At 40.4% G+C, this 1,153,433-nt stretch overlaps 6 protein-coding genes and 4 long non-coding RNA genes across 17 annotated transcripts; 5 read left to right on the forward strand and 5 right to left on the reverse strand.

Moving 5' to 3' along the window:
* Window positions 1–2,133: 2,133 nt before the first annotated feature.
* On the reverse strand, window positions 2,134–14,514 carry MTG2 (mitochondrial ribosome associated GTPase 2). The gene is made up of 6 exons (XM_067554122.1): window positions 14,289–14,514; window positions 11,379–11,526; window positions 9,509–9,624; window positions 7,935–8,153; window positions 5,849–5,987; window positions 2,134–5,458 (listed from the first exon to the last, which is right to left on the reverse strand). The coding sequence occupies exons 1-6, from the start codon at window positions 14,493–14,495 to the stop codon at window positions 5,064–5,066; spliced, it is 1,224 nt and encodes a 407-aa protein (XP_067410223.1). The 5' UTR covers window positions 14,496–14,514; the 3' UTR covers window positions 2,134–5,063.
* Window positions 14,515–14,968: 454 nt separating this feature from the next.
* Window positions 14,969–18,860, forward strand: LOC137157034 (uncharacterized). Of its 2 annotated transcripts, none has more exons than XR_010920976.1 (3): window positions 14,969–15,060; window positions 15,859–15,947; window positions 17,386–18,860. It is a non-coding gene; the product is annotated as an uncharacterized lncRNA (long non-coding RNA). The 2 variants fall into 2 exon arrangements; XR_010920977.1 differs by lacking the exon at window positions 14,969–15,060 and adding an exon at window positions 15,376–15,776.
* On the reverse strand, window positions 18,401–44,374 carry SS18L1 (SS18L1 subunit of BAF chromatin remodeling complex). The gene is made up of 11 exons (XM_067554123.1): window positions 44,241–44,374; window positions 37,668–37,744; window positions 35,221–35,305; window positions 33,367–33,511; window positions 30,254–30,451; window positions 29,036–29,200; window positions 27,374–27,475; window positions 26,259–26,351; window positions 21,024–21,143; window positions 18,804–18,931; window positions 18,401–18,519 (listed from the first exon to the last, which is right to left on the reverse strand). Exons 1-11 carry the CDS (start codon window positions 44,307–44,309, stop codon window positions 18,493–18,495), a joined length of 1,209 nt encoding a protein of 402 aa, XP_067410224.1. The 5' UTR covers window positions 44,310–44,374; the 3' UTR covers window positions 18,401–18,492.
* A 617-nt stretch (window positions 44,375–44,991) lies between these two features.
* PSMA7 (proteasome 20S subunit alpha 7) lies at window positions 44,992–53,209 on the forward strand. The gene is made up of 7 exons (XM_067554131.1): window positions 44,992–45,138; window positions 47,809–47,935; window positions 49,234–49,358; window positions 50,789–50,911; window positions 51,817–51,936; window positions 52,593–52,655; window positions 52,987–53,209. Exons 1-7 carry the CDS (start codon window positions 45,043–45,045, stop codon window positions 53,077–53,079), a joined length of 747 nt encoding a protein of 248 aa, XP_067410232.1. The 5' UTR covers window positions 44,992–45,042; the 3' UTR covers window positions 53,080–53,209.
* Window positions 53,210–62,797: 9,588 nt separating this feature from the next.
* LSM14B (LSM family member 14B) lies at window positions 62,798–79,825 on the reverse strand. Of its 6 annotated transcripts, none has more exons than XM_067554129.1 (10): window positions 79,486–79,825; window positions 73,589–73,752; window positions 72,973–73,108; window positions 72,379–72,495; window positions 69,581–69,748; window positions 69,347–69,424; window positions 68,310–68,471; window positions 67,988–68,138; window positions 65,992–66,162; window positions 62,798–65,459 (listed from the first exon to the last, which is right to left on the reverse strand). In XM_067554129.1, exons 1-9 carry the CDS (start codon window positions 79,604–79,606, stop codon window positions 65,997–65,999), a joined length of 1,263 nt encoding a protein of 420 aa, XP_067410230.1. In that variant the 5' UTR covers window positions 79,607–79,825; the 3' UTR covers window positions 62,798–65,459; window positions 65,992–65,996. The 6 variants fall into 6 exon arrangements, with proteins under 6 accessions (XP_067410230.1, XP_067410226.1, XP_067410228.1 ...); XM_067554125.1 differs by having other exon boundaries at window positions 72,334–72,495; XM_067554127.1 differs by having other exon boundaries at window positions 65,992–66,168; window positions 79,486–79,824.
* Window positions 79,826–95,673: 15,848 nt separating this feature from the next.
* On the forward strand, window positions 95,674–153,691 carry TAF4 (TATA-box binding protein associated factor 4). Its single transcript, XM_067554132.1, has 16 exons — window positions 95,674–95,986; window positions 97,913–98,989; window positions 119,987–120,153; window positions 120,740–120,859; window positions 122,855–122,974; window positions 124,195–124,317; window positions 125,248–125,337; window positions 127,349–127,591; window positions 130,293–130,440; window positions 131,521–131,635; window positions 133,837–134,006; window positions 134,722–134,852; window positions 137,219–137,344; window positions 138,349–138,405; window positions 138,504–138,623; window positions 152,161–153,691. The coding sequence occupies exons 1-16, from the start codon at window positions 95,674–95,676 to the stop codon at window positions 152,326–152,328; spliced, it is 3,288 nt and encodes a 1,095-aa protein (XP_067410233.1). The 3' UTR covers window positions 152,329–153,691.
* A 78,877-nt stretch (window positions 153,692–232,568) lies between these two features.
* On the reverse strand, window positions 232,569–803,466 carry CDH4 (cadherin 4). The gene is made up of 16 exons (XM_067554133.1): window positions 803,317–803,466; window positions 799,858–799,969; window positions 454,101–454,324; window positions 439,667–439,843; window positions 368,583–368,738; window positions 356,941–357,085; window positions 339,382–339,554; window positions 295,927–296,064; window positions 271,260–271,445; window positions 260,674–260,927; window positions 256,194–256,336; window positions 249,132–249,365; window positions 247,357–247,590; window positions 240,395–240,534; window positions 237,665–237,829; window positions 232,569–234,747 (listed from the first exon to the last, which is right to left on the reverse strand). Exons 1-16 carry the CDS (start codon window positions 803,374–803,376, stop codon window positions 234,541–234,543), a joined length of 2,748 nt encoding a protein of 915 aa, XP_067410234.1. The 5' UTR covers window positions 803,377–803,466; the 3' UTR covers window positions 232,569–234,540.
* Window positions 803,467–803,961: 495 nt separating this feature from the next.
* On the forward strand, window positions 803,962–807,152 carry LOC137157331 (uncharacterized). The gene is made up of 3 exons (XR_010921064.1): window positions 803,962–804,065; window positions 805,419–805,651; window positions 807,061–807,152. It is a non-coding gene; the product is annotated as an uncharacterized lncRNA (long non-coding RNA).
* Window positions 807,153–1,047,515: 240,363 nt separating this feature from the next.
* On the reverse strand, window positions 1,047,516–1,048,100 carry LOC137157333 (uncharacterized). The gene is made up of 2 exons (XR_010921065.1): window positions 1,048,025–1,048,100; window positions 1,047,516–1,047,706 (listed from the first exon to the last, which is right to left on the reverse strand). It is a non-coding gene; the product is annotated as an uncharacterized lncRNA (long non-coding RNA).
* A 54,514-nt stretch (window positions 1,048,101–1,102,614) lies between these two features.
* Window positions 1,102,615–1,105,084, forward strand: LOC137157334 (uncharacterized). Of its 2 annotated transcripts, none has more exons than XR_010921066.1 (2): window positions 1,102,615–1,102,779; window positions 1,104,796–1,105,084. It is a non-coding gene; the product is annotated as an uncharacterized lncRNA (long non-coding RNA). The 2 variants fall into 2 exon arrangements; XR_010921067.1 differs by lacking the exon at window positions 1,102,615–1,102,779 and adding an exon at window positions 1,103,112–1,103,391.
* The last annotated feature ends 48,349 nt before the right edge of the window (window positions 1,105,085–1,153,433 follow it).

Raw genomic sequence — 1,153,433 nt, forward strand, 5'->3', positions numbered from 1 at the left:
TTCTCCTACATTTCCACTGGCGAGACTTAGGCCTTGTCTAGACTAGAAAGTTTTGTTGATGCAAGTTACAGCTGTGATCAAAAAGCGCTGTAATCACAATGCTTCTGCCTGTCCACAAAGCACTCGTTGTGTTGCCGAAGAGCATCCACAGGTGGTGCTTTAGCATCGACAGTGACAGCAGTGCACTGTGGGCAGCTATCCCATTGTGCAACTCGCCACCTCATACCGCTAGTTGTGGGAACATGGAGAGAAGCGCAGTGCATCATGGGTGCGGTCCTCAACATCCCATGATGCTGTGATTTCAGTCCCATCATTCCATGGGTTTCCAACTGCGTTTCGCAGCATTTTTCAAAGGCCCCAGTTTTCTGAGTGCCTGCCCTCTGTATCTGAAAAGATGGATCCTGCACTGGCTCTCCACTGTTGTCAGTGTTCTGAACACATCGCGACTGGTCATGCAGTATATCATGAACTCCCAATTGGAACTGGGATCCGAGGTATCGGACCTGCTCTGTGCCTTGAAAACAATGCCTGATTACTATTTGCATTCGTGAAGCATCTCCACTGCCACTTTTGGGTGCCTGACACAAGCACCAAGTGGCGGGATTGCTTCATTATGCAGGCCTGGGATGATGAGTGGTGGCTGCAGAACTTTTGAATGTGCAAAGCCACCTTCATGGAACTCTATGCAGAGCTCATCCCTGCCCTGTGGCGCAAGGACACCCGAATGAGAGCTGCCCTCTCAGTGGAGAAGCAGATGGCAAGTGCTGTGTGGAAGCTGGCAACTCCAGACTGCTACTGATCAGTCGCTAATCAGTTTGAATCAGGAAGTCCACCGTTGGAGCTATTATTGCAAGCGTGCAGGGCCACAAACTGCATTCTGCTATGAAGGACCAGTGTTTTGAATGCTCAGATAATTTAAGGCCTTATTTTGTCACCCTTAATACTGAATATACTTCACTCTGCAAGGAGTCCCACTGAAATCAACAAAGCTGTTTATGGAGAAAGATGCTAGACATGAGCACGGATAAGAGAATATAGCCCTTAAAGTATAATGTTTCTAGGTCAGTGTTTGAAAACAACAACAGAACAAGGGCTATTAAAGTACTTTTTTCCCCACTAGATGAAGGGAAATGTGCCCTTACGAAACCTCTCTGAAGCTCATCATATGAGCACACAATGAAGAACATCACATTGGCATCTCAGGGCATATCAGCTACATGTTATAGACAAAAATCTAATTATTTGGTCAGCATTATAGCTTGTTAAATTACTTAGCAACCTTTTAGCACAGAGATAGGCTTCAGAGAAAGAATTTCTCAAAGGTGGGATTTCTTGTTACACTCCATTTTGCATATTACTATGCAGAATATTCTCAAGAACTGGTGTTATTTGATCTATGGAAAAAAGCTCCTATGTACACAGGCCTTTAAGGGTATGTCTACATTGCCACATAAGCTCAGGGTTTGAACTCAGGCTCAAGCCTAACCCCCGTTCCGTCCACAGATGAATTGAGCTAACCCAGAGCTCAAATCTAGGGTCACTGGACCCCATGGTGGTGGAGGGTCCGAGCCTCAATCAAGCCAGGACCCAGGGTTCAAGCCCTACTGCTTTGCAATGTAGACACAGCCCTACTGGACTTGTGCTGTAGGAGCCCACCAAAAGTTTCCCACAAACTGAACTTCTCTATCCTCTGGACAGTCAAGTTTGCTGGACAGTCAGTTTCCCCACACTGCACCACAAACACAGGGCTTGAGCAGCCACAATTTGGGAGGCCATTAGAAAGTATGGAATATGGGTGGTTGGACTCAAGTCTACATAATGCAGTGTAGATGCTGAAACCCTAGATTGGGACCAAGAATTCAACAATTCCTAACCTGGGGCTTACAAATGAGTGTAGATGCTCAAGTTCACCTTAAAAGCTAGTCAATTAAAAACCCATTCAGAGCTGCAAGTAGTTTCAGGTATATGCTTTCCACTGTGCACTCATGCCAACTTTGGTGGTCTGACGATATTTTCCTGTTTTTCTGTGTGGAAAAACCAACACAAACAAAAGGGAAAACAGTGAAACTATATACAAAGTACTGTCAAGTACACAGAGCAAATGAACTGAAAATAAAAGAGGAAAATCTATTCTTTTTGTTACAGAAATATTAGGTGTTATTAATAATGAATATATTTCAGATAAATTAGATTTGCTGGAAACAACTGGAGAGGTTGCTTAGCTTCTATACTTGAATTTTAGTCTCTCTAACTGGGGCAAGATGAAAAGGAGTGAATGGTTCCTTTCTTACCAAGATAGCACACTAATATATGGAATGAAGTTGACAGGGACAATGAAAGTTCTTCACTGTACAATTATTCAAATCAACACCACATACACTACTCCCTGATAATGGAAGAATTCACTGAGTGTTCCATTACTTGAGATCACCTCTCTGTAAAATGAAGATGCAAAAAGCTAATGCAGCAGGGATACAATTAACCCACTTTTTCAGATTTCTTAGTCCCTAAATTACAAATTTGGTTCACAAGATATAGTGCACTTTTAAGCACCTAAATTTTTTTTTCCGGGAAGTATAAACTACTCTCCTACTGGCATATGAAGCACTGCTAAGTGACATGAATTTGTATGATACAATGGCAACAGAAAGGGAGGCATAACTGTTTTTAAGTGAGACAGAATCAGAATACTTGGCTTGGACAGCAGCAGTGACAAGTGGCTTTAAAATGATAGATTTGGACTTGACAAGTGTCTAAAATAATACTAATGTATTGGTTCTTGACATTAATCCCTGTCCCTTCCTCTCTCTGGAAGGACCCAACCAGCAAAGCTTGATGTGGGTCTGTGTCCAACCGGGCAAGGAAGTGCCATACAGCTGTTTCCTCCCATTTAGGCTGATGCTAATGTGGCAGTTCTACATGAAGGATGCAGAGAGTGAGACACAAAGCCTAAGACATTTGGGGACATGGTCCACCTCCTTCTCATAAGAGGACATATTTTTCACTTACCTTTGTTTTGTCTGTTTTCTTTATTGCACACAGAAATCTGAGTCTGTAATCATGTTTAGCATACATATAGGTTCTACATGCTTGGCTCACTGTACAGACATCAATTAATCCTCACAACATGCATGTGAGGTAGGTAATTAAATGTTCTCCCCATTTTATAGCTACGGAAACAGGCAGTGAGCTAAACAGACTGTTTCTCAGAATGAAAGATAATTGCTCCTGGTGAATACTAAGGGGCAAAGCTCTTCTTCTTTCACTTTACATATGTAGACCTTTGCACTCAAGTAACCAAGAATCGGATTCAAAACTGCTCTGTATTAAGTAGTAAAACAAGATCAACAATGAGAATATTTGTAACTGAACCTAGCAATTGCTTTCATCACCAGCACCAGTTTGGGTATGACAGTTTTCTTTGGTCCAGACATAGTAGGATGGAAGAGAAACAAATTATGAAGTGTGTTTACCAAGGAAGGCTAAGAGCTTCAGTGGTACAATAAGACCATCAATGATGGAGACACAGTGAAAACCCAGTCACAGCATCTTAAGGGCCTAGCTAGACATCGATCCAGGTGGCGCTCAATTTACAAGGAGACTACTTCTCTTTGAGATTTGCCTTGATTATTATTCAAATCTGATACAGCAGGTAGATTTGGGGTTTTCCTTAAAAACAAAACAAACAAACAAACAAAAAAAAAAACCCATTGATTCTGTATTTTGATATGACATTTTAGCCCAAATGACAGGACGCTGGCTCAATAGTGCAGAAATGGTAATGGGAGGAAGCCAGTCCACATATAAGATAATGACTGGGCAGAGAGCCACCCTAGTAAGGATGTGCTCCTCATAAATGTTAGCCATGTTTGGGAATATACAAATAAACTGAGGTTCAGAAAGTCATCATCTCCCCTACAACAGAGGGAAGTTGTTAAAAAGGAGCAGTACAACTGCTTTTTTCTTCTCTTCAGAAACTCACACTAATGCTGTTAGAGGAGAGACGATGGCTGATGTGAATATTTTTAAGGTTTAAATTTAACATAATGAAATCTTCAGTCCCAGCTAAATAATCTTAGTTAAGAACCAATACTATTTTAGGGAATAAATGTTTCCATTTGATGTAAAAACATATATTATAAAAACATCCTCTAACTGTCTTTAAGATCTGACCTTTTAGTTCATTGAAAAGTGAAGCTATATATAAGATGGAATGTTTGCAACCTCTGAAGGTGCTAAAGTCTTTGCGTTGTATCTTACTGATATAATAATAATAAAAAAAAAAATCTAGGCTGCCCACAATTTCAGATTATTGGCCTGGTAGTAAAATTTAATCTGATTCTTATTATATTCCCTCATCCTTAGAAATAAATGCTGGACCAAGAATGATGGTCCCTCATGATTGCTCATGTGTGACTTAATTCTCAGCATGCCCATATCATATTAGGATTCTCTGTGCAAAAAGATCAACAAATGGGTTTCCCAGTGTAAGCCTTATATAGGAACAGCAGAGTCTGCTCATAAAAGGGAGCCTATACAAGTGGTCCCTTTGGAGGAACTGCTTCACCACTGAGATAGAGATTAAAGGGCATAATTCTACCTATGTTGAACATGAAAGGACAGTGCCATCACAGCAACTTCTGTTTCTCCCCTTAAGGCTCAGTAAATGATATTAGGGTACACATTCTGTATCTTCAGCTATCAAGACAGCAATATTAATTGTCACATACACATACAAAAAGTATACCTGGGCAAAAAGCATGCAGAAATACTACTTCTGATGTCTGACATAACCTACTGTAAACCAGAATTTGTATACAAGTTTGCTTAGGTGACAGGCCAATTTGTTAAAACCACCAAAAAAAATCTCGTAAAGTGTTTCCAACAAATTTAAAGGCCATAAAAATGGGAGAGGCTTATGGTTTGATTTGTTTGGTGCAGGAATCCAGAAAAAATCTCCAGTGTATTGGGTCCTGTGCCCCATGCTTCTCCCACACACACATCCTGTGATAAATGTTGTTTTCCTCCTCCGTTCAGTCTAAGGCACCTGGGAGCTCTGATTCCTACCATTTGACTGGGTTTTGTTTACACGTTTCTTCAGTATTTACATACTCATCATACAACTCTTTCAGGTGCAACAACAATTCCTCCAGATTGTCTCCTGTCAATGCAGACAGTGGGATGACTCTCTGCTCCACTCGCTCCTTAAGGAGTATTAAATTAGTCTTCGACTGAGGAAGATCAACCTTATTCCCAATGACAGCATGAGGTCTCTTCGACAAGCCTTCTTCATACTGCTCCAGTTCATATTTTAAGTCTTGGAGCTGAATCCATGGCTCAGAAACAGACAGATCCACCACAAATAAGAGAAAGCGGCAGCGGTCAATGTGCCTCAGGAAGCCCAACCCCAGGCCTCTGTTTAGATGAGCTCCTCGTATTATACCAGGAACATCAGCAACTATAAACAAGAGAACTGAATGTGAACACAACATGTGTAACCTAAAAAGATTCTATTTATCTGTCTTCCTGTCTAGGTATTTATACAGCTCCCTCTCAAAGTCGTATCTAAAAAGGCATTGCATGCGTTTGTCTGTCTCCTGTAGCATTGAAAAATCAAGTAATTTCACCAGAGAATTCAGCTCAGAAGTCTGAGGTCAAGGGTACGTACATGAAGTACAATACAAGGTTTAAAATATATTTCACATTTACATCAGGTTTGTAGCTCCCTAGAACTAATAAGCTCCTGAAGAGTCATTTTTAGTTTTATTTATTACTGTCTCAAGCAGACACACAGAGGTCACATCACTAAAAGTAGTAATTATTGTATAAACCAACTCTTGCAACATACCTGCCACTTGTTCATAGTCTTGGTAGTGGACAATGCCTACATGTGGATTTAAGGTTGTGAATGGGTAGGGACCCACTGCAGGCTTTGCATTGGAGATAGCTCGTAAAAGGGATGACTTCCCTGCATTGGGGAATCCCACCTGGAACACAAATATTCAACAAGGCTACAATTCCAGATTAACCACAATAAAGACTGTGATCATTTACAATTCTGTATTAATGGTTCTTTATCAGTTGTCATTACTCAGAGAGCTGTACAACCATTTGTGTACAAATGCATCAGTTTTGCATGCTCACATCTAAAGATATCTGGGCTCACATTTGTCTCTATTTTTAATTTCTTTTTAACTTTTTATTATGTCGTTAACATATATGAACTTTCCATACAAGCACGAAAAAGTCTTACTTGTAACTTGCATTTATTACTTTAAAAGACACATTTCCAGTTGGTCAACCAGTTATCAGCTATGAATTTATTTTCAAATTCCAAACCAAACCAAACCAAAAAAAAAAAAAAAAAAAAAGTTACTATATATTATAAAATACACCCGATCCTGACATAAGGCTTGTCGTTTTTTCCATGGACAGGATTTTCCATGCTTTTGTTTCTCCATGCCATCAGTGTTGGGGCATCTCACATCTGACTACTAATAGTAACTGTATCACTAACGGGTCCTCCCCAGAATCAATCAACTCCTTTGGACTACAAAGTAATAGAACCACAATATGTTCTGTGGGTAACCTAACATTTCTCTCTTTATTCTTCTATTAAAGTCTTTCTCGGAGGCTTAGTTTCCCCCATGTCCGAGCCTAGGTCTTGAAAAAAATTCCTAGGAAACCTTTGCTTGCTGGAAGGAATGGGCTTAAAACAGCTATGGATATCCTGTCCGATAGCCAAGTGTGTGCAGGCTCAACAGCGCTTACATGAAAGTGAATATTTTTTTCTAGCCTGCTGGGCGTAATCATTCTGAGCGACTGCCATAGTAAGCAGGGTAGAGATCTGGAAACTCATGGATTCACCTTGTCAATTTTAAGCTCTGATAATGCTTCCATTAAAGTCAGTGTCAAAATTCTCATTGGTTTCAGTGAAAGCAGGCTAGGACCCAAAATCCTGGATTTAGTGCTGACAATTTAAGACCCAGAGTACAACAGTCCAGGCACAGATACGGCTAAGTTTACTGAACCAGCCATGCTGGTTCATTTTTTTTTCTTTATAAAGCTCTTCTGGGCCAGACAAATGTTGTAAGAGATGTGCACTTCACAGAAAAACTTCATGTATTGATGTAAAATAAAAGAGTTTTTTCAACTGCTCCACCAGAGATCAAAAAATTGCATGGACTTAAAAATGAAATTAGATGAAACAATAAATTGACTTAGCATTAGCATACCATTCAAACTATATGCGAAGACAAAATGTATTTATAGATCTGAAACCTATACAAAAAGTTAAATTAAACATTTAATACCCATAAAAAAGCATAGAAAAGATAGACTGAAGGGTGAGTTTGTTTCTGTCAAAGAAAGGATGTTATTTAAGAGCCAAAAGTGTTCCTTGATGGTTTCTAGATGTAACATGTTGTCTTGGTGGATGTCATCCTATCTCCTAGCAACGGTTTCTCCTTACTATAAAAGCAGCATATAGAAGTTCTCTCTCAGTGGCAGCCTGTATTTTGAGTGCCCAAGATTGGGGGTTTGATCCCTCCTGATAACTTCCCTACTCATAACTTTGCTACCTGTATGCATTCAAGCCCTGTGTTATGTCAAGGCATATTTTAAAGAGATGCTTATGGGAGACTGTTTTATTATTGCAGTTATTACTGAACCTGTACCTTGTTTCCTCTTGATTTGCTATGAAGTCTTTCACCAAAGTGATACAGCATCATATGCAGTAGCAAGAAAGTGACAGAAGGACAAATCACTCAAGATACTCCTCTACTAAATAACAACAAGGAATAATTGACATTCATCTCCCAAACAAACTTGCTGAGAGAATAAAATATGACAAGACAACATTCTTTCTTCAGCCAGTCTAGTAACATCCTGGAAGCGTATACCAAAGGATAATAAACAAAAAAGGCAATACCCACCAGCCCTGCATGAGCCATAGTCCTGAGCTCCAAATAGAGGACTCTTTCTTGACCTGATTCTCCTAGAGTAGCTACTATTGGTGCTCGATTCTCATTGGACAGAAAGAACCGGTTACCCTTCCCTCCAGTTCCTCCATAAGCAGCAACATATTCTTCGCCATGCTGAGCAAGATCAGCCACAATTTTCCCATCCTCCTTAACCAGAGTGCCAACAGGAACCTTGAAAAGAGAGAAAGACCTAAGCAAAAAAAAAAACCCTATTAAAGTTCAAAAACTTCAATACGTTTCAGCTGTTCCCAGTGACTGGGGGTGTTTTCAGGGTCTGGCTAAGATTCAGAACCCACCACTTCTCAGCTGGGCAAAAGAGTTAAAGCAGTCGTTAGGCCACAGATCAAGCAGTCGCACTGTTGGACATTTAGAACTTTAATGGTACCATGAATTTTTCTGCTTTTTTGTGTTCCCTGTCCTAGGTATCACAGGGCAATTGGAGAGGGGAGACAAGTGACGGTGAATCAATTCAGGATACCAACAGGGCATCAGCAGAAAAAGCAAGGTAAGAATAGTTTATATTTTAAAACAAATTAAAAATAAGGAAGCAGCCATAAACAGGCATATAAGCAGATGGGGACTTTATTTTTGTTTTTTAATAAAATACTGAACCAACATGATGCATTACTATTACCACCTTGATGGAGTATATATGTGTGGTTTGTCTAGATTTTGTCTTCCTCTGTACTTGAAAAGTGCTTACCTGATTTTGGGCATCATCACAAACAAATCATCAAAGAAAATAAATAAATAAATAAAATCAACCCCAACAGCTGACAGCTCCAAAAGAGACTCTAAAGATTGTCTTTATGGATAACACTAAACACAGGTGTAAAGCTTAGGGCCATATCTATAGTAGGGAAAAAAGGTGCTTTTTAACATATGTGAGCTAGTCTGTTAAAGTCTTAGACAAGACAAAGTAAGTTGTAGTTTTTAAATACATTAGTCGGTCAAGATAAACCTTAACTAACCTGTTAAAATATATCTTTCTTCCTAGTGAATGAATACAAGGCTTAAAAGCAAGGAAAGCTTTCCATCATTTGTGCTCATAAAGCACACAATAAAGTGTGAAATCTTTCCCACATGGGATCTGGAGACAAACTGAAAGAACAAACAACATTGCTAGAAAATAGCCATGGAAAGCACAGTGGGGACTGGCATCAAAATGGACATGTCCCAGGTAATAGAACTAGCCTGGAAAAAATACTGCTCTAATTTAACAAGTTGTGTGTTTGACTGCACTGCCTATATGAATTCTAGAAGCAAAGGCTGGTGAGTATTTGTTTTAGCCAGACGCAATATGCTCTTTCAGAGAGCTTCTGATGTGTGACCAATGAGAACAAAGTGGTTTGGTCATGCCTGTGTGTGAACTAGCCCTGATGCTACAAACACTCACTGTGACTAGTCCCACTAGGACTATTCACATGCATAAAGTTACTCACAGTTAGTTACTTACTAAGCTTTTGCAGGATTGAGGCCTGAATTCTCACATAAAGCTTTTGAAATACTCAGCAATAGCAGCTTACTTTAATATACATGTATCCACCATTGGCTCCATAACAGTTTTTGCTTCCCCCTCTTTCTCCATCATTACCCCGATACACTGGGAGGACTGAAGCCAGTGATTTGACTTGCTGGTCAACTACAAAACAACACATACATTTTAAAAGTAATCTTATGTTAAAAGAAATACAATTGAATAATCTATTGAGCATTTTATTTTTGTGTGTGTAGCACAGACAGAAGCATTCCATAAACTACTGTGAGAGTCCAAGGGGGAGATATAATATAAATGTTATTAAAGTAAGACTCCACCACTATTTTATGTATATGCTTAAATTTATAAAATATAGAAACAACAGATGTGCCCATCTAAAGCTCTGTAGAGTTTGATGAAGTGCTAATAGCAGTAGCCTCTTCCACAGGTGTAAAGAAAATATTCTCTTTTTATTTATTCAGCTAGTTCATTCAAAGTTAAGATGTCTCTGTTTAACTTCCAATTGACTTGTTGCCCTCTTCCAATCTATGAACAAAAATGATGTGTGAGAGGATGAGATCTACTACTAAAATCTTGAAAGACAGAAACAACCAGCTCAATTCACTAATTCCAAATACTTTTTTTTTTTTTTTTTTAAATAAATCAATTAGTTTTAAATGCAAAACCTGTTTTGATTAACCTACTTTTTTCCTTATGTATCCAGCACATTTCAGGTAGTTTTACTTAACAAATCAAAAACAATTTTCAAATACTGTTTTTGTGCATTTTAAAATGAATTCCAATTTCCATCCAAATGCAATTTGACACAAAGCACAAGTAAAAGAGTAATTATACAGTAAATAAGAAATATCAGTCTCCATTATCTATCAGAAAAAGTGTAAAAAAAAAGAATCTGAATATATGTATGTTAAACTATATAATCGCTTAAATAAACGTGTATAAATATAGTGTATCCACTCCTGGTTAGCCAAAAGAAGTATCACATTTAATGTAAACTTGCAAAGGCTATATTTAGTTACAAATCAATATATGTTTAATGGTTACCAGCCAATGAGAATCAACCTTTCTTTAGGAAAATAACTACAAAGTACAAATGCAAAACAATTTTAAAAATCAGTGATTTTAATCAATCCACCCTCTGGGACATTTTCTGCTTTGGATGTTTCAGAGATGTTAAGCCAATTAGTAGTTTCAAGCTTGTTTTAAAGGACTTATACTATACCAATTTTCAAGTGTGTATTTTATTCTTCCTGGATTCTCATGCCACTCTTATTACTGTGGTATCTGAAAGCCTTCTGGAAGAGCATTAAGAGATGCAGCTAGCATCTGTTGTATTTTTTCTCTTTTTCTCCCAAGAGGTTAAGTTAGATTTTTTCAGTATTTATCTGACTTACATTTTTGTAGCATTTCATGTCTGCTGTGCCATGCATTTTTATTATTAAAGGCAAGGCCAAAGAACTGCACCTTGAACGTGTGCATATAGTTCTACAAAGAATAAATCTTGGCTTTACTCTTGGCTTCAAGAGCAATCTGTGTCAATGTGGGAAGATAACAGAATACTTTAGCATTTTCCGAGGTATGTGTTAGGAGATTTTAAAAAGTTATTAGATTTACAAGCCAGTTTGACCTGAAATATTTTCTAGCTAGGTCATGTAAGAGTATCAGTGATATTCAAATGCCCTTTGTAGCGGCTGTCCATTGCAGTATACAAAGTACAGACTGAGTAAAGAAAAAGAGAAACATTTCTCTGTCATATATATTTATCAGTTCTATCACCTAAACTCAGTTTGAGGAAAAACATTATAAAAAACAAACAAACATTTAAATAATGGGACAATATTTAACAAGCCATTGCTCAATCTGTGGTATACGACACAGAAAGGAGATGCAACTTTTACCTTTCAAAATAACATGGCCTCCATCTCCTCCATTTCCACCGTCAGGACCTCCAAACTCTTTTCTAGGCTCACTGTGAAAAGAGTTAATACCCTCTCCTCCGTGGCCTCCAATCACACACACTCTTCGATGATCTACAAAACAGCTGGTCTGCAATGGAGAGATAATTTCACATGATTTCTCTACAGTTTAGAAAAACATTATCAGACCGCTCTTTCAACAAGCTGAAGGTTTCTGCAAAACCTAGCTGCAGAAGGTCATGTTATCTTTAAATATGTCAGGAATTCCCATTTCCATTTGAAAATCAAAATCTATAGTATGACTACAGTTCAGCCATCAACCAAATAAAGCTCATTATGCTAGCAATTATCTTGAAGGACATACACAGAATCACACACATTAAGAGACCCTTAAAACATGTAACAAACATCTCAGGCTATGGCTACACTAGAGAGCTTACAGCTGCACTACTGTAAGCTCTCTATTGTAACTGCTCCAAACCAACAGGAGGGAATTCTCCTGTCAGCTTAATTATTCCAGCCCCCGCAAGCAGCGGTAATTATGTCCCACCAACACAACGCTGTCCACATCAGTACTTAGGTCAGTGTAACTTATGTCACTTGTGGGGTGGCTTTTTCACACCTCTGAGAAACATGAGTTATACTGACATAAGTGGTAGTGTAGACATAGCCTAACATACATCTTTGAGTTTCCACAGGCAAAGAATGCCAGAAAGCAGATGCTCGCTGAAAGAGCCTCCTCCTTAATTACACATATTAGGAAGCTATTCCGATACTAACGAACATCTACTGAAAAGATGACAAAATTGATGAAATAATATCTGGACCAACTTCTGATAGTGAAAGAGACAAGCTTTGAAGCTTACACAGAGCTCTTCTTCTACTGAAAGAAGTGAAGAGACATAGTGAAGAGAAAGTGACCTAGGTAGTTGGCAGTACATGGAAAAAATTTTAAAAGGTCAGTCTAAGCATATTTAAAAAAATCAATATGCTGTCTGACTTAATTCAGCATGGAGTTTCCAGTGTCTGATCTGAGACCCTGGAATTTGTAAGAACTCTTCCAACAGAGCGGGAAAAACTGAAGACATTTTGTGCATTGAGTCCAAAAAAGAAATTAAGGGTAGTGAACTATGGATGATACAAGAGAGATGCGTGGGTCTCAGCAGCACCAAGATATAAAAATAGCAATCTGTAATAATATTGTCATGATGAACTGTCCTCAGGCACAAGTTATCAGTCACTCTAAATTAATGGAGACTGAACCTCAATGTTTGGAATTTGGTTTCTGTTCAGATAAGCAGCTAAACTCCTTGCTGCTTATCTGAAATATTTGAACCTCAAGTCTACAAAACTGGGCTGGAAAGTTAGAGAGAAGAAACTCTCTGAAGAGCACCTCTGGGCAAGAATTTCATCTTTCTGATATGACTGTACAGTACCTAATGTAATCCTGATTTGGAACCCCTGTGTGCTATTGCAAATAATATCACCTAGCACTTCTGTTCTACTTATGAGCAGAAAATGAAAGAGAATGAGGCATTCAAACAATTGAGAAAGAAGCAGATTTGATTCTCATAGATGATCTAAAATGTGCATGATGAGTGAAGGGAGGGCTATTTTCTGGTATCAGTTCACCACTCCCCACTCCTAGTGATACCATTCTTCATGCAAACTTCAATATTCATTTAATAACACAAAACAGTCTGATGTTCCAGCACATTAAGAATTTAAGATCTTTCTGGGGAATAGGATCAGTTGTTGAACACTAAATGCTTCCCCATAGGCAGTGGTCCAATGATTAAAGAAAGAGACAGTGTGAACAGTTCTGGATTCTGGCCCCAGTTCTGTCTCTTATTTACTGTGTTACCTTGGGTAAGTCACTTCAACTTCGCTATGCTTGAATTTCTCTGTCAGTAAAATAGGGTTAATAATACTTATACGCCTTTGGAAAATTTTATGAGATCCTCAAATGAAAAATGCTATAGAAGTATTGACGTGTACTGATATTTTCTTGTGTGTCAAGATGTAGGGAAGTTTACTGACAAATGGTAATACAAGTACCTAGTAATATGCCAAAGGACTTTACAACCAAGTGGAGGAATGGATATTTAAAAAAAGATTAAAACAGCTTGAATGGTGAAAAATTCTGTTACTCATACAGAGACATTGACACAAGCGACTGACAAAAATCCAATTCTTGAATAGCCAAAATTCTTTTTCCACAGTGACTAACTAGTATCATAAAAATGTGAGTCTTTCAAATATGTACTTAGCACCACCAAATGGCAAAATTGTGAATTGCTGTTTAAATTAACTACTAGATGAATTTATTGCTTATTATAAAAAATGAATTTATTTCCCTGCAGCTGAAATATAAAAGCAAAAGCAAGGATCTAAACTACAATGAAAAAGCCTAAATGATTAACCAACCACTAAATCTAGGCAGTTTGGGAGCTGTGCAAGTTCCGTAAAAAACAAGCAAAACACTAATTTAACTTTAAAATGGCAACTGTCTAAAAAACACAAATGTATTTTTCCATGTTATTTTTCCAACCCAGAGAGAGAATTATGATAATTAAAACCGCTACAGTGAAGCAACTCCTATAATTACTACTATAACTGAAGTCCTCATGAATAATGGTTCAGCGAACTGAAATTTTTATTGCATGAAATATTTATTTTACAACTATTTTTCCCACTATTCAATAAGTGAATTGCACTTCATAAAAAGTATTTCCTTAGAATGTCAATGGCTCGTGTGTCATTTCCTTATGGGAAAAAGTACTTAAGGCATATACACAAGACAGGTCCGGGAGGGGTGTGTTGATTTAGCACACAGCAAGTTCTTTGAACATATGGTAGGTGAGCCTATCTGCATTTTAGTTTAGACTTTACCAGTTTCTTTTCCGACATGACTCTTTTCTGTCTCAGCCGTTGGTTTTTCGCACACTTTGCACAGCTCGTGGAGAGGGCCCTCTGCCAGCTCTCAACCTGCAGCTGCAATAAGCCAGCCTGCACACGGGGTGGATGTGCAGGTCTCCACGGCCACAAGCCCTCCAAACAAGCCCGTGCTCTCGACGACAAGACTTTAGACCGCAGCATGTTCACCTGGAAAAGGAAAACGACAGGTAAGCGGAACACGGCTAACCGACATGCGCCTTCGTGGCTCGAGCCCCAGCCGTTCGCGTGCACGTCCAGGGAGCGGAGGAAGGGCTTGGCCTGAGGAAACCCAAGGTCCGGGGAGGGGGGGGGGGGGGGGCGCGGCCCAGTGTGTCACAAACACTTTCTCGCTCAGTCGCTGTAATAGCCCCCTGGGAGTCAGACGCCCCGAAGCCGAGCTCCCCTCCCGAGTACCTGCCTGGGCGCAGGCCCCCCAGCCTGCGGGCCGGGCCGGGCCGGCTCGGAAACCTGGACTAAGACTCTAAACAACCCGCCGCCTCTCCATTGACCCAGCACCAGAGCCAGCCAATCTCAGCGGGCACCCCTCCCCCTCTGTGCCCCGTCTCCAACCGCCTCCCCTCCCCCCCCAAATACCCCTCGTGAAGAGCCGGCGTCGCGCCCGAGACGCAGAGGTCGCAACCTGAGTGACGCAACACCCGCGGGTTACGTACGTCCCCGTCCCTCAGCCAAGCGCACGCGCAGCAGCAACCTCCCCTCGTCTAGGCAGGTAAGAAAAGCGCGGGAAAAAAAGAATATCGTCGCCCGGCTCAATAACGGCTCGCTCGAGCGCGGGCTCTTCCAGTGGACCCCCCCCGCTCGCCCGGCTCGTGTCCTCTCCACCGGCTTTGAACCGCGCTATCATCTCCCCTCCCCGCCGGCTGAGCGAGCGAGCGAGCGCGCCCCCCTCGCCCGGACAGCGGGCCTGTCAGTCAGCGGGCAGGGCAGGAGTGCGGCTGCGTGGGGCCGGGCGCAGACGCAGCTCATTCATTGGCGCCAAGCATCTCCCCCCCGTCCCTGCCTTGTGCACGGAGCTCGCCACTGGTGGGCCCCCAGACACGCCGAGAAGGGGGGCAGTCGGGCGGGAGCTGTGGTGGGAGCAGCGGGCTGGCCCTGTGGTCTCCACAGGGAGGTGCCCCCCCGCCTGTTCAAAAGCCGCTGTACACAATCCCTGCTGGGCAGAGGCTGCTTCAGCGACAACGCAGGTCTGAGGGCGCTGAGCTCGTCAGTGTTTGCCCCTGCCTTACCTCACATCAGGGCTCTTCCTGCAATGCAGCTCTGGCCCGGCAAAGACTGGCTTCACTTCGCTCCTGGGGTAGCTGGGAGGATGCTTCCCGCCCTTAGCAGGCTAGCAACCCCAAGGTAGTGCACTTCAAAACAGCAGTGGGGTGGGGCGACGGGGGCTCGAGTTAGCCACCTCACTCCAGGGACGCCTTGCCCTCCTAGGTAAGTACTTGGGCACTAGCCTGAGCTGCTGCCCTGCCTTGGCGGCCACAGGGCTATTTTTAGCGTGCCTTTGTCTCCCCAGCAGGTGGACTGGAAATAACTTATGTGCTGTGCAGACTGCAGCCCTACCCCTTGTACGTACCGCCCTTGAAGTACTTGCAGTGACTGGAGGTAAGCACGTGCATAAATCTTTGCAAGATCAGAGCTTTCGCTGCAAATCTTTGGGGCCTGAGCTTGCTCCAGTTAATATCATTAGGAGACAAGACTTAGAACATCTGAAAACTGGTGTTTTCACATGCAATGATCTTTACCTGAACTATGGCAGACTAGCAGGGGAGGGAGGGTGATGCATTATTTCCAGAGAGTCTGCAATAAAAAACTGAATCTCCCATTGTTATTACATGGGTCCTTTTTAAAAAAGTCTTTGCATCATAGGAAAAATACCATCAACAGGCTTCACAATCAGTTCATTTTAACCTAAATCAGTTTCAAGCATTCTGTATTACAAAACAGAAAATGATACAATTAATGAAAAAAGTCAAAATGCTGGCATCACTTTGTTTCCACATTAATACATAAAAATGGACAACACCTTAAATAAACATTTTGTTATTAACAATTAGAAATATTAACACCAAAATCATGTATAAATTAGGAAATAAATGTACAAACTATTTCCAAAGTGCTTTTTCAAATACAGTATATACACAACATTCAAGAAATTCTTAATGTAAGACATTTCAGATAGATGTAATTTTGCTGTTTAATTTTTTTAAATGTTGTTCATATTCTCTCAAAAGGATTATTTCAGCACTTTAAAAAACCACATAAAAGGCATATTTCCAAGCTGGCAAGGAGCAATATTGCATTTTCTGGCTACCTGTAACATTAACATATATAAAGAAAACTGTTTCTTCTTTTCTGTGCCTTATTTGATATTTGAATACTCAGTTGTATGAAAACACCAGCAGGAAGAAAAAGAGAAATGAAGAATGAATAAAAAATGCTAACTCCATTTCACTGATCAGCAATTAGAAGGGTTAATGCCGCAAGGGAAGAGCTTGAACAACATTTAATAATAAACCATTTAGCTATCATATCAACTATTAAGATTTTTCTTGCCAGGAAAAATAAATCCAAATCTAATGCGTGACATGTATATTTTCTGGGTGGTTTTCGTTTTCAGCATATAAAAATTCCATAACTCAAAATATAATTCAATAAACACCATCTTAAACAAAGAAAAAGAAAATGCGGAGGGTATATTTAACTCTATACTCTGGAAGTTGTAGTTAACTATAGGGTGATATTTCACTTTTTAAAAAAATGTATATTAAATACATTTTAGCCATTTTAACTACAGACAATTTGGACATATTTTATTCAGGAGTAAACATCTCAGATTTTTTTAAAAATGTAAAACTGAACATTAACTATTTTACTTTTATTGTTCATACTGGCTTTTAAGTACCACTATCCCTACATTTCTAATTCTCCCTCTATAGGTTTTCCTTTAATGGTTGAATCCCATTAACAATGGCCCTTTCAATATGCATAATGAATGTTGATAATTAAAGCTGAATTACTGATTTGTTCCTTTGAAACACAGATGGATTTTCTTACACTGATTCTGAATTACTTCTATCAAGCTACTAGAGAAAAGTAAAAGTGATGAATAACTGCAGAAAGTCAATTTGATAACCTGATTTTATTTATGGCTATGCTTGCTGGAAAATCTGAACTAATAGGGCAATGGAAGACCCAGAAATTAAAGAACAACCGACTACCTGGGGAATTCAGCATGAATATTTTTATGTGTGTTATAAAATTTGGAGTAGCATATTTAAGACTGGAATGTGGCCAGATGTTTGTCAGCTAAGCATGATATGAAGTAATACTGACTTCTAGTACACTTACAGATTAATTTCCATTTATTTCTTTTACCCATGATATATACCGTAGTTATACTCTCCATGGAACTATAAAAGGTGCTTCTAAATGGATATACATAGTTTCTTGAATATAGGTTTTGTTCATCTCCGCACCTTTTACTACAAAAAGGTGGAATTGTGCAGATATTAAATTAGAAGACGGGTAATTAGCTATATAAATTTGTTGGGCATAATGTCCTCAGCAAATGAAATATTATTTCAGTTGGTTTTAGTTTTGTCTTATAATGTGGAAATTGATTCAATATAAAAGTACACACCTGCCTCCATACCTTAAAGGAGTATAGTTGAGAGCCATGGATTTCAGAGGCTGGCATATACAACAGGTAAACTGCAATGCATCCAGTTAAATATAGGTTCATAACCTACATTAGAACAACTGTATGAGCAGAGATGTGACTTAAGTGATATTTGTATTTAGCTGGATTGCAGAATATCCTAGCTGTTTCGCAGATCTGGGCACATAAAAACTGATCAAATGACCCCTAGTCTATTTAGAAACATCAAGAATGGGGGGGAAATAAACTTCTGCATTGTATCAACACAGTACTATACACAGCACCAAATATATCAAACCATTAAAGCATTGTCTTGTTACCAGTAGTGCACTGCTTCATATCCAGCATGAAATGAACACTGTTCACATACAGACGCTGCTTTGTGCTAAGGGATAACCAACATATTACAATTAATCAAAACTGTCAGTACATCCAGTTCAAAAGATGGATTATACTATTGAAATGAATGAGATACAGGAGCTTCTCCCTTTATTGCTGGTAGTTTCCATATTGACCCTGTTAAAAATGACAAAATACGACACATTAGAAGATAAAATCATTTCTGTGTCATGCACGCAGGAGGATTGAGAGAAATAATTATCTTTTGGTTTATGAAATTGGAGGGGCCTAATAATGCATCGCCAATACACTCACATTGGATTCCCTAATATGACTATGGATCTGGGTCTTCAACTTCATAGCTTTTCCTGTGTGCAAGAAAAAGCTGAGTTCTTCCAAGGCAGGGCTTCCTGAAAAAAGGCTAATCCCAACTCTTTATGGCAGAAATTAAGATATTTTACCTGCTCATAGCCATAAGGCCTCTGTTGTTGGGCAGTTGGTCCTGTCTGAGAAGTCCTGTAAGTTCCATACTGCTGCCCCTGTCCTTGCTGGTAGCTGGAATACTGTGAAGAGGCTCCTTGTGCAGGACCTGTGAAGGAAAGGTAGGAGGATACCAGTATGGCTCTATCAGAAGCTCTTTAATGACCTGAAAATCAAAAAGGAATTCTACAGAAAATGGAAACATACCTGAATTGCTCAGGAGTACAAAAGAGTAGTACAAGCACATAGAGACAAAAATCAGAAAGGCTAAGGCACAAAATGAGTTACACCTTAAAAGGGACATAAAAGGCAATAAGAAGAGGCTCTTTAAATACATTAGAAGCAAGAGAAAGAGTGAGGAAGGGAAGTGCAAGCCCTCTACTTAGCAGGGAAAGAGAGCTAATAACTGATAACATCAAGAGGAGGTGTTCAATACCTGTTTTGCTTGCTCCACTAAAGAGAGTGATTAATGGTGATCAGATACTCAACACAATATTAAGGAGGGAAAGAATGCAAGCCAAAATAGAGAACGAACAGGTTAAAGAATATTTAGGTAAGATGAATATATTTAAGTTGGCAGGGCCTGAAGAAATTCTTCCTAGAGTACTTAAGGAACTAGTTAAAGCACTCTCAGAACTATCAGCAATTATCTTCAAGATCTCATGGAGGATGGGCAAGGTTCCAGAAAGCTGGAGAAGGGCAAACATACTACCTATCTTTAAAAGCAAAGAAGACCCAGAGACTTATATACCAGTCAGCCTAATTTTGATACCAGGAAAGATGCTGAAAAAAATTGTTAAACAATCTAATTGTAAGTACCTAAAGAATCAAGGTTATAAGGAATAGCCAGCATGGATTTATCAAGAACAAATCATGCCAAACCAACCTAAATTTCCTTCTTTGATAAGGTTATTAGCTTAGTGGATGAAGGGGAGGGAACAGTAGATATCATATCTTGTTTTAAAGAAGGCTTTTGACTAAGTCCCACATCACGTTCTCATAAGCAAACTAGGGAAATGTCTAGATGAAATTATTGTAAGGTGAGTGCACAGCTATTGAAAGACTATTAAAAATAGTTATTAATGGTTTGCTGTCAAACTGGGATCCCATAGGGTCAGTCATGGGTCCAGTTCTATTCAATATTTTCATTAATGACTTGGATAATGAAGTGGAGAATATGCTGATAAAATCTGCAGATGACACCAAAATGGGAAGTGTAGGAAGCACTTTGAAGGACAGGATTAAAATTCAAAATGGCCTTGACAAATCAGATAATTGATCTGTGATTAACATGATGATATTCAATAAAGGTAAGTGCAAGGTACTACATTGAGGAAGGAAAAATGAAATGCACAATTACACAGTGGGGAATTACAGGCCAGACAGTAATACTACTGAAAATGATAGTGGATCACAAACAATATGAATCGATGTGATGCAGTTGAGAAAAATATTCTGAGGTGTATCAACAGGAGTATATTCTAATATTCTGAGGTGTATCAACAGGAGTATTATATGTATGACACAAGACATGGCCATCATCCTATGGCTGAGCATGTCCAGACCATTGCTCTTGGAGACCATGAACACCACTACTTGCTGCTGAGCCATATGAAATGCTTGTGCTGCTTCTAAAGCACCCCAGTCTGAGTAGAGACAATGATCAGCTATCAAACCTGGTTTCTCTACATGGTAATGAAGAGCATCATCATTTTGTGCGCAGAATGGCCTAAAATTTCTTTAGTGTACTAATGCAAGTTAGATATTCAGATCACATTCAACCCTTTTCCTCACCAAGTGACAGTAAAGCATACATGCCATTCTAAGAAATTTACTTGAGGTAGTAGTGATTGTGGGATTTTTATGTTTAAATTATATAAAAATTGCACATTTGTGAGGCCTGAGCTCTAGTGTAATAAACCCCCACCCATACCTGTAGATAAGTCAATAACGTGGGGAATTAGCATGCTGTCTGTCTACACAGCTTTCTCAGCCCTTGGTGTCAAGGAGTTAGAGCTCCTTATAGCAACATACTGAACCTCCACTTGGCTGAACTAGATACTACTGTGTTTAGAAGTTAAAGCTGGTGCTTCGGGCTACAAAGGGAGATAGACAATTTATCTATTTGTTCCTAGGTGCAGAATGGGCAAATTTATAGGAGGGATTGCAAACACAAGACATGCCAAAGAAGACTTCCTCACCATATCCAGGTTGTTGTCCTGGGTAGCTTTGCTGATTTGGGTATTGTTGCTGTGAATATGTTTGCTGTTGCGCAGCTCCCTGTTGGTATCCTGCCTGCTGCTGGCTATACTGGGAATTTCCTGGAGAGGAGAAGATTGATATAGTTTATAGACTCAGTAGCTGTCCCAGTATAGTTGTTGATCACACTGAAAATAATTGAATGAGGTTCCTTGATATGAAACCCTGAAAAGAGTATTCCTTTAAAAAGGCCTTCCACTACATTTTACAAATGTGTGAAGAGTTTATTCTCTGGTCATTTTTAGTTCACTTGAAGAGGCTGTGCTTTTGATTGGTTCATGAACTGCTTTTGATTGGTGCATGAAAAAAAAATTCTTTAAGAAGTCAACATGCATACATCCCTACCCTCCCTTCTCAATGCTAGCTGCTCACTTTTCCTCTTATGTTTTAAATATCAGCTTTTTTTTTTTTTTTTTTTTTTTTTTTTACCAAAAATCTAAAAGTAAAATATAAGTTTTAAAAGAGCAAAATATCTTCCAACACAAATTAGTATAAATATACACACTCATTTTTCCTATGATAACAGGACATAAAGACCAAGTAAAGTTTATTCAAATGCACATCTTACAGTTTACACACTGTCGTTTTTATGTATTTATTTGGATACTCACATAGTATCCAGCATTCTTTAAGAAAATTGATGTTACATTTGTGGGTGATCAAAATTTCTCCAATACACACCAGTCAATTTGAACTGCAAGGGTTTATCCTTAATTCAGTTTTATTTTCCACTAAGCTGATCTTTTGGCCTTCCTCTAGTTTGTGGTAATCTACAGAAAACAAATAGGTTGAAAAGAATGTTCTGTGTGACCAAAACACTGGACCCAATTCTTCACTCCTTTGCAGCTGGTATAGTCATTGCATTGGTGTAAAGTGCTACCCAATCAGAATAGTAGCATTTAACAGCCATTTTACACAGGTGTAAAGAACTACACAAGGTGTGAGGCAAAGAAGAATCAGGCATGTTGACTTTTAAGGAAAATAAAACCTAATAAAAGTTAAGGCGAAACTACTGTGCACAATGGAGAAATTTTGATCACTCAAAATAATAAAGAAATTTACTTCATGTTCTAACTTTACATGTGTTTCTTTAAGACAGATTTTCAGAAGACGTATTTTAGATTGCAGGGATCACTTACTGTCAGTACTGTGTTGAATTCCGACACTGGTTACCATGTTTATTTTATTTTCATATATATAATAAAATTGTTGGAGCTTGGAATATTGGGAGATTAATTAACTACTCCAATTTAAAGGAGTATATTTTTATGGCAAAATTTGCCGCTCTGTTTTTCTCACAGTTTCCTTTTGGAGATGAAGATATCTAATTCACCAAGTAATAACATGCTGAATTTACTTTCCATTCTGCAGCTTTTTCTATCCTTTCCTGAGTACTGTCACTGGGGTACTTACGCTGGTAGCTGTCTTTTGTTGATAATGAATCATGCACGGGGGAATTCCAACTCTCATAATATAATGATTAAATCAAAATGTGCTGGACATTAGAGAGTTGCCAGAGGCAGCTCCTTGTTCCTCAGAGGGAAGTCTTATCCAGAATTATTCATTAAACAAACAGGCTAACTAGAATTTATAAGTAATTCAAAAGGGACCTTATAAAAGTTGGGTGGCCCAAAATTTGACTTGCCTTTATTTTATTGTAGAGGGGCATCACCACCAATTCTTCACAAAGGGTATGTCTACACTGCAATGTAAGCCCAGAATTAGCAGAACTCAAGTTAGCAGGCCCTGGATGAGTGTTTACACTCGTTTAAGGTTAAGAAGGTTGAGTGTCTACACTCATTTAAGGGTTCCAGCCTGGGGCTCTAGCATCTACATTGCATTCTGCAGGCCTGAATCAAACCACCCATATCCCAGACATACCCTAAGTCTCCATGGCACAGAGCCCACAAGAGCTGTGTGATCTGCCTGGTGTGCAGACAGCTGTTAACAATTATTTGGATTCTGAAAAGAAAGATCCTACCATTTCCTGGGGTGAAGCCTATGACTCCACTCAGCTGAAATGCAACACATGGCAGTCAGACCCTTGGGTCTGATGTCATGGGTGGCACTGCCTCCCCATGTCCCAGCAAGGGAAGGTGAGAAAGGATCTTCACTGGCTAAATGACCGGAAATCATTTGTGGACAACCAATGTGTCACATGGCTGAAGACATCTCCTGGCTCACAGGTCCAAAATAGGTCTGTTAGCTAAGCAGCAGAACTGGGATTCACAGACCTGAAGAATCCCTAACAATCCGTCACATTCACATATGAACGTTTTAGGGATCTGGTCCCTCCGTTCTTCCCCCTTTTCACCACTGGAGCAGCCCTATTCTAAATAAACACAGTTACTATAGTCTTAGGATGGACAGAGAAGGCTGGGATGACTATAAAGCTCAGGTATTTTATGTGGCTAATGGGGTTTACATGATGTATATACCAGGAGTCAGGATTTGGCCCTGTAGAATTCTGTTTTAAAGCAAATGAGCTTTTTGTGTTTAAAAAAAAAAAAATCAGTCACCCAACATTCATAAATACTACCCTATAATGCACACTGTAACTCCTATATGCTTCAATAGGAATTATGCATTAGAATTTTATGGCTGAACTTGATCCATGATGAGCAACTCTATACCATGCAACCAGTCTGTGTATGTAATTAAGGAAAATCAGTAATGAAACAGAGTTCATTTTCAAGCTTCCACAGAATTATTGTAAAACATAATAGTGGGTTAAATACTAAAGTGACATTTTAGAAAAATCATTTCAGATACTTTGACAGAGTCCTCTTAAAATGACTTAGAGTAGCTACTATTTGTGTTCAGATATTTAATTATATTCATGATTTTCAACAGATCTTTATAAATAGATTATATTTTAAATCTGTTTTACTCTTTAGAATGGGATTTTGTTTTTCAAAAACATGCAAAACGCGTTGGCTTTAATTTGCAATTTGTTGAATTCTAGATCTGCATAAATTCCATTTCTTGTGGAGCTCACAGTAGGGGCAGATGGGATGTAAGGGGTTGTTTATTCATCTACATCACTGAACATGCAAATAAACAGCCTGCCACGAAATGGATAGCTTTTCTAATAAAAAACTGTCCCAGAGGTAAAAGAAGAGATTCTTGATGACAACGGTGCCAAGACACAACAGCTGGTGTCCCAGAAGCCCTCCCACTGTATTTGCTTTCAGTTAATAAATAATAATATTCTTTATTCATATTTCCAAGGAAAATAAGGCATTTCATTGTTATGGGCCTCTGCAATTTTTTTATTGAAACTATTAAAACATCCTACAAGGGAAATACAGTTAACAAAATGAACAAAGTCTCTACCTAAAAGTTGGTTTCCTCAGATGAGACTTCATAGCCTAATTTAAGTATTTCCAGTGATTAAGCTCCCAAAAATGTTCAGGCAATGGGGTCATTAAATTGACTGAAAATTCTATCATATCTTTCTGGGAAAAAATACTGAATTTTGCTGAAATGACTGATACAGTGTCACTATTACCAAGGAGGAAAATAAACCTCATTATGCTGAAATTAAATTATTTCAGCCAATCAGTGTGCAGGAGGCTGTGGCACTACCGATGATGTGTGATATTCAGGTTTTTCTCATGCCTGATTTGCAAAATGGCAGTGGTGGAGATTTTCAAAAGCACTTATGTACCTGACTCCCATTGACTTTCAATGGAAGAATGATGCCTAATTGAAAAGCTTCTCCTGCATGATAATTTCTCAATAACTGTACTGTGAATATACAAAATCTCTCTACTCTAACTAACTGCTGTAATCCTTCTGCTCCAAATGGTTCCTGTGCTAAAAAATTTGCCTGCAACAAAGGTACCTGCTACCGTCTCTTCATCTTAAACAGACAAACTCCAACATTTATACGAAAGAGAAAAAGAATATTAAAAAGCAAAGGAAACGGGGTTGTCATAGTGGTAGAGGGGAAATTGTTAGATTTCTTTTTAATGTTAAAAGCCCATTGACTCATTTCACTCACTACCATCTCTCTCCTCTCTTATCCTCCCTCTCTGCTCCCTGATGGCCTGCAAGGCTCTTATCCCCAGAATAACTCTTGTATATTTCTGTTTACTTGCAGTTCTGAAATACAATAAAACAAAAAATATTAATTATTCAATGGAGAAGAGCTTCCTTGATCTGTAGAGAGGGAGTGAGTCAGGGTGGAGAAATTAAGTAAGAGAATGGGAGGAGGAAATGAGAGAGAAGGGAGAATGAGAGGCCTGGCACCAGTTTGACAGCCTATATCAGTTTTTGTATTTTTTCCCTCTTATACATTAAATAGAAATAACTTGAGTGCTTCCTGTTAACTTGGTAGGAACAACCAGTCCGATTACACCGCTTTTACTCATCTGAATAGTCCCAATTATTTAAAATATCAGGTCGTCTTTATATTTGTTTCTATTGCTCCTCATTATTTGCTCTGCTTCCAATTTTAGTGCTGTCTGAAAATTCAGAAAGACTGGGCCACCGTCTGATCTTATTTACAAGTGTGAAACCCTGTTCATTTGAATATTTGGCCAGTTGCTTTTCCTAATATCTAAAAACCAATATGCTCTCTCTCAATTTGAAAAAGTTTCCATCTATAGCTACCATTTGTTCCCTAATCTTTTTCTAACTCTAGCACCTTAGTTTACTTCCCACCATACCCTTTTAATATATTAATTGTTATGGTCAGAGTCATTAATATCTTAATTTAAAGTTAAATGAAAACATCATACAGCTTTTTTTTTTAAGAGAAGAAACTCGTATTATAACTAATATTTCCTCCCACATAAAAAAGGTTCTAATATTATAACTGCATCTAGTTCAGCTACACCTGTTGTGTTGTCAGCAATGGGTTGCTTTCCTAGTGCACACAAGGTTTATGTATGAGCTATTAACCATTAACCAGTCACTAATATTATCTAATGTTGTACGTAGTGTTTTGAAATATATGTATTATAAAAGTTGCTGTAAACTACTAAATTCTATTTTACAGACACTCTTCTGAATAACGTTCAATTTAGGAAAATATTTTATTCTAATAGCTGAGCAGTGTTTTAATTCTGCAGAAATGCTATAAAACAGCTTTTATATTTTTCCTAAGTAGACTTAATACTCTGTGTAGCTTAGAGCTTTTGTTTGCATAGATTGCAAATAGATCTTCTCACCTCCTTCATAGTAATGCTGTGTGGAGTCCTCAAATGACCTGTCATAGCTCTGCTCGGTATAGGATGACTGCTGATAGGCATAATCACCATGACCTGCAATCAGATGGTAAGAAACAGAAATTGACAAGGTTAATTAAAAAGGTTCATCTGATCCATAGCTTTGTGTGTGTGTGTGTTACACACAATGTATAGAGTACCCATCATGTTTTATATATAATTAAATAATTATACACACAGTTTAAAGTCAGATTCACAGATTAGGCTAAAAGAAACAGAGAGCTCAAGCTGGCAAATCTGATGCAAAGCTTGCTGATGACTAGGGATCCTAGAAATCCATTTGCTATGGAAAAATAGGGAATTTGCATTTTTACAGAGAATCCTTAGTTTTTACATTTTGTGAAAAAATAAAAACATATACAGTAAAACCTCCTTTATCTGAGCTTCCATTATCCATCTCTCTGCATTAACCAAAGCGGGGATGTCAGCCTGAGCCCCACCGCCAGGGGATGACATACCAAATACTTCTGTGTCTATGTAAGAAATATAAATTGCAATTCTATTAATTTTATTTTATTATAAGGATTGATGGTACTTGTATGCTTCCAACTTGCTTAAAAATTGTAAATATATCAATAAAATATTGTGTTCAGGTGATTTATATATATATATATATATATATATATATATATATATAGTGGCCAGAGAAAATCAAGTTCAGCGTTTCATTTTAATCGTGGAAAAATGCAGTTTTTTTATTGGAGAATTTTGGTTTTTTTATCACGGAAAACTAGGATACCTGCTGATGAGGTGGCAGTGCATTTGCCAAGGTGAAGTAGCACTCCTTGATAAACTGAGTGTGTACCCTATCCCAGGGATTCTCCTGTAGGCTTCCTGCTCTTTTCAGAACACAGTTGGTAATGGTGCTGCAATTCACATATGTACACAGAACCGTATGTATTGGGAACAGGATTTACTGGCATTTCAGATTGAAAACAAATCTTATGGGTTATTTGGTTTCCAATTTTTTAACTCTTGGATGTGGCAGTTGTACAATTCAGCACCACATCAAGCTCTGCTGCATGAATATTAGAATTACTATTGCTCGGCAAAATTACCATCTGGATAATATTGCTGGTTCATGGGCTCTGATGAGCCCTGTCCATGGCTGTACTGTTCACTGTAATACTCCTCCTGCCCCATATACTGCTGAGAGGAACCTGTAAACCAAAAGGAGAGAGAGCGTATTAAATTGTCAAAGGGAGATTTTTTTTTTATCATCTAGATATTCTTGAAGTGAACAATGTTTTCTTCTGGGATAAATCACTGAGTTTTATATGTTCAGAACTGTTTCAAAGATGTTTTTTCTCATTGGAAAGGAAAACTGCTTTTGCTAAATCAAGAAAGAAGCTAGTTTAATATTAGGATTGCATACTGTCAATAACAAGGCAAGAAAAACCCTACAAGGTGACACCAAAAGTTATAGCAACAATTAATCTACTAGTCTGAGTTGCTTAATAGCATAAAACCCAGAAGAATCCTGGTTTAATAATATAGTTAGCATTAAATCTCTATAGGTATCCAGTTAGAAAATAAACAAACCAAAATTTCATAAATTTAAATTCACTTTAAATCAGAATTGGCCTAGTAGTTTCTTCACTTTATATAATGGTTTCCAAGATGTTTTCAGTCAAGATTGACAGTGATGCAATTATCCTGTGGTGCCTGTTGAAAATAATTTTCCTCATAATTTTATTAAGGTTTATCGCGACTCAGTTTCCATACAAAAATTCCTTTATTAGTCCAAAGGCCACTTGGTGTTGGTTAAATCCAAAATATCAATATAAACACATACACCCTAATATTCTATACCCTAGCAACAATATACTTATACGCATTGGCCAAAATACTTAGAACAGGTGCAGGCCCAGTAGGTACCTTCCTATCATGGCATAACACCAGAGCGGTATGGAAAGCTCTGACAAGGAAACTACTAAAGAACCTTGCTTTTTATATGCTATAACAAACAAGCAATGTTATTGCTGGCTATTGGACCTTAGCCAAAGACAGAAAAGGAAGTTGTAGGGCTACACCTTGCACTTGGTTTCAATTAACCAGGCTTTCCCTATTTCGCAAGCCTTAAATAAGATATTGCTGGTATTTCTAGGGTCACTACAAATTTAATCCAAACAATTCTTTCTCCTGATTTTATTCTTCTTGGTCTCACGCTTTGAGCTTATTGCTCATGCTAACATTCAAACTCAAAATCATAATTTACTTAGGCTCATATTCTGACAGTGTATTCCATCATTTATGTTTTATATATATATATATATATATATATATATATATATATATATATATATATATATATATATATAAACTGAAATCTCAAATGCAGAGACCCGTTCTTTAAGTCATTATTAAGAACAATGCCACATTGGAACTAATGGCTTGATCCAAAGCCCAGTACAGTAAACTGAAAGATTTTAATGGACTTTAATGGGTTTTGGATCAGGCTTTTGGTCTTTTTCTTTATACAGACATATGATGCCCTGTAGGCTTAGTCATTTCTGAACTATAGACATGGAAAGCTATGAAAATAAAGCTAGAGGAAAACCTTCTTGACATTCCACCTGTATGTTTCACCTTGTTTGGCATTTCCAACTTTCACCAGGGTCCCTCATTCCGAGATCATGATGGCTTCTGTGGCATATTTGTCTGTGTCAGCAGAAATGGTGAGGTGGCCGCCTTTCTAGGAACTGAATAATAGACTTTACCTTGCTGGGAAGATCTGTAAGGGCCCATGGGTCGCTGACCCATCATGCTGTTGCCTTGGTTGCTCTGACTCATCATGGCAATGGAGGACTGCCCCTGGTAATGCTGACTCCCTCCTTGTGCCGAGTTGTAGTGTGATGTTGCCGCTTGCTGGTGCATCATGGAGACTACATAGCGCACAGATAAAACATTGTTTTCTAAAGAGATAGCACAATTCTTTTCCTACTCTTTTTGAGACTAACTAAACTTGTTAGCCAATTTAGGCTTTTCAAATTGCCCCTTGATCATTCAGTGAATTCTCCACGAGGGGAGCAGGCAAAAAAAGACAGAAAATGTATACTTTTCCCCACTGTACATATTTAACTTTTTGACATTATCTGAACCCATATGCTGATAATGTGATCAACTCGCACCATTATTTTTCAGTCAGATATTTTAAAATATATCTGGTCTCAATAAATAACAGAAATCATTGCTACAACAGGACTATAGAAAAGAGCCCTGTATGAGGAAACTGAAATATTTGTTCCTTTTCACCTGTAGCCTTAGCTTTAGCTGCATTTTTTCTTTAACCAACTTTTTCTTTCCTCTTCTATCTTATTTATGGTCCTGATGACTACAGAATTTACGCAAATTGAAGTTATACTATTTAATTTTTTTCTCAATTTCACATTACTTCCTTGAAAGGATTTTTTAATATCTGGTATCCTATTCATTACACAGGGGGTGAACATTTTTAAAGAGACAGGGACAGATTCTTCATTGCCCTCTGGCCCCTTTATGCCACTCCAGCAATGTGAAAGGCCTATAAAGGGAGTGGAAATATCCACTAGGAATATCACCACCATGAGAACTTCTTCATCTGGCATAACTGTTCTATGACAGCCCCTCTCACAGCTCAGAACATATGGCAAGGTATGTGTTGGGGCCATCGCAGTGTGATCAGAGTGCTGCTGCACTCTGGATATTCAATCCTTCCCATCACACGCTGAGGGCCATGGGAAGCAGAGTGGAAGTTAGAATGATGTTGAGGCTATTCTGACTTACTCTGAGCTCAGAAAAATATTGAACACAAAGGTTGCTTAAAACCACCTCTCCTGCCTCTCTGCTCCTGTGCAGGAACAGCATTATGTATTTACAGCACATTTTCACATGTTGTGCATCTTTGAGGTCACTGAAAAGTCCTTTCAATTCCAAAATGAAAGGAAAGGGAACCTTACCCGGGTTAGACGGCATGTTGATATTTGTTCGAGAGACGTAATTGCCTATTGACCCCTGGCCTTGCATTGCCACATTCTGAGATGCAGGCACTGTATGGCTATAGCCAGGTCCAGTTCCATGGCTGCTTACGGTCATACTCAGAGAGGTTGTGGGCATTGTATTCTGGCCTGACTGCTGCATAGACACATGATTAGGACCTAATAGATCACAACAAGAAGAGTGATGCTGTTATTGACAATCTACACTGAGTATAAAAATTTTGCATAGCCTTACTTGTGTTCTTTTTAGGAATCTAGGAACGGCTAAAAAAATCAAATAAAATTGACTATACCAAGGGCTATTAAAAAAAAAAAAAAAAAAGCAATCCCCAATATTTAAATCTCGTTAGTTATAAACAGCCAAAACCTACCACCATTTGTTATAAAGCTAGACTGAACCTTGTCCTAAAGGCTACCACACCTGGCTTTGCTGAACTGCAAGCAGGAACAAATTTTAGAAGTGAAGGCTCTCCAACCAGAAGGCTCTGCCCACTAGGACAGAGGCAGATCTAATAGCATGGTTGGCAAATGCCAGCTGCGGCTTCAGCCACTACACTGAATTAAGGACTCAGAGTGTCCTGCGATAGCTCAGCTGTTCCCTGATCTGTTTCCCCTGAAGGTTATCACCTCCCTCTCTCTTTTAAGAGATGTTGTAGGGAGGACCCAACAGTGGCTGGTACTCCTCTATGCCGCTGTTGCATCCAACACAACTGCCCTATGCCTGGCAGTAGTAGCAAGACTTTCTCCCCTGCTAGGATTTTAAAAGATAGAAGAATGTACCCAGGGACTCTGACACCAGATGGGCAGTGACGGGCTAGCTGGATGGGTAGGGAGGACGGTGAAGTATCAGAAGGCCCCATAAATGGGAGGGGAAGAGAGGAAATGGAGGAAAACGTCCCTCAGCAAGCCCTCCACATAAGGAAAGAGAAAGGGGGCCCCACCAAACCTAATTAGAGCAGAAAGGAAAGAAGGGGGCGATGGCAATCTTTTAGCCTCTGGACCGCCTCTACAGCTATCACATCCTCTTCCTCCTGTCTTCCCCCAGCTTGATATAGTACTCAGTAGTTTCAGGGGGGAAATTCTTCAAAACACCATGTTAGCCCCTATTACTGTGATCATTATCCCTCTCTTCCCAGTTCATTTGCTGACTTGGTCCCTGCGCTAGGAGTTCAACCTTTGAGATTCATACTATTAGTATCTTGCCAGTTGTGACTGGGACACTATGTGCTTGCTTGACTGATTTGCCTTTATAGAGAGATCTGTAAAAGTCCAATCCAAAGCGCACTGAAGTCAACACAGAGACTCCCGCTGATTTCAGTGGGTTTTAGATTGGGCCCTAAATAAGGACAATCAGGTTTCATAGAAGCCTCTTAGCCAATCCATAGACTAAATACAAGCTTTCTTCAGTGAACATCCAGACATATAGAGCCTTGTATTACCAGGCCTGTCCGGAAGCATAAACAACACAAAGTGATTTCCTGACACCCACACTTTTTGGGGGTGATCCCACAGTTCTTTGTTGAGTTGGCACCACACAAATTCCTGATCTCCTTTCATGATGGTGAGAGGGATAGAACTTCCAATCTTTCCTTGCAGTTGTAGGACACAAAAAGGAAACTCATAACTTCATTCAACTTTCTAGCAGCATGGAGCCTAACTCTTGCTCAGGGTCACCCAACTGATAAAGCTGACCTTGATTTATAATACACATAGCTGTAAGTTGTGGTCAATTATCTGTAGTACTAATAAAAGCGAACAGTCAGTAAGAATAGCTATCAATATGCTTTGGGCTGTAAGCACTGCCCTACTTATCATATGTTTAATTATCTTAGCTCTCAATGCTATTGGATAACTAACTAAAATTATGCAGCATCAGGTCCTTATTTTGTACTCAGTATTGTTCTGAATTCTTTTAAGAACATTTTTTGCAAACCTGGTCATATTTACTATGCATTGTTTCTGACCTGTCTCTCATCTCCACTATCCATGGTAGGGGCCACCCCCTCCTCCACTGCAGGCTGCATACAGCACCCTCCCCAGCCATCCATCTTTCATCAGGGTGGGGCATGAAGCTGCCAGCTGGAGCATCCTCAGCCTGACCCCGGCAACCAGGCTCGCTCAGCCGTTTTGCTGACTGGGGGCTCCCTTGCCAAACTTGGGGTTCCTCTGCTCCATTCCCACCCAAACTTGGGGTTCCTACACTCCACAACTGCCCCCCCCCTCCCCCAACGTGGCTGCCCCATTCCGTTTGAAACACTCTTAATTCTTCATATACATTCAGTCAAATGACACTCCCTATAACAGCAGCAGGAGCAACATAGCAAAAGGGCACTGATACCTAGCTATTAACAAGCTCTACTGTAATGAAACTGACTATACATCAAGTGTTGTCAAATACATGAAGTAAATACAATGCAAAACAGAAACAAAATCTCTAAGTTACATTCATTTTTGGTGCTCTTGCAAAAACACAGGTAAAAAAAATTCAGACATAAGTGCTGTTTTTAAGTTTACAGTTTTCCATTAAAAGGTCTTTGTCAGCTGTTTGGTTCTACTGTACAACATTTTACAGGCTACTCTTAAAAAAAACCAAAACCCTTTAATGTAACTGCATTTTATTTTTGAAAGGTATTTATCTTAGAAGAACTTTGAAGTCAGGACGTGATTTTGCAGTTTTTACTCATGGAAACAATCCCTGTTCACCCTATCCATCCCATTGACCTTAGTGGGGCTGCTTGCTTTAGTGCAAAAGGGTTGCAAGGTACAACTCAATGTATGCTTATTTTAAAACTATTAGGGTATTTCATTTTGAAATCTCTTTTAACTGGTGATTTTCACTGCATGTTTTAAAATATTTTGTTTCATATTTATTTCCCCTACAGAAATCTGTTAAGTGGAGTAGAGCCCTTGCACAATCCAAGCAGCAATATAAACTGTAGCCATTTTGTGAATATTTCAGCATGTGCCTGAAAGGTGAGTTACAGAGCTGTAAAAGACCTCTTCTAAGTATATTCTGCATTAATGATTTTGTTGCTGGGCAACCATAAAGCAGCACAAAGGGGAACAGATCTTACCATTGCTAATCTGACTCTGCATGAGGGAGGAAGGAGGAAGGCCTGTCCCAATTGCATCACTGAGATTGCTCTGTGAATGGAGAGATTGGTTGGATGCACTCTGAGTCATTCCTCCTGGGCCCAAATTCATGTTTTGCGTTGGTGGCTGCAAACAACAAGAAGAGGAAGCAGATTTTTGGTTAGGTTTTAATTAGAAAAATAATAACCCTGAAGCTAAGCTTATTATGAATACAAACTGACTCAGCTGAAAGTGTGCTTCCAGATTTTAGCCTTACAGACTTGGGACCTGATCCTGCAAACCTTTATTCACATGAGTACTCCTTATAGGTGAAATTCAACTGTGTAGAGCAGACAGCATAAGGCACATGCCCTCTAGAGCCTAAATGGAGCACAGTCCTTGTGATGGCCCTCTGCACAGAGGTGAATTTCATCCTATAGCCTCACTGAATTCAACGAGACTACATACATGGACAAGAAGTACTCACATAAGTAAAGGTTTGCAGGAACTAACTTTATAAAGCACATATTTTGTTATGACAGTGTATATATGATACTTTTTAAATCAATTAGGTTAGCAAGAAATTCACTGCAGAATTAAACCACACAGAGCCTGATCTGGTCAATTTACTCAGAACAAAAAACTCTCATTTAAATCAATGAGAATTTTGCCTGAGTAAGGGCACTAGATCTGATCACAAGCCTACAAAACATCTTCAGAACAATTCTAGTTTTGACTTTTGATTTAGATATGAAATAAAAGCTACATTAAGGAAAACAGACTTGATCAGTCTGTAACTAGTTACTTACAAGGAGAACAGGAATTTTATAAAAGAGGGCTCTTCCACAGACAAAGTTATAACATGGTCCAGAGTCTGGAAGCTGAAGCTAGACAAATTCAGCCTCAAAATAAGGTGCAATTTTGTAACAGTGAAGGTAATTAGCCACTGGTACAATTTACCAAGGGTTATGGTGGCTTTTCCATCGCTGGCAATTTTTTTCTAAAAGATATTCTCTAGTTCAAACAGGAATCAACTCAGGGAAATCTATGGCCTGTGTTATGCAGAAGGTCAGAATACATAATCACAGTGGTCCCTTCTGGCCTCATAATCCATGAAAACATGGAGTTCAATCCTGCAGTTCCTATGCAGACAAAAATTCTTTTGAAGTAAGTGGGAGTTTTTTTCTGCAAGAATACTGCAGAAGCAAACCCTGTATCTTTAGATCACATCTGTCAATCTGGCATAGGCATTTTGCATGATCCTGTCCCCAGTGAAGTCGATGACAAAGCTGCTGCTGACTTCAGTGATACAGGACAAGGACCTTTACAGTAAGTTTATCACTGTGGTACCCATGTGCCTTGCAAAAAAACCAGGCTGCTAGTTTATGAAGAAATGTTATGCAACATTTAATCCTCAATCAGTACCAGATTTAAAGACCAATATATTGGTACCTTTCAGGAGTAGAAACAGCAGCCTTGTACTGTGAGAAAGGCAAGTTTCCGATGGCACACACAGCTCTTGCCTAAGAAGGTCCTGAGATATTGCCCCATACAATAGTGATATTTTAAAGCCATTTTTCATTATTTAGAGATTTTTTTATAGGTCTTGTTGAACCCTGTATAGTTGGATTCATGGTAATTTAGGCACCTGGATCTACAGGTGGCAGGATTAAAAAATAGTCCCAATAAATATTTTTCTATTACTCTCCATTGAAATCCAAAACATTTTAGTTTTTTTGTATGAAAGGTTTAATAAAAATGGCTAACTAGTAACAACTTTTTGCCACTAATCAATACTCAAAGATGGTCTCATTGGTATAGTCAACATTGTATTTGATGTGAGTATTGGTACTTACTGCAGGTAGCAGGGACTGCATATTCTGGTTAGAGTCTGCTATTGTTGCCAAATAAACCAAGTTTCTGTGCAAGATTTGTTGATATCTAAAGGATAAGGAATAGAGCTTACTTGGGAAGAGTTAGAAATACCAACATATCCCATTTCATGGTTCATTGCAGTCTTGTCTTCTTTGTCCTATCTATAAAGCATCAGTAAATGTAAATTAGCCCACTGTCTTTCCATCTTAATAAATATTAATAATGACCATTTCTGTCCTGTCCTGTCTCTTATCAGAAAGTCTCAAAATACTCAACGACCATTTTACAAATGGGTAAATTCAACAAGTAAAGTGACTTACTTGTCTAAAGAGACAAGGTGGGTGAGGTAGTATCTTTATTGGACCAAGTAATATCTTTTACTGCTGTCTTTGGTGAGAGAGACAAGCTTTCGAGCTTACACAGAGCTCTTCTTCAGGTCTCAATAAAAGATATTACCTCACTCACCTGGACTCTCTAATATCCTGCAACCAAAACAACAACCACCTTGCATACTTACTTGTTTGAAAACACACTGAATGAGTGGCGGACAGCTAGAGTCTGGATTTCTTGTCCCTTGCTCTAACAACTAGCCACTTTCTTTATTTCAACACAGTACTAACAGAGTATAAATTCTGGAGCTCCAAAAAAACCAAAACCTTTTTGCCCAGCAACCAAGCTCAGGAGAACAATACTGTTTCAAGAGTGTTTTAACTTGCATGCTTTCTGCCATCCACTGAAACCATCTGAAACATCCATGCTTCTCCCAGTCATCAATGAACTTTAAAAGATCATGATGAGAAGCAGGAGGGAACCTAGAAACAAAACAGTAAAAACTGTGCCACTAAGCAAGGGTGAAATTCAAACTTTTGGAAGCTGGAGGGGCAGCAACAAAGCAAGCAACTTCTTTTACTATATGACTTTTCTTTTGGTGGGTGATGGTGGCAAATGAATTATTTTTAGTAGTCAACATCTTTTGTGGGTAAATAGCAGTGCAGGAAGTAAATACCCATTTCCCTACAGAAAAGGATTCAGATCTCCTGTGATGAAATCTTGAATCATCAGCACATAAGGCAATCGCCTCTTCTGTTCCCTCCCTATACACACTTCCTTTTTTGAAAGCGTTAACAGCCTTCTCATGCCTGGCCTCCCTCAACTTGACCCCTCATTAGGCATGTTTGGTCTGTCCCTACTGAAATCCAATACATATTTACAGTAAAAATGCTTATTGCTTTCATGATTAAGAACAATAAGCGGTGATGGAAACTAACAAGTCTATATTCAGTTTCTTTAGGCATAAATCACCAAGCTCCTTGAACTCTAAAAATTAAGTCCCCTTCTGATAAAACTATGTTATTAATTTTGTGCATACAATGAAATAATTACCACCTACTGATATTTAACTCCTGAACAAATAATCCAATGATTCTAAATTCACACGTCCTTATAATTACTTTTGTAAGTGATGTGTTGAGAATATTCAAAAGATTAATCTCTCTCTTTATGAACGCCACATCTTACAGAATTATACACAGACCTATAGTCTCCCCTTATTGTACATGCATAATTCCTGTAATGGGACTTACTTGTATATGCCTCATAAGAGGAATATGCCCTTTAAAAGGAAAACAGATCCTAGCTTTCATTTTCATATGGTAGACTGTTCTCACACATTAATTGTGCATGTTTTTAAAAACACAGCATAAATGTGTTATCATTCAGCAATAGCCCAATCCTAGGAGTTTTGCCTGCATCATGAGTGCAGGTTTGGGTCCTAAAAGGAAATACTATTCTTTTCCAGGCAGAACTCCAAATTTCCCACAATTCACTTCTCTTACTTCAGGTATAGCCACAAACCTGCAGCCGATCCACACCTGAATTCAGTGGGAGTTCTGCATGCGAAATAATTCAGGATCAGGTCAACATATAAATTCCAAGTTACTCTTTAATGTTTTTTAAAAATCAAACTGCCATCATCCTTCCTCATTCCAGTGTTGCTCTTCCACTGAGGACAGTGACCGAGGACAATGATGTGGCAGTCACAAATTATGGTCAGTTTTAAAATTTTCTATTGAAAACTACTGTAATATTCAGCTTTCTTGCTTATTTTCAGAAGGTGACCTTCACCTCTCATCACCAACACCACTACCTTGATTGCTAAACAATTTTTTCCTTTGCTTTGATATATTATTGATCCTGATATTTTGTGCAATTACATTGCTTAAAATATCCAAGGGTGAAAAAGAAAAAAAAAAAATCCTGTCCCCCAAGAATAATTTATATGTGTTGACACATGGTAAATCTTAGGAAATTAGCACTCCAAGTTTTCTTGCCAGCGGCAGTTGTGCAACTCTATTCACAGTATTCTTGCACTTTGTGGTAAGAAGCACGGGAATAATGTCCAGAATATTCCAAAGTAAATAATACTCACTGAGTACATTCTGCTGTTTTGCCTTTGCTCTGATAGTCCATAATACACTGTATTAAGTGGTGATTTTCATCTAGCATCTGGATAAAAGAAAAATGGTCAAAATACTTGTTACTATGAGATAAAACTAAAACACACCAAGTTCTGCTATATGTTTCTTCCTTCTGTGATATTCCACTTTCACTCATTCTTAGCTTGATGAGTCTTTGTGAATGTCTGTGGACTGCAGGTCATTATGAAGTTCCTAGACTGGAACAGGAATATTAATATGGAATCAAAACTTTCAACTACTCCCAAATGTTAAATTTATTTATTGAACATTACTATAAAATAAACTCCTGGGTGAATCAGGAGTCCATTTTGTGTTAATCTTACTCTATAACTATTACATCTTATGCCTGCATAGAATAACAACAGAAAAATGACAAAAAAAGATACAAAACTTCCTTATTAAAATACATAGCATTCCTCTGGTTTCAGAGTACAGTTTTTATGAGGGATTCACTAAACACAACCCTCAAAATTTTACAATTTTGAGTTCATTTTAAATGGAAGAAAAATGAATAAATCTGACATTTTGGTAATGCAAGACTATCTGAAATAAAAGTAGATACAACTTGTACTATTTAAAACTTGTTTACATAAAATTACAGGTCACAAAAGCTGTACTGTAGGTATGCATCTCTCTGGTAGTTGATACTATAAAGAATAAATATGTCAGTGCTATTCCTCTATTTTAGGTTGTGATTATTATTACTTAACATTAATATTGTGGTGGCACTTAGAGGGCTCAAACAGGTGAGGTCCCCATTCTGCTAGATGCTGTACAAATATATAGTAAAACAGTCCCTGCCCCAAAAGCTTACCGTATAAAATATGTTGGATGTTTGATTTAAAGACACAAGAATATAAACAAATTTCAATATTAGTCTTTTTATGCCATGTCCCTTTTGGATTCCAGGACCATACCTTTTGAATGCATTTCCATTATCTCCTAAAGATGCAGAACATAGGTTGTACATCCATATGGGCCCATTGAGACATATTGCTACTGTTTGCCAGAAAGATTCTTAAATAGTAGGAATCCCTGAGGCTACTCTGGATCCCTGTCTGCTGGATGAAAAAAGGCAGATATGTAGAGACCATGAGAAGAGTCTGGACTGTATGGGTAGCATATAGTATATTTAGCACCAATCACCAGTTCCAGATCTGAGCTCCAGAATCCTATATGGGAGTGTCACAAGAACATGTAGTGTACCATGTTTAAATTGTATATTTTTTGTTGAATTTGGGAAGTTTTCTTTCTTGCATTTGTTTAAGAACCATTACAAAATGCAAGAAAGGAAACCTGACAGGCATGACAGCTATAAAACCAAAACCTCATGGTATTAGCATGTAAAACTATGTTTCATAGATGGTGGGGACAGGCTAACAAGTTTTCAGGCACAGAAAACACCCAAGGTGTTTGCTCTGTGCCTCATTGTTCTTAAAGTCAGAAAGGATCACCAAAGTGATACTTTCACAAAGTGCTGGATAATTGGGCCAGGCCATACCCTGTAGGTTTTAAACCAAATAGAGTGATCCCCATCTGATCCTGGTCACCTAAAGCTGCAGACTAGGCAATCTGTCACAATTAGCACAGGAAGCCCCAGTGTAATAAATTAGGGAAGGTCCTTTTATCTGCATATGCCGTTCTCCTGATCTGGGATACGTAACACACAAACACACACACGCGTTCACTTCAGAGCCTTGTCAAAAGTAACCATATAAGAGCAGTTACTAGAGCTGTCTAGAGACGACAGCTGTAGATTCCCAGAAGACTGCACAACAGCCAGGGTACAAGTCTAGGCAGCTTGTAGAGTATCTCCATAGGATTTCACGACACCCCCATCTCCAGAACCCCTTTTCCTGCTCCATAGCCAATAGAGCAAACCAGGTGTAATGCATTGCAGCATGGGAAGTAACCTTTGCTACAATGAGCAGCCTGTACACTGGAAGTGGTCTGCAAGAACGTTTACAGGAGATACAGTACTTTTGGAGCCGCTATGAGAATCTTTGTTTAATACTGGGACCAAGAGTCATATGAGCTCTCTTTGCTGCGCATCACAAATCCACTGGTTCATATGCATTCTCCTTTATAATAGTCTTACAACATATGTCTGAGTTGAACAAAGTATTTTCTCCCACTCCCAGTATTTCTCTTTCAGGAACACATTTCACCCAATGATTCCCAAATTGATCCTTCTACAACAACAGCAGGAAAACTGTAATTTCCCTGTCAGCTATGTTCAGCTTTTTTAAAGAGTCTATTCTGAAATATGAACCTCTCCTTAATCTCAAACTTCTGAACCTGGCTAAAGCTTTGATTGGTCAATAACACAATCTTTACAGCTCACTACTGAGGCTGTTAAAAATTCCCACATGCTAGTAAAGTAGTTGATAGTTGTTTGAAATGGGCATCAAGCCATCAGATGGTTCTGTTCTAATTAAAAGTTAGTGCTGGATTTTAGAGAAGTTTTAGAGAAGTTTAGCCAAAATATAGCTACATCCATGTCTTTGCTGAGCCACTTGCTGTGCATTTTTATAGTACATTTATAGGCAGTTATATTTCTAAAGGATTTAGCTAAAGTATACAACACTGCAGAATCAATGGGTTTATTTTGTTAATGCTTAATGCCAGATAGATTGTTGTCATGCGGAGAGAGAAAGCACTTTCTCCACTAAATATCTATACCTGATTCTAAAATACCTTTAAAAATGTGCTTGTAACCTTATCATTGTCAGGCAGTAAACATACTTTTACAGAGATTAAGTTCCCATAAAATAATTTCAGACTACCCAGCCCTGCTGTATAGCAAATTAAGAAGCTAGCATGGGATGCATACTGCACTAGAACGAGCACAGTTTGAAATCTGCATCACTGACTAGATTGAAACTGGATTCACTGGAGAATTACATCTGTCAATGTGTTTTTGCCCTTTGCAGTAGTTCTGAGACAGAGAAAATTTTTGAGTAACCATGCACCAGTGAGATGATGTATGCTAGTAGAATAGATCAAAGGCTTCAATTGACTAGTTTGTGCCTTAAGCATGTTCTAGTGGTTGACTTGTTTCCAAAAAATGAGTGTTGCCAGGCAAAATGCGAGAGAGAGCATTTATTTAATTATCTCATCATACAACCTACACTGCCTAAAATTCACATTTTGCTTATTTTAAAATGGTTTCAAAGGTAGAAAATTCTTTTGGTCTCCACCAATTTCTTAGCGAGTTTAGGGTCGGCTATAGTATTTTTCACCATTACCTTGATAATTTGTGGTGAACTTTCTACAAGTGAAAGAATGGAGATAGAAGAGTAAAGAAAGCTATATTTACAAAGTTAGGGCCTGATCCTTCAAACAACTAACTTCGGCCAAGATCCTGAAAGTATTAAGTTGCCTAACTCCAATGGGTTAATACTTAATACTTTCAGGATCTTGGCCAAAGTTAGTTGTTTGAAGGATCAGGCCCTAACTTTGTAAATATTGCTTTCTTTACTCTTTTATCTCTCCATTCCCATTGAAATCAATGGGAGTTAGGCATCTAAATACCTTTGATGATCTGCACTTTACTTATCAGGCATAGTCCCATTAAAGTCAATGAAAATATACATGGTCCTAAGTACTACTAATAGTATTAAGCTGCTTGCAGGATTGCACCTTTTCAATTTACTTTGTCATCAGGAAATGTGAAACATTCATTAAATATTTTCCACACAAACATTAATTCATCCATACAGCTGCTTGTTCTGTTTAAAGAATGATTCTTGACAAATTAAATACAGCCAAAGGACCAAACATGGAAAAATTGGCAAAAGCAGTTATCATATACCTGTATTCTAACCAACAACAACCCCACACACAGCTCAAGATGTCTCTTGTTTCTGTATTTATGCATGTAGGGGTGTGTCACTACCAGGGAAGGAGGTGTACTTGCAGGTCTGAGGAATAGAGGTTTTGTTGTATCCTGATGTGGCAGACCTTCAGGGTGGCCGCCCGAAAGATAATAGGAGGAGTCAGAATCCTGGCAGACATGATTCATGTTTCTCCTTTATTTTTTCTAGTATGTAGTTAGGCACACATGGGAATGCGGATTTGGCACAGAATCTTTAAGAGCAAAATACTCTTGTCCAATTCACAGCAAAGCTCTTTGTTTCATATTCTGCATTCTTTTAAGATGTAGAACTTTTTCTGATGTCAACAGAAGAATGAAGAATTGGTGGAAAATATAAAACAGAGCTCTGCAAAGTAGAATGGAGAGGGTAACTTTGCTGAAAAAAATTAATTATCTTATAGGATGCTAGAAAATCTTTTAAAGTATCACTAATAAATGTCTCAGCTGGTAGCAAACTCATACCTAGGAAAGCAGGTTTAGAAATCAAGTTTCACCTCTGGATGAGTGTTCATATCCAGTACTGGCACTCCAGGTGGTACAGCAAAAGGTTGCTGCACTAATAGAAGGGCTCTTTGGATGGGATAATAAACCTAAATCCATTTTGCTTATTGCAAAAAGAATAGGGAATAGTTCTGGTGTACTGGTACCTACTATGTTAAAAAAGGACAAGGTTCTGATCTCAGTTGCATGGGAGTACATACATACATGAGGTTAACTTCAGTGCCCAGCCCTGCTCATGGGTTAATGTCAAGCACATAATCACCAGTTTTGCAATCCTAGTTGTTCAAAAACTCACTTTCTTCAAGAAAAGTTTTGTGTAAGTAATGTGGCATAGTAAAGGTTTTGAGGGAGACATTGAAATTGAGTTAGTAACATGTATGATGAAAATTAGTTGCTTATGTATTTAAACATACAAGTAAAAAATTATGCATTTTTGTGAACAGTTTGTTTTTTTTATTTAACTGGTATACAATTTGGCTCCTGAAGAGAACATGGTTGTGGAGTCCCAAAATTAATGTCCCACAAATAGTTTTGACCCTGACCTCTGATCTATGATTACAAAGCCCATTGAGTTATTTATGTGCTTGTTTCCATACAAAAGCTTCAATACTTTTTGAAAAAGAAAATTGCTCCACGTGCATGAATAATTCAACAGCCCAGCATGAGCAATCCTAAAGTAACAAGCCATTAAGTGTATCTGATAGAGGGAATATTTTTATATTTGCAAAGAAACAGATTTAAGTTCCAAGATATGAATGCTTTGAAAATTGAGAGAATTATGAAAGTTCTTTGAGTGTCCTTTTTAATGGAAATTAAACAAAAGTAATTTTAAAAGGACTACATTAAATGAATTGTGCAAGTCTATCTTAAATACACAAACATCCAGAGTTAAGGATAAAACTCCATCCTTAACCACTGGTGCCAAAATATTTCAGCATTTAAAAGTAAGTAGGTGTGATCACAACATCACATGTTCTGTAAAACCAAGCCACAAGGGGATGAATTTCAGATTGACTCTCCTGTATTTATAGATGTAAATCAGGCTCTTAATTCTCTAAAGTAGTTTGTCCTGCCTTAATTCTCCTGTACTTTGATCATGCCCTCCATTTAGATTAATTCCCCTATAATTCATAAAACTGGCAATAGATGATGGCTTGGCTGGAATAAATGCTGATAAACAACTGATTGCTCTCTTAGCACTTTTTGTGTTTGCCATTATAATTTACAAATGGACTATATTAGACATTTATCCATCAGTTACACTGCAATGACTAGACAAACTCCTGCACAGCCAGAATTTCTAAATCAGAGCAAAACATGACATAAAATACACACTGGAACCAGAAACTACAGTACTGTCTAAGTAACACAGATCAAGGGCAGAGCCCTGTTCCTTATTGACAGCTCCACGCCTCTTCCATTTACAGTTATCTGGTAGGTATCTCACCCCAGGAAGGTGGCAGCAGAATGAGGCAAGTATGTATTTCCCCACCATCCTCTTAGTCTCTTACTAAAGCCCATCATAATAACTTCCAAACTCGGTACCCTCAGCTTTGGCCTCTATATAAAACCTAGGCTGAGACTTAGCCTGCAAAGAAAACCCTTCAAAACCTTTGCCTGCTAAACATTACATATGAACAAATGTAATTCCAAATAAAAAGCCTCTGGAAGATGGCAATGAGCACCTTTACTGCCACACTTCAATACCTCCCTCCATATTTTAAAAGATGAAAATCCTGCAGCCATTTCAAAAAGAACAAAACTTGTCAATTCACTAAACGATTTTTTTTTTTGTCAAGAGCTGATATACTGTCCAAAATGTGCAGATCCCTGCTCGCAATTTTGCAATATATCCCTGGCATTTTTGTCTTTGCAAGCACGAAAGATAACATGCAATGAATTTTCTATTTTGCAGCTCCTTCTCTGGCTGCTTTCCTTCTCTCTCTCTCTCTCTCTTTGCAGTGCTCTGAACACCTTTGCTTTGTTCCTCCTCCTCCTCCTCCCCCCAGCTGTCCATCTTCCCAACCCTTGCAAATTCACTAGTTTTCATGATCACTTTAGAATTAAGCCTCCTCTCCCAGCCACAGCAGCATGGAAGGAATATATAAATACCATTTCTTGTCTGTATAAAAGCATGCTTTTTTACCTTCTGGATAGTTTGCTGGGTGACCTCCCCTTTGCCTCTCGGGCGAGCAGAAGCAAAGGCGACCGACATGGTGGGTTTTTTAAATGTGTCTATAATATATTGCTCCCAGGCTCTAATAATATTGTTATTATCTGACTGCTATTGCTGTTCAAAGATTCTCCGCAGTGCATGTGGAGGGGAGCCAGCACAGATGGTACAATCTATGCCCTGCAATGAGCCAGGGGCACTGCACCAAGCGCTTGCATGCACTACCCTCGCCCTGATGCCTCTGATCCCAATGCAAGGTGGGGAGACGGCCGCTGAGATTTGGGGAGGAGGGGTAAAGCCAACCGAGTTGTCCCCCCCTCTTCTCCTCCTCCCCTTTGATATGCACATGGTGCATCCCTGCTGCTGGGTTTCCTGTCGCAGGCGAACAGCATCTCTCTGCCTTTGCCAGCAGCGCCTAAGTGCGCCAAGTGCGTAGGAAAAGAAGCAAGGTACGCCAAGCGCGTGGGGGGGGGGGGAGGGAACAGACACCATAATAAGCCAAGTCATACGTCAAATGCGTATGGGAGGCGGGCAGCAAGTGGGTGCGTCAAAGGCGTAGATAGCTTTCCTGGCCGGCCGAGTTTGTCTGCGAGCTGGCCGAAGATCCGCGTACGCATTTTGCGTAAGGGCCGCCTTCGGCGTGCTGTGGGAATGGCGCGGCTCCGGAAGCGGCGCACGCGGGAGGGCGGGGGGATGAGTGTGCTGTTTTGAGGGAGGTTGCTGCTGCTGCTGCCGCTGCCTGGTTCCGGTGCGGGTAGCTCGGCGGGCCGCAGTCATGAGCTACGACCGGGCCATCACCGTCTTCTCTCCGGACGGCCACCTCTTCCAGGTGGAGTACGCGCAGGAGGCGGTGAAGAAAGGCTCCACCGCGGTGAGTGAAGGAGGGCCGAGCCGAGCCGAGAGCGGGCCGCGCCGCGCCGCGCCCGGGGAATGGCCGCCGCTTCTGAGGCCGAGGGCAGCGGGGCGAGCGTGGCGGGGCGCCCGCGGGCCGGGCTCGAGCGGCGGGGGAGGGGGTGGGGGCAGTGATCTGTGTGGAGAGACGGGGGCTGTGAGGGAGCTGGGGGCAGTGAGGGGCTGGCAGTGGCGGCGGGAGGGGGGGGTCTGTGAAGAGATGGGGGGGCTAGAGGTAGTAGTGGGGGGGGCCTGTGAGGGGGGGGTGTCTGAAAAGAGGGGGGAGAGGCCGGGGACAGTAGTGGGGGGTCTGAGGGAGTGGGGGCTGGGAGCGGCGGGGGGAGGGGCCGGGGACAGTAGTGGGGGGGTCTGAGGGAGTGGGGGCTAGGAGCGGCGGGGGGGAGGGGCCGGGGACAGTAGTGGGGGTGCCTATCGGAGAAATGGGGGGCGGGGGGAGCAGCACGGGGAGTGGGTGTCTGGCGGTGCGGAGCAGCTGCCGGTGTTTCGGCACCGCCCCGCCGTGGCGGCAGGTGTGAGGCGCTCCGGGCCGGCGCGTGCCCGGGCGGGCTCCCCGAGCCCGTTCTCCTGGGCGGGCACCGCAGCCTAACTCTGGCACTCCGGGGCGGAGCTGGGTGTCCGGCTGCCGTTCGGCCTTGGGGACACCCTCGCTCCCCGTCTCCCGCGAGAGCAGGTCAGATGCTGGTCCGTGTGCCGAGCCCCGTCGGCAGGGCGGCTGGGGCTGTCTGAAGGAGAAGGCTTTTATAAAAATGCCGGCTTTTCTAAAGAGAATGGTAACAAAAACGCCTCCTCCTCAGAGGACAATTGAATGGACAGTTACACCATCTCATTTTTCACTGATTGTAATTATCTTTACTCCAGAGCCTAGGGTCCAACTTCGCTTCAATAATAATAAAACTCCTCTAACATCTAATGGGAGTTTGCCAGCATGAGGTCTGCCGGAGCCTGTAATACATGTCAAGTTATTAGAAGATTGCTCTTGGTGTTGGGAGCTAAGATCTCACGAATTCTTCGTCTTGCCTATGATGCTCACTTGTGATGTGGCCTTGGGCACACCACTTAACATCCCTGACTCCATTTTCTCACTTGTAAAATGGGGATAATGCCTACTTCACAGGGATTAAGGGTCCAGGCTGCTTGAAAACATGAAGTGCTGGGTAAATGCAAATTGGTAGTGGTATCTGTTTGCAAACTATAAAACAGAAGACATTTTCTAAAACTGCTTTACGAAATGAATCCCAAATTAATTTGATTTTGCCTGTGTGTATAGTAGTAACTTATACAATGACTAAAAGTGTGTTTGGCACTTAATGGGTGTTCTAGCTAAGGGCTTATGTAGTAAAGTAGATACCTGTATCTAACAAAGGATTTGATGACAAATCTACTTTAAATATATTGGGGGCCCTTATCTTTTATGGAATAGTTGTATCTGGCAGTGATATTGCTACAAATTTGGGTCCCAAAGCAGATGGTCATTACAAGTCATTGAGGTAAATGGTATGAGGACGAATGAGTTCTGACAGCTGCTGCATTGCCAATTTGACTACACAGTTTTCTACAAGACTGAACTACTGGGCAGCATTACATCTGGGGTGTAATTGTTTAGGGTAACAGCAGTAGAAAAATATTGAAGGCCTGATTCATAGAGCACTGAATAACTATTATATTACTTGCATAGCTATTTATACCGGTGCAAAATGTTACCACTTTACAAGGTGCAGGGCACCAGTGACTTAGGTATAGAACATCCCACTGGGTGTACACAAGTGAGTTTTTTAATTACTTAACATAGTTTTCCAACTGTGTGGGTTACTGTTTAGCAAAAGACATAAGGCTGAAAAACTGTACATCTCTTTTTAACTCCCACTAACAAAACAGCTGGAAAAATTTTCATCACTTCCCAAAATATTTGCCTTTCGGATAAGCATAATAAATTTCAAACCCAAAGAAGAATTTCAGAAAGTAATGAGAATGTAATCTTGACTGTAGCTCTCATTATGTAATATGGTAAAGTTGGAAAACCTATTGGAACATCATAAATCAGACTGCCAAGAAAGAACCAAATTTTCCAGTCTTGTGTATGAAAAGCAATGGGAATAGGGGTTTTTAAAAAAAGCCCATTTTCCTAACTTTGGGAAAGGGCAGGTGGGGGAAGGAGTTCATAGGTGATCTCAGATTTGGTATATAGAGGAAGCCACATATTAATTTATGCTTTGTTGCATAGTCCATGGTTCTATCTTAGTAAATTCTGGACCTGCGGGGTAATAGCTTGTATTTGGTTCTGATTTACCATAACAAGTAGTCAATTATGGCAGCAATGTTGTTGTTAATTCAGCTTGGAATTAAGTATAGTATAGAGATGGAACGGTACAACTACATTACAAGCACTAATGTATGCATAGAGAGAATTATTCTGTGGAATATTCATGATAAAGCCTCACACTTTCTGGTATATGGGCTAATTTCTGCTTTCTTACATCAGTTATTTTCCAGCTTGTTGCAGAGTACAACATGAAAGCAAAGCATTTGAAGCTTCAGATAAAATTAATACTTTTTGTACTTATTTGAAAAAAAGTCTATAATAGGTTTGTTGGATGCATCTTAACTGTCCTTGGTTTTGAATGCATTGAAGGTTGGAGTACGAGGAAAAGAGATTGTTGTTCTTGGTGTGGAAAAGAAATCTGTTGCAAAACTTCAGGATGAAAGAACTGTCAGGAAGATTTGCGCCCTTGATGACAATGTCTGCATGGCTTTTGCAGGTATGCAGTGGCTGACAGTTGAACTGTTAAACACTCATCTATTAAGTGGGGAACAGGCTTTGGAATTAAAAGTTAGTTATTGGAGCATTGCTGTATTGGATAGGTTTATGAATGGTGAAAATCAAAGTCCTTTTGACATTTGTGGGGGGGGGGGGAGGGGACGGAGGGAGTATATTTTGGTGTCTACTTATTTCCTTGGAATAAGAATGTGAAAAGGGTATTTTATAGAACCAGCAACTTAATGAGGAATAATGTCCTTTATGTTAAATGCTCATGTGATCCAGTGGATTAAACATGAGGCTGGAAACTGGGAATTCCTGTGTTTTAATTCCGGCTTTGGCAGAGGTATGCATTATGATTGAGGGGAGGGGAACAAACAGATACAGATCAAATAATTTTATCTTCCATAAAATGGGGCTAATTTAGCCTGTTAATATAAATTAAAGGAACCCGCCTCCCCATTTGAATCTGTCCTGAAAGCTAAAGTTTACAAGCATTTACAATCAGAAGAAAAATTATTTTAAATGAATTACCCTGCCTGCGAAAATTGAAACTGAAACCTTGCAGCACTAAGAACTTGAAAGTGACTTAATTGACTTTCATTGTCAAAGTGGAGAGAGTTACAAAAAATCAGCAGCATAAATAGTGACAAGTAAAATTCTTTCACTCTTCACCTAAGTTGTTAGTAACATAACTGTTCTAAAATACTACACAATTATAAATTATTACTTCTAGTACAGATATCCAACTCAGTACGCCATGGTATTCCTCTTTAGATTTAGACAAGTCTTTCAGTCTTGCAAACTAACTTTTACAGTTCCTAACTTATAATACCTATTATGGTAACAGTAACATCAAATTTTACCTGTAATCAGGAGGATTGGACAAGATTCACCTAGATCCGTCACCTGTGCTCATTATGAAGAAGTGCCCTATATAAGCAATATAGGGGAAATCTTTTTGAGGACAAACATTTTGCTAAACTGTTACTAGCTGGGGTACTGACACTTTGTCTGGTAACAAATGTTCTGCACACTTGTTTGAACATTTGTCTCTAATTCACAAGCATGAAAGATAAAAACTAAAATTAAAATTTGATTTAATGTCTAAACTACTCATATAAAAAATTACTGTACTTTCCTAACAAACCTAAGTAACTGCATGATCTTATCATTGTTACTCGTTTAAAATATCTGTATTTAGACTGTGATCTCTTTGGAGCAGGAACTGTCTATTTTATTTATCTATCTGGGCTAAGTACACATTTAAGCACATAGTGAATAATATTATCATTGCAGGGCTTACAGCTGATGCCAGAATAGTTATAAATAGGGCTCGAGTGGAGTGTCAAAGCCATAGACTTACTGTGGAGGATCCTGTCACCGTGGAATACATCACACGTTACATCGCTAGCCTGAAACAGGTATATTACACAGTACAGAGTTATCTTTCTCCATTCATTGTAAAAATACAACATGGTGCCAGAGAATCAGGGGTAAATAAAACCTGACTTTGGACCAAAATTCTGCTGACACCAGTGAAAATCCAGGATAACAGAGCAGAATCTAGCCCTTTGTTGGACATTACTATTATAGCATCAGACAAAGGGGAGAAACAGGGTATGTCATTGGTTTCTCCCAAAGATGGGGAAATCCAGAAAGTTAATTAGTGCTTACCGGGACAGCATTATTGCACTTATATTATTGTGTATTAACAGTAGAAACTTGCTGATCTGCACACTTTAATTCACACAGAAACAGGTTGGTTTCTCCTGCTTGCCAAAGATTTTACTAGCAGAACACTGTGGTGAGATCTCATTATAAAGACATTATTTTTATAAAATACATTTAATAGTACACTAGGAACTTTTATGATTTAAAATTAAATACAATATCAAAATATACAAATAGTATATTCCATGATGGATTTTTATTTGATCTTTTCGTAACTCAACGATCTCCATTAATTAGCAAGTCCAATTTATGCATGGTCCTCCTTTAGTGTAAATTGTGGTCATAGTAGTCATTATGTGTTGGAAAGGCAAAACATGTTTATGTTCTTCCCATGAGAGTTTATATCAGACTCTTACTTTACTGCAAGGGAATAATCTTGCATATAAATATTCATTCTGACAGATTACCAAATATTTAAAAAACTTGTTTTACAAGCAACAAGTCTGATTCTGTATTTCCTGTGTTCCATATTCCTGCCAAATTAATTGGGCAAGAAATGCAGGATAGGGCTTCTATGCTGATGGAAGTGGAATGTGGGTACTCTTTAGCAAAGTGAAGCAACACCAGCAGTAAAGTAGCCTGCTTCTCATCACAAAGTATGTAAATTCTGAGAGGCTTGGGATCTTGGCAGTTATTGGACTTACCACAAAAGTTACTGTTCTGTGAGAATTATGTTTCAGCTTTGCCTCCCTGTCTTTTGGAGGTTTTTAAGTCATGTCAACACAGATTGGAAAAGCTGCTTTTTTTCCATTCTCTTATGCATCTGTGACCATTGGGTCTTTTAAACATTTTACACAAGTGAATTTCCTAGATACCTCTGAATGTCTGAACGTGAAACAAGAAAGAACAATGATTTTTTTCACCCTTTTTTTTTGAAGGTGACAGTAGTTAATTCAGAAGTAGCTAAGAAAGGCTGTTGTTTTGCTTTAATGTGAGTGACCTGTAGTACAAAAAAATGTTATCTTGAAACCACAGCAAGGGGAGAAAAGGTCCTGGTAACAAATGATAGAAAATACTTATGATAAACTTTCTATATGTAACTTTTGTACATCTACTATTTTAGAAATTCATATGCTTGTAGAGATGTTTCTGAAATAAGCTCTATCTTGATTCTCATCAGCGATATACTCAGAGTAATGGCCGCAGACCTTTTGGGATCTCTGCCCTTATTGTGGGATTTGACTTCGATGGAACTCCTAGGCTATATCAGACTGACCCTTCTGGCACTTACCATGCTTGGAAGGTGAGTTGACTTTACTTCCTGGTTGAGATTAAATGAAATATCATTCAGCAGCTAATTTATGCTCTGAGGCAGATCATATCTTGCTGGAGATGGACTTACTGTGTGGTATGAGAGCCAGTGGAGAGCTGGCCATTTACATGGTGCTAGCTTGCCAGCTGCAAAAATGTTATAAGACCACAACAACAAATATATTACTTCAGATGCTAGGTGACTACAAACAGGAGGAAGGTGATCTGCACAACTGTGAATGGGAGAGAAGTTGTCTGTTAGACAGTATCTCCATTAAGATATAAAGGGGGAGAATAGTTTGAATGCCTCATGCCTAATAGGTGTCTTTCTTCTCTGATACTGTGTGAATTGTAAGATTTTTTTTTTATCTTCTGACTCAAAATCTGTCAGCAAAAATCATACTTTGGTAAAATAACACAATTTAGCACCAACTACATATTGAGCATGTTTGTACCCACTTTTTAAATATGTAAACACTATATTTTCATATTTTTCCCATATTAAAGTTGAGAATTGGAAATTGTGACCAAAGTTTAGTAGGGATAGCAGCCCATAGGAAAAAACTTTCACTTTGGAAATCATACCCCATCATCTTGAAAACACGCACATGCTTGTGTGTTTTGTTTTGGTTTTTTTAAAAGTATCTGCCAACCATTTTTATAGTGATTTTGGCTTCACTAGTTCTTTTAGTGTGGATGAGTGGCAATGATACCATCAAGTAGGATGTTAAATCTTCTGAATGGTTATTAATCCAGTCGAGATCATTATATGCGCACACAGTATGCAGTCTGTTGGGTATTTGCATCATTTTATGTTTATACTTTCTCTATAAAGTGTACTTTAAAAACTATTAAATTCCCAAAACTTGTACCTACCCCTTTCTGCAATTATTATAGGCTAATGCCATTGGAAGAGGAGCCAAGTCTGTGCGGGAATTCCTGGAGAAAAACTATACTGATGAAGCCATTGAAACAGATGATCTGACCATTAAACTTGTCATCAAGGCTCTTCTTGAAGTGAGTCTGATTCAACAGCCTACTGACAGTTTCCAGCATGTGTGTTTTTATATATTTATATAGGTTGCTGTTTCTCAAGTTTGACTTTACCCAGTTCATTCACCATAAGTCACCTCTAGAATTTATCAAAAATTATATCCTCCATTATAAGATGAGGACACTAGATACTGAGCTGTAGGACTGATCTCCAAAACACTTCTTAAACAACCTGTTTTAACTAGGATTATATGTAAGAATATCTGTTTTTGTTGTGAAGAATAATTTTTTAAAAATCAGACTTTAAGCATCTTGAAACACAAATTCATTCTGAAAATACTTAAAGCATGAGCACTGTAGCATGTCTTATGTACTAGTTTTTGCTTTAACTTAAATGAACTAAATGAATAACCCTACAATTCATAGTCCCTTGGACTTCTGAAGGAACTTTTAATTGGTGCAAGTGTATATAATCTATGCACTGAGTTGGAGCAGAGTTCACTAGAGTGAAGAGGCTTATTGCTCTTCAGTGCTAATATTTGTAATGAAATATGCAGTTCTCTGAGCTAATTGAAAGAAATGTAAAGCTCCCCTCAGTGACTCTTATGGAAACTTAATCGGAATTGAGCTATGGGATATGATTTCTTACTCTAAACATTTCATCTTTTTGACTACTTCAGGTTGTACAGTCAGGTGGGAAAAACATTGAGCTGGCAGTTATGAGAAGAGATCAGCCACTCAAGGTAACTGTTGTCTTTAGTAATATCGTTCACCTTCATTACTCCTGAGGCTTGTTTCTCCACTGCTCTCCACATAGAATTCCCATTGACTTCTACAGAAGCTCTACATTCAGAGCAGATGCAGAATTGTGACTATTTCTAACTAACACTAAAGGTAAAAGAAGCTTCCAAAACTGCTTGGCCTGTTCAGAGTTTTGGTTTGCCTACAGCTACCCTCCCCTCTACAATAGTACAGTATTCATTTCATTTTCTTATCAAAAATAGATCTTTCACATTCAAATAAGTCTCTGTTGGTATCTTAAGGGTCACCTATGTGTTTGTTTTTTTTTAAAAGATTTTAAGTCCTGAAGAAATTGAGAAGTACGTTGCTGAAATTGAAAAAGAAAAGGAAGAAAATGAAAAGAAAAAGCAGAAGAAAACATCATGATGAATGAAATCCAATTGCTTAGCTGCTTTTTAATTCAAATCATGGGTTTTTCTGTATAGACATGTAGGCATTCCATTTATTCATACTGTGCCCTGTGAGACCTACAATAAACCTACTGATTTTTTTTTAAGCTTTTTATTTTAAATAAATTCCTTGGATTTTAAACTAGGCTCATGTAGCTGGTTACAAAAGAGTGATATTAATCTATTAAACATCATAAAGGTATCTTCACACCTTCTTATTTATAATCTCTTGAACCTTGCCACTGATCTCTTATTCAGTAATTATTTCCCACTATCACTCAAGTATCCTGCAAACTGGCTTGCTCATAATCCTAGATTGCTATCTCATAGCACCATGGTAAGGCCATAACAGACAGGCTCAAATCAGTAACTTTTTTCTATTTGGCAGTACTCCTAAATTTACAAAAGTTCCTCATACATGGTAATCTAGACTAGAAGTTATATTTGACACTGAGTTCTATGGCTAGGCTGAATGGATCCTAGTTTCTGTATCTAAATCACAGATGCAGAGCAGGCACAACAACACTTCAGGTGTGAAGGCATATACTATGCTAGAGCTATATTTATGTGGTAGATTTGACACTCATTTTGAAATAATGCAAATTCTATTTATCTGAATGTGATTTGGCATAATCAGTTACTATCCCAAGCTGTCTATTAGTGGCTATATAGACTAATAACTGCTTTTCTGTATTTAAATAGCTGCAGAGATTTTTGCACGATACAATAAAAAGCATAAAACTGTCCCATTTTCCAGAGATTGAGCCTGTCACTTAAGGCCAATCTCTCCTTCTGAAAGGAAGTTGTGGTTTTCCCTTAATTTCTTACTACTCTCCCTCCCGCTTATTCCCACTGTAGTTCCAGCAGTATTCATATAGTCTTAAACTTTTCATGCCTGGTGTACACCTTTTCCATTTTTGTCCAAGAGCAGCTCAGTTTTATCTTCTGCCTTCTGAAAGTTGTGTCCTTAGAAATGCTGTAACGTGATGTGGAATTTCCATTTATGGAGGCAGCAACCATCACAATCATGCCATCATTTATGAAAACAGCTATTACATAGAGTGAGCGACACAGCAATGATGGCTCATTAATCAGCTACGTACCAGATACAGCCATGGACTCAAACTTGCATTTAAACAAAGTCTAGGAATATAATCACAAGTGACAAGATGGGTTCAATCAAATATATTTAGACAATATCTGAAGTGAAATCACCCTGTTTCTGCTTAACTAAAGGGCATTTTATTTCAGACTGGAGAACAGATATACCCATATTTATAAAAACTACCTGAACTCTTCAAAGACACCAGGAAGATGGAACATCACAGTAAATAAGACTTGAGCTATCAAGTTACTTTCAGTTGTTTTAATAAAGCATGTTTCATACAAACTCAAACATTTCATAACAATGCACTACACAATTGGGTATAGAAGTAATCTCATTGGTTTAATGGCACATGAACACATGAGTTTTGAATGAGGAATGCATACCTACTGTTTGTCCAGTAAATGGAAAATAAAACTCCCCTCTCTCCACAACAGCAGGGGGAGTAGCAGTTTGGAGGAATAAAGAGGAAAACAAGTTAGAGCAACCTCAGAACTGGAGCTGCAGGGAGTAGAGAACTGTCTTTTTACACTGATCATAAAATGCAGCTTATCTTAAACACATGACCTGATCCTGCAAACCTTGCTGCAATCAATTTGTGATTGAGGAATAAGGACTTAAGTTCTTGGCCAGACACCTGGAACAGCAATATTTACTAAGGGAGGGGGATCAGGCTTGTCTTTTGTGCTACTTTGACATACAAACAAGGTCTAAAATACACCATTTGGGGGTCGGGGGATGCTTTTTCCTCATTTGTTTTTACTTTCACATCAGCCCTCAAGAAGTCATGCACCAGCTCAAAAATACTGATGCAAGATACTGCAACCACACCTTGCTATCAACCATTTCTGTGCTTGCTTGGGGAGTCCCCAGCACAGGCACTGCAGAGCCAATCTCCACTCCCTTTGCTAGGTCTAGTGATACAAAGGCAATAGCACAGATGGAGACTCCTACTCCTGTGACTACCATTTTAGATAAAGGAAACCTGCATTAAAAATTCAAAACCCCACTCGTTCATTGAGTGTTAGGGATGGTCCACAACCTTCCATCAAAATAATGTGACTTGAAACTAATTCAATTGTTTTTGTGTAAGACTGTGCATGGACATTCATCTTGGAGTGAAAAAAGTGATTAAATTCACTTTAACTAAGCCTGGTTTGTTACTGACTGTAGCTAAATTGACCAGCCATTTAATGCCGAAGTGTCCAAAACTGGATTTTTACAGCAAAATAATCATCTACTTCAAGAAGCTAATAGAGTTAAATCTGTAAATTTGTATGTAAACTAGCCCTTACAGCTCACAACAAACATAGATTAAGAGCTTCCCAAGGGTTGTCTGGAAAACCAGGACAGACCAAACTTGAAATTCTTGATCTTTTTTAAGGTAGAAAGACAAGCAAAAATGTTTGGTTCCTAACACACCTCCCCACATCACTGTCTCCTTTAAAAGAAAAGTAGAAAAATCCTTTGCAGGTCACCTGTTTGCTGTTTCCTGCATAAGAGAAAGGGCTGCATACTTAAAAACAAATCATTTTATGAAAAAAATACCTGTGTCCCTGAAAGCTCATCATAATGAGAGGCTCCAGCTAACCTCTCTTCACGCCCTCATCTTAGAGGGTGAAGGATGATTGACTGATATCTAGCTTCAACTTCCAGCCATTGGATCGTGTTATACCTTTCTCTGCTAGACTGAAAAGCCCATTAGTAAAAGTTTGCTATATATGTAAATACTTACAGACTGTAATCAAGTCACACCCCTTAACCTTCTCATTGTTAAGTTATACAGATTGAGCTCCTTGAGTCTATCCTGGGATTCCCAAACTTTTTGCCAGCACAACCCCATTTTAATGAATTATTACCTGCCAGGACACCAGACAGCATGGAGAGCAAAATGGCATCCTCTGCACAGCGTGACCTCACATGCATTGTTTATATAAGGTCATGCTACATAGAGGATGCCATTTTATAGAGCACAATGGAGATCTTCATGCATTGCTTTAACATTTTCTGACTCTAATAACCTGGACTTGATAGTGATGCAGGAACCACAGTTACGGCACAAGGTGAGTAGCGTCTTCTTATCTTTGATTTCAGTGTTAGACTGTCTTATTAACTTCCTATTGTATAGTCATCCCTCCCTCCCTCCTTCCAGTTAGATGATCCCTGCCAAAATACACATGGATAACTGTTCACTAATGACATCTGATTCCCACTCTTGCGTGTGTAATACTACCGAAACTTAGCCACTGGAGTCACAGGATCAGCTCCACTTGGGGAAAGTCTGTAATTTCATGCCTAGAGAAAGCTCTGGGGGCTGAATTGGGTTATGTAGTGGAAAAGAATTGGGTAGCATCCCTTTAAATAGTTGTGAGGCCTACTAGAGAGCTCCCAGTAGGCTAATTTTTGGTACTTCAGAGCAATGATACTTTCTCCTGGAGCCTGCCATCTTGTGCTCTAGAATCTAAACCTTCCTTTGGAAAAATAATGGTGGTCTGAAAATAACCTTAAAAATATGAAGAGTCAGCAGATGGAGTGATGTTAGCATGAGTCTGCAGACAGCCTGAAATAATAGCACTGAGAAAGGTATGAGCTGAGCTATCCCTATTAATTTCAAGGCATTGTTGATCCTGAGGTCTAAGTAGGACAATTTAAATATCAGCTATTTCACTGCTGATCAAAGCACACAACAAAAGAACAGGACAGTCATATTACAAAAGGTTTACTGAGAGGAGTCTTGTTTTGATGTCTCAAGTCAATGGAAAAGAAAGTTACTTACTTTTCGTGATTGGAGTTCTTTGAGATGTGGTGTTTACGTGCCCCATACCATGGAGATCAGAATGCTTTAGCCAGCAGTGTCTGTTGGTCACAGCTGCTCCCTTGATTATCTTGAGCCCTTCCCGCCTTGAGGGCATAAAGGGGGGTGGAACGGCTAAAAGACCCTCAGTTCTTCAAGATGCATGTCCCCTGGGTGCTCCGCTTCATTATGCATGTGCCTTTGAAGCCCTTGATTGGAGGTTTTCCATTAGCAGCGTCCCTTGGGCCTACAGAAGTGCTCTATACAACCTCATGCCGAACCCCAAGAATATACAGGGCTGCACAGCGAACCTGCCCTAAGTTCCTTCTCTAATCTGAACATCCAAAAAAGAACAGTTTATAGCAAAAGGGAAGGAGGTAAGGTAGTAGAGCATCCATATGGGCACTCATCTAGAAGAACCAGTTATTGCAAAAGTAACTTCCTCTTCTTCTTCAAGTAGTGTCCCTATGGATGCTCCACTTCAGGCGACTCCTGAGCAGTATCTCCACAGGGAGGGAGGAGTTTCGTAATCGAGTCCAAGACTGAAGACAGTACAGCAGAACCAAGTGCAGCATCAGATCTGATGTCACGGACCAAGATAGAGTGTTTAGAAAAGGTATGCTCTGATGCCCTTGTAACAGTTCTGCATATCTCAGATAGTGGACAGTTTTTGAGTAAAACTGTGGAAGTTGCTTGTGATCTGGTAAACTGTGCTGTTCCCTTTGGAGATGTAAAGCACCAGCTGCACTGTAGCAAGCAATAAGATACCCAGAGATCCACCTTGAAAGTCTCTGTGAAGAAACTGTGGACTCCTTGGATCTTTCTGCAATGGAGACAGTCTAGATAGTTTCTGAAATTGCTTGATCCTATCCAGAAAGAAGGCCAAAGCCCATCTCACACCTAACATAGGAAAGGAAGTCTCATGTAAGATTTAGGTAGTTTATTCATCTACTGATATTTTTCCCTAGACTGGTTCAGATGAAAATCCAACAGCACATTAGGTAAGAATTTCAGATGCAGACGTAAGGAGACCTTATCCCTAAAATACTGTAAATGGGAGGTCTGTCATCAAGGCCCCAATCTCCCCAACCCTGTGGCTGACGTGATAACTACTAGAAATGCTGTCTTCATAGATAAGTGAAGCAAGAAGCAGGTTGCCATAGGTTCAAACAGAGGTCCCATGAGGTATCTAAATACCTGGTTGAGATCCCAAGTCAGAGTAGGATCCTTAGTCTGGGGATAAAGGTTCCCCAAACTCTTAATAAATCTTAGAGAACATAGGCTGGCCAAATATAGAAAACCCCTCTAGTGGGGAATGTAAAGCTGGTATCACAGCCACATTAATCTTAGCTGAGCTAATTAATAACTGATTTCTCCAAATCCAGCAGGTAATCCTAGGTGGTTGAGAGTGGAAAAGATGTTCAATAAAGGTGGCAAACCTGTAATTCGTGAAATCATACTTGGCCATGATCACCTGATAGTTTGCAATCTGAAATTAGAGGGTTGTCGAGGAGCATGGCTTTCAGCCAAAAAGGTCTAACCCCTTCCGGTCCTTATTATAAGGGGTAGACCTGGAGTAATGCTGTTCACCACACATTTACAGCATCCACCACCAGGGAATTAGGTGGGGGTGGAAAACAAAAACTCTGAGTCTCTAGGGTGGGGGAGGGCATATTTCTTATCCAACCATTCAAAAGTTGGCAGGAATTTGCCCAGGTAGATGTTGCCAACTGCAGAATGTCCGGGAGCTTGTGCTATGAGTCTTTTACCTCTTCAAGAGGTATCTAGAGGCTGTCAATCACCCTCTACACAAAGTCCTGGAATTCGCAAAAACTCGGCTATCGATGGTGATAGAGGCAGCATGACTGCCTCATCCAGAAACAGGAGTTTGAGGGGTGGCCTCTGACCTAGCCGCCTGTTCTTCAAAGGTCTCCTTGTGTTGGGGGTTTAGTCTAGTGCTAACAAGTCCCTGGAGTAGTGGAATTCCTGCAGTACTAAATGGGTCAGTACCAACGCAGCAGTTGAACTGGACAGTACACCTGATCGGGAGGGCATAGGGGCTGAAGGTGTCTGGCACACCCATTTTACCAGTAGCGACAGAGCTGAATGCGAAGGCACCGTTGGTAAATCTGATATAGATGGTACCGTTTTAGAGGAGAGTATGTCCTGGGCCTCCCTGTCCTTCACAGATGGTCCCTGCGGCCTGCTAAAGCTGTGCTTCTCCAAAGTGCTTCAGGATCTCCTGGCCCTGCATGTACCAGAGGAAAAGTGCTTTGCCTCTATGGTATTGAGTCAAGAGTTGGAGGCCTCTGACACCGTCAACTTAGCGGCAGATCGGGGCCTTTTGGGAGCCAGTTCCTTGTGGTGGGAGACTGGAGGCCTCAGGGCAGGTGCTGAAGAAAAGCAGCTCCAAGTCCTGCCGCCTCTTAGGGTAGACTTTGGCCAAGGTCAAAGGGGCATTGGGTCTGCCTGGGGACTGATATACAGGCTGGATCTCCTGACCCGACTTGGAAGCAGATCAAAGTGAACACTCCACCAAAAGAAGCTTCAGTTCGGTCTCCCAGTTCTTCTGTGCCCTAGGTTTCAGAGTCAGGCAAGTTATACTTTTGAGAGATTATAGGACTCTCTTAAGCAATGGATACACTTAGAATGGCCGTTTATGACCAGGATAGCTTCCTGACAGGAGAGGCAGCATTTGAAACCTGGCAAGCCAGGCATGCAGTCAGACCAAATAAGCACCCCAGAGGGAAAAAAAAGAAAAGGCGGGGGGGGGGGGGGGAGGGTAAGGGAGCGGAAAAAATCCAAACCTCTCACTACTATCTAACTCTATTAACAGCTAACACTAACTAGAAACTAAACTACAGAACAACTGCAAAGCATTGAGGCATGCCCAAAGCTGACATGCTAGATCTCCGTCTCAGGCCGAGGCAGTAGAGAAGGAACTGAGGGCATTTTGCCCACACAGTCCTCCATACCCTCAGAGGTTGCATCAAGCATATGTGTGGTGTGGGCCAAACAGACGCTGCTAAGGAAAATCTCTGATCAGGGGCTTGAGAGGCGGACATGTACCCGAAGTGGAGCACCCATAGATTCTTCTTTGAGTAGTATCCCCATGTAAAGCAAGCACCAATGGGGAATTAGAATAATTCCTTTTTGAAAGCAAGGCTTTTCAGAACACATGCAGCCTGCAGAGGAATCAAGCTGAGATACATTCTCTGAGGTTTCTTGACCTCCTATCTTGCTGTGTTTCGCTTCTCAACGTTACATTGAGCACAAGCCTATGGAACAAAATATGGTAGCCTAAAAGGGCAAATATCCTGAGCCAACTCTAGTCTTGCTTTTGTCAGGCTTTAAAAGCTTTTTCTGAACATGAGAAGAGGCAAAGCTCCAATACAGTGTGCAAATAGCCTCAAACTGAATGAAAGTTCCTGTGCTGTTGGTGACGTGAGATAACCAGGTAATCATTTAAAAAGTGGTTATGAGTTTTCCATTAGAAGAATAGCACTTCCTTACTTCAAGCTGCTCCCTAGCTGTATTTCAGTTCTCTCGGTGCATTAACAAAGGGATATCTTAATCCCATCTTCTAAGATGCCTTTCTGAGAAGGCCACACTAGGAAAAAATTTGTCTGTTTTTCTTCTCTGCCCCCACAGGTATCTCACTTGGTCCTAGGCAAAGCTCTTTAGTTTCAACCACCAGTTCAAAGTGACAACTCTATTTCCTTGTATTTCTCAAACACACGGCCCACCCTTCACCGGGGCAGGATTTCTCGCTTTGCGAGCTCTTTCACAGGAAAGGCAATTTGAAAGGTAGAAACTTCTTCCTGGTGGCGCATCTAGTCTTGGGACCCCTCATTGGGCAAATCTAGGAAGAACAAAGCTTCCCTGAGAGGAATCAAAAAGCTCTCTGGCAAAGACTGGCATGGATGGAGTGAGTTCAAAAGATTCTGTTGAAATATTTCCTCAATGCAAAATGGCTTTTTGACAACAGACCTTTGTGCAAATTGATTGTGACAAAAACAGATTCCATTGTTTCAGGTTAGAAATTGTTTTGAGAAGCATAACAAATTTTTTATTTTTTTTTTAAAGTCAACATTTTTCCTGGGGAAAATAATTTCCTTACTAACTGAACTCTGTCATGCTCCAGCATCAGGAGAGGTGCCTGCCTCTGGCAAATACTTCCTTCACTGAACTTCCAAACCTCAGAGCTGCTGGATGACAATAGTAGTGTGAGGGGGAAGTGGGGGAAAGACATGCCTGTTTACACAAAACCAGCCACAAGTAACAATGCACAGAACTACCCAGAAGACAATTAGTTTATTTTCCATGTAAGTTGTGTGTGTTTGCTTTTTCTTCCTATTCTATCTTTGAATCTGTGATTTTTCTATTAAATCTTTATTTTTACCCCAAGCAGCACCCTGGTGTGTAAACTGCATGGAGTGTTTCCCCCACCACAAACCAATAACTGGGGTTGTTTTCATACCTTTGAAGGAGATGAACCAGAGGGGAAAGGCTGAGTGCCTGATAGTTCAGATGAATCTGGCAAGACTTGACTGTGGAAGGACTGGGGGGTGGGGTCACCTTGTCCAGGATAACTAGGCTAGTAGAAGCCAGGGTGAGACCTTTCTGCTTGTGGGCTGACGATTGCTGTCAGGGCTCTGAGCCATATGAACATAGCATTAAGACATCCGCAATTACAAGACAGGGGGTGTCAGCAGCCCTTACTCACCTAGATAATCTCCAAAATGTCATACTGGCCCCTGTTAATGAAGACTACAGCTGCGGGCTCATGCTTTTAACATTGGTCTCTCATCCTCTTGAAGCTCAGAAAGGTTTCCCAGTTTTCTTCAACTCTACCTCCCTCTCTTTTGACAGCTTGGTTTGAATACACACACTCTGCTGCAGGCCAATGATTAGTTTAGCTACTCAACGTGCAGAGGCTGAGGACAGCAAGTGAAGCAATACACCAGCAGTACCTACATTCTCAGTTCTGTACTTTAGCTGTGGAAGAGTGGACAGCTTTCTTGGGGTTAAGGAGGCGGATGCTAGGACTGTGCGTTAAGTGACATGAAAGATGGTATTAGCTATGGGAGTTATTTGCAGGGTGTTGCTTAATGATGGCTGGTTTGACTGAAGGAGGATCAACACATACTGATATTGTAAAAAGATGTGTAATGCTCAAGATTACCACCTAAATTCCTGGGGCTGTGTGTGGTGGTAGCTGAGGGAGGGCTGGGCAACCACGAGGGATGGAGATCCCTCTCCCAGGGAGCTCAGGAGAGACCATTTTAAGAGCAGTCTGGATCCAGGGGAACCCCTACTCCCTAGATAGCATCCTCAAATCAAGCAAGTCAGCGTGGGGGGGATTTTGAGAATCTGCTGCCTATTAAACCAGCAGAGGGATTGACCCCCTTATCCCAACTGTGAGCCTTTTAGACTGTACTGAAGACAGGCAACCACGCTGCTAAACCACGGCACAGAAGGTGACCTGTGCCGACACTAAGTGCCCCAACAAAGCACACATACCCCTGGGACACTAATTTTACAATTGCTCCATCAGTGATGTGACTAATGAACTTAAGATTAGTGTTTTACCTGGTTATATTTCTCTCCTGGTTAATAGCTAGATGGAATATATTGTATGTGGTTGTGTTATTCCTTGGGAGTTTCCAACTATCTGACAAGTAAGTAGGAGTTATCTGTTGATTAGAATTTTCTTCTCACACAGCCCTGGTGACCCTGCCAGGAAGAATGAAGGGGGTGGAGGTACCACCAATTAAATTCATAGGGAAAAAATAAAGCAGAGACAGGCTGCTGCCAGGCCTATCCATCAAACCCTATTCACAGATTGGCATCAAAGAGGGTAACACGGTGGAGAGGGTGCTACAGATAGTAGGAAGGAACAGTTCAAAGCCAGCACTGGTGCTTAGGGATGAACCACCTAGCAAAAATTAGTCGATACAGACTCCTACATCAGACACAGCTACAGTGGACAGAGCCCACTCCTGTTAAGGTTCAGCTCCTCCCTTTCTCATGCACTTGTAATTCTAGAGTTGTAATGCTGATATCCTCTAACCCCCTTTCAATTAAAAAGGCAGGAAAGCTAGGGCCAGCTGGCTGACAATTAAAAGTTTGTTTCTGTATGTGCACTGAACAGGATATTTTGTTTTAAGTGTGTAGAGGGTAACTGGCTGGTACATAAAATAAGCTATATACTACAGTACACAGTCACAGCTATAATGAATCAAATAGTAGAGACCCTCTAGTCCAACCATAAGGTAATTTAAGTTAGAATGGGACTGATAGGGATTCCCTTGTTTGAGACTAGGGAGTTTAGTATAAGACATAAGCTTAACATAAGTCAATGCAGAACATTCATCGTTTAGTACAGGGAATGTTAGATACTTTGTTCACTAAGCCTTGCGTTAGGGAAGAATTTCCTCATTCTTTTTATCAAAGATTTGACGTGGCATGAGCCTCCTACTCCAGTGTATTTGCATGAAGATATCCTGAAGCATTCATTTATCAAGCTTAAGGCCTACTGGAAAATGCCAAGGAGAAATCCATCAGAAAGTCAGCTGCCCTGACATGCAGTCAAGATTCCATGTTAAAACAGAGGGAGAGGGGATCCAGCCAGCTGGCCCTCTTGCTAGTACAGAAAAAGTTCAGCTGCTGCTCTAAATCTAATAAGTGTTTCCAATACATTATGCTGGAGCATCACCTAATTGCTCATCAAAAGATAAACAGTAGTCAAACTGACTTGCTTTAGGGCCAATGAAGATTTGGAAAGAGAAGAAGCCATCCAACATGAAGGGACTGAAGTATTAAGCTGTAGTGTAAGTACAGACCTTTCCAATGATTTTGTACAAATAAAAGTTACATCTCATTACAATTAACATCAAGCCTACCCTTCATTAGATAGTAGATCTCTGGCTTATTTCAAACCAGAGGTTCCAGCCATTAACCCACTGAGTAACACTCCTGCAAGCAACCAACTCTTACCCATTTACAGGAACAAAAAATGGGAGAAGTGTTAAACATATACATGTTTATTACAATTTACATTACTCTATAGCAGTGGGGCTGTTCTGTTCTAACCCTTAGCAATCAAGTCCTACAAAAATAAACTCAAGCTTTTACAGTAACTTAGTCAATGCATGAACTAAAATTCTGGCTATATAATGGGTTCAATTACCAAGGTGCTTTTTCAACAAAATTCCCCATCAACCACAAAAAGGAACACATGCCTCTAAGAGCTTAACCCAACTTATTCATGCAAACAAGTTTATAACCCCTTCTCCCTACCACCCCCTTCCAACATCCCACCCCATACACCTCTTAAAAAAAAAAAAAAGTTATTTACAGTTGTGGGGGAGGGGTAGAGAAATATTAAACACACCCGTCTGACGAGCTTCATTATATAGGCTCCCCTTTCTGCATTTAGGGAAAACATTCTAGTGTTCCATCACAGAGCCTACTAGTGTACATAAAGCCATTTGCAGTGTGTGTGTGGTTTATACAATGAGGTACAGTTAGGGGCAATATCTCATAAGCCTTCCTGCAAATTACTCCTTTTAACATTTGCAATGTTCCTCCACCTTTATTCTTGCTTCGTTTACAGGTAAGATACTGCAAGAACATTTATGGCACATTTAACACTGCATGTAGGAGATCACTTGCTGATCTAGCACAGTTTTAATGAGTGAGGATATACAGCATAGCACTCTTCCCACATAGAACCTGGCTAGTTATAGGCTTTGGCCTCTTTCCTCCAAAGAAGTGCGGAGAACTCCAAACAGACTTCAGAGACAGCCTCAAGTGATTGGCTTTGTGCCGTTGCATGGAATCATGCAGTACCTTGAAAAAGTATGGACTTGCAAATAACTGTACAACCTTCTTTACATTATTACATGATCAGCAGCCACCCAGTATTCCCAAGTCACACTATATACGGCCCCTTCAGCAGTGGAAATCTACTTCCAGACACCACATGCTATTGAAGTTAACAATGAGAGAGCAGCAGCACCAAAGGGTACATTTGGTTGCTCAGAACAAGCAAGTTAGCTGGTTTACTTCAAGTGAGCTTTGGTTCTGTTTCAAGGAAAGTTAAAAATAGCACGATCACCTTTGGGGTATGGAAAGGGAGTTTTACTTTGTTTCAACTACAGCCACCTTTTAGAGTCCAAGAAAGAAAAATCATTAAGTTAGCCTGCACTTTAAAAAAAAATAAAAAATGACTGAAGATACCCTGAACACATTCCCTCTTCCAAAAATATTCCAGCTCTCAGATGCTGGTCCAAAATTAAGCTGAAGCCCAAAATACAAGCAGTAGTACATGAACTTCTGTCATTGAATTTCAGACAGTATACAAGGACTTATTCTTATCCCACATGAGTGCAGCAGTTTGTTGTTTTCATCCTATATACACAATTCTCATCTTCATGGCAGAGGAGTTTAGAGCCTACCAGAGAAAGAGAGGATTAGGAATCACATCAAGGAGACCAACCCCACACCTCTTTCCATCCCTTGCCACAGAAACACCAATCTGAGATTAGTTCCCCATATCAAGCTCTACTTGCTTAACGCTTGAATTCAATCTCAGTTTTTGCATTCCATTATCTTGGGAGGAAGGCAAAAGCCACTTTTACTCAAAATTGGTAAGAATGTCAGCCCTAGCAAAGAATAAGCAGTTCCCTCACAACAGACATGACAATGTCATTGTCACAGCTGCTCTTTCCAGATACCGTAAGATATGAAGACAGGATGAAAGGTGCATCCATCAGGAATCAACTTTGGTCTGCTTGAAAAACTAGCAGACCAGGTAAAACTGAACAATCCATAAGTGACCTTAGTCATGGAGTAGCAGAAGATACATAGGTTGTTTCACATGTGCCAATGTGGATTAATTCCCACTACATAAAACAGTTCAGCTACTAAATTGTAAGACAGGGAGTCAACAGATATTTAGAGACCGCATTTGCTACACAACTTGCCTCCATTACACTCTTCCAGTACCAGCTCTGTGAGTGGTTTGGTTTCGCCGTGCTGCTCCACTACCCCTTCCACCTCGAAATCCACCACGAAAGCTACGTCCACGAAGAAACCTGCCAGACACTCCAAACGTCTCTGTATTAAGCTTCCTTTCTTCAGCCCATGTTGTACGCCTGGAACTGAGCAAGACTGAAGTCAGGTTTGACTTAAGTAGGATTATTATTCAGAAACTTGTTTTTTGGGAAAGTCCACACCACTTGTGCAATAGTGAGGAAATCATTTGTTTTAAAGCGATATCTAGAAATAGCAAATTGCAGCATAGTAGTTTCTCTGCACAGATCGTACCCTTACTCAAGCCTAGGACTTGTCATATATTAAGTGATAGCTCAACGGTCAGATATCTTGTTAGTTATATTTCACCCCAACTGGAAGCTAGAACCACAACTGCCTTAAAGTGATTAAGCAGTCAAGTTTCAATAGTGCTTCAGTACCCTGCACTTGTTTTCCTGAAATGCTATAGGTACCTTGTAGAGCAATTAAGATCTACCAAGTTTCAATCATGACAACCAGGAAGAGGGCGAGTGCGTTTTGACCAGCTCTAATAACTAGAAAGCACTAGATTCCGCCTTCCCCACAAAAAGGATAACTGTATATCCCTTTACTACTTATAGTAACAGTACAGAAGAGTAACAGGATTGTATTTCCTACTTCCACTTTCAACAAGTTGGGCTTGAGTGCAGATACAGATAGGTCCTTCACATAAGGGAAGTCTTAGTTTAAAGACACAGAATTTCAGCACCACCTAGAATCAACCAAGATCAGGACTTTTGTGTAGGGTGCTGTAAAAGAACAGATCTTTCACTCAAAGAGCTTCCAGTCTAGGGAAAGAGGGTGGAAGGAACAGAGATGAAGTGAATTGTCTAAGGTCCATACAAACTCAGCAGCACAGCGTGGATTAAAGCATTAGGTCTGACGCCTACAGTGTGTTCTGCTCTACTATACACCATGCCATGCCACCCCCACCCCAAGGTAATTTTGGGGGCCAAGACTTATCTCCAAATGTAGGTGTGCACAGATTTTGCACAATTTATTCAGGAAAAAAAGACTGAAATAGTGACTTATTTCAGTGTGATAAAAATGCAGCTGTTTTCCATTACTGCATGCTTTTCTTCCTTGGCTGAGAAGGTAAAATTCTGAATGTTTCAGGCTAAAGCCTCCAACAACAATTGGAAGGGGAGGTGGTTTAAAGCTTCAGAAACAAGTTAAGGGTAATCTAGCTACCACACCACACACGTGGTAAGGAGACAGGAATGGATAAAACTCAGGAGACTTTTATAGATGTTTAAGGGACACTGAGTTTAGAGTCAATATTTTTAAAATAAAATCCTTAAATTAAGGAATTATCCTCAGGAAATGGTCATGGAAGTGTGAAACAGCAAGGATTTAGACTCTTGCCTACAAAAATTGCAGCTTTTGTGCATGAAAGAACAGCAAGTGACTCTCCATTGTCTTAGCAGAATGGTTTCAGGCCTGGATGACAAATGGTAAATAAAGACTGAGTGGAAAAAACTTCTGAGTAAGGAAATTTTAAACTTGAATGCCCCAGTATCTAGAAAGTATTGTCGTTTATTGTATTCCAATAATTCACCATTTGGATGTCAAATGAGTTCACGTCTCTGGTATGTCAACAAGCACAACTCTAAGATCAGATGTGAACAAGGGCTTAAGTCAAATGAAACAAAAATCAAGACTAATTTGTTCTAAGATCAGATCTCACTCTTTGAACTGAAGGTTTAGTAGTGTCTAGCGAGCAGTCAGATTCTAGGGCCACATGCCTTCCAAAGGCCTCATTATTCATCATCCAAAACTTCAGATGAAAGAACATCTTGACAAGCTTCACTTCTATTTATCCACATTCCATCACCTAGCACAGAACCTCACTGATATCCTGCCCGCACTAAAGAGGCAAGACAGGCAGAGATTCAGAAAGGTAGTTACCTGGATTTCAGTTCTGAAGAGATGTTGTCAAAGAAAGACTTTGACTTATCATAATAGCAATTGGGTCCAAGGAGGTCTTCATCTGCATTGCCATCATTCTGAGTTGCTACTCCAGGATCACTCTTTTCTTCCCCCGTCTCAGCTTTGTCATCTGAAGATAGAAGATTAATTACACACTTCCTTGTTGAATACTGAAGAGCCATCCATTTTCTTGCTCCTTGAGATTCTTCCATATTTAATATCACAAAATTTCTCAGAGCAAGATGTCTATACATCATCCTTAAAATTAGTAAAGCCATTTACATTTAAAGAAGGCACAAACCTTTAAAGTTCAGTTTCTTCTTGAATTCTTTATCAAGTTCCTCTCTGTTGAACTGTGCATTTGCACTTTCAAAATCAAAGTCGCCTTCAAACTTTATTGTGTTTTCTTTCACAGTGGCTGGTCTGTTTTGTCCTCTAGAACGATTTCTGGTTCTCCTGTTTCCTGAAAGCAGGAGAGTTTAAACACTTGGTAACGCGTAGGAAGGATAAATGACTTGGTCAAGGCCAGAGAAAACCAGGATTAGAACTCAGGAGTTTCTGGCTTCCAGTCCTGTGATTATGCCACACCACTTTGAAAGAGACTTCTGAACTTCACTGTAGAAACACATTACAGCAATATTTTAACCTTTTGGAAAACATTCTTGCATGTTCAGGTCTTACTATTAAATTAGAGGACTACACCCCCGGCAGCGTTGCATACAACTCTTACTATAAAAGATAATGCCAACTAGTCTGTAGGGGAAAAAACTAAACAATTAATGTTTCTTGTTGAATCTGAAGGAGTTTTACCCCAAAAATTCACACAAATTGGGACATTTAGATTTCAGGAAACACACAAGGCTAGAACCAGCCACATAGGGAGCTTGTGCTTTTACATTATTCTCTGCAGTACATGGGGAAGACAATTTAGATGACGCGTGATAACAGGGTCTGGCTGGTTATGGCTACCTCAAATTCCCTTTGAAGATCCTTACAGTATGAAGAGCAGCCTGTATAAAGAGAATGCCAATTTATAGCAATAATTTACATGAGTATATCTGAGTTTAAGGGAGATGCAGCAGAGAGCAACTGTCCCCTGGTATGTTCTCTATGGCTCTTCATAGAAGTGGTGCTTCCTTGGCTACAGAAGCTTCTCCACAAGGTTCTTGCTCTTTTTGGTGCATGTTTTATTCCACATTACCCCCCCCCTCATGTTTTTTACATTATGAACTTGTTGCTGCTCATAAGCAGCTTATGTTATCTAATATTCTCCACTATAAAAGAAGAGAATTTGAGTTCTATAAGCCAGTCTGCAGGCTTAAGGTCAAGTTAGCCTACCTGATCTCCTCCTTTGAGGTCTTCTGTTTTCATCATTCACCTGGCCTGGAGTTTGCACAGGTGGCAGCTGAACTGTATCTACCAAAAAGAAATAGGGAAAGAAAGTCTGTTTATAACCCAAGCATATAAGAACAAAAAGTTACCTTAAGAAGTTGGAAGTTAAGCAAACTTATCAAGCAGGCATAAGTTACTTCAGCATTTTTCTGAAGGAAGCTCCAACAAATACTTGTATACCATTTGTCTTGCTATTTTGTGGAATTTGTCGTCCATTGCGTTGGATCCCGGGAACTATTTTTGCTGGGGGTGGCTTTTTTTGATTCAGGTTATCAACTGGCCCAGTCTGAACAGCCTGCTCCACCATGGGACTTTTGCGTACTTGGTGAACCAATGGGAAACCAGCACCTGCAAAAACAAATAGGTTATTATAAACAGCTAGTTTTTTAGTTGCATTCCAGGAAGCATTCCATGCTAAGAATTGTGACAACATTTTTCCTGAGCCCCATCTACCTCCATGATCAAAAACAGATTGCAACCATAACTGTGTAGAATCTCCTAGGCACTTTCATTATTCTGCTATGAAGGTTTGTAGGTGTCTCACACTACATCTGTGAGTAAGTGTTGGCATACAAGTTTTGGCCATGAGCTCAGTGCCATAAACTAAATCAACAACTTTACCCACAAGAATGAAGAGTTAACTATTACTATAAAAGAGCAAATTGGTAAGGACAAAGTTAATATGCATATCAAATTAAGCAGTCACTAAATATGCAATAAGCTTCCAAAATGTACAATTCCCATTTCTCTCCATGAGGTATTCTTGTTTGTGTATGATTTTACAGAATAAGTATATTTTTAACTAAAAGAAGTTTGCTTCAGCCTTTTGCTGAAAGTGCTTCATTTTCAAAGTAGTTATGAGACTGTCAGTGTGCATAACATTTACTGCATCAATAGCTTGGTCTTATTGTACACAGCTTTTTGATCAACAGAACCAAATTAATGTGGCATCAGTGTCAGATCTATTGTTAAAATAAGTGTTTAATGGCTCCAGTAGTTATGGTCCATCAAGTACAAGTCACATCTATATGCATTTGGAAGTCCTTCCATAAGGACATCACATCAAGTAGTTGGGTACTGTTTAACCCCCCCTCCCCCCCCAAAAAAAAACCCTACAAGAAAACCCAAAAAAGTTGAAACTAGTCCAGTCTCTCAATGTTTCTTAGATATGTTGCAGGAGTTAGAGGTCTTGATGAAACAAAAGTCTAGGAGACTTGGTTAAGGTTGAAATGTTACCCTCTTTTTACATGACACATTTAGGAACTTATATGGCTTGTTATACTTCACACCATCAACCATATTAGAAGTGTTCAGACAAATACTCATCCCCTATGCTTTGTAAAGAAGTTAATGTTGGTACTTTGAGACGACATCTTACACTCTCACACAATTCTTTATATGAACATAAAATTTGATGGAGAATGTTAGGTAGTTTTGCTTCCATGCAACTGGTTCAATTTAAGATCAAGAAATGCATTGTTATTACACAAGCCAAGCCACTACTTATTTAGTGAATCCTGAATCTGCATTCTATTTCTAGGATTATGCATTGTGCCACATACTAATCAAATATATGCTTAGTTCTTTCAAAAGAACAAACCAGGAATAATACCCCTAGAGCAGCGGTTCTCAACCTTTTTTCCCTGAGTACCACTCGGGCCATGTACAGTCAGGTCAAGTACCACTTGACCCGACTGTACCCGACCCGAGTACCACTCGGGGAAAAAAAAAAAGGGAGGGGACTTGCGGCTGGGTTTCGCAGTGGCGGCGGGAGGGATTTCCAGCGGAGTTTCGCGGCAGCGGGGAGAGATGGGCGGCGGGGTTTCACGGCAGAAACAATGCCCGCCGCCGAAACCCTTCCGCCGTTTCCCCATTTTCGGCGGCAGAGTTTCGCAAGGGCGGGTGGGAGGGCCCATCCAGCAGCGGCGGATTCAGCGCCGCGCGTACCACCCAGTCCTCCGGTAAGTGCCACCAGTGGTACGCGTACCACCGGTTGAGAACCGCTGCCGTAGAGTATGCCTACATATTAAGCCTGCACAGCAGTTACTATTAAGCATCATTTTTAAGCTTATTTTAGTTGGATTTTTGATATGGTACATAGAGGTAGAAATGGCCCAAGAAGGGTTGGGGAGGAGGAGGAAGAATCTATACACATGCATGCTTTCCAACTGACTCAAGCATTTTTTTTTTTTTAAAGTGTAGATTACAGATTCAGGACAGCTACCTGCAGATGGGGACTGCACCCACACTATTTGCCCTGAAAACACTGCAAAGCTCTTCAACCTAGTTTTCCACTCAACCTACTTTTGAACTGGAGATTCACTATAGAGCACAAAATTTAAGATCAAAACAATTGTATCATGTCTTAGTTCAGATACCTGAATTTTCATTAAACCAGATTGTCAAACAAGAGGTTCAATCAGTAAAGCATGAATTCTGCATTCATGCAGCACTTACTGAAGCCCAGAGCTAGTTACAGTGACCCATTTCAAGTGTGGAATGCATCCAAAAATTGCTCTCCAATAATAAATGGGAGAAGGTGTTAGTATTCTTTTATGGACTTAACTAATTAGCGGTTATCCCACAACTTAATATCATTCCGTCCTCTACAGAAAGGAATGGTCCAGTTCATGCCATTCTGTAAGTTGGCAATAAATATCTATTGGTAAGACTCAACAAGCAAACATCCTCTGCCGCCAGCCCTCCCTAGGTACTTCTACGTGGAAATTGTAACCATGGTCCTGTGCTTAATCTCTTTCCCCAGCCCTACTAATCAATTCTTCTACAGCAGCAGCAAGCCAGAGTTCTAACAAAACAGTCAGAAACAAAGAACTAAGAACAATGCAGTATCCGGTTTTGCTACAACTACATATACAAAAGTACTATCATTTTAAGAGAGGGCTAACAAGCAGAATAGAATGTTTTGCAAACACCATGCAGGTTCTTCCAAATATTTGGAGTCCTCAAACTGCTGTTACCCTTGGAAGAGAGCTGATGTGGCTCGGAAGACATGTCAGGCTCTGAAACAGGTTGTGGAGACGGAGAAGAACTAGGGCTGGAAGCAGCTGCTGATGTTGGAGGGCTTACCAATTTCTCTAAAGAGATAGAGGGGAGAAGAAAAAGCAAAAAAAGATACACAAATAAGGCAAGGTAGTTGAGACACTTGGAGGTCTTGGAAAGAGATACAAGAAATTAGCTAGAATAATATTGAGATGCTACATATTTACAGTTCTTTCTTATGGTACTGAGAAAGTTCTTTACCAGAGTGCAGTACATGCAGGGCATCTTAAAGTAGAAACACAAACTTATACACACAGTACTTCAAACAGATGATGCTCTTAGATGCATTTACTATTTTGCCTGTACAGAAAAGGTAAGATTTCTTAGTTTAACATTTTTACATTGAAACTTCATTTCATAAGGCTGGTTGCTTTAACTGCTACCGAGGATACAAACAATCATTTTGCACAAAGTGTAAGGATTAGTAATGTTAGGGCACAAACTGCTGTGAAACCAAGCCTTAAAGACTGGGGAACAATTTCAAATAAGTACATCTTCAAACTGTTACTCACCTAAACCTAATGAAGCTGCATATTGCTGGTTAAGTAAAGAGCTGGCAGCAAGCTGGCTGTAGGGTGGCATGCCTCTAAATGGACTGTAAGGCACATGTGGCTGGAAGGATGATGTAGAAGCAGAACCCAGTGATGACTGCATAACAAGAGAATAGTGTAAATACATTTCCACCGATGGTACCCTGCGGTTTCTGAACTCTTGTATTTTCTGTTTCCTCAATTGTCCTTGCAGTGACCAATGTAATGCTTTTGAGGTACTGAAAGTAATATGGCTGTTTAAAATGTTAATTGTGACAACATTTAAAGATTTAAATTTAAAAATCACATTTAAATCAATCACTTTGGTGATTTTTCTGTAGGTGTCTCACCTGGGTCAATTAAAATGCTTTATCAGGTTTTTAAATGCTGCAGTACTTCGGTTATAAACACTGAAGGAAAGCATTGTTTTGGAAACAAGTGTTTCCACCTAAAATTAAAATTCTTGTAAATATTTACACTGACCTTTAGTTTTGTAAAAGCATGTTTATAACCAGAAGACCTTGTGGTTTAGGACAAGCTTTGAATTGCTAGTGTTCCCTCAAAACTTTCTACCACCATTTCAAACTGAAATTCTTACTTGGACAATGGCAGGATCCTGAGGCAGAGTATGTTGAGCTTTAGGAGGTTCACATACAGTAATGTCTTTGATGTCACTTCCCCGGAAAATTATGTATTCATAAATCTCTTCTCTTGGAGGAGCAGGTCTGTCTGTGGGACGGTCTTCAGTACCAAAAGACCGCACTTCAGCATGTAAGAGAGAAAAGTAGTAGATATTAGCATCTACTAGTACTGCAACTTATTTCTCCAGCGCTATATAGTTTCAGGTGAAGTTTAGCTTTATACCACAGCAAAGGGCATGTGCTCAAGGCTCTAGGCATCCCTACCATACATTATAAATAGAAATTAGATCAAGTAGTTGGGTCCAGAGTTGTTGGCTCTCACGCATCTAATTTCTCTAAAGCCCACCTCTGCAGCAATCCATGTAAACAGGCAAGTCTTACAGCATGGTCTGGAGGTCAATGACTTGCGTTATTTTGTATTGACAAAGCCGCTTTTCCAAGCTGAGCCGTCATTGCACCCCTAACCCAAGAAGGGGTTACTGTCTGCCTTCTCTTAAACTGGGCATCCAACCAGAGTTCCTCTAACACCACAACTGTCACCATATAGCATAGCACAAGAAGAGGGACAGTCTGGCAATTAAAACAGTTCACTGGCAATTAAAACAAAACAAAAGCACAGTTTGGGGTCAAACATTTTTCATTTGTTGAATCTTTCCAAAGAGTCAAAAACATCCCAGCTTGATTTTTTCAACCCCGCCCCCCTGATTTGGACACTTTGCCACCAAAACCAAAGGAAGACTAGATTCAAAAAACCACTTAGGAGGAGCAGCTCCCTTATAATCTTTAGTCCAGTGGTTTGGGTACTCACCTGAGCTGTTCTTACAACAGACTGAGTAGTCCCTGAGCCAGGGAAAGAGTGAGGATGAATCTATATTCTGGGGGTTAATGCATTCACCTAGAACCTGAGAGATTCACGTTTGGAGCAGGAACTATGACTAGTTTCTTTATAAAAAAGGGAAACAGCTGCAACAGGAGACTGAAAAAGCCTCATACCAGTCTCAGAGCCCTCTTGCCTGTAATTTGAGAGACTCAAGTTAAAAATCTCTTTTCCACATCAGGCAGAGGGGTGAATTGATCACTAGGCTAAAGGTTAAGGGAGGTCTCTCCTCCCAACCTCTATAAAGATTTTGTGAAGCTAATCTTCCTTTGCCTTTGGCAAATTGCACAAATCAACCTGAGTTGATAACCAAACAAAATGATTTGTTTCAAGATGTTGAGAGTATTTTTTTGTTTAAAAACAAAACAAAGGTCAAAACTATTTGGTGAATTCAGCACAAATTCATGAATACTTCTGGTTAACCCAAAACTGTTTTTCAGGGCATTCGTTATTCACCAAAAAAAGATTTCATCCAACTCTAGTCCCACCCATTTAACATTTGAGTTCAAACCATGACCTTAAATTTAATTTATTTTTTCATTAAAAGTGTGATAGGTACATGTCAAGCACAAGTTACTGCACAAAGAAGAGCTCCCCATAGACTTGATTACCACATTATTCACCTTCTCCCTTCCCAGAGCTGAAGGCCACTGGTTTCATGATTAATACATATGCTGCCTGCCTTATATTTAACAGTTTAACTAGATTTTGCAAACCCTGAGCTATCACTAAACTGACTTTTGGATTTGCAGTTTCTTGAAATACAGACCAAGAGATGCTGCTAGTGTTTGAATAGGACTAGTGTCAGTCATTCTCCTTAGAGGTCAATGCAGAGCACAATGCAGAGCACCTCCTTGAAAGAGAGCGAGGGCACTAATATCTGGCTAATGTTCCTCTGCTCCAGCACTGCTAAGTCTGCAAAAGCTAAGTGACATCTACACTCCAAGCGAGGGACGAGATTCCCCTGCTTGTGTATACATACTCTAGCTAACGCTCATTGAGCTACCACAAGTATAAATAGTGTAGCCACAGTGGCACAGGCAGAGGAGGCACAGCTTAGCCATGCCAAATACAAACCCATCTGTTTCAGTCAGGTTTGTACTTGGTAACGCTCAGCCACATGTCTGCTGCCACTACCAGAACTACTGCAGCTACACAGCTATTAATACTCATGCTTGCTCAATGGAAGTTAGCATGAACATGTGCACATAAGTAGAGGAATCACTTCTAGCTTGTAGTGTGGACATAGCGTCAGTCAGGACAAGCTCCCCCACCCACCCTCCACCAGGGTGGAATAGCCAGATTCTATTTTAGAATTGTCTTGTGCACCGTTAAATGCAATTTGGACACTTATCATGCAGTAACATTTTTAAATTGGCAATGGATTGTCATAAGATTAGCACAAGCTCGAGATTCCGCTTATTCTTCATATTCAGAAAGAGCAACCGAGTCCTTGTTTCACATCCCACCTAATAGCTTATAAAAACAGACTGTGGTTGTCCACTTTCAGAAAAATAGTCTCAAACTTAAGTGTTTTCAGTTATACATTGGGGTTATGTTTAAATCTATCACAGTAATGTATGACAGCCACATTTTTTAAATTTAAAAGCCTTTGTCTAGTATGGACTCTGTGCTGACAATATTGCAGCTTATTGCTGACAACCTAGTTAATCATCAGCCAGCATCAATCTTCCCTTGTTAGGAAAGAATTAGTTATCTAGATGTCTGATCTTCTTAACCCTTGATAACTCCGGGTCTAGACTGGTACAAAGACTCAATGGTCAGTGAAGGACACCTGATCTTCATCCATCACAAGGCTATCAGGCTTTGATACAGCTGACCCTGGAATAGACAGGGATGCTTGCAGTGGTTTCCTTCTTTCCTCTGAAGAATCTCAAGAGGTGGTTGAGGGCAACTGGCTCCTCTTCCAGAAACAGCATGGAGTGCTGCAGTGTGCCATTTGTCACCCTCTTGTTCAATGCATATATGGAGGCACAGGGTGCAGAGCTTTCAGTAGACTGATGAGACTCAGCAGTACGTCTGTCTTGTCCAACTCTGTTGATGTGGTTCAGCACCTAAGCTGGTGTTGGAGCATGGATGAGAGCAATCTGGGTTGAGCATCAGTCAGCTAAGACAGAGGTGATGACAGACTGGGGATGCAGCCAGAGGTAACATCAGTGCCTTTGAGTGAGTACTTTCCCGCTGTAGGATGATCATATTACAGCAGTAACCAGGCAGCCTTTTGCCATCTGCGGCTAGCTAGAAGGCTGCAATCCTATACCTACCAGGGCCTGTAGCTAGCGCACACAGAATGGAACAGCTTGCTTACTGAATGAGGTATCTCACTGGGAGCATACGGTACAAGTGCCCTGGGATCTGCACTGGCTGCCTACTCGTTTCTAGGTAGAATTTAACATGATTTGATGTACGAAACCCTAAATGGCTTAGGGATGTAAAATACGAAACCATTAACCAATAAATAATTACACAAATACCAATTTGCTGCAGGCAGTGCACCACAATTAAAAAAGTGACCAACATCCAAAATACTTTAATACTTATAGCTTTATTTCTAAGCCAAACAGTATGTATTTTCCCCCCTTACAGTAATTTAGTATGTCTGAAGACATTCTTTTAATAGAGAGGTCCCATGAAAGGAACTCCACTTAAGCCCTGAAGTCATGAGTGCTATGTGGAAAACAAAGGCTACAAAGGAGACTGCTGCATCCTACTCATTACAAAGGCGGCTCTAAATAGGCAGTGTAGATGGACATAAGTAAAAAATTGCATTTTTGTTTTTATGGATGCCAGGACCTCTGCTTAAACAGCCCTGATGTTCCAGCTCACAGACAGCCCTGTTGGTGTGCCCAACTGAATTCCAACCCCTTCTCCCGGCTTCCTTACGTACAATCCATTACTCTGGGTTCGTAAAGGACATGGTGAAGTACGTAGCTTTAGACACATGCATGCTTATGTAGAGGTAAATCCTGATCAGCTACGTCTCATTATTTGAAATTAATCAGGTACCTGAAAATCAAAATTAAAACTCATTTTAAGAAGGTTTCAAACGTCCAAGTTAGATTTTCTTTATCTGTAGTTCTGCACACTTCCTAATACAATAAGAGGAAGTCCTTGAATCTGATGCAGTAGGAGATTGACAGTGGAAGGATTAGAGTTTGAGACACAAGAGGTGATTGAGGATTTTAGCAGCAATATTTTGGACAGACTGGAGGGGAAGTAGTAATAGCGAGCCCAGACATGAAAGTTAGACATTACCAAAGCACAAAGTCTTTTCCCCTATTAGGAAAATGAGGAGAGGGTGAAAACTGAAGATAGAGAAAGCAACAAAACTAAAAGATACATGGCACAGAGAGAGAGAGAGAGAAAGCCAATGCTTACACTGAGATAGGAGGCTGGAATCCAAGGATAGTGGCAGTGGTAATCAGAAAAGTGGCATGGAAGAAATCAGGTTTGAGACTGTATGAGATGACAAACAGAACTAAGGTTCTAGACAGAAGCAAATTCGGGAGTCACTTGTGTAGGTGGTAGCTGAAAATAAGACAACCAAAGACTAAGAGAGGTAAAGATCAGCATACCTAAGAACAGAGCAAAATAAGGAGTAAGTGAAGAAGCCGTCTGCAATGTATGAGAACCAGAAAAGCATGGAGTGTCAAAAACCCAGGCAGACAGATGCAGAATACTACATATGATGTAAAAGGGCACCACAAAATATTACTATTCAAGAACGTAATAATTCAGTTTGAATTAGTCCAATTTTTTATCACAAGTATTTCAATGAGGAACCAAGTTTAAGGTTTTGTAAATTGTTTTACAGAAAAATCTAATGGAAAATGAGATTTTTCTATTTCCACACAAACACACTGATCCGTTACTCTCCCAATCCAAATACTGCAAAATTATTCTATCATCCGAGTAGTAGAAAGCATATGAGATAGGACAGTAAAAACCAATTCAATTGTTAGAACTGAATTTTAGGGCTAAGTTACTGTAATAGAAAGAAGCATGGTTATTTAAAACTTACAGGGGAACTTGAGATACCAGCAGTTTTCACCTCTTTTCATGAAAAAGCTGAATTGCTGCACTATACTGAGAAATAAACAGGGGCCAAAAACTCAAAGCCTTGTAACATCCCCACTAGCCTTCAAGTAAGGTGCTGTATATCCAGCAGTTGCCTTGTGACTATTTGACTTTCTTGCATTTGACCAGTGCAGGGCAAGCCATGCTCACGATAGGTCCGATGGAGCTCTTGCACTGTAAAGGAATTAATCAAATGCTGAGTCATGAAAAGAGGCCACAGCTCAATGCATCAGCTCTGGCTGTAATTTAGGCTTTGCTCCTCAGTCTGTCTCCGCACTTGAGCTTGGCATTTTAGAACCGAGTCGGCCATCCCCAGCCTGAAACAAGACGCGGGGTCCCCGGGGCTTTCGCCAGACCTCCCCTGCGGGGCAGCTCGCCTCCAGCTGCTGCCTGTTTACACCTTCCTCGCTGGGAAGCGCAGCTCATTGTTCGGGCGTTTGGGACTGAAAACGCGGCAGCCCAGACGGTGGGAGAGATTTCACAGGGGCTGGAGGCGAGCTGCGGGCGGGAGCAGCCTCACAGAGACGCTGCAGGGACCCACGGCCCTCGAATCCGGGGGGGGGGGGGTGAACCAACCACGGCAGGTTTCCCGGCCCCAGCTCCGTCGTCTGCGCGGCGGTGGGCCTGGGCACGTAGTTTCCCCAGACCCCCGGCATCGCTGCCTCCGGCGAGGGGGAAGCGACTCCGAGGGCCTCCGCTGTCCCAGCCCGTACCAGGCGCCTCGGGTCGCAGCGGGCTTGACACCCCCCCCCCCCGACCCCCTACCGAGCGGCGGGACGGATGCGAAGGCCCGACTCCCCGCTCCGCTCGGCGGGGCGAGGACCCCCTTCCTCTCCCCCGCCCCGCGGAGGATGCCCGGCCTGCCCGGCCGCCCCTCACCCTTGGCCAGCGCCACGGTGGAGTTCTCGGTGTCGATGGTGTAGAGGATGCCCTCGTAGCGGATCTGCGCCTTGGAAATGAGGCTGATTTTGCTCCCGATGTAGGGGGTGCCCGAGCTCATGGCTCCGCCGGGGCCGGCCGCGCGGCCTGGCTAGGGGCTGAGGAGAAAGCGGCAGGCCGGCGGCGCCGTTCGCAGTCGCAAGGGCTGACAAGAGGGCGGGCAGCCCGGGCCCTTAGACGCTGCTGACTACGGGGAGGGGGGTCCACTCAGGACGCTGCACCCTCGGCCCGTCTACGCCCCCTCACTCCCGGCGGACTCGGGTCTCGGAGTTGGGAGTGGGAGCGCCTCTGTCTGCGCCTTATATAGGGCGGAGCGACGGGGGCCGGTGCGAGATCGCGCATGCGCCTCTCCATCCCTGACCAGGCACGGGAGAGAGCGGGTCAGACGGTTGTCACGTGATCCTGCCGGGCGCCCCCGGGGGATCCGTGCCACGTGCGCCGGCTCCCTGCGCCGCGGCGGGACAGGCTGTCGGGGCGCGGAAGGATTCCGCACCTGCCCCACCCTCCCCCCCAGTGCCAGCACAGAGCGGAGCGCAGCCCACTCTCAGCCTGCCCCAGTACAGCGCCGAGTACAGACACACCCCTCTTTGGTACCCACCCTGCCCCTCCTGTGCCCCAGGACCACTCACCACAAGCGTTAAGCGTTTGCCTATCAGGCGGGCCCCAAAGCATGAGATTCGTAAAATGATACATTGTGGGTTCTGTTTGTTTGCCTTTGCGTGGTCAAGCCTTGAGGTGACACCTGGGTCACACCCTCCAGTTTGTCTCTACAACCATGAGCCAGAGAAACTTTTCCGTCTGAAAATTTAAATGCTCATCTTTTCCCATCTCTCCAGAAGCTGCATCTTTAAGGACACCAAATATCACAAGCCATGCTGTGAGAGCGCCAGAGATATCAAGAGGGAGTGTGGGTACCTGGGCCCTATGGAGCCCCTGCACTCTGCTGCTGGGAGTACAGACCACTCCACTTCCCACCCAAGGACCCACAATGTGCCCCTCCAGTTCTACAAGGCCCCAAGAACTTTGCAGTAGATGCAAAACAGAAGCTTCCCCCACAGCTGCAGGGCAACAACAGGAAGACCCTAGACACCTCAAGGCCCTGGAGTATCTCCTTGCTTAGTCCTTCAGGGGTCCAGTACGCAGAGAGCCCAGAGCTCTATAGCAAGGAGAGCATGGACCCCGCCTCTCCTGTCAAGGCCCTGTAGTGACCCAGAGCCCTACCCACTCCACACTCTCTTTAATGCCACAGGAGGCAGAGAGCCCCAGCCAGAACCCTATAGCAGGAAGAGCTGTCCCTTCAGGGACTTGTGATGCCCTCCAGTGCCCTGTAATATGAAGTCCACAATCTATCCCTCAAAGGTCTATGCGGTACCATGCCCTTCACCAGGGAAAGACCCTGTAGGACGACATCAAATGGAGTGCACAGATTTCTTCCCCAAGGCACTGCAGTGTTGTGCTCCATAGCTTGGAGAGTAGTTCTCCCCCTCCGCCACTGTGCTTCATGGTGATACAGCATGGAGAACAGAGATCTTGCAGCCTGAAGAGCAGAGACATCTCTTTTCTTGACCTTGGAATACACATGCATGTGCACACACACATGCATTAAATTTTCACTGATGAAGCCCTGGAAACAGTCATTAAAATGTACAAAATAAAAAACTTGAATGTGATATGTGAATTAAACGACATATTTGGAAATAAGAGTTAGCTTTTAAATTTGATCATTGGTTTCTGGTATCAAAAACCTTTCTATTTAGGTTTTGATAAGATGGCCATAACTTGGCCCTAAATGAAATATATAACTATACTGAAGCGCAACAAGGCTGATTTTAAATACCTATATCCCTGAGAACTATAGATTAGAAACTTCCTTAAATGAGAAAATTAATTTAACTCTCCTATTTAAGGTGCATCTAACTGTAGTCTGTGGAAAAGCTAAAACTGCAAAAAATAAGGCATGCAGAAATAATGAAGTTAGTTCAGTGGCATCAGGGCTAATTGTTCTGGATGAGATAGTGGAGAAAATGTAGCCAAGTCTGGAGAACAAGCATTTCCTCTTTCAGTCTGCATCTCCAGTCTTCACAATACTGTTGATTTAATAGTCCTCACTTCTAATCTTACATATTTTTAGAAGTTTGATGGCGGTTTACAGGCCTCCAGTTTCTTCAATCCACCTCCTTTTGTTTCTCATGAACATGCAGACACACACCAAGAGAGTCTTGCCACTGTGATTCCAGCCTTCATGGAAACTTGTAATTCCATTGTTTCATCCTGTATCAGAAAAAGTTATCACGGTAGTTTTAAGCTCCCTGTATTAAAGCAATAGAGAGGAAAAGACCATACCTCCCCCATTCGAGCAGGGATTGTTATGTGGGGGCAATAATTAAGGTAAAGAGGACTAAAACAAAGTGGCATAAACTTCACAATGAAGGCAGATGCATAATAATAAAGTCATGCACAGCATGTTCATAAATTAGTGTTATGGCAGCTCTTTTTATTATAATGAATTACCTCAGCATCTTCTGGATGACAAAAGTCAGAGATCGTAGAAGACCAGTGAGAAGAAATATGTCAGTTCACACTTGTAATGCCCCTGTAGTAGGCTTACTTGCTCTGCTGAGAAAACATAGCTCCTGGCACCTTAAGTGTCGGAAGATTGGATGAAGCTCCCTTTCAGTCTGTGTGTTGACTGAGTACATGTGTGTGGAAGTTTGTGTCAGTTAATGTGTCAGTGAAACTCATGATAGTAGCATTAGATGACAATAGAGGGACAGTTGTGGCAGTTGTGAGTTTGACAGTATGGCATTTGGGACAGTAGGAAGGCAACCAGTGGCAGTTGATGACAGAAGCAGTTGGAGACTGTGGCAGTTGGAGTCAGTGTGGCAATTGGTGTCAGAGTTGAAAGGATTACTGTGGCAGTTGGTGTCAGGTAGTGGTAGTTGGTGGCCCTGTGGGTGTGATGGACACTAACAGTAGTTAAAAGTGTCTCTCTGTGGTACCTGAAGACAGTCAGAGGAAAACATATAGCAATTGGTGACCGTGGAAGTTGGTGATAGCAGAAACTGAAGAGAAACCTGTGGCGATTGGAGGAAAACCTATGGCGACTGGTAACAGTTATATACAGTTTGGCAGTTGGAGGACAACTGTAGCAGCTGGTGATAGGACAGCTGTAGTATTTAATAAAAATACCTAGGTCTTATACAGTGGGGAAGTAGCAATAGAAGGACAATTTTGGCAGTTGGAAGAGAGAGGAAGGCTAATTGTAGACCCAGTCTCTTCCTAGTGCTGCAGTATGGGAGTGGGATGGAGGAGTCCCATGGGTGGCAGAGGCCTTCATTTCCTGAGCACTGCCATGTAGTTATTGGGAAGTGGCTGTGAGAAATTGTAGAGATGGCCCAGGAAAGGCTAGTGGCTCAAGAGGGGTGGGAAAGAGGAGTTTGCAAAACAAAGGAGTTGAAAGTGAGAAGAAGAACTTTCTCTGGGGGTGGATTAGGGCAAAAGGGGACAAATGACACACAAAGGGCTATAAAGAACTAAAGAGATGGGTGAGCCCACAAAGTAGAACATTGGGGGAACTGAATAATGGGTTGAAAGAAATGAAGGTGCCTGAAGGGAAGGAGAGCAAGGATGGGGAAACAATGTGCAATAGTTAGCTGTGGGGTAGGGAATGGGTAACAAAGTATAGGAGTGAGGGAGAGATAGAAGAGTGAAAGGGCATGAAAAGAGAGAGAAAAAATTAGAAGAAAACAGATGCTCTGTCAGTCTGTAAAAAACTGAGGATATTTTTTCTTTCAGTCATCATGCAGTAGGTCTTCGAAATGGGGGATTAGATTTTACCTATAGAATAATAGTATAAGAGTCCAAATTTCTATTATATTCCAATAGGTTCTTATACTGTGCTCATCATTGTGGTATCTGAGCACCTCTTAAGAAGAACAAATCTACAACTGTTAGAATTTGTAACTGTACAAACCTTACCCCTGCTCAAAAATATAATAAAAAATAAGAGCATTAAAACCAGGTTACTATCCATACATGACATAATAAAAAAATGATAAACAAAAACTGCCTAACTGGGTACATGAAAATATAACTAACCTTAAAGAGCCCCAACACCTTCGTCATTTTATTTGTACAGAGACAGATTATATAACATGCTAGCAGTTTTTTTGTATAAAATTGGGTGCAGAGGAGGCTGGTTTTGCTAAGTTTACTGAAGTCTTTTTGCTAAGTTTACTGAGGTCATATTGTCTGCATTCTCATTATCCAGCTTGATTTTATGCAGAAATTCAAGGTGAGTCAAATGTCAGATTCCTGACAAGAGGAGCAAGTAAGAGATTTGAGCTAATAAGAGTCCAGTTTTTCACCATAGCTTTCTCACAACTGTTTAAAAAAACCTCAAAGGAATATCAAACCATTCCCCTCTTTCATGGGGCAGGAAGAATTGAAAGAACCAATCAACAAAGAACTATTGGTTCTAGACGTTTGCTTGTAAAGTGGTGAGCTAAAAGAATTTAATACCTAGATTAAAGAAGATGATAAATTTAGATAGCTATGAAGGTGGTGGAATCTTGTCTGAGAGTGATTTTATTATCAATATACAGGACATTAGTTGCCCCACAGGATAATTTATGTTGAGAGGAGATGGAAATGATGAAAACATGGTCATGGAGTTTTGGGACATAGTCAACTAAAAAAGTCTCATTGATTTTTTTAACCAACTATTATTAAAAAAAAAAAAAAACCCTAGAAATTAGAAAGAAAATATTTTTTCTTTATTTTCTAGTTTAATTTGTGGCTTTGGTACTGTTGTATGTCTTTCACACATCGAGAGGTAAGAGAAAAAGCTTTTATTAAAATAAAAAATGTGATTGTACAATACAACCATTGTCGGGGGGACTTGATCTTCGAGGCAGTGACCTTTCTGAGTTTTTGGGGTCCCAATTCCAAATGAGGCCTCTACATGCTATGATGCTATATGTATATATATATATATATATATTAAATAATAGTATCTGATAATGAAGGTTACTCACCTGTAATTGGAGGTTTTTGTGATAGACTCTCCACATTCATAGGGTATGCTAATGATGCATCTTAGATTTGTCCAGGCTGCACTTTTGATTTATCTAATGAAAAGGAATGTACAGGGACCACTCAAAGAAGAACCACTTTTAAACTGATTCTCTTAAATTGTTTAGATTTCAAAATTAATTATGGCCCCTCAATGCAATGGGGAAAGGAAGGATCATATATTTACTTCTTTTAATAAAAAATACACTTTTTGAATATACATAACATTTTGTCAGATGATCTGACAGCACTGTACAATAATTAATTCATCCTAACACCACCTCTCTAAAGTGTTTATGTTTCTACTACATATAGGAAAATAAGGTACAGAGTGACATACCCAACTTCAACTCAACAGTGAACCCGAAAGTTCTCACTCCCAAGTCTCTAAACATTGCCATAGTTGCTATTAAAGAATGCTGCAAGAATATAGCAGCCTACCACACAAGCACCATTTATGCTGAAGTTGTTCTAAATCAGGTGAGGCATGATTGACTAATCTTTTTTGGATATTTGGATGACGATTGTTCACAGGACTGGAGGCTGTTAATTTACAGAGATCCTTTCAAGGAGGCAGGTTAATTGGTAAAATGAATAGGATATAAAAGATTGACTCAGCTGACCCTTAATGTTACCATGATACAAACCAAAGGCTAAGACACTGAAAGTAATTGGGGTATAGAGATAGCCTTTCAAGAAGAATGGAGAGTGCTGAGTCTAGGCCTAAAGTATCAGAGTTCAAGTTGGGAAACCTTGCAATTGTGTGTTTTACTACATAACTTGCTTTGTTTTTATGGTCTTAGGCTGCAAAGTGCTTCTGGTGTGAACAGTGTGAGGCTCAGGAAACCAACACTCCTCTCACAGCTTTGCTGACTTAATAGAGGATAGAATGGATGGAGGTAGGTTTTCATGAAGTTTTCAGGTAGAAACTGAGGAAAGAAACGAGTGAAAAAGCTATTGATTGGATATCATCTGTATAGGTGTGGTACCTAAGTTTGAATGCTGAAAGGTTACAAGAAGATGGGGGGGGACTATAAACTCAGCTGGGGAGATAAAATACTACAAAGGATTAGTCTGCAGATAAAGTTTCTGAGCTTAAGATCTTCTGCATTAACTGAAATACTAAGAGTCCACCTATTTTGCCCTATATCCAGTTTCCAATAGCGCTGCTCTTTATTTAAAATATCTACAGTTTGTAACAAGAGTGATAACCAATAATCTAAATCCAGTTCCTTGTGTACAAGTCTCCAGATTACAAACCCACTGTCATACCTGATTAGAGATTAAAGTGTGTGTGTGTGTCACAAGGGGTCACAGAGCTGGCAAAAATGAAAAATCAAAGTGGGTTGCTGAGGTGTGTACTTAAGTGCTGTCTTACCAAAGCTGCTACACCCTAATTATGATAGACCCCCACCACTTTTTGTAGACACTTTTAAACATTGCGCTTGACACTAACTAGTGACCTTATCAATAGTCTCAATAGAGATTCTAAGGAACAGAGGTGAGGGGAGAGTGAAAATTCACTCCCTATAGGTGACTCTATAGAACAAGTCAAAGACATGTGGGTGAGCATATTGTCATTTTCACTATATATTCATCTCATTGGAACTGAATAGAAAGCTTCAGTATTCCACATAAATAAGCCTATATACCAACTCCTGAGAACTTTATTATTTATCATTTTGTTTGAAAACTCAAAAAGCCTTCCAAGGAACTCTAAAAACAACATTGGTATTTTTCTCTCTACATTAGACCAATTTTTTGGGCAGAATTAGTCACAGTTGCACTGAACACTAGTTCACTGGCACCAGTTTTAAATAGAGGATGAACTAGAATCCTGCCACCCATTCCTGTTGTTAGAAGAAAGCAATTCATATAATAGAAGTGTGAGTAATGTAAAGACATAAAGGAAAGCGCATTCTTTTGTTAAATGTTTCAGTGAAAAGCATTAATTCTCTACAATGTTTGAGCCAGAGATATCTCTTTCTTTCCTCACCTACAAGTCACTAGCAGATTCTCCTCCTTCCTGTTCAACTGAGGAGCAGATCACCTTACGAGGAATTAGTTGGCATGCTCATTCTTTCCATACATAACACCTGATGCAAGATCCATAGCTTGACTTTTTCTCTGCAGTAGTTCTTGGATTTGTTGTAAAAGATATGTTTCAAAAACACCTTTAAGGACAAAAACAACAAGAGATCTGGGGCACTTTAAAGACTAACAAATAAATATATAAAGTGCCCCAGATCTCTTGTTGTTTTTGCTGTATACAGACTAACACGGCTACCCCTCTGGAACCTTTAAGGATGTGAATAAGTTCTTATTCTTTTTCTGCTGGGCTGTTCTTCCTTCCTTTACAATTTGGTTTTTTTACTTATGATAAAAATGCAGCTCATCTCTATATGGGACTTGGGTTCAATTTGTTTCTCTGTTACAGAATACTGGGAATACCAATAGCTCCCCAACACTATAATAGTAATAACAGGAGGATTTTAGAGACATTTCAGGGAGCAGATTGTTTATTTAATTTAATCCTTACGTTTTAGATCCCACACTATCATAGATCAGTCTCCAATTAGAATTGTATCCCTGCACTGTCCATCTAAATGTCAACTGTGGCTGTTGTTTTTCCCTAATGTAATGGCACTTTATAGTTTGCATGTGTATTTGTAAGTTGTGACCTTTACTGCTTCAAAGTGTTTGTATTATTGCACTTATTAATACCTCACTTTACTCTTACATCTGGACAAGGGTTCAGTGGTTAATGACCATTAAAGTGCAGTTCTGCCCTGAGGAGTGGCTCTAAGAAGAATATATGATATTTAGTATTCATATTTTCTCACTGCTTTCCATATCAAATTTAGTTTACAAGTAAAAGAGTGTTTTGTTTTTCTAATTGCCAGACCTACAAACTCATGCTGGGTTCTCTACATTTTACCCATCATCAGTAAAGTAATATGCCTATGATACCTGTACCAACCTACTGAAAGTTAATTTGGATTCACAGTTGTGACTGAGGCATTTTATGAAGACAATAAATTTGCATAGATGTAACTGAGGGCATTAATTGGCCTGAAGAATCTTAATTACTGATGATGATGATGCATGAGCAAGAAAGAACCCAGTTTGGCTTTGGAGTCTAGGGTGATGACGTGAGTTAGACAAAATTATCTTTGAAAAATCAGTGAATTAGAAGAACCCCACAATAATGTTGTACAGAATAATTCTTCAGGTTCGAACTATCCTGTAATAAGATGGCAGTGTTCCCTGTTGATGTTTACAAGTAAAAACAATGAGAATCCTGTAGCACCTTAAAGACTAACAAATTTCTGCGGGCATAAGATTTCATGGCCTGCAACCCACTTCATCAGATGCATGAAATGGAAATCACAGATAGGAGGTATATATATATACATCCAAGGGTAAGAAATAACAATGGGGAGGGCAAGTGCTAACAAAGTCAATTCAGTTAGAGTAGATGAGGCCTAGTCACAACCATGGATTAGAAGATGAGAATGTGTGAACAGTGACAATTCTTGTAATGAGAGAACCATTCCAAGTCCCTATTCAGACCCAGTCTGATTGTATCAAGTTCGCATATGAGTTCCAACTCTGCAGTTTCTTGCTGAAGCCTGTTTTTGAAGTTTTTTTGTAGAAGTATGGCAACTTTCAAGTCAGCTACAGAGTGTCCTGGGAGACTGCTACTCTCCTACTGGTTTATGGATGGATGGATGGATATTACCATTTTTATGTTTGTGTCCATTTATTCTTTTGCATAGTGACAGTCCGGTTTGGCCAATGTACATGGCAGACGGGCATTGCTGGCACATGATGGCATATATTACATTAGTAGATGTGCAGATGAATGAGCTTCTGATGGTGTGGCTGATGTGGTTAGGACCTGTGATGGTGTCACTAGAGTCGATGTGTGGGCAGAGTTGGCAATGGGGTTTGTTGCAGGGATAGGTTCCTGAGTTAGTGTTCTTGTTGTATGGTGTACAGTTGCTGGTGAGTATTTGCTTCAGGTTGGGGGGCTGTCTGTAAAAAAGGATAGGCCTGCCTCCCACGGCTTTAGCGAGTGAGGGATCATCTGCTAGGATAGGTTGTAGATCCTTAATGATGTTTTGGAGAGATTTTAGCTGGGGGCTGTAGGTGATGGCCAGTGGTGTTCTGTTGGTTTCTTTGTTGGGTCTGTCCTGTAGTAGGTGACTTCTGGGTACTCCTCTGGCTCCTGTCAATTTGTTTCTTCACCTCTCCAGGTGGGTATTGTAGTTTTAAGAATGTTTTATGGAAATCCTGTAGGTGTTTGTCTCTGTCTGAGGGATTGGAGCAAATCCAGTTGTGTCTTAGGGCTTGGCTGTATACAATGGATCATGTAATGTATCCAGGGTGGAAGCTGGAGGCATGAAGGTATGTATTGCAGTCAGTTGATTTTTGGTATAGGGTGGTATTAATGTGACCATCCCTTATTTGTATTGTAGTGTCCAGGAAGTGGATTTCTTGTGTGGACTGGTCCAGGCTGAGGTTGATGATGGGGTGGAAATTATTGAAATCCTGGTGTAATGTAAAAGATTACATTGATTCTACTGTCTCACTGAGTACGTGGCTCATTACTCCACTCAAGTATAATGGAAGGGTGGGTATGGCTCTATAAAAAGAGAAGATATATGCTGCAGAGTGAGTGATCTTGAGATAGAAACCCCAGAAGAAAAAGAGCTTGGGAGTAGTCTTGAGCTAAACTTTATTTTATTGTTAATTCCTTTAATATAGCCAAACTTCAGGAAGGGGGTGAGTTTTTGACTCTATAACCATTTATGTTTAGCTGCCCGGAAACACTGAAAATGTCTGTTATCATCAGAAGAAAAGTAATGATGAAGGAAGGTTGATACAGCCTTCCAAGGTTTTTATGAAAATAACATTCCAGGCTTGATGGAGGTATATATGGAAAAAAAAATCAGTGGCTTCAGTTTTTAGTGGACCGGTGGTCCACATCGTAATTTAGCATAATTGTAGGTAAGATCAGAGAAGGCCAAAATGGCTTATTAGAAAGTCTTTTGAAGTTATCCAGGTGTGTGAAGTTGTTACAGGTAATTCAGACATTATCTAATATAATAAGTAATTAAAACTAAATTTAAAACCCCTTGTGTTTACTTGTTTTCAAAACACATAGAACACTTAAAACACACTTGTCTTGGAATCCTCTCTCTCTGCTTACTAAATTCTGTTTTTACAAATGACTTTAACTGCATATATGTGAAACATAAGTGTTCTGTAGTATTAAAACTATTTTATATTCTCACATTGCAGTGGGATGGCATGGTATATTTGACATTAACTTTTGATTTATAACCACTCACCTTTATTGTTCTTTGGGTACTGTGTTCACACTGAAGTTGTGCCAGGCTCTATCAAGTAGTAAAATTGTGCTTAGCTTACTTAATATGAAGTTCAAGGAATAGTAATGGACCAATAAACTTATTGGTTCACTGAACTGACTATTGCGGGAGAACAGCAATGTATGTCTTATTCTGTGGACAATAATTAAGAGAAAGCAGTATTATAGTCTCTCAAAAACAATTTGACTTTCTGACAGAAGAGTGAGGGATAAAACTCTTTATTTTATAAACACAAATTCTTTATTACTACCCCAATTACTATTCTTTTTTAAAATAGGAGGTAATTTGCATACTACACTATCTGGTAGAATATACCTAGACTGTTTACACAAACACATGGGTTGGCTGTCCACTCTGAAAAATTAACTAATTACTACAGCTATTGTTGTGACTCTGCAATAACGAAAATGATATCATGAGCAACTTCATGAAGAAAAGCATTACTATTAAGGGACGATTTAGAACATAAGAATCTGTGTCCCCCTGGGTGTATCTGCTTTGAATTAGCATTTGTACCCCACTATGTATTTTGAGGGGTAAAATATTTGACTGCTTTTTAAACTTGCACTAGTTTCTTCTATTACTGACTATGGTATTTCATTCCATATTTCATTCAGTCCTCCCCTCTGGAGTTTTGAAAGTGTAGAGTATGCTAAAGCAAGAAAAATGGGAGAGGGAAACATGGGAAGATCCTCAGACCCCATCAGAAAAGGAGATCTCTTAGGAAGATGGGGTGAAGGAGGGCTGTATGCCTAAGTCTGTAAACTAACAAATGCCTATTTCTTCAGCAGAGACTGGCCTAGTGTTCCAAGTCTGACCAGTTTTGTTATAATTTACTTGGGGCTAGATTCAGCCACCCTTATTCACAATGAATAGTACCTTTTTCTGCAAGTTGGCCCACTGATTATTCTCCAACAGTCAGATTCTGCCAGCCTTAAAGAGCACAAGTTGTTTTGTTTTTGTTATTTTGAAGGAAGTAACCTATATTAGTTGGAGTAAAGTCCACAAACATTTTAGACTGTTGCAAAGTTTAGAAAAACACCTGTTTAATAGCCCTCTTATACTATGATTTTTTTATTGTGTGAGCTAGCTCAATGAAGGAGCTATAGCACTATTACTTTAATCAATTTCATGTCACAATCACATTTATAAAGAGAATGCAGAGTCTCAAGACAATTGGTATAACTTTGCCATTTACTTTTGGGGTTCCAAATTCATAAAATAATTGTCAGATCCAATCTGATTGCATAGAAAATCATCTAATACTTGTCTCCCCCCTCGCTTGCAACTTTTAGAATTGTGTAGTTTCTATCAGTTTGCTCTCTTTACCTTAGCTATACGGTTCAACATCTCTTGCATCCACTTCTTTTCATAAAGTCACTTAAAACAGTCTGGTGCTGCCGTGAAAGATCCTGTAGTGGCCTATATTTCTTGATAAAACCATTTGGTAGGTTTATAGTTTGGGCCTTGAACATGGTAGATAGATGATTTAGCCATCTCCGTCACGATCTAAAGGGTGAAAGGCCAGTTCACGCAATCTGGCAGTTCTTTCAGCTCAAAAACAAGTGGAGTCTGGATGTTGACCTAGTCGTTGTAGACATGCTGGAAGCTTTGACAAAAGCTCTTTGGGCCATTATGCAACATTGAAAGGTTCTGATGGTAAGCCGTAATGTGTATTTTCAGCTACAAGGCGCCTTCCTACATATACTGCCACCTATTGCTCAATTTAGATAAGATCTTAAGACAGAGAATGTCTTTTTCTATGTTTGTGCAATGCCTCCATAATAGTGGCTTGATTGTGATTAAAGTTCCTAAACACTACTTTAATACAAATAATAAAATATCAGGTTCTGCTGAACAAATGTATTCATCTATAGCAACTGTTGTTGATGTTGTCTCATCATGAAACTATACCTGTTGTTAGATATTGACCTAGGAAAAGCAAGTAAACTGTATCTTCAGTCTCTCCTAATTTTCCTCTTCTTTTTTTGGGCGGGAGATATGTGGGAAGGACTGAAGGATGGTAGAAAGCAAGCGGAATAAAAGGATGGCCATGGCCATGACCTAGAACTGGCAAAATCCGTAGAGGAGAGGCAGGCATGCATGTTCAGTAGAAACTTTTCTAGAGGGAGGAGGATAGTCCAGTGGTTTAGGTACTAGCCTAGGACTTCTGCCTTCAATTCCTTGCTCCATTACAGACTTCCTGTGTGAACTTGTGATGCTTAGCTTCTCTAGGTATGTCTACATTGTTGCTGGGAACTGCAGCCTGGGTTGACAGACTTACTCTAGCAGGCTAAAAATAGCAATGTGGATGTTCTGGGTCAGGCTGGAGCTTGGCACTAAAGCCTAGGGAGGGAGCATGGGTTTCAGAGTCTGAGCCCAAACATCAAAGCAATACCTACACAACTGTTTTTGTACACTACCCAGAGCCCCAACAGTATGAGTCTGTCCACCTGGGCTGTGAGACATGCTCCCAGCAGCTATGTAGACATATCCTCTGTGTCTCAGTTCCTCTTCTGTAAAATGGGGACAATACTTCCCTAACTCATTATTCCCTCTCTATTGTACCCTTGTATTCATAGACGAAGTTCAAGCACATTGTCCTTAAAATTTAAATTGTTTAAATGATTGACATATTCTGCACTTTTTCAGAAAGAAATGCAGAAAGGTTAAGATTGAGCTGGGTAAGGTAATAGGTATTGTATCATTCTGTCCTGAGAATCATATAAAAGACAGGGGGAAGGGAAATGGAGAAGCTGTACACAACTATACATATGGCAGACTCTGCCATAAGGGCACCTGTATTACATTGAAATGGACAGTGAACTGTTCTGCACCCCTTGCACACTCAAATGAAGTCAGCATGCCTACATTGCTTAAAGATGGTGCCTGATGTCATCTACGCAGCCACTTAATTTTTCTATTTGCATGCATCAAAGTTTGCATCTCTACCAATAGCAAGTTGAAGGTATCATTAAAATTATCCATTTTAGATAGTAACTTTGTTTTTATCCAAAATAACATATGTAGCATGTTAGCCTGACAACTCCCACATTTCCTTCTTATTATTCTCTTTGGGAGGTGTGGGACATAGGAAGGGGAAATTGCTAAATTTCTGCATAGAAACATGTTGACAGTTTTAATTAGTATGGCATCATGTAGGAAGTTCCACCTTGTGAGAATCTTAAGGCAAATTTTTCTAATATGCTGACACACTTTAGATATACTTCCATTACTTTCATGCCATCCTAGGGTTTCATTCTGCTGCTCATAACTGAGCTCCTTCCATGAATCAATAGCTATAGCGAAGTGCTTAGTGGACTTTGTGGAGTCTCTGGCAATTTTCCTTGTTGGTGTAAAAACTCTGGTTGGGGTGGGATGGAGTTGGATTTTTGTTGTGGACTGACCAATTTGTAATAAAAAGTGACCACATTCCATTTAGAATTCAGATTTTTGCTGTCTTACTCTTGACAGTCTGGCTTCCAGCAAGGTAATCACAGGACAACATTTCATCATTAACAGAAAATAGGGATCTCTTTTTGGCCATTACAATAAAGGGTGCAAATAGGATGACTCCCTCCAATAATAAAGTGAGACCCAGTTGCATGGGTGAACAAATTCACTTCTTGTAAGACTTTATTTGTCAAGAAAACAGGATACTTAAAGATCACCACTTGGCAAGGCTGATTCCTGAAAGTTACCAGAAATATACGAATATATGAAGTCTCCATTTTTGCAGCCCAGAGTGACTTATTAGAACACTAAGATCACTGTTAAACAGTAACGAACTACACAGGATCTGAGTCTGATCTTACTGCAACAAAAATTTCACTATTAAATTCTAGCCACCAAAAGTGAGCAATAAAACAGAGGTATGGCAAACCTTGATCTGTAACATTTAAATGAGTTACTACCTTAACTTGCCTACTGTATACTTTTAATGAGTGGTAGCACAAGTTATTGGACACTATAGCAGGGAATTTATCTTGCAATTATTTCCATTACTCTGGACATCGAAGGTAATGTTCAGTAAATAATTATCAGTGTTAAAGGACAGGCTGCATTTTAACCTTAACTGAACTTCCTTGCTTATGATGCACAATGACCGAAAGTGCAATTTCTAGTATCTGGTGTAAGATTAGTGATCACTAAGAAGCATATCTACTAGTATTTGGTATTGCTAAAGTTCCCTCCAAGCATTTATGGGAAGAGTTTATAGCCTAAGTGGGTGTCATTCTTTGTAGTACTGTTCAAAATGCATTTCTCTGGCTGTAATTTGGAATAGCATTTGAAGTGTGATATAAATTACAACAGTCCCGTCTTTGTTAAAGTGCAGCTGCTCTGAATCCAAAGCTCTGAAAGGTTGAAGTTGTGGAGAAGATGTTGAACAGGTGAGAGACATTTGACTAAATCCCTCCGCCCCCACCTTCTGCTGTTGAGCTTTTAGCACAGCCACCTCCCAGGTTCTTCCCCCCCCCCCGGACTTAAATCCAAGCACCCCAATCCCCTCCCCCTTGCATACGCAGGCAGCGCGCTCATTTATTCTAGCCTGTCTGGTGGAAGGGCCTGCCCATGCCCACGCCGAGGCCCCCAGCCTGCTGAGTCAGTTTCCCAAATTCACTGTCAAGGCAGCACCTGCCTCGCACACAGATTTAGCGGCGCCCCCCCCCACCCCGCCGTCGAGCCCCGCTCCTTTACCGCTCGGTCCCCGCCGGCCCGGCGGCTCCGCGAGCGGCTGTCAGCGGTGGCAGAGGCTCTCCAGCCAGCATTTGAAACCCCCGCGGAGCAGCGAGGCTCCCCGCCCGGGGGGGGGGAGAAGGCCAGGGGCTGCTGCTTTTCCGGGGAGCCCAGGTGGGAAGCCGCAGCCCACTCCGCCCTCCCCGCCGCCCTGCAGCCAGGCTCACCTTCTCCCCCGGGCCGCCCCGAGGGCACTGGGCGGGCGGGCGCCACACGCCTTGGGGACGAGCCTGCCCCCTCCCAGGGGAGTAGGGCGCCGGGCCGCGGCTACCCGCCCTGCCGTTCGGAGCCCGTTTCCGAAAACGGCGCTGCCTGGCTGGGGGCTTTATACCTCCCCCCCACCCCAACCCCGCCAGCAGCTGCCGCTCGCTGCCCCCGCCCGGTGCCGGGCGTGAGGTCTACGGTGGCGTCTCCTCCCCCCCGCCCGCCCGGCGGCTCAGTTACACGCAGCTGGCACAGGTGTGGGGCGCCCTTCAAACTCGCTCCAGCGACGACGCAGGGAGCAGCAGGGAAGCATGCAGCCATCTTGGGCTCAGGCGGACAAAGAGCTGCCCGCGCCGCCCGGCCGCCCTCTCCCCGCGCGGCGCGGCGCGCCATCCCCGCGCGCGCGCGCACCCCCCCCGTCTCCCCCCGGCGGCATGAACTAGTGTGCGCGTTGCCAACCCCTCCCCCCAATTCTGTCCCGGCCTCGTCTCGTCCCGGCCGCCGCCGCCCGACTCCCAACTAAGCCTCCGCAGCCATTTGCCCCGGCTTTTATAGGCGGCGGGCGGCCAATCATCAGCCAGTGGAATCCCTCTCCGGCCGGTGATGTGAGCCCGGGCCTCTGCGCCTGCGCAGTGAGAGGGCAGCGTGTGTAGGGGGGGTGGGGGGGAGGAGTGAAAGGGGAGGAGGGAGCAGCTCACAGGAACCCTCCAAAAAAAAGATGGCGGCGGGCTCGGATCTGCTGGATGAGGTTTTCCTGAACACGGAGGTGGATGAGAAGGTGGTGAGCGACCTGGTGGGCTCCCTGGAGTCCCAGCTGGCGGCCTCCGGCCACCACCACCAGCACCACAAGGCGCAGGAGCCCCTGAGGGCCGCTGGGGGGCTGCTGGGGAACCATGTTGTGAGCAGCAGTAGCAGCAGCAGCAGCAGCCCTAGCCCTAGCCCGGGAGGAGTAGTAGTAGGAGGCAATGCTCATGTCCAAACAGAGAGCAGCAGCAAGATGGGACTCAGTGCCCCAGAGATCACAAAAGCAGGTAACCTGGGCAGGGGTGGGGGGCTCTCTGGGAAAGGGGCCTCCCCTCCCCCCATTCCCCAGCGCTGGCTGCCTCCCTCTCTGACTGCTTTCCCCCCTTTTCCCTCTCTCCTCCTCCTTGTTGTTGTGGCAGGAGCTGGAGTGCCAGGGGTGGTATGGATCATATTGGGGGGAGCCCCCCCCCCCGCACACCAAGCCCTTTAGTATGTCTGACTGTGCTCCTCTCCCCCCTCCTTGTTCCTGGGGGGGGATGGGGAGATGTTTTTGTCATGGGGGGGTACTACCCCGCTATTATAGAGCCATAGACACTGCTGGGTTATCAGTCCCTCTTCTCTGTTTCTTCCCTTGTTGCTGGAGTGTAAATGGGTGCTGTTAATCATAGGGGTCAAGGGGGGAACCCATAGGGTGAATCCATCCCTTTGATGATGGTTTTCCCCCAGTTTGTCTCAATAATCCTCTGTCTTCTCTGTTGCTGGTGTACATTGGCTGGTGGGGGTGATTCCCACTTTATAATCTGAGTGCTCCTTCCCCTCCCCCTTTTCTGTTGCTGAAGTGCAAAGGGGTGTTATTAATCATGACACTCGTTTCCTGTATAGGAGGAAGTGAGGAGGGATTTCAAGGGGAAGAAGCCCCTAAATATGCCTCCACCCCCATATCTGTCTGGATATTCCCCCTGCTCTCTTGTAGCAGGAGCTTGGAGGGGGCATTCAGCACCTTTCATTCCTCTTTCTCCCTCAAGGGGGTGTTGTGGCAACACCAGGTGCTAGAATGGGGGTGGGATACAGGGCACCCCCCCCCATCCTCTGCCTTAGAAGGTCTTCCCCACATCTAGCTGTGAATGTTTGCCCCCTTGATGGAGGAGTTTGATTATAAGGGGATATTAATCATAATATTAGGTCTCACTTTATGCGAACGGCGGGGAAGTTGTTTTCAGGGGAGGGGAAAATATCTTTATCCCATATACATCTGACTGTTTCCCCCCCCCACTTTTCTCTGCTGCTTGTTGCTGAAGTGTAAGAGGATGTTGATATTAATAATAGCAGGTCTGTAATGAGGATTTTGTAGGAGGGTCGTCTAGCTACTGAGACTTCCATTATAAGAGCTATCTGACTGCTCCCTTCTCATTTCTCTCTCCTTAATTCAGGACCTGGAGTGCCAAGGCTGGTGTTAATCATGATATCAGGCCTCATTAAAGCAGGATGAGGCGGGCTCAGGGCAGGAGGCCACATTATAGTGTCCTCAATGTCTGAGTTTGTTTTCTCCCCATATTTTTCTTTATGGTTGTGGGAGCTTGAGATGCAGAATCACAACAGCAGGCTATGGTTTGGAGGAAGTCCTCTTATGGCAACTTTTTCTTTGTCAGACTGACAGCTCTTACCCCACTTTTTATGTTGTACTAGTTGAACTGCATAGTGCTACTAGGTTCCACTATATGAGATGAAAGGATTGGAGGTAGACTGTGCAAGGTATAGAGGGCACAGGGAGAACTCTTTATTAATGTCTTCCCCACTCTCGTCTTTTCTTTTTCTCTAATAGCAGGAACTGGAGTGTGCAGGAGGCTTTTAAACATGATGTCAGGCTCTGTAATAGGGGAATGAAGGATATGTGGGGAGAAGACCCTCCAACCCCTTTATTGTCCAGATTCTATCCTGTTGTGTTTCTGTCTTCCCTTTTTTTCTCCCTCGTTTCAGGTGATGGAAGAGGGTGCTATAATTAATAGCACTGCTGCCAGGTGTCAGTAGGGGGGATTAAGTGGCCTCCAGGTAACCTTGTTACACAGAGGAAGAGGACTTGTATTTTCACCCCCTTTTATCTTGTCTTATTGCAGGCAGTATGGGGAGGGGGTGAAGGAGGATTGGGGAGGTGGAGGAGCACACTCCCTCCTACATTTGTTTTCCTCTCCCACACTCTCTCCTTGTTGTTTCAGGAGCTGGAGGAGTACAAGGGGGCGTTATTAATCATAACACCAGGTCCCAGGGTTCAGCTCTGGATGGAGCCACCACAACCAGCACCACCACCACCGCCACAGCAGCAGCAGGAGGATCTGAAGCTGTTGCTGCTCCAGGGACCCTCAGTCAGGGCAAATCGGTAGTTATCAGTACCATGGCAACTGCCTTATCCACCAGGAATGGCAAAATTGGGACCACAACGGTGCAAACTTTGAATGGGAGTAATGTGGTGATGAACTCTCTCCATTCAGGAAGTGCTGCTTTCTCTGGGACTCCTGCAACTGCTAATCCTGCTGTTGCACCTGCTGTTGCCCCTCTAGTTAACAATGGACCTGGATCTGTGGGGAAAGGAAATACAGTTAATGCTGTTTTGCCATCAGCTTCTAACACTGTCATCCAGACTTCTTTCCTCAGCCCTGCTGTGTCCTCCACCTCTTCTTCATCACCCACAGTAATCTCTTCGCAGCCGCCACCAAGCATTGTAGGTGCAGGGCCTACTGTAGCACTGGTGAGGCCACCAATTCACACAGCAGGACCCACGGTTGCTGCAGCCACCCAGAATGGGAGCAATACTGTGATAAATTCAACCATCAGTGTGGGGAGCTTTCCTGCTGTTGCCACTGTGGGTTCTGGAGTTTCCCTCCAAACGTCACTTGTGAACAGCCAACCTGGTTCCAGTGTGCCGGCAGCACCCACCACGCAGGTCATCAAATCAGAGTCTCCTAAAACTATAGTGCAGGCAGTATCCCAGCAGCAGACACTAGTTGCTAGTGGCCAGCCCAGTACTACAGGGGGTAGCATGATAATTGGGCAAACTATGCAAGCTGGGCTCTCCAATGTGGCCCCCAATCCCAGTGGGATACCTCCTGCAGCTCCTGGTACCCCTACCGGAATGGCTAAGGGCACCGCCAGTACAGTGGCACAAAGTCTGCCAAGGACTCCAACAGCAACTACAAGTGGCATCAGAGCAACTTTGACTCCTACAGTTTTAGCACCTCGTCTGCCTCAGGCACCTCAGAATCCAACTAATATTCAGAACTTTCAGTTACCACCAGGTAAGTAAAGCCTAGATGTTTTTATTTTGTGTATGTTGCTGAGAAGATGACTTATATTTCTAGAATTAGTTGTAAAGCACAAGGAAGTTCTTGTTCTCAGATATCACTTTTTTGAACGGTGCCATGGGATGTGTCCATGATTTTTAAGCTGTTTCAGGTGATAAAGGCATATTGACAATTATTTTAGAAACCTTACTATTGTTTAAATCTTTTTTTATTAAAGTGCAAGTGTGAACAAAGCTGCAAACCAACACAATGTGATAAAATGCTATGTTAATAGATCCTGCTGTTTCATTTTCACATAATGCATTTTGACTTTAAAGAAGTTTTGTCAGTAATTCATATAACCTAGCATGCTGTTCTTCTCCCTGTCCCACGCTGCCCTTAGTACCATACAAGGATCATTGGTTGGTAGTGCAGCAGCAGGTACAACAAAAGGAGAAAAGCTGCCTTTTTTACCATAATACATTAAAATAACATTAGAAATCTGATTTATGCTCTCTCAAATTTGGAGCTTATGATGATCTTTTTTATCACTGAAGCTTCAATACAAAGGCAATCTTACTCTGTCCTTACCTCACCCTGTTGTGTGTAGAGTTGCAGCTCTGTAGTAGCTAACATCATGCTTAGACAGGGAACCTAGCCTAGACCAGTAGAGGTGAGTTAAAGGTAAAATAAAAAAGCCTTCTGTTCTGAGAACTGGTCTATGCTCAGTCAAATACCCTTGATTTTTGTGGTTTTGCTAGGTGGTATTACTATACAAAGAACAGCTAATTAAATTTTATTATTACTACCTAATGAAATCAATGGTGTGCATATGCAATTCATTTCAATAGGTCTTAGATAGTAAAAATGATCTGTTGAAACTACTACATGATCTTAGACTGAGGCATTAGATTGATCACATAGGATAAACCAGCAACCATATTATCTTACTATACGCTATCTTTCTGTATAATACTCCATTTATAGTATGACACTGCATGGTTTAGTGAAATCTGTCATTCTGTATATTTAAAATCACAACTGGGATATTAAAAATCTACATTTTTATTGCATAGAAAGATATTTGCCTGGTAAGAATAATGCATATGCTGATGTTTCAAAACTGTTTTTAAATTTACCAATAGGCCTTAAACCTTGAAATCCCTATTTTTAATTTGGAGCTGCTTTAAAAAACAAAAACAAAAAAAATCTTAAAATCCTGAAAAGTATCTCTTGCTGCAATATCAATCAAATTGCCTTTATGGATTAGAGTTGATCTTAATAAAACTTAAGTATATAGCTCCATAGTGGTGATATGGCAATCCTGTATAATAGAACTAATTATGGAAGGTATCTACTGGACAGGATCAGCAGTTTCTAATAAAAATGTTTGTGGTTTAAGAACACTATCAACTTATTAAAATGTGCCCCATTTACCAACAAGGGCCTGAATCTTTATGGCCTGACTGTGCATAAATTATTCCTGTACATGATCTCTGTGAAATCAAAGTAGGGTTTTGCAGGGTCTAACCTTTAATTTTTAGGATTAAATCTTTTAAAGTTAATTTGAGAAATCTAAAACCTCAAAAGAACTATTCTGTTCTGTCACTCCATATAGCATGCCTTTTAAAACAGAAACATGTACATTTGTACTGGAAACCTAGAATTTGGAAACTGGCCCTGATTTTGATTTTTAAATGATTGTGATATTTGACTCTATAGGGACTGAAGCAATTGTGTTTTTGGTGACAAATTTTCAACATAGCTCAGCTCCCACTTAAGCACTTAAATGAAGTGACCAAATTTTCACAGTGCTCAGCAGCTTCTATGGAGGACTGTGGGAGCTGTTGGAAGCTGAGCTGTTTTGAAAATCTGGTCTCAGTTATAGATGCTGAGTACTTTAGAAAATCTCTCTGTACAGTTCTCCCTCTCTTCCTCAATATGCACTTATAAGTGCCATTAACTTTAATGGAGTCTACATACATGTATAGCGGTCTATTCTCCCCTCATACCAAAACATAATGAATTAATTGAATTTCAAAGTACAACACAGTTGACCAAATTTTCAAAGGAAGTTTGACCTCTCTCTAAAGTTGCACCTGCAAAGTTTGTACGGCCAAGTTTTTGCAAGTGCAAAACCTCATATTAGCCTATGCAAGCTATATTTGCATATAAAAATTAGAGCTGTATGCTAATGAAGTTTGGTTATGCAAATCTGAGTTTAGGCGTGAAATAACTAGAAAACAAACTGCACATGCAAAAAGTAGCGTGCACAGAGTAACAATTTAGCATCTACTTTTGAAAAATTTGCCAAATGTGTAGCATTTATTCTGTATTTATTTTCCAAATGAAAGCAAACTGGTTGTTTCATTTCCTGTCCCCACCTCCAAATGTCCAATTACTGTTCCACATAAATGACACTGAATATAAAACGTCAATATTTTTATTAACCTGGGGCTTCAAAAAAGATTGTCTTAAAAGTATTTGAGGTAGCCTACTGTTACCTTTTAAAACAGTTTAGCTGATTTATACTACTTAAAGTATATTGCTTCTAGAGTGACACCTTTATGGTTTATCAATTTTTAGTTTGACGGAATTTAAAATGGCCAAATTAGAAATGTGTGAAAGCAGGGAGATTGTGTGTATGTGCATACCCATCTCTATCTCTGCACTTTATCTTTTTTCCAGCAGCCCAGCTTTGGAGCCTGTAGCCTGAACATTTGGAGCAGTGCTTTAAGATTCCAAAAATTGCTTAAGACCATCTTTGTGGCTTTAGCAGAGATGGCAAAAATACTCTCGAATTGACTTTACTAAAGATGATTCCATCATATGCAACGAGTTTATTTAAAGAAGGCTTATTTTGATTCATAGTGAATTTTATGAAGTTATGTTAGGTTTTTAACTACTTGCATTGTTCTGAAGTAAATAGTATGAATAGATCTTTTATTCACTAATCTGGTAATAGCTGAGACAATTGACAGTTTATTAAAACATCAGGATAGTTGACAGTTTCAGATGCACAGAAAAGTATCTTAGTTGCTCATAGATTTAACATAAGTTTGCAAGTAGAACAGAATATTGCAGGATACATAAGATAGTAAGAAGTGACCGGAAGTCATAATTGGCATGTTCTGGAAATGTTTATAATTTACACATTTCTATATGGTTTTTTTCCAAAAAGTTAGGTTTTTTTTGGATTAGCAAAGTGGTTTTTTCAATTGCAGTGTTGTATCGCAGCTTTTCAAAACTAGTCACAACTAAAATCTACAATCTACTTACCATAACAGTATTGTCAGCCTTGAGAGTTTAACAAAAAAACTAAACCAGTTTCTCTGATCACAGGTCACTCTGTTCTGCTATTTTCTTAAGAAAAGGCAGTATACTGAAATGTCTTAGGCTGCGTCTATACTATGAGCTAGGGATGTGGTTCCCAGCTCACATACACATACTCGCAGTAGCTCAATAAGAGTTAGCACCGGTATACATGGTAGTGTAGTTGTGGTAGCACGGACAGTAGCGGCCTTGGCATGGCTTAGCTATGCTTAAGATGTACTCACAGGGTTCAGACAGGCTTGTACGCAGCACAGCTAAGCCATGCTCCTGCTGCACATGCTAACATGATTACACTACTGTTTATACTTGAGCTAGCATGAGTATTTCTGGGTGAGCTTTGAATCACACTCTAGCTCAGCGTGGATGTAGCCTAAGAAGCCTGCTCAAAGGAATGGAGCAGAGTAGTGGGGGAAAGTACCATGTGCATATATTGACTGAAAACAGTACAGAGCTGGTAGATCAGGACAGTTCTTCCCCCGACCCCTCCTGGCCCAGGCAAAAGTGAAATATAGAAACCCCATTCTTTTTTGATTTGGTGCAAGATTTAGTACCTATGAAAATTGCTGGTTGGATAGCACTGAAGACTAAAGGTCCTCTTTGTCCACAGAATAAATATAGCAAAATGTAGTGGCCATCAAAGCTTCCCTACACACCAATCTGCAGGGATCGCCTCTATGTGATGGGAGGGGTAGATCATTCTCTATGCTCATCTAATTCTCTATACTTTTGGCTGAGACTACCTATCACGGGGCACATCACTCACTGCTGGACTGGTGCATCCTGCTGGTTGCTCAGGATTAGCTAGAGGCTGATACCACCCATCTACCTGCAGTTTGCACACCATCACTCCATCTAGGCTGTCCACCTGCAACCCCTCTTGCAGCCTCAGGAACTGCAGCATCCTCCTTGTAGCACAGCTGTCTGGCCGTGTCACTATCCATGTTTCCCCTCTTCCTCAATAGTCCTAGACAGTCTTCCCATTCACTGCCTCTTGCCCAGTGGCTGGTAGGGGAACCTGGGCCTGCCCTCTTCTCTGGGTTCCAGCCCAGGGACCCTCAGGTGGTCAGCCTGGGCTTTCTTGCTCTGGCCTCACTGCTGTATCCCTGGGCTGCTTCTTACCACTGGTCCCTTTTTCTTCCTGGGCCTACTAGTTTCCAAAATCTCCTCCCTTGCCATCTGCAGCCTCTACACATTTCTCCTGGGAATGTCTGCCTTTTCCTAGCAGCCTCTTTGGGCTTTGTAGGCCCCGCCTATTCCTGCTCAGCTGAACTTCCTTAATTAGCTATCTAATGGGTCAATTGGTCCATCTGACCTGCATTCAACCCTGCAGGGTGAGTGTGAGGTAGTCACCCCATCACACTGCCAACAAGGATATCCACTAGTGACTGAACTGACACCACAAATTGATTTCACATGGGTCATAGATGGTAATGGTGTGGGGTCTCTACTGCTTTAGTCCTCCAGTATTTCCTAGCATTTGCTAATAGCTGGGTGTGGAGAATGGGGACACAAATGTATTGTACTCTACCCATCACCTGGCTTCTGGGTTTTTTTTTTTTTTTTTTTTTTTTTTGTGTCCCCCCCCCTCCTGCCCTGTGGATAACTCCAGTGGCTGCTGCCACCACTCATAGCTTTCCCAAGCAATAACAACATGAAACTGACATGATTTGACAGTTTCATTGTTGCAGGGTTCTGAACAGCTTTAGTGAACATGACCAAGGTTAATTTCATGCTGCTGCTGCAGCTTGCTGGAGCTATAGGTGTCAGTAGAAGCACTGGAGCTATGTGTCTGTATAATGAAGAGGACAACATTATCAATTTATATTTGGTTCACATTTGGAAGGTTTTCTTCACAACCATAAAGTCTGGATACTTAATTTTGTTTTAAATGGAAGTTTAAATTCTACAGATATGGTTTTGGCTCTGTCACTTGCCTGAGGAGGATTCTTACTGCTCTTGGTTTTTGTTGTTGTCCTTTTTCCAAACTCTCTGCTTATTCTGATCCAATTTAGAAAAGTACTTTATGCCTAACTTTAAGCATATACTCAAGTCTCATTGACTTGAATGGTAATGCTTTTCTGAATTGGAGCCATTAAAAACAGTTAGCACAACTGTATAATTTTTGGGTAAATAGTCTTCTGTGTATTTAAAAATCTGAGCATTGTCACCAAAAATCAGGTAGGTGCACTTTAAGAAGTAAGTCATAAAACTGGCCTGAAGGTACAGAGATGGACTTTGGTCCCATTGACTTCAGTAAAGAGATGTATCTACTAATGATTTTCCAAGATTGGCATCCTAGACTAGTAAGCATAAGAGTGTGGAAAGAAAAAGGAGAAGCTAACAGATTTTGAATAAAATGTTCTAAACAATTGTTTCATTGTAAAACTCCATAGTACTTGTTATAGCTGAGCACGTTGCTTTTTGGGTCCACTCTTTTTTTTTTTTTAAGTAGACATCTCTGAAATGTTTAATTTTATTTACGTTTCTGTGAATCTGAATACACATCAAAACTTGCTGACTTTCAGATGGAAAGGTATACTAAAAGTATCTGAGGGAAGAATCTAAATATTGGAATGTAGCTCCAATTCTAATTCCCACCAACTTGTGAGCAAGTCCAAATGTTTCCTTCTGCTTACAGCTTCTGTGTACTACATTATAGCTTACCAGTGTTATGCCTGTTAACTGTGAGCATAGCCATATTTTGTCAAAAAAGGTATCTAATAAGCAAGGATAATATATTACTGTAGTACTTTTCACTTTCAAAGCATATTACAAACGTTAATCCTTACGCAACCCCTGTGTGGTTGGTAAGTAGTATTAACTTGAAAGCTGGGGCAACTGATGGAGAGAATTGTGACTTGCCCATGGACATGAAGGGGGTCAATGTCAAAGCCAAAATTAAAACTTGGGAGTTCTGTGCTCAGATTACTGGATGGTATCTTTTTCAAAAAGAGAAAATTACTGATTTCCTTTGTTCTACATTTAAAAGGGCTGGGGGAAAACTGCTCAAATTATGTATCAGCAAAAGGAACATTCTGCTTGATTTTTGAATGGTCTTATATGGATTCATCAGCCTTACCATATGTTTCAAGACTAAGGGAAAAAAAACAACTTTTCAAACTTTAAAAAAAGTTTACTTTACCTTATTATGACAACCTTAAATTTTGTCCCAGAAGAACTTAAGGTTGAAAGGGTGAGGTATTTTTTTTTTTTTTTTTTTAAATAAAAAACTAGGCAGAATAATAAATTGTTTTATTTAACCAGTAAAATACATGTTGACACTTTCAATGACCAGGATTTATATGGAGTATTATTGTGATTGTTTAAAACAAAGTTTTGAAAGCATTTACTCATCTTAAAGTGTATATAATACAGTTCTGTTTTAGAGTTAGAGTAATTGTGCAAACATTTTTATTCATGTCAGTCTTCATAACAAATTAGGATTTTTTTAAACATGCTTAATTTCAGTTGAAGTTTAGTGTTTTGGGGATCACTTACCCCTTCAGTTTAAGGGCCATGCAGGTGCCTATGGTCAAGGCAGTTGCCCAAGGGCTGTGAATATGGGTTAGTTGCTTCTTCTGAGGTATTCTGCACACCACTGCTAGCACAGGAACTGTCCAACACAGTGTGTTTGTTCACTGAGTCACCATAATTTTCTATTTCCATGAATCTAAATGGACCACTTCTGAAAGGCACTCAAACTCTTTTGGCCTGAGGACAAAAAATTTGGATGCTGCTCACAATTAGCAGTTAAATTGTGAACTCAGTACTCTATTTTAGCTAAGCTGGCAATGGAAAATGGAAAGGTGATCACTTCATATTAATCAGGAAAAATATGCATTGGTCAACTAACATGGTGATAAGACAAATCAATTAGTACAAAATACCTTTGAGATTCTTTTGTTCTATTGAGTATTTTGCGTACTACTTGTTTCTTGCTTTTGGGAAATGGCATATGTGAACACAAAGCTGGAAATATTCTAATTTTGGCCCTGATTCAGGAAAGCAGCTAAGCACATACTTTTAAGCATGTATAGAAGTGTTATCATAAATGAGGACTCTTTTCTGAAATTGGGCTTTAAAGAAGTGGTTAAATGCATATGTGTGAAATGATTGCCATCAGTTCTAATTACCAAGAAGTGCTTCTTTCAATGCTTGTAAATAAAATTTTAAATGCAGTTTTCTTGGTTGTCGGAGCTATGTATAGAATTCACTGCAAACAAAGACCTAAAATGCCTTATTACACTACTTGATATTCTTTTATTGAAAATATTTTAATGTGAAAAGGGGTTGGTTTAAAATATGATCATGACAATGTTAGTCACATAGGGTCAAACTCAGTCCTGGGTGAGTGGGTATATCTCCATTTGTGCATGTCAGAATTTCATCCATATTGTTTGATTATTGAGACACTCAGTTACAAAGTTACTTGTTAGTCATGCTAATTAGTTTGATGTTTTGTTCTGAAAAAGTAACTGAAGAAATAGCATAATAGAGACAGTTGGTCACTTGAAAATAAGAAATACAGTAAATATTTTTTACTACTGATCATTGTAGTGGAGAAAATAACTTTTGACAGTTCAGCTAAAACACCTGTCATTATCAATTGTTAAGATTGTATGTATGGTCAAGTGTACCCCAATGCCTAAATCAGTGGGGTCCACCCTTGGGCATATAGGTACACTTGTGCATTCAGGATCTCAATGAGCACTAGTGAAATGAGGATCCAGTTGAAATTGCCTTCCTCCTACTGAATACTTTCCTTCCCTGAGGCACTTCTTAAATAAAAATAAAAACTAAGAGTCCATTCAGATATCTGACCCCTTTTACTGAACCTTTAAAGTGTTCAGTACATGATATTTATTTTGGTTTAATTTAAATTGTTTTTTAAACCGATTTGTCTTGTATAAATTCAAAATGTTGTACACTTTCTACCAGAATAGGTAAAGTAGTACAACCTCTCTAGTGTGGGGTACTGTAAACCTTATTCCTATAAGGGAAAAGGATGGGAACTAAGATATATCTTATAAAAAGTGTTTTACAATGGTACAACTACATCCACAGTAGTGATTGTACTAGTATAATTATTTTGGTTTAAAAAAGAAAAAAAAAATCTGACACTTAACCAAATGATTTATACCAGTATGAAAACTGCAAATCAGGCTTTAGCAAAACCAGTGCAAAAAGCTATGTGGACATGCTTATTTTGGCTAAGACTTAAACTAAACTGAAATAAATTTGGTTTAAATGGAAATAACTGTCCGTGCAGTCTTTTACACTAGTTTAACTAACTGTTTAAAATCACATTGTTAGCTAAACTGGTAAAACGTATTCATGTACACAAACCTTTACTTTGACTAGCTCTATGTGCTAAATGGTATTTTACTAGAAAATACGAATTGATTTGAATTCAGATGGGGTTGAAACATATAAATCCAAATCTGGCAATGAGATCTGCACGGAATGACTCCTGCACCCTGCCTGAGCCCCTCTGAAGGTAGTGTACGAATACAGAGTAAAAGATTGTTCCTGCCTGTATAAATGCTTGACAGTTAAAATTATAATTTTAAGATTAGTCTCCTTACCAGTATTACAGATGACCCCTAGGTTATTAACATTCAAATTTAAAGGCTGACTTTCTTTATTATTATTCAAGTTTATTGTATTTTGATCATCTTAGACAAATAAGTCACTTTCACTTTTTGTTTCTGGTATTTCACTTTCTGGTAAGCTGACACTAACATAGTACTGCAATAGATTTTTAAACACTGTAGGGAAATGTTCTTCTGGGCAAAGACGGTCTCTTACTCTTTGTGCAGAGCCTAGCACAATGAGGCTTTGATCCTAATTTTGGGCCTTTATGTAGTTCTGAACTACAAATAGATCCAAGCAAATAGCCAAAGGGGGGAAATTGTATCAATGACATTTAGTAATTTTTAAAAAATAAAAAAACAAAAATGTAAATTTTGAACCTCATCTACTTGACAATCTCCCTTTAACTTTGCTTGACAAGTATGGTTCTTGACAAGTATGGCTGAGAAACATTTTTTCAGTGATACGTTGTACCTAATACAAACTGCGGAGAGCTTGTTTTGTATTATGGAAGAAGTTTGTTTAATTTTAAAACAGTGATGGTTTTACATGAACGAGTTCATCTGGCTCCATATATAGTAGTTCATTCTTCTAGTAAGAATGGTCTATATAACTTTCAATCATTACTGTGCTAATATATACCCTTCTGAGTTGCTGAATTGTTAAATCCATAGCATCAGTTGATTATATAGAATTAAATGTGTGCTAGGTACTGTACAGATAGCTAAAAAAAATATTGTCCTTGTCCCATAAGGCAGTGTTTCTTAAATGGTGGGACCTCACCTACCAGTGGGTTGTGGGAAGGTTCTAGATAGGCTAATACAGCCCTGCACATAGCAACACATCACTAGGCCCTAGACAGACATACACTTTTCCCACTTGGTGCAGAGGTGAGGCCCAGAAAGGAGTTGGAGGGTTGGAGAGCAAGCTCACCTCACAAGAGCAAGCTGGAGCAAGTTGGAGAGCAAGCTCACCTCACCTCCAGCTCCCTACTCTGGGTGTTGCGACTTACGGCACTGAGTCATAGCACCAGTCAGGTTTGGCCTGGCTGCTCCTCTGTCACACAGAGGGGTTGCTGGCCAAGCCTGAGTGGCGCTGTGACCTCATAAGCCCAGCCTTCACACCTGGAGTAGGGAGGCAGGTCCACCCCGATGGGACAGGAGCCATCGCTGGAGGGTGAGTGCAGGTGTGCTACCTTTCTGCCCCCACCCTTCCCTGGGGGTCTCTCCTTTACACTGGGGTGGGATTGGGGTTGTGGTTGCTGGGGTGAATGGGGTGCATATGTAATGGTGGGCTGGAAAAAAAAAAGACAAAATGTAGTTGGTGGGTAGCCTTAGTAAAACATTTGGGAATCATAGCCACGGGGCATACCATCTAAATATCAGTGTAGAAGGAAAGACTAGGTGATGGGATACAAACAAAAATCAGATGACTGAAAAATATTTATCTTTTGAAAAGTAACTATTAATAATCTAGTGTATATATTTTTATGAAGGAAGGCTAAGACCTGTAAACCTCTTAGAGGAAATGTGTTTTCAGGGAGGACTTGAAAGAAATGAGGGTGGGGCATGGGGGACCTGGACAGGGAGGGGGTGACAGCCATAAGGAGCAGCATGGCAGAAATTGCAATGACAGGTGGCAGGAAAATCTAAAGAGGTGATTAGTAGAGTGTTTTGGAAAAAAAGGTGAAGTGATAGAAATGAATACCAGACGAAGGAGATAAGTTGTGCAGCACCTTGTAGAAAAGGACAAGGAGATCAAATTTGGTGTAGTGGTAGTTACTTTCTAATAAAGATATACATTGTTGCATGCAAAGGCACTAGCACAGGAAACCGAGAAGGGCTCCTATCCACGCGCCATGTGTGTCATCCTCAAGTATTTCATCTCATCCCTCTCTTGCTAGCACACCAGCCACTTCTCTGTCCCCATGGCCCCTTTAAAAAGAGAAAAAATGAATAGTTTTAAGTTACTTGTTACCCAACATTGTTTCCTTGTTAAATCTAGTTTATTTTTTTTAAATATTTTTTTAAGGTTTCTTAATTGATGAATTATTAGAATGAGAAGCATATTTACAGATCTGGAGAGAAGACTTTACTTTTTTTTTGGTGAAGATTTTATTTGTATTTTGCTTTTTCAAAACTAGCTCTATTTGAAAAAGAGATGCTACTGAATAATGTTGCTATTATGATACAGACGTAGTATGTCCATGTAACAGTTGAATTTTACTTCTAACTGGCAGAGGTCTCTTGTATCTGAACTTCCAAGAGCAATTATAGTGCTGTAAATTCCTAAAATATGAATTTTCTATGCTAACCCTATGGAATTTTAGGGGAAAAAAATCCAGCCAATAATTCAGTTATATGTTTAATTGGCATGGTGGTAAAAATGCCACAAGTCACAGAAACATTGTCTACATTATGGCTCCCGCCATCACAACAGAACAAGTAGCACCGGTGGAAATTTTTCCTAAAACTCTCTAATGTAGACAAGGCCTTTAGCATGGAACGAAAACTCTTTTGCAAAACCACGTGCAATTTAATATAGTAAAAGAATTGGTGACCCACTTATAAGTTTAATGCTTCCTTCATCAAAGAAATTAGATTCATATACCACTGGACCATATTCCTTTGTGTAACTCTTTCAAAGTTAGTGGAGTTACACCAGGGATAAACTTAATCCACTTTGTTTATTGAGATCAAAATTATTGAAATAAAAATTGGTTTACCACTTGACAATGGTTTGCCTTCTAAATTCTTGTCTTCTTGGACTTTGCTAATAATGTACAACTAGGCCATATTAAGCACGAACGTGTTACAGAAAAATCTGCTGTGTGATTTTTAGACTAAAACCAAACATATATCCATTTGTTTATAGCATGCCAGAAGGTTGTGTGGTGTTTTTGGCTCTTCACACACAGACTTGAAAGCATGTTAACAGCTTTCCAGGTAACATAGTTTTCTGGAAAGGTGGTAACATAGTTTCGAAGCTGACTGTAGTTGGTGCCTTTGTTACTTTATTATTTAATTTGGAGTGATTACCAACACGGCTCTCACATCTTAGAAAGTAAGACTTTTTAAATGGATCCACTATCAAATATGATAATCTTTTGGCACTTCAATATTGACATTTTCTTTAACCGTTAATTCTTAAAATATTTTAATTAGTAGTCCATACTTGATTCACCTATTGAATTGTTAAGCAACATAGTAATTTGTAAAATTCTATGGATGCAATAACGTTCTTGTGCAGGGCTAGTGAGGTAAAAGCTTTTGGGATGAAATTGAGTCTGTTTATTTTTATATACTGAGCAATCAGGAAAAACTTACTAAAATTACTTCTGCATTATACACACTTGCCCATAAATAACTTACAAAAATTAGACTGTGAGTGAACTATAGTCGGGGCCCTATGTAATCTGTGATTCTGTGGCAATGAACTTGTCACAGAATTCATCTTAATGCCACAGAATTGTGTTCCAGAATCTTAGCTTTCATTTTTAAAGAGCTATATTTCTAGCCTGCACAGTTGTGAAGAAAACTTCAAAAATCTAAACAGAGTGTTAACTGATGTGGTTGTATCTTCCTGAGTTTGCATAGAGCCTGAAATAGTAGTTGAGAAGGTTGTGAATTGCCCCATTCATTTGAGTCAGCCAACCTCTAGTTTGCCATGGATTATGCCATTTGCTGTAACCAGACACCTGACATCTTGTTTTTGATATGATTTCTCTATTTTCTGTGTTGCTGCCTTTCTGGGACCAGCTTGCAGCTTTCTTTTGCTCTCCAGGTTCCCCCCACGGGGGAGTTAGATTCTAGTACATGCTCCCTGCACTATTTTATGTAATCAGGCAGAGAGAGGTTGAGGGGAGCTGGGGAGATGAGCTGCAGAAGTCCGCTTTGAGTTTCCTCATTCCCTGGAACAAACTGGGGAGGGGGAGGAAACCGGTTGCTTGGAGAGCATAGTGGAAAAACATATCCTAAAAAAATCACTATTGAAAATAATTAATTTTTTATATCAGTGAATGTTTTTTTCCAGTTATGAGCTGCAGTTGTGTATGTTTGCATGGGTTGGGGGTATTTTGGAGCAGGTTTTTTTGGAGGCATACGATAAATTAACACTGCAGCAGAATTTATGGATTGTTGCTGCAAAATTTGGTCCAATTGTTCCATAGATGGACGGCCTTGATTTATATAATGTTTTCAAATTCTTCCCAAGATACTCTGACAGGCCCACTGTAGTTCAGTTGTCAGTTTAATTTTACTGTGGTGGCAAACTAGGGTCTGAAGGGTCCTTGGAAGCTTCACATTCTTAGAGAGCAAGACCTTATTTATCCAAGCAATTCAAGAGGAAGTTCAACCATAAAGCTGACTGGCTAAGCAAAAGACACTTTTAACCAGAGATTGAGAACTTGACCAGAAAATGCTCACATATCAGAGATGTATGGTTCCTTCCACAGTGCTTCCCAAGGTAACGAAGTCCAAATCTTTGTAGAGGCTTTTGTTGACCCAAGTGTGGAGAACAGATATTGTTTCTTGTATTTTGGGAAAATGTCTGTATATTATGCCTTCTAGCAAGAGTAGCTTGGAAAATCAAGGAAGGCAAGGCTACAGTCCTCAGTTCCCTCATTTATTGATTGTGTCAATCTGTGGTCTGTGGCAACTTGCTGCTTATAAAGATCTGCTGAAGCAAAGCCCGCTTGTTCCAGGTCTCCAGAAGCTCAACTTGTTGGCCTAGAACTTGAGGCAAAAGCTCCAAGGGTGTGTTTCTTCAGGAGAGCCAACTGACTAATTTTTGAAATCCAGGAAGGATGGTAGTTCTAGAGTTATGTTGTTTTTGTTTTTGTGGAGGTGGTGGAAATAGTGCAGTTGGGATGAACAAAATATTTTCTAGACCTCCCAGTGAAATCTACTGCCTGCTCTCTTTGTATTGTTTAGAAAAAGATTATTTGAGCTGTTTTTCAGTTCCTGTGCACAGTTTTGTAAATATCAAAGAATTTAGTGACATCTTTGCTGTTTGTCCTTGTATTTCATGAATTCTTTACAGAAGTAGCCAGGCTTTGCTCTTTCAGTAGCCATCAGATGACTAAGAATACAAACCAATGGTTCTCAGAGACCTGAAGAATTCTCTTTTTAAGCCGCTTTACAGGGGTGTCGGACTATTTCTGAACTCTGAAAGTAACTTTTTATTCTGACTGGAGCTGGGTGAAGTGGGTGAAAAGACCCTCCCCATAAAACTTCATGAAAACCTTTTCACTGTTTTTGCACCCCATAAATTTTGGAAGACTCCATGCTTTTTTGCAGCTAAGCACACGGAACCGTGAAAAATCACTTGTTGCCCAAAATTTCAACCAGGAGAATAGTGCAAGTTCTACAAAAGTATTAATTTTGTAATGAAAGATCCTTCGTAGAAGACATTTAGCCCTAAAGGAATGACAGGACTGGCACATTATTTTAAGTATATTGTGTATGAATAGTTATTTTGAGATTATCTAACATTAAGCTACACCATTTCATATGACTCCTTGCAAGACCCTGATCTAGTTCCAGGTACCTGTTAGCTTTATTTCAATGTGTGTAGCTGGACAGGTTAGACAGCAGGAGAACATGATTTGTGGACTATATATGTATAATTAATTAATTAATTCAGTATGATTTTTGCAGTAACAACATCTAGTGGTCAGATGTTGAAATATTTTGTGAGGCTTTGGTAATATAATGGATACAGTTTTATGTCATAATAGTGCATGAGAGCAAGACTCTTTTTTTTAATATGAAATTTGTATGGGTTTTCTATTTTGTCCTCCTGGCTTTAAAAAAAAAAAAAAAAAAAAAAAATGGCCTGAGAGATAGCTTAAAAATGATTTTTTTCCCTTCTATTCTTTTATGAATAGAAATCAAAGGCAGTTATTAATTTAAGCTGTTTTAAAGTCCTGGTACTCTTCCATTTTAAAATAGAAATGTAGTGCTGGAAGGGACCTCCAAAAGTTCTGCACTGTGGTATAATCAAGTAAACCTAAGCCATCCCTGACAGGTGTTTGTCCAATCTGTTCTTAAAATCCTCCAATGATGGGGATTTCACAGCCTCTCTTGGAAACCTATTTCAGAGTTTGACTACCCTTATAGTTAGAAAGTTTTTCCTAATATCTCACCCAATTCTCCCTGAGTTCTTGCAGGTGGTTGCTAACCATTCCAACATTACTTCATTTAGGTATTCTAGGATGAATTTCATTAGGCTCTGATTACTTGAATTGGTCTACTTCAGCTAAATAGTCTTTAATCTGTTGTTTCCCTATTTTGGCTTGTGTTCGTTGCCTCTGGTTGTTAATATGAATTGTGTTGAGTATGTGGTCACCATTAACCTTTTTAGTGAAGACCAAAGCAAAATAGGAATTTAAACTCTTCAGCTTTCTTGATGTCATCAGTTATTAGCTCTCTTTCCCCACTAAGTAGAGGAGGGCCTATACTTTCCTTCATCTTTCTCTTATTCCTAATGTAACTAAAGAACCTTTCATTGTCTCTTAAGTCCCTTGCTAGCTGTAACTCATTTTGTGCCTATCTGATTTTGTCAGATAAGGGTTGTAATCAGGATACTAGAAAGTTGTCGTCATTGTTTTTTAATGTTACGGATTTCAAACTTGGATTGAGCCTGTCTGATTAAACCATTTATAATAGTATTTACACTAGTATCTCTTGTTGAAAAGAATTCCAAGAACCTTACAAACTATAGGCTCAATCCTCCCTTCTTGGAGAGCCCAAAATGCCTATTGATCTTAGCGTGGGGTTTCTCTTTTGTGGAAATCCACTGCTTTATCTGGCTGGGAAAATGGTTGGGTTCTAAGTGTTGGAGGCAGAGCAGAAGCTCGATTTACAGTGCTCTCTGGTGGTGCGCCTACTGAACTACAGTCACGTCTCCAGTCTTCTGCCTCCATGCTCAGAAGCAGATGTTTCTCTTAACTTCCCTCCGCTTTCTTCCTTACAAGATAGACTCTTTCATTTTTCTCTCCCTCCTACTAGTTTTGCTTCCCTCTGATAGGAAGACAGTTTTTACACATGCACCTAGGGCGGGGTTTGGGACTAGGCCCCTGAATAACACTGGCAGTGGGTAAATTGTTCCGACAGCAATGTCAACGGGCCCACCTGTTGTGTACAACTTAATTTGTTGTACAATATATGGGGGCTACTTTTAGCAGGTACCTGGCTTTTGGTGAATATTGAGCCAAGGTCTTGCAGGAGAGAGAGCTCAGAGGGGAAAAAGAAGCAAATAAAACATCATGGCCACCAACACGTGTTGGTCAGTCATAGGACGACGAAATGAGGGTTCTGTGGGACAACTTGGATTGCTACAGTAGCAGGCCCCTATGGCCTCTGCCCTTATTTGTCTGGGAAGGTCTCTAGTAACTGTATCCTTTCTCTGATTCACTGCATTGAATGTTCATCCATTGTGCAACTTTCTACGCAGTGCTGTCAAGTCATACTGTAGAAGAGAACACCTGGGTGGTTTTTCGATGGGTGTTCCTGTGGGTGCTCCACTTTAAGTGAATCTGTGTCCCTGTGCTTGTGATCGGAGAATTTCAGTAGCAGTGCTTGGTTGGGTCACACATGCGCTGTCCCTGTCTCACGCCACGTCTGACAGTTACATAGCTCTGTGTGACCAAACCCCTCTCACTTCCTTCTCTACCACCCTTGGCTTGAGACGGAGAATTGGCAGTATCTCCGAGTTTACCTTTAGCCTAGGAATTAGTTCAGATGAGTAGTTCTAGAACCCAGTTTAACTAGTTACTAATTTTAACTATCCTTTATTTGCCATGTTTATTTTTCTTAAAAAAGGTAAAAATTGGACACTGTTCCATTAATGGCCCAAGTTAATTGTCATTCTTCAGTCTGCCATTTCTCAACTCATTCCTTGCCTCTGCACCCAAAAAGTTATTTTTACTTGAATCTCTGGTCTTCTCCATTAATTTATTCATTTAGGGCTGTGTTCATCTCAGTTTCTGAACATTATGGTTTGATGATGACTTGGTTTATATTCCTTGTATAATTCAGAATGCTTTTATTTCCCTTTATTTCCCACCTCTGCTTTGCTCTCACATATACGTGGCTGTTGGCCTTTCCACCCCGCCTCCCCCCCATTGTCATACTTGTTTATAAAGTACTTTCTCTTTGACCTGGACTACACTTAAAAATTAGACCGAACAGCTATGTCACTCGGTGTGGAAAATTTTGCATCCTGAGAGCCATAGTTAAGTTGACCTAACCTCAAGTATAGATGGCATTCTTTTGTTAACATAGTTACCGCCTGTCGGCGACATAAAAATCCTTTCCATCGATGTAGGAAGCATATATGCTATGGCAATACAGTGGCACAACTGCAGCAATGTAGTGCTGCTGCTGTACCACAGACAGGTTCTTAGTTTTTAGACCAACAGGGGCTCTGTCGAGATTAGAAAAAGTTCGGGGGGGGGAGGAGTTTCAAATCAAGTTTGCTCTATTGAGCCAACTTAACTTGATTGAAAACCCCCCTCTACACTTAATGTAGACACGGTTTGACACTTTTAGCTTGATTTTTAGCAACTTATTATACGTAGGGTCCTGTTTTGATGAGTTAAGCTAGATGAATTGAAAAACCACTATTTTCCTAGTCTAGACTCTGCATCAACATCTGGTATGCTAGCATTGTATTACTGATTAACTTTATTTGGTGGGTAAGATTTCCACATTAAAAGTTCTTTCTTTGTTGAAACATCTTGGAATAATTTTTGTGTGTTTTTTCATAAATTATCAAAATACTGACCAGCAATTTTTAATTTATGAGCAATTTCAGGCACTTACATTTTAGTGCAGGATTGCAGGAAAGTTACAACCTGATTCATCTTAAAATATTTTTCTAGTCTTATGTTGACATAATGGCTATTGCTGCAATTTATTAATGTTACCATTAATAATTATTTATAGCACCATAGATGTATAGGATAGTTTACAATCCTGTAATAACCCAGATGCAAGGAGGCTTAATTTGTATCAATACCTCAGCATGTCTTTTTCCAGAGTAACTATCTACGAACTAGATAAACACATTAACTTTAGCCCAATAAAGTTATTTGAGTTACTTTAAAAAGACAGAGAACTCATACAAAAATGATATTAAAATAATTTATATTGTTACTTAAAGTCCTTAAAGATATGCAGTTAAAGATCAAGCTTTGAACAGCCAGATAGGATGGGATGTAATAGAGCAGGTAGTGCTTCTCCAGCGTCCAGGTTCAAAGTTTTAATTGCCAAATGTGAATTTCTATCCTTTTATACAAATTGCATCCTAAAATTTATTTTTGCCTCCATGATGCCAGAAGTCAAACTTCCTTGGTATGCATTCTATTGCGTGTTTGTAGTATGCTTCACAACTGTCAGTTTCAGGCAGTTAGTACAGTTATTCTATATAATGCATATGCATGTTCCAATTCTGCTTGTTGCTAGCTCTCAGAACAATGAATTATACTTAATGGGCTTGATCTTCAGGTGGACCAGAGCTCCATTTGGTGTCTTTCTGTCTCTCTCTCCCTTCTTTCACCCACCTGCAGTCTTGGGAGTGTGAAATTGAGGAGCCCTAAGGCTGTTTTGACTTAGGTTGCTAGTAGAGGTGTCCTAGGTACAGTTCCACCAGCCTAGGACCATAAAAGCGCAGCACACTCCAGCCATGCAACGAGCATGGCCCCGATGCTGAGGTGGGGCCTGAAACAAGTGGCATAGAGCTGGCTATGTTGGCCATGTGCTCTGGAGACTCCCCCATGCAAGAGGACTGTCCCCAACTGCCCCTTACGATTGTTTTTAACTCCCTTTGCAGTAGTGGGGCAGTGCCAAGAGAACCTATTCTAGGACGGAATCTATCTCACTGTTTCTCTTTTTTGGGAAGTTTATAACTTTATTAATTTTATACTTTTTGGATGAGGCAAACCATCTATGGAATTCAACTTTTAAGAACTTTAAGAATTTTAAGAACTAAGTCTTTCACATGCACATGCAAGGTAATGGCCTTTGTCACGGAAACAATTTATAGTTTCATCTGGTCTTATTGTTAGTAAAAATTAAATTTCATAATTTGTCACAAGACACTGCATTTGTCTTGAACGTGGCCCTTGGTGTGTGTATACAAGTATAGCAGGAGTTTATTTTTGGTTCTAATTTTATTACAAATGTATATTGAGTCAATGTTTCTTTCCAGAGCTGATTAGTGTAAGATGTGACAAAGAAATGGGTGAAATGGGGCCAGTTTTGTTTAACATCTTCATTAATGATCTGGAGGATGAAGTGGATTGCACCCTTAGCAAGTTTGCAGATGACACTAAGCTGGGGGAAGTGGTAGATACGCTGGCAGATAGGGATCGGATACAGAGTGACCTAGACAAACTAAAGGATTGTGCCAAAATAAATCTGGTGAGGATCAACAAGGACAAGTGCAGAGTCCTGCACATAGGATGGAAGACTCCCATGCACTGCTTCAGACTGGGGACTGACTGGCTATGCAGCAGTTTTGCAGAAAAGGACCTGGGGTTACAGTGGACAAAAAGCTGGATATAAGTCAACAGCGTGCACTTATTGCCAAGAAGGCTAATGGCATATTGGCCTGCATTAGTAGGAGCATTGCCAGCAGATTGAAGGAAGTGATTATTCCCCTCTATTCAGAATTGGTGATATTGTGTCCAGTTTTGGGCCCCCCAACTACAGGAAGGATGTCGACAAATTGGAGAGAGTCCAGCGGAGGGCAATGAAAATGATCAGGGGCTGGAGCACACTACGCTCCTTCTGTCGGCAGTGTGTGTCCTCACCAGGAGCACTTGCACTGATTTAACTGCCAGTGTGGGGCATGGTGGGGCACTGACAGCTGGAACAGTCTGAAAGACAGCAACAGGTGATATAAGCAAGGTAGTGTCTACACTGACCCAGCATCGACCTAACTACATCGACCTAAGAGCTACACCTTTTGCAGAGGTGGAGTTAAGTTGGTGTAGTGGGCATCTTACGTAGGTGGGTGCTATATTTTAGTGTACATGCTTAAAGTTAGGGCAACGTAAGCCGCCTTACGTCGATGTAACTTTGTAACATAGACAAGGCCTAAGACTCAGTTGTCTGGTCTTAACCACACCTCTATTTTTTGCTTGTGCAAATAAATGTAGGTGCAGTTTGTCACTTAAGCCAAAACTTTTAGAAATATTCAATGATTTTTTTGCCACCATTTTTGTGTCCCCAACTTGAGTCCTTGGGCTTCTTCAGAGGTGCTGAGGAACTACACCTCCCCCGTTGACCTGACTGCGGCACATAAAATTAATAAGCACTTGGGAAATGTTTTGGTTAGATGTCCTAGGCGCTGGTTACACAAACAAACCTAGCGACTAGCTTCTGAAATCTAACCCTGAGAGTCGTCTGGTTCCTCACAACTAACCAATTGGGTTAAGTATGTGGATATCCGACTGGACAGGGAATGACTGCCTCATTGCCCTCTCTATTTTATTTATCTTTTGGGGTGTAGTGCAGCAGAGTACCATCTGCTACAGATGCACTTGAGAGAGATTATGATTTTATAACCACTTTCATTACTAAATTTGTTATGGAAAATTAATTTAGAAGTTAGACAAATGTGTTACTGTTTCTGATGAAAACTCTTTTTTAAGCAAGGCTAATGGGAATCTTGTTTAATGGCAGGATTTTCTTTCAGTTGAAGCATTTCATAAAAAGTGAATACCTTAAAGTCAGAAAAGAATAAGATGTTTTCAGGATTACTAGTTTTAACAGCTTCACCATGTGGAATGTTGATGGTAGTGTATATTATGTGCATGTAATATTGTACATAGCTTGATAGACAGAAATGCTCTTTAGTTTTAATCAAGATTTTATGATGAGTGTTTGGACATTTAATCTCTCCCCAAAATTTTATAGATCAGTTTTGTGAGAATTCAGACTATTCATAGCTGGATATACATTTCAGTGCACATGCTAATTTCAAATGTGTTGGGCTTGTTTAGGAAACCTAGAGCTGCTCCCTTTTTGTTCTGTAGCCATTTGCATATGCAGAATTTCTTGACCTCTTTCTTTTTCACAGGCATGGTCCTTGTGCGTAGCGAAAACGGACAGTTACTGATGATCCCTCAGCAAGCCTTGGCGCAGATGCAGGCACAGGCACATGCCCAGTCCCAGCCTCAAAATACCATGGCTCCTCGTCCTGCAACACCTACCAGTGCACCGCCAGTACAGATATCAACAGTGCCGGTGAGTTTATTAATGTATGGAAGTAGGAAATTCATTTTCCTGAAATACTTGCCTGTGAATTTAGTCCTTAAGAAAGTGAGGGACTAATAGTACTGGCTTTAGGCAGTAATAGCTCAAGGCAGTGCTCTGCAAGCTTCACCTCCCAGCACTACCACAGCACCCCAACATTGTGTTACATTTTCGCTGTTCTTTACTGAAACGGATAGTCGCTTCAGTTGACTGGCAATAAATTTAAAACTGATTAAAAGAAATACTTTTAGACCAGGCATAGTTAACCTGTGGAGCTCATTGTTGTAATAAATCATTGAGGCCAAGAGCTTAATGTGATTTTTTTGTTGTTGTTGTTTCAAGGGTTAGATGTTTCTATGTATGAGACTACCCTGGCTACATTTAAAAGGGTTTAAAAAAAAATCCTATAGTCACGTTGTTCTATAATAGTCAATTATGAGGTTTCCTGCACCTTCCTCTGAAGCGTCTTGTACTGGCTGGTATTGGAGGCAGGGTACTGGACTAGATGAACCATTCCTTTGATCTTGTGTTGCAATTCTTATGTTCAAACTCTAACATCGTACGGATTCTTTTGCAGGCTCCTGGCACACCTATAATTGCACGGCAGGTGACACCAACTACTATAATCAAGCAAGTGTCTCAGGCTCAGACAACTGTACAGCCCACAACAACATTACAGCGTCCTCCCGTAGTGCAGGTGAGTTTATAGAAACCTACATATGAACAATGAAAATATGAATTGCTAAGATAACTTGAAAGCACATGCATGAAGCTTGGAGTAAAATACTGTTTGGGACTATCATCTCTGGGTGTAAGCGCTTAGTGTACACAGGACACTTTTTTCCACTCCCTAAAATGTCTGATAATCTTCAACAAAGTCAGATTTTGGACTTCAGCTACTAAAAGCAACATTCCTTTCAAAGTCAGCTTGCTTTTTGAAAGTCCTATGTGTGTTTAAAGTACCTCTTACATCCCCCCTGCCCCAAAAAAAAGGAGACACAAATTTCCCTTTGGATTTGAAGCACTCTTTGATGCTAGAGGACTATAGTCATTATTGTCTCTGCTTAAGCTTTTTAAAAGGTCCTGATTATAAACTTTCTCCTCCCCTGTAAATTCCTGTTTTATCCTCCCCATATCATTGCTTTTTCTCTCTCTTCCAGCTCTTTTGCTTTGGTTTATATATCCACAGGATTCAATATGCCTTAAGGAGGTCTTGTGCCTCCTCAACTTGAGAGACTCTGTCCCAATATACAGTTCTGACTAATGGGTGACCCAGACTTTCTGACCACATCACCAAGAAGTAGTATTGCATATAACACTCCATCCCTGATACCATCTGATTCCTACATCCTAACCCTCATTTTTTCATGTTTTCTTTCCCCTTTAAGCTGACAATGGATATGAGTCATTGAAGGGTTTTCTTAAATGTTTCCCTTCTTTTCACTGAGCACTAAGTGCACAGTTCTTGTTCTCCTTTAATCTAGCTTATACTGAGAGGGAAGACTATGCAGTGACCTTTTCAGATCTGAGCCTTCTTTTATGCAATAGCGCCTCCCTCATTTTCACTACTCTTGTGCTGCATGAGCAAATTCACTCTGTCTTTGTTGCCTTTTGGAGCGAACACATAATGGTTTTCACTTCACTCTTCTCTTTCCCTGAAAGTAGTGTAAATTGGGTAATCCTCTCCCTACTCTCTTCTTCCCCCAAAACCAATTGAACATTGTTTTGAAAAGTCTAGAGCGCCACCTTTTGTGCATGTTGTATAGTACAGGAGAGTAACTTTATAAATGGTCTGTTAATGCAAGTGCTGAGAACTACTCCTAATGTGCAGTTACTTTGTTGATGCAAAGGAATTGTCATCTGTAATTTAGGAATATATCTTAAAAACCGACAGGTAAGTAGTGTATATGAAAGAAGGGTCTAGTTATAATTTGAGTTCTTTAATTAAAGACATTATTTCTGCATTGTTTGGTTTTTTGGTTTTTGATTTTTTTACATGCTTGGAACTACTAAAGTGTTTGAAAGAGCCCTTTTCCCTCTTCTTCAGTGTTCTCCCTAAATTTCTGAATCAGGCTGAATGATTCTACCACTGCAGCTATTTCTTAAGAGAATGTTCAAATTAAAAATCATATTATACAAAATCTTGCATTTTTCTGCACATTAGAATCATTTTAGTCATATTCAATGCATCTTATATAATTTAAGGAAAAAAAATTACCCTCTCCAGCTTTTCACCAAAAGGCAATAGAAACAACTGACCTCTGAGAGCCAAGTCTGTACCCACTATGCTTAAATAAATCAGTAAATCTTTTCAGGAGGAATGGCATTTGAAGGAAACAGGAAAACAACTTTGGATGGCTATATAGTAGAAATATAGCACTAGCTTAACATTTTGAGATTTGAGCATGAAAACATACTCAATGTTTTATAATATCTTTTTATCCTGTAACCAAAACTCATGCATTCTTTAATCAGCTTTCAGTATTTTCATTTTCAATTTGTAGTGTGTTGTGCCATCTGGTGGTTCTTTCTTTGAACTGCAACAGATACCAGTTTGGGTTTTTTGTAGCAGCTGTGGAGGATGTTCCACTGTTGTTTGGTTTGGTTATTCCTTCTCCTTTGGTTATGTGGTACAAAATGACAGATTTTCACACACTCTAAATGGTTTAATTCATGTCTCTGTTCTCTACAGCCTCAGATTGTTCTGGGTGGCACTGCACAAACAACAGCATTAGGAACAGCAACAGCTGTACAGACTGGAACTCCTCAGAGGACGGTGCAAGGAGCAACAGCAACCTCCACTGCTGCCACAGTAAGATCATGGTCACCAGCTCACACTATACATATGTTTTAAATCCCGTGCTACTGTTCTCCTTATACATCTTGTTGTACATATGTGTAAGTAAACTAACGTTATCCAAGTGAGGAGCAAATCAGGGCACTGAGTTCCCATGAGTTATTGGTTTTGTAGAAAAAATATAATTTAGGATACATGTAAGGGAATTATAAGCTGAATTTTGACTGTAACAATAATCTTTTTTTGTAATATAGCATTTATACAAGACTCTTCTTTTTCAAAGCACTTTGACTGCCGTCTGGGACATGGGCAAATCACTTGTCTGTGATGATTTATTCAATATTGGAATAAGATTAGAACTCAAGAATTACTGGTTCAAGATATGTATCAAATATATTCAAGTGAGTGATGGCATAAGAGGCAAAATCAAGGTGGAGTGCCCTTTGTTCTGCAGGGAGATAATCATCAATACTACTTGCTTTTCACATTAAATACACTATCTAAGCATGAGGTTACATGCTTACAATCTTGACTTCCATTCCTCAAAAATATTCTGTGCACACCAACTTCAAACATCACTGTAAATTAGTATATTTTGATAACAAAAATATAAAATGTTTGGAGATGTGCAGCAAAGAAACATTCTGTTAATTTTATTATACACTTCACACTATATGGGATGTAAAATCTTAGCTAAAATTCTGTGTTGTGTTACAGCTGAAAGATAGAAAGGCTCAGACAACCTTGCGTGTCTCAGACCACAGCCATGTCTTAAGCCAAAGGAGTTCTTATTTAAAGATAGCAACCCATCATTTTAACTGGTCTGATGTGGAGATGTAGGATGTTCCTTCATTTTGGGCTTCCGTCTTTCTCCATATAACTTTGCCACATCTGCTAAAAGACACATGAAAGTATTGCCCTGGCCCTATGACAAGTAACCTTTTCAGAGTTTACAGCTTCTCTTTGTAAGCCACCGTTAGAGCACTCGACCACTTTTGAAGACCCTGCCTTTGAGAATAGTGCCTGTGTGGTACTTCCAGTTCCTGTTGCCCTGAAATATGAAAGTCCCCAAGTCCCTTTGAAACCAGTGCATCCCATGTGGCAGGACTTTTTTGTAGGAATAAAATATTTGCATTTGTTTTTAACTGTCAAGTAAAAGAGCATGTCTGGTAAATTTCCAACTGAAGAGGAACATCTTATTTCACTTCCCTAACTTTCTTTTCCCTCCCCAATAGGAAACTATGGAGAATGTGAAGAAATGCAAGAATTTTCTATCCACATTAATAAAACTGGCTTCATCTGGAAAGCAGTCTTCAGAGACTACGGCTAACGTGAAAGAACTAGTACAAAACTTGTTGGTAAGAAAAGCTCATTAAATCTGCTGATAGATCAAGAGATACTGGCTAAATTTAGCCACATAATTAAGTTTCGTGGAAAACAGGTTTAATAAAACCTAAGATAAATAGATCTTTTTTATATGGTTTTTCTCATGAATTAAAATTGAGATTTTTTTAAAGTAAACATTTTTCTGTAGTGTTTGCAGTGCAGATATCACACCATTATATTAGAATGTGCAACTGATTAGCCTAATGTCATTGTACGAGATGAGTGGAATGCAAAAAGAATGAGGGTATGAATGGTGAATATTTAAATTTAGATTTTTAAATTCTAAAAGTTCTACTGCTCTAAGGTGGTATTAATAAGTATAATTTTTAAATTGTTTCCTTAATCCTATTTTAAAGGCCAATTTAGTCTGCTGCACTTGATTATTAAAATTCACAATTTCTTATTTATAGATGTATTTTTGGACAATAACATTACATATCAATAGTAAAAAAAAGATGAAGTTTTTAGTATTTGTAGAGTGCCTGGCAAAATTGCATAGCTTATGACTTTTAAAACTGGATGTGCTTTTTCTGGAGAATATAACCTAAACTAAATTTGTAGACCAAAAGGAAAGTTGTGTTTTAGGATCTATTCGTAATATTAAAACTTTCAAGTAATGTTGCAATTCAGTTTCCACTCTCTAAATCAATCAGGGCTATGGAATTTTAGATCTTGCCTACTTTCATTAATTGTCTGAGACTGGTGTAAATCGTACTTCACTCGTAAATCACACGTCTACAAAATGTATATGACCATAATACTCTTGATAAATAAAGATAGCCAGGCATGAGGGAAATGACAACTTATCTTTAATACATTAGTGTGCTTTTTTAAATAGATGGAGGCCTTAATGTCCAAAGTTCATTTATTTAGTGAATTTGAATATCTATTTTGTTTCATAGGATGGAAAAATTGAAGCAGAAGATTTTACCAGTAGGCTGTACCGAGAACTTAATTCTTCACCTCAACCTTACCTTGTGCCTTTCCTGAAGGTAATTCATATGTCCCAGATCCTTTTATCATCTTTCACTACTTACTCATCTGTGGCAGTGAGCAGAAGCATATCAATAAGAAATATACTCTTCCAGAACAGTATGTATACATGTTTTAAATGTTACCTGATCACATTTTTAAAAAAATCTTTTAAAATACACAAATACATGTTTTGCTTCCCATTCTCCCAAGATGTTTTGTCCAGTGTTGTATTGATTGTACTAAATGATCACAAGTTCCACTTTAGTGGCTAAGTTAGTTTTGTGAGAAATCTGGAACATAAATATCGTTTTCAATGAGCAAAGGCTTTTACCTCTCCAAGTGAAAACCCTTCAAGCGATTAGCACCTTGCTTTGCAGCCCTGGCAGGTAGACCAAGGATTAAATGGCACGGAAACTGATGTGTATTCTTATTCCTAGAAGTGATCTCAGTGGAACAGGCTTGAAGCACTTTGATGGAACAGTATGGGGAAACTTGCATTGTTCGTGCCTCTGCCGTTATGTATTTTATGGATAAACAAGAACTTTTACCTGTGTTGCAGTTTTTCTGGGCCATATCCTACCCCAAGGTTTCTTGCTCTCCCTCTGGGTATCCCAGTCTCTTCTCTGTCTAGTCAGGGTCTCTCCCAGGCCTCCCTGCTCTGAGTTTTTTATCCTGCTCTGTCCCTCCTTCCATCTCTTTCTCCAGCTGCACTTTATTACTCTTAAACCTGTCTCCTTTTACACAGTAATCACTTGATTCCTCTTGGGTGGGGCCACTCTGTAATCCATTGGTTTAGCCGCTTATTCAGCCCTTGGGACAAGTCACCCTGTTATTCCAGAGATGGAGGTACCTTGCTATCACCTCCCCTTAGCATAGACGAGACTTTCTCATGCTGACTCCACCAACCTCTGGCAACACATGTTCCACCTTCCAGGCCTTGTTCTCTCTGTCTCTTCAGGTTAGCAATAGGCACGCACCATCTCCTGAGTCCTCTGAGCATCACTGTGCAGTGTTCAGCTCCTGTTCTGCTGAATACTCACAGAACTCTCAGATCCTCTTCTCTCAAAGGAATAGTACACACCAGCTTGCAAGATTCAACTCTGGAATTTATATTTATAATGGAAACAAGAATAAACTTATCAAAGAACAGAGATTTAAATGACAGTACGAATATTGGAAACAAATGGTTACATATAAAACAAAATCATAACACGCTTTTTACAACCTAAGTTTAACTCATAAGACAATTTCCAGTCTCCTACAAGATACCCCAAGTCTTTTTTCCAGCATTTTCAACCAGAATGGCTAAGATCGCCCCTTTCATCAGATCAAGCCTGCTGACAGCTTGTCTTCACTGATGGAAGTGTCTTTCTGCATGCTCAGATATAATACTAACTAGAATTGCCCTTTGATCTTCATCTGAAAAACAGGATTCCCCTACACCCCCTGTTTGTCTTCCTGTTAATTTCCTTCTGACGTCTCCGCAAGCTCTTCATTAGCATTTGATTCAGTATGCTAATAGACTTCCATTGTGAGAGATACAATGGTCCACCAAGGAGGTATGTCACCCACCTCCTGTCTGGAGAATTTTGTCTCAAGGTAGGCTACCATTGAATGGCCTGCATTTAACTTCAAGACCTAGAGAACATAATTTTCAGCATGTATACATAACTCCTCACATATTTTCTGTACCTACATGTTGCAAGGATTAAGATGACCAAAATGATACAGGCTTCTATTAGACCTCACATGACATTCTTTTGGTGAACCCTGGAGATCCTTGTACCCCTGTGTCTTCTACTAGTTGGCATCAAGAGGACCTTGGGTCATCATACTGTGTCTTAACTGTAAAACCAGACTGATCTTTTTAACCGCTTGAGATTAAATGCACTGATTCTCTTTTATCTTTTAAATAATAGCTATGTAATTCCTGTTGTACAGCTAATTTTTATACTCAGAAAAATTTTAACTTAACCAGAATTCACCATGGTTATGTGAAAGTAAGCTCTTTCCTTCTCTCTTCCTCAGCGGAGTTTACCTGCCTTGAGACAGTTAACCCCAGACTCGGCAGCTTTCATTCAGCAAAGTCAGCAGCAGCAGCCAACAACGCAAGCAACAACTGCGCTGACGGCAGTGATGCTGAGCAGCTCAGTTCAGCGCACGGCGGGGAAGGCCACTGCCACTGTAACAAATACTCTCCCGCAGCCTGTCATTAGTCTAACTCAGCCTACACAAGTTGGGGTTGGCAAACAAGGGCAACCTACACCACTGGTATGTAAACTGAAGTGCATCATCTATTACTGCACAGTTGGCCTTTGAAGTACAATGACTTTTCTTAAATTAACAGTTTAGCTCAGCCAATAACCTTTTGGTGAGCCTTTATAGAAGGTAACCGCTAAGAAGAAAATAATGTATTATTTTAAATACAGCAGTGGTTCAAGTTCTGCATCGCTTCCTAATTTTTAAAAATAAAAAATTGGCAAATTCTTTCAATCATTGCGTAGCCAGACCGTGAATTCTTAGAACTGTTTTAAACAAATATTGACCCAGATTTTAGGTGTGTGATCTGTGAATTATTTTCATATTTTATTTAAAGGGACACTGACCATATTTACTAGGATAAAATGATTTCTAGCTTACGAGAATAGAAGTGCATATCTGTTGTATGATCTTCACACCAACATGTAACAGCATGGAACAACTTGTGGAGCACTTGAGCCCATCTAGCCATAGAAACGTGAAGCTAATTATCTATAGGGGGTACCTTTTGCAGTGTTTCTTAAGATATGTGATTGAATTTTTAGAAGCTATCCTGTAGGTCAGTGGCAGCAGATTTGATATTTAACCAAACTCTTCAGAGATGGCCAGGGGAGACATCTTCCTCCTCCAACTTTTTCATTTGGTGGTGGTGATGCCTTTTGATTTAAAATCCACTTCGCTTTTTGTGGCTCAGGTTCTTTTTTGGGAAGGTAGAAGCTATGGCAACTCATCTTAACAAATAGGAACCTATCTCTTTCAGGTGTTTGTTTGAATACTAAAAGCATCTACTGCTGTCAACGAGCTACACTCAGAAAAAGAAAAGATTTGCTACTCCCAGAACCACCTGTAATAAATCCATATGGATCTACTAATATTTCCATAGACTAGTGGAAAATTAAAAAAAAATTATATGAAATGTCCAGTATAATGAGGACATAGAAATTCTATCTTTATCACCAAATATTTCTCAAAGGGTCCAAATTGTTGGTGTATTCTCAAAATTAGCAGTCCTGTATGGTATAGCTAAAGGCATATCATGAAATAACTCTTTAGAACCAGTCTGTGAATCAAATCCAAAAAGTCCACTCAACACTTCTCACTCCAGAGAAGGTTTTGGACTTTACAGTTACAGTTCATGCCTCAAACTTGAAAGATTCTTGAAGTGACTTTAACAGCTAGTATTCATTACAGGATTTTTGGAATGTATTGATTGATAGATGGCTTTCTCACTGCTCAACTAAGATTCCTAGGAGTCAGTTTGCAAAATTAGGGTATTGCACTTTGCTCAGAATCAGTATTTTCAGTAAATATGTCCCGCAACTAACGATCTCCCTCCAGCTCTGTTAGCTTGTAGTCCGGCCTTCCTTGCAGAAGAAGATGGTAAACTCTTAGTTCTAGAGTTCATCCAGAGGACTATGGATTTGTTGTGCAGGAGAAGAATTTTTGATCCTGCGATACCCTTCTCCATTTAAAAAAGTAGTTTTTCTCTGTTCAAGAAAAGTCTGACTTCAATGTCTGGCACTTGACATTTTCCAAGAGATTTCTTAAATTAAGTAATCCTCAGAATTGACAAGGAAGTAAATTTTACACACTGGAAAACTGAGGCATAGTGATGTTAAGTGACTTGCTAAAGGTAATAGCAAATTAGTGGTAGACTAGGTAAGACTTGGAAGTTCCTGACTAGTAGCCCTTCACTCAATACACTAAAAGGTTTTTGCTATTCAGAATTTTTAATAAAAAACATAAAGGGGAGTTGCTTGTAGCAATCCAGGTCAAAAATAAAGTTTTAGGATACCATCTTAAAAGAAATATTTAGTGGCAGATAAGTTTAATCTATTGACTAACGTATAAATTGGTGTGTTGACTTTCTATTAAGGCATTTGGAGCCTTAACAGGAGAGAATTCATAATCTATCATTTAGTCCTTAATACTTGTTATTGCTGGACTTACAAGCTGTCACACATGTCCAATAACTGACTAGACAGGAATATACAGGGGTAAAGCCAGCGTCTCAGAACTATGGGAGTTATGATTTTGTTTCTGGAAGGCATTTATAAACTGTCTTTGTGGCAGTTTGGTAGTAAAGGACTGCTGAAAACTGAAGAACTCTCTAGTTGAGACAAGAAAGCTCATTCATGCTAAATCACTTTCTTTAGTATAGCGTTCTACTGTAGCATCGAATCACAATTTGACAAATTGCAGTTAGCAGGTATGCTGAAAAGAAGCATCTTTTTAAACTTGTCTTCAATTCATTAATCCACCACTTTAAAGGCTTTCCCATTTATTTTTGAGAAGGAGACAGTGATTCTGAAAGGTAGACATGAATAATTGTGTTAGTCAGATTTTTATTTAAGGGTTAAATTTTCGGCTACCTTAACCCAAATCTGAACATGTACATGGAAATTTAGAGACTTTAGCTGATCGTTTGACCCTAAGTATCTTTTCAGAAGTTGGCTATTTGTGACTTTTGCCTATAGAGAAGAAATTTAAGATGCAGCAATTAGGCTATTAATTTTTCATGAAATAGGATATATATTTAAAGATAGTTTAAAAATAAATCCTTGATGATTGTATTGATTCTAATTTTTGCTTTTGCTCAAACATGTCTATTCACCAGTCTAGAGGACATGGTTTATCCATCTGATTTTAACATCTTGTATATTTTATTGTTCATTAAACAGGTTAACATTGTTTCCTCTCAACCTATTGGCAGGTTATCCAACAGTCTCAAAAAGCAGGGACATTGATAAGGCCTCCACAGGTAACGTTGACACAAACCCCCATGGTAGCATTGCGGCAACCACATAATCGTATTATGCTTACAGCGCCTCAGCAAATTCAACTGAACCAACTTCAGACAGGTAAGAAAAAGTTGTTTTGAGACTTTTGTTCTTTTAATACACTTCTAAAGCAGGATTGATCCTCTATTCAGGAATTAATATAGCTGTAAGATTTTACTTTACTAATATTAATAATAATACTTAGCTATTATGTAGCACTTTGCATCAGTAGATCTCAAAGGGCTTGTTCAATATCACAATCCCCATTTTAAAGCTAGGGATACTGAGACACACACAGGTGAAATAACTTGCCTAAGATCACCTGGTAGGCTAGTGTCAGAGTTGGGAATAGAACCCAGGACTTCTGAGTCCCAGTGCAATGCCCTGTCCAATAGGCCAGTGTTTTTCTACAACAGAATTGTGGACTGGCGCCCATCCCTGATATCTCCCTGACATAATTTAGGAAAGCAGCAAGCCAGTCCCTGGTATCAAAAAGATTGAGAAACATTGCAGTAGGCCACAGTGCTTGTACTGCTATACGTCTCATATCATTCAGAGCCAAATTCTTTCCTTAGATACGTGTGAATCTTCTATCAAGTTCAGAGGAAGCCGCTAGATAAATCCATTCAGTCAGAATTTGGCTGTTGCTTGTTAAAGCCTCGGTATAGTTAGAGAGAAAACTAGAAGTCAGCAAAGATCCTAGTTCCTAATTTTGCGTAGGCACTGTACTAACTTCATGTTGTCATAGCTGGTGGTTTGGCTTTTGATTCCAATACCTCTCAATCTTTATTTATTTATTTTTTTAAAGTATATTTTGTGTAAGCGCTGAACCTTTTCTTTACATAGAGAATTATTTGTAGTATAAATAGGACTCGTGGCAATGAAGTTTCTTGTGTGAGCCTCAGTTTAAATTCTCTGTAGCTGTACTGACACAACTCTATTAGTGCCTGGGGTGCAGGCAAGAATGATCGAGGAAGAAGAGTAATTAAAAATGTCACAAACATATTTTTTTTAGCACCGCTGCCACTTTTAAAAACAAGATCTTTGTGCCAAAGCTGACAATGACCCTATCCAAAAATAATTAATAAAATGTTGGCTAAAATATGAAACTCCACTACAAGTGATGTAGAGAATACAAATATTGACTTTATTTTCTTCCAGTACCTGTGGTAAAACCAACAGTATTACCAGGAAACAAAGCTCTTTCCACTGTCTCACCACAAACAGCTGCTGCTCAAAAGAATAAACTGAAAGAACCTGGGGGAGGTTCTTTTAGGTAAGGAACCAAAATCCTTGTTTGTACACACACAGCCTGATCCAAAACACATTGAAGCAATTGAGAGGCTTTCCATTGACTTCAGTGGGTGTTGGGTCAGAGCTATATAGATTTGCAGAAAAAAAAAAGATTGGGGAGGACTTTGTGTGCAGGTTTGTTTCTTATTTAAAGATTTTTTTCCCCTAAACTGTTGTTGATCTCTTAGCACTGGATCGTCTAGCATTCAACTGATACCAGATATCAACACTCTTTGCTTGGGCAGCAAATAGAAAGTGTTCCTCTCTTCCTGTCTACTATGCGCAGGCTTTCCATTCCACCTTGCTATGCTGAACTTCTACATCTGCCATCCAGCCTTTTCCATAAGTAGTGACCCTATTCTGTTGCTGTCTTGTGGTAGCAATGTATCTGGGCTTCTACCTTTCAAAATGTGAAAACATCAAGGATGATGGAAGAAACAACCAGGGAGAGAAGCCAGGCAGGACAAGGCTGTGAAAGCACACTCAGGGTTGTCGTTCGGAGCTGAATGACAGTTGGAGGGACAAAAAACCATTGCATGTTCTGTTTATTTTGTACCATGAAGCCAAATTTACAGGTGTGCTTTATTAACTGCAGTACTGTACATTTGCAGTGTTCTTGCAGTAAATGTAAAGTGTGTATTGTATATACTCATGGGAAAAGAGAGCTATGAATTTTGGCCCATTGCTAGATGTTTTGGAAGGTGCTGCTACACAGTGTCGCAGTTCAGGGCGACTACACCTGTATTTCCCCTCTATTGTTTACCGAGTGAACTCACTCTCGGGCTGCTGACTCCCTAGCTGCCACTTGTCTTGGGCAGAGATGTGCGCCTTTCCCTCTTGACTGGGGTTTTTCCCGGCTGCACAGTGCCCTGCCTACCCTGTGAATTCTGCAGCCAGTCAGACCGCCTAAGCATGCCTTCTTTCTTTCCCCCCCCCCTCCCCCCCACAGGCTAAAAACAGCATAATTGCCCATAGGTATAAGTTACCACATAGCTTTTCCTAAGCAAGCACATTTATTCTTAAAGTGAAAGCATTAAACATCTTAAAAACAATGATAGAATCTACATGCATGCTAATAAGTTTACTGGAGATCGCTCTCCAACTCCAGTAAGGGCTCTGCCAGGTGAACAGTCCTTCAGACCCCACCAATGGGCTTTTCTGTGGTTACAAGTTCATAACTGCCTTGGCTCAGAACAAGCATGCCCATGAATTTGTGAGTCATTCATAATTCATAGACAAGGCATAGCTTCAAAAGGCTGAGTTTTTGCATAACCAGGGAAGTTACATTTGCATTTACCTCCCCCTAAAGATTCCCTGGGAAACCCACCTCAGAAGTTCACGTTTGTTTCAAATAATCCTTTGAAACTCATAACACTTCCCCAGGTTTACATTAGTCAGGTCTGCTCCCTGGAGATGTTACATAAACGTTTGCATTTTTAATAAAATGAACTCCTGATATAATTGAACTTAATTTAGTAAGGTATAACTTAATAAGGTTTGTCCAGGACATTGCCATATCTGTCACAGAGGGGGTGTGGTTAATACAAGTGTGTGCACAAAGCTCTGAGCCCAGAATCAGCAACCCTAGCTTTAGGCATCCACAATTTCACACACTGAGTCCCCCTTAGATTAGTCAGGTTTTGCAAAGCTACAGGAGCTCAGTGGCTCTCAGGTTGCTAATGAATTTACAAAGCGCTTTAGATTCCTAATGGGTTATTTTTTAAAAGTTTTTTTTATATACTGATAAAAAAAAATTAAGCTATAACTAATACTGCATGATAGGGTTGTATATTTATACTGTGCTGTCACATGATCAGTTTCTCTTGTCCTTACTTTTCCCTACTAGCACCTATTTTCTGGGTTCCACTTTTTTTTCCAAACAGACATCTTCCCTATGATGTGTAATACTTATACGCATAGGCTAGGGATTGGGTGGATGGGGAGAGAATAATTCTGAAGGATATGTTAATTCTAAGTTTGATCCCATTAAGCAGCAAGAAAATTAAGTCTTCTAAAATTCTGATTTTATTTTGTTGGGAAGTAGATTTGATCGGGCTTAAGTACTGACAATTGAAGAGCTTTTAAGTCAGCCTCTTATGCAGCTGATTTGTAGAACTTATGTTATATACCATTGCATTGAGCAGCATATCTATACTTGCCCTAATGATTTTTTTTCTTCCCAAGGGATGATGATGACATTAATGATGTTGCCTCAATGGCTGGAGTCAACCTATCGGAAGAGAGCGCACGGATCCTGGCAACAAACTCTGAGTTAGTGGGCACTTTAACAAGATCCTGTAAAGACGAAACCTTCCTCCTTCCAGCATCTTTGCAAAGAAGGATACTAGAAATAGGTATGTTGACACTTGCTAGTTTAATTGTTATAAATACTAATTTCACTAGATCAGTTTCCTTAAAAATGGGTTTACAAATAATTAAGTATGCCAGAATAGTCTTATGCATTCTTATCTTCTGACATCCATTTGCAACTGCTAGACCCATGATGTTAGAAAAATAATAAATAGGTTTGAGAAGCTCCTAAAACTGTGGTTCTAGGATAGGTGTTGCTTGTTTTTATATCAAAATAAATATATCACTAAAGCTGATTGAAAACCTTTTGTTGAATTTTTTACACTATAAGCTAAAAAACAGCAAACAATGTTGTGAAAACTGGAAAAACATTTTTCCTAGCCGTATAGTAATTCACACTAATGGTGAGACCCATTGTAAATTACTTATTTCTGTAAATTTAGTGGGTAAATAGAGCAATGATACTACATCACAAAATTTGTTCATTAATTTTAATTATCTCCAATAATAATAATAGCAGCATACTGGTAAATGTTCTGCAGCATATTTCTTAATGATTATGAAAATTTAGTAATGTGAGACCTTCCCTACAGCATTTCATGTTAAATCTTGGCTGAGAAATACATAAAGCCCTCTATTTTTTGTTTGTGAATTTCTTAAAAATTTGTGAAGTTATGTTTAGCAAAAATCAGCTGTATTGTAAAATATGTCTTTGCAACTGAGTGGTACTAAAGGCTTCATTTTCAATTTTAACCACAGGTAAAAAACATGGAATAATGGAAATCCATCCTGATGTAGTTAGCTACGTCTCTCATGCAACACAACAAAGGTTACAAAACCTTGTAGAAAAAGTATCAGAGACTGCCCAACAAAAGAATATTTCTTATAAGGTAATTAATTTTAATTGTGCAAATGATAATATTCCACAAATTGAGCTTTCACCTCTTGGCATATGCTCTCAGATCTGATCATGGACTACACTGAAACTTGGGGCTGCTTGTAGGGAGCATTTCCAACCTCGAGAACAAGGGTGGGTCTAGACGAAAGCTGAGTAGTAGTATTTTTGAGTGCATGGTCTTGTCTGTTATAACAGCTTTTGTGGGAACTGGTATTGCTGGCAGCCACAAGTTGTGTGCTAAGATGGCATCTCCCGATACAGAAAGGGACAGAATGGAAGTAAATGAAAGACAGGAGAGAGGTTGCAGGGTGGTGGTATTGCAGATCAGCTTCCTTAGGCTTTCATGTTTTTTGAGGCCACTGCCTTGAGAATTTGAGGTTCTCTCTTTGCTGTATGCCGTTGATCATTTGAGTGGACAAGATAGAAATCTCTCCTTGGACTACAGAAATTTGTTACAGAAAGGTTACCTATTGCGGTTCCTTTTGCAGGAATCATATTTTTTTTTTTAGTGTACAAGAAGTTTAATTAGACCTGTCCTAATTTAGAAAAAATTAGTTTCAGCGTGTTCACTGTGTAGACACTGGTTAATGTACCTGTCCAAAACCAATCAAAAATACTTATTCCATGCAGTAGTGTTTCTATAAAATTTAAAAAGAATGTTCTGCACTAACTTTTTAAAAAAATAGTAGGTTTAAAATTAAACCTGTCAGATTTGAGATTTCCTTTTGAGAATAAATAAACTAGAGTAGTATGTGCACATAATGATATTTTCTTTCTTTTATAAAAAAAAGTTTATACATTTAAGATAATCAACAAAAGAGAATGAAGACACAAACAAGAAATGGGGATGGTTTTAAAGCAGCAAACTACAACTTTAAAAACTTAAGTAAACTGATGGGAGGAAACTGTCCCCCTTCACACCGTCAAGTATTAATAGGGCCCAGTGTGGGATTAACTGGCCTTAAGCATACAGCCACAAATAAAGGAGGGAAGCCTTCCCTCAGCCTAACCTCTTGTACCTGGACAGGATTCAGCAGCAAGGCTGAATCTCATAACATCTTCCCAACACAACAGAGAATTAGGGTACAGGTGAAGTGCTTTAATCTGTAGAAGATTTAAGACATCACTCCCACCCTGCAGGCTAACAAGGTCTATGCCAGCCATCTCCTGGTTCTCATGCTCAGGCTAACTCTAGGAACTAGCCTCCAGAACCCTCTTCTCCACACTGGATGCCAGTTGCATGTTGTAAAAATAGCTCAATTTATCAACCCCATGCCCCTCATTTTCAAATTATGATCCTTTATTCTTCCTATTCTAACCAGACAGGCCCCCAAGATGGACACTTTTTTCCAGGGGGAACAAACTTCTTCCTCTCTCCCCTTCATCCCTTTCCCCCTACTCTCCCCCCGCCCCCAACAAAAAAAAAATAAAGGAGTCTGGCCATACACACAGCAAACCTGGAAACCTAGCTTTCATCTACAACTTCCTGTTGGGCAAGGCAGATGGGGCAGCCTTCTGGGGCACTAAAAATTGCAGGCCTAGCCTGGAAGAGCTGTGATGGAGTCACTCTGTTCTCTTGCTTTATCCCATTTGGCCTATAAGTAACTAAGGGAGGTGGATATTCCTGTTTGTTCCCTCCCACCTCTACCCTACCCATGTGCTCCATGTGCATTCTGGGTGGGAAGGTGCTTAGAGGCTGAATGAGCATCATCTTTCTGCTAAGCAAGTGGTCATCCCCTGCTGGTCTAATCAACATCCTTCATCTTCTCACCACTGCGATGGGGTTGGGAGTGGAGATAGTCTCAATAGGACAATGGGACAAACTACCCAGGCAGGTTGTGGAAGCTCCTTCACTGGAGGTTTTGAAAAGGAGGCTGGATAGCCATTTGTCTTGGATAATTCGAACAACAAATCCTGCATCTTGGCAAAGCGTTAAACTAGATGACCCTTGCTGTCCCTTCTAACCCTATGATTCTATGATAAGAGGCTGACTGCTATCAGATAAATGTGAATTACAGATATGATTAATTCAAGAAGTGATAGAACACTGTGCCTCACAGACCGCAGCTTTAAAATAAAACCAAACAACTGTGATGCATGTTTGAAAGACCAAAGTTATGTGATATTACTTAAAAGTCAAACTCTGATGAGATCACGGAACAGGACAGAGAGCTTGTTTTGTTTTGTTTTAAATGAGTTTTAGACAGTTTAACTGGTTTAAAGATAAACTTGGTGTTTTGAAAAGGACTAAGTGAGCATTTGAGCTTAAAAGCATGTGAACTTATTTAACTATACAGTACAAGCTACCAACTTTGTTTTTAAGATTTGTAATGAAAATAATTTTTACCACATTTTCAGGATGATGAAAGATATGAGCAAGCAAGTGATGTTCGGGCACAGCTCAAGTTCTTTGAACAACTTGATCAAATAGAAAAACAGAGAAAAGATGAACAAGAAAGGGAAATTTTAATGCGTGCAGCAAAGGCAAGTGCTTGGATTTCACTTAGATTTGCAAAGTGTCACTTCTGACGTAAAAAGAATAGTGTGCCTCTTATTCTGTAACACATGCAGTGAAAGAAAGGACTCTGTTTCTTGTCTCAAATTTATGAGCTTGGTGAGACATACTTTAGTTAGAGCTCTGCTATGCTTTCCACTGTAAATCATGTAATGTAGCCTCCTACCTGCCCCATTTCATTCCCACAAACAAACTAGATTTTAAATCTAATTTTTTTTTCACCCCTCTGAGCAAAAGAGATGGACTTCTACAATGTTTTATAGCTCGTTGGTCCTCCATTGTGTACTAATCTCCTTGCCTGCTGTGCGGAAAGCAGAAACTAAGAGAATAAATCTGCATATGAAGCAATTTTTGAACTGGAAAATGAATATTGTATTTAGTGGATAGAAGAAGGGGTTTGCTGACTCTCAGAACCTGATTTTTCTGTTTCTTTAAGTCAGGGGTGGGGAACCTTTTTTCTGGCAAGGGCCTGATGGTGGCCCTGGCGGCGAGGGGGAATTTGGCGGGAATTCGGCGTGGTAATTTTTTTATTACTGAATGCTGACTCTGAATAAAGAAATGAAATAAGTGATTTTTCAGGTAACTCAGTGAAATACCGAAACAGTGAATTTAGCAATGATTTTTGGGTTACTAAGTGAAATACTGAATGAATTTATAGCATAGCTTCAGTAACTGTACTGCAGCGATGGGTGCCTTAGAAATCCATAGAACTGGGAGCCATATGTGTAATAGAGAGACTTGCATTAAGGGAACAAATTCCAAATTTGGGCACGCTAAGTTAGGCACGTAAAGTTATTTTTAGATATCTACAAAGTGGCTTGATTTTTTTTAGAAGTTCTGAGCGCCCTCTATTCCCTTCGAAGCTGATGAAACAATACATGCCAAGAAACTACATATAGATTAGTGTTTACTTTTTTGCAATTTCAGTAATTTATGTACTTTTTTTCCCCCTACATCCTTTACCAATATACAGTCTCGGTCTAGACAAGAAGACCCAGAACAGCTTAGGTTGAAGCAGAAGGCCAAGGAGGTATGTGTTCAGATGAGCATGTCGTTTAACAATCTAAATAGTCTCAGAAAATCAGAAGGGGAAAAAAATGAATTGTGCCTCTGTTCTGAAAACCACAGATGCAGCAACAAGAACTAGCCCAGATGAGACAGAGGGATGCCAACTTAACTGCATTAGCTGCAATTGGTCCTAGAAAGAAGAGAAAAGTGGATTCTCCAGGGTCTGGATCAGGGACAGAGGTAAAGTATAATTGTATCTCTTGCATGCAGATATGCTATGGTTTTTGTTACCCTGTACTCTGCAGCAAAGTCTTTCCCTTTCACTATTCTCTTCCCTTGTCACTGAAAGTTTTCGGAGCAGCAGAAATTATTTTAAAGTGCAGTGAGAAACAGGAGGTTCTTCGCGATGTGCAGTCCCTATCTGTATTGCACTTCCTGCTGTCTTTCCCTTCTGCTTCAAATCTTCTCTGATTCATGGTAGAGAAGGAACTGAGAGGTTGTTGGTCTGTCACACCCTCTTATCTCCTCGGTTGGAGGCATAAGGTGAGCCAGAGTGCACATGCAGACCAACAGACACTATTTTCAAAATTCTCCAGCTCCATGTGCATGGGGTGAATGCGTACCCACAGGGGCATGTAGATAGTGGACCACTTGTCTCGAAGAACCTCCAATTACTGGTAGGTAAATAACTTCCTCTTTGAGAAATTAATGCCATTGGGGCCACGGCCCTGCTAAAATGACTAAGCAAGGTAGTTTGAAATCATCACTGAATTAGATAGCAGGAACATCCTATAAAATTTGCATGGTTTCTAAATATTTATTTGCCAGTATTTTTTTTCTCTAGTTTTTGATGACATTAAGGACAATCAATTCAACCATTTTTTTCTTTTTTAGTTAGTTTTAACAGTTTAATTTCTGCCAGGCATAGTTACACTAGGTTGGGGGGGAGAGAAGTGGAGTTGCTGGGGAGATTTAATGTTTGGCTTTAAGACATCAGTATACTCTATTTTTGGTAACTTTAATCTGTATGCTTTATGCTCTGGTGCATTTACAGACTTACTAACAAACAGGAAATAGAGTCAGTGTTTCCTGTGCGCAAGACCTGTTGAAAGTACAATTTCTGTAATGCTTAAAAGAACTACAACTTCTTGGAGTTGGCACAGTTCTAAGGCTTTGCTCTGTAATTTCTGACTTTGTGGTTGGCAAAGAGGTTGCTCTCCAACTGATAGCTCATGCAAAACTGATAGCAGCGTATAAAAACAGTTCTGCCTATAGGTCATTTTCTGTATTAAGCATCCCATATTCTTTATTGGTAGGATAATTTGCATGAAAACAAGACATTTATTTCAGAATAGTTCATCATCTTGTGCTGCTTAGTCAGCTCTTAAAGTAATAATTCTATGATATCATGTGATACCACATTATAACATGGAATTGATTATTCAACAAACGGTAGTAGTAAATGATATTTTGACAGATACAAACATACAAATTAAAGTTGCCTATTTATCATGCTAATAAAACCTTTTAACATAAGTATATGAGTGTTCAGGGTTATTAAAATACATAGATTAGGGAGAAAATAATTCTATATATAATCTGAGCCAATAAAAATATATGGGTCAATTATAACAGTATAAACACAACAGCAAAATTGCAAGATGCTACACACTTATTTAAGACTATAAAAAAAATGGATGTGCTCTAAGAAATATGTCGTAATGAAAACTTATGATTGTCATGATTTGCGGGAATAGCGTCAGTGGCCCATGCAGTTACAATGTTGGCACGGCCTACTTCTACATGCTTAAATGTGCAACCTTATTCTCTTAGTACCATCTCGGTTATGGAATATATTTTGCATTCACTAGGAACACTTGATGTATTCTGACTAATTTAGTTATCTCAGATTAATCAATTACTGGTTAACCAATTAGCAACAGGTTCTCTTAGAAATCTAATCTTTTGTCTGATTAATTAGGAACCAGCTGCTTTTGATCTGATAGATTCACAGCTGTGCCTTAGCTGCATTTCAGTTGACATTTTTAAATTGAGCTCCGTGTGTCACCATTTATATACAGTTTGTAGTTAGGGCTTATTACAAGAAGTGTGGAAAATAAGGTTTGTCAGTACTTAGACACAGATTTGTAAATGTTAGCCTTTGATGTCAAAAGAATGCTGAATCTTAATTACATGTAAAAGTCACCTCTGCATAGTAATTGAGCTGTTTCAGAAGTCAGTAAAACAGTTTGTAATCTGTTTAGGTATTTCATACCTGACTAGTTGATTTAATTAAAGAGTTAGCAAAAAAAAAATCCTCTTAACACCTTGTATGCCACAACTCAAACATTTGTGGTCATACCTTTTACATTAAAAACTCCTTTAGGTCCTTATATTGTACACAATAGCTACTTGAGCATTTCAGATAAAACATTTAATATACACACACACACACACACACACACACACACACACACACACACACACACACACACACACACACACACACACACACACACACACACACACACACACACACACACACACACACACAGACACACACACACACACACACACATATATATACACACACACACACACACAGGTTCTTTAAGATTCACAAGTGTCTGATGTTACTGAGGAATATAGCAACAATATTTCTATATGTGACAGTGGGTGTCTGAAACTCGCCAACACTGATGTTTACATGTTTTGTCAAATCTTACACTAACATACAATCTGGGCATGATTTTTTTGGTTCCCAGGCTGTTTTCAATTTGGGGTTTGCATGATTCTGAAAGAACAACCTAAATATTCGTACATTAACATACATCCCTTAAGCCTTGGAGCTGCCCTGAGTTCTATGAAGGAGTCCACTCACACAGAACTCAGTGCAGAATTGGGGAGCTAGTGAGTTTTTCAGAATTAAAAAAAACAAAACAAAACAAAAAAAAAAACTTACTTTGATATTTCCCCATACTAGCACAACACTCCCCCCTTCCTCCCAGTCTCCTGCTCCCAATCTCCATCACACATATACAATCTTTCCAACGGATCTGAAATTCAACTAGTTTTTGGACTATACCAAAATCCCTATTTAAGTTTATCAAAAAGTTCATTGAACCTTTAGGAAGTACTTGGTTTAGATTGTGGTTTTGGGTTCAGTTCAGAAATTTTCACAAGCTCTAAGGATGGTAAGCTCTCTATATTATGTAATATCGGTGTCACTTTCCTAAAATGCCCTATATTTTTGTTCTGAAATACCTAGGACCAGATTTTGAAAGGTATAAAGATGCAGATAGGCACCTAGTGCAGGTTAGACACTTCTGAAGTTCCTAGTAGGTGCCTATCTGCATTTTAAAGATCCTAAACACCTCTGAAAATCTGGCCCTTTGGTCCTGTAATTAGGATAATTTTTTATCTGGTGAGTCAATGAACATTATTAACCTGCTTGAAAAGTACCAGTCTGATGTCATGATTAGAATTTTATGGACCTGGGAATAGCTGCACTGAACAGTATAAACTACCTGCTAGGGAGACACTAATCTCAAATACATTAGTTTCTTAATCAATAATGTAGACTGAGCATGAATATATTCCTTGGCGATCTAGAGGCTTGTATTACAGTCCATTTTTTTAGTATCTCATTTACATTGGTTTAAACTACTGTAGTTTTTCTTGAATCTTTATTGTACTATTTCTGCAGAACATCCCTTTTTTAAAATAAATGAAACTACAGGGTATACCTTCTGAGTTCTGGGCCCACTAGTGGAACATACTTGAGACCTTCCTGATGTATCATCTGGTACTAAAGAGATCTAGGAGAATATGACTAATTACCTATTATCATGTTATAACCAGAATACTATTCCAATAAAATGTTGCTGCCTTTCAAATAAAGTAAAGTGAAGTGGTGGTAAAACATATAAAATTAACTGAACTCTGCTTTTCTTTAAATAAACCTTATCAACAGACTTCTAATATTGTAGTGCATTTCCATCCCACCTGGGAGCTTTTCCTTTTTGTATTTTAAAATCGTTTATTATAAAGCAGCAGTAGCAGTCATGTAGACAATAAAGCCTTTTTAAAATTAAGGCACAAGCAGACATGTTAGCCTGTGTATGCCATCTGCTGGTCATAGCACTTCTCCACATATATCTGAATATTTTAATCAGCAACAAGGAAACATCTATGACACCTATGTGCACCACCAGCCTGTTTTTCCAATCCAGTTATTCAAACAAGCTCTAGTATTTTATTTACATAAAACTGGTAATAGTAAATTAATTTGACAGATTTCTTTATATTAAGGCATCTTATGGAAAATTGTGTTTTTGCTTTTTCTGTCCGTATTTATGCTGTCAGCATAATGAAAATCGGTCAACTTTAAAATGATATATTTAATTGCATTGTACTGTGGCTTGCTGTAACATTTTAAAAACGTGACTATTTTGGTTTCAGTATTATATTGTATTATAGCATAACTTTTCCCCCTAATTTCTTCTCTACTGTTACATTTAATATAATTTTGACTTTAAGGCCCCTTTACATCGCAGTGTGGGCACTTTCTCTGTCATTCCCCACGCTTTCTCCAATTGGGTCCTTCATTTTTACCTGGCTTTTTCACTTACTCTTTTTTCCTATTTTTATTAATATGCACATATCTTACTGTTGGTTTAGGTCTAAGAGGCATGTTCTTCCCACGATAGCCAAACCTATGTTTAATTGCACAGAAATTCTCTACGGCAGTGATTCAGGGCAACGGCCTTTCCTCTGTGTAAAATAAACTGTCCTTTGAATGTGTGTCAGCCTGGATCCCAGTGTAGGTGCGCATGTGCCTCATGCATGTGAGATTGGATTTTTTTGAATAGCAGTGTGAGTTGGAGCATCACTGGCATCCAACGCAGCCTCATATTTCCATTCAAGGGCTTCAGGGGCAGAACAGCCACAACCCTCCTTCATTTCCCTCTTACCACTTGTGGCAGTGCTGGAATCTGGTGAGTGTCCAGCCTGTTACCTTTCTCCTAGCTTCAAACTGAACCTAGAAGATGAGGTTGAAGAAATACTACTTCACCCTCTTTCTCTTTGATTTATTCACTAATTTGGATGTTTGCCAAAAAAGGCATGCTCTGTGATTAACTCCCTGGACAATGGGGTAAGGCATCTCGTGCCAACAGCCTTGGCAGTCTCTAAACCATCAGGATTTAAGCCCGCCTGACATATGGTGGACTTATTCCCCTCATTAAAGGGTGTAGGCATTGCCTTTCCTGTCTGGGAGAGAGCCACATCCTTCAGAAGTATTTGGTGTGTAAATCCTTCTCAACGAGAACTCGCAAGTCGAGGGACACATGGTGCGTGTCACCTTAGACCCAGCTCCAAGGAACCCAAAGGATTATCCTCAGTGAGTGCGCCTCCAAGCAGACACACCACTGCATGCTCTAGCAGTGAAAGGAAGGTAGGCAAGAAAATTCTGGCAAAATTGACACCAGCTACATCCAGTGACAATCACACTGGCACCAGGGCTGTCAGCATAAGGCACTGCTGTCTCAGTACCGAAGCAGGCTATCACTTCTGTGCCAGGACCGACAGACTTGGCTCTGGCCCCTCTGGGATGGATGACATCGGAACTGACACTGGTGCTCAGCATAAGGGTGAGGCTGAAAGGAAGGGCTGAGTTGAGGCTACACACTGCATCAAGCATTGAGGAGAGATGGGTCTTTTCCTCTCTCAGGATAGGGCGCCTAAGTACTCTGCTAAGAGAGTGGTACCAAGTAAGCTGGCGTTGCAGGCATCAGCATCGATGAAGGCACTAGCAGCAGCAGAGATTATGGGACTGAGGTACATCTTTATGGAACCATCAAGATCCTCCCCAGGCCCACAACAGCTGGACATCACCCCTCAGCACAGCCATTTGAGGAATACTATTCCTTATCAGATTGCACCTTCTTCCCAGCATTGAGCAGGGATGTCTCCTCATTATAGTCTAAGAGCAACCCTAGACCAGTTACCAGAGATCCTTTCCTAGCACAGCTACAAAGGAGATGAGTGACATTGGGCTGACCAGTTGCAATTAAGCCAGTGGACAATGTAGAGGTACTCAAAGCTATCCGACTGACCTGTGTGGGACATTCCTGCCAGCCTTCTGAAATTTGATAGTGCAGATCTTCAGACAACACAATAACTATGCACTACATAAGCAAACAAGGGGACACCTGCCCTTTCTGTTTGGAGGCTATCAGGTTCTGGGCTTGGTGTCACCAGAGTGGATTGACCCCAAAGGTCTTTCGTATCCCTGGAGTCAGCAGCAATATGGCAGACTTCCTGAGCAGACCGTCTTTGACCAATCACGAATGGTCCCTGCACAGATCCGTCATGGGACCAGTATTCCATTTTTGGGGATTTCTCCTTATAGGTTAGTTTGCCACCAAGGGCCATGTAAAGTGTCAGAACTTTTGCTCCAGAGACAGACTGAATCCAGCATAGCTACCAGATGTTTTCCTCCTATAGTGGAACAGGCCTACTCTACTCTGGGAGTCAGGGAATTGGTGGAAAAAATAATCTGCAAGATCAGGAAAGACAAAGCCATAGCCATTCTTATTGCCCCTGATTGGCAGAGGCAGTTTTGGCTGACAGATCGCTTATATCTGCCCTTTGTGTCTGGAGGCTCAGGTTCTGGACTTGGTGTCATCAAAGCGAGTTAGCATCCAATCCAGCTTCTGTACTGCTTGGATCTGATCTCTCAGCACCACAGCCAGATACCCCATCCAGACCTGGAGGTGCTGCACCTGGCAGCATGGCTGTTGGTTGATTAAGTACCATGGATAGAGACTGCTCCCTACAGGACCAGGAAATTCTGGTTCAGTGTGGGAAGATACCTACCAGACTGATGTACCCATTGAAATAGAAGAGTTCTTTATATAGGCAACCTGGTAAGGTGTGCACCTGGCCAAGGACTTGCTACCAAAAGTCCTCTGCTTACTGTTAGTGCTCTCTTTCTCAACCCATAATATCTAAGTTTCTGAAGGGATTCTTACACACTTGCTTACTGGTTAGAGAACCTGTTCCAGAGGCAGACTGAACCAAATTTGGTGGTCCTCCATTCAAGCTTCTCAAAATGTTTCCTTATATCACCTCACTCTGAAAGTGGTGAAAGTGATCAAGATTCTATGGAAAGGAAGGAGTGAAAGCAGTGAATAAAGAAATGGACTTAAAAATAATGGACCTTAACAAAGTCAGAGAGCTGGTGGGTAAGGTCCCACGGGAAAAAAATCTAAGGGATAAAAGGTGTTCAGGAGAGCTGGCAGTTTCTCAAGAAGACAGAAGTAGAGGCACAACACTGTAAACTATTCCATGTGAAGGAAATATAGAAAGAATAGTAAGAAGCCAATATGGCTCCACCAGGAGCCCTTTAATGACTTGAAAATTGAAAAAGAATCCTACAAAAAGTGGAAACATGGACGAATTGCTAAGGAGAAGTACAAAGAATAGCACAAGCATGTAGTGACAAAATCAGAAAGGCAAAGGCACAAAATGAGTTATATCTAGCAAGGAACATAAAAGGCAACAAGAAGTTCTACAAGTACATTAGGAGAAAGATAAAGATGATGGAAAATGTAGGTCCTCAGTGGAGTAGGAAATCTAATACCTGATTACATCAAGAAGGCTGAAGTGTTTAATGCCTATTTTGCTTCAGTCTTCACTAAGGACATGTACACACTACCATTTATGTTGGTATAATTTATGTTGCTCAGGGTTGTGTGAATAAGTCATGTTGGCATAGAGGGTCTTCACCAGATGTGTACAGCTTCTACTACTACTATTTCTAGTGTAGACTCGCTCTTAAAAGGTTAATAGTGACCACATACTCGGCACAATTAGCATTAACAAGAGGGAAGCCTAAATAGGAAAGAAAAGGTTAAAGAATATTTAGATAAGGTTAAATGTATTCAAGTCATCAGGTCTTGATGACATTCATCCTCAGATATTTAGGGAGCTAGCTGAAGCAGTCTTAGAACTGTTAGCAAATATCTTTGAGAAATCATGGAGGATGGGTGAGATCCCATAGGACTGGAGAAGGGCAAATGTAGTAACTGTCTTTAAAAAGGGGAATAAAGAGAATTCAGGGAGTTATAGAGCAGTCAGCCTAACTTCGATACTTGGAAAGATACTGAAATAAATAAATAACCAATTTGTAAGCACCTAGAGGATCATAGGATTATAAGGAATAGCCAGCCTGGATTTATCAAGAACAAATCATTCCAAACCAATTTAACTTCCTTCTTCGACAGGGTTACTGACCTAGTGCATAAGGGGGAAGCAGTAGGGTTGATATATATATATATATATATTTTTTACAATAAGGCTTTTGACACCATCCCACATGATATTCTCTAAAGAAGACTAGGAAATGTGGTCTAGATTAAATTAATAAATAGGCTTGGCAGAATTTGATTTTTATTTTTTATAATTTTCCAGTTTGCACAATATTCCAGTTGCACAAAATCATGTGTTTGAAGTATTTATTTTTTATTTGTAACTATTTAAACTTTCACAATTGTGGGAAATTATGCGTCTGTGACAGAGTGCTATTAGCATCTACAAATAGAGCCCTTTGGAAACGAGCACCCAGGTCACTTAACTCACCAAGGGCTAGAGTAGGAGGGAGTGAAGTAGCTTGAGCAGGTTTGGGAGAACAGAAGAGATTACTTGCATCTATACAGAACCTGATGAGTTTGTGAGGTAATTAGCTCACTAGCTGGGAGAAGAAGGTAAGCAGTATAAAAGGCTGAGCCAGGGAGTAGGAAAGGGGCCTCTATCCCCTTGCTACCATATTGTATTGTACCTGGAGCTGAAGGAAGAAACAATAATAAGCACACTTGGTGAAGATACCTCAGTAGACTATGTATGCCATAATTTACCAGGAGGATTTATCAGCCAGGGTTTCCAGGCCTAGAGGAGAACCCCATTCACAGAGGGTCACACAGTATTTAATGACAGTAGATGTTGAAATAAAAAAGTTTTAAGCTTTATAACTGTTAAAACACAAACTGTCGATATCCTATGTCAGAATTTTTAGCCTTAAATCAAACTTGAAAGTTCTCAGGCAGCATTTTTCTTAACTTTGACAATCCAGTAAATTTTCAATTATTATTGATGGAAATATTTTATCAGTTTGTGTATGTATGATGAAATTGACGTTCATCGACATTTACCTATTAAAAATCGAATCCTTCTAAGCCTAAGTATAAGGTGGTGCACAACTGTTTGAAAAGCCTGTACTCAAAGAGAAGTTATCAATTGTTCAGTGTCAATCTGGGAGGGTCCGGCTACTGGGGTTCTCCTGGGTCCAATACTAGTCAATATTTTCATTAATGGCTTGGATAATGGAGTGGAGAGTGTATTGATAAAATTTGTGGCTGAAAACAAGTTGGGAGGAGTTAGAGCACTTTGTAGTACAGGATTAGAATTCAGAACGACCTTGACAAATTGGAGAATTGGGCTAAAATAAACCAGATGAAATTCAGTAGACACAAGTGCAAGGTTCTGCACTTAGAAAGGAAAAATCAAATGCCCAGCTACAAAATTAGGAATAACTAGCTAGGTGATGGTACTGTTGAATAGGATCTGAGAGTTATAGTAGATCACACTGAATGAGACAGCAATGTGAAACAGGCTAATATCATTTTGGGGTGTATTAATAGGAGTGTGGTATGTGAGACATAGGAGGCAATTGTGCTGCTCTACACAGCACTAGTGAGGCCTCAGCTGGAATACTATGTGCAGTTCTTGGTGCCACACTTTAAGAAAGATGTGGAGAAATTGGACAGAGTCCAGAGGACAGCAACAAAAATGCTAAAAGATTCAGAACATCTGACCTCCAAGGCATGGTAAAAAGAACTGGGCATACTTAGTCTTGAGAAAAGAAGACTCGGGTGACCTGATAAGTAATCTTCAAATATGTTTGGGGCTGTTGTAAAGAGGATGGTGAACAGTTATTGAACATGTTGTATGCAGTGGTGGTGTACCCCTGTGAGTCCCAGGACAAGGTGGATGAGGTAATATCTTTTTTCGGACTAACTTCTGTTGGTGAGAGAGACAAGCTTTTGAACTCCACGGAGCTCTTCCTCAGGTCTGGGAAAGGTACTTAGGCTATGTCTACACTACACACCTTACGGTGGCACAGCTATACCACTTCAGCTGCACTGCTATAAGGTCTCCCATATAACTGCTCTACGCCGAAGGGAGAGCTCTCCCATCAGCATAATTAAACCACCCCCAACGAGCGGCGGTAGCTATGTTGGTGGGAGAGCGTCTTTTGTCAATGAAACTTATATCATTCACGGTTGTGTTTTTTCATGCCACTGACCATCAAAAGTGCTAGTGTAGATATAGCCTTAGAGTGTCACAGCTAAATACAAGGTTGAACAGATAGATAGTTTAGCATAAATAGTTAGCACACATTCTAAGGGATCCTTCAAGGTGAAGTGGCCCATTAATATCCCTGTAGTGTCCTGGATATATGGCTTATTACAACAATCTGAAACCTACTAACCTACTTTTTTGTCCTATGACTACAGAGGTGTTAACGAGCCACTTCACCTTGAATGGTGTCTCGTTTTCCCTTGGGGAAAAATATGGTCACCCTACTTTAAACTATTGTTTATTTTTGTTTTTATTTTGCAGTTTACTTTGGGGCAGTTACAGATTGCAAAATGCCAGTGAACTACATCAAGTTTAAAGTTGAACAAGTCTAGAACTTGGGTTCCTGGAGAGGTATAGCTTATGGGGACTGTGATAGGAAGCAGCTCATCAAGGCCCCATGGCCCCTTTGTGTATGTGGTGACTATTTAGGCTAAACTATCTGTTCGACCTCTATTTAGCTGTGAACTGGGTACTTTTGGGCTGGTCTGCACTAGAGTTTTGTTGATGTAAGTCAGCTTTTGTCGACAAAACAGTGGAGGTGCACACACTGAAATATTCCTTTCACCCATATAACTTCCCTGCTATGTTGACATCATAAAATCACCTCAACGAGAAGTGTAGGGTTTATGTTGGTGTAATTAGGGAGATGCAGAGTCAGTGTAGACACCGTGTTCCTTACATCGGCTGTTGGCTGTCATTCCTGTCAATTTGAAATTGACAAGAAAGCTAGGCAGCTAGAACCCAGCTGCTCCCCGCTCTCCTGGAGAACTGAGCAGCTGGACCCCACTCCTGGCGGGGAACAGGGAGGTAAGAAGCCCCGGGTGGCTTCCCTCGGCTTCCAGCTGGGAGGCGAGAAGCCCCAGGCGGCTTCGTCTGGCTCCCAGTGGGGAGCCGTGGGGGGGCAGGGGACAGCCCGCCAGGAACCTGTGGGGCAGCCAGGCTCCTGGCAGGGAGCTGCCAGCGAAGCTGAGGGACCAGGCTTTCTGCTCCCTACACTGCCCCTCTTAAGTTGGTGGAAGTGCCCCTGGTGAGGACACACTCCACTGACCCAAGGAAGGTCAGTGGTAATTAATGTGGTGGCTGTAAGTTGACCTAAGATAGGTCTATTTATTTTTGTAGCATAGACAAGTCATTTCACAGACCTGAGGAAGGGCTCTATGTAGCTCAAAAGCTTGTCTCTCTCACCGACAGAAATTGGTCCAATAAAAGATATTATCTCCTTCACCTTGTCTCTCTAATTGTTCTCTGTCCACTGAAAGTAGGGCAAGATGTGATGGGTTTGATCTGCAGCAAGGAAGATTTAGGTTAGATACTAGGAAAAACTTTCTAAATTATAAGGGTAGTTAAGTTCTGAAATAGACTTCCAAGGGAGGATGTGGAATCCCCATCATCAGAGGATTTTAAGAACAGGTTGGACAAATACCTGGCAGGGGTGGTCTAGGTTTACTTGGTCCTGTCTCAGTGCAGGGCGCTGGACTTAATGACCTTTCAAAATCACTTCCAGCCACACATGTCTATGATTCCTGCTGGATATTGTTTGAGCCAGGAGAGTGAGTGACCTTCAGGCACTTACTTATGGCTGAACCTCACCACCACCAAATGACGTCCCATAGAGATAAAGAAGTGCTGAGACCTTATTCAAAGTTCATTTGGAAGGTAGTCTTGGAACATGATCTGAGCCCGTCATGTAAGTTTATTGCCTTCTTCCTGAAACCACACTTGGCACCAGGAGGGAAAACTGTGTGCACTTGATGTTTCCAGGATTTCACTTTATTATATTGACATATAGACTGTTGGCAATAAACTACCAGGATGTAGCCAGACATTCTAAAGGTCAAGCCATATCTTCACAGAGGATATCAAAATGGCTAACACAGGTGTATCTCACGGTTACCAGCTGGCTGGTGTACCTCCCCTACTAAACATCAAGACCACTCCACCAGAGCACAAGCAATTTTGTCTGCCTGCTTCTGGAAGGTGCCAGTATTGGAGATCTGTAAGGCAGCAACATGGAGTAACCCACTGGCCTTTTGTCAAATACTGTGCCTTGGACTTAGCTAGTAAGTCAGACGCCAAGCTTAGGAGAGCAGTACTACAGTCCTTGTTCAACTGATGCAGCTGGAGCTCCTCAGTTCCATCATCCTGCAGGCATAGTGGCATCCACACTGATACATACTTGAACTGTTACTTTCCCTACAGTAACTCTGGTTCTTTGAGATGTTGTTGTAGTTCGGTGTGCGTTCCACAACCTGCCCTCCTTCTCCCTCAACAAACGGGCTTCCAACTGCAAGAGAACTGGGGGGAGGGGCCTGGTCACTTTGCCCTTTATGCCCTCACATGGAGCATGGCATGGCATAGGATGCATGTGTGACCCTGCTAGATAGTGTTTACAAAAATAAAAAAATCCAACCTCTCACACAGGAGACCAGCAAGTTGTGATGTTTGGTGGGAAGAGTAGAAGCTGCCTGATGCTTCACTTTCAAGAAAAAGATGATCTAAAAACCAAAAGCATCTGGGTGATTCAGGATCTTAAATCCCATTGAAAGTCAATAGGAATTAATCTCCTACAGTGAGATTCTGTGCTGTATTTCGGGGGTGGCAGTGGGCTAAGGTAGTTTTAAACCACCTTTGTGCCCTTCCTGATCATGGGCTGCTGCTCTGGTGCCCCTGGTATAATGTTCACAGCCCTGGGGGTCTTTCTAAGTCATGGCAGCCTGTCCCCAACTGACCTGTGGGTTGGGGCCTGCCCCTGACACACCCTGTCTTCAGCACACCCCATACACCAAAGCTTGTGAGGGGGGGTCCTCAGAAGGCAGTTTTTATGGCAGACTTCCACGGTGCCTGCATTGGGGGAATTCTCCCCCAGCTGGATGCAAGTCTTTATGGAGCATTTACAACAAAGGTCCTTTTACCCTGTGTAAAGGGGTTGGAGTGGGAATGTGGATCTCGCCCTAAGTCACTTTTTAAAATGGGACTGAGGATCCTAAATCACTCAGGCACTTCTGAAAACTTTATTTTATGGCTACATCTGTGCAGTACTAGTATCTACTAAACGTTGTTTAAGGACATGAATTGGATAGTGTTTTCCAATACATGATGTGGATAATAAGAGGACTCGTTTTTTGCAGGTTGTATATTAGAACACTGGGAGCTTCAGTCAGCTCAGAACTATGCTGCTGTTAGAAAGCAAAGTATCTCCCCAGTCTAATAGCATACAGTATTAGATATCATTCTGTCAGCAGCCCTCACTTTATATCACGTTTTGTTGTTTGTAGAACTGTCACAAATTCTTGCCACTAAGCATTCTCTGTGGATGTTTAAACATTCTGACTGTAGCTTTTCTTTTCACCTCCAGGGATCCAGTACAAGTACACCAGTCCCAGGCAGCTCTGGAGTTGGAACAACCAGACAGTTTACGCGACAAAGGATAACGCGGGTGAACCTCAGGGACCTCATATTTTGTTTAGAAAATGAGCGAGAGACAAGCCATTCACTATTGCTATACAAAGCATTCCTTAAGTAAAATGGAAAAGATCAAGGTATTTTTGACGGAGAGATGCCTGAGGACATTTTTTATATATTTGCAGATTACGCCTTTTTGTAACAAGCAAATGGGATCTTGTTTAAAAAACAACCACCTCTTTACATGGAACAGTTTTATATTCCTGTTTATAAATAAACTCTTCAGTACAAGAGAAATACATTTCTGTAACAGTGAGGATACTTACAAGGCCTGTGGATACTATAAATGGACAATTAAATTTTAACTCATCTCTTGATTGAGTGGCCTTCTTGCCAAACAAGCCATATATAAAGACTGATGGAATCTTTTAGCAAATAACTAGCTACCCTTTGTCATACCTGTAGCAGTTTCAACATTAATTGTGCATTTTAGTTCAGTTTTACTTAACTAAATTTATTATGTAGGTGTGTCTACAGCAGATGACCTCATTTCATTTAGCTTTTTTTTAAACAGTCAGTTAGCAAAGCAAACTGATTTTTAAGAATATTTATCTTTCCCCAAAATGTTCAAATTCTAGAGGGATATACAATTAATTGAAACATAACCTCAATTTTTAATCACATTATTGCTTATTAGAGGCCCTGAAATCCCATAAAGGAGGGTTACTTCTGAATGTTTTATCAGCATCTGTAAAAATGCATTTTATTTACTATAGTTTGTAAAGCTGTAAAGTTTGAAAAAAGAAAAAAGAAAAAAAAAGAAAAAAGAAAAACCTTTTCAGCATAAATATATTTTACTTGCACTGTGTTTTTTAGCAAAAGTGAAAGCTTAGATTAAATAAAATCAAAGTTGAGAGGAATCATCAAAAAGACTGTTTCTCAGTGTGAATCAAGTGTTGAAAAATGGTTGGTGTATTTTGTCAGTAATTGTACATAATTTTTGGCACATAACATAAAAAATGGCTATGTAAACTATAATTATTTTGCTAAAAGACTGTATGCAAGCTGTGGGCCTACTTTAAAGATGTCCAGAGCAAAGTCCCTTCTTTGTACCTATTTTTTTATTACAAATATACTAATTGGTTCTTTATATTTTCAGAGGTTATTGTATTAAATTGTCTATTGATAGTACTTTTATGACTGTAAATACTTTGGCTTTCTTCGTGTGAACTCTCATGTTAGAATTTAACTCTCTTGCGTGTAAACTGAATGCTGATCAGTATTTTTATCAACACCTGACAACTGTTACACCTTTTATTTTGTCTTTTAGGAAATCCTGTCTTTCCATTTTTTTCATGTAAATTTTGCACAGTTACTTGTTCATATGTAAATATTTTACTTTCAAAATGAAGTTTTTAATTGCTATTGTTTTATATAGGATTGAAAGAAAATTAACTCCTTTATTAAAAACAAATTTATCTGTATTTGCTAATGCATTTTCACTCTACATCTTTCTTCCTCCTGGTTTTATTTTTCTTTACACAGTAATAAGATCCATCTATGTGAGGGGATGCTATCTTCCAGTGATGCACTTTATTTCTTTTAAGCTTGCTTGCTTTAACCAATATTTTGAAGGCATATAACTACCCTAGCTATGAATCCAGAAATTTCATTGTCAACTTAAGGTATTGTGTGCAACGAGGAAGGGTAGAGCATCTGTAGCAAGGAAGTCTTGTATAGAGACTGTGACGTTTTATTTTGACTTAATAAAGTGCTTCATAAAATATTACGTTCACAGCCTCTGCCCTCAGATGCACATGTGCTACTTTCATTGACCACAATGAGAGGCATGTGTGTATCTCAAAGGAGAATGTGGTGCTAAATTTTAAAGGGACAGTGTCAGGGAATCTTTTTTTTTCTTTTTTTTTCTTTTTTTTTTTTTTTGGAATAGCTCAGTTTCTTTAAGTGTTTTTTCTATGCCGTAGTTCATTAAAAATCAATTGTGTTTTTCACTATTAATGCTGTGCATTCACTTTTTGGATTTCACTCAGTTTGGACAACGCAAAAAGATTGCTCACACAGTCCCTTTTTGTTTCCACTTGTGAGGCCCCAATTCTGCCATCACACCCAGGCAGAGTCATGCTCATTTCAGCAGGTATCCTTGCAGGTGAATGGAACTGCTTGTGCAGATATGATTGCAGACTACTGTCCCAAACTCACTATTGGCTAATATCAAATTAGGACACAACCCTGCAGAGACGTATGCATGTGAGAAACTATGCACGAGTAGTGCCATTGAACTCGATGGGATGACTCTCAGGAGTAAACTCAGCTGAGCAAGTGTCTGTCAGATTGGGGATCAAGTTGGTTCCACTTGGTTCCCATGCTCTATTGCAATGCTGAATTTACAAACTCGTGTGGGAAATCAAACACATTCAGACATCTCTGCTTCCATTGCAATTTAAAAAAAATTAGTTTTGAAAAAACTTGGAAACTTTGATTTAGAGCTAAAGCGTCATGGTAACGTTCCTTTAAATAGAAAAACACCTATTCTAAGGCTGTCTCTACACTAGCACTTTTGTCGGTAAAACTTCTGTTGATCAGGGGTGTGAAAAAAAACAGCCCCCTGATGGCCATAAGTTTCACTGACAGAAGCACCTGTGTGCTGTGTCAGCAGGAGGCGGTCTCCCATCGGCATAACACGGCTACACAAGTGCTGCTGTAAGCTTGTATGTTGTAGACATGGCCTTAGCTGTTGCTTCACTTATCTGCCAAGACCCAAGTTCCAGCTTCTGTGTTTTTCCTTGCAACTCTAAATGGTATCTAGCATTTAGGCTGTCTACACTAGAGCCCTTCCAGTCGTACTGCGCCGCTGTAAGGTCTCGTGTAGCCGCTCTATGCTGACGGGAGAGAGCTCTCCTGCCGACCTAGTGCTGCCACACTGGCGCTTCTGTTGGCAAAACATACGTCAGTCAGAGGTGTGTGTTCTCTTTCCACACCCCTGGCTGACAAAACCTTTGCTGACATAGGCCACATCTACATTAGCCCCTAACTTTTAAATATCATCCCAGTCAGTCTTCATGTTTAATTCTTAAAGCACGATATGGCATGGTGAGGCTTGGCCCAGAGGTTTCGCTGGCAGGGGTTTGAGATGACCACCTTACTTACAAATGGCAGACCACATTTGAGTAATGAAAGTCATCACAAATGTCCTTGTACCGAGGCTGCAGCATGTTTGTATATGCCCCATTCACCGGGGAAGTGTTTTAGAAATGTTCTGGAGAAACTTAAGTTGTATTGAGGAGAGAAAAGAAGTTCCTTCTTTTATATTTCTCCACCTATTGATCTTTCTTAGTAGCATAAGTCCATTTATACAGACTTCTGAAAAGAAATTATTCTTAAAGCCCTCTTTTGAAATGATCAAAAATCATTTTTCTATACATACAAAGTAAACATTTTAGTCTGGTCTCTCAGGATTTTCCAGGACTAGTAAATGTGCTGTTTATCCCACTGGATACCTGGCAAGCGCCCCTTTCCAATAGTGTAAAGCTACCATTGGGAGCCATGAAGTGTTGGTACCAGATCTTAAACCCATCACTGGTGCACTGCCTACTCAGGATCTTGGGCTGTTTGTCTGTTTTGAGAGTTGGGGGAGCAGGGGGTGAGAGGGAATTTGGGGGTTGCAGAATTGGAAGGAAATGTTTTCTTGGTATGTTGGTTACTTTATTTAAATAACAGTGGCAACTGTATGAAGTTGCTCAGAAGTATGGAATATTAGGGGGGGATGTTCTGGTTGAGAGGGATTAATAGAGAAGCAAGCAGACGAGGTTGTCAAAGATGCCTAATGAATGTGACTAGCCCAAGGATTTTCAATTTAGCATATGGATATATGTGTGTGAGAGTGTATATGCATATTTTGGGGATTGCCTTTTTTGCCTCTGTCTTCACAAACAAGGTCAGCTCCCAGACTACTGCACTGGGCAGCACAGAATGGGGAGGCGGTGAACATCCCGCAGTGCTGAAGGAACAGGTCCAGGACTATTTAGAAAGATTGGACATGCACAAGTCCATGGGGCCAGATGCAATGCATCCTAGGGTGCTGAGGGAGTTAGCTGATGTGATTTCAGAGCCATTGGCTATTATCTTTCAAAGCTAATGGCAATTGGGGGAGGTCCCTGATGATTGGAAAAAGGCAAATATAGTGCCCATCTTCAAGAAAGGAAGGAGGATCCAGGGAACTACAGACCAGTCAGCCTCACTTCAATCCCTAGAAAAATCAAGGAGCAGGTCCTCAAGGAATCCACTTTAAGGCACTTGGAAGAGAGGAAGGTGATCAGGAACAGTCAACATGGATTCCCAAGGGCAAGTCATGCTTGACCAACTGATTCCCTTCTATGAAATGACTGGCTCTGTGGATGCGAGGAAAGCAGTGGATGCGATATACCTTGACTTTAGCAAAGCTTTTGATACAGTCTCCCACAGTATTCTTATCAGCAAGTTAAAGAAGTATGGGTTGGATGAATGGTCCATAAAATGGATAGAGAAGTGGCTAGATCATCAGGCTCAACGGGTATTGATCAATGGCTCCATGTCTAGTTGGCAGCTGGTCACAAGTGGAGTGCCCCAGGGGTCGCTCGTTGGGGCCGGTTTCGTTCAACATCTTTGTTAATGATCTGGAGGATGGGGTGGATTGCACCCTCAGCAAGTTTGCAGATGACACTAAGCTAGGGAGAGTGGTAGATACCCTGGAAGGTAGGATAGGATACAGAGGGACCTAGACAAATTGGAGGATTGGGCCAAAAGAAATCTGATGCAGTTCAACAAGGACAAGTGCAGAGTCCTCCACTTAGGACGGAAGAATCCCATGCACAGCTACAGACTGGGGACCAAAGCAGTTCTGCAGAAAAGGACCTGAGGGTTACAGTGGATAAGAAGCTGGATATGAGTCAGCAGTGTGCCCTGGTTGCCAAGAAGGCTAAATGCATATTGGGCTGCATTAGTAGGAGCATTGCTAGCAGATCGAGGGAAGTGATTATTCCCCTCTATTCGGCATTGGTGAGGCCCCATTTGGAGTATTTGTGTCCAGTTTTGGGCCCCCATTACAAAAAGCATGTGGACAAGTTGGAGAGAGTCAGTGGAGGGCAACAAAAATAATTAGGGGCTGGAGCACAAGACTTATGAGGAGAGGCTGAGGGAACTAGGTTTGTTTAGTCTGCAAAAGAGAAGAATGAGGGGGGATTTGATAGCAGCCTTTAACTACCTGAAAGGGGGTTCCAGGGAGGATGGAGCTAGGCTGTTCTCAGTGGTGGCAGATGACAGAACAAGGAGCAACGGTCTCAAGTTGCTGTGGGGGAGGTCTAGGTTCAATATTAGGAAAAAGTTTTTTCACTAGGAGGGTGGTGAAGCACTGGAATGGGTTACCAAGGGAGGTGGTGGAATCTCCATCGTTAGAGGTTTTTAAGCTGTGGTTTGACAAAGCCCTGGCTGGGCTGATTTAGCTGAGGTTAGTCCTGCTTTGAGCAGGGGGTTGGACTAGATACCTCCTGTGGTCCCTTCCAGCTCTAATATTCTATGTTTGTAAGTGGTTGAATGTGGTTTTTAAGAAGTTTTTCTGTTCAGGTGTAAGGGATTCCAGATGCAGTTTATATAAAGATATGTCTTATTTGCCCTTAAGATAGGGATGGCATCTACAGTCTCAACAAAGAAATGATGTAAATAAATACATTGTAATTCCTTTTTAGGTCCCTAGGTGGCATGTGATTGAGATACAGTAGATCCTCCGTTCCAAACACTTCAGGAATAGAGGTACGTAATGCTCAAATACTTGTGCTCTGAACAAAATGTTTACTACTGAACATTAACTTAATACAGCTTTGAAAATTCACTATGCAGAAGGAAAATGCGGCTTTCCCCCTTTTCTTTAGTAGTTTGCATTTAACCCAGTACTATATTTGCTGCTTTTTTATATATCTTTCACTAATATTTAAAACCCTTACAAGCAGGCAAGTCCATATAATCTATCTGCAAATGCTGGAATGGGCCGTAGACCCATTCAGGTGCCCCCAGTTGTTGTGGCTGGTGACGTCCCACGTTATACTTTTGACAGGTAACACAACCTTGAGATACTTGTTTAGGCACTTGATGAATGCCATCGTGCAGCAGGCGAGAGAGGACGCAGGCTTCGGCAGAGCCGTGCTGGCAAGGGTGGCTCAACGCTGACTCCTACCCAGCTCCAAGGTATGGCTATTTAATCACCTATAACGGAATGGATATGAGCAATCATTCGAAGAGAGAAAACAGGGTTACTTACCAATAACTGTTCTTCGAGATGTGTTGCTCATGTCCATTCCACACCCACCCTCCGTCCCCGCTGTCGGAGTCAGCAGAAAGAAGGGACTGGGGGCCCACGGGGTCGGCGGTGCCCTATGTACCATGGCACGAGCGCGGTACTCCAGGGGGCGCCTGAGCCGACCCTACGGGGCTTGCTAAGGGGAAAAAAGTTCTGGGAATCTGTGCACGGGGCGCACACACACTTATAATGGAATGGATATGAGCAACACATCTCGAAGAACAACAGTTACTGGTAAGTAACCCTGTTTTTTTTTTTTTTTTTTTTTTTTGGGTCTCTGTTGCTGCCTGATTGCGTATTTATCGTTTCAAATGAGGTGTATGGTCGACTGGTCAGTTTGTAACTCTGTTGTTCATAACTCTCAGGCTCTACTGTATAGGAAAAATGAATCGAGGGAAGTTTTTGCTGAAAGAATTGCTCTAGAGAGATCTGCAGTGCAATAAAGAAAGGATAGAATGACTTGCCATCTCTCTTGATTTTATTAGCCCACTTAACCAGACAGCAAAGAAGGCAGTACGTAGCTGTAATGGACCTGAACTATTGATACTATTTAATGTGGCATGAAAATTCAGCAAAACAATTACAATTTAATAAGGTGCTCTGAATTCAACCTGTTTTCATATTTTGCAACTGCATAATTAAATAGTTCCAGAGGGGTAGCCGTGTTAGTCTGTATACAGCAAAAACAACGAGAGTCCTGTAGTACTTTAAAGACTAACAAATGTAATTTCAGCAGGCATAAGCAGGCGAAAGCTTATGCCTGTTGAAATTAAATTTGTTAGTCTTTAAAGTGCTACAGAACTCTCTTTATAATTAAATAGGTTCGTTCGTGGGACACCTATCTGAATATATAAGGAGAGAGACACACGCAAACACTCTAACTTTCCTAAAACTTGCACTAATTAAGATTTTATTAGGGCTTTTAATATGATCCAGAAACTTTAAGTGTTTGTTAGACAATTGGTTGAGCTACTGAGTAACAGGATTGTGATATGGCTGTTTTGTTACATCTATGATCAAATGTCTGCCCACAAAGTAAAGGCCTATTTTTCTAGGGTGAGTGTGGTAGAAAGGACTATGCTAGACTGGGTCCAGCAACCGTTCCAATATATATAAAGGCCCAAAGTTCAGCACGATTAAGCATGGGGAATTTTTGGATGTGAAGATGGAGGCAACTGCTCTTGAGGGCCTCCTGAAAACACGTGCCAACCTTCAATATTAAAATTGGTTATAACGTGAAGAGCAAATTTTAAATTGTTTGAAGAAGTGAGTTCAACCCAATTTCTCTGATTTTTGAAAATACGGTGCAGACAGAAACCTATATAATAGATCTTTGTAAGTATGTTGATGGTTTTTTCACTTAAAGGAGGCAGTTTGGCTGAGTCAATAGAGCTGTGGAGTGGGACTTGTGACCTGGGTTTTATTCCCAGCTCTGCCACTCATCTACTAGGTGACCATGGGCAGATCACTTTATCTCCCTGTGACGCCGGCTACATCTAGTGTGTGGTCAAGTGGGAGGGGAACCTGGCCTGGCCAAGCCTGGGTGTCTCCCCACGCCCACCATTTCATCTGCTTTAGCAGCTCCCAGGCATTCCTCACGCAGCATATGCTGGTGCTGATGCTGCTTTGACGGCAATGTGGGGCCACCTCTTTAGAACATTCACATTCAATGATCATTTTGGCAGGTGGCCAACGTTTTCCTGAGGAATGCGAGTGAGAGGACGGAAATGGCAGTTTTAATGGTTAATATCTCAGCCAACTCTGAATGGAAATTCATTGAACAAAGAAAAGGCACTTCTCTAGCCAGGGCCTTCTTCCTGCAGCAAACAATGGCCATGTTAGAACTTCCCAAGAAAAGGTTGCAAGAATCTTTTCCAATGGAGTACTAGGCAAGATAAATAGTAAAAGGGGAGCAGGTAGCAACCCCAGTGACAGGGAGAGAGAGTTCTCCTGGGATGGTGAAAATGCATAGCATCCATATCTAATATACCCTCTGTGGGTATGTTTATACTGCAATAAAAGACCTGGGACTGGAGGGATCCAAGCTGTGAGGCTATAAAACTGCAGTGTAGATGTTTGGGCTTCGGCTGGAGCCCGGCCTCTGCGACCCATCCCCATCACGTGGTCCAGGGCCTGGGCTCCAGTTCAAGCCCAAACGTCTACACTGCAGTTTTATAGCGTAGCAGCCTGACTGGGAGTCAGCTGATCCAGCTGTGGCCGTGCAGCAGGTCTTTGATTGCAGTACCCCGGCAGGGGGGTTAGATCCTTCACACGTAGTGCGATGGCCTCAGTGATCCGAGAGATCTCGAACTTCTATGATCCTGACTGAAGCTGGTTTCATGGAAACAGGGAGTCAGTCCTTATTTGAATCACAGACAGACTAGAAAGGGTTTTACATGTGGATTGACAAAAGGAGATAGATTGGCTTAGACTGTGTAGAAGGAAAATGGAAGCAAAGAGGAACAGCTGTTATAAAGAAAAGCATCCAAAGCTAATACAAGGGATGCAGTGTAGGCTCATGACTAGTGCAAAAGTCTGAGACTTGGATTCTCACCTTAACTTGGCCACTAATTTGTTGTGTGACCTTGGTAAAGTTACTGAATGTTTCTCTGCCTCAGGATCTTCATCTTTAAAATGGGGACAATAATACTTCCCATTCCTGTCTCCCAGGTGTAATCTTATTTAATGCTGAGCAAGTGCTTAGAGAACCTGAGGTAGAGAGTGCTATACAACTTTTTATTATTTATTAAATGTTTCAGCATCCTTTTACCTCCCAGGTAGAAAAACACAGGTAAAACTACACCTGTTACACCCACATCTGGTATCCAAAGGGTTTAGGAATCTAATATTGCAAGATGTGTTGATATGTGATCAGGGGACATGCCTGAGGCCTGTGAATTTATACACCAGCATTTCCTGTCTGAGAGCTTAGATACTCCCCATTGTAAGAACATTTATATAGACTAGAATAGGACATTTCCTCCATTGGACAGCAGATGGTGCTGTCAGTCTATGTAAAATAATGAAATTCTGTATCAGGGACTGAAGGAATAAACTGATTTTACAATCCCTCTAGATAAGTCTTTGGTGGGAAAAAAAAGTCTTTGAATTTGCATGCACGGAAAAAGCTTTTCTACTTAATGCAAGATATAATGTAAATTATTCATCTATCTAGCTCTAAATAATAGAAAATGGGAAGGGGAAAAAAAGGGGGGGATTAGTTTAGTTGGCAAAAATCTTCAATAAAAAAAATAAATAAAAATTAGGATGTCCCTAAGTATTTCAGCATGCTTTGATCAAAAGACCATTTACTTATGCATTTAAGTCTTTATACAGGACAGAGTAGCCGAGTTTAGCCCATGTCTGCAAGTTTACAAGTGAAACCCAATTTAAAACAGGGAATTAGTAAGGGTGCAGAAGAAGAATACAAGCATTTACAAAACAGGACACAAATACTGAATGGGAACACTTGGGTGATGTAGAAATGTAGGGAAATCAATGTCAAAACGCACAGTATTTACAAGATCAACATGTTAACCACCACCTTTTAACACCCTGATTCCATTTTCTTTAAACAAATCTAATTTCTTCAGGTTTCGAATCTATTGGGTTGGAGAGAAGAAAATGCAAATTTCCCTGACAACCATTTTTAAGGGATTGGGTTTGAGCCAAAAGGAGCGTTTGTGGCTGTCAGAGATGGAATGTAATTTCTCTTCCAAATGTCTCTGGACTATTTTTAATAAAGGCTTTTAAATGTAGAAGCAGACAAAGCCTGGGTACCCAGGAAAGACAAACACTCAACGCTATTGAGCGCAGCTCTTGGGACTTTTAAGGAATTTTGTCATCTTGCAGCAAAACACCAGCATTTCTGTTGACTGTTTTCAAAGTCCTTTGCCGTTTAGATTAGCTGGGAAGTACCATCCAGCCTCTGTTTATTTTAAGTTAATTTAAATGCTTCTGTTTGCACTTATTGTGTAAGAGTGTGTGTGTGTGTGGGGGGGGTGTTCCACAGTTATCTGTAGGCTATTTGCTCTGCTCTTTTATGTACATGTCCTGTTCATATGAAAACAGAGGTTTATGTTCCCCCCTCTGTGGGAATAAACCCATGTAGGAAAGAGTCTGGAATATCCTGTTGTGGAGGAGACTCCTCCACAGTTGTGTTGATTTATGTTCTGCATCTCCGGTCAATCTCCGTTTTAAATGCCTTCTGTCTTGGTTTTGATTCTTTTTCTCTTGTGTATCCTAATCAGTACATTGCCAAACCTTGGCATGAATTTTCCAGTGTCTTTGCCATGGGGCTAAGCAGACTCAGGTCTCTGTACTTGAAAACTGAAACCATGTTTGATTGTTTAGTGTTGTTAACACAAGCCTATCGCTGTTTACCCTTAACTCTGTTGGCCTATTTATTCCATCAAAATTAACACAACATAATCCTCAAATGAAATCAGGGATCCTCTCTGTCACTTACCCAAGGATCCCCTGAGATCAGCAGAAGACACGGGCTATCCATGTATGTTCCTGTTACCTCTGCTCTGCTGCCATCTCTCCCAGAACCTCCCAACCCCACAGTTCCTGGAGGAGTCTTGCTTTCAGGGGCTCCCTCTAGCATGGCTGTCTCCAAAATCACCTCCCAAAGCTTCCTCTGCACCGGGATGAAACAGTGCAAGTTACCACAGCTGTGTTGCTACCCAGCTGGATGGTAAAGGGGAGAATCTGGAGGAGCCCAGCTGACTTAACTTACCCTGGCATCCCTCTTCCAATTGGCTGAGCTGGGACCCTGCAGAAGGGTTTCTGAGTGGGTGAGAGCAAGGGGGAACATGCCGCAGCGATGACCCCTCTCCCCCTTCCATGGCTGGGGGATCCCATCCATGCACAGAACTACAGAGGAGCTCAGGCCTGAGTGCTCCATCTTCCTTCTGCTCTTGGGCAGTTCCTGCCCTTCCAACAGTGCTGACAACACAGCTCCTGCAGCCTGATGGTTAAACACAGGTCAAAAAGAGGCTCATGAGAAAATATTTTAATATTACACTATGCCTTTAGGACTCTGGCCCAGCTGAAGCTTTCTGATTGGCTGAATATGCTGTCATGCCCAGAGCCCCAATACCCTACAGATGCATCAATTCTCATTCATAACAACCCCAGGGTCAGCATATGGTTAGCGAATTATTTCATTTCCCTCCCTCTTTAGTTCCCTAACATATAAACAACCCCAAGGTGTGTTATAATCACCCCCAAAATGCCAGGTCTATTGTGTCGTGTTCCCCTGCAGGCAAGGAAGAGCAGAATCAGATTAAATCACAATAATCAAGATGTCCTGTAACAAATCAACTCCAGCATCTCTGGCGGGGAGGAGGCAAAGGCACCGTCTTACTCTCTGTCAAGGGCCGTGTTTAACAGTAATCTTATTTGTAGTGTAATCGATATGTTTACTGAAGGGGAGACTATCATCAAGTATTACTTTAAGATGCTTAGGAGATGTGACACAATCCAAAGTGGAACCCACAACTCGAAATGTAAAGGTATTAGCCTGACTGAATTTGCTAATAGAAAAAAACAGCTATAGTTTTATCAAGACTGACAGAGGCAGAGAGGTTTATTAAGCCAGCTGATCACATAGGCTGTTTTAGAGAGGAGGGTATTAGAGGGAGAAGGAACATCATTGACAGTAAGTGAAAAAACATTGTCATCTGCATCCATAAATCATTTTCAGCAGGCCTGGAGTCCCCCTGCCCCAGCTTGAATCCTGTAAGCGCAGAGCAACGTGTGGCTGAACATATGTAGAGGCAGATCCCGGGCTGTAAATTGCCATTCCTCCATGGACTTCAGTGGAGCAAGAAACACTGATTTACGTCAGCTGAGGATGCAGCCTGTTACGCCTGAAGCTGGGAACTAGTTTGGTGATCTTTGATAACAAGTTTCACAAAGTGCCCTCGACTTCAGGTTTGGATCATGATTGGACAATTGGCTTCAAATATGATCCTGGAAACACTTACACGTGTGCTTAGCTTTGCTTGCGCGTCCTGTCCCAATGAAGTCAATTGCACTGTTCATGTGAGTGAAGTGAACTCCTGTGCTTAGGTCGTCCTAGGATTTAGGTACATCTTCATAGTTCCTTGGCTCATTACCCCACCCAGTAGGCGAAGGCACCAGTGTAACATTTGTCTACCGGGCATTTTTTTGCTTTCTCTGGTGCTTTGTCTACAGCTTTCATGGGAAGAATCTTTTGACTCATGTGAGAGCAGAAGATTTTGAACTGGGAAATTCACACTAGCCAGCCATTTGTATGGAGCAAAGAGGACTGCGATTTCTGGGGCACTTGGAAGAGCAGCTCATTAGGCAGAAGACCAAAGGCAAAGTGAAGAGGAGGAAGACATCATAGAACATGGTGGGGACAAATGAGTGGGCATCCAGCGTGATGGACAAAATCTTCACTGGAAGCCAAAGAAAGTGCATGACCAGGGTCGTAAGGAACTGGTGGGTCACCTACATGAGAGGAACTAAGTTTAAATAACTTTCTCTTTTGAAGAAGTAGAATTGTTCACACCGCTGAGAGGAAGAAGTGCTTTTGAATGAGGAAAAAATCTTAGAAAGTCCCTATGGCGATTTTTCTTAAGTCATTAGAGAGGAGAAATTCCAGTGGTATTTTTAAAGTGAACTTTCCTAGTTCTTCTGAGTGAGTTAAACAGCCTTGGTTGTTAACCTGCTGGACAGTGGGACCAGAATTTTCAGAAAGGCTCTGTGTCCGCACTAAGTATCATGATGGGAATGGCTGTGCGCTGAGGTCTTCTGGGAATCTGGCCTTCATTTGGGTGCCTAAGTGGGAACTGAGTTTGGAAAATCTAGTGTCCATTATAGGTTCTCTGGGAAATCTGACCTCCATAGAATTAGCACAGAGCAAGGACAGTTGTTTTGCAAAGGCTAAGATGCCTCTTTTATAAATACTCTATATTTGTATGTCACAATTATACCTGAAACTACCAGAAACCTTGTTAAAGTAATTGCTAAAAAGCTAACACTGTTAATCTCAGAAAAGAGATGATTAAGGTGGAATATGATAGAAGTCTATACAATCATGAATAGTGTAGAGAAAGGGAATAGGGAAGTGTTATTTACCCCTTCACATAACACAAGAACCAATTAAATTAATAGGCAGCAGGTTTAAAACTATCATAAGGAAGTATTTCTCATACAATGCACAGTCAACATGTGGAACTCATTGTCAGGGGTTGTTGTGATGGCCCAAAGTATAACTGAGTTTTAAAAAAAGAATTAGATAGATTCATGGAGGATAAGTCCATCAATGGCTAATAGCGAAGATGGTCAGGACCACGACCCCATGCTCTGGGTGTCCCTAAGTCTCTGACTGCCAAAAGCTGGGACTGGAGGTCAGGGGATGGACCATTCAATAATTGTCCAGTTCTATCATTCTCTGAAGCATCTGGCATTGACCACTGTCAAAAGACAGGATACTTGGCTAGATCTCTGACTCAGTATGGCTGTTCTTATGCTACACAAGAGCCAAGTTGTAATAATAATAATAATAATAATAATTAATAAACAATGATAAATGTGTGACGGGGAATCTGTGAGAGTTTCTCTAAGCCCAAAAAGAACAATGCAAGTTCACCCCACCATTTTCCATCAGAGTGACAGCGGGATTCATTTGTTTTGAGTGGGGAGGTACAGTCTGGCAGGTCTGACGTATTGACACTCACACACTTGATAATGGTAGCTGTGTCAAAATGTCAGTCTGGATACGATGCTTTTCAAATATAGATTCTTGTCTGTAAGTTGGGAGGGTGCAGGCTGGGGAAGAGGGAGGAGGCTGTCTTGAGCCTGACTTGCCAATGCTATAGCTTTCGAATCGCCTCGTGGCACTATCTGGTGTATAGACGTTCGATATGTCCTAACTCTGCTGGAGTGTGTTCGGGTTCCTGACCATGTGCCGATCCGTCCCAGCTTCCCTGCCTTTGTCGAGTTACAAGTGCCATGCTTCTGCCTGAGTAGTAGTGATTAGTCTTGCATCTGTAAGGCTGCTGGATTGGACCAATGGTCTTTCTATTAATGTCTTGTCTCTAGCAGTCGTAGCTGTTTCAGAGGAAGGTGTAAAACTTCCATGATGGACAATTGTGCCCATGGGGGAAGTTTCTTCCTGACCGCAGGCAGTTAGCATGAGGGTTTATGTCCCTTCTGTTTTTAATCTTATCTAATGGATCCCAAAGCTCTTTAAAAACTGAAATACAAACTTGGTAGGGTTCATTCCGGTGGGTTACCTCTGTAGTGAACCAGGACAACTGTGTAAACACAATAGCTCAGGACAGGAAGTGAGATCCTATGTCCAGCTGAACGTGCTGTGACTGAGAGAGGGTGGAGGTAACTGAGCAGGTGAAATTTGACCAGGACACTGAGATTAACATTTTGGCTCATGCAGAAAGTGCTCTAGGATCTGTCATGGTCAGGAGGACTTTGTTTTCACATCTCATCTGGGACACAACGCCTCCAGCAGCACAGAACACCCTACCTCCATGCTGGGGTACTGAACACCTTCTGCTCAACCCTGCAGAAAGCCCCTGGGCTCACTCCAGAATGCCCCCGCAGCAGGGTTCCTACAGGGGGTGTCCTTTAGCCAGTACTATTAATCAGCAGAGGCAGGGCTATACGCCTGCTCTAGGAGCCCAATGCACCAGCTACTTTGGTGCTAAGGGTATGTCTGCACTGCGGTAAAACACCCATGGCTGGCTCGGGTCAGCCGACTGAAGCTTGTGGTGAGGGTCTCAGAGCCTGGGATCCAGCCCAAGCCTGAACGTCTACACTGCAATTTTATAACCCTGCAGCCGGAGCCCTGCAAGTCTGAGTCAGCTGACCCAGGCCAGCCATGGGTGTTTTATTGCAGTGCAGACACCCAGCAAGGGGCTACAAGGCAACGCTGATTCTGGGCCTAAGAGAGCAGGATGAGCAATCAAAATGTGGCCGAGCCCCCTGCTACGCAGCCTGCACACATCGACTTAAACCGGAGCTTGACTGCCAAGAAAGCGGGTAGGAAAATAAAAACAGCACACAAAATAAATGGCCCTCGTTTTAATTATTTAAATTAAGACTTATATGAAAGACGTGTTTCCAGCAAAGATTCCCCCTTTACTTTTTAATGAGCTGCAGTGCATCGAAAAAGCCAATAAACTTTCCACTGCAGGTTCTTAACATGTTTAATTAAACAGGTGTGTGTGGCGGGGGGAAGAAACCATACGCTGCTCCCAGAAATAATGGTATCCGCATTCCTTCCTGCAAAACACGCTATGCATGACCAGGGGCAACAGCGTCGTAGGATGGTCCTTACTACATCTAGAGGGGAGAGTTTCCTCTCTTTGTAGCCACAGATACCTTCTGCCTCATTGTACAACATGCCAATGGTAATTCAATCTCAGACCTATGCAATCACCTGGAGATTTGTTTGTTTATATATATTTACTTCTGTGATTCAGTGGCTGCTGAGCCTGGACGGGGGCTCTACTGGGGCTGCAATGGAAGCTGGCACACACCTGACCCCCTATGTGTCAGGAAGAGAACACTGCACTTCTGTAGCACCCTTCCATATAGGGTTTGCACCATGCATTGATATGGGACTCTTGTAGGAAGCAGGGAAAGGAAGCACAAATAAGGGCTTGTCTACACTGAGAAATTAATTTGGGTTAAGGTCTGGTGTGAAGTTAAAGCAGAAGAGCCATGCCTGATTAATTCCCTGTGTGGATGCTTTTATTCTGGAATAAGAATGCCTAATTCCAAATTAGCTTAATCCACTTCAGTCAACACTGTCTTAATTTCCCCAGCAAGGTAGACAGTGAGCTCTCCTTCTGAGCCACTGTGTCTGAACATGGTGGGTTTTGCATCCCGGTGCTCTGGGGCTAGTCCTTTTACATCATATCCCAGAATAACACAGCAATATTCCCACAATCAGAATCCCAGCGCCTTCTTAAGTGTCCATATTGACTCAGGCTACAGGCAGAGATATGGGGTTCCTCATAGGAACTCTTACCCACTTCTACTTGCCTGCCACCCTCTTATTCTGGAGTAAAAGCACCCACCCAGAGAGCTAATCAGGAGTAGTTATTCTGAAATAACTCCCTATGTAGCCAAGCCTTAAAATTCCTTCCCCACGCCTGACGTTAAAATCAATGGAACTACTCGTGTGTTTAAAGTCAAGCACACTCTTAAGTGCATTGCTGGACTGGGCCTTGGTGAGGAGCTGGTGCTGGGAAGGATTTGTGGAAGAAGTGAGTGTAAGGAGGGATCAGAAGGAGGAAGGAAGAGGGTGATAACTGTCGTTGGATGGGGCAGTATAAAGGAGGCACTGAAAGTAGAGGGATGAAATGCTGGGAGAAATAAAGAGAGGTCTGCGAGCAAGATGCGTATGGAGGGAGGCAATGGAAAGCTTGTGCTGTGGGGCCTTTGGGAAAGGCGGGAGTGTGACATGAAGGAAAAACCAGGCTTTCCTGAGAGCTCAAAGAAACCCCCAGGAAAAAACCAGATGCAAGTGAATCAGCAGCATCTTCTCTAGGAGACTCCAGGTGAAGCTGGCCGTGTCACTTTAGCCATCTCTGAGGCCTATGAAAGGAGTGTCATCGATAGGACTCTGAAGGGCTCATGGACAGGGTCTGTAAAGCAGAGGACAGAGCTCTCCCGGCTCCAACAGAGAGACAAAGTATCTCCCAGGGAAATAAAATACACCGTCTCTGACACCAACGCTACTGAGATGGGCTCAGACTCTGCCTTGAGTAGGAAAAAAAAAAACCCACTGAGGGAAACATATGTCAGCTCAACCCTCCTTTTGTCATTTTAATTGAATTGTGTCACATTGCTTTACTTTGCTAAAAATCATAATGGAGAGTTAATTAGCAGTTCACGGAGTCTGTGGGACGAGAGCAGCTTGCCAGCCGAAACAGGGAGATCGCGTGGCGATGACATTAATGCAGTAACAGCAGGCTTCTTTAGCTAGCTAAAATGGGGTGGGGGTGGGGGTGAGGGAGAGAAACGCAATCACAAATAATCCAGTATAATAAAATCTTCCCGTGTTATCATGCAGTAGGGAGAGAGAGGCTACGGTCACGATTTGGAGCTGTGACCCGGCATGCTAATCGTTACCACCAGTGTATCTATGCAGAAATAGCGGGTAGACGTTTCTGGGTGGGATTGGGAAAGGCAATCAGTGTTGGCCCAGTGCTGTTCCCACTGAAGGCAGAGGTAATGGGAGTTTTACCCTGGACTTTCACGGGAGCGGAATATAGCCAATTCTGAGAGCTTTTAACAAATGTCATTCTTCGATTTGTGGTTTTCATATTTTTTTTTAAACCTTCTGTGGATGGGGAAGAATGGATTGCTGAAGGGGCTGTCTCTTACTCTGGGTGTGTACAGCACCTAGCGCAATGAGGCCTTGATCTCGGTTGAGCTCTAAGCACTACTGTAATACAAACAATTAAGCAGGAAAATACCTTGCGGTTTTGCCTTCCACTTTATCAAATAAAGGAGGGGGGGGGGCGGCGTGAGTGGGTGAGGATCTATATTGGTCTGTGACTATGAAAAGCAAAGGAATATTTTCCTTTATACCCTACATGCAAAGAAGCTATTTGTGTGGCATACGGTGGTTTTAAAAGCCAGTTGAGAAAGAGTGGATATAAACCTGCAATCCACCAGCTTTTATGTTGTACTACAGTCCCTCTGCATGTATCTTTCTCTTATCCCAGTTAACCCCTGAGCCTGAGGCCTGGGCACTCCACGTTGCGTTTTTAATTGAACCTGAGAGAAGGTGTATAAAATGTGGCAACGGGCCAAATTATAAATAAACTGCGACTCCGTGGAGTTAAAGGGAGTCACTCACTGCTTACAGTTTGGACTGGAGAGCTCAGCGGATTGGCTTGGAATGCAAACATCAAACATATAAACTGGAAAATTGAAAATGGGCTGGTGGAAGGTCATTTCTTCATGTCAGTCGGAAAGGCAAAGACCCTAAGACCCGTGCAGCACAGCTGTAGGTGTTACATGGACAAAGGGATGCTGTTGGGCCTGGTAGGATTCCAGTAATCTCCACTGGGGTGAATCTGGCTCATTAAGCCAATACAAAGCCTACACCCATCTTTTCTGCACAGTTTCAGTGTTGTGGGTTCTGGCTGCAGGTGTTTCGATCTGGGTGCAAGAAAAACAATCAGCTGTAAGCGATTGGCTGGGAGAACCATTGCCTCAACGCTTCTCTCTCTCTGCTAACTGCGCACTGCAGTACAGCTGTGTTCTCATTGCTCGCCCAGGCTGCACTGTAGCTGTGATGTGTGGCATGACTTCCCTATGGAAAAAGAAGCGTTTGTAATCACATGATGGCTAACGTGGGGTGAGACCCTAGTGTAGGAAGGCAGGTCTAGTTTTAACATGTGTTAGCAGGTTGGGGTAAACACTAGAATGCTTCATTTAGTTCATTTCCATATTGAAGGTCAAGGTGTCAACTACCCATAGGCAGAGGCTGCCCCTTTCCCAAAGGGCTCTTTGAGGCATAACTTTAGCTTCGGTGAGTAAAACTGGGCTCATTACGACAGAGAGAAGATTGACCAGCAGTCACTGTCTCTTGCCATGTGTCCTTGTAATGGAGACTGGAGATGGTGTAATGTCTCCTAAGGAAATGAAAAATAAAAATGAACACACTGGTTTGATCATGCAGGCCCCAATCCTGCAAACACAGAGAGAGATGTTTGTCTTTACCCAGGTGAATAGGACAATTAAAGTGAATGGGATTACTCATGTAAGTAAAGACAAGCACGTGCCTAAGTAGCTGCAGGATAAAGCTGTAGCATTCTGCTCTCTCACTATAATGAACAGAAAATAAATTGCTCCTGTCTCATCTTTTTTCCCCTATTCAGTTTCCAGTGTTGCTGCAGAAACGGAGACTGGGGCCAAATGCCTTGTGTTTTCAAAGGCAGAATCTGTGACTTCATGAAGCTCAACATGAGTTTCCTCTGGAACGCTAGCAGTGAAAAGCATGGGGAGTGGTTTCTAGAAACGGATGCTGTATCATGACGCATGTTGAGGTCTTTCCACCTGCTCTGCAGATCCAGCTTGTTAATTGGCCATGAGGAGGCAAAGTGAGCGTGATGTGGAGAGGGATTAAGGAAGGATGGGATTATGCTGTGGAGCTATAAGTGTGGAGGTGCTTAGAAGCCCTTTCACAGAGAGGAAGGATGGCCCAGTGTTTAGGGACTCAATTTCTTTCTCTGCCACAGGCTTCCTGTGTGTCTTTGGGCAAGACACTTAGTCTCTCTGCCTCAATTCCTCATCTGTAACAGAGCCCTTACCAACCACATGGGGATACTGTGAAGATAAATGCAGTAAAGACTGTGAATTGCTCTGATACCAGAGCAATGGGGGGCTGTTATAAACACCCAAGTTGTGTATCTGTTTGCATGCACTTGAAATGTCTACTTTTGAGGAGTGTGTGTGTGTGTGTGTGTGTGTGTGTTTAGAAAAACACAGAGGAATAAAAATAAAACCCACTCACTGTGGGTTGCAAAGCGATTTTAAATTCCTTTCTTTCAGAAAAACAGATCTTCCCAGACAATAGAGAAAGCTGCTCAAAACGGAGTGGGCAGATCAAGAGGGCTTGCTGCCCAGCATGCAAACTGGGCTGCAAAGCCGCTCTCTCATGCCAACTTATGAAGAAAACAAAACACTGGGTGGAATTTCTAGCCCCTGGTGTTGGAAATGAAACTCCAGCTCTCTCGGAAGGCTGATGCCAGGATGTCTTCATGTGCAACTCTGCTTATTAGGATTATGTGTAACGCAGCCAGGGTGGTTCCCAATTCTCCTGCTAAGTGTAGTTTCACAGGGTGATTTATAGACAGTTACTCTGGGTGGACAGTGGCTGTATGTGAGAAATGAGAGTTGCTTTTCCATTCCACAGCACATCAGATGAAAGCTGTGTTTGGTGTAGAATTGCAGGCGACGATCTCCTCCAGGCAACGTCCCCGCCACTGTAGCATTACTCGCCCCTGTTCATCACCACTGCTTTATTCCGCAATGCCATCCCCAGCTGGGTTTGGTGCAGTGAACAGATAGGAGGGAGCCTGGAAGCCATCCTATTGCTTGTCTGGATATGGTCACAATGCCTTGCTCTGCTTTATTGCTCCTCTGGAGAAGGAACATGAGAGAGCCACCCAGCAGCTTTCCCATGAACAATCAACAACAGAGGAGAGTAATGTGAGGGGCTGAGGACAGAAATGATCACAGCTGCAGGCCCTCTGTCTGAAAGGGGAGGCAGGCTGAGACCAGCTGTACTGAATTATGCCAGCTTTCTAGGTGCTGTAAGAGGGATGTGTGCAGGGCAGCCATTACATTAGGAAACTGACTTCTTTAAAGATGTGGGGGTAAGTCCCTTTGGAGCCTCAGTTTAAATGCCAGGCCTTGGGATGCTGCTTTCAGTGGGGTCTGGGAAAACCTGCCTGTGCCTCTTCCAGCCTTTCACAGACAGGATTTAACCAGGCCTTTTTGTAGGGGAGCTGTCTCTGCTTATTGCCCTGTTTTGGGAACATGCCGCTGCCTTCTAAGGAAAACAGAGCAAAGGACGTGGTATCCTCACACAGGGCTCAGGAATTTCAAGATTGTTCCCCCTACCCGACAGCCACGCTACAAAGGGAACAAGGGAGCAGCACCCTCTGATGAGCCAGTTATTAAAACAGATACACTAGCAACCCTGCGGCGTCACTCTGCAGTCTCAGGTTGGAGGCTTGCTATCATTTATTTGAGCTAGCATGGCTTTTCAAGGATGCAGACCTGGAATACTGCACGTTTCTCTAGATCCTTTCCTCTCAGCCACAGGCTCCACATACAGGAGTGACTTACGCCTCCCAAGTGCTGTGAGTAGCAATCCCTTTTGTTAGCCCAATTTTACAGAGTGGAAAACCAAGGAATGGATTTTAAGCAAGCAGGTCCAAGAGAGAATCCTGTGGCGGTGATGGGGGACTTCAGGTGGTTGACAAGCATGGATTTGGCTTGGGACCAGCTAAGACAGCCACCCCTCAACATACACCGATGTGCTGTCGATCACCCAGGGCTCTTTAAAACAAACCAACCCAGCTATCATTTACACAGTCACTCTGTTTCCTGTCTGGTGTCATGTGCCCCAACTCGCAGGATAGAGCTGCTGGGTTAGTGACTCAGGCCCTGATCCACAGAGGTACCTAGGCACTTAGACCTGAGACTTCGGTGTCTAAATTTTGGGTTTTAGGCTCCACTCTGACCCACCAAACTTCCAATGTAGCCTGGAGGTGCCTAAACTCACTCAGTGCCTACATTTTCAGAGTGAAAGATGCCTCGGTGCCTATGTGTCTGCCTCCCCACATGCACGCTGCTGCCTCACTCTAGGCATCTGGTTGACTGTCTCCTGCCTAAGCCCCAGAGCAGGGGAAAACTGGTGTTCTACCACATCCATCCCCTTTGAAATCTGGCTGGTTGAGGAGGGGGTGCCACCCACCTGATAAACTCTTAGCCCCGTGGTTAGAGCCCTTGTCTGGGATGTGGGAGACCCACCCCCACCACCTTCTCCAGCCATTTTTGTGTGGAGCACGACAGGAGTCTAACTCCTTCCTACAAGAAATGACTCAGTTGCCTAAGCCACCTGATTCCAGGGGAGGGGTATCCGTTTGTGGGTTGCTAAGCAGAGATAGGCACCTCTCTCCGGCCTGGACCTAGGTGCCAATCTCTGAGGGGGTGGGGCTTAGGACACACCCCTTTTGCTGGCCTCTCCCATTGGTTAGCTTAGGCGGCATCCTACCTAGCATGCTTGCTTTTGTGGAGCACGTTGTACAGGGCGTCTCTCTCTCGCTCTTGTTCCCCCCCCCACTCGTTGTACAGGGAGCTTACGTGCCTAACTCAGGCTTTGCGGCTCGCACGGTTGTTCCTGTGATTGTTCCTAAAAGTGAGGCACCCTGCCACTAAGCACTGCAGTCCTTTTATGGATCCAGGCCTCTGTGCTTATCCCAGCTAAAGGAAGCTAGAAGTCTGGTGGCTTTTGGCCAGTGAGAATGTCTGAGGTCAAAAGTCTGAGGTCCAATATAGTTATATTTACTCCCCAAATCCAAACAACAGGTGCAGACTTGTATCTACCAGGAGACCGCTAGTTACAGGAAATGTATAGTCAGCTTCGCAGAGCCGGTCAGCCTCAGCTCCGTGTGTAGGCATTATCATGCAACCAAGCCAGCGCTCAGCCCCTTGGGGAATAACACCTACCTGGATGAAAGCCCGGAGCAAACCATCCCTTTCCCCCTCTAGCACTCACAGGCCTGCCTTTGTACCTGGGTAATTGACACAGATGCTATAGCTCATTAAATTGAACATTGCTGGGATCGGAGTTATCAGCCAGCTGACGCCCATTCTTTCTGGTCCTTCCTTATGTTATGATAACCCAGACAGCGAGCTGAGAGCCAAATCCATTGCCTTCCCTAGCACCAAAGGACTTAAGAAACATAACTAACACCCAGGGCTCCTAATCCCAAGGGGATGTTGCTGAGGAAAGGGATGCGAAGTTTCCTCCATGTTATCTCTTCAGAGGAGGAGGGGTTTGAACCCTGCAGCTGCCACAGCTGGTCTGGCCTCAGACTCAGTAGATCCCCTGGGGTGTCTGCAGATCTCTGGGATCGGCTAGAGGCACTGGGACAATTCCTCTGCACTGGATTTGAGATGCTTTGCCTCTCTCTGCCCCACCTCCTTGGCAGTACAATTTGCAATCAAGCCTATCTGTGCCTGTAGAACTGTCATAACAATGGTAGAGGGACGAGTTGACAATTAGTGACATATCTGATTAACTTAGCCTCTTTCCCTGATCTCAGGATGTTGACTAGCAGCAAGTAGCTTCCTCACATTTATTTGTTGTTTTAAATAATTCAAATACTTCTTTGTGCCAATTTTTTCCCCAACTCTGTGGGTTGATTGCAAACAGTTCTTTGTAAGTATTCTCAGTTCCAGCTGTGCTGCTTGGTTGTGATTGGTCACGTGGACTTGTTTCTGCTCCCGGATTAAATGAGTGCACAAACACTTCCAGCGACAGTGCCCAACATGCAGTAATTTAAAATTTTGGCGTCTGCAGAAGCTAACACTTGTGACTTGGATGTTCGCTGTGGGTAGAATTCACCCAGCTGCCTTGGGTCTCGTGCTGGGTCTCTGCACAGAGATGAGTTCTACCCATTCTGCCAATGTCTGTGCTAGTAAACCACAATGGCAGACATGCTCTAACTTATTAACCTGCCTCCTAGGGATGTTTGCAAAGGTCTTGAACATCCCTGTGTAAAAGGTGCTGTGTCAGTGCAAACGAAGGCCCCCGTCCTGGAAGCTGAGTGGGCAGATTCCTGTGTAGTTCCCCACCAAATAGAGTTGCCAGGTGTCCAATTTGCAACTGGAACAGCCAGTCGGAAAAGAGAATGGGGCCGTGTCCAACCAGCACTGCTGACTGGGCGCTAAAAGTCTGGTTGCATGAAGTAACTGGCCCCCACCACACCTCCCTCCCCCCACACTTCCTACTAACTTGGCAAGGTGAGATCTAAAAGCCAATTTCCCCCTGAGGTTGTGGAGCAGGGAGGAGGGGACAGCGAGGCAGGTGGTGCTGGGGGAAGACAGCCCCCATCTTGGGGGCATAGTGATGGCAGCTGGAAGGGGGCACTGAGCACCCAGTCTGCGCAGCAGCTGGGGCAGAGGAACTTGAAAAAACCAGGAACCGGTGTAGAGGTCAGGCTGCCGGGCGGGCATTGGCATTTGGGGGCTGGCAGGTGGGCTGGCATTACTGCCCTGGCAGACGGGTCACAGCAGCTGGCGTGATGCGGGACGGGCGCAGGACATGCCCTGCTCAGCCCACTCCCTGAATGGAGCCATTGTTGTTGCTAGCCCTGCTCCCAGCATAGCCCTGCCTGCCACCCCTGAGGGGATCCCCTCCCCTCAGCAGTGGGAACTGCCCTGCATTGCTGCCACAGGCTCCGAAGTTGTGTGGCAGGACTTCCCTGTTTGCAGCCAAGTTTCCCAACCCTTGGATTAACCCCTTCATTTCTCCCTCCCTCTGTCCCCTGTCTCCCTGGATCTGTCTCACTCCCTCCTTCTGTCCCCCAGTGTCCAGGCTTAACAACTTGCTTACTGCAGGAGGGTGTGAATGTGAAATCTCTGCCCCGCTTGTCCAGTAAGCACACAGGAATCCTTAACACTTAACTGCCCGCTGGGGATTCCTCGCTCAAATACCCACACCACAGAGATAAACCCACTCCCCAGACTCCACACATGCAGGCTAACTGACACGCGCACATGCATACTCTTCACAGACACTCATATACTCCCCACAGATACGCTGCATCCACATGCCTTCCACTTAACCTCATACAAATATACATGCCACACACGTGCACACACACCCATTTGGAGATGGTGTGTGTGTCGTTTTGTAACCCATCCATGTGCTTGGCAGAATTCACTTTTTTTTTTGGTAATTTCAATGGCTAATATCAGTGTTTATTCTTAAGCATCCTTTATTGAACAATTTCAACTTTCACAGTTGTCGGACATTGGGGGTGGTCAGACAAGGAGGAGGACAATCAATATTTAATGGCAGTATATGCTGAGATTCAAAAAGAAAGTTTTATAACCGTTAAAACACAAATCGTCAACATCACATGTAAAAATATACGAAGTTACAAAACAAATATACAACATCCTTAACCCAAACGCCAATACGTTTTCAATCCACATTTTTCTTACTTTGGGTATCTGTAAATTTTTATTATAAATACTAATATTTTTCATCAGTTGCGTATGCATGGTGAAATCAACATTTCCCCACATTTACTGATAAAAATCTATTCTTCCAAGCTTACCCATCCATTTGCTTCCATTACTTTTCTTTTCCAGAAGTGCATTAAGTATGCCTGTATTACAAAAAATGAAAGAACAATCCAAATCAACTGAACTGCCCGTCCTCTGTTAACGCCACATGGAAGAATTATTTAAATATCACTGATAATTCCCTTCATTTCCTCCCCACCTTCTACAGTTTCAGAAGCAGGTTTAAAAAAAAAACATTTTCTATCCATTTGTAACAGAGAGAGCGCACCAACATTTCAGATCTACAGGATGACTGTGGATTTACGATGGCATGGTGGTTGCTGTTTAGATTTACTAGTTTCTTCTGTACAAACTCAATTACGCAACGTTAAAGGAAAATTCCAGTAATTAAGTATGCTACTTCAGACGTAGATCCTAAAAAGCTTTCCTCCTCATGGTAAATACATGTTTGCTGGACCGAGGCATTAGAGTTTGAGCCTTAAGAAATACTGAGCATACACATGGAAATCTTTTTTCATTAGTTTGTACGTGTATGGTGAAATCAGCATTTACAGATAAAACTCTAACCTTTCTGAGCCTAGACATTAGCTATACGGGCTCTCTTCTGCTGGTGTACACTAGGCCTTATGCCAAAAAAGCCCAACAACCAAACCCAAAACCATCAGTCTACACTACACAGACTTTTCTGATACAGCTATGCCGACACTGCCCCTTAGTGGAGATGCAGCTTATGCTATTGAAGGTGTCCTTTTGCCAGTACAGTTGAACGACCTCCTTGAATAACCACTGCATTGGCCAACAGATTCTTTTGTCGATAAGCTGTGTCTACACTGCGGATTTTGCACATCCTTGACTGGTGCTGAGAGAATTTTCTAGCATAGCTTTGGCCACACCTCCTTCCCCCCCCCCGCCCAACTGATATAACTATACTGGGGTAAGATTTAAGTTCAGAGCAGGCTTGTATAGGTGTGATGATCCCCTTTCCCACACTCATATAGTTAAAACAATACAACTTTCTAACTTGGACATGGCCTTAGGGTAAAGGTAGGTCTTCACTAGGGCCTGGTCTATGCTTAACATTTAGCACAATGGAGCTACGGTGCTCAGGGGTGTGAAAAAATCCATAAGCCTGAGCACCGTAGCTATGCCAGCATAACTCCCAGTGTAGACACAGGGTAGGTTGACAGAAAGCTTCTGTTGACCTAGATACTGTCATTCAGGGAGGTGGTGTTCCTCTGATGATGGAAAGACCCCTTCCGGTGCGTTAGGTTGCGTCTACACTATGGGTTAATGCAGCATAGCTCCAGCACCATAGCTATACCACTAGAGTCCCCATTGAGTGGACATGGTCTAGGAATGCTGTATCCTGGCATACTGTACTAGCAAAGGGTACCTACTGTGGACTCCGCTTATACTAGCAAGGCTGCCCTTTTACCAGATGATTCCAGCCCTCCCCAGAGCAAAATGAGTGATACCCGTGGAAAAAGCCACAAGGCAGACTTACCCTCTCTTGAACTGTCATTTAGGGCCGACGTAGCTGTACTGCCAGGAGTCTGTAGCCTAAACGCGGCCGAAATGAGACCCAGAACCCTCATTGGAAGTTTGTTTATTCAGACTATAAACAACCATGAGTATTAATGAAGTCTATGAAGATGTATTATTTATAGATTTCAAGGTACATAGCATCTGGGGGCACCTTACGAAGATTAAAACAAAAAAATGTCCCAAGTATGGGAAGTAACTATAAACAACATGCCCTCCCTCTGTGTAATTATGTTCTAGTCTGTAAAACACTGGCACCTAATTAAAGAAAATATTAAAATGCAAACCTGGAATAAATATGCTGCAGCTATTTATGTATTTAAACCGCTGGGAAATAAAATGATTACATTATGATTGAATGTAATCAAGACATGGAGTAAGTGATATTAATTCGCAACTACACCAAGTAACATGAGGCTGTGTTTGTTTAAAAAAAAGATTCATTTTAATGCTAACATTGCTAGCTGTCAAGATGCCAGGAAGAAATTTGTAGAACAGGAAGCAGACAATAACATAGTGGGGGTTAAACATTTAAAAATATTTGCAGTTTTAATTTAAACTTTGCTTTGTGCATTACATATTTCCGCTTCATTAAAAAAAGGCTTTTAAGCATCTTAATTATTACATATATTTATCATATTATATGTAATCTAAAATGCATGCAGCTTTTTGGCTGTTTTTACGCCATACGGTGTCTGGTAGTAAGACACTGACACTGAAATCTGATTAAACTAGAGAATATATTAAAAATAATTCTGACAGGCAGATGCTTTGGCAGAGAACATTGTTTACAGAATGTCAGAGCATCTTTAAACCATCAGAGTTTAGCCACTGCCTCGTGTCAAAATAAAAGAAATAAAACTTAAACTGTTTTGTATAATAAGCAAGAGGATTACAGGTGATAAAATATAAAGAAATTAGAAATATTGGTCAAGGTTCTCAGCTGATTGAGGCCTAAACGCCCTATCCTAGCCTGCAAACATTTAAGCATGCCTGGTACCTGTATTCATGTGAGTCATCCCATCAGCAGGACTGCAGGATCGGAGGCTTAGGTATCCGTAATCAGGAAAGTTAGTCCCTCCCGCTGGTTGTGCTGCTGTGGCCACACCATGTTCTTAGTGTGCAAGGTCAATGAGAGCTAGGCACAAGTATGTTTCCCTGAGCTGGGAATCACCCCCCCAGCTCCCAGTGTAAATGTACTCTTATTGTCTGCTCTTGGCTGTTTGCACAAACGCAGTAATGTCGGACATATCCCGTTAAGCCCCATCCCCGCCACACTCTTTACTGAGGTTTGATTTTAATAAATAATTAAGGAGGGGAAAAAATAGTTTCCCCAGGTCCACCACACTGTTCTGGGCAGGGGCTGGAGCGCCACAGTGCGTGGGAATGGCAGCGTGCTAGAACAGGAATACGCGGCCCTTCCTCTAGACCGGTGCTCAATGGACACGGAGCTTAATGAGCATGTGGCTCTGACCAACCTGCTGGTCTCCTGGGAGCCCCTGGCTTGAAAACAAAGGGGAGGGAAGTGCAATCCCCGCTTGCCAGGAGTCTCTGTCCTCCTCTAGTGGCTACTCCACATTTAGGGGTTTGAATCTGTGGAAACAGGGATCTTTAGCTTCCACAGCAGCGGCTAGTGGTTTTACATCCCGAGGTCCTGGGCTCCGCTGATGACCTGTGCAGGGGTCTCGTATTGCAAGCGGGGACCTAGGCTACATTTTGAGCTGTGCTGGAACCTTGAAGCTTGGGACGCCTCTGGGGGGGGGGGGGGGGGGGGGACGGGGGGGGGGGACACACACGGACACGACAGTAAGCATGAGATGCCCCACCCGGTGCACCCACGGTGGCTGGGTATGGCGTAGCAGGCTCTTTTCCTTTTGCACCCCCTGCTGACAGCTGCTGCAGCCCCAACTCGGCCCTCCAGCCGGGACACATGGAGTCCCGCCCCTTGGGGGGTAAATCAGTAGTCCAACAATAGTCTGTCAGCTTCATTTCAGTCCAAGTCCAGACTCACTGGGGGGGGGGGGGCAGCAGGGGGTTCTGCTCTATCTTCCTGGGTGGGCTGGTAGGGGAACCCAGGTCCTCGCCAGTGGGTTCCGGTCCAGGACCCTTGAATGGAGAGTCAAGACCTGTCTACACTGACCCTTTGCTGCACCTCCTACCTTGCCCTGCCTTGGGCCTTTGTCTCAGCCTCTTCCCAGGCTCCCAGCTCCACTTTCTCTAAGCCTCTGCCACCAGCTCCCTGCAGAGCTTCCTAGCACTTTCTGCCACCCAGCTGGTTCTGCAGCAGGAGTGAGTTGTCCTTTCCCCTGGCAAGGCAGTCCCTGAGTCCGCAGGTGTCTTCCTGCTCCATGCAGGCCTGTCCACCAGCATGCAAAATCCTGGGCAGACTCACTTCCTGCTGGTCCTTCCTAACTGCCTTGGGCTGCTTGCTGCAGACGTACTTTCCTCCAGAGCGGCCCTGGTTGCCAGCCATCCCACTCAGCAAACTGTCTCTAACCAGGCTTCTCTCACAGCATGAAAGCCCGAGATCTGTTCTTCTTGGTGGGGGGCTAAGTGAGCTAGGTTCAGCCTCCTTCCAGGCTTGACATCTAGTGCAGGTGTAGCCAGGCATGGCTGATTGCACCCACAGGCTCTCATTAAGTCCTTCAGGCCCAGTGTGGGGTCAGTACATCTCATCACACTTATTTATTCCTGGGCTCACAAAATCCCTCTGAAAAAAATTGTTTGCTTGGACAGTGGATCACATTGCACCAAATGATCTGCTTTAAAAAACAAGCCCACGCTTCCTGGAAGAGGATGCTCACAGCTCCTTTGCTTGGAGTTCGTCCCTCAGAACCCTCTCCAGAACGTGGCAGCGGAACCCCATGTACCTGCAAAATACTCTGAGAATACTGACTGCACAGCAAAGTATAAATATCAAACAGCAAAGTGCAGCTTGCTACAGACTTCTCTGCCAACTGCTCCTGTCTCCTCCTCTGTTGTGACTATGGAAAAAGTTTTTGTTCAAATGTGAAAACAAATACATTCATCCCCACTCTCTGCAAATGCATACACTTGTGGGCCCTAGATTGATCATAGACTGAAAAGGGAACTGTCGGGTTAATATACTGGCAGCAATCCCTGGGCTCGTCAGTGTAAATGGAACAAAATAATTCAATCTTACAGGATGGATCTAGGATTCAGAAAACATTTCTGTTCGGAGGGACACCTTCTGAGCGATTGTGCCGGGTGATGGGGTAAATCACACACACTCCTCTTTCTTGTGCCTCAGCTTAGCTCCTGTTGAAGCAGAGGCTAGCGGTTCTGTCTTTTCACGACTTTTCAGAGAGCTTTACAAAGAGTCTGCTGTGTTCAAAATTCTGAAGGTAGGTTTTAACATCTTCCAGTCAGTTTCAAAGAGAGTACCCCACAACTGGTTAGTAAACAGACATTCCATGCATACAGCAACCCCTGTTGTAAACAGAATCTGAAATATTTCTTAAATAACTTTTAAACCAGCTAGTAGGAAGTAAATCAACTGGTGTTTCTCACTTCCACAAACTCTGCTGCTTTCTGCATATATGCAGAGGCACCAATGCTTCACTGAGATCCATGCCTTCTCACCCTTTCTTTGGCATAAATTTACATGTGGCAAAATAAAGTATGTGGGTTACACAATACCTGGGGGAATGTCCTAGTGAGTCTCTTGTTGAGTGTCCTTCTTGAAGTGGCAAATGGGCCTTATAATAACTTCTATACACAACGATGACCCTTCGTCTTTGTTCAGTCTGTCATTATGGGAAATCCCCCTTTGTGCATTCAAGATATTCTCTGGTACTTCTGCACCCCTCTCCCCGCTCCAGACCAAAAATGAACATCAGCATTTGAAGGGTGTTGTTTTGCTTTCACTGCTAAATGAGTGAGACAAGATCTCTCACTTGACTGAAGGACATATGGGTGAAAACACCTGTCTGTACAGCTAGCTTTTGGAACTGGTGTTGCATTGTTGCCAACTTTTGTCATTTGATGTTTATCTTAAAGCCCCAACTCCTGGAGTCATGTGAATACACTAGAACCTCAGCTTTTTTTAATGAAAATGAAAGTTTCTAGTCCTCATTTGAAGAGTTAGGCTTGAAAATGTGAATGCTAAAGGTTCCAGAAATGTAAATAAACAGAACTCCAAACATATTATTTTTAAGAGCTCAAGGTTTTTAAGTCAATCTCGTGACTTCTGAGACCTGACTCATGAATTCTGAATGATTGGGGATGGCAATATTAGGCTAATGGAAATAATTTTTTTCTGATTGTGAATGTGCCAGTTAATATACCAGGGCCTCTATGGCATAGCACTCACTTGTGGGCACTGCATGGATCTACCAGAAAGCGCAGAGGTAGGAGGAAGTAAGCTAGAAAAAGATATGAGGACGGTTCGGGGAATCTTTGAGTGAGAAACCAAATCCAGTTCCATCCATTTTGTGACTGATAGTAGTTTAATTATTCACTCAAATCTGAGACCCTGTCCTTCTTCAGGGATGCTACAACAGCCTCCTCTTTTCTCCTCTTTATATTTACCTTTGTTTTTTCACTTGTGCACCCCTGAGAATTCAATTACTACTATAGCAAACAGGTGAGTAATGAATCCTGTTCCTCTGTATTGTGCAGAGAGTCAGTTTTTAAAGGGACTAGTGAGGAGCAGATATTAAATACCTTGTTCCATTTAATGTCAGGCACCCCCAAAACATGCTTGTCTGTTGCACTGACCCATCTTGTCCCAAAGCCATTCCCCATAAGTACTATACAGAATCCAGAAGGCGGCTCTCCTGTCAATAACATTATAGTTATGAGTGTTAGGCCGGGGGGCCAATAGACCTGCTAAGTGGTCAGAACTGAGCGGAGGGGGCTGGAAACCAAAGCCAAGGGCAGAGTCAGAAACCAGGAACAGGGCTGGGGCTGAGGCTGGACAAAAGCAGCTGCAGCCACAGGCCAAAGCACTGAGCAGCCTGCTGCTGCTGGGCAGAGCTTAAAAGCAGGTTGGCTGAGGGGAGCTAGCAGATCAGGTGGGCCGGCCAATCGGCGGGTCCTGCTGCAACCCAGTTGAGCTCGTTAATCTGCCTGTGGGATGAGCTGACTAGTTCTCAGGCTCACGTGAAGGTGCGCGGGCCTGATGCGGGGTTGTAGAATGAGTCTGCGTTTCGGGACTGGCCGTGCTAGTGAGGACTAGGGAAGCATTTCTGGAGGCTGGGGTAACAATATGTACCAGTTATCTGCTGGACAGTAGATGCCTCACTCTTTTTTGGTATCTAAAGCTTTGTGGGATTATCGGTGGCGTCTGTTTGCGACAACATGGGATCTTCCATCAGCCTGACGGTAGCTTAGTGAATTCATAGACTTCTAAGGCAGAAGAGGGACCATTAATCAGATACCATGACCTCCTGTCTAACCCATGCCTGTAGAATTTCCTCCAGTTACTCCTGCATTGAGCACATCTGGCGTGTTTGGCTAAAGCAGGTCTAAATGAATGAATTAGGAGCTGTGTTATGTTTATCACCAAGCTACTTTTTAATCATAGATTTTCCTCCTAGTGAATGGTTGCCAGCTTGCCACTTAGAGATCGATACATTTTATTCACCCCGCCAGGCGTGTCATTCTTTCCTATTAGCCTTTTCCATTTTAAAGTCTAATTAAGGTCACCCAATCAGCAGAAGGTTACTTAGAGACAGATTTTTTGTTACTTGCCCAACTAATAAGTTTGCAAGAAACACACCAGATATCCTATGTTAGCTCTTGCCACTACAGCAGCGCACTATGACCCAGAAGAGAGTCCAAACATATGCTTCTTCCTACTGCAAGGGGAGACTGTACATGTGCCAGCAAACACAGCTTTAAATTAGGAAAATTACAGATGTGTCCTAGTAATGTTCTTCTGCCATCTTGAGAAATGTGAGCCCAAGAAAATCCACTGAAAGATGCTCAGCTTCGAGTCACTTCTGTAGCCTGAATTGCTTCCCTCAGATCCAGAGAGGATAAAACAAAGATGCATCTTGCACAATCCCCCTCTGTCGTCTGTTTTTCCCCAATGCAGGTTAGTTCAGTTTGGTGTCACATCTGATTTAGTTGTGAATAACTTTAAAATCCTTGGTAGGGCAAGACTCCAGCTGAACAGATTGGAGGACCTCCACCTACCTCTCGTCTAGATCTAAATCAAACTTCTTTGAATATATTACGCTGCAGAACCATATGTTCAGTGCCACTTCCCTCTGTATAGCTTGTATTTCAGCATACAATAAGCTCTCTGAGATATATGGGTGTTGCCCAAGAAAAGGAACAATGGACTGTCTGCATCTTGTCAGGCTGCAGTGAGAAATTGATTTTCAGATGGTCTGATTGAGTCAAGGTGTAAGTGTCACTGTTGTGGGATCTGGGGAGATGATTTCTATTGAATATAATGCATTAAGGAACAGGGGTGTTCCCTCCATCCCAAGGGCTTGGCCAATTCACTCCTTTTTATAAACCTTGCAAGGATTACAGCTGGGTTATATAACCCAGGGTATGACACCTACACTGCCATTAGCCTCCTCTAGATTGTGTGTGTGTGTGTGTGGTTTCTATAGTAACCACTTAAGAAAAGCAGATTCGGAAAGAAACAGATAAGAAATAAAAATAGTCTGGGGATTTTTCTTTTCAAGGGAAAGTAAGGGAAGAGAAGAGGTTAAATTAAGAGTGAGTGGTACACATGCTCCCTTCCCCACATCAAAAACCACAAAGATAATGGATATTCTGCAAAGAGATACACTTTAAAAAAAAAAAAAGCTTTTAATGTCCCATGTCCCTCATTCCTTAGGGACTTTCTAACAGCATGGACTGAAGTTCGTGTATGTTAAAAGGGGCTTGCTCCGCCGCTACACAAAATAGTCACTTGCTGATGTACATACTTCTGCTTTCTCGTTTCTCTTTGGCTTAGGAAATGCCCCCCGGGCTTGCTTTGGACCATTTGCCATGCTTCCCTTGCTCATGCTCTATGCTTTACTTGCATATGTGTGGATGAGCCTGTGAAATTCCAACACTGTTCGTTTCAGGTGCATCAGCTCCCCACCCCCTGCCTCGATTTCCTTCTGTGAAAGGCGAGGATAGTTTCCGGAGGGTGTAAGAAAACAACTGCCCTATTTGTCTCTATCGTCTCTCCCAACAGGAATATCTTCCCACAGGAATCTTTTTCCACAGCACAGCTGCATTTTTATCTCCAATGTAAATATTATTAGTGGGTTTAATTTAGTACTTAGTAGAATTCACCCGCACCCAGTGCAGTGGGAACCTGCCCTGAAATGTATGTGAAGCGGGAGCCACCTTGTAAGGTAAGGGTGAGAGTCAGGCTGTCACTGGGTAGATGTTCTGCGGAGAGTTGAGGTAGTCCTGCTAAAAGCTGCTCATGGGAATGGATCCCTGCAGGTTTGCTTGAAGTTCAATAAACTCAGGCCTCCATAAGTTCCCTTCTCACTACACAACATGAAGCCTCATGGTGCCCTTCTTACTTTAGATATCTTCACAGCTACAGTCCTAGGGCTCCTTGGAAGAATCTGCTGCCTGGGAGGGGGAGGGAAAATATTGCATTTCAAGAATTTACAGACCAGCCTCGAATTGCTAGTACCAGGATTTAATGCTCAAGTGAGAAAAGATCCTCCTGGTGTTTCATTAGAGATGTAAAGTTGAAAGGGGAGTTTTCAGATAGGGTGAGGCTCAACCTTCCTGTTGGTATGAACAGTCTGCACTAAAAAAAAAAAAAAAAACCCCATGCAGACAATTTTTGGATGCTTGCAAATGAATTGTGGGCACAGATATTAGCATTCGGATAGCCACAGATCAGGTTGTTTGCTGTCCAGATACTACTATTAATTCACAGCTACGAAAGGGAAGCCAGCCATCTGAAAATGTAGGGCCAGATTTTGGAAAAAGCTGCTCAGCTAGCTGCTCCCATTTAGCCTAAATAACTGGCTGGACTTTCAAAAGAGGCTCAGTCCCCTTTTAGGTACCTTGGTGAAGCAGACAGACTTTCAAAATTGCTCAGCATCTTTCTGAAAGTCTCTGCTCTTTGCTTAGGAGCCTAAATGGGAGACAAGCTTTTTCTGAAAACCCAGCCTCACTTGTGAGTACTGGGCACTCTTTTAAAAATCCGACTGCAAGTGGGTGATCCAAAGTCCACGGAAGTGAGTGGAAGGCTTTTCATTGCCTTGTAAGGGCATTGGATCAGACACTTGGTAATCAGATAGTAACCAGAGATTTTCAATTTACGACCCTACTTACTAGGCAAGGCTGCTTATTTGTCTGTAACTTTATAACTTAAACATCTGTCCACTTTTGTCATTGGTTTAAAAATCACTCAGGCAGTTAGACTCCTACAGACAGCTTCTATGTCTTTGCTGCCTATCTAACCTCTTCTTCACAAGTGGGTGACTTTCCTGGTAGCCGCCGGAAAGGACACCGCCGCTCGGTTCTACCTAAAGCGGAGAGAATTTTTTCTGCTGAATTTTTTTTTTGCCTAAACATGCAGCGTCAGGGTGACCGTTTTGGTCGGGGGAAAAAAGAAAACCCAAACAATTAAAAAAAATGGTTTTCCATTTACATTTCAGTGTAACACTAGGCTGGATAAAGAAACTGGGATGTGTAAGGCTAAATGCAGAAAGGGCATAAACATGTCACTGCCTGTCACGAGGGATACATATGTTTCCTTCCTCCTTGAGTGTAATGGAATCTGCTAAAGACTCTCTACAACACACCTTCATTAATATTAATGACACCCTCCTGCAGCTATGGGGATGGTGTTTAACCTATATTTCACGACATACGTGTGCCTGACAGGTCAAATGCGGCCATGTTGGGTGTGTCTCCTCTCTCAGATGCTTCAGGCCCTCCCTTTATTTTGACACTCACATTGTTCCATGGGATTTTCAGCACCGAGTGCGGCTGACAGACGGAGGAACTGTTGAGAATGGCGAGCCTGTGGCAGCACAAACCCTTTAGGAGCTGGGATGACATGTTAAAATGGAGGTTAGCCTTTTCTTTGCGTTATGGTAGCACCTAGGCATCCCTACCAAGTTCAGGGCATGGTGGTGCTAGGCGCTGCACAAACACGCAATCAGAGATGGTCCCTGCAGCAAAGAGCTGACAATCTAGATAGACAGTGTGGGCGGAAACAAAGGCGCAGGGAAGGGAAATGATTTGAACAAAGTCCAAGACAAAACTAGTAACAGAACCCAGGTGTCTGGAGGCCTGATCCACGCTGCCTCTCCTGAAGTGCTTGTGCCCTAGTCATTGTACTGCTATATTAACAATGGCGGGCTGTTACTCAGTTTGGGTGCTGCCTGTGCACGGCCTGGATTCTCGAGGACAGCGACTTTTGCAAGCTCCCTCAATAGCTGCAAAGGTCTTACTCCAGCAATGGAAACCCTCTGTGATCCCTGATGCCGAAGAGTGGGGTTGTAACCAGAGTAGTGCGGCAGCCACAGTGTGAATGGCCTGCAAACAATTCCAACTAGAGCTGAGGGACTAAGACGCCCCTGGGTAATTCATGTGATGAGTTTTGCTCTTTTCTCTGCTCGTCAATTGTCAAGCGAGCAGACTGCGATTTTCTCTCATGCGTTTGTTGTTTGAAATAATTTGCTGAAGGGCTTCTGAGAGCAATTCTGTGGCCTGTAGCTTGTTGGCAGACCCTTTTCTGGCAAGTATTTCCCATTCTAGTTGTTTTATTTGGACCTGTAGGTCACATGCCATGCTTCTGCTCCCTGATTGGATCATTTTTAATCTTGCAATCAGGTTTCATGAACGAATGTTTCGGATCTGTCCTCAAGACCCACCTCTGCTGGGTTGCCCCCAGGGACAATTTGTTTGTGCATCGGTGGGAGGCAACTGATTTTATTTATTAACAAAACGTGTCCCTTAGGAATCCTCGAGCTGTGCAATATCTCCCTGTGGAATCTTCAATCTTATTTTCATGGTCTCCTCTCCAATCCCTCTTTTGGTTGTCAAACAGATCGTTGCATCTTGTCCCAAATTAGATTGCGTTTGGGTCAAGGACTGTCCATTGGTAAGAGTTTGTTCAGTGCTTAGCTCAGTGTAGCTGCTGGGCTACTGTAATGATAATGACCCATATTCTGCACAGTTCTTGCGTGTTTTCCTACCTTTAAGCATGTGAGCAGTCCCCTAGAAGTCATGGTGATTAAATACTTTTGCAGAATGAGAGTGATTATTTGCAGTTATGAATCTGAAATTTGTGACTGTTCTCTAAAATTGGCTTAAAATGCACTGTTTTGGTAACATTCCTGCCAGCAAATTCTCTGCTAGAATTTTCACAAAGAGTGAATGTGCAAAGGGGTGCAAGCTTAGATGAAATGAGTTCATTTAAAAATTCAGAACCCATCACGGCAGTATTCGTTTAAGCCCTGGGTACTTTCTCTCTGGTCCTCCCTAATTGAATCTGTGAAATTTGCAAGTGCATTAGTTTTGTGCACAAAAAAACCTCTCCACATTTGAACTTGCAATTAAAGGTTTGTTATCTCTGACTATTATTTAAATTGTTCTGTCGTCACTTCTGTGTCTTGGCTTCAGCACATGCTTTGGTACTGATCTGGGACTGAAATAACTCTCATTTAGGTACACTCTCACATGAACTTGTCAGAGGGATTCAGTGTGCTTGTAATTAAATGCCCATCACACCTACCTTAACCTCAGTCATGCTAAGTCAAAGCACTAGAAAAGCCTTGAAGAGAGAGGAGAGACTCGTAAATTTGCAACAAGCTTCATTTTGCACCTTGAAATGCTCTTGATTTGAGAGTTCAGTGCTGCTCATACGGAACAAAACTATATGCAGTGTCAAATGCTTTTTTATGTAGCATCTGCTTTACATACTGAATTTATGTGTGATCATATATTGACGCACATACAAACTAATATGAAAGTAGCCTCTTTGATATATTAGTCCCATTACACATGTAGCACATCTAACATAATTATGCCATGCTGTCTTTCTGTGTATCTATTACAAGGAAAAAAAACTGTGTATAAAGAACATTTAGATTATGAAGTCCATTACTCGAAAGTTAGGAAATGTCAGGATTAAAGTTGTCTGTGCAACCTTAATTCAGGCCTCTTGTGCATATGGAGTGTGGTAAAGTCTTCGATTACACTCTTAAATAAGTGATCACATAAACATTTGCTCACACAAGACAGTAGAGAACTGAGAATAGAGCTGGCCCAGAATTCCTGATTCCCAGTCAACGAGCAAAGCTGGTGTTGAATAATATTTCCAGATCAACTAGAAGTGGGATGGATGTACTGGAACTCTCATGAGAGCCTGTTCTTGCATGATATCTAACCCACTCTTGAACAACGATCGGTTAGTGTGGAAAACATTTAATGGCTACCAAATTAAATCAAATTTTTGAACACTGACATTCACTCATCACTCCAGGTTACATACACTAGCCCTTATTGCACCTTCATATTGTTTGATTCTTGTATGTTTTGTATTTTTTAAACCTTTGACGAGGAAGTACATCACAAAGTAAAAACCTGTTAGAGTGGAAAGAAAGTGCTATTATCTTTATTTGATTCAAAGAAAGCATTTGTTGCTGGAAGAATTGAGTGCATAAGTTTTGCTAGGGTTTCAAAAACATTCCCCTGATAGTCTGTCAGTTACTACAGACTGTTTTATATCTGAAGCACCAAGTGAAAACAGGAAGTTTAATTGAAGTTATGGAATTGAATTGACTCTGAGAAGATGAGTCTCGGAGCCTGATTGATGAGGAGACTGTGTGGAAGATTTTGTATTAATAGTGATAAACGTGTTGACTCTGCTAAATGTAAAAAAGAAGAGAGTATTAATGCCCCATTTATTAAAAATCTCAAAGTCCATTTAGGATCCCTTAGAGACACTGAGTAGATTAGAGATCTGGAAATAGATTGCTGCTGCTATACACATGGCGTCAAATTTGTAAAGTCAAATCAGTCTGGATTTGCGCTCCCATAGAATTATACAGACTTTCAGTATTGCTCCACACCCTGCAGCTCCTGTTGCAGTTAGGTGGTGAGCAATTTGAAAGTCTGCTCCGGAACAAAGCTGAGGCAGGACGTGGCTTGCTCTTTTGCTGATGGGATGGATTGTCCAGTGTCCTGTTTCTGACAGAGGCCAGGACCAGATGCTTCACAGCAAGGTGTAAGAATCCCACAGTAGCAGATGTGGAAAAATTGGGCGTCCCCCTACATAGGTTCCATCCTGATCTCTAATAGAAATTGGCTTAAACCCTGAAGCACGAGGTTTAATGCCCGTCCAAAATTTTATTCATCACTAATTATGAAAACTCTGTTTATTTTTGCTCTCCATATACATATTCAGTCCCTTTTTGAATCTTGCCTGTTTCTGCTCTCGCTGAAGTCAGTAGGAGTTTTTTCTTTAGCTTGAATGGGTGCAGGCCTTTAGTGATCAAACACAACTTCTTTTGTTAGTTGTAGGTTCTGAAAGCAGAGCTCTTGCCTCACATTTGAAGTGTCAGCTGCTCTCTTCTGTGGCTCTTCCAACCTACTGACAAGCTGGAATACAATGCCAGGCAATCTGATTGCAAGGTAGCTTATTATTAAGTCACTAGCAAGCGATAGAAACAAAATTCGAGCCTGTTTGTTCATAAAACTAAGATTTTTAGATAAGCTAGTCTTGCACCGGGGTTGGGGGAGTGGGGAATTCACCCTACTGCAACACCTAAATGGTGTCCAGGACCTCGTGTAGACACTCTGCAATAAGTTCAGTTTCATCCTGGCTAAGGCACTATCTCAAGTGCTCCCATTATCTAGTTTCTAGGTGCCAATGCATCTGTTCTAATCAGAATTCTGATAAATAATGAGCCAATCACCAGGGAAGGATGAGCAAGTACCATTCTTCTGTGATCTACATTCAGCCGCTGGAATGATTGTGTCTATAGCAATAATTTGCTGTATCACACATAATGTCTTTGGAATGGAGCAGTGTCACAGGATCAATGTCTCCTGCTCTTAAAATAGAGACTTGGCTTTGCTTCAGCATTTATGTAACAGTGGGAAAAATCATGATCCCCTGAGAATGCTCTATTTCATGGACATTATCTCAAATTAAATTTAGCTTGTGCGAGGTAGAAGTTCAGCTCGAGGCTGTGAAAGGATGTAGGCACAATTCTGGTATTTTCTGAGGAAAGCAGTAATTAACTAGACTAAGATAGCAAAGGCAAGATCCTTAACAAACCAAGCTGGTAAAACATCAGAGAAGGATCAGTCATGCAGAGCAGGCTAAGAAGTTCCTGCTTAGACCCAGCTTGAATCATTGATTCATCCACAGCATTGGGGTGGGTGTGTTATTGACAAAATGGAAAATATAGTATGCAGGGTTAATGAGATCTCAGCACTCATAACAATGAGTTAGAAGGAGGAACTATTGAATGGGTGAGTCAACTGGACATCTTCTGATACAGAAGCCTCCTGAAGACTGGAGATAATTCCTTGGCCTTAGAATCAAAGTAGAACTCTTGCAGGAAGCTCTTCATATGAGAGATATTGAAGATGACTTTGAGTCTTTGAGGAGATTCATTAACTTCTATGATGTACAGTTTTGCAAAGCAAAGCGATTTCTACTCTGGGTCTTGCCATTTTATTTAGGAATCTCTGCAGCTGAGAACTTTGGAGCAAGCTATGATTCCCATAGATTTTGTCCTCTGAGAAAACTGATGACATTCCATGAGATAAACTAGATTTAACTAAGTCAGTAGTGGCTAGGTATCTTCCAGCCATTCTTCTGACATTGGATAGCTCATGGCTCTCATGAACAGACCTTGCTCTTGGACACATCCTCTGACTCCATTTAATGCAGGCAAGAAAATAGTGAATTCGCCAACGCAGGGTAATTATACAATTATGCAGCAATAGGCATGTAACTACAGTGTGTGTAACTTGCTCTGTGGTTGTTGTAACTTAGTGTTCTCTGAGTAGCACCTCTACATTTTCAAGTTGTCTGCAACGGCAGCTGCCATTTGGTGGTGAGGGAAAGCTGACACAGCATGCTGCAGGGAAACCCTCTCTGCTTTCTCATGGAGACTTTACATTTGCTATTTCCCTGAATCTGAAATGAAAGCCATTTTGGACTCAAAGTATGGGATTGTTCTTGGTGCGTGGATGAGCGTGATACAACAGCTCTGAGAAGGACGTTCAGACCATTTAATTTAAAATACAGGCCGTTTGCAGACCTTGCTTGTCAAAAGTTCTCCTTCATTTCTGAGCACTTCTCTGGGAACAAACGGAGCGGTATCCTCTGTGCTATGCTTGGGGCCACAAATCCTGCCCATCCCAGCAGATTGATTCACATGTTCCAGTGGAAGGAGGTGACGGGAACAAGGTCCAGAAAGTTGATACATGGAATGGGGGCTGCATACCCTGGGCACCGTGTAGACATGCTCCAGTGGGGCTCCATCTACTGTAGTATGTAGGTGAGATCTTAGGCATAGTTAGTAGCTGCACAACTACACAAAGTAACTCCATGTAAGCCAGTGCCTGAGTCCCAGAGAACTCCTCTATTCACCCTCTATTTTCTCAGGCAGGGGAGCTGGCTGGAGCCCCAGTTCTTTTCTCTATGATTTGGAGGCTGGAATTGTACTGTCAGTGGCAGAGCTGGGATTAGAACTTAGAGGAGAGAGAACCTTCACTCCCCGAGCTCCGCTCTCTGGGTCCTCCTGCTTCTATAACCCTTACTCCAGCTTCTGAGTCATCAATCTCGGGCATGCTAACACGGGCTCCATATCAAGGATGTCTCCATCCGTGGGGGTTTTGACGGTAGATTAAGATAAACAAGAAAGAAAGATCAAACGAAACCCCAGAATGATGAAATGATCCATCTGCAGACCAGGAATGCCTCTGGCAGCTGGCTTCAGCCTAGATTGTTTTATCTGAACACTGAATGGGCCTGATTTTGTTGTTCCAAGCCAAACCCTTGAAGTTATTCTCACATCATTCTTTCCTTGGTAGGTTGAATATGTAGCCAAGCCTGTGATGATAATTACAGGGGAAAAGACATCTCAGGGTATGGCTAACTTTCAATGCCAGGCTCACAGGAGACCACTTAAGGCACCAAGAGCCTGGGACAGTGCTATCGGCACTGGCATGGGCTTGTCACGTCTGGAGTGGAGATTGTTAATGACAGGCAGCGCTCTCTCTAATGGAGAACTGATGTTCTCTTTGCAGCACCGCCTGATTTGCTTATATAATTCCATAAAATCAAAATGATTGTCTATTATTAACTAGACAGAGTTTGATGGAGAGCTTTGATCCTGGCAGAGATAAAAACGAGAGAGGGTGAGAGGGGAGAGAACAGAATGAGATAAAGGCAGGAAAATAAAGAGAGATAAATGTCTAGACCCTAACTGACACATCAGAATGAACTAATAAGAGTGGCAAAAAAGAATGAAAACTGTTCCCTGAAGTGGTTCAAATAAGGGAGGATTTTAGACTGCTACTCAGTGAAAACTCTCTCTTAAACAGGTGCTGTGATTTCATTTGATATCGTCAGATCCGTCGCAGAAAAGGAATTTTGACATCAATTACTGTAGCTCTGTTTTTTCCTTGGGTTCACAGCAGCCCACATTTCAGAGAAATATATATTTGACTTGCCAGATGTTATGTAAAGTAGAAAACGAGATGCAAGACGTTGGGTTTAATGACTCTCTGGCTACTTGAGAGAAAAAGTTGCCTATTCTGACGTATGGAAAGTATTCAATACACAGCATGTCTGATGTCTAAGCCATGGAAGTCCAAGCGAGGCCACAAACCTGCTGCCTATGAAATATGATGTTTTGGGATCTTGTATAGACATGCACATTGGGGTGGAGCTCAATGTGTATCGACTTTGGCTGTGTGAAATCAGATTCCTACACTTTGCTTATCCGGGGAATCTACCTCAACAGAAAACTCAGAGATGCTCTCTCTGAGGGCTAAGGTCTGATTCAGGGCCCATTTCAAGTCATTTAGAGTCTTTCTGTTGTCTTCAGTGAGCACTGGATCAAATCCCTAGCAGTGCCCGACTAAGGCATGAGCACTATAAGCCCATGCCTGAGGTCTCAGCTCCTGGAATCATGTGATTCCATCAGAATCTCAGCTTTAATTTAAAAAAAGAGCGAGTTTATGGTCCTTGTCATTGCAAAAAACCAACCAACCAAACCCCTTGAAAAAGAGACCCCAGGGTAAATGACTGAGCTATCTGCCTGAGTCTTTGGGCACCCTGAAACAATAGCTCTGAGAGGAGTTGTCCCATGCCTCTCAATGGGGTACTACCCCAGTACACACACTGCTTTGGGAGACCCCTAGGAACACCACTGGTGTAGCAAGGGTCCTCCTTGTTGCTGTGGTGGGGATGTAGTACGGGGGGCAAGGAGCCCTATGTTGCTGTGTGCTTAGGGCCCAGAACTTACCATTCTCACCATTGGTCTAGCACCAGTGCAGCTCCATGAGGAGTAGAAACAGTGCAGGCAGGAGTGTAAAGGAGGCACAGGTGCTTTTTCTACCACGTCATATATCCCTGCTCTGAGCCTTACTCACTGTCTATAGCTTACTGATCTGAGTGATTTGTTCAGAACATAAGAACGACCATACTGGGTCAGAACAATGGTCCATCTAGCGCAGAATCCTGTCTTCCGACAGTGGCCAATGCCAGGTGCTTCAGAAGGAATGAACAGAACAGGCAATCATCAAGTGATCCACCCCTGTTGCCCATTCCCAGCTTCTAGCAAACAGAGGCTACAGACTTTTCGGAGCATGGTTTGAATCCCTGCCCATCCTGGCTAATAGCCATTGATGGACCTATCCTCCATGAACTTATTGAGTTCTTTTTTGAACCCAGTTATAGTTTTGTCCTTCACAACATCCTCTGACAAATATTTCCACATGTTGACTGTGCGTTATGTGAAGAATACTTCCTTTTGTTTGTTTTAAACCTGCTGCCTATTAATTTCATTGGGTGACCCCTTGTTTTTGTGTTATGAGAAGGAGTAAATAATGTTTCCTTATATACTTTCTTCACACCAGTCATGATTGTATAGACTTTTATCAGACCCCGCTTAGCTGTCTCTTTTCCCAACTGAAAAGTCCAAGTCTTATTAATTGCGCCTCATATGGAAGCTATTACATACCCCAAATAATTTTAGTTGCCCTTTTCTGTACCTTTTCCAATTCCAATATATCTTTTTTGAAATGTGGGAACCAGTTCTGCACACAGTATTCAAGATGTGGGTGTACCATAGATTGATAAAGAAGCAATAGGATATTTTCCGTCTTATTATCTATCCCTTTCCTAATGATTCCCAACATTCTGGGAGGTAACATTCGGCTCTGTTTTCCAGCACTGGCAGGTGGGCAGAGTTGGCTGCTGAGGGCATTTGCCCTCAAGGACCTGCCGGTGACCTGATAAAAAATTCAATGAAAACTTAAACAAACAAACAAAAAAATTCTTTGAAAAATTTTAGATTTTCATCAAAAAATGGAAAATATTTATCTTAAAACTGAAAAACAATTGGTGTTTGATTGTTGAATCATTTTTGCGTTTGGGATTTTTTTTTAAGAAAAAACACCTGAATTCTCAAAGAAAGCAGATTTTTTTAAAATAAAAATTTCCATTTTGGTGGAAAACTGTTTTCAGCAGAAAAAACATTGTCAGAAAACTTTTGACCAATGATAATCCTGAGGCCTTATCAAAGGGCTGTTTCCTTGGGCTATTCTCTGGAATGAATCACTAGCACCATCTGTCTTCATTGCTCAGCTACCTCAGTTTTCATGCACATTTGTGAGTACCACAGGAGCAAATGAAGCATGCAATTGTCCCTTGATTGCATTAAAAATAAGCTCCCGGTGTAAACGGTTGGGTGGGACACCATTCCCTGTAATCAGAATAGGAAATAAAGACTTGAAGTCAAAGGGAGTCTTTCTGTTTGAATTCCATGGACTCTGGATCAGGCTCAAAGTGCAGCCATTGGTAAAGGCTGACTTTAATGGCTGGCTGTGTGAGTGCATATGCACAGAATCTGATTCTTCTTTCTCAGAGAGCATCCTCATTCTATCTTCTGTTTTAGGTATTTATATAGCCTCCATCACACTGTGTATGAACATTGCACAACCTTTAATGTATCACAACACCTCTGTGTGGTGGGGCAGTGCTATTATCCCCATTTTACAGATAGCCTCCCTGTCACTGAGTTCCCTAAGTGATTTGCCCAAGATCACACGGGAAGTTGGTGGCAAGTCCTAGGCTAGTGCAATAATCACTGACCCATCCTGCCTCACTCCAAGAAAGGTTGTTTTATATATAATCAAATGCTAAAACTGATTCAAAACAAGCTGGGAGGGCCGGAGAAAGAGCGCTGCTGAATTCCATGTTAGCAGAGGAGCTAGTGTAGCACGCCCTCGGGGAGCCCTGGAAATAATGAGCAACAATATTCAAGCCGTGCAGTAACAAAGGAGAAGTGTTGGTAGCCTGCCCGCTGCCTCCGCTTTCCCTCCCCAAACAAATTCACCAGCATGTCTCCTGGACGATGCAATGACATGGCGTTATTGCATAATTTTTAAGCTCAACTTCGCACATTTGGAGGTCTGCTGCTGCATAAGGGTTTTACAAGAGTGCCTCCTGGTAGCCTGATGGGAGCTGTGTGTGTAAATTCCCTGCGTACTGAATGGAGAATAAATCTGATATAATATAATTAATATGTGATATTCTCTTTGACCTCACTGGAAAGCAATTGCCTTCCTCTCAGGGGAGATCTGATTAGAGGTTTACATGGGAGGATACCAATTTCATCTGCACCTCCTCCAGTGTGAAGCCAGAGCACTATCCATTACTCAGCAGGTACTCCAGTCCAGCCAGCTGCCTCTGTATTTGGCTTGGCTTCAGTTTCACAAAATGAAATACAATGCAGGAGACAATGTCTCTGAGGCAGACAGTAAGTCAGATGTGCAGGCTGAAGCAAAAAGTCATCTGAATCAGATTTTTTAGCAAATGTAACCTTCACACACACATTTACTTTACTACTGAGGTTCTGATTCTTCCCCTGGATGTTTAGTAGTGGAGGCTTCTAAAAAGGGGAATTTCTGGCATTATTTACAGTTAAAAGGGCCAGTAGCGACACATTTACAGCTTAGACAGTAAATGTAATTTATGGCAAATCAATTTGCTGCGTTTGAGTGAGACGTCTCAGTTGCCAGGGATTTGATTGGAAATTGATGGAATTATTTGTTACAGATACACTGAGGTATGCATTCCACTGAGGTGACTAGATGGATACTGACTTGGGGGGGAGGGGGAGTGCAGGGATTGGAATGACTGCCAGAGGCAGGTATCTGATTTCTGTGCACCACATTTCCAAAGGAGGGGGTGCAGATGCCCCACGGATGTAGCTACAAAACCCACACTCGCCTCTTGCACTCATCTCGGTGGTACACATAGGCGTTTGCATATGCAAAGTGGGTAACTGCATATGCCAGTTGGTAGGGGTATAATTGATGGAGGTACGTCCATTACAGCCACATCTGATATGAGCCCTGGGTGTCATGCCAGGCTAACATATTACGTTTACTGACAAAACTACGTTTTTTAAATGCCGTCATTGCCTCTGAATTAGTGTGGAATTTTGAATTCATCCTGCTTTGGTGCTGAACACTTCGCCATTAGCGAGTCCTGGGGAGCTGTTGCCAAAGAAGCGAAGAACAGAAGCAGCTGCTGTTTAATTGGGTTAAGTCTGAGTGGCCAAGCTCAGATCTAGGCTTTGCCCATGATTCTGCAATCAACTCTATGCAGGCAGCTCCTACCCCCATGAGATCCCCACTGACGTCAGCTGGGGATGAACATAAGCACAGGGTGCTGGCTTCATGGAACGCGCCGCAAGGTCGGCATCTCCTGGAAGTTTGATCGGAGAGTGGGGTTCAGTGTGGCCGTCAAGGGCAGATTTTCAGAAGTGACTAGTGATTCCTGGGGCCCACCTTAAAAGGCCTGATTTTCAGAAAGTGCTGAGCAACCATCCTCTAAGAATCGGGTCCCTTTAAGGGGTCTCAAATTGGGCACCCCAGAATGGAGGCACCCAGAACCACTGTGAAAACCTTGACCTGTCCCGCTGTAAGCTAGACATAATATTTGGGTCTGGATGTGAATTTCCTTTAACTACAGGGGTTATCAAGATGCATGATTTCGAATACGACTCCTCTTTATTAAGTAGGACATTTCCAGGTGTCCCCAAACTTTTCGGATTTAATTTACATGCTTTTTATCCTTCTCTTAGAACCAAGTTTGATTTCAGTAAACATGGAGTCCGAATCGGAATTTACCCCAGAACATGGGAAGTGTAGATCAGAAAAAAGAAAAGTTAGAAAGGCAGCTTTATTTTTATTTATTTATTTTTAGCTGATGGCAAGTGGTAAGCATGTTTTATTTATGCATTCAGAGATCTGCCAATGTTATGGGTTTTTTTCTGACTGATGCATAAGCTACAATGACAGTTTACACCAAACCGGCTGTGTGCTAGGCTTATTTACTCTAGACAGAAGGTTTCTAAAGATTGACAGGGAAATATTATGCACCTTGAACTGCTGCTCTGTTAATGGATTGCAACTTTTTTATTTTATTAAAAATTATTACGAAAAAAACCCATGATTTTTTTTTTTATCCCATTGAAGGAGGTTGGTTTTCTGGATGAAAAAACAAGTCATCCTTAAGACTATTATTAAATATTACCCGATGAATATTCTGCTTTCCACTAACTAGCTATGCAGGGATGTGTACACATTATCAGATAATTTTAATAATGGAGAGCGCGTTCCCGCTCTCCGCCCAATCCTCAGTGGCAACAAATCAGATTTTGTGCGGCCCAGCATGCCGATTAGTGAGACTAGTCCCATAAATTTCCAACATTCTGCTCGCTCATTCTCTGCTTGTAATTGCTAAAAGTGTTTGCTCTGTGAAGCTTGGATATCATGTGCATCCCTCAGAAAACACTTTTGAGATTCTATCTTTGATGTATGCTTCAAAGGGAGCTCATGATACAACCCAAAGACTTATCAGGCTCTAGTGCTCACATTACAACACTTTGCATTAATCCTCTCTGGCACTGTTAAGATCCAGAAATGGACCAGCCATCCTATTTCTAAATTTGATAGGAAACTGCTTTGGCAAAATTATTGCTAATGAGGGTTTTTAGCAGCGTGCAATGTGGAAAGTAACTAGGATTCATGTTTTTCAAGGTAACAGCCAAAAAACAAAATAGAGTAAGGATGTGATTGAGCCTTTGTTAAGTAATTAAGGATTTCAGACTTGCTCAAAAGCCCTAAGGATATGCTTCTGTGTCTGATCTGGAGTATTTGTATATAGGGAATTAGTAAACAATTTGCAAGTCTTGGCATCTGAATTATGTTGTATGAATGTTGGTTGGTTTGTTTGTTTGTTTTCTGCCACTGAACCAGAGGATCAGACTCATAAAGTTCAAAACGGCTCTTGTTTCTTTTTAGATTTGCTCTTATGACACATTATTTAAAGAAATAATTAAAGTTCAGATATTGCAGAGAGCGCCAAATTAATCAGATCCTGTGTTCCTTCCTTCTGAGGAGGTTGAGCCAGTGTATTTAAACAGTGGGAGCTTGGTACACAAAACATTAATATGCTCCTTATGTATCCTGGCTGTATGCTTAAAACCCAGAGATTGGCATACTAAATTTAAACTCCTGGAGCCTGCACATCTACGTCTGTAATTAAACAATGCCCCATGTGTGTCTTCTATAGGATAAGTGAATATGTGCACATTCTAATGTGCAGGAGATAATTTTGTACTGAATTTTCCTGTTTGTTTAACTGAATATGAAATTAACTTTGTGGCTAAGTGTACTGCCATGATAAAATCCATCTGCTCTATTGTATGATAGTTATTTGTGTATGTCGAAAAAAAAAAAAGAAAAGCTGCAATCTCTTCAGTAGCAGCAATGGCCAAGACTACTTCCCCCCGAACTTGGCAAGAAAGGTGCATCCATCGGGTGGACCTTGTCACAGTTATGCATGTCTTTCTCCTCTTGGGACTAGCCCACTGGAATGTGGTTGTGCCTTGAACTCCTTTGAACACTTTCGCTGGTGCAGAGTGTGCTGCCCTCGTATTTCTCCAGGCAGTGCATTTATACTGGTGCTTTGAGAACAGTATTAGTTTCCGGGTGCTGGCTTTAGATTTTTGACCAGCAAAGTTCTATATGCTTTGAAAGCCAGCTACTGAGAGCCTTGCCTCTCTTTGCATGTGATACCTCCACAGTCAGGGGAGGTGCTTGAGTTGAAAGGGAGGAGGAGGATAGTGCCAGGGCATGTTCTTTGAGGGGGTGTGCAGCTCTGGAACTCACATCTCCCTTTTGCCTGATAGAGGAGGAGACAAGGTAGGAAAGGATTTAGGCTCAGCTCCTGCAATTTCATCCATGCAGACAGGGACATAATTTCATTTTGTGGCGAGCAGGGTAAGGTGTGTCAGCCAGTAAAACATTATATATCATTGTAGGAAGGCGCAGTGGCCATAAGCGTGGGGTTGGACAAGAAAAGGGCCGGCCGCCCAGTCTGCCCGGCAACAGGGAGGCCGGCTAGTGATAGGTCCTGCCAGCCAACCAATCCAGCACCAGAGGGGCGGAGCCTCAGCCAGGGCTGAGTTTATAAGAAGCAGGGCCCACAGCTCAAAGGGGAATAAACTGCCGCCAGAGGCAGACGTGTGGCACTGCTGGCTACAGCTGAAGCCTGAACCGGGCTGGGCCGCTGACACAAGCAAGCACCTCCTGGGGCAAAGACCCCGGGAGCAGCCCAAGTGATCAACTGCTAAGGGTTGGATAGGACCTCCGGGCCCCCTAGACTGGCCAAGGCCTACAGGCCCCCAGGACTGGGCCAAGCCTGTAGGCCCTAGTGATTGAACTGAGTCCCCTGAGCCGGAGGGCTGGGGGACCCACCCACTGAGGCCGGACCTGACCTAGAGGAGCTGCCGGAGGCTGAGCCATCCCCCGAGCCCTGGGACCTGGAGGAGCTGCCCCTCACCGAGGAGCTTCCCGCCTTGCCGCCTGTGGATGCCGAGGGACTGATGAGCTTGCCACGGGCGGTCTACCCCAGTGACCCCGAGGATCCCGCAGATGCAGGTACCTGGGGATATGGGGAGGAAGTAGCCCAGGGGCAGCCATAACCCTGGCTGAGACAGGGGCAGGCCCCGTCGGTGTGTTGTGGCAGGAGCCCCGTTGACTTAGTGGCAACGCCTTTGCCACTGCGAGGGCCCTGGGCTGGGACAGAGTGGAGTTGGGTGGGCCTGCATCCCCCTTTCCCTCCCCCTTATCCTTGCCACCCAGAGAGTGAGTACCGTGCCCCACATTCCTGACTCGAAGACACTGCCTACTCGCCCGCCCTGCCTCAGGGCCGGGGCAAAAGACTCCTAGCTACAGCTAACATTCCCCTTTTAGGAAGGTGCAGTGGCCTTCCTCTGAGCCGGGGCCTGAAGAAGGGCCACAACCTCAGGGTCGGACCGGACCCCGTGCCACAGTCATATTATATCCTGCACAGTCAGGGGGAGGCAACTGCTCTCCTTGTCCCATGACAAATGATGGCCTGGCATCCCCGACTGACCTCCGTTAGAAGGTGATGATTATAGGCAGATCCTGCCTAGACTGGGGAAATGACATATGTTTAGCAAATGTGGTCGCATGTATATGCTAATTAACCACACAACAAACTAACACCATTTTACACATCAGTGTCTGTCTAGGTGCTCCGTGGTGTTAAACAATGTGTTAAGTAACACCTGCTTGCCAACATTTGCTAAACACACCTCAGTTTCCTTATCTAGACAGGGACATAGTGGCTTAAGAGATGCTATAGAAGTGCACCAACTTCAAGGTCCTACCGAAAATTGAATATGAATTAGCACGAGTTTCAGGGCTATTGAGTGGAAATTTTGAAGGGGAAGTAAATTCTGCAGTGTCTGCTAAATTGTGTGTCAGCAAAAAAGGGGAAAAAACAATGTGTGTCATTCCTATTATCTTGAACTCCATCTTCCTTCTACGTGATAGCATGGTGCACGATCCTTCATATGGTGCCTGAATTGCTAATAGTTGTAGTGGCAGGATTCCTAGTTGGGAATTCTCTCTCCCCCTCCCCAGCCCTTTGAAAATACTGTTTCAAACAAGCTGAAACATTCACAAGTGGTTTCTGGGATACAATTTGCCATTCGTTGTTTCAAAGGGTTCAAGAACTTTATTTGAATGCCAAGTCACTTCTTGTATGTAAGGGAAATGGGGCTTTCTTTGCTGAAGTTTGAATAAGTTGTCGTCTTTTACGTGCTCTGTGTACAGCTGCAGGGATTAGTGCTGATGACAAAGGAGATTGGACATCTCATTGTAGAATCCCGGGGCTAATGATGGTACCCACAAATGACGTGGAAGTGGCAAGTGTACAGACTCCTATTCCCAGGTTGCAGAAGTGCTTGTTATAAGTCACCAGACCAGTTGTTTCGAATGAATCTAGTCGGTAGAGACATGGAAATAAATGGTAAATATAAGCTGACAGAGGGCACCAAACTTTGCAACACCCAGCATTGTATTAGTACCTCACCAGAAGCCCAAAAATGGCACTCAATATGTGTTTAAAATCAAAATTAAGTCCATACAACAAAATGAGTGTAGACTGATCCTGGTCTGTATATGACGCGCCTGGTTCTCATTTACCCTGGGGCCCTTTACATTGCTCTGACCACCTAAAGGGGCCTAATGGGGGTGTCATTTATTCTCCCTTGAAGGCTGCTTTATGCTACCAGAGTGGTGTAAAGGACCTTATAATGCATATGTCCAATGGGCCCATTGCACTTGACTGATCTCTTGCTGACATTGGCGTAACGTGGGAGTGACTGAGAGCAGAATTGGGCCCAACCTGGGTTTGTACTTTTATCTTCCTGGGTGAGTCAAAGCAGCTTGTCTGTGGAGTTCTCCAGCCACAAACCTCTGCAGTTAATTGACTTAGGGTGGACAGTGATTCCAGGGGGAGGGTGGCTCCGGGCTGCCCCTCTGATCACACGGGGCCTGTAGGCTGCCACACTGTGGGCACCCACACCGCGCTTTGCACAGATTACAGTAGGGGTGATCAGCTTCCTGCTGCTCGTCTGAAGATCTTCTCACCTTGCTGAATGGGTCGCTTTGGTCCCCGGGATCTGCAGTGCTCTCGGGTAGATAGATGGGCACCCGATCCTTTAGAGACTTAAGACTGGATTGTGACATTCAGCCGGTGCGCCGAGTTGCAGATGCACTGTGTCACTGGGAACTCCAGTGGGCATTGTGCCTGAGTATGGGCAATAAGTAGCCTGGGCAGCTCTGGGCAGAGCAGCCACGGTACTATCCTTGAAGAGGGTGCAGAATCTGTCTAGCATCATGGTCCTGCCCGTACCTGCCCCTTTGGCAGGGACAAACTGGGACTGCTGCACTAGCCCTGGGGAGGCCTTGGACTACCTGAGTGTAAGGATCAGCATTGTGACTGTTCCCGGGGCGGGAGGTACAAAAGGAGGCTCCCCTATGCCCTGTATAGCAACCGGGCAGAATCAGTCCCTTAAGGATACAGCCGATGGCAAGACTAATGTGAGAAAGCATAATCCACAGAGACTGGGTGCCTAACACTCCCATTGACTTAAAGTCCATTTAACGGGCATTGAAAGCCCATGTGCAGATTACGCTCCCCATCTCAATCAAGCAGGGGTTTCCCCTTCAAGTTTGTTAGGGGCAGCAACTTACTGGCTAACACTTGCCCCAGGTCCAAATCCCAGCCTGATCCACTGACATCTCTATAAAGTTTAATTGCAGCCATCAGCCTACTGGTGTTGGAAACAAAGTCCCAAACCACGGGAATTAAATCACGGAGCTCGTAATTAGACTGCAGTGTGACACAATCGTCAGCTGATGCAGCGCATTTGCTAACATCAGGATTTTATTTATGCTCCTTCACAACTCTGCTGTGTTTCAGGTTTATGGCACCTTTCGCTCTCTCTCTACTTGGTAGAAGCTTTTCATGTGCAAATGAAACTGCCCCTTTTATACTGACACTCGATCAGTATCATTCTGATGCTAGTTTGGGGATTGATAGTCAGCTCTGTCTGCTTCTGAGCTGTTTCTCTTTGGAGGTCAGCTCTGCTCTTTATCGTGCAGTAGTGTTGGTTGGACTTGCAGTGCTTTAGCTGATGTCTCAATTGATTCCTGTGGGCTTGTTTTCTCTTGTACCTGCAGCATTAGGGAAGAAAGCAATGCAGTGAGGACCTTTATGAGCTTTGTAAGATTAATAGTAAGGTAAACATCACAACTCTGCCATTTCTCTTTAGCTAAATGTTATTTTGAAGTCAGGCCAAAGGCCTTCCTTTTAGAATGAAATGGCATTGCCTTTAAACTAGCAGATGCAAACCTCAGCCTGAGTCAATTCAATGGCGGAGACTGGGGAGCAGCACGCAGTGCTCTCCTCTGGACTGAAAACAAAACCATGATGTCTCCACCTCCACTGGTCAAACTAGGAGGAACAAGTGTGGTTACCAGTGAGCTACAGTGAATCTCAGCTCATGGGGTCAGGTAATTTCTTTGTACTTGTCATTACCTTCCTCGAAGGACGACAAGAAGAAATCCAGATCGGCGAAGCATTAAGGTCCAGATTTTTAAAGTTGCTCAACATTGCAAGGCCTCAGATCTGGATCCAAAATGGTATTTTAGGCGCCGAGCTCATTGATTTCAGTGGACACTAAATAGCTTTGAGGAGCCGAAGTCACTTTTGAAAATGGGACTTGGCATTCTAAGTCACTTGGGCCTTACAACACTGACTAGTGTGATACCTAAGTACCTCTTATAAATCTGGACGTCATAGGTTAGTGCATCTCACCGCTGCCATTACCACCATTAGTTGATCTCTGTGTACAGAAACCTTCACTGGGATGGAAGTCCATCCTCAATGCAGGCAACCACCCTCGCCCTCCACCTGTTACTATCATTCCTAACAAGTACTAATCCCTTACCTGAATATAGTCCCTTTATTTGAGGCACTCAGATTGCTTCACAAAAATGGTTAAGCACCATTATCCATATTTTATTGATGAGGATACTCAGCTACATAGAGATTAGGGCACAGATTTTCAGAATTACAAGTGGTGGTAGTGGTGGGGAAAATGCATACCTAATGTTGCATGCGTGTTTTGTTGTGACTGCAAGTACGAAAAGCTGGTTAAGAGCCAGATTTTCAGAAATAGGTGTGTGCACATGCATTCATGCACCCATTTTTGTGCTTGCACTTCCTGTAGTTGCACTGCAGTAAATAGGGTATTGCATAAATAATGAGTTAAAGATCTAACAGGACATTTTTATTTACCGTTCCAGTGGTAATTGATGTGGAAATTAGGTACTTTCTGAACTTTAACTGTTCATTTGTGCGGGAAGTGCCCATGTTTTTGTGCACGCAATTATGTGAACACAGTTCAGAAAAATCTGGGCCAAATGACTGGGACGAGGTCACCCTGTGAGTCAATATCTGTGTCAATAGATCCCATCTCCTATGACCCCTACTCCCCTGCTGTACCCACTAGATCATGATTGTTTCCATAAGAAAAAACTAAGACCTTGGGGGAGGGGAAAGATGACCAAAGAAAGAAAAATCGGAGAAAAAAGGAGAAGGCAATGAGTGTTGTGACAAGAAAAATCTGGTGGTAGGGGCTGTAGAACTTTGTGCACAGATATTAAAAATGAGCCAATAAGCCCATAAGCAACTCCCCCAAACATTTCTACAGAAACAGACAGCAATGCCAGGCAGAAAATAAATAAATAAGTAAAAACAAAAAGGCTTTTCAAGGCTGAAGAAAGTGACAGAGCAATTACTAGTACCTCAGTATAGTATGTACAGACTCAACCTCTCAACAGCAGCCGTGTGAATAATACGTCCCCCTGGTGCACTAGCCGCCCAAGAAACTCAGAGCTGCTGCTATGATTCCTTGCCTAGGACCAAAAAAAAAAAAAAGGAGAGAGACTTATTGTTTCTTAATTGTATGGAATTGGCTTGGACCATCTGGTTGGGAGGGGGCGCGCGTGAGTGTCTGCGTGGGAGGAGGTGAGGGTAGCTTGACATGTAGTTCTGACTGCTTCAGAATTGTGGTTCAATTCCCTTTGCTAACCTCTCAAGTCAAGAGTCCGAACTGTGGCGATCATGAAGCTTTCAATATGGCAGGCCGGTTTTGTGCTCTTAACAAGCAGCAGTTCCCTAGTGCCTTTGTGCAGAGGAAATTAAAGCGTACGTGGTGTTGAATAATTACATTCTACCCTTTCCGACAGCCTCAAAGTGACTTGTTGGATGGTATTTTTCCCTTAGGAGGAGGTTAATGTGGGCAGAAGTGGGTGGTAGCCCTGGGACGGAAGGCTGTCTGGTGAGAGGTGGGGGAACGACTTGGAGTGTGTGCTGGGCAAGGGAAAGACAGGGAGAAATTAGCCCCCTCTATTTTTTTTAAATGACTGACTAGAGAGTAGGGTGAATATTAGTGGAAATAATTTAGGAACAATTAAAAAAAAAAAAAAAAAAAGCCATAACTGAAGGATCCCCCTGGAGATCTCCATGTCTTTAAGCCAGTTGCTTACCAGTATGTGACAGACTTATTGTGATACTCCACAGAAATGACTTGCATTTGCCTTAAAGCCTTCTTGGCAGACTCTGCATCGGAGCAACTGGAGAATTCTGTTCAGTGCGCACCTGCTGTTAGCGAGCTCTTAGTGTTTCAGTCTGAGCACATTTAACTTTCTGCCCCTTCGGGGCCACACAAGACCAGCATGACCCAGCTGAGTGCATGTCACCATGTACTGGAGAAGCTGGAATCTGGTGCCAGGTGGCATCACTGGCGTGGCTGGAAATGGAAAGCTTAGAACTTGGGTTTGGGATCTTCTTTATTTCATTTTAAAAGACGTAAATAAATTTCTTCTTCCTAGTCCCCGAGTGTCTCAGCAAAGGAAAGGAAGTTAAAGAAGTTCTGGGGAGCTGGCACACGAGCCTGGCCCTGTCGGCATTGTAAAGAAAGTCAGAGCAGCAGCATTTGCGTCTCAGTACCTGGCATCACTGCGAAATGCTAAAACAACGTGGAGGAAAAAGAGCTCAGACTGCACTCAACGCGAAGAGGATTCCTACTGAACTTCCCCAGACAGGGCATATTAGGCATTCGCAATAGCGCTCAAGACGCTGCTGAAAGGAGGAATGCCAGGAGAATTTGGACACTCAGTGGACAGGCAAGTCTGTCCGCAAATCATCCAGCCCTACATGCACCTCCGCTAAGCATGTTGGGACTGCAAGGGCCGTAGCTCTGGAGATATCCTGTTGCCCCAGAAGGCGTGTGTTTGGGGCAGGGTGGAGGCAGCCCGAAGGGGCAGCGCTGGGGAAGCTTGCCCAGCTGCTACCCAAGTCGTTCCTGTTTTGTGCCCAGACAGCAGGCTTTGGTTTGCTAGGCTGCCAATCTGCCACTTTTTGCCAGCCCAAAATGCACATGTTTTTGAGTAAGTAACCCTTTGTTAGTGTGGAGACGAGAGGGCACCCTGGGGATCGTTAACCTTGAGGATTCATTCTACAGCATTACCAGGTTTGTCTGCTCCAGAGCGCCGTGGTTTCCCTCAGGATGCTGGTTATGTCCTCCCAGGGACTGTATCTCCCCCGAACCCATGCAGCCCCTGTGCTGTGATTGTCATCCTCCCAGTTAGCCTTGAGCTCATCAATACTTCTCATTCCGCTGTAGGAATTGCTCTGGAGTGACATGAGGCTCTGTCTCCACTTCAGGAGCTGAGTGCCATCTATAAATCTCCTAGTCTTTGCTGGGTCAGGGAGCAGTGACTGGGCTGGGTCTAAGACCAGGACAGAAAATCCAACTTGGGTCTCCTACATGATGGTACAGAGGTCGGACAGGCCATTGGGTGGGGATCTTAGGTCTGGCTTAGAACTTGCCCATATTGTAAAGTATTCAAGGGCATAGACTTGACACTTGCTGAAGTGTCACACAAGCACAACAGCTCCTCCTCCCCCTCCATGAGAGTGATGACATCTGAAGTGCCTTCTCCTGGCAATTGATTGGAGTTTATCAGCTCTCTTGCATTCTAAGCAGTTCAGTAAACCCATGACCAATTTTGCATCTCTGATATTGATGAAAACTCCAACTCAATCAGCTTTAAGCAAAAAGGAAGAGAGCCTTATACACTTGGGAAGGAGATTAAGGTTAAATGAGAGGCTGCACTTGAATAAAGGAGACTTGGCAAGTTTACAGTTGGCTGCAGGGGCTATCGTAATAACCTAATTTGATGAAAGGACCTTTTAAAAAGTGAACTCTGTGGCTTGACTGCCTTTACACCTGCAGAGAAGTCAGGAATATTCATTGTGTTCCCTCCAGTGCTGAAAGTGTGGCTACAACTTTAAAGGTACCTAGGTAAGCACACGGGGTAACATTTTCCAAAGGGCCTAAGCGACTTTTGGTACATCTACACTGCAAAAAAAACCCTGTGGTGGTGAGACTCACAGCTTGGGTCATCTGACTTGGGACTCATACAGTTGGGTTAAAAATAGCAGCATAGACGTTCCCGCTTGGGCTGGAGCCTGGGCTCTGAGACCTTCCCCCTTCACTGGGTCTTGGAGCTCAGCCTCCAGCCTGAGCTGAAACATCTACACTGTTATTTTTAGCCCTATAGTGGTAGCCCCACAAGCCCAAGATAGTTGACCTGAGTTTTGAGACTCGTTGCTGCAGGGTTTGTTTGTTTTTGCAGTTCTCTTGGGAGCCTAAACCCTATTGACTTGGGTTCTCAAGTGTTGAAGTCACTTTTAAAAATGAAACTTTGGCTCCTAAGTCACTTAGGTGCATTTGAAAATTTACCCCACACTGACCAGACAATCTGCTTAGTTTTGGGGAAGATCATCTTCCACGTGTCTGTGCAGATTTGCGAGTGTGCAGGTGCTACCATCTGTCGTGTGCTTTTTAAAAACTCTATCCATTGTGTTTGTGCAAGGGTCCATATTTGCACCTGTAAAAACCACGTGTGTAGATTTCAGTTTGGATCTTTGCTTCAAGCTCTTCCCTTCAGCTCTGTATCCCACTGACACCATGCCAGACCTGTAGTATTCAGGCTGCCTGAAGGATGCCAGGAAAGAATAGCTCTATTAGACGTGCAATGAAGACCAGTACCGTGGCTACCCAAGGGAGTAAACCTGTGAGTGGTAATAACCATATGCATAATCTAGCTTCAGTGTCCAATGGCCATCTCAGGTTTTGGGTACACAGGAAGGAATGGGGATTGTCCTACAGAGTCATTACGCCAAACCTTCACCACAAAGATTGTGTAGATAAATTATTTGATTCTTTTGACAGGAAAATCCTTTCACTTTGAGAAGTGTGAGGGACGTGATATCAATGAGATTGCCTGGTTACGTGGCTGGTGTTTCCTGGAAACTCTTCCTAAAACTCTTGCCTTACAACTGCTACACCTTCATTTCCACACAAGACTGAGAAATTGCAGCTCTTTCTCTTCACACCATTGCAGCAGATTGCATGCTGGGAAAATCGAACAACTTGTGGAAAATTTGTACGGCTAATGCATTATGACTTGCACATTTCTGAACTACAGAAACAATGAGAGCGGGATGCATCTCATATGCTAATGAGTGCTCGTTTTAGAGGAACAGGTGTATTGTGGGAGCTGAGGGAATCCTCCAGTAAAATCAAGGACATGGCAAAATAACTGGTCCGTTAGCTGAAGTGATCTCCTCTACTTGCTGCTGATTTAATCTGGGAAATAACAATGTCAATAAAATCACGTAAGACAAAAATGGTCACACACTGATTCCCAGGGAAGTGGAGAAGGAAAGAATGATGCTGTAGACAGTGTCAGACGGAAATGTTGGTGGTCGAGCTCTTGATGGCTGGATACAGCTGAAAAGAAGTAGTGTCTCTCCTTGCCTCATTGACTTACCATCTCTTGTCAAACCTCCTCTGAAAATATCTTTTTTTCTCTCCGACCCCACTCGTTCCTTTTCCCCACTTTTCTACTTAATTGTATTATTTAACTCAGTGTCAGTGTTTTTCCCTAGCTTGTTTGAAAGATCGCAAGAAAACTCTATTGCATGGTGTGTAATGTTCAGAATATCGATTGTGTCATTTGTCGAAGTGGCGTGCATGTGCTTTCACTAGTGACGGCCTGTTCAAACAAGTTAATGTGCAAATGAGCCCCTAGTTTGTGCCCATAGTTTCTGTGCATGATTGGGGTGAAATTCACCCTCCATGCACAACTTAAATCCTCAGTAGTGTTTGTTAGAAGTTAAGTGGTGCATAGGTCTGTGCTGATCCTCTGCTCCGAGGTGAATTTCACCCTTGAAGTGTAGTTTATCTAATCTTATATTGGAACAAAGCAATCATTTTCTGTGTATGAGCATCCTTCTCAGAACCTGCCAGGAGGGACTTTTTAATGAGTCAGACAAGGCTTCAATTTGGAAAATCACAGAAGGGGTTTGTGGAACTAGCTAGCTCCTCTGAGTTTCTATGAAATATTTGGTTAGATCATAAGTATGATTGGCTATTGTTCCGATAACTGACTTTGTTGTGATGGTACCAAGAGAATAGTGCCCCTTATCAAATCATAGAAAGGGGAGGCTGAAAAAACCAATTTTCAGCAGCTCTCTCTCAAATGCTGCTGCAAAATTTGTAGGAGCTCATCAATTCCTGTGTGTATAAACCCATATTGAGTTGTAAGGCATGTAAATTACCTGATCTATGTGGACAAGAGACTATTTGCATATGCAAATGACAACTGGTTTTAGGCATAAACAGGTGCAGTGCAAAATGTGAGCATGCACAAGTCAAAGGCCTTCTGCAGAGCTGGCCTCTGCAATCATCCCTGAACAATGGAGGATTATTTTCTTCATTATATTTTGCAGTACCATTTTCAAACAAACTTTAAGTTGCACACAGAGAGGCGCTTCCATCACTTCCTCTCAAGGTTCAGTTCTAGCTTGAAAAAAGACTATATAAAAATGGCAACAGCTTAGACTTGCACCTTGTGTTTGCAGAATCTCATTTTGCTCTAATGACAAAGAAATAAGTATTTGGTACTGATAACCTTTCAGAGCCAATGTTGCAGAGAGAGGAAAGTGTGTTCCATTCCTTCTTGTGCATCATCAGCAAGATTGTTTACCAAGTTCTAAAGAGACAAGGAGTTTGCACAGGCCTAATTTATGATAATTTATTGTTTGTTGCGGGACTGCCCGGGGAGTCTCAGGACTCCAGTTTGCTAGGTGCTGGGGGAAAAAAAAACAGAACAAAAAGATGGTTCCTGACCCAAAATCTTACAATCTAAGTTAGAAATTTAGCCTGTGGAATCTTTCTTACTGGTGGTGGTGGAAGGGAAGAACCCAGCTGGACTCTGAGCCCCAGCTGAGTTTGCAGGGCTGGCAATGAGAGAAACAATATTTTTACTTCCACAGTGATCGGATTTGATATAAAAAGCAGCTAGAGGCAAATCAGCAGGGATCTCCCCTACATCATTTGTACAGAGTCACTTTCCAGCGTTGAACCACACTTTAATGCCTCCTCTTTTCAGGTCTAACTTCATTTCCCACCCTTTTCACTCAGCAATGCTTCAGTGGACTCTGAAGGAAATGGTGAGGACACTAGTAATTTTGTTATGCGCCAGCAGCCCAGAACTCCCTTCAACAACCTTGACAACATGGAAACACTGAGTGAAGAGGGCTCTGACAATCAAAATGTTAATGCAGACACAAATGATAATATAAGCGGATACCCTCAGAGTCTTTCAAGGAATGCCTCATTGACAAGCGCTGTCCCATGTCTGGTAAGAAATGTTCCTACATAAAAAAGCATGACAGACTGAATCAACATCATCAACAGTGACATGGAAGGGGGCGGGGGGGGCACGCGTGCATGTGTGTCTCTGTGTGTGAGTCTGTGTGTTTTGAAAACAAGTAATTCAAGCAGCGAATATGAGAGCTGTCTTACGGACAAGGGAGTCGTTTGACTGCACATCAGATCAGCTCTTGCTCTGCCCTGAAGGAGCTGAGTTGCTGCTCTCAATACCTGCATTTTTGTTTTTAATGTTGGATAGGAAGGAATTATTACAAGACTTTGAGAAGACTAACAAAAGGCTGCAGCCTACTGGAGGGCCCTGTAAAGCTGCACAGGTATTCCACAGGGCGGCACAAACCCTTCCGTGCAGGTAATAGTGCAAGGGCGGAGAGTAGCCATTGAGAAGCTGCTGCTTCCACTATGTGTGGGTTGATGAAAAAGTGGGCGAGCAGCAGCAGAGCTTTGGCTCCACCCCACCTTCCTCTGCAATGCGCTGAGCAGCATGGCTGAGCTGACACAGAGGGAGAAGTAATCTGCTTCTGTTATAGACGAGCGGTGGGTTACTTAACCCACCTCCCGGAGCAACACGGGGGATTGTGGGGAAAAAACAGTGAGTGAACCACAAATGGTTCTCTGGTTTGCTCCTGGGGTGGGTGTGTGATGGTCACATCCCAAATTGGTGTGAAAGAATCAAGTCACCACTGACACAAGTGTGCAAGTGGTATCTGTGACAGCCCATCTCCCCCTCCCCTCCGCTCTGCTGGTGTTTTTTCCTACCTGTTCCTCTTTCACTCATGGGCATGGGAGGGGTGTGTGGAAAAGGGGAAACTGACAAGCCCTGAATATTGGAAATTGCAGGGCATGCAAAGGCTTCAGAAAGTGGGCTACTTGCACTATACTGAGCAGAGAGAGAGAAATATGCATGATCAGGGGAAAAGCCCCACAAGGTGAAATCTGATACAGCACTTGATCATGGAATAAGGCCATAAAAGAATTCTTTTAAATCCTTCCAGTACAGCAGTTTTCTGGAGGGTAGGCAACACTTTGGTATCTTTCAAATGGCAATAAATCACTAGGGGTTATGGGACTGTTTTTATCTATTTGGCTGGGGGGAGGGTTTGAGCTTTAACCAGCCCCATTAGTTCCTGAATTCTGTATTACTAAACTTTCTGCTTTCTTTTCTTTTCTTTCATCCTTCCTTATCTGGTAACATTTTGTTTCTGGCTGCTGAGAATTGTTACCAGAAAACTTTAACTACCATCACCATGGATGAGAATCATTTAAAAAAAAATCCTAAGCACTTTCTATGTATATTATGGTGACTGCACCAAAAAGCCTTCAGATCTTTCACTCTCTGATGACTTTGGCCAGAGTTGAACCTATGAAAGGCTCTGTTCATATCTTATTACCAATTTCCAGTAATCCTACACTTTGCTCTGGTACTGTTTCTATTCTTATTTGGTCTTGAAGAAATCTTCCATAAAGAGAATATTACACAAAAGAAGTTTGAAGACAGAACGAAAATCATTGGAAAATAGTCACTTCATGTCACATTTTCTGAAGTTTTCATCTCATTCTCCAGCAAATTATCTGGGCAGAGCTCAAGGTGGTTTCCTTCACTGCCTTTCTGTTTACAACTGCAGTGCCCAAGAGATTAATTCATTAACAATTTTCCTAAAATGGAGATCAGTTCTATTACTGAAGTAAAGAGATCAAACCCCAAGAACAGTCGCTTCGTGTTGTCAGGCTGGATTATCTGCTAGAGCACATCCATAGTGAGTTCTCAGCTGGTAGTCTCCCTCTGAGTAGGATTTTTGATAAATTGAAGGTACAGTGAGGAGGAAAAGAGTAGCAAAAGCAACAAGCTACTTATGAATATTACTGCAACACATATGCAGGCAGAATAAAAAAGATGTGGATTAGAAGTACTTCTAAACCAAGGTGACCTTCAGTTTAGAGCAAGTGGATGACTATTGTTGGAGTTCAGTGCATAAACATTGTGTATTTTCTTTCTCTTTTTGTGGTTAAGACAGTCACCTAACATAAAAGCAATTCGTCTTTATAGCAGATCGATCACTTTACGGTTAAGTAATCTACATGTACTTTCCCAGCCCAGCACACACACAAAACTGGAAGCAGTAAAATTAAAATGAGTTAATATAACCCTGTGCAGCCCTCACTTGAAGTATCATGTTGTGGTTGCTGGATAAGGAAGAGTCATTTCCAAACTCACTCAGTGGAATGATCCCAGCTGACATCTCCCTTCTGAAGCTCTTGTTTATAAAAGCATGTGTAAAAGAAATCTAAGCATAATGTATCTTTCTGGGAAGTTATTCTGCAGCTAGTGCAGACAAATACCTAGACTGCTTATCTTAAGGCCTGGGTAAAGAACTAATTATTTGGACCTAAACTTAAATCTGTTTCTGCAGAGATGGATTTGTGACTCTCGCCAGCTTTCCTGAGAGGATTGCAACCTTATTTTGTTCATCGTGAACTTCTGCTGAGGTGTAAAATAACAGCAATCTTGAGAGCTAAAGCCACTGAAGAATAGATTAAATTATAATGCAACGGCTTCTGTCTGAGACTAGCCAGGAGTACTACATACTGAAGACAGGCATTCACTCCTAGATAGCATGGTAATGCCACGCTGTGTCAGTGTTACTGTCTGAGCCAGGAGACAGTATTTCAAAGGAAGAGAGTTTACACTGGCTGCAAATAATATTTGTAGGCCTGTGGCCATTTTAGGCTTGCCATCTTTGTGGCATTGGGGTGATTGCAAGGAAGAGGAGTTTAAATCACGCACTGGGAAGGGAAGGCTGTCAACTCTTTGGGGCAGGGGTTGCCTTGCTGTTCTGTGGCTGACAGCGCCTAGCGCAGTGGGGTCCTGGTCCATGACTGGGCTCTACCGCAATACAAAGAAAGAATCCTAAATAATTAATCTGACTTTCAAAGGCACAAAGGGTAGTAAAGTGCCCTAGGAAGCCAGTGGAAGTTGGGTGCCTGGAGCCTTTGAAAATTTCCCCCTCTGTCTCCAGTACCGAATTGCTAACTCTTGTGATTTTCTTGCAGTGCTAGTGATTCTGGGATGTTGTTTTTTTTTTAATCTGTCTCATGAAAACAGGACAGGCTCCCAATTTAGGGCGGCCAATTTTCTAATTTTGTGACTGAGTGCTGGACACCCCCCACCCTCTGCTCCGCCTCTTCCCCCGAGGCCACGCCCCATCACTTGAGGCCCTGCCCCTGGTTCCTCCCCCCGACCATCACTCGCTGCTTTCTCCACCTCCCTCCCCCCCGCCAGCTGAGTAGGACTCTAGGGGTGGAGGGGTGTGACTGGGGCAGGACAATCGAGGGAGAGTCGTGCTCTGGGGGTGGAGCAGTAATTGGGGCAGGCTGGGGGAGCTGCCGGTGCCTCTTTCTGCCGGAGCCGTTCCCGAGTGCTGCTGGTCTTCCTACCCCTGGTTACTGCGGCCTTTCTGTGTCCAGTCTGGACACTGCCGGTCCCCTTTTCGACCAAACTTTCTGGTCAAAAACCGGACAACGGGCAAGCATCCAACTGCTGCCCTTCATAGAGCTGGCTGCCACCTCCCACTGTTTGCAATGAGCTGGAAGCCAGGCCCAGAGGCAGAATAGCCGCCACTCTGTGGTTCATGGGGGGCTGGACAAAGCGCGAGGACTCTGAGCAGCTGCCAGAGGCAGTGTGAAAGGGGGATGGAAGGAGTGAGGGGATCAGGAGGCAGATTTAGGGATCGCAGGGGCTGAGGAGGGGAGTTGAGGGGGGATTTGGAACAGAGGGAGGCAGTGCCGGGCTAGGGAGAGGGGCCCAGAGCAGCAGGAGGCGGAGGGGAGTGTGCGTGCAGGGAAAGCGCTGCCCACTCCGTCAGAGAAATAGGGTGCAGGGAAATGTTGATCCTTGCAAAAGCCTAAATCAATCCTATGTTGCTTGTACCGTGATAACGTGACTTATATGAATGACTGATATAAGTTCAAAGATCTTTAATATGTTTATCTTGTCAGCTTTGAAAAGTAATATAAATTGTAGGGAAGTGTAGGGTGAATCCTCTATTTACCACCCCAGCCTTCTGTTATCCAAGGGAATAAATGAGGAGGGCAGAGAACTAAGACAGTAATAGGAACTGGATGGCAGCTTTCCTATTTAGGGGTAAGAAGAGAGTCAGTAGAGTCTCCATCTGAGAAACCAGGGAGAGGTGTTCTGTGCATTAAAGGCTGACTTCTCAATCTGAACTTATCACACACACGTTGTCAGAGGAACAGTTAAAAAGTCAAAAGACAGACTAAAAATATGCTTTGCTAGTTTTGAAAATATCATGACTTTTGAGGGTCTGACTAATGAGTTTTGATCTCCTGAGGTTGCCAACACTGCCATTGAGACCTAAACCAAAGTCCTTCTGTTCCACAAAGTAGCAGCTCAGTTACTTGCATTATAGGAGAATTCCTGGAGAGGCATGATGGCCTGTTCTGATGTGGGTCTCCTCTCCTGGGTCCCTGTACTCCACGATTTGCCTCATCCGTCCATCCATCCATCTAACTGAACAGTCCAATGTCAAGAATCTGCTAATCAAAGCTAGGGAAGATTATGTGGGACTATAAAGAAATGTTTTCCCCATGAATGGCTACTAAGTGCTGCTACACACACCTATGGTGATGTAGAAATGAATAAAATCAATACTGCATAATTAGATGCACTCTGGATGATGGATGCCTTTTTCTAAAGCAACTGATATTTGCCACCATCAGGCAGAGAATTCCCAGGCTAGATGGTGCATTCATCTAGGATGGAGAGTCACCATCCCCATTTCAAATTTCTTTTTGTTCATGTTGTTTTTTAAAATCCCATCTTCTTGGCTGTTCACTAGAGCTGGTTGAAATTTTTCAAATGAAAACCATTTTTCTTAAAGATTCTTCTTCAAAATCATTAATTTCTGCAAAAAATGTAAAGTTTTTCATAACCTTCTATTTCTTGATAAAAGCAGCAAAACAACACAATTTAGCTGATTTTTGCCTTTTCAGTTTCTGGTTGTTTATTATTTATATCCTACTTCTCCCAATCCCTGTTTTCAGAGGATAAAGGGAGAAGGGGGTGGAGGGAAGGAAAACGGAGCAAAAAAAAGAAACAAGAAAACTAAAATGCTCACGAGACTATTTAGCAAAAAATGGTTTGAGTAAATGAAAAATAGCTTCTGTTTTGAAATCTGCAGAATGCAAATGAATTTGAAATTTTGGAAACTTGGGGTGAAAATAAGTTTTGAATTTTTGATTTGCTGTACTGACTTCTCCTCCCATCCCCAAGTTTATCACCTTGCCTCTGTCTCATCTGCCTAATTGGTTCTATCTTTCATCCATATCAAACTGCTTTTTAATAGCGCTGGTTGAAAAATGTCGCCATTAGAAATTTTTTCATGGGAGGGGCGAGCGGGGGAGAAATTATCATGAAAAACTTGTCTCTTTTCCCAGCCAGCACTGCTTTTTAATTTGGACTCACTGTTTCCATCATCCGCTCAGTTCATGCCTAACCTTCTGTCATTAATTAGGCTGCCATGGTGTAATTTACTAACAATTGAAACAAGTCTTTCTTCATTTCTAGCATTTGTCTCATGATATCAAGTGTGTTCATGAAGAGGAGAAAAGAAAAGAAACAAAAAAAACCCTCCCAACCAAATGTCTCCCTCCAACAAACAAACGAATAAATTTCCCCCCTTTAAAAAATACCCCCTTTTATAGCAGAACGAAGTGACATGATACTGTGTTGGGGTAGGAGCACTCTTCCAATAGGCCCATGGAAAATACTCCTATCTGCAGTTTATTATAGGGTTCAGAAGTGAAGAGTTCTCCTCCTGCAAAGACCTAAATACTGGTAGTAAAGCCTTGCATTCTGTTTGCGCCAATTTTCACTGGGAAAAGGGGATGTTGCAATCTTTCAAATGAGTCAAACGCACTTTAGTAATGGAACAGACCAGAATGAGCATGTTCTACAATTCCAATATACATATAAATCAAATTATTTTGTACATGGAAATTTTAAAACATCTCCTAGTCAGAATTCGGCAACAGTACATGCATCATTCACCCATTGGACACAACTGTAGCATCAAATTCCACTCGAGGGTTATGGGACCATCTGTTCTTCAGGAGCAGGAAGCAAGGCAGACCTCATGTGAGACTTGTCCTGGGTCTCCTGAGTCAAAGCTGCCACTGTGCTGAAATGATGTTGGGTTGTTCTGTGATGGATATTTCTTCCTGACAGCATGTCTTTTACAAGGGCACAAAATGTAAGCTCAAAAGAAAACACTTTGGTAATGTTCTCAAAGGTTAAATATTTTATATTGTGCTATGTTTATTCAACACACTTCCATCCTGATGCACTTGTATATTTTGTAAGGTCAGCTGGTTATGGCAAGGGCCTGGAAGGCTGGGATCTGTTCCCAACTCTGCCACTGATTCACTCTGTGATCTTGGGCATGTCCCTTAACTTCTCTATCATCTCAATGAAATGGGGATAATACTACTTCACTGTTCTCATTGGGCTGTTGTGAATCTTGATTACTTAATGGTTATCAAGTGCCCCATTACTGAAACTTGCCCAATTAGTGCAAGGTATTTATGGCAGTACACCTTTCTTAGGTGAAACATTGAGGTTTATGGTTATAGCCTGGATATTAAAATCTAAGGAGCTCAGACGATGAAGGTCCTATCTACAAGACACACCAGGTCATGTTTTTTAAAATTGTTTATTGAAATGCATACATATTTGTGTCCAATTTGCATTTATAGTTAGTGCAGTTGTAGTAAGTAGGTGGGTAAATGACCCATTAAATGGTTGAATGAGTGCACTCACAGGAGGTCATGAGTAATACTGAAAATCAGGGCTGTATAGCAAAGTGGCTGAGAGACATAAAATATATCAAACACCTCTAAGGCAGCAGTGACTTGCCTGCTTTAAACAACGTAAGTATTTGCATAGCAATGACCTCATCATATTATAGGCACATGACGTTGTCAGTCACCTCTGGTAAAAGTCTATCTTTCCACGCAAATCTGTGTGTGACATGTCATTAAAGACATTGCACGTCGTTCCATACCACATCGGTTAAACCACAACCACCTGTACAGTAAGTAATGAGGATATAATATCCTAAATAAAATAAAAAGATACAACAAGGCCATTTATTGCTGGTGGACTGTTTTGTGAGGAAATTACATGGAATGGTTTATGTGCACGTTCTTGGTTAAATAAAGAATGATACAACATGCGCTGGTCAGACCTTCTCTGTATTAATTCAGCATGTTTTGTTTCTGACAGTAGCATGGGATGTTTTGAGAGCAGGAAGTTCGGTGACACTGTACATTGATCTGCGTAATTACACACTCGGTTTACATTTAATAGGCTGGGTATTGTGAGTTAAAATGAATCACATGATTGATAAAAGCATTTACTGAGGTTGTAAATGTGCTCTACATTACCTAGTGGTTGAATGCTAACACATGGTTTTTCACGGTATGGGATTTGTTATGGCACCTTTCATAGTCAAGGTAACTCAAAGTACGTTAGAGAGTACTGCGTTGTATATAGATTAATGGTGTAGCCATTACTGACTCAGTCATAAAGCATTCATACAGCCTTGGCTATTAACCCATTTTAATGAGAATGGAAATATTGGCAGGGACAGGCCTATTCTTTAGTCTTTCTGAAGAATCACATGAGACCTTGAATGTCCACTGCAGGAGCTGGTCAGAAAGGGACTTTAACCTCTCAGTGGAAGATTGGCACCTTGAACAACGCAGCCGCTCACTGCATCCACATGGGCATAAATCCTTGGATTTATAACTGCCACCAACTGAGCTACATAATTACAAACAGAAGGGATGCCTTAATAGTCTGACTCTCAGGTTTGAAATAATTGTACTCCTTAAAATGACAGGAATCTAATCCAGACATGGGCAACTCAGCTCTTCATCCTGCCAAAGTGCATACATTGAGTTGCATACTTTTCTTGGAAAAGATCTTAAAAGGGGAAGTCCTGTCCTGTCTGCCTGGACAGTAGAGATCTCAAGATGCTTTTTGGGGAGTAGAAGGTTTGCAGTAGTGTCCCTGACCTGCTCTTCCTCTTCCACCGCTGTTGGACATCATGCTGCCTATCCATTGATTTCTATCTCCCATCCCAAAGGGGCATGAGTTTAACTGAATCCATATGTAGGCAATGCATTTTGGATCCTTTGATGGGGTAGAAATGTAAGGCAGAATAACCAATCAATAATCAATTTAACAGACTGCACTTGCTTTATAGATAGAGCAATAATTGCAACTATAGTAGATGTATCTAAGTTCAATATTCATTTAGTAAGGGGAAATGTTCAATGGAACTAAGGACAATCAGGCACCCGACATTTTATTTAATGAATAAAAACTGATATAATCAATTTCAATTAAATTCTTGCTTGAGACCCAAATACTAACCTGTAAGAAGAAATTTTCAGTTTTAAAATGAAGACTACATGCTATGTTTGAAATGAGATGAGAAAGCAATCCTCAGTTGAAGTGCAGTGATCAGCTTTCTTGGAGCATGTCTCAGTATACATGACGGTTCCTTGGAAGCTAGACACTATGATGAACAAGTTTGGCAGCCCCCATCCATCCCGTCAAAGTCAGACAGTTTTGTAACCTTTCTTGTGCTGATGCTTCCTAGAGTTATTTGACTTATTGCCTTCAAAGAAAAATAACTCTCTGGTCTGGGATCTGACACCAAGTTCCCAGAGTGGCAAGCTGAGTAGTACTGCATCAATCATGCTGGTGTCCATGGTTGTGAAGCAGAGCAGCATCTAACCCAAGGAGACTGCCATCTTCCTCACAGCGGCTAGCACGACGGCTCGCCAATATCATTTAAAATTTTTCTTACTGATCTCTTTTTTTTCCTCTTTGTTCTGGGTAATCACAGCATTTTAAAATGTCCTCTATCACATTTCATGTAGAGGGCTGATGGTGTCTGTGAAAGCGACTCTAAAAAGGACATTCGGGGTTTCCATAGTTATTCTCTTGGTGAGCATGCGCACCTACTAAATTGGCACAGATGACCAGTCAAAGGTGATATTTTTTTCTCACTGTAGTCGCACAAACTCCATCAGGGCGCTGAACAATCAAGGTTTATTCTGTTTGCTGCTTCTTCCTCACCAAGAATAAACAGTTTCCTATCTGCACTTAGCCCCAGCTACTAACTCCTGGCTCAGTCTTTTACTCCTCTTTGAATTTCTCAGGAGCGTGGTCCAGAGGTTAAGGCAGTAGCCTGGGACTCAGGAGATCCCAGTGCAACTCCCTGCTCTGCCACAGATTTTCCTGTGTGATCTTGGGCAAGTCATTTAAGCTTAGAGCCCCAAACGGGATTTAAGATCAGCATTGTAAGGCCTGACTTGAGGCCACCTGTTACCCACTGGAATCCTCAGTGCTGTGTTGGGGATCCAGGCTTCCCATCTAATGCAGAGCGAATGCTATGTGCCTATGAATGGGAGCTTGGGAAGCAAGCTGAGGGGAGAGTTGCCTAAGATAACCTGTAGGCTCTACCCGTCTTCTCAGGATTTCCTAAGCCCTGCCCCTCAAAAGGAGTGGTCGCCTCCTGGGATTCAAAACTGATGAACCGTCTCCCGGAGTTAGGCACCTGATCCAGGTCAGTTCTTTCTCACAACAAACAGAGGATGATGTGGCAGTTGCCCTATTATCGCTCAGTGGTTCGAGCACTCACCCAGGATGTGTGGCTCTCTGGGGCACTGGGCTTTGATGATACCCTGCTGGTAGAATGATCCCTAGGGACTCTTTTAAATGGTTCAGGGACTGGATGGATGCTTAAAGCCAATTTCACTCGTCTCCAGTCCTGCACTGAACACTGCTCAGCCAGAGATGAAGATCTGACCCTTAGCATTTGGCGGCAAGAGGAAGGAAAGGTTGATGGGCACAGTAGGACTTTCTGGGGTGGTACAATCCAGACCAGTGTCCGCCTGCTCTGCAGCCTGGGGTGCCTCACAATGCCTTGCCGCTGTAGCGCCCAGCGGAGCAGCTCACACACAGCCTGCCAGTCACACCCTGAGTGTCTGTGTACTGTCACAGTTCTGGGTCAGCAACGCTGATCCCAGCAGTTTGTCAGCAAACACCAGCCCCACTTTGGCTCCCACCAGGCTTGGTCATTACTTGCGGGGTGACCCTAATACAGTCCCATTCATTAATTTTCCCCTCCTCCCAAAATGTGTGTTCTGTACTAGACAGCTCTCTCCTGGACAGTTCAGCTATTTTAGGTTTGTGGTCCCTGTAAGGGAACACTATACACCAACTTGCTTCTTTGAACTGGCGTTACCACACAGCCTAGTTTAACCACACCACTGGATTAGTTTTGTTTAAAGAATAAAGCAAGTCTATTTACCAAAAGAAGATAGGGTTTTAAGTGACGACAGTAATGCGGCATGAAAGTCAGAAATGGTCACAAGAAAAATAAAGATAAAATGCTTCCTCGTACTGAACATAACTGCCTAGACTTGGATCAAGGTGAAATTCTTACCACAGGTTTTTCAGTAGCTCTGCTGACCAAGTTTCAGGGCAGGATCTGCTCCCAAGGTCCAATGGCTGTTTCTTTTGTCGTCTTAGGTGAAAAAGTGAGATGGGTAGGGCTAGCTAACTTGGGATGGTTTTTGCCCCTCACTTTTATAGTTCAGTAACCTTTTGAAACGCAGTTTCCTCATAATGACCCCCTGAGTAAAGTTCGTTTCAGCTGAGCGCAAGCATACAGGGAGTCTATTGGGGAAGAGGTGTTATGCTGTTTCGTTTCACTGTGTTTACTGAAGTGTAGATTTTGTTTGTCGTCTCTCTGCCGTGCTATCTGAGGACTCTGTTTATAGCGTATATGCAAATGGCGGGAAACACCTTTGCTTGTTTGTTGACAGGCAGGTCTACCTAACTGGGGGTCTACATGAGTTTGAACATGTACTTTTGAAATCATTCAGGGCTGATTTCATAACTTTACACGCAGTGTTCCTACGTCCATTTCACCGTGAAATTACTGACTAGTGAATTGCTAGGTTTCAAATCATACCTCGCACAGCAGATCTTGCACAAAGATGAGTACAACAGTGTGTAGGGTGTGAATACAGGCATGCAGTCTGTTCCTCACACAGAGAGGTGTGCGCATTGGCTGACTTGACAGGCGCCTGGTCATGATGTGCATTGCTATGGATGTATGACAGTTGGGGCTGCACGTCATCATGGGGGGTGAGGCTAGCAGTGGGAGTGGGATGGCACACTGAAGTGATAAGCAAGGCCCCAGTAGCGGCTTACGCCTTCAGGTGGGAGCTCATCAGCAGGAGTAAATGAGCTCTAGAAATAAAGCTCCAATTTTCATGCAGATATGCCTAGCAATAAAGGCTGAGGGCAGAAAATCCCCGAGCATGGAATCACTAGAAGCAAAATTGTTTTAAAATGGAACGGTTTATCAACCTTTTTCCCAGCATGTGCTGCTTGCTGTGCTGTAAGGAGGGGGGTGTGCGTGTGCATAACTATTGCAATGAAATGGCAGAATGTGAAAGCAGCTTACCTGAAAGTAAGACCTGGTTGAGGCTGGCCCTTGACTCGTTACTCCACAATGACATGGGAAGGAACAATTTCCCTTTTGCTCTCCATTTCTGCTTGCATGCAGAAAGACCCGTTGCAGAGCTAATGGGCTGCTCATTAACTCAGGATCCTGGCGCTGCTTGAAGCAACGTTCCGCCCCTGAGCCCTGTCGGTTGAACATTGCTCACCAAAGAACAGTCAAAGGCTGACACATTAGTGGCTATTTGGGTCAGGCTGGATTAAAACCACCTTTCTGCATTGACCAGGCAAGTGCAAGATGGCAGTTTCAGGCTCCCCACCTTCACTGCCTCCTACAATGCTTATCTTAGTCATGAAGGGCAGGGCTTTGTTTAACTTTAGTCCATTTTCCAAATGTCAGGGAAAGACAAAGTGGCAAACCATGCAACCTGCTTGCTGTGATGTAGCTTTAACAACCAGCTGCTGGGTTAGAAAGGTCCCTGTTCTTGCATAAAGCTCTCTCCAACCAGATCACATGTCACAGATGGCCTGTTCGGTTATGGGAGAGCTTTGGTTTCTTATGCCCGAATGCAGCCTGCCAGGCCCTACATTTTGCTTTCCCTTCGTTGCAAAGCCTCCTGACTGGAGAGTCAGCCGAAGGAACCGAGGCTTTAGAGAATTTCCTTTCAGTCGAAAGAATAATTTGGGTGAGCTTGGGGGGGAGGCGTCTCTCAATTATGCAATACAGCGGCATTGCAGCCAATGTGTGGACTGGCTGCTTCCTCCTAGGTAGGGCAGCATGGGGCCTGGTGCTAATGTGCTGAAAGCTGTGCACCACGGCTGATGGACCGAAGCCGGGAGAGGATTCCTGTCATTACGTGCAGCCACCAACATACTGCTGTTTTCAAAAAAACCCCAAAAAACGTTACAGCAAAAAATAAAAATATTTTTCTCATTAAAGGGCTATGGGGAGGGGGGAAAAGGCCTCCAAGCAGGATAGATTAGACTGGGCTGTGGCGCTGAGATGAGCGCTGTGAAGCTGTGCATTAATCACAGTGAGAGGGGGGAAGATAGTACAGCTCTATCAGGAGGAAACCATGTGTTATAAAACAATGCAGTCAAAGAGCTGTGTGCAATAGGGCTGGAGCGTTTCTGTTCAGTCCAGGTAGGTGCCCCATTCTGTGGATGGTTCAATCCCCAAAATGAGACACTGGGGAGAAAAAAATAATGACTCCTGGTTAGGGCTTTTTCTCTGTTAGCATGCTATGTCTGTGAGCGTTCTGTACCCCACTCCACACAGACACACTTTGCTTCAAAATACATCTTTAATGTCTCATTAACTCGAGCCCCCTGTGCAAGCTCTCCAGCAGTCAGGAGATGAGAAAGTAATAAATAATAATCGAGGCTGAGGCATCACAGCCGTACGCTGGAGAAAGGAGAAAGCTTGTAAAAGAAGCTTGCAAATTCAGTCCCCTCTGAATAACCTCACTTGTCTTTGTTTCCGTCAATCTACATTGGTTGTAAGAGAAATGCTGCATCTCTCACTAATCAGTTGCATGAAACTTGTCAGTTCCATTCCCTCAGCAAATGCATTGAATTAAAAGATAAGCAACTGAAAGCCTTTCTGTTAAAGCCTCAGAAGCGAGTGCACTTAAGAGTTACTTCAGACACTAGTTGCAGTTTAGACAAGTTTGACTATCACGATGAACATGCATAATCTTCAGGAGGGATCATTCATCCTGGAATTCAGCTTTGATGCCTACAGTGTGTTTACTGACTCCCTGTTTTTCTAACCTATCATTTCACGACCAGCTGCTCAGAAGGTTGGACCATGATTCTCTGTGGCCAGAACCTGCACTCAGTGATTGCACTGTAAATCTCAAGGGCCACAATTGCACTCAGTGATTTTTACAGTGGTGTCGCTGCAGTCAGGCTCCTGCATTTAGAAACAATGATGTGACTAGGAGGAAACTTGGTTTAACGCACCCCCGCCTCCCAAGTCCAGTGAAATGCTGGCCATGTGCTGAAGACTGAGTACGTCATGGGAGTAAAGGGAGCCACACCCCACTAACATTAAATGGAAGTTGGGCACCTCGTTCTCTTTGGCTACCTGGAAAGTCATAGCTACAGCCATTAATTTGTCAATGCTCCCACTGAAAAACATGAGAGTTTTGCTTGTGTAATAAAACTGTGACCTTCTCACAATTCCCTACCTTGCACTTGAGGGGACTTTTCCATTTCCATGGGTCTCATTATTTCAGTTCCCTGACAACTTTGGGCCTTCAGGAATTTGATTTCTTTTTTTTCAAAGCTAGGCTTGCCTTGTGAAAAAAAAATCAAATAGCCTGATTTTTCTTTAATGAAAAAATAATCAATAATAATCTCACTGCTACTGCTAATAATGTCAGTGCTAATGATGGATGAACGAGCAAGGCCCGCAAAAAAAATAAATCTTTCATTGGATGACGGTGAAGGTCCCACTCTAGAATTTTATGCACATGTCTGACATTAAGCATCAGCCGTCTTTTAAAGTTAAGCACATGTACAAGTCATTTCAAGACCAGGGCTTTTGGGGACAGATAAGAAGCGCTTACCGTAGTGGTGAAGGCCACATAAGTCCTAGCGAGCGAGCAAAGAACTATAGTATGTGAGCTACCTGTGTTGCATACATTTCTTGGATAAAAATAATGCTAAGAAACTGAGCAGTTTGAGAACTAGCAAAACTCGTATATTCAGTGGACTCAGGGAAAGCAGATTGGGATGTACAGCATTTTCAGTGAGCTGAATGTTTGTTTTAAAAAAAAAAGAGCCGACCGGTTTACACATATTTGACTGAAATAGCTACTAAGCATGGTGGACTCGCGCTCTTTTCAAGACTCTGAGTCAGCAAGGGACTTAAGCGGGGAGGGAGGGGGCTAGTCACGCTGAAGGCAACAGCACACATTTGTTTATTGGTCAATGATGTAAACCTGGTGTGACAAAAAGGCTAGGTAAGGGGGGACTGGCCACATCAACTCATGCCTGTGGTGAAGGTGGGAAATAAAAGCTGTGGTGCTGGAAGAAGTTTTAAAGTGGGGGGGTGCTGAAGGCGGATCCCATATAGTTGAGTTGTTGTTACTGCTTCAAGCCAGGGCTGCAGTAGCATGCCCAGCTCCAGCTGCTCTGAATAAAAGGTACCCTGACTTGAGCCGTTCTCTGTTGTTGGGAAAATATTGGCACTGGTCCTGGCTAAAGACTGGCTTTAGCCCTGTAGGCCTGGCTAAAAACGAGACGGTTTGGATGTAAACTTTAGGACTGGAGCCCATCTGAGCATGCGCCTGAGCGCGCTGGCGGAGCTCAGCGCCTGCTTTGGCTCAGAAGTTTGTGGCTTGGGCCCTCGCTAGCAAATGTGTAGCTGTGATTTTTGTAGCCATTCAGACTTTTGGCTCAATGGGCTAATCAGGTTTGACTCATACAATGTTGTTGTAGCCATGTTGGTCCCAGGATATTAGAGACACAAGGTTAGGAGGAGTGGGGGATGGGAACTATCTTTTATTGGCCCACCATGTGGTGAAAAAGAGACACGCTTTTGCGCTTACACCGCACTCTTCTTCAGGGCCTATGGCCACAGCAGAAGCCCAATATCAGCTGGTGGGTGCCCCTGGAGGAACAAAAAAGAATTTGCCACCCTGAACGCAGCCTTGGGTCACACATGCTGTTTTTACTGAGTTCAGCTACACGCCGGGGCCGGTGACATCAACATATAATCAGCTGGGACAACACTTCCGCACACTCCTGCAGTGGCATGGACTGGGCAGCATTCCAGTCACACCAGGGTTTCACACCTTCTGACAAGCCCACCAGTGTCTTAGGTGTGCCCTGAGAACGGGAACTGGGTCGGGTTCTGCAGGCAGGATCGGCACGGAGCCACCTAACTTGAGAACCCCCCAGGGGCGTATGTGCGAGCTCGGTGCTGAACAGCCGGGTGTAGTCGGGACTTAGGCAGCGATTGAGGTGCCTGGGGACTTTAAGCCTCGACAGGGTTAGGCAATTGCTGAACAGGGGTTTTGAGGCTCTCTTTAGTGCCCAAAATGCTGGAGCTTGCCACCTGAGGTGGCAGTTCGGTGCCTACAGGCTGCTCTGCACAGTGGAGCAATGTGCCCCCCGGTGGTGTGATTGTTACAGCACACTAACGCGTTGCGCATTACGTGGTCTTTGTAGCCCCAGGTGTGCACTAAAGGTTCCCTAGTGCACTGCAGTGTAGTGCTATGTGGACGAGTCCTAAGTCCCTTTGTGGATCTAGTCCCAAATGCCTTAATAGCTGGGCTTGTGTGAGTTCACGCCCAGGAGTGGCCGAATCTCTCACCGCGCTGCCTCTTCATTGAGCTCTGTTACTGACACCCCAGACAAAAGGAACAGCCGGGTGTGGCTTCTGAAGGCACCAGAATCACTAGGTGACCTGCTGGCCTCCATCCATTCCAAGTGACAGTGTGTTGGCTGACATTGCAAAAAATGCTGCTCAATTCATGCTCAGTGAGGGGCCCAGGAGTGGGTTAGCAGGTTTGAAGGTCACGGACTGTTCCCAGAACATCGTGGGAAAGATTAACACAGGACCTGCCTGCATGACGCCTTGTGCTAGCCACCATAAAATGATCAATTTAATGAGCACCCAAGTCACAACAACAAAACAAGTTTGGAACATCCTGAAAACAAGGGGTTTGCGAAAGTGTTAACATCACCTTCACTATTGCTCCAGTGCAGCTGTCCAAGTACTCCAAGACATATCCACAGTTAAGGTCATTGCTTAGTCTTATCTTCTTGCTTCAAGAGACAATTTGACCTCTAGTAGCTTCTGTATTTTTTGCTAAATGAATAGGGGCCGTGTATATGAAAAAACCAACAAGTGAGACTATTTAAAAGGGGGCTTTTATTTATTACACTGGAGCTAGGCGCTAATGCACCAGTTCAGCTTTGATACACAATAAATCAGCAAAGCTGTTACTCAGTTTTGAACCAAGATTGCAGTGGCACTAAAAACACATTGAAAACATTTACTCTCTTCCCTTTTTTTCCCTCTTTTGTTTTTGGTACAAAAATGGTACAAACAACAATACAAAATATTTGTGCTGTTGACGGTTACAAAAAAAGGTTTTTTGAACTTGTTTAACTGATGCACTTGCTTTTGCATTTCAGCGTGAATACATCAGCACACTAGAAGTCTTCTTGAAAACAATCACAATCATGCGGGCTGCTACACAGTTTGTCCATTTTAAAAGGAAACATGCAAAAAGAAAAGAAAAAAAAAGCGCTCCAATTATACATATATGTGTTTTTTTTCTTCCCTTACTTGATTTGTAGCTTTGAGCAAATAACTACATTATGTACACATTGCAGTGAGCAATTGTAGGTGGTTTTTGTGTGTACTTGAGATATCTTTTTCTTTCCCCATGCAACTGAGATGATTTTTGCCTGGGAGAAAACTATATTGGCTAGTTGCTGTGTTTAAACGTATGCTTTTAACGTAAACGTCATTTTCCCCAACACTTTTACATTGACACTGAAGAGTTCCAAAAGGCATTATAAATACAGGTCCCATAGTTTCAAGATAAGTTTGTCGTCAATATTTTTTTTAGGCCAATCAAAGTTGCAATATCTGCATTTGTGTTATACAGACCCTTCACAGACTATAGCAATTAACCAGGGGTGAAATTCACCCATGTGTGTGTGGCCTATGGATTACTTAATTCCTGTTTAACCCCTATGGGTGCATTCAGATCTGACCACCACTGAATCAGGACTTCACCTTGTGCTGCCCTCTGCCCATGAGTGAATTTCACCCCATTGCCTTAAAACAATCAAAGTAGATCTCCTGGTCCAAAACAGAAACAGACCTATGAATAGTACATAGGGAGAGTTAAGAGCACCCAAGATTGCCCATTTACTGTCAGTTTCCTGTAATCTCCCATTGAGGCTTTCTCTCATTTTGCTTTGTTGCAAAGGATTTCCTTGACTGATGTGTAATATTTACAAGCTACGTAATAAATACATTGGATGCCGACAGTTATATTTACTAATGCTATGTAACTGCCCATGTTCTGGCATGAGGCAGTCCCAGCTGTGGGACTGACCTCAGATGTTTACAATCTCTGGCTCAGAGACTATATGTAACCTTCGTCTTTGGGACGTAGGGTGGCTGCCTTCTACATTGCATTCAGCATGCCCCTTACTGGCCTCTTCAGTCACAGAGCTTGCCATCCTCTTCCCCTAGACAGAGGTGAGCGGTACTGCCGTGGTAAGAGGCATAGTGGGGGATATGGCAATCACAGAATGATGATACAGGAGGCGGTAACTCCATTCTTCCTGAAGCCCAGCGCTCTTTTGATCATTTCCCCATGTCACATGGGAAGTGGAGGACGAAGGAACCCATGCTCATGTGTCTGGACGCCACTTCTTTCATTAATTAGCTTGTTATGTCTACTACTATTATTCAGAGAACAAACTTTCTTGTCCCCAATACATTAGCTGTTAAAAAAAAAAAAACTTACAAGAAAATAGTGTGCATCATGCCTAAATTGCTTCTTCCATCTCTAGAATAGCTGGCAACCTGTGATTCTAACATCCTTGCTCTAAAAAATGATACGTCTCATCCTTAATCATCATCATAAGGTTCAGAGGAATGGTTTGGTACTAGGCTGAGTGGGAAATGGTTTTCCCATCCCATGAACATTTTCACATATCCACATCTTTTTCTTGTCCTGAATCAGAATGAAAAGTCAAAAACTCACACAGTTTCATGAACCAAAAATCTGACTGTTTTATTTTGATCTTTTCCTCTTTTTTTTTTTTTTTTTTTTTAAAGAAAAACTTTTTTAGTTTCATTTAACAAGATTTTGAAACAAAAACTTTTCAAGTGAGGAGATTTGTTGAAACCAACCCTGTTTTGTGAAGAGTTTTGGTTTGACAAATCAGAATTTTTTTGGCAAAAAAGTTTGTCCAAAAAAAAAAAAAAAATTCCCAATCAGGTCTCTGTTACAAACATCTTTTTAAAGGGACATTGTCAACTTTAATATAAAGCCTTATTGGGATAATCAAATTAACTTGTACGTTATAAATTCTCCCTAGCCTCAGCTTCTTGTTATCATAGTTCAGCATTTTCATCTAGCCATTACCATGCTGTTTTTATTTTGGAAAATCCATCATCAAAGACACAAGAGGAAACACCAAACCCTCCAGAGCAGGTGCTTACACTATTTGCATTAGCCAACTAGTACCAAGTGGTTTGCATAGCATAACTTACAACTGGGGACCATCAGGTTTGACTCTTGGTTAGCTGTTCACTGAGTAAAGCTTTCCAGGGACTGGCTGCCCACATAGAGGCAAAGAAATATGCTAGATAGAGAGAACTGGGCACTGCTTACATCTTATGTCTCTAAATTGGATAACTCCCTCAACCCCTTTTGCTTCTTCCTACTGTGATGAAAAGGAGGTTACAATAATGGATTCAAACCACTGACATGTACTAATCATTGAGAAACATTCAGTGCATGTTTTTTATTCACTGATTTTGTTGCAACTGGGCAGTTTCCATGCAGGTGCGTCACTCATCCTGTTTATAATCTATTCAAGTCTCACACTTTTCAGAAAAGAAAGGAAGAGGATCAAGATAGACCATTGGCTAAACCTCTGAAAGGAGACCGCAATTCATAAAGAGATGCTGTACAGTTATTTCCACATGTATCAGAGCAGGTACAAACTACGTAACTTGCAGGATGCTGTACAGAAAAGTTTGCTAGTGTGTTACTTTGGGCTCGGGGTGAGGTATGTGGTTAAAGTAAGCTAAGGTTTTCATTCTCTGCAAGTGCCAAGATGATGAAGGTTGAGTTCCCAACTATGGAGTAAATATTTTTGAAAGGCATCAGATACAAAATTTGTCATGGACCATACTTCATCCCAGATGAGGCATCTGCTACAACCTGTACCCTCTGAATAACAGTGACATGTTGCTGCTGCCATCGGAGTCCTCATTGTTTCCTGAAGTATTGCCCGCCATGGTTTTCTCTCCTCAAGAAACTTGTATGTAAATTTCTATTTTCTTGTTTTTCTTGGATAGTGAAAGGACAACCCAACTGGGAGTGGGGGCAAGGCGAGCACAAACTTGGTTATTAATAATATTAAAGATAGAGATTGAGTCCTCTCAAGCATACTTTTACCATATTCCATTTCAGACAGGACACATTTCAAATGCTCATTAATTTACAGAAATTGCATTTTATAGAAAATATGATACAATGAAATATAAAATGCACTAGGAGCATTTTAAAAATCTATAGACACAATTCTGCAGCCTAGTATTCCCTCTTAAACAATGTCTAGTCATTAGCACACACACACTTTCTCTCTCTCCCACTTCCCCCGTTTAACTCTCAGCATTCAATCTGCATATCAAAAAAGAATGATCATCCCCTGGATAATCACCTTCTGATACTGTGCACATTCTTGGATTTAAATATTGGAAAATATGTCTAAGCACTTCTACAATTTTTAGTGAACCCACTGCAAAATCGTCTGCAGAATATAAAACATAGGTAATCCAAGAGTTCATAGCACATGAAGTAAGTGGCTCATAATCCATTAAATGTGGTTTATATTACACATCCATGCAGTCTAAATCATTTTACAAACATTAGACATAAACCCACTAGTCCAAATCAGAAAAGGAAAAATGTAATAATAATAAGAAGAAAAAGGCTAATAACTATTTGTTATTGGTTAAACTGACCCTACATAGAAACTAGGTAGTATGCTACCATTTATAATACTGATGTTGAATTATGGATGCTGCAAAACTTCTTGCTTAATTGGCAACATTTGAGCATGTTAACCACAAAATACTTACGAGGTCCTTGTTGCTTTTCTTCTCCAAAAGACATTTACTATAGATAGAAGTCCCTACCCATCAAATATAAAGGACACACATTAGTTGGGTTACATGATGCTGTTGAGCTTTGGCTACTGATGCTCAAAGGCATTAATATTGTACTAGGCCTACTTTATACGAATGTCATGGTGATGTACTAACAAACTGTCCGTGTCATTAACACTGCCCTAGTCTTGAGGTTACTGATTATGCTATGTCCCTGTGTATGGTTAAGTTAAGAAAACAGCATTGATTTTCATACTAACAAGCATCATTATGGATGCATGGCAGCAACATGTAACCCAGCCTTTATTTACATTACTCAGTAGGTTGGGGGAGCCAAAAACACATCGATAGCAAAAAACCAAACAACTGGCCTTTGGTCATTTCATGATTTACTGTAGGGTTTATGCAAGGTCCGTTTCAGATTTTTTTTGTTGCAATAACCAAAGGCAGATCAATGCTATCGTTCTATGCAGCTACATCAAGTGTGACCAGGTTACAGGAGAAACCCCAGTCAATATTTTGCATCTGATACAACTGAATTATATACAACAATATGACTAATTTACCACCAGCTTAGGCTTAAAGATGGCTGTTAATATTTTTTTCCCCACCCCAAAAGTCACCCACTTAAACAAACAAACCAAAAAAAAAAAAAAAAAAAGGGCAAAAAAAGAAACAATCTCCACAGTTCCTTTTTTTAACTCCTTCCCAGCTAGAACTGGCTTAGGGTCATAGAGAGTGCTGCCCAAGATGGTTGAAACATTATTTTTGTATGTTTTTTTGATCACTCCTGAGATTGAAGGGAATCTGATACATGTACCAAAAGGCACTTTCAAATATATATATATATATATTTTAAAAACAGTGCTTCTGTTCTAAGAAATTCAAGTTAAGACAGAGTGCCTTTCACTCTCTTTAGTCATAAAGCGGATAAACGAGTGATATCCCAGCTGACATTAAAAAAAAAAAAAATGCAGCAGAGACAAGTGTTCATGCTAGACAGCTCAATGTCCTAAAAAACCCAACCAAACTCATTAAAAAAAAAAGAAAAAAAGAAAAAGAAAAACCTCCTAAATCACCACTAAAAAGAATACAGTCAGCAGGGGATATTAATTAAAAAAGCTGCCACTTCTGTACAGTTCTTGCTTCTTCGTTGTCTCTTTTTTTTCCTGTTTTCATCTTTTTTTCTAAATTTTGTCTTCCTTTTTTTTTGTTTTTTGTTTAAATAACAACATGAGGTCAGTTTAATCTTCCTCGCCTCCCCCATACATGTCCGCCAGTTTCTTGAACCGAGGTCCCCAGTCGTTCAGGTAGTCATAATCCTGATCGCCGGAGCTTGAGGAATTGAGGGAGCTGACAGAGCCTGCAGTAGAGCCACTCCCTTCGTAGTCGAAGACCAACAGGGAATCGTACGGCGGGGCTGTGGGGTCATTGTCTGCTGCTCTCAAACCCTGGGATTACAAAGAAACTGTAGTAAACAATGCTGTTTGTTATGTTCAGGGTATACACAGAGAGAAGGTAAATAAAAACATAAATACGCTTCCTGGGAGATTACATAACCCTACTTCATTTCTTAGAATTCAGCATGAGAACACACGAGAACCCCAAAACAGAGAGAGACAAAGCTGCTCCCTAAAACAGAGAGGTACAATTCACCCCACCTACTCTTGGCTGTCTGTCTGCAGAACAGAGTGCTGTTCTCAGATCGCCCCCATTGGTCTGCAAGCAGGATCAGGAACACCACTTCGCCACAACTCTGAAAGTGATACCTTGCAATTCCAACACTGTGCTCAATATACTGTACTGTTAATAGAACTCTTCAGGTGCTGTGATAATACTACTTAGATAGCCAGATTTTAGCGGGAGTTCTGCATGCAGTGGCCCCGATCTAGTTTAGGATGAGATTTTTGGGCTTCAGTGGTGAGTCTCTCACACATTTTGGAAAGATCTCTGTTCTTGTTTACCCTATACCAGTGCTTAATTTTTGCCGAGGCTGACCCCGGCACTTCTAGGCTTGGCAGTTCATAGCTCCGGTACTTCTGGACTTGCTGCATCAGTTATGAATGTAGAAAAATGGCTTGAGCCACGGCACCTCATTGCTTGATTCCTGGCATCCCTATCATTACAAAGTAAGCACTGCCCTGCATAGACTGTTTTATATGGCTACAGTTAGGGACAGGTTGCATTAGGCTAAGGGAGAAGTCATGGGATACAGATTTAATTCCAGTCTAGGAAAATAAGGGAAAAATAACAAAATGGAAAGTACCTAAACTAAGCAAAAGTTCCTCTTTATTAATCATTTCTAGAAACTGCAGTCAAGCTAAGAAAGGGTGGAATCAGTTTTACTGGACTCAATAATAGTGGAAGTGTATCTGCATGCACGCGTGCATAAAAATCAGTGAAAAGAAGGGGGGAAAGAATGTAATGAGAAGAATAAGAAAAAACCCAGCAGAAATTGATATAATGCTAGGATTAGAATGCTGCCACATTTATATTTCTGACATATGAAATGAATCGTGTTTGGTCTCAGAGGAAATAATGCATTGATTGGTTTGCAAACACACACTCATTCATTGTAAAACCGATTGGATACATTTGTAACACAAGTTTAAAACGGCACAAATTCAAAAAGGATGAAAAGTGCAGTCAAGCTGCAATAATCTAACGTGCTCTGCTCAGTTATGAGAAGTATTTCTCGGTTATGAAAACTCGCAGAGGCTTTGGTGCCAGACAGTGTTTGCTGGAGATGGAGGCATGGTCTAGTAAACTGATAGGGGTCTGGGAGGCAGGAGCTCCTGATAGATTTTGTGGCTGTGAGCGTGTCATTTAACCCCTCTGCCATAGCTTCTCCATGTGTAAAAAACTCTCTCTCATTTGGAAGCAGATGCTGCTTTCATTGAAGGCAACTGTGACACTCCTAGGCCAGTGGTTCTCAACCCATGGCCCACTTGTGGCCCAATTAGCACAGAGCTGCGGCTCTCCTGCATGCTAAAAAAACATTCAGTTTGCTGGTCCCGGCAGGGCCGGGGCTGGCTGAGGGGGAGATGGCGCCCCGGAGCCCTGTGGGAGCACTCCCTGCCAGCAGGGACAGCAAAGCAGTTCCCTGTGGCAGGGGAGGAGCTCAGCCGGCAGCTTGCTGATTTCTCCCGCCCTGGTGTCGAATTTGGCAGTGTCCCATCGGCACAGGTGACTGACCCTAAAAGTCCAGTTACTACGGGTGGGCGGGGAGAGGTGCTGGGTGCCCCTCCACCTCTGCTTTCTGAAAATGCCGTGCAGGGCTTGCTCTGCTCAGCCTGTTGGGTGGGGGGGTGAACTCTGTCCTTCCCACACTGTGGGCCCCAGTCCACAGCTGAGACTGGCAGCTCCGTGATGCTGCCTCCTGGCTCTTAATGCCTGTCCTCATTCTCTTCTAGGTGTGCTGTGTCCTGTTTCTGGACAATGATGATTTCCCAGGGAGGAGCAAGGCAAGTGGGGGGGGGGGAAGAGAAGGGAAAGGGGGAGTGGGGTGGGGTGGGGGACAGTGACTGAGAGTGATGTGGGGGGAGGGGAGAGTGCTGGATGTCTGTGCCAGAGGCGTTCGGAGATGGGGGACGGGAGGGTGAGGGGGCATACGCTAGCCACAGCTACATGTCACCTCTGGGGGGAGGGGGGTGGTGGTGAGCATGCTTCCGGCTGCAGCACAGCCTGGGCTGTCTGTAGCAGATGGTTCCCGCCTGCCCGTCCTGCTGGCCATGTCTGGACCCTGGAGCTCGCAGCCAGAGCAGGAGGCTGCCCTGCAAGTCCCGTCTCTGTGGGGAGAGCTGGTGCAAGATGGAAATTCGTCCCGTGGGGTCCCCCATGGCTCAGCAGGTGGGATCATCCTGGCCCCTCCCTGTCTGGGAGCAGGTGTCGAGGGACATGTGCCCGACTGGGCAGCCACAGAAGACAGGGTGGTATAGATAGTGTGTGGCTGCAGCCCACGTAACATAGAGAGAGCTGCGTATGTGGCCCATAATGGTAAATTGGTTGAGAACCACTGTCCTCGGCACTGAAACGGGATCAAGGTTAGGGCACAGGTCTTTGCAGATGAAAAGCTACACGCTCAGTATTGTGTTCTGGGTGAACCCAGAAAAGAAACCTTGGGCATCGGTGTTACAGTTTGGCTTATTTCTGCAGTCTTTGCTGGGCCAAGTCCTGTTTGCATTACTCACGTGAACAGTTCCATTGACTTCTAGCTGATTACTTGCCCGAGGAATGGGAGCAGGATTTTGGCCCACAGCGAGAACTGGAAAATGCGTTGGTAAATTTTACCCCAAGCATTTTGCATCAGTGGCACTAGCTGACTGTACAAGACTTAAGAAGGGATACAGAAAGCCTAAAAGAACAAACCTCATTAATAAAGTCACCAATGTCCCCAGGGTGGGGGATTACTGGTCTTATAGGATACTGGGGCTCAGCACCGATGGGTCTCTCATCCACTCGTCTGACTCCAGGAGCCTTGTTCAATACGTGATCAATAGTCTCTGGTTGCTGAAGTTGGCTTAAATCATAATCCTGGAACAAATGGAGAGGCACAGAGTGAAACCTAGAGCTTTTCATTGAGATTTTTCAAAAGACTCTACACTACACTGGCATATAAATAACTTGATGGGCCCAATCCAGTTTCAACTGAAGTCAATAGCAAAATTTCACCACCATATATATATATATATGGCCTCTGGCATCTACCTAATCTATAAATGACTCATGAAACTGACCCATGTGTGCTCCGTGAGACTAACCCCATTTAAACAAATTTAACACCTAAGTTAAATCAAATACATTTGACACACTGTGCATATTTAACTTCAGTACCCTATATCTTTGTGGTAACAACTTGGATTTATTGCATTTATGTGTATGTGCATATATGTGCAACATTTTGATCATATATATAATTTACTGTAAGAAAATCAATATTGGTAGCTGTATTATGTTTCTGTATTTTACAAAATTAAAAACAAAAATCTTGAATACCATTTATGGATACAGATCGTTTGTAATCAATATATTATTTTCCCATAGATCTATTCCTGTAAAAATGAGAGTATGATTTTACTATGTAACAAGCACTAGGTCATATTTCATATTCATATCTGTAATGGTATTTTGCTGCACTTCCTTTGCTTCCATTATTAAAGAATTCTTCCTAAAATCACACTGCAGTTGCTTGAAACCACATTTTTCAGCTGGTTTGAATGTTTATTGCTTTGTTCTGTTGGTAAGCCTGTTCCTGCTAGAGGGAAGTACCCTTGGATTTGGAATGCTTACATTTCCAGAAGCAATAATTATAAATAATTTCTCGAAGAGAGAAATGCTAATTATGAGGATTTGTTGAATAAGAGCCTTCAGAAGCCTTGGACAAAGTTCTTGACTCAAATCATCAAGGTGCATCTTGAGTATGAGACACTTCTTTCCTATGGATGTCAAAGGGGTTCTGCAAATGTAGGGAGACCAACTATTGGAGTTGACTCTGGATTCTGTTAAATGACTATGACTGGGCCCGCAAGTCCAGTGTTTTGACATTTTGCGCATTGTTTCCTTGTATTCTCTTGTCTATCTGTATCCATATATTGTTTCTTGTCTTAGACTGGAAATTCTGTGGGGCAGGGATTGTCTTTTTATTCTGTGTTTTTACAATATCTATCTACCACAATGTGGTCTGGTCCATGACTGGGGATCTTAAGCAAAGGAATATAAAAATTCCTTTTATGATAAGAATGATGCCAGAATAATGATAGATCTAAAGGAAAATGAAATTCCAAAGCAGTTCTGTTTGCCCTTTGTATTATAGTCCCTGGCCATATTAACTTCTGGAATAAATGGGCTCAGTTCCATTGACTTTGTTAGAGTTGAATCTATTTACACCAACAGTTAATTTGATACTGTGTATCTGTATGTATGAAGGTGCAAATGATTTATGCAGCCCACACCAAACAATTGCTGATAAATCATTTATACCACCTCATAGCTTTATGTATTCTATATGAACAACATATTTTAGAGGTCTATTGTAGAAACGGTTTAAGAGTTTTTAATCAGACTATTTCTTGTATATCTCCAACTGAAAAGCCAGGTACCTTAGTTGTGAGTTCAACTGTCCAAGGGTCAGAGAGAAGAAAATTAATAAATTTCTAAAGTCTCTACAATAATCTGAGATAGACAGAAAAAAATGCATAAGCAATTTACACTTGTACATGAGACCCATAATCTATGTACTATACTCATATTATACACACACAAATTGAAACTTCCACACATAGTATATATATCAATATTTTCTTTTGATCTATAGCTCTCTCCCTTCTACACAACATAACAACACAAGACACAGCTTAACTATAAGACAAAGCTTTGCCATTATAAGCTTCGCAGTGGAAAAGAAAATCCACAAACGTCTTTAGACATTTCTCACAAATTAAGGCCAGAAATTAAGAGAAATGAAAGGCACATTAGATACAATTAAGGTAATACAGGAAAAGCCAATAAAAAACTCTCAGCTCAAGGAAACCCTGGGGCCATAGGACCCAGGGGAGGATGGTATCTGCTATCTACTTTTATGCAGGTATCTAAAAGGAAAATGGGAAAATAAACAATTTTAATTATTGAAATAACAGAAATATAGTTTATATGTGAGTGTCAGTATATTGGTTTATCATCTTTTCCCCTGCAGATAGGCTTGTGTGGATCAATGCTGCATCTATCCCACATCACTGTCCAACATGCCTGGAAATGTCCCATCCATGGTGCGTTGTCCCAGCTACACACTATGGACCCAATCTGCGTCTTATATAGGCTTATGCAACACTGCTGAAGCCAACAGAGCAGCATAGGCATAAATGAGGAAGCAAGTTGAACCTGTGCATAAACATCAGTAAAAAAACCCATGTAGTCTGTAACTTCTAGTACACCTCTGTAACAGCTAATATAAACCTCATGGCTACTCCCTGGCCAGATCTGCCTGGCGGCCACTGCTTATCTAAACCATCACACTTGGGAGCCGAGTGAAGATATTGAGGTTTGTAAGATGCAGAGAAATGACTCTGGGCGACCCCAGGCTGTGTGTTCAGCTCTCCTCACCTGGTCTTCCTCTCCACCTCCTTCTTCATCATATTTCAGAATGTTGTCCCTCACATCATCTTCAGGGTCGATCAGAAGCTGCTTCGTATGCCTCTCCTTTTCCCTGCGTTTCATCCACACCACAAACAGCAACACCATGGCTGCAACAATGAATGACACGGGCCAGAGTAGTGAGATTTCACACAGCACACAGATGAGCTGCATCTGTTGAAGGGTTGCATGTTAAAACACCCTAATCCTTCACCTCTCCCCCATTCCATAACTGATGGAATATGGCTGTTCACAGAGAGTCACGTCCTGATTTATACACTCATAAGCAGCAGAGGTATGTGCCGTCTCTGTGCTATTAGTTCCATTTTATTGTGGCAACATAGATGCCAGTGGTAGCGGTTAATGCTGTTGGAACGAGAGCTGGCTGCATAACTGACTGGTTCACTGGTAGTTCCGAAAAAAAATAAAAATAAAAAATGTCATTTTGGGTGGAGCTGAAACCAAAACTTTTCCGAATTTTTTGTTAATCAAACATATCAGCCTGGCTGAATGAAACTTTACATTTCAGACGTTTTTAATAAAACCAAAGCAAATGAAGGACTAGATTCCGAGAGGCCAACCCCCTTTTACTCAATAGCCCAGGGGAGAGGATTTGCTCCAGAGATCTGGGAGAGTCAGGTTCAGCTCCCCATTCCAGATCAAGGGCTTAAACCCAGAGAAGTGCGCCAAACAGGCTATAGTACGGAGATTGGAGCTGCTCCACTTGGTATAAATAATTAAATATCCAATGGAGCAGGGACTGGACCCGGTGATCCGCCCTGCTCCCCTCAATGAGCGCCCTCCCTGCTGCATGATAGCATCATTCTGATTCTCTTTCTCTGACACAATGACCACTGAAATATTTTATACAAAATGAAACCTCTTCAGCAATCCACCGAAACCAACACAACACATTTCACCCAGTTCTTTTTGTAAATGCTAGAATCCTCTGAATGTTTGCAGGTGTAAATTGCAACCAAACAAGTCTGGAATACACTGTACACGCTGTAATTATAAGCATGGATTAAAAACTCCAGTATGATTGGGGAAGAATACTTACATTCTATTAGTACGCTTCATGCAGCTCTAGCCTGTTATTGTGTGTTACAAACATAAACGGGATAGATCAATGGGGTGGAGATTCCCCCAAAGCCCCTTGGTACCCATATTCCTTTAAGCATGTTGACTGAGGCCAAAGCTGCACAGAGCCAAATGCATGATCCAAAAGAAAATGAACAGAAAATGGAAGAACAGCAGCTTCCTCCCAGTGTTTGTTGTAAAATGCAAGTGCCTGCAAGAACTGGAGGCTGATGGGAAGGGGGAGAGAAGCTTGAAGATGTTAAGCAGCAAACAAGACACCCTCTCATGCAGAGCACCTTCCCACGAGTGTGGGATTTTGAGTGGCAAAACAATAATGCCTTTGAGTTTAGAAGACAACACCGCTGTGATTTTTTTCCCTTAATGATTGGCAGCTTGCTCAGAAGGCATGTATTGGGGTGGATAACAGTCATTCACTTAATCCAACTGGAATTTATTCTTTTTTTGGGGGGGAGGGGCTTTCTACATTTCCAAAATCATACTAACTGAAGTATTTCTGCTTGCTTGGAGAACAGATCTAAGAATCTTTCAAATCCGTTCAGGGAGTGGTGCTGGGTTTTGGGGAGCACAAAACCAATTCTGGTAACACAAAACTAAGTTCTTGAGGCATCAGATTTTATATGCCAGTTAATCTCCCTTGCTCAGATACTACAGTGATGAAAATAGGTAGACGATCCTTAAATCGCAGGAAGGTGTTTGCTACTTAAACAGCGTTACTTCCTCGCTCCATAATATTTTCCTTCGAAGCCCCATCTCTCGGAGGCTGTACTTTCCAAAAAGGCTAGTAGAGTGAGACACATTAGCAGCAACGAGCACTCTACCGGGTCTCCACTAATACTAGGTAATGCAAGCGCTCTCATTGTCAGCTTTAAAAAAAACCCCACCCTTATTCTAGTTTTTACTCAAATAATTGATCCACAGCTGAGAAAAGAACAATCAGATTATGGCTTGGGTCACATTAGCTTCACTAGGAAAAAAATGTGTTCTTAACTCGTGCTAGCTGACATGTGCTAACTAGTATGGGGTAAAATTCTAGTGAAGACAAGGCAGCTTGTAGTTTTAATACAAGTTAGCAGACTGGCATAAACCCTAGACTCCCTATAGTCTTTACCTCACCTTGCTAACTTGTGTTAAAACTACAGATCACCTTGTCTTCACTAAGATTTTACCTTATGTTAGTTCTCACATATTAGCTAACACGACTTAAGAACATGCCTTTTTTTCAAAGCGAAGAGACACCTGCCAGGAGAATGCAGGGTTTTCAGCTTCTATTTGGATGTTCTCGCTCTTCCCAGGTATTTAGCTGAGCAATGGGAATGAACATTTCATATTTTGCACTGTCTCGCTGTGGTTTTAAAAACATTTTTGCTCCTTGTCTCTTCATGGTGCCTCTGCATCACTTCACTGAGCACGAGAGGGAAAATGAGACAAACTCTGGCTGTGCGGCCTCCAAGGGACTTGAAATCAAGGCAAGCCATCCGACATCCTTTCATCTAAAGTGGTTAGGAAGATCTGAGCTCTTTCTTTTCTTCTGAGTGCTACAGTATTTATGCCCAACAAGAATTCACTGAAGTGAATAGAAAAGGACTGAACAACTAATTACTGCCATTGTATGCCAACTGGCTGCCATCCCTGCCTGCAAGCTAACAGAACTGTTTTCAAATAGTTCTGCATTTCTTTACAACTTATCCCAGATCTATTCTGGAGTAAAATAAAAAATTGGAAAAAAAATGTAACTCTTATCTCTGATGTAAAACCACTTGACTATTTAGCAGATGACTGAAGTCCTTTTCTTGTCTTTCTTTCCTCCAAGTCTCTCACAACAAGCTTCCTGCCTGGCACACAAAGACAATCTTACCATGGTTAGCAGGGTTTTATTTTAATGCTACTTTTCCATCACATTTTGGAAAAACGGTGCCATTAATGCCTTTACAGCTACCTTGAAAAAGAGACCTTCAAAGTGTCAATAGCAAATGTAGTGCATTCTCTCTCTCCTTCCTTTTATTCACCTGGCAGAATGGGAAGCTGTATTACTGCTGTTAGACCCATTTTCACTCTGCATGTAGTTTTTCTTGAAATCTATTGTCTTCACCCTTCACAATTTTTTATTGCATTGTTCTTTCCTCAAGTGTGTTATCCTGGCAGCTAATACGTCAGATATGAAGGGAAAAAAGCATCGTACCAAGGTAAAAGAGAGAAACTTTCTACCGCTTGCAACCACAGCTAGAGTATCCTGTTGCTTGGTCTGACTTATAAAGCTTGACCTGCCTGACTCGAGAATGGCGTTACAGAGCAAAAAAAATGACATGTGCCTTTTACCAAACTACTGTTCAGAGGTCACAGCATAAACCATATATTTAAAAATAAAGAGGTGAGACAGTAGGATGATGTAACCGAAAAGCTCTTCTCATCACAAATTACATTTTTCATCACTGATACAGCCCTTTGCAGCTCTTGAACATAAAAAAAGTCAATTAGAATGACAATGAATGTAAAAATAAGCTTTTGTAATAAAAACCGTAATTTAAAATGGGCTAATGTATCTGACAATGAAAAAGGAATATCTTAAATCAAGCATCTGTCAGCTGAAGTTAATTTTAGTCAACAGAATTTTCAAGTGTTTAAATCACACTTTTGAGCTGGATTTATATGGAAGGCAGCCAAAGGAAGTCTTGTGGTCTATTGCTTCTGTTACTTCTCGTGCAAAGTTTTACTATGCCCTCATTCTCTGTTTTGAAATCCACATTAAAGGCCAACATTTCATACAATGGGCTTAAATCAGGCCTGCAAACTTGATAAGCACACCCATCGTGCACCTGCAAAAATCCCATCCACCTATTACAAAGGGCAACTACACCAGGCACAGTGGTACTGTGCGTGCCTGCCAATATGTGCAAATGCAGGTGCAACTACTTGCACTTGCACCTTATGTTTATGCTGTTTATGTACAAAAGTGTTACAGTGTAGATGTAGGGATCAGCTCATCTGTTGTATTCCACGTAGATACTAAGGGACAGATTTTCTGAGTTGAGTGAGACAAAGTGTGCATCAAATATTATTATGCAAATTCCACTCTCATGAGGACGTGGACAGTCAGGTACATAACTGAGCATGTGCAGATGCAAATAGCCTGTTTTAATGCTCCACCTTGGCATTTGCATGTATAAGTTATGCCTACAACTGTGTGTGTTCCCATCATTGAAACTCTAGCCCTAGAGGATCAAGTGTATGGCTAATGGTGTCCCATTATATAGATTAGGTGGCATGCACAGCATAAATTGCTCTGCCTGCTCTCCATTAAACACATTGAGGGTAAATATTAAGTGTGATTTAGCACCAGAACTCCCATTAACTTTAACGGGAGTCCCACAGTTTCATCTTGCGCTTCCTGATGAATATTTACCTCTTTGTATATTTCAGTGCTTCTTTTTTATCTGCCCCGACTGTGCCAACTCCTGCTTGAAGTTATAACGAGATCATTTTTATTTTTAAATGTGTATACATTTAGTGAATGTTAGTGCTCAGGAGTGACAGAGCTGTTAGAACAGGGCATCTTCTCCTTAAACCACTGTGTGAAAGCCTCTCTCAGTGTTGCTCTGCAAAAATCCCGGCTACTCAAGTGCTCCTCTTCTACTGAATGTGAGACCTATCACTCTACCACCATGAACTGGGGGACAACCCTTCTTTAGATGCACATGCTCCTATGACTGTCAAATGTCACTGGGAGTTACACACTTGTAAAGAGGGAAAATATACTCCCACATTAAAGCCTCCTAAGCTATTCCGCATACAGAAGGTATAAAATCCACATTTGAACCTAAGACTCAGGGACAAATTATCAGGCCCACTTCCTGCCTCTGACTTTACGTGCTTGGTTTTGCACGTTCTTGGCATTGGGCTGCAAGAAGGGCTACGTGCCTAGTTATGGCAGGGGAATCCGTTTTAGTTTCACAGTTGGACCCAGACTGAGGCAGGGTGAAAAATCTGTCCCTAAGGCGGGAGGATACACAATGAGTCCGTGATGCTTTGCAGGGTCCCAGAACAAGAAAGAAGCCAAGCGGCAGGGTGCTGGTGAGACTCCTCGGAAATACAAGATACTTTCCACCCTTCTAAATATGCAATCTCAATTTTACCTACTTTTGCAGCTTCAACTTTTGTTTTGTTGTGTTTCTGAGAGTAGCCTCATCAGTTGGCGTAATGGGGGGGGGGGGGGGAGGAGAGGGAGGGAAGGATTTCAGCAGGTGTGTGAATAGCACATGCTTCTTGCTGACAACTACTCCAGCGGTAAGAGCTGTATGAAAACCTGAATTAGAATAGAGCCTAACAACAGAACTCCATTTCTGCCAGTCCTAGAACCAGCCCCAAACACAGTAATTCTGCAAATGACTGAAGGTGATTAGCTGGCTCGAGGAGTAAACGATAGTAGGTAGAAACCAAGCTTTTTTACAGGAGTTTTGGTGTTGCGTCACTCAGCATTGCGATGCCGAGCAGACTTAGGAGCCTAAGGCTCATTTTCAGTAGTGATTTGAGCACTTAGGAGCCTCTTATTCAAAGACAGCGGGACTTCGGCTTTTGATTGTAGTCTCCTAAATCAGTTAGGCATTGCAATGCTGAATGGTGCAGCCCTTAAATACCTGTAAAATTCTGGGCCAGGTAGTCTAACCTTTTGCCAGATATACCAGGCTTAATTCTGTTATGAAACGACATGCCCTTGCAGGTGAAGCTGACTCTCTCTGTCTCTTGCTCATGCTCAGTAGCTCTCTGGTGCTCGCCGTACATCTCTCTTTGCCCCGCCCATGTTTCTGTGTGCTATGGGTGGCCTGCCTCTGCCGATGCTGGAGCTGGCAGGTATCAGGCGTTAGGTGCTCTCTGAGCACACCTGCAGGGTTGGGCCTGGCTGGCATCCCCTCATCTGGTTTGAGAATCTCACTTTAGGGCCTGGGGAGCTTAAGCTTGAGACAGGGCTCATTAGCAGGGGAATGCCATCAGCTCTTGAGTGGCTTGCGAATGAGGATTGGAGGTATGTTCGGTACCTAGGGGATTTAGGTGCCGACAGGATTAGGTGACAGCTGAGCAGCAACTGTGAAAATATCAATGGCACCTAGATGTTGGACTTAGGCACCTACAGATGCAGATAGAGGCCAAAGTATCATTAAGGATCAGGGCCAAAGAGTTGTGGCACAGGGATTCACTCCACACTGCTTACTTTGTAGGGATGGCAGTTTGAATACAGGCGAGTGAATCACCAGCAATCTGGTCTGCACCTTCCACCCTTTGTATGAACCTGGTGTGCATCTTGAAAGCTTCCCCATCCGCGTGAGACAAGGGAGGGGGCAAGCAGGAAGGGAAGTGGAAGACCAACGCTTTTACAGTACTCCTCGGAGTGCCTCTTTCGCAAACAGTCGCTCCGGGAACAGTGTCACACAAAGGTAACTTGGCTTAGGCATGGACACAGAGGTGTGTTGAGTGGGTTGCTTGCCACCAGACATGGTCTGTTCTGCTCTGATACCTGTTCTCTATAACACATAAATAAATGATAATAAAGGAGTCTGAAGCGTAGCAGCACTGAGACCATGACTCACTGTATATATTTTGTCCACGACTTTGCTTCCAACCTGTTACTTCTCATATTGTTTGGTGATGCAGCTGCTAACTTGAAAGGAGACTATGCCAACTCAAATGACAGTACCGACTTGATGGCCCATTTTGTGCCCTCAGCTGAATTGTTATAGTGCAGTTAATTAGGAGAGAACGGAGTTTGGTTGCTTTGTGATCTACCAGAGGGATCTGCACAGAAACCAGAATGACTCTGTGTTACCTGCTGCACCACTTACTTAGTAAAATAATGATGCATATCAAGATGGCTACAATAGCACCCGTGCCCAGTCCAGCTGCAGCGACCGCTCCGATGGTAGTGCAGTCTCCATTCTCATCGCATGGACACACCTTCACTTTAATGATGGAGGTGTTGTATAAGGGAGGGTTCCCTGAATCCGTCACGACAATTGGGACATCATACACGCCAGCTTCCAGATACATTATTCGCAAACTGAGCTGGGCATAGTCACCTGGGGGACAGGGAAACAGACGGACAGAGAGATGACTGCAGCTCTGACTGGGCTGCTAAAAACAATATTAATATATAACGAAAACTCCACTCTCAGATTAGCTCAGTGAGGAGGCTAACCAGACTACAATACCCTACTCCAAACTGGAATCACTTGACCTTCAGACTGTTTCCCTAAGGTCTTGTTGAATGGTCAGCCTGCCAAGACGAACAGGATGAATAAGATGCGTCACACATGATTCATTTCAAAGTAATGCCACTTCACTAGCCTATTAACCCTGCTTGATGTCATTAGTAAACCAGTGGGTCAGTTGCTTGAATTTAAAAATGGTTGGCAAGGAAATAGTGAAGCCCGGATGATAATGCTGACATTGGCTGCACAGATTTGGGAAATCAATGGTAAAATGCCTTTGCATCTCCCCAGTTCTGGGTTGTACCAGGGCCACTATGCTGGGGATCTGCCCATATACGCTCCTGCCCCATTGTTTTTGCACAGCTCTATCCAGACATCCTACCATCTTATTTCTTCCTGCCTTTCCTTCCAATTGTTACACATCTAATGACTGTGAGCAGTGCTGGATTGGCAGTTTAGGAGACTGAGATTATGTCTACACTATGGGGACTACACCAGCATAGTATAGTGCCATAGCTATGCCGGCATAACCCCATAGTGCAGATGCAACCTACACCGATGGCAGGGGTTTTTCTGTCCCTGTACAACACCACAGCCCTCAGCAACAGCAGTTGCAAAGGTAGAAGCCTCCTCTTTTCATATAGCTGTGTCTACACTGGGGATTAGGTCAGCATAGCTATGGTGGTATGGGGTGTGTTTTTTCACATCCCTTGGCTGACATAGCTATGTCACCCTAACTTTTAAGAATAGACCAAGCCTGAATCTCTCTTTTCAGCCACTGGACACGTACAGAACAAGCAGCTTTCTCATGCACAGTGTCTCAAACCTGCCTTGGAGGGACCAGCTTTTAAGACAAGAGAGTAATCTGGTCTCCACGACACTTCCTGTCCTTTCCTTCTCTGCTGACACCGCCAATAAGGGGGCCAATTAGAGCCAAGTGAGGTTTGCACGCCGCAATCGAAAAATCCTTCGCATGCTGGTAATCTTCACACTTACCTAGCCCGCCTGGTTCCATGGTAAATTAAAAGGTTGCCTTTAAGCAATTATGGTCAGAGAAATGAACATTGATCGTGATTGTGGCTCATGACGATTACACTGGAACATAAGGAAGACTGATAATAGCTTTTTTCCCCTTGGCCATTACGGATGATTTATACCCAGTTCAGGCCTGATAACTGTTCATAATTATGAACTGCATTAAAAAAGCCAAGTGCCAGCGCTCTTAGAGTTATGCTACAGGTCTGATACAAATCATTTCTGATTAGCTAGCTTGTCTATAATGGTGCTCATAATGTGTTTAAAAAAAAGACCAGAGGAAGAAGTAGGCAAGTTTGGAAGTTTGAACCGGCACACGGTCCTCATTAGTGCATAGCTTTCCAAATGTCCTCAGGATAGCCTGCCCCATTTACCATTTAGCCTTGTTATGGTCCAGTTCCTCCTTACTGCAGATGGCACACTTGGCAGCTCGAAGACAAAGGGGCCAACGTTTGGATCGATGTCAGCATCTGCGGCTGTTATGTTGATGACATTCAGGTTTGGCTTTTCACAGATCTGTGCTTCCTTTGGCAGAAGCTCAGGAGCATTATCGTTGATGTCAATTAGATAGATCTGCAGCGTGCCAGTGCCACTTGCTGGGGGGATACCTGCACGGGAGAGGCAGATTCAAATGAGTAATGACAAATACAGCACAAGCGGTGGCATGCACAACGACGTTAACGTCCATTCCCTTGGAAAAAACCTTATCACCCTATGCACTAAAGGATGGATCAGGCCTGAAGGATTTTTTTTTTTTCCTTTTCCCCCTTACATTTCCTAGCAATTTTCTTGTCCCTGTGTGAAATCTTGCAAGATGTATCATTAAAACCTGCCAAGTTCTCATGAAAAATGCTGTTTCGTTTTAGTGAGTAAAACGGAGCTGTTCCATGATTTTATACCAAATCCCGTGTGACACAACTTCCATGTTAATTGTGCAGTTACAATGTGTCCTCATCAGACTGGGCAAGAGGCAGCACCAGTTGAGGATAAGGGAGGAGTCCCTAAGGCAAAACATCTGGTATTATTAACATTATAGCTATTCATAGTATTTAGTTGATAGGGGACCAGAGATGTTCAGAATTGAGCAAGGGCCTCGATTTCATAAAAGCCAAAGCTCAGGACCCAGGTCTTATTTTCTCTAAAAGTTTGGAGACATTCAAGTAAATGGTTCCAGGTTTGTTCACTCTGCTAGAGAAGGGCTGAAACTGCCATGGTTTTGTTTTGCATAAACTGGTTGATTAGGTTTTAGTTTTGCTAAACCATACCCAGGACCTGGGTTTCATTTTATTCAACCCCCAAACCAATAGGAAGGTGGGGCTGAATGATTTTTGCTAATTTCTGTTTGGGAGGAAAGGGGGTGGGGGAGGGGTGCAGCAAGACTGAGAGGGGAAAACAAGGAAGAAGAAAAGGATGTGGGTCATGGAAGAAAAGAAGTGTAACCCAATGGTCAGGACGTGCTAGGTGGCCTCCTCTCTGGCCATTCCACAGATGATATGGGTCTGTTACGGCTTTTAGACACAGAGTATCTGACTGCCAGATGCTGGGACTGGCCAACAGGGGATGGATCACTTGCTAATTGCCCTGTCCTGTTCATTCCCTTCAAAGCATCTGGCCCTGGCCACTGTCGGGAGACAGGAGAGTGGGCTAGACGGGCAATTGGTCTGACCCAGTATGGCATTTTTATGTTTTTAGCTCAAGCTGCAGAGACTCCTGTTTAGTTCTGAAGTCCTTGGTTCAATCCCCAGTTTATTGGTCCAGATTGTGACTGTCACAAAAACACATTATGATTCTACCTGAACCATGCAAAAATAGATAGCCCCATTAAATATATCATCCTCCTTTTCAACTCTAAACCTTGTTCCAATTAGCAGGGGTGCTGGGCATCTTCCTGACAGTCCTTACTCAGATGAGTAGTCCCATTGACGTCACTTGAACTATTTGCCTGAGTAAGGCTCAGTCATGTAAAGTTATCTGGATGAGGCTCTTAGTTTTTGTTTTACTTTTTAAGATTAAAAGCTGTCACTGTCCTGTGAAATCCTCTGCAAAGGTCTGGTTCTTCTGCTTTCCTAGCCCTGCATGCCTCAATAACCACCCCTCGAGCAAGAAAAACAGCTAGTTTTCTTTTAAATGGTTCAGTGTTTTTCATTTCCTCCCACCCCTGAACTGCAGGCGGTTTTGTTCCAGGTCTCTACACTACCTATTTCCTCAAACAGCTCTGCTTCAGTAATATTTTTAAGCTTATATTTTCAATTCATAGCCCCTTCCTTCCTAGTGCTGGTATAAAACAAGCTTAAAACCCACCACTTTTTCCATCATGCCATGATGCTTTCTGTTTGTTTAGGACTTCTCTCTGATGTTCCTTGTTTGTTTTCGCTGACTCAGGGGTCTCAAAGTCCCTGATGGAGCCCTGAAAATCCCTCTCCCATTAGTCTTAAATTTGCTCTTCAAACCTTTTACTATTCTTTCACCCAGGGAGCACTGCACAGGTCTCCCTTTAGAACAAACATCCTTAATCAACCAGGGAGGTTGCTACAGAGGGATACAAAACCCATGAGGCTACTAAGGCTGTATATGCAACAAAGTCATTGTTAGTATCTTCAGTGGCAAAGCACAGGTGATTTTTTCTGTTTGCATGATGCCCAGAATATCTTTAGGGTTGACTACAGACTCCACTAGTGATTCTGAACCTTTACAACACGGTTTAAATGGCCTCTAAAATAAGCTCCCAATACTAGGAGGTGGTAATACAGACGTGACTGAAATAATCTGCATTTGCACATGCAAAACAGATACTTGCAAGTGCATGCACGAATGCTGATGTATGCATGCAAGTGTGTATCTCCGTGCCCATTTACTCATTTAGCTGGTTCTTGATGTCCCTGACGTGCATTCAGGAGAGATTAAAACGATCAAAATAATGATTAAAAAATAACATATAGAAATTCCCTTTACCCAACAGCAGATAGTTTCAAATGGTTTCAGCTACTCTAGGGGAAAGGACAGGGAGATGCTGATGTTCTAAAAGGACCATGGGGCTGCATCCTCAACCGGTGTAAATCAACACAGCTCCTTTGACTTCAGTGGAGAATCTGGCTCCCTGGCTTGATTTAAGCCTTAAAATAGAAATGAGCCGGTATGGAAAAAGTTTGGTACCTCTAAACACAAGAGTCGAGGTGACAACTCTACATCTAGCCACAGTGTGAGGCACCACTGCCTTTTCCTTTTTCATGGTAATGGGTGCTCTGGAAGGCCTGCTCTAGCTAGCAGCATCAAGGCCTTGGAAAAGCCTGCCTGACCCAGGCAACGGCTTCTAGAGTGATGCAAAAATGTGATTTCATTTCATTGTACCTTTGGAAGGATTTTCTAGCGTATCCATAGACCTGCTGCCTGTTGGGGCCTTCTCCATGCAGGAGAAGGTAAACCTTTTTAAAGGACATTTCCCTGGGGCCTTATAGCACTGATTTGTCAAGTACTGGCAGAAACAAATTAAACTGAATCTGTGTGACCTGGTGCTGGGGAACCACCCACCCCATCTTTATCACTGTCACAGCAGACAATCCAAAAGGACCCCCCAGTCCCCTAGAAGCACATGGAACTAGATGGAGCAGAGGGGAGGCTGAAAAGGGATACAACGTGGAATAAAAATATTAAACTGATTATGATTTTCTTTTTAAAAGAAGCTGTGCCTGTGTGAACGTCTCCTTATTGTAGTTCAGGGAGAAATCATCTCTAACGAGCTAGTCAGTGGAACAGCTTATTAATCACAGACAGAAAATATCAAAAAGGATTTAACAAAACATAATGTTGTTTTGTCCTTCAAGGAAGGAAAATATCCCCCCCAACCTGCTTTGATAAGCATGTGATGACACAGCACATGGAACCTGGGGAGACATTTGAAAGGAGTCTATTAACCTAGACAAAACTTTAGCCATTACCCTAAGCACTCAAGACAGAATTTTAAATAAGGTGTTGTTGTTTGTGCATTTTAATGGCTGCAAGAGAACAGCGATAGATTCATTTTTCAAAATAAAGGAATTCATCCAGATTTCAGCTCTCCGAGCTTCTGAATGATAGCTAGAGAGAAGGTGATGTATGGGCTGCTTTTCTTTATCAGTATTACAGACAGCAAATGAGATAGACTCTAATCATGTTCCACCAGTGGCCAGCCTGGATTGCTGGGTGGGATGGTGGCAGCAGGGAGGGATCGTATTCCTTCTTTCAGTGAGGAAGGATGGTCAGGTGGTTCAGGCACAGAAGTGGGACTCAGTAGAGCCTGCCACAGACGTTCGGTGTAACCCTTGGCAAATCCCTTAATCTCTCTGCGGCACGTGCGCCTTCCATTGTCTGTCTCATCTATTTAGATTTGGGGAATGGCCTTTTGCAGCATGAACGTGTAGTGGACCAAGCATCATGGGGCCCTGATCTCGGTTGGGTGTTAATACAAACAGTAAATAATAGCCACCACTTTAGCCTCAGGCTTCTGTGGTGCAGTTGTCACCTTGTGCTGCTTGCCTCACAAGCAGTACTGCATGCTAGCGTACAGGGAGCTACTCCCCGTGGTAGGCAGGGGGTGAACGCTAACTGTGTGGGCTTGCAAAATCTGGCCCCCTTGCTACGTTGTGGAACGCTGGTGGTTCTGCTGCACCCACAGAGGGGAGGCAGGATTTGCCCATTGGTGCATTGAGTAACCATGTCAAAGCTCTTTACGCAGCTCTGCTTGCTCCCCTTGCTATACCCCAAATGCTACAACTGGCACTAACTGGAGGAGAGCCATGGGAATCAATAAGTGGGGGAGTTTCTACAGGACAGTGAGCATCTCCGTAACAAAGCTTACATTTTATATAGTGGCTTTCAGCCTGAAGGATCCCACCAGGCATTGCAAATCTAAGCTGACATGCAGACGACGTCCCTGATTCAGCATAGCATACAGGCAGTCCCATTTACTTACTCACGTGCTTAAAGTTATGCACATGATTAAGTGCTCTGCTGGCCTGGGGCCAACGTGTGCATGTCTGCTTAAGTCTGGACCTGAGCCAAAAAGGGTGAACATTTACTCCTTTGCCCGCTCTCCCAGGGAGCCTTGCGAGGTAACTGCCTGTTGCTTCCTACCCTGTCAGTTTCAAAAGGGGCTGTCAGGTCAGGCCCTGGTCTCCAGTTCTGTGGGGAATAAGGGGAGTCATGCAAGGGGTTCTGGGATTTGTAGTGCTCCTGGAGTTAAGCAGAGGCTGCAGCTGGGAGCAGATGGTGCTGCTGCCATGCGTTTGTCAGAGGTGGGGACGCTATTACTGGGTCCCACCACACCCCGTGTATTAGGGAATTGGCAGCCGGATGGGTGCCCGGGCAGAGATTCGCAAAAGTACTTAGGCACCTAAATCCCAGAGTTAGGTTCCACTTTGATTCCCTGTAGGTGCCTAAACTTGCTCACCACCTAAAGGTCCCTAGGCAGCCCTGTTTCTGACTCTGGGCACGTGCATGGAAGATAGGCATGAATCATTTAACTTGTGTGTGCGGCCCAATCCGGTAGGCACACTCAGAGGCCAGGTGCCAGATCTGTCCAGGCAAGTTCACATGAAACTGACAGGGGCAGGGGTTGGAGCAGAGGACTTCCCCCAGAACTTTTAGCCAGAGGTTAGGTTACTTACCCCCTCCTCCAGCTGAAGAGAAGGGATTTGAACAGGGATCTGTCATCTCTCAGGTGGGCACCTTAGCCACAGGGCTGTGGGGTGTTTTTGGGAGGGACCCTATCAGTCTCTCCTGTTGAAGCTGTTACACTGGACACTTGAAGAATCCTTGGAGCAGGGGGACTGGATCCTGGGTGAGTGCTCAAACCACCAGGCTACAGAGTCATTCTCATACTTCTGCTTTTCTTTCTCTCACCCAAGTGACCTAAGTATTGATCCACAGTGGACCAGGATAAAGAACTGGGGGCAGAGGGAGAAATGTCTATAGTCTGGGGGTTTCAGCACTCCCCAGATGTGGGAGACCCAGGAGTGTACTCTAATCCTGGGCTAAAAGTGGTGAGGGAGATCCACCCCATTCCCACCTCCCCCTCTGGCCTCTTGAAAAAAAGAAGCCTAACTCCAAAGAGGGTTTACAGCTGAGAATCGCTAGCATAGCTAGGCACTTTCTTGCTGCCAGGACGTAGGTACCTAACTCTGTGAGAGGGGAGGGCTTAGCACACTCTCCTCTGGTCAGCATCAACCACTGTCTAGCTTAGGCTGCTCCCTGCCTGTGAATCACCGTCTAAGGCACCCATCTCTCCCTCTTCATTGCACAGGGCACCTGAGTGCCCATGTCAGGCTTTGTGAATGACAGTGTGTTCCTGTGATTTTCTAGGTGCCTAACAGTTAGGCTCATCATTGCAACACCTCAGTGCTTTTGTGAATTGAGCTCCCAGACGCTGGAATGGGCATCCATAGAGGCTCCTCCAGATCTAAAGGAATAATACATTAAATAATGATGTGGCAGCGTCTGGGTGAAGTTCCAAACACAGCCTCCTTGGCTCATTTCTGGCCCCTCACTGGACCAAGGAGAAATGTAGGTTAGCAGAATTGAATCACTTGAACTTGTATTGGGCTAGCACACCAAGGTTGACAGCACTAATTTCATTAAAAGTGCTGTGCTTTATTTAATGACCACAGCTGTTCAGGACCTCAGCCTGACATCTCAAGAAGAGGACTAGAGTTGTTAACAATCCACGTCATTTTGAAAGGTCTCTTGCAACACGTGTTAACGCCTTAGCTGTTCCACCTTGTATTTAGCTGTGAGTCACACTCTGAATACCTTTCCCAGACTTGAGGAAGAGCTCTGTATGAGCTTGAAAGCTCATCTCTTGCGCCAGCAGAAGATACCACCTCACCCACCTTCTCGCTCCGATCGCAGGAAGAAGCTGGTCACAGTTCTCCAGATACACTAACGCACACTAGTGCCTAGGTACTGTGGTAATGGCTGGGCACTTTAGAAACGTAGATCGATACAGAGCAAGATCAGATCCGAAAGTTAAAGCATCTTAACATTAACACAGGTCAGTTTCTTTTTAACACCATCCCCTCCGTCCCCTCAGATTGTTTCTGATTTCCCAATGGAACACTTCCTACACGTTCTGAGCTGCAGGTTTTGGATGATAATGAAGAGCAGTGTGTTTTGCAGCACATGGAGCTCATGCCCCTTTGCTATTTCCTTAGATGTAGGATACACTGCTACACAGAACTTCCCAAATCAATTTTCCATTTGCCCTCACTTTCCCTTAATAACACTCTCTGAATGCTGTGCACATTTAATTTACTCCAGCAATTTCCTGTCCCACTTTCACATTTTTCACCATAAAACCTGGGAAAAAGATAACTTATACTGACAACTCTGTCAGGGCATCATTCCTGTTAATGCATCACATTAGAGTATTATTGAAGCATGAACAATGGGAAGCTTAGGCCCACCGTTGTCAGCTGCCAAGAATGTGGCCTCATAGACATTATTCTTAATGTAGACTGACTCCCGATCAAGGACAGCCGCAGTAGTGATCTGACCGTTTGTGGCATTAATGTTCAGCCAGTTTGCAGGATCTGACAGCTTGGAGTATCTACAGAGAAAGGAAATAAATACATGGCAGTCTTTTCAGTGACATGTCCTTAATATGGCTTGAAATGAGGGTTTTGGGACTCCTGACCTGTTTCGAAGGAGCTTTGGATAACTGGTTTTGTTGACAAACAAAACACTAAGTGAGCATCTATTTCTGGTCATTGTTTTGACCTCTGCAATTATTCAATTTTTCCATTTCCTTCCCATTAAAGGTTTTGCCTTTCGTTAAGTGCCACTTATGCTCCAGCTTCCTGCTACAGGCAACAAGCCTATTCTACAGCAAGCTGCTAATAAAGATAAAAGGGCCCTTGGTATAATACGAAATGGGCAGTACATGCGTTTGTTCCTCAAGAGCTAAGACTAACAGAGAGATTATTTCCCCATTTCCTACTGCACCCCTCCTGAAATAGCGGTTGCTCCCAAACACGGGATAGACCTCCCTGTCTACCCGATAACCATAAGGCATTAGCACTGGAAGGACCACATCTACAAGCTGGTACTCCTAAGACTGACATCAGTCTAGCCAATCAACATATCTGACATTAGAACCAGAAGCAATTACCTCGGTGGTGGTAAGATGGGAACTCATAGCGGTATTAGCCAATGGGCCCATGAGGCCAGGCTGAAGCGATTGTAGGTGTGCCGTTTTGGAGTGGCTGCGGGGAGGTGTTTGTGTGTGTGCTTGCACACGCATGTGTGTGTGTAGGGAAGTTGGAGAAGAACCTCAGACAGGGAGATGGACGGTCAGGTGGACTCTGAAGAGTGGCTAGCCAGTATGTGAGGACATGGTTAGCGGCTGCAGCTCTGCACTGCCTGTGGCGAGTGGGGCAGCGCTGTAATGGCCAGCAGGGAATTTGGGATGAGAGCTACTGCAGAGCTGGCTCTCGTGTGAGAAGGAAGAGTTGCAATGGAAGAGCTGCCATGCTGTGATCTTAGTAGCATGGGGGACAAAATTTTAGAGCCCGTGGAAGCTGATCTGGTCACTACAGTCCTGAGAACAAAGAGCAACACTTGGTGGCAATCACAGAAGGGAGTGTACTTGGCTAGTTAGCGCGCAAGACTGGAAATTGGAAAATCTCTTCCTGGCTCTGAGACACCACATCTCTTTAGGCAAGTCATATATTTCTCTGTGCCTCAGTCTGCCCATATATAAGACGGGGATAACCCCACTTACCTACTTATCTCAGGGGTATTATGAGGCTTACTTAATTGCCTGCCGGTAGAAGGACAAATGATCGGTCACAAGATATCTAACTAAATCATGTGGTGGCAGTAGATCTGAGAGGAGCATTACAACAAATTCATTCTTTTTCACTAGAATGGTGCCCAAATCTTCACAAGAAGCCAGCAACCATGCAGAAGTCCCCTGAGTTCCTGATAGCGTTACGGTCTTGAAATTCAGACCAGGTGGTTCAGGCCAGCTTCTTCTGAGGCACATTTTCTGGCAATCCCCAGGGGCGATGCTCTCTCTGTTAGGACCAGAGGCAGGGCCTTCTCAGGTGGAGGGTCCCCAACTGTGGAATGTATTCCTCTTGCCAGTCTATCAAGCTCAAGTTTGTTAGCATTCTACGTGGTCAGCTTTACAGAGCTTGGCACATTTCCATCAAACCTTTTCCAAATGGCTCTAAACAGAGGCACTCTCTTTAATTTCTTCTCTTTTTTAAAAATCTCTTTATTGCTACTTGGCTTACTTTTCTAATGTTTGAGTTAAAATGAATCTTTGTTGCTCTCTGTCATGTGTCCAGGAGCTGTAGAAATGACTACCTTAGATTTTTATTGAAATAAGCAAACAAACCTGGGCTTATTGGAGAAACAACTAGGGCTGATTGATGGTTTTTGCATCAACATCCTGCAAAATTCAAGGTCCCCTGATATGTAAGCAGGTGAAACTCCATGGCTTTGGCTGAATTTCACTTTCGGGTTCTGGTTTGTTTGAAGTTGAATCTCAGTGAAATTTGAGCAATCTGAGTCCATGTGGACTAAGACAACAATAAATTGTCTGCACGAGATCCTGCTAAGTGAAACTGTTACGTTCCATGGAGCTATGCTTTTTATGGTGATAGCTTTTTTAAAATTCATTGTTGTCATTGTGCCCTTTCATTGCTGAAAATGACCAGTCATCTGAACTGTAAAGCTGCTTTTATGGATTTGTTTGTGGCTAAAGAAGACAATTTGAGATGTCACATAGGCCATGATCTCTAACAAATGCTGTGGGTTGTTATGGGATGTTCTTTTGCCCTGATCTTTCTTTTGGGAAAATGATACTTAATAAAAGACTATTAAAGCTGCTTGCAAAGATATAGTGGCTGTATCCTGTTCTCTGTTAACTGAAAACTGTTTAGGAGATTAGCGTATACCATTGGTTTCAATGCTTTGAATATTTACCCTCTAGCATTTTGTTTTTTGTTTTTGTCTAACTCAGCAGTGCCAGCTGGGAAGACAAGCCCAAAACAAAACAAAACATCACAAAAACATCATTTTGCATTGTTCACAAAAACTGTGCTGAGGAAAGTTTCAACTGACCCTAAAAATATTTTGTAGCTTCTTGCAAAGCCATGGAGTTACTCTGCCCTGATGAAACCTAGGTAAGAGAGAGCTACGCTTACATTTAAAAATAGTGTGTTCCTGGATCCAAATTTTCAATGAAATGTGTGTCCTGGGAATTCTTTGAAAAACAGCTTGAGAAACTCGCTGTCGATATTTAGAGAAGGTCTTGCAAAGTTTTATGTATGCACCACGCAGTCAGAAGAGCGGCTCAGCGAAGTCTGTCATTCTCCCCAAAACAGGAGAACATTAAAACCAGACATTTTCATTCTGGATCACAATCCAAACACCCACAGACCAGAGAAAATATTTGATTGGAATGGGAACTGTTCTCTTCTATGGACTGCAAAACCGGCTTTAGTAGGGAAGGGAGGGAAATAAAGACCCTTCAAAGGCTGACTGTTTCAGAATGAAACAACTAAGAAAAAATGCCTTGTTAGCTAAGACAGTCTCTCTCCTTAAGAGTTTCAATACCTGTCCAAAGACAATGGACAGAAGCAGTGAGTAAACATTCATTTTCTGCAGCAGACAGCTTCATCCCAGGTGAAACGTCTCAACCTCCTTCTGATTATAAAGTGGCACAAGCGATGTAAGTTTAACTGGCATCAGCTGCAGTAACAGTATGCTCCCCTGCTGTGCCAAAAATACAGGGGTCCTTGAGTACTTAAAATAAAGGGGAACAACCAGCATGGAGTTAAAATTCTTTACCAACAGAAAATGTATTTTCTAGTGTGCACAGACAGAGGCTTAAAGACTTACATGGGTTTTTATCACTCACAAAATGCTTAATAAAACTAGTAGGCCTGATTTTATTGTGAGTGTGAAATGTGTGCACCATTGCTCCTCTAATTCACTGGCCCAAATTATATGCCAATGCAAATGACCATAATTAGTCTCATGAGTGTGCAGCTGCCTAATTTGTTTATGCAGAGCGGCAGCTACACGATGCAAGACTAACCATTTTAAAAGTCAGGCCCATAAAGTTCAGTGGAATTTGAACATGCATCTGGAAGATGCCAAGGTGCTGCTGCAAGAGGGATGAAGGATGGTGATTCAGTCACTAGAATGGGACTCCGGAAAAGTAGATTCAGTTTCCAGCTTTGCCACATGTTTCCTGTGTGACATTGGGCAAGTCATTTAGGGCTGAATTTTCAAAGGTATTTAGGCACCCAAAGATACAGATAGGTGCTTTTGAAAATCCTGCCTATCTGCATCTTTAAGTGCTTAAATACCATTGAAAATCTAGCCCTTAATCCTTCTGTGCCATCTGTAAATTGGAATAGTCTTACTTCTTTCCTCCTACCCTTTCGTCTATCATGTCTATTTAGATTGTAAGCTCTTTGAGGCAGGAACCATCTCTGATCATGCATATGTACCTAGTACAGCGGAGCTTTGATCTGAGTGAGGGACCCTAACAGCTACTATAATATGAATAATAAATAAGATATATACTGATTACGGGATATAGTGCTGAGAATTTTGATTGATTTCAGGCAAAGGTTCTCAGCACTGCTCAGAATTAGACCCTTTTTGAGATCGACTTATGTGACGCTGGGTCTTTCTTACTCCACAAATAGCCACTTTTAATATTCATGACCATACCAACGAGTGAGATTCTGAATGGGGCTAACTGTTTTGAGATCTTTGGATGGAAGGTGCTAGAGAAGCGCCACATATTGGAATGATCGTATATGCAGTAGATTCCGATTGATGCATACTGTTTCTTGGCTCCCCAGCCTTTTATATCCTAACCCTTGCTCTTGATTTTATATAACCTCCTTTTTGGTCTCCCACCTTACTGCTTGCTGCATGAAGCGATCAGGATCCACAGCTGAAAATGTCGTCAACGCCGTCCCCATGGGCACCCCTTCCTCCAGTCTGATTAGCTTGTGGTTTGTTGGAAAATAAGGCGCCTCATTGATATCCGTGACTGAAATGGTGACTCCTGCAGTGGACTGGAAGGACATCTGGATTCCGCTTGCTAGAGGAGCTTGGTTTGACACCATCACAGTCAGCATGAAGGCTCTGTTCATTTCGTAATCGACAGCCTACAACAAACAAACACACAAGAGAGCCCCGGGGGGGAATAACTTCCACCTACTGACGGAAAGGTGAAAGATTTAAAAAGGGGACAATACCAGAGGTCACTTTGTAATCTAATTTCTGGGTGTCGGGCCAGGTTACTCCAGATTCACACTTGTGTAAATGAGGTCAGAATTTGACCCTTAACTTTTTGGGAAATAAGAAAACAGGATTAAAAACAAATTGCAAAGACCAGGAAGGATTTGTTCGGCGTTTCGTTCGGGTGCTAGAAGGAGACTAACTTTAGGGTCAAGTCTACACTCGGAGTGCTTTGCCAGTGTTCAACTATTCTGGTACATTATCCTAGCATGGATGTGGCTGTTGTCAGTATAGCTTACTCCAGCCCCCCCCCCCTCGGGGCAAAATATCCTAAACCGGCAAAAGTGCAGTTTTGCTGGTACAACTGTCTGCACTAGGGTCTTCTGCGGGCACAGTTCTGTCAGTCAGGGATCACACCCTATCACACCCCTTTCTGACAGAACTATGCTACTAGATGTGTGTAGTGTAGACCTGGCCTACGTAGCATTCAGATTTCAGCAACAGATCCCACCAAGGGCAGCTATAAAAGCAACAAGCATAGCCATGTTAAAAGGAATTAGACAGGTACTTAACAGAGTTATTAGCATTTAAAACTGCAGGCTATGTAACTGGGTCAGACTCAGTGAACTCCTGAGCCTGTGGTGTTCCTAGTTTCCTCTCAAGTAAGATTACATGTGAAGGTAGGGTCGCAAGGTACCCAGCTGGTTCGGTAAATCACCCTGCTCCCACCGGTGTCTTTGAAAAGTGGTCTCACATGATGTTTTATGGTTGCCCACACATTTCCAAAGGTATGTTTTGCCAGTGGGTGGCTGTAGATCTCATTTCAACATACACAAAAGTAGAGTGTCTCGTAGAAATGAGAGGCAATAAAAAGCTTTACCTGGCATAACTGATTGAACTGAAGTGTAATAATAATCTCTAAACCGTCCTTGTAATCATTATGAGGGTAGTTTTTAATCATATGCCAGGGAAGCTTGAGTTATGCAGACTCACACCTCTGCCCATTAAGAAAAGCTGTGCCATAATTTATTAATTTAGAAGTATATCAATTCCCTCTACTGTGATGACTATTCATTGGCTCCAGAGACTGAGAGCTGGTGTAAACTGGCAAAGCTTCAACAGCATCAGTAAAGCTGATTTACACTCGCTGAGGATCTGTCCCCTATGTTCCATGTAAGAAATGGGAATGCCAGGGCTGAATTCAAATCACGGAAAGGCTGTTCTGAGGCTAATGGCCACAAGGGAAAAAAAAACAAATTCCCCAGAGGGAAAAATGGTAAAAGTTAAAATATTGGAATCTGTATTTGACAGAAATGCTCGTGCAGTGTTCCCTTCCTAAATGATGTATTGACAGGCAGGTCCAACACTTAATCAAGAAAAGGAATACACACTGACTGACGGCCAAAACACCCACCAGCACTGGCTCATGGACTTACCCTGCTTTCAAGAAAGGAGGCATGTTAAAACTTCCTGCTTAAATACTATTTGAGGCCTTGGAACTGTTCAGCTAATGTGTTTCCAGCTCCAAACTCTCCTAGTTTCTTTAATTTATATTCCTTAATACTTCATTTCCCTCTGCACTTTTTGCTAAATATATCAAGCTAAAAATATGTATTTATACACATTCGAGCCACCATTCTGTAGATTGTAGTTCGTCAGATGAAGAAATGCTGAGGGACTGGGCCCAGAGAGCAGCAGAAACTACATTGGTATGCTATGGGAAGCACAGATTTGTTAATTAATTTAGAGCTGTGGCCTGGCTCTTGGTTCCAGGGGAACTAGCTCATATCTGTCTGTTTTCTCTCTTCCTTCAGGCCCTGCCAAGGATACCTGAGCATCCCTTTTGGAACCTTCTTCCCTAGAAGGCCCAGTATTGGAGCCAAAATTTCCTCAGCCTGGACTGGAGAAGATGCCTTCAGCATGTGACAGTGATGAGACTCGATCCACTATCAGTGCTGACACTACATGCTGCTGTCAGTCCTCTCTAATGTTTCTTCCACTGTGCTGAGAATTTACTGATTCAGACACAAGGGCTGTGGAGACTCATTGCCAAACCCTAACCTGTGGATGCCCCTGGAACCAGGGAGTCCTCAAGCAGGTGCTAGACCGGGGTAGCTGGTTCCTATGCCTCTCCTTGCAGCCTCCCAAACCCTGGGGTGCACTGGGGCCGGAGGACGATATTCGGGGGCAGAGAGAGGTGGGCAGGGGAGTGGCTGGATGGTGATGCACTCTGGCAATCCCCACCTGGAAGATGGGGAATCAATGCCATCTGGGGCAGGTTAGACCAGCCTCCAAGATGCTCCAATCTGCACCTGATGTTGGTCCGATAGCTGCAGCGAGTTCCCTGTCAGTCCTCTCTCTGTCTGCTGGGCCTAGCAGAGAATCTGGCCTTGCTGGTTTTAGGTAAGCAAAGGGAATGCTAGGCCCGAATTCAGACCATAGAAATGCTGAGACCATGGGGAGAAAAACAAAGGCAAAAGGTAAAATATACAGGATCTGTATCTGATTGAAGAGCTTGTGCTAATGTTCCCATTGCTAAAGGATTCCTGAGCCGCTGTGGTCAATTCATCCGCAAGCAGACTTAATACAGCACATTTCCTGGACAGCATCCGCCAGGGAGGCTCTCATGGACCCCCGACTTCAACTTAGAGCTGACCTCTGTGAAGAAACCCAATGGTGCACACACTGCCTGACCTTCCCCAGGGCTGCAGCCCCACTGGGATGGAGAGCTATGGAAACTGCATTTCTCTGCACCAGCGAAGGACAGTTCAGTTTTCAGTGTAATCACGACGTATAAACTGAATAACCCACTACTATAGATATTAACCTCAAACTGTATTTCATTTCTGTACGTCTCTCAGGCACCATATGGTTTATCTGAGCGTATGGATGGCAAATGGGTATGCAATGGGTGAGCATTAATCAGATGTGACGGGACAGACCTTGTAGTGGTTTGTTCCTTCCAGTTCTCAGTTCTTCACACTGGGCTAGCACTTTTCATCTTCATGTCACTGAAAATGCTACATATTGATTAGGCCAACAGGAGGAGGACTAGTCCAGAAATATCTTACCTCTTGGATGAGAACATGTCTGAGGCAGAATCTGATTCTCATGTATTTCTTTTGTTATATATATGTGTGTTTGTGTGTGAGAGAGAGAGATGTATGTGTATTTATATGATATATTACATACACAAAAACACAATAAAAGAACATTATTTCAGATTAAAAGTCAAACACACAAAAGACAGGAAATTCCAGAATTAAGGTTGCCTGTGCAACCTTAATTCAGCCCCCTTGTGGGTATGCATTATCTCAGTCTTTAATTACATGATCACATGGTACTTTTTTCAACAGGACCCCATCTCAGTCAGTAAACAGAACAGATGGTGCTCAATTAATGAGCAGCTATTCAATACTTTTTCCTCATTGATCGACGTGTGCCCCAGGCCTTATTTTCTGAACGCTATTCAAACTCTGCTCTGAAGACAAAATTATTAATCTCATCAGAGGCTTTTCCGTGGCACTTGTCACTATGTCTTGAGTGCTTCACAAATATTAACTAATTTATTTTCACAACCCCCCCGGGAAAGGAGGGGGTATAATTGTCCACATTTTACAGAGGGGGAACTAAATTGCAGAGAGATTAAAGTCAAACGTATTCACCAATTTTGGGTGCCCAATTTGAGCTACCCTGGACCTGGTTTTTCAGAGCACTTGACATTCTATAGCATTTTACGTGCTCAAAGCACAGTTCCCACTGACTCCAGCTGCAGCTGTGAGTGCTCAGCACTTCTGCAAAAAAAAAAAAAAAAAATCATAAAATCATCAATCCAAGGTCTTAAGCTGGGTGCCCAGAAAACGAGTAATACACAATTAGTGACCAGCTGTGAACATATAAGAACGGCCCTACTGGGTCAGATGAATGATCCTTCTAGCCCATCTTCTGACAGTGGCCAATGCCAGGTGCTTCAAAGGGAATGAATAGAACAGGTCATCATCAAATGATCCATATTGTCGGTCATTCCCAGCCTCTGGCAAACAGCAATCCCTGCCTATCCTTGCTAATAGCCATTGATGGACCTGTCCTCCATGAACTTATCTAGTTCTTTTTTGAACCCCATTATAGTCTTGGCCTTCAGGACTATAAAAGTTTTGTTTAGGTGACTTGCCCAGAGTTACATAAGAACTTTGTGGCAGGGTCCAGGATAAAATCCAGTTCTCCAGGGTAGAATTTAACTGTCTTAACCATGAGACTAACTTTTCTCCTCCCACAATCCCTTGCCTCACCAGTACACACCCTCCAGCGTCTGCAACAAATGAGTCAGAGGTTCTACAAACAGTTTTCTTCTCTACAAAACCCCAGTTTATCCACAGAGCAAGCAGGTGCATCTCTTGCAGTGAATGAAGCAGGGGTCCTGTGTAAAAATAGTATGTGATCATGTAATTAAAAAACAACCACAACACATTCACACACCCTTGTGTGTTTGTGGGTGTGGTGGGGAGGGGTGACTTAAGGTTGCCCAGGCAACCTTAATTTGGCATTTCCTAACTTCTGAGAGCTTGACTCTGCAGCTTTAATGATTTGTTTTAATGTCGTTTTTTAGCTATAATTTCCGAGGTTTTAAAAAAAGCAAACAGAAAAATCTCAGAATTCCACCATGCAGTATCATATTGCCACCCGCAGGGTTCATCCGCAGGGTTGAAACCTTTAGATCCGCCACACAGTCCTCTTCCACTTCAGCTACCAGAGTAAATGACAGCAGCGCTAGGTTGTCCTCCTCTACCTGGGCCAGTATTAGGCAGGGATGGGACACTTTGCCAGTGAGTTTCACGGCTATTTGCTGACAGCAGAGGAAAGGTGAGAGTTTGGGCTCTATGGATCCACTCCAGGTTTTGGTAGGGAGTGTGCTGTGGCTCTTCTGCCAACTTCTTCCCTGGGCATAACCCCTTCTGCCTCATCCTCTCCAACGGGTCCTTGTCCCGTCTCTTTTCCACCCCTGGTTTCAAATCCTAGTCCCATTCTCACCTAGCCAGTCTCAGTCTCCACTCCTCAGGCGTCTCACCCCAGTATGTTCTAGTTTCACCCCACCTCCTGTCCCCAGCCAGCCCCCAGTTCCTTTCCTCCCAGCTTCTCATCTGATCTGTCTCTTCCCCTCATTCCAGCCTTCACTCGCCTCCCACTCATATTCCCTATCTTCACTGGCTTCCTGTTCCAATCTCCCTTCCTGGGCATCTCATCCAATCTCATTGTTGTCCCCCCACTCAGGCTCTCTGCTCTGTTAGGTGTCAGGACCTGGACCGGGACATGGCAGAGACTGTAACAGCCGAGAGCTGCAATTGCAGGGGAAATCCAGCTGAGGCTGGAGTCTGTCCAATGCAGATGGAATCTGCAAGGAATTTAGCTTCTAATTGCCAAGAAGTCTCTATGCATGTGTAAACTGCAATTTTTCAGAGGTTTCTAACTTGGCCAAATTTGGACAGATTTTCATGGGGATGACAAAAGGCACATCCCTGTTACAAAGGCCCTGTCACAAGTGCTTCCTCCAAAGTATGGGAAGCGCTACAACTTTAAAAACAACAACAAAACTAAAAACCACCACCAAAACAATCCCCTCCCCCCAAAAAAGATTGCCAGAATTTTTTAACATTGGCTAGACAATGTATTTCTCCTCTAGCCTCATTCTCAGAAATGGCTGAACTGTTCTGGTCGACAGTTTCCAAAAAAATTCAGCCTGAGGCAAACACCCAGCATGGAAAATTACAGCCTCTCAGACTTGGCAAAGTTATAAGCAACTGAAAACAGGGTCTTCTAATGGGCGTTATTGGGCAACCTTAATAATAGACACTGCTACCAGTCCTGCCTATAATTTATTTACATTCCTCTTTGTGAGCTAAAATTAACAGCATATGAATATAATAAATGATATTCACATTAGAACCATCTTTATCCTGGAAGTTCTCTTGCCCAAAACTGGGTTACGTCCCCAGACATTCATGAGTTAGATTATGAACTTCCACACTTACCTCATATTTGTGAGAGTGACTCTTACACCCCTTACCCATTTGGTTCAACAGCATTCAGTTCTTCTCTATTCCAGCGGAACATAAAACAGCCCTGGTTTGGGGCTACACCCATGAAACCACAGGCAGAATTAGGCCAAGCATATATTCTTTAACTTTCTATGGCATTTAGGATAACCAAGCCCAAATGTCCCAAAGCACAAGCAATTTATGTGCACCTTCTTTCCACGTGCACAACAATCAATGCTTCATGTCAGGAATTTGAAAATGCACAAATGTACGTGCACAGGCAAACCTGACTTGCATGTGATTTGGGCATTAAACCGGAGCACTTGTGCGGGCATACTTACATTTTGACCCCACGCAGAAACACAAGTGCCACCTGGGATGTTTCTCCTTCCCTGTGCCACACCACCTTGGCTTTATTAATTCAAGAAACAACTTGCCATTGCCAGCCAGTTGACATTTCTGACACCAAGGGCCACATTTTCAGTCTTAGCTTCTAACTTGCACGACAACGGATTGCTGCCACAAAAGCGGGTCTGTGTGTACATCTTTAGTTGAATGTGCCAGTCAGGCCGTTGGGATCTCTATAAGAGGTGTGGGCCCACTTTTGCAGGTGCTATTCACTGTGTGCACAAAAACATGGCTCTGATACCTCATCTTGGGACGGACAGCACAGCTTCCTATGAGCACAGCAGCTCCAGTTACTTAGGCAGAGCAGGTTAAAACAGAGGGCTTACACGGTGTCCTTCTCTTCTCAAAGTATCTTTAACTGAAGGGAACAAATTTGCTTTATGCTGCTGTTATGTCAAGAGTTAGATTATGAATAGTAGCATCTCCACTGTAAATTCCTATCTCTGATCCTTGCAGAGTACATAATACCACGTTAGTGGGCGAGCTGCCACAGGGCATCCACTGCTGCTCTTGGAGATTGTGTTCAGACTCTGCTGTCTCTCTACTGTGTGGGAAGTTACTCTTTCCCCGTTTACAAGGCTTGAAGTGGAGAGAAGGGCCTTGCATCATTACAGCAATGATACCAAAAGCAGAAATGAAATTGTAGCCTTTGGTGATCCAACTCTTAGGTGATTTTGCTGAGAGCTGGTTTAATGCTGCAGAGACAGCCTTCGGGAACATTCATTTGCATTCTCAATGGCTGTTTGGTTTGAACACCTTTGTGCCCCTTTCAGTTTGTGAACATGCACAAGGAGTTGTTCGAGGAGGACGAGTGTTCTTCACAAGAACACCCCTATTGAATTGTATTTGCTGCTTACTATAGGCCAGGATGTGAACTCTTTTACTCACACAATTAGTCCTGTTGAGTTCAAGGGGACACGCATGTGCTTAACTGTTCACCATTGTGAGTAAAAGGTTCATTACCTGGCTCTATTTGTTATTCCCGTGTTTAAAAAGTTTCACTGATCCAACCAGTGAGTAGACACAAGGCAGTTAAACTTAGGTGACCACTCAGATGCTGTAGGATGATAATATGTAGAATGTATATTTTAGGTGTTGGGACATGTGAAAAGATGCCTGCTTGTCTGTCAAGGAAAGAGAACAGTCAGGTAAAAAGCTGAGCCAGCAATCTAATCAGGTAAACAACTGCGTTAAACTAATCTTAGCGCTAGGGCGAAAAAACGTGTTTATACACTATCTAGTGAATAACATTGTAAGAGTGTATTTAAGGCGAGCACCAGAATGTGGGGGTGCGCTTGCTTTTAACCCTGTGCTGTGCCCTGTTTTGGTGGATTGATCACACACTGAAGCAGCAAATAAATAACATACTTCTTGAGCTCAAGAGTCTGTCTGTGAACCTGTGCATTCTGGGTGGTGAGAAAGAACCAGTCAATAGATGCCACAAGTAGTGATCACTGCTGAGTGGTCTGAGGTCACTTTGCACTCAATCCCCCCACAGTAAAACATTTTGTATTAATTTAGAAGGTGAAATCCAAAGAGTCTTTCCTTCCCCACCAGGAACATTTAATGAGAGGCAGTTTTCTCTCATTTTCCTGGTTGAAGAGCACTGAGAAAGTCTTCCAGTTTGATAAAAGTGAGAAACAGAATGTACGGAAGGATCAGATGAGGTTATCTACTGAAGACATTCAATATAGTTCCAGGCTTTGAGCTCAGTGTAACATGATAGGATTTTCGGTGCGGTTCTTTGCATTGTGATCACCATTGGTTACAGAGCAATGGAAAATCAACACTGGCATCAATGGCATCTTGACAAATCTGTCCTGCTTTTTGCCTGCGATTTCTGAATAAGGGATGGTTCATTATGCAAAAGTCCTGGTGCAGCAAGGACGATCATGTAAATCCCCTGTTTTTCTCTTTGACGTAGCTTTAAAATTACAGTCATGCCACTTTATGTTTTGCTAGATTAGAATAAAGGTTTTTTTTTTTAAATTATTAGTGAAATTGTCGTGAGTGTTGGCATTTCTATTTCAGATCAGCTGCCGAGGTGGAAAAAAAGTTAAATTGTTTCATTTTGCCTTGTTGAATTTTTGTTTTCTAAGCAGAATTAAACAAAACAAAACAAAACCCAACCCAACCCAACTAAATCTGAAAAGGTATTCTCATGTTGCAGCAGATCAGGCTGTCAGTCCTCATTAGAAAGCAATCAGAGTGATAAATAAAAAGCCCTCCTGAAATACCATCTAGCAGGTAAAATGATGCGTCCTTTACAGTTTCAGCAAAGTGGCATCTGCAGACACACACACACAGCCTAAGGGGCAAAGAACAGGACAAGCTCACAAACTCACACATTTCTACCACAGTAATCTGCATGGCATTTCACTGATGCCATTTTCCATAAGGATGGAATGTATTAAGATGACAGCAATTTGTTAGCTACAAGGGAGTGTTTTTCCCCCCACAGTTTTCATTCTTTAATCGTGCAGCTCTTTAAACTTTAGTGCTGCACTGTATTTATTCAAACTTTTTGTTAAGGGAAGGTCACGCTTTTCAAAAGGCCAAGCTCTGTTCTTGACAGCATAAATAAATCTTTTCAGGTGCAGTGCATGGTACATGTAGGGCAAGTTCCTTCAGATCACAGCAACCTATTCATACTTCCTTCTCTTTCTTGAGAGTCAGTGGGAACATCCGTAGGAATCTTATCTAGTAACTGATTCACTGAATGTTGAATGAATGTAGCTGTGTTCTGACTGCATTTAATATCAGCAGAGGCATTCGCTGCCTGGGTTGCTGGTCTTACGTAAGTGAATGTGAAGCAAGCCCTCAAATGGAGACTGAACTCGTGTCCTTTAGGGGACAAACAGAAATGCAGTTTAATACCTATTCCAAATACTTTTAAGGTCCCAGCTTCCAAGCTGTAGCATTTAGGACATTATAGAAGCTGGATGACAGTGGATGAGGCAGAGATCTGAACTTCACATTCCTCACTTCCTACTTCTGCAACAATATTGAAAGGAACAAGCTGTAGGCTAAGGAAGCATTTTGAATATCAGGGGACATGTTTCTCAAGGAGTCTTTGGGCCAGATCGTCAGCTGACATAAATAGGTATAGGGCCATTGATGTGAAACCAGCTGCTTTAATTTACACCAGCTGCGTATCGGGCCCGCAAGGTGTGTCGATGGTTTGGTATCAGTGAAACAATAGTTCCCAAACTTTTCAGGCAACTCTACTAGACTAAAACCTTCTCTGCACCAGCTACTGATGATTTCTTCCCCTTTCCTTTGCCACCAGCAACCTCACCCCTCCTTATGACAACTTTCTAGTATGCTACATCCTCCTCCCCTCCCTGCTTTCATAAGATACCAGATGTCCAGGTTTGGCGCTGCTGCCCATGCAGCGGGGTATGCTCCAACCTTCCATGGAGCTTGGTGCACTCCAAATCCCAGAATACATCAGACTGGGCAAGGCTATAGAATCCAATCTCCACCGGAGCTTGGAGCCAAAAACCGGGAAGACAAGCAGGAGCAGTACCCTGAAGTTCAGCTCAGAGACTGGGTCCTAAGTTCATCCTGTGAGTGTTTACGGGGGCTTGTGGTGGTGCTGCCAATGAGAGGGTGGCAAGCCAAGAATTAGCAGCTTGCAGTACAGTATGCACGACATGAACTACAGCGAGATGGGAAATAGCAGATGGATTCAAGCACTGACACTCCCAAGCAAAGACGACATGAAATAATGGCAGACTTCTGGGAAGCCTCCTGGGAGTAATTAGCTGAAAGGGTCACAAAGACTGACTTGATCTGACTCCCACTGAAGTCACCTACCTTCACCACAGTTACCATGCCTTCATTGGTAACAGGATCCGTCCGAATGGTGAAATGACCCGAAGGATCGCCACTGATAATGCGGTACACAGCGTTCCAGTTGGGGGAGTGAGGCTGGTCCCGGTCCATCACAGTCAAATTTGCAACCACAACTTCCACTCTGTTCTCAGGAACCTCACCGGAATACTGCAGTCAAAAGACAAGAACGGTTATACTCAAAAAGTTCTTACGGATTGTAGGACTAGATCCCCAGCTGGTGTCAACTAGAATTGAACCCCTGAAGTCACTGGAGCGATGGTGATTTACATCAACTGAGGAACTGGACCTCAGTGTTCAAAGAAAGTACTCGTAAAATATGAGTTAACAGTACTCTCAGTTATTACACCTGTCGCTGATTTCCTTTGGCACTTGTGGTTTTACAGTTCCATTTTCTTTTCTTTAAATGTTTTTCTTGCCCCTGTTGCTGTTTGAAAGACCTACACAAATAAATGCGTGAAACTGACTAACTATCCAAGGGAAATAGACAAAGTTGCCAGATGAACAAAGTAAAGGAACTGGGAAAAAAGAGAAACTTTTTTTCTTGGTAATCAAGTTCAGTTATAGTAATCGGAGCTGTTAACTGTGACAATAGAAGATGAAAAATATCAGACCAAAGTGATTTTTTTTTAAAAAAAATGTGACTATGTCCCTTTCCTGTAAAACGTTTTCAGATACTCAGCTTTTCAAAGGATGCAATCTTATTGCTTGATTTTACCTAATTTTTCTTATTTCTGCTTTTGATTTGATTTCACCTGCTTTTTTTCTAGTGATGTTTTAGCTTTTCCAGTGAATTTGCATCAGCCTTTCCTAGTGGTTAATTCTGCTGTTTCTCGTTAATTTTCAAGAAATGAATCCAGTTTATGCCCATTATGATCCATTATCTGCATCCCTCTCGATTTTCTGCTTTCAAACCCTCGATTTCTCTTATATCTATTCAAGGACCCTTGACAGTTCATAATTCCTGTCTTTAGGGCCCAAAAACTCCCACTCAGACACCTAAGCAGAGTGCCCAAATCTTCAAACATACTCAGCAGCCAGAAGCTTCTATTGACAACTGCAAATCAACACTTGGCTCGGCATATGGCAAATTAAACAGTGGGCAAACAATGGGAGCTTCTGGCCCCGATTCTGAAATTGAAACTCAGGCCTCAATGGTGGGTCAGAACACTTTTGAAAATCTGGCCCTCGATATGTATTTATGCAGAAGTATGCTAATTATAACAAATAATTAGTTTGTTATTTAGCTGATGATTCCCGTTAGAGTAATATTGTACTAGTCTGACACCATTCAATACTTTTGTTTATATATATTTGCCACCAACATATATCATTTCACATCTATCGGATAGCAAAATATTTAATTTACCATATGCTTATCTGAACGTAGTTTTGCCCTTTAGTAATATCTTTAATGGCATTTTTCTCTCTTTTCCTGTATGCCTCTGTCCTAAATAAGTTTTCATTAGCAAATACAGATGGTATTTTTGCATAGGTCCATTAGGTAGTGGAGAAGAACAATGGGATGCCACTTAATAATTCTAGTTCCAATATATATCATAGCTCTTCTCCTTATTTGTTTCCACTATGTCGTCAGTTCTTTATCTATTCTCATGCCCAATTTGGAATCTCTGTAGCATTCAGTTTAAGCAGCGGAATATCATATGGAAAGTTATCAAAAGCCTTTTGAATAAATCCATTAGATCATGTCCTGTGCACACTTCTAATATCAATCTTGTCTGAAACGTGCTCAAAAGAACTCCAGGAGATTAGTTAGGCAGGATCGTCTCTTGCTAAATCCATGCTGATTATATCCCATTGGATTAGATTAATGTTGTACCGAATGCCAGAGATGACAAGTTGATGGGACTTTGGTTTCCTGGGGCAGCTGACTACACTGTGTTAAGACCAAGGTATCATATTTGCTGTAATTCCGACGGGATTAAGCATGTTAAATTGAGTACGGTGCATATCCCAAGTCATTGCCATTTCCTGTCTTGAACCCATGTGAGTCACCTGAATTAAGAGAAATTTAAAGATTTAATCAAGCCTGTTGCCCAAATCTTAAAGCCCTCACCCAATTTTTGTTTACTCAGGTGAACTCCCATTGCCTTTAGTAAGAGTTTTGCTTATGTGAAGACTGTCTAAGAAATGACTCCGGATTTCAGAATTTCATCCGCTATTCACTTAACTGTTTGTGGGACCAAGGAGAATGAACTCATTCAGAACAAAACCTTGATAGAACTTTCTGATATAACCGTGGGCCAAATCCTGCAAGATACTGCACATCCTTTACTCCCAACGGGCTTCATCCTGAGAGGGGCGGAGCCTTGTGATGCCCACTGAAGTCAGTCCTTTAAGGAAAAGTCCTATGGAATTTAATAGGAAACTAATAGAATTGTGTAGAAATTGCTCTAAAAGCTTTTAGATTTTAAGAGAGAACAATATCCCCTCTCAAGTTTTTTGTTTTTTGACTCATCATACAGAATTCTATAGGATGTGTTTTTGGGTTTTCTTAAAAAAAAAAAAAAAAAAAAAGCCTACAGAAAGGTTATTATTTTCTGTAAGACTTTTCCATAAGGGTGGGAATCACAATGCTCAGCATCTTTCAGGATTTTGAGACATTCAGTTCATTGGTAGTTGATGGCTGTCAGTCCTTCTTAGGAAATCAGATTGGGGGACTTCAGTGGAAATTGGGCATTATGCATATAGGGCCAGATCCGCTGGTATAGATCAGCATGGCTGGACTGAAGTTACTGGAACGACACCAGCTTACGCCAGCTGAGGAACGAATCCTGAATGATACTGAACACTTTGAAGTCTCCATGAATTTTTTTATCGGCTTTGGCTCAGCTTTGTAACCCATAATAATCTATACTGCTGCAGCCCTTCTGTCTATCTGGCACTCTTCTATTGTTTATGTAAGCAAGTGCTATAACGTGTCCACAATTCTGTTTGCCTTTCATAAAATTAAATAATAAAATTAAATTACAACTGGCACCAGAAGAATGGGGAATCTGGAGATGCTCAAACATATTTAACGTCATTTCCTTCCTATCCCTGAAGTACTTGAGATTTGTGAGCAATGCGCTGTTTTACAGTGCTTTCACCAGGCAGTAAGTTTGTTTTAACTAAGAGTGTAAGGGATTTTCAAATAAAGAGAGCAGTGTCTCTATTCACCATTGTAAAACAATGAGGAGTCCTGCTGGAATAAACAAGAACAACAAAAGAGCAGTGCCTGCCCTACACTTGCTGCTTCATCATGACTGTGATTATTATAATGTCAGGTAAAAGAAGCACAGTAGCTAGCAGAAAAAAGTGTTGCCAACCCCCAAGCTGCTTAAAAGATCGTATTTTTGTTCTGTTTGTACAGCACCTTGCACAATGGGGTCCTGGTTCATGACTAGAGCTCCTAGACACTACATTAATACCAACAAACAAACAAACACACACACAAACAAAACCACACACACCCAAACAAATAATAATGAGTCAGGCCTCCAAAAATCATGAGATTGGCTTAAAATTGTGAGATTTTAAAAATAATAAGTTTTTTTGTCTTCTGGCGTTTGAACCTTTAGGGTTCACACTTTCAAGCTGAAGGCCAGAAACTTCCTTTATTTTTAGGAATGAAAGGGGTGGTTCTCCCATGATGACATGATCCTCAGGAGCAATGGCTGTAAGAAAAAAAAAAACTATGAAACACTGTGGGGCTTGGAATAGAATTGGAAGAGTTGGCAACAGCCAGACACTCAACTCCAGCGTGTCCCATGATCTTCATAATCCGGTGAGCTCAGCAGGGACCTCACCTGGTGCACATGACAGTCAACAGAGCTCAGTCCTCTTGAAGCACTTGCAAGATCAGGCCCTTAATGGCATCAATAGGCAAAATGAGTCTACTCACACTTATCCATGATGGGAAAGTGACAGTGACCCTGTTATTTAACCTATGAAGGGAATTGGTTTTCCTTAGCAAGAAACCTTTTGACCTCCTCTTCCAGGCTAGTTTCTACAAGCAACTGACCCCTGCCAAGGACTGCAGCCCAAAAAGAGAATAGAGAGGGGCCATTACAATGTAATGTGAATCAATAGTGTCCATGACAGCAGTCTCTGCAACACCAATGTGTGCATGCTGGATCCATGTATTTGCAGACCATGCCCACCCCCCTTGCTGGTATACTAACGGATACATTTTCCAGAAGAACACCACCAGAAAGAACCACACTACAAACAAAAAAGAAAAGGAGATTTCTCAATAAGGAAGCAAGATTTCAGCCACTGGGATGCTTGTGGGAATCAAAACAAGTCCTTCCCAAGTGCCTGCTGCTTCTTGTTCTGGGGTTTGCATCATCTCAGTTTGCAGGTATGAGGAGGAAGTAAGAATTTTTTGGGCTGAGTTGATTGTTAAGAAACAACTGTTCAAAACGTTTAATGTGGAACCTGAAACCACATAAAACACATCTACATTTTAGATGTAATGACAAACTTGATGGTCAGCCTAGGTGTCTTGAAAGCTCGGGTTTGGGAGTCTTTCAAATGAACTCACACAGTTTTAATCCACCCTGGACTCATTTATGATTTTAAAATGAATCCAGGTTGAAACTCATCATTTTGACTGAAGTTGACTTTGAATTCGTTCATGCCTGAAACTCAACAGGTGCAAATCCACATGCACTGAAATCAAAGAAAAGGATACACATGGACTCCTACAAAGCAATATTGCAGAGTTGCACCCGGATCTGCAGCAAGCATCTTGTCTGAGATAAATCTCATGTGTCAGTTATGAGCAGGCATCACACAGGAATCATATAAAATATTAATTGCTTAAGATATGTTATCATCTATATCTTCACTTAATCCTAATATTGTAACATTTATTTGTATTCATCTGTAATTTATTTTGCTTCATTTTCTATGGCTGCATTATGAAGTTTTTCATTTTCTTAATTCTTTTTTTAATCTTTCTCTCGCTAGCTATTTTGGAATTGATTGTTATTCAGTCTGAACTTGCATGATGAGATAAATACTTGCTCTGCCAATTTACCATTATTTCTTAAACCTGTCCTATTCATCTCACGTTATGTAGGTTCCATTTTTTTTTCATACTGGTATGACTGTGAAAGATCCTTTCACTGACCTCTAGACTTGGCCTGTCTGAAGTCATATGCTGTTGGAAAGGTGATAATTCATTTTGATTTCCAGCCTGCATCAGATTTTACTGAAGTCATTTAACCCTAGAGTTTATTTTTGTCTTGCTCACTACTAGACAGCACATATGTACAAGCATCTCTCAAAGGAGGAAAGGGAAATAAACAGGGAAATGATAAGTTCACATGATGACTTTATGACTTTGCATTATGTCTTAAATCTATAGTCTGAACTGTACAGCCAAGCATAGTAGAGTAAAATCAAGCAGCGCATTGTAGTCACTCCCAGCTGCAGCTGACGTGAGATGGATGAATAGGGAGAAAAATTATTCAGGTTCATTTTGGTGACTGCTACAGGGAATTTCATTTCTTCCATGTTAGCCTCTTTCTCTTTGCCCTTCATGAATATTTGCGAGAGCAAGATCTCATAAATATTTGTAAAAAGTGAATTTCTGGTCTCTAACCATAATCACAACACAGAATTAGTTGTGGGTAGAAGCAGTTAAGAAGGGTTAGATCATCCACACAGAAACAATGCCCTGTAGTGTCAGTGAGCAATCATACACGCTGAGTACCGAATCACACTTTCCTAATACTCATAGGCATGCTCACAGGGAACAGTTTATGATCAGTCCAGAGGCTGACATTTGTTCACACAAAATATTTAACAAAGAATTTTGAATATCAAATAAATGAATAAAAACTGTAGTTTGTTTTTTTGACAATCTTTGTAAAGGAAAAAGGGTTAAGTTTTCCTATAAATCATTAATTCTGAGTTGTTTGCCCAGCTGCAGCATTGAAACAAGCAAATGTCATGCTGCTTCACTGCTCCGTATTCCATCTTTATATGCCTCCATTTTTACTATCAGGGGTTAAATAAGACTTCTACATCTCAGAAAAGCCCACAGAAGTAAAACAACTCCAAATTGTACTCTGTATCTGCTGACTAGATATTTAGATCAATAATCCTCTAATTTTTTCTTTCTGTTTCTACTACCAGTAATTTTGCTTCTCTTCCTAGCAGCCTGATTTCTGTTTTCTTAAGCCTTGCCATCAGTTCTCTGACCTTTAATTGTCAATAGCATTTGCTGTATGGATGACTGCACTAGGTTCACTAGTTATCCGATCTAATGTGGTCTCTAGATTCGGATCTCAATTTCCGTGCCAGTGTATATCTGAAGCAACTCCCAAAATGGCTTCAAAATTGTTACTCTAAATTTACACTGGTGTTGCTGTAGTAAGAATCTGGCCCTAAATCTCCAAATTTTGAACAAGAGGATCAGATTGTGTAAGTAATGAAAATTGTATTTTTCGTGTAAAACTGGCAGATATTGCAAATTTAAAATGGCAATCAGATTTTATTAAAGGTCTTTGCAGTGGCATGTGTTCTCTTTCTAACACTGCTCATGTTCTAGCTACCTATCTCCAAGGCCCTTCTCCTGAAGAGTAATTCATTGAACACCTACTGTCTACCCTGTCATCTAGTGACCAATAAGTCAACTCCCTTTCCTTGTTGTTTTCATTCTCATTGTCTCTCTTTCACAAACCGCACTGCACTTCTGGTCCTAATGTGTGTATTCACTTGGATCAATTCAGTATTCATTTCATGGGTACATATGATACATCAAACTAGTTATGTGCCATGTGGCAAATGCCTTCCAAACCCTAATCTGCAAAAGTCCAATACATTTGTGCCAACTTGCAGTTTTGCTCCATTGCTAGTGGGCCCAGCTGTCACAAATCCCATTATGAAATGAATTGCTTGGGTTGGATACATTTGCTCTCCACATGTTTTTTAATGATCTGCAGGAGTCAGCATTGTTTTAATGGTCTTCAGGAATGTGGAGGTTGTTAGCTCACCAACTTTTAAAGGCTGATCCGGAAGTGCTAGCTTTATTGTTACCGTTCAGAGCTATTAAGATGCCCGTCTGACTGAAAAGCTCTGATACCTGTGTGTGAGGGTCTAAATGTCTATTAAAAGCTTTATGTATGCATGCCACCATCTTGTTTATTTACAAACATGTCTTGATTTAAGGCTTATAAAGAAAACAATAAGTGGCAGAATTTAAAGAGGGAAAAAATAAGCATAGGAAAGAAGCAAACTTGTCAGAGATGGGTTCATTTGTTTACTTACAAAGGCTTAGGTTATCTTTTGTATTTCTTAATCACTTATACAGTGGGCTTGCTGTACCACTAGTATGTCCATATGCCCAGCACCAATGGGCTAAGCACTTCTTCCAGTTGTTCAGGTACATTCCCTGACCCTAATTTGATGCTGCATGGTGTAAAGTAGCTATGACAGTGAGATGACTTTGTTTTCTGAGTTCTGCACCTTTAAATTTCTAAGACCCCGTCCCTTGACTTTGTGCAGAGAAAGCAACCTTTTTGTTCTCAGAATTGCTGAGAGCTGTTGACTTCGCTCTTGTTCTTTACTGGGGTTGTTTAATCTCAAATCGCAATGAGATTAAACTGAAACAACATGGGTTTACTCTTTGGATATGGAAACATAAATTCAAACTAAGAACTTGGAAGGAAGAACATGTGTCTTCAGGAATGGCACATAATATCTTCCTTGCTCTGAGCACCAGTAAATAAAACCTCTATAATTTCAGACTCTTAGGTTCAAAAGGGCCAAGTTTAGATCTAGTTTAAGGCCTTGTCTACACTAGAAAGTGTTGTTGACGCTGGTTACAGCGATGATCAGAAAGCGCTGTAATCACAATGCTTGTGCCTGTCCACACAGCTCTCATCGTGTCACGGAAGCACATCCACAGGTGGTGCTCTAGCATCAACAGTGAGAGCAGTGCATTGTGGGCAGCTATCCCACTGTGCAACTCGCCACCTTGTGCCGCTAGGCATTGTGGAAATGCAGAGAGGAGCGCAGTGCATCATGGGTTCAGGCTTGACATCCCATGATGCCGTGAATTCCATCCCATCATTCCATGGGATTCTGACTGCATTTTGCAGCATTTTTCAATGGCCCCAGTTTCCTGAGGAGCAGCCATCTCTAGCTGAAAGGACAGATCCAGCACTGTCCTCCACTGTTGTCAGTGTTCTGAACACATTGCGACTGGTCATGCAGCATATCATTAGCTCCCAATCGGAACTGGGATCCGAGGTGCCTGACCTGCTGTGTGCCATGCAAACAAACGACGCCGGATTACTGTTTGCATTCATGGAGCATCTGCACACGGTGCATCACCACCTTTGGATTTGTGAAACAAGCACTAAGTGGTGGGATCGCATCATTATGCAGGTCTGGGATGACGAGCAGTGGCAGCAGAACATTCAAATGCGCAAAAACACCTTCGTGGAACTCTGCGGAGCTCACCCCTGACCTGAGGCGCAAGGACACCATAGTGAGAAGAGAAGCACGTGGTGATTGCCGTGTGGAAGCTGGCAAATCCAGACTGCTACCAGTTGGTCGCTAATCAGTTTGGAGTTGGGAAGTCCACCATTGTAGCTGTGTTATCACAAGTGTGCAGGGCTTTAATCGCATTCTGCTACAAAGGACTGTGAGTCTTGGAAATGAGCATGAAATAGTAGATGGCTTCACAGCTACAGGATTCCTGATCTGAGGGGGGCAACAGATGGCACACTTATCCCAATTTTGGCCCCGAACCATCTTGCAACGGAGTACATCAATAGAAAGGGGTATTTCTCTATGGTACTGCAGGAGCTTGTGGATCACCGTGGACGTTTCGCAAATTGGTCAGGGAAGGTGCATGACGCATACACCTTCAGGAACAGTAGCCTGTACAGAAAGCTGCAAGCAGGGACTTTCTTTCCAGACCAAAAGATTCCAGTGGGGGATGTTGAAATGCCTGAAGCTGGGGGAAAAGTTCTGGGTGGTTGTTTGAGTTATTGGTGCAGGTGGGGTATTGGTTGTTTGGGGTATTGGGACAAAATTTCAACTTGTGCCACCATTTTCCACAGGTGGAGGCCATAGAAACCAATATCTCATTCCTAAGAGTAAGCAGGCATGCTAGGGTGCATCTCCTCCAGCTTCAAATCGGGTCCCTATGCTGCTTGCCTGTGTGCCACATTGGTCCCTACACAAGTGATTGCCAATTAGCGCAGGAAAGTTTCCTCCAATGAGGGAAGAAAGAAAGCAACTTTGCTGAGGAGTCTCTGGCACAGGATTGGCGAGTACCTCCAGGAAAATTTCCTAGAGATCTCTCTGGACGGGTTCCCATGAAATACTTGTCCACTGCACTGCCTAACTGCACAGGGGAATGGGAAGCATGGGCAACACAGCTACTCTTGTGCATTTCTATCCCTCCAACAAAGCAAAGGACAGCTGTAGCTCATGTAACCAAGCAGCATCAGCTCAAAAAAATCACTTACCCAAGCTCTCCTCTCCTGCATGCCAGAGCTGGAGGGCTGGGGCTGGCTTGTACTCTCCTGGGTAGAGAAGAGGCCCTGGTTCCTTATGTCAGCAAATGACTCAGTCCTATGCTCCGCATCATCCTCCAACTTGATCTCATCCACAATTTCTTCATCGGGGTTGACTCCAGTTTCCACTGCCTCTGGGCCCGTGGAGGTATCCCTGGGTATCTTGGCAGTGGAAGTGGGGTCGCCACTGAGGATGGCTTCCAGTTCCTTATAGAAGTAGCAGGTCTTTGGTTCTGCACCCGAGCGACGGTTTCACTCTCTAGCCTTTTGGTACCCCTGCCGCAGCTCCTTGATTTTCGCACGGCACTGCAGTGTGTCCGGTTCATAGCCCTTCTCCGCCATTAGACGACAACATCTGACCATAGTTCCTTGAACTGGAGCAGAGCTGGGACTACACAGCCTCCGCTCCCCAAATGCTGATCAGATCCAGAAGCTCCGCTATGCTCCCAGCAGGACAGCGTTTGGTGCGTGCAGCATGCCATGCCATGCTGGGAAGATGCGATGTGAGCTCTCCACACCGACCAAGCAGGAAGTGGAATTTCAAAAATTCCCAGGACTTTAAATGGGGAGGGGTGGATGGCTGCAGGGCAACGGAGTTCAAACCGATGGTGAGAGCAGTCAGGATGGGCATTGTGGGACACTTCCTGGAGGCCATTTATGACGCATAACCAAGCGCGGTGTCTCCAATGATGCTTTGTTGCTAAAAGTTTGGCGCAAAAAGCTCTATGTCTCTCATCGAGATGGTTTTATTTTGTCACAAAATCAGGGGGGTTGGGTTGATGGTGGGAGGAGGGGAATTGCAGTGTACACATCACCACTGTTTTGGCACAAAAAGCTGATTTTGGCCGACAAAAATTTCTAGTATACCAGGTTTCTTAACGTTTTACCAATGACTCGCAGAGTACTCAGGGATTCAAAGACAAGAGGACAGAATGGTAGAAGGCTTTAAAAAGAAAAAGCTTTGTATTTCTCATAAGAAATGTTAATTTTTTTCATCCTTACAATGTTACATTCTTTTTATAGTATGAAAGGAAATGATGCTAGGAAAATGACGACACTGAGCCATTGCTTTCCTGCAAGGTAACCATTTCCAGATAAATATATCCTATGAAACGAAGCCCACATGTACATTTGTACATTTTATAAAAATGCTTTACAACACAAAGGAGCTTTTCTTACAATGTTCATATGAAAGGTTTAAAAAGAGATAAAAATTATATCCTTGGAAAAGCACACAGCCTTGCCAAAGAAAGAAAATTCTACATTAACCCCGTGTAGGAAAGTTGTACGTTATCTGTATTTAAAAGCCTATAAAGTACTACTTTAATCAACCTACTTGACTTTGGGGACTTTCACGTCTCACTGAAACTCATGAAGTCTGGCATGGTGTGACTTCTAGAACACAAAAGCCTTTAATCTGTAACCTGGCACTCTCTTGTACATTCAAATCCTGATACTATCACCTTGTTAGGGAGAAAAATTGTGAATTTATCCAAAATGGGATCTCATCCAGTCTAAATGATGTAGCCTTTGCAGCAATGACCTTTAACAATGGTTGTACTCAACAATAAAAGATCTTATCTCAAGATCCAATGGAAACAGTACATGTTAAAATTCTGATCTGATAGCAGAGACTTCTATTTCAAGTTTAGACGAGAATCTCTTGAACAGTCCATTTCCTTTCTTGTCTAACACACCTATGTTTCTTGCCTGAAGAACAAATGGCATGAAAAGGAAGCTGGTGCATTTCTGATGAATATTTGTCAGGTTTAATTAATAACGCTATCTTTTAAATAAGGGCATAGATTCTAAAACTGCTGGAACTGGCTACAGAAACCTCCGAAGCTTAATTCTGCTGATAAAGTAAAATAGCAATAACTCTTTGCACTGATATAGCACTTCTTTACAGGGGTAGACAGACACCATAGCCTGCATTTAACTAAAGCACAGCGAGGCTGTGACTTGCCCAAGGTCACACAGTAAGGCAGTGGGGGAGCCAGGATTGGAACTCAAGTCTTGTGCAGAGCTGCCTAGACCAGAGCTGCCTCCTGAGAACACCATGAATTAAACTACATATTTCACAAACACATTCTGGTCAGCCCAGGTTAGCTTCTCCGTCACCACAATGCATTGCCTTATAACTCCCTGACAGCCTTCAAGCTGCTGAGAAGCAAAAAGCCAAGATATGAAGCCTGAAAATGAATTGCATTAAACTCTGTACACCAATGTTGTGGATCAGTTGGCTCAGACACAGTTCCGTCAACAATTTCCTTCACAGAGTTTTACAATGCATTGCTTTCTGACAAGAGAAACCAAAATGGTTGTACATACCTGGGGGGGGGGGGGGGAATCAACAGAAGAAAAAGCAGCCCCGTAACAACTGGTTGTAAAGTTCCATGTGTGGTGGCTGCGGATCTGACCCTCCTGGACTGCAGGAGCGCTGCTCATGTGACTTGCATCTTGCAACAGATGGCATAAGCAAAGCTTTTCAAAATACAGCATTCGGTCCAGATTCTGCCACTCATTTATATAAAGCACTTACCTTCCTGAGACTTGGCTTCACATGCTGCTCGGGATCATGATGAAAGAAATTAGCAAAGAATAATGTTTTGGGACCAGACTCCTCTTTTAATTACTCACTTGAATAACTTTAGCATTGATGTAACTGAGATCAGAACTCGGCCCCCCCCCCCCAATTCAGGAAAGCACTTAAGCACATGCTTAACTTTAGGCATGTAAGCAGTTCCATTGAAGTCAATTGGACTGTTCCTGTGCTTGAAGTTAAGCACATGGTCAACTACTTTCCTGAATTGGGACCTTGGTCGTGTGTGGGCAAACTTTCTTACTACACAAATCTAACATGAAAGTCCTCCTTTAACTTCATTAAATCAATTTTGAAATCTACTCATTTGTTGGAATGCCTAATAACAGGCCCAAAACCTCATTCTTCTTCCCTATACCTTAAAGTGGCAAAGCAATATGCTTCTTTTGCTCAGATTTTACAAAACCTTCCTCTCCATTTAGAGTATGAACCCACCACGACTGACAAAGATTTGGTGACACAGTTCAAACCACAAAACACTGAACTGCACCCCATAGATCTGACTCAGTACTTCTTGGTGAAATTTGTATAGAACAGACTGTTTTAATTCATGCAATTTAATAAAGTTTCATAAAGAAAAGCCTAAAGCTGATAAATCTAGTTTAGGATTTTCTAATTAACTGCCCACTTCTCATAATGAGTTTTTAATTTAATTTTTTCAGATTTTAAGACATATAAAAACTGTTCAGGAACCTTTGGGATCTGAAGGCAGATATTTCGGAAAGGAAGACATTTAGGAGTACTGGAACTGAATTTTTCATCTATACCATAATCCTGGTATTGAGATTTATAACAAATTTCCTCCTTTTTTTTTTTTTTAAATGACTACAACTGTACTAGACCGGAAAATCCATAAAATCTTCTGCCCCCAATTCAGTCTAGTATCCCTGTTCAAGAAAGGCACTTAAACACAAGCTAAAAATAAAGCACAAATTTAGATTCCATTGATGTTAAAGGGACTTAAACACATGCTTTTCCTGAATCAGTGCCAAGATGATTATCACTGTTTGCTTGTTGCTACAAAAAATGTAGTGTACCAACATGCGGCAGAAAAAAAATATAGACCCAGCTGCAAAATGCAAACATAAAGTGAACATAAGGAAATACTGTTTTGAAGTCAACTTTTTGATGGAGTGGCTAATATAAGGGGGAAAACAATAGAAAACATTAGAGTAACATTAGAGTGGAATAGTAAAGAATAAATAAATAGAGAAAATAAATGGTAAATAATAAATGGACCTTGGAATGAGAGAGCGAGAGATGCCTAGAAAGAAAAGGCGGAGGACGAAGGCTGGGTCTTTTCTGAGAAAGGGAGAGAGACGCACAGATACATTGGAAGAGATGGGAAGAAAGAGAAGAGAGGAAGGCTGTGTGAGGGGGGTGTGTGTATACATGGATATAATGCTTGGTGCAAGGAGAATGGTACTTTTTCTTTTGCAGTTAGAATACTTTATTGTTGCACAAAGCTAAGCAGTTTGAAAAGTTCTAGTGTACTTAAAGTCATGTGAAACCTTTTGAAAGTCCTCTCCATTTCTAATTTTGCCTGAGCTGTGTGTTCTGAGCCGTTTCTCTGAAATTGGAAAAGAATCCTGGACAGTTACAAATATTTGATAAGAAAAAATTCACAGCACTACTAAATCCTTTGCTAACTTTTTTTTTAAAGCATGTCACTGAAGATTTTATAACTGAAATGCGCTTAATAGAATTCTGACTATGTATCCTCTTAAAATGACATATCTGGGAAGCAACTGTTTTTAGGCCAGTTGGTTTTAATACTGAATCAACAGGATGTTGAATAATAATAATAATAATAAAAAGCCAATCCAAAGACATTAGCATTCAGCCAAAGAAGTCAGAAAGAGAAAATTCATTTTTAGCTCTTTGAGAATATGGAGTTACTCTATGTATCCAGATTCTAAACTCAAATGCTACTGAGATGCTATGTGTGTTTAAGTCACTAAAATAATCCATTACAAATAGTATTTGCCTTGAATTGTTCTGTCAATTGTGTCAAATCTGGGCCTATAATGCTACAACACATTTTATTGTGTTGCCCTGATCTACAATGCAAAGGAGCCAGATATGGTGGAATATAAAGGATGTAAAACAATGTATCATAAAACTGCAAGAGCCACAGTATCTTTCAAAACTCCCAATTATGGATTTATGCTGAAGATAGATACAAAAAATGGCCCATGTGAGGACTGTGTGCGTGACACTTTTGAATAAGAAAATTAGATTGATACTGTCCGCTTGAAACTGAACACATGAATTCACTTGGTAGGAAAACAGCTGAAATCATAACTGCCACTGTGGTTAATCTACAAAGCAATATTTCAAAAACCAAGGACAATGGGCAGCACAAGGGGTATTGAATTAAGGTCTCAGCTGTTGACCCCATTTGAAAATCAGTCTCTAACTCTGACAAAACTTGCTAACATTCAGAGGCATTTGTATTTAAGTCAGTAGGTTATTCACCCTTTCAGTGATGGTCTAATGAACTATCAATGCTGTACCATATATTGAACAAATGTTCCCTGCCTGTCTTATTTTGTGAGCCTAATACATGCAGTTGAACATCTGCACAAAACCTGTGTAGCTCACTGGTGGACACACAAAGTTTGCACAAGCAACTTGACCATTTAGGGGTACAACTATTTTGTGTTTTCAAAATGTGTCCAATATTGCAGTCATTTGCACACAGAACACTAGGTGCACAAAATCAGAAGCCAGCTTACAATGTAGTCCAAAATTTAGTGAAGAATAATATAAATATGGCATTCAAGAAATTAAGAATCCTCATTTGTCACTCAAATTTCCAGGCCATGACAACACTTTGGGTCTAGGTTCTAAAAACAGGTGTCTGAGTATACATATATAAGATATGAGTGTGCATGTGTATAGTGGATAATTGAATGTACAGCTGAATGTAGCTATGTATTTTGCACGTCCAACTTCAGGCCCCAGATCCTCAGCTGGTGTAAACAGACTTCTCTGCAATGCTTTAGAGGAGCCATGACAATTTACACCCAAAACATTTAAGCACATGCTTAAATTTAAGCATATAAGTAACTCAACCCCATTCAGTAAAGTACTTTAAAACATGGTTACATTTCAGTGAAGTTAACGGGACTTAAGCACATACCTAAAGTTAAGCATGTGAATAAATGCTTTACTGGACTGAGGTCTAAATATCTATTTCTGAAAATCCCCATGATTTGGGGTTCTGAGAACCAGCAGGAACCATTTGCTTTATTTCGCCAATGAAACGTTCTCAAGAGCGATTTTTTTTGACAGAAAGAATACACCACAGGTTGTGGTAGTGTTGTTTAGCATATACACATCAATTTGATGGCGAGCACCTGTGTTTTGCCTCAAGACATACCACTCAATGTAGGTAGGGTGGAGATCATTTAATTTAATTGTGGACATTTTTTCAGCAACAACTGGTAATGTTACATCTCATTGCATTTTGGCACTGGCATCTTTTTTCACTCTGGACATTTCATCCACATTATAACATAATGCATATTACAAGGGTATGGTTTTATGGTTTCTTACTCCAGACCCCATATATATTAAATGGAGAAGCAAAATTGTGATGAGACACTATTAAATGAGTTATCCCAGTAGGAAATGTAACACAGCCAGATGTTGCAAATGAAATGGCTCATGACAAATGGTCTATGACAAGATAATGTGAAAGCTGATGTGGTGGTACTATACTATATAGAATGTATATGATCACTTCCATACACAGCTTTAGTGAGCAGGGTGATAATATTAAATATGTTGCATGAGCCAACAAAAAACATCATGCTGGAAGATCAAACATCGCCAACAGATTATTGTGTGTTACTATGGATATATGTGTGCAGTTCATTCCCATTAATGGGAATTACATGCAGGCGCTGAGAGGACAGAAGAGCTCTGAGTATTGTAAACTATAGCAGAGCACATACTTATGATGTATCTATTCACTGAGGTTGTGTTGTAATTTTTGGATTTCAACCACTTATGTTTTGTGAAGCAGGGAATGAACAGTGCCACGTTCTACCCCCTGTCTGGCATTGTAACTCTAATTGACCGAAACTGTGCTTTCTGGTGTAGAAAGAAATGGTTGCATTATTCTTGATTTTAAACCAAGTAGTACATGGGTCCAATTTAAGAGAGACCAATCAAGCATTTTTTTACTGCTTTTTTTGGGGGGGGGGAGAAGAGCGATGGGGGCAACAGGGAATTGAAATCTGTAATTAATTTGTCGTTTCCTTATTTTAAATGCACTGATCTTTGGCAAGTTACAACTCCAAGGTCTGAAAAATTCATTATTATTAACTTCCATCAAAGGTGTTCCTGAAACCAATATTACTTAATCAACTCAATTTAGCTTCTTGTGTAGACCTAATTCAGAAAAACTTTATCTTCCTGAATTGTAATTGCAATTAATTTCTTTCCCCTTTCTTTTCTGCACCAGACTATGTTGCAGTAATTAGATATTTTATAAAAATGAGTTATATTCATTGAGGGTAGCTTCACTTTTACATTTGATTAATCATATTACCACTGAGGTCTGAGGTTTGTCTCCAAGGAAAGTTTAATGACCTCATTTTAATTCTTCTTTTAACCACAGAGCAGGTATAAATGAAAAGAAAAAAAATTTTCCTTCTCCCCCACCCCCGCAATCTCAAGATTACATCTGATGGTTTAGCTCTGTGAATGACCCATTTATAGGGAACCGCGTATCTGATTCTAATTAGACACAGGGCAGAGTCAGGCCAACTAGAGCCTTGAACTATGCCTTAAAAACCCAAGCTCAGAATAGTGGGGAGGCATCCGTACTACTGGACCAAATGGCAGCCAGTTTTTAATACCTTGGGTGACTAATTTAGTGATAATTGGGCAATAAAAATACTCAAACCAAATAACCAAACCAAAAGGCACTGAATTGAGGTTTCATTGAAAGAATTTTATTTGTAAGAAAAATATATCAAGGAGGCCAGATTTTTGTTGTTGTATAATAGAATCATTACATTTACATCACTTTAATTAGTTTGGAGGCACTCACAGCTGTGGCACCTCCTTGGCGCTACATTTTGGGATTAGCTCTGCCCCACTCTGGCATCCCCTTCTTCAGTTGCTCGCCCTATGGTCTCTCTTTCTCAATTTGGGGTGCTCCCTCTTTGTGACTCAGCCCTCTGGCTCCTCCCCTTCTGGGATATCAAAGTCCCACTGGACAAACTGTCTACCTGCAGTCTTAGGCTGTCTTCTGATCCATTTCCAAATCTGTGCCACTTCCCCAGTGGCCATTAGGGGAAGCCAGGCCCACCCACTACTCTGGATTCCTGTCCAGGGATCCCATGCTCAGCAACCACAGTCTGAGGTGGATGAGGCGTTGCCAAGGCAAACTAAATACTTTCCTAAGGGTGTAAGAGGAAGTGGAGCCAAGTTCCAAGATTTGTATTCAGATGTGGAGTTTTGGTCCAGTCTATAAAAAGGTGGGACCATCTGTGCAGTGCAGGTCAGGGTACGCTTCAGATTTCCAAAGCTTTGGTGGTCAGACTTGGGGTTTTGGTTTGGGTCCATCTTTAACTGTTCCAAAAAAGCCAACGTGCCAATATGAAAGCTATTGTGCAGACCAGAATTTAAAGAACTTCTTAAAACCTCTTCTTAATCAACAATAAAGATACGCGATTGGCGTTAGTCCAAAGTTGCACAGGCAAGACTGTATGTCAGATAAGAGGGGAGAGAAAGCTCATTTTTTACAACTGTACTTTGACCAGGAAGTCCACTCTCTCTTTTTGCTGCTGTTACTTCTGGACCAACAGCCCTTGCTGTAATTAATTATGACAAAGGTTTTCAGGGGCACCTGGAATATAATTAAGGGCAGGAAGACCATTTCAATTTAAAAGCACTGAATTCTTATTCAGGAGAACTAACCTGATTTTCAGTTTCTAGACTTCATTGTTTGAATGTCTAATTGAAATGCACAGGAGATGAAGAATATGTCCCTGCAGTACCTAACCACATGGACATTTTGGATTCACTTGAATACAGTCATTGATTTAGGTTATAAGATGGCAATTCTGTGACTGCATATATTTTTACAGCGTAGTTTGTTCCAACTTCATTTTGAGTGAAAAATTATCAGAAGACTACAATCAGCTGGGATTTTCCATGAAAACACAATTGGTTTTTTAATAATAAATCTGATTCGCAGAACCTTATAGAACTCACTTGTTAGCTTTAATCTATAAATCAGTGCAACAATGTAGATTTCTTCATGATGGCAGAAGGTATATTTCCTGGCCATTTGATCTGTACTGTTCACCACTATCTTAATTTTTGTCTCTTTCGATAACTGTTTCCAAGTTGTACAGATGCCACTTTGGTGATATAAGTGATTATGATTTATTATTATTATAAAGCTATCCCCAAATTTAGTCCCACATTTTCTGAACAGTTCACATGCAATCATGGTGCTTGCATATGCAAATGGTGGACACACAGATATCTGCACCTGAATTGCACATGCAGTCATTGTATGTGCACTGCTAAATTAGGCACATGGTTCTGAGTATCTAAGCCCCTATATCTTTTCCAAGTATGGACGCAACTCTTTTCTACTATCCCAGTAGCACTATCCCAGGGGCAGACTACTCTTTGGGATGAGATGCACTGGTCAGTGTCCTGAACCGTTACTTCAGCGTTAGGTAAGGGTCATTATAATCCTATTTTACATATGGGGAAACCGAGGCACACACATTAACCAACGTGGGCAAGGTCACACAGTGAGTCAGCAGCAGAGTGGAAAGCAAAAGCTGGGTCTGCTGACTCTTAGTTCTCATACTCTGCCCTAACAGTCCACTTGGCTGCCTTTTCGAGTCAGATGTCTCTTTTTGCCATGAGTCACACTTGACATTTGATTGATCTGATTGCTTCAGCCAAGTGTGAAAAACAGGTTACTAACATAATATTACTGAGCAGCCTGATATGATTCCAATCTGAAGCTATTAATTAAATATCCATGTGAAATATCATCCAGTCAATTTGGTGGAGCTGCCAGAGGCCGCTTTTTTCCCTGATGAGATGTTTCAGTGAACTGGTCATGAGTATGCATGCACTCGTTTCTATAGCTAGCCAACTCTTCTGCTCAAAGCAGAGTGGGATTGGGTCATGCACTGTTCTCTGCCCGACTCCTTTTGCAGAGGACAGCAGTGTTCACACGTGAGAACTTGTTGGTGTTATTCTAGAGTAACTCTTTCTGCTTTGAATTCACACCCTACCTTATTCCAGAACAATTTACTTATGTAGACAAGCCCTTATCAGAGTCCTTGTATTCTCTGGATTCCCACAAGGATTCCCACTGTGAAGGGACCCTAAGCTGGGAATACAAAGTGGTAGAAGTTCCTTGTGCCCATTCCTTTTTTGCACACCTGTGCAGGAGACAGGACAATTATGTGTGTATACTGCTCCCCCAAATTGTAATCAGGACTGTGATTAGACAGAGAGCACTGAAAGGAAAATGGTTCCAGAGGCGTCCCTTTCAAATATGATCCTTGCTGCTTTGGGTTCGGCATTGGAATAGCAGATTCTTAAAACAGTGCCAAAGGGCAAATTTTAAAGTAGCTTTAAATAAGACCTCCTAAGACTCAGGAGCTTAGAGAACTTAAATAGCCCAGTTTCTCTCATTCTCGCTTACTGTTTTTTTTTTCCTTCTAAAGGACAGCTTGATTGCACGGCAGTTTTCCCAAGAATCCACAGTTCTGCTAATCATGAGCACTTCAGCCTTGTTAAATAATATTTCCCTTCCATGGGCTACTATAAAAACAAGTTCTGCACAGTAGGCAAATTTAAAATAACGTTTAATTAACATTTAAGTCACAGAAGTCTGATCATGCAAATTCATCTGCATCTCCTCTCTGTGCCTGATTGTTCCTGATTGAATATGATAAAAATAGACTTTATATGAGTTGAGTGTGGGCATGGAACTCCCTTTACTTCTCCTCCTCTCTGATTAAGCATTTACTTACTTAAAGTGGAAACCCTTGGATAGCTATTAACTGTGTCATGGGTAGAAAGAAATGCCTCCTGTCCAGTATGTAGTTATAGATTGCACTGTAATTAAATGCAGTTTTTCAGTGGGCAAATAATGTTGTCTTCACCTAGTATGAAAATCCAGTAATTTCAGTGATGTCCATACATAAGGATTGCCTGGGACTAGCCAACACCGGGCACCAAATCCCAATTCTAACCTCAGAAGCACAGAACTCATCAATTTAGCATTCCCAGAATCAATGTTAATTTCTGTGAGATGATTCGATGCACCTCTCATATTTGAGATGAGAATGTGGCCAGAAGCATAATGAAGGTTCTGTGGAAATGCACGACAGCTGTAACTTTTCTGATCATGGAGGATACAGGATAACTTTGTGGATAATAAAGGTCTGGGATAATGCAGGGAATTTTCCACATAATTAATAGATCTCAGGGAATATGACTTTGCTATGGATAACAGGAAATTTGGATATCTGAGGTTATACTGTATATTGATTCCAGTATCTCAGTTTACTGCAACTTGTCTTTGTATCAGTTGTCCTGGTAAAACTCCCTACTGGACCTTTTCAGCCTAGTTCAGTTGACATCAGTGAAGCTATGACACTTTATACCAGCTGAAGATCTGACCAATTGCTCCCAATAAATAACAGTTGTCCATATCACAAAAACCACTACTAGAACTGGATCCAATTGCCACGTTTGTTGGCACTCCAAGGAGAAGGAGCAAAGACTGAATGGGCATGGAGATTAGTGGAGAACCATCCAGGACAGGGCTAATGCACGTTGTTCAGGCAACGTGGAGAAAGTTACCACAGCCTGTGCTGTTCCAATACATCTTTTGCAGACAGAAAATTTTAATCCCTAGGACTCATTCCGTTAACCTTTTGCAAGCACTACATTCACATGAAAAACATTTTAGAAAAAAGAATGGGCCGCAAATATCCATCAGTTGGTCAGAAGAGTTCTGCACAGCTCCAAATACTTAGAATTGACCACAGGCATTACTGGGTAACTATCGATGAAGATATCAAGAGTTTCCTGAGGTGCATATTGTTTCAGTGTAGATCTGGCTGTTCCAAACTCAGAAGCATGCAACATGATACTTCCCCACTGCCAGCTACTTTCTGCTGACAAACTGCGAGATCAGATACAAAGGAAGCAGGTAGGGCAGGCTCCCCACAGCGATTACGCATAGTCTAGTTAAAGAGTTCATTCCTCCTGGAGAATGCAAATCCTCTCCCATATAGCTTCAGAACCCTTTACAAGAGAAGGCAAGGTTCTTCTTTCTCCTCATTCTACAAGCCCTCTCTCTTTGGCCTCCCAGGTGACATCATAAGGGATATGATAAATACTTTGGTCCGGTATCAATTTAGAAACCAATCATTTCTGGGTTTTATCATACCATTTTCATAGTTTTAAACAGCTCTTGCCTGACTTTACTACTTCTCTTTCATTCCGCATCTAGCACAAAGCTTTTATGACAGTGCAGCTGTGATTTTTTCTGTGTGCTCTTTAACTGAAAACCTTTTTGATCATAATATAACCTTTTTGGCCTTGGTGTGTAATTCTGACACTCATAAATCTGTCATTTGGGTCTAAAACGTCATTTGATATATATTTATAGTAAAATCAGTCTTACAAGCAGACAATTTGCCTGATTTTTGACCACCACTATGGTTGGTTTTCTCCTTTCCAGTTGTTAAATTTTACATAGTAACATTAATTCCTGCTGCTGAACACATGAGCTGTAACACCAGCATGTTGCAGTGTCCTCCTGGGCTACATTTATATCCAGAAACTATTAAGTCTAAAACCACCCAGTTTGAATGACAGCTAATTTAGGAGCACTATAGGGTGTGCTTTTGTATATTTCTGCACTGAATATTGTCCTTGATTTCCTCTCATCTGGCAACTTTCCAAGAGCAAACCACCATTTCAATTGTTCAGCCTGTTTTGTTTTTGATTGTATTTCAGTGCAGAAGTATTTTTAAAAAGGCATGATATGCTTTCTTACCCTTAAAAAGCTGTGGATTTAGTAGAAGCCCTTTTTTTAAAGCACACTGGAGGCATAAGAATACATTTTCGGAGCTGATGTGGGGGGAGCAAAGCAATTCCCTTCAGGTTTAATGAGAATTACCAGGTAAAGATCAGATGGCATTTTTGTACTCACTGGTAATGGGATCTTTACTATACCTGGGAGGATATTAAAGATCACTTTTACTAAAGAACCACTGCAAAATATCCTCAGGTTTGAATTATGTACAGTCCCACTTGGTACTGTATAAGAACTCTTTCTTCAGTGACTGAAATTAGAGAAATGATGGTACAACTCATTTCTGCTTAGGGGAAGAGTAGAATTTTCTGATCCATTTAACCTGATTCTATGGATAATTGTCTTAGTGGCTTTTTTAATCCCTTCTAGGTGTGATTCATGCTGAGATTTTAAATACGCAGAATTTACCTGAATGCAGTTTTCTGTGAGATCCCCTCTGTCAAATTCAGTTCTGGATAAATAAAGTCCTGGTAAGATTTTTAACATATGCTCCTTTATCTCACAAGTGTCACAATGTAAGTACAAGGTTTCCTACAGAAAACTGTAACAGAGCCATTCGGCCATTCACAACATGGATAATGTCAGTGCCAAAGAGTTGATCATTACTTTAAATTTCCTCTATTAATTTTATTTGGAGACAAGTACCAGGTATCCTGGGATATCTTTAAGAAATTCACATCCTTGCTTAAACAACTTGGCCACTAGATGGCATCACTTTTTCACTCATATTAAAGTGGAGGAAATATTTACCTGGTAGCACAAGGTTCCCCCAAAGCATTAGCATGCTGGGACACAGACATATTTGTGGTGGAAAGTCTCATCGCTTGGGATATTGAAAACCAGATTGGATAAGACACTATAAAGGAAACAATCCTACACTGACAGGGAAAAGGACCAGATCACCCAAGATGGAGTTCTATACTAGAACTGCAAGTGTCATATACTGAATAAATAAACTTCTTTAATAAACTAAATGGAAAATACACTGTTAAATGTATTACCACAATAGACATCAACACGCATACCCTCGTGTGAGCCATACTCTGTATGCTCTGGGCTAACAACCTCAGATACTGAAAGCTGAGTTACTTACATGGCAGATGTTGGGGCTCACCAGGTGCGGAGTGAGTCCTGTGAAACGTTCCGTTCCCTAACGTCAGTGGAAGATGAAGAACTCAGCACCTTATATGAGTCACTCAGCACCTTGCAGGTCTGGATTCATGAGCCAAATTGTACTTTCAATTACACCTGTACAACCCTAGTGAGTTCAGCAGAGTTTCCTGGGTGTAACTGAGGCCAGAGTTGGGCCCTATGCTAACAAATACTGATGTACCTTATAGGATAACATATCATTCAGCAGCAATATGAACCCACCCCATATACCTACAAGAGCACTCAGTGACATGATACACAGTACAATTTTGGCTTTAAGGGGTGCTGAAGAAAAAGCACAATTCCATCTCTCTGGACCCTGTATTCTGATGTCTACAGTGATGTTCAAGTAGTCCCATTTTCTGTCATCAAAAGAGGACTTTTTAGCGCTTTGATTGCCCTTTGCTAATGAAACTTTGCTTGTCTTAATAGCTGATCTTGATACTAATGTAAACATCTGAACACTAATAAATCATTCTTTAGCATTATTTCAGCATGACATCACTGCACATATTCAGAATACAGAACTTCTCTGAGTTCCTGACGTATCATTAATTCCTACATTTATTATTGGTGAAGAAACCAATTAAATTATTTTATTATCTTTTTATCTTTTTTCTCCGTGTTCCTTACATAACTCTGTCCATTGCAATTTTTTCCAATCAAAGAAGTTAGACCAACAGTCTCGGAGCAGAATAGGATAAACACATATTGCACTAGTATATGAAAGATTTTTTGAGCTAATTAAAAACAGATGTACTATGGTTTAATGCATTTACTGCCTGCACAACAAAGACATCTGTTACAGTTATCAGTGAAATACGGACGGGTGACTAGTATTACCATTCAGACTATTTATTTCTTCTTTTGAAATTTTATCCAAGCTACAAAATGTAGTTCAGGACTTAGCTCATAAGTTGTAACTCTGAAACCACTGTATCCTTCTTGGTGAAAGCAGACAGACTCCTTGCCCTATTCTTTTAGTTTCTTTAATACCTCAGTAAAACTGGTAGCCAAACAGTGTTACTAGTTCACAAATCATTCAATCTCTCTCTCTCTTCCCCGCCCCCTCTTTCTTTTTTCTCTGGAAGTCTTTGTTACACACTTATGTATCAAGTTTTTTTCTGTCTGCCAAACCAGCAAACAGAGATGAGCGATATCAAATGGCCATGAGTTACAAACACATCGTGTGTGCATGCATCATTGTGCTGATGTATTGATACTCACAGTGCTGGCAGTGAATTCCGGTGGGTTGTCATTCACATCTGTCACCATAATGATTGCAGTTGCCGTGTTTGAGAGACCATAGTTAAGATTTCCTTCCATATCTGTAGCCTGAACGATGACTGTGTACTGTTGAACTTTCTGGAAGGGGGTGGGCGGGGGGGAGAAAAAGACAAAAATAGACCATTTAAAATATCTTCAGTTATTCTCCTCCTCCCTCATTTGTAACTTAAAAGAAGACCAAGAGTTATTTGGACTAAAAATGTCAGTAATAGGGCTGGGCAAAATTGACCTTGAAAACTTTTTTTTTGATGAAAAATTTGGTAGTTGACTAAGCAAAAAAGTTTTGCAAAGGTTCTGTTTTTCTCAGCATTTTCACTTTGCCAGAAAAAAGTGACTTTTTTTGGCTGAAAACTATTTTTTTTCAGTTTTTTTTAAAGCCGGTTTTGGCTACTGAAAACTGACATTTTTTCAGTTTTTGGCTTTTTGACAAAAAGTTGAAATTTTTCCACTGATTTTTTTTCCTGAAAACTAAACATTTTTAATGTTTGTTGAATTTTCCATGGGGAAACCCCTCTGACCTCCTTTCCCCAATTTTCCAACCAGTTGTGGTAAATTGGTTTAATAAAACCTAGGATTAGTAGAAATATTTTCATTACACACTTGAACAGAAATTAAACTAATAACAATCATTATTTGGGAGTCAATCACTCTTCTGCAGTGTTTGAAATCTAAATGTTGCCACCAGATGCTAGTTCATGAGACGCAGAAAGTGAAATGACTATGAATAAAAGTGCAAACAACTAGTCTGTTTCCATTGTCCTCCCCTGGAGGAGAGGGGAAGGGTTGTATAGACGCAGTCTGCATTATCTTTTTAGTGCAGTCCCCATGCAGTTAGAGGAGAGAAGCTGCATGTCCCCCAGTTGTGCGCAGACTTTCCTCTTCCTACCTGCTCTGCATATACAATCCTCAGACCTACATGCCAAGGGGAAGTTACGGTCACAGAGGGTCACCTCTTTGTGAAGCTCATGGGTGAATGATTTTCCTCATCTAGTCAAATCTTGATGTTCTTACTAAGTTCTCATTTATCCTCTATTCAGGACAAATTAAGTAAGGATTTGAGAACTGGATCCCTACTGAAGTGTTAGTAAGATGAGGAAAGACTTAAAATGTGTTGTTCTTAATCCAACATTTTCCCTTTAATTAAGCTAAAGCATTTAGCAATATATGTCAGTAGCAGAGAGTTTTCCACACAGTACTGTTCGGTGTATACCTGTTTTCTCCAGTTCACTCTCTGTAAATGACCCATTATAACTGAACTGCAGCATATGGAAGCTTGACTCGGTTTTCATTTAAAAAGACTGGAGCATGGGAACCCAGAGTGTATTTAAAAATGTATAGTGAAATCTTTATAAAGCAACCTAGAAAAAAGGAGATTTTTTTATTTACACTTTTGATGGTAGAATTAATGTCAATCTAGGAGGCCCATTTCCTTTTAATCAAGAAGAGTACAGTATTAAAACCATAGAAAGAAAAAAAGATACAGGACACCAAAAATTTGCCAGACAAATAACCACAAATTTGTGCTTAGCGAACTCAGCAAGGTCAGTGGGGAAAGCATATTACATATGAAAAGGCAATTCAAGAAATAACTAACATTCATGGTAGGGGGAATTTTAACAAGGAAAGAAACTATGATGTAACAAGTTACTTATTGGTTACTGTTTTTTAGCTGTGGTCTCTTTCATTAGCAATGTGTTTTCAGTCCTGCCTTTACTGGGAATAATTTAAAACTGAATTTTGACCAAGAGCAGATCTGTGTCCTTCACTGATACTCACAACAGTCACGAGTGATAAGGGAGTAGCAAATTAACATTAATAAATAAAAAACAACCAATCCAGTGTCTGTTGCAAATTCAGCTACACCAAACCTAAACTTTTCGGGTGTTCCAAACAGTTTGGTTAATTTAAAGAACTGCTCTTAAAGAACAAACTGCATATATCAGAAAAGTTAGTGGAAGGCACTCATATTCTATGGTGATGAGGTGAGTTACAAGAACCTATACTGATTAGAGCAGAAATTGGACCTCACCTTGTATGTGTACAAAACTCCACTGGAGTCATCTGCACTTCTGAAAACTTAGCTGAATCAAGGCAAAACTCCTAAGCTTTAGCGTTGCACCCAGTGATAAGTCTCAATTTGGGACTGCACGCTCTATTGTTATTACTGATAAACACAGCACTAACACTATGCAAAGCATACTATAGATAGGTATGAAAACAAGGTCCCTGCCCTGAAGCATGTGCAGTCTAAATGATGTGCAAAAAACGAGGCAGCGATCCAATCAATATCAGTGTGACTGAAAGGTGAAGCTAAGCGTCAAGTCACAATCGCTAAGCGCATCATTCTGTCATTCTTTGACTTACACACCTATGAGGAAGGTACTAGAATGTATAGGGCATTTGGGGAAAGTGCATTTTGAGGAGGGATGACAGAAAGGAGAAGATGGAGGCAGGTTGGGATGTGCTTAGTGGGTTTAAGGCATATGAAGCTACGTGGAAGAAAATGAAGACATAAGGCAACTAATTGAGTGACTTGGGGGAAGTAAAGGGGAGACTGAGGTGAGTGAAAGGAGATAGAGGCGGCGTGTTACGCAGGAACTAGTTTGTGTAGGGCTTAGACGGTCAGGACAAGGAAGGTGAGGGGAAGCCAGTGAAGAGACACAGATGAAGAGCTGGACATCACCAGATCAGCTGGCATGCTAAAGTGCATGTCAGTACGAGTTTTCTGTTGTGAGAATGACCTGAAACCCTGTTTTGTTTTCACCTGCTGATGTTACAAGTAGTTATTTCAACCTAAGAAAACTGAAAGAGTTTCTAGTGAAGATTAGGTCAATTAGGTTTCTTTCTCCCTGTTCAGATATTGTTGCAATAATGGAACTTCCCTCCCCCTGTCTTCCTTGCTGGTGTAAAATGGAGGCCAGAATTACAGCCTTACCCTCACTCTGGGGCCTTTCAATGACAGGTGTTAACGTTCTGACTGGTGTAGCAATACGTGACATCACATATCAGCTTTCACTGGCCCATTGTCACTGAAACGTACAGTGGGGAGAACAGTGGGGTCGTGTTAAATCGTATTTCCTGGGATGAGGCCTCCTGTTTTTGTATAATAAAACACATGGGAGGAATTGGTTAAGCCTAAAGTTTCCCACTTACAGGGATAATAATGCCTTCCTCCCTGGTTTAGTCCATTAGTGTTTGTAAAACGCTTTGAGATCCCAAGGATGGAAGGGACTGTGGAATAAAGCACTGTGTCATTATTAATGAATGTGCTCTCTCTCTCTCTCTCTCTCTCATGAGAGAGAATTTATATGACTGATATTAGTGTTTATATACAGCCCAATCGCTCATGTGCCGAATTATCTTTCTAATGAGGTTTAAACAGGGGGAGGGTGGGAAGAGGAGGACGGGCGGGGATAGGGAAGGGGAGATTTAAAAGTAATCAGGTTCCACAAAAATTAGAAAAATCAGATGGCAGTGTATACTGAAGACAACAGTCCAACAATGTATGCATTCGAATCTTCATCACTGCAGTGAGATGTGAAGCAAGCAATTTAGAGCATTTCTTATTTGACGGTATCGCTGTTGCACACGATTATAAAGGCTTCAGTGCCTCAGTAACACAGCAGAAGAAAAATGTTCCTTACTTTCCATGAAAGAACAGGGTGATAAAACATTCCTCATCTCTGGTTTCTTTCTTGCTTGCCTTTTTTTTTTTTTAAAGTTGTAGTTTTTTATTTTACCTTGTTTGCAGCCTGACCTCCTTCAACAGCTCTTGGGTTCAGAGGTTACCACTTACAGGTGTATCCATTGGAACAACCTGGGACTGTCAGAGCCACTCACTACTCTTGTCTTTCTGGTTTGCCTCCAGCTAGGACACTACAAAGGCAGTTTGGTTTCTGTGTCAAAAGCAATTCAGAAACTCACGACGCTGTTAATGCAAACTTTACTCTGAACTTCAAGAATGAACTGCAGACCTTGGATAAGGTCAAACTAGGTTCCATGCTGGGCTGAAAATCTAGATGGTACTAATTCATATTAGGCCTAATCCTGCAAAACTCCCATTACTTTTAGCTCCGGGTTTGTTTGTTTATTTATTTATTTATTAAACCAAAAGTTGCTTTGAAGAACACTTCCTGAGAAAAATCATCTGACAACAGATAAGGGACCAGAAAGACTCATTTTAAAAGGTTTTGTTACTGCATTATCTTGCTTTTTCTTTTTGTAATATAGATCTAAGAACATGCCATTCATTTGAGATAACAAAAGACCCTATCTTGATAACAGCAGACTGATAGGACTGTTTATTTATTTAATAAGGTGCCTCTTGTGAAACATCTACCCATAGTGTGAAACAAACAAACAAAACCCAAGCAGAACATTAAAGGAAGGAAAAATAAAAACAAGAAACAAACCAACTAAATATATATTACAAAGCCGGACAATGAAAAAAGAGCAGCATAAGTACAACAAATTCAATAGTGCGCAGTCAAAAACCACACCCACAGAGAGATCGTTCTCAAACTAGGAAGAAGAACAGAGGAAAAAAAAGTGCAATGGATACAAAAACAAGGTTAGGGGATCCAAACCCAGTCAAAAATACAATACAGTAGCTGAAATAAATGAGGCTCAAAGCACGTCCTAACGGCAGACAGCAAGGGACCAAGGGAACAAAAAAAGGCCTGTCTTGGATGTAGCTGTCAGTCAAGGATACAGGGTGAGAAGCAAACTGCTGGTATAAAGCTCTGCTTAAAAATCAATAGCGAGACCCTGATTTTCATCAGCTGAGGATCTAGCCCAATGGGTCTAGGGCAGATAATGAAACATGTGTTGTCTGAAATACCAAAGAAAGTTTCGAACAAATGGAAAATGCTCCATCACTATGGTTGGACCTTCGAGTTGTATGAAACCTATAGACAGACAAAATAAAGAGTTGGGTAGTTTGTAAAACCTCAGACATTAGATTTGGATCCATTTCCACAGTCAGTGGGATGACTAACATGCTTAAAATTAAGCACGTGCCTAAGTGATTTGCCTATATCTGAAATTCACAAATGTGTAGAGGGCCAGCACAAGGCCTATTACACCATTGAAGTCCCATCATAAGCCCTAGATTGTGCTGATCCTCTGCAAAAAGTGTGGCCATTTGCGAGGCCATCTGCATCCGTGATACGATAAACGATCACTTCTCATCAGCTTCATTCTGAAAATGTGAAATGTTTCATACTGCTTATTATACTGATACTGGATGTTTTCTTAAGCTTAAAAGGCAAATTTATATTCTGTTGGTGAAAGGTACAAATTTCAAGCTACACAGAACTCTTCTTCAGGTCTGGGGAAAGAAATCCATGGTCCAGGGTTTTTGGTGCCTCGCAGAGTTATGAATTTAAGTTCCCAGGCACACATTTTGAAGGTGTTGAGAAGGGTTCCTTTAAGCATGAGTATTGAAAGATCAGATGTGGAGTGATCACTTTGTGAGAAGTTTTTGCCCATGGATGACAGGGTGTTTTTGTCGATCATCATTTTTCTGTGTGAGCTCATTTGAAAAAGCAGTGATTGCCTGGTTTCACCCACATAGATGTTATTGGGGCACTGGTGCTCTGGATGAGGTACACCACATGTTGTGACAGCATGTGTAGCACCCATGAATCTTGAAAGGTGTGTTGTGTGGGGGTATCGATCATTGTAGGAGTGGAGCTATGTCTGCAGGTTTTGCATCTGTTGTTCTGGCAGGGTCTGGTGCCATTTTGAGCTAGTGTGTCCTGATTTGTGTGGAGGTGGCATCTCATGATGAACTTGGCAAGGCTGGGGAATTGTGTGAAGGCCATAAAAGCGGGCACTGGAAAGATTTCTTTCAGTAAGTGGTCCCCATTCACTATAGGATCTAACTGTGTGATGAACCCCAGTCACATTGGTTTTATGGCTCATTACAATAATTTGTGACACAACACACTGCCTGCTACCCTTAATTGCCTGCTTCAAACCCTTTATGCATAACACTCTAACCCGCAATTTCCCACTTCATTTCAAGTGGCCACCTACAACATGCATTACTCCTTAAGCTTAAAAATCTCTCCCAACTCGTGTTTAGCTCAGGCCATGTACCAGTACAGCTGCACCATTGCAGCACATCTGGTGAAGACGCTCTATGCCGATGGGAGAGAGCTCTCCTGTCAGCATAAAAAAAACGCACTTCAGTGAACGGCAGAAGCTATGTCAGCAGGAGAAGCTCTCCCGCCAATATAGTGCTGTGCACACGAGTGCTTATGTTGGCGTAACTTATGTCGCTCAGGAGGTAGTTTATTCACACTGCTGAGTGACATAAATTATGCCGACATAGGCTGTAGTGTAAAAATAGCCTCGGACACTCTGGTTACCTTTCCCAGACCTGAAGATGAGCTCTTTGTAACTCGAAAGCGTGTGGCTTCCACCAACAGAAATTGGTCCAATAAAAGATATTACCTCACCTACCTTGTCTCTCTCATATCTTGAGACCAAGTTGGCTTCAAAAACACTGCAAACCAACTTTATAGTTCCCTCACAGATCTTATGTATTGTTTTTATAAGTGACTAAAAACATAACAAATCAGAGTCTTTTTGGATCATGCAGAAGTTATTGGTAAAGTAATGGGCTGGTAGAAAATCAGATCTCCCAGCATGCTCTATGTACAAACAATTCTGAAAAAAACCCAAAACAATTTTCTGTCCAGAAATCACTACATGTTTTTGCAACAAGGATTTAAGTAGAGAGGTTTTTCTATTTTATGACCCCTTTCCTTAACACAAATCAATATCACTGAGCTGGCAAGTTACATGGCCAAAAACAAAGGAATCTGTGACCTGAACCAAATTACAGTTAATACATGTGGCAATCTCCATCAAGACACAGACTGGCATGACAGATACCTTTTCCAAGAAGCTCAATGGGCAGAAGAAGTTATTGTTGTGAGAGCTTATAAACAAAAGTAAAATATATTTACAAAGAAGCTCGAAAGAATTTGAGCATTTTAGAGGCCAATAACAACAAACAAAACCTATATGTGATTTATGGTCCAAATTTTCAAAAGTACATGCACAGTTGTTTTATGCGCACAACTGTGTTCCCAAAACACACACATAAGGCATGCAAAGTGGGAACTGTATGTCAAAGTCCAGAAATACAGTAAGTATGTGATTACATTCGTCCACATAAGTGGACACAGAATTTGCAAAATTCAAACCTACAGTTTCAAAGCACAGTACAAATATTTTCCAATTTAATTACCACGTTCCCAGGAGTGGGCGGTGGGCTAAATTTACCACCATGTCTATTAAAGCAATAGAAGGTTACAGGGTTTTGCTTCTGAGTGGGGAACTATTGAAGAGATAGAGAGAAAATCGGTAGCTGTTAAAATGTCCTATTTCTTCTCACATCTATCTTTACATCTTCTCGTCTTATATTTATGTGTTATCTGCTTCATGCTACTGCAGGAATGCTGAATGCCAATGGAAGTAAATCTAGTGTAATCCTCCTTGGTTATTTTCTAAGAAATTTATTTTTGGGGCAATAACAACTTGGTATTTGCTTTTCAGGTACAAAGTATCTCAGGTTACCTAATGGCCCTGCGAATATTTTGGTAGTAAATGTTGTAGCCCAATTAGAAAGTCAGATTTTAAAAAAGTTTTCTGTCTGTATTGGAAATAGTTTTTGCAGAATGATCTAATCATCAATCATTTAAATAAAACTCAGGGGGACAGATTTTTAAAAGTTGTGTGTTAAAAGAGTTTAGCACACAACAGCTCCCATTTAGGCTATGTCTACATTGATGGCGGCATAGTTGCCGCCGTCAGATCGACTTATCTGGATCAACTGGGCGGTCAGTGAAGACCCGCTCAGTCAATCCAGAAGTCAACGCTATTAATCCCCCCTGCAAGTGGTGTAGCATTGCATTGACAGTGAAGATGGCGCACAGAAGCGAAGCACAGCAGTCAACGGGTGTTATGCAAGTTTTCTGTGTAGTTTGCGTAACTCCAGTCGACTGCCACCGAATTGCCGGGGCAAGTGTAGACCAAGCCTTAGACACACCTCAGTACATGGCCAGATTTCCAAAAAGCTAAACTCCTATTCAGGAAACTAAATGAAGCAGGAAGATTTCCAAAAATGCTCAGAGCATCGAGCATTTTTGGGTGGATGGCAAGAGTGTTTGAAAATCAGATCACTTCACTTAGGTGCCTAAATGAGAACTGAGTTCCTTTCAAAATCTGCCCCCAGCTGGGGATGCTGAGCCCTATTATTGAACATTTGGCCTCTTTCTTTTTCACCATAGTGACACATTGTGTCTTTGGGTGGGTTGTTGGCAGTGGGGAATCAAACCTGGGACCTCATGATCTTAAAACATGAATCTTTAGTGCCTAAGTTAAAAAGACACAGCGGTGTTCAACAAGTCATGAGCAGAGACAGCAACCTCTGTAGGTGGCCCAGCCCCCCCCCAGAGGTGTGTTTCATTTACCATGTGCTGAGTAATAACATAAGAGACTCCATGTTTCTAAAACTAAACTGGCTCTTTATTAAGGGAACTATTTACAGAGATGCTGCTACCGCTGCTAGCCATCAAGCCGTGCACAAATTGACTGACTTCCTGCTGCCTCCTCCAAACTCTTCCCTCCTGCAACCTGTGCTCCTCCCTCTAAGTTCCATGCTGGATGTTACAAGAGGGGTACGAGTGTCATACTAGATACCAGTGGGTGACAGCAATAACGTTGTTTTTTATTCCCTAAAATTTCTATTCCCACAGGAAGAAATGCACCCCTGTGCAGGGCGCTAGTATAATGCCCGTCCTATAATAAATCCAACTTCCACCCTCAGAACAGTGCATTGTCGCTCGTTTTCTCTCTTCCTATGCCTCACTATTGTAAGTGAAAACCAAATTGGATTGCTTTACACTGCTTTGTTATTCAATTCAACTCAATTTCAGTGTTGTTCAAATGGGTAATACTTCACTTACAGGAAGTACATGCAAAAAGCTGGCATAAACAGAGCAGCTTCAAATAAGAAACGTTCTCTGCTCTTCACACACAGGCTGCAATTTACTCCTGTGCCCAGGACCTAACTGCCACTGAACTCCCACCTAAACTTTACTTTGAGGACTTAAAGAAGCAGACACCTCCCTGTGCTAGCCTTCTGCACAGCAGTGAATTTTTCACCTTCAAGTACTGATTTTTACTGTGCCTCAAAAGAGACTAGACACACCAAATATTTTCCTAGGAATAATTCACATGAGCAATCCTAATGCCTGCTCTGATTCACTGGCCAAAGCACAGGAGGGTTCTGCCCAAAATACCATGTCAAAAGAAATGCTCCATAAATCTTGGGACAGCACTGAAAACATTGCATGTCAGGGTTTCTTGAGACAGGTAGAGTTCCAGAAGTCACAAACTAGCCCCGAATTTTCCTTTTAACATGGAAAAGTTTTTGAGAGCTGACCTTCAATAAATAGCTTTCTTCTATCAGTCTGACTAATAATCACAAGTTCTGCTTTTAGATAAAAAAACACACTCCCTTTGCAGTGCTTTAAACATGTAAAGCCTTCTCACATCTTATATTATACATCTCTGTTTCTTTCCTAAGCTATCACCCTTTATATTTTAAAATGCTGTGATGTGCTGATACTTCCTTGTTTTAAAAAACACCTTCTGAACTGACAGACACTTGATCATTTCTTTCCCACTTCAGCTTTTCCAGGGATAGGTGTCAAAGCTTAAATACAAATGTGAATCCAGCCTAATCCCTGTGATTTAACATTTAGGATTTCTTGTGTGATTACTTCTGAAAACACAGTTCTTCATTCTGCTGGTGTTTATATCATCTCAGGAATGTTATCTTAACTCTAGTGCTTTTGCATGAGGAAGTGTTTTAAGAGTTATTTGAAGGAAAGTGGAAATAATATTAATCTTTTTCACTAGAGAGATTATAAAGTTAATAGAGCAAAAACCTCATCGTGCTCTGGTCCCTGAGCAGAGTTGGACACAATGGAGCAGATTCTCTGCCCCTGTTCATTCCCTTTGTGCTGCTCAGCTGGTGTGGGAATGGCAACCTCCTTTTAATACACAGCTGGTAGAGGAGAGCTGTCGGCAGACCTGGAGACAGCTTTGGGGGCTCCCATACCTCTCCTCCTGAAGTCCCCAGTACACAAGGCGTACAGGTTGCCAAATATCACAATTTTATCATGAGACTTGTGGAATTTAGTATTTTCATTGAAGACCTGGTGCCGGATATTATGTGAGTATGTGAAAATCTCATCTAGAAAAAGTAAGTTTCTAGCTCTCATGACTGTGGAGAAAGCTTGGAACTATGCTCACTGAAGGTTGGAAAACAAGAAGGCAAATAAAAAGAATCCCACATTTCTTTCTTTATTTTTACAAAATCTCATGGTTTTTAAGCCAATCACATGATTTTGGGAGGCCTGGCTCATAATTTTCTGCTACTTGGGGTTGAAAATCCTGTGGGTTCTTGCCCAAGTGTGATGTACTTCAGCTATTCCCAGCTGGTGTACTTCTTACAAGTGGGTTGAATTTCCCCTAGGGAATACCAGACAGTAGACTGGTGTGATCAGGATTTTGGAAAGCAAACCAAAAGGTCAGCAGAGAAATCCCATTCCCGTGGAACATATAAACAATAGCAAAAAAGGCACTTCTGTGCTAGGAAGGGGACCTGTTGAAAAATACCAGAATCAGAATAGTCAGTCAATCCCCATGCGCCTTCTAAGATATCTATCATGTTCTGACCTTGGGCAGGCACCATAGATGGCAACAACATGTTTCAAAAATGCTCTGTATCTAAGGTTAATAGCAAAGCATGTTCTGTTTTTACCTGATACCAGCTCTAGATTACGAGTTGCAAAAGGTGGGGTTAGAGGCCACATTATTTTTCATTCTATTTGTTTGGTTTAGGAGAATGCCATTACTTGCACATGGCTGCGGAGAAACACGAGCCTGTGTTGAAAAACAGAAGCTGTTAAACCCAAAGAATTTTTTCATTGCTAAATAGCACCTTTAAATTCATCTCATTCTTCAAAGTTGACACAAGCACCTACTTTCTAAATTGTGCCTCTATAGTTAAGTTTGTGTCAGCGGTTTCTATTTTCAGGGGTTTTATAGCAAGGCCATACAATTCGTTTATTGACTGAAACTTGGCAAAAGATACAGCAAGCATGCAGCAAATTGAAAATAAAAGGTCAGTCTGTTTTCAAATTATAGGTGTGTGTGCCTGCACACGTACATGTTTGGGGAGATGATGGGGAGAGAGAGAAGAAACCAGTGTTTTCAGGTGTTTTTTTTGTATCCATTTAAAAATTAAGGCCCCAAGCCAGCAGATGCACACAAATGGATTGCCACATCTGCACAGAGCCCATGGGCTCTGTACAGTCAAATCAATTTCTCCAGGCACAATGGATTGCAAGATCTGAGCCTGAACTTGCCTAAGCACCAGACTAGTTTAGAAAATGTCAAAGTTCTTCAGAGTTTGCAAACACTAGAATTCCTTCCTTGGAACTGTTTCAAATAGGAGAGCCCAGCAATCTGTTTCATGATTTTCCAAAATAATTCCAAAATTAGCGTATTAGAAAATATCGTGCTTTAGAAATGTGCACTATGCATCCCAACCTACTGCAGTCTACATGTGGGCCTGAGGAGTCAAAATAAGGGACCTGAAAAGTAATCGTGCAAGAGGGTAAAATGATGATCAACCATATTTTGTGACCTTACCTCAGCACGAAGCAAAGAGCAACTTAAACCTAAGAGATGCCACTTTGTCAATAGTTTGTATGTTTTATGTTCAGAACATTCCATTTTCATTTTAGAAATCATTTGAAAATAGGATCAGGGAACAAGATTCTTCTAGATTCTGGCTGTGGCAATTTCTGCAAAATTACCGTATTATTTCCAGCCTTCCCCAGGGAAGAAAAACTTTCAACCAAAGTTTCATGTCTAGGTGGCCACACAGCAACTGTCATTGTCAATAGATGCCCTTTAGTAAATATGTCAGAGTTGCATTCATGCTGCCAACAGTTTGTGTTTGCCCTGTTCTGACAATGGCAGTGAGTGTTAGAGAAAACCTAATCAGGTGCCACGAAGAAAGTAAAGGGAATGATGATTTAAAAAAACAAAAAAACTGCCCTCCTCTGGATGATTACCCAAAGGCCATGTTTCACTTTAAAAAAATCCTAGTTATGTCCCTTGCACTCTCATACTCTGCAAAACCTTTGCTGTCAAATGCTGCCAGAGCGATTTAATAAACAGGGAGAATGCCTTAATGTATTCTGAAACCTGAAAACCACCCATCATTAGTCCCACATGCTGTTTCCCTATTTTCTCTGCTTTAAGCCATTTAGCGGCTACAGCTGTTTTCTTCGTAAATCTGACTTCTGTTTTTATCAGCCTGATTTGTTTTCTGGTGTATCTGGTTTGACTAAAAAGAAAGAAAAAAATGCCATGTGATTCAGTTTTAGGTAAAATTGCCTCCTTTCTCCAACTCTGTTGGCTGGACTGCTTGAAAAAGATCATCAAAAAGAATAAGATAAATCTAGGTTAATCAGTGTTGCTAATATTGTCCACAATTTATATTAGATGTCTCATTTTTGTAGGGAGAAAAATGCTGCCATGATCAAGGCACCACTTTTCATGGGTAGCTGAAAAAAATGCAGCAGAGTCAGCATTTTTAAATCCCGACAGACTCACATTAATGCACCCATCTTAAAAAAAGAAAAAAAACCTACTAAAATATTTCCAATCCATTTTATGAAAAATATTTGCTATATGTTTATATATATTTCCTATCTATCTTGTTTCTAGCAAAGCACGAAGGGTCTAGGCTAGGATTTTGGATCCTAAAGTTTATGGCAGTTTGGAGCACGGTACAAGCCTTTGGAAGGTAAGGAACATTCACTCTGTATGGAAAGAACAAACCATAATGCTGCAAATCTGGTGTCGTCCAATATTTAATGAATTACTTCACTTCGATTAAATATCTTTGATGACTGCATATCACATATGCTTGCACCCTAATAAAAAATGCAGGGGGACATCCGAAGAATGAAGGAACAAGTTACATTGGAGAAAGCAACTGATTGAATTAAATTCAGCAGAACGAAAGGTTAGTGGACAGTAGTAAAATAGCTGACTAGAGATCAATGTGAGGTTCTCCCTACTGTATTTCCCCTACAATTTGTTTTATCCAGTATTGGCAGGCTCACCCTGCTCCTTGGATCGATTTGCTGAGAGAGACTGTGATTGACAGTGTTCCTGGGAAAGAGACTAAAGTCAGAAAAGGCTAAGAGGCTTCTGTCAATGAAGAGCTCTGAAGGCAAGGGACTGTTTCTCTGCCCATTAAGGGGAATGTCATCTTCATGTGATGAATTTTCTTCCCACTTATTCTAGGGAAACACCATTGACTTCAGTGGGGATTCATCAGAGTAAGGTCCAGATCCAGTTTGATTCAGTGGAACAGCTCCCATTGAAAAGAGGCAGCGATCGTGGTGGTGGTGGGTGAATCAGTACTTTACGGAGAGCATTGAAATTACACCGGGGACAAAATTGGTCCAGTTTATTTAGCTGAATCTGTTGGCCCTGACATGACTGATGCCATGGACAAATTTTGCCCCCAGCTCATGGTAGCTCTAGGGAAGCTGTGTGCACTGCCTGTGCAGTGAAGGGTACCTCTCCAAAGGGGATCTTTATAATGCGGTCATGCAGGAAGATCTTCCTTTGTGTGTATCGTCTGGTCTTCTTCCCCTTTGGAGTGGGGCACCATGCCAGGGGAATACATTCCAGCCACTAGGCTGACGTAGTGGCCATGGAGCAGCTCCATAGTCTGGGAAATGATACTTCCCGCACTTACCCCACATGCCTCCGGCCCCCTTTGTGGCTATTGCACCTGGGACCTGAGCAGCATTGACATATAAAAATGTAAGAACGATTTAAACAAACAAACAAACAAACACACACCCTGCCCAGAGGCCCTGAAGAGAACCCTATTTTTGTTAATTAAAGTGCTAGGGAGGTTTAGGAAAGAGCGTTTGTTTGTCTAAATGGTGAGTAATTGATCTGCTTTCTGAGTTACAGCTGCTGCCTTTTGTGCGTTTCTTCCCCAGCACTGTATCTCATTTCCTGGGTTCATTTGATGACTGTGGTGGATATAACTTGCAATACACTAAACGTATGAGAGCATAAGGATGTCAGAAACATGGCCCTTGGACTGGATGTGATGTGGATGATACCTGAGTTGGCTCGCAAGTCCACTCTATTCTGAAAGAGTAGATTTCTATGTGAAAATGAGTGCAAATGGAAGCTTAGTGTCCATTTAGTGCCATCCATTCCGCCATACCCTCAACATTTTTCCAAAAATAAGGATGTTTTTCTTGCGAGCAGAAGCAGCTTGAGAGGGATGAAGGTGACTAGTGACATGAACCAAAGATCAGTATTAGGAGGGATATTGTTCACTATATGTATAAATAACCTAAAAGAAATAACATGCAGGACAAAGAAAAAAGATGTTGATGATACAAAATTTAGTGGGGAGTAAATAGATTAAAAAAAGGAAGCAATACAATTCAGAATGACTTTGATAGACTAGGAGTATGGACACACAACCGTCTTATTCATTTATGTGCAGGAAAAAGTAAGACAACAAAGTTAGGGACAAAATACCTGTAATTGTTTAGCTGCTACAGATCACTCTCTCAGCAGGAAAATGTTCTACAATTAATGGACAATAAAATTCTACAATTTTTGGTGCCAGGTTTCTCAGTAGTTTTTTAAAAGCAAAAGAAGAGCCTAGTGTTTATAAATAGATGCACTGGATATAAATGAGAGGATTTTTTTTGCGTTAATGGGATTGTGTAAGGTCACATGGGGAATATTGAGCATATGCTTATAAAAAGGTGGTTATTGAAAATGAAAACATTTCTGCAGAAGGTAGTATGACTGTCCTAAAAACTCAGTGAATTTGCTGAGGAGCTCCATATCCTTTACAAAAGGGATCATTAAGAATGGAACTCACTTTGCTGTGAGTACAGCATTCCAAAGGGAAAAAAATTCATACCGGTAGGTAATATGTGGCCAGTTGGAAGAGTACTGAACAGGGAAACAAGGAGAAATAACTTTAGCTAAGAAAAAGCCGAGAGGGTATAAGTGGTGTGAAATCATTGTATAGCCACCATGAAATAACTCATGCTAACGCAAGGTAAGTACATGGTAACTGCACAATAGCTCCATTGGAAACAATGGAAATCCTATAATAACCGATGCTAATGCAAACGTCTGAGCATCTGTGTAATCCAAGAGACCCTGTGTTCTAGACCACCGCACGTTGCAGCTTGGTTTAGGTTTACGGGTGCCTATATTAACGTGGCGTGATGCTTTAACTGAAAGATTTCTTCATGATAAATAGGATTTTTTCTCCCCAATATCGGTCCTATCAGCCTTTTATAATGTCCCCTTCTCTAGAATGACCCTTACGTACAGATGAGATTGTTATTCAATATGGGCAATTATTACCATATATGAAACAAACTAACAATGTCAACCACAGGAAAAGAATTTAGTATGAATAATTTTAAAAAAAATACTCACTCAGCATTTTGAGGGATACAGTATTCGAGGTAAGGGTATATTTATTAATTTACAAGGAGAAAGTAAATGTAGATGGGTTTCCTTTAATTCTAAAATGTTCTACGTGTCAAGGGAGACTTTTGGCAGCATAAATTGGGCCCTTTTTATGAGTATAAAGGATCAAGCAGTAGCCACAAGCCACTTCAGTAACTGAAGGCAGAATTTAATTTTCTCAGATCAGACCCTTAATCAAGCAGTATTTAATTTCCATACTTTTTGTTATCCATGGGATGCATAGCATCTTTGCAAGTGTCAAAGGCTTTTAAGTGACCAGTAAGCAAGTTCTATCTTAGCAGGGCAAATTTTATAAAAGAGTCAGCACCGTGGATGTCCGTTGACAAGATCCCAGAGTCTTGTAACATGGAATTAATTTCACACTGTCACAAGGTACCAGAGAGGAACTTGCCAACCAGATTTACATGACGAAATGTAATTCAGGTGGATATAAAAGTGGAGAAACGCTGAAGTTCCCTATTCAGTAGCTGCAAGGGGAAGTTTCTGTAGCACAGCTTTCTACAATTTTAACTATCTTCATTTAAAAAAAAAAAAATTAGGCTACGGAAGATCTGAATTTCATATGGGAAGCAAAATGACCCAGAATTTTGAAGTTCAGTTTAGCAGCATATATTCAAAGATATTCAAATGTAACAAGCCTAAACGGAAAAAAAAATTGCAAAATATAATTTTGACAAAATAATTAATTGAGTTTAACTCATGACCTGATTGTATTCAACGCTTCACTGAATGCTTATTAAAATGACATACATTATGGTGGTAAATTTATTTCGTTTATTTATAGGTACAAGCATTAACAAGTTCATTATCACTATACTTCTGCGAAGTAGGGAAGTATTATGCTCAGATGGAGACCTGAGACACAGAGAGATTCAGGATCTTATTTTCAAAAGTATCCACTAGGTTGGGGAGCCCAGTTTGAGACACCTAGGTCTGATTTTCAGCGGGGCTGCAAATAGTCTTATTCAAGACTTGAATTTTCCTGGAAAGTTTGAGGCAAAGCGTAAATGGTGATATGAAGACCTGACGTCTCAAAGAATGAAGTGATTTTGGGTCTCTCTACAATGCAATTAGGCACCCATGGCTGGCCCATGCCAGCTGATTTGAGCTCACAGGGCTGGGGTTGCAGGGCTGTTTAATTATGGTGAAGACATTCCCGCCTGGGCTGCAGCCTGAGTTGTGGGACCCTCCCAGCTTACAAGGTGCTAGAACCTACGCTCCCGCTTCAGCCCGGACATCTACACTGCAATTAAACAGCCCTGCAGTCTCACCTCTGTGATCCTGACTCAGTTGGCACGGGCCAGCCGGGGGTCTTAAAGGGTCTGTCTATACTGCAATTAAAGTCTTGAATATCTTCCCATTGGTCTGGAGGTGAAATTGTGAATGAATTTATTTTGGCACTGGTGAAGGCCAATGTGGCATCCTCTCTCCAAAGAAATCGCATGCTCTGAAATCTCAACTCCCGGTATGACAACGGGTTAAATAAGCATAACCTTGAAATCAGAAGTCTCAAGAACCGCATGGTTATTTTCTTTAGGATCTCTTTTTGTATTCGATCCCAAAAGCAATTTTGGAGGGAGTTCCCTGAACTCTCTGGGATTAATTCTCTTCTCACATGCATTTTACAATAATGTAATGCCATTCACTTTAACCAAGTTTCTCCTGAGATGCATGGGTGTAAGAGGAGTATTAGGTTACCTTTGAAACCATACAAACGCCTGCAAGCAATTTATACTGATGCCACTGACTCTTTTTGAGAGGAAAATAAATAATAGTAATACTTTAATCTTCTGTAGTGCTTCTCACCTTAGGTTCTCAAAGAGCTTTACAGACAATATAGTAATTATACTTTATAACACCCAGGCAAGTTAGGTGCATGCTATATTTCCTCCATTTCTTGGACAAAACTATTCTGTGAAAGTACTGGGAACGGAAGCTTTACAGCAGGCCAAAAGCAACACTACATGACTATGTGCTCGTCTGATCTGGTACGACCACCCTCTTTAGGTAGGATGTGAAGGGATTTAGACCCTGGGTGTGGTCTCTCCTAAGAAATAGCTGCAGCCTGTGATAAACTCTATGTCAAGGTTTTTGTGAGGTGGATTAACTCCCTGAAGGGAATAAGGTGAGACTATGAAATGTATTTAATTTGATCATAAGTTGCAGTCACTTTTGTATCCCAAAGCCGAACAGGTTTTATCTGTGCAGCCACCCAGCCCACCAATCGCATGCTATGCTTTATTTTCAGAGTTTATAGGAGCTCTATGGATTTTTTTTATTTCTCCTTTCTAGTAGCAAATGTCAGTACAGTCCAGGTTTTGAAATTTATTATCTGACAGAAGAAACAAAGTGCTAACTTAAATCAGCCATAACAGGTCATTAGTTTGATTCCTCGGGGTCTCTAACTAAACTATTAGCCCATGGAGTCATTGATTTAGATGATAGAGCTCATACCACATAAAGTAAGTTCTGTCACTTTCAGGAAGCACAAGTGGAAAATACAATACATGTAACTACGATCCTATTTTCAACCCTTTGAAGAGGGTAGGCTATCCTACAACTAAAGTTTTACTGAAGCCTATGAACAGGGGAAAACACCAAACAAGGATTAGATGGTAGTGCTACTACTCAAGATTTATTTTAGTTTGCTTTGGAAATGACAAAACTCAACCTAGTCCTGTGAGGTGCTAAGAACCTCCTATGAGGTTGGCGTGCCCACTGCAGTTCTTGGGAGTTGAGCCTACACATTTACCCTAACTGTGAACTCAATTGTAAAAAGTAAATGAAAGTTTGTAACGTGTCACAATAACCTATAACAACAAATACTGAGAGGGAGACAGAGATGGAATTAGTCCAAACAATAAGGTCTCCTGATATAAGCCAAGGGCTGTGTTAAGATCATGCCTGGTAAACAAGAGCAACTGAGGTCTGAAAGTGAATACACCAAAACCGGTATGTTGGATGTTAGGACTAATTAGTGGACAAAATAATGAGGGGATGGATTGTTCAGCCATTTTGGACTCCTTAAGAAATAGGCTTTGGGGAGAAAAACTGGCTACTGAAGTGAGCTTCACAATCATTGCTGCCATCCCCACCATTGCCTCGGGCCCCAGACCTTCTTTGTCCTAATCCTAAGAGATAGGCCAGAGAGAGGGACCCAGGTGACACCGTGTCCACCAGCACTGGCAGAATCCTGACCACCACCTAGGGTGTGAGGCTTTGTCCTCCCCCTCCCTTCTCTGTGTCCTTTTCCCTTCTGCCGAATAAAAGGCTTAGCCAGCTAAGACTCTGTATTCTGCAAAATTGCTGTAAACCTGTAACAAGAAAGAGGCAACTTAAAGCAACGCCCTAAACAACCTGATACTGGTACAAATTTACCACGTCTCAGAGGGGCTGATAAGTATGCTGTGCCTGCTTTCCTCCATCAGTGAGGTTGCAAGTGAAAGTCAATACCAGAGACAGAAGCTGCATTTTCTATCTTTGCTTTTCTTTTCTCTTCCCTTCTGTGTGTTTGTCTTGTTCTTGTCTTCTTGCAAACGGGATCAGGGTTTAACAACAAGAGCAACAATGGCAGCTCTAGCCCATCTTAACTAACTTCTCTTTTTCCTCCAAAAGGACAGGTATTACCATCTTTGATACTCTCCAAAAGATCGTCAAACAAGCTTTTTATTTTCTTCTAAAAACTCTCTGCAGCTAAAGCGAAAGGGAACAAGGGATGTTATTAAACCGAAAACCTTATTTAATACTTTACTTTTCAAAAGCTTTGTCTGTTTTTTCTTCTTTTCTGTATTTTTAATAGAAGTCTAAAGGGATTTTTAATGGTGCGTTTGCCATGGTGCTAAGCAGACTGATGTCTCTGTACACCAAAGTCCAAACCTTGCTGAACACTGTTTAATGTCGGACAGTGATTGGATTTTGTTAACACAGCTTGGCCCCTATATTCCATCTCAATTAATGCAACAGTGTTCAGCACCTCCTGAGATCGTGTTTTGGGTTTTTAAAATGTTTTATTGAAACACTTTTAAATACTGGGCACAGCTCGCTGCTGCATTGGGCTCACGTTTAGCACAGCTGATGGATAGGGGCAAAGGTGGTTCTAAGCAATTGTTATGCCTCTTCCTATCCTGGGAGGCCAAACAACTCCCTGGTTCAAGCTACGGCAACTACATGGGGACTCTAATACGTGCAGGTTTGGTACTTTTCTACCGACTGGAGATTGGCAGACTTCCAAACAGCCCTGTCCTCTCTGGGCTGCATCAGGAACCCTTGTCTTGGCTCCTTGCACTGGGGGTCAGCTCTCAAAACAAGAGGAATTCTCTTCACTCCTTTTAGGACAGATTTAAGGTTCCTCGGCATGGCTTGGAGTGGTGTGCAGGGGCTGAAGGTTTGGCCCGCTGTCATTCATCAGCTGCCTTTTCAAGTAGAATGGAGTACTAAAAACTAAACTCTGTCCCAAGTGCACTCCCAGTTCCTGTTGATTTCTGCTCAGCATCCTGCAGAATTGGGCCCTGGTTTTTTCGTAAAAGGAAACAATCAAACAAAATTAACCCAGGGAAGCTGTCAGCTAGATTGTGATATATTTGGTATCTCTTTAAAAGCTGCTGATGTGTAATGGAAAATGTCCATTTAGAACCAGTGATGGTTTCTTAAGCCCATATTTTTTGTGTTCCTTTTCCATCCCTTTTCATAGCTAAGAGCATTTGCTACCATTGCTCACTGCTGGCACCTTGAATTGTATACTCTGTGGCATCAAAACTGGTTGATGAGGAGATGACTGATGTCACAAAGAACAGTTTACATCTTCAAGCGGAGGAGGAGTACATCGGGGGAAGATGCATTCTTCAGCAACAAAGGTCCACCTGCTTTTTACCAATCTGACGTAGACGAGTGATGAAGAAGAGATAAACGTAGCCTCTATTATGCAGGACCCTCTTTCTAAACAGAATGTTTTCCACAAAGTTTTCTGAGAAGTGTCTGTCAGCTGCGTTTCATATCACACAAAGGCAAGGTACAGTACTTTTCTAGTTTTGACACCAAAGAACATTTTCTACCTGTATTTGAATAATGCAAATATATTAATTAAAGTTGATAATGGCTGATAATCATTTCCATCAGCAGTGGAATGAGGCTATATTTATCTTTATCTATGAGATCCTCATGCCTAATTATAATTTATACGGAGAAGACTTGAAGTAATGTGAACTTGCCATCTTAACAGCTTTCCTGAAAACACCTTTAAAGCAGCAGAACGTTGTTTTCACAGTCATCCAAATCTATTTGCTGAAGATCTAGAGTTCCACGCAGGAGAGGAGTGCAAGGCAATCGGATTTTGCTCAAGCAGGTGCACTTTAAAAGAAGCTGATTTTGAGGCCAGCCACAGCTGGGGCAAAAAAATGTTTGCCCACAGTTTAGTAGACATTGCAGGCAGAATTCTACTGTGGTTTACAGATGCAATCAAAGGAGCAAGTAAGAGGAGATAGGGGACATAAATTTAGCTTCCTTTCCTCTGAAAAAGTCTGAGGGGCATTCCCCCTTGCTCTTGTGGGCTTTGGTGAGCAGCATTCCCCCACAGCTCTCCCTGTCTTGCCCTGGCTTCAGTATCAGTGCTCACCACAGCCTGTCATTTACTTTGGGATCAGCTTTCCTCTAAACTCCCCCAGGTGGGGTAAGCAGCGCTTTCCCACAGCTCCCCCTTCTCCATCTCCCTGGTGCCTCCTTGTGCGGTGAGAGCTCCCGCTCTTCTTTCAATCCGCTTTAACCCTGGGACTCTCAGTACCCGACAGAGTTCACACCGCAGCCAACGTCTCCTGTTTTCCCTGAGCGTGATAAAGGCAAGCCGGCTTTTCAAAATCTGTCCCAAAAATCCAAATCCTATTCGTAGTGGAAGTTGATGGCAGAAGTCCTCTTGACTTGAGTGGAATGAGAATTCACCCGAAAGACAGAGAGTAAACACAGAAACTTTCTTAAATATTTGTTCATCTAAAAAGATTGCCTAGGACAACATTAATTACTTTGTACAGCAATCAAAACAGAGACATCGAGTCTAATGAATCCCTTCTCTTACCTTTGGAACAGAACTGGAGTGTCTTGTTCACCTCCTTATTAGTCCATAAATATTCTAATTAGGAAGCAACTCCAGATGAATAGGATTAGCAATAAGGACATTTTAGACTAGGTACACAAGAGATACTCAAAACTCTCATGTCTTATCTAACACTCTCCTGACATTTATAATCATGTAGAAATGCTAAATTTACATAGCTCTGCCTAATTAGACATGGTTGCAATTATGTTTGTGGGCTCTTTTTTTCCTGCCCAGTGTGACTTACACTGTTGAAAAAGGAATTGAAAAGAAGCTGCAGCAGGAAAAATGACTTCTACAATTTTTTTGTTGTTGACTTTTTTCAATTTTCAATTTACATTTTAAAATCCAAGTTGTTCAGATCCTAAGGAAGACCTGGATGTCATGGATCCAATTTCAGAATCAGTTCCATATTGCCAAATTTTCACAACCAAGCATTCGGATGATCTAACTTTAAAACGAATTACGATAGCACAACAAGTCTTGTGGCTATCAGCACTTCAAGAATAGGCAGGCACTAACTTAGGCACTGATCCTACCTGGACGTACACATGTGAATAATCCCACTGACTTCAATGGCACTTCTCCTGTGCCTGAAATTTATCATGTATGCAAATGCTCGAAGGATTGAGGCCTTGTAGTGCTAGGAAAGTCTATAACTATGAAAAGGCACACAAACACAATAGGGAAGCTTCAGTTTCCTAATAAATTTTTTGTAGCACTGAGTGCTGATTTTACAGATCATTTGAAGCAGATAAGCTACTATCAGAAAGCCATTTTTCGCCCATTCTGTGCAACTGAGTATTAGTGTCCACAACACTTGAATAGCCAATCAACATTGTTCCACTGTCTTTAAATTGCACCCCATTGGTTCCTGTCACAAAGGAACCCATTGAAACCCATTGGTTCCTGTCACAAAGAACTGTTGATGTAATTCTCAGAAAAAGTTATTCATATAGGGCTTGACCCCACAGATGCTGCGTGCTCTCAGCTCCCATTTAAATCAGTAGGAATGGAAGGCTCTCAGCACCTTGCAGGCTTGCACAGTGTCCCCTAGGATCAAACCCATAAGGCCCATACTGTGATGTGCTGAACCCCCTGAAACCTCACCATGAGCACACTGGCAGGGTATTCGCCATGAGGGCCTCTTGACTTCACTAATTCCTCGCCTTTCCCTGTTCTGAAATAGCCTGAATGGGTTGATGTGTTAGGCATGCTGCAAAATCCTTTTACTCTCCCTAGCTTTTGGAGAGGTGGCGAGCTGTGGCACAATTTATCACTGTGCATTTTCTGTGTGCCAATTGTTGGCAGTAATGGGAAGGGAGTTAGAAAAATTAAGGGAGTTTTATATTACAACAGGGGCATTTCTATATATCATCAAGGGTTCCTAGAACCCTGCATTCCTAGAACCTTATCTTGTATGCATGTCAAAATATATAATCTACACTAAAGACAAAATGCATTTCAATTTTCAGGATTAGACCTTGCTCCTCCAAACTCATACATCTAGGCAGATTGCTTCCAATTATAAAACTCTGAAAAACAGGTGCCAATGGTAAGTGTCCCTAAAACACAGACACCACTTTAATAAAGCCATGTGAAAAATAAGAGCATGACTGAGAATCCACGTGGGAAACAAGCCATGTGAGAAACAAGACCTGCAGAACATGGGAGGGAGGATGAATCAAAATGAAGTTCGGGCTGAGATTTATGATGGTAAAAACTAGTCAATTAAAACTCCCCTGATAATTAATGGGACGTTTCTTACCAAACGGCAGAAAAACACATTGTACCAATGAACTGATATTCTCATATGTTGTTTAAATGAAATCTTAGCCCCCTAGCATGTATCTGACAGACTAAGGGCCTGATCCAAAAGCCATTGACTCTCATTGGGCTTCAGATTAGAATTTAAAATGTAGAATTAATATAAAAATTCAGTACATTTCTGAATATTAGAGTTTAAAAAAATGCAACAGTCAACTTCTAACAATGAATGTGGGTTGCTTTCTTTTTGACTGGAACATTTACTTATTGCTCACTTTCTTATCAAAGTTTCTAATCTGGAGCCATGTAAATCAAGACAGCTGGATCCAAAAGCTCAGGATGGCATACCAAACAGCTGAAGATGAAATCAACGACTACTGAAACCCACCTTCCTTCATACATTCTGTTATATTTAAGATCAATCAATATGTACAAATGACTAGCACCAGGCATATCTGTATTAGACTAGAAAATAATCAACTTCATTTTGTCTCAGCTTAATATAATTTTCCACCATATTAGCAGTCTTTATGATATCTTGTCTTTTCAAATAGATATAATTCAGAATCACTACATAGTTCAATTGGATTATTTTAGATGTGCGCACGCACGCACACACACACAATCCTCTCTTCAGAGAGGGTGTCTCTTCATTTCATTACCCAATGGGATTATAACCATGATTAGTGTGTCTGTGACACTCAAGGCCATATTGAACCTTTACCAGTACTTCAGAAAAATTCTATGGGTTTTAAAGGATGGAAAAAGAAATTAACATAATAGCAAACACCATGCTGTAGCAGCCACTAAAAATGCCATACAGATTTAGTGATTTGGGAGTGGGTTGCTGTTGCATAAATCCATTTACCATTAATATCCCTTATTCGCTGAAAATTTTACACTGTAACTGTAAGTGCATTTAGAAAATAATTATAATCTCCACTGGGAAACCACAGAAGGCTTCCAAACCAACCTCAGATGAGATAATTCGTGACAAATTTATCAAAGTTGCACAACTATTCTTCATACCTGTGAGCGTCCATTTCAGACAGCACAAAATTAGTCAGAAACTCATGCTACCAAGATCTCCACTGTCATCAGAACTTTGATCTTGATTCAGCGGAGGGACCTCTGCAGTATCTGTTGCTTAGACACATATGCCCAGTCAAGACAGAACATGGAAATAATTTTGTTTCTTGAGTTAATGTGAGACTTTGCTTAAGCCAACTTCTAACTGCTTGGAGTAAGAAATGTCCAACCCAAGATATGTCTCTGCCCAGCTGTCCATTATGGAGGTTTCATACCTTCCTCTGAAGTTCTAGCACTCGGCAATGTTAGCGACAGACACCAGACTATATGGATCATTCATCTGATCTAGAATTGCAATTTCTATATTCCTTTAAACATAGAGGTCACATTCTTTATAATTCTTCATAAGCTTTAACTCTCTTTGTTTCCCTAAAACAAAGTGTGGGCCAAATTCTGTCCTCAGCTACTGAATAGTGCTACTTGGCAAGTCTTTACCAACTTTCTTTCTTCCAACCTTAAGGCACCCTTCACATTTCAGATGGGACCCTGAGCATACCATAAACTTTCAATGCTTTAACTCTTCCTTTTACCCATGATGTTCCAAACTGTAGCCACCATCTTAGTCAGCATCATTCATTTACCAGCTGGAGTTCTTTTTCCCATTGCTTTCAAACCATCCCAAGGATCTACCATCACAAAGAGCAAGAACAGGGATGGTTACCTACTTCTTCAATCCCTCGCCCCAGAAATCCCTCATTCTCTCCTTCCACCCATCCAAATCCCCAAATTTCCTTCTACCTTTTTCTCATCCCGTCAGTTCTTGTCTCTTTCCTTTTTTATCTACATAGTTAGGAGACTGCCTGGCAGCTCTATCTTTCCCCACAGGCCAGTAGAGATGACTCTGCAAAAATGTTTTGAAATACATCAGAACCAGGAAGTCTGCCAAACAATCAGTGGGGCCACTGGACAATCAAGGTACTAACGGAGCACTCAAAGAAGACAAGACCGTCAGGGAAAAGCTAAATGAATTCTTTGCATCGATCTTCACTGAGAGAATGGGAGGGAGAGTCTGACACCTGAGCCATTCTTTTTAGGTAATAAATCTGAGGAACTGTCCCAGACTGGCCCCTGTGAATAGCGGAGGTTTTGGAACAAACTGATAAGTTAAATAGTAATAAGTCACCAGGACCAGATGGTAGTCACTGAGAATTCTGAAGGAACTCAAATATGAAACTGCAAAACTACTAACTGCAGTATGTAACGTATTGCTCAAATCAGCCTCTGTACCATATGACTGGGGGATAGCTCATATGACGACTATTTTTTTAAAAAAGGGACCAGAGATGATCCTGGCAATTATAGGCTGGTAAACCTAACTTCACTATCCAGCAAAGTGGTTGAAACTATAGTAAAGAATAGAATTATCAGGCACATTGATGAACACAATACGTTGGGGAAGAATGCCTCACAAATGTACTACAATTCTTTGAGGATGTCAAAAAACATGTGGACAAGGATGAACCAGTGGATATAGTGTTCTTGGACTTTCACAAAGCCTTTGACAAGGAAGATTGGGATAAGAGGGAAGGTCCTCTAATGGATCAGTAATTGGTTAAAAGATAGGAAACAAAGGGTAGGAATAAATGGTCTGTTTTCACAGTGGAGAGATGTAAATAGAGGGGTCCCTCAGTGATCTATACTGGGATCAGTGCTGTTCAATATATGCATAAATGATCTGGAAAAGGGGGTAAACAGTGAGATGACAAAGTTTGCAGATAATGCAAAATTACTCAAGCCAGTTAAGTCTAAAGTTGACTGCGAAGAGTTACACAAAACTGGGTGACTGTGCAACAAAATGGCAGATGAAAATCAGTGTTGATAAATGCAAAGTAATGCACATTGGAAAACATAATCCCAATTTATGAGGTCTAAATTAGCTGTTACCACTCAAGAAAGAGATCTTGGAGTCATTGTGGATAGTTCTCAGAAAACATCTGTTCAATGGGCAGCAGTAGTCAAAAAAGCTAGCAGAATGTTAGGAACCATTAGGAAAGGGATAAATAAGAAGACAGAAAATATCATACTGCCACTATATCTCCATGGTACACACACACCTTGAATACTGCGTGCATCTCAAAAAAGATACATTAGAATTGGAAAAGGTACAGAGAAGGGAACAAAAATGATTAGAGGTCTGGAACAGCTTCCACGGGAGGAGAGATTAAAGAGATTGGGACTGTTCATCTTGGAAAATAGACAATTGAAGGGGGATATGAGAGAAGTCTATAAAATCATGAATAGGCGTGCAGAAAGTGAATAAGGAAGTGTTATTTACCCCTTCACATAACACATGAACCAGGGGTCACCCAATAAAATTAATAGGCAACAGGTTTAAAACAAACATAAGGAAGTCCTTCACATGACGCACAACCTGTGGAACTGGTTACCTGGGGATCTTGTGAAGGCCTAAGTATAACTGGGTTCAAAAAAGAATTAGGTAAGTTCATGGAGGATAGGTCCATGAATGGGTATTAGCCAAGATGGTCAGGGATGCAACCCCATGCTCTGAGTACCCCTAAACCTCTGACTGCCAGACGCTAGATTTGCATGACAGGGGATGGATCATTAGATACATTGCCCTGTTCTATTCATTCCCTCAGAAACATCTGTTACCGGCCACTGCTGGAAGTCAGAATACTGGGAGAGATGGACCACTGGTCTGACCCAGTTTGGCCATTCTTATGTTCTTATTCTGATCTATGAGCTCTGCCTAAACAGTGAACAAGTCAATGCACAATGGCAGAGGGAGACTCCACAGCCTTATATCACATTCCTGCCTTGCCTTCCTATGAAAGGCTCCCAAGAATATGACCCCTTATATGGCTGAACATCCCAAAAGCTGTCTCTGGAGCTGTAGTCAGTTATCAATGATCTAACAAATGGACAGACTCCACTGTCGAAGTGACATACTTCTCCACTTGCAGTGTTATTGTAACTGGGTGAGTCCCAGGATATTAAAAAGACAAGGTGGTTGAGGTAATATTTTCTATTGGATTAACTTCCAATGGTGAAGAGACAAGCTTTCAAGCTTACACAGAACTCCTCTTCAGGCTCTGTGTAAGCTCAAAAGCTTGTCTTGTTCACCACCAGAAGGTGGCCCAATAAAAGAGATTACCTCATTCACCTTGTCTTTCTACTGTTTATCCATTACTGGTCAGAGGAGGAGGAATATGGGAAGGCCTTTCTGCAGCTGAACAAAAATCTGCTAATGGCAGAGACATGCAGTATTTATTTATTCGTTCATTATGCTTCACTCATGTGTTGCAAAGGGTGCTTAAAACCCGATTTCACCCCAGAAAAATTTCATTCTTATTTATAAAGTAACAAAATACAAAACAGGGTCTCTGATTTTGATAAGTGCCTCTGTGATTAATCTTTCAATAAATGCCACGAGGCCCTTCAGATTATTCTTTCATGTTTTATTTTGGTTTGGAGCAGAGAAGAGAGAAGTCACAGAAACAAGTGTCTGTGCCCTGAATCGCTTGCTTTATTTTCTTATTTATAAAACTCAGGGAAACCACTAGGGAATATTTCATTGATACTTAAGGAACTTTTGAACAGTTGATTATTCTTTGTGAAGTGGACTCCCATTGGAACATAACCAATGCCCAGCTATAGAAAGTGTCACAATTTATCAAGTAATTGCATCCTGTTAGATGAGAATGCACTAACAGTAGGCTTTCAATATTAGCACCTCAGATCATGACACAGCACTCTCCTTGAACAGAAATAATCTAGTTTTCTGAATAAGCAGCAAGCCAGTCTGCTGCTGGAAAGCCAGTAAAATGTATGTACAGGAAAGCCAGCATACTCTAGACATTAGGTCACTGTACTGGAAGGGGCTGAAGAATGTTAAATGAAATGTAATCACCTCCTCTGACATTTCTGCTTGCATTCGCATGTCTCAAGCTAAAATGTACCATTTGTTTTGTTTATTAGATGTGCTTTTAAGGTACCCATCACCATACTATCTGGAAGCACAAAATATTAAGGGTGGGATTTTGGAAGAAGCACAGGGATGCTCAAATCCCAATGAAATTTGCTAGGTTTTGGGTGCCTAATTCCATTCAGCTCCTTTGAAAATCCGAGCCTACATTCAAAGTAAACGTACAGTGTATGAATTTGGGTAAAAAAAAAAAAAAAAAAAAATCTGTGTTTATGAAGTGATTCAGGCCATTCCACACACACGAGGATGCTTAGATGTGAAATGACCTGATGCGAACATGCAAACAATAAATTGCATATTAATGTCCCGACTGTGGCTTGCCCAGAAATGGGAGAGAGAATGCAAGCAACCGTGTTTCCTCTCAATCTGGCAAAGTTCTCTGTTAAGCACACCTTTATGGGACAATGAAAGATGGGGAGGCTGTAGGATCAAGATTTCAGTCAAACTGTCAGTATACAAGGGTGTGTAATAATAATATCTGCCCCCACGTGTAGCACAGTACATTTTCAATGGGCTGTTTAGCAGGATGGCAGATTCTAGAGAAATGTAGGACTTTTTGATGTCAAATGGTTGAAACCTACACTGGAGTGCAGTCATGTTTGCTGATTCTCTCTGAGGTCAGATCAAGATGGCCCTATTGGTGCCAACCACGATATGAAAGAGTTTGAATAGCACTTCAAGCTGTACTCCAGGAGAAACCCAGAAATAGTCAAAGTTCAGACCAGGGTGGGAAATCCAGCTGGTTACAGGCTGTACACACATTACCTGATTAATCTGTACATATAAGGGGGCCTGAGAACATGGAAAAAGGGGAAGATTAGATACTAATAGTGAAATCTTGACCCCATTCGAGTCAATGGGAGTTTTGCCATTGATTTCAATGGAGTCAGGATTTCACCCAAATAATCTAGTTGCATCAATCCACAGAAGGATATACATCATTTCTTACGTAATTGGGTGAACAGGTTAAAGCTTCTTCAAGCTCATTTATTATCAAAATGATAAGTAACATTTTACTCCTGGGTTGCTCTGTATCTATGCCCCGATACAGCCTCTGAGGTCAGCAGTGTTATGCAGGATACTGTGTCCAAATCCATGAGAGTTCCTTCTAAGATGCTAATACCAAGGGCAGTGGTCATTTAAGTGATACCAGCAGTTTATTACTATGGACAGTGGAATAGCTTTGTTCAGCTTGGCATGTGAATAATTTAGGGTTCATCTAAATGTCATATATGAAGGGGATGCAGAGATATCAGCGGTAAAGACCACGTATAAAACAGCTAAGAGGGCATCAGAACAACCAACAAAAACAGCCTATGTTAAGTTGTTGTCTCTCTATAGGCTGTAAAATCATTTAATTCCTGTGCATTATATGCTGATGGAGGTTGCCTCTTTAGTTATTGTGTAAAATGTACAATCAGTCCTGAGACATGCACTTTTCCTATGGATTGGGATGACCACTGAAATCCCTCTCATATTTTCCTCTTCAGTCTCTAATATGTGGTCAATCAAACTACATCTACTTGCTGGTTTACAAGGCAAAGATCATGCTTTATGTTTGCTAAACATCATGTCTTCTGCTGTCAAAGATCAACGGGGGAAAATGCACAAATTGGAAATCTAAGAGTACAGTTCCAAATCCCATCATGCTCTTCAGCAGTGCAATGGCCACAAAAAAGATTGAACCAGTCAAGATCAAAGCATTTCTAATGCTAGGATTTAGTGGTTAAAATAATTAGAAAAATACATATCTCCAAAACAAACCACTTGGAGAACGAATAATGTGTAGAGTGTCCTCAACTAGTACTTCATCTCGGCATTAAGCTCCCGTGTCAGTTAAACAAATAAATAGAGATACTTCAAACATAACAGCTACACCAATACCACTGCAGTGCAAACTAATCATTCTCTTGGTGGTGTGGGATGGCACATAATGCAACATGAGAAGCATGTCCTAATGTTTGTTTCATCTTTATAAAGATCACTTATGGTAGACAGGAAGACAATGCTTTTCAAATATGCATTTTTATTTGGTACATGTTTTCTTAGGCAATATTAGATCTTCTCTTTAGAAAGGTAGAAATTAGCCATTAGCTGTGATGTGAGACTTACAACTTAATTTACAGACTCTGTGCCAGATCATCAGCTGGTGTAAATCAGATCTGCTGAATTATACAGCGGAGGAACTGGCCCCTCTCCTCTTTTTTAAATATTTAAAATTATTTACTGTTCTTTCTAATGGATAGGAGTTCCATATTTATATACATGTGAAATTGCAATCCAAAAACAGATCAGGCTGCTGAATTTTTTTCAGCGATCCATAGAACTTACGGTCAGAAGAGACCACTTCTCTGACTTACTGAAAAACACAAGCCACAAAATTTCAACCATAAATTCTGCCACTGGAATTTTGGCTGTCAGATTTAGGATCAGCATCTGCGCAATAAGATTATTTGAACTGAAAACTATAGATGTGGCACTGGAAATATAAAATGTTATCAAGAGTGAATAAATGTCCAATATGGAAATACCAACTCATTGTGCCAAGTGCTATACCTACACATGGCATAAATACCTATGATTTCTTGCAGTACCTTTACTCTGAACATAGGTTTTAAAAACAGGAATAGGATAATAAGGGGAAAGAGTAGAGTTAGCTTACATATTAGTGGAAAAATTGACTCTAAAGTCAAACGGACAACAGAATGGACTGCCTAATTGCTACTACAATTACTCCATTTCCTAGATCTCTATAAGGAAAGATTACATGTGCTTATGGAAAAAGTAGTATAAGCGCCTTCAGGTTTACAGCAAAAGACTAGTATAGATTATCCTTTTTAAACCTATTATCTATGGACAAATTTTTACAAACCATGGTGCCTAAAGTTAAATATTAGTGTTAGTTATGTGTATTCTAATAGTGCCTACAATTGTCCAGTGTGAATAGTTCCTTCCCTCCTTCAAAGGGCCAGATTCTACCACTCTTTCCCATGTTGTATAGTATGTTATTCCTCCAAATCAGTGGCCCTATTCCAGGAGTAAGGTACTGCTCAGTGTGAGAAAAGAGTGACAGAATCCAGCCCTATTATGTTTGTCCATTCACAACCATTATGTCCTCCCCAGCTGTATATTTCATTTTTGCAAACAGGATAAACAAATTCCATTTGGAAGGTCAAACTCCCCAGATATTGTAGAGTTGCAATTGCTCTTCTTTGTGCTTAAGCTACCTTTTCCCTGCATTAGGCTGAGAAAAATGTCTGCTGCATGCTGACATGGACTGTAAATTTATCCATGAGCCACAGACAGAGTGGCAGTGATAAGACTTCCGTAAGCAGTGTAGCCAAAGGGTACATTTTAAATATTGTAACTCTGTCCCCTTAAATATAGCTGTGGGCTACATTTTAAAGAGGTTTGCTATTAAAATGAATGTTCATAGCTCTAGAAAGTAAAGAGTTAACTAAGTTTCTCTTTAAAATGCTAATAACAGACAATGGTTTGTGGATAAGTTAATTAGTGGAGCCAGCTTGCGTTTAATTATTTCACTTGACCTGGTGCAGATTTATACAATAATCCCTTTCGAGAGGGGAAGGGGCTGTTGGAAAGTACGTGATGTACCAGAGGAAAAATCTGTCTGAGCTGAGTAGGTACTCTTCTGATTAAAACTCAAATGATACACTATTCTCCACTGTAATGGAAAAAGAAATGCCGGTCTGAACTACAGAGATTATGCTAAGGACGGGGTGAGCTTCTCACTCTGATACTTAACTATCCCACTCCTCATAGTCTGCTAGAATTTTACTAGTGAATCATGCATGAACCAACCCACTGTAGTTGGTGGTGGGATTTCATGAGCAAGCTGAAAAAAAGTGCAACCAGACTTGTACCAGAACTCTCTGAATAAGCAACAATGCGTATGAACAAAGCAAAGTGTCTGTAGTATTTAAGAAAGTGTATTTGAGATCTTCTGGCAAATGTTGTGAAGACTAAAGATCTTTAAGGAAGAGAAAGAGAACTGAATAGGCTGGTTATCTGCTCAATTCTCATTCGGAACTTTCCAACTGGAATCCAATAAGACTCAAAGATGTATTTTGACTTAGTAGATCAAAGTCCTTTTTACCTGGCCAAAAAAAAAAAAGAAATTGTAAGGTGCTTGAATATGAGTTTACATGAGAAATTAATGATTCTAAAGAAGTCATTACAGTTTAGCATGTGAAAGTCTGCACAGAGCCAAAGGATGCAATATCTTAATGCCAGCAATAACTAAATGAGAGCAGGTGCAGTGGAAGAGAGTCAAACTCAAAGAGAAAGAAGTGAAAAAAACTGGGAAAACAACTCTGTTAGCCAGAGACTGGCTCCAGACTCACTATGTGACTTGGGAGAAAATTCCCTCCATTTGAGCCAAATATTAAGAAATCATCCTTGGTGGAGACTACTCAGGGTGGGTGTAAACTGGCTCTCATTATACCTTTAAATGCCAGCCGTTTCTGTCCATTTTCAGATGTCACCATCCTCCTCTATTCATCTTCAGAAATGACTTACAAAGGCCAAAGAACTTGAGCTGAAAATTTTTCTATAGAACAATCTGACTCACCATCACCATGCAAGCAACAGCATTGCCTCTGCTTGTTACTCTTAATTAAGATATCATTGATGAAGAGAGAGGAAGGAGAGAGGTAGAGGAAAAGCTGGTCTAAGGCAGGTCCAAGTCTAAGGCAGGGAGAGGCATGGGACAATCCTTGCTTTAGGGAAAGCGCTGTGACTAGGAGGCAGATTATCCATTAGCTCTCATGACAGCTGCCTTCACTGGAACAATGGAATTGTCAGCTTCAAGGGTGAAGCTCCTGACGGTGGGAGACAGAACTTCCTTGGCAACAGGTCCACAACTGTCGAACTAACTTCTCAAAGGGATTGGCATGCACTTCTTTGACCGAGCTATCCTCCAATAACATCGCTGACTATACCTCCCCCGTAACCTAAACAATAAGGAGAAAAATTCCCGCTGACTGTAGAAAGGAAAGATAGGCACTGAGAACCCTGTGTCTTTACCTTAACACGTGCGTAAGGTGCTCAGGTACCGCATCAATTGTATAAGTACCTAGCTAGCTAGATTGCATGAGGCAAGGAAATATTGAAGAAAAGTTCAAATTAAAAAAAAAAGTTACAGCAGAATGCATGAAATGCACCGTGGGCTGGAGATTTCGCATAGAAATTTTTGATTTGCTGGCTGGTTGGTGAGTGTTGTACCATTGCCGGCAACTTGCTGAAATGACACCATGTGTGACTGAAATAGCAAGAATGCATGTGATAATCCTCCATGGAAACCATCAGATTGTGGATCACCCAGCGTGGGTCATACAAACCTAAAAGCAGCTCTTCTAGCTAAACAGAACCGTTGATGTACTGTTGATTCAGCATGTTCAAAGTGTGCAGCCCTGCATCTCCTTTTCATCAGTAGGACCACAGGAGTCAAAGATTCAAATGCCACATGGACCTATTGATTTAGAACTGCTCCCATAGATACGGGCTGGTATTTAAGTGATTTCCCCTCTCAGTGTGTCCAGAGTAGGTGGTTAAATGTGTGTGCTTTGCTCTGTTTTGCTTTGTCTTTATTAGTGTTTATCTGTGTTTATCAATATTATTTACTTCCTAAAACCCTTAGTGATATTAGCAGTATGTGCATTTAAACCCAGGTAGAATAATTAGTGAATGTGTGTATATGGAACTAGGCCTGGAGTGAGCTACGTGCCTGAAATTCAAACTATGCCACCAGGACTTTGTAGCTTACATGACTAATTGTTCTTTGGCCCATTAGGTTTGTGTCCAGCTCATCTTTCTCCTTCATTTGACTGCATGAGATTTGTGAAATGATAACTACTGATATCATCATTGAATGCTTTAGTGTGCCCTCCAGCAGGAAGTGAAGTCAGGAGAAGTCCTGGGAACATTTCTTTTTCTGCAGAAGGAGCCTAACTAATTTCCGTGGGTCCTTCATCTCTCTGTTCATAGAGCTGACACGGCTTTCAAATCTCCTTTTCTCTATCCTTTCATTCTGCTTCAGCTGACTGATCTGCTTCTCCTATGATCTTCAAATCTCTTTCCTAGGACCACTCGTGCTCATGCCCCAGTTCTTTCTCTGCCTACTTCCACTGCTTAAAGCTCCTCTAGTCTTAGCACTCTGTTTAAGTCGCTGATATGACAGCTATCACTGCAGTACCTGAGAAACTTCCCCATGGTATGTGACAGAGTGGGGTTTTCTAGGGCTTCCTTTAACACTAGGAATTCTGGCCAGCTCTGACCCCATCACTTATTCTAATATTTCCAGACCAGACACACACTTTGTCAGACTACTTTACAAGACATTTCTGTCATGGGCTCTCTTGCTTCACTCCTCTTTTTCAGCATTACTTGATTCATCTAGTGGTTGGCATGGTGAGTGGATAGTCACTTATCCTCCATCTTACTCCCCCATCTGGTCTTTAAGGGGCTATTTTTAATTTACTTTTCTTATTTAATAATTTATAAAAATGTGTCCATCAGATGTATCACAAAGAAAACATATGAACCAATGTCAACTAAACTGGTCTCCTCTAGCACCATCTCAGCACATCATCTCCGTCATTAGGCAAACATCTAAATAAATAGATAATGATTTCTTGAATTTCAACCAACACAGGGGTTTCTGGACCAAAAGGGGAAGCTAAGTCCAGATTGGAGGATTGATAATGCCCCAGTTCTAGCCCTCTGGAGTTAAAATATAGAGAAAACTAGCAGAAGTGTCTCAGCAACTTCCATGATGGTTCATAGGAAAGAGGCAGACTCTCCACAAAGTAGCCAGATCCAAAACCAGAAGAAGCTCTGCAAATCAAAATCCTCACCCTTGAACTTCACCTGAGGCAAACAGGAGGCCAGGACACAGTTTGGAGAGCAGGTGAAACATAATCTTTATAGCTAACATTGCTAAGTAAGCTGGAGGATCCCCTCTACACTTGCTGAAGCTTCTAACTCATCTTCAAGGTTAGTCTCATATGGAGTGCCTTGCAGTAATCTAGTCTGGCGGGCACAAAGACATGGATGACTGGAAAGGACTGTGTCAGGAAAAAAAAGGTTACAACCACTTGGGCAAACACAGATGGTGGAAAATATCACTTCTGGGTGAATCCAGGACTGTAAACTTCACTGACATACCTACTCATTAATAGGGAAAAAACATATTACTATCAGAGCTTCCTTACGCATCTTCCCCATGCGACAGCTCCAATTTCAAAGGGTTTGGTTCTGTTCAGCAATGCTGAACTAAGCGTTTTTGGAGTGGGTTCGGTTCCTCCCCACTTCTAACGCTTGACGTCTACAGATTACTATGAGTGGCTCTACACTGGGTGTACAGTCTGTTTCCAAAGGCACTACATGGGGTTAATAAACTGACCCATCTCTACTGATGAGTAGTAGCAAGCCTCACAATAATTTGCAGACAAAAGGTCATTCTGATCCCTCATGCGAAAATGAAATGTGTGTTGGACTTGCAGAGCAAACTCAAATCAGCCCTGCATGCAATGCAGAAATATAAACTCGAATCAACTATACATTTATTGGCTAAATTCAGTTTACAGCTAATCAGCTCTTCCTTTGACAGAAAATGCTGCTGTGGAAATGAAATAATTTCATAAATGAATAATTTAACCCATTTTATCTTTAAATAATGATATTCAGAGATATTAACATATAAAGCCTCAATATTTATATTTTTTGTTACATAGACCTGCAGAATTAAAAGGTATCAGGAATATTTAGCGATAAATGACATTTACAGAGTGGCTTTCCTCACACGGAGCTACTCTGTGCGTCACAAAAATCCTTGGGATGGAGCCAGACAATTGGCACACAGCTCACCACATGACAGCATGAGGGGAGAACTGAGTTTTTCATCCCAAAGACAAGCTCTTCCTCCTTCACAGGTTCACAGATTTTAAGGCCAGAAGTGACAATGAGATCTCCTGCCTAACACTGGCCATAGAATTTCACCTCTTTACCCCTGTTTTGAGTGCAATAACTTGAGTCTAAGTAAAGCACATCTTCCAGATAGGCAACCGGTCTTGGTCAGCAAGAGATGGAGCATCCACTTCTTCCCTTAATGGTTTGTTCCAATGGTTAATCACCTCATGCGCAAGAGTGTACCTAGCAACATATTTGCAAATTTCCACCCTTGTGCATGCAACTGCAGGAGTATTTTTCTGCATGTGTTTTTAATGCACTGATCTCAGGGCTCCACTTTTTGAATAAAAAACGTCCATTGTGCCCATGAATATCAGACAGAGCCTAGCTGTTTTAGGTCTTGTTGAAAAGAAAATAATGGAGGGAAATAAAAAAAGGAACTATTATCCAGCAATCTCTCTTTATTTAAGGCTAAGGACTTGGATAGTACATGGAAAATATAACTCATATTTAATGGTGCTTGTCATAGAGTGACAAGCCCTTCCCAACTCTGTGTCAGCATTGCTGCTTCTATGATATGGCTAATTTTGGTGAGGAAAATATGAAACAACTTTATATTACACACACAACCTAGTTAGATGTTATGGTCCCCCCCACTCCGCCATCTGATCGGTATAGATTCGCCGAGGTATAACTCGTATCGTGTCAAGATTCTTCAGTATCATGCTGCAGCAGATGTCACTATGGTCTTATTCAGAGAGAGAGGAGCAGGCTTGGATAGCAGCACACTGATAAGCAGGGAGGGGAAATAAAGAACACACATCCTAACGCCATGCTAAATCCCTTTTGTGCTGTTCCAGTGGCATAAAGGGGGATTAAAGCCCCCTAGAAGGCTCTGCTCTGGATTGTCCTTCACAGTGGATTCCCGGGTGTCATAAAGCCAGTGAAGCCAGATCACTGTTATTTACTTCCTGCACCTAGTGTAAACAGCTTTACAGGAGTGAAATGGTGCCTGGTTGGAGTGCACTGCATTTCGGCAAGTTTAGGCCAAAGGGTAGGCCATGGCTGCTCTAACTTGCAACAGAAGCTGAACTAGCCCCCAGCTGTCCCCAGGACTGGAAGTATAATGTCGTTCCTGCCTCCTCCTTTGCCTTCCAGGCACTGAGCAAAACTTTAGTCACATGAGCATCCAGCCCAATAACTCTCCAATAAAGTTACTGATGGGTTTCTAACAAAATGGCTCCGACAGTTACCAGAAGACAACTGTTCTCATTCCCCTAGGTACTCAGAACAGCTACCAAGCAGGGCACAGATGAACCCTGACACTGGCCTCGCTGAATTACATGAAGAAAGCAAGGGCATTGTTTTTTCAAATGTACCCTTTCAAAATTCTGTTCTCCTATAAAATTCTAGTTTCAGCAAAGACATATTGGAGAAGAGGTCAGCCACATCTTCCAACCAGTGAAAGGAACCTTTCCTCCCACGCTCGCAAAAATCCTGCTGTTTCATTCATAAATAAAATAAGCCACAAGCTCAGCTGCTGGCAGGCGCTCCCTTTTATCTTTCACTTGGTTGAGAAAGCTAGCAACATCACATTTTCAGAAAGCCAAGGGTGGTAATCACAGAACTGGATGTCATGTATTTTTAAAAGCATTTACAGCAGCACAGCTCCAATCATTTAAAAAAGAATTATAAGCACGCAGAAAATTCTGAAGAAGCAGCTTCGTAGCTCTCTTATTTATTTATTTTTAAGATGAGAAGAATGCACTGGAAAAAAGACCACGTCCAAAAGGAGCTCTCACAAAGTTAGTATGATTTCACAACGAGCACCGTGAAGCTGAAATACTTATTACCTCAAATAAGCCCAGATGACATTTGATATGTCTCAACAATTATTGGCGTGCCAGCAGTGTGTGGAATCAGCCAGTTCCTTTTCTTTTCTTGCTATTTTTTTTTTCACATGCTCAAAGTTCTCATTCATAAAATATGTAGCGGGAGCTCTTTAGAGGATATCGCCTACGCTGTAGACCTGATGAAGGTTACTGTGCTGCTGAGACAGATATCCTGCCACAAGATAAATCAATGTAGCAGATGGAGTTGAATTGCTGCACCAAGAGCTCGGTAATTGGCACGCTGGCCTTCCGAGCAACAGTCTGGGTTTCACCCCCCGCTAGCAGGATAACTTTGAGCTTCAGTGAGAGTGTGGAACAAACACTGAGCGTGATCCTGGTCACTATCTCATGGGTGCAGGGAGAAATGCTACTCATTAGAATAGGAAACAAAAGCAAGTTTGTTGCACACTCCCATGTCATGTGATAGGGATGCAGTTGGCACATTTATCTCCAGCATGCACCTGGGTAGTGCAGACAAAGAGAGAACAATGAGGACTGGAACTTGGACACACCGCTAAATTAAGAAGATAAAATGATAAGCAATTGGCTAGCACCTTTTGCTAGAACAACCTACTTTTGCAGCAGCTTGCTATAAACCAAATAAAAGAGCATGGCTTTTGGCCTACTGTTTAGTTATATCTGGTCCATCTCATAGCTTTATGGCCTGTCTTGTTGATCCAAATATTCCATGCTCCAGTCACTACCTGATTTCCCCTTCCCCCCTTGTCTTAATACATTCTCCAACAATCCATTTATATCTGCTTCACTTTTGCCTGTTTTAGAGCAAGTGGTTGATTTTAACCTTCTGATGTTAGCCTCGGTATTTCAGTGTGCCTTTGAATCTTTGGTTCTTTACATTCTAAAACCCTATCATTTCCCCCATTAGTTCAATAGGATAGATGCCCTTTTGTTCCACCTTTGGCATTTTTCACCCTTTTGCAGACAGGAGCTTAAATCAGACTGTTGCTAAACTGGCCTCCTGTAAAAAATTTTATGAAGTGCAGTCCAATTTTCTTTATCTTCCTTGGGGATCCATTCAATTAAGAACAGTCATAATGAGTGAATGGACACAGAGCTTTGTAACCATATTTACATCCAGATTAATGGGAACCAGGTACGATAATTTTAAAGCCATCAATATTTTAATACCTTTGCTTTTCATTTTGCTATCTTCAGTGTCAGACACATTTAGAGGCTGAGTTTTTAATTTCCTCCTCAGATTGTGAGAAATCAGAGTTTATACATGGCTGTAAATTACCAGAATTTGCCTCAAAATAGATTTCTTACAGGTCTTCCATCTTGATAGTCAGCTGAAAGACTGCACATGACACGAACTGAGCTGCCAAGCCGATCATTTATTGGCTACTGTAATCTATGTATCTACATATTGCCAAGAAACCAGTATTTATCAATATCAATATTTAAATGAAGACTCTGAGAGAGCACTATAAAATATAATGTAGGTAACTTTCATGCAGTAGAAATGTTGAACTAGATGAGCTAAAGTATCTTTTCCATCTCACATTTACCAATCATATTTAATTATTTTATCCAAAGCAAGGTGTTATTGTTAGACCTTGACTCTGAATCTGATTCTCATTTACACTATGGCTCTGACAGTTACTTTTATACCCGCTTTACATTGCTCGAGCTGTGTAAAAGGGCCTTAATGCAAACAATAAGTGACATTCAATATACATACAATCTAACAGCCCAATGTCACAGACAATGTGGGGTGTACATAAACATCTGAGAAAATTATGATGTTGGCTTGAAGGCAGGGTGTTTATTTCATAGGAACTTCACCCACATGGGTCAGATTTGTTAACATTTTAATTGACATCTCAAAATCTTTCTCCAATTTGGCATCTGCGCCTAACAATGGACAAACAATAAAACCTACTTTAGTTCCTGCACTGCCTTTTCTTTCAAGAATTCAGCATAAAATTGTGGTCTGGGTAGTAAAGTTCCCAAAGATCCATTTTTATTTAGATTTGAGAAAAAAGATTTTATGTTGATAAAATATAAATTCTTCACTCCAATTCCAAATATCATCTTGGGGCCACCTGAAAAGCAACAAAGACACTGGGAATAAACACATTTTATTGCTTTAGGGAGCACGAAGGATTATGTCTGAAGATCGGAGATCTGGATTCACTATATTGTGTCCAACTTTGTACCAGGCTATGGGACTGTCAATATCCTATTTCCAAATATTTACTGCTACGGTGCCTCGATTTCCTACAAATGAAGTGACAGGGAAGATGACGCAAAATGCAAGATTCTTCTCAGAGTCTTAGACTTGGTCTACATTGCAAAGTTGTGCCAGCACAGCTATGCTGGCTCAGAGTGTGAAAAATAGCTATGCCGGCAGATCCCGCAGTATAGCCACAACTAAACAGACAGAAGAGCGATTCTCGTGGCTTAGCAAAAGTCATTTGGGGAAGGAGTTACTATGCTGGCAAAAGAACTTCTGTCAGCATATGCAGTGCCTACACAGGGGGCTATCCTAACATAGGCTCTGTAGCCTAGACCTGGCCTTAACACTAGATGATATAGATGGGGGGAAAAAAACAAAGATTCTGCCTTTGTCTTTTTGTTTGATTGTTTTGGCCAGTGAGTTTTTCAGCTGATTTGCTCTGCCTCACACCTCACAACCAGGCCCAAAGGCACTGAAAGTATTAAAAACTTAGCACCTCTTTAAGACCTAGTATAAAATCCTGGCCCCACTGAAGTCAGTGGGACAACTGGAATTTTGCCTTTGATTTCCACAGAATTTCACCCTTAGGATTTAGGACCCAGCTTTGGGTACTTGATTGTTTCCTGTAAGTTCTAGGAGGGCTATTAGTGATTCCTAGCTGCCTATGTCTTCTCTTCTACCACAAGTCTGCAACAGGCTCCAGCATTGCCTCAGATAAACTATCTGCTTAGGATTCAGTTAAGTTTCTGATTTTGCAAATAGCGAGAGCATGGAAACGCCCTTTGTCATGTTTGCAAAGTCACCTAGATCAGACTGTGGAAGAGGCAAGCTGCAGTGCTGTATTTTTAACTCAGCTCTGATTCCTGTCTTCACACCCCATTTCTCGAAAGTTCTTCTTTCATCTGACCAGCTCACCAGCCAGCTGTTTCACTGAGCCTTCTCCCTCAAGGGCAGTTCCAGCTGAACCTGAGCTTTGGGTGAGCCCAAATTCTGTGCCAGCTCCATCCAGCACCCCTAGTTTCTATTCCAAATCTTTCTGCCTGGCCTTCTTCTGCCTGCTGCTGACTTGCTGTCAATGTTTCTATCCAGTTCTGTGTTCACCAGTGGCCACCTTCCCTGGCTCTGAGGCTGTTTAGGATTTCTGCTCCCAGGCAGAACACATCTCAGTTCAGTTCCAGCAGCCTGGAATCCTGACGTCTCAATGAAGGCCTGAAGCAAAAGGCAGCCTGAGGTGTCTGAAGGAAACAGATAGAAACACTGACAGTAAAGCATTCAGCAGCCATCTCTCGACAAAGTCAACCTAGATACCTTGACACATAGTGAAGGCAGCTTGCAGTGACTGAATGAAATGGAGAAATACTGACAGAAAATTTCAGCATCCTCCCACTCTTATAATTTTGGCATCTCAGACAACCAATCAGCTCACCAGTCCTTTGAATGGGCTCTCTTACCCATTCAGGTTCTATCCAGAGACATGAATGGGCTGCATAGTTAAGGGAGAAAATAGATGATAATTTAACAAATCTTGGAAGGCATCCATCAAAAATGTGGTACACTGGGCACTAATAAAAATGGACTGCGCTGCAATATTTACCTTTGTGGTACCGCCACCTAAATGCAAATGGAGAAGACCACAAACACCTTGGTAAATTTAACTATAGCATGGAGTGGATCCTGTATGTGTTTTTTTAAAACAGTATTATCACTGGGATGTCACAGTATACTAAACAACTAGCACTACTGACCACTTTTATAGGGTTCAGAAAATAAGATTGCAGTGTTTGAAATTTGAAAGGTGGTAACACAACCAATCAGGTGGTACGATGGAGAAAATGACATGGCATAAATTCTTCCTCCACCCTCAGCTAATCAGGATGGATTTTGGGGGACAGGAATCTCCATTGCCTAGGCTAACCCAGTTGGTTTTAATTTGGGGGAAAGAAATTCCACTTCCTCTTTTGTTCCATTAAGTGGCTGATTTGGGGACAGGAAATCCTATTATTTACGCTAACCTGATCATTTTGTGTGTGTGAGGTTGGAAACTCTACTTTTGGATTCAGCCTGCCTTTATCTAATAAGAAGCACATTGCCAGATGAGGGGAGTCTTGTGAGACGTATTTTAGCTAATCTGTGATGGTGGAGTGGAGTTTTTATGATTTAACATAGTTTTTTTTTTCATTTGCAAAGTTTGCATATTATATAGTAACAGAAAGAAGATATATTTACAGAAGAGTGCTTCATGCACCAAAAGCACATCCGCCTTAATATATGGAAAGAGACATTTTCCTAATGTTATCAACAACAACACCATTAAGTGGGGACCAAGCTGGTTTTCTAATACTAGCAGATGCATTTTTTTAATGCCTGATAACAAAGCAGTGTTTGGGATCTAGCATTAAATTTAAGAAAATATTCTCAATGATGCTAAAATTGTTTCCAAAGATAAAATTTAAAGACCTGTAGAAGTTAGAGATGAGAAAGACCATGCAGGTGAATGACTGTTCTCTACAGTTTATTTTCCAGGGCGTTATACTACAATCTTAAATTAGCCAGGTATAAGATTTTTTCTGCTTTTAAGACTATCCCACAGTTTCATAGACTGCTGATGAGTAGGAGAAAAGGTTGGCCCAAACCAGAACTCAGAGATCCCCACCTCTGGACTTTGTGGAGTCACATCCAGATGTGAACTTCATGGCTTTACTCTGAAACAGAACGGTGAATACAAATGGCTCCGAACTTTAGAACATTTAGGTGTAAACCCGAATCTGGATTTTACTGTTCAGTAAATCAGTGACAACCAGAAAACATCTATATTTATTTCCTTCAATCTCACCTCTCTGTCAAGTCCAGCAGCAACTGTGACGATGTCTCCTGTTTCACTATTAATGGTAAACATATTCTGTGATGGACTCTGTGGGGTCTGAGTCACAATCCGGTATCTCACCATCCCATTGGCTGTAGTACTATCATCAGCATCATTTGCAGTTACCGTCATCACGTAGGTCCCTTGAAACAAGAGAAAACAAAAGATCAGTGTCTTTTCAATGGACAGTAATACATTGTTGGTGCACTTCATTCAGAAATGTTGTAGGTAAGAAGCACATTGTGAAAACACTATTCCTGTTTGGACTGCATGCTCTGGAAGGATAATGATAATATATAACCAAGCTTCCCCTGTTTCATTATCAACTCCAACCTTATATTTTTTTCAAAGGATTGTATGTTTTAAGGCAACATTTTCCCTCTGCAACTTCCTGTGCCTTCTCCCCAAGGCATAGATTTCTCTGTCCAAAAAAAACAGCCCAGTTACCTTGACATGAGAGTATTTCTAGAATTTATCAGTACAAGGCCTCCGAGAGTTTTCAGCAACTTCAGAAAGACCCACCAACTGCACCACTGCAGCATGAATTACCCCATGCTTCCCAATGCTGCAATAACAAAGTCCATTACTGCAGTGCCAACACCATTTCAGGGCAGAAACAAGGCTTATCTGCAGAGAAAACTAAACAGCTGCTGCCCGGCAGGGAAGGAAATCAAAGGTTTGGTATGTATGGCCAGCAATGTATTGAATCGTTGGTTTGTTTCTTGCTAATCATCAGCTTCTTCATTTGCCTTGCAAAAAAGCCTGCTTTCCAGATATTGTTTGGAGTGCAGTGACAGGCTTATCATCACTGGAGTTTGGCAGCAGGGTATTCTGTTAAAGTGGGAAATTATCATTATGATGGTAGAGGATGTTGCTTGATTGGATGGACTCCTGCAGCTGCATGGTCTTTTGACTCCCCTCCCCAATAGCTAGTGCAGCACTGCCTAACCTTTGTTATTACTGGGTGGAAAGAATGGCTAAAAAGACAGACACACGCTGCTTACAAATAATGCTCTGCAATAATATATGTAACTGAGAAGGTAAACAAATAAAAGAAAGGGGAAAGCAGGGATGGACCAAGTTTACTGGCCACAGAAACACACAAGAATCAATAGAAAAATGGAGGACATCGCTATTACACTGCTTGTTTGAGTGTCATGTATAGTGAGTGCCAGATTATGGCTGGCAATCCATGGCCCACACTGGAGAAGGTGCAAAGGGGTCTCAGCAGGAATTCTAGCTCAGTCTGAATGGGCAGCTCTGTCACTCTTTCTATAGTGGCAGCATGAACTCCCTTCCGAACTCAGCCAGCTATACTGGCCACTGCAGTTAATTCCACTGCCCTGCCCCACTTTTGTATTGCTAACACCTTTGGGGGTGCTAGCAGGAAGTTCCCCAACAGGATCACATCCTTGCACTATGCAGTAGACACAGCCCTGATGGACTCTTTTCAACCCACACAACCAAGCTCGCTTTGTTTTCTATGATATAGATAACGTCTGTGTTTTGCAGTTTTAGCTTCCTAAAAAATGTCTAAGACAAATTCCTGAGACAAATGCAAGCCTTGTTTTTCTGCAATAACCTGGTCCTCATTTGTGAAATGAAAATAAAGTATTCAACAACCTTAGAACTTTTTTTTGATCAATAAAATTGGGAGGAGGAAAGGAACACTGACTTGAAACAAGATTGCATGAGTTATGATTTATTCTCCTTTCTCTCATAGCATTCCTTTAAAAACGGTAATGATGAGAAAACTGATACAAAGAAAAAATCCATCCTTAGATAAATGCTTTTATAGGAGAAATTTCAATAGAAAATATGTTGCACAAGATGTTTGATTTTACATTTATGTTTATCTTAATGCATTCTATAGAGAAAATAATCTCTGAACAGAATGTCAAAACCTATGGTTAATGAAAATGGAAGAGAAAAGAGAAAATAAAAATCTATTTTAGGAGATATAACACACACTGTACTAGGACATCTCCAAAACACCAGGTTCTAAAGAAACCGATTTCATGATTTAGTTTTCAATGTAAGAAATGTAACAGCTCAGAAATAAAATTTGTTTGGTACTATTAAGTCGCAGGTAGGAAGCAAATTCATGAGAGATGCCTAGATGTAAGGATTTACAAAGTAAGTGCCAGACCCTGCTAATTCTTATGCATGTGATTAATTCCATTGAGATAGCTCACACGAAGAAGAACGCAAATTCATGTGAAGCTTTGTAGGACTGGGCCCTTTGGCTTTTCTTTCCCTTCACCCTTATTTCCCTCGATGCAGCACATTGACCAGTAAAATAACATTGTGTACACTGCAGTTCTAAAAATGTGATTATATCAATAGTCTTTGACCTGCAACCCCGTAAGGACACATGAGACAGGTAAAATGCCTCTTATAACATAAACTAAGAACCAGGCAGCTGTGGCTCTTGCTGCAATCTGCTCTGATCCTCATGTGTGAATATTGTAATCTTCCACTGTGAGATACAATTTAGCAGGAACCAAAGAAAGGCTTGGGGAACTTGACATTAATGACTAGACTGGAGCTTACGAAGTTGCCCCGTGTAAGGGTGCACATAGTTGTACCACCCCAGGCTGGGTACTGTGGACTCTGAGAAACTCACATTTCCTTCCCTGGTTCCCTCTTTGCTTCATGGAGTAAGTAATCCGATAGCATTCCACTATCCGATACCTAGTATACACTACTGGCAGATTACTTCCCCCTCCATGCCATCTCTGCTCTGCTGCCTGATATATGGATGGGCGCAGCCAACGTGCCCATTCCCTTCACTGGCCAACACAATTCCTGCCTGGCTTTGTTGGAGGAGAGTAGCAGCGTTACGGAATCTGCTCTGCTCTCCAAGTATTTGAAACTTTTCAGATGATGTATTTCAGCATGTGACACACTGCATGGGTTCGGTCAATGTGCTGTGCTTCATCGGTTCATGGGTTCTCTTTTAATGAGGTTTCGGTTGTTCAGTGTTTTTGTGCTCTAGCTCTTCAGACCAACAATGTAATAAATTAATGCTTACACAGTGCTTTGCAGAAGCAAAGTGCTAAGTAATAGGATTAGTTATTGGAAACCCATTCAAATCCTGGCTTGAGTTATGAGGGAAAATGGGTTTGGTCATCTCATTCTAGTCCCCACATCTTAAAAACCACCTTGTTGGCAGTGGCTAAAATATATACATGATCTACATAGTGGTTGATAACCTGCTGAAATACAAACATTTCTCATCACATCAGGTACAACATATTAAATAAAATACACCAAAATAAACCATGTCCATATTAAATCAAGTTTGTTATACATGTTGGACAACCCTCCTAAGCAGCTTATTGAATTATCATGCACAGAGACTGCTGGTAAGTACTGTACATTAGCTCTTCATTAACTAATGTGCCAAATTCATATATCAACTGAGTCAAAGTTATGACATGGCAAAGCTGATCTGCCATTAAAATGAAGACACCAAGAATCTGAACTTGACAGTGCATCCCTTTCATTTTACAAAGAATGAAGCCTTCTGGACTTTACTTTGTCAAGGAATTCAAATGTATTTCAACCAGACGATAGTTAAATATATGAAATAGCGAGAGATCCTTTGTCATGATTTCCTGCCTGCCTGAGACAGAGGGTAGATGTACGCTAAAGCTGAAGGCATAATTCCAGTTCGAATGGACAAAACCACACTAGTTCTGATTGAACTAGCATGCTAAAAATAGCAATGCAGCCATGGCAGCACAAGCAGCAGGCGCAAGCTAGCTGCCCAAGTATGATCCCATTTGAAACCGTAGGCAACGTACTCAGGGCAGCTAGCCCATCCCACTGCTACTGCTGCAGCGACTACACTGCTATGTTTGGTATGCTAGATTGATCAGAACAAGCATGGGTATGTCTTCCTGAGCTAAAAATTATGTCGCCAGCCCCCGTCTAGACATACCCTAAGAGTGTCACTATGCGAAAACTTTCCCTTCAGATTGATTGGGCTTTCTGTGAGATGTGCACATGATTAGAGGAAGCAATAAAGAAACCATTAAGTGCATGACAGAACCTTACAGAATATATTACGTCTGGAAGAGTGGGAGCTGTTGAAGATGGCTAATCCACTTAGTGCAGAATGAGAGTTTCCACACAGGGAATTAGCGTAGAATAGCTACTGTGCTTATATTCACACCCTAGCTACTTTGCACTCATTTCCTCAAGCCCTAAGCTTGATTCTTGTTTGGTTTGGAAATGATTACTAAAGTGCAATTCTGCATTGAGAATTGACTATGTAAAAATGGTTTTGTGGGGTTCCTTGTACCTCAGTGATTCAAGATCATATATTGCCATTTGATAAGGAAAAATAAAAAATATCTGTATCTCTATATACACGCATGCACGCACGCACGCATACAATGTTTAGCCCCGCAAAGTCATCCTAAGATCTGACTGGCAAGGTGGATTCTTTCTGGCTCAGATGTTAACAATAAAGAACTGCAGATTAATTGCTGCCCTCGCTTTCATCTGTGCAGTCTCTTTGCCTTCAATCTCTGCTCTCCCTCACATCCATACAACCTCATTTCTGTCCAGTAAAAACTGGGTTTTCACAGTGTTAAGATTTACAATTGTGCAAACAAAATCTGAGAACAGTTGCACTCACAACTCTTTGAAAAGATGGTCTCTAATGCTTTAGTGTTACAAACGCATTATAATTACCACTATTCTAAGCTGTGTAAAACCAAGACTGATGTTTATTAGTTAGACTTAATGCATGTTAACAGAAAGAGCTAATGGGGCATTTATCAAAAAAACAAAAAGTCTTCCACTTTGTCCTTTACGCCTCATTCTAATGCAATAAATATATAAATAAAATAACACCCTCCTTCCCCATCTGTCCTTATGATAGAAACAGACAGGCTAAAACTTCATGTTGTTTTCACTGATAACATGAATTCTTTATTGAGCAGTGTCTTACAGTTTAAAAACCTACTACAGGTTTTAAATGGCTGGTAAATGTTGCAGAATCATTAAAGGTTGGTTAAGCTTCTCAGTCTAATTTGGTCCTACAAGATACTTAATTTAATCATCTCCCCACAGAAAAGGAATGAATCATTATGTTCAGACATGTCGTGATGACCATATTACATTAGATCTTCATTAACCCAAGTTAATAATGGCTTTGAACTGATGGAAACCTCCCCTTCCTCCATATTTTTTTCCCCAAATTACAAAGCTCGTGTAGTGAATGATCTACATGTCAATGTTTGGTAGAAGAATAAAGTGATTACTGAGGGAAAGTTTATGCCTTGAAAGTGCTACAACATTTGTAACACTTTCCTAAAAATGACAAATTCTAATAAAAGAAAACCACCTGATCATAGTTGTTTTATACTTCCTGGATCAGATTCTCAGACCCTTCCTCATGTTGAAGAGTACCTTACTCTTCATGTAATACCATTCATTCCACAGAGGTCTTGCAGAATAAGGTATTACTCAGTGAGAATACGGATGGCAAAATCTGGCCCTATACTTGTACACAGTGGGTTCCAAAACCTAAATAGGTCCCCTGGGTGCTTACAAATACTCCTCCTCCTCTCACAACAACTTTGAAATATTGCTTCAAAGTTGAAGGCAACAACATTCAAAAATCTCAGGTTCCAGTCTGAACCACTCCATTGCCCGTTATGGACTGGTGTATGAAAATTGCACTTTGCCTTTGTTCCTCTCCCCTGGATGATTTCATTCCTGTGATTCCAGCAGAAGAGTGAAATTGACAAGACTCTTGGTCCGAGAAGCAATTTTTCAAGTTTAATCTGCCAATTTGCAGGACCAGAGCATGGTTTTCTTCCAGCCTCCACGCTGAGGGGCAGATTCTTAATGCAAACAAAAGGCACCAATGGAACCACAACAATTTACACCATTGGAGACTGGGGCATTGGAGTTTTAGGTCTACTGAAGCTCTTGTTTTAGAAGGCTGATTTTTTTTAAACTATCCAGGAATTAGTTGAAAGCAGAAAACACACTTATGACATTCTGGGCCTTGCCCCTTTTTAGAATGATTCTTTAATCTGAAATAAGTGCAAGAGTTACACTTGTCTATAAATGGGGCGTACCACAGCTGTGACCATCTGTGTCTGATCCATCAGAATGAAGCACTGTATAACCCAAGGAAAACCCCAGATGTATGAATTTGAAACTGCAGTAATAATACCTATCTCTTACACAGCACGTTTTATCAGTAGATCTCAAAGCATTTTACAAAGGAGATCACTGTCATTATTCCCATTTTACAGAAGGGGAAAATGAGGCATAGAGTGGGGAAGCGACTTACACAACATCACCCAAAAGAAGAGCTTGGAACAGAACCAAGAGCTCCTGAGTCTAACCTGCTCTCCATTAGGCCAGACTACCTCAGTAGTAAACTTCACATCATCAAATCTATCAGAATCAACCTGACTAAACTAAGCATTATATTTTGACTTAGAGCCCCTCCTGAGTTCTAAATTTCCTTGGGTGAAGGACCGGGAGTCTTGTCGCTGATATCAATGGGGCTAGGATTTCACCCCTTGTATTTTGTCACCCAAAAAAGAGAGGAGCAAAAACTAAAACTACGATCATCCAGTATTTAAAATGTTAGGAAAGGAAGACAGACTCAAACGCATAGCTATAGCCTGCAAGAGTGAGAAGGGAATAAAATAAGCCTACTATTTCAGTCAAATAAGGGGAGGCAACACTTGGCAACCACTGAAATGCCAGAATCACTATTTTAAAATCAATGAAGTATTGTCTGGATAATCAATATAATGAACGAAGAATAGGGAGAGCTGTCGTTACGAAATGTAGAAGTGGTGAAGATGATAGAAGAGGCAATTTAGAAGATATGAACTTGAGGCCAGCACAGAGACAACTGCTGTAATACCCAAGCCTAAAGCACATCAATGCACAAAAAATGGATTAAATAGATGATAAAAAGTCATTTTTACATTCTCATCACCCCAAATGCAAAATGAGAATCAGATCCACCAAATTTATGCAGTAGTGTCACCAAAATAAATAAACAGTGTCAACTAAATAAATACGTGCAAGGCATGAAGATGAGACAGATGCGTGAAAGTCTGTTGCAGATGTAATAAATTGCAAATATGTCTAATCTAAACTGTATTCTGCATCACATACACAGAAAAGTAAAGTAGAAGCAGCACTTTCCTTTCAGACACTGTTCCCTATGGAGTAGCTGATAGCTCCTGGCATGCTCTTTCACCATTATTTTTTGTAATCAATGGCATATTTTGACCTTTCAAGCAATTAACCGAATTCACAGAGGATGTCACTTCCTAATTACTGGAGACATCGGTTTCTCAACCTCAAACAAGACACGAAGAGACAACCTAATAAATAAAGAGAACAAGTGGATCTAGAGAGATGATTGAAAAAGTCAGAAAGGGTGCTGTCATCTGGAACTGATGAACAAAATAAACATTTTGGGGAAAAAAACTAATGTATTCACCAAGGTATGAATTCACAGAGGTATGGCCAGATTTGAGGTTAACTCTAGCATGATGTGTCAGGCCAGTGTCTGCATTTTGCTTTCTCTCTGAAGGCTATGAACAGCTGTAACTGCCAGCAATCAGAGGTTACTACATTGCTCTTCATAAGCAAGCACATTTATTCTGAAAGTGAAAGTGTTACAGAGAAAACATATTAAAGGAACCTACACACATGCTAATAAGCTTATCAGTCATCACCTCACAACTCCAACAAGGGCTCTGATAGAAGTCAGTCCTTCAAACCACATAAAGGAGTTTTTCTGTGGTTACAAGATCATAACAACTTTAGCTCAGAACCAGCACACTTATTAATAGATAGTCTTTCCTTTATGTAGCTTGGACCTAGAACTTAACCTCCTGGAACAGGTGATCAACAGACAGGGCATAGCAGGCTGGGTTTTTGCATAGGAGAGTGGGATTTGCATTAACCTCTCCTCAGGTATTTTCCAGGAAATCCGCTACACATGTATTGTCCTGAAAGACCATTCTTGTCTGGCTCACTATTCAATATAGTCCTTTTTTCATCTAGGCCTCACCGCACATTTCCCCCCAGAGAGATTACATATAATCCCAGCCCACAATATTATGTACTCTTTTCATTTTGTACAGTCAGCTCCAAAGAGAAAAACTTAAACCAATACGGCTTTTGAAGGATACTGAAGGAAATTGCCATATCCATCACAGCATCCGCACAGGATTATCTGCAGAAAAGTGGCAAGATTTGCGTGACACCTGTTCCATCCCTTTCAAGCACATTTTCATTTCTTGTAGTCTGATAAGACTTGGTGACGTTAGGTGAACAGGTAGGGCCAAAGTTCACTGACTTCAATGCAGTTACGTCTGCAGAAAATTTGGCCTTTAATCTACAGTGGGAAACTGTAGATTGCGCATAGTTTTCTTGCACAATAATGTTACAGACACACAGTCAGTACACACACACAAAGCACCAGATTCTTGATTGTTTTTGACTATTAGCTACTTGCTGGAGGACATAGTTATAGCCCCGTTAGCATGATCCTTCACAACTCTCCACTGCCATCAACTTATTTGTTCCTATTCTTTTAAATAATGTGTCTTGATTATGTTTTGCCATAGGTATATCATACATTATTTGTGGCTGCTTGGTAAAAACATTGCAGTTCATTGCTATAATTTATTTCCAGCATGGTCTCAGAAGATTATTTCAACCAATTTTTCTTTATATCAACTTGGCCATTTTCTTTGAAGAGAAAATCATCAGAGTTCTTGGATGTGGATTTTTTTCTTCTTCAGCCCTATAATTCATTGCATTGCTACTGGGACTGGATATTTCTATTCTGAAAAATAAGTAAGCAAGCTATTTCATAACGATCCAATCTTGACATAAAATGGAAAGTAGTAAAACATGGTTGCATACGAGTACTTTCTTATCTCAGAATGATCAGACGATCTGAAAGACGATACTGTCTGTCCTACATTTATGGTCAATGTGTCAGAGAAGAAGGTGGGTCAGATAAAGCCATTTTTAATAGTTTACAAAATGCAAGAATGAGATTAGCCTCTATCCAAACTGAACAGATTGAGGCAGCATTAAGATATTTAAATAGGCTATATGATGAACATAGTGATAATGCATCTGGTAAGACTGAGAAAACTGCTGAATCATATTCTGCTAATAAGGCAATCAGATAAGTTTTTAAGTGTTATCCCTTTAAGGACTACGATACTCTTGCTATTTCTATGTTCTTCTGGTTCTAGTGCTGATTAGGAAGAAAATGCAATTAGAAAAATACACTCTCATGCAGGGTAGGATCCCCACAAGATTTCACTGTATACACACAGTACAGTGTGGAATTTGATCTTGAATGGTAATAATGACTGAAGTGAGTAAATCTGGGTCACACTGAAAGAGGCAGATTCTTCTCTTGCTGTGTCACACTTAAGTTAAATCTGTTTTAGGTCTCCCTTTTCATTTGACAGAAAACGGTTTTAGATTTTTAAGGGTGCAGGTTTAATTATTGTTGTCCAGAACCAACCAGAATAATACCACACAATTTCAAGAGTCAGAGAAGATGCTTTTATGTTTGAGACACTTACATCTATTTCTGTGTATACACCTGCCCACCACACACACACACACACACACACACACACACACTTTGACATACATTTCCAAGCACAAGTCTCTCTGTCACTGTGGATCAGATCCTCAGCTGCTGTAAATCACTGTAATTCCACTGAAATCAACACAGCTATATACATTTACATATGATGAAGACCTGGCCATATATATTCATATATATGCGCACTGATGTTGAGATGTTGTACATGGTAACCCACTGTTTTTAGTTCATGAGTAAGTTATATCCTCTTTGACCTGCCCATCACACTGGACACTTAAATATTGTTTTAAAAGTCTGGCTATGGATTTTTCTTAATACTCTTCATTTACTAAGGCTCTGATATGACAAAGCACTTGTAGACTTGCTTAACTTTAAGCATATATTTAAGTTCATCCTTGTTCAGCAAATAACTTACACATGTATCCAAGGCCGATTGGCTTAAGTGAGATTTAAGCACATGTTTAAGTGCCTTGCTGAATCAAGGCCTTAAATAAAGGATAATAAAAATGATTTACCTCCACGCTTGTAAAACAACACCAAATGTATTAACATTGCAATTATTAGCTTCAACACAGTGCTTTTGGATTGATTCAAATTCAAAAGGGAAGGAAGTGGTTTTCATTTACTGTCTTCCGCTAGCATTTAAAAATGATGGTTCTTGTATCCACTGACTCTGGAACGCTTTGCCATTTTCATTTTCTCCCTCACAACAACTTTACCAGCTACAGCACCAGCACCCCTTGTAATTTATGTGGAAATACAACCTTTGGAATGATGAGCATCTCTTTTTAACTGTACTGTTACGTGAATGAGGGGAAAGAGCCAGGAACTCAGAACCACTGTTCTTCACACAAGTCTATGTACAAATGCAACTCTATGCCTTAAAGGATTAATTTCACAAGCCTTAAATTGCGGTTTAATTTGAAAACTAATTCAGCCCCATAATTGGCTTTCTGTTCAAATCACTGAGGCTAAAGATTTAAATTCTTAATATTCAGATGACTTTCAAGTATCTGGCCCCATCTGTGCATTCGTCCATGGTGTTAATCTCTCAAGGGAATCTCTGCTAGCACAGAAATAAAATAAATAAACAAATAACTGGGGCATTAATAGCATAAGCTGCTTTTAAAAAATCCCTGGTATTATATAGAATATTTATTTTTATGAGATTTCTTTAACTCAGTTTGCCACATGTAGATTTTGCTCCCAGCTATTGAATTTTTTAGGTGACATCAATATCAAGAACCATACTATCAGAATTGCATGGAGTTAGGGGGAGGCAGCAAATTTTAATTACAACATTTTTCACTTAAGGAATATCAATTATAATGTTCCTTTCCTTTGGAGGTTGCCCATGATACTAAGAGCTTCTTCCAGTTCATTCAGGAGTAAGAAACTGGTGTCAACTCTGGCCTTCATCTTAACAATGCCCTAAAAAATCAAGTGAAAAACAGGAGGAGGTGAAATTCTGGCCTCATGGAAGTCAATAGGAGTTTTTCTATGGACTTCAAAGGGTCCAATATTTCACCTAGGGAGAGGGGGAAATAAATGATGAGCTAAATATTAAAATGCCTCCCACACTGAGCTGATTGGAAATCTTCCAACTGAAGGTTTTTCCATAGGAAAATGCTAATTTCTTTAAAGTGAAATGTTTTGTGGAAATGTGTCAATTTTGACAAAATTTCATTTTGAAACAAAAAGCTTCTGAAGTGAAGCTTTCCAATCAGGTCAAAACGTGCTAGACTTTTTTTGGAGCAGAATGTTTTGATCTCCTATTTCAAAACATCTTTTCAGTTTAAATTTTAAAATATTCTAATTATATAATTTGTACAGTCAAAATTGGAATGATTTTATCAAAACAAAACATTCTGATCACGCTGAAATTACATTTTGCCACAATACCTTTTCATGGAAAATTACAAAGGTTTTTTTTGGTTTTCATTCTGTTTTGGAAGGGAAAAAATTCAAAAATTCCCACCCAGCTTTATTCTCACCAGATATTCCTGGGATCACACAATCCTATACAAGCACAGCTGTTAAACTCTAGTAGCTAACGTTTGTGTCAGGGAGTAACTGGTGAAAATATTTGCAAGAGGATTCTGTGAAGCCTGGGAAGAAGAAGAAGTAGGCTTTAAAAGGACACAGAAATAAGCTATAAAAGGACAACAGTATTCTTGCAGCACGTACTGCATTCAGAAAAGAAGTTGTGCAATCCATTCAGCTTTATCAGGTCTTGAAAGAAAGTTCTACAGTTATGAGGAAACTAGAACTTCGCTGATTAAGGCTGCCAGAGGGACCAGGGGAATTTCAGCTCTAGTCTGCAGCAGCATTTTTTAAACTTAGCTATGTTCTTCGTACAGAGGCAAAGTTCAAAGAAGCAGAACATTATTCAATGTGAGTAAAACATGGGCTTTTAAGATACACTTTCAAACAGTGGTACATTAAATCAAAAACAACTTGAGTGTGTGTGTGGGGGGAAGGGAGGGAGTTGGTTCTGTGGGGAAAAAATATACATAACTATTCATGTTCTGTGTTTGTTTGGAAGGCCCTGCATTTTAAGAACTAAAGAGTTCATATGCATAACCTTAGACTAAATAAACTAGAAATGGCAAGGAAGAATTTACTGCAGAGTATCAAAGAAGGGAAGAGAGAGACAATTCAATACAGTATCTAGCACACATTTGGGGGTTGTACTAGGGTCAGATTGTGACACCCTTATTCATATTAAGTAGTATCTTACTCTGCAAGGGGTAATTTCACTAATTTCAAAGGCACATGGTGCTATTCAATTTAAGGAGAGCAGAATCTTACTCAACAATAACAATAGATTATAATTAATAACACATGAGCTAAGGTCTGCATTCCTGCCAAGATTTGATTTCAGTGGTGGCTTGTACACCTCAGACAGTACATTCTCTGGAAACCTGGCAGTCCGTTGGATACAGAATGTCACGCACTCCATTCAGGCCTGGTCACCAAAAAGGAGTTCAGACCCTCTTTGAACAAGTCTCTCCATCCGTCTGCACCAGCCTTCTCTTGGCCGGTCTAGATGGCCATGGAAGGCGATTTCTGAAGGAAGTGAATCCGTATTAAATCTGGGATGACACACCGGGAAGCTAGGGATGTCTGGACAGAATGAACTAGCCACATCATGCACCTGGAGATTGCCCACCTATCTGCACTCCCATCATCTTGAAGCACAGCACCTTCTTTTGGATCCTTGGCACAAAAACCTTTAGGCCAGTGACTCCCTTCTGCAGCCAGAGGGATGAGAGATCAGTGCTCCCCTCCCTCTGGCTCCAGCAGGGATCCAGCACGAAGGGGACCAGGCAGAGCACTTTGGTCTCTGCTGGAGCCAGGGGAGGGGTGCGCTGATCTCCAGTCCCCCTGGCTGCAGCAGGGAAACTGCATGCATCCTGTAACCCCATGCGCTCCACCTGGGTCCCTAGGCAGTGGCTCCTTTCTGCAGCCAGGGGGATGGGAGATCAGGGTTCCCCTCCCTCTGGCTCCAGCAGGGACCCAGCCCCTAGGGACCCAGGCAGAGCGCTTTGCTCTCTGCTGGAGCTGGGGGAGGGGAGCACTGATCTCTCCTTTCTCTGGCTTCAGCAGGGAGCCCAGTGCCCATGGACCGAGGCAGAGCACTTTGCCGTGCTCCCTGCTATGTCCAGCGGGAGGGGAGCGCTGATCTCCCATCCCCTTGACTGCAGCAAGGAGCCTGCACCGGTCTTGTAGCCCTGCAGCAACACACACTGCCTGTGCCCTTCGGCTCCCTTCTGCAAGACCCCGCTGGCCAAAAAGGGAACCATGGCTTTAGGCTATCTTTGGATTGGATCTCCCCTCTCACAGCCAAGGCCAGGCACAGTTTGCCATTCCTGGGCTCTCCTGACCATAGGGAATGTTCCCTCCTGCTGTCTCTCCAGGGGCAACAGCCACCCCAAAGGCGAGGGAGTTAAAAGAACACTAGCTCCTCCTCACTCTGCACACGGGCCAGCCTGTTGGCTGCCGAGAAGGGAGCATGTTCACTTGGCAACTGCCCAATTTCTTCTGCAGCTCCCCCTGGGCTAGGGCAGCTCCACTCGGCCCCTTACTCAGGCATGTGCTGTAATGACACAACAAAGTTCATTTTTGTTCAGTTCAGAGGTGCTCTGCTCTATTGATCCTGTTAATCAGCCTCACAGGAGCTTTCCCTTGTATCTCAAGGTCATTGTGCTCTGGCTCATCTGCATCTATTTGATGCTCGCTGGAAAATTTCCATGGGTCAGATCTTGAGCTCTTTACTTGGGCAAAATTTCCACAAAGTCCAAAAGGACTTTGGCCCGCGGTAGTGGTTGCCATGCAAGTCAGCATTTATCCAGGAGACTAGAGTTACTTTCCTAAGTTAAAATATATGAAAATACCTGTGACCTTCCCTTATAATGTGGTAATTGAATAAATATAGGCTTTTAAATATTGACCACTGTACATGGCCATATAACAAGTGTCAGAAAGACTAATCAAGATGAATAGTCCAAGTCCTGAGAAAACGTTCAGTAGGAGTGAAATGTCCCTTTTTTGACAAATGAATGCTGATCTGCTATATCATATAAGACTTTGTTTCAGCTTGCATATAATGTAATGCATTGCTGAATCAATATTGAACACATTTTGCCATTTGTTTTCTGCAAGAATACCTGTTATACTTTCATTTGCTGATCACCATGATGAATGATTAGGAATAATTAGCTGCAGTTTTTTGCATTGTACAGAAACCTAGTGCAGTACCCTCTTATTACTGTACTTTCCTGATAAACTTGGGTGAAAAAGAATGTTTCCTAGTCTCTGGGAACTGCATGTTTAGCTAAATATGCTGTGTACGTCATTTTAGCTATATATGTCTCCTAACAAAACAAACGGTGATGCCCTGGTCTGAAGTGGGCGAGGAGTTGCACTGGTTGCACAACCTAACTCTATGACCTCTCCATTAGTATCTCAGAGACATAATATCACAATTATTGACATGTTTGCAGAAAAGGGTTTACAGGCAAGTAACAGAAATTCAATAACTATTATAAACCTTTAAAAGAATACTGATTAATCAAGAAAGGATGGGGAAAAAAACAAACACAACAAAGGCAAAAGTAACTGCTTTTGTGCATTATGGGAGCATTATTTTTATTTTTTTTTCTCCTTTCATGTTCTTGGACATTTTGTACTAAAAATTCAGATGTCTAGGTTGTTTTGAATCCTAGAAGGAACTGCTACTTCCTACACATGGAAGAATGAATTGCTGTTTAAAAAACAATACAAAGAATATATTTTTTGTTAAAACCAGGAGATTAAAATATCTGGTATCTTTTTTGAGGGTTTTTTGTTTTTTCGGGGTTTTTTTTGTTTGTTTCTGTTGACTCATACCTTTTTTTTAATGGGAAAACAAGTTCATTATATTCATATTTTTATTGTATTTTCAAGACTTTAAACATTTGCGTTTAAAAGAGAAGAAAAATAATATTCAGAAACTGTTTCCTGAAAAATGCAACCTCATAACGTATCCTGATAACTTTGACATCTTGCGGGAAGATTTTTTTCTATAGTGAACTCTGCAGGCATTTGAAATATTACCCCTGGAAAAAATAGGAATTAACTCTTGCACACACAAACACACACATTGGCTAATACCAAAATCCTTGTCTTGCAGATGTAGAAATTTTTGATTTGTTTCTCTTATAAAAATGGTTTTAGATGAACAAAATAGGGATGATCACTCTTAGACCGTGCCGATTTCAATAGAGAAGAAGAAGCATTCATTGTTTCTTCTTTATGAAACTTGAAATGAGGAAAGCAATTCTAGTGTAAATCATACAAGCTCTATAATTACTATAAATGAGAAAATCCAAGAAGATTCAATCACTGTATAGAATGGTAAAAAAGAAAAACAAAAAACCCCTCATTTCTTACTTATATCATATTGTTAAATAAACTGTGTGCAACAGACAAAAAGGGTGGTCCTTCTTGAATTCATGTACATGGTATTAACACTTAGTGTTTGGGGTCTTTTGTTATGAAAATGCTGTTTTCAACATTTTTTTTGGACTATGCATGTCTTTTTTCCATTGTATATGAAGTATTGCTTAAAACTGAAAATAAATAAATAAATAAAACAGACTGCTTCCCATTTACCTGCTTCAAAGACAGGCGCTCTGGTCTGGGATGCAGAATACCAAAAATCACTGGTATAACCAGAGGCACAAGTATTTTGTAGTCAAAGGTGTCCTGTTCTGATTTAATGGCTTATAGGCTTATCTGGATTTCAAACAAGAAAGGGCTGCAATTTACTACTTCCATCATCCTAATAAGCAGAGCTAGTTAAACATTTGGGAACACTTTCAATATTGATTTGTTTTAGAATAAGATGTGGGAAGTCTGATTTGTTATGGAAATGTCATGAGCATCATTGTTTATTTCAAAAAGCACTTCAGACCTTGATAACTTGTATGTGGAAGCCCCAATGCGGCCTTATTGTAACAGGGGGGAAAAAATTCCTCTGCGAAAGAAAAGGTCATTAGAATGATCAGTTCAGTTTCCTTACAGCCCAACTCTGAGGATCAGAATCTGGATGAGAACTCTGAAGCATCTCTGCCTCAAACAGAGAAGCTATGTAATGTTCTTTTCTCAAGAAATAATGTCACACTTTGTCCCCACCACGTCACCACAACAGCCATTCCTCACATTGCTGAAAGACAATCAATCAGGACTGCAATTCACCTTGTTAAAAATAGTGGCCCCCGGAGACTTTTCTATGACAACTACCTCAGGCAGCAGAGAAGTAATGATAAATGTTTGCTGACACAAACCCAAAGTCATGTGATGTTTAACCCTTCTACCTGTAAACAACTGAAGATAAATTTATCCCAGGGGGCAAAAAAAAAATCTCATTAAGGCTTTAGGAGCTTTGTATTTTATAGCAGTTTACCTAAAAGTAGGGGCAATAGTTTTCACAACACAGTCTCCACTTCTTCATTCAACAATAATGCATTTATACTAGTTATATTCAGCAATAAGCTAAAGCAAACCGTTTACCAGATTCTAAACTGCCCATTTACGCTCTGCCCCAATAGAGAATCAGCAGTATATTTGGAAGGGAAATGTTAAAAAAAGGCTACATTTTTCCAAAGACTTTTAAAATGTGCTAACGTGTGCACCTTTACCTCAGCTGTATGCACAAATTAGGGATTCACTCATTTTGCATGAGAACTTGCACACTTAATTTTTTTTGCAAATCTGGCCTCAGATCTTTGCACAATTCATCATCGGGGAAAAACCATGGCAGAAGAGCAGACACCATGAAGTCAGTGGGAATCTTCCAACTTACTACAATGGGTTTTGGATCAGGACCCATATGAGTAAGTAGTTTTTCCACAACTTGGTACACAGACTTTATTGGACTCTGATTGGATGGTAAATATTGAATTTACAAATGACTTGATTACGTTTCAGTCAGTCAGATGCACAGAATTTCAAGTCTACAGTCAGGTAAAAATCAAGATTTGCTTTTCTTATTAGGATTCAATCATTATTACAGTGTTCTTTACATGTTGCTGTAGAACACTGCAAATGTAAAAAACACTAGAGACAGGCAACACCAGGAATGATTTTACAATGCTTCAGCTGTCGCTTTTGTAAATGAAAGTGCCAAGTAAGTGTGATTTAGATGCAGGTTCCATTTTATCCAACTCTACACTGCCTCCTCTTCAAAGTTTGTGGGAGTTCAGCTAAATTGTTCTAGTTTTCACCAATCTTTAACAAAAAAACAACAATCATTGAGCATCAGGAGGAGTCATGGAACATGTGGTCAAACCAACTTGTGCTTTATATTTTAAGACTTAGACTTATCATAAGAGCTCTTCCAACTTTACCTGGTTTAGATCCTTCATCAACGGATCCATTATAGACTTGGTTTATAAACTCAGGCCTGTTGTCATTCATATCAATCACATAGATGTAGAGGTCAATGGGGTTCTCCACCTTGTTTCCATTCATATCCACTGCATGAGCCCTCAGCTGGAAATAAACACAGTGGAAGCATAATGTCAGTGACAGAATTCGCTAGATGACAGATAGAATTTTGTCAGAGTTGACTTCAGCGCTTAAATTCTTTCCCAAAATTAAACTATATGAATGACAATTTTCCAAGAGAAAGCAGATATCTGGTTTCCATCTAGGCTCTGCAGGATACGTAATGTTTCACAACAAGGCCCGAGATAAAAAAACCATTTACAAATAATAGTAGTAACTAGAAACAGAAATAATGGTATTATCGGCTAAAAGGAATATTTTCTCCACCGCTAATAAATCACGACATTTAAGTATTTTAAGAAAAGCTGTAGATGCTACTTGGCAGGGTACAAAGACTAAGCTTTGCTTACTGTTATTAACACAGTGATGACATGGGTTTATTTTGCAACAGTCACAAGAACTTCAGCAATTTACCAGGGAATCTCACATTGCTTTGTGGCCACAATAACACATGGTCATTAATAAGTGAAGAGATCTCGTAACTGCTGATACTATTGTTGTTATTATTTGTATTCTATAACACTGAGGAGCACTAGTCATGTAGCACCACCCTACTGTCCTAGCGCTATACAAACGCTGAACAAAAAGATGGTCCCTACCCAATGTCTATTCAATTTTTCCAAAAGGGAGAGACCCATGTATAATTAAGAATGGGATGCCCGTCTCAACCTTAACTTAATTACGGCACCAGCATTACCATAGCCCGCACTGTATTGCTGCACTCTCAGTTAAAATGGCACTGGGACGCCATCTTATTAGGAATAGCTATTGATAATAATGCTGGAAACCGAGACCATCTGTTTGCAGAATAAAAGGGACAGATACAACATGTCAAAACGAGTAATTAATAAAACAAAGCAATCAACAATAGTCTGGAACAATCAGTAATCAGGTGAGAAAAAGTGGATAGCGCCTTCATTATATAGAACAGATGGTGGCTCTAAATGGGGTGTGTGCTGAATGTATTTATCAAAGCTGGCTTGGAAGAAGGACAGGCTCTGAAAGTCTTGTATTGTGCCTGATTTAGGGTGGCCAATGGAGAGCTTTGCAGCTTTAATTTTTTCACTTCCCTTCATTTCAGTACCAGTGAGTTACTGCTCTGACATAAAAATTAGGGACAGTGTTCCAAACCTCAGGGGCAGATTCTGAAATACTGATGAATGAAGAATGAAAACGCCACATAAAAGGAGTTTGATGAAACTGCTGTCTAGAAAAACAGGACTGTCACTTTAACATCGGATATACAAGTAGGCTTGCCCAATAGGCCCTTCGTGAATTCCTCATATTATTCCACCTGCTATCATGCTTTTACCTACAGGATTCCTAATGTAGAATGGCCCGGATTTTCAGAGGTGCTAGTACCTCCAATTCCCACTGACTTCAGCTAAAGTTGTGGATGCTTAGCTCTTCAAAAATTCAGGCCCAGTGTGTGAAAGAACGTATGTAGTTCTTCTGATGCATAGCACATAAATGTGCTAATTCTATTAATATTGATTTCAGTCTTTTGCTTTTGCCAAGACTATGATTGATGGGATTTTACCCCCTTATGTATGTTTCTAAGAAGGTTTAATAAATATAATCACACTATATTTGATAGGCTGGACTGATATTTAATCCAAAGAAGAGAACAAACCGCCACACAGACTGTGAGGGTGGAATCTTTTTTAAAAAAGGTTAATTTTTTTTTTTTAAATATTAAAAAGTCTGACTTCATTTTTAATACCAACGAGATCATTTGTATTTCCTGATTCTTAGTGCTCTTAATATTTGCATTTCATGCCTACGTATAAATTGCTTTGACTTGTGTCAGCAGAACTATCCTTCATTATGTCAGATGTAAGCAATTCAATAACTTTTACAAGTCAAAGGTCAGATTGTCTTTGAAAAAAAGTAATTCTGAGCTAAAATTAAAGTTATTATCTTCAAACTGAAGCCTCACTGGACTCCTTCTTGCTGTATTTTCAGGAGCGGAAACAGCTCTATTCAGAGATAAAGCAAAGTGCAAAGCTGATATCTTTCTTTTTCAGATCTGGCTCCTCTCCCCCCCGCCCCACAAATTTTAATTACATTTGATAGCTCTTGTTTGAAATCTCCAGGAGTAAGTAATTTCTCAGCACTGCACGTCTATCTGCTTGTCACACACACCAAGCGCATGTACACATGCATATGTGACTGATTCACTCAAGAAAAAAAATTCAAGAAGCAAGACTGTAGTAATCTCACGAAACCTGCAGTGATGCACATGAACGAGGCTCCCTTTGTCTATGGTGACATCGGCATTAGAGCCTCAAACCTGAGTTCTGGAGGTGAGACCAGTACTTGAGTGTGTGGAGATCTGAGCTAGGGCTTGCTGATGGATTGAATTTGGTGGTGCACACCCTTTGATTTAACAGGCAGTCCAAACACAGAGCGCAGTAGTCCCACTGCTGGTTTGCATTGGTGGCTGAGTGACCTCATGGTTCCTCTTATGTCATCCCTTTTGTATGGTTGTTACTGTCTCCTTTCTGACCATTTTCTCTCTCTCTGCCCTTCCTTTCTGTCTGTTATCCTTGTCATTTTTCTTTTTTGTGTATCCTTTCTGCCCTCTTTTGATTGTTTTCAATTACCCTGACCTGGTAATGCCTTTCCTCCAGATCTTCTCACTCTCTTGTAGACTATATGCTCCTGGGCTGGGTGGGGGTCAGGACCATCTGTGAGTGTCAACTACAGCTGCCGTCAACTCCATGGGAAAGAGAAGCTCGGGCTAGCAGGCTGCTGTCTGAGCCTGTAACAATGCATGCCAATAGTTGCTCATGGGGCTGGCTATGTCAGAGGTCTTTGCAGGGGCAGGGAGGGAAGGCACCTGGCGTTCAAGGGCCACCTGCTGCTTTGAGGCATGTTTAAAGGAGAGACAGGGTGGATCAGATATTAGGCCGCTTTCCTTGCCCCCTCTCATCTTCTCTTCTGTCCTGCAATATCCTCCCTCCCCCCACCCTTGAACTAGTCTGGAGTCCTCGAACTGGGAAACACAGACATACCACATCATCATGAAGTGCAGCACATTTCACGTTTTCGTGCTCCACACGTATATATGACTATGACTTATTTATACAGTATGCATGACTTCGTCTTACATAGCGCTCAGCGGGCAGGGCTGCAGTCAAGTTCCATCTGCTACACGATGGAGATTGTGATAAGACAACGGATGGGAATAGAAGTTGATATACTTAAGTGTTTTTCCATAGTATGTGAGCTGTTCAGGCGGGCAGGGCATAGACAGGGCATGACTGCTGTAAACGGCAGTCATGTTTACCGCTGACAACTGGAAAGGAGCACCCTCAGATTCAGGAAGGGACTAAAATCTTCTGGAACTGGAGAAACCGTTTTTTGAAAGGTCGATTATCACAGCCTTGGGTAGAAGAGAAGATACAGGGAGCACACAGAGGCATTCAAATGGGAGATCACCAGGTGGAATTTCATTTGGGGTGTTTGGAAGGGTAACCGTTTATTAAAGTTGACATTAAATATTAAAGTTGTCACAAAGTTGAGAGCATGGGTTTGGCTGAAGGTTAGAGATAGAATAAACGGAACAATGGAAAATATTGGAATCCAACAGCCAATGCATAGGATTCATAAATCTACTGGCTAAAAGTTTAGATAGTGATCCAGACTCCCTGCTGCTGGAAATAGTCATAATTCCATTTCAGACCAGCCAAAGAGCTGGCCAGTGCCCTTGAACAAATATTTTTAAAGTATGACAATCTTCATTAACATACTTAGCAGCAGCTACCACTGGGCTCTGTGGTTTTTTCTACAGACAATTTCTAGCGCAAATGTAGCTGTTGGCATACAAATGATTCAGCATCATGATTATTGATGACACTGGAGGCTGGTGCTATCTGAAGGTAGTTAGTCAAAGTCAACAGTGGATTGTGTTAAGTATAAATACTACTTCTACACTAATACAATTAATATAAATATGTGTTATCAATCAGTGACAGATCTTTTAAAAAAAATTAGTCTCACAATTCTGTGCCTAATTTGCACACACTTTACCATGTTAAACATGTAAATCAGGTTATTATGGTGCAAATGTAGAAGGATTGCACCAATTTAGAAGGATTGGACATTCACAAGTCCATGGGGCCGGATGCAATGCACCCGAGGGTGCTGAGGGAGTTGGCTGAGGTGATTTCAGAGCCATTGGCTATTATCTTTGAAAGCTCGTGGCAACAGGGGAGGTTGAGGACTGGAAAAAAGCAAATATAGTGCCCATCTTCAAAAAAGGGAGGAAAGAGGATCCGGGGAACTACAGACCGGTCAGCCTCACCTCAATCCCTGGAAAGATCATGGAGCAGGTCCTTAAGGAATCCATTTTAAGGCACTTGGAAGAGAGGAAGGTGATCAAGAACAGTCAACACGGATTCACCAAGGGAAAGTCATGCCTGACCAACCTGATTGCTTTCTATGATGAGGTGACTGGCTCTGTGGATGTGGGGAAGGCGGTGGATGTGATATACCTTGACTTTAGCAAAGCTTTTGATACGGTTTCTCACAGTATTCTTATCAGCAAGTTAAAGAAGTATGGGTTGGATGAATGGACTATAAAATGGATAGTGAACTGGCTAGAGTCAACGAGTAGTGATCAATGGCTCCATGTCTAGTTTTGCGGAGTTCCCCAGGGGTCGGTCCTGGGGCCGGTTTTGTTCAACATCTTTATTAATGATCTGGAGGATGGGGTAGATTGCACCCTCAGCAAGTTTGCGGACGACACTAAGCTGGGGGAGTGGTAGATACCCTGCAAGGTAGGGATAGGATACAGAGTGACCTAAACAAACTGGAGGATTGGGCCAAAAGAAATCTAATGAGGTTCAACAAAGAAAAGTGCAGAGTCCTCCACTTAGGAAGAAAGAATCCCATGCACAGCTATAGACTGGGGACCAACGAGCTGGGCAGCAGCTCTGCAGAAAAGGACCTGGGGGTAACAGTGGATAAAAAGCTGGATATGAGTCAGCAGTGTGCCCTGGTTGGCAAGAAGGCCAATGGCATATTGGGCTGCATTAGGAGGGGCATTGCTAGCAGGTCACGGGAAGTGATTATTCCCCTCTATTCGGCATTGGTGAGGCCGCATTTAGAAAATTGTGTCCAGTTTTGGGCCCCCCAATACAAAAAGGATGTGGACAAGTTGGAGAGAGTCCAGCGGAGGGCAACAAAAATGATTAGGGGCTGGAGCACAGGACTTATGAGGAGAGGCTGAGGGAACTGGGCTTGTTTAGTCTGCAAAAGAGAAGAGTGAGGGGGGATTTGATAGCGGCCTTTAACTACCTGAAAGGGGGTTCTAGGGAGGATGGGGCTAGGCTGTTCTCGGTGGTGGCAGATGACAGAACAAGGAGCAATGGTCTCAAGTTGCAGGGAGGGAGGTCTAGGTTGGACATTAGGAAAAAGTTTTTTACTAGGAGGGTGGTGAAGCACTGGAATGGGTTACCTAGGGAGGTGGTGGAATCTCCATCCTTAGAGGTTTTTAAGCTGCGGCTTGACAAAGCCCTGGTTGGGATGATATAGCAGAGGTTAGTCCTGCTTTGAGCAGGGGTTGGACTAGATGACCTCCTGAGGTCCCTTCCAACTCTAATATTCTATGATTCTATGATTCTATGAAATGTTCAGAATTACATATAAGCTTTTGTAAACTTGGTTCAAAATATTACTGCAATTAGTACTGGTTTCTCTGAATCAAGTAACTTGTTTCTAATTGTCTTTTTGTCTTTCAAAGAGAGGTGGATGAGTTAATATTTTTTATTAGACCAACTTCTGTTGGTGAAAGAGACAACCTTTTGAGCTTACACAGACCCAAAGAAGAGCTCTGTATAAGCGTGCAAGTTTGTCTCTTTGACCAACAGAAGTTGGTTCAATAAAAGATATTACCTCATCCTCCTTGTCTTGCTAATATCCTGGGACCAACACAGCTATAACAACACTGCAAATAAGTTTTGTCTCCCACACAGTCTAACCGATTCTTGTGTCAACCTGTAACCAATCTGCCCTTGTCCAGACATCTCTGACTGAATGATATTTCGTAAATGTGTTTATGAAAGCTTATAAGTGCTGGTTGGGACTATTCCAAACTATATCTGTATTTAAAAACAGGCATATAAATGGGGCATGTTAATTGAATATCAACACTGCCTGACTGCTAAATATTAGGTTTTATGGTGATAGTGTTTTGTTAACAAAGCTTGAAAATATATCAAGAGATCCACCAGTCTGTTTGCCCATCACTACTGACTGCAGTTTGATCGAAAGTTCTGGCATCTGAAATAACCAGAAAAGCACCACGAGGCACTGATTTGTCCATCAGTGCAAGCAGAGAGAGTCATCACCTACAACAAATAGAGCTGATGGGAACTGGTTGACCAGGATCAAGAGAAGTGATCCATGCTAAACACTGATATCTCCTGAAAGTTATTTGGCACCATTTAAAAACAGAGACCCAGAGACATACGTGTTACAGAAAAAAGTACTGCTGCCTTGGATAATCCATCCTTCCAAAGCTCAAGAGAAATATTAAAAGCTGACAAGTGAGTTCTGCTTCAGAACTACCCAAATAATTAAAAATTGATCTGGTTTATCTTGGAAAAAAGGTGGGTTTCATCAGGCAAGTGCTTCCTAATGTGGAGAATTAAAAGATGAGTGCTTTAGAAAGAGCAATCTTGAAGCAATCAGGATAATTATATGAAAGAAAGGATACACTGAAAACTTGGGAGTTAATGAAACAGAACTCTGGTGTGTGTCCTCCCGAAGTCTCATGAAGATTTTTTTATTTTCTTTTAGCTTATTTAGAAATAAAATGAAATAAACATGAACAGAACTTGATGCTGACAGAGATGCTGAAAAGATTTAGCTCTGTGTTGGACTGTAAAGAAATTGGAGCTGCATATATCATAGATAGCCATCACAGCTGAACTGCTAGCCCGTGGCACACAGAAGAGAACCCAATATGTCACATGCTAAAAACCCAGGGGCCAGATCTTTACCTGATGTAAATCAGTGTAGCTCCACTGATCTCAGGTGGATTTATACCATCTGAAAATCTGGCCCCAGGACTTTACTGTGTGAGCTACGAAGAATCTTCATCAGGTATCAATAATACCTAGAGATGAACTGAGTTGTAAAATTCAGATCCAAACCTGCATTTGTATCCAAATTTTCCCATAGTTCAGATGTGTCTGGATCCAGGTCAGGCCTGTCTCTAGTAATATTGGTGCCTGTCAGCAGGACCCTCAGCTATGGAAAAAGCTTATGGCATAAGCCCAATCAACTTCATTGGAGCCATAGATGCCAGCAGGGGCAGAAGCCAACAAAGAGGGACTGCTGTATTGCAGGGGAGGAGGAAAAATGGGATCCAGCCAGGACCACCCCTCCCTCAGCATCTCCCTGATCCTAGCACTGTGCACAGGAGACTTCCCCAATGTGAGGACACTACACTTTCCACACACTGCCTCCCCCAACATGTGGGGCTTGGTGGAAAATGACAAAGAGGACCCAGTCCGAGACACCAGCTGGTAGGGCAGACACAGCCAAAGCAGGGACTGTTGGTCCTTTGTGGAATTTTCTCTAATTTTGGCTGGATTTTCTCTGGCCTATGCTGATTGGCTGTTTGCTGAAATCCTTCCCCACTCTCACAGTCTCTTCAATTGAGCTTCTCGTCACACCTGCCCCCTTTGCCTATTCTCCCCTGCCTGCTCCACTTTCATCCAGTATTCCATCTCCCTTCCCTTTTTCTCCCAGTTAGTGTATCCCCTCCTCAGTATACCCACCTAACGGGGAAATAGTTCTTCAGGACAGAGACTGTCTTTTTGTTCTCTGTTTGTACAGCACCAAGCATAATGGACTCCTGGTTCATGACTGGGGCTCATAGGAACTACAATAATAACAATGGAGCTATGTTGATTACATCAGCTAAAGATCTGATCTCTATCTTTGTTGCTTAGAGAGAGAGAGAATCACAAACAGGTCTAGTTATGTCCCATATAGTGAAGTCTTGCCCATAAGCACCTGATGTCTCCTGTCTTCCTATAACTCTGGGACATTGGCCTCACCACCGGGTTTTGGATTACCGCTTTATATAAGGGGACATTTATAAATGGGTTACACAGGGTTAAATAAATGCATAATCCATGGTTTAATAAATCACGAATTAATTGCTAAAGAGTCCAATAAGCCTGTTTATAACCATGGTTTCTAATTACCTATAAACCCTTTCTACTGATGTGCTTTCAGCCATTTAAAACATAGAATCACAGAACCATAGCAAGGGTCATCTAGTCTAACCCCCTGCCAAGATACACCGTTTGTTTTGTCAGATGCTACTCCTGCCTCTAATGGGTTTATTATACCTATCAATCCTTTATTATCCCTTAATTTGGCTGTGGCTGTGTTCAGTTATGCCAAGGTCTTTTGCCTTCCAGAAGAGACACGCCCATGAATGAGATTAAAAAATTCTCATTGATTCCAGGTATTAGAAATTCAAATTGTTTTTTCTTTTTGGAAGTGATACCAGTCACCTCACTGCAGCCTTTTCCAAGCTCTCCTGAAATTTCTGGTCTAAATATACTTATAGAGTACATTCGTTTTGTATTATGGGCCACATAAGTCATTATTATGGGAGACAAAGTCTTTTTTTTTTGGCTGAGAATGTGTAGTACTAGATATCATAATGGCTCCATCAAAGGTGTTAGCTTGTGAATTATATCAACTGAGCTGTTATAATGACCCAGCACTACTGGAACAATATCGAAAACACTGAAGCGACATAGGCTCTATCTCAAATATTCCATTTTCAAAATAATCCTCTTCATATTTTCGTGGGCATAGCAGACAAAATAATTATTCTCATTCACAGAGGGTAAAATAATTTTGCTTCAGATTCTTTTTTACCCAGGAGAAATTTCTCTACCCATCCAATGAAAGAGGTAATCTATTTTCTTTATCCTTCTCTTCCTGTCCAGAAGCTTTGTCATCCTGGTTAACTGGACACCCGATAAATCTAATAAAATGTGCATCTCTGACAGAGCAGTTAGAAATACCAGTCCATACCATTTCATTGACATTACAACATCCCTAGCAATTACTATTATGAAGCCAAAGGATATGTCATTTCTGATACAAAGCAATCCATGAAACAACTTTTTGTAGCTGCTGTAGAAAAGAGCTAATGGATAGACGCAGGAAGAGCTGAAGTTTTGTGCAGCTGGCATGCAAGGAGTTATATACTTTTTTTCATACAGTTTGACTGACTGTATTTACTGTTTGGTTACACGTTGTAATATTTTGTGTCTGTAATTGTATTGTAAATTATAACACAAAAACCACTGTAAGTACTCTGCAAGTAGAACATTTTGTGAACCAGTAGAGTCTATGGAAGCACAGCTTGGTATTATTAATCTTTATTAATTCCCTTGTATTTAATATTAGTTTATCTACATTCTTAAGAACTTATATGACCCCCTTCACTATACTGTCTGTGTCCGAGCAACGCTGGATGATTTAAGATGAGAAATGACTATAACAACTACTGCATGTCCAACTGCAGTTGGACTTCCCATGACACCATAATGTTGATATTGGTTTCTCGCATTCTTTTAGGCCTGGTCCATATACAAAGTTGACCAGCTCTTAGTTAAACCAAGGCTACACTATCAAGTTAGGATGACTAAACTACATTACTCAGGGCTGTGAAAAATTTCACACCCTGTCTGATGCAGTTAAATTGACCTAAGCCCCAAGTGTAGACACCACTAGGTTGACAAAAGAATTCTGTTGACCTAGCTAGTGCCTCATGGAGAGAGGGATTTACTACAGCAATTACCTTTCGGTGCTGTAGTGTCTACGCTACAGCTGCACCATTGTAATGTTTCTAGTGCAGATCTACCCCAAATCAGTGTAACTTTGTGTGTGGACACTGGGTCAGTTTAAACCAGGCTCAGGCAATGTCTTCACTAGAAATTCTACATTTACATTCTACATTTAGTATATTGTTTGACATCAGTACGTCAAAATCATAATAATTCATGTGAGATAGGCCATGTCAGGTACTGTTAGAAAGGCTATAATGTGCTAAGTAAGATGCTGATGTTTAGGTTCATGGGTTATGTGTGTAATGGAAGTTATGGATATGTTTGATATATCTGTATTGCAAATTGTGCTGTCTGGGTCACACCCCAGACAGGATGGCTGCAGAACAATAGCCTGCTTAATGGCCCATTGAGACATTCACAGGTGTAAGAGGCACAGGGGGAGATGCCAGGGATATACCTGATGAGTCACCAGGACTTGCTCATGTGACTCTGGACTCCATTTTGGTTCCTGTGAAATTCCACAAGCATCATGGCAAGGGCCAGAGGATATAAAAAGGCAGAGGCCTGGGATCCATCTTGTCTTCAATCCTGTTCAGCTTCAGCCACCTATCTACCTCTGGATCAGTTCATCTGCAACTGAACTGAAGCTGTGAAACAAAGGACTGAGACCCATCCAGGTACTGGATGTATACCAGAGGGACTATACAAGCCTGCAAACTCCACAGTTCTTCTAGAAACCTGATACATATGGACTTTCAAATCATTTGTATGTATCTGATTGCTTTAATCCTTTAACATTTCTCTTATTGTTTGTTCCTTTCTTTTTAGAATAAACCTTTAGTTTTAGTTGCTAAAGGATTGGCTGGTAGGGTGGTATTTTGGGTAAGATCCAAACTTACATTGATCTGGTGCTGTGGCTGACCCTTTGGGGTCAGGAGGAACCTTTTTGGTAAAGAGCATAGAGTTTAAATAACTGGTCTCTTTACTGGACCTAGTGGCTGATTGGGGGCCAGAGACTGGAATGCAGTAAAGGGGCTGTATGTATTTGTGTACTAGCTTCTTGATAACCGGTTTGGGGAATCAGATGCACAGTTTGTGGCTGGTTGGGAAGTCTGGCTTCAGTGCCACCCACCAGTGCTGGGAGAACCTGCTCTCCTTTTGCAGCCTGCCCTGACCTTGACATTTTCAGGTGGCTACCCTGGGCATGGAAGGGTCACATTGCACTGTTAGGGGAACCATGCAAATTTGTTATGTAAACAAGGCATTAGTCCTTTTCTCAGTCACAGGGAAAGGAGCTGATCTGTGGAAAATATATGATCAACAAATCTTGACATTCACATGCCTTCTCATTTCCTTATAAACTTGAAATGCAAACCTGGGCCCTAGTTTTGAGCAAACAAGTTGGGTCCTGGGTTCTACATCTAAATTGTACAAAACATTCAGTGATGAGGTAAAACCTGCTGAAAACTAGCAATTTTGATTACGTTTTACTTTGGCTTTGAGAGTTCAGACCTCAAACTCGGGGAAGGACCCAAATCTCTGTGTGTGTTCAAGCCACAAAGTCCTTTTGCTCTGTTCTAGCGCAGAGGTGCTGTGGACTGGGAGGAGACATGTACAATGCGTAAAAAAAGATATTGTCATATACTTACATGGTAGGAAGCCCTTTCTTCTCTGTCCATTGGACGCGTCACATACATTCTGCCTGACACGGGATCGATGCTGAAGACTTCCATAGGTGGCTGGTCAGCTCCTACTCCAGTGATGCTATACCTGATGTGGATCTCACTGTCCTTATCAGAACGAATCTGTATAAATCATGAAAGATAACAACCATTAAGCTACAGAGAATGGGTTGGTGATATTAATATTCAAATATCTTTACATGCTATACAGATAGGAGGACATTAAGGCCCAATCTTGCAAGCCCTCTATATGCAATACTGTTAACTCTGACAGGAGATCTATGTACCAAGGGATCTAAGTACCAGGATTGCATTTCCAATTATTATAACTGTGTAGACACACATATGGTATTCTGAAAACAGGGTCCTTTATTTCATTCCTAATACAAACTTGTTGGCTTGTTAATGCAGGGTTGCTAATGCCTGATGGACTGCTAGCATTACATTTGAATGTCTTCTTATGGAAAAGTGCATTACAGAATTGTTTTAGAAAACCATTCCTTCCAGCCTCCTCCCCAACTTGAGAGAAACACCACAAATCAACTATGGCATGAAAAATTACATGAACTTTGAAAACAGATAAAAGAAAATAAAAAGGCAGGCTAAGATGTTACCCTAGCAACCTTGATTGTATTGCTTTAAATCTGATGGTAATTTGCAGATCAGCCATTTAAAGATGTTCTTGTAATGTCAGGGCTATTTCGGAAGGAAAATGCAAGGTATAAGGTACAAATAAACAAACTACCACACCCACAGTGTCAAAAACTGTGTTGTGAGTGTCAATGTGAAAAACATGCATTTTTCCTAGCCAGGTTTATGAATGCAATAAATGAGTGGGAAGATTAATATTAATCCATTTTATAGCTGAGTGTGTGTTAGCATCTCTTTGATATGGCAGTGAATTTTCTGAAAAGTCTGCACACTCTGGAATACTATGGTGTATGCAGGAGGCATAAATAACAGAATAAAAAGAAGTTCCATTCTAGGTGAGCAAAGGTGGTTTCTGAAAGGGGAAATGAAGATTTGTTTATCAGACGGAGGAAATTGGAAGAAGGTGTCTACCACTCTACAACCCTCCATGTGTGACCTATTGGTATTTCTTTCCTCTCCTGGCTTGGGAGGCTGACAAGATGCTGGATGTGATACCACAGAATAACAATAGAGCACTGACAACTACCTCTAAGAATCCCCTCTGATGCCTTTGTCCAGATGATTATTGAGTTTGTACACTGTTCTCTGTGTACTACCTCCATTTAATAGTCTGTTGCCTTTAACGGCTAATAATGTCAGTTATTACTAGAAACTACTAGAATTGATTCTTACTGGATCTATACTTCTAGAGGTGAAGGTCAGTGCATACAGAAAGCCTCATCAGTCTCTCTTATAGAAGATTCACTGCTCGTTCAGATTATTAGTACCAAGAAATGCTGATTGGATTTACACTTGTACGATGGCTTAGAATAGGTATTGGGGACATTTTTAAAGTGCCCTCAACCTGCCTATTAAACTTGTGTCCACATTTGTTAGAGCAAATCAGATAGACATTTAACCGACCTGCATTAGCAAACATGTGGATGCAGAATTTAAAATCTGCTTTTAGAGATATAGTCCTCAAACGCAATCTCTGAAGTAGGGCCCATGAACTTGGCTTACAGAATTATGGGTTTCAAGTCTGCAACCCTTTGTGTGGGAAAATAGGTCTGGACACATTTTTGGAAGTAAGCGTTCAACATGGTTGCTAGACAGGTGCCAACCATTTAATACAAACAAATAGCTCAAATCAGGAAATTCAACATCTGACTAAATACTGTTTGCAAATGAAAATGTATGTTCACATCTAGCCTTACCAACAGAATCACGATGAGTGCAAGCCTGAGAATCTTTTGAGGGCAATGTTAGACCTTTTGCTTTGAGCAAACCTTTGCTTAAAGAGGATGGAAGGAGCAAGCGATATGGCCTAGCAAAGTTTCAGATGGACACAGTCAAACAACCACCTCCTCCTATGAATTAAAATGGAAGAAATTATGACTTGAACCAAGGAAGGGTGGAGTCTGAATGTCCTTCATGGACAATTTATCCACATAGTCCCCAGATCCTGTGTTCACAGGTGAATTAGAAATGCAGAGAGAGGGACAGTGATAGGGAAAAAGGAGGCTGGTTTTGAGCATTCGGCCTTAAAAATGCTGTATTTTATTGTCAGGAAACATAGATTTACAGAGGCTCTCTTTATACTCTATGGTAAGCCATGTACATTTAATAAGGTGCATGCAATAGGGGGTGTGTATATATATATGCACTTCTTTCCATTGATTTATTTCATTAGCATTAATGAGGGTTAAACTTTCTGTAAACAAATCACTGCAGATCTCGGAAATGAAATATACCACGAGATACATCTGAGTTATCCAGCTGTACTAAGAAAATTTATGAGATAATTATACTGCATTGAGCAAAACAAAGATACTGTGTTAAATCTTGCAAACATTTGTCAATCGCTCAACATTTGCTGTGAATCACAAACTCCGATGGTCTATCACTTACCTGAACTTACTTTCCAGGGAAAACAAAAATACTTGGTTTTCCACAGAAATTATATAAGGTGAAGTGGCATTTGTCAGAGAAAGTCACAGACATTGATGAGAATGAGGCATATTATGTCTTACCACTACAGAGGAATTCCTCGAACAAAAGCACATTAATTTTGTAGCAGAGCATGTAATTTAAACATTTAATGAGATTTTTAAAAAAGAATACTTTAAAAAAGAGAATTCTTTCCACCTCTAACATTCTGACCAATTCCCAGCATGTAATTTAGTAAATCTTGTTGATATATTAAGATTTTTATGTGACTACAACATAAGCTTTGCTTATTTGTCAAAACAGTTACTGAACCAGTTTACCCCATATTTAAAAAAATAGTCTCTGTTTCAGGGAATTTCCTAGATCAGGAGAGAGCAGCTTTACATCTGATTAACGTCTGGTAAATGAGAAAAACATAACACATGCTTATGATAATACTATGAGTGAAGACTACACACCTACATGTCATTCACTTATCTTACATTTATGATGATGATGATAATTATGCTGAGTTTTTTTATTTGCAGAACAGATTGTGAAAGTTTAGTTTCCTTTAAATGTATTAATATATTTAAAATTTTATTACGGTAGCACCCAGACGTCCCCAGGAGCCTCAAGGTTCTACTGTGCTAGGCACTGTGCAAGTATCTATGAAGACATGGTTAAAGTGATGTGTGCATTAAATTAACTTACAATTTTTGGTGATTATTGTAATGGCTTTCACGCTCCACAAACACATGGGAAGGAATTTAGCCTTTTGGATTGTTAACCATGTCAAGAAATATCAATGGAGAGTTCTTTGGATTTAGAATGAGGACAAACTTTATAATTCTGTATATTTAGGTTCTGACATGGCTCTCCTGACCTTATCCTGAGCACCTCACAAACACTAGTGGAGTTTTCTTCACAACAACCCAGTGAGGTAGAGAAATGTTATCTACATTTTACAGATGGGGAACTGAGGCACAAGCAGATTGAGTGACATGATCAAGGTCACAAAGAAAGCCTGTGGCAGAGTTAGGAACTGCACCCAGGTCTTCTGAGTCCCACTGAGACCTCCCTGTAGATGTGTCATTCAGTAAGCTGCAACATGCTGTAGGTTCAAGTCTCTGCTGAGTCAACTAACATAGAGCTCAATAATTCAATCAATTCTCAATTCATAACTGGAAAGAGTTAGAGTCTGATTCTGCTTTCACTTACGCTATAGTAAATCCAGAATAACTGGAGATCAATGGAATGACACAGATGTAAAATCAGTGTAAACAGAAACAGGCCTTTTTCCTTTTAAAGATTCTCTGATATAATGGCCAAAATACATGGAAATGTACGTTGAAATCTTGATATAAAACTCATGTAGTTCTGTCATCAGATTTGATTTTGTGGTTTCCAGCATTGCTAGATTTAAATGGACTTTCCCTGTCACACGTGAAGTATCTTTTCTGATACAGGCCTTCATGTGACATTTTAAGAGGAAAATCGTAAGGAACCTACACCTCCATCAAGATTTAATGTCCAGCTGTATTGTTCCTGTAAGTTTTACTGTTGGGAAAGATTTCAATGTAAGAGCTTGTTCAAGGTAACAGACTTTAGTCTGTTTTGTTTCTACTGATCATATCCTTCTTGTAGTCTTAGTATTCCTGATTCCTGCCCTGGGTCTTGCAGTTCTCACTCTAAAAGGTCACAGGAGAATAACTATTCTTTGAAGTTGACAGCGATGCTACTCTATGACTGGGGATAAGAGGAACAGTGGGCTGTTGAGAATTGTATAGTTGGCACTTCAGAGGACACCAAATAGCTGGTGAATTACCCAATAATGTATAATCCGAGATACCATGTAATGACACACAACAACTGTATTTCACTCAGTGGAGCTCCTGTGAAATATACTATATCATGATATAATATGAAATTAACTTGGACTTATTTCATCATTGTATAGTATTTTCTATTTGATACAGAACAAGTCATTTATGGTCATGGGGAAAACGTGCTGTGAATGTATCTAGGCAAAGCAAAATAACCAATTTACCCTGTTTCAGTTTCTGCTGACAAACTGAAAAATAAGATGACGGCTTGGTCTATTTTGATGCAGTTCTGAAAACGTCCTCCAAAATTACCTCATCCCCCAAATCTCAATATAAAATATGAAATAATAACATTAGTGTTTGCATGACTTCTGGATACTTGAACCTGATTTTATGTTTTACACAACACACCATAATTATTAATGGCCATGTAGAACAGTGTCAATGTAAACAATAAATATCATTTATTTTTAAGCTCTTAGCTGTTTCGCCCATTACAAGGACCAAATGGAAAATAATTGAAGGCTATCTTCTAGCAAGTATTCAGTGTTCCATGGAAGCCAAGAAATGCAAATACATTCAAATCCTTTAAATTAGCACACTTAAGTGTCAATTTAAGCATTCTAAATTTGGCTCATTAATTTTAGTGGAAATATTTTAATTCTGCTACATTTTATTGCTCATTGAGATTCCTACTTAGGGGTTTTTTTTAAACAGAATTTGCAGTATGTTTAAGAATCATTCATGTAAATGTTCTCAGCTATAATTTCACAATCTCTTTACAAATCAGTAAAAAGGCAGATTTCTAACACAGCATTTCCAATCATCTCCAAGCCTGTTGGCTTTCAAACGTATTTGGTTTCAGTAAGCATGTTCAAAATAGACAGAGAATAATTAAGTGAGAAAAATGTGGAGAACCAATTGGGTTAAAATAATATTTATTAACTTCTGTCTTCTATTAGTACACCTTCCAGTGATCCCAACCTACTACCCAGGCAGCAAGGGAGACACTAGAAAGAAAAAAATTGCAATTGTCTTCTGAGGAATTTGTCTTTGGTGGGACTTGAAAAAAGGACCCTCAGAGCTGGGAAAAAAAGTGCTACCCCACTTGAGTTAAAGGAGAATTCCCATTAACTACAGCAGAAATAGTTTTAGAGGTGGCACTCAGGCCTCCATCCGCTTGAATATAAAGCTATTATAATATGTAGTGTTTTCCTAGCTTCCCGTAATGGCAGAGTTTACAAACAAGCTGACTGGGCGGGGACCTTTAGCCCTTTTAATTGGGCTGACAAACAGAGAAAGGTTGGAAATACCAAATGGGATTGAGTTATTGATTCCTTCTGTCTCTATGTATCTACTATACATATTCCTATAGAAGAGTTCAAAACACTTTTTTTTAAATGCACAAAAAAATCTAACTGTGGAGGTCTTGCCTATTAGCCTGGTGTTCCCTGATGCCTCTCATGTCAGGTTGAATCCTCTGCTGCCCCCAGGGAAACATTTTCCTGTAAGTTTTTTAATTTATTTAGTTTAATGCCAAAGGAGAGTAAAAATATTATACCAGAGGCCTTTGAGGTTCAAGAACTTCTTTGACTGCATTAAACCCTCTGCTTTTACATTTGAATCATATGACCTGCATGTGTGAAAGAAGATGCTGCAAAACACTAAAATACAAAGAAATAAACCTCGTAGCCACCACCATGCTTCTCTGCAGCTTTCTAGCAACTAGAGATGCTCTCTGTAAGAGCCAGGAACGTAGCTGAAAATCTGCTTTGCCTCCAAGCTGCCTTACCAGGAGAAGTCTGTTACCTCCGCACTTATCTTCTGCATGCAGTGGCAAAGAAAAATGTACCAAATTATCGAATTTCATCTGAGCTTCCAATGTTTTCAAGGTTCTTTGACTTCTGCCAGTCTCTCCTCAACCCAGCCTCCCAACAGGCCAGTTTCTATTCAAGAACAAGCCAGCCCCTGTATGGATTAGGGATGTAAAAATGATTTGAATTAGAAATCCATGTAAACGTTCTAAAAATAGAACATTTAAATGTTTAAACACGTGGGGAGGAGCCGTGTTGGGCTCGGCTCCTCACTGCCAAGTGAGACCTGCCTAGCTGCGGCTCCCCGCCCCCCCCCCGCCGCACGTGCAGCACCGTATCTGGGCAGCTCTCACTAGCAGGGTGTTGAGGTGAGCTGAGCTGAGCCCAGCTGTGGCTTCCTTCCCTCCAGGCACTGGGCTCAGTGCTTCCCCGCCAGCAAGAGCTGCCCAGCTGCTTGTGGGGAGCCGAGCCCAGCTGCAGCTCCCCTCCCCCCAGTTTAAACAGTAATCAGCTGTTTAAAATGTTTAAACAGCTGATTACCATTTAAACATTTAAATGGTTAAGCTTTTACATCCCTAGTGTGGATGTGTTTCCCCTGAATTCCCCACCTCCCCCCCGGCCCTGTTATTCTTTTTATTTATATTCTTCCTTCCAGGTTTTTCTGGATTGTTTATTCAAGTTTTGTCTTTCTTCCCTGTGTTTGAGATAGAGGAAGATGCAGAAGATGTAACACCAAGCAGAAGGGAAATGGGAGAGTTTAAATCAGACTTAATACAGAGACCTTAATGTGTGATTGAAAAATCTCCTTTTCCAATTACAATCATACAAGACTTTGCAAAGTGGCAATACTAATTGCACAGTCCATCAATTGCATTTTAGCTTTGCTGTGATACGGCTTGGACCTGCAGAGCACTTGTGTTTTAGCATGAGTTAGCTGTCTGGATGCTGCAGGGTTAAGTGACTGTTGGACTCATGGCATCTGGGCTTGCTGTACTCTTATCGACTGGTGCCAGACTTGAGAGTGGAGATAGGACCTGCAATGGCTGACAGTTGATGCCATTGCAATAAGATCTTTTTCTTTACTGGTGAAGATTCAATATGCTGTAATTTGTTGCATGATCTTCATGATTAGCTAATTAAGCAACCGTCATTACTTGTTATTATGAAGGTCAAAAAGCTAATGCATCTGTAACAGGAACCGGCCAAAGCGAATGGGTCTTCCACATATAATGTTAATTGATACAGTACAGTAGTTTCTAAGGCAATTCATACTGGTCTCCAGCTCTTTTGCAATAGATTTAGTTTTCAAATTGAAAAATGGTACCACACTGTGGAAATAGTGAAAAATGGGGGGGGGGGGGGGAATGGGTAGGAAAAGAACATTACTGACAGATCTAGAACATACAGCACCATGTTACTAATTTTTTTAACACAGTAGGAACGTAGATGTCAAAACCAGCAGATCCCACATTTACTAGCCTGAGCTCTCATCATGAGAATTACTAGGGCACAAAGTCCCTGGTGATGTAATTAAGGGCACCCCCAATGGAGAAAACAGCCATTTCCAGGAGCAGAGAATTTGGCCCAGAGATGCTTTCTTAAGCTACTGCGGCTATTTCATTTAGTCTGATCTCACATCATGCAAGATATCAGGGCTCTTTATTAAATGATGGGGGCCAGATACTGGTGGATAAGGCTCCAACCATTTAAGAAGGGATGTCTCGGCATGATGGAAGTTCAAACTAAATGAAATTGCTCTGGTAGCTCAGGAAAGAGCCCTAGTAACTGTCATGATGGGAAAGTCACTGGTCTGCATGCTTCAGGAGGACACTGTCCTTTATCTGTTAATAAAGGGCCACACCCTAACATCCTGATTCATAATTCAGTCCTGCAACCCTCCCTCAAGAAGCTAATCAGTGACACCTAGTAGTGAAGACTAAGTAAAAACCAAGTAATAGTATTGGGATTTCGCCCAAAGACTTTTCAAAGTGTGTCCTTATCGTGGGCCCGTCCGTGAGCCTTCCCTTAGCTTCCATCAATAAGCCAATGTAGGAGAGAGACCAGCACTCCCCTGGGAGTCATATTGTGCGAAGAATAAAAGCACTTGTTACCGGAGGTTAAAAGAGTTAGCAAATACCAACCTTAAGAGGGTTAGCTATATCACTGTAACTAATGAGTCCAGTCCTCAGCTAGTGTAAACCAGTGTAGCTCCATTGGCTTCAGCAGAATTACACCAATTCACCCCAGCTGAGGATCTGGTCCAAACTGTTAAAAAATCAAACTGCACATCACAAGAGTGATCAAAGAATAGTCTTTGTACAAATGACATACAGGCATTTCAACACAAGTAGCATTCTTCGTGGTGTCGCAGCATGGGGGCAGAAAAAAGGTAAACGTTAAGAAACCGACACTACCGTATCTTCTTGAAGGGGAGTTTTTTTCCCACTCTCGTGGGATATAATTTGTCTTGGTGTGACCTTTACTTTCATAATAAGCTATTTCTTTTTCCCTGTTGTCTAGCTCTCCTGACTTCAAATAGCAGCGCCTTTCAGTTCACATTCTGAACCATACCTACAGATATCACTGATCACACATGGCGGGATTGGAGACAGTATCTTTAGCCTTAAATGAAACTTTTAGACCTGTTGACAAGCAGCTAAGCATGAATAACATTGGAAACAACAACACAATTCTAAATTTGTAAGTTTTGGGCTACAAAATCTGCCTAAATTAATTTTTGGGACATTACTTTGTGGATACTCGGAGGGCAGGGATTAAGAATCTTGTCATTATATCAACAGCCTCATTCCTAAGTGTCTGGACATTGTCTTAAGTCTCTCTAGTGATCCCAGCTATGTAACAAGATACTTTCCTCCTACAGCATATATTACAGGGTATAGCGTATATGGAAAAGGGATTTCATTCATCAGCAAAGGAACCAGCTAAACTTGAAATGATTGAAAGTGTAATTCTCCCTAAAAGAAAATACCTGTCACAGGGACAATATTAGATGGCATTAATGCATGTTTAAGTCCTCACTATTTTATTCTCCATTGATGCAATCTGCGAGAGCCAGCTGTGATCCTAGTGTCCTTTCATCGAGATATTATACAACTTCTCAGATGAAATATTGTCTCTTAGGGCCAAATTCTGCCCTTGGATGAACATGTGTGCTTCTTTGTACTAATGACAAAGGCAGCTGAACATGGACATCCAAGAGCATCATTTCTTCTTTAAATTGTACTGCCAAAAGACTCCTGGGACTCCAGTAACCTGAGAACAAAGCATAAAAAGTACTGACAAATGAGCAAAAGTCAGGCACAAGTCTACAAACACAGATCCGTACATGTCATATGTACCATACACACACACTGCATTTACTGTGCACAAACACACTGTCCACATCACACACATACGACACTTGTAAATGTTATATGCACAACGTATACTAATATACACACATGCCATATACACACCACATACAGAAGCATGCATATGTGTGCACACTATATGCACCACAAGAACACATGCTGAGTGCTTCACAGACACTCCATATGCTTTGCAAATAAAACTGATCTCAGGTACACCATAAGGTATACCATAAAACCAATTTTCAGTATGATCTCTTATATAGTGGTAGAATGCCTCTCAGCTCTCTGAGGCAGGCAAACCATTTTGTGAATATCACTCTCCACACATTTCCAAACATTGGGCTAGCACTTACTCATCAGAAGAGAAGCACATTTTGCATTTGGCAAAACGAACCGTCTAACCAACAAAATTGAGAGACTTATCATGGTTTTAAAGCTGTAGTTCAAAGGATGCAGTGAGACAGCAAGAATCATTGATGGCAAACAAAGGCCATGGAGATTGAATTTCGCTGATCCAGATGACACAAGAAGCTTTTTTCAAGAAATGAAAGCCATCTACAGGCCAAGTTCGAACAGCATAACCCCTTTGTGATCTGGGACAGCTTCACCCTTCTTAAGGACAGTGTAGCCCTCAAGCAACGTTGAAAGGAGCATTTTGAGACTCTACTGAACTCCAACTCTGAAATCTCACTTGCCACCATCAGATCCATTCATCAGCATCCAGTAATAGAATCTCTTCCTGACCACCCATCTTCTGAGGAAGTTTGGTATGCCATCACTCAGACTAGAAACTACAAGGCGCCAGACCCAGATGGCATTCCTGTGGAGGTCTTCAAAGGTGGTGGAACAGCACTCATGCAAAAACTTCATCAACTTCTGGTTATAATTTGGGTTAAGGAGGAAATTCCACCTGATCTAAAGAATGCTAATATTGTGACCATTTTAAAGAAAAGGGACAGTCAATGGGCAGGAATCAGCAAGGTATTGCCCTCCTCTCCATTGCTGGGAAGATCCTTGCTTGCATCCTTTTGAACCGTCTCCTCCCTCTTGCCGAAGACATCCTTCCAGAATGCCAATGTGATTTCAGACCACCTTGGGGCAACACTGACATGATTTTTGTTGCACATCAGATCCAAGAGAAGTATAGAGAACACCACCAGCCATTGTTTATGACTTAACTAAAACCTTTGATGTTGTCCCTAAGGGGTCCCTGGGTCACATTCACCCAGCTGCAATTCTTACATTCCTGGTCTACTTTTCAAAGATATCTTTACCCAACCAATCCCCCTTACGCAGATATCCTCAGACTCCATCAGCCACTGCTTCTGTCTGCAGAACTGCTTCATTCATTAGGGGTGGAAGATTGCCTACAAGTAAATTTCAAACTTAGTTGAACTTCACTGATTTGAAATGTATTCATAGGATTGAATCTCTGGCAAGGTCTTCTGCTTCATTAACTAAGTTTCTGGTTTTTATTCCTCCAGAGCTAACAATCCAGTTTGCTCTAATCTGAATGACCAGTGTGTTAGATTAGTTCATCTCCAGTAAGATTTGCATTTTACTGACATGGTCTCCATCTATCTGACTTTAGTATGGGACACAGGACTGCCGTAGCATACTGCACTTTCCTTTAAAAATAAGGTAAGCCTACAGCTTATAGAGTGTCCTGTACAACCCTCCGTGTCACTTCCTTTTATGAGATAATTTTAATAGTTCCTTTTCAAACTTAAAGAGCCACATTTTCAAAACATCAGAAGCCAAGGACCATGTGCAAAAAAACCTAACTGTGTGCCTAATTTGTACATGCACTTCCCACTACTATAGGAGCAAATTGGGCAGCTGCACAAACAGATGGCCATTTAAACTTCTAAACAAGCATTTGCTCATGCAAGCACCCAAATTGCACATGCAATTACAAGAAATGCACTTGCAAATTAGGCATGTGTTTGCATATGAAGCTGTGTTTTATTGGCAAGCGAAGCAATATCCCTTATCTACACATCATGGAGTTTTGAAGCTTAGGGCTTGTCTACACCTTAGGGTAATGTGCTCTACAGGGGTGTGATTTCTAATGTGTACTAACATACGGTGCATTAATTGATCTGTGTAGACTCTGCTGGTGCACTTTAATGGAGTGCTGTTTGAAACAGTACTATGTTAAAGCACACTGGTCTGCCTGGACCAATTAATGTGCAACATGATAGTATAGAAATCACACCCCTATAGAATGCATTACCCCACAATGTAGACAAGCTTTTAGTTAATGTTTCAAAGATGCTCTGAGATCATTGAAATAAAGGTGCTTTAAAGTGGGAAGTGTTGTTATCAATAATATTGCAAGGGGATATACAGTAATCTACTTACACCACCTACCTTTCAGAACACTTCCAGCGAAAGGGCATTCCAAAAATGATGACTGATAGAAGCAAAAGGCTTGCTCTGTGATTTTCCATGCAAATCAGATGTTTGATAGTTTTGTACATGCAGGGACCATACATCCAGTACGATTCAAGATCCTAATGCATTGTCCTTATAATTGCAGAAAACTGCACTCTGTCTGACAGACATGTTGACTCTCCTGGCTCATTTTTTTAAAAGTATTTTTGATATATTAACTGGTCATTTAATTTCTGAGCTGGTAAATGACAGACCCTTCACCGTCACTTAAATACCATGTTTAGAGCAGAATAGTTTAGGTAAGCAGATTGTAAGTACTTAAGGCTGTAAGACATAATTATGTACAGCCAACTGTATAACATGCTTGAAAAAAATTATAAGCCTAGTCACAGAAATTAAAATTATTTCAAGATGAAGTTGTACAAATACAACTGCAAAAAGCTGCAAAACCCTATTAATTTATTCCAACCGCAATGAGAAATGCAAAGGAATTTCTACCCCCCATTTTCCCTGCCAAAGGGAGTTTAAGTGTAACAAAAATAATCAAAGCATGAATTTTAAAATCCAAAAGTGGCACCAGAAAATATTTCAGATATTATTTGTGTACTTATAAACTCTTGGGCATCATCTGGTAACTTGGCATGATGCTGCTTTAGTGTGTCAGGGCAAACATTAAACATTACATTTCCATATGTCAGCTTAGAATAGTTAATAATACTAATGGACAACATGAAGGTTTTTCTGAAACTGTTGTCAAACTGAATCTTTCCCCCGATCAATAAAGGAGCAGAATGAAATGCGCTATTTGTGGTGTCTGGAAGAATGGATTAGCAAAATATGGTAAATGCAGCTGGCAGGGACTAATTCTAGTTCTTAGGCAGCAATCCTGCAAAGATTTCAGCTTGTGAATAGTCCTACTGAGTTCAGTGGGATTACTCCTGGGTAAAAGTTACTCATATACCTATGTGTTAGCAGCATCAAGCCTTCCTCATTACAGATCTCTCTATTACACAAACTTTAACTCAAAAGTTCTGCTGATAAACTTCCCTTTCAACCCATAGTCACATGTTAACTAGTGTTCTAAGGGACAATGGTTAATTGTTTTAGGGATGGTTTGATTCACACTGTTAGATCTTTCAATCTCAGCTAAAAGAGGTACAAAGAGAAAGACTGCAGGTATATTCATGTAGCAACCACCGGGCAAACCTTCCAATTGTTTTTCCAAAGCGTGCAATAGTGTATATCTAGACTTGTTGAGAACAATGGTGTATCACGGAGAACAACCGTCGCATTACTATAAGGGACAGAGATCACAGGGAAAAAATGGTTTACTTTGTGCATTTGACAGTATATGGGGCCAAATTTTCAAAACAGCTCAGCGGTTCATATTTTCAAAAAAAAGATCAGTTCCCACTGAAGTGCCTAAACAAAAGTCAGATTTTTCAGAAGTACATATTTATCAGCAGTTTCCATTGTGAGAGTTATGGGCAGATTTTCAAAAGATACCAGCCCTCAACATATTGAGCTCTTTTGGTAATGTGGCTACTTATTTTGAGGCTTAAATAGAAGCTGAGCTCTTACCGTCTAATTGCTTCCTTGTATGTCCTCCATCCATCCATCCATCTGTCTGTCTGTCATATCCACCTGCTGTCTATCATCTTATATTTAGATTGAAAGCTTTTTGCACATTAGTCATATGTGCCAAAATTCAAATAAATAAATAATTGGTGCTCCATTTTTTTGCAAATCTGGCCCTAAGCGCAAAGCCCGTTTCATGATTTGTTGATGATCACTTGCACTTCCTGGTATCAGGTACTAGGAAGATGAAATCACTCATGCACAGCTCTGGTTTCTTTCCAGGCACGGTAAGAGACTGCTTACTAGTAACAGTAGTTGTGAATTTGAAACTGAAGAGGAAGGAGAGGAGAAATGAGGCTTGACCAAGTGTTTTTTTGTTGTTCTTGGGCACACCAACTCTCCTGCTTAAAAGACCCTTAAAAATGCCAGTGAGGGAAGGAAAACCTCTTAGAGATTCTTTCTTTACAGGAATGTAGGGTTGTGTTTGTTTAGATTCAGGTCATGCTATAAAAAGGGTGCTCTAGCATTGATTTACTTCTTTTGCAGACATCTCCAGAAACATCTGTAGTTATATGTTTAGTTATCTCATTTGAACTGGAATATTATTTGGGACTAAAGTCATCCAGGTATATCAATCACTTGTTCTCACATACGCTCCCCAGAACATACTAGCAAGAAACAGAATTTTTTTTTATATCACACTTCTCCCGAGAGACAGGTTCAGATACGATGGTCTGCCACATGCCAGAATCCTTATGGGGACATTTAATAAGCTACACAACGGGGCTGTTCCTCAGCTGCTGTAAATCAGTGTGGCTTCACTTACGTCAGTGGAGCTACATCAATTTACAACAGATGAGGATCTAGCCCAGTACGTTTGTGGTGCTTTGTGTGGGCTGTCCCTTCATGTTTATTTCTAGGAAAAGCACAAAGACGGCCCTCATGTCTTTGATACGCTGGATGTGGCGTGCTGCTATTTGGAGATGATGTTTTCAAGCACTCTTGCTTTTTTTCATAAACAAGGGGCGGGGAGAAGGGGACACTTTTCTGACCTGGTTTTGAATAAGCTACATGGTACGCCTGTAAACAGAAGAAAAAAAGTTCTGATATGAAACTTCTTAAAATGCAGAGAAAGGAGGACAGCAAATGGGTTGGAAGCCAAGGAACACAACAATTAGCACATAAAGTCTTCAGGTTTTATTTGGTCAGTCAGCACTTAAGGAGGCGTTAAAGGGGGAGGGGGTGAAACAGTCCATTTATATATTAATCCACTACTCCTGTACTCTCCCTCTAGTCCATGGATTTAGTGCTTAGTTGCTAAACAGCCATATGCAGAGCTTTAATAAACGGAGTTTTGTTTATTTTAGAAATAAAGACTCCATGTCCATTAGTTTATACAAGGAAATTCAAATAAAAAAACTGCAATTGTGTTGGCTGATGCAACATTCTGCGTTTCAATGGTGAACGGCAGCTTCTCCCCCTTTGGAAACTGGGAATTGTACTTAAAAATCAGGTTAACAAAAAGCTGACACCTCTGAATCTGTTACTGATGATCATCATCTTGCTAAAGGGTCAGGTTGTTCGTGTTGACAAGAGAGAAGACCCCAGTGTAACCAATGGGGGGAAAAAACTCCAGATCCTGTTCCCCCACCTTTCTGCCTTAATAGACTTGTCAAACATCTGAAGAAGAGCACTATTGTTTCAACATGAAATACTGCTGCTGCCTTTTTTTTTTTTTAATGAAAAAGTTCTTCTTGAGCAAGAAGCTGGCCAACAGCGGGAGGCTAAGCAATGCCAACATTAATTAACAATATCCCAAGTGAATCACAATTTATGCATAACAGGATGTTTGTAAGCACGTGAACTTTTAAATTGCTGGGTTGAGCGTAATGGTTGCAGTTATTTTTTATTCAGACAAAAAAAGTGTTGCTTTGGAAGGGCAATGGATTAATTCTTTTTTATGACCCATTCCCAGTCATTTGAGCTTTTGGCCACCTCTTTATTCTGAGGATGCCATCCCGCTTGATCATCCCTCTTGCTTAGAGGTTACGGCAGGTGTGTGTGTGAGATACTCTTTTTCCTCTAATTAAGAGAATGGCATACACAGTTGCCACACTGCACCTTAAATCTTCTAGCAGGAAGTATATTGCAGGAGACTAAACTTGTGATCTGTGTGACCTATTTGATCTTCTGCTGGCCAAGAAATTAGGAGTCTATGGATACTCCTGAATCTGCCTTCCCCATAGCGGCTCCTTGTTACCCAGCTGCCTTCCTATTTCACAGTTTTCATAACCATGCATTCTGGCCTTTTCTGTACATTGTGCCACAGCATGCAAATCCAGAGGCTGGTAGCAGCTACAGTAATAGGCTCTGATCTTGTCTGCAGGGCTATCCAGGGATCTAATGGAGAGGTGCTGTAAGACAAAATAAGAATATGGTGGAAAAAGCACCCCCTTTGGAGAGAGTTTGCTGCTGCTTCTTTTCAGTGCTCTGGACACTCAAAAGGAGGCGAGAAGAAGAAGAAGAAGAGACAGAGAGTGTATAGAACCTGCACTACAATGCCCAGACTTCCCACTGTTTTTAAAAAACAGATAGGTCTGGACCACAACCCCAGATCCAGACACCCCTGAGCATGGGGAAGTTCAGATTTGAACCTCACACCTCACAGACATCTCAGCAATCCTCCATCGTCCTCCAGGAACAGAGAAGGCAAGGGGCAGTACCCCTAGAACACCAGGAGGGAGGATCTAGTTATAAGTAGTGACAATCTGAGTAATCCCTGGATTTTTGTATTACAGGATATAGAGGAGACAAGAGCTCATCTGTATGTGTATTGCAGAAAAAACTCCTCTGAAGGCATATATTATCTGGCCTCACAGCAAAGTGCAATACACTGAAAAGACAGAGGTCCAGATTTAAAAATTGCCCAATGGAATGAGTCCAGGGGAAAATGTAGGTGTTGTTCTGTGTATTTATTAATTACATAACAAAGTTATAAGCAATGGACTAGAAAGTCTTATAATAGGAAGTGCTGGTAGAACGTAACTAAAGGTACTGCTAACAGCTTTGCCTACAATACACATATCAGGTAAGATCCTAGCTCCACTGAGAATAAATGGCAAAACTCCTATTGTCTTCAGTGAAGTCAGGATGTCACCAATTATATTCGTGTGGCTAGACAGACACGCCTGTACACACGGGTATTTGTTCTCCATTTCCCACCCAGACTTCTTCCCATTTCTACTAGAAACAATAGAAATGTCAGCAAGATTTAAAGAGAAATACTGACTTCTGTTATCTAGCAAAATATTCATGTTTAATACTAAAATACAACATTTATCTTATATCCCAGCAGGCATATGAATGTAAACTCACGAATCAAAGCATATCTTTAAAACATGCTTCACACATCTTATAATGATTGGTTTAATTCAAAGCTATGTATTTATACAGAAGCCAGACATTCCATTAAAAAAATCCCAAGGACTGGTGAGGTATTAAAAAAAAATATTTATTCTTTTACATTTTATGTGGGAAAACTCAAACCTGAAAAGTGTTGGGGTGTGTCTTTACTGCCCTTCACAATATTAGATGCTTCACAGAGTTGGTGTAATTAAGTACTGAGTCTGTGAAAGAAAGGGTTATTTCCCATTAAAGAGGCTGAACTCAGTGAGCTCTTTAAATAGCTGGTGGGGACTAGCCAGGCCTTATTGTGCTCAACTCCAGAATCACACTTCTTGAGCCTTCATTCATTCAAGAGGTTTAGCGGGTAAACAGATAAATCCCGCTTGAAGTCTCTTGTTTTATCCTTGAATGATGGTGGAGACTGCGCTGGCATTCTTGGCCGTGCTAGCCTGGAATAAAATGAAGGCACTATTTGAAAAACATCTACAAGTATTTCGGGTTTAGATTCTGCTAGCTTTACTCACGTTGAATACACCTTACTCTGTGAGTAGTCCCAGTGGGACTTCTTACCCAGGAAAGTGTGATCCAGTCACAGCGAGGCCATAAGAATCTGGTCTTCAGTATTTTTTTAAACTGACTGATCAAAAATTCTAGCAACACCATCTAATTGAAAGGGCATTAATATATTACAGAGCTAGTTATCAGAGAATGTACCACAAGATATCTCGTGGCGCAATGAGACAGAATGGAGCTCGTTCAAGATTTCAAGCTAAGGATTTAAGTTGTCATCTGATACCCATGGAAGTCCCACATGCTACAAGCTGACGAATGAGAAGGGATGCATAGGGCCCACGTATTAAAACAGTTAGGTCCAAAAATGCACTAATGTAATGCGGCTGCACGCACAGACACATACGGCCTGTTTGTCAGTGGGAACTGAATCATGGTCTTCAGAACCCAAAGCACGAGCCTCCGCCACCCGCACTACAGGAGACCCAACTGCTCCTCCACCAGAAAGAGGATCACATATACCAGGCCAAACATATCGTATTAGGTCAGGATATTACACAAGCGTGATGAATATGTGACTGCATAGCTGATTCGTACAAGCAAACACAATCCTGCTAGTTGCATGAATACTCGACCTATCTTGGCGTTTCTGAATTTGGAAATGATGTTTACATGCTTGATTTGGGTCTCCGAATTTCTCCTTTTCTTCCCATTGGTAGGTGGAAGCTGTGACCCAGCAGCGGTCAGACCATGTGACTATGGAAGAAAATGAAAGGTTTCTGGCTTTTGAAATAGGAAGGAAAGCACCAAAAGGCCGGCGGTGCAGTTTAAGGTCCATATCTCACAAGCCATAAGAGTTAGAAGGAAATGTTGTATTGTGTTGTAAGACCAGGGTCCCCAGTTTGCTGATGATGTATAGGATATGTTTTTGGTCAAGGTATTTGAACTTCCCCCTGGGGTCTCTCCCTGTTGAGGACAAAGAAACTTCCTCTAGGGGAGGCTGGAGTTTCCACCTTGAATTCAAATGTGAGTTGGTAGGTGAGTGGAGAAGAGTAGGGCCCAGGAATCGGAGCAAGGGGAACAGAGACAAATTAAATAGCAATCTAAAAACGGACCAAAACTGAGCTATAACTCACTATGCCCCCCAGCGGATAGGGCACAAGAATGGGAGTCAGGAAACCTGGCTTCTACTTTTGGCTCTGCCACTGACTTGCTACATGACTTTTGGGCAAGTCACTTATCCTCCAATCCACTGCCCGCTCTCTGACGCCTGCTCCTCCCCGCTCTTTGTAATGCAACCTCCAGGGCTCCTGCCTCTCCCTTTCCACTCTTGTCTACCCACCTATTCCCCCACTCCTATCCCTCTGTGCCTATATCCTCCTTAGTACCCCTCTGTTCCCCCACTCTGAACCTATATGCCCCACAACCTCGCTTACCCTCTGCATCTATATACTCCACAGCCTTGTCTTCACGCTGCTCCTGTCCACTCCCCCTCCACTGACTTCTCCTCCCCTCAGTGTCTTCATCTGTTAAATGGCAACCGGGATGTCTATCCTCTTGTAAAGCACTTTGAGATGCACAGATGAAAAATGCAACGTAATTACTAAGTGCTATTATCGGGGACTCCGCGTTGCCAGCCATTCTGTCATTTAAAATCTGGCTGTTTGACAAGTGCAGCTGCTGTCTGTCAGTTAGTTTGCTTTGTGCCTCTCTCTTTTGAGGGGTTCCCATCTCACTGCAAGCGATGGGGGTCTCTGTACAAAGTGCTTGGAATCATTACAACCGGGGTTGTAAAATACAGTTCAAACCTCTCTTAACAACCTATTATCTCTGGATCATTGACAGTGTTGATTGTAACAGTTCTAAATGACTCCACTGGACTATTGTGTCAGTAGGCACGTAGGGAGTTTATAATCTGTGGATACTCATGGAATAACTTCACACTAAAAACCCTTATGATATTTCTGATGAAAAGTCCTTACTCCTGAAGCAGTAAATAAAACCAAAAATCCATTTTAAAAATAGCCATTTTTCACATGACAGGCACACAAAAACCGTGGGTGAGACCAGAGATTCCCTTCCCCCTGTAATGTAAAAATGCTCCAAAATGTTTATGCCAGGATACAATCTGAATTACTTGTTTTCCAACTGAGTTATAATCTTGGTCAGCGGGAATGCTATTGATGTGACTGGAAATGTATTGTTGCTACACTATGGAGGAAAGAAGGGGGCAACTGTCATAACTCTTAAATTAGCAGAACCATTCCCTGTTGGTACAACGTTTGAAAGTATGAAAAGAAGGAGTGAGAGGCGCAATGTAGGAGAAATTTTTATTTTCTGTCTCGGGGAAGTAGCATTGTGTGTGTGTATTTTAGTTTTCAAGAAAAAGTAATTTGCAGGTTCAGAGTATCAGCATGTAGAAGGTAGAAACTGACCAACATCCCAGGTATTCTGTAAGAAGACAAATGCCAAACATCTCAACTCGCATTGACATTTGGCACTTTGCAGGATCAGGCCCATATGAAAATAATTGCATCGTAATTTTGTGGGGGAAAAAAATGTATGTCCATTACATATTAGAGATCAAATCCTAGGCATTTTACGCACATGAAGGTCACATTGTTTTTGCCACTTTCTTCCAGCTAGGACAGGTCAAATGGACAAGGCCTACAGAATTAGGATCTAAACTAAAAGTTCTAACATGTTTGTTTTTCAATTAAGGCATGCTGGGATTAGGGTGACCAGATGTCCCCAATTTTATAAGGACAGTCCTGCTATTCACGGCTTTTTTCTTATATAGTTGCCTATCGACCCCCATCTCCATCTTGATTTTTCACACTTGCTATTTGGTCACCCAAGCTGGGATCCAGAAACTGCACCAGTGTAAATCAGAGCAGATTGTGGTCCCTAAATCTGCAGAGATTCAAAGCTGGCTGACGAAGCCCCCTCCTCCCCGACGGTGCTAGCATTTAGTCAACAAAGAAATAACTTGTATGTTAAACTAATATTTGACAGTATTCCAAAGCATTATTTAAATAGACTTCTGTTCATGTTATTAATGTCTTTAATATGGATTCTCATCACCCCCCCTCCCTTTTTATTACTTTGTGTGTCTTTCTGATTATTTAGGGAGTTGTGAAAAGAACTGGTCAGCACTTTGGCGTTCCCACTGCTCATCAGCGACAGATGCAGAATATAAAACGAAGCCAACAGAAAGAATCCCAGCATTGCCTTTTTTACCTCTCCAGGGAGAGAAGGTAAACACAGCAGTAACCTCTTTCTACTATGCAGCAGCAGCAACAAGTCTGCACTGACTTCATGTGTTTTTTGACTTGGAATACAGAAGCACCAGTGGCCTTATAATTATTGAATGATATATGAAGCCGACCAACCTGTTAGCTCCTGGGAGATTTTTAGGGACAGAAGCCCTTGAGAACATCTTGCATCATCATTAGAAGGATCTGTGAACACTTCAAGGGTTTGTTTTTGTTTTTCTCCTTACACTGGGCTGCCCTTTCCTTAGGCCAACAGCTGGTTAGACAGCCTGTACGTTGAATGATGTAGATGTCACACACGGGAAAAGGATCAGGGTTTCAAAATCATTTGGCAGAGTAATGGAAGGAGACAGCTCAGCAGCAGCAAAATGTAGGACATTGCAGTGTTCAGACATAATGTCAGGACACTAGGACAGTCTAAGGAAATCCTAATTGTCTCAGACTCACCAGAACATCTCTTAATATATTGGCAGAGTTTTCAGATTACTCCAAACCTATGTGGATATTTTCCCCCCTTGATGCAACCTGCTCTTCGTTATTTTGAATTCATTAAATTAGGGATTAATTTGGTGAATTTTTAGTAATCATGAAAGCCAGGACCATTATAACTTTTACTAATGCAGGCAGAAGACTGGGCAGACACTGTCCAAGCTAATGAACCTTAGCCCTGGCTTTTCATACCCATGCTATTTTAGTCCCAGGCCTCTCTTAATAGTTTCTGAGTAATATTATTTAACATTTACGAAGCTCTCTACATCTTCATACTAATTCATGAACATTAATGTTGGTGAGCATTAACTCAAGAGATTAATCTCAAGGACTTCAGTGGGACTACTCATAAGCGAATAGTAAGAATCCCCTCGCTCACTTTTTTATCAGTAGCGCTCTGAGTGCTTTACGAAGGAGGTCAGTATCATTATCCCCATCTTACAGATGAGGAAACTGAGGCACAAAGAGGTGAAGAACATGCCCAAAGTCACCCAGCAGGTAGAGCCACGAATAGGATGCAGGTCTCCTCAGTATGGATCCAGTGCTCTATCCACTAGGAAACACTGCTAAACTCTTACCAGGGTGAGTACGTGCTTCACAGCCTGCCCCTAACTAATTAATCCAGTTTGGATTTGAACCCAAACTTTAGGAGATGCTTTAATCTATTGCTCTACCAGCCTCCTCTGTTTTTCCTAATTCAGAACTTTTCCTACTACTAAAAGTAGGCAAATAGTAGGAAGAGATGTTACTAATGAACATTACGGTTGAATGGAAGAACGTGATTTGCACATTCACTGCAATTGGATTTCATTTATCAAGGTCTCTTTCTTTGACATCATCTTGTCACTTCATATCAAGTGATTTCCTTCCATGTTCTCATGCTGGATAATTCCAAATAAACTAATGACTACAATCTAAAATAAACATGTTTGACTTCTAGATCAGTGGGAGCTGAATGATAGGAATTTTATATTATTAGGATAAAACCACTAGCTACTTTATAACACTCATCATGCTGTTCCCGGATTTTAATACCTGCCTTTTCAAACAGTATCAATTCACTGAATAAATGTCAGTAGGGAATGACATTATTTTATTTTATTTTATTTTCCCTTACAAGGATCATGAACCGTTTTCTCTTTTTAAAATGTACCAATTACCCACATGCTAGCTGGCCCTGAGATGCTCTGATCTTACAGTACAGACATTCTGTTCAGACACATACAAAGCTTTTCACATCACAAGTGCGTCTGATGCGACAATGGAAATGGACTAAATTCAGGGCTGGTATAAGCGAGCACATTTCTGCTGACATCCATGGAACTCCATTCACTTACAAGGGCTCTGAATTTTGCCTTCTGCCCTAAAGAAGCTGACAAAGTAAGACAGACGTTAGAAAGAAATCTTTCATGTGAAAAACATGTAATTTAAAGAATTAGTGGAGGAAAGCAACAAAGAGAAGGTGGAAATGAGAGGCAAACATGCTGAGCCAGAGACCCATCCGTCCATGCTCATACAGGGAGTTGCAAATGTTCATCTCTCTCTGCTAGCAGGGACTCTATACTCCTAAAGTGTCATCCCCGGGCCAGGGAAGATAGAGGCTGACTCATCATTTTCCCTCAGGGAATACATAGCATGATGAGGGGAAAAGGATAAAGCGTGTGTCAGGTTTCAGGAGGGACCTACTTTGGCGAGACACCAAACAAGCAGGTGTGTACACTGGGCCAGGCTGCTACCAGACAAGCCCAGAACTCTCAGCATGGCCTCAATGCATGCTCAGTAATAGTCTCTTAAACCTCCACCTGCCCTCTGCATCGCTTGTCGTTAAAAGAACAAGTTAGGCTAGGGAATCATAGCTTAATCATTCTTAGGCTTCATCCCGACTGACTTGGCAACATTCCCTCCTGGGCCAGGGCTACCCATTTGCTTGCCGGCCTTCAGTGGGTTCCCCAGCAGAGGGCAGGTTGTGCCACCCGGACGCTCAGCTCTCAGGAACATGGAAATGCTGGGAACTCTGCAGCAGAGTCCGCGTTAACGAACTTCTGCCAGCGTAGACCCTGAAGTGAACAGCTTTCATTTCTGTTTTCAGGCTCACCAGGGGTAGTCATTTTGTGTGTGTGCAGTTCTCTCTCACGCTTGCAGAGAGCTTAGTCTGCATTGATTGAGTCACGCTGTGCAAAGTGCCACATTTACTTATCACAGAATATCATATTCCACTTCAGGAAGAGTTTACCCTGAATTTGCTAATGCTCTTCAGTAAAATATATTCACCTATTCTTCTGTTTGGAGGCAGGAGGCGGGGGAAAAACTCTTAATAAATCCCAATTTAGGAGTAGGTTTATTATTCTAACAATGCAGCCCTGGTTATGCTAATAGGAATGATGTGTGCAAATGCTCAACGTGCCAAGGGGAAATGAGAGCTGAGGATGCTCCCCTAAACACTGAGGGAATCATCCCGGTCCTATGGAAACAGCAGTATTTTTATATTTCCAGGATGTATTTCAAGTATGTCTGGCATATCCTGCTTTGAGCAGGGGGTTGGACTAGATGACCTCCTGAGGTCCCTTCCAACCCTAATCGTCTATGGTCCTGCTTTGAGCAGGGGGATGGACTAGATGACCTCCTGAGGTCCCTTCCAACCCTAATTGTCTATGGTCCTGCTTTGAGCAGGGGGATGGACTAGATGACCTCCTGAGGTCCTTTCCAACCCTATTCTTCTGTGATTCTATGATATCAAATAGAACCTAAGAACTTATTCCACAATGCTTCAGTAAAAGGGGTTTGCCTGTGGAAATTAGGTAAGGTCTTGGTGATTTTACCCAGGGATAAGAAATGGATAGACTGATTATACTCACAGTTAGACTCAAAACTACCAGCACAGCTTATGGGGCTGAGTAGGAGCCACGACCCTCTGAGCCCCCAGGGGTCTACTGGCTCTGTGCTGAGCACAGTCCCACTGGCTCCCATTGTGAATGGCTGAAACCTGCTTTAGAGATGCTCTTGGTGATAGTGTGCAGGGTGGGCTGCGAAGTCCCACTATGTGGTTGGGGACTTGGCTCCCATATGTACCAGAACCACACAGCGTAAGGTGCCCTTGTCCTGAATGACCCAGCCTAACTGGGTGGAGGAACTGAATATGAGCGAGCCCTACTTAAAAAAGGAAAAAGAAAGAAAATCATTCCATTGTTTTTGAAATGTGCAGAGCTTCCCCAGTGTACATACTGAATAGCTTAAATGGAAATGATAGAGGGGCCGATTGTGCCACTCTTACTCAAGTTAGTGGGGACTTACTCAGGGGAGTAGCCTCAGTGACTTAGTGGGACTGATCCTCCTGAATAAGGGCTCCGCAGGCTGAGGAAGAGTCAAACAATCCGACCCCCGTATATAATTTCTGCATAAAAACAGGGTGACTCCATCGAGGAAAGTGTAATGTAACTTTAATTGGGTTAATGTAATGTAATATGTACATGTAATAGTAATAATAATAAATGTGAAGTGTAATGTGACCCTTATTAAATCACCCTAAAACTTCCTGCTCTGTGAGGGCAGGGAAAAATAAGCGAGGAGGAAAGAAAAAATATAGGAAGAGAGGGGAAAAGGAATGATTTTTGACACAGCAAATGAAAAGATTCTGCTATTTCTGAAGGACACAACAAAAATGAAAGTCTGCTAACCAATGGGAAAGGTGTTAGTGAACTGATTTAATAGGGGGTATCAAAGGCAGACAGAAAGGGATGCAAGTTATGAAAGATGGGGAAATGCAGTATTTTCATAGTAATTGCAGTAGCAGAATAAGGTAATAAGAGGTGTTTTATTTCTCTGGGACTGCAAGTAATACTTTAATACGATATAACTTTCAAGAAGCATTCATGAGTTTGAATTCAACCAAACACTTTCCTTTTATTCACTCAGCAAAGCTCCCATTTGCCGTTTCTTAGCTTTGGCTGAGGCTGAGGGAGCTGAGCAACCCCTTCACTCAACCTGTCAGCCATTCCTGGCAGAACTCAGGTATGCAATGAAACCCACCGCTTTGGAAGAGTCACCACAGCTTTCACACTTTGCTGATGGTGCAGCTTACAGGCTCTCCTGCAACCCTAGTGATTCCTGGCATGTTCTGGTCAGTGGCTTTCTAACAGGCTGATCCAATGTCCATTGAAATCAATGAGGATTGGATCCTAAATGCATTTGAAATTTGAATTAAATAAAAGGAATAGTTAAGAAGAAAGCTTTTCTTCCCCCACCAGAAGAGCCATCAGGATGGGGTATAAGGCTTCCCCTGTATTCCTCTGCCTCCATCACTATGCTTTAAAAAATAAATAGAGAACTCCACTTTGAAGAGCCCTAAGCCATCAGCTTCCCCATCCATGGTGGCACAGAAGAGACACTGCCAAGAGCTGGATTCCTGTATGGCCATGGGTAGGAAGTTTGAAGGGCTGAGAATTAGTAGTAAACTCCGCTGGTGTTCTCTGAGTTTGGTTTCCATGGATGGCTTCCTTCTGAACAAGCTGACTTACCCTGGCACCAGCAGCCAACTTTCCAGGGCATCTGGTTGGATTGGGCTCTCATCTGATTTATCAATTTTTGTTTTGTTTTCATTGTAATGGAACAGTAAAATTTTTATGTGAAAATCCAAACATGGTAAAAATTTGCGCCATAAAAATGTCTGTCTTACATTATTGCCACTGTCATATATTGTAGAATAATATCTTCAACATTATATAAAACTGTTATTCTATTAAAATGATAAACTGGCAAGGTTTTATTATATGAATGATTTTCCAGGTATTTGAGATGCCCTGTATTGCAGACAAGAATAATAAACATATTATTCACTAAGACATTAGGGAACAATCCTGTGATTTTGGAAAACACAGTTGTTGCAGCAAACAAGTAAGTTATTATAGTGACACCATCAAGAAATGCAAGGCCCAAATCTTACCAACTGTAACTAAATATTGTTAATACCCAGAGAATCTACTTGGCACTTCATTGCTTTGTTGTTGATAAGTTAATAAACACATCGTAAGAAAGGTACTGTTCATATATTCTTTGCAATGCCTTGGAATCTACGCCTTGATCGTTTCTTAGCCCTTTCTTCCATACTGAAGTACATGGGAGTTGATGGTGATTAGCATCCTGTTGGATTTTGCCACTGCTGCAAAACCAGGAGGGGGGAATCAAACTGACCAACAAACCCTACGTGAAAAATGGTGCTGCCATTAGAGTCGTTTGTATACTAAAGAGGAAGGAATCAAAGCAGAGTCATATTGGCTTCCTCCCCATTAGAAATAAAATAGTGTTTGCTAAATCCTCCAGTTTCTGTCAACCAGACACCACAGTTCTTGCTGATCTATCTCTGAGAGGGCTATAGAGAGGACTTTCACTTCTCTACAGTGCCTTGCTATCCATGTTCATTCTTCAACCAATTGCTTAATCTTGACCTGTGAAGATAGGTTTATGTGGGAGCATTTCTTGAAAATAATATTTAGCACATATATAGTGTTTTACATCTTCCAACCACTTTACAAGCATGTAATACCAACGAATATGCTTTGACTGGCAAACACAGAACTCGTAGTTTATTCCCCTCCCTCCATTAACCCAGCTGAATTCATACTGATTTTCATCCTAACGTACCTCATACAGAGACCTGGGGCACAGTTACTCTGTTATGTGGCTAATGAATAACAGAGTCAAAAAAGTGCAATCAAATATATGAGTCTAATAAGTCCCAGATCATTGCACTGATGATTGAAATCTAATGTTGTAAAAGGCTACACACAACACCAATATAAGAAGGCTAGACTATTCAAAGAAAAGCAAGGATAGCATCAGCAAGGGAAAAACATGCCATTCAGCTCTTAAACATTTTGTCCTTGTCATAAAATCAAGCACTGAACAAGGACCAAACCTTTGCTCGTACACAGTGCCTACCCGAGAACAATTCAATAACATGCAATATGCCTCATACCCCTGAATGCGGCAACATATGGTTTATATTTGTCATTCTGATCAACAATAGTACAATAGCTCACACACCACTGAAGCCACTTGACTCCTTGCTATGCGGTGAAGATTTCAGTGATGGTAGGAAGGTATTCTCACCTCTGGCCACTGGTGCCCAGATGTGCCTTTGAAGGTTTGAGTGCTGGTGTGAGGAACGTGGACTTTTCCCGGTAGTTTGGAAGGGAGACACGTGGAAGGTAGATTTCATATTTCACAAACCGCTAAACTAATTTCATAGGGTCTTAGAGGACATATACCCCAGGGAGAGTCCCCAACCAACTTGACGGTCTTGATGGCTAATATTTGCTTTGTAACTTGAACACTGGTACAGCTGTAGAATAGACATGTGAGCATTCACTTGCCTTGTGCCTCCATGCAGGTGGATGCTTATCCATGCTACAAGTGACAGATGTTTTCTGCAAGCAAAGGCCTTGGATTAAAAAAAGAAAGAGCAAGATCTGCGTTTGTGGGCCAATGGATTAAAAGCACTCATTTTGGCCCAGACTACTCCTTCTTCTGGAGATTCTCTAGAGCCAATGAAAACGTGCAGGTGACAGAAAATGTTCTTTCGGAGCTTCTTGGAAACTCTGTAATTTGCATAGCAAATAAAGGAGCAGTTTTATTAGCCTCAGGTGTGCCCTGCAGAACTCATGAGATGACAGAGCCCTACACGCCAGGTTCTAGCTTGCAACTTTTGCGATTGCTGTTTTTCAAAGTGAATTCTAGGTTGACAGTTGATGCAACAGTCAGGACCATTTGTGGGGATTAAGTGCTCATGAACAGTCAGCTGAAAAATAAACTGTTTTGAAGCAAATGTCTACAGTTTCTAAGTTTGTATATTGACCCTTTGTAACTTGGCTCTGCATGCAGACTTTTTTTTGGACATCCATTCTTTATTTCAACATTTTTTGTGGGGGGTGAAGGAATTACACCCTTTAAGATCTGATATTCGAGAACACACTCAGATTTTTGAACGTGCAATTTGTCACACAGACATCCAAGTACCTGATTTGTACTTACAAATTATGGATCTGATTCGGTACCAGTTGAAGTCAATAAAAGCCTTTCCATTGACTTCGATAAGCTTTGTATATAGCGAGGTCTTAAGGACATGGCTAGCTTTAAGCACAGCTAGCCCTACTGAAGTCAATGGGAAGACTCAGAAACGAAAAGTTAAACACATGCATCACCATGTCGGATTGGGAAAGGTACTTGGACATCTACATGAATGTTGTAAAATGAACCCATAATTGTTCGCAGGAGAGAAATCAAAGGCTGAGTTCAGGCTGTGCTGAAAATTAAGGCCTTAATATTTTATTTATTTTCTTGATCCTTTTTTTTTTTTTTTTTTTTTTTAAACATTGTGGTCAGTGGAATTGTTTCTTTAATATGCCAACTTGCTACATTTTTATAGACTGCTGCAGGCACACTCCCCTCAAGAACTAACATGCTGCAAAGCTCTGTGGCTCAGAGCTAATGTTAACTAAACAACATTTTTTTCTTCTCCTCTCCTAGGGACGGCAACCTGCTCATCACCATGAACATCGATCTCTTCCAGCATTATTAAACCATGGAAACCTGCTCTGGGAAACCAAGTTTCAACTCCAGGAACATAAACCTTGTGAGTCAAGCTGCTAGCATAGCAATAAACTCTTCCCCTTTCATACATTGTGCTTTACAATATTGTAATCTTTATGCTATTTATTCACTTTGTATTACCTCGGCTTTCCCGACTCCTTGCGAATGCTTATCAGGAGAAGCACACTATGTAATAATGACTAAATACCCAAGCACCCAAAATATGAATATGTATTTCATCAATATAACTAAAATAGCTTTTAAAAAAAGTTTTTCCACATCCACATAGCCACACAAAGCTGGAAAAAAAGGTTTGTAATTATATGTGCATTCCAAGTAGTCTACACACAGTGGGGGGTTTAAAGCATTCATATAAATTATACCAATCAGTAATGAAAGGGGGAAAAATGAGGACATCAAATGTGACACTTTCTTATAACTGATGTACACAAGTACTAAATCATGGCAAAACAGTGCCTTAGAAAACAGGGACTAAAATATCATAAAATAAGTTTCTAGTTCCAGCTCTCCTGCCTCTGTAAATGCATATGATCATCTTAATGATGTATTTTGAGAAGACATGATAAATCATTGAGTTAAAGGAGTTTGTGGAATATGAATACGTTTGGAAATTTTCCTTTGAAAAAATGAAGTGTGTATTGTAATGAATAGCGCACAGATTTTTTTGTGTGTGTTAAATCACGTGGTTAAACACCAACGTTCAACAGCTTCTGATTTGCAATAAGAGCAGTGTTTTGTCAAATCCAGTCGAGCCAGCCCTGGGGAGAAGGTGGATGGGACTTTTCTTTTGACTCTGATGGTTTTGGAGCTCCTGCCATACTTGGCAGGGAAGCAGCATAACAATGTTTTGTTACCAAATCACAAGTGCCTGGTGCCTTAGGACAAGGGCTTTTAAGAAAAAATATAGGATCATCTTTCCAGGCAGAAGTACCATAGCCATTCTAGATCGAACCCCAAAAGATTACCAGGATGGGGGCATCTTAAAACTGCTGCTCATCAGGAGATTTTAAGATACCATTATAAAATACCTTCTGTTGGGCTTGGACCTTCAAACCAGCAGGGTACAGGAAAAACAGTCATAAAATGTTATTTGTGCCTTCGATTAAATTACCATCAAGCTATATTACCACCAGCAAAATTGTATATACAACACAAAACCATTATTTAATGAAAAGTTTGAACTTCTAGATATGTACTATCCTACATCGGTAACCATTAAAATCTTACTTTTAGCAGCGGTATGTTTGTTGCTATTTATTATTGCATGATTCCATGAACACTGTGGTAATATTAACTAGCCCAAAGACATCAATAATTGTACATATTTTAAAGGTGATCACTTGGAAGTTCCTGTGGACAGACACCACTAATATTGTTAGTAACTTGTTGGGGCAGGGGCTTTTTGTTCTGTGTTTCCTCCATGACTGGAGCCCTAGGCACTACTGCAATGCAAATAAAATAATAATTACAGATAGTAGTCCAATGTGGACAGATGAAGCTAATAGTTTGTACATACTATTGTCAGTTTGCAACCCATACACGCATCTTACATTTTGCATTAGCAATCAGGAGTCTGTTTTTGCAGACTGGATCCACGCTATATAGTAAGCCATTAAGGCCTGCATTATAAGCAATGATTCACAGCACTGGGGCAGCTTAAAAGAATGTACCGTGGCAAAGCCAACACATGCTGGAGAATTCAGTATCCTGTTCTGCCAATGCTACAGAATGAAACAACTCTTAAGTAACCTTCATGCTAAACCTGCATTGGCTGTGTTATGGTTGTTTTAAAACGTACATTTGATTTTCTATATTTTGTGCCTCTAAATTCCTCATGATGTTGCACACTAGCATAGCTTTTGTTTTTTGGCTTGTAAAGATGGCTAGTCTCCTACTGGTCAAGTTAAGGCATGTGGTATAGTGTCCATTTGATTTTCTTGCCAGTATACGGTATATCATCTGAATGGTATATCATCTGAATGATATTTCATTGAGGAGATGAAAGTCAAGCCAGACCAATTATTGTAATGCCAATTTGAGAAAGAAAAAAACATCTAGCTCTTTAATCCTTGCTGCTATTTGTATCTCTTCCTTCCCCTTCTTATTTGCACTTACTACTTTGCTACTGAAATTGTCTGGAGTTCATTAACTAACCACAAACTCCCAGTTTTCAACTCCTGCATCTAGTTTTGTGGGATGGCTCTAGTTCTTGGCATGCATGCTACATTAAACACTGCTTACAACAACCAGATGTGCGGAAGCATTCAAAAATGTTATAGCTTTCCCCAAGAATTGATTTGTGTGGTGTTCTTACAAAGTTTTTTCTATTTTAAGTTCACTTTGTGCAACGGCCAAAGAAAATGCTTCTTTAAAACTTCTTTTGTAAATGAAAAGAAATTACAGGTTTGGATAAAGAGAATTATATTAGATCATAATGTAATTATAAAGCTCTATTATAGCAAGTGAAGGGGGCACAGATAGCAGGTTTGACTCAACTTTCTGTTTGAAAGCTCAGATAGCCTCATCTCTTTATGCCTATTCTTTGCATGTTTTCTAGTGATAATTTGGAATTAGTACCTTTGACAATCAAAACCTAGAAGAACAAAGATTCTTCAGCTTCAATTTAATTCTGGAATGAATCTGGCCCAATGCCTTTGAACATTTGTCAGCTGTGCCAGAAAACATCACTGAGTGATCTTTAAGGCCCTACATTTTTTTTCCTGATGAAAAATAAAAATAAAGGATTAGAATTATTTGGCCTCACCACATTTCAAAATATTTTACTCAGAGATACTTAAGCTATTGTACAACAAGGAGGGGTTTAATATTACAGGAGTCATCTCTTTTCAGATCCACTAACGCGATTATGTTTTAATACCGCATCATTGCAGCCTCTTGGGATATGAGAGAGATTGGGTCAACTCTTGGTCAGGAATTAGCAAGATGATTGACAAGCATTACTGTAATGCACCAGTCAGTGACTTACAGGTATGCAGTCTTCAATTCAGAAACTACAAGACTATAGAAACAAAATCTCTAATAATTAACATAAAACAATATGTAACTCTAAAATATGGTAAATTCATATTTAATACATCACTTTGCTAATGTCATCCATATAAAGCAAAAATTAAGATAATTAATCCTGCTAATCTTTAGATGTGCATGATTCTTTAAAGGCAAATGCACTAAGAAAAGGTTCCTATCATCAAGAGTTTACAAATCACTGGATCAGATTCTGAGAACACTTACACTGAGGGTAAGTCTTCACCAACGGCGGCAAATTTACCGCTGTCAGATCAGTCTATCTGGATCGATTGAGCAGTCAGTGAAGACTCGCTCAATCGATCTGGAAGTTGATGTGTTAAAGCTACCCCCTCAAGAGGAGTTACGAAGTCGACGTAGTTTGTGAAAATTGAAGGTAAGTGTAAAGCAGGCCTAAGCATAGTGCTCACCATCAATGGGTTTACTCAGGGCAAGTACTGTGCTTGGTAGTGAGTGTGTGAAGGTGTTCGAGCCCTAAGTCAAGTCAAAAGGTTAGAGGAGATGAAGTGACAAAAGGGGGGGTGAATCACATTAATTTGGCACACATCTTGTACTTTTTTGTGCTCTTTCCATCTAAGCTAGAGAGTGATGCACTGACCAGCTACTGCCCTGGGGAAATCTCTATTGCATTTTCCTCCAGAAATCTCTGCATGTCTTACCACCTTGCCATCTGCACTAGGAATAGGCCATTGCATAAAATACAGATTATGTTCATGAGAAGAGCTGTAGAGAGAGCTGTCTGCAGAGGACTGAGAACTGCAAACACAATTCTGCAATGCACAGAACCCTGTGGCGGGGAGATGCACAGCTGTCAGGATGTGCATACATGCACAGCAGATGTGCTGGCAACAGCTGTACAGTGAAGTTGTACACTGTTGCTTGGGAGGGTGAGCCAGCATCTGCACCTACTATCTGTTCATAAAGGACTGCAACACCCAAAAGGAGGCATGTAGGGGGACACACATACCACTAGATGCCTCTGTTGCAGTGGTACTAACCCCGTACACACAGTGTGCAAACGGGTACACAGTAGCCATTACCTTGGAGAATTGATATGTCTGCTAGGAGAGCTAGATATGCCAGTGCTGGGTAGTTCCCTCAACAAGCTCCTTGCCAGGATGCTAAATTATACTAAACGAGCTGAGCCCCACCCCACCCACCCCCTCATGCATCATCATCTGCCCCCAAGCGGAACTGAGCCCTTAGGTAATAAGTGTTAAGCGAGTCTGGGCTATGACAAACCACAAGACTACTTGATCCTGGAGCAGATGGAGATATAAGGGAGATTCAAATGTGAGCTGGGATGCTACAGGAAGAAACCTGTTTCAAGTAGAATCAAGGCTAACCTTATTCCCAATGGTCACGTACTACAGTTCCTACTGTAGTACAGAGGAAGGAATTGTACAAAGTGATGAAGGAAAGCAGTGCCAGCTAGTTGTGCTAGCAGAAACCACTGCGATGTATTAGAGGGAGAAAAAAAGCATTAAAATTGTAAAATGAAGAGTAAAATAGAGCCTTCTATTAAGAATATTAATGAATGGAAAATATGGGATTAAAATAGCTCACCTGACTCAAGCACTGTATAATCCCATAGTCAGATGGTAAAAAGAAGGCAATATTTGATGTTTCTTCTGTAATCAATATAACATTCCTGGTCAGAGACTATTTAAATACTGTTTTATCAAATCCTCATCACTCAAATGTAGGAGGCATTCAGTTTCCAGAACATACAGAATCATAAATCCATAAAGGTAGTAATTACAAAGAGCTTCAATATTGTAAACATTTTAGGGCAGATATTCTTTGTGTCATTTCTAAATACGATTTAAAAGCTTATAGCAAATGTTCTAGAAATATGGGCGCTTTGCCGTTGGTCTGCCTAGCAAAGACAAAACTGATTTTTTATTCTGAGATTGGCAAACGGGGACAGAAACAGACCCCAGCTCAGCTCCTTCCTCTGCACCCCGAACAAAGAAAAAAAGTTTAAAAAAGAGTCTAGTTTCATACGAGAAGAATTCTTATTTAATTTAGCCCTTTCGTATGCGGAAGAGGAGTCAGGCAGGAGATCACTTTTGGGGATAAATGGGCTAATTTAGCTTTAAAAATTACTATGACTCAAATCTGTCAAAACCAAGTTTTTAATGCATGTGCCAGTCACATACACCCACAAACAAACAAAAAACCATCTGGCTCTAATTTCTTCCTTCCCTCTCAGGAGATAAGACCTCTCTTTTTGGTAGAAAAAGTGTTTCCCTAAGCCCAGCTCCAAATATGATACCACTTCAGAGTCACTGTTGAGCTACTAGTGTCCTAAGCAGGACTGGGATTTCAACCAGTGTGATGATCTCCTTCCCCTCCGTCTATAGTGTTGCTGACACCCCAGTGCAGTTGACACTGGTTATTGAGAACATCTGCAGACATAAAAAGTAATGCACATAAGGGCTGAGGCAGTAGGGCCCAGATTTTTAAAGGTATTTAGGTCTTGCTGCACTCAGCATTGCAAGGCTTAACTGATTTCAGAGTCTCAGGCTATGGCTACTGTACAGAGTTTACAGTGGCACAGCTGCATCAGTGCTGCTAGTGCAGATGCTGTCAGCCAACGGGAGAGAGCTCTCCCATTGACTTAATTACTCCAGCCCCTGCGAGCAGCGGTACTTATGTCCGTGGCAGAAGCTCTCTCGCTGACATAGCGCTGTCCACACCAGCGCTTAGGTCAGTGTAACTTACGTCACTCAGGGGGATGGTTTATTCATATCTCTGAGTAACATAATTTATACCAACATAAGCTATAGTGTATACATAGCCTCAATCTCATTTTCAAAAGAAATTTAGGACTGTGGGAGCCAAAATCTCATTGATAGTTGATGGGATTTAGACTTGAAGTGCCTAAATCCCTTTTGAAAATGAGATTTAGGTTCCTATATCAGTTAGGCACTGCAACGCTGAGAACAGCAATACCTAAATACCTTTAAACACGTGAGCGAGGTTTATTTTTAATGGCCGTGACCTCCAAGTTGCTTTCGAGCAGGATATATGCTTTAAAGCTTTTTATTCATGTTCCTCATTCTCCTCCTCCTTGCAAACATTTGAAGTGAATCAAAAGCCAAGCAGCCAAATAAACAATAATGTTCCTATGCAAGTAATGTTGTGTGCACTCCGTTTGGTTTTATGTATTTATTATTTTTTAACATAATCAAAGAAAGCTTCTAACAGTTCTGAAGACTGTGATCGCAATTCTGGGAGAAAAGGCAGAGCCTTTGGTATCTAGTTATAAAAGTCTGCCAAAGAGGACTTAGAATGACTGGTAAATATTGATTTATATTGAACCCTTGGTTAACTTTTAAATGTGTGATCCTAGCATTTCTGTTCTCATTGCTCAGATTCACACTGCTACAAAGAGGTTTTGATCTTCATTTTACCAGGTAGCATACGAAGCAGTTTGTTTAGTTAAATACATTATTTTAATGCTTTATCTTCGTATAGGCTACTGCACTCATTTAAATGGTTTCTTCAGTATTAAAACTGTATTCATTAGCGGGGGCTAGATTACAACTGGCCCTTATGCAAGAATAGAGTTCAGGAGGAGAAATAAGCCAGCTAGAGGTGCAGTTCCCAGTGCAGGGTTGTGCCTAAATGGTATAATCTGGCCCTAAATAATTATGAAATGACTGCAACAACATGATAAATTACACAGTTATGTTGAATACACCCCCTGCCTGAAATGTGTTGTGATGCATGAATTCAAGTATTGAAGCTAACTGCACTTGGAAAAAATGCGTTACCGATTTAACAGATATGTTTTGTTCTACTTTTGGCTGTTGTAATTACTTGTTCACACACCTCCCAACTAGAGCTGGCCAGAACATTTCAGACTAAATGTGTTTTCATCCAAATATATATAAAGCTGAAATGTTTGCAGAGGCACACCAGTTTCGATGACGTTTTTGACAAGAGGGTTTCTGACCTCTTTGATCCAAAAATGTATGTTTGGACATAAATCCATTCCATAATAGCGTTGGCTCGGTTCTGTTTTCATTCCAACTTGTAACAAAAACAAATTCTGAAACCTCAAAAGTTGTTTCTGTGACAAACGTGGAGCTGCTGTGTAATAAGCCGAGAAAACGGACATGTAACAATTTTATGAACATTGTATGCGATCTACTCAGTGAGGAGAAGTTATTGAATACCGGGTTATAAGACTTTCCTGCATGAATGTATTGATCTAACTTAACAGGGAGCTGCGGGGAAAACAAGCAGGAAAGCAACACTCTAGCTATGGATAAGCCACCCTCCCACAAACACTGAGGAGCAGTTACAGGGCAATGGTTTACTTCTACGATCTGGCCCAAAGTGACACAGTTATGCTACCATGCAGGAAACCCACAAATCCAGCTAAAAAGCCTTCTCGGGAGAGGAAGTGTGTGTATGGCGGGGGGGGGGGGGGAAGAAGGGGGTGAGGTTCAATTGTCAGGGGCTGTCCAGGGTGACAGGCTGACAGAACGCGCTCTGTGAAAGAGTGTGAAGAAGTTGGGCATTCCTGCAGATGCAGGGAACAGCAAGCCATAGGGCAAGGCAGACGTGTGTAGAGATTGGTTTATTGTTTTAAGCTCTGTTTTCTCTTAAATGTTTTGCTTCTAAATAAATAATACTTTGCTTTATGGAGGCTCTCGGGTCACCGGTTACCACTGTCATTGCGCCTGCAAAGAGCACAATTGCGAAGTCAGAGCCAAAGTCAGACCAGCTGAGCTAATCATGGTTAGTGTCAGGGGAGAGCAGCCCAGGGCCCAGTCTGAGAGAGGGAGAATCACACGATTCCACCTCAAGAGAGGTGGCAGCTTCGGGCTCAAGACCTGAGGAGAGTGCACTCAAAGAGGTCAGAAATGCAGTTAGCCCTGGAACGGAGACAGTTGCAAAACAGAATTGTTATCCTCCGGCTGCGTCTAGTCCCAACCCATATGAATACACCAGGCACTGATATAATGCAAAGTGCTGCAGGGAAACCATTCTCTCATATCTATAAATCTACCCCAATAAAAAGTCATATTTAGCAGTGCAAGTTGTTATATTAAAAAGGAAGACGAAATCCAACAAAACCCACTGCTTTTTTTAAAGTCCTGAAATCAGTGGGAGCTTTCCCACAGACTTCAATGAGAGTTGGATCACGCCTTAAAGAGAGGTCACAATTCTGAAGTTCATCTCTGTTGCAGTGCAGAGTTTTTCTTTTGTTTCACGTCACATTAAAGATTCAGCATCTCTTCTCCTAGTGCTCTGAAATATAGTACAATCTATAGGAGGGCAGAAAACAGAACTAAGGGTGGGGGGAAAACACACACCTATACCTCATTAAGATCTAAAGTTTGTCTTTAATGTGCCTATGAACTCAAAATGAGTGTCTAAATGGAGACTTTTTCTCTGCTACAGGGCAAAATGATTACAAATGTCTCTTTGTGCAAGAGCTTAGTGGTATTTTATGCAGCTGGCATTGCAAAGTTTGAAACAAATCCAAGAAAACAGATTGTATCTTTAAGGTTAGAAATCAAACTTTCTACTGCTAAAGTGCAGATTTCCTGGTAACGGGCTAAGCTGTGATACTAGAAGTTATAGCAAACAGAAACTCTATTGCTATATTAAGTGAAGTGTATTGCTCTCTTTATTCCCTATTGCCTTTTTATCCATTCATTCCATTCCCAAACTATCATTAAATGGATACTAGCACATAATTTTTTTTGGTTATAGTTTTTCATATTGTATATTTCTCAACATTGTTTCTAATACCTACCCAGAAACCTTATAGGGAAAACCGTAAGTTAAAAATGACTACGTTTTCTAATAGACCGGAAAGCAATCTGATCGTTTTTATCAGTAATAACAATAGCTTCAGTTTAGATATAGGAACATCAGATATGCCACAGTGGATCAAATCATTGACCCGCCAAGCCTATAGGAGTCCCACCCAATACAGCCAGACAATGTATTTATTTTATATAACTTCTCGGGCACCACCTAAGAATTGGAGCGACAAACAATATTTTTTGTGTAAATTCTTATTATTGCAATTAATAGACTCCCACAAAAACTAAAAAAAACTCGACCCAACCATATCATGAGGCCCCCTTCTACTAACCTTACCAATAGCTTACAAGAAAAGATGCCCGGAAGGTTAACATGCTTGGCTCCGTCACATTACGGAGGGAAACATATTCCAAAAAGGAGGAGCGCTTACAGAATGCCCAGCAAGTAGCTCACTCTCATTTAAATGAGTCGGGTTCCAGCCTTTGTTGATCTTAGCCTTAGCGGCATGGCTAAGAATGTTCTCCAGGTAACTGGGGTCCCAAACCAGTTAGTGCTTTATAGGTTAAAATCAGCCCCTTGAACTCCACTGGAATCCAGCACAGCTATGGGAACCATGGTGTTATCTACTCCACACATGATGCACTGTTCATCATCTGGACAGCTGCAGTCTAGTTTGAGCTCTTGACTAGTCCTAAAGCACAGCCTGTATCAGAGAGAAAAGGTTGCATACTCTTAGCCAGGGACAGATGAAAAATGGCAGCTTTTGGCTATAGCTGCTACTGTTTCGTCTTTCATGAACAGCCCTGGATCGGATACAAGTCCAAACTCAATCCTACAGAGTGGGAACACTGTAGTGGAGAGCAGAAGGCATTGAAGTTGCAGGACAGAAGAATGGCAAATGAGTACATGAACTAGCTGGATTCATGACCCACAGTCCCATGTCCAGTATTTCCTGTCTATATGCTATTGAACCAGCTGGCTGGCTTCTGTAGGTTGAAGATGCTTTTTCAGCTCCATGAATATATGACAGAGAAGCTTCTCTGCTTGTGCCGTGAGCTCATTTGCCTTGTACCCTAGGTGAACAGCACTTATTGTTTATATCAGTGTGATGGGGTAGTCTGCCATTAAGGGCAATAACGCCTCGTGGTCAGCCCATCCCACCGCCAGGCATGGTTCTTTGAAAGTTTGAAAGGTCCGATATGAAGATACAGAGAGACCTAAAGGAAATAGGGATAGGGAGGAAGCCAGCCTAAGAATGAATAGTGCTTGGAGAAGAAATACTGTTACTGTACTTTAAGGGCCCAGAGCCTTGCAGAAAGGGCAGGGCAAGGCTCCCCTCTCACCCAGCCAATTAGGAAGGAGTTGGGGGAAGTGGAAAAGTATAAAGGCTGCCTCCTCCCTCCCAACAGGGGAGACACTAACTGGAGAAGGCTGGCCTTCTGAGCCCTCCAGACTGGCAACTTAACTGGGAAGGGCGCTGAGCTAGAGGGATCTGGCAAAAGCTTTGCTGGTGACTAACCTAAGGCAAGAGGCCTGAGACACGAACCCAGTCCCAGAAAGAGGGCTGAAAGGGAACTCCTATTTAAAGGAGAGAGACACTGAGAAAGAGCCGAGACTGGCTTTTAAGAAACGCCTCCACAGCTTCAGAAGAAGCTGATGGGAACCACAAAGTCAAGGCGGTAGCAGCAGACTCTGCGCATCTTGTGAAGATGGTGATGAGAGACACAAAGGTAAGAGAAGCCAGTAGAAAACAGTGGAGGGATTGAAGGAACGGTCCTTAGCTAGAAACTAGAGGAGAGAGCAAGCCTTGGTTCCTGTCTTCTCCTCAGACCAAGAGGGGAAGTATGAGTGTCAAGAATAAAAGAAGGTGAGAATGGCAAATGCCACATAAGGGCCAGGGGATGGGCTTGAAGGCCATTAGATTTAGAGTTTCCTATTTTCTGTGACCTAGCAGAGAGCTAAGCCACACACCGCGGCAGACTGTTGTGGCACCAGAACTACAAAAGGGGGCATTAGATGGAGCAAACCTTTGCAACACTCCACCTCAACACTAGGAGGCACTCTGGAGGTAAGAAGTGCAATTACAGTCCAGTATACTGTATTCTTAGGGTGACCAGATAGCAAGTGTGGAAAATCGGGATGGGGGTGGGGGCTAACAGATGCCTATGTAAGACAAAGCCCTGAATATCGGGACTGTCCCTCTAAAATCGGGACATCTGGTCACCCTTGGTATCCACCACAAGTACATATTATATCCACTATCGTCATATTGCATATATAATTTATACTGTACGCAGCATATTACAAACATTCCATTACAGAGTCATATAGGATCGGATTCTGATACATTTACTTATATAGAATAGTTCATAACTCCTTGGTTAGCTCAACTGACGTCCATGGAACTAACCTGATGATGAAGGTATGACAGCGTAAGTAAGGATGGTGTCAGAACCTGCACCATACAGTATATGTAGGTTACGTGTGTTCCCAGCATATGCACAAACTGTGTCCAGTATATATTTAATACACAATATATATTTGATTATTAATCCTACTGTCCTGCAGCCTCTGTCCTAAGAACTCACTTGATCCCCGTAAGCCCACAGTTAGAGCTGAAACTGAAGAAAACAGATTATTTTTAAAGTTTCCCCATTTGGCTGGTGACCACTATGCATGAAAGGTTGGGTCAAAAATATTGTTTCAGAACTCTTGATCACAAATACCTGCTCCCATATGACCTTGACTTGATCTATGGCAGCCATGTGCTGTTAATAACCAAAAGACAAACAAATAGGCATATTTACATTGTTTACCCTGCTCTTTACCTCTGTTCCAGAGGCTAATGCTGCTGGAAGTAGGCTCCTAACTAGTTTTGCTGAATGCGGTAACTTTTTTGGCATAAAGAGATGCATTTGGTGGGGAGGGGAAAGGTCCAATCCATTTCCTGTCATCAGGCATGACATACCCTCACAAAAGAGGGACTGAAGACACTGGTGGTAAGTCTACCTCTCCCAGAGTTAAAATACAAAACCAGGAATGAATACTAGCAGACAGAGTAAGTGATTAAAGGACAGAGAGGGGAAGATGGAACGTTGCTTTTACAGTAGGGGTTCTCAAACTGGGGGTCAGGACCCCTCAAGGGATCGCAAGGTTATTGGGGGGGCGGGGTCGCGAGCTGGCAGCCCCAGCACATGCCGTGGGTGTAACTGTCAGCCCACGCATGGCTGACAGCCAGAGCCCTTCCGAGCTGGGTAGCTGGAGAGCAGTGGCTGCTGGGTGCTTTGAAGGCAGCACCATCCCCAGCCGCAGCACAGAAGTAAAGGTGGCGTGGCATGGCATGGGGGGGGAGGTCATCACTTTTTCCGGGGGGTCATCACAGCCTGAAATATTTTCAAAGGGGGTCCCTGGAAAAAAAAAGGTTTGAGAACCCCCATTTTCCAGAGATGCTCCTGGATCAATGTTGGAATTTTTCACATTCTCAGAAACTCTTTGTTTTCTTTTCTGCTTCAAGAGAAACAGCACCTATGGTCCCAAAAGCTACAGCATGAATTAACCTGTTAGCATTTGGCAACCAGCAAGAATACCATGCAGAGTCAAAGATGCTGCTGGTGGGAATTTTACTTGTCCTACTAATGCATAGCACGCATAAGGACTTTGTTGTCATATTTTCCATTTGCATAAATTGACGTTCTGTTAAAAAAAGGGTGGCGGGAATGTAGATTAAAGGCAGATTGTCAGTCTGGCTCAGCCTAGTTTGTGTTTTCACTCAAACGAGTGGAATGTGTATAAATAACACCTTTGATTGTTTTCAGAGACGGGGCTGGTTTCAGCATGGCATTCCAATCACGGTACTTTCTGGTTGTATTGCCTCTGCCAGCCATGAACAATATGGAACCTTTTTGTTAAAGAAGCCTTTAATTTCACATAGTAATTACCTATTTGATCAGACAAAAGGTACCATGAATGAAAGCCATTTACTTGTTTGATGCGAGTGAGAGGAAGTGTCACTACAGCCGTGAGCCTGTCAAAGAGAAAACACTAGTGGCTGATTAAATAAGCATCTTTGTACAAAAAAAAAAGGGGGGGGGGGAGGGGAACAAAAGGAGAAAAATTCCAAGTTGTACTCCATTTAAAAACACGGAAGGGAGTTAATGAGAAAGCCTTCAGAACATAATTAGCATAATTATCCTGAGATACAAAACCACTGGGTCAACCTTCCATCCATTGAGCCCTCCCCACCCCTCCCCATACATGGCTGGCTTATAAAACAACTAACAATGTGGAGGCAAGTTGCCTGACACCTGCTGCCGTTTCTCAGACTCATTCATGTAGCAACAGAAGTCGTGTTACAAGGATGTGAAAAGTATCATTTGCTTAAGCTGATCCACTACTATTCAGACAATGATTTGCACTGCTTGAAATCAGTCTATTTTGCAGAGGGATTTTTTTTTTTAAATTACTGTATCCAGGAACCTGATAATGGAATATTGAAAAACAGCTGCAGAAAGATACTTTTGAGGGGGAAATTGTAGTATTTATTAGAGATGGGATGAAGAGAGGATATTTGGATCAAGATACATTTTTAGACCATAGTAATTCAAGACTGAATTGAGGGTGAGGGGTGGATTTCAATTTGTTGACACTGAAATCTCACTAGCCGTCCTTATAAGAATTCCTCCCAAAATGTGGAAATCTTTGCTGCTTAGCAACTCTTCAGGCTAATCTAGACCAATACGAGAAACTGTTCCAGGGACCAATCATTTGGACCAAAACCATGGGATGAGAAGGGGAACAGGTTTTCAGATCTATGGATTCTGATCTCACCCCCTGCACCAACATCCAGAGTTGCTCAGACCAGAGATTCCCAGTCTGGCCCATCTCTTCTCTTTGTATGCTATTATCTGAATTTTAAGAGGACAGAACATTTCAGTATTATCTTGATGGAATACCAAAATCATGCCAATAAAACTGTCATATAGCAAGGCAGCACTGTGTCCTCTCTATGTTTTACTCACACACCATATGAAGACTGGTGACTTGAGCTTTCTTTTCCATTTAACTTCCCCTTCCCTTTCCTCCGCTGCAGCTAGCATAGGAGACGGAAAGTGAAAGTCACTGCGCTTTCCGGGAGTCCCTTCCCAAGGTACATTTAAAACAGAACCAGTGTTGGATGCAGTCTGTCTCATCTGTGCTGGCTGCAGGCCTCTTGGTACTAGCTGGTAGAGCCGTACATGTTTTAAACATTAACTGGAAATATTTTATTCTGTTGGATAACGTATCAAACAACACAGCCATTAAACTTGCATTGCTTAGAAACTGTCGCCTGGAGTTAGCTGAGGGTTCTTGTGGACTCTTTCACCAGCATGATATTTGAGTGCCACATCAGAACACCAGAAACTTCAGGATACTTTTTTCATGTCTTAATTTGACTCATAACAGTGACTCACACAGCATGAAAGTTGAATACTTATATTGCCTTCTTTGACACTCCTCAACAAGCTAACACAGGTTATAAAGAAAGGAAAGCATCCAACTGACCCCAACTGAATGCCGTCGCTGGTTCACCCCAACTGATGAAATACTATCAATACTACAGTCAGAGCAAAAATGTATAGTGCCATCACAGGGCTCTGGCTTACGGGCTTTGTGGGAGCAAGAAAAGAATTCAAAATGTAACCTCATCCTCCAAGTGCACTAAACCTGGTAGCTCCAGTATGCACACATCCCCTTCACCCGGACCCCCACAAGCATGGCATGGAGGGAGGAATGGAAAGTGGAACCTACCCCTGCTCCTGCACTGCCCGCCAACCACCACTCCTGAGCACAAGAGCTTCTGCACAGCTAGGCTCCATGGTGAAATTCAAGTGTGCATCCTGGTGTGTTGTGTACTCCCCCCCACTCCCAACCAAGTCTATTGGTGGAGGAAGGATTTGCCCTATAGTGCATGTTCTCTCTTTATAGATATAGAGGAGTGGCGAGGGGGAGTGGGAGTACGTCTGCTATTGCTGCACTTGTCACTAGCGCTGTACTATCTAGCAGAAGGGTTCCTCTAGACCTGCAAGCAGACACTGCAGATGCTCTGCTAATAAACATGCCTCAGGAGCAGCAGCTCTCTAACCAAGCAAATAGGTCCCATACAGTATCCCATAGCCCTCTTTAAACCTTGCCATCCAAACCTAATTTCCCAGCATGATCAGTTCCTGTGGCCGAATAACTCTCTATATTATTTAAATCACACTAAAATGAATACATTAACAAATAACACTAATAAAATTCATGGGATCACACAGTGGAAAAAATTACACTGCATGGAGAATTGGGTTACAGCCGCTACATCACCTGTTGAATCAGATACAATATACATCAAATCAGATAGATGATTACTTTAATTCTATATACAGGCTATTTAATTTAATGCATCCCTTAGTGCATGTAACCGCTAAATGAAATGCACTGGATGTTCTGCAAACACATAATCACCTTGTAAAAGAAATACCTATGATATTAAAACTGATATAACATTTATTAAAGCCATTATGCAAAGAATCAGTTTTGAGATTTGAATTGCTGGTTATGAAGACTTGTTATGGTTTTTCAAATGGCCCAGGTGTTCCTAGACTAAGCAGTTATGCTTTTCTCAGCAAACTCAGAGGTCCCTCATGAAGGTGGGGGAAGGTAGTCTTGTGCTTTCTAGCTAAAGAGATGATGTCCCCATTCAGCAAGGCACTTACAAAACACGCTGAAATTTAAGCAAGTGAGCGTTGCTGGTTCAGGGCTTTAGCTGGTTCTGATGGGGAATTTTATTTTCCCGGGGCACCCATGTGTCTGACTTGTTCCATGTGAGGCTGATCTAATGGTATGTTAAATCCCTCACAGCACTGAAGTGTTTGGCTTGATATTGGTTTGTCCTCCTACCCCCAGGAAAAATAAGGAAGTTCCACCTCCAGTGGGAAATGGCTAATGTAGGGAGGCGGAGGAATCAGTCTCTCGACCTTGCATGATGGCGAGGAAGAAATGTAGACACTAGGGACTGCTTCATCTGTGAGCCCCCACGTGGGCTGCAAGGGGCCAGGAGATGGCCAGATGCACTGGGGAGACGGCACAGCTCTGAACACACCTAGGATGGTGCAGGCTTCTCAACAGGCTGGTGTTGAGGAAAAATGTGCGTGTGTGGCTAGAAGGCTATCCCAATACTCCCATGCACAGCTGGCTATCCAGGGTGGGTTTTGTAGCCTCAAATTTCCAATGCATTTTCAAGTTGTTTACTCAGTGCATCTCACCCACCTTTTCATTCTTCTAATCAAGGGTTCAACTAATAATGAACCTGCAGGGGCTGGACCTGAATATTTTAAAATCAGGGAATTTTATTTAGAAACCACTTGCTGTAGTTTTAAGGGAAAGTCTCAGCATTTTACTGTATATTTGTCACTTGTTTACAGCCTCTGACAACTTTAGCTTTGCACAAAGGATGCCTCTCTGCAGAATGCGAGCAGTTCAGCTGATTTACACAGTATACACAAGCTTCTATTTGTCATCCCATTTAAATCTTTAGAGAATGAAATTTGGTTAGGACATGTGAATGTAAAATTCTCCTTTTTTCCTAATGAGCCACTTTGAAATGCACTGTAAGGGGAACTTCACTTTATCCTCACACAGAGACAGAGTGTAGTTCCTGCATTTAAACCATCCTGAGCGGTGGACATAGGGCAAACCACTTAAAACCAAAGGATACCAATTCGGTCCAGTGGGGAACGGCAAACTCCCTTTTCTATGCCTTTCAAAAATCTGTCTAGAACAATGTAAATAAAATGAGTTTGCTTGGGAGAAAATTCTGAGTTTGCTTGGGAGAAAATTCTGAAGACGTCACATCAATGTTTTTTGTACTTGTCCTCTTTTCTTTTTGTTTCTCTCTCTTTCATTGGCTACCCAATTTTATTCTTTTGCTCTTTGCTGCTCTAAGGGTTTTTGGGTGATATTCATGTCAGCACGTACCATTTCCTACATTCTTTATCCACCATATTGGAGGTGCTGAAATTACATCTCAGTTGGTATCAGCTTTATACAAACAGACATAAAACCAGAACCACCAGGTTTGCACACTGCTACATCAAGCCAGGACAGAGTCTTGTATATGTTACCCATAATTCCAAGCTACTTTTACTTATAATCAAATTAGAGTTTCATATTTCCAAGTAAAGCTGAATAACAGAACTAAAACGTCTCATTTGGGAGCTCAAGTTAAATTTTAGTATTGCACGTATAAAAGTTGTTTTTTAAATGTCTAATATCTAAGCATTCTGTGATTCACTGGGAAATGACATACTGCCTGTATCCTCCCATAAAACCACTATTAATTGCTAGCTTTAATAAGTCACACAAAGCATCCTGAAATTTTGGACACTCTGTGGTCAGACGGAATTTCTAAAAAAAAGGCTTCAAATCTGTTCTGGAGGATGACAAGAAAACTCTGTCATTCCCTACACAAAGGTGCTGACAGAGGCTCTGTCACACTTCATTAAATAAACAGGGATACCTGCCAATTAATGAATAAAAATAAACAAACAAGGTGCTGGGGAGAGTGGAATGTTCGTCCAAATCTTCCCCTGGGGACTGTTCAGTTACAAGAATTAAATATATTAACACCTGTAGAGTTGATTCTAGAAGCATTTGAGTAGGAAAAAAACGTTATATTTTACAACAGTCAGAGTTTTTTCCTTCCGTTACCCAATTAAGAGAAACCTTCTAAAAAAAACCCTTTCTTTTACATGGTACATAACGGATATCTTTATAGATGCCCCATAGGATTCTACATTAGGTATGAAATCAAAGAGCTGAAGGTCAAACAATGCCTCACTGCAGAGAGCATGTATCTGAGTTGTGCTATCCCTTTATAACCATCTGCCATCCAAACACAGCTAACATATATTCAAAACGTAGCGAAGCCAGGAATGCAGCAGCCTGTTCAAATGCAGGTCTGCTGCAGATAAATCTGAAGGAAATTAACTGGCCTTGCAGTAGCAGGACAAAGACATGAGAGCATATGGAAATCTTCACACTGTCCTGGAAAATAAAAACGTTCACCCAAATGAACGAACTGATAGTGGCTGAGAATTTTAAAAATCCTTACATCCAAAGACAGTTCCTATCCCTTAAAGAAGACTCCAGCCTGCCTCGCCTTTTGTGTGACACATTCCTGTGCAGGATTTTTAACCGTGCTCAGCATTGGCCTATCTGCTCCAACTGAAGTCAATGAAAGTTTTACTATCAATTTCAACTGGAGCAGAATTAGCCCCATATTGGGAACGTCTGAAAATCCCATTAAAAATGCTGTGTCATTTCACTCCGTGATCTGATGTGATCAGATCTGAGAGAGAGAAATTAATATTTACTTCAAGTGTACAGAATAAAAGGATTCTCAACCAGTTTCAATAGAAAACTTTCAATCAGCCCTATTCAAGAGTTCTATTACTTACCTGTGCCTCCATGCCCAAGGTCAAATATTGGATCCAGTGGTTCGGGCATTAGCCTAGAACTTGGGAAATCTATGTCTGCCACAGACTTCCTGTGTGACTGGGCAAGTCACGCCGGGCTTGTATACATGAACAATTAGATGGCAGCAAGCTGGGGAGTGACTCTATCCTGCAGTAGCCTGTTGCAGTCTAGCTGTCCCTGTGCATCCTGCTGATGTGCGTTAACAATTCGTTAGAGCTCTTTGATCTAGTCTCTTTGAAACAGGACTAGCTCAAAACACATTAGTGAATTGTTAATGGATGTCAGCAGGGTGTCCAAGGACAGCTAGCAGGGTAGATTCGCACCCTAGCTTGCCACAGTCTAATTGTTCATAGAAAAGCCCTTATTCCCTCTGTTCGCCACTTGTAAAATTGGGATAATAGCACTACCCTACCTCGCAGCGGTATTGCGAGGAAAAACGTGTTGAAGATTCTGAAACGCTAAGAGGGGCTATATAACTCAGAACCTCTGACTTGGAACCTATATGCATCTACTAGCTAAACTAAAGAAAAAAGACAGTTATTAACCTTCCATAACTGTTGTGCTTCGAGATGTGTTGCTCATGCCCAATCCACGTTTGGTGTGTGCGTGCCCTTGTGCATGGCTGTCAGAGATTTTTGCCTTAGTGGTATCTAAAGGGCCAGCTCTGGCGCCCCTGGAGCCCCATGCTCATGCATCAGTATGAGGTGCCACCAGCCTACATCCCCTCAGTTCCTTCATGCCATCTACGCTGATGGCAGGGGCAGGGGGCAGGTCATGGAATGGCCATGAGCAACACATCTCAAAGAACAACAGTTACGGAAGGTTAGTAACTGTTTTTTCTTCTTCAAGTGCTTGGTCATGTTGATTCCATGTTAGGTGACTCACAAGCAGTATATCCCTGCAGGTGGACTCAGAATTCACGGAGGTGCCGTTTGCAGTATTATTCTACGGAAGCTGGCATCGTCCCGGACCTGCTGGGTGATAGTGTAATGGGAGGCGAAAGTATGAACTGAAGACCATGTAGCAGCTCTGCAGATGTCTTGGATCGGTGCCTGTGCCAGGAAGACTGCTGATGAGGCTTGCATCCTAGCTGAATGAACTGTTACGATTGCGGGCGGAGGCATTTTTGCTTGTTCATAACAGAACTTGATGAAGGCGGTTATCCATGAGGACATCCTCTGGAAGGAGACCGGCAGAAGGTCATTAAGTGGGAAGGGCTTGTGGTAAATAGAGCATGGTTTGAAGCCCGGGGACTGGGGCATGCCCCATCGCTGGGCGAACGTCTCTGATGGGACCACTATCTCTATCTTACTAACTAACCAACTAAGAAACTATTTACAAGAACTATAAACAACTATCTATGAGAGAACCACCAGGCACTTGCAAACGCAAACGAGAAAGCCGTTGCAATAACCATCACGGGCAGAAAGAAAGAACTGAGGGGGCGCAGGGCCGACAGTGCCTCACATACCACTGCATGAGTGCGAGCCTCCCGAGGGCACCAGAGCCGGCCCTACAGATACCACTAAGGCAAAAATCTCTGACAGCCATGCATGAGGGGGCGCACACCTAACATGGAATTGACATGAGGAATCACTCGAGGAAGAACAACTTCACCTGGAAATGTAATAGAAGACACACAAGTGAACTAGCATATCAAATTACAGTAGAGAGCAGCTGGACATTTCTACAGATATTAGAGAAGGGCTGATGCATGAGTAGGCCCAGTCCCATGCTCCATTTCAAATAAAACACTAATGTGCTCTATTTAAGTGGGGGAACAAAGTCCAACATTTTCAAGGATGACTAGTGATTTTAGATGCCTCCCTTTTAGGGTGCCCAATATTTTTTTGTTTTGTTTATTTTTTGTTTTTTAAACATGTGAGGCATCTTAAAGGAGACTGATTCTCAGAGAGAGCGCTGGGCATTTTCTGAAAATCACATTCCTTTAAGTGGGGCATCCAAAAGGGAGGCATCTAGAATCACTAGTTGATTTTGAAAATCTGGGCAATGTAGGTTTAGTCTGGATCATGGGAATTTTTGTGCCTGCAATTTAGCTGGAGGTGCAAATCTAAGTCCTTTCACCTGAACATGACCAAGGCCAAAAAAACAGGTTACCATAGCCCCAAGTATTCACTCTTAGCTTCACAGTTCAACCTGCAAGTGAAAATTGCAATTACAAAGGGAGGCTGGATCTCAAGCAAGTTGGAAAATGTACAGCTTAATGTCTATTAATTCCTCATTTTATACTGTTTTACCAGGTGTCAGCCATAATTCAGTTGCAATTGGTTTTGTGTATGTGCATTATGAATGTGCTATGCACCGTTTACTACCCAAGAACAGTAACAGCTACTTGGATTTATATAATATTTTAGCACAACTAGTGCTTCAAAGAGCTTAACAAAAGGCCATAACTCCCTGGGATGGCAAACCAACCTATCTATTACAAAATAAATAAATCGGTTTTAAGTTCAGACTTCAAAAGGGAAACAGTAGATGCCCCTCTAAAGTCTCTGTGGGCAGGGAATTCCACAGAGCAGGAACATAATGGCTAAAGGAGCAGCCTCCCAAGGTGACACATCATGGTCCTTGCCCAGTATAGATTAATGAACAGCAGGAACGGAAACGTTAATCATTAAGAAAAGGTTAAAATGTTCTTACTGTGCGAGAACGATGCATAAAAGGATACAACGACTGTTAAAAAACACCAAATCAGCACAGAGATCTTTCACAAACTAAATTCCAACTGGGAACATATTAAGAATGAAAAACGGCAACAGAAAAGGAATCCTCAGATTATAAAGCCAATGTAAAAACAGCAAGTGAAAATCAATTTGAACTATGGCATGGAGGCACCCGGCACATTGTAAATTAAACCACGGTTCTGACCCAAAAGCCAGTCATTTAGGGATTGGCAATCTAATACAGTGAAACTTCCAGATTTGAAAAACCCAGCAACTACTGTCTGAAAAATCAGATATTTTATATATAAAATGTCTATGTCAAAGAAATGATATTGCATTAAAGTTCCCCAGATATGTATTTTAATTGCTGTTAAGAAACATAGGTCCAGATTTTCAGTGCATGCCATTATATGAGCATTTATTATGATTGCACACCCAATCATGCCAAATGCTCACACAAGTAACCAGCTGCACATCTGACTGCCCATCTGTGTGTGCAATGACCATGATTTCATCATCACTCAGTCAGTGCACATGCAAATTTGTGTCAAAGATGCACACACAATTTTGGACATGCATTTGCATGCACAGACTACTGAAAATCTTGGCCCTTGTTGCACTGTGACTCGGTTGTAAATTTTAAGTATACTGATTGAAATTTAGTAACGGTATGGCAGGTAACTGTAAAAATTGTAAAGGGAAAATCCTGTCCCCTCTATGGGCTTCTTAGGCCTCAGTGCAACAGAACCAATGCAATTCCTCTGCATGAGTGAGGGCAGGATATGGGGTGCCTGTGGAGGTGGTCTTCCCTCCTATGTGTAACAGAAATGCATTCCTTCTTCCATAGCAGATATGGAGATTAAGAGGCTGAAGGCCAGGGTCATCCACAGCTATGCAGGTCTACCAGGCAATCTCCCTATCCATAATGGAGGAGCACAGCAGAAACTGTGGCCCTAGGGCTGCAGAAGCATCTGTGGAGTCTGCTGGGTCCAAGACTTGGCCCTCAATAAATTGGTTAGAGTCCCCCTTGACATTTCTCCCTGCCTCAAACTCATCTCTTGTCTGAGGTCATTAGACCTTTTCTCTGCGTCAGGCCAAGTACAAGGGGAGCAATATCAAGAAGCCCAGTCGCATTCTTTTTTTTTAGTCAGCACCTGAATGTGGCTCTCCTCAGAGGTGTCTGCTTGGGACAGGCCCGAGAGATCAGTCTAAGTGCCTTAAATAAAATATATGTGAAAGCAAAGAGAAGATCAAATCAAGCAGCACAAATTACCCCCCAAAACCCTAGGCCTCAGTCTACACCTAGCCCTACCTCAAAAGGCGAAAACCCTTTTAGCTAAAGGATAGAAAATAAAAGTCTCATATCTTTAGAAAGTTTGTATTTCAACTGCCCACCTCTCAAGGATTCTGCATGTCAGCATTTCAGCCTAGCAAAGCTCCAGTCCCCCGGTGCCAGCAAACCACTCGGTCTCTCCGCTTGGCTCTGCAGGGCCATGTCAATGTGCTCATTACCATAGTCGCGAGGAAGGAATCCTTGGTTTGTGCATCTTGACAAAAAGCTTGTAGTGGGGCACTATTTTGAGAAGTGCATTAACCTTTGTCTCCTTTCTTGCTATAATAGCCAATTATACACCATATTTATGGGGGGACTCCCTAGGACTGCAGTTATATTCCCAGTTTTCCTCTGACTACTTCTACAAAATTTTAGAGCCTTTTCCATCAATTTTTTTTTTGGCATAAAGTCTGGTCAGAATAAAGTTTGTTGGCATTAAAGGAGTCTCTTGATGGTAGGGCAAAGTAGAGAGTTCAGTCCGAGTCTTCACTGTACAGTGATAATATTTCCCCATTGCACAATAATACCCTCCTATGTCAAATATGAAAGTATCTCATGAATCATAGACAGTTTTCAGCCTCACATATAACAAACACTTAGAAACTAATTTTTTACTTGTGTAAAGAAATTACTACAAATTAACCCTCAATACAAATATTTTGAATAAGTAGCCGGTATTTAATATATACAAAGGGAGTGTCCTAGATCATTTAACATTCAATCCCTGGTTCTGCCACTGATTTGTGTGACCCTAAGTAATCCAAGTAATGCATCTGAACCTCAGTTTACGCAGAGATTGAATGGGAATAAATCCTTTGCACAGCGCTTTGAGATGTATGAATGAAAACTTCTATTATATAAATGTAGGTAAACAAATAATAATATAAAATATAAAGATTAACATAATAATCTCACTCCTCTTTAGCATTTCTCAGGCAGGTTTGTGAGGATTAATTAATGTTTGAGAAGTGCTCTGAGATCACAAAAGATAGGCACTATAAGAGTACAAAGTATTATTGAAGTCTCATCCGTTATGCATTTGGTGGGTGTTTGCAAACAAAATTTAAAGCATTACCAAAAACAGAGGGGAATCAATGCATAAACTGCATCACGCACCCATATTTCACATATTTAAATGTGGAGTAAACGCAGAATGGCTTATTTAAATCCAATGATCCTAGAGATATTTTTGTCCATTTTACATCATCCTGTAAAATACTGCAACATTTTCACTGTCTGTTGCGCATTAGCAGCTTTTGGCAAATTACACAGGCTTCCTCAGAAACCAATCATTTCTAGTAGAAAGGTATACATTAAAAATAGTGATGCTACCTATCTGGATTTGCAGATTGTGCATTTACAGCTATGTATCTACCCATTGTAGTATTTTCACATACTTGTTTGGTTAGCTGAGATTACACACTGAACCAAAAATCTTCTTTTTCAATCGAGGTTGTTAATATCCACCCTTACGGATATTATCCGTTGTGAGCCTTTAGTTGGGACACAAAGAGAAGTCTGTGAATAGTTCTTCTTTTGAGCTGACACTAGCACCACATTAACAAGAGTCCAGAACAAGGTTATGACTTCTAGGATATGAACAGGTCCCAGGGACTCTGCTGTCAAACGGATTCCCAACCACCAGACTGGCTATTCAGAATTCCACCCTCCCCTCAATTTGCTGCAAGTACGGTTTTGAAACCCGCTGATCTATTTTTTCCCTCCTTATTAGAGTATCTACTGCAGAAAGCCAATATGATGCAAAGAAACAAAACGATTTCACTACTCATGCACTCTTCTTCATAATATCACATCAAACTGCTAAAGTAGTACCATATGGCACTCGAGCACCAAGCCAGAAGAAGTTGTTCAGTTTGTCATAATCTGAAAAGCTGCATGAAACTTAAAATAATCTCTCTAAGAAGTGGAAGATCTTTGTCTTTAGTATAACTCACTGAAAATGGTTTCTGCATTTTCCTCTTATTATTCCCAATGTTTTTTCTGATTCACAATCCATTTTCTAACTCTTGCTGTCAGTACAAGTGGATGCTAGTAGCTACAAGGCTGCTAAAAACATGTTGCCTATAGGAGCTCCTTGATCCTTCATCAGCAAACTGAATAGTATAAATACCTTCCTCAATCACATTCACATATATATGAATAAAAGAATTAAAGGGACATTGTCAAATCTCGCGGGCTCACATTCCGACACCCCTTAGAAGCAACATGTTCAGTTGTAAAGCATTTCCCCAAAACCTATGGACTGTTGTGATGTTTTAATGTGGTATACTGGCCCAATAAGACTGAGAAGAGAAGTCTTTAAGGCCCATACTAAGGTGTTACCAGCTCTCAAAGTTTACTCCAAGTCTCACAATGGTGAATTTCTTAAAGCCCCAGCTCCTGGAGCCAACTGAATATGTGAAAATCTCAGCTTTTTCTTTTCTTTTTTTTAAAAAAAAAGTAAGTTTCAAGCCTTCATGATCGGAGAAAAGCTTGACATTTTTTACCCAAATGCAGCCAAAAGATAAAAATAAAAGATAAATGAAAAGGAAAAGATTTTTAAAAACTGGTTTTAAAGAAAATCTCATCGTTTTGGTGAGGGGTCGGACTCACGTTTTTGAATAATTGGGGTTGACAATATTGATACCATTCCACTGCAGGGAGGGGATGGAGAGAAGTTGACTTGTATCAGTGGGGAGATTGTGCTAGACACGTAGGATAACAGGAATGGAAGTTTGGAAGATGGAAGTGGGTAAGAATATTAAGTGGGGCAAGAGAGACAAAGGCCAAGCCTGGAATGACCATAAGGAATGGAAAGGGGCAGGGAAGAAAAGAACAGGGCAAAGACGTCGGCAGAAGCAGCATTATGGGAGAGAGGGGAAGTCTAGAGTTGATGAGGAGAAACAGTGCAGAAGTGAGTGGCTCAGAATGACTGGTGATAATTATTACTTTAGCAGTTGCATGTTTAATCAATTGAAGAGCAGAGAGATTAGCACTGAGCCAGATATCCCAGTAAGGGTTTCTAATCTGTGCTGTCACATACATTCAAATCCTGTTTATGCATCCCAATGGACGCGATGCTGAAATCATTTTCAAGGACCGATCGTGAACACCACTGTGCCAGCCAGCATGGATAAACTGAAGAACGTATTGCAACCATTTGCTTGGGGGGGGGAGGGGGGGGGGAAGAAGTGACCTAGCATGGGCCAATCCTGTTCAGCAAAACCACACTACTGGAAGCCATCTTCAAGAATGGTTTGTCGAACCTGATTCAAATCATGGCTCATTTTGCAGTGTAATCAGAGCCAAAGAATTCTGTTCTCAATAAGGGGAGAGTTTTCCATTGACTTCAGTAGGCATTAGGTTGGGCCCTAATAGTTTTGTACAAAGACTGATTTCTACAAACTCTCCCTGCAACCCTCCAAATATATATGATTGCTCCTATTTTTTTTTAAAAAAAAAACAGCTTTAAAAAGGAACTAATACAGGCAACTTATCTCAGGAACGAGTGGGGAAAAAAGCCCTCATGCACGGGAGAAAGAAAAACGGTTACACCTGTAGTTTTACTGGAGGCAAGGGAGAACTCTTGAAACAACTGAGACATATGGAGAAAGCCTAAAACAAATAAATAAATAAACAAATCAGTCCCATTCCTTGGATGAAACAACTGAAGTGAAAATAGACATTTTCCCCGTGATGCGTACATATTAACAGCGAACGAAAGGAACGCTGCAGGTAGACACATCACTGTCATGTAGATACAAAGTTACAGAAGGGAGGTGTGTGTGGGGAGGGATCAATGTAATATCCCTTGCTGGAGAAAAAATGGAATCTGTTGTCAGTGGAATAAGAGAGCCACAAGCCTTTTGTTTAAAGTAGCAAGGAATGATTTTGCATGAAGTTCGGCTCATTCCCCTGGATGCTTAGCTAGGGAGCACAGACGGCACTCTCTTGCCGATGCTGCTTTCAACTCTAGCTGTATGAACCCATCTTAACTGTACTAACACTCTTGCATTCCCCCTACTCCTCCCATGCTCTATGGACTTGACACTTGGGCAGGTTTTGCAAACTGATTTTACTGTGTCAGGACGGAAGGGATTGGGGCAGCAGAGGAAACCCATGTGCCGACGCCGAGGGGAGTTTTCTGGTTCGCTACCGTTATTACTTTTAAGAGGTTTGTGTTTGAATCTCTCTCCTTTCATATTCAGTATTCCAGGATGGATTGGGAGAACAGACACTGACTCTACAACAAATGATGGTGAAGTATCCTGAGGGAGTAACATCCAGGGTGGGAGGACGAAGGCTTTAGGCTGGGATTCACTCAGGCTTTGTGGCTGAATATGGCATATTTTCATTAAAAGCTGGTCCTGGATTTTATTTGAAATGCCAAGGGCCGGTTCCCTCTCCACTCACATAAGGAGAGCAGGTGGGAAAGATGACCCTAAGCCACACAGGGTTAGATCTTTGAAAGTATTTAAGTGCCTAATGGGATTTTGAAAAGCACCCACTACGCATCTATCTGCATCGTCAGACTCCTACATACCTTTAAAAGCTAGCCCAGAGATCAAAAGGAAATCTATGTTGGCTAAAAATCAGCACTTAGCTCTGTCCCTTTTCCCATGCCATTCTGTCTAGCTAAGGTACAGCAGTGGTTTCCATTACCAGGCTCCTCACAGGGTTTTTTTTTTTTTTGTATTTTTCCTCACAATACCCCTGTGAGGTAGGACAACCCATGTTTCTCAAGTCTCAGGCTAGTGCCCTAACCAGGGGACAATCTTTTTTCTCACATGTTCCATCTTGTCCCCAACTCCCCCATTCATGATATCTTCAAGATAATAAATAGTTTCAAGAATCTGAATGATTTTTATTTAGACAGAGAGGATAAACACCACAGCAGAAGAAAGAGTTTTACATTGGCTGTTCTGAGGTGTCTGGGTATAGGTTTTCCCATGTCATAACCTCAAGCCAGTGTTACGAGTAGGCCATATAACTAAATGGTTGACCTGAATAGCCAACATGTCTGGGACTCTTCATTAAGTCAGTTTATTAGCATCAGAAATTCAGTCATTATTGCATTTGTGAATATTTTAAATAATTTGTCAAATCTCTTAACCCAGGAAAAAAAAGTTAAATGAAAAATCTGTTGTATGCAATTAGCAGCTCCCTTTGATGAATCCATTCCAGCACTACCACCTTTATGAGAACAGTTTGCTGCCTGAGAAATGATTTTGAAGTTGCCAGCACAGGCAGAACTTCAGTACAGGATCACAATGCAGAAGAAGATGAATTGTAAGTGAGAACACTCATTAACCCGGCCCAGAAAATACACTCAAATCTTGATTAACTCCTTGAGAACTGAGAGTGTGTTTGTACCAAAGACAGCTGCCCAGGAAAATAAAGTTTCCCTGACTTTACTTTCATATCATACGAAGTCAGCATTTGTGCTTTCCCTAATTAACATACTCACTTCATGCTCTGTACTTATGAATACCCACTATCCAATTAACACCCCATTAAGTTGCACACCTGCAGTGACTTTTCCCTCACACCACTGCATAGTAGCTCTTCACTCCATGATTCCCTGCCATTATAATATTAGAAAACAAGGGGGGGTCGGACCCAAAGCTGAAACTGACGGGAGCTCATTTGGCTTTGGATCGGGCCCTAAAGGCTGAGCACACACACACTGAACAGGAAACCTGTTCTTTTAGTCAGCTGAGATAAGGATGCACTAAGCCACCATCAAAAATATTGAATGTTTATTGGCAGAGAACAAGGCAGTAGTGAAAAATGAGAGAGGCTGTGGGAGAATGATGAGTGTTATATGATATAACGTCACGTCAGATGATTTAGATTTGAGCCTATATATTGCCTGACCTGGCTCGGCCGTGATGGCACAATCATACGCTTAGGAATGGTGTCATATCGATAACCTGGCTTGCCTTTAGATTTTAGTCTTGAATTTCAGTTGAAAAGTACGATACTAGAGGCTGAAAATCAGTGCGACTCCTTCTCTAATTACTGATTAATCAAGAGCTAAGTTTGGTTAAATAAATAATCATGGGGAGAAGGAGGAAGTCTCATTAGGAACAAGAGGTAAAAAAAAGGGGGTGCATTTTAACAACTGGATGGATAGAGAAGGAGAAGGAAGTAGCTGATTTCCTAATAGCATGCTATCTCCTCATGTTAAATTTTGTATTCATGTCTAATCAAAAAGTGATAAGAAAATATTCTCTCTGATGCTTGCAGATACTGTACGAGATGCAATTCAAAGGGAATAATGGTGAAATTATTTTCCTTTTAATAACTTCAGAAATACTCATATGTAGTGTCATTCTGTCCCTTGCATGCTCCAAGGGCCCAGCAGCTGTTGCATAAATTCCAAATTGCCTTTTTCTTTAATGTACAGAAAACTGCGCCATAAATGTAATGCCGGGTGCAAAATATTTGGCAAACCTAGACAGTTGTTGTAACGTTTGCACTGATGTTTAAGTTCCTCTCTAATGGGAGCTTCTCTGCAAAAACAGATGCTACCCAATAGCACTTTTTGCCATCAAGCTGAATCTGAATGTTTTCTTGCAATATTTTTTTCAGAGACATTAGAGTATATTTTCCATCACTGAAAGAAAACTGGCACCTTACTTCTCAATTCTTTGCTGTCACATGCGTAAATAACTATTATAGCCAACAGTAAATGATTTATGTTCTGATGATGTCTGATTCTTCTACCGTGTAAATGATTTTTTTTTGTTAGACACTGCTGAATGATATTACTAGTAAGTAAATTGTATCTTCGCGTCTTTGTAAATCACAATGCTTCAAATGTAAGTTGGCCAAACAGACTTTTTTTTTTGCCAACTACAGGAACTTCCAAGCAAGGTTGTATGGGGACATGTGGATGAAGCAACTATTTTGTCCATCTACTTTACCCCAGTTTGGTAAGCGTCATAGCTTCTCTTAAATTCTTGTACTTACTCCCCTAACAAGCTCTTCTTTCAATAAAGTTATGAGAATGATGGTCAATTCTGGACAGTCAATGATGTAACCAGAAGTATTGACTTTTACCTGCTAAGCTTTCAGAAGTGATTTGCAAATATGGCAACCTGACCTGAAGTATTCACAGGTAAGTCCCACCCTGAGGACGGACATCCAGGTGAGCTGCATTTTTAGCACTCAGACTACCCTGACTATAAATGCCAAATGAAGAGGCATTTGGTTCTGTAGGAGCCCGATTCCGCCACCTTACTCAAACTGAGTAGAAAACCTTACTTTTGAGAGCAGCTCACTGGAACTACTAACAGAATAAGAAACTATTCACTGTGAGTAAGAGGCATAAATTTTGCCTTGCAGGCAGCTCTTTTCAAAGATGCAATGCCTGGCTGTGTTTCTCAGTAACAGACAATGAGACTGTGCATTTCTTCCTGCTTTTTTTTTTTTTATTTTTAATCACCCCACACATTATGAAAATAAAATTAGCTTCTTTGCTTAAATAAATGTTACAGCTCATGAAGCCTGGAAGCCCAAATCATACAAATAAGTCAATTGCATAAAAAAAGCCGGAAAGGATTATAAAACTGAATGCAGATGCAAATGCATCTTAAGGCCATTTAATGTTTTGATTTAAAAAATGGATATCAAGAGAAAAAAATAGATTCCCTTTCATAGACTTCTAAAGCAGTACGGGATTGGAATTATTACAGTGATGCCTGCTAGCCCCACTGTAGTTAAAGTCTGTCAGTATTATCATCATAACCCTTTAGTTTTAGGGGTTCATAATTCAGCCATAAGAACTTCTTGCAGGCTGAAATTTGGGCTACAAGCTCTCATCCCATCATCGCTACGGATCGCAGGCTTACACCTAAAGTTTTGGGAAAGAAATGGAGGGAAATAGGCCCCACATGACAGTTAAGTGAAAGTTTGCTAAAATGCAATGTTATGTAAAGTATATAAAGTGTGGCAGCTGTTGCCTGCCATCACTCTGGATACAGCTGATTCTGTGTAGGTGTTTGTAGCAGGGCTTAACCACTCCGGCTTTGGCCCCTGCCTTAGTTTCACCTTCTTTCCCAGTTAAGCAAATTCACACAGGTGGGTGCTCTCTCACAAACTTCCCCTTTTGGGAGTCTGGTTTACTCACAGAGTTCACAGCAGCACAAAATCTAGCACCCAATCTCCAAGCTGGCTCACCATCCTTCATATAGGGTTCTTAGCCTCAGTAGGGACAGGGATTTCTTCTCACTCCCTTCCAGCCTTCTTAGCTGGCGCTTGCTCCCTACATGCTTCTTTCCCAGGCCTTTTAGCTAAGAGCTATGAAGAGTTACACAGCATACGCCTCCTTACTGGTCTTTCCCCACTTTAATGAAGCGTGGACACTCCCCAGCTGCCTTTTCATAGAGTCTTTCTGTTGAATGGCCAGAGGCTGCCCTTATATCCCCCAGCAGGCCTGGTTTTTAGTCAGCGGTGCCCGTTGATACGGCCCTGGCATTTTCATACACCTGGGGAGGAGGACTAAACCTGACATAGCTGAGTCTGAGCCCCAACCTTCTTAAAGGGCCAGCTCACTCTATGACAGTATTGCAGGGATCTCCAGACCTGGGGATAATCCATCGTCATGCTGCTAAATGTAAACAAACCAAGTTTCTATGGGTTTATGGCAGCATTTTAAACTTTACATTTCCTAACTTTATGGGCATAAATCACAGCCTTAGGGCCAGATTTTCATGGCTGGCCTCTGATTGTGTGTGTCCATTTTTGGAAATGAAAATAAAGGTACTTGCATTAAAGTGGGTGCACGCTTAAATTGTGTGTGCAAACATCCCTTTGCATGTGCAAATTTGGCAAGTTATTTCGCACACAACACAGAATGTGCTCGTGACTAACCCAGCAAAGCATTTAACACATGGTTAACTTTCAGCCCTTGAGTTGTGCTGGAGGAGTCAATGGGACTACATGAGGGCTGAAAGTGAAGCATGTTTTTAAGTGCTCTGCTGACTCATGGCCAGAATGTTCAGTACTGTGCATGATCAAGCCGCAGTTGCCTTGATGCTGGTCACAAATGTGTCCCTTAATATTATTTGAATTATTGTATGCAGTTGCCTAATTATTGAAAAAATGTGCATTAAAAAGTGTCTCATAATTGCAGGGCATGACCAAATACCATATGTCATCAAATGTGTGATCAACTATCCCATAGGAACTTTCATCAAGAACAAATTGCAAAAAGAGGAAGGGCTTGTCTACACTTAAAATGCGGCAGTGGCACAACACAGCTGCACTGCTACAGCCCTCCAGTGAAGACGATACCTACGCTGATGGGAGAGCTTCTCCACTTCCCCGAGAGGTGATAGCTACATCAACGGGAGAAGCACTCCCATTGACATAACACTGTCTACACTACATCGGGGGTTAGGATTTTCCATACTGTTGAGCAACATAGTTATACCTACATAAGTTCTTAGTGTAGACCAAGTTAGAGTTTTTAGTGAAATCGTGGCAAATGCTATACAACCACACTTCAGTGGCCTATCATCTAACCACATAGCTTACAAGCCTCAGGCAGCCTGCATTAGGAAAGCCTGGAAAAGGATTTAGGTGGTGACACCTTCACAACTGAATATCTCAATTGCTATAAATAAAACAATTAACTACAGTAGCAAAGGCTTAAAATTAACCTAATGGTAAATTCTTTGAATCCTAAAAGCTGACATCTGAAATTCCAGAGTGCTGGATTTAATTCTTTAGCAATACAGAAAGAAGAAACAGATGTAACAGAAAAAAGGTGGGGGGCCTCCTCTGCTCTCCCTGAGCAATACAGACACAAAGGAGCACATTTCAGAAACAGTCTTGCTGTCAAGGTTATAACTGCCCCACCATTTGGTAAATCCAAACTAACACTCACAGGGTTCCACTGTTTCTTTAAGAACCCATTTCAAATCAGCAACGAAATCTAATTCCACAGCAACCTGCTACCAAAGTGGGTGAGGGGTGTTAAGTAATGAATTATTCTAACAAAGGGACAGATTGAGAGTCCTTTGCCTCATCTTGTGTCTCGGCCTTATTTATTTTTTTATTATTTGGCAACGCACCAGCAAAACAAAATCCTTTGTCTTATCGACTTAACCCATCCTCCCTCTAAATACTAGGACTTTACATATTTTGAATAGCTTTTATGAGCAGTGCACATTAGTACTGACTATGCTTTCCTGTCTTCGCCTCTATACATAATGACAGCTGTACTGACTGATTATTAGACTTGTCTCGCTTTCTTAAAAGGATGGGGAATGTATTATATGTTGCAATATGTGCAATGGACTACTACATCCAACTGCTTCTCAGAGTGATTGATAAACCCTTTACAATACGCCTGATATGATTTTCTTGAGGGAGGGGTATTTATCTTTCAGCTCTTCCCACCACTTCTCCATTTTCCAGGATGAATTCATCTGGAACTGGATCTACCAGGCAGGGTGTGTGTGCATATGAATCAGTTCAGAATAATCAAGAAATAGGCACTGGACTCTCAGTCATTTGTCATACTGGATGGACCCTTTGACTTCCCAGTGGATGCCACCCTTCTGCATTAGCAGAGCAGATACACGGATCTAGCAGTCAGCCTCAAAACATAATGAGATAAAGTAACTGGATAGAATCATTGTAAACCCAGAAGGTAGGGTTGCCCTTATGCAAAGTTCAGAGAGTGCTTAACAGAAACCAAACTCATCATGAGATGAAGGTGTGATCTGGGAAGCTGAGCATAGGAGTGGGAGCCAATACTCAAGAGTTCTAATCATGGCCTTAATAATAACTCTGTCTGTGGCCTTGAACAAATCATTCAATCTTTCTGCCTCAGTTTCCTCACCTGCAAAACAAAGATAATAGTTCTTATTTATGGAGACAGGCTGGGAACATCAGCCCTTGGAGTGCGAAATGCGCCGCCCCCAATGAAACAGACAAAAAGAATGATAGTACGGCTCCAACGTTCACAGTTTTGATGAGGAACATTAGTGGTTGAAAAGCACTTTGTAAATGAAACCCAAATGTACAGTGCCCTGTCCCCTCCCTCCAGGACATTTTTTGCACTTGCAACATTTAGGCCCATAGTTTGCCTTGAAAAATGACTTTCAGGCACATATATTAGCCCTTGCATGGCCTATTACCGGATTTGCACCACAAGTGCAAGTGCAACTTGCACCACAAGTTGGTTGTTAGCCATGCAAGTGGATATATGTGTGTCCGCAAGTCATTTGCAGACCCCAAAATTATGTAGATTAAATTTTGTAGGAACACCACTGTAAGCTCTCTTGGGCAATGACTTTCTTCTTTCCCAATTTTTCTGTAGGGTGCCTAGCACACTGGAGTCCTGAGCTGAGATCAGGGTTTATAGGTGCTACCTTAATATAAATAATAATAGGCAAAATGAAATTCTGCAATAATACACAGTCAAATTTGGAACCTCACCTCATTTATCTTTTCCCAGACTGAACTTTGAGCCACAAATAAATAAGATTTTGCTTGTATTTCTCCTTGAAGTTTACATTATTCCATTCCGCAATTGTGGAAAATTCAGGGCTTCAGAAAGATTTAGTGTCTTAGTTTCTGCTGCAAGACTTGTGTCAGTGGAAAAGCATTTGTACTCTTGGGAATCAAACTGAGAGTCACCCATTTGTGGCAGGTGTTTTAAGCACTCAGCCTAACAACTTACCCACGCAAGGCACTACAGCAATTCAATGACTGAATTAAATCTGTGAATATTAAATTAATGATGAAAATCTAAAATATTAATATATTCTAATTGAATATTCTCCAATAAATTATCTAGGCTTTCTCAGCAATTTGATTTTACTTTCATTTCTTAAGGAACTTTCAGCTGCATAAATACAGCTATTAAAGCAATTCAAAAAGGGAACATTTTCTGCTCAGACAAGAGAACTCAAAACACAAAGGGTCTAAAAATTTCTTTCATACGATTGATTAAATCATAGAGCCCAAGACAGCTGAATCATTAAATGACTGCTTTCTTCCAGTCCCTCTGGCGTTAGCAAGGACAATATAAATTCCCCAAAGGTCTGAATACAAGGAAATACAATATGTATAATTACAGTATAGGCTTGAATGCTTTTGTAAGAGAATTTCAAATGGAGCATTTATGCTGTAGTTGCACTTTCCTGTCCATGCCGCTTTGTGTATGTACATGTAATGCCCACTGAGAACGGGGCTTCTGCTTTCTTTGGCCCAGATTCCAATTCCCAAGTGGTGTAAACTGGCGAAGCTCCATCAATTTCAATGGAGCTATACTGCTTTGCACCAGCTGAGGATGTGACCTGATACTTCTGCGAAATGACAGGAAATTTAAAACGACATCTAGTCTTTGTACTCTGGGGAGCATGCAAATGGAGGAACATATAGCAGTTCTATGAATATATATTATGGTGCATATTTAGGAACCTACTTTTTCTGACTTTTTGTTTGTTTTTAAAGCATTTTGAATGGACATGTCAAAAGAAGAGCAAAATGTTGAACCATTTCTCTCTCCCCATTCAGTCAGGGTATCGTGAGTCCTATTCTGATAACAAAACATGCATGGTACAATCCCACCCCGCAGCTATGACTGCCTGTGCTTAACAAACCAGAAACCCTGCTGCTATTAATCTTTTTCTGTATAGACTTTGGGGCTGGATTGTGCCATGAAGGCAGAGCTCTGAGCAGCAGACAGCTAGGCTCTGCACCACCGCTACAAACAGCGGCAGGAGAGGCCATGTGGCTCAGGAAGGTTCCTGCTGGAGGTCCTGGGAATAAACCTATTGCACTACACTTTAAGGAGGCGCAACGCATACTTCCCTCCACATCTAGCCAGACTGCGTGGAGGCAGGGTGTGAAATGGCCCCACCTCCTCCTCACCCATTCATTTTCTCATAACTCAGTGATAAAGTCAAGTTCTTCTCACTCTCAGGAGTTTTCATGGGAAGACCCATTAGGTCTGGACTGAGCTGGCTGCCTCCAGACAACAGAACAGAGACTGGAGTGGGCAAATGCATGAGTTTCAGCTGGTGACGTACGCTGAGGTTCCACAAGTGCTGGGGTAGTTTCAGGCTGCAACCTGAGAGCTGGATCCACATTTTTTCATGGCTGGCAAAAAGGAGCAGGAAAGCACTGCGCCTACTCTCTTGATTGAGACCATCACTACCCTCCCGCAGGGCAAGCATGGTCTGATGTCCCTTTGGGAAGCCCTTGCTCAGGCCTCAGCTCAAAAAACTTTCTCTTGACTACAGACAAATGCCATCTGCTGTGTTTCCATCTTACAGCTAGAAGTTAATGGATTCTGAACAGTCAATTTCACAGTGGTAAGACACCTAGCTAATACAGGCTTCAGTAAGAAATTCTGTACAACAAAGAAACTACTTCACAAGAAGATGCAGGGTGCGAAGTGAAGCAGAGGCAGGGGAAATGACAATGTTAATGTCTGCCCAACCTACAGCAGATTCTTGGGTATGGGACAGCTACTTTGCACCACAAATATACCTCCAGTGTCTGTAGTTCAGCTGAACCCCAGAAATGGCAGCTTAATTCTACCCCCTTGTGCATATACATTATGAGACAGTCTTTTATTAAACAGTAACATACTATTTTTTCCATAGGCCTCAATCAGCGCACAAGATGGATAGTACTCAGGGAACGAGGCAACTGTTCAATATTTCCTCCTCATTGTTCGGCGTGTGGCCGCACGCCTCATTTACTGCACATCACCCACATATTGTTCAGAATAAAAAGTTCTTTTGTTTTCTTTTTTTTTTTCTTTTTTTTTTTTTTTACAGGTTTTGCTGTCCAAGCACCTCACAAACACTAATGAATTTATCCTCCCAGCATCCCCGTGAGAGAGGGAAGCACTATCCCTATTACAGAGATGGAAGCAAGGCACAGAGATGAAAGCCAAGATTTTCATAAACAGGTGTCTACAAAATAAATGCACCGATAAGAAGCTGACCAAACACAAATGGATCTTTTAAAGGTAACAGTACAGGTTACGAAGAAGAGAGGATAATACGTCTATGGAAAGCTGATGTACATTAATAACGTTAATACTGATACAAGTTTGTTTGTTTTTTACATATGCTCCTAAATCCATATTCAGGCTCCTAAAAAAGTTTTGGTAACTTGCGGGAGGTCATACAGGAAGCCTATGTCAGAGGCAGGAATACAACCCAAATCTCCTGGGTCCCCGTTCAGTACATTAAGCACAAGGCCTATTATCTTCTAGAAAACCCGAGCCTCAATCACTACACACCATCCATTTTCGATAGCAAATGAGGTTGGATGCTACAAAAGCCCACCTGTTTCATGACACACAATACAAAAATGGACGTGTATGAGGAAGGGGTGCTCTGCTCCCCAGGCCTCTTTCTTTATCCAACATACACAATGAATAAGGTCTGGATCCTGTGGAGAAAACAGTATATGATCCTGCAATAAAAAGTTGCATCAGAGTGCATATACACAAGGGGGCAGAGTTAACACGATGCAGGGTCCTGATAAGGGAATGAGGCAGGGCTCTATATAAACATGACTGTGGATTTGGAGGAATCCTGCTTTCTATATAATACACTGTTGTGTGTGCCTGGTTTCTAATTTGTCTGGCTTCAGCTTCCCAGCCACTGGTTCTTGTTCTGCCTTTCTCCACTAGATTAAAGAGATCTTTAATACCCTGTATTTTCTCCCCATGAAGGTACATGCAGTTATCTAGCCACCTCTCACTCTTCTTTTTGGTAAATTAAACAGAACAAACTCTTTACATCTCCCATTGTAAGGCATTTCTCCAGCCCTCAAATAACGTTTGTGGCTTTTTTCTGCTCCCGCTGCAATTTTTCAGCATTTTAAAAAAAAATGAACTGTACGCAGTATTCCATTATCAGTTTCACTCATGCCATAGACAGAGGTAAAAATTATCTCCCTACTCCTGCTCACTGCCCCCCTGTTTATACAGCCAAGGATTGCCTTAGCTCTTTTTGCCACAGCACCTCACTGGGAGTTCATGTTGAGCTGCTTGCCACAATGACCCTTGGAGCCTCTACAGAGTCACTACTTTCCAGGTTACAGTGCTGCCCCCCACCGCGGTAGATATGGTCTGCATTTCTTGTTCCGAGATGTATAACTTTCCATTGCTGTCTTAAAATGCATTTGCTTTGAGTGGATCCAACTTACCAAGTGATCCTGATTGCTCTGTATGACTGCCCTGTCCTCATCGTTATTTACCATTCCACTAACCTTTGTGTCATCCGCAAATTTCATCAGCAGTGCTTTTATATTTACTTCCAGATCATTGATTAAAATGTTGAATATTGTTGGGCCTAGTAACGGTCCCTGCAGAACCCCACCAGACACACCCACATTCTATTATGTTTCCACATTGACAACTACTTTTAGAGTTCAGCCAGTTAATCCATTTAGCAGGTGCTTTATTGATATTACATAATGCTAATTTTTAAATCAAAAGGGCTGTGCAATATTAAGTTAAGTGTCCATATTACATCTATGCAGTTACCTTTAACTGTCCAAACGTGTCATCTTATCAAAGAATGAAATCCTGTTTGTTTGAGACCTATTTCCCATGAGACCTAAAACCATGTTGACCGTATATTAAAGGATAGGAATATAATTAATTCTTTGTTAATTGAATCTCATATCTTCTTTTCCATTATTTTGCCAGTATTGATGCCAAGTTAACCAGTCTATAGCTATCTGGGTCATCCCATTTGCTCATTAGCACTCTTCCATTCTTCTGGAATTTCCCTGGTATTCCAAGATTTATTTAAAATGAAAACCAGACGTCTCCCTTAGCCAGCTCTTTTAGAACTCTTGGATGCAAGTTATCTCGGTTTGTTGATTTAAAAATTTGTATTCCGAGTAGATGTTATTTAATATCCTCTTTGGTTAGTAATGGGCTAGAAAGTACTTCATCATCCTCATGTGATACTAATAGGTAAAAGTTCTGTCAAATGACAGTCCCTTCCTATACAACAGGAGGAATATCACATTCCAAGACTTTACTCTCCCAGCACCAGGGTTTACTCACTCCTTGCTGGCCAATATGCAAAAGAGGGTGGCTAGGATCACTTTTCTTGCATAGTAGTGCTGTGCACAATCACTGAATGACATAGCAGGGTCTGGAATTTTGAATTAATTGTGGTCTGCAAGTACCTACACAAGGAGAATGTAGTTAATATTATGGGGGTTCTTTAAGGTGACAAACTGAAGAATAGTAAGAATAGCTAGAAGTTGAAATTAGAAACAATCAAATTAGAAATAAGATCCAACTTAAACAGAGATTGTATTTAATAACTGTAACAGATTACCAAGAGATGTGGTAAAACATCACCATCTGGAGTTTTTAAATTGAGAGACTGGATGTTTTTTTTAACAGATATGCTCTACTTCCAGCCCCAGTTATTGGGTTTGATAGTGTTTGCTTACCTAGAATGGAAGAATGATTCCCTTCATTGCATGTAGTACCTGTTGAAATTCTGTGGGCTACAATGCAAGAGTCATAGTGGTCTATTCTGGCCTTGGCATCTATGAATTTCATTCACACGCCCGCATGGGATCAGATCAATGAGCTACATGGAGTTACACCAGCTAAGGATCTGGCCTACAATTTACTTCTGTACTGGTAATGTTTTCTTAGCAGCCAAACCCAAATAGACATTTGTTCTCTCTTCCCTACTTCTAGTGGTTGATGCATATGAATAGACATGATGTTCCTTTGAAAGAAAAAAAACACCCCTATAGTTACTAGAAAGGATTCCATGCCCTCCCTCCCTCCCCTTCGCCTCTAGCCCTCCCCAGGAATAACATTGTGGAAGTTTTGGGGGCAGTGCAATTGTGTTTTATTTTACTTTTTCATTTAACATATTTTGACAGAATGAAATGCTTTAACGAGCAGAGAATTACAGCTGATCCCAGCTGAACCAGACAGCTTGAAATGCAGCCCTATGTGGCTTCCATCAAGCTGTATTCACCTTTGTTATGATTCAAACTTCATTCAGGCACAGCCCTGCTAAAAATACTGACAAGTAACTAATCAACTTCCATAAAATGGAATTTTCCCCTTCACAATAGCAAGCAGGAGTGGGAGGGAAACACAAAAGATTTGCCTATGCATTTCAAATTAGTCTGACCTATAAAAATGCAAACAGAATACAGCAAGCAGCGGGACAAAAATGTACATCTAGTGGGCTGGGCTTTTTTTTACCTTCAGGTTTTCATACCATTTGACACCTCATCTTAGATATACAAAGTCTACTTATAGATATCATAATGGATGGATCACATTTCATTATCTATACTTGTATCTAAAATGTAAGCCTAGACCAAAGGAAAGTACGGGGTCTAGGAACTACTGCTAGTTTTGAAAGCTTTACAAAACCGATCACATTCTGTGACATACACTTTTTTCCCACGTTGAGCTCAATGCCATGCTTCTTCATGTGCTCTTTCTGCCCTAGTGTATGAACAGATGGGAACAAAAAAACCCCAACACCCGATCAGCAGGAGTGTTTGAAATCAGACCAGAACTGTTCACCTAGATCAGACAGCAGAATGCCTTAGGGTAATCTGAAGATTATGTGGATTGAAATAAGCACACAGTCCTGGTCTTTGAAAACATGGGGTTGTCCTATTTTAGCAGCCGATTAAAGAGCAGAGTCTAACTGGTGAACCTCAAACACATGCCAGCGCTCATCCAGTCCCCATTTATAGGGGCTATCAAATGGGTCAAGGGACCTGATGCTACAGATGAGACTGAACACCATCAAATATCGAACACACAAACCAGAAACATCACGCATTGAATCAAGCTGTGCTATTTGTGCAAGCCTGCGACTTTCCCCTCCACTATAATTCCTTCCATACTTCATGAAGCAGGAAAAAAAATCACAGTTTTAAAAATCATTTCCTCCCTTCCATGTCCAAAGTTTGGTGTTATGTATTTTATTTTTATTTTTGAACTATTGTCTGCATAGGTGATCTTGAAGCCATGAGGGGATTTATTTCTTTAACAATTTAAGAATGTGTTTGCTGTGTATAGCCAGTTTCCCCCAAGGCCGGTGTTTCTTTAAGGTATGAATATTTACTCCTCTGTACTTTTATGAAAGATAACACTTTTGCCTTCCCCATTTGCGAACATGACTTCACATTCTGGAGTTCTACAGACTTATCTCCAGACCATGAGGACAAGAATGTGGGAGATTTATAGATTAATAGATTATCAGTGCTAACTTGATAACACTAACATATGCTAAGTTTTAATAAGCCGGATCCAAATCTTCTTGTCACTCTTCAACCTGACAGGCATTCAGTAGTAACCCAAACTAGCCCTTTTGCTTAGTGAGGTTTTAGTTTTTCTCCCTTTAATTCATTTGGGTAACTCAACTTACAATCAATATGACACAACACTAAAGGGGCCAGACCGTGCCCAGATTCTGCATGGCAGGGTAGGCTTCTTGCACCCTTCTCCTGCTCATGAACCTCAGCAGTGGACAGGCATAGTCTGGTCCTTAATACTGTGTTCTATGCCATGGACCTGATTTTCACAAAGAGGTGCATGTGGTCTAAATGTACTCTGCACCTACATTCACATGTGCAACAAATACCATTGCACATGCGAATGGCTAAAAAAATGCTTCAGTGCTATTTTTCACCCCATACCACAATAACTGCAGTGCAACAGTATGTGCACAAGAGTGCAACAATTTGAATAAAGTCCAAGCCTCTTTTTTAAAAAACAAAATCAGGCATTAAAATAGGTTGAATGCCAATGATATCTTGACCCAAAATGTCTTTGTGCTACCTGCAGAGATATTGTATCAACAACACAAATGCACCTGGTATTTGGTGGGTTGAGAATGCATTTCTTTAAGACATGTGACTTATATCAAGTTTCCTGATACTTCTGTGGGATTTAGCAAACTACTCTTTCTTTCCAAGTATCATTCAAAGTATCAGCTAATCAGTGTGGTACAGGTAATGATGGCAATTTATCCAGGAAAGGACTCAGCAAGCATTGTTTCAAGAAGAGAGGGGTGAATTTCCTGAAAAGGGATGTAAATTATACACTACTGCTTTTTCAAAATTAGTTCTTAAATTCTGCAATTATGTGACAATATTCTTCAAAAGGAAGAATTATAAAATAACAGCGAGTCTTCATTTTATTTATATTATTTTACAGCTAGGATTTTTCCTCTCCGGAAATCAAAATCACAGCTCAGAAAACAAACACCAACATGCATTTGTGATTGTGGTACATTTGCACAATCAAATGCATCATGTAGTCCCATATTTTTTTGTCATCCAAATGTCAACATAATGTACTGTGAGCTGATTTCTACAAACATCACAGTAAGGAAAGAAACAAGCAACATATAGGGTAGGAGCAAGTTAATGAAGGATTTTATATAGCTGTGTGCATCCATACCCTTCTCGGGCATACAAACGTACATCTGCATCCTGACTCTGACTGATAGTGGAGAAAGCATGCTAAGCATCTAACACCCCTTCACACTTAGGAGTCACCATTCCTGGCTTCACACCTGCAGTCATTTTCCGGTTCCAAGGGTTGGCAAACTGCCATTCTGGAGAGTGGAGGCAACATCTCTCCAAGGATTAGCTGGAAGGAGGTGATTAAACTCCTGCTGAGTTGGATTTGAGGGGAGGGCAGATTTGGACTATTTGCTTCAGATTGTAAGTGCATTCCCTCCAGGAAAGACCTTGGCTCAGGAAGGCAGAGAAATAAGGTTGTGTTGGATGACAGATGTCCCATGCTACCGACTTGGAGTGCACATTACTGCACCAGACCAAGCACATCATCATTTCAATAGTTGCACTTACCCTAACCAGCTGCTGAGGGAAGGGCCCTCTTGAGTTTTCTGGCACATTGATTGGTGGGATGACCCAGTCTCTCTTTTGCCTTCTCAGCCCCTTAGAGTTCTGGTGCTGGCGCCATGGTAATAAAGTGTCACTGGGTTGCTGAGCAAGATCTGCAGATGCATTCTTCTTTCCTTTTTGCTGTTTTTGAGGAAAAAGAAAGCAAAATGCAGTTAATTTGGAGGGGGGGGGGGAGGGAATCACTTCTCAGGACTTTTGCCACAGTGATGCTTGCTTGCATAGAATGTTCACGTGTAGCTGTAAAAATTATTGTTATTAAAATGAAGTAAACATTTCTGCATCACAGAGGCATAATGCACTTTCTTGGCATCTTGGCTGCCACTTCATTTTCACAAACGTACGGAGCTGTCATTATCAAATCAAACTGCTTTCCAGAATGTATTGTCTTCATTATACCAATTGCAGAAAGCTTTATGAGCGCCTTGGATAAAGAAGTCTGCAATTTTTGAGTAAATATAATCTACTGGGAAAACAAAATAAACAACAACTCCTCGGAGGTGATTTTAACTCCACTGTACCATGTTAAGCTGCTCACTAGCTTTAAGAGACTAATAATAACTTCCAATATGTGGTTTTATGGAAGTCAGCTGCCTGTCCTAACTAATCAGGGCTAGATCAGAAGCAGGGCTTCTGCTTTGGTGTCGACAAGGTTAATTATCACAAATCTTTCATACTATAAATGAAATAACATTTTTAAACAGAACTTGAGTTTGAGTATATACATCTGCCTTCAGTGAAGTTGCATGGGAAATGTTGAAATATTTCTCAGCCTGTAAATAATTTTTTTTTTCCCAATGTGTGTGGTGGTTGTCAAGGTTTTGTGAGGAGTATTTTTTTTATTTTGTTTTATTGCGGGTTTTTGTAAAGATAAAAGGTAACTGAGATAAAGATTGAATCATTTTGCATTTGGCCAGTTTAGGAAAATTACTGATTTTGCTCACGGCAAACATTGGCCTTTTTTTAAAACGGAAAATACATGGTCATTGGTGAAGTCAGTGGAATCACGCCTGAAATTTACAAATTCTCATTAAAATCTCAGAGGGGGCCACATGTGATAACAAAAAGGAAAGTTTCCTCAAACTCTAAATCCTTTTCCCATCCTCACTGCAAAAAAATCAAAATCAAATCAAACTGTAGAAATATTATCAGAGCCAGGGAAGTGTGCAAGTTCTGAGAACATAGAAAAGAGTTTTGTTATCTTGTGTATTCAGCTATTTTCTATACTTTGTGCATCAGGCCTTCTTAAGAAGTGACTCAGGCTCAATCCTACAAACATGAACATGCTTAACTTTAAGCACATAAGCAGTCTCGCTGAATTGAGTAGTATTAATTACATCCAAAATGTTAAGCAAATGCTTAAGTGCTTTGTTGGACTGGGGCCAGAGAATATATTTACACATCAGTGACAAGTAGGACAATAATTTTACTCATGCCACAAAAGTCACACCGATCATTCTACATAATTTTCCTCACTGTGAGACGCTGCATGGAATGAGATATGTACGGAAAGAATATAATTAGTTACAGGGACAAATTAAATTATGTAGGCATCACCGTATTTGATTTACAGGTGCACAGGTAGTTAGATTTGCATCCTCGAGTCACTGCTGGCTCAAAAAAAATTATGAGCGCAAATTTGGATGATGCAAATTGCACCTAAAAATAGAAAGTTTACCATTTTAAAATGTGGACCTTCATGCTGGGCAGACACTGACCTTGGCTGTGATGCTGAATTCCTTGTGTGCTCAAAGTGCCCCCTGATCTCACTGCTGTCTGACATCTTTGTGAGAAATTTGGAAAAAAGATCTTTAGCACAAACCTTAAAGATGACCTAATTTTTCAAAATACTTAGCCCATTTTCCATTAAAAAAATTCAAAATGAGAAATTTTTCAACCAAGTCCAGTGCTAATCCCAGTAATTATAGAGATCAGCCTTATGACTGGACAGAGTCATTGTTTTGTACACCTTTACTTAAAAGCATCACCTCTGCTGCAACCAGTCACCACTGGAGTACATTTTCATGAGCACGGATTTTAGCAAGTGATGAACAAGGAAACAGCATCATAGCATGGCTCTTGGAGGCACTTTCAGTATTTTTTAGGATAAAGTAGGTGCAGTTGAAATTACCCTTCTTAAACCATGCATAGGGTACAATATTTTCAATAGGATCCCGTCTACTTTAACACAGATGCTTTTCCCTCCATCACAGACAGGAGGCAGTATTAAGTAAAAAGTATACTCAGAAATTTGTATTTAGAATAGGTCTATCAGATGTTAGCTATGGGGAAGTCTATACTTTTTTTTTTTTTTTTTTAATTGGCTAGCAGTTCCCAAGCGGGGTTCCTCTGAGGAGCAGGTATTTGGATCAGTTTACATAACTGGCATGTGAGTGTGGGGACAGATTATGAAGGGATGGTCAAATAATTTGTGCTCTGCTGACTTTACACGGCGGAACGCGTCTGAACTAAAGACAGACTTGAGAATTAACACGAATCCCAAAGCTCTGTGTATACTGAAATAATTAGTGTCAGCGCAGCAAGACAGTACCAGCCTTTTTAGTCTTTGTGAAAGATTTGCTGGCAGGTGACTAGACAGTGACTAGCTTCCTTGTCGCCCTGATGATGTTTTTTTATATTAGAATAAATTGTCGGCATTGCTCTGAATTTGGTATGCAGAATTTCAAAAAGGGTCTCACAACAATAATCTTATTTATAAAAACCCAACAACTCTTTTTCATCCTCATTGGTTGATGATGTGTTCTCACGGCCTTAATTTCTCTTGTGTTGTTTAAATAAGTTGTACATGTTTTTCTGCTGTTTTAAAAGCTGTGAGACAAATGTTGTAACAAAATCTGGTGAGAATGAATGCCAGACCTGTTAATTCTTCTGCATGAAATATCCACGAATTTCTCAGGAATAGCAGCGATGATCAACTATAAACCCCAGCAAACCATCGTGTTATTTTGAATGTGCAAGGATCTAAAGCTCAACTCAAATGTGGAATGTAGCTATGGAAGCTTAATTATACTAATTGCTAATATAGCTCCCAATTTCATTTTTGCTGTGAAACAATTTTCATTTAGATAACTGCTCATTCCCTCTGGGACTCAGAGATATATGATCTAGCTAGATACATACATGGTCCTCATCACCATCTAAGCACCTCATGATCATTAGTGTATTTATCTTCACAACATCCCCAGGAGATACTATTACTCCCATCTTACACATGGAGAAGTGAGGGACAGAGAGATGTGCCTGAGTTCACGGGACGAGTCTGTACCAGAGCAGGGACTTGAACACAGGTCTTCAAAGTCCAAAATTAAAGGCCTAACTATTGGACCATCCTTCCTTTCGACTCTCTTAATACTGAAAGTTCCATTCCAATCTCCCTCTCCCACTTTTTCTTTCAGGCCATATCCTGAGCCCGACTCTCTCTTCTGCCTGAGCTGGGTTTGTTGCAGGAACAGGGGAAGGTGCAATGGTGGCTGCAAAGCGGTTGTCTGTACTATTGGCCCAGCCTCAGCAGAATTTATTCTACTCTACACCAGGCCTCAAAGGAGGGCAGCCGCATTCCACACACACACTCCCTTCCCGGGCTACCTTCCCTGGAGCAGGATAAAGGGTCAGAATGGAATGCAGATTTGGGTCCTCTTGTCTTTTATTTCTGTAGCGCCAAATTATGCCACCTAGCTATTTGCTTGTGTTGGGGGCAGAAGCTGCACAGCTATAAATTCAGAGAGAGACTGCCTCAGCAGCTACCTTTTCAGCATGCTGTCCTCTCCCCCAACCAACCAGCTCTACGGTTCGATGTGGATGATGTGTGTGCACGTCCCCCCACCTTATCATCCTGGATCGAATGATGTATGCCTTTGGGGAGCAATCACTGTGTTCCCCCAAAAGCAGAGACTATGCATGTCCCTAGCCTTTGTGCTTGGGATGGATATAGGCAGATGGTCACTTTGGGCTCTCCCTACCCCCGTGCAATTGAACAAGGGACATGAGTGATGTGCCACTTATCGCAAATGTAGGTCCCAAAGTACCATCTTTTCTCCTGCTGACGCCCTACGCACTCCCTATGCAATCGGTGTGCCATTTTGCCTTTGCAGATCATTAATCAATGATCACTGGATCTGTTGATTTTAGCTATTTATAGGGCCCCTAATAGCTTGGCATGAGTGGGATGCTCCAGGTGTATTTCAGACAGATTTAGGGGGATTCCCTGTGTCATGACCACATGAGAAATGAAGATAAAATCCTCCAGGATTTACATTGTACCTCATTCTGGAAAACACATGACAAGCCAGGAATATAATTCTACTTTCTGCCGGTCAGGGGCATACGCAGAAATTACATTCCAGTGTTTTGGGGGGACACACCCACCTGTGCCCTAGAGGAGCACGCACCCTCCCCGCTGAGGCCCCGGAGCTCTCTGCCTCCCTGCCTGTGCCCCTGCTCGCTCTCCCCCACCTTGTGCACGCCCCTGCTGCCAGTGGTTCCTTTCCATCCTGGATGTTATACGGTGTCATTTAAAATGTGTAGCGCTGTGGTTATTTGAACAGGCAAATAAAGGCAATCAGCAACACTCAGTCAATGAAAGGAGGTTATAAAGGGGGCACAGTAATTCAGTAACCTAACTCAAACCTAACTCTTTCCTTGGGACATTGAGGAATCAGAGACGTAGGTAAGACAAATGCTTGGACCAAAGCCTTGCAATGAAAGGAAGGAGACTGAAGACAAAGTATGGGGCTAAAGGAAAACTGATCCAGGGAGACCGTGTTGGAAAGCAAATGTGTTATAAATTGAGAATTAGTGTGCCTTCCTATTCACATTTCAGCAATAACTGTACATATGTGTGGTTAGTACAAAGGGATCATGGCAGATTTATTGAGGACTGCTCCTGAAGGGAATGTGAAGTTAGCTATGATAGCTGTGTTACTTAGATAATGAGTTCTTTCGGGCAGAGACCATCTTTTTGTTCTGAGTTTGTAGAGCAGCTACACCCGGGGATCCTGGCCCATGGCTGGGGCTCCTAGGAGCTACTGCACTATGGTTAATAATACAGGTAAATGTTTTGCTAATAAAATAACATTTCTTCCTATGAAAAGCCAAATTTTTTTTTAAAAAATCACATTTTTAGTATTCACTGTGAGCCCGTTATTTTAAAAGGGAACAATGGTTCTCCTTCTCTTCCAGAGTTCGATCGGCGAGGGCCAGAGCCCCATATCCTTAGGCCGAGTAGCCCCCTAACTCTTCAAGCAGTCCTAGTCAGTGTGTGTGTGTAGCAAAGTTGCCACCTCAGCACACCTCCTTGCGCCCACATGTACTACTGTAGCAACGTTTGCCTCAGTTTCCCCCACTGTCCTTTGGTCTACTCCAGCTGTAGGAGCGACCTGGCACTCCAACCAGACGCCTTTACAGAGTCCCGCCCCTTCGGGGGCCTCGGAGCCTGTGACTGACGTCCATCCCAAAACTCCGAAAACAACCAAACCTTCAGCCCAGCCAGCCTCAGCAGCTAGACCTGCCTCCCAGGCACACCTCAACGGCTGTAGTCTTTCCCCAGCTCATCACAGCTCCTGTGCGTGAAACATTCCCACTGCCCGGGGCCTGGCACACTCCTCCCCTGGCTCAGAGGTTCAGCCAAGTGCCGCGCATCAGTATTCCTGGCTTCAGTCAGGCTTCCAGCTCACGTTGGGAGTAACACCTTTGTCTGCTCGTCTCCCCTTTCTGGAGTTCAGCCTTCTTCCAGGCTGCTCCCAGCAAACAAGAACTCCCTGCTTCCAACTGGGCTCACCCAGCTCTTTATGGAAATCCCCCAGCCCTCCGCCACCTGACATCCAGCTGGAGGAGCGGGGCGAGAGGTGGGAACCCTTAGAGGGCCAGCGAGCCTGTGACAGTCCATAAAGGTGGCAGAATCTGGCCCTACATTTGTAACCAGGGGAAATTTCCTCTGTCTCCTGTTTTCCTTGCAGCAGACTTATTCTCAACAGGTTTATAAGTTATCCCACAATATTTTCACTTTTAAAATATACTGTTACTTATTAAGGGCTTGATCCAAAGCCCACTGAAGTCAATGGGCGTCTCTCGATTGATGTTAATGGGCACTGGGTGCTCAGAACCGAATGAGATACAGAGGGCAGGGTCCCTGCTACGAGGACCTTTCAAATCTTTAATATTAGACAAACTCCTTTGTTCCCAGGGCAATCCATTGCTTACCCGAGATGTTTTTCTGAACACTGGTAGTTAATGGTAGCGTAGACAAGACTCTAGGTGACGGCCAGAGTTTAAAACTAAGCACGTTTAGATGATGCTGCTTAAAACACCAGAGGTTCCTTGGAGCTCTGGCTTTACGAGCCTCTGCCTGTCTGTCTCCTGACTTAAAGAACTCAGAGATTCCTCATTTGCATTTTGCATTGGCCGCAAAGGCAAGGAGTACAGACCAGGCTGATGCCTGGGTTTTAATACTTGCTATTGTTAGTCTGTGGCTTGTCAAACTTTAATGGGTTGCCTCTTGCGCTAAGCTCAACCCCCCTTTTAGAAAATAGGTCTAAGAAGGAAAAAACTCACAAGATGAATGACACTAGGGATTCCAATAACGACAATTACCATCTCAGATAGCAAAGAGAAAGCTGCGAGCCACAATCTTTTCACTGGTCCACAAATAAAATCAGTGTGTGTGAAGTAATACCAGCCTTCACCTTCCGCTACGCTTAGCAGTAACCAGTCCAGCCAGCTGGCACCCCTCCCCTTCCAGCCAACCTGTCTTGGAGATCAGTCAGCCTTTGGCTACAGAGACATCTGGAAGTTATCCAGCAGAGCGTACCACATTCCTATTTACATATCATATAATATAATATATTTTGTGTTCCTGCTTAGCTGAATATTTTGGATCACACTGATGTTTAGCTAAATAAGCCACCATTCTCCGCATATAAATAACATTGTGTTTTAAGGTGTATTCTTTAAAGATTATTAATTTTATTGCGATCAGCCCTGGAAATGAAACATTTCCCATTCAGTGCTGAAATATATTACTCTTGCTTCGTGAATAAACAATAACTGTGGTGGCAGGAGAGGTAAAAGTGTTTTCATTTCCAAAATATCAATATTATTCATGACTTGCTTGTGTTTTTCTGATTTGTTAGTCTGATTATTTTCATTGCCTCTTTATCGCTTTGGGTCATGCACATTTCATAAGATAAATAATCCAGGTTTTTTTGTTTTGTTTTTATTGTCAAACCTAATATTTTACTGAGGTTAGATTTTTTTAAATAAATGACAAGTCTCTACAGAACAATCTTCAACCCAATCCTCCAACATATGTCTTCTCTTCCTGCACACCAATACACATTTTGAAACATGGCACCATTTCCTTCCTCCTAGCATATATATTTAAAAGTATTTAATCTGAAGCATTTTAGCTGGTTTTCATGGTAGCTATGGGAATGAGAGCAGAAAATTCTATCAACCAAACCCCACAATAAAACAATGAAAATATATCTAAGTTCTTTAATAAAGAAAACATGAGAATAATGCTGAATAAACATTTGCATGAATTCTGTTCTGAGGAGACAACACTGTGCTGACATCTATGATGATAGCAGAGGAAGAATAAGCCCCTTTTCTCTAAAATACATCTTTTTAAAAAACTTTTTGATCTTTTAGCAGTGAGAGTGATTTCATTTTGTGTTTTCACGTGGCATAATGAAAGATTTTCAGAACAAAAGAAGAATTTATTTTAGGGTAATTGATTCTTTTGTATTTAGGTCATTGCTGAATTTGCCAAAGTTGAAGGCAGGGGGGAAAAATGTGGTAGAAGTATGAACCTTCTTATTTTAGATCTTCTTTTAATACAGTCAGTTTAGATTACGCTGTTGTGTTGGAACTGTGCAGGTGAGGAATCCAAAATCTGTTTTTCTCTGTTGTTTTCCTATCGGAAGTCTATTATGGCTACTTATCAGCCATCTTTACAAATAGTTGTAAGATCTGTGGTGAATTTAATCAAAGATAGCGTCACGTCATGTCCCATTAGCATCAAAGCATAAATTGCTATTCATGAACGATTTGTGTCAAAGTGCTCTGAAAACTGGCATTTTAGCAGCAAGATGTTCCAATGTGCACAGTACTTTAGCAGGGGCATTAAATTAATGTGTTTGCAGAGAAGTCACTAATTGACAATGAGATGTGATTTTGGCAGTGTATTTCCACTTTAAAGATAATGAACAGTGTTCAGATACAGAGAAGATCCCCCTCCGCTCCTAAAACTATATTAATAATTTCTGGTACAAACAGGAAGAGGGGGAACCAATCCAGCCAGGATATTTCAAGTGCCAAATCAAGCTGTTAGATCATTGCTATTTACAAAAGCAAACAGTAGAATCTGAGTATTTGTGACCTTTATCAAATCTGGCTACACACAGTCAAGAATGTTATGTTTGGTTAGGAACTCATTAAAAAAAATTACCTCTCTGTTTATAGAAACCGTACAATTACAGTATAAAACATTTTTAATTAAATCAGCTAGTTAGGCAAAAATTCATTACTTTCTTTTTTTTTTTTTTTATCAGTTAACAGTGTGGCTGCATAGAACAGATCACATTAGAGTCAATTAGTAAGAAAAATTGTCAGATTTGGCAAGCCACACAGACTTCCAGAACATATCAGCCGATACACAGGAAAAAGTTTGAATGAGATTCTAACAGAGCCATCTCCCCTAAAGGAGGAGAATGTGCCATGCAAAATGCACGCACATGTATTGTGCGTGCCAAATCCCCCACTGGCATGAGGAAACTAGTGTGTTCATGTGACCAAACTGGGCAACCAGCTGCATGCACATCCTATTTGTACATGAAAAATGACATGTGCATGCAAATGTAGGATTCTGCAGTCATAATAAGCATGTATTCGTATTATGCATCTGGCTGGTTGGAGAGGCTGTTGAAAATTTGGTTCCATCTAACTAATAACTCAAATGCAATCAGCTTTGTACAAAAGTTTCCGAACACTGTAAACCAGTTTAGGAAAGACAATTAAGAGGAATATCCGATCCATCTGAAAGCGCAAGAGAGAATTTTTAGGTAGGCAGAATGCACATCAGCCGCCCAAATGATTGCACGCACTCCCTGTCCCCCATCCAGTGGCCGAAGTGGGAAGGACAAGTTTCATTACCTTGCTGCCAGGTGAGTTAGCCCATCCCTCACGCATGGGGGGAGAGTTGTGGGCGGGAGAGAAAGAGAATGAAGCAGCATTTTCCCCTCTGCCCCATACACACATTCTATGGGCCAGCAAGAGGGGGAGGGGAAAATAAGGCAATGTGTGTAGCACCAGCCCAGTTTTTCCTGTGTGGGATCTTCCCCCTCAACCCTCCTTCCCACGACATCCAAAGGACAGAGGAGAGTGTGTTTCACTGCCCCCAGACTCATCAAAGGCACGCCCTGGCTGGAGATGGCATGAACAAGCCCTATTCTGAACAAGTCTCTTTGCTTGTTGAGGTATTTCAATCTTTTATGTTTGTGATTCAGTGGGGAAAAACATCTAAAGGATGTTTAGCAAGGTAAAGCGCCACAGTTGATAATTTAAGGGCTGTAACTCAGAAAAATAGGCTTAACAGTCAATTGGTGTTGATTCCACAAAACTTTCATGTTCATGGTGCGTAGCGGCTGATTCTACATCGGATTCATGAAAGAATGCCAAAACGAGATGAGACACAGCACAATCTAGGCAGGGTTTACATGAGTATTGATTTTTTTTTGATACAGATATCAAAACTTTTTTGCTTGTGCTGGTACGTATGCATGTATTTGCAAGGTTTTAGTTGTACAATTTCCATTGACTTCACAGAACCCTCTTCAGTTCTGAGAATTTGGGAGGAGAGGGCAGGAAGACATTAAGATTTATAAAGCGAATAACTGAAGTAAAAACAGATTCTCTTCAAATAAAGTTATTGATAGCAACGACGGCTGTGATCTCACACATATACACTGAACACCTCTTGTATCCCCACCCCCTTTTGCTGTGAACTCCCTTCTCTATTTCCGTGGTATCGATATTAATGTACAGAGTGATAATTACAGAAAAATGAAATACAATAATGAAGAAAAAACAAAGTCTGTCACAACTGATTTCATATGTTTCAACACAGATGTAGAAGGCAAAAAAAGAGTTCAGTTTGCTCTTTATGGGCCAAATCCTCAGATGATGCAAGTCAACATAGGTCCACTGACTTCAAGAGATTCAAAGAAGTGGGTGGGGATAACAGGCACAATGGACAGCGATGAGCATCTCAGTAACTGTGATTTGTATAGACTGGAAGGGGAGGTGTGGGAGGCTAGGAAGCAGATGGATACAGAATCATCCATACTCTTTAGGAAGATTTCAGGACCTGCACATATGAAACGTGGGGTATTCTGAAGACTGACATCTTCAGCTCTATCACTGTTTACAAGCACATAGTTTTTGACTCTTGCATTTGGTTAATTGAATATGCATTTGATAGGGAAAAAAAATGGTACATGTTCTTAGCAAAGCCAACAATGCACAACTAATTCCAGATAAGTAAAGCTCAGGAAGCTGATTTTGTTTTTCTCTAGAATATTATCCCACTCAAGTTTATCTTTTCATAAATGCTGATGTGAGCTATACAGGCCTAATATTAGTTCTATAAACAACAGTTTCTTTTTTGCAAACTGTACCCACAGGTCCCATTGACACTTTCAATTGCTACAACAGCTAGTCAGATGAGAACAGTGTGAAAAACTTTATCTTAAGTATTTACTGTTATGCTAGAATATCTCTCAGTTTCCTCTGGGGTAATTCAGCACTCCAGTGGGAAATATGTGACCTCATTTGCATTTTCTAATTGAATTGCTATCAGGTTTCCTGCAAGACTGAACAAAAAAAAGTTCCTACAGTTACCAACACCACTGGTACTAGCCAGAAAAAAGTTTACCTTCAAGTAGTTGCTAAGAGAGAGAAAAAAATTCTTTATGGCTCATAAAATGATTTGGGTTTTTACACTTTCCCTCCTTGCTATCTATTATACCATAATCTAATGAAATTTAGATTCTGTAGTTAAAATCCTTGTATGACAGTGGTCACCACTGAAAATTTGCCAGCTCTGCCTAGGATAAATAGCAGTTACCTGAGGTTTATGCAGCATTCCCTATATATTTTTCAAGAACAAGGTTATGTTATCTAAGGCAATTAGCACATTTTAAGGGTGTAAAACAAAAGAAAGGAAATGGATCCATAGTGCAAGCATTGCTCAGCTTTCACCAAGTGTAACCATGCTATTGTTACTGAGATAGATGTATACTAACAAAGTCTCTGATTCTCCAATGAACAGCTTGCAGACAGACTGCTACAGCAACCCACTGCCCTTCTGAATTCAATGGCGGCCTTACTTGACAGCGGCAGGCGACATGCATGCCGTTCATTGTAAGGGCTTCTCAAATATCATGGTGTATCTGTCTAGCTACATGTATGGCCCCCATCAGCACAGTATCTGGGAGCCTCCTAATACTTAAGGAATGCATCCTGACAACACCGCAGAGAGGTAGGCCTAGGCTATTATCTCCATTTTACAGATAGGGGACTGAGGTACACACAGAGAGACTAAGTGACTTGCCCAAAAGCACACACAGAGAGTGCATGGCAGAGCAAGGATTTGAACCTACATCTCCTCAGTTCCAGGCTCGTGCCCTAACCACTGGACCAACCTTCCTTTCTGTAAGGATGGCACTGTAGTACAAGTGGACAAGCTTACTCTTTAATGGTGACCACTTGGGTTAGAACAATCACTTCCATATTGAATTTTAATTCAAATTTTGTTTTCTTCTTTAATGAATATGCTGATGGGAAAGCAGGGGGACATGACAATTCTCTTTTGCTCAGTATGCCTCTGTGAGAGTCAGCTATAGTTGGTCTGCAATCCCTGAGGTGCATGAGAAAGTACAGGTCAGTGCTAACCAGCCCCAAAGGGCATGTCTGTGTTAGGGATAAATGCCAGCAAACGCTGAAAGCAGGAGGCTGGGTAAGAGACCTAACACCAGCTATTTTTAATTATCCAGGGCCTACAGATGCCTTACACAAAATCGCTTACAGATTTACAAAGTAAAATGGATGGTTTTGGTTGTTCACCCCACAACACAGATCACATGTAATGTTTTGTTGTTCTCCAAAAACATTATATATATTTGAAGCCTTGCAGGTGAATTGGAAAAGTCCCTAAAACAGCTTTTTGTAAAAGCATTTTTGCTTGAGTCGTATTATACCTTATAAAAAAACATTTCAGATCTTTTCCCGTAACAGCCATGAAATGCTGTATATTAGGGTCGTGGCCTGAAACTGGATATTGTTGGTTTTTAGCACCACATTGTTATCTTTGAAAATAATTTCATGATCGTGTTCCCTTCTATGGTAAACAAAGTCTTATTTTGCTTCCCAAAAGCATGAGGGTTTAAATAAAACACAAGTTAGATGCCTGCGATGTGGACCCACAATAAAACTGTCTGTGACCTTGTCATTAGTCTTGTTTTCCACAATCTTTCAGTCTCAAACTATACACTAATAAGGCTTTTTAGAAAGGAATGATATGAATTTTAAAAAGCTGTGGCTCATTCTATCTTGAACCAGAGTTCAGTTTATATTAACATTAGACGACTCTCCAATAAAATATTTTACTAAAGGAGAAATGTGCATTCTCTAGGTTTTCTGTCTGCTGCAATGAGAAGAAATTTTAAGCAGTAGATGGGGAACAAAGTTATGCAGCCTAATATTTAATCACTGTTAGAGAGAAATGGGGTTTCTTTTGCAGAGCTTTGCGATGAACAGATTTTTGAATTCACTGGCAACTCTGGGGTTTTTTTTTTTTAAATGCTTTTAGTACAAAACACAAAATGAAACATTTCAAAATTTTTGGCGCGTCAAAAAGTAAAACAAAATGTGTCTGTGTCAAAATGAAACATTTTGGTTTGACTCCAAGAGTTTTATATGTTTTTGTTTGGGTTTTCTAAAATAAAATTAAAGGAAATTTTGAACCAAAAAAATTAAAATGGGTCATGAGGAAAAATGTCAGAATGAAACATTTTGATTTCTTGGGATTAGTTTTTTTCAACTGAAAAAAATCAGTGAAACCAACACAAATTCATGAATCATTGAAGTGTATCTGTATTTTTTCTGAAAAATTTTGCCCAGCTGCATTTTTTTGTTACTAAGTGGCAAACACAGTTGATATAATGTACAGGGTTCAGTTAGGTCTCAAGTCATGTAGAGCCACACTGCAGGAGATGGAGGTGGTGGCACATGTACATGGCTCAAAAACTCATGAAAGCTTTTGGGGTGAGCACACTGGGTTGTTACAGAAAACAACTCCATATAAGTGCTTTCCACCATGTCTTCCAGCAGGTGAAAACTGTCCCAAAAAGGATGGGAAGGAAGTAAGACTGAGACCCACTCAGAGAGGACTGGGCGTATGTACATGGGAGCTAGAGCACTGTCATAAAGCATGGAGAAGGATTGTGGCCTCTCTGAGGTGCCCCTGTGATGGGGCGGCTCTGCACCATTGTCATCTACCCTACGATCTAGGGCTGTGATTCCCTTGCTCATGCACACGTTTGCGCTAGCTCTCATTGAGTTAGCGAAGGCATAAATAGCAGCGTAGCGGCAGCAGTACTGGCATTGGTCCTGGAGGTTCAGCTGACCCATGCTGAGCACAAGCACATGTAAAACCAGTGAGTATGCATTCAACATGGCACAGCCATGCCTACGCTCCTGCTACACGGCTAGCCAGTGTGAGTTTGCGTACACGAGCAGGGTTGCAAGGTTGCAGTTAAATTCTGGAAGGCAGTCAGAGACGGGGCCTTATTGCTATTCAGACATTTGAAGGCTGTATTTCCAGTGGAGCGACAATACTGTAAGCAGTAAAGACATTCTAATATGAACAATTCTACAGACTAAAAAGATTCACTATACATATCAGAACCAGGTGATCACTTAAGAATATAAAAGTATGAACTGAGGAGTTTCTTCTCCTCTCTAGTAACATTAAGTGAATGCACATGTGTCAGAAGGAGAATACATTGTGAAATAATTGTTCACAAGACGTTGGCCCATGGCTTGTCGCACTTCCTATTTGAAAACCTGCCCTTTAAATACAGTTGTACAATATATGTAGTTTATATTTAAATTATGTACAACTTTGTTAAGAAATAGGAAACGTAATAGGAAACAGGTCTAGGTATACTTAATCCTGCTTCAGTGCATGGGGATGGATTAGATGATTTCTCGAAGTCCCTTCCAGCACTACATTTCTATGATTCTATGAAACACCACGAGAGGCAATTTTAATCAATGAAAGACAGCCTTAAAAGGCCTTTACCTTGTGCCCATTGTGCTGTGATTTCTCCCCAACCAGCAATCTGACCATTGTCTCCCATCTCTCCAGAGCCTGGTGTTCCCATGCAGTTACCATAAACATTGTCTGCTTCGAGGGGATTTGCACCTGGTGGGCAGCATATATGGTCCCATCTGTCCTCACTTTGAAGTCCAAGTTGTTGGTTTCGTACTGAATTCTGTTGTTTCCGGCACAGCCACTAAATTTCACTAGAATAGGAGGTAAGAAACAGAGAACATGAACTGAGATTGGCACAAGATAAAAAAAAAGCAATCAAACACAAGTTTCAGACATTTAATTTTCAGCAGCATGCTCTATATCTCTAATAACCATCAAGGAAATGATTTAACTGTTTCTTCGACCTTTCAGGAATGCTCTTGTGCTTTATTCTCCATCCTCAGGGAAGAAGCTGTGGGCCATTTTTAAAGTATTTGATATAGTTTCATTTGATCTAAAACACAGCTGTTTCCCATTTCTACAAGTGGATTTCTCCCATGTCACTGCTACCTTTTAAATTCAACTAGAGTCTATTACCCCACTGTGGGTATTCTTTAGACAAAACGTATTTTTGTTGCCTAACCCTTCAACAATCTACCTACAAGACAGATGTGTAGATGCTTAAGTAAAATTTAAACACCTGTAACAATTCCATTGTCATAATAATAATTAAAATAATTTACACAAAGTAAAATTTAAAATATTTTCTAAAATACGTTCCTCTGTTGGAGTCGGATACACAGGTAGAACTGTAATCTCTTGCTGACTGCTCTGCATGTTATGGTCAAGTGAAAGAGTTGGAACTCTGAAACATGCCTCACACGACAACGAGCAGTCTAAAAATGTATCTCATTCAATCAAAGTTCTCTTACTTATAAATCTTTGTGCGTTTTTAAGTAAAGTTAATTTAAAGCTGAGACTGAGAAGCACTTTTTATTTATGCCATGCTGAATATCACATAAGTTAGGTTAAAAACAAAACAAATTACTTCATGTTAATTAAGCAACACAATCAGATGGAATTTGAACCTGCAAAGCACAGTATTTTTACTGCTCCAGCAAGCCACCAGAAAAAACACACACCCTATCGAAAAAAACATATTACAGCAATCAAAGTACTTCAAGTGACTGAAAATGGATATACAGCTATTTTAGGTACTTATATGGTCCCCCAACACTGTAGTATCTGAGCACCTCATAATCTTTAATTTATCTATCTTCCTAATAGTACTGCCCTACCTCTTGGGGTTATTATCTCCACTTTTTTTACACAGGGAACAGACTTAGGATTTGTCTACATAGCAAAGAAAAACCTGGGGCTGGTCCATGCCAGCCGACATGGGCTTGTGGGACTTGGGCTGCGGGACTTTCATTGCTGTGGAGACTTCCAGGCTTGGGCTGGAGCCTGGGGTCTAGGACCCTGCAAGGTTAGCTGTGTAGACACACCCTTAGGGTTTTGCCTAGACAGGAATACTCAGGAAAATTAATCCAAATTAACTAAAGGTGTGAATTTAAAGTGGATTAGTTAAGCAGCATTAAAGCCCTGTGTGGATACTCTCATTCAGAATTAAATTGGCTTTAATTCATGGTAGCTTAATTCATTTTGGAAGTGAATTAAACTAAACCTAATTGAGGACACTTTAATTCTGAACAAGAGCATTCAAACAGGGGTCTAACTAATCCACTTTAAATTCACACTTTTAGTTAATTCAGATTAATTTCCCCGAGTGTCCCTGTCTAGACAAGCCCTAAGCGATTTGCCCAAGGTACACAGAAAGCCTGTGGTGGAGCAATGAACTAAATCCAGGTCTCCTGAGTCCTAGACTAGCACTGCAACCACTGGACCATCCTTCTGATGCATTATGCAAAGTGCATCTCCAAATGAGTTTAGTATCGGGATCATTTCATAAATGTGCTGTTTACAAAGGCTTTCCAGATTACATATTTACTGAAACCATTTTTGTACATTTTTTTAATCTACATGCTTTTGGAACTGTCAGCTAATGCTGCCATAAATTATGATGCACTAACAGCAAGTGTCACATTTTGCAGATAAAAAAACACTGGATAAAGTTACCTAGTATTTAAAAAAATGTGGGTATCAAAGCAATTATAGTGGGAGGATTTTGTTTTTAAGCAATTTCACTGTCACATCTTACATGATTTAATTACTGTTTAAATGCAGGGGGGAAAAAGCTGCTCACTGTTTTGTTTTATAAAATGTGTTTTTCTATGAGTTCACCTTGCTTGGCTTAATAACTTCTATGCCTGTCTCATCTGGAATATTTCAATTTAAACCTCTCTCCAGTTATCTGTGCCTCTCATCTCCATGACACCAAATATTTTTTTACATAATAGGAATGATCATCTCCTGCATTGCTCTACGTTTAAACAAAAATAATTACTTTGTTCGTCTAAGAAATAGAGTATTATATTAATTATTACCTTTATTTTGGTTATTGTGGAGATGTAATCTTGAACAGCTCTCTACAGAGATTTGGAAAGGGAGGCACAATCTCTGCCTTTAAGAGTTTACAGTCTGCATCAGACAGACACTAAGGGAGACTGGCTTAGGAACCGAATTTAGAAATTTTCTGGTTCCGAAGTTCTTGGTAGACTCAGATCCAGTCACTGATGTAAATGAAAACGGAAGATGTGCAGCAGCTTGAAGCTCAGTTCTTACTAAGGCAAAACTTCTATTGAGAGGAACAGGAACTTTGCCAGGCTCAGGGATGAGGAAAGACTACAGAATTAGGCCTTATGTGATGTCAATAAAAATTGGAGGTTGCCTCAATTTACAAAGTTCTGACGTGGAACTTTCTCAAAGTCTGTGGCAATTTGGACTGAGGGTTCTAATTCAGGCCCATTACCTCTTGTTAAAATCTTGGGATCACTTTGAATCACATATAGGATCTGATCCAAAACCCACTGAAATCAAGGAGAGTCTTTCCACTGAATAAGTATAAACGTGCAAGGTTTCGATGGCATCACACACAACCCAAGCAATATCATCATCAGAAAACCATGAAGTATTTAGCAGGTTAGGGGGAGATTTCAATGCCCCTAGGAATCCCTTAGGTCTCCCCGCAACTCATAGCTATGGTAAATATGTCATAACACACTCAAGGTTTGTCTGCATGAACATTTAGCTTGCAGCAAACTGGGGTGTGAATCTACCCCTCCCTAAATGTCTGTACAGATTCTGCGGATGAGCATTAACAGTTCCTTCCTAAACTTTAATCTACTCCTGTTTCAAGCCACTGTTAATGCATGGCAGCTGGGTCCACATGGCCAGTTAACGAGTGGCAAGCTAGTATGGTGTAGATTCGCACCCCAGCTTGCTGTAAATTATATATTTGTGTAGGCTAACTCTGAGAGTACTACAGCTGTATTATTGCCATGTATTTATTTCCTTACTGCGCCCACCCACCACTCTATATACTGTACACAAGAAATTTGGGAGCATTATTAGCCTGATTTATATAATGGAACTGTAAACTCTAAAATCCAAACAGATACGATGATAAAATTGACATGGTAGAAAGAAAGAAAGAAAGAAAGAAAGAAAGAAAGAAAGAGTCAAGCAAGCTATAATGGTTTCCTTTTATAAACAATTCAATGATTAGTTTGATTTCATTTAAATTAAAAAAACCACAATGTCCAATGTGAAAAAACCCTTACATATTGATTCAATATTCAAAATACTTAAACATCTGTTTAAGATACAGTGCGCTGCTCCAATATGCTACTCTTGTGTCATATGTCACTGTGCCAACTTTTATGCTCCATTATCTGAAAATGGCTACCTCTTAGACAAAGTCCCTCTGTGACTCACTAATTGCTTCCATTAGTTTAAAACAAACTTGACTAGACAGAGAGAATCCTGAGAGAAATTAAGACTAATATATTAAACAAGCAACCTCTCTGCTCCACTTTGTTCTTCTCAGATACAACAGGTAGATGAATACACAGCGATTTATTAAATACAAGGAACTCCTCCCCGACTGAGACCTTCAGGGTTGCTGGAACAAATTTTAGAGTGGGATGCTGAGAGCCATGGAACCACACTGTAAATCCCGAATATAACAGAAACCACTTCAAGCCAACAGGAGCGGCGGCAGCACCCCCCGCACCCTTAGTTCCAGCACCTATGAAGACGTTAAAAAGTTAAAGACAGAAGACTTCCAGGCCAGCATGTGGACCTCAGCCTAGCAAAACATGCTGAATAATAACTAAATATATTAGGCCAAGTTTATCCCTAATATCAGTTTATTAGCTTCAAAGAAGAAATGCTAGGGGTGCATTTAGCTCATTGTGTGTACAGAGAAATAGACTGTGAATCCTTCACTCAGACTGGTGAGCAGTGACTGACTCCACTGGGGCTATGCATGGGAGTACCTGCTTACAAATGTCAGGGGTTCACCATCTGACACAGTCTGGTCTCTCTTATATCTACTTATATATGCCCTAATGTGCTGATCTAGGGAAGTGGTTCTCAGCCCTTCCAAATTACTGTATCCGTTCCAGGAGTCTTATTTATCTTGCCTACTCCACGTTTCACCTCACTTGAAAACTACTTGCTTAGAAAATCAGACATGAGAATACAAATGTCACACACACTATTACTGAAAAATTGCTTACTTTCTTATTGTTACCATATAATTATAAGAGCCATTGATTGGACTATAAATATTGTACTTGCATCTCAGTGCGCTACTGGAGCCTGTTTTTCAGTTGTGAGCCTTGTCTGAAGCCTGAGCTACAGGCGGTGGGGCTGAAGCAGGTAACTTAGCTTTCCGGGCCTCCTCTGGTGTGGAGTCTGCCCTTCTTACTACCCACTAATGCTAGCCATGCACTTGTGATCCCTCTAAACCCATCCTGTGACCCACCCCTCCCCAGGGGCTGCAACCCCCAGGTTGCGACATACTGAGATAGATAAGTTGAAGACCTCTACATACCCCTGGTTGAGAACCACTGATCTAAGGCTGTATCTGAGAGATGCCAAGGACACTGACTTCTCAACCCCTCTCAGTATCAGGCCCTGAGTAACTCAATACAACAGTGCTTTCAGTAGCACTTTCATGTCTTACCTATGCATCGTGCGCCTACCACTGTGTGCCACCGTATTTATGTCCTAAATAGGATGAGCCATAATGATTGTTGTGACAGTCTACACTATTATGGTCACCATTTTTACAAAATGATGATACATTTGTTCAAAGGGTGCCTTGTGAGGTATCATTAGAACAGTTTTAATCTGTTGATCATCACTGTCCTGCTAGTATCATCGTGTATATGAAATTTTGCTACATGTTCGTTACTGAAACATGTTGTGGATCTGGGGAACGGCTCTGCAGAGGTAACACAGGGCAGTGAACAAAAGCCTTACATGTCAAGCCTCATGTACACAAAAGGTGTGAACAAAAGATTTGAAATTCACCTGAGACACTATAAATCTCATGTACACCACAGACTGAGGGGAGGGGATATTTCGAAATGCAAGGAGATCATAAATAAGAGACAATGACATCACCACTTCACATCGCCTACCCCACCTGTAAAGAAGACAACAGGATCGTTTGGAAGACAAAGAAACATTTGAACTGGGAGAAGAGGTCCTAACTGGAAAAGCTTTCCAGTTAGCAGACTGCTGTAGGCTTTTGGGTAAGAGAAGCCTCATTGCTTCAAATTTGACTTAACCTGATAAAGTTTAGGAAGTGGGGTTTTTTAAATCTTTTATTTCCTTTTGTAACCATTTCTGAACTTCTATGTTTAATTCTTTTATGATTATTGTATAATCACTTAAAATCTATCTTTCTATGGTTCACAATGTTATTTTAATGTTTTATCTAAGTTAGTGTGTCTTGGATTGAAGTTTGGGAAATCTACTCAGGTTAAAAAAGCCGGTGTATGTTCGGACCCTTTGATTAATGATCTTACTCTGATCAAGGGAATCTTGAGCTCTTTCTGGGGTGCAAGGCTAGGGTTGGGGGAATTTGCGGGTGTCTCTCTGCATACAAGTCATGAATGGCTGTGAGAGTTGGAGTTGCCTTCACGTGTGAATGGCTGTATGTGAGCAAAGCCTGAAGGGGCTGTTTGTCACTAGCAGAGCAGTGTGAGAGGTATCCTAAGCTGGAAAGTTAAGGGGGCAAAGCAATTCAGGCGTGTGACAATTGTACATTACAAAAACTGCTTTGGTAAATTATGGAAAGTACAAACAACATGCTGGGAAAAAATCCTCTGTTGTTGTTTTATTCACTATCTAGATAACGCTTGCTGTATAATCTCTGCTGTGGACTCTCAGTACCTTTTGAAAGAGTGTAGAGAGATTCAGCCATACTCATCAAACTGCAATGAGAGTTGTACAGCTAAATCCAGGGATGGGCACTTTGAAAATTTCTCTCACAACAACTGAAACCAAATGTCTTTAATGGAAAAGCCAATCACACAGAATCAAGACTGAAAGGAAGGTACTAACGTTTTAGGGTTGCTAAGGAGATGAACTTGTATGATGGATGGATAAGGTTGTGTCTCAGTTTTTGGGTTCACCTTAACTGGGGGTTGTCATATCAGGCCAAAGTTAAGGTAGTTTCAGGGACCTTATCAATGACATTTTGAGTATTTTGTGCATGTGAAAGGGATACTGTATGTATTAAAATTTTACAAATTACACTACATTACAGTTAAGCACTGGTCTGAGTGCTTTCCCATATCAGGACCTCTGTGTATACTGCATGAAATAATATCACATTTCAAATAAAAAATACAGTACGCACCTTCTAAAATGCACTTTACATGACACTCCTAAGGAACATGACTCATTCAGGGCACAGTTCAGGAGACAAGCAGTGACTGCTGCAATGCGCTGCTCCATTCAGAGTGCACGTTGCTCACAAATGAATGAAGCAGCGTTCCACAGAATCCACACAGATCCTTAGGATTTACAAAGTTTGAAGGTAGATATATATATATATATATATATTTTGGACAGCAACCAGCAGTCATCAATAAAAGGATTTTGAGGAATCTCTGGGAGTAGATCCTTGTGGATATTTCCTCCCCAGGCCCCCCTTTCATAGGGTTTACAGGGAAAGGGACAATCTTGTTTGTAGGAAGTTTCAGCGAGCCATGGGGAAATGTTTCACAAGGTCATTGGTGACTGAAAGCTGGGGACTACAATGGAAATGCTAAAGTGTCCTTAACCATAGTTGACACTTCTGCTCCAGTCACCCTATACATACAAGCACACAAAACTGCAAATATGTTTTCATGTGCTATAACAAAATTGCTAGCACTCTAATCTGAAACCTTATTGTCATTAACACATATATACACCCCTCGTCTCACCAATAGCATGTTTCTATGGGATTTTACAGAATTTCTACAGTATTTATCCTGGGGAAAAATGCATTCCTATATTATAATAAACACAATGTCAATCCATCTTTTAAATTCCTCCCTCCCCATTTTGCTGATTCAAAATTAAAGTTAAAAATTCACGATGCCCAATAACATTGATCTTTTTTTCTTTAGATAGCTCTACATTTATGTCATTTGCAGCTGATACAAATCTTGAATTAAAAAACAAATAAACAAAAAACCACTGGCTATGTTTACCAAGCTTAGATCTCTGTGGGTTTGAATCTATCTTTCTTTGACCAGTTTGAAGTCTAAGGAACACTGCATGAATTTAACATTCAAATGCAGCAGCATCAGTAATTAGGATTTCAGATAAAAAGCAGAGCCCCACATCTATCATTTTTACAGGATGGAATTTTTTTTTTAATATACTGTGGATAAATGTTCAGTGATGCTTATCGAAAGCGTATGCTGAAAACACCATCAAATGCTGGATGAAAAGAAAACCAGTAAGGCATCCTCATTAGCAGACTTTTAGGTTTAACCCTTTACCCTCATCATTTTTAATTGCTTGCTCTATGAAAGGAGGCAATATGACAAATTTGATATGGTGAAATAGGTAGTGAATGCCAGGTGGAGAAGTTGCAGCAGTCTGAAGCAAACTGCCTGACATCTAAGGAATAAATAAGTTGTATCTTTCTTCAAACAGGAAATGGTGTAAAAATGCAACATTCATGAATTGTCCTTTTTATTATTTAGCTTATTAGACTAACTGGACAGGCTCAAATGATCACACAACGAACATGCAAGATTTTCTGTCTACACGCTGAACTTGTTGGACACCAAAATGCCTCAGAATTAGTTTTATGGAGGAAGGTCTGTTTGAATTTAATTTGGTCATGGACACTCATCCACCAAAGAATTAGCTTTAAGCCTTTATCCTTCTGGGTTCAAAACAGGATAAATTTTTTCTCATTTAATCCTATTTAATTAACGACAGCCACTTTTTGATAAGCCAGACAGTGCCACATGTCCAGGAATAACTCTGCTCCTTTGCCAGTAGTTGGACCACGACATGACAACATCCTACAGTTCAAGGCATTGCCTCCTGGGAAACACTACTTCCATCATGCTGCCTAGTAAAAGGCAACCATAGTAGCAATGTAAACAGTTCCCTTGGTCTTAGCCAAAGGGCTGAAAAGTGAGCACGGAAAGCAGTCTCCTTCCTCCTGGACTTGAGTCATATGACAAATTCTCCTACCTACACTAAGCTGCAAAAGTACACTCTGTATTAGGAATCCAACTCTGATCCATTAACTGGACCAAAACACCCCTTTCCCTAACGGTGACAATGAAACAGTCCATTAACCACTTGCGTTTGCCAGCTTTTCTTTGCAGAAGATAGGGCTTGGAACCCAGAAGATACAACTGGCAAGTTCTTCTCTTTACGAACGGTAGTTTCCTTTAACACTCCATACCCACAGGCCAGATAAAAAAAAGTGCAATTCATCCATGCTACAACTGCCTTGAAGTCAACAATGTTACACCAAGGATGAATTTGATTGAATGTCTAGAGTGATGGTGCTTAACTGAAACCACTGGCAAGTTCACAATCGTTCACACAATGGTTTAAGCTGAGTAATCTTGAGCACAGTATTTTATGTAGCAATCTGCATGGAACTTGTAGGAGGGAGAACAGTTTGAAGAAGGGAAAAATTTAGAGACCGGCACGCCAGTCCGTTTGCCTAACGCTTGGATGCTACCTGCATTTGCGGCACCTCTGTAAAGAAGTTCTTTTAATGTAAGCCAGTTTACTTTTTACAGCCATGGAATCTTCCCACGTTATTACCCAGCACAAGGTATATGGAACACTTTATAGTGTAAAGGGATCTCTTTTCATAGTCATTCTTTGGGTGACCTTTAGCAAATCACTTGCTCTATTGCTTTGTCTCATTATAAGGTTTTATTTGTTTGAAAAAATAACTTTTTTGTGTGTAATAACTTTTGGGACCAAATTTTCAAAGGTTGCTCAATGTCACCTTTATTTGTGTTCATGCAACAACATGGCACCTATATGACTAAGTAGTATGAACACCCCTCTTAAATATGAGCAAACTGAGGTCAAGTGAATTCCCCAAGACCCAATTTTGAGTCTATGATAAAGCTGGGAATAGAACCCTGAAATTTGGACACACAGTTTCCTGTTCAAATTGGTATATCACACTGCCTCAATAACCCTTTTACGGTTATACCAAACATAGGAGATGAAAGCTTTGACTGAAAACATGCTAAGTGACTTAACCCTGCATGTCACAAAGCAAGGGGAGCAGATTTTTTGTGTACTGAGCCCCCTCCCTGAAAAACACCTTCCTTATTTAACCTAGGAAAAAGGGAAATGGACAAGCATCAAATATGTGTTGTTTCACCCACCCTATTGTTAAGAACATTTGTGTCTGAATCATCTCACAATTGCTTCAGTAGAATGGAGAGTTTTGTGGATAAATACAAGTTCAGTTTTATGGAGCCCTTCTGGGATTTTTTGGTGTGGATTACAAAAAGCTAATGGTGTCAGGCTGAAGAGAAGCAAGAGAACTTTAGAATGGGATTCTATTTCCTTTAGCCTGAGAGAATGCATTTAGTTCTATGCAATTTTTATTATCTCTATAACATACCCTGTACAGGTGGGATATTCTTCTTTATAGCATTCGGAGATCTGATTGGTAATACTGTGTTTTTAAACCAAAATGCAAATACTCAGCAATACAATTCCATTTACAGCAGATGCAACATTAAAAGCAAACAAATCAAAAAAAGCCTCTTGCTCTCTGGATTGTTTGTAATGAGTCTAATGTTATAATCTAATACCATAACTGGATTTGTTTCTCACACAGGCAATGAAATATTAAGACACCTCTTTCCTTTGTAGAAGAAAAATCATGCATAAATAGAAAAAAATTGTAGCACTCAAACCTGGTAAAAACAATCATTTGTTGTTTGGTTTTTTGTTGGTTTTTTTTTTTTTTTGGCAAGATATCAACTTGATGTTACTAATTTCATGCACAGGTGTTACACTGTAAGTAAAGGAGTTGTGTGGGCTGGACAGAGGCCCCACTGAAAAAATTTACCTCTACATTTCCATACCTGCCTAAATCTCTACAACACCTTCTCTAGCTGTATAACTACTCTGAACAGCTCTTTCCTATACAGGATTTCAGCTCCCACTGGAATACCATGACCAGATACAAAGAACAGGCACAACACACTTTGTCATATTGAAATTTTGATTATTTGGAAAGGAAACTGAACCATCCCTGTTGCTCTTGTTGCTCATTGCCAACAGCAATGAAGAGCTGGGAGTGCATTTAAAAAAAAAGCTGATTTAGTTTCAGATCTAATTCCCACTCAAAGAAAACAAAGCCAGTCTTATAGTAAACAAAATCCAATTCCCAGATGCTGCCCACCTGTCTCCCATTCTCACCTGTGCCGTTTTCCATTTATTCTAAGACAATTCAACTGAAATGGATGTTTTTAATGAAGGAAATGTATATCTCACTTTTGGTTTGGAATTGGAGGGGATAAAGGGCCCCCTGGAGAGAAGGACTATAGTACACAATAGAAAAGATGAATCCCTGTAGCAGCAGCCAGCCGCCTCTAACGAATTTTCAGCAAGCCAGGAGTTGGTCCATTTAAACCGGCTCCTTGATGTATATTAACATGCTTTATTCAGGTTTTTTCCAGAGCTAACATATCAGTTGTAGACCCCAAAGGCTTTTCTATTTAGGATCAATCAATCTACCTCACTGCAGTATAAAACACATAGTGTCAGCTCTGGGGCTAGCTCAGAAAAGAACAACAGTAGAAGAATTTTTATATCAAAATTGACATGTTCTAGTAGTTAGTATGGGGATGCTTTCAACAGTATCACTTATTTTTATGGGATTAGAACTGAGCACTGGCAAAGACATTATTTCCCAAGGTTCACACCCACCCACTGGCATTTAGGATTCATCTATACCTGAGCTTCAGTTCCAACCTGTGGAGCATTGAAACAAAGGGGGATAAAAAAGCTGTACTCAGAGGACATCAGTGCAGTATTATTTTAATTCAAAGGGTCACTAACACACTGCCATGTTTTGGGGATCACTCAGACCAGTAAGGGGTTCTGTCACCCCCTGCCTTGTAACTTTGGGTTGCCTTAATGCTGTGCTGCTATGGCTCAGATCCTTGAGGCCAGTAGCCAACCTACAAGCATAGGAGTCTCATCTTGGCTTCCATCCGCCTAGTTATTCCTTGCAGTGTGACCCCAACAGCCCTTCCAGTCCTGAGTCTCCCCAAACCCAGCTACCCCGAGTTCTTACCTACCAGCTCTCAGATTTTCCTTCTCTGGTTCATCACCCCTGAAGGAGTGAAACCTGCCCCCCTGTTATCAGTTTACATTGGGACACACACTCCATACAGTTTGCAAACCAGGGTCATGCTTAGGGTTAAAAAAAAAAGTTTATTTAATAAAAAAATCTCAGATTTCAAAGTGAAATAGTAAGGAAAAGCAAACACAGTCAACTTACATAAAAATAAACAAATACGCAACTTCAGGCGTCACGCTTGATATTAGACAAATTCCTTTTTCTAATAAATGTTACCTATTGCCCATACGCAGTTTCCCAGCGTACCCTCTGTCATGGAGGGGATCCGTGTTTTGTGGACAGCGCCCCTCCTAGATGGTGGTCCTCAGTTTCTGGACATCCTTTACTTCAAACCTCTTCTCTTTTAAGAGTTTGCAGGGTTTGTTTTTTTTCTCTCTCTCAAACTATGGTGATTTTTGGTGAGGGAAAATTCCCTCCTCTTAATTTTCCAGGGGTGGGGTTTTCTTTTTACTTTTGGTTATGAACTGACCAGTCAACCACACACTTCATTTGGAACTAGAAGTATGCAATTAGGCAGTAGCAGAGACCAAAAAATAAATAAATAGCAAATGCAGGATAGTACTGTGTTAAACGCAAACTACTAAAAGAATATAAAGGAAACGTTTAAAAAGAAAGGTTTGACAAAATAAGGAAATTGTTTCTGTGCTTGTTTAATTTAAATTAAGATGGCTAAAAGCACATTTTTCTTCTGCATAGTAAAGTTTCAAAGCTGTATTAAGTCAAATTTTGAAAGAACCACCATAATGTTTTGTTCACAGTAACGAATATTTCAGTTATGAACAACCTCTATTCCTGAGGGTTCATAACTCTGAGGTTCAACTGTACATAAATACTGTACATAACCATTGTCTGTATTCATCTCTCTTCATGACCATAAAGTTCAAAACATTACAGTCTTTTACAAAAGATCTCACTTGGCGTATTTTTATACACAGTAACGTTGGATACAACCAGTTGATTCAACTGCTTACTCTTAGGGGGTTCAGATCCCTGATCTCCCTTTGAAGTGTCTGGACCCTGATTGTCACACAGAGCTTCTCCTGATGACATAGCTGTTGCCACTCGTCGGGGGGTAGATCAATCAAGCCAACAGGAGAACTCTCTCCCATTGGCTTAGAGTGGCTACACCAGACCGCATCGGTGCCCTGTGGCTATCAGTACAAATAAATAAATAGTAACCAACCCAATAACAACAACAATAATATTCCCAGAAATATTCTTTATGATTACAGCTTGTTCAGATGAACTCCTGCAGATGAAGTGTTTGGGAAAAATAGTTCAGTTTCTCTGAAGAAAGATACGTCAAGTCACTGTTCATGTCATGCTGCAATGAGCCACAGATGACACACATTTGGTACAAAAGGGCCTGACTCACCACTGCACTGATCTCATTTTATGCAGGTGTAAATCCACCATAGTCCATGGGAGTTCCACCGCCATAAAGCTGGAGTAACACCGTGGTGAATCAGGCTCAGCCAATATGGTGGTCACCATAAAAAAACCAACGTGTTACCACATAATGGTACAATGTAACACATTTTCTCCTCTAGCCTGGTTTGATTTCATCCTTAGAATAGGAAAGATCTTGGTAACTCAAGATAGTTGTGGGCAAATGCTGAGATTTTACAGGCAATCACTGAATGAACCTTGCTCTTCTTTCAATTCCACACCTTCATGCTATAGTATTGAAATTTATTATGGCACTAATGAGATTATTTTGCTAAGTAGAAACAAACCTCTTTCTGCTGTACAGGAGAGTTTGGGTTCTTCGATTAAGCAGCAGGAAATGAACCCACATTGCTTTCGGCCTTGTTGTGGGAACTCTCTCTGATTAACTCTCCAGATAAGGTAGACTGATTGACCTCATGGATTAATCAATGAGTTTCTCTGCTTCAGAGCAAAGGGCAAGCTGTGGGAACTACCTGCAGTGGCACATGTTTAAATGATTATTACTACAGCACAGCGTAAATAAATCCATGTGCACTTTATTTGTAGGAAAAGATTCGGGGTTCTACTTTTTAGCATTAATGGTTTTCATAACGCTCACATTTGTCAAGCTATAGATGCGGGGGAATGTTTTTAAACATCAATATATGTTTCGGGGTGAGAAACTCACAGTATGGGGATAAATGCTTGGGAAATAACAATTTTAATACTCTGGGGGTAAATGAAACTTATTTAACCACAAACATCTCGTGTAAAGTGTGACACCCTGTACCCCATCTACTCCATATTCACCACTGTTGTGAGGTTATAATATATTTTGCACAAAGCGTGTCTTCTGAGGTATCATTTGAAAACTCATGATCTACTGGACATCGTAGTCCTCTTAAAATGTGTGTATCAACATTGTATATGGAGTTCTGAGATTTTGCTATATTTTGGTTACTGAAACGTATTTTGAGTCTGGGGAATGCCCACAGATTAGCCCCTCAGAGACACAAAGGACCATTCAGAGGTATTAGAAAATTGTCTGCTAACTGTAAACAAAGGATTTACATGTTGTGTCCAAAACAGCACAAATTGCAGGTACACAGATGGAATAAAGAAGAATTTGCAGTTCACCTGAAGAATGGCTTGCAGAGCACATAGGCAATAGAACTGCCTAACCCCATGACCCAAGAAGGATTTTTCCAGCACAAGGAGTTAGGAGAAAAAAAAAAGGAGGGAAAGGGCCTCTGGCTCCCTCTCCTCCCCCATCTCGACACATGTATTGCAGCTTGTGGTGAGACCAACTGTTTTGCTTTTAGAATTATTAGAGTTGGTAAAATGTAGGACTTAGACTGTGATTTTATCATTTTATTTTCTTTTGTATCCAATTCTGACTTTTATGCCTTTATCACTTATAATCACTTAAGATCTATCTTTCTCTAGTTAATAAACTTGTTTTAGTATTTTCTCTAAACCAGCGTGTTTTGACTGAAGAGTTTGGGGAATCTCTACTCAGGTTAACAAAGGTCAGTGTATACCACTACCCTTTGATGGAATGGTGGACTAATTAAAGAGCTTATGCTGATCAAGGGGTTCTTGAGCAGTGGAAGACGCACATTTCTGGGGTGCAAGGCTGGGACTGAGAGATAGGTGGGTGTTGCCCTGTGTATGGTCATGAGTGGCTGGCAGAGCATTCAGGTAACTTTGCTGAGTGTGCCTTTACATGCTAAGGGTGGTGTGAAGAGAGCTTGGAGAGGCTGCTTTTCACTATCAGAGCAGTGTAAGAGATGCCCTGGTCTGGAGAATTAAGGGGCACCTCTGTTCAAAAGTCCAGCTTGTGCCCTGGGGGATGTCACACACAGAAAGTCACCTGTAGCACTAATGTAACACTTTTTAGACCCTGACTTGTCCGAGACCTCATTTGCTTATGGAGCTTTATCTTGGGTGCCACAGATGTACACCTTTTCCACCTGACTAGTATATAAAATGAAGCAAGAAAAAACAGTAAGAACTTTTCATAAAGAGAGGTTTGATATAGACCCAGTTCTAGCATAGGGGTTCAGAGAAAAGGAGTGTGAAAATATGGTCTGGAGAAGGTATCCAAGTTAGGTAGCCTGATGCTTCCCTCTCCTCATCCTCTTCAAAACACAAACACACACACAAACACCTCTAGAAATAGAGGATGCACAAGTCACTGAAGAAAAAAGAGAGACCCAGCTAAAGAAATTGAATTCCTACAAATAAACTCTGAGAAGGATGGGCCTGAATCATTTCTCACATGAGACTGAATCTGGAGACACCTCATTCAAATCAATGGAGTTACACTTGTTTAAATCACAGTAAGCTAGGAAGAATCAGACACTGTGTTCCCCCCTGAAAAGGGAATGCTGACTAATGTGGTTTAAAGCAAGAAAACTAGCATTTGCAAACCATCTTATCAAATGAATCAGGATAGAGTGCCTACATTTGCCATGTTATTCAGCTTGACTATGGGCACAGCAAGTAATCATATTCTTTAACTTTCACTGTAAAGCATGTACAAAATCTGCAGGTTTCAGTGAAAATTAATATTGTACTGAATAAAGCAGTGCTCAGCATCCCCTGGATTTAGCTATTTTTACATTTAAGACAACCATGCCTACAGGATTTGCAAGTTTCACCTGCCTAGTACTTTCTGACGTAGTTGGGTTCAGTTTCAGTCAGCAACCCAAAGCAGAACAAAGGCCAGGTTTGCCTTGCTGCTGGATCAGTGACTAGTTCATGGATTTCAGATTGCACAGAACAGGCACATAACGCTGCATGTATCTGCAAAAGTTCTATCATATTGACAGCAGTCCGAACCTTACTACGTCTGGACCAAATCATGAGTAAGGATTCAGCCTATTGGCCTTAATCTCACTAGTTGGATGTGCAGGGCCTAATATTACATCAGCTACAACACGGGGACACCAAAACCAGTGAATTAGAGGATGTGATAAATGTGGCACAAAGCAGTGAAATCACAGAAGGTATCAACAATAGGAAAATCCAAGATGTTTCTGAGTGTAGTGAATCAAATGAAACCGCCTGAAATTCCACATGGAATTTATTTGACAAATTTCTTTCTCCCTCTTCAGTTTCCTGTTTCAGATGAACTGTCGTCTGGCAGCTTCAAGCGTTTGGCACTGTTTCAGCTTCAGTTTGCTGGGGTTGAATCCAAACAAGAACTTGAACTTTACCAGGTCTGCTCTTTTTGTAAACATATTTGCTGTGGCTGCCAAGTGCTTTCCAAAAGCACACAAACGCAGAATCCAAAAGGGAAACATGGTCTTCTCTCAATAAAAATGCATTTAACCACCTATTGGTAGCATCTACCGCACATTTCATTGTGCAGCCTAGTTATGTCCTGCCTCATCCTGCATTTTTCGCATGTGCCAAACAGGAAATGCAGCAGGAGGTCTGGGTGCAAAAAACTGCTGGATGAAGTCCATTACTGAGTTCCATGACTGCATTTGTATACCTCTTCCAATCCTGGCTTTCCAGGCTGCGTTGTTTGCAAATTTTCTCCATAAGGCTGTATGTTCAGCCAATAATATAATAATTAGCAGTAGGCTCATTCGGGCATGCTGGCTAAGGCAAGCTGCAGCATATTATTAACAGGTTTGATGGCAAAGACCACTATGGATAACCTTAGTGAGTGGAATCCTGTTCAATTCTATTCTTAGGTAGATGACTTCAAGTTGAGTAAAGTCAGCCATAGAAAGAGATATTGGCCAGAAAACTCCTGAGAGAGCATAAGTCACCCTAAATGAGGCAGATTCTTTCTTTTCCTTTAAAAATGAATCACTGATTCTTTTTAAAAACAAACACAACACAAATTCATACATTTTGATTTGGCAGGGCGAATGCAGTTCTTCACAACCTGAGCTCTGTGTGGCTGGAAAGCTTCTCTCTCTCTCTCCCCAACAGAAGTTGGTCCAATAATAGATATTACTTCACCCACGTTGTCTGTTCTTTATGAGAGACAGCCATCATTCAGCAATATCCCACCATGCAGTGCATGGCCTTTCACAAAAACCATGCATTCTGTTCTCCACGATTCTAACATAATGAAATTAAAAAATCGTATGCCACTTGATTTCCATAAATGGTATAAAATACAGCAGCATTGAAATGCTGCAGGTGGAGAGCAGCAGACAACGCATTGCACAATGGTAGGAGGGCACATTTTGGCATAGTACAAAGTGTGAAATACCTGCTGCTGGGAAAATGTGCATGAAAACTTTATTATCCACACACAAATGTACAAAATACACAACATGCAGACCATATTTATTTTGATTTATTACACATTTATTTTTACCTCCTTGGTTTCTCATTATCTCTAGATTTTGTAAGTACCATATTACTAAAGTTTCTCTCCATCCAGCAAAATTTTAAAGCTATTTCCTAAAAAACTGAAAGAGTTGCCGTGAAAAACATAGAATTTATCTTAGGGTTTTGGAATGTCATCCATCAGACCATAGTATCTGAGCACCTTTCATGTAAAATGGGTTGCAATACAGGTCTCTAGTAGACTTCATGGAGTCTGTCTCTTCTCACTTTGGGGAGTAAAAACTTGGCTTGGGGCATGTTGTTTTTTTCTTTTTGTTCATTGGTTGCTGTGATTTGTTGATTTATTTTAAAGGTTAAATATATGCAACACATAATGCTGGGGTGAGTGTTATCAATTCTTATTGCTTTGCCCAAGGTATGGCAACAGGCAAAGGTCACCGCCTTCCTGAAACTAGGGAGAGCAGTTGATGATCTGAAAAACTACCAGACAATGTCATTATTATGCTTAATGCACGAGCTCTTGGAAAGGATGCTACTCCAGAGAATTACACTCATTTTTTAGGACTATCGCCCTAAAAAGCAATCTGGGTTTAGACTGAGATGAAGCACCTTTAATTGGGTAATTGCGCGAACCATCTACATCAAAACCAGCTATCAATGCAGGCTCAAAGCAGCAGTGGCTTTTGTGGAGTGTCTTTGGCACATGACGTAGTTTGGCAGGACTGCCTGCTTCAAACAGTGTAAAAAATAGTGCAGAGCAGAACTACTTTGCGCCTAGTAACAGTCATGGTCACCAACCACAAGTTGAACGTACATATAATCAAACAAACAAGCAAACCTCATTTCCTGAGCAGCAGGGTCCCACAGGGATCCATTTTGGAATCATCGCTCTTTAATATTTGTATCAGGGATATACCACTCACCCCAATCATGGCCATCTGGATGTGAGAATTATCTAAAGCTTGCCAACAAGGGAGCATTTTCACCCACGTGGGATGCATTCTCACAGAAGATATGAAAAAACTGAAGGAGTACTGCTGTGGGGGATCCTCACCCTGACAGCCCCCTTGTATCTAGTTGTTCCAGTGCAGGGGGACCTCGTCTCTAATGCCCCTGCTGGCCACTTCCTTGGCCCTGCCATGGCCTTTTCTCACCCGTGTCTTCTCCTGAGTCTCTATCTGGTTGCTTGGTGGCCTTGTCCCCTGGCCAAGACTCAGAAAAAGTTCAAACCCCTCCCTGGGTAATGAAAAGTCCACTTATATCTTTCAACTAGTAACATCTTGTGCCTTGCCTCTACTCCTGGGCCTTGCAGAGCTCCTCCTTCTTCCCCGAGGACTCTGGCAGTTTACCTCACAGATCTCTCTGCCACTTAAAAATGCTATCTCAGGACTTACCCCATAGCTGCTCCATGTGGCTCTCTTCCAGTCTGACTTCCCTAGGCTTTTTCCAGAAGGGATACCTTCCTTGTTACTCTCACCTGGGCCTCTTCCCTTTGACTGAGTTCAGTTCCCCCTATATAGTTCTCCGCAGCTGGGGTCAGTCATTTTAATTAAGCGACATCACATGCACCTATGGTTACTAGTCACTCCTAAATTGCTCGATCACAACTAAGGCTGAGCTCAGCTTGTCTTAAAGAGACAGCCAGCTTATTGGTTATGGTAAGTATGACCAAACCCCCAGACAACAACTGTCTGCCTGTTCCACCTGCGCAACTAACATGCAAAGAACTGCCTCAGTGTCACCTTCTGCAACATTAAACTCAGGCGTGAGGATTTCCTGAAATATCTTGGAGTGGCTCTGGATTGGAGCCTCCCATATTGCCAACATCTGATGAAGACCGTTGCCAAGATAAAGGCTACAAACAATGTAATCCACAAACTAACTGAGACCAGTTGGTGAGCAGATGTTCACACCTTACAGTCAGCCACGTTGGCCCTTATCTTCTCAGAAGCTGAATACTGCATGCCAGAATGGGCAAGTAGCATACACAAAAAGTTTGTCAATGTGCAATTGAACACTGCTTTGAGAATTGTCACAGGAATGCTGAAGTCAGCACCGACAGTATGGCTTCCTGTCCTAGCACATATCTTACCACAGTCCCTCCAAATTGAAGTAACAATAATACAAGAACACGACTGTGCGATAAACCCAGACTTGTCCACCTACGAAGACCTCCAGCCCCTCTACCTTGACATCCAGGAACGCCTTCTGGTTAGCAGCCAAAGCTCTTAAAGCCTTGGATCTGTCAACAAAAGATAGGTAGTCAAGGCTGTGGGAAAACGATGGGGTCAAGAATCAAGACCTAATCATGGATCCTACAGACCAATCACTGTGTTTCACCATGCCATGTAAGATATGGATTACAACAAACTGCATCAGAACCTGACATGGATATTGCAACTGCCTACTACACAAATGGAATAGGAAGGTTCGCCTGACACGTGAATGTGCAGAAGACATTCAAACCATGAAATATCTGGTGAACCGCTGCTCTTGAAGATCTTCCTCTGGAGGGACCGCCCTGATTCATTCCATGTCATCAGAAGCCACAGAGTGGATGACAAATTTGGATGGCAACTTTTAATGGTGCTTTGCAAGTTACCCCGTGAAAGAAGAAGATTATTTTGGAGCGATGTCTTTATGTACTCCCCTCTTGGTTCCATGTCTGATGTGAAATATGATGTCATCTCGAATATGAACATACAGCTGTCCCATTTTACCACCAGTTACCACACCATGGTGTCTAAGATACCTCACCTTGCTTTCACTGAAATCAATGGGATATTTGGTATTGACTCTAAGGGGCTCTAAACCTTACTCTTATTTCCTGCTCCAAGCACAGAGAATTTAGGCCCCAATCCTGCAAACACTGAGGTGTTAACTTAGATGCTTAACTTTAAGCAGTGAAGTCAATGAAATGACTCATGTGCTTAGAGTTCAATATGTTAGTGTTTGCAGGATCAGGGCGACAATGAGGTATATCAGATACTAGCACTGTGTGTGTATATTCTGGTAAATCTCGATTGTTCAGAGGAATCACTGTGTTTCTAACATGGATATAGGTTTTATGGCATACCCTCACTATTAAAAATAAATTTTTATGCAGGACATGTACACATTAATTTATGCTGAAGTCTTATTTACCTTACTCTGAGTTTTTATATTTAATTATTCATTCTGGGCCAATTCTCAGTTTGCACTACTATGAAAAGATAAGGAATACAGGAGAGTTTCTTTCCACTGGGTTTACATCACCATGCTCTCCAGTGAACTCAAATTTTTAATGAATCACACTTTTTTTCTGGAGTGGATGGATGGAAACCTTCTCCCCGCAGGTTTCCTTTGTAGAAAAAGTAGGACCTTGATTCTGCAACCCTTACTTATATGAGTAGACTCAGTGAAGTCAGTGACTGTGCTCATGTATTCTAAGAACTGTGTGGGTGGGTAAGGACTGCAGGATTGAGATGATCTGGGATTTTTTTTCAAATTACAGGATTTTGAGTGAATTAATCAATTGACAGAGTTTATGCTGATGAAATCAATAGATGCCTCATGAAGAACTTTGACCAAAAATTTGAAATCTTCCAAGTATTTGCCTCATGTTCCACATTTCCAGCCACTATAAATGGTAATTTAGCTAGCAATGTCTTTTCTAGTGGAAGATGCTATGCATGGTTTTATTTTTATTTTTTTTTAAAACACAAATGAAATGTTTATTTCAAGGTAATTATCTTCTGGAAATTTTTGACATAAAACTCTCATTAAAGATTTCACAAAGAAGCAAGGACAGTATCACCCAGTTCATAAAATGTTTTACTTTATTGACATTTTATTTTAATGACATTTTACTCCTGCATGTAAATTAAAATTTCAAAAAGTCAAAAGAACTAAAATAGATTATTGAATAAATAAAAGGGTAAAAGAGAGGAGTAGGAGGATTTAGTTGCTTGCCAGCAAAGTACACAAATGAATAACCATCAGCATCCTCACCAGCTTTTACTGGTTTCTGACAAGACAAAATTCCCATTTTGAAAAAAAAAAAAAAATGCAGCAGAAACTTTTGATTCAATCTTCATTCAAGTGAAACACCCTAGTCTGAATTATGATTATGTCTCCCCATGTGAACCACTCACCCAGTTGTCCTTTGATTACCCACATGTCCCAGAAACATTTCAGATAAGTACGCTTCCAGAGAACGTATGTTATTGCTCTACCGGGGGGTAGGGAAACAACCTCTTACTTTTGGGCACATGTAATGCTTGCAGCAGCCCACTGTAGATTGAAGTAATGAGTTACTGATAGTCAAAAGCAGACACAAGCTTCATCCAACTATTCTGATTAGTCCTCACCGACACCACCACAATTGTATCCTGACCTCATGCCGTGCCGTGGTACTGGGCCTTTATGTATATATCCTACCCCAACATTTTAAAGATTCAGGACTTGATATTTATGAGCCTAATTTCATGCACTATCATCAGGATTATACGCACAGATCAGTTAATTACACTACACATGAATCTATTAGCCATTTGCACGCGCTATCACCGGATTTGCACACAGTTGGTGTGCCTAACTTGTCTGAATATCAAGCCTTTAAATAAGAAATGGGCAAGTCAACCCTTAGTAGTCATAACCAGCTGTGATGTCGGCCAAAAACCTCAAGGAATTTTGAAGCTGCAGTTCTGTGTGACTGATTTTAAGGTTTTGCTAGCCTTTATAAAAGCAAACCTTTAAAAAGCATTAATTGTCCAACTGGCCTCTTGAATCCCTGCACCCTGCCTCACATATCATCCTCCCGAGTATCACCCCGTCCTTCCCGTTCATGTATCACCTCTAGCAAGCAGATGCTGGTCAGAAAGTGGGTGGGCTAATCTGATAGGTAAAGCTGTCCAGAGCTGGTTTACGGAAGTGGGTAAAGAATATTGTTCCTGATTCAAAACAAGCTCAACCCTGAGGAGTTCCCATTATCCCTGAACTGAACCCTCTCTCACTCCAACAATAAACTCCTGCTCTGGATCCATTGTTTACTGCTTGCCATTGTTTTGTCTGTTGCCCTATTTCCTCCTCTGGCCCTTTTCTTCATCCATCCTGCATTCCCATTTTCTCCCACCTTGTGCACACTGTTTTTGGTCACAACCATCACGGAGTCTCAGTGGTGAGTCTAGCTGACATTAGCAAATCTTGGTATCTACCAGGACCTTCCCAGAACAGATGTACCAAAATACAGTGGATTGTATCCTCTGCTTTGCCCATTTACACCAGCTGAGAACTTCACTCTTTGCAAGTAGAAGGGATGCCCTGGACATTTGATAAGAGCAGACGGACCCACAATGAATCATAGAAGATTAGGGCTGGAAGGGACCTTAGGAGGTCATCTAGTCCAACCCCCTGCTCAGAGCAGGACCAACCCCAAATAAATCAATGCTCAGACATCGTCTTTGTGATGGACTCACTCAGGATGTGTGCACCTACCTGCCTGGAGCGTGCCGGGCTTGGTGCTTTTACTTCCAACAAAGTTACTCAAAATTAAATAAAAAAACATAAGGGTGTGGGGGAAGAATACAAGTAACACAGGAAGATTCCCTCCACCTGCTGATTTCTGAAAAGAAAAACACAGGCTGTCTTGCTTATTACTGCTGTCAAGTGTTTAAAGCTGTCCTCCCTTCCAGTGTGTTTGTGCTGCACAATGCACCTGTGGCGTGGTATTAGATGTTATCACTATTCCCTGTGGTGTCTGATTGCTTAAGCGGCAAGTGACCAAATATCCTCTTTCATCTAAACTCTGTTATTACAGGAGAAGTCAGGAGGCTTTCCCCCACTACCCATCATGCCTCATGTTGCCCAAATGGCGCTCTCACGGGAGATGTTTATTTGTTCTTGACAATGATTAACTGAGGATTTGCATCATGCCCCTGGATTCTGTATTGCTGTAAATTTGAGTGGATATTTTCAGCAAACTATCCCTCCGTTCATGAAACCTCGTGTGGATTTTGGGGGGGAAAAGCTGCTTATTCTCCAGGTGAGTTTTCTCAAGTTTACTCACCTCCATATAAAACACCATCTCCTTTTTTTCAATAATTTCCTGGTTGCTTATCTTGGGTGGATGGCTGATCTTTCTGAGTTATGTATGCATTAAAGTAATCTCAGCTCCTTTATAATAAACCTAAAGAAACACTAATAATGAAAAGCTGACTCTCCCACAGGCCCATCAACAGTTCTTAGCACAAAGATAAACGACTGTATCATTCACAACTGTTCACTAAAACGTCATTTAAAATGAATAATTTTTAATTCAGAGAAGTCTGAGTGATGCTACTGGCTTTTATCAACTCTTCCTCAATGACAGCCGTTAATAAACAGCTGTCCCTCACCAGGTAATCCGATTTCTGAGATCCAGATGTATAGCTCCCATTGATGTTAATACCAACTGCACATACAGAGTGCAGGTGTCTAGCCCAGAAAATGAGTCACATCTCTACCACAAGTCACACAGTGGAAACCTCTTCAGATATGAAAATATGATCCTTTGTGCCTGTTTTCCTAATGTTGAATATAGTATCAATCAGGCCGCTATGAATCAGCTCTTTATTTGTGAACACAGGACTCAGAAGGATAAGCAATTTGATCTTTTTAACTTAAAAGTAAGCTTTTTTTTTCAAATCCTGATTACACAGCCACAAAAATATACAGAACTTAGAGGGCCAAATATCCAAAGGGTGGTAGGGAATTGACTGTATTACTATGAAAACATATTCAAAATGGTGGGACCAAATTTTTGGTATCCCATGCACTACATGATCCATAAAACGTGTCCAGGCACCTATTGCACAGGCAAAACCCTGAATTCTGGGGATATTTGGTATTCATCGGAATCCCAGAGATGAATATAGTCTCAAATATCTCTGTTATATTTTGCATTCATAATTGTATGCAGCTTTTGATCTCAAACTGAAATTATATTCATGAGGGGGAATGGGAGAGGGAAGAAAAAGTGCCTCCATCCTCTGGTCCGGTCCAGCTCTGCTCAGTGTGGAACATGAAGAGAGGGAAACAAGTTCTGTCACATCACCTTTCCAAACTCTGACCACGTCATTCAATCCAGTGGCCAGCACAATTTAGACCAACCTCAGGGCTAGTCTACATCAGCTAGTAATCAACCCCATGGGGGTGTTATGCAGCTAGAGATCAATCCTTAATGCTAGCAGCACTGGTTCTATTACACCTGGGGATATTCCTTTGCCCGGAAAATCCTCAGCCTCCTAATTAAGACAGCTTTCCAACACTGTTGGAGTAGCCAAAGAGACAGGTGGGGGGTCAAGAGATGGCCCAAGGAGATTTCAGGATAGCCAGAAAAGGAAGGAAAAATCCTTCTAAAATTGTTGCATGTTCCCAGTTCCAATTCCCCTCACATTTCAGTACATTGCCTTCCCTGTCTCTGGGTGAAAGTTGGAGTCAGGTCACACTCTGTCTGCTTACACCAAGTCTGAATTTGGCCTATTAGGACCACCAGCATCAATAGAATTATACCTGGGATGAATTTGTCCTATTGATTTTTTTTTTAAAAAACAAGAAGTTAAAAAATTCTGAAAAGCTTTAAGGCTTTCTAATAGATTTGAGAATGTTGCTGGGTTTTTGCCCAAGAAAAAAAAAATCATCTTCATACTTAAAGCAACAAAACTGTGTTTCTTCCTTTAATGAACAGTAAAAGCTTGTCTGGGGGGGGGGGGAAAACTAGTGATTAGATTGCAGCCATGTATTGCTTCCAAATGTAAAGCCATTTTGCTTGAGACAATATTAAGATGCTAGGATGCAAGGTTTGATCATTAATTTTGGCTAACACTACACATTAATGCTGTTGCAGCCTCAGATGTTTTCTTTCTCCCCCCCTTGTTTTAGACAGCCTTAATGATGCTTAAAGCCAATCCTAATTGGTGAATCATATCACTCTCCACCTTCTTTAAAATGCTTGGGGCAAAAGGAATAGTGAAGATTAATGACACACACATAATTAGAAGGAAATGTACAGATCTTTTGTTAATCATTCAGAAATAATTTGATAAATATGAAATTCCGAAAAGCGCCCAGAATCAAAGATGATAAAATGAGTGCTGTAGCACACACAGCTGAGCTCAACTAGAGTGCGCGGGGGGAAGGGAACGCATTAACAGAATTCAGCATGGAAGACCATCTGTTTTAATTGAGCAAACTTATTCGTACAATGCTCTGCACCACTAATCTTGTTTAGATTAATGTTAATGTTCTATTAAAAGGTAGTTTATCATCTCACAATACCGAGTTAAAGTAATCATACCCATAGCAATATTCCGCAGAAAGCTAGCTCATTCGTGGGCTATTGATCTTCCTACAACACAGCTATTACGTTGGGAGCCTTTGTTGAAAAGTAACAAGGTCTTTTCTTTTTGTGCTACGGGTGACTACACAGATGAAAACTTTTGTTTTCTTACTTTACAGAGGTTACCCTGCAAAAGATTTTTAATTATGTGTTTGGAAAAAGACATGAACGATCTTTTGGCTGTTGTTGTCTTTCAAGTCATGAAAGGGGAGAATAAGCATCGCGCATGTGTGTGTGTGTTTGCGCGCGTGCATGTGTGTGTGTGTGCTTTCCTGTGATGGCTTATGGTGAGAAAACATTCGTTCTTTCTCTAGCCTTTGCTTTTAATGAGAAAGCAGAAAGTTGAGCATTGTTTGGAAACACGCCTATCATTAAAAACACAGTCACAAGGGTAAGCCAAAAGAATCGTAGCCAGCGCTGTGTCTGTGCTGCAAAGGACATCTGAGTGTTGAACCAAAACAACAAAGATGTAGAAGGCACCAGTATTTCCTGCTGAACTCATTTTTTACAAATGTGGTATATACCGAAAATGTGCTCTCTCTTCCTCCCTTGCAGGAGAATGGTACCTAAACATTTATGGGTATTATGTGGTTGCCTTTATGTAACAGGACTATCCTTTCACCAGGTAACAGACTGAGTGATTTGATAGGTGGGGGTTAGCATCAACCAAGACCGAAGTTGCTCACTGGCAAAGCAGAATGTTTACAACAAAATCAAGGGCATAGTTGGAAAAAAACGTAATCTACACCCACCTGAACTGGGTCATAATTAACTGATAGAGCAGCTTTTCCTTTCCATCCAGACAGCTAAAACTCTCATCCAGGTTCTCATCATCTCCTGTCTCAATTACTGAGACATCCTCTGCTGTGGCTTTTGACAAATGCCATCTTGACATATCAGTTCCATTCCCAATGCTGCTGCAAAGACCATTTTCCTAGCTTGTTGGAGTAACCATTCACCCATCTCTCTCCATCCCTCCAAGGGATCCCTTTTCTCCATTGCATCAAGCATAAGCTACATGTCTTCACTTCCAGTGCCCTTCACGGTCTATCCCCATGCTACCTACACTCTCGCATATGCTACTGAGCTGTTGATTCCCTTCTCCAATCAGACAGTGGTGACAGCCTACATCACCCACTAAATTTTCAAACATGCACCTTCATGCTTTCTCCCATGCTGTCTCTCATGCCCTCGGTAAACATTCACAAACTCATCTCATTGTTACTCTTTAGACCCTTTCTTAAAATTCTCTTTTGTCATGAGGTCTGCCAAAAAACGGTTAGGCAACTGTTAGGCTGAGACCACATCGTATCATGCTGTCCAATATTGTATCATCATTCACTTGTGCTCCCCCCATCTGTCCGTATCCACCTGTAGTTTCTTGTCTTATATGGAAACTGTAACCTCTTCAGGACAGGGACCATCTTTTTGTTCTCTGTTTGTATAGCACCTACCACATAGGTCCTGGCCATGAAAAGGCTTCCTAGGTGCTATCATGATACAAATAATTCCACAGAATGAATACATTGTGAGGCTTGAAGGAGTCTTTCCAGAATTTTTATTTCCAAAGGGTACAATTTCTAATTAAACTCTGGCAGATGAACAAAGAAGATGAAAAATATTACCACTAGCCAAGTGAACAGCAGGTATATGTGAAGAAATTCTTTAAATTCCATTGTAAAAGCAATGATTTCCCAATGGACTGATTAAATAATAAGTACTACTCCTGCATATTCATCCAAGATTTTCAAAACACTTTGCAATTATCAAATAAACCTCACACAAGCCCCCCAGAAATAGGTAAGCATTATCATTCCCATCTGAAAAATGGGGAAACTGACGTACAGAGAAGTGAAGTGATTTGCCCAGGGTCACACAACAAGGCAGTGGCAGAGCTGAGAATACTACCTGAATCCAAGACATCTGTTCTAACTTCCAGGGTGTGATTCTCAAAAGCTTTCTATGTTGGCCCAACTCTGCTCCTACTGAAGTCAATGGTAAGTCTCTCATTAACTTCAGTCAATATAACAAGCTTTAAAAATTCCACTTTAGATGACTCTCCACAATGCACTGATTATGTAGACCACAAAGATCTTTTCTTATTGAAGAGCCACAGCCTAACATATAGGGCCAAATCTCTTGCTAGAATAAACTTGACATAGCTCTACTGAACTTGACACCAGCTGAGGATTTAAACCATTGTGTGTGTGATCAACGATTCATCACTAGAATCTGATCACAGTCTCAACTGAACCACAAAGCCTGCAGAACAAAAATGCAGAAGCATGCCTTGAAAAGAAAGGGTGTACTCCTATATCTATCTAGAGACATGCATAATGTCTTCTCTGGCTGCATGTCAACAATTTCACAAATGAGATACACAGGCCCAGAAATAATCATAAAAATGTCGTTAGTGACCAAGACAACTATAAATTCTTTATTATCTACCATATATTTCAAAAGTGCCCAACCAGTGCTCCACGCTTTGAACAAAACTCTGAAAGGCTAGTCCCATTAGGCTAGTCCCACATTTGATTATTACAAACCAACATCACAATTCACAATGATATTTCCTATCCAAGTATACTCCAACAGCCAGTCATTCTCCCTTCTCCTTGGAGGAAGCCTGGGGCGCGGGGAGTTGTAATAGTAACTGTGTTCCTTTGAGAGACAAGATGGGTGAGATAATATCTTTTACTGGACCATCTTCTGTTGGTGAAAGAGACAAGCTTTTGAGATTTCAAAGAGCTCTTCTTCAGGTCTTTGGGAGTGCATTTCCCCACTTTTGAGATGGCCCCAAGTGCTTCAGTTCCCTCCACTAAATGTAAATGTACAGTACAAAATTAGTCGACCTAAGTTACATCAATGTACAGCCACCTCAGTAATTAAATCGCTTTTGCATGGCCCACACTACGCTCCTTGTGTCAGCGGTGCGCGTCCTCCCCAGGAGCGCTTCCACCAATTTAACTGGCAGTGAGGGGCATTGTGAGAGGCTTCTGAAAGGCAGCAACAGTCAGTGTAACCAATGTAGTGTCTACACTGACACTGTGTCGACCTAATTACATCAACCTAAGCACTATGCCTCTCGTGGAGGTGGAGTTATTAAGTCAGTGTAATGGATGAGTTACATCGGTGGGAGCTACATTTTAGTGTAGATGCTTACACAGTTACTTTGACCTAACTCTGTAGTGTAGTCCAGGGATAAGAGCCTTGTGAGAGTAGAACTTTGAGGCCTTGTCTTTACTGCTAAAAAAGGTACATTTTTTACCTCAGGGTAACTAATCCACATGAAGTATCCCATAGCAAAAACACAGTGAAAATAAGGCAATTTAGTTTTATCATGAGGTAAACGAGGCAAGATTAGCACTATACCCCCGCCTGGGGTTGACCTCACCTAATTTACCTCAAAGTAAAACCAAAGTGCCTTGTCTTCACTGTGTTTTTACCTTGCGATAGTTCACAGATGTTAATTACCCTGAGGTTAAAAACACAAGAAATCTTTTTGATTTTTTTTCAAAGCAGTGAAAGACAAGAACCAAGGAAGTGGGTGAGGTGGCTGGATAGTGTGAAAATGAAAGGGCAGTAAAGAGGCAACAATCTTGAAGAATGACAATAAGCACTTAACTGCTTTGCTATTTTGAAGTGGTCTCTACATACTCCCACTGGTAGGAATGAGGAAGAACCAGTTATTGATTTCATTATCAATTGTATTCAAAGTTAACATCTAACTGTTTTACTAAACAAAATGAAGTCATGATGGCCCCAATTCAGCAAGGTATTAAGCACATGGCTAACTTTAAACATATGTGGACCACTCACAAGCTTCTAAAAAATTAGGCACATGCCTAAGTACCTTGCTGAATTGGAGCTTAAATGAGGAAGATAATTTAGAGTGTGATTCATTTTTCCTTTCAGGAAACATGTGAGTTAGCTCCATGGACAATGAGCCAATGAAATGTATTTGCACATGACAAATTATGCATTCATCCATTGTTTGAAAAGTTTAGAATTCACTGTTGGTGGTAAACTTTTTACTAGAACACACAGATGGTCCTGCCTGATCTTGTTAATGAAAAAACTCTCACACAGCTACAAAAACAGACGTGATCATCTGTTTTTCAATATTCTGGAAAAAAATCTACAGAGGTGTAAGGTGCTATACAAATGAGAATAATTAGCTTGTGCCATCTGTGGACATTAAAAAAAGAGGAGAGTATCTGTATTCCTATGTTTTATAGCGTAAGCTTTATATCTCCAGAAAAGTATGCAGTTAATAACTTTTCAATTTATAGTGACCTTCTGCTCTAATTTACTTAAGGAACTATAATACTAGCAGCATCTCACACCTTTTTCACCTTATAATTAGCAAGTAATAAAAAATGCCATTAAAAAGTAATAAGTCTGTAACTGTCTGACAATCCACTGATTAATTTTGCAGATTGTAAAGCACTTTGGAACATACTTGGCTGAACCATCAGTTTTATTCAATTCTCAGTCTGCTGGTGAACACTGTTCATGAGTGACCAAGTCCTCTGGTGTATCCATCGGTAATTGACAGCAGTGGGATGTATCAGCAGCCACTGGATCCCAGTCAGAATAATGCTTTCATGCATCGGATTTTGTACTAGTTTATATTTCATCCCTGCATATGGGGATATTCTACTCTTCCGCCCTTGGATATGGGAGGACGGGTGCATACAGTACAAGGCAGTGTGATAAGCTGATGAATAATGCAGAATCTGCCCAATGCACCAGCATCAGGGTGTGGTTGGTATGCGTGAATATTAATGTGTATATATTTAGTGAAGGGACATTAGAAATAAACGGTCAATGTCTAGGAATAGATGTCACTTGGATTTATTAAAACTCTTCAAGGGACACCTAGACTTGGTGCTTGGGTCAACTTCAGATGTGTGTTCCATCACATTTGGAATAACTCAGCACTGCAGTCTTCGAGCACAGGTCTGGCTGTCTCTCTCTTTACCTCCTGCCTCAACCTCTGATTGTCAGGGTGCCATGGGTCACTCCTACGCTCACTACCAGGGTGACACAGAACTCTCAGAATAAAAGACCTGTTTCCTTATTCACATAAAGAGTTTGAGAACTTGTATACAAAGCCAAAGGACACTCCCCCACCCTTATCGAAAGGAAGGGAATCTAAAGCCCCAGTGCTGCGAGTGGACTCTTGCAGCCATGCAGAGCCCCATGGAGTTCAAGTGTGTCTGTGGGGATTCTTTGCTCCAGACGTTTAAAGGATGGAGAGGGTTTGCCAGTTCAAATTCAGTCAGGTCTTTTGGAAAAGCATGCACTCTGCTAGTTCAGCCTGGCCTCTCATCTGGCCTGGGACCAGGCAGAGCCAACGGAACACCTGTCAGTGTGGTTGAGAGCAGAGCCTGGATCCATATACATCTTCTGAATATCAGAATTAGGAAACTCAGAAAGAGTGTTCATTTGCATTCCCACTACATTGTCATGTGGAAAAAAATTCTTCCTTGTGCCTCCAGCTTCTTTCTTTCAGCTATAATTCTGAAGTGCTATCATATTAACAGTTTTCAGTTCATATTTGAATGAAAACAAATAATATGCAACAAAAAATGCCAGTATGATGAAATTTGGAGAACAAGAATGCCTTTGCTTTAAAGGCAGCCAGACTATGATGCAACAGTAACATGGTTCCCACTTTTGTATTCAGGAACCGGGTCACATGCTGTTCACATTAGGACAATTGCACATACCTTTCAAATCCAAAAAGCCCACCACCCTAACACAGTGTTTCTTTTTGACAGCACAGGTGTCCTACACAAATCCTCATGGTGGACCATAAATACTGATACATGAGTCACTCAATACCGCACTTCATTTATGAATTAACATTACCATTATTTTGTTAAGAGCTGATAGTGTGCTCCATTCTATACAATGCAATAGAGAAGACAAAATCCTTGCCCCAAAGAGATTTCAATATAAGGATCACCGTATGCGTTTATTGCTTACCTTGCAATCCTAACAAGCATTTTTATAGACAAATGTACAAAAACCAAACCAAACCAAACCAGTCTGGATTCCCCCGTTACATAGGTTTTATCACAGTATAATTCTATTGTTATTCATGGTGTTAGACTGACAGCAAAGCCAGGATAATGGAGTAGAGAACTAGCCACAAGGTCTTTATGATGTATACAAAATAGGGGACTATTTTTAAGATACCAAAGTTCCAATCTTGCAGTCCTGACACATGCAAAACTCCCACTGAAATCAAGATAAGGCATGCACAATTTAGTTCTGATTTGACTGCTTCTATATCCTGATTTGGATTTGAGCAACTGTACTCAGATTACACCCACCCAATGTGTTTAAAAAACATGGCTGGCCATGATGCCCAAATTAACTCAACAATGGAATGCTCGCCTTCAAATTTCTGAATGGGGCAGGCCTTGTTCACATTACAGATCTCTTCCTTGAGACTACTCTTGACAGTTGTATGCACTCATGCATCACTCAACCTCTAGGCATCCCATAATCACATGGGAGGTCAATCATCCTTTGCTGTGTTGGCCCTAGAATGTAGAACACTTTGGGCATGCCATCCATCTCTTCTTCCCACTGTTGACCCATCTTTCCTTCTAAATTATTGTTATTTTTGGTCCCTTCCATTGATTTTATTTGGTTGAAATTTAAGGTTTCATTTCTTTTTAACATAATTTCGTACAGTATTTTATTTTACTGCACAGCACCTTGAGCACCTGGGTGAGGTGATCTTTAATTTATTATAATTTAACCTTTTAAAAAAATATGCTAGTGTTAGGTGCTAAGTGGCTTAGCATTATTCTGAGGTAACCTGGGAAAGCATGTACATACTGTAATCGTCTAAGTGCACTCAAGAAGGCAAATTGACTCACAACATCATCATCTTAAAATAGGAAGTCGTGAGAAAGGAAAGAGTTCTGTGAGACAAATTACAAGCATTCAATATGGTGCTTTAATGTAACTCTTTTAGTTCAAGTATGTCGCTGAATGTGCCATGCAATTAAATGCCCATATGAAATTAATATACTAAAAGGCAGATGCTTGCTGTTATATTGTTAAAGAACCTCATAAACATCAGTGGTTTTTATGGCATGCACACTTTAGCTTGTAGAGATACCTTGAAAAATTTGATTCTAATGGGAAAATGATGTTCACTTCAGAATTGAACTGGCCATTAGTATCCCACCTGAGTGATGTTGTCATGGAAGTTTGCATTGTTGTACACACTGAACTACAAGGACTGTACAAAAGAGAGATTTTAGTTTCTATGTTGTTTTAAATGTCAAGGACACGGAGAAATTCATGCATTATTCAAAAACATGGCAAGTAAAGGCTTTTGCCCCTTAATACTGGCAAGCGTAGGCAATTTTCATTTTAGTTGTTTTCTGGCAGTCAAAGCTCAAAAGTTCATTTGTCCGCATACTTCCACCCTCCTCTTCTAGCTCCAGATGCATTAGTGGAGTTTAACCATTAGGGTCTCCTTCTACCAATGAATGGTCAGGGAGTTAGACTCATCTGCGCTGTAGAGCAGAGAAGAGCAGCAAAATTGGTTTGGGAAAGCTGTGGAAGTCTGGATCCTCTCTGACAATGTCAGAGGGCTAGAGCATTTGGCAGATTCTTGTAACCTACCTCACACTGCACTGTTCCTGTGGTGGGGCTTCCTAACACCACTGGTCACAAGAACAGCTGTTCTAGACATGCTACAGGCCCAGCGAACCCCTCACCAACTTAGTCTCTGTGCCCTCTGCACACAGAGATCAGACATATGAGCATGGCCCCCCATAAACTCCCGCCACTCCCCCACCCTGGGGAGCCTTCTACTGAACGAAGGAACAGGTGAAATGAGCAATCAAGGAAGTGCGGGGGAGGCATGCCAAAGAGAAAGAAAAGTTCAGAGGGTGTGTGCAGTAGTTGCAGTATGGTAAAGGGTCTGTGGGAAGATGAGTAAATGATGTTGATTGCTGGTGACTCAACTTTTCATTCCTTTTGTAGCTTGGGGTCAGGTATGTTGTGTCTGTGGCAACCTCCACTCATTCACAAGAAGGTATTGTTTGTGCGTATTAATTAAAACTTCAGTGCTTCCCAACGTCTTCTATGCTGAATACCCTTATGAAAACAAGAGAGTTTCTTTCACATGATTTCCAAATCTCCTGGTCTTGGCCAGTACAGCATAGGCTTGCTGCAGACGTTTGGGTCCAGATTTTCAAAAGAGACCAGCATCTACTAGCTCCTGTCGGGACACTTCTAGCAATAGGGTCAGATTTTCAGAAGTGCTCAGTGTCCCATTGTGAGGCATGTAGCTAGTTGTTCAAAAGAGCTCACTCCCCAGCATCCTGAGTACTTGCACAAAACCTGGCCACTAAATTAGGTACCTAAACAGGAGCTGAGTGCTTTGAAAATCTGGCCCCGACTGCAGACACTGAGCCTATGAATATCAAACCCGGAGTCCTTTTGTAAATGTAGTCCTGATCGTCAATGCTGAGCCCTTCTGAAAATCCATACCCTAAACCAGAGAAGGAAGAAAAAGAGATTTCTAAGCTAGTGCCTGGTACGTTTGAAGACAGGAGTTCATCTTTCCAAGACGGTTTCTGCCATGCAAAGCTGACATAGACTTAATGGCTTGTTTTTCAGCCTTGGAAATGTAAACAAGATTTTAGAGTTTGATTTTGGGCTTCAAATGAATGAAAACAAAATGATTTTCATGTGTGGTACTGAACACACACACTAGTCATTAACCCAATCTAAACTTCAATAAGATTCTAAGCTTCTATCATTAAAACTAACTAGCTCTTCACTAAGAAGTTGCAATCCATAGCGTGAGGTGAGAGTGATATCACTAAATCAGACTATGATTAAATCCAATCTTTATTTAGCGCAGCTCCTTGTCCTCCCCTGCAGTGATACAAAAGCAACCCTTCTCTGATGGATAGCATGTCACAGTGTCCCTTTTTAAGTGTCCCTCAGGCCACTCACTGCCTGCTGCTTCAGCTAACTGCTGTCTGTCATGTATTGCAAAGATTTATAAAGACACCGCAGGGATCATCTTGCAAGCACCTTCCTCACAGTTTGTCAGTTCAGGAATTACCTGCGCAACTGGCAAACGTAATCCTTGGAACCAAATTCAGAAGTAAGCTCTCCTACTGTATTATTCTTTGATTTGCCTTTCTATTCTTGAAGTTATGGGCTCAGAAAGTTGCAAGCATAGTGTGGACTGGCCCTTAACTATGTTCAAATTTCACAGGAGCTGGGTGCTCATCTAATGTGAGGCAGAGAAGGAGGACTAAGGACAATCTGCTTCTGATTGAAGCCAACAGGCCAGACTCTCTATTCTATGGCAGCTCCTTACACTACTGGAGCAATATTGGCTGGATCCTTCCCCAGGAATAAGGAGTATTCTAGTGGCACAGGGTGTTCTGCAGGTAATAATGGGAAAGAAAAGGGTGAGTTGGCAGTTAGGGATGTGGCTGGAGCCAACTGCACTCCCAGTAGCCCATTGGGGGTGCGGTTAGCTGCTATAACCTACAGCAAGCAGCTCTCAGCAGAGCCCAGAGTTTGGGAGATTAAATGGTGGCTTTGCTCCCTCCCCTTTTCTAATACATGAAAGGAGTGTCACAGAATTTGGACAACTGTCTTTAGTGAGAGCTGAATAAAACTCCTAATGTCTTCAAAGAAAACAATAAAAATCCTGATGTCAAATGGCAAGATAAAACATGAAAGCTAAAGAGAAAGGGAAGCATCAGGATTTCAGAAGTGCTTAAAACTTTAAGTTAGCGGGATTTGTTCTTATCAAGCATAATCCTGGAAAACGAAGTCCTCTAAATATAATAAGGAGAAAGGAATACAGCTTTCCTACACAGATCTTGAGATTAAGTACCCAGTTCTGCAGAGTGAGCCTCCCGCTGTATGCCCTCAATTCCCCTGCCCACACATACAACACCTTACAGGATAGGTAGCGTACACGACACAGGACATTGAAAGATGATTTGTTTAGGAAGCATGTCCTTATTGCAAACTTCTGCCTTCCTACAACTAGCTTTGGAACTACCGCTCGTTACCAATGTTGGCAACAACAGCTTGTGGAAAGACAGACAAAGAGGACAGATAGACTGATTGGGCATACGTATAGGTAAGACTATTTTAGAGCTTTAAATGAAAAATGTCTTCTCTACAAAACTGTCTGAAGTGATGCAGGGTTCCATGGGTCCTAGTTATGTATTACAACATTACCAGGATTGTTTATTTCATAGAAAAGAGTGGGATTTTTTTCAAATGTTCATTTAATTGGATAGTCTTGTTCCCTTGTTATCTTAAGCACATCAATGATGCCTGTACCACTACAGATCTACCCGGAATTAAGAGTGCTGAATTTCTTTGATTCTATTCTTGATTGAAACTTATATTAGAAATACCTTTATATGTAAGAAAAACATATGTACCAGAGTACATAAGGGACATGTTATGCTAAATGCTGCACTGTATATTTGCTTTATACAACAAGTGAGAGATGTAAATCAAGAGTTCTGAATTCCAATCAAATGAAACTGAAGATTAATTGCAAAATCCTTCAAAGTACTTTTTTGGGGGAAAATGGTAAACTGTAAATAAGCATTCAGGGACTTTCCCAATTCCCATAGCCTATAATTAGAGTTACTGAACGCTATCAAATCTGAGGCACCAGTGCAAGCAAAGTTTTGTGTTTTTAAGATGCATACACAGATATGTGAAATTTGTATAATTACCAACAGTTGTTTTGCCTCCCCATTTAATTTCAACAGCACTAAATCAAGGCTGTGCAAGACTTTCATATACAGTGGAATGATTAACTGCAAAATCAGAATGCCTACAAGGTTAAGCAATGAAATACAAAATAGGAAAATATTCATAACACAGGATTAAGCAGTTCTGCCGGCAGTTTTAGGATAGAAATGCCTTCTCATTTGCAAGGAGCGATGCTACTGGATTTAATTGGATTCTACTTTGAATTTTTGCTTACAGTTTAGACAAATTCTCATGTTCCGTTTTCTAATTACAAACATGTGCAAACAAAGGCCCCAATCCTGCAATCCCCCACTCATGGAGCCTGTCTTACTCTGCTTTGCTGGGTGAACTCCCACTCCCGAGCAGATCATGCACAGTCTCCAGCAAGCAAGTTGCTCCCAACTTAGTGAGCGAGTGCCTCTGACAAGCCACTCCTTAGATCATGCAACAGAATGACCCCATACAATATCCCCCAGTCCCAGAAGAAAACCTAGGAACTTCCATCTTACAATGTTCAGTGCTGCCCACTGGACACTGCAAGTTCATAATCAATTCATCAATTTAACAAAGAAATTGATATGCACCAGCTTTGACACTTCAAATGGAGTCTCTAACACACCTTAAGCCAAATGCACTGTTTTAGATCAACAAATGTATTAAGTACAGAAAGATTTTAAGTGATTATAAGTCAGATGAAAATAAGTCAGATTTGATCAAGAAAAAACCAAAAGGACAATACAATCTAAAATAAGCTTAACACTTTCAGCAACCTTACAAACTTAGATGAGTCTAAACACAGGCTGGCTGGATTCCTTTCCTGTCAGGTTCTCCCTCCGGGTCAGCACTTTGGTTGCTTGGAGGTGTTTGTAGATGGAGGTGGAAGAAAGAGAGAGAATGGCAAAATGTCTCTCCTTTTTAAAATGTTCCTTCTTCCCCCCTGGGCTTCACCCACTCCCCTTCAGGGTCAGGTGACAAACAACATCCATGTATGATTCCCTCCATGCCCTGAGTCACTGAGGTCCTTTGTGGATTCATTTGTTGACATTTAGGCCAGCCCTTTGTTCTTGGAGTGTTGCGCTGGGTTGTTCTATACAAGCCCTAATGAGGTGTGAACTGCCCCTCTGCTCAGAGAGTCTTGGCTGGATATGTTTTGAGCCATGACACACATCTTTGGGCATATTACATAGTGAAGCCTCATATCCATACACGTGACATTGCAGTAACCATATTACTATAACAATAATGTTCAGTATGTCATGAGCATCCCAGAAACATCTTACAGGACATACTGTGCACTGAACAATATGCAATTACACTATAAGGGTGATCATGGGGGTGCAGTGTGTCTTACCTATCTAGTCTTACCTCCTGAACACTGCAGGCCAGAGAATCTCATCCACCTATTCCTGTAATATATCCATAACCTCGGGCTGAACTATTGAAGTCCTCAAATCATGATTTCAAGTCTTCAAGTTACAGAGAGTACACCATTTATTGTACTTTAAGCCTGTGACCTACACTCTAAAGGAAGTGACCTGTTCTCCATGCTCTAAAGAAAAGCAACAGAGTCCCAGGGATGGAAGAAAAATCCCTACCCACATATGGTGATCTGTTAGACCTTGAGCATGTCAGCAAGACCCATCAGCCAGACATGTGGGAAAGACTTCACCGTACTGTACAAATATCACTGTTGGAGATATTTGTTACAAACATCAAAGATGGATCACACGCCATTGTAGGCAGTCTCATCAGAACAAATTTATCACATTCAGTCTTGAAACCAGTTAGGTTTTTTGCCTCCAATGCTCCCCCTGGAAGGTTGTTCTAGAACGTCCTCTGTTGGTTATAAAGCTTTGTCTAATTTCAAGCCTTATGTAAGTTACACTGAGGGCATCTCCAGATTCACAGCTTCCCAGGATCAAGAAGGTGCAAGGTGACTTAAAACCACAATACCCATCCCTTCCCTTGCCCTCTGGCTGCACGTTCTGCGCTGCATGTCTTAGAGGTGTAGATTTAATCTTAAAAAAATTCTGGGTGTGATTCTGTGCTATCTTGCTCCTGTATTATTCATATTGCTGCAAAGAAATATATACTATTTTCTCCAGCCCCTACCCCCAACAAGAGATTTCCAGAAGATAAGCATCTTTAAGGTGAAATAAATGAACAACTATCCAAAATAAATCACCTGCCACTACCTTTTAAAACGTCACATTGCAAGAATAGGCGTGACTCAATCTTTAGGCTCAGATTTTCAAAGGAACCTAAGGGAGTAAGGTGCCCAATTCCCACTGACATTAAGACATAAATGACTTAACCTCTTTCAAAATCCCAGTCTTAATTATTTGTTAGATTAAATTATTTCTCAAAGTTATATGTAAGAAAAAAGTAGAATATAAATTGCTTATCCCACATTTAAGATAGGGTCACAACCTTCTATGCATATGGCAAGCAGGCCAGCTGAATCTGTCTTACATTTGCTTGTTGGCTTTCGCTTTTTGACATCTAGCTTATGACAAGACACATATTATGAAAAGCCACAAGCCAGTAGTGTCATTACATTCATACATATAATGGCCTGATACAGTGAAGTTAACCTAAGATACCTGACTTAAATTGGAGCAGCTGGCAAACAGAGGTACCATCCAACCTCACAAATATGCAAGCATTTTTGCAAGTGAACTATTTCTACCAACAAAAACAAATCCCCTAATTAAAACCATACTAAAGGATAACAGCATATGCTTTCCCACTTCATGTATTACACTTGACAGCTCTACCACTGCAGACCTACTATATGATTAGACCTTCACTGTCTAACTAGATCAGACCATGGTAAGAGAGGTCTGTTTATACTGTATACATCAACTGAATCTTCTACTCAAGATATTGATATATTTTGCTAAATATTTGGGTACTATTTCTAATAAATTTTCAGTTCTCAGGAGCAGATTTGTAGCACAGCGTGTGTGGAAAAAGTTAGCTGTCAGCATAATTGTTGTCCAATTCACACAAAATGTGTCCGTGATCATACAGTTTGGCCATCTTTCTTTCTGTCTTTCTTTACTAACTCTACCAGGGAGATGTTCTGAGCTTTCACATGTTAGGACAGCTTAACCTTGTCATATATTTATTCTTATGAGACTTCATACTACCATGAGTGAAAAAAACCCACCTGGGTACCACTTGAAGAGCTTATTACAACAGAGATAATAACCCTCAGAATCCTTCCTTATTCAGGCACAGTGAAACACAACACCTAGTCAAGGAGATGTCTAGCATAATACAATCAGCTGGCATCCATACATGAGTTATTAAGACCTGTAGCCAAAGGTGTTTCCGTCTTACCTTCCTCTTCTTCTAAAGGGATACAAACTTTTTTTCCTCTAAGCCTATAATGGAAGGCATATGCCCCTTTGGTCATGATTGTGACTAGCCAATGCATGTATCCATTAGGATATATACTGCTTTGTACCAGTGTGCTTCCATTGACTTCACTGGCATTGTCCCCGATTTAAACCAGGTGAGTGAAAACAGAATTCTGTCCTCCCAGTTTGCATAGCATCGGCGGACTCAGATCTGCAGTATCCTCTATAGGAGATGCCTCCTCCGTCACAGAGAATCACAGATCTGTTAGCCTTGCCTCAACATATGGAAGATACTGGGAGACTCTGTAGAGCATAGTTTCATGACACAGGGCTCCATGACACTGTGCATGGGCTTTTGGCAGCCCACATTTGGCTCATGGTGGGGAGGAGAGGAAGGCAAAGACTGGCCCCTAAAATTGGTATTTCTGAGCAGCCAATTTGATGACAGTTAACTTATATTTTTGTATCAGAAATATGGTAACACCTGTTCATGTATATCATTTGTAAAGTGCTTTGGGATCTTCCAAGATGAAGTGCCATCTATCAATATATACATGTCTATTATTGTTACCAGTCTGTAATCTAGTTCCACCCTATTGAAATACTGGTTTAAGAAATCTGAAGATGATTTTACTGTGTAAACAGTTTGTTTAGAATATTCAGCATCAAAGTTCCTAATTCTGATTGCTAGAAGGCTAACTTGACAGGAAGTGCACAGAACCAGTCTTAAAGCTATAATGAGAGTGAGCTAACTTTATGCCTTTTCCCAGTCTTATTACAATCCATGTCACAACAATTAATTTGTTTTCATTGCAAAATGTGTTACACGATTAAGACACTAGACTTTGAATACTTCATATATTTTCTGAATTATAGAAATGGGCTGCTCTGCTTTGACCTTATCAATATTCTGTGATTTGTTTGGCTAGCCAGTCCATTTCTCTGTTTACAGCCTCTGTAACCTTTACGGAAGAATGGAATGGTCAACCAATTAAAATACAAAATACTGAGAAGGTCAAAGTTCAGCCTACACTATCGTATTTCACATTAAAATTCTAATAAATTATTCCCATGATAGAAACTAATGAGAACACGCAACAGCACAAAATATGTCATTTTGCATGATAAAGATAATGAAAAAAATGGCACAAATGTAACCCTTTTCACAATATCTTGTGAAATCTGTAATCTCATGGTCCTGCTAGAGTGCTATAAAATAGTAAATAATAAAAAATAGTGACAGTGCTATATTTTCAAAGGTATCTGATTTGGACACACTGAATTGGAACATACAACTATTTTCATTTCAAATTTTGCAGATACAAGTTGGGTACTTATGCCACCAATTTGCAGGGGAAAGGGAAGGTTTTTCATGCACAAACAAATGTGTGTGTGCATGTGTGAGAAAATTTTGGGGTGCAAATATTTTAGAGGGCTGAGCCCTGACATTTGCACAATTTGACTCACAATATTTTGTGTGTGCCAGAAAAAAAATGATTAATTTATTATAATAATGCCTCGGAGATGGAGTCAAGGACCAGGACACCATTGTGTTACATTCTGTAAAAAGACAGAACCAATGAGAACCACGTCCCAAAGAGCTCATAATTTAAATATAAAACAAGAGACAATATACTGATACGGTCAGACATGGAAACAAGGAAGGAGTGGTCTCAACACACACTAGCAACCTAACCATTAAAATTAATCATGGGCTCAAATCAGTACTGTCCTGATATCTACCTGCATTGTGCCCATCGTTCAGACTTTCACAAGTTTTGCAGGTTAAACTCCCATTTTTAGGGAGAGAGATTTATGGCCTATAAAAACACTTCAAAGTAGAAATAGTCTATTTTATATGATCAACAGACATACAGCACCTAGAGCGAGGTTAACATATAACTTACACATTGTAAGAGAAGATGTTGGCACAAATGTGTTTTAATGAAAGTGAGAGGTATACTGGTCAACAGTCAACAGCTTATTTTTTTTTAACATAACATGTTGAAGGCTATTGCAGGAAACCTCACTGTGATTCAGCACATTACAAATACCACTATAGTATACAATGTATACGTAAAATTATATTTTCTGGTGTATTGATTTATTTTTCGATGTTAAATTTCAGCTGAACTGTTGCTTTTCCAGTGTTTATTTTGATTTCTGCATCTGTTCTTCATGTTCTTCCCTGGTCATGTACTAAAGAACCATCCCACAATTGCACAGCGACTGTGTCTGTAAAGTCAGGGTATCTAGTTCACTTCAGAATAAATCTCAGACAGCCAAATGCACACTTGGCCTACACTGTTTTTAGTAATATTGGCATTACAGAGCATCAGTTGATCTTGAGCTAATCAAAGTAATTCCTTCATTTGCTACCTAGACTGCAGCCCCACCTGTGTATGGTGGGCCTTAAACAAAGCAACACTAAACATATATTAAAACTTACAATGGGTTCGATCAGTTTGGTTTCATTCTGAAGTAAGCACGTCAACATTAATGTTCTGAAATGACTAGTGCCCAAGGCTGCTAACAAGAAAAGATTATATTGGTACCATGGACAGTTCCAAACTCTGGAAAAGGCGTTTATATCATATGTAGATTTTTTTCTCCTATATAATGGGAAAATCATTGTGGTACAAGAAAAATGAGAAACGTCTGGCAGCCGAAAGGGGGTGGGGATGTCTAATGGCTGCTCTGACCCTTTCTTTCCCCATGTGACCATGGCGAGACTGGCAGAGTAAACTGCTAATGACTCTAAGCAGGTATCAGCTGTGTTATCATTAGCATTACCAATCTGGATGTCTGATTTCAAAGCATTAAATTTCTGGTCTCAGAAAACATGGCTGTTTTGATCTTTGTATGCAGCCAGGCAGTAAAAATGTTGCACATATTTTCTGCGCCTATCCAAAGAAATTTATCTTTCATACCCTACTTCATGCCATATGTTGGAGGCTGAAAGAATGAAGGATTTAGCTGTCAGTCTCTGAAGGCAGTACAGGCCTTATTCCAACTATACAGAGCATCGGATCTGAAAGTATGACATTTTGCTTTAGCTTCTGTCAGCACTATCTGCAGTGTATCATTGGTGCATTGCTGACAATTTTCTTGATAGGCAGCTCCTATGTTCTGGATAAAGTGCTTGTTAATTTATTTATTTTTTAAATTGAGAAGAGGAGTGGCTAAACTGTAAGTGAATCTGGGATGTTTCCAAAATATAATAAATATACAATATGTATCCACACTATATTTCCTAGCCAGTGATGAAGTGAAACTTTACGTTGGAGCTTCAGAAAGCAGCCATCAAAATCATTTACAAGTTCTTTTATTTTAGTTACACTTTTTTTCCTCCACACAATTTTTCCTTCCCTCCTATTGATCTTGTTATCATGTAGACTTAGCCATGCAAATAATGCAACCTTCTAATGACTGCCATGGTGGATTGCATAAGATAAAATGGGCTAATATTGAGGAATGAAATCCCATGTCACATAACACTTTAGAAAGACAGAGCTATTATATTTCTCTTGGAACCTACTGTTCAATGCATGTTACACCTCAGTGGCTGATTCATATAGGTTATGAATCTATTACAGCTAACAGCTAATGGAATTAATCCTTTCCCTCAAGTTGTAAAAGTTGATGCTTCTAAGTGCTAGAGGTCTTAGATCGAGCTGGTCAAAAAACAATTTTCCCCTGGAAAATGTGGACGGAAATAATAGTTAAAAATGGTTTTCCTCTAAATTTTCAACAGAAAATTGATTTTTCAGGTGAAATTCAAATACTGAAATATTTCAATATTGGGGCATTTGCTCGTCTGACAAAACACACAATTTCCCACAGAAAGCAGACACTGTTCATTAAATATTTCATTTAGTCAGAAAATCAATTTTCTGAAAAACAATTCAATGACAAATTTTTATCCAGCCCTAGTCTTGGGTTTAATCCCAGTGGTGACCCATGATGGTGGCTGATACCCACCCTCATCTTCACTATTGATAACATCACTTTATTTTTCTTTTCCCACAAGTTAAGTACAAGAGATTGCTCCAGCAGATCAATCATGTTTAAGGAGTCATGCAAAAACAAGAAAATGAAATCTAATAATGTCTTTAATTAGACCCCCTACTGTTCTAAGAATAAAATCTCTGAATACGAAGCCCTTGAGATATGAAATTACTCATAAAAAGAGGCTACTAACCCCTCCCAGTAATGATCATGCAGCCTACATCTTACCGTTTTCTGTTTGTAAGCACATTCCTTTTGTAGGACCTGGCATATAAACAGAGGCCACACTAAATATTTCATATTTCATACTTGAATTGCTGCCTTCCGCAGTGGAACTAAACCTGTGTTTTGGGTGTAACAGTCCATTAGGATTAAAAAGCTAAAGTAATTTTAAAAAACAGGCACCCTCCCCAAGGAAGAATTTACACTCTAAACAGCATCCATGTCAAAATCATTTAGATGCCACATATTTTGTGTCTTTTCTAAACTTTGCAGTCAGCGCACATCATTTATCCCACCTCACACAGCAATGAGATGTGCAGGGGGCAAAATCGCACATAACTACCTCCAAAGCAAACCAGGATAAAAGAGATAAAAGCCTCTCTTACTCCAGCTGGTGGCCAGAATCTACTTGTATAAGAACAACTTATAGGGCCAGATGCTTAGCTGCTCCCAGCTTCTGCCTGGGGGAGTACCCAATTGCGGCTCCCACTTCTGTGGTCAATTCTATGCTGCCACTAGCCCTGGCATAGATTAGAAGAGCCCAAAGACTGCACTAGTCTATGCCACCTATCTGTGTTCCTAAAGGGCACCAGCTGCAGTGCAGCATCTCTCTGGCCATGCACCTCTCACCTCAACATGCCACCGAATCTGGAGGCTGCAGGAAGCTGGCTTAGGACTCTGCTATGCCAGGTCTGTGCTTGCAGGGGGCTCTGCTACACTAGGAGAATCCCCAGCAAGGGAGATGCAGCTGCTTTGTGCATTTTTGTGCTACTCCAGACCAGAGAATCTGCCCTAGAACATTCCTGAGACTCCAGAAACACATTCACGGGGGTGAAATGGAAGCGCACAGACAGCATTTTCACTCTACACTTCTACTTATGCCAGACGTGCCCTCGATGAAACTTTCTCTGTATATTTATTTGATGTATTTATTTTGATTTCGGTAAGGCACCCTGCCATTGGCTTCAGATGCAGGTACAATATAAAAACATATAAAGGGAAATGCATCCATCTCAATGATGACTTCTTCTCACCCCACTAACCTCTTAGCATTGACCATATTATCCATCTTAACCCATGTACACCTTCGTCCACCCACCTCATTTGGAGAAACAGGGAAAATAGACCTTGCAACAGGCCCTGAAGGTCAGCGGACTCAATCTGTTGCTCCTAAGGGATGTTGGAAGCAAGTTCCAGATTCAAGGGTCCTTTCACTGCAAATGCCTTACCCCCTCATTCAGGAGGAGTTTCAACACAAATACCTCAGCTGCTGTGTTATCCCACAAGGAGGCAGGTGGTCTCTAAGGTATGCACAAATGACCAGTTACGCACGGAAATGCCCCTTGCAAGAAGATACCACATTTGCATATATAATCACAGTTAGCGCAAGCACAATTTTGTATGGTTTTTTACACGCAAAATTGCACACATGACCTACTGAAAATCAGGGCCTAAATGATCACAGCAGATAATAGTCTGCTCATAGCACAAAGCTAGCTCCAGTCCCACCCAAACAGAGAAGGGGCCGATAGAAGAGATAACAAAATAGGTTTTCTCCTTAGCCTGCCTTCTCAGGGAAGGTGTAGGGGAAGGTCATCTTGAGGCATTAGGAAAAAGCAACTATGTGAAAAATGCATACTTGGTGGGCCTAACTTGCCTGGGACAATTTAATTGTAAGAGACAAAATGAATAGCTCTCTCTGCCATGTCAAAGTGTGTAGCTTCACTTATCGGCACCTAAGCCATTTTCAGTGAAGCAGAACTGAAGTATTTACGTGAAAGCCGCTTATGTGGGCAGCTTCTTCAGACTTCTCACTTTAAAGCACCATGAAATATACACACTATAATGTTATTTTCAACCTGTGTTCCAGTCACTCTAACCGAGGCTGGGAATTAGGGACATTTCGCAACAGCTCCGGCTGGCAATCACAGGGAGAGCCTGTTTCATCTTGGATTTGATTGACTTTGCATGCCTCGTGCTGGCCCACTACATGTATCTTTGTATATGTAGAGAATGTCAGAGGTTTACTGTTCATCACCACTAGCACATTATGGCTGTAGCACTGCTATAGGGTGAGAGGCTTTCATCGCTAAGCCTATGTTTCAAGGCATTTATAACTTTATTACCCTTTGGAGTGATCATCTTTCAGGAGATAGGAGATCTGAGCTGAAAAGCATAGAAGATAGGACAACCCATTGCTCGTTTGTGGACTGAGAAGAAAATTCTTTAGGAGGGGTAGAAAACGTCACAGGGACAATGTAAGGTGTTTTAAAATGCCAAAGTTTATCTGAACATCTTTGGTTTTGAAGTTGGGCTGCAAACCTTGCATGCTGACATCTCCAATGTCTTCCAAATCATCCAGATTTCAGACATCTTCCAAATTCCAGGAGCGCATCCTCCCTCACAATGTTTTGGTATTTCCACTTCTCACTGGACCCATCTATCATATCCTCTCAAAGATGCCAATGAACGTGCTGGTAAAACCCAGGCTTGATGTCAAGTGTTTTTTTTAAACATTCATACAGTCACCTTCCCAGTCTTCTTCAGGTACAGCAATATGTCATTTTTTCTCATTTAGATGTGTAATTAAAAAGGAATTGTGCCAGCTTGTATGTCTTACCAGGCATGTATTTTTGGACCAAGTATTTCAAGAGATATTTGCAGAGGAGGAACACTCTGTGTTTGGCACCCCCTGCCCAAACACACTCGTAGGTAGTTACTTGTTAGGGCCCTGACTCACAGGCATGGCTCCTTACTTACACAGTTCCCATTCAAGCCCAACTTCCTAGCTAGGGTTTAATGCCGCTTGTTGATTATTTGCTTCACAAGCAGTGAATAGCCATTATTTTTAAAAGTCATCCATAACTTCAAAGGTGCCTTTGTTCTTGAAGTCTGGTTCTTTGTGACTGTTTAAAATCTCAAATTATTTGGAGAATGGTAAAGGATGGAGTCGCAAAATTTGGATACTCATCCCAACAGGCATTAAAATGGAGATTTTTCTTAGGAGGAATAGATATCTGAACTAGATAAGGAAAGGTTTATTGAGTACTGAAAGGGGCCAGCTCCATCCCTCTTAATCACGAGCAATGAAGGAATTAATCACTCTCCTTGGACCTGCTCCACTCTTGGGCCCTCTTTGTACGCCCCACTGGGCTTTGCCAGGCTCCTTGATAGAGGGTAAACAACTGAGTTTAATATTGGCTCTCACCATTACCCACTAACGTGATCAAGAAGAGATGGTGCTTAAACTAAATTGGGAAGATCTTCTTAACATGTTCATTCCTCTCCTTTTCTTTATTAGCTTTGTTAGCCAGGAAACAGGCATTTAAATGACCCTTGTTCAGCATCTGTTTAGCATCTGTGTTAATTAAGATGCATGAAGGTCTCCTCTCACCTCTGAGAGCTATTGTTTCAGGCTTTTGGCAGACTCAGGCAGACACCACTGCATCAGTGACACTTGGTTCATGTGCTGAAGATTTCCTTCAAAAACATAAGAGCTAGAGACTTACTTAAAAAAATAAAATAAAATAAAGGCAAACTTAGATTCTGGAGCACAAGATACCAGCTCCAGAGATGTGGACATACGCTGTATACTCAGATACATCTCCAATTTGAGCCCTGACATTGTCCATTCTGAGGTCTATTGGCTCAGTCTTGTCCCTTCCAGATTTACATGCATGTCAAAGAGGAGACTCTGGCCTTCTGTGTAAGATCTGAAAGAAGAAATGTGCTAAGTGGAGCAGTAGTTTGCAGATTGTAACAGAGGATACAAAGAAAGAGGACAATACGTTGAGAACTGCACAGATGAAGAATTTTTGATTTTGAGCAGATAAATGCTTTATTAGTCTCAAGATATGTAAGTTATGAGACTATAGGGATAAAGCCAAGAAAGGATTTTAATGGACATGTACTAAAAAGCACTGGAAAGGGGAAGTATCCAAGTTTAATGAGAAACTTGAAACCTTCTGGCACAGACCTGGAGAACATTAAAGCAAAGAAAATTACAGGCTTTATAAACACAGATATCAAATACCATTCAACGGAAATGATAACAACACTGGAGAAAGGACAAGTCAAGCCACATTGTGAATATTGGCAAGTTGATAATAAAATACTTTATTTAGAAATGGGGAGGAGTGAAAAGTAGCCATCTGCAATAGATACAATCCTAGTCTTTTCCAAAGGGTTTTAAAAGGAATCTCTTTCTATGGGTTCCCATTTTGCTTCTGTTGAAACCAGTGGTAAAACTGCCATAGACAAATGGGAGCAAGATTCCACCTGCTGAGAAGACCAGACAACATGTGGAGTAAAGTGACAAAGACAGCAGCTGAAGCAAAGAATACAAATTCATATAAAAAGAAGAGACTAATGCAGTGCTTTTACTTGAAGAGTGCAGCATCCCAGGAAATACTCTGCAAAATTCTCATGCACCACTTAGCTCACAAGTCCATGGCAAATTTGTTAGATTGGCTCATCAGAAAAGCAAAATCAATCCAATTGAATTTTAAAGCAAAATGATCAAACTCCATTTCCTAAAGTTCAACACCTAAATACAAGTGGCCTGATTTCCAAAGATGCTGAATACCTGCAGTTCTCAGAGTGATTAATGAGAACTGTGGATGCTGAGCACCTTGGAGGATCAGGTGACTTTTATTTAGGTGCCTAAATCTGCAATAGAAAAAGCTGACTCAAAAGCTTCATTTTTCATTGTAAATGCATTCTGGAGCATTTGAGTGAAGCTACTAGTTACGTCTCACTTCTCCGAAGAGTGTGGTCTTGCAACCTGTAACAAAAATGTTAAAAGCATTGCATGGATAATGCTCATATACGTAATTTACAACCTCACCTCCCTAACCATTTTAAATCATTAACATCAGTTATGGACACAGGTGCCTAGAGAAATGTGTGCAGGACTTTATGGTTTCCACACTGCAGATTCCCATAGGAGTCAAATGGCAGACAGCTCTTTGCTGAGGATTTGCGGGAGGTGGGCGAGAAGTAGAAGCAGAGAGGACTGATGACTGGAGACTATCAGTTCTGAACGGTGGAGCAGAAGGGGAAGTTTTCATGCTCGGAATAGAATTTTCACAAGTCAAATATATCAACATGGGGCCCAGCTAGATTGTATGCAATAGCTGCATTTTGGGTGGGTTTGTAGTGTCAGGTGTGGTCAACAAATCTTTTGTTCAACTTATCCTAATTTTAAGACGAGGCTGCTCAGTGAAATGCAGAGAAAAATCACTTCTCAGCAGGAAAAATATAATCAGCAGCCTTTTTTTCTGATACCCTGTCCTTCATCCGTGGAGAGGAATACTCACTGGTCAAAATTGGTGGCTCTGATAAGCTGAAATAGGGGTTTTCTGGACACCTTTGTAATGGGGTGTACAAACCTCACACTGGGCAACAAGAAGTTAAGGCTCACCTGCCCCCCACACCTGCAGGAAATGCTTCATCTGGTGGAGGAATTAAAAGGCAGTTAGAAAGCTCATTTAGGGGCAGACTTGGAAAAAAGCAGAGCTGCAACTCCAGCAGCAGAGAAGAGGGAAGGCTTAAGTCCCTGACACAACTGCACCAAAGGGGCCCTCTCTGTAGGAAGGCAGGACCCATCCAGATACAATCAGAGAGGGAAGTATTCCCTTCTCTCCCACATGTGGACCCTGGACATTGGTAATCCCCTCTCGTTTTCTTGATTTGGACTCCCCCAACAGGGGAAAACCTTGGACTAAGCTGACGAGAGGCAGGAAGGAGATAGAAAGTGGCTCAGGGAAGGCAGCTTTAAGCAGCTTCGGTTGCCGAAGCCCGGTGGAGTGGGAGGGCCCGGGCTTCATACCAACAACCCCTCTACTGGTCATGGGTGGCAGCTTGACTACTAGGCCATGATTCCCAACCAACACCTGAGTGAGAGCCATTACAACCTTCTGTGAACTGCACCTATATTTTATAACCATTCACGGTACCCACAAAATTTTAACACTGCTTTTCTTTAACTCACATACTTTGAATCCAGAGGGTCATGATTAGCTGAACACCCATTAATCTTCTATAAAAGGCTAAAATCAGAGGGTGATACCAATTATGCTGCTATGAATCCAGAGTAAGTCCACTGAATTCACCATAGACTTACTCCAGATTTACTGCACTGTAAATGAAATCAGAATCTGGCTCTACACCAATTTATTTTTTAGGAAAATAAGGTGAGAGCTCAAAACAAACTATCAATTCAGAAAGGTTTTAAAAAACAACAGAGCTCACTCTAAATTCCACATCACCTTACTTCAGTTAATACGATCCAGCTATTGAAGGGTCAGGTTACCTCTATGATCAATTTTTAGGGCTTGCCTACACAGGGACACTCCAGAAAATTAATCTGAATGAATATTTATAGTGCTTAGTTAAACTGATTAAATCCCATGTGTGGATGTTCTTATTCAGAAATGGGGTGACCTTAATTCTTTAATTCTGAACACGGGCATCCATACAGGGTTTAATGCAGTTTAATTAATCCACTCCAAAATTTAATTCGGATTAATGTGTTCCTGTGTAGACTAGCCCTTATACTTCAAAAAAAAATTGAGAAAATATTGATCTGAGGGCAGGGGCATGCCCTGGTGCTAATATTGAGCATTGAGTCAACGCCTGAAACTTCTGGGGTGGGGCGGGAGAGAACAAATTGAATATTTGGGGCAGAAAGCAGCTATACCTGAAAGTTATGGATGAAATTAATTCAGGGAAATTTAGGAAAAAGCTTCCTAGCAGTGAAGCTGTATTAGCAAGACACTAAAACAAATGGTTAACTTTAGCAAGAGATTTTCACAGGCACAAATAGGAGTTCAGTGTCCAACTTCCATTGACTTTCAAAGAGTTGAGTGCCTATCTATCCTTTATGCCTTTGAAAATTTTCTCCAGCCCTTTCATAATCCCCATTGATTTGAATAAGACTATTCACAGGCTTAAAGTTAAGCACTTGCTTAAGTGATTTGCTGGATGAGTGCATTGGACTGTGGGATGGTTTCCCAAAGGTAATGATAGAAGTCCCATCACATGAGACATTTAAAACTGGACTGGTCAAGACACTAGCAAATAAACTGTAGTGACCAATCAATCCTGCATTGCAGGACGGGCTGGACCACATGATCTCAAGGTTCTTGTCCAGCTCTAATTTTTATGATTCTGGGTACTTGAAATTTAGTAGTGTAACAACAACTTGAGCATTTCAAAAAACTTGAAGCTGCAGCTTCAGTACAAATTGAACTCTCTCTCTCAAGTCTTCCTTTTTATGCTCTAAATACAATAGTTAGTCATGTAACTATGAACAACTATTTTAATTTTTTTTTTTTTTTTGCTTCATCAAGTACCTACTGAGCAGAAGGTACTACCTGTGATAAATGCTACCTGTCAAAACTTTACTTTGATCAGGCTTCAAGAGGAAAGGATTTCCAAATCATTTGCTTGGAAATTTTTAATTCTTAAGTGGGTTGTTTGTTTGCCTCAAAGGTAGCACTAACCTATTTTACATTGTCAAAATCTATTTTTAAACAAAGTTCTCCTTTGTACTTTAAACCTTCCCTATAAATATTTGTTAGGCTCATTTTGCAAAATTAAAATGAAACAGATGATTAAACTATCCCTTGAATCAGCAACTTGGTAGCTCACTATTTATCCATTGGCTAAGGAAGAAAGAACAAATCTTGCCAATGGCTTTGTTCACGTGAGTTACAGTGTTGCGCTAATACTGTAATTTTTCATGGGCATTGAAGCTCCTCTAAGTGTGTCAAATTACAGACAGGAAAGATTCCTAGTTTGGCTTAAAATTCTATTTAAAGAGCTGAGTATAGAGTGAAAACATAAGAGCCAATGCTTCTACTGGTTTATATCAGGTGTCAGAAATAAAAGCAGGAAGTTTGGTGTGGGAGGTAATTTCAAAGGTCACCTCTACAGCTTACAGAAAGGATTTGACTTGCTTCACTAAATCCCAGACACTGTATTTCAATTTTACCAGTTAAATGTGACTTCCCTGGACTGGGAGGGAGGGGTGCAATTTATCTGTGGTCAGCAAAATCCATGGCACAATGCATCGCAGCATAGCAAATGCAGGAACTCACTGAGCTTGTTGGCTGATAGGACAAATTTTATAAGAGGGAAAGTAAAGCTGCCCATTTTCTTTTAAAAGGAATGATTACGAAACACACTGATTTTCTGGCTTGCGTTCTTCCACTGCAAATGATTTATAGAATTTCTATGCAGAATGGAAAATAACTCTTTCAAGGCTCTACTTATGCACAAATAACAGTTTGTGTGATGGACTCATTCCTTAAAGAAATTCTACTTCTAGTATGTCTGGTTTAATCAGAAGTCAGTGGAGTAGGAGAATGCTTCTCCTGGTACTGTAGCATTTGGCGTAGGCTCTTCTCTGGTTATGTCGTCTATGTTAAGGTCAATGGGAATTGCATTAAGTGAGAAGGAATAGACCACTTACTTTGCACTGCTGTGGATGTATTTAAAGATTTGATTAAAATTCTTTTACGTAAAAAGATAAAACCCTATGGGAGGGGGCAGGGAGGAATTTTTCATTTTATTTACAGATGCTTGTAAGTCTCCTTGAAACCTTAAGCTACTTTCACTTGATATCTCATACCTCAGCGAAGCAGATGTGAAGAAGGCGGATATATAACACTACAGCATGCACAGCAGGGTTTCCAACTGTCAATAAATTTATGAACAGTTTGCAGATCTACGGGAGTTTTGTGAAAATTCTCATTCTTTTAATAAAAACTGGCAAGCCCTCCTGCATCTTGGCAGAAAATGCATAAAATTACAGTCTGAGACCACAGTAGTCTATTTCCATGTGGAACACCTCCCTCCTCCTCTCCCCCCCACAAAACAAAACAAAACCCCGCTCTTGATGCCGTTGGATCAGATCATTTTCACTTGCTGTTCTTAAATCTGTGACTTGTGTAAATTGAGTTGCTGATGTTAGAAATTGGCAAATGAATTCAGCAATACATTGAACACACTGTACAATGTGAAATATGATGCATACAGATTTTAACTAGCCATTAAAATAGCAAAGCTTTTTTATTATTAAAAATGGTTACTATGTTAAATTATTTTTTTTAAGAGTCTATGGGCACCTGACATTTAAAATTGTCATCTAAAATTGTCTTTATGATTAATTGCATAGGGGAAAAAATATCCTAATTTTAGCCCAAACACTGGATAGGCAGACATTTAAATGCTCGGTTTTTCACATGCAGCTATGCATTTTGTTTACACAAATCAGATGAACATATACTTACAAATTTAAAGGCTAAGTTGAAACCATTTTGTACATTTGACCCTCTATGTATAAAACTATAAAGGGGCAAATTCTCAGATATCACTTACCAATTTATCTGGGCATGTTTTGTAAATGTGTCTGTTAAAGTGTGTCCAACAGGGCATTTGCTTTTCAATCAGTCAAGCTAAACTGCACGGCTGTACACCCAATGTGCAGGGACAAACAGCAGACACACACAGAGAGGTGCAGGTGCAATTACTGAGGCTGGTTTGAAAATCCAAATCCAAGTACACTTAAAATATAGGATAATCAGCTTCTTCAGTGTCCAGTTAAATCCTAAATTTTTTGCTTCTCCTGTACATTACATTGCAAAGGTTTAAATGAGTGAAGACAGTGCAGCAGGGAGACAATCGGAAGGCAGCCTTGAGCATAACCAGCCTCATAGCCAGGCCTATGAATTACTATTGTAGTCAGGTTGAATTAACACCCAGTGGCTTTGCAAATGAAAGCAGAAGACTGAAGCTCCTTACGTTAGGAGTAGTGGTACATAAAGGCAGGGAGCTCATTTACCATGTGCCATTTTTCCAGGAGGCTCCACAACTTGCGAGTGTGGTTGAAGGGGTTGTGGAGTAGCTGTAAGGTGACTTCCTGAATAGGTTGACCACCATAGATGTAGGATCTGAGGCCTTCTTGATTTGTACAGGTTATTTTCATATGTTTTATTAACTGACTATTTGTTATCATCATTAGATTACTACAACTACTGTTACTATCACCACCGGGTGACCTAATATGACAAATATAAGGAAGTTCATGGTTAAGATTGCCACCCCACTCTCATTTGGGCATTGCAGGGTTTCCCATTAGTGTGTGATGTTACAGTTCATGTATACTGCATCATTTAAGGTATATGGAAAAAGGTAAATATGGAGTCATAGCCTGAACTTTGCTTTGTTTGCCTGTGTCATGTAAAATGAGATTTTCATAATCCATTTTATTATTTTGTTATTTACTTAAGCTGGGACATTAATATGAATTTAATCAACTGTAGAACTCTTTATATTTAGTATATGGTATAGTTATGTATACGCTCTCCACACACACCCCCTTACATACCATCTATACCCAGACAATCATTTTTGTGGGAAGAAAAAAATATATAACATCAAACTGAGATTAAATGAATTTCTGCCACTGCTGGATGGCTCAAGAACTGGACTCACTTTAATGTGCTATGAACTATCATTTCCATCTTTATAAAAAAGACACTGAGTTTCTCAAGAGCTGCGTGAAAAAGTATTCCACATTTTTTGTACTTTCACATATTTTGCTGTGTGTACTTTTTCCAGGGAAAAGATCCTGCTCAATGTTAGCAGGAGCAACAGATCTCTCTCACGCTATTCCTCTTTTTCTCTCTTTACATATATTATTTATAGGGGAAGCTGGTACCAACCCCTACATTTAGGTTGCCTAACCATTTCCATTATAAAAGACTCCTGTGACCTTTTTTTGAGCTCTACCACCTTCATGGTTTGCATCAGGCCTTTGAAATTCAGCAGGGAAAAAGTCCTGAAGGCAGAGAAGTGCTTTTAATTGGCCCATAAAATTCTGTTCCGATTTGGCTGAGTTACAAGCATTTGAAATTTGCCATTTCCTGTCTATTACGTTGTCAGCAAAATTGTGGAAGCATGCCAAAATCACAACTGTACAGGAACATTCTAAAGCGCTGGGCCCCAGCCACTCCCAAAGCAGAAGCCCACTGCAGTTGGAAACCCTGAAGCAGAGAGTTTGTCTAGGAGGTGGTGAGAAGGCACGCTCAACTTTGTAACCTAAGTCACTTTCTTTTAACAGGTTTTTGTACTCAATGGTTACAAATGTATGATCATACAACTATGATGAGATAGTTCTGCAATGAATACAGTTGCTTGCAGAGGCTAATGAGATAGGAAATTCTTGAGAGACAGCACTACCTGTTGGCCAGACTAAAACCTTACACCTACATAAGCTTGTTTCTTACCACCTCCCATTCATTTGTGCACACGCCAACAAATACCGGAGGCTGGTCTTCTCCAAAGCCAGAGGTGAGATTTGGAGCAGATAAATCTTCATTCTGGGTTGCAACATGTACAATTGAATGAGAAGTGGAGAGTGGTAGCACACCAGAACCCAGTCTCAGGCACATCATTCAAGTAGGATATCATAAACCTGCAGTAACAAATGCCTTAAGTACCAGTAGTGAAGTGTGCAACAGTGGTTCTCCTGCTTCAGTATACATACAGTGATATTATGAAATACAGCTGTTTCATTCACAGAGGGTTCAATTAATTTGCCAGGAGAAGGAATTTTTTAATATAGTTTTTCATCTTCTGAATTTGGGACAAGCCCAAAAGCAAAAAGCAAAACTGCCAAGTTTCATACGGTTTGAAACAAAAACAACATAAATCCCTATGGAGTAATCGCTTGAAACTCAGCTTGGGCTCCTGAACCTTTAAGCAATCCTGGTCTAGGCTTTATATGTGTAATGAAAGCTGAGAAAAGTTGAGTTTCAAGTGGTATTGAGTCTCAAAATGGAAAGTTCTCACAACTCTTTATGATGACTTTTCTTCGCTCTTTATTTATTATGGAAACATATTAAGTGAACTTGCAATGTGCTTCCTAGGAGCTGGTCTGCTAATATTTTCCTCTCCGGTGTTTCAGAGGTGAGTGGGTTTTTGTTTGTTTTTTACTCATCATGTAACTGCACCAAGGCTGACTTATTCCAATTCTGTCCTCAGTAGTACCCATTCCAACTCCTGGCTTCACATTACAAAGCCTGTGCGCTATGCAGTACCTCATACCTGAAATATTTCAGCAGAGAGCCTGTGAGGTAAATATTGCCACTGCCATTGCACAAATGGGGGAGCGGAGGCAGAGAAAACACGAAAGACTTGTTTGATTACATAGAATTCAGAATCAGCGTCTGACATATCAGATACAATAGGGCTAGCTTGCCTTTATGATATTCACTGCTTTCGATTATATTCTGCAATAATGCAAGGAACCTACAGGCCTGTGTGCTGTAAGACATTCGCTTCAGCAAGTTAGCATAAGGCTTGAGGCCTATGAACTTTGAACAGATAAACTTTTAACAGATAAATGCCCCCCCAAAAAAACCCAAAGTACTGGGGAGCTGAAAATAGAGAACTGGTTTGGCCATTCACCAGACTTATTTGGAAATGTATTTTTAGTCATGATCTCAACTTATGTTCATAATTGTACATATAATGTTGCTACATGCATTTTGCAATGATATTATTGATCAGCAAAAGTTATACATTTTTAAATGATATTTCACAAGGCACACCTTGCACAAACATTATTACAATAGTATGTAGGGTCTTAACACAGGGGTATATTCTGTCAGACAGTGGAAACAAGATTACAGCTCAGAAGGGGGAATCCTTGTCCTGTGATCAGACCACACCACACTCTTAATGAGATCTGAGCCTAAATCAAGGGTTAGCTGCAGTTCTGAATACATCAGTCATTTACAGAATTCAGAATGTATTCAGGGGAGAACAAGAGGCATTAAAGCTGGATCACAGCTGGCGTATACCTATGACAAGAACACTTTCAATGCCAAGAAGTATTTTATATGGCAATAGGGACAAAATGACAAATCTGATTATATTAAAATCCATTTTTTTCCTTAGCGTCCCAACATTTACAAATTTACCAGGTGATTTAATAAAAAAGCAACTACATTTTTAAAAAGTAACCATTGACTCCATTGTAATGAATTCAATTCTGCCTGCAAACATGTATCATTTTGTATCTTGTGAAGTCAGCTATTGCAAATTCAAGTGCATGCATAACTGCTTTTCCAAGGTCTAGTATTATATGCACATGTATCAAAGGGTAAGACTTTAGGTAAAATTTTCCAAAGCACTTGAGTGATTTAGGAGCCTAACTCCCATTTTAAAAAGTGACTTAAGCTCCTAAGGGAGAGATTTTAGAAGGTATTCAGGTGCTCAGTTGCTTTTGAAAATACCACTGTACCTAAATATTTTTAAAAAGCTGACTTTGTCTTTAAAAATAATCATATTTAGTATTACTGACCTGAGACATGTAGAGACATTTCATGTACTAGAGACATTTTTGATATTGGTAGACTTTGTAGATAACACTCATATTATTCTTTCCCTGCCCTCCCCTGAAGGACAAGGGTTTTCCAAGTAAATGACTCATTTGTTTTATGTAATGTATGTGTGTGTATACATACATAGACACACACACCCCATTTATGAAAATTCAGGAATTATCTAATACGTTTTGTCATCCTTACAATAACTTATTCTCATGCGTCAGAGTAAATCTTGAGAGAGAACATGGTGTATGGTTTGTCAAAAGGAGAAAATTCAAACTGAGCACTGAAAAGAGCTACATAGTTGCACTGTAGACAATTCGTAGGTAGTTCACATCATATTCAATCACATCAAATTGTATACAGAACAAAAAGTATGTTTGGAAGCATGACAATATTACTTTTTCATAGAGAATAATAATGCATGCCCCTTCCACATATGACTTCTGGTGAAATTAACGTACTAATAAAGGGTCAAATCTTGGTCCCATTTAAGGGAGTTTTCCCACTGACTACATAGTAAGATTGAGATTTGGCTTCAGATGCTAATGTTATGTCCATAGTTGGCCTAAGACTTTGAAAAAAGTTCTCTTTCAGCAGTATAAAATTAGTGCTCTGTTCTGATCTTTTTTTCTTTTTAACATGTATGTGGGTGTAAGGATGTCAGTCTCAGAGGACCTTCCTTCACCTCACACCTATTTTTTATTGTTGGCCAAAACCTTGTTATTTATGGGTTGAGTAGAAACCTCGTTGAGATGGATGTGTGTGAATGCACCCTTCAGTTAATATAACTGAGAGGATAAAATAATCACAATCCCCCACCTAAAAGGAAAGAGTTATGTGAGCCTGCCCAGGAAGGGGAGGGTGGAGACGGAACACAGAATTAGAAACTCAAAAAGGCAGAAAGAAAGCCAAGCAGAAGCCTTTAAGCAGGATGTGACCCTGAGAGAAACAAAAAGAAAGGTTTCTAGGTCAATGGTACTGGCTGGAAAAAAAGCTTTTGCCAATAAATTAAGGCCTTGTCTGCACTACAGAGTTTTGTCGACAAAAGTTATTCCAGTGTACAGCCACCGCTGTAATTAAACCACTGTTGCATGTCCTCACTATGCTCCTTGTGCCAGGGAAGTGCATTCACACTCCCAGCTCTTGCACTGACATAGGGAGCAGTGCATTGTGGGTAGCTATCCCACTGTGCAACTGCACACAGGGTGCTTTGGGAAGGGTTTGCAATGCCTCATGGGGCAGGCACAGACTCACATGATGACGGGGTCTGAATCCCATCGTTCCAGGGGCATCCTACCAGATGAACGACAGTCAAACTGACCTGTCAACCAAACTGCGATTGCTGAACACAAACACAAGAAGCCCAAATAAGTGAGATGGGGAGGGGGGAGAGTGTATGATAGGGAGTGAGTGCGTGTATGTGAGAGAAACACCAAGACAGTGTGTGTCTTGGGGGTCAGTGAGTGTGTCCGCACGCTGTCTTTTTAAGTTCAGACAGCAACTGGCAACCACCAATCCTGAGGCAGAAGTTGGTGGCAGACAGCTGGTGTCCCTCTATCCTCCCGATCCCTGCTCAGCAGAGACCTGTACACTGGCAGGGGAGGGGAACACCCCAACATCAGCCCCCGCCTCCCTCCCTGGCTTTGCACAGCACATCAGGAGTTTCTCATCCCTCCTCCCCCAGCAGCAGCCCACACTGCCTGAATGCCTGCCATAGGGGAGTAGGATTAATTCCCTTGGAGTTCTCCCACAGCCTTGTCTCCCCATAGGATAACAGTGCAGGGCAGTGCAGCAGAGTTCCAAACTGTGAGCAGAGTGGTCAGGTTGGGCATTGTAGGACAGCTCCTGGAACTCAGTTACGATACACAGCATCTACACTGATACTCTGTTGCTCTAATTTCACTGCAAAAAGCTCTATGTCTCTAGTCGAGATGGTTTTATTTTGTTGCCAAAGCAGGGGAGTTTTGTCAGTGGGGGGAACATTGTAGTGTGTACACCACTACTGTTTTGTTGCCAATAGCTGACTTTTGTCGACAAAACTTTCCAGTGTAGATCAGCCCTAAGAAACTACTCTTTTTGCCTTTCGTTCCTCCTGCATTCTGAGAAACAGGACTTTGTACTTTCCTTATAAATAAACAAGATTGCATCAAAGAAAATACTAGACGCCATCATCTATTTCTACTCCCAACTGGAACAATCCCAGGGCCCTGAATTTTGACTAGCCACTCAGGTCGAAAAGAGATAATACTATACTTCCCTCCCAATGGTAAGGCGGCAAAGTAAGTGATTTTGTATTGGCTTCTAGAAGGGGTTTGAAGTCCTATTCCTTTTAATTACAAACTCAAGTGTGGTCTTGAGGAAGCATCTGATTTATCCTTAAAGAGGGATGGATCTTCAATCTCAGTTTGCATACATCTGCATTTTGCATATGCACTAACACTTGTGTGAGCCCTTTAAGAGTGCAGATGTTAGCATTACCACTTGCAAAATTAATGTGTTTTGCTAATCCACATGAAGACTTTTCCACACCTAGGTGTGAGACAGTTAAAAGGATATACACAAGTGTTAGAAATGAGCAAATGTTTGCATCTGCAAAGTGCAAGCACAGGTTTGTGCATGTGTAATTTTCAGCACACCCATGGAGTCTGGGTAGGGGCACATTTCACTCTTAGGTCAATGTTCATTTCCAGGTTTTGGTAACTCTCTCCCAGCAGGATTTCGTAGACAGAATTGTAAAGGGGTCCCTTAGGTCTGAAAAAGATGAAAATGTTCAGTAAAATCTACTTACAAGGAACTCAGTTGTAGTGGATGTTCCCCTTCTATTTCTAGTATAGTGCAGTGATGTAGCCGTGTTGGTCTCAGGATATTAAAGAGAGAAGGTGGGTATATATATTTAATATATTTTATTGGACCAACTTTGTTGGTGAGAGAGCCAAGCTTTTGAGCTACACAGAGCTCTTCTTCAGGTCTGGAAATGGTACTCAGAGAGTCATAGCTAAATAAAAGGTCAAACAGATAGGTTAATATAAGTAGTTGGCACATATTCTAAGGGACCAAGAAGGGGGGTTTAGTGGGTTACAGATTGTTGTAATAAGCCATAAATCCAGTGTTTGATGATGCGCTTGGAGAGGTTGATCTTTTTTTTGGAGGCCAGAAGTGGGGTTCAGGAAAAATTTCTTTCAGGATTGGATCCCCATCAAGTATGCCAACCTTTCAGTGGGCCACCTTGAAGAAGAATTTCTGGACAAACATACCATGAAACTAATGATATTCCTAAAATAAATCAATATTTTCATCCTCTGGACAGACAACTTAAACTCCCTCATAAATTTCCACCACAACTTCAACGACGATGACCTGTCCATTAAACTCTCTCTAGAACACTGTCACACTAGCATGAACTTCCTGCGCACCACGATCAACTTCAACAACGGAACCCTACAGACAACGATATAGAAGAAACCCACAGACTACCACACCTACCTTCATAGATCCAGTAACCACCCAAACACATCAAGAAATCTGTTATCTACAGCCAGGCACTGAGGTACCACAGAATATGCTCCAAGGAGAAAGTCTGCAATATACACCTTAGCACACTCAAAACCATCTTCACCAAACAAGGACACTCCATCAGAGAATCAGATTGCATCATGGAACAAGCCACCCAAATACCCTGAGACAACTTGTTTCAGTACAGAAATAAAACCCCCTCCATCCACACACCCCATATTTGTCACTTACTACCCCACACTGGAAGCCATATGGGGTATCATCAAACAACTACAAGCCATACTCGATGAGGATCCCGTCCTGAAGGAAATTTTTCCTGAACTCCCTCTTCTGGCCTTCAAATAGTGCTTAATTTGTGTCAGGGCTTGCCAGGGCTGAGCCCCAACACCTCTAGGCTTGGTAGTTCATAGCCCTGGCACCTCTAGGTTTGCTGCATCAGTTATGAATGCAAAAAAAAAAAAAAATTGCTTGAGCTCCAGCACCTAATTTCTTGAGCCCTGGCACCTCTTTCATGACAAATTAAGTACTGCCTTCAAACAACCCCTAGCCTCTCCAAGCTCATTGTAGAAGCAAGCGCCCCAGAGGCCAGGACACATGAACGCAAAGCAGCACCAGATCCTGCCAGAATAACAGATGCAAAACCTGCAGACATATCTACATTGCTACACTGATCAACACCCTCCACAACACACCTTTCAAGATCCACTGGTCCTACACATCCCTATCACAACATGCAGTGTACCTCATCCAGTGCCCTAAATGCCCCAATAACAACTATATAGGTGAAGTTAGACAATCGTTACACTCTCAAATGAACTCAGACTGGAAAATAATAAAAGACAAAAATACCATATAATCTGTGAGTGAACACTTTTCACAAAGCAATCACTCTATCTCCAACCTATCGGTCCTCATCCTCAAAGGAAACCTGCACAATACTTTCAAAAGACGCACCTGGGAGCTTAAATACATAACTCTGTCAGACACTAAAAATCATGGTCTTAATAAAGACACTGGATATATGATTTATTACAACAGTCTGCCACCCACTAATCCCCCTTTTCTGACCTATGATTAAAGGGGTGTTAATGGGCCACTTCATCTGGAATGGTCCCTTAGAATATATTAACTACTTATGCACAACTATTTGTTCCTTCTTGTATTAGCTGTGATGCTCTGAGTACCTTTCCCAGACCTGAGGAAGAGCTCTGTGTAACTCAAAAGCTTGTTTCTCTCACAAACAGAGGTTGGTCCAATAAAAGATATTACCTGATCCACCTTCTCCCCCTTCTAATATAGTAGATGTAAAGCCCTGAATTGCTTCAGCACATTTCAGTGGGCTTTCACTTCTCTTATACTGAAATGTCCTTCTATTTATGGTGCAATTTCATCCCACTATATTTGTACCCAGTGTGCTAACCTCTCTGCTTTACACAAAGATGGTCTACTATAGCAGATAGGCGTCACTGGCTCCATTTCAAGATGATTACCATCTCCTCCCTCTCCCCTCGACTGAACAGAGGAAGAAATGAGACTTGTCATTGCCCAATAGGGGAAGGTGTGAGGAAGAATCCAAGTCTCCTTACTTTGTTGCAGTATTTCCAGGAGAGGAACTGCCGTTGCAGCTGCTACCCCTGCCAATGGCTGCCACTGCCTCCTGCTATAGGCAGGTACTTCAGAGAGGTCCTATAATCATTGGCGGGGTGAAGGAGAAAGGAAATGTTCATCAGGATGACCCTCTCCTGTGACAGTGGAACTCCACTAAATTGCCTTCAGTGATGTTTCTCTTACTTACACCTGGCTTGAATATGCCCCATACCATGCTTTCATCAAATATAAATGAAATCAAATACATAATTACAGAACATGCATACATGTATATCCCTACATTAGCAAGTACCTTGTTTCAACATCCTAATCCGAAAGAACCAATTCTCCAAAGAGCTCTCTCAAATGGCAGGTGTCTTTGAGGATCTGATTTTCCCCATCAAGATTTTTACAAACAATAAGTTATTTATTTCCAGTTTGAGATTCCTGTCCTGCAGCAAACTCTATGGGCCAGATTTTTAAAGCTATTTCAATGGGCTTTAAGCACCCAGATGCTTTTGAAAATTCCCCCTAGGCACCTAAATACCTTTTAAAATCTCACTGTATGTGCTTGCAGTTGCGTAGACCTCAGAGCAGGATTGAAGCCATAGAGATCACGAATGAAAATTTTGCCCAAAACATCATCCTTTTTGATTTACGTGTAGTAAATCTCTCAATGTTAAAGTTACTCATGGTACAATAATGTGTAGTCTTAATTGAATGTTAAAAGAAATATTTCTACTATATGGCTGCTTAATGTACGTAATGTGAAGAGACAACACTGATATAGATAATTATGTCCTCCTTTGGTCGGGAGTCTGTTTCAATCACAATGTGCACTCTCAGCATCGGAATGGACATATCTTTCAGCTAGAATTGTATGTTTACTCATATATAATGAATAAAGGCCATAACAAATTTGTATTCCAGACTCCTCAAATATTTGAGCTGAGACAGAAGATAATGTATATAATTGATTTAAATGGACAAGTTGCATCCTATCAAGGCAACCCTCACTGTCCTTGTTGGATGCTCTCTCTGTACCCTGGCATACCATATATTTACCTTGGCCCAAGACACAAGAATTTTTTTTGGAAAGCAGAAAATACATTAGATGTAATATAAACAAGTGAGAGCAACAAAATGCCCAACACTTGAATGCAAATCAGAGCTATGTGGCATCTAATAAGAAGTATGCCCTGGGTGTAAATGTTCCACACGTTTGTAAATGAGATAGCCATAGGAATCACTTTCAGATAAGCCTCTAGGGACCCAATGCTGCTACCACTGAAATCAATGATAAAATTTCTGTTCACTTTAGTAGGTGTACAATCAGGCCATATTCGATTGACCAGATATTTCCTTCCTCTCTTCTCTACAATAGACCGTGCTTGACCCATGACAAAACAGTATATATTCTGGCCATTGCTCAACATATAGCCCCCAGACCAAGCTTCCTGTACATTTCTCTAACCAAGGGGCTCCCAAACTGTGATACATGTATCTCTGGTGGTACATGAGCTTGATGTTCTACCCATTCACTTCACGACAATTATTTCAGTAAGATGATACATGAACCAATAAGGTCTGGGCACCTCTGAATCTACCCCAAAACCTATCTACATAAACAGAACCATACTGGGTAACTTCAAAGACAAACTATAGTGTATAGGGATAATTTTCAAAATTAATTAGATATAGCAACATCCACAGAGGTACATTCTTCCTTAAAACCCTACAACTATCAAATGGATAACACTTAGAAACACAAATAGTTCAATATACTAATAAGTTCACCAATATGAAGTTTGCTAAATTTCAGAAGAGAATTATAAATGAGCAAGCAAAATACATTACAAGTCCACTGTGTTAGGAAGCAGTCATTTTTAAAGGCTTCAGTGTGCTTCCACAGTGTTTATCTGTTTAGTTAATTTTTTTTTTAGCAAATGTACACTTTTTAAAAGTATAATTTTAATGGATTCTATTGCTTTAATTCAAAATGTGAATTGTGCATTAGTCTGCAATATTTACAGGAGTGTTTTTCTCCCTACATACTACCCTATTTTGTCATATTGTCTGCAGTAGACATGTAATTTTTATTTTCCCCTTAGCAGTGAGGTAATTTGCCCATGTTATTTGCTCTGTGGGCATCCTCCTAACACATTCTGAATTTATATCATGATGTCTCTTGAAAGCACTATGAATCCGAGACATGCTGAATCAAACTAATGAAGTAAACAAACCCTCCCTGTCTCAACCCCAGAAAAAGCAGAGAGGAGGTAAAACTGATAGACAAATATTAAAAATATAATTCTTTTGGACTCGGTCCACATGTTCTCTAGATAATGAGACCTTAACAAAGATGTTGATGCTCATGTGGAATATTAGATCTGACATTTCATTTGAGGTGAAAATTGCCGGTCTTCTTAATGACGTCTTTTCTTGCCAGGTACAAGAATCAAAGGACTGAACTATAAAAACTTACCATTTTCACAGCAGCAATCATGATCTCAACATGTTGCATATCACTGAAGAGGTTTTAAATGCATACAATGTAAAGTTAGCTAAAAAAGAAAGCCACCAGTTACAATATTCACCCATCTTTCTGGCTATTTTAAAGAGGCGGTCACCAAGAAAGAACGTAACCAATGTCACCATTCTCTCTCAATTTGGGGATGGCCAAAGGCCACATCATTAAAAGCAGTCCCTTTATAGGCAGAATGCACAGACAGTGACAAAGTGCTTTCTCCAAGTCAATGCTATTTGTCCTGAGGTACTCAGGGGGTTAAAAACAGTTTACATCAACCTAGATATTTTCAGACTTCAAGCTCTATCTTCAGCTCAGTTTGTGACCTTACAATGCAATGTGTCAAAATGAAGAGGCATCTGGATATTTTATTTCACTTGTAGAACTGGGTCCTGCATATATTTATACATTTTCTTTATGCTGAGATGTCACATCCCATTCCATATTGGTCACTCAAATACAGCTGCCAAAAGTTATTTTCATTAAAACCTTTCAGTGATTGGGAAGGGGACCGGCAATCCTGGTTGTTCAAAAAAATAAAAATAAAAATACTGAGAACGCAGAAGAAAAAACAGCTTCCCAGATGACACAGCAGAACAACTAAATTCCATGGTAGATGCAAATTCCGGGAAAACAGAAGCGATGGCTCCAAGAAACGTGCTAGTTCCTTTATTTATTGTTCAAGAGGTTACAAAAGTTCTAAAGAAATAATTGTAACTTTCCATAACCCTGTGGTTTTATCTCAGTAAAAAGACAGGTTCCCTGCCGAAAATGTCAGCAGAGAAAGACACGAGATCCCACAACTGACACCTATTCTAATATATATCCAGACTGTAACATGTAGCCACTGGGGTTTTGTGGAGTTGCTGAGTGCTCTGGCCCACTCTAGCAAAGCACGTAAGCATGTGTTGACTTTAATCAGATGAGTAATAAGCTTTTACATGTACTTAAGTTCTTTCCTGAGCAAGCATCCATGTGCTGAAAGTTATGCACATGCTCCAGCACTGTGCTAGATAAGACTAGTGCTCAATGCCTTGCAGGCACCCATAGCTTTCAAAGCAGTACAATCAGCAACAGAGAGCGATGCAACATGAGACATAATTCTCTTTTCCAAGGTTACCGCGCCATCACAATTATTTTTGGGTTAAAATCACTTTTCTATCATGCTAATTACCCTAATATGATTGCCTGGATCAATCTCTTCCCTCTGTAGTCGCCCCACATCGTTAGACCCTTTGTTAAAAAGTAATGCTCATTGTTGGTCAATGTAATCTTAGAGGATTAAAAAAAAAAAAGGAGGAAAAATGATTGCAGCCAGTGTCAGTTAATAGTATAATCTTCTAACATGATAATAGTGCAGCCTTCACATTATACCCTCAAAGGTCATGGATACATTTGATATTATGTGACTTTAGTGGATCATAAGACAACCTTGCTCTCCTTGGCTACACACATGCCTCCTGAAAGATGAATAAACATAAATTTGTCTGCTAGCTCTTACATACCCTCAATGTAATCTTCAACTATTATTGTGAATCTCTCCAGACCGACTAAGCCCCTGGACAGAACATTTTATAAAAGGCATTCATCATTTGATAAGAGGATACATCTGGGATATTCCCTCTTTGAGGTAGCTACTGGTAGTGTTTAACAGAGGAAAGTGAGAATCAGCAAAGCAATCAACTGTACCACCCAACAGAGAAATAGCCCAATTCTACTTGTGAGCATGCATGTCTTTTTATAGTGCTTAAAATCAGAACTGACTTTTAACTAAAGCCACACACACATCACAGTGATAAAAATAAATTCTCGCTCTGTTCCAGAAGACGTGTTGAAAACATGATCTGGCAAAAAGCAACATCAATAAGAACCAAAAGCAGTTTTCTTGGTTATAAATGCTGCACTTTCATTTACTAAATTGGAGAAGTTTAAAAAAGTGATGACTATTAATAGCATTGCCCCCAGGATCGCCATAAATAATATGATTGTCACTGGCCCTGACACAGGTCAGTATTCCTATTGAGGATATCACTTAAGCATGTGCTTAAAATTAAGTGCTTGCTAACAGGGAAGGCCCTTAACTTTCTGTTTAGTGTTTTCTTGAATTAGAGCCCTTAAAAACATCACCACCACCATGACTATCATCTTGAAAGATCTTTGACCAGCGTTTGTGTGATAATAACCACCTTCCCACATACACAAATAGATACATGGGACTCAAAAACTACTAATTTTTTTTTTTTTTTAAAACAACCTAGCAATAGTCTACTGCATTTCAATGTTTATTACGGAAGAATTGTTTATCTAAAATTACAAATGGTTGTTGTGAACAACAATATTGATCTATGAGCAAATAGCAATTTTATTTACTCAATACCAAAACCAAGGCCTACAAAAGTAATTTTAATTATCAAGCCTGTGTTTAGCAGTTACTTTTTTTTGTTCAAATTTGATTTTGTTAATTTTAACAAGAAATCCATTCTGTGCCTGCTATGTCCCTCTCTTTAGCACACACATTTAAAAGATTAGTCTTAATTATGGATTTCAATACACAATGTTAAAAAACAGCGATAGATAGAATTTACGGGTTTCCGCTAATTTGCACATGCCCTCTGGCATAGGAAAATAAAGGATGAAAATTACTTCTAAAGTTACTGAGAAGAAAACTTCAGCTAAAAGCAAATAATGCTATATTTGTCTTACACAGCGGGCGTTCATTTTCCAAAAACCCCTAAGATTTTAAAAGGTATTTAGGCATTGCTCTGCTCAATGTTACAAGGCCTAAGTGTCTTAGGAATGCGTCTCATTTTCAAAAGTGACTGAGGCACTTGGGAGCCTAAAGCCCTGTCTACACTTACCTCCGAGATTCGGCGGCAGTCGACCGGAGTTACACAAGCTACGCAAAAAACTTGCGTAACTCCCGTCGACTTCTCTGCTTCTCTTCTGTGCGCCGTCTTCACTGCACTGCGCCGACGGGAACTGAGTTCCCATAGACACAGCGCTACACCACTTGAGAAGGTGGTCTTAATATGTCGATTTCCGGATCGACTTATCAGGTCTTCACTGACCACTCAGTCGATACAGAGAAATCGATCTGATGGCAGCAAATTTGCCAGTCAGTGAAGATGTAGCCTAAGTCTAATACAATGTCAATGGGAGTTAGGCACTTAGGTGCTTCTGAAAATCCCACCAGTCAACTATCTGCATCATGTCTAAGTACCGCTAAGAATCAGGCCCTCGCACACGTCTGAAAATTTAACCTGTACATTTATGTGCCTGGTCTCTTTTCTGGGTAGGAAGTATAATAGTTAATTGTTTGCAAAAGCACTTTGAAGATGTATTATTTATAATAATTCATCAATATGCATGTATTAGAATTGGTTAAATAATGGGGATTTTTTTTCCATGAAAAAGTGCCACTTTTTAACTAAAAAATGTAAATTTTGAAAAATTTTCACCAGTACTAGTATGTATTTACCACACATACATTATATATATACACACATGTACCATACTATACATATATAGATATGCAGCTCTCCTGGTGACAATCCTTAAGGCTCTACACCGCTCTCATCCTCCCTTCCCCCTGCAAGTCATTTAATTTATAGAGCCTCAATGTTCTTTGTACACTGAGAAATGTCACATTCTTCCCTCCCTCACGCCAAATCCCTCTGAGTTCAGTAGCTATGCTGCCTTGTTGAATTAAACGATTCATCAGCCCCTCTCTATTTGTCCAGTATCTGAATGTGTTCATTCTTTTTTTTTTTCTCTCTGCCCTTTTCTCCAATTCAGTTCAGTTTGAATTTCATTACAGCCTTTCTTCCCAGGAGTCTTTGTACATCTACATTCATCCACATTTATTCTGAATGGCAAAGTCTCACTATCTGCTGGGAATGCCGACAACAGATTGTTTCATAATTAATTGAAAAGCAAAACCTGGACATTCTCAGTCACCTGCTGATGGGAATTACTTTGTACAACTTCAGTAAATCAACAGTGCACTGCATAGAAAAATCACAGGTCAAGTTAACTACCGTTCATTTCACCGTGAGCTAACTGTACAATTTAAATTAGTGCTTATTTTAAGGAACCCTTTAAAAACAATGGCTTCTACAAAAATGAGAAATTAGAAATCTTGAGGTAGATTATATCTAATTAGTTCAGTTAATGTTTGCCTTCAGGACAAGCTTGTATAATTGTATGGATTCCACTTTGACCCACTATGTGCAGGTCACTGCAGATGTGCAAAATGTGTCACCTGCATTGCTCACTGCTGTTCCAATAGAAACAAGTCACAAACATATCACCTGAATCAATTAAAAGAACTGCTGAATCACTGCAGCACACAATAGACAAAAAATACATATCCCACAAAGTAACACCTGTATGTTATTTTGTATGGAGACTTTAATCTCATGTTCTACTGATTTTGGACCAGATTCTGGTCTCAGATACACTAGTGTAAATCTGGAATAAATCTACATAGAGTTAATCCAGATTTACATTAGTTTATCTCAGATCAGGATCTGCCACATAGGAATTGCTATACCAGATTAGGTTAGTGGTCCATCTAGTTCAGAATCTTGTCTCTAAGAGTAGCCCATACCAGCTGCTTCAGAGGAAGGGTCTGAAACTTCTCAATAGTCAGTTATGAAATAATCTGCCTACAAGGGAATGTTGTTTCCTAGCCCCTAGACCTCATTAATTAAAGGTTGGTCTGAACGTGAGGATTTATTTTAAAACACTTATTTATTTTTTAATCCTTACTACTGTAACATTGCATGTTCTTGATGTTCATATAAATATCTGGTTCTTTTTTTAACTCTACTAAGTTATTTTATTAGATAGGAATTTCCAGACTGGCCTAGCCTGAGATCGATCTAGTCCAGTCCCTGACAGCGGCCAGGACCACATTCTTCAGAGGCAGGTGTACGATCATGGGTGTTCCACAAAGAGCAATTTCAAGTGCACTGTAATTCAGCACATGTTCAGAAAAGGAGCAACTAAGTGTCCCTATGAATATATACTGCACTCCACCAAAATTTCAAACCAGGTGTGAAGACCTATATTTACAGACGTTTTATTCATAACAACTGGCATCTTTGACGCATTATTATGGTACTAAAGATAGCTTTCTCTACCTGCAGCTCTTGATTCCAATTAGCACTCTGTCCACAACTCCTTAAATTGCTATGAGGAGGCACCAACACAATACAATGCAACATCATGACATTGTGATGTGCTGTAGTTATATCCTGGCTCTTTATGACTCCCTTGAAAGACGGATTCTCCAGCTGTAAAAAGTGCAGGTCTATAGTGGGGTAATCAATAGGCAGTCCCTGGGCCAAATCCAGACTACCAGTCGCTTTTGAACAGATGGCAAAATCTTTTTATTTATGTATTTTCATTATTGTTATTATTTTTGTACTATTTTCTTTCAAGTCTGTACCTTGATCAAGAAATTTGGACCTTGACAAAAAATAATTGATTACCCCGCTCTATAGAATTCCATTTCCCTGGACATTCTGTAACTGCACCTTCATTCCACATGGAAAATAAAACAATTTATTTTGATGACTATAGAAATGATTGTATTAGCTTTCCTAGCCTTTAAACAATTCTTTTGAAAGTCGAACTCCAAAATCTCAAGTAAGTAGGTTATAAAATAGAGTTCCTTTTTGCTTGCAAAGCCTTCTGAACAATGCGTAGGTGAAACTATGAGTCCTAGAAGGTTGTAGAACTACAGCTTCCACAAGGAGTAAGTGTTTGTAGATGGCTTAGTTCTGAAATATATAATGCTTTCAAAGGCATCACTGTTTTTGTTAAGCATGTGCTCAAAACAACTACTGCGAAGTTGGCTTCAACACTAAAGACAAACAAACCAACCAACGACTATTTTTAACTTCTGAGATCACCACACTGATGAAGTTTATGACTAATCGTTCTAAAATGCTTCCTTTGTTCTGTTCAAGATGCTTTATTAAAATATGACTTAATCTCATACTATATATATTAAAGCATTGTGCCTAGTGACAGTATAGTAAAGGCTCTGTCAGGCATTCCATTACAAAATCCTATTTTCAGCCATAAAAAGTCCCTCTGGACTGAAACTTGGCATACAAGAAAACTTGAAAGAAATCCATTTTGTGGGTTTTGAATTATAAGAGTGAAAAGAAAATTGATTTAAAATGTTTAAGAGACATTTTATGCTTATATAAGTCAAAAATAAGATTCATGTTTTTAAACAAAATTTTGCTGGTCCCTAGTGGAAAGCACACGTTTGCTACTTAAAACAAGTAAAAAGAGAAAGAGATTTGATTGTAAAGTCATCAACAACAATAACAAAAGTATGTGCTTGCGTGCCAATTTAAGACTGCACAAACACTACCTCTCCAATCTCAGTTGGGCATCTGCTATTTCCTAAGTCACATTAAGGACACTCTCAAATAGATAGACATATAGGCATGACAAAAGAAAAAGATGGAGGGAAAAAGAAAAGAAAAAAAATGTACTTTGGGAGCCAAATGAAAGCAGACTTGATTTCTGCCTCTAAATGAAGACCACATGTTTATAATTTGGGTAGCTAAAGATTCAGCCCATGAAGTTCTATGTTGTGGCCTGTTGCGGACTCATTGCCACACAGGTCAAGATGGAATGCTGCGTACTAGGAGCTTTAGTGTCAACAGCATTATGAAAGAAAAGCATGTTGCAAAACTGATCCATTATATGCAAATTAAGTGTTTGCGATATTGTCCTTTCTCTTGGACTCATGGGAAGATGCTCTCTGTGCTTTCGCTCTTTTCAGTGTAACATACTGTGCCCAGCAGAATCCAAATGCAAACAAAAGCTTCTATAAAAATTGTCAACACCAATAACGATTATGCCTCTTCTCTGAAGTTTCAAAACATTTGGAGTGACCAGATTAAAAGATACAGACACTGATTATCCTCAGTGGACCAAGAGTGGAGGTCCTGACTCAGCCCTTATACAGGCAAAGTCTTGCTGAGGTCAGCGGGAGATTTTCTGCAAAAGGATCACGTAAAAATGGAATAAGGACTTCCTGAAAGAATCAGCTGGTTCTTTATAGTCCCAAACCCAAAGCCTTTACTGAATTCTCTCTCAATCAAAACACTCACTCATTAGAATCAATAGGCTAAACGTTGAGTTGTTCATTCAGTTTTTACTGTGTCCTTCCTAAAGCAAATTTTCATTGACTTAAATAGTTTACCTGAGAAAGTAGTCGCAAGTAACTGAGTAAAAACTGAGGTGCTTCAGGATTTGATAAGAGTGGGAGCTTTGCCTGAGTAAAGACTTGAGGAACTGTCCATCTATCATCTTCCCCAGTAAAATAAGAAAATGGGATGTGTCCGGGCTGATAGCAACTCTTTAAGGGAAGTAATTTTGCAAACACTTGACTAGCTCTGGGTTCTTTCTTCAGCTCACGATGTCTATGCCAATCCCGTTACTGGTTCATGTAAGGCTCTCTTTGCATTCCTACAGTATGAATTTAGCCACACTCCCTGTCAGTTTTTTCTTCAGGCCTAGAAGCTCTCATTGCGGAAGAGCTGTTGCTGCTAATGAGACCCTCTTTCTTTTTTTTCAGCGTTTGATTACCCCAGTACGTTCTCTCTTTCTACTCTCACAGCTTTGCTGTGCAGCAAGAAGTCTTGAGGTTTTTGGATTTCTTTATTTTATTTTCCTATTATTGCTGCCTTACCTTCACTTCAGGCTTTTTTCATCCAGGCCAGGATAGGTTATTCTTTCAGAGTGTGGAAGGCCAGTAGTAGACTTTGACCATCTTACCGTCCTGTCACATTTTGTCTGCCTGTGCCTTGGGGACTGGAAGTTTTTCCCCTCTGAAATCCACTGTCCACCTTCATGCTAGTCAGTCTATTTCTCACTAGAAAGATATTAGTCTCCTGATACTTCAGGTACATGATGGGGATTACCCTACCTTCCATGTTGCATCCTTTCCACTTCCTCTAAGGGACCTGACAGCTACTGAGAATGTCCTGCTGCTCAATCTTCACACCACTGACCGTACCATATTAGATATCTGTCCTTTGGGGATACTAGCAGAAATCTCTCTTTCCATTTAGTTTATTTAGCTCACCTCTCCTCCCAAGCCCACCACTGGCAAAAAAAACCCAACCTTGTAAGAGTTAAAGCTAGACAAGTGGTCAGGCCTAAGCTACAGGGAACAGGGTCAAGGCAAGGGCAAACCTTGTTTCTGTTAACTGGTGTGAATTTTAGTTAGCGTCTGTTATCTTTTTCTTCTTTTCCTCTCTTCCTGGCCATCTGTGCTGGGAATGAGGTCAATAAAATACCTATTGCTATTTCTGTGCAAGGCCTTTTGGTGGGAAGAAAGCATTATCTTCCTTCTCCCCCTGGCATGCCTTTACTTCAAAGAATGTTAGTGTAAAATTTATAGGTTTTAAGGTGATGTGCCTGACCTCTGTATGGTAATCCTGTAAACAAACAGGGGTGGGTATAATTATATTCATTATGTAGTTGTTAATATTCATTTTATAGGTGTCAATGTAACCAAATAAGGGTCTATGGGAAGTTGCTGAAAATGTATACATTTACATACAGTTGTGGATAAAATAATTGTAAAGTAACCCCCTCATTGCTCACTCGCGGCGTCGAGGTGGAACAAGCGGGCAATAAAGGCTTCCATCTCCCCAATCGACCCCTGGGACAACCTGTTTGGTTATTTCTAACAAACCTCTCTTCATATACCACACCAGCTCTGGCTTAGCTGAAGTGAAATTGACTTTAAATTGAAACATCTGGTTTCTGTCGTCTTATACAATATGAGCACTGAAATAAAATGGGAGCAGATTTGTCTCCTATACGGGACAATAGCTGTGTGTGATGAGCTGAAGGATGGCATTCTTGAACTCAAAGGACATTTTAAACTCACAGTGCTATTAAGTGAGGAAAAAGTTAAAGAATGTAGCACCATAAAATAGTGTCAAGAGAATATCAACGTATTTTTTAGGAGAGAGTCCATTCTGAAATAAAGCAACTGGTTTGTATCAGTCAATAGCACTCTTCACATTATCAGCTTCAATTTTCCACTGGTTAAGAGGATCATAAAACAAAATGATTCAAATAACCTTCTGCCATGTTTACTCCTCTTCCCCTCCCCCAGAAATCAATAAGGAGTTTTGATTTACCTTGAATTCTCTCTAACAGACTAGATATTCTTTCCCACGTTGGCTAGACAGCAGGAATTCTTATGTTACCAGTGTTCTATCAAGTGTTGATATTATGAGACAAAGAAAAGGCCATTATTATGTTCTTTGTTTGCTTTCTAATGTATTTTATCACTGAAGGACTCTTTCCAACATAAAATTCTCTCTCCAGTAAGAAGAAGGAGAACAACTTGCAGGTTAAGAAACAGGGAAATATATTAATTTGTGGATTGGTTAGCATTTACATTTTTTGTGCTCTTATAGATAATTGCTTCTTTTTAAATTTGAAAGTGAAGAGGAGAATGAGTTGTGTTGGAGTACTGTTCAGTTTATGAAGGAACCAGGAGTAGGCAAAACAGTAAATTTCTGCAAGGATATCAGGTTGTAGTCTGAATGATGAGACAGACTATTCTCCTGAATCACCATGTCAGTAAGACCAGATGTGTTTGGTTAGTTCCAACCGAAGAATATAAGGGGTTGACAGTTTGTCTAAGACAACATACTGGGAGCATGGAATAGAGGCTTCTGCAAGGTGAAACACTAGACACAGCCAATCTCACATGGATGTTTGTAATTACTTATGTTACAATAAAAGAAACCAAGGAACTGGGTATATTTGGCCCCTATTCAATGTACATGTGGTGTGTTAGGAGCAGAGGGAAATCCAGTAACTGGATGATTTAATGGCCTATATGATATTATTATTCAGTATTTACATTGTGATAGCATTGAGAGGCCCCAATCCAAAATCTGGGCCCAATTATGCTAGATACTGTAGATAGAACTGGTCCAGAAAGTATTTTATGGTGAGTAGAAGAAACACTCTTGTTGTACATCATGGTGGATGAACTAAGGTTATGAAAATTCTGCACCTCCCAGAGCCTTCCACTTAGACTTAATTATGTATTCAATAAACAACAAGTTAAACATTGTTACAATTGACTGTAGGAAGCATCCCACAAGCTGCTTCTTCTTGGTAAAGCTCTCCAAAAGCCCATTACATCCTGGGCTTAATTAAGGAAAATAAATGATTATTCATAATTCAGGAATATAGTTTTTGCTTCAAAAACTCAAAATGTGTATGGATGAGAGAGAGAGTGAGTGAGTCAGAGACTGAATGTCTGTTCGTGTGGAAATAGTGACAAATGAATATTACTGAAGAGAAAGATTGTCCAGTGGCAAGGGACTATGAACACCTGAGTTCAATTTCCTGCTCCACCAAAGACTTCCTGTGTGACTTTGGACAAATCAATTCTTCTCTCTGTGTTCCACTTCCCAATCTATAAAATGGGAATTATAGTACTTCCCTACCTCGTGATACTGCAGTAATGCATGCCATATAAGTTCCTTAGATAAATATCATCATTTCTACCTTGAAACAAAAGCTGCTCCTAGGAGTGCTTGGATGGGATATTCTGACTGGAGAAGTTTTTTATGACTCTCAATAGCAATAACCTCATTAATATCAGTACGACGACTGGACAAATGTGTTCAAATCTATGCAGATACAATGTGATAACTCCATGTAGCTTCTCCCCTTGATGTTTTAGTTTATAAAACGTTCCAATGCATCACAGATAGGATATCATTGTTCTCTGATTTTCTTTTGCAGCCACTTATACACAACGCTATACGAATCAGTCAATTCCATTTTCTCTAATTGTTGTTCCACTTACTGTTCTTATCAGCTGCATTCAGTCCTGACTGACAGAGAAATTACAGAGTATGCAGACACACTGCATGAAAGAGGTACATTTGGGAAAAGGTATGTAGGAATTCAGCTGTATGACTCTCACTAACCTCCTGCAGGAACACGTAGCTATATCCTTATGACCAGTTTTGAAAGTTAAGCCCTTAAAAATCCACAAACTTTTGATCTCACACCAATCTTATGTACTGACTTGAGCAGAGTTACTTCAGATTTACATCCATGTAAATGACAGCAAAAATCAGGCTTTTTGTGTGTCTAGTAAGCACGGCTACTTAGGGAGCTTAACTGTCTTTTACTAGATTTCAAATCATCTTCCCAAAATCTCTTGATTATCACAGATGTGTGTGCATGTGACCAAATCCACTCCACGCTGCCAGAGAATTTTGTAAGACTATGAATTTAGGTAAATTGTAACAGCTCCCTGAAAATCAGGTAATAATAAATTAACATTTTGCACTTATGAACTTTTCATCCAACCTTCTCGGAACAACTTACAAAGATGGATGTTATCATTCCCAGTTTACAAAGGGGGAAAACAGGCATAGACTTGCCCAAACCACACAATGCAAACAGGACTCAGGAGACCTCTGGTCCAACCACTACATCTCTTGTCTTCCCTTAGGCACACAAATACCGACTATGTATGTACTGCACATTTTCAAACACCATTCCCATGCTACTTGGATTTTAATTACAATGCGATCCATAATCTATACGGTAGAGCTATATTGGCTGAACCAGTGTAAAGAATCAATGGCAGTTTTATTGCAACCACTGCTACCCATGTGCATATTTATATAATGGAGGAGGTCAGTGGGAAGGATGCAAACTCCTGGAGTGAAAAAAAAAAAAATAGTAATGTGCTGGTTGACATCCATTTCTATTTTTATCCTTCACCGAATTCATATAATCTTCAGTAATTATAATGTTATATAAATAATTTGCACCGTATTAATGCAATTTTTCTATTAATCTCTGACAAGCCATGGAATCTGATATTTTACCCATGACGAACCCGTGAAATTCGTCAACTCTGCCCATTACATACATAAGGAGCTATTTATAAAATGGTTTTAAATGAAGAGGAGTACATCACCAGTGCTATCTGTAAACCAATTTACAGAGAAGGCGCTGTTAATATCTGATATTTATTAGATTTTATCTTTATATTTAAAAGGGGACCATATTCTAGTCATTATTTTGCCTGCTATTCTTAGCACACATATCGTACCCTTGATCAGGCCTTTTCAAAGAGCTGGAATCTGAAGGGGAAATCAGCAATTGACTGTTACTGTTTATTTTTGAATTTATTTAGCGATTCTGACTTTTTTGGCCTAATACTAATAATGCAAAAAGAGTTCAACATGAAAACAATAGTGCTTGATGTGTAACAAGCTCATAGTTTACCATTTGTTTTTGAGTTTTCTGTTTCTGTGGTATGTTATGGATATATGACCATGATACATTTTTTTTAAATGTGGCCATAGCATCAAAATATTGAAATGCTACATAAACATCCATCATTCAGGTCCTGATCCTGCACCTATTAAAGACACTGGCAAATATCCCTTTGATTTCAGAGAGACAGGACCAGGGTTTAAATGTGCTTGATTTAGAGGCTGAATTGACTGTGCAGACTGGGATCCAGACTTTCCTGAATGCTAATCTCAGCTCTGCAATTGCTAAATCAGAGCCATATCCAGAGCACACCGAAGTTAAAGACAATCTTTCACCAGCTTCAATAGGTGCAGGCTGGAGTTGCTTTTCATGAGGTTTATGATATTTGGTGTTCTTCTTAGGGCCCCAGCTCCAGGGGTCAAGGGATTATATGAGATCCTCTGCTTTCATTAAAAAAAAAAAAAAAGTAGATTTTAGCACTCGTGGTTGTGGAGAAAAGCTTGAAAATGTGACTCATACAGGCTCAAAAGCCAGAAGACAAATAAAAAGAACCTCAAATTTATTATTTTTAAAATCTCAATACTTCTAAGCCAACCTCATGATTTTCGGGGACTTGACTCATGATTTTTGAATGCTTGGAAGCTGGCAATAGTGCAGCTCATTTTCTCCATCTGCAAAATGAGGTTAAATATTAACAATTACAGTATTTACCTACTCCCCAAGGATGTTGCAAGGATTAATGTAAATGTTTCCACAGTGTTTTGAATATGTAAAGCATTATATATGTTAAGTATTATTCTCATTTGCATGTTGGAGAGCAAACAAACTATAACCTGAATCTCTACGTTAAAAAAAAAAAAACCGAACAAACCTAAACTTCAATTAAAGCAGCCTACCTCACCAATAACAAATGAACCATCCATTATTAGTCCTGCAGAATGCTATGAATAGTTGGATTTGGTCAAGTGTTCGAATGATCTTCATAATCATTTTTAATTATCTCCAAATTATTTTCTTTAACATTAGAAAATGTATCACAACAGTGCCATATGCCACTACTAAATATTGGTTTATACATGGAAATAAAGTAGAGCTCTGCCATGTATCACTGCATAGAGGATAACAAATTAAAGACTTGCCTGTAGCACATCAACCAGAGAAAAGTGTTGCAGGAAATCTTTCCGTGCGGCATTCTTCCCTTTGTAAATCATTACAAATAGTTTTAAAAGGGGTGCACGTTATCCCTTGGCACTTGTTTTGTTTTTCCATTGCAGGATATCAAAAATTGTCTAGCACCACTGTCTCGTCTGTGGCAAGAATGAAAGAAAACAGAGTTCTAGGGGGCTGAGTCTCTGTATATATCGCAAAAGGCCTCATTCTGACTTTGGACATGTATGTACGTCAATAGAAACCACCTGTGGGGTAGCTAAAGCTAGAATGTGTTCCTTAGATTTTCCACCTGGATATATATGTACTGCACGGTCAGAATTCTTGGCAGAGTTCTTCTATGCTGAAACTAAGAGATATTTTACCCCCATGCAGACTAAGGCAAGAGAGGAACGAAAGCTGCGAAGCTTGGATTTGAATTTCAGGAGTGTCGGTATCTTGGGTTTTGGATTAGGCTTGCCTCAAATGATTACGAAATATTTGTTTCTCCACAGCTGAGGTTCAGGGTTATGAGTGTAGAGGAGAACAAGATGTCCTTGTACAATACCACCATTACATACAGGAGAAAGGGAGGTGGTGAACCAGAGTGAGGGCGGCAACAGTGTGTGGGTTTTGGTTGCAAGAGGACACAGGAGGAACACAAGCACTAAAGTGTCATTGCTGGGAGGGTCACACAGGGAAAAAGGCCCTGGGGAAGCAGCTACAAGCAGTGCTGGTGAGTCCAGGAAACCCAACTCAGTGCTCAACAAGCAGGCCCTGTGAATACAGAGCCCCAGTTAAAGTTCTGTGCATTCAAAGTCTTCGGGATCTGGTCCTCAGGCAGACCCAATCTAACAATTTGGATGAGAACTAAAGAGCACATGTGGTACAGAGCAGGCTGTGATGATGGCATTCTGGCTCGAGTGAGAAAACTCACCTCCCTACATCTGCTTCGGCCTTCTCTCTTTCTGGGAATATATCTTCATTTATTTATTTTTAATTACTCTTCTTTCCCTAATGGGGAAAGGGAGGTTATGGGCCTGATCCCTGGTTCCGGTTGCACACTGCTTGGTGTATGCACCCTTGGACTTCCACGATCCTCAGGGCTAGCAGATGGAAAGACAGCTCGGCACCTGGCTTAGTTACAGATGCCTCAATGCTGCTCTAATTTACTGTATGTAAAAGGTCCCAAAAGGCCATTATGCCAGATGGGAATCTCGGGTTCATAGTGCTCTGGCCACATCTCCTCCCTCTGGCATGGCCCAATACGTCCTTTCTGCTACCAAGTGTAGCATAGAGCTATCTATGTTGGCTCTAGGCCAGACAGGGAACGCCCCACCCCAGGTGAACCCTCAAACTGCCTAGTTAGGGCAACTTTCCAACACCTTTGCTCCAGCGAGGATAGAAAACTTATCCTCATTCTTGTGGCATGGTCTTCTTTCCAAATGAAAAGAGCAGCAACATTCAAGTGTTCTTGTTGTGTAGATTAAGCCAACAGGAGGTAGACTGGGGAGCACCTACTCTGAGAAGCTGCATGTAAAATAATTGTAAAATAGTGACTGAAAAAAATATCTGCAAACTGTACCCGCTTCCCGGTAGTGTTATACCGTAGGCAAAAGATGGAAGGAGAAAGGGAGAGAGAGACACACAAGAAGTTGTTTAGAGACAGACTCCCTTGGGAATGACACAACCACTGTGCATACACACGTGTATATGCTCACGGGGATTCTCTCCCCACCTTGGACAGGCAAATTTCACGCCCACTAAGCTGTGTCCATCAGAAAGCAGCATTCTGCAAGTTTGGAATGGAAAATCCCACACTGCAGTGACTGTGCCAGAGAAGCTCACTTGATATCATTTCTCTCCTCTCCATGTTATCATTTCTGATAATGGGATGAATATGGTGAGTGCTATGAAGGCTAAGTCTTGCTCTCTACCAGTCATGTTTTACAAAAGGCTTAATCAGGGCATCCATGATTTTTCAGGCAAACACAATCATGCAGGAACCTCTGAATGCAAGGTATACAATGTATGGAACCTGTAGCTGTCACACTTAAATTAGTAGGGGTGGTGTCTTGCTTACTAGCTGCATAAAGCTGAGCTAGTGATGATTCTGTATGAGAAATCCCATATCTGGACACCTCCACATTTTGGTGAAATACAGATCCATAACTGCACCTCAGGATTTATACCATGTATATATATAATGGGATGTACCTTAACCCTTTATTCAAACATATGAACTTTGGGTCCTGATTCAAATCCAAATTTTGCAGCTGGGACCATCTCTAGATTAACTGAATATCTCACAAATCGGGAAGCAGGAATTCTGTGGTAATTCTCGAACTCAGGTCACTTTCCCAAGAACTAATTCTTATAATACCTCAACCCATCACGGTATTTTATATTCATTCCTCTCAATCGGCTAAGGGCAAAAAGGGGGCAATTAAATTAGATTAAAAGACCTAAAATGAGGAACAGAAGAAGACTAACATTTAACAGGCTCTGGGATTAATCTCTTAGCATAAACAACAGTTTCTGTAACCTCAATTTGATGAATCAGCAGTTCTGATGTAAATAATTCGCACCAAATAAAAACATCAGGTTTAACTAGAACAGAGATTAATTTTGTTCAGCATGAAGGACATCACCGAAGGACAGTCTTGAGGAATAGTTGTACTATATGGGAACTGGCTGGACGTATTTCATATATGTTCACATGCACTGCATATTGCACTCCAGTTAAAATAGGAATTGGAGCCAATAGTGTTTAGATGCTCAGATTGCACTGCAGAAAATTAACATGGAGAAAACCGCCCTTGTGGTTTATCGCTTGTACACAGCTGTAACAATACTTTATTGTTTCTTATTTAGCAAAACATTCACGTTCATTTGCAAAGGGCAGTGACAGAAGGGTAGTACAATAAAGAACCCATGTATCAGATACATTGTAGCAACTCATTATATCTGCCAGCCTCCGCTTTCTTATTTATTATTTCTATTACAATAGCACCTGAAGGCTCCAAACTGAGATCAGAGGCCTATTGTGCTAAGTACAGTACACTAACATAGTAAGAGAGAGACTCTGACCTGAAAAGTTTACAGTCCAAGTAGACAAAAGGTAAGAGAAAGGAATTTTATTTTACAAATGGGGAACTGAGGCACAGAGTGATTAAGTGACTTCCCTAAGGTCACATGGGAAGCTTGTGGAAGACCTTGGAATTTAACTCAGATTTCCTGAGTTCCAGTCCAGCACATTGACCACAAATCCAGCCTTCTCTAGTTTCCAAAGTTTATCTAACTTTTGAATGTGTTCTACAATATCAGTCCAGGGATCGATATTAATAGTTTATTAGTATTGTATACTACATCTAAATGGCCTTTTAACTGAAGGATCCCAAAGCACTTTGTATCAAAAACATTGCATGTATACTCAGAGAAAGAGAAAAAAAAATGGATCACTGCTCACACAACTGAAATGCAGCAACCTCTGTGACAAAATGGAGCAGCTGTATAACTTAAAGAAAAAAAAAAAAAAAGGTTAGGCCAGGAACTAAGGAAGGAGAATATTGCACTGAAACCGCAGTAAGAATTTAAATAACAGAGTGCAGAACATAATTACACAAGTTGGAATCTGGCCAGCAGGCAAGAACAAAAGTTTTCAGCATTTTCTGTTTAAATATACGAAAATAAATTAACAACATATATTATTACAAAAAAAAATCATTAAAAGTGGAAGAGGATTTTTTTGGCTAGACAATGAGCTCCAAGCAATTGAAAAAAAAATGCTAATATGTTAGACCAAAAGAACATATGTGCAAAAGGTCACATATTACTGAGGGTTGTGGGGTTTTTCTGTTTTTCTTTTTGTTTTGTTTTTTTTAAGTAAACACAATGATGTTATTATCCAATAACCAATAACCATTGGCTGTCACATGTTGCTCACACCAATTTATTAGGACTCATTTTTTCCTCTCCATGTGTTTATTAAAATCTCCAACTCCCTTTGACTTCAATGAGTTTTGAATCAGACGCTATATGCTAAGTTCATTTGGGAGCTTAACCTATGAATCCTCCTGTCTGCACTTTTTTGCAGTGCTACTTCATTGTTTTTCCCCCCAATAACTCATCATACTGTTTCAGTTCAAGAACTCTATTTCTGTACTCACAGGCTCATCTTTCACCAGGACATAATGTACTCCATACAGCCCCATGTAACCTCTGGTAATTAATTATATTTTCCTGTAGCTCTCCTGATTCTAGAAGTGGCCTAGAAGTACCATTATAGAGTATCACAAAGCTAAATCTTCCCCTCCAAGGTAATTGTACCACATCTCTAACGTTCTTGGTTCACATTATCTTATGCATAAAGAGAACATACCTGGAGTTTTAACAGAGATCTCCCTTGGTAGTAGTTCCTGGCTTTCTCTTTAGGCCACTGCACTAATATTGTAATGCAAAATTCTTGCTCTACATGCAATGTTAAGTTTTGACAGCCCTGTTGTTACTTGGTCATGCAGCACACTGAATTTGATATTCCATGGCATTGCCTCCTGCATTTCGTCTAGCTTTTACTTATAAGCCTAATGAATGTATGGATCATGTCAATGAAAAGTATAAGATGGCTGCATTATTCTTCTTTGGATCCGTTTGGAATTGGGAGAGATATTATTTTACTATTATTTGTAAGTGCACAATTCCTTCCCCCCCCCTCTACCCCCACTTTGAAAATCTGAATCCCTCTCATTCTTCACACTAGGCCAAATTCTGAAGCCCTTACTTAGACAAAACACTGTGCTGGTGGAATTCTACTCTTCATGATCTCCATATAAGTGATTTTACTCATTTTTAGAAATTGCTTTTCCTAAATACAATGCAACAGGTGCACCCACAATAATGCACCCCTTCTAAAAGCCTGCATTTGCATGCAAAAACGCAGTGCTGGTGCCTTTGTGGCCATACAAGCTCATAGATGCTTTGCAACATAGATGCTTGACCCACCTTTCATTTTATTGCTATCTGTTTGGTAATGTTGTTTGCTGCTGAGGTTGCACAGAACGTTGATATATCTGAATGGCACTTTATATAGCAGCACATAAGAACATACCTGTATGATGAGCAACATGAAATACGTTACTGAGGTTTCTCAGGTTCCCTTGCTATATGTCACATTTTCCATTCATGTGGTTGCCTGGTAATATATGCCCCCACTGTGCCATGGTTAGCTGTCCATTTAAAGAATTCCACTGCTTAAAAGATAAGCAGGGAGGATTGCTCTCCATGATCCCAATTTTTAGGGTCTGCCAGCAGAACTTCCTCGTGTACCACTTCTCATCTTTCCTCCTGGATATATATGAAAGACCTTGAATACTACTGGCATGCCCAGGCAATTCAACCAACTTGCTTTCATGGTAAGACTTGCACCCAGACATGAAGTCACGGGAACCAGCCTGGAATTTGGGTGATGTCAGCAGCTGATAAAAAAGATGCTGTTTCAGTGGTGGGTCTCTTACCCCCCCTCTCTCATCATCTTCATCTGTTCTCACTCTTCCTGCATTGTCACTGAGAAACAGAACAGTAGGCAGAATGGGCCAGATGTAGCTTCCCTTTGAGGTCAAAAGGATTAACTCCTACTGAATTCAGAGTGAATTCAGTGGGAGTGGCCTTCTTTACTTTGCACCTGTAGCCCCATTGGAATTCCAATTCTCTCTAGTAATACCAACTGCTTGGGATTGAATGCACCCCTGCATTCACACTCTGCACACTATTTTCCTTGCCAAGGAAAACGGGCAGAAACAAACAGATCTGCATCTTGGCAAACATTTTAGCAAACCTGCCCTGCACCAGACTCCATTTCTCCTTGCTCTCAGCTGGAAAGAACTTTATCTAGGTGTCATGCTCTGGAAGATGCATTTCAAAGGGTGACTGAACTATAAAAGTGAGGGGCAAAAGCACCCCAAGTTGTCTCTCCTCCATCCTCTTTGCACCTAAGACGACAAAAGAAACAGCCAGTCGACTTTGGGCGAGGGGTCCTGACCTGAAGTTTGGTCAGTACTGCTGTCAGAAGGATGTGGTAAGGACTTGACTTTGTACCAAGTATAGTTTGTTAAGTGAAGCACTGGGAAGCATTTTCTCTTTATTTTTCTGATCGCCATTTCCAACTTTTATGCCTCATTACTTCTACTCACTTAAAATCTCTCTCTTTGTAGTTAAATAAACTTGTTTTATTCTTTAATTGAAACTAATCCAGTGTGTTTAAGTTAAACTGCCTGGTAAAGTCCATTTAAAGTAGCAAGTTGTTGTGTATTGTTCCCTTAAAGAGACAACGGACCTAATATCTCTGGAATGTCCAGGAGAGGGCCTGGATAGTATAAAACATACATTCTGGTGGGGGGGAAATATGGAACTGGGCGTGTGCTGGTGTCACTCTGCAGAAGTAGGGTAACCAGATGTCCTGATTTTATAAGGACAATCCCAATATTTGGTGCTTTTTCTTATATAGATGCCTATTACCCCCTACCTCCTATCCCGATTTTTCACACTTGCTATCTGGTCACCCTACACAGAAATAACCATGGCTGGTAAAAACCAGAATGTAAGCCAAGTGTGGCGGGGCGGCTGCAGTTACACACAGACATTCGGGGGCACCTGCATGGTGGTGGCTGTTTATGGACGATCCAGGTTGGGAGGCATTATGGCGCACCCCAGGTAACAGGGCAAGTGATGACACAGTCCCTCAATGGTCTGGATAACATCCCAGAATGTCAGAGAATCCCATAATAATTTAGATAATGTCCACTGTGCTCCAAAAGTTATTAATTTTACTAGGAACCCAAGTCAGAAGTGATAAGCTAAGTTATTATACCACTGTGCTATCTTGCCTTTCCTTCACTTCATTTCTGATTCCCACAGTTTCTATCTTTACAGCAGTACAGCTCCCCTACAATAAGGCATAAGCGCCCCATAACTGCAGGTTACCGAGACTGCTTTTCATCCTCCTTAAAATGATTGTTTATTTCTGCTAATTCAGAGTTGAACTATTAAATATTAAGAAGCTATTAGTTAAAATATGGAACTGAGGGTCTCTGAAAATAGACCAACCCTTTAGCCACAGCTTTCACTGCTCTTCATACATTAATCAATGGTTCATATTTAATTAATTAGTACCAAGTTCGCTTGGTGATGAAAGAATTGCTATGAATAGGAAAATATCTGAATATGAAAACCCAGCTACTAGACTGTTCTAAAGATTTTCTCCCACTGACTTACATGTGATAATGGATGTGTCTTCTTTATATTATTATGAGGTTTGAGCTGTCGTTTTTTCTTCTTCTTCAAGCAGAAAAGGGAAAGCATCTTTTCTCCAGCTGGGTAAGAAATAGTATAAACTCTTACTGCAGAAAAGCCACCTGTCTATACTGGTGATAGTTGATTTATTTGGATACACATGTGGATGTCCTCTAAACATATCAGCACTGATTTAAAAAAATATTTAGAATTTGTACTCAACCAAATCTTGCCTTCTCAAGAGCGCTCAATTATAAAATTATTGAATATTTGCCAAATAAAGTGCCAACCCAAGGAGTTTATTTATCATCAGAAATTAAAAAAAAACATGCCCATATACCATGAAGTAAACATGTCCCTTGTTGAGCAAAGTAAGTTTAATCTGAAGGGTCTTTTAGCTATTTTAAGGTCTCCTCCCTCTCCTTGCAACACCAGGGCTAAGTTCAGCTCTGTTGTGCATCACTCACTCACACGAGTCGTCCCATTGACTTTAAAGGATCTGTCTGCATGAGTAAGTGCCACTTAGTGTAACCATGACTGGGCTCCCAGCTGCTAGCTGCTCTTCTCAAAGATGAGTTCTTAGTGTAACGTAAAAATAAAAATCACCATAGAGCTATTTGTCAGACAGACAAAAGGAGGAACATCATGTGCTAAGGGTTATACATGTAGGAAGAGAAGCAAAGGTGCCTCCATGATAAGACACCCTGCTCCCCAACTCCTCTGACTTCATCCCTCAGTACAGGGACGTATTTTCCAAAACACCAGAAAAGTGGTAGTAGCTAGGAGAACCAGGGTACATGCTGGGAGAGAAAGGACAGTTATAACATCACCCCTTCAGGTATCAGTGCTAATGTTTCCCAAGGGATCCAGAAACATCTTCTCTTAAGACTTAGGAAGTTAATAGATCATCATAAACCAATCTGTTGCAAACTGAGCTTTCAGTATCGACCTCATTTGTTTTCTGGGGATTTGTCCTCAAGCTCTCTTATGTCAGTTTTATGCTTATAGTTGAAACTCTGTGTAATATCCTTTATTTTCTTAACTAGAAGATACAGGAAGGTTTATGGAAACTTTTAAGGAATTTCATTCAAAATTAATGTCCCATAATATTGGAATATTTTTAAAGACTATAAAGGCTGCAGTTTGGAAGATTATTTTTTTAAGAACAATTATTATAAATGGAAAGGTAGTAAAGTTTTTACTGTCAGCCCTCCTAATGCTTCTCATGTAAATCAGATTAAAGTAGTGGTGAGAGGTGGGGTACTTTGAAAATCTTTTGGGAGCTACAGAAGAGGGCAAGGCTACTAAAAATTCTCAGATTGTTGAAGTTGTATTTATCTGCAGTGAGTAAGCAGTTATCTATAACCCACTTTAAGTCTGCATTTTTATTTTGGAAATTCAGAGTTTGGGGACACAGAGTTAGCATTCTAATAAATCTCTGGCTTTATAAAGAAAAAAATATATAGTTCCTCTAATTCAGACAGGAATTAATATGTTTTGGGAAGCAAGCCAATTTAGCAAGCTAATTGCTGTATGTCTTTTTTTTTTTAGGGGCTACCTTTGAAAAGGTGGCTTTCATCATCAGGTGCCCCTGAGAAATGTCTACTGTGACTGATTAATATTGCAAAGCCAAGAACAACAAATGCTGGCCTTTGTAATCCATTGATTCCTGGTGATTACTTAGATATCTTGCCATGCCCTGATTTTTGTGTATACGAGACAAAGCTTTTAACAATGTTCAGCAACCAGTAAATGTCTGAAGAGGCAGAAATGGTCTTATGTGAAATTGCGATACACAGCTCTCTCTTCCCACAAGCTTTCCCAAAATGTTCCATCCAACATATAACATCCCATGGTCCTTTAGGAGGGTAATTACTTCAGAATAGACTTAAGTTTGCTTGGGTAAAGCAACAGCTGAAACAATACGAAGATTATGCTGGATAAGTGTAGACCTTTCCCAGCATAACCTGATTCTGACATTTTAAAAACAACTCCCAGTTACTGAGAGAGAAAAAAAGAATGTACACCTCTTTGAAGAGTCACTGCAAAGTTCTTTCCTTTAGCTTGGCAAAAAAGAGCAGACCAGGCCAGGAACATAGTTCCTTTCATGTGACACAGATGAACTGCTCACCAGTTTTGTTTCACATCCGCAACATTGCACTTGGATACATTAACCGTAACATATTATTTATTGGTTAATGTTTGTAAAGGGCTTTGAAGAGGGAAAGCGTTGTATTACAGGTTTGGAATTTTTTTAAAAACACAATTTTTCAAAGAAGTTAGTTAACAAACCCTGGTTTCCTCACCCAAAGGACTCATCTACACCATGTGTTAGTCCACACCAGAAGAGTGTAAATTCTAGTGTGCGCTAGCATGTCACACACTAACTGGCCCGTGGAAGCTGCTGGAACACCCAAGAAGTTCACCGGCAGGCATTAATGTAGCACTGTTTGAAGACCGTTGAAAGAACTTTGCACTAAGATATAACAGGGCCATGGGGTGGAGAATTGTCACCCAACGAATGGGAAGCAGGAACCAGGGTGTTCATGTGCAGCCAGGCAATGGTCACTACCACTGTTCAGCAGAGATCTAGCAGATGCTCACCCTGCCACTTCTTTAGCTGCCAAGTCCCCATCAATCATCCCCTGGAAAAAGCTGCAGTGGAACAGCACTTCTGCAGGATACAAGAGCAGCACAGACCCTTTGCTGTGCAGCATCTCTGCTGAATCATGAGCACTGCGCATCCTCAGACGTGGGGCTGACGTCTGACCCCTATTTTGCAATACATATTAAAGATAGAGCTGTCCACTTGTTAGAGCAGGGGGCTGGGAGTCAGGATACCTGGATATGAGCTCTGAGATCTCAGATGAGAGTTGCTCTAGAAGTGAATCACATTATTAATATTAGGCCATTATACCATTCATTCCTTTTTGCAAGAGTTTACACTTCAATTAACACGTGATTTTTCTTTTACTACAGCACGCTGGAAACTGCCAGGCTCAAAGTATCTCACCAGGATAGAAAGAAAATAATAAAACACAGAAAATTATATACAGCCATAGCAAGAAATCAATTAATTCAGTGAGACACAAGATGTTAAATTACCACACCAGTAGATATTGCCACTGGTTACTATCAATAGCCTGTTGAATAACTGCCTATGCTACTGTTAGATTAGGATGCCACAGTATGCACATTATGTATTTTAGACACTTTCCAGTCTGGATCATAACTGTATTGATTACCCCAACTGCGGTAGGGGTCAGCTAGCTGTATTATAAATTAACATTGATCTAGCATATTCAATTCATTGCTTTTGATGAACTCCATGAATGGTTGCCAAATTTTATAGATGGTAGTAAATCTACTTAGAAATATGCTGTGTCTATGTAATTTTTTCTGATAGTAATAACATTCTATATCCATAATCCATTCTTAAGGAATGGTGGCTTAACTTCCAGACACTTTACAAGAAGTAGGCCTCCTCTTTCCCCCCCTCCTATCAGTGGAGCCAGACATGATGGTGACATTGACATTGAAGGGGAAAGCAGATGCTGCAATCAACTTTATGCTGATGTTGACTTCCTTAACAGAAAATCTAAGGAACTGCTTCAATAGCTAGTAAAGTGGGTGAACAAATCTAGTGTGAAATTTGGAGTACATAAGAGTATACAGAAGAAGGTGGCAATTGCGCAAGGGAAAGCAGCATATTCTAGTCAGCTGAAGATCTGGAAATGAAGAGGCAAAAAGGAGGGACAGTTTTTTTCTAGCTGTACTTACAAGGCTGAAGACCATTTGGAGAAAGAGAGGCTGTCAGTAGCCACTACTGGTGATTGATGAGTATAGCTGTGATCAGAGGTCTCATAAAATCAGAAGATAAAAATTTAAATTTCCATAGAAGTTCTACTGAAAATATCATGGACACGTGCCATTCCCTTTCCCCGTCCATACAGGATAGTCATCAATGTGGATGAAAGTCTTTTCTTGTGCGGTATGAAGTGGGATATATATGGCAGTAGCTTGGAACAGGCAAGGAAGTACTTCCTGGATGTTTCACTCCCTTTACAGTCCTGGCCCTCTGAACTCTCCCTTTCTGTGAAGTTCATCTAGGGATGCTATGGCTCTCCTGAGCACAGTCTCATAGTCCTCTGAATCCATCCTGTGCCTTAACTCTGGGTATGTGGTCTCAGACCTCTTGTACAACACAGGCCATAGAATTTCCCCAAAATAATTCATAGAGATCTTTTAGAAAAGCATCCAATCTCAATATAAAAATTGTCAGTGATGGAGAATCCACCACAACTCTTGGTAAATTGGTGCAATGGTTAATTACTCTCATTGTTAAAAATGTACACCTTCTTTCTACTCTGAATTTGTCACCTTCCAGCTACTGGATTGTGTTATCATAGAATCATAGAATCATAGAATATTAGAGTTGAATCATCTAGTGCTCAAAGCAGGACTAACCTCAACTATATCATCCCAAAGGGCTTTGTCAAGCCTCAGCTTAAAAACCTACTGGTAACCCATTTGCTTCACCACCCTCCTAGTAAAAAAACTTATACCTGTCTCTAATAGATTGAAGAGACTATTATCAAATATTTGTTCCCAATGTAGGTATTTATAAACTGTGATCAACTCATCCTTTAACTTTCTCTTTGTTAAGATAAATAGATTAAGCTCCTTGAGTCTACAGGCATAAGGCATGTTTTTCAATTCTTTAATCGTTTTGGTGGCTCTTCTCTGAACCCTCCCCAATTTATCAACATCCTTCTTGCACTGTGAGCACCAGAACTGGACACAGCATTCCAGCAGTGGTCACACCAGTGCCAAATATACAGATAAAATAGCCTCTGTACTCCTACTAAAGATTCACCTTTTTATGCATTTCAGGATCACGTTAGCTCTTTTGGACAAAGCATCACTCTGGGAGTTCATGTTCAGCTGATTATGCACCACAACCCCCAAATCTTTTTCAGAGTGATAGAGTCCCCTTCTTTATTCCAAGATGTATTTATTTACCTGTATTAAAAGATATATTGTTTTGCTTGCACCCAGTTTACCAGGCGATCCAAATTTCTCTGAGTCAGTGATCTGTCCTCTTCATTATCTACCATTCCCCCAATTTTTGTGTTGTCTGCAAACTTTATAAGTGATGATTTTATGTTTTCTTCCAAGTCATCGATAAAAATGTTAAATAGCGTATGGCCAAAATATTACCCACTGGAAACAGACCCACTGAATAACCATTCCCTGTTTACATTACATTTTGAGACCTATTAATTAGCCAATTTTTAATCCATTTAAGGTGTGCCAGATGAATTTTATATCATTCAAATTTTAAACAAAAAGTCATGCAGAACCAAATCAAATGCCTTACAGAAGTCTATATATACTATGTCAACACTATTACCTTTATCAACCAAATTCTTAAATCTCATTAAAAAAATCAAGTTAGTTTGACAGGATCTATTTTCCATAAACCCATGTTAATTTGCATTAATTACATTACCCTCCTTTAATTCTTTATTAATTGAGTCCTGTATCAGCCACTCCTTTATCTTGCCCAGGATCCATGTCAGACTGACAGGCCTATCATTGCCCCAGTTATCTGGTTTACCCTGGTTAAATACTGGCACAACATTAGTTTTCTTCCAGTCCTCTGGAACTTTCCCAGTGCTCCAAGGCTTATTGAATACCAACATTAGCAGACTGGCAAGTTCCTCAGCCAGTTCTTTTAAAACTCTTGAATGCAACCTATCTGGACCTGCTAATTAAAAATGCCTATCGTTAGTAGCTTCTTTTTAACATCCTGCAAAGAGATTAGTGGAAAGAAAAGTCTGTGATCATCACCACATGAGACTGCATCTGCTTTTTCCCTAAATGCAAAACGGATACCGATTGAACACTTCTGTCTTTTCTGCATTGTTATTGATAATTTTACCATTTCTATCAAGTAATGGACAAATACCATTGTCAGGATTCTATTTGTTTCTAATGTATTTTAAAAACTGCTTCTACTGACCACAACATTCTTCTGGTGTCCCTTTGTTTCCCTTAGGAGTTGGGGCTTCCAAGGATAATCAAAGGATGAACTCCTGAAATCATCAGTACCTATGTGTTTGTAAGTAAGTAAGACTAAAGACTTACTTAATCACTGAGGTTCCTGGATGGACTCAGAGAGAGAAAATGGAAATATGTACCTTCCTTCTTATTTTCTTAGGAAATTGAAGGGAGAATTCCCCCTTCCTTTTTCCTTTCTGCTGGAGCATTGCCCCTTAGAGTGATGAAAATGGGACTCAGGGATCTTTCTAAGGCTTTTTTCAGGGGAAAGGAGATCTCTTTGTGCCCTGTCACTCAGTAGTTCAGCAGAATGGATTATTTAGTGGTAAATATGACTCCCTTTAGCTGAACGTGGTACATGATGAATAGTGTACTTTGCTTAACCAAGCACAGTCAGGATGGCCTGTTCCTCAGACTTTTGAGCAGTTATCCCTTTTCTACAGTTTTAGCAAAGCTGGCCTAGCTGAAGAAAGAAAATATTTTCTGCCTTTCTGGTAAAACGTGATTCCCCTCATGCTCCATTTTACCCTCTCCAGGAGCCCTTTTATTAGTTAGAAAACTCATCATTTGAAGTACATGATAATCAGTTTAAAACAAAGGGATGAAGGCAGAGGCCAAACTATGCACAGAGAATTTGTAATATCCATTAGACCAGGTTACCACAAAATGAAACTCCGGAAGACCTGACCCTACAGGCAAGCTACCACACAGAGCTGGGGGCAAGGAAGTCTTAAGAATGGCAATGAACGCAACACATGCTGTATTCATTGTCTCTACATTTTTTTCATCTTTTTTATATCCTCTTTTCATTATGAAAAACATTTGCATAGAAATCAGCTCTTGGGTTGCCTGCAGGTAGTTTAGGTAGCACCGTTTTATCATACAATTCCAACTAGAGCTAGCTGACTAATATTAGCTGAATAGCTTATTTCCTGAATAATATTTTATGGGTTGAACATATTTCTGAATTCAAAATGTCATCCATTATTTAGTAATCTGGCAGGCTCTAGCTCGAACACAGGTCGAAAACATATATATCCCTATCTCAACTGGTCATAAAAGACAAGCTAAAAACCTACTAGCAAAAAGTATATCTATACATGATCGCAGTTAGCATGGTTCCGAACCCAGTAACAGCAAGGACCAAAGAGTTTATACGATCTTGCAGTTTATTCCTTGCAGAATGTGCTCATACTTCTGTCTGAGACATCCTAATAATCATGGGCTGCCGTGACAATGGGTATGTCACAAAAAGAAGAACGATGATTTAGTGAGTCAAGTGCAGAATGGAACAGTTGAACTCTTAGGAAATACAAGTATTGCTGTTTTGTAGACATTCATTGAAGTGTGTGTGTGTGTGTGAGAGAGAGAGAAACTGAGCATGTGGTACCAATTTGGCTTGTCTCTACTGATAATAAAAATATGTATAGTGGAAGAAAAATTCCAGAAATGTGTGGCTAAAAATGCCAGATTAATTGTTAATCTTCTGGTTCATATAAAATGCTCCTGGATCAAACGCCAGAAAAATAAGGCGCATGCAACCAATAGTCACTGGTTTAGAAGGGTCTGGGATACAGACATGAAGGGAAGATTCACAGATAATTACAAAAAGTTAGCCCTAATGATTTATTTTTAAAAGTTTGGCTGCTCTTCCTAGCATATTAATAAATAACATAGAATATAAATAATTAACCCTTTAAACTCCTCTCCTGAGCACTAGACTTGGAATCAGGAGAGCTGGGTTCCATTCCTAGCTCTGGCACAGGGCTGGTTGGTGACTGTTGGCAAGTCACTTGCATCTCTGTGCCTCCGTTTTCCCTTCTGTAAAACAGTAATCATGATACTGATCCCCTTGATAAAGTGTTTTGAGATCTACTGATGAAAACAGCTATCAAAGAGCAGGGTATATTTATTATTAGTCTCTGAGACACCCACTGTAACCTGGCGAAATGAATCAATTGGCTCAGCAAAATGGGAAATAGAAGTCAATTTTTCTCCTCAAAGTTTTATTCTTGAAAACATGTTGGTTGAAAACCGTTGGGTGAGAATTTCAAAAGAGCTCAGCACCCGACAGCTGCCAATTTAGGCAACTACATGGGTGCTGGATTGTCAAAGAAGCTGGCAGCAGTTCCCATCAGTCTTAATGAGAACACTTTTGAAAACCTGGTAACTTCATTTTGGGAGCCGGGTTTCTTCTGAAAATCCATTGCCAATTGTGGCTGCTGAACAGTTTTGAAAAGGTGGAGCAGGGTGTCTTTACATTAAAAAAAGAAAAACACCGCCTCGTTTGGAGAGACACCCAGCTGTGTGACAAATGAGCATGGACCATCCCCTCCTTCAACTGTTTTTATTACATTTCCTGTTCTCCCTCAGAAAGCCTGATTAAATATCCAGTCCCCTTTCTGCCACTCTATTCTGTCCTGGCACATCTATGTGAAATCTAAGCAAGGAGTTAACTCCTTGCTTGCTGGAAAACAATAATCGCCTTTGGACCATGTTGCAAGAACAGAGCTTCAAAGTAAAATGTCTGTCCCCTCTAGAAAGCACAGCAGTAGAAGGAAAGATCATGAAGTGAAATACTCTCCTTTGTAAGGAATGTAAAGGTTTCATTACTTGCCTTGTCCAAAGCAGAGCTACTGGGCATGTGTAATTCTGAGTGGGAGAAGCAGTGAAGACAATATTAAGACAAACATTAAGTAGAAAACAATAAAACAAACACACAAGTGCAAGGTAGGACTTTTACCAATAGATTTTACAGAAGCTAGCAGGAAAGCTATGCCTTTGCTTAATGTCTTTTCCACATAGCTCCCCTTTGTTTATGTTCTGACTAGAAAAGATTTTCTAGTCTGATGAAGGATTCTAACATTTAGTCTTCTCCTTGGCGGACAGGATGTGTGTGAGTCCAGGCGTGTGTCAAAATCTGAGGCTGTCAGCAAAACTTGCTATTACTCTGACAAACACCCTGTGCAGCCTTCAAAATTTCTACGGTTGATTCCCGTCTGTCAGACTGAAAAACAACCTATGTTGGTTCAAAGCTACTTCCTTCCTCTCTAAACATAAAAATAATAAAACACAAAGGTAAGATTGCACCATTTGGAAATGTGCGGTCTCTGGGTATCCATGGTGCTCTGTGATGTTGAGGACTTACTTTAAGCCTTTTTATCTTACAGATCGCTATCTGAAAAACACTACATATAAATCTGAATGAAGGTAATAACTTTGTCTACAAGTATTTGTATTATTGCAGTCCACCGCTGCTGTTTGTGCTCAAGCTGCATGTATAGTTCAGTGTGGCAAAAGGAGTAGGTTTTAGGTGCCTTTACAGGACACCACTAACAGTAATCCGTTGATTTTTTTCCCCTTGTGTTCACCATCTTTCTGCAGGAGGCGGGTGTCTTTTTTGTTTTTTATATATTGTGACAGGGACAGACTAGATGGCTACCGGAGAGTACTAGAAGACCAATATATCAGCCCCAGGCTAAGCAAGTCCCTTTTCCCCTGGTAGCTGAGCACGGGTTACTCCAGGTTAATTAACACACCTGGAGCCAATCAAGGCCCAGCCCAGGACTTGTTAAAAGCCTCCCCTCCCAAGAAAGGGTGTGGCTGGAGTCGTGGAAGTGAGGTGAGCTACCAGAGTGTGTGTGAGCAGACAAGACGAAGGAGAAGGAGCAGAACGCTGGCAGGAGAGAACCCGGCAAAAGACTGGGGGACCGAAAAACCCTGCCCGAAGAGGGCAAAGGACCTTTCCTCAGCCTAGGGGCCTGAGGGAAAAGACCCTGCCAGAAGGGGAAGATCGAACTGGACATTTGGTTTGGCACTACCACGCCCAGTGGGGCTGTCAAACGTCAAGAGCCTCCCCTGGCAAGGAGGCCAGGAAGGGCCCCTGTTCAAGCAGGGTACGGACATTAAGTCAAGGAGCACAAGGAAGTAACCCAGGGAAGCTAGCAGCTTTCCTGGAGCCACAGCACGAGGCTGCTACTTGTAGGGTCCCTGGGTTCGGGCCCAGAGTCGAGGGTGGGACCGGGCCCCCCCTTCCCACTGCCTACCGGCCATTCACTGGAGGGGCAAGAGCCCCAGCAAAGAGTCAAGGGCCTGTGAGAACCAGAGCCAGGACCGGGAACCATCAGGGAGCGACCACCTTAGAGAGGCTGCATTACCCTCCCCCACCACTAGAGGGTGGAAGAACACTAAGGAGTGAAGCAGTTCCTTGACCTACCTCTAGTAGGAAGCGCTGGACCCACCGAGGTAGAAGAAGAGCTCTGTCATAATATGTAATTATAATTATCAAAGAAGCACTTACTGTTCACTAAGACAGATCACAACACTGAACAATTCATTTTCTACCACTGTAGTCTGGTATGACTGGGCCTTTTGGTAGTAATTGAATCCAGTCTACTGCTGTCAAAACAGAGAATTTATGAATAATAAATTGACTGTAGCCAACAAAGCTAAGTTTGAGATAGCAGGATACATCAAAGAATCAGAGAAAATTTAAAAACACAATAAAGATTAATAGAATCAAACCTGTAATGCTTCCACAGTGGACAGTAAAAGTAAATAAAGCTGTCACTCTTCTCTAACATAATCTATAACGAGGTAAATAAGCTTTGGGTTCAAACAGGGTAGCAAAAACTTATGTATCTATAAAATGTGTGTGCTAATGTAATACAGAATGTATAAGTATGCCAGGCACATTTTTTGTCTAGCATGAGAGACAATTCAAGCTTTCATAACCAATTTCATTTTAATGTATGTGTATCTTCACAGGGAGAAATAAGGCACAAATTCTCAACAGTGAGAGTGATGGCAGAATCATAGAAATGTAGGGTTGGAAGGGACCATCCCACCCATGTTGAGGCACGACCAAATATATCTAAACCATCTCTGATACGTGTTTGTTTACCTGTTTTTAAAAATCTCCACTGCCTGGAATACCATGCCCTCCCTTGGTAGCCTGTGGAGCCTTTGATTAACCATGGGAACAAACTACCAAGGCCAATCATGGATTCACCGTCTCCGGATGTCCTTAGATCGAGACAAGAGGCCTTGCTGGATGACATGCTTTAGTCACGCACGAGTTATTGGGTTCCACATAGAGATAGCTGGGTGCAATTCTAGGGCCTGTGTTAAACAAGATGCCAGACAAGATGATTGAATAGTCTCCTCTCCTCTATCCTTAAAATTTATCAACATATGATTAGTAAAATGGGCTCCTTCTAGAAACCAGCCCAGATTCTGTGCAGAACCGTTGCTGGCACAAGATCTTAACCACGACATAGCTTAGCGACAGTACACGTGCCCTAAAGTAAATGAATCCTTTAGTAGTGTAGAACCATTACGTCTTTCATCTCCTATGTCATCCCCGCGCTCCTGCTCCCAATGAAATGGGCATGGCTGGATCTCTCTTCTTCCTGGCTGCTGCAACGGGCTAAATGATCACATCCGAACAAGTTAAAAGATCAATATCGAACAGAGATCCATGGGTTTGGTTCCTGGATTTAGTTCAGTGAGTTGCTGCAAAGCTTCTACTTCTGGAACCCCTTATGAGTTCAGTACTGGGGTGACTGGTGTTTTTTCTGCCGCTCTCTGACAGCTGTGGTCTTTATTTTAGTCAGGTCAGTTCTGTAGGGCTGTACCTATTCAAACCTCTAACCCTTGACACTGCTTTTATCACACACTAGCCACAAGCCCTGTGCACAGCCCGAGGTTAAAGAACAGGAATGGCAAACGTGGACTGAGGGCAGTGTATGGCCCTATATCTTAATGGTACCCAAGAGGCCAATGGTAGGGTGAGACAAAATATGCATTAGCAACGTATTATCTAGGTTTGATAAGAAGCTGTCCACCCCCCTGAGTGAGAAGCAGACAAAGGGATCAAGCCCTGTTTTTTCTAGTTAGTCATTAACAAATGGTCAATTATTCTACTTTTAAATTAAAGGGAATAAATGTAATGAAACTCAATTTAAGTGATCAAAGCAGTAAAGGATCAACCTGAAAAACTGATAGCTGTCTCCAATTCATCTTTCACTTAAAAAAGAAAAAATCAAGTCAACTCTATGCACAGCACATTGGGCCTGAATCTGCTCTCTGTTACACCAGCAAATCAGAAAACATTGCACTGAAGTCAATGGATTTACACAGGTGTTAGCTAGGTGCAAGTGAAGGGAAAAAATTGCACGCTGGCATAGAGATAAGGTAACACCACAAATGGGCTTTGAATACTATTAATTTTTTTAGCTTGGGAATGTTCTGCTGTCTAGTTCTCCAAGCCAGGTGCAACAGCCACACCTGCAAAAATGCACAGTCATTCATTATGTCTGCAAAACTCTGCCTTTGCGCACACAAACTTGGTAACTGCACGTGTCAATGAACGCAATCACAAATTTCGTTGGCAATGTTGTAAAGCTTTGTAAAGATCTGGCCCTATGTTACAAAGCAGCAGACATTTGTAATACGGACATGAAATGACTGCTGCAAGACAGCAATGTCACCACTTCTGCATATTTGTTTCCTGGATTATCCTGAGAACATGGATAAAAAGACACGACTCTCTTCTGGTAGGCCCAGTCCCGTAAGTTATGGGAACCTTGCCACTCCCGCTCAGATCCTTGGAGGATCTATGAGAGCTGGGACTGAGAAAGGGGGGGGGGGGGGAAGGAACAGCTAAATCTCTCTTCTCTAATCCTAGAAGCGAGGGTGAAACTTGCATTTCCTGGGAAGTCACAACTAGAGATAAGCCTTCTACAATCCACCATGGACTTTTCTAAGAACACACATACTGTCATAGGAGAGAAAGAAACCTACATGCATTTATATGGAAGCATGTATAACAGTCTGACCATTTTTCTCCCCATACCGACTTTTTATCTTTCCTGATCGCATTATATATTCACTGTAGCCTTTTTTTAATGCTAGTGAGTGGGGTTCTATCATTATTAAGAAAACACATTAAGGGAATCCTCCAGCATTTCACCTTATAGAATATTGAGTAGCCGTTGGAGTATTATTTCTCCTGAATCATGGCCTTTTCTTATTGCACAATGGTGAAATCTCCCCCTGCCAAATGCTTTCTCCCCTCTCTACTATGAAGTATGGATATAAGCAGGACAATGCATGGTGTATTGATTGTATAGTCCCATGAATCTGTCTTTCATTGTTTTCTCCTCTCAATAAATTAGGATGAGGCAGTGACATGGCATATAGAACCCCAAGGCAGGGGGTGACAGAGCTGTCACTCTGACCAGCACAGCTCTCTCTCACACATTTGTCTTCATTGCAGAGATTGCCAGGGAACGCAGCCATGATGGAAAAGTGGCTGGGCGCAGCTGGAGGGAAGTTGTGTGTCAGGAGGGACTATGACCATAATAAAGCTTGGTACATTTACAGCATCATTTGGCTGAGCATCTCAAAGTGCTCTGCAAACAAATTAAGCCACACAATACCCATCTCAGATAGCTAAGTAGTATTGTGCCTATTTTGTATGGTCCCAATCTAGTGCTCCAGCCACTAGGCCATACCCATTAATGTCTCCTGGAGACTGGGGAGTATATTCTTTTTTAAAAAACAAAAACGCAACCTCTTTTATTATGGAAAAATCCTCACTTGACCTTCGTCACGTGCTAATTATCACTTGCCAACCTCTCTCTACTCAGCAAGAATCTGAGAGAGAGGTCTTCTGTCCCCTCTCTGTCCAACAGCTCTCCTTTACTACTTGCCACCTGGTTACCTTGCTGCTTCAAGTAGATGGAAACAGTCAGGATCGGAAGCTTTCATTACTTCATATAAAGAGAAGGGGGAGCTGTGGAGAATTGCTGCTACACCAAGCCAAGGAGTGGAGAAGGAACTTTCCTCTGCTTTTAGCAAAAGAGCGGTTCCCTTCCTCTCCCCACTCCCCTTACTTTTAGCTCTGCTTCTTCCTGTAGCTAATGCCTCATCTCAGATCATGGGCCCTTCTTATTAATTACTTGTATTGGCGTACAGCTGGGAGGTCCCATTGTGCTAGGTACTGTACAATCATATAGCAAAGAGACTGTCCCTGCCTGAAGAGCTTACCTTCTCTTGTCCTACCTGGCTCTCAATACTATTCAACACATTGGTCTACCTGAGTGAAATCTTATCCTCATTGAAGTCAATGGCAAAACTCCCATTTCTTTCATTGGGCTAGGGATTTCTCCCTTTTCATTCTGCCAGCCAAGAGCTGGTTTCTATGTCAGCCTGAATCTTAACTATCTGTTCACAGGTTCCCTCAAACACACACATTGACTCCTACTGGAGGTCCCAGGTTTATTCGACTTGTCATGTCGTCTCAAAGATGCCCATAGTATTTGCTCACGTTACTAAAAGCTGGCCAAGTAGCTGGACTATGCCTGTGTAAATCAATACTTTGCCTTACCACAGGATATCTAAAATGTACCTTCTGTAAATGTTCTTAATGTACTGTTCCAAGTGAAAACAATCACACATAATTTTCCTTTTCCATTAGTTTATCATTCATCTCTTTTCATATGCTTTAACTATGTACTCACATTTTTAGTAGTTCAGTTTGTACCCATTAAGATTTGTTTTTAGTGTAATGATATTGAGGTCCTTGAGAAAAAGTGAACAATGAAGATATGTCTGGTAATGTATCAACCATTACCTGCCCAGAATTGCAGTGTGAAAAACATTAAGCAAGAAATAAAATTATACATTCTTATTTTGTGAGAATGATCACAGATGCTCATTCCTGTATGAACAAAGGAAAATAGAAATGTAGAATTTCTTTACAAGAAAATAAAATAGAAAATAGAAAATACAAGAAAATACTCCAAAATGACAAAAAAAGGAAAAGCCAGTGGAACTCAGCTTCACTTTATTCCATCATATACCTGTCCATGAACTAAAATGTTGCTCGCAGTGTTACTGTAGCCGGGGAACTCAAATTCATAAATCTGCTAGACACTAAAAACCATGCACTCATCACAGAAACTGGCTTTATGGCTCATTAGGACAATCTAACACACCCCATGTCTGGTGCTAACCCTTAATTGCCCACTTCATTTTAAGTGGTCTTCTATAGCATGTGTATATTCTTGTCCTTAATCTAGCCCTCAGTAGACCACTAGACCACTTCAGGTGGTCTCCCACAACGTGTTAAACCCTTATGCGTAACAATCTCTCTCGACTTGTATTTAGCTCAGACAGTCTGGTTGTCTTCCCCAGAACTGAAGAAGAGCTCCATGTAGTTGAAACTTCCACCAACAGAAGTCAGTCTAATAAAAGCTATTACCTCACCTACCTTGTCTCTCTGATGAACTACAATGTCCAATTAATCTATGAACCTATTTCAACATGGACTCATTAGCTTCACCCTGGTTAATGTATCTGATCTAAGAAGTAGTACATACTGTATAATAAATGGTGCCATATTATATATTAAGAAGCCCAATTAGCATTTATTCTGGTAGTTTAATCACTTGAAAATCATAGGTCAATTTTTTCAAAGCAGCATTCTAAATTGTGCTCACAAATTTGTGCATGCAAAAAAACTAGCATATATGCACATAAAAGAGCACTTGTGCACAACTGCATATTGTGCATGAGTAGATGTGCATTTACACATGTATCTAAGTTTTTACTTGCATAAACAACACAAACATACATTTTGCGGGAAACCTTTCGAAGTTTTCTTTAAAAACCTGGCTCAGTAATTCTTAACAGGGGTGAAAAATACACACACCGGGTCTTAATTAAAGATTCTGCAAGCCGAATCACTTTCCTTCAACATTAAGTTCAACAGTTGTGACTATGATAGGTCACATTCTGCTCTGACTCACTCCAGTGTAAATCTAAATTAAGTGTATTGACTTAATGGATTCACTTCAGTTTTACATTAGCGATATGGAGCATAGCATAGCCCTATGTGTATCAAAATGAAGTTATTCTACTCCTGCCTCCATCACCACGTGACGTATTTCTGACATATAAGAAATATTGCCTGTAGTCACCATACACACTGCTGATGAGAGAAATACAGCAGAAGATTGGAACCTAATTGTCAAATGATTTTTTTTTTGATTGTCAGAAAATTAATGGCACACTGTGGGGCTGTGTAGTGCATGTCTTTGAAATATGGATGAAAGTTGCATGCTTTTCACACAAAACTCATTTTAATAATTTTGGTTTATACATTGAATTTGTTTTATTTGAAAGAAAGAAAGAAAGAAAGAAAGAAAGCAACGCAGTGTTTATTAGGGAACTTTATATTCGTGCACACACACACACACACACAAACACACACAAATTTCAAAGAGGGTGCTATTTTCCAGAAAATTATATAAAACATAAAATTAACAAAATGTAAATAATATAAACAACCTAAATTAAATATTAAAACAATACCATATTTGAATGAGTGAATATTATTTTCATAAGAGGCTGAACTATAAAACCATTCTTACCAATGCAACACCCAGCTGTTTGGTGTTTAGCATCAGAATAACATTATTCTAGTGCAGCTGCTGTTATTGTTTGCTGTATTTCTGCCAATTTGTGGAAGCCAGAGATGTTAGTCTAACAGAGAGGGACAGCTCTGATGAAAGCTACTGTTTGACAGATGCTCCCATCAACAACTTTGTTACTCTGATTGACTACATGGTATTTTAGGCAAATTAACCTGTCCAAAAAAAATTCTTTATTACTATGCTTATGCACAGATGGAAATATGAACTTCACAATTCTGGGTATGAGCTTAGCAATTAACTGAAATGTTTCAATAGACTAATGAACTTTCATTCAAAGCATGCTCTCTGTCAGGAGGAGAGACAGGCTGTGTTTGAGAAAGTGTTACAGAATGTCAAATAGAACTTGACAGCAATGCTACTATGAAATATGAGAAAAATTTCAGAAAGAAAATCATTTAACACCTTTGTTATCCAGAGGGATCCAAACTAAGCTTTTATTATCTACATCTGAAATTGTAATACATTATACATTTACTTACTGTAATTCATACCATATATAATCACAGCGCTGCAATCATGAACACTACTCAGTTTTTAATGGTCACCCTTTATTAGAAGGGTAAAAAAAATATCAAGGGGTGACATTTCTAAGGAAGTTATTGGAGATGAAGTTAACAATCCAACCTTAAAACTGCAGTAATCACTGCCTGAGTCCTAAGAAACTATTTAATAGAAAACCCAATTAAAGCCTAACAATCCTGTGCTTTGAAATGGAGGGAGAGAGAACTAGTGTATCACAGCTCTACATGGATACATTTAAAAAAAACCAAAAATGTGCTACCTGGAAAATAAATGTAACATTTTAGGGTGTGTGGAGAAGCAAGTGTACAATAAATGGGATTGAAAGTAGGTTTTGATAACCCAGAATGACATTTCTGGGAACATGTTTAAATTATGCATCGAGCACTCTTTATAGAGTAGCACAGAGCAATCCACTGTCCTATATAGGCATTCCACTCCCCCAAAATAGCAGCCATTGGGCCAGATTCTGAAGCTGAGTTACAGCTCTGTTGCACCACTCTGGTGGAACAAGGGGGCCATAATCTGGCTGCAAATCATCAGCAGAGAAATCCCATGCTGATGTAAATCTAAATCCAGGTGTGGGGTGTATGCTGGGGGGGAGGGGGCGGATGGTAGGGCAGAAAGGGGCAGAGGCCAAATTTTGCTCCATTCTCACTATATGAACCCTTCCCTGTGGCAGTAAAGGACCCTCAGGACTAGCCAGGGGGGCCTTTCATAGATCCTAAGCTAAATGTGGCCCTGATTCAGCAGAGCTTTTAAGTTTGTGTTTAACTTTAAGTACATGCTTAAATCCTGTTAATCAATTTTAAGTGCATGTTAAGTGCATTGCCAGGTTTAGATGTGTAAAAGCTTTCTTTTTCTCTCTCTCAACATCGTTACTATGCAATCAGGATTCATAACATGTACAGGTATGTAATACATATGGGAAAAATATTACATAGCCTGTATAAATATTCTAAGCCTTTGGAACAATAAAAATATGAGCATGCTATAATTTTAAAATAAGATGTGTTCAAGGGAAATATTTTCAGTGCCGATTTATTCAAATTACACAACAAGCACATTTTCCTCAATTGTGTTATTTTGTCTTTGTTAGGGAGGAGCTAAATTTCCATTCCATTATATACAGCCTTGTACTTAATCTTGGGTGGAAAACTGCACTGTGACAAAATAGCATACACTTTTGCTACACAGCTTGTAAACAGCTTGACTCTTTCATAATAAAATATTAAAGCCTAATGTTGTAGTTTGTTCCCTCTGAGGATCAGGATTTAGAATAGCCCCAAGCGTGTCGAACAAGGATTGAAAATGCTACATTTTAAAACCAAAGCAAGGTGTTAACTCATGTACTTTGTAATACATGGTCTAAAAACCATTGCAGAAATCTTAAAATCTTAAAAATATTAACTCCTGGTGAGTTCGTAGCCCTAAAATAATCGCTGAAGTTTAAAGGAGGCATTTGGAAGACTAATCAATCTTAGGATGTAAAACTACTGCAGAGCTTCTACTATTTAACCCTACAACGAGCATGCTGCTGTTCCTACAAATGTCACGTGCAATGCTCCCATTGACTTCAAAGGAAATAAGTTCAGGGCCATCATTTATTAATTTATAACATGGACAACTATCACAGCACAGTGGTCTGTGTTAACATCAGAGAAACCGAGTCCAATTTTGCCCCAATATGCAACTCCACTCTGCTTGCACAGGTGTAGCTGAGGGCAGAATTTGAACTTTCACTTGTGTACTGTCTCAGGTGCAGTCTTTCAGTGCTGGGATATAATTCAAAGAAGCTTTTGGCTTGGGGTTTAAATAATTTGATAAAGTTTTTACCTCCATGTTCTTATTGGATTGACATGTTCAGCATATTTCTGTTCTTCCTGAAGTTATGCCCATAGCAATAGCCACTGGTAACATCATAATTAGGCAGACCATTACTGCGAGAAAGACAAGCAGCATACTTATTTATGAAATTTTATGTACAGAGGAAGTTGGTTATAAGTGACAAACTTATGCATGTTCCCAATTTGTTTTCATCAAACTCTGGATAGAATTATGCAAAATTTGCAATTTCTGCTGCCCAGAAATTTGTATGAACTCGTCTGCACCATTTTTTAGGTAGTTTCACACCATGCTCCCGTGCACCCAAATTCCAAACTGCAGCGGCATTAGCAGTAGCTCTGCCTGAGAAAGGAGCAATGGTCGGGCACCTCACACCTAATGAATTCTGCTCTGTTCATACTGCACTACTAAGATTTAACCAACGGCTAAAAAACCTTATTTCAGCCAAATACTGAATATTTCTTAGACTCTTGGGACATAATCCAATGCCCAGTAAGGAAAGACTTCCATGGACTTTACGGGGCACTGCATCAGGCACTTGAATCTCCGCAGACACCCATTTTGGAAAGCTGGTTTAAAACATTCGCTCACCTTAGTAAAGTTTGGATTAAATATATTTAAATGAACCTCCACCTTATTTTGCAAAAACCTGGAATTATAGATTTCACAGAGGTCTCTTCATTTGCTAACAACTTGGCCAAGTTCACAAACTTAATTTTTAACCCCCCACTAAATCCCCCGTGACCTTTTGCTCCCTGCTCCTGTCTCATGATCTGTAGCACAAACTCCAATGTCCATGCAGAGTCCCACTGACTCCAGTGGGAGTCCACATTGGCTTCTTCTGATACAGGATTGGGGTCTAAATAGTCACACTCAAAATAAGATCATCTGCTCTATGGGATAGGCCACATTTTCAGTGAGCCTTCAAAACAGCACTTTCTTTGTGCACCCTTTGCATTTTCACTCTCTCTGTAAATGTAGTGACGATGAACCTTGGACAATGTAATGACATTGGTCCAGATCCTTCACTATGATCATTGCAAATAGCCCAAAAGCTGGCTTCACTGGTTGTTCTGCCCAGTTAGATGGAAACTTGCAGGTGGTGTTGAGTTGACATAGTGGCTCCACACCACCTCCCTTCTGGCATACTGGGCATGGCTGGAGAGAGTGTCAACTGTGTTGCTGCACTGCAGTGATCCCCAGCTGCCCAAATGGCAGGACAGCTAAGGTAAGAAGCATGAAGGTAACAAGCATGAAAAAGCAGTCATATTAGTAAGCAACTTGGGGATCAAGCCTTGGCCCTGGAGGACAACCTCTCTCCCCCTCAGTATTCAGGGCTCAGCGAGGGACTTGCTCTGTTTAAAGGTGAACGTTTCAGCCAAAGGCTCCATGTAAGGTAGAGAACACATCTTTGTAGCAGAAATAGCACAGAGCTTCACTAGTTCACCTTATGCTAAGATCAGGATGATATTCCAATTGCAAATACATGTGGCTGACAGGAAAAAGATCCTGCATCCTGGCATTCAGATAGGCCTGTAAATGTGGTATTAATGCCGCAGTTCGCTAGAATCTCTTTGTTCATCAAGGCCTGGTCATAAAACAGGGAAAAATGGACCAATGGCCTTGTGACTGAGCAGCTCAATTACTTTTGTTACCCAGGCTCATACACCCAACAGCACATCAGTATTTGTAGTCAGATATTCCCTCTTAACCCCAGAAATAAGTAACTTGTTTTTTAAAAACAAAATACGGTGATAGAAGTTCATGAAAATAGTTATTGGAGAAACTCTGAGGCTGCTAAGACAAACACTATTGAGGGGCTAGGAGAAGCCCTGTTTGCAGCGAAGTGGAAAGAAAAGGGTTGCTGAGAAAACTGCAATCAGATACCTAGATCAGAGACGTGATTGGGTCACCTAAAGTCCACAGAAATTCTCAAGAAGGCGTCATATAGACACTGAAAAGGCAAGGAGTCAGCTGCTGCTTTTATTCTGACTGTTTCAACAGTCTTCCTACTTCTTCCTCTATTTTACTCACGTTCCACAGATAGAAGGCTTGGTGAAAGTCAGGAATCTGGTATTTCCTCCACCGCTGGGTACATGAGAGTGTATAGAAAACTTTACACTCCCATAATATAGGAGACAAACGAAGACTAGAGATTTACCACTAGCAGTATAGTGCAAAAGCAGGGGACTTGAGGAGAACTCTCGGAACATTTTCAGTGAAATGAAATTTCACCAAAATATGCTTCTCATGGATATCCGTTTTGACAAAGTTTTTGTTGGCGAGAGGGAGGCAGAGGGAGGAAGAGAAAGACACACACAAACCAGTGCCCTCACCACCAGGCTACCTATCCACTCATCTTCTCAAACTGGAAAGCTCAGGCTTCAGTGGGAAAAGAGACATTCCAATACAACTCTGTTTTTGCACAAATGTTCAAAAGATTTCGGAACAGAAATAAATTCTGAAACCTTAAAAAGTTGACATGATTTGGAATGATCATCCTATGGCAAGTTCTAGACTTGAGTCCCCATCTCAAATAGGTGGAACAAAAATACCGATAGGGGAAGTCCTTTACGTCTTTTATCATATTTTGGATTGTGTGCATGTGTGTGCGGGTGGGGCATATGGAACAAACTACTTAAATGAAGTAGCTATCGTCAAAAAGGTTTTAAAATAGTGGCTAGAAGTTTTTTAAGTCAATCTGGATTTCATCGTCAGAAGCCTCAGAGCAGTGTACTCTAAACCTGTAGAACATTCTTCCTAGTTTTAACTATTACTTAATTGATACTTCTGCCTCATTCTCAAACTTCTCCATTCTCTCTAAAAATGACAGATGTAACTTCCATAAAACCTTGGTTTGATTCAAGCCACTTGCTAAATTTATTGCTAGCATTTCCAAAACAAGATTAAGGAACACCTTGCCAACCTGTTCATAGCTTGAACATAAATTGTACTTCCCAACACAGAAATTAAATGTGCTTGTTGGATAAGGTGGCCAATTGTAGGCAGATTTATATTAAGTGCAGATCTGTGACAGACCAGCATAATGAGCAGTCTTTAGTATTTATTGCTTTTTTTTAGGACACCTCGCCAATTTCACCTTTGCATTTAATAAGAAGTCATAAATTCTACCAGTTTGCATTTTCCTGTATGAATAACATGTTGTGAAGAAAAATATTTTGGGCTTCTATTTGCAAATAAATCTGATATGTGTCTCTTTACTCAAACTATTAACTAGCCAAACAAAACTCAGCCAGTATTTAAAATTGCCCCACTAAAAATACTTTCATTTGATTCCTTTGTCACAACAGAGTTTTTAATTTGCTTCATTTGCTTTTTCATTTGCTTGGCTTTTGTTTTAATAAATGCATCCACATTTACACTGCAATGGTTATTACTGCTATTTATAAAGGAAGTTTCCTGCTGACGGTAAATTGTCAATGTGGCAACTCTTTTTGGGCTATCGTCAGTGACAAGAGAGAGGCTGTTTTAACGAAAAGTCTTTCTCTGAAAAGGTAAACTTTTTTTTTAAATACTGAATTTGTTTAAATAAAATATTTTTAGTAAACTTTCAGTGTCCAGATCCTGAAGTTTGAACCCATGCTAAGTTCATGGACGGAGAAATCCTGCTCTCTTCAGATAGTCCATGGTCACTGTTAGACCCCTGGAACATCAGTAGGATCCTCCCTGTCGGAAGATCCATGCAGTGGCAGCTCCACTAGCTCAGACTCTGCTCCTCCTCTGACATGCCTCTGCATCAACTCTACAATGTATAAGAATGAACAGGGAGCCCCTGCAGAGCTGGGATCCAGGGCACGAGCAGATTGCAGATCCCCTACACTGGCTACAAAAAAATCCTGCCCCTGTAAGAAAAACTGCAGCTGTGACCCTACACCTAGGGCCCTCCACAGCTGCAGAGGGGATACCACGGTTGTAGTCCAAGAAATCAACACCCCGTATCTCCACCATCTTATTTGGAGACTTGCCATTTGCTCCTGTCCCAGAAAGTACCTATTCTATCTGCAGTACAAATTACAGGGGGCTTCCCTTTTACCACTTGCCATTATTGATGGTATTTGCAGTATTCCTGATGCTTGGAATGGAGAATTATTACGAACAAACATCACAAACAATGAGTTATGGCAGTAAACGACACATTTTTAAAGGCACCTGCTGCATTACATTCATTGAAATGTATGTTTTGTTTGGAGAGTCTGTTTTCGCCCACTGTAATTCACTGTCTTTAATAAGCAAATCCCTGTTCATAGATTACAACATAGTTTTTCCTCATTAGTGTAAAGGGAGTGACATTTTCAACTTTCATGAGGAGAGGCATAGCAAGGAATGAGATCAGTGTCTGAGAGCTAACTGCCGGTTCATTACTGCTGCCCTCACTGCACTGTTCTCCGGGCGAGCTGACCGGCAGCTATGAAAATGGATCTGTGATAGGATCCACAGGAACTGCACCCTCTTGATGGCTAAACCAGAGCTTGAAATATAGACCAGACCGCTGTACAGGGGAGGACAGAATCTGCTAGCCAGATGTACCATTGGTCTCTTCACAGAGGTCTAGGAGCAATGCCCTGTCATTGCCATGAACAGGGATAAGAAGGGGCTGGGGTTTGTACTAGGGTGTATTTTCTCTGAACCTCACTTGAGGGCTTTGCATATTAGCAGCTTCCAGCTAGCTAATTTCAGATACATCTGAAGCACCATTCCTCTACCAGCTGGAAGGGAGAAGGAACTTTTTGTCTGTAACTCCCACCTCCAGAACCTCCTGGATGATGCGAGATGCTGGGGGTTGGAGTGGGGCGGGTTGCTGATTCTATATTTCTTCCCCAGAGTCCTCTGATTGCAGTAACTCTGCTGAACACCATCTGAACACTGCAGCAATCCTTTGTTTATATTAAATCTCACTGCAAACACGATAATGGTGTTTTACATTGATACAGTGCCTTTCATCCCAGAGGATCCCAAAATGCTTCATCTACTGTTTCCAGCAGCTGTTTCATAGCGTAAGACTACACAACAGTTTAGGGCAGAAATCAGAGAGGAGTACTTAATCCAGCCGAAACTATAGGCAAAATGGAATTACCCAAACTGCACTTTAGCCAAAATGCCCAGGGCTAACCTCTCTCCTTTTCGCAAAACGTTGCCCTTAACAATTCTGAGGGCATTCGTTTCTTGACAGAGAGAAATGTCTTTGGGTATTCCTGCAGCTTGTGCAAGTCAAAAGCAAATTGAAAATTATAATAAAACCTGTTCCACATTTTTCATTCATTAAAAGCGTGCGCGCCTCGTTATTTCCAGGCATGACCAAATCTGTCTGGACGAGCTGATTCCATGACCATTAACTTGGTCTCCCTCTCTTTCCGCAGCGCACACAAGAGTTGTCTAGCCTTCCCCTTCACTGTGCCGGCTGTCACGGGGACAAGACAGGGTTCCATTCTGGCAAGGAACATGGCTGAGGGAAGAAATTTGGTGTGAGCAGCAGTGAAAGAGCAGTGAGACAGGGTGGGGGAGGGAGTTTAAGAGGAAGAGTGGCAATTGTCACCTGCTGGCTGCTGTACGCAGAAAAGGCAGAGGCGGCTGCAGGCAATGGCTGGATAGGCACCCACCTCGGGCACCACATTTTAGCAGGCTGGAGGGGCTGTGGCCCTTGGAAGTAGCCGACACCACAGGGGACATCATCCTGCACGAGCCTGCTTTTTAATCACAGGCACCCAAAATCTTCACTTATACCCAGAGGTCTGTATCCCAGCACAATATGACTGGGAGTGTGGAAAGAGTTTATTAGCCAGAGGACAAGCTCCATAATCTATAGGAGGAAAAGAAAACAGGTACGGGGGAAGGGAGCTGAGGAATGAAAGAGAGAGAGAGAGTCATCTTTGACCTGAGTCGCACCAAAAAACAGTTCAGTTCTTAGGGTCCCAACACCTACAGTCAAGCACCATGAAAACTACAGGATGACTCATTTTCCTTGCATTTCACCAGATTAAATCAATCACATGTCTACCAACTGATCACAAAAGAGCAGGAGAGCCATCAGTCAGAGGTGGGCTTTACTTTGGGATCCTGAGGATTATTTTGAACTGTTTCTGTTATTAAACCAGCCCCATGCCAGAGAGAGGACTCTGTGCAGTTCTTAATGGGGAGTGGGAAACAGAGGCAGGGTGCTGCAGAGTGACCTCTGGCCACAAGGAGGCACCCAAGAGGTGGCTGCCCTCTTACATACCAGTATTTCAGCCTTCCTGTGTCTTTCATTGTTTTTCTTGCCACTGTTCCCGAGAAACCAAAGCCATTTCTTTAAAAGGGATTTAAGCATAGCCAGACTGGATCAAACCTGGGGTCCATTTACTCCACTAACCTGTCTCCCATAATAGCCAGAACTAGATATTTCAGAAGACCCTCTAAACCCTGTAGTAAGCAGTTATGCAATAATCTGCCAACAGGGAAAGTTTCTTTCTGACCTCCATTAATTAAAGTTTGGCTTATGCACGGAAGTATGAGTGTTTATACCCTTTCAAAAACCTCAGAGGGGCAGGAAGGGGAAGATTTTTTAATATTTCCTGTTCTAAGCCTGGATGTTCTTATAATCCATTAAAAATGGCCAATAGATTTTGGAATCCTGCCAGTGACAATGTTGTGTCAGTGAGTTCCACAGGCTAATTATGCAACGTAATAAAGCATTTCCCTTGGGCTACCTGAATATACCCTTATTCACAACCCAGAGGGAATAATATAGTGTAAGTGTCAGGCATTCATTATTCTTCTAATTGAGTTGGCTGTAGTTAGAAACATGGAATTAAAATAATTAGCTAATACAGATGCAGAGTGTTTTTAAATTCCACCCGATGTACTGAAGGTATTTTTTGGAGAGCTACATACATCTTGGTTGCATAGCCCCACCCCTTTACCACAGCATTGTTGCACCACACCGAATTACCAAGCCATTTGGACAGAGGCCTTTTAAAGCACATCCTTGGACGTGACACCCTGTTGCCGTCCTAACTAGCACATGTAGCTCGATCATAGCTTCTGCAAGCTCCTTGCAAACAGCTACTAACTAGAATATGAACTCAGGTGAACAGGCCCTTCTCAGGCTCCCTTGGAAAAGCTCACAAGCTCACTGCTGTTTTCCCCCAAGACTCAGGATCAAAAGGACGTCTTAACACTGCCAATACTTATACATTAGCTGCAGTTGTTTGATGTGAAAGAGAGAAACACGCACACAAGTGGGGAGGAGGGGCTAGCATCCCAGAACAAAAATAGCATATTTAAGGGATTAATTTCACTTTTGTTCCTAAGGATTTCTGTGTTGCATTAACTAACGTTCCATCTCAGCTACCATGCATGGACAGACGTCTTTATTTTTAAATAAAAGGATGGAACTTGAACACCATGTGGAGTTTCCCAACCACCCACTCCTCCAGTAGCTACGTGTAGTGACATCACTTAAAGCAAATTGTGCCCTCTCTCTGCTCTCAGCCAATAGACACTGAATTATTAAGTGAAAACATTTTCATGGCTGTTCTGCGTTTATTGCCCCCCTTTCAAAGAACAGGGAAAATCCAGACCCCCAGCAAAGTTCAGTCTTTTCCGCAATGCTCCCTCTGAATTTAGTCAACAAAATTAATCCACACTGAACAATTCTGCAGAGTACAATAACAACAAGCTGGTTACACAGATGGGGATGCATTTGGAATTTAAATGAGTTACTGTTACTCTTTCTCTCTCTCGAAACCTACACAGTGCTGAAGGACCCTGTCTAATGCTTTTTAAACACGGAAAAAAAAATCAATTTTAGAAAAGATTTTTAACCCTTCTTCTGTTACTATGGTTTGTACTCCCAAAGAAAAGAGGGTTTCTTGGAATTTTTCTTTTTGCCACAAATAAAGGCACTCATCAAAGATTCATTTTACTCTGGTTGCCTTGACAATCCCTTATGATTAAAAGACTCAGAAATAAATACCTGCAGCTTATCGTTACATTTAGAAAAAGAATGAAAACATAACATTTTTGCAGTATGATCAGTTATTTCATCTTAATTCTTTCCGTTTTGCAATTTTTAGTTTATTATTTGTAGTGTGGTGGCGGCAGGGAGCCCTGCTCATGGAGCAAGGAGCCCAGTGTGCTGTACAAACACAGAACAGAATGACCTTGTGTATGTTTTCTTCTTTACGTTGCTTTCATATTGTGCTTTTCTCCCACTTTGAACACATGATGTTTAATATTAGCAGTAATGGCCGGCAGTCAGTCAAACTGCAGTAGCTTTTTCACTGCATAATAAGCTCGAAGCAGTCACTAAAAAGTTCTTTTTTATTCACAATGTTCATTAAAGTGCAATTTAGCATTTCTGTGTTTTCCCCTCCTCCATCCAGTGAAATGATTATTCAGAATCTCACTTTGAGAAAGGCATCCACGGTCCATTTACTTGGAAACTTCTGTTCAGTTACATTTCGAACCTATGTCCATTCATCCACCTCTATGACCTCCTGAACCACAACTTCAGGTTGTGTATAGTTAACGTGCCTTAGATCCCTAACTTCCTGTTTCACTACGGAGCAACTAAAATAGTGTTCATAAAGTAAGTTCCCACTCTGTCCCCAGTCATCCTTACTTCTGACATTCTTCTAAGGCATGATAGAAGTTTCACAAATACGTGGAGTAGGAATTGGGTCACATCTTTAAACAGATAATTCAGATATCTGTACACAGACATACAATCTGACGCACAAACATAAATAAATACATGGCCTGATCTCATAAGGTGCCATGTACTCACAAATCCCATTGACCTTAGTGTACTTTCAAAGAGAAGTAAAACAGGGGATTGAAATGAAAATGTAAATAGGAGAGCTCTGAAATAATGCCATCAGCTCTCAGGGTGAAGCTAAATCATGTTGCTCTTATTCCTGTTGCTCAAGCAAAATTCCCATTAGTATATGCAGAATTCGGCCTAAAATTGAGTCCCCCAAAGAAAGAAAAAGCACCACACGATCTACAGCCAGCATTTTTATAGCAAAAGCTGAGCACCACTTACGTGTGGTATTGGTGGTGGAAGGAGAATGCTTTCCGAGACCTAAATATTAAAATCGCATTTTCTCCGACACCTTGGCTCTGGAAATGAAAAGGAAAAAAAAAATCCATTTCCCTCATTTGAGCTAAAATTTGCTCGGTTTTTCCTCATGGGCTCCTAGAGCTCCTTTCTACGTTTTCTTGTGAAGAAAAAAGGCAGAATTATGGTAATTTAATTCTTATTCTTCTTTGTGAACCACTCTCAGCTCTTCTGTATAAATAACAAAAATGCTCTCATTAGGCCTAATACACCGAGAAATACATTCCATTTGAGTCTGTCTCAGTGTGAACTCTTTGGAAAGTCAACTGGTGTCTCTCACCCTTAGACTCTTGTTGGAAAACTGATATTTTCCTTGACAGCAGGGCCACGCAGGAATCAAGAACGGAAAAGGACGGCCTGCCCCTTGGGTGTCGGCACCAAGCTTTCCTTCCATAACCAACGTATTCAACTACTGTATTAATTTCAGCAGCACAGGTCTAATCAGCATGTAGGACAATTCTGCTGTTCCACTGGGGCTGTTAATTCCATTCCAGCAATCAATCAGCAGGAGCGGAGCTGCTATCACTACCACCTCCAGGAAGTCTGGAGGTGTTGCCTCAGTACATACCTTCCTGGGGCTGAGAGCCTTGCTTTAATTAAAAAATGTCCCCCCCTCACAAATCAAGACATCATGCATCTGTTTTTGTGCCACCAGGCTAGCCCTTCCCTTTCTATTCCCCTTCCCTGCTTCTAATGCACCTCCATTGCTTTTAACTGAAGATAGGTCCAGGAGTTATCTAAAGAAAACTGAAAAACTTCTCCAAAGCACCTATGACAATGGGTCAATTGTGTCCTTGCCTAGACCTGCAACTTCCATTGACATCACTAGGAATTGCATGAAGACAAGGACAGAACTTGAACTTGTGCATATTGTTTTCCTGCAGTCTTATAACTTAAGTACAGTAAATTGTCATAGACTAGTGGTTGGAGCACATGATTGGGAACCTAGAATACCTGCGTTCTAATCACAGCTCAGACTATGTTGTCTTGTCTTGGGTAAATCACAACCCTCCTGCCTACGTTTTGCCTACTGTAATACGATGATGATAATATTCATTATCTATTGAAATTAGTATGTTGGAGTTTACTTATTAGTTTCATAAATAAAATAACACATTTAAATAGGACCTACAGACAGTTTGTGCTATTGTTATTCTTTCCACAGTGAAAGCTTACCTATAAGCATCAGAAGCCAAATTCTGCAAGTGTTCTGTCTTGGTTCTTCCTCTTATTTCAATGGAATTTCTATTCACAGAGTGCTTTTGGGAAGTCTCTATGCCTAGATCTACCATTAACATCATCAGTGGTGTTGATAATCATTAATGAACAGTCAAATAAGTATATGCAGGAAAATAAAAATAGCAAAATGTGTTGGAAATATTGTATAATGGGGGAACAAATAAACGTTTGCCAGCAATGTACAAGGATAAAACCAAAGAAGAACAAATTATTTAAGTTCCAGAGGGGTAGCCGTATTAGTCTGTATACAGCAAAAACAACCAGAGTCCTGTAGCACTTTAAAGACTAATAAACTTATGCAGGCGTAAGCTTTCGTGGGCTGCAACCCACTTCCTCAGATGCATAAAACAGAAATCAGATAGGAGATATATATATATATATATACACGTCCAAGGGTAAGAAACAACAATGGGGAGGGTAGGTGTAAACAAAGTCCATTCAGTTAGAGTAGATGAGGCCTATTTACAACCATTGATTAGAAGGTGAGAATGTGTGAACAGTGACAATTACTTCTGTTAATGAGATAATTACTTCTTGTAATGAGATAACCATTGCAAGTCCCTATTCAGACCCAGCTTGATTGTGTCAAGTTTGCATATGAGTTCCAGCTCTGCAGTTTCTCCCTGAAGTCTGTTTTTGAAGGTTTTTTTGTAGAAGTATGGCAACTTTCAAGTCAGCTACAGAGTGTCCTGGGAGATTTGAAGTGCTCTCCACACTGGTTTATGGATGTTACCTTTTTTTATGTCTGATTTGTGTCCATTTATTCATTTGCATAGTGACAGACAAATTATTCAGGTTTCCTATACTGTATTACAAACAGGAATTAGAAGAAACCAACAACAAAATACATGCACACACACATCTATATACATATAAATGTGACTCCCTCCTTTTAAACCCACATTTTAAATTAGGAAGAAAGACCACAAGTGAATAACTTGCTGATTGCAGTGTGAATCTAAGACTTGTCTAAACATTGCTGCCATGAACACTTGTAATTTCAGCAGCTTCAGTTAAAACAAAAAAAAACAACCCCAAAATTTGACACTGATAATTGGGTCTTCCAATTTCTCTTGTAATGTTCAGTATTAACTGGTAGAATTTTTGTTTGGCTTGGGTTTGTTTGTTTTTTAAACTGGGCTTCATAAAATAATTTCAGTGGTGATGATCATATATAATAAGGACAAAGGGTATTCCTCATCAGCACAAGACATAAGTATACAAGAGACATGGTGTTAAGCTCAAGCAGAACCCTATCCAGATCAAGGCATTTGAAGTGGTTTTCTAGAGAATCTAAGCCCAATGAAGGAGCCTATGGTGGCTACACAAAAGACCCCATGTGCACCTCACTGACTGCACAGGAAAGAGTTGAAGAATGGCTCGTGCAAGTGTACACTTTATTCCTGGTCTCTCCCTATCCCTTCTGAGTGAGTGACACAGGGAACAGGAGTTATCAGAACTCTAGGGCTACTTAGGAACCTCAAGAAGAAAAAACAAGCAGAGGACACGCTCAGCCTAGACTATAATCTACCCCGCCAGCTAACTAATCTCTTTGCTGAGGAAGCTGCCCCCAGGTACTTCAAATAAGGATATCAGTTTGGAATAAACCGAACTTTTAGGACTAGACTGTGGCCTTTGATTTCTATGCAAGACACATTTCACATTTAGGATCAGCAATCTCTGATACACTCCCTAACTTCCTGTTTCTCTGACTCCCTAACTTCCTGTTTCACTATGGAGCAACTAAAATAGTGTTCATAAAGTAAGTTCCCACTCTGTCCCCAGTCATCCTTACTTCTTACATTCTTCTAAGGCATGATAGAAGTTTCACAAATACATGGAGTAGATTGGGTCACATCTTTAAACAGATAATTCAGATATCTGTACACAGACATACAATCTGACGCACAAACATAAATAAATACATGGCCTGATCCCATAAGGTGCCATGTACTCACAAATCCCATTGACCTTAGTGTACTTTCAAACTTTCTGTTTGGAATAAATAGAATTTTTAGGACTAGACTGTGGCCCTTGATTTCTATGCAAGACACATTTCACATATAGGATCAGCAATCTCTGGTACACTGACTCAATGTTCTTGACCCAGAACACGGAGTATTTTGCAAAGTGTGTGATCCACACAGAGATAATAAGTGACTGGGTGTTACAGAAGTGCTCTCCCTGCATATACGTAAATAGTTACAAAATAAGGCACCAATAGATAGTCCTCAAGAACATGTTGTTTTGCAGGACTCAAAAAAACTCATTGTGCACTGTAAATAGCTTTGTCTGGATGCTCTTAACAAACGGAAGGAAGAGAGAACAGGGGAGGAGGAGAAAGCTTTGTCTCACCAGTGTTGAAAGGAATTGCTCAGACCCTCCTTTAAAAGGGTACATTGCATTATCTGGTTTAAGAGGTCTAATACAAATAAAATGTCACTAAACTTGGAGCAAAAGTATGTTTTCACTGACAGTTTCTAAGGAAAAATCTTTCCCCTCCCCAGCTTCCTACCAATTCTTTGCTTATTTTTTAAGCAAGGCATACGTTTCTGAAAGGGTGAAGAGCAGGGAGCTGACATTTTTGTTCTGATCAATATGCAACTTGTGCAGAAGGGCTTGGATGAACCACAAGTGCACAGCTGTTTACGGTTTTATATTTTACATCCTGAAAGTTTGTGGTCTAATTAGCCATTTTATCTGATAAAAATATGGTTTGGCACCAGCAGACTCTGAATGACATGAATGTAGGAAGGGGGGGGGGGGTGTTAGTATGAGCGGGGAGCTGTGTGCGTTCAACATGATCTTAAAAGCACTTCATCAAACACTAACAAAAAGTTAATACTTTTGAGTAGCCTATGTGAAATGAGTAAAAAGTCTCAAATCCCGCTCCTAACACAGAAGAGTCTACAGAACAAAAGGCTCCATGTGCTTGTTGGTGGTGCCAGCTACCCATCTCAACAAAGAGACATGGGATAAAATAGGCATGAAGACTAACATCTCTTCTTGCACCTAGAGCTGTTCTCTGATAAATATACAGAAGAAGTGAAATCCTGGCCCCGGTACAAAATTCATGACAAAACTCCGCTGACTTCACTGGGGCCTGGTTTCACCCAAGATCTCTGGATAAACAAAAATTTTTTGTCTCCAGTGCAGTTAAGCCAACTGCTTTTATAGCGCACCAAGATAAAACTTTCTCCTGTGTGCAATGAACTTGCACATGGCTTGAACAATGCTTAAATCCCAAATAAATTTGAAATAAAGTTTAAGTAAGACTTAAGAGAGACAAAAGACTTGGGCAGGGTCTCTGCAGAGGGGTAATATCATGCCCATTACACCCTCTCAGCATAATGAATACATCAGCAAGGAAAACCACCTCCATTAAAAACAAATTAACTGACTTTGGTGAACTACTTTATTTATTATTTTGACATCCCCATTTATGATAAAAGCAAAGTATTAAAGTGGATATTAGCTATAGATCTGCTGTATAGTTAAAATAATACATCTGCTCTTACTTCACAGAGTCATTCCTCCTGGCTGATATCCTAACTTTATCTACTGGGGATTACCGTTAAAAATTTTGGGGTGAGATTTTATGGGTTTCTTTATATACACGTGGTCTGGAGAAAATATAATTATATTTAATTATAATTTAATTATATAATTATATCACAATGATCATAAACACTAATAATGCTGGGATACATGTCCCATGGCTTGAGAATTGGAAATGCACTGTTATTAGCACTCAGTTTCATAACTTGATCGTATTAAAATCCTAATTCATGTAATCTGAGGTAAAAGCAATACATTGGAGATCATTTTGAAAATGAGCAAGCAGCACTTTTTTTTTTAAAAAAAAAGGATATCTTAATGCAAAAAATGCCAAATCTACATACCCAACAAAGCTCGAACCTTTACTATTTGCTCTTGCTTGTGAACAACAGACAGGAAATGTGGCTTAGCTTCAACTGACCGTGGTTGATAATAGGGATAAACCCTTTTTCACTTCATATATCCATCTTTCTCTATATATAATATACCTAACTGATGACGCACAAACATATTTATTGATATTTTTAAAAAATCTTAGTATGATACTTATTACTATTATTATTTGTAGGATAGTAGTACTCCAACTGAGATCAGGTCCTCACTGAGCTAGGCACGGTACAGCCATATATATAGTCCTTGCAAACTAAATAGGCAACTCAAAGAAAGAAATAGTTCCATTTTGCAGGCAGGAAACTGAAGCACAGACAGTAAGTGGTAGAAATGCTAGAAAAAAAAATCTGAATTTTCAAATTTCCCAATGAGAAAAATAATAGACATTTTTGTGAAAATCTTCCCCATCTTTTGACCAGCTCTGGTAAATGATTTGCTCCATGTCACATGTGGCATCCGTGGCTGGTCCAGGAACTGAACATAGGCAGTACCTTAACTACAAGCTTCTTCTCAAACTCCCTGTTAAGGCCAGCGACCCTTCAGTTACCGTTAAGACATTAAATATATTTCATAATATGTTTTAATGTCTTGATCATAACTGGCAGAACAACAGCTGAGCTGTGTGTGCGTGTGCAAATGTACTCTCTCCAGGGTTACAACGAGACACGTGAACAGGGTAGGCAAGCTTGCACTATTGCTTTCCAAGGTGTACAAGCTGTCTGGATTAACTGAGGCTCTCAATCTCCTGCACCCTCAAGACAGCCACAGGGTTCTCATTGCTTAATGAGGCTAAGCATCAATTCACACTTACTTCCTCCACTTTCAAAAAGCCTGATGGGCAAAGCTTTCAAAAATGCAATGAAAACAAAGTACTTTATTGCAAGATGCCAGGGGCATCTTAGATAGGATGTTCCATAAACTGATATACATTTTTCTTTCAAAGTGTAGGTGTGCGTGTGTGGGGGCAAAGAAACCTTTTATTGAAACTCTTTCATTCTTAAAACAGACAAGTAATTCTCTGTACTGTGAATCCACGGGAATTGGAATACATTTCTCTGAGGTGCATTAATGATGCCATATCTGCTCTCATATATGCTGTGTAAGAGTGACTTCCAGCTGAGAAAAGCAGAGCATACTTCAGCTCCTGCTGGCAAAGTCAGATGGAGGTTTTCCTTTAGCTCATTTGGCAAAGCTGAGGGCCCTGATTTTCAATTTCAGTGGAGGTGGCACACAGATCATAAATAAAGGGTCAAACGATCAGAACCAGGACCTGAACTGCCTGCTCAAATATGCATTAAACACTGTGCCCACTTCAAACTTGCCATCTTCTGAAACGGTTTTTCAGAACTGGTCTTGAAAATGGCTTCAAGCTGCACGGTCAGGACTCCTGGCCCCCTTGTCTTGAGGTGAGTTTTCAACAACCTTCAGCCAAATAAAAGGCACTGTACACACTGGCTGGCACCCTCTAGCAGTAGTGTGTTACCTGATACAGTTCTCAAGGTCAGTTGTTGGAAACCGATTGCAGAACAAGGTCAGCTTCCCAGCGGGGATGCAGCCTTAGGCATACAATTAATTGCACTGCATGGGTTTACATGTACAAGTTCAGCAGCCAGTTTTGGCCCATACCAGTTCCTGCCTCTTGCTGGATTTCTGCCCACCATTTGGCAAGTGCACTTTCTGTCCTGGGTGAATCCAGGATATGCTTCTTATGCAGCACTGTGCCTTTTAATTTAAGAAGCCAACAATACATTTCTTTCCCACAAAAACATCAGGGGCTATATTCAGTATTCAGATACTAATTCAGGACTGAATTTAATCAACTGTCTTGATTTACTAAGCTTTAATGTTTTCTAAAGGAGGGTAATACATTCTATTCTATAAAAGGTTTTTAAACCACACTCATCACTGTAGTATCAGAGCACCTTTCAGTAGTGCATTAAGCAATGTGACTAAACATCTGTCACATGTTGTTTGTTCTCTTCTTCTCTCCCCAGAGGGAGAAATATGTGCAGTGGAGGATCGTTCGGCAGGTTACAGGTTTTTAAAAAATATATATATAAATATACCAGTTATGTGTTTATTTTAGGGAGGCTAGGGCAAAGAAATGTGCCATGCATTTGCAGTGGAAAGTCGAGAGGCTTGTGATGGTTCTTGGTTCTTAGGGGAGTTCATTCCACAGTCTCAGATCACCCTGGGAGAAAGTTTTGCCTCCCACTATGAAGGGATCCACTCACTGCAGGTTCGCCTCCTTGTGGCTGGGTCTGGGATTTAGCTTGTGCCTCATCTGGTGCCCTCTTCCATCGGTTGTTGACACTATGGCCCCTCTCTCTCTCTGTGACTTGGGATTGCTCCCTTCTTCGTGATCTGGCCCTCCAGCAGGTCACTAGATTGTTACCCAGCAGGGGGGGACTAACTGGACAAGCTGTCTGTATGCCACCTCAGGCAGGCTTCTGTTCCAGCTCCAGGTCTGTGCCACTTTGCCAGTGGATGTTAGGGGAGCCTGGGCCCACCCACAACTTTGGGTTCCAGCCCATGGACCCTATGACTAGCAACGTAGATCTACTAAGTCTCAGTCCTGGTTGCTGTTTCCCTGGATTTCTCCCTACTCTGCTTCTCTATCTTCCTGCCCACCACTGGATTTACCACTGGAGCTTCCTCGGCTTCCTGTGGCTAATTCAGCCTCTTGTAAATCTTCTTAGTCCAGGGCAGGATCCCAGTGTTTATGCTCCCCCTGGATCTCCTCCTTGTGCCTTTAGGGAATAACTGAAGACCTACTCCTGGCAGCTTCTTCCTGCGTTCACTTCCTGGCTTTATACTCCTAGCCCATCTCCTCCAGCTGGGCTTCGTCTGCCATTAGTGCTTATCAAGCCCTGGCTTCCCTCCAGGTGCAGCATTAAGGTTAATTGGCTCCTTCTGGCCTATGTTAAGCTGCTCAGAGCTTGTGTGATGTGGATACCCAATCACACCTGCATTATTCTGATTGTTGCGAGTTCCATTGTGCCAGAGGAGCGTCGTTGTCAACCAGGGTCTTTGCCTCGGCGCTTTAGACGGTCTTTTAAATACATGACAAAACTTTCAATCCATCTTTAGAAAACCTGATCATTTACTTCATTAAATCTGGAAAAAATACAGGACTGCTAGCTGGGGCATGTGCTGATCCCTCTATGCAATCCCGTGACAGTGAAACATGCCATAAAAATTCATTTACTGTTTCAGCTGACACTTAACACAATATTCTGAATGAAAACACTGGCCTTGGCTCTGCTACAGCTAGCGATATGTCCTCTCAAATTCAGTACATGCAATAGGCTAAGAGGAAAAATACTCCAAACACACCAGAAGATTTTATAAGTCAATGATCTGCTTATGAGAAATGGAGGCCTACTCATGCAAGCTGCAGTATTACTGATAAAAATGGATATCCCATGGCATTGTTGATAGCAGTGGGAACTAATTGACCGGAGTTTACTCCTGCTGATTATCCTCTATTCAGTTTGGCTCTCTCTGGAGAACCCAATCAGTCTCAAGCCCAAGCTACATCTGACCCATAGGCAGCTGCAATTAAAACACAGCTCCTGCTTGCTTAAAGATAGGAAGTGAATTTAAGATGATCTGAGTGAGGACGTGGGACTTCAAGCTTCTTGTAGTGCATAAGAGGTTACATCACTACACGCAACCCTGGTCCTTCTACACAGTGTATCATTTTACCTAAGATATTTTGGTAAGTTAATATAGCATTTTAGATTCCAATTGTCAATTGGAACTCAACTCCATTAATACAGATGTAAGCAAATATAGTTCTACTGTGGTTTACAACAGCTGAGCACCTGGCCCATAATTTTAAAAGAATTCACTGATTCCCAGCTTAATGGAACAATATTTCCTTGATTTAAAACTGAAAGCAATGTCTGTGCTCACGGGACATTGATATGCATTTGGTGATCTATTAGTCAAAGTGCTACAGGAAGGCAATCCACAGGGAAAGATCTCGGAATAAACAGCATGTTGTGACATATCTAAGAGATGACATTGCAAAGCACAGGAACGACAGAGGGGGAATACACATTCTCTGGGGAAATCAATGTCTTTAATCAGTCTTCTCATGGTGGGCCAGATTTTGTTTGGCCATGCAAAGGAGGGGGGGGGGGGATAAGGGACCACCTCCCCCACCTTTGTGTGACCTGCAGAGAATTGCAGTAACACAGGCAACTTCAACTGCAATTGAAATCCCTGTGCCCTGGCTTGGCTACCCTCCTCCCTCATATACTAGTCAGCAGAGCCAAGCAGGAAGAGGCAGAGAGCAAACTTCACCTCATGTAAGTAATGGGCACAAAGCCTCCGTGTATCTTGGAGCTTTGAAAGGTTCTCTGCTCTACCTTCACTTCCTCTGAGATGGTGTGACTCTGCACCGCCTCTTGGTACAACAAGCTGAGCCCATTCAAGCCCTGTACCTTCTTGCAAGAATTCACTTTGCTTATTTTACCTCACTAAATGACAAACAATGGGCCAAAATCAGTCCTGGTGTATGTGGGTGTGACTCCACTGGATTTGAATTTGGCCCAATGGTTGCTAAGTGCATTGTACATGCAAAATGCAAATAGGAGTGATTCCATGATGTCAGGATGTTATTGCCTTCAGAGAAAAGCTGCCCTTTTAAGCACAGTTCAGAGGCAAATCTAAAGTAGTTAAATAGCTAGGAAACAAAAGCATTAGCGGAGAAAGAGAAACTCAGGTATAAACACTGCTGTGCATTTTTTAGAGAGGTCTAGTTAAAGAAGTAAAATAAACTACTTAAAATGGGTACCAAACTTCAAAACTGAAACCAATAATTCAGTTATGCTCCAATATAATCTCTTAACTTCAGATACTCTCTTGAGGCTATGTGATTTAATCCTTTGTGGGACAACAGTGTCTCTTCCTCTGACAATGAGATCAGCAACCAGTAAGTTATATTTCAAGCTGGTCATTTCTTTGGCCAAATATAATTCTCCCTGATTATATATTTTTATTTTTCCCCAGTACACATAAAGCAAAGAGACACGTCTGTGCAAATGTGTTTCCAGTCAGCCCACAAAAAACAATTAAATCTAGGAATTCCACGCCTGAAGTGAAAGAACAGGAATGGCTTTGGACAGCCAAGGCGTTACACATCTATGTTATGTATATAACCAAGCGGTAAAACTTTACAAACAAATCTAATTTAGGGATACAACAATTGCTATTTTGTGCTTAAAATGCAAAAGTTGTATAAATACATGGATTTAGCTGAGTTTTTTGCGTCCTCTGTAGTTAACACAATACATTTTTCCACAATGAAATGCAGTTTTCTCTCTCCATTTTAACTATGGAGAATGGTTTCCTGTAAAGTATGCCAAACTTCTTAACAACCTGTACATGTCAAGTTTTGGGGCACTTAAAAAGCGTACACAAGTTGCCCCTTACATTGTCACAAGAAAAAAGTAATTAGCATTTAGTACAGTAACAATAAAACTGGACAGGACGGAAGCAACTCAACTCTTGCCCAAATTTATAAGTTTTCCAATCCAATTAGGCATTCACTCTCTATTTTGGTGGCAGCTTCCATTGAGCAGAAAGCTGAGGTTTAATGGTGTAATGACTATGGACCAAACAGTCTTATTAAAAGCAGAATTCTTTCAGAGTCAGATTTCTGGGCTCTGTTGTTCCCTTGAAGTTCCTTCAAAGAGTTAACAACTGTATAAAACAAACCCTGGAAAAAGTACAAAACCAAACTTCAAGGCTAATGAAAACACACATTCTGATTTTCTAGTTTTACATTTCAACCACCAGTTGAAAGACAGTGAGTGACTTTGATTCGGTTCCAGTCTCTGGGGAAAAAAGATCAAATACTGAAAAGTCCACTTAAAATAATTGAACAACATCTCATCTGGCGGAACTTGAAATTTACAAGCCACGTGTTCCCTGGCATAGAGCCACATTTCAACATGTTCTGCATGACAGGATGTAGCTCCAGCTGTTGTACCCCAATCCCCACCCCTCTTTTCTCTCTCTTTGCACAGAAGCTCTACTTTTCGATTCTCGCTACATCTAGATATTATGTAGTCCTGTAGTGTATTAAAGTTTCATTTAGTGGCAAAGCAGAGATATTTAAGAGCAGGACAATTTGGGACCATGCTGGTGAGAAAGGTATTGTTGCCATAATACACATTGTACAATGTTTCTGGATGCTTATGGTTCATAAACAAGAGAGTCACACTTTTACATCTTGAGCAGCTCAGTGCAATAAGTAGATCGCGTACTGATCATTCCATTGGCACAGCACCATCTGGCTTCTCCTCATAAATTCTGCTGAGAAAATTTGTGCAAAGTTCACTTTTATCAGTTTTATTAAGAGCTTACAGAAGTGAGTTTCAAAATCTGTTTCAGGATCTGGAGGCTTCAGAAGACTTCCAGTTTTTATTTTTATGTCAATCACTGGTTATTATCAGTTAAAACATGGTTTAAAACTTGAAAGTTCAAGTAGTTACGTCTATTATTACTTACGGCAGAACTCATGGTTAGACCAGGGAGTCAGTACACTTCTTTTTATTCCCAACTGTGCCACTGACTTACTGAGACACCTCGGGCAATTCATCTATCTTCTTTATACTTCTGTTTTCTCATCTATAAAAGAGAGCTAATAATCCCCACTTTTGTAAATTGCTTGTAAATTAGTGGATAAGAGACACTGTATAATTGCAAAGTATTATTATCAACATGTAAGATTACATGAGACTGGAGGACAGGTGGTGTTTGGTTGTTTTTGCTTCTCATGTTGGCATCCACAAAACAAATGATCAGGACTGAGGATCCACAGATATTTACAAAAAAATCTGCTTTTAATGGAATATAGCTGCTTCCATGCCATATGGAGATTCCCATTACAGAATGGGCCAGGTTTAAAATGGATTAAAGCATATATAGTGGGGCTAAAGATCTGGCTCAACCTGTTTGAGCTGCGCTAGTCCTGGTACAGACCACCTGCTTTTCATTAAGGGCCTGAACCAAAGCCCACTGAAATATCTTGCAAAGACTCCTCCTATTAACTTCACTAAGATTTGGATCAAACCTTTAATGGTTTCTGTAAAAAGACCAATTTCTTTTGGTGGTATCACTCACTAATTTGCTTCTTGCAGCCCAGCATCATTTCACTCTCACTTGGTCAACTCCAAGGGGCAGTGATTGTCACTTTCGATTTGTCCACACACACAATTTTCTGCGCCCCTCCTTTTTTTTTAGTTGTTTAAAAATGCTCAGTGAGGAAAGGTTTTTTTGGAGGATGTTGTTCAGTTAGCTTCAGTTAAAATTCACTTCTGCAAGGCCTATGGAACCTTGCCATGAAAAACAAGCCTGTGCTTTCTTCTGCTTTCACCTGTTAAGAAGCCTTCAGGACCCTCAAATTATTATTAATACTAGTAAATATTTATATTATCATTGCTCCCAAAGATCCCAGTTTGGATTGGGACCCCACTGTGCTGAACTCTGTACAAAATTATATCCCAGTCTTGCAAATGCTTAACTTTATGCACTGTGCGTAGTACCTTTAATGTCAAGTTAAGTCTTTACAACATAATGGGTGCAGATAAAAGACAATTCCTGCTCTGAAGGATCCTGCAATTTACTGTGTGTACTGCCATGCTCACATGAACCCCTACTGAAATCCATGAATGCATTGGGGTTGGGGGAGGTGTTTGGTTGGTAGCTTGGTTGGCTGTGTGGTGTGTTGTTGTTGTTTTGTTTACCACAGTATCAATCTATGGGCAAAATCCTGCAGTCTTTAGTCCTTACTTACAATTTGGCCCTTTAGTGCTAGAGAGATGCATTCAGTAATAATCATTTCACTAATACTGTCTGATTGCAAATAGCCGATCCTTTTTCTCTCAAACTTCTTCCTGGTTGGTACAAATCCTGAGATTATTAGTATTGGGCCCTCTGGGTCAAAGTGATCAGCCTGCCATCAAAGAGATGTGCATGAGACTAACAGAAACCTGAAGACATAAAATACCAATGTTCTGTTTCCCAGCCCTGTTGCCCTTTCAATTAATAGGAATTTGCCTTATTCAGCTGTTCTTTGTACTTAAATCCCTTGGGCTTCTCAGCAATGATTGTTAAATTACAAAAATTATTTAGAGATATTTTGTTATAGGAACCACTGATATGTTACATAGGCATGATATGGGAAATGTCAGGGACTAAGGGTAATGAATGTTACCCCGAGCCTTAGCCCTTACAGAATACTGACGTATAATAAGTATTCACCATGAAAAAATGTTGGGCTCTTTTTCTTTTTTTAAATTGATAAGTAGTGTCACATTAGATCTCAATGCGAAGTGATGTGAAATGTCGTATTCTAAAAATAATGTGTTTTTTAATGGGTCAGTGCTGAAATGTTCATGAAGTTTGCCAACCATAGATTATCAGTATCTCCAGTTCACAACCCTTTAACACCCCATTTTTTTGGCAATAGCATGAAAAGGGAAATGTGGGCTAAAATCTGTCCTCTGCCACAGTAATTCACATTGATTTCAGGGGGCGTTGCACCCATGTGACTGAACAGGATTTGAGCCAATGGTGGGGAAATGACTTTGGATAGGCCCGGCTGAAAACTTTTCCGATGGAAGAGTTTTCCCATTGGAAAATGCTGATTCAACTAAATCAAAATGTTTCCTAGTAAGTATCTGCTTCTTCTGCACACTATTATTGAAGCATTTAGTTTCAACAAGGTCAAAATGTTTCATTTTGACTTGGTCATTTCAACTATTATATTATACAAAAGTTCAAAACGTTCTGACTTTTATTTTATACTAGGAATCACTAGGATGTAGGGATGTCCCTTTGTCCCAGATATGCACCGTATGCTGGGGAAAAGGAGCTGGAATATAGCTGTGTCTGTGCCTCCTGGAGATTCCCTGTATAGAAGAGGACTGGTTAAGATGGATTAAAGCATGTGTAGAGCGGACAAGGATCTAGCTCAGTGCAGAATGTATGTGAGAAACAGGAACAAATGAATGAGGTCAAGGCTGGTTGTGAAAGCATGTATTCTGTGAGGGCTGAAAACAGGCTGGGGGTGAAATGTGAGAGGAAAGAGAGTAGGTTTAAGCTGAGGAGAGAGGGGAAGAGAGGGCTTGATAAGGTACAGAGAATGAGAGAGTAAGATACAGAAAGGGCTCTAAAAAGAGGGAGATGATTATGATGGTCTGAGAGAAGGAGAGAAAACCTGCGTTGGTACTTCAATTTACTGCATGAGCTACTGACATGACAAAGGGCCCATTCAAATAAAGGAAGTGAAGGTGGGTGGCTAATGCTGGCTGTATATGCATTACACCGTGTATACTGAAAATACGATTCACATGGAAAAAAAATAAAAATACATATAGACAAATTTGCCCAGATAATACAAACATGCATCTATGTGATGGGCTAAGAGGCATTAATAGAGAAGCACTATTCGTACTATGTAAGAAATGTGTGCAATTTACCAGAACACAGATTATCATATTCAACAATCAACAGTATTTATGTTCCATAAATAATCAGCACCAAGCTCTAGTAATACTCTAGGAAGTAGCTGGCATATGGACGGTATTCAGAAATCAAACAATGACATACCCAATCCTTAGCAATAAGGATTTATGCCCATTCTAAATTATTTACTCTCTTCCCCTGGACATGCACATCCTTTGAGGAAAGGCTTCCATCCACCTGGCACTCAGAAGCATAGGAAACAATGTCATAACGTTTTAGAGTTTAAAGTCCAGGCACTAAGTGCCAAATGGAGGTAGCAGATGGGGATCCAGACATTGCTAAACGATACCTAGCAATACAACATATGCAGCTCCTGGAAATCATGACATCATCTAATGAATGACAAAAATTGGTACCAATGATAGAATTGCCCAATTTACCAAGAGAAAAACTGCAAATCAGCAAGATGCCACAGTGCCCAGTGCAGGGAAATGAAGCATAAGAAGTAGAAAAGTTACCCAAAATTGCCACTGGTATCTCAGCGGCAAGGGGAGAAGGGCAGTTCACGATCAGCAATTTTTTGTCCTGCTCCAAGTATTTTGGCAGGCAAGCAGACATAACCTGATCTAATCTACTGTAACCTGACCTAATCTAGTTTCTAGATACTTTAACAGAGTAGGTCTGCATTCATTACATCACCCTAAAAATAGGTGGATTTGCAAAATGTATTTTTCTTCTAGAAGATAAATAGCTATTGTGCATTTAGATTTTATAGAGTCTTGTATCAGACAATCTCTTCGGTTGCAAAAATAGTATAAAACCCTCTGTTCATTGTCATTTTTTTATCTTTTTATTTATTATTTTATTTTCCATGGAAATTGAAGAGAAGAGAAAGAAGAGGGTAGTTGGGTCCCCAACCTTTGGAATTCTGGCCTTCAGCCTCGGCATAAATATACATTATACTGACAACTTTAACTCTAGAATCATGTAATTTAATCAGATATGCTCAACAGCTGGAGGAACTGCATGCTGGAAATCCTTCCTGGATTAAACTTCAGCACTACTCAGATAACGTTCTTATTATGTTATATGGGATAGTTAGACTATGCTCTTATATAGTACAAATAGACACTGTGGCCTGATTTTTCAAAAAAAATGTGAACATGCAACTGCAAAAATACACAATGCATGCCTAGTTTATCCAAGTAATGAATGGTATTAAACATGCAAATCAACAAACTGCAATGACTGACCAAGCAAATGAGACATGCAAATATATGCACAATGTTGTGCACCTAATTTTTTTTTTAAATCTGCCTATACTGTGGGAATTTAGAAGAGATTTATGATATTCTGTTGCTACAAGCTCATACCAGAAAACAGGCATTAGCCTGTAGTTTGTACTATAGAATTGAAGTAACTACAAATGCTATTTTTTTAGATATGAAGACAGTAACATTTAACTTTTTAATTAAACCTTAAAAACCTTTAATTAAAAGCCATAAATCAGAGCCAACTATTGCAGACTAAAGTGTGTTTATGTATGCAGAGGTATTTTATTGCTGAATTCTTTATTGGCCTGTAAGAGAACACAGCAATAGAAATGCCATTCACACCTTTTAATTGACACTTCTAAGAGGGTTTTTTTTTGTTTGCTATTCTGCAGAACAAGCAATGGCACTTCTTGCTGATTAGAAAGTACCACATACAAGATGTGTTTGGACCCTGCAAACTTCAAACTAAGTGTTCCATTATGCCAAATGATGGACAACAGTTTCCCTAGAGTTCATCCAGAATAAAGGAGTTCTATGCTCTGAAAGTGCCCAAAGCATATCTAAGGTTTGAATTTCATTCCACGGCATATTGTACTGTATTTCCCCATGTATAAGACGCTCCCATGTATAAGACGCTCCCATGTATAAGACGCACCTTAATTTTGGGGCCCGAAATTTGAAAAAAAATGTATTACATAAAGTTATTGAACTCAAGTTTTATTCATCATAAATGCAAGTAAAAAAATCTACAACCACTGTATAAGACGCACCCAGTTTTTAGACCCCAAATTTTTTGAAAAAGGGTGCGTCTTATACATGGGTATTTCCTTCCACATATACACGTTAAATGGGAATTTTATTTATTTATTTTTTATTAAGAAAGGAAGTTTGATTGGCTCACCTGACGTGGCTGTGTTATTACAAAATGAGATGACATGCCAAGAGAGCCCTTTTAGATAGAAATCAGGAAACAGAGCTGGGCTTCTGTGCCTGAGGGGCAGCATAACCCTTATCTCCCCTCTCGCTCTGTTCTGAACTATTGTCACACACTATAGCTCAATAGGGCTCAACATAGCTGTATATTGCTAAAAAAAAAAAAATGTTTCAAAGAATTTCACCGCAGAAAACTATACTATGGTAAATGCAACTCAATTTGCAGATATAGCTGAAACTAATGTACTCTGATTCCATATACAATGAAAATGATAGCTGGAGACAGAGAGCAATAAATGTTATTTAAATCTGAAAACAAATGTCCAGTTCAGCCATATTCATGACAGTTATTTGCTTTCCACAAAACATTTAAATGCGCATGCATTATAGCTAATGCTCACCAAAAAAGCAAATTTTGAGCTTGAACAAAATTCAGATTATCTATTTGATTATAAATTCCACAGTTTGCATTGTATTGGTTAATTATATAAACATCTAATCCAGTAAAAGAAACAAAAGTAGGTGATTTACACAGTGAACCAATAATACATACATTGGCAATATTCACAGTCTACACAATGTGAAAACCCAGAACTATGCACTGATGAAATTTGCAAATAATTTCAAACATTGAATGACTGTTGGAATTTTATTTGTTTGTGGCCAATTTATTTCACGAGGAAATAAAACAGGAAATTCATCAAATAAAATATTTGTTATGAATTATTGACTCAGCTCTGATAAAAAATGAATTTAAGGTGAGGTATTTGAAGACAAGGGATCTGTTTGACCCTTAACTGAAAATACTTTATTTAGCTTTCTTTCAAATCATTGATTATTTTATAGGTGATTGTAATTAATATGCTACTAACTGTTAAGTAGGTAGATACAAGCATGCCAACCTTCCGACTATCTAAGTAAGCACAATATGGGTTTACATCTGGTCTCAAGCAGCCATGGGCAGACTTTAAACACTTTGGCTGTTCAGTTCAGATAAGTGCCCAGAAGTCTGGATGCTTATCCAAAGCTTATTCTACCTACCTGAACCACTTGGTTCTGCAAAATTAGACTGGCAGTCTGGTGAGAACAGGCTTTCTCCTAACATTTCTGGCACTTCCTGCTTCCAGTTGGGCTGGAAATCCTGCAAGAACAATCTCTCGTTTTTGACATTTCATGTTGTGGTAGCAGCGTGAAGCTGGAAGCGCAGAGATGCACAACACTGATAATTAAAGAGAAAAACATTTTAATTAAACTGCACTGAAAGGTTAGTTTCAATCTGAAGGGAAGATTTGGGCAGGATTTACCTTTTATCTCAATCTCTTCACCTGTCCCTAGTCGGGAGCTGCACTCCACAGTTCATAAGGTGTAGATGGCATGAGAACTGACGAACAATGTATTTTCTGAAAGGAGCTATCTAGCTAGATGCAGTGTTGTTGTAGCCGTGTTGGTCCCCAGATATTAGAGAGACAAGGCGGATGAGGTAATATCTTTTACTGGACCAACTTCTGTGGTGACAGACACAAGCTTCTGAGCTACACAGAGCTCTGCTCAGGTCTGGGAAAGGTACCCCGCTAAATACAAGGTCGAACAGATTGTTTAGCATAAGTAGTTAGCGCATATTCTAGGGACCATTCAAGGTGAAGTGACCTTGAATGGTCCCTTAGAATGTGCGCTAACCACTTATTATACACTCTACTGGACTTGTGCTACAGTGCTAAAAAATAGCGGTGTAGGCTTTCGGGCACATGCTGGAATTGGGCTCGGAAGCCCACCCTCCCATGCCCCCAGACTTCAGAGCCCAATTCCAGCATGTGCCTGAAAATCTACACCGCTATTTTTTAGCACTGTAGCGCGAGCCCGAGTCTGTAGACTTGGGTTCTCAGACTTCCTTCCAGGGGCCTCTGCTTGTCATGTAGACGTAGCCAGAGAGTGCATTGAGTAGCACTGCTAACATCTGCATCAAGAAGGTGCAGCAAACACTTCTCCTGCTGCTCTGTCTGTTTCTAGGCACCAGCAGGTACACAGACTGGGCTTTGGTGTCCTGACCACTTCCTCGGCGTGGCTGGTCATGCCTTTTTGGGATCTTGGAGTGTTGTTGGGTGCCCCAGCTGTGCTAATCTGTGTGTTCAGGAGGGATGCTAGAGGGAAGCTGCTCGAGTCCACTGTGTGTCTGGTGAAGTTGGAGAAGGCTCCCCACACTTTCCCCGGCGCAACCCAGCAGGACCAGCTGGCATTCAGCTCTGAATGAGTGGGAATTTAACTGGCAAAGCACTACATCACGTTTACCAGTGGGAAGTTGGCTCTTCAGCATGAAACCTCTTTGAAAAATGTCCATTTCTTTGGGCATGGCTGATATTTGTGTCAGCATCGAGTGTATAGACATACCTGACCTCCCCTCGCAAACCACTGGGGAACGTGCACGTAACCAACTGCGCCTGAAGTTGGTCTGAAATGACACTAATGGGAATGCTGCAGAGAAGGCTTTGATATAGCACACGAGAACTGCAATCCATTCCGCACCAACAGGCTTCACAGGTAGTGCATGAACGACCAACTACCCTGTGTGATCAACTAGCTGATCTTGAAAATATGAGAGTAGCATGAGATGTTAGGATAACAAAGCAAAAAAGCACACTAAAATGATCTGAAGGTGTAGAGAAAGGAGACTGATACTCCTCTGGTGATGGGAGACAAGATTTATTGATTGAGAAAGTTTTTACACAAGAGGCATGTGTGACCAAACTGACCGGTTAAGGCAGCATGGACTAGAGGATTGTGGAAGGAACTTGGAACTGAGAACTCCTCAGCTCTGATCCTGGATCTGCCACTACCCACTGTGTTGCCTTTGGCAAGTCACTTAACCTTTCTGTGTTTCAATTTCACCATCTGTAAAACTGGAACAACACTTACTTGGCTAGCACCCAGTGGTGTTTGAGAGACTTAATTAGGCTAGACTGCACTTTGAAGTCCAGCCACTCGTTAGGTGATTACAGAGACACACTGGGAACGCCTAGAGATGTAGTGCCCGTGCCAGGAGCAATGCTTTCAGAGGTCTGGGGAAGGAAGGCCAAAGAGGCATTGCTACATTTATTTAAGCTGCGGCATGAATGTCCCTACATGCAGAGCCAGCTCTGCTGGCTGGTGCACTGATCTGGCCTTTGCCCTCCATCCGCCCTCTCTACCATCTCTATATCACAAAAGAAGGCAGTAAAGACACAGTAAAATGGTGCCAATTATAAATTACCCTGTAAAACCACGAGTCAACTTCGTTTAAAAAATCTGGACCTAGAACTAGACAATAAAAAGGTGTGAGGTTCCAATATACAGATGTATAAATGACTTATTTTTCATGGGTTTTTTTACAACAGTCCCATTGGTCTTTCTGATCTTTTGCTATGACAAATCCATTTATGTTTTCCAAAAATCAGACATGACCAGAAATACATCCATATCCATGACTGATCTACAAAAATGAGATTGCTTTGGTTTAGAAAGCTCCTGTGTCAGAAAGACCATGGAATACAGACCTATTGGTATTACTGTACTTCAGTCACATGAAGCCAAATATTGAAATCTTTACTCAGAACTTACTCAATAAGTCCAATAAGAGTCAGTATAAGAGTCCAAATAAGTATTGAGTAAGTCTTCAGGATTTGGTCCAGGGTTTGCACAAATACTTCCCTTGTTTTTGTAGCCTATGATGTGGGTAATGAAATTATGTTTAAACTCAATTCAAGTATTTAAAATGTATATATCTATTTTAATATGCAGACATTTGCGGTAACTTAGATTTAATAGGGTAATGGCTGAACAGATGTTTGGGAAGTTGTGTTCATAAATTGATGATGACTGGCAAAGGATCCATATTTTAAAATGTTAGCTTCTATGGTTTATGATGTGCAGAAGCTGAGAGTCTGGAAATGAGTAAACTGGCTTTACACTACAGAGGGCAGCGCTTTGCCTTTATATAAATGAAAGAAGAGCTAGATAAATCAAATATAGAACCTGTCCATTACACACAATTAGTTGTAATGGCCCAGATTCTAAACTCATTTCCACCACTGCAAATCCAGAGTAAACATTGACTTCAAGGAAGTTACTCCAGATTTGCACAAGTGTAATGAATGTAAGAGAGCATATCAGTTACTTTTAAATACCTCATTATATACAGATTTGACCATCTTTTCTTACACTCAATGACATGTACCACAGAACTCACTCCTATTAGTAAATACTGCTCCATATAACAAAGAGTGGCAGAATTAAGTCCATATTGATCAAGAAGTTTTAACATCAAATTGACAATATACTTGAGTAGCAAGCCAGGGAATGCAGGCATAATATGGTTTCCTGCTGCACCTCACTAAATGATGACCATCAGTATTCCAATCTGTGGCTGATGGTTTTATTTCCCTGCTGAGTTTCTCCAGGTCACCCCCTGACAGTTACAAAAGTGCTTAGTCATTAAAGCTGCATTGAACAGATGGTTACTGATCAGAGATTAGTACTAGAGTCCGAGGTTAGCTGGCTGCAGAAAAACTCATCTGAAGCCTGCCTATTACAGTCACCTCTGGGATAGCAGTTTGCTGACTGCTACAGACAGGTGACTCACTAGGCAATGTTATTGGTCACGTTCAGATCTCTCTATGTACAGTCAAAGCACACTTGATACATAATTTATAGCCCTGTGATTTCAGAGACTGGTGCTACAATATCACTTTTGGCCCCAGGTCACTCAATATAGACTGCTGAAGGGAGGGAGGGTAAGAGGAAGAGAAAAAGAAAATGGCCTGATTTTTAGTCATACTTCATGGAATCAGAAATATAGGGCTGGAAGAGACCTCAAGAGGTCATCAAATCAGGGCCCCTGGGCTGAAGCAGAACCAAATAAACCTAGACCATCCCTGTCAGATGTTTATCCAGTCTGTTCTTAAAAACCAATGATGGAGATTCCACAAACTCCCTGGGAAGCCTATTCCAGAACTCAACTACCCTTCTAGTTAATACATTTTTCCTAATATCCTTACCTAAATCTCCACAGTGCAGATTAAGCCCATTATTTCTTGTCCTATTTTCAGTGGACATGGAGAACAACTGATCACCATCCTTTTTGTATCATCCCTTAATATATTTGAAGACTTATCAGGTCCTCCCCTCAATCTTCTTTTCTCAAGACTAAACATGCCCAGTTTTTAAACCTTGCCTCGTAGATCAGGTTAGCTAAATCTTTCATCATATTTGTTGCTCTCCTCTGTATTCTGTCCAATTTGTCAACATCTTTCCTAAAGTGTGGCGCTAAAGATAGGACATAGGACTTCAGCTGAGGCCTCACCAGTGCCGAGAAGAATGCGACAATTACCTTCTGTGTCTTGCATGCAACACTCCTGTTAATGCACTCCAGAACAGTGTTAGCCCCTTTCCCACAATTGCATCATACTGTTGACTCATATTCAGTTTGTAATCCACTCTAACTCCCCAGAACCTTTCAAGCAGCATTACCACCTACCCAATTATTCTCTATTTTGTAGTTGTTGTGCATTTGATTTTTCCTTCCTAAGTGAAATACTTTTTGCTTGTCTTTATTGAATTTCATTTTGTTGATTTCAGACCAATTCTCTAATTTTCTAGGTCATTCTGAATTCTTCGCCCATTCTCAAAGTGCTTGCAATCCCTTCCAGCTTAGTGACATCCACAAATTTTATAAGGATACACTACATTCCATTATCCAAGTCATTAAGGAAGATATTGAATAGTACCAGATCCAGGACAGACCCCTGCAGGACCCCTCTAGACATACCCTCCCAGTTTGCCAGCCAACTATTGATAACTACTCTTTGAGTATGGTCTTTCAAACAGTTGTGCAACTACTCTCTAGTTATGTAGGATCATAACCCTTCATATCTCATTAAAACCTTCTCAGACTTTTCAAAACTTCTGATAATGATGTCTGTTTTCATGGTTTAATTTATTATTCTTTCAACAAGAAAAGGGGGAAAAAAAACTTCTCCCCACCACAACAAACAGATAGTCATTTTCCATTTTAATTACCCTTCCAGTCTGTAGAATCCTGCCATAGATTTTAGTATCAATTTATTATTATTAACACCACTGCAGTAGCATCCAGACATCCTCATCAGAATCTACGCCTCACTGTTTTAAAATTAACTTTTGCACTGGCCAGCCCAGCATGAGATTTGCATTGGTGTAAATCAGACATGAGCACAGGTGTACCTTTGAAGATTTGCACCTTACTTTCTGAATGCTGTTTATTATCAGTAAAACGGTGGGCGGCTCAGACCTCCAGAATTGTACCCTGATCACTGTGCTGTGATAAAATTCATGCCTGAATACATTTTTATTGCTAAAGAGGCTGAGGGAAATGGAGCTTGTTTTCTTACCTAGTGAAAGAGGTAGGCTGTGAGTCACTGCCAGTGCAACACTCCTCTAACTTCTTCTTATTATTTATATTACAGTAAAGCCTACAGGCTCGAACTGAGATTGAGGCTCCATTGTTTTACAGACTGTACAAATGGACAGTGAGAGGCAGTCTCCACATCAACAAGAGAGACAAAAGGTAGAAAGGGAAACAGAGGGGGGAAATGACTTGTCCAAGGTCACACAACAGTTCAGTGGCCAGAGCTAGGAATACAACCCAGGTCAGCTCTTGAATCCCAGTCCAGTATTCTATGAATCAGATTATGCCACATCACCAGTAAGTTATTATGCAGTAGGTTTGCCATCATTCAGTTGCAGGGAACTGAAATAGAAGGAAATATAATTCTTTTGGGACTTTGTTCACTTCCATTAAATCCTTTAGACATGGACACTATATATCTACTGTATTGAAGAACTAGGCCCACTAGCTATTTCAAATTTGGGATTAAACAACAGAGTATTTTATTATATTTAACGGTATAGATTTCTCACTATCATTTTTATTCTGCTTTCTTATGTTTTAATTTCTATATGCATTGAATTGCATATTTCTGTGATATGTTAATGATTTAAGCCCCGATCCTGCAAACACATGTCTGCTTAGCTTTATACACCTGTAGTCTAAATGAACTGAATGGGCCCACTCATACGCAGAAACTTCACTGATCAGCATCAAATTCATTTTTCTATTTTATTCTGAGATTTTCCTCCTAAATCATTTCTATTTATTCTTCAATATTCTGTCATTGTAGAATTTTGACATTCATGCATTTATTTCAAAACAAATATGTTATTTTATGTTAAAAGGTAAAACTCTTCAGGAGTTTAATGAAATGAAAAATTAATGCATCAGACTTCTCAAACAGAAATGTCTGGTCATTGTCCTCATTTCAAACCAGCCAATTTAAAAAATCATGTCTAACCTATTACAAGAACAATTTTACAGTCGCAGCTTGAAATTTGTTTTGAATTGCCTTGGTGATAATATAGCCGTTATTTTAGCAACACTGGCTTTACACAGTTAATATATCTCTAAGGCCCAATTTCTAAACCTCAATTCTACTTTATTATATTATTAGACTCAGTAATGTTCCCTATCAGGAAGCTGTGGTTGGAGTTACTCTCCTCATCACTACTCTCCTCATCACATATGTTTGTACAGAGCCTAGCACAAGGAGCTCTAACTTAGTTGGAGTCTTTAGGTGCTACTAAAACACAAATGTTAAACAACAAAAATTAAAATTTAGATACTTGCACAGTAAAACTTTGATCCTGAAAACATACACATCAGGAAGTTGTGTTCAATGGTATATGCACATGCATAAAGTATTCGTGGGTAAGTGTTGAGATTGGAGTGTTCTCGCTCCAACCTCATCGGCTCTGGGGAGGCTGCTAAACATGTTTTTGCTTGTATTTAGGTTGGCTTGTATTTCAAGTATATAACAAAGGTGTCTAGATGTCAAGAGAGGCACATCTTTACATAAAAGGGGAAAAAAACAAACCAAAAATCAAAGATGACCACTGAGGACTAATTTAACATTAAAGGTATCTGGTAAAATGTCTCAGCATTTACTAGAGAGACAAGGTGGATGGTAATATCTTTTCTTGGACCAACTTCTGTTGATGAAAGAGACAAGCTTTTGATCTTCACAGAGTTTGGTCCAATAAAAGCTATCCCCCCCCACCACCACCAAACAAACACATCTTGTCTCTCTAATATCCTGGGACTGACAGAGCTACAACAACTCTGCAATCAATATTTACTGTAATTTTAATCCCTTCCATGACAATTTTCAGGACAAACTAAAAAACGGGAGGTATCATTCAGCACAAAGAATAAATATATACACATTCTGTAACTTACTCCATTACTATACTTCTGCTTGGTCTAGCAGATTCTTACAAGTTCTTAGTAAAACTTACTGCATCTGTGTCTAAACATTGGACTAGAATAACAGAAGGTCGTATGTGATCAGCTGGATAGTTTCCATACTATCCAGCAAACATAGGGTTAAAACCCTGTCCTCTAAACATAGTCCTGCGAACACTGCTAAGAATCCAGGCTAGCTAATGCTGTGGCTTCAAACAACTCTACTGCAAAGCCTATTGTCACTGGCCAGCAGGAGTTTTTTGGGAGGCTGTTGATGAACTTTAATAGGCAAGAAACAGCAGCAGTACAAAAACACGCAGGTAGTTTGAAGTCCTGAGAACCGACAGAACTCCCTAATATATTCCCACACTGGGCTTTGGCTGCACAATCTCTTTCTTTCCTTCAGCCTTTGCACTATAGGAATTCTTTCCCATTTACTTCTGGGGCTTTGACTTCAAGAAGATTTTTCCTTTTGCAGTCAGTTCTTAAATAAAAAACACATCCCCTCAACATCTGAGCTATGAGACCTGAGTACATTCTTTTTCTATCTGCTGTTGGTCCAGTTGGCCCTCCACCCCCTCCAGCTGTTGGGTTACCTGGCAGTAGCTAACATCATGTTAGAATACAATAATTATACAGTAACTTGCACTAATTCTAAGGCATCATCTCCTGATAAATGAACCATTTGCTTCTGTTGTCACGGCATGCTCACTGGTCCACACAGGTGCTACTTCAATTACAAGTTCATAGAGTACTTAAGGAATTAATTGCCATTCTCCACATAATATGGGGCAGATTTTCAAAATTCTAGCTCTAAACAACGCCTGTATGTATGCACAGAAAATTTCATGCACTAAACCAGCAATTCAGTGTGCAAACAGTGACAGAATCCACAAGAACATATACATGACTTGTGAGTCAAAAGCAGCTTTTGTACATGCAAAAGTCACTCAACGCATATTCTGCAGATCTTCATGTTATTGTGCCACCTCTTTCTTGTGCAATTTGAAAACCAGTGAAATAGTAAATAATGCCAACACTTCAATTCTCATCATTAGTCCTCAGAATGAAAACCCACATGAAATGAAAAGAAACACTTTTCTTAGAGCTGTGTCAGGCTGGCTGTAATTCATGAAACACGCCACTCGTGACATTTGATTCCCGTTTTGAAGGCTAACTTTGCAGTCGAAATAACTAGTGACTTTTTTTTTTTCAAACATGAAAAGTTAGATTTAAAAGCAGAAGCTATCAAAAAAGTCAATGTCTTCCCCAAGCTGTATTTGGTCCATCAGGCTCACGTGGTTCAGGAACGTCAGTTTCCATAGTCAACTGGACACAAGGAAGTGATGTGGCTAGCATCACATCCGAACACCTTTGATTCTCCTAATCTGATGCAGGTACCCATTTGCAACTGATTTGAAGGTGGCCTTGCTGCATGAAATGAAGTAAGACAATTTCCAGGATTGTAGCCAAGCATCTGAACCACTTGGCCACCACACCTCACAACACAAGCGTTAGCCTGTGAGGGAAAAATTACTGGCTCATTGAGTCACTGCAGATTGGCCCAATCTGACCAACAGTAAAAGTAAGTTATTTGCTGGAACTACTACTTTTGAGGATGTCCTATTTGTAATCAGAGCTATGTAGCTGGCCACCTAATGTCATAGGGTATTGTTTCTGCTCCCTCACTGGATGACCCCACCTCAGAAAGAGCTATCAAAGTGACTAAACATTTCTCATGCAAATACTCAGGCAAATGCATATTTGCAACACTTTCTTGTGTATGAACTATCTTATAAAAGCAACTTTTTTGAACAAACGTTCCTGGAAGTGAATAAACACGGGTTACAAATACGATTGCTGATATTTTTGGTAGATGCCACATTCAAACAGCTCTGCTCTCAAAGCTGTTCTGCGAGTTGATTCATTCATGTTTGCACAGCACTCCAAAGATGTAAAGTTGTATATAAGTGCTAAGTATTATTATTACTGGGTGTCTACTGCATGCAGCCCAGATGAAATATGCATCATGAATGCTTGTATTTTTGAAAGTAAGAAAGCAAAAATGTAGCTACAAGGAGCAAGAAAAGACATACAAATATCTAAGTGCTATCTTCTTTTAATAGCTCTCTAAACATATAATCAATCTTTATGGCCTATAGCTGCAGGGAAGGCATAACAGAATCAAGTTGTCATACAATTGCAAATCATGTGAATCCCCTTAAAAAACAAGATTTTGCCACTCTTCATTCATTCCAAATCAGTGCTGACTATTCCTTAAGGTCTATATAAACTTCTTAAAAGTGTACATTTCACGTGATATAAATACACAATATGGGACCAAATGCTTTGTACCACACTACAGATGCCATAACTCATTCATCAGGCTTAATTCAGGAAAATAACACCATTATCGCCACTACTTATGTGCAATTTTTTTAAAATAAAGGTTATATTTTAGTCATCTGTTGCCTCTGTTTTACTCTGTGCCACAGCGACCCCAGTGCACAACATAATCCAGGAGAAGAAAATCATTGCCCAACTCAAGGTGGACACCGGGCCTGATACGAAGCCCACTGTATTCAATGGAAAGACGCCCTTGGCTTTGAAAGGGATCAGGCCCTCTGTGAAGAAAGATGGCCGAAAAAGGAAGGTTCTCATGATGACCATCTGGAGCCCTTCAGCAGTGAGCAGGATTCATTTTTTATATTTAAAACTATCATCCATGAATGATTTTTGCTGTCATGAATCAAACAGGAAGTTGCAATATTAAGTCACCTGATGTACCCCTACATTTTCTAAGTGGTGTAGGCATTTTGCCCAATTTAGCTTCCATTAAAATCCAGGGACATTTTAAGATTTAAAATGCCTTGCACAACTTTGCAAATGTGGGGGTATATAAAGTCTGTGCTCCACTTGAATTCTCTGCAGGTCTCTCCCAACTTTTGAAATTTACAAAAAAGACAAAAAATCCACAACACAGCCATATTTGTGCTCTCAATAATTTGGAGAAAAGACACAGGAGGGTCTAACACAGCAAGCAACCACTCACTTTCATGAAGAAAGAAAAATATAGAAATTATGAATTCACCAGTTTCCTCCTTGGTCTGCTAATCAGCTAGAATGATGCAGTTTGCTGAATCTAATCTAGTATTCTGCACTTGTAGCTTTATATGTAGCCAATCACAGAGTCTCTTTGATCATCAGTTATTAGACAGAATGTACTTCTGCAGAAGGAAATATAGTTTCCATTGCAACGAACCTTTCAACAGTTTTATATAAAAAAAAATGCTCTTTACATTTTTCTCTCAGCATTTAATGTACCATAAGTTTACATTTGACTTTTGATGATTAATTTCAGGGAACAAAGACAATTGTACCAGTTTTTTACCCACATAGGATAGTTACTGTTCAGAACAGAACTGCATACATGTGGGGGGGAGGTTTCATTGTAAGAGAAAGACCATTATATGTAATAAACCTCATTTTCCGATCTTGTCCTATATTGTAAATACACTTTAAGTGGCTAGTGTTAAGATGACAGTGCAATATTCAAGACAATATTTGCAATCAAATGCAAACAAAAATAAACAAATAAATAAATGAAATAATCCTGTTTGGAGTCCAGAACAAATTGGTACAAGTACTATCAAGAATTAGTTTAGAGATTTTCTTGTTTGGGGAGGGCCATCTATTCAGTCAGTAACAAAGTAGATGAAAACATTTGCCATCTGTTGAGAACATGGACCTGGTTTTCCTTATTACAAGAGCTAAGCTTACAGCGAGGGCTTAATATCTGTAGTGCAGTTATCTCCTCCAACTCAAAGCACAATGATTTAGAGCTCTATTCATCTGCAACAATTCTCAGCCTTCCATGCAACATACATCCACGGACCCTGGCTCTGCACCAGAACAACCTATTTATAAGGAATTTGGCTAGGCCGCAGAGTCTTTTCATGCTTTGTTAAATGGGCTGGGCAGCAGAGACCTAATCGGCAGGTGGAAATTCAATGTCAACAAGTCTCTCTAGTTTACCCGTGATTGAGGAAAGTCAGAAATTGGCTGGAGGTGGCTAGGTTTTGGAGGGTTCTTTTTTTTGTTTATTTTTAACCCTGAATATTAATCCACCTCCAGCCTGGACTAACTACAATGGCAGCCTCTCTCATTAGCCTGAAGGGGGGGAGGAGTGGGGACCTGCTGATATGCTGGGCTATGTAAGTTGCAGAACTTTAAAAAAAAATAATAATGGCAAGGCATACTTGGATCAGCATTTTCTTACTTCCTTTTTACATTTTAAACGGAGAGATAGTTAAGAGTCTATGTGAACAATCTTCTTTACAGTCCTTGCTGCTCATACTTAGAGATTCACTCATGCACTAATTATGAGTGAGAATGTTATACAATACTGTGATATTTCATACCTTCTATGACCAGAAAAGGGGACACAAGTTGGGAGGAGTGACGTGGGGAGCATATGGTCACATCCAGCATTTGGTGGAGCAAGTGCCAAAGACAAAAGATAAAATCAGGACCCAAAATCCTCTATGACCAACACCCATGGAGTCAACGGGCCTGATGGTATTCTGATTTTATCTCTGCAGTAACAAAGTGGTGAAATCAAACATAAGAGCTTTAGATAGGTATGGCCCTTTGGTAGAAAAGTAAGCGATCCATCTCACCAGATATACATACTTATGCACTGGAAATTACCAAGGCCAATGTTTTTTGTGCATTCAGCCTACACCTCTTCAACAACACATTACGTTTTTTTTAATGTCTATTTTTTTGCTTTCAATTAAATTTGTAAACAGAACCATAACACACAACTGGATATTATATTTTCAGGGATGGAAGGATAGAATCTTTTACCCTGTGGTATGCAATCATATAGTACCATAATAGGGCCAAAAAAGATCATGGGTTCTCACAGATAAAAAAATATTTTGAAGAACATTAATATCATCATAGCTTCCTAATGGGAGATGGATTCTTGTATGTCTCCTTGTAGTTTATTCTTTTTTCCCCTCTTCTTTTTAAAAAAGCACTGGGAGAGGGATGGGGGGGAAGATTGGGCACGGCCCTTTGTTAAGGTTGCCGACCCCTGATCAAGGATTTTCCTGATGCTGAATGGTCATTTCCCCCTCTCCTATTCCAATGGATAAGATACATTACATAAAACACAAATAATGGGCCAGATCTTCAGCTGGTGTAAATCTGAAGACCCAGCCCATCAGTGGAAACCACATCTAGCTTGCTTAATGCTTTCCTGCTGTCTTGTTTTCCCCGTTTCCTTCATTCCTTTTGGATAGACAGGCAATGGGTAATCTGGTTTTATAAACATTGAGTTGTGGGGAAGAGGCACTGCATGGGTCATGGAATTGAGAATGGGATACAAAGCCTTTCACCTTCAGGTCAGTAGTTCAGATGCTAGCTAGGCCAGTCATGACCACAAGAGGTTCCCTTCGGACAGTAATCTCAGTACATCAAGAAAGTCATCACCACAGTTGGCTCTAATTGACACTCTTATTGGTACAGTCATCACAGCTGAATGGACCATGGATAGGATAGAATAAGCTTTTGTTTTTAAAAAGGATCAGGGTAGATTTCATTTGAGCCATGATCCTGAGCTAACAGCTGCTATGATCTCAATGGAAATACATCCTTAAGCGTTGTGGACTATTGTACCAGTTTCATGCTAGAGGTGCAAATGAGTTGGGGTGAGACATTAAAATAAGCTGCAAGATGGCATTAATTCATTTGGAATTCACTCTGCTAATACTAATTATGGTGTGCTAATGGGGTATTACTGAGAACATAATATACACTTCCACAGGAAATCCACCAATTAACGTACTATTATTGTGAAATGTGCTTTATCATTAAGAGTATTATTTGAAACCTTCATTTAAAACTTCACATTAGTGGTGTGTTTTCTGGGGGAAGAAAAAGAAAAAGAAAGTGAGGGTTTTTTTGTTTTGTTTTTTGATTGTTTTGCATAGTGTTGAGGTCAAAGATATAGACAGAGATCCTGGTCTACAAAACCTATGAAGATTGGAACCAGTGTTTTTCTCAATATTTCAATGACCATAAGTATTGTTCCATGAGGTTTATCCTGCACCTTATACCTACTTATAAGGATCTTAAAACATACAACAGAAACGTCCTATTCGAAATAAAATATCTTCCCTCCTCATCCCCACAGTGTTACTGCCCATTTCAGAGCCAAAATCCCTCTCAATAAGAAAGGGTACAGAGGTCTTTCTTTAGTACTTGTCAATACTACACATTAAGAAGCCAGTAGGCTGTTTCCAAATCCCTGTGCAATGTATGGTGAGACAGGCGATAGAATTTTCCTACTGCGAGCAAAAAATGTTACCAAGAGGCCATGAAGTTAAAATTAACATAATTACTATCCCACCAAGTACATCTCATCTGTAAGGAACTCTTACTTTGTCTTTGTCCTTTCCCATGTGATTGCAAGATAAATTCTTAGAAACAGCAAAGAAAGAAAAACTAGAATTCTGATAAGTGGTGAATTGCAGAAGTCCAGAAAGCGTTAGTCAAAATTACTAATTGTGTATAGTTAAGGAACAGAACTACATTTTTCCCCTACCCCTTTACAAGGTTTAAAAGCTTAAAGAGATTACTTTATTTAATAATTTCTTTAGATTTGCCAGCATAAAATTACAACAGTTAATCTCAGATTGTAAGAGAGAGGAGTTTTGCTAAACTCTTCCTCTCTCTTTCATGCATTTTATGAAAAGGGCAATGCTGATCGTCTACATCTTCCTTGCCAAAAGGCTCAGTGTAGCTCTGGCTGACATTTCTGTCTTTTCAGGCAAATGGACCATTTTCTTACCCTTACCTCGCAGGAATAAATGCCAGTATGCCCAAAGTCTGGAACCTCACTGCTTGACACTAGGAGCAATGTACTGAAATGACAAATTCAAGGTTTCCACACCAAATAAAAAGTCAACAGATCCTCAGGAGCAGAGAGGATAACAGTCTCATTTATTTCTGTTTTCATCAATGTTACCACTTTCCTACATACAAACTTCTTATCCACAGCACTCCTTGGTATATACACCTTTTCTAAAATACTACCTTAAAAATAGCTGATATCTAAGACCAGATGTTGCAAGGTACAGAGCATCCTCTTCTCTCAAAAGACAAATGCCTCTGTCATCTGTTCTTGTCTGTTCCCATTTCTGTGTGTTCTTTCACAAACACACACACACCATAGTACCCCAATGGAACTCCCCACCAGACAGACTTTTATGCCTTGTTTTAGGTGTTGCCCCTTAACTGTCTCTGACAACAATCCTAAATGAAAGGTGTGTTCACACATCAACTTGAATGAGGTTTTAACTCAACCCATAACAAGTTTCCCAGTTCATGACATTATTTTCATTCTAATACCTATTCCGTTTTAGTAGACAAAGCCATCTACTTTCCATCACTTCACAACTAGCCACACAGAATACTACATGGGCTACAGAACAGTCAAAACAGTGGACTTTTAAAAACATGTGCATCACCCCATATCTATAAACATTTTGGTTGATGAGTTGCTATATAGGGCCAAATTCAGCGCTGAGTGACATGCATTTCAGGAAGTCCACATATGTAAGTAGTGGAGGTATTGTGTTACCCTCACCCACGTTGAGCAGTACTTGAATCTGCAAGCAGTTGTGTTGCTGTCTTTGGGATTCTTATGGGTATGGTGTTAATCAGCAGAAAAAAGAAGGGCAAAATCAAGCTCATAGCCACAAAATTCAGGTTATCTGGGATGGAAGTCAGCACAGAATTTGGCTCCTTGTCACAAGTAAGATCACATTGAAATATGTCAGGTCACCACTTACAAACATGAAGATGGTAAGCCTCAGTAAATATATTGTAATGATAATTTCCCATTTAATTAGCATACAATACCTGCTGAATTAAATGCAAATATGCAAAATATTAAATATGCATACAGGATATTTAATTTAAAACTTTCCCATTTTCTTTTATCTGCTACATCAAAGACTATCAAAAGATTAGTGACTTTTTTTTAAATATATTTTTCTGCTTCAGAAATATATAACATTAATAGATCTGACTGAATGGGAACATGAATGCAAATGTAAATTCAACTATATTAACTTCCTCAATTTTGCTACAGAAATTGTTTTGCTTGATATTTTAATTTTAACTTGGCTGATCACCGAAAGGAAGTGAGGTCAAAACCCCCAGCTGAAGTTTCTTGAATTGCATAGGAACATTGAGTATAATTCAAGTAGTTGTGAAAAATTAGCACAGCAAGCCATGACAAATGGGTTTGTTTGTCTTTTTAATGTAACAGCATTAGGGTAAAAGAAAGTACCATTTCTGTAGTTCAACTGAAATAAACATTACAAAAGGCCAATTTACACTTCCAAGGTTACTTGTAATCACACAATGTTTAAGAAAGCAGCATTTTAAGAAAATCGTTTGAGGTTAGTGTTATTTTGCTGTATAGCTGTAAAGACACCATTCTACTCACAGTTATTTAAAATGTATTTCTTAGCTGTTTTTCTTAGCACCAACAATACAGATGTGCTGTGATCTACTTTAGTGATAAAAATAAATCTAAAAGTTAAACAGAGAATAGTGCCAGACATGCAGTGTTATAAAGATAACATATTAGGGCTTTGAAATTAAACAGAGGAAAATGACACAGAGGAAATTAGCATCTTTCTCTCCCCCCCCCCCACTAAACGTAACTTATTGCTAAAAATTTTACCACAGGAAGAAAGTTCCACATTTCATGTGTTTATCCTGGTCATACTGACCTATATTTACACTCACATGGCTGCATTTGCTATTTGAAAACAGAATATAATTAATTTTCTAATCATTTCAAATGTATGCAACAATTATAATATCTTCAACTCAAAATGTAGTCAACTAAAATATGAAAACGGGCTCTTTTCACTTTATGCAGTAATTAAAAAAAACAAACTAAAATATTCTCCAGTTATTTATTGTTGTATCTCACTGGAATGTCTCTGAAACTACTTAGCAATGTTACATTAACCCAGATGATATGTCCAGATTAGTATAATTACAGTAAATATCAAAGGAACCGAGACAACACAGGTCACTCAAATTTTTTCCAGTTCTTCTTGATACTTTTTCAATTGGACAACAACCTTTTTAAACTTTGAAAGTACCTGAGTATACTGCAGTTAACAAGCCACTTAGTACAACAGAAAATGGTCAAATTCCCCTGCCCATCTCCCACTCTCATTTGCTTTTTGACAGGCCCCTTGATGTAACTCATTGCATAAGAAATTCAGAGATGTAATGGGTTTCAAGAGCCTGGAAAAAAGCTTTTAATGGAATGGCCTGTTTGTTTGATTATTACTATAATAGTGCAACTGAAAGTCAATGTAATCATTTGGAAGCCACTTAATTCTGGTACTAATGGGGAACTGCCAAACCAATTAAGGTTACTGATTTAGCCGCTGGCACTGAACACATATAAAATAATCCTGCACCCAGTCACATTGTTCTTATGGGTTCACACAATTGAGGGAATAATATCCAAACAACATGTTTTAAATTAGCTGCTAGAACATCTGCTGAAAGTAGATAGCTTTTGTTTGGAAGACGAAAGCTGCAGTCACAAACCCATTTGTGAAAGCGGTGTGAAATCTTGGGTCCTCCTGGACTCATCACTAACTCGGAACCCAGGTGGCGTCAGTGGCAAGAGATGTCTTCTTCCACGTTCACCTAGGGTATGTCTGCACTAGAAAGGCTACAGACGCACAGCTGCGCTGCTGAAATGTAGACATTTACTGCAGTGATGGGAGGGGTTCTTCTGTCACTGTAGCGAATCCACTTCTCCAAGAACCGGTTGCTAGGTTGACGGAAGAATTCTGCCATCGACCTAGTGGTGTGTACACTGGGGCTTAGGTCAGCTTCATGACATTGCACATGGTGTGAAATTTTTCACAGTCCTGGAACAATATAGTTAAGAAGACCTAACTCTGTTGTGTCGACCAACCCTTAGTTTTAGAGACTTTGCCTCTTCCTCTCTGGCAAGGATCAGATTACAGTGGCTCAGAAGTTCACCACCTCCAGACTCGGGACTGTAATTCACTATATCTGGGGCTAAAGATGGAATCAGTACGGAAGCTCCAGCCTGTGCAAAACACGGCAGACCACCCATTCCACCAGCTCTCAATAACTTCCATTGCCCATCCCAAGCCTCAGTCCTGATCTTCAAAAACTATTAGTAGGCCAAGGCCTGGTTATAACAGAAATGACATCTCCATCCAGACAGCTGCACTTCTCTGGGACTGGGGCTGTGGAGCACCATCTAAAGTAGGGTGACCTACCTAACCCTCTTCTTCCCACCACCCGCAGCAGACTGATTCCCCTGTCCCATGAACTCCTGCACCCACTCCCTCAAAATCTGAGTGTGTGGCACAGCACCACTCTGCTACCCCATGTGTGAGGTCACAATGGCACCCACGCAGATTTGGCTCAGCCACCCGTCTGTGATAGTGGAGGTGCAGCTGGGCCAAACCTGAGCAACGCTGCAGCCCCACACTCCGAGTTGCAACACCACTCATTCAAATCTGAGTGCGTGGCAGCCAGGTGCACATTTGAGTGAGTGGCGCGGCAACCTGGTGCATGGGGCCACAGCACCACTTAGGTCCAATCCAGCCATAAAGTGGTTGGGCTGCAATCCAGGGGGCTCCTTGGCTCTGCAGCATATGTTCTGTGACGATGCAGCTAACAAAACCACAGAAAAAGCCCAGGAGAGCTGGAAACAAAACACTGTAAGTCAAGGAGACTTCAGCAGTGGAGATTGAGATGCTAGAGCAGCTTTTAGAACGTGCTGCAAGACCCTTTCAACATAACTGGAAGATTGTTGTGGGGTGTTTTTAAAGGCAAAATAGGCAAAAAGAGAAACAAAAACTTAAGAAATGTTGTCCATATGCCTATAAGATGCCATAAGTTTCCTATAAGATGGAATGGATGGAGAACAAAATCCTCTCTAGGAAATCCACTACAAGCTTCCCATGCTAGTCCAATTTACTTGTGAAGTACTTATATGCTACAGTGATTGTTGGATGATGTAGAAAGCATGACGACAGATAAGATCCTAGATCAGCTGCATAGAACACAAGTATTTAATTTAAAGATGGGCAAAATGGGTGAGATTAAAGAGCCAAATTCTGACAATTTCAAACCAATTGTCATTCCTTTCACTGGCATTTGGTTTAAAATTGCTTGGGGGTTATTCATCCTTACCCTCTAAATCTGTTGTTCTGTTCCGCCCTGATGATGATATAGAAAGTTATACCCTGCCATCAAATTTCCCAACCTCACTCCTTCCTTATAATGTAATCTTATGATCTCTGCTTTGGCTCCTATTTGAACATATCGAGATTCTTTACTCAGCACTCACTCTTATTGGACCGGCTTCTCATTTATACAAAGGCCACTCTACATCACACCGGCAGCAAAAAGAGGCCTTAAAGTGAGAGCAAATGTCACTTATGCATCATGAGAATCAGGCCCTTTTAGTCCACATATGAACAGATACACACAGCATCTGAAATGATTACTATCAGATTAGTAGATCATCCCAGGACAATAATGTTAAGTAGGCAAGTGGGGTTCAATCACACACAGAAGACCCCCAAAATACTGTGATACTTTCAGGTACTGTATACTCATTGAAGGAGACTATTTGTGAGTACATCCATTTGTGCACGCATGCAAAAACCTACATTTGCCTATACAAATGGGTATGCATGCACACAAAAGAGTTAGATCATGTTAAAAGAGCGGAGAGCACTGCACGACACGTTCTGGCTTCACTATTTGGAATTATTCCGCCAATACACCCAGGCCAATGCAAGTTTTGGCAAGCATTTAAATGGATGACCTTGCACATATAATTCAGGAAGCCCTACAAATCTTAAATAACAATGAAAGATGCCTTGGATTTAGCAGGGCAGCAGGCACGGGACGAATGAGCAGGTGTATGGGAGAACATGAGGAATTACTTGTCTTTCTAATTTTAGACTGAACATAAAACAGTAACAGGTAGTGGCTGGAGGGTAGTGGTGGGGAATGGCCACGTGTGTAAAAAAAACCCACTTAAAATCACGTTCATTTTATAGTTTAACATAACACAGGGCTACATGACCAGCAGGTCCCTTCCGAGAAAGAAGCGGGGTGACAGGGCAGCATAAAAAGCCTGTCTGTTGCCAAAAACGATGGATTGTATTTTAAAAACTAAGGGTGCAGAGTGTGCTGCAGCTCCAGGGCAGCATTACAAATATGCACCAGCAAGCAGGCTTTACACACTGCTTAATATAATTATCAATAATAAAAAAAAAAAAAAAGTAAATGAGGCGATGCCATAGCAACCGTTACCTCCTGAGGAATATGAAAGATAGGGGACAACCCTCACGCAGGGAATGCTTTATTTACTGCCTCATATTTTGAAGGTTCAGCAAAAGTTATGCTGCGGGACATTGCTGTGCACTTGGTCTGCAGACCTGCCCTTGGCAGCACTTGGATTGCCCCTGGCTAGATTTAAGAAAGGGCCCTTGTCGCCATTTCCATGAAGCAGAAACAGAGGGTTACCTCCCTATTGGCTTTGTTATACTGGTCAGGGAATGGGTCCTTCAAGTCGGATATCCTGCCTCCATCAGCGTCCAGTCCCTGCTTCACAGGAAAGCAAAACAAAAAAAACCACACAAGATCATAAATAACTGAAAATATGAGGGGGTTGGGGGCGCAATCAAGACTCATTTTGATCCCTGTGATAATCTAAATTTATGTCTGGACTCATAAGATTTGATTTCCCTTATCTTGGTCTAAAATCATCCAGTTTTTTACAAAATGCTAGTTGGACCCAATTCTTGGGCCCAGCAAAACTGTGCTCTGTGTAGTACCTGTGGGGAAGTGCAATCAAAGGGCCATTCCAGCAGATGGATAGCACACTCTGGCCACATCCTTGTATTCCAGCCACAACCCTCACCCAGCTCCACCACCTACATGCCCCCTACACCAGAGGCTGCCACCAATGGACAACTCAAGAGGCTGGCCAACCAAGCTTTATAGCCCATTTTTGCCATCAGAGCACACAATGGGTCCAAGAATTTGACCCTTTCACTCAATGAAGACTATGGTCATGAATTCCACCAGTTGGCATCTACGTGAAAACATTTTCTTTCAGTTGTTACGAATTCTCTTGCCAATAATATCATTTTTTCATTTTGTTTTTCAATTAAGCACCATGCTCTGGTGCTATATAAATAACAGCGCACACTACAATAGAATGAGAACAACCAACACATGTCTAACGGAACCCAGGTAAAGCAGAAAGAGTGAGGGGTAAAGGAGATAGACGAAATCATAAGAAAGCTTGGAGAGCAATGGTCAAGTATAGACCCCAGCCTCTATTCCCCTTAACAGGAGCTGAGATGCCCACTCCACAGCAATGAAACTGCTCCATGGCAACAACAACTTGTTCCAGTGTTTCCTTTATTCTGTGCCTTATGAATGTGGCGTGTACTAAAAACAGAACGGCTTCATACTACCACTGACGTGGACATTCTGTAGCCCTACTGCTGTTCACCTAATGGTCCTGCTTCAGCCAAGCATTCAAGCATATTTTACTAATAAGCATATACCTAAATTCCAGTGACATCAATTAGATTTAAGCTTGTGCCAGTATGTTTTGCTAAACAAGAATGGATTTAAGAATGTGCTTAATTAAGTGCTTTGCAGAATTGTGGCTTGAACAGTCAGACCTGGGTATCAAATGTAGACTTGAAGCAGGACAATGAAAGTACACTATCAATTACTGTATGGACCAAAATATTAGATTAGGCATAAAAGGATGTTGTACTTCAAGACCATAATCAATTTCCAGGCCATGTTCCTTTTATTACTGAAGGAGATGTGGATACTTGTAACATACCAACTTTGTTGGTATGAAAAATATACAGGAGGTCATCTGAAGATGGCACCACATTTTCTGAATGCTTTATATTTAGTAATAAAAGTTTCACATTTTACAAGAAATTAAGAATTATGCCATTATCAACTAGCCTGTCTCTGTAAAGTCAGAATCTGTTCTTTGCAAAATCTGAAAATTTCTTTCAGTTCAGACCTTATTTGTGTTATTAAAAGGGGCTGATACACATTGTTACTTGTAGTAATTGAGAGCCATATTCTTCCACCCTTACTCACAGTTAACAGTGCCTTACTCTACGAGCATTTTCCTCCATCATTGCCTGCACTACATCTCATACACATCATTTGCATTTTCCCTTTTATTCCTGCTGCAGTACTCTTCTTAGATCCACTGCTAATTTTGCCAATAAAGACAGTTTCACATTTGTTCTTATTATTCCACCATTTGCTTGAATACCAATCTAAACAATATTTCTAATCCACAGAGTAATACTACACTGGCACATTGCAAATACATTTACATCTAATGTGTAATGCACATCTTCAAAAAAATCAGTATGTCCAGTTGGCAGTACAAACAGGATGATTATGGTCAAACACTAGATAAAGCAATTTTATTTTGTTTGCATTATTTCAGGCATTCCTAAAGTTGAAGATGCTAACGGATTTAATTTAAATCAACCTAAATTTATGGCCCTATCTTTTGCAATAGAAACAGAACTCTTGCTTCCTACAATTCCCATTTTAAGCACAGCATACATTGAGTATCGACAGCAGAAAAAACCCTTGACATTAGCCAGATAATATTCACTGTGTTAGGTTATGCCACATAAAAGAAAGAAATTCACCCTATTTTCCACCTTGAAAAACAGGGATTTTTTTGTAGTCCTAAGTGATGCCTACTCAATAATGGAATAGAAGGAGGCAGAAATTATGCATGTGTGGAATACCGCTAACAACAAAGGAGAGATGGTAACAGTTTTGCCACCAAATATGCTCATCTTAGAGAAAGAAAGAGACAAAAAGCAGAAGTGTGAAGGGGGTGAGGAGGGGGAAGAGAAGGGGGTGTTATGCAAGAAGGTTGAGTTACAGGACTGTAATACAACATGCTTTTCCCTCTAGGCATGAGACAGTCAGGGTGTAGCAATAACAAATGTCTTGTACTGCTAACACAGGTGTGTTGAAACAATTTGTATAGTGGGGGGAGGTGCGGAAAGTCACAGAACCAAACTGTAAAGCCTGTATATGATAGAAGCCACTTCAAGCCAGGGGGTGCTTCTGCACCCCTAGCACCCCGAGTTCCAGCACCTATACTGGTACAGCAGCTGTACAACTAAAAGCTGCAGCTTTATGACTGCCCCAATCCTGTTCTCCCTCTTCCCAGATGGCCTCTTTCTAACTTTTTAGCTGGCTTTGCTGCCATGGCTAAAATAATATCACTTTGTACATCACATTTTCTTTTTCCAGTGGGCTGTTAACTCCTGCAATGTCACACCAGATGGGAGACATGGATCTGAAGACACTGGGAGCAATAGGGGATCTTCAATGAATTTTCTGATGGGGAATCTTAAGTCTCCTCAGTGGCACACGTGCTCATGAGCTAAGGGTTCTTTGGAAAGTGTCCCTGTTGCTGCTGGACTGTTCAATTAATTCAGTTGTACGTGCCCATCTAGAAGTGCTGCAGGTATGTGGCAGCCTCTTAGCAGAAAGTTTACAGTCTATAGAGCATGGAGGACTAGAAGAGTTACCTTGCCTGGATGCCATTTGGAAGTGCTATCCTGATAAATTAACAGACGTGAAGTGCACACAGATTTGGGATGAAGGACCATTCGCTCCAAGTGTGTGTGTGTTCATATTTCTGAATGGTGCAGTGTTCCAGAAGTCTGGAGGGAAACCACCACCACCACTCCTTAGCACTCATATTGCCACCCTGCGTATGTCTACACTGCAATTAGATCCCTTGCAGGATCCTAGAGACCAGGCTCCAGCCCGAGCCCGAACATCTACAATTAAACAGCTGCAGGTTTTTAATTGCAATACAGACAGACCCATGGTGGCTCTGATGTAGCGTCTATAATGGGATTGATGATGGTAACGTGAAGGTGGGAAGGATTTTATCAGAGTTTGATTATTATAGTGGAAGACACTCCAAGAGAAAATAAAGCAGTGCAGTTGAAAGAGGCCTCTTTTTCTGCAGCTCTCTCTGATTGCAATAATCTAACTGATGCCAAGGGAAAAGGGAAGTGGTGGACAATCAAGAAGATGCTACTTCTAATAATTTTATCTGCTCACCCAAGAACTCTGTACGTGATGTGAAGTTTTGTGGTTTTTGGGTTTTTGGTTTTTTTTAACTTGCATCTACTTCTGTAGTTGTAAGAGCCCTCAGGCTGAAAGCAGGTTTCACTCCAGTGAGGCCATCTGTGGTTTTTTTACAGGTGAAGATCCGTGATGAAGGACTGAAATGTTACAACTGAAGATCCACGATGAAGGACTGAAGTTTCCACACTTGAGCAACACTACAGATAAGAACAAACTTTAAAATCCCAGATAATCCTCACTTTACTAATAAGCAACTTTATCTAAATCCTTCCTTAAAAATTGTGCTTCCCTGACTCAAGCTAGGGGAAGAAAGTCACCACGTCCAATTTACAGGCTCTATTCAGCAAGTAGGCTGCCAAGTCATGAGGCTCAATGGACCGCTCTGCCTCAGCAGCTATGAAGCCTTATCTTGTTCCTCTCTCCTTAGAATTCCAGCTTCAACTCACTCCGGGTCCCATCCTGCAAGGGGCTGGGTAACCTGAATTCCCATTGGCCAATGATGGTGCTATCTATTTCAGTTACTTCTATGGCTCTATGCCATTGTGTCTGAATTCATCAACATGTTTAATGCATTTATCCTCACAACATCCTTGGGAGGTAGGGAAGTGCTGTTAACCCCATTATACTGATGGGTAACAGACAGAGAGATTTAATGACTCGCCCAAGGTTACACAGAAAGTCTGTAGCAAAGCAGGGAACTGGATCTCCATCTCCTGAGACCTAGGGGAGCCCCCTACAACCATCTTCTTCCTCTGCTACAGGATCTAAGTATGATTTTCAAATTTAACAAAGTAACTGCATGCACAAAACAGGTAATAGCATATGCAAACATGCCTGATTAGATATATTTGTCTACAGAACTACCTGAATTTGCACATGCAACCACAATGATGGTGCATGCTAATTAAGGGCACGCTTGAGACATGTCTAAGCTGCAACAAAACAAAACAACCAACCTCTGGCAGCGAATCTCAGAGCCTGGGCTCATGCTACAGCACTGAAAATAGCAGTGTAGACATTCCCATTCAGGTTCTGAGACCTCGCCCCCCCGGCTGGGTTTAGAGCCCAAAGCCCAGAGACTCGCTGCCACAAGTGTTTATTTGCAGTGATGTGACACACCTTTCCACACCTCACTTTTCTATTAAACCTTTATAGCAATGCATGGAACCATTATCAGGCGGCAAACCATGAAGGAAATGGGTCTTCAAGGAGAAGAGTCAGGCTTCTCCATGCAAGTATGGAGTCTCCCAGGACCTCTTTTCTGAGGTCTTCTCAGGAGAGGTGTAAATGTGATTATTTTGACCCTACTTATACTGCAGACACATGTACTGACCTGCAGCAGCCTTCTATGTGTAACTACTAAATACATCTGTTCAAAGTACAGTACCTGGCCTAGCTTGAAAATGCTTTGGAAACACTGCCTGGTTTCAGTTTTTATTTTCTGTCCTGTTTGGGAGATTAACTGAGAGCCACAAGGGCATATACCAATTGGCTCTGCTCTGAAGGAGCCAATCCAAGAGCAACATAGGACGTCTGATCTAATCCAGCACAGCATGTACAGCTGTATTTTAAAATTTGTACACCTAATTTGTGAAATCAAATTAATCACAGACACCAGTCAGGTAACTGCATATGTAAACATGGCTAATTGGGTGTATTTGTGCACAGAAAGACCTTAATTTGCACTTGCAGCCACATTGATTGTGCCCCAGATTTATATGCACACTTTCACATCTAACTTTACCATTAAATCTGGCCCATAAAGAAATGGCTGCAGCCTGTAGTGGTAATACAGGGTTTGAAATACACTTTATGCTTGGGAGTATAGCTTACAATTCTTTTATATACTGTAGTACCCAATTAAAAAACAAAAACCAGAGGAATGGTTAATTCCTTTCCTTCTTTGGGAATAATGGGACTAGATCTACAGAAAAGTACATTTCTGAGGTTATAAGTGATGTGGCAAGTTATATTACTGAGCAGAACCATTGGTAGGATGGGAAAATAAATTCATAATGAAAGCTTTTTCCCCCCATCAAAATATCCCTTTTTGACAGTGTGTGAAATAAAGGCAGTAAATTGCACACACATTTGAAATTCTACATTAAAACTTCCTGCAAACGTTCCCCTGCAATCAGGATTACTGTGAAGTCATTGTGCCAAATCTTTGCCTTGCTTTTCTGTATTTGAAGCTGGGCTGGTTGGTTCCGATTGGGCACGTTCTTTACATGGCATTGGTACTGGTCCCAGTATTGCCAGCTGCAGCAATCAAATATCATGAGTCAGCTTCTCCTCCTGTCCCACCCCCAAAAACCAAAAACATTAGATAGGCTAAGAAATGGGGGTTCTTTTTATTTGCCTTTTGGATTTCAAGCTTTTCTTCACAATCCCAGAGGTAAGAAACTTACTTTTTAAAAAAAATGAAAACAATCACATGACTCCAAAAGCTGGGTCATGATAAATCAAAAGAGTTGGCAACCCCAAAGATGCCAGAGGATGGGAGCAGACCACCAGTTGTTCCCAGCAAAGACAACATAAAGGAAGGGAAAGGGGGGATTGTTTGAGGACAGATTGCTGAGCGGACTACTGGGGTCTTGTACACATGGTTTAGCTAAGCCTCCATACCACAAGCTTTTCTGAAGTTCCCGTGTCACTGGCTTTGCAGTTTGGCTACACTGATATAGTGACCCTGCCTGGCCATGTGATTGCTGTGCTTTGCATAGCTCTTATTTTATTCCCCTTGTCTGATCATAATGTACAGGTCACTGGGATCAGTTAGCATGCTACGCTGTGAGATCCCAGTTGAAAACAGACAGGCCTAGCCACCAAATCACCATACCACCACCAGCAGCAACAATAGACATAACATCACACAGCTTCAGACTTGCTTTCCTCACCCCAGTTGCTCAAAATTATTGTTTAAAGTCACATGCATCCTCAGCAGTCATCTCTTGGATGACAGCTGGATTCCCACGTACTGTAGGGCAGATAGAGCAATCAGGACCAGAGAAGAAATTACTCATGGTGATGCCGGAGAGGAAATATCCTCTGCCTCAGCCTCCATGGAGATCTAACCCAGTCAACTGCATCATCAGTTGCCAGACAATGGCTGTGCAGTGCTTGGATAGTCTCTGCCTTTGGTGAGCAGCCAATCTTCCTGGTCATTCATGACCCATTCACAGTAGTCAGTGCTTCACTCATGCTGAGGGACAGCAGCCTCAAAACAATAGGAGACTTCTCTTGTCTGGGCCTGAGCTTGCCCCCACTTGTTGGGAAAACTCCTCCTTGTGGTCTCAGCTCAGCATGGCCCACGGAATGGCTGAAAATCAGGGTGGGGATTCTCATGAGACACCAGCATGCAAATGTGCTCAGTCACTTCTATCTCAACCTGACCTGGTTTGTGCAGGTGTGTTCACGAATGCACAGGTGCGTGTTTGTCTCTTTAGATATTTCAATTAGTTAATTTTATTCATAGGCATCTCTATAGCACCCTTTAGCACAATATCCGTTTGTTATTGTGTCCACCCCTGTCCTGCCATGCTGCTTCAGAAAATGAATTTTTCAATGTACAAATCTGCAAGGTAGATTTCACAAGCTGATCTGCAAAATAATGACAGACCTTCAAAATTACATGAATAAGAGTGCCGAGGGCTCATAAAGCATATGAAATAAACTGGTGGAAGGATCCATATGACTTTTCTTTTTTTAAATGTCAATTATTCCCAACCATCTCGGTAGGCAAAAACCCACAGCTCTCTCCTTGCACGCATAAGCTTAAATGATGCAAAAGGTTACACAGAATTAATTTTTAGGAGAGCCTTAATATATCACCATATTATTTTGTTTATTTTAAAAATAGATAAGATGAGGATCAAAATATTCTATCTAACTATTTATTCTGTAGTCTGCTGGACAGCAATATAAAAAAGCCCTACAGATTTCTTATAGATACAATGCACAGCATTGACACAATAAGTTAATATGACAGCATAAAAACCAATACTCCTCCTGGGATCATACAATAAATAGAATCTGTTAAAGTACTCTGTAAGCTCTCCTGTGAGATATTTTCTCTTTGAACCAGAATTTAACAGGAATTACTTAATCATAATGAGATGGTAATAAAAAAGCAGCACCTGAATAATCTGTTTTATTACCTGTTTCTTAATTAGCTCCTGTTCATTATAATTATTTCAGATATTTAAAACTTATGATGTAAAGGACAGTGTAAAAATATTAGGAACTGTATATATCTGTGCTAATATAGCCCTGGTACATTATCCAAGGTATCTGAATATCTTAAAAGTTTCTTTTTGGATCCACCAAGGTATTACACAAAAAATACTAGCAAATGAAATCCCTTTTTTTCCATTAAATGGTGGGAAAAAATAATTCATAAATCCAAAAGTAAAAAAAGTATCTTTTCTGTTTAAAAAAACACAGAAAGGGCCAAGTTTAAATAGAACACTACCAAAAATAAAGTAACCTAACTATAGAAAAATCAAAATGAGGTCTACATTTATATTACATCCAAAGAATTTACATCAATGGAACGTTAAGATCACAAAGCTAAGCAAGCAAAAATTAGGAAATGCCAGCATTCAGGTTGCCACGCTGGCCCCTGGCGGATAGGAGGAGAAACTGCAGTGAAAGCCTGATCAACTGCTGCAGCCCCAGGATGGAGCATGCTCAATTGCTATATGTGGATGGCACATGCAGAGTCTGGTCACGCACTGAAGCTCTGAGGGAATGCAGCATGCGTAGCATAGAGAGAATCTTTGGAGAATTTAACAGACAAACAAGTCTTTACTGAGCATGTGCAAACTCAGATTTTTTCAAAGGCTCACAGCTTGCCCAAATTTGGGCCAGTTTGCCTAGAGATGGGAAAAGGCCCATCCTGACACCAAGGCAGCCTCCCTGCCAAATTCACCGTCCATGCAAGAGCTTCTCAACAAAATGATTATGTTTATTTTGTTTAAACATGGGGAAAAGAAGAGATTTTTCCCTAAACAAATTCTTAGAAATGGCTGAACCATTTTTGCTGAAACTCACCACAAAGAACCATCCTGAGGCAGTCATCCGGCATGGAAAATTTCATCCCCAATGGTTACAGTTTGACAAAATTAAAAAGCAACTGGAATCACAGTCTTATAACGGAGAGTGTTGGGCAACCTTGGCTGAAAACAAGGTTTTATAATGCACACGAACGGACTCATTTAACAAGTTAAATACAGATATTAGACTGATTTACTGAACTGCATTTTTCAGCACATATGTGTAACCAAAAATCCTAACGAAGTGCCATACTATTTTTAATTTTTATATTCCTTTCACAAATGCTTATTTCTTAAGTAAGGTGTTAGAAAGCTGTTACTTTCCATTCCCCTTTCCCTGTAACTCCATGTAAGGAAATTAGTTGGTTCCACTATTAACTTACTTTTTTTCTGGCTACATAAAACTGCCAAGTATTTCTGTACATATGTTACAAAAATTAAGATGATTAGCTCAATTATATAAAATACATTTTGATATTTCATAATTTCCTTTAGGAAAATATTGTAAAGTCCACCCAATTCTGCTTTGAAGACTCTCTTTGAGACCACAAAAAAGTAATAACTGATAACTTGACAGGCCTTTGAAAGCTGTTGAGTTTTTAATAAAAAATTCATGCCAGTGACCAAAGCCGTAGCTGTATACATGCTAAGTCTAAGGCAAGTTTCACTCTACTGAGAATGTAATTGGATTAAAACACATCATTTGATAATTTTGAAGTTAGTCACTGAAATGGACATGTAAGTAATTTCTATTTCACAGAAAACTAGTCATCTGGGTACAGTTGTGCAGTTTGGTGAAAAGTTATTTTTAGGAAGTTTGGAAATAATACACTATTTAAAAATGTCTAATATGCAACAAAAATCAGTTCTACTCTGTTTTTTCCACGTGTTCCAGTATTTCCTATATTAGGTGTAACATGTTTTTTTTTTCAAACCACCACCAGCTTTTAACACAGTTTTTATAATTTAATTCAGAAAAATGTGTGGATAAGAACAGTATTAAGGAAAATGAAATCTCCACAGATTTCTCCACAAATATCCACTAATGGGTGTCAATCCTGAACTAACACACCTTTAATATTCCAGTCTTGTGCAGACTGGCAATTATGACCTATTATCTGGCAACTATGGCTGAGACCAAATAGGGACTAAGATGAGATGTAGAAAGTCATTCTCTTTGGTGCTTATAGAAAATATAAAACATGAATGAAATGATAAAACTGAACGTAGAAAAACAATCAATGACGACAAACTGTTATATGAACCTACTAAACCATTTAACACCCTTTGCATACATTCTGAAAGGACACTATCAAGGCCTTTATGCCTTAAATGTAGTTATTTTGGTCATCAAATATTAATGGGTCAAATTTCCAAAAACAGCCTCCAACTCTGACCTCACAGTTTTACATTTGCCAGTCCAAATTTACAGGTCACGTTGAGGTGCCTTTAAAAATGTGTCAAAGCAGGAACAAAAATCCAACAAAAACTAAAACAAATTTTTTTTTTTACATTTAAATATTCCCTGCAGAGCGCTAAATACAAACACAATATATATTTATTTATACTGATGCCACTACATAAAAAAAGCACCCATCCCAGATTCTGGGCAACTTTGGCAATCTTGTAATATACTATCATGCTACTTGTCTATTTAAATTTGTAAGCTTTTCAGGGTTGTAAATCTGTTCCTATGTGTTTGTGCAATGCTTAGAACAATGGAACCCTGATCTCGGAGCCCAGGTGCTACCATAATAAAAATACAACTATTACTACTAATTATAACAACAAACAAACAGTAACATTGTTTTAATCAAAATAAGAAAATATTTTGGAGTTAAAATACGATATTTATTTTTTACACTGTTCTGCAAGTAGAATCAATGGTTTATAATTAAAAGATATATATAATCCTTTTCCTGTTACCTCTAAATTCTCCTGCATCTATGACTGTGTCAATTCCCAGTAGAAATGCCTATTCTATACTGCTTCTGCAACTTCCCTCCTAGCAGAGTCTTGCTAAAGCAAGGAAGTGATCCAGCAGCAATTACCAGCATAGTAGTGAAAAGTTACACTAATTCCCTGTCTTTATTTTTCCCCCTAAGCTGCAGGATATCTGTTTCCAAGTCTGTGAGACTGTGTGCAATACTAGATGCTAACATTACCTTGTTCATCAGGAATCAAGGCAAACACCACAGCCTGGGTAGAAGACTCTGGGGAGGATAAGAATTAAGGAGAGGTAGAATGATCTTGTAGCTGTAGCACAGGTCTTGGAGTCAGGGGAACTCTGTTCAATTCCCAGCTCTGGCACAGGCTCTCTCCCTGAGGGCCAAATTCAGAGGTGAGTCTAAATGAGTTGAGAAGGAGTCTAACACCATGGCCATGCTTCACACTGCTCCAATTTCTTTAACTGACTAGATATGTTACCTCTGTATTTGGATCATTATACATATTCCCTATACAACTCACTTCAGAAGTCACTTTACCTAAGATGATCACTGTATACCACCTCCCTGTCCCACAAATCTGTACATTGCAGAAACTTAGATCTTTCCCCTCCCCTTACACATCACTTCAGAATTTGGCCCACTGAGTAAGAGCATAAGGGAGTCTAACTTGGGGAGTCTTGGGCCACCACCTAGTCACACATTGGTAAGAAGGCGTAAGTAGATCAAAGAGGGTTATCAGCTTAGACATCACTTCTGAATTGCACCAATTTCCTCAGTTTCTCCTTCTGCAGAATGGAGAGTATAATACTTGGCCTGCTGCTGCTACCTAATATTTGTGCTCGTACATGTCCACACTGAGAATAAATCAGAGCAAGGTGAAGCATTCTGTACCTGTATCTATGCATTTTCTCTCCCAACAAGGAAGTAAACCAGTTAAAATTCAAATCTCCTCATTCCCTTACAGCAGTCTTGACTACCCTAAAAACAGACACTCCTGAACAGTTTACAATAGCCTCACTCAGACACTGGGCAATCTTCAAGGTTGCCACCCAAACAATCTTCATCTTAAAGGTTACTGCCCAAAAGCTAGTTAACAAAGGTTGGAGTACAGCACTCAATAATATTCTGACATTTATCACAGATTATTTTGTACTTGTATCAGTTCCTGTTCAATATGTGCATCATATATCAGGACATCATTCAAATATAACTGGCTGAACCAAGCTCGCAATACCCTCTCTTGAAGCTCACAGGAACATTACATGTCCACAGGAAACGGCAGATGAATTTTTGCAGATGTGGATCTTCAGAACCCACACCAACAAGAACTGGCTTCAATATGGGCTTGAAACTATGTCAGTGTTTGGAAAAGATCAGCACACAGCAGGTCAAGTGTTACCTATTTATCTCCTGTATCTTCTCTGTCACAGAGAATCTGAGAAGGGGCGCAGAGAAGCAGATTATAAGGGCACAGAGGCACCAAGACAGTCAATTAAAACAACTACTGCAGACAGTAGCAAGGAAAAAGGTGAAAAGTGCAGAAAGCTCATGGCTTTCAGCTGTTACAATTTTATACAAATGCAATATTCAGGCGAGGCTCTGTTACAGACTGGGGGGGGGGAAGGGGGAAGGAATGATTCAATTAATAAAAATAAATTACCTTTTACCATGTTAAATAAAAGCTAATAAAAATAAAGCAGCTATGTACATGGCAGATTTATGCTAACTATAATCACGTCATTCCAAGATGGAAATACTTTAACGCAATATTAAAAAAGATCAAATTAAACTTTAATGAATACAACAGTAGGTGACAGAAATGGTGCTTTCCGTTTTACACATTTTTTTACTGTACAGCATGTGCTTTAATTCTGCCTGAACTCCAGCTTGTTAAAAAGTTGATAAGCACCTTTGGAGAAAACTAAGTACCATTACTGGCAAATATTTTAACATTGAGAACAGTGCACATAAGCAAACAATTGCTCTGGAGCATTTTAGGTGGCATTCCAAAATCAGAGCAGAGGTTGCTGAATACGGGAAATATTATATTTCCACAGAATAATATGCTGCAACACCTGAAGTTGGGCTTTAATAATATATATGTGATGAAAACAGAAAAGCATCAAAGAAGCCTGTTGTTTAAATACTATGAAGCCAGCTTGACATCTTGCATTTAGCCAGAACAATGTGAAAATTCTTTTATTGGTAGAAAAATCAGAGAGATGTGAAAAACACTAAGAATCCTTATTGCATGACCGCTACCTGGGAAAAGCAGTTTAACATTAACAAACAGCAGCAGGTGCTGCAAATTTAGCTGCATGGGGTAGAAAGCTTTTGGTTATTATTTGATGGCAAGCTATTGTTACTATCAGCTTATTTACATATATATAAATACATATGTGTATGTGTTGTATTCTTATTTGGAGCAAAAACAAATCAGCAAGCCAATTCTAGGGACAAGGAATGTGGTTGCCAGGATCCCATGCAGACCGCCATTTGAAAAAAAAAAATGAATACAATAAAATCAACATAAGACCGCCCACGATCTTCTCCATTCCCTAAAATGACAATGGTCTGAGTTTCTGAGGAGCACAGTCAGCAAGTGTCAGTCTAGGATCAATTCCAGGCAGTGAACAATTTGACATCTCATGTGTCATCATCCATCATGGCTGGAGACAGACTGTGAGAGGGATTTTTCAAAAGCATAAAGGGAGGGGATAGGCATTTAACACCCACTGACTTTCAGTGAGAAATGGGTGCCTAGCTCCACTCTGCAGATCTCCCTCCTACCTCCATCCCCTCTGCAGTTTTATTCCAAACCTTCTAACGGGCTATGGCACTTTCCTTGTTTCTACTGAAGGTTCTGAGGTGGCAGGTCTTAAAATTACTATATTAGGCTCCAATCCTGCAACTGTGTGCAACTGCACAGGGCCCCATTGACTTCCTGAAGTGCTCACTGAAGGACCAAGGGCATTAATACCTGTGGAAGTGTTATTTCTGGTCATTTGTAGAGGGTTCTAAAATTCTCTCTCCCTTCCTCTAAGGTCTGTACAGTTGAATTTGCACTGAACAAAGGCAGCTTGGCTTTGTAAAACCTGTTTGCTCCAATATTTGTAGAAAGCAAACACCAAAGGGATGCAATCATGGCCAAAGTGAATTAATTTAAAAATTCAAATGAATACTTGTTGATCTCCACTGCCTGCACCTTCACCCAGCTCTACCACCAACCTAGCAAGAAGTGCAATGGGATTTTTGATTATTGAATGGGGTGAGAAACACTCTGATTTAATTTCTACTAGGTTGATAGACCAATTACTGTATAATATCTGGTTTTAACAGGGAAAAAGTAGAAAAAAGGAACAATTTTTGACTGAGGCCAGATCCAGCAAAGCACTTAGACATAGGTTTACCTTTTAACAGAAGGTAGTCAATGGAATGCGGCCTGAGAGGATAAACCGAGGATGGGCAGCTCCTTTGCACACTTTAGGGGCATTTTAAAGGGCAAATGTTCAAAAGGCTTCCCAAATTTGCCCTGAATATACAGGATCATGGCATTTCTATAGATAATTACAAATACAAATGCGAATTAACTAATGCAAAGAGGAATCTCTATGCATAAAGCAGGCGCTCAGCACTTGCATATCACCCAATGTATGCAAGTGTTATGTGATACATTGGCACATAAAAAGGCCATTCTACTGGTGACCAAATCCCCCCCCTCCCCCAATCCTCCTATCATTGATGTGATAACTGGTTTAAAGCAATTAATTAGAAACTGTGCAGCTATGACATTTGATCAGATTAACTGCATTCAGATTCATAAAGCTGGATTTGTATTATAGGTATCTGCCTCTGATTTGACAAACTGCTGCAAGCCTAATTTGCCCACACAGTTACGATGACTGCATGCACACAGCCTGGATCTGTGCACAAAAGACCCACTGAATATTAAACCGATCATTTGTGCACACACTTACTGTGACAGGTATGTATGGTATGTGCAGTAATTGCGCATGTACAGTGGAATGAAAGAGCATGCATTTTGTTTGTGGAACTATACTCGTGGGGTTACAAAAATCTGAACCATATGTTATTTGCAGGACAGGAACAATCACATGGCTTTATATTATTTGGAAATGGAAATGAAAAATGTATTTTGTATCATTTAAAAAAGCTTAAGTATGAATACAGTCTTTAGGAGTGAAATTCCCACATCCCACACAAACCATCTAGCCCCCTCCCTCTGTGGAATGTGGTGAGTGGTGAGTACAGCTCTCAGATTTAGTAGCCAAAACAACCTCAGCCTGAGCAAGCCCTCTTTCCTATGATATATGCTCCTGTTTACTGAGTCACTGTGGCGCTTGGCATCAGGGTATGCTGGAGTCAGAGTGCGCCCCTGCACAGCCCCTCTGGCTCTTCTATGCAGTGAGGATGAGCAGGATTTCTCCTTAGCAGAGTAGGTCTAGAGACTTAAACAAAATCTATTAAAGATAGTAAGGGCCAGATTCTGCCATCCTTGCTGAGTCAATAGGATTACATGTGGAGTTAAGGGCTGTTCAACAGGACTAAAGGCATCTGAAATCAGCCCTGAATGAGTTTAGGAGAATGATACACATGATAAATTCTAAATAATAGCCAGTTTGTAGAAGATGAGTAGCAAGGAATAAATTCTTTATATTTGTTCTACAGTATTTCTCTTCCACTTGGTTATAATATTTTGCATTTATAAAGAGTTTTGCATGTTCAAAACACTGTCCTAACATTAACCAATTAATCCTCAGATTTATCTTTTTAACTGAGATTTACTATTTAAAAGGTCCTTTTGAAAACTGCTTAAGTCCATTTAATTAATCTTCTACCTACATTAAAATTTTAAATTAAAATTTTAAATTTTAAAATGATTATGAACACGTTCATTTTTACTTCACCCAACCTGTCTCCAGCTGACCGCCTACTTTTGTCTTTCGTAAGACTCACAAGAGCAGAACTGGATCATAACACAAGTAATACTGTAGTAATGTGCATTTTAGTCAACCTTGTTATTTAACCTCTCATTCTTGTGTGCCCTAGACAAAATGAAGCCTATTATATGAATTGGACATGTACTGCTTGGATGAACATATGGTCAATTGAATTGACTGAACCTCATTTTTACGAAGTCTTAGTCTTTTGTATTCATTGTACCAAAGCCATCAATGGACTCATCATTCCGTTCTTTTCTTTAAAGTCTCTCTCTATCTCGCTCACACACACACACTTACACTCTCTCTCTCATATCATGTCCCTAATAGTTATTGGCTGTTGGGAATGGTGAGAATTAATTTATTAAGAAATAATTCTAGAGCATAATCTGCAACCATTCTGGAATCGTCTTTTAAAACATTCAACTTTAATTTTTGCTTTTTTGAAATCTGAGGACTGATTAATCTTTGTAACAGTCACCACCACCACGGTCAGTTTCCCCAGGAAAGATCTGTCTTTGCAGTTTCATCAAACTTTAATATGAATATGAAGTAAAGGAAAGTCAGTGCATGTGAAGGGTGTTATTTGGTTTACTATTAAGTTTTGGAGTCCCAGAAGACAAGTCTTACAGCTCTGAAATCAAGATAAAATGAACTATATCTACTTCGCTGCAGGCTGCTTATCAGCAGTGTGGAAACATTCCAGATACTCATTATATATGATATACATAAGATATGTGAACATAGTTCTTTCCAATGTATTGTAATATCAGTGTCCTGAGGTTATAGATTCAGTCTTTGTGAGTACTATTAAGAGCATCAGCATATGATTCTGCTGTAGGTTTTTTTTTTTCCAGGTCAAATCCACCTCAATTAACCTAGTCAGGGTAGGGAAAAAGATGCTGGCTGTTACTCAGTAGTTGCTTAAATTTACTCTCTGATAGAAATTCATCCTTATAGGTGAAAATCACTTCAGTATGGAGGGTCAATACAAGACATATCTACCCGTTGACACCCCTCCACCCTCATTTAAGGTTCAGATGAAGGTTGTAAGTAGGTTTACAGCCTTATTCTGCACTGAAGTGAAATTCACTTGATAGGGTCTTTACACTATTTCTCATGCATGAAGAATTATTGAAAGCATTCATAAATTAATAAAATGGCATATGATGTTTAAATTTAAGGGATATACTTAAAAGTTGTTAGCCCTAAAAATTAACATACTCTCCAAATTTTCATGTATTAAATGTTTGGCTTTCATTGCTCCAACAACATATTTGTAATTTTATTATTTAACAACAACAAAGATGATGGATCGGAGATGGCTTTAATCTTTAAATCTTAGCTAACAAAATCTCACATCATGCTATGGAGGTACAGTATTTTAACAATAATTATCCTCATTAAAAAAACAGGAGAGGTGTGAAAGTCTAGATCTTAGGAAGGGTACTTTTCACGGTACAGTAGAACCTCAGACTTACAAACACCTCCAGAATGGAGGCTGTTCATAACTTCGAAATGTTTGTAGCTCTGAACAAAACATTATGGTTTTTCTTTCCAAAGTTTATAACTGAACATAGACTTAATACAGCTTTGAAACTTTACTATGCAGAAGGAAAATGCTGCTTTCCCTTTATTTTTTAGTAGTTTATATTTAATACAGTATTTGCTTTTTTATTTTGTCTTTGCTGCTGCCTGATTGCATACTTTCAGTTCCAAATGAGGTATGTGGTTGACTGGTCAGTTCGTAACTCAGGTGTTCATAACTCTGAGGTTCTACTGTACACAGGCATGGAAATGTGCAATCCTACCTTGTAGCATATCCTGTTTGCACAAGATAGACACGTACATGGGAGTGCTTTTGAAGATTTGAGTCTATGAGGTTTTTCCAAGGCTGCATGAGGAATCAGTGTCAAAGTTGGGATTAAAACCCAGCTTTTCAGGATTCTAGACCTATGCTCAGATCACTAGATCCCCTTCCTTAGTCATCCTACAAATATCTGTCCACAAACACTCACGGTGCACAGGTCTATGGGCTCTCCGCACTCTCTTCCCTCACACAAAAGAACATCACTTCCACTGCTCATCGAATCTTCCATATGCATAAAGAGGAGGAGTGACATTGAGTATCCAAACTCACACATACCTATTTTGCCCACAGGTTCAGCAACAAGCCAGCAAATACAATCAACATAACTTGTCATTATTCCTTAAAGTACATCATTCTCAGATCATATCATAGAGCAGCACTTCTGGGAACAATGTTAAAAATAGAACTGCCCCCTACTTTATTTTATCTCTGATGTATAACAAAGTTTTAGGGACTGATACAAAGCCCACTGAATTTAATGGGAGTCTTAATTCACTTCAGTGGGGTTTGGATCAGGCCCTTTTAAACCATAATATAGGCCTAATACAGTTTCTTTCATGTGTCCTAGATTCACACAAAAAAAATTTTTTTAAAGAGAATTAAAAATTCACAGAATCCATGCTTGTGTCTCAACCTATTTAACAGGTTAAAACATCTTTTTTCCATGGAACAACATCCACACTGCAGCCTTCCCCTCTTATCTTTGGTTAGCAGAATATGTTTATATGAGGATGTACTTCTTAATCTCTCTTTCTGGTCAAATTTAGCCATGCAAATTCTAAACAGCATCATATTGCCAGACATGTAGGAAAAACTAATGCCACAGGTGTTTGCAAATCCCAGTGATAATGCATGACAGAGAATGTGGAGAAATTCATGAAGTAGTAATGCCACAGGGGGGCACAGCAAAATATGAATCACACGCAATCAATTCTAATCTACCACAGGTGTGACTGCCTCATTATTATTAAATAAAACAAAGCTGGGTGGGGGGACAGAAAGCATGTTTTGCATTGGAAAGGGAAATAGAAGCTGGCGCTTTATACTGGACTGCATTTCAGGATAGAGTCATAACTCTTCATCAGCTACAGCCTACATCCAATCCAACACACTGTGTAATTATAATAATAAATATACCAATCAATTCTTTTCATAGATGTAAGAAAGCAAAGACCTTGCCAAATTTAACTTTCATTGCACACTAATGTGCACTGAACATCTGCTGTTACAGTTCAGTGAAGTCAGGTTTCTATCGGTTTGGTTTTTTATGCAACAACTCATTTAAACAAAAAAAAATACTAAATGATGCAAAAAGTCTATTCCATATTGTACCTTTCACAATGAATCTTGTACATTTTAGGCCTGTGTAAAAGTACTGTAAATGGGGCTTGTAGCACCTATCAAAGTTGCCCAACACTCATAAATATAAAACGCTGTTTTCAGTTGCAAATAACTTTGCTAACACTTAACTATTTGGGATGAAATTTTCCATGCTGATTGGGGCCTGCTTCAGGTGGACTTCCCCCCCCCCCAATTTTCAGCCAACTTGGTTCATCTGTTTTCTAGAACAAAGCTAGGGAAAAATTATGTTTTGCCCATTGTGACACACTACACCGCTAGGTACACCCTTATGGTGTGATTGTGTATCATTCATGTTCACCCTTGTAGTGTAATTGTGTATTGTTTAATGCAAAGCGTGTCATTTAAGATGTTTTTGGAATGCTCATGACATACTGAATATTATTGTTCTAGTAATATGTTTGTTGCAATGTCATATGTATGGTTATGAGGCTTCGCTATGTAATGTTCCCAAAGGAGTGTTTCATAGCTTGAAGCAGAGGAGAAGTTCGCGCCTCACTAAGGCATGCATAAAACAAACCAGCTCTTCCAGGAACAATGGATGTTGCAACAAACCTACTACTATAATAAAAATGTTCAGTATGTCATGAGCATTCCAAAAACATCTTGCACGACACACTTTGCATTAAACAATAAGCATCGATAAGGGGATACTCACTGACTCAAGTATGGAGGAAGCCATACAAAGACATTGTTTGTCACCTGATCCTGAAAAGGGGGGGGGGGCACGTGAGGCCCTAGAGGGGGGCAAAGGAACATGTTAAAAAGAAGAGATATTTTGCAATCTCTCTCTCTCTCTTCCACCTCCATCTACAAACACCACCAAGCAACTGAAATGCTGACCCAGGGGACAGCCTGGCTGGGAAGGAATCCAGCCAGCCTGTGGTGAAAATCATCTAAGACTGTAAAGTTGCTGGAAGTGTTAAGCTTAGTTCTGAATACATCTGGCTTCATCTAGATCAAATCTGACATTTTCCTCTGACTTACAATACTTAAAATCTTTCTGTACTTAATACATTTATTTGTTTGTTTTATCTAAAGTAGTGCACGTGGTTTAAAGTGTGTTAAGACTCCATTTGAAGCGACAAGGCTGGTGCATATCAATTTCTTTGGTAAACTGACGAACCAATGAGTTTTCAGTGTGAAGCGGGCAGCACTGAACATTGTAAGACTACAGTTCCTAGGCTTGCATCTGGGACTGGTGGTAGTGGCTGGGGTCATACCAGTGCGTGCGTGCATGCGGGCTGACCCAGGAGTCGGGGTTCACACAGCAGGGAGGTTAAGATGGGCTCAAGGTGTGAGGGATTGAGGTGCCACAACAATACACCAGTCCAGATTGTAGATGGGAACGTCACACTCATGTTAAAAAAAAATCTGGTGACTATTTATTTGAAAAGTTCAAATGCGTGAATCGTTTGGAGCAGGGACTTGAAATTTAGCAACGGGGTGCTTTTTGCTGTTCCTGTAAATATCTGCTCAAATCTGGTCAAGTTATAAACCTTTGAAAAATCTCAGCCCTCCCTCAGCAGAGAGTTCCTAGAGTTTAAACTACAAACCCTTACGATTCTGTCCACATTGAGCAAGCTTCAGTCTGGAGCTAAGTAGGACCTGAAATTGTTGCTGTGGACCAGGCCAGGGCCAAGCGGCGTGCTGGAACTGTGAAAAGGGAGACTGTCTTTCCTGTGTTCCAAATACCCCCAAGCTGGTACCCTGACAATGCACAGGAGGAAGCTGCTTGATTCAAATGCAGAGGAGACACAAGAATGACATGGGGGGGAATGGACAAAGTAGATTGGGACAAGAAGCCTAAGGGGAAGACTGGGACTGGAGGCAGGTGATGGGGCAAGAAGGAAATTGATCCTGGGAGCTGATGTGGGGAGACACTGGGAATGGCTGGGCAGAGACAGACACATCAATTTGATGATGTAAATAGCATTTTACACTAAAATGCTGAATGCCTGAAATAAATTTGGCAAAAACTTGCCAGTGGAAAGTTGTATGTGCAAGACATGCCAATGAAGACTCCTGACTTCTGAACTTGGTAATTCACCCCTTAGTACGGTCATGGTATTATATTTTTTAAATGGAAAGCTATTTCAAAGGGATTGCCTGAAGGCTATGGAATATATCACTAGGCTAATCATAGTAAAGTAATACTGCAGACTCTATTAAAAATGCAGTGATGACTGCCCCAGGTTTTTGAGGTAACTGCAGCATTTTGCTGTACTGCAATCAATGTAGAAAAGGGGCAATGCTAATTCTTAAATGGAAACCACCCTGTACTTTTTCTCCTAGCATTTAAGAGCATGTCTTGTAAGGTGCTGAGCACTCTGAACTCAATCCAGCAAAGCGCTGAACCACGGGTTGAGCTTTAAGCATGTGAAAAGTTCTTCTGTCTTCAGTGGGACTCCCCCATGCTTAAGTATAAGCATTTGCTTTAGCAGATCATGACCAGCTCACTCAGTGTCTGGCAGGACCGAGGCCTATGTGAACTAGTGCTTGTAGAATCTACTGCACTATGAACCCTGCAGAGTGAAATCCTCTATTTATCCACAGGAAGGACACAGCATGGACAGTGGGTATGTCAAGTGTCAGCCTCGCACACCCCAAACCACTGTTTCATCAATATGCCAAAATCTCCACCTGGATAGGACCTGTTGAGGTGAACAGCCAGCTAAATTTCATCCCATTCAATTCTTGGTGTCAGCTGAGACTGCTAGTTATGCTATCACCAAAGAACCATCAGCAGGCAAATTTTACTCAATGCCCCTGGCTGCATTTAAACCAGTGACGTAGTCATGAAAATCTCTGTGCTCCACTATCAAATGTAAGAAAGCAATATTTAACCAATACTGAGCTGTATCGCAATAATGCTTCAGAAATTATATAAGCACCAGGAGGGCCAAACTAAAAACAAGCAGAGAAAACAAATTTGAAGGTCTTCCAGAGTTCCAAGAAAAGAATGGACCATGGCTTAGAATCTCTCTGAAACCAGCCTCAGGAAACTGAATAACTTTAATCATTTAAAACTTCTCAGATATCAGGTACACAGCATCTGAATCCCAACTAAATGACAGTGAAGGAAACCGCTGCCAAGGATATCTGTACATGCTGAATACTCAACAGCACTAATAAATATTTACAGAAAGGTCAGGAAATGTTCTATCCCCTATCTGCTATTATATTTGCTACAGAAAGAGCTACCCATCTTTCTAGAGATAAAAGGTCTCCTTGGCTATGTTTTCCATGCCAGTGTCTACTATGTTAGTTACTGATGACTTCCCCTAACAGCATCACAAACTTTGTACTAGAGGCATCCATTTGAACAGGGAGAAACAGCAGAATTTCTTTTTCATGGTCAAAAGCACAGATCATTTTAATTTAGATTCTAGACTTCAGCGAGACGCTAAAAAACAAATAAAAAAAATCTACTTACAAAATGGAAATCTGAAGTGCTAATGTAATGCTGCATTATTTGAAAGACAGTTATTATAATCAAGACAGCTCTGCTTTGCTCTACAATCTTACTAATGAGATGCACTGGCAAATGCTATTCCAATTTTTGTACAAAAATTACCTTTACTTGTTTTCACATCTGCTAATTTTTTTTAATATATAACCAGATAGCACAAGAGCTTACACAACCACTAGCTTTATTAGTTCTGCTTCTAAAAGTAGAAGCAGGCAGCTCCTGAAATGGGTGATATTTACAAATGCTTTAATGTATTGTCAGCGACTGTTGTTATTGTGATTAAAGGCTGACTGATTTACAGTACAGCTGTGCGTTTAAGCAGTTAGATGCATTTGTCTCCTCACAAAAGACAATATCTGTGTTTGGTAAACTTCTAACTTAGCTTGATGAAGACTCCTTTTGCAGCTTGCTAAAATAAGATTAAAAAACAAACAAATTTAAAAACATCTTTAAATAAAGTTAAACAACATCGTGGCTTGATTATAGCATTCTGCTAGAACAATCACTCTTATAATCTTAGAATTGACAGTATATTTAGCATTCTCGGTTACAATTATTTTGTACATATACTCAAGGATGATGATTCTGACAATGTTACAAAGAAGTCAGAGAAATTGTTGCCAGAAACACCATTGCAAATCAGCAGCACAGACTGGAAAAAGGAGAAAAGGAACAAAAATGTTCAACAACTTCTACAGTTTTAATCTAATGCTTTCAAGAATTTATGTTCTTGATATCTAGCAGGAAAAACGTCATTTACCTATGGCCAACAGCAGGAATGCGTTCTGCAGAATTTCCTAGCAGGGACAATCTATTTTGAAGTTCAAGTTCCATTTATAAAGCTCTATCTTCCAGATTGGCTGAAGAAAGAGAGTTTTAGAGATAGTTAACTCGCCACTCCAATCCTCTATGTGCTACTAAACAGGACCACAATATGTGTAGGAATATCCCTAGAGTTCTGTAATTAGGGTTTTTACTTCCGTGGTGAAGCTGAGCAGAAGGACAGAGGAGAGCACGCAAAGCTGATGTCTTTCAAGCAGACAGCTGTCATTTCTATTTTCCAATTAATTATTGCATAGGGATGAAAATAAACTGTGACAATCACATTTTTTATCCTAGGGTACAGAAATTATAAGTATCCTGTATTTAGTAATTCATGCAGTATTAATACCTATAAGTGGCAATAATATACAGCAGGCCAAAATTAATCTAATCTGGCTTTATTAAACTGTAACTTCTGTGACTACGTTTTTGCTGTTTTCTAGACTTTCAATTAATTACCAGTCATTGTTTTTAATGAGAGTACGGACGGACGGTCTTGTGGTTAAGGTTCTAGACTGCCGCTCAAAAGACTTGGATTCAATTTGTCCTATGGATCTTCCTGGGTGACCTCAGGTCAGTAACAGCCTGGGGAATGAAGGGTCCAGTCCACACTGAAATTTAACAGGAATTGGATGCTTAACTTCACTAAGCTCTTTTGACTATCACAGCCTTAAATCTCTGTGTCCCAGTTTCCCATTGTAAAATGAGCCGATAAAAAGTTGGAAAAATTTCAACAAAAGTTTTTGTTTCACTGGAGATTTTTCATATGGTATTTTGTTTTCCAATGAAAATATTTGAAAACTATTTTCATATCATTCTAGTGGGAAAAAAAATCCCACTCTCTTGTTTTATTTCCTCCTGGAAAAAGGTGTAGGGAGGAAATGAGAGAAAGTAGAGAGAGAAAAGCATTCTCCCCCACTCTCCCTGCCCCTTGGAACCTTTTACTCATGGGAGAAAAAAATTTTTTTAAAGTGTGAGGAAGTAGTGTTTCCCCACAATTCTGAAATGGAAAACTCAACAAAACTAATTTGTGGCTTATTTGTGAAAATTGTCATAATCAGTGGAACCCCATTGTTCAATGAAAAAAAAAATCAATTGAATTTTTTTTTTTTTTTACTAGTTCTAGAGAAAAATACTTCCTTTCTCCCACATACTGTGTCTTGTCTGTTTAGATTACAAAATCTTTGAAGCAGCAAACATATTTTACTATGTACACATACAGCACCAGGCACAAGACAGCCCCAATTTTAGCTCGAGCCTCTAGGTTCTACAATGCCGTACAATAACAATAAAAACAACAATTTTCCACCTTTACTAATTTACAGAGGTAGACAGAAAAAAAAAAAAAAAAGAAGAAAAAACATGCAGCATATTGTGGGACAAACTTCCTCTTTCAGGTGGCCGAGTCAAATAGCAGAGGTATGTTCAACAGTCTATTATTGCTTTTTCATAATGGTTTAGCGACAGCCCCATAAAACAATATCTGTCCCATTACCGCAGACACATTTCAGCAGACAAAACTGGATTGTATCACAGTGTTTTTGCACTGTTAGAAAGTAAATTCAGGCCCCCTCAGCTATTTATGTGAACCAGAACTTATGTATCACTAAAAACATAGGCAACTTAGAATGTGAGATTTGCATGCACTTTGAGTTACCTGCAACTTTTACATTCTCTTTGGTCTGCCCACAGAATTTACCATGAAAGCCCAAGCTACCTGGGTAGATTGGGTGCAGTAATTCTGAAAATATCATGATTTTTGTACTCACGATTAGTTCTGATTTTTATGACTCAGATTTGCCGGTAGTAAAATTGCAATTTCCAAGGTTCCCATGTCCAATTTCTACCCTTCCTTAGAAAAGCTCTTTTCAGTTTGCTAGCCTGATGGGAACTTTAAAGTGTGATATGTTAAATCAAATCAGTTCAATATGTCTTAACGTCAGTAATAATCCTTTCCAAGACGGAATGAAAGCAGATATACATTTAAAAATAATTTCAACAATGAAAATAGCCCAAGGGCATATTTCTTAAGCAAAATATTAAAATATAAAACAATGAATTCCGAGCAGCACAATCAAAAAGAAACACCTTCTTTTACATTAGGAATGCTCTGAACTGCTGTCTTTGTTGTTTCATCTCTTTTCCCCCATTAAATCAGACACTTCTTCTACATCAAGCCCTCAGGGAGTAAGAGACAAAAGTGATGAGAATGCAGTGCGTGAATATAAAAGTGGAGCATGTGTTTTATAACTAACTCTGTTCAGAGATCAAGGGAAATGTCACTGTTTATAGCCATCAGTAAAGAATCAATGTAATTATATTTGTAGTGTCAATTCAGGTCATTATTCTAATACGTACATTGTAAAGCTACAATTACAATTTACATCTGAGCTGAACTAGGGTATTTATCTGTTAATTCTTTCTTTGTGTAAGATAATATCCCAAAACCGATTTTAAATTACAGCCTCCCGTTTGTAACTGGAAAATAATAAGGTTCAGTACTGCACCAGAATCGGTTATACAGCTTGTGTGCACACTCTGCTGCCCCATCTCAGAAATCTGGGTTCAAAAGCAAACGTAGAGCTTCAGGTCTTTAATCTGCAAGAGTACTACAGCAGTCTCAGGGTGAAGAAAGGAAATATTCCATTCTTGGAGCAACCCATGTCAGCTCACTCATGCTGCAGTGAATTTAAGAGCACTGGTACCAGGATCCTTTTTCCCCCCCGCCATTATTAGTTATTAATATATCTTGTGGAGAGGCTGAATCTTAGGAGCGGCGGTATGTGAGAGAAGTGGGATTCTCCCCCAGCTCTGCTCACAAACCAACCTCTGCCACTTACGACACCAGAACAAGTAGATTATGTAGATATTAATAATACGTTCATCCTCCAGTTTTCTTGTATGCTTCAATCAGCAGTGAAACAGTTGAAATTGTTGACATTTAAATTGTAGTAATTAAGCTGCATTGTTAATGATCCACAGAGATGATTCAGAACCATGCATACCTCTCAGAGCTATTGTTTCAGGCTAACTGCAGATTAAGGTAGACATCATTGTATCACTTACACTAGGTTCACATTTGGTGATTATCTTTGCAACCATAAGGGCTAAAGACTCACACTTGTACATGAAAGTTTAGGTGCTGTAGCACCTGGTGCAACTTCCACAGAAAAGTACCATCTCACTGAGCCACTGTTTACTGGATCAGTTCAGCCCTTGCTTTTTCATCACCAATACAATACGTATCATCAGTGTTATGGTACGGCAGTGGAGCTGCTGGTATCTGAGTGAATACGCTTCTCTTTGTCCTAAGCATGGTGGAAGACAGAGGGAGTAACACTCAATCTCATAAGGGGCATTCTTCATTGCAGTGATAACTGGGATTATTTACACTCAAGTTAGCCTAGCTTGAGTGAGGGTGGTCACACCACAGTGTTTGTATCAGCAGAACACAGCAACTGAGTCCCCACTGCATTTCTAGCTCCAGCATCAGCAGCACTTGACCTTCAACCCCCACCACCTGATGGCACAGCTAGCTCGAATTTAGCGCACCACTTAATTTGAGCTAGAGCCCCTTGTGGGAGCATGTAAGTTGCGTCAGAGGCAACAGTTGAGTTATACTTTGGGCATTGAAGACGAGGCCTTAGAGCGTGAATGAAAGAGGATGAATTGGCTGTGAATGCTCTCTTTCTCTGAAAAAAACAAAAACAAACAATCCAAGATGCCAACTGCCACGCAGCACCCTATAAAATCCGGCAATTAATTTCTTGGGGATGAACGCCTCCAGCTAATCTACTCTAGGACAAATACATCTCAGCACCGAAAAGAATACTCACAGGCAGCATGCAAAAACTTCATCTCCCTCTGTCATCATCAATTGTCACCAGTGAAAATGATAATTGTGAACATAATATTCCCGTGGTTGCCTAACAGAAAACCCTAACGCTAACAGCCCAGCTCAGGTGAGTCACCCTGCAATAACAACATATGACAGTGCGGAAAAAACACCAGATACAAGTTCCTCCAGAGGTCATTATAAATAACTTTAACACCGTGTTAATAGCTTGCTTTAACTGTTTCTAAGGTAGGTCCGTCAAGATCAACTGCTTTTTCTTGTTCACTGACCATTTTTCTACTCCAATTGGCTTTAATCAAGGAGAATACAGAAGCACTATCTTCCACTCATTATGGTTTGATTCTTGCTGCATGGCTCTTAGAGCACCACTCTGCATGCAGAGCCCTGCAGGACGATGCGGAGCGTGTTGTAGAGTGGCATGTTAACCAAAGCCCACCCATGCAGCAGGGGACAGGCGATGCATGCATCACAGAGGAGCTCATGGCTTTGCAACAGTGCAGGGTGGGGAATTCTGTCCGGGGTCACTTCTCCAGCTTGCTGAGGTGCGGACAACATGGGCCTCTGCTACATGTGTAGCTTTTTTCCACACTGGGTGCAACTGGGGATCTGCACCAGCTGTGTGTGTTCAGCAATGCTGGAGATTCCATCTAAGTGGTAGCATTACCCCTTGCTCACTACTGGTAAGATTAAACCACAGGGCATGTGTATGCCCTGCTCCCTCCCACCTCTAACGAAGGTAGAGTTGGCCTGGAATTTTCAGATGGAAAATGCAATTTCCACAAAAGCAAAATGTGCCATAGGAAAATTGTAATTTTGCAGAACATCCTCAATTTTATGTTGTTTCAGGCCTGTTCAACACAAACTGGAATTTTGTTTTATTAATGGGACCAGAAATGTTTCAGATCAGTTCCAAAAGGAATTAAATTGCATTTTCCTAGCGTATTGCCTTATGGGAGTTGTTCAAGCCCCCATGGTCTCCTACAGACCTGGCTCCCAGGAGAATAACATCTCCCACAAAGCAGTGTGGACTCAGCTCATCAATCTGTGTGGTGTATCATGGGAGACCCAGTCAGGTAGCCTGATGTCCCTATTCTCTCAAACTCCAGGCTCCTGTTTAATGTTGACTTGACTCAACAGGAAGCATTTTGGGTCAATTCAACAAAGTGAAAAATATCAATATCCAGAACAGCAAAATGTTTTGATTCAGAAATGTTTTGACATTTCCAATCAAACTAAATTTTTTCAGAATTTCTGTTCTAAAAAATTTGGAATTTCAACTTTTCATCCTGTTTGGGATGAAAACAAATTCCAAAGTTTGCTCAGCTCTAATTAGAGGCTCTATTTTCAGCCAGCCTCAAGCTGGGCTCTGAATTTACATGTCCATTTTGCACAAACTGTTCCCTCAAAAAGTGTCTGTATGGAGCATACAAAACCTATAAACTGCTGCCTGTGCAAAAGTGAAGGCACAAAACTGAAGATAAAAATGTGGTCACAGACTCAGAAAATTCTGAAAAACCATAATAAAACTCTATCAAAACGGAGGATAATACAGGCCTTACTTCTCCACGGGGTATCCAACCTTTCAGTGCTCAGAGATCTGAAATAGCGAAGTATGTTCATATATCTTTTGATTTACCGTACATAAGGAAACTTCCATACTGTTTAAGGGCTGAGACACTTACCTAGAAATAAAGAAGAGGACATATTAAGCAGAGCTACAATTTTTGTTCAATTTTGCTTTTCAGAATGACAAATAAACTTTGGTCAAACTTTATATTATACTTTATAATTATATATTATAAATACTTTATATGTATTATATTAAGATTGCATTTATAAATGATTTATATAGTGTTAATAAATTATTAGTGGTTGTTTTAATGAATGCTTAATCAATTGTTATATTGTTATGAAGTCCAACAAATCAGTAGCTTGCTTATAATTCTGGCATATAACCATCATTACTTGTATGTGATATTTATAATATCTGTACGTTTTTATTAAACCTTTATGCATCATTTGTAAATGGTGCCCTAGTTTCAGTTTGACCAAAACTTTCTTAACTGGTGTGAAGCCATATGCACTAAAACAATATATAAAAAGGTGGAGCTTCATTAATAGATAAGGTCGTGATTCAGAATTCAACCCAATATTCATGACAACACTTTAAAAGGTGCTTAACTTTAAGCACCTTACCTTTAGGACAGGACTTCAGAACAACAGACTTAATCATGTCCTTACATGCTTTCCTCTAATTGAGGCCTGAATTTGGGTATCACATAAAAAGTTAAGAGAAACTAATGTGGGAGGATAAGACAAGGCATAAAACAATATTTGGATTATACTTCCAATTCTTTATTTATTTTAATGAAAACAGAATTCAGGGCCCAATTCTGCAATCTTTGCTCATGTGAGTAGACCTTACTTTCATGAGTAGTCGGACCATGTTCAGTGGAACAGTGTGTGTGGACATGGGTTGCATGATCAGGACCAAGTTTTCTAACTTGGGATGATGGCTTGTAGAACATGGTAGATGAGTACAGCATTTTCGGCTTCCACTCACCTCTATTCAGGACAGCACTAAAGTACCTGCTTAAGTGCTATCCAAAGTAACAGTGCCTTCCAGAATCGGGGGCAAAGTGATTCTATTTCCTAAACAAGTTTATAATATTTCCCAGCCAAGTGCTCTGTGACACCAACTCTACTATATTCTTATCCCTCTAAGATTGCAGGACAAGTGGTTCACACAGCAACTATTTCTACAGAATGCAATCTATAAAAATTAAAAATGAACATTTATGGAAAAATGCCTCTCCCTAATATGAAAGAGATACCATAAAAAGTATTCCTTTTCATTATAATAGCACTTTGTGGTACGAGAGCTTTAGTACCCCAAACGTCTTCTCCTCAGCATCTCAAGGGAAAAGAACACAGACTGCAAAAAGTGGTCGCTTCTTTCCTCCGCCTCCTGCCAGCTTAGCAAATATATATTAAGTCTTTTCAAGGTGAGCTGTGTTGTGGAGTGAGATAAGGCCCACAGCAAAGGCAAGTTTTAAACAAAATTAGTCACTGTAGATGCATTTTTACCCTTTTTGACAATGTAGAATTTTAATGAGAGAATGCTATGAGGACATTGCACTGAAACAAGCAGTTTAATTCACTCAGCAATTCAGAAAACAAGCCTGAGTAATGACTTTATAATTTTTAATTATCATGGAAGAACCCTTGTTCGTGCGCTCTTTTTCTTTATTACTAATGTATATCCTATTAAAATGTAATTTCCATTCTCAAACTAGGCCAATAATATTTTCATTATTTGGCAAATAAAAACAGTAATGTAAAGAAATTACTAAGGGGCACACACTGTGTTCACAGAATGGCATTGTCTGACTTGTGTTTATTGTTTTGGTTTAGCATTCAAGCTTCCTTCGCGTCTTTCAGAAGTTTCCAGTGGGTTGCAGTAGATACATGTCATCCTTTAGTCTATTAGAATGAAATTCGTTCATTGATGTAAAGACCATGGAAGATCTCCAATGAAAACCTGTGGTGTGAAGTTGAGAATAGGAACAAATGGGGACCCTACATCTCCTAGGAATGATACAGATGGCTTAGAACTACCTAGGCCAGTGTTGGGGTAGTGAGGATGGCTTCAAGATAGGGCCAATGGGCTTCTAATTATGGAGGTAAAGTGTTCATGAATACAATGCACACCCATGTGAAGGGTTACTTCTCCAATTATTGCCAAGGTGCCAGAGTAGTAGATTTGTCCCCCCAGCTCTTGAGTAGTTCCCTACACAATGGCTGTTTACTTGGGTTTTCTGCCAGAAGGTGGAGATGAATTTCACCCCTAAGAGATAAGCCATTTAAGGCCCAAATTTCAAAAGCAGCCTTTGATTCTGAGTGAATCAATTTTGGGTGCCCATCCTGAGTCACCTGAGTTCACTCAGCTCCCACTGATGTCAGCTGGAATTGTGGGTGCTCAAGCCTTTCTGACAATCAGGCCCAAGGTGTCTCAGTTTGGATATCCAGAACTGAGGCACCCAAAATCAGTGGGTGATCTGGGAAATTTTGGCCCTAACTTTCATCTGTTCCCCAACTTGCCTTCTGTGAAATGGGTAAAATAATACAATAAAATTAATTAGAGTAAATATTAGCAATAATATTTACTTAGCTCACATGGGTGATGTAAGATTCAGTAGCTTGGAGATAGCCCTGAACAAAAAGAGGCTCATAAATTGGAATTATTATATTACGCCATTAGCAATGTTGCCTCCACAACTTTTTCATGAGACCTTTGTTCTCGCATGATTAGTTTATATAAATTTGAGAGAAACTGCTGCAGACAACAGACAATGCTTGGTTTATTTTCTCCCAGCCCCTGCCCAAGTGGAAGACTCACAGAGTTTAACACAAAAGCAGTAGATAACAGAGAACTAATATAAAGGACCATAATATTAATATTTATTTACTATTTGACCTTGGGTTAAAAGTTAAAGCTTTCAGTCATTTATTTCACAACAGAATGGCTCTGAATCAGACCCAGCATTAGTTTGTATTATACTGAAATCAATAACAGAAAAAAGTTAAATTATATCCTAAATACAGAATTAAAAAAAATGTTTAAATCTTTTACTGAACTGGTTTTTTTGCAAAATGTTTCCTTATTTTTTATACAATTTTGGAGTTTACTGTTAAAATATTGCACTCATAAAGAAGAGATTTGCTTCCTGTATACACAATCTGTTACCACAGCAACTCTCATTATTTCCTCAGCAGAAAATGAAAACCTCCATTTGGAACTTGCTTAGAAGCTGGTTGTTCTGAATTTCATACAGAAAGGGACACTCTTAAAAGTGAAAATGAATAATGATGCGTTTGTCAAAAAGCCATAAAGATTTGTGTGAAAGATTTAGCTGGGCCTTTGATACTCCAAACGTGGCATAGATTTTATAGACTATAACGCAATATGCACAGTGAAGGAAATTCACTGCTGCCCCCCTCCCCACACACAAAACCAGAGCAAGTGAGACTAAAGAGGGACTGGGGCTGGAGGGGGCAAAAATTCCCCCGATTGGTTCATTAGGTCACCTGAAGCTACTCCACTCATATCATATGCAGGAGTTTTGAGACATACAGTCAGCTTAAGTGAAGGTTAGAGCTGGTCAGAAAATTAAAATTCCATTCTTATTTTATGTGACCAAAAAACTTTTTTTTTTTTTTTTGGCAAAAGCTTTCACAAAATAGTAGCTATATTTGACCAGCTCTTGTGGTGATCCAGTGACCACTGCCTGTGTTTGCAGTCAACAATGCCCTCTACTCTGTATTGTTCTCCTTACTAAGGCGCAGAGAGCTTGCATGTCTGTACCCCCAGCTTGGAGTTTGCCAATTCCTGGAATTGTGGCCCAGGGACTTGTCTATACATGCAGCGCTGCAGTGGCACAGCTGCACCAATGCAAGTACTCCACCTTCTTGAGAGGCCATAGCTATGCTGACGGGAGTGTTTCTGGACCCAGCAACCAGGGGTTAGGTGGGTATAACTGCATCACTCACGGTGGATTTTCCACACCTCTAAGCGACAGTTATACCGACATAAGTCTGTAGTATATGGGCCAAGCCTGAGACTCCAGGGCAGTGATTCTTGGCCCGGGGGCTGCCTGCAGCCCAAAGCTGTGGCTCATGTGACATCCTCAGGGCCATACAGGTTGTATATATATTGTATGGACGCAGCCCACATAACACACAGACAGCTGCAAATGCAGCCCTCAATGGTAAATAGGTTGAGAACTATTAGGGAGTCCTACACCGTGGACTGTAACAATAATGGCTACCACAGCCCTCTGACACCATTTCCCAGCAAGCCTGAAATCAGAAGTGGGGACAGAATGGACTAGAAATTCCTGCTGCGGCCAATAGCGAGGCTTCTGCATAGGGTGTTCTGGACGAGCGGTTTTCTGGGCCAGTGATGAGCTAGGGCGGCTCAGCTCCTCAGTGGAAGTGGATAGCTTCACTCAGGAACTAAGAGACTCGTTTTCTGAGTTAGGAAGCTGCAAGAAGCAGGGCAGCTTAGGGACTCTCTGGCTGACTCCCCCTGGCCCCTTTCCGCAAAGGGGGTCTTTGTGGGACCAAGTGCATGGGTCAGGCAGTTCCAGCCAAACTGAAACCAGCGTTAGAGTAGCAGGGAACTGACCCAGCACCAAAATGGGGATTATAATACCACCACGGGGGCGTTAGGAGGATACATACATGAAAAAATTGTGAGGTGCTCGCATACAATGGTAATAGGAGCCAAATAAATACCTAATTTAAATACAGACACTGCATTGCTGAGAAGGGGATTCTGTGGTGGCACCAATTAGGCTGGAGAATGCATGGAGTAGCTGCTATGTTATGTAGTGTTATGCAAGTATGAGACGTGGCTGGAAAAACCAAAGGTCATCCTCCTCATTGGAAGGTGACTCTCCAAGGATTTCTTAATGTTCACTGGCATGGGGTAAAGGAGTCTCCTGAGTTCACCAAAAGGGGCCATGTAAGGTCTCTGCTGAAAGTACGTGTCATGCTGGTCATCATAGTCGTGAGATTTACATGCAGATAATGCACAAGGAGTTATGTATGTATACTGAAAATTATGTTCTTAAGGCTTTGCAGTTAAAGGCAGGTCATTCAGAGGGAGCATGCACTGAGACAGATTTCTCCAGACAGGATGTAGCAGACACTTATTTCGCTGGCTGACCACTCTGTATCTTGCAGTGGAAGTCTATCTGCATGTTGAGTCAAAAGCTAATGAATAGATTGCAAGTGCTGTAGGGAAAAAAAAACAAAAACAGCAGGGGTTATCCTGCCCGTGAGTAAAGATAATGAACGTGTGGTGGTACACCAGGCATGCTGCAATCTGAGAAGAAAAGTTGCCACTGCCAGCGGGCTTGATTTTATGAAAGAAGGATCTCAGCCTTCCTGGTTAGAAACACTGGGAAAAGAACTCAGGCTAGCTATGTAGAAGACAGGGGAATGCCTCATGAATTAAGTTTGGGCTCTAGAAAGCATGTTATGATTTTGTTTTACATGTAACCATTTGTTTCCAATATTCTTTTTTACTGTCATTTCAATCTCTTTTCTTTGGTAGTAAACTGACTCTTGCTTTCACTATGAATATATCTAAGTGCTGCGTGTTAAGTAGAGAAGGGATCCTGAGCTGAATCGAGCAAGCTGGTACTATACCTTTGGGAGCAGAGGATCTGAGAGTTCAGTGAGCGTTCACCAGAACAGGGGACTGGGCACTCCAGAGGGATGCTCCAAGGACGCAGGAGTCGGTGTTCGCCTATCGCTACTCTAAACAGAAAGAGCGGGGCCTGGAACTTCAGGCAGTGCTGGTGTTGCCAGAGGCTGGTGGAGTCAGAGAGCTGACCCTCGGTTGGCACAGACAAGATTTCCTCACGCGAAGGTCAGGCGGTAATGAGGTGCCTCAGAACCCCGGGTACCCCTGGGAAGTGTCACAGAAGGTGGGGCTCTGGGCTGCAGGGAGACTGCAGTCAGCCCTGGGCTGCGCTTGCTGGTGTGTTCCAGTGATGTAATGCTTAAATAGAAATAATGTGCAGCCCTTCCCAGCACATGCTACTTGCAATGGCTTCTCCCCGCTCCTCGCATGGGCTTGGTCCTGGGTTCTCAGATGGGTAACTGAGTCATAGATGGTATGTCTATATTTTGAGCTGGGAGTGTGATCCCTAACCCGAGGAGACACATGTCTTATACTAACTTCCATTGAGCTAGCAGGCTAAAAATAGAGTGTAGTCACGGCAGCAAGACCTGGGGAGGGGCTAGCCACTGAGTGTGTACCCATCCAAGACGCTTGACACGTATTTGGGGTGGCCAGACCCACCCTGTCCACAGAGCCACAGCTACGCTCAATTTTTAGCACACAAGCTCCATGAGCGCTATGAACACATCTCCTTGACATGGGAATCACAGCGCAAGCTCGAAACGTAGATGTACCCACAGATTCTCACCGACTTACCCAAGGTCACACAGGAAATCTGGGGTGGAGCAGGGAATTGAACCTGGGTCTTCCAAGTGGCAACATAATTAATGGCCTATCCAAGGAGCAATCCCTCCCCCCCCCCCAGTGTGGCCGCTACACTCAGCTTTGCACACTGCTCACGTCTAATGCAGGACACCTCACTTGTGGGTTCTCTTCACCCAGTCTGTAGAAATGGAAGATCATGTTAACATGCAAAAACGATAAAAAAAACCAGAGATATTTACACAATCCACCCCACACCATCAATGGCCGTTGCATCATTTCTTGGAGAATTACTAACACTGAGGGATATTCCATTGTTAGGTCTGCACTGATATGCTGTCCACTAAAGATGAATGTAGGTGCCTCCTCAAATGCCTTGAAAGGTTGGCCCAATAATAACATGGAAATGTTTAAAGACTAACATCTTCAAAATGAAAAGTATACAGAGTTGTATTTTGTTGCAAGTTTTCACTGTTCTATCCTGAACGAACCTTTCTGGTTTTCTTTCCTCTGTACAAAGTGGAGTCAGGTGCAATCCTGAAGTTTTCCTCTTCAGAAGAAATTGAACACAGGCTCAGAAGTGAAAAAACAGACCCACATCCTGTCCAGAGATGTAACTATGCATGAAGTTTTACTGAGACAGACCCCACAGGGAAAAGAAGCTGTGTGGAACACAGCTAACTCAGCCTAAAATTGTAAGTGATAAATATCAGAGCTGTTTACAGTCCAATGGTAATCCAAATAGTGCTGAACATCTCCTGTCTGGGCTGTACTCGGACTAACTCAAGCTTGTCAAACTGAAAACTTGCATAAGGATGTGTGTGGAGCATCCAAAATTATCCTCAGTATCATAGAAATGCTCATGGTTCTGGTGGATAGTAAGAGCACCACGGCAAAGTTTAACAGGCAGTGATTGGGAATCTTTTAGAGTCAAAGCGTGTATAGCAAATCTACGGTACATAAAACACCCTTTTAAAGAACCAAGTTAAAGATCTAAGCAGCCTGCAGCATAAAAAAAAAATACTAATTATACTTAAAGTTTCCAAGTAACCCCACATTTACAGAACTTCCTGTTCCAGCTAAAATACAGTTTCTGCTGTAAAGTCACTCTCTCTCAGCCTCCAACTACAGTAAACCACATAATTTCCTTTTTAATAGAACTGTAATGAACTGAGCTTTGGTGCTACTGCTTGTTAGAGCTGTTTTGTCCCAGAGTCTACAAACAGTCAGAAAAACAGAGCATGAGAAGACTAACTCCCACTGAAATCAAAGGTAGCATCAGCTGAGGACTGCAGGTTTAGGCTCTATATTTTTAAAGCAGTTCTCAAGTTAATGTTCACAGATCAGAGATGAATCCAAGAACACTGTGTCTTGCAGCTTTGAAGGTGTTCTAGCATCTGAGATAGTGACTAAAGCATCAGGGGAAAGCAAAGCCTTCAGTAGTCCTACCATCAGCCATAAGGGAATCATCCTCTAACACAATGTGAATGATACGAACCCAAGTCTGGCCAGGATGAAGAGGAATGATCCATGTCAACCTCCGCTGGGTTTGAAACATCGCTGAGCATAGTTTAAAAGATGGAGACACACAGAGGTGTCTGTGTTATATGGAAAAATGCTCCAGCCAGGAAACAAAGCAGAGACTAACCCATTCTTTGAAGCTTCAAAGTCTGAAGAAAAAAATCAGTGAGACTTTAGCCAATCCTTTGTTCTTAACTCTTTGCGTTTGTTTTTTTCTGAATGAAGGGGGATTTTGCAACTAAGAAAAAAAATCTAATTCAGATATAACTCTGCACTGAAAGATCTTCATTCCCAGTGTGACACGTTTATTTTTTATCTAGAAAGGGCAAGGTCTCCAAAAACCCTTTATGCCAACAGTAATGTATTTTCTTCCTCTAAGGAACATTATACATGAGTCTTGTTGCATTACTCTGCTTTTCTTGTGCTGACTTTTTAAGTGTAAAAGCCTGTGCCCACTGTACGTGTGTTAGATATAGATTTAAGGTCAAGTACAGGCAAGGTTGAGCATTATTAGCAGTTGGAAAGAAGCTGGGAAGAATAACTGAAGTGGTAGAAACCTGGATAAGTAACAAACTTAGTAGCATCAGTTGGTATCTGTAAAACGTGTCCCCATGTTCTTTTAGAATTGAGTATTGAACTATATTGAAGGATATTAGACGAAAATATTATACCACAAATATAATGCTTTTTTGTTACCTAGAAATGTTAACTTTACAACATGCCATTAAAAAACCTTACACTTACCATTTGTAAAAATTACCACAATTACAAAACCATACCAGCTTTTAGTACTCTACTTAAGAAGATATATCCTTAGAACGAACTCACCTTGTTTAAAATAGAAAGCCTGCATAACAGAACCCTTTATAATGGAACATTTAAACATTTACATTCTACCATAGCTACTCAAACAGATTCCCTATGAGACGCATGTTACAAAAATGAGCCAAATTATAATGGGGCTCTGTATAGCTGGGTAACATAACCTGCAATTATTGTAACCTTACCCTGAGGCATTTCACAGGGAGATGAAAAGAGCATAATAACCTATATTTAAGTGGTGTGATGGGTTTTTTTTGTTTGTTTTTTAAGAGAAAAGATAACATGTTGGTTTCCTCAGCCCTCCCTAGAAAGGCAGTGGACAGTATTAATTAGGATAGCTCCATTCCTACAAAAGCAGACTAAATTATGGACTTTCTTTGAGAAGTTATTAGACATTTGCACAAGACATCCCCTCGGCTGCCATCGAGGACGTTTGTTCTATGTAGTTATAAAAAGCATGAGCATCAAGAAGGTGACTCATAGCAAGGAATAAAGAAAGGACATAAGCCATGCCACTCACTTCAGTCACTGTACACTGACTTCTGCTTCAGAAGAAGCTTTGTAAAGCACATGACTGGAGAGAAGTGCAGTGCAGTAGTGTAGCATCACCATTAGTAAGTGAACAAGGTAGAAAGCAGCTACCATTCTACTCCCCTGGGCCAATGAGGGACTGAACTGGCTCCTGGAGTAACTTAGTGCAGCCTGATGGCTGTTTTAAGATATCCTAGACAGACTGGTTCCCTAGAGACCATCCTAGAGACCTAGCACTGTCCTTGCCACTTGCTACACAGTGCATACCCTCAATCACGGTCATGTCTTCAACAAGTAGAGAATTGCCTTATATGCCTGAGGGGTGGAAGAATGGATGGCCCAGATTCAGCAATGCCAACTTTATGCTACCCGGGGATTTCTGTACAAGAGGAAAATTCTCAGCTGCCCAGATGGGCCCAAAGGAGCTGGAGCTGATAGACTTCGATATTTGTGATGAAGTTGTCTTTACTAAAATTCAACATCCTGTAGCGTATATCTACTGACAAAGACCAATCTCTGCATAAACACAAATTTAACTTTTTCCTTGCCAAAAAAAAAAAAAAAAAGTGGATATATGTTCCCACAAAAAACACATGAAATGCTCAATTATGATCATTCATTCTCCCATCCTCTTTCTTTGCCTTTTTGTGCAAGTTCGGTCTATAAAGGCTAAAAACGGAAAACCCGGTGGGACCTATAGGAAATATGAACAGCATGGTATATGGAGAATTCTTTCTTCTCTCAAACTTTGTAGGGTTGAACACACACACTAAAAATGCTCAATTACATTAAAACCACAACTACAAAAATCCCTACACATATATACAAATTATATTTTAGAGACCATAAAACGTTGGCATTTAAAATAGCAATCCAATTACAAAGCAAACTGGCATACCGATCGGTTATAAGAGGGCGACTTTGACAGCTGCAGGATCCATATGTTAGAGCTTTAATACACGTTATTCCCACAGTCAGCATCTTACTCCGTGGTCGGATTCTTGGCTGACAGTTGTGGGGACAGTACAGACTTACCAACCAAAGGGCTATTTTTGGCATTCTTCATATAATTTCCCTTTAACTCACCGCACCACTGCAATCTCTATGGCGGACAGCCAAAGAGAGCTCAGTGATTGATGGGGAATTTACTTCTTTTACATTTTTTAAAAATCAGGCACCACAAATGCCTCTTTCCAGAGTCATATGATCAGGATTTTTAATGGTTTTTTCAGAATATCAATGAAATCAGGTGCTATAGAATGGATAAGTCATCTACTCCATCTCCCTGCCAAAAGCATGATTGTTCCTTAGCATACATTAACTTGTACTTTTCTCCGGTCTAATCTTAAATGTACCAAGCAAATGGGGTTTCCACCATTCCATTCCGGAGACTATTCCAAAAGCCTATAGACTTGACTCTGAAGAGTTTTTCTGTTCTTTATCTTAAATGTTTGATTTCTTAGTTTCATCCCATTAGTATAGTTTAGTCTCCCTTTATTGTTCCAGTCATCTTTCTCAGTGTTTGGATCACTCAAATATGTGTAAATGTTACCACGTCTCCCCTTATCTACTCCTTACCAAGATGAACATATGCATTTAATCTTTCCCCGAGTCAATCTTTTTTTTAATGGGATAAGGCATGGGCGGTGGTTATAATAGACCAGGGGAAGCTAAGCCTTCCCTGGCGCAGCCACCAGATGCCTGGGCCATGGTGACCCCACCTCTTTCCAGCCTTTCACCGAGGCCCCACACTGCCCCCTGCATTGTTCCTTTTGCTCCCGGGGTTCAGGGCTGCTCTGGGAAAAGGAGAACATTTTGCTAGGGGTGAATTCACACAATGTCTGTGCACCACTTAGTCCCAGCTGGTGCCTAGTCCCGGTCAGGTCTGGGCAATGAACTTTTCGGTTTGGTCTCAGACTTACGCTTTTGGGAGCATTATGTGGATCAGGTATTTCAATACTGGTCCACTTTTATGCAGGACTAACATTCAACATGCCTCTGACAACACATGAACAAAAGCACACAGCTTTGCACCCAAATCAGTAAATGCATATTCAACTGGTTGCTTAGGATCACAATTACTTGATCTGCATTTTCAGATGTCTCCAGGGACCTTTGAAAATCTGGTTCCTAAAGTGTACCTACACTAATATATATTTTCTATTTATGTAGGAAGTTTTAACAAGCTTACAAATCCTTATGTAAATATCAGAAACAAAACAGTCATTACAACAGTTAGCTTTTGTTTAAAGACACATACAGGAATAGATCTTTCTATTTAACAGCGTATTGTCATATTACAGAGAGGGCATCATTACAGCACCTGTGTTGTTTCAAGTGATTTTATTAAATTGAATGAAATCTCTGTATACACATATTTAACAGACCAGGTATATCTATCAAATGGTAATATTAAAAAAAATTGCACAGGTGTGCTGGGTTTTTTTTGCAGGCGAATGTACTTTGAATACTGAATAAAAAAAACCCAAATATCTAAGTATCTATCTGTACTCTATAATGCAAAGTAATGCACATTTGGAAAACATAATCCCAACTATACATATAAATGATGGGGTCTAAATTAGCTGTTACCATTCAAGAAAGAACTTGGAGTCATTGTGAATAGTTCTCTGAAAACAACCACTCAATGTGCAGTGGCTGTCAAAAAAGCTAACAGAATATTGGAAATCATTAGGAAAGGAATAGATAATCAGACAGAAAATATTGTATTGCCTCTTTATAAATCCATGGTACACCCACATCTTGAATACTGTGTGTAGATCTGATTGCCCCATCTCAAAAAAGATCTATTGGAATTGGAAAAGGCAGAAAAGGCAACTAGAATGATTAGAGGTATGGAAAAGCTTCCAGATGAGGAGAGATTAATAAAACTGGGACTTTTCAGCTTGGAAAAGAGACGACTAAGGGGGATATGATAGAGGTCTATAAAATCATGACTAATTTGGAGAAGGTAAGTAAGGAAGTGTTAATTTACTCCTTCGCATAACACAAGTATTAGGGGTCACCAAATGAAATGAATAGGTAGCAGGTTTAAAACGAACAAAAGGAAGCAAAATTATTCCTATCAGGACCTACTCCTGTATTTGTTAGTCATGAGTGGAAATTCCACTGACATCAATAGGAGTGCTACAAATGAAAGGAATGAAGAATTTGATCCTATTTGGAAATCACATCATCAGACACTTAAATATCTTTGAAAAATGCTATTTTTTCCAAATGTCAGTCATTATTAACTCTGAATTCCAAACTGCTGTTACATTTAAATGTAATACCAAATTAGCTTAGTGTTACATCTGCAAATTTCCTGTGGAAGCCCCATTTTAATACAGGTTTGAGCTTTATAAAGCATTATGTAATATATTTAATAATCAATTATTGCTGAGTTAACTAAGAACCACACTTAGAGGTAATTTTTATTATACATGTCAGGAACAATCAGTTAAATAAGTATTATAATAAATAAATAATAATTAAATTATAATAAATTGAAAATTATATTTTCAAATGTATACACGACATTGAGATTTTCAAAGAAGCCTGAGCGATTTAGACACATACTTTCCATTGGATTTAATAGAAGGTGTGTCTAAACCCCCAGATTGCTTTGAAAATCTCATTCTGTATTGTAAAATTCTGCAGATTCACTCTTTCCAGGTGTAATCCGAGGAAGAAAACACCAATTTCTAAACAAATATTTTTCAGAGCGTTAATCATTATTTAAAAGTGTATCATGAAGAATTAAAAATGTTAAGAGTAACCGTTTTCCTATTTACTCAGTGATAATACATACTTGCTATTGTGGGAAGTGAAAATTTGATATTCTGTGCTTGCATCTCTCCTTTTCAACACATTCTGAAATACAATATGAGCACATCAGACAGACAATTAATTGCATGAAAAGTGAAGAGTACACTGTTTTAAATGTCTGCACTAAGAAAATTGCAGATACCAGCCCTACTGAGCATTCCTAAACCTGTTAGTAACAGAGCAAGACATTTCTCTGTTTTTTTCAGCTCTCCTGCTGTGAATATATTGAGCCTGCTGTGGCTAAATAACAGAAATGTTGAATCATCACCACACTCTGGATGATCTCCTTTTAACCTAATCAGCCTAAACTGGGTACAGGACTGTTGAAAAGTGTGTATTAATATAATAGATGCATCCTCATGCAGATCAGGTCCTGCAGACAAAAGGGCTCTGAGGCACATAGTTCCACAGGAAATGAAGTATCATTGATGAACATCAGTTTTTCATTTTAAATACTGAAACAGGCCATAGGACTTTGCCCTTTCAAAGTGGGACTGAAGAGACATTTGAAAGGTTAATTAAATGACTGACATGCACGAGGGACAATAAGTAATATCTGTAGAGAAAGGTCCACACATAGAAGGCGCCTGTTTGAAAGGAACGTCAACATTAGGAACAAAGTTTTAGTTGTGTGGGTTTCCCTGGTGCCATCTTTGCGTTATCTTTTCATATAGCTCGGCTTAAGTTTTCTTTATTATTAAGTTTAGTTTCATTTGTTTTGATTCAGGGTTTCTTTGTTTCTTTCACTTTATTTTAGATTTGAAATAATGCTGTGCAGAAATAGGTGAGAGAAAATTGGGTTCAGGCCCAACAGAATGGCACCCCCCTCACCACACAGCCTCTAGTTTTCCTTCCTGTGGTGCTGCCTCCTATGTTGTCTCTGCTTCACTTCTTCCTTTGTCTACATGGATCTTGCCTCTACAGATCATAAAAGCCACTACACAAATGGCATCCTTGAATTGGCAACTTGAGAAGACAGACAAAAGAGTGAACAAATCACAGAGATGGAACTCCTGCTCTCACCTTCTGGTTAGGGTTGAGGCCCATTTCCAGGACCGCGATGAGGTTGCCTCCCATTCAAAATACCCATGGTGCATATCTTTAGGGCCAGATTGTGGATCCCTTACTCCCACTGGCAAGCACTTACTCGGAGGAGCAGTCCCCACTGAAGTCAATTACAACTACTCAACGGGAGCACGCATAGGGTAAGACTCAATTCACCATGAGCAAGGGTATCAGAAGCTGATCCTCAGTGGAAAGTCAGTTTCTGCAGCAAAAGCTATTATCTCCCTACCTTTCACAAGTCCTTAATTCACTCCATAAGTATGTAATAATGGGACAATGGCGGAGTAAGGAACAATGCTTGGAGTAGGTCTCTTTGTGTCTAAGATGGGGGTGAAATCCTGGTTCCATTGACTTCAATGGGAAATTTGCAATGGACTTCAGGAGGACCAAGGTTTTACCCATGGACTAAGTGTCTCTAAGGATCCCCATCCAGCAGCAGGGGAGGAGCAGGTCTGTCTGGCAAACACCTGTGCCCACCAGTATTTGTGGATGCATAGTCAGAAGCCAAAATGAAGCACTCCTGAAATTCAGGATCTTAATATTTTAAATGATACTAAAACCCCCAACAAAGATATAAACATACATATTGAAGTTTCCCATCAGATTTGTGCCTGTAATTCTTTTACACCATTTATTAAAACATCTATTAATTTTAGAGTAGTCAGCCTAGTACATTTAAACATCTGCAGATATGCTTTAATTTTTTTGCCTGATGGTCATGAACATTTTTAATGTATGTTCTATGTACCAGAAATGAATACTGAAAAGTTTGATGTTCTTCGCCCTACACATTTACCGGGGGAGGGAAAAAAAAATCTGTACATTTCCTGCTAGCTTGAAATTCCTGCTGTGACATCTTGAAGTGCTTAATTCCATTAAAGCTTTGCAAAGGAAAAAATATAATAAAAAGCTGCCATATAGCTACCAAGACTTTGCACTCTTGCAGCATTGGCCATAGTGGTTTTCTTAAGAGCAGATATAAAAAATGCTTGAGGCATTCAAAAGGATATTTTCAGGGAGCAGGAAAAAATGAATGAAATGTTGCAGGCAATCATAATTATGTTTTAAAGAGAGATTTTGATTGCTTAACCTGGGTCACCTAGGGCATAATGATTACTAAATTCATACCTCTTCCCATCTTACAGTAAATGGAAATGTCTTAATAATCTAAAAAATATTGCAGTATCTTTCTCTAGTCTGTGTGAATCAATGATATTTATAACCCTAGAGGTATTGAATTTCTTTTGTATCAAGGAACACCAATAATAACGTACTATTCCATTATAAAAGAACATCTCAGAAAAGTGAACATTTTTGAAGACCAAGAGAGTAGAGAAAGCTAAAGCCTAGTATCTCTGATCCCAAGACACATGCTGGTCTTTTTCAACCAGTAAGAATGATCTAATGGTCTCAGTAGTTCATAGTACAGAATATAAAAATAAGATACACATGTGGACTGGAAGCAACCTAGCAAGACCTGTAACTGAGTTTATTTGATAGATCAGTGGAGAGCTTTACTAAAACTAAAGAAGCATTTTGACCCAAGCTAAATAAATAGAATGTCTTTAAAAAATTAATGAACAAAAGCCAACATAGATTTGTAGTGTGGTGTGATTGATGGATAAAAGTAATCCTATGAAAAGTTGAATGGGATTTAAGTGGCCCAGAGAAAAGGGAAGCAGGGGGGATCTGGCCTCATAACCTCATAGACTTTCCAGGGCGTAAATCCTCTGCTCATGTAAACATACTCATGGTAGCTCAATGAGAGCTCGCCCAAATATAAATAGTAGTGTAGTCACAGTAGGACGGGCAGCTGCAACGGAGATATAGCTGGAGTGTGCTAAGTACAAATCCACCTGAAAACAATGGGCAGTATCTCAGCCATGCCTCAGCTGCTGCTGCTCATGCTACCGCGCCCACACCACTATTTATACTTGTGCTAGCTCTCAGCGAACTACTGTGGTACGCGAGCAGGGGAATCACATTCCTGGCCCACATCTCTTCAAGATAGGGAACTTCCAGCCCTGGGGAGGGTTTTTACCCTCCACGGTCTTTCTTGGCCCTCCCTTCCATTCCTGGGTGAGTGTCCCCATGGCTTTTCTGTAGCAGACATTGAGGGGGACCAGGGGAATAAACGCAATAATCAGAATTCCATGGATGTCAGCAAGGGATGATGCCACAGGGGGCTGCTGATGTCCTGATCTACTGTCTTCATCCTGGTCCGCAAGCTTCTCGGGAACACTGACCTTATAGGCTGCTAGCAAAGTCGCTTCCATAGGACCCAAGGGGAGGGAGGGAAATGAAAGCAGGTATGTCTACACTGCAATTAAACACCTACAGATGGCCCAGGCCAGCTGATTTGGGCTTGCAGGGCTTACGACTGTAAAGTTGCCGTGCAGCTGTTCGGATTCAGGCTAGGAGTTCCAGCGCCCGGACTCCAAATGCAATTTTAGAGCCCTTCCCCCCCAGCCCAAGTCAGCTGACACAGGCCAACTGCGAGTGTTTAATTGTAATTTAGACCTACCCGCTCAGATTACCTGCACACATGCTATGTGTAGTTCCTGCCTTGGACCTGCCAGGTGTTCATCCCCACCAACCCTCCATGAAAGATGCACAAAAACAAACATTCTTACAATAATTAAATAGGCACAAGGGGAGAGGGGCCATTGTAACAGCATGTGATTTGAATTTTGATAATTTATTGTTAATATTGTATATTAATTATACAAAGCATAGCACAGCAGAGGAGACAGCACACGTATGCCCAAAAGACACAATATCACAAGGTGCTTGGTGACCATGATAATGGCATATATGAATTATACAATTTGGCAGTTGAATATCTCGTGTCTTTATATACCATGGGCGGGATTTTCAGAAGCATTCAGGACTGGCCTAACACTGTTCCTATTCAAGCGAATGGGAGTTTTTCCATTGACTTCAACAGAAAAGAAGTGAGGCCAATGGCTCAGCATTTTTGAGAATCCCACTATATGGTGTATTTTACAGTTAAATATGTATCTTGCTTCCTCTCCTTTAGTGTGACATTCACCCCTATGCAGAAGATCATCACAAGCACCACTCAAGGCTATGAAAAACTTAAATAATTATTTGTATCGTTACACCATTGCTCCTACGAATCCTAGTTACAGACTAGGAAGACTCCATTGTGCTGGGTGCTGTACAGAACAAAAATAGATGGTCCCCTACCGCAAAGAGCTTACAATCTCTGTAAGAGATTACAGAAGACTTTAGAGTGTGAATTAAGGGAGTACAGGGAAATGTTTAGACAATACGGATTGATTACATAATACCTCAATTACATAGGCCTTCTACAGACCTCTTTAGTGAGCACATTTCATTCTAATTTTTTTGGAAGGGGAGTGAAACCTTTTATTTGTTACAGAGAAGTGTGTTGCAAAGAGGGACTCTGTGATGGGTTCCAGTGGAGTTTTGAGATAGACTACAGGAGCTTGCTGCTCAGGATAGCTTATTACTTTGGGAGCCTCATAAAGCAGCAGATCGATCAGCATATACTTTGGCGCAGCTAAACATATGATGCTTATATCACTGCTATAGAAATAAGTCTAAAAGGGGTATTTGTTGCTTTGCAGCTCTAAGGAGACAAGGTCCTTGCCTCAAAGCGTTTACAGTCTAACCATTAAAGAAGTACATGGAGCATAGAGGAACAAAACAAGCAAATGGGTAGTGGAGAATAGAAGGTATCTTGCTAGTTCCTCTGTAGCATCAGGGAATAAGAACTCAAATAAAATTGTGGGTAAAGCCATTATACTATAGGGGAAGATAAAGCATGGCCCTTCAGGAAGACAAACACTTTAATCTATATGCACTAGGTATTCATATTGTCTCGTTATACTTTTCTACCCTTGGAAATGACACCTGATTTCTCATCCCTATGTATCAAACTAGGAATTTGCTCTTATGTTTTGAGGCATTAAATAAGATTTACTCCACAGTAACTTCATTCTGACTTACCGAAGCAGGATTTGCCATACCAAGTGCTTCTGTCATAATGGAAAATCTTCGCCAAGAAATGCAGAGCTTAGGGAAAAAGTTACTATTACAAATATCTTGATACTTAATTTTGACAGTCCAGACCATCAAACATCACTAGTCTAGAACTACTTGTAGAAAATAAGGGATTGAAGAGTTAGCACCAACTAGGCATGTGCAAAAAAATGCAGGTGCTCTTCTCAGGCTCGTTACATGTTTAATGTATCACTTGTAGGGATGTGTAGTAAACAAAAAGATACTCTACATTCAGGGTTTTGTTCTGCATCACTGTCAACACTATGGAGTATCTATTCACCACAAAGTACATGTGAATAAAATGTGCCAAGCATCTTACTTTTAATACTGGTTCTAATCATCAATACAGTACACTGCAAATTCAAACCTTTCTGGGTGCACCAATTTCACAATTAGTCCTTTTGAAATATAGAGTCAGGTTTTGTCGATCATTTCTTGCATCTTGCAGTGATAAAGGTCAGCCCTGAAGGCTCTTCCCTATGCACACAGCATTGCTCAGTTGGCTGGGTTCATTATATTTTTGTTTTGTTTTTCCCCTCTCCTCACGAGCATTAAATATTGACCAATACCAAAGGCAAGATACTAGAAAAGATGGACAAACGGCTGAATCCTATGTTCCTCATGTTCAGAGCTTCCTTTCCATAGAACTAATTTTGACAGCCGTGTGGTTTGCATGTTATAATAGGATACAATAATGTTTGATTTATCCAGCTACTTTCATACTAGTGTTATTTTAAAGTGCTTTATATAGCAATGAATGGAGTAGCTAATATGTTCTTAATAATAGCTGACACAGCCTCATACACTGGGGTTATCACTTACATTTGACAAGTTTCATGGCTTCATGGCTTTGACTTTCACCTGAACTGTTACCAAAGAATGGCTCACAGGAGACTGAAGTCCTGCTGAAGAGTGTATTATAAAAGGAGACTTTACGATAAACATTAATAGAGGTCAGAGACAAGGCTACCCTTCTCATTTATGAAGGGAGAGAACTAGATCATAATGATGGCATCAACTAATAAATGGATCTGGCAGAATTAGCACATCTTGCCCTATTAAGTAAAATCTTAAATATACAGCATGCGGCTACTGTGTGTGTGATTCTGCAGACAGCGTAAGACTACTAACATGCACAGCACCATTTGGAGCAGGTAGCTTTTGTGTGAGAATCACAGGCAAGAGATATTCTACCCAGAGAGGAAAGATTGATTCATGATTCATAGCAGTCCTTAATTAAAAGGACACAGTTCTTCATATTAAAAAGAAACTAAAGGTTACGTGGCACTGATCATAGATTTTAATTCTGGGATTTTATTGAGGAATTCACTAAATATATTCTAAGAGGTCATCTTTCTTGTTTAATTCAAACAGGAATAATGTTGGACCAAGGATGATCACACTCAGATATATTATCTTCATTGGTAGCACTGGTGCCAGGCCACAATAAGAGATCCTGGGCTCTGTTCTTGTCTCTCTCAATAACCAATTGAGCACCATGGATTATGCTTCGCATTTCTGACCTCATGCATTTGCTCATTCACGAATGAATACCTTTGTTAGCAGAGGACTAAAAGCATCTTTCCAAACAACAGCCACTCCCCAAATATTCACAGAATCAAAACCCAGTTTGTACTAATGTTTGAGAAGAGCAAATCACCGGGAGGAGAAACATGGTAATCTAAACAGACATTTGGCAAAACCCCTTTTTTGGAAAGTTCAACCAGCTATGCTGTGTACAGAACTGCGTACCCTGGGCAGCTTATGAGATGCAAAAGATACCTGAAACCTTTTCCAAAATTGCATATGTATTGATTCTTGTGGTCCCACACTCAATTACCCCAATTCCATTCCACATTCAGAAATCAAATCTGAAACTAGCCAGCTCAGCAATGAAAAGCATGAAGCCTTATATTTAGAAAGAGTCAAACAGCCAGCTATCAAAACAGCTTAAACTCTTCCCTTTCACTGCAAGTGTTATAGTAAATAACAAAACAAAAAAACCTTCAATCCGGGATAACACGGCTGGCCATGAACAGCTGAAGAGACGCTTCAGAATTTTAAAAAGGGTAGGAGATAAGTAGTAACTAAAGAGAGGCTCTTAGGGGTATGTCTACCCTGCAAGAAAGTGCGGAGGAAGGGTCCCTGAACCCAAACATCTACACTGCAATTTTTAGCCCCCACAGCCTGAGTCAGCTGCCCTGGGCTCTGAGACTCAATGACACAGGTTTTTCATTGCAGTGTAGACATACGCTAAAGGCCCCTCCTTAATTACTACTCTACACCCTCCTCCCCGTTTTTGAAGTCGTTGTTTATTTATTTTAATTATCCCACCCAACGCTTACAGTGAAAGGCAAGTTTTTAAGCTCTTTTGATAGCTTAGGGTACATCTACACTACAATGAGAGCCCAGAGTTCAAGCTCAGGCTCAAGCCTAAACCCCTTTCCTTCTATATGCAAATTGTGCTAATCCAGGGCTCTGTTCCAGCATCCCAGGAAGCCATGGGGGGTAGAAGATCTGAGCCTGAGTCAAGCCAGGACACAGGGGTCAAAGCCCTATTGCTTTGCTGTGCAGATGCTGCACCACTGGACTTGTGCTCTGAGAAGGCCACCAAAAGTATCCCACAATCTCACAGACTGACTTCCTTTGTCCTCTGGACAGTCAGGTTTCATGGACAATCACGTTTTCCCATAGTGCACCACATACAAAAGTCCAGAGTGGAAGGGTGCTAGAAAGTTTGGGGTATGGATGGTTGGACTGGGGTCCGCATAATGCAGTGTAGATGCTGGGGACCCAGGGTTCAACAATTCTTAATCTGGGGTTACAAACAAGTATAGATACTTAAGCCTTAGGTTAACAAACCCAGGGTCTTTCTAACAACCCTGGCTTCCATTGCAGTGTAGACGTACTATACTCTGTCAAAGCAGTAAGTGTACCTCTGCCATTACTTTGAGCTCAGACATGTCTTGCAAGAGTGTACATGAGATTTCCCTGATATATTCTCTCATAAATATACATTTTTTTCTCCAAAGGGATTTAAATTCAGGATGCCAGCATGAAGGTTCCTCCCCCCCCACACTTAAAAACAAAACAAAAGAGAAATACCTGCTTCCCCAGCGTTCGTGTTGGGCATTCAACTCCGCGCTGCAGAACAAAAGCCCTAATGTTGTTTCAGAACAAACATTCTTGTTAACTTTCAATGCCTAAAATCAAAGTTCCTCTTGAGGCTCAGTGGGGATTTGGAAGCACATTTTTTAGATTTAAAGGAGTAAAAAATACATTTTTAGAGACCTACGTGAACTCTGAGAACTTGCCTAATAGGGGAATCTAATTCTACATCTCCAGGCTTTAGCTTATTCAATAGGGGAAAATGTAAAATGCATGTCTTGGATAAAAGAACTCTTCTTTTTCGCAGAGTTCCTAAGTTTCTGAAGCCAGTATCTTTGTTCTGAGCAAAATATGTTTGGCAGCAGCTCAGCCCCAGTGGATGCCAACCTACATCACAAAACTATCAAACATAAGCTGGCAAGACTATCAAGTTCTGCTCAAGAGGGGCTCCTGGCTAAGTGTGCATGGAGGCAAAACCATTTCGAATCATAGAAATGTCGAGCTGGAAGGGACTTCAAAAGGTCATCTAGTCCACCCCTCCAAGCGGAGGTAGGACTAAATATACTCCTGACCCCTTAGGATGATAAATGAGCCCAACTTGGCTATTAGATCTTTAACAAGGCTGAATACAAACATCTTGCAGAGCAGCTCTCTATGCAAACTCAGACTAGTAGATACATCACGGACGTTAGCTTCCAGCATTACCCAAACCAATTAGCCTTTCGCAGCATTATTCACTTCAGAGAACAATATATAATAAAACATTTTAAAGGTATTGTTTAAGCCGTAATAAGAGGAGTTCCTCAAAGGTAATTACAAACTGATATACACTCTGAGTAACAGCATGTTACTATGCTTCTCTGTACTGCTTTCTAGTGTTTACTTTTGATTCGCCAGCAAAAAAACAAAAACAAAATAAAACAACGGTACCAAACTCTAAAGAGCCAGCATCTTATATGACAGCAGATATGCCCAATATTTTTGAGTTGAAGGGGCAACCTGAGAGGCTCATCTAGGCAAGTGTCAAGAAGAAGGGATTGTTATAAAAACCCTGAAGGAAGCTTACACTCCCCCCTGGAATATTTTTTCTTTTAAAAAATTTTCTGGCCAAGGCTTGGCATATTCTTTGGCCTTGTACAACATCAGGTAGAGGATGGCGTGCCGTGCCCATGGATGGATGCCGTTCATATTTGTTATATTGTCTCCCCAATTTTTGGCTTCCAGTGTCAGAAACTAACAATTACTAACCCTACACAAAGCTTTAAAATGTTTATCTATGTAGGGAGAATACATGATGTGTGGTAGAAAAGTTTTGCTGCCATCAGTACGAGCTGACCACGCTGTTCAGAAGTGGCCAAGCCCAGTTATGCCTAGCATCAAAATGAGTGCTGGTTTATCTCTTTCTACCTTTATATCACACTATCAATATTCTCTGTTTTCTAGTTTTGCAGGAAAGGAATACATATTTTTGGCTTTTTTAAAAAACATATAATTTGTTTGAAGAGACTCAAGGGCATCAAATGTTAGAGTAAGTCCTGGTGGAGATGCAAGTGCAATGAGGTCAAAGGCGCATGGTAAATGGAATTTATCACATAGGTGTCACAACTGTAGATGTAGTACATGTGAGCCATCTCAATGAAGCTTTTCAGTTTCAGCCTGCAACAAAACCAAGGGTTTAGGAGGCAGAAGTAGTCAGATTTGCATCTGCAGAAAGAGGGAGATTTGGTCTCAGCCCTTAAAAAACCCTAAAGAACAGTGATTAATTATTATTTCATTTTTGTAAAGAACTTAGGACTTAGAATAGTCAGCCTTCTTGTATTCCTTTAAAGCTATTTAGTTACTTTTTTTCTATGATATTTCAATTGTTCTTTCAACCCTATCACTGAGTGGCAAAAAAATTTATAAACGTGTGAGTTAAATATGGAAAACATCATGGAAAATTGATTTTAAGTGCAATGGTAGTTATAAATATATTAGAAAATGATACTCAGATCTCAGCAATTCAAGAGCCAAAGTAGTGATCAACATTACCCAAAAGAGCCACAGTAGTGTGAATTCATTGTTTCATTTTCTATTTATATATTTCACAGCAAAATGACTGGCCAAGTATTCTACAATGGGTTAATAACATAGTAAAAGCATCCTGATTGGTTAATACCTTAAATTGGTTAATAATTAAATCACACAGTGGTTTTATATCATGTGCTGCAAAGAGCTGCAGGAGACACATTAGAGAGCCACTTGAGACTCCCAAGCCTCCGTCTGAGTATCACTGCTCTGTATGCACCTAGATACATCATATACAGTAGCTATAGGTAGACAAAAGATATATAGTTCTAGAGATTTTTTTATACATGTCCAAAAAATATGCACTACATAGGTGACAGACAGTGGCCCTTACTTCATGTTTGCTTTTTTCAGGCCAGCACTCATATTTTAAATCCAATACCTTCTAATTATACAAATGGCCAGATTACCCATTTATGATCTTCTGGATTTTTTAGTTGTTTAAAATTAGCTTGAGAGTTGAATTTCTAACATGAAACATCCCATTCAGCTTCCTACAGAAAATAAAATCAAGTTTCCAGCTGACCACGCAGGAACAGCTAATATTAAGGGAAAAGGTGAATCCTACATGACATGTACTTTTTCTTAGGGTTGCTGCGAAGCCTGAGGGAGTCAGAAGGACAGACCAAAATCCTTGACAAACCTGTACACTGCAAAAAGCAACATCTGCCCATGGGGAGAGAGAAAAAACAGGGTATAATCACACTGACACATCCTAACTAGTGTTTATGTATATTTCCAAAACCATGTCCTCTGCATTTCTAAGTAAATTTCAAATTTCGTGACTGAATCAGTTTAGTATTCTGTTCTTGTCCAACTATCTTGTCAAAAAGCATTACCATAGCCTAAAAACTTTAAGTTCACAGGAGAAGCGGGGAAGCTTAAACACCATCTATTCAAAAGAACATTTATCATCTTCATTTTAAAACAGATTCCATTTTTATGATTGAGGGTACAGAACTCTGCGCCCTCAAAATTTACTCCGCCTTTCAAGGCTTGGGATAGGAAAGCATGCTGAATAATTCCTCTCTTATCAATTACTACTGAAGTGTAAAGTAAATCTGCTGTCGTTCAATAAAATCCTTCCATGAAATCACAAGTCTCTCAGTTACTGTTTCTGTTTCAGTGGCGTTGAGTATTCCAGGTCATTGCACAGGTTAAGTGAACAACCTCACAAATGCAGAAATAACACAAACCGTGATTGTTCCAATTTCCTCACAGCAGCACGTTAAAGAAGAGCGTAATCAAACGTGCCCTCTCCTTTTCCTGAAATGCCGCGCCTTCCCCCACCCTTTATTTACTTTTTGGCAATTTATTGCCTCCTTAATAAAGCCAATTCCCCCACAAACATTCATCCCACAGTCAAATTGTTTTCTTACATAGCATCTCCATTCTTTTCTAGCATTCATTTCCGAAGACCCCTTGTCTCAGAGCTTGTTGAGATTTACTCTTTTCAGAGGAATGAAAATCACTTTTCATTTTTGGTAGAAGATACTCTAAAGCAGCTTTCTTTGACAACTGATGTGTCAAGTTTTGACACTCAAGAGGTTATTATTATTTTTTTTTATACGAATGTAGTTCATTAACCCTGCATAACTGCCAATTAAGAGATTCTCTCTTTGAGAAGCAACATGCTCTCTCTGAAACCCATTTAATTACCAAAAAAATGAATAGCTTAAATATAACACCCGTCTCTCCTGTTAATTTAGCTGTGATGAATTTCACAAACTCTTACTATTTTTTCTTCTGGTTGCAATGAAAAGTGAGGTTTGGGGGAAAAAAAACCCTACCTTTTTAAAAATAGTTTTTTCTTTAATGTTATTCTGAACGAGCTAAATCCTGAAGGCTTTATTCACATGGGGACTGTGCCCTTCCAGATGGACAAGCAGAGGGCAACTCCCTGTGCATTTCTAGCTCTCTTTCCTTGGTATTTCCTTGGTCCCTGTTACCTCAGTATCTGAGCGCCTCACAATCTAATGTATTTATCCTCCCACAACCCTTGTAAGAAGGGAAACATTATTATCCCCATTTTACAAAGAGAGAACTGAGGCACCTAGAGATTAAGAGTATGTCTACATAGCTCAGAGAGAGCATAGCTACCTCTCTCTGCTTGAGCTAGTGTGCTAAAATGAGAGTGTAGCCATGGTGACACAGGAGGCAGCTTGGGCTAGCTGCTGGAGCAGGTAGCTAGGATGGGGTCGTACCCAGGCAACTAAACCAAGCTGTCGCCCAGAAGGCTATTTTTAGCGCTCGAGCTCCAGTGGAGCTAGCCACATGTACGTCTACCTGAGCTCGGCATCAGACTTCTCAGCGGCCGTCAGGACATACACTAAGTGACTTGCCCAGGGTCACACAAGATGTCTGAGGCAGAGCAGTAATTGGACCAGAGTCTCCCAGAGACTCGGCTAGATCCATAACTACTGCAGATTGCAATTCCCCCTTGCCGAATGGGGACTTGGCACTTCTGGCACACCATTCCCCCAACCCCTTCTTTGGATCCTGAAGAAGCTTCCCTTTTGTGTGAGGAGCCCCTAGGGAGTGGGCAGGCCAGGGGTGGGAAATGAAGGTAACAAGAAACAGGGATGAATTACTTATTAAATGTATAGGAGAACATCCTAAATTAACAAAAGACACACGATGTATATGTCTGACACCATCACAACAAACCTAATAGAAAAAGAAGTATCAAGGCCACGGCCATGATCACGCACCAGGAGAAGTCACTGGCCCTCCAGACCCACTGCCTTGTGCTAGAAACACTTTGGGTCATATTCTCAGCTGGTGTAAACTACCATTGTTCCACTGATCCTCTGTATCTTTGCTTTTCTTTCTGCTGAAAATCCCATCAGCAGTAAGGCATGACATTTATATATCTCTATAGAAAGAGAAAGGACGAGCATTTGATTGTTATCAGGAGATGAGCGGAGAAATTAAAACTCATACGTGGTGTCTTGAACTCTGGGATGAGCTGTACATACATAGATCGATACTTATCAAGATGCATTCTCTAAAGGAAGCAAAGAGAATTTAATTTAAAATGTATTTATTCAGAGGCAGTGCCATTCATTACCGTACTCTCTCATTGTATGAGTAGATACGAGGGATGCATGGTATAAACTTTCAGCAATTTAATAAACAATATAAAATGGATTCCCCCCCCCTCTGGTTAAGGAACAAAAATTACACTCTGCATCATTCCAGTGATTGCTTATTTCCATAATGAACTTCCCAATATTCTACATCTCACCACTATGCTCACTGTCCTCTGAGACTCTCCTTTATTGCTGTTCCATCAGTCAGCTGCTAGGGGACACTCAAAATGATGTCCGGTCAGCATGGTCTCACGTAGAGATAAAGCAAATGAGCTACTCACCCATGTCTCGTCTGCATCCTATCAGAGAGTCCTAAGATAGTTCCTGAACTCCCGTTTCCTACAGAGCAATGCAACATGGAAATCACCAGGTGGCTCTATTATGTAGCAGTCATTAATGAAGAACCGCAGCCACACAAGGCCTGGCTTTCATGTTTTGTAACGTCGCTTGATTACTAAAATAAAAGATGCCCTACTCTGCCTGGAGACTGTTTACTGTGACTTATACTGGGGACAATAGGAATTAATTGAAGACATTGTTAACCTCTGAAGGATGTGAGAAAGCCCACCTGAGGACACAAAGAGAAACAGATGACAGTGAAGACTAATTCTTTAGAGAAAGATTCCCTGAGGTTATTTGAAAGAAGTCTTTTTTCAGGAAATTCATAGAAATCTGTATTGTCTTCAGGATACTCAGGTTCAGATGAGGACCAGATTCTGACTTGAACAGAGTTCACACTGGAGTAATGGAGATCAGCACTGGCCCTAAACACATTTAAAATGAGCCTCATCTCAAAAAGACTGCACCTGTATCTTGCCAATAAATAATCTACTGCTGAACTGAGGTAATGTGTCCTAGTGGCTAGCGCAGTGGACTGGGACTCAGGAGACCTGGGTTTTAGACCTTACTCTGCTACTGGCTTACTAAGTAACCCAGGGCAAGTCACTTCAATTCTCTGTGCCTCTGTCTCCCATCAATAAAATTAAGATAAAACAATAGTGACCTCCTTTGTAAAGTGCTTTCAGCTTTAGAGATGAAAAGTACTATATAAGATCTAAGTGTCACTACTACTTTTATTAAAGTTGTTGTATTTTTAATTTTACTCTGTTAATTATGTTTTAATCTTTTCACTCATTGCTATTGCATGAGACAACAGTTCTCATTGTGAAATGTCAGTCATGTAACTGTCCAAAGCTGCCCAGGAGATTCTCGCCTGCATTTAAAAAAATATTTCTCTCACAACCCTACCCACCAACCACATAAAAGGCCAATTTTTCAAACAAACAGACTATTTTGTGGGTCCCATCTGTGTCTGCAATATTTGCAGGCACAAGTGAATTGTAGGCACATATATGTGGGTTTAACAACCTGACTGTGAATGCAAATCAGGTAGCTAGAATCAAAATAATCAGATTCGCATTCAAAGGCTGTTTTGGGATTGCAGAAACGCCATGCATACATTTTGCAGGTACAAAAATATGTAGGTACAAAACTACCTCGGCCTCAAGACATGAGCAGAAAAAAAATTACGCACATGCTTAACTTTATGCACTGTGAATATTTCCATTGACATCATGGGACTAGTGCAGTGAGAGTAAAGTTAAAAGCATGTGCATAAATCTTTGCAGGATTGGGGTCTTTGTTACCAAAATTATTGTTCTAGGGAAATAGTACCTTACAGTTACTGTCTTCTGACTAGAATGAAGAACACACAATTGCATAGCATCTTACGCTAGGAAGAGGACAGTTGTCACATGTGTAACTCAAGGAGTTTTCTAAGGAGGAGAGCATATGTATATCTAAATATTAAAACTTGTTTAAGACCACCATAATACTCAAGGATAACAAAATACTGTTGGATATTTTTAAATATATTGCACCCCTATGAATTGGCATGTACTAACAAGGTAAACCAATTTTCAACCAATCAGTAGGCCTGGTTATTTAATGCAAAAGCCACTATAAATATAAAAGAATCCTCTAAGGACCAGAGATTAAATTCTTCTGCCTTAGGTCAAATGATCTACCTTAGTCCCTAGTGAGTGTTTGTGCACATCGCAAAGCCATGTAGTTATGATTCCCTCCTTCTGTATGTTAAGAGATTACCAGAGCTAAAAATGAAAATTGTTCCACAGAAAGATAAGGAAACCAGCTGAGTTACTCTGGATTTACACTGGTATAACTGAGATCAGAATCTGGCCCTAGATTTATAAATATAAAATCACTAATTTTCTCTGATATTAAAGTGACATATAAATTGCTTAGTGTATTATAATATCCTCAATTTGATTTTTAGCTGATCTGACTATATTTTTCAATTTCCTTATGGTATTAAGTGGTTTATTATAAATTGACATAGTTAGTCCTCAGAAAAATTCATTTTCACATTTTGATTTGCTTTCTTAATAAAATCTTTATTACACAGATGTCTTCATGTGACATATTAGAAGAGTTTCATTTTAAAAGAAGTTTCAATTGAAAGATCAAGAGCCTTATTTTCAGAGTCCAGCCTCTACTTGGGCATATACATTTATAAATGTATCCCTGCATGTGCACTTTGGAGAATTAACGCTTCTATGTGCAGATGACAGAACTTGCAAAGAACAAATGCATGTGTTAATGCAACAAAGTGGAGGCACAACTGTATGCGTGAGCAAACAAAACAACTGATAGCAAACTTTAAATAAATAGTTTTATATCTATATGCAACTTGTTGAATTTGTTTGCATCGTTGAGGCTGTCAGTGCAAATTCCAGGACATTTGTTCAAGTATTAAAGAATTTAAAGTGCACGTGGCGTTAGCAATCTTTATCACGTGTATGCAGGTGTTTTGCCTCAGCATTTTGTATGTGCAAGAATGTGTGTGTAGTGAATAGATGGATAGAGAGAGGACAGACATCCATTCTCATCCTCCTGAACTTGTCTGCAGTGTTTGACACTGTTGACCAAGGGATACTGCTGTCTGGGCTGAGAGAGATGGCAGGAGTCCAGAGTAATGTTCTAAAATGGTCTGAATCCTTCCTGGAGGGATGCACCCAAAGTGTAGCAATAGGAAACTGCACCTCCACCACTAGACCCCTCATCTGTGAAGTTCCACACGGCTCAGTTCTCTCCGGTCCTTTTCATTATCTACCTGCAACTACTACTAGGTAAATTGGTCAGACAGCATGGACTCCAGTGACAGCCATGTGTAGATGAGACACAGCTCTCTACCTATGCTTCACCACCATACATCCATGCCACTACCACCAAGATGGCCCAGTGCTTTGAATAATATCAGCTCGTGAATGAAGAACAGCTGTCTGAAGCTGAATCACGCAACACAAGAGCGTGCTGGTGGGCAGAGGAAAGTATTTTGAAGAATTTGCAGCCACGCTGCAATCTCCTTTGACTGACGGTTCACATCCACAACTGGTCAATCCAGTACATAGTCTAAGAGTAGTCTTCGACTGACGCTAAGCTCTCAAATTGCAATGGCCAAGAGTAACACTTTCTACATTTCTGGCTGGCTATGAGACTCTATCGCATCCTGGAGGATTGAAGTCCCAGCCTCAATTATTCACGTCTTCATCAACTCTTGGCTGGACTAGATCAACCCAATATATCTGGGCATGAAACCTTCCAACTAATACAAAACGTTGCAGCGCGTCTTCTCAGCAACACACACTACCATGAACATACCTGTCCTCCATTCTACACACGCTTCCCACGGAATTTAAAATCAAGTGCAAAGTCTCGGTCCTTCTCTTCAAAGCATTCCAAGGCCTGAGCCCAGAATAACTAAAAGACCATTTAAAGCCCCAGGATGAAGACTGTGGTCGACAACTTTGCACCTCTGGCACAATGGAACTTTCAACAATAAGAGTAAAGCTCATCTGTGCAAGAGACAGAACCTTCTCCTGGGTTGGTCTGAGACTAGCATGAACTTCTCCAGGAACTAAGACAAACCTCTCAGCTCCAAGTGCAAGGAACATTTCTTTGACATTGCCTAATATAATCACATAGCAACAGGTATATATAACAACCGCCCTCCTACCCCAATCTACCAAAACAAGACACTTCCCAGGCTTCTCGCTCTGAGGAGAAAACAAATGTGACAGATGTGCAGTCATATTGCTTAATGCACTGATGGAAAGTGCTCAGATAATACTACAGTCATGAGTGCAGTATAATAGCCTATAGAATAAAATAGTAAAGAAAATATTCTAACCCTGCCGTTAAAGAGTTACTCATTTTAGTCCCCTAACTAATCAAATCCTAAACAAAAATCATACAATTTCAATCCTCAGGACGAAAAGCAGTGTTTTCTTAATTTTACTGTGCAGTTTATTGGGTTTCCTTTCTCATGTTGTGCAACAGGAATAAGGTTCCTAACACTGGAGTGTACATATAATAAAGTTATTTTGCAAACGAGAAAACACCTGAATTTTATTTGGTCATTTAATCATCATCAAAAGCTGTCTGTAGCCTCATATACTCCCCCACTATGAACATTATCCCTTAAATATTCATATTTTCATGAAAGGATACAAAAGAGCCCAGAAGCTACTTTAAAAAGTGACAGTAAGGATCAACATGAATAGATACAGTGCAAGAATTTATAGTATCCACTAGCTCATTCTTCAACCATAATTCCATCATCTCATGCACCGCTCAAATTAATGTGCTTTGATTATCTGTCCTGAATAAGGGCTAGAACTAGTCACAGGGCTCTGATTAACCAACTCTGCAGCTCCTTTATTTCAGACACTAAACATTTCTATATTCCAGACCAGTTTTGAGATTCATACTCATTCTAATCTGTGTTCATCCACCACCCGCTATTAGGGCTCTTATCATGTCCGACATATGCACACAATTCATGCTTTGTTCTGGTTGGTCCCAAAGTGTGGAAACGGCTTCTTTCTGAAACACATCTTAGTCCATCTCTCTTTTATAAAAGAACCTTTAGAATGACTTCTGTCATGACTTTAGGTATTTTGCATGCTTAAGTGACTAAATGTATGCATATATCTGATTTGCAAACACACTGAAATAATTGCACATGCAAAGTAAATGTGCTCCATTGCATGGAAACCGGTGTGACAGCAACTTTCTTGGCCAACACACTGGAGATTGAACTGGGGAGCTCCAGAACTGAAACACGCAAAGTGTTCTATCTTGAGCTAAAGCTTTCTAGGTGGTGTGCAACAGATTAATATTCTCTGTGGAGTGGGCACGAAGCGGGCCCTGTAATGTACACTGACCAGTAGGTTGCACCTGTGCTTCAGTTATTTTGAACATACGACTAAGGATGGTCCTTCCCATCTGTAGTTGAAAGTAGGATTTTCAAAACTCCTTGGTGACAGTGTAACTTTGCATCCACTGAAATCAATGGGATTTCACCATCAACTTCAATGGGAACGGTATTAGGCCAGCACCAAACAATTTTGAAAATCCCACCATTTATTCAGTTTGATTATGTTGAACAGTGTCCTGAATGCCATGGCAGGAAGTGTGGGGTAGGGAACAACCTCACTGAAGGTTTTCAAAGGGAGACTGTATAGCCATCTGTCTTGGAGGGTATAGACACAACAAAGCCTGCATCTTGGTAGGGGGTTGTACTAGAGGACCGTTGCGGTCCCTTCTAGCCCTATGATTCTAAATAAATTACATACCCTACGCTTGCAATGGCATTATGCTTTACTCCCACCTATTCTATGTTGGATCTCATAACAGAACAGCACAGCGTAATATGCACAATAAATTGCTTCAAAAATTGTTCTTTAGAGAAAAAAGTGGTTTCCTGCATTATACAGAAGCTAGAAATTAGGGTACACTAAATATGATTAACATTTGTCAGGGACATTAAAAACCAAAACCTAGGCCAAGCAGTTTAAAATCAAACAACTAATAGGAGGGATAGTGCAGTCTTTATTTAAAGAATTGTTCATGTTGTGCAGCTCTGTTAATGTAATGGGGAAAAATAAGGGAAGCAGAAAATGATCCTTGTCAAAGAACTTGTACTATTTAATAAGGCTACATTGGGAAATGGAAGAGTTCTATAACACGATTATTAAGATCTTTAATTATTTCATCTCCTCCGAGTCAGATGGCAACTATCTGGAGCAATCTAAAGTGACCTTTGTTAAATCCATCCTTTCCCCTGCATAGTCCTTGTGGATGCTCCTGAGTGTGAAACCTCCTGAGGAGCTTATTGCTTTTGCAGCAAATGCTAGCACTGCTGGCATTAGGCTGAATTCATTGTTACACTGTATTAAGGTTGGCATATTATTCTGTAGAACCAGTATAAATTGACTCAACCCTGCAGTTTACCAGAGAAGCAGGCTGCATATCCCCCTAACTTTGCACAGCTTTCCTAATGGTAGGGCTAGCTGGAAAACAACAATTTTGTTGTGCAAATCAGGGACTTGAACATGTATCTCCCATGACCCAATCCAAAGGCCTAACCATCAAGTTATTGGCTATTCTGATAAATTGCTCTCTCGCCCCCCCCCCCAATTTCAGATAATTTTTATCACTCATACTGTGGGGTAAGAATGTCATTTCAGCTACTGAAGTCGTCTTATAGAAGCTACCCTTTTACTAAAATCTTCTTATTCTAGCTTTCGATTCTAGAGTTCACTCTCGAACAGGAACATTCTCCCAGAATAAATATAATGTAGAAATGAAAATATTTTGTTGATAGTGGAAATTATGGTACATTCTATTAACAATTAAGGGTGGGGCTTTAAAATATTGTCTGATTAAATCAAATCAATTTGCTTCATCCCTTTTAAAATACAAACAATTTCCAGAGAACATAAGGGATGTTTGTTTCCACACAAACTAAGCAAGTATATATGTAAATAAACAACTTTATACACACTACAGGAGATTAGAAAAAAGGCATGTATGATTAATGAACCATATCTAGCTGGACAGTAACCACAAGTAACTCCATCCTGGCTTTGTATTTAGCTCTTCTGAATTGTTATTTTGTGTGTTCTGCTCAAAAAACATAGCCATGAGAAATATATACCACATTTCTGCTTGGAAGAGCACTGCACTGCTTACTGAAACCTCTTAGGGAGACAATAAAAAATATATATTTAAATTATGCAGCAGAAAGATAAAATGTGTTGGAGTGGAGTCAGTCAGCCACAGTAATTTATGGGTTTGGAAGACTTAAAAGTAAACTTTTGTTTAGTCTGTGCCTTAACAGCAATGAGTTAAATGCACACACTGCCAAAAACAATCCTAAGAAAAAATTTCCCAATGCAATCCATTTTAAGAACCATTATTTACCTTCTGCCACAAAACTCATTCATTTACCCAGGGGACTCAGCCATGTTGGCATCAGTGAAGGATGCCAATGCCACTTAAACAGCTTTGACAGCGAAAGCATGGTTCCCTGGAAAGCGTTCAAGAATACACAGAAAAAAAAAAGTAAAAAGGAAGAAAAAAATCAAGTTAATTCAGAGTTATTGTTTTTCCAGAGGAGAAAGAGAGACAGAAATGTAAAGAAATGGGTGAAGGAAGGAGGCAAAGGCCAATATCAGGAGAGCAGTTGTGTGTATCATGGAATAAGACAGGCAAATTCCTGTTTCTTTTTCATTTGTAGAAATGATACATTTTCCCTCATAGATAATCAGTCTTTAGACGCTAAACAGCATTAGGCCTCAGTTCATCAAAGCACTTAAGAATGTGCTTAAATCCATCCCCACTGAGCAAAGCATTTAAGTATTTGGGTAAGTGCCATTAAAATCAATGGGACTTAAGACCATGCTTCAGCGCTTTGCTGAATAAGGATAGTTTGCCGCGTTAGGGCCTTGAGAAGCAGGATAATGAGGTCTGCTTGTTGTCTTTCATTTCTGTCATTCTCCCTCAGGATGAGCCTGATTTGGAAGGTGCTGATCACTTCCTGGGATGTGTCAAGAGCTCTTGGCTCCAATAAAAGTCAATGGGAGATGAAGTGCCCAGCACCCTCTGCAAGGGTCAGGTTTTGTCTGGATGTCTGTACCAAAGTGCATCAAAATAGGATTTTCAGGATCCCTCTATTGTTTCAGCCATACTGCTGTGCCTCATAAGTTGTAACCTATTGTCTGTCTTTTGTCCTCCCAGGATGTCAATGAAAATGAGACGCTCAGTCTCAGAGGGAAGAAAATAAAGGGTAAGTAAATGTGTTTACATCTAAAGCCCGTTGTATCAGGCACAATAGGCACAAAAGGCCATTTCAGGGTACCCGTACAGTCTTGGTGCCACCGTGAATGAGAGTAATTGATGGGGAAATGCTAACACCCAACAAAAAGGAAAGGATGTTCATTTTATACCCAGTGCAGTTAGCACAAATTCAAGATTGGGGATGGGGAAGTTTGTTATTTCATTACCACTTACCACAATGGTATATACATGTCAATGGGAAAAATATTTTAAAAAGAAAGAGCGGTTAAATACATCATGGAATATTTTGAAGGCTGTAAAAGAACCTTGTTCGCCTGAATTGATGCAGTGGAATTAGATAGGCAGGACACGGGGTGTATCAGAAAGGTTTTCAGGAGATAAAAAAACCCAGTCGCCTGAACTGCCAAGAGATACCACAGCAGCTCTTTGCCACAAATCAAATGAATTTGAGTCTTTAGATATTTTTATTTTAATAACTTTGCCAGCAGTGTCTTCTTTTGAAATTAATATATCTGCTCTAGTCATTTCAGTTTCCCTTGTAAAATAATGACAGCTAATAGGAAAGCACTGTCATGTATTCTGACTAAAGGTAATGTATATGACAGCTATGTGATCATTAGAAGAAAGGTATTTCCAAAAGACAAAAAGAATAATTAAAATGAGCCTGCAGACCTAGCCTTGGATTTAAATGTTTAAATGTTTTAATTTGAAAGAACAATGGCTGCTTGATGCAACTTCATAACCAGTACTGACAGCCTGCCATTTATTAATCAATGTGAAATAACAGGAGTGCAGGTTTCAACACCAAACAGTGGATTATGTCTGATGAGCTTTAAAATAGCAGTGAAGTTTCAAAGCAGGTGTATCAAATGAATGGAGATTTTCAAGGGAACCTTATGAAATATTGACTCTCGAAATGAAGCATCTTTGGAAATGCAACTAATATGACAAGTGCGGCAAGTGTGTGGCATATTATTTTTTGTTTAATTCTCTTGCCTGAAGTGTGGCCTTTCATGTGTCTCAGAGTGATTAGTTGGCCTCGGTGTGTCTCTGAAAATTACCAGTGGACCACAACGATGAACGCTTCCTCATCACTTGACCTGATCAACCAGTCAAAGTGAATTTTCAGCTATTGAATAAATTGCCCAGTCAGCAATCACTGTGTAATTCCTCTCTCTCCCAAAAGCAGTATGTATAGTTATTTAAGGAAACACCAGTGAACCAGTTAGTAGACTGTATCTATAAAATTACTGGCAAAAGGAGGATAGTGAGGCACACAGGTAGATTATCACATTATACTCAAGGTTTAAGCCAATCTCTGACTTTTAGGGGGTTAGGATAACACCTACATAGGGAATGGATTCCTCACCTGTCTTCTGTGGCTGTTCTTTTGGGGGTGGCCACTGTCAGGGGCTGGAGATTAGACTACATGGACCATGGGTCTGGCAATTCCTACATATCTTGTTTCAGTGCATTTAGAAAACGTTGCTTATTGACTATTCTCTTCTGAATAAAATCACATCGCAAAGTGTGTTCACGTGTTTGAATAAAAATCGGAGGGCTAAGGGACAAAATGCAGAAAGAGTCCTTCCACTTTAGGGCCTAATCCAGAATCCTTCTGCTTCTGAGTCGTTTCATTGGAGTCAATGGGCCAAATGAGGAAAAATTGCTCTAATTCTAAAAACTAAAAGGTCCCCTTTTGAAAAATCAGAGCCAGTCTGACTATTCAGGTGATTATGACCTACCACAGATATCAAAGGACCAAATTTTTAGATGTGGATGCCCACATGAGGAATCATACATGTAACTATCCAACTCATGTGCAAAGGTGGGCCTTCAGTGTGCACAAAACATAATATGACACATCCAGAAGCTTACGTTAGATCTGCTGAAATGTTGGTTATAAATGTCTACATATGATTTCAGCCATAATATATCATAGCAGTGGTCCTAGCATGCAAAGTATTGAATTGTCTCTTTTTTTAAACTATGTAGCATATATCAATAACAAATATATACCTGTTTTGCTGCCAGTGTCTTCAATGTGATGTTTTAATAGGAAAAATTTGTGCCAGAATATATATATATTTTCAAGAAGAAGTGAAGAGATTAAATGAGTCCATTCCCCTTACTTTATGGCACATAAACTATTATCCATCCTTTGGCAAGAGGTGGCAGAGAACTTGGCTCTGAAGCTAAGCAAAAAAAAAAATTGGACAGAAAGTTTCTTCACTGAAAAATTTGGTTTAATTTAACAAATATTTTGATGAAAGAATTAAAAACCAACATAACCTCTGTTTTCTATGCAAACCTGAGAACTTTCTCTAAGAATAATTTTTGTATTTGTTTGTTTTAATCACAATTAAAGGCAGGAGGCAGAGAAATAAAATTTCTCAAACAGCTCCTCTGGACAAGACAGAGACAACAAGATCCTTGTCCCACGGCAACTGATCAGATAAAGATGATACTACATACAGCAGCCATTCCTCTACGGCCTCTTCCCTTACCCCAGTATAAATCACCAGCCGTATATTTTGAACTACTGGCTCCAAAGCCACAAAGAGGCATGCACATATTTCAGATGAGGAGATGATGACGACATTTCCACCTGATTGCCTGGGCACAGGCTGGCTAACCTCTTATGGCAAGCTGGGCTCAGTTTTGCCTGTGACCTAGTACCCCAGTGATAATAAATGTATGGCTACACAGTGAGCAGCAGAGAGTCTCTAGAGAGCCTGGGTTGAGGGATTTGGGCCCGCGGGGAATGGGCTACTGCGCTAACAACAGCTCAGTAGACATAGCAGCTCGGGCTTTCAAGCCTACACCCTTCCCTGGGAATCCAAGCCAGAGCTGCAACACCCACACTGCTATTCCTAGCATGGCAACCCAGGCTCACTCTTGGTACCACAGGCTGCTGCTCGCTGTGTAGATGCACCGTGCCCTAAGTGACCCCAGCTGAAGGTTAGGGATGTTTAATTACAATATATAAGCAGAGCTGAGAATTCGGAAGAATGTTCAGGGTCAGGAAGAGCAGGGGAGCGCTGCTGGGGACAGCCAGAACTAGCTGGAGAGTTGGCTGAGCTCTTGAGACAAGAAGTGCAGTCAGACTTCTAGGAGCAGCCTGACAGTTTAGAGTGACTACAATCCCCGGAAAAGAGTCCTGGGAAACTCCAGGGAAAAGAGCTGGGAGAGACGGGGAGAGGCAGGTTTTATGTTTGACTGTGGACAACAGAAGAGAGACCTCAGGAAGAAGGAATGGTGTCTGCTGAGTTGGGTCCATGGACAGACTGTACAGCGGGAGACTGGGAAGAGAAAGATGAGTTGAAAGGGCAAAGCACCCAGATCACAGAAGACCAAGAGACGCAGGCCATTATAGGGCTGAAGTAGTAGTCAAAAGTTGGCGCAAGAGGTAAAGTTCCTTCTAACACCACAACTTGACACAAGGCATGCTATGGCAGTAAGAGCAACCATTTACATGCCGCCTCTTTTTAGATGTAGACGGCTCTTGGCAAGTAGTTGCACTGTGCAGGACTTTCCTATGGGATGTCTGGTCCGTCCAGATACTATGACCACTAAAAAGTCAGGAAAAGGGGAATAAATAAGGTTGAAGATAGAAACATTAATTTCATTTCAACAACCATGTGTGTCATTGTCAGAGTTGAGGCTCCAGCTCCAAGTATTTCAGGGGGTTTCCCCCGTTGCATCACTTCACAACAACAGAACAGAAAAACAGAGATTTTTAATATAGCTGACACCTATGAATGTACATTCACAAGGTCAAGTACCCAAAGAATGAGATTGATCTTCATGTCAGAAAGGCAATGCATCATTCCTGTCAACCAGGATGAAGTATTCCAACATTACTTAATTGGCTTTAACCGCTGGTACAAAACACATTTATGGGTGGTTTTTTTTTCCTTTTGGATTTTATGATTTTACAAACATTGTGTTACTATTCCCCTAATTTTTTAAACACACTCTTCTTGATTTCATAGATTTATGAATGACTGAAATAAATCCATCATAGCAGGATAAGGAGGAAAAAAATTAATTATAATATTTTCCCTGAGCTTTGATTGTGACTTCAATAGATGTTTTAATTTTTGGAGTGTCTCAATTATTTATTTTTTTGCCCCCCAACGAATGCACATCATTTTTCAAATGAAAAAACAAAATTTTCTTTTTACTGAACTGAGTCTTCCATAGTGGAACACACAACAGTCAATTAACAAAAGCAGGAAGTTCACTTTTAATTAATTAGTAAGTATATTAATATTTCTACAGTGCTATTGAAAAAAATAGTAATAGCTTATTATACATGTTTTAATTTGAACTTTAACAACTGTAAATAGTCTATAGTCCCCATTAAATCATTTCTTCTAGGGTTAGAACATGTAGATTGAGCCTCTGTTATGACACCATAATAGAGGCTCAATCTAAACGTATATTCAAAATTAAAAAACAAAGTAAGAGGACCAAAATAGTGCCATGGTAGCTAAACAACAAAGTAAAAAAAAAAAAAAAAAAGACATCCTTTAAAAAGTGGAAGTTAAATCCTACTCAGGAAAATAGAAAGGAACATATACTCTGGCAAATGAAATGTAAAAACATAATTAGGAAGACCAAAAAAGAATTTGAAGAACAGTTAGCCAAAGACAGCAAAATTTTTTTAAAGTGCATCAGAAGCAGGAAGCCTGCCAAACAACCACTGGGTGACTGAGATGCTAAAGGAGCACTCAAGGAAGATAAGGTTATTGCAGAGAAATGAATGAATTCTTTGCATAGATCTTCATGGCTGAGGATATGAGGGAGAGTCCCAAACCTGAACCATTCTTTTTAGGCGATACATCTAAGGAACTGTCCCAGATTTTGGTGTCACTGGAAGAGGTTTTGGAACAAATTGATAAATTAAATAGTAATAAGTCATCAGGATCAGATGGTATCCACCCAAGAGTTCTACAGGAGCTCAAATGTGAAATTGCAGAACTACTAACTGTGGTATGTAACCTATCATTTAAATCAGCTTCTGTACCAAATGACTGGAGGATAGCTAATGTGATGCCAATTTTTAAAAAAGGCTCCAGAGGCCATCTTGGAAGTTACAGCCCGGTAAGCTTAACTTCAGTACCAGACAAACTGGTTGACCCAATAGTAAAGAACTGAATTATCAGACCTACAGATGAATATGATTCGTTGGGGGAAGAGTCAACATGGTTTTTGTAAAGGGATATCATGCCTCACCAATCTACTAGAATTATTTGAAGGGGTTATCAAGCATGTGGACAAGGGTGATCCAGAGTGTACTTAGATTTTCAGAAAGCCTTTGACAAGGTCCTTCACGAAAGACTCTTAAGCAAAGTAAGCGGTCATAGGATAAGAGGGAAAGCCTCTCCTGGATCAGTAACTGGTTAAAAAATAGGAAACAAAGTGTAGGAATAAATGGTCAGTTTTCAGAATGGAGAGAGGTAAATAGTAGTGTCTCCCAGAGTCTATATTGGGATCAGTACTGTTCAACATATTCATAAATGGGGTAAATAGCGAGGTGGCAAAATCTGCAGATGATACAAAACTACTCAAGATAGTTAAGTCCAAAGTAGACTGTGAAGACTTACAAAGGGATCTCACAAAACTGGGTGACTGGGCAACAAAATGACAGATGAAATTCAATGTTGATAAATGCAAAATAATGCACATAGAAAAACATAATCCCAAGTATACATATACAATGAAGGGGTAGCTGTTACTATTCAGAAAAGAGATCTTGGAGTCACTGTGGAGAGTTCTCTGAAAACTAAAATGATTAGAGGTATGGAAAAGCTTCCTTTTGAGGAGATTTAATAAGACTGGGACTTTTCAACTTGGAAAAGAGATGATTAAGGGGTGATATGATAGAAGTCTATAAAATCATGACTGGTGTGGAGAAAATAAGTAAGGAGTGTTATTTACTTCTCATAACACAAAAACTAGGGGTCACCCAATGAAATTAACAGGCAGCAGATTTAAAACGAACAAAAAGAAGTATTTCTTCACACAACGCACAGTCAACCTGTGGAACTCCTTGACAGAAGATGTTGTGAAGACCAAAACTATAATGGGGTTCAAAAAAGAACTAAGTAAGTTCATGGAGGATAGGTCCATCAATGGCTATTAGCCAGAATAGGCAGGGATTGCTGTTTGCCAGTGGCTGGGAATGGCCAACAGGGTGGATCACTTGATGATTACCTGTTCTACTCATTCCCTCTGAAGCACCTGGCATTGGCCACTGTAGAAAGACAGGATACTGGGATAGATGGACCATTGGTCTGACCCAGTTTGGCTGTTATGTTCCTGTAACAAACTTGTGTAACGCAATGTAAATAAATGCAGTTCAATAGCTGATTTATCTGCCATGTAATGAACCTGCAGTTTTCTGTCATATATGTTCAAAAGTAGCTAACTATGCTTTCTCGTGGGGTCATCTGTTATCTACAAAAAAGAGCAAGAAAATAGAATAGAACTTGGGGTCTGGGATTTGGATTCAATCTTGGGTCCTTCATTTTACAGATGGGAAAGAAAAGTAAAATGCTGGCCCCACTGACTTTAATGGGTCCAGAATATTCACTGTAAGTGCCAAATTCATACCTGGTGTAACAATTATTAAGTCAGTGCTTTGGCCATGATCTTGGCCATGAATGGTTTACTCAATGTCATACAGACAGTTCACAGCAAAAGCCAGATTACAGCTAAGGAATTCCATGCCTTCCCCCATCCCCCATGAAAAATTCTTTAAACCACACAGTTTTAGGACTCATTTTCCTGTGATTCTTAGAAGTGAATAATTGATAAAGTCATTGAAATCACATACTGTATGAGCCAAAATGTTTTTCCATAGAAATCAATAGGAGTTCTGCCACGGAATGTAATAGCAGCACAAGGAGGACTGAGCCAAATACAGCCTATGTGTATCTCCAGGCATGTGAAACTCCACTGAATTCCATCTGGGGCCGAATTTGGCCTAGACTCTAGTATCTGTGTGTGCGCACGCGCATGTATGAGTGACTAGCGTGAAATACACCTACAAAGGATTAGTTAATCAGTTAATGCCTGTAAAGTACTTTGATATGTAAAGCAATGCGGGCAACACACAGAGAGTGCTAAATTCTGCACTCACTGCACCCACTCAGGTCAATGGGAACCTATTCATAACAACTAAGGACTCTTTAGGCCACAGAGTGAACACACAGAGAACATATAAAAGAAAAGCCACTGTGCCAAAGATATATGTAAATAGGTCTTTAAGCACATTGAGGCCCATTATGTAATGAAAGACATACATACAACCCCTCCCCAACAATTCTATTTTCTATTCTTCTTTTACAAACACAAATAAAATCAAAAGATCACAAATGAGAGAATTCCAGTTTACTCTAACATTCCCATCATGTGGCTTGCAAAAGCACTCACTACATACTGAGGCTTCCTTCACAAAATCTCATTTACTCTCTCACAAGATCTGGGGATGGCCTTTGAGTCAAATATTGATATTACATTAGAAGCCTGACTGCCCCACAATTCTGACAAATAAAACATAGGGTAAAATCCTAGGCCCTATAGAAGTCAATAGCAAAACTTTCATTGACAACAACAAGGCCACAATTTACAAGATATTTTTCCTATATCTTATTTTATTCTGCTGGCTTTCCAAATTTATCTGACCTGCTCCCAGCCAAGTACGTGGCTTAACTTGCAGCACAGGATAGTCCCTCCACAAGCATATTTTCAGGATGCGTTATTTTAAATATAAATACCAGGTTCTACAATGAAGTTTCCAAAGGAAATGATGTACAGTAATACAAGGCAGCATTGATAGCAAGTCATTACCATAAGCATGCCATTTTGCAACTTGGCAAATGCCCAATAAAAGTCTTCCAGAAAATATTTTACAAATAATTGTGTTTTGTTTTTGCTTTTTTACAATAAAGTGTGTCCTATTGATTTATTATGTACTTTCAAGAAGAACAAAACCCAAGCTATTAAACTAAAGTTTCACAGAAAGGCTGACTAGCATCTTTAAGAAACCACCACACAGGTATCATGAGATTTCCATAATTTCTAATGGGAGCTCTTTGCAGAAGACATATGGTTTCCAGTAGTGTTCACCCCACCATAAATAGAAAATAAAAGACAAAACGGAACCCTCATCTTGAAAAGAATCAATACTTCTAATGCCAGGCATAATTTAAGGTAAGTTTTATTTATTAAGGAAATGGAACCTGCTAAAGTGCATTTCATGAAGTATTAAAGATTAAGATCTAAAACCTAGAAATAGATATCTGGGGAAACTAGCTTCTATGTTCAATGGAACGAATTTGATTTTCCACTAAAAATGGAAGTTGTTCAATATAATAGTTTCCCAAGAATATAAACAAAGTTTGAACATCTAACAGAACAATGTCCATGCTGTTCTTCTGGACATTAACTTCTATTTAAGTATATTATCATCTGCAAGAACTGTTAGGTCAAGATAGGAGTGTAAACCAATTACCAACATTTGGGAAGAGAAAATAAATCCTTTCATTTTCTTGTTACTTGATCAAAGCCAAGTTTATAATGGGAGAAAATTGAAAAAACACCCCTTCTACCATGGAAAGACCTGATCCATCTTGCAGTTATTGATATCTACATTGTGACTAGCATTGTTCTTATGATAAAAGGAGTAGATCCTGTTAATCTTGTTTAGCAAACCAGTGAGAGATTGCAAAGGATTTGTGTACCAAAAAAGGAAAATACTCCAGATGCTTTCTATATATTCTCAGCCTGGGTAGATAATATGCTACTACTATATCATTCAAGTGAAAACTGATGAAAAAGGGACATGCTCTGGATCAAAGTTTTTATGTGATTAAGTTATAAAGGCCTGCTGCTGCAACTGCTGTACGTATAAAATGCCTAATTACGACTTTGGTGGGAGGAATTTAGCTGGCACCACAACGATTCAAGATGGCTAATGCATGACTTTTGGCTTTGCAAATAATGTACAACTCAGCGTGTATTGTCACATGTGCTGCTTGGGTACTGCTCTTAATACAACATTTAGATCTATATACTTCCTGATTACCTGCCCTCTGATGTCTTTTTGGCCAATGGAGGATGGGAGAGAAATCTGCCAAACACTAACCTGCCCTCTGATGTCTTTTTGGCCAATGGAGGATGGGAGAGAAATCTGCCAAACACTAAACTATCTAGATAGTTTCATGAGACATACTATTAGCAGATTATGACAATTTGCTGCCACTTGTGCCTTTCCTAAAACAGTATCCTGCTATGTAAGGTTGGATGTTTGGGGCAGGCCCGACACTGTTGAGGTTCCTACTGATGTCTTTTGGAAATCGGGCTGCCTTTGTTCCAGGCTGTAGAGCTAACGATTGACTCCTTTGCTTCTCAGCTGGTAAAAGTGAATGCTTTTTACTGAGCCTAATAACGAAAAACTACAAGAAAAGAGTCTATCAGTCAACAGCATTGCTCAAGAGCTGTGCTTAAACATGCACAAAAAAAAAAGCACATTATCTTGTGCTGGCTGAAGCACCAGTTTTGCTGAACAATAAATAAATAAATATATATATTTGGAAAATGGTGCCAAGAGCAGAAACCTTTGAGTCTTTGAGATAAAGAAGAAGCTGGCTCTTTTGGAATTAATTTAAAAACAACACTAGAAGTCTGATCCCTCTATAAAGACTCACAAAGTTTACAGAAAACGCACTGGAAGCTCTCTTTTGCCAATAAAATCCCGAGTGCACATTCCACACCAGGAGGGTGAACACTGAGAGAGGGGATATTTGTGCCGTCCTTTGATAGGAATGGAGATGGACATAAACAAGGAAAAAGAGGTCTATAACCCAGGTTCATGTGGTCCCCAACCTGGGAAAGATGCAGATAAGAAGGACAAAGACAGGGACTTGGGTATAAATGTGTCTGAGTGACTTAGGCTCCTAAGTCCCATTTTCAAAAGTGATAGACTTTTGATGAGACTCAGACTCTTAATCACTTTTGAAAGTGGGACTTTAGCACTTTTGAAAATTTCTCCCTTGGTAAAGAAAGAATTTTGATTTACTGGATTCAATGTTTCAGTAATTCTCCCAGGTAAAAGATAAAATTGATGAAACAATGGCATTAATTGTGTAGTTGACGGTAACATTCTCAATTCGAAGATGATATTCACAGTGCTGTTCGGTGAGTTATGCAATGAAAAAATTCTTCATGGTGAATATTCAGGATTAACCTTTCCTTTTTGCATTTATTCATAATTATAAAACCTATTCACTAGACTAAAATATTCTTAGAAGGAGAACAAAACTGAATCTAGTTTATTTGAAAGATACAAACGAATAGCCATGGCACTGATTTTTATTTTCGGTATTCACCTAGGTCGCTCTCAAATTATGAGATGGTAAAAATTATTTTGGGTTGCAAAAGACCCTCTCCGCCAGACCATCCTCAACATACATACAATTGAATTGCAGGTATAAAAATGAAGACAAATTTTGTGGGTTCAACTTGGGCTTCTTTGAAAAATTGGCCCTAAATGGCCCAAGAAAAACACAAGCTAATACTTAGAGTCCATGGGCCAAATTCTGATTGCAGATACACTAGTGTAAATCAGGGGTATCGCCATTGCAAATTCCAGATTTACACCAAAACAACTTCGGTGAAGTCATATTTACACTGCAGTAATTGAGTTCAGAACTTGACCTAGTTAGCTCTCCTAAGCCCTGATTGGGCAATGATCTTCATGCAGGTGCCCTTTGCAGGCTACCTAATTTTAAGTGTATCTATAGATTCCCAATGTAAGCTGGAAATATGTCATGTCGCTCAGTATGCCAAGTGCCTTCCATCCCAAGGATGCAGCAATGTGGGTCCTTTGAGGCCTTTGCCGACACATTTCCAACACTTTCCCTCCATTCTGCCTGATACATTTTTCCATACTTCTGATAACTTCTTGGGTATCTTGGTTAGCTCTCCCATGATTCCTGGTACATACTAGATTAACGCTTTGCTTTCTGAATAAGATCTTACTGGTATCTATGTCTCATGGCCATTGGATTGCACAGGTGGAACAGAGAAAATTTTGATCCTGAATATTTTTGATAAATATTCTTTAAATTCTTTAAAGAAAATGAAAAAAACAACCAAATAAACTTGCACTTGCAAATATTTTGTACTGAAGCTTCCATAATTGGAACAACTCTCCTTCCCAGGAGTATCCTTATTGTAACCAGATGGTTGTGTGGGACAGTACATGTAAATTATGCATTTTTGGACATATTGGTACATTTAAGGAAGAAATATTCAGATAATGCTGGTTGGTCAGATGCAAGAAAAATGTTTGACAGGGAACAGCAGACTAGGACATACAGAAATTTCCATGGCTCTGATATTTTCAAAGTACATTCATTTTAAAAAAATACATGGTTCAATGATTCCAACAATCAAGCTTCTACATACAGAACAATATAAGCGGTGAGTTATTTACAGTGGTCTTCTTCATAAAAATGAAATGCTCAGTGGAAGGAGTATTCTATCTTAATTGTTTAAAAAACTCCCTTTCCTCATCCATTACCAAAATTCCTTAGTTTAAGCACTCTCTCTCTGTGCTTTATATGAAATACTTGACTGCCATTCATTCTCTTTGTGTATGAAAAGTAGCCTGTATCTTTATGCCTCAATATTCAAATTCAGTGCATTAATTAACATAGAGAAATGCTACTCAAATATATCATGTGTTTACTCTACAATGGATAGTTCTTGTCAATAACGTATTCAAGCAACTTAAAACTTCAGTAGCTCGGTTCTTATATAGTGTAAGTGGTGCAGAATGTTCAGTTTTATTTCTCTGTTTCCCTGCCAGTAGTAAATAAAGAACACACTTTTAGCTAAATGAGAACTGAAGTGCACTGGAAGAGTGCTATAAATTATATGCAGGCCACCAAATAAAATTCAATTTTCAGGTAATGTGAAGGTGTAATGTGTCTGAAGAAGCTGTTTTGCATATCACACAAGACAGCAGGCAATAAGGAATGGGGAATGACTAAAAACTGATCTGTCACATGCAACTCTTTGATTGTTTCCTCTACTTTACCTACTCTAATCGCACTGTTGCAGTGTTGATTCAGAACACGGCGGCCCATGAAAAATGTCACCGTTCTGTCGATGTTGCGGATCCGCTGGCAATTTCAGCAAGCACTGGATGCACATAAAGGGTGATAAGGCACTACATCCTGCCATGCTCAGCAGGTTTTCCATTTCCTCCTGCAATTACACATCAAACTGTTTTAGCTTCACAAGCTTCGGCACTATAAATGGCCTCAAGGCAGAAGTCTGCTTCGCACACTGATGAGCCTATCTTCAAAGCAGAGTGCAAACTCAGGTTTTGGGGAGGGATAAAAAAAAAAAACCCCATACAAACACCCTTTTTCCAGAGCTTTTAAGAGTTTACGTAGAGATTATTTCCTTTCCTTTTTTCCAGGTACTCCAATTAACAGGCACATTTATATCTACCTTAACTGGAGTTGCCTTTAAGAGAAGATTAAAGTCATGTACGTGCTAAGAGCGAGCCACTATTTACTTTGGAATTCTGTTTATAGTATTACCATCTTCACATATTCCAAAGGTTTTTTTTGTTTTTTTTTTAAATGAGCTTACAGGAAAACTGGCTGAAGAAACTGGTTTTCAGATATACCAAAGCTTCCCAGCCACAATGTTACCAATGCTGGAACTCCCCATTGCAAACAGAATTCTTTCAATACATGTCAGCTCCCTTCCCTGCCTCCTGCATTGATGTGTTTCATTTATAAGTGTACGAGTAGGATGCCGCTCTCAATCTGTGCACAAAAAAGGGAGTAAAACCAATGTATTATGAGAAGGTAGCTCTGGCAAACCTCCCATCAGTTGTGGAAGGAGAAGAGAATTTGCAGCCAGTTCTTTCCTTTCCCCTCCAAATGAGAGAAAATTTCTTCAACATTGAGGCCTCAGGAGTTATGCAGATGGCACAAAAGAGATTACACTAGGTGACACAGGCACAACACTATACTTCGATTTCATAGCCTGCTCACCCAGAATGCAAACATTTGGTTATTATAAAAGCAGTTCTCTGCATTGTAGGCTCAGGTCTTTACAACTTTTAAAATGCATGGAGCGCCTGAATTCCCATCATGCAGGCTGATGGCTGGGATTGATATGGGCATGGAGACAAGGGACACAGACACCATAATATGCATAAATGTAGAGGTCCATAAATGTATTTAACAATTAATACTGAACCCCGTGGTAAACTACCTAGCCAAGTTGTTCCAGGGTGGTTTTCTATAGGCACCAATGGCTCCAGGGTACTATAAACCAAGGCTGACTGTGAAGTCCATGCCCCTCTTCACCATCACACCTAGCAAAGGATCCTGCCTGGTGGCCAGAGTGCTGACCCATTCCCCTTCTCAATGTTGGAAGTAAGAGAGATGAGAGGAGTCCCAAGCAGTGCCAGATACAGAGGGCAAGGCATTCCCCACCTCACCATGCCACGGGACTGCTCAGGACCCTATCTCTGGGTTATAGGACCCAACCGGGCCCTTCCTAGCCCGAACAGATTGGAAACCACCAAAGCTGTGACAATTGCAATTTAATACACATGAGCACATGCCCCAGGCCTCCTAGATACCAAATGGAAGGCGAAAAGCCCCACACAGCTGTTTGCCAAGTACATCGTATGGGAAAACCCCTTCCAGAGCCCCAAAGAGTTGGGTCAGCCAAACCATGGGCCTCATAGGAAATCCAGCTACTAGCTCAAGTGTAGGAAAGGTGGGGCTAAGAGAGGGTGCCTGAAATGACTACCCCGCCTGGGAAGCAGGTTGTGTGATACACGTGCCCCTTTCCTCTGCTGCCACTAGATGGGAGCCAATCACCCAGCCCCCTCCAGCACCACATTGCTCAATGGCGGCAGCAGTTGGCAATACAAGCCCCAGAGCCTGAGCCCCCATGCAGCATGTGACATCCTCCCCTCTTCACCCCGTCCCCAACCATGCAGCAAGGAGGAGGAGAGGGGGGAAATGAAGCAGCAGACCCTACTTGCTGGAGGTGAAAAGGAGGAGGAATGGGGGCATACCGGACACTGCTTCAGCTGCTCCAGGCACAGAGCTCCCCTCCCGCACTAGACGGTGACTTCTCTCCTCAGAGCCAACCTGGTGGGGTGAGAATGTTCAAATATGCCTAAGGGAATTAGGCTTCCAATTAAACCAGGGTTCTTTGAAAATCAGCCTCTCACCAAGCTGCTGAACACTAACACCCTACATTTCTCAAAAGTCATAAGCCACAAGCCTCCTGACAGAACTTCTTAAGAATGACAATACTGGGTCAGACCAAGGGTCCATTTAGCCCAGTATCCTCTCTTCTAAAAGTGGGCCAATGCCAGGTGCTTCAGAGGGAATGAAAAAAACCAGGGCAATTATCAAGTGATCCATGCCCCCCAACACCCACTCACAGCATCCGGCAGTCAGAGGTTTAGGGACACTCAGAGTAGGGGGTTGCATCCCTGAGCCTCTTGCCTAATAGCCGTTGATGGACCTATCCTCCATGAACTTACCTAGTTCTTGTTTGAACCCATTTATACTTTTGGCCTTCACAACATCTCCGGGCAATGAGGTCCACAGGTTGACTGTGAGCTGTGTGAAGATGTACTTCCTTATGTTTGTTTTAAATCTGTGCCTATATATTTCATTGGATGACCCCTGGTTCTTGTTTTATGGGAAGGGATAAATAACACTTCCTTATTCACTTTTTCCCCACCAGTCATGATTTTATAGCCCTCCATCATACCTCCCCTTAGTCGTCTCTTTTCCGAGCTGAGCTGTCCCAGTCTTTTTGACCTCGCCTCGTACGGAAGCTGTTCCATACCCCTAATCATTTTTGTTGCCTTTCTCTGCACTTTTCCCATTTCTAATATATCTTTATCGAGATGGAGTGACCAGATCTGCATGCGGTATTCAAGGTGTGGGCATACCATGAATGTATATAGTGGCTTTTGATGTTAACGAGCTTATTATCTATCCTCCTCCTATTGGTTCCTAACATTCGGTTGGCTTTTTTGACTGCCACTGCACATTGAGCAGATGTTTTCAGAGAAAAAACGGTTACTAACCTTTCCGCGACTGCTGTTCCTTGATACGTGCCACCTGTGTCTACTCCACATTAGGTGTGTGTGCTGCATCACTGGAATCTTTTTCCTCAGTGGTATCAGTCAGTCTGACCCTACCACCCTCTGGTGCCAAGTGCTTATACACCAGTTTAAGGGGCACTGCCAGCTCTGGACCCTCTCAATTCCTTCTTGCAGGCTAACTCCGACAAAGGGGCAGGAGGCTGGATCGTGGAATGGACATGAGCAACACATCTCGAAGAACAACAGTTTCAGAAAAGCTAGTAACCATTTTTTCTTCTTTGAATGCTTGGGCTAGGTCGTAATTTTACAATCTGCCCTAAACAGATGGCGACACTTAGCTTCCCCACCCTAAGAGCAAACGGGAGAACAATCTCAGACACCCAGAGTCTGTCTACATTGCAACGAAACATCCACGATTGGGCTTGTGTCAGCTGACTTTGGCTTGCAGGGCTTGGGCTGCTGGACTATAAAAAGTTGCAGTGTAGCCATCCGGGCTCGGGCAGGAGCTTGGGTTCTGGAACCTTTGGGAGCCTAGATGTCTACACTGCAATTTTATGGCCCCTCAGGCCAACCTCTGCAAGCTCAGGTGAGGTGACATGGGCCAGCAGCAGGTGTTTTATTGCAATGTAGACATACCTTGAGAGTCCCAATCCCTTTCCTGCCCCCCACTTAGGAGAACAAATTACTTCAATGCTTTTGGTGGAGCAGTTCACTCCTTCCTGTGCAATCAACCTGCTACTCTGGCTGGTGAGTAGCAGGGAAAAACCCAGGGTTCTTCCCATTTCCCCCACTTCCACCCACTTGCTTGCAGAGGGGAGTAATGGAAAAGCAACCTCATCTCTCTCCACAACACACACACACACACACACACACACACACACAGCAAGAGTTGCAGTCTGAGCAGGGGTGTGTGGAGAAAACCTTAGAAGCCACGGAAAGGCTGTAACAATCCAGCCCCAAGTGACTAGCCAGCCTGCAATTAACCAATTTAAGAAGAGCATTAAGAGAGAAAATAAACCTAAGGATAAAACTAAAATGTGACTAACGCTGGGAATAAAACCATTTGAGGAAATAAGGATGCTACAAACAGTAAGATATGTACCATGAGAGAGAGAACTCCTATGACAAACACAGCTGACAAACAAATACAGATACTGTGACAACTATTTCCATCAAGTTAAATATGAGAAACCTGTCAAATACAGAGCCATCCAACACAAATGTATTAGTAAACTGCGAACATAAGGGGCATGTACAGTACTGAAAGAAAATCAAAACAGTAGGGAAGGAAGAAGAAACAGATATCCCTAATGAAAACCCAAATCTTGGATGATTTTGGAATAGCAGCAGCAGTAGCGGAAGCAAGTTCAGCAGTGACAAAGTGACTTTAGCAGCAACCATGTAAAAGTAACGAGAAGAACACAAGTTGGCAAAAGCATACTGACAAGGGGGAAGGGAAATAACAGCTAAGCCGCTGATCCTTCATGAAGCACACTCGCACATGCCTGCCAAGCGAGAGAGAGGTCAGAAATCATCTTATGAAATGTTTGTTATAAAATAACCTTGCAAAAGTTTACATGGTATTGTGGAAGCTGCTAACCAGTGGTTCCCTGCTGAAAGGGAATTAAACCAATTCAGAACCCTGCCTTTCTGGGTTTGATCCTGCATACGGGCACAGCATTGTAACGGAAACTTGAATCAGAATCCACAGGTAATAGCCCAAACAGGTACGTTGAAGGGAAATGTCTGGATAGCTGCCTAAAGAGGAACAATGCTGAGCCCTGAAAACGCCCTAAGAAATAGTATCATGAAACTCTGATGCAATGTGGTTGGAACGTAAGTGGGCACTTCTCGATTTAAAATCTATCATCTCTAAACAATCCCTACTCTGCAATAGGATGGTTCATAATGAGTTGGGTTGATTCAGTTCTCACTGAGATATTGCAAAAGTAAACCTTCTAGTGTAAGAATTTCCACTGTAAGTAGTCTTAATTGTGGATACCGTCGAGTTCATCTCAATCAGCAGGAAAACATGAACTGTCCTTTCACTGTTAGAACCTCAGAAAAACCACAAACTCAGAAAAGCCTTTTTGAAGAGTATAATATACTGGGTGCAACTTAACCATGGTAATTTACTTCTCCAAGAAATGATCGAGATTGTCAGTTAAGTCATGAATGGTTACTTATCACATTCATGTCAATAAGTGTTTTTAGTGAGTACCATGTTAGTTGAGTGTGAAATTTCAACAATACCTGCAGCATATTTTGCCAAGCATATTCCACAGTTCTGGACAGCAACGTCAAACATAACATAATATTTGAGAAAGAGAAACAGTCCAAAGAAGCCAGACTCGGTGCAATGATGTGTAAATGGCTCCTGTCTCTCTCCACACACACACACACACACACACACACACTAGGGACAAACTAGCACAGGTTCTGTACAGGAAAATGGGGCCTTCTCTAATCTATTATAATTCTTTGAGAGTTTAAATACGATGCATAAAATGCAACAAAGCTGGTGGTATAGTTATTGCACCTCCAAACCACAACTTGAAGAGATGAAAATCAAGTTACTTCTGAGTCCTATTATCCTGACCCAACTGACAAATGCACGACTGAAAGCTTTTATCATCATACAAACCGATCTGAACCACGAGAATAACATTGATAACACATGAAGAGCACTTTATGTAATAGTAGAGCATGTGAAATTCAAAATCTGCCATGCTTTCTCTCTCACTACTATCCTGTATATAAGTTAACCCTCTAGAGCATATTTATAAGATGGTATATCTCCAGCACTTTGGGATACCCTATCATGTCACTAACTAAGCATGTGTAATTAGTACAATTCCAGAGAAACTAACATTTCAAGAGATGAACACAAAATAATAAATAAATACCACCACCACCACGTTTTTGTATTCTGTCTCCCAAGCCCATAGTGTGAGCCTTTGCTACTGCCTTGGATATTGGTGTGAATTCTGACAGGCAGTGAAGATTGATACATGTTGACAAATGAAAATTAAAATTAATGCAAAAGGATTTCCTGTTTAAAGGTATGTTTTGCAACAAAGTTAAACAGCTTTTCACTCCACTCAGCTGTGGCTCACAGTAATTCTCAGAAAAAATATCAGTTCACACACATTTTCAGTGTTTTGCACACTGGGTAATTTCTATTTTCCTTACTAAGAGCTAACTGCAAATGATCTGTGTGTATATTATTTACAGTATTTTTGTAAACGTCAGTTTAAAAAACTCTCTCTCATATTTCCAAACTTACTAAGGGGGTGCACGTGCCGGGAAGAGAAATGGGGGCAAAAATGAGGAAACGGATGTTTGGAGCAAGTCAGACTAAGAACTCATTCTGAATATAGATTGAGGGTAATAAAGGAGTTGGCTTCTGGATGAACAGTTGCCTGGTGTATTAAGAAGTTGGTGATTATTTTGTTTGTTCTGTTTGTTTCAAAGAACATGATTTCGAATAAAGTGAATGGGTGGGTTTCCTAAAATTAAATGATGCTTTTGTTCTCCATAGACAGTCTCCAGGCATTGTGATCCTGTATAGCACAATCAAACCAGTGACACACAATTGTTCAGAGATGTACAAACTTAACAATACCGGGTAATTCCAAAAGCTCAACTCACCTTTTCTTTTAAGACAACACATGCTAGAAAATAAACAGTAGGCAACAACTTCCCCACAGCTGGAAACTTCTGTTCTCCCTACAACTATAAACGATGGAGCAAATGGACTATATTGTTGGAATCAAAATTGGGGTACTGGTGGATCAATCAAGTCATAGGTTTGGTTTAGCCTCTGAGCAAATTAAACGCAAACCCAGAACAACAGTGATACTTTAAAAATGCATAACGATTCCTTTTTTATCAAAATTGTTTTCTCATATATGTAGGCTGGATGCAGAAATTATTCAGAGAGTTTCTATGGCCTGTGTTATGGTGGAGGTCAGACTACATGATTTAACATATCCTTCTGGCCTTAAAAATGTAATAAACTTCAATATATTTCTCAAAAGTTGGTGAACTGTTACCATTCCTTATAAAATGCCTGGGCACACACATCATTAAGTTTCATTTACTTAAAACTATAGATTCCTAGTAATTTGAAGTCACATTTGTGTGAGGGCTGGGGGCAGGGGTTGGCAGGCAGATCCATCTCACATGCCCCCATCAATTAAATTCTAAGCACAATGTATTAACTTCATTAGAACTGAACACTTTAAACTGGAGTATTAAAAAAGTTAAATAGTCTTTCTGAAACTGATCCAACCAAGGGAATCTGCTGTGATTGATTGAATGCAGCCAGGAGTCAATCAGTCGTTTGACCTAGTGCTCACGGATCGGTTACAGAGAAGAGAAGGTTGCAGCATATTGTGTTTCACACAGATGTGTTTCACTTTCACACACAGATATCTTATTGATGTGATGATGGGTCATGATTGGCTGCTAAGCTAACATTGATCTGCCTAAAAAGACAAGCATATTTCAAAGATAGATTGAAGCAGACATTTTATTGACAAAAAAACAGCATATAAATGAGACCTTCGTCCCTTTATCTTTCATTTTGTAAGAATACCTGTATTTGACCTGAAATTGACTTTGAAATTTGCAAGTTGAAAGTAAGTCTCTGTTACAGTGAAAAACAAGCAGCAAAGCCACATTTGCTAAACCAGTTATCTTCTTTGCCATTACCACTGTACAACAATATACTGATGTACTTATAACACTTTAGGGTTATTAATATTTCAGCTGCACAAAGAGCAATTACTCTACCTGGCGCCTGAATTGAAGTTACCTATCAGAGGGTCGTTTTTATTAACAAACTGTCAATGAATGGAATTTATAACAAGATGAATTAAAGATGTGCTCAACCGTTTTGTAGTGATTCTTTGCAGCATTAACTACACTAAGACTTCTTTCCAAGATGGTCCAGGGCAAACTGCATATTTAAATTTAATCTGTGACAAACTGGAGCTAACCACAAGCACAAAAATCCCATGAATATGACATAGCAGGTAATGGGAATCTTTCATCTACAATCAAAATTACACTCAGCTCTTCATTTCTCACAGCTAAATTGCTTTCTGTGATCAGCAGTTGCCATGCGCGACTAAACATGAATTTTTATATCGCACAAAAGCAAAATACTTTGCCTCTCAGTATCTTATTTTAATGGCAATGTGCTATAAAGATCAAACACTCGGAATATTTTAAAGTCCGAGCCTGAGACTTATTTAAAAAATACCCAATGGCCAACTGGACGCTTGTAAGACATTTCCAGCTTACCTTTGGGATTTACATTTTAAAATCTATTGTTATCATCTCTCCCACATTTGTAGAGTACTCATCTCCCATGAAGAGTGGCAGTCAATGGAAGAAACAGGACGCCTCAGCCATAAACTACCTCACAGGAGCCTTGTTAATGCAAGCTGTGTTTCCAGGAGAATAAAACAGCTTAAAGGATTTTCCCCCCTTTGCCTATGGGACCATAATTCTGTAAAGAGGCCATTTCTCATATATTTATATCAGAGTCTCTCTTCCACTTGGGGAACTGCCTCAGTTTAATTAAAATACTATCTTTTTGGGTGGGGGTGGGGCAATCCAAAATGTGAATGTGAAGCTCCAAATCATATTCCTTCTTTTCTCTATTTTAATGTTTTAGGAGATACTTTCAAACACAGAGATAGCGGTCAGAAGATGGAGCTCAGTAAATCCTCATCCAAAGCACAGAAGGAGGCGGGAAGGCAGGGGAGTTGTTTTTAGTGGAGAAGGACAAAACCAATTTGCCCTTAGGTTTGAGAGATCACTGGGAACAAATAGAGATCAGGATTAGGCTCTCCTCCTTATGAATCCACAGCCAGCATTTGGATTTAATATGCAGCCCCAGATCAAGTGTCATCAATTCAGCTTTTTACAGTATTGTTCTTCCTCATAAAGGTATTTTTCCTTAATGGGTTTTCCATATTTTGAAAATGACTACACGATATTTTCAAAAGAGTATCCTGTACCCAGAATAGAAACTAGCTCCAGAAGCTCTCTCATGGAGCTCATTGTGGAATAAAATTTCCAACCTGGCACCAGAGTCTGATGAGCATTGTACAACGCTTTCTGAAAGGCCCAGGAGGATTCTATTGTTTTGAGGCTTAATTTTCAATTTGCATCTTTAAAAAGGTACGATTTCATGCAAATTCACTGGTCTACTCATTTATATTTATCTGTAAGAGACCACATTTTAGTTCCTTTGAAAAGGAACTCAGTAACAAATCTGATGTTCAAAAATTATTCTAAGAGCACTACTCTGATTTTACCGCAGTCTGTTTGGATAAAGCTGTGACTAATTTGTTGCACCCATAACTAAGGGCCTGATTTTGTGGCTACTCTGTGCACGATAATCCCATTGAGTTCCACATGTGAAGCTGCTAAAGAATACAGGATGAGGTGATGTAACCTGGCACAGCTCTATTGAAATCAATGGAGCTCAGTTCCAGTGGAAAATCCAACCCCTCGTTTTGTAGTGGAAAATATCTGCATTCTAAAATATTTGTCAGAGGCCACACAAATCTGTCTTTAACAAAGACAAGCTAAAAACTAACTGCAATTGGGATAAATTAGTGTTAACTAGTGATGAAGCCTTCAGGATTCACAATGATTCGAAAGAGAGCAATTAAATAGCTAGTCATTTTGAACCCATGTCCTTTTTTATACAGTTTTCCTTGTAGCCCATCTGTCACAGACCCTTTAAGGCAACCAAGAAGATGTAATGCCAATCATAAAGAGTTTTCATTACACTAACACTTTCAAAACCCTGCACTGTTGACTATCATGAGTCTCATTAAAAAAAATGCAAGTTGCTCCACTATCCTTAAATGTATTAGTTTCATGGGCATTGTGCACATAAATGACACTGAAGAGATACAGCAAATGCAATGAAGAGAGAAATTCAGAGCTATCCACCCCTGCTGTTCTCATCACACATCTTTAGATAAATTCAGAGTCCTGCTAATGGAAACCCAGTCCCATCTTGGCTATTTGTTGCTTTTTTTCACTAAAACTGTTGGATTGAAAGAAAACAGGAGGGGCTGGAGGGAGGAGGGAGGAGAGAAGAACCCTCACAGTTCACTCAGCAGGAATGAGAAGTTTGTCTTTCGCTCGTGACTACCAGATGGCAAAACTAATTCTTCAAGGAAGATAAATGTTAAGGCTGATATATTTTCAATATACACATATGAAAAAACATATAGAATTCTAAGATAACAGTTTAACTCTAGGGTGATTTTCCCAGCACAAAATAATTTGGGAATTTATTTGATCTACTTTATATAAAGAGAGAAGAAGGTTTAAATAGCAAAATTTGTTACTATATAAAAAGTATAGATCTCCACTTCATTCACAGTTGATTATGTGTGCCATAGTTCAGGGCAACTGCACCTGTATTCCCCCTCTAGTAAGGGTCCCGCAAGGGTAGTCGCCCTCAGTTTATGGCTCCCCAGCTGTTGCCTCTCTTGAGTGGAGACATGCGTCTCTCTCACTCCCTTCTGTCCAGGGTATTCCTAGGCTGCACAATCCCTTGTTTATATTGTGATATCCCCAGCAACAGACAGGCTCTGCCTAAGCAGCTTCTTTTGCCTTCTCATTAGAGATGGTTAACCATGTAATGACCATAGATAATCTACTACACTGCTCTTTCTAAGCAAGCACGTTTTATTCTTAAGGTAACAGCAATAGAGAGAAAACATTAAAAACAACAAACAAACTACAGGCATGCTAATAGACTTGCTAGAGATCCACCCCAATTCCAACATGGGCTCTGGGAGGCGAGCAATCCTTCTAACACCAACATGGGTTTTCCTGTGGTTTCAATTTCATAACACTCATGACTCAGTCACTCATTTATCCAGTGTGGGCCCTTGATGAGACCATGAATAGGTAATTGCCCAGATAATGGGTTTCTGCTCAAGCACAGTTTCTAATGGACCCCACTGCCAGGGGTGGGTAATTTGCATTCCCCTCAGCTCATGTATGTCCCAGGAAATCCATTTCATAGGTATTGTCTCCAAAAATCCACCGAAGTGCCTAATACTTCCCACAGATGGCATTCATCTGGTCTTTCCCTCGTATAGAAGTTCTATGCCATCCCACAACAGTAAATAAAGAACTGCATTTTTAATACAATGGATTTCTAAAATACTTAAACTTAATTCATTAAGGTTTACCTTAATTCCATAAGGTTTGTCCCAGGATATTTCAGGATATTGTCATATCCGTCACAATGCAATCACCGTTTCATAGAGTTTACGGCCAAAAGGGACCATTCTATCATCTGGATCTGACCTTCTGTATGTCACAGCTCATTACATTTCACCCAGATACCCTTATATTGAGCCTTTTAATTTGAGTTAAACATTTCAGTCCTCAGGAGACAAAACTGTTGTGTTACCATAGGCAGAACAGAGGAGACCAAGGTGCCACCAATGCCTGAAGCCCCTGCATTGGGAGGAAATTGATTGGGTGATTAGAGAATTCAGTTAGCCCTAGTGAATATCAGTATTGTCAACACTCAGATTTTGTAGTGAGTGTCATGATATTTGGCGATCTTCTTAAAACGCCAGCTCATTGATGTGAAAGATAGCATGAAAATCTTAGCTTTCGCTCTCTCTTTTTTTTTTTTTTTACAGTACATTTCTAGTCCTTGTGGATTGTGAAAAAAAGTTTGAGAACATGAAGAGACCACACCCTGAAGTCTTAGAAACCACAAGACAAATAAGAATCACTCCACTTTTATTATTTTTTAAAAAAATCTAATCTAATCTCATGATTTTCTAGCTTCTGAGGTTGGCTATCCTGGAACGTACATTTCATGGATGTGTTATGCTGTGTCAGAAATAAGGTTCTGGCCAAAAACAAACTAAAGCAAAAGAGAACAAAGACCAGTCAGCTGAAATAAAACTTTTACTATTTTTCAAAATTTATTTTTAAAACTATTTCATCAACTCTCCCAGTCCATGCTGCAGCTGTGAGGCCTGCCAAATTGAGGCTTTCAAGCGGATCTCAAACATAATGGCATTAAAGTAGGTGAGAACTGAACTAACAGAGCTGAAGCGTTCAGCAAAACCTAGCACTTGAGTCTGCCCCATCTGCTTTTACTTATTTAGGAAACAGCAGGTTTCACATATTTTAGATTAAACGAATGAGAAAACATTACGGCAACATAAGTGTATATTTTGTGTTGAAGGAAGTTAACAGATTTTAAAACAGATTTCTAATACATGTAGGAAGGGTTCCCTGTTTTTTCTTTTTTTTAATTGGCTCAGTGAAGTACAAAGAAAATGGTTTTATTTTTCACAGGTTTACTTCTAGAACAGACATTTGCTTAACAGTTTTGCAGTGGGAATGGTGCTGCCAAATCCTGATACTTTTTCCTACATAATATTGCTAAAATCAGTCCCTTCTTCTGAAAGTTTGGGTCCTGATCTTGCAGAGTTACACGTGCTCAACTTCACACACAAGTTATTCTACTGAGTAATTCTTCCATGAGAGCCTCAGCATGTATCCTGGCCTGCTCCCACCTTAACTACTGCAGCGCCTCTTGCATCTCTGATACTCAAGTTGTACCAATTCACCCAACATGCTGATGCTAGAATCAACCGCCGCCCACTGCTGTGATCACATCAGATCTTCTGCAACAATTCTACCGACAAACTCCCCTTCCAGGTTTGCTACAGCTCCACCCTGCCTACGTCTTTTTTCTTGTTTTCTGCCACTTCCTATCTTGTCTCCTCCACTCTGTGAACTCGAGGCCCTTTATTTCCTAGATTATCCCCAGAAGTAATTTGGTGCCTCTCTTGTCACGCTGTCTGCTGCAGCTGAAATACCCTCATTGATTCTGGGTGTCAGGATCACACTCCTCCTTCAAACCCCTTTTTTCCTTTGATTAGTCTTCCAATGAGAACCTCTCCACCAATATGCCCTTTTGACCAATTATGCTCAGTCTATAATATTGTTGCCCTTTTGGCCTGAGCAGTCAGCCAATATTCAGAGCCTTGTTTCCATTAGGATAAGAAATCGATGACGCGAGTCAGGAATATTCTTTCGTGTGATCTTGTTTGACTACAGAAAATATACACAAAGTCCTGTTCCCCTGAATACATTAGAAAACAGACCATTTCCTTACTCAGAAATCCCCAAAGACTGCTGCTCCATCGAGTTATATGCCCAATAAGCTCTGTCTATCTGCTGCCTCTCATGGCCATGCTCATAACTGCTTCTGCTGGCTTTTGGCCTCTAACACACACAGGTACGCAAGCCAACATCCAAGCCCCTGCATTTCCAACCAGGAAACCTCTCAGTCCTCACTTGCCATGCAACCCAGTGCCTCAGGCAATTGCCTCCATTGTTTGCCGCTGTTTCACTACATAAAAAGGACTTAATTACTTCTTCCACAGAGCCTGAAAGAGAATGCATGGCACCGATTATATTAAATGAGATCCGAGATTGTCTTTCAATCAAAGACCCCCGTGGTGAAAGTCATTAGCTCTTCAGCGGAACAATATATTGACAGAAGACAGGGGATGCAAGGAGATGATGATCCAGGAAGAAAACCTGGCAATCCTTCACTATCATAATCCTTGTCCTCTTCCCATTCTGCCTCTCTCCTCTGCTCTGCTCTAACATGGTTCCAAACTCTACTGGCTTTGCTCATTGAAGAAGTTCCATTGAAGCTCCAATGAGCAAGATGAGATGGATTTGGTACTTGTTATTTTTATTGTGGTAGTGCCTCGGAGCCTCACTCATGGACCATGGCCATTGTGCTAGGTGCTGAACAAACGGAACAAGACAGATGATTCCCATCCGAAAGAGCTTTCTGAAATGACTTCCATGCAGGCCCTCATTGACTTTAATGGGGGTCTGCATGGGTGCAGGTACTTGGAGCTCATTGCAAGACCAGGGCCTTAAACCTCAGTCCTGTGAAAACTTCCTATGTGCATTATTCCTTTGAAGGGAACGTCCATACATGTAGTGTTAAACACTACGTAGTTTTTGCAGGATTGGGACCTTTGATTATGAACTCTACTGAGCAACTCATCTTCTTTGTTGGCCTGTGAAACAGCACTCATGCCTAGGGCACTGGAAATCATAGTGATACTGGTAAATCAGGTGAAGACAAAACAACATTCTCCCCCTGACCATTTCTCCATCCCACATCTGACAGCAGTACCACTTCTCTCTCTAATCACAGTCAAGAATAATCATGCATCTTTTTTGCAACCATAATTACAATTAAATATCAAAGAATGAACTCAAAACCAGGTGCTATGTACTGTTATAATGCCACTGGTCATTTCTGAAGTGTTAAGAAGTGTGAAATGTATCTGATGCTTTGATGCAAAAGCAAACCGTCAATGTTGCAGAGAGTGATGGTGTGAAAATTAAACAAATTAACCCAACCTTCAAAAGAGATGGCATCATTAAGGATTCTCAACAGCTGTCAGCACTGGGGGTTTTGGGGTTTTTTTAAGATAGAATTAAAAAAAAGAATGACTGAAAAGGAAAAAAGGTCTTATCCTTCAGATCATGTAGAAAATGGAAGAAAGGATAAGACAAATCAGGGAACAAAAATAAAGCTAGTGAGCTTACAAATAATGTGCTTCTGATTTTTGAACCTGTAGATTTATGATGTCACAGCATACATCAGAACTCTGCTTGCACGCTGGTCAATAATAAGTGAAATCACCTTGTCCCTATTACTTCAGTTTAACTGTGGTTGTCAGTCACCTAATTGCATCAATAAAATTTAATTAAAAATAATGCATGGATATATTTATATTAATTGAAGAATTGACATGGTAATTTCCAGATTTCACTGATTTTTTTTTTTTTTTTTAAAGAATCCTTCCTAACATATTTAATTATTGTTAATACTAACAATAAACAAACAAACATATAAACATTTAACAATAAACATTTTCTGGATAAACAAAATTATTAACTCCCTAATTGTGAAACCTTTTCCTTACGCCTTTGATCTACAAAAGGTTATTCTAATTTATAATTTATCTGTACAAACACACCGTGTGCAAGACATCTAACGTGAAAATTAATTTCCAGGTAGAAAAATTTATAAATGCATTTAAATCAGATCTGAATAACCAGTTGTGTGTGTGGTACTATAACATCTTAATTTTTTGTACCTGAAGCACAAAGTATGACCTTGGAAAATGGAAATGATGCAATCTGTCTACAGTTTTGCTCTCTGAATTTTAAACTAGATATTTTTACTATAGATACGTAGAAGAATCTACAACAGCTATTTCTAAATCTTTGAGAAGATGCTCTGAATCCTGAGTTGGAAAGTTTGCAATTGGGTGCCAGAGGCTAAAGAAATCTGATGTAAATAGCTTGGCCGATTTATTAGAGCTGGCCCAAAAAATACAATTTCCATCCCCTGGGAAATTTGGATTCCTCTTGAATTGGGATGAAAAGCTGAAATGTTGAAATTTTTCAAGAAATGAAATATTCCAAAAATATTTTTTTTCAACCTGATTGAAACATTTTGTTTTGAGAGGGTCAAAACATATAGCTTCCGCATTACTATTTTGGTTTCATTGTATTACAAAACAAAACTCAAAAAAATAAAGTCAAAACAAACATTTGACTTTTCCGAAATGAAACATTTTGACCTTATTGATGTTCAGCCTTATCAAAATATTTTGATAATGTCAGAGTAAACACTTCAACCATTTCCTGTAAAAATTTTGACAAAATCCATATGCTCCTGCAGAACATTTTGATTTAATCAAATTATCATTTCCTAACAGAAAACTGTTCAGATGGAACATTTTCAACCAGCTCTATCCATCCAACCATCCATGCATGTGGATGGATGGATGCCCTTTTTTGAAAAAAATGTCTCTTCAATTCATTCCCATAATCTTCTAGCAAATTCAAAAGGCAAATTCAAGAGAACCCCAAATTTCTTGGCAAAACCTGAATCTCAATGTAATGTGAACCTTTCTGGTGACTCTTTTTCTTTCAAAGAACAAGGAATAAGAATTATTTGAAATGTACAAAACACAGTAAAATTAAAGAATCTAAAGAATCCCTTTGAGCAACAAATCAAACAGCTTCTCGGGGGAGGAGACAACACTGTATTGTGTAACGCCCCGAAACTTCATAGGGACACATTCAGGGGCACGCCACACAAACCGCGTGGATCCTCACTGAAGTGCTTCCAATGTGGTTCTAGGTATAGGGCTGAGGCCTGGCTGTTTGGAAACATAGCTAGTGTCTAGCCTGTGCTACTGTTACCATGCTTGCGAAATGTCACAACCCCCTTTGTCTAAAACTGCTTTGCGCCACAAAGACAGTCAGCACAACAAACGACAAAAGCTTCAATCCTACGGCAATTTAGGCAAGTGCTGAGCACTAAAAGCACCTAGTCAGACTACTCAGAAACTTAATGCTAAACACACACACACACGTCTGTGCAGGATTGGTGCTAAAGGAGCAACAAGTTGTCAGTCCCTTTTTTATGGAATAAGGGTAATGTGTTTTATAATAAACCTATCTGCTGCAGACACACAAGAACCTCACACACACAACACAGGGCGGATTGTGAAGCCCTTCCTCATTCTAGAGAGATCTCACCTCATACTGGTAGTCCCATGGATTCTAGTGGCACTATTTATTAACAAGTGTGAGTAGGAGACTCACAATCTGGCCCCTAAGGAACTGGAACTAAAACCTCTGAGCTTCAGCTACAGAACGACAAGGCCTCTGTCTCTTGAGCTGAAAAGTGACTCCTATAATCTGACATTACTTGCAGGTCTCATATCTTCTCAGAGAGACATCCCATCTCTCATTCACTCACACACACAGCCAGTACATTACACACTCCTTCTTAGTTAAACATCACCCATCCCGAGCAACTGAGGTTCTCAGGAGTTCAAAATCAAGTTGTCAAGAACTTTTTTTTTTCTGTTAACCAGGAGCTACATCTCAGACACATACAAAGCCAGCAGTACGCTCCTGTCCAGTTTTGTTCTGCATAATCAGTAAGTATATTTTCTGCATAATCAGTAAGTTTAAACACATCCCCCTCTTGCAATATCTCGCTAAAGGCTAAAGCTCATGTTTATTTGTACAGACAGCAGACGCATTTCCACACAACTAAGAAACCTGCATTCATACCAAGGAAAGGGCAATTGGTTCATAAAAGAATTATACACAGCATCAAATTTAATTGCTAAACACATTTTACTCTTCACAAAAGGAATTAAATGGATTCAGTGGCAATTGATGAACTGGACAATTATTTTTCTCTCTCCTGTACAATGGGCAAAGTTCATATTTTTAAAGCAAACTTTAATCATTGTTCTGGGGGGAAAAAACATGGCTGTAAATCATGTTCCATGTGACTTACTAGATGAAATGGATCATTACATCACGTGAAATGAGACTAAGTTCATACACCAATCCTTTCTATTAGATACACTAAATTCTCATCAAATAGAATTTAAAATGATAAGGTTTCTAAGTCAGCACTCGGGCAAACCTCACAGCCTCATGCACAGTTTGTCTGAAGCATATCTACTAGTTTAAAGGAATGCAGAAAAATTACCTGTAACAGTAATATAAACACCCTGACACCCCAAAATTGTCATTTTAATTGAAGGGAGGTCTAATGACGGAGAAATGTATTAATTTATTTGGAATGACAGCAGTGGAAGCAATTACGGTGAATTAAATAGCCCTAGTACTTATGAAAGGAGGAAGTGCTTTCTTTTTCACATCAACCATTCCTGGTTTTTTGTAAACTTTGCTCATGCCTCCCAGACCCCCATTTATATCCAGCGTGGGAAGATCTGCACGGTAGAGCACTGATTGGGATTTTCAGGAGTGTTCATTGTTGGCTTAATTGCTCACACTGAATAATGACAAAACGCCCATTGATTGTGATAGAGACAGCCTACAGAATCCCCTCAAGCAATAAATCAGCTTCTTGGGTGGAAATTACATTGCGTTGTGTAAGGCCCCAATCCTGTATACAGCAATGGATTCCACACAAACCATGTGAGTGCCGCTCAAGTAATTTCCATGTGGTTCTGCATTAAAACATGAAAATGTGCGTGCTTTGTCATATTTCCAAAGTAAAAATGATCACATCATTGAAACGGCAAACAAAGCGAGATTTGGTGAGATGTGTGGAATTGCACAAACATAAGAAGCACAACCAGTCATCTTACATTCCAGACGGTAGCTATAGGAGTGACCAAGAAAGATGGGGAAATTGCACCCATGCTACCAAAATGCATATCAAAGGTATGTATGCTTCAGAAAGGGAAAGTATGTTTGTACCCATTCTGCCCAACATCTCTCAGCCAATAGTGAGCATTGCTAAAAATGAAAAATGACGTAATAAAAAGCTTCATCCACATTCACAAGCATATGACATTAAATAACATCATGGATAACTAGAAATAGCCTTGAAAATACAGATCAATGAACCCTATAGGCAGAAAATTGGTAAGAACGTGCAACTGGCTATGTCAGAGAGTGAGAAACACTTCTATCCAATCGGGCCATCAACAAGATTGACCAGTGTGAGCAACTCAAGAAGCATGTGGGACTGGCCAACAGCATATCACTCTTCTACAAGGGTGAACACCACTGGCGAACCATTCTTGCAAGCCCCCTCAACTATCAGCCAAACTGAATTCCACAGAACCTTTACTGAACCCTTATAAAATCAGGAAGAGCAATTAAGACATACGTATTAAAGGTCCGATCCTGCAAGGTGCTGAGGGCCTGACCCCACACGCGTTGAAATCAAAGAACCCACTGACAACTAGATCAAGCCCCAAGGAGTTCAGCACCTTGCAGGATTGGGCCACTGCAGCAATGATATTTTGAACTGACAGCACGTGAATGCTGAAGAAATAAGAATAGCAACTAAACATCATAAAACAAAACCTGCAGAATCACTTTGATAGCTTACATACGGCCCAACCTCTCATCCATTGAACTCAGTGGGAGATATGAATGTTTAAACTGTTTCAATATTGTGTTTGTAAACTGCCACACAGTGCTTTTGTCATAAAAAAACTGTAACATCTGATTAATATATTAAATTTCCAAGGGAGATTTATAGTCAAAAATTCAAAATAATTTATATTTATACACAAGAACCCTCAGTTCAGTGAAACAGAAATAAATAAAGCACATAAGAAACATAACCACTAACAATATACAGTAGAATCTCAAGTGGGAACCCGTCATGATATTTGCAATTCATTTTGTTCTAGTTTTCATAATGAGTAGATTATTCCTGGGTTCCCAATTAAATATTTTTATAGGAGTTATCAGCCTGGGACAGCCATGCATTTAAAGGAGAAATCCTCTTTCACTTAAGCAGTAACTTTGGGGAATGAATGCATACAATCTGACCCAAAGGCATGGCTACACAACTTTGACAACACACAGTTTTCACCTTTATTTTAATTGCTTTGGTTAGCCACTATTTTTCTGTCTAGAACAAACTCCATCTTCCACATCAGACTACCAAGAACCTACATAATAGGATCTCTTCCCATTGCACAACTGGGTATGGATCTAGACTTGTCAGCTATAGTCTGGCAGTTGCAAAGGCAGAAAGACTATCAATAGTTTCATTTTCTAGTCAAGCCAGAGTAGGTTGTGTAGCAAATTTGTGTGCCTGCAAACTCAGCAGCAGCTGCTACTGCAAAACACTGTTTGATTAAATAAGAGAAAAGGGAAAATAAGGCCAACTAAAAAAGCCCCAGAAAAAAAGTTCAAAGGCAATTATTTTTGCAACACAAGTGATAGTTTAATTTGCCAGCCAACCCAGAGTAAGTTTTGTAGTGAAATAAACTACAATTCGATTACTTGCTGCAAAATACAATTTCATTTGATTTTAGAAGGAGGGCCTTTCTCTAATTCTTTCTTATAGTCTTGCAATTGCACACTTAGCTGCTACTCCCAGGGCCTTGCAATTTAATTTTCAAATCAATCCTTGATTTACACACTAGCAATTTTACATACATTGGTATAAAAGCTATACACACCCAGACTTGGTTGATATACAAATATATATTTGAAAAGTGTCTGGACCACACTTCAAGCTTCTCAGTTGGATTTTAGGGTTAAAAAAACTCCATCAACTTGAATAAATAAAAATAATATTGAAAGCTCTGGGCTAAATAACAGTAAAGAACATGGCACAGAAAATGTATGTTAATGAATATTAAAAACTTAGATGTAAACATACTTTCCAGAGTTTGTGGAAATCCATGGATTTGACGTCAGAAAGATGAAATGTTTTGTAGAATTTGCAGAAACCATGAGAAGCTTTCCACTTACACCAGTCTTTTGTAAGCTAGTAACACTTTTTGGAATTGATTCCTTACATGTACATGACCTGCTCTGATGCTCATGTGAAATGCATAGAAGCAGAAAATGTGTCATTTTGTCCATAAGAAGATACACGTATTAGATTGTTCTGTAAAACACACAGTGAGGAGTTCCACAAATTGGTTACTTAATTTAAAATCACTTACATGGTCATAGAACACAATTTTACTTTTAAAGGTTTTGAAATAGCCTTTGACTTGCCCACCAAAAAATAGCCTTTATGTTGGATCAAACTGTAGAGACAACTGCAGAGTTTTGGGGAAGCATCTCAGCAGTGCACATGGGTTTTTTTACTGTGCTTGCTGAGAGATCTACTGAGAGATCTGGACCTGAGCAAGAGTGCATACATCAGATTTGTGCAGGATGGGAAACATAGTACATTCTTTATTCACACAATAGCCTGAAAATCTGGCACAGCTGATGGTACCACACAAGGAATAAAGGCCACTTAAGGAAGGGGAAAAAGGCAGAAAAAACTCATCAGAGCTGGTTGATTTGTATTTGGATGGTGCAGCAATCAATACTGGCTGTTTAAATGGCCAAGATATTACTGTGAAATGCATCAATACAGGCTTGAGGTTGCTCGTCAGGATCTCAAAGCACAAGATCATCCCTACTTTTAGAAGGTTGAATCTAATTTGAAAGGCATTTTCAAAAAGTCTTATTTTCCAAGTCCCAAAAAATTATGACAACTTCCTGACTCCACAAAGTCAGTTTTGATTAAGATGTCCACCATGTATACCTGGTTGTTTCTCAGGCCAGAGGCAATGCTCCGAACTATCTGAGTGCCACCCATTTGTAAGATGCTGCAGAAACTGAGGCAGGGGATGAAATATCTTAAACTGGGAGAATTCTTATGGAGATCAAGATATAGACATTTAATTAAATACATTGTAGACACAAAGAATTAAGTTCCACTGTGACTGAAGTCTTCCTTACTTTGTAAGAAGATGACCTCTTGTTTGAGGCTTTGCAAAAGCTAGAAAGTGCTATGCCAGAACTCATAGCAATAAAAGGCAATTCTGGTCTCTGTCTCTGAAAACTTACTCCCTGGAGATAGCAAATGGGAAGACGGAAACATTTCCAGGTCTATAGGCAAAGCTGCAGAAAAATCAGATCTATACATACAAATCTACAGAATCCAGTGCCAGATTCACCAGTCTTCGGTAACGCATTCATACAGTTCCGGTGCTTCAGCTTTATACAATGATTAGTGATAAAAAAAGAATTGGCCCTTCATGACAGTGAACTAATTGGCAATCTGGTAGAACACTTCACACAGGTACTGATTGAGGACCAAAAAAAAAAAAAAAGAGAACCACATTCCAAAGGCTGCCTGTAAAATTACCTCAAATAAAACCAAATCCACGCTAAGTGACAGCACACATGCATACCCAACAACGCCTTTAACGACCAGGCCACCTATATTTGAGGGTAGATAGCTATGAGTGGAAGTACCCTTCTCCATGACCTGTAGCACTGCTGGGATAGAAAGTGAATCCACCACGAACTTAATTAAAAGAAGCCCATGGATAAAGAACATTCTAGGATTTACTGAAGATCAGAGCACTGCAACCCCACCTGGCTATTCTCTGTTAGCTTGTCGAAGAACCAGGACACAGCCCCAAGGAACGCTCAACAGCAGACAACACTCGTGGAGGAACAAGTAAGTGTTACTCTGAGTGATCAGATTGAGATTACAAACCAGGTGGAGTTTACCAAACTATTCTTTGAGGATTAGAATTTTTACTTGAATTTGAAATAAGTTATATCACAGTCTCAGTTCTGATTCCCAGTCTCAGTCTTCTAATAAAAGTGGGAACAACTTTAAACATGCATAACCAAGAGATATCAGACACACAGACAACAAGAGAAGAAAAAGGAGAAACCCTGGCATACAAGAGTCTACGAGACAAAAGCAAAATGCAGAGAAATGCCTTTAAGACAATCACAGTAGAGTAATATTTCATATTACTCAACTTGAGAGAATGAGACCACAGCTGGAAGATTTGGACAGCTCAGATTTTGTGCTGGACAACCAAATCTGAAGTCTAAGAAGCTTATGGACAAATGATCTAAAAGTTGCTTCCCCCCCTGACTGATATACAGGTAACCCCTTATTGCAGTATACAAGGGCTGTATGCATTTCAAGAACCAGTTCACAAGTAAACATTGTGCTTGTCACAAAGAATTTTCAATGTGAACGAAATGAACGTCCCTCACCTTATTGAATTGATAAAGAGGACTTTCCTAAGGAGATTCAGATCTGCTCGGTGGGAAACTATAAGAAAACTAAATGGCAAACATCATAGCCTAATCATGCTGGGAAGTGGAATCGGTTTGTTTTTTTGGTAATCCTCTATTCTATTTTATTAATGCTTTCAACAGGATGAAAAATGTAGCTGTTCTTGGTTCAAGAAGGCTCAATTTTTGATAGCAGGTATTCTTCTGAGAATTCTCCTTATACCCACAACAGGGAAAGCTCTTCTGGTGGACAGCTAGTTTTCAATAAATAAAGTGACATGGTAAAATGGTAGCTGGATAAATGGAAGCGATTAATGCACTTGACATTTCAGAAGAACCACTGGCTGAAGTGGCATTTTTCCCCCGTTCTGAAATGAATGTGCCATACTGAGTTTCTGGTGAATGCTGAGAGAGACAGTCCAAGATTCTTTGAAAATGTCAAATTTAACAGCACGAGGAAATGTCTTTTGAATCAGAAGATGAGAACTCAGGGGAGTTAAATTAACAACATAGCACAACATTTTACCAAGTAATAGCCCTATATTTTTTCTTTTATGGAGCACTGCTCGGAGCAATATTTAATCTCTTGAGTTTAATGAACTTTTAAAACTACTCAATAAATACTGAAGGCCATGACAAGTACAATGATAAGATAAATTCATCTCTACAATGGACTATATCACTTTTTTATTACGAAAAATGGTAATTTTAATATTCTAGGAGACTTCATTTCCTATAAAATAAGGTGTCAGATTTTCTAAATTCACATCATGATGATTGGTTTTCATTAAGTACAGTGTAATTTTTAATAGAAATACATGGTGATCCCTTCTTTCTAGGGTAATAATAGGACTTTATATAAATAGCGTTATCTATAAAATGGTTCTAGCTCTCTAGAAGGCTCTCTTTAATCAGAAGGTTAAGATTTTGGGAAGTAGATTAATGAATTAAATTCACACAAGTGAAGAATTTGTCATGATCCATCACATGAAGAACATTGTACTAATGGTATATTCATGCTCCTTAGTGGGAGAAAAAAGTATACATAGATGATTTGAGTATAGGATTAAATTAAAAGACTAGGTAATCAGATGCTAGAAATGTGCACAATATAAAAACCTACATCAATTAAATATATAGAATCCAAGCCAAAAGAGTGACTAGGAAAACTCAATTCATCTAACAGGATTGGCATGACTGCAGTAGTTCTGGCATGTGGATACTGAATACTGGTTAAAAACTGATTATTTTTTCCTGCCAAATTTTTATTGGAAAAAATGTTTCTCAAAATTTTCCAGTCAGTTCTCAGGGAAAAAAAGTTTTATGTATAAGGTGTCACTGGAAAAATTTCACTGTTTTTTCTACATACTATAACACAAAAATAAACAAGGTTAAAAGAACTTTATTGGTTGCAACGTCAAGCACTCAAAAGTTCGGAAGATCAGAATTTAGACTGTCCATGCAAACTTAATGCAGCCCCCTTTTGTGTATGCATTATGATAGAGTCTGTAATTACATGTTAACGTATTTTTTCCACAGAAAGCCGCTTCATTCAGTGCACAAGATGGAATCAGGGTTTTGTAGTATAAGAAGCTGTTGTCCACAGAATCCCTGCCTCATTTCTTGCAGAAATTACAAGGCATGTAGTGAATGAGGCAGGGATTGTGGGAAGAGAAAAGGTCTCATAATTATGGCAGAATATTTTGGAACATGCTCAGAGTGGATGGAATCTTCAGGAATTTAGCTGCTACCATCCAAGAAGTCTCTAGTAAGCATGTGCAAACTCCAATTTTTCCAAGGCTTATACATTGGACAAATGTGGGTAGATTTTTCTGGGGACAGCAAAAGGCAAATTGGTCTGCCTGAATACCTGAATATTTGATTCTGTTGCAAGTCCAAAACGCAAAAACTTGAGGGTCAACAAACTTTTTTTTTACTTGAAATGGAACATTTTGTTTGAGAGCTTTTTAAAAAAAAAAAATTAATTTTTTTAAATATAAAATTGAGTGAAATTCCAGAACAAAACATCCTTCTAAAACAAAATGTCAAAATGTTTCATTTCAAAATAAAAAACCAAACTGTTTCAATTTCCCCACCCCCAAATACATAGAAACCCCACCTGGGAAGTTTCAACCTAAACAGATACAGTTTGGCAAAGTTATAACTGAAAACATGGTCTTATTAATGAGATGTCAAACAACCTTAATAATAAGCTGTACTACCTGCTCCACCTGCTCATGTATATTTTTAACTAAAATTTTCTGATTTGCTCTAACAATAATAATTTGCCCCGACATACTAATTTTATGACGTGCAGGTACTGCAGATAGTGAAGTTCTACAGAAGTATTAATTGCAACTATATTGCCCCAAAGAACTGTGCAATTTTTGTTACTGTGTTACATAAAAACACCCTACATTAAAAGAATGATAAGATTGCAAAGTCAAGCATTCAGGAGTTAGGACGTACCGGAATTAAAGTTGTGATTGTCTACATTGGCAATTAGCTATATTAAATACATACAAGATTTAACTTTCTAATTTCAAAATAATATCAGGTCACAACAGGGAATCTTTTTCCAGTCTGCCAATAACAAGTTACAATTCTCTGTGCATCTCTCCTCTTGGTATGGGGAGAGAGACACTGGACAGGGAGACAAAACAACACCCCTGAATGTATTGGTATATGAATTCACATAGTGCCCCTTATGTTCTGCATTATTTTGGATATGCTTATCCCTAAATGCTTCCAGAACTTACCCTAGATGTGTGCGTATGTGCGCTGAGTTATCGTACCTGAAGTGTTGAATCATTTTTCAATTTATTGTTCATTACCTTCCTAAAAAATGGAAAAAACCAACTGCTACACATTTTTTAAATAGATTTCTGACAAATCTGTATATTTATTTAACCTCTTCCATGCCACACTTCTTTGCACTCCCAGGAGGATATCTCAGTAAAACACTCCTATTAGTTTAAAATAGCAAGCCAGATTTACAATTTTTGTTGTACAAACAACATCCTCTTTGTAGTCTCACATGCTAAAACCCTGAATAATGTCTTATACAGTATTGTGCAATGCTTTTTAAATCTTACATACAGAGGGCACTGCTCCTATTTTCCATCTGGAGCACACACTAAGGGTATGTCTATACTGATGGCGGCAAAGTCGCCGCCGTCAGATCAACCTATCTGGATCGATTGACCCGCTTCATCGATCCAGAAGTCGATGCTGGTAAACAACCCCCTCACGTGGCATAGCGCTGCGTCAATGGGAATGCGTTTCCCGTCGGCACCGTGCAGTGAAGACAGTGCGCAGAAGGGAAGAACAGCAGTTGACGGGAGTTACGCAAGCTACTCTGTGTAGCTTGCATAACTCCCATTGACTGCCATCGAATCTCCAGATAAGTGTAGATCAGGGCTAAGTTGCACTGACCACTCAGATCGATGAGACACAAACACATAAACCATTTAAAAAACTCAGCCATATGAATACTATTTTTCTCTTCAAGAAGGAAAAAGGAGTTCTGCCTCAGACTGCTATTGAGTCCCCAGTGCCATACAGGTAATTTGTCCTGAACAGGTTATATGAACAGCGTTCAGGGTTGCAGAGTACTCATTTCATTGCTTCCTAAATTTTTCTCAGTCTGATAAAAAGGTTTAACTATTTTTGATGGGACATAGGAGGCTGTCATTCTGGTGCATGACAGGACATGACAGAAGTGCCGTGCCTAATCAGTCACCACTGAAAACTGTTGTTATTCCTGGCAGGATTCTGTCAACAATCCAGTGGGGGCACATGCTTGCACCTGGGCCTTCTTTATCAGCTGCAGCTGTCAGATTTAATGAGTTCTGCAGGTACCCAAGCAAAGCACTGATCGTTTCCATTTTCCTTTAATAAATGTGCTCTACACCTCCCCCCACTTTAAATGATGTTGGTTCTGTTTGGATGAACTCTTTTACCAGACAAACTTATGTTGCAAACTGCCAAGATAGCAGAGTAACTACCTCAACCTACGTCTCTTTCGGGGTGTGCCAGTTTCTGTTAGATCACATTGGGGTTTTAGCTGATCTTTAGATATAAAACTGTGAAATAGTCACGTTCGCTTTAAAATGATAATGGGATGACAACAACCCAGCAGATTATTTAACTGGGACTCTTCTGTGACCATAAACAAGTAAATACTTTCCCCCTGCTGCCAGGCTGAAAGTAGCATTTAAGGATGCTCAGAAAGACCTTATTCCAACAGAAAATATCTGCAGCCTCTCTCCCCACTACCCAAGCGACACAAGGGCCAAAGATGCTGATTTCATGCTGGTGGAAGTCGGGAGTAATTCCATTTACTTCTGCAGAGCTACACTTGATTAACACCAGCTTAAGTGAGAACAGAATGAATCGGGCTCGGGGTCACAGATCCTGACACTGCGGCAGGCAGATGATAATCCTGCTCTCCCTGAAGTCAGTGGGAGTTTGGTCATTGATTTCAATGGGAGCTGGCCCCGAGTGCTTTGTTTAAAATACATTTTAAATGACATGGATCCTTGTTTAACAACAGGGTCAGACTGTAGCTGGCCCTCGAAAGGAGGGGAAAGCTGCAAGGAGCCTTCCCTTCTTACATAGCCTCCCCCTATATGCAGGGTCCAGGCACAATTGAAGTCTTTGTCCTTATCTAAGTGCAAGGACTGCCCCCTGCTAGTGACACACAATAGCTAACCACTCCAAAGACAGGGGGCAGGAGGAAGTGGGTTATGGCCTTGAGGCCTCATCTCATCAGGCAGCAAAGCTGGGTTAGCCACTAAAGGGAGAGCCCATTTTAGGGGGAGGAGCAATGGGCATGGTCCCCACTGAAGCACACCTACAATGGGATTCCAAACAGTCTTCAATGTAGGCCTGTGCCCAACATCTACGAGCATACCCTTGGAAACGGAGGATGGTTGATGGCCCTATTGGCTACTTAAAACTATGGCTGCCTGAACCCAGAACCCACCAATTCACTGCATGGTAGACTATCACAGATGCTCCAAATGGCAACATTATCCCCAAGAGACACTGATTTGAATGAGCGCTTTACATTCTGCTTTCACTTACAATGGTGTAAACCAAGAGGGACGCCACTGACTTCAGTGGACTTGCACTTGCACAACTGAGCTGAATTTGGCCCAGACCATCGATACTCAGACTGAGTCTCAGGAGCCACAAGTGGCTCTTTTATGTGTCTCTTGCGGCTCTTTGCAGCACATGATATTACAACACTGTGTGATTTAATTATTAACCAATTGAAGTTATTAACCAATCAGGATGATTTTACTGTTATTAACCAATTGTAGTTGATAAGATGACGATACTTGGTCGGCTATGTTGCTGTTAGAATTATACATATACACACAAACATAATTCTCACAGCAAAGTGCGTAACCGAGTATTACTTTTATATATATAAAAATTAAATATTTCCCGTCACACTGTTTCAATATGAATACATAGTATAATAGTAAATGAAACAATGAATTCACACTACTGTGGCTCTTTTGGGTAATGCTGATCACTAATTTGGCTCCTGAACCACTGAGGTCTGAGTATCACTGGCCCAGACTTTTTGCGGTAGAGAAGATGATGGCTTAGAGTCCCCATGAAGCAGCCCATGTGTGAGCAGAAGAGAAATATTTCCCACGTGAATATCAAGCATAGCATCCATGTCTGTGGAGCACAGCAGCAGCATGGAGTAGCCATGAAAGCTATTTGCAAAAAGTAAGGCCCTCCATCTGAAAGTGAGAAGACAAAAGAAATGGAGTTGGCAGATTTTTTAACCCCCGTGCTACTGGTTTAGGTTGTGGAAATAAAACTAATTTTCATAAAACAAATGAACAAACAAACAAAAAAAAATCACTGGATGTGTAATTAGAAAAAAAATGTTGCCAAACACGAGACTGACCTGCAGGTTTGCCAAAAGCTCTGATCAAGGGGCAGCGCATGTTGCATTGCCCCAAGAGCAAATCAGGGGCCACTTTATGATTTGGTGTCATGATCCAATTTCTGGATCCTCACTTATTCCAAGGGGGTGTAATCTGTGCCAGCTTCTGCCTGAGCTAAGTAGGCCAGTGCATGGAGGGGAGAGGAAGAGAGTGGAGCCAAGGCTTTTCCTACTCCCACCCACCTGCACAAGATGGCAAGCAGCAGCTTCCTAAAGGCTTTGCTCCATCTCAGGTTGCTGTTCTTGATCTAGGTAGCCAACATAGGGCAGTAAACATCCTCTTGCTCCCCTGCACGGGAGCCTGGTTACCTGGTAACAGTCTGGCTTGAAATTCTCAAATAAAAAAAAGAAAGTGACCGAATACGTGCACCATTTAACAAATTAAACAATCTCACAGACTCATCGATTTTAAGGCCAGAAGGGACCATTGTGATTATCTAGTCTGATCTCCTGCACATCACAAGCCAGAGAACCTCATCCACTGGTTCCTGTAACATAGGTCCATAACCTCCGGTTGAGTTACTGAAGTCTTCGAGTCATGGTTAAAAGACCTCAAGTTACAGAGAATCCCCCCATTTACTCTAATTTGTAACAGCAAGTGACATGTGCCCCATGCCCATGCCCCATGTGCCCCATGCTGCAGAGGAAAGTGACCCAACCCTGAATTTCTTGTACACCCAAAGCTCCCATTGAAATCACAGATGTCAAGGAGTTCAGGATCAGGTCCAAAGGCACAACAGCTGGAACTTAAGGAAAGCAACTAACTAATACTATAGAAAGAAATTACCACCCATCTAAGATTGGCTTTAATTACTTGATTAAAACAGTTGTAAAGGGTTCTCCGCCTGCTCCTATTTACCTGTTTAGCATTAAAGTCTTGGGGTGGAGGGTGGGGAAGAATAAAGAGCTACAGTTTTGATTTTTTTTTTCAGTTCATGATTTTTCACTCTTACCATTCACCAGTAATATCCCCTTTGCTCATTAAACTCTGCTCCCTTTTCATTGCTATTTTAATGGATAGCCAGCGCAAATGCTGACGCTGGGTCTTTCAAGAGGTACAACATACTGTGAATCTATGTAGTATTAATTCTGGCAAATTGTTCTAATACAGACAATAAAGGATTAGTCTGCTTTTACCTCAGTTAATCCAGAGAAATTAATAATAAATATTATTACTGCTAATAGACATGCATAGAACTTTCATGTTCTAAACAATGAGGGCCAGATCCTTCCACCTTTGAGCTGAGTAGCCCCTTACTCCGTGCACAGTCCTTTGCAATCAATGGGACTATTGGTGGAGTAAGATACTACTTAGCATGAGTAAGGGTGGTAGAATTTGACCCCAGTGAAGTTTGAAAGTATTATCAGCCTAATTTTACAGGCAGGGCAGACTGAGGAAGAGGGGTTATATCTGGCCCAAGGCCACAGTAGAAATATATGTCAGAGTCATCATTTGAACTCAGGTGTTCCCATAGGCGTTCCCACATCTCAGATCCCATTACTCAAACCATTAGATACCATTTCAGATATGAAAACACGCATGCTATTTTAAATGCTTTTTCCCTCCAGACCTAAAACGAGAGAATTCTCACATAGCTGAAAAGATGTATTTTCGAACATGCCAATTATTTCTATTTAACATGATGCACACCAACAAGAATTGTGTACACAATTACTGCAGTTTTCTAATGGACTTTCTTCCCTTTAATTACATGGGTAAGGTTTCTGATTGTAACTGGTGAGACAAGACAGTCAAGTTGGAGGTACACCATCAGCTGTAGGGCACAAGGAGGCAGGCTGACCTATCTGCTGCAGACGTAAAAAAGAGCCTAAATGAAACAAATTACATAGAAAACATGAGACCTAAAAATCCATCCCACAATAATTGCAGGCCTGCAACTCTTTTGAAGATGTATGCACAAAACCTGTATTTCTGATTTTCTTTCAAACACAGGACCCAACCCCAGCAGAAAATACACCCCGCATTATGTTGGGTAAAGTGCTGCAGCAGAAATTTCTGCCTCTTGCTGAACTAAAACTTCTTTGTTTGTGGACCGCAGCACTGGTTCCTGAACAGATTCATCTCTAGGGAAAACTAATGACTTGAGTTCTCAGCACTTGAATTCATGTAGCTGCTACGCAGCATGGTGAGTTATTTTGTCTTAAATCAGTTAAGGCCAAACTGTGCACTGACTTACACTCGTTCAACCCAAATGAAGTTAGTGGAGTTGCACAGGGTGAGTGAGAGCACAAATTTTGGCCCTTCTCACTTAAACCTTTTCTCCCCATTTGAAATGCAGGTTTCCAGTCTCATAAGATTAGTGGGACACAAAATTGACATTATAATTCAATAAAGCAAAGAGAAATCTTAGCTGTCCATCCTTCAGGCCACACAGCCTCTTTCTTGCTCTTCTTAGCTGACCTCTGCAACAAAGCTGTCAGCTTGGAAGAGCACAATATTTTGAGAAGATAGTCCCTTTAAATTTCTTCCCTGGCTCACTGACATTCTGTCACCTAGGGAAGAACTTGTCCCAGTGACAGAATTTCTGGGAATTCCCTGACCAGGCTCAGTGGAATGCCAATGCTACATGCAGTTGTCCTACATAAATTCCCCCTCTGAAAGCCCGATCCTGCAAGGTGCTGAGAGTCCCAAAACCCCATCAATGGCACTTTACAGAATTACTTTTATATCAGGAGTAGCCTGGCGGAAGTGCAGAGGCTAATAAAATAAATAATATGGTTCTAACTTACCTCATCCTCTCTCTATATTTTTGTACTGTGTCCATCATCGGTGTATCTGAACCCTTTACAAATACACTAAGGAGAACACAAGATTCATCTTCCTTTCCTGATGGGAGGGATTTTCTTTGACTAATTGGTGGCATTACTGAAAGACGACTAGGACAAAGGGGAAGGTGGGGTTCACACTTCATTTTGAAGGTGCTGAGGGTTCCTGGGCATTCAGATCTAAACTTTGATATGACATTGTATTGACTTCACTAGTTGATAGGTTAGAGTTGAAGGTAAATTAGAGGTTTTGTAAAATATCAATTTTGGAGACATTAGGGTTTGAGGATTAAAAAAATAGCTGGACTTTGAGAGATATTTGCCACGTTGGTTACATCTCCCCACATCCCCAAAAATAATTATTTGATTTTAAGAGCTTCTCTAGATACAGATGTGCCTATTATGTATTAGGGATAGAAAAAGCCTCCAAAATGTTGAATTGGCACAGGCTGGAGTCCTACATATAGCAAACAATCTACTGGGTTTAATTCTGCTCTCACTGACATTGTGTAAATTCAGAGTAACTCATCTGATTGGGTGTTACCCAGATAATAGTCATTTTAGAAATACCTACGTTTGTTCTTTCCTGACTCTTCTTCTACTCCTTTTCCGTCATCTCTCCTAAACAGAAAAACCCAACAATATTCAACAGAGTCAAACTCTGAAACACACAAATAGGGTATGAAGGACAGTCCAACTGGTGAAAATGCTGGAATGGGCTTAAGAGACCTAGGTTCAATTCTGGCACAACCACAAACTTTCTGTGTGACCTTGGACAAGTCACAATCTACTGTCTGCCTCGATTTCCACATCTGTAACATGAGGATAACACTTTCCTATCTTACAAACATGTTGTGAGAACAAAATGCATTAATGATTATGAGGCACTCAAGTATTACAGTCATGAGACCATAGATAACATATGAGTGTATTCCTGATTAAGGAAAGTGAGTTTGCCTATCCTTTCAAATGGTTAACCAATATCTTTCTCAATAATGCTTAATAAATATGTTTTCACAATAATTTTCTTATAAACTAAAGAAGCATCCTGTTTCTCAGATTGATGTTAAATATGAGGAATTTCCTGCCTAGATTTCTACATTGTTGTATTTACTGAGTCAAAATACATTTTTAAACAAAAAATGCCTTTATTCTTATAAGAGATATGCACTACATAGAAGGAGTTATTCACAGTCTTTAGGTGAACAACTATTAAATTAAAAAATCTTGCATTAATAAGGCTAAGAACAAGATAAGAGAAACTTTGCTTTTTGTAATTAACAATTGAGTGCACACTTTTATCACCATCAGCAATGCTAGGGTTTTTGCATTTAGTTTCCTTAAGTTTTGGATAAAAAAACCAGGAGATAATCAGACTATTCAGCATATGGAACATTTCCCATGAAGACCGCATACAATCTTGGAACTGCAGGTATACTCAACCCTTGATTATCTGAAGCCTAGTTACCCAAAAATCTGATTTTTCAATCAAACAGTGCTTTATCTTTCTCTATATACATATCTTTTTTTTTTTTTTTTTAAACTTCATCTGAACTATTTCTTATCACCTCTTATATGGCTACAGTATTTCCAGAGCTGTTCAGTGTGGATGAAAGAGAATCAGTCTTAAACTCCAGGGAAGAAAGTGACTATCAATTCAAAATACAGTACTTATTAAAATTGTATTAACTGAACACTTTTTTTTTTTGCACCAGTACAGTCACACCAGCTGACATCTGCCCTTTGGAATGTTAACAATTAATATGGTACAATACCCATGCCAGCCACCCAGACGTTGACATTTAACAGCTTATATGTTCTTAAAAATGCATATAATTTGCTGATCAGATAGGATTTCTGAATGACAGCGTTTTATTTGAACTGCCTAGTATCCCGCGATAAAAGATTATCGCCCGTCTCTGCTGTGCGCAGACAACATTTTGAAGGATTTGGGGGGAGGAAAAAAAGACTGCTGATTTCACTTGAAGAGTCGGTTGTACTTTTTGTAAGGTGCAGTGAAATGCCACATCTTTTGTGGATCTGGTGACACCTGAATGACACACGATTACTAGCTTCAGAAAGTTTGCCTTAGATGCAAAGGCCAAGACAGCTAGATTATTATATCTCTATCACGAAATGCAGCAGTACAAACTTTAGCACAGAAGGAGTGGGATGAAGTTGAGACAACTATGATTAATGTACAAACAGTGTCCACTCAACCATTGAGGCAATAATAAAGGTATTAATTTGGCTGCAAACATTAAAATACGTACAGTAAGATGGATTTTTGAACAGTGCAGCACGGCATAACCCTAATGCAGTACATTAAAATCATTTATTACAATGAATAAATAACTTAATGAGATTTGAAACATCTAGCAGTCTCTGTACAAGTGGGTGATGAAATGAAGCATGCTATCAGCATCAATGAACATAAATTATGCAGAAGCAATACTTTTAATGTCATCTACTCGATTGTATTATTGCTATTGTTAAATATTAAAATGTACATTTTTCTAGAACAATATCAAATTTATCAGTACAATAAAAAGTCAACAGCAACGTTACCTACCACAACCTGTTATGCATAACTATCTAAAATATATATAAAATTATAGTGACTGATTTATTCTTGCATTGCAAAAAAACAAGCTTTCTTTCTTTTTTTTTTTTTTTTTAATCTTTATTGACATTTTACTTCCTAAAGTTCAGCTGTCAAATTAAACATGGTGTTTGTATGTTCAACAGCAGAAGTATGTAATATACTATGTTAAATTGAAAGGGTATTAAAAGAACTGCTGGAGCATTTTTCCTATTAATTTAAATAATTTATTAACAAATCAAGCTATTTTATTTAAATTAAGCATCTAACCATGTAATTAGTTAAGTAAAAACACTTAAGGCACATTTTTCTTCTCATTTTAGACTGTGATGTTAAAGCAGATATATGCTAAAGCAGGAAAAAAACCAATTACTCTACCAATGATTTTTAAAAAGGCTATCACAGAAGTTCTCTGCAGCATAGATGGAGCCTTGAATTTTGTTTAACAACATCAATTTCTTCCCTATGCACAGACACGGCTTTGAATTTTGGATTAATTTCAAGAAACATAAAAATATTTATTCTAACTGTTCCAAAGCACTTGTGATTTACATTTGGAAGTGCAGGATCACTCATGCATGGCTGGCTGTCAATTAATCCAATATCACCCTGCGGATTCTCCCATTTGTAATTGGAAAATAGAACACTTCTGGTGCTCTGCAGAGAACAGCAGCCATTTAACTACAGGTGGTATGCGCAGTGGCAATATGCACATTCATCCAATGCAACACACACTATTTTTTTATATATAAACAATATTAATGTTTTCAGAGATGGAAAATGCATTTGTTGTTATTTTCTAGTCTTTCTCATCAAACTTTTGTAAGTGCTTGGATAAGCAGAAATTAGAAATACAGCAATGGGTGTGAGAAGCGAAAACATTAAAAATCTTAATTGTTCTTAACTTTTTAAAATGGAACCAGTGAATATATGTTGCACGGTATTAAAAGGAGGATTTTACGCTTATTTACAAAATATATCAAGGATAAATGTACATCACATATAAAATATAATGTATGATAGGATTTAATTAATAATAATTTATATTTTGCTTTCAAACATTAATGGCTTTATCCACACAGCACCCTTCCATGGGAAGGTAGTATTAGCCCCATTTTACAGATGGAAAACTGAGGCACTGCAAGTTTAAGGGCCAGGTTCTGATCTCCTGACTCTCATTGTTGATCAGTTACTTGGATCTGGTGTCTGACTTTTGGTGGAGTAAGACACTGTTCAAAGCATGAGTAATGATACCGTAACCTAGCCCTAACTAAGTGACTTGCCTCAGGTCACACATGAAGTTATTTGTGTAGCTGGGAACTGAACCCAGGTCTTGAGACCCCCATCCAGCACCATTAACCACAAGACATACTTCCTCCCCAAACAGACTTAATTGCAGGATTAAAAATAGACAACTGCAGGATCAAAACACAGGACAAATAACAATGTGAAGAGGAAAATTCATTCAAGATAAGAGCAATAGTTTCAAAAGTAGTTTGGAAAGATATTGTCCAAGTGCAGGGCATTTCTCTTAAATCTAAGATTAACTTCATACCAATGTGCTTCAAGGTGAAAGTTCCACTTAAGGGGCAAATCCTGTCCCTGAACACAGTTTGAGAAGCCAGGATGTGCATTTGGGATTCAGAGTGAAATCACACTTGTGGATTCATTGACTGCACCTTCCTTATCCCCAATAACCTGTGTGCAATAGCTGTGTGGGGAATCCTATCTTCCATGGTGCATGGGGATGCAGAACTCTTCCAGGTGCTCCTTCGAAAGCCGAGAGAGAGAAGTTCTGAAAATGAAAGTGCAGAGAGCAAAAACCACAGGCAGCCACAGAGCCAGCCTCTTGTATGGAATCGAATGGAGTGAGCGGATTGCCTTGAACACTGGCTCCTTCAAGTACTACATGTCCAATGCAAAAAAAGGAATGACAAAGATAAACCGAGCATATATTCCCCACAGTGTCCCAGAAAACAACCTGGTATTTTTACAAGTTCATAACGTAATGTGTAAAGTTTGATTGTATGGTTTCTATTCAGCAGTTATTAAATGGCCTGCAAAATGCATCAGTAACCCTTTCCAGCTGCCTCTGTTTATTCGTCCAAATCTTTTGGATTTCTTAGCATTTTTTTTTTCATATACACTAATCCGGTACCACTCATCTTAGTTATTTGTTGGAAAGGCTTGTAGCAGCATTTTCATTACTGGATATTCTGCAAGTGAAATTCAGTTACAGTAAGCACCATTAACAATGGACATTTACCACGTGCAGTCATTCAATTAACCACAGTATTTGAGGTACTTCCCATTCTAAGTATAGGAAATACTGCTGAGAATGCCAACAAGGTTACCAATTAGTTCTAATTGCGATGTGAGAACTTGTTTACTGGGAACAGATAGAAGATGCTAAACCTCATTTAACAGATTACCAGCTATCAAACAGAACTAACATTCAGTCACTCCTAGCCTGCGCTGGATTTAAAGCAGTTAGCTAGAGAAGAACATCTCTGTACCCCTTCAGACATACAAGCAATTTTTTAATACAAAAAAGCATCTGAACATTTTTCCTAAAGCACAGAAGAAGTATTTTCCATGCTCTTCTCGTAAGTCAAATGCAGCTTTAGTGGGTTTTCTTCAACTTAAAAAATAAAAAGTCACTTCTGGAATGAGGCTTAGAAATTTGAGCCCAAAAGGCACATTTGGGAAAAAAGTTATAGGCCATTGGAGATCAGAACATAGATTTGATTCTTATCTTATTTACGCCTATTTCCCATCTGAAGGGTACACACATGCATTCAAAGAAGAGCTCATAATGGACGAGCCTTCTCAACTACTACAGTTCTGATACAGTAATAGTAACATCACCCTGACCTTGGCACAATGCAGAAGTGAAGCAAGTTGACAAACATCTTTGCTTTCTTCTGCTTTTATATTATCTTTGAAGAGCAATGTGAAACACAGGGCCAATCCCAACAGCTATTGGACTAGATAGCATTACACTCTTGTTCCAAGAATACATCAGAAAACGGATTATATGCTTCAAGGGCAGCCATCCTGGGTTTTTTTTTTTAAACGCAATACAAATTAATTCCTTAACAACCATGGCAATTAAAAGCGGTGCATTTTGCAAAGTCTGTTGATTTTTTTTTTCCAGTGGCACATGTTGGGTTAAAGCTAACAGGGCCATAAACTGACAAAGCTGAGATCAGGGGATACATATAAAAGAAAGCTATACCCTCCTTCCACAGCTCCGATGAGGAGGCAGTTAATCTGTTTAATGAAAAACTTACTAGTTTAATGTAGTATTAACTCCAGCACAGCTTGTTTTACACTAGGTTTTATGTAGTAATTACATTTTGTCCTCTCATTAAAGGGTTTCATGTCTAGTAAAAAAATACTCATATTCCTGGTAATATAATATGATTAAAATGCAGCATCACATTATGCTCTAAATACCTGATGCTGTTGGTATTTTGGACCTTACTTGTAAACGTGTTCACATCATTCAATATCAGTGTCTTCAAACTAAAATAACTTCAGACACTGAAAAAAAATAAGTCATTTTGGAAAAAAACTATATTGGTGAGGCAATGACGAAGCCACAGTGTTTAAAGTAGCACCTTCCCGTGAACAAAATTGGGTAGTTAGGAGTAATGGTAAAGGATCCCACAGTATGAACAATTTCAATGGCTCCCCTTTTGGGGAGAAAAATGTCATTTGTATTTTACTTAATTATTGCAAAGACAGTAAATTATCAGTGAATCAAATAAATTCATTAACAAAAGCCCCATGTTATCTTCTGCCGAAGGCAGGGGAGGGGGGATTTAAGGAGAGGAATATTGGTTTGTCCAGTCAACCAACGTGGACCTTTAAAGATATTCAGAAAGGAATGCACATAAAAGATGTACTCTAGGAAGTATTTTGGGGAAATTCTATGGCTTGTGTTATACAGGTCAGACTGGATGATCACACTGGTCCTTTCCGGCCTTGGAATTTACAAATTTATGAAAGCATTCCAATAGGCACAGGTGTATACAATGGGCTTTTGTGCACTAAAAGTGGGATAAGTGTCCAAGTGAATTAGGAACACAAGATCCATTAAAGTAATTAGGACTGGTGCACCTCCGTCTAGTGCGTTTGACAGTCTTATCTTATGCATTGATGTAAGCCTTCAAGTATCGGATCCTATTAATGCAGGACTCATGGGTATTTGTGCACTAAAAGTGGGATAAGTGTCCAAGTGAATTAGGCACACAGGACACAAAAATAAATAGGACTTGTGCAGCTCGGTCTAGTGCTTTTGGAAGTCCTATCTTAAACGTTGATGTAAGCATTCAAGAAAGGGATCCTATTAATGCACCCATATTTAAATATTGGCCCCTCAGTGTTCTCCATCAAAGGAAATCATTTCCACTTAGGAAACACCTAATAAGTTCGCAAACTCCTGTGTAAGGATATAACTCGCAGATCTTTCACAACCACTTGCCCAAGAACCCTAGAAGGAAAGATCCCAGTGTAATAAGGCCAACAACTGGCTTTAACTAATCTGCAGAGTTACTGAACAAGCTAGAGAAAGTTTGGAATGCCTGACAGAAACTTAGTGGCATGCAGATAAATGAAAATACCAGCTTCCTGCAGCTAACAATCATTCAGAATAGAGTGTGCACTGGCTTCCATAATAGTCAAAACAAAAACTGCAGGATATAATCAGAATTCTGGTACAGCTGACATGGTGGCTTTCCTTCCGTAACATTTACTAAGCAGCTTTCAGACCATATCTATGGTTGCTTTAGAGTGTGTGTGTGTGTCTCTCTCCACACACACACACACACACACACACACAGGCAGATCTTTGCCCACATGCTAAGACATTAAATCCAAAGAAACCTTTTTGTTGTGAATTCTCATTTTGAGAAATAATGTTATTTTTCTCAAGAATAGGAGTAAACAAAATCACATTTTTATTGTTATTCTTTGAAGGTTCAATGGTTTCTTGCATTTGATCTGCAAACTTGATGTCATTGTTGTAGCTCAGTTTGTTTTGTATTTTTGTACGTAGTCAACCTGTAATGCTATGAAAACATTACGAAAGGGAGGAAAGACCTAAAGATTGCCAGATTGTGCGTGTTTACAGTAGATGGAGTGGGGGTTCAAGGCGCACAAGGGTTGAGGGTCCACAATCCTTTTCGCAAACGTTGTAGTTACTGTAACCCAAGGCTGTGAATCACCTGATTATCACCTGCCTCCTGCACAAGGGAGTCTAGCCTGTGCTAGGCGGGTGTTAGCTCCCTAATACAACCAGCCTGTTAGCTGCTCAAGCACTCTCTGCTGCACCAGACTTGTCTTTGTCTTACAGATCAACAATAGATGCATCCTAGTACCTGAGTCTCTTCAAAGCGTCCTTTATCCATCCTCTGATCACTGGATTCCCATAGAAATCTCAAGTCCTCTGTTCCCAAGAAAGTGTACCTGTTTTACCTTGGACCACTGCTCCCATATTACGCACAGCACTTGAGTTCAATTTTAAAAACAGGAAATTCATTTAAGAAATAATAGACATTCAAATAAAACCCAGTGGGAGGGATGAGAACAAATGGTTATGTATCAGACAAAATCATAACACACTTTCTTGAGCTTCAGTTTAACTAACAAGTTATCCCCCTGTCTAAAGAAATTTCTCATCTTAAATTCTTTCCAGCATTTTCAACCAAGCCTGGCTGAGATCCCTTTTTCACTAAGCGAACCTGTTGTCAGTTCACTTCCTCGGCAAGGGATGCTAGGGAGTCTCTTTGCACCCCCACATATACCAGAACAGACCCTTGATATTACCCCCACTGTTTACCTTTTCCTGTTAATTTCCTTCTGGCACTATGCCTGCTCCTCATTAGTATTTGACTTAGAATGCTAATAGACTCTTACTGTACGACAGAATACACAATGGTCCACCATGGAGACAAATAGGTCCCATCCGGTTGAAAGAAGTTTGTCTCAGGACATGCTACCTTTGAGTGACCTGCTTTTAAACTACACTCCTAGAGAACATAATTTTTAGTGTATATACATGACTCCTCACATATTTTCCATATGTACATCTTGTAACAATTATTTTACACCAGCTTTCAGTAGATACCTTGCATGACCACTTTTGGTGAACCTATGGGATTCCTGTACCCCTATGTACCCATGTCTTCTGCCAGTTGGCATCAAGAGGTGCTTGAATCACAATTACATAAGAAATTAAACATCTGACACTGACTATTTGGCTTTCCTGACACTTGGGGAAGATGTCTTTAATGTGTGCTCTGAACCTTTTGATACGTAAGAGTTAAATAATCTCTCTCTCTCTCTCTCTCTCTCTCTCACACACACACACACACACACACTACGCCCTCTTTTAAAGCATAGCAATTTTAGTGTCTAATTTTAAATATACAGGAACAAAATTTGCATGTTTTGCATGTGATCTAGCAGAAGAGATTGGTTAAACTGTCTCAGAAAAATTTGATCACACAAAAATGTGTATTTCTACATACCTTGGACCTTCTTGTTCTAGTAAGTTTGTTTTATCTTTCAGTTTTTTTTCCATATTTCATTGCAGTTAAGGCGATACAAACAACAACACATAAGGCCTTATATTAAGGGCATGCAATATGAATCATGTGATCCTATGTTGTACAGAGTTATGGGATCGAGTTTTATATAACTTAGAAGAGGAACACTGGCATTATGGGATTACAGCGTAGCCCTCTGGGAATTCAAGTGGCGAGGAAAATACAACATTGCTCTGACAATAGCCAGCACAGAAACTTTATTGTTTTCATATTTTTCTTTGCAGCGCCTACACTTCCAATGCCAAAATATTATTTTTAATATGTGTGAAAAATATACACCCTGAAGTCAAGAGAGGTGTTTCATTTTTGTTGAAGGAGTAAAAGACAAAGTGCCAGATTCAGGCCACGCATGCGCGCAAAGAATACGGAAAACTCAAGAAGCCTCTCTCTCTGTAGTGTCTCCCTACTCCATATGCAATCCATTATACCTGCTTATGGGATACTAGCTACTAGAAAGAATGTGGGGAATGGCGTACGTTACATACCCTGAAGAGGTATAATAGTGGGCATACTCCACTCCCTGGACCCCCTGAACTCCCACCGCACCACCACCTAATCAGAGCACCTGCTAAAAGATCTGATACAGCCCAAAGAAAATTAAGCCTGAACTTTTGTATGCTGCACAGCAGAATGTTTATGAACTAGGGAATGGAGTTTATTTGAACATTAGTTTTTAAGCAACTTGTTTTTGATATTTCCAATGCATTCATAGGGCTTCTCCCTCTGTCTGTTAATTTACCATCAAATTCCACCCCCTCCCTTGTTTAAAATTTTTTAGCCTACACGATACGGCACCTTGTTTTAGTACAGAAGGTTGTAGGGGGGTTGAATCCACTCAAAACCTCTTATAGTACTAAGCATCTCTGATTTATACCGGTATTTTGTCTTGGTGGGATACGGCTGAACATGTCTCCATCACTTATTTATCTTCTAGACCAAAACAACAACAGAATAGAACATCAAATAAAAAAATGAAATGGCTTATTTTTTTCCAAATGGACAGAAGCTCAAGTATACACCTAATTAGTAAGTACCGTCACTGAAACTGCACACCCAGATTAGACGTGCATAAGCGTAACTGGGCATTTCTCAAGCTCAATTAAACCCTCCAGTACTTTTTGAATATTTTTTCTTCCTGTCACTATAAACAGATGTATAAAATTGAAGCTTTTTGCCTTAAATAAGTCTTTTAATCTAGTTCCATTACTTTAAGGATATTGCCATTTTTTATTTCTGTATTTATTTTCACACAATAGCACTGTGCTCTGTAAGTGACCGGGATGAACCAAACTGTGGACTTCAGAATTCTGAGATATAAAAGACCATGCCAGATTGGGACATTATAGTCTCTGATCCCACCCATCCACAATGCTTTAGGGTTCTTTCATTTTCTTATTTTATCAATTTTCATATTCAATTTTTCTCTCTCTCCAAGAATCAGATAAATACACATAAAGAAAAAATTAAATTCAGAAGTATGGCTTAAGCTAAGCAACATGTCAATATTTTCATTTTATAATAGTGCTAGTTCATTAATTCCAAGTGAAACCAGACTTCAGGTCAGTGACTTTCTACTCTCAAATATTTTCTTCTCATTAAAAAACAAAACAAAACAAAACAAAACAAAAAAACCCACCACCAAAACACCCTGAATCATCCACTATGATGGACAGAATTTTTTTTTTTTTTTTAAAGATACTGAATGATTATGCATGTCTTTCCTGAGCCTCCATCAGGGAAAACTAAAGTCCACCCAATTGGTAAATTTTGGGGGGATTGTTTTTTGTTTTCCTTTTTCCAAGCTAACTCAAGGAGATTCGTTTATTCATATTCTATTCAAGCCCCATTTGCCAGAAATAGGAAACCTGAAATTGAAAGGATCTGGACCCATATTGCATGACTCCTACAATCATTTGTCTTTAAACCACCTTAATGCCCAATTCACTGCTCTACTGTAAACACTAGGCTCATTGCTTCCACTCTGCCTACAGCGCAATAGTTGTAAGGACAGCAAGAGGGCCTAAACTAAATTCTTTGTTATGTCTACACAAAGTAGTAAGTGAAGCATGCAGCTCAAATTCCTCCTGCATTGGCTGGACCCTTAGTGCCTTTTCTTATGGAGGTGAGGGATTTAAAGCTATCATTTTCTTTCCCACGTACTTCATCTTTCAGCTTTAGCAAGCAAGGAAAAAAAATTAAGGCTTCGTTTTGCACTAACTGTTCCCATCAGATTCTGAGGCATGTCTTGATGAAAGCTAGACTGTGAGGGAGCGAAATCAAAAGAGGAAGAAATTTCACCCCCGCGAGATGATGCTTAAAAGGAAAAAAGCCTTGGAAAAAAAGTTCCTTATTGAGTAATTAGTCATAATAAGCTTAGATAGACAACAGATCAAACATGCTTTTAAAACAGTTGGGGGAAAACAAAAGAGAGCCTTTCTGCAAGGGACTACAAACAACAGTAAAATTAAAAAGGTGGAAATATTGGCAAGTTTCTCCATTTAAACTAAAGCAAACTACACATGGTTGTCTCTCTGATCAGTTTCATGATTCAAACTGAAGCGAGGAGAACTCGGAAGGTGGGGGACAGCCTTTTGTGTAAGTACATCTATTATTTCTTTTCCTTTTCTTCTGTCTTTCCTCAAAGATAAATATACCTCTAAAGCAGAAACCAATCCACCTATTGTACATCCTTGGCCCATTCCTGTAAGTTCACCCTCAACTGCTGTGAGATGTCAATGGAAGTTGAGGACACTCAACCCTTTGTGCTAATCTTCCTCAGGGTCGAAAGTCAGACCCTCTCTCTTCCTCTTTTTCTCTGCTGAAAGGTCTTGCTCTCATCCTGAACAACCAAATTTCCAAATATAAACAGCTTAGAAATCCCTTCATCATGGCAGCAAGGTCACAATATTTTTCAAAAGATACTTAGGTACTTAAGGCTCCCATTCCCTAGCGCCTGAACCCATCACACTCTAAGGTATTTATGCTCACACCACCATGTGAGGAAGGGAAGCACTATTATTCCCACTTTACAGTTGGGGAACTGAGGCACAGAGATTCACTAAGAGTTCAGCACCTAAATAACTCTGAGGATCTGGGCCTTGTCTAAGGCTACATAGGTAGTCTATGCCAGAGCAGATGACTAAACAGGGTCTCCCAAGAGCAACGCCAGCACCCTATCCCCTGAACCATCCTTCTTCTCCAAATCTAATTAACACTCAGAGATCATTTTTGGTAGCACGATGGACACTCAAAATACCTCACTTCAATACTTATGCCATACTTTAAAAAACTAAAGGAAAGTGGGAGTTGCAGAAAATTTTCCTTTAAGGGACTTTGAATTATTGGATCACTGACTCGTTGCGGGGCGCCAGGCTGCAAATGAAGACATGTGTAACACAAGGCCAAATTGACGGCAGTTTTATTTTTTCTTAAAAACAACTATTTGAACCAAATCAACCAAACTTAAGCCAATCAAGAAGTCCAGCCCAAACTTGAGACAGGCTAATTTCAGTTAGTAACTTGGGAGAAGTCTTGAACTGGGGACAGCTCCTCCATGCTGTCAGCCCACACGTTAGTCAAAAACATATGTTTAAAAAAGCGTATACGGGGTAAATTCCTGGCCCAACTGAAGACAATGGCAAAACTCTCATTGACTTAATGCCACCAGGCTTTCACTCATGTAGTTTTTAGCACTAGGAGTGTAGAAACTTTCTATTACACTCAACTGATAAAGGCTGACTTAGTTTCTTTATTGCATGTATTCAGAATAGAATGATGTTCTGGAGACTGATAGGGTCCAATTTTGGATCAGCAACGCATGCCTATAATGAAATACTGGGAAAACACAGGGATGACACAAAGTCATGTGTTACACTTGTTCTAGTCACAGTGTAGGCTGCTGGAAGGGCTGATATCACAGCTAACGTCTTGGTCAGGTCCTTTTTCTCAGGCTTCGGCTTTATTTCTTCCATACACCACAAATTCAGCCCACCAGTTGCCCCTTCCCCCCAACTCACGATCTTCCATGGGGGCCTCTCTATTCCCTACGCGTGTACCTATCTTACTAGCCATTGGACTGAGGATTCGGCTACACAGCAGGTGGGAAACATGATTTCCAGCTCAAACAGACCAATGGGCTACCTCTGCCTGGGCCAGTGCCTAAACTGAGCAATGTGTCCACAGCAGCACCTACGTATGTATGGCGGGCTCAGGCAGGATTGCACTTGGGCATAGCCTAAGCCCCCATCCATGGTGCCATGGCTACTCTATTTTAGGTGCTAGTCTGAGCACAGCTGGATATATCTCCCAGCTGCTGTGTAGATAGCCCAAGTCACCATGCTTCGGGGCCTACCACCACTGTCAGCCTGCTTCCTGTAGCTCTTTCCCTTTGACCAAAGGGCTTTCTAACACAGCCTCCCTACTCTCGACAGCTCCCTACCCCAACTGAGACACTTACTGCTTTTATAATTGCTTGCTCCCTACCTGATCAGGCTCAGCTGGCAGGTAGCAGATTCCTCACAGGTTAAGCTAGACCCAACTCTCCTGAAAGGGCCAGCCAGCCTGTGACACACACTTTGATTTTAAATGATACACCCCCTAATTCCACAGGTAACATCAGCAGGCTTTATTCCAATGTTTGCACCAACATTTTCTTCCAAGATCATTTGATCCCATTATTTCTTAGTTTATTTCGCTCTAGAGAAAGCAGTAGTCCAGATGTAAATAGACCATAAAGCGAATTCTAAATTTATTTTTCATCTCTAAAACATTGAAATTTGTAGTCAGGGCTAAATCAGAGCTGTTTCCCACTGCCAAGGCAGCTGACTACATGGAATTTGGTTCATGAGCTCAGTTCCCCCCCCCCCCCCCAGATTTACTAAATTGAAGATGGAAGCTTTACCTAAAATGACTAATTTTGTTTTGCATTTGTGATGAAGACAGATACAAATAGAAAACAACCATAAATATGTTAATGCTAGACTCATCATTCAAATATAAAAGCCTAATTACAAGGACATCCATGTATGGTGAGTAAACATTGTCTAAAGCTGGTGTCTTTTTGCCCTATGCTTGTTATAAACCCAAGCCAAAGAATCCACCCCCACTTCCCACATACACTTCGCTTGCTTTACTCTTATAAAGGTTAGGCTGAAAGTGTGTCTAATGGATCTGTAATGGTTATCTGACAATGAGCTTATTTAGACTGCTGGGCTTTGGGAAGATATGCTGAAACAAAGTCATTTTGTCAAGGTGCCATTACATTAGCTGCACCCACTACATACAAAGAAGATTCAGGAGAACTGAAACTCTTTATAGTTACTGGCAAACTAAATGCAGATCACTTACATGGCAGAAGGGCTAACAATACCATGGTGAATCAAGCAAAAAAAATTTAAAACCCCAATGTTGCCTCTTTTCCCTTGATCAGATTCACTGCAAATTGTTCTAATTCTTTTCAGTCTTCATATTATCAGTTTATTTGTAAGTATTTATTTCAGACATCTAGTAGGAACGCGTATGCAGAGACAGATAATATCACTCAGGAATCGGGGTGAAATTCTAGCCCCATCAAAGTCAATGACAACTCTCCCATTAACTTCTATAGGGCCCAGAATTCATCCTGGAAACAAAAAGGGATTTCTTTAAGCAGGAAGATATTTTTCTTTAAAACCATAATATTTCATGAAAAATAGGAGATCAAATTAAATATAAAAATCAATCATAATACAAATAATTGCATTTTACTTTGGTAAATATTAAAATTCTTACTTCAAAACCAGCATGTGCAAAATCAGACTTCAGCTTTAATTAAATTCAAAACTAAATTTATAGTATAAACATTTTACCCATTCTACCAAAAAACCTTCATGCAATGAATTATTATGCTTCCAGATCCAGAAAGACAAGCTTTCTATTAAAATTGTTTTTGTTCTTCACGGCAAGTTAATTATCCGGAATTGAAATATACTACCCAGTGCAAATTAAGTTTTAAATAAGTATAAATAGTAAATCCATGCAATAGGATATAACTGCGATTTGTAGGACATCTTTTTTCATTTCAGGTACTGTCCCATCCCTGAAGTACTTACGCAGCCATTACATGTTCAGCAACACATTCAGCACACCATGCCTATTGTGCATGCACAAGCTAGGATTGAAAAAAGGCTAGATCTGCAAAAAGATATAGGCACCTCACTGCCACTTCAGGCACCTAATTTCAAAATTTAGATCCTCATTACCCCTGCTCGGTTGCTACCTAACCCTGCAGGTGCCCAGGCTTCTGCCAATAAAATCCCATAGGTGCCTAAAAATCATTTGAACAAGGACTTAACTTGGGTCTCCCACATCTCAGGTGAGGGCCCTAACCGCTGGACTATAAAGTCATTCTCCCGCTCTCTTTCCCCAGTTCAATGATTATATGAATAGTTATACAAAGCAGAATGAGACAGACAACTTCCCCCTCCCCTCCCGCTGGAATATCCCATAGCCCAGTAGCTCCTAAGGAGCAGGAGACAAAGGTCTACAACCCTGCTCCAAATCAAGCAGAGTGGAGATCAAAACCCAGGTCTCCCACATGCTGGGTGAGGGCTCTAACGATTGGCCTAAAGGTTAAAAGATGACCATCTCCTCCTCCTCCTCCATTGTAGGCTCCTTTTCCCACCCCCAAAGAAAGTGTGTTATAAGACTCACCATCCCAGAGCACTCTCTTGCAGCAAGACTCATGGAGGCTCTGCCTCAGTTTCCCCACAACAATCTTCATGCCACTCCTGCCGTAGCGGTGACCTGATCCTCCAGCCAAGCCACTTTAAAGCATTCAACCCCTTCTGGGTAACGGGGTCCCTTAGTCCAACTCCAATATAAGATCAAATCAAGAGAGTAGTTGTCCCTCCCCCGATCCTCACTAGACTCAGCCTTCATCCAGGGCATCACAGACCACACAGTCAAGAGAGCACAGAGATTCTTGGTTTTGTTGGACTCCTCAATAACCCTCAGCTAGAACTGGTCAAAATTTTTGGACCGAAATTTTGTTGTTGAACTCAAAATATTTTGCTAATATCATTCAATTTTGGCAAATTTTTATTTTTCAATGAAAAAGCTTCTAAACAAAACAAGAGGAAAGTTTTCATTTTGTGCTGAATTTAAATTTTCTTTTTGTTTCAATTTTTTCCTCCACCAAAAAAGGCAACATTTTCTTACAAAAAAAAGTTGAATGAAACTGTCCTGTTCAAAACTATGGAAATAGAACTGGATTTTTCAACCAGCTTTAACCTGGACACAAAGATTACTACAATATCTTTTTTTTTTCTTTAGTCAAATGCAAGGTATTAATCTCAATACAGGAGTAACTGGATGAAATTCCATGGCCTGTGTTATGCAGGAAGTCAGACTAGATGATCCAATGGTCCCTTCTGGCCTTAGAATCTATGAATCTATTAACCTTATTTCTCCTTCACTTGGCTTGCAGGCTGCACCGTCTTCTAGGTTGAGAACCTAGCCACTGGGATCCAGTCCGTCGTTCCTTCCAGGTTAGAGGATTGTAAATCACTCTACACCTCAGGCCACAACCCCATTAGAAAAGCTGAAGCTGGCATATCACAGAACAGCAAACCTCATTCGTGACAAAAGATGATGTGGACATGCCACACATGTGTTGTGCAAACTCTGTTGGATCTCCTTTGACTTCAGAGCAGGTTTCAAAGCCCTGATCCTAAACCACAAGGCATTTAATAGTCTGGAACATACATACCTCAGAGCCCCGCCATGATCCCTGAAGATATGATGTAGCTAAAGTCTGGCTGACAGGCAACAGAGTGTTCCTGATGGTAGGACCCAGAATATGGAGCTGCTTGCTGAAGAGACAGGACTGAGCCTGAACCAGATGATTCGCAGATCAAGGTGGAACCACAAATGTTTTTGAGAAAGTCTTACACACGAGCAGAAATTGAAAATTACTTCTGGGTTATTTGGGCTTTTTACTCTTCAGTTTTTATGCAACACTTAGATAAAAAGGTGCTACATGCAAACCTTAGCAAATTACATTGCTATATGTTAAGAGCCAGCAGAGGGAGCACCAAACAATTAAGTCCTACAATAAATGTTAGCTCTAGGAGTACGTTGCACTTTCACTTTCTCAGTCTCAAAACTGTGAATTTCCACGATTCTTTAATCAAAATTGTTTATTATATATTTGATGTATCAATAGTTGAACTATGGCTAGTAGAGAGATGTGAAGTGTCCATGCAATCGTATTTAATTTGTGTGGGCAATCATCATGCTTATATTCACAAACGGAGTAACTCCAACCACAGCTAGCCTATTGTGATCCTTTGCTTATTTTGACACGGGTATTGTCAATACAGTAACAATGGGCAGAAGTTACAACTCTTTGGAAATCTGGCCCATGCTCTGTTGCTGATTTGGGATATTAAACATTAAGAACAAACATGAATATTTTTTTTCTTCATCTATTTGTCCAAACATTTTGATGCAGATATTCCAACTGTCACTATCTAACGTATTTAAATCAAGTTTCACTTCACCAGAAAATGTTTTCTTAGCCATTTATTAACATAATTATACTATAAAGTGTATTATCCTAATACATCAAAACAGGATTGTTTTAAAATCAAATCAAACTTTTCCAATTTTTTCATTTAAAGCCAAAACCTCAAGCCTTAGCACTCAAGTTTTGGCGTTAGACATTGTTCTATTTAGTTTTATTTGAATACCAACTTCCCTTCACTGAAAGAGGTAGGAAATCTCTGAACAAGGCCATTTGAAGGTAGGAATTCTTTAGGGGGAAAAAAATAAATAAATTAGCTCTCAGCAAGGTTCCCGCAAGTCTATGATGTGAAGTAAAAGTACATCACATATGCAGTCCCTCACACCTGTTACAGGACACAGATCTTTACTTGAAAACAATCTCCTCTTTGCCATTTCAGCACCTCAATGTTAAAGCCCATTTTTCCTTCCAGCAGCCCTGCTACATTGACTTAATTTCTGGAATGTGACTATTAAAGTAGGCAATGGTAGGTTTCCTTTTGGAAGCTGCAAAACTGCAAAATTATTAAATTAAAAAATCATGTGGCTGTGTTTTAATTTTGGAATTATAGGCCAGATCCTCAACTGATGTGTCTGCAGTGCTATCTCTGGTGGCTAAGCGGCTGGGATCTTTTGGCAAAGCAAGCTTGTTACTGTTTTTACTTTTTTTCCTACAGTAATTTTTTTTTTTTAAAACATGCACATTTTCTTAATTCCAGGTTTGGTCCTCCTGAAGAGTATTTGGTTTACACACATGAAACATCGTGACTTGTTATTTCTTTTGTGTGGGCTGTTTTTAAACTTAAATGTGTGGTACTTGCATAATAACAATAGCTTACTATTACAGAGGAGTAACAAAACCCAGTGCCTTGAATGAAGAATGCAAGAAAATGAAACATTAACTCTTTCATTCTCAAAAAGCCTTCTGGACAAAAATAAACCCATTTGTGTTTAGAGCAATCACCCAGCCAGTCTTGCACTCTCACAAACTCTCAGTGCCCTCACTGGGAGCTGCAGGCAGGACTATGACTTCGAGAAGGGCTGGGGGGGGCGGGGGGTGGGGGGGAGTTTCTCTCTTTTACTGTCTGCTGACTGAAGTAAACTATTGATCCTTTTGATTATTTAAGGCTGCTGGCTGGCTGGAGTTAGTTTTTGTGCATTAGGATGGCTGTTGCTGGATGGCTATTGTAAGTGTAATTATCAGGGCAGGCTGAGTTATGGGATGGGAGTTCTTTTATTAATGTCAAATCTAAAGTAAAAAATAATAAATAAGTGTAAGTGGGACTGAGACATAATATTTGCCTCTCTACCACGCCTTCCTCTCTGCACTTCTGCTCTCATTTTCTCCTACTTCCTAGAAGCAGGTCGAGGAGGGAAGCATTTTCAGATTTCTAGGTGACAAACTGGAGGTCCTTTCCTTCCCTTTATGGTGTTGGTATGGCCCTGACAAGACTACCTGGATGAGCTTCATTGAGGGGCTTTCATGGGCCTAGTCCTGAATTTGATTCTTGAGTTCCCATCTCCACTGCTCTCACCAGTGACTCTGACTGCCATATTTGGAGTTGGGAAGGAATTTCTCCTACCTGGTAGATTTCCCCAAACAGCCTTACTAGCAGGTGTTTTGGTTGTCAGGCTGAGGATTATCCAGTACATATTTGGGGCACCTGGAAGTTGGTGGGTAGGCAGCAGGAAAGCTGAAGAAGAGTCATGACTTATTTGACCATGTTCCTCCTATGTGACAGGGTGGCTCAATATCCATGTCCTGTGCTCAGTCAAAGAGAGAAAAGTTGGTCATTGGTTAGGGCATTAGCCTATGACTTGGGAAAACAGAGCTCAATTTCCTTCTCTGTTACAGACTCCCTGTGCAACCTTGGATAAGCCACTTAGCCTCTCTGTGCCTCAGTTCCCCATCTGTAAAATGGGGATAATAATAATACCTAGTTCTTATAGAGCACTTTTCATTAGTAGATCTTAAAGTGCTTTATAAAAGGTGACCAGTATCATCACCCCCATTTCACAGATGGGGAATCTGAGGCACAGAGAAGCGAGGTGAGTGGTGCAAAGTTACCCAGCTGGCATCTGGCCAAGTCATGACTACAACCCAGGTCTCCCTAGTCCCAATCCAATGCTCTATCTATTAGGCAACACTTCCTTACCTTCCAGGGATATTGTGAGGATACATACATTCTAATTTTAAGAGGTGCTCAGGTACTTCAGTAATGGGGATCATCTAAGTATTTTACATAGAGGCAGATTCAGTGTCAATGGGCTACACTTTGCAGCAAGAGCATTGAATGGGGCCCAGCCAGAGCCAGAACATCTACACTGCAATTAAACAGCCCTGTAGACTTAGCCCCACAAGCCCAAGTTAGCTGGCATGGGCCAGCTGTGAGGTTTTAATTGCAGCATAGACATACACCAAAGGTACAACATGGGATCTGTCTTTGGAAGACCTAGTTCCTTGCATAAGCAATGAGCCAGCTGGATTTGAGCAGACACACCATATGTCATTTTGCCAGATGTGCCAGAAGTATTTATGGTGGTGGTGGAGTAGGAAAACACTCTCCATCTATGCAAATGACTTATTCAGGGAAGTAACTGCAAGATACAGAGGGAAGATGATTTCCAGCGCAGAGTTAACAAAAATTACCCTGAAGAGGGAGATTTAATACAGCTACTCCAGCTTTTTTTTTTTATTGCATTGCTATTACTTAAGATTTTTGAATATATAAATGAGAATTACTTGACTGACAGCCTCTTTATCAATAGTATAATCAGTTTTCTTTTGTTGGAATAAGTCATTTATTTCCACAGGAGAAACATTTATTTTAACTGTAGAAATATAACCCTATTTATTTCCAGTGTGTGAAAGTAACCCTCAGTGGTATAAACAAATTGAAAGAGAGAATTTTTCTTATCTGCACGAAATAATAATAAAAAGACCATGGACAACATTGTTTGTGATCTAAAGACTAAGCTTATATTTCCACACTAATATCGGTTTGTGGGTAGAAATTTAAAAGTCTACAATGGAACTAAATTTGCGATAATTCAATGTTACTAAAAGTAACTTTAATAGACAAATGCCTTGGCATTTATCTCTTATTTTATCTCCAAGGTGTGAATATTCTCATTATGGCTATGTCATTTAAGGGTAATGCTGCTCTACTACCTGTTGGTGTTGTTAAAATAAATTCTTATATTTTATTTATAAAGAAAATATAAACGTAATAAAGGTATGTCTCAAGAGCCTGATACAGAACATATTTCTGCATACAGATCTGTGTGCTCATTCCTGCTTGACTTAACATCATCATATTTTTAGGTACTCTAATTAATAGTTCACAGCTTTAAAAGTCTCACTCAATATTCATTATTAGAGGGGAAAATTGAAAAGGTCTAAGCCATTTTAGACATCTCTGACAGCTGCCATTAAAGCATTCTTGTGCAAGTTGTGGTAGATATTTATATTTAGTCAGCACAGAGCTGGACCGTGGGAGTCCACATCCTGAGTTACATTTTTCCTCTCTGTTAGACATGTGAACTGGAAGAGATGTCAGGTACCTTTTAAAGAAACGACATAGTCTAAACCTTCCCTCAAACATATAGATTAGCTGTATTTTTCCATTTAAAAAAGATTACGGGCTAAATTGTGCCTGCCAGCACTACCAGTACTAAAGCACGCCTCTTGGCGTTCCCAACTTATATGAGGAGGAAATAATTTGTGACACTCTTTTAAAAGGATCAGCCTATTCCTGCTCCCTCCATGTGGCCGGTATGCAGAGCTGAGCAACAGTACAGGGGAATGCGCAGTCATGGTTCCACATATTTGCATTCCTTCCTTCTCCCTTATCCAGTAAAATCCTGACACTTTAATTCAGGCAAACCTTCCTTTACTGACTTAATTGGGAATCTAATTCCTACAAGGGTTACAAGGCTGATTATTTAAAAGGTCTTAGATGCTGTTGCAAATGTCATTTCTGCCCCCTAACCTGCCTGCATTTTTCTAACAATTAATATCTTTTATTTTCCTTGCTAAATATAGGTTTCAAAGTTAAGGGTTAAGGAATGCATTTTTTGACTGATTAGGATTCTTTCTGCCTTCAGTAACAATCTTTGCTTGGCCTTATAAAATGTCTACTTGCAAGTCAGAGGGAACAATAAACAGAAAACCCACTGGATGTAAGCTACTGTATAAATGCTCTTTAGCCCATACATTCATTTGGGGATTACAATTTTATTTTTATTCCTTCTTTTACGAAATCATTTGAGAGTTATGCTGAAAACTGGAACTGCAGGGTGTAGTTTATCAGAATCAGGAAGCCTATTGTTGCCTTTTTTCACGACAGTGATATAAGTAGAATAAGTGATACGGACTGATCTTACAATCGATGTGCTTGCAGAAAGTTAAAACTCCAATTTTTCAGACCGAAATGCACGACTGGCAGCAATCCATACTCCTGACACAATGTCACTGGTACCAAAGGGCATCCACTGAGTGCTGCCTTTGCATTTTTTAAATGTTTTATGAGCTCAAGACCCCAAGATTAAATATCTTCACTTTGGCAAGCACCCTGCCATCTACTAATGCTATGGGCAAAAAACAAAACAAAAAAACCCGGAGCCCTTAAGTAAAGTCTCCTTATCCTGAAATTCTCCAATTCAAGAGCTTTGAGTGTTACAAGCAAATAGCTCTCAGCTTCAGATCCATTACGGCTGACTGTTCTTGACCCTTGTCACTAACTTGGTTTTGTTTTTGTTTTTTTGTTGCAAACAATCAAAAAAATGAGACAAGCAGATGAGTCTAGCACACATATCCTGGGTTACTTCCATTTACTAGTCTCCTATTAGCAACATTGTAGCATTAAGCAACATGAAGAGATTTACAGTCTTGGAGAAAGACCGACCTCGTCATAGTGAGTTAGGTCTCCAATCAATCCTGAAGTTGTCAGTCTGCGGTATTTACCAAACTTATTCCACAGCTTTTTAATTCCCTGCTCCAAATAAAAAATATAAAAAACAGATCCATCTTTTATTTTTCTGAAAACACATGAAGAAAATGCCATACTCTAGCAGTTCTACTGAGAGAAACTGCACAATTTCTTGGTTATTTCCAAAGGCTGTGGGGTTTAAGCAGACCCACCATCTCAGAGTCAGGAAACCAAGAAGCAATGCGAAAGGGCAAGCACGCGGAGCCCTAATCAGGATTCCCGCCACACACAAACCTGTGCCCAAATAAATAAATAAATAAAATCAATTACTGGGTTTTAAGGAGAGTCACTGCTATAATCTTGAACGAAGGAAGAACAGAGCTGGGCACAGCCTCCGTTTCATAAACATCTCACTGGGAACTGTATTCCGGAAGGATTTCTCCATTTAAATCATGTGCAAAGTTTTTCCTTACAAAAAGTTTACTGAAAAGAAAGAGGAGCACCATAGCATCAGGTGTTTTCCCCATTACAGAATTTTGTTTAAAATGGTATTTAGAGGCTTGAAATTTTTTGTCTGTCCCGTTATTAAAAGAGATTGAAACCATACTGATGATCACTCAAAACTAAGCAGGGCTGAGTTAGAGCCGTAAGTGCATGGGAAACCTTCAGGGAGCAGCTAGGGTGTATTTACACTGGCAAAATATCAGATTGACTGAATCAGTGTCATTAGCAACAGTGTAGAGTTTTTACACTATTCATCCTATACCGGGTGCAACACATCCACACATAGCATTCACTGTGAGGACGCCATGGCCTGTGCATTGGTGTGGGTGTGTTTCTCTCTCTCGGCCTGCCACAGCTCTCTAGAATACCTCTCAGTTTACACTACACGGAAGTGAAAATGCTAAGAGTCAGTGTACCCTAGTAGTCCTGCAGTTACTAGCCCTGGCTGAGCCGTTCCAGAACTATAGTGAGAGAATCTCAGAGACACCTGTGTAGACAAGGCCATATCTGTTCAGTTAGCACACTAACTGTTGCAGTAGGGAAAAGATCTTTATTGAACATGCATGGAAGCCAGTGTTACATACTAAGAGGCCTGTGTTTGTGCCAGCCAGGCTATCAGCTATTATTCTTGAGCTCCTCGCATCACATCAAACTAGGTCCCTCCTGAAACCTGACCCTCTGTCCCCCATCCCATTTATCATCCAAAAGAACATGAGACATAAAACATCCAACTTCTTCCACTCATTTAAGATTCCATGGCACTTTTCACAAGAGCAATACTGTTCATTACTATTAGGGTAATTATTTTAAGGAAGCCAATAAAATTTAATGACCCTCAGAAAAACTAACTCACTCAGGCATATGTACATAGCTGATATTTGAAAGAGATTGATTGTTCCTTACACAAACCAACAGACAAAAACATTCTTTTTGCTTCAACTGATCAAAATTGGGTTAAGTACTTACAGGGAAAGCTGCATCTCCACAAACATTCCCCCAGATTGTTAAAGAATGCAGGCATTATCAATGGATTTCAATTACACGGGCAATCTAGAAAAAGTGCATGAATGATATATATATTTGGGGGGGGAAGGTGTGGAATCTGAAAGTGAGATTTATGAAAGCCCCCCTCCGCAAATCCAACTGAGGGTTATTTATTACATTATTTTGTCATGTCTTGAATAAAGCAATTCTAGGTAAACCCTGATTAAGTCTTCCAGTGTCTCAGTGGATTACAATTCAATATAATCCATTTCTTTTGCTTTTCTCCACCTCTAGACAAAAGCTCGGTCTCTCCACCTCCATTGTTTTTTTTCCAGCACTGCCAGAGGTGACCCAATGTGAATGAAGGAAAACAGGACAGTATTAGGGAAGCTGAAATGCCTTAAAGTGCCTTCCCATCCCCCTAGGAATAAGAGAGGGCCCCTACTGAAGGGTCTGAAGCTTTGAACAGCTTCCCAGATGACAACAATTAACTCTGTCACTTGAACAATAAAATCCAACAAAACGGAAACTCCTATTCCAACAGTCTCATTTTTTTCCCTTCTGTTCCATCATCTGTCTGTCATCTCTTGCCTTATATTTAGACTGAAAGCTCTTTGGGACAGGGACTATCTTTTTGCTCTGTGTTTGCACGGAGTCTGGGGTCCTGGTCCACGACCGAGGCTCCAAGGTACTACTGCAATACAAATTAATAATAATTTCAAAACTAGGTGACAAATCATCATTAAAACACTGAAGGTGAACTTCTGTACTCCTCTAATCTGGGTGGCACAATAATGACCCCAACTGACACATTATTCAGCACGTTAATTTGGAAAACAAGAAATGGGAAACATTAAAAAAATAAGAACATAATAGAATAAAAATGGTATGTGAATGAAATGTAAGGAGAGAGAGCTATTAGTCCCAGAACAGAATTTAAGAGTAGTAAAGCAGCTGGCATGTAAAGTTCCAGCCCATTATGATTTTAAATACCCCAGTTATCATAAAACCAGATAAATTAAAGATTAGAAAGAGCTATTAGATCAAATAGTCCATCCCTCTGCCAATGCAGGATTGTTATAAATCTCTTAAATAAAAAGTCAAAATATTTAGTGATAATGGCCTTGACCTTTAAACCTTTAAGCAGTGTCTCGATAATAACACATCCTCAAAAACATATAGTAAAGCAGTTCCCAACTAGTTATCCCTAATAATAGTGTGTAAATGTTGTAAGAGGAGAAAATACAATGGAACACTCCTGTGTTCTCTCTATTGACACATTTACTGCTGAAAGAAAATTTTCCTCAGAAGTTCACAAATGATGACTATCATTTTTATTCTTTATTAATAGCAGCCATACTTCCTCCCCAAAATGAAAGCAATAAATGTCAGCTTAAATATACTAAACTTGCAGTACTGGATATAAAAAAGTTATTCATTGACTATATACAGCATTTCAGTATAGGAAATGTAAAATGTACCAGAAATTATTTTATCAGATGTTTTTCAAAATAGCTCGTATAATGGGGATTTATATATTGTCATATTTCCACATTAGGAAACTAAAACAATGAAATAAAAATGGCACCAAAAATCCATATCGCAGTTATAACCTAATCATTTCCTGACAGTTACACAAGAAAAAAAACGTGCGGAGACAGCTTCTAAAGGTATCTTCTCAGCAAGATGTTTTAAGAGGACAAAGCATTTGAAATGGTGCCACATGGGAAATTATTAGTTAAATTTGTGATGATGGGGATCAGTACAAGCATTGTAAGGTGGATAAGGAATTGGCTAAAGGGAAGATGGCAAAGGGTTGTGCTGAAAGGTGAATTATCAGACTGAAGGGAGGTTACTAGTGGAGCTCTTCAGGATCAGTTTTGGGACCAGTCTTACTCACTTTTATTAATTATAAAAGTAGTCACAAAAAGTAGGAGTGTACTAATGAAATTTGTTTATGATACAAAGTTGGGAGGCATCGTCAATACAGAGGAGGCCTGGAACAACTTACAGGAAGATCTAGATGACCCTGAAGACTGGAGTGACAGAAATAGGATGAAATTCAATAGTACAAAGTGCAAAATCTAATCTAATGTCTAATAAGAAGATTTTCTGCTACAAGATGGGAACTCATCAGTTGGAAGTGACAGAACAGGAGAGGGACCTGGGTTCAATCACAGGATGACTATGAGCCACCAATGTGATGCAACTGTGAAAAAAGCAAATGCAATCCTAGGATTGTGGCAAACAGCCGGCTTCCCCCTAGTGGGTCTCACGCTTCTGCCCCTTGTAGTGGGCCAGGGAGTCGCTGGTTACCCCATTTCCCCAAGGAGGTACCTTGCTGTGGCTCCCTCCTGCCAGCTGGGGCCAAGGGTTCTCTCCTTCTCTGCTCCTCTGGCTGAAGAGAAGCACCGTCTCCTAGCCCGGGGGGAGTTTCTCCTCCAGCTGCCACAAACCTTCTGGCAGCTTCCTCCTCCTTTACTCTCCCCCCTCCCTTTGGGGAAGGCAGGGTTTAAGTACACCTGAAGTCGTCCTTCACTGGGTCCAGGTCTCTCTAATTGCACTGCAGTACTCTCTCCTCTGCTTGCAGGAGAAAGGGCTTTTGGCATTCTTGGGCTCACACCCCGGCCCTGGTATACCCTTTTGTGGCCATCTGGCCTGACTTTACCACAGGATGTATTATATAAAGCATTTCCAGTAGCGATAGAAAAATATTAATCCCATTGTACAAGGCACTGGTAAGAACGCTCATGGAATATTGTGTATAATTCTGGTCACCCAAATTCAAGAAAGATGAATTCAGAACAGGTGCAGAGAAGAGCTCCTAGAATGATCAGTGGACTGGAGAGCCTATTTTATGAGAGGAGACTGGAAGAGCTTGGCTTGTTTAGTTTAACAAAAAGAAGGACAAGAAAGGATAAGACTGCTCTCTATAAATACATTGAGGGAAGGGGAAATACCAGCACTATTTTAGTTAAAAGACAATGTTGGTACAAGAATAAATGGATATAAACTGGCTTGAACAAATTCAGGCTTGAAACTAGAAGGCAGCTTCGAGTCATCAGAAGGGTGAGGTTCTGGAACAGCCTCCCAATACGAATTGTGAGGGCAAACTTTTTAATCAGTTTTAAGAGACAGCTGGACAAATTCATGAGTGCAATTGCCTGAGAGGGTTGCTTGTGATTGAAGGGGGCAGGGCTCGCTTCTGGTTTATGTCTTATGTTCCTAAAGCTCATGCTTCAGGGCTTAAGCTAGCCACCGGCAAGGATTAGGAAGGGATCCCCCACAATGTAGTCTAGGAGAGATTTGTTGTGGGTTTTTTTTTTAAATCTATTTCCTCTGAAGCATCAAGAATGGCCACACAGATGGGACATTGGGTGGAGTGGGCCAGGGTTCTATGGTGGTATCAAGCAGTCTCTCTCTAGGTGCTTGGCTGTCTGGTTCTTGAATCTCTCTCCACTTGTAAAAAGTGCTATAGCTGTAATGGACATAATGGGTCAAGAGTTTGGTTTCAGGACTCAGTAATAAAAGACATTAATTTCATTGAGAATTGTGTGGCTATGTCCCATATCCACGTTGAACAGCTCAATCAGTACCTCTAACTGCATGAATGTAACACTGTATTGGAGCACAGACAGAAGGAAGAGATCTGTTCTTTTCCTCCAGGTGTTTCCTGGAAATGTCTCGAAGTACAGACCTAGACCAACCCCATTTACATTGTGAAATCCATCAGAATTGCAGGCTAAAGTGGTACAAGCTGCAGCTGAAAATATACTAACATATTGAAACAGTTGACAGATAAGAACACAAAATACAGAAAAAACTAGCAAGTATTTGAATAGACGAAAATATCCCTCTACAATGTTTCTGGAGTCTGCAGTATGCAATGTGACATTAGGGCTTTCCAGTCTACAGGGAGCAGGATGCTTGATTGAAAATAGTAATTTTTGCTCTATTGTACTGTGTGTCAACGCAATAAAAGCTTGATATTCTATAATTGGCACCCAGAGAAATGCTTTCTTGAACATAAACAATGTAATGCCATGTAATTACAAATGAATGGAGGATGCCAGTTTTGGGCATTGAGGACTGCACAAGCATTCTTAATAGACTCAGACCAAAAAGATCTATTTCAGATCACTGTGTTGGAAGTGTCCTGGACATTTGACTTTACCAACAAGAAACTAATAGAAAGACAGAAGTCACAATGAAGAGGAATAACTGACAGGATGTTTTAAGAAACAGAGACTTGAGGGTTACCAAGTATGGACTGGGTTCATAGTTTTAAAATACATGGATTTATACTCTGCCGCAGGTAACTTCTGCATGATGCCCACACAGATCATACTCCCAGCAGGATACTATCACACATGTGCAGTCAGCGGTGAGATGGACTTGGCTAGGAACTGCACACCTATGCTGGGTAAATCCTAAATAGGAGAGAACATTTCTAAGGAGTCTTTTGCCTGCACTACACTAAGAATGGCCTTGTCCGCATGGGAAAGTTGTAGCAGTTAAACATTTTTTTAAAACCAATTTAGTTAAACCAATGCAAAGCCCTTTTAGTGTTTCTTTCTCACACCTCCCTTTACCTCCCTTGCTCCGCCCAACCAAGTGCTTGACCTTGTTCTGGCATCTGTCTTGCAGAGGAGTCAGAGATTTCCTTCATTTGTACATTCATATATAAAACCCCCACTACACCTCGAAACATTTTAACTACAGCCCTTATCTCTTTTCACAGCAATAAAGAAAACCCATCTGGTTGTGGGTAGACAAGAGTAACCCACAATGTCTTTGTTTACATGTGTATCTTTGGAAGACTATCTTTCAGGCGGGCAAGCAGGTCCAAAATTCTATACACAGCCCTTAATACTCATACAAACCTAAATTTTATACTACTAATCCTAACGTTGTCAAAAGCACTTTACCTCATTAGCTTTATTCAGTGACAATATCAGTCATCCCGTTTATACGTTCCATTGAAGTCCGTAAGAGATTTGTCTTGGTAAAAACTGCAGCATTTGGATCTTTCACCCCAGATGTTAAGTCTTTTGGGGTTAATATGTGAAAACTCAGACACTTCCCACTTCTTCTCTGCATCCATCTTCATATTCAAAGACATCAAAAATAGTATGCAGTGAAGATCTCCTATTTTAATACAGAGGAACCTCAATTTTATAAACACCAATCTTATGAATGACCAGTTACATTAACCATTTTTCCATACCAGGACAAAACACAAGGGATGTCAATAAAAAATAAATTGATATCCCTTCACATTTCAATGCCTTCAATGCATTGGAAATTGCTTTGCAGTGGTCTGAAGGACAAGAAGAAAGCAATGCATTGCAGATACTGCAATTAATGCACCATATCTACTTTAATTTTGAGATGTTCACTATTATGATGTTTTTGATTTTAGGAACACCTCAATCCTCAACTAGTTGTAAAATGGGGTTCTACTTCAGAAAATCAACAACAATAGATTAGATAAGATGAATCGCTCCATTGTTGTGGTATTGGCAATTCCTATGCTCCTGATTTGTTGGTTGAGTCCTTGCCAGTTCACAAGAACTCAACCAAGCTTGCTGGAATTTAGACCTGAGGAGTCTCAGAATCTAGATATTCCATAACCAACCATTAAGCTATTTCCCTCTGGTTCCATCAGGGAAATATGAACTTGAGTGGAGCTATGTTGATTTACCGCAGCTGATGATATGGCCCACACTGTAAAGGAGAATAGGTAATAGAAAGCAACCCTCCTGCCTCTGTGTTTGGGTAGTTCCACAGCACCATGCTGTGGAGATTGTCTTGTACATTCGTTTTTCCGCTTTCCAGAACAACTTGGCCTGTGTTCTGAATAGGTCAGTTTCCTACAAAGGCAGAACCTACAGCTAGCTTAGAGAGCTAGGAAATGTGCATATAGACCATGCTGGACAAAAGGCTGCTGCGTTTTTGTTTAAATCTCAAGGCAAAAAAAAAAAAATTCTGTATTATAAGATCATCCAATATCTAATTCCAGGCATCCAAGGAAACTATTCCTTAAAAAATGGATTAGATTTCCTGATATTCTGAAGTACTATGTGTGCGCTGAGCAACTGGCACTCACACACTTGGTTCACTCAGTTAATTTATGCCCTCTGCTGCCATGTCATTGTTATATTAATTCGTTTCTCCTAATACACATGAACCCCACATGTAATATTGTCATGGCCTCTGTCTTGACCGACACACTGGGGATTGAATTGAAGACCTACGGAGCTTATAATCATAGCTCATCACTCCAAAACTACAGTCAAGACCTGGTTTTGTCTCTTATCTTGAATAATTCCTCGGGAGTACAGGAAGTTGGCAGAGCATACTGCATCAGGCAGCATTCAAGCATTTGCTCTCCATGTTCACATCTAGGGTCATTCCTCAGCTTCAGCTTGCTCATACTGCCACCCAGTCTTTGCCACCCAATCTCTTGTTCAGTTTGGAGTACACCACAGTTTTCGTTTGAGGTCAGTATCTGAGGGAGTTGTACTAAAGAAAACAAACATTCTCCAAATTCATTGGCATTTCCTGCCATTTTGTTACTCTGTACCTTTCTACAATCGTATTTTGGGGTAAGGGATTTTAAAAGGCAAAACTGTTTCTGGACTTCATCCTCTTCAGTGATAGAATATGTCCATGCAGTGTATGCCCTGGATTATGCATCTGTTTTTCTCTCTCCTTTTTACTAAAGGCATTCCATCTCACTGCAGTCTCTACGCAGCAATGTAGCAACAGTGTGGGAGTCAATTTCAAGTCTATCTAAAAATCCTACAGGATTGATTGAGTTCAGTATCAATTGTGTGTGCACACCTGTACAGCTAAATGAACTAAAGAGCCAAGGTTCTCTAGCTAGGATTGTAACAGAGTCATATGTTCTGTAGACCAGGCACAGAGGGGGACCTGTAACATGCACACACCAATGGGTTACAGTATCATAAATGGTGGCATTTTAGTCATGAGCAGTAATGCTTTCACACCAGGCTTCCCCCAACAGCTCAGAGTTTAATTTTAGTCACTCTGATACAGGGCTTATAAACTTTATACTCTTATACACTTCCACTGAAATGTCAACCTGGGACTTGGGCAGAATCATGTGTGGCGCTTTGTTTCCACTGCACTTTGATGTGCTATCCAAGCACAGCACATAGCAGCTGCTTCAATTTTTCTAGTTTAACAATTCAGTCCCTTTAACTCCCAATTCTGTATCAACTAGCATACCCTGCCAGAGTAAACTAGCCACAGGGGCAGGTCTGTGCATAAAATTATTTTTCAATGATTGTACTGCACCAGCAGCATTTATCACCTCATTTTCAACCAACCTAAACTGCATTTTGACATTGCACTGAGCATTTCCTAATTACACAGTGACCTTTTTTGTAGACTGGCTTACTATTAGTGTTCCATTAATCTATGGCTCCTGGGTACTAATTTATTGCTTATAGCCTTGGAATTTTAATAATAGCATCCAGAAATTGTCACAACTGTAGCTTCATTTATTGCAATGTTTCCTTTGGGGAAAAAAATTAGTATTAAAATACTTAAAAATGGAAAAGCTACAAAGCCATAAAGAGGATTGCTTGAGTTCGAGGGGGTTTTGATTGGTTTTAAGAGCAGTAAACTTCCATATTCCAAATAGAGTATTTTATTCAAGTGATTGATATCTCAATATATTGCTAGACTTCATGAAGAATGCTTGGTTTTAGGAAGGTAAAAACAAATAGGCATGTCATGGTAATTCATTATTGTTTAATAACAAGGCCTCTTAACATCTAAACACTAATTCAGAATAGTAATGCCAGTATAGTTCCAATAAATACATCTTTAAGGAAGTATCTGGTTTTCTTCAAACATTTCCTGGTAGCATGTTCATGTCTTCTTTGGTGCTATCTAAATTTTGAACTTCTCTAATCACTCCTGTGATTAGTCTGATGATTATAAAAATATCAGTGCTTCTTATAGAAAAATACTAATGATCTTTAGAGAGGTTTTTGGTGGCAGGAAGGATTTAAATGTAGCACAGCTGGATGTTAAATCTGAAATCTGTATCAATGACATCTTTTGTACTTCATGAAGGAGTCTATCAGGACGGCATACTATTGCTACATTTCCCAGGGTGAAAATGCAGAGAAAGCACTAAAGCATCAACTAATACAGGAGATGCAATTTATTGGCTGCAGAAATGCACAAAGAGCATGGAAAGAATTCCATGCAGACTATGCAATTTGGAACAAGTAGTGGATTCTGAATAAGGGAACTGGTTAAGTAACATTGACCTTCTGTTTACACGTTCTTTCTACATTTCCTGGTCCCATTGAAGGCAATAGGAGTTTTGCCATTTATTTCATTAAAGCTAGCATTCCACTCATGTTTATATTGGTACTGAAGATTCATACAAAGGCTTACTTACCCCACATACTAAAAGGAAACAGGTCAGGTCATAACTACTTGATGTACACTGACTTTCCCCCAGACATACTGCAGAGCATCCCAAGGAAAACTTATAATTGCACACATTTTATATTGCCATTTTGATCCACTTATAACAGAGATATGTAAGATATTTTATTGTTACAGTCAAAAATAAAATAGAATGAAGAAGCAGCATCCAACACTGGCTATCAAAATCACACTCAATCTATGTGAAATAGAGTAAGCTTTCATTTTATGATGAGGATCAGGCACTTGAAGGATAACAGGAGACAACAGCAAGAATGATAACCCCAAATATTAGACACCTTTGCCTCCTAAAATCTGATAATCCCTCTCTTCACTCTTCTTCTAAATTAATCACAATAAGTTTTGTGACCAGCGGGTATGTCATAGTGTCTTTTTAGAAGACATTTGAAAGCAGAAGGAAAACATATGTACATAGCATCAGTTATTACTTTTAGCTCCACGAAAACTCAGTGTAACAAAATCTCTGCAAATTTTATTGACTAAAATCTCTCACTTGCTAATAGCTATTTTCAGTTTGAAATGGTCTTTAATTACTTGAGATTTTTTCAAGAAGTATTGAATCAAGATATGAGACTAACAAGGATCCCTGGATATAGTCCAATAGGAAATTGAGATCAGACCTACTAAACTAGCCATCTGTCCTGAGCACCACAAATCAAGACTAATATTTCACTTCATTTTAAAGTGATCTTAATTGCAACAAGAAACTTACAAAGAAAGGTGACTATGATAAAGAGCCCTGAGAAGTTTACATCTGTTTGTGTTACAATCTATTTCAATTTCAATACTTCAACTTCATAAACACAAGAAATGTCCTAGATACCGCATCAAAGGGGCACACAATAACAACCAAAATTTCAGTCTTTAAATTGCCATAAGAATGAACTAATGAATTACATTTGTACCAGTTACTGTTCTAGTTACAATTATCACCAGGAGAATGGATTTATAATGTGGTGGTTCCTGTTCTCATTTCAATCACTCTCATGAGAACACATAATCAGAATTTTAATGACTCATCCATTCTGTGAAAGATGGCTGTAGAAATGCATTAAGTCGACCTTTTCAACATTTTGTTATTTGATTTTGTTGGTTATTCTTATTCTCTCCTATTTCTAACAAGTATAAATTGTAAGAAAATGTACGCCTGGTCAGCAAGTCTAAGAGTGTCAGTTTATTTTCTTCTCCCAGTGTGGAGATTGTGATCTTATGGCCCTCTTTAGATAGCACATACAGAATGAGTACAGCAGTTCATTGCTTTAAGCTATCATTACAACCGTAGAATTGCTTCTTCAGTATTAAAGGAACAGTCATACCCTAAAAATAAATATTCAGAGCAAGGAACGATAAAAAATATTTACAATGGACAGAATATCTTACAAATGATCCATTTTAATAAGCAGACACTTACCATTATCTTCACTGTGTTTTCCAAAATATACAAAGTAACTGAAGCATACAGAACTACCAAGAGTACAACATTACCCTAATACAGTTTCATGCCCACATCCTTCTGACTGACTGAACTGTAATTGGGCATATCTGGGGCTAGAGGGGTAGGGGCAGAAGTGGCATTAAGCCACTTACAAGCAGCTCTATTTTATGCCAGCTGCCAGCAGCACACAGGGACTGTTTCCGAGGCCATTATGAGCTGCTACACCAATCCTGCTTTAAGCCAGTTTTAAGCTTGCTTTGCATCACCAGCCGAATGCAAAGCACACGTAAAAGGCTTCAGAACCTAGCCCTCAGTCTGCAAGTCTTGTTAGAAAAAAATCACTGTATGGTTCTATTTATACACATAACATCAGGAGATGCTATAAAGACATTGTTCAACTTTGTGGATCATTCAGAACTCCAGTCCAGACAAGTGAAATGCGCTCACTGCCTACCAGCCAAGCTTCTGACTGGCACTTAATGTTGCTGTGTGCACCAAGTGACTTGTGCATCTGACCAGAGTCTCCTACCTCCATTTCTTTGCAAACATCCCTGAAGGATGGTTAAGTGACCTTCTTGGCCTATTTTGCTGAACACCCTTGATGGTTCCACTCAGTCACCGCACCTAGCTAATGACATACGTGAACTCTACAGGACATTCAGTATGAAATGCAACTACTGTCGTGATATGCACCACAAACTCAGGTGAGAGGCCAGATGTTACTTTCAAAATCAGATCAGACATGGCAATCAATGCACATAGGACAGATCAGACCAAAAGACTGCCCTCCAGGGAAATAAGTGACAAACAAATTATCCAAGCAACTTTCTTTTGCCCAAGCATCAGGCGGAGTTTTTAGATTTTGTTCATCCTAACGTGGACTGCTATCCTCTTGCCCTCTTAATTCAGTCTTAACTTCCCCCTCCTCCTCGCACTGCTCACAGCCATGTCTGATTAAAAATAACACACACGGGTCATAAATGGCTTAGGTCATCAGTAATGATAGACACACCCTTTTACACTTAGGAGACTAGTTGAATTCTAGACCAAAGTTGGAAGCAACCCAAAATTGTTAGAGTGTAAAATTTTCAAAAGTCCTGAAGTGATTTACAAGCTTAAATCCCACTCACCCACTTCCCACTTGTCCACTTGATGGATGCATCGTCATCAGAAAAAACACTGCCATACTGGCATTAAATGTCACCTTTGTTAGCAATCTCGGCAGGGAAACCAAGGACTGACTGGGCAACGGAGATTGAACAAACCCACTCACTTGGTGGCCCATTCAAGACAAGGTTTGACACATTGGAGGGCAAGCTCACACTGCCATGGTCTGTGTTTCACCTGCTCAGTGGATAAATAGAAAACTTCTATCCAGGGCCACCAAATCACCTTTCACTAGTACAGACAAACAAATGCAGGCTATGAAGTCACCCATTTTGCCTCCATCCCCTTAAGCTCCAAGGTAGTGGTGTGCCTGTGTATGTCTTTACACCAGAGAATGGTGCACCCATCCATTGACTATGGAGATTTAAAAAAATGGTGGAGGAAAAATTTCTCCACAAAGTCTAAGTAACGGAAGTCACTAAAGACACATATAGCACTGTTGTAGTGAAATGAATCCATTCTAATAGCTAGCAGACCATTCATTATGAAATACATGTTCGTGAATCTAAAGATTTAGTGTTAAGTATCAGGAAATGAAAGAAAGGTCAAGCATAGTGATTAGCTAAACTACAATAAAAACATAGGTCTTTACAGACCAAGATGACTTACATACAGTACAGTTTAAAAATACAGCTCCTTCGGTTACAACAAGTTGAAGCAACCATATTTGCTTGCTGGACAACTGATTTTAGGATTCTTCTTACCTATGACAAGTCACCTTAATTATTTTTCTTTTCCCTTCGTCTGGATATTTTGAACAAAGCTTTGACCCACGTTTAGCCTTCTGATTTCAAAAGAAACGCATGCGTCTCATTTGTAATGGTAGTGACACGTAAGTATTATCTGACCTCATTTATGGAGCTAATGAGACCCAGAAATCCTTGAAGAAAGTTGTATGGTGCAATACTTTTAAAATCCAGGGTCATTATATTGCTGACCTGATGCATGTAGCGGCAGGTTGTGCTGCTGAAGCTGTTGTATACAAGTGACCTTGGAACAGTAATTCCCAGGGACAGCAGGGACTTGACACATCAAAGGGGCAGTGTTTACAGCTTCCATAGGGGACGCAATATACACATTGCTCTGCTCTTACAGCAACCCCTGCAGTCTAACACATGGAGTGGAACTGATAGCAGTCTCTGAGGAGACCATGTGTCCTGCTCCTGGAAACTGGAGAAAAATGGGAAACATGGCAACAAACCAATTTAGGGGATTAGGAGTAAACAGGTGAGCAGGCAGCCCACATTACAGAATGGGGCTGAGAGCACATTTTGGATGGTCTGTGCCTATATCTGATGACAGATCAGCAGCATGCAGCAGTCATGATATTTATCCAAATGACACCAGTACTGCCAAAACTGCTGGTTACCATGGTAAAAGCAGAGGACCATGAATCAAAAGATCTGGGCTTGGTCTATACAGCTTTGCTGCAGATCCAGAGAGAGTCCCAAGGAATTAACTTTACCCCAATCTGTGCCTCAGCTTCCCCATTTATATAATCACAATACCCACCTCACAGTATTACCACCAGCTCATGCCACCATCTTCCTGCAACTTAAGAAAAGGCTGCAACACATGAGAGTGTTTAAAGCAATGAACTAGCATGTCAGAAACTCTTCACAGCATGTCTTTCCTCAAAGCTGATCTTCTAAAGAAGAACAGAGGCCATGCAAACCACCTGGTGAGGACAGGAATCTCTTAATTTGCAGTGAGGAAGCAGGCCCACATTCTTCAGGAAGGGGGTAGGGATGGCTATGTAAAAGCAAACCCAGCAGCTTGCATCTTGACTTTGGATATACTGGGGTGGAAATCTCACCTGCCATAGATTTAGATTTAGACAAATGCAAGTTGATTGAAACAATTTACCTGGGGGGGGGGGGGGCAGAAGGGGGAGTAGGATGGTGTTCAAGGCTAAAGGCAGGATATGTTATTTTGTACTGCAGATTCAATATCCATCCATCCTTATCTAAATGCAGAAAGTATATTTGTAACGCATTTTTGCGCAGCAATTTCTTTTAAGGCTAACACAAAGAAAAGATTATTTAAATATTGGAAACATCAAGGAGGTCATTATCTACTAGCATTGAGGAGGGACAGCTATGGGATAGTAAGAGCGAGAATAACTGGTGGTTGTTCCCAGGATGCTGGGAAGGCAGTAAGCTCGAGTCAATAGGCACTGCTGTGCCTGGCAGGATTCAGCTTGTGGAGAAGGACACGACTTGTAGGAAGGTCTACAGGGTTATCATCTCGTTCACAGCAGAACTCACCCAGGATACAGGGGTCTTCCGGAACTTGGTCTATGGCTTGCTGAGTGACATGTAGGTGTCAGTCTCAGTTTTCTAAGTGGCACTCTAAGATGGTTTTAGATGCATGTTATTAGTCTGTGCGAATCTTGCGTTTATAAAGCTGTGCTCTTTTCCTATCAAAGAAAAAAAACCATGGTGCCATTATTCGGTTGCGTGTCTTTCAGCAATGCAGCAACCTAAAACAGAGAAGTTTCATGGAAAGGCAAGCTTCCTCTGAAGCAGAGCTTTTTATTCCTCAGTATAATCGCTCCATAAATATCAGTTCTTGATCTTTGCTCCTTTGATGTTTAGCCATTTCACCAACGTCACCAAATGCATTTAATTAGCGGTTACTAGCTTTTTCAGCTGCACGCACACAGTCTTTAATTGAGTGGATCATCCATAGTTAAATGTTAGTCTTCAGTATTACGCATGCAGGAAAAAAGAGTTTAATGGTTCTGAAGCACTGTATTGTCCAGAACCATAATGTGCACAGGAACATTTTGTGCTCATTATGTTATCATTCATTAAGACTGTTGTTCCCATCTTCATGGATGCATTCTTTCAGAAGTTTGCAACAGAATCTCTGATAGCACTGACAGACTCTGGCACACAGAAATATACTTTCCACGGTGAAACCCTTGAGACAGCGATGGAGACAGACTACAGCTAATGAGGTCAACCCTGCCACCGAATATATTGTTCTGGTATGCTGCCCTCAACATTGTTTTGTCCTGTCAAACCCCATGATCTCAGCTTGCTGCCAGACATTACAATCCAAGTATTATTTGAAAGAATTTAGGATAAAGGAGTTTAGAGACTTGCTAGAACACATGCCATACATTTATCCAGCTTTCATAATTTAACCGAAAAGGGAAGAAGGGCGGATTAAATGGTGTGAAAGGGTATAAAGGTACTATCAAGTCCCCAGGGAGCAAGAGGTTAATTTGAACTCAGCTTCCCTCCTGCCTAGCCCAAGGATTCAAGGGAAGGGCTGCAGGAAAGGCTACTAGGGAGAATGCCTTTAGAAGGTAGGACTGCACTCGCACGGTCGTGTAACTGTGTAGAAACCCAACGTGGGGAATAACCAGGGTTTGTTTACTGTAACAATTAAAGCAGCAGCAGCAGCTAGGCTCTTCTATGTAGTATCTGAGCACCTCATGGGCATGTATGAGTTTATCCTCTCCTTATTAAGAGAGAGCATTGATGCATAGAAAGAACATACCTAAGGTCAGCAACTTAGTTGCAGAACTGGGAACATAGACCCAGATCTTCTAAATCCAGACCAGTGCCTTGGCCACCAGACCATCCTCGTTTCTTGTGTTAACTTACTCGGATTTCTCATTAAAAGCATTCCTAGGAGAGTGTCCTTGTTGGCTGAGAGTGTTTTTTTCTGCCGACAGCTCACAAGGATGTATTCCCTTCTCCCAAACCACAGCCTCAGAAGTGGACCCCCCTCAGAAGTGGTTCAGTCACCACAGGATGATCTATGTCTTCATAGACCCATCTGGAGGGGAGAAACAGCTTAGTAAATCAGCCCACTGTTTCAATACTGCACACTGGATGTTCCATAGCCAATGGATGGCAGAGTGGGATCCAAGCTGAGGTCAGCTGCTCTACACTGTGTAAACCCTTGGGAAAGGGCTGAAAATCTGCAAACATTCATGCTTTTAGGACACGCATCAATTCTCCCACCACATCAGCAGCCTGGGTGTGGCAATGTGCAGCCATGGTAGAGAAGCTGTAGACAAAATAGCATGGGAATCGGCAGTGATGCCAGAACCAAGAGATATGCCCAGAAAGCACATCAAGAAACAAGTGGTAGGCAACCCATGAGATTTGGGCTAGATTCCCAGCCATATCCCTCTACTATGGGAGCTACATTTCCATTCAGCTGATGGGATGATGAGAAAGAGAAACTATGGCAAGCAGTTTTTGGTATTTGAGAGTACTTTTTCTACTTGGCTGGTACTTTCATGGGAGATAAGAGGCTTGAGCTCATGTTTTGCCTTTAACTACTCTCTCCACCCCACGGTCTTTGACAAAAGGTCATGTTTATCGAAATTCTTCTCTATCAGTAAACCCAACCACATGATCAGCCACAGAATTTCCTTGACCTAATGCAAATAAACTCAAGCACAACCCTGTGCACAATTTTGGCCCTGATCCAAAGTCCACTGGAGCGAATGGAAAAACTCCTATGGACTTCAACAGGCTTTGTATTAAGCCTTCTTTCCTTGTTGAAGTAATTAGTGAAAACAATGAAAGTACATGATGATGCATAGCCCCACTCTAATGTTATAGTTTAGCATTTAATTGTACTTATGAACGAGTCTGTTTCAACCAAATACCAGCACCATTAGTCAACAACGTTCCTGGCCTACTAAATTACCACAGCCAGGGACAACTTGCTCTACCTGTAACAGGCAAAGTGATTCATTTTCTCACAAGACATAGCACATATTAGATGAAAAAGGGTCATCTTGCAAAAACCTAATAGCTCAGAGGCTGATGAGTTTATCCTCCTACCCCTTCCCCCCCCAGCCAAAGATTTATTCAGTCTCACTTGAAACAATACATTTGTTTTGTCACCACAGATTTGATTTAGGAGGACAAACCGCCTTTCACTGTAACACTTGACAATTGTGTTGAGTCCTGAACTTTGTTAATTACAGGCTTTTTTTAGCCAAGCAGCTCAGCTTTTGCTTTCACTCTCCCCCCTACCCTTCCTCCAGTAAACAAGACTTTTTTCCCCTTCAGAGGGTGATTCTGTGGGGCAGCCCAGATAATAGCAGTCACAAACTAAAAATATCCATTCATAAAGTAAAGAGGGAATTATGAATGTAATATTTCAGTTGTGGGTTTACGCTTGCATGTCACCCTAGCCTGTCCCAAGTAGCTTGGCCTGTCTGATCTAATCCCAACATCCACAAAAACCAGAAAAAGGACCTACATGATGCCTTCTTAAAAATGACCTTGTGACATCTTAGCTCATGCAGACATCAATGGGACTTATTTGTGGAGTAATATACTATTCACCCTGTATAAGGTTGGAAGAATCTTCCTTTATCCATAGTATCTGAGTGCCCCACAATCTTTAATGTATTTATCCTCATAACACCCCTGTGAGGGAAGGAAGTGCTATTATCCCCATTTGTCAGCAGAGGAGCAGATGTACAGGAAGACCAAGTTAAAGACTAAGTGACTTGCCTAAGGAAACCCAGGAAATCGGTGACAGAGCAGGGAACTGACTCCGCATCTCCCAAGTCCAAGGTTGTTATGATTACTAATAACTGAAAGCCCATGCTGTCACATAGGTGCAATCAGCAAAGTTATTGGTGTAAAAAGCCAAAAATGGCTGAGAACTTAAATACTAGATGGCAAACCTTAGTAATCACAGAACTTGGTGATATTCTAAACAAAAATGGCACTCAACCATGCTTGTAACATTTTCCATCACTTCACACTGGCTCAACAGACATGCTAGGCATCAGAGTGATGTCTGGGGTTATTGTGTATGCTGGTTGTGTTGTGTTCATTTGTGTCTAGGAGAGTTGTGCTGGGAGATTTATGTTGATTTGTATAGGAGGGTGGACTAAGGTGCCAAGTGGACGAAGTAATCTACCCACTGTGCAGTCTGTGTCATGCAGCCAATGAAATTGTTGAATACAAATTTACTGTAGAATAAGGGTGGTGATTGGGTGTATTACCTCTGATGTCACAATGGTCTGGGACACTTGGCATGGCACAGATACATACCTTTCTGTAGCTGTACACCATGTGGGTATAATTCATAAAGTCAAATGGCTGAGAACTTAAAAACTAGATAGTAAAAGACCGCAAAACCCAATGATGATTAAACTGTGTGACAGCGTGAACGAAAGGAACTCTCAGCCATGGTTGTAGCTGTTTCCATTGCTTAACACTTACCATATAGACATTTTAGGCTTCAGAGTGGCATTCCTGGAATCGTATCATACAGGTTATTTAGTTGTATTAGTGAAGCACCTAGGAGCCCCAGTCATGAACCAGGACCACACTGTGCTAGGCACTCTACTAACACAGAACAAAAAGACACACCCTGGCAGGCTAGCACCTTTACCACTGGGCCATTCTTCCTTTCTACATGATTATGAGCCTATTTCACTCAAGTTAATGGGAGCTTAGGTAATTAAAGAATGGAAGATCAGGCCCTACATCTGGTCACCAAACCATTTTAGAGATATCAGACAGTCCAGTTTAAGTGGCAGAATGTGGCTGCCACTCAGGGACAAAACAGGAAGTAATACTCTACTATCATACCCCTGCATGGCCTTCCTGCCTTTGTGTCTATAGGCATAGGGGGAAGCGGGTCAGTGCAGCCCCTAATCCCCACCCGAAGCAGGTGTGTGCGAGGAGTAGCAGCAAAGGGAAGAACTCCCAATGTCCTTGGTAGCATAGCTGAGCCACCATGGTGAAGGGGGAAAGAGAGCTGGTATCAACCTCCTGCTGGGTCAGGATTATCCCTTGGAGGGAGAGTGGGAAGCAAGGAAGGACTCATGCCTGTATAAAACATGATTTATTTCCTGCATTGCTGCCGGCACAGCACTTCTGTGCACTGACCCTTCAGATGCACAACGAAGCCCTAAATAATTCCCCAAAGGGATTTTGACAGTACATCTGGGCAACTGAGAAAGTTAGATACTTCAGCCATCGCCCTCTGCTAATGCTTGTAAACTAGGCAATTTTCACTCTACGCTACAGTAAATAAGACCAATGATGCTGAACGGAACTGTGGGCCATCCCAGGCTTCTTGCACTTCTTAGAGGAATGAGAGTTCATTCCATTGAGGAAACTGGAATACTGTAATTTCGACACTAAAAAATAGCTCATCCCTTAAGAGCAAGGACTTATCTTACATGATTTATGCCAATCGATCCGCGATTAACAACCACCGTAAAAGTGAGATTTACTGCAGTTTGTATTATACTCTAATTGGAAGTTGACTGACCGCTCACAATAACAAAAAAAGTATTGAAAATAATAAAATTACCAATAATAAAATGTGGCTTACATGCCATTTCCTCAGAGATTTCATGAACAATATGCATTCATCTTGCCAATCATATGATTGCATTTTATTTGTCAATTCACACATCACATTAACAACTTTCTCTATTTTGCTCAGTAAACACACATTTATTTAGTAAACATGTTTATAGAGGATAGAGAACGAACGTTCGACTCCCAAGAGGATCTCTCTGCACAGAAAATTTGAGAAAGCCAATATTTATCTAATGATGGGTGAAAATCTGAGACAAATGCTTTCTTTAATGAGGGAAAAGAAATAATAGCAAGCTGGTTTAATGGATTGGCTTAGACTGCTTATGCACCTAATATATAATAGACTTTATTTTAGTAGTAACATTAATATAATCTAAGGCTTGTAGAGGTTGTTGTATCTCTTAGTTAGGCTCTCAGTCTGCTAGAGAGAGGACAACTGTGTATTCTCCCTCCTCCTTCCTTTGCATCACGTTACAGATTCATATTGCATCATTAACACTGGCCTCATGCAATATTTGATCTTCCATTCGCCTACTTATAGATGGAAGCACATGCATCCAGATGTACACTGAAGGGGTAGAAAATACAGACATATGTGAACGAATAGTTGAAAAGCAACTTGTTTTGAAACACCAAGAACATTCCCTGGACCAACCAAAAAAATCAAACAAAAAACCAAAAAAATATAATGGGCCAAATCTTCAATGAATGCAAATCAGCATAGCTCTATTGACATCCAACAGAGCAATGCCAATTTCTGTCAGCGGAGGAACTGTATAAATATATTTAATTTACTTCATGCAGCTGACCTAGAAAGTATGCAGAATTCACATTTTGATTTAAATGCACAATGTGCTTTTTGTTTGTTTGCAAATCAACCTTCTTAGGCACACAAGCAAAATAGCTAACATTGAGACGGGGGGTGAAAGTAGACAAGATGAGCACTAATATAAAATGCGGCAAATCTCCAAATACAATAAAAATAATAGATGGAGAATCAGCAAGGATAGCATGTATATGTTAATGCAACCCCAGGGCAGCTTTACTTAATACATCAACAACTTGCACAGGTTTGACGTGACTATTTATTTTACAATTCTATAAAGCTGGTGTAATTAGAGTACAATAACAACTCCCAGACCACATGCTACTTAGGCTGTTACCCCTGAGATACAGACCACTTTTCTCAAAGTAATATTTTCTGGAATGACACATAAGGGAAAAAATACAGGTAGAATGATGCTGTTTATGACACTTATCTGTTGGCACAATTTTCTGTTGACGATATTGTCAACTCTCATTCTTCCCGTGAGTTGACTTTTAAAAATGACTGAGATAAGAACTATTTTTTTTTTGGTTAAAGTTAACCACCTTTTTAAAAAAATTAAATATAAATATTTATAACCCTTGGATAAATTAATAAACCAAGAAAATGTAAAAGTAACGTTATAAATAGAGGCAGAGAAGGAGGAAATTCTGCCTTCATTTATCTTCTGTGTAGCTGACTGGGACTGCACAGGGATATTCCAGGGCACCATCTCCCCCCCGTGCATATGCTATATTTCAATAGAGAACAAACAAGTACCCTCTACTTAAAGACCTCTGGACATGACAGTATAAGGTAAGGACAACTTGCAACATTATGGGCTGGTCACGTATTCCCTAATGAAACTTATGCTCACAGTTGTGCAAGGACTGCAGGATTTGTCCCTAAATCAGAATTATTTTTGCTTCTCTCTGTTTAAGGTGGGGTTTTAGCCCTGTTTAAGAATAGAGACTAAATTCTCTGGTCATGTAAATTGGCCCAGCTCCATTGAAGTCAGTCAAATTGCCACATTACACTTGTAATCTGTTTGTAAGGTTTGTAGAGTATTAAAACCTGCAGTGCTTTACCTAAATGATACAATTTGGCTTGGAATGAGTGCCTCTTTTTCCAGGTGTTGTGATTTAATAGACCTTATTTTGGGGTTCTCTTGCCCCTACACCCGAGTTAATGTTCCCCTTCTCCTGCCCCTTTATCACTGCTTATGCTGTTCGGGACGAATAGGTGAAGGAGGGAAGTCTGAAGAATGGACAAATGGAACAGCTTATGTTGCAATTCTCTTTTGCACCAGTATTTTGTTGCTATTGAGGAAGTACAGAAAATTACATGGTCTAACAGTTACTGTATCAAGATCCAAATACCTTCCTAGAGCAAACCATGTGGTCAGTACATGAACAGGTATAGAGAGAGGTGTCTTGGGGTCTGTAATTGATTTGCAAGCTTCAGAATACTCTCATCCCTCCTAATATCAATTCTTGTCTGCCTAAAACCTTGGGAGATAACATGTGAGCTCCCTTCAGCAAAGAAAAAAAACAGTAACAGTTTCAATGTCCCAGCTGACACATGCTCATTCCCTAGTCATTGATGTGCAAAAGCTAATGCATCTGTCCCACAACACCAAGGGATGCTCACTGTCCAGCACATCCAGACGGGATGGTTACTTTATTTCTTAACCGATTTGTGAGATGCACAAGTTTATACTTTTTAAAACTTAGCATGAAGACTACATTAAAATACGTTCTGTAACAAACATATGCTGATAAACAAATATTTTAAATGTAGCTTTTCTTACTGTGTAACATTCTGAAACAGCTTCTCCCCACTCACAAACAAAAATACACTCCTGTCTCATCTCCTTAGACTATTTTTCAACAGGTGTTACTATAGTGACTTCAGTGACATTACTCCCGACTGACACTGGTATAAGCGAGCTCAAAATAGGGCCCAAAAGGATGCTAATATTAGACCTGAGTGTCCCTCTAAAATTCTGTTACAGAAATAAATCTCCGACCTAGTGGGAACTTAGCACTCAAAAGTCATAATGTTTATGCTAGTGTAAACGTAGCTTTTCTTTTGGTTTAAAGTGTCTGTTTTTCACAAAAAGGGGTGGAATACTAGGGCTTCCAAAATTACACTTTTAAAAGAGGCTGAAAATTCTTAGCTTGCAATCTTCCAAAATAATTCATTCAACAGGGGCTCAGAAACAAAAATCCTTCCAAACGGCCACCAAAACTTTCCAAAGCCAACATAAGAAAATGATGGATTTAACCTATGGAGAATAGGAGTGGGGCAGCTTACCATACATGCCAGAGAGTGACGGCCACAGCAGATAAAACAAAATCCATAACAGCGAGAGCAATTTTCTTTAAATTAAAATTAAAACATCTGACATGGTCCTAAAAATAAAGATCTAAGAAAAAACTTTGTGCAATGAACGTTATTAAAGCAAGGTTTATGAAGTCTGAGAATAATTACAGATAATGTGTATTTATTACTCTTATCGGATCAATCTGTGGCACAGATTTTTATATTTGAAATCAAATGCAGATACTTATCTGTTATCTCCAGCGCTCAACTCCCACACATCTCCCTAGCGACACATTTACTGTATCCATTTGTGATAGATCAGCATCCTTCATTTTATTTATTTTGGTCTTTTCTTTACCAGAAAAAGAGAAAAAATTGACAACAGCTTATTTAAATCTTTGACATGGCTCCTAGATTTCTGAAAGGGGCAAGCCCAAATAGTCAAAAAGGATGCCCAGACTGTCCCACCAGCCTAGCTGCTTAGAAGCTGACCTTTTAAAGAGTCCATCGGAGGGCAACAACAATTAGGGGGCTGGAGCACATGATTTATGAGGAGACGCTGAGGGAACTAGGCTTGTTTAGTCTGCAGAAGAGAAGAATGAGGGGGGATTTGATAGCAGCCTTTAACTACCTGAAAGGGGGTTCCAGGGAGGATGGAGCTAGGCTGTTCTCAGTGGTGGCAGATGACAAAACTAGGAGCAATGGTCTCAAGTTGCAATGGGGGAGGTCTGTGTTGGATATTAGGAAAAAACCTTTTCACTAGGAGGGTGGTGAAGCACTGGAATGGGTTATCTAGGGCAGTGGTGAAATCTCCATCCTTAGAGGCTTTTAATGTACGGCTTGACAAAGCCATGACTGGGGTGATTTACTTGGGGTTGGTCCAGCTTTGAGCAGGGGGTTGGACTAGATAACCTCCTGAGGACCCTTCCAACCCTAATCTTCTATGATTTAATAAAATCAGAGAATAAAAGCTTATATGTGAAGATGTGCTCAGAAACGTTACATGTTCTAGTAATCACTGGTCACCTGCCAATTAAAAGGAAACTGAAGCCGGCCCTCTCCCTTCACAGCTTATGTCAATAGACAACCACGTTGTATGTGAACACAATACCATTTCCCTCTGTGCTTTGAGTGCAGAGCAACCTAAGCCAAGAGTGTCAAGGAGCAAGGTATAGAGTTGTGTAAACAAGGGGTATTCTTCATGTAAATAAAAATACCTCATTAGGCTGAAGCATCTCTATAAGAGAAACATGGGAGTGAGCCAGCCACAAGTATGATCACAACTTCCTTGAACCACACCATCAAATTCAGATGGAAATGACTGCTTGCTGCATCATTGCAAGGCAGATACATACCATCCCAGGTAGTCTATTGGTTTTTACAGCCAGATATTCTGTACCAATGTTGCATCTGTTCTGCAGTCAAACTGCACAATTGCCTTGGTTGTTGAATGTTTCACATTTATGAGAGCACAGGGGACCAAAAACCCAGGCAAAAAGAAAGCAAAAAAAAACCCTTGATATCTTGTGCCAGGAATATCATCTTTTAAACATCATATATCGAGAACTGGTATAACTATGATGACTGCATTAAGAAAAGTTAAATTATTTTTCAATCACTATGACACACCATCCTAAAACTCAAAAAGTGTAGAACATACAATGTATGTCCAGTGCACCTCTGAGTCTTGCACTAATTATCGCTTGTAGTTGATCTTCTTGAATATTTTATAGAGGAATGTCATCAACATAAATATCAGGCTTGGTTCTGAAAATATTTCTCTCTCCACTTGTTACGAGTAACACCATAGATCAGTGTAACGGAATAGTTGAGAGAGAGAAAATATTTGTCTCTGCTTTCAGTTTGTTCACATTATGCATTTGAGAGCACGTGTGTATAGTCATTTTCACTTTCCCCTGTTGCTTGTTTGGGGCTTTCTACCCACCAATAGAGGAAGTGAAAGTGTTTTAAAAGCTAAGGGCTTGTCCACACTTAATATGCTGTAGCACTTCAGGGTAGACACTACCTATGCCGACAGGCTGCAGCAATGTCTACATGGGGCTTAGATTAGTATAGTTACATCTCTCAGGGATGTGGATTTTTCACATCCTTGGAAGACACAGATATGCCGATGCAAATTCCTGGTGTAGACCAGGCATAAGAAAATTTAATCTGTGAAACCACAACAATTGGTTAGGGCAAGTGAAACTACTTTTAACTTTTTTTTAAAGTTAGATTTCAAGTTGACTGTCTCCTTTTAAATATCCAATACAAAACTTTCAACAGGTAAGTTGATGATTCTCAAAAATCTTTATGCAAAAAGGAATAGCTGATGTAACTCACTCACTCACACACACACACACACACACACACACACACACACACACACACACACACACACACACACACACACACACACACACACACACACACACACACACACACACACACACACACACACACACACACACACACACAGAGAGAGAGAGAGAGAGTGAAGAAAAGTTCTGCTTATGGTATTAAGGAAGGGAAATGGGACGAAAACCTCTGACGACAGCCTGTATAATGTCACAAAATGGACTAGTATATAGATCTCATGTTTGAATACATAGCATCTTATTTCCAAACAAAATAAACACAAAAACTTCCTGCCACTGATAGAGACAAGTTAAAAAATAAAGATGCAATACAACTGTTTTCAGAGCTTTCAAAATAACAAATTACCAGCACTGGGAATAAAGTCATATTTAATATGATACTATTTCATATTCAACACCACTCACAATATCAACAGCCTCATATACATATCCCTCCACCCTAAAAAATATTTTAAAATAAAACCCTAAAACTTGTAACAAATAAATTCAACCAATCCAAACAAAAATACCCTATACAGAATTTTTACCCTGGAAAGGGTGGAAAGCTTCCCACTAGGGAATTCACCATTGCCACATCTTTTTTCACGGATGGTGCTCAAATGCTATGGTGATGGGGCAGCAGCATAAACTTCCAAGATAGAGGGGTAGATTTTACAGAACAAGATTAAATTAGACTGTTCTTCTAGAAGAATATTTCTTCATACTGACAGCATCATTAAGCCTAGAACCTGCCCTCTCCTGAATCGGTAAAAGGGAGAGGGGATGAAGAATAAAGCATAGAACTCATAGTAGTGGTTGAAAGGAACTTCCATTCCCAGCCCTTCCCACACAACCTTAATCAGCCACAGCTAGTCCCACTGCAGACTTTTGTATCTGGGTTTGAGCAAAAGCATGCTAAAGTCACTGGGAGTCTTTCCAGTAAAGAAAAGCAGCAGCATGCACTCCAAGGCCTGATCCAAAGCCCAGTGAAGTCAATAGAAAGAATTCTCTTGCACACCGACCTCACTGGGCTTTAGATCAGGCTCCTGCTTCAGCCTGGGATAGTTCAGGGCCTGATCCAAAGTCAGTGTGCAATGGGAGCAAATTCAGGGGTGTTTCACTTCACTTATTTAAAATAGTGGTGCCAAAAAGTGTAAAATCTCTTTTGTAGAAAACAGAACAACTGAGGGAAATAAAAATTGAGGTTCTTTTTAACCCTGAATTTTTTTATACGACTTATTCATGAGGAATTAATGGAAATTAACTTTTTTTATACACAGTATTAAGTGATTAAAAGCTTGTTCATCACTTTGTTTAATTTTAGAAAGGCTTACTTGCAGATTCTTTGAAATGCATAATTAATTAATAGCAACATGGTTACATTTCTAGTGAAGGAAACAGTAGGTGCGAAGTTCTGTGGCAAAAAAATGCAAGACGCATAGGCAGCAAGTAACATATTCCAAAACTTTTCTTAGCTTTCCAGTGGAATCCTATCTCCTCGTGCACATCATTGACAAATATCACTTACATTGTGATATTTATTGGTCCACAACTCATTTCTACTTGCACAAGATTTTTTTTGTCAATTGGATCTGACAGAGAAAATTAAAATAATCCTCTTTTACTTCTGCATTATCCTTTAAGTACTTAAGTTTTAATTATATCTCAGTCTACCTGAAGACATTTTGGGAAACTTCCAATAATGTGCATAAGCAGTTGAATACAGTGTAAAAGTGCATGTAATTTCCAAGTCCCCAGTTGTTAATGAAATCCCAAACATTCAGATTTTAATTGAACTAGATAAAGATTAAGAAGCTTAGCAGCAGCTGGCATTGCGAATTAGTCCTCGGCAGATTTTTATGTTGTACTCTAAATCATTGCTTTTGTAATCTTCCTAAATTGTCCTTTATCTTGCTAATGCAGATATGATTCTCAGAAAGCATTAGCCTTCCACTGTTCCCATTGCCTGTAAAATCTTGAACTGTAAAATCTTAATAGTCTTTTTTTAATAAGTATTATGATCTATATGTATAATGTGCATTCAATAAAATCTTACTGTAATTAGAAGAAAAGTTTTTCGTTTTTATGTGACCTGTTTTGCAGATTAGATTTATTAAACAGCATAAACTGGTGGAGCTGCATTAGGATCTATTTAGAGCTGTCTGGCACCAAGTGGAAAAACAGTATTGAATTTAATACTTGGAGGTTTGTCTGCTCAGATTCTCTGACCGGGCATTAGAAGACTTCCTCTTTCTTCAGACTGAAGGGGTTATGTATAAATATGGTTACCATATTTAAATATTATGATATTGTACATCAGGGTGAGCAAATATTTTGCTTGGAAAGGTTTTCTAGCAATCAATGGGAATACTCTGCTTATTGTCTGTTCCTTACCTGATCTGTTGGGCACAGCTCTCCCAGGCGTTTGTCTCTCTTTTCTAACTTAGAACCTGATCCTACAGCAGATCCTCCCCACAATGATCCATTTTTCAGGATCAAGCCCATAGATCATAAACTCTTTGGGACAAAGATCTGTGTTTGCAAAAGATTTGATACTGCTGTCATGCGGGCTGGCTTGAGTGGGGGGACATTTAGTAAATTGGGTGACATCAGTATGGCAGAATCATAATAATCCATGTGGGATAGGCCATGTCAGGTACTGTTAGGAAGGTTGTAATGTGCTAAGTAAGATAATAATACTTATGTTCATGTGTAATATTTGAAATGGAAGTTATAGATGTATTTGAGATATCTGTATTTCAAATTGTTCTGCCTGGGCAACACCCCAGATAGGAAGGCTGCAGAACAATGGCCTGCATAATGGCCCATTAAGGCATTCCCAGGTGCAAGGGGCCCTGAGGGAGAAGCCAGCATCACCACTGAGTCACCAGAACCTGCTTACGTGACTCTGGACTCTATTGCAGGCAGCCTACCTGATGAAGCACCAGGACTGTCCAAGTGACTATGGACCCCAGGCACACCGGAGGAGTCACCAGGATTGGCCCATGTGACTATGGACTCCATTTTAGGTCTTGTGACTGCCCACAGGCCGCATGGCCGGAGGAGGGGGTTTATAAGATCAAGCCAGAGAAACCATCTTGTCTTTGCTCCTGTCCAGCTGCAGACACACACCGACCTCTGGATCTATTCATCTTGCAACTGAACCGAAGGACTTAGACCCATCCAGGTACTGGATGTAAATCAGAGGGGACTATACAAGCCTGCAACTCCACATTTCTTCCAGAAACCTGATGTATATGGACTTTTAATCATTTGTATATCTGTGATTCACTTTAACCCTTTAACATTTCTCTCATGGTTTATTTATTTCTTTGTACAATAAACCTTTAGTTTAGATATTAAAGGATTGGCTGCCAGTGTGGTATTTTAGGTAAAATCTAAGCTTGTATTGATCTGGTGCTGTGGCTGACCCCTTGGGGTCAGAGGGAACCTTTTTAGCAGAGAGCAGAGAGTTTAAGTAACTGGTCTCTTTGCTGGACCTGGTGCTGATTTGGGAGCCTGGAGCTGAAATGCAGTAAAGGGGGCTGTGGGCATTTGTGGACTGGCTTCATGATATCCAGTGTGGGGTAATCAGAAGCAGTTCATGGCTGGTTGGGAAGCCGGGCTTCAGTGTTACCCACCAGCGTGGGGAGAATCTGTTCTCCTTTTGCAGCCTGCCCTGACCTTGGCATTACCAGTTGGCTACCCTGGGCACGGGTCATATCACAACTGCTCTCACAGTACTTTAGAGACACCAGGTGAGCAAGGTAATATCTTTTATTGGTCCAACTTCTGTTGGTGAAAGAGAGAAGCTTCTGAGCTACACAGACTTGAAGAAGAGCTCTATGTAGCTTGAAAGCTGGTCTCTTTCACAAAACAGACGTTGGTCCAATAACAGGTATTGCCTCACTCACTTTGTCTCTCTAATATGGTGGGATCATCATGGCTACAACACTGCAAACTCACAGTACTTTGTCACCCACGTCAGGGGCCCATATAAATAATTACACCTATAATAATACTATAGCACCATAAGTTCATACTGTGCTTACTTATATGCATGCATTGTGCATCTTTTCCCACATTAATATAAATGTGTAGTTCCTCCTCGTAACACACTGCTGTAAACAATGGGATGAGAAAAGAACAAGGCCTACTGATTCCATCAGCAAAAAAAAAAAGAAGCACTTTAGTTCATTTTGTCTTCAGAATAAAATACACTAGTGATTTTCCAAACTGATTTAGGAGTCTCCAACACTTTAAGGCAGTTGTATGTGGTTTACAGGAGAAAAGTATAAGTGGATAACACAGACAACTGGCTTCAGGGTTTTAGACATCTGAGATACTCTTTAGGGGTAATTAATCAAATTTTCAGTCTTCAACAAAGATGCCTAAGTAGTATTAGTAATTCTAACCGATGGCTGTCCAGAGTAAAGGAATCCATCCTATAGAATTTTTCATAGGAGTGGCGGTATCGAGACCTAATTAACTGCATTTCAGTACATTCTGCCTCCCTATCTTCCTCCTGCAGTTTCAATTGAATACATTATTCTCCTTCACTTCCTGTCTTGAGCTGTTGTGCTGCATTGATGTCTGCTGCCAATTATGTTCCACCGCAGAGATGGCTGCATTTGAGGTGAATGAAGTGATTATTAACCTTTATCTACCTTCAAGGGATGATGACTGGCTCATCTAGCGGTGTGATCCTTGAAAGAAAGATGCCGTAAGTGGTGCTAAGCAATTTTTTCCTATCTCAAAGTAAAATGAAACCGCTAACTTTTCATGTCTGTTAAGGTCCCTTATTACTTGCCAATTCCCCCTTAGTAATCTTCTCATTTCAAATACTGACATTTTGGCAGACCTGTTATTTTCAGAATTATCTCTAAAGTTCAGATGGTGCTTTTGTGCTGAATCTTTTCAAGCATTTTCACTATTTGAACTTAAGCAAACTTACATATTGATTCAGATGCTCACAACTACTTATTTTTGTTGCTATAAAACAAAGAGCAATCACTGTTAACTCCTCATTCAATCAATTTATTGAAGTATTAGTTACAGCTTATTTTTCTCCCCCACTCCTGCATTTTTGTGCTTTCATGGACACTGGGCAAGATTTTCAAAAAAGTGTCTCCGTACTTTGAGTACCTCATTTTTTGAGTGCCCAACAAGAGACTCCATGGAAGGTGTGATTCTCAGGGGCTGATGCTCTGGTCATTCTAAAAATCAGGCTTCTTTAAAGTGCCTCAAATTAGACAAACATAAGCACAAGCCACTCTTGAAAATGTTGACCATCATGTATATGGAGGATACTCCTGACTGAATAGCAGAAGCCATCATATTGGTTCCAGTGCTGAAACTACCAGGAACCACTCTTGTAAAATGCATCATACAAAACAAATCCTGACGCTGTTGAAGTCAGTAGGAGTTTTACTATTGACTTTAGTGAGGCCAGGATTTCATCCACATCTGTCTTTATGTGAGGTATTCTTATCTGGTATACATATAACCATATCATGTTCCCAAAAAACCTACCAATGTAGTTTTTGAACCAAGTTAAAAAAATGGGAAACATTTCATTTAGAGTACAATCAAATACAGTTCACAAACTCATTCACACAATCATTCAACAAAATATTTGTATTATTTTAGCAAAATACACAGAGGGGAAAAGAACTACAAAAGATTCTAATTATTTGGAGTACTGTTAAACGGACTAGTGAGCCTTATAATTAGAAGCATAATAATCACTTTAAGACAAATAAAAATAATGTCTCTTTTGTACTGCACAGTATAATAATTGTAATAGTACTTTGCAATGGTTTATTAGTTATTGACATCAGCTTGTTGTCCCATCAAATTTTATAATTCTGAAACATAGTAAATTATAATCACTGCTGACCAAAGTCAAGATATGCGTGAAATAACAAAGAAAAATAAAAACTTCTTGGGGTGCGTTGGGGAGAGGAAGAATGTTCATTGTACAGGACAACTGATCATTAAAGTCCATGCACCTTAATCTGACCCTTGCAACACGCACACACACACAACCTACCTTAACTGATCTCTCTGCCAACTAATAACCAATCCAGATACTAAATGGCTTGAGAAAGATTGTCCGGAACTAAAAGCTGTTGTGCTCATGTCCATAGAAATATAGTGACTGAATATAGTGGGATAACATCATTTCCTAATACATAATCACAGATGTTACATTATATTTCTTCTATTACTCAAATCATAGGCAAAGGATGCTTCGTTGAATACATGAGTTATTGGAATCACTTGTACAAGTACCACTTTCTGATGTTAAATTCTTACTAGAATTTCATACACATGCAACATTATATGCCAACACTGAAGCTACAAAGCAGAATAATATTGTATTGCCTCTTGTATTTGACCTGTAACCCAGGGTAGAGCTAAATAAATGAGCTAGGAATTTACTGACAGTAGAGGAATCTCAGGAGCCCCAGATTAATACTTCCTAATTATTATTCATATCACATCTGCTTTAATATATTCATTCTGTTTTCCCTACAGATAAATGCAAAGTTCAGCCAAGAGCACATATTAGTTAGCTTTAGAAACCTACCAAAACATCAGGAGGAGCCCAATAAAGATTATAACCTAAACTACTGTTATAGTTATCACACAAAAAATGCACACCAGAATAAAGTAATAATTAGTAGTGCATTAAAATGCTTTATTTAACATAGCTGTGATTTGCAGCATGTAATGAAACATATCAGCATTTTCAAACGTTTATTATTATTTTTTATGCTAATAGTGCAAAAGTGTGTTAGATGCCTCCAGATAAAAGAGAAGGGGTCCAATTCTCAGTTGTAGACAAGGAGTGCTAGGCATAGCTGAGGAAGGAAAGCATCCAAGGGTCCTTCACGATCACCCAATCTTGGGGCCGATCTGCATCGGCCTGGTCATCCCCAAATGGCTCACACAGCATCCGAGGATGATTAGGGTATAGAGTCAGAGGTGTAGCAGAGGAGCCACTGTGTTAGCTGCCCAAGGCAGGAGAGATCCTCCAGGGGCAAAATCTATAAAGTTTAAGGCCACTTTGTGGAACAGAATAAAGTGGCCAGAGTCCAGGCCAGGAGGAGGAGCAAAATCACTATCAGAAGAGCTTATAAACAAAGGTTCTTCTCCCTGTATGGGTGGATCCCTACAGCCTGTGCAGAGCACCCATGACTTCAGTGAAGCTCCACACAGAAGCAGGGAGCCAAGTATCACAGCCTTCACAAACTTTAAGGGATGTACGATCTAGTGGTGTACCGTGGGTTTCCGGCACCGGGGGCCAAGTCTACATATGCACGTTCCCCCTGCCTCCAGTTACCCCGGGGAGGGGGAGGTTGAACCTGCGGGGTGGGGCGGGGGGAGGATGAGGCCTGGGGCAGGGCACAAATGCAGGCTTGGCTTCGCCCTCCCACCACCCACTTACCCACCATGCAGTGCCCGCCTCTCCTGCTGCAACCCTTCAGCCCAGCGCCGGCTCGGACGGGAGCTGCCTCACCCCCCAGCCTTGGGGGGGGTGGGGTGGGTCCAGGCTGGGCCTTCACAATGCATGGAGTGGGGCGCGGGACCATCTGCCCCCTCAGCCTCCTGCGACCTCGCACGTCATGAAGGGTCAGCCCGGCGCCCCGCACTTACCTACCACTCCAGCCCCACAGCCCAGTGCTGGCTCAGACGGGGCAGCCTCACCCCCCGGCCTGGGGTGTGTGTGTGTGCTGGGTCAGCTCTTCACGACATGTCTGTACCATGTGCCCTCATGGGCCTGCAGATGGGGGTTATGGCCAGGGCCCAGTGCGATCAAGAACTTTACATGTCTGATGTTTCATCATAGCCGTTAATTGACATGAGGGAAAGAGCTGATTACTATAAAATCCTTTGAATGTATTGATCATGAAATGAATCTGACTAACTTCAGGGGGAAAAAAAGATACATCACTTTTTAATGCAATTAAAAATATTAGCTCTGTCTGACAGCAAGATTTTAAGTTTTGCTGAGGGGGCAAATTCAGACATTGATGTTTTAAGCATGACTTATTTTCTTAATATTACAGGTTAACACACAATTAGCCATAGACCTCACTATCAGAATTTTTTTTCAAACCATCTTCAGGCAGGGACAGGTAAGCAAGTCATTCACAGCAATACTACCACCTCACTTATTCTGCTGGACACAAATATGACATCTAGATACAATCCATAACCTGACCGTTCTCGGGTTTTTCTTTTTTTAAATACCTGAGTGGGGAATTCTTAAAATCTGAAAGCACTTTCCTTTTACTCTTCTGTCTCAAATACATTATTTTGCTTTCCATTGCTTATACAAGAGAACAGTATACCTCCCTTCAGACATTGGGTGCCATGGCTTTGTTTTCGCTTCATCTGAATACAATTAATAACCTTGGACACTGCAATACACATAAAAACTGAGATTGCCTCTATTTTCAATTGTTCTGTAGTGCAGCTGTATATTATTTCAGACACCTGTAATGTCAGCAATGTAAATACACGCTGAAGATACAATCTGCTTCATTTGTGGACCTTAACATACCAGTCTTTCAAATCCACTTCACTTATTTTTCAAACAATAGTATTACTTTTCTGGACAGCAAGTACATAACCTGGTAAGAACAGATCCATTCTGACAAGCAAGGCAAATTGTTTAATGCTTGCCTAAGTGGCAATGAGATTCATTAATTAGGTGGCTTCTTTAGAGTGTTGTTCCCCTGCAGCTATATTCTGCTCCAGGGTGTTTTCAATAGTATTGAATAGATGAAACAATTACTAAACAAAATCCACTAACTGATGGCCACTGTTAGCTTCCTCAGGCTGCAGTTTCAAAGAAGTTCAGATATTTCCTGGAATATATGATCGAACTTAGACAAATCAGTGTGATATTGCTAAAGTTATTCACATTTAGGGCATGATTTTTAAAAAAGAGCCTCCACTTTTGTCAGCACAAAACTGCAGGCACAATTCATTTGCTGTTGCAAACGCTAGATAGAGGATATCTAACTGCCTGACTACACATACAAACCAGGTTGTCTGACACCTAAAGGCTCGCGTTTGTGCTCACAATTAACTGCAGGCACAAAACTACACATGTAGAAAATGGTCCTTTGATTGCAATTGCCTGATTTGTACATGTATTTGCAATAATAGCATATGCCATTGTTCACCTAACTTTAAAGAAAAAAACCTTGTGGCCAGCCAAAAGGTTCTTGTTCTGACCTTATTATGTTTCATGTACAATTCATCAGTTTACTGTAATTTTGCCAGTTTTATGTATCCAATAATGAGACATAATCCTGATCATAAAAGCAAAATAAATACAATATAAGTGAGTTTTCATTAATAACCAACATTGTTTCATGTTATAAAGATTTAAATTTTTTGTATGTGTGTTTCTAGTTATTATGATTATGCCTCATTAAAGTTGGGAGCAAAAGTAAGAGAGTCTTCAGGCAGCAACATTACATTAAATGTTTAGGGTATCTGTAATTCTAACCTATCTTCTATTTGGCATTAAATCTTCAAAGAATGTCAAAGAATGTCCTAAAAACTAGAGATGCTTGACTCTATATAGATGAGGAACAGATGCACCTCTGTAATTTGCCCATAAACAAGTAACAATGAACCCATCAGCTATTCAGGGATACTTACACGCAATCTGGCAGACACGTCCTTTTATTCATTGTTTTTTTGTTACAGTTTTTAATGTCTTTTGAACCAAGCCAATGTGCAATGCTGCTAAAAAGCTTTTACACTATCATATGTTTGTTTTTAGAAACTTACTAAGCAGAAGTGCCCATCTTAAAGAAAGCCCTTAAATAAAGGCATTAGCCATTGTTCTTAGCCTATGAACTCAACAGAACCCATCTCCCGATGTAAAAAGTGTGCACACAACATACACATTTATTCTCTGAGAAATTTAAGGTAGGTGATCTCAAAGCTTTCTTTAAGGTCACATCAATGGGACTGCTGAAAAGGAGACTGCATCATCAAATTAAACCAGTTCTCAAACGCAAGAGACACATTTAACTGAGCTTTGCTAGTTATTTATTTTTTTTAAAGTGCCCCGAGAGTCATGTCTGGCTTTGAAGAGAAGTGCACACACTTACCGCTAAGTACTGATCTAATAGAGAAAAAAAAGTGGGGGGACAACCCACAAATCTGAATGACTTTCAGTTTTAGTGAAAGTGTTCAATAAAGAGACATTTCAAATATATGTTCCAAAAATAGGTTTTTGTCAATCTCATCGAATTTAGAGTGCCCAATTTTCAATCTGATTTTCACCCCACTCTTTAAGATTAGTAGGCATTTACTGACATTTACCAGAATGAATCCATTTCCCATTGTTCTGAGTGATTGTAAACATCTCGCTCTGAAGCTCACAAAACCCATCACTGACACGGTAATGAAAATGGTCAGCAAGATGTGAACTAACAGGTAATTCAAAGTAATCAGCACAGAAACAATGACTAACCTCTGGACTGTATTCAAAACAAATCAGCCACAGCCCTCAGATTCAGGCGAGGCTTTCAAATCTTTGGCAATCCTATTTCCCTTCAGACTAAGGCGGCTTCCATGCTTGATAAAGGCACGTCTAAGCAGATGATCAGAATGGTATCACTCAGAGTTTGTTCTTTCTAGTAGACTGTGGGCTGGTTTCTCTAATGAGCCAGAACATTGACATTTGGATTACATGTCTATGAAGTAATCCTTCCATTTCCTTATCTAGAAAGACCAGAGAAAAAAGGAATAGAAAAAACAAGCTCATTTCTCACTAAAGATTTTCGGTTACAAATCGTTAAACAGGACTGAGTAAGATGTGCATCAGTGGCTGACGGCATGTGAGCTTTTACTTCGTTTAACTTTGTTCGCTGGTTCTCTCGTGCCTTCATTACTGCAACTGTCTCCCGCCCTCCTTCCCTTTGCCACGCCCTCCTCACTTTTCCAAAACGTGACTGCTAAAGTCATCTCTCACTGCTACTGCTTCACCTGTGTCAGGCTGCCTCTCTCTGAACACATCCAATCCAATCCAAGCTCCTCCACCTCACTCGTGAGGCCTTGCATACATCTCTGCCCCTCCCCAGTCCTCTCATCACCTGCCAATTTCTACACTTTTCACAATCGTATTCCTTTCTTCTTCTCCTGCCATTCTCAGGGCCTTCTACCATGCCAACAGAGAGTCCACCTATCTTCATTCATCAAGCCAAGCAGCCTCTCTCTCTCCTGCTACACATCCCTTCCTAAAACCTACATATTTTAGAAATCCCTCTGGAGAGGTGCCTCTCCCAGTGGGCTCTAAAACAACATCTAAGCCCTCCAGAGAGTCAACAGTCACGCATAAGAAAATAAGAATGGCCATTCTGGGTCAGACCAAGGGTCCATCTAGCCCAGCATCCTGTCTTCTGACAGTAGCCAGTGTCAGATGCGTCAGAGGGAATGAACAGAACAGGACAATTATCGAATGATTCATCCCCTGTTGTCCAGACCCAGCTCTTGGCTGTCAGAGGATTAGGGACACCCAGAGCATGGGGTTGCATTGATGACTATCTTAGCTAATAGCCGTTGAAGGACCTATCCTCCTTGAACTTCTCTAATTCTTTTTTCTAACCCAGTTATACTTTGGACTTTCACAACATCCTCTGGCAATGAGTTCCACAGGTTGAATGTGTGTTATGTGAAGACATACTTCCTTATGTTTGTTTTAAACCTGCTGCCTATTAATTTAATTGCGTGACCAGACAAACACTGGTTTGTGTGTTATGTGAAGGCATAAATAACACTTCCTTATTCATTTTCTCCACATCATTCATGATTTTATAGACCTCTATCATATCCCTCCTTAATCATCTTTTTTCCAAGCTGAATAGTCCATCTTTTTAATTTCTCCTCAAATGGAGGCTGTTCTAATAATTTTTATTGCCCTCTTCTGTACCTTTTCCAATTCTAATATATTTATATTTTTGAGAGGATGCCACCAGAACTGCATGCAATATTCGAGTTGTGGGCATACCATGGATTTATATAGTGGCATTATGATATTTTCTGTCTTATTGTCTATCACACACATACCCTTCATGATAATGAAGAAATTAACAATAAGATCAAGATGAGCTCAAGCCTTCTGCCCAAGCCTTGATTCTCCTATGGTTCTTCCCTCAAGACTGCTCAATCCACACATTAGATCCTCTCTAGAGAGCCAGTCCCAGCTCTCTTTGAGGTTACAAGGCTCCTGGCTTGTGTACAACAGCAGAACTTATTTAATTCTTTCCCGGCAAGTACAACACCTGCTCACAAGGTTTGGTGTTTCAAGTCCTTCTTCTGATGTCTTCTGTATTATGTGTGTCTTTTTGTGTCTTGTGTTTTTCTTCTCTCATTTAGTGCATACATGTTTCATGACAGGCAACATGTCTTATCCACATTCTGTAGAGCATTATGTAAATTTACAGCACATCATAATAATATTTAAATACTACGAATTATACAAACAGTTAAGCACCATGACATAGAACTGCTCAGATTCCAAGATCACATTTCATTTTTAAAGAAAAGTCTGAACATGTAAAGCCAGCCCCCACAGGTTAAATCTTTGTCCTACATTTTCATTGTTAATATTAACAATTACATACAAATGCTTACTGGATTTCATGTATTCTTCCTCACTTACCACTGCAATTTACCATGATGTGGCAGACACTATTTTTTTAAATAGAAAATTAAGACCTCTACTTTTCACTGATGTGTGTTGTAAGCATAAGCATAGTATTTATGATTATTTATCAGCACTCACATTGGTGGGAGTTGATGTATTTGCACAAGATTAAACTGGCACCTCTAAAGCACATGTTCCGAGACTTCAAATGGGAGAAACCAGAGGAGATGGAAACAGTGGGTGAAAAAACTTTAAAATATTAATAAAAAAGTAATCAAGAAATTGTAGACTCAGGAAGTTCAATGGGACTATTTCAGGCCTTTTTTCATGTGAATGTTACTATGTGTAGTATTTAGTGTAGTATTTAGTGCAACTAGTCCCACTGTGTTGAATTTCAGGGTTGGTCCTTTGTATTTATCATTAGTTCTCTTGTAATGCAACTACATCATCTTGTAAATGTGTGCAGTTATGAATTAAGTTAGAAATTCAGGTAGGCAAGAACCACCTCTCAAGGGTACGCCCATAATTAATATTATTATTAATTTGTATTGTGGTAGCACGTAGGAGACCCTGTCATGGACCAGGGCCCCACTGCGCTAAGTGCTGTACAGACACAGAACAAGAGGATGGTCTCTGCCCCCAAAGAACTTACGACCTAAAAGTAAGACAAGAAACAAAAGATGGATTCAGACAAATGGAAGAGCAAAAAGAAACAGTAAGACAATATTAGTCATGTGACAGGCACTGCTCTCACCACGAACTGCCTAAGCACTGTCAAGTGATATTTTTCTTCAGGTGCTCCTCTCAAAACCTAATTGGAATATTTTTTAGTATCATAAAGAAAGACCAAAGCCATCACTATATCATATTATCCACACCTGTAACCTAACGCTGATGGAAATATTTGTTCCGTAAAGGATATCCTTTCATTGACTCCTTTCCAACCACACTAGTCACACAGAGGCTCCTCATATTAAAACAGAGAACGTGTCCCAGTCCTCACTTGATGACTTCTTTGTAAGGAAAATGTTTGTTGCAAGCAGTACTTTCCCCCCACACTCACTTCTATGATCATGCAGGGGGAAAAGGTAGTTTCATCAGTCTTTGATTTGGTTTGTATGAAGGGGGTAGTTAAAGATGACAGGACAAAAGCAAACTTACCATATAGAACTACATCATTTTCCTCAAATTTCTGGTCAATTCAAAAACTCTCCTGTATTTTCTAACAGAGTTATGGTACTTTTAATTAACCGGTGCCCTAGGCTAGCATGCAAGGAAGCATCTTTCCCATGCCACACTGGCTACCTTCTCTTCCATTCCTATGTGGAAGCAAGGTATTAACATTTGCAGAACTCCAAGCTCTCAGATGACAGGAGGCAGGCAGACAAACAAATTCAGAGTTTAAGGCCAGAAGAGACCATTAGATCATCAAATCTGACCTCCTGAATAGGTGACAGGCCATTAAATTTCACCTAGACTCCTGTATTGAACCCAATAACTTATGCCTGGCTAAATCATAATTTCCATAAATAAATCCAGGCTTGATTAGAAGACGGGGAATCCACACTTCCCGTGGTAGTTTATTCATCACCCTCACTGTTAAAAAAAAAAAAATTGTGCCTAATTTCAGTTTATCTGACTTCAACTTCCAGCCATTGGTTCTTATTATAACTTTCTCTGTTAGATTAAAGAGTGGGGAGAGACAGCAAGCAGCAAGTTGGTCTGTGAACCTAAACTCAGTGAGCAGGTACAATTTTATGCTAATAAGCTTCTTACATCTGACTGAGCACCTTTCATCAATCTTTGCAAGCTTTCCTAACTGATTGCACAAAATGTAAAACAAATCACTTCACCCAAAGTTGAAATGCAGCCACCTTTGGAGTGAAATGTGGCAGTGGCTTCACAGGACAATGATAGCTTAGGTCTGGAAATGAGGAATACCATACGCAGTTGAAACACTAGAGGGCATTTAGGTCTGCAGAATATAATGAAGCATTACTAGTAAATCAATTTAGAATCTGACAGTGCAATACCTATATACTTGTAAATACAGCCATGGGATTTTTTTAAAAAAAGTTAATCGAAGACCTATGTTATTTCAGAAAACACTGGTGGCAAGAACATTGGTTTTATGTCTCATTTTGAAAATTGATGCAGTGTCTTAATTAAGATGTATTAGCCTCGATAATGTCCCTTTTCCAGTAGATTTAGTATTTACATAGGTCTAGACCCTCTGGCCTTTTAATCTCCCACTGAAATTAATGGGAAGAATGCGCTGAAAGTTTTGCCTATCCGAGGAATAAGTGGTTACCATTTTCCTCTGTCATTCCATAGGTCACTCATGGTGTAAGTATTCTGTGTGTTGCTGGATTAGAACCCTGGTCCTTCTGCCCCACTAATGCGAGCCTGTAGTACTTCAGCTGAAGTACTATAGCTATCTGTAGTAATATATAGCCCATGCTTGGTCTGGGCTCCAGTCAGTGCAGGCCATCACCACTTCTATTGGTCAAAAGGGCCAAATCTGGAGGAGAGCCCTGTTGCACTAGGCCCTGTACAAACACAGTTCCTTTCTCACTGAGTTTACTATCTCAAAAGAGAACAACAAAAACAACACCATACAGTTGCATAAGGCACAGGCTTGCCAGCAGGTTGGTAAAACATTTGAGATAAAGTAGTATAATCGATAAGAAGAATGTAGCTTTAAAACCTATTGAGGATGACACGATCAATTCATACCACAGTACACTAATATAACGGAACATCCGCAACTACAATAAGCCAATTTATTGATACTTCATCAAGTGCTCACACTTTCAACTACTGTTGTTCATGATATAATGAAACCTGTGTAAAAATATGTCAATAAGGCATTATAGAGAAAAGAAGAGACCACACATCATTAAAATTTTAAGTAAGCCTTCATTAAATAAAATACACAAAATTAGCTCCTTCAGAAGAATTTAATTAGGCAGCATATGCAGGTTAAACTCACAATATGCAATTGTTATTTCGTGAAGCCATTCATTTTCTTAAAGATGTGTCATAAAAAGGATTTTTTTTAAAAAAATGCTGGTAAAACACCACAATTCTTTTAAGATAAAAACAAAGAATCCCTGATAGACCATACAAACATCTCAAAACATTTCCATCTTTAAAAGTTTTTATTGGTACTGTGTATAGAATGCTGCCTTAAGTCGATTGTAATCATGTTACCAATCTTCATTAAAAGAGTCAAAGATGAGATTCCACTTTTCACAGTGGAAAAAATGTGACAGATGTAGAGTAGAAGGAGAGACAACAGATTCTTCAACAGAAAAGAAGAATTACCAGCTATCTAGCTGGAACTGAAACCTTGGAAAGCCGCATCTGCAGTTTCAGTCATTACAAATCGTGATAATTATGAGTTCCAAGCCCATATATAAAATTTCAGTACTTATGAGGAGCTGCAATGCTGCAACGTCCACAATACAAAAACATTGCCAGCTCATTTTGTGAGGCTTCAGGCTACTTGTAACACAGAGAGGAGATGAATCAATAAATGTTATCAGTAAAACAGTTTGATTCCCACACAGTTAAGCGCATGGCCACTTCTATATCTCAGTCCCCTCCGGTCAATATAATTTTACACAGTTACCCAGTTCTCAGCAGTGAAATGATACTGGTGGATGTTTCAGACATTCTAAAGCACTTATTTCTACGTAGGGGAAGGGGAAAAAATAGAATACCATTTTTTTTTACTTTGTTTCAGAAACACAGATCCTTCACACAACTTTCAACACTAGTAGTTCTCTGCCCCAGCTCTGGTAAATTATTCAGAAATAGTTCACTGGGGCTAATCCTGAATGTCTTGCTCACCCAGAACTTCAACAGGAGATTTGGGTGAGTAAAGCAACCAAGGTCTGAATTTGGTTTTTCACTGCATGTAAAGATGAGACTTCTAATAAGGGTTAGTTTCTGCCCATTTTACTCAAGCATATTTTAAGAAAATGGGGTGAGTAAGGCAAGAAGAATTTGGCCCTCTCACAAAGATTTAAGAAACCCAAAATAATACTGACAAAAACTAACTCTAAAGTTAATCTAAAATTTAATCATATATGCATGTAATTCTCCATGCACACCCTTAATTTCCAGCTTCCCATCTGAGCATGTAATATAATAATGCCTAAGGTTAATCACACATCTCCAAAGAGTTGCATTTCCTGGATAAATAAAACAGCAAATATACCTCCAAACACAGGAAGCAATCATTGTCATTGCTAACCAACTACAGTACTCCAGAGGCAGGTAATGTTCACAAGGAAGCTCATTTTAGACACAAATCCACTTTCCTTGATTTAATTTGATAATGTCTTACTAAATGAGTATAATCCTATTAAGGGCCCAATCCGACTCTCACTGAAGTCAAAGGCAAATCTCCAATAGACTTCAATGGGAGCAGGACTGGGCCCCAACACCTGTGCAAGGTTAAAAATATTTCTGCTTTTTGTCCCCATTTTCATCCAATTATCTCTCATCTATTTTCTTCTGCTAGTCAGCACCCTGCACTGCACCCAAGAGGGTAAGATAACAGCTGATACCACAGCCATTAAAAGACAAAAGGTATTTGCTATGGGTATATGCTGTAGTGCAATAACTCCTACTCGTGCACTCAATTCCAATTAATCAAGGATTATGTTGCTAACAAATTTTCACTAACACCAAGATCAAGCTACTTATTCTCCTTCTACCTCCTAGTAAATTTGTTCTGAAAAGTCTAGTTTACCACAAATATTTTAAGATCATATAAAAAATGTGCAAAGCCTACAGAAATTATACATGATATATTTTTCCTTTACTGTATCTTTATACTAGGAAAAAAGTATAAATGCATTGTTGGCATAAAATTCTAGCTTAATGGTTAAAACATAAGCATGATGGGACATAAGCATGGGGTTTTTTTTTCTGTTGAAAAAACAAAAGATTTATATGATTCAATCCAAGCTGTTCTAACATGTTGGGGTTTTTTACATGACAGAGATTGGTTTTGCAACTTTCCCCTAAATAGGTTATCATTTTAGCATTGTGAAGCATTAAATTTACACTTACATAGTAAAACTACGGTGATTTCAACATGTCCTATATCACCTTTCCGCATTGCTCATCCACAACAAACCAGGATGAAGGAAGCTGCATATCATACTAGACGATCAATGTTACCAAAATCCAAACAAATCATGTTTTTTTTTAAACTTCAGAAATCTCCTAACTTCCTGGAGGAACGTTAGACTTTCCCAAATAGAGATTCCATTGGGAGAAAGAGTTTAGATTAACACCACAATATGTTCTGAAATAAATAGATAAGCCTTTTGCTCTGCAACACTAGCTGATATTGCGAGACTGGAACTAGGTCTTAGAAAACAGAGGGAATTGTTAAAAAGCAATTTTTCCTGATCTATCCACCTTTGTTTTGTAATCAAAACCATCAACGTGAACCACATTTCTATATCACGTGAGGGATTATCACAATGAAAAAACCAGTCTGACTTGATAACACTTTTTAATTGTAAAAATTTGTTCAGCTTTGTATTTAAGCTAGGAGGAAAAAAATATTTTTTTTTTACTACACTGATAAAGCTGAAAAGCAATAAGGGAACTCCAAGATAACCACAAGTATAGGCTGTCTGTCTTTCTGATATAATACAAGTCCTTTAAAGTGAGAAAACAATGTGATTAGATACTTGTGCCGGGGGGAGGGGGGGGGGGGGCGAACAGATAAAGTTAGCAGTTTCACTCCATCTGTGAAAATTCCTGAAGCCTGGTTTCCACTTCACATGAACATGTGGATTAAGCAGCACCTATTTAGATTCACCTTCAGCCTGGAAGGAGCCCACTTTTCACCTTCATTACTAACGTCTCCAGCCACTGTTTGTGTGTGTGTTCACTAACAATGTTTCTCTCCTAGTTCACCAGGATTTTTTCAGACTGGTGAGGAATCCAGGTAAGAAGTGATTATGTCACAGCAGCATCCAGGCCCAGCTAATGAAAGTAAGCCAAACTTTGCTATGAATTCACAGATTCTAAGACCAGAAGGCATCATTGTAATCAACTAGTCTGACCTCCGGTAGAACAGACCATAGAACTCCCCCAAAATAATTTCCAGAGAAGATCTTTTAGAAAAATGGACAATCTTGATTTAGAAATCGCTAGTGATGGAGAATCCACCACAAGCATCAGTAAATTGTTCCAGTGGTTAATTACCCTCACTGTTAAAAAAATGTTTGCCTTATTTCCAGTCAGAATTTGTCTAGCTTCAGCTTCAAGCCACCGGATCTTGTTATACCGTTCTCTGCAACCCTGAAGAATCCATCATCAAATATTTGTTTCTCAAATAGGTATTTATAAACAGTGATCAAGTCACCCTTTGACCTTCTCTTTGTTAGACTAAACAGATTAAGCTCCTTGAGTCTACAGGTATAAGGCATGTTTCTTAATCCTTTAGACATTCTGATGGCTCTCCTCTGAACCCTCTCCGATACATCAACATTCTTTTTGAATTGTGGACATCAGAACTGGATGCAATATTCCAGCAGTGATTATTGCACTACTGCCAAATACAGAGGTAAAATAACCCCTACTTGAGATTCTCCTGTTTATGCATCCAAGGATCACATTTGCCCTTTTGGTCACAGGAGTGCACTGGGAGCTCGTGTTCAGATGATTATCCACCATTATCCTCAAATCTTTCTCAGTCTCATTGCTTCCCAGGATAGTCTCCCATCCTGTAAGTATACCCTACACATTCTTTGTTCCTAGATGTATACATTTATATTTTGCCATATTAAAACACATTGCTTACTTGCACTCAGTTTACAAAGCAATCCAGATCAGTATTAGTGATAAGTACTCTTTATTATTTACCACTCCCCCAATTTGTGTGTTGTCTGCAAACTTTATTAGCAATGATTTTATGTTCTTCCAGGTCAGTGATAAAAATGTTAAATAGCATGAGCCAAGAACCAATCCCTGCAGTACTCCACAGAAACATAGATGCTCAATGGTAATTTCACCGTTTACAGTTGCATTTGGAGACTTATCAGTTAGCCAGTTTTTAATCTATTTAATATGTGACTATTTCATTTTATATTGCTCTATTTTTTTGTAATGAATATGTAGTGCATTACCAAGTCAAGTTGGATATATTACATCAACACTATTATTTTATCAACCAAACTTGTAATCTCATCCAAAAAAAAATAAATTTGACAGGATTTATTTTTCTTTATGCCAATCAACATGGTTTTAATTATACTATCCTTCTTTAATTCTTTATTAATTGAGTCCCATATCAGCTATTCTATTATCTTGCCCATTATTAATGTCAGGTTGACAGACCTGTAATTACTCAGGTCATCCCATTTACCCTTTTTTAAATATTGGCATAATATTAGCTTTCTTTTAATCTTCTGGAAAAATCCCCAGACTTCCAAGATTGGTTGAAAATGAACATTTACAGTCTAGCAAACTCCGCAGCCTGAACTTTTAAATTTTTTGCATGCAAGGTACCAGGACATGCTATTTTAAAAATATCTAACTTTAGTAGCCGCTTTTTAACATCCTCCTCTTCTGCTCAGGTGGAGGCCACTCAAATTATACAGCCCACTCTACCTGTAGCAGATGAACCAATGTTCCACAGAACCAAAACTCTATACTACTTGCCTAGCAGCAGTTCTCTTCTAGAATCTTCTGCCTTCTAGCTTCTTGTGTTCACTGTACAGGAAGTAACTCAGGAAGATCATATGGACATTCTTCATCATGCTTCCAAGGTCCCAGAAGTCATCTGTTATTTGTGAGATAACCCAGCATGCAGTGTCATTAGTGATGTACATGAACCATCACCAATGAAGCCTTGCCCGCCAACTACAGAAGCCTATCCAATCTTAGAAGGACATCTCACGTCTTGGCTCCTGTTGAGTTCATAAAACCTTACTAGGGTAAGCAGTGGGGCTTGGTACACCCTAAAGTAAGTGCAGTCTGCACTCCTGCCAATGCACAGAAGAACGGGACCATATCCATACAGTCATTTCTGTGGCCTTAGTGAACCCCACTAACCCTTACTCCCTAGAACCTCTTCTGGACAACTGTAATTTATAACACAAATCTGCCCAGTGTTTTATTAATGTTGGTTTGAGGACAAATCTACTCTGAGTGGAAAAGAAATGACCACTGAGATTTTCAAAGCCACATAGGAGATTTGGAAGCCCATTTCCCATTAATTTTAGCTAACAGCTCCGATATCAGAACATACAACGGCTATCAAATATGCCAGAGGAGTTGCTCACATTACTGATCTTGCATCTCATGTGTCAAGTATCATAACACCTAGTAGTTTCCATTAACTCTCTGAATTCATTATTTATTATTTTTTAATTTCCCAAAAGATCTAAAGATAAGGCTATCATGAGAACCGAATCCCAATGGTGTTCTCATGCTCACCACAACCTCACTGCATTCCCTTGTTCAACTAATAGAACATAATTTTATTGAGTATTGACTGGAAAAACTTTTTTTTAATACTTCTAAGATTTACGCTTATAATGAGACATACAAAAATCAAAAGATTAGTTGCAATAAAATAAAGGTTTTGGAACAAGTAGGGAGATGCGCTTAGACGCCATAGACTAGACTACTATATTACAGGATTGTAAAACTGCAGCCCATGGCTCCAATCCAGCCGTCAGAGTAATTTAATCCAGCACACACAGAAATCAGGAAAATGACCTTTGCTGTATTCAGTGAGCAGTGCTGGAAAGCACACTGCCTTCTATCAGTTACTAAGAGGAAGAACTGTTAGTGGTGCCAACTTAATGTAGAGCAATTATTGGGGGAAAAAAAACCAGCAGAAATATTGTGGGTCAAATTTTCAGTGGATGTAAACTGGCTTAATTCCACTGACATCAGGAGCTACACTGAATTTACATCATCTGAAAATTTGGCTTTATAATTTCATATTTTTGTTTTCGTTTTCAATTAAGAGAGTAATCTAGCCTGATAGTTTGGCAACATTGGGATGTTTCAGGAAACCAAGGTTGGGGAGGTATCTTGGATGAGTTCTGGAGAGCAAAGGGAAGGGCAATGAGCCATAATTTTGACTGTGTTAGATGAGAATTTTCAAGATTATGAGAAAAGGATGCTTAAAAGGAAGCCCTTTAAAATACATTAGAACCACATTTACTGCAGGTTCCAATGTATTACATGATTAAATAAAAATGCAAGCAGAACAGTTATTCTTGCACAAATTCAGCCTGAAGGAACAAGTTTTACTATGAACTTTCAGTTTTTGCAATAAATCCCTCCCTCCTCCAACACAGAGAGGAAAAAAACACTCTCGAAAAATGTTCTGAATGAATTTCCTCATCCAATCTGGTTGTATATAATGAAAAATCATCAGCATACGCGCCATCCCTAGTAATGAGTCATAATTGGGGCCAACACAAAGGTCACAAGTTGCTTGATTTTTTTTTTACTAATTGCAGTAGCTGGTGCTTCCACAGAATTGCCAAAAAACGAGTTTCTCATTAGGCAAAAAAAGGGAATCTGAAATACAACTATTCGTCAAGTGTCAACCCAAACAGGTCAAAGTCTTGTTGCCAGCTGATGGCTCTTCAGTGTGCTCTGTATAACGTGTTGCTGGTTATAGCCCTATTACTGATTGTCCGTATCTCAAAGACCACCACTAATATTGGCATCCCTCTTTAAAGTTCTCAACAGAGAGGTCAAGAAACAAGTGCCCAGTTCTGCTCCCCAGACACACACACGCATCTCCCATTGCCAACAGTGAGAACCACACATATATATATGAGAGAAGAAACAGGTAAAAAATGCTTCGTGTTCACAAGACTTTTAAATGACCAATACAACTACAGCCTGAGGGTAACAGCTCATTGGCAGAGCAGAGTGAGAAATATTGCACAGCCATTGTTCATGATGCTCCTGTTGTGTAAGGCTTAATCCAAAGCCCATTGAAGTCAATGGGAATCTCTCCATCGACTTCAGTATGCTTTGGATCACACCCCTGATAAATGGAACAATTCATTTACTGGTGCTGTAAGTCTGACACATTTCCTAAGCACTTAAAATAACTGATTAAAAATTCTACCCAAAGAAAAATTTAAGCCAAATTGCCTTGTCACTCAACTGTGTAGGCTCACTCCATCCATTGTTAAGCGTTCTACAACAAACAGGTAACATGAGCATTTAAATCCCCTCTTTCCAATGTATTAATCTTTAAATTGTCTTCAAAGGCTTCTGTAATTCTAGGGGCATTAAATTTTAAAGATATATTCAAAGATATATTTATTGGCTGGAGTTGCATTAAATTGACTTTTGCAAGGTATTAAATGTTTCGGAGCACATGACCAAGATTTTTTGGATGCACCCTCGAGTTGGCCAATTTTTAAAAAAAACAAATATTTGTATTGTTTCATAAAGCTTTTCTGTGCTTAGTCTGTAAACTCTTTGCGGGCAAGAACATATGTACTGCAATTAACACAACTTGAAGGTTACTAGAAATAAACAACCGAGCACAGATTCAGTAGTTTTCAACGTGCACATAGTTTCATGGCACCCATCGCTGCATATCTTTTTTTAAGCATAGAATGGGGAAGCAGCTACAAAAGGACTAGGCTGCAGTCCACAAACTGGTGTGTGGTTGAATCTCTCTCTAAACCCCTACTGAGCTCCCGACACAAAACTCAACTACTTTGGGCGTTTACTCGGGAGGGCTCAAATTCCCCCTTGAGGGATGTAATTTGCTGTCTTTCACGGTGTGTAGCATTTTGTAGCTTTTTTCCATTATGTAGGTTTTTTTACAGCTTATCTGAATGAGTCATTTGGAAAGTTCCACAACACATTTTACTGAGACAAACACTAAAAACCTCTCTATTTTAGTCTCTTGCTGAAGTCTGGCTATTCCATCAGGAAGTGTTTTGATGCATTCTGACCATTTTCAATGGCAACCTTATTTCAGGGAAGGATTTCACCAATACATTCAAACTAATCCTGGCCTTTTCACTCATTATTATATTCGTAACTCTTCACCATATCTTCCTGCAGCCTCAAAAAAAAACCCAAACTCCCAACAAAGTAAGATATTCTTTCTATTTCATTTACCCACATTCCTCTATCCTCCTGGGAAGGTCACAAGCCAAAAGGGTCATGGACACAACCAAAAAAGAAAAAAATGTATTTGTTTCTCCTACCATGGAACTCTAAAAGAACAATTCACCCCAGCAATGTAGGAACAAAAAATTAAGCCATCTGGAGACAAGCATAATAGTTGCCTTTACATATCAATTGTATAATGCTTCTGTTTTCAGGGGAGCAAAGCAACCAGCCAGCAAAAATCAGGCTCTTGAAAGACAAGTAATAAGACTTTCAGGACCTGAAATGCCACCTTCTCCAATTTCCCTTGGAGAGCACTTTTAGGAGGACCAGGAACATTCTGTAAATGATTTTCCATCTAGAAAATCACTATTCCTACTCTTTTCTCCTAAAGTCAGTTGCTCTAGTTCTCATCAGCAGGGGGAGTTTTTTTCCTCTAACAAACAGAGCTATGTGCGTCTGTTCAAAAATCAGTCTCTAGAACACAGACAACAGGTGAATGAAACACGGGCACAAATTAGTGTAATGGTTAAACAAGGGCTGGAACTTTATTGAGCTTACAGAATATAAAGTTCTGATGAGAACAAGCAACCCAGCAGCTAATTGGTTCAACGCAGAGCAACACCTTGCCAACAAGTTACTACATTAAATAGGTTTCTCTGAGTCTCACAAAGGAATGAAGGTCACAACAACGGGTATCTCCCCCTGTTCGTATATAAAGGCAGGCACACTCCCAGCGGGACTTGGCTTGGATTTAACACCACTGCTGTCAGCAGACGTTGAGCTCAGTTATGGCTCCTTCAATCTAAATATTCCCCCACCTCCCCTACCCTGATTCTGATTTGGGGACAGTGAAAAACCTGGATTGGGAAAAGGCCTTCCCGAGGCCAAATGGGTAATCAGCTAAACCAGAGCACCGTGAGTTAGGACAGCAATGCCAACCATCCAGAACACACGCCCACCAGAGGCAAAGGTCGAGGAGAGGCAATTTGAACTGGTCAGAATGGTGCCAGATCAGCCCTTCTTCTGCACTCTGAGGAACACAGAAGCAATCAGTGACGCCCCCGCGGCATCCAAACTGGCCAATCAGGACACAAAGTAGGACTGCTCTCCCCTTCCCACCAGCAAGAGTGGAAGCTGAACATGAAGCATATGGTAGAGGGGGAAGAAGGAAGAGAATGGAGAGCAAGGGGCAGCACCTCCCCAGGCCCCACAGAAAGGAGCCTTCCCCTGGTGGCTCAGCCCTTTGTTTAGCTAATTATTTCCATCTATTTGTTCAGCCTTGAGCAAAGGCTCAAAGAAACCTTCCCCCAGGCACACTCCCTTCTCCAAGCACTCTTTCGCATGTGCTCCCACCTCCCCTGAGCGCACGGACTTCTCCTCGCTCATGAAAAATAGGATGTGGAGCAGGCACGACCATAGCTACCTTAGCCCTCCGAACCAGCTAACAGAGTTACACCTGTTTTAGGAATATTACTACAATGTACCAGATATCACGATAGCACCTAGAGGCTAGCCAGGCTGAGGGCTCCTTGTGCTAGGTGCTGTGCAAAAGATATAGTGCATATAGCAGTAGATATACTTTCTCTACCCTAGCTGGCAGCTAGGACTAGGAGGCACAATGTCTCCCAGAACTCCAGGCAGGGCTTTGCACCCCACTGAAGGGCTGTGTCTAGAAGGCACAATGAAATTCTGTTGCTCCCCTTTGACAGAAGGGGGATCATAGGATAAGAACAAACGTTGCCTGCACGTCTTCATGTCAGTGGAGTTGTTTGATGCCACTCTTTGTAATACAAAATGCCACACGCTGCAAACCAATCGTCTCGTTTGCAGTTTGGGGAGAAAGGAAATGCTTCGCATCGTTCCACTCTTCTCACCTAAGGGCCATTTAAGACACCAATTGTATCATAAAACAGATCCTCTCGGGGATCCTATTCATTTGTAGCAGCAATACAACACCATCCTAACCCAGTGTGTGTCTTTCCTATTCATTTACAGTATAGTCTCAATACGATGAGATGACAAATATTCTGATTCTTTATTAATAGAAAAATGCTCACAATACCACCCTCACAGTTAAATATTTTGTGTATGTCTTCATAAATAATGTGCACGTTAGGAAAGAGTACCGTATTTCCCCATGTATAAGATGCTCCCATGTATAAGACGCACCTTAATTTTGGGGCCCGAAATTTGAAAATAAATGTATTATGGTACATCACCGGTAAGTACCACTGTATAAGACGCACCCAGTTTTTAGACCCCAAATTTTTCGAAAAAAGGTGTGTCTTACACATGGGGAAATACGGTACTTACATTGCAAATATGTGCCTTTTTTAGGTTTTCTACAGGCCTTTTAATGGCTGAGAGCACAGTTCATGGGGCTGAAAACATTCTGGGCCTCTCTTGGATGTGTGTTTCTAGATGGTGAAATTTCAGTGAAAAGATCTTGTGTCACTCTGGCCCTACAAAAGCCATGAAAAGCAAAGACAAACGCAACTTGATGTTTGGATTTATTTGGGTTCACGAGGAGCCCAGTTACACAGCCCTAGTGCATGCCCTAGTTAAGCATCTGCACTATGTTCTTATCTAAGCGAGGTTGCATGTCCCAGTTTCTATGATTTTTACATCTCTCCTAAAGATCATCTTAAGTCGACCTAAATCCAGGTATAAGCTGGTGCACAAGATACTGTGAGTCAGTACAGATAAATACTAAAGCACGTTAAAAACAACACAGTCTAGTTGAAAATGACCAAACTTATAAAGTTCAGGAGACTGAGGACTAAACCCATTCTTTACCCAAGCAACACTGAGATACGAGGGGGTCCCAGGAATACAGGTGTTTAAAAACAAAACAAAAACAAACAAAAAAAAAACCCACGACATGCCATACAGCAATTACTGCAGTTTCTAGGAGGTGGCAAAACAGGGCGTGCTTCAGATGGAGTTTTAACTAAATTTCCTGATTTCACAGATTAGATCAAACACCTAATGTTTGACCTGATGATGGGCTCTTTGACTTGCAGTCAGCAGATGTTTTCCCTAAACAAACAGCTCAGCTATTATTATTAGTCATTATTTTAATATTAGCTTCTTCAATATATTTTTTCTTACATTCTTTAAGTTAGCTCAGAATTGTTTGGTGGCTCCTACAATGAAAGAGAGAAGACATCCTGAAGACAAGGATGAGAGTTAACCTACCAAGCTAAAATCGACTTTTAGACGGCCAACCGTGAGTAAAAGGGCCTCAGATGCTACAACGAGGCATGTGACACACCTACAGGATTAGAGTGGATAGTAACACCAGTGGTGAAGGAGTTTTCTTCTAAATAGGTTCTTAACCACTAGGAACTGGGCTTGGATCAACCATTCATTCCACTGGTGCAGATTAACAAAGAACTGGGCCCACTATGATCAAACACTTCCCTGCCTCCTCCATGACATACAAGACCCAATATTCATTGGGCAAACTCCCCAATCCCACCCCATTACCCAACTTCTCTTTCATGCCAAATAAGCAGGTGGGAAGTCAGTGCCACATGTGTGTTTGGGGGCAGGGGTGTGCTGCAATGAGGAACTCGTTGGGACTGGCAAATATGTTTATGGAGGGAGCTAGAGAACTAGTTGATGGAGGTTTCCTGTTAAACAGTGAGATGGGTAGAAAGGGCCATAATAAAGAGGAAAAAGTGTCTTGATCCCAGCTGTTGAACAAGACAGAGCTCAGTGAAAAAGAAGCAGCTCCCCCTCCATACCCCATGACACTGGAGCACAAGACAAACACCACATGAACGTTTCAGCCTATCTGCAGCGGGATGGACCACCATAGGGCTGCACATTTGGCAGCATTATCCAAACCAGCTCAGCATTCCACAAGCCAAGGAAGAGTCACCAGATGGTAACAACTGGCTGTCACACTAAGAGTCCGATCCTCCGCATGAATACTCTCTCTGCAGTCAATGGGACATCGCCCAGTACGACTGTCCACAGCAGCAAGTGTATGTAGGATCAAGCTCCTAGGGTTTATTTATATCACAGCTATTTCATTTATTTAATTCACGAATAAGTTGATCATAGATAAATGGCTTGTTACATTTGAAGCCTTAAATCAATACTGATTTGGACTTATTCGAGTGCAACCACTTATTCAGGCGTTTGGCTTTTCACATTTATACAAACTCAGAATTGCTAAACCAGGATTTTGTTTTTAATTAAAGCAATTGCTACTGTATTTCTTGGTGGTTTGGCTTTGCACGCCAAGAATCGCAAATTACATTACTTTCTAAGACAAGAAACAGTTTTATTTGCTTCTTTGACATGTCTTTGTGGTGTCTTTCTGTGGACTTTCCATAGCAGGAACTGATTGACTGGTGTAGCTGATTAATAGCTTCGTATGTGATAATTTTTGTAATCCTGGCTTTTTATCTTTGAGTAATTGTGTGTTTATAAATTATTGAAAAGGAAAAATAAAAGTGGGGTGGAGGTTCACTACTAAATGAAACTCAGTATAGTTCCAGCCTAAAACTTTTCTAAATTTTATGCCTAATCTATAAACAGCTACAACATTGTGGTTTATAATGGAAATGGCAAATGCCTTAATAGCAGCAATGCTTTTGGGTACCAATATAACACACTGATTGGTTCTTGATTTAAATGGAAAGGATTTATATTTTTATTTTCTGCTGCATGGGTGACACAAATGGTTCCCCAGAGCCTACGTGGGCACTTCCAGCCCGTCAGCTGAGCCTTCCATGAAATGACTGCTAGGACAGTGGAAATTTTAACAGGCTGTAGTGTACCATAGCAGCTAGGCGGCAGCCGCAACATCGCAACTAGAGTGCTGAACTACTTCCCTGTTATTGACTCTTGGTGTTACCAAAAAGTGCCAGATAGGAGCAGCAGCAGGAGGCAGGCAATGGCCAAGCAGAAATAATTGAGCATTTTGCACCAGATGGGAACAGAGGCTAGCCTGCAAAGAATCAACATCCTGGGTTATGTGATGTGCTGGAAAGAGTGAGCAGCAGTAGTAGCTGAACGTCTCAGCTTCTAATGACTGTGCGGTCCAGATGCCAAAACATTTGTTTCTTCTCTCTCCCTCCGTGCACTTGTAATTTAAAAATAAATAAATAAACAACATTTAGAGGCCATGAATGCAGTTCTATTTCAGACAAATATAAGCAAGAGCAACATTGAAGACTGCAGCAGAAAGGAAGTTTGCTCAACTAATAACTTTATGCATTTCACAGAAATTCACTTGGGAATGATTCTGCTGTAGGAAATAAAGCAGCCAGTATTACTGACATATTTTGAGAAAAACAGATGTTTGCCTTTTATTCACTTCAAAACCCAAAATCCTTATGCTGCATGCTCTTGATTAAGTCTGATGTTTCCTTTACCTTGGAAGACAAATCGTGCCCACAGTTATGCCTGGACCTTAATGGTAATGCAGAGCAAAATTTTGGTCCCTTGTGTTTAAATTATTACTTCTTTAGGAGTTACTCTTGCTAGAAGCTAGACAAGTACCATTCACCTGCTAGCATCCATCTTTGCAGGATGTTCCAATATTTCTATTTAAAGCGATTTGATCTACACAAAGCCCTTCTGCCAATTTAAAAAAATAATAATAATCTCAATGTATCAGGAAAAAATTAACATTGCATGATTACATAATGACAATTTCTGATGTTCAGATACTAGGCTGATGTGGGCCATGGAAGTATCTAGATGTAAAAACTCTGTGGTTAACTTTGTGATTGTAACTACAAAATACGGTTTCATACAGAGAAAATACACAGAAATAGATCTTTCTGCCTCTGAGTCAGTGTGAAAACTTCCATTGACTTCAATTGTGCAGGATCCAGCCCATAGAGAAATGGGATCCTTATAAAGGAGAACTCGTTGAGCCATTGAACAATTGGAGTTTTACAAATTCTGTCCAAAGCAAGTAGTGGACACGACTCTGTAAACACTTAGTACTTGGCATAATACTTCAACATGTTACTACTATCCATGTACTAAACTAAGTTTAGGTACCTCTCTCTCTCTCTATTATTAAATTCTGTGTCTATGGAAAAAGGTACAAGAATTGAGGCTTCCACAGAAAATCTCATCATTAATATTTCTACTAGGTTTTTACCTTCGGAACCAGACTTTTAAATCCCACCTATGCTAGTAAATTGACCCACTGGCGACTATCTAAGGTACTTATCTGGCCCCCCATTACCTCGGTATCCAAGCACCTCAATCTTTAATGCATTTATCTTCACAGTCTCTCTCTGAGGCACGGCTGTGCTATTAACCATTATAATACATCTGTTCTTCTGGTGTCCAAACCATTAATATCAACATTTTTCTAGTCTCAAAAGACACGGTTACCATAAAGCTGTACCTACATTAGCAAGTGACTTGTTGCTGACAATGTTACTAAGCAGTGGTCCCACAGAACTTCTGCCTGAGGGTGTGGAAGCTCTAAAATGCTTTCTCAAATGGTGTTTAAAATATTATTGTTTAACAATTTATCCACACTGATGATTAAACTCCTTCCCTCCCCACCACTAGCTCACATAGACCCATTACTGATTCCCATTGTCTCCTTCACAGACATCCTGTGTGACGTTGGGCAGGTTGCTTAGTCCCTTGGTACCTCAGTTGCCTATCTGCACAATGGGGTTAACAAACTGATACTGTCCTAGATATAATGACGCCCCATCCCAGCCTATCAGGAAAAAAGAATATGCTGCAAACAACATTTTCACCACTAGAATTTGCTGTTTCGTTTCATTTTTCTCCTAAATATCATTGTGTCCAGGATGACTACTTTGAAACACTGCAATTCTTGAATAATCAAATTACAGAAAAAAAGAGGAAAATCTGAGTCTGTTGTTGAAAAAGCCAAGTCATGCAGATAAGGATCAGTTGCTTACCCAGAATTTGAACAAAATTGATTTTACTTAGGTTTGTGCTACTTGGTTTGAAACTCTGAACTGGAAAGTAACATTTGCTTAACAATACAAGAGGCTTATCTTGCAGGCTTTTATTAAATAGTCTGGTCTCGTTAAATGATATACAATACACAATTTTTTTATATTAGGACTATGATCTGAAGAATAATATGCAATATGAATAATATGCAATGGCAGCCTCCCATCCTGAAATGTTTAGTGAATCAAGGTGTTGGCTCCTGCCTGGGGTCTTTCCCTTGAATTCCCTATTCATGTGGTGCATCTGACTTGCAACAAGCTCCTGGTGAAAAGAAATGCCTATAAAAGAGACAGCTGTGGGATCAGAGAAGCAGTTCCTAGGTAAGATAGGTGGGGAGGCACCTTCTTCTGGAAAACCTTGGGTTTGAAGGGGAAGAGGACAAGCCTATTGGAATGTACCTTGAAGACTGCAGGAGGGGAAGTGGCCAGCCAGCTGCCCACCATTTAGACCAAGAAAGAAGGCGTGAACAGACAGCCCCTTTCCCAAAATGTAAGGACAGAAGACTGCTCAACATGTAGGGAAGAGTACTGGGGCCCACTGGGCTTTCATCTGGTTTCAGGTTTTAATATAAAACCATGCAAAACTTATTAGGACTATGGATGATCTTCAATTAATCCCACTTATACTTGTATTCTTTTCATTCAAAGGCACTCCAAATGGGGAGCAGGCAGCATAGTCCACTAAAAGGTAAGGTCCCAATAAATCAGATGGGGTATTGAGAATAGTTTGAACAAGCAGTAGTGGAATTCCCAACTGAACACATTAAGACAGACTGTGGCTCGTGCTGAATGGGGGACCAGGTAATCCTCCCTTTGCTTCCTGGAAACACTAGCATGCTAGCACAGGACACATCATGGGGACATGGCAAAAAACAGGGTGATGGCTGTGCATCCTTCTGTACGAACCGAGGGCAGGGAGTGGAAAAAAAGGCATAATGCCACACTTCCAGAAGGTGGTGTGGGAAGCTGCCTTTAATTATGCATCCCCAGTGGCACTAAAGGCCTTCTACCTGCCTTCAGCTCCATAAGCAGAATGTCTCCAGGGACTGACACTGGGCCAGGACTCGCTCTTCCCCACTAAGCTTTAGAAGCCAAAAACCACGGAGAGGAGGCCACAATGCACACAGATAACTTCAAATCACATGAGTGATTTTGGAGATGCTGCATTCATGGAGTTTTATTTTTTGAACATAAAGCATTCGCGACAACTCTGAAAGCCTCAGCTAAACAATTGTTTCCATTTTTTAAAAACCATTACTCAAATTTGTATTTATTTATTTCTAGAGAGAGACTCAGAAAAACCACTGCTTTAAATGCCTCCAACACGCCATGTTTGTAGTTGCTTTTCAGCAATGGGCAGATTCATAAAACCATTTACGATAAAAAGTAATTAATCTGAGCCCCTCAGAACAGGAGGTCAGGGCCTGGGGACGGCCTCACTATGAAGCAAAGTCCTTTAAATGTTAAACATTAAATATTACTGCTGCAATCCTTATCGTTCTTATTATTTCTCCAACAGCAGCTAGATGCAACAGATGAAAGAGAATTTTTTTTTTTTAAAGAAAGGATTTAAGCAGAAATACAGCAACCCCAGCCAAGACCGAAAATCCTCAAGTAAAGTCAGTTCAGGAGTTAGAGAGGGTTGTGATTCAGTAACAACTGTCCTTTGAGAGCTGAAAAGCCAGTGCTGTAAATGGTAGAATCATGTCCCTGACTCAAAGCTAGCACTGCAATATTTCAATGTCCTTTCCCCCTCATTTTGGCCTCAGCTTAGCCAGTTGAACTGGAAATTTAGGGGCAGGGACCGTGGGAGACCCAAACTTTGGACTTCAGCCAGACTGACTGGCTCACTAATTTCTAAACCAGTCAAACCAGCACCTGGAATGAATATAAATTGAATTCAAACTGGACTAAAGCAACCAAAATCCATTATTTGATTGACAGTGGAATGGACTTCAGTGCACTAAATTAAATTCTGTGACTAACAGGAGATATATGTATGTCACCTATTCACGTTCAGGGCACACAATGATAAAAGCCTTGTAGACTCCAAGAGGATGCCTACAACACACTGGAGCTGGAGGGTAATTTCCAGCTCAAACAGACATACCTGCGCTAACCCAGATTGAGCTAGTGCACTAAAAATAGAAGTGTAGCCATGGCAGTGCAAGCGGCAGAAGGAGCTAGCTGCCTGAATATTTACCTAGGTTGCCGGAGAGGATTGTACTTGGGACGGCTAGCCCCTCCCTTGCTATCAATCAGAGCTAACGTGGGTATGTCTACCCAGGCTCCACATTACACCTCTAACTCCAGTTTAGACCTACCCTAAGACAACAGAGCAGAAATGATTAATGAAAACATTCTACTCTTGTCAAAACAATGTTTTTCATGCAATAAGGCCACCAGACATTTAAACACACACTCCCTGTCATCATGCCCAGTAAATCCTTCGGCATATACTTGTCGCTATATATTTAACCCAAGAATACGGTTCTGTTCTATAGAGGTTCCTATACCATCACTGCGGTTTCTGAGCTACTTCCAGTAGTGCACTTAGCAACATGACAAACATCTGTTGTGTGAGGTTGGTGTTTTCCCCTCTCATCCTCTCCCCAAGAGGAGACCTGTGCATACCCTGCCCTACAGAGCTGGGTAAGAAGTGCTTTTCCCATCCCGTGAAAATTTTCAAGAGTTTAAAAATATTCCCCATTCTACACGGGGACAAAAAACAGTGGTCTTTCAACATTTTGTGTGAAAAACAAGAGAGACAGACAAACGCTAGAACAGCTAATAGCCCAGGGGTTAAAAGGCTCACCTAGGAAGTAGGAAACACCTTCAAATCCCTTCATCTCACACACGAGGGGAGTGATCTAACCCATGGAACAACAGACTCAGTCTCTGTCCCCGAGCCCAATTAATATTTATTTACACAAAGTGGAGCAGCTCCAAAAGGAAAGATTATGAGAGACCCACCCAGAACAACCAAAAGCCTGATAATTAGGGCACCTGGGACGTGGAAGATGCAAGTTCCCTGGTCTGGGTCAGGCAGGGCTGGGTCTTGAACCAGGATTCCCACTTCACCTATGAGCGTCCTGATGAAATGCTAATTGAAACTGGATATACTGTCACAAAACTTTTTGGGTTTTGACAAATTGACATTTTTTTAATAAAAAAATTATGAACCAGCCCTATTAGTGTTTTGTCTTGGTATGGTTTTGTTTTGTCTACAAGTACAGAGTACCTACCTTCTCTTCCCCATGTCTATTATATCTACACACAGGCATTCAGAGCAAGCACATTAGAGGCTGGTCTGAAATGTGACCTGCAAATTTTTTTTAACTGGGAATTTGGTTCATTTTTGCTTCTTTACTACACATAAAGGAAACCTGAACAGTTTGCCAAGTTTTTTTTCTCCCCCCCCCTGCTCGTTTTATAGTTACCTTGCAAATTTCAGGAATGTTGATTCTGATCTTCCCTAGTTTTGCAGAAGACATTTTGGGTGGTCTTAGGGATATTTATTAGGAGCGCTTACACTTAAATGAATGTGTGTGGGGGGGAGGGAGGAAAGGGGGGGAAGAAAGAGCCTTTAACAAAAACATACTTTATCCAACATTTTAATTAGGCCAGGCCTGCACACAGATTTTGTATCAGTTTAATTATTTCAGTTAGGGGGTGTGGGTTTTTTGGGGTTTTTTTAAACAAAATACTTACACCAGTCAAACCACTAGTGTGGATCCAGCTATACTGGTATAAAAAGGTGTCTTGTAGTGGTACAGCTTATTTCTCTTCCCATACTGAAATAAGCAAGACCAGTATAAGCACTTTAAAAAAAAAAAAAAAAAAACCAGTGTAACTGTGTCCACACTAAGGGATTTCTCTCTCTTTAACTATACCAGGACAGGTAAATCTGTGCCACTTTTGAATGTGGACAAGGCATAAGTCATTGAAGTTAACTAAGTGTGAACAACAAAAACAAACAGAAAGGAGCATTAAACAGATTAGCTAAAAATCCCGTTTCTTCACAACTGCTCCACTTTCAATCTCTTGACTCTTGTGAGAGCCACACGTGACAGACGCTAGTCACAAAACCTATTGCACTGCTGGGAAGTGTTCAGATGTTACAGAGGTGCATGCTGTGTAAGAATCTGAACAGACTAGAATTGTGATGTCATCATTTCACTAGTTCCCCAGGCATCAGTCTTCTCAGTGCAGACAAGACCTGAATTTTTAATGTAAAAGCCCAGATGTTTGTTTGTTTTTTTAATAAAAAAGCACAATTCATTCTTTCAAGCTTTATAAAGAAGCATTAAAAAGGACACCAGACCAATTTTTTAATTTAGTTTTGCAAGTCACCTTTAAATCATGCAGCCACTATAACCAGCACCCATCCCTCCTGCACTATAATGCCAAAAGCTCATCACCCTGATACATGTGATCTCCATCAACCCAGGGATCAAACCCCTATGGTTGCTCCTGAACTCATTCTCCAGGGTAGCAGTGCATCTCAGTGCCGCCAGCCCCTCAGGATAGATGTTCTCACCAATTTAAGTTAACATTAATTATTAACAAAGCAGAGAAAAAGATACCAGCACAGTAATTGTCCTCTGCTACACTGCAGCTTTGAGATGGTTCCGTTTTAGCCTAAGGAAAAATACTTTAACCACCCTATTTTAGACATTACCATGCATCAGTGATCAAGACTAAGTTTATTATCCTGAAAACAAAAACAGACAAAAATATTCATGATTACATCCACATAACCAGAAATAAAAAGAGGAAGGAACAGCATTTCTAAAGGAACTACTGGCTCTACAGATCACATCAGCCAATATCCCATATTCATCTACAGCATTTGCAATGAGGTGCAATGCACGGTATTTGCAGCCCTATTGGGGGAAACTATTTTAAGCCTAATTAGCATGAAATTTTTAGAATGCAAATGCTTTTCATTGAGACATAAAACAAAATGCCATGACATTTCTTCCATCCATTTATCATAAACAAGTTAATTACTGTGTAACAAATAACTCCTTCTGGAATCTATATGTTTTGAGGAAGTTAGAAAGCTGACTCAGGCAAATAAGATGAGCACAAAGTAATAGTTAATAGCTTATGACACACTGATCATAAAACAAGGACTCTGTGAAAGCTTTTGTCGTCAAATTAAGCCTAAACTATTTCCATTGGAATAACTCAATAATAAGTAGTCATTATCTGTTTATTCAAATGAGGAATGCTACGAGCACTCTTATTTTGATACATGTATTCATAATAAATATATTTGTGGGCCAGGTATTACAAAGCTTAGCATGTAAATGCTGTATTTAGCATCTCTCTGGTGTTAATAAATGAATCCTATTCCAGGCTACTTAACACTGAATCTTATTAACATTGGTTGAAATTCATTCCTGTTCTGAGGTTCAGCACGGCACCACGTAAATCCCTGGGGACAAATCCTCAGCTGGTGTAAACAGTCAGCGTTCCAGGGGAGTCAACTGCAATCTACACCAGTTGATAATCTGCTTCCTAGGGCTGAGTGGGATTTATATGGCGCATCCAACTTGCATTGGTTGTCACAGCGGTGGATTTCATCTTTTGAAAGCAACTTGAAAAGGAAAAAAAGTTCTTTTCCCCTGGAACCCCAAAAATCTTGGCAGGCCAAATCCTACATGCCTCTCTCATGCAAACAGTGCCACTAAGCCTGAAGAGGAATTGCTGAATACTGTTGACAATTTGGTGGTAGCTGGCAGCAAAGCTTTGCTTGGTTAGATAGTGTGAAACCGTACATATGCCAATCCATCAAACACATTAATATAAGCAACATGAACCCATTTTGGGGCTGAAGTATTGTTGCATACAGATGGAAAGAAAGAGGTAAACATTTTATGTTGCAGACAGAGTGTTAGGAAGTAAAATTAAATCAAAACTGGAAAACTACCAATTGTGCATGTTTGAATACACATAAGAGTAACGTAAGCACCAAGTGGAATTTTATGTAGCAGATTTTTCCCCCCAATTATACAAATTAATTAGATATATTTGTTTCTCTAAGATAAACAGCAGCATGTATTTGAGTGTACAATTCCCAAGGTGTAAAAAAGATACTTTAACTATTGGCAAACAACATTTGCACTTTTTTCTCTATCCTTCAGTTGAAAAATGCTCCACAACTGACTTAACACCTGGCATTGTCACATGGCACACATTTTACATATGGTGTGTGTGTGTGTGTGTGTATATATATATATATATATATGGTCTACATATATATTTAAATAACATATTGAGATCCAATTCTCCTCCAAGTTAATCAAAATTTTGCCATGACTGTAGGGGGAGCTCAACTGGACTCTAAAGGACAAAACCAGGGTTAATTATATACCATGTTTTTATTCAAATCAACTAGACTGCATAAATAATAATTTCATATTTATTTAAAGATTACATCTGTCATTTAAATGAGATGAAAACTACTCCATTGGCTTAGCTGGCAATAATTTGAACTCTTCTAAACAGACCTTCTGCTCCATCCTGTTGTCCACCTACACAATATGCAGCACAATTCATCAACACCAAATTTTCATAAATACTCCTCCAAAGTAGCAGACTAATGACGTTATTATTTAGTAAGATGAAAAGTAGGGATAAATATTTGGGTAACACTGTAAATCAAAATTAGTTCCCATAGTCAAAGAGCTGAAATCTAAATGCTCAGCTCACAGACTGATCAGCAAAATCCTACAGTCCGGGTAGCGGGGGGAAAAAAAGAACATTAATTATGTAAACACCTGGTAGCATTTCTCTATTACTTAATGAGTTATGGTATTTCTGGATTTGTCTATGTGATGTTTCTGTATAGTTACCCTTCAAATTAAAAATAATAAAGTTAAAAAAAATCTGCTAATTGATGCCAGGGTCAGCCAGGTGAATTCCTGAACAGCGGAACTAAGACAGCTAGGCTGAAAAACTAAACTGATTGCCAGACCAGGGGGAGATAAAAGGGTTATATAATTGACGCAAAATGCTCAGTTCCAGATGATGAAGCCAGAAAGAGAACTACAGCAATCCTGTATCTCTCTCTAATGAATCCAAGGTGGTAGAGCTAGTGTCAGCTATTTGTGTTGTGGGAGAGGGGGATCAAAGGGATATAATCCCCCACCATACTGGAATTCCCACAATACTGTGGAAAAAGGCCACAAAAGTGAGAAAACAAACTGGTGAAAAAGTAACACTGGCTTTTCAATCCATTCAGTATAAAACATCGAACCCCGATTGCTGTGTATTGCGATTTCAAACCTGCTATAGCGTCTGTTAGAGATTACCAATATGATAATGTAGAGAGGTGTCATTTTTTGTCTTAAAAAATTCCGACAGCAGGAAAACAAGGATACATTTCCTGTATCATGCAAATATAAAGTTTAATTATTTTAACTTGAAAGGGAAATAGATCAATACACAGGATGATCTATTGTCATTGGGATTATGAAGATGGTTTTGAGTTTACAATCACAAAAGTGGTTATAATCCTGCAATTACTATAAAGCTAATTGGTAGTTTCTTCCTGCTTGTGTTTTCATGTTGTCAGTGGGGCAGTAATGAAAATGAATGCCACATTTGTGAACAGAATGTCTGTAGGCTTGTTTACCACATTTCCAACAATAACGTCTGCTTTATCATGCATTTCAAAGCAGGGATAATTTAAGGATCTTTGAATTTCATACACAAAAATACTCCGTAGAAATCAAATATAAAGTTCCTGTGACGGGGTGGGGAGTGGGAGATTAAGAGGTGAAAGGGATGACGTCATGTACTGTATTCCAATAACTCACTAGAGTCAGACAATATGTGGACGTGGAATGATTCATCTGTAATTCAGAAACTACTACTACTCAGGTAAATCACTTCATGCTTCATCCTCCTAGAAACATTATTCTATGGATAATTTCACCAGCAAAAGCAGAAAATTCTGGCCTTCTGCCTCTCACATCTCTAAACTCTTCTCCCCCACAAAAAAAAGAATGAGCATAAAAGATTCTCACTGCAGCATCAAATCATTTCATTCCACTTACCTTTGAGTAACTTCTGCCCTTCCATGATATTTTGAGAAACCAAAGCTGTGTAATCTTCTTCTGAAAAGCCAGGCTTGCAAGTGGGTCTGACTGTAAGATCCCCATTGTGTGCCTGCAGAGAACGGAACAAGGGAAACAACAACGTGACTTTTGTTATTGTTTTGTTTTGTTATTGCCATGTTTTTGTTCAGCTGTTGGGACGCAGGGGAACCTACAAAGGGGTGTGCAATAAGAGATTGGTCCTGTGAACGTGGCAAGAAGTCTATACGAGTGGATCCAGACTGCATTAGAAAAATTAAACTGGACAGAAAATAGTGGCATGAACTACAATAAGGAATTGTTATTCATAGGAAGCCTGGTTTACTGGGTATGATTAAAAGGGGGCAGGGAGGATCAGCAATTCATCAACAACAGTGCTCCTATACTGAAGGCACCTTAGGGCCTGATTGTGCAACCTTAAAATCAGTGGGAATTTTGCTATTGTTAAGGGGCCCCACACTGCCAGGACGGAATGTGATAAAAATAATTCAGCAAGAACTGGAAAGAGGAACACCCATCTGAATTTGACAATTAATTAACCTGCCCACCAAGTCCATCCCACCCCTTGAAAATCTCTTGAAGTTCCAGTTAAGCTACAGTGTGCGGCTGCTTTGCATTTCAGACGTTTAGCACTAGGCACTTCGCCTAGCAAATCAGGGCAGAATTGCGGAGCAGTAGCCACCTGGCAGGGAGTGAGGGTGCATGCAAGCCTGAAATACAAGAACATGCATACAAAGGTTAATATATAACGGACCCCTAAGGATGGGCCCACATCTGCTGCCCCAAGACAGGCGGTCTATTAGCATCACCCAGTCAAAAACCTGCCTGCCTTAAAGCGAAAGTGTTGCATGAAAACTTGTCTGCTGCAAGGAACTTTCTCATTCCTTCACTCTGCTTTGCAGAGACACAGATAAACCAGAGACTGGTGTCCAGATGCGATGCTCCCAGCACCCAGCCAGGATTACCCATAACCTAGTGGGGAAAAGGACGATGTGATGCTCTCTGGCTTCTGGATAGCTGTCCCTACTCAGCTTCCGCCAATGTATCAAACACTGGTCAGGGCATCTCCTCCAGAAAGCTCCTTAGCTAGTTATCTACAATTAAATGCAGAGGCAAGGGATGCCTCAAACTCAGGGGCAAAAAGAAGCTCTCTCCAGAGCATTATTTAATGGACACAGATTTTACATAGGAAGAATCCAGAGGGCTCTAGGGTCACACTGATCAGGGCTAAAGACAAACTAATCAGATACCCAGAGAACATGTAACTTTTAATTCAGGAAGGGTTTGCATCAAAACACAGACACATAATCCCACACAGACAGAGCCCCTCAAGCCAGGAAATGAGATAAGCTCCACTCAGGTGGATTTTAAAATAATTATGAACTGAGAGAAAGCTGCATTTAAAAAAAAAAAAAAAAAAGCTTGTCCTTTCAGATGAGCTTACTAAGCAGAAAGAAAGCCAATGTAATCTCTGCTAGATATCACGCTTGGGAGACGGATGCCAGCTACTGTATGGGAAGTGCAAGAAAGCAGCAGCTCTGTGGACTCTGACTGTCTCCGGCAAGATGTTGCAATTAGGAAACATTTCAAAAGGGTCTGACTGAAGATAATAGCTTTTGAATTTAAAATCGCCCATTTGTGTGCCCGCTAGTGCTGCTATACACGAGAGGATGCCAGGGTTTTACTGGTACACCCCTTCCACTCCCCCCCTTCAGGCTTGATAATTGGGACGTGGAAATTTCCCACAGATTACACTTGCCACACCAGGGCTCAGCCTGACAAACAAACAAAGTCTCTGATTTATAGAACAAGCCCTACACAAAAACAACAGCAACATTTTCCAATCAACTTCTAAGAATGCAACAACGAATAAAACATATCAAAGATACACAGTATAATCTAGGGGTTCCATTTGCTTGTCGCTCTCTTGGATATGATTGCATTAAGACATCAAGAACAAACTTTTCAAGCCATTAGCCCGTAGGACAGACGAGGCCCACTTAAAGTATACAGTAAATTATATAGTCAAAAAGTAGCTACCGTGCAGGCAAAGGAACTACTTCTATGGATTTGTACCACACACCCATGAGGTTCTATTCAAAAGACTCCATTACAGAGCACACTGCAACCATGCATTAAAAAGACACCACAACTCAGATAAACGAGCTGTGTTTTGCAGATCCGGAGTACACAATGAAGCCTATTTCAGCGTACCCTCACCAATACAGTGAAGCTCATTATGGCTACCCAACGCAAACACAGGCCATTCAAAAGTTTACCGTAGGAAACCCATATTAAGAATCTTCTACAAGTTTTGTCAATTCTCCCCCCTTCTCCCCCCCCAGACTCCGCTGCCACAATCCATTTCATGCCATCCACTGGCAGGTTTTAAATGAAGCAAAGCACTGCCATAACAAGGGGATGCAGCACACGCTGTCAGGGAGCTGCTGTCATCAATCTATCTACCCAAGCCACCAAACTCAGAAGTTGAAGGCTGCTGCTCCAGGGTGATTTTAGTCTCTGCTACTCCAGACTGCCTGGCTTTTACTCTCTCTCCTGATCAGCTGCAAGACCCAGGCACAAACCGGGAGGGGGAAATGCTGAGGGGGTGAGGGGGGTGAAAGTCACAGTTTGAGCCACAGCTCGGAAGTTCCTGCGTCTTTGGTACCTTTAAAAACAGAGCCGGAACGTTATTGTAAAAGTAAAATAGATCCTTTCCCTCCCCCCCACACACCTCCTCCTCCGGCCAGCGGAAGAACTGGGCTGCACCCAGCTGTAAGTGACTGGGGACCGCACCGCCCGGGCCAGACAGACCCTCTGGGTTCCCACGTAGCCTCTCCGCACAGAAGGTTTTGTCCGCCGGTGCCTAGGAATGGCTCGGGAGAACCGCGTGAATGCGCGCGCGCCAGTGTGTGTGTGTGTGTGTGTGTGTGTGTGTTCGCTCCAGCCTGAGACACAGATGACATTGTTGCACACACACAGACACACACAGACACACTCTGCAACAAGAGATGAAATAACGTGCGCGCTGCCACTTTCTGCAAACATGAAATCGCACACACACACACACACACACACACACACACACACACACACAGAGGGACGTGTGAGATCCTATGGATGTGTGTGTGTGGGGGGGGGGGAGATTCTCTAGCTGCGGGCAGTTCTGTGCCTGGATAGCCCCCCCCCCACACACACACACACACACCCCGCTCCAGCTGTATGCAGATAGATCCGTGTGTGTGGGGGGGGGGAGGTAAAGATCTCGGAGCTGCACGCCTCTTCTCAAAGGCAATACCCCCCTTCCCCTCCCCAGCCCCCCCATGGCCGAGGGAGGCAGGCGCACCCCTGGCGAGCCCCTGCGTCCCAGCTGCATCCTCCGGGCCACTCCGCGGCACGGGAGCCGGGCACCCAACTTACCCTGGCGGAGCCCCAGAAGGGCAGCAGCAGCAGAAGTAGCATTCCGGAGCCAGCTGTCATTGCCCCGGCTGCGCTCGCACTCCAGGCTGGGACTCCTCCTCGCTGCTCGCCCAGCGCCCGGGCCGCCTCCCTCCAGCCTGGCTGTGCAGTCCCAGCAGCGGCCCTCTTTCCTCCTCCCCCCCCCCGCCCCCTTCTTTCCTCCCCCGCTCCCTAAATCAACTCGCCGGCTCCCCGTCCCCCCCTTCCGCTCGCCCGCTCTGAACTGCAGGTGAAGCGCTCTCGCTGCGGTTCTGGCAAGTCCCCGCCCCTCAAGCCCGGCCCATACGGCTCGGAGTGACAGGCAGCCTTAAAGGAGCAGCAGCAGCAGCAGCAACGCCTCAGCCTGCGCCTCACACCGCCGGGCAGCAGCAGCCAAGAGCCAGGACCACACTTCACCAGCCTCCTTCCACTTCTCCGAGCCAGGCAAGGCTGGCACCTAGGCAGCTTTACAGGCGCGCAGAGAGCCAGCCGCTGCTGCACCCCGCAGGAGGTGCCCCGCTTTCCCTGTGTGCATGGCACTAGATGCAGGGCTTGCTGTGTCTAAGCGGCATCCTTTGGGGAAGTGAAGACAGGAGACTAACAAGATGAAATCATCACCAGGGGAGCCACCAGACTCTAAGCAGGAGCCCCAACGGACTTCATTAAGGGAATGACTGATACTTACTGAGCATTACCAAACCATGGGTATTTAAAGGAGGTCGCTTGTGTTTGTAAGTTTCACTCAGTGTAGCTAGGCACAATTGCCTTTGGTCTGGGTAGAGATGAATATCTTCCAAACACAAGTTGACTAGTAGTTTAATGCCAGAGCCACTTAATTCCTCTGGTGCAGCAAAGGTAGGCGGTATTTGAAACTGAAGGACAATGTAGTGTGGTCATCTGCAACAAAAGTTTAGGGCCACTTTAAATGCATCTGCTCTGTGTAAAGAAAAACAAACAAACACACACACACCATACAGTTGTGTTCGCAGAAGTCAAGTTTGCATCTGAAAAAATATTAGGTTAACTTGTCCTAGCTCAGATTTATGTACCACCATGTAATGTTCTCTACAAGAAAATGGGGGAAAAACCTAAGGTTCCCAAAAGAAATTGCAGCACCAGTTCCAGATTGGAATATCTTCCCTGACCAAAGCCACTGCTGACTGCAAAGCCGGGAGAGTGAATGCTTGTAGTGAATTTAAGATATTTTGAAAGTGGAAAAATTGTTATAAAGGTACAGGTAGATAATGGGGTAATGGCCACTTCAGAAATTCCAAAAGAGAAGAGACTACATGAGAAAGACAGACAAAGGGATAAACACATTACTATTTATTCAGGTATTCTGAGGTTTCATCTGTTCTGTATTTTTCTGGAGATACAGGTCTACAGGCAGTGTAGATCCTATGTTTTTTCTAGTTAAGTTTATGGTAGAGAGGGGAGGATTGAATGAAATAGATATGTGCATTCCTGTGATCAGAGTAGTTTGTGCGAAACCAGTTCTGAAAACAGGTATTTAACGAAAAGTCTTAGGCCAATGCGCAGCTGGGCTGAAGGGGCCCAGCTCAAAACAAGGCCCTTATTTACTTAATTAAGGAAAACTGACATGTGGCCTAATTCAGATCTGAGAGCAGTGTAAATTAGCATTCACTCCACTTACTGGAGTTAACCTGCTGTAAAACTAGAATTAAATCATAATCAGGGCTTGAGAGCCTCCCTCCAGTGAGTTAAAGTTCGTACAGTATTTTGAAAATGTAAAGCAATTATAAGGACTTAGTGTCATTTATTATTTTCAGTCAGCTTGAACCACACATCCAGTTGTAGTTATTCTTTTTTTGTGCATGCAGTTCAACTGCACATAAAAAAAAAGTTACCAGTTGCAGTACTACGATATATTACCAAAATAAGTCTAACACCACAATTCATTATGAAGAAAAGGCAGAGCAGATTCACACCCCCCACCCATATGGTTAGAGATGATTTCTAATCTGGTGGCAAATTGTAATTTTTTCTGAATCTACTTGTGCTTCTTTTAAAAACACATATATTCCCTAAAGTAACAGGTCATTTTTCTTCTTTGCTTTTCACAGTCTTCTGTTCTTCCCAACAACTTGAGAAAATCTCTCGAACCTCCTTGCATTTTGGATCTGGAAGAGTGCTGTGCCCCACTGTTTCACAATTTGTGCACCATTACACTGCTTGCAAAGCCTGGTCTCTTTCATATCCAATTTAATTCATGTTTGCCAACCTTCATTTCTAAATAGTGGCCACTGACTCTATACTTGAGAAATAACTGCCTGGGACTGGAGGTTCTCTTTGTTGTGTGAGTTAATCTGTTTGGAATAGTTTCCATTGAGGGATGTATAACTCTGACTTGTGTGATCTGTTCTTTACCCTGGCTCTCTAAGGGCCACATTTACTGTTCTCAGAGGGATCAAGTGATCTGGAAAGGAGAATACAGATATAGTATAGACAATGCAAGCGATAGTGTCTGATTCTCCCCCCCACCCTTTACCTCAATTCCCTACCCCAAATTTCTTTAGTAAGTTTTGGAACCAAATTAGCTGCTTTTACCTCCGTTCGTCTTAAGAAGTAGTTAATTTTAAAGGGACCATGAAAAGGTGATCCTTCACATCTTTAGGAAAATGGAGTTGTATGGTTAAGTTGTTTGTAGCTATTGAACTGCCATCAATTGTTTGAATCTATGGGTTACAGCAAAGATTGATAGTGTGCAATTTCAGGGGGCCTCTCTCAGCTTTACTGACTATATTTTGTATCATCTTCCTTTCTCCCTCTCCCCACCCCACTCCACTTCACTTCCAGTCTTTTGTGGGGAACTAGTTATGAAGACTACTGTATAAAAAAGGAAATAGGAAGATCTATTATCTGATGTGTGAACACTACAATATGTGATTTTGTCTGGATGAAGATATTCAAGAACGTAACACGTGCACATTAAATTAACTTGCTAAACACCACAAGAGCAAGACTGCTGATCCTGAGAACCAACTTGCTACACTACACAACACTCAAGAGAATAAAAGGCTCAGAGGAGCAGACACCTACAGAACTGACTGTGCCAAGATAATGAGAAGAACTTAGTACACAGGGGATCTGTCTCCCCTTGATGCACACGTGTAATTCTATTGACAGCCATGGGAGTCACATGTGCATATCAAGGGGACAATAGAACCTCTAGTAAAAGGAGATGAATATCAGATGTGAGCTGCGTTATTGTGGGCAGAAAATGAGATACAGGAAGGTGTGATTGCTGAGGAGGGACAGCACAGCACACAATAAAATTGTCAAGCAGGCATCAAATATGTGAAAGCATAGGAACAACAAATTAAATGTACAGGAGGAGGGAAAACAAAGCCAAGAGGCATATGCCTTCCAAACCCAGACACCCAGCTCTGAATTCCGTACTCAGGAAAGACTGCCACTCATTTAAATTAGTTTATTTCCATGGGAGATTGAGTTCAATGAGAGGTTTGCTTGAGTAAGAAGTTCAGGCCAGGTGGTGGCAGGAAAATAGTGAATATTAAAAATAAATTGGCATCTGATGAAGTGGGTTTCTGCCCACGAAAGCTTATGCCCAAATAAATCTGTTAGTCTTTAAGGTGCCACGGGACTCTCGTTGTTTTACTAAAAAGAAAGTGGCATATGGGAGAGAAATGAAATGAATACAATGTGCAGTCATGACCTTGGACTCATATAATTTGATGTTTTCAGGTTCTGAAAGTAGGAGACAGGTAGCTGAGTCCTGATGTGATCTGGGGAGGCACCACTACTCATCCTGGTCCATGTCAAAAGCAGCAACAAAGACAAAAGGAGTTTGGAAAACCAGAGAAACAACTGTGCCAAGGACTGATGATGCCCTTCCATTAGGAGTGGCATTGTGATCTCCTTACTGAACAGTACAGGGATTGCCTGGCAGAGTCCCAACTCTGGCTATATTAGAGTCAATTAAAAAACCCTATTTCCAAGTCGTTTTCACCTTAGGTGAAGTAACACACTTAACATACTTCATATTGACATAATGTAGAATTAAATTACGATGCTCGCAAAAATGTAAAATTTCTGATCTTGTCTTTTCTACTCATTTTTGTAAGTGAGGTATCTTCTGAGACACCTTCCCCTCACAAACACCCCAGTTCCCCCCATCCACAAGAATAATAAGCCAAAGGCAGAAAAAGCAGCACTCCTTTCAGGTATGTAACCTTACGACAGATTATAGTTTAAAGCAGTGATATCTTTGCAAGCCAGCTATTCTATTTGTTTTGTTCTCTGGAGGTAAGTTGTTAGGCTATTTTTAATCCACATGTGCCTCTAGCATTGGGGATGAAATCAAAACAGTTTTGGAAAAAAATTCCTCTGCAAGCCACTCGGGCAAACTTGAATATGCTTAATACAGCCAAAACTTGATATAACATGACTGAACACAAAATGGCCATGTAGGTAATTTTAATTCATGTTAGCCAACATGACCATGGGCACTAAGAGCTGAATTATGGTTGGGCTCGTACCACTGTGCAAGGGAATAAAGGGGAGTGAGGCACCCTTTCACACCCACTACCTGGAGCCACTCCACTATATTCCCCACTCCTTCTGGGGGTGGGCAGATGGGGAAGGGACTAGGTAGAGCTTTGACTCCACTCCCCACCTCCACACACTTCCTAATGTAGCTATCCCAGCACGCTGGAAGAAACATATGCTACAGGTACATACCAGGATACAGGTTACAACCGGCTTCCTGGACTGTTCAGTGATACTCTTCCCTTTACTCAGGGCAACAATTAAGCCTTAAGGTGTTTACCCAGTAAAACAGACTAATATCCATGCATTTATATTAAAATATGTCAGTCTCTTGATTATCTCAGATGTCACCAAAATGACTCATCATAAAGTGCGCTTGATACAAAAAGCATTTTAAAGTATGCTTGAGGAAGGAATTGCTTGTGCCATCACTTCAGAGACAAAGCTGCATCCAAATATCTAGTCATCATATAAGCCTAAAACACTGGGAATCCAAGGTAGCCTTAATTTCATAACAATAGCCTGAGTGGGGAGGAGAATTTACCAAGATAACATACAATAATTGTTTAATTGATTTTTTCCTAAGTGAGAAAGAGTTTGGGGATAAAAGCCAAGTACGTAGACATGACTGTCAACCAGTGTCTTCTACCACCATCAGTGGGAAAGTACATTCTTCCTCCCTACCCTTAAGTTAACGTTACAACTCAGTTTCAATGAAAGGCAACAAAGCGAAGGATGTGATCTAATGCCCCTAGAACAAATGTTTTGTAAGATACACTAGAGGCAGAACAGCCAAAAAATAGATAGTGGCCACCAAAAATGACACTTTATAGCACGTCCTGAACATATAATGGATACAGCTAGGAGGAGAATAAGGACTAATCTATATTTAAGTTTTGCTTCTTTAACTCTGCTGGTATAGTTGAAATGGTAAAGTTCCTACCTAGCACCAACAGGGTTTACCAGCATAAGAATGCTCATACGTGTATAATTTATTCCAGTTTGGGAACTGAAGGAAGCTATACTGGTATAAGGCACCTTTATACCAGTATCACTGTCTAGACTAGGGCTTTTAACTGTACAGCTATGTCGGCAAAGACTCACACCACTAACTGATATAAAAGTTTTAAGTGTACACCAGACCTAGAATATCAATGAAAATACTGGGTTTTTCTTCTGAAAACTATATGTTGTTTCCTGGAGAGATTTTCCATACATGGGAGTTAGGAATCCAACCCCCAGTAACTAACTGGCTTTTAAGTTTTAGAATATCTTCCCCTCTGTGAATAGGTCAATCAATTTCGCACCAGGGCAGGGATTCTAAATGTATTTACTGTGAAGAGTTGATGTTAACAGCTGCAGAGAGGAAGCTACCATTATCTGGTTTGATATGAAGTAATTTTTTGAAGCTGTCAACATCATTGGCCCAAAACAATATGGAAGAAGAGGTACTTCACAGAAAGCAACTTAAAAGCCTAAGGGTCTGAAGGGCACAACTGAGAATAATATGTAGGTAATGTGCCTTTGTAAGAGAAATCCACACACAGCCACTAGAAAGTTGGGACTCCTGAGGAATAGGAAGGACCCGTCTCAGAAAGTATCTCAGAGAGGAAGTTCAAAATGCTCATTTCCGAGCTCAAGGAGAGAGGGGAAATGGTTTGTACTAGCAACATGAGGGGAGCTGCATCTGTACCCTCTTACAGTAATAAATACAGCTGGTTCTGTTAAAAGGAGCGCAGGCCACGGTCAGTATTCTGGGGACTCTAAATGGCTGTGCTAACCCACCAATAAGGAGACCATGCGGACACAAAACATTTTACAGCACTTTAGCCTTTGAGGATGCATATTATTTTAGATGAGAAAACTATATTCTTTGCCTTTAACAATGATCAGAAGTTTTGTTTGGTTCAAGCCAAAAGGCTGGATCCTGGAACCCATCTATTAGTCATTCAGGGATTTTGATGACCGTTTATTTTAGCAGTGGAGTCTCAACTCTCTTACAATAGGTAGAGCTTAATCTTGTTCTGAAAATGATTGCAAGTTGCTGATATTAGACTGATCCATATACAATCCACTGTATATCGTTCAACACTAAATTGTTTTATTCCAAACCTGTCACAGCCTTTATTTGTTAAATGAGAGGGTTTTAAATATATTAGCTACTTAATTTGCATGCATAATTGCCATGAGTATGCATGCAAATAGGCAGTTTCATGAACAGATGACTACTTTAGGTGTATTTGTATGAGAATTTACCCAGTGTACGCATGGAATCTGAGTAATTGTACACATAAGTCAGTGTACTATTGCATTTGCATTTTGTTCATCTAACTAGTTAAAAAAAATTGGCTCTGCAAGTTTATTGCTGTGTAGGAACAATTGATGCATAGCACAGGATTGGAAATGCAGCATTTTGATAGGAATTATTAAAAGACAGCTTTACAACAGGAATGGGATTTACAATATCTTCTACTACTGGTTTTCCAATTTATTTACAATCATAATGTGATCTATTGAAGTGCTGAACAGATAGTGCCATCACTAAAGGGAAAAAAGTCTAATGTAATGAGCCCTTTTTGTTCAAGTGGTGCAGAAACAAATATTTTACTTATTACTCAGCACAGAAAACTGCAAGTTCACATGGCAAGAAGCATTTTTCACTAAGCACAAACTGGAGGGGGAAAAAGAACAGGGCTTTTGAGCTGCAAAGTTTAAATGAGCAAGAATTTAAATGTCAGAGAGAGACTTTATCAGAGAAGAAGGCTATTTTAAAAGAGACTTAAAATGAATCCAAAATTGTTCTCCTTAGAAAATGTGAACAAAAAATAGAGAAAGGCATAAAAAGATCCACTTGATGAAGGTTGAAGTTAGAAAATAAACTATTTGGAAATAATGTGCATTTTTTTATTTTAACTGTGAGGGAAATTAACAAGTGAAACATATCCAATAACATGGTATATTTTCCATCAGTTGAAGTCTTTAAATCAAGATCATACATCTTTCTAAAGATGTATGCTAGAGCAACTAGGACTTACTGGGCTCGATGGAGGTATTACTGGGTTAAATCCTATGGCCTGTATTATACATGAGATCAGATGAAGTGATCGTAATGGTTCCTCCTAGCCTTATAATCTATACATCTGTGAAACAGACAATGATTTTAATTTAAACCATAATTTTTCTTATCCTTTAGCTGGTGGCATTAATGTAGCTGGAAAGTGAAGCTTTATATCAGATTACAAGACAATTTTGATATTGCTTTGGCTCTTTTTGAAAGATTAGTTTTGTGCTATGGAAACTTCATATATATTTATATTTTCAGGCATTAAAGTCCTCTCCTGATTGTAAAGCTAGTTGTAAAGAGTGCTGGAATATGCTTGCAATGTTTCACAAAGGGTTTCCCTCTGTGGTTCCCTTGTTGCCAAAGCTAAAAATGATGTAGTTTGTCAAGAAGTTGGCTGCTGTCAGCAAGAGGTTCAAAAGTGCCAATTCAAATGTTAAACGTAGTTTTTGGAGGACTGGACTCTGTGGGTACATACCCAGCATGTACCCTACTCACCCAAGCACTGCCTCCCCTCTACAATGCTATTTTTAGCAACGTAGTATTCTCTGGCCTCCCCTTCTGCTGGAGCTTTTCCCTGTCTCAAGGAAAGAGGCAAACAGGAAGGAAAGTCTCTGGAAGGGGGAAAGCAGCACGGAACAGGTCCAGCAAGCTCCCTGCTACTGAGCTGTTCCCTACTGCCTCTCCCCTCCTCCCAAACCCTAGCAGAGCCTTTCACTGACAGGTGGGGTTGCATGCAGCTGTGCAGAATCAGAGGCAGCCTGTTTTACCCTGCGGCGTGTGGTTAACATCCCCTACATGCTCTCACCAGCAGTGTAGACGGAGCCTAAGCAGGGCAGCACTTGCCTGCTAGCCCACCTCAAGGATCTGAATAGAGATTGTTATCTTTTCACCCCAAAGATGTTCCCTCCAGGTCAGACATCGTGGGGAAGCATGCTACTGCCTGTGTGACAGATAATTAGAGAACTTAATCCAGCACCTTTCCCTTATTTAAAACAAATTACCTATTTTCTTTTTACTTCACAGCCTTTGTATAGTAACAAAAGCATCTCTCTTTTGGATGGTTCACAGGAGAAAATGGTTGTTTTTCTACTTCAGCATCTCATTTTCAACTATTAAAATGTATACCTCTTCCCTGTCACATAACTGTGGTTAGTTCACTCTGTTGCTAACAGATTGAAAGATTAAGTAAAAGAATTAAAAACGCAACAATGTAATACAAGGAAATTCTCTCAAGGTTTGGATGTTAAGCCATTTGAGTTCTGTCCATGAACACTGTCAATATCCTGCAATGAAAACTTATCCTGACTTTTCTATATTTTGTGGCTCTGGGACTGAATGTTGGGCCTGCAGTAAGCTGGCTGCCAATTTTCTGCTCTTTGTTGTACATGCAATTGACCATGCTTATAATTAGGCCAGTGTCCCTGCAGTGTGTGCAAAAACGCATGAGGGAACAACCAAATTTTTGGGTCACAAACTTGTGCAGGCAAAATGGGCTTTGGGGGAACAATCTTGTGTTTAAAAAAAAAAAGCAGAACAGGCAACATTAGTGTATTTTCAGCCCCGATCTCTATGTTTCTCAAACACCCATATTATGTGAATTTCCCTTTCAGATATTTTGCAAATCTCAATGTGAAAAACCAGGGATTTTTTTTTTTAAACCTAAACTTTTTTAGACTAGATTCCAGAAAGAAGGATTTGAAATAGGCTTTCTGCCACTAAGTGGTGCTATATACAGTACAGCATCTTTATGATACTACAACTTAGAAGAAAAACAGCATTGTCAGGCTGATTAGGCTGATGCAGGCACTTTACAAGTGTCCGTTATGATGATTTAATCTTTCAGTGGCACTGGATAAATCAGGAGGAAAAACAGACAATCCAGATGAATAAAAAAATCCAAAGATCGGGGCATTGCATTCAGCATAAGAAACAGAGAACTGCAGAAAATAGTTTTAAAGCATTTAACAAAACAAAAAAACCCTCCGTTAATCCGGCTCTGCTTTTTCCATTGTTTCCTTCAAATGTAATGTTTTTAAGGACTTATCCACACATCAACTTGCACTGAAATTAATATCAGTTTAATCCCCATAAGTTATTTCTAAGCAAGTCAAAAATCTTATTATTAAATAAGCAGAAGTTGAATTAGGAGATTTAAGTTGGCAAAAAAAAACAGTTAAGAAAATCAAAATAGGACATTTGGAAGAGTGTACACATAGAGTTGCACCAACATAATTAACTAAATTGCTTTCAACTGACATTTATTTTAGTCTATGTATAAACTTGCCCCAGCCCAAAGCTATTTTAGTGACAGACTTTTGCAGGCTGTTTATATAATTAGGTATTTAAGCAGATACCATGGACCCTAATTGGAAAATTTTGCTCTGATGAACTTTGTTTGAGTGGATACATCCCTTTAGGAGTTTGGACTAGAGCTTTAGCAACTTCTAGTTACACTGAACATAGCTTGGATTAGCCTACAACACATTTTAACCCAGAATTAAGTTCTTAACACCATGAGGAGGAGTGTGACAACTTCTTTGCATGAGTGCATTCTCATGTAAATCTGGCCTTCTTTCTCCCCTCATTTCAGGATGTCAAGTCCATATGGAAAAGGCAGCTGGATATAAAATTCTTGTGCCATTTACTAACATACTATAAAACATCTTCCTCTGGAACTTTACATTCCTATTACATGACAGTCTGGAGTTGGTTGGTATTGGAGAACAAGGTTTGTTTTCATGTATATTGCATAGCATACATAACCCTTGTGAAGGCACAAGGAAAGGCAGTCAAAATACTTTTAAAAACCATTTTGCTAAGGAAAGCAATGGTTAAGAAACTGTAAGGAAGATTTAAAAATAATCAAGGGTGTGTTTTCAATGTCCTAATGGATACCAAAGGAGATGTCGATCCTTTGTGTGATGATCAGCAATCAAGAGTCTCCACAACATTGCACAGGATCATCATTTACACCAATGAAAGTCAGAACTTTGCAGTATGCCCTGAGTAAGGATGGCATGTAACTGTACTGCCCCAGCAGCAGAATAGTGAAGGGACTGTGACTCAGTCACAAATCCTTCCCATCCCTCCTTTACTCTGGGGAGAAATTACTTCACCCTGTTTTGTGAAGCCGCTTACTCCAGTGTGTGTGCCCTACCAGGCCTTCTGTCCACTAGTCAGCTGGGTTAATGGGGACAAAATACAGCTGTTCTCATTGCCTATTCTTCTCTCACCCTCCCCAACAACTTGTTTGCAACAAGGAGCATTGGGAGAGTAGTCCCTGCTCTCCTCACCACGGCTGCAGTTGTAGTCTGAGGGAGGGAAGCCAGGAAAGGGAGGCCTGACTTCCCCTAAGCCCTAGTAGATGAAGTGACAATATAGAGTGTGTTGCAGGTGAAGAATTGATGTGGTCCACAGATCTCACACTTCCTGTAAAACATTTCTTCAGTAAGGAAAGAGGAGAAAAACACACCAAGAAACTGGTGATGGCTGATTTGGTGCCTTCCTATGTTCAGATTCCAGCACTGATTACATGTTCACCAGTCTTCTTTCAGAACAAGTTAGAGCTTCTGGACAGAGCATCAAGCTTTTCTATGGATTGTATGTGTAATACTGCTATTTAGGCACAATTTTCCCTTGAAGTAAATTTAGAATAGGAGTTGCAAGCTGAATGGGAATCTATTTTCTAAGATTTAAAGCTGTAGAAGAGCTGACTGCTACAGTACATTTTATTGAAACAAACTGACTCTTCATCCATAGTACAGTCTTTCTAGAGAACTACCAAATTAAGGAAGGCTGTGTTAAACCACCAACAGCAACTCCTCTTTATTTTGCATTTTCATTCCATGCGTTTATTTTTAGTGCTGTGTGTTAATTCCCTTCCTGAAATGATATTAATGGGCAGAGGTTCCAAATTTGCTTTGGGAATAGAAGGATGATTTACAGACAAACAGAATGATAAAATATATAAACCACTAAATTAATGTTTTTTTCAGTGTTTGTAAACAAAGACGGGGACAGAGGAGGCCTCAGTAAATGAAGTGTTTGTGAACAAAGTGGTTTGATGGTTGATGTGTTCTTTCACACAGTTCTATGTATCCTCACTGATCCAGACTTTGCTTGTCCAGAAACCAGCAACAGTTTTTGCTGCATTTATAATACTGTCAACACAGAGGCTTTGTGGTGAATCGAAAGTATTGTAGCACCTGATATCTGTTCAGTTCACTTGGAAATCACTGCTGTAATGCCTTGTCTGTCATCCTTTGCCATTCATTTTCCTCGGTGCTTTTGGAATTGTTTTTAAGTTTCATTCTTCACTCTTGCCACACAAATTGTGGCCACTTCCAACATTTACTCCTCTTTATACTCTGACATCCCGGCCAGTTGATCTAAGTTTCCTTACAATCCATAGATGGTTCCTGGTGACTCCACTGGGGAATTCCAAGGTACTCTATGGATATATTTGTAGGGGAATAGCTTTCCACCAAATACGAGCCACGATACCAGGCATGGTTCTATCAGTCTTTCCATCATTTTGATTTTGGGACCCAGGGACATGCTTGCCACTTGCTCTCTCAACTCCACTGTCATCCGCAACCAAGGCACTGAAGTCTGCCATTGCAAAGCAGATGCCACGCTTAGACACTGCCAGAATGTGTGGACAATTGTAGAATTGACTTTTTTACTTATTCTAGTTCTGTTTTGGTGCAAAACATAGTATAATTCTTATCATGTATTGTGTTTGAAACCTAGCTCAGAGCAATCAGCTGTTAATTGGCTCCCAGTCTAAGTCATTTTTTTTGCTTTGGAAATTATAATTAATGCTGCTCCCTTCGAGTGGTAACCATTTTGCTTCCCTGAATATATTATGCCTTTATTTTCAATTGCTTTTCATCAGCTCCTCACCATTGACATTCATTTACTCCATGAATTTCGACATTATATTCTTCCATTTCTTTCATCACCTGTGTGGCTTTTGTTGTGGAAGCCATTGTTCTAATGTTCCAGAAACCAACTTTCATAGTTTGTTTAACCTTTAGTAATGAATCAGAGAAAGGCAAATGCAGCTACTTATATTTAAGGAGGAATCTAGAGTAGATCCCAGGAAGCTAAAGACTTTCATGGTTTTACACCACTAAGAGACTCAGATATTACTTATCAAACACTGCTAGTCTCACTTACTAAAACTTATTTAAACATTAGACGTAATTCCTGCTACAGTGGCTGAAATGGATAAGAAACTTGAAAGCTTTGGTTTAAAAATTGCAAGAAGCTTAAAGAAATACAGAGATAATGAGTTTGAATTATGAATAGGATATGGGGCGGATATTTTTCCTTTGTAGAATTTATATATTTTATATGCATATTCATCTCTGTACCACATAGCAAGCTATTGCACAAAAATGATTAAAATTTGGAAGATATAAAATAAAGAATGCCACTTATGTCAAATATCAAACAATATTTATCCAATACCCCTTTCATGTATCTAGCTTTATGAATAATGGAAATAATGTCACTAACACCAAAGACTGTAAGGTAGTTAGTGAAATAATATGTGCAAGAGAAACTTCCAGCCAAAAACATACAGAGCTCCTAGTGACATGAATGGGAAAATTTTCCCTATTGGTTAGAGCTGAAAGGTGCATCACACCACCTTGCAACAAGGACTCTACTAATAGGCTAACTCAGCTGCATGTCTGGTCACCAGACAACGGATGACCTAGAAAATAAACCCAAATTAAGAATGATAAATTTGGTATGAGTTTGTGATAGCGTGAAGATGAAATATTTTGCATGATTTATGAAAATGGCAAGATAGATAATGCATCATCAACTGTCATATCCCCAGCAAGGCCTATCACATAATGTGGCACAGAGTTCTTGTAAACTGTACATTTCTTACTGTAAGGTTCAAAAGCTTTGAGAAAACAGAGCCAATCTATAAATCTAGGACCATAACCTCAGATCCACCAGCTAAGCTGTGCCTGGTGCTTTAGATCATCATTTGGTTCTTGATGCAACTTAGAGCAGCCTCAAGGCTGCTTCTATTTGCGGTGTCTGAAACCATTCAGTATCTCCTGGCCATTCTGTTGGCCCAGTATTACCGCACTCTCTAGCCAAAGATTTTCATTCTCTGACATGCTCCCTATGCTGTGGGCAGGAGTCTCAGAACCAGCAGGCACTCCCCTACACAAAGGGAATCCCCAGCTGGCTGTTTAGGCTAACTTTCCATCGCCATCACAGAGAGAATGGGGCAGGACAGAGAACTGGGCCTTCAGATGTCACAGTTTAAATGTTTCATTCTGTTTGGATTACAGCCAGTAACAGTCTCTGGCACCAGGAATCTTCTGTGAATGTTAAAGTGAGGCACAAAAACCATTAGCTTGGAAGAGCCTTTTTACTGACAAGCTCCCAGTGGAAATCAGAGTCAGAACATTTTTGGGTTCAATCTTCCAGTCCTTATTCACAGAAGTAACGCAATTGACTTTAACAATACTATTCATTTACTGATCTCCGCAGTAACTATTTCAGGACCAGCCCTTTGCTTTCGCCATTGACTGCAATGACATTTCTTTATAAAGAGGATGGCAGAATTTATTCAAACAATAGAAGCAAGATTCAGAGTACCAGACATTCAAACTATTTCACTTTTCCCTCCTGTTCTCAAATGACCCAACCCCTACTGGATCCCACAGGATTAAGATTTAAGAGTTACTGCAAAATGAAATGTTTATGAAACTATATATGTACTTCATTTAGTACTACAATTATCATTTGAGATTAGTCAAAATCCATGTTGTGAAATCTCCATGACCTTCTTACTGGATGATCTTGCTCATGTTCTATTATTTAGAAGTATGCATAATACAAACTGACACGTGCTATAGCTGAGGAAAAAGCTGAGAAATCAGAAGTAGAGGTCTTTGCTAAATAGCAGGAGGATGATGAGTTAGTACAATTTTCGGAGGAGGGATTCAGTTTCACAGCTCTCCAGACTGGAAATGTGGATATTAATGGGATTTGCAACCAGCAAGCTCAATAATCTCAGTGGCTCTACTGCATTTAAAGTACATTGAGCATTAATGTTTAATGGGCCATGTTTTCAAAGACTGATGTCTAAATAGTGGGTGCAACTCATGCCCCAAGTACCTGTGCCCTGAAAACCCACATTTAAATATGTAAATCCAGTAACTAATTGCACAAAATGATATTTACATAAAGCCTGTATCTTTCTGGGTGTTCCTAACATTTACAGGTACATTTACTTGTTCACACATGTATTCCATACTTTATACAAGCCATTTATTTAATGAAGAGAAAGGATGGTCCACTAGTTAGGGTACTAGTTTTGGAATTAGGAGACTTGAGTTCAACTATCTACTCTGCCACAGATTTGCTATGTGATCTTTGGCAAGTTACCTAGTCTCTGACTCAGTTCCCCATCTATAAAATGGGGATAAATAGCACTTCTCTACCTCACAAGGATGTTGTGTCGACAAATACACTAGAGAGACCCTATGGTAATGTGGGCTATATAAGTACATGAGAGATTTAGGCTCTGCCTTCAAAATTTGGTGGGGAAGCATGGAAGAATACAATACATGAATACAGAAGATAGAGGTATCTGGTATTGCTTTATGAATCAAGTCTTTTATTTTATAGTGTGATGGCCTGAACATAAAAGATATCTGGCCACAAGATGCCAGAACTGGCCACATATATGCACACTTTGTTTCAAAGCTGAAACTATTATTCGAGGACTAATGTGAGACTTGGAGAATCTATGTACAATTTATGAATTCTGGTTAATTTTATGGAATTGTTGTATCAGTCAATGCCTCAATGTATAATGAGTCCATCATGAACTGACAGGGCTGTGAAAACATACCACCCACTCTGTCTGGATGAAGCTACGGAACAAGCATAAGGAGTTGTTAACCTTAACAATTGGGCTCTGGTCGAACGAGGAGTATGCGAAGGAAGATGACTGAGTGGGAAAACTAGTTTGACCCACTTTATCTGCAGGGATGGAGGTCTAGAGATTGGAAAATCCCCAAAACAGGAAAACAAAGAAACCAGTTAATAGTGATAAAAAGTCTCAGTGAGACCAATGAAGCTTGAACAGGAGAGAAGAACAAAAGGGATATGTTTATGTAGCAGAGGTGATTTTCTTTGACTGAGAGACAAGTCAAGGTCAAAAGGCAGCTGGCTGGAGAAGACAGGTTGGATTCCATGTTCCATAGAGGAAACATCCAGGAAAGGGAGACTTGGAATCCTGAAAGGATTGCTCCAAGTCCTGAGGAGCACTCCAGAGTGGTGAGGAAACTGAGGTAGGAATGGCTTACAGGTGTTCTATTGTTTTGTCTAGATCTGTATATTTCTTGTGCAGTCTAAAGTAAACAGTGATTGGTTTTGGAATCTTTGCAAAATTTGTGTTGTGCGCTTTAGCTATGATCTGTCCCTGAAGAAGTGAACAGTAAACCAGAATACCTACATGGTTGGATCTCGGAGAAACTGGGATGCCTTGGAGAGTCAATACCAGTCTAGGGCAGCTGGATCACCAAGTCCCATCTCCACAAAGAAATAAGACATCCTGTGCCCAGGAAGTGTGCCAGAGAGGCCAAGGAAAGAGACAGCATGGAACCTACTGAGACCCAGGGAAGTTTAAAGCACATGGGTCCAGCATGTTGGGACCTAAACAGCAGCTTGGTGAGTGTCCAACAGGGGGAGCTGTATTTTCTGACTACAAGATTTACAGTTACAATTCAATTCGTATTAGTTGACAATTCACCGCCGGCCTGCCATCCTAATTAAAAATCAGCCTAATCCCCTTCTCAAGGCCAAGAGTCCTTGAGCCAAAACAGCATGTATGGTGACTTCTGCTCCATAAACTTTTAGCAGCATAATAATTTTTCACTTTGCATTGTCAAAACACTGTACATACAATCGAAGGACAATGGGAGTTCCACCTGTACTTGGTAAATCCCATATTGACTTCACAATCAGCATTACACATTTCTGTTGGGCTAGTGATGCAAGTGCCGTTTTCTTAAGGTTCCTCCTGCTCTTTTCTAGATCTCCTGATTCCCCTCTTCAAAAAGTGGTGGGTACAATGTTGTAAGGAAAGCTAATAAAAAGTAGGTATTTGTTGACCTTGTTTATTATTAATCATATAGCTTTTAAATGTCTGAAACAATTACATCACAGCTAATAAACAACACGTGTCAAATATACTAATTATCCTGCTGTATAGTTAAGGAGATTTTTTACTGAAGATGCAGTTGGCTTATGTTAACATTACTTACCTTAACAGTGCAGCATTATTTAATAAACCAAATTAAAAAATGATACTGAATAGGAGGCAACGTCCATTATTGTTAATGGTTGTTGCACACCTAATTCCCTGTTTGCTTTGCAGAAAAAGGTTAATGCTCCTATTGCTCCTAGTTAGAGCAGTGAGTTATACTCATTATAGTTTATAGAACTAAATCCTTAATGTAGATAACTGCAGTGCTTCATCTTAACATTAAGATCGTAGCAACAAGAACTAGCTACAGAGCTAATAATATCAGAGATAAACCAGAGTTAAGATAGGAGTTTGTCACAGGAATCATTGAAGACATGGATTCAGTGACTTCCTGGAGTTGTATGCGACTTTGATGACTTCTAGTTTCACACCATCGATCTTATGTAATCAATTCCATCTATTTAGATGGTCACTCTTATTGTTATCCAAGAGCCAATATGTTGTGCTCCTTCTATTACCCTCCTCCAGCGGGAGATGATTTCCTTCTGCAATTCACTTCACAGGAACAAATATTGTGGGTGCAAACTATTCTCCAAATGGAAGGCTATGCCTTAGCCCTTTTTAACAAAATAGGAAACTAAGAAAAACGTGGTATTAAAAAGGGGTAGAGTGCTATTGGCATGCTCTGCTCAGTAAAAACCATGAAAGAAATCACACATTAAGTGGATTAAGAGCTGGCTAATGAACTGATATCAAAAAGTAATCATCAATGGGGAATTGTCATTGAATGGGGTTGTTTCTAGTGGGTTCCACAAGGACTGTACTAGCCCTGATGTTATTCCTCATTTTCATCGTGAACTGGAAGTAAATACAAAAAAAAAAAGTCACTGCAGAGAAATTTGTGGATGAGCCAGTTTGACAGAACGGTAAATTATGGAAGATAGTGGGCATTCCAAGTGTTTGGTAAGCAGGACCTATTCAAAGAAAATGCCTTTGAATATAGCCAATTGCAAAGTTAGACCTCTAGCCACACCCCTTCGCAAGGTCCTGGAGCCCAGGCTCCAGGCCAAGCCCGAATGTCTACACCGCAATTAAACAGCCCCTTAAACCCAAGCCCTAAGAGCCTGAGTCAGCTGACATGGGCCAGCAACAGGTGTCTAATTGCAATGTAGATATACCCTAAAGATCTCCATCTGTTTAGTCTATCAAAAAGACTGAGCAGTGACTTGATTACTGTGTATAAGGACCTTCATTGAGAGAAAACATTGACTAAAGGGCTCTTTAATTTAGCTGAAAAAGACACAAGAATCAATGGCTTGATGCTGAAGCCAGACAAATTCAAAGTTAAAAAAATTGTACCTAACTTCTACAATGAGGGATATTAGCCATTGGAATCAGCTACCAAAGAAGTAGTGGTGGATTCTCCATCTCTTGATGTCTTCTGTTCAAGACTGGATGCCTTTCTGGAAAAAAAGGTTTAGCTCAACAGAAGTGATTGGGCTCAGTACAAGGGTAACTGGGTGAAATTCAATGATCTGACGTTCTGTATATCGTAGAGTAGATGAATTATGGTCTCTTCTGGCCTTGAAGTGTGAATCAAAAAGCAAGCATGCTGCTGCTAATGACAGAGGTGCATTGACAGGCTGTGACAGGAAGCTTATGTAAAACCTTCCTTGACTCAAGTCAGTGACAGTGTTACTCCTTCACCTTCTCATGCACTCAGAGCTTTATCCTGCACGCCTTGAAATCAATGGCACAGAATCAGGCACTGAATTCATTGACAAGTAGGGGACAAGGGAAAAAACATCATTAAGGTCCTGTATTTTCCACAATGTTAGTATAATTAATATGGTGGAAGCACATAGGTTATCCTCATGCACTTTGATTTTTCCTTTAGTTGATACTAGATAGTAAGGACACAGACATCTTTAGTCACATAAATCAGAGTTTTTCTTGCTTATCCCAGCTCACCTTTTTTCCTATTTCCTGATGCCCCTCTGATGCAGTTTAGGTTTTTATTGTATTCAACTTCTCTACTACTACTAAGAAAGCTATGAGACATTTCTAATTATTTCTCTAGCTAACATTATTGTACACATGTTCTTTGGTGGGCAAAGTAAGCAGAATTGCATGGTGACATTCAAGGTTCGCTATGTATTCCACAGGTTACAGGGGAACATCTTTTATTGCTTTTAAACTGACACCTAAAGCGTTGTGCATTTCATTTGCCATAGTTTGAACACTAAGAGTTGTGAAGGTCAGTTTTCAAAAGTTGAGAATTTTGTTTGGCAAATAGAATGACTCCATAATGTCTGGCTATGTTATCCCTCAAGGTATTGGTGTTGCTTTACATGCTAATTCTTTAACATGTATTTTCAAGATATTGATTTGAAGTATGGTATTACACAAATTGTCAACTGTTTAGACAGTGGTAGATTACAGTAGACTTAAGTTATTACATATTTAAATTCTGCATGGATCTTGATCTCAATTTACTCAGAAAGTTGACTACTTTATCATCTAGAGTAGGACAGCATGTGCACCCAATCCTCTAGATATTAAGCAAGAAAAACCACACAAATGACTTTATAATTCCTGTATGGAATACTCAGCCTATATAGATTAACACAGATAGGCACTGGAAAGAACATGACCCAACAATGCTTATGTGGGTTTGATTAATGAAGCAACATGAAATGAAATAACTATGCTGAAAATCTGGAGAGCAATGCAAACTTTTTATAGCATTTTAAAAGGATTTAATCATAAAATTGCTCCTGAATTTGTTTGATGTGAAACTTCATTACAGTCTAGAATGTTAACATGGAGTTGCAACTCCATCATAAATTACTAAACTTCAGTGATGCATGGATCTGTCCTGCTATGTCCAACTGTAATTTTAATAACTCTTGAAAAGTGAAGAATTTACAAATAATCGCATGAACTTTAAATTAAGTTACTCTTCTAGAGACCATAAAATGTAAATTGGTTAAAAGAAATAAAAGCCATTGGTAGTTTCACATAGGCAAATGATGCAGTTCTTTACCGTTGAAGCAAATCCTAGTTTCTAAGTGCTTATTTTTGAATGGATCCATTAATAACCAATTCAAGTCATCTAGCTTTCTACTACATGACATACTTGACAGACAGTGAATGAATACATATAACTGGCAATTTTACTATTGGAAACATTATTGTGTACACCACTAGTGACTTGCAGTGTCTTAAAAAATAGTAATAAATTTGTGACAAGTCTAAAATACCAAATTGCTGCAATGTTTATTGAGAGACATCCTTGTTTAGAGCTTAATATTTACAATTCAGCTGGGTAGAAGAATTTTCATGGTTTGTAAAAGTCAGCTGAACAGAATGGCTGTGCCATTGTGCTTTTCATCTTCACAGCAAATTCTGCAACAAGTTTCTAGTAGCATTTTTTTTTAAATAAACTAACTGCCATAGCTACAACTTTTTGGAATGAAAAAACCCTGAAACAAATAAAACCCCTCATTTTCCTTCAGGCAGAAGTTTGTTACTATAAGTGTAATCCAGAGTCCACTGTAGTTGATGTAAAGATTCCCACAGACTTCATTGGGCTTTAGACCAGTCTCCATTGTCATCTCAGCTCAAAGCTAAGTACTCAGCATCTAAATGATCAGCACAGAATATTAGTAAAGAGTGGGAGACTAGGAGCAACAGTTAGCCAGGACTTGGAGACCAGATTGCCAAAGACTTCAGTGAAAACAGGCAACGCTGAAGTTGGAGGTATGAAATGAAATGATTTAATAGGCCAGTTCTGTTTGATCCTGGACAAGGATACTCAGCACCTCCTTTATGATGTGTTTGTTTACATATTCAAGTAAAGTAGTCTAAATGATTCAACATAGCTTGAAAATGCTTTTTTTATTATTAAATATTCAACCTGGTCGAAATTTTCCAAGGTTCAAGTTTGATTCAGTTTGTCAAAAAAAAAATTCTTATTCATGAGACATTTTCCTCATCCCAGCCCCCAAATAAAATTTATCAGTAATACAGCTGTTCAAAATTCTTAAATAATGGAAGTAAAAAGTTACATAATGGCTACAAATATTTTTACTAGCTCAGTTAATTAAAGACTATCTCCAGTGACTCCTCAGCCCTGCCATTTATTAGACAGCAGAATTCTTGTAGTCGCCACTAAAAATATCTTCATTATACAGCACTTTTGTTAATTACATGAAACAGGCAACATAAATGTTAGGGAGAGCTATGGCTCTAAGGATCTCATAGGAAGACAGACCCAGAGAACCCAAGCGGCCCACAAAATTTAAGAACAGCGGCCAGCATGTGCCCAAGAAGAAATTCCAGATTCACTGAGATCTTGTGAATATTGTATCCTTCCCACATAGTTATAGTTGTAAGCTTTTTGAGACAGGAACCATGACTCATGTGTACAATGCCTAGTATGCAGTGGTAGTTCAAAAACACTTTATATACCTTCAGATATTTGAAGGAGGTATAAGCACCATAATGAAAGCCCTCCAAAAATAATGGTTCAAATCCAGTTCAGAAATACCACCATTTTCAATTGCACAACAATATTACAGAAAAGTTTAGCATAGGGGAAAAAATACCAGAGCTATTCTTGCAGAAAATGAAATCAATCCTTTGGCATTTGGCCAGATGGAATGTTAGGGCCAATAACCTTACTTTTATCACAACAGAAGTGGGATCTTTAATGAAAGTTAGTGTTGGTGTGCCTCAGTTTTACATCTCACCAAAAAGATGGCACATCTGGTAATGGCCCTGGCACCATGTAGGCATACTGAGTGAATACTTACAACTGAAGGAAAGAGAAGAGTACCAGATTTTGGTGTGATGGGGTACAAACCCTACAACAGGCAAGAAAGAATTAAAAAGCAGCTTTGGGCTAGGCAGCCCTGACCCGCTGCACCGGCGAGGCATGACATCTTAGAGTAGTCTTAAAAAGGGAGAAGGCCCCAGCCTGGGAAGATGGGCAGACCTCGCATCTTGGGTTCCAAGAAAGAAAGCCAAGCTACCTTCAGTTGCCTGTGAGCACAGAGTGGTAGGATAGATGCCTGGAAGATCTTGATAAGACAGAAACTGGTGATGTTCTTTATTTTTGTTAATTAGTTGCCTTTCCTTTGTTGCCTTGAGAACTGAGACTAGAGGCTTGACACCACAGAGCAGACCTCCTGCTGAAAATACAAGTCCCCTGAGGAGAAGGTGAGCCAACATAGTAAGTAGCCCAATGAAGATGCAAAAGGTCTACCCAGAGAGAAGTTAGCTACTTGCTAGAAGGGTCCCTGGGCTGGTAAAAGGGAGGGACTGAGATCCCCTTCAGCTTTGCTGGAAAGACGAGTGGGAAAATGCCAGACACAAGGGGCCAGGACCTGTTGGGCCTGGACCAGGTCATTGACCTGTTTTTTTGTGAAGACCTATTGAGTGAAAACCATGTTTACCCCAAAAGGGGCGAGACAAAAGGTGACCTGGGCAGAGAACCGAGTCCACAAAGCAAAAGACGGCCACTAGCAGATCTGGTTGGCAGGACTACAGAGGGAAAAGCGCTGCAACACCAGACAGAGCCAAAGTGGCGCAGTGTCTGCTGAGTCACTTTGCCAGAACTGGGTGACGACAAAAATATCACCCCCCAAAACACTTCTTACAGCTATCTGGGTTTTCCCTGAAGAGTTTTCATTCGAGTATTATCCAAATCAAATTTTGCTTCACTAAATGAGATCACAACTGAAACTTATATGCATAATATATACATCCATCCTATAGACTATCATGCAACCACTTCCACAACATATTGAAGAATGAAAATACCAAATAGATTGTACATCAGAGCCAACGATAATCTGGAATCTTGCATGTGTGACTAAAATATCAAAATGCATCTCCAAGGTGAGATTGTTAAAAAGAAAGGAATTGGTGAAGAAACCTAATCTATTTATGAATAATTCCTGAATAGGAAAAGGAGACTACAGTCACCCAATAACTGTTCATTGAGTTCTACTTAAGTTTCTGGCAAAACATCAAAAGTAGTGCAATGTGTTAATTGCAAAGGTCAGAATTAAAGCAGCAGATAAAATAGTTTAATGGGAAACCTCTCGAGGGTTACAGTTGAGGTGAAAATTCAATGCCTTCTGCTTAGGAACTGTTTTTATGATTATTCATCATGATGAAAATTATATCATGGATCCAAAACTTCAGCTTCCAAAGAAGTGCAAGTTGTAGAATAAATGTTAATTATTTTTAAATGCACTATAATTATTCAGGTTCTTTATTTAAACAAGAACCAGGATAATGAGAACAGTGGTGTCAGGTTTAATAACAAATCATTTGAATTTAATTGAATCCTCAGCATTTAACATGAAATATAAAGGATTATCTTTTACTTTTGGTATAATGCATAATGAGCTATCATGTGATATGAACAGCCACTCAAAGCTCCCTTGTGGCTTTGCCCGTTAATCTTCACCTTCCATCTGCAGTTGTGGTCTCTCTAGTTTATGGATGATCATTGTGTCTCGGTTACCCATTCACTTTGTTGGGCGAGAGTAAATATGGACTTCCAGCTATGATCATCTACCAAAAAGCTACTGAAAAACGGAATTCTATTTGCTAAAAATCCTCATGCTCCTGAACAGCTTGTCGGTCTACCTGGCTATGCAAGGATCCGTTTCCTCATTAGTGCACATTGCCCCCATTGAAGCTTTAAAATCCCTCTCTCTCTCTCTCTCTCACAGCAACCAGAAGGTGTCATTTCTAAGGACCAAAGTGTTTAATGATTGTTGAGTTGAGGATTTTAAATGGAGAAATTACATTCTTAATTAAGTCAAAAAATGGTGAGCCATTTACAGATCAGCCTCTGAACTTTCACAATGAATACATATTTTTTTCTTATATAATGCATACAGATTTCAATATTAATTATGCATAGGTCTCTTTTCAGGTCACAAGCTAATTTATTTAGAATTTTTCAAGATAGTTTCACCAAATGCGCTGTCAACATGTCCTGTTAAATGTTTTTATTTTTATTTTCCTGAGGCATAAAGAAGCAAAAACAATGAATCTGAAAGTGTTGGCAAAAGACATCCATTTTAAAATGCGGGGGAGAGGAAGGGAGAGCTGTGCTAGTCTAATGACCATTGAAATCAGTGGGAGATCTTACATTAACTTTAATCGGAGGTGCATTGGGCCTGAATGTGTATCTCTGCAGTAGATCACAGACTATCTGCAGCTTTCAGAATTGTATCACAATCAGTGTATTATACTCATTTGTAAGCAATCATGAAAACATTCAGAAATAACAGTGCAACTTAGCAGTTGTGCGCGCATAGGTGACTGAAAGCTTTCCAGGTTCTGGGTTGGTTGGAAGGGGCTGTGAAGAGGAGAATCGAAGCTTCTGTCCCCTAACTACTCAAGTGTAATTATTCTACATGTTACTGCACAGCATTTCATTTACACCGGAACTGTGTATCACATGACAAATATATTAGCGAAATTATCATCTTCATAAGCTCTGTGTAAGCACAAAAGCTTGCCTCTCTCACCAACAGAAGACGGTCCAATAAAAGATATTGCTTCACCCACCTCATCTCTCCAATAGCCTGGGACTGACACAGCTACAACTGCTGTTGAGTCAAATATATCACTTTAAAAGTTAACATATGCGATTTAATACTGATTTGATGGTACATTTATGCCACTAAGGTTTTCAGTGGGCTTGCCAGATATATACGCGGTGTTTAAAGTTTCTTTTCACAACGGTCAATATTAAAAGCTCCATATTTACCATGCCATGGAAACAGTCGGTGTGAGTATTGATTCAAGTCTTTTAATACGAGTTACAATGAAATCATTAGTGATGCTTCTTGTATGCTACCGGCTGATGAACACAGAGGTCCACATTTTCAGCAGACATGCTTATTGCAATTTGCAAAATTGTGAATGTTCATTATCTATGCACAAAGCCTGAGTTTGCACTCAAAAAATAGGAAACTACAAGACCAAATGTGGGTTTTATGTGCAAACCCCCCACTTGAAATATTTTACAGACACAATTAAGGATATTAAATAAAAATTTGGTTCTTATCTACATTCAGAAATAATCCTATAAAATACAAACATCAAATAGTATTTACATGTTTATCTCTACATCAATGTGATTTTTTATTTATAAGGAGATGTTTTTGTGGTGAGAAGAAAATCTGACATTTAGCCACAAAAAGCAATTTTTTTTATGAGTCACATGGGGAAACAGACCGATTTTCAAGTACATAAAGTGAATTATCCAAAGCCAAATGTGATTTGAGTTTGATGGGGCAAGACTCGGCAGACCTAGTGTGAAATAGTTTTAGTAAGAACCCCAACTTTACCTCAAACACTTGTTGCCATTGTTGAAGTGTGCTTTGAAATAATCATTTATGATGAGATAACATCTTAAATTTCTTCTTTATTCTTCCTTGTATATCATGCACCAGGTGTTCCCGCTTGATTTCTGAAACAATTGCTCTGCAATTATAAATGGCACATTGGGGAATCAAAAGGAACTTCGGGTTGCTTTCAGCAAAACAGACAGGATCTAGAAGCAGCATGGAGCCCTTATGCACATTGGCCCAGATGTTCAAAAATGCATAGGCAAATCAAGCATCCAAACGTGCACACACTTCTCTGAATATTTGAACCACAAGCCTGTAATAACTTGAGAGAGTGGAGCAGACAGGCAAAGGACAGAGTTTTATCTCTGTTTTCTAACATGCATCCTCTCAACAGGCTGCAGGGCCCATTAAGTTGGCAAGTAACCAGGCCTAAGAACCTAGAAACTCCACCCCCAGATCCATGGACACAGGAACCATCCAGCTTGGCAGTTGCTCCATGTTATATCTGATGGCCCCACTCCTTCTAGACAACAAATGTTCCTGTTGGAGCCTTGCAACTATTAGTTGTCTCCTGGAGCTATAGCACCACCATTAACTGCTGAGCAAGGGGATGGCGCCCCAGGAAGGTTGTCAGCTTCTCTGGCGTATCCTTCTGGCCTCTTCAGCAAACCTATGGAGCCTCTTCTGCACAGAATTCACAAAAAGGGTTTTTGGTAAGAATAGGGGGATACAGCATTCCCATTTGCACATTTGGGAGGGAGCAATCCTCCCAAGTCATCATAAGCAATGATCTAAATTCAGCTTTTCAAATACCCAAGTCCATAGCCAATCCTAGAAACATTCCAGAATCTAGGCTTTCATCTGTCCTTTATCCTACTACTCAGAGGTGATCAAGTGTGTGGCATGTGGATTTTCATATTCAGAAGAGGTTGAGGCAGATTTCAAATGAAGTCTGAAGGCAGGAAAAACCTAATGCCAACAAATTCTCTGTTAACACCTCTAAAGCCTATTTGGTTTCTGGCATGGCAAAAACATGGCTATTTTAAAATGAAACAGTAATGAGTTTTAATGAAGGCTCAGAGAAGCAGAAAGATTTACAGACCAAAGTAATATCCCAAGTTGATCCATATCTGTGCATGGACTTGAGCAAATGAACTAATGAACAGCCTTGTTATATAAGAAGAATCTTATAACAGGATAAGATGTTAATTAGGTTCAAAGTGAGCTCAATGGCAAGACATTTGGTTCTCTTAATGGAAGACTTCTGAGAGACTGAACACACCTGGGAGCTAAAGGAACACTTGTCTTTCTGTTCTTGAATGGTTTTGGAAGGAGGAATATTATCTTCTTTTGTGGGGACTCATGGCACTTTGCAGATGCCTTGTGATGCTCATGGAGTATCAAACTCAATGGTGGGAGAAAAAATATGAAGCCCTCCTCATATTGGCCAATTATAAAAATCAGCCTTTTGGGAAGATAGGTAGTAAAATGAAAGGATCAGTGAAATGCAGGGAGGAGATGAGAAAGGGCACATTGTTCAAAAGCACCTAAGTGACTTAGGAGCTCAAGTGCCATTGATTTTCAATGGGAGTTAGGCTCCTATGTCTCAGACGTTTTTGATTTACCCAAAGCCCATTCTGCTCAGAGTTCTCCAACACAAAGATCAGAAAAAGGGATACATTTTCTGTAGTTCATTCTTCTGAAAGAAACGAGATCTTTAAAGTATCTGGGAGAACCTCCAAACTATGAGAGAGACCTTAGTTGCCATTATTCTTTCAAAGAAATGTTATTCTTACATAATAAGGCAAAAATTCCTTTGAAGAATGTTCAAACAAAAACTCTCAGCTTTGTGGGTTGTTGGGAGAATAGCAATTCCTTCTGCTAGAAACCTCTCCTAAAGGTAATCCTACATTACGTATTCAGGGTAAATGGCACAAACCGACTGAACATAAAGACTAAGTTCCATACCAGCAGTGCAATCACCAAAGGTCACAAAAATAAGGAAGAGATTCTGAATATTGTTCACACAATTCAAAGCAAAAAGAATTCACTTCTGGCTGAGGGCAAGGCGCTTTTTTTTTTTAAAAAAAAGGAAAAAATCACATCACACCCATCCATCCAGAAGCATTGCATTATATTGGTGACTTTATAGGCGCAACATACCATCAAAGGATTTTAAATTCTAGAAAGGCGCAAGCTTATTTAATTTGAGATGACAGTCTTTAGACAGTGAGTAGACAACAAGAAGGGTTTGAAATAGAGATCAATCCATGCAAGTTTTTCAGCTCCCTCGTTATGGGTAATAATATTGGGAACAGAAAGTAGGACATCCTGGAGAATCACAAAATCTAGACGCACTGACAATTTATTTGGGCATTAACGTGTGCATCTGCTATTAGTAAGCACAGACAGAGCCTGATTTTCAGACGATTTCAGTGAGCAAATGCACTTGGAGGTCTTGATTCTCTTCTTTTTTTACCATGGTGCAAATCTGGAGCAATCCCATTACAATTGGCGGTGATACCGTGGGGTAAACATGTGAGGGGAGGAGCTGGCCCAGTTCACAGAAAGATTTCTCTGTTCTTTCTTGTGCATATTTTTCTGCGTCTCAAAATCAAAACAAACAATATAGTTGGAGAACTAGTTACATGTTGCCTCAATAAGTTAGAAAAATCAGAAGTCAAGCACTTTTTGCTAGTGTAGATTGTACGCTTTTCCAATTTCTTCTGATGTGTACCTTCCCATACTAGTGAATTTGAAACACTTCACCATAATCCTGTTCATAGCAAAGAGTAAACATTTTCAGAATACAATTCTAGCCCTCAGGATTCACAGTTGATTTTGATATAAATTATTATTAACTTTGGCTCCTATTACAAAAGGTCTTGATCAATAACTGTTTCTATCTTCTAAGACTCAGTTGGCCTGCTGCCAAAGCATTTCAGTTCATAAACACAACACTGTATCCCACGCTACCAATCTAGGAGGGTTTGTCTCACCTTTTCATTAGTTTGAAGATTTTTTTTTTTTTAAATCTACATAGATTAGAATTCTCCATAACTGTTTAAGGTCACCCTGAAAAAAAAAACCCACCAAAAAAAAAAAAAAAAAAACCCACACTCCCTCACAACCCTCAGTAAACAACAGCTACTCTTCAACAGAAGCAATAACCTTTTATTACATGTAAACACCTTTTAATGCATTTGTATCAGTGGCTTTTAAACTCTGGGAGTGAGACACAATCCAAACTATATAAACGAATAGGCAGCTTGTTCACAAGGACTTTTTCTTTAAAAAAAAAAATATATATATATATATATATATGCTGCCACTATGTTGTTGCTGGATTTAGGGGACAGGTAGGAGTCAGGTGGTTCTAAACACTGACTAACTTTGTTAGAAGATGTACCGACCACTATTTAATTCTTCTCTTACTATGACTTACAGAACTCCTTCTTCTGGATCACATTGGAAACACTTGTGCGCAATAAGAGAAACTTAGACATACGATTTTTCCTTTCATGCTTAAGGCTATGTCTACACTGCCCCACAGTTTGGAAGATGTTTGAAGATTATGTGAAATAGGAACCGTTTTGTTCACCCATGCAGCGTCCATGTGGGCAAGCTACAGCACACAACTTTGATGTGTGCTGCTCGTCACACCCCTGTAGTCAGAACTGCAGGGCAGTGTAGATAAGCCCTTAGATTGTATCCACAGAAAGAGGGCAACATGTGCATTGGCAGGAGAAGCAGTACTGTGCAAATCTAGCAGGGTGTGCTTTGCTATGGCGATCATGATGGAGCCCTATAGTTCATGACCGTCCCCTTGTGTACTGAACCAAGCGCCGAATTTTCAACAGTAGGGTTTGAGTTCTCCATCTCTCCGTCCCTTCTTGCCATTCACCAGGTTTTGTCACCAACTCATGCACCGTTATCTTCAGCAGGACCTGGTGGTTTCCTGCCACCTTCTATAGTCTCCTGGATCTGAAGGGGGACATTGCAGCTCATGGTTTCTCATCTTTGAGGGGGCTTATTAGGCAGATCCCCTAATATGGTCAATGAAGAGGCCACAGCAGCCAGAGAAAACCATCTTTCTTCCATTGAAAACAGCGCTGCCCTAAGGTCTAGTGTGGTAGCTAGGGAACCCTTAGGAGTTCCCTAGTAACCATGTGCTACAATGATGATGCTTACTTAGTAGCATATGGTTGCTAGGGAACCCTGCAGGACGGGTAGATCAGGCAGTTTTCTGGCTCTGATTCCGAGCACTCTTCCTGGCAGACCACGGAAGACAGGAGATGTAGAAACGATTACCAAGAGCACCCTGAAGGCCCAGGTATCAGCAGGAGGGGTGGAGAAAGTGGCTTATTTTCAACCTACCAGATCGGAATCTGGTCTCAAAGTCAGTAAAAAAAGTACCAACTGGCTTCAACGGGAGCAGGACCAGAATCCTGTATGTCACCGGTATCCTCCCTAGTGCATCAGTTCAAACGTAAAACAATCATAAAAACTTCTAGCTGGAATATTTCACTTTGAGATTGATTAGCTTAATTTATCATTTCAACAACACGTGCGTGATTACATCAATATGTCTCGTACACGTACAACTGGCAATGGAGCATAACCCCCAGCATGGTTCAAACTTGTAAACGGGTGCGCAGAGGAAATTACATTAGACCACTTTTGGAAGGGCATATTAAACACACACTGCTAGAATTTGCAGCACAGCACGGACACACACCTGTCCTTGAAGTTGCAACCACTAATGGGCATGACAGCTCTGGACCAGAAGGGTCTGTCCCTAGCTACTTCCCAGGAAGAGGCTGCTCCATGCTTCTCAGAGGCCAAACAGACCCTAAGACCCACATTAATGCTTTTAGCCCCCCACCCTTCTTCAGTTCCCCTTCCTCAGGATCCTTGCCACAAGGACTGCTCCCCCCTCAGCTGCTCCTCCCCATGCTCACTGCCCCTTCCCTCAGGGCACAGCCCTATGCCTCTCTCTCTCCCTTCCCTATATTCCCCCCACCACCACTGGGGACCCTGTGCTCCCCCCACACCCTGACTGACCCCTTCCTTGCCTGCCCCATCCTCAGAGGCCTTGGGGTCACAGTGAGGCCACCTGTAGCCCTCTGAAAGCTTTGCTCCCTGTGCAGCTCCCTGGCCATGGGGCCATGTTTTCATAGGCACTTGTTACTTCAGCTGAGGAGACTGTCCTGGGCAGTAGAATGCTACTACTGGGTTAGGAGGATTGTCACTCCATGCCACCTCTGCTGCTGATTGGTGGAGGCAGATGACAGGGTTGGGGTGGGTGAGCTAGTTTGGGGGGCTAGGGGGAGGAAAACGAACCACAGAAAGAGCTTTGCCTGGGTTTGGGGCCTGGCCTGGGAGCAGACCTCTGGTATGAAACACGGGGGATATGCCCCCCCATCTCCCTAAATGGCATCCATTGCAGGCAGGAGGATCTCAGCTGGCAGCCAACCACCCTGCTGCTTCCTCTCTCCCTGGGCTGCAGGGACACATGGAGATGGGGAGAGGGGCATGCTCCTGCTTCTTCCCCCCACCCCGCACACCTCTGCTTGTAAATTAAAAATAACACTGCTGAAAGCTATGATAAAAATATGACAGTCAGGATGCTATAATTGTAATTTTAAACAATTATCTCCCTTTGGTTAGTGAAGATGTACAAGGGCAGAGAGAGCACAAGCTGTTTTGCCACCTAGACACAGTTAAATGTTTCTCTCAAAAGGATTGGGCAGGGGCTCCAAAACAGAATGAATCACAATGCATCAAAAGCTTTTTTGGTTCATAATAAGTATTTTCTGGTACACAATAATTTTACCATAGTTATACTGTAACTAATTCCCAGAGAGATTATTTCCTCCTTGTGATCTGCTTTTAAAATGTAAGTAAAAGATTAAAACCCTTGGGGGCAGAAAAAATTCAAAGGAGTTGTTAAATGTTCAGAAAGCAGTAAACAAAACGGGGGAGAAAGGAAGAAAAAGAAACATATCTGGAGGTGTTGTGAGAGGAGCTTGGATGTAGTTTTGCTGTCTTTACTTTGGTTGATAAGTATCATACACAGAGTTTTACAGTTCACTCTGTATTCAGTTAACCTTTGAAGCAACATTTTGAGAGCAAATCTAGCATCATTCTTTTATTCCCCATTACTGAGAGCTGCTTTTTGGTATAGCAGAATGAGCGAAGAGACTCATTATGAAGAATATTACAAAGCAAAACGCAAAGACCATGAATTGGCTAATTTGTGTAGGAGATGTTGTGAAAACAGTAGATGTGTTTCTATGGCCCTCATCACTAGACTATCTGAGTGCCCCATAGACAGTGAATGTCTCCTCACAATCCCTTTGGGAGGTGGAAGAGTATCATTCTCATTTTCCAGATAGAAACTGAGGCACGGTGAGACTTATATGATTTAGCTAAAGTCACACAGCCAGGAACTAAATTCCTGTCTCCTCAAACAAAGACTTAAGTGGGATTTCACGAATGCCTAGGCCTCCTAATGGTCCAGAAGTGAATTTCACCCAAGGTGAATAAGCAAATGGCATCAATACATCTTGAGACTACTTTGGGTACACCTACACAGCAAAAAACCCTGTGGCAGCGTCTTAGGGCCCAGGTGAACTGATTCAGGCTCATGCGGCAGGCCTAAAAACATCAATGGAAACATCTGGCTTCTGGCTGGAGCCCAGACTGAGACCCTCCCTCCTTGCTGGGTTTCAGAATCCAGGCTGCAGCTCAAGATGGAACGTCTACACTGATATTTTTAGCTGCCAGGGTTGGTGTTTTTTGTTTGGGTTTTTTTTGCAGCTCAGATGTACCCTTTGGAACCATACATTAAACACTTCATTATAGCTATTTTATTTGCAGTTTGCATATTTTTCATTACTAAATTTAAATAATCCACATAACACATTGCACACCGGTCTTTACAATCTACACGAGCTCACTGTTGTGTGCTAAAGTTGATTGGGACCACATTGTAAAAACTGTGGTATGTCGTGCTTCTCTGTGTTCCTTGCTCCTACCTGCACCACCATCTGACGGCAATCTATCCCCCAACCCCCTTCTCCCAAACAACACATTGTTACTCTGCAGAGGTTGCTATTTACTTTTATCCCATGCTTTTCTTACAAGCTCACAGATATTTGTAAAATGCCTGTAATTGCTGTTCCCTTGTGCTGATGGCATGGATTAATAACCACACGAGGTCTGTAATCCCTTAATAACACTTTGCATCTTTCATCCAGACACTTGGAAGTGTTAATTAATGAAGGCTAGAGCTGATCAAAATTCAGAACTTCTGTTGCATGGGAAATTTCAACATTCTGAAAATTTCTTTTTGTACCAAATTGGACCAAGCTATCAAAATTGCCCATGAAAAGAAATTTTAAAAGAAGTGTTTCAGAAATATCAAAGCCTCCTTCGCAAACCACCCATCTCATATTTTGACATATATTATGAATACAAATTATAATCCAATAAAAAAGGTTGAAACAAAGCATGTTATCAATTTCATCAAAATTTTCAATGCAAAATTATTAAATCCCCATGACATGTTTTCATTTAGTCAAATCAAGCATTATCCAATGGAAAACCGTTCTGTCAGGAAATTTTTTCAACCGTCTCTAATGAAGCTCTACACTACCACTGGCAGGTGGGTGGCATTATACCCATTGAACAGATGGTGAAAACAATGACCCCATTCTACCATCCTCTCTCTTATTAAGTAGTCCCTTATTTCATGAGACATCTACTACATTCAGTAGGACTACTTGCAAAATAAAGGGGGCAGAAACCGGCCCAGAGTCAGAGACCAGGACGTGGGCAGATGTGCCTAATGGTGGAAGCAGGAGTCAGGCCTAAGAGTTGTAGCGGGAGCCCAGGGTCAGAAGTCAGATGCCAAAGCCAAGAGTCAGAGTCAAAGGCAGCAATTAGGAACTGGAGCTGAGGGTCAGAGCTGGGTTACCTCGAGTGAGGCATGGCAGAGACCAAGACAGGAGCAGGGCAGGAACAACATAGGAGCAAGGCACAGAAGCTAACACAGCCCTGGGGAAAAGCTGTGGGCAGCCAGTGAACTGCTGCTGCTGGGTATAAGAACTGATCTGCTGACACTTCCCACCAATCAGGGGGTGTAGCCAATCGGGGAGCTGGCGTACTACAGGCCCGTTGCGCTCAGAAGGTTGCCCAGAGACTAGCTCCGCTGTAGGCCCTGATTCCTGACTCTCAATTCTAAGTGCTGCTTGGACACCGGTCAGAGGGTCAATGGCACAGCCAGAAACAGATCACAGCGTGTTTCCATACTTAGTTCAGGGATCTAACCACAGTGAAAATGAATCCAATTCCGCTTTCACCAGTTTTATACCAATGTTAGTCCACTGATCATAGTGAAACGATTCCTGATGGACACTGGTGTGACATCACACAAAAGTGTGTGGGCTTATGGGTATCAAAGGGGGAAAAAAGTAAAAGTCCTCTAGCTTGCCAGTTTTGTCTATTTTCCAAGGCATCCTCAAAATCAGTGCAGCTGGTTATCCTAGTCCTTTTTTTTTATTTCATAAATGCAAATTAAAAATACTTATCTGCTGTAAAAAGCCTTGGCATGTTTAAATAACTATTATCCTTTAAATATATTCCAGAGATGTAGGAATCATTATTCTAACAGATAGAATAGGCATTAAATCCACAGGGGAGTCATTAAAAGATGGCTATTTCTCTCTGTTTGACCGAAGCAGCAGTTATAATGTATTTATTCAGGATTTACCAAATGGAATTCAATTAGAAATGAAACAGCATTAAATTGAGTAATTCCTATTGTATTTGTCTGACAGACAGGAATGGCATGACCTGAAGAGTTAAAAGGAACAATATTCATCTGAGCCCTCTGGATTCTATAGCACTTGTTGACAGGATGTCACTAAACTGGTGTATATCCTACTTAACTTCTTAATCACCTGCTTAACACCTGTAGTAAAAATAAGGCCCACATAGGTTTATTGACATTATGTGGTGAAGTTGTACCTTAGTATGAATAATCCCTTAACATTCACTGTATTATTGTCATGTTTGAGTCAGGTGCTCAGATATAATTGTATTTTAAACAACAAGGAAGAATTAAATACTATACAGTAACTTTTTTTTAATGACAGTGAGATTTCATGGGACAAAGCAGTTTGCTTTCTGTTTTGGTGTGGTGCTTATAGGAGTATGTGTTTATAAAATGTGCGTGTGTGTGTGTATATATATATACACACATTTACAGATGAGCATACACACAAAAACACATACTTAAGCAGGTCACATGCCTAAAACATTGTATGTTGATATTACACATGGTGTATGATTGAGATTCATAAAACAATTAAATAGCTTCACTATTTTTTGTACAACTTCTTTACGAAGAGCAGATTGTGGGTATTTTCCCTTGATGATCTGAGAGGAATATGTATTCACCTCACTGAACAGAAGATGTCACTATTAATCAACAAAATTCCACCCATAAGGGCATTTACCTGGCTGTAACTAGGCTGTGTCTTTTAAAAAAAGGCAATAATGTAGAGATGTTATCTGGCATATGTTAAATATGCAGGAAAACAAAGTGACAGTATTGGGCCATCAGATGAAGTGCGTGGCCTGGTAGATGTATTAAAATATTGCATTAAAGAAGTAATTATAGTAGCAGACCTCTTACAATGCAAAAACAAGTAGCAATTTTTTAAAACAGCAAATCATATTCCTTGTATATCTGGAGCACAGAATTACATCAGGCTGCTTCAGTTAAGGAAAAAACAAAACAAAAGCCAAAAACAAAAAAAAGAAAAAAAAGTTTTACTCTTTCCTATATATGGTGCTGATTATCTCTAGAGACACAGCCCTTGTGCACATACAAAACTTTACTCAGTCCAATTAGTCTCCAAAGCTCCAGTTCATCAAGACATGAAGCACATGCTTAAATTCTCTGATGAATATGAATGAAATGCTGAAACCAAGTCTAACTGTTGAAGAGGTATTACTTATGTGAGGAAGGTTATGCCCAGGCCTAAGTGTTTGCAGGATTAGGACCCAACTAACAATCAGATCACAATATAAGAACTTGATCCTTCAAACCCTTTCTCACTCTATAAACTACAAGAAATAAATTGTTTTCTGGGTTCCTGGCAATTCTGAAAAATTGAACCAAAAATTAGTTTCAGATTGCCCCAAAATGAAACATTTCATTTTCAAGCTTTTTTAAAATATGGAAATGAAAAGTTATTTTGAATTAAAATATTTCAGAAATGTATATATAAAATGTTTAGATCTTTTCTGCTTTTTTAATTAGGTTTTTTCCCCTTCACAAATTGCAAACCTGCCAAACAAATCTGCATTTATTGATGGCAAAAAGTTTCAGCTGAAGAATATTGCCCAGCTCTCCCCCACACAAGTGCTCTTTACATAAGCAGTCCAGTGAAATCAGTGAGAATAAGGGATATTCATGTGAATAAAAGTGGCAGAAACAGGTTTAAAAAACACAATTGCATTTTAAAAAACTGGATGAAATTGGTGGTACCAAAAGAAATATTAAATAGTATGGAAATAATTTTTAAAAGTTGAGATGTTCAGTTTTGATAAGGAATAAAATGTAGGAGATTCCAAGGGAAATAATCTTTAGACCAATATTTTGCAAGATTGATTAGTGTTTTTGAGTGCTCCAGTTTTTGGGTGCCTACCTTGAGTTCCATTATAGGGACCTGATTTTCAGAGAGTGATGAGCTCTCAACTTCTGAAAATTCAGTCTGTTTGAGGTATCTTAGGTTAGCCACCTAAAATCACTAGTCACTTCTGAAGAGCTTGACTTCAGATTAGAATACGAGTGCCCAGCCTTAAATATGAAAGGATAAAGTTGTCAGAAGACTAACTACCATCTAGCAACCCAAAGATTTTCTTTTTAAATGTATAAATGAAAGCATTGGTTTTGGGGAAAAATAGATGCACTGGACTGTTATCTAACTACTTAGATGTTCATAACAAAAGGCAAACATATGATAAAAATCCCACTGGACAGCGATGTCCCCTTTGGAGTGTTGAGAAGCAGATGGTGGTTTTTGGGTTTTGTTTTTTTTTAAAAAAAAAACAAAAAACAGGGCAAGTAGGCAGATGCTGTACATTTTCCACAGAAGAACAAAGGTAACCAATAAGTTCAGACAACAAACTTTTGCTGACAAGTGGAATATATTAGTTTAGAGTAAAGCTAATTACTTAAAAATGTGTCTAGGAAACAATCTGCAGCTCGATTAAATTATTTTAGGACATAATCATCATCCTCTTCACATCAATCCAAAATCACCTCCAAGATAAAACATGAAAACAAAAGCTCATGGATTTGAAACCATCATCTGGGAACACAGGATAGAAAAACAAATTCTGTATTAAAATGTTTAAATCAAAAAACAAAAACATGGAGGGATAAAACACCTAATTTCAAAGCATTAAAAGATGCAATTTTAGATTCATAAGATGCACGTTAATTAGTATTTATTCTTTGTCTATAGGATTTAGTGCACTGCAGAAATACGAAGATAATTGCTGAACACTATGTATCATCAGCACAAACCCTGCTCACAAAACATTTTATGCACCATTCATGCTTAGAAGCTGTCTGACATACAGAGGGGTCAGAATGACATTTCCCTTAATTTCCCATGTATAATTTAAGAACAACAACAAAAAACCCACACTTTTTTGCTTTTATAGATCTGTAGGCTGTAGAATTTGCTAAAGCAAGAGATTAGGGAATCAAATGCTGCGACTGGATTTTTAAAGGGACAATAAATAGAAGGGACTGGATGATGTTAGGACTAAGAACATTTGTAGTCAGACATGGCAGGAGGGGGGTAAACACACATTATGCTTTGAGGTGGTCTCTGATCACAGCAGGAATTCTGCCCCTCCCTTCTCCTCATGCACAGCACTTCATAATTGGCCAGTTGCATTATTGTAAGGGAGGAATTTGCCTCTGGATCTTGAGGCATTGACACAGTATGTTTCATACCATTTCTCAGGCAGATTTGTGTGGTATAGACTGGTGCAGTTCTATTCACGTCAATGGAGCTGTGCCAAAGAACGCCAAGAATTTGGCCCTATATTCCTAACACCAATATATGATCATGTCACAAATGAGTCACCCTTCTCATTTTTCTCACCACTGAAATGTAGTTACTACCATTCCAAATCATTTAGGACAGGAAGTGAAGAGTAGCAAATACCATTGAAAGTACAGAGGGGAATTTAGTGAGACAAATATACTACTGTCCAAATACAGCTAAAATCCCTCTCTTTTAAAAATATGGCAGGGGTTTTGCACCATCAGACGTCACCATCAAAGCCTCATTTTAAGGACTAGTCTGAATGCTGGCACTTCTACCAGCACAGTGTCCATGTCCGGGCATCACCTTGGTCAACAACAGGAATTCAACCAAGGACTTGCAGAATTGAACATGAGTGTCTCTACCACTTGAGCTAACCAGCCAAGTCTTCTGCCTGACATATGTAACAGATCCACCTCCTCTGTTGATCAGGCACAGAGAGGGACACACAAATATACACTAACCAGTGGGGTACACCCGCATGTATCATACTGGGGCAATTTTGTCTCAGAAGGAAGACTGCCACCTACTGAATCATCACTTTTGCAGCATCCTGGCATTTCCTGAAGCCATTTCAAAAAGCATTGACCAGGCCCTGAAAGGAGTTTGTGCAACCTACCAGGATCCATATCTGAAGGGTTATTGCTGCACACAGTTTCTACTATATATTTTTCATCCAAATTGTTTCAACAAATATATTTTGCTCTTGGACATCACCTGTTCTACCCGGTCACATGCACTGTGAAGCCTGGCCCCAATAGCTTTTGGAGTCCAGGACTGGAAACCACCCCAATACCCTAGAAGACATCAGAAGGGGAGGATTTCTTCTGCTCTAGTGTTATCAGCACCTATAGGCCTTCTGAAATTTCAGCTTCAGAGTTCCTTGAAGGAGACTTTAAGAAGCAAAAGAGGAGCAGCCATCAAGGTCTTCTGCTTTTGGCTTTCTCCATCCCTCTAGTGTATCTTTCCAGAAGGGCAACAGTTTTAAGGCTGCCACTAGGGCAGATTTCAATTGTGACCACATTTATGTTTGATTCTGAAAATGCCAGAGAAAATCCCCCCATTTTGAGGTATATTTGGATATGAACCCAAAACATCCCTAAAAAGGCAGCTGGTTAATGGAACCATTGACTCACCTCATGGATTTCTGAATCAGTAATGGAACTTGTGTGTCTCTGAGGAACTGGATTAAGACTACACCCTGAACATTAGGTGCCATCTCTGAGCCGAACCTTTCCAGATTAACAAATTACAAATATATATGTATAGAGGAAGGATGGGATTAAGGCCTGGGATAAACCCTGGGATTAAGGCCCTGGATAGGGACTCAAGAGAGCTTGATTCAAATCCTACTTCAGCCACAGACATGCTGTGTGACACTGGGGTAAATCACAATCTCTGGGTGCACCTACACTGTGTGCAGAGCCCACAGCAGCTAGCTTTTCAGACCAAGTTGAGGGGCTCGCACTATTGTGTTAAAAATAGCTGTGGAGACAGCACTTTGAAATTGCAGCTCAGGCTGGAACCTGGGCTCTGAAGCTCACCAGCCTCCTTCAGCTTCAAAGCCTGAGCTGCAACACCAACACTGCTATTTTTAGCATGGTAGCCTGAGTCTGCCAACCCGAGCTCGGAGGCTTGCTGCCAGGGGCTGTGTAGATATAGTTCCCCATCTGTAAAATATGGAGGATAAGAATGCCTCATCTCCCAGGGAGGTTGTGAAGATAAATTAATTTACTATGCGAGGGGCTCTGAGACTGCTATGATGCGTGGATAGGGAGAGGCACTTATGTACTTTAGAAAAGGTGTGTTTATTAGCCTGGACCACAGGAAGAGTGTACCATTGAGGAGCACAATTTTCACGACAGCCTCCCGGCTGCGCACTCCAACACTGGAGTGTAATTAAAATAAAAAATAAATCCCATTTTAAATTTTAAACTAGACTTTTTACAGGGTCCATTTTCACTTTTTTCCTGACAAACCTGTATTTGGTTGCGATTTTCCCTCCCTTCTTTCTATTGAATCCTAGTCAAACTTAGATAATAAGAAAGTTGAAAATAGAAAGATAAAGACTTGCTGCTACATTTTTCTTGGTTGGAAGATAATTTTGTTTACTTGGTTCAGGCAATATTCCAGCTGTATTGCGAGCAGTTCCCAAGGAATGAAAAATTGATTTTCTCCTTGTAAAGTATACTGTACAAACACCTATAATCTTTATACATTTACAATAATATAAAAAAGGTCACAGTATATAAGCATGTCAAAACCATAAAAATTCCATGGGCCAAATTTTCAACAGGCCTCTCTAAAACACAGCTGTAGCTTTTGCAAGCGCAGAGGCAAAACACACATATTTGCATGTGCAAATCAGACACTGGTTTATGCATAGAGTACATTTTGTGCACCTATAAGTGCCTGTTCACACACAGAAATGCAGGGCAACCAATATGCAGATGAACTGTTTTTGTATACTCATTGAAAATTTAGCACCCCCTTCAGAGGATGCTTCCTGTAGTGCCCAGTGTGCTTCTCTGCTTTGCCTATGTCCTACACCACACAGCCATAAACACACCTGTACTGTTTTCCCTTCACCAGATGTACCTTTTATTCCACAGGTCTTTTTAAAAAAAGAAGAACAGGATGCAGCCATATTGCAGCAAGAATTTTCCACACAGCTTCTCTCCTTCACACAGCTCACCCTCTGAGCTCCTCCCCCTGCTTCCTGTTACAGCCAATTGTATCAATAACCTAGTAATTACCACCCCTCTGCTTGTAATCCCCCCAACAGAAAGTGATTAGCTGCTTCCAGCTGAACCTGCTGCCTCTCTGGGGGCAGCAAAATTAGTAATCAGGGTGCTACTGCTTCTTTTCCTTAACCTGCCAGATAAATTGCTTTGGAAAAAATATGGTGACAGGAGAACTTGATTTTACATATTACATATTTGAACTTCTTTTATATATATTTAGAGTGCTTCTTATCAAGTCAGCTGATTTTGAGGAAGCACCTGAAGTTACAATGTGCTTCATGATTTGGCACTGAATCTTTAAATATTGCTGATTAAACTGTTTATGTTTGAGGTTTGCGCCAGATGTATTTTACAAGTAAACGGAGACTTGGAAACTGTAACAGGGATGGAAAAATCAGTTCAGATAAAACAAGAACCTCTGCTCAGTTTTGGAACCTAACGTTTTTAAAGTTCTGAATCATCACCTACATGCAAAAATTGTCCAGGTTTAACTATAGTGGTATAGTTAAAGCAGGACAACCTGCATAGGGTGGATGCAGCTATACTGATGTAGCTATTCCCGTAAGAGAAGAGGAAAAAAGGTATACCGGTTTAAGGCATCTTTACACTGGTACACATGCATTAGTGTTGTAGCAATAAAACCATTTCAATTAAAAAAGAACTAACCCCCCCCCCACACACACACCCCAACTGAAAGTTATACCAATATAAAACTGCGTGTAGATCAGGTCTTAGTGTTGTTCACGTCTGATTTCTGTCTGCAGTGGGAAATGAAAATGCTTTTTTCATGGCAGTCCACAATAGGTCCAAGAAATGCACTTTCCCCAAACAAATCCAAACACAAAGGATGCGTAGGAGTGACTGAATTCTCCAATATGTGGCTTTGCGTCTGGTACCATAGCAAGGCAAATGTTCGTGAGCTGTCATATTACATATGTAGATTCTGTGGCATTGGGTAGTTCAGATAAGTATTCAAGCTTTCTACTCCTTACCTAAATTGGTTAGCCAAACACCATGACACTCCTGGAGTGTCCGGTGGCAGAATGCTGTCAGTCCTTCCTTTGGAGAGATGCAGCTCTGCCTTACCCCCAACACAGATATGTTCCTAAATGATACAGTCTACCCAACGGGAGCAGGATCAGGCCCAACTAGAGGACAGAGACTCAGGGGCTTGGTCTAGAGAGGGAAATGAGCTGGCGTAATTATACCACTAAAGTCTAACTCCTCATATTCCAAAAAAGGAATGCCTTTTTCCTGTTTCATTTACATCGCTCTGAAATTATCCCAGTATAGTTGTGATCGTAAATTTGCCTCATGAAGACAAGCCCTTACTTAACGTGAGCTTGTTTATTTCAGGATCAAACGAGTTGTGGCTTAGACTGGAGCGCAACCTCTGAAACCTAGGGAGGTGGGCGGGCTTCAGAGCACAAGCTGCAACTTCCAAGAGCTGTCTACACAACTATTTTTAGAGCGCTTGCGTGAGTCCCGCTTGCCCAAGTCTGTCGACCCAGGCTGCGAGGCTTGCTACTGTGGGCTGTGAAGACATACCCTAAAAGGTACCTTTCTTCCCTGGGCTGGTTTGACATTCACTGCTTGTTTGATGTTAATATCGCTTGACATATTACTCAATCAATCAGTCTAAAATACAATTGTTTTCCTTGAACTCCACTATAAATGTCATTTATTATTTTCTGTGTTAAATTGAGTCACAATTATTAGCCACCCACTCAACTAATACTGCAGCTACTTTGCATTTCACTGCCAGATGATGTACACTTGCACCAACCTCAAGACAAACACCTATCCTGTTTCCCAGAAAGCTGATCACTCTTCCTGCTGACTAATATTCTTTGCCTTTCTTTTCTATTCCAATCCCACAAGTGAATTCATTTGATTCACTCACCAAAAAGTAAATGTATTATACAATTATGGGATGTATTATTTTTCAAATATCAAGTCATATAAAGCACATACACAAATGTAGGAACTACGCAATTTTAAAGAATTTCCTTATAAATTATCCATGAAGATGTGCAATGAAACTGGTGACACAAATTGCCTGTGGCAGTAGCTTCTTTTTATGCCTATTTGTTTCAGCAAATAGAGACTGCAATATAAAATCAGTTGCTTAAAATTTGTGCATAGCAGGCAATTTTATATCCAGTCTCCTTCAGTATTTTGGATGCTAGAGAGAGCTGATGGAAGGGAGAAAAAAATTGATCATTCTATTAAAGATTTGGAAATTCTAAAGGCAAAGTGAATATCCTGCAAACTTAAGCAAAAAGGAAACAAAGAGCTTATATGTCTGAAAGAAGTCAAAGGAAATTAATGCAATCTGACCTAGATAGAACATGCTTGAGGTCTTTTTCCCCCTTAACCAAGGTATTCATAATATTAATGTGCTAACCAGTCATAGTGCATGGATGCCACATTGATTTTGTTCATCTGAAATATTTTACTCTCACCGAAACCACATAACTATATTAAGATAACGTTAAAGGTCTGACATCCCACAAAAGCAATGAATGCTAAATTGCTTCCTGAACTCACTTCATCATCAGGTCACCAAATGAAATAATAATGCTGACACTTTGCACTTATGCCTTTCATCAGAGGATCTCAAAGCGTTTTATAATGTCAGGCAGCTCTTGCTATCCCCATTTTGCAGGTGGGGAGAATGAGGCACTAAGTGAGAGGTTCTAAATCTCTCTTAGTAGCAGAGCCGGGAAAAGTGCCCAGGCCTCCTGGCTCCCAGTCCCCTGCTCTAAGCGGTGGGCCACATTGTTTCTCTGTCAAATTCTCCCTTCTCCCCACCATGAATGTAAGCAAGGGGGATGGGACACTTCCCGAATGGAGCAGCCCTTTACCTGATAGCTGGCTAAGGAACAGCTCTGCTCCCCCCCCACCCCAAGTTTTTTTCCTCAAGTTCCCTCCCACCTTGCATTTCTCTGAGTCAGGTACAGAACATCCCTTTACTTGAAACAGGGGAGATCTCAGCAGTGAGCCTTTGCTGTTGCAACCTCCTCCTCACTGCACATAGGAAAAAAATATAGGGGAGCTGTAGTGTATAGTAATATGGCAGCACGTCTTTAAATAGTCTGAGCACACCACAAATGATTTAAAGAGATATCACACAATTCTTATACACCACGGGAGAGGATCCAGGGTTGGATGTATTCTGGGACTAAGAGAGAGCAGTGGAGGAAAAGACAAATGAGGATGAGAAAGAGAAGAGGGAGGGCAAGGAGGTGGGGAATGAATATAAGACAGAGGGGGGAGGGTCTGAAGGAGAAAGAGAGAAAGTCGGTGCAAGAGGAAGAAAGAATAAAGGGAAAGGGCAAAGAGAAATAATCATGTTTATTAAAAAAACAAAAAAAAACAAAAAAAAACCTCTCTGTGTAGTATGTTTCATTTAGCCTATCTAAGCTATGAGTTACAGAGAAGGAGTGATAAAAGACAGAATATCCTGGCCTTTGATGGGGAGGTAATGACTCCCTGTCCCTGGACCCAGTTCCCATTAAATACTATGTATCCCTCTCATTTTCAACCCTACTCATCTGCCTTTCCAGCCGTCACTTGAGTTTGTCTGTCCCTGTGCCCTTTGTTCCCTGTGGGTCCAACCACTAGGCCTTCCCACTCCATTTGTACACTGGGCCTTTACATGTAAGCCCACCCCTAAGTTTTTCCTTCTGTGTACTTGCCATGATATTTTCCTGCTTTTCAGGAGACTTAATTCCCTGTTGTTTGTAAAGTGGTTTGGATAAGAGGCAACTGCAGGAGAACCACAAACAATGTAGGCTGCTCGTGTGTATTCCACCGTCAACCAGGATACACAAAACCCATGGCAGAGAGGTTCCCAATTCACAGAGACTGCATTTTGTAGAACAGTTTCACGTATAAAAGGGATTGGTGCTGCCTAGTGGCCCTGATAGTCTTCGCTAACTGTGCCTACCCTCTGAGCAACTGAGGTAATCTGCAATAGATGGAAAAGACCAATGGGACCCCCAAGAATAACTTCACTTGTGATTCTCTGAATTCCTACAGCCAGCCCTTAGACTATGGGCCTGACTTACAATACAAGCAATGTGATATGATGCATTAACAGCAACTCCAATGCAAGGCTCATTATTTAATCTGGCATCAAGGGGAAAGCACATTGTGACAACACAAAGGGAGTGACGGAGAGCCTCAACGTTGTATTCATTTCCATTGCAAATATTATTTGTTCTCCCCGTCTCAAGTGCTACATTTTCTTCCTCTGGAGAAGCTATTCGAGCTTTTGGGAAGCCTAGCTTTGTATAGCCTGCCTTTCCACATCCCTAATTGGATCTTTCAATGGAAAGAAATGTTACATCCATTTTACAATTTCAGCAAGGTGAGAAGTAACATTTTATGATTTAGTGTCTTCCTTAGCAGTGTAGCATAACCACAAGTAAGTGCCATCCATCTCTGGCAAATACACTATAATATTCACACCTGCTTGGATATGAATAAATGACCTTCTCTATACATTAGATATTAGGGGTTCTTGAGCGTTACTGCGCTGCGTCAAAATAAAATCACCTCTCTATAGAAAAGGGACATTGTAAATTAATATGAAAATAAAAGAGCTCAGCAGCTTGCCACAGCCAGGTCATTGTGACCACAATACACGGTTTCTTGCAACAACAACACTACAAAATAATAGTCCTTTTATATTCAAGGGATTAATGGCAATCAACATGCAGTGACCTCTGTCAATGTGGCGTGTCAGGTATTCTTCCAAAGGCTTACCGGGCAATCTGTAAAAGGTTTCAGTGTGACTTCATTTAACACCACAGTCACTCATGCATGGTCTGTCACGAGTTGCTTCTTAATTTTTACTGTGGATGGTTCAACCTCATGGAGGACCAGGAATCCCCTTAACTTAAAGTGATAGCTCATGTTTTTAACATAGTTTTCAATATACAGGAACTGTTTCAAGCTAGGATAGCACAGATTGGTTCTGTCTCCCTTTCTCTGTATACAGGGTCAGATTTTTAAGTTCTCAGCACCCAAAATCAAGGTCACAGTCACCGAGCAGCAACCATTGGCACCAAATTTTCAAGACCACAGTACTCACAGTGGATAGCTCTCTAGGGACCTGACCAAAGAACATTTCAATCAATGGAAAAACTTGCATTGACTTCCATGGGCTTTGGATACAGCCCAGGTCTTCTTCCTTAGAGAATCTTGTAGTTTAGTGAAACTCATAGCTATTCCTATTATTAAATGTGTGTGTTTATCCTGTTTTAACCTGCACATGACCTTTGGAATCCACTTTGAGTGCTGGATGTCAGAGCAAACCTCTCTCAGAACAGAGGGACTGGCAGCAATGATTTACAGGGTTTTGCATGGTGATATACGGTGGTGATATTTATGGGCAGGGATGGCCAACAGAGATACAAGCACATAACTGAAAGTGAGCAGCGCTGATTAATGGCATGGATTATTAAACTAAGCCAGACAGCAATATTAATAATCAGTAATAACATGAGCTATCTTCAAAAAAAGCGTGAGGCCAGGAATCAGTACAAAGATGGTTTCTTCATTTCCATCTGCATAAGAAGTAAAATTGTCATAGCATCTCATGCATCATTTTGCCAACTAGAGATAGCTGGATAGTCTGGCTGAGGTCAAATACTGCTGTGGTAAACTGCCTCACCTCTCTTACTACAGTAATAAAAAAGGGTATGGAATAAGGGCTGAATTTTCCAGAGCTACAGAGCAGATATGCAAATGTTCAGCACCCTAACGGGGACCAGATTTTCAAAAGAGTTCAGTTCCCATGTTGCACTGAAAGAAGGGCCATGTTGCTCAAGCAACTGTGTCAACTGTAGCCAGATTTTCAAGAAGACTTCAGCACCCATTGTACTCAGCTATTTTGAAAATCTGGCTACTTATTTTGGTGCCTAAATGGGAGTTGACTCTTTGTATCTTATGTGACAATATATCTACATATATATTGTGTGCCTTCCAGTCAAGTGTGTTTTAAAATACACATTTTACAAAATCGTTTACCCTAAAAACACAAAAATCCGGTGTATGATCATGTTTAATTTGACGGGAAAAAAATGTGTGTTCAAATTGTCTAGAACTCCATCTGGATTTTGTTTAAACACAGGCATGACAGAGGCAGATGCCTGTAGAGAATGTTAAAGTCACTTTTGCCTCACCTCTGAATTAGTCTGAGTACATCATGGATAGACCTGAGGATCTGGCCCATACTAATGGAAGGAAGGTGTCCTTTCAGGAAACGGAGGATAAAAGACCTCTCAAGTAGCCAAGTCCCTGGTTCTGAATGAAAAAGGAAGAAAAAGCTCATTAATCATCTACTTCCAACTTTGTCAATAGCAATCATTCTTAAGCCATCTCTCAATAGGCAGTGTCACAGCACTCAAGTCACTCAACACAGCCTTTCTTTCCAAATACTGTTCTACAAATGTTACTTCCAGGAAACTTGGGTAAAAAGAGTGACTAATGAATTGTGATTTGAGAGTGCATCCAACCTGCCATCTATTGTGTTGTGGGTCACAAATCTCTATTATTGTATCTTATTTAGCAAAATTAAAAAGTGCCTAGTACTGGCTCTGTCAGCGCTAGACTAAACCTATAATCTAAGGAGCCTTCCCTTCCCAGCTTCTTTCTTTCATTCTGTCTGATGGCAAATTTTGGGTACTAGTTCTAGAAGAGTGGGCCCCAAATGCTCGTTTCTTTTCCACAAGTGACATATGGGTGCGGGCCTTGCACTCACTATTTATGTTGGATGAGATCATTGCTATGTGCCGGTTCCCAAATGATACTTCACATTGTTTACAATATACTTTTTTTGGTTGCCACATTGCTCACAATACAAATTGCATGGGCCACAGCAATTTACCATTGTAAATAGCCATATGGATTTGCATGGTGATTTACAAAACACATAAAAGCCGAGAGCTTCCCTCCAGTAAAGAGAGAGAACATGCAGCAGGAGAGAACCAGAATGAGGGTGAAGGCAATATGAGACTGCAGTAATTTTGAAGGCTGAATCGTATCTTGATGGTTACGTGGTAGGGTTAAATATACTATACCCACACCCTTAACTATGGCCTCAGCTGCATTCCACCATAATATATGGCAATAATTATATATGCACTAACAAGCATGAAGGGACAAAATCAGAAAGGCTAAGGCTCAGACTGAGATACAGCTACCAAGGGACATAAATGGCAATAAGAAAAGGTTCTATAAATACATACACAACAAAAGAAAGATGCAGGGAAATGTAGGTCCACTACTCAGTAAGGAAGAAGAGCTAATAACAGTCAACACCAAAAAGGCGGAAGTGTTTAATGCCTATTTTGCTTCAGTCTTCACTAGAAAAGTTGTGATCAGATGCTTAACACAGTATGAACAACAGGGGGAAAGGAACACAAGCCAGAATAGGGCAAGAACAGGTTAAAGGATATTTAGAGGACTGGAGAAGAGCAAACATAGTACTTGTCTTTAAAAAGGAGGACAAAAAAGACCTGGCAGCCTAATGTTGATATCCGGAAATATACTGGAACAAATTAAGAAAAAATTTGCAAGCACCTAGAGGATAATAGATTGATAAGCAATAGCCAAGAAGGATTCGTAAAGAAAAAATAATGCCAAATCAATCTAATTTCCTTCTTTGACAGAGTTACCAGCCTAGTGAACAACGGGGAAGCAGTATGTCATGATTTTAGTAAGACTTTTGACACAGTTCCACATAACATTCTTATAAGCAAACTAGGAAAATGTGGTCTAGGTGAAATTATTATACATCAGGGATAAAGCTGGTTGAAAAGCCATACTCAAAGAACAGTTTGCAATGGTTTGCTGTCACACTGGGAAGATGTATCTAGTGATGTCCCCCAGGGATCAGTTCTGGGTATGGTACTACTCAATATTTTCATTACTGATTTGCATGATGGAATGAAGAATGTGCTTATAAAATCTGTATATGATACCAAGATGGGAGAGGTTACAAGCACTTTGGAGGATAGGATTAGAATTCAAAATGACCTTCACAAATTGGAGAATGGGTCTGAAATCAACAAGATGAATTTCAGTAAGACACATGCAAACTACTACACACTTTAGAAGGAAAAAAATCAATTGCACAACAAAATGGGGAATAGCTGGCTAGATGGTAGTACTTTTGAAAAGGATCTGGGGCTTTTAGTGGATCACAAACTGAATAGAAGCCAACACCGTGATGCAGTTGTGAAGAAGGCTAATATTCTGGGGTGTATTAAGAGGAGTGTCATATGTAAGGCATGGCAGGTAACTGTTTAGCTCTACTCAGCACCGTTGATGCCTCAGCAGGAGTACTGTGTCCAGTACTGTTCTGGATGTCACACTTTAGGAACAATGCGGACAAATCAGAGGGGGTCCAGAGGAGAGCAACAAAAATGCTAAAACATTTAGAAAACCTGATCTATGAAGAAATGTTAAAAAAGGGGGAAATGTTTAGTCGAGAAAAGTTGACTGAAGGGGGACCTAATAAGTCTTCAAATATGTTAAGGGCTGTTACAGAGAGGACGGTGATCAATTGTTCTTCATGTCCACTGAAGGAAGGGGAAGTAATAATTGACAATCTGTAGCAAGGGAGATTTAGGTTAGATATTAGGAAAAACTTTCTTACTGTAAGGATAGTTAAATACTGGAATAGGTTACCAAAGAAGGCTGTGGAATCCCTGTCACTGGAGGTTTTTAAGAACAGGTTAGTTAACACCTGTCAGGGATGGACAAAGTTTCCTTGATCCTATCTCAGCACCAGGGGATGGGCTAGATGGATCACTTGATGTCCTTTCCAGCCCTACATTTCTATGATTTTATGTACATACAAACATTATGTATATGACTATAACATATTATTTTTTATACTCCTTGATTCTGTTCTATTCTCTATATAGTGCTCTCATTACTGTTGTCTCTGAGCACATATGAAGTGAGTTGGAATCAATTGTGGAAGGATATGCATTTCCACTGCCACAGACAGTGAAGGCTGACATGCATTGTTTATGGAATCTTTCCTGTCATAGTCTACTGTTTTTGAATATCCTGTTCGAATGAATGTAACCATTACCTGTCAGATAAAACACAGACCTACATGCTACTTCCTTGAGAGAATACAGCTTAATTATCATGGTGAATATCCAACTCTACATTGTGAAAAAAACAGAGCTGGCATGTGCTAGGGTAGGGTCAGATAAAAATTACAGCCTTGATTTTAAAAGAAAGTTAGGGGCGTAATTTTGCATTCATTATATGCAAGAATTCATACAATTTGCATCTTAGGGAATCATTAAATTAGTCACACAAAAGTCCTTGAATTTTTTTAAAAAATGCAGGCTATGTGGTTTTGACTGATGGTGGGGGTGAAGAAGGTAGAGAGCTCACTGTCAAAGTTGGAAAGCAGTAATGCAAAAATGAAGCCATTCTCTCGTTATTTGTTGAAATACATAAGATTGAACTGCATCTTGCCATGGAGACAGTGTTTTGATTTCAGTCCTAGTCTTTTCCTGGCACTTAAAGACTATTACATTAACTAATAGGGAAGTTGGATATCAGCAGACGTAGGTGGGAACTGGATTTTCCATTTCATGGGTTTTTCGACAATTTTCAATTTTTTTCCATTCTGAAAAAGGAACCAAAAAATACTTTTTTTTCATGAAACAAATATTATGTAAAATGTCCATTTTTTATTGATGGGTTTCTTAATAAAACTGAACGATTTCATCCTGATTTTGACTTTTTAATATTTTAGTAATGCTCCATTCTGATTTTTTGTCACGACAAAATTTTGTTTAAATGGACATGTTGTGCTTTTGATGAGTCTGCATTTTTTTAACGAAAGCATGTTTTTTCCATTGGAAAATGTCTGACCAGCTCTAGAATTTAGTCAAATGTTACATTAAAACTAGATTCAGATCTCAGTTACAGAAGGTTATAACTGAAGTAAGATCAATGATTTCAGTAGACTTATTCTGCATTTTCACCAGTGTACCTAGGAGCAATCTTTTGCCCTAGATTTATAATAATAATTTAAAAAAAAAAAACAATGTAGATGAAGTGCAAACTATCCTCCGAATCCCAGGTAAGAAAGATAAATAATTTGGCACAAGAGGGCTGGAAAATACTGCAGAAGGAGAAAGAGCTAAATATGAACCTTCGTGGAAAATTTCTCATGAAATTTAATGAAGTAAACAGTAGCGATTTTAAGAGACGGCAAAATAATTTATTATTATTTATCTGTACTACTTTAGTGTCTAGAGATCCCAACTGAGATCGGAGACCTATTGTGCAAGGAACTGTACAAACAGTAGGGCTGATAAGGGACTGATCTTTTTTCCCTTCAAAAATTTTGGGTTTTAATTTAAAAAAAAAAAAAAAAAAAGAAAAAAAAAAAGAAATCCTCAAATTTTTCAATGTTTAGCAATGAAAATGTTTCTGGTTTTGACATTACAAAATAAGACTTTTTTTTTGGTTTTCAGGGTTTTTCTTTTTTAAGTGAAAACCATTGTCTGTTGAAATGGAGATTTTTGGGGGAGAAAACTCCTCCAGATCTCATTGAAAGGGAAGCTCTAAGAAACACATAGTAAAAAACAGTCTTGACCCAAATTACACACAGTCTAAGTAGTGTAGGCAGACAAAGCGTGGGAGGAGAAATAGAGGCACAGAGAAATAAAGGCACTATCCAAGGTTGCAAAGTAAGTTGGTGGGAGACCCAGGAATAGAACCCAGGTGTCCTTCCTTCAAGTTCGGTGCCCTGACCCACTGAAGTTTGCTTCTCATTAGAACAGGAAGAAAAATCTTGGTTTCTTGAAAATCTTGCAGTGAAGAGGATTTTTTTCTCAAGCTTCCAAGTAATGCAAAAGCTCCTTAAATCTTCTGTAATTACATGGAATGGCACAGTAATGCTGATGAGGCTGAGAGGAGTTTTATCAGAAATATTTCTAAACTTTCAGTGAAGTGCTTCTCTGAGAATTTTTCATTATGCAGTCTGAAAGCAAATTGCTAGACCAAATTGTGCCCTTAAACTACAGTGACATGACACCAGAACAACTCGCATTATTCCAAGTGGGAGCAGAATTTGTCCCAGAAACCTCACAACCATAATTCAGATACACGGTTTGGGCTTCAATTTTTTCAATACCACATATTGGGCCTGAATCCCCTCTCACTTAAACCTGTTTTACACTCAACTTCAATGGAGTTACTCCTGACTTACATACACCAGTGTAAGAGGAGACTCAGGATTGTGATAGGCCAGTTTCATTCTGGTGTAGCAGCCTCAGTCTGATACACCACTGTGCAATTTCCGTTTTATGCTGGTGTAATTTCAAAGCTGCTATACTGATATACAACTGGACTAACACAGTAATTAATCAGGCCCTTGGTATTTGAGTGGACTCAGCAACTCCAGCTCCACCAACCATTCTGATCATTTATCCTTAAAGCACAGAAGTCAGAGATGGAAAACACTCTTTTAGCTCACCTAACTCCCTGTGCAAGGTGCATCTTCACAAAAATCTTCATATTGACAATGACATGGTGGTGTTTTTTTTAGGGAACTGAGAAGGGGCCAGTTTTGAAAGTCATTGATATACAGGTGTTAGAAGAACATGCAAAGACATGCTCCCATGCTCATGGTTCATTGCAAATAAAATGATTTGAAAGGACACAGAAAATGACTCTTTGATTTGTAATATCTTCTTCTAGGTCCATTCTGCAACAAAAACATGCAATTTTCAAATGGATTCATAATTCATATGCTTTGTAAATGAGGTCAGTTTTTCTGACCACAATTGTTTTATCTTCCTTCTTCTGGACTTTGAGATTAATCAATAATCAATCATTTTTGGGTTAATTTGTTCTCATAATGTGCATATTAGATAGCAAGAAAAGGACAATTCATGCTAAACTACACTTGTTTAATGTGGGAGCATTCAGTATTGCTTTATGTTTCATGGCCGTGATTGTCCAGAAATATTTAAAAAAACACACAAGGTAACAATCTGTTCTAATATCGCAGTCACAGACTTGCTATTATCTAATAACATACAGATGCTCTTAATGGTGTGATGCACTGACTGCCTGAGATAATTAATTTCCATGTTCCCACTGATCTAGAATCCTTAATTTTGGTTCAGTCATTTATTATGGACTGCTGAGTGCAGGGGAAAAAATTGCAAATTTGAAAACACATCTTTCCATTAAAAGTCAGTCAGTTTTATCAATGGGTTTCAATTTTTAAGTGCCTTTATTTGCATATTATAGGGGGAGGAAATGAAGCCTCCATTTTGAAGAGAAAAAAGTAATAGGAGGCCATCTAATGATCAGATTCAAGACAAAGAAATAATAGTAACCTAACCCTTAATTGTCCACATGCCTAAATAACATACAGACTTATTAACTAATGCAGCATGAGAGGAAAACAAAGCAAAAATTGGCAGGGTATTTAAAGAAAAGAAACTGGAGGAAGCTAAAAGTTACTGTAGGTCTGTTTAATTTTGTATTTGCATGCCAGTAATGACGACAATAGAAGCGGAAGCCCTTAAAAATTGCCATTTACCTAGAAAATCCTTTAACTCTTCTTTGCAAGATTTGCAAGATTTCTTCATTCTAAATAAAAGGAATATATCAAATACCATAAACAAAGTAAAAGTCATAAATGGACATTTTTTATTTTTTATTCAGATTAATTTCCAGAGGGTGTATAAAATCAGCCAGACGGCCAGCAAAATTTATAAAATTTTCACCATGGGGAGAAAAAAAATGTAATGGGACAAATCCATTGCGTAAAAGTGAATAAAATAGTCCCATTTCTGTAGTGTACTGAGATATGATACTTTGTTAAGGTGAAGCTAAGGCCAAGAACACATACCACTAACTTAAGGGAAAATCAGTCTGAGAACATTGTATTTAAATAATAAATAATAATGATGGCAGGAAAACAGATTCAAGGTTAAACATGTTTGAAAATTGAACTTTCGTGCTGTTAGCTTAAACAGAATACTGAAAGCACACTCCAAAGCACCTGAGATTGCAAACAAAAGTCTTGCAGCTGCTAGGATGGAATAGGTTGATAGGCAAGTTATTATTAGGAACCCTAGGTTATGAAAGTATATTGTACATCTCAAACAATGTCAGCAATGATCATTACGTTTTTATGCCTCACGATAGTAACTGTAATAACACGGTTATCACCACAAAATGTTGGTTTCAGACATTATCTAGACTAGTGTTAAAACTTCAGCCAGCATCATTTGATGAGCTGACCCATGCTGAAATGTGACTCTTGGCCCGCATTGGTATTCTAGCAATCTAATTTTCAAAACATGCTTTGAAACAGTGCGGTGGGAAGTGGCTTCAATCAGCTGAAGAACATGAATGTGCAGGATAAACATTACTAGCAGGCTGGGATCTGAGCACCCGGTTTCTGCTGATGCTTCAAAACCAGGTGAAGACACCGAACTGTTTCCCATGGGATAATCATGATGTGGATTAGTCCCTTCTGAAGGCCGCAGAGGCATAGTTTTAACATTATCTTAGAGCCTTAAAAATGCAACAGTGCAAAAATTGTAGACCTGCGTTAGCATTAGAAATCTGAACACAGAGAACCTGGGCTTCTTTTTCCAGCCAGCTCTTTAAAGCTTGCAATAATAGTGGATATCAATTGGTGGTAAATAGCTGCCCCTGGCTGGCATGGGGCAGGAGCAAGAGGTCATGGAGAAATCAGTAATCCTCTCCCCCATGCATATCATGACATCAGGATTTTTTTACCGGGCAGACTGAGGAAACTGTGCCACATCTAGGCAAGATACACTGTAGTACATAGATAACATTGCACAAAATCAGCAGCTTCTGTCCAAGAAAATACAGCAAGCCAGGATTCAGCTGCATTTTAAGAATGGCTTGGGGAGCACTAAGAATTGCACTACGCTTGACTCTAGTCTGCTATTTTACGCCCTGTTTCTAATAGCTTTACCCATGAGTAGTGTCACAGCTGTAGGGCTCGCTGTACCTCTTTGAATGCACCCCCTTCAGTGCCTAGGCTCAGACCTTGACCTCTCCTAGGGTGGAATTTTGCAATTCTCCCAGTCTTAGGCTGAGCCCTGGGCTTCAGATCCCTGTGTATTGATTGTTCTTGCCCAGCAGATCCAAATGACTGTGGTTCTTTCCTTCAGGAGTCGGTGACCATTGGTATACATTGATCAGAAGCCTTCTTAAAGCAAAGTACTGGTTATTTTAACAGTGAGAACAAAGCATTTAGAGAAAAAAGGATTTTAAAACAACAGAAGTCTATGCATGTCTATCTTCCCCAGTGCTTAATTGGTGCCAGAGCTTACCAGGGCTCACCCCCAGCAACTCTGGGCTTGGCAGTTCATAGCCCCAGCACCTCTGGGCTTGCCGCGTCAGTTATGAAAGTAAAAACTTTGCTTGAGCCCTGGCACCTCTTTCATTACAAATTAAGCACCAATCTTCCCTACAGGCTTAGCATCCTGTTGGTAACTTAGGCAGACCAAGCTTCTTTAGACACCCCTCAGTGGGTGCTGTGTTCACACTGGTTCTCCCCAGCCACTGCTATCTTTCTCTTGAGATACTGTCCCTTTTTAAAACTGATATAGTCTTTGTTTCTTCTGAGTTCCTAGCCCTTGGCCTTTCCGGACAAAACCAGACCAATAGGCTCAGCAGAAGATTGAGTCAGGGTCCTTTGCCATTGTCCCTTAATAGCCCCGAAGTGTTTGTTTGCTGATGGTTTGCTTATCTTGAGCCTCTCTTTTTCCTTCCTACTCGTTTTTTTCCTCATAACCCCCTCTTAAACTAAAATAATATATTCATGTAGTAAACATCCCAATTCACAGGTCGACAAAGAGCACTGATTAGTTTTTATAGAGTAGCTCCACTTCCATAACAAGCAGTACCTTAATCTGTAAGCAGTTCGTTTAGCTTATATGGGGCTATTAGAGGAGTAAGGCATTACATAAGTGACAGAATCAGGTCCGCCAAAGTTAAATCAAAAGAAGTAGAAGCCTAACTATAAATAAAAATGTGCCATATTCTGATCTCGGTTACAGTTGTCTTCATTTCAAGGAATTCCACTGAAGTCAATGGAGTTACTCCACATTTATATTGGTGTAACTAAGATCAGGATCTGCCCTATACTTTAACATTTAATTAAGTCAATACTAGATCTAACATTTTATTTCTCTTTTCTGGCTTTAGATCAGAGGTCCTGTAAAACAAATTCATGTCCCAACATTATTGGCTCTACACTGTATACAATATATCATAATAAATGCTATTCTTGTGTGGCAGTAGTGGAAATGCTGTTACAATGAATAGCTGAGCAAATAAAAACAACCAAATAAGTGGGAAATTAGAATGGGACCACTGTGGCATTGCTGGAATTCTCCCAGTGGTGTAGCAGACAATGAAGGCAACTTTTTATGAAAAGGTAGACAGAACAAGTCTCGGTTTTCTGAGTTAGCCCTGGCACATGTAACAACTGTCTCAAATGCTTGCAGGGTACATTTGTATTTTAATTTTGGGACGATGTAGATGAGAATTCTCTTTGGTGAATGGATTGTTACTTATCCAGAACTAATTATACCATTCTTATGTTGAATAGTACCCTGTTCCCTGGGGTACTTCCGCTGGAATCAGGTTTCCCCACCCCGCCCACCGTCATCCTTCCCCTCAGAGAACTATAGAACCTCAGTGAAACCAATACAGAAACCAATAAAACAGTTGTTATATTATGTGCAAGTGCATGCACACGCATTCATGAGAAGAACACTGTCCATTATTTTAGATATCTATCTACAATCAATCATATAGCTTGCCAAAACCTGTCTGCATCATAATGTTCAATAAAGCCTATGGGCAAAATTCTATCCTTACCTGTGCACGTGTAAATCTTGAGTAACCCCACTGGATTCAGTGGCAACCCTTCACATATGCATAAATGTATCTGAGCGGAGAGTCTGGCCCATATGGAGTATTCAGGAGTTGGTTCACTATTTGTAACACCCTCTCATTGGCTTGAAAAAACACGTGTTCCCCTTTAGCTTGTTTCTGTTCTATATGGAGAATATTCATCTTTTCTGTGTTTCTTATGGTGCACAGTGAACACTGCTTCTTTTCAGTTATCTCCTTTTTCCTGCATTTCTGTTTATCTCCCAAACTATTCAATAAAGGACTTTGCTGTCATTTTGTGATCCATATCCCAAGCTGTGATTGACCCCTCTAGCTGTCCAAGTCCCAAACCACTCTGGACAGTCCTTGTCCTTAATAGTGATAGCTTCAGTACTGTATTCTCTAACCGTACAGAGAGATTAATGTTCCTTTGCCCAGGAATATAGGGGCTTCATCCAAAGCCTATTGAAGTCAATGGAAAAATTCCCATTAAGTCCAATGGGCTTTGATCAGGCACACAAAGAGCTCCCTCTGGTAGGGGAAGGGGAAGTGTGGATTTTCCTACGCATATATATATACGATATATGGTGAAGTGAAGAATTTTATTTGATTACTTTCAGGACTATTTATGCCACAGCACCACAAAGGAGTACATACTCAGTGTGCTCCACATTCCCAAGGCAAAAATGCTGCAGGAGTGATTGAAGGATAGGGCCCATTATGGCACCGGATTGGACCCATAATGGCAGGACGTGCTCCACAATTACAAAACAAAGCCATTATGTGATCTCAAGCTATGCAAACAGCAGCTTTGATTGACAACCACAAAAGATGGTTAAGCCTTGAAGATTACTTGGCAGAAATGAGTACTATGGGTCAAAATTCTGTCAAACCTCTGGAATCATAGTTCATACCCAAGCCAACCAAATAAAAGAACAGGTGTGTTATGTGCAATACTAGCAGCATTAATGTGTGCCCATATTCCGGATGTTCTACTCCATGAACAGAATAGAAATATTCTGTCTAAGGGGCTGTGGGTAGCCAGCCATTATCGGATCAAAGAGAATATAAATATTATAAAATGGTTGACCATGACTCCTTGGCAGACCCACAGCAATGCATCTCAGTCCTAACTACTCAGCAGAGTCCTACAGAGAGACCTCTTCACAGGCCTGCTCCATCACTGCCTTGAACCTTGTATAGTTATTTACACCTGTGTGAAGCAAGTTGAAAATGCTACCTCTGTATGATTTAGAAGCATTGTAATACCAATTTCTCACTCAGATGTACATGAAAGCACCAGGTGCATGGCAGTGGAGAACTTTAGGCCCAATGGGTTTTCACAACAGCCAGGGTTGGGACAGGACAATCATCCTTTTCCAAGCACTGTAGCAACATCACACACAGGAGGTTGTGTGAAGCTGAATTTGACCCCAAGGCTGCACATTTTCATCCTGTGTAATATTTTACAAATTCCCTTCCCTCCCCTCCCCCCTTTTTTTTTTCTTTTTACTATTGTGTTATTTTTTGTCTGGTGCCCATGACTACATTTGACGCTTTTTTTTATCCTAGTATGATAATTTTGCAGTAAATCTTTCATAAATCTCAGTATGCTCCCTGAAAGTAAATGATGGCATAATTTATCACAATTGAAAATGCATTTTGTACCAGGACAGTATAATTAGACATTCTTTTCAGGAGGCATATTAAGTATATACCAATGTATTAAAGCTACTGTGCTGCAGATCTATTTTGTTGATTTACTCCTTGTCTTTGGCTAGCTTGCCTTATCATGATAGCCAGACAATTGTTCATTTTCACTGAAGAGGGGAAAAAAGCATGAAAAAATTAAAAAGGGTTTCTATGTGTTAACTAATGCACGCTGGAATGGGATACAATTTGACTGCATTTTTGTATCAATTCATCACACATTAATTATGCAGTGATCAAAATAATTTCACATGCATAATGCTGACCTCATTCACTAGAGGGCAACAAAACCCCAGCTTAAAAAGCCTCCACCTTCTACTTTCAATGACAGAGCACATTTAATAAGATGCTGCATGGATTTTATAATGAATACCCTATTAATTTTACATAAGTGCAAAGTTACTTCTGAAAAGCCAGTTAGGCTGTTGAATATACATGATCTAGCCACTCAACAGGTGCCAGGAAGACATTATTCCAGTAAACACCTCCCCCCCCCCCCACCTTCCAGCAGCACGTCAGGAGGTGTGTTCATTTGTTTAAGTGTTATTGTTTGACTGAAGTTACCCTACTGAGCTCCATTTAATAAAGCCCTCTCGGAATGTTATACTGTTTTTGTAGATCAAAACATGTAGGTTTAACTGCAGATCACAATGCTACTACTGTTGAAACTACTTAAATTGTAGCAAATGAAAAGCTCCTGTTTACTTCACTGGGCTTTCTATTTGAAGACGGAGCTTCTTTCGTCTTTTTCAGCTGCCTCTTTCGGTGTTACCTTAGCACTGTTATCTTACGAGGATGCAGATTTTTCATATAGCAGATGTTTGCTTAACTAACATACAACAGTAAATCTTTGCCTGAAATCTTTTTAAGAGAAATGTTATGAAATCTAAAACAGTTGTTACCATCTCTTCCAAGAGTCTCAGAACTAATTTATTTATTATGAGCCACCACATTAGTCCTGCTAATTTAATTTTAAAAAGTTCATTCTGCATAATAAAATCTAGTTGCTGGATCTTCTCAAATTGTAAATAAGAAATAGCTATTACTGCTATGGTCTATTGAGAAAGGGCTTTATATACTATGAAAAAATGATTACGCACACACAGACCCATCCAGTTGAAAAATAATTATGTGAATTTGTCTTTTGTCCTTAGATGCAAATAACAGGCTAATGCAAATAAAGCCCCAGTGAACTATTTTCACAGGTTTTTTTTATAGTATGGCTAATACTATATTTAATCCATTTTGTAATAAATATTTTAAGTATAGTTTTTTTCCTGTTACCTGTTATAGGAGGAAATCATTAAGATCAGCTGAAAACATCCATAATATAAAGGGATTGCTTCTATAAACATGTCCCTGGCCTTTCCTTTAAAGTCATTTCTTCCCAAGAGGTGACTGGATACGTAGAAATGCATTGTTCTGTTTCAGAGCAGCGTGGGGTGGTGGGGGAAGAGATGTACAAATACATTTTTCTATTACACAGTTGACAGCGCCTTGGGAAAACAAGTCTAAGAAATGTGCAACCTTGAAATGTGTGCATGCTGCGAGGGATATTTTCAATGTGAACCTTGTGTTCTTATTTTCAAAGTCCTTAATCATTTGGCTGTGCTGTGCACGAAGAGTCTACTGAAGTTCCTAAAACACACACAGTCTGGATTTTGTGTCTTTGCTGTGTTTCATTTTATCCTTGCAGAAAGGCAGAATGAAGCATCTATGCTGCACCATCTTGCTGATGCAGTGAAGCCTACACATTGCACGCCTAGTTAGCAGTATTCTCTTTCCCAAATGGTACAGCATGATGTCACCCTTCCTGCCGATGTATTTAACAATTTCCTTTGAAATGGAACTCATTATACAAAAGCAGAACTAAATAAAATATACTCCAGAGAGGTAACAGATTGCTAGATATAGATTAGATGTGCAGTTTAATCCTTCACAAGAATTAAATATTTAACATAATCACGCCACAGGTGACAGGAAGAAGTCTGCATTGTTTCATTAGACTTAATTAAGCATAAGGAAAAAATCAAATTCTCATTTAGGCCTAGCTTTTAAATTGATCACAAAAAACCCTTCCCTTTTTGAAGTACCTTTGTACTGAGTGAAATGCATTCTTTCTTTCGTTAACCGGGGAGTCCTAGCATCACAGTCTTCAAAAGCCATGAAGACACAGGCTGTTACGTTCAAAAGCCCATAGCTGACTGTGGCTTTACACCATCAGGTTAAGGACAAAGCAAAAGACCTGACATTTTTAGCACTGCTAACTTATAATGCTGTGATCCTTTTGCTATATTTGTACAAACGTTTTTGCTCAGGACATTTTTTCTATTATCTTTTTATGTACTTATTGTTTACAAAAAAACAGGTAGAGCAGTTAATTATGAGATGAACTTAAGAATCTATAAAAACCATTGCATGCAAGCCATTGACTCTGGAATTCTGCTTACAATTCACGTTAATGCTACAAGTAGGAAAAGAGTTTAGAAGAGATGCTGCTTTGTAATACAGGGCTAGCATTTAATATTATGGATAATTTGCTGATAGCATTCTGACACCTCTCCCAGTTAATATTATGTTTCAGAACTATACTTAAGTGCAGATGAGTACATCTGCAATGCAAAGAACTAGAAAAACTTCCTAGTGTATTACTGAATTTTGCAATCATCTGATTTAATGACACTAGCTGGAATAGCTGGATAAGGGCCCAATCCAGCCAGAGTCTGCGTTCATTGACTCAAGGCCTACGCTATTCTTTATCCACACACTAGAAATGAAATATGAAAAGAAAAGAAAAGCAGCTACACAAACCATCATGTTCCTACAGGTAGACTATCCAATTCAGTGATCTTTAGCTTTGTACAACAGAAAGCCAGGAGAACCTGTATTTCGGCTTTTGGGTTCCAGCTAGGACTTATCCAGACAACACAGAGTTAAAAAACACGGAGACCTTTATTTTATTACATTGAAGCCAGTGTCCATGTACATTTCTATGCATCTGTTTGCATATGCAAAGTCCACAACTGGATGCACAAATCAGGCATATGTGTGCACAAACGAATATTAACTATTTACTATTTGCATATGCAAATATCTAATTTGCATGCATAATTGCTGTATTTTCACATGTGAGACAGAGCCTTGAGCCTCAGTTTATGAAAATAGGTCAGAAATGTACTAGAGATGGGCCAGAGATGCAAGTTTGAGATCCAGATGTCAAACACTTGTAAATTTGGGGTATTTCAACTCAGAGTTTTGGTTCAGTCTATTATAAATACAAAAGGGAGGAAGTGTCCCTTCCTCAAATTTTGCAAAAACTTGACAATGGGCCTCCATGATAATTGGGTTTTGTGCACCTCGGGAAAAGGCAGGCGAAGGGCGAGGCTGTCAAGATGGCTGAGGAGGCAGCATCATACATAAATCAACCTTGTGAAGTATTCAATGGGGAAGTGCTGTCCCTGTCCGCCTCAATTTGCCTAGATTCCCCACCTGAATGGTACGCGTCCACTGTGCATCGATGGGTTCACAAGAATTTCTGTTGCAGTCCCTAGCACTGGCCAGGTGACTTCTAGCCATGGAGCCCTGCCGAGCATTGCAGGTTGAGGATAGGGCTTCAGTATCTGTAGCAGAAAGAGACACTCCCATCTCTTTTTTACCTTCATATTTCTCATCTCTTCTTGTTTTCTCACTGATTGATTGGACTGTGTCAGCCGTCCCTGGGCTTCCCTTTCTCCATCACTTCAAGCATAAGCTACCTCCCCTCACTTTCAGGCTTCTCCTGACATACTCCCATGCTGTCTATCATCTCTTATTCACTAATGAGATGCTGCCCTCCAATAAGACAACGATGCCAGTCTTCACTGCTCACTTGTCAATTTTCAAACAAACATCTTTGTGCTTTCTCCCAGGATGCCCCTCACGCTTGGGAGGAGCTCCTTGTGAACATCCACAAAACCACTTTATTATCCGCCTTGAAATATCCCATCTCAAAAAGTCTCCTTTGCTTTGATGACTACATTGTCACATTTTCTGATTAGGCGGCTAGTGGGCCAAGACCACTGCCTATTATGCTGGCCAATGTTGTCTTACTGTTTCCTTGTGCTTCCCAGTCTCTCTTTGTATCCACCAATTGTCTCTTGTCTTATACTTAGATTACAAACTCTTCTGATAAGGGCTCTCTCTTTGTTGTGTGTGTGTGTGCACTGTCTAGCACAGTGGGGTCCTGGTCCATGACTGTAACGTCTAGGTTCCACCACAATACAAATAAATAATAAATTATAATCTTAATCCCTACCCTTCATCATATGAGGAAAGGGTGGAAGAGAGCAGGACAGATTGTGTCATGATCTTTAGGTTAAATTGGCAGGAGGGAGCTAAGAGTTGCTTCCTCTTCAGCACTAGGCTTGGCCGTCATAGTCCTGTGTTGATGAACCATACAGGACTGATCCCATTTTGGTATTAGTGGGCCAGAGCCATTAACCTTTCTCCCTCAGTTCTGTTCATTAAACAGCTGATAAAAGTTACAGACATATTTCTCTGTGCAATGTCTCATTTGCTGTGGTGTCCCAGCCAAATCAGTATCATCTGCAGTGAATTCATCTGCAGTGAATAATTTGAGCCGCTGTAAATAGAATATTAACTAGAAACCACTGTAAACATGGTAGAAAATAGAGTAGAAGTGAACAGGGGTTGTAAGAATTTTAAACATTGGATAAAAGCCAATGCAATGAAGAGTTAGGCCTAATTTTTCTAATATGGAGAATATGGATGAGGGGAAAATCCTTCCAAACAGAAAGTTAAAATGAGAGAATGGGGAGAGCGGCAGCAAATTAAACATGAATAGAGAATATGAATCTGTGGCATAATAAGCAAATGCTATTCTGGGGCTTACACTTCTGAGGTGCCGAGCACCCTCAACTCCCAACAAACTCAATGGGAGGTGAGGGCATTCAGCCCCACAGGAACTGCCGGTCAGCTCCGTGAAGCCTTAGGACTAGTATTTGTAAGGCACTGGAGATGATAATTCTTACTTACACAAACTCAGCCCAGAGTTGACATAGTATCTCCGTGTTAGGGCTCTTCATTGTAGAAGGAACATTGATAAACTAGAGACTGTTAGAAAAAGAGCAATGAAAATGATAAAGTGGATACCTTGCATGTCCTAGCAAGACAAGCTGAAGGAAATGGGTATGAACACTATGGAAAAGCAGTGACAAAGAGGGAATAAGATAATGGTCTATAAATAACTGGAGGTTAGTAACTGACACCCAAGGGAGGAAGTAGGGTATTTAAAGGAGTCAAGATATAGATTCCTTAGGGCTAAATTGCAACCTTATGCACAACCCTTAATAAGTGGTGCTACCTAAACTCATTCCAGGAGGTACAGTGACTCAGAGATCCCCTTGTTTCCAAATCACAATTTGGAAAGAGGGGAGCAACAATTTACTGCTAACTTTTACCAGGAGGACACCCTCCCTACTTTGCCACATTGGCTCAGCTAGTGAATATGGGGCAGGAGGGAGGTAAAGCCCAGTCCATTTCTTGCCCCTTCCCCCTACCTGCTCCTCACAGAAATTGAGTGGGTGTGCAGCACTCTCACACACCTAGACCCAAGACACAGGACTGTAAGGGGAGTAATTATTTCCCCATACTCCCTTGGGTGCACAGGAAATCCAAGACACGATCTGGCCCTTAATTTTAAATTAGAAAAAGGAAAATTCAGATACACTGACAGAAAAACAAATCCATATTTATTTCCCTGTGGCCAATCAGGCAACAGAACAATTCACCCAGGGAAGTCACTGCAACTAAGTACGTTCAAGGGAACATTGGATGTAACATATTCAATGCTAACAAGCCAGATGTAACTCTTGCATTCATGGCTGGAGGGTGAGTGTCCCTTGGCAATTATCCTGTTAGATAAACTTTTGCGAAAAAAGAATGACACATTGATAAAATGATTCATTTTTTCACATAAGTATGTATATTGGTATTTTTTGCTTTCTACTTTAAACAAATCATTCCCAGCATGAAGACATCAGTGGAGCACATACTGCTGATAAACATTAACTGACCTGGCATATTCTTTTAGAAAATGGTTTCTGTTGACATTTCGTCTTTTCTTTTAAAGACAAGAAACAAGTCTGGATTATCTACTAAACTATAAAGCCAGAAATGTTACTTAGAATATATTAAGATAAATATTTCTGCTCACAATTGTATAATTACATTACTTTAACTGAATTTTTAACCCAGTCTCACTCAAAATTCTGGTTGTTTTAACAGCAGTATCTAGATTCAGGTAATCATATTAACAATTAGATTCATTGTTGACATTTTAAAAAACTCGGTTAATCCATTGAAAATCAATGTTTAAAAAGGGGGCCCAATCCTGCAATTGATACCCAGGCAAAAATCACATCCAACGTAAATTAAAGTGACAAAATAAATTGATTACTACTAAGTGCTCACATCTGCCAATTACATATATTTTTATACCCTTCATTCCATAACAATGTAAGATTGTAACCAATCCCTAGTCTTGCAGGCCCCACAGGCAAAGTTCCCATTGACTTCAGAGGAGTCAGGATTTCCCCCTTGGTAACACTTTATGGCATCAGCTGAAATAGAACCCAGATCCAAAAAATCCTACCCCAAAAAAATCACAAGCCTCTAGCACTCCCATTCAAGCAGAATCTCCCTTAGCTTTTAGTAGAATAAGACCTATGATACTTAGTTGTACAGTTCTGATTTCCTCCAGTCAACAGCAGTGATGCACAAACACACTAGATAGTTTCTAATAGTGTAATCCTGTCTTACTACTAAAAGATATGTGCTTTAATAGCTACATTTTAAATATGTCCAACATGTTTTTTGCATAGGTCAGAGGGAACTTAGTAATGTTGGTGCTTTTCAGATGTGAATCCAAATACTCATCAGTTATTTAATTTCCAGATGAGTCAGAGTGAAAATGTCAAGGATTAGCTGTCACATTTATAGCTGGTCTCTTGCCACAATAATAAACAGCACACTTATATGCCTCTGAAACTACTTCCTGCTATTCCAAAGACTCCATTTGTTCAGCATTTCAGAACACTATAGTTGAATAAAATATATAAAAGCTCCTATTTCAGACTTGATCACATAGAAAGGAATTTGTACGTATTACACAACATACTAACAGATTCTGACATCTTTAGCATCTGAAATGCAGGGATAGAATCAGTGAGTGGAATAGGAATACAAAATAAAATATATAAATTCTGATGTCTCCACTCCTCATCTATTATACATGATGTACTAGAAGAAGTCTGCAATAATAACGACAGCCACAATACTGAACTTGTTTCAATTACTTGAAAATAGCAAATAGCTCAGAACTTCTTGCTCATCCTATCTATGTGAGTTCTCATTTCTCCCTAAATTTCTGCCTCAGTCATTATTCTCTTCCTGGTTTATTCAAGAGCTTAAATTCCATCTCCAGTAGCTTTGGATTTCCTGGAAATACAAATGCCAGCTAAAATTGAATATAAAAGGTTAACCATGGACTCAGTGAGTGGTCTCTGATAGCACAGTGACTTGTTTTAAGATTGAAACCTGCAAGGCAATGGAATAAAGCTCAGAAGGGTGAGATAGCTTTAAAGCCTCCCATTTAATTTTCAACCCTATTTCAAATGTTGCGTTTTGCACGTAGCAGGACAGATTTTCAAAAGGGCTCAGTAGCCACAAATGGGGACAGAAATTTCAAAGAACTTAGCCCTCATTTAGACACCTAGATTTTCAAATTTGCTCACCCCACATCATCTGTATGCGATTTTTTGAGGTTTGGAAAGAACTTAATAAACTCACAGCACGTTGAGATGAGGCCACGCATAATGAGCATGAGCCAATGCCAGTGCCTCAGTGGCAGTCTTTCCTTTGACATGACTTGTCATAGATTAAGACACTGTATCATTCTGATTTAACATGCTGGCACTTTTAATCCCTTCCCCTTTTCTGCACCCCCGTGTTAGTGATAGAGTTCTAACAGTTAACACTGTCAAATGAAAACTCTGTTCAGAACATGATGTTCATTTAAAAGAGAAAAAGAAATCATTGTTAGGTGAGCTAGTATATTAGCATTTCTAAAGCTGTAGAAAAATGCATCAAGTATGTGTGTGTGTGGAGGGGGGGGGGAGGAAAAGGCGGGGTTCCCCTTCAAGAAAAAGTAGCACAAAATTATTTTGATGCACTACTGAAAGCAGTGACCTTTCATACTTAGTTTTCTTCATGGAACTAAGGGCAAAATGAACTTGAAATAATGTGCCAGAAGCAGCATAGTGTCCTGAACATATGTAACTCGATAGCAAAGATGCTTTCTTTATAGACAGTGGGCTCATTGAATAGACAAGCAGATAGTATATTTACATGAAGACCAAATTGAAGATAGAACACGAATCTCAGCACAGTAAAAAGATGAGACAGAACATCATCACCCTAGGAATTTTTGGTTCCTTTACAACTCTGGATTCCCCCTACCCTATCCACAACAAACCTCTGAGACCAACACACAGCACCTCTCTGAAAAGACAGGGGAACCCACCAAAGAGGTGATTTTGAAAGGAGTCTCAAAGCTCCAGTATAGAAGGGAATTTCTAGCACCTGGCGATGAATCAGTAAAAGGTACCTACAAATAAGCACATTGTCTCTTACAGAGAGACAGGAGTAAGCAGCATGGCATGTAAAGTGGGGAGATGAATATTACCCAATAACTACTGCAGAAAGACTTAGCTAACAAAAGTCATTCCGCCAGACAAATGGGCTGACAGAGAAGTTTCAGGGTGAAGTAAAGTTGCCTGTTGTAAAATAACTCTTGCATAGATGAGGTAGCAAAGCAGCCAAAACACTCGGGAATACACTGATAGCATGCTGGAGGTATGTAATGCACACCAATTCTCTTACATAGCCAATATCTGCAGAAATGTCAAATATGGAGGAGGAATTAGTGTATTTGGTCATATTATATTGTTTTGTAACTAAAGTTAGTTTAAAACAGCTGGAAAGAGTGGCCCAAGACTTTTTCCTTGCCAAGGCAGAAAATGTTTTAGGTGGAGTGGCCAAGCAAAAAAAACCTACCAAACAAAAAAAAAACCACCAGCAGTTTAATCAGAGAGTAGGAAAAAAAATACAATGATGGTGTCCAGGGCAACCATCCTTGCTCAGCTCTTACCTTTTGCTCACCCCTAGGTCTGGCCCTGGCACCTGAGGAGAGTGAAATATGCTTGGGGATGAAAAATAATTAAAAGTTGTACATAATACCATGATCATGGTAGAACCAAATCATTTTCCAGCTGACAAAAAAACCCAGAAAATATGCACATGGACTGATTTGTGCATGCAGAATCCACATTTGTACACTCAAATTGGGTAGTGACGCGTGCAATTACCCAATCTTTAAGTATAAATAGTGGCTTGTATGCTCAGTTGAGGGTTTTTGCATGTGCAAGTGAATATATGTGCAAATTTAGAGGAAGTAATTGACAAAATTGCCTGGAAAGGGCAAATATAAACTTCGAATAAGCAGGTGAAGCTCTGACAAATCAATGAATATGGACCAGAACATCTAATATATTTATAGATATTAGCTTACCAATATTTGAATGTATAGACTGCAATTAATATAAATCATTCCACAATACTTTTATTGGAGTGTCAGAGTAAATTAAAATTTATATTGCACAAGAGTATTGAATATCAGACCTGACTGTTTTTAAGTAATCCATGAGCCAAGTTACCCAAGGGGGAAAAATTGAATGATGATTATTAGAAATACTTCATGACTTCGCTACCCACTGTTTAGATGTATTTACAGGTAGCATTTCTAATTAAAACCTCTCTAAGCTTAAACATCTCTCTTCATTCCTCATTAAAAAACAGGGATATATCATATGTGGAATCTCTTAATCATAGAAAAATAATAGTAAAAGTTACTTGTAATTAAATTCATTTTGGAGTTTCTGATGAGCAACTCATAAAAGAAAATGAGCTGCAGGTGTGAAGGTCTACTATAATGTTCATAATCAGCTGGGTCAGTTTAATCATTGATTTGACTTGTTCAGAGTACACCTGGGAAGACTTAAGAGTTTAGGAAGGAATTTTCAAAGGAGCCTAAGGGAGTTAAGTGAATTTCACAAGGAGCTCCCTTAGGCACCTTGGAAAATTCATCTTAATGTGACTGGTGTGAGGAACAATTAGACTGAACAATTCTACTCAGATTTACACAAAGCTACCGTGTGGCCTATGTCTCCAGCACAGGATTACTCAAAACTAAGCCCAGTCTCAAGAACCTTTGATCAAGACCTATCCTAAATTACAGGCTTGCAATGAGTATACTATTTAAGAATTTTTCTTTCAACCTGTTTCCCAAGCATTTGCTTGGGAATATTCATTTTTCAGCAGAAAATGAAGGTCCAAACCCAAAAATATTTCAGCCAGAAGTGTATATTTGGTAATGCTGGTGCAGTGTCTCTTTGGACTTTTAGTTCAGGTACCTTACAATCCCATCCCCCCTCCAGAGGGACCATCATCTTACTTGGTGCACCATGCTCAGAGACTCCCATGATGCACTGCCTCCACTCTCTAAGAGGGAAGACTGCAGTGCCTCATGGGAGATGTAGAACAATGATGGAACCTGACCTGGATAGGAAAAAGGGAGCATAAAACACTTGAACTACAAGTTTGATGAGGCACTATGGCAGCATTTCTAAATCTAAATATTTTGATTTTCAGCCTAATATTCAATATTTGAATTTCCAGTAAAAACTCAAATTTGTTGTTCTAGTAGGGAAAGAAACTGTTTTCAACCATCAAACCTGGTTGTTTAATGTTTGTGCATCTCCACAGTGGTGAGACTGGATTCACAAGGTGCAATTCTGGGTTGCTAGAAGCGTCAGAAAGTTTGACTGAAGTGGGGTGGAGAGGAAAGCAAAAGGAAACATAAATGAAACGTTACTAAAACTTTGAAGGGACAGTCTTATGGAAAATAACAATAATTGAATAAAGATGCCCTACTAAGTTTAAAGTGTTCTGCTTGCCTTTGATCTCAAACATGCCACTTCATCATGTGTCAAAAATGAGCGAAGACAAAGCTCTGATGATCTTATTCTGATTTTGAGGTTGGGTTTTACTGCCTAATGATAAAACGAATACTCTCGATAATTGTTTTTGCTCTTCATGGCAAATTACTGAGTGGCAGAATGGTTCTGATTCAGGACAATGAATTCTGGGCGTGGGCTGGTTTGACTTGACCCGAAAAGGTCAGCCTAACTCAATGTGGGAAATATATAGATTGGCTTTTAAAAAAAATTCCTTGAAGAATATTAAGACCAAAAGACTGATTTTAAAAATGGCTTGATTCATTTATGGGTCTCTTTATTTTAGAGGCTCAATGGAAGAGTTGGTGGCAGAGCTGAAATCAATGGAAGACACTTGTTTGATACCAAAACCCAACTCATTTTGGGCCAGAATCTTGGTATTTTATTTTAAGAGACACTAAAGAGGTAAAGACCCTTTTTTAAAAAGCCCTCAGTTTTCCTTGGGCTCCCGTGTCCTCTTCCTTTGAGCTCCTGAAAGGATTCCTTTGGGTCCAAGCTTCTTTCTCTCTGGCAGATTTTATCTCATTTTGTTAGAAGGTACCAGGACCAAGAGGGCCCATATCTGGGTCCTGGGGATTCTGCAGCATCCATCACCGAGCCAGTTCAGTCTAAATAGATGAGCCTTAACAGATCATGCTTCATATTGCATAGAAACAACACAAACTCAGAAAGAGACAATTTAGGGATAACTTTTCACTGCCTTACCTCCTTTTGGTATGCATAATTGGTACCTGTAAAAAACATCTTTTGTGCCTGCAGTGAACTCATAGAATCATAGAGTTGTAGGACTTGAAGGGACCTCAAGGGGTCCAGTCCCCTGCACTTATGGCAGGACTAAGCATTATCTAGACCATCCCTGCCAGGTGTTTGTCTAACCTGCTCTTAAAAAATCTCCAGTGACAGAGATTCCACAACCTCCCTAGCCAGTTTATTCCAGTGCTTAACTACCCTGTCAATGAGGAAGTTTTTCCTAATGTCCAACTTAAACCACCCTTGCTGCAATATGAGCCCATTGCTTCATGTCCTGTCCTCAAAGGTTAAAGAGAACAATTTTTCTCCCTCCTCCTTGTAACATTTCATGTACTTGAAAACTGAAATGCGAGTACAAATCTAACCAGTCATACATCTAACTCTCTGGTGGTGGATGCAAATGAAGGTTATTGGAGCAAGTCCAGAGCCGCAGATTTCAGATCTAGTTCTTGTGGAATATTTTGATCCATGATTTTGATTCACCTTGTTGTACACAGAGGCAAAACACAATGTTTGGATACAAATCTGGAGCTGAACTTCTCCAAAATTTGGGGATGTTCAGAGCTGGAGTTTTGGTCAAATTACGTCTCATGCATACTCAAGGGATTCTCCGTGAAACTTCTGGGAGCTGACGGCACATGTGCAAGACTAGAATGTAGTCTAATTAAACCATGAAAATTCAAGAACTGAAACTTATTTACAAAGAGGTGTTACAGAATTTGTCAAGAGTGTGTATGCTAAATGGAAAATATTTACAGGGTAATCACTGTAAAGTTAATTTCTCTAAAATGCCCTAACCTAATGTTTGTTTATCATGGTTTGACCCATGATTTTACCAAATGGATAGAAAATACAACAGGCCACTTTGCAAGACAGCCAGGGTCTCAAAGATTATTGCTTGTGTAAGCCATTACATATCATGCAAATCCTGTTACTAAAGATGTAGCTAATTTGCATAACATTCATTTGCATTACGTTGCTTGTTTGCATATTGGCTCCACCTCTGAACCTCATTCTTTCTTCATTGCAAAAACTTACCTCTGCTGCTGCAACAGATATCCAACACTATAGTTAGGAGCTTAGAATTATGTTCTTGCTGAACACTTCATTATTTTGGCTTTTGCTACTGAAACTGCTATATTTAAAGTGTGAAGTTCTCAGCCAAATGTCTGCTATTTTTTTCTTGGCTCATATGAAATATGTTTCATTATAATTTATATCATTATGGTTTCATCCAGTTTGCATATGCAAACTGGGCAGTGAGTGCCTTATGAATAGCTGCACATACAAAATGGTATTCACCCAGTTTTATACATATTGCCAGTTGTGTATGAAACTCATTGTGCAAAATATCAAAATTGAATCCAATAAATGCACAAGTGTAGTATTCACTGTATATTTAAATATAAATAAAAGTTAAGCAACATTGGCATGAAAATGTTTTAATTTAGGACTAATTGAAAAGAAAAATTAAATAAAAATGTAGTGAAAAAATGCAATATTCTATGTCTGGTTTTCATAACTTTGTTTCTGTTTACATACAGATCAGTACATGCAACTTGGATTGATTACTTAATTTGTGTCGTACCAATGTACAGGACTAAGTATCTGATGTAGGTGTTAGAAAGTTTTACAAAAGAAAAGCAAACAAACTATGAATCAAATAGCTAAAGGATGTCACCTAAAAGTGTAGCAATTGGTGAGTCGCTGATATTTGTTACCCACTAACCACTGATATTTGATATCCATTAGCCACCTACCTATTTGCTACCCACTATGAATACAGAGTAGATATATGCCCTATGAGCTGAAGTCCTAGGGTCTTATTAAAGAGCTGTTTCACATGTAAAGATGAAACTTACTCATTGATCTTTATGTGCTTTTTCAAGTCCTCCTGCACTTCTAGAGTAACCTATCAGGTTGATAGCCTAGAAATCAGGAGACTTACACAAAAAGTAAATATGTTTTGCCCCTTTTTCAACTTCCTCAGTCTCTAACAGTGTCAATAAATCTTCTGCAAATCCTAAAATTATATTTTATTACCCATCAGGCACTGACTATGGATTCAGCATCAGTGGGAAGACCTAATAAATCTGAACATTCAGTCCCTTGTTCTGAATCTGGACCAAGGTAAGCAGGTAGAAGGCTTTCCCTATCTTGACTTGCATGCTTGTGAGAACTTCATGAAAAGCTGTGCAGTGACAGAGATCAGCACTGGGTTATGCAGCTAATTCCATGGGTTACATTCTACACCCCCTTCTCCCCCTCAGCTTTAATGCTAATTGACATAGAATAAAAAGGAAAGTTGAGGTTCAGCTACAAAAATCAAACTCAGATCTGGACTTTGTTATAAGGCACAAGGTTTGGATCAACTCATTAAAGAGACTGACATTTGGATAGGAATACAGATTTTTTGTTCCAGGCCATCGGTGTGCGCACATACCCTTTTTATCAGGCCTGTAAACCTTTCTTATGTTGCCTACGGCGCCATCTCTCTCAGTTTTTTGCCACTGCCAAAAGTGCGTAGAGTGCGTGGTTTCTCTGCGGACGGAGCTGCACAATCTTGCGACGGAAGAGAGCCCTGTCTCGTGGCATTTGTCGGTGGTGACTAGGACGCTGCGAGAATTCCGCCGGTGGGTAATTTAAATGTTGCCCGCCGGCGGAGTTCAGTTTGACACCTCTGACAAACATTACCTGAGTGCACACCCTAATGAAAATGTGCACACCCTAATGAAAATTCTCTGCGTGCACACCCTAATTAAATGTGCTGCGCACGCCTATGTTTCAGGCCCTTATTTAGAAGAAAGTCTCAAATGGGGACTCAAAGTGCTCAAAGGCAAACAGGGAGGCTATCTGAAAGATGATGTAGCTGGACAAGTGGACAGAGAAAGAATGAATATTGTATTATGCACAATTTTAATGATAACCCCTATCTGGCCAACACTACGTTTCTCTTTAAAACATATTAGTGTCCAAGGTGGCAGATGAGTGATTGCCAAATGTATAATTGCAAATGCAGCTGTCTGCAGTCACTGATCTACCAGAATCTCATTCATTACTTCAAAGAGTACCTAGGGTTCCTCAAGCATAGAAGGCTGTGTATAAAAATGAATTCTAAACGTGAATTCACCATGTAAAAGGAGTATTGTTCCTCAATCCTCCAAAGCACATAGTTCGATGCAAATTGTATGTGTACTGAAGTGGAAGTACACTGCTTTATTCAGACTGACTGGCAGAAACCTAGTGCTCCCACACCAATAGGATATTCATATTTGTCCACTCAAAATATCCCATACATTAGATCCCATACACATCCTTTCTGGGATAAGGAGTTAGCTATACACAACAAAACTCTTTTCAAACACCACCAAACATAATACATGCTCTGGTTAGTGTAGATGGTGAGTTGCAGTGTGTAACAAATATATGCACCCTGTGCAACAGGATGTTAAATTTGAGGTCTTTGATTTCAGAAAAAAGAGAAGAATAGGAGAAACAAAGGTGATTTAAATTCATGTTTTTACTAAAAATGCAACATAGAACTCATCAATCAAGGATATACCATCCAACATAACAATAAATGGTTTAATTTCCTAAGATACCAAGTCAAGTCAAACTAAAAACAGTTCATCATGCTGATTTGTCTGGTAACCTGGGTTCAGGGCCAAGCGTTTAGGTAAAAAGCTAGTTCATTAATCTGCTGTTCTTCTGAACAGGCTAAGATTCAGAGTTCAGATTTTTACAAGCCAATTCAAAGAAGTCAGCAAGAGAAACTTCCCTTTGAAATTATTTTCATCTGAGGCAGCACTGAATTATACCTTTCATGACATTGCACAGCTGTGCTAATAACAGAATTCAATGCGAGCTCCCTACACTGTTCATTTCCTGGAGAGCTTCTTTTTGTTTGTATGAATGTCCAACTAGACACGAAAAATGGAACATGGACTTCTTTTGTAGTGTGGCTAATGAAACCTAGAAACTATACACTATAGTTTCAAGTGGATTTCTGAAGCATACTGTCAAGTTCTTGGAGAGTAACGAGGCATGTGCCAGTCAGCCAAAATGACAACACCTCTCCCAACTGGCAAGAACATAAATCATAGCAATCCATTAAAATTCTTCACTTGCTAGAGGTGGAACTTGAAAGATAAACTGCTCCTAACATTTCTGTGGGGAAGATGGAGCTGCGCTTAACATCGTTAAATATACGGTAATTAATGAAGGTGTGATATGATGTGGTGTTGATTGACCAGAGGTGTCCATGACATCAGTGGGAATCGTGGATACTCCTCACCTCACAGGATCATCTAGAAAGAGCTCATGTGCACATTGTTGGTTTCATTATGTCAGGCCTGCCAACGGAGAGGGGGCTGAAAAGGGGGCAATTGCCCAGGGGCCTGGCAATTTAAAAGGGTCTAGGCCTCTTCCACCAGTGGCCCTGCCAACACTCCACCCCTCCTCCACCCTAGGCCCCACCCTGCCTGGCCTGGCCCTCCCGCATCGTTCCTTCCCCACGCTCCCTGCTTGATCTCCCTGCCGATGCTTGGCTGCTCACATTCCTTCTCTCCTCCCCTGCTTGCCCCTCTGCCACTGCTCGTTGCGTCCCTCTCCCTTACCCCCGACTCTGTCCTCCTCTGGTTGTCTCTCACCGCCTGAGGAAATGGGGAGTGTGGAAGAGAGGAGGGGGACAAAGTGGGGGGGGGAGGGATATGGGACCTGGAGTGGAGGAGGCAGGATGGAACTATTCTGCTCTGGAGCCTGGAATTGCTGCTGATGAGCGTGCATTATGTAGACACATTTTCCAATGGGAAAAGACTTGGCCTGGTTTTTATGGGCTCAGCTGAAAGTCACAAAATGAACTGTGGGAGCAATTATGAATACCTGTGCTCAGACATACATGATTTACATACAGAGCCAAACAGTTAAAGGTTTGGATTTGTTAAAGGCACTTGGATTTGGGCCTACAACTCAGTTACATGAGCAAACCACGCCTGCGAAAAGGGAGACAGCTTTTTGAAAACGCTGCCCTTTATACGGGATCAATGCAAAAAGCATTCCAAGGGCAGCAATACATTTTCCCAACCTGGAACTCAGACAGAGCTGGCAGCACTACCTAGAGTTAAGGTTGCCCAACACTTCGCATTATAAGACCCCACTCATAATGTTGACAAAATTTAACATTTGGGCTCAAATTTTCCATGATAGGTGTCTGCCTCAATCTAATTCATTCATTTATTTTTAATTCCAGCTACCATGGTTCAACTCTTTCCAAGAACCAAATTAGGAAAAAGTACATGAGAATCTGCCCAAATTTAGCCAAGGTGTAATTCTCAAAAAAAAAAAAACCCAAAAACATAGTCAGTAAAATTTTGTTAGTATTTCGCATCTAAATTCTCTTTAGAATCTGTTCATGCTCCTGTCCAGGACTTCAGGGGCTGAGCGGGACTTTCCCAGTGGCTGCCTGGGAGAACAGGGAGATTGTGGAAGAGAAAGCATGGAGATTGTCTCTCGTCCTCTCTAGGCTCTCCTTTCCAGAGCCCAGGCACCATGAATAAGAGGCGGAAGCAACTTGAGAGGACAGAGGGGAGAGAACAACAAGGTCAGAATTAAGATTGCCACCTCTGAGGTACAAAAACACAGGACATCTAGAAAGATCTTGAGCCCATAAAATAGGCATCTGGCAGTAGGAATGAGCACCCTTACAGATTTCCTGGGACAGCTACCTCAAAAACGTGATGATCCTAAAAAAACCTGGACAAGTAACAACCCTAGTGAGAATAGGAACAGAAGAAGAGAGGGACAGGAGCTGGTGGGGAAGGAGGATAGGAGCATGGGGGTGTATGTATCTGGGACTGTGGTGGTATGTAAGCTCAAAGAGGGAGTGGGGAGGGATGTGAATAAGAGCAAAGGGGGAAGAGATAGCAAGTCTATAACCACTAGTTCACACTCCCCATCATAATCTGAGTCCAGAGTCTCTACATTACTCTGATGTTAGCAAAAAACTGCAAAATCTACTCGCAAAATTTCAGTCTAATCCCCATCTGGTCCCAGATCCACAGATAGTAAAAACCTACTACAGTTACCTGTTACTCCATTAGCCCATGTGGTAGAAGACTATGCTATGGATCTAAAGGTCCAAACCCTTCTGATGACTCAAGCTGGCAGTCTATATGGTTCCATGACAAAATTGTTTCTTCAGGTTTTTTTAAAATTAGCAATCATGTAATTAAAGACTATCATAATGCATATGCGGGTGGGGGGGGAGGGGGCAAATTAAGGTTACAGCGGCAAATTTCATTCTGGCATTTCTTATCTTTTGAGTGCTTGACTTTGCAACTTTAATATTGTTTCAGTGTAGTGCTTTTGTACTGGAAAATAGCTTTTATTCTGATGAATGGAAATCAATGAGCATTAGTTAAAGTTTGTTTTTGTGGCTATACAACAGCACAGCAAGTATGATTGAATATTATTATCACATGCATCTCATGAACACAATGCTACTTTTCACATAGATGGTATATGCAGTCAGCCCTGAGAGTTTTGCCAATATTTGATGCTATGTTGTGGTGATTTTATGAAAGAACAGCAGGACGTCAACACAAATCACCAGCTAATATTTGATATTTTCAACAATACAAAAGAAGGAAGTAATTTTTATTTGAAGAGAGGGAGAATAATATTCATGAGATTGCACTTTTTCTTTTGCTAAACAATGGAGCTTTGGAATGGATTAATTGTAAAAAAACCTCCAATATTTTTCAGATGCTTAGACAGAACTGACCTGATTTTCAGAAGTGGAAAAGAGGTTGCTTAGAACTTCTGAAAAATAGGAAATTGTATTTCAGTGCCTAAATAATGGCTCTAGGGAAATAATTTTAAGTACTAAATTTGAAAATCTGGGGCAGAGACCTTAGAATAATTTTTCAACATTTAAAGCAGTTGGTTACACTCTACATTAAGATTCTATTTATAAAAGGACACATGATTAATGGATATTATAAACACAACACAGACATGAGTGGTATCTGTTATAAATAGTTGTAAGAACATGAGAAGAAAGTGTTATAGATGGTTATAAGCAACCTATTGACCCATTGGACTAACTCAGTTAAATAACCATCTATGAAAAATTTAGTCATTTATTAAACCTTTATAAGCCTTTTGAAAATAGGTCCTTAATATAAAGTGTGAACAAACAGTTTGAAAGTATGGTGGAGTAGATACTTTTCATAGTATAACACATTATGGATTCAGTGCTGTACAGGGGCTTACATTATAAAGTTTCCAAAGAACCTAGTAAGACTTTCATGAATTCCTCTGTATTATTAATTATTATTATTATTAGGTATTGTTTGGTAGACTAGGGCCCCATTGTGCTAGATGCTGTACATACACAGAACCAAAAAAACCCTAACCCTGCTTCAAAGAACTAAGAAGTTTCTGATATCTCTTATTTTGCTAACTCTATAAAGATGGATAGTGTTTTACAGACACTTCCTCTGTACTATGACAAGAATGATGTAGGCTTACTGAACGTTTTGTAGTAGCATTTGGAATTAAACAAAAGCATTGTACTGACACGATAAGAAGGCTTACACATTATGATCTGGTTGTGCAATATTGCATAGGCAACAGCAGTAGAAGTCATAGCATGTGTAGGCAACACCTTCATTTAAACAGGATAAGCAGCAGCATATCCATCAGCTGCAGAAGTGAGAACAAGCAGATTACCAACATCAGCTGGATCCAGTGTAACATTTCTCTTTTTTTGTCACTAAGCCATACGAAGCATTTGCTGTTGAATTATTCTTACATCTCTGTGGTTGATAAGCTACTTAGCAAGGTAGAGTTGAAGCTAATCTGAGTCCTGTATGAGAACTGAGGTGGATTATTTTTTGCACCACTATTTGATGTTGGGTTACAGCTTTTTGTGCACTTACAGTAAGTTCCAGCTGCTCCATTAAGGCCCAAATAATGGCCAAGCAAGGCTCAGAAAAAGGCCCTGTGAATGGAGTATAATTCTGCACGGAAGCTGAAGGGGGAGGAAATGCACGCCTACACCGTGCATCAGGGAGTTGAGGAAGGAATTTTGTCTTCTTCCAACATATTCCTCTGAAATCCCACTGGGACAGTGAGACTCTATGTGGTGTCCAATGTGAGCCTATGCCTTAATGGCACAATTGAGCCCTATAGTAAATCTTGTTTTGGGAGAGAGAGAATCTCTCTCTCTCTCTCAGTTCTGCAAATGCCACTATTGTGGCCACATGATAGAAATTCCATGGGGCAGTTGGCATGTTTCTGTTGTAAGTAACTATTAAAACTGAATACTCTGATTGAGTTATAATTTCAAGGGGCTTTTATTTCTAATCAACAGTTTTATAACCTAGTGATCTTTCTTCAAAAAGAGATGTGTTTATTCCAAACCGTTTAAAAAAGCAGCTGTTTATTAAAGTGCCAACAGCAATGATTGATTTCTGATGCTCTCGAGGGCATCTGTTTTCTAGCTAATGACATCACTTGCAAGCAAGCAGATCTTGCAGGCTGGGAGTCTAATGGACCCATGCCTTTTCTATATAAAAAAAAAAAAAAAACTCTCTCTCATTGAGAAAAAGATCTATTAATATGTCAAACGTTCAAGTAACATTCATGCCAATTGGCATTCTTTTACACAACTGGCATTCCTTCAGAAAGCATTTGTGGGTTAACAGTGTTTATACCAAAATCTCTAAAGAGGACAGCTGCTAGCTGAAATTCCAAAAATGGTGATTGATTTATGATCTATTAAATCACATCTGTACCAAAAAAATGGCCTGAACTACAGTGGAACTAACATCTGTCATCAATCAAATACATAACATAGGTTTTTATGATAGTGTATGAAAGATGGAAGCACTTCAGTTTATTTACTTATTTGTTCATTCACTTCAACATTTTTGGGGGGTGGAAGACATGTGGGGAATAAAAAGGAACTTATTCTAAACTCCATTCAACAGTTGGAGAAGATATAGAATTTCTAATTTCGCTTCCCTGGGCCAGATCCTGTGTTGATGTAAATGAGCAGAACTCTACTGACTTTGATGGAGTAACACAGCTGAAGATCTGAGCTCTCCAATCTCTTAAAAAAAAAATCTCTAAAGAATGCCTATGCACACAGCCTGTTTACTGTGGCTGTGCACAGCAGTCCGGAATATGAACCTTCCTGAGAAATTGTTTATTATGGGATCTGTGTAATCCTATGTACTCTTTGTTAATTAAAATGCAATCAATTTCCTAAGTTAATCCTAGTGCACACAAATAAATAAGCACTGAACAGTTCTAAAGGGAGAAGCCATGATTTGACATCCAGGACCCGAAGAGCACAGGAGACAGGGGTTGCTCCCATTTCTGCCAGTGCTAGTGGCTCCAGATGGGACATGTTATTAATTGATTATTTGTGTTACATGAGTTGAGTGGGGACAGAGTAGGGTCATGAACTAGCCTTCCTCAAACTCGGGCACCCTTGCATTGGATAGAGCATTGGCTAGGCCTTTTCAAAGGTGTATCAAGAGCCACTTACCAGTGTACTCCCCCACTGCTAGCAAAGGTAAAGTACGTCCCCAGGCACCTGCTGTTCAGGTGCTGCCCCTACCCAGATTCCTCAGTTTATGTTAAACTGCCCCTACCCATAATCCTCAGTTACTAAAGGATTGGCTGGCAGCATGGTATTTTGGGTAAAGATCCAAATTCATATTGATCTGATCTTTCGGATCAGGAGAACTTTTTGGTAAACAGCATAGAGTTATAATAACTTATCTCTTTACTGAACCTAGTGGATGATTGGGAGTCAGAGATTAAAATGCAGTAAAGGGGGCTGTGTATATTTTGTTCAGCTTCTCAATGACCAGTGTGGGGAATCAGAAGCATGGTTTGTGGCTAGTTGGGGAGTCTAACTTCAGTGTTACCCACCAATGCTGGGAGAATCTGCTCTCCTTTTGCAGCCTGCCCTGACCTTGGCATTTTCAGATGGTCTACCCTAGGCATGGACAGGTCACAATAGTGTTTTACACTCAAACCTTGTAGAAGTGTAATTGATTTCATAAAGTGCAAGGCATTGGAAAATTAGGCCCTATGACTCCAGTCATCTATCCTCTCTCCTGTTAAAGGGCCACCACATTAGGTTTTTTGGCTCAGATTTTACACATTACCTTGAAGATTTTGATCCTAGTCAGGAATTTTTTAATTACATTTTTTTAATTGAAAAATGCTAAGTCTTTAAAATCAAAACTATTTGTGAATCAGGGTTTGTTTATTTGTTGAGGGTTTTTTTTTTTTTTTTTGGACAAATCTCCCGATTTAAAAAAATGTAATTTTTCAAAGTTGTCAAAACATGACATTTCAAAATGAAAAATTTCATTTTTTTCCAGTTCAAAACTACTTTTTATTTCAAAATTTAAGCTAATAAGACTAAAGGAGGTTAAATCAATGAAACACTTTGATTTACCTGAACCAAAAAATGTTTTGGTTTTTCAGTTCACAAAAAGTTGAGATTTTGACTTTTTGTTCTAATTTAAGACAGGAAAATATTTAAAGGTCTCAAAAATATTACAGGGATGGAGATCCTACACAGCATTAATCCATATCCCATTGAAGTAAGTAGAAAGACTCCTTTTGACTTCAGTGGGCTTTGGATCATCCCATTATTGATCCATAGACCTTCACTAACGAACTGGAACCCTATTAATGTGTTTATTTATCCATCACAATCAATAACAGGATAATAAAAAGTCAGAGTTTTAGAGATCTCAGAGTGTGTGAAAACATCTAAGAATGAGCAAAAAAATTGTGTGCACTGAAACAAAAATCTTTTACCAAATCTGGAATGCAGATTTGACCTTTTGTCATTTTTTCCTTGTAAACTAAAACACAATACACCTTCTTCAGTGGAAATGTTACTGGTTTGCTCACAATACCACAGTTAATCCAGAGCATAGAGGCATTCCTTTCCTTGTGTGGATTATGTTGACTGATCCTTCACTTTTTTACTTTCGATATTTGGATAGGAAGTATTACCTAGTTGTTCAGAGCTAATAAGTATAAGCAGGGTAGGAATTTTTAGTCCAAAAAAAAAAAAAAAAAAAAAAAAGTTACTGTTTGGGAAATGACTTCATTTTTAATCATGTGATCAGAGGTACCCTTTTGGTCCATGTCTGAAACAGGCAAAATTTCAGTTATATAGAGAGTTTGGACAGAGAGATGGGGAGATGGTAATTTTTCTACATATTGAATGGTACATAAATGAGGGCAAAAGAAGGACCCAATTTTCAAATGTGGGTTTCTTAATCAAATGCCTGCATTCCACTTTTAACTATGGATTTGCTATCAAGACTCTAACTTACCATAAAATATAGCAGCCAGAATGTTCAAATATGGGTTCAAAGGATAGTTGTTTCAAGAGTCTGCATCCACTGGCTTCAAGGCCAAGGCCAAGGTTGATCACTTATGAAAATTTCACCCAAAATATTCAACCTGGGGAGCCTTAATTTAAGCACCTAAACCATATTTAGGTACCCAAATAAATGGCCTGATTTTCTGAGGTGCCACACCTGCAGCTCCCATTGATTTCTGGGATACTTTTGAATCAGACCACACCTGGCTAAACAACAACACTAACTATGGGCTAAAATGCATCACCATCTAACCTGATTGGTGCTTTTGAAAATCTGACACCTTCTTTGGTGCCTAAATGGAAGCTGAGCTTTTCTGAAAATCTGGCCCTATATATTCAGGAAAGTTTGAGTTCATGAAAGCTCCCTTTCTCTTATCACAATATAAATATTTAAATAATTTTTTAAAGAAAACTGAAAAAATACATTTATTTATAAACAGTTTTTGATCTCTCATGCTGCTGTCAAAATCAGTGCACCGACTTTGCAATTTTTTGATGCTGTTCTATCGTGTTAATTAGACCAGCTATTCAATAAAGAAAGACAAATTTCTAAAAGCTTTTGAATCAGCAATAATCAGTGTAATTTCCCCTTACATGTGTTTTAGTCTCTTAAGCATTTGCACTTCATGGTAATCTTTGGGGGAAATTCTTCTAAATGTGGACTTTTTCTATGGCAACATATTGCATTGTGTTCCCCTGTTCCATGGGTGAAGTGTTTTTGTAAGGATCCCTGATGTTGAGCTTGATATCCTAAACATTTTCATTAAACTTATTCTTTTGGGCATGCATTAGCACTTCAGGAAGCAAGTCGCAGTGAATTTCTTGCTTTGGTTATACACAGTAAACCATCCAAGGAATCTAAGCTATTTATGGTCCTAATGCCAATTGAACACCACTGAGGCAACCCCTTTTTAGAGTTGATTTGGAGAGACTAACTGAGCAGCTGGTAAATGTGGACATACCTAATAACAGAAATAGGAAGGCCATTAAAACCAAGCAGATAACCATTTTAACGAGTTATCAATATGTGTAGCCCTTTGCAGTGTTTCATAGGATAAATGATGTGGGATTGCAGAAATACGTCCAAAGAACAGCCACACTTAAAAACAGTCACAGACAGAGTTAAAATAATGTGCAAATATGTCTTTCATTAAACTTCTTCTGGGTTTCAAGAATTAATTGACTCCAAAATGAGTGACATTGATGTACATGATCACAGACAAACTGACTTGTTGTAAACACAAGTTTCTGACAGCCTTTATTTTTTTATGTGAAGCCACAGTGATGGGTACCAATGTTTTCCATAAGATAGAAGATGTAATGTTTCTCTAGAGGATCACACTGCTTTTTTTCATACATGGATGGCATCTGGCTAGCTACCCTAAATATATCCTGCATTTCAACATCTACTCTAGAGAGAAGAATTAATTCCATCATTTCAAAGCTTTAGGGAGGATAAGTTTGATGCCCAGTTTCATCTGATGTTGAGGTGGGGAACTGCCAATTGCTCTGAAAGCAGCTGACTGGCATATGCAAACAGATGCATTCAGTGTTAGCACTGTATTCAAGATTTAGATGTTGAGAGTTAAATCTTGAAATAGAAACTGAATGTTGGGAATCGTTAGGAAAGGGATAGATAATAAGACAGAAAATATCCTATTGCCTCTTTATAAATCCATGGTACACCCACATCTTGAATACTGTATGCAGATCTGGTCGTCCCATATCAAAAAAGATGTATTGGAATTGGAAAAGGTACAGAAAAGGATGACTAAAATGATTAGGGCTATGGAAAAGCTTCCATATGAGAAGAGATTAATAAGACTGGGACTTTTCACCTTGGAAAAGAGACGACTAAGGGGGGATATGATAGAGGTCTATAAAATCATGTTTGGTGTGGAGAAAGTAAATAAGGAAGTGTTATTTACTCCTCAGTACACAAAAACTAATGGGTCACCAAATGAAATTAATAGGCAGCAGGTTTAAAATGAACAAAAGGAAATATTTCATCAAATAACGCACAGTCAACCTGCGGAACTCTTTGCCAGAGGATGTTTGAAAGCCAAGACTATAACAGGGTTCAAAAAAGAATTAGATAAGTTCATGGGGGATATGTATATCAATGGCTATTAGTCAGGATAGGGAGGCATTGCTGTTTGCCAGAGGCTGGGAATGGCTGACGGGATGGATCACTTGATGATTACCTGTTCTGTTCATTCCCTCTGATGTACCTGGCATTGGCCACTGTCGGAAAGCAGGATGCTGGGATAGATGGACCATTGGTCTCACCCTGTATGGCTGTTCTTATATTAAATTTTGAAGATATTTTTTGTAATTATCTAATTAATGTGTTTTTGTTTAATTTCTAGTAAGGAGAATGTGTAACTTCAAAATGAGAAAAATGTAGAACAAGGTAAACATTGGTTTGATCCCTAAAGCATCTAGCACCATATGCACATGTTTGTGAGTGATTCTGCTTCAATGAGCAACTTGAACAACACATAATTTCTCTGATCCTGTCTGGTCCCTAGAGTAACACTTGCAGGTCACCGTTTAAATGAGGAGAAAATTGGTTATAGATCAACTTAATTTTCAAATGTACTAATTCAAAGAGAACCCAATTTTGTGTGAAACTGTGCACTTAGAAAAGAGTTCAGGGGTGTAGTAGGAAGAAAGCTTCTGGACTTAAACCTGAGTCAGAGTCCCATTTTAAATTGAAGTAATTTCGCATCTCTTTTCTTTTCCAGGTTTCTGTATTTTTTCTGCAATACCACATAATGTGGAAGAAGAATTCATCACAGAGAAAATGTTAGAATTACCTTTAAACACAGTGCTTTACAAAAAGGAAAGCTGTTCAGACATGGTTTCTTTACATTTTCTGTAAAAATGAGTGTGATGAAGGGTTGAGCCTCTTTGCCATACAGCTTTCGGGTTAGAGTGCACGTCAAGGAGATCTGAAATCAGACTTATTGTTGCTTGTAATTTCTGAGATCTTGTTTTTCTTCTGACAAGAGGTTGTTCTGAACAGGAGCAAGGTGCCATGGTAAGTTTTCACTACCAAGAGCCTGGGTTTGATTTCCATTAAAAATGGAGCAACCTTCTCGTCTCTGATCTGTCACATTGGCCCTTCTTGCATGTCCCTCAGTTGAAAGCCCTCCTATACCCCCATCACCACCACCAAACTGAGAGTTCTGCCCATGGAACAACGGCAGAATATGTCACTAAGTCCTGCACTGTGGAACAGCAAGAAGAACTTTCCCCCATGGTAAACTTGGTAGCATCATCTATATTCCTAGGAGGCCACCGCCCATCTCACAAAACTACCACACATAATTCATCATAACTGCGTCTGTGCTCAAGAGAAATGACTTGCTTTGACATTATTTCAGTGTTTCTCGTTGTGCTTTCCCTCCATGGTCTCAGCAGCGAAGAATTAGTTAATTCCTTGTGGACTGCCTACAATTGATCCAAAACAACAGCTTTTTCAACTGTCTTTTAGGCTCTTACACCTGTGCTTTCAGTTACAGGGAGGGATTTTTCACAGGTCAGTTCATGGAAGGGCTAATTCTGCAAGGTGCTGACTCCAATGGGAGTGGAGGGAACATATGCGGTGCTCAGCACTCCACATGATATGGCTGCTTTACCTAGCAGCACTGGACCAGACTAGGTCAACCCAGGACTGGAGAAATGCAAAGATGGCTTCAAGCCTCCTTTGCGCTTTCCATTCTCCTGTTGTGCCGAGAGCTGAGAATCTGACCCAACACTGTCAGAGTAATTTTTTAGAAACACAGAAAAAAAGGCATCAGCAGCAGAGCTACCACATAAGTAAAATATAAAGTCCAAACAAATGAAACTGAGAATTTCAGTCAACATACATATTCAGTCATAAGCAATTTAGGTTATGATGTTTGATTCATCAGCCAGAGGTCAAATTCTGCTCTCTCGTACACCTATGCAATTGCATCAGAATCAGTGGGTATCTAGACATATAAGTGGCAGTAGAATTGGTTCAATAAATCCTTCTGTATTTTGCACTAATTACAATTTGTTTTTACCTCCAAACACAGTTTCACTGCAGGAATATCATCTAATAATGACTTCCATGTAAGCGCAGACTATAAAAGCAAAGCAACTCATGAAAAATTCAAAAGACCCAAGAGAAAAAGGAAAACCAATGGCCTGATTTTTAGAAGTGCTGGGCAACCACAAATCCAAGTTTAGTCAATGGGAGTTCAGCCTCTCTGAAATCAGGCTCTCAACATCTGATGGGAGATAGAGAAAAGGACACAAAGGAAATGTAGATGGAGAGAGCCCTGGTTTCTCCGAATGAGCCCCTATGGAAATAGCCACACCAAAATTGCCCAATAAATTTTCTGCTGGGTGAATTGGCAAATTGTGTATTGTACAGTAGCCTTCATGTATTGCATATTGTATTGAGAGCTTTCTGGACAGGGACTATCTTTGTTTAATTTGTACAGTGCCTGGTACAATGGGATTCTAAACCCTGTTTCACTTCCTTCAGTTCTCACATATTAGAAATAAATAATAATACCATCAGGAAGAAAATAGTGATATACTTTGTTAATGAAGAGTGTCTTCCTTGGCTTTTATTATTTATCATTTGTGTTAAGATCATATAGTATCCTGCCACCTTAAAATTCAAATCCTTTAGAAAAAGCTGTTTTCTTGTATGATCATCCTGTCGTCTTTATCCTACCATTGATCCACAGGCAAATCTCCCTATTTAAATCAATGGAGGATTCTGCATACAAATCAATGGCAGAATGTGGCAACTGAATTCTTGCCAGAGACAAGCACATGCATTTGTGAAGGCTTTTACCGGATAGTCTTATACTGGGTCTCATTCGGGAGGTTGAGACAGCAAGGCGAGCGATATAACTGTTTTCTGGGTGTGTCCTATTTTACTATTTTCATTTCTTACCTCCTGTTCCAATAGGCAGCATAGGCTAGTTGTTAAAGAACAGGTCTGTGAGCTGGAAGACTATTTTCTAGTCCTACCACTGATTTGCTATGTGATACCGGGCATGTTATTTAATCTCTCTGATTTAGTTTCTCTATTGAAAATAGTGATAATACGACCCACCCATACATCTACTTGTGAGTATTAATTAGCGATTGTAAAGGGCTTTGAACATATATTATGTGAATGCTCCTAGTAAGAGTAGGCATTACTGTTCCTATTTTTCATAACCCAGCACTGCTCAGCCAGTGGTATGTGTCTATTTAAGATGATCAAGTCCCTTAGTAACTAAACCTGAACACATGCTTTCAGCCCGCCATCACATCTCTCATGCAAACAAAATAGGGACAGGTATCATAGGAAGAGGGCTCCCCAGCCAGCATGCCAGAATCTTGAGCCAGGCTGTTTGAATATTAACCTGATCCTGAATAAGTAATACACCATGTAGTATGTTAGCATTTTATTGTAACTTTGCTTTAATAAAAAGTTTTAAAGAAGTGTGCTTCTTCCACAGATCTGTAAATCACAATGTACCAGACAAGTTTAAAATTCTTTAGTAAAAACATCTCCTGTTCGGATTAGATGAATTATGAATTACAAGGTTATTTTCTTGAGCATTTGCATTTACAACACTTTCATCTGATTCAAAGCATTCAAATAAAGATTGTCTAGCATACCTTGGGTAATTATATCTATCAAAGTACATTAGCAGCTATACAAAATGCTTGAAACAGAATGCAGTGTGTGCACGCGTGTGTGTGTGAAGTATGATACTGAAGTCAGGTATCTATGGTAACCACATGCAGGTATTTTAATGTCACTGTACTCTCTGATAATGGGTCCATTAATGATATAGTTGTTTGATGTTCAATTACATATAATGATAGCTTTTTGCACAATAACTATTCAGCTATACAGATGTGCTCAGATAACTTAAGAGCAAAAAACAAAACAAAAAAACAACCATAAAACAAAACAAAAAACACAAAAACAACAACAACAAAACCCATACCAAACAAAAAACAAACCCAAAAAACCAAAACAAAACCACAAACCAAAAGCACACCTCAGGCACAGCCATTAGGAAATGTTTCATTCTATCCTTGCTTTCTTTAATTTATAGTTCAAATATTTGCAATGCATGTTCAATAACAAAACAGACAAAAAAAATCCTATAATTTTAAGGACATCATAGTTTTCCATATGCTACAGTGTAAAAAAGTTGATTAAACTGCTGACAAGGATTCATTTGAGATATTAAAAGAGATTTTTTAATGGAAATAGCTGCTTGATTTTGCAAATTAATGCTCCAGCCAGTAAAAATTTCCAGTGGAAATAATGGTTTATGGTCCCAGAGTATAAAATTAACACCCTTGCAGCTTTCACCTTGTAAACCTAAGCTCTTAACCTGTTATGACTGTCCATGTCTAGTCATTTGATGAGCGTGATTTCATGAACAACACTGCAGCACATACACAAGCAGGCTCATAACATTCATTTTAATACTCTTGATCATCTTGGATGAATTTTTCAACTTTAGGACTTGTCAACTACTTGTTTGGCCCTGAAATTCTCTCTGCTTTCCTTTCACACTAGCACATACTGCATTAAAATACTCACAACATGGTTAAATAAGTATGAGTTAGCACACTGTTTTTATAAATGGGTTTTAAGTGATTCTGGAAGGGCTTTTCAAACAAGAGCTATATGCATCTAGACTTTTCCAGGTTCCTTTACCTCAACCATTATAAATCCAATCTGTTTTACATATTGCAAAGGAAAATTTATCTTCAAAGATGTAGGGCCAAGTCTTCAGCTGATGTAAATTGATGCCACTCCATTTGATACAATAGAGATGAGGCAATTTACATAATAGATTTTTAGGGGGATTTTATTTATCACAATATTTTCTCTTGTTTTACAATGATTCTTATTATTTTCTCCCATTCTATTAGGCTATTATTTACTTAATTTACCTAAAAGATACCCACATGCTTATCAGAATTCTAGGCTGTTTGGGATTGTCTAGTCAACGCCTAGACATGATGAGGCCAAGACATTATGTAACACCAAGGTCTGTCTGTCTTTCTTTCCTTTACATTGAAGAAGGAAAAAGCCTAGCTTCTTAAAGCCTTGATCAGCACCATCCCCCGGTCTCCAGGGGGAGCAACAATGAAGTTCTCAATGATTGCTTGCTTTTGAATCAATACACATTAACCAAAATGTTAGAGGATGAGTTTATTTTCACTTTTCTCTACCCCAAGGGCTAATGCCCTCATTTTTCAAAGAGAAGGAGTTTCCTAATCTCCTCAAACTCTACTATTGAGGAACAGAGAGGCTCATTAGGTATTAAGACAGCGATCCTGATGTGCAAAGCATAGCAGTTTCTTATCCTGTTCTTCAAATGGACTTAGAAGCTCTGTGACAAGCTTTCAAGTGTTTGGAAGTGTTATTACAATGATTTGAGAATACAGTTTGTTTGAATGAAAAAGAAAGTTTTGAAATGACACTTAATGCAGATGGTGAAGGAGGAGGGTTATGAAGACACCTTATAAGCTGCCTTTTACAAACAACTGATTTGTAACCTATTTTCCACAAGACATGCTGTTAAGGAAGACTTTCCAAGCAATAGGTGCAGGTTCTGAAATTTTAGTATGATTTTCAAATGACAACTTCCACATTCTGTTTTCCCATCTAATCCGTGTCCTTTCACATTCAGTATGTTATCATCAGCTAACCAGAGCGCAACTAGTCACTATCGGCTGACACCAACGCCTCATTGTTACTGAGGTCCCACATCTCAGAACAGGAAGCTGAAGCTTGCAAGCAAGAGCAAACAGCATTCAATCCACAGAATTAAAGAGAGAGAACAAAAACCTTAGGGAATGAATGAAATCAGATGTCAACAGCTATTTGTAGAAATGGGTTACAGGGAAGGAACTAAACAATCTGTTCCACCTTGTATTTATCTGTGACACACTGAGTATATTTCCCAGACCTGAAAGGGCTCCGTTTAAGCTCAAAAGCTAGTCTCTGCCACCAACAGAAATTGATCCAGTAAAACTAATATTACCTCTCCCAGCTTCTCTCTCTACTATCCTGGGACCAACACACGGCTACCACAACACTGCTTTACAGGGGAGGCGACATGCTATCCTTTTACCTGCATTAGGCCACAATGTAACTTTGCATTCCATTCCACGGTAACCACAGGCCAGTGTTTCCTGTAAGAATTGCTAAGTCTCACTGGTCTATGTCACATTAGTGCTGCTAATGGTTCCTAAAATGCATGCAGGCCTTTGTAATTGCAACTGCACACTTCATTAATGCAGCACTTCGTGTTGGTCAAATTAAAAAATTCTCAAAAGAGAAAATACCCAAATTCACACAGATAATTATTTGCAACAAATAATTTGACCAGCTCTTGTGGCAATGGACATAATCCTAACATGCTTTTGGACAACATGCACAATGATCCAACAGTGAATGAGGTATACATTCTTGAGCCAATCCCTCACCAAAGCAGTGATGGGAAGTAAACATATGGCCGATACATGCTACAAACATGTAGAATAGAGTTCCACACATTTGGTTCACTTAGCAGGAGCAATATGTATCCCCAGATAATGTATGTTTTTCTGTCAGCAGGTAGCACTAGCTGACAATTAAACTGGGTGCAACCTTTAAAATATAGGCAACATCCCCCTGCAGATACAGTGCATAGACAGATTTCTCATCTGCAGTTCTTTTGGCGTCTTCAGAAATGTCATATTCGGTTGCTTGTATAAAAGAAAAAACTTCGTATTTTTTTACTTCCCACTTCATATACCAGAGCTAGAAGGAGGCCACATATATTTCTATCTGAGCTATGGTACTGTATAATAGTTGTGTGATATAAAATTCATTAAGAAAGGATATGAAAATAAAACAATGCCCTTTGTGTTTGAAGGAGAAAATGCTTTAAAAAAATCAGATAGGTGTCAATGTTTTACAGGCAAGGGGCGAGTATTGGATACACTGCTAACATCAAAATATCTGCAGTGTTTGTAAATGAACAAAAGGTGAATGCCTTACAATGCATCCATTTTCACCATGAAGTCCATCAACCTTCACTTTGAGCCTAGTACTGTAATTGATTGTGCATACTCAAACACCAAAACATGCTTCATACTTCTACAGGTTTAGAACTATCAGTCCTTGGCCTATGTCCACAGGTAGCAGCAGAGGTAGGGGACACATTTAACATACACACAGGCACCACCACCCCCTCCTCCCCGCATTTCTTTTTTTGTCTGAATTTAAGTTGAAAGGAGTCAATCGCATTTGAGTAGTTACAAAAGACAATTACAAACCTTTTATGACATATCCCAGAACATGATTTACAACACAGAAATAATAATAATAAAAATCCCCTCCAACAATTTATGGCTTCCTGAATGCTGGCTGTATAAATGCTTTTCACTTTTATTGTAACTCCCACTAGAAAATGATTTCCAAGGTATGATTTACTGGAGATGGCTACAAGACCTAGACTACGGAGAAGCTTGTGTATCATTTGCCCTATTGACAAATTCAGACATTTCTTGCAACTTGTAAATTCTCAGCCATATTGCACTTGGCACATGCTCAGACTTGGGCCTGAATAATACATTTGCCACATGGGATAAAGCTAAAGAATAATAATTCAAAGATATAGTTAAATTTGTAGCACAGTCTTGAATTTTAAATTTAAATTTTCCAAATGCTGCATTGAGCTACTCAAAACAGGAAATAACACGTGACAGGGTCAGACTAGATGGCAACCGGAGAGTGCTACTATTTGAATTCTGGGAAGTGGGTGGGCGCAAGCCTGTCCACTGCTAAAAGCCCCTCTCCCAGCCTAACGGTAGGAGCCACTGGACCCGGGACTCAATTGATTTTGGAGGACAACTAATGATAAAACAGAAAAGGGTATGAAGGTCAAAGGGTCAAACAGAGGGAACTAGAAGGGGACACCAAGCAGAGAACCCCGGACAGTGCCCACTGTTACCAGAAGGCTTCTAGGGAGCCAGCAGATGCTGCCCAGAGAAACTTTGCCCAGATGCATGAATGGATGGAGGAACAGAGATAGGCCCCACAGCCACAGAGCACCCCCTCAGCCAACCTCCTCTCCCTGGTGCTAGGAGGAGGTTGACGAGGAGGTCCCGCGACGGTATGTGCATAAAGGAACAGGGGTGGGAAAAAGTGCAGCCAGAACCTCAGCAGGAGGTTCTGGAGGAGCCAGAACAGAGATTGCAGCCTGGTGCACTCGAGGTAGACGTGTGCCAGGGTCTCCCTCACGCTGCAGAAGGGGCAGGTGTCAGGGCGAGGGGTGAACTGCACCAACTACACGCCTGTGCTCATGGCTCCATGAAGGAGCTACCAACTGATATCCCCAGCGGACCACGGGGCCAGGGTGGAATAGAGATTGGCCCACCGGCGGTCCTTGTCCTCTATAGGTGGTATCAGGTCCCAGCACTTGGTGTCTGGGCAGGATACAAAGGTGAGAAAATGAAGGGCGTGGAGCACGAGCATGCACAGATGATCCCTGGGCATGGTTCGGAAACGGAGAGGCTGCAAGTCTAGCAGCTGGATCGATGCGTGTGGAGAAGATGGCCGGGGGCAAAGGCCTCTGAGAACCAGAGACAGGACTGGGACCCAACAGGGAGCGGCCATCTTAGAGAGGCTATATTACCCTCCCCCACCACTAGAGGGTGGAAGAACGCTAAGGAGTGAAGCGGTTCCCTGACCTACCACTAGAAGGAAGCGCTGGACCCACCGAGGTAGAGGAAGAGCTCTGTCACACACACACACTCCAGAGAAAGGTAATTGGGATACTGACTTTACTCCAAATAGGATGTTTTTTAACGAGTGTCATAGAAACAGGAAAGAAACTGAGACCAGACTGACAATCTCTTCATAAAGACTGGAGTAGACAAGGGATTGAACCATTACCCAGTACTTTGTTTTTAAGCATGAAAATCATCACACTGACCTGCTATCATTAAAGGCCATGTAGAGTAGTAACTTACTCCACAAGCAGCTCCACGATGGGGCTACTCAAGGAGTAAGTGTAAATGGAGTAAACAGCTATTTAGCATGATTAGGAGTGGCAGTATTAGGCCATATATGAGTTGGTTAGGTCTCGATACAGTTTTTAGCAAGAAGTGTTTACAACTCACTAAATGCCAACCTGAGCAGCAACTTTGTTGAAAGAGAAGCCAAGGAATGAATAAGCCCTGGAGACTGAATTACCTTCTCACTCTACAGGAGGTCCCATTCATGTCAGAGCTGATGTCTTGACAGTATTTTTGTTCCTCTCATTACTTCGTCCAAGGACATTCCAGGACTACAGAGGTAGCATTAGTAGAGCTGGTTGAAAAATGGCAAAAAGGTTCCCCAAATATTTTGCAAAATTCTTTAGCCCAACTTTTGAAAAAAATTTATCTACTTCCAAGTATTATCATTAAAAGGTGAGGTGAAAGGTAGCAGAGTGACAAATTGGGAATTTTCATGAGCACTAAGTTATCCCTTGAAAAAAAAAAGGCGTATTTTTCTAAGCACAGAAACAGCCACTGTAAGTATTTCTTTGGATATTAATTGTAATAAGGCTTTATTCAGAGCATCTTGGAAAAGCTGAGGCTTTATCCGAGCTAAAACAAAACGAACACACCACTAAAATTCCTTTCTTTATAGCAACATACATCAGAACACACCTAAACTCTAATAGGGAGGAGACAAAAGCAGGATGCTGTTGGTTTTAAGTCTGGTACATGGCTCAGATTCAGACTATTAAAGCAAAACTTCATTAAAGCGTCAGTGCAGCCACACATATGGGCCTCATTCAGCTAGGCTCAGTATGTTCTGGCTGCAGTACTGAAGATCATTCATTGATGACCTTTCAATTTTTGTCCTTACTGGGCGGCTCAAATTGCAAAATATAGATCCTGATCCAGATGTATGATCCTCTCTTCCGATGTGTGGGCATAATTCGGGTTGTATGCACACATCATGGGTTTTACACATCTAAGACAGGTGTGTGCTGAAGTGTGCTCAAAAATAGTCATGGCACCACTTTGAATATTTGGGGTTCAGATTGAGCAACAAGGTAATACTAGAGTTATGGCAAGGGAACTGGTAGCTGCCTCATCTCCCTAAATACAGATATATCCTATTCTCTCCATCACCCCTGCCAAAAACCTTGTTTATCACATCTTTGCAATCTGTTGTCTTGTGACCTCTAAATCACTGTTCTTCCCCACACCTCACATCGACCCTCGTGGTCTGTCCACATACCCTACTGTTAATTGTATCTTTCACTGGATTCTGATCATATCAACCTCCGATGCATCACTGCCTTCCTGTCACTATAGAAATTGTTATAATTAATATTAATAATAAATACATGTACATCTTGATGAATTATTCATAACAAGTAAAATGCTTAAATTGTTAGACATTATATTAATAATAATATATATCCAAGGAATAGTATTATATATCTTTCAAAGTCAGCTTATTTTTTCTGTTAGCCAGAAAAGTTTTGATTTTCACACAGTTTAGGCATACAATTTCAGAATGCACACAAAAATACACCTGTAATTTGCATGTATTTATCACAATTTTTCCCGATTGGGAAGCTGAGCATACAAGTGGAGAATTAGATTTACTTGTGCATATAGCCAGAGTAATTGTGCATGCAAATGACTCAATTGCATGTGCATTTGTAAGGCTATAAAGATATCCCACCCAGTTTAATTTTTTCCTCCATGTATGCCATTTCACCTCACCCAATTCATCAATCCTTTAACATTCAAAAAATCCACCTTACTCATTTTTGTAGAACCACAATTTGGAAACTGCTTTAGTGCTTGAAATATTTTTTCTCCTCTCTGCTTCAATTATACTGGGATCCTTTAAAAGAAAAAAAAAGTGACACTTCCTGCTTCCCTTCTTCACTGTCTTGTGTTTCAAACTATGGTTATACTCACTGAGTCTAAAAATGGACTCATGGGGAAGGAACCTCAGCTGTCGAAATTGGCATAGCTCCACTAATTTCAGTGGAACTATAGTTTACATCAACTGAGGATCTGGCACATAGAGTTTTTTTTTCTGCAAATGATTTCACATAAAAAATGCTTAGTTTCCAAGTCAAAAGATCTCCTTACCTCCCAGCCCTGCAAATAAAACATCTGAACTTAAGGTCAAGCAAAGTCCTTGCTAGTTCTGACAGCAACTATCAATGATTTTTTAATCAGAGCTGAGTTAACATTTCTATTAATGATGTCTGACTCATTAGACATCCCATAGTGGTCTCTGAAGCACTAACAGGACAAAGACATAGTAAAAACTTGTTTCACACAGTAAACCATGCAAACATGACTGAATACACTCAGGAAGCAGGACTGTTGAGTAATGAAAGCGTCATTGTGCCAGAAGCAAAACAAGATGCAAGGAATGGGATTTAATTCGGCTGCAACTTTGAATTGTACCTCCTGACCTTTCAACCAGGTCCTGGAGCTGCTATGGGGAGGGCAACCCTTCCCCGCCCCACCCTAGCCACTTTGGTGAGGAGGTAAAAATTCCTTCTTAGTTCAGAAAAGGACAACTACTGCAATGCCTGCAGCAGACCACAAAACATTCAGTCCTACTCTGGTCCCATGGGTGAGGGGATGGGAGCTGTTGATCAAGCTTGACAGGACTCCATCCTGCAGAACAGGGCGTATATACCCTTCTTCAGGTGTGCAGAGGGGCCAATGGCTTACCTGAGCCCCTCTGGCCAGTCCCCCATTTCAGGTGATACACTGTAGAAGGGGAAACCCTTAAAAGAACCATGACACCTTTCTTCCTGCTTGACCAGACAAAGCCCCCGTACCTTTGAGGTTGTGAGGATTGCATTTGTATCTAGTTACTTCTGATCATCACCACACATTTTTTGCAGTTCTTTTACCCCTAGTGCAGGGGACATAAAGAATACTCATCCATTCACTGCAAATTTTCTATTGGGTTTGAGGATGCCCTGCCTAGTAGACAGCAAGTGCAACAGAATTCCCATCCAGCGAGCATTTATTAAGTGACAACAGCACACCTGTTGCTCTAGAGAACAGAGGTGAGATACAATCTATCTATCTATAGGTTTGATTTTCCTGCTCGGTTAATTAAATCTTAATTTTAGACTTTTTTTTCCAATGGCCTAGTCATGGGTGATAATTCCACCTGGCTCACTATAAAGGAGTCAACCAATGGAGGAAAAGAACAGCTTGAAACCTTTGAGGAGCCAACACTTGTCCAATCATGTTGGCAAATCTAATAGATTTCTGTAGTGCTAGTGTTTCTGAAAGGTGTCAGTTTACTTGTGTGTGCTCACTCTTGCACTTGTTTATTTGCTATTACTGAGTTTCTGGCTTTCAGCTGCTTACAGCATTCAAATCTCAAGCTTGGATTTAGCGTCCTACTATAGGGATTTGGAGGATATTTTACTAATAAGTAAAGCAAACGTAGAATGAACTCAGACGATCATGAGCAGTTTCTCATACTTCTCATTCCACTTTGAAAAGGAATCACATGGACCAACAGTAACTAGCTATTAGTGGACAATAAGAAAAGGGAGAAGTCACTGGGACATATTCATCTCTGGTGTACTGGTGATATACCAATGATGAATATTAGGGTCAAATGTTCATCTGTTGTAAACTGGTGTAGGTCCACTGAAGGTAAGGGCTGTGTTGACTTACCCTAATTGAGAATCTGGGCCTTGTAATTCTTTGTCTGCTGGTGGATTTAATCAAGTGAAGAGTATTTGTTTGACACATAGAAAACTTTACAGGGTTACTTTCTTAGAAGATGGCTCCATTCTTCTAGCATTGTTGTTCATTTCAGGGACTGTATTAACTTGACTTATCAGAACAAAGCACTCTGTTTTTTAATAATTTCTCTTATTACTATAGAAACAGAAGCAAAACAAACAGAAATTATCTATAATTTCCCATTGCTAAAGTTCACACACATGATTATACTGCTGAAGTAAATCCCTAGGAATACTTGAAAAATTATATAATTATCTCCAAAGTGCGCTAATGGCACTAAAGCAAATGGCTTTTCATCGCATTTGCTACTCATGACCTCTTAGCTCAATAATTCAGGAGAAGGTGATTGTAGCCACTTTCAAACTAATGGTTAGGGGTAACTGCTGTGTGATTTGTAGTTATTTCTGGCAATCCTACACAATTAATTCTCTCAAAGAGAGAAAGTGATACCAGATAGAAAGATAAATGGTTAAAGTACAGCTTGGTGCTGGGAAAGCATTAGACAATTAGACTGTGCTTTAATTCAAAGCAGAAGTCACTAGAAAAGAATGACAGTTTTGTGTGGTGAAGTTTAAACACAGTATCTACCTCCAGCACCATGGGAAAATGAAGTTGATGATGTAAGAAGCACTTTTTTCTGGGTCTGACAAATTCAGTTACCAGTGGGGTGTCTCCTTAAGAAATCTTTAGAGAAGCTGCATAGTCCAGTGCATAGTACCCTAGGAGTCAGGAAAGTTGGATTCCATTCCAAGCTCTGCCACTGACCTGCCATGGGGCCCTGGCACGTCACTTCACTTCTTTATCCTTTTTCCCCTCCCATCATTTTTCTTTCTTGTCTGTTTATCATTTAAGCAGGGACAATCTCTCACTATGTGCTTGTACAGTGCCTTGCACAATGGACATCTGATATCAGTTGGGGCTTTTAGATACGACTACAATACAGATAATAAATGATGAGCATAGTAAATCTTTGACATTGGTTGGGTAGATCAGGGAGAAGTGTGAGAAAACATCCTACTGACTTGTGTTGTATTTTTTTACTACGATGATCCAAATGTTCTGTATACCGCGCTCACAACCGTACATCGTGCTAAGCTGCAACCAATGAAACTATAGCTGTAAAGCAAGCGTATCTTTGATCTAAAGGCAATCACAGACCTTGTTAAAGCCATGCTAGCTACCCTATGTTCTTGCTAAATGGAAGAGCCAATCGTAATGCTTTATGGAGCAATAAAGTTGGAAACATTAAGAAGCCACTACCCAAGACACTGTATTAAATGACAAGGACTAAGGAAGAACTAACTCATCAGGGAGAATGAAGGGTTTCCCAGAGTGAAAACACAGGCACTGGGGCATTGATTGGGGAGTATAAATCGGTCATCTCCTTTGGGATATAAAGGACACACCATTCACCTTTGGGTAGCTTTTAATAGCAGTGTGAACTGCTCTACTTCAGGGCCTGGTTGTCCCTGCCCCCATGAGCTTTTGGTCCATCTGGCCCGGTTGGTAGTACTTGATAAGGACCCGCGCTCAGGGTAATAAGCAAAGGGCAACAATGGACCCAGCAGATGAGGGTCAAGTTCCCTTAACGGTGGTGGACAGTGTTTGCTAGTAGGGCATCAGGCCTCTGTTCACCACACCTCTACTCTTTATCCTGGGCCACCTTCACTCCTGCTGGTGGGCTGTCTTTTAGAGGGGTCCAAAGCTTTGGAGTTCGGCCACCAGAAACCCCGGTGTGGGGGCTGTTGTGTACTGTTGAGAACATTCATGAGGTCATCTACCCAGTCTGCAAGCGAGTTCAAATGGTCACAGAAAACTGGACGTTCTTCAGTGAACAGGTCTTGCCACCTCCTGTATGAAGTCCATGTCATACTGATGCATGCAAGTCTTCCTGCTGAGACAAAGTTCAGGATCTATCAAACCTGTGTACTCCCTGTATTGCTATATGGATCAGAAACGTGGACCCCCTTACAGCCAAACGTGGAGCACCTAAAGATATTCCATATGTGCAGCCAGTGCCAAATCCTGAGCATAAAGTGGGCTGACTTTGTGTGAAATGTCATGCTCTCACAGAGATTTGGCCTTCCTACAATTGTTCATTATATTCAAATGCAGCGTTGCATGCTTTTTGGTCATGTCCCCAGGATAGAGAAAAACACCCCAGCACATGGTACTCTCAAACTCTCCATTGACACATGAAGGGATCGATGCCGGGACCTTACCTGTCACCACTCACAGGGCCACCCCAGAGATTTGTAGGATTGAAACAGATCTGAGAACTTCTCTATGTGATGCCTGGTGCAACACCATCAAACATGGTCACTCTGGGTGATGCAACGGTCCTCAGCAGACTATGTGTGTTTGATGATCCGTCTTTGCGTTGCAGTTCCTTTCACTGTACTATTCTGCAAGAATGCTCAAAATAAGGTAACTCCAATGGTCTTTACTAACAATCTTCATTACAGAAGCTGCTCTTCTTGTCCTTGCTAACATTCAAATCTGATTCTACTACTTCCATAAAACAAAAGTAAACGTTGGGTTTGGGTCTATTTTGGTTTTTCTTTGTTTTTACGTGTATGGTGACCTATGTTTGTGGGTTTGTGACCTATGTGCTTTGCATGCGGTTATACATGACTCCATTGACTAAAGGGTTAATTGTTCCACAGTATAGGCTAGATTTTCAGAAGTGTTCAGCATGCACAATCAGAGCCAGATTTTCAAAACAGCTCAGCTTCCACTTTGGCTGCAAAGTAAGTGATCAGATTTTCAAAAGTGCTCAATGTCTTTGAAAATGTTATTGTATAGGCCCACAGAAGCTATGTCTGTTGCTATGTTCCTATCAGCTCCAAGTGACGGGCACCTTTAAAAGGGTGAACTGCTCTTTTTTGCTTCCTCTTTTATTCTAGTCAGAGTCTGGAGAGAGAGCCGAATGGGTCCTGGAGCTGCTTATCCTGCTATTTAGATTTCTGGTACTTGAAACCTTTCCACTTATGATTTCTGATACGGAGCTCCTTGTGGGTACTTTGTGATTCTTCAGTGCACAAAAACAGCCAAACTTACACCACAGAATAAGCTTTTCAGTTAAATGGCCTTTGGGCATATGAGCTTGGATTCACCTAAACTTCTTGGCAGAGCACATGCTTTGCTGCAACTCTGCTGTAGACCAATAAAAGCAATTACAGCTTTATGACAAAACGATATAAAATATATGAAGTCTGACTTTGTTAATTATGTTGCATTGAATATGCTGACAAAAGACATGACCAGCACTGTTAATGTCTCTTGCAATCTTCCCTAACTTGGTTTTAAAAGCAAAGAACACTTATAAACATTAAGGGCAACCAAGTAATAGTTAAGCCTTGACATCCACATTTAACCTTAGTGTATTGGTAAACAAGTCCAGAGAGTGCCATGTAAAGATAATGAGACAGCTGTCAATGGCACAAAATCGCTATAATCACTTAAGATGACATGGAAGGACACAGCAATCAGCAGAACCTCTGAGCTAATCTTAATAAAAAGATCCCAGTGTCTTTAATTATGTGTGAAACAAAAAGGCCACTGAAAGCGGATTTTTTCCCCCCTTCAATTGCTTAATGAAGTGTGAATAAACAACATGTTAGGTCTATTCCACTGCAGAGATTATTCTCTGTGTTTGTAGTTTTAGATAAGAAATAGAAACCCAGTATTAGCAAGCTGTAGTTAACACATATAGAAAGTTAAGGTTGAGTTTCTGGACAGAACGTTTATCTGTCGGAAAAACACATACACACGATTCAGGAAGCAGTTCTCCTGTACAGCTTGGTCCTATGAAGCAGTGGTTCTCAAAGTTGTTTGATCAGAGCCCGTCCTTTGTGTCTGTAGTCATTTATGGCTCCCCCCCACAAGTACATATACCACCATCCAGTTCTGAAGGCAGCCCCGTGCCAGCAGCAGCACAGAAGTAAAGGTGGCAATGTGAAAAGTGATATTTCATCATTATCATTTTTCACAGCAGACCTAGCATCCCATTGTCATCCTTACTTCTGTGCTGCTGCTGCTGCTCCGGGGCTGACAGCCAAAGCCCCGCTGCCTCCAGGTGAGGGACTGAGGTGTGAGGGGCAGGGGTGGAGCGCCCGATCCCGATCTGCCTCTCGGTGAGAGATTGTGGGGGGGACGAGGAGAACCTGAGCCTGGTTGGCATGGCCCCAGCTGTCAGCCCCGGGGCTGGTAGGGCTCTGGCTGTTCCCTTTATCCCCACCTTTCGGATGTGCATGGCCCTTCTTCACAAGCCTCAGACACCCGAGGCTGACAGGCAGAGCTCTTAAAAAGAAATAAATTAAAAAAGCACCCACAGCTCGCCCGTCCCAGGACACATTCCCATGCCTCCCTTGGGAGGCCCGCCCCCTAGTTTGAGAACCGCTGCTGTAAAGCCTGGAGCATCCTCAACTCCCACTGAAGTTAGTGGAAGTAGATGGAATTTACCACCAAGCAGAACCAAGTCTCAGTTGCGGAGTGGCAATTTCCTAATGACACCGGGAAGGCTCCTTTATGCAGATACTGAAGGAGTGCTACAATGTCAGCGGTGCACAGACGGATCATTATTGCTGCAGAGACTATGTAGCAATTACAGGGAGCTAGTCAAACTAGTCATGGCAAATTATATCTATTGTGAAGTTAAGGTGCTTCCCCCTCCCCATTTGAAAGTCATTTGCAAACCAATCCCGATTTCCAATAATGTATTTTTTTTATTTGAAGGTTTGAGCAGATCATTTTTCGGAACTGTTGTCAGTCTCTGGCTTGCCTGAATAGTTTGCTTTAGCTCTTTTCACTGATTTTTAAAATTTTTTTCATATTATAGGTTTACTCAAAATATTCCAGGTTGTCTTCAGACATGATCCTACCGTGGCGCAGAGGGCTGGACTAGACAAGATAGTCTCTCAAGGTCCCTTCTAGACCTACAGTTCTATGATTCTGTATAGCAAAGCACAGTCCCTGCTTGTAACAAGCAGCTGCTACTCACCACTTGCCAGCACCTCCTCGTGGCTCATCTGGGGAATTAGCTCACCACTTTCAGAGCCCCTGTTTGTTGTCTCTTAGCCCACTGCCTCAGTCGCTTGCTCTGCGGCCACTCTCTTGCTGGTCAGGAGCCGTAGTGCCTTTGCTTCATGGCTTAGCTCTCCGGCCAAGTCACAATCATCCTCTCCTTCCAGGGTCTCAGCACAGTCCCAAATCCACAGCACTGACTGCGCCATTCTCACAGTGGCTTGCAGGGGAGCCTGGGCCCACCCTCTACACCGGGCTCCAATCCAGGGGCCTTGAATCAACAGTTCAGGTCTGTTCACCCACCCCCTACTTCTCATTCCCTGGACTGCGTCCTACCCTGGTATTACAGGCTCAGGCTCAGGCTCAGGCTCTCTCCCCTTGTATCAGGGAGTGTGACTGTAGGCTTCCTCACTGCAGACCCCTCCCCTGTTGCCAACTCTCTGACTTTATAGAAGTCCTGCCTGTTTCTGCCCAGGTGAGCTTCATCACCAATTAAGCCTCATTGCATTCTAGCTCCCCTACACATGCAGCCTATGCCTCTCATGCTTCTATTAACCCTTCCAGGGCCAGTGTGGGGTGAATGCTCCATCACACTGCTCCAAAGAATTTACAATCTGACAAGACAAAAAAGTGTTGTCAAAGCGAGGGGGCCTGGGGTAGAGGTTACAAGCAAAGAGGTCAAGGTGGTGATTGGAAGGGCCTTGATAATGCTATTATTTTTATTTTAATTTTATTATTATTATTATTTCCCAGCTACCCCTCTGTTAAGCCGTTATTGCCTGGCTAAATTCATATAGATGTTACACTAGGGCTATGTCTACAGTCTGAGTTAGGGGTGTAATTCCAAGCTCATGTTCGCAAACTCATGCTAGCTCTCACCTTAGCACAGGTTAGCCATCCTGAGTACAAACTCTCCTGAACCTCATGGGAACATATTCAGCATGGTTAAGCCATGCTGCTGCTGCTGCCCATGCTACCATGGCTATAGGCAGTAAGAAAAACAAGCAGGAAGGAAACAGAATGGCTCAGGGTAAACTGCTTCTCCACAAACACTTGAGGGCTGTTGAGAGACAATGCTACAACTGGAAGAGGCAGAATAAACAATACTTTTCTTTTCAGAAGACTGTCTGGCCATTATATACAATACTGGTCACAGAGTACCAAATGCACTAAACTCAGTTGGGCCCACAGGTAAGCACAGTTGATACACAGGGAGAATCATGTGTATCATGGATAAGGCTGAGGCCTGAGATGGTGCACTCAGAAAGGAGGCAGAAGTGCAGCTAACCCTGAAACTGTGACATTTCAATTCTCACATTAGTTGCCGCTCTTAGGATTAAGCATGACAAACTAGCACATTTTCAAATCACGACTGTCTTTGTCTACACGAGGTACTAAGTGGTGTCTAACAGCATGTTAGCTGAACAGTGATCGCTGACATGTTCTCTAACGCAACTTATTTCCCTAGTCTAGAAAAAATTGAGGTTAGTCTTAAGGGGGGCTCCAAATGAATAGAGGTGGGTGGACTTCTGAACCCATTCAGGAAGAATAATCATCAACTGTTGAAAATGGATAAGAGAAGATTGCGGGAGAAGAGGACAAACTTGAGGTGGGCATCACTGGTGGAGTGGCAGAGGTGGGGGTAAAGCAGTAAGACAATGGTGGATAGGTAGAGAAGGGAAGAGTTGAATACAGCCTGGAAGGTATTCACAGAAATTGATGAAGTGGAGAGATGGAGGGATGGGCAATGGAAAGAATCAGAGAAAAGGGAGATATGGCCTCCTTGATGGACCAGGATGTTATTGGATGCATTGTGTTGTTGGGATTCCCTCTGAGATCTCTTTCCACTTGGCATCCCAAGAACTCAGTTTGGCTCTAGATTTTGTCACTTGGATTTTTTTATTCAAAAGCTATGATGAGTTGATTAGACTGAAATGCAAGAGGTAGATGTTCAGAGGCAAATCCAAAGTTACACAAAAAGCCTCTTCCTTTATATACATTTACACACACACACATTGGATTACTATACATTACATCACCCATTCTGGGATTGGCTTGATTATTTTGTAGAGACAAATCCCTGTACAGCACGCTCTGTCCATGTACTGTCCATCTACTCTTTACCTCATCTTATGTTCCAGGTCTATTTTGTCCATTGTAAATGATTCCCTGAGATGTGCAATGGGTGGAAGAGATAGGTAAAGAGGAACTTCAGTGAGTCATCCCTATAGAATGGGATCCAGAAGTTTAAGCCATGTGAGAGGATGTCACTGAAAGACCAGGTGCAGAGAGAAAAATGGAGGAGAGTCAGTATTAGAGCACTCTGGGGGCCCCAGAAAAGATAGTCAAAGGAAAGCTTGTGTCATTTTGTCAGACAGCCAATAGTATATTTCAGGAGGGTAGGGAATTTTATTTTATCAAACAAAAAGTCATACAGTAATCAAAGAGATTGGAATGAAAAAATGTGATTTTCTGCTGAAATATGCACAACATTTCTCTTTCTCTCTGCTTGTAATTTTTCACCACCACATCATCTTCAGTTTCAATAACTTTTTCTATTAAATAGAGATCTGTAGAAGTTAGAAATGTGGGGACTTCTGTCAAGAACTAACATGCGCAATAATCAGGGATAATTTGAGAAGTGTCTTGATTTTAATTTTTCTTTCATAAGCATTTTGTCTAACTTACTAAATTCATTCTATTATACTAAAGACATTTTATAGAAGTTTAACCTTGGTGTCACTTAACCCAACTTTTCTACATTGAAAATATGTGCTTTGGAAAACTGTCTCTCACATCATTATAACATTTGGTTTCTATGTCATATATTTTTCAGGTACAGCTCTTCTTAACTACAAGATTTGCAACACAGACAACTAGCATTCCGTAACATCATACATGTTAGAATCATTTATTCTTTAATTTCACAAATATAAATCAAATCATTTTATAGCTTGGATATTACATATGTTTTCATTTAAAAAAAAAGACTTCACTAAAGTAAGATTCAGCTAGGTTGCTAAAAACTCCATTTCACAGTGGTTGTGAATACAGTTTCTTAGAGCCATGGAACCAGAGCTGGTTATAAAATAGAAAAACATTCCATGAATCATTTTAACAAAAATTGTGTCCCCTGTTTTCCAGTGAAAACTTTTGAAAATTTTCAACCAGCTATAAAAAATATAGAGATTTGTTCTTTAGAAAATATGTTGAGCAGGCAGATGTTTTAGGCCATTTCACACACAAATGCTGATATAATCCCTGGTTTTTATGCACTTGTAATTACTTGTTTGATGCCACAAATAAACACAATGTGAAATCTAGAGGTCAAAATTGAGGTTCTCACTCAGGCAAACTTCCACAGACATGCAGTAGAAGTTGGCCTGAGTAAAAATTGAGTGAAGACCAAAGGATTTGGGCCTAGAAAAGTAAGAGCGACCTGTAAATCCAAACATAGTCTATTCTTTCAACTATTTCCAGAATCTCTTCTTTTTTGAACTGGCTCAGAGCTAAGAGAAGCCTGGGACTACTGTTGACATAAAAACCCAGCATCAAAGGTCTATTACCTTAAGACTCAGCTTCTTATACAGTGGGAAGCCTACTTAAATCATAATGTAACGCTAACGGAATAGGAAGGCCCATTTGTATATTTGGTTTCTAAAATGAAAGCAGCAGTCTGCCTCCCCTGTAATTGCTGTCAGGTTTTAAACTGTCCTCCTTTCAGAAAAACACATTTTAGTGCAGCTATGAAAAATTGTTACCAGGCAACGAGCAAGTTCTGAGAATTCAACAGTGATTGACATGCAGACTTCTCAACTGAAGCATATGAGGCTACTGCTATTACAATGGGCACCACGACATGGCCTGGTATGATGGTGAGGAGTGGTGTATAATACGAGTGGCAGATCAGATGCCACAAAGTCTCAAAGAATCCTCTGAACACGAATATTGGCACTTAACATCTCTAACTCGTCTGACCGTGAGCTGACTGCATAAAAGGCCCGGCATTCATTTACTGTCAAACTGGTTATTTTGTCAGTACTGGGAATGAGGACAGTGGCTTAGCTAAAATGAAGGGAGTTAGAGGAAAGTGAGTTGCACACAATACTTTTTCCACTCAGATCAATGAATCTCAAGCGACCGAATACAAACAAGCTATCGATACATCTGGCTTGTCAGCTATTAGGGAGTGGGTAGCGTTGACCTGCCAAGCTGTCTCACTGTAGTTCCAACAGGATATCCCCCATCAAGAACATGTCCTATGTCTTATCACATTGCTTATGACTGTTACTGGACCGAGTTGTCTCCTGCTGCTTTCAGCTGCTGTCTCCTAGATTGTCCTCAAGAGGAATACATGTCTTCTTTCAGTTCTGCCTTGCAGCCTGTGCATTGATGCAATGGTGCACCAGTACTCTAGAGCACAGAGACTTATGTAATGAAACCACTACTGAGAGGTAAACACTTTCTACCCTGCACAGACTTTTCATTATAAATGGGCAGAAAATGGTGGGAAAAAGTGGAAGATTAGCCATGATAATACATTTTTATGCTAAAAGGGAATGTTTTTAAAATAGGAGCTAAAGGGAGCCTAAATCACGTCTATAACAGAAAGGGAGTCAACTGTGGCTGTATAATAGTTCTCTCTCTCAGACACAGTAACTCTCTTTGTCGACCTATATGAATGTTAAATATAAGAAGCCTGATTTTCAGAGGTGCTGAGCACCGGCAACTCCAGCTAAAATCAACTGGAACCATAGGTACTCGGCAGCAACCTCTGAAACTCAGACTCAAAGTTATAGATGCTTACATATCAATAGATTGCTCCTCAGAAAAGATATACCACAAAAGGGGCAGTCCTGTCATTCAACAGAATTATTTCTCAGCATCTCTGAAGCCCATGTGTGGAAGTCATTTTTCCACCCCTTAAGAGTTTTGACATCAGTGTTTCCACATAGATTGCCTTGATTGAAATCAAAGTTCATGCATTGTATATTGTTACTCAGAGATTATTTTGCACCTGCCATTTTCAAAGTATTGTAGGGGACTTTGCTGGACAACTTGATATGCTGCCTCATTCCCACTCTAACTTCCATTGGTGGAAATCAGAAGTAACATAGTTGAAATCCATAAAGTTAAATAGTATAAGGGATAGGAGAATCCACTCCCCAGTTTTTATTTCTTTCTCATCTTGCTGTTTGCAGAAAGCCTAAATAAGAAATGGCTGAAAAGATGTGACTGTTTTGAACTGTTTCCATTACTGCATCATCTTTTACTGGCCTTGCTTTTAAGACCAATGACTTTCAGGGTAATTTTGACTTCAATGCCCTTTACACTTATCGTACATGCAGCAGTCTCCAGAAGGGAATTATTCTATGCAATGAATAATTAAGCATCTTTGCTGATGCTAGTCTTTGACTATGGTAGGCATTTCTACAGCAGTAGCCTTATTTTCTGACCATTTTGTGTCATTCTCTAATTAGAATGGGGCCGGAAGCTCTTTCAAAAACTCTCAAACTCACCTTGTCCTGAGACCTCAGCTAATTATTAAAGGATGTGTGTGTCAGCTACAGCTTTCTCCTGAAAGACCAGCCTCCTGCTATTGTTTGATTCACAGTGAGAAACTGAGACCTGTTGCATAGAGGAAAATAAAGCACCGACTTACTGTAGAAGTGAAGGGAATATTGCTGCCACTTTGGAAGTGATGGGCTTGTTTCTGGAGATGCTATGCGTTTCCTGAAACCTCACCTCCACTGAAGTCAGTTGAAATTGAGGGCTCTCAGCTTCTTGGAGAGGTTAAACATATCTCACAGGATCAGATCTAAGGAGAAGTCATGACCCAAATCCATCCCTGAAAAATGTCTTGGGGAATCTTACAGGGGCAGGGAAGAGGTTCTAGAGCAGTGGGTCCCAACCTTTTTGGCTCAAGGGCCACAAATATAATCATTTTTGCAACCTTGAAGGGCAACCAGTCTATCAACTCCTGTATTGATGTATGTACCATTAAGGACTACAAATCACTACACATTTAAAGCAAACAGTGTGATGCTACTGTGCTCATTTTTACAATAACTATTTTACACCTACAAATTACTCTCAGTATGTCACACGCTCTCAGACAAAGTAGATGAGTGACTGTCACTACACACTGAAGCACAGGGCATGGTAGCTAAGTCACCATGGGTGGCCTGCTTAGTGCAGGCCAAACTGGAAGGCACTGATTTTTAGTCCTGCCCCTCCTCAAGTATGGTAGGTCCTGGCTGTTCCACCAGCAGCGCCTCTCCTCCACCTCCTACTGCAGCCAGATGGAAGGAGTTCAGCAAGGAGGCTGCCTCTTTGCTGATCTCCTGTTCCTCTGGCTGCAACAGGGAAACTGCATGCATCTTGTATTCCTGTGCAGTCCGACTGGGTCCCTAGGCAGTGGCTCCCATCTGCAGCCAGGGGGATGGGAAATCAGTGCTCCCCTCCCTCTGGCTCCAGCAGGGACCCCAGCGGCTATGGACACAGGAGGAGCACTTTGCCATGCTCCCTGCTACAGCCAGAGGGAGGGGACCGCTGATCTCCTGTCCTCTTGGCTATAGAGAGGAGCCTGCACTGGTTTTGTAGCCCTGCAGCAACATACTCTGCCTGAGTCCTTAGTCAGTGGCTCCCTTCTGCAGCCAGCAGGAGGGGAGCAGTGGGCCACTTTGAAAGACCCCGCAGGCCACAGGTTGGGAACCACTGTTCTAGAGCTTGATCCTGCAAAATGTGGGCTTTGCTTTAGGCACATAATTACTCCCAGTGAAGACAAGACGACTACTCACATGCATAAAGTTAAGCACATGGTTGCGTATTCTGCTGGATTGGGCCAGGATAGTCATATCTCTGGAGCGGTTGGTTTGTTTATGTTTTTTTACACCAGTTTGTCTATCCCTGACAAATCATTTCATGATTCTATTCTGAACTTTCTTTCATCAATTTCACATAACATTTTATGGGCTAAAATGACCATTGTGACACCGTTTAAACACTTTTAACAATCCAAAGCTTCAACTCAGGAGAGAGTTTAATGCAATTTCACTGCAGAATCAAGCTCCATGTGTCTGTGTCAGTTCCTCAAACTGTTGAAGAGAGTCTGGGAAATAAATGCATGGCAACAATCTCAATCAAACATTTGCAGAAGAGGATAAAATATAAAATTGTAACTAGGGGAAAAAATGAGTCAACCGCCTTTCGACTTTATCACAACTGAACCTTTCTAACCTGCTCTGTAAAAAACAAACACAAGAGGATATGAAGGGAAAGCACCACTAACAGGCTTATATGCTTCATAAACAGATACCTGAGAGAACTGCAGCTCTTCAACCAATCTGCCTATGACTGACAAAGAGTTTATTAAATCAAACAAGATGCCCTTGGCACTTCCAAAACAATTTAAATGAGGGGAAAAAAGATGAAGCGCGGCATCTGGACCTAGCAAAACCGACTGAGGTGAAAGGAACAGAAATACACAAACCAAAAAGCCCTGTGAAAACTGTTGTTTTTCCTACCATCTAGCAATTCATTTTGCTTTAAGATAGGCAGAATTTTTTTTTTGACAGCCTGGCTATTCTTACCCACTAATTGTGTCTCATGATAAAATATGTACTATAACAACTCTCAGTTAGCCTCTGCCTGCCCCCACCATCCTCAAAAACGAAAATCATTCTGACAGATACAAGAAACATCAACATATTCCTGAGAGAAAACATTGGCTACACAAACAACAAAGTCTTTACTCCAGTGGCTACCTATAAACTCAACATATCAAGGGCCCGATGACACTCTTCAACAAACACAAAAAATGTGCATGTGAGAAAGATGTATGCAACCATTTTGCCACAATAAAGCAGTAATAATTACATCTCCTCATTCCACCCCACTAACCACAGCCTTCACTGCAGAGACTGCCTTTGGAGTGGTTAGCAACGGAGTTTCATGCATGATAAGAATGAAGTCAGGGAGCCAGAACTACCTTAAAGCCATTTATAGCAGCTATTGGAAGGACAAGGAGCAGAAGTATGGTGCTGGAAGATGCCTTATTGTCTAACAAGGAGCCCTTCAATGACAAGGACAGAACTGAAATGATAGGTTCACAGTATATCAGCATGAAGGCAGCTCAACAAAATCGTATTCTTGCTGTAATGTGAAGTAGGTTTCAGTAATACACATGGGCATTGGCACCATGTGGTCAATCGCTGCCAGAACACCCTTTACAAAACTTAGATTCATACATTCCAAGGTCAGAAAGTTCCACTGTGATCATCTAGTCCGACCTCCTGTATAACCCAGGCCACAGAACTTCCCCAAATAACTTCTAGAGCAGATCTTTTAGAAAAACACCCAATGTTGTTTAAAATTTGCCATTGATGGATGATGCCCCATTGCAAGATGGCTTAGGCACTATGCCATTCTGCCACATTTCTTGACCATGTCTCATGGAGGTCTTATTGTGGTCCAGTCATATCTATACAAATTAGTGTCCAACAGGGATAGTCAGTTTTGGACATCACCCTGGGATCCAGCCTACCTGATGTGGCAAGATCCCAAGTGCCCGTGCCCACCAGCGTATAATAGACTTTAATGCAGTGTTAACCTGTTTTAAAGTGCAACGTGAGGTTTCACGAAAGATAAAAGCTTAAGATTATCCTCTCTCCCCTCAAAGAGCAATCAGTACCATTTGGCCCACCCTGTGGAAGCAGTAGCAAATTCCTTTCTGATAGTGGCTGACTGCAGAAGAATCTAAACACTTTAAAATATTTAATTTTCTTCACTTTCAATGTGGATAATAACAGCTAAATTGGTTTGGCTTTAAAACTGGTTTGTCTTTACTCCTCTATCTCCCTTATCTGGTCCTTATCCAACTGATAAAAGCTGGCAATGTCTTTGATATTTTGATAAATAGATTGAAAAAGACTATCTTGAAATCAACACAGTGTAAATGGGAGATAAATGCCACCATAGCCTGGGTTTTGCCCAGATACTAGTATAAATGCATAAAATAAAGTGGTAGCAATGTGAACATACAGGTCCAACATATTGCAGTTTGTTCGAAATTGCCTGTCATCAGCTTTCTGTGAAATAATCCCACCATATGATATATTTTTCTGGAGAAGTATGTTAAATACATGGTCATGACACACATTTGTCAAAACAAGGAAACATTTTGTCTGCATTACAGCAAGGAAATAACTTGCTCAAGCACCATCTGAAGCAGAAGGCTCCAGCTCATTGAAACTACTGTATATTCATTATATGCATGAACAACTCCTGGAACAACAAAAATTAGCGCATGACTATACAGGCAAATATAAAACAGATTTTGTACTTCCTTTCACTGGAACCTGAGAGTGTCTTTTCAAAATTGTCTCCTGGGAAGCTGGCACCAATGATGCATTCTTAAGTCAGTACTTCAAGATATCAGGTACCTCACAGGAGCAAACATCAACTTCATGCTCGAAAACAAAGAAGAAGCTGTTGTCAGGGCAATCTCAGAATGCATATCATGCATAAACTCCATAGCAAGTGAAAATGAGGACAGAGATCTAGATTAATTCCCATATTAAACAGAGATGGATCAATCTCCTATATCTTCTGTCCACACTGAGAATCATAGTTGGATGAATTTGGTCCATTGCAAGCATTCAGTTTGTGGCATTCTTTTGAATTATTTCTGCTGCTATAGAAAGTGAAAGACGCTTCCTGGAGAACTAGATATTGTAATACTGAATTACACTTTATATTTTTGGCACAAAACTGGCACTTATTTTAAGTTATCACATTACAGCATGTAATGGCAGAATGAGCCAAGATGATAAAACACCAGCTTCCAGTTACAAACTTGAAGACCTATTCTGTACATCTATTTTTAGGCATTAAAATTGCTATCAGCTCTTATACCATTACCAGGAGAAATAACATGACAGACCAACAATTCAATGAAAAGACTTATACTAGCTTGTCATGCTCCGACTGTCAAAATCAGCCAGTTTGTTGGTATTCAAATGATTGGCAAATTGAATGGCCTGAATGTAACCCAAAAAAGAAAAATGAAACTATGTATCCTTAACAACCAGAGTAAAGTCACCGGAAAGAAGATTTTGTAAAGAAACTAAGACAGACCATGTCATTTACTGCTCATTCACTTCTTCCACTATGAAGTAGAAACCTTACATACAGAATCTTAGTACATTTCCCAGTAGAATATGTTGATATCATGTACACTTATGCTGTACATATAATAACTATAAATTAACAATGAGTCACCTACAGGAAAGGAATAATCATTGCATGTTAAAATCATGACTATGAGGCAAAATCCCTTTACTCTTGTAAAAGGCAAGTAGTTGTTAGCCACGCAAATGATGCTCACACAACTGAGTCCAATTTGCAGGCCCCTGGGGTAGATGCAATTTGCTCTCATGCATTTACACACCCCAATACCTATGTGCAAATCCCTATTTCTGCACATAGAGCTAGTTAGGTGAGCATTAGTCATGCGTGGCCACAGGTTGGGGAATTGCATGTGCACATCTGGACATTCAGGCATAAAATAGGTGGATATTTGCAGATGATGGGGGACGGATTGAAAAATCAGGCCTGATACGTCATTTTCCTAGAAAAATATAATCTGGTAATTGATTCTTACTAAGAGATAATTCTTCCTGTATGTTACTCTTCAGTGAGTATGGTAGAGATTGAGTGGTCAAGAAGTGGGCTGACATAAGATATGTTAGTGGAGCCTGACACCAGTGGGAGTTGTATGAATTTATCTGCAAGGATGAGGAAACCCTCTGACTTCGGGAGAACCACCAACACTGAAAACAGAGGAACCCTTGAGAAACAAAGATCTCTTTTTATCTAAAAATCCTTCACACCCAAACAATGGAAGGAAACAACCCTATCCCCATAGAAAATACCAGATTTTTCAAATAGACCCTTCTACACACCCCTCTTACTACAGTATTTGAGCACTTCATAATCTTCATTGTATTCATCCTCACAACACCTTTGTGAGATAGGGCAATGCCATTTTATGGATGGTGAACTTAAGCTACTGTGGGTATGTCCATGTTGCAATAAAACACCTGTGGCTGGCCTGTGTCAGCTTGTGTGGGCTTGCAGGGCTCAGTCTACAGGGCTGTTTAATTGACATGTAGACATTTGGGTTTGGGCTGGACCCAGGGTCTGGGACAGTCTGGGCTCCAGCCCAAACCTGAAGATCTTCACTTCAATTAAACAACCCTATAGACTAAGCCAGCTGACACAGAAAAAGCAGAAGCACTAGCATAAACACAGATCAGTGCAATTTAATGCAGGAAAATAATATAAATGATTTTTAATAAAGGCAATGCTCAATTACTTCATAGGTAGAGGGAGAGAGAAAATATTTTAATTATTATATTAAAAGGAGAAAGATTAGCCTTCTTTTTTAAAAAAACAAAACTAACCCAAGCATCTTTACTCATTCCCAGGAACGAGGTTGGGAAGAATTAAAGGAATATGATCTGGAAAGCTCCTTTGTTCTATTTAAGTCTAGGAACAGGAAAGAACTAAAGACATCACACTGTAATTTGAAAAGTCTATTCTTTTTTCTTCAGGATCTAACACAGCACCCGTTTACTGCAGTTTGTCAGCATATTCAAGTTTCCACTCCCAATCATGAAAAGTCTATTAATTAGTTAATTTTTATGCTTGTGCAAATGCTACCAGGTTACAAGGGACTTTGTGGACAAGCAAGGTTGCAGATGGGAGTTTTGAACATGGACCTGGAACTCGTGGGGTTTACGGTCAATCTTATTTCCTGCTGGAATGAATTCCACAGTTCTGAGCTTTGCATTATTTAAAGGCCCAGTGTCACCAAGTAGTTAAGCATATGCCTAACTTTAAGCAGATGAGTATCTCATTGACGTTTGAACCTTGCTCCCTGCCCAGCCAGCCTCCCTTTAGATGTGCAAAATTCCATTATTGCTCTCTAGTGTAATCAAGGCACCAGAGACTGAGGCAGAAATTTAGACATTCATGGTCCAGCCCACTGATGGCTTTGGAAATAAGGACTGAAACTTGCCCTAGTGTGAGCTGGTGGAGTGAGCAGCAGCATCGGGTGACAGGCTCGTGGTAGTTTGCATTGCCGAGAACATTAGTTTCCTACATTCAGCACCACTTCTTTTCCAAGGACGGTCTCTATGTATGTGGTCACTTCCAGTCAGAAAACTTGCACAGAACATACACTGCTTATAGATCATGTGTGCACCCCCGTTATGGGTTTATTTTCATGGGAAGTTACCTGGATGTGGATGCCTTATTGTCCTTCTATGTGATGCTTCCTGCAATGCTGTTAAAGCATAAAGAGCATAGAGAACTGACACTTTAAAGTTATCCCGCTTTGTGCCACCTCTTGAGTTAATAATCCCAGCTGTTAAGTGTATCTGTGGGATGGCTGGTACATGCCTTGAGGAAACAGTGAGAACTACAGAAAATAGCAACCTGGCCAGTCTCCAATTTTCCCCTCCAGCAAATATTTTCAGTTTGCTTCATTATTATTCTTCAGCTATCTCCTCTGCTATAACTTAATTCATGTGGAAGGGTTTAGGTTTGTCATTGTGTTAGATGACTAAAATTAAAACCTTTTGCAGCTGATGAAGTTTTCACTATTGTGTGTTAACCACACACACACTGCAACTGAATGGCAAGGGAGGAAAACACATGTACCTGTTTTCTCTTGCTTCAAAAAAGAAAAAGAAAAAACCCACAAGCACTTTTCTTCTCTCTCTGAATCTATAAAAAGAACATAAAATCCCACAGAAACTAAGGGAATCATTACTACTTAGCTAGGAGCTTACATTGGTAAACTGGGTGAAATCTTTTTTCTTGTGCGGGTTTTAATTTAGATGTTAAACCAACTTGCAATGCATTTTGGATTCTCCAGATGTACATTTAAAATGGGCATGACATAGGGAAAAAAAATCTTCTTAGAAATAATCTGCATGTAAGGCTTCAGTGTTTGAAGAAGATTTTTTCCAAGCGGTATTCTGACTAGGTGTACCCATGAGAGAAACTGTGTTCATAATCTAAATGACTGTAATTAATTGGGGGGAGAAAATAACTGAAGGCGATTACTAGGAAACACATGGCAAGTGAGATAGACTATTAAATTTAGTTACAAGTGGATAAAGTATTACATTTCCCTGTCCAAATAACCTTAGTTAATATATATTCATCAATCATTGCTTCACATATGTGCACTATTTATCAGTTTATCAACATCCCAGGCTTTAGTGCCAACGATTCTGACATGTTTTCGATAAATATTATAATAGAGAAAGGACAAAAAGAAAATGGGGAGATCCATCTTTCAATGAGTACTACCATCTTAGTAGATCAATACATGTCATAATGTCCTTATCATTCTGGAAACAGAAAATCCTATTATGGCAATAAAGCACTAGTATTTCAATTGTTAATTTAGATCAGTCATGACAGACCCAGGACATTTCAGGTTGCTGCAGGAAGTAAGAACACAAAATTTGGCCTGAATAATTGTTAAATTAATTTTCCACATTAACCAGAACATTCTACATGATATGTGGATTTGGGACACATCTCGGGCTGAGTGACTAGATTCTAATTTCATTGCACTGCTGAAAATCGAAAGTAACTCCATGGAAGCCACCAATGTTACTTCTGATTGACATGATTGTAATTGAAAAGATAATCTGACCCCATTTTTTATGTATTAGGAATATAGGAATTATCATACCAGACTAGACCAGAGGTCCATCCTTAGTCTAGTATTCTGTCACCACCAGTGTCCATTAGCAGAGAATGGTGCAATAAATACCATAATGGACAAATCTGGGATAACCCACCCAAGGGGTAAATTTCTTCCTAACTCCAGGAAGCTAATTGGTTTATGCCCTGAAATATGAGAGTTTATATTCCACAATTGCATTAGACAGAATTTTAAAATTACAAGGATGTTCTCATTCTACCCATACAATAATGTAATTCTTTCTGAAATCATACTAAACTCTTGGTCTCAATTATATCTGTGGCAGGGAGTTATACACATACAACACACTTTGGATTTACAGGATATTTTTTATTCAAGGATCTCAAAGAACTTGCCAAAACATTAATTTTCACAGCACCTTGGTGAGATAGAAATGATTACATCCATTTTACAGATGGACAATCTGTGACACACAGGGGTTAAATGAGATGGCCAAAGTAACACAGCAAGTGGTAGAGTCAAGCCCTCAGTCATCTCATCGTCCAGTACCATCCTCTAAACATTAAATCTCATTTGGGGCAAATGAAATGTTTCATATGCAATTGATATAATTATGCTTTTTTCTAGTTAGAATGAATATTGATAATTTGTGCCTGATACATATATGGCCAATATGAATAGTATCCAGTCATTAAAAATGAGTTTGTATGTGATTTTCACTCAACCTACAGAATTATTATGCAGAAGCCTGAAGGCTTGAGGACAGCCAGTTTAAAAAAAAAAAAAAATGTACAGATTGTGCGTGTTCATGAAACAAATAATAAAATTTGATATGAGCATCTTTTTGCTCATCCATGGACTGGAATTTATGTGGGGTGTCTTTCAGGAAAGCTCTATGACTGTGTTTTGTATTTGGCTGCATTACTGCAGCAACATCTTTGGCACAGGGGAGAATTGTCATGTCTGATAAACTTCAGCTGTCCTTTTGCAGCAGTCACTTGCTTCATCTTCAAGTGTGTGGGGGTCTCTGAGGGTGGTGGGCAGGGGTGGCGCACAGAGAGAGACAAAGGACTGAAAGAGGAACTGAGTAGAATATGGAGGAAAGAAAGAGGAGAATGGGATGGAGAAGGACTGAGAGATGAAGGTGTGTGGAGAGTGGAAAGGATAGGGAACAAATGGGAGTTTGAACAGGAGATGGAAATAGGAGGAAGAGAATAAGGAAATAAGTCAATAGAGGGCTTCAGTGAGACTTGTCATTTGCTCTTTGATGAGAATGTGCATTTGATTTACATATACTTATAAATGTTCTCTCTGCACAGACTCCTTTAAGTTGAGCCTGTATGACAGCTGTCTTGCTGCCATTTAGCACTGGAGAGATTCCCCCTTGAGTAATGACATCAAGGCATGCATGACGGAATCCACCTGATGTCATCATACATGGCCTTCATCCATGGGGCTCCTGAGAGCAGAGCTAAAAATGGTAGGAGGCTATTCAGAGAGAAGGAAAGAGTACATTTCAGGAACAGACCTAGCTGTCTCCTCAATCAGGATAGGGCCCCCTTGGGCACATGTGCTTTGTGGCAAATAAAACCCTTAACTTTTCACATCTGTGGTTTTTGGTGACTGGCAGAGTTATGCATGTATCTCAGGTATATCATTGGTTTCATGGTGCATTTGTCCAGAAATTCTTCATCGAGGTGGCCCATGAAGAGGCTGGCATATTGGGCTAGCACCCATGACTGTATCCTATGACTGTAGAGGTGTTGACTGCCCACTTCATCTTGAATGGTTTCTTGCAACGTGTTAACTCCTTATCTGTTCTGCCTTCTATATAGCTGTGACACTCTGAGAACCTCTCAGACCTGAAGAAGAGCTCAGTGTAAGCTCAAAAGCTTGTCTCTTTCACAACAGAAGTTGGTCAAATAAAAGATATTCCCTCACCCACCTTGTGTCTCTAATATTAAAAAAAAATGTATAAAATAGCCAATGAAGTCAACAGAAACACCCTCTCTGACTTCCCTTATTGTTTACAAACTTTTCTACTCCTGGAGTATAGTCTCCCGTCATCAGATTACGTACAGAATTCTCACTAATGCTAGGAGTGGGAATATACATTTCCTGAAGGCAAAAACAACATGCCTCCACATTTACCCAGAGATACTGTTGGTGGAAAGTATAAATCTGTGGGTGTGCATAAACAAATCTTGCCTCATTTTGAAACTTTTTATTAAGGCAAAATTACAATAAAAATGTTAACATACTACCTTGTACATTACTTACTCAGCATCACGTTAATATTCAAATAAATCAGCATTAGAGCTTGGAATAGGTAAGTGCACAGTTCTGAAATTTTGTGCCTAAATCTAGATAGATAGATTTAAATGCTATGACTAACTCATGTGAAGTGAATATGAGTCTTTGTCCCCCTCTAGCGGCTACTCCACATAAAAGGATATTGAATCCATTACAACTGCAAGCCATTGGGATGTGCTCATTTAATTCAAGCAATAGAAACTCATGAAGCAGCAGGATTCAGCTCCTACTGATGATCCGTGACAGGCAGCCATACTATATTGAAAGGAATGCACTAGCAATCTCAGTATTTAGTACCAATGTTCTAACCTCTCATTTCAGAGGTACAACTGACAGAACCAACAAATGTATGCATGCATGCAGTCATTCTATGCATGCAAACAGCTACTGATAACCGCAAACTGAGTATGGCTCAAATGCCTGATCTGCACACAGAAATGTGGGTGTTGGACACAGTGATAGCTGTGCAAAATCTGAGGGCAGCTAGAAATATAGGGCCCAATTCAACTTCCATTGAAGTCCATGGAAAAGCTCCCATTGACTGCAGGGCCATGCTTCACATTCTGGCATCAAAGGAAGTACATTTATTTACCTTGTACTTTTCTAATGTGTCCTTGGAAGTTTCAAAATACAAATGTCTCACGCACCTTAAATGGACGAATATGCATTTTACTACCTTAGGCTTGAATTAAACATGGACTTCTTTTTCATTTGTTTATTCACTTATTTGATGGTGTCTTTGATGGTTCCAGAAGGAAGAGCTTGGCATGTTTTCTCTGGGTGCATGCATATATGCTCCTATATGAACCTCGAAATAGTGATTTATCTGAAACAGTTTAGGATCTAAGTATATGTGTATGTATGGCTTTCCAGTGAGGGTTGGTGCAATTTCTTTGTAACTGATTTTAAACACATTCTCCAAATAGATTTTAATAACTGTAATTCAGGAGGTAGATAGAGGTGGGTTTGTCCTTATTAGTAAGTTGCCATGACCACTGGACCCTTGTAGAAAAATTAAAATTGAAGAATGAGAACGATACATTGACAATAAGCTAAGACTTTTGGATCGGTACTAACTGCAAATGTGGGGTCAGCGTGTGACTTTGGACACAGCCTCAGCAAGGCATGGTACATAGATTACAACATCCCATTGTGCCCCTGACACTCACCCCGAGTGACAATTTCTCCTTGTTTTGGGAAGGGGGTAATTTGCTGGTGGCCTATACCAGCAGGGAATTATGACACACACCTTGCTAGTTTAGCTGCACTGGCCAGTGAACGGGAGAGGGGAGGAGCTAAACCTTTACCCATTCCTAGACCAGCTATCCTAGGAGGAAGAGTAAGCAGGCATAAAGCACCTGCTTGCTCCTGTGCATAGAACCAGGGTTTAGGTTGCTTGAACAGGATCTTAAGGAGAGTTTCTTACTCTTTCATACACAGTAATATAATCCAAGCCATCATCTAGCCCTGAAAGGGCATCTAATCTACTGGCCTTATTTAAAACCAGGATATTATCCCATTATTAGTCCCGAAAACAGTGCTTTACAAATCAACTCTCACTCTCTCTCGTCAGTATGAAGATTTATTTTGGAAAACAGGTGTTTTCTTTACTTTCAGATAGCAGCCGGTATAATGTCCACTCACAATCCAGTGTCTCTCTATCACAGATAATGGAACAAGTAGTCCAAAGGCTGTCATTTCTATGCACTTCTTATCACTGGTCCTGCAGCTGGTGTTTCTTTGAAACTTCGCTTGCCTTTGTTTGAGTTTTTAAATCAGTGAACATTCTCTACAGCCTTATTTGGATACTTTATTGTCCCCTTAATCTTGACAAATCCTTGGTCCATGATTTAATGTCCACAGATTCACCCCAGTTTTCAGAGGTTTAGAATATACTGGCATGTGGCATTTGGCCTCTTGGGATATTTTTAATTGTCTCCCAGTCTTTAGATACAAGAAATATGTCCTGTACTCTGATATATTCTTGTTGTTAAAGCTGCATAGTCCTATAATGGAGATTTTCTTTTCAAAATCCCAGTATGAAAGATTATTTCTTAGAAAATAATCTGAACAATTAGGTCAGATGTTTTTCTTTCAAAAAGGAGGTTCCTTTGCTTTTGTTTGAAAACTAAGGCCCAAGATTTTCAAACATGCAAACATACAATATTTAAAGCCTGATCCTGAATCTTCTGATTATATAATCATTTGATCTTCCCCTCATATTGGATGAGAATGATATCGTAGACTACCAGCCATATCATCTGTGAAATTATGAACATTAGAATCACCAAGTTTATTTATGACACAGACATTTTATATTGCTGCTAAAACGGATGTCCTTCTTATTGCAGAGGAAAGCAGTGTGTTGTGTTCCTCTGAGATATCCAGACTTCTATTCCTTTTGCCAGTACAGAGCAGACTAATCTGCATAAGAGGCAGAGACCACCTACTATGGGCCATTCTATGAAGCAGTGTTGGTCATAGCTTCCTGTAGTTGCAATAACAATCATTATAAGCCGAATACTAGGTAGGTAGGTAGGTAGGGGAGGCCCCCTGGGAATAAAGAGATGAGTCTTGGATACTGACCATTGCTAGTTTGGAAGAGTTTAGGCAGGGCAGAAGAATGTACCACAACCACCTACATCTCACAACAACAACAATCAACCACTTCACTTCAGTATTTCTCTCATCTCTCTAAGAATGACTATTTATTTTTCAGTAGCTCCATAAAATCTAAGACCGTCTGAATCCTTTCAATTTGGGTTCAATTAAACAATGTTTTAGCTAATTCCAGGACAGGTGCTGTGTTTCTATGGTATTCCATTAAAGCTCACTGCAAATATGTTAAAACTTCGCAACTTTTTATAGCAAGATTCTTATACGAACGACGTGACTTGCTGTTTGTGACTGATGTGTCAGTCTCAAAAACGTGGTAAACCATGGAAGGGTTCTTTCAGCACAAAGATTAAGCTTTGCCAGCTCTGAGTAATTAAAGCCCAGCAGGTTTGCATGGCTCAACACAGATACTTCGTAGAGACAAAAAGTCTCCTTCCCACATTACAGGACATTGTCATTAGCTTTGTGTTCTTGATGCCATCTCTGAGACTCTATTAGAAGTGTTTGCTAGAAGAAAGACAGTCTTGTGGTTAAAACACTAATGTGGGATTCAGCAGATTCAGGTTTAGGTCCAAGCTCTGCTGTAAACCCAGGTGTGTGCCTGAAGAAGGTGTCAAGTGGTTGTTGTCCCCTTTTGACAGAGGGGGACCTGAGGCACAAAGAGGTTAAGTCAATTGCTCAAAGTCACAGAGGAAGTATGTGGCAGAGTTCGGACATGAACCTTAATCTGCTGAGTTTCAAGGAGAGTATTTTTCCCCCCTATAAAGAGAGAATTTGAAATGAAATTCATTCGGACCAAGTAAGAGGCACAACAAACTAAAGTTAAGTCTTTGTGGGAGAGCAAGCACCTGTGTCTCTCTTCTGACTGTCCACACTGAACTGAACCCAAGAGAGCTGCAGACAGCGAAGGTTTTAGAGATTTGAAGGTGCAGGACACAGACTAAAAAGGCTTACATGTGAAATAGCAACATAGGGAACTTAGCGCTCTGCAGAATTAGGCTTGAGCCCTCTGCACTAAAGGAGCATTGAAGAAATTGAGCTGTTATGTGCTGTCATGGGTAACTGAATCTGCCTACTGATATGTTAACTTTCTCCTTATTATCAAGCACCTTTGCCATCTGACGAGTGCTGCTTCACAAGCTGCTTCTGTGCTGCCATCTCTAAGATGAATCTCTGGGCTCAGGAAAAGTCATTACATAAACTTAATATAGAAAAAGCCAATAAGTTTTCTTTCACAACTCCTCAAATATCCCCGGGTCTAAGTTAAACTTCAAACTTCACATGCTGCAAAAAGCCCTGGGCTGGCACAGACACATCTGTGCCCAGAAAAGGAAGCAATTGTTTCTTGAGAAAGGATAATGGAATCTGTAGTGACACAAAGGCGGTGAATAGCAGTGGATTAGAATGCCCAACATGGAACAGGAGCACTTTTACATTTTACAGCTTGTTCCTTAGGATGTTTCTCTTTCTGCACTGGCGTGAACCACCGAGGTTGAAAAGAAAATACACCGCAACTCTACAAAAGGGGGGGAATCCCTTGATACTGCTTTATACCTACAGATCTCTACCAGATTCAAACAATGAGCCAGCAAAGCGTGTCAAAAGACAACTCTTGGGGCTTTTTCATGTACAGGCCTTTCCACTGACAGAATTACAGTGATGACTGCGCCATACACGGTTCTCCAAAGGAAATCCAGTCTCCTCTCTTTGACGTGACAATAAAGTCACAGAATTAAAGTCAGAAGGGACCACTCAATCTTCTAATCTGACCTCCTCTACACCAGGGGCCACCAACAAAACCCAGCATCCCCTCCCCCCCACACTAAATCCAGCTCTGGAAATGGGACTAAAGTAAATGAGACCCACAGGAGACTAGATCATTATATGCCACAGCAGAGAATAGGAGGAACTGAGGTGCACCAGGCCCCTGCAGTGGCAGGGAAATGATTACATGAGATATATCCACATAATCCTGGCAAGTGACCTGCATCCACACACTAAGAGGAAAACCCTGAAGGTCACTGACAATTTGATTTGGGGGAAAAATTCCTTCCTGACCTACATATGGGGATAAGTTAGACTCTGAGCATATGAGCAAGAACCAGCCAGCCAGGCACCTGAGAGACAGGGAATGCTTGGTGCCACCTCAGGACCCTGGCCCATCCCACTCAGGTCCCATCTTTAGCAGTGACCAACCCTGCCGCTTCAGAGGAATAGGATAAAAATCCCTCTCTGAGTATGTTGGGGGAACAAAAATCCCTTTCCTGACCCCTACAGGTGGCTGGCTGAAACCAAGAAGCATAAGCTTTAGGAAGATGAGAGAGAGAGACTAAAAGTGAGCCCCACTAAAAGTTAAGCCCTGCCCCTGACCATCACAGGGAACTCCATTATACAATTGAACTAATCCTTTGTCCAGCTTTCTCTCAAAATGAATTAAGTTCTTTGCCGCCACAACCACTATTGGGAGGCTGTTCCAGAACTTCATCCCTCTGATGATTAGAAACCTTCTTCTAATTTCCAGACTGAATTTGTTAATAGTCAGTTTATATCCATTTGTTCTCATGCCAGCATTGTCCTTTAGCTTAAATAGGTCTTCATCTTCCCTGGTATTTACCCACCTAATGTATTTATAGAGAGAAATCATATCCCCTCTCAGCCTTCTTTTTGAGAGACTAAACAAGCAAAGCTCTTTCAGTCTCCGCTCCTAAGAGATGCCCTCTGGTCCCCTGATCATTCTAGTAGCTCATCTCTGGACCTGTTCCGGTTTAAATTCATCTTTGTTGTAGTAAGGTGACCAGAATTGTACACAATATTCCAAATGAGGTCTTACCAATGCCTTGTACAGTAGCATTAATCTTCTCCCTCTCTCTACTGGAATTGCCTCTCCTACCATCCTAGGAGCGCATTTGTGAATACAATGATTGAATATTAAACTATTCAACATAAACCAAACAGAAAAATCTTGCATAAATAAAGTTGTTCATGCCATTGGAGCATATATTCTTCTTGTAGTCCTCAGTCTCAGCCATCAAGACATTAGATAGCACTGTTCGGATTGATGGACTACCACTAACGACTGTGTTATGAACGATGAGGTTAACAGTTACCAAGATGGCAGTGGTTATGTTAGCCTGGAAGTGACTGCTAACCTTCCGTTTTCCTTCGATCAGTGTCTGCAACATAGAATTGTGTGAGAAAGTAGCTTGCAAGCTTTCAGGGGCTTGCTTGAATTTCACCAACATGTTCTTCAATGCAGTTGGATATTGTCTTTGCTGATTATTGTTTGCATCTTGTTTGGAGGGCCTGGTCAGAATAGAACATAGTGCTCAATTCCAACTTTAAAAGATATCCTTTATAATCCTTCATAGCACTTCAGTTAGCGCGCAGAGACATCTCACTACTTCAGCTTCCACATACATTGCCTATATATGAATCATATTCATAAAACACTTCTATGTCTAGCCTACTAATATCACTCATTTTCCACATGGGAAATTCACTAGCAACAGAGCAGTATCATTTCATTTGACTTAGTGTTATGCAGTCTTACTTGGTAGAGATAGGATACATGTAGTGTTTTTAGATGTGCCTTGAAATATCTTTTTCTTTTGTCTTAATATCCTGAAAGATATTAAAGAGATCATTTCTTGTCATACCTATTTTAACATTACAAGCCTCCAATTATCAGCTGTGCTCTTGCAGCTTTCACTGAAATCAACAAGAAAATCACTTTCTTAGCCCCTCTGAAAATGGGGTCCTAAGATCTCCACTGTTTACTGAATCATTACTTCCTTCAAACACTGAAACTCATTCCCTGCCTAGCACAAAAAAGGATTGTTTATATCAGTATGTTTATATGATTCAGGAGATTATTTCTGTAAGTTTGCTGTGGTGTATATGGATATGCAACAATGTATATGTAACACGTTAAGTTTGAATTCTCCAAGCATGGGAGCTATGTAGGGCAGCAAACTGTTTAAAGCCCACTTCAGCAAAGCACTTAAGAACATGCTTAACTTCAAGGAGATTAATCATCTCATTGACTTCAATGCAGCCATGAAGAAATATTGATTTCAGGGTGGCTACTCATGTGCTTAAATTTTAGCACATGCTTAAATGCTTTGCTGAACAAATTGAAACTGGCTTAGAGTATGCTGTTGTTTTATTTAAAGAGTCTCCGATACAGTGACAAGATAGAAGAGTACCTGTGTGTGTGTGTGTGCACGTGCGTGTGAATATGCATGTGTGCAGGGGTGACATGCATGTGGTTTGAATTGGTCCCTCATACTGTAGTTTTCCATTTCTTTTTTACTCCTCCCTCTTCTGTTCATATCTTGCTCCCTCTTCATCACCTGAGTTGTTCTTAGCTGTTGATCCCCTTCTTCCAAGAGTCATCTGAAGCCAAAACAGCTTCAGAAATGTATATTGATATTACAGCTCCTGAACTCAGTTTCTGACACCCTCAAAATCCTCACCTCTCCTTTCCCCTTCAAATCCCACACCCTCACATGCTACCTAATTCCTGTTTACACAGACTCTAATCTTCACTACACTATATCACCCCCAATCCATATGCTGATTGGCTCTACACTGGCACCCTCGGTGGTGGCCAGGGGAAGCTTTTTATCTTAAACTCCGCATCCCTTTTGGCTTCCTATAGAAGACATGCTCTAATCTGAAGGAAAACTAATTTAGTCCAGAGCAGAACAGCAAGCTTCTGCAGTCTTCTATGCTCTTGTAGGTTGGAGATTGCTGACCAGTGCCCCAAATCTATATGCCGTTGATGAAGAGGCTTTGCACGTTAGAGTTCATGAACTCTAAGCGTGTGGATGCGAGTACAAGAGCATGAGAGTAGAAATAAGCATTTCTAACCTGTAGCATTTCTGCAGCCCAGTGAAACCTTACTAACATAATGGTGATAAACACCTGCTGTTGAGATGGCTGGGTAAACAAAATGTAATCTTAAAATCTGCTTTGCTTGAATCTGATCCAACAGAGTAGGGAAGATGGTGCCCAGACAATAAAGGAATATATGGATTAGTCACACACTTTGTTCATGCTATGCCTCTGTTCGGTTAAACTTGCCCTTCCTGACCTGCCTTCAAGATGTGTTATATTTTCTTTGAGTATTATTTTGGAAAAAAACACGACAAGCAATTCCTTTTCTTTATTGATTTCTTCTGTCAGGTTTCTTGATGCAGAAGTGCATTTTATGATCAAACCTCACTCTTTTCTTTTATGGTAGTAAACAACAAATGGCGCGTCTTTTCTTTTTGCTCTTTAAATAAAATGTGTTACATGAAGTAAAGGCACTGGGTGGGTGGTGGGAGAAGGGGGGATTTTTTCAAATTATTCTAAATTCTTCCTCCGTATCTTTCTTATTCCATTACTTTCAATCTACCATGAAATCACCTGCACTAGTGTCTACAGTTTATTCCTGCTCGGTAGCTGGAAGAGATGGATACCAGTTCTTATATACAGTTGCTACTTTCTCATTGACAAATTCAATAGAGTCTTATTATTAGACCATTTACTACAACAGTCTACGCACACACATGAATTACATCTACTATATGTAAATCAACATGGGTGTTTCTCCCCACAGGAGAGGTCAGTTATATATTGATACTGAATGACAAAAAATACTTAAACTTCCCATCCTGGACTCTGAGACATGTGCACAGATTGCAACAGATATGACAGAAACTCAGGAATTCTGTACCTGTGCCAAGCCACTGAAGGGAGAAGGAGGAAGCCATGTGGTTTCTGGCCCCACTTGGAAAGAAAAAGTTTGGCTACAAAAAAAGAGGCAGCACATATGTGCAGCCATCTTTGTCTGAAGAAAGGATTTCTATTCCTCCTGGGAGAATTTCTTAGGAAAGTTATTTAAAAAGGGAAAAGAAAAAGAAAATCTGCTCTTCCTTTTACATCTGACCATCTGTATTGTATTGAGAGCAAGAGCAGCTGACAATAGACTACTATTGATCTGTAAGTACATTTATAAAGTAACGAGATTTTTATTTGAAAAAAATGTAGTACCTGTGTCGAGGGCTCAAACCTGCATTCCCAATGCCCCCGAAGGCCCTTCATTTTTAATTAGCTGGGTTTTAAGTCTCAAGTCTGCAGAATATGGAGCCAAACTTTCATTCAGTAAGACCCGGGGGTCAATGGCAGAAACATAAGGGCTGTTGCATACATGCATTTGCTGAACAAATTACTGTGACTGGGGAATGCATATCAGGTGACTGCATGAACACATGACTAGTTGGCTGTTTAAATAGCTATATGCACACACAGTTAATATATCTTGATAAGTATGAGTTGCAAATATAGTAGCAGCATTATGGATGGAACTTAGGATGCCCTAAATGAAAATTTGTCCCCTAGTATATATATATATTCTCATGCCTTTTTACACGGTGGGAAGTCTGGAAAATATCAGCATGCTATGGGTTAAGTTCCTTTAAAAGATTATTGTAGGGTTGTATAGAAACATAGGAATTGCCATCCAGGATCAGACCAGGTCCTTGTAGCCTAGTATTTTGCCTCCATCTTGAGCTGCTTCAGGGGAAGATGTAAGAACCCCTCCAGTAAGCAGAGGTGAGATAATCTGTCCCTCTCCTCATCCTGATTGCTAATAGAGATTGGCTTAAACCCTAAAGCACAAGGTTTAATAACCCTTCCAAAATTATTATGGTCATTAATTATGACAACTCTGGATACTCTTGATATCCAATCCCTTTAAAGATATAGGTAAACAGCATTCCTTTGAGATGATTTCAAATCCATTGAGTTCTTAGACAAAGTGACTACTCTGCCTTGTGAAGGAAGAAATGCAAAGAAATAGCTCAGGTTCGAAGAGAAGTAGCTTTAAGTGCAAGAAATAGAAAGGGCATTATTCAGTTTTATATTTGAAGCTGAGATGGGCAATCTGGAGTAGAGCAAGGGTATATTCTGCTGTCTTTAGTACAATTAAAAATGGTTCCAATATTATACACTGTCATCTCTGAAGTATGAGCAAAAGACTGGAAGAGAATTTGCCATGTACGTTACCCAGTTTATGTGACTGTTTCATGTACAGATTTGCCGGTCAGCTAGTGGCTGAGTTTTATAATGAGGAATTAGCCCAGAAGGACCCATGCAATATTCTCAACAATGTTACTGATTTTTATAGTGTGCTTTTTAATGGGACAAATATTGATGTTACCCAGAATAAGTCTTTCTTGAATTGCATCCAGTTCCCTGGAGTTTCAGCAATGGAGTCTATAGCTCTATTTCTCTAATTTCACAGGACAAGCTCAAGAAGCAATTGCCTCTTTAAATTACCAAAGATCTCTAGGGATGGACAGCCACATAGCAGAATTTAAAGGAAGGAAAAAGAAAAAAACTGGTCTCCTACTAAAAACTTTAATGTAAATGCATTAAGTCATTATTTGATTTCATTTTAAATTGCCCTTTCAGAAGAATCCTGGATAGCAGTTTATGAGGAACATAGGTGAAACAATCAGTGACTTGAAAGCTGAATTCTTTACTTAACAGCAATTGTTGAATGGCGTAGAAAGCATTGCTCAACAGCATGACGTTGGTTGTGCCTTTTCTATAATTAAGAAGCAATGTGAGCAATGAAGTGTGGACTTAATGCTTCTCATTCTAAATGGGAAAGACATGGATTCTCTGCAACAAATATCTTGGGAAAAGAAGCTTTTGATGTCAAAAATTGCGTAGCTAATCAATATGCAATGTAAAATGGATAGAAGAACTCTAAAACACTGCACCTATGAAAATTGAGCCTTGAGGCTCTCAGTTTTCCCTTCTGTAAAAGGAGTGTAAAATTTCTGATCTCAAAGACAGCTCTTGGGTGCTCAATTATTGCAAAAAATCAGGCCTCATTTAGGCATCTAAATGTCAATTTAGAAGGGTAATTTTTGGCTGTCATTTTTTAAAGCCTTACACCCCTCATCTAAAGACCTCCAAGACTCAGTATTAGCAGCTTTCTATCCAGGCCTATGGTAAGGGAAGCTCGCTGTATAAATACTGTCTAAATAGCACATTAAATTGGGCTGGTTTGGATTTTTTTCTAGCTTAAGATTTTTTATCTAATGCTTCATTGACTAGGCAGAAGGAAATAAATAGAGGGAAAAGTTTGTATAGCCCCTTCCCCCCTCCCTTTTTTTTTTTTTTTTTTTAAATAAATATATACAGCAGAAAAGACATGAAATGTTTTCCTGGGCTCTCCATCACAAATTCAATACAATCAAATCTCTTACCCTAGACTAAGATCAGTGCACTAAAGAATTCCCACCATAGGTACTTTGTTGTCTTCTCTGTTTAATTCAACGTTTTTAGAGTTTTAATTTAATGTAATGTTTTAATTCTTTTAAAAAATATCATGCCTTTTTCAAGAGCCAGGGTATTTCTCTCTCTGGCTCAATATGGCTCCAATTAGAAAGTAGCAGTTCTGCAAATAATGGGCTCAGATCTGCTCATATACAGTGACCTTGGGAATTAACCCAGGTATTCTTACCCTCTGGATGAAATGATGCGTATGGAATCAGGTAGGCTGATGGAATTAATTTGGATAAAATGGCAGGTGAAATCATTATATTCCCCCTCCAATTTATACATGCCAAATGATCTCTTCTGGATGTGCCTCATGGGGGTAGAATAGCCTGTGTATTGAATTCATGGGCGGTTGATAAACAAATCATCATATGAACCTTACACACACACAGGATGGTGGGACTAGAACCCCTGGTCCTTCAGCCTCCAAAACAGCTACCACTACCACCTGAGCTGAAGGAGGATTCCTCTATTTGTTAGTAAGCCCATATATGGTCTATGTCCCAGGCTTGTTACTTTCTGGATTCATGGATTACTATCTGGGTCCAAAATGCAAGAGCTATTTACTTGGGTGGGGCTTTAACCCCATAAGGCGTCCTACTGACTTCAATGGCGTGACATAAGGGTTTCAGTATTGCAAAGGATCTCCAAGCTTTCAAACCTTATGAGCCAAGTCCCCCAAAATCATGAGATTGGCTTCAAAATTGTGGTGTCTGAAAAAAATAACAAATGTTGAGTTCATGTTTTAATTGCCTTCGGTTTTCTGAGCTGTTTGGGTTCACTCAGGTTAAGTTTTCAAGCATTCCTCTGAAACTGTGAGCAGTAGGAAATTTACTTTAAAAAAAAAAAAAAAAAAGAATGCTGAGAGTCCCCCATATTCACGTGACTGCAGGAGCTTTAAGAAAAAACACCAACTATCATGAGACTTGTCAAATAATTATAAGACTGGACAACACTGGGGTTTAACCTGAACAAATCCCCTTCAGGATGGGGGACATAGCCAGCATGCTACTCCTGCAGCACATCTACACTGCTGTCCTTTGTTCTTTGAGCTTAAATGGCCATGCTTCCTGCTTCTTCTAGGAGCCTGTGATAGTGTTGATGGAGAACACGCAACAGATTAATTTCCAAGCTCCAGCTGGCACATGTATGTTTTTATTATTTGCATTACTGTAGCACCTAGAAGTCCCAGTTGTGGTCCAGGACCCCATTGTGCTAGGCACTGTACAAACACTGAACAAAAAGCTGGCCTGTGCCCTAAAGAGCTTACAAACCATAACATTAGGTGGTAGTCTGAGCCGGCTTGTATTCTGGCTAAGGATCAAAACAGGATCCATGTCTAGGTTTAAACCCATCTCTAATATTTTTGTGCTCCTCAGACCCTTTTGCACTTATTAGCATGGATGGATGAATGATGGCCCTTGGTGCTATCAGCTTTGCATTTTCTTGTCCGATCACCATTCCCTGACATATGTATATGCTCTTTTCCAGTATTCAACAGATAAGTCTTCCTGAGGAAAGTGCATTTCCTCCTCTTGTGTTGTATAACATCAAGCAGTCTGACAGCATTCAATAGTTACTAAATTCTAGGACATCTTTCAGATACTTTAACTTTTTATCTAAAGTAAATGATGCAAAACTACTGAAGAATGATGCCATTCAATAACAGCATTAACTACAGAGACAAGATGAAAAGAAAAATAAGTGATGCCTCCAGAATTAACAGCCCACTCATCAACTTCCTGAACAGCTGCTCTGTCGCATTCTCCTAAAGAACATTCCTCCAAAAGAGAGAGATGTTTTGGCTAGTGCCCAAGCCACAATGTAGAGATCCAGATCTGTACATTCTCAAAGCTTAAGGGTATTCAGATCAGGGATTGGGAGGCTTCCCAGGAAGACTCAACATTGTGATGATATCCCAACTTCCGTGCTCCACAGTGTCACACAGCATGGCATACCACAGTATGTGGTGCTATATCACAAGATAACCTGGAAATGAATTCATATCAACTGCTGCAGGTATGTCACCCCAGCATTTGGAGGAGATCTATTGTCTTATTCTCTTCTGCTTAGCTGCAGATTGCTAGCAAGCTGTGTTTTCACAGTACAGATGCCTGTGGTACGTTTTCAAAACAACTTGACGTTAACCTGGAAGCTACTTGACCAACCCTCTGACCAAATCATTCTGTGGAGACAATTAAGATCCAAATCACTATAGACTGGTGAATGGAGGGTTCAACCCCTTGAACATTTTTTTAAAATTAAAAGGAAGCAAAATGTGAACTGAAGTTAATGCAATATGTACAAGAAGAAATAGAAATAACATTAGAAGTGATGTGTGTGCCAAGAGGCCTTCTGCAGGCAGTGGCAACCAATGAACAAGGTTAACGTGTTTGATTTTTTGCCCCTTCAAGAGCTGGGACAAGTCCTCATTGCAGCAAGGTCAATTCTAATCTTATTTCCTTATTTCCTACAGAAATGTCATTACCTTCCTTCCCATTTTTAAATTTCACAGAAGAAATGGTTTTGTTGAAGCAGAAAACAATTTTGTTGCCAGAAACTTCCGCATTTCAGGGTCAGTTAAATATCATTTTAAATAATTAATTTGGAACAGATAAAGGATAAATGATTCTTTTAAAACAATAGCCACCTGTGGCAAACTCTTTAAGGGAACACAACCTTTTCTTGCTCTGAATAGCTGCCGCCTCACTCATGCAGACATTAACATTTCGCACACAAAAAAATCATGTAATTACCAAGCACTTTCTCCATTTCTGTTTTCATTATTGCTGATTACCAGAAATTACTGGGCAAATAGAAGCTCTCTCTTGTATAATCAACTTATTTCTCCTCCAACTGATTCCTTTGGTTATACACCAAACTCCGGATCATTGTTTCTATGAAACTTATTTCGAGGAGTGGGAAACTAGAGGGAGTATGTGAAAGGTATTAATGTTTGAGTTGCCAGCTCTCAGGATTTTATCACAAGCTTCGTGATATATTTGGTGTTTTTCTTCAAGCCCCAGCTCCTGGAAACTTGTGATTAGGTGAGAATCTCAGCTTTCATTTAAAAATAAAAAACAAGTGTCTAGCCCTCATGGTTGCAGTGAAAACGTGACCCGACTCAAATGTCGAGTGCAGCCTAAAGGCTCAGACAGAAGAAGTCAAATAAAAAGATCCCAAAATGTATTTAAAAAAAAAAAATCTCATGAGTTGTAAGCCACTCTCATGATTCTGGGGGCCTGACTGATGATTTTTGAATGCTTGGAATTGGTGATATTGAGTTACCATGGTAGCTGATTGGGAGGCCCCCTGCTGTTTTACTCCTGACACCCATGATGAGCAGGAAAACCCCTCCCTGGCCTTCTCTGAACTAGCACCAGGATTCCAGGAGAAGGAGCTGGGGGAAGGTGGAAAAACAGGAACCCAGAAAATAGTCCCCTCTTTCAGGGCTCCAGCCAATGACTGGGACAAGGTATAATATAATCCCCCTTCATCTATCTAAAAGTAGCACCTTCCACCACAGGCCTGCCCCTCCTGATACAACTGCAGGTTCTTGGTGAACTGTGCTAAAACCAAATGCAAATGTACTTTCATGCCTAGTTTGTGGATTTTCAGCTCATTATATGCATGGGTGAGGGTTTAACATGGGAAAGCAGCATTTTCTTCCCAAGAACCAGGTGCAGACTCTTCTGGCTTGTGTGCAGTGAACAATATTGCCAGCAAAGTTCTGAGTCATGATGATAGAAGACTCAGGTAAAACACCCAAGCCCGCTATAGAAATTCCCAGTGAGACTGGCCCTCTGTCCTCCAGGAAGGAAAAACTGAGGAGCAGCAGCTGCCAGCAGCGCTGAAGTGTGGGAGCTAGCCAATCCCTCTGCTTTCTCACTTCTCCTGTGGTGCCAGGACATAAGAAGTGGAGATCCAGAGCAAGCTCTCCACTCTCAGAGACACCAGGGGCTTTACAGTCTTAGGTTCCTTGATGATGTCAGGAGCTCTGGACTCCATGAGCTGTTTGTGGGGTTGGGAGATTACGCCCCTTTTCTACCCTCCAAGAGGCAATCAACTGTGAGTGAGATAGGCAGGGCCTGGCAGCTCCTTCAGAGCCCTGGACCATAGGGACATCTGAGCATAAAACCCCCCAGCTGATCAATGGACCATGTGACATGTGCTCAGGCCCTTTCCTGCTCCTGACACAGCAGCACAAAGAGTCAGAGAAATCCTGAGCTTCTGGTGGCTTCCCAAGCCCCATTTAACTGCAATTCTCTGTGAATTAAATGAATGCAAAAGAGGATGCGATTATTTTTTGGTCTGGCTCATGTACCCTCCACTTCAGAGTGGGCAAAATGATTTGCTTTTCAAAACGGAGAAAAAAGAAATACTATCTCGGCTGAGACTTTGCATTTTAAGTTTTAGCCTGGAGCAAATTATTAAGGCTGAGTTACTGTCTAAATCCCTGGAAATAGAGGTTTATAGTGAAAACACTGACAGATCCACAACCATAGCCATGCAAATACAGCAGATAAATGATAATGTGATTTAATAGCTTAAAGAGTTTTTAAAGGGGGAAAAATGTCTGCTTTATTTTGACAGTGCAAAATGTCAGAGCAGAATCCTGTGAATGTAGCAGAGTCTGGCTCTATACTTCTTGGAGATTATTTGACAAGAACAATTTCAATGTTCTATTTAATGCACTTATGACAAATTTAAGTGATGAATTGATGCCTGAGACACCATGTGGCTAGAATTAGGAGAACAAATTCCCTTGTTATGGGAGCAACTAGAGGCCACTTCAGTGCTGATAGGCATACTAAAAGTTAGGTAAAGGAAATCTAAAAAGAATATTATGTCAATGGCAGAGAAAATGGAAACTATATATTTATTAAGCTTTAATATCACCCAGGTTATACTTTGAAGCACCTCACAGACAGTAACTCCTTAGTCTCTAGGGACAAGAAAAGGATTAGAGCCTTTTTGGAAAAGTTGGTCTGCTGAGAAAAGCAAACATTACTGTACAATTTCAGATGTCGCTTATAGTCAAATGTGCTATTATTCTATGAGCTCCCCTAATGTGGAGTGCAACTGAACAAGCCGTTCAGTAAAAATGAGCTCTCTCTTAATATAGTGGAATGCAACTAGACATCACTCAGACTGATGGAGGAAACCTAAGATTATCTCCCTTTTCATACTCAGTAAATAGCTACTCACTCATCACAATCTGCACTCATGGGGGTTGGATCTTGCCAACCTTTCATACATGTAATTTCAATGGAAGATAGGCACACACAGAGGATGCAAGATTGGGCCCTAACGAACATTCTTTAAAGCACAATAATAATTAAAGGAAAAAAGGCATGTGCAGGAAGCATTTTGTGGCCCGAAATAAATCAGCTTCCAAAGATTTTCTCTGCAGACACCTTTTAACTGAGACTGTCTGTTTATCAGTAGAACTGAGAGTGTCATGATCTCACTGGCGGGTTGAGAGGGGAAACTGAAATTGGGAACCTCTTGATCCCACAGGATGAGCTTGAGCGAAAGGATGGCATCTATTCGGTGCGGGCAGTAGCAGACTCACATTGCTCAGATAGACCAGCCGCTAGACAGGGACAAAAACCTATACCCGTGTTCATCTGCGTTACAAAAGGATGAGGAGCTGAACAATCACACGCATCTCCACAGGTTATTTTCTCTCAAAAGTGTTTCAAAATGCAGTTTGAAAGAAAGAAGTTGCCAATTATCTGAACCAGGTCCTTTCTCTAACCTGACGCAAATATATTGCTGAAGGTTACACAGCCCATTTGCCCAAACATTTGTTCCTCAGTACATGCAACATTATGAACCACAACACTGAAAAAGGCGTGTGAAACAAGATATGATTCAGGATAACCTGCTGTATCCCTGGGATTTAGAAGTTCTCACCTCGTAGAACCAGATTCAGCATAGACTCGGCCTCACTGCTGGCTAGCATAACTCCTTCAGGGGGAAGAAATGTGTGTAAATTTGTTGCATCTTCTCACCCCCCTAATGCTACAGCATGGGACAGAAACATCCCATGCTCCCTAAAAAATGGGTGATAGCCTGAAAGGGAACCGAGAAGGCAGCTACGTTTGTATTACTTCAGCACATCCCATTAGCAGTCTCAAATGGCGTGGCTCCAGAGTAAGCTCTGTAAACTACAGCTGCTTCACCAAGCAGAAAATTCCAAAGAATGGCATCAGAAACAAAATTGCCCTCTCTATGTGTGGCAGTAACTCCCTCTGGGGCACAAGGCTATCAGACTGACCAAGCTATATAATTCACACTCCCACTTTGGTCAGTTTGGCCCATGGAATCTAGAGATGGGAAAGGCCTATTGCAGAATTGCACCATTATTGTATATTTAATAGTCTAAGACTTCCCTTTAGTGTCCAAAATGATTGGACTTTCATGGATTCCCATCAGTCCCCAGGGCAATACATCTAACTTTTTCATTCCTCATACAAACCCAGCACTCCTTATTAGACCCCCTTTTATTATGCTAAATATAGAGGTGACAAGAAGCCCTTAAAATGTTTTGTTTAACCTGGCTCTTTCAGCTCTCCACACTTTTTATTTTTAACCAGTTGCTGTTTGTAGATATTATGTGTTTGTATCCTTGACCTTTTCTTTTTTCCCCTAACTTGTCTCTAAGTTTGCTGTACGCATTAAATGCTTTTGATCAGCTCAGGATATATACTTAACACTGAAAGAGAGATGAGACCTGTAGGTCTCTTATTGTTTCCATTCATCTCAAGAACAAACAAAGAAAATTCACTTTTTTAGGCCGTTTCCTTTGTGATGGGGTCGAGGAGGCAACTAAAAAAACCCATGTGACTCACATTACTTCTCTATTCAGTCTGAAGAACAACCTTCACTCCACAGACAGGAAGCAACAGTACTTTATTACACGTGATTATAGGTACCCTACAGTTACCCTCAAATCACACTGTATCATGATGTCTGAAATTACTGCCTCCTGTGGACTATGTCCTGCATCCCTGTGGAATGAGGAGTTAGGGAGATAAGACACATGGCTTGTAACCACTCAAGAGTGGAGCTATCTAATATAGTCAGAGGTTGTCAACTTTTGCCTAGCCTGGTTGCTCCAAAGGGCTGACCTTTTCAAGCTGCTGGGGGGGACGAAGGATGGTTGTTTGGTTAAAGCTTTGGAGTGGGATTCGTGAGGAGAGCTAAGTGGGCAATGACTGAGTAGGAAATGGGATTCAAAAAGTTTTCTTATTTCACAGTGGCCTGAAACTTGAAACTTTCTAATTTTTTTTCCCATGAAAATCGAGACCAACCCCACAGTGGTTAGGGAAGTCTCTTGGGATGTGGGAAACGCAGGTTCAAGTCCTTGCATCATCCACATTCCAGGGGACTACCCTCAGGGGGCTATAGAGACAGACTCTCCCTGGCCCAGTGAACCCTTCATTATTTATACAAAATCGAACAACCGCAACAGGAGAAATCAAGTGAAACCCATCCCAAAATAGCAATTGCCTGGTGGTGGGGGTCTGGCTTCACCTGGGCTGTGAGAGACTCAGGTTCAAGCCCCTCCTCTGAATTAGGCAGCATGTCTCTCAGATCCTAGACCTGAGAAACCTCTCTCAATGAAAGCTTAAAAGAAACTGATACATTCCTACAAAAACTTACCTACAGTTGCCAAACACAAAAATTAGGCCAAAAAATTCCTGACCAGTTCTGTTTAGGATATCTGGGTTCAATTCCTAGCTCTGTCAGTGCAGTCTTGGATAAATTACTTCATCACCCTCTGTCTCAGTCTGTCCATTTGTAAAATAGAGATAATGATACTTCCTTTGTACCTCTTGTACAACGTACGTGCAATTGCAAGAGCATACATGCACATACATAGCTAGACGAGGACATCTCCAAAATGCAAATGCAATATTGCATGCATAAATTCAGAGTGGATCCATCAGAACAGTTTCTTTCTTAAAATCAGACCCTGAGAGTTAAAAAATGAGTGTGACAACAAAATACTGCTTTGTTAGTGTTTATGGTCTAGAGTGCCTTCCTAGCCCTGGAACGTTTCTAATCTGTGGGTATCCATAAATGAAAGGTGCTAGATGGGATGAAGCAGATTGTACATGCTTCACTAAGGGCAAATATTATTCCTTTTAGAATATGAAAAGTCCTCATTCCCATATGAAACTCTATGATATGCTTCACAGAGGATGCCTGAATTCAGAGATATCTAAGGTTGCCTTGTTATGCTAACACTTATATAATTCAGGGATTAAACCAAATAGATGTAGATGATGTAAATTTTTTCACATTTTCCATATTCAGGGTTCATTTTAGTGGAAAAGCTAAGACAGCCAATAAGGAAAATATAAATGCTAATGCAGTGATTTTGCTCTCTCTCTCTGTGTCAAGGAACCAACTAAATTTTCTTTTCTGAAAATTTAGCCCGGAGCCCTGTGAAATCAGAACAAATAGACTGTTGTTGAGGCCCTGAAATCATATATGCTTCAGGACTTCCTGCAGATCTATATTGCTCTGAGAGTTGGTGGCCTGGCCTATTTTCCTTCATAAAGAACTAAAAGTCTGGCTCAGGGCATCTGGATCAAAGTCCAACATATTCTATGGGGAAATGCACCCGATTTTATGCTGTTTGTTTTCAGCTACAGGCAACTCTTGGTTGCACTGTTAGATGATGATTCCAGACCCCACATTTAAGCCACAATTGAACTCCTGTGTGCCAGCTGCATTTCCATGTGTGTCACTGCTGATCCATTAACAGAACATGTCAGATGTCAGTTCTTTACTTAGAGTGGACAAGAAGGAGGGATGCATTACAGAGAAAGTCTGTACCATAATGAAGTGATTTTTGGACCAAATCCAGATCTTGTCTCTGAACTCAATGGGACAGCATGCATGTTATGGAAAGGAGAATTTGGCTTTTTTTTCCAGCTCTTGTTTTCCTTTGTTTCTCCCTTTGTTGCCTGTTGAGTTCCTCCAGCCTACATAAATATTTAGGGCCCAATCTTGCTTGCCTTTAAGTCAATAGTTCTCTCCCCATAAGTAAGGCAAGTGGGACTTGGCCTTTATTATATTTCAAAAGTATTTTTTTCCTGTATTTGTTAAATCACACAGTGGAATTTTCTCTGCCTTGAATGAGCCAATTAATCTAGGGCATGTAAGAAGGGGCCATGTGGTTGCCTGCAAAACATTGGTTGTTTGCAATAATTTGGACATGGCAAGTAGCCAAAGGACCGCTCACAAACATGTGGTTATTTAGTTCCACTAATCAAGCACAAATATAGTCAATTTGCTACATTACTTTACAGCTGTAACAGGCTTTACAAAGAAAAAGGACCACAAATGCACAAAACAATTAATGGAAATGGCCGAAAAGCAATGCCCAGGCGCACACAAAAAAAATCACTGACTGATTGAAAAACTCCCCTTCACTTTTGTCCAACAAATCCCCAAAGATCGACTCAAGCTTAATCTGCTGCAGCACGTTCCACTCCTTTGTTTAACCAAATCTGAAATGACATCTTTCAGTGTGACACGTCAGCTGAAAAAGTGTAGCTTGGAGAAAGCTGTGATGCAGGTTTTATTTTGAAGGCTGAGAGAAGCATGTGTGTAGGTGTGAGTGCGTGTGTAGGTGTAAGGTGACTACCTATTTGTCACCACCCTCATGCTAGTTCTTGTGAGACAGCCTCATTTTAGAGACCCACAAGGTCCCGCCACCTTTGTGATTTTGCAGGAAGGATAGGTAGACTCAACTGAAATATCCAGTTACTGCCAGACTTTGATGACTTGAGTTGTCTGGTAGTGAGATGCAGTTTAGGGGGTTAGTTGAATTATAGAGGGTTTCCCTCTGGGGAACTTCATCTAAAGATGTATCTGAGATGTACTAAGGAAGACTCCGCAGAAACCATGGAAAAGTGTTCTTTTAAAAAAGGTGGGAAGAATGAAAAAGGGGGTGAGAAAGATTTTTTAGATCAAAGAGGTTCAGATAAGTCTCTGAATTTTTGTATACTTACATGAACTGAATCACTAGACCTATTAGATTTCTTCCACCACCAGTTATATCTCTTTTTTCCTGTCAGAAGCATGTGGTCACCTAGGATTCCATTCTCTGTGATATACCGTTGCCTTTCTCAGCTTCCCTGACATTGTCTAGACAACGGCCATAAAATAGTTGTAGAGCCAACAGGCTCCCTTTCTCTTGCCTTTGCTCCCTCTGACTGACCTGGCCTTGCAATGCAATATACTCTCCTTTCATCTGGAAGAAGCCAGTATTCCCCAAGGACAGAATCATAAAATCATAGGGCTTGAAGGGACCTCCAGAGGTCATCTAGTCCAGTCTCTTGCACTCATGGCATGACTAAATAATTTCTAGACCATCCCTGACAGGTGTTTGTCCAACCTGCTCTTAAAAATCTCCAATGATGGAGATTCCACAACCTCCCTAGGCAATTTATTCTAGTGATTAACCATCCTGACAGTTCAGAAGTTATTCCTAATGTCCAATCTAAACTGCCCTTGCTGCAGTTTAAGCCCATTGCGTCTCTTGTCCTGTCCTCAGAGGTTAAGAACCATTTTTCTCCCTCCTCCTTGTAACAACTTTTTATGTACTTGAAAACTGTTATGTCCCCTCTAAGTCTTTTCTTCTCCAGGCTAAACAAACCCAGTTCTTTCACTTTTGCCTCATAGGTCATGTTTTCTAGACCTTTAATCATTTTTGTTCTCTTCTCTGGACTTTCTCCAGTTTGTCCACATCTTTCCTGCAATGTGGTGCCCTGAACTGGACACAATACTCCAGTTGAGGCCTAATCAGCGTGGAGTAGAGAGGAATAATTACTACTCGTGTCTTACTTGCAACACTCCTGCTAATACATCCCAGAATCATGTTCACTTCTTTTGCAACAGCATTACACTGTTGACTCATATTTAGCTTGTGGTCCACTATGACCCTCAGATCCCTTTCTGCAGTACTCCTTCCTAGGCAATCCATTTCCCATTTTGTACGTGTGCAACTGATTGTTAATTCCTAAGTGGAATACTTTTCAGTTGTCCTTATTGAATTTCATCCTATTTACCTCAGACCAATTCTCCAGTTTCTCCAGATCATTCTGAATTATAATCCTATCCTCCAAAGCACTTGCAACTCTTCCCAGTTTGGTATCATCCGCAAACTTAATAAGTGTACTCTTTATGCCATTATCTAAATCATTGATGAAAATATTGAACAGAACCGGACCCAGAACTGATCCCTTTGGAACCCCACTCGTTATGCCCTTCCCGCATGACTATGAACCATTGAAAACTACACTCTGGGAGCGGTTTTCCAGCCAGTTTTGCACCCACCTTAGAGTAGCTGCATCTAGGTTGTATTTCCCTGATTTGTTTAAGAGAAGGTCATGCGGGACAGTATCAAAAGCCTTACTAAAGTCAAGATATATCACATCTACCACCTCCCCACATCCACAAGGTTTATTACCCTGTCAAAGAAAGTTGTCAGGTTGGTTTGACATGATTTGTTCTTGACAAATCCATGCTGACTGTTACTTATTACCTTATTATCTTCTAGATGCTTGCAAATTGATTGCTATTATTTGCTCAATTATCTTTCTGGGTACAGAAGTATATTTTAGTCTTAGTGGGACAGACAACTAGGTTCTGCCTGGATCAAAGTAGCACTAACCTGTGGCCCGAATAACAAAGTCTTTATTTGGTGTTCACTAAACATAACTCCCATTGATATCAATAGCTCTTTTGAGTAAGGACTTCAACCTTTTATATGGTGCAATATTTAGTGTAAACAGACTGGAGAGTATGAGCTTACAGTGAAATTTCCATGCTTGTGTCTGTTTGGAGATGGTTATAAACTTGGGACAGTATATAAATTGTGACAAATTCTACTTTTTTGTGTGTGCTCAAATCTTGGTTTTAATGGATGAGGGCAGGGAAGAATGCTTAAATTATCCTCAAAAGAGGACAAAATCCCATTGATGGGATATAGTGAACTGCATTAATATACCGATCATTATCATGATGATATTAAAAATATACTAATAAATAGTGTGGGTTTAATAATCCATTAATTAATTCATAAATAATATTACTCAATCAACAGATCCATGATAAGATCACTGATTCTGATGAAGCCATGCCAGCATATTATAATCTCGTACAATGCAGATAAACATTGAAGAACCAAATGAATAGGGGAAAGGTCATGAAACATTCTGCATATGAACAGTAGCTAACAGTCAAAATTTAATGTCAGTTTAATTATTTGGTCTTATTTGGTCTTTATTACAGAATAATGGCCAAATAATTTATTTTTTTTTTTAAACGTGGATTTTTTTTTTTTTTTTTTTAGAGGAACTAAAACAGCATGCAAAACTGGCAAGCATAACATTCTTTTGTCTTCTAAAAGAATATAGCTGACCTGGTTTTGAACCAAATTTGATAAAGTATTCAGTCCTTGGCTATGAATATATACATACAGCTTTGGCATGAGTAGATTTATTTCCTGAGTTATAAGCTCCTCAGAAAAAGTTTACTGTATATGAGAATCACTGACACCACCTTATCTATAGTAGCACAAATGGTGTAAGTTAATTGTACTAGAGGATATGCTGTAATTTTTGAATTTGCATATACAGTAGGCTCATTAATACTGATTGCTAATTTTCATTTATCAGACATCCCCCTTTTGATGCAAATTCCATGCCTTTTTGAAATAGGAAAATGAAAGCAAAACAAGAAAGGATAAGGAGGATATCAGGCTTCGAACCCTGAGCTAGGACTGACACTGCTTTATTAGCAGTTTGGTCTTTAGAAATATGCAGGTAAATCATACTGAGGGGGTACATTGCACAGAACTGGCATTATGTAGGCAGCTTCTGTAACCATTTAGCAGCTGTGTGCCAAACACACTGCACATCCTTAGGAAAGCATGAATTATTATCACAAGAAAAGAGAATTTCTGTCACTGGATCTATCAGTAATGTTGGTGAGATCGGGCCCTGTTAGTAGATAGCAAGGACTGCAGAGGAAACATCTAAATGGTGCTGCAGGGAGGTACAGTACCTATCCTACACATATTGGAGATGATTAATTTAACTGGTCAGAAACCTAGAAAATGACTACAGTTCTTTGAATACAGAGTAAGATGCCAGAGTGAAAGACAGGGTCTGTGACCTTTCAAATTATACTAAAAGCATCCATTTGTTTGCACTCTGTAAACCTGGTTGAAACTTTGAGAGATTTGAAGTCCAAATTCCCCTTTGGTTTGAGAAAAAACTCATTTTTTACAACTGGCTAAGCCTAATTTGGATCCTACTGTTGAGCTCTCTACTAATCAATCCACTGGGTATTTTCTTCCACCTGTTTTAAAACATTATTAGCAACTGTCTACGTTCCGCCACTCTTATAAGCACCATTTAGGCTCCCATCTACCTATATTATTTGTTAGATATATAAAGCAAGAGGAAAACAATCAATGTGGTCTTAATTATATATCCTTGTCAGGAGGAAGAATCTGTATGTCCAAAGTTTTGCTGCTAGAAGTCCTAGCAAATACATTATTAAACGCAAAAAACTCTCCAAAAAACAAACACCCTTCCAAAAAGCACCCTATGCCAAGGTGATGCTACGGTTGCAAATTTTAATAATCACCAGGAGTCAGGAGAGGGAAAAGTTAAGGTTCCAACAGTAATAGTAACCATAGCTGTGGTTCATTTAGGACATGAATAGCTACACATTTAATAAGAAAAACAAGAATAGAACATATGATATATTCAATAATGAGGGTTTCACTGAACACCACAACACAACTCTGAAAGATTCATTCTGATGGGCCAAAATCAACAGTGTCATGGACACAATATTGCCAGTATCAAATATTCAAAAATCATGAGTCAGGTTCCTTTTGTGTCTTGGTTTTTTGAGCCGCGGGGGGGGGGGGGGGGGGGTGGTACATTCAAGTTATGTTTCCCAGCTTTGCTCTGGAACCAGGATAGCTGGAAACTTTTTTCAGATGAAAGCTGATGTTCTCATGTAATCAAATGACTCCAGGTGCAGGGAAGAAAAAAAAGAAATATCACAAGACTTTCAATAAAAATCATGAGAGTTGGCAAGGCTAGGTACAGCAATGGCAAGTTGTAGTGACCTGTTTTACATTTTAACCTAAAGCTGCAAGTGGTAATAAGTGCTGATAACATCTCTGGGGCCAAATCCTGAGTCTTACTAAGGCAAAATTCCCATTTTAGACAATGGGTCTTTTGTCAATTTACACCTGAGTGTTTGACTGTTTGAAACTATTGTAAATTTCAAATGTACTTTGGTTCTGCTTTGATAGCTAGTTCTCCCCTGTCGTGAAGTATCTCCTTCCTTATGTATCTTTGCTTGAGCTAATCCCCTTCATCAGAACATCTTGATTTTAGTGTGGACCATAAGTGCACCTGCTCTTAGTTTTCCATGCAATGTTATTGGAAAAAACCATATGTAAGTTTACTTTTTCAGCGGGAGAGTTTGCCAATATATGTTGCTTTACTAATTAGCAATTACTAGTGTCTTTATAAACACATTTCTGTTGAGCTCAACATTTAACATTCATAACACGAATGCAGTGCCAAATATATACAGCACTTTATAGCGTGCCAAGCTATAAAACATAATTTACTAATATTTCATTCCTTTTACGCTAACTTGAAAATTCAATCCAAGGTTTTTTTTGCACCTTAAAAAGGCACTATTAGTTGAAATTTCTGGAAGTGTTTTTTCATTATTGATATTTAAATTAAGTTCTCTTGAGATGGAGGAAAGCAAGGAATGTATATCAAGAGACTAATAATATAACTAGTGAAAAATCTGAGCTTTTATTATTGAATTTATAAATCATGCTAGCAGTAACCAAACTGTTTAAATAATATATAGAGTTTAACTATAATATACTTATTGGTATAAGTAATTTTGGTGCTCTTTAATGTAACAAATCACTCATAGAAAATATTCTCAGTTAATCACTAGTCTACTCAAGTCTAGAGAAAGGTATATGCATCATTCATTTTATAATTTGGTAGGAATAACACTACCATAAAATCTTTACATTAAGAAATGCAGCATCAGCTGGCACACAAAGACGTTCCGGGACATTAATAAAGTATCAATTTCTCTCTGCATTGTAAAGACACTGTCTACAGACCGACCATTAAGTAATTAAAACCCAGAGCAAGGAGCAATTAAAATGAACATGCAGTAGAGTGCAGAGGTATCTATTGTATATTTATTATAGACATGGCAGAAAATACTGGTTGGCATCTTTAAGGGTGAAATTTACTTCTCCTGCACTCTTCCCCCATCCATCACAAAGCTGGAGTAAGGAAGCTTTGTATGCAGAGCGACACAAGATACTAGGTTACAAATTTCAGGTTGGAACAGAAGCTGGCTGTAACCCCTGCATATTCCCTCCTTGCACATAAGGGTACATACCAAATTGCTATGCCACTGCTCATTCTAGCCCACCCCATCTGTGGTTGCCTACCAGGGCGCAGCTCTGCAATGTGTAGGGAGTTTGGCTCCAGAGCTCCCCTCACTCCTTCATACAATGGAGCTGATACAAAGGTACATAATTTATAACTCAGAGAGTGTTTTCTGAACAACTAAGTGGAATTCATTTGGAGAAGGAACCACTGCTCTGCGAAGAATGGATCAAGATCCAGATCTGAACTTTCCTAACCCTGTAACTTTAGAAAGGTTGAACCGGCTGTTCTGGTTCTGGCCCATCTCTAATTTTAATATCCGAAATATACTCTGTGTATGGTATCCCACTGATGCTCAACCCTACAGCTCTTCAGTTAATGAGTGTAGCTCACATGAAATGCTGAGCTCCAATCGGTGTTCTTGTTCTCCCAACGACAAAGCTCTATTCCAGTGCCTCAGTTATTTTATTGGGAAAGTACACATGTATGTGCAAAGACGGTTGTTAGGAGTGTAGTATTTCATTGTAGTATTGAAAACTTGAAAATAGTACCATATTATTACATCCTTCCCACTCCGATGTTGGTGCACAGGGTGGAAACCACTGTCTTCCATTCCTCTCTGTCATCAGTTGCTGCTTTCATTTGCTTTATAATATCGAGATTGACTATTCTCCCCTCCTTGCTAATAATTCTTCTCCAGTGTACCCTTGATTCCTGACCCAAGTTGTTTTCCATTTGACAGCTTTGTGGGGGAGTCTAGGTGTTGACATCCAGAATACAGGTCCCAAATATGTCTGATTCTAGTAGAAATGAACTGCTGGTTTGTGATTTCTCTTCACTTCTCTTTCAAACTAGCATCCAGAATCTTTCATAGGCACCTATCTGCAAAGGCGTCTAGTTCTTTGTCTAATGTTTTAGTAGATCTCCAGCTCTCGCAGCTGTAAGTTAGCATTGAGCTATTTGAACTGAAAAATCTCAGTTTTGTTCTGGTGCTGTATATCTTGGATTTCCATATGTTGTTGAATTTAATAAAATGCTGTGAACGCCTTTCCTATCCTTGATGTCACTTCCTTCTTGATGTCTCTGTTGGCTCAAGAGAGAGCTCTGGTTCCACCCTGATAGGTAGAGTGTTCTACTTCCTTGATATTTTTGTTTTAGAATGCCTAATTCTGGGCCTGTTTGGCTAGGTTCTCTCTTTGTGGTTATAGTTTTTTGGGGGTATCACTTAGTAACACAATATCAGCAGTGAAGTCTAGGTCTTCTACACATTTACCATCTACTCATGCTATACCAGTGTTTCTATTGCTAATACACTTCATTTTCCAGACTATGGCAATGCCAAACAACAGGGGAGATAAAATACAGCTCTGTTTCACACCAGTGTCCACACAAACATTCTTTTGTCTAGTCATTCTCCCTTACAGAGCACTTCACATCTCTGTACATGGCCTTGGTGATGTTGATGACTTTAGATGGGATTCCATAAGACTGAAGAATATTCCACAACATGTGTCTGTACAGGCTATAAAATGTCTTTTGAAAAAAAAATCAGTGAAATCATTGAAGACGGGAGCTTGCCATTTTCTATATTCTTCTATGATGGTCTTTAGTGTGAATATTTGATCTGCACAGGATCTCTTGAGCTTGAAGCCAGCCTGTTCTTCTCTAAGCTTTGCATCTATGGTATCTTTCATTCTGTGTAGAATCTTAAATAAGGATTCATTTGCATGAAACAATATGCTTTTGAAAATGCTTGAAATGATTTGACCTTTAAAAACCAGCCCTCAAACTACATAGTCTTATGGCTTTTTATCCTCAAAGTAATGTTTCAGAAGAAAAATAGTTGCTGGTCTTTTCTTTATGGTTACTGTTTATAGCAGGGAATGAATCCAGTTACGTAATAAGAAAGGAAGAAGAAATCTTCTTTAGGCTGAGCTACGTCCCTGTACCATGACTTTGCAGTGTGTGAAGCCTGACCTTTCCCTAAAAAACTCTACCCACCATCTGTGTCCCAAGAAACCATTCTTTCAGTCTCTCCCCTTATATAAGTGCAAAGGGAGAGGGAAGCAGAGACTGAGCTAAACCCTCGTTCACCACAGACTAGGATATCATACTTCCACTTTGGCACAAATCAAGAAGAAGCAAACAAAGGCCCTGATCCTGAAAAAAACTCCATTTGTATTCACTGGAGTTTTTCCTTACTTCTTCATGGCTTGTGGTGATGTGGAAGGGAGACTGAGGCTCCTTAGGAATCAGAACATAAGGACCTCTTGGAAGGATCAGGGCCTCAATAAGGAAAACCATTATCAAGACATATTTTGGTGTTGTAATGATTTTTTCAGTGTATGGTTAGTGACCTGTGGAATGTTTACACCAAAAAAACCCAGCACACATCCATGCAATGAAAAAAACCAAATCCAAGCAAGACAAGTCATTAACACAAGGATAATATCTGAAAAGTTGCTAGGGTCTACAGCAAACTAAGTAACATCTGGAGGTACAAAGAAAACTGAAGAAACTAAAATGTATCACAATGTCAGCTTTCTATGAAAAAGCAAAATCTCAGCTGTTCTGTTCCTGCTTTTTTTCTCCCCCATCTGGAGTAGAAGCAAATAAATAACCCATATAAATTTGGATTAAGAGATGAAATATTGATGCAATTCTTTGTTATGGCATTTGGTCAGTAGGCAATAGCACAATACAGAGGGGAATGTTAAAGAAAAAATGAAACAGATAGAAGGTGTTGAAAGTTCACTAACAAATAAAGACATCTAAAGATAAGCAGAGCGGAATTGCTGGGAACTTTTTTTAATTCCTTGCAGGGGAAAGTTGAATGTGTGTGTCGAATCCCAGAGTATGCTGGGTTAGATTCAGATTTACTGGTAGATAGGCTGTAGCTTGAATCCATAAAGGAGTGTTTCTTCATTATTTCAGTATTTCAGTTGAAGTGTGCATCTTTTTCAAACAAAGTGATGGCTTCTCCAAAATGTTCCATTGTAATCTGCAGTTTCGAGCAAACCCTGCTGTTCTTCAGGGTCCCTTGTCAGGAGTAAATTCACTGAGGATGATGCAGATGTTGCACAGGAAGTTTATTAATCATGGGTTGTTAACAGTCAAGCTGAAACTGGACCCTCTCACCCTGATGCTTTTATGTGACTATTGTGCACCCTGTGTGAAATATGCACACTCACAAAACAGCCATCTCTCCCTCCCTTCAGCCTTCTTCCCCTTGCCCCGTCTCCTCATCATTCCCCTCTTACAATTTGCTGTCTTCTTCCCTCTTGTCATTATAAGGTCTGATTAATTGATGTTGCAAGTGCCATTGGGCAGAGCTCTTATCTTACTTTTATGCTTTAAAGAACCATGCATACATATGATGCTCTACAAATAATAAACATCATCATCTTAAATCCATGGGGCCAATAGAAATACGAGAGGGCAGAGGATTAGTAGAATGATGCTCTTCCTTGTATCTCTTACCTACCTGGGTGGTGAACACACTGAAAACGTGTGTCATTCCTACAAGGACATAGATCTTTCAACTGCCATCGACGCTTCTCAGCTGGACCGTCTTATTCATATCAACTGTGAACTTCCCCATCCTTCAGTTTACGTCAATGGCTCCAACAAGTTTGGTCAGCCACTGTGGTTAGACTGTACAAGGTGCTCATTGCTCCCTTGCTCTGAGTGGAGGCTGGCACTCAGAATCTCTCAGGAGGCTCTCCTCATGATCTTGGACCCTAAAATGGAAAATAAAATTTGCAGCGTGGCCCAGCAGATCAGGAGTCAGGTGGTCTTGGTTCTGTCCGCGGGTCTTCCAGAGTCTGGTTAAGTGACATTAGGAAATGATGCTGAGATCAAGATTTCCAAAAGAACGGGAGCCTTAAAGTAGGCTTTTAAATTGTGCTCCTAAATAAGGGCCTGATTCTCAGAAGTGCCGCATACACGGCAGGTTCCGTTGGCTTCAAATGAGATCTGAAAGGCAGCATGGTCCAATGAGAAGGGCACTGGACTGGGCCTCAGGAAACCTGTGCACTATTCTCAGCTCTGCCACTGACTTGCTGCGTGAACCTTGTGCAAATTGTCTCACCTGTCTTTGTCATTGTGTCTCATCCCATCTTCTGTCTGCCTTATCTATCTAGTCTGTAATCCGTTTGTGGCAGGGACTAATTCTTGCTATGTCTTTATACAGCTCCAGCACAATGGGGCCTTACTGTCAGTACTGCAATATAATGGATAATATAGTTCTGCAATGGTTGAAATAAGTAATACATATTATTTACTATGCAGATTATTTTAGGTTACTATGCATTATGGTTTAAAGTCTCTTTTAAACAGATTAACCTTATCTGATTGTTTTACCTGGAAATTCATGTTGGTATTTTATTTAAGGCTGTATGCAAAGGAGACAGCATTTCACTTCTAGCCTGAAACAATCCTGAATGTGTAAAATACTACTTTCCCAATACATTTAATCTTAGAGTTAGGATCATTTTGCATAGCACTGATGGCTATAACACCATATACATAGTGGGAACCTAGACAGAAAACCTATGATCTGAGTAATCCATATGACCTGTAAGTAGAACACAAGCCTTAAAACAATCACAAATAAATCTGTTCCTAAATATCCCCTAAACTTTAATGTCATTCGGTGTAAAGCCTGAGCAAAGATCAGACTGGTTCCAGAACCCAACCCATGGTGGCTGAGGTTCCCACCATGCCTGTCTAATATCCTGGGACCCACCTGGCTATAACAACACTGTAAACTACTGTCATGCATGGCACACTAACACAAGGCTAATCCATTTCGGTACCTTATAATTTTTACAGTATTTTAATGGAAAGTTTTCAAAATAAGTGACAAGCAGGATGAAGTTCCTGAGAGATCTTTGTCAAAATGTGGTTGCCAAATTAAAAGGAAATTTGGGGTGATTTCACTGCTTTGATGCAGTTTTCCTACTCTCTATCTACTGCTTATTAATTTTTTCCACAAATGGCAATGCTGAGGTTTATATACTTCTTAAGACTATTTTTTTTTTTTTTTTTTTGGCATTTGGAGTGCAATTTATAGCACTCAATGCAGATATTTTAAAAATAATATCCTGGGGGAAAGTAACTCCAGGTTCTATGAGGTCTTCAGAACTGCCAGCTCATGGTGCTACATTATCCATTTGCTGTGGGTGGGATTTTCAAAAGAGATTAAACTCTCATTGAAGTCAATGATAAAACTTCCATTGATTTAGTGGGAGCAGAGTTAGGCCACCACTAAGAAATTTTGAAATCCCTCCCTCTGTGTATTTAGGCAGAATTCAATTGTTATTTTTTCATAATTTTCACAAATATCGATGTTCATTTTTAAGCATTTTTCCTATTTGTATCAATTTAAATTTTTATGGTTGTGTGAAATTATTTTTTCAGAGTTGTGGGTGATTATGGAGACGGTCAGACAATATAATGACAGTAGACACTGAGGGCTTGTCTACACTTACCTCGGAGATTCGGCGGCAGTCGACCGGAGTTACGCAAGCTACACAAAAAACTTGCATAACTCTCATCGACTTCTCTGCTTCTGTTCTGCGTGCCGTCTTCACTGCACTGTGCCACTTGAGAAGGTGGTCTTAATATGTCGATTCCTGGATCGACTGAGTGTGTCTTCACTGGCTGCTCAGTCGATCCAGAGAAGTCAATCTGACAGCAGCGACTTTGCTGCCGTCAGTGTAGACATAGCCCAAGATTCAGAAAATTAAACCTTTATAACTGTTAAAACACAAATTGTCAACATCATATGTTGACAAAGTAAATATCCTTAAATTAAACTGTAATACTTTCTCAAGCATCATTTTTCTTACTTTGACTATCTGTAAACTCTGATTATCGATGGAAATATTTTTGTCGGTTTCTTTGTGTAGGGTGAAACTGACATTTACCAATAAAAGTCTAATCCTTCCAAGCCTAAGTACATTTTTCAGAAAAAGTATAAATATGTCCAGCCAAATGCATCTGTGTGTTTTGGTCTCCTGGTTTGGTTTTCATCTTGGGAAAACATTTTAACATTTTTGTTCGAGTGTGTGAAGGGGAGGGATGAGCTAGGGGAGAGTGAAAATATTCCCCAGTCACTCTAAGTGCATGCACCCTGGGGACACAGGATTTATTACAGACTAATGGGGAACATTGTTGTGGGGGCACCATGGCAAAGTGTTATCAGCACAATGGTGCATAGAGACAAATTCACAATTTACCCTCTTGCTAACCTGCAAGAAAAGAGGTTAAAGTGGAGATTATTGAGTTTTTATTCCTAGAACTCAACTCAAAAGCAGGATTAACTCAGAGAGGTTGTTGGTATCCATTGAATAAGACCTACAGCTGCCTTTTGTATTGTATTAGTTTTCAGCAACAGAATAGTAGCCAGGAGGATTAAAAGAGCAGCTGGAATGTTTCTATCAGAGATGACCCCAACAGTTGACATTCTTATGAAACTGAGGTGATGGCCTACCAGAGATCACAAATGTGCATTAAGAAAGTGTTGCAACATAAAATAAAATGCTTCCTAGGTCTGACTGTTGGGATGCCATTCTGCCCTGTCTAGCAACCATTAAACAACCCCAGATGGCTAAACATATATCTTGGTATAAAAACTGTTTAAGAACTTCTCCTGACTGAGAGCTGTGTTCTGACAGCCTTCCAAGCCTCTCTGGAGAGAGACGCTGGGGCGTCTGTCAGTGTTATAAAATATTTAAAGGCAGATGTGCTTCAAGGTCATCTCTCAAATGAAGTCCTTGTACCTAGAAGATGACAAATCACTAAGTACTCATAAAAGATACAGCTGTTGAGGGACTTTTCAGTTTACTTGCTTTTATAACTCAGAGGTGAATTTAATGTACCTGATTTGGAGATGATATAACAGAGTGGCAGAAGATAGCCAACAAGTGATAATTAAAACAAAGGGCAATAACAGCAGTAAGAATGGGAAGGGAGGGAAACTCATTGTCCATTAACTAAATCGAAGAGAACATATCCACGCTGAATACCAGCTTTGACCAACACCCAATTGTACATAAGATAGGACAGATGCTTCATGAAAAGTGTTGCTTTACAGCTCTTTATTCCCCAGTCAACATTTTAAAAACACGTATGTCAAATAGAAATTAATATATTTCTTATTCTTTTTAAGGAGATACTTCCTTTCCCTCCCTGTTTTCTTGGGCCAAGATTTTCATAAGAGAGTAGTGATTTTGGGTACCCAATTTTGGATACTTCAAAAGGGCTTCATTTTGAGTGGTTCCTAATCTTGTCTGAAAATCAGTCCCCCTTTAAGATGTTGCATATTAGGGCCCAAAAGTATGGAGATTCCCAAAATCTCTCATCTCTTCTGAAATTCTTGGCTGAAGAAAACAGGAAGGAAAAGGAGATAATTGCTTGAGAGCAAGAAACACATTTATTTGATTCCATAAAGTTGGACCAGATGTTAGTGAAGAATTTTAAAAAACATAATATTTTGCAAAGTACATATTCTGTTTCAGCAAGTTCTTTGAGTCCCATTCTTAAATCACTAACTTTAGCGTACATGATGATTTATATCTCATTGAAACTTCTTTACCACGAAGGAAACAGAAAGCTATTTTTGTCATCTTTGGAAACATCACGTACTTTTGATAGGTTTCCTAGGCAAAATATGCAAGTCTCATGCTATTTTTACGGCCACCATTAATTAGATGCAGATGACAGGTCCCAAACAGTTTTTGCTGAAGGTGATCATTCCAAAAATATTTCATTTATAGCCTTCCAATATTATATATAATGGCACTCTCTAATGATTCAATAGCTAGGCAAGTTGCATAATTCAGACTGCTCCTGTTTGTAAACATATGTAGCACAAGTCTTAATGTAGGAAGTCCTTGTGCTGATTTTTTTTAGTCCATTTTCACAACTAGAATGACTCAAGGCAGAAAAAAAAAGTCTATCAGCTTCTCTCATGAGCCTTTTGCTGTAGTTATTAACCCACATTGCCTCTTGTGGCTATTATTTCTCCTCCATACGATAAAAAAAACAGACTTGTGTTTTAGACAGGTGTTGGGAGCAACTTAAAGTAGCCTATGCCTGTTAGGTTACATTAGCTGAGATTCTCTATTTAAGCGAAAAGAAAGACTCAAGCCAGATGCATTTGCCCAGTGCAATAACAACTTTCACAAAGTGCTGTGTGGCTGTTTTTCTCATGAGTTCTTTGTGATTTTATATTAACAGAATGGGTTTTGTGAACAAAACCAGCTATACGTTATATTTTTCCTGTAAGCATGTTGGCCTTCTTACTTTTAGATTCTTAGAAAGCTTGTACACAGATTTTTTTTTTTAATCTTCTTCAAGAGACCGGCTGATATCATGGCAGTTACTCAGTCTAGTCCCACCTTCTCCTGGAAAGATTTTATATAGTAAGTAGCTCTGCCTTATGGACTTTCATTATGTTGCAGCTTTTGTGAAGGTTGCACCAAGACTGCCATTTACTTCATACCTGAAAGGACGTAGTTTGTGTAAAATAGGTGGATTTTAAGCATTCTTTCTTGGTCTCTAATGCTTTTCATCTCAGCAACTAAAAACTTGTTCCAGACACAGGAAATTATTAAGAGCAGTCTTCAAAGAGAGGGATGTGCAGGGGACTAGGAAAAGTCTAAAAAAATCTAGACCTGACACAGCAAAGCCCTGAGCACTTCCTGAGAGGTGCAGAAAGCCCTCAACTCCTACTGGTATCAATGGGATTGGAGGGCAGTGAGGACATTGCAGAGTCAAGGTCCTAATACATCTGAGGATGAAAACACATTCTTGGTATTGGAACAGGTGGAAACACATTTCCCCTATCTGTGTCTCGAATTGCTGTCAGTATATATTTTTAGACTGGAAACAGCCACTAACAACGTTATTGGCAATTCTTAAATCACAGAGGAAACAAAGTTTAGCAATTATTTGTATATGTATGTTGACCATTTACCATATGCAAATAGCTAGCATGTGTTTTTAAAATTACAGTATCAGCCCACTATGAACAGTGACTGCACCACTTTGAGAGCGATTACTGCTTCTATCTTCCCCATTTAAATTATAGGGAATATACAAGAAACTGGCAGAATCTTTAAAAAAACAGAAGAAACTTTAGTTGCAACCACTGTAGCATGAAGCTAAATATACTCAGCCAACCATCCTCTTTATATTCAAGTCCCTTTTGCAAAACATACTTCTTCCATGAAGCTTTTCAAAGAATAAACAAAGCAAGGCTTATTTTTTCTGTACATTTATATGTGCGTGCATGCCACAGTGTTTGGTGGCGGTACTCACCTGATCCTTCATACTTTGTGCATGTTCCGCCTTATAGAGACAAAGCTCTTTGTGGGAAGGATGGTGTTTTGTATGTATTGAACTGTGCTGAGCACGCCGTCAGTACTAGGCAAATAGCAGCATAATCATAGAAAATATCAATAAAAGCACTTCATGTTAGAAGTACAGTATGGTACATATAATTATACTTTGCACTTTGATAGTACTTTTCACTTCCTGAAGAATCTTAAAGAGACTTACAAATTGTAATTAAGCTCACAACATATGTAGTATTTGAGAGGCAGGAAGAATCGTTACCACAATTTGGTAAACGGAGGAATAGAGTGGGTAAATGACTTGCCCAAGGTTACCAAATAAGTTTCTGATCCGGAAGTCAAGTCAGCGTGGGTGGAACTCTAAGCCCCATCCAAGTCAGTGGGGTTCCATATGGATTCAGGAGTCCGTCCACACAGACTCAGTTGCAGAAGTAGGGCCCAAAATCAGGGGCAGAGTAAAGAAAGTGAATCCAAGAGCTCTGGCATCCAGTCCCCAGTTTTAATGGCTAGCCTATGCTCCCCCATGTTAATATGAAGCCTCTGAATAATAGTTAGATATTTGTTTTTGTAATATGAATGCACTGGCCTGAAAGAGTTTAATATATGTGCTGTAAGTCTATGAGCAACATCTCTGATTTGAATGGAAAAATAACCTTATTTTTGCCCACAAAGCCAGTGGCTAGCCATCCAAGTGCTAAAATCTGCACCCACAGTTCATTAGAGGGCAGTACAATCCAGAGTTGCTTGGTCTCAGTCAAGATGAAAATTTGCCCTTTAATAACTTCTGACAGAAACGATTAATAGCTGTAATCTTTGATGCTAGTTCAATGGCATGGAACAGTTTATTTTCAAGTACAAATAATCAAGGTTTGGCACCTTTAAAATGTCATCAGCAATACTTTGGCCCTGATTTCCAGCAGAGGAGAAATTAGATTCAGAGGATGCAGATTCAGAAACATCAGCACTTTCCATTCCAGGATGAGTGGATCAACTGTCCTGGAGACTGTAATGTAGTTCTATTATGAATGATTTGTATTGCTGATTTTTTTATCATCTGTTGACAGCTTCATCTTTTGCACCTTTTGATAATAGTGCTTTGTACTTCCATAGTATCCTTCATCCCAAGATCTCATAGTGATCACATCCCTTTGTGAGGTGTAGTCAGATTATACGTATTTCATTGCTAGATAAACTGGAGCAGAAAGGGGTGAAGTGAATTGCCCAAAGAAAGGCAGTGAAACAGAGAAGAGAACCCAGGGATTCCAGTTCTCAGTCTCCTCCATTATTACGGATCACAAAGCCCTAGTTACGCAGAATGCTTGACTTACATTTGGGGAAATTTGCCATTATTGCACAACTGGAATTCAAGCTGGCTCCTTCTTTGAAGATCAAGTATTATTAAGCAATGAAATCTAGGCCCAGAACTGCATGAACCTATGAGGCTAACAACTATGCTTGACAAAAGGACAACTTTCAGCCTCTCACGGAAGAGATAGTTGAGCATGGGGACATCAGAGCACACTGAGGCAGTGAAAAGGAAAGAAGGAAGGTACAGTTAAATACATGCAAAAATCAAGCCAATTGGATCAAGCCAAAGAACTGAAGTTGGTCAGCAAGATAGTTTGGACAGTCAGACTCCTTTACTGCTAACCTAGAGCATAGAGTGCATTCATCACTGCCTATCACATCACTAGCGCTTTCTGTGAAAGCATTGAACATTGGGACAACCCCTTTCCAATTATACTGCTGAAAGATAGGATTTTTAAGACCATTTATACCAACAACATATGAAGGATTTGGGTTTTTTAAATGATTAGATTAACAATCCGGTGACAGTTTTTCAATTAACAAATTAGAAGCCTGCCAATAAAACAAACAACTAAAAACTAAAAGACATGGTTATGGTAAATAGCTTTCACAGTTGTTTAACACTCTAAGGATGCAATAAAGCCAATTATTGAACTGGCAACCTCTTCAGCTGCATTTAGCAAGCAACAGAAATGGAATGAACCTATCCTTTGTATTGTTTAGGGATTTCACATATGATTTGTGGCTTCCTTTCTGGTTTTAACAAGTTAATTAAGAATGGCAGGCCTACACTAGATTGCAAGAGTAAGTGATGTATACATATTAATATAGCAACAGAAAGAACCTCATATGAATTTACTAAGGAATCCTAACTCTTCCTTTTGTGTGATAATTTCATTTTTGTTATAGCAGCCAGAAGCATGGGCAACCTTACACTAAAAGTAATTGGGATTATTATGTCCTGCATGATATCATTTGTGTTGCTCACTTACCATAATGGTGGAAAGAAAGAGGAGGGTGTTGAAGTCTGAGAATCTCAGGAATTTTGTCTCTTCTGCTAATTTAGCCAACAAATTTCATACTTTTATATCACCATTCAGATATTGTCAGTTGCAGAATTGCATTTAACCCCCAAAACTCACTCAGTCTGGTGTCTCATAAATGCACAATGAAAGATCTTCAAAGAGATTATGTTGCTTCACTGGTAAACAAGAAACTCAAAGCTGATCCTTTTAGAAAGCTGTTTATATTATCATAGCATCTAGTGCCTCCAACTGAATTTAGAGTCCCATTGTGCTGTGAACTGTAAATATACTGGGAGTCCCTGCCCCCAGGAGATTACAATCTAATGGTCAAAGGCAAAGGAAGGATTATATTATCCCCATTTTATAGATGGGGCATTGAGGCACAGAGAGATTAAATAATTTGCCAAAGCTTGAGCCAAGATCTCTTGAGCCCCAGTCCAGCACCTTAACCACAAGACTAATCTCTCTCTTTCTAACATCGACAACAATTTTTGCAGGCAGCATGGGATTTTCTACTTGGCATGATCCAGAGAAAGTGAATGTATCATACAAAATCAGGAACAAATTCATATGAATGATCCCAAATGCCTCTTTCTGTCTTTCATGGAGTGATTGGGCACCTAGTCAGGCTCTCTTGGCAGTAGCCAGCAGTCATGTCCTAGGATTGTGCCCCAGTTAAAGACTTTCTGGTCTCAGAAATGTTTAATTTCATAAATGACTTTTGTGACCTGAATAGAAGAGTCACACCAGACACAGCACTTTCAAAGCAAATGGTCTCCATGATGTTCCTGCAAATGTTGAGCCTGGTGAATATTTTTGTAACCAGAGCCCTAAAAATAGATTAACTAAATAGAAAGACACTTCCCTTCCATCACAAAATGGTTTAAATCAAGGGCACTCAATTAATACCTTTGAAATATCATTGGCTGTGAGAAATGGAACAGGATGACCTGCCCCAAAATTTGGGGGATGAATTTCATTGAAGAGATTTCATAATTGGTATGAATGCTGATGACTGTTTGTCTTTCATCCCTCCATCCTTGATACACATACACACTGCGTGTGTATACATACAGAATCCCAACTCTGTATTTTTGTTCAGTTTTGAATTTGAATAATATTTTAGATTTCTTGTGAATTGTTATAGAGATGTACAGTTATACTATCTGTTGAAGCACGCATATAAGAATACTACCAATTAAATCACCAGCCAAAAAGTGTTCATGGTTGGGCACAAATTCCTGATCAAGTAGCATCTGAGACACTCTTGTTTGTAATTTACAAATGGAGATTTATTGAGAACAATCCTTCTTATTGAACTTTCCTCTTCTGATGTTCTCCTAGGTGTCTGCCGATGTGGACAATTTATTATAATCAGAATTTACAGCACTTTTAATCTTTAAAGCATTTTACAAACATTAACCAATCTCTTTTTTAAAGACATCAGTCCAAATTCAACCTTGCTATAGTCATCAACAAATCCTATGGTCATCAACGGGAAATCACACCCAATTACTCCTAGGCTGAATTTTGCTCATCAGCAAATTCACGCGCAGCCTTGCAAACTGTTAAAAAAAATCAGATTCAATTCTTCAAATATTAAATTCTTCTGTGCTCTGTATGTCTAATGTATATACCAGCACTGATTTCAGAAGTTATCACCAATTGCACTGGTCAGAAGAAAAAATAATTCACCTTTCTTTCCGCTCTGAAACAATTTGGCAATTAACTAGTGAAATGTGCCCGTACATTAGGATTCATCCTTCTACAGTTAAAGTCCAATGAACATTTTTCATCACTTCCCAAACTCTATGCATTCAGCTGGATATGCACTGGTAATTCCCCTCCTCTCCCCATTTTAAAACAAATGAAGGAAGTTATAAATAAAGGACAGTGCAATTCATCCATTTTCACTAGGAGAAGGAGGGGGGTTGTGTTTTAAACTATCATATGGTGATTTTAACTAAACACCAATGATTTGTGTTTGCTCTAACCTGAAGGAGGGAAAAAATAATCCCTAATGGGGTATATTGTGCATCCTTATTCACCCCGGTAAACTTTCAGATGAGTCAGGGTGTTTCTCAAGGTAAAGGTGACAATCAAATCCAAAAATGAATTTCTCTCATTATAGTGTAGCAACTGGAGAGGAGTTGAATGACTCACAAAGATTAGATCTGTATCTGAATTTCCCCTGAGTTTGGAACTGTTGGCACTGCCTTTTCATTTAAGCCAGTTCGTGAGATTGGAGCTGGCCAGGACATTTGGGGTACAGATTTGATTCCAGTTCTTTTGATCTGTTTGGCTTGAAAAAAATCTCTAGTAACACAAAGCAAACTGGGAACTAAAGCATCTGCATGCTTCTACCTAAGAATCTTTATTTGGATAATACAGGCTGAATTCTCAGGTGATGTAAATTGGTGTAGTTCTTTTGGCTTCAATGGAGCTGTGCCAAATTACACTATCTGATGATTGGGCTCTATAAACTGGGGGGGGGGGGGGGGGAGAAGCAACATTAAAGTGAATTTTAGTGCCTAGTGAAAAGTTCCAAAAATAATCTTTTGAGACTGCAGTCTTCCATTCATACAGAGCAGGAACATATCTGGCATGGGCACTAAAAACTTCCCTCCATCTCCCTGACAACGTTCTTCCATGCCAATCTAAGAGATCCTCCATATGAGTGAAAGCATAGTTCATTGTTTCTGTCTAGTCATTCCTCTCTGCTGAGGATGAAAACATGGTGGACACATGTTCTTAAGTGTGGTGTTGCATTGTGTGATGCAGCTACCCATCGACTATGAACTGGATTGAGAACAGCAACTCAGTCTACGATAAGCCATCAAGCATTTTTGTGGTGGATCAGTAGGAAGGAAAAGGATTTTATTTATTCTGATCCAGTTCACCCAAGTCCACTTTCAAATAATTCAGTAAACAAATTTTTGATGACAGGAAACTCAAGAGAAATACATATTTCCATATTGTACTCCATATTCTTGGCCTGCATTACATTAAGCATGATTAGCTATATCCATGCAGTAAGCAGAATGAAATATGTCATTGCATCTTGAGGAACTATCCATTTGAGTTAGCACTTGGACTATCAGATGACACAGGTAAATTTATCAAATCAGCTTGAAATCCAGTCATGACTTGTTTTCCACAGGCTCCCTGATAATCAACAACCTACTCTTGGAGATTTTTGGCAGCCTCACCGGGTTATGTCAGTAAATCTGAGTGAATAGCTGCTTGATTTGTTATTGACTTCCCTGAGGGTATATTTGAAGCAGTAATTTTAGTGATATGTCTTTAGAGTAGAAACGCAGGGCGAAGAAAAAGCTTTGCCCATAAACGGGGACTCAAGTGGGCACAATCTGGAAGATTCACTGACAGTAATAAACTGAATTTAGGTTTCTTTTTCAGCTGACTGAGGGAAAGGGGTGAAATCAACCCGAGCAGAAAATCTGCAGTTTAGGGGGAAAAATTGCAAATATGTTCAATTACATTTTCTACTTTACTGACTATCTGAACTTCTTGAAACCTCTGACTGTTATCAGACATAACTGGTATTTGGTCCTATACTCAGTGTATTTGTGACAACTGTCATCTTGCCTGACACACTGGGGATTGCTCTCTAGGTGGGGCTGTAACAGACTCCTATGCTGTGTGGATCAGGCACAGTGGGGGATCTGTAACCCACACTTACCAGTGGATTACATGTTCACTGAGTAGCTTCAGATATTTCCATATTACAGTCTACAATTGGGTAAAAATTCTGGGTTTTGTGGAACATGAAAATTTGGCAGCGTGCAAGGAATGGTATAAAATGATAAGTCAGGGGTGTAAGCATGTACATGAGGATTTCAAGGCCGAGCTCTTGGTCTTTGTGATTTGGTTGTGAACATTCATGGAATGTAAATAAATTCCATGAAACCTCATTTTCAGGGCAAGCAAATGGGTACGCAGATGGGCTGGGCAAGGGAAAGAAAACGCTGTCAGAGCACGTATCGGATAACTGTTTGTGGTTCATACACCAATGAAGTGTTCTTTTTACATGCAACTCACTGCAGAGCTTCCGTTATTTCTGATTTTCATAAGTCAGAAATTCTGTCATCTTAGCTCCATAGTAAGGGCATGTCTATCCTTTTTATGTGGAAGAACAACTGCACAGTCCTTAAAATGGGTTGCTCCTCTTCGCTGCTAATTAGGCTTGGCAGAATTTGATTTTTTTATATAATTTCCAGGGATAATATCGGTTTCTTTTTAAGCATTTTTTTGTATTTTTATCAATTTAAATTTTCACAGTTGCAGTATATTGGGGCAGACAGTAATTATTTAATGACAGAGGATACTGAGATTGAAAAAGTTAAAGTTTTATAACTGTTAAAACATAAATCAACATTAAACGTCAAAATATACAAAGTAAATATCCTCAAATCAAACTCTAATAAGTTCTTAAGCAGCGTTTTCCTTTCTTTGCCTTCCTGTAAATTTCTATTAACATCATTGGAAATGTTATTTTGTTGGCTTATGTGTGTACAGTGAAATCAACATTTACCAATAAAAATCCAATCCTTCCAAGCCTACTGACGATACAGGCTTAACACTAAAACGGCCTGATCCAAAGCTCATTAAAATCAAGGGGAATTACCCTGAAGCTCCAACTCTCTATACACTTATGAACATGAGTAGCTTTAATTCTGAGTAAAATAGGGGTGGCTCACATGTACTACTCTTTGAAGGATCAGGGCCAAACTTCAGCCATGTTGGATCTGTGGTCCATATGAAAGATCATCAATTTGATGACTCCAGATATATGTGAGACCTGTGTCTAGACAATACCTTTCCACTAACTAAAAAGTTTATGTTTACACTTGGACTCTAGTTCCCACATCTCAGTGTTACCTGAGAAATGTACTCGTAGCTACTTTAAACTTTTAATCCTGACACATTCCTTAAGGACACAACCAAACAATTTTAACAAATGGTAGCTTATCCATTAGAATCATTTGCAATACAAGAACTAAAACAGCTGAAGAAATGGATAACTAAACAAGTCCTTCCTGATATGCTATGCTTCCCATAGCATACCGCACAACCAGCAACTCACTCTTCTTTTTCTACCAAGTTCAAGCATCCTGATTTTTTCTTTTATATTTTGCATCATGAAAGATCCACGGGATTTGCAGAATATTCTTTTTCTTAAATTAATTCATTCAAGCATCTGATTTGTCATAGTTTCAGATGTCATTGTTTCTAAGTTTTATCAATGTGAAAGAAATAGGATTCAAAACCCAATGGCATTCTTCCTATTGAAAAGCTAACCAAGAATATAACCTAAACCAAGCTAATACAGAGCTTTCATCAACACTGATTGTTGCCACTTTAGCAGAAGCAATGTTTTCCTACAAAAATCCACAAAAAATTGGGCTGGGTGTTAAAACAAATGAACGCTCCATGCAACTGCTGTATCAACTGTGTTTTCCCAAATGGTGAAAGATTTCCTCTTCATTTTGTACTGACTAAAAAACCAGTACCATCTACCCATTTTGCAACAGTACATACATGTTGTCCATGTTACAAAAGCAACAAAAGAAAGAAATGTATGTTGTGGTTAGCTTGTCTCCAATTACCAAAGAGAACTTTTACATGAGTGGAAGAAAAGCCTATCTCACTGGCATAAGCCGAGGGGTTGTAAGATTTTCTAAGAACAAATGACAAACATCCGATCAAGACAATGGCACAGCATGATGGAGTTTTGTCCTTTTCAAAATCAGACAACTTTGACCCTCATCCAAAGCCCAGTTATGTTAATGGAAAGATTCCCATTGACTTCAGTGCAGACCGCATCAGGCCATAAATGCACAGACTGGCATTGGACCTGCACAGCGATTTTGCATGCACATATGTAGGGTATAAACATTTTACACCCCCTCTGCTACCCTTTGAAATTTCATCCTTAGACTGACAAACTACAGTATTTGCAGAGTACTTTCTCTTTCCTCTGACATAAGACTTATATTGCCTTTCTCTGAAGAAAAACACAATTTATCTGAATACACGAATCCCACTACGTTTAATTTCATGACAAACACCACTTTCTGTGGGTGCATAGGTCATATTTTTCAGTGGCGGGTATGTAAGTTGATGAAATAACGTAAAATCTCTCTCTCTATTATAAACGCACAAGGAGGTTTGTCACTTCCAGAGCTAAAATGTTCAGTAATATTCATGATGAAGTTTGTGATGCAGGGTAATTTGATTTGATGTGAAATTCTGTTTTGCTCCATCATAACCACTTTAATGGTGTTATGCTGGCTAGACATTTTATCAAGCTGTCTACTTTCTCTGATGTTCATGTTAAAACCTATTCTGAAGTACAAAGAATATTACACCGTGCCTATTATAACACAACTCAGCGAACAATTTCAGCTTCTCATGCTTTAAGGAAATGCTTTAAGATTTCTGCAAAATTGAGTTAAGGTTGCTCTGAAATTGAGAGAAGTGGATTTTACTCTTTTTCAACAAGAGCTTGATTCTGCCGTGTTTTAACTGGTGCAAATCCATTCATTTCAATGGTTACTCTCGGTTTGCAACTGTCAGAGAGAGATCAGAATCAGTTCCCCAAAAAGGAAAAAAGTCTCAGAGCAGGGACATGCAATGGATAATGGCTTGTTTTCTTTCTCAGCAATGTGAGCTTTTCATACAATTCATTGAAAGCAGCTTCCCTCTTCAAAGAAAACCCAAGTTTTAAGAATCTACTACTTGGAGAAAAACAAATTAGCTGAAAATTTTCAGATGACAAATCACATTTTGGTATGTGATGTCAGGTTGCATCAATTATGTTTCATTATGTGACATAATTCACCAGGAGTGACACAATCGGAAATAACTTTGCACAACATATGTCAGTTAAAACATTAAAACAAATTGCTTTATCACCACTGTGGTTTAGATAAATGCACTTTTAATAATAATAATAATAATTTACTACCTATAAAAAAACCATACAGATAAAGAGTTTGCAAACCATACACTTTGCAGATTAAACAGAGACTGCTGGGAATTTCATTGTCGCAGTGTGTAGAGTAACAAAATGCATAGTGTTATGATACAAAACGTAGGCAGAGTAAACACATATGTACTTCACCAAGCTACCACCTGCCCTTGCACACATTGAAGTCAATGACAGTTTATTTAATAGAAATATTGGCTGGAAATTACTTCAAAAAGTCATCAAGTCCAGCAGTCCGTGCTGAAGCAGGCTTGAGTACATCAGAACCATTCCTGACATGTTTGCCCAACTTGTTCTTAAACATTTCCAATGATAGGGATTCTACAACCTCACTTGGAAGCTTATTCTAGAGCCTCTCTACCGGGCAATCAGCTAAACCCTGGGCACGTAGATAAGACTCACCAGCCAGACACCCAGAAAGAATTATCTGTAGTAACTCAGAACCCACCCCAGCTAGCATCCCATCACAGGACTGTGGTCATATTTACCGCTAGTAGTCAAAGTTAATTCCAAATTAGGTTGTCCCATCATACTATCCCCTCCATAAACGTATCAAGCTCAGTCTTGACACCATCTAGGTTTCTTGCCCCCACTGGTCCCCTTTGGAAGGCTGTTCCAGAACTTCACTCCTCTGATGGTTAGAAACCTTTTTCTAAAATTTCAAGTCTAAACTTCCTGATGGCCAATTTATATCCGTTTGTTCTTGTGTCCACATTGGTGCTGAACTTAAATAACTCCTCTCCCTCCCTGGTATTTATCCCTCTGATGTATTTATAGAGAGCAATCATCTCTCTCCTCAGCCTTCTTTTGGTTAGGCTAAACAAACCAAGGTCTTTGAGTGTATATCTACACTGCCGGGGCTGCATGGATCGATGCAGTGGAGACCCGCTCAGTTGATCCCGGAAGTGCTGCTGGTCAACACAATAAATCCACCCTTCCAAAAAGAGTAAGGCTGCTCTTAGGATTGCTTAGGAGACTGCCCTCTAAGAACACCAGAGGGTGTCTCCCAACAATGCAGCACAGTGAAGATGCCGCGGTAAGGGAACATAAGTCAGTCAACAGTAGCTTGTGTATTTCCTGTGGACGACTGCCGACAGTGTAGACCAGGCCTACGTCTCCTCTCATAAGGCAGGTTTTCCATTCCTCATAGCCCTTCTTTGCACCTGTTCCAGTTTGAATTCATCTTTTTTAAATATGGGAGACCAGAACTGTAAACAGTATCCCAGATGAAGTCTCACTAGCGCCTTGTATAATGGTACTAACACCTCCCTGTCTCTACTGGAAATACCTCGCCTGATGCATCCTAGGACCACGTTAGCTTTTTTCACAGCTACATCACATTGGCGGCTCACAGTCATCCTCTGATCAACCAATACGCTCAGGTCTTTTTCTTCCTATGTCACTTCCAACTGATGTGTCCCCAACTTATAGCAAAAGTTCTTGTTATTAGTCCCTAATGCATGACCTTGCACTTTCCACTATTAAATTTCATCCTATTTTTATAACTACAGTTTACAAGTCATACAAGGTCTTGTATGATATCCCAGTCTCTCTCTCTTTATTAGCAATACCTCCCAACTTTGTGTGATCCGCAAATTTTATTAGAACACTACCACTTTTTGTGCCAAGGTCAGTAATAAGAAGGTTAAATCATATTGGTCCCAAGACCAATCCCTGAGGAACTCCACTCGTAACCTCCCTCCAGCCTGACAGTTCACCTTTCATTATGACCCGTTGTAGTCTTCCCTTTAACCCGTTCCTTATCCACCTTCAAATTTTCATATTAATCCTAATCTTTTCCAATTTAACTAATAATTCGCCCTGTGGAACCGTATCAAATGCTATACTGAAATCTAGGTAAATTAGATCCACTGCATTCCCTTTGTTTAAAAAATCTGTTATTGTCTCAAAAAAAGGAGATCAGATTGGTCTGGAATGATTTATCTTTTGTAAAACCATATTATTCCCCATTTTGTAGTTATTCATTTGATTTTCCTTTCCTAAGTGAAGTATTTTGCACTTCTCTTTACTGAATTTCATTTTGTTGTTTTCAGACAATTCTCCAATTTGTCTAGGTTGTTTTGAATTCTAATCCTGTCTCACAAAGTGCTTGCAACCCTCCCAATTTAGTGTCATCTGCAGATTTTAGAGGCCTATTCTCCACTCCATTATCCAAGTCATTTCAATGGGAGAAGGTTCAAACCTAGTTTCTTCATGTCTACTCCATCTGGGAATCCAACCCTGGCCCCACACACACAAATAATTAAATCCTGTTGGAGTTGAATTTGATTAAAAATCATTTCTCTTAGTGGGAAGATTCAGATCAAGCATTCCCTCTAATATTTCTCATCAATGGAGCATCACCATACATCAACCCCTAATGAGAGGGCTACCTAGAAATCCCAAGCATACCACATCCCAGACATAGACTTAACTTTCTCTAGGCCCTTTTGGAGCACCAGGATTTTCTCTGACTCCAATTTTTAAAACAGGAAGTTTGACTTCATATTTCTATCACTTTCAGCTGCTGAGTCACACTGCTACAAATTCAGTGAACATCAGACAGACACAGGAGTATGTTTCACAAGAGGGATGCTGCAACTGAATCTCAATTCATGCACAGACGCCTCGTTTAAGAGTTTCATTATATTATAGCTTAAACATTTGTTTTTTACTCCCTTTCACTAAAAGAAGAGTCTGTGTCAAACCTCCCTCCATGCCCTTCTTCCCCCCCTCCCCAACACCCCACCCACACAAGTTTTCCAACGGTAAGTATCAACTGATGCAAAATTCAAAGTTTGTTCATCAGCATGGGTTGTCATTCTGCTGCAAGTAGATGTAATGGGCATTAGGTCAAATGTTGAGCTGAATTGTGTTTGACACTTCTCAGTGACTTTCTTTCACATCTGAATTGCAGAATGTGCTCTGGGCAGACCTAATTCAATTGGTAATGGATGTTTAATGTGGATCACTGCAAATTCCACACGTACAATCATTTAAGCAGTAAGTAGTGAGTTTTCCTTCATATAACTTAATGCTACTCTAATACCAGCTTCTCCGAAACACAACAACTCATGTAATATATCAAGAAAACGATCTAAGCATAATATCTGAAGAATTTGTACTACCTGGAACCAGAGGTTCACATCCTGCTACTCTTATTTATGCCATTTACCATTCCCCCAAGACAAACTGAATTCAGGGTATTTTAGCATTTAGGTCTTCAGAAGATTTCTTAAAACAACAACGTCCTCTCAGAGCTGTGTAACACTGAAGACCCTAAAAGGCGCTTTTTCTGTGAGTTGGAATTTGCCCTGATGTACTTAGCCATTTATGGTGGTTGGATATCTAGGAAACTATGGTATTTTCTGAAAGCTAATTGGAGTCAGCAATAGTAAATGCCCTGACAGAATATAGTATTTCTGGATGCTAATCATCATCATAAGAGAAATCCTAGTCAGAATCTACACATGTATAATCATCCAATCTATATTTAAAAAAAAAAAAAAATCTTAGAAACTACTAGTTACATACCTTCCAGAAAAGAAAACATTGTACAGATTGTTAATTCATATAAGGAATTGTATACCTTTTAAATTACTATCCCCAACTTCTCTCCCCACCTATAAATCAAGACACTGGAAAATGTAGCAATATTTTATGCTGCACACAGTAAAAATTTAAAATCAGATTAGAAAACATGGTTGTCATGGCAGCTGAGAACTATACTTTCATGCAAAGCAATTTAACAGATGTGAAAGAATTGAACCTTATAGCAGGCACAGAATAATTCTTAGATAAAATTCAAAAAAAACATTGCAGAGAAATTTCTAATAGAGGCTGGTGTGGAATGGCCCCTTTTCCCATGTTCATAGGGTCTACCCCTCTCTTACCTAGTGTCTGTAACAGGACCAGTCTGGCCCTGAGAGATGACATATTCCCGGGATGAGTCCCCCCATTTGAAGTGCAATATTAGCCACATTTAAGTGAATGGGAGCTTTGCCATTGACTTCAATGGAGCCATGATTTCATCCCTGATCTGAGCAGGTTGCAAAAAGCAGCAGTAGAGAGAAGAGCACCCTCCTAGAAAAGAAGGCAGTCGGAACTGCAGCTTAATATGCCATCTTGGCTCCAAGCGACAGTTCAGACAGGCTTTTCTGTTACAAATGCAGTTACTGTGGGTCTCCTGCATTAAATTTAAAAGGGAAAAGCCATATCTGTACATGCATGAGGCTAGGTGTGCTTTCCATTTCCAATAGGATTGTGGGTGTTGTATGCATTACTTTCCTTTTCACTAATTGGTAATAGTCAACATCATTTGGAAGGGAAAAAAGTAACAGCGGAAATACTAAGAATGCAACATGGCTAAATGGGAACATGGGATAACAGTGGATAGCAAATTGGATAGTAGCTTTTCATGCTGTTTAGTTGTAAAACTCCTAACTCTACTTTGGGCTATATATAGAGACCTCACATTAGGGAGCAGAGAGTTGCTGATCTCTCTCTTTAGGACACTGATGAACTTCCATCTACAGATATATTGAGATTGTCTAGGTGAAATCCTGTTGTCTGGCAACCAAGGACAACCCACATTTTGAGCTAAACAAACTATTGACCTGCACTTAAAGATCCCGGGACAGATTTTAAAAATTGCTCTGCACCCAACAGTTCCCATTTAGGCAGCTGAATCAGTGGCCAGGAAAGCTGGTTGAAAAATGCTCCTGTTTTTTAGCCAGTTAAAGAGATTTTCCAAAAGAGCTAAACACCCACTAGTTCCCAATTAAATTAATCAGAGCAGTGGGGTGATGAACTCTTGAAAACCTGGTCATTTCATGTACGTAAGTAAATCGTAGGAAGTTCTTTTAGAAATTTGCCCTAACTGTGGGTGCTGGACAATTTTGAATATCTGTCCTTCTATGTATACATTAACAGACTAGCAAGACATGAAATATGGCCTCCTACCTTGAAATACCACAAATGGCAGAATAGACAACCAATTTTTTCAATTAGCCCATGTCATTAAATTATTTTTGTGCCCCAGACACCACTCCAGAAAGACAGCACATAGTTAATGTGCAGCTAGGAAAAGGAAAAATTGGGACAACTATATTTAGTGTTTGGGCACCCAGATTTGATCCCCCTCCCTGGAAACTGGACCTTGATGTGGCAGACAGCTTCTATATTCCAAAGACCCTGAAAACCATGGTAGCAGGAGTTTTAAGTCCTGTAGGGCCACCCAAGCCAGACAGGTCAAAGGATAGGAACCAGCTGAACTTCCAGGTCCTCCAAAATGGGGGTTGAGTGATAGGCCAACAACCTATCCTATGAAAAAAATGTATAGATACAACAAGGTAGCCATTCCTACAAATACATGATAGAGAGAGCCTTATTCGTGCCCTAAGCAATGTCTGATGGCTTGGGAAGGATTCAGATTCAGCATTGGGTTTGATAAGCCAGCCTGTCCATGAGGAAGTTTATCCTTTCCTAGGTGGACTTCTAGTTCTATCAGTACCACAGAGGGAATTCAGAGAAGAAGTATAAAAAATATGGTTCTCCTATGTAGGAAGGATGGGCAAGATTACTTGATTTCCATGATTCTCTGACCACAAGGGATTTCTGGCCACAGAGAAAGTTAATGGAGCAGTGTGAAGATGTGGCAGGACACGTATGCTTGTGCACGGCCCACATGACAACTAACTATGGGGTATTCTCTCCCTTTAAGTTACTTGGTAATCATTTTGATTTAGAGGAAGGCTCTCATGTAGCTTTAATTGCCATGAAAAAAAAAAAGCTTTGTAACACACACTGGAGACAAAACAGATTTACAAGGGAATCCCTCTCTCTCCATAAATTAAATGTTTAATTTGCAGTGAAAAATTAGACACTGTACTGGGACAGCAGGATAATATGTCGTATCAAGTCTGTCGATACCTGAACTACTGGAACAATAACTTGATATAAAACTTGAAGAACTGCATTGTGCTTTGCTGCTTATAAAACAAACACCTTGTCACGTGAAACTTCCACAGAACCACTTTTGGCTCCAAGTTTCACGCTCCCTTTAAGAGGCAGCATTTCAGGGAAAACAGAAAACAATTACTAACAAACAGCAAATGGAATGTGTTCCAGGACAGGAGAGCATATGGGAAATCATTATGCAAGTACTTTAACAAAGCAGTATTTTGTATGCCTAAATCATTTATTCTTCAAGGAAATTGAAAATGTAAAAGAACACACAGATAAATTACTTTAATGCCACATCTGCAATGGCAGTCACAGCCCAGGTATTCTCCTCACTCAACCAGGAGACAATCTTTTCCCTTATTTTAAATGTCTTGCACTAGTTTTTGGAGTATACCGTGGAAAGTATAGTACCCACTCTGTGCCAAATATTGCGCTCTGATCTGATATGCAGTTCCATTAAATGGCCCTGATCCAGCAAAGCCCTTAAGCACATGCTTAGTTTTAGTTGCATGACGTCTAATTGAAGACATATGGGTGCATATTTCCCATCTGTCTTTCCAGTTCTAGAAATCCAGTCACAGATTTCTTTTCAGCACACTAAACATTCAGGTAAGAGAGAAACAAGTTTTAGATTAAAAAAACGCGTCCAAATTACAGAGGTTTGTGGTCTTGAACTTGTTTTATGTACGTGGAGAAGAGTCCAAGTTGCTTACAAAGCCCACCCCTGCTTTGCATTCTCTGTACAGACAGTTCAAATTAAAGGCATAGGGTTGAATTTGAAATGTATTTAGGCACCTAAAGCCACAAATAGGCACTTGATGGGATTTTCAGAAGCCCAACAGGAGTTAGGGATATAGAGGGTTTTGAAAATCCCATGGAGGTGCATACCTGCTTCTTTAAATGCCTAAGTACCTATAAAAATCTGGCCCAAAGAGTTTTATAAATAGGGTTGGCAGACTTCAATATGAATTTTTTTTAAATAATTTTGACAGATATTGATGTTTATTTTTAAGCACTTTCTTCCACTAACATCAATTTAAATTTTCACAGTTGTACAAAATTATGGGTTTTAAGCATTTCTTTAGAATTTTATCCATTTCAATCTCATTTAAATTTAAATCTTCACAATTTCTAGAAATTGAGGGAGTCAGACAATTACTCAATGACAGTAAACACTGAGATTCAAAAAATTATAGCTTTATAACCATCAAAACACAAATTCTCAACATCACATGTCAATATATACAAAGTAAATATCCTTAAATCAATCTCTAATAAGATCTCAAGCAGCATTTCTTACTTTGCTTAACTGTACATTTCAATTATGAGTGGAGATATTTTTTCATCAGTTTATACTTGTACTATGTACAGTGAAATCAACATTAACAGACATTTACCAATAAAAATCAAATCCTTCTAAGCCTATTTACAAACGTGGAGCCAAAAATCCAATTGACCTCAATAGAATCGGGATTTGGCCCATGCAATATGCCTTACAGCTCCTGTGTGAGATAGATATTAATATTGTAATGTATAAAAATAACCCGTTACAAGTAATAAAATAAATGACTTTTATACCAATTTTCTAGAATGTTTTTTATGGGCAGAAATGGTTTTGGGGAAGAGTGGGTTACAATACAGGACAGATAATTTTATATAATAGCCTCTGATATTGCTGAGTTATTATAAGATGTATTTCCCATTTGTAGTAAGAAGGAACAGTAAAGGTTTGAGTAATTAATTAGACTTAATTAAGTTAGTCTGAAATCCATAAATGCTTTGTATTAAAGCCTCTGTATTTCATCCAAATCTTTTGTTTTTACCAGTGAAGTGATGGCTGAACCCTATGATACTGACCTAGATCAATAAGGTAAAATGCTCAGTTTTAGGAGGATGAAAGAAACATTTCAATATTTTCCTTCCCCCTTTATTTTGCTCCTAACCAGCTGGCTCTCTCATGAAGAGAAAAGTTTGGGGCAAGTGTAACCCTGCTTGGTGTGGCACTCTGTCCCCTTCTAGGGGCTCCCAGACCAGCTAGCAATCAATGAGACTGCTATAGCCTCAGCAAAGACAGGTGTGTCTTTTAGTCATGCTGTAGAGGCTCATGCCTTAACCTCTAAAGGTCCCAGGTTTGATCCCAGCCACTGCTGACTGGGGAGCTGTCGGCGTTGCACAAGGTTCAGATGATTTAGTTCCATTTCTAAGAATGCATTCAACATCACTTAAAAAGTTATACCATTAGCTGTTCATTTTACCCAATACATTTCTTATTAGCCATAATCTATCATACTGAAAGACGATTATTAAAATCTGAGCTTTAGAATAAATGAAATGAAATGGCATACTTGACTAGCCTTGAAACCTGCTTTATTCATTAAAAACTGTGCTTTTCCCCCCAAGTACACTTCAGTCACTTCACTTTCCTCATGTTCTTCAAATCAGAATTTTATTTCCTTTTTTTTATTCTTGCCATTGATTCACGTGGGTCTATTCAAGCATGTGGAAGACAAATCATCATATGAAAATAAAAACCACTTACTTTTCCCCTTCTTTTTAGCCATCAAAGGTGGGTCCTTATTTACCCCAAGGCCCAGGTCACGACTGTAGTAAAGACAAATTTTCTTTGTCCCTAAAGCATCAAGGTGAACACTGTTCAAAGCAAAGTCCCCCACACCCACTGCCGTGCAGTTATATTTCATAAAGATATCATTTAAAATGAAGACATTGCATGATTAAAAACAGCAGCAGCAAAAGCTTGGAAGGGATATAAGCCATATTCTAGGATGATGGATTTCTCAGTGAATACTCAACCAGAAGGAGGTGGTGCATAATACGAGGACTCAGTGTAAGCAAGGGAAAAGTGGCACAATTCCTAAAGGAGGATAGTTATTTGGTTAGGGCACCAGGCTGAGACACAATTCTCAGCTGTGTCATATATTTGGGCAAGACTCTCCATGCCTCAGCTCCAAGTTTGCTGCTTGAATGTTGCATACTTTTAATCTAGCATGTCCAGAGCATAAATTATTCTACAGGGCCTGGCTCTTCCTCTATGTACATAAAATGCCTAGTAGAGTATGTTCTACAAAGCCTATGGCAGCAATCCTCCCAGCACAGGTTGACTGACTTGGGTAGTGAGCACTAGTGTGCTAAAAATAGCTGTCCAGACGCACTTTAAAGTTCAAAATGAAGCTTGAAATCTGAAGAGTAGGGAGAAGAATGGGCTTTAAAGCCCAAGCTCCAGCCCACACTGCAACTTTAAAGTGCTGTCTACACAGCTACTTTTAGAGCTTTAGAGTGAACCTGAGTCTGTTGACCTGGGCTAGGAGTCTGGCTACCATGGGCTGTATAGACATACCTACAGAGTCTTCATGTAGGTTGCAGCCTTTAGGTGCTACTGTAATATAGATAGGCCTTTTATTTTTCAGGGTGTATTAATTTCATTTTTCTGGGTTTATTTATTTATTTTTTTTCCAGCAGTTTGAGTTTTATGTAGATGTCCAAAAACTGGAGGTTTTCAAGTCTCTTTTTGTGTATACTGTAATAAGTAATTTATCTTATATATATTATTCATTATAGTAGTATACGTTGTAATGAGTAATCGCTTTGTAATTTTCCCTAGTATGCTTTAACTCAGTACTGTTCCAAACCACACTATGTTAAAGCGCACGAGAGAACTTTTACTGCGCACCATCAGAGTCTATAAGGACCAATTAATGCACAACATGTTAATACACTTCAGAAATCACACTTATAGTCTGCATTAGTGCTTTGGGCAGACAAGCCCCTAGATACATGTAACCATTCCTGGTGTTTATTGGAGAAACACGGATTTCAATTTTGTTGTTGCAGAATCGGGAGGAGGGGGAGCATTAATCAGCATTTATTGTTTAAAACTGAATATCAGAAGCCTTGAATATAAATAACAAGGTTCTCAGAGCTTCATCGGAAATGTAGAAAACTCCCCTAAACCTAGAAGTTGTGAAATGTGTCATACATTTATGTAGGATAAATTTTAAGATTCTCGCTAAGGAAAGTTTACAATGTAGTCCAGTTAACCCCTAATTCTAATGCAGACCAACTCAAGTTTAATACTAAAATTAATTTGCTGTATGTAAAGTGTATCTTCTAAATAACTGCAGGGTAGAGTGAATTGCAATTATAGTGTGTCTGTTCAACACACTATTTCTTCTCTCCACTAAACATGGTTTTGCTATCAAGACTAGAGAAGAGTTCAGAGTAAAATATATTCCAAAGTGAATGTTTTGTTGCTAATAAAGTTAATTCTTTCCACCAGGAGTAGGGCAAATTGGAATACCAGTGTTTAATCTTGCACTATTGAAATCAATTTCCATGCATGCAATTGTTACAAATGCAAATACCAATCTGAAAACGGTATGTCCAAATGGCTAATTAGACACAACTGTGCCTACAACTCCCTAGTTGGGCTGTAGATACCTAGCATTTTTGAAAGTCTTGTCCTTCATTTGTGTGTATATTTCTGAATTTCTAATTCTGTGAAGGAGAAAGGAACTGAACTGACAAATGTTCTAAAAAATGAGATTAATTAAAGAAAAAAGAACAAGCACAAGAACACCAGGAAAAGAACCAGCAACAAGACAGAGAACAAGAGGTTGCAAAAGGTACATAATGTACAACAGGGGATAGTGAGTCAGGAAAATGAAGGTAACGTGACTAAGATATGCAAATAACGTGATGACAACAGAAATCATATTGGGGGAAAGAAAGGGAAAAGAAGTGAAAATAAACCCAAGCTGTGCACTTGATACTCCCCCAAAAATATGGAGAGTAAACAACCAAAGTAACATGAAAATCAAAATAAACTCAGGGGCAATTGAAACTGGATGACAAGCAAAATCAAAGTGAAGTCACTTAAAACCACAAATCTAAATGGAGAAGAATGAAAAAAAACCCAATTAGTACGCAAAAGATCTGAAAACAAAAGACATGCAAAGGATGAGACCAACAGGGTTCTTGATTTATTCAATTTAACATCTAGAGTTGAGGAAGGTGGGTCCCAGTGCTGCAGATGTCTGCAAGGTAACATTTCTGAGTTCTTTCTTCGTACATTTGTTCATTTGTCTCATTCCAAAAGCAAACAATTTTGTGAGTGATGGATGCAAAAGGCTTTGATGTTCTGAACAAGGAACAAAGCTCTGGGGTTTAGCATCCAACAAATCAGGCTGACCAGAGGCGATGGTGCTTCAGTGACATAGATAACATGCCTTCTTCTCCAGGGCATAAAGACTCGCCCAAATCCAAGCCACTCGGCTTTACAGAGAGAGGCTTCTTGGGAATCCCCCCCACATTAAGCCATAAAATTCCTCAGTGGCAGCAGAAGGAGCATTCTGGAAGTGGCTGTAGAGCTTTCAGTCCAAGGGGGGAAGGGCCAATGGATCCTGATAACAGTGGACCCCTTGCCCTTTTCCCTGCTTTTGCTCCAACCCACTCTTGCTACCCACTCCAAGCTCTGATATGCATGTGTAAGCTTGGAGTCTCCAGGAAACATCCGTGCAGGACAGACCTAGTGTACCTCTGTCACCCTTTCCCCCCCCACACAGCAGAAGTGCACCAGTTCCCCCAGGCAGATAGAGATGGAGGAGGAAGTGTAAAGGGAAGAGCCAAAGCTGGTTTCCTTAATTCAGACATTAAATGCAGCAGGTTTTCTCCTACTCTTTTCTGACCAGAAATATTCTTCCATGTTTGGAGAGACACATTTTGTGCTAGTAGAAAATTTCCCTTATTTTACACTGAGCCTCAGCTTATTTGCAAGTCTGCATCAACACTTGATTTCTGGCACTGTCTGGCTAAACAATGTCTAATTGTTACTGACTTCCCAGATGGCCATTCTAAATATCCAGAGAAGGCAACCTAGATAGCAATCAGGTCTCATTTAGTTTAAGTCAGTACAACAGCTGTCTTTTTTTCCCCCATACACTCATGCAGAGCTTTGTGTTGTTTGAGCATGCAGCAAATAGTGTTTCAATGAGCTGGAAAATCCTGCTCCAGATGATGTTTTAGTAAATTGTCCCTCTTCTCCTTCCATTTTGCTGTGTATGTGTGTGTGTCTGTCCACTATAGTTGCACACTTAACTTTAAACTAGGCAAAGTGGCTTGATTTATGTGCTACCTTCAACCTATTTAAGGTATTTAGGTTCACACTCAGGAGACTCATCATGAAATACATAGCTGTTCAAATCAGACGGAAAGCAGGAAATAGAGTACACACGACAATTAACTTTGTTTATGATATGCACCACTTTGACACTGCTGTTTAGTGTCACAAACCTAGAAAAGAATGTCAGAAACCAAATCTAGCCTACAGAGAACTAACAGCCGTTAGTGGAAGTCCTCAGTAATAATCATCATATAACAGGTTAAGTAGTGGTGACAAACCAAAAACCATGTGTCTCAGGTGCATGAGGCCAGAGGTCAAACGCCACCAGCATCAGAGGAGGAGTGCTCTTGTTCTCACTGTAATCACGAATCCAAAGAAATGTGTGTCAGATCTATGGCAGCAACAGCTGTGCCAAAACGAATACCCATTTCATTCCGCGCCTGTACAATCGTCCCCTACAGCATCTCCTTTGGTGACTACTTCCTCATCACTCCATCTTCCTATCTGGAAAATATCCATTTAGAATTCCTTTGCACCTTCCCTTACAAAGAGTTTGTGATTTGCTATTGTTCCATAATTGGCCAATGTTACCTTTGTAGGCCATGCAAAGCAAGGTCTTTTCTCTGATCAACATTTCGTTTACATGGATGCATCGTTTTTTGAGATCTTCTAGGTGTAATCTTTTCTGCCCAGGCCAACTGTTACATCCATGGTAGGAAGACACACAAACATCTGGTAGGTGTTTAGTCAGTTGTTTACTGAAGCATGGAAACTATGTACAGACATAGAAAAATGCTTTTGACTGGTTAAGTGTGAATCTGAGCTGATTCCTTTAAACCATACCCAATGGGCCAGAAAAAACTCAACAACAAATCTAATTAGCTGGCCTCTATCACAACATGTTTACAGCAACCAAAGGGCATTAAGTCTGTCTGTTGCTACAGTTCCTCTAGCTATCCTCTGTCACTATATCATAGCTAGGATCAGAAGGTATGTGAGCACAGACTGAGTGCATTTTAATTTTCAAGCCGTTGCACATTTAGGCCCTATCTGCCTTAAGAACCTTTTGGAAAAAGGATTCATGTTAACAAACCTGAGTCTGCTACATGAGTTGGACGTCACATTATTGATCATTTAAAAATGTTGTCGTTTAATTACTTTTTAAGCAAAGTCATGCCCCCAACCACACCACTGGCCCAACCTTGTAGCGAAGTGACGGCAGAAGGTATAGCATAGACAGATTTACAGTGTCTCTTGCTCTTCAGAGCCTATTATATATCCTCAAGCAAAGGTTCAAGGAGCATCACTCACACACCAAGAGGAAATGCAATCTCAATCCCCCCCAGACATATCTATTGCAGAATGTAAAACAGAAACGGCAGTTGTGAAGTAATGGACTTTGCATAGGGCTGGGCGGCAGATACCTGGGTACTGTTCATGATTTTAACTCACTGATTGATCTTGGACAAATGACTCCATCTGTCTTTCTGAGTTTCCTGCGTTCACCCACCTGCGTTTCAGGAGTTCCATAGAATCGCAGGGGTAAAACAGGAGCTTGTGCGTTCATTGTGACACACTAACGGCAATGTAAAAGAAAAGAGGTCAAATCCTCACTTCTGTGGAAGTCAATGAAGCTATGCCAATTTACACTGGGGGAAGATCTGGCCCAAGGAGTAAGGGACACAGCGGAGCCTTTGAAGCAGAGACCTTCTGCAACAACCTCTGATGTAAATACTGAAAAGAGTTTATCAATATTAGTCCTTTCAGCCTAACTTTGATCCTTGTGGCCATGCCAGAGTTGGAGCTTTCTGTGATGACCACAGAAACTTTGTTTTAATTAAAACACAGTTGAAAAAGGAACATGTTTTTCATAATTATAAAACAGTGTTGTGCTACATAAAATGGCTACTGCAATGAATAGTTCAGTTTTAGCAAAATGCTACCACCACGAGGGTGCTATTATTGAAACTCTACCATTACTATGCATAGTAGATCTGATTTTCAACCTACTTTTTTTTTGGGGGGGGTCACATTCCATTTTTTCCCTTCTTAGAATATTTTAGACTTGTGCATCTTGCCTCCTCCGCTCACACTAGCCGTTTGCAGAAAACAATCAATGGTGATAAATCACACCAAAATATAATTCCAGGCACACAGCCCTCCCCACCGCAAAATGACAGATCAGTCAGGTCACTACTTTTAATTAATCAAAATACGACAGCACTTCTTTCCTCATCGTGTTTTGGCAGTGGCCATGCAGCAAAAATAAGAGAATGACGATACAAATTGTGTCTGACAATTCACCATTGAAACAATTCTAGTTAAAAGTCTGGAGAAGAATTAGACAAGAAAAAAAGATTGTTTTTGAAAAATAAATGTTATATATTCAAGGAAATTGAACAGTTACATCCAATTCAGCCTTTAAAAAAAAAAAAAAAAAAAAGAAACTTAGGAAACTCTGACAGCCAACCAAGTTATAAACGTATCAGCTGAGCCAACTCTCACAGGCGGATTATATCACAAAAGCAGGATACTGCAGTTGGACCAAGTCTTTCTTGAGTGTACATATACAACACTATAGCTGCCCAAACTCAGGGATGCCAACCCTCATAATTTGATCGTGTACTTCACAATGCTTGGTGTCTTGCTTAAAGCCTCAATCCTCGAGTCATATGATTGTGAGAATCTCAGCTTTCATTTAAAACAATGTTTTTAGCCCTCACTGGCTGTGGATAATAGATAAAAAATGTAACCTAATTGTACCTGAAGGGCTCAAAACAAGGTGGCAAAATAAAAGGAGCCCATAACTTGTTGATTTTTAAGATCTCCATTTTTAAACCCTTCCTAATTTTTGGCAATACTGCAAAATATTTGTTATGAATCATATTCATAACAAATTTTAGCCCTATTTTTTGGTTAGCTAGTCATTTGCTACGTAGCGCTAAAATGTGTTGTGTGTCTGCCAGCTTGTTCTAATGAGTAATTTTCAGCTGACGGGTTCTTCAGAGGCTATTTGTTCCAAATATTTGTTCATTATATGTTAGTCACGATGTGCAACTGGGTGACACCAAGTCACATGGGTGAATAATGCACTTATAGCTACAAACTTTTGGAAAAATAAAAAAATCTGTGAATTTTTTGGGCATTCATAAATGTTTCTGCACCTACCCCACTGATTAGCCAAATATTGGTGAACAGTGGCCAGTATTGAACTCAGCGCAGCACAAAAATATTTATGTATCAGTGTTTTTATGATTTGGCTAGCTGTATACAGTACAACATTTAACTTGTACTAAGGTTCTGTCTGTTTTTAGGACTGAATACAAAGTTCCTTGGGCTGGATTTGTGCTTTCCTGTATGCTTGCATGACAACTGCATTTTGGTCATGACCAGAGATTGAAGGAAGGACCTGCAGAGTTAAAACACAGGATGCTACAGTGTGAACTAAAAGATAAAATTAGAAACAAAAGAGCTGTAACAGACTCATATCCGGGCCCAGAAAAGGGACACAACAAACACTGACCAATGGGTTATATTTGCATAGCATCAAGCAGACTGTCAATGTACAATAAATATTTATTTCCACAAAATGTTTCAAAGTAGGAGCCTAACTCAGGTCAAACATAGCTGGATCTGAATATGAGCATAACTAATAAAGTGTTTTTATTTTTAAATTATACATTGCATTCAAGATTTTAGACTACATCAAAAATTCCCTTTGTTAACTTGGATTAATATTTTAAAGCAGGAGAAGATGACAAGGAGACAAAGGGAGTATTGTAGCAGATTAAACTAAAAACACCCCTGCCACATTAAAATAGCGTTAGAAATAAAGGGACAGCTGTTCACAGGATGAAAAGGAGTCGGAATAAATGAAACTACATGATGTGCTTATAGTTTTACATATACTCCCCTAATGCAACACATCGCTCTTTGTACAGTATTTATATTTGTTTCTCAGTAAGATTAACTAAGTCTCTATGATTCGGTTGCATTTATGAGTCAGTTAAAAAAAATCAGCTAAAAAACACCCCTAACAAAAATCATCTTTCTGAGTTTAGCCTCCAACCATGATACATGAAGAAAAACAACACCTGTGCCCTGCGAAAGAACAGAGTGTTCTTTTAGAAAACACACTAATGAGTACTCAGGCCAAATTCTTTTGTGAATATTATCTGAGTGCTGGGCATGTTTTCTAATTCTTTCGCTACAACAGAAGAACTGTGGATAGCGTTAGTCAAAAAAAAAGAATTTAGGTTCAGGAAAAACAGATTTCAAAATTTGTTTTTCTTCCACATCAGAACAGAAATGAGACCTTTCAAAATTTGTGTGAAAAAACAAAGGAACCACCCACCTTAGAACAGCCAGTATCCTGTTACAGCACTCACATGGGATGTGGAAGACCTGAATCAGGAAACGCAAGGACTTGAGCCTAGGGCTTCTACGTCTGAGGCGAGTGCCTTAATGTGTGGGCTACTGGCTATTCCGGAGTCTCTCTGTCTCTCATATATATATCCTATATCTGATAAACTTTCTTGACAAAAGTTTAGTTGAAACCAAATCATTTCTGCAAAAAGTTATGGTTTGACAAATTGACACTTTCCAATGAAAATCATTGTAGAAAATTCACAACCAGTGCTAGTGGTGGTGATTTTCTGTAAGCTAAATCAGATAAGTGAAAAAAGGAAATACTGTAACTAGCAATTGGGCTTGATTGACTAAGGAATCCCATCAAGACACCACACAATCTAGTGATAGCTCATGTCACAAAGACTGCAACTTTCTTGTTGGTTGGGTGTTTTAATAATGTAAACAAATGCAATGGAGAAAAGAAGCTAGTCTCTGAAACAAGGGTCTTATCTTGAACATGAGCCATCATTTGTCTCAATTGGCTGGATAGCCATTTTGACTGAAGGGTTTGCCAGAGATACCGTTCAGCTCATGGAGACCTACATGTGCATCCACCAGTGCTTCACCCTAGCTCGATAAAAGCTGTGTGAGTGTGGCAAACACTTCCTGCTCTCTCCCTACTCTGCCCAACCCACAAGGATTGTGCACATTGTTCCCCCTGGTGCCCTAGCCCCACTCCATAGGCTGGGTGGGAAGGGGTAAAAGGAGGCACCCATGCCTCACCTAGTCCCCACCCATTTCCAGGTGAGGTGCTCCCCAGAGGGGAGGAACAGACACACAGTTCCTGGTTTTGTAGTCTGCCTTCGTATGGCTGTGTGGAGAAGTACGCACACATGCATTGTCACCTTCCAAGGTGCAATCCAGGCAGGTGAGGGGCTGTGCCACCACCTGTCTTGCAGCATTGGATACACCACCATGCTTTTCTGCTGTAGCTCCCAACCTGAGCTCCTGACAGCCAAACAACATGCAAGTCACCCCTGAGTATCTGTGTATAGCTGCAGTTCCAATCCTACAGCTCTTACCCCAGCAGCCTGTCAGCAACACACCAGCCACAATATGGTTTCCACCAGCCTTGGTTACCACTTGTAGGGTGACCCCAACCAACACCCAGTCCCAAATTTTCCCAAAAATGTGAGTTCTGTGTTGTCCTATATTCTCTCTGGGGTCAACATTCAACAGTTTGCTTTGTAACTGGAGTTACCCAAACAGTTCAGTTTCAACACAAACACTGGATTAGTTTTGATTAAAAACAAAACAAGTTTATTTAACTACAAAGAGATAGATTGATCGAGTACAAGTATGAGGCATTAAAGTCAGAAATAGTTACAAGAGAAATAAAGATAAAACACTTTCTAGTAACTAAAACTTAACAAACTAGACTTAAATCCAAGTAAACCATGTTCCCAGATGACCAAATTCTCAGGTCAGAATCCCTCCTGAAGTTTACAGGCAGAAAGAAAGAACGAACGAACGAACCTGGGGTGTTTCTACCCCCTCACTTTTATAGTCCAGTCACCTTTGAAATGCATTTTCCTGAGGGTTACCCCAAAAGTTCCTTCCTACTATGAGGACAGAGATACAAAGTGTTGTGGTGAAAGAGGTTCTATGTTGTTTGTTAAAATGAAGATTGATCTGTTTTTGCCCCTCTTTGTTGCCAAAGACTAGCCACTTGATCAGTGATTGCCAATCCACTTTAATGACACCTGGCTAGAACATTAGCTGGCCCTTTGTCTTTGAGAAACAGGTTTACCCTGTCCCCAGACTTGTCTGGTGCACACATTTCACCATGATATTATTGACCAGCAAGTTATTAATTTTCAAATGATAGCTTTCAAGTCATATTTTGTGCCAAGATTATTACAATCGTGTGAATACAAGGTGTATTCGGTCACACGCATACACACAACTGTGCACCCACACAAGGGCAGACCATACACTGCTTGTTCTCCAAGCCCCATTCTGGGGAAGCACAACTGCACACTGCTTCCTGTGCAGGGCTGGTCACAATATAGTTCAGACAAATGTTTTAGGGAAGAAAAGTGTTAAAATTGCAAGAATAATTTTAACTTTTGAGTACAGTTCTGGGTCTCAGTTCCATGTCTTTATCTGTACAATAAGGAATAGCTATGTCTCAAATGCTTCAGGCCCTTATCTATTCGTATCGATCTATATTTCATTAAAGTGGTACAGTATATTGGGCCATAAACTTTAATTCACAGTACGTGGAATTCCATTCTGTGTATCTCCTCTAACTAGCATTTCATTGGTTCACCCTTCAGAAACATACCATTTTGTTTGCTTACAAAATTGCTATTTAGAATATTGATCCACCCAGGCAGTGTTTTACTCCACACTCACTCATTAGAAAGGGATTAAAAATAGCACATAGGGATGTATAGTAGCATGCTAGAAATTAACCACCACCAAAGTGAGTCAGAGGGTAGAATAGATCGATGGTGAAATTCAAATGAAAGCTCTTGCAGCTAACAGTGATCCAGGGATGCGGATTCTCACTGTAGGGCAAGTGCTGTGTTATAAGGAAAATAAAACAAAAATGAATTTATCATACAATTCTTCACTTGAGGCAAAGTGTGAATACTTGATAAGAAAAATGCGTGGGGTTGAAAAATAAGATTAATATAAAGCAATTCTGCCTCTCTTTTTGTCCTCCTGTTCACAGAGCAGCAATGCTCTAGAAATTATTAGTTCTATATCAAAGAAGAAAAGTTTCAAGTCTCTAGAGTAGAGTTGGAGGCAGTAAGTGGGAAAAATATTCAACTGATTTTCTGCCTTGTATCTTGCTGGACCTGTTTGCTTATATCTAGTATCAGACACTGATTGGCGGGGGTATGGTCCATTATTGCCTCCATGGGTGGGAAACTGATCAGGTGTTATGAGACTATTATGTCCATTGTTACCTGGAACACCTTAAATCACGCCATTGAGACTCTAGTGAGATGAACAAAGCTGATAGTTTAGTTATTCACAACATGTGCATTCACACACATGCCAAGTATGCTCCCAGAAATCCAATCCCAGTATGTGCTGGGCTCAGTGGAAATCCTAGAGGATCCTCTTCTTGGGTTGTTTCAAATCCAGGTCAGGAATCCAGAGTGACACCTCCAGGACACTGCGAGCATCTCAACAGCAGAACTTTCTTTTGTGGAGGGTTTTTGTTTTGAATAATTATATTCAAATGCAGTCAGCCATGCCAGTGTTTTTTAGAATGGGTCTGGGAGTCAGAAACTCCCAAATTCTGTTCCCCCTTGGTGACAGGCCTTAATATTATTTTGCACTGATAGCACTTCCACAAATTTTGGGCTCAATCCTGGGCTCTGCTGTTGCCTCTTTGCACCACCAGACTGAGGGTTCTCCTACCATGGAGGATGTTTCTGGGTGGTGTAGCACCACCTAGGATGGTTCTTTGCCAACCCCTTTCAAAGCCTCTAGTGCAAGGGGCGTTTTCAGGGATGTGGCCGGCGTGCCGTTGCACTCCGACTATCTCTAACTGCTAGAACGGCCCTTTGGGCATGGCAGCTGGCACAATTTAAAGCATCCGCAGTGGCATGCCGTGGGTCTCCGGTGCCTGGAGGGCCAATACTTGTATTTGCGCCTCTCCCCATCAGTGGCAGCAGTGGCGGCACCCCGGCGGGGGGTGTCTGAGGGCCCGTTTCCCGCTCCCCCGCACTTTGAGGGTGGCAGGGAGCGGGAGTGACAGGGGCAGATGCCTCTGGGCTGCTCGGCAGTGGCGGGGTGGGGGCGGGTTGCCTGGCCTGTGTGCAACCAGGGTCTCCGCAGCTCCGTCGTTGTGCCCAGCGTGGGGACGGAGCAGCTGGGAGGACAGGAGGCAGACAGGCCTGCTCAGTGCGGATGGGATGTCAGCTGGGGGCGGCTCCTCCTCCAAAGACCTGGCATCCCTAACATTGTTCTAAATTGCACCAGGGGCTAAAACTGCATTGGCAAGTCACAAAGGCAATTTAGAGTCACCTTTTTCCATCCCACCTCGGCAACAGTCCATTACTTAGTTACAAGAAGTAAGCAAATGCCGTTATCCAGATTTATAGATAGTGAAACTGAAGCTCAGGACTGTTAAGTGTCTTGCCCAAGGTCTCACTGACACAGTGCCAAAACAAAGACTATTAAACAACTGACTAATTATGGCAATTTGCATGCAGAATTACTTCATTTGTACTAACTGCTTTTGCCTTGTTTCTGAAAACGTAGGCAGCAGTTTTAAAGGACAGTGTGATTTTTAGGGCAGAACTATATAGACATAAGATGTGACATGTAAATAAAATTTTACCTGCATTTTCCCCCAAAGACGTTCACTTGTAACATTCCACACTCATAGCAACAATAATATACACTCACACATCAATACGTGTTGTCATTTGTCATCACAATGTTCACCTTGCTAAATGGTGAATGTATCTGGGGAGGGTCCAAAAGCAGTGGGGACACATTTGCCACCCCTTCTCCCCCCTCCCCCTGGTTTAGGTTGGGAACAGAAATGAGGAATTTAGATCCCTTTTCCCTGATGACCTGCAATCTTGGGGGAGGGTAAGCACTGCTTTCATCTCATCTCATTCCCATCTCACCTCCCACTTTCCCCCAGTTGAGAGGGGAGGGCGGGCTATCACCCACAGCATCTGTCCTGGGACTATCCTGCCCCTCTGCTGCTATTGGATAGCTGGGGCCATGACAGGCGATTATGCTAAGACTGAATAGCAGACACCAAAATGAATACCAGACTGTTCTGACTTTTCCTTCCATCTAACAACAACAATGCATTGTTTCCTTTAGCCAATCATCCTAGCTTGATGGTTTCCAATAATTTCCCTAATATCACTTTTGGCATTAGTCAGAAAAGTGTATGATTGGTCAAGCGCAACAGAACTTTCATAACAAAATTTTAAAACTAGAACTATTGCTCAACTAATTTGGCACAAACTTGACCAAAGTAGAAATCATGTGAAACACTGTTTAAAAAGATTATGTGCAATTGCTCAATTAATGCACAAAACAGGTGCAACTGCATATGGAAACACAACTGTACATCTAAACTAACTGCAAACCTGACGTCATACAGATCAAGTTAAACAAAAACTACAAATGTAAAATACCAACTTACATTAATAGATTTAAAGCCAAAAGCAACCATTTTAATAATCTAATCTTGTCTTCTGCATATCACAGGCCATATAATTTCAGTAAGTGACTCTTGAAACAAACCCATATTTTCTGGTTGACCTATCACTTTTCTTTTAGAAATACATCTAGTCTGGATGTAAGGATTCAATGTGATGGACAAATCACAGCGTCTCTAAGTAAATTGTTTCAAACATTAATTACCCTCACTGTTAAAAATGTGTACCTTATTTCCAGTCTGAGTTTGTCTACTTTAAGCTTCCAGTGAGTCACTAGAGAATGTTATGTCTTTGTCTGCTCAATTAAAGGGCCCTTTGATATCAGAAATTATCTCCCTGGTGTGTTTGCCTATTTTTAAGTCCTGTATTTCTTAAATGGGAAAATTAAAAGTATTTTAACTTATTTAATTTGCATTGTTGAGTGAAGAAAACACAGTCACATCAAACAATATCATTTAGTGTTGATCTTAGTTTGAACCCAAACTCTGCATGCAAATATCCACAAAGTCTGGGAGTGTGTGGGAAGAATGTGAAAAATCTTGGTCCACTAGAAGACCCTGGAGAACCACATCATAAACGTACTGTTTGTTATTACTTTACTCTGGTTATATTATTTGTCAAGGGGTGCACCACTCACTGCTTGTCTGGCGCCTCCTCCTGGTCACTCTGGGGATTGGCTCTTGAGGTCGATGCCCCTTTCTGTGGTCATATGCCATCACACCGTCTCTCTCCCAGGTCTGTAGTTCCTCTTTTGTACCAGGAACTACAGCTTCCTCTTTGTGACTCAGCCCTCTGGCTAAGTCACTCAGTGTATCCCCCTTCCGGGGTACAGTGCTTCAATTTTCTGTCATTCCCATAGTAACCCAAGCAGCCTTCCCATTCATTGCCCCGCTGGTCTATGCCACCCCTTTGGTGGCTGGTAGGGGTACCCAGGCCTGCCCTCTACTGCCAGTTCCAGTCCAGCAGTTCTGGGCTTTACTCTCCCAGTCCTCGTCGCTCCTTTCCTTGGCTGATTCCTCTCCTTTCTCTGCGAGTACCAGCTCCAAACCCTCCTCTCTCTTCTTAGGGAATGACTGCTGCCCCCATCTATTGCCAGCGTCCTGGATTTATCGGCCTTGCCTATTCCTGCACAGCTGAACCTGCCTGCAATCAATTCCCTGCTCCCTGGCTCTTCCTCCAGGTGCAGCCTGTGGAGTTAATAGGCCTACCTGGCCACCTTAACCCTTTCCATTCCTGTGTGGGCCGGACACCCCATCACACCATTGCAATGTGATACCTTAATCATTATTGCTGAGCAAGAGATATTTGTGAAAGAAGCAGGATAAGAAACTAAACGAGTGGCTGGGGTCAATGCATACGCTGTGTACCATATAAGCTAGAAAGAGAATTTGTATAAATCAGAAGGTAAGCCATAATAAAGACATTACACAGTATTTATGCTCTGGTAATTTTCGGCATGGCTGGACCTGTCCAGGAATGTTGTCTCCTGATTACCTTTCATTTTGAATTGTCAGTTTATCCACGGAGTGGTATGAACAAAACATCCACAGGAGCCCAACAATTTTCAACAACTCTGGGGTTTGTCCATATTACAATCCTTATGCCTGTATGTATTTTTAAAGCCAAAAATAATTTACTAAATACATTTTAAAAGAATCTAATTTCCACGGGACATTGAGTTGCATTATAAATTTTACATTCACTCAATATTAGGTTTTTGAAAAATCTTGGACAAAGTTTCCTTTGGAACGATCAGAAGCAATCACATGGTGGGTTGCAGCTTGAAAGCGTTCACAGGTGTGTTCATATTAAGTTTTTCATGGCTTGAATATTGGTTAGGTTTTTTTTTATTATTTCACTTTCAGCAGAGAGTTTCTTTTAAAAATTAGTCTAGTCGTGTGGCTATGAAACAAAGACAATATGATCAATACATGAAAACTTGGTTACCTTTAAATTTAGAGATGTTGCTGGCTCTGGATAAAGCTGTTTTGATATCTTTGCCACTATTTATCCATGGAGAGCAGGGTATCTTCCTGACTGATGCTGGAAAGTCATTTTCCAGAGGTACTATTTGTGGGAATTAAAATATAGTACACAGGGTATGCAACTAAAAGGCAGAAATTAACACCGGAAGACTGCAGATCCAGTCCTGATTTTGAGCTCCCCAAAGTTTGCATGTGTTGATATCTGGTCCATCTATATATAAAGCCGCTAGAAATTCACTGTATGCATTAGGGGACAGGATAGTAAAATCTATAAAGTCTCCAACCCTCTGATTATGTTATATTTACGTGTGTGTGTTTATACACATGTGCATTTATATAAATATATTATTCCTTGTGTGTGTGTGTGTATTATATATACACATTTTCACACATACCAATAAGAAAACATAGACTGCATTTTCAGACAGGTTTGCTTGTTTTATTCAGAGACATAACTAGGCCTGATTTCCCCCTGCCTCACTCCTTGCTTAGTCATTTGCATGTGTACAAAGTGGGTATAAATGCTATCAAATCAGCAGAGGCTGGCTGATGGAACTCCAGAAGACGCACGGTACTGTAATTGATATGAACACCATCATGCAGCCAAAAGCAGACTTACTCACTTCTCTTATAACTGAATAATTTAGTCACATTTAATGTATTTCTTTTTCCACCCAAAGACCCTGCATCATGCTGACTACTGCTTTTGTAGATCTGGGCTTGGATACAATCCTCTCTGGAGGCTGTCAGTGCATTTTGTGATTTGGCTGGACGGACTCCTTTGGAAGTGAAATGAAGCATCCCTCCCAGGAACTGAGTAGACTGCCTATGCTTGCATTCATTCTCAATGGTTAGCCATGTAGCAGTATGTTCCTCTGCCACCGCTCCAAAGATACTACCAGCATTCACATTTTGACTGAAGTCCTCGTAAGTGTACTCCTCTCTTATTGACTTCAGTGGGAACTGTGCATTCTTATTTGAGGGCAGAATTTAGTTCCATGAGATTGCTGCAATTTCCCATTTCACTCCCATTATGCTGCCTTTAAAAATCATTGACCAATTCTGAGAGTTCTTTCCCAGACACACAGGAAGGTTCAGAGGAAATACATATTGGAAGTAAAAATATTCCCCTGGGCACATTAGAAATGCATAGAAAGACAGATAGCATTTAACACTTATATACCATCTTCCATTTGGTGAGCTCAAAGAGCTTCTCACGGATTAATTCTGAATGGAAATGTCATTATATAAACTTCAAGGGTCTTGTATGAAAATTTATTCAAATAGTTAAAATATTTGTTCAACTCGTAGAGTGTAGAATAATTCCATATTCCATTCAGGAGATATGGAAAGACCATGTCTACATAATAAGTGGCAATTCATGTTTTATTTAGTTTCTCTATGGGTTTAAATATCGTTATATTTGACGTTATGTTGTCACAGATACTGTTTTCCCACATGGGAAAGCTTTTTTTCACAAAGAAAAATAGTGATTAGTCATAGCATTGATTGATCATTTAAAGAAAGAATTCAATTTTTATGACAAGGAAAGACTCTTTAAAATATCATGTCTGTATGTATGTCAATTCAAATTGCTCTGGAGGGTGGCGGTGGGGATGGTTATACCCCAAATTGGTATGGGTTTAAGCAAGCAAATCCCTTTCCACCATAAGAATGTCTCACTAACACTGAAGCCCCTTCTGACACCTAAACCCCAGCACCACCAACAAAAAGGAAATTAATAAACTCAAAGCAAAAACAAAACAAAAAATAAAATATTTTTCCTAAGAACTCACTCCCCCATCATAGAAATGGCAGTCATCTCTGCGGCAAAGCAAATGCCCAACATTATAAAACAATGGAGAATAACTTCTCTACAGAGGGAAACTTCAGATAAGCAGACGGTAATTTACTCCAGTTGAAAGTTTGCCAGGACGCTGAGGTTAACAACCACTGCTGTCACAAAAAACGTTCCATGGGGATGTTAATGGACCCAAGTGGTCAAGGCTTTGGTTTTATAATTCACATCTTAAAGCTGACGCTTCCGGCCTCATCATGGCCCCATAATAAAGTTGTGACACAGAGGAGTGCTGAGAAGAGGTGGAACCTTATCACCTGAACCTAGTTACAGAGCCTGGGTCATGGCTACAAAAGCTTATGTCCTTGTTACATGGATCCACACACTCTGGTGGCTACTTTTACAACCCCTAATGCCATATTGTGGTATTTGTTCAGAAATGACTCCTAGAACAGCAAATCTTCCTGAAGCATCTGAGATGTCCTTTGCTATCTCAAATCAAAGCACTAACCAGGAGGAATCATAATCACAGTAGCTTGTCAGGCCTGAGAAGATCACAGCTTGAGTAGTTAGAAAGTGACTGAGGTGGCCTTGCTATTTCTGACTGTGTAGATTACCTTGTATATTTATGTACAAGTCTGCCTCAGTTACCCATGAATCAAGGTTTCCAATAATGCTGAGCCAGTTCATTCCAGTAAGTCATATGAATAAAAGAAATACTCACTTTGATATAGATCTAGATTAGCAACCAAATAACTATACTGACAAATGGAAATTAACGTGCATGCCACACTGTAAACCTAGATATAGATCACAATTATATTCCAATTGTGCAGTAATAACCACAAAATAATCAATACTTAGTTAAATCATCTTGCTTTAGATATTGTACCACAGGGATCCCAAACAATTACATGTATCTAATTTAAAGTACTATTTATTAGTTGAACAATCAATAAGTTAGGATTACAAACTGAAATTCGTGCTTCCAGTCAGTGTTATATATGTCTGCCTTTTCCTTCTCTCCTTTGTTTGCCTTTGTAATCAAGATCTCCATTGCTCTTCCACCACCAGCTCTTTGCAGAAAAAACATGGCCAGTTTTGGTTTACTGTGAAGGTTTTTGCACTTGCAGAAATATGGCCTAGAAGTGCTACAAATGACTTCATTTTAAAAAGTTTATGAATTGGGGAACGGATGTCTTAGTATCCCAAATGATCCTAGACAATATCCCAAGCACGTTAAACATTTTATCACTAGTCCCATGCTGCTATGTTTTGAAAATTAATCTGGAAACTAGAGATGAGCAGATCTCACTCGTTGTGGATAATCACCCAAAACACTGGAAATGTTTTTGAATTATCCGAATAATTACAGTCCCCGGCCTCCACCCATACTTTTATCCTATTATTTTGTTGGAGAGAATCCCATCAGCTTTCTTCCAATGTCCTCTCTCATTCTTTAGGGTATGGTTAGACAACCCGGTACCTCCCAGCCTACCTTACTTTCTAGCTCCGATGTAGTAAGATCCAATTTAATCCCTACTAACATGCAAATTTACCAGCACTTCAAACACTGGCATAGATGCTGTTGAACTGCATCTAGTACTATGTGATTATGGGTACAAATCAGATTACATGGAACAAGAGGACTCAGATTTGTGCCCCCCCACAAAAGCAGGATGTATCTTAGTCTGGTTGAAAATATGACCTTAAATGTAATTACCATGATGCATGTGAGTAACAAAACCTCTGTAAAGGGAAAGCTTATGGGAATCCCTTAGAATTTATATACATTTCATAGATCAAAAGGCTAACTTTCTATTCAGTTCCCACAGGACAGTGCATGGGATGCTGTGATGATTCTCTGAAATATCTAATATTACATCATTGTTGACAAAAATCTTTACAGATATTCTAAGAACTTCTGCCATATCACAGAAATGCACATGAATAAGATTATGACAGAGGCTCCTGCAATACCTAATTCACCAGAGAGCTCTAAGGAACAGAACTTTTGCTTGTTTCCCCTTTTATTCCTTTCTAACTTGAGACTGGCTGGATAAAGAATGCACACTCTCTATTATCACTTGCCATGCCTTACCCTTTATTTGTTCTTTCTTCTTCTGTTCCCTTTGTCTTTTCTTTGGTTATGCTCAACTCCTTATAGCTTCTTCTGCACCCTGAACTGTGTTTGTAGGAGAGAATTCAAAATGGAGGCCCAGGTATTTACAGATTAGTCTCCACCCACAGTAGGGGTTATGCTAATTAGGAGGCTATTTGTACTTCTCTCAGAGTGGTTAAATCAACTGGACCTAGTACACATAGGAGTACATACATTAGATTAAAGAAATCTGGATGCAGTGTTGTTATTTACCAATCTCTGCTTGCCTGAGTAAAAAAATATGGTGCCTTTAGACATTTTTGATGCACAGCTCAAAACTCTGAGCTTCTTGCACCTTCTTCTGACATAGCAAGTCCTGGTTGCTATGAAACCAGCTGGGCTGCTGCTCTGATCCAGTATAATAATTCCTTTGGGACCCTTACCTTAAACATCAGATCACACTAGAAATCAGATTGTACAATTTTAGTCACAATCCTCAGTCCGCACCACCTCATGGGTACTCACCTATGTAGAGAAGCAGTCTGTCAGTAGGCAGGATTGAACCTGGAACTTCTGGTTCTAAAATGTACACATTGCTATACCTTTAAGCTCAAGACCCAGCTACAGCAGTCGGGGTTTTAGTAGGCTCATCAACCTCTATATGTGGTAGAGTCACCACTGGTGAGAACCTGAGTTCCACAATGAATAGGTTACAACTACTGCCCTATCTTGTAGGACCACTAAGACACCCTCCCTGTGGCTCTGCTACTGCACAGTGTGGCGTGGCAGGTCCCTGACTCTTCCCATCTCTCTACCCCAGTATTAGCTTGCACCTAAAGGGGTAATAGAAAGATGAGGAGCCTCTGCTCTCCTCATCAGCCCACAGCCTGCAATTGCTTCTGCCCCTTGTGCAGAATGGTGAAGATGGGTGAAAGACTTCCTCTGCATGTGAACTAGCACAAAATAATTGGAAACCTTCAGAGTTTTCACCCTAATATAATGTAAAATGTGTAGGTAATAAAATAACTATTCAAAGCAAACTCTGCAACAAAAACCATAGCTCATCTATAATCTCTGGTGTCTGTCATTGCATTCAGTGTTTCCATGACACGTTGTCCAATGTAAGTGATAAATGAAGTGAAACTGACATCCCGTAGGAGCCAACAACCAAGGGACATGTGAATGCCAAAGTACTGTGTGCCTGTTGTTATAACCATGTTGGTTCCAGGATATTAGAGAGACAAGGTGGATGAGATACTATCTGTTTTTTTTAACCAGCTTCTGTTGGTGAAAGAGTCAAATGTTCGAGCTTACACAGAACTCTTCTTTAGGTCTGGGAAAGGTACTCAGCACATCACAGCCAAATACAAGGTGGAGCAAATCATTTATCATAAGTAGTTAGAGACCATACAAGGTGAAGTGGTCAGTCAACACCTCAGCAGTCATAACACAAAATGGGGGTAGAAGGTTAGTGGGTAATAAATTGTTGTAATAAGCCATGAATCCAGTGTCTTTATTAAGACCATGACATTTAATGTCCTGAAAAGTAAGAATTTAAGCTCCTAGGCTTGTCTTTTGAAGGTGTTGTGCAGGTTTCTTTTGAGGATGCGGACTAAGAGATCAGAGATGGAGTGATCACTTTGTGAAAAGTGTTCACCCATGTGTGATATGGTGTTTTCATCTTTTATAATTTTACTGTGAGTTCATTCACAAGCACAACGATTGTCTTGTTTCACCCACATAATTGTTATTGGGGCATTTAGTGCACTGGATCAAGTACACAACAGGTTGTGACAGGCATGTGTAGGACGCATAGAGCTTGAAAGGTGTGCTGTGGAGGATACTGATCATCATAGCAGTGGGGAGATGTCTCCAGGTATTGCCTCTGTTGTTATGGCAGAGTCTGGTGCCACTTTGCATTTGTGGGTCCTGGTGTGTAGGGAGCTAGCTTCTGATGATGAGTTTGGAGAGGTTAGGAGGTTATTGGAAGGTCAGAAGAAGGATTCCAGGAAAGATTTCTTTCAGGAGGGGGTCCCCATTGAGTATAGGTTGTAATTGTTTAATGATACTCCATATGGGTTCCAGTGTGGGGAGGTTGGTGACAACTAGGCGTATGTACTGGGAAGGTTTTTTTTCCATATTGAAGCAAGGACCTTTGGGTGGCCCATTCCATGATGCAATTGACTTCTCTGGTGGAGTGTCCTTGTTTGGTGAAGGTGTTTTTAAGTGTGTCAAGTTGTTCATCCCAGACACAATCATCGTGGCTCAGGTATATCATCCGTTTTGTGGTGCACTGCAGGAAATTGCTGTTTGTTTTAGTTTAATTTCCTTCCCTCCCACCCCCCTAGCTGCTGCTGCTGCTGTGCTTCATCACTTAAGGAGGATTGTTTTTCTTCTTTGCTTGGGCCTCTGAGAGGCAAACAATTTTGCTACAAACCAAATATCAAGAGAGAATGTAATTCCCTTTCAATTGTAACACTTTTTCTTTTAGTGTTTTCATCCAACAATATTTTGCAACATGTAATTCCTTTGAAAGAGGTAGATGGTTCATTGGGTTACTAACTCACAGCGGTGGTGTTGCTGTTGTTTATATCTCGGTTAAATTCACACTGATAGATAAGAGAATTAATTGTCAATGGATGTAGAATAGCATCTTGGGTGTAATGAGTTTGGGGAACTCAGCACATACTTTTATGGCTATGAACTACTCACATTTTATATAATACAGAAGCAGAGCTGTAGATAAGAAGATTCATACTTTGTAATGCCAGATGGGACCATTATTATCATCTACTCTATTCTCCTACATAAAAGAAGAGCTCTGAGTAAGCTCAAAAGCTTGTCTCTCTCACAAACAGAAGTTGGTCCAATAAAAAATATTACTTCATCCACCTCATCTCTCTAATATCCTGGGAATGACATGGCTACAACAACACTGCATGCTCCCATATAAGACAGACCAAAGAACCTCATCAAGTATTCTCTACATTAAGTCTATAATGGAAAGAGAATTTTCACCACTTCTGTGACACATTAAGCAGGATTTGAACCTGCCACTACATGTATACACACAACTCTTCTCCACCAAGCCCCTGCATGAAACAGAAGCAGAATATTAGTTCTGCAAGGTACCAGAGAGATGTGCTTAATGACCAGATATTCAAGAAGCTCAGCTCCCATGTATGCATCTTAAATAAGGGTTGGATTTTCAGATGAATTAAGCACCCTCGCAGCCCATTATATCTATTGTGCTAAATTCTATGTGGCTGTGACTGTACTAAGCTCAGTAAAAGATAAGCACATAAGTCCTGGTCCTATAACTAGATCAGGATCTTGGCTGGAGCTCCAGTTTTCAGGATCATAGAACAGGTACTATTCATTTTAAAAAGGTTTATGGAAGTTCAGTTTCTTAGAACAAGGGTGATTTACCCTTGGACAGTTAATATTTGATATTTAGCATCTCTCCTAAATTTACATTTAGGTTGCACTGGTGCTTCAAATAAAATATTAATATGCATACTGTCAGGAGAATCTGTTCAGTGGAGAACAGTAGAAAATAAAAACAGAGATGTTGCGCCTTAAATACATCATTATCCTTTGTTTGCTTCTTTTGTGTCTCAAGTTTATGTTCCATAGGATACCCAGAGGCTGTAGCCTTTTTGTTAATTATCCTACCTTTTTTTCTAATTGCTTTCAGGTTCTTCAGTTGATTTGGGAGAAGAGCAAGTTTTTAAAGATTTTTTTTCCTGCCCTAAAGACAATCATTTTTCTTTATATATTCAATTAAGTGATTTCAAGTTGCAACCTCTCTCTTGTATGTGCTTGTTCTCATTTGTTTTCCCCAGTCCATTTCATGCTGGGATTGAGATTGAAAAACTGTTTGAAGGTAGCCCCTGACCAAAGAAAATTTACTGCTAATTGTCAATTGTTTTCCAGAAAAAATCACTTTCCTTCATATCTAGTTTTTTCACATATGCACAGAAGGGGATGAATTGTCTGCATTTTATATCGAAAAATACTGAAGTAGGGGGTCAGATAGAGGATTCAGTCTTTCCCATCATGCATATCTCTCAGCTGACTTGATTCATTCTGGTGAACAGGAAAAAGTAAAATGAGGCTGGTGAGGAGTGAGAGAGTCCAACAAATAAAGCCATTTTGATTTAGCCCTCAATCCTGCAATTGCATCAGCACGAGTGGGCCCATGGGTTACTCTAGATTTGCACCATCATAACTGAGAGCAGAATCTGGTGCTTAAATCTATGATATTCAGGAGGAAAAATGACAAGATGCAACTTGTGTAGTATTTTCTGCTCTACTGTGTCCAGAAAAAAAATGATAAAGAGGTTATGTTTTCTAAACCATGATGAAAGACTTAAAAAAACCCCAACCAACCTGGATATATTTAGTCTTGAGAAAAGAAGACTGAGGGGGAGAAGATAACAGTCTTCAACTATGTTAAGGGCTGTTATAAAGAGGATAGTAGAAGCGTCAGAAGCAAGCAATTGTTCTCCTTTCCACTGAAGGTAGGACAAGAAATATTGTGTTTAATCTGCAGCAAGGGAGATTTAAATTAGAGATTAGGAAAAAATTTCTAACTATAGGGGTAGATAAAATCTGGAATAAGCTTCCAAAAGAGGTTGTGGAATCTCCATCACTGGAGGTTTTTAAGAACAGCTTGGACAAACACTGGTCAGGGTTTATTTGGTCCTAACTCAGCACAGAGGAATGGACTATATGAACCTAATGAACCTCCTTAGGTCCCCTTCTAGCCCTACATTTCTATGATATTTGCAAATGTTTTTAATGCGTGTGCCCCCACATCTTCTTCTTAGTTCTCTGCTAATCAGCCCTCCCCTTTTGCAGCCATTCCATGCTATCAGTACAACTCTGTAGTGATCCCGTTTCCCTGTTGCATGATAGAAGTCCTTAGACTTATCAGAACCACAGCAGTTTCACCACTTTGGAGAGAACAGGTCAGAGGGGGTCATGAGCTTTAAAATGGTGACAGATTTCAAGTTACCGCTAATGCCCCACAAGGCACAGAGGTATATTACCAGACAACGTAAAATTTTCAAAAAAGCCTGAGTGATTTAGGTGCTTTTAAAATCCTACCCATAATCTCTGGGACAGTGAAAGTAAATCAAAACGAGGCCCTGATTCTGCAAACAGTTTCATAAATATTTAAAGTGAAGCTCCTGCATATTTGTTTGCAGGGTTGGAATCTAATATTCTAAATCTTCAGTAAATTGCGTAAACAGAATACAGGGCTGAAAACATTTTCACTCATTAGGAATGAACTTCCACAATCTACTGTACCTGTGTTCATGCTTTCCCATTCATGACCATCCCTATTTTGCTAAAAAAATCTTTAATACTTTCAGATGCCTACAGTTTTCCAGACAGAACCCATAACATTAACAGAATGAAATGTAGAAGCTGAAGAGGAAAAAAATTGGTGTAGAAATATTTAAATGATCGCATATATAAGTTTAATATAAAACCATTATCAGAACAATTGAGAATCATGAGAGCTGATTTATTATTTATATAGCACACTAAAAGTTATCTGTAAAGGAAATTGTGTAATATGCAGTAAATTAGACAAAACTGCACCATAAATTGGGATTAAATCTTAAACTGATTTTAATATTTAATATGCTATCATGACTCACATTTTCATGTATGGTTGTTCAGACTTCAAAAAGAGACTAAAGTAAATTCAGTAGAAGGTCTAGTTCCTCAACCTTGCCTATGGACAATTCTAGTTCAGCTTTGCTCTTAACTGAAGAAAACAAACAAAATCACCATGGCTCTTTGGATTGGGCCTGATCCAAAGCCCATTAAAGTCAATGGAAAGATTCCCATTGACTTCAATAGGCTTAGGATCAGTCTCACAGAGAATGATATTGTTACTTGAAATAAACAAGCTGTTGTCTAGGAGAACAAAATATTTACATTTTGAACTGATTTATTTGTGATTTAGGGGCTGATCTTGTTCCCAGTGGAATCAATGGCAAATCCATCATTTACTTAAGTTGGAGCAGAACCGGGCCATTGTATTTACACACACACGCTAAAGGTGCATTCACACCAGAGGTGGACCAGAGCTACAAAGTTTCTGGTTTGGCCAAATGTAGGAGTGTTTAGATATGGAGCGTTGGCCCCATCATCTTTTCTAAATGTAGAGGGTGATATATGTGTAGCTCTATTTGTATTGCAAAGAATTTTACTCAATAGAGAACAATTTACAGCCCTTTACATTAAGGCTCCCAGAAGGAACCCGAATTTCAAAGTTTCCGATTTCACTATTTTAATGTAGTCCTAGATATAGTTCCAGGTACATGCTCATATTTAAATCAGTTTCCACTGTAATACAAGAGCCTGTTGAAAACACTGTCAGATGCCTAAACACATCTACAGATCAATATGCAGAGTAATTCTTTGACTATCAAGCTCCTAGCAATATAGTTAGATGGAGCCAACTTAAGTCACTTTTCTAGCTTTAGCTGTCCAAAGCACATGCTTAAGTGTGTTTTGCACTTAACTTTATAGCCACAGTGGGCCAAGTTCATAGCCATGGTGCTGAACACTGGGCACCTAAAAATGACTATACTAGCCATGTATAGAATAGGCACTACCACATTGTGCTGAAACCAACGTCTGTCATGCTGCCCAATATCATCTCATTGCTTCCCTGTACTCCACCTGTCAGTCTGTCTATATCCATCTGCTGTCTCTTGTCTTATGCTTAGTGTAAGCTCATTGGGGGCAGGGACCATTTTTTTGTTCTGTGCTTGTACAGCCCCTAGCAAAATGGGGTCCACATGCTTGTTAGGGTTGCCAGATGCTACAATAATACACATAGTAAAATCTAGCTCTTATATAGCATTTTTAATCCATATATCTCAATATACTTTATTGAGGGGGGTCAGTTGCATTAGCCCCATTTTACAGATGGGGAAACAAGGCACAGAGAAGTGACATGACTTGTCTAAGGTCACCCAGCAGAGCTGGGGGTAGAATCCTAGTTTATTTAGTGGGAGGCTAGTGCGTTAGCCACTTTTGGCCACATTTTGACTCCTCTTTAATGTTGCCCATACATTTTATTTTTAGCTGATCTCCACTGGCAATTATATGTAGATGTCTAGCAGGTCATGAAATGGCTTAAAATGCCTACCTGTCATTTTGATTGATCTAAAACAGGCACAAGGCTGATAAATTTGGCCCACAGTGAATTGACATTACAAATAATGGTTCTTTCCAGGACTGCCGCTACTAGCAATAGGCTCAGAAATGCTAATTTTAATTAAAAACTTTATTTTAAAATATATTGTTTTGCACACTGTGAATTGTGAAAAGGTCTTGCTGAGTGAGAGCTTTCAGACTGCTGGGCTAAGCAACACGACTCAAGTTCTCTTTCAAGTGCATATCCACATCGTCCTCTTGTCTACAGTCACTTGTTTCCAGGATGGAGACATTTCACTGAAAGGTGTTGCTATCACACAAGACAGCTGCCTACTTGAATCACCTTAGCTGCTGACGTTTATTTTTGATGGTAGAGATAAATCTAAGGTTTGTCCAGAGCTAGTTGTGATCGTAATTAAAGACTGAAATACATTGCAAGGCTTAACGTATTAATGGAATATATTATTATTTATCTGATATTTGACATGACTGAAATTCATACAAAAAGAGTACATCATAAAAGCCACACAAATAGCGCAAGAGACAGGCCCAGGCCTTCTCCCATAGAAGCCAGTGGGAGTTTTGCCAGTGATTTCACTGAGAGCAGGCATAGTATTTAACTGAGTATATGGTTGTTGTTATTTATAAGGGAGATTCTCCAAGGTAAAAAGTGCAGTTAAGCACCCAACTCCTATTGCAAGTCTATGGGACTTACGCACCTAACTCACATTTGCACCTTTAAACATCTCCCCTTATAACTTTTCTTTATTATTACATGCCTGAAGTGCAGTAGAGGTGAGAAGCTTCACCCCTGGTAATGAAAGGTTTGGGTGGTTTGCTTTTCATTCTGTAGGGAAGCTAGTAATAGACACGAGGATAGCTTTAATTCCTGAAAACATCAAATCACTTTTGAAAGAAACTGCCACAAATCCTTGGTTCTCAAGGAAAAGACATATTAGGAAGACAAGGATTCCATGAAAAGTGTGCTATTCAATTTCTGTTCTTATTAGAATACACACAACAGGCATTGCTATACTTTGCAACTTGTTTTATACATTTTCCCCATGCTAATGTAAATAAAGGGATATTGATTTCTTGAATTTATGGGCTACACTGGAGTCTAGGAAAGATGCTGATGTATTCCAATTGCCTAAAGATGCCTAGTGTTCAAAGATGATTCCTTTTGTCTTTTTTTACATTCTCTGCACCTGCCAACTCTAGAATATGCCCTGGTTTAGAACAAGAGGCAACAATTAGCTAGAACTGTGCATTTCCATATAACACTGGGTGTTTGACAATAATAATGGAGAAGGGTTAACACGATGATAATGGTGACAAAAAGGAGAATTTCCCACCCCAGAGTAAGGCATTCCCTCCTATCATCATTCCCATAAACCAGGCTGCCCGTTGAATGGAGTTAATGGGCCTGATCCTCAGCTGGTGCAAATCAGCATAGCTTCACCGGGGATCTGGCTGTGACGCCACTCCGATGAAGGGACATGCTTTGGTAGCCAGATGGAAGTTATGTAGCTCCTTCATCTGAGGGGGAAGCGTCTCCATGAAACTGGAAGAGGTTAGAGTTAGTCAGGAATTTTTGGCAAAATGGAAGTGGAGTGGGAGAGGGAAGAAGGGGCATCAGGGAATGCTCAGAATAGCCTGATTCGGTGCATGGACTTGTTGAACCTGCATCTCCCATACCCCAGGTGAGCACCCTAATTACTTGACCATTGGTTATTCCCTAGTGGGTCCCTCTCACTGGCTCCTGTTGGAGCTGTCCCACTTCATACTATTCATTGGGCCAAAGATCAAAAGACTAATTCTATAGGTGGTTAGGCCGCTCATCTGGGAGGTGCACGTTCCTACTCTGAATCAGAATTGAACACCTTTATCCCACTTCCCACGAGTGCCTTAACTACTGGGAACATTGTTTTCTGACCACCTTTGAAAGAGACTTTTGGGTTGGTTTGTTCCTCGGGCCAGTTTCTGGAAAGCTCTCTGGATAAAGACTGTAGATGACAGACATATGCTAGTAATTCAGTGAAATATTTCCAAGTCTACACCAATGCATATCTTATTTTTACTTTATTATTGACAAAAGTATCTCACATGCAAATGTGGCCCAGCTTCCTTCCTGAAGAACACATGTTCTGAAAATTATTTCCAATACTGAATATAAATGCCTCTAAAAATAATTCCTTTTAAGGATATTTTTTGTTCGGTGAAGCAAATTTTTTCGTGTGTTTTTCATGATAGCCTAGTGTTACTTTTATGATCATGGTCCATTTTAAAAAAAATAGCAACTTGAATAAAAACTGGAATTGTCTAGCCAAACCTCACTATTTTATTTCTTTTTATTGTAACCGTTAAGTCAGTTTTCATTTCATTACTCTAATGTGCCTCAGAGCAGCAACTGCTACCTTAAAGCACATAATCTCATTTAAAATGTTCACAGCTCATTCCACCTTAAAATATATTGCACCACTTAGGATCAACACAGCAGGTCAAATCATATCACAGAAGTGTTCTGATCAGAGGGCATTTTGGTAGTTAAGTCAACAGAGAGAGAGAGAGACCGAGGCAATGTAAAAAGTAATATTTCTTTTGCTTAAAAGATACACAAAAGTTGACATAACCATTTTTTTATTTGTACTTTAGCGTCTCCAGAGCATTCTTATTTAGGTAGAGATTTCTTTCATGACATACAGTTCTCGGCTCAGCACAGCACACAAACAATTCACTAGGGTGATTTTTACCATGGTGATTATGCAAAGGAAGAGTTAGCTACCTTACTTGTGAGAGAAAATATTAAGATGTGTATGTCTATCTGTGATATTTATTTGGGCCCCACTACCACACTATCTGAGTACCTTACACTCTAATTTATTCCTCTTTACCGCAAGTCTGGATTACCCCCATTTTATACCTGGGGTACTGAGGCCACGAGAAGCTAAATGACTTGCTCAAGGTCACATCACCCCTGGACTATCCATCCTCTTCTGTATGGCTGACAGTACAGTTTAAAAATTGATTGAGTCATTCAGCTGAAGGGATACTGGATCATTTCCTAAACATTCTGCTCAGGCAAAACAAGGGGAGATTTTCACCTGCATACAGGGCGGTTACAAGTCCAACTCCCATTGAAATGTGGGAATGGGAATGTGGAAATGGGAGCATCTAACTTACATTTGTGCCTCTGAGCATCTCTCTAAACAGTTATATAGTCAAATAAACTGAGAACTTGGTAGCCCTAAATAATACCCACTAAATAACTAGACATAATCCATAGCATTTATAGAGGGGTTTTCAACTGTAGGATTCAAAGCATTATACAACGGTGAGTAATCAATCACCATTAGAAGGCTGGGAAACTGAGGCCCAGAGAGTTTATAGAACAATGTTTTACTTTGGAGCTCTATGTGAAACTCCCATTATACTTCAAGCTTTCAGTAAACAGTAATATTAGCCACAGTAAATCAAAGTCTGAATTTGGAAAATACAGGGCCAGATTCAGCTCAGTTCAATGGCACAGCAAGTCATGTAAGACTGGAAAACATGACTCACTGCTCAGATAGTGTACAGACACTGAAATGCCAATATATTCAGACTATTAGGGGTTGGGTTATACCTTGTTGAAACTGGTGGCTGTAACAGCTGCCCTTCATTATTTATAGATTTAAGAAACAAAGAATGTAAGGAATTTATGGAACCTGGTAACCAAACAATAGCAGCCTCCACCCAAAACACAAGCACATGAAGCTGCTCAAAACGAAGGAACGGGCAAGGCACATGTGGGCAGAAGGATTTCACGGAGTGTTTGGTGGAGGTGTTTGTGTCTGTTTTAGAAAGAAATAGGAGAAAAAAGAAGCAGAAATTCAAAGACATTGACAGAATGAGCACTGGAAATGTGGCCCTCAGAAAAGCCTACAGTGAAAGCTTTTGGACTAAGTGCTGGCTGGAAAGGGTCTTGGAATTGTGAGCAAATAATCTATCTCATGCTACTTTCAGAGAAATAGGACACTGTATATTCTCTGTAAGTAAACGGGATTGCATGAAAGAAATACTTGACTCCAAGATCAATTTCTCCTCCGAAGGAAACAAACTATTAGAACCTGAATTTTGGCTAACTGCTCAGGTCCCAAAGGGGTAACAATACCCTGGATAACCATGGTGCTATTTAGATTCCTATGATAGGTATGTTTTTTCCACCAGAAGTCCCACATAGGAAGAGATAAAACTATCCTTTGTGGGATTATGGTAAGAAACATACAAGAAACAAAATGTAAAACATTATTAGCATTTTCATTTAAGGAGGAAAGGGGATTTTTATAAAGCTCTTTTTTGGCTTTAAAAACAAAACAAAACAGTATTTTTGTTTAAATTCTCTAGTTTGAAGTAATACTCCAGGCTTGGCAATTTCTCTGTGTTACATAAATGGTTTAGCGGAGAGCTTAGACATTTCAAAATGACAGTTAAAAAAAACCTGATGCTGCTTTTACATGCAATCAAATGATTGAGTGACAAATGGCTATCCTATTGGTATGACATAATGCATCTGTCTTTTTTCCAAGTCAATGAAATAAGAATTTGAAAAAGGCAATTGTTTTAACACATCAACTTCAAATATATCATCTATATCTATATATGACTTCTGACCCATCTTTAAACTGTTTGGCATGCAAAGAGGTGAATGTGCACTGATGGCATAGGGTGATCTGATCAATGAAATTGCTGAATGCCTCCTTACAGAGGATTACTAGCCTTCATAGGAATTGAGGTTGCTTTTCAGAATGTTCCATACAGTTCAGTGAATTCATGGAAATTTGGGACCTGATTCTCCATTGTTCTGCACCTTGCACAGTAATTTACATCAGTTCAAAGTGAGTATAAATTACTATTGAGTCCTCTTTTCTATCCTCCTACCAGTGTAGGACTGCTGAGCATCTTTTCGCTTGCCCAGAGGAATCTGCTGGGAGTGACATATTTTTCGCTGTGTAAAAATGAAGCTAAAGTGAAAGATCATGAGATTTTATGATAAGTTTCATGATGACTCCTGTGATAATCATGTACCAACAGGCTAGCCCTGTTGAGGCAGGAGCATGTGGAGTAGGCTGATACTCTCAGCCAAAGACCCATCAGCAGGCATTTTGGACATTTGTACATTTGCACTGAGGGTGACTTGGCACAGCTCTATTCCACCTTTTTTACCTATTATAGAGGCTCATGTTTTCATCCACATTCTCTTTGGGGTTTTTTTTGTTTTGTTTTGTTTTGCTGTAATAATTTTGTCACTGGCACTCAAATTTTAGTATCACTAAACCCCAAAACTGAACCAGAATGTCACCATGATTTGCAAGGAGAGGGATTGAAAAAGATCAGGTTTTCAAATTAGCCTCTAAATTTGTACCCAGTGTTCTGTATGTAGAACTGATAGAAATCCACATCTTCCACCTGTCTATAACTGATGTAGCTCCTCAGTTGACTTCAGCGGAACTATGTTGATTTACACCAGCTAAGGATCTGGCGTGATAATTTTATTTGCTGTGTGGGTCCAAATTTGGGCGCTGATCCTTCAAACACACGGCTTACTATTATGGGTAGTTCCATTTGCTACGTAATTTGCTCATGCCCTAAGGAGCTGATGACGCATTGTGAGTAGCAAGCACTATGCCTTATGACATTTGCAGCATCAGCCACTCAATCCATTGTCAGGTTAAATTCCCAGTCACCTTATGGCTCTGTGGTCTACTAACTTGTTGGTGCATGCTGATCATTTGCTTATCAATTACTCACTTTGAAACACAAGTCTCTGGCATGTTCAGAACTGTAGAGGTATCTTTTGAGAACTTGCAGTATTTGCCCAGAAGAGGACATGATATTAATATGGTTGGTTCTGAATTCTAAATGTGAGACTGATGTACTAGGACTCTCAGCCTGACAAAAGAGTTGGCTGACTAGCTCAGATGGGGAGACGCACTCTTTGAAGGTCTAGAATAAACACACTGACTAATAACCATACCCTAGTAGATCTGAAAGTGTTATCTGCCTATTGTGAGCTTCTATTCTCCTTGGTTTGTAAGTTTCTTGGCGCAAGGGGTCACTTTTTGTAACATGGTGTGTAAGTTCCAAGCAGAATGAAACCCTAGGCCCAGACCAGGGCCTGCATGACTCTACTGCAACACAAATAATCCATAAAGATTGTTCAATGCAGCTATTTCTGTAAAACTTGGGAACATTTCGTAGTATGTTATTGTAGATAAATCTCCATAGTGACATGATTTCCATGATGGCAGGATTTCATAATGTAGCATGGACTGTGTTCAGTGTTCCTGTCATTGCCCATTGTTATGAAGTGACATGCTAGAAAATGGCAAAAACTTTATGCTGTCTCCTCATTAATTATAACATTGGGTGAGCAACAGCTTGTGGCACAGAAAGCCTTGTGGGTCTGTGCTACTCAATCTGTTCCAAGCACCACCATTATAATTCTTCTTGAGATCCAATAACAGTTCCTATAAACTCATTATAAATTACAAACATTGTAATGCCTTATAACGGAAGGATGTTTCTCATGGGGAGGAAGAGCCTCTGAATTCCCTGCCCTCCTCTCTTCTGTAGCTTTATTAGATATCTGGCCTACCGCCTGGAACATCATGATTGGTAACACATTCTGGAGCCACACTTGGTTTTTTTCTGCACTTGCCTTAGAAGAGGGCATTGGAGTGATTGCATCAGTTCTGCTACTCTGGTTAACATTGGTTAGCATCAGTGGGCAGTCAACCATTCTGATATAGAGGCTGCTTCTATTTATGGCATTATTTTTTGCAGTGAACCAAAATACAAGAGACCTCTCCTATAACCTTCAGTCATTTCAAGTCTTGTAATAGAAGTTAAAACATAATGTACATTCAAATAGAGTTGTTAGACTACTATTTGTAGTAAGATAGAGGCCCCAAAAGAACCTGAGTCCCTATCGTGTCAGGTGCTGTACAAAATGTAGTGAGACTATCTCTGCCCTGAATAGCTTATGAGTTAAATAGCCAAGCAGGTAGAAAGGAAGGTAGTTGGGGTTTTTAAAATCTGTGTTTCATAGCCAGTTAAGATAGTCTGTCACGTGCTAGTGAAATGCCTAGATTTTAGCTTCGGTTCCTTCTTCTTTCATCCCTTTTCTTCCCTTACATTTTCCCTCATTGTGTTATCAGACTCACAAATCAGTCACAGACTCCGATTCACCCTTTGTGGAAAATAAGGAGAACACTGAAATATGCATTCATTTCCTTCCATTTTCTGATCAAAGGTACTGTAAGAAGAGGAACGGCTGCAGTAGAAACAGGGACATTTTACCAATTATCTGGTGCTTCTCCTGACATTGTTTTCTTCCAGCCCTGGTCAAGCTGCCTCCATCTCCAAGCTACCCCCAGGTTGAGTCTGAGTGCTAATGCATGCAGATTTAGCTTGTGAAAATGTCACAATAAATAGAATTTACCTTTTGAACATAAGTCCCCTTCTCCTCCCTGCTGTGGTGCATGTTTCATTTCTATGAGGTGCAAAAAAACCCAATTATAATGTTCTTCTGCTGCTCCTGAAAAGAATTAATATCTTAAAGTCACTTCAACAAAATATCTCCCAGCAAAATACTTCCCAGTTTAACATCCAACCGAACAAATGTAAATTCTTGGGGCTGTTCTTTAAGGGGCAGACAAGCATTTCTCCTTAGCGTAGCTGGAAAAGTCATGGATGCTAACTTTGAAACTTTCCTTCTGGTTAGCTTCCACTCTATGAACTATGAAGATTTCTAGAGGGGCTATGTATGGGAGACAGAGTTGCATGAAAAATGCAAATGCAGGTTTGCAAAAGCTCTCTTTTAAAATAATTTCCATTCTGAAGCGGTACTTTTACCATTTTTTGCAATACGTTTTTCATTTTTTTAAATTAGCCTTTTGATATTTTCCTCCTTCTCGCTCTTTTTGGGACAATGCTAAAAAACCTATTATGTTCAGATTTCTTGTCTAGCGTCTTTGTTTTTCATTCTTTTTTGCCCCACTATGTATCTTTTCAAAACTTCCTCAACTTTGGAAAAGTTACAGAAAGACAGAAGGAATAATGAAGAAAAAGAAAAAAACCCGTGAAAAGGTTCTGTGGGGGAGAAACAAGGGTGGACCTCCAAAATCTGGATATAGTGTACTCTCTTGCAATTAATAGCAAATAGGGGTTGGTAGAAGGGAGGATGTGGGTGGGGGGAGAAGGAAAAAACCCTAAATGTCAAAATATTGGAATTTTCAAAGTTCCAGTTTCATTAAAGGAAAACATAAAAAAATTGGAAGCACACGTTTCTTGTTTCAGAGTGAAAAAAATTTCACCCTGTCTATGTTGCCAGCAGAGCAACTTATATATACACACAGAGGGAGTGGGAGAAAGATTTTTTTTCAGACCTAGTCCCTATTTTGTGGGCATATTTCATGGATTGTTTGAGCTGTATGAAGTGACTTTTGTCTCATGTCAGTTACTGGTCATAAGAGTAAAACGTCTTTCATTTGATTAAAATAAATACCAAAGGTCAACAGCAGCTTTTATCACAATGTTATGTCTATTACACCATAGTTATTTCCTTTTTTTTATTCATACAGGACAGCTATTATGGGGTTGACTCTTCAGATATGTCCGCACTGCAATTAAACACTGCCGCTAGCCCATCTCAGCTGACTTGGACTTGCGGGGCTTGGGTATGGATAAGCCTGTTTAATTGCAGTGTAGACATTCAGGTTAGAGCCAGGGCTCTGGGACCCCACTAGGGGGAGGATCCCAGAGCCAGGGCTCCTAAATGTCTATACCACAGTTAAACAGCCCCATAACCAAAGCTCCACAAGCCTGAGTCAGCTGACCTGGGCCAGCCATAAGTGTTTAATTGCACTGTAGACATAGACTGGAATGGAGATGAAGGACCTGAGGGTGTCTCGAAGCAGTTCCTCAGAAACACCACAGCTACTCAAATCCTTTTGTATGACTTCCATCCATTTACTTTTGGGTCTTCCTATCCTTTTCTTACCTTCTACTTCTAAGTTTAATAGCCTGTTTCCTATATAGTCTTCCATTCTTCTTTTCACATGCCCAACTACCTAAGCCTGGAATCCCTCAGATTTTCTACAAATTGGTACCACCTTTACACTTCCTCTACTTCATTCCTTTGAACATGGTCCATCCTTATAACTCCAAGGAACCATTTGAACATTTTAATTTCCATTACATTAAAGATCTGCTGCTACTTCTCCCTCAGTGCTCAGCATTCAGAACCATCTTGGAACTGCTGGATAATATTCTGAGGCTCCTGTAGGTTGTTGAAATGTCCAGAGAATATCTAATATGTGGCACTATAATAGAGATCTCATCGAGTTATCTAGAGAGGTGTGGTTCTTGAGCAAGGGGAAAACATTAACCTAAATGCTTTTAGAAAAAAAAAAAAAAATAATGGTGATAAAGTGGTAAAGGGACTAAGTTGGATAGAACCAATTATTCATGTTAGGGGATGTGAGCAAGGGCTTACTTCAGCAATAAATGCAGTTACTGAAAGCAAGGAAAAGTAATAAGCCCAAATATGTGCTTGCTTAGGGGAAAGATTTTCAAAATTCAATGTATGGAAGTAATTGGACTGAGGGAGAATTCGAGCCAGAAGAAAATTTATGGCAATAAGTTGTTTGAGAAACAATATAAAAAAAAATGTACTTAGAGTCTGTTTAACCCATGACATACACAGAGAATTAAACTTCTTCCTTTCTAATAAACGTGGCAGGGATTACAAAGATGCTGTTAATGTTTATGGATAAATGATTGAGTTCAATTAAAATAAGCCAGACCACAATACTTCACAAATGGTTGTAACTCGCATGTAAGTCCTTTCGACCTTCAGGAATGTTTGGATAAGAATCCTCCCTATTTCCTACCTTAGGCTCCAATGCCCCAAGCCCTTTCAGTATTGCTCAGCATATGTAATTTTAAGGATATTAAATGAGACCACTTTAATGCTCAGCTGGATTCAGTATGTTAGCATATATATTTTATTACTGGGATTAATACAAAATGTGCTGTGACTATTGCCCTACTGGGGGTTAATTTAGAGAAAGAGAAAAATGATAGTCCTTTCAGACCTCTCAGGATTTTTGCTTCTAGTAGCGTGTATTACTATAACAGCACAATGGAGAGACTCAGGAGTATCATCAATTATGGGGGTGACTTAAGGCAATGGGACATACCATTCACGGACAAAAATTTACAAGTAATAAGTGAGATTCTTTGCTTAAGCTCCCTGTTCATTCGGTGCATTGGTCTAGCTTCAGTCACCCATTGAAATGGGCAGAGTAACTTAATCTAACTTACTTCAATCCGTTTTTGTTAAATTTTAAATTATTTCTAGTCTTTAGTTTGGTGCCCAGCTCCTTGTGTAAGGCATATTACAACAAGTAGAATACACACCCACCGATGTATACACTATACATCGTTGCCCTAGGTGTTTGACCTTAAATACATATCAAAGCATTTTTAAATCTCTCTTTCTGGGAGTGGATGAGAGCATTTTCTTTCTAAGGTCCACGGGAAATACAATTTTATAGGTAACTACAGACTCAACCCAGGTCTACAGTTCCCTCATCTATTGTATTCTTCTACTTCTAAGAGCCTGAGCCCTGTAAGATGCAGCATGCTTTCTGAAGAGCCCAGTTTATACACAACTCTACTGAAGGGAGTTCCTGCTTCCATTGACATCAATGGGAAATCTGCTTTTCACTTCAATAGCCGTCGAGTAGTCCACATCAGTGGGGGTTGAAGGAACTCAGTACCCTTCAAGAGGTGCTCAGTCCATTGCAGGATTTAGTCTACTATAGATAGTAATGCCGCAAGAACTAATCAATGTGAGCTTAAGTACCTTTGTGGATCTGGGCCATTGACACTTTTATGCAGGCCTTTCCAGCCATCAGGAAGCAGAGCTCTGATTCTATGGCTAACGCCAATTGTTAACAGGTGCACAATTGTTTTGGAAAATTGTCTGATGTCGAGGTTTTTGGGTTTTTTTTTTAAACATGAAACCTAACCCAGCCCGAATGTCACTTCATGTTGCCCTGTTTTTTCCTTTTCTTGTGTATTTGATGGAATTGTTCTTTATTACATTCATTCTTCTATTGATTTGAAAAAAAAAGAAGGAAAAAAAAACCCAAAACAAAACAGGAAAGCTGACAAATAGGCTGCATTTGTCCCAGCCCTTTTGTCATTTGTTTCCTGGGTAAGTGAGTAAAAATGAAGACAGCATGTTCCATGTCGAATACTGAGAGCACAGAACATGGCCTCCAGCTAGAGTACAAATAATTTCTATGCATGATGAATCCTTTCAATAACAAGAGCCCTGGAAATGTGGGATCAAATCACAGTCATTAGCTCTTGGCACTGTTCTTAAATAGATGATATAGAAATCCTAACAGCATACAGCCTTAGTCAAGTATCACACAAACTAGCCAGTATTTAAGTTAGTAATTGACTCTTCTCATGAATGTACTGGTGTAATTAGGGGGGGAAAAAGTAATCTGATAAGATATAATTCTCCAAAAACCACAGTCTGTTTAACAAAATGGTGGAGTGTATTAATATAAGAGGCTATAATGGAACTCCACTGATGGCTAAATTGGCCCATTGAATACAGTAAAGAAATCTGTAATTCTTTAAGCAGTGAATGCTTATTATATTGCAGGTAGCATGGGTTTGAAAAACTCTGCCTGTTGTTTTTTCTTCCCCCCCTCTACCCTTTTTTTTTTTTATTTGGCAGGGGAGTGGAAGGAATTTGTAAAACCCAATCTAGGAATGACTCTGGTGTATGGAGTGTGCAGAATGTTTAAGGGGTGTGAAGGGGTTGACTCACCACTAGAACCTCCTTGTGGCTAGGCGCAGTGTGGCAGCTCTCTCCCCATCTGACAGTTGCTCTGGCACTGTGGTGGCCTGCCTCTTCCTGTGGCTTAGCCCTCTGGCCAGGGCACTTTAAAGTCTCCCCCTTTCCCGGGTAGTTAATGAACTAGGGGAATTAACACAAATGAATCATAAATCACAAATGAATCATAATACTCTCTTCCTTCAGGGGGTGCCCATCAGGCTCTGGCCCTAATCTGAGTTCACAGGTAACATAAGGGAATGGTTCCTGCTCAAGGTCAGTCAGCAGCTGGTCATCCCTGGCCATCAATCCTAATATTTCTCATAGGTCTGATGGAGCGTAGACACCTGTGCCCACATCAGCTCATTAACATTAACCCTGTGTTCCCCAGTGTGGGGTTTGTATATCCCAAAGCAGGGGTTATTTCTCCTTTGAATGCAGAGTGGTAATTTTTAGCTTCACTGGGATGTTGAACTGGTTGCTTTGTTTGACTTGTGAGAGTGGATACAGTTAGTAAAGGGCAGGAGGGATGTGATGTCTGGATTTGTTGTGGCAAGTAAGAGGCAAGCAGATGAAACCGGATCATTCATAATCATTCGGTGGGTTTGTATGTGTGGGGCGGTAGTTGCCACGTGACAGGTTGTTGGTTGTGCATACTGTGGGTAGATGATGGTTTATGGTTATGATCCTGTGGGGCTGCTTGAATCCCCAGACCCTGCACTCAGCGGAAAGCAGCTTTGGTCAGGCTGGTACTATCCCCAGCTCATGCAGCATGGCACGGAGTTGGAAAGCAAAGACAAAGCCCCACCTAACTCAAGCTCAGCTGGTGTGGGAGGGGACATAAGCTGCCCCAGGTCAATGGGTGGCACAGCTGACTTTCCCAGTGGAGCAGGGAAGCAAGGACCTAATTATTATTCTCAGATTCACAACCACAATTGGCTCCAGCCCTGCTGCTGGGACAGAACAACTATGTGCTGTCCCTTGCTCAGGCTCAGCTGTAGAGTACATTAGGTTATTCCTGTGCAGACATTGTGCTATCATTTCCATATATGATTGAAACAAAATAAATCTTCATTTGTGATCGAAGGAAAACAAATCACGACTCTGCTTTATTATCTTTTACTGTGCTTCAGAAGTGAGAGCTAACTCCAGTGCTGGCTCAGGATTCAGGAGCCCAACAGAAGTAGAATTGGGAGTCTATCTACATGAGCGAGAGAATCAGCCACCTTCTACAAGATTCCTTGCTGTGAACCAAGCTCCAAACCCACAAAATCGTCCTGTCACCAAAGCTTCCTTTGAAATCCCTACAGAACTGAAACGCCATGAGCCAGCTATTCTAGGGCTTCTTATTTTCAGTCAACAGTGCTTTTGAAAGCACGACCATCACAGGAAAGAGTCACACTTCCTGAAGGAAAACTGAACTCAGCCTCTTTGACTAAGACCCAGAATTTTATCCTAGTCCGTAAGTAATCATTTGGAAAAAGCTCTTCTGTGCTTAAAACTATGGTTTTGTCTTTTGACTCTATGACTTTTGACAGGAGTTATTTTCCAATTTTAATTCACTGTTCTATAATTCACTCTTTTATCCAGTGGTCATTGTAGTTGCTAACAGCAGCTTTACATATACTTTTAAAAAAGGAACTAGCTTTTCCCAATACTATAAGCAAACCAAGTCCTTTAAAAATGCTTTCTTTCTATTTCCTTTCTCTTAAATAAATCATTCTCTCTCTCCTCTCATATAACTGCATGTGTATGCAGAGATACATGGAAATTTATTATTAGCAAATATTTCTATGGAAAGGAAAACTGGTGAAAGATTACATTTGGCAGATTGCTTCCGTGTCCTCATGTTATTGCTCCTATGGGAACACTGTACAGCAAAGCAGCTATTACTATTTTAGTAAACGAGGGTCCATGTAAAATTAAATTGCAGTCTATATCCCCATTCCTTCAGCTCTGCTAAGGGATGCTTCCCCATGTCTGTATTTTTCACCAGTAAATGAACTGCATTGGCACTGTGTTCACATAAATTGTCACATTCCCATTTTGATTTGTTAATTTGAGGCAATGGTAACATCCTCGGTTCTGCTCTGGTTATGTTAAACCGTAAAAAGTCTCAATTTATTACCAAATAAGGTTGGGATATGGCCCCTAGTTAATAATTTAACACAGAGATTTCTGGCCACTAAACACACTTAGCTGGCTCAAGCATGTTCAAGGACCCATCTGACACCATATCAAGTTTCTGGCCCCTCTGAGTACTTCAGTCTGCATTCCTCAGTCCACTGGACTCAAAAGCAGCTTGACAACATAACTGACACCCTAGATTTGTGGCAGCAAACCATATTTGATGCTTTTCCAGCTCCAAAATTGTTAATATCAACAAAAATCAATTATTTGAACAAACGGGAAAAATTCTATTGAACCAATATATTTTTTTTGTTTACTGAAATTAAAGCAGTGCACATAACCATTACCTCTTTAGGGATTTGGACCCAGCAGGAAGTCTAGGAATGCTCAGAGTCATTCCTCTGGCACAAAATAGGACACACGTCTTGCCTTACCAAAATCAATCTTCAGTGACATAATGGAAGAGTTAAAGGGCAAAGAGACCATTAGCTGGAATTGCTCCTGCTGTTCTACTAGTTAGGCAGAAACCAATATAATTGAAATTAGCACAATCCTCCTGCAGTTTTGGTAAAAATAGGGTCAAATGGAATCATATATTTTAAAGTTGAACTAATAAACGTTTACCATGTCCAGCAGACATTTATGATGCAGCATGATGTGGTGAATTGGAGGATGAAGAGACCTGGGGCTTATTCCCAGTTCTGTCACTGATTTTCTATGTGGCCTTGGGTAGGAAGCATAGATGGAAAGTCAACATCCACCGACTCTGACATTTTTAAAATTTTTGGCCTTATGCTTTTCAGGCCTCAACATCTTCTGCATCTATAAAATAGCATAGCCCCATTTACCCACTTTGCAAATCATCCTGAGATATGTCAAAGAAAGGTGCTAGGTAAGTGCTCAACAGAAAAAAAAAACCCCAAATATATTACGATTACATATGATATATAAGGCAATGTCATTTTTTGCTTAAATCTTCTCACACCAATCACATGCCGTATTAGGGGCCAAGTTCTGGTCTCAGTTACAGTGAACTAACTCCATTTGAGCCATTTTTCATCTGTGAAGTTAATTATCATCTATGTAGCTAAGAACAGATTTTAGCCCTAAGTGCAATATTAAAAGAATCCAGACAAAACTATTTTGATCCTTCGCATTGCTAAAATTGAAAGAAACCCTAAAAGTCAGCAATGAAGATAATGTAAAGGCTTTATACTTTTATTATCTAGTTTTGTTACATAAAATATATGAATCAAAAGGGATTCCAGACAAGAGAGTAAAAAAAACGTTGTCTCTAGGCAGTTGATCCATGGTTGATTTATAACATTAGCATTTAGGGAAATATAACTGGTGCCATATTTATTTTTTATAATGTAATTTGGAGATCAAAGTCAGAGCAATAGTTTTTTGTTAGTTAATGCCCCATTGTCTTGCCTAAAAGAAAAATCACAGCTTGATCTATGATGTCTCAGTAAAAGGTGAATAAACCTGAAAATGACCTGGTTTATTATGTACTGAGACTTGCTGGTAACTTGCTTGGCTGAATTAAATTCAGACACTCACCTCCCCTTTTTTGTGACAATTCATGTCATGACATTAAAGGGCATGTTCCTTCCTTTCTGTTACTTTAGATTATGCCATCAATAGCATGAAATGACGTGACGGAGAATTGAGTAAGTGCTGCAGAATAGCTGAAAGCTATCCTAGGTGGCTGCGTTTCATACACCCATGCAGTTCCATTTATGATTTCAATGACTTCAGCTAATATTTTGCATCCTTAAAAGGAAGAACAGGTGGCTTGAATATAATAGGGAGTAAGTTGAGGATGCAGGTCTTGGGAGTAGTAGTAATTTAAATTCCAGTCACGCCAGTCCTACAATCATAGCAATAACACCCTACATGCATTCATTAAGGAAACATTCAGTTACTTTCTTTGCAATCAGGTTTAAAATGATTTATCTCAACACTCTATCCCCAAAAGCATACATCTGTGCTAAAATAAGAAATAAATAATTTAAAAAGGATAAATGTTTATTGAAAACATTTGGATCTGATTCAATCAAGTGCTTACTTGTATACTTTTCAGTGACTATATTCCTTCTGCTTTTTTATCTTTAAAATGAGAAAGAAAGTTTCATTTTTCAAACAAAAGCACCTTTCTTTTTTCCCCACCTTCTGGCAGGTAGTTCAAAACTAGTTGTTAGAAAATGACTTGGAGTCCCTCACTGGAAACATGAATTGAAGGTATAATGCAACTTGTAAACACACCATTTATCTTAATAGTTACAAAGAACCAACCTGGAGACTGAACTGCCAAGCAGTAACATAACATGTGTGCTTCCCATTTCTGATAAAGCTGTGAGTTCTCCAGGAGAAGAAAATAATTTTTTTTTGTTGCTATATGGTTGGTGCTTATGATACATTTTTTTCCCTGCAGGTTTAATTATCATGATACCTAAAATTCTCATTTAGTAATTTCTCTTCCTTAATTTGAGTCAGATTTCTGACTTTAGGTAAAAATTCCCCCCTTTCCCTGCCCCCAACTGCATCCTGTATAAATGTACCAGGCAGCAAAACCAATGTGGTTCGCAGGAGTAGTGGGACATGCTGGAAATTCACATCTGCTGTGCAGCGCATTGTGCCCCCTACTGGCGGGGATGGGGCATAGGTGGATTCGCTGTAGGGTGGATCCTCCCACTCCGCTCCCCAGATCAAAGGGGCTGTATGAACATCCAAAGTAAGACACTTTGACCATTGACTTGGAGTAGCTTCTGTAGCCAGCTGTGGAGACTCTCTCTATTCTAGGGCGTATGATTATCCGCCTCCTGCATGACCACCCAGTACAAGGCCCAGCACTCTGATTTTAGTCTCAGTGGTAATAAAAGGAAATGATTTTTGGCTTAAAATTAGTAAGTCATAGGGCAAAGACTAGAAAAGAGACACCAGATTTCTAAATGGTCTCTGAGTTTGTCTACATGCGAGTTTGTCTGTGGCAAGCCAGTGTGTGAATCTGCAACACATCAGCCTGCCACACACTAACTGGCCATGTGGACCCTAGTACTGCTCACTAGAATTTCCATAGTGCATTTTGATGTACTCCCATTTGAAACTACAGACCTTTTACTGCCTGGTAGCAGGGCGCACACAGCCAGTTAAGCTAACGTGCTGTAGAGTCATGCACTGGCTTGCCATGGACTAACTCCCCATGTGGACAAGCCCTCTGAGTTAAGTCTGTTCTTCCTGGATTCCAGCCACATGGGACTTCTTTGTAACTGGCCATATTGCAACAGTTCCTCTTTAATACAATTTACATAATTTCCACCAGAAGAGATTATGTTAAAGAGGGTGATTTATGGCTTAAGTGACTGGCCACAGTTTCCATTCCAGTAAGAAGACAAGAAACTTCAAGAGTCAAACTAGCCCAGTGTTGTTAGCTTGTTCTAACAGGGCCACAACAGGCCTAAGCAACACAAGGATCCAAGCTGGGCCCCATCCAATGAGATATGGTTCAAGACCAAAGTCATGCATCCTGTCCCTTCCTCATATAAGGAGCTGAGCACATCCAAATAGCATCTCTAATCTGTGTTCAGGGTGAAAGGTCCTTCCCAATTTCCTACGATTCCCAGCATTCTGTGACTTACCCACAGCTAGCACTGTACACAGATTTGAGATAAACTATGGCTACAGCACCCCATCACTCTTCATGTTTCTGACAAATACTTAAATGCTGCCTATAAACCCTGAACAGTGCCACATCAACAGAAGCATCCACAATAGACAACTCTGATTTACCTTCTAATTGCATCTACCAGATACTCAAGGGAAAGTGAAATTCTTGTCTGACTGATCTGATCAGCAGTGAAGGAAAAATACCTTTCTGACCACAAGAGGCCGTGGTGATAAGTGGTAGCTCAGATCTTGCCAAAAACCTGACCCCCAAGCCATCCAGTAACTCAACTCACTCAGAGCTGAACCAAAACCACTGCCATGAAGGCAGGTGCTGTGGGGGATGCCAGATTCTCTCTTTCAGTGACAAGTATCCTATCCCTGCCCACATGAGGCTTTATATGCTCTTTCAAAAGTGGGCAGGGGAAAAGAGGGGACAGCCAATTGGCAGGGAACGAGCTTCCCGGTAAGGTAGTAGATCCAGGGCCCACTAGAAGCCCTCCCCCCCCTCAGTAAATTGGGGGCATGCATGCCTAAACATGATTTCTTTTACGACCTTTTCCTAATCTTTACAAGTGGAGATGGAATGTTCAGCTTGGATTTCCTTAGTGGATTCAGTATTTAGGCTGTTAACTTAATCTTCTGCTTTTCCTGCAGGGTAACAGGCAGCACCTCAGGTGAAACAGTTAAATGCACCAAGCACAGAAACAGGTCATTCTTGATGTGACATCCTCAGCTTCTATTTCTTTTCCGTGGCACTTTTCCCCTCAGTATGCCATACGCCACCACAGCCAGAATATTGTCACTCTGCAATGGGCCAGAGATGCCCAGCTTCTGCACACAATAATCAGTTATTTATTGCTGTTACGATGGTGTCCATTTGTATGTTGTCTGTGGTATTATGTCAGGAGCAGGCCTCACTTTGCTAAGCAATGGGCAAACGCATAGCAAGATGAAGATGGGGGACAGAAGGGGAAGGACTGAGGGAGAGAATGGTGGAGTGGAGCATGGAGGGTAGGAAGACTGAGGCTGGCAGCAGAGAGACAATGCAGGAAGGCGGGAGATGGAATTTGGGGCACGCAGGTAATTAGACACGAAAAGACTGCCCAGAACTTAGCTTGTACAAGGCAGCCTGCTGACATCACTGATGGCAATCAGCTCTGCATGTGCTTCGCCTCGGCCCCACTACTGCTTCTGGCTGAACCTCACCCCCAGTCACTGCTACTTCCTGCTAGGCCTCTTCCTATGATTGACTGCTGGTGCTGACTTTGTTACTGGGGAGGACTCTGCTTTTCCTGGGGACAGAGTCCACCCTGGAATTTCTCTCTTCCTCTCCATGGGGCTGGGTGTGAGGAAAGGGAAGGGTGGAACAAGAGGAGAGGCGCTTAGGACTTGCTTATCCCTAAAGAAGGGGTTCATGTCTGGGTCCATGGGGTGACAGGGGAAGAGGAATGGCCCAGCTGGGACTCTCCCGGCTTCCAGGCTGTTTGTTGCTAGGAAACTCCCTGGCTCCTGGGCTTGGCCCCTCTCCAAATGCTTCTCCTTGCTGTACGCTGTTGGAATATCTGTGGTTCAGACAGATGACCATATACTGGGCTTGTTACTGCAACCTTTAATCATATTGACAAGCACTTACGCAGACAAGGAATCTCATCATGGTCATGGAGCTACTCATGTGTGCAGGTACTCAGCACAATGCGAGTAAAGGATGCTTATATAGGCATTACCGCTTTAGAAATCAAAGGACAAAATTTAACACAATTCTCTTCCCCCAAAAACACACTATAACTAGACTCCAGTGCAAATCCAGGGAGCTGATTTTATGTCAAGGCTTGAATGGCAGCATAAGGCAGAGATTTTGTTTAACTGAGTCCTGAAATATAAGTCCCCTACCCCCACAATCACTGTTGTCTAGAGTTTCATTCTTAGATAAAACTAGCAGAAGTTGAAAAACTGCCCATGTTGTTAAAAATGGAGAACATAGCACTGTATGTAACAGTAATTGTCAAAATCCATACCTGTCAGCTCTTATATTGTTCAGATCTTACTTTTTAAACCTGCTACTGAATGCATAATTGCCACCTCTCAGATGACACCTAGCAGTCTGGCATACTGATATTTGACTCGGTAGTCAAAAATCCCACCCAGAGAATTTGTACCTATTCGGGTAAATTTCACTCTTTTCTTTTAAAGTTGCATTGCTGAGTCTCTCTCAGTTGCCAGGTTTAAATCTAATTGTTGTAACTGCAAACAGAAGTAACTACAGGAGGATGCATGTCTCATTAATCTTTTCTGCCTGAATTATTATTATTAAGGGCTGGTTTTAATTTTTCTCCTGACTAAAAAAAAGGAGATGAGATAATTTTAAATGTAATTTGAAATTCCATTACTTTGAATTCAGAAAAATTTAGCCACATCCATCATAGGGTAGTGCAAGCTTTATTTTTACTTTTTTAATGCTTGTAATCCTCTCAAAAGCATGTATTTGGATCATTTTTTGTACACTCAATTGTCTTCTAAAGTGCCTTAGGCAGAAAGGCAATCAGATTTTCCCTTATATTTATGTTTTCTGCTATCTAGAAAACAATGACTGTAATACTGGCCCATGTCTGGCTGCCTCCTGATTGTAAGCTTTGTAATTCTACTCTGGAAAACAGGGAATTAGCATAAAGTACATTATCTTCACTGTGTTATTGTCAGACCTATGCTCCAAATCTGAACCCTGATCCTGCATACCCTCACTTATAGAAGCAGCTCTTACTCACACAAATAGCTCCCAATATAATCAATACTTCACTTATAAAGGGAATGAGACTACCTGCAAGAGTAAGGACTAATCACTTGTGCAAGGGTTTGAGGAACTGCACTCATAGTTCTCAGAGAAGAAGAGCATTTTCCACCCAAATTAAGCTTAGATAAAAATTTTAATACGATTTTACACACATGCAAAACTTCTCAGTGACTCACGCCATCCAGTTGCATGTATTAAAAGCCTATGTCACAAAGCATTATCTACTTAATACCACCTCTGTTATGGTTGAGGTTGGGAATGCTTTTCTGTTGATTTTTTGAATAATGCAGTCTCAGAATTCATTGCATTTATACCTGTTCCTTTCATTCTTTTATTGAGAAGAGGCAGAGTCCAGGGTACATGATACAATGGTAGGGAAAGGATTATGTCGGAGATGAAACCCTACACTCTGGGTGTCCCGAAGCCTCTGGCTGCCAGATGTGGGATTGGATGTCAGCAGATGGATCACTTGATAATCGCCCTGTTCTATTCATTCCCTTTGAAGCATCTGACATTGGGCACTGTTGGAAGACAGGATACTGGGCTAGATGGACCATTGGTCCGACCGAGTATGGCCATTCTCACGTTCTCATCGTTAAAGGGATATTATATATAAACCTGCATATTGTTTTGGATCTCAAGAAAGAAATTCAGGAGCAGCTCAGTGGATGGTCATGCTCTGCAGGGAATCTTACACAACTAAAGAGGAGAAACTCTGAATAATTTACCTTGAAATCTGCTTGATTTACAGCCTTCTGTTCTCTCCTATCACCGAGGGAGACAGTATATGGGAATGAATCCTCCAGGTAAATCTATTTTTTTAACACATGAAAAATTACAAAGCTCAAAAAGAGTGATCCAGACAACTTAAATAACTATGACAACAAAGTACCTAGATCCGCACAACTTTCAAGTGAGAAATTAGAACTAGAATTCATATGATGGCATTTTAGACACTACAGATTATCTTGTTTTATTAATATTTATTATTTGTATTAGCATGCCGCCTAAGAACCCCAGTTATGGGCCAGGATCCCACTGTGCCAGGCACTGTACAAACACAGAACAAAAAGATGGTTCCTGCCTCCCAAAAGCTGACAATCTAAAATATAAGACACTAGACAACAGATGTATACAGACAAATAGATGGTGGAGTAACAGGAAACAATGAGACAATATCGGTCAACATGATAGGCACTGGTTTCAGTACACGAGCAACATAGACAATGTCAATGTTTCTTATAGATGTCATAGCAAAGAAGAATTTTAAGTAAGGATTTTAAGGAGAATCTGAAGGAGTTTTGTGGATGTTTATGGTGAGCTGCTTCCAAGAGTGAGGGACGATGCGGGAGAAACCACGAAGGCACAGATTTGAAAGTTTAGCAGGGAGCCTATAGTGGCTGGCGTCACTATCCAATTTGTAGAAGGCATGCTACCGGTTTGCTCATTTCCATCCATTCTAGAGGCAAAACCTTAAGGTAGGCAACACTCACATTGGTCAGATGCAGGCTTGGTCAGCAACCAGAATGAGTAAAGATTAAAAACTCCGGTACCCGACATCTCATGTTTACGGCTGGGATTTGCAAAAGAGCCTAAGGGACCTAGGTAAATTTTAAGGAGAGTTGGGGTCCTTTGAAAATCCCAACCTAGATTCTTAAGATGACACAGAAATAAGAGGCCTGATTCAAAGCCTACTGAAGTCAGTGAGAGTATTTCTACTGACTTCAGTGGCTTTTGGATTATCTTTATACTCTATATCTCTTCAAGCATGTGCATGCAAAGAACAAGGGAAAATATATTTTCCTTTAAAATCAAGCAAGGGGACTATTTTTGAGGTGCTACAGCTAGGCAGGTCTCAGCTGCAAAGTTGCCATGTGTGGCTTTCTCTAAAGCCGGTTGGATTTATTTGGTGCACAACAGGAAGTGCTCATTTTATGTGAGCATGTTCATTTCTGTGCTCTTAATAAGGAGGGACAAAGAACTTATTTACACTCAGTCACACTGCAGGCAGGTTCAGCACAACCATCCCTTCCACCTACCCTGCAGTACTCAGAGGCCTTCCAGCGGATACATCAACTCAGCTAGATACATCAACTCAGCTAGATATTGGCCTAGTTTTACAAGAGGCTGCATATAAAGCACTAGCGAAGTCAGTACAAACTAAAATTTCATAAAGACAATGACTTGTTTATATTGCTTTAGATACTAGACACTGAAATGTAAGTACAATAATTATATTTCAACTGATTTATTTTATAATTATATGGTAAAAAATGAGAAAGTAAGCAATTTTTCAGTAATAGTAAACGGTGACTCTCTCTGGCATAGATTACAAAGTCTCTTGTAATGTCTGATTTTGTAAGCAAGTAGTTTTTAAGTAGGGTGAAACTTGGGATATTCAAGACAAATCAGCCTTTTGAAGGGGGTGCAGCCATCTAGAAATGTTGAGAGCCACTGCTATAGAAGGCCACCATTTTGATTCTTTTCTTCATTCCAGGAACGTGCCTGTTAAACTATCCTTTGTTCTCAGACAACTTTGCAGCTCATGAGGAAGGAACGGAGGCTACTAAAGGGGAAAAAAATGTACTAATGTTAAAAAAAAAAAATTAAAATGTTCATACAGTCTTCAGGTGTAGGAGGTGGGAAGTTGCTTTCAGGGCTCTACATGACCCGTTTACAACTCCTTCTTTAAAGGCTGGCCAGCGTTTGGAGGACGTGGTGTTTTTCAAGCTAGCAGAATGCATAAAGAGAAATGGTTTTCTAGTCCTGTCGAAGAGATCTTGTAATCTATGCCAGAGAGATGTTTCTGCTAATTGTTGCAATTACATATTGCTGAATGGAGGAGTTTGGACAGCAGTGAAGGTGGACCAGGCAGATTTGCACTACCGCTGAACCTCAAGACCCAGCTGGAGTTTCTGCTATACCAGAAATGATCTCAAATATGCTTATGGGACTGGGAGACAATTCAAATGGAAATTGACTATGTTCTCAGCTAGCATATGGAGTGTCCACGCAAACGGAGATGTGAACCCTGAACTCTGTCCACCCCCACTCCTCGAGAATCACTAGAAAATCCTGCCTCTGTGCCTGCCTAACAATGGTGACAGAGACAGGGACATGCCACAACTTTATTTATTCACTGAAGTTTCAGCTCAGTACCACGACCCCCTTCCTTCTCCACTGCAAAGGAACACCACACTGTGTGTATCTAACCACCAGACCAGATCCTCCTCCAATCCCTGTTTTCTCTGGCTTGTGCAGCATGGCTCAGTGTAGGGAGAGGCCAGACCAGTGACAGGGAAGCAAAAATGTTGTCTTCTTTCAAGAGTGGAAGGACTGCTGTGACTAAATTTTCCTCAGACAACCAATATCCATCTCCCTGCCCGCCCTTGTTTGTAAGGGAACAGTATGATCAGGAGGTTGGAGAAGAACTAAAACTGTGTAAGCTTTCCAAAGGACAAAAGACAGCAGTTACTAACTTTAAACAACCACCTATATGTTTTCTATGACTTTCCCTTTCACTGCCAGGATCTTACCAACAATCCCTCTTCTCCCCCAGTCTGCATAGCCCCGGGATCATCACTGACTGACTGCTGGCCGAGAAATGCACAGACAAATTGTCCATAATTATCTAGTTTCAGAAATAGCTTTAGCCAAATGCATAATGGTGGTTCATCAAAAATCAATACAATCCTAGATTTGTGGCCATGTCTTGGTTGGGGACCATTCTGGGGCAGCACAGAGCAAGGGCTGGATGGAGGAGGGTAAGGGGAGGATTTTGATGAGGAGATAGGGCATGACAATGACATGGCTTCACCCCTACAGTTCAAACAAACACACACAGAGCAGTGCCTGGCCTGCTATCCAGGGAGGAGAAGTCAGTGCACATAACTACAAATGCAGTTTATCTTAAAATCGTCAATGTGCCACCAGAGCAAGAGGGGAGATTAAGGGGGTGTTCTGGTTCCTACTGCTGTTCAGGGTCCTTCTCGGGTTCGTTGCGGGGAGCTTCCTCAACCAGTTCCTCTGGGTGGAGGTGCAGAATCACATGCTCCTTGTCTTCTGGGTTTTCTGCAGCACCGTCTGTGGTCCATGTTGCCTTCTCTCCAGCCCTCATCAGACAATGAGGCCAGAGGGATTGGAGAGGGGATCATGAGCCACTGAAGGCTCAGTACTAGGTGCCTTTGGTCAAGTTCCTTCTCGACACATACGATGAGCCCTCCTGGAGTCACTGTTTGAATCTTTGGCCTTCCTGTACAGGACCTTGCTTGATGTGCTCCTGGCACTGGGCCAATCTCCGCTGAATGCCTGCCAGCACCCGTCTTTACGACATTTCCTGGCATAGGTGAATGTTCCTGCTGCTCCAGGCATAGCTGTGGACGACGGTGTACGCCAACCACACATTGATCAGCAGCCAGGCGTGGTCGGTGTGCCGCGTTACCGCTCTCCGCACAAGATCCACGTTCACCTGCACTGATCCAAAGAGTGCAATGGAAAACTGTTGGTGCGGTCACACAGCTGGCTACTGTCAATGAAAGATAGGGGGACAAGGACCTATGTCGATTGGCTAAGGATCTTTGGGAGTGCAGGTGAAGAACTATTGAAACTTGAAGTCTGGTACATGATCCTTACCCCTGTCCGCACTGCACACTGGCATGGGTATGGAGCCGCACTGAAGCCTCTACTCACGCATTACTTCTCTTCAGACATGTGCTTCTGGGTTTAGGCATGGACATCAGGGAGGTAATGGCACAACCAGAGTAGATGTACCTTAAGAGAGCAAAGTAGTGTCTATTTGTGAGCTGGTGAAGATGACCCTGAAGATCTGAAAGAAAGCAGCAGACCTGAAGTCAGTAGGATTTGTAGATGTTCTACATCTCTCAGGATCAGGCTATGTGTAATCTTTAGTTCCACCCATGCTTTAGCTATCCTGCTGGGATGCATTGTGGTCTAGTGGCTAGACTGCTGGACTGGGTCTCAATAGATCTGAGTTCTAGTCACAGCTCTGCCACTGGCTTACTGGATGATCTTAGGCAAGTCATGTCACCTCCCTGAGCCTCAGTTTCCCCATTTGAAATATTGAGGCTTACCCTTCTTTGTAAATCACTTTGAGATATATTGTTGACAAGTCCTATACTAGAGCTAGGCTATTAGGGTTCTTATGGACAAAATAAGAATTTAATAGTTAACCCAAATCTGCAGATGGTAGAGATCGATACAGCTCCAGTGACTTCTTCAGTGTTCTGCTGATTTACGCCAGCTGAGAATATAGCTGTCAGTTTGACACCTTTTATTACAAATTTTACTTAACAGGACTGAGGAAAAGAATGAAGAATTCCCATGTTGAATCGCTTATGTAAAATAAAACAGATGAACAAGTCAGAGGAACACGAGGTTGCTAGGAGGATGTTGTGGAGGTGAGGAGTGTGTGTGTGTGTCACAGTTAAAGACTTTGTTTTCATTAAGTGTTTGTAACTGTGCCTAGTAATGGATTTTGCATATATAGTTTTGCATCATAGCTTTATAATCAATAAAAACATTTGTGTGTGAGTATGAGAGAAAGAGAGAGACTTGAATTCTGTATTTCTTGTGAAGTCAGTTATTTTAAGTCTCTTGATTACAGGTCCATGTACTGCGGTATCACTGACCCCTTTTCTACTCCTAGTGTTCTAAGCATCTATGGGAAACTGACATTTGTGTACAAAAGAGATATGTTCTGATTTTGCAGAAGCGCAATAACAATCTTCCCTTTCAAAGCTTTTCCAGGATAATATGTAAAGAAACATCAAATATTTCATCACATTATTGCAGAAAACTAAAAGTGTTTCATTTCATGGTTAATTTATTTTATAATTATAAATCTGTTGGTAAACAGTGCCATAATATTCTTTGCTTGTTTATGCTTTTGAACAATTTAAGCGTTAATATGTTTTCACAACAAACAACATGATAATAACTGTTCCTGAAAATGGCTTACTAGATAGGTTCATTCAAATGTAATATTTATCATTCATAGCTATACAGATTGCTCCTGCATATACCTGCTTGTAGAGGACATTAAAAAAAAATTAGATAAAAAAGAGAATGGATTCAGGCAACTTTTAAACTGCAGAATAGAAGTAATCATTTATAACCAGAATAACTATCTGTATCATAATGATACTTTTCTCAAGAAGACAGTTTTCAATTAAAAATACTTTGTGTGGAAACAAGATATGTTAAATTAACTCATGTACATGAATTTCCTATTTTAAACTATTCTCTACTTGTTCAGCATAGAGAATAGGCAAAATCAAATCTGTGGATTCACATTGTACTATATTCTCATGTCTGTATTTCCAAAACGGATATGTAATTCCCCCCAACCCCTCAATTATGAGAGGGTAAATGGTATTTTGGCTTTTGCATGGTACTGTTCAGTACTTTGAAACAGCTTCAGAATAATGGGGTTTAGGATTTAAGCACCTGCATTGCCAAACTGAAAGAGATGAGCCCTTTCAGAGTGTGGATTCGTTAACATGCTGTTTACATCCTATTTTGCAAGAATACATTTGTTTCAGCTTGGCGGTGGCAGTAACTTTTACAGTAGGGGTAATTGCTGGGCATACAGCAACAACTAGGGTCAGATTGTCAGAGGATCCTCCCTAATTATACATGCAAAACATACACACACAGAGGACTATATTTTGAAAGGCTGGCCTCTTTTCTATTTCCAATAGCATATTCTATATGCTCAAGTCCATATTTGCACTTTAGCTTCGATGGTGCAAGCATCGCCAGGTGTTCTAACATTTCTAATACATAGCATGCTTCCTTTATGTAATCTAACATTTGCACATGCACAAACATTAGAAACTGCCTTCACAAGACCCACAGAAGACAGTAGGTTTTGCAGGTTTAAAGTCTTACACACACAGACGTTAGATTATGGAAAGCATGTATGCAGGTATTTAAAATACATACGCAGGTGTTTGCATCTGCAAAGTGTAGGAACCGGTGTGTGCATGAGATTAGGGAGACCACACAATAGGGAGACCAGCCTCTGAAAGTTTAGGTGTATGGACAGATGACAAAGAGCTCGCTTTTGTCTGGCCCTATACGCAGGCTCACAGGGGTGGGGACTTTGGTCAGCATGGATAAGAAAGCTCAGGTAGCCATCCCCTTTGTGTCCCTACACAGGTCCCTAGCTCAACTGCACAAGAAAATCAAGGACTCGGCAAGTCTATTGTTGCTGCCATTGTCTTACTGTCTCCCTGTCAATCTGTTCCTCTCACGGAAAAGAGCATATACTACACTTTCTTCAAATGCAGCACTGCAGTTGTTATACTTTATTATCGAGTGACCGTAGTTACATTGCAATTACTGTGCAATTACCTGCAGTCGCTGTATTTTATAGTTTAACCCAGACTTCAAATGAATCATTTTGCTATTCTCGTCAACTTTTCTAACAAATTTAATATAGGGCAAGGAAGCACCATCTAGTGCTTAGATCATCCAATCATTCTTTCACACAGAATAGCAATCTGTTTTTAACCCCTTTGGAGAGGACTGAGAGTATGGAAACATTATTGCTACCCTGAATCAGAACACAGATCTATCTAGTCTGCATTCTGCCTGTATTATTGCTCAGTAGACTCACAAATTAAAGACAGAAGGGACCTTTAGATTGTCTAATCTGACCTCCTGAATACCTCAGGCCATAGAATTTCATTCTGTTACCCTTGTATTGAGGCCAATAACTTGTGTTTGACTAAAGCATATATTCAAGAAAGATATCCAGTCTTGATTTAAAGACTTCAGGAGACAGAGAATCCACCATTTGCCCTACCAGATGCTTTGGAGGAAGGTGTAAATGGACACTTGCCAAATAAACTGGCCACAGGGGAAGTTTCTTCCCAAAGCCTGTCAGTTAAAAGGAGAAGTATAATTATGAAGATAAATGTATGTAAGGGAGAGAACCAGTGTTATATGTTACCCGGCTAGTTACATAGGAAATATCTTTTAAAAAGGACCACTTAAGGAAGGCAACAGTGGTACAGATGAATGAACAACTGAATTCTGGAATCCAGTTCATTGTGGGAAATTAAGAGAGATCATTTGTATACGGGTGGTGCCTTCAACATGAACATTCTTTCCTTTGTCCATTCTCCTGGATTTTTAACATACAATTCATATAGCAAAAGACGTAGATTCTTTTTGGATTCAGTTATTGAATAATCTCTGTGGGAAGAAGCAGTTTTTGTTGTATGGAGGTACCTTTCAATATATAACAGCTGACTTTTTTTTTTTTTTAGTTCTAATAATATATTCTCTGTGATCTGTTACATTTGTCAAGTTTCTAAATCAGCTAAGAGGTTTTTAGCTCTCATTTTGTGTATTCAAAAGTTTATAAAAACTTCTATCGTGACTATGGCAGGAGTTTGAATACCTATTTATATGTAACAATGATGTTTTGTCATCGAGATGAAGAGAAAAAGAAATACCTCTTTATAAGATCAAAAATATGTTTCACGATGTTGTCAATGTAGAACATGGTGAAACATACAGTTAGAGAAAAAGTAATTGTTTTTCTATGGTACGATTCAGACTTTTTATTGTTTATGAACATATTTTTTAATCTTTATTGAAATGTTAATTCATATTTTTCAAGAAGTACAAATTCAAAAAGTGATTCACAAATATGCTGATGGATATATTTGGTCAGCTCAATCCACTGATATTCATGGGGCCATATTATTCTTTCTTTGTAAGTATTCACTACTAACAGAATTTTAGACATCTAACTACTTGAATTGTTGGTGCAAATTTAGAAGATGGTTTGAAAAACACGGCCCTCAAAATTATCTTTATAGTAATGCATAAACATTCTTTGGGATCTGGCCCCAAGAGGGCATCAGTCAAACAACAAAAATCTGAGTGGTTTTCCTATTTCTGGGGTTTGTGAGAGAAATTGAAATATGCCATTCCAAAAATGCATGCAACTCCAAAGAAATAGAAAATAGACCAATGACTGAAACACCATGTTCCCCATGCACTAGAACCCTGATAGTTGGGTTTCTCAGCAGATATAATGCTAATCATAAATTACATATGTCTTTGAGGCAACAGAAACCCCACAAATCCTACCTTCCTGTTCGATTACAGGGTTGAAATGTAGATAATATTTCATATTGGGGTGGTTGGGAAAGGGATTAGGTTTATTTTCTTTGTATCTCCCAAGCAGAAAGTCATTTTAAAATCCTTCAAGCTGTCCATCTGGAATGATTTTGTCATGAGAAATTAATTTACAGGCTTATGGATTTAACAGAGATGATAGATCCCTAAAGACATTTTGGGCATAGAATAATGAACTTTGTCAGCCTCCTGAACACTCTGAATGATTTACAGTTTCCCATGTAAGTGAGGCAAGTGGTGGACTTATCTCATCATTGAGCTCAAATAACTTCTGAAGAAAGTAATACGAAAATCTTTGAATTGAATCATTTAAACATGGAACATCCAATTTACAACAGTACGGTATTTTGAGGTCTTGTTACTTTCCATTTACTTATGCATGTGGAGGTGCTGTCACACTGGGATTTACTTCAAAGGGGATGGAAATTCATATGGGAGTTTCACTAACAATTTTCAGAATTAGTGAAGACTTTGGTTGACTCTGCTCATGGCAACTGAAAGAAAATATTTTCTCTCTCATTGACCCAGATCCTAGAATGAAAAAAGAAGTATGCATTGGAGATCTAAAGTAAAGATGGTTTCCTCTGTTTTCCAGCCATCCTCAGGACCTAGCTTGTGAGAGTCTTTGAAACTCTTCTTTTTAGTACTGCAATCCACAGCCTACGTTTATATCTATCTAAGTACTGCATGGACCCTCATCTGGGGATATTTAACTGCTGCAAGGACTAGTACATTCCATTCTGTATAAAAAGGAGATAATATCCAAGTCCTTTCCCATGAGGTGCTCAGAAATTTATGCAAGGAGGTGAGCAACATCAACTCCTATTAGTTTCAAGTGAATCAGGTGAATTCTGACTATTCTCGCTTTCATCTATGAGTTACTTCCCTATACATTCATGAAGAGATACAGCAAAAAAGAGATCATGGGATTCATCAGGTCATCTAGTCCATCCCCTGGTAAGGACAGGATTATCCCTACAATATATATACAAACACACATCAGCTGAATGTTTTCTAAATTTTCTCCTGAATATTTTCTTTATTTCATCCCAAGGTTTCTTGCTATAACTCTTTGCACTAGTACAAAAGTAATGTACTATGTATAAAGAGAATTTACATCTCTGAGCCAGAATCTGAACTCTACCCACAATAGAACTTTGGGGATGCTTGAGGGCCATAATCACACCCAAATTTCATGGCATTTTATATGTATTAGAGGCAAAACCTGAACAGATTTGAAACTCTCCAGAGGTTTGATTCTAAATTTGTGTCTGATACAGACTTCAGGACTCAGGCTCTCTGTCACACACATATTTGTATCTCTATCAAACACTCATTCTTCCTTTCTCCATTGTACATCTCTGAAGCGCACATGTTCTGTGCATTACTCTTAGTCCATATTGCTGTAGTATAGTCATGCATTACAAAATCCATAATTCTTTAAAATACATGAATTTATAGCTTCACTTTTGTCCCAGAACCAACTAAGTTTTGATGAATGAGATTTCAGACTGGATAGGTAAATAGAAAAGGGGTGAAGTCTGTGAGCTTGCAATATATAATTTATTATAAGTGCCACAAATACTAATGCTGAGAGAAAACAAATTATTGGCCTCTCATGCAGTGACCATGAGAAGGTGATAAATATTTCATTATATGGTACTCATCAGACATTTGAATAGCTCATCTGTCCTGTTTATGCCAGCTAAAATGAATTCAACCTATCAGTGGCAAATGTATTTTTAATGATTCTCTTTACCTTCTGTGGAAGATGCAGCTAAAAAGTCCATCTTCCATAGGGATTACATTATTCATTTCATTACATACTGCAAACTGTTTATGCTCAAATAGGCTTTTCCTACTGAAAACAAGTCTTTACATCTTAGGAAAATTTCACCTCAAGTGCTCATTCTGGTTACTTTCCTTGGGCGGAAGCAGAAGTTACCACAGATGTTTTCAAAGATTTGAAAACTTGATATTTTAATGGAGAAAAAGCCTATCCTTTGAATCAAGCTTTAAAATTTTAAGAGATATCTGGGGGGACTTTCTCCTTTTGAGAAGGAAAGCCAAGATAGCTACCATTTTGGAAGCTTTTTCTAAGTGCCTTCTTAACTCGAAAATCATATTGCATTTCTTTGCAACAGGATATTAGTAATGCTTTCTGTGGTGGATATTTCAAGCTGTCACATTTATGTAATGTCAAAATTTGCAACATGTTTAAAAATTGGAACCATTGAATAGGAAGAGAATGTAACATGAAAAAAAAATGCTATAAGGCTATATAATCATTTTGGGGCTTGGCATCACAAAAAACCTATGAGCTTCCTTCTCTTGCTCATACCGTCCTAATTCTGTGAGGTGCCCAGCAACACCTTAGCAATGCTGAGTGTCCTCAAGTCAGCAGGAGTTGAGAGCATTTGGCACATCATGGGATTGTAGTCTGTGAGAACAGGAATTCTTGGGGCCATTTCTTCCTATCGGGGCCATGTCTGATTTATCAGGAGAATCTTCTGGGAGGCAATCAGTACCTTAGAGGATTAGCCAACAGTTATCAATACTTGCTGGAAGTATCACAGATGGATGGATACACGCTTCATCCCCCCCACCAAGTGCTTCTCTTTGATACAATTTTGTACAGATTAATATGTGGTTAGTATTACCTTCATTACCATGTTCAGTTACGTTTTGGTTAAAAGCATACTCTATTCTTTTAAAGGTTTTTAATGGACAGATTTCTTGCCCATACTAATGCACGCAGGGCTACAATATACTACTGTGAACTTCAAAGTAGGGTCAAGATCTTATGTTCAAAACTTCTGACATAAAAAATGATTGCCTTGAGCTAAAAGTATGAAGTGAAAGGTACTAGCTGATTTAGATATCCACACCTAAGAACGGTTTTTTCATTTTTTTGCCTACATATAGTGGGAAATGAGAGGTTTGCAGTTGATTTAATCATCTAAAAAGTGCCCACTTCTTATCTGTTTTGAGGGATGGTGACAGTTGTGTCAATAAGAAAAGGATTTAGTAGATAATATTTTTTAAATAGCTGCATATCATCCTAATTTTGTGAAATATCTCATGTTCTTCATCATATATCCAGCAGGCAGATATTTGTAGTGAAAGTAGATTAAACACCAACAAAAAAACCAAAAAATTCTCTTTCACTATGCCAATGAAAATATCAAGCTGGATAATTTCAATGTATTTAGGTACCAAAGGATATAAAGCAGGTACTATCATAAAGCTGGAATAGGATCTTATAATTAAAGCATTGGACTGGGAGTTAAGAAATCTTGGTTCAATTCCTTCCTCTGCCTTGGACTTCCTCTGTGAGCTTGGGCAAGCCATTTAAAGGGCCAGATCCTCAACAGCCTCCACAGTCGAGGCTGGCGTGCTCAGGACACCAATGTGCTGAAATCCTGGCTGTACATCTCTCTGTGTTTTCTGTAAATGGGGATAGCAATGCTTCTGTTCTCCCACCTTTTCTTTGTCTTGTTTTTTTAGACTGTAATCTCGTCTATCTAATGTATTTATGCTGCTCCTCTTACCACAGTACCCCAGCGCCTCACAATCATTAATGTATTACCCTAACCTTACTCCTTTAAGATAGGGAAACACTGTTAATCTAACAGATGGGGAACTGAGACACAGACAGACAAAGGGCTAGTCTAGATGGAGACTTAATGTACAACAAGCTGGGGTGTAAATCTACGGTGCACTAGTGCGTCATGCACCAACGGTTCATGTGGACCCTGATACCGTGCTCTAAAGGTTCCCTAGTGTGCACTGAGCTACTGCTGTTTCAGATCTGAATAGGTTAAAGCACAATAGGGAACCTTTAGTGCGCAGTATCAGGGTCCACATGAACCGTTAGTGCACAATGCACTAGTGCACTGTAGATTTACAGCCCAGCTTGCTGCACGCTAACTCGCCATCTAGACAAGCCCTAAATGATGTGCTCAAGGTCACACAGGAAGTCTATGCGAGAACAGGGACTTGAATGCAGGTTTTCCAAATCCTAATGCTCTACCCATTGGACCATCTTCTCATGGACAACAACTCTCTAGTACTATCTGTTTGTACAGTGCATGGCACAAAGGAACCACAAATCTAGAGCCTTAGGTACTCCATTACTACAAATCATGCTAATAAATGAACAATTTCGCTTTACCACAGTATTTTATATACTCGGCTCTACTAGGCTGCATATTTGAGAACAATTCATGCTTAAACATTACAGCTGCAGCCGGTTGTTTGCCAGAAACAGAAACTCAAGAGAATAAACCTAACAGTTGACCTTAAAAAATGGTCCATCCTCCAATCAGACAACAAACTTGTGTTGGACTCACAATTATAAAATCTCCCCTTTTTATTTATTTTAATCCATTTTTCTTTTCTGTTTTCTCATGAAATGGTGCCTGGGGCTCAAGCTATTGTAACTGCCACTCGCTTGCAAAATGAAGTTAGCAGGAAGCATTCAATAACCATCGCATCCCAACTCATTATGAACATTGTGATGTGATGATGATTTTTTTCGTCGAGGAGAGAGAGAAAAGGTGTGACATCCACTTGATACTGATGGAAAGATGGAGCACATTATTTTTTCCCGGAGATCGTGCTAAACACCCCTTTGAGAGCTGGAATGGGAGGGTTTGGGTTTTTAATGTAATGCTTCCTCCCACCACCCACCCTTCTGTTTTAGAGGAGGCGAGGAGCAGCCAGCATGCAGTGGGAAGCGTTGCTATTGATTAAAATTGTAGCTCATGCAGGGAAGATGTCATAACTCACAAGGGGCCTTACATGAAAAATAAAGATTTGAAAATCAGCACTTGCATGAACAAGGGAGTCTGTAATAACAGGCCCAGGCCCCTCATGTGCATATCTCTGCTAATGTCTAGGACTCGATAGGAGTAGCTACTTGTTTTCCAGCTAAAAGGCTGGAATTTCCAAAAAGGTTCCACAACTGGGGCCCGGTGTGTGTACAGCTCTTTTGATAATCTGCTCTCGGTTTTGGGTCGTAAATGGCTACTCCACAAGCAAATTAAGGCTCCAGGGTTGGACACAAGAAGGTTCTCCAATTACTCCTCCTCATGTACACCAAGTTCCTCTTCCCTAAGGGTCTGATCCAATGACTTTTGACGTCAGTGATAAGACATCCAGTGCCTTTCAGAGGCTTTTGATCAGCACTTACTGCCATAATGAAAACCGGGGTTGTAGAGGGAGTGGGTTGACTGTGTCCGTGCTGTGTTGGAAATGGTGAACAATGCACTCCAACAATATCATATCACTGTTTACACACTTGCAGTACCTCCTTGTGCACTTGATGTGGCGTGGAAAGACCCACCACGGCACAGTCCCAGGGAGAATCAGCCCTCTAGATGCCATGTTCAGAAGCTGCTGACCCAGCAGTGGCAAGTCTAACCACAAGGAGTAGTACAGCTCTCTGTCTCTTGGTGATAAACATGTAAGAGTCGCTGCATCAGAGATAGAAAGTGCATACATTCCCAGTTAAGATTATTCAAATGGAAAAACAGTAGAGCTTGCAATAACTATAATGTGCTCGGACACAGCGAGCTCAGTGAGCCAACAACAGCGTGGAATTGCTAACAGAGGGCTTCTTTCTTCAGTCCTTAATTCAATACCACTACCATTAAAACCAATGGGAGTGTAGCTTGGGAAAAGACTGAAGGATTATGCCAAGAATCTGCAGCTGTTAAATGATCTGATCCATCAAAACAGAGTGGAAAATTCTCCCACTTCCTATGGTCCTACCAGCTTCTCTACCTTTCCTTTGAGCCAGTTCAAAGACATTCAGTCTCGGCTGTATTCAGGCTACTGGTATCACTGGGACAAGCAGATTTTCACACAGATACTGAAACAACAATGAGCATGCCCTGCCATAATCTGAAATAAGAGGTTAATAAATCTGACGATCAACCACGTAAGTTTCAAAGCATCACCACGGTACCAGATGGAACCATATAATCACTTCACATATTGGACAAATTCTTATCTCCTGCCCCTTTTTTGTCATTGCTTACTGTACCATCTAAAAGCTTGGAAAGATGCATATTTTTTCTTACCCTTTTTCTTTCTACCCACTATGTATATGAAAGTAAGGATACAAAATCTAGGGCCTGCTTCTGTTCCCATGCCAGTCAGTGGCAAAGCCTGTACTGACGTCAACGGGAGCAAGCGCAGACACTTAAAGTTCACTTTGACTCCCTTTTACAAAGTTCTCTTCAAACTTTGCAGAATCAGTCTGCACTCAGCTTCAGAGTAAATATGGCAATTTTCAGGCCAAGCCAATTTTTTAGCTTTTGCTTTAGCGGGGTTAAAGCAGGGCTTTATAATAGGAACTGCCTGAAACTGTGACTATACACAGACCTCTGCTTCTTTATGCAATTGGAATTTTCCATACAGCACCTGCACCACCCATTTTGGCCAGGTTTAAGCCTATTGGTGGAGAAGTCTGGTGGGTGATCTATGCCCTTGCAATGCTCCATGAGCAAAGCATAAGAGTGCTGAGTTTGCAGCACCAGTATATCCCAGTTGAGAATATGGCTATTAGCATTTCAGGATCTGATCCTGTTTCTTTGAACTCAATCAGGGTTTTGCTATTAACTTAAATGACAGCAGGATTAGGCCTGAAAACCTTTTCTTTTTTCATCTAAATGAATCGATGTAGGTGACATAACGATCCTGCAGAGTTTGTGGAAAGACCCACAGATCCCCTCTGTTGGGCTAGCAACAATTGAAACCAAAGTCCTTTACAGAGAAGCGGTTACACTAAAGATTTTTTTTTTTTTTAAAGACAGGTGGAATAGGAACATTATACCCACTCTTTGTGCAATAAAATGTATGGAAAAAATAATTTTAAAATTCTTATTTTCCTTAACGCATCTATTTTTCTGCTGACTCTCCATTGTTTTGCATTTATCGACAATTGATTTATGAAAGAAAGCAGTTAAATATTACAAATTCCATATTTTTATAGCTCGGCTTTCCTCAGCAATTCCTTACATGCTCTCCTTTTATTGTGAATTCCAGACTCTGCGTTCAGTAATCATTCTTGATGACAACCTAAATATGTACTGCATTATTTGTGAATTAGAGAGCAATTTATTTAGGAATTGCAGAAAATGACTTTTCTTCTAGGTGCTGTTTTACTATCTATTTTCGCTTTTATCTACGATTGCCTCTTGTGTGTCACATGAGCCTTCAGAGATATTTCATTCAGATGTGAATTGCAGTGTTACAAAAATTGTTTCAAAGAGAAGTTCCTGCTTTGATTGTGGTCGGAAGGAAAATAAAAGCTATGTGAATACAAAAGCATATGAAATGCTTAGAGAAAAGAATAGGACTCCTTAAAGGAGAACTGTCAGCATGGTGCCGGACTGCACTAGCGAGAGCACAATGCCTCCTGGTGATAGTTAGAGTGCACCAGTGGTGCACAAATGGAGCACATCCACTGTCAAATCCTATAAGGTGATTCTGGCTAGTTGGTGAATTTATGGGCACACAAAACCTCTTTTGAGATCTCTAGATAGCTACCAAAATGTAGTCAGGAGAGTGCAGAGAGCGTGAGTGAGGGACACAACTGGCAAAGGGGCAGTCAATCTCAGTGGTTAGAGCCAACGGGTGAGCTGAAGTCATGGCCAGGATGCAAAGCCAGGTGTGTCAAGGATGGAGAAGGGCAGGGTCTGAAACAGGTACAGGAGCATGCTGGGCAGGAGCAGGCACAAGAAACAGGACCGAGTACAGCTGCAGGCATGGAACGCACTGAGAGCCATTGAGCTCCCCTCCCCCTCCTGCCTAAATCCTGAATGGGGCTTATAGACCCCATTACAGGGCTACAAAGACCTTTGTAACATCATGCCTTTTTTCACTGGATTTAGTGGTCATTAGAGTGAGGTGGGAGAGTGATATTGCCATTCTGCAAATCTAAGCGGATTTTTGGCACCTAAATGGTTCACGAGATTAACACTGCTAAATTGTTATCCCAACCACTGGTGTTAATTCATTACTGAAGAAAGTGTACTTTATTTTATATTAACACATACATTTTTCTCTTTAAATTGCATGTAAATGTTTTCTACAAAAAAATGTGGAACTTGGACTTCAGAACCAATTCATTTGTTTCCTTTAATCAATTTTTATGGCCAATTTCTGTTTTAATTTATAGCCCACTGAAAGTGAGAGCACAGTTTGGCCTCTAATGTTTACTGAAACCCAACCAGCCATTAAAAAATGAAAATACCTAAATTAGGACAGGTTGACTCTTTTGCTTCTTCAGATTAAGGAAAAGCTAGTCCTCAATTTGAGAACTCCTGAAATGAGTGAGAGATTGTGCTATGTATAGTTTACTTCTGCAGAATACTATTGATACAAATGTCTCATCAAGGAGCTTGGAGGCAGACAGCCACTGCTGAACCTTGTGAAGGAGGCAAAACCCTGTATACATGAGGAAGAGCAACAAAGGAGGAAGAGGCAGAGAAGCCTAAGACTGCAGAGCAGCGATAACCTTGTGTCAGGCAGACCCCCTGAACCTTTTGACAAGGCAGCATTACTCCGCAAATCCAGCAAGGGCAACAACAACCCCAGAGGCTGCCCCCGATTGGGAGGTACAAACTGGGACACCCGAGGGGCCCAGCAAGGAGCCCAACACAGACTTCGAAAGGAACCTGTGACAAGCCCTCATTATAAAATGTTGAGATGTTTTAGTATATCAACTGTTTACACCATTCTATTAAGACTCTATTAACCTGGAATGAAGGTTTAAAAATATCTATCCCTTACTTCATCCCAAAAGAGCAGATTTCTCAGGAAGCACGAACATTATAAAGTCTGGAGATTGCAAGGAAACGTTCCACTATTCAGAAAAAAGCCACCAATATTTTCAAAAATAATGCACTAATGTTACTGTAAAATCAACAAAACAATCATAGGCCAGTGGAACAACCGTACTTCTCTTGTCAAGTACTGAAACGGTTTGTGGTATCCTTAGTCACACCACAAAAGCATCACTGACTTACTCTTGAGTAGAGCTTGTTAAAAAAAAAAATTCATTGCAGCTTCTTTTGCAACAAAAAGGGATTGTTTTTGTTTTGACAAAACAGAAATTTTTCTTGAAGATTTCCATTTTCATTAAAATGATTTGGGATTTCAATGAAAAAGCCAAAATTAAAAGTTCATTTAAAAAAAAAAATCTTTGAGTTTAACAATAATCTGAAAGAATCCAAGAAAATGGAAAAAAAAATGTTTTCTTAAAAAATTTTGCACAAAAAAAAAATGACATTTTTGGAGCCACTCTACTCCTGAACCTGTGTGATGATGGGTAAGTGTGTCTCAAAGTTTCTGGTTTTACTTGGGATGGGTGTTTTGGGATAGGGTGTCTCACTCATGCTCTGGACCGAAGCTGTACTCAGTGCGGGACATGAGAGAAAGCAGCCAGGTATGGGGGAAGGGCACGGATTGATCCTGATCCTGACAATGATTTGACTTCCGGTGTAAATTAGAGAACTCCTCAGGCTGCCTAACTTGCATTGGCTGCTAACAGCCCCAGAGGCCATTATACAAGCTGGTGATTACTGGAACATAGCAGCAGTAGCAGCAGCAGGACACGTCCCTGAAAAGCACGTATGCCTGGAATTGGTCTTGCATCATTTAGGGATTCTCCACATTGGGGGAATCACCAGCTGGCCAAGAACACCATCTTTCCAGCCCTTTTGTGCCATTCTGGCAGCAAGTCCCAGAACAGAGCTCAAAACCTGGCCCTCTGTCTCTTTGGTTTGACACAAGATCCAGGGTTTGCCAGGTGATGATCCTGTACAAGTTTCAATTACTTTCAGAGAGCCACATTTCTCTCCTATATAACCTCCTGTGACTAATTAGGACATAAACTTGCAAGTGGCTTCTCGTCTCATTTTCTCTATAAGAAAAGTGCAAATTATTGACTTTAATATTAAGGTTTAGGACCAAATGCAGGCCTGGTGTAAGTAGGTTCAGTTCCCACAAAAGTCTGAAGGAATTTAATTAAGCAATAGTATAAATAGTGCTATAAATTAAATGATGACCGGGAGTAGGAAAACAGGTGCACTGAATTGGCATTCCGTGGCAGAACAAGTTGGGTGTAAATTACACATTTAAGGTGGGGGGAAAAGCTGGCAGAAAGCAGACAACATTACGGTGCAAAAATCAAGAACTACTGAATTAGTCTCTTACTGTATTAAAGCTTATAGGAACCAGGGCACAATCAAGACATTCTGAATGTTCCCTTAGTATCAAGAAACTCACTAGGTAAGATTCCCTCCTGTACCAGAGCTCTGTTTGGCAGTGTGTGGCAGGTATTTGGCAGACAGTAACGGCTCCCTGGTTCTGAGGGCCAGCTCCCAGACTCTGCAGGTCAGCTGAGCTGCCAGACCAGTGCCGAAGGGTCCTTTAGTGGATCCTCCACTAGAGAAGGATTGGCATATAGGAACTACACCCCCTCCCTCCCCTTTTTGCTGGGCAGGATGCAGAAGCACAAAGCAGCCTATTTGCACCCAGCAGAGGGTCCCCTAAACCAGAACCCACAGATGTACATTTTACACCATTCACTAGAGAACCTGGCCCACTGATTCCTATGCCTCTTATTAAAGTTGACTTCTCTAGTGGGATCTTCAGTGGATCTTAAATGGGAGTCTGGTAGGCACAGTCACTTCATGACAAAAAGAAAAGACTTTGGTAAACAGCAGTAAGCTTGACAATTTTTATGGGCTTATTTTCCCACAGTTAATAACCTGGGTGAACTGTTTGTCATGGGTCTAAAGTTTATTTTGGTGGAAAACTTAGTCCGCACATTTTTCTTTCTTTTTATTTTATTTTTTGTCTGTGTGTGTAAATTTTAAAAATATCCAATGACAAATAGCAAAGATCAGAACCTTTCCCTGAAAATAAATAGTGCTCTACTGCTTCTGTATCAATATGTTATTAAGCATTACATTCATTGAAAGAAAAACAGAAGGTTCTGTCGCTCTCTCCCACCCCTCCGCTTCTTCTCTCTCTTATATAAACAGTAGTGCTCTCTGAAGAGAACTTGTACCACAGTGAATTACTTTATTTTCAATAAAATCCAGCAGTGTGCTGCTATAGTAACTGACTTAACCATGATTAATGTAGGAAACATTAGGAAAGCATGTTATTATTATTCTAAATTACGTTTTGCTTGAATTAATTTTTATGCATGGTTACTAAGATGTAAAGAATTCTGAATTTCTAATTGTAACGTTCATGCTCCGGAGATAAGATGAGATTCAGAATACAAGTGCGTCCTGCTGAAAGATTTGTAGTTGGAGCATTTGCCAGAGGGGCAGCATATTAAAATAGTTAGCCTATAGGCCACTAAACCAATCGATTATGATGCCTACAATGTCCTTAATTAGAGACTTTTGTTAACACCAGGGACTTTAATGCACTTCATGGTAATTCTTAGGTTAGTGATATAACAGATTGCAATATCATTCTGCAACTGCACAATATTCCCCCACCCCACTCCCATATTTAGCAGTTTGCCTGTCTTTACCAATATATTCTCTATTACCCAGGCTGGTGAGTGAACTATAAAGGAATGACAGATACATATTGCTAACTAGATGTTGAAATTCCCAATGTTTTTTTTTTAAATGATGTGGTACATTAATCCATATGGGGGTTTTGGGCTGAATCATCCAACCCTTTGCATAGATATGGGCAGCAGATTTTTGGAACCTGCAGATTTCTTCCATGCCCTCTGTGGAACCCCTTTGCTCCCACTCTGGTTCCCAGACAGCATGGCTCCATTGGGGCTGCAGTGCCAGGGCTTCCCCCAGTAAACGTAGCCCCTACTTAAGAATATTTTCCCAGCACAAAGCAGTATGCAGATGTTGTACATGTAAGCTTGGGAGTAAGAATGCAAAAGCCATCAGGCCCCCCCTCTTGGCCCTCCCTTTCTTGCCACTAGCCCAGCTCCTCCACATCTGTACATCCTCAACCCAGCAGGGGTTTTAGAGGATTCAGGGATGAAAGGAAAGGGTACTTGGGAGGCTGCAAATGGCTGGGGAAGGATACATGTATGAAATGAGGGGCTGACACACGCAAGAGCCTTCCACCTCCATCCCTCTACACCAGTACCCAGACCATCTGACCTTATGTTAGACAGACAGCAGGTCAAATCCTTTTTCCTTCTCATCACCCATGCCACCATGATCATATTTTGCGTGCCAGGCTTAATGGCTTCAACTACAGAGGGTCAGATTGAATCAATGTCTTGAAGGTAGGCTGATGTTGCACTTGAGTTCAGCAGTGGTGATTTGCACTCCTGATTCTTTGAGAATAAGAACCTACTCAGTGACTGATACATTCACACAGAAAATGATGAAAATACTGCCAAACAAATAACGGTTTAAAAAAAAAAATCCCTAATCATTGCTTTCCAAGAGATCTGACAGTTCTATTTAATGGATATACTGATCAGTCAGTCATCTGGACAGCAGTAACCGAGGATTGTTTTCTGGTCAATGGGCAGAATGGATATTTCTTTGGTAGCTTTGCTTTTTATCTGCATCTAAATGAGGATCCAGTGTTCGCTGTCTTTACAATGACATAACCCAAAATGCCATTATAATTTGATGCAACAGAGTTTAAAAACATACTTTTCTTCTCCATGCTTTGCCTTCATTATAAATAGCAAATGCAGAAACACACTTGGAAAATCTGACCATGCTTACCCATTCTATTTCCCTCATTTCCATTTACCTATTTTCTCTACAGAGTCCCCTCTCCATTCTGTGTTCGAAAACTCATCCAATTCCCTCCTGAATGCACTGGTGTTCATTGACTCAACAACTGTCCAAATTGGTAAATTATCCCAAAGTAATTTGTTATTCTGTCACATTTAGGATCCCCTAAAATGCCAACTTTTTGTCATTTAGAGGCTACATTTTCATATTCATTGTTTGTGCACATCAAGAAACATGAGACCACATTGTAGAACCCTGACAGACATTCTATTAGGTAACTCACCATGTCCAAATTCTGGAATGCAATAGAACCAAGAGTGCAAACAATTGCTTATAAATACTTGCTGACATTTTTGATTCAGCTGTATTTCTGCTCCTTTTTTGTTCCCATTCCATGGATATTCTAGTGAATGGCCCAGATCCTTAGGAGGTGGAAATCCAGGCAGTTCCACTGACTTCCAGGGAGCTGTGTCGTTTTGCATCAGCTGAGGATCTGGCCCAGTGAGATAACTGGCAAGAATATTAACCCAAACAATACGTTACAGAATATTCATGGAAAGAATACAAGGCCAGATTGTCATATAACATAAATTAGCAGAGTTCCAATGAAGACAAAGCCACAGCTCCATCAACAAAGCTATACAATTTATACCATCTGACAACCTAGCCTACCATCTTCCTGGTTTCCCCAGCTGTTCAGATCAGTGAATCTGTGAGTTTTGCTCATCCAGTGAAGGAACAGAAACAATGCTATGTGGCACCAGTGACAAAACCAAACAGCTTGAGTTTCAGATGGTCTGTATCAAAGCAATCCTGACAGCCAAGAGTTCATGAACAACCCAGAGGCTGAAATATATTCACAGGAAACAGTCACTAAATAATTATGTATGATGAAACCATTCATTGAAAACATGGAATGTTCACTAACAAATCAAGAAGAGAAAGAAAAGGGCCCATGTTCTATGAATAAATTGCTTGTTGCAAACAGTTCACCCCAGTTCTAGCCATGTTTCCACTTTTTGAGACTTGTGCTCTAGTTATGGTGTGTTGCAATCCCCAAAGGCAATTATATATGTTTTTTTAAAAAAAAAACTATTGGATATTTATCAGTGCTTTAAACAAGATTTCCAGACAAACTCTACCCAATGCCTTATTTATTAATAATGCCTCCTCCTTTGATTTATATTGCATGCACCCAGCAAAGCAACCCAGAGTTCCTTATGGACAAAAAGCTCCCCTAATTTAGTGGATAGAGCAAGATGTTTTCACCTTCCACCTAGCTAGAGAGTTGACTATGAGGTTAGAATCAACCAAATTAAAACTGTAGTTTTGGAGCCCTTTACGGAAAGAACAGGGCATCACAAAAAGACTAAGTTGACAATAAATAAAATATGCATCGTGCAATAATGTGTATGCAAGTGCATATGGAGTAGCGACAATCCTATTAACACTAGCTGGTGGTAATGTAAATTAAAGACGGTAAAGAAGTCGCAGTAGCTCTTCAAGAGCCACTACACAGCCAATGGCAAGTGCTATTTGCTGTTTGTTTATCTTCTTTCTATAGACTTCAGTGGGCAATGAATCAGGCCCATAATGTGTCATTCTTTCAGAAGGATTATCCTGTGCCTAACTGTACCTCTTGTATATTGTTGCACAGGCCAAAGTGATCCAGAATTAGCTCCTTAAACTGGTAATAGTATTGCTAGCTATGATCTTTTTATATTGCCTGACCAGACTGGACTTGATGTACTTTGTTGATTTATTTCTTGTCAACATGGGGCTCAATCCTGCAGTCCTTACTCAGAAACTATTCTTCCATCTAACTTCAGTGGGAGAAAAAGTGGATTTAAGGACTACAAAGAGAATGAAATTCATCATATGAATGTCCTCTCATTGGAAAATGGATCAATCCTTTTGCTGCTTTAAAAAAATCACTCAAATATTGTGAATCTTTATTTTTAAGTTCATCAGAAAAAACATTAAAATAATGTAAAGAGAAAGGACAAAACAGAGCAGTGGAGTAAGAGGAAAAAATGCACTGTATTGTATATCTTCTGGAAGTATTCTAACTCCCTAATACATAGCACAGACTTCCCTTTAGCTGAAAACACAGTTTCCTTCAAATTAATCCTTGTTTAAAGAATATGGGCTTAGACTATGTATAGGGGCAGGAGGAGGGTTTAGAACCTGGAAGACATTTTGCTAACCTCCTGCAAAAAAAGATCGCTTAAGACATGTGCAAAACCTCACATTATTTAGGACTTTATACTCCATCCCCATAGTATCTGAGAACTGCTGGGTTCCACTCAGACTTATGGCTGGTCTACACTGCCGCCAGAGGTTGACGGGAGATACACGAGCTACATAATGTAGCTTGCATATCTCCCACCACCTTACTTACATTGCCGTAATATGGCATCTTCACTGCGCTGCGTCAATGGGAGACGCCCTCTGGTCAATGCAGCCTTATTCCTTTCAGGCAGGTGGATCCATGACCCACTCAATTGATCCCGCTGCATCGATCCCTGCTGCCACTGCAGTGAAGACATACCTTTAGTCATAGCAAAAGTTTGTATCACAAGTATAACGTTATAGTGTATAGACTCTGTTTTATATTTAGTAGTGTATATAACGTGTAACCTCCACTCAAATTCTTAACCCTTATATTGGCTATTGTTTAATGTTTATATTGCAGTAGCATCACAAGGCCACTACCAGATTAGGCCTCATAGTGCTAAATGCTGTAACAAACATATTCTAAGTCACAGTCCTCATCCTGCTGAATTTCAGCTTCTATGTATCACAGTTATAGGGATGGATCAGTTTGACCTGGCCCATGAATAATCACCATATTTAGGGATTTAGCCCCATTGAGTTCAATGGCAAAACTCCGATTAACTTCAGTGGAGCCAGGGTTTCACCTGTTGAATTTCTCTACAATCCTCTTAATCCAGCATTCTCTCATTTTCCTTGTGCACTCACAGCTTCTGCTGAAATCAATATGAGTGTTGGGCATGGAAGGAATATAAATTAGATCTTCAAAATGCAAATTGAAGTATGAGAGATTGTGAAAAAAAATGTATTTAACTTTCCAGTAAAATTTCCAAAAAAAAAGAGAAAGTGTTTATTTTGAAGGGGAAAAAAAAAAAAAAAAGGAGAATTTCTCAGATTTTTGTCACCAAATCAACCACTTGAAAGGAAACGTGATTTAGTATTTGTTTCTTGAGAATTTTTTTTTTAAAATTATGTGGGGTTTCATTTTTGTCACAGCTCAACAAAATTAGATGAAAAGAGAAAGTTTTTCATGACAATTTTCATTTAGTCAAATATATAGCTATTTCACTCAAAAAATTGAGTTTTTTTATGACTGGTTCTCCAAAATGCAACTTTCAAATACCCCCAGACATGCAATATTCAGTATCTTGTAGGATACTCATGCTGTGAGCAGCGAGAACAGAATCCTTCTAAACAAGGTCTTATGCCTTTGAAGCTGTAAGTTTCACTGCTTATAGACATGTTCTCATCTTGATTTTCTCTTTCATTAAACTTCAGTATTTTCACTGTCAACATGTTTCATCACAAATTTCAGACAATAATTTAAATTATTGAATAAAAATAGGAAATCAGCAAACAAAATTAATCTTGGCAATTATTAGTCAGGCTTCTGAGTGATCTACAAAAGCTATGTCGGTTAAACAGTGGGTACCAAGAATTTAAGGAAATGTGGTCTGGTTAATAAAACCAGGTTAATATGGTTTCTCTCCTATTCATTCTATACTTATATATACCTAGTTCAAGCGTTTAGTATAACTGATTTTTTGCTGATACATCCTTGTTCAGCTGATGGGAAAAAAAAGTTGTAAAATAAGCATATCTAAAAAATTCAAGGCCAGAATTTCAGCCCTAGGGTCAAATCCTCACCTGGTGTTAATAGGTACCCCATTAACGTGAATGGTGCCATGGCGATTAACACTAGCTGAAGATCTGGCCATATTATAGCTTTAATTTTGCAAGCCACCTGTGCATATACAACTAATTCCAGGCATAAAAAAGATATTCTGCAGCTGCTTTCCTTGCAAAACTGGGCTTACTGAAATCAGATGTTGGCTGGAAATATGTCCTTCCATACTTTAACCTGTTAAAAACACAACTGTCTCCAAAGGGAGAGAAAAGAAATGAACCGTAAAAGGTCTTGCTGACCTCTTCACAATGACCCCCCCAAAACTGGCAGCAAAATCTATTGTCCTCATAGAGTGTTTATAAGTGGTGAGTGAATTCAGCGAGAGTGGAACATGAAGTCAATCAGCAGCAGGATTTGCTTACAATGCTACTTCATTGTGGTGAACAGAAATGATGGAAAAAACAGGGAGGTGATAAACATATTTTGATCAAATAACAATAACAAATAACAATCATCATTACTTGTATTATGTTCAAATATACTTTTAAGACAGCAGAGATTAGTTGCCAGTAGAATACTTCATTTTGCAGCTATGTGGTCTAAATTTATTTTCCACTCCTTCAATTTACCTACATTAGTAATTTGTATTTCAAAGTGAGACTTTCTACATAAAAGTTCTGTGTCACTCTGATTAGGTTAGCTTTTACCCTTTCAAAAGTGTGGGTTTTATCTGGGAAAATGCTAATATAACTTAACTACTAATACCTGTAAGACAAGACAAAATAGTAAATGGTAGGATATTAGTGTCTGCACAGATGCTGTTGTAGAGTTCATCTTAAATCACTGCAAGGCCAATATCTTTTATACCTATAATTGCAGCTAAAAGTTCAGTGTGGCATTTTGCTGATGTGTCTAAAATAGTCTTCATGGGTGGGCTGTTAGACTTGATTTGACAGAAGTTAAGGTATCAGGTGCAATGATCCAGCTGAATGCCTGTCCAAGTCATTTTGATAAGTGAACTGCCTGTGCAGAAACTCCTTAATTGTTCCCATAGTCTTCAATTGTTCCTGTTATTAGGGTCTTTGAAAAAGGTCATTAATCAATCACAGACAGTGTGAAGGTTTTATGTTTTGCTTGCTTGATAAAACACATCTTGGAGGAAGTATAGCCTTCTTAATTTCTTAGTAACTGATTTTAGTGCTCCTTTTCCTAAAAATAAACAGGGAATGTGAATCATTTAATGTCTCCCATAATAGGGAGGTGCATGGTTATCACTGTACCTTGCTACAGGCTCCTTTTCTTGGCTTACAAATGCAGGAGATGTTAGCAGGCTTCCTTAGATGTAGCAGAAGATAATAGATGAGCCCACAGCTACTACTAACTTGTAATTCTCTCAAGGGAGTGTGATTAGCTTGTTAAGCATGAGACCTAGTCCCAGCCCTCCCACAGGCTCAAGTGGATTTGGACCAGTAACTTAACTAGTTTATGTCTCAGTTTCACAATCTACAAAATAAAGCTAATACTTACGTCCAGCGCTTGATGTGTGGATTAGTAAAGGATTGCTTGGATGTGCACAGAGCTCTGAAGATGCAGAGCACTTTATAGCCTAAAGGCTGTTCTAACTTGTGCCAGTTACTCCAGAGAACCATTGATTAATATAATAGGCAGGGGGCACCAAGCACAGAGAAGCCTAGGCTATCACCAATTCCAGACAGCTGTGAAGAGGGTGGGATAAAAAGCTAGTAAGTTGAGTCCACATTACTGAAGGATCCTCTGATGATGGGGTGAGGCACAGTGGCTTCACTCAAGCGGAGACTCTGGTCCAGGTCTGAATTTGACCTCTGTCTGAGAAGCTCTGCCTTTCATGTGATTTCAAGGTTATCATAGTAAGGATGGATTTATTTTATTGAATGGCAGAAAGTCTTCAATAAATATAATGTATGAATTGTGCATAATTTGTTGGTGCTTAAGATCCTGCTGCCTTAAGGCCTGCATTATTTCAAAAATAAACTCTTAGCTGAAAAAAGCAGTCTTGACAAAATATTTAAATGTTTGCATTTATTCCTTTTGGAAGTGCTTATTTTATGCGCTATCTACAAGAACATTTCTTTGGGTCTAGCACTGGGGGGAGGAGGGTTAAATAAAAAGCTATCCCTGGGAGGTTATGCAAGAGGCCAGTGAGATTAACCCTCATCTTCCCATTTTTCTCTTACATTCTCTCTTTCCTCTCCAGTCTCACTCACGAAGTACATGTGTTAGGTTGCCCATAAGGTGTCCAGCCTGCATCAGTTTGTCTAGGTCCCTAAAACGCAAACCCCTACAATTTTGATTATTTTCCATTTAGTCTGCAAATATTTTTTACTTTACTAGCAATGGTATTTCATTCATAAGTCCTTTTCCTGGAAGAAATTATAAAGTAAAATGTAAAGGTAGCATTATTAAAGAGGTTTTTTTACTTGTATTTGGAAGAGGAAATCCCTTACCTGATATTGGATTGTGAAAAAATGAAAAGCATTAAAAATTCCTTAGGGATTAGACAATGGCTTCCAGATGAAGAATGGAGAGGTATGATTCTTTATGCTTTTTTATTTTTTATTTTTTTGCATTGATTGGATATTGCATATTTTTTTAAACCCTCTTTTTCCACAATTTTATCTCCTGGATCATCCAGCACAATCAGCCGCTCCTTTTGAGTGAGATTCAAATGCAGAGTTGTCAGACAATATTGCCATCAAATGATGGTTACCAACATTTCTAAATTTAGGGCCAGATTTACTATACGCTATGTGACAAGGGAACAGTTTCAAGCAATCCTATCACAGGAAGAAAATGGAAATTATCCCCATGCAAACACTAAAAAATATTTCATCCCTCCTTGTAATGCAGATTTGTCATATTATGTTCTTTTACTGATTAACTATGGTAATTAGTTGTGTAAAATTTTATGCAACAGACTCTGTTTATTTTATGTTTTTGTTTGTTTCTTTTTTTAGGACAGAATTTACCTTTTTAAAAAAATACCCTAGATGTCTCTTTTAGTACTGGCTTTATCTTCCTTTAGACTTGCAAGTTCCTCCAGGGCATTGTGAAATAGGGAGAGAGAAAGAGAGACATTTTCACACATATGAAGAAGCTTTATTGAATAAGAAAGCCATAGAATTTGATCATTTTGGTGCGTTTTTGCTCTTCTTCAGAACAAAGTTAAAAAAGAAATTCCATAAACTGAACATAACTGATGTTATGAATCTTTAAGATGCACATGCATATTGTACAGAGACCTTAAGGTACAAGGAAAATATGCATATCTGAGAGTCTGGCACTAACCGTTTTTTAGCAATCTGAGTTATGAACACTGTGCATTGCTAAGGATGTAAATTTAAATGAACTCTGGTGTAAAATCCATGGTGCAGATCCCCAGCTGGTGTAAATCAAGGCACACATCAATGGAACAGTGGTGCTTTACACTGGCTGAGGATCTGTCCATGTCAGACGTCAGAGGATTAATAAACAAAATAATAAATTGAATGTCATTAGATCCTTTTATCTGGGTAATTTGGAGCACTTTATAAGTATTCACTCTTGCTGGGGCATGGAAGTTTCTTGTCAGCCTAGCTTGCTGGGCCCCAGATTGAATCACCCAAGCTTCAGGAGAAAGAATTCCATAAATTCAACCTCACTTCAGCTTCTATAGAGATACAACAAGAGTAATAACTTCTTTCTTGAAATGGCTGAAATATTAATGCACCAAAGTCAGACAGTCTATGGAAATAAGATTGTTTGGTTATTTGTTTTTCATTTCTTTCCAAGCCTATGGCAGTAACACAAAGCTGTTTAATTAGGTGACGCTCTTGATCAGCTGAGAGGCAAAGTGCAACCCATTCATATCTAGGATAACATTTTAAAGTGTTTTTTAAAATGTAATTGTTTGTTTGCAGTTAAAAATAAATAGTGCCTCCTGCAAAGAATAGGAACAGAGAGAGATACTGACGTTCTGCAGGAAGGATTTATAATGGTGAAAAGAAAATGCCACTTTAATAAAATTCCTCATAATATATCCTCCTGTTTTCACATACAGCTGAGAGTGACAGACCTGCGCTGCCCAAGATTAGGAAGTAGTAATAATATAGAAGAGAATATTGCTTAATGTTATTGAAAAAAATTCTGAAAGTCTCAGTTCTGCTACTGGTAGGCCTCACAGAAACACTCCCATTGCGTTCAATGAAAATATTTATGTAGGTACTATTCTGTGTTTGGAATTCAGTGAGCGAGTACTCATATGAGTCAATTCAACTCAGTCTGAGTGAATGGGGGGCAGAATCAAATCTTAAATCCTTACGCTCGACCCATGGAGAGATGAGAGGGTATCCTGAAGAAAATCTACATATCTTTTTCACTTTGTATGGCCAAAGGCCTGGATATTTATCCCAGTCCCATTTATCTCAATAACTTAATCATGTCTGTTGACCAGATAGAAGCAGGAACATAAAAGGGTTATAAACACGAAAAACAATGGGGTGGGAAGAAAAATCCAATCATCTTAAAGTTTTAGGTGCAAATCCTGCTCTTGGTTATGCTGGTGGAGCTATGCCAGATTTTTGCCAGAGTAACATAGCAGAATTCACAGCATAACCAGAGTTTGATGATACCAGGTTAGATGAACAGAGGAAGATTGCTGAAGCTAGTGTTGCAGGGACTGGAGATTGTTGCCAAGGAATATCCGGCTGACTGGATGGGATGCGGTGTGATGCACTTGTCAAGGCTACGTGAAGACCTCCCCATGGAAAATCTGTGGGTAAAGGAAAAGAAGGGGGGTTCCTACACAATTCTTCAATTGTGGAGGGGATGGATTTTTCCCTCTCCAAGAGCAGGACATTGGCCCTGCCCACAAAACCCAGAGATGGCCAGAATCTGCCGGGATCTCCTGGAATCCATGGAACTTCACAGCAGCCATAGGCTGTGAAGCACCAAAAGATCCAAACTCACAGGGACTCCCTCTGCTGCAGCTTTCCTTGCATGCCCCGTTACTGGAGAACCCCCAGAGTGGAAGGAGGGCAGTAGAGAACCCTTCAGCAATGTTACTTTTCCATCATCAGTTCTGTAGGCCCAGCCTTGTCTGTCTTGCACATTCTACCCCAGGCCACCCACTGCCTGCCTACGTGTGGAACTATGAGGACTGAGGGAAGGGGCTGGATCACTGCAGCTGAAGTATGTACTGAAGGGATGCAAGGGGACCCAAAATTAATAGCAGTGATGATAGCTTGATATTTTCACAACACTCCATATTTTAAATTCATTATCATTTACATTTGAAATAATGTTATCGTGTATAATTATTATTATTAGCACTTTTAATTAATTCTCTGGTTACTCACTCTTCAGTCAAGTAGAAATTTTACTTCATAATTAGAGTATTCTGTTCTGCCTCTTAACCTCTCGCTGCTCTAACACTGCTTAAAGTGGATAACGATGAATAATCTCATTTCTATCGTCTATTAATAATTAGGAAGAATTTCAGTTTTCAGGATCTTCTTTCATGGAAAAACATTTTGGACTCGAGCTTCCAGCACTTAAACAAGCAGGATTCCCATTGACTTGAAGAGCAGTTACATGCCCAGACACAGCAGTAAAGCGCAAAAGGTGATTTTTAAAATGATATTGTTGTGAACGTTTAGAGCCACTATTCAGAGTGGCTAAGAGGGGGTACAGAACATGTATGTGTGAGTCTGCACAAAGAGAAAATAGAGACAGTTTTGTGTTCACCGCATCCACGGCATTTTGGGTCTCTATAATCTCTAGAAATATTTCCTGATATTGTTAATATCGTATTATTATGGACTAAATTCTCTCCTCACACCCATACAGGGCGGGCCAAACCTCATAGGTTTCAATGAAAAAAGGCACACATTTTAAAGTGAACTATGACTGTTCTTCCATCCTCTTGTATTCATTTCCTGTAGCCATTCAGGCTATTAGGAGAGTACTGCACAAAAGAGTATACATGTATATATGTAGACAATTCATTAATGTACAGTGTCATGTGCTGGGATTTAAGAATACGAAGCATTGTTCATAAGTTAGGTTGTATACAGCTGTGGTTATGCACAGCAAATTGCTTCCCGAGTCTAGTTCTTACCACAAGTAATCGATTTTTACTCGCACAAAGCTTGGCTGGAAGTGAATTTTAAGCTTGCTTGCACGTATGCAGAAGTGGCATATTTTACAAGAGAAGTGCCTCTGCTTGACACAGCAAAGGAATCAGACTCCTCTAACTCCCTTGCCAGATCTTTGGGCACAGAGGCAATTAAACGATCAAGATAAGTATTTAACTGCACCCCTCATAAAGAGGACTATGTCTTTCACAACTGTGACTGAGCACATGACATCAATTTATGTCAATGACTGTGGAGATGAAGGAAAGTTACAAACCTCGCAATGATATTTAGTATATTTTATACAGGATGAGAAGCTACAGGACGCAGAATAGGGAACGGGTTCCCAAAGCCCCTTGCCAAAAACTCTGGCAGTTCAATAAACCTTTTAAGCCTTATTTCTGATGATAACCAATCGGCTTATCCCATAGGCTAAAGAAAACAATATTATAAAATCAATTATAACTGCCCAGCATTTGAATTCTATTCGATATAGGTTCTTATACCATGCTCATCACTGTAATATCTGATTGCCTAATTCCAAATATCAAGTGTTGCAGCAAACTGTTCACTTATCAACAAGATTAAAACAAAACAATCCCCCAACATTGTTAAGTAAATTCCAGTACCAAATGAAGTAATTTTGATCTTTTCTGTCGACATTCTATGAGAATTTTTTTCACATTAAGTCCTTGCATCATGAATATTTGGTTTTATTCCAGAAGGAATAAAAAATGTCATAGAATGAATGGATTTTAATGACTTTTGTTGCTTATATTGAGTAACATTGTAAATGGATCTATCCTCTTTTCCATGCCTATTAACACTAATGCATGTGCACTAAAAAGCGAATATAATCCATAATATATGCACAAAACCTGCATTATTGTTGCTACAAGAGTCACTCCTGCCCTTGGGGTTCAGTAATATGCATTGCTGGTGCTCATTTATTTAATAAAGTCTTCATTATTTTTTCTTTTAATTGAATATTTTATACTTTATAGTAGCATTAGTAAGACCATTTTCAGCTATATTTTTACTATAACCCAGCCGTCCTGCTGGTTAGCACTCTATAGGGACTTGTGCATCTCCTGTCAAAACCTGATTTGAGCCAAATTTTATCTCTTTGGAGGTTCAAAAAAGTTCAGCAAACTTCTCTCATTTATTCGTGTGTTTTTGCACTTTTTTTTATCTCAAATAGAAGCTGAAGTGTAGAAACACTGGCAAAGACAGTCAGTTCTGAAAGTATTTGCAGTCCACATGAAATGCAGAAGTGCGAGTCCCCATTGAAGTCAGGGGAAGAAATCCCATTTAGGGGAGCCAGGATTTCAACCGTAGGAGTTTTGCAGAAATCCTGCTGCAATGAAAGTTTTGAACAAAATCAAGAACTGACCCCAGCAGCCAAGCAAATATGTGGGAACAGGTCTATTACTGGCCCTTGGGAATAGAATATAAACTGAACCCTGCAGAATTAGTCAAGACTTAATTTTCATAAGATTTCCAGTTCACTTTTCAGACCAGAGAGGATTAGACAAGTCTGTGATGCCATCGGCATATATCTAAACCTCTCTATTATTAAGGTGTTTATTGCTACTTTTCATGCCAAGTATCACAGGTACTTTATGGTTTTATTATTGGCACTACTGTCATAGGTGTGAAAGATTCGGGGTGAGGTGCGGGGACAAAGGACTAGCTCACTGATCTCTCAGGGACAGCTTTACTTCCTCTATGAGTGGAGAGGTTTCTCCCTCCCTTGAGGGATCCCCCCCCCCCAGGTTTGCAAAGGTTGGCCCTGGTGTGACAGATGCTATGCTCGTATGTGTCCATTGCATGCACTGTTACAGATATTTGCCTTAAAGAGGAAAATAGAGGTTATGAGAAATGTAACACATTTGACCATCTAGGAAGCATACCTGTTTCCAGGACCTGACTAAAGACTGCAGGGATAAAATGGAGCATTTCACCATGGACACTGAAACATGAGGTACATGGATTAAATGAGTGTGATTCTGATTCGGCGTATCCTAGCTGCAGCCTCCACTGGCAGGGCTTCTCTGGAGCTCCTCCTGCAACGTAAAGCCGCCATCCTCTGGCCCAATACCTGATGAGAGCAATGGCAAAATATCAATCTTGAGCATTCTGAAACCATTAGCCAGTCCTCCAACCATCGAGAGAGTGGCTTACAATTTTTTTTTAAATTACACATTTTATTCATCTTTTTATTTGTCTTCTGCGTGTTGAGTGTTTAGGGGCTCCTGTTTCAAACTTTTCTCTATCACCAGGGAGGCTAGAAACTGAGGGTCTGGCGACACTGCCAGAAAAGACCCATGGCAGTGAAGGTCAGGGCCTGGGTCAGCTGACTCAGACTTGTGAGGCTCAGGCTGGAGCCCAGGGCTCTGAAAGCCCATTTTTGGGGGGGGGGGGGGTGTGTGGGTGTGGGTGTGTGTGTGTGTGTGTCTCTCTCTCTCTCTCTCTCTCTCTCAGAAGCCAGGCTCCAGCCTGAGCCCAAACACCTACACTGCTATTTTAGTCCCGCAAGCCTGAGTCAACTGAGAGGGGCTCAGAGTCTTGCTGCTGTGGGTGTATTGGTGTTTGGTTTTATTTTTTGGTTTGTTTGTTTTGCTGTTTAGACAAACTCTTAGTCATTTTTAAATGAAAACTGCATGCCTCCGATAATCACATGACTGCAGGAGCTGGTGTGTTAAGAAAGCCACCCATTGTCCCCAAATACATGATACACTCAGGAGAGTAGGTACCACTTGTGAACACTCCTAAGCTTCCCATGGCGTGCTGCAATGCCCCTGGTGTGTGGAGGTGCAGAGTCCAGAACTCAAGTCTCAATCTCCCTGCATCACTCACCGTGATTCCTGCCCAACGTGTGCACATTAGCCCAGCCATGGCCTTTGCCACATTTTTTGTGTGGGTAAATAGCAAACGGGCATTTCTAGTGCTATCAGTCCAGGCCCTTTCTGTAGCATTAATTTAAAAATCACCCAGCTTTTGCAAATTAAGCCCTCAGTAAATACAAATAAAAATTCATTGGCAATGTATAGCATGTATGTATTGGGAATAGACCTTGCAAGTCTGTTTATGCTTTAACTTTCCTGCCAGGTCTAATTCTGAATTGCTCTTCGTATCCCAAAGCAACCAGTTGCTTATTCTGCCCCAGTTTAGGGTAAGAATATGGGGTTTTTTTGTTTTTGTTTTCCTTTCTCTGACTCTCACTCACTCACAATTAAACGAGACTTTTGTTTCCCCAAACAATGAAAGGGTGAAATGTCTCCCATTGTATTCGATATTTCCTATATATTTCAACAATTAATGAACAAACAGCATATGCCCTGCGGGAAAAGTATTTCTACAGACAAAAGATGTTGATATATTCATGCAGATTATTACACAGTTCTTCAAACAATTTTATATACCTCCCTTTTTTCCAACTGAGGCACCAAAGTGGGAAATGTCTGCATTTGGTAACAAAATAAGTATGGCAAACAGCATTTTAGCCAAGTTCCCTTTACAGACTTCTATTAAAAACATTCTATAGCAGCCTTTAGCTAACTATTCATGTAAATGACAGGTAGTCTTCTGAGCCAAGTACCTCCTGCCCATGTGCTCTTCCATCTTCCAGGTCACGGCTCTCATAAGAGGACACTTTATTTAAATACTTTTCTATAAGACATACACAATTAATAGGTTTTTTTCCCCCCCTTGGTTGTATTTGGCAAAACCAAAACCAAACTAAACCACCACACACACACCAAACCACATTTTTCCCCCAATAAACACCCAGGTTAAGACTCCTGTTGCATCTCAAAGGGGAAAGAAAGAAAGAAAACTTTAAAAGGTAGATTATTTTCAAACCACTTCTCTTATTGCTTCCTCCTCCACCAGACTACTAGGTTCAACAAGGACTCAGAACTCTGTAGTGTTTTGGGATATGAATTCAATTTTCTTTTAGGGTCTCATTTAGGTCTAATGGAAATGACCCTAGTTCAAAGTCCCTGGAGTAGGAGCTGCTTGCCCCTTGTCATCCGTTCAGATTTAATTTAAGAGAACACAAAGAAGAAAAAAGAAAAAGAGATATAAACCAGGTCTATGTGTTTGCTTTAGTGCCAGCATTTGTATGAGCAAATGTGAAAGGAGTAAAGAGCTAGCGAATGGAGTGACTTGAATATTTTTGATGGAAAAAAGGTTTCCTTTCACCCCGATTTAGATACCTATGAGATGTAACTCTGTATAAGTAGGGGGTAAGGACAGAATGTGGATTGATGTGGACATAGTGGCAAAGGCTGACACATGCATGGAATCAAATAACAGGCCATAGTTTTTATTATACTTTAACACAAGGGAGGGGTGCTACCTGCCCAACACCCATACTCTCTTATACCAGGCATTTACCTGGTTCCAGTACAGGGGTTACAAGGCTCCTTACCATATAACCCATAACTCAGGGTGGATCTACTCAGCCTACCCCCCCCCCACTAGGATTCAGCTTTCGCTGAGCCCTAGCACCCTCTTCCCCATGCCCGACAGGGACGGAGGATGCAGCAGGGTAAAGACCTCAGCCCACGAGGACCATAAGGTCTCCCTTTATCACATGAGCCCATAGCTCATCACCAAAATCCCAGGTCTCTTGCCTCTGAGAAGCATTCATTTTATTCTCTTAGCCACACTGGAAACTGGCCCCAAGTTGCCACAACATAATCACCACATATTGTTACGAGTAATCAAAACAGATATAGGGGAGGTGGCATCTTTGTCTACTTCCGACAAATAAACACCACCACCCCAGTACCTCAGTTAGTTACTAAGCACATCCTTTTCTTAAATAATATAACTGTGAGCCAATATTTAGCCTACTGTATTATTAATCAGCAGTGCAATAAGGGCCCTGTCCAGCTATCATTGAAGTCAATGGGCTCTGTCAACAGACTTAAATGGAAAGTGCCTCGGACTATAAATGAATTACAGTATATTCATTTATATATAACAGTTGAGCAACACTTTAAGATCCCATCTATTGTTAATTGCATTTTGGAAATTTTACTATACCCATAATGATTTTCCATAATAAAATGGGTGAATTCCACAGGCCTGACTCAATGGGAACTTTGATTGAACAAGGACTGAGGAATATGGCCCCAAAATGTGAATTAATTATGCCCAAGCCTTTAAAGCCATGCCTATAGGCTCTGCTACCAATGCTTTTCCTAAAGGAATATGTAATATTTTTAAGGTGCCATTCAAATACAAAGTTCTAATAGATAATCGTTGTCCCAGAGCACAAAGAAAGACAAAACATATAGACTAGGGGGAAAAAAAATCACATTTGCATCTGAATAGTGCAGTGCTAAAAAATAAATTGTATCAGACAGTATACAAGTCACTGTCCCTTTCTATCAGTGATAGAGCAGACAAATTCAGTATCTCAGACTACTCCTCTCTTTTCTGCAGTTTCCCTTTAGGGGTCACATAAATTAGCCAGCCAAATATTTACCTTTCCCCAGGAATAGGCTGTCTCTGTCAGTTTGTCCTGACGTTATCTGTGATGAGTTAAGTAGTGCCTGAAGTGTTCCTGAAGGTTCCTTGACATTGGAACAGAGAAACTTCTGACTATTTAAATCAGAACAATAAGGATGCCCAATTCAGCTGGCAGAGGGGAGGGGAAGGAGAGTTTGTCCTAATGCGATGTTCCTAGGGTATTCACTAAAAGATAGAGAGCATGGGGGGTAGTTTCCCTGCTCACAAATCTAATCCAGTCAAGGAAGGAGGTACTGAGTTAAAGCAGGGGCATGCGCAGGAATTTAAACGTGTATGTTTTTGGAGGGGCACATTAAACACACATGAAATAAAAGTTCCTGTGACCCCTCCGCCCGATGTCTTGGGACACCTCTGGTGGGAACGCCCCGCAATGAGGAGACAGTGTCTCCCCCTGGTAGCAGCACTCTCCATGTCCCTGCAGCCCAGGGAGCGAGGAAGCAGCAGGGCGGCTGGCTGCCAGCTGAGATCCTCCTCCCCCCGCCCCTAGAGCTGCGGCTTCTCCTTCTCTGCTGCTGGAGCCCCAGCACTGCTGCCTGCTTTGCAGACCACCCTCTGAGGTGAGTAAAGGGGTGGAGCCAGAGGCAATGGGTGGGACTCCGGCCGCAGGCTGCAGCTGGAGGGGTGAGGGGATAAAGGAGCTCAGCCAGCAGCCAGTCGCCCGCTGCTTCTCCCTCCCCGGGCTGCAGGAACACATGGAGATTTTTGGGGGGTGGGCCATGCCCCTGTTTACCCCCCTTGTGCATGCCCAAGTTAAAGTCTCTCAAAATAACAAAGAAACAGGCAATGATCAGATAAATTCATTCTAGAGTAGTCAGATGTTCATTTCAGTTATGCAAGGAGAGAGAAAGTTATGCAGAACATAGAAGAAAGTGAACAAGGCACCAACATAACCACCACATACTGTTACAAGTAATCAAAACAGACCTAGGGGAGATGGCATCTTTATCTACTTGCTTCACATCACAGGTGGAGATGAGCAAATCAAAGGCAAAGTTCAGCAGTTCAAGATTTGCAAAATCTCAATGAAAAAATTCACATCCTTCTTTCATCATATGGGTTGAAATTCACCCCAGTGTTCAGAACCTACACAAGGCTATACACATCAATTAAGTCCTTAGTATGAGGCTTAAATGATACATTGAATGTTTTGCAGAGAGGTAAATTTCATGTTTTATTGTATGATCTCCAAATTCACTTCTTGTGGAATGGATCAAACACACTTCTTTAATGGCCAGAAAAGATTTTTCTTTTTTAAGATCACTAAAAATAAAAAAGAAATGTGTTGCCACTTTTAATAATGCATATACACAGGAAACTGATTCTTTCATAGAAATTCATGACTTAAACCAAGTATTTAGGATGGTGCTAAGAACAATCCAAGCATAGAATTCTATTCATTACTAAATCACTAAGCAACTATGGAATCGGAAGGACAAAACAATCACAAGACATTACATAAAAAATTCAGTTTTTGAACAAACTACAGAGGTAGCCAGCTGTGTCTCCCATATTGTATCTCAGATGATTATGTTCTGTTCTTTTCCCCTACCTTAGCAGAGGAGTTGAAAAATTGCCAACAAAGCACTGAGAGTTCAAGATACAGATTTAGAGATCAAGATAGTATCTTTTTCCTTAGCAAGATTCCACTACCCTCAACTAGAAAAAAAGTCAAAGCTAAGCGAATATTTTAAATTAATCTCTATTCGGGTTCTACTTTTTAAAAAAGTGCCCATGGATTTCCTCAAAACATGGGGCAATTGCAGACTTGAGATGTCCAAAAGTATTTCTGTGGGCAAAGAAAACAGAAGTGATTGTAAAAATAAAGGTAAAGCTTGTAGAAATATTCTTCAGCATTGAATAATATGAGCCAGATTATCCCTAATGTAAGATCACCATTAATTATTGATTATCCTCTTAATTACATTGATGTAAAGCTAGAATAACTACTCAGATGTGGTCTATCCTGGGGCAATTTTGCCAATGGCCCTGTACAGACACCTTGGTCACATCCCCTGTTCCTGCTCCATGGCCCCTATGCCAGTGAGTGGGGATTAACGGGGTGGCAAAAAAGCTGCTATGGTCACCCACAGTTCCTGGTTTGATGGTGGAGATCCTCCTGGGGCCAGATCTGCTTGCTTTAGGGCTCTGTATTGCTGGAGGTGGAGGATTGGGACCAATGGAGTTACACTGCTGTAAAACAGCAGTAGGTGAGAAGATAATCAGGGACAATGTTGTCATGCTATTACGGATGACTGTGGCCCTAGATTTTGCACATTCTTGGGCATAACAAAGTGGGAAGGAATTGAGGTTAACCCTTACATCTAGATTTTCAGTATTCTCTGTGCACTTGCCAAACAATTAACTTTTTGTGAAAGCAAGTGGGGTGTGTGTGTGTTTTAATAAGGAAATATTAAGCCAACTTGAGCTGTGTTTCTTAAGAGTTATGCATTCAATGCTTTTATCCACCAAGGGGAAACTGAAGATTCAGCTATCTTCAAATTGCTGCGATAGAAATAGAACAGCTATCTTCAAATTGCTGTGCTAGAAATAGAACATAATATGAGGATACATTTATATAGTATGACTGAGTAAAACACTAAAAGGAATCATTTGGAATTCAGAAATATACTATAGCAGAGTGAGAGTTAAATTTTCTAATGAGTTGAAGTAGTAAAAGTATAAAATTTAAAATAATTCATGTAGAGCCCAATATAATGCTGACTGATGTCAACAGAAAATTTCCCATTCACTTCTACAGCTAATGCACCAGGTCTTTAAAAGACATTGCCTATAGAAAAATAAAGCAGTGTACACAGTTTACTTACAAATGGATCTTAGATCCAATATTACATTACCTAAGGTCCACTCTGTATTCTCATCACAGGTAAAATTCCTATTAACATAGATGGGGTTTTGCCTGCGTACCAAATCTGGATCTGGATTTGCCTGCATACCAAATCTAAGCCTCCTAGTGTTTTTCTTTGTCATGAATAATTTTTAGGGGTTAGGACCATATAAAACATATCTATGCAGTCAATGCACGATGGTCCTGATCTCACACCATTAAAGTCAATGGGAGCTTTGTCATTGATTGCAGTGAAATAGGATCCAGACCTTTGTGAAAGAAGTGTTGACTTGTTGCCGTGTTTGATAGGACAATTAAAGTAGGTTTAAAAATCTCGAGTTTCTTAAAACCCAGCCAACCTTATGCATAAATATTTAATTTCTTTATAAAGACAAACGTAAATAATTCACACTGAATCTATTAGGAGTGACCTTCCTATAAACAAAACATGAGCAGTCTTAGCCCCCAGTCAATATGGACATCTGTCACTCTATCGGACATCATCCAGGACAAGCCTATTCTCCTGTCAGCAGGAAGAAGCTATTCTGAGGTGGATTTACTGAGTGATTTTTGCAATGAGAAGCGGCGGTTGGTGCTGGAGTGGCATTAGGAGCACTCACATTTTGTTATTTTGCTTTAAATGTTTTATGTTTGCCCTTATAAAACATTTAAAGAACATTCTTACCCTTTAGCAAGGCGTATCAGAATTGATAAAGGAATTTGGCTTCAGGAGGTAGGGAGGGACTTATAAGGAGGCCCAAAAAAGCTCTGGACTCTATTATATTTATGGACAGCCCTGACTGCCTCATCAGATCAAGATTTCGCTAGTACACACCATTTCTAAATTTGCACTGAATGTAACTCTTGTGTATTAACAAGTATAAATAACTGCAGAAGCTATCCCACTTGCATGAATACAACGCAAAAGTGGACATGAAAATCAGAGGTCTGGGCTGGATCTTTAGTCTTTATATAAGTAAACCCCACATGAGTGACAATTGGATGTTCCAAAGATTTGTCAAAGCGTTCATGTATTTCAGCAAGATCAGCAGCTGCAGTTTGTCGAGCAAAACTGGCAAAAATGCCCATGTCTGGTCTACACTAGCACTTTGTTGCTTTCATCATGCACCACTGTTGTCTGTTACTGAAATGTAGCTAGTCTAAACAAGGCCAAAGAGAGAGGACAGCCTGATAACCAACCATTTCGGTGGTCTAGGAGTCAGAACATCTCTGGGTGCTTTGATTCTCATCACTTGTATCATGAAGTCAAACTTTACATTGATGGCTAGTGCTACGTGCTTTAAGTGACGGATCATGATATTACCATGAGCAATTATGGTATGGATTATATCACACACTGGTGATGAAATTTACTATCATGCATCAATTTTTCTAGGCACAATTACATACATAAAATTTGAATCTTTTACAATATGGTGACCCAAGGCAAGCAAGAATGAAATAAAATGAAGCTCTGATGCATTGTTTTCAGGTCATTCCTGATCAGGTGATGCACAGTAGTCATGCACTGCAGACCAGATTTGTATGCAGAACAGTTTACCCACCGTAGAGACAGGGGTAGGAAGAACCCTCCCTGCAATTGGCCACTTAATAGCATTAATGGAGTTAACGTGTTCTTTGTTATTATCCTGTCAGAAGACAAGACAAATAAATGCCTTCACCACAGGGAGGATTCAAATGAATCATGCTGGCTTCTGTAGCAGCTGGGTTTTGGATATACAGAAATCAGTCTAACATTTGCGTGTGTGTGTGCGTGGGTGTGTAAGTGTAAAAGAGATGAATTGTTCAAAGACGTGTGCTCGATAACTATGATACACAAGAGTTCCATTTCAGAGAGAGCTGGTTTTACAGAAAGCATTTTATTCTGATTGTGCTCCAATTCTACAGAGCATGCATAATTTAAAAACAATATACTTTCAATTATTTTGAGCTTCCAAAACAAGACTTTTTTTATGGATGTTAAATATAACCAGGTAATCATTAAAATATTGCTTGTGTTGTCATTTCCTGCAGTTCAAAGCCAATATTAAATTTTTTTAGTAGTAAATGAGACCTCTGGAGAGAAATGGTTAGAAAGAGATTTAATCAGTTTTTCCACAAGGAAGGGGTAAAAAAAACAAGCAGCAGCAAAATAGCCTTCAATTTTCCTGCTTGTTTTGGAATCAAAGTCATGCCCCCATATCCCACTGAGAAGAAAATTATTCCAAACTGGCAGATCTACAGAGTGAATCTCCATTTCCATGAAAATGTATTGACATTGTGATCTCACTAATATTATATCCAGTGAAAATTGACTACATGACCAAAAGTGTTTGGGTAGCATTGTCTACATGTTCAGATATGTAGTTTGATGTGACCTCATTATTATAAAATTAATTCAGACCCTTATAGGATGTTTTGAAATGCCTGCCAGAAATAACAAAACTGACAGCATAGTAAATCATATTTCAGTGACACCTTACTGAAAAGTCAAAAGAAATCAGCTTGATCTTCCTAGATGAATAGTTCAATATTCAAGCTACTTCTAGTCCTCAGAAGCCATGTCTATAAAAATATATAATCTAGCTATCAAAGATGCACAGGCATGTCAAGAAGCGACTGTGAGCATAACTTGATTTCTCATTAAATTCCCATGTTCATAAAAACTTTTATTTCTCAAAAGTTGTCAATTTTGAACTGCAGGAAAAAAATCATGGCCGACACATTCAAGGCCCCACAAGCTGCCATACTGCCATGATTCTGGATAGCTGGGAGAAAGATTTTTTTTTTTCCTTTTGCAATTCATTGGGTAGAATTTTCAGAAGCACCTAAGTAATGTAAGCACTAAAGTCCCATTGGCTTTCAAAGGAACTTAGGTAACGTAGGACCCTAACTCCCTTTGAAAGTTAAGAGCGTGTATTACTTAGCTGCTTTTGAAAATTGTACTCACTGTCTTTTGTCAGATGTGATTGATACACTATAATAACTCTGGGCCAAATCCTTAATTCTCACAACACATCTATGAGGTAGGTATGGGTCTAGTCCTCTGAAGCACTTGTAAATGTCTTAAACTTTACTCACATGAGCAGCCCCACTGAAACCAAACGGGAGTGTGTGTAAGTACAGAATATACATGTCGTTTTTGTTTCTTTTCATTTCTTTTTTTCCCCCCCACAGGATTGGGACCTACACAAGCACTATCATCTCTTTTTTATGATGGGAAGATTAAATCAGAGATATCAAGCACCACGCTTTCAAAAGGACTGACTCCCAAACTGCCTTTCTTGTTGACATTATTCAACACTCAAAAGTTGTGACTGTCTTTTGAGACCCACAAAATGAATGGGTGGTCACAAATGCAAGTTCTTGAGTGTCAGGCTACCTGACTGGTGCCTATTATAGATAGTGTAAGCCAGAAATACTGAGATTTGAGCCCACTATTACATTTTATATAAAAAAAACATGTGCACACCCACTACATGCCTATATGTCAGGATGCCTTTTGAAAAAATATACTCAGTTATCAGCTCATAAAAGTTTTTGCAGAGGATTGGTAGGAATACATGTTTTAAGGCCCACAGCTATGGATAGAGTTATTCCAGTTTTGGCCTACCTACAGTTGTGCCCCATATATGGTGACCCTTAACTTGTCCCTTATATCCTGCACCCTATATTCAATAAGTATCATCCACTCAGATAAAAAGTCCCGATCCCACTGAAATCAAAGGCAAAACTCCCATTGACCTCAGAGGGGGGTAAGATTTCACCCTAGGTTTTCAAATAACTGTTTATGCAATCTTACAATCTTATGAGAGTACATATTTTTCTACCCTTATTAAAGTAGCGAGGGTCATGTCCTTTAAAAATAAGCTGTATCCTGTATTTTTCATGCAGTTGGCCTGGGTTTTCTGGAGATCTAGGTGGACTACCCTTTTACCATAAAATCTGGAATGCAGCAAAATGTGTGGCCTAACATTATACAGTATTTTATAGCCTGAAAACAGAGTATCAGAATGCAAGCACATTGGAAGTCTACCTTCTTAACATTGGCCTTCTTGTTTCTGTAACCAAGAGAGGAAGAGGAAAATGCATGAGATCTGCAAGGTGAGATGACTGTTAGGATGCTGCAGAAAATTAGAGCTAAGTGTTTGCTGTCAAAATAAACAGTCTTGGTTCCTATTAGTCTGTTTTTTGTACACGGGAGGAATTAATTGGAGAAGCATCCAAAAGAGAAATCAGATCAACAATATTAATTTTGGTGTTTAAATAGCTCTAGGAGAAACGGTCATGATCTCCAGAGTCAACAGGATGGTTTTATTTATTTATTTTATTTAAAGAGAGCAATATATGGTTGAATAAGGCCCATCTGTAGTAAATTAATTTACTGTAGGAGAAGAGTATGTGGGTTCTTACTGAGGCTATTCATGAGCCATTCTGTTTATTTCTTTTCCATTTTGAAGGAAAATAAAAAAGTAGATATGGTGGAATTTAAGCCACCATTGAAAATCATATCGCTTTTTGTAAAGCTTTGTAGTTTTATATGTAGGTGTGGAGCAATGTACATAAGAAATTGATTCTGCAGCTTTGGCTTCTGCAGAAATTCTTGATGGTTAAGGTGGCATTTGCAAAATCAGAGATCAGGGCTGGAAATGTTACTTAGTGCACGGTGACGGGGCACTCTACTCACCACTGGGTCGCACCTCCTCCTGGATGTCCTGGGGATCAGCTCAGGCAGGCGGATGCCATTTCCTATGGCTACACTCTGTCACTCTCTGTCTCTCTCTCAGTCTGCAGTCCCCCTCTTGCTCCAGGAGAAGCAGCTTTCTCTTCATGACTCAGCCCTCCATTGTGATCACCAACTGATTTCCCCTTCTGGGATAGTCTTTCAAAGTCTCTCTCTACGCAAGCAGTATCAGGCAGTCCTCACGCCCGCTGCCCTATGTCACTCCTGCAATGACCCCGGCAGTCTTCCTATTCACTGTCCTTAGTAATACCGCTCTGCAGAGGTGGATAAGGGAATCCAGGCCTGTCCTCTTCTCTGGGTTCCAATCTAGGGCCCTTTACCAAACAGTCTGTCAGCTTCCCTAACATTACTGGTTTTGCCCCTGGACTGCTTCCACTCTTCCTAGTCATTCTCACCTAGGATCCAGTCGAGAAAGAATGGAAAGGGGAAGAGAGGAGACCACACACAGGGGAGATTGAGTATGTTATTTTGCATGCCACATTATTATTTGATAGACAACTTAATGCCAAAATGTTACAATAAATAATCCAATATAAAAATTAAATGATGGGATGGGGTAGAATGGATCGGGGCAGGAAAATGCCTAGAGTTGTGCACCATTTTAGACAGAGATTAAAAGAGCCAGGAAACTACCCTCAATCATGTAAATGATGTGAATTTCTAAAATATGCATCAAGTAGTGTACAGGAGAACAGAAGGCAGCCCCTGTCAGCTGTAAACTCTAACCTTTGGTGAGTAGCTGCTGCCGAGATGGAGTGCTAGGAAAGCAGTTACATATGGATTAGTTGATCACAGAGCTGACTTCTCTCTTTTGCCTCAAGGGTTGTTTCTCTATTTATGAGCACCATTTATCTTTTATCTAGCCCCAATGTAGCAGAAAGTGATATCCAAAACAGACAGTATAATTTGTTCCATTAAGCTCAGAAGGCTTGTTCCTTGAGTCCTGTGCAATACACTCTTGAATTGCCTGATTTTATTTTTATCGTAACCGAACTCAGACATCTGAGTGCAAACAAGACCGTGGCTATGATTGTCCAGAGTATCTGCACACGAACCTGTGAGACTGATTGCATGACCTGGAAAAAGACATGGACAGTTACAGCCAGTCAAATATTAAAACATTTGTGACTATGTTCATGAATAAAAGTACTGAGTTTGATTCCGTATTGTTCATGGATTATGTTGTTCATTATACATGAATATTTGGGCAACTATTAGATACCCATGAAATTAACTGAAAACCTCAAACCTTCACACATTTTAGCACAAATGAATATTTTTCTAATAATTATGACTGGAAAGTATTTGTTTGTTGCATGCCATTCATTATTTGCCATTGATTATTCTCCAGTTGTAAAGAGTTTCAATCATCCATTTGGGAAGCAGAGACAAAAGTCATGTGACATAGGGCATGTTGACACTTCAAATTGGCATGTAATTCTCATCTTGAGGAGACATAACAACACTAGCTCTGAACGAACTAGCACACTAAAAGTAGAGAGGAGCCATGGCAATGTGAGCAACTAGCTGGCCCAAGTACATGCCTAATATATCAAATGAGTATGTACTTTGGGTGGCTAACCTTTCCTGCTGCTCGCACCATAGCGGCTACACTCTATTTTTAACATGCTAGCTCAACCAGAGCTAGTGTGGGTATGTGTATTCAAGCTGGGAATTAAACCTCCAGCTCAAAGTGTAGACGGATCTTTAGTTGATTAAGCACACACCATAAAGCCATACACACATAAGCCAAGTGTGTAAAGTTTTTAAACAAGCCAGAGGCTAACCACTGTTCTTCCAAAGTATTTGGTAAACACAAACAATAAGTCCATTAGCAGAAATCAAGATCATTAGGTAAAGTATTTGTACAGAAGAATAAGGGCTGAATATGCAATGAATATTATTTGTGATGAATAATTCAACCATTCTAGGTAGAATGCACGCAAGTGTAGATAAAATATATGCTATACTTACACACCCACAAAGTTGCTATTATCATTAATTAGCAGTAAAAATCTGAAATGTGAATTTTGTATTATTTGGAATTAATTATCAACCAAATACTAAATTGGATGTGTGAGCAGGAAATTAATGTTATGTTTAAAAAAATGTTATGTGAAACGATCTGAAAAATGTAAATCAAAAGCTTTTCATTCTGTTTGGCCTGTTGCCTCACAGCAGAAAAAGGAAACAGAAGATATGAGTGAAGATCCTGGGACCTGGCATAATGTATAGTTTAATCTTGGCTAACAAGGAAGCAATTCAAAACTTAGTTTTGGAAAAGCATGGAGGTGTCCACTGAGTTTTGCTATGTAATTCAGGCTGATTTGAAATTCAACATTCAAAGTAAGACCTAGCTGTGCAAACCAAATCCACAGAATTCCATATGGGTGAAAAGCAGGGACTGAAATTTGCCCATATAAACCACCACTGACTTCAAATTTCTGCCTAGCCTTTAACTAAACGCAAGTTCTTGAGATCTGAAAAAGATCAGTTAATGAATTCTTTTCAAAATTTGCAAGTGTGGTCATTAACTGACTTGGGTTGAATTGTAATGATCAAAGTATAGTTAAAAAATAAACAGAGAAAGTACTTGAAATCTCACTAAAATAATCTGGTCTTGAAACGTTGCCTACTCCATATCTAGAGCAAAGATGTTTGAATTTGCTTTTCATAGCATTCAAACCTTTAGATGCTTATTCAAACTTGACTTACCAACCTTTTGAAGTTCTCTAGCAAAGAGCAGTGCAGTAAAATAACAAATAAGTTACTAAATAAAAAGTGTTCTTTGTGTAGCAGTGAATAGCACATGACAGAATAACTATTTCTGGTGAGAAAGCATGTCAGTGCTTTCAAGGTTGCCTATATGCTCATAATAGGCCTTCTTCAATGGGATACTGAACACCATCATTAGGCAGAGTGAGCTTTTTCTCCAGCAACCTCCCTCCTCCCCATTTGTGATGAGGGAAGAGAAAAAATACAAGAAATCAGCATGCAAAGCCAAGCTTCTGAGCCAGCACAACATTCAGACTGCTCCGGTGGACTTACCTAAGGTGAGAAGTAATATTAAATTTGGAATATCACTGATTCATAAGCATATTCTGAATAGAATGTTTTTTTCTGTGAGGGACTCTGAGGCTGGGCATGTAGGTATCAGTAGAAGAGACTAGACGAAAGAGGGAGGGATATGCACAGACCGTGTAATGGCATTTTCATAGACCTTTTCTCTGTGAGTACAACAACAACACATACCCACAGTTTGAGATAGGGCAGCATAGACTGAGCAGGAAGATATTAATTAAATACTCAAACAACCCCACAGCTGTGGTGTTCAGTAAACACTCCAGGCCCAAGGGCCTTGAACGTGAGCCTCTTTATTCAGTGACACAGTTCTGGTCTGCCTCTGCTTAACAGAACACTGGCTGCTGTTGTACACCTCCCCCAGACTTCCTGTGTGTTGGATGCTGAGCCACTTAAAAGGTACTGTTCCCAGTACCACAGGAGCCATCCACAGTCTATTTCAGATTCAAGTTGTGTGCTCCTCAAAACAGCATTCATTTATTTTGTTTATTAAGTTTTGGAGCAATGCATTGTTCTAACATGTAATAATACCTGAAAAGAGAGGGTAGTATGCCTGTTCTTTAAAATAGTCCAACATCAGAGCAAGAAAAAGTTGGACCACCAAATGAAAATATAGCTAACCTTAAACATCATTGTCTCATCTCCTCTCCGTATACAAGTGACATACATAGGAGCTACCGGACGTGCCTGTGCTTGAGGAATTCGGTAGACTTGCCCTGTAGGCTTAGTGCCTGACACAAACATTTCAGAGCACTGTTTCTTCAATGCAAATCTCTAGTGCTGGGGAATTCACCAAACCAACTCAAGTAATAAGAAATGGATTAATCCCCACTGACATAGGTCATTGCTTTCTCAGTGTTCACAATCCAGCCTTTCCCTCCTATTAGTTGGTCAGAAAATCTGACATTGTAAGATTTTACTTTAATTTATACTTACATTGCAAACTCTTTGGCGCAGGGACCCCCTTTTTCAATACGAGGATGATCTCTGCCAAGGACAAAGTCATTGATGAGACTTAAGATGGCTGAGGAGTCCAATTCGTGCTCTACAGATTTTTCCACGTGGTTGCTTGGAGAGAGCACAACTGCTGGCCAGGATGCTGTACACTTTCATGTCTTGCAGGTTCTATATCTATCATGGCAGTTCTTTTGGGGCAGTCACTCTTCGGGGAATCCATGAGAGCATGAACATTCCAAGTGGCAAACTTCATCACTTCACTTCGTATGTTCTGACTATGATCATCTGAGCGTGATCTATCCAGCCAGGAGAGGGGGTTGGGACAGTCTAGGACCGACAGTGAGTTTACCTTGTCAACACTGCTCAACTGAGTCAATAACCAATACCCATTTCACATGGAATGAGCTGGATTCTAAGAGATGCAGACTCTTATTGATGTCAATGGGAGTTGCGGGTGCTCAGCAGCTCTCAGCATCAAGCTTCAATAAGTACTTCGTTGTGCAACATCACACGTCTGCTTGATGCATGGGGTACATGCAGTAAATTCTGCAAACAACTTCAGCCCCTCCCAAGGAGAAGCCAGTGAATGGGAAATGCACAAGCTCTAACAGTTGCTTTATGACCCTGCGGGTTTGAAAAGGGCTCTTCTCATATAATAGACAAGAGAATGGAACAGATCATCCAGTGTGGCAATATCCTGAAGTACTGTAATTGTTACAAAGGGGGAATCAGACATAAGAGAGAATGAGATTTTCCTTGCCATGGCAACAACATGTTTTTTGGGGGAGGGAAGGAGGAAATAGGTGGAAAGAGAGGGGCACAAAGATTTGCTGTGGAAAAATTCAGTTTGTGACTAATACAGCGGAGATGTGTTTTGAGAGCAGAAGTTCATCTTTGTGAAAATATGACCTGTGATGCTGCCAAGGTCAGTGAGAGACCCAGTGTGATCTGCTGAATAAGCACTGACAATGAAACTTAAAGCCAGCTAAGGGATGGTTGCATTAACTGATGCACCTGCATTTCCTGAGATGTCAAAAAAAAGTTCAGGCATGGGAATGCACGTAACGTTACTCTTTTGTGCCACCTTTGCCCCCTTTCCCACTTCTTTGGACCCCCTTTGGTAATTTGCAATAGATATGCTATAAAAAGGAGAGCTGAATGTGCTCTGTTTGAAAGAGGTAGCCAAGGCATCACATTCACATTAGGTGAAAATCTGAGGTACTTGAGCTACGTGAAAGTACACCAGAGCCCTCGCCTTTGTAGGTCAAGGGCTTTTACTGAGCTACAGATTTTTAAAAAGGTAGAATAACTCTTTCGGTTCTATAGGTCTCAATTGTCTGAGAGAGTAAGAGAAAACATGGAGCTTCTGAATCAGCGACTGAGCGTTTTAGCAAAGAAAGCATTTTCCATGGAAGATATCGTGGCATATTGACAATATCCATGATGGTGCAGAGTGGAACAAAGGTTTTGTCACTGTGAATTTGGGATGGCTGCTTTACTCATGAGTGGCAATGCTATCAACGTCTTATTCAGATCATGACTAGCAAGGTAACTTTTATACCACTCTACATCACCACATATTCTGTATTGGCCATATATGCATCAGGAAAGGTATTTTAGAAATGCCTTAGGGAACTAAAAATGATTAAGGCTGTTATACATCTTCAGGTTACCTTAGTTACTATGGAGGAGGATATATGTTTATACTCCCAAATGGATGAGTGTTTGGCTGCCTCCATGGTACCATTCCTTTCTTCCATTTTAACCTGTAGAGGGCTCAGGCACTGGTGCAGGTGAGGGCTTGGGTACTGGGAGGGATACACAGTGTCCTGCCTTAATCCCTGAAGAATTTTCTCAGAAGCAATAATACAACCTGGGGCTACATTGCCTTTCCCAAGAACCACCCTCCACAGCAGAGCGGGCTCCCCAGAGCAGCCCTGGATAAGGGGGTCCTTGGTACAGAGAGTCCAAAGAAGCCTTGTTCTTCCAGGAAGGAGGATAGCTATCATGGCACTGAGCTATTGTGAGGCCAGGACATTCTCACAGACCACCCCTGAGACTTGCATGCTTTATGAGTGGGTCCCACAATTCATTCTGTGAAGAGACAAACCTCCGGTTACCATTGGAGCAACTGAAGTTCAACTCTGAGGGGGAACCGTGCAGAGATGCCAGCCCTATGAATCCAGGTGTACAGGTCTGACAGGAGAAGAAAGTTATAAACCAAACAACATCTTGGAAACTTCTCAAATTACTTCAGCACCTTTTCAGTGCATAACAGAGTCACAGTTTTAAAGCCTGTTGTCTTGGTGTTTTACGTGGCTACAAACAAGAGTTATGTCTCACATTAGAAGGATGGGAACCTCCCCTTTCTAGTGGTCTAAAACTCCCATTTCTAGCTCTCAGGAGTCACAGGATATCAGACTTTAGATCTGCCGTGGATGGAAGACTGCACACAGCCTGTCTCGGGATCAGTTCAGGGGAAAGCATGTTGGGAGGTGGGAGTAACCTCCATTTTGGGAGGAAATAGTCCTCTGAGGGGTTGTTTTGAGAAACAGAATCTGTATAATTTGCCTCAGGCTTGTGATAGTGCCAACACTCGAATACAGCTCTTGTGCTGTGCTCTAATCACAGGAGAATACATTTAATAGGTCAGGCCACCCTTTGGAAAGACTTGACACGCAACATCAGCTCATGTGGCACATTCACTCACCATGGGCTGGCTACATTTTTTTTTCTTTTTTAAATGTTGTGATGTTATTTATTTTTTATCATTTTAATTGAGAAGGCCATCCTGTGATCAGGAAAAGGGGTGCTTTTATCTTCCTCGTTGATCCTTTCTTGATGAGCATACAGCTTCTCAGCCTCCATCTAATGTTGCTTACAGGTTTTGGATGTGTGTTAAAAATTGAATCAAATAATGTAAAAAACTGGTAGACTGTATATTAATATCATAAGACTATATTATAGCTCATAGAACAGTGGTTCTCAACCTGGGGGTCAAGACCCCTTGGGGTTGTGAGGTTATTATGGGGGGGATCACAAACTCTTAGCCCCCACACATGGTATGGTTGCGGCTGTCATCCCCGTGCATGGCTGACAGCCACAGTCCTTTAGAGATGGGTGGCCAGAGAGCAGTGGCTGCTGGGTGCTCTGAAGGTAACGCCACCCCCAGCAGCAATACAGAAGTAAGTGTGGCATGACATGAGGGAGTTATCACTTTTTGAGGGGGATGGGGCATCACAGCCTGAAATATTTTCAAAGGGGGTCCCTGCAAAAAAAGTTTGAGAACCCCTGTCATAAAACCACAGAAATGTAGGGCTGGAAGGGACCTCAAGAGGTCATTTAGTCCAACCCTCTATCTGTTTACATGCTGAGTGAGTATTCTCATATATTCTGCTAATATGATAGCAGTTGCTATAGTGTGAGTATGACAAAACATTCCTTTTGTCAGTATCTATCTGTACCGCATACCCTTTTTATGTAAAAGAAACTAATTCTAATAAGATGGGTGCTTACATGTAGCCTAGCTTCTCCTGAATTGTTATACTAAGAATAATTCTCCCAGTTCTAATCAGTAACATACTTATTGTATGGAAATTCATGACTTAAATGGAACCTGACCAAAAATATCCATCTGACCTTCCAGTAGATGGGTGACCTGTCTAATGTTCTGTCCATATTTCGATTCCAATATTAACGTTTTGTTACCTGTTTGAATGTTACTGTAACCTCGAAAAGAGGTAAGCATGCTGGCTTTTATAATCTGTATGCTATTCATGTACGATTTGCATTTAAATCATTCAAAGTTGTGACATTTTAAAGGCCTCAACCTGCTTAACAAAGCATTCTGTAAATTCAAAAACGTGTCGTTTTGAAGCTTACCAGCCTTTCAACAAGCCACGCATCATTATATGATGGGTTGCACCTGTTAGATAAATCCAAGACAGTGTTTGGATATTTATAAACATGATTCACAACCCTGGACTCCAAAGTCCTTGAGGACTTATTCTAAGGATGTGACAGTACCTTCAGGCAATACTATGTCAAATAAAACCAGAACAAAAGATTGTCATGTTTTTGCTTGTGTTCCAGGCTATGTGAACAAAGATTGTTTAAACGGTTATTGTTGTTTAGGGTGCAGCTCTGTCATCAAGCAGAGAATAGCAGCACAATCCTATGCTCAGCTAGATAAAAAGGATGGAAGATTATAGTTTTAAACAGATTTCCTATTGTCCCAAACCTTGCAAGAGTGGTGGCCACCATCTTGGCTGACATAACAGGGACTGAACAAATGACTGGCAGAGGATAAGGCGGGAGTCTCTGAAACTTGAGCTCAAGAGCCAGAATCTTAAGCTGGGAACTGTAGCAGGTTCATCCCTTATGGAAGAAAAGTAACTGGATCTGGTAGGGAATTTTTCAATATTTTTTTTTTTTTTTTGGTCACAAAATACCAATTTGTCAAAATTAAAACATTTCACAGGAAAGATTCTATTTTGCAAAATTTTCATTGGGAAGGTATCTCAGATGTATAATTGAGTGGGGAGAAGGAAGAACAGGAAAAATTTGTAAATTTTCACAGGATGGGAAATCTCCTTCCCATTCAGTTCTACATGACACACTGATCAGTGAGAGAGTTAAACAAACTTGTTACATCTGTTAACATTCAGTTTTCTAACAAATCCATTATACATTTATATAATGGATACCTAACTACAGGTCCAGACACAAAACAGATTTTGTTCTTTAGAAAGCTGAGCTGATATTCAGTTTTCAAAAAATCAAACAACCATAACTGCTAAAAAATGGAGGAATTTAGTTTCAGCCCACATCTGTCTTGTAGCATAACAGTAACCTGTGAATATTCATTCATATATGTGCAATCTATGTAGTGAGGAAGTAAGTCAATTTACTCACTAATTCGATGCTACAGAATTCCTCTGACAAAGTATTTGCACAGACCATTAATTCCATGAATTGCAAGTGCCTACAGCTGGATTTTTGACAGAAACCCTCTAAATACTAAAAGTAGAAACTATAATAGGATTCACTTTCTTTCCCTCCTGAGGAATCCAGTACCAGTCTTTACCACTAGACAGTTACATATATATACACACAGATTATAATTTCAAATTCCTTTTTATGAATAACACTCAAAAAATAAACTGTTACAGCACAGCAGTTACAATGCACTCTAAGCAGACTAACATCACTAATTAGAAATTTGCTATTTTCCTTTATAATGAAGACCATAAGATGGGGCCTAAGCCGCCCCCCCCCCCCACCTCTATATATAATACCTTACAAAAACGATATACAGGGATTGGGACTTCTGACAATCTGAGATCTTTTACATAGGCTCATCCTATTGATAATTAGATAAAATGTTTACTTTGTACTACATAATCAGCTGTTTCAACATCCTCACTATCAAGAACATACACAACTTCAAATAAGAAAAAAACACACCTTGACAATTATTGTAGCTGTTAAGCTTCCACAGCGTGTCTGGTTCGATGATGTAGAACACCTCCTGAAGACATTTGGTGTCCAGTCTGTGACTGCTTCCTTATGGTGTTTCCCCAATCTCAATCTCCCTGACTTTTGTAAAATTACAGGAAACTGTAATAGGCCTGATAATAACAGAGATGTATCTTTTAGTTCATGTGGTAGAGGCATATGAATTTAACTCCAAAGGTCCCAGGTTTGGTCCCTGCTGCCAACGCCCATGTGTGCATCGGCATTACAAGTAGTGACCAGTACGGGGACTTCAGGTGATTCAACTGAGAATGTCTCTGAAGCTCAGGGACACACTACTGAGCATGGTTAACCACTTCCTGCACTCCTTCTAGTGTGCTGAAATAGCAACTACATCTTTGCAATCATTCAAGCCTCTAGATGCTACCGTGCCTGAAAGCAAGTAGAAACAGCAGCTGTAATTACAGCCATAAGTGTTTGTGGATGAACACCATGGAATAAGAAAAAGAAATGGGGGTATTTTCTGTAGTGGGGTATTTCATAATTCCATGCAGTGTCCATGTATGCACCTGTAGATATTTTTGTACATATAAAATGGCTACCTGTGCATGTTCCTCTGCATTCAAAAGGGGCTAGAATATTTTGTATGCTGTAAAGTCCATTTATTCTTATCTGAATACTGATGACATCATAGCAGAATTTTCAGAATCCTTCTTGGTCCATTGGTCTCTCTCTCACCAACTGAAGGCAGTCAAAAAAAAATTAGCTCACCCACCTTGTCTCTCTAGTATCCTCCAGAGTCATGTCAGACAATTTCAAATGCTCTAAAGTAGTTAATGGGTGATTATACTCCCTGCATTTCTCAATGATATTATGGGCTGTTTGTGATTTGATCATGTGCCTCATCCCTCTCTGAAACCGGCTTGTTGTGGTGGTGATTCTGCTGATTAGCTTCATGCAATCCTGAACTCTGCCATCATGACTTTTTATTATACTCAGCCATGCGAAAAACCTTTCAGTAAGAAGTCTGACCACTGTGAACATATCTTTTGGATTATTACTCTCTAGATAATTCTCAAGTTCTTTGCATTTTGACCTGATGTATTCATTCTGGTTGCATCTAGTCTGCCTTCGAATCTATCTGCTCAGTTCTTTGTCTTAGACTCATAGACTCATAAACTTTAAGGTCAGAAGGCACCATTATGATCATCTAGTCTGACCTCCTGCACAATGCAGGCCACAAAACCTCACCCACCCACTCCTGTAATAGACCCTGTAATAGATGCCTGGAATATGCATGACCATCCCACAGGACAGTTCAGCAATCGTCCTATAAATCTGGCAATAACTGATTACATTATTGACTAAAACCTTTTAGCACTTGTGGTTTCAAAACTTCTGCAGAGGGTCTTTCCAGATTTTGTCTCTTCACCAGTAAGTTAAGTAATTTTAATATGATGAAATATATACATGCATTTTCATGAACAAAAGGTTATTACCTAGTGGATGATCTTTATACCTTGTTTTACTTTACAAGCAGAAAAGCCAAATGAGACAAGGTTTGAGAGTTTCATATATACTATCTCTAATCTGTTTTCACATATCTGCATGTATCTACTGTAATGTTACTGAACAGCTATATTTACTTTCAGTGATTTAATTTTAATTGGAAAAATAAGAATATTCTCTAAGTACTTTGACATAAAGAACACAGGATACAGACTGTAAAATGATTAACACTCTGGAAATGCTCATTTTACTGCCTTGTAGCTCACTACAAACTTAAAGTTTAAAACTGCCCAAAACAGTAAGATAAAAGATCATTGGAAAGTGGTTTGGTTATTCAAGTCTTACAATTATGCTGCCACAATTCATTTCCTTAATTATACTGAAAGTCATTTGCCCTGAGTGTTAACACAGTTTTTGAATGGTAATATATGTAAAAAGCCTTTGGGGTTTAATGAATTATGTAACATATGTTTTCTTTTTCTGGGATTGAAGATCACTTGTGGAAATTTCATAAATATGGGAGATTATTATTAGAACTTGGGAAAAATCTATTTGACAAATTGATTGCTTTCTCTTTTTTTTTTAAGTTCCTCAGGTTCACAAAGCTGGTGAAACAACTTAGTCAATAAAGAATAAGACAGCGAGGAAAATCTACTACATGTTTCTAGACCACACTGTATTTTCTAACAGCTTTTTCTTATAGAGCCACAGACCTAAATATACATATGCAGACACCTTTCTAAGAGCGCATCCTATCCTGACAAATCAATTTATTCTCAAGGATCAAGTAGCAGGTTTTGCAGATCAAACAGCTGTTGGATGAGCTCTGAGATGTGCATGTGAGGTGAGTATGCATTGGGAAGGAAAGCATAAAGCCAAACAAATGTCAAAAACTCCCATTCTGAAAGCTGTTCACGTAGGCAGGTACCTGTGCCTGCATGGAAAATCCATTCACTTACTTGCAAAAACAGGGCCTAGAAATCTTTAGAGTTTACATTTTCAAGCTTTCTTCCACAGCTATTGAGGCTGGAAGCTTACTTTGTTTACAATAAAAGCTGAGCTTCTCCTGTGATCACATAATCTAGGAGTTAGGGCTTTAAGAAAACCCACCAAATCTTGCAAAACTCATGGTAAAATTGCAGAATTAGCAACACCAAAGCAGTGTTTGGAGATCAGCTAATGGGTCATTTATTTTCAGGATATATACTACTAGTTCCAGTGATACCTTTTCATGAATTATCTCCACAAAAGTACTCTTCTGTATTTCCTCTTCTGACAACACTGCCTGTGCAGACTGAGCGACAGCTGGTTGAAACTTTTCCATCAAAACTTGGTTTTGATTTTTCACAAAAAGTGTCAGCTTTCTATGAAAAAGCTCAATTTTTCATTGAAAACCCTACTGCCTGAAAACAAATATTTTAACTCAACATCAGAATATTTCTAATCTGAAATGTCACCACAATGCCTCATGGGGTTTGTAGGTTGGGTGCCTGATACTCCCATTCTGCTCTCTGAGCTGGGCTCACCAGCCAGATTTTAATCTTCTATTATTTACTGAGGCCAAATAACTGCCATGATGCACTGCCTCTCTTCACTAAGGAGGAAGAAAGTAGTGCATCATGGGAAATGTAGTCTGAGCAGAAAGCCCAATCTATAGAGCAATATGGGACCATGAGGGCACCTGAACTACAACTCCCATGAGACACTGAAGCAGCATTTCAGAATAAAAATATTTCAGTTTTTGGCCAAAATATTTCAGTTTCTGATTTTTTGCTGAAAATCTGAAATGTTCTATAGAAAAAAAGGCCCATTTTCTTACTAGCTGAACTCATGAATATCAATAGGATTTTATGTTGAGTGTAAGTTGGTAATTTTTCAACTGATCTCACTCTGAGGGAAAAATATTGTAAAATGTTGATGTTCTTTTAATGAAAATGGAAAAATTTTACAAAATCCAAATAATACATGAAGGCATCCAAGATATCAGCATTTTCAAGTCTGGGAATATTTCAGGCATCCTTAGTCACTGCATTGATTGCTGCTATCTGAGTGGGACATCATTCTTGCAAGGAGAAAGGCTATGGGCAAAAAGAAAGAAAGAAAAGCAGTTATGTTACTTAGTGTTTCCTAGCTTCTGAAAACTACACGAAATACCTACAGGTAGATGAAAATAGTGACTATTTGAATACTCACCAGTATAGACTAGAGTGAATCATCATAATCTTTTCTCTGATTGGCTATTATTAGCCTTCATAATAAAATAAGTCTTTCTGGATGTCTCAGACCTGCTCAACTGTTAAATTGTTTACTAGCATCAGGTTAGCAGAGTAGAAAGCCTTAATACAGTTCATTAAGGATTTTTTTTATCTTTAGCTTTAATGAAGTCAGTGATTATTTTCTTTAGCTTAGGTGTTAGAAAGCTGCATTTCAGGTGAAAAAACCCTTAGCTTTTTATACATTTTTATATTAATTTTCAAAGATTCAGGTACTCCTAGATTAAATAAAGAAGGAAAGGTAAAAAAAATCATCATGACACATTACTGATACGGTCTTAAAAAAGCAAGCTATTTTACAAGGAGTAATGAAAGGTCAAATCCTCTTGCCTTACTCTCAGAAGTAGTCTTACTGCAGCCAGTAGGACCACCCATTTGTATACATTAAATGTTTTACCAAGCATAGGTCAACAGGAATACAGCAAAACAATGAAATGGAGAAAGCAGGGAAATGGAGAGAAGAAGCAAAGGAAACACTACAGCAAATAGCTAATGTAACTGGAACTGGATTCCAGTCATTGTCAAACTTGTCTTCATTGCCCTGAAGCCTATAAACTGCCTTCTCATAAACCCTGCTTCTGTAAGTGATAGTATTCATTTCCTTTCCATTGGAGAGATCTCAGATTTCCAGTGTCTTAGAATCATTACCTTGGCAGGACGATTTTGTGCTCTGTTGTTCCCCATGTGTGCTGTTTAGTTGGCTGATGTGATGTTTGCGTGTTTGCAGCTATGACTTTGCTACAGGCTCTAAAATTTATAACTAATTCAGGAAGAAGGGGTAGTGTTCTTGGCATTTTTATTTATCTCCCCATTAATTGATAATGTCTTTGAATTAACAACCTGTCCTTTAAAAATCAGAGAGTGGCAGGTGGCATGCTGGAGCCTACATGGCTGATCTTTCTTCCTAATCTGCAGCAGCGTGGGAGCTCGTTCTTAATTCCAGTTATGCAAACAACTTTAAAAACCTAAGCATGTTTGCATTTGTTTCTGTAGTGGAGGTGGAAGAACTAATTTGCAAGTGAAGTGGAGCCCACATACTGCCTCTGCCTGGCTTCCTTAATGTTCATGGGCTCTGTGTTGGCTCATTCTACTGTGTTAAATATATTAATAGCATTCAAAAAACAAAATAGCTGTACAAATGGAGCTGCAAATGGGAGGAAATAGTGAAGAGAGAGGGAAAACTGGTGTAAGTCCAGTAGAGCTGGTTTGAAAAGCAGGTGGGGGAAGGTACTGTGTATTCCAGTGTTCTCCCAGTAATTGGAAACAAACTTTTAATCTGTTTTCACAACTCTTCCAAATCTGCTGATTTTGTAGCTCTACAAATTCATTAGCAGTTCCAGAAATCCCCCTCTCACCTTACCCCTCTCCTCCCCTCAAAATAGCTGTGGCCAATGAGTTGGAATATTTGAGATTCAACAATCAAATTTATATGACTCTGGAGATGTAGGTAAAATAAGTATCTTCATTTCCTTTGTGGTATTCTATCAGCCTTTTCTTCTGCTGATGCTAGAAGTCAATGAAATCCTAATAACACTGCGATCTTGTATTAAACCTGAAAGTTTACAAATTGCAGGGGTTTTCATTTCAAATATGATCAGTTTGTGGCATTCTGGAGCTACACTGTATGAGTGTTAAAAGTTTGAACAAAGTTGAAGAAAAAATTGTATGTGTGTGGTATTTTCTCTCATTTTTAGATAAAGAAAAAAAAAAGAGACTGAAACATTCACAATTATCTGACTAGGAAGTAGAGCAGGAAAGGGGTAAAAGACAGGCATAAAAATATCCACCTAGTAGTTCTGTGGTCTGATCAAAAGGCTATTGAAATCAATACAAGTCTTTCCATGGACTTCAATGGGCTTTAGATTAGGTTCTGTGTGCTTTGTGTAATTAGAGGTAACTACACTAGCAAAAATGAGTAGCATAATTTAAGAAGAGATGGATTAAAGCAACTGAACCTTTAAATAAGTAAATAAATAGATGTATAACCAGCAGGGCTGGTGCTGGCACTTGCAGAAATGGCAGTCATGGGTAATCTCAGCCAGCTGGTAAATGAATCAGAAATCATGCCAAAATTAACTTAGGGAGCAGTCTATAGCAATTTTGGTTGGTGCGCAATTTTCCATTCTTCTCTGCACCTTCCCACATGCTGATTTAAATTCCTGTTAAACTGGAGAGAACAAATACCAGTCCCAGCAGACACTCCCCTTTCCAGCATTAACTTTCTATTTTGAAAATAGTCCTTTAGGTGACAGGCACGGTGGCAGAGAAGATGGCATTTAAACAGAGCCCAGAAAGCATCTGTAAGGGAGATTGAAAATGAATCCAAAGAGCATAGCTGGGAACAAAAGGCGAGAGAGGGGAACCCAGGCTTCAGCAGTAAAACAAACTTAGGCCCAATGCAGGACAGCACTTAAGAACATGCTTAGCGATAAGCTTGTGTTTAAGTGCCTTGCTGCAAACGGGCATATGAGGTTAAAATGGAAAAGTAAGTGAGAGATGAGGAAAAATAAAAAGGCAGGTGGAAGAGAGAACTGTGACTACGAATGGGGGGAATGAAGAGCTGCTTAAAGGAGCTGAAGGGAAGAACAGTGGGGTAAAAAGAAGAAAAGAAATATGAAAAGAGTGAAAGGAAAGCAGAATAGAGGCATATGGGACAAAAGTCAGCAGAGAAAAAGAGGAGAGGAGAAAGTGAATGAAGCTACATTTGAGAAGCCCATCCTCCTGCACGCTGTTGCTTTGATGTCTAAAATTAAATAATGCTTGGTCTCACTTACTTGGTTAATAAGGCAAATATATTGGATTGATCACAAGAAAGTGTGGGAGGCTCTATGTTTCTAAACCAAGCATTGCCTATGGGGTGGGTGTCTGGATACAGGAATAATCTGCAAGGCTTTAAGACCACAAGACTCCGTTAGTCCCACTTGTAACCATTTAAATATGTATTTTATGCCCAGAAATTGCACTTTGTGGCTGAGAAACCTTTCCCTGATTCAAATCATTACCTCTAGAAATGATATGGTCATAGTGGATAGATGTATAGTGCATTAACTATTTATATACACTAATAACTCATCTTGCATGTCCAAGAATACTCATGAGTTATGATGTCTGATGGTATCTACTTTCCCACTGCTGTCCTGGAGCTAGTGTTATGAGTGCCAAGTGGCAGGATTCTGGTCATTCTGCACCACATTTGATTTATCTGCAGTAAAGACGCTGTATGCCGATGGAACAAACTACTCAAAGCAGCAAAGGAAAGTCTAATAATTGGATACTGTCCAGCTGCAACCAGCTGTCTCTGCCATTTCCTTCTTGCAATTCTCTGCCCCATCACCAAGTTGATTTGTCTTATCCTGTCTCAACGATGAATGACTCCCCTTTCCCAACCCTCTTCACTGCCTCCTATAGTCCCCAGCTGCTGGCAATTAAGCTCATCTGTAATTAATCAATTAAACTCCACTTTACTTGTAGGGGACCCTATGTTTACAATTCCATAATCACGGAGTATAATATATTCAACCAGGGGGACCAACTGTCTGAAAAACTGCATTTTAAAAGAAGGATATACAAAGCGGCCTGTTCCCATCTCCCTAACAAAGTAGCTCACATTGCAGAAGACAGTAATAAAATTATCCATGAAAACGCAGTGCAAAGCACCCTATCACAAAGTGCTGGCCATCTGGACAGGTATTGATTACAAGGATGACCTATCAGGATGTGGGAGACCTAGGTTCAAATTCCTATTCCATCGCAGACGTCTTGTGCGACTTCGCCCCAGATCCACAGTGGGATTTAGGCATTACAGTGCTGCCTGTTGCAATGCTTAACCTTTAGGCACCTGGAAAGTCACTGGAACAACAATGAGATCCACAAAGCCTGAGTTAGCGGATGAGGGTCAGTATACAATAAATGGGGAGCAATAGGCACCTTAGAATGGGATCCAGAACAGCCAGCATGTTAGGCAGGGAGCCACCTAAAGTGCCAATGGAGATGCCGACAAGAGGGGTGTGTCCTGAGCTCTGCTCTCTTACCGAGTTAGGTGCCTAAATCCAGGCTGCAGGGAAGCACCTTTCTCTGCTTGTGATCGACAGGCAAGGATCCCTGTCCTGGAGTCTAGTGGCTTAGGTGTTTAAGCTACGTCTTGCAAGAATGAGTGAGGCAGGTGCCTCACTCCACACAAAATGGCGGGGGGGAAATAGTGGTGCCTACCTTATAGCTTTTAGCCTAGTGATTAGAGCACCCACTTGTGATGTGAAAGACCCAGGCTCAATTGCCCCCTCTGTCTGATGGTGAGATAGGGGTACCCTATCTCTTGGGAAAGTGCTTTAGCCATTAATGAGCGGGCTACATGGTAGTCTAATGTGGAGCTTCTTCAGTCTCTCCTGTTGAATCTCTTCTGCTGTGTAGAAATATTTGAAGAGTCTCCTGGGCAGAGAAAGAGAGCAAGAATGACGCTGTAGCTTGCTGGTCAGGGTACCAGCCCAGGAGGTGGGAGACCAAGTGTCCACTTCCCCTGATCCAATTACCTTTTAAATTATGTGGACCTTAATTTCTCATCTGCAAAATGCGGGATAGCACTCACAGTGTTAGATGGGAGCAGCTACCATTTAATTCAGTCAAACATGACCCCAAAAAGATGTGCTTTTATTGACTTGGGGGCGTGACCAAGCCTACCACCTCTCCTCTGCTGAGATTATATTGTGTGCTAATGGGTGGTGCAATCTAACCTTCTGTTGAGCAGCAGTCAGGGACCCTTCTGGCACCCTGAGCCATTCTGCCATGGCAGCCAGCTGTACTTCTTCACAACTTCATTTTACCAGCGCACCTAAATGTATTACAAGGACTTGGCCTCAGTGTGGCTGAATTGGAAACATAAAATCCACCTGTTTCCAGGTACATTTAGCTTGTTCGAGGTCTTAGTACATGACTCGCTGGAGCTTGTAAACTCTTCAAAGGGATCTCACAAAACTGGTTGACTGGCAAATCACAAAATGAACAGAAATGTCAACAAAATGGCAGATGAAATTCAATGTTGATAAACGTAAAGTAATTCACATTGGAAAACATAATCCCAGCTATACATATAAAATGATGTTACTACTCAGGAAAGAGATCTTGGAGGCATTATGGATAGTTCATTAGGAAAGGGATAGATAATCAGACATAAAATATCGTATTGCCTCTTTATAAATCTACGGTACACCCACATCTTGAATACTGTGTGCAGATCTGGTCACTCCATCTAAAAAAAAAAAAGATATATTGGAATTGGAAAAGATACAGAAAAGGGCAGCTAAAATGATTATGGAATAATCATTCCATATTTGGAGAGATAAATAAGACTTTTCATCTTGGAAAAGAAACGACTAAGGAGGGATATGATGTAGGCCTGTAAAATCATGATTGGTGTGGAGAAAGTAAATAAAGAAGTGTTCTTTACTCCGTCTCATAACACAAGAACTAGGGGTCACCAAATGAAATGAATAGGCAGAAGGTTTAAAAAGGAACAAAAGGAAGTATTTCTTCACACAATGCACAGTCAACCTGTGGAACTCCTTGCCAGAGCATGTTGTGTAGGCCAACGCTATAACGGGATTCAAAAAAGAACTAGATAAGTATTAGGGATTGCTGTTTGCCAGAAGCTGGAAATGGATGATGGGATGGATCACTTGATGATGACCCTTTCTGTTCATTCCCTCTGAAGCACCTGGTATTAGCCACTGTCGGAAGACAGGATACTGGGCTAGATGAACCATTGGCATGACCCAGAATGGCCATTCTAATGTTCTTATGTTCTAAATATGAAGAAAACTTTAAGTGCAGGGAGACTGAGTTATGATTTCACCTCATTTTCCACCTGAAATTAAGTAAATGTTTCTGGCTGGCTGTTAGCTTAGTTTGATTTAAAAACAAACAAAAATTATGCCAGGCAATTGAGTTTCATACCCAAGGAGAAGCAGAGTGGATAAGAATCTCAGAGAACTTTTTAGTAAGGTTATTTTTTTGTTGGTGGTGTATAAAATAAGGAAAGATCTTTACCAGTGTCATCTGATGGCAGAAGGTTACATTAAAAACAGCATTCTCTTCCGCAAAACCAAGTTAGTCAGTTGGCTTTAGACATCATCAGACTATAGAGTCCAGGAAACTCAAAGCTGAATTCTCCAAATTACATGCCTTCAACCTCAACTCCACTTGACTGAGCCTTGGGTTGACAATTTGATGCATTTATAAGCCTCAGCCCGTGTTGCAATCAGGAAGCCAGTCAACTGCCTTTCCTGCAGCTATTCTCTTGCATTCCTCCCTGTTATTAACCTCAGAACCAGTTCTCCCAACATTCTTCTGAAAAAAACTGGACTCTGTCCTCCAAGTGCAGGTATAGTGTTTTTTTCCAGGCTCTGTGATCCAACCAGCAGATCTCTGTGTGCAAACCCCGTTATTAATTTAATGCTGTAGCTCTTGGTTAACTATGGCAACAAGGTAATCTGCATTCTTGATTTAGACAGATCTCCTGAGGGATGCATGGGCAGTTTGATACTGAGACTGAATGAAAATGGCAGTGGCACCTGTTCTAATAAAGGATTATTGGTCCTAATTGGATTATATATTCAAACTGTGGTCAAATCAACTGAAACTGGTTAATTTTAAGCAGAAAAGAAACTCTGCTTGGATGTTGGGAGAAGTGATCACTTCATCATAGTCTCATGTATACTACATATACTATGGATAACTCCAGGAATCAATAAATCTGTGTTCTTTCCCCCATAAAATAATATACTATTGATCCAATGTGACACCTTTAGATGTACATATAATCAGATTCTGCTTTCTCTTTAAATTCTGATGTTTAATAGTTATACTGTAACCACCTGCTTTTTCTATGGAAGGATTGTCCAGCGTTTAGAGCACTTTGAAATCTATTGATGAAAAGTCCTATATAGAGTTGGTATATTGTATTATAATATGTCACCCAGTCATATCGAACAAGAGATTGTTTTGCTAAATTTAAGTAGCGCGCATCAGGTTGAAAGGCTAATATTTTCAAAGGGTCTGAAGGTTGTTAGGTGCCCAATTCCCTCTGAAACTCATTATATGACAGTGGGTAATAATTGTAGTGTTGTTATAGCAACAGTAACTTGAAAGTGAAGATACAAAAATTTCATATTTGTACAGTTCTTTTTCAATCAGAGATGACTATTTTGGGACAGTTTGGTAAAACTCCATTTACATGTTTTATATCTAATATTCTAAATCTGAATCTTAATTACAAATTTTTTGGTAAAGCTCTGCTTTCAACAGAACATGGGAAAAGTCTTTCCTGTGTCTATAATTAACAATATCTGGAACTTTGGTATATTGTAATGGAGAAGAATTCGATGCTGATATCATGGAACTTTCAATTTGTCCCTGTCATTTTAGACAATGTACTTAGAGTTTTTTTTTTAGCAAAGTGCATAATTAACTTCAAATACAGAGCCCATTTCTAGTCTATAATTCCAATGACTTAAAATATTACGTTCCCCACCCCTTTCCACCTCTTTTCTCAACGAGTTCACAGCTCCCATTCAAACATAGACTTTTTTCAGTGATTAATTATCTCTAAACCACAGTATGAAATCTTCCGGAGAGTCATATGGTATGGAAATGAGCCCCCCAGAATGCAATAGATAACAGATTATCGCTTTAGTAAAAGAGAAAGGAAAACATAAAGGTTGAAGTCTGTTGCAATAAAACCCATTTCTTCATTTTCTTATCCAGATTAATGTAAACTTTAGTTGTTTTTACAAAATTCCCTTGGAAATCTCATGTAAAAAGACTTTCTCATGTCATTTCCATTATGGCTGGAAACCAGAAGTGGAGAGATGTACAAGGGAAAAAAGTATAGGGACTGTTTCTTCCTGCGTGTCTGTATAATGCCTAGCACATTTTGAGTGTGATTATAATATAAATAAATAATAAATAACTAACACAGTCTTACATATATTAAGAGCTCATTCCTGCTCCCATTGAGCTCAATGGGAATTTTACTGTTGCTTTCATTGGGAGCAGGATCAAACATTAAGGGCCAAATTTGCTTCCAGTTGCACCAATGTAAATCTAGAGTAACTACAGTAAATTAGTGGATTTCCAGCAGTGAAACCATAAGTAGAACTTGGATCTGAAGAATTTTCCCTCACATCTCCTGTTTATGTATTTTCGAGATGGTGAAAATGAGACACAGATCAGTTGTGACTTGTCCAAAGTCACACAGAGCCAAATTCCGATACACTTGCTCACGTGGAATAATACCTTATTCCTTGCATAGTATAAGGGGTTTACCTGAGGGGTGAGGCACTAGTTATTCTGAGTACGAATATCGGAATCTGGCCCCCAGTAAGTGGGGAAACTCGAAGAAACTCTGCCTGCTGAACCTGACTCCTAGGCTCTAGCCACTAGACCATATTGCTCTTAATGGTGGAAAATTAAGGGCTTAGACCCTTCAGTCCCTGTTTTGACCAAAAGGTCAGTAGGAAGTGGGAGTGGAGTTTTATTTTATCCACGTGAGATTGTTCAGCCCTAGGACGGTATATATAATATAACCAATAACAGTATAATATGAGATAAGTAGGTATATCTGCTGCTTAATTAGGGCAAACAAATACAGAAAAGCACATTCCCACATGTTTACACTATCTGTTCAATAGCCTGTTAGATCTAAAGTATTTGATGTATGACCAATCACTTCTGTTGTGCTTTTTGTTACCTCAGATCTAAACCTAATGGGGAAAAGGACAAATACTTACAGTGCCAAGTTACATCCCTTGCTTTTGTGTGTGTGTGTGTGCATGTGTGTGCATGTGTACACACTCACACTTAAGCTACATGATGAGTTTATGACAAGGACAAAGTGGGGAAATATACAACTCAGCATCTTAATTAGAACAAATCAAATATGCACAAGCAATGGAAATGCAAATGATACCATTGTTAAATTAAGATCCCTGTCCAAGGTCCTGAACATAGCACACTCTCCACACGGACAGACCTTTCTTCCCATCCTGAGTCCTCTTAAGGTCAATGGGACTCCATCAGGGTCTGCTCATATGGATACATTTACAGGATCAGAGCCTATATATGCTGATTACTTAAAGTCTTAAGAGCAGTGGGGCCAGCTTCTTCTGTGATAAGGACTAAGTGCAGAGGAATGTGTATCACTTTTACACAAAATGGGACAGCACATTAAATCAGGTATCAAAAAATAAGATGCCCCCTGGGCAATCCATTTATTTATTAAATAAAAGGAGGAAGCTCATCTTTCAAAACCTAAATAGCTCATTTTGTGATGCTCTCAGACCAAATGTAACACAGTAATAAGTAGCTGCTTTTTTGCTATCCATATGCCTTTACTTTAGGTATCACACTTCACACTTGTTATGAGGCTATATTATATAATACCATCTTCAATGTGCCCCTGCCAGCCATTCCTTTCTTGCAAATGTGTTAAACCACGTTAGGATCACGTGTCCAGTACAACAGGATGGGCTGCAGTAAGGGATCCTCTAACTGCTTCTAGTAGCACATTATGTATCTGCCAGCATCGGTATGAGGATCCAGTAGCAATGCAGTGTGGATATTCAAGAGCAAATTTGAAATGTAATCATCTGCAGGTGCAGACCCAGACCCAGTCCCAGATTTACTATGCATAGTAAACATACCCCTAGAGGGTCTGATCCAAAGCCCACTGATATCAGTGGAAAGATTCCTATTGACTTCAGTGGGTTTTGGATCAGACGCAGAATGAAAATAATTGACCACTGTGCAGGGTCAGATTTATAGGTGCGAATAAAATACTTTGCTTGTAGTCTTTTTGAAGTGGTGTAAACTTATAATCAAAAAGGAGCTTCTGCTACTTCAGATCATGAGCTGAGAAGAAGAAACTTGGTGAACTGTTCTCTTCAGAAAATAAAAACCCAGTTTAATCAAAGTCAATGGAGAAAATTAAGGAATAACAAATTATGGCTGCACTTTAAAAAGGCCCAGGGGAAAACAGAGGAGGCTCAAGCAATTCAGACGATGTGTGAGATGGAATAAAATCAAGGATAGAGAACACCACATGGACAGCAGGGGGAGGGAAATAATCCATCTATTTCATTGTCTTGTAGGAAAGCACATCCATTATATTTTTAGAACAGGCTGGATAAGTTCTATTCTATAGAGGCTCCTATACTGCGCTCATCACTGCAGTATATAAGCACCAGCTGGCACTGGATAATAGTGGGAAGCAAACAGTAGTAAACACATAGGCTAAAAATTCAAATTATGATTCTATGGAAGGTTGCTCCCTGGAAACCATAGCTATCAGTTTGTTGAACTTGTCTGCATTATCATTGTACCGTACATTGGGCATGTTGGCAAAACGTGATTGATGCATGAAGCCGGGAAACACCCAGACATCACTGAATTATAAAAAGCAGTATATTTAAAGTTTATTTCAAAATGTAATGATCAATCCCCTGGCGTATGAAGACCCTGATGGGGCAGTGCACAGTTGGAAATCTGATATTTTAAGTTCATAGCATCACTGTATCAATTACACATTACTGAAAGTTTTAAGGAATGCAAAGCTAGTGATCAAATAAGTTCTTTAATGTGCAATGTGTTATTTTGTTTGGATTTCATTTTTAATGAGGCATGATTTTCAAAGTGAATAGAGTGCTTTGAATAAATTGCTCATCTTACTAATAGCTCTGAAGTCCATCTAAAAATTACATTTAAAAATTGATTCTATTGTTTTTAAACTGGGGAAAGTGCTAATATAGATTTTTTTTACCCTCACCACCGGGTTTTAATTGAATTGAATTCTCCAAACTGGCTAAATGGTGCATGAATGTGCATAGATTCAAAGTTCAATTTCTTCAATCAAAAATTCAGAATGCACTGCCAAACTAGGCATGGCAGAAAAACAAGGAAAAACAGCATCTGCTAATATTAAACTCAGAGTCTGCCACTCTGAACAGAATTACAAAACCTTATCTAATGACAGAATAATTAAGCACACATGAAGTAATCACCAGCACATTGTCAGAAACTGAGTCTAAAATCAAGATATAAATATCAGCAGTTTCACGCACTAAGTCTGTAACATTTACTTTCCCTGACTAACTCCAATCAATGAGTCAACTGCAGCAGGTCGAAAGCAAATGTGATAAAATGCCACCTTACGAAGTAATTGCCTTCATAGATCTTACCAAATGAGTCATAAAACTATTCATCAATATCCTTGGTTGTGCAGCATAGCACAGTTATGAGGTAAGCTCAGGGAATTCTCTGATCAGAAAAGCTTACCGTGTGATTCCTTTCTCAGTCCATAAATCATAATTTTTTGAATTTGGTACCAAGGTTGAGTAAGAAATGAAAATACCCACTACCATTAGGCGACAGCTAACAAGGCGTTAACTTTTGCATTAATGGCATTGACAAATTCAAATAGATTATAAACGCTCATTTGTGTCAGATCTAAAGAGATGAAATAAGTTGTCTGAAGGTTCCGTTTAGTAATGCACTGAATTATGTGCATTTTTTTTAGGGATTTTTTTTTCCTGCTGACGTATAAATCCCAGGCACCTGAGAAATATATGTCACACTTAGTTATGCCATACTTTCTTCTTGCTTCTAGTTTTCACATTTATTATGACTTATTATTTTTAATTATTATTTCTTCAAGTTATAAAATATCAGTGTTGGGAGCCATCCTGGAGCCCCAGCTGAGCAATCCATCTCTTACATTCTATGTGCTTACATTCTATTTACTTCAGTGGGACCTACGCATGGGCTTAAGAGTTCTGCTGAACAGGAATGGATTTAAGCATATGCTTAAATGCTTTGCTGAAATGGGGGCTGGAGACCCATCTTATAAGAAATCAATAGTTACCCAAAATAATACAGAAGGTACTGCCCATAGAGATATAACCACTCCCATTTTAAGCCTGATCTCTGCTCAATAGCCTAAGAGACAGCAAAAGAAGTAATGACAGACCCTTTAGTGTCCTATCAGGGCTCCCCTACCTCACAGCTGCCCCTGGAAGTCCCTAGGTGGACTGAGTCCCTATCACAGAGTTTGCATGCAGGAGAGAGACATGGAAGAATTAAGTTAGGCTTTGCAGTCAATGAAGCTACACATGGTAGTAAGCAGTATGTTCAACAGTAAGAGTTAGTACAGTTAAATAGGGATAGGAGAGAAGTCACCAAAGTCAGTCTAAACCACCCTTATGAGCTTCATAATAGGGTCCTAACAGAAAGGCACGCTGTATGGAGGAGTGTTGGTAGCTCCACGGTTAAGGCGGAATCTTGGTCTCCACTGTAAGAAATAATAGGTCATTGTCTGCAGCGATGCTTTCACCTCTCGCTCCATATTGCCATAAAAAATAATGCAGCCACTAAAGAGGAAAAGCTATTACATTTAATTAGACCATAAAATCAAAATACATTTTTCAGAATCTGTTAAAGATGGGTGGTTTTTTGCTTTTTTTGTTTTGCATTTTGCAGAAAATGTTTAATTTTTTCCATGTCAACAGCAGGTAATTTTGAGAAATGGAGTCTCTAACATTGATCCAAATTGTGTCTTTCTGTGCATATCTTTAGTTTCATTCAAAGTTATCCTTAAGGAGGAGAGGAGGGGAAAAAATATAATACTCCTATTTGGGAAAGTTCATTTCTAAGCAGATATAGTTTATGTCTTTGGTGACTGATCTGGGGATACATGCACTTGATAATGCAAATTCATGAGGTTTTCTTTAAATACTCCAAAGTGACAGGACCCTAGTCACAGTCCAAGAGAAGGACAAGATACAACAATTATTCTAGGAATGGCAGCTGGGGACAGAGAGCCCTGAAATGGCATAGGGATGAATTGCTATTTGCTGAGAGTCAGGTGCAAAGAGGGATCCAGGTCTGTAATGAGCGAGGGGCTGGGTGGTGCCAGGGTAGGGATGTGCAGAGCCACGTTGCCCCAGAGTGGAAGGACCACGCATCACCTCCTCTCCATCCTTGAACATTTATCCCCCTGGAGGCACACAGAGGGAGCAGAGATAGCAGCTGCGTGACTCTTGAGCCATTCTCGTCTATGGACACATGTTCAAGGGGCATCATATTCTGAACTTAAAGACCAGACTCTCCACTAGAAAGGCTTCCATTGACTTCAGAAAGCATTGGATCGGGCCCTGGATGCCTATGGCTATTACTTTAAAAGTAATTTTTCCAAAAATTTAGTTTTATGATTCACATTCTTTCTCTCTTGGGCAGTGGAAAACTGCTAAGCATCCAGTTTCTCATGCAAATCCTGCTATATCCCACTCACGGTCTGAAAAGTCTTTTCTGCAACAGAAACTTTGTGTTTTCCCATCCAATTTGTAAATATGTGGCACCAGCTTAGCATCAATATGGTCTCCTGGAGCCTTAATAGCTTGCAAAACCCTATATAATGACACATTTGATGGCAAGTCATCTTCAAATAACTGACTAACAGCAAACCTAGGGAGTGAAGGGCCCTGGCTTAAGCACGTCTGCCCACAGCTTGTCCCACTATAGAGCTGACAGCATACTGCAAACACACAGCTGGAGGTGTCTGCAAATGCGTAGGCTGCTTTGACTGGCTAGATTTTCCTGAGACTTTTCCTGCATTTGGAGGAAAATTAGTTTTTAATCTCTGCTACCCCCATTTTGCTGGATGGTTGCTTTGTGAACTTGGGGCATCTGCACACAGCCAGACACAGACCATGGATGGCAAAATAATGCATTGTCTTCCTAAGAGGTAAAACAGATTGCTGTTGTCTTACGCAAGCAGCAATAGAGAGTTTATCAACTACACAAGATAAGAGAACACAGCACAGTCGAGGAAGAAGTAGTTATGGATTACAATAAATCTATATAGTTTCTTTCATTTTACTTTAGGGTTTGCTATAGTGTCCATCCCTTTTAGTATAGTTGTGTGATCTTGTGGTGTGAATAGGTATAATCCCCAGAAAAATGACAGCAAGCACAAGTTTTTATTGCTGGAAGGAAGGACACAGATAGCTCACCCTTGGCTGCTTGTGTTGGTGTTACATTCAGGCTCGCTCTGAGGCAAGGAAAAAATTAAGATGACACACTCTTGAACTTGTTCCTTTTATTAATTCCTGAATTGGGGTCCGTGCAATAGAGGTTGAGTAACATGCGTTGGGAGCATTTTGTGTTAGCATGCAAAAAAACACATATTCACCCACCCAACACAATTACGCCATCAAACTAGATATAAGGACACATTTTTTAACAGTAATCATTAGAACAAATTATCTAAAGATGTGATGGACTCACCATCACTTTTTAAAAGAAATAAAAGACTGGATATCTTTATAAAAGATCAAGAGAAGTTGTAGCCTTAATGCTGGAATTATTGGGTAAATTTCTATGACCTGTGTTATGCAGGAGGTCTGACTAGGTGATCATAATGTTCTGTTCTTGACTTAGAAGCTATGAATTACAGTACCAAAGGCCTCACTGGGTAAATTGCTAGGAGACTTTACTCTTTTCCCTTCCCTATTAAAGGAGGTTCTGCTTGAAATATACTTCTTTTCTCTCTCTTACCCCTTCATAATAATTAAAATCAACAATCCTGTTATTATAAACATCTCAGTGACATGGCTGTAGGTTAAATTATGACGAAGGTATCAGATGCAAGACCTACAGAAAGAACAGTCATTGTTCCTCTCAGGTTGTACTACCTTTTGATAATGTATGGTATTAAAACTGTCCCCCCTAGTGAGAAAGGCCGGGTTTCTGCCAGAGAAAAGATGCAAGGCTCCGGGGGGAAAGGAGGGTAACCTGCTGGGGCGGGTGGTAGTGGCATGGGACAGCAGCAGGGAAATCAGCTCAGCCCCCAAAGTGCACAATCTAGCACAGACCACTTCAACTTCTTTTGGAAGTCAAAATCAATGGTACCCTCTTGTGGGTGATGGTAGGTATACACCAGTCCATTAAAGTCAATGGCAAAATCGTCCTTCAGTGGGCCCAGGATTTCACCTCTGGGGAGCACTGGGTTTCAGAAAGACATAAGGTAAAGTTTTCAAAATAGCCTAAGTCTCATTGATTTTCAATGCAATTATCACAACAAGACTAGTAATAAACCATATAAATCGGGATTATTTGTGAAAAGAGCCATTTGAGAGGATTTCCTACCAAAGGTGAGGTTCTTGACTCACATTCATCATTAATTTTATTTTTTCATCCCTTTAATCTCAACATTATAAAATGGCTCCAGGATATGTGTTTTAACTTCTTGCCAGTGACACTTCTGCAGCAAAATGACCTTACACTGCGGTTTTCTAGTTACTGCGATAATTTGGCACTATGCAGGTTTTTTTCTGTAAATCATCCTCCAGAAAAATACTTTCTTGTGAAGACTGTCATTCTCCATTTGCCAGAAGTCTTGTGTCATACAAACTGCTGTACTGGTAAATTCTGAATAATTTATTGTATGTGCCAGCATGGGTTCTTCCTTATATGGTTTCTTCCTTTTCAAGGTTAACAGGAGTCTCAGCTAAAACCAGTTCTTGAAGACATTGCAAAGTAAATAATTGTGAAAGTAAAATAATTGCACTGAAAAAGTTAACTTTCCATGTAATCATGTACATAAATCAAACTTCCATAAGCATAGCTGCTTTTCCTCATTTCTCTACATCTCCTGTCCTCTGTTAACAAGAGCAAAACAAACATATCTTACATAACACGAAAATTATTCACCTTTTTAAAAAACTTTCTGAGGACATTAAAGAAGAATGGTTAGTATTATACAAAGGACAGTGGACAATTGGAGGGAATAGAGCCATATGACATAGGCCAGGATTTCCAAAAGAGCCTAGGTGAATTAGAGATCCTGAAAGTTTTGTAAGATATTTAATTATCTAAAGATGCAGACAGGTGATTAATAGAATTTTCAAAAGTGCCTATGCACAGATCTGTACATTAAGGTTCCTCTAATGCTCTCAGCTCCCAAATAATTTCTTGGGAGTTGAACTCCTAACTTCCAAGATTTCTAAGACTTCTTTGAAAATTCCAGAAATAATGTCCACGTAAGAGCTGCTGATGAAATATTTTAAACCACAATTTTTTCCAAAAAATGGGATTATGAGAACAATGCAATTTTTCATGGAAAAAAGTCATTTTTTTTAAAACATATTTTTCAAAAAACTTTTCCTTTTTTAAAATGTTTTTGTTTTTCAATTGTGGCAAAAGCCCCAATCTTTGTCTCTCTCTGTCTTTCTTTTTCTTAAAACTTTTTCCAATGAAATAAAGGGAGATTAAAATAATAATAGAAAATAGGATTTTTTTCCAAACAAAATAAAAAGGTTTCAAAGAATGTTGTTGAAATTTTCCACTTTTCATTTCAAACAAACCAATAAATCTTCATGTTTAAAAAACCCATGAAACATACTTAGCTTTTTAAAACACATTAATTTCATCATATGTTGAATAGGACAGCTATCTAAATTATATTTCTATTTTGCATGCTTCTAGAGTATATATACACATGGTTTGACTGTTCCAGATACACTGGTATCACTGTATTGTCTTCAAGAGAGGTACTCCAATATAAACAAGAGTAAGGCTTAAAAATAGAAAACAAACCTTTTCAAGTAGCTTAAAACTGAAAACAACAACAACACCAACACCCAAAAAACTCCACCAGGTGTTTGTTGCCCTTTTTATTCATTTTTCAGGTTTTCAGTGAAAATCCCCATTTTTTTTAAAACAGAAGGGATTTTTCCCCCTGAAAAACATGTTTCCTGAAAAGCCATTTTCTGTAAAAAATGGAAAATTTGATGGAAACTTTTCAACCAGCTTTACTATTTATAGTGACAAGACAAACTGCCACCTAAAAAGTACACCTTGCAATTCCTGATAGTTTGAATTACATTAGAATTGCCTCATTTAATTCTGATATGATCTAGCACGATGAAAGACATTGCTCCCAGTACAGATACAGTGCTATGCCTATAATTATATTTTTACTTCAATTCTGGTCTGGATTTTAATAAGCTTTAGGCATCAACATCATGTCATTTAGAGGCACAATTACCTGAATTCCAACACACATGATAAATGAATATCCAAAGTTATGCACAAAAATTGCACAGCTAAAATTTCTGTAAACCTGACTGTAAATACACCGCCTCTCTCAAATACTGGTGCTTTAAAATCAGTTTATTTTAAAACTGTCATGCTGTGTGCTGTGTACAATTACAGTAGTTGAAGTTTTGGCTTTTCCAACCCACTTTTTCAGAATTTCTAAGGGTGCAGAGGACATAGTATTAGCTGCAAAAATTACATTGGCAGAGACTAAACTAGATTCAAGAGCTGAATATTCTGTAGACTGGAACACTTGGAACTCATAATCTGAGCTTCTTTGAACTTGATTGATGAGAAACTTCTGGACAAGCGCCTTCCCCGGAGTTCTTACTAGTATGTTATAGAATATGTCCTATTGGACACTGAGAATATGTCTTTAGATTCTCCCTAATGAGAATCCCTAATGTGTCCACCGTTGTTATCAAATAGGACATGATTCTCCATAGCTGATTAACAGCAAATCCTTCACTGATAGACTTTAGAGGACTGCTAGAAAAAAAACTAGCGTATCTGTGAAATAATAACAAAACGATAAAGAAGGGCTTATTACCCCTGATAGAGCATAAGTGTCCATCCTGTATTCTCTGTTGGAGGCATTCAGAGGAACTCAACTACAAAAGGTTCCATGACCCAAGCATACTTCCTGCTGGGTAGCTAACATAGTTCTCCGACTTTTAGAAGACTTAAAAAGTCTGAAAGTTTGTGTCACATCTAAAAAGTCTAAGATTACATTTTAAACAGGGAATCAGATGTTAGGAACAAGTCTTTTGTCCTGCACTAAGTCAGAGTAAATGGGCTTGGTATAGGCAGGGTAATGGAAGTGGGGATGGAATCCTGCTCTTAGTCCAAATACATTTTGGCTGCTAATGTAGTCTTAAGGTAGAGTAGTGCATTCCCTATACAGGGCATTGTATCTGATGGACCTATGTAATCTTCCACAGGTGCTTTGGGCCTGAGAGGACATAGAGCTGGTGCAGAGAGAAGCAGGGCAGGGTAGGAATACTGGGGGAGTATAGGAGGCAAGGCTAGCGGATCCATTAGGACTGGAGCTGGTCAGGAATTATTCAATGATATGTGTTGTTTTGGTTGGAAAATACTGATTGGTTGAAACCAAAACTTTTCATGGGAATGTATCAGTTTTCAAAAAGTTTTCCTCACATCCAGGATGACATTGTGTGTGTGTGTGTGGGGGGGGGGAGGTGGGGAGTGGGACAGTTCCCACCCCAGAATAGCCAGTAGTCCAATGGTTATGCGACTCACCTAGGGATTCAAGTGTCTGCTTTCAGTCAGGTAGAATAGGGACTTGAACATTGGTCTCTCACAGCCCACACACGCCCTAAGCACTGACCTATTGGGTCTCTCTCAACTTCTCCTCTTGAAGCTGTCCACTTTGTGTAAATCATTAAATATATATTGGTCTAGAGAGAGAGAGAGACTGATTGTATTACCCAGTGGTTGTGGCGTTGACCTGAGATGTGGGCTTGAACCTTGGTTTCCTACTTCCCCAATGAGTACCCTAACCACTAGTCTGTGGGCTATTTCAGGATGGGTTTTCTCATTTTCCTTGAAACACTTCAAAAGATCTTAGATTCATCTAGATGCAGAACAGGACTTTTTTTGGAATCTCAAAAAGTTTTGTAAGATGGGAAAAACGTTTCCCGCCCGCCTCTCATTATGACATGGATTCACCTACTGAATTTGTTACTGTGTCCAACCAGCGTGTGCGCACTATCACAGCCACAGAATGGCTCAGCTGTTGCTACGTGATCTAGGAGTGGACAGTTCTGCCCTTCTCACAATTGCCATGGGACATACTCTGCACCAAGATCATTTACTCTAGGTTGGTGCAGTGGTGAGGATTTATGACTTATCTTTGCTAGGCAAATACCAGTTCTGCACATCATTTAATGTCCATGGTAATGACCATTTTGTCAGATCATGATTTGCCAGAACAATGGTGTTACCACTGTGTTATTGACTAATGCTCCAAGAACCACATATTCCATAACTGCAGGAAAACAGAGATAGGCAGAAGGATAAATCTAAGTTCATTCTACTTTTGCTTCCTAAATACAGTACCATTACTGGATATGATCCAGTCCTTCATATGGGACTTTATTCTCTGAGTCCAGAGTCAAGATTTTTATCAGCTGATGCATACAAATGTAATGTAACACCAGGTTCCATCAGTTAAACAAAAAAGCAAAGCAAAGTTTGGAGACAAGGGGATAGAAAGAAAAAGAGCAACCTTATTTATTATTGAACATATGTACAACCACCTGAGATCTATTGCATTCATCATGTCATTTAAATGGAAGGCCAAGTTCTGAGTTGGAAGTTTTGTAACTAAACTTCGTGGTTTATTCTGGTAGCGTATGTACCACAAGTGCTAAATTGCCTACTGTACAGCAACCTCCCTATTCACTCCCATGTTCAGATTTACTTAAGTTCTAATCAATATGTTTCATGCATTTTGTCTATACTGGAGCTCATCTTATTGCATGCTCAATTGATTCTTGGAATAACAACAAGCTGTAAAATACTGAACCCCGTGGATAAGGCAGATGTTTTTCTGACCTCCACCTACTAGCTTTAGATAGCCCGTTTTTGTTTCTGGTTTTTGTAGAGAAAAAATATTCCCACTACACATTTGACCCAGGCAAAGCAGATATTACATTATGAGATATATATATTTATATACATATCTTCCTCTAACCTTTCAGTCATCTGACAATTATTTGTGGAAGCCATGGCAAAGTTTTAATTCCTAGGAGACTGGAACTTTAGTTCCTGGCTGACATTCTTTGTGAAATTTTTGGCAAGTGACATGAATGCAGAGAATATTATCCAAAGTTATTTTAAAAATTTAAAAAATGCAAATTCAAAATGAGCATTTGGTTTTGAAGGGTTTGTGTGTGTGTATTTGTTTTGCCTGCCATTTCTGCTGTCTAGTTGCATATGGGGGTGTTTCTGATTACAACAGAACAGCCATACTGGGTCAGACCATGGTCTATCTTGCCTGGTATCCTGTCTCTGACAGTGCCCCATAACAAAGCTTCAGGAAGACTGTACAGAACAGGGCAATTGTGGAGTGATCCATCCCTGTCTCCCAATCCCAGCTTCTGTCAGTCAGAGGTTCGGGTCAGCCTGAGCATGGGGTTGCATTCCTGACCATCTTGGCTAATAGACATTGATGGACTCATCCTTCATGAATTTATCTAGTTCCTTTTTAAACCCAGTTATATTTTTGGCTGTCACAACATCCCACAGCAATGAGTTCCACAGATTAATTGTGTGAAAAAGTACTTGGAAGTGAATTAACAAACTGAATTAACACCACTTTAATTCTGAACAAGGGTTTTCACACAGGGGTTTAATGTGATTTAACTAATCCACTTCAAAAATGATACCTTTAGTTAATTCAGATTAATTTTCCTGTATGTCCCAATGTCGACAAACTCACAGGCTATGTAAATTGAGTTAGATTTTGAAATCCCCAGAAACAAAATTCATGTGACTAAGAGCTACCCAAAGGAGTAAGAGTTTGCATGATGTTGCCCTGTGTGTATCTTCATGTTCCATAATTAGTATTTGATTTTAGAAGAAAAAAAATTATTTTATTTCTTTGTAATCATAAAATAAATGCTTGGTGTTTAAAAGACATTAAGGTACAGAATAAAACAAAAATGCTTTTCTATTCTTTGTGTCCTGAAGTTTTGCTGATGTTGGAAAGTTCTGACTGCTTGGTTTAACTGTGAGTTTTAAAAGTGAACAAGCTATTACAGAGTGAAGGCAGCATGAAAACTAGAAAAATTTGTCAATAGGAAGAACTGAGAAGAGAACAAGCTCCCCTCCCCCTCCTCTTAGAAGAGCAAAAGTATCTGGTAAAAGTCATTGAAAAAATTTCAGGCAGGAAGTGCAGAAAAGATCAGATAGGCAGCAATGACAAAGGATAAGGAAAGAGAGGTGTGGATGGAGATTTGGGACTTGAAGTATAGAAACATTGTCTGTGCAGACATCAGAAAGATAGAGAACAAAGCAGAGTATTGATTCTTGATATGTTTTGTGAGCTGTTTGACTGATTAATACCTGCACCCTCTGGGAAGTAGGGTTGGGGGAGGAGTGAGAGGAAGAAACTTCATAAACAAAGATTTCCAGGTGCATACACATATACAAAAGTGACTCATAGGTACTACTAGAACACCATGTAGCCAAAGCCTATAGTAAGAGCCTCAGCATAATGTTACTGGGTGACAAGCAAAATAGATCTCCAGTTTTGATACATCAATAGCAGGTTTCTACTACAACCAACAATACTGAAGACAAAGAAATGAGTGCAACTGCTCAGCTTTTATTAGCATCACAAGAGCATAGTAGATGGAAGTTTTTGATTTAATTGCATATTCCACTACTTATATTAACACAATCAAATAAAAATCTAACACCTATGCAAACAACATTAGGCTGAGATTTGCAAAGCCACCCAACGGAGCTGAACACCCAATTTCCATTAATTTTAATGGGCACCCTAATGACTTGGAAAGCTTTAAAAGAGCATCAGCTTTAATTAGGGAAAGCACATGTTTGGGTCTTTGTAGGTGTAAGGATGAAGTGCTGACAACTTGCCTGGAGGCTCACTCCTTTACTATGGCTAGGGAGTCTACATTGTCAGATGGATGAACTTCTGAACAGGAATGTTTGGCAGCTGTAAACGAAGTGGACTGATGAGTTTGATCAGGGCTATGTTAATTTCAGCTGTCTGGAGTTGGGGTTTAATCTTATCCCCCCCTTGAAAACCATAGGAATTTTATCAATAAACATAATTGTCAAACCATTGGCTCAAAATTTGGTTTGAGGCTTGAACACCTTCTCCTATCAATATTTATTTGATTGAGAGAAGAAAAAAAAAAAAAAGATTCTGGTCTTCCCCTCAAACACATCCTGACACCGATCCTTCCTCTTGTGTTTTGGTCTGTCTTCTATCTGATTCCTCTTGTGGTTACTGGACCACAAAGCTTCTACTATAAAGAAATAAAATGCTTCTTCATGGTATTTCCACAGGGGAAGAGTGCACCTGGGAAGGTTCTGACCCTTATAACTCATACCCTGGAGATGTAGTAGAATAACAGCTGAAATATTCAAAGCTGAACACTCAGAGAAAGAAGATGGAAGGGGAGGAAGCCCCAAACCACTCAGCTTCTGGAGTGTTTCTGATTGCAAATAAACTGAGAAAAATTCAAAGGGTGTTCAGATGGTCAGTGAGTGAAACTCTGAGCTTTAAGCTGCGAACACATGCGTCATGTGCATTTATGGAGAAAGAAAAGGCATTTTTCCCCTCATTTTCTGTGACTTTTTGAATCACAGTAAAAGGACACTTTTGCAGCCTTTGTGCTGTCTTGATCAGTTAGTCATTCCAATATGCATTTTTAATTTGTTAGGTTCTAAATCAGTTTTGAACCAATGGCCCACCAGGATGTTAGCAGGCCCTATGCTACTGGAGAGGCCATCTTTGAAATTAATTTTAAAACACTGATACCTTCTGATCAAAGATCCCACAGTACCTTTTTTGCCAAGGAAAAGACATTAACTGGGATGCCCTACCTCAATGACAGCTTGGCTAATTACATTCCTCCTGCTGAAACTCCCCCTTGAAATTTATATTGGGTATGATATTTGTAAGAAGATGCTGTTGCCTCAGGAATAAGAAACAGAAAACACCACAGAAGTTAAGAGCACTTACCAGCTGTGGTGCTGAGAACTAACACAAGAACAACTAGCTGCAAATGGCCTCTTTCAAGCTGCAGAGGTCTCCCTCTTCCAAATTTCAAAGTCCAGCTCCTGCCCAGAAATGCATGCTGGGAAGAAGTCCCTATAAGAGGGCTAGCCCACATTGGGGAGGGTAATTAGAGACTAGGGTAGTCAAAAAGAAAAAGAGAGGTGGGGGGTGGGGAAAGTCATGCATGTTCGCCAACGCACTAGGAATTGAACTATGGATTACAAAGCAGGAGGCTGTATAGCTAGAACTAAAGAACCTTCTGTCTAAACAGTGTTGTAAGAGACCTATAATTCCTGCAGCTGAGACAGCATGGGAGGAGTTGCTATAGCACAAACTCACTAGTGAGCTCCATGCCCTATCTCAGAATAGTCTTCTGTCTTTCTTATCCTAAAAAGTTATACACCATTTAATAGATATCTTAATCCCTATATATAATGTTACTATTACTTGCAAACATCATTAGCATGATCCAAACCATGCTCTCCTGAGACAGAATTTAATCAGAGCACAAGCTATAGAGCCCACCTGTGCCTGGCTTTGCTTTCAGATCAAGTGATTAGAGGAGGGCCTCTGGGTGAAGCTTATATAAGGGTCCCCCACCCAGGGATGGGGGAGGGGGAGAATGAGAGTAGCTGATATAGGAAGTGTTTAATGACGGCAGTGTAAAGGAGTCTGGCAGTGGTTCTCTAAAGAAAGAGAAGTGATAGAAGCATCCGGGAGGGTAGTGTAGAAGAATGCCTTGAAAGAACCGAGCAGGGCTGTACTGAGGATCCTGAGAAGGTTTTAAAAGGTCAGGCATTGCAGGATGTGGCTTGGGAAGCAATAACTCAGGGTGGTTTTAGAATAAGGGCACCCCGTCCCTGGGCAGAAGCCCCTCTCACAGGCAAGGCATGAGCCCAGTTACATGTACAGAATAGTGAGTGATCACTAAGCCCCTGCTTAGTGAAAGACGGGTTAGCCTGGAGAGGACACAAATTGCATTGAGAAGGGAGGTCTGCAGTTGGCAGAGAGCAAAGGACTATTGAACCTCTGCACTGAAGGTGAAGTATGGTGACCCAGGGAGGCTAAAGGATGTTTCTGTGTTGTTGGGGCTCCTCTTCACCCTGACTAGGTGATTGTCACGTTTGTTTTGGCTGGAGGGTCAAAACACCAAGTCCTCCCACCAGCAGGAGGAAGACAATATCCAGTGGAGATAAAGTGAGACACAGCTGTGCATCCTGAGAAGATAAGCAAGCCAAGCCACTGCACATACAGACAAATACAGTGACGTTTCCTTCCCTAAGGAGCTTAGTCTAATTCATTCGCAGACAAAAGAGCTCAGCCTAAAGAATAAATCTAAGTGTCTACCTATTTAAGGCTTAATCAACTAATAAAGATACTCAGATGGCATGGCAGGTGTAATGTAAGTGAAAGTATTGTGCTTATTAAGTTTTGCCAATGTCCACAACACATCTTTTTCCAAGTTTTGCTGCTTCATGAAAAATGTTATTCTCAAGTCTAAGATTGAGAATTAATTTTTGGTTATGAATTTTGCTGAATTTCTCCTTTTACTTATGTAGAGTAGTAGTAAGAACGCTAAACAAACTTCCGCAAAGGCCTCTCTATAGCTTGTGTGATTAGGGATGCTCTGATACTGTATGTGTGAGCCTCTTTATGACTGCTTATCCTCAGTGATTTTATGAGCTGATCAGCATAGAACACTGTCCCCATTCCCCAGGCCACAAACCTGGTTAAGAAGTACATGTTCAATGTTGTTCATCTCATGCTCTTTTTTTTTTTTTTAATTCAGGCAGCTAGTTAGGATAGCATGGATGGAACGTCATGTTGTCCAAGTGTAATTTTGCCTGCACCCTTGATAGAGATGAACAAGTGTTGCTATATCTTCCCCTTTGTCACTCCTGCCTTGAAGGCTTGGTGGGGTTGGTGATTCTATAACTCATTCAAGGTGATCAAGATGTTGAAAAATAATCACTCTTTCCATCAGTCTCAGAAAACTTCAGCGCACAGAGGTAACCCAATACTCCTGACCAATCTGGTTTCCATCTCTGGCAGACAGATGTTGTTCTCTATTCAATTTGAAGTAGGAAGAACGTGTAATTTGATTATGTTCCCAGAATGCGTGTAGATGTAGATAATCTTTTTCTCTCAAATGGAGGGTTGTTGCAATAAGTATAAAAGACAAATATATAGCTGAGAGCACTGCAGAAGTGATAGATGTTAATTATACTACTTGGAGGGATGTTTGTCACTTTTTTGGACTTGTTTAATGAGGTTAAAGGATGTATACACAATTATTTTATTATATTGCATGAAATATTCTGAACATAAAAGTGTCTAAGAAATCAGATCAATTTTGGTTTAATAAAATCCAGGAGCAGGGGAAAAACAAGCAGATCCTGAGCCCCTCAGATGTTCTTAACCTCTTGTACTTGCACTAGGGAATGAAGAGACAGGAAGAGCAGAGAAAATTGGATTTGGGGTGAAGCCAAAGATAGAGATTCTATTTAAATCACTCTTCAGATACTGAGCTGTGAAAATCAGGTCTGAGCCTACCTCAAAATCACATGTCTCTAAATGCTGTGTATAAGCAATAAGTGAAAAATCTGCGTATGTGTTCTAGAAGAGGAGGGACAAATTCTGGCCTGGGAGAGCTGCCATGAAAGCTCTGACTGTGACAATAATCATTATAATGATAAAATACTTACAACCATATGTACAGCAGAGAAGCTGTGGTCACCGCTTGTTATACTTACCTTAATCTCCTCATTGTTACATATGCTCAAGTCATCTGTTTGTTTGTATCCAGCAGTTGGCTGAAAACTCTTTGGAGCGGGGCCTCATTTCACTCTACCCACACATAGTGAAAAGGCAGTCCTGCCCCTCTTCACAGCCTCGAGGTGCTCCCATATTACAGAGGAAAATGATGATGATGATGATTGACGATAAAGAAGGTCAGCTATGGCTGAGAGAAATCTGACCATATGAAGAACTGTTTACATTTTCTATTTCCTTGTAAAATAAATTTCAAAACAGACCCACTTTGAATTATAGTGTTTGACCAGTTGACTCAGCATTAAATAGGGATGTTAAAAGATTTTCCCTTGCAACTCTTTTTTTTAATGGAAAAATGGGCTCTTACCAGAGTGGGGAAGCCAGCAGGGGGACGTATTACCCTTTATTTATCGGCGGTATCTAGGGGACCCCCAGATAGGATACTTGTACTTCTGTACAGTACTACTACTGCTCTGCCTACTGAGGAGAAGAGCTGGGAGCACTAAACTGGCACTTTACAAATAACATACAAAACAAGAACTGCCACAGTTGGTACAGGGCTGGATGTGCTGCTGAGCGTTGTTACAAGCTCAGAAATGGGGTCTATAGTGAGAACCTCAGAAAAGAACATTAACTTTCTAAAGGTTTTATGAAAAGAGATGAGGAGATTCCTAATTATCAGGAAATTAGAAACGAAAACCAGAATTCTGTTTAAACCTTTCTAATTTAAAGGATGCAGAGAGACAGCGTGTGCTAGAGAGAGAGATCATGCATAATTTAATGTAATTGAGTAAGGGAATTAAAATATCATTTTCACTCTGCCATCTATTAACACTGTTCTTCTGAGCTCTGGGAACATTGTCTTAGCCAAAGGTGGAAGTTTCACTGACAATTCTAGGTGAGAATAGATACATTTTTTAATAAAATCAATAGAATGAAATGGCATGAAGATGCAACATTTACTAAATTGGGGGTTAAGGAAATGATTGGAGGAGGCCTCCTTCACATTCAGGACACAATATTAAGCTAAATAATGAAGTGAAGTTTAAACTTAACTTACTGCTGAAGGACTCAGACCCACTGAAAAATGTCACCATCATCCTGTTAATTTGCACGGGTGAGGGTAGATTGGATGGCTGGAGAAACAGGCAATGGAGTATAGAGACCTTCTGTGGCAGCTTACTGAGAGTGAGTTAATGTGGTTAGCAACTGATGGCTGTTTGGCCTTTGTGAAGTGAGTTGGCAGCCTCTGCTCAGCAGAGATGGGCAAACCACGCTGAGAAATTCTCAGGTGTGCCAACTGCTGTAAATATTTGTCACATGTAATGTGTCCATCCCAAGCCGGGACAGAGGAGCTCAATGGACAAGATATTGGCTTCCCTGCCCCTCTCCTGGCAAGAGGAACAGCTAGCACTGGGGGAAGATGAATAGCAGCCAGGATGGGGTGGCGATTGTTTTGGGAAGCAGAGGGTGGAATAACAGACATATTCATTTTCCAGATATTGGAGTTCCTGAACACAGCTCTGAACCTGTCTGGCTATCTATCTATTCACCCATCCTCACAGTCCAGGTCCTAAAAGACTAATATTTGCATTAAACAGAAAAAAAACCCAAAAAAACCCACTTCAGGCTCTAATAGGTATCTTTGTTTGCACTCTCAGTTGGGACTCAGTAGCTATAGGGAATAGGCATAACTTGCTAAGCACCCTGGTCCCTCCTGTTGGAATGTATTAGTGGAAAACGTTGCCCAACTGCTACCCAGTGGACAGAAGAATAATGCCAGTCTACAGACCTGTCAGTTCCTCTGGGTGGTGTCCACTGACGCTTTGGACTTCTCTGAACACTGGGCATTTTTTGGAGTTCTGTGCTAAGAGTCCCCTTCTGGAACACTCATTTTGACCAGGTGACCCACACCCGCTCCTTGCTTTTTCATTTTTTGTGCCCCCACAGTCTGTTGATTGCTGGGTTCTGTGGCCCCCACCCTAACTTCAGGTGGGAGCTCTGTTGTTGCTTGGGTGGGCTCCACCCACAAATCCCAGCTATCAGAGAAGCCAGTTCTTTTTCACTCACCCTAAATTCACTTAAAATATTTTTTGAACTGCAAAAAGAGTGTAGGGGACCCTACTAAAGAAGGGTATGTTACTGTGATAGAGTTCAGGCTTTGGATTTTGGAAACTTGGGTATTTATGAACAAAGGGTGAGAATATTAAGAAAGGACAGATAGAAAGCTTTGAATGTACCCCTACGATAGTATGGTTTGTATAAAAAGGCTTTAACAGCTTCACTGTTCTTGACTATATGGGGAGCTCTACCAGCAGGGTAGAGAAGAGCTTAACTCAGAGGCAAGAAGGAAATGGAAGGATTCTCTTTGAAGTTAACAATCTGAGACCTACCAGTCTGTCATTAAAAGGAAAAGAACAGAGTCTTACATTAGCAGAAACTTCTGATGGGTCTAATACTGAAAATGAACACGCCAGCCCTAACAGTAGGGGAAGTTAGCCCCCCAAAATAGTTTTTCAATGTTGCATAAAAGCAATTAGGTATGGATAGTGAAATCCTAAACTGTCCAGAAGAGAGATTTGGGAGTCGAAGTGAGCTGATGGCTTGTTCTGGGAACTGGGAATATAAATTATTGATCCTTTTTATACATAAGCTGGTTTCTTACCTTGCTTTTGTGGTTCATGCTCCTTTTGCTTTTTAAGGAAGTTAGTAGGTTGAGTGGTGACATAGTTCCAGATCTCTGAGGGCACCCAGAAGGACTCTCTAACCCTTGTTCTCTTAGAAACTTGGAAAAATATTAATTCCCACCCCATAGCATTCTCTTATCATTTGCCCCTCTTCTATTTCTTTTGGAACACAGCTAGTAGGCAAATAAATCAGTAAAAGATCAAAAGAATCATCAGTGAAGTCATTAATTAAGTCAATGTTTCAGTAAAAAGATTTCACTGATAACTTATGATTTCTCCGAGCAAAATTGTAAGAAAAATTAACATTAAATGGTATTTTTCCTCTAATTCTTAGTGAGTGGAGAACTGCTTAATAAAGTCATTTAGACTCTGAAGGACATGGAGTCCACTTGATTATAACAGCATAACGATTTCTTGGGTCAAATGTGTAGGTCAAACTACTAATTACTATCCTTTAGACCAATAACTGTGTCTTTTGAACAATATCCTAAGTGCATCTTGACTTTTTCTTGATTGTATTGCCCTACTCTGAAAAATATCCATTTGGTTTACTCCTAGAGATAGATTAATATTGTCTCGCTTGCTTCACAGCATCTTTCAACACTGTATTTACTTATTTGATCAGATGCTAAATTAGAAGAAACTTTTCTCAGGGTTGTGTTTTTTGTCTGACGAGATTGGCCTTCTGCAAATCAATATTTGTTTTTTGGGGAGATATCCATCCATCACCTATCTGTAAACAAGATCTATAAAACGGGGATTGTGACATTACCCAGGATACAATCTGGACTGACAGACAGTGGTGTCTCTTCAATTCCGAGTCTGGGATGCCTTTTACCTGTGTTGCTGTGAGTTCAACCACCTCCAGCATGTAAATCACTCCTAGCTATAGTGCATGAGTCCTATTGCCAGGGCAACACCAGCAAACTCCCAGGCCCAGACTCTCCCGTAGAAATGTGCATTTTGTACTGCCCAGCACCCTCCTGGACAACACAAGATCACATATATAGTCTGTCATTTATTAATAGAAAATGATATGCACCAATCTTGTTATTCTAAATGGAGTTTCCTAAACACTTTAATCCAAATACACTGGTTTAGATAAAACAACAAAAAAGGTTTATTCATTACAGAAAGATAGATTTTAAGTGACTACAAGGCATACAAGTCAGATTTGGTTACAAGCAAATCAAAGGTAAAACACAACTAAGCTAAATGAATACAAAGCAAAAGTCTGTCTCACCGCATATTCCAGCAGTCTTACTGGCTGAACCTCTTTCAGTCAGGATCTCCCTCCCACTCCAATGCTGCTTTCTTTGTTCTTCAGGAGCTGATGATGCCATGGGTAGAGAGCAAGGGAGGGATGATATGGGGCATCTGCCCCTCTTCTTATAGCCCTTTCTCCTGTGCAAGAAGCATCTCCAGATGATGTTCAGGAGATGGAAAGTCTGTGTGGCCAGGAATCATAAACTGCTCTTTTGTCAAAGTGTAGATTTTTTTGCCCACACCCTGTTGCTTGCCAAAGAGTGGCCACTTAATCAGTTGGTAGTCCATTTGATTTCATTGACACCTTTCTGAAACATTGACTACTCTTGGGGAATTTGTTTGTGACTGCCCTCCAGAACATGTTGGAACATGTCCTGGGTAATATCATACAGTAGAATCTTATATCTTTAGCTACAATGTTGCCACACATATTTTACCAGGACAATAAAGATCAGCAAATCGTGAGTTTTCAAGCGATTCTTTACATAGTATGCTTTGTACAAAATTTAACATAATTTTGTAAAAGGGACAAACACAGGGGTACAGACTGTCACAGAAATAATGAGTCTTAGCATCTTTCGCAAAGTGCTTTCTGATTCACAAATGAAAAGCCCCACACAATGGTAATAAAATTTAGCTCTTGCCTTCTATTCACCTCCCTCTCTAATAATAAAGTAAGATTAATGGTGCTAGTTAGCCTGTATCATGGGTTTGTTTTCATTCTTGATTTTGTAATTTGTGTTGCTGGGGCTCCCTCTGATATCCTGCAGCTGGAATTACCTTTGGAATGTGAAAACAAACTTACTTAATGATCACAGGAATTATTAGAAAATCTGATTCATCCAGAATTTCTGATTTACCTGTACTGGAAGACTTAATTTGCCACACTGCTGGGCTCATCGACACTTCTGCGGTAACAAACAGGGCCCAAGTAAGGCAGAAAGAGCACAAAGAAGAAAATGAGATCCAGATCAATTCTTTTATTTAGTGAACTTATCTTGAGTACAAGAACAAAAAAATCAAATGTAATTGTCATAGTGTCTTAGCAAAGAAATATATGCACTTGCCTACTGAACTTAGAATGGAGTGAAAACTGCTGCATTCTTTATATATGGATTGAGACAACCCTTACATTCATTCTACAGTAAAGATGTGTCCTGCAGTCTGATGACGGGTTTGTATATACACATTAACTTTATTGGAAATTATTACTTCTCCTTCACAACCATTCATTCCACTTCTTCCCAACCACTAGGGTAGGACTTTCAAAAATAGGTGTTTGTTGATGTAGGAGGTGGTGAACCAAAAGAGTAACCTGATTGCAGGTTGATGTCTGGTGCTTTGGGTGTGTGATGCAATTACTCATAGGTATTGCTGTGGTCCAAATTTGTCTTGGAACACCAAGAAAGCAGAGATTTGGGGAGCTGATGCTGAAACATACCTCTTGCTAAGAAAGTTTTGGTGCATGTATCACTAAGATCCATTTCCTATTAAAAATAGATATCCAGTACTCATTATGTTCTATGGGGAAACTGACAAATAGCTAGTGATGCCTATGCCATTTGGGATGAAGCTTCTGCATCTGTCTCGCAGCATTCCTTTAACTAATCATTTGGAGTGCCAGAAAACGTTGTCCTGGGATTTGCACTATTTCTTTTGGCCTGTCAGGTTCATAAACAGGCAGCAGTCTATTGCAGCTTCAGTGCAGAAATAAAACAACAACAAAGCTAAAATTGGTCCCTGTGCCACTAATGGATACGCCTTTGGAGTGTATAGCAATGTATACTATTGGTCCATTTGAGCAAAGCCCAGATGGATTCTCCTTATGGTGATGAAAAATACAGTGCAGTCTTGCATTTTGAGAATCCCCTATCTAAAAACAACCTCCAGGTGTCAATAAAAAGTGTAAAATTAGCTGAGGAAAAAAGAAGTTTTACAAATAAAATTCCCCAGATACCTGTAAATGAAGTGTATGTTCTTAAATTTTGAATGTAAAACTCCCAGTAAAAGTTACCATTTGGTATGGCATGAAATCCTGAAGAAAAAGAGCGATGATGCATTGCAAAATGGTTATCTGCCGCTAACAAAAAATATCAGGCAGCTAAATTGTATTCCCCTCCCCCCCAAAAAATATTTTCACTGTCAATCTAATAAAGACATGAGCCATAATTCAAATCCCTAGAGAGGTTCAGTGTTAGTAGGGTTGAATTCACTTTTCCTTTTGTAATTTTACATTGTTAGCCTTGCAAGCAGATTGTGCTATTAAAATAATGTCCAAAGATGGACGGTTGAACTGCATTGCTCTGGAAGGAATAGAGGGAAGGCTTGTGGACAATCCCTGTGAAGCTGGGAGAATGGGCAAACCTCATCATTTTGTCTTGGGATGGCATAGGGTGACCAGATAGCAAGTGTGAAAAATCGGGGTGGGGGGGAGTAATAGGTACCTATATAAGAAAAAGCCCCGAATATCAGGACTGTCCCTATAAAATTGCAAAATCTGGTCACCCTAGGATGATAAAACCAGGCCCCCTTTCATACTTGCCAGTTCCACAGGCCAGGCCAGAAAAGGGGCTATGGCCCCACCTCTTCCTGTCCCTTCTCGGGTGGATTACACTATAGAGGTATATTGAGTGAACAGTTCTTGTGCTTTCCGTAGTGCAGCATCCCCAGTTGCTCCTAGCCCTTGTGTTGAGAATGCAGAGAGCAAAGGGAGGCTCTTCTGTTATTCCACGTGGTCTAGTGGACAGGGCAGAAGTCTACCCATCTAGAAACCTGGGTTCTTTTCCCAGCTTGTGGTATTTCCACTTCCTTCCCTGGCTGAAATCTAAAATTTCAGAGTGTGGGTTTTTATTTAAAACTTTTTCTGAATATGCAATCAGTTTAAAATTAAAGTTTTGGGAGAAGGTCTCTGTGAGTTCACCAGTTCATTGGTACCCAGTGAGCACTCCTGAATTATAGCCATGTACAGAGTCATAGTCATTTATAGAAATACAAAAAAAAATCACCAGTCTTTAAACAGATTGGCATCTTGAGGACTCCATTTCTCAAATGAAAAAGCATAAATAACATATTAGAACACACGAGAGAGCAGTAATGTCTCTAGGTTACAATTTTAACTGGGAGATTATAACTCACTTTAGTTGCACATGTGCTCTTGAAGGGCAAAATTTTGCAACCCAACCTCACATTGAATAAAACTCTGTTTCAAAAGTTGTCTCATTAATTGGAAGTGTAAGGATAGGAGAAGGACTGCTAGCGTCCTTAATGATGCACTGTTGCTCTTATGAAACCTTCTGCAAGAGGGTGCATATCTGCACTATTAGTCTGGGACACTGGAGGAAATGTCCCGACATGGATTCTTCATGGAAGTACAATTCTCTTACAGCAATGAGTGATGCCTAGATTTGGGATGAAGTGAAATTAATCTCAAGGACCCTAAACCGTTATTTTTATTCAGCTTTGTAAAAGTGTCTTTCTAGTGCACCAGGTACAGAATAATAAATGAATTAATAGGAGAAAGGTCAGCGAGACATTTTGCTAAAGTGGCAATCTTGAGATGGCAAGGATGGGAACTAGGATTTCAGCAAACCCTCAGCTGTTTGAGATAGGTAATGACACATCATCATGATCAAACGTTTTGAAAGCTAGTGGCAGTACAGACAAAACTAAAAAGAAAGATCAAGCCTGAATCAATCAGCTGAAGGAGTCTCATTGCAAACTCTGATCGTGATCAGTCATAAAAAGGACAGACATTTCCTATATCAAAGATTTTTGGTAAAGGTAAAATTTTAGCCATTCAGACACAACCATTTGAAACCCCTTGTGCCAAGAAAAGTTTATTAGAATTCGATCTAACTGCCTTTCAAAATAGTCTTTTTAAAAGTATGGATTCTCTGCCTTTGAATTAGTAACAAAACTCTCCCAACAGCCCCAAATAGGTTTATAATAAAACTGATATAAAGCGAAGTGGATTAGAGTTCCTTTTAAACAAATTGGAAAAAGTTCTTGATAAATACAATCCAAATGATCTTATAAATGCTAAGTCAACATGGCTGGAAGTTGAAGATAGACAAACACACACTGAAAATAAGGAATACATTTTTAACAGGGAGAGTAGTTAACCACTGGAAAAACTTAACAAGGGTTGTGGTGGATTCTCCATCACTGTCAATTTTTAAATCAAGATTGGCTGTTTTTTCTAACAGATCTGCTTGAGGAATTTTTTTTTTGGGGGGGGGGGGGCGATATTCTGTGGCCGGTGTTATACAGAAGGTAAGACTAGATGCTGACAATGGTCCCTTCTTGCCTTGGAATCTATGAGTTTTTCACTTGACACCACTTTTACATATATCATAACACTATAGGCGCTGATTCTTTTGTGAGTGTTGAGTTCCCTTGGCTTCAATGGGAGTTGAGGGTCTCAGTGCTATGCAAGAATCAGGCTCAGAATTTGGATGTAATAGTAATGATAATACCTACTTGTTATACAGCACTTTTCATGTGCAGGTCTCAAAGCACTTTACAAAGGAGGCAAGTATTATTATCCTCATTTTATAGATGGGGAAACTGAGGCACAGAAAGGCGTTGTGACTTGCCCAACGTTACCCAATAGGCCAGTGGAAGAGCCAAGTAAAGAACTCAGCTCTTCTGTGTCCCAGTCCACTGCGCTATCCATTAGCTTACACTACTTCTCATGATTTAGTAGGATGGTAGCGTGTCATTACTCTTGCCTCTGAACTTACTGGACAGACTTTTCACTGTCCCCTAATCTTTGTGTTGGCCCAAGAAAATCTGCATTTGAACCAAATTGTTGAAAAGACAGGCTCTTTTCCAGGCTGGCTGGCCCTTTAAGGGGAGTTGGGTTCAGCTTTTTTCAGATGGATCATCTGAATGCCTGGGCCAATTATCAGATCCAGTTGGCAGGAGCCAGGGGATTTCCCTAAAGGGAAGGGAGAGTTTAGTCAGAGGACAGAATTAGTTCTGAAGAAAGAAGGTGGTAGGAGAGAAGGAGGTGCCTATGGCAGACCTGAAAGAAGGCAGCCTCTAGGCAAACACCCTGGAGACAAGGCCAGATTTCCAGTTAAGCACAGTAGGCAACTGCCTGGGAGGGGCGCTGGCATTCTAGGGGCGCCTAAAGAGAGGCAGATTACCACACAGGCCAACAGGGTCCTTGCCCAGGGGCCCTGGCCAATTTGGGGGCCCCACAGGAGTGTTGGAACTCTGGCCCTACCCCCCTGCTCCTTCCTTTCCCCCTGAGACCCCGCCCCCTGGCCAGGCCAGAAGTTGGGGCCCAGGTGTGAGCATATTCCTCCCAGCTGAAGCTGGCTGAGCCGGTCATCCCAGCTCCACCCCTTCCCTCACACAGAGGTGGCCTGGCCAGCTCTTCTGTCTCCCGGTGTCCCCCCACAGAAAACACGAAGGTCAGTTTTAGGCAGGGGGGCGCTGAAGATGCTGTCCATAGGTATAAATTCAGCCCTATCTGGAGGTAGACTGCAAATAAGGATCTCTTCTGTGGAGATGAAGGGAAGGACTCTGTGGAGGAAGCCCTGAGTGTCTATGGTGTGGGTAGGAGCTGGGTCTGCAGGGCAAAAGTCCAGGGGGTCAGCAGTCTACAAGAGTGAGGGATGGAAGATTAGCCCAGGAGAGGCAGAAGACACTTTTATTTTGTTTCCTTTGGACTATTTTTTTAAGTTTCTAAACCCTAAAAGACGGAGCCTAATGAGAAGGGCTGTGGCAAGCCAAGGACTGGAGCAGCCTGTCTTCTGCTAGGGTCTCAAACCTAGTCAGCAGCGATAAGGAGTCACCAGGCATGGGGAAGCTCTGGCAAAAAGCCCTGATGAGATGATGATTGAAGACACCTGGGAGAATTGCCAGGTGCAGAGAGTTTTGACTTTGTTATAGTCATTTTTTGGAATTTGGATACCTCAGAATGGGTGACACTTTTGTGAGATTTAACCAGAAGGCTACGTTACCACAGCACCTGCTGACCGTGGAACACACAGAGGAAAACTGAGGCAAGGTGAGTAGTACTTTGAGGAGCACAAGGGAATACTGCAAAGGCAGATCCTACTTCAGGCCCTTTGTCTCTGAATTTTTACCCTTCCAATTGAATCATATGCACAAAAGGTTGACTACTTTTGCCTCCATTTGATCTCAAGTGCAAATAAACTAATTAGTAGCACAAGAATGTAAATAAAACTTGCAATTAACTCTGCGTACCTGGGAGGGGGCAGGTTGTGAGTGAAAATTGCACAGATATGTGGACTTTTACTTGACTTGCATGTACAAATGTGGGCTTAATATGCACACACAGATGTGTTCACAGAGAGATAGCTTATGAAACCTTGACCTGTGTATTGTGCCTCTCAATCACTTGTATTTAGTGAATCCCACCTCATCTAATTTTGTTCTTGCACAACAGTAGGTCCATATGATAATGCTTATACTCTGTGAGCTCTGTTTCATTATTGCTCTCAATTAATATGCAAGCAGCTTTATGAGGGTGATTTTGGGGGGGTGGGGAGGGTAATGTGGGACACTTTGGTAGAAGTAAAGGACTTGGCATCATGATAAGAGGTGAAATGGCCTTTGTTATCCTTCACCTAGCAAAGAATTAACTTCCTTGCCACAAAGCAATAGAATATTCCTTTGGATTTTATAGGGATGGCCATACTAGTTTGACTGCTGGTCTGATTCATTCCAGTCTCCTGTCAGACAGCAGCTGGTAACAGTTACTTCAGGGGAAGGTCCAAAACACACTGCAGTGGGTAGTTATGCTGTAACCTTCCCCTTAGAGAATTTCCTTCTAACCATGATTATAAAAGTTTGTCTTAAGCCCTGAAGATTGACTCTTTAGCTATTTTGTATGTGGTAGTCATTCTGGAAGGAGTCAGTGGGCCAGATCCTCAGCTGGTATAAATTGGTGCAGCTCTCTTTGGCGTCAGTGGAGCTTGGCTGGTGTACATCAGCTCAGGATCGTGCCCTACACCTCCAACACTGGCCAACCATATACTGTCAAAATGGCCACTACTCAATTACTGATGAGTGGAAGGTACCTCTTGAGCAGAGCTCGGCTTCCAGGCCTCAGAGCCAGAGTAGCTCAGAGAACCTCGGCAACCCAGGAACCACATAAACAATTGCTGACTAGGTAAGAGCCCTTAGTAATAATGTAACTGCTATGTAAACATCCTAGCACTAGATCAATGATCAAAAGTCTTACAAGGGGCCAGATTATTCTTCTTCTGTTCAGGCAGAGCTCCCCATTAATCTCAGTTGGCCTAAAAAGTGAGGGAGCATCTTGGCCACTTGTAACTTAAAATATTTTAACCATGAAATTTTATATGGGCCTTATAAAAATAAATCAGTACCCTTCTTAAGCAATTCTAATCAGAAAGCAGCATTCGCTCTATGCTATACATACTTGTCTCCTGGCTGATTTGTTTTGTGGTTCCCTATTTCTTTTTTTTCCTCTCTGACCCCACGTGTGAGAAGGGTGAAGCATTTGGCACAACCCTGATGTGATCTGAATACGCTGGGGCCATCTGGTGTTTTTAGCACCAGCATAGATGAGAGCAAGCAGACTTTCATGTGATGCAAAGGTGAAATCCTAAATTATTGATACATGTCCTTTATCAATGACAGGAGGAGAGGCATGTGAAACAACTAATCCAACAGGACTCCAAAGTGTAAATGTGACCAGCACTAGTCAGTCATTAGATCCTTAATCTTTCTGTGATTTAAGACCTTAGGAAATGGTACCAAAATAGATCGATTGTAGAAATGTGCTGAAATATTCAAAACAACTTGAATAATCAGCAAATGCCTTTGTTCCTGTAGGTTCTAAAACAGCACAGCTAGTTCAATATTGGCAAAAGGTGAATCCACAACAGTAATTTTGGATTGCATATGTTCTATCTGTCTAGTAGATGCTGCATAGAGGCAAAAAAGCAAAGTGGTTGTTTTAAAAATGCATGCTGTTGAATCAGACTTTATTGATATAGGCTGTCTCAAATGTGTTTTAATATAAATATCTAGTTATTAAATTAATTCATATCAAAGGATTATAAATGCTTCGGTAGCTGAATATCACCGAGAAAGTTAGAAAACTATCCTTTCAAGTGTGTGCTTATTATATTTAAACGATGGCCTGTCCTTCATTAATAGATATCAATAAGGACAATTCCTTAGATGTCTTTTATTAGTGTTTGTGACCTGTGTATAATGACTTCGGCATGTAAGGAGTTACCAGATTCCTGTTTGTCAGCTGGCTGATCTGGGTGGAGTTATAAAAGGAATGAGGAAGTTGAAGCAAAGGAAATTGCCCTAGGAGATGTTCTGTGATTGTTTTCCAGTAATTTGAGTTGACTTGCTCCAGATTTGAATCTTGTTTTTTGGAAGTAAAGAAAGCCATAAGGAAAGGGATGTGACATGACTAGTAAAAAGTGTTAGAGAAGTGCTATATGTATCCACATATATGTAAATAGCTAATCAGTTGTTAGTAGATGATGCTCAAGAATATTGAACATAATCCCTGGGTTTTGTAGGATCATTACAATTTGTGGTTGTATCCTGTAAATGCCTTCTTCTGTACAGAGTCTTCAGTGGAGTGCCTAACATTTGGGACTGCTATTTTTCCTTCCCTGACTGCTGAATCTGATCACCAGCTTACAGTGGTGTTGTATAAGCAGCTTTGGTGAGAGGTTCTCATCATACAGAGTATGTGAGATTAATGAAAAATTGATCCAAATAATTTATTCAGATGTCTTCTCCATTTCAGGGACTTGGCAAAAGCGGTACCTGTCTCTGGATCACATCTGACTTTAATTTATGGAGCAAAAGCATGACCATAGAAAAACAAAACTACCTTTGACTTTGTCCATATCTAGTTAGAATAGAATGGTCCAACAGTTAAAACAACCTGAGAGTCTAAATGAAAATTTTAAACTCAGTCACAAGTAGTGGGGGGGGGGGGGGAAAAAGGTGCTGCCTAGTAACCATATTTCCAAGAGTGGTGTCATAGTGCACATGCAATTGCTTTGTCTCTATGTGCAAATATTTGCTTGCATGCACAAATGCCATCACTGCGTAGGCATATATGGCAGATGATATGAAAGCACCCGCTCCTTTTGTGCATGAATTGTATTCTAGGTTGAATCCAGCTGATGATTTGCTTCTATATGTGGAAGCATACAATTCCATGAAATCAAAATAGCAGACTTTATGTAAAATATATCCTGTTACTCTATAAGACAAATATGTTTTGTGTTGAACAATTAGTCATGCAATCTGCCTCTCTTCTCTCACTTTGCTTATCTGTAAACTTGCCTGTACCATCTCTGGAAACATTGCCAGAATTTGTCTTTACTCTGATCCTGGCTTGCTGCATTCTTTATTCATGCTTTAATCACTTCTTGCTTCAACAACTGCAATTTATTCTTCCTTATGGTCTTCCTAAATCCCTGCTCTCTAGATATCAGGGAGCCAAAGACATATGATGTTAGATTACTTTCCCATACCGCTCCATCCTCTGTGACCCTTCACTGACTTCGTATCTCCACATCTAATTCTAAATTGTCCTCCTGATTTTAAAAAAGCTATCCATGGGTTTGTCCTAGCCAATCTTTGGCCTCACATGTTCCTACTATTCACATCATACCATCCCTGCTGCCTCTTCTAATTGGAACTCTATCCTCTCATTTCCCTCTGAGCCACTCTGCCACATACATTCTTTAAATCTTGTCTTAAAAACTTTTCTCTCTAGTGAGCATCCGAGTCTCTATAGAGCATTCTGAGGCATGGATCCTGCAGTTTAAAACTGCTTGGCATGCAACTCCATATGCAAAATGTTCATGAAAATGTTCATCTCAGATGTTTACACAGTTATTATGATAACACATGCATACCAATCCAGTAATTTCATATGCAAATGGCTAAATATGATGTCTTAAATGTACAGTAGTTCTAACTTGTGCTTATATATACACTGATGTAAATAAAAGTGCCTCCCCCAAGCGATGGGTGCTTTTGACAAACTTTAAAACACAAGACATGCAAAAGTAGTACATCCAACAATTTATGCATGAATTGTAACACTGTAACCAGCTAGAAATAAGGTTGAAAATCTGAAATACTCCATTTTCCAAAAATGAACCGTCACACATCTCCTCTATTCCCCAAAATCAGTGGGTTTTGCTGCATGGCCTGAAGGTCAACACACTGACTTATTTTGGGCCATGGTAGAGTGTATAAACACCAAAATCAAGGATCTTTCATAGAGAATTCCCAGCCAACAGGTGTTTTCCTTCTAAAATGAGGGGGCTGCAGGTTGAGTGGCTCCCTTGACTGCAACGGTGTCACAAGGGAAGAGGCAAGCCCACAAGTAGGATTTTTAGATCAAAAGCACAGCCTTAAATTCCACCCCAAAATCAATGAGCAGCCATTTCAATTGCTAAAGCACCCATTTGCTGAGCTCACAGCGAGACTGCTGCATTTTGCAGGAGATTTGCTTTCTCAGTTTACACATGCAGTTGAATGCCCAACTTGTTTAAAATTGGGCCTGCTGTGTACTAAGGGTATATTCTGTCAAAACAGGTGTTTTGGTGTTTCCCTGCTTTGTTTTATTTGCCTTTCCTTCTGAAAGTGCTGGAGGCAGAGCAGAACTTAGAAATGTCATCCTCACCCTTGCAATGTTCCTAACATAAGATAAACCTGGTTCCTTTTCAGGGGAGATGCACTGCTTAAAAATTCCATAAGTTCAGGCAACCTGCAGAGCTCATTAGAGGTATATGCTCTTAAAATTGTAAACAGCAAATTCTCTCCACTTAAATGTGTGGCAAAAAGATGGGCCAGTATGGGTCAGTGTTGTTTAGATTAATCATGGTAAACACAAACTCCTGAGCTGACCTGTCGGCTATCAATAACCATTAAAGCAGATGTTATTTAATCAGGTAATTTTGAGCTCTGGGCAACGTCTCCGCCAACACAAACATGACTATCCAATTCTTCAACAAATATCTGAAGTTTTCAGTGGCCGACAGTTATTGATCTTGCTCTCTTTAAAAAAAAAAAAAAATCAATGCAAGTGCATAGCTAAGACTCTCACTTCACTGCATAGTGTAGCTATAGTGAGCTAATGCAATGACTTTCACTTTATCAGCCGTTCCACCAGGGACATGTTTAGGGGTGTTGGATAAAAGCTCCCTGCTATGTAATACCTTATTTACCACAGTGCTCATTACGCCGGAAACATACATTATATAGAGTACAGAATGTTCCCTTCTAGCTCTATTTAAAGTAGATGGCTAAGAACCTCTATTGCACTGTGAAGTTCATATCAGTGTTACTCATCATATGAGCGGTTTTAAGTTGATGATGTTTAATGACATCTATGTCATTCAGATAGATTTCAAGCTGTGACTCAGCAAGACTTCACCAATTTAGCCTTCCTAAACATACCTTCAGCTTCCTTTCTGTGACTACTTCATGCCACATAAATTAGTCTTCCATTGAGCTAATTGGATCCTTGTGGCTCTTAATTTCTTTGCAATATACTATTTTGAAAATAAATCATGAAGCAACATCTTTGAGTGCTAAACATAATTCATTTTGATTCTATTTATCTACTTTCTGTAATATGAAACTATCCAAAATGTCTGATGTTTGTGTGATGGATTTTTTGTTTTGTTTTTGTGTTTTGGAAATACAACAAACTAGATAGCACTGTTTAGTTAATTTGAAATCCAAATCCATTTTGGGTAATCAGTAGAAATAAGTTGCCCTAATATTTACCAACAAGCCTCTGGCAGCAATTTAACAAATGCCTTTGTGTTTAAGGTAATGAAGACCATATATTATTGAGAGATAAGTGGTCATGGAAATACTCAATTTAGCAGGTATCTGGGAAGGCATCGTTAGCATATTTGGTCTGATACTAACTGGTGAAAATTTATTGAACCAAATGTTCAATCTGCCAAAATGTGGTGGCCATGACATGTAGACAAAACAGTGGTTATGAGGTACTGAGCAAGGTATGGCATACCACAATTGTACCGTATCGTCTATGCTATCTATATGGTGTTCAGATGCTGGGGCTCAGAGTTGGGGCTCATGTACAAGTCAAATGGTTTGGCAGCCGTCCACTCGTTTGCATGCACAAATGCCCATGTATGGCGGTACAGGTGGGTGTGGCTTAAGTTCCTAATTTTAAAATAACCTTAAGTGTTTGTCTTCAATAACTTATTTCTTTGTAAGAGAGGCAAAAAATACAGGAGTCCTTTGCCACTCTTCAGTTCCTGTTATAATTTAGTGATATAGGTCTCGAAGGGACCTCTCGTCACATCGAGTCCCCTGTTGTCACAGGTAATCCTGTCGTAGAAGCCCATCCATAAACTTATCAAGCTCCATCTTAAAACTAGTCAAGTTTCTTGCCCCCACTCCTTGTATTGGAAGGCTGTTCTAGAACCTCACTTTTCTGATGGCTATAAACCTTCTGATTTCTAGCCTAAATAGGCAAGACAAACAAAGGGAGGGAGTGAAGAGATGAAGTCATCTGCCTAAGGTCACACTGCAAATCAGGGAAGAGAACCAAAGTCTCCTGACTCCCAGACCAGTGCCCTATCCATTGGGAAACACTGTGTCTCCTGTGAGTTCTTTGCTTCAGATGCCATCTAAATATCTTATGTGAAGTGTTTGTTTCATGAATAGTAACCCATTCAACCAAGAGAGATCAGCAGCAAAAGAAGAGGCAGAAGTGCTGAATTACCTTTCTTTCTCTATCAACCTAGCCTGTGACCCAGAAGAGCCTGTTAGAATAGGGCCTATAGAGTATCTATGGCTAGTTTGCTCTCTTACATTTGTTTTTTTTTTTTTCCCATAACATTTGACACTCTGCAATCTGAGTAGAGTCAGAAATGCTTAGCCTGTGACGGTGGGTTGCAAAAATACGATTGTACCAAGATTAGAACACAAGCACGTGAACAAAATAGGAATGAGGAGGTACTGCTGGTGACTTGTGGTTTGGGGTAGTTTTAGCTTTGTTGAGAGATGGTGCAATAACTTAGGTTGCTTGTGGCCCTGTGTGAAATGAAACCTCTTTAGGCAATGACACTGAGGGACTTTGGGGGTTTTTTTAATATAAAAATAATTCTACTTATTTTTAATTTTGTGTTGTAGCCTCACACTGCGTTGGTCAAGCCATGACCGTAAATTATGTATGAAATAAAACTCCTTGCTGTAGATCAACAATGAAGGGAGACGTCTTAACTATTACTGCTATGCTATTTCTAGGAGTGTTAAAATCGGGAATAGCTTGAAAGTCTCTCTTGTGATTTGGGAGTCAGAATTTAGGGCCTGATCCTGAGGTGCTGAACACGCTTGCCTCCCATTGAAGCCAGTGGGAGATGAAGGTGCTCATCACCTTTCTGGGCTGAGCTGCTGACTAACCTGGCAATCTGATCAAATGGATCTCTTTGGCTCTATCTTGGTGATAGAGAAGGTCAAAGTGTCTTTCTGAAGAGGGAGTTGTAGAGAGGCAAAAAGTCTGGCTGAGAACAGCTTTCATTTTTTAAGGGCTGTTCTATTCTAGATCTCAGGTTCTTTACTTCAAAATAAGTGAACACCTTTGTGTGCGCGTGAGCGTGCGTGTGCACATGTATCTGAGTCTGGTAGATCAGTGTGGGGGCACTGCCTGCTCCCCTTCACCATAAGGTTCTCCCATTCTACAGCAGCCCATCTCTGCTCAGTGAGGTGTAATATGCAATAGCCAGAGCCCATTTACATACTTTTATCCATCCCCATTTTCAGAACCAATATTTAACAAAGAGAAAATATTCTAGTTTGTTGGCAATGTCTTAGCTGGGAGAGGGGTCTCTGTCCAAAACCACACAGGAAGTCTTTGTGGCCTCTTAATCAGAGGCAAACTGAAATAACTGTTGAGCTGTAAGCAACTGGAGATCCACTTGCACAGGACTTCAGGGTCTGCCAATGCTAAATTTCTCTCCAACCATTTCTAACCCACAACCTGAATTATCCAACTCATTGCGATGGGCAGATAATTTACATGGAACAGACTACCTGCTTGCCCACACTGTTTCTCTATATTTAGAATGAGAAATAATCACAGTAATCAGCATGGTAACAGTAGAATTTTTTTTTAATGGTGATTACATTGTGTACTTGATTCTGCTCTACCATATACCAATACTAGCTCCATGTATTTCACTAGTTTAATAAAATAACAATACGTAAACCAAGACTGATGTCTTCCTAAAAGTTCTTGTTTAACCACAAGCTGGAATCACTGAATGAAATTCTATGGTCTGTATCGTGCAGGAAGGTCAGACTAGATTATCCTAATGGTCCCTTCTGGCTTTAAGATCTATGGATGAAGCTACCCCTATGTAAAGGGTTTTGTAACAAACTGAATTTTGTATTATTCTAATGCAACAATATTGTACTTTAGCACAGTTAAGAAGTATGATTTTTCTCTTTTCATTCTTGTGAAATTGTTTTTTTTTTTTTTTTTAAATCAGTGATGTGAATATCTAGTGATATCAATATCATACTCCTTTACTACTCCTTTGAGTAACTCCCTTGAGCATCTTTAGATGGGACTCCAAATGCTGCATGCTTTTTTAATTTTGAGTCTTTGTCACACGTTTGCTTTACAAAAAGACAAAGTATTAAAAAAATGCAGTAAGGCTAACTGGTTAATGTGTTTGGGGGTCTCTTATTTAAGTGAATGCATCTCCAAAGCTATCATCACAACGAGGCAAAGGTCAGCCCAAGTGCCCTGTAAATCTGTGAAGAGAGCAAACTGATACTTGCTCTCTGACACGGGTGAGTCATGGTGCTACCAATGGTATTAAATACTTGAAAGGGAAATGGCTATGAAGAGCTTGCATATGTCCATGGTATTCTATCTATCTGCACTAGCTTGTGGTTGGGGCGGGGGATTTGAGGGAGTGCACACTGCACCATATTAAAGGGTGTGGCAGTTGCCATTCCTTTGTGCACTCACCAAGTATTGTGCATTCCTTCATCCTCTCCTTTCCTCTGAACTTGCACCAACGCAATGATTCTCTTCTGCATCCCTTAGTGCAGCAGCAGCCAGTAAACCTACAATCTATCCCAGAGCATACAAATAAACACTTGTTTCAACAACTGTTTAAGTTTTATGCCCCACTTCTAGGTAAACTCCCTGTGTTTGAATCTCTAGGCAATTTTTCCTTGTGTCTGCTGGAGAAATTTTCTACCAAATTTTCCTGCTGTCTTAAACCTATAATATAATATTTGTTTAGCTCTAGCAAAGTGCACTGTCTGCGCCATAATTATATTCTTAAACATCATGCCTAGTGTGCTATAAACACAGTGGTAATTATAAAAATGATCCAGTGGTTAGTCACATCAGGAACTCATTAGCATAAGCTTACTTGTGCATGATAACATTCTGGGTAACTTTCACTTTCCTCTGAAGGTACTATAACCTTTAAGGTACATACAAGAAGCCTTTCTAGACTTCAGTCCTCCTCTGGTCCTCAACACTCCAGCTATAACATCAATTAGCTGTGATAGGAATTTAGCCTTTCTATGTTCTAAATAATGCAAAATACTGAGTGCCACACACCTCTCTCCATCCTCAGCTGTGGTGCTGGGTTTTTTGTTTTGCCTTTGAATTTCCCTGTTCCACAGAAGTGTCTTTTTGCCATTCAGCATTAAAAGATATCTAGTACAAGATAGGGATGAAATGAAAATTGAATATAGTTTGTGATGCAGGGACTCAACAAGGTAACATGAAATGTGTATTTCCCAAGAGCTGCCAAGCAATTATCATCAGTCGACATCACAAAAGATTAGAATACCTGACTAGAAAAACAGTTCTGTCCACCATTGTGCAGTCTTGAAGACAGACAGCTACATGAATAAACAGGAATATCAGGTAAAGGTATTCTGTTGGTAATAGAGGCTTTGAGATGGGTCAAGTCCAGAAAAGTTAGACTGTCCATCCTATGCTTAAAGCACTCCACCTACTGAGGCATCCCTCTTCCTCAGTTCCCATTCAATGCAATGGAAGTTCAGGGTTCTCAGCACCACACCGGATCAGGCCCCAGAGGACTTGTTTGAAAAGGCATATTGAGCATTTTACAACTTGTAGTTCTTTCACTTGTCACCATGACTGTCATGCAGAAGATTAAAAAAGTCTAATTTTTTATTAAAGGTTACCATCAATTATTTTATAATGCAAAGTCTGAAGTATATATCTTCAGTAAAACCTCCTACCCAATCTCCACTCCTACACAAAAGAAGCACCCTTGATGTGTAATTCAAAATACAATCCAAGAGAGAGCAATAGCAAAGAAATGACATTACTCAGTACAACACAGGCCAATCTATGAAACTTAAACCACCTCAGCTTTCACAAAACTCTGATTGATTTGCCCAGAGAATTCTCCACAACCCCTGAGCGCCCCTTCCTAAATCTCTGTCTTTTCCAAACACATTCGAAAACAAATGGCTTTTGTAGCATACTCTAATTGTTAAACTTGGGCTATTATGGAACAAAGTAGGGACTAAGTTTCTCTTAATGCAGAAGTTGAGAGGCTGTTGAAGAGTTAGAGAGATGAAGCCTACTCTGTTACACGCAATGTAACTTCAGCAGCAAAAGTATTTGCACTACTTCACCCTAATTTAAATTATACCTCCTAGCTCCTTGATGTGTAAGTTACATGAACTTACATCCATTCGAACCATGTGCTAAGGAGTGCAAGTCTAGGAGAGTCCAATTGAGTGCAATGGAACAAGAGTTACACTAACTTCTTAACTTGGTCCATAGATCCAAACTGAGATCTGGAACCAGATCCAAACTTTCCTAAAATCTGGAGGAGAGAACATCATCCCGTTCTCTGCTAGGCTTATCTTCCTTTCTGTCTTTTTCACAAGCCCTTTTGTGCCTTTCATTCTGAAAATTGAGTTCATAACTAGGACTGGTGACAACTTTCTGGAGGATCTTTTTCAATTCCATAGAGCATTGAGGCTGCATTTTCACATCAAAATATTTTGAATTTTGTTGTCTGAATTTCTTCCAAAAATCAAATTTTTTCCCAGCCAAAATGTTGACACATTATTTGTTTTTAATGACATTTTCTGAAAGAAGGGAGGGACTTTTTTATCCTACTAATCTAATTACATGGGAACAGTTTATTATAAAGTTGCTATTTTATTGAGATCTACCATTTATAGCATTTTCCTTGTTTATACGCTGTTATCTTGGCTATAATCTCATCAGATCCAGAGCTTTTGCTCAAATAGTTGTAATGTTTATAGTATGACACAATTCTCCCCATTTTTACCTATCAGATTACTCTAGGCTTGAACACAGGCTGTCTCTTTCCACAGTTAACACTATAGCTTTGTAAAAGATTCCAGATTACTTTTACTAGCAATAACATTTGTAATTATATACTAATGCTAATATGGGAGTAACAAATTCTTAGTCTTTTGAAAACAGTGTTCACATTAAAATATATAGAATAGATAAGGCTAGAAGGGATCACTGATCATATGCTCTGATCTCCTATATAACGCAGACCTTTATCCTCAAGTGATGTAATTCACCATAGATATATTGAAGTCAATGTAGCTGCGTCGTTTCACACAAGATGAAGACCTGATCCATAGTATTTACCATATTAGATAGGGCTCTGAGACCATCAGTCCAAGTCTTCTCACTCCGGACATGAACTTATTCCATATTCTTCAAAAAAGGCACCACATTACATCTAACATTGTGCAGTTCTGCAGATAAGGAGGAAGGAAACCTGATACCTAACTATGATCAGTTCACATGTTGAAGTGCTTTCCTTTCCTGCCTCTGGTTGTATGGCAATTACAATATACCATTTAGGGCTATGTTAGTATGTAACATTAATATTCAAAAGGATTTTCAAAGTAAGAAAGTTTAGTTTGCCAAGCAGTAAACAATTAAGACTAGTGGTTTGCAGTTTCATTGAGGTGTATCATAGGCAAGTTTTGTAAGTAATCTTCCAAGCTGCTAATGTAATCTTTAGTAACTAATAAGATAGTGGATGTAGCTATCTTTGGTGGTCACTCAGTTTTCACTTAACCCAAATTCACCTGAAAAATAACATGGTATCTTCAGATTTATAAGGCAATATAACCTAAGAGTTGAAGTGCTAAAACACTTTTGTGTGCATCTTCATGTCTTAGCTTATTAGAGCATCATAAGAAAAACAGAGCTGACTGTGTTGCCATAAGCAAACCAGCATGTTCCCTTCCCTTTCCTTATGTGCCTGCTCTCACCAACACAAACATACAGCTATTGCATGCTTTCTGGCCCTCTGCTTCTTCTGTCTGTCAGATAGATCCAGCCCAAGGGAACAACTGACTGTTCCTGATGACATTGGAGTAAGTGGTGACCCTGCCCCAACTAATACTAGCTACTGATTTGGTATAATAGTATTTATTGAAAATTCCATAACCATAAAATCTTCAGCTATTCAATTCCTGTAATCAGATATCCTTCAACTGATAACCCATCTTCAGCAAGAGCAGGTTAATACAGCCATATTTTGCAAGAGTAAATCTTCATGCTGGAATGATTTATGTATCAATAAAACCAAACAAAAACTAATTGGGTAGGGTGAGACTACCAAAAATTATGTTCATAACGAAAAACAGAAGTAGAACTAATTACTCTGGTGCAGTGTTCCATATAGTTATCATTCTACAGTCCAATTGGTATTCTGTTTAATTGTACAATTAATGAACATAGAAATTAAATTCAGTTTTTCTACCACTAAAGTACTTATTTGAATTGTCTGTTTAAAACACACACGCGACTCAATTCACATGTTATCAAAATGAGTTTAGCTAACTACATTCAAGGTATTTCCTAATTATTAAACAATTACTCCCCTAGTGTTTAGATGCTGCTTATGCTGTTGGAAAATAATTTAATATCCTCTTTGCAAATAAACAGCTAATAGTTTTACATCCACATTTCCCTCTCTCCCCCGCCCCCAAATTGAAAGCATTCCACTCTACCAACAGATCCTCAATAATCTACTTGTTTGATGGAGAGCTAGGTCACTTTTCAAATTTTTTTTCACCCACTATTTTCTCACTTGGAAAAGAGATTACTCCTTTTAGCTTCTCCAGGCAATCCGTGCACGTTGTTTGTTTGACGTGGGTCATATATCCCATATGTGACATAACATGCCTTATGAAGACAATGAATTTGCAGGCTCACTGCCTTGGTGTGCCTAGAGGGTTAACTAAAATGTTATGATCTACAGCAGGGATGGGCAGCTTCTGAAGTGGGGGTGCACAATAGCCACTGAAGTCCTGTGGCAGGCCATACTTGGTTTTTTACCGGCTACATATTGCATAATGCTGAAATGTTTGCTACAGTATGGCATATTAACATACAATTAACCATGTAACAGTGCAAATCCAAAGTGTTCTTAAATATAAAAGTCCCTTATAGCTCAACCTTTAAAAAATAAAACAGCTTAAACATCAGTCTTCACTAATCCTTTTTCAGTGCACAGAAGAGCAGGGAATTAATAAATGAAAATAACAAAACAAAAAACCCAAAAAAACCCTCTCAATACCTTTTTTCTGCTTTTTCAAAATCAGCATTGTACCTGCTGAACACTGACGTGCATTCTTGCAGTTCTGATGTAAGTACAACACCAAAGTGAGCAAAACCCAAATGCAACAGGTGAGTCATAAAAAGTGCGAGCTTGATTCAGAAACAATCCAGATGAGCAGCGAGGTTGGAGGCAGTCCAGTCCCTGCCGTGCAACTGCAGAGTCAAAGAATTTAGGTATTGAATTATATCAGTCAAAAAATACCGTCTCGTAAAGAAAATGAATCTTCCACGTTTTTCCTTAAACTCCCTAGTATCAGAACTCAGTGTCTTTCAGAAAGGCAACCACCTCCTTTCAAAGTTCAAAGAATCTCTCAAGGCATTTACCATGATTCATCCATAACAATTCAGTATATTGCTCCAAATTGCTGTACTCTGCATCCACTTAAAGAAAGGCCACATACCTGTGATGACTCAGTGATCTGTTGCCATCTCAGATCATGTTGAACTTTTGGGACCACATCAATGAAATGATCAAAGTCCAGCAGCTTTCCTCACAGCAACTCTTGATGAATAATGCAGTACAGTATTGGGCCACCCTATTGTGGTTCTATAAACCTGCAAACCTCACCTTTTGATCTGTGCATAGCAGGTTCTCCATCAGTAATAGTTGGCAACTTCTTGAAACCTCCAAAATCTGCAACAGGCTCCCTAATCCCACCAAAAATATCTGGACCTTTCCTCCATGTTATAAGGCTGATTTAATAAATTAGTCATTCATGTTAAAATTACTGTCCATTATCCATATCCATATATTAGTAACTGTCTTACACTTGCATTATCATCTAGTGCCAGAGACAAGCAAGAACAATCTTGCATAATTTCATTTTTTCCCTATTATAAAACATATCTGAAACTTTCTCTAGGTGTAGTTTAATGAAGAGATGCTGGGTTGCAAAATGGCAGAGGCTCTATCCTTCTGGCATGACAGATGAGGCAGGGACAAATTAAAGTAGCATTGCGACCCAGTGCATGGGCTCCTGCTCCCATTCCTGGGCTTTGCCCCTCCATGGCACATTCCGTGTCCATGGGGGAGCCGAGTGGAAGCAGATACTAGGAGCAGCAGATCCCATGCACCAGTTGCAATTTGAATTTGGTCTAGCCACCCCTGCGTCATGCCAGCAGGGAAGGTGCTCTGTCATTATGCCACCAGCTCTGGTTGCTGCCTCTTCATTAGCAAAAGTGTGCCCTGACCTGCCCGTGGGCAATGAAGGGGTGCTGGCCACAATCAGATTTCCTCCCATTGCTTTGGGAATCTAATTGTGGCCAACACCCCCATACTCCTCCCACCTCCATGGGCAGACTAGGGTGCATCTCTGCCAGTGATGAGGCAGTTGGGAGCCAATAACCAGAGCTGGGTGGCATGGGGTATGGTGGAATGGTTAGTGGTATGCACAAATGACAGAAGTGGCTATGTCAATGAGTGGTGTTGAGATCCGGGTTGTGACCTCCTATTCTCCGTTCCGGGCTCCACTCCATTTCCTATCGACACAGACCCCAGCACCATTCCATGCCACCTAGCTTTGGTTATTGCCTTCCCATTGGCAGACATGTACCCTGACCATGCCCGCTGCTGTGAGGGGCCTGGCCAGAACTGGACTGTTTCAGAGCTGAGAGCCAATCAGCCAGTGGAGAAGCAGTAACTGGAGCCAGGTGGCTTGGGGCGGAGTCCGAGCCTGTGTTAATGGGAGAAGTGGAGCAGTATGAGACAGTAGCAGCTGTAGTAAAAGTCTGCACCCCTCAACAACTTAGGTCAATCAATCAAACCCCCACCCCAACTGTGTCTGTCTTGGTTAACTGCTGGCAGGCCAAATAAAATAATCTGGTAGATCAGATGTGGTCCTCCAGCTACCAATTGCCCATCTCTGATCTACAGGGCTACAGTCCATCTAAGGTCCACATTTCACACTGCCAGTGAGGTAAAGCAGTCTTAATATACATAGAAATCAGGCTCCTAGCTTCCACAATACAGGTGGGCATATCTATTTAGCCCATAGCATTTAAGAAATGTCCAAGGGTGCCTTTGAAAATTCCACTGAGCTGTAGATGCTCAGGAGACTTGAGTGAAAATCATCTACATGCCCAGCTCCCACTTCAATCCTTAAATTGGAGTCCAAATGCTTAGCTGTCCTTGCCAAAGAATTTGTAAATTTGATCTGAGTGTGAAATAGCTGCCCCTAATCTGCTTCTCATTCCACATCTCCAACTCTCAATCACAGAATGGGAAAACTGTTTTTACCATGCTTATATAATGTAAAGATCAACTAGCTGCACCCTCATTTAATTTTTTAGACTTTTCTTTCAGTCAGGGGCTTGTAAGATCATCACTTTGGCCCAGTGGGCCACGGGCAACCATGAGAGAATTGCTGAAGTGTCTTGAATAACCTTGGACTGCAGAGAGATGTAGTGACACTTGAAAAGAGCAGTGCCTGGAGTGCATGGTGTCATATAGCAATGAGGTTTTGAAAATCTTAGTGGCTGACCACCTGGCTGAGATCTTGATGGTTTATGCTTCTGAAACTGAACACATTTTCAAAGAACAGTACCATTCATCTCTGCTTTGAGAATTCCACTTCATTCTGGAGCCCAAACTAGACACTCAACTCTCTTGCAAAGCACCCAAAGAAGGTCTTTGAAAATGCTCCTGCTTACTTACTCGTAATGTTAATTTAAAGCACTAAAGTACATGTTTAAATCCCATTGACCTTGTGGGTTTAAGTGAGTGCTGAATTATAAAGTGCTTATAACTGTTAAATTTAGGAATCTAGAATACTTCTGGCTTAAGACTAGCTTAATACTCCATCTTCTTATCTAAGTGTTTAGCTAATGTTTCGTCTCTATACTCTTCTGTTTTTTATTCTTTCTTTGTTGCACAATGCTATGTGAGAACAGTGCTATTTAGATGTTTATCGTGCTGTGTTTTTTTTTTTTAATCATGTCCTTCCCAAGAAAGAAAACACTTCCATACAAGGTGTTCCCAAGGGTCATGGATGCTCTCTGGGTTATGTTGCTAAGAACAAACATGAAGGGGCAATGATGATAAATGTGTCAGAAGAATAGGAATAATTGAAGATGGAAAAAAATCTGGCCCGGTTGAGAAGCAGATAAATCCTAAACTGACCTTCAGAGAGTAACTATGATAAATGCAAAGGTAAAAAGTGAAAAGGATGCATTTGAGGCTTAGATAAAAAGGAGTAATTTTTCAAGTACACAACGAACAAGATATTTGCGAAGGAGACAATAAGGTCTCTGAAAGCCTGCTTGAGCGATTTACTGACGGAGGAAGTAGACATTTTAAAATAAATTGTCTGATGTAAGGCTTGTCTTCATGGAGACTTGAGTGCAGTGCGTATATCTACAATGCCCCAGTTTGCCCTGCTGTAATGTGTCATGTGGACAAAAGTTCCCTAGTGCTCTTTGGCATACTACTGTTTCAAACCACAATTCATCAAAGCACGGTGCAGAGTTTTTAGTGCATGGTACCAGGGTCCACATGGGCACTTAGTGGGTGCTAAGCTGGTGTGCTGTAGATCAACACATAGGCTTGCACAACCTAAGTCTTTGTGTAGACAAGCCCTGAAACAGATGAGTGACATGTTTATTTAGCCAGGTTTGAAGCAAATGATAGCAAGTGTTACTCCTCCTAGGCTTCCAATCCTTGCTAACCCTTTTGAATACCCAGCACACTGTTTGCCCCGTCTCTTTCAGCAAGGTTCTCTGAAAATGAGCAAATTCCTAGATGATGACATCCTTCTAGGACATGCAGTTGCTCTTTTCTGAAGGTTGCAAATCATTGTGTGCATCTGCATATATACAAGCATATATTATTGCCAACCCAAACCATTAAACTGAGTCTGGGCTCTAAAAATCCTGAGTGGCTTAAAAATCATGGGAACTTTAACTGAAAACTGCATTTTTGTTTGTTTGTTTATTTACTTTTAAAAAACGTTTTAGGTACACTTTTTCATGCTTTTCTCTGAAATCATGAGGGTTAGAAACTTACTTAAAAAGGAAAGAAAATTGAGCTTCTCCCATAATTGCAGAGCCTCTGAAGCAACAGCATTAAGAAAACACCAATTATAGTAAGGCTTTCAATAAAACCATGATTTGGCAGCATTTGCATGTGTGTTTCCCCTATTTTACAAATCTCTAACCTCCGCCGTCATTTTTAAAATGTTTTCTGTCTCCTTTTGGAAATGTTTTTTTTCCCCAGCAGAGTAGGAGCTGCTAGGTAAGTAGAGCAGAATGAAGACTGCAAAAATATTGATATGTCAGAACTGTCAACAAATTCACTTTAGCTATGTTCATGCCACGTTTGTGTTCGCTTTCCCCACAAATACTCCAGTGAATGTGTTTGCTTGCAGAGTGCTTTATGCAACTATTGGAGAACATTCACCCAGCATGAATTTTGAACTCCTTTTCCATGAGCACTTACCCTGGGAACCCTAGCTCTAAGAATTGTCTGATCAATCTGGGAGCAAAGATGCATCATGTGACTTAAAAGTGATCAATCGTATCAACTATTCACAGCAAGCTGCTCTCAAACATACTAGAAACAAAGAATTGGTTATATTGAGACACTTGGAAAATATTGCAAACTACTTTTGGACAGTGAGCGAATAGGCATGAAGTTCATTAGATCACTTACGTGTTGGGAAGTATTCTCCCAGCAATGCATGCTAGGACTTCAAAATATGTTGGCTGCTTTGGAGCAGCTGGTGAGAGGAAAGAGAGAGAGGTGAAGGATCACCTTGGAGCATTTCTTGTGAAGGTCCCAGAATTGATGGCTAACACATAAAACAAAATACAGAGACATTTTACTGAGGGTGAAAGGATATAGCTATAATGGGGTTTAGGAGTCTTCAGCTGGGCTTTTACAACCCTGAGCAGGGCCTCAAGGCAAGTCAGAGATGATTCTTAGTGAGAGTGTTTCTCTGACAAGCTAAAGAGTATCGGATGGCCAGGTTGGGAAACAGAGATGTTGGACCAGGGCAAACCACATCTCAGTGCTGAAGCCAACAAAGTAAGTGGTGCAGAGATGTGTGTTTGTGTCTGTGTGTTCCCAATTCAGATTTGTACAAGTTTCACAGGCTCTAGCTCTGCACTGACTGCCTCAGTTTCTCATTCTCCTGATACACCTGTCACACCTTAAACGAAAGTAATGTAGTGCCTATTTAAAGAGGGACCTACAGAAAACCATGAACTAGCCTTCTATCACTGCGGAAGACTGAGGCATTTCCAAGTTTTCCTGATTAGAAAATCCCTAAAATTGTGTTTTTTTGTTTTTGTTTTTGTTTTTGTTTTTGTTTTTTAATTTTGAATGTTGACACTACTGACTGACTGAGAAGATATGAAGGTCTTTATTTACCTTATAGTAAGTTGATGACATTTTGCTGATGATTTGAAAAAAAAACAAAAACCTGCAGGTGATGGTCAATACACAGAGAGTAACACGAATCAAAATGAAGTTAATGGAGAGGAACGGGTGGATTAATGAGATTTTATCTTAGTGCAATGAAATGTAAAATAATGCAGCAAGAGACATAAAACCAGAATAGGAAATATTCTCTCAATATTCAGAGTATAAAACAATAAACTGGAAGAGATCCCTAGGTGTCTTGGCCTGTGCAATTCTAAAACCAAATGCATAATACTGAACAGCAATAATAAGTAAAAGCAACCTAAGTCCATAAAAAAGGACAAATGTGGAATATCTGCAGAGAGAACTCTTAACACAGAGATTAATGAGGACATGTTTGCAAATTCTGTGTAGGGTTGTGGTCTGCCTGTAATTAGAGGAAGGTACAGCAGAGGGCAACCAGATGGACTTGAAGTTACAACCTTAAGTGAAAGTATTAGACTACGTGGCAGATTCTGTTTTCACTTATATCAATATCAATGCAAAGGAACTTTAATGAAGTATTAGGGCCAGATGCTCACACCTCCAACTAGTAATGACTAATACCTCTAGGCCTTTGTCTTCCTCCATTTGTTTTTGCATCACTGATCACAGTCTCACTGCGAACCATTTAAAAAAAAAAAAGTAATAAGTATGCCATGATTTTATGTTTGACATCTGCAGTTCTCATGAATTTTGTAAGAAGTATGAAATCTCATATCAGCTGCTGGTTTCCACTTAAAACTTCCTTCATACATAGATAGAATACCTAGCTTTTATATATAGCACATTTTGCCTGTAGAACTCATAGTGCTTTACAAAGGAGGTCAGTGTCATTATCCCCATTTTACAGATGGGAAACTGACACACAAAAAGGTTAAATGATGTGCCCAAGGTCACCTAGCAGGCTAGCAGCGGAGACAGCAATAGAACCCAGGGCATCTGATTCCCAGTCCAGTGCTCTATCTGCAAAGCTACACTGCCTCTCAAAAACCTAGATTTCCAACTGAATAGCCCTTGTATTCAAACAGCATTCCCAGATTCTTTACACTTCTGCAGGTGCTTGTTTCTCAGTGAGAGAAAATCCAAGAGCATGACCAGGATTTTACTGCTACAACAGGACCCTTCAAAATGCTATGCCTGCTCCTGCATTGCTACACACATCTCAGGGATGTGGTCTTTGGAAAAGAGGAGAATCAGAAAGGTGTTAACGATGTGCTTAACAGTCTGAAGGTAGAAATGACAAGATAAAGATGCAAAACATGTTTAAACTAATGTCAAACATAAAAACAAAGGGCCATGAACTTAAACTGAAGGGAGGGCTGGCCTCTTAAATAAATTGACTTGAGCTGATTTTATTAAACTGGCATAATTTAATATATAGGATAAATTGTCAAGGACAACAACAGCAGTAAGTACGTTAGTGACTGATGGAAAAATGTAAGGTACCAGTCACAATACAAGAGAGCCGGGTATTATTGAATAGCACTGTTATCCCAACATAATTAACGATGGGTACACTAATTAGGGAAATAAACAACTTGATTAGAGCCTTTGTCCAAGATTCAGATCTAACTGATCTTCAAAATCAGCTGGGTGTCTTCCCTCAATGACTTCATGTTATTATGTGCTGCTGTTCTTCAGTGGAAACAGAAATGGAAGTACTCAAGTTAACACCCACCTGTTCCCATGATATTTTTAAATCAGTAGAAAATATCGTGAGTTGTGCCTGTTCTTATAAGATACATAGAACACTTTTGAAAGACAGCCTTTCTTTTCTGACACTTTGGCTTTGGAAGGATAAAACGTAATGTAAATGTCTTCAACTGAAATTAGAGAGACAAGGTGGGTGAGAGAATTTTTTTCATTGGACCAAATTCTGTTGGTGAGAGAAACTAGCATTTGAGCTACACAGAGCTCTTCAATGGAAATGTCTGTTAAATAGATGAAGAACTCTCCAAACACACCTTTAGTCCAAGGTTCCCTTTAAGACCAAAGACTTCATATCGGTTGCAGGCTGGGAAGATAAAAAGTAAATAGACATTCATGGGCATGATCCAAAAACCCATGGAAGTCAATGGTGACTTTAATTGGTTTTGGATAATGGCACGTGGGCATATGATATGCTAACTGTGAATCCTTATATCTCCTTATTTATGTTGTGTCAATAAAACTGCTCAGTAAAGAGTTCCCAATAATTCATCTACATGGCCCCTAAGCAAAACTAGTTCCATTCTAGGAAAGGGGGAGGTCAAATTAGACCAGCAGATGAAGATTTTGTCCAAAATCTTCATCTGGTCTCCTCTCCAAAACCCTAATCTATTACTTCTTTCAGATCAGAAAAAGAAAATCCATCTACAAAAATTTCAACTAGTAAACATTTGATATAGCACTTATTCTATCCATTAATACTGTATAAACTAACTCTTGTTGCCAACAGCAGATCACTGGCATTTCTGCCCTTGTCCAATACATCAATTGTAAGCATGCTCATAATTTGTAATTTTCTTTGTAGCTTTTCACTCCAGCTTTTCACACATTTTCTGAGTCTCAAAGCAAAGCTAGGGCCAGAATCTGTTTCATATATTGTCCTTTCCTTCATTTTCACCAATCTACATTGCTTCTTTGAGTCACTGAAACAGGATGATTTCTCTGATTTTTTGTGTGGGAGATGAAGTGGTGTGAGGCTGGGAAAGGAGGGCTGCAGTTAGGTAAACTAAAACTATGGAAACATTTCTTCTCTTTCATATCTGAATCTCAATCTCTGGCTTCAATCTCATGGTCAATAGTTCAGGACACTCAACATGCCAGTTTACTGGCATTCTAATTCATGACACTGAATGTAATCATATGTGATTACTATGACTGACTACCATAATTATTTATCTTTACACATTCTTCTATTGCCAATAACATCATTTCAAAACATAACCTTTCCTGTTTCCTTTCACCTGAGATTCTATAAGCTTGATCTTGAACTTTCCAGGGAAAGCATTCATTTAAGGTAATGAGTCTGTGTAAGACACATATGTGTAAATGTCAAGAAATCAAAGATGAGCCCTACTGAGATTTTTGGACGCTAAGGAAACGTTTGTACCACTCAGAAGTCATTTGCAATGAGGAGGTGGAGGAGAGTTTCAACATCTTTAGTGTTCCTGATGATAGGGCCAGACCCTCGGCTGGTGTAAATCAGAATAGCTCTATTGATTTCTATGGAACTACACCAATTCACACTTGCTGAGAAGCTACTTTTCAGTCTAGAAGTTAAGATAAAAATAGCGAGGGAAAATCTGGAAACTTCACGTGGACAGATCCTTTGCTAGTATAAGTCAGTGAAGCTGCTTTATTTAGCCCACAGCTCTCTCTTTTTTTTTTTTTTTTTTTTTTTTTTTTTTTAAAAGGGGGGGGGCAAGAGGTAGGAAAAAACCCCTTACATTTTCTGAATTTCTGTAAAGTAATGCTTAGACATAACGATGTGTGAAAGATTTAGAGAAGGAGAACTTAAAACAAAATAATGAAACTTAGGAAATCTTAGCTCTCTTATTGGTCTCTGAACAAATAAGAAATGAAACTGGTCTACCGGACCTCAAGAGTTGACAACTGTTAATATTGGTAGAATGTTGTAAATTAGAATACTTTGAAATCCGTGTCCAAACCACAAAACCTACCCTTGCCAGTTCTCTTCTTGCACAGGTATTGAATAAATAGGACCAAAGTCTTATGATCTTCAAAGGTCTTTCAAGTTCTATGTACGTATATTGAAGACAACACGTTGTGTTTGTTTTATAGCAGTAGCAAAATTGATAACTGTGTTGGGATGTGCAAACACAGTCCAGTAATTGGAAGGGAATGAGTTAAAACATTTCCTCCAAGAGCAGAGAAACTTCCTGAGGTGTCTACTTTTAGTGTAGGAATTGCCCAGTCACAAGGGAAGCATGGCTAGGCTCAGCTGAAGGAACTGAGTGACATGTTGCATTCTGGCTGCTACAAAGCTTTTTTGATGTTAAGTTAGTAAACACGGTCTCTAACTGGCTTCTTCAAGAATAAGACATGAAAAGAGATTGGTTTTTTCTACCACACTGTATATTAAGGTTCCATTTATAAAAGAATGACAGATGGGTTAACAAATTGTTAATCAATTGTTCTCAATTTTTAGTCAATCGGGTCAATGAGATGCTTACATCTATTACTCACTGTCTGTTTTTTCTTTCTGTGGCGTCCAGAACAAGGCACCAGGAATGTGGCTCAAATAGGCCACAACTGTTATTAACTTACCACATCTGGGAAACTATCCAGGAAAACCTCGTCCAGTGCAGGTCATCCTTCCTTGTGTAATCCACAGCCCCTGGAGGAGGGCTGCCCTCAGTGTGCCCCCCCCCTCCTCCACACATTTAATCTGGCCCTAGCACTGCTGCTGGGATCCCACCTTTCTCCCTTCATTTGAGGACTGAGAGTGTGGCCTCACTGTGCCAGACATTGAGTGTGTTCCCCATTTTCTTTAGGAGATGAGACCCCCTAATTCACTGTCCACTCCTGGTTTATTAGGGAACCAGACCCCCCACTAAATGAGTATCTGTACTGGACACCTGCCAAGTGAGCACATTTCGATCTAACCTATCCACTGAGTCCCTGAGCTGCTGAGGAAAATGTTTTTAAAAAAAACCTCTCCCTGCCCCAGCCAGTCTGGCAATGAAGGATAAATTCCTTGCCAGGCTCCAAAAGGCATGAACATGATGCCCACAGTAGGGCCCCAAAACACAGTCCTAGGCTAATCCCAAGAGGTTGTAAGGTGAGGGTGGGGAGCTGTTGCTCCTGGGCCTAAAATGGTGCCCGGGCAGGGGAAAGGGCTCATAACGGAAGGTATGCAAGAGCCAAAGGCTTCAGCTTCACCCTTTTAACCAGCTAATCAACCAAGGAGTTCCCCCTGAAGCACATGAGGAGGCTGAAGGCCCACAAGGAAGGGAGGAAAAAGGAAGGGGAAATTCTTAAGGGGGCCCAAGAGTTTTCTTTCCCTTGCTGGTCCAGACAAGGCCTCCCCATTTCTGAGGCTGTGGGACTATTTTATAAATTAATCTTTAATATTAAGTGGGACCATTTTTTCTTCAAGTAGGCCCAGCATGCGGCAAATTAAGCATGAACTAAGTGAACTCTGACATGGGCTTCCCTCCCCAAACGTCTCCTTGGTAAAAAATTCTGCCTAGTAATAAGTAAACTGGCAATTTGCCAAACATTGTAGGCCAGATCCCTAGCTGGAGTAAACTGGCACAGCTCCATTGCGTGACTTAATCCTGTCTTTATCAGGATGTTTGACTTCAGTGGAGCAACCATGATTTACATCACGTGAGGATTATGTACTGGAAAACATTCTTTTCAATTAAAAAAGAAGAAGAAGAAGAAAAAGAAATTGCAAACTCAGATTTGGGTTTGGGTTTTGTTTTTCGGTGACCCTATAATGGTAACGTCTTCAGAGTTCAAATTCGCCACCATCAGATCAATGTATCCGGATCAATTGAGCGGCAGTGGAGACCTGCTCAATCGACCCAGAAATTAATGCTATTAATCCACCTCCACCAGGTGGAGTAACGCTGCATTGACGGGAGCACATTTCCCATCAGCACAGTGAGCTGAAGACACTGCAGCAAGTAGGAGTTAGGAAGTTGATGGGAGATATGCAGGCTACTCTACACAGCTTGCGTATCTCCCATCGACTGCTGCCGAATTTGGCAGCAAGTGTAGACATAGGCTGAAAGATGTATGAAACTAGGATACTGCAAATGAGAAATATTGTTTATGCAGGCTCTAAAGAAGATATTGGAAGGAAGGGGCAGAAGGAAATTGTACAGTTCTAACTCTGTAACTCATTCAATGTTCTTCCAAAGAATTTGCATGTTAATGTTAATTTTTTGTATCACAATTGGTTATAAATTAAAACTGCACCTGTAAAGTTCCAGTGTTCTAGTTCTTGAAAGCTCCTAAATACAATGTGTCCAAATCATGGGGGGGGGGGGGGTGTGTGTGTGTGTGTGTGTGTGTGTGTGTGTGTGTGTGTGTGTGTGTGTGTGTGAGAGTTATGGCCTCATATTGTACTTCTCCTGCATTTCTATCTTGCAACTTGACTTTTTTCCCAAGCTTCCCCCCCACCTCATTTAGCTGTGACCTAACTGTGTGTACAGTATGAACTTTTCTAATTTAGGATGCACTAAGACTTGAAGGAAGGCCAAACTTTACTTCGTTATGGCTATAGTGCAACATGGCTATGTTCATAGCCACAGATAGTCTCTTATCTTTGTGGAGAATAAATCTATATAGCATCTGATGAGATCATTTTAGTAGGATCACTTCTAAACTTTTATTGTTCTCAATTTGTCTGTAAATATTTATTTTTTCCAGCTAGTCAGAAGTGTGCGCAAAAAAAAAAAAAAAAAAAGAGTGGAGGGGACGGGAGAAGAAATTATTATCTCTAATTATTGAACTGTTGAAGATTAGAAGAAAAGTTGGATTTCTTTATGTTTGAGTTCTGAAGGATATTTGATTGAATAGTACTTCATATAATGCCTGGATGTTTATATTGATTCATTCTATTGTTGCCTACCCTGTATGGAATTTTTCCATACTGCTGTCTACAATAATGGATAATGTACTTATAGCAACACTTGGCCATAAATCTTTAAGCTTTTAATAACATGCTTAGAGCATTAGGTCTCCACTCCATAGAAATTACACTAGATGATGAAAAAGTCTCATTTTTGTAATTATTTTGCTGGGTTTTTTTGACAGAATAATAGACTGAAAGACAAACTTATGGTTCACGACTTTGAGACTAGCTCAGTGAATTAAGAATTCACTGACACTGCTGGTTTACTCTGTTTGTATCACTAATAGGTTTGAAGATAAACCGCTCTAATATTCTGTATTAATCAAACTGATCTCAAATTACTTAGCCATAATACTTCCCAATCTCTGTTTTTAAGAGCTGTTAGTTTACAGTTTTAGAATTATTAACTTAAAATATTTGTGGAGAAAGACATTTTTGAATTATAATTATATTCTTTACACAACTATATACAACACTGATATTCATTCATAGTGGTTATCAGTTCGACCTCTAATGAACAGAATAGATTTATGGGAAACTCATTAAGGAGTCAGGTTATGACTTTAGTGATTCATTCTGGTTGATAATTAACAGCATACTCTGAGAGAGTTCCAAGAGCTCTACAAAATGAACTTAATATGAACTGTACTTACCAGAGACAAGATGCTTTGAGTAGAGTGCAAGAAAGGGAGGAAAAAGCTTAGGTCATTAGGCTCTCTCTAGCCTCAGTTACTACAGGAAGAAAACTTAGTAAATGCTAACTGGCAGGTGAATCTCAAGCAGTTTTTAGTTGATATAATTGGTCCTGTATGCAACCAATTATTTATTGGAACTTTATTTTGCATGCTTAAATTGAGTACGCTACTGTCCATCTACTGAATTATTCACTATAATATACAATGATTATCTCTATATTGTATCATTTTATACTAGAGACTGAAGCATGGACCTAATGTGGCACTTCTAAATGCCTTTTTCTTTGTCAGCTTTTCCTGATAGTTAAATGCAGATTTACTCTGTTTCTCCAGAGATATAATTTAAAAAAAATAGATGCAGAGTCCAAAACCAAAAATAGCCTACTTTGGGTTTTGTTTTGTTTTTTTTTAAAAAAGAAAAGGTTAATGAGACTAAGTGACAACAATGTAGTCACCTACCATAAGAGAGTTTAGACAGAGGATGACAATATCATCAACGTCTCTCAGGTAATTATCAATTGTAATACCTCATAGATTTCCAACAGAACTTCAGTCATCATCCATCCACACATCAAACTCTCTCTAGAACATTCTCGCATCATCATCTGCTTCCTGGACACCATGGTCAGCTTCCACAATGGAACGATACAGACCGCTATATGCAAGAAACCTACAGATCACCATTGTGATATACTGTACCCCATGTTACTCCCGTACCCACATATTCACCACTGTTATATGATTATGCTATGTCTTGTAAAAAGTATGCCTTGTGACCTATCATTTGAAGCATCTTAATTTGATGAACCTCATTATCATGTGTATCATCAGTGTATATAAAGTTATGAGATTTTGCTATATGTTGTTGAAACATGTTGTGAGTCTGGGAAACGCCCACAAACTAGCTCTTCAATAGCTACAAAGGAGTTACCAACACCAACCAAGTGTTAAGTAACCATCACTGGCCCTTCACCAGCAGGGTAGTTGTAAACAAGGGATTTGCCATTCACATGAAAGATAGTTGCTCAAGCATGTACACCATGGGTCTGCCTAATCCATATGACACAGCAAGGATCTCTCCAGCACCTGGAGGAGAGTATGAAATAAGGGACAGTGACATCATCACTTCACCCAACCTCCATTGAAAGCAACAAGAATGTTTGGAAGACAAAGAAACATTTGAACTTTGGGGAGTGGTCCTATTGCTTCAAATTTGACTTAGCCTGATAAAATCGTAGTCTAATTCCTAAACTTTATCTTTTATTTCTTTTTGGTACCAATTCTGAATTCCTATGCCATTTATAAACCACTCAAAACCTATCTTTCTATAGTTCTATAATTAATAAAGTTATTTTAATGTTTTCTCTAAGGCAGTGTAGTTTAGATTGAAGTGTGGGGAATCTACTTAGGTTAAAAGGCTGGTGTATATTCATACCCTTTGATGGTCTGATGAACTAATTTATGAGCTTATATTGATCAAGGAGATCTTGAGCAGTGTAAAACACATTTCTGGGGTGCATGGCTGGAGCAGGGGGAATTTACAGGTGTCTCCCAGTATACAGTTCATGAGTGGCTGTGAGAGCCTTGATGTGACTTTTCTGGGTTTGCATCTGCATGCTGATGGCTGAGTAAACAAAGCCCCGAGGGGTTTGCTGTTCACCATCATAGCAGTATAGGAGACAGCCTGGGCAGGAGGCACAGCAGTTTCACAGTCCAGGTTGTACCCCGGGGCGTGTTACGGCCATACTTACTTTCACAGATCCTGTAACCATCCCAAACATACAAAGTAATATGTAATTTGCAGGCAGGCAGGCACTCAGACACCATAACATGTGCTCCAAAGAGAAAGTCAGAAGTACACCCCTTAACACATTTAAATCCACCTTCACCAAACACGGACACTCCAACAAAGAAGTAGATCACATCATGGAATGGGATACCCAAATACTCTGAGAAAACCTGCTTCAATAAAGGAGGAAAACAATCCTCCAACCACACATTGGAACTTAAACAGGGTTTCATTAAATAATTACAGCCTGTACTCAATGGGGACCACATCATGAAAGAAATCTTTCCCAAACCCCCTCATCTAGCCTTCCACCAGCACTCCAACTTCATCAGCTCATCAAGTAAGCTCCTTGAAGGCTTTATTCCCTGTAGACTAGCCAGAGTCATTAGGGGGCAATTAGGAGCAGCTGAGGCCAATTAAGGACCAGCCAGCTGCTTCATAAAAACCCCCTACTCCAGACAGACAGGGCATGAGCTGGAGGAGTAGGAGTGCTGTGCTGTGGAGTTGTGTGGAGGAGCAGACTGGAATGCATGAGGAAGGTACCTGGCTCAAGAAGCCAGAAGGACAGAGGGGGGAAATTAGCCCAGGGGAAAAGACTGCAGCTGTGAACATGGTGCCAGCAGCAAAGAAGTGCTATTCATAGGACCCCTGGGCTGGGACCCAGAGGACTGGATGGGCCCGGGTCCCTACCCCGCTCCCTGGGGAGATGGGGTAATGGGCCACTACAAGAGGCACAAGCACAAGACCCACTTGGGTGAAGCGGCTGTTTGCCACAATATTCAGTCATAATGTCTTATTTCAGCTTGAACAAATCATTTTAATTCAACCCAAACACATTTATTTTTTTGGAATTGTCAGTCAATCCAAAAAATCCATTATTCACACAGCTCTGTTCAGGTCTGTCGTACTTATTGCAACTCATTTTGACCTCTATGGGAGTTTTCCATATGTAAGGACCTGAAGGTTTGGCCCATTATTTGTACACTGGTTCTATAATTGCTTTTTGATATGTACTGGTAGCTGTGAGCTACAGCACAGCACATGCAATCAGTTGTCAGCATTTGCTAACAGCTGCCAAAGAGGTGTGTCTGAGATACTGCGGTGTTTCATTATAATTAGAAAAGGAAGGCATCTTGGAGGCTGTGGTGGTGACCGACTGCTGGTAAACGCTGACATTTTAGTGGAAGCATCCAGTAGTTACTGGTGATGACATCTTTGTAATCACAAGAGAAACTGCCTTTATCTCAGATCTTGCGTTTTAGCACATTCATCTATGCATTCCCAGCCGAATGATAAGTTTACATTCTTAGCCCTCACAACTCTCACCCACTTGTCTCTCTGAGTCAGCCTGCAACTAGTCTAAATCTGACGCCCACATAACAAGCTTCTTCCCTTATCAGATTTCAGATAGAATATCCTGGAGTGCCACTGGGACGATCCTGTTCAGGGGTAGTATGAATAGTATTACTCATACTAACCACACTTCTCAGGACGCTACAATTAAGATTAATTTCCCCTTATTCCTTAACTCTCCTATATCATGTACATTATATAAGGGACTGTACTAGATGTAAGCAAGGAAGAGACCAAACAACTGAAGAATATCAAGAGCTAGGATAGACGATAGGAATATTGGAGAGCTTACAGAACAGCTAGAAAACAAAATGGCCAGTGTAAGATTTCTTCTGTTAAAAAATAATGGGATCAAATTGTACCCTCCACAGGAGAGAGTCCAGTACAGGAACAAAGGACAGCAGGCTTATGCCCTACCATCCAGGCTTTCCTGAGGGCATTCCCAACTCATGCCCATTCTGCAGTGGCCCCAGCTCACCACAGCACATGGCCCTAGCCACCTCCCCTTTGTCCTGTGTCCCATCGCCACTCTACTCATGGCTCTGCTGCCTTGCTGCGAAGGTCTCTGTTCTCTAATAGTCACAGAGCTGACAGAAGAGCCCCCAGTGCTTTTCACTGGTCTTTCACTGGCCTTCCCTAAGATCTCTTAGCAGCACCTGGCACACCCAATGGAGTTACTAAGCAGCAGAGAATCAGGCCCAGTAGGAGGCCCTCCATAGAGGGACTAATAAAGCTACATTTGGTAGGTAGTGGTAATACATGGAATAAGAAAACTGTCTCTGAAAAAACTTAAGGCAAAACTCGGTAGGCTAAGGAACTCATGGACTGAGGATGTGCCAAAGCCTTGTATTTCCTGTCATATTTGTGCTTTACTCTTTCCTATTGGGCACAACGATAGCAATTGGTTTTGGAGGAAGCCATTTACATTTTCAATGTCTCATCCTTGACCTGCCAGAAGACCCTTTCTCCCGCTTTTATATTTAGAAACAACCGCCGTGGTTTAAAAAGACCCCACCTCTATCAAGACCCAGGATGCAATTCTAGCTCCTGACTCAGTGCTATTGATCATACTAATGAGTTGTATTTAGCTTTAAAGAATAGTTACAGCTGCTGGTCTTATCCTTGTATTCTGTCAATTCTTTTCCCTGTTGGACTGCATTGTGAACAATAATTACACTTCCATCACTTATTAGACTCCTTTGCCACTCTGAGAGAACATTATGACATGTCTCTATTTCTTAATAATTATCTTTTGTGATAAAGATAACAAGAAGAGATGTGGACACATTCCAGGCTCATCCATGAGTTCTCTCTCACTTTCACAAAATATTATTACTATATCAGCTGATCCCCCTCCTTCTCTAATTTTTCTCCCTTGTGGCGCTTTGTAATGAAAATAATGCACAACCTCTTACCTCTGCTATTTCTCATGCAACCATGAATAAAGCTGAGCAATATTTTTTTAATTGACAATGTCCATCTTTTATGATGTTTCATAAAACTCTCAGATGAATTGTGGGGATTCTTTTATTTAACAGCAACTCTTAATTAAGTCACAATATCTAAATCTGGAGCTAAATGTTGAATGTCTTAGAGTTCAGCAATGTTTGCAATTGGATGGGGTTTGGACTTGGGTCTCTGTCCTGGTTTCTCACATCTCCACTGGATCTGTGCATTGCGCAGGATGCTGCATTGTAAAGCAAGGTCTGTCTCACTCACCCATTTTATGTTTTAAATTTTAGCTGCCTACTGTATAGTTATTTTTAACACTGGCCAACAGCACTTGACACATTCTTGATACTTAGAAATGTAAATAACTCCAACACTAAGAACAGACACCTGTTTTCTTACAACATTTTTCAAAGGTATGTGAATATTTAGAGTAAGAAAAGGCCAGGTTCCAGTGAAATCAGCCCTTTGCCCAAGTGAGAATGATTTCCTCATTGAAAATGTCAAAATATTTTTATTCCTTGTTTTTAAAGCAATAAAAATAACATTAGAGTGAGGTGTGAAATTGTGGAAAAACAAAAATGCCACAATAATCTCATGGAACAAAAATTGTGAATTTCACACAGTGCTAGCTGAAAATAGTATACTGAATGAAAAAGCCTAAGGAGAATTAAGACATAAGCTTTGCTTTACTTTTATCACAACCGGTAAGAAGTAGCCTCAAGCAACATAAGACTCCATCAATAGCAACTATAGTATTTCAGTCTCAATTCAGTTTGGATCATGCTTTATTTTGCCTTATTCTGCAATGAAAGCAAGCCTATTCCATGAAGATAATGAATGATGTCCTTATTGCCCAATTCTGCTTTAAAACACTTATCATAGTGAAGTCACTAGTAATTCAATTTGAATATAAATTCACATTAAGAAATATTTCTGCACAGGGGCCCACCCCAGTGGTTCTGATTGCAGAACTGGAATCCGTAATCTGTGCATTTTAACCCAGTCCTGCCAACACTTAAACAGATGCCCAAATTTACTCGCATGAGTAGTCCTATTGAAGTCTCCAGTGCACAAAGTTGTATGCATTTGCTAATGTTTGCAAGATTGAACCTAATGCCACTGCATTACTGCAGTATCTTTCTATTAATATTAATCATAAAGATACTTTACCTCACTTTCCCCAGCTTGAATATCATTAAGTTATTCTAACTAGAATAGACCAGAGTAGTCATGGCTGGTGGTGGATGCATTTTATTTAGACTACACAATCCATTTTACATAGGCCACAAATGGATGGAATGGCAAACCAAACAATTCTGACATCTGTGTACCAAGGAATGCGCTACATGGCCAGCAATCACATAGGTACCAAAAGCTTCAGTGGTATAAGATTGTCAGTGATAGAGAGAGACTGAATATACAATCAGGCCACCTTAAGCACCTTGGAGTGTATGGGGAAAAGTCAAGACTATTTAGTCATCACAGAGCACTTCATATTCAGAACCAAACTGAACGCTACGATGTCTATGAGTCTGTTTTTAATATGTAAAGTCTCAGTCCTCGACCCAATTAATCATGTGAATGATAGAGCTGGCTGAAATTCTTTTGCATAATGGTGTTAAGTGAAAAAGGACTACTTTTGAAAATTAAACTTTTCATGAAAAGTTCAACTTGACACTGATGTTTTTTAAGGGTTTTTTAAATTATATTTACCAATGATGTTTTTATTGTTACTTTTTTAGAAAAAAATTGATTCCAATTCAATTATTTTCTAAATTGTTTGTGAAAAAATGAAAACCTGGTTTCTGTTTAAGGAAAAAATGAATGTAAATATTTTATAAAAATGTCCATAAAAATGTTAAAAAGTCTCCATATATGAGGAAGTGATGCAGCCTTGAAAAAAAATGATGCAATCCTAGGATGCATCAGGCAAGGTATTTCCAGTAGAGATAGGGAAGCATTATTACCACTATGTAAGACACTGAGGAGACCTCCTCTGGAGTAACCTATGCAGTATTGGTCTCCCATGTTTAAGAAAGATAAATTCAAACTAGAACAGGTGCACAGAACAACTACAAGGATGATAAGAGGAATGGAGAACCTACCTTAAAGAGGAAACTCAAGGAGCTTGGCTTGTTTCACCTAACAAAACAAAGGTGAGGGTAGATATGATTGCTTTCTATACATAAAATGGATAAATTCCAGGAGGGAGAGGAGTTATTTAAGTTGGCACAAGAACAAATGGATATAAGCTGGCCATCAACAAGTTTAGGTTTGGAAAAACTAACCATTAGAAGACTGAAGTTCTGGAACAGCCTTCAAAGGGGAGGCCGATGATCTTGCCTATAATGGCAAATGACCCATCTGCAGCTGCTAGTGGCAAATATCCCCAACAGTTGGAGATGGAACACAAGACTGGGGGGGGGGGGGGGGGCTCTTTCCCAGGTATCTGGCTGGTGAGTCTTGCCAACATGCTCAGGGTCTAATGGATTTGCCATATTTGGGGTTGGGAAGGAATTTTCCCCAAGTCAGATTGGCAGAGTCCCTGGGGAGTTTTTTCACCTGCTTCTGCAGCATAGGCCATGGGTTTCTTGCTGGTTTAAACTAGAGTAAATGGTGGATTCTCTGTAACTTGAAGTCTTTAAATCATGATATGAGGACTTCAGTAACTCAACCAGAGATTATGGATCTATTACAGGAGTGGGTAGGTGAGGTTCTGTGACCTGTGATGTGCAGGAAGTCAGACTAGGTGATCATAATAGTCCCTTCTGGCCTTAATGTCTACAAAATCTGTACTAGGAGATAAGAGAACAGATTTTGTCCCTTCGACTCTCCTCACATGCTGGAGAGGATCATCCAGGCCTTAGTTAGAAACAAAATCTTTGATTAATGGCTGCATGTGAAAGTTTTTCCAAGTATAAAAATCAATGAGGAAGGTAGCATGGAATCTGATTACACTGTGGCACATTCTCAGGAACAAACCTATATAAAAAGTTTTCTGCTATCCAGAAGATAATTTAGCAGTGAGGTTGTTTTAAAAACAAAACAAATACAGCTGGGGGAAAAAACGTCAAATTCTGTTTCTATTCACTTCAGAATCTAACTGAATTCTAGGAGAATTACTAAGAACAGAGTATGAGCAAAAATCAAGAAATATTTCATTAGGAGAATGCACAAGGAAATATTTATAGCTAAACACTAACAAAAATCTACCCAAAACATAAATTGACACTATCATGTAAATATATAAACATTAAATAACTGAATTGTGTTATATGCAGTAAAGAAAACTCAGTCCTGTGTTTAAAAAGTACATCATCATTCGAATCCGTCGACAACTTACATAAATGCAGTGGATTCCCTCATTTTACAAACAGAAAAATAATAGAAATATAACTCAGGATAGGTAAGCTGTCTGAGAGGCTGTAGTAATTAATCATTCAATCCATCTTTTAGACAATTCCATTTTTTTCTTTTTACTTCAGAGTGAGAAAGGTTTAAAGGTTATTGGCCAGTATATATGTCCTGTTTTTTTTCATTTAAAACAACATGCAGCAGCTCCACCATTTCTGTTTTTCCTGAGACAAGCTGCAGATTTAATGAAGTGCTGTACTGTTATTTCCTCAGAGCGAGGATGCTCTGTCTTGACATGAACAGCACTTTAAAGAAACTGTAGATAGATTTTAATTGCCACTCTTGGAAAATGCAACACTTACACTGTGTAGACAACTACAGCTGGATTCAAAGTGAAGTCACTGTGAATACTCTTTATACCCTGAATCCTCTACTTTATTATATACTAAAACTGCAGTGTGAAGATAACTCTAGCTGGATCCAAATTCTAATTTGAAAACCCAATGTAAAGTACATCCTCCAAAGAATGCATAATTAGTCAGTGTTTGATAGAGTCAATCTGAGTGCTTAAGTTATTGAATATGGGTTAATCTTGGTTAGATTTAAAGCACCACCTGTTCACTCCTATTAAAAAAAGTGTTGTAATTGTAATTTCTGTTTCAGTCAAGTATTTAATCCTTACATATTTGGTTTCATCTTTTGAATATGCAGTTGGCTTATGAATACCCACCATCACTCACAGAATCAATGTGTGTCCCATTTATTGAAAATGCAAGTAGTACATTGCCTTTGCTCTGCATATGCCTGGTAGTGAAGCACTGCCATTCAGAATGTACTTTCCAGCTGGGGAAAGCAATGAAGATCAGAGTAGCTCAGGCATTATGTATAAAGGCTTCACTGGCTGCAAGGCAAACTGCTGCTTACCAACGCAGTTCAGAGCAGTAGTCGTAGATATGGCATCTCTCTGAATTCAAGGCTTAATGACTGCTAGCAAACAACTACTTACCTAAGCAGTTCACAATGATAGTGGCATTCTGCTGTTGCCGATAGCAGCTATGTACCAAACTGCCCCTTTTAGATTGTGTTTCAAATAGGAAAGTCAAAGGTGGTCACACAGCTGTGAAGTTCAAAAAGTGGCTCACTGGACTGCAGTGAGACACTGGTAATCATCAAAAAGTCTCAGTCCAAATTCCTTCTGTCTGTCTCATTCTCCTTTTGATGGTGACATGTACCCTAAACTCTTTTATTAAAAGCTGCATGGAAAAGCACCAGGGTTCAGAAACAGAGGGAAGGTGCATTGCCTTAACATAGCCTCCTGCAAATCTTGTAGGGTCCATATAGAAACCTGAGGCAAGTGTGTCTGTGCCTTCCCTGAACTGCCCGGGCTGTTACAACAAAAAGATTCAAACCCTCTCCTAAACAAAAACAAACAAAAAAGTCTGTCACATACAGCATGGAGGCTTCTCTGCTCAGAGCATGTTGCCTACTCCACATATATTTACTGGATATGTACAAGAGGGTATTTACCAAGGCACTGTATTAAAACAGGAACTTAAGAGGTAGCCTTTGTTCAAATAAGCAGCCCAAGAAAAGTATTCAGAGGACATGGTATGGACAAAACAGAGGGAAAACTTCTCCCAGAAGTTCTCCTTTAAAAGCATTCTAGGAACACAGTCGGCTCTTAGAACAAGACACAGTAAGTTGTAGACAGTACAAAAGCACTGCTGTCAGCAACATGAGCCTTTCAAAAGGAGTAAGACATTTAAAGGCCTTCAGTGTAGGGGGCACTGTGGGAATTCTGCAAGAGGCTGGGATCAGAGAGACACCTCTCTTCTGATTTGGCTATTCAATTTAAAACCCCTGACAGAAAAGCTGTTAAAAAAAAAAAAAAAAAACACCTGACTGTCATGGCTGTGTTATAGGAATGGAATGAGAGTTAAAAGCAAAACTGAATAAGTTTAAAGTTATGACTATCCTTTTATAGCACAGGTCAGCACTATGGCAACAGGATTAAAAAATGTTGCTCAGGAAAGTAAAATCATCATTTTAAGTTGCTTAAAGCAGAATACTTTATCTCTCTAAAGTCGGGGAGAGGGGAAGACCCTTAAAGCAGCTAGTTCAGTATTCTAAAAAGGGCCACTTTATTTCTGGTTTTATCTTTCTTTTTTTCCTCTCCACTATAATAAAAAAAATATAGTACCAAGTTTAATTCTCACATTCCAGTCTGACTGGAGAGGAAACACAAGGGAAAGAAGAGCTTTGTGAAGCATGTATTTGACGAGAAAAATAATGGGGCCCAAATGCAGTGAGAACAGGATTTTGATTAGGGCTGTATGAATCTCAGAGATTTTTCTTTGCAGCAATATGGGCAAACTGACTTTTAGGGTATAATTTTAGGGTATATTTTCAAAATTAAAAAATGTCCAGTTTTACAGTTTGAAAGAACTTTTAGATTCAAAATTTAAGCTAAATAGAATGAAAAAAGATTCAAACAAAAAATCAGTTAAAACAAAACATTTTGATTGAGCTGAATATATCTCTTTTGCTGTTGTTGTTCACTAATACTTTTGAGGATTTAGCTCTTTGTTCTGACTCAAGATGGGGGGAAAATTTGAACTTTCAAATATTTACAAGGTGGGAAACATTTTTTCCTACCCAAATCTATTAGTTACCAAACAAAAAACATTTTCTTAAAATTCAAGAGAATGCAAAATAGGTGGAGGGAATGTGTGTGTGTTTGTAGTTGTATCTAAAAGTGGTGGCTCATGGAAATCCTTGGGTATACACAATTACTTGCTTCTAATCCCTTTTCAAATGAGTGTCTGCTTTTAAGTTTAAAAGCATTTGACATAAATTAAAAATGCAGATAACCTTGATATTCAAAAGGATCCTTTTGAAAAGGGCTTTGAAGGAATTGTGATGAACACTTTTATTTCCTGTTGGCTTCTCTATTGGCATTAACTTTGTGTAATATTTTCACTAATGGCTGATGATCATACATATTTCACAGGAGAGAGAATATTGGCATTCCAAATGCTAGCCTAGATTTCAGATAGTAGATTCAAAACTGGATATTAAATGGGAGAAAGAAATCTATGAAGATTCTTCTCATGGAGAGGGAGTGGGGGAAAATATTTCATAATGTTTCTTCCACCTCTTCAGCTCATGCTGGTTACTGATGTGGGAACCCATGCCCACAAAATGTTGCTCATGCCAATGGTTTCCATCCCCTGTGCAAATGGGAGACTTTTTCCATTGAGTATAGGTCATGAAATTTCCTTCAGTTCTTAATTGCTCTTCATTTTACTGTCCATCATTATCTGAAATAAATGTAATATTTATCAGACTGGCAAGTCCTTCATCAGTACACACAATACAGATGCTTGCTACAACAAAAACAATGCAGTGATAACTCATAACTATTTTCCATTCAAAAATAAATTGCACAGATTTTCCTGCTGAGTCACCTGAAATTCAATTTCTCATTGGAAATTCATCTAAATTACTTGCCCATGAATTAACAATGCTGAATGCTAACAGAGACAGTGAATTATATTATCTTTCAGCTACTAGTTCTGGAAAATGTAATTGCAGCTGACAAGGTCAGCTTCATTTTTTTCTCCATTTTTGACTTGCTCATCATGCCTTTTATATTTCATATTCTTGGTGGAAACAAAGAGTCAAGCAATTTAACATAGTTTGTGGGGTTTTTAAAGGCATGTCAGGATGGCCACATAACCACATATTTTCCCCCAGATATTGAATTCCACTTTGAAGGTTTAGATGGCTCCTTCAGTGTGGCCTGGTTGTTTGTAGATAGATAAGTCATATAGTCTGTTATCTGCTCCAGTGTTTACCCACCAATAATTACTACATCCTTGGACTGCGTTTTGGTGTCAGAAATTCAAATATACTTTAGTGAAAGCTCATAAGTAGCATAACCATCCACAGGCAACTGTTAAGATTAGTGCATAAGGAAAATAAACATACAAGAGTAGGCACAAGCAATAAGTATTTTATAAAGAAAGCATAGATCCACCTAGAATATACTCTGCCCTACAGAAATTGTTCTATGCTGGTGAGATAGGTAGATCCAGTGAACTGCTGGTAACTTGCTCTGGATATTACAGAGGCTCTGGGAAAAGAAGCTTCTCTCAATAGCAAAGTTAAAATGCCCTCAATACTTATTTTTAAATCATGATCACAGGTGATGCTTCAACTGAGTAAAAATTTTTGGTCAAAACCTTTTTAACATCAAAATTCACATTTGGGTCCACCGAATCATCTAGCAAATTCAGATAAAATTCACCAAATTGTTTTGGTTAAAAAAAGGCATTTAATTTGAGACTTTCTTAAATTAAACTTTTCAATTTGAAATTACTTTGTTTCTAATTTTATATCACTTTCTTTTATAAAA

The sequence above is a fragment of the Emydura macquarii genome, unplaced genomic scaffold (assembly GCF_026122565.2).
Source record: "Emydura macquarii macquarii isolate MOO-44397 ecotype Brisbane River unplaced genomic scaffold, CSIRO-AGI_Emac_v2 contig_1483, whole genome shotgun sequence".
Lineage (NCBI taxonomy): Eukaryota > Metazoa > Chordata > Testudines > Chelidae > Emydura > Emydura macquarii.

Excerpts from the sequence above, each read along its gene's own strand:
- SS18L1 (XM_067554123.1), bottom strand. The coding sequence starts at position 44,309 with ATGTCGGTCGCCTTTGCTTCTGCTCGCCCGAGAGGCAAAGGGGAGGTC. Across the intron at positions 33,512-35,220 it reads TGCAGTCCCTGCTACCTGCA|CCACCAACGCAAAACATGAA; the intron begins GTAAGTACCAAT and ends TGTTGTTTGCAG. Across the intron at positions 27,476-29,035 it reads TTACAGATCTTCCCAGCAAG|GTTCCTCTCAGCAGTATATG; the intron begins GTAAAGTCTATT and ends TTTGGTTTACAG.
- LSM14B (XM_067554124.1), bottom strand. The coding sequence starts at position 79,606 with ATGAGCTCGGGCACCCCCTACATCGGGAGCAAAATCAGCCTCATTTCC. Across the intron at positions 73,109-73,588 it reads AGGATCCTGCCATTGTCCAA|TCATCACTGGGTTCTGCTTC; the intron begins GTAAGAATTTCA and ends CTTGTTATGCAG. Across the intron at positions 72,496-72,972 it reads TGCAGCTTCATTAGGTTTAG|AGAAATTGGTAAGCCCTCCA; the intron begins GTGAGTAACAGT and ends CTATCTCTTTAG.
- CDH4 (XM_067554133.1), bottom strand. The coding sequence starts at position 803,376 with ATGACAGCTGGCTCCGGAATGCTACTTCTGCTGCTGCTGCCCTTCTGG. Across the intron at positions 439,844-454,100 it reads CACAGCACAATGGGCACAAG|CAAAAAGGAAAGAAGAATGC; the intron begins GTAAAGGCCTTT and ends CCTCAAAAACAG. Across the intron at positions 234,748-237,664 it reads TTGGTGACTTTATTAATGAG|GGTTTGAGAGCAGCAGACAA; the intron begins GTTTGTTCTTTT and ends TTGTAATCCCAG.
- MTG2 (XM_067554122.1), bottom strand. The coding sequence starts at position 14,495 with ATGCTGCGGTCTAAAGTCTTGTCGTCGAGAGCACGGGCTTGTTTGGAG. Across the intron at positions 9,625-11,378 it reads AGGCCATGTTATTTTGAAAG|TTGACCAGCAAGTCAAATCA; the intron begins GTAAAAGTTGCA and ends GTTGTTTTGTAG. Across the intron at positions 8,154-9,508 it reads GTGGATACATGTATATTAAA|GTTCCTGTTGGCACTCTGGT; the intron begins GTAAGCTGCTAT and ends TCTCTTTTCAAG.
- PSMA7 (XM_067554131.1), top strand. The coding sequence starts at position 45,043 with ATGAGCTACGACCGGGCCATCACCGTCTTCTCTCCGGACGGCCACCTC. Across the intron at positions 47,936-49,233 it reads TGTCTGCATGGCTTTTGCAG|GGCTTACAGCTGATGCCAGA; the intron begins GTATGCAGTGGC and ends TTATCATTGCAG. Across the intron at positions 49,359-50,788 it reads ACATCGCTAGCCTGAAACAG|CGATATACTCAGAGTAATGG; the intron begins GTATATTACACA and ends GATTCTCATCAG.
- TAF4 (XM_067554132.1), top strand. The coding sequence starts at position 95,674 with ATGGCGGCGGGCTCGGATCTGCTGGATGAGGTTTTCCTGAACACGGAG. Across the intron at positions 122,975-124,194 it reads CAACCTCCACTGCTGCCACA|GAAACTATGGAGAATGTGAA; the intron begins GTAAGATCATGG and ends CCTCCCCAATAG. Across the intron at positions 138,624-152,160 it reads GGTCTGGATCAGGGACAGAG|GGATCCAGTACAAGTACACC; the intron begins GTAAAGTATAAT and ends TTTCACCTCCAG.